The 1,084,651-nt window shown below is 46.9% G+C and overlaps 3 protein-coding genes and 1 long non-coding RNA gene across 8 annotated transcripts; 3 read left to right on the top strand and 1 right to left on the bottom strand.

Annotated features, from left to right (window-relative positions):
* Positions 1-259,764: 259,764 nt before the first annotated feature.
* On the bottom strand, positions 259,765-392,747 carry COA5 (cytochrome c oxidase assembly factor 5). Its single transcript, XM_069636657.1, has 3 exons — positions 392,325-392,747; positions 266,319-266,402; positions 259,765-262,304 (listed from the first exon to the last, which is right to left on the bottom strand). The coding sequence occupies exons 1-3, from the start codon at positions 392,424-392,426 to the stop codon at positions 262,263-262,265; spliced, it is 228 nt and encodes a 75-aa protein (XP_069492758.1). The 5' UTR covers positions 392,427-392,747; the 3' UTR covers positions 259,765-262,262.
* A 44-nt stretch (positions 392,748-392,791) lies between these two features.
* UNC50 (unc-50 inner nuclear membrane RNA binding protein) lies at positions 392,792-922,253 on the top strand. 5 transcript variants are annotated; one of them, XM_069636654.1, is made up of 7 exons: positions 392,833-392,934; positions 498,695-498,815; positions 545,516-545,795; positions 606,481-606,601; positions 770,603-770,742; positions 770,837-770,938; positions 921,454-922,253. In XM_069636654.1, exons 3-7 carry the CDS (start codon positions 545,516-545,518, stop codon positions 921,588-921,590), a joined length of 780 nt encoding a protein of 259 aa, XP_069492755.1. In that variant the 5' UTR covers positions 392,833-392,934; positions 498,695-498,815; the 3' UTR covers positions 921,591-922,253. The 5 variants fall into 5 exon arrangements, with proteins under 5 accessions (XP_069492756.1, XP_069492755.1, XP_069492753.1 ...); XM_069636656.1 differs by lacking the exons at positions 392,833-392,934; positions 498,695-498,815 and adding exons at positions 396,582-396,756; positions 401,890-401,932; XM_069636653.1 differs by lacking the exon at positions 392,833-392,934 and adding an exon at positions 396,628-396,756.
* On the top strand, positions 393,061-396,110 carry CIP2A (cellular inhibitor of PP2A). The gene has a single exon (XM_069636651.1). The coding sequence runs from the start codon at positions 393,147-393,149 to the stop codon at positions 395,829-395,831; it is 2,685 nt and encodes an 894-aa protein (XP_069492752.1). The 5' UTR covers positions 393,061-393,146; the 3' UTR covers positions 395,832-396,110.
* A 47,747-nt stretch (positions 922,254-970,000) lies between the features above and the next one.
* Positions 970,001-983,226, top strand: LOC138525543 (uncharacterized). The gene is made up of 3 exons (XR_011283345.1): positions 970,001-970,164; positions 970,616-970,647; positions 982,490-983,226. It is a non-coding gene; the product is annotated as an uncharacterized lncRNA (long non-coding RNA).
* The last annotated feature ends 101,425 nt before the right edge of the window (positions 983,227-1,084,651 follow it).

Here is a 1,084,651-nt window from a genome sequence, read left to right as displayed (position 1 = left end):
CCCTTAACATTAAGACTTGGCTGGTGGCAGTGGTATCTACCCCAACTTTTCTACCGTGATTATCTTATATAACGTGGTAATGTTTTAGGTTATTATATTAACCTCGGACATAAACCCGCTTGACCAAATACATTTTATTTTGGCTCCGGCTGGGTTTAGTCGCCATTTCTTTTTGTTAAAGTCTTTCTCGTGTTTTACTCTGTGTGCTAAACCGAGGATGACTCCTTTGTTCGCTGTCTTTTCGCGGGCTTCTGCACAGAAGCCCTCCTTAAGGTGCCTGATAGTCTAGGTAGGCAGGATGTGAGGGAGGGATCTTTGGACCCCTGCCATGGGTTGCCTTAGTAACCCAAGTCACACTCTTGTCTGATTGGCTAAGGGGACTGGCCTTGCCAGGCCAGCCACCCTGCTGTGTGATTGACAGCCAGGCTGTATGAATGGGGGAAAACTGCATAAAAAGCAGGTCTCTGGGACTGGAAAGACAGAGTCGCCACTGGAACGAAAGAACCAACGAGGAACTGGAAGAAGAGGACCCCTACAACGACTGAACCACTCGGTGAAGCCCTGCTGCAGGTCCGAATCTCCAAATCCGACTGCAGAGAAGATCCTCCAGGAAACTTCTTCCCTTGAGCTGGTGGGACCAACCAGTTTGCCCAAACTACAAGTGAGGACCCCTCCTCTGGTCGAATTCGCTGTACAGAGCTACAGTGGGCCGGATAGCCAGGAAGGCCGGTCCCTGCTTGGGTTTTAAGGAGCGCACCTTTTATTCGTTGTTTGGCGCTGCTGCTGGTTTCTTCCCTGGGTAGTGCAGGACCCTCCAGTCATCCTACTTCTGATCAGTCCGACAGTCGCTTCAGGAACCGTGAGCCTGCAGGAACTACCAGGGACGTCTGCCTCAGCTACAGCTGCCTCTCCGTTTCAAGGTACTGTGCAAATCCGGTTGTGCGTTTCGCTCAGCCGCGGTGCAAGTGTTTGAAATCTTTCTCCAATCCGAGGGCTTGTCCTTCTCTTCTCTTTGAACTATCTTTTCTACCAACCAACCACGCCCGGAATCTATGCTACAAACTTTACCGCAAACTACATTGAACCTATTATCTTGAGCAAAAGACTTGACTTTGGCCCTAAGCCTTTTCTATCTGATTTTAGCCTTGTAGCCTCTCTTGTTCACTTGCTCTGATTACTTACCTGTTGGTGTTGCCTAATTTCTAATAACTTTGTCTTTCCCTCCCTTTTAAATTGCTGGAGTGCCAGCAATTTAAAAGGGATTTGCTCCCACTTCATTTTGTGAGCCTAACTTGTCTAGAATTTAAGGAAAGTGGTGTGGTGTATTTATGATTGTGATTTTTAATTTGTTTAGAAAGGTGAACTGTCATACAATTGATAAGTAAATAAATATATATTATTTTACTTAGAAACCTTGAGTCATTGTTTGCCTGAATCATAGTAATTGCTGTCCTTTGTGTAACTATTTGTACTGCTCACTTACTCTTGAGATAAGTCTGGCTGTTCCGCTACTGCTACCACTAGAACTGTGTAGTACAGGCTTGTACCAAAGGTGACATTGTACTGTCACTTGTAGTCTTAATTGTGTGTAGTGTTCCCATGGGTACTGCATATAATTCTGCCTAACACTGGGGAACCTGTAAAGCTGCACATAGATGTGCAGCCAATCGCCCTGAAACACCAAAGGATACCATTTCACACATTGTTACGCTCACCTGGTATCCAAAGGGACGCCACCCAGCCGGTTTACTCGCTGGTATGCTTCTCAGCTTTGCCCTGATGTGGTCTGTGGCGAAGGTTCTGCCTGAAAATACAGGAGGACTGTGTTCAAGACTGACCGACTGGGGTAAGTATCCTCCCTCCAACCCCGTATGATTTCAGTCCCTCTGGCACCATCTCCTCACCTTGTGGTAGAATTAGGCATGCTCTCCATCCTGCCTTCTTTGCAGGGGCGCGTTGTCTTTCATGGGCGAGTGCGGTCCAGTTCCTTCACTGACACTGGCCCGTTTGATATTATTCAGGCAGGTCTTATTGCTGTTCTTTAGTTTTGTTGCTATCCTTCATGCCTTTCTTTGTTTAAAATGTCTCTTTTTTCTCCCTTAGGTATGCAAAGCTTCAGCGCGCCAAACTGGCTTGGTTGAGCCCCGCTGGTAAAAGAGGGTGCATTAAGAGCGCTGTGATGCGGTAAGCGCTATGCAAAGTCTTGCCTTTGCTAACCTGTGTTTTCCTTCCTTGTAGGTCGCAGTGTTCTTCAGCGTGAGTGGAATGTCCGGAGTGGTGCCAGCCGAGAGGCAACCAGCCAGGTAAGCCTTTTGAGCAGTTTGTAATTTGTAAATGTCTCTACTGCTTTCTTTAATGTTGCCTCTATCTTCCTCTTTCAGGTCGTTCTGTCCAGGAGGCGTGCAGATTCGAGGAAGCTGTTCTAAGTAGCTGCGAGTGTTTAAAGCTGAAGACTGCAGGTAAGATGCTGCTACTAATGATGTTCCTTTTGTCTCCTTGAAGGTTCTGCTTCTCTGATTTTGGAGGGAATAGCTGGATGCGGTGAGCGTCACGTTGCAAGCTGCAAAGTAACGCGAAGCATTTTGTCTTGCTCGGGTGTGGTTTAAATAGTCCCAACAAAATAGTCCAGGTAAAGTAGTCCCTAGGCTACCACCCCAAAACACTAGACGCATAGCTTGGTTCTTAGGAATCAAGCTATGTGGATGCCTCCATGTTGGCTGACAATACAATAAAGTAGTTCCCAAGCACATTGTTTTTCATGGTGTATAAGGCTGGTGCCATAGGCGCCAGGACTGGCCCCATGATGGCTTTTGAAGAGGATGCCAGGCTCTAGAGGCCCGAGTCCTGACTCTACCTGGCCAATGGGTTTGCCAGAGGGGGTTTTGGGCGAGGGTCGTGACACATACACAAGCTGGTGGACCGGGAGTTGGACAACTTAGTCAAGTTGGACATTATCAAAAAGGTGGTGGCCCGAATCCTTGAGTCTCCCTGATTGTTGTCGCTAGGAAGCCGAAACAACCAGACTTTGTCAGGATATGCGTAGACATGCGCTTACCCAATAACGCTATCAAGAGGGAGCGACACCTGACACCCAACATCGATGATAGTATCACGGAACTGCAAGTTGCCCGCTTCTTTTCGAAACTTGATCTGCGAGCTGGATATCATCAGGTGGTGCTGCACCAGGAGTCAAGGTACATTACCACCTTTACCACTCATCCGGGTCTGTATCGATATAAGAGGCTGAACTTCGCAGTGTCATCTGCAGCGGAGGCATTTCAGAATATGATCCAAGGTGCACTCGCCGATCTGGAGGGTGTGCTGAACATACGTGACGATATCCTGGTGTTCGCCAAGTCTGAGGCAGAACATCTGACCAAACTGGCAAAGACATTTGAGTGCCTCCAGTCCCTGGGTCTCACATTGCACCGCGACAAGTGCGAGTTCCTGAAGACTACCATTGAGTTCTTTGGATTCGTGTTCAGGGAATGAGGTGTGTCGCTGGACCCGCGCAAGGTGAAGGATATCATGGAGACTCGGCCCCTTGAGAATGTCTCGGAGGTGCAGAGCTTTCTGGGGATGGTCACATATTGTGGCTGATTCATAAAGAACCTTGCCTCCTGGTCTGAGCCCCTACGCGCCCTCACGAAGAAAGATGTGACCTGGCAGTGGGGACCGTTGGAACAGACTGCATTTGATGATATCAAGGGAGCTCTCACGGCAGAGGACACCATGGCCATCTTTGATCTCGCCCTCCAGTCGGAAACAGTGGTAGATGCCAGCCCGTTCGGTCTCGGAGCGGTGCTTAGCCAAGTGGACGCTAACCAGGAAGTCTGCCCTGTCGCTTACGCAAGCAAGGCCTTCACGGACACGGAACAACGGTACTTGCAGATAGAACGTGAGGCACTGGCAGTCTTGTGGGGCTGCTGCCACTTCAGACTATATTTCCTGGGGAGACTAGTTACAGACCATAAACCTTTGCTACCTATATTGGCGGGGTCTTCCTCCAAACCACCCGCAAGGATTGAACGCTGGATACTGACTCTGCTGGAATATGGTGTGTCACTGGTGTACAGGCCGGGCAGTAACAATGCAGCGGTTTATCCCCAGACACCCCCACAATTATGTTGCAGATCTACAGTCCAGGTGCGCTGATGAAGCTGACGAGTATGTCCGGCTCGTGGTGGAATCGGCCACTCTGAACTCTGTGCCCTTGGGAAACTCGAACAGGCCTTGGCAACCAACAAGTGCTTCCTGATCCTCAAAACTGCCATCCAATAGGGCTTGTGGAGGGCGGTGATGGACACCCTGGCCCTGAGAATGCAGGAGGCCAAGTCAGCCCTAAAACAACTATGGAGGGTGCGTGATGAGCTGACCTTCTTAGAAACAGGCCTACTTCTTAGGGGGGACCAGATAGTAATTCCTCAGAGCAGGACGCAGCAGATCATTGAGTTGGCCCATCAAGGACATCAAGGTGCAGCCAATACCAAAGTACGCTTGTGCCAGAAAGTCTGGTTCCCGGACCTAGAAAGGCGGGTGGAAGAATTTGTAGAGTCATGTGTTTGGTGCCAGGCAGCGTCACCCGCACTAAAAGAACCCACCATAGACACCATGCCACGAGGAACAAGGCCATGGGAGGTGGTCCATGCAGACTTTGGTTCCACAACACGTGGCACACACTTCCTGGTTGTGGTGGATGAATGGTCTCGCTATCCAGGGATGGAGGCGGTGGCATTTGACATGGTGGTGGTGGCATTGGAGAACATTTTCACCACTCATGGACTGCCCAGGGTGTTGTGCTCTGACAACGGTGCACCCTTTCAAGGCAAAGGTTTTGTGGGATTGATGGAGGAGTATGATGTGCACCATCGGAAGGTCACCCCGCTGTGGCCGAGGGCGAATGGTGAGGCAGAAAGGATGATGAGGACATTAAACAAAGTGTTCTGCATCGCTCAGGGACAGGGTCAGTGTCTACAAAGGGCCCTGTACACGTTCATGTGTGAATATCGTGCCACTCCACATGCATCCACGGGGGTGGCCCCGGCAGAAGCCATGTTTCAGAGATGCCCAAGGGGTCTGTTGCCGGAGACAGGGGAGCAGGAGCCCGCTGTCATAGACAATGACCAGGTGGAGAGGTAGCGAAGAGAGCAGACAGAGCAGGAGAGCATCCAGAGAGGACTGAAGCCCCAGCGACTGGCTCCAGGTGATGAGGTGTTAGTGAGAAACTGGCACCCTCAAGGAAAGCTGTCCTTGACATATGAGCCGGAGCCTATGGGGGTAGTTGCGGTAAAGGGGTCAATGGTGACTGCATCGGATGAAACTGTGTCTGTGACTAGGAACGCTAGCTTCTTCAAAAGGCTGGGTGAATCAAGGACTGAAGAAGTGCCGAACCAGGACATGCTGGAAGTACTGGATGAAGTGCAGTGGCCCAGTGCCTTTGCCGGGGTCACCGGCCCAGGATCTGGCAGGTGAAAGGAGTCCGATCCGGGAGACTGGCAGGAGGTACCCCCAGAGGACTGGGCGAGGGAAACCTGCCTGTCTCACTGACTATGTGCTTGAGCAGTGGACTTGTGTTTGATTTAGAGACATCCGGGGACTCCCTGTGGTTAATGGGAACCAGGATGGCTGTTATTAAAGGGGTCTGCGGGGGTATGTGTGTGCCATGTACTTAGTGTGGTAGCTAGTAATCCTTTATTCATGTGTGTGTCGTTATGAAAAAGGAGGCGTGTGAGGCTGCCCTTTTAAGGGCGCACACACGCAGCACAGTGACGTTGCACACCGCCGTGGGCCGTCTAAATAAACAGGGTGTTTCCCAGCCGTGCAAAGCGACCAGGGAGCCTGAACTAAGAGTCTGTGTTGAAGGGGGGTCACGGACACCCGCAGGGCTGCGTGTCAGCTGTAACACTGCCTGCGCTGGCTTCATGCATGGCGCGTTTCCTGCTTTTCTTTCTGCTTTTCAGCAGAGCAGGGCCACTGTAGGTGTGTGCGCAGCTAGCTTGGCAGTGCACGGGATGAGGCACCCACCACTCGTCTTCAGTGTGAGGTGTGGCCTGGATGGGCCCAAGGGCTACCTGGCCCTGAACAGAAGGAGACACACACACAGCGTTAGTGTCAGAGACGTACTGTCCCGTTTGGCAGGCTTTTGCCCACTTTTATTCCCTCTGTATACAATCATGGCATGACGCTACTCATCATGCTGTCAGGGCAAATCACATGACTATATCAACCTATTGAAAGGGGACTCATGATCTAGTGATTTTGCAGAGGTAACACTGTCCACTCCCACCTCCCCTGCCCTGTAGCAGCACCTGCTTTGGGTTTATGGGTACCGCCTTGTAATTGTATTTAATAAATGTATTTTTGCTGTGGTAGTCTTTTAATAAAATTCTTTCAATCTTTCGTAGGTTATCTTCTTGTTTATTCTTCCCCCAGCAGAGGACGTGACTGATCAGGTCGCTTTATTTTGTACGTACTATTCACGTCCACGTTTCCTTTCTTTCTCTCCCATCCTCTGCATGAAGGAAGTGCCCTGGCTCTCTGTCAGACAAACATGCACAGCTTCAACTTTTGACCCTCAACTTCTTGACCTCTCAAGCTATAACGCAGCACTAACAAGCCCCCTGAAGGTGGCACGCACCTCGGGCGACTTCCAGAACAGATAGCCTCACTTACCAGCCCCTCCGTGTCATCTCACAAGCTGAGATTGTAAGGATTTATTTATTTGTTTAAATAGCATTTTCCAGTTTCTCCTTTGTAGACTGTTTCCCCTTTTATCTTTGACCCTTCCCGGAGAACCAGACCATCTTTTAAGGCCTCGGCAGGAATCTACTCATTTGTTGAATATTTGTAAGTTGTCTTTACCTAAAGGTATGTTACAAAGGTGAGTTGCTGGTGCAGGAATTGGGGTTCTGTGTTGTTGGATCCTGCTGGGGGGGAGTGGGAAGCAGCAGGGAGCTGAAGCCTTGCTCGGTGGACGAGAGGGGGTGTCCTACAGCCAAAGCTGTTCCTAAGCCTGTGAACTGCAATGCTCTTGTGGGTGCTGACTCTCCTCACACCAGCAGCAGCATCGTTGCATGCTCCTGGCCAAATAGGAATTCAGCACATGCCGTTTTGAGTGCACAGTGCAGACCCCTCAGCTTCAAGGCGCAGAGCAGTTGTGGGCACCGGATGAAATAATGAAGGCATGCCACACCATTGTAGAAATCTGGCCTTGGAAAAAATCAATGCTGCATAGTTGCAGGCACAAAACTCCTCATATTCAAGGTGCTGCACCATTGCGGACAACGGAGCAAATAGGAAAGCGTGCAGCACTGTTAGCTGGTACAAGGGCTCCAGGCCAGTGCTGCTGTGGACACCTATTCACATGATACACAACACTGCACCATTTTAGGCATTGCTGCTGACAATATATGCAAATGTGAGTAAATACAACCCCCACAACGCTTCACTGAGCAGTAGGGTTGAGTCACTAGTGTGCCATCTTTTGAGGCTTTTCTCTGTCTGAAGAAAGAAGTCAATTTTCATCTGTGCGGATACAATGACAGAAGAATCAGCAGATTTGGTAGCCACATGTGCAGGGGAAGAAGTTGAAATGTCACATTCATCCTGCTGCCCGGCAGAGTGGGGGCGGCTCAGCACTGACCCCAGCCGCTGCGCGCAGCATAGCTTCCAGGCACCACCATTCGCAGAGCCACCAGCACCCCCGGCTAAAGGGGGGGGGGTGAAACGAGAGATCCGAGGAGAGTTGCAGAAGCGTCCCAATCCTGCCTGCCTGTGGCACTCCTGCAGCTCTTGCCTTGTGTTATAGTGTTTAGCTTGGGCTGGAATGCCATGATGTAAGAGGGAATGTTATCTTCATGGCATTCTGCCTATGAGCATGCTTTTTTGTTTGCTGTGGGTTCTGAGATGGGACAGTTGGTGATCAGCAAGACAGACTGTGTCCCATTTGGCTGGGGGTCTTTGTTGTTAGCTACTTCAAATAAAGTTCGTAAGAAAAGCTACTGTGTCCCAGAGTCTGCATCGCAACATTGGCGATGAGCATTTTGAACCATTGAACCAGAGACGAGTTTGTGAAGAACAAAGGGGAGCCATTGTATTCGGACCCCGTAGTGGTAGTGGCAGTCCTTTGGGGTGCAGTGCATGTTGTTGGTGGGCAGGTGTGGAACAATAACAGGGTAGCAGTTGTGAGGAGAAGTGTGAGGTGAATTTGATCAAGATAAACGGAGGGAGATGTGTAATAGTCTTTAGCTTGGGCTGGAATGCCATGATGTAAGAGGGAATGTTATCTTGGTGGCATTCTGCCTATGAGCGTATGTTTATATTTGCTGGGGTTTCTGAGATGCGACAGTTGGTGATCAGCAAGACAGGCTGAAGCTGTGTCCCATTTGGCTGGGGGTCTTTGTTGTTAGCTACTTAAAATAAAGCTTGTAAGAAAAGCTACTGTGTCCCAGAGACTGTGTCCTAGATTCTGCATCGCAACACCTTCTTCGCTACAACACCGGCTCAGTGTTCATGAAAACTCATTGCGGCCAAGCCACAGCCATGCTGCCACTCCCAGGACCTTCCTCCAGCAACCAGTGGTTCAGCGCCAGTGCAGGTGTCAAGCCAAGTTCCAGAAAATGAATAAATACGTACAGGCAACAGGGGCACTGAGAGCGGAAGCTGTTCTCATTCTTGACAGAGAGGGGGCTGCGAGATGACAGCATTCTCTGCTCTCCGGCAGCAATAAGCAAAAACTCCCAGTATGGGGCTTTTGCTTGATTACTGCCACGAGAGCAGAGTTAACAGAAATTCAGGAAGCTTGTTCATTTCACAAAATGGATGCCTCCCAGCCTTTAAAAATCAGGACTTTGAAGCTGATTTGCACAATATTTTACATAGGAACTTTTTGTAAAAGAATTTTAATACATCTTTTTTATTATAGGCAATATGTGTATAGCTTAACATTTTTTTAGCAAACTATCCCTTTTAAAAAAGCTATTTTCTTTTGCCTCGTTCAACTCCAAGTGGAATAGAATACACAGTTCTTTGTCTCCAATATATCCTTCACTTGGCAAAGTGACCTCCCAGTTCAAAAAGGTTTTTCTTTCTTAATACAATTGTTAAAGCTTCTACTTGGCTGTTCAAAAGGTCTTTCTCTTCATACATCCATTAAAAAAGTAATGACAAAGGGATTCCTTTCTCAGGAGACCAATCACTTTTCATCACATTATATGTTTCATCACAAATAACACTTTGATCAGCACGGATCATTCAGAAGTTCTACTTCAGTCAGGATGGTTAAACAACAGTTCATCAAACAGAAGTGGAATTGCCAATTCTTTTCCTCCACAATCACTTACAACCTTCTACCACATTTAAAGTACTTCAACTTTTCTTCCTGGTCCACTCGCCTGCCAGGACTTACAACTATTGTCCCTTTCCTGGTATACTTGCCCGCCAGGACAAAACTCCTACTACTACTACTCGTACTCAGTGGTACTATTTGTTCCCAAATTTCCACACTTCACTCCTCAATGTGCCAAGTTAAACCAAAAACAGCTTCTGGGATAAGTCTTTGGACTTGTAACACAATTGGCTTATAACTTCTTTCATGCACATGCTGCACAGAAGGACAATGATTCTTAAATGCATGTTTTGCCATTGGCAATGCAGGTTACAATTCTCTCCCCCTTGATCCCTCTCACAAGGAGGGCCTTTCTCCTGCTGTCTCTTATCTCTTTCCACACAACCTATTGGCTATTGACTAAGTGATTCACAACTTCTGTGACTGCAACATTCAATCTGCCATGATATATCTTGGCTTTCGCAATGCCGGTAATAATGTCCCTTATTTGAATAACCTTCTTTGGGAAAACTGTATCCTCTTCATTTTATATTTGCACATATTTGACTGGTTACAATGTTCTCTTATTGGGTCACTCCTTTTATGCAAGTCGCATTCACTTTGTTTAACAATTGCCACCTTTTGGCTTGGTAAATGTGGGTTACAATATCCTCTGTTCGCCCTCTCCCTTTTGGTTAATTACATTAAATCTGCTTTCTATTAAATGTTCGATATTCAAAATGTGCTTTCTTTCAAAGCGGTCTATGATTGAGCACCCCGGGGTCACCTACTTCAGGACAACTCACTGGTTTCTCTTGGCTTCTCCTCTGGACCTGCTAATTAGTCTTTTCTGTTCATCAGGTATTCCCTCGTGGTGGACAGTCACTGTTGTAAAGACTGGAGGGAGGTATCTGTACTCCTGCGCTCTATATGGCAGAGTAAAAGCACAGAGCACCCCAGCCAAAGTTCTCTATTTGATAACGTGGACGAACAACCAAGGCGTAAGCTCTCAGGAGGTGATGCAGACTGGTTCTTAAGTACAGTGTAGTCCCCAAGCACCCACAAAGGAAATTCCACACCCTATGCTAGTGATAACACAGTCTTTATATAAATAGGGGTCAAGTTATATACACAATCACAATAACACACTTTGTGCTCCAGTTAATCTACAATGGTAAAGATATACAGTTTTCTATGTGGTACCACAATTATACTTTGATTCCTTTAAAGTGCATCAACTGTACTCAGTTTAAAATGTGACACAAATCAGTAAATAAAGTGAACCAACAATACACATATGAGGGAAGCAGGTTGGTTAAAACAATAGGCAGACATACTGGCCCCTACCACTAGGCACACTTCTGTATGAGGATCCCCCCACTTGGGTAACCTGTAAGTAAAGATATAAAAGAAGCCCAGTCCATATATTGTTCAATATAAGTCGTATTTCCTTCTAAATAGTTCTACCACCCCAATGTACCTGGAATAGCAGAGTTCTTCGAGGAGGCGTTGATGAATCCTTCTTGAGTGACCCCCTTTAAGGCAGGAGCCACGGATCGTCAATAGTCTCAGAAGAAGGTAAACTTGGCGTCGAGGGTCCTCGATGAAAAGTTCGGTTGCGTCGAGGCAGCAGTTTTGGTCATGGCAGTGCTTGTCCACAATCAGTCGTGGACGTCATGCAAAGACGAGGTGTGCGGTGCACCTCGATGACAATGGTTTGTTGCCGCAAAGAGTCTATCAAGAACTTTGGCCCAGAAAGGGGGTTGAGTGGTCCGGTCGCTCTGCTGTCTTCGGGTGGTGGGAAACCCACCGGCGGATGCTGCTCAGGGCGTGTAAGCGGCCTTGACTTTCTCCTGTGGGACAAAGTGGTCGACGGTGCAGGCGAGAGCGTCCTTGGATTCACAGTCTCTTAATCAATGGAGCGTTGCAGCTCCGATCGTCGGCGGCACGGCGCCAAACGGTCCCCGCTTTTGGAAAACACAGCTTCGATAGGCCTCCAGCAGTTATAGCAAACCTGCGAGCCCTGGTCGACAACGGTGGACGGAATGTCCGGTTCTTCTCTTCGTTCTCCTCGGCAGTACCCATCTCCAGTCGACAGCCTATCGAAGGTCTGACTTCCAGGGAGGTTTGGCGAAGGTTAGCGGTAATTGATGGTCCCTCGTAGCTCTGGAAGAGGTCTCCTAACCAGGTCCTCTCTCGGTTCAGTCCTTGATAAACTTGACAGCTTACAGATCGGTTTGAAGCAAATGAAGCAGCAAGTGTTCTTCCAGCTGGGCTTCAAGGATAAGCATCAAGTATAAACTTCAGCTTCTGTACGAATTCTAGCAGTGAGAGGCCCCATATATACTGTTCTGTCGGTCATTCATTCTGCGGGGTCACACTCAGGCAACCAATCACTCAGAAGGCCATTCATGCAGCCAGGCAGCCAATCAGGCTCACAGTGCATTTAGGCCTTTCTCCTCCCTCCAGACACTCACAACAAGGAATGTGTATTGGGACAAGTACCCAGCCATTCAGCATCCATACTAGTTTCGGGCAGGGCAGTCTCATTCATTGTATTACATACCAGAAACCGGACACCCATAACAAGAAGTGCACACTCCATTCACCCAGGTCTCACCCACAGGGTGTACCCACAACATACAGTCACTGGGAAGGCTCCAGCCAGTCTGGCCTGGACTTCCCCACAATACCATATATGGAACTTCCACCCAACAGCTAGTCAACGGGGAAGGGACAGAGTCAGGGCTTCCCAGGACTTTGGGAAAAACAAGGTAACAGGCAATAGAAAGCAAGAGGCCACAGGGGCCATCTTGTCTTCTATCAGGAATCAAATGATTCCAATGGTAGGGCCTGGGTATCCCAAAATGGAGGTTACTCAGAGCACCTGTAAAATTCAGCATGGAGCTGCCACCAGCCCATATACCCTGCTCTGTGGGCCACACACAGGTGACTAAAAACATACACTAGTTGCACAGGGTTGTACCCCCACCCATGGGTGCCCTAGGGGTATCCAAATGGTATTTTACACTGTAAGTGACTTCAATCCAGCACTGCAACCAAGTCAATGCTTAGTATGGGATGCCCAATGGAAGCCCTTATTTATATATTTTTATGTCAAAGTTATTTAAATCAGGATGATGAACCCTTATTTAACGCCCCTCCCCGACCTCACTGAGCCAAGAAGTAGGTTTGTTTTGTAAATTAAAATGTTTATTTGAAGAATGGAACAATATATATATATCACACTTTTATGAATAGAATAGTATCTGAATAGCACACAAATGAATATGTACGGTGATCAGCAATGGGTAATATTACAATATCAACAATCTCTTTAATCAGTTAGGAGTAGGAATAGAAAGGATAAGGTAGCAGAGAATACTTTGTATGATTCAAGGAAATGCAATGATGGGAAAGAATGCAACACAGAAATAAACTTGATATGATTTCCACAAAAGACTATATGATCACCCTTTCCCCTGTGACTACTCGCTCCCCCCACTAGGCAATATGAAGAGATGGAAATGAGCTTAGAGAAAACAGGTATGATTTTGAAACAGACAAAAATAATTTTGAATGTGATTGCAATGTAAGGGAAAATATGCTAAAATTATTTTAATTCACTAAAGGAGATTCAGGATAAGTGATAGTTACTTTGGATTGGTTCAGGTCAACACTAGCAATGATTATGAATGATTATCAGATTGAAAACGAATTTCAGCAGTTGAAAACAAGAAATAGCTATTTTGACATGTGGTGAAATTTAACCAAAATTCAATTTGCGGCAACATTTCCGTGTGTGGGAAACGCGATTGCAGAAAAACTATAAGGAATCGGAATGTGGTTCAAAAGTTACTGAGGTTTTTGTGAAGGTAGATTTTTCAGAAATAAAGTCAAGATTTCAAAATGGCAGATTGCGCTTTACAGATTAGGAATCAATATGGACTTATACTAAGGGCTATGAAACTACAAGATACCTAACGGGACAACCACCAGAAACAGGGTGCCTTCTGCTCTGATTGTTGTGCGTCAAGACACTTGAAAAAATATCAGCGCATAGATGATTATCGCTACAATTTATCAAGAATTATGTGGAGGAGAGGAGAATTTAGGATAGACAAAAGAGGTTCTATAATGCAGTTCTGGGCAGTTTGAAATGGATGGAATGGGATTACTTTAAAAGATTAGTTATGTACAGTTCTAGACTGGATACTCACTCCTATGGTTTTGGAATGGAGTGGGCCCCGTCAAAGATCTGGTCAAGGGTTTGGCTGGGATTCTCTCTCTCCACCGGACAGGTCTCAGGCCTCTGGTCTGCGCGGCCTCTTGGACTGGATCTGATGGGTTCTGGATACAGCTCTGCTTTCTGGGTCTGGATCTGGGTTCTAACACAGGGGTCTTAGCTAGAATAGCAAAACAGCTCAGCCAGACTGTTGAATGGTTTGGTTAGGCCCCGTGGAAGTTTAGGGGTTAGAATCAGGTTGCAAAAGATTCTGAAGGCCTGCTGAGAAGGTTCAGCTTGTGGGTTAGACCTCTCTGCTTCATAGTTCTAGAGTTGGTTCTAGATCTATGTCTGGAGCTCTGCCTGGATCTTCTTGCAGGGTGCTTCGCCAAGAAATCAGTTGAGAAGTGGAAAGTGTGTGTGCTATCTGTCCTCAGCAGTCCTATTTATGTATTTCCAAAGTGGGTAGGGAGGCTGATTCTACAATGCCCAACCCTCTAAGGATCTGATAGGTTAGAGGATTCCCTGTCCCCTGATTGGAGAAAGGATCAGTGTGTCATTCTGTGTCATCTTTATGGCTTAGGGGAAAACACTCCCCTTTGTCTCTGTATAGTATATCTTATTTTTCATAAAACACATATTTACAATATACACAACTTGTTAATGCGACATACATTACATGACAGATTACCCAAGGTACATTTCTGTTCAACTCTCATCTTTCTAAGAGCTTTGGTTCAGAAATGACCACTTTTTTGCACTTTTGGTGGGTTTCTCAATACTAGTTCTGCACCAATTTTTAGACATGCATTCACACCCCATCACACCCCATCTGGGCACATTTCTGTAATTTGTCAGGTTCCTGGCATAAACACAGTAGCCACAATATGAATAATTCCGGGGTTTGGTCTCAGAATATCGCACGGAGTCCAGCTTAGTCTTAAACTGTGAGCGCATTTTTCATTTTAACAATCTCAAAGTTACACATTTTAGTCAGTTTGTTACAATATTTTAGAAGCATTTTCCTTAAACATATATTTGTTGTGCTTTCTGAATCCACACAATGGATTGTCTCCACCTCCAAGGTCTGAGCTGACTCAGAGGTCACATGTCTTTCCTTCCTGCCAGCAGTTTGTTGTTGGTCACACCCGAATTAGCATTTTCTATTCAGCCCAGGGATTCCTTTGTCTGTACTGAGAGCAACAGGCCAGGATGCCACTCCCAGTTCCTTTTGACACCAGCCTGTCAATCTCTTAGCCAAGGGCAGGGGCAAGTCTCCTTTGTCCAGGGAGAAGGTGTGGAATTCGTTTGAACCCAGTGTGGGAAACTTTTAACTCTGAAACCCAATGTCCAAAAACTGTCTTATCTTATAATATAACTCACATTTTTAACACATACATTAAACAATCTCTTGCTTCAAGACTTTTCAGAATATAGATTTAAATTGTATCCACCTCTTAGGCTTCTGATAGTAAGTCTTTCTTTGGCATAGTTTGGGCTCAATGTACAACTTTACACAAAATGGTTTTTAAACGCCGGCTTCTGGTAGAGGTGAGTAACGGTATTACACCCATTTTTAACAGGTTTCTTCCAGCAAGCAATCCTCAAAAGTGGACTTTGTTCAGATATAGATACACTTCGGTGGACCTTATATTTATGTAGATTCTTGCGGGGGAATGATGTTGACCACCCAACAAGGAGGTTGGATCTTTTTGGGTGGTTTGTGAACCATGATTTCTACAAATTTGACACCAAATAAAAACAGATTTTTGAAAACCGCTTTGTTTCTTTTGCAATGATTTTGCTCTGTGAGCAGCCAAATGATGGGTTTTGGCAGTGGCCTCCTGTGTTACCACTGACATAGGCAAAAGTAGAAGGTGGCCTCATTTTTCAGGTTTTCACTGCGCACTTTCTGGTGCTTTCTGGCGAGCAGCATGCTTTACGGCGGCCATTATGATGTTTCTGCTGCCAGCAATGCACAGTGATGCTGCAGGGCTTGGATTAGTGGGTTAAGACATCCCACAAGCCCCCCTCTTGCGATGGCAGTTGATATTCCATCAATGGAAATTCGGAAGACTGGGATGTCAGCCTCGTCTCTCCGGATTCGACAAATGGCAAAGTTTAGCATCTTTTCCTCCATCAGGGGTGGATCGCTTGGTTCTCCTTGCCAGTCCTGATGGAAGTATTGAGCAATACTCTGGGCCCCTCAGATCTTTGCTCCTGGTCCCCGGGTCGTCCTCCTTGGTCAGTTTCCATGGTTTATCTATCTCTCTCTCTCCTAGGATGACAAAGCAAAAACATATTTGTAGACATTTCCCCACCACTATTAATGTAGTGGGGCGGACATATACATTTGATAAATCAGGAGACATTTGCATTATTGTATTTTATAGACTATATGTGGAATATTTTAGGGTTGGAATTTCATGGATCTGGAGTGGCCCCCTCTGGGGTTCCAGAAGACTCCTCCAGTTGCTGCAGAGTGTGCCTAGGATGGCAACACTTTAGCTGATTAATATGGACCCACTTGTCTTCCCCTTCTGCCAAACTGCCTTTGGGGATGCAGATCTTGTAGGCGACTGGTGAGATCTTGTCTACAATTTCAAAAGGTCCCTTCCAGGTAGGCAGAAATGTCCGCTGTTTGGCCTGGTTCCTTTGGAAACTGTATAGATAAACCCGGTCTCCCACCTTGTATTCTTTTCTGGTAGTCTTTAAGTCATAGTGGGTCTCCATGCTATCGGCTGATCTTTCTAGATTTCGCTGAGCATAGGCAAAAGCATGTTGAAGGTGTTTTCTTAAATTTTCAACATACTCATGAGTTGTGGAGACATTGATCAATGTCTGCTCTTGGGTCCTGTAAAGCAGATGCTGGGGAAGCACCATCCTGCGTTCAGTCATCAGCTCAAACTGTGACATTTTAGTTGCAGATGAAGGGGTAGATCTAATGGCCATTAGGACAAGCGGTAATCGAATATCCCAACTTGGCCCAGAATCTGCCACACATTTTTTTAATATGCTCACAATGGTTTTGTTGTATTGTTCTACTACACCACTAGAGGCTAGCCGGTAAGCAATATTTGCTTCCTTTTAACCCCAAGTATCTCCCACATCTTTGTAATTACTTCGCTGGTGAAATGGCTACCTCTATCTGACTCGATCCCTTGGGTAGTTCAAAACGCGAAAAGATGTGGTTGATCATCAGGGCAGCTGTTGTTTCTGCCTTGCAGTTTGGGGCCGGGAGACATTCCACCCACTTAGTAAACAAGCATGTCACGGTCAACATGTACTTGTTCCCCCTAGAGGAGCGAATCACAAACCGTCTTGGATTCGGAACATTTTTGGACATTTCATCAACACTCTGAGGTCCTGTTTCCCTATGTAATCGGTATCCGTCAGGGGAAAGTTCTCAGGATCCTCAATGTGTTGATAAAACTTACCAATTATCAGATCCCCCTTCTGAGCCATAATCAAATCAGCATCAGGGGTCTCCTTACTCCATTGTGCAGTTGAAAGATTATTGTGAGCATTTGTCTGGGACCTAGTGATAGCAGTGACCTGGATTTCCCCCAACAGGGACTTGATCTCTATTAGATCCCCTTGGATGGCCCCGGATTTGGCCAGCTGATCAGCTAAGTCATTTCCAGTTTTGTCTGGTCCCTCTACTTTAGAATGACCCTTGATCTTTTTCCAGTAGATGGTCATCCCATTCAAGGTGACCAGATCAGCAATATTTTAGATTAATTTCCCATGTTTCAAGGGTTTGTTATTAGCACATAACATGTTTCTGGTTTTCCAGTTAACCAGGTGCTCCACGAACCTGTTCCATACATAATCCGAATCTGTGATTATGACCAGTTCGTGGAGTTGATGTTGGACAGCAGTGAGGATGGCTTGATGCACAGCCATCAACTCTGCCACTTGACTACTTCGGGGACCAATCTTGTACCCAGCGGAGGGTTCTGGGGACTTATTCACCCATGCATTCCCTACGCCGGCCACAAGTTATTTTTCCCCGTTGTTGTCAGCATGGTAAGAGCATCCATCGACATAGACAGTGGGCATTCCCTCACACTTGTCTTCTTCAAAGACTTTGTGGGGGGAATTGAGGTATGCTTCCATGTTGTCCTTGATTTTTAGACTTTCGTCCTCGAGACAGTTTTCTCTGGCACAATCATGCAAGTCAGCCAGACCTTGCGCGAGGGGACTCTTCTTGTTTTGGCCATATCTGACCTCCACAGGAAAGCTTTGCATTGACAGAATCCAGGAACTAATTTGGGAATTAATCACATTTCCGGCCGGGATTCTATCACTTTGGAGATATTGCAGAGGCTGGTGTGAAGTCTCCACTATGATGTGTTCCCCCTGGATAAACGGGCGGTAATTCTTCAATGCCCACACCGTTGCCAGGAGGGCCTTCTCACAATCGTTGAATTTTTCCTCCACAGAGGATAAAGTTTTACTCGCATAGGAGATTACTCTATTGACCTTGTCATGCTTTTGGTATAATACTGCTGTCAAGCATGTGTTAGAGAACCCTGTCTCCAAGAAGAACTCCTTGTTTCTGACAGGGTAAGCTAAGTAAGGCGCTTGTAAGAGGCTTCTTTTGAGTTGTCTTACTGTCTCAGATTGTTCTGGACCCCATTCTAACTTGACCCCCCCTTCAAAAGATGAATCAGGGGTCTGGTGATCTCTGCGTAGCCCTCAATGAACTTCCCACTGTAATTAGTCAGTCCAAGGAGGCTCCTTAGTTCCCGCAGAGTTGTGGGGTCTTTTAGTTTCTGGAGGGCTTCCACTTTCTTTTCCTGGGGACAGAGGCCCTGAGGAGTAATCTCATGCCCCAAGAAATTAACACGGGTTCTACACCACTGTGCCTTTTGGAAGGAAAGTTTTGCTCCGGCGGCCCTCAACTGTGTCAGAACATAGCAGATCTCCGCTATGTGTTCCTCCACCGTTGAGCTTTTGATGAGAACATCAATTACCCCTTTCACCCAGGTCGGGCATGGCCTTATGTAGAAAAATGTTGAACTCATCGCTGGAGTTGAGGTATCCAAAGGGAGTCCGGGTCCATGTGTACTGCTGGCCCCAAAGGTAAAGGCCAGCTTGTATTGGTCCTCCCTCCTGACAGGTACAGTCCAGTATCCATTGGTCAGGTCTATTGCAGTGAATACCTGTGACCCCTGGATCTGGGCCAGCCCTTGGTCAATGTAGGGAAGAGGCCATCGGGAAGTATGGACCCGTTTGTTGAGCTCCCTAAGATCGGCGCAGAGTCTCCACTGGCTGTTTGGCTTCACTATCCCCAGCACCGGATTATTGAGGGTGATGTGGACTGGACAGATTATTCCACGGGACTCAAGGTTCTTAATGATTTCAGTAAGGGACTCCATTGATGTAAGAGGCAAGCGATATTGCTTCACAAACACTGGAGTCATACCAAGGTCCGTGGGAATTGTTGTTGTGTGGATGTCGGTGCGACCCCAGTCATATGAGTCCACTGCAAAGAGATCTTGAAAATCCAAGAAAACTTGTTTCAACTTTTGCTTCTGCTCCAGAGTCTCACAGGCATCAGCTAGGTTGACTCTCTCTTCAACCATCTGCCTGAAGCCTGGAAAGACTTCTGGTTTTGCTATCTCAGCGGCCTCTTCCAGCTGGGTGAAGTCCCTGGTCAGAGTGCTGATTTGGACTGGTGGCTTCAGGTGGGAAAGGCAGCCCTCATGGACCTGGAAAGCCTCATCCCTTCTGAAGTCACAAGTCACATCTTCCTTACCATAAGGGCAGGAAGTGTACACCAGGAAGTTCCTCCCATGCCGGGTAAACATCCTGTCTGGTGTTGTGTTGTCATCACTGTCACTGTCAAAACAGTCCTTGGGGATTGGTCCTAACAGTTAATTTCCTAAATCAATGGAAAAATGTCAGTCATCAACCGCCATTCCAATAATGGTGCCTGCGGCTAGAGTGATACTCTTTAAGTCGCTGTTATCCACCACTATTGGAATGGTGTCATGTTTTATACTGACTAATGGTGTTGGGTTTACTCCCAACCCTTGCTGTTGGAGAGACGCATTCAGATGAATATGGGCATCAGGGTTTTTCAATTTCTTTCCTCTTTTAACTTTCACTTCCAGGGAGAATTGTCGGGTCCTTTCTGGGATGGTGACTTCCTCTCCAATCTGAATTTCAACTGCATAAGGCAGCAATTGAGCTGACCTAAATGCTTTCTCTGGATCATCAAAGCCCATGGGATTATCCGCTAATCGGGACCAAGCTTTGAAGTTTATTTGAAGTTTTATTTGACGTCTCGCACAACCCAACAATTATGGACTATGCTCTTGTTGCCAATGGAGATTTTGAGCATACACCTGCTTGGAAGGAGATGTTTGGAATTGGGTGTTTCCAGATCCATTTCCCATTTGTCTATCAGTTTGAATGTGGGAATGGCTTGATCTTTTGGGATTTGGCGGAAAATGGCTTCGCTGATGAAGCTCTTACCATTGCTCACACATACTCGGGCGAGAACAGAGTCCTTCCCTTCATTTAACTGAATTGGGATGAACAACTGCTCTCCAATTTGCTGAACATCAGCCAGGCTCTGAGCTGATTTCATATCTTTCTAGACTATAAGAGTGGGAATGTCTGATTGTGGATTGGTAAAGAATTTCAGAGTGTTTCCTTCCAGTGTGGAATATCACCTCAGACTGGAAGGAAGGTTGATTTTCAGAAATAGAGAGGACCCCCCCCCAATCACCAGTCTGTTGTCCTACTGCTATTACTGTCACGTCTGGAATTCGGCTGTTCTGGAAGTGAAATTCTACTTGGTCAGATTTTTGTTCAACCATGTGGCATGTGCCGTTTAAACTAACATGGTTGACACTCTGTTTCAATTTTATCGGTCGGCTAGTCTGCGTCCAGAGGACCTTGTTTACGCAATCTATTAGGGGTGACAACCTTCTCAGGAGGTCATTCCCTAGTAAACAAGGGGTGCCCTCTGGAGTCACTACTATGACCGGGTGTTTCACCTTGTGTCGCCCAATTTTAATGTCCAAATCCACAGTCCCCTCGACGGGAATTTCCTTCCCGTCAAAGTTCTGAAGTTGTCCAGGAAGAGAGGTGAGAGGAATTTGGTATTTCTCCCCCCTTCCTGAATTTAGTTAATCAAAGGCCTTTTTGGACAGAAGGGTAGCTTGGGATCCAGTGTCCACCAGTGCCAAAATTGTACCCTGCCCCTGTACTTGAACCGGGGCATAGTATCTTCCCTCCTTCTCCGCAAGGGGGCACAGATAATGCACATTTCTTGACAACTGGTGGGCTAGTGTTTTAGTTTTGGACATACAAAGAGAAGAGATTTGGGCAGAATTCTGTGGGAGTCTTGGGAATCTGGAAGACAAAGTTGGCAACTGGATATAGGAGAAGTTTTGAGTTACCATGGTTCCGGTTCAGGGCCGCCTCCCCCTTTTTGGAGGCAGTCACCAGGATGGGTTTGAACCAGGGGATTTTGATGTTGTTGGTTCTGGGATGGGATGATGGGTGGCGCTAGCTCAGTCCCCACATCTACCCATTCTGGATGTGAATCCCTTGGGACCCATTTTTCTTTGGGAGGAGTTCCCCTATCTCTGAAGGAGAAGATCCTTTTCCCAGGATCCTCTGAGGATCCCTCTCCTTCAAATTGGAAGATCTGTACCTCCTCCTCAAAGTGGGTCTGTTTGGGTCCTTTGTTTCTCCTACCCCCCTCTGCTCCTTGGGTGGCAGACTTTCAGGGGCAGGAGATTTTGTTTCCGGTTCCTGGGTTTCCAGGGGCTGTTTAAGTGGGGAAGGAAGCTTCCTCCAAGGCTTTACACCCCCATTCCCCTTGTGCCTCCTCCCTGGGAACCGGTGAGTTATCGGGGTGCTGCCGCTGTCATTGTTCTGGAGCACCAGGTCTAGAGTTTGAGGCAATCTGTGCCGGCATGCTCATCTGAGGGTTCTTCTGAGCCCTCAGCATGTGACCCAGATCCTGTGCCATGTTTTGGACCTGGCGCTCTAACTGTGAAACCCGCTCAGGCTGATACAGGATTCTGTTTTCTCGCCTGGGTTGATCCCGGGAAGGGTAACTATCCCTTCTCTGGTAGTACCCCGGGTTGGGAAGATTTGGGTACCCCTCCACCCTTGGCCTCCCCTCTCTCGGATTAGGTTGTCTGGGCTCAGGAAAGTGGGGAAAGAAGGATGGATTATTTTGGGGTTAGAAGTTCTGTGGGTACCTGGGGAAAAAGTTCTGCCCAGGATTTGGGGAATTTCTGCCCTCCTAGGGGAAGTTAGGAGGGAAGTTCCCTGGGTTAGGTGCTTGGTTGGATCCCCCCCCCCTTGGGCTGGAGGAGTCCAAACATAACCCAGGATGGGTCGGTTTCCCTTGTAGCGGCGACTTACATAGTCAGGGGAGTGAGGGATCCCATTGGTGGGATTACCTCCTTGACTCCCTGTCTGTGACTGACCCGAGGGCCTTCTGGGCTTGGAATTATTCTGTGCAGGCAAGTTTTTAGGCCCCCCTCATCTCCAAATCTAAAAGGGGGGCAACCTTTACCTCTGCCACCTTAGCAGCGGCAGGGGTGCTGGTCGGTTTGGGGCTTTTCTGAGCATTATATTTATTTTCTATGGGCTTCTGCACCTCATAGATTTGGATGGCCTGTTCAATGACCCAGTCTAGTGACCTTTTCTCATGAAAATCTCTCACTAGCTGGGTCATGATGTATTTTGGCAGCGCTTGGAAAAACGTATTAACAAATTCTTTACTGTCCGTGCGCACCCTTTTGGTAGTCTGCATAAAGGCACGCTTCCACTCCTGCACAAATTCTTGTGGCGCCTGATTCTCCCCACATTGTAAATTGTAGGCTGCCTTGCGAGCCTCTTGGGGATTTCTATGAACAGAAAAGTTCTTTAAGATGGCCGCCCTGTATGTGGACCATCTTGAATGATTTTGGTCCTCCTGCCTCGCAAAGAAACTGGAGTATTCTGGGGTGAATGTCCATTTAACGTACTGAATGCAGCTGCTGCTGTCTTTGAAATGGAAAGTCTCCATCATTTGCTCAAAGAGCTCTAAGTGTTCCCACATAGAATAATTGGCGTTCTTGTGATAAGGCGTGATGACACTCCTGATTGCCTTAATCTGTTTTAAGGGGTCCTTAAGCAAGGCCCTTTTTTGCCTTATTGGCATTCTTGGTTCGGGTAACCCTGGTCCATTCATCCTCTGACTCGGAGGCACTGCTCCCAGAGGTGCCCGTCTGATCTTCCAGATTTTCCCGGATTCTGCAAGCCTGGGAATGGCTGGCAGAATGTGGGGACCTAGTCTCCTGTGTCCTGGGATGCTCAGAGGAGTCTTCTGATTCCTCCTTGCTCCCGGGATTTGATGGGTACCCTCCCACTGACCTAACTGGGCAGAGGTTTTCAAGATGCCCTTAGTGGGCCTACTCTCCTGGGGTTCCCCACTAAATTGCACTGTACTTGGGTGCCCATACCCGGATGCCCGCCCATCCATTCCTGGGAGGTAGTTGCCTATGAGCCCCATACTTCTGACTGGATAGTAATCTGCCATCCCTGTGGCCCTGGGCTCATGTGCGCCAGGGGACAAGGGGGTGGCAGAGTCCAGGGACTGGGAGAGATGAAGGCCTCTGCTACTAGGGCTTCTGAGGTTATGCTCAGGCGTTTCCCTTTCCCAGCAAACCTCATCTCTATCAGCCCCTGCTCCCTGTTGCCATGCAAGAGCCTGAGCTTTCAGTTCCTCAATCAAGGCTTTACTAGACTCTATCAGTCTCTCTTGCATGGCTACCTGTCGCTGGAGCTTATCATTGTGCTGACAGAGAGCCTCATTCTCTCTGTGTGCTTCCTGGTTTGTCTTGGAGTACTGGGCCAGTCTTTGCTGCAGGAGGGTTACCTCCTGAGTCCCGTCCCTTCTGGCCTGTTCCTTCCTTGCCAGAGTATCTTCTACCCTCCTGGTGTGCTCTAATAAGTTTTGATGCTCTTTTTGGATGTCACCCAGTCCCTGGAGAGCCAGGTGATTTTCTTCCAGCTTCCCTTTTAAGTGGCAGACTTCCTGGCCTAAGGTATCCCTTTCTTGAGCAAGAGCCTGCCTGTGTGCCACCAGGTAATCTCTCTGCCTTTGAAGGGCACCAGCTTTCCAGCGCTCTTCCTCAAATTCTGCCTGGGTGTCCAGGTCTTTCAGAAATAATTTGTTGCTCTCTGCCTTCTCCCTATCCAGGTGGCTTTGCAGGGTGACTACCTGATCTGCGCATACCCTATTGAAATCCAGTTGTTGCTCCAGCTTTTTCTGGCTCTGCAGTAGGGAGTCCAAACCTTCTTGATACTCCTTCTGCAAGGCCAGAATTCTGGTATCCTGGTCTGCCCTTTCCTGTTACAGGATACCCATATCCTCTTTGATTTTAACTAGATACTGCCTACTTTCGTTTTCTGACTCCTGGCTCCTCTGCAGCCTCTGCTCAGAAGATTCCAGATCAGATTGGGCCTTCTCTAATGCCATCAGTTGCCTACTTGCCAGATCTTGGCCTTCAGCACATTTGTCCTGTATGGCTCCCATATACAAATATAAATATGCCGCTATCCTGGCAATCTTGTTGTGCTCATCCTTGGCCTTAGGGGCCATATATAGTTCACTCAGGGCTACAGGTAAGGGACCCTGATCTCTCCAGATATCTAACCCAGTTGCAGTGACCTGTTGTGTGATCGCCTGCAACCACGCATTTTGGTCCTGCTCAGTCCATTCACCTCTCACAAATAGCTTATGTAAAAGGTGCTCTCTAGCTATCTTGATGTCTACCAATGTCGCCATTCTGGAAATTGATTTCCTTCCTGACTTACAGAAGTTTTTTATTTTATTTTGCAAAACAGACTGTTTCCTGAGAGCGTTCCTTTTTGAGGGGTGCTTTTACAGCGTAACACATCGTGGTAGCCCAACAGGATTTATGTATCCTATTAGGTAGCACACTGTATTAAGCTGCACAAGTGGTAGATCTAATCCAGAAGTCCCGCTACGAGCCCCAAATCTGTAAGTGACTTCAATCAAGCACTCCAACTAAGTCAATGCCTAGTATGGGATGCCAAATGGAAGCCCTTATTCATATATTTTTATGTCAAAGTTCTTTAAATCTGGATGATGAACCCTTATATAACGCCCCTCTCTTTGAATCTCCCCGACCTCACTGAGCCAAGAAGTAGGTTTATTTTGCGAATTAAAAGGTTTATTTGAAGAATGGAACAATATATATCACACTTTTATGAATAGAATAATATCTGAATAGCACACTTATGAATATGTACAGTGATCAGCAATGGGTAATATTACAATATCAACAATCTCTTTAATCAGGTAGGAGTAGGAATAGAAAGGATAAGGTAGCAGAGAATACTTTGTATGATTCAAGGAAATGCAATGATGGGAAAGAATGCAACACAGAAATAAACTTGATATGATTTCCACAAAAGACAATATGATCACTCTTTCCCCTGTGACTACTCACTCCCCCCACTAGGCAATATGAAGAGATGGAAATGAGGCCACACAGGTTTCAGGAATACAATAAATAATGCAGTTCAATCCCAGTTCCCCCAGGAAGCTTAGAGAAAACAGGTATGATTTTAAAACAGACAAAATACTTTTGAATGTGATTACAGTGTAAGGGAAAAGATGCAAAAATGATTTTAATTCAATAAAGGAGATTCAGGATAAGTGATAGTTGCTTTGGATTGGTTCAGGTATACACTAGCAATGATTATGAATGATTATCAGATTGAAAACGTATTTCAGCAGTTGAAAACAAGAAATAGCTATTTTGACATGTGGTGAAATTTAACCAAGATTCAATTCATGGCAACTTTTCTGCGTGCGGGAAAAGCGATTGCGAAAAAACTATAAGGAATTGGAATGTCGTCTGTCAAGATTTCAAAATGACAGATTGCGCTTTACAGATTAGGAATCAATATGGATTTATACTAAGGGCTATGAAACTACAAGATACCCAACGGGACAACCACCAGAAACAGGGCACCTTCCGCTCTGATTGTTGTGCGTCAAGACACTTGAAAAAATATCAGCGCATAGATGATTATCGCTACAATTTATCAAGAATTATGTGGAGGAGAGGAGAATTTAGGATAGGCAAAAGAGGTTCTATAATGCAGTTCTGGGCAGATTGAAATGGATGGAATGGGATTACTTAAACTAAGAGATTGGTTATGTACAGTTCTAGACTGGATACTCACTCCTATGGCTTTGGAATGGAGTGGGCCCCGTCAAAGATCTGGTCAAGGTTTTGGCTGGGATTCTCTCTTGCCACCGGACAGGTCTCAGGCCTCTGGTCTGCGTGGCCTCTTGGACTGGATCTGACGGGTTCTGGATACAGCTCTGCTTTCTGGGTCTGGATCTGGGTTCTAGCACAGGGTTCTTAGCTAGAATAGCAAAACAGCTCAGCCAGGCTGTTCAATGGTTTGGTTAGGCCTGTGGACATTTGGGGGTTAGAATCAGGTTGCAAAAGATTCTGAAGGCCTACTGAGAACGTTCAGCTTGTGGGTTAGGCCTCTCTGCTTCAAAGTTCTAGAGTTGGTTCTAGATCTATGTTTGGAGCTCCGTCTGGATCTTCTTGCAGGGTGCTTCACCAAGAAATCAGTTGAGAAGTGGAAAGTTTGTGTGCTATCTGTCCTCAGCAGTCCCTATTTATGTATTTCCAAAGTGGGTGGGGAGGCTGATTCTACAATGCCCAACCCTCCAAGGATCTGATAGGTTAGAGGATTCCCTGTCCCCTGATTGGAGAAAGGATCAGCGTGTCATTCTGTGTCATCTTTATGGCTTAGGGGAAAACACTCCCCTTTGTCTCTGTATAGTATATCTTATTTTTCATAAAACACATATTTACAATATACACAACTTGTTAATACAACATACATTACATGACAGATTACCTACGGTACATTTCTGTTAAACTCTCATCTTCTTAAGAGCTTTGGTTCAGAAATGACCACTTTTTCGCACTTTTGGTGGGTTTCTCAATATTAGCTCTGCACCAATTTTTAGACATGCATTCAAACCCCATCTGGGCACATTTCTGTAATTTGTCAGGTTCCTGGCATAAACACAGTAGCCACAATATGAATAATTCCGGGGTTTGGTCTCAGAACATCGCACGGACTCCAGCTTAGTCTCAAACTGTGAGCGAATTTTTCATTTTAACAATCTCAAAGTTTCACATTTTAGTCCGTTTGTTACAATATTTTAGAAGCATTTTCCTTAAACACATATTTGCTGTGCTTTCTGAATCCACACAATGGTTTGTCTCTGCCTCCAAAGTCTGGCCTGACTCAGAGGTCCCATGTCTCTCCTTCCTGCCAGCAGTTTGTTGTCCTTCACACCTGAATTAGCATTTTCTATTCAGCTCAAGGATTCCTTTGTCTGCACTGAGAGCAACAGGCCAGGATGCCACTCCCAGTTGTGGGAAACTTTTAACTCTGAAACCCAATGTCCAAAAACTGTCTTATATTCTAATATAATTCACATTTTTAACACATACATTAAACAATTTCTTGCTTCAAGCTTATTCAGAATATAGTTTTAAATTGTATCCACCTCTTAGGCTTCTGATAGTAAGTCTTTCTTTGGCATAGTTTGGGCTCAATGTACAACTTTACACAAAATGGTTTTAAAACGCCGGCTTCTGGTAGAGGTGAGTAACGGTATTACACCCGGGAGAATGATGTTGACCACCCAACAAGGAGGTTGGATCATTTTGGGTGGTTTGTGAGCCATGATTTCTACAAATTTGATACCAAATAAAAACAGATTCTTGAAAACCGCTTTGTTTCTTTTGCAATGATTTTGTTCTGTGAGCAGCCAAATGATGGGTTTTGGCAGTGGTCTCCTGTGTTACCACTGACATAGGCAAAAGTAGATGGTGGCCTCATTTTTCAGGTTTTCACTGTGCACTTTCTGGTGCTTTCTGGCGAGCAGCATGCTTTCCGGCGGCCATTATGATGTTTCTGCTGCCAGCAATGCACAGTGATGTTGCAGGGCTTGGATTAGTGGGTTAAGACATCCCACAACACCAAACCAAAAAGAGGAAGAGCTGCACTGCTAGGAGTCCCACCTGGACTCCTGGGCAGAAAATAATACAGAACACACATGAAAAAGGACTACAGAACAAGGACAGGGAGGCCCTGTCCCTCCAATGCATTTCCAGCATCACAACTGTTAACCTCTTGCTGCATGTGCTGTCTCTCGGCGGAGCTTGACGGCTCCATTGTGCTCCAATGAAGTTCTCACACCAGAGAGCCTAGTTGGATACAGAGAGAGAGTCTCTCTTTCAGGACAGCTCATCTTACCACCACTCCCCGCTGGGCATCTTCTGCATCTCCAGGGTACTATGACATCCGACAAACTCTCCGCATTGCGACCCACTTTTGGCAAAGGGACAGCGCCAGCCTCTACTTTCTCCTACTTTTTTCTGAGACTCCTACTGCTCCTGCTGCCACGGCCTTTTACTGACCTGCACGTGCCAGGATTTTAATTATTCAAAGGGCCCGCTCAGGTATGGGTCATTAAAACAACTAGACCACTTACTGTGGTCTAGTGACTCTGTATCCCTCTTCCTCGTCTCAGTTCTAAGAGCATTATGGAACTTGAAGTACAGAATGTTCTTAGTTGTATTAACAGGAACACCTCCAATTTGACAAAAAGCCATTAATACAGTGGAATCATTAGGGGAATTATTCCTAGGATACTCCCATTCTTCCTGACCTGAGTGCCTTCCCATGTGATCCTCACGCAGAACAGTACCCCCAGGGTCAGGATCAGATAGCGTCTGCCTTTCCCTAGCCACATGAGCAAGGTTCCAGGCCAGATTCCTTGGGATAATCACCTCTGATTCATCACAGCGGGGAATAAGAAGAAGAGGTTTTACAAGCATTCTTTTGGAGCCTCTCAAAGTTAGGGAAGTCTGTTCCAATAATGGTCTCTTTGGGAAGGCCTGGAATGATACCAGCAACTATTCTTGGGGCCTCCCCCTGAATTCCAATAACCTGGGTTTGATAATAGATCTCTTCATCCCCATGTACACATGTTACCTTATTTTGGCTGCCTCTTCTCTGACCTTTAAGAGATATTAAATTAGATATTATAGCAGTCTGTTTACTTCCAAAATCAATCAAGGCTTTAACTGGTACCCCATTGACTATTGCAGAATCATGTTTTTAAAAGGACTTACTACTAAGGAACAAATTATTAGCACCCTCCACTTCAACTCCCTCTAAATCATCTTCTCCCCAATCTTGCCCCATCATATATCTAATCTCCATTGGTTCTTCTCTTTTGTTTGAGGGACAATGTCGGTCTAAATATCCAGACTGTCCACAAGAAAAGCATATTACTTCTATAGACTGTTGATCCTTCTTTGGATTTTAGGTCGCTCCTTTCCTTAAGTAAACTGGATTTTCTCTAGTCGCTATACGCTTCCCTCATTAGCAATTTAGTTGGATTCCCATGATTTCGAATTTTAGTTCCTGAATTAGGGAGATGAGGAAATCCTTTTAGATCTCTTTTTGACTCTTGCCGCCTTTGGAGATTTCACACATAGTGATTGGCTTCCATGAACATTTTGGGCTGTCTCAGTGACCAGCGATAAATTAGGTTTATCTAATTGCAATATTGCTTTTTGTAAGTAAGAGGATACTGAGTTTATAAACTGTTCTATGTTCCAAAAATTCCAAAACCTCTGGTAATCTTCCCTATCCCCAGTGACAAAGTGTTTTGTATCATAGCAGATACTTCTACCAGAGTTTCATCTGGATTTAATATGATGTTTCTAAGTTTCTGTTTATAAAAATGTTCAGTTTGGCCCACCTTTTTCAATAGTCCTTCCTTAATTTCATCAAATGGGGCTATCCCTTCAGGATTCAATAAATGATAAGAGCTCTGAATTTCTCCCTTCAATAAGGTGGCTAAATAACAAGTCTTCAGTTCTGCTCACAAATGTAACTGATGAACCAGATGCTCAAAATTAAGAAAAACATTTCCTATGTCTTCCCCCTCCATATAAGGCTGTAACATCCCTTGGGGTAATATGGGTTTCTGTGTAGTAGCAGGAAGTTGATTCAATCCCTCCTGGAATCTTTCCTCTTCCCTAATCTGATGGGCATCCAACTGGGCTAGGAGAGTCTCTAGAGTGGCCATTTCCTTATTTTCTGAGTAAGCTTCTTCTACCTCAATAAAGGATATGTCTTGTTCAAATTGGCCTTTATCTACATCTTCAGCTTGCTGCTGGTTTAAGCGAAGTATCTCCTCTTCTACTTTAAGGGATGGATCTACCTATATTGGTTTGGGTAACTCTGCCAGATTGGCGTCTGCATCAGCTGGAGTTCCTTCTGCTTCTGCAGCAATGTCAGCCCTCTGGACTGCCTCTGCCTCAGCTACACCTTTCGTGTCTCTCTCCAGCAGCACCTTATTCCTGACTTTAAATGTCCCATTCAGGTGTTTTGTTTTATAAAAACTAGACTGTACATTCTGGTCAATAGAACTTTCAATCCTTACTCTGAGGCCTTTTTCATCGTGCCAGTACCAGAGGGATTATGGATCTTGGAGTTACATTGGTTTGCTCTATTTTACATTTAGTTAGTTTTGATTGTTTTGTGAAATGAGAGTTGTCTGTTTTGTGAAGGCATCATTAAGTAGACACAGACAACTGAATAGCATTTTATATTCTAAAAGGTGAGGGTTGGAAAACGGTCTAACTTGCCGTATTTCTAAGGTGGGATTTGCCTACCTAACAAACTAATTATTGTCTGTGTCAGGAAGTCCAATGTAAATGTCTATCTGTGTCCAAAACCTATACTTGCCCTCACATATGATTGTATACAATGTGTAGGGATATCAGCATCAAATAAACAGTGCTCAAATGAAAGTTCAGAGCTTCTTCCAGCTCTCAGATAGCAAAGGGTTTTCCATTCCCCAAAGTTCAAATAGTTCAATTCTCTTCCCCTAGCTTCCAAGTTTATCACAGTTCCAAAATAACACAATTACTCAGGATGCTCAATGTTCTAAAATAACAGAACTCCTTGGGACCCTTCACAGCTGTCTAGTTTGGTTCTCTTTCACCAGTTTATGAGTTCAATTCCTCAGTTTCACTTACACAGGCTTTTCCTTTATTCAATTAAACAGTGGCTTGTTTGTCCTTGGGAGGGTGTATTCAGTCTAGGTGCAGTTGTTGGACCACACGGTCAACCCATCACAGGTCACGCAACCGACACACCTTTTTCACTTCTGTTTCATAAGTATTTTGCCATAATTCCAGCTTCACAATAAGGCTTGATGTATTCTTTTCACTTGCCCTTGAAGCGTTATTGATTCTTCTTTCGTCACCATTCACTGGTTTATCCGCTTTAACTTGCAATGATCCACACAAGCTTCTCAGTACACTCCTGCTAGGAAACATAGTTTAAAGTCTTTTTTGCACAAGCCACCATAAGCTTCCCAGTACACGCTCCTGCTAGGAAACATATATACTGCTTCAGGGTTGCCAGACATTTGGTCGAAAAAAATTGGTCGACCAGACAAATGGTCGAACAAATTTGATCGAAAACCAAATGGTCGAATTTTTATTTTTTTATTTTAACCCTTTTTTTCATTTTTTTGGGGGGGCCCCCCCCCCCCCAACCCTATTTTTTTCTCTAAAAACCCCTTTTTTTACTAAACGAAAACCTGAAAAATAAATATATAAAAAAAAAAAAATTCGACCATTTGGTTTTCGACCAAATTGCGTCGACCAAATTGCAGTCGACCAGTTTTTTTTCGACCAGTTGACTGGACACCCTGCTTCAGCTCTTCTGTTCAAAAACTGTGACACCTTTGATGCCAGGTTTTTCTTATATTCAGCTTTACTGTTCTCAATCAGTCACTTCTTTCAAAAATTAGCAATAATATTTGCTTGACTCTTGACAATGCTCACTTGACTCTTTGCCAGGATTATTCTGGATTTTTTATGGTTCATTACTTGCTTGTTGTACTTATTCAGTATTTTTCACAAATTCGCTTATATTAGGGATTTCACATAATTACAGTCTCCCTCCTTTAGCCGCTTGCCATATATTGTAAATATATCCATGAAGCCTGTGTCTGTATGCCCCGGTACTCCCAGCGATTCTGGGCAGACTCACCGGTGTTGCTTGGCATGTCCAATGAATAGTATGGGGCTGCAGCTGTCATAAGGCAAGCTACAAACCCTGAGCTGCGCAAGGTGGTGGCTGGAGTGGTGGGGGCATGTCATCTCTGCCCTTATTGCAGGTGCATTAGGTGTGGCAGGATGACATCTGCAGGTTGAAAACACAAGGGACTCACAGGGAGCAAACCACGCACCTCAGCAAGCCTTGACCTAGAGACAATACAGCCCTAGCAGCCCGGGAAATGCCTGGAGGAATTGGCAGGCACATAGGGCCTGCAAACTCGTGGGACAACGTCCAGGGCAATGCCCACATCAGCGCGTGTGCGCAACAACACCAACGCACATGCGCGAGCCTTCAATCTTCATTTGCGCTCGTCTTCCTTCCCGAGCGGACGCAGAGAAGAAGAGCTCTGGCAAACAAACTCCTTGCGGGGCCTATCCTCGCCTGAAGTTACTCCTTCGGCCCAGCAAAAGCAAAAGATAAGTGCACGCATTATAGGGTAGCGCAGCAAAACCCCTGAAACGCATGATACCAGGGGATAGACAACACATGGGGAATTAACAGCCACTAAGACAGTACGAACTGGGATACTAACTGCATGTGGACTGGCATCCGGTCCCGTAACGAACTAAAGCAGCATTCTGAAAACGAACTGTGAAGGGGCTAGCAAGCAGTGAAGCGCACTCTAATTGCTTTCCCTTTTTGTTAGGCATAACGTTATTCCGACGCCCGCAACCACAGGGGCTTTGAACTACGGAGCCGTGCCGCTCAAGCACACACAGGAAATCAGAGCTAAGTGCTTCTATTTTGTATTTCATTTAAGTTTTGTACACGCTGATGTAAGCATGTGGTAATGTGCAGAAGGAAGGTTCCTTCCAATATGTTTTAGTCACCAATGTGCAGGTTGTAGAAAGTGCCTCTGGTGCCACGTGTTATTTTATAAGCAATAAGAGCTGGGGGGAGAACCAGCCTTCAATCCAGGCGCTGTTACTTTTGGGGTATAAGTCAGTGCAGAAGCATACTGAGTGCTTCGCCTCAGCAATAGCATTGGCGCAATCTTGTGTGTAGTGTGAGTGTGGTATTGTGGAAAGTGTGAGGCGGTGTGGAAATCTAAGCATCACTAAAAAGCACAACAGCCAAGCAGTGAGGCTCTCAGATGAGACAAGCGCTGAGGAGCATACCTTCCCTTGTTTTCATTCCCTGCCCAATTACCCTAGCCTAACCCTCCACCTGGTTTTCCTAACTCCCCCTACCTATCCAACCCGTGGACCCTATCCCTCTTTCCCCGTGGTGGTCGCGGTGGCCTGTGCTGTACACATACACAATCCGGGCACCAAGACCATCAAGGGGCGGCAGGAGTTTGTGCTGCTTCTGCGCTGGACGATTGGCTGTGACAGCAGCACCTGTCGTGTCTCTTGGAAGCGTTCTCTGTTCTCTTGGTTCTCTCGTGGCTCCACAGACAGCTTTCTGTTCGCCCGCCGGTCTCGCCAAAGCACTTCACTGCCTCTGTGAATGCTGCAGTTTGCTCGGCTGTGCTCCTCCGACTCTTCCCTGGTCTTTACAGCTGCTTCCTTAGTTCAGAGCTCTCACGTGCCGATCTGCTTTTCACCTGGCTTCCCTCTGTGTTTGCTCTGCACCCCTCTCCCGCTTCTCTGGATCTCTTACGGCATTTCCACACACGGCTGCTCTCGCATACAAGTCCCTCTCCTTCACGTCCCTCTCACAGTTCCTACACTGGCTTTTAAATATCCCACCAGCTGGAATTGGTCGTTGACAACTAGACTGCGCAATGAGAGTTCTGCAGTCTATTGTCAGTCTTTATTGCATCTTCCTCGTCCCAGTACCAAAATGGTGTTTGTGTATGTAATGTATAGCTCTAGGGTGTCTCTTCCTCGTCCCAGTACCAAAGAGGGATTTGGGTGTTTAATATATATTTCTGGTTTGTCTTGCCCTCGTCTCAGTACCAAAGTGGGGTTTGGATATGTAATGAATGATTCTGGTGTGTCACTCCCTCGTTCCAGTACTAACGTGGTGTTGACTGGCAGACAAGTCATGAAAAAGATAGAGAAGGGACTGGGAACAAGCTTTAAAGGCCTGGGGGATGTTGGATTCATCAGAAAAGGGAAATGGGGAATATCATGTCTCACCCAAGGGTGCCTCAGCCCCACTCCCCAAGTCTCCACCACCCAGGTGATCCTCCCTCGCCTAGCTACCCCCAGGGTCAGGATCCAATAAGGAAACGTTTCCCTGGCACCTTGGGAGGAGGATATATTGGGGAAAGAAGTGAGAATGCCCTCAGATTCTTTACAGAGTTAGGGAATGTTGTGTAAATGGTTTGTGATTTAACATTGGGGTTCGTACCTCTATCTAAGACAGAATCATGACAATCACAGGATATTATATTCAGTTTCTGAACTCCTAAGGTACAAACCGTATTCTGATTAGATGATTTTTCATATGAGGTTCTTTGGGTAGTTTCATGGGAGGGGCTTGTGCAGTGACAGCATGCCATTCGGTATTTGGGAATCATAGGACTCTCATCCTCACAAGAAGATGAACACTGCTTTTCTCCCAAGGGAGTCACCACTTCTCATTGATAGCCATCTCCTCCCATGTGATCCTCCCTCATGTTACCACTCCCAGGGTTATGATCAGGTAGCCGCTGCCTTCCTCTGGCCACTTGGGAGGAGATCCTAGGCTGGGGTTCAGTGATGACGCAGCAGGATTCATCACAAGAGTCAACATGAATCTGAGAGGGGACAGTATTAGCTATCATCAGTTACTGTTATCGAAAGAGTTCCAGAAGGCTGTATTGGAAATTGCCCACTCCTATATGATAGATGGACATCAGGATCGATTCTAGTTGGTCCTCGGCATGGCTGGCTGGTACAGATGCCTTGTTATCTGGCATGTGTAGTGTAGCAGCCAGCCATGCCGAGGAACAACTAAAATACAATCTTGATTGCATCGAAGACCCAAGTAGGTAAAAACAACCGAAAAAATTTACTCAGAAAGGGTTTCACATCTAAAATGAAAAAATAATGATGGCGTTTTTGTGTGTTTCTTTGCCCTCAATTCACAGGGAGACGACCTAATAAGGGGCTCCGTAGCATCTCGCCTCACATAGTGCTCTAGAAGTTGAAACTAGGAGAAAGAAAAATTATCCCAAGTGACACACAGGTTAGTGTTTTTCCTGACAAAAGATGAGTAACTAATTTAGCAACCCTCAACAGTGTTATGAAAATACTGTCCGGCTTAAAATTTCATGTCGTAGGCAGTATTGAACACCTTGAATTTGTTATCCAAGAAATGAACATACTGTGATTTAGGTGGCTGTGAAAGCTGTGTCTCCCCTTTCTCTTTTCTTCCCTCCACACTCTCCTCACCTGAGTCCTCAGAGTCACCTGTGTTCTGTAGATTTCGCCGGCTCAGGTAATCCCGTTCTTTTTTAGGTAGCACTTGCCTGTCTCGGTGAGAAGCCACAGTGACCGCTGACTGGACAGCCGTCCTGGGACCCCTTGACCGGGAACAGGCCGGACAAAAAGGGAAAAACCCACAAGTGGGAAAAAACCCTTAGGAAGTTCTGGTAAAGAGGAGTGGGATGATCGAACTGGAAGCTGATGCGTGATCCACCGGGTAGAAACTCAGGAGGGATATCCAATGCTCCACAGAATGGTGGAAGGAACCAGGCCAAGGATAAGTTGGGAGCGGTGAGAGAAAGAGAAAAGACAGAAGAGAAAACTGATGGGCAGAGAAAAAAGGAAAACTGGAGAGCCGCGAGAGAAAAGAGCGGCAAAGCGAAAGGATAAAAATAACACGCCCGCCGCCGGAGCGGCGAGTCTAGAAAGAGAAAAAACGAAGAAAAGCCGAAGGATCGGCAAGTACAAAAAGCTGCAAAAAAGCAAAAGACTGCCGCTGTAATCAAACAGCACAATAGGTAAGAAGAAAAGAACTCCTATACCAAAAATGAGGAGTGAGCAAGCAAAGGAGACCCGCTGCAAGTCGGGGCTAGCAGAGGGCAACGCTGGAGAGCGCAAAAACCAGAGCCGCTGGAGTGAGAGCCAGCAACGGTTGAAACGCAGCGACTGTCGGGCTTGGATGACAGATAAACTGCCGGCAGTGCTGTGATTGGTGGTGGTAGGTACTAGATACAAAGAAAGGACTAAAATAGCTCTACCTGCCGGAGAGCCTCCAACGTGGAAGGAGCCGCCACCCGCGGTAGCGGTTGCGGATGACAGTATGACCCCCTCCCCACCTAACCGCCCCAGGCTTCCCCGGATAGCGGCGGTGAAAAGTAGCCAATAACCTTGGTGCATGAATCTGAGAAGCCGGTTCCCATGAGTCCTCCGACTCCGGGTATCCCTTCCAGGACAGAAGGTACTCAAGACGTCCACGATAATACCTGGAATCTCGGATCTTAGATACCTCATATTCCTCAGGCTCCGAGGACTGTGCTAGTATAGATCTGGGGATGGTTCTCTGGTGAAGATCGGGATGGTAAGGTTTGAGAAGAGAGGAATGAAAGACCGGGTGAATGCGGTGAAGAGAGGAAGGAAGCCGAAGGCGGAAAGCTACAGGATTCACTTTAGAGAGAATAGTGAAAGGTCCCAGAAAACGAGGAGACAGTTTAGAAGGCCTTGTCCATCTAGGTAGAAACTTGGTGGATAACCACACCTGATCCCCTGGCTTCCAAACCGGACATTCTTTCCGATGTTGATCGGCACTGGATTTCGTCCGTCTTCTGCTAATCTCTAAACTCCGCATAGCAGAGGTTTGGGCCTCCTTGATATTTCCTAATACCTCTTCCACCGTAGGGGAGTTAGTATAACTGGGAACTTCCGGAAATACGGCACGAGGGTGAACCCCGTAAGTGCAGTAGAAAGGAGAGAGTTCTGTCGAGGAATGTCTAGTATTGTTGTATGAGAATTCCGCTGTGGGAAGCAGCGATACCCAGTTGTCCTGATGTTGAGAAATATAACACCTTAAGTATTGTTCCAGCGTTGCATTAAGGCGTTCCGTCTGACCATTGGTCTCTGGGTGAAAACCTGAAGACAGAGCTCTTTCAATGCCCAAACGGTGGCAGAAGGCGGTCCAAAATTTTGAGATATACTGACTTCCCCGATCCGAGATTATCTTATCGGGAAGACCATGTAGCTTGAAAATACCTCGAGAGAAAACCTCCGCCATCTTAGCAGCAGTGGGCAAACCCGGAAGGGGAGAAAAATGAGCCAACTTTGAAAAAGCGTCTACTGTGACCATGATGCAGGTACAGGATTCCGAAACCGGCAAATCAACTATGAAATCGGTCGATATAAGACCCCAAGGGCGCGTTGGAAGTTCGACCTGAGTGAGCAGACCCAATGGTTTTCCTAGGCGGTACTTGGCTCTGGCACAAATTGGACAAGTGTTGACATACTCGTATGTCTCCTTTCTAGCATTTGGCCAAAGAAATGTTCTAGAGAGGAGTTCCAAAGTACTCTCAGGTCCTCTATGGCCGGCCGAGCGAGAGTCGTGACTCCACTTTAGAATTCTTGAACGAAGAGGACCCGTGGGGATGTACAATTTCTGTTTGTAGAATAACCAGTCACCTCTTTGTTGAAAAGGAGAGGTGTTAGGTAGGGGTAGTGGAAGTTTTTCCTGAGTGAGGGCAGTCTTCACTTCTTTAAGGAAAGAACCAACAAAGGCCAGAACTTGGTTGCGTTTGAACATGGATTCCCTCTTTACTTCCAGGTGTTCCTTGGTAGAGTCTTTGCGGGATAAGGCATCCGCCAGACTGTTCTGGGATCCCGGGATATACGAGACTTGGAATTCAAACTGTGCGAAGTGATGTGCCCACCTGGCCTGTCTGGAATTTGCACATTCCAATTCTTGTAATACCTTGAGGTTCTTATGATCGGTCCTAATCAGAAAAGGATGTCTGGCTCCTAGCAGGAGATGGCGCCACTCTTCGCAGGCTAGTTTCATGGCCAGAAGTTCTTTCTCCAGTACCGAATAGTTAAGCTGGCTGGGAGAAAGGGTCTTTGACATGTAGGCTACGGGGTGTTCCGCTCCTTGGATAAGCTGGAGAAGCACCGCTCCTACAGCTACCGCAGACGCGTCCGTTTCCAGAACAAAAGGTTTTGATTGATCCGGATGCTGGAGAATGGGAGCAGTACAGAACAATCTTTTGAGATAATTGAAGCTTTTCTCTGCTTCCTCAGACCAAAAAAAAGGAATAGCCTCCTTCTTGAGTAAGCGCGTAATCGGGTATACTACCTCTGAAAAGTCTGAAATGAATCTGCGGTAGTAGTTGGCTAATCCTAGGAATCTCTGCACTTCTCGGACTGAAGTAGGAGCTGGCCAATCCAGAATCGCATCCACCTTGGTTTGGTCCATGGCCACCCCTTCCTCTGAAAGAATGAATCCGAGATAGTGAACTGAGGATACTGCAAATTTACACTTCCCGCTCTTGACTAGCAACTGATTTTTCTGAAGGCGAGACAGTACTTGTGTGACATGTTGAACGTGTTCCTCCTGGGTAGGGGAGAAAACCAGAATGTCATCGAGGTAGATGATGACTGAGACTGACAGCAGATCAGAGAATAGCCTGTCCATGAACCTTTGGAATATAGCCGGTGCATTCACTAGGCCGAACGCATTACTCTGTACTCAAACAAACCGAATGGAGTTCGAAAAGCCGTCTTCCATTCGTCCCCCTCGGTGATGCGAAGCAAATGATAAGCATTTCGGAGATCCAATTTTGTAAAAATGCGAGCCCCTTGTACTGCCTCAATAATGTCGGTTATGAGTGGCATGGGATACCGGTCACGGATTGTAACCTTATTGAGGCCCCGGTAATCGATACAGGGTCGAAGATCAGTCGAGTCTTTTTTCTTAATGAAGAACAGGGAGGCGCCAGCAGGCGACTTCGAAGGTCTAATAAGACCGTTCTCCAAGTTGGTATCTAGATAGACTCTTAATGCCTTCTTCTCGTCCTGAGAGAGAGAGAACATGCGCCCAAATGGTACCAGTGCATTAGGTTCGAGATCGATTGCACAGTCTTCTGGTCTATGGGGAGGTAGCTGAGTGTGAAGATTCTCTTGGAATACCCCGAAATATTTTGCACAGAAACTAGGAAGCGCGTGAATACCTATATGATCCTTGGAGAGAACTCTGATAGACTGTTGATCCGCCCTGGTATCTGGAGGAAAACAGTGTACCGAACAGTACGTAGAGCAAAAGCTTAGTCGATTTTCCGTCCAGTCGATATACGGATTATGCCTGCGCAGCCAGGGAATGCCTAAGATTATGGGGAAATGTGCGGCTCTAATGATGTCGAACTGCAGGTTTTCTGTGTGTTGGTTGATGACCATGGAGAGTTGTTCAGTGGTATGAGTGATTAATCCGGACGACAAAGGTGTACCGTCCACTCCTTCTACCTTCTGACCCACCTTCCGTACTATCCGTGTGAGCCCCATCTTGTCTGCCCACAGAGTGTCCACGAAGTTTCCGGCCGCTCCACAATCCAATAAGGCTAATGTTTCTACCAGTCTTCCATTCAAATTCAAGGTAACAGATAGTACCATCAGTCTGGAATCCTCTTGGGATTCTGACGCCGATACCGAAAGTGTGACATAGGGACGCTGAAAAAGATCTGAATACCCCCGGCTGCCCGTCCCTATTGGCGCCGAGGGTAATCGTTTCCCACCTTCTTCTCCGGTACTTCAGAGCAATCCTTCAGTACATGTTGATCGGAACCACAATAGGCGCACAACCCATTTTCTCTTCTTCGCCTTCTCTCCGCTGACGATAGAGGTGCTCTGGTAGCTCCGATCTGCATCGGTTCTTCGCTTTGAGTAGAGGTGAATCGTCCAGAAGGAGAGTGTGAAGGAGGGTTCATGAGATTTCCTGGTCCTCTTTGTTTCCTGCGTTCTGTCCTTCTCTCTTGGAGACGGTATTCAATGTGGAGCGCGGCAGCAAGTAAGTCTGGAAATGTGGGAGAGCGTGGAGATCTGGCTAACTCATCTTTGATCTCCTCTCTCAACCCTCTTCGGAATACAGCGTATTGTGCTTGTTCGGACCATCCTGCTCCTGCCGCCAGTGTCTTAAAAGAGGTAATATATGACAGCACATCCAGTGCACCCTGTCGTGCATCCAGCAGGTCCTCACCTGCAGTAAAAGATAGTTCAGGTCGCTCGAAAGTCTGTTTCAGTAGGTTCTGGAAACCTGAGCAATCCTGTAGAATGGCATTGCTGCTCGTAACTAGCGGAGTAGCCCAGGCTAAAGCATTCCCTGTCATATTGGAGATCATGAAACCTACTCTGGCTTGATCTGTAGAGAAGGTGTGTGGTCTGAAAGTAAAATATACATTGCAGGCTTCCAGGAATTCCTTCACCCCTTTAGGTGAGCCATCAAATCTTCCTGACGAAAGGGTCATAGGAGGCAACTCCGGAGGATGTGAGGGTTCCCGGACCGCTACCATTTGCTTTAGAAGGGCATTCTCCGACTTTACCCCCTGTAATTCCAGTGACATGGCCTGAAAAGCCTTCCATAATTCTTGGACTTGTTCTTCGGCAGACATCTTGGTCCTTAGTGGCGTTTCAATCTGTGATTTAGGTGGCTGTGAAAGCTGTGTCCCCCCTTTCTCTTTTCTTCCCTCCACACTCTCCTCACCTGAGTCCTCAGAGTCACCTGTGTTCTGTAGATTTCGCCGGCTCAGGTAATCCCGTTCTTTTTTAGGTAGCACTTGCCTGTCTCGGTGAGAAGCCACAGTGACCGCTGACTGGACAGCCGTCCTGGGACCCCTTGACCGGGAACAGGCCGGACAAAAAGGGAAAAACCCACAAGTGGGAAAAAACCCTTAGGAAGTTCTGGTAAAGAGGAGTGGGACGATCGAACTGGAAGCTGATGCGTGATCCACCGGGTAGAAACTCAGGAGGGATATCCAATGCTCCACAGAATGGTGGAAGGAACCAGGCCAAGGATAAGTTGGGAGCGGTGAGAGAAAGAGAAAAGACAGAAGAGAAAACTGATGGGCAGAGAAAAAAGGAAAACTGGAGAGCCGCGAGAGAAAAGAGCGGCAAAGCGAAAGGATAAAAATAACACGCCCGCCGCCGGAGCGGCGAGTCTAGAAAGAGAAAAAACGAAGAAAAGCCGAAGGATCGGCAAGTACAAAAAGCTGCAAAAAAGCAAAAGACTGCCGCTGTAATCAAACAGCACAATAGGTAAGAAGAAAAGAACTCCTATACCAAAAATGAGGAGTGAGCAAGCAAAGGAGACCCGCTGCAAGTCGGGGCTAGCAGAGGGCAACGCTGGAGAGCGCAAAAACCAGAGCCGCTGGAGTGAGAGCCAGCAACGGTTGAAACGCAGCGACTGTCGGGCTTGGATGACAGATAAACTGCCGGCAGTGCTGTGATTGGTGGTGGTAGGTACTAGATACAAAGAAAGGACTAAAATAGCTCTACCTGCCGGAGAGCCTCCAACGTGGAAGGAGCCGCCACCCGCGGTAGCGGTTGCGGATGACACATACCTTGAATCCTACAAGGATATCCTTTCCGATTCAACCTGTTTTAAAACAGAAAGGTTAGTGCCCTTGTTTGTCTTTGCATTTAAATGGCTGTTTACCAATAAAAAAAATGTAAATAGGATAGTTCGGGTTTTCTTATGAAACCCATTAATTTCCTTCTCTCTTTTTACAGTGGGCTTGAACAACTACTATTCATGAAAGAAAGGGTAGTGTTATCTGCTGTAACACCACAAACTACCATCATTGTCCTGAAGAGGGCTAAACCAGCATAGAAAGACACTAGAGATAGTGCCTTATAAAAAGCAGTATGCTGAAAGTTATGTCGAGTATCTGATAGGCTAATGATACTGTAGCTTATATGGCAAAGACTGTAAAACATCAAACCTTTGTCTCTACCCTACCTACGACGAAGTACCATCAATATGTTTAGCTTTGAAGTGTAAATAACTTCAGAGTATAGCTGTTGCTTTTGGAGAATTCTCCATTCACGTACTAACCCCACTATTTGTTTTGTCATTGGTTTTTAACCACACAACATCTGTACAATTCAGTCTTTTCAGGATGTTTTTTAGAAATTTGTTGAGAATAATTTGTAATAAAATGTGTATTTTTTCCTACTTTTATGCATTGGCACAGTCATTCTGAATCACCGGTCAAAACTGGGATTCAGTGTTTTGTAAGCTCTTGTTGGTGCACTAACCTTTATACAGTTGTCTGTGAGAATGGGGTAACTGCCTTTTATGTTCTCTTTATCTCTGAACATGAAGACATTCAGGACATCTGTTTACCAAACCAAGGGACTAGTGGAGTGTTTTAACCAGACACTGGAAAATATCCTCAGGAAGCTGGTTTCCGAAGAAGGGTGGAATCGGGATGACCATGTGCTCTTATTGCAGTCCGGAAAAAACCACCGTCGTTTATTGGGTTTTCACCCTGAGACATCCTAAACATTTTAAGAGAGGATTGGGAAGGACTGGACAATCAACAAACCAGTGACCATCCAATGATAAGAAATACATAGAATATATGGAGAGGGTCTGGTAGCTGATACAAAAATACCTGCAAAAGGCTCAGTCGACAAGGAAGCCCAATTACAGATGTTTTAAGTTGGAGACCAAGTAATGGTCCTGCTACAAACCATGCAGAATTAAATATTGCCATGGCGGCATGGACCCTATGTCATTACTGAAGTTGTTTATCCCATAACCTGTCAAGTGCAGTAAGCAGATCAAAGGAATCCCTCCATGCTTTATCATATCAACAATCTAAAAAACTGGATAGAAAACCTCAAACCACAACTGATTCTGTTACAGGTCAACAATACAAGGGAGACACCTTTACCCATCAAAGTAAAGGGATGTGACAATTCATGGGTTCACGTCACCTTTCCTGAAGGGGGAGCCCCAATCTGTGGGGCTAGGGAGGTGAGGCTGCTACTCGATAGTCCCCCTAGGGGTGGTAAAAAGCAGGAGTACCTCACAGGGAGAGACTCCCCGTACGGGGACAAGGACTCCCGTTCCATGATGGAAATCCCTAACCATACAGCCCAAAAACTATGAAACCCTTAAGATCTGTCGAGGTTCAGGCTGACAGTACTACTTTGTTCTAATGTGATACTCCTTCTCTTCTTCCTGTAAGATTAGACACCATCAATATGAACATTCAGTCTAAACAGGATTTGTACTATGATGGTACAGAGAAGAAGAACATTCATGGAGACATGCAGAACACTCATGTGAAACACACTGGGATGGGATAGCCCACAGAAGGCAAGATGAGTACACGATTTAGCCTGGCAATGGACTTATGCACTCTGCTGGGTAGGTCCCAGCTCAACAAGATAGAAGCAAATAAGGACTCAGTAAAGTGCGAAGTTTGGTCAGTCTGGGAAATTCGAACTGGGAGAGAAGACGGGTCATTGAAGGAGCCACTCAGACACTGGGAGGACGCTGGCCGCAGACCAGAAGAGTCCTTCTATGGCCGAGCGAGAGCAAGCTGAACTGGAAGCTGGAATCCGGGAGACTGTGGTGTGACCTCAAAAAGGTGGACCGAGTGGTCCCACAACTAAGCTGATACCGCCTGCCCAAATGCCCGCAGAGACACAGCAGGACAGCGTAGAGAGTCGAGCGAAGCCATAAAGCGTTCACTGGGAATGCAAAAGCCCCACACTCCAGTAAGAACCAGTGACATGCTCCGACCAAAGTAAAGTTAACAGGGGCTACTGGTAACCTGGTTGGGGAGTAGGGGCATGTGAAGCAAGCCTCAGGAATGATATGCCTCATGTCAGTAATTGCGTTGAGAATAAGAACTGTGAAGCAAGCCTCAGGAGTGATTTCACTTGTCCCAGTAATTGCACTAAGGATAAGAACAGTTGGGAAGAACGCCTGGGAAGTACTGTTCCAACAGTAACCAAAGTGAACAGAGCCTCAGGAGTACTATCCCTTGTTTCAGTAAGGGGGACAAGATTTTTAACATCAGCGATAAAGAGTGTGATACATTCAAGAGAGCCCTCAGAGAAGCCTGAAGGGAACTAGAAGGGCTTATAAGAACTATTATGAAAAACAGATAGACGAGCACTTTGAGTCACGGATCCAGAAGAAGGGAGTCAATCTCCTGGGTTGCATTTGTTGAACCAGAAGGTAAAGTTAAAGGTTGCAAAAGACTGGCAAGAGAAGGTTGGACTTGTGGAGCCAAGAGAAGGGAGTCATTCTCCTGGCATTTTCTCTTCAAGAAGAAGAACTGAACTGAAACAAAGACTCTTGGACATTGCTCCTAGAGCCACTAGTGTACCTTTGCTGAAAATGTTGGGGATGGGTGGGGGGCACATGATATCTAAAGGAAAGGGGCCCTTGCCAAATGAGGGGGACAAAATGGTGTGCCATGAAAGTTGGGGGTGACAAACACCCTTGTCCCCCCCTAAAATAATGCCCATGCCTAGGGCTGATCCTTGCAGAACCAGGAGAGGGGGTCATTGTCCAGGTACTATCTAGGTTTCTTTCTGTTGTTTAGGGGTATAGCTAGAGTGAGGAAACTTTTCTTTTTTACAGAGGACAGATATTCATTTGGACTTTCACCCTGCCGACGAACAATCCCAGCTATTCCTTGGTTATGTAGGGACTACCCATAGAACTAGGAAAGGTAGCTGTTTTCAACTTTCTTTAAATAAAAATAACACTGAAATGCCACCTCTGTCTCTGACTCCTCACTCCAGCATACCATATGGGGTAACCATACCAGTGGGACTATCCACCAAACAGCATCAAGAGTTAGCCCACTGGATTGAATGTTATGCTGACGTGTTTTCTCTGAAGCCCGGGCATGTACATGGGATAGTCCACTAAACACTTAAACCCCCCACCCGACAGAAGAGAAATCCAACAGAAGCCCTTCAGGTTTACCAAAGCCAGGAAGCTTATAAAACATGAAGAAATTGAAAAAGTGCTGGACCTAAAAGTCATAAAAAGATTGTACAGCAAATGGTCCTCTATTGTCATCCTTGTGCCAAAACCAGACAACTGCTAGCGACTCTTGATTTATTTTCCACATCTCAATGAGGTATCTAAATTAGATTTGTATCCAATGCCAAGGATAGTAGTGGAGAGAATAGGTTTCTACCCTCGATTTAAATAAAGGTTACTGGCAGGTGCCTTTTGATGAAGAAGCCAAACCCAAGGCTGCTTTCTTGAACCCCAACAGGCTATACAGTTCACAGTCTTAGTCTTTGGACTCTGTGTAGCACCCGCAATGTTCCAAAGGTTGATTGACTGAGCCCTCACCCCCTGATATGTGTTTGCTGAAGCCTACCTAGATGATATTGCCATCTATAGTTCTCTGTGGGAGGAATCCCTGCAACTCCTTATGGCTGTATGTGAACACTTAAAAAAGGCCCACTTAACCGCCAACCCAAGCAAATGTAATCTGGCCCAGGTAGTGTCAAATATCTAGGATTCCATGCAGGAAACTGACAAGTGCCCCCACAAAAGGAAAAGATGTAAGTGTTAAAAAGAGCTCCCTGATTTGTCACAGCAAAGGATATTCATGCTTTCCTGTGCCTGATCGGTTACTACCTTTGATTTATAGCACACATCTTGGAAAAAACAACTCCTTTAATTGACAGATTGGGGAAAATCCATCCCAATGCCATGAAATGGGATAATACTGCCCAAGCCGCCTTCGATCGGTTGAAAAGAGAATTATGTCACAGTTCAATACTCATCATGCCAGACTTCTTGAAGGAGTTCGTCTTGCAGACCGACACTTCCACTATCAGCCTTGGAGCGGGTTTTATTGCAAGAAGAAGGGGAAGAATACAATATTGTGTATATCAGCCGACCACAGTTTCAAACCCTTGCTATCATGTGGTCTGTATATAGCTTGCAGTAATATTTTACCAGCCTGTCATTCAAACTTGTGACAGACCATGCCCCAATAGTCTGGATGGCCCGACATAAAGATATGAATTCTCGCATTCTTAGATGGTTCTTGGTTCTACAACCATTTTGCTTTAAAGTTGAACATCGAGCTGGTAATGAATAAGCAATGTACATTTCCTTTGCCATAACCTACAGAAAGTCAGCAGACAGGGAGACAGAGAAGAGTCAGGGTAAAGGGTGGAGTGTGTGACAAGGCCAGTATCTTGTAACTCTCTTGTTCAACAGGGACCTTTAAGATGCAGGGTGTCTGGGGAATGTCTGTGGCCGGCGGCAATGACGATGGTGGCACAGCGATGGAGCTTCACTGGACCATCACTCCCCTGGAGTCACAGACCATGAGAAGAAAGTGGATCTGCTGACAGAGTGGGAGTGGCACACATGAGCACCTGCAAACACAACTTGAAGAGTGAGGGTGCAGAGGAGGGCACAGGTCTGGCTATCTTGTCTCCATCTGTGATCATGCTCTCAGCACCGGGAGTGGACCCAGACACTGGTGCTGGTTCCGCATTGCTACAAGAGAGAACTGAAATTTGGCTATCAACCCGTGGGGATGCTCTGGTCCAGCCGTTTGGCTTACGGGAGCTGTACACAAACTAAGAAGTGGCCATGTGCAGGCGCTTCATGTCCATACAGTGGTGGGAGCATGTCCCTGCTCTGGCACTACAAATAGCTGGGTGGCACGTGGCTGCCCTAGCAAAGAGGACACATGAGGATAGGAACTAAATGCTCTCCCTACTCACACGATCTGAGCAAAGAGCAGTGCAATCAACTGAAGAAGAGTCACCAGAGGCAGTAAACCGGAAGTGATGACAAAAAAGTTAGAGTTGGAACAAAAAGGCCACAGAAGACCACCCTGATCACAAAAGGATACCTCCTCACATGTCTAGCCACTCTTAAAGAGGATATCAGAAATAAAATCACTAAGTAAGTACAGACAGCAAGCAAATCCATACATAATAGCATCACAAAGATTAAATGAGAGGTTGAGGATATCGATACCAGAGTCAACGATAATATAAAAGGAGTCAACGATAATATAAAAGCAATTCAAGACCTTATTGATAAAGTAGTTAAGAGATGAAGAGAAAATCAAGAGGCTGTGAAATGGCCATAAGACTAAGAAGGGTGAATCTGCAAGTAAAGGGCTTGGATGAGTGGGCAGAAGGATCAGTCTTGGAAGAATAGGTTAAGTCACTCCTTAGATATATCAACCCCAGTGTGGAAAAATAAATAACTGTACTGGACCTAATTCACAGAACTGCCCAGGCAAAGGCAGAGGGAAAATGCATTGTAGAGACATAGTAATGACATTCTATTCTTATCAAATCAAGGAGCGGATTCTTAGAAGGGCGAGAGAAATGAGCAAAATTAAGTTTCAGGGACACTCCATGACTGTTTTCCAGGGTTTATTGGCTAACGCCTTGCAGAGGTGAGTGGTATTTCACCACCCAGGGATAAAATGAGGAATTAAAGAGCTCAATATAGATGGACTTTCCCTTTGCATTAGCATTCCCATGGACAAATAAGGAGTATGGACTCACAACAGTGGAAGAAGCAGAGGAAGCTCTAGGCCTCCCTCGTCAAGATGAGGATGAGTTTGTACGCGTTTCTAAAGAAGGTAAGGAGGGGCACACGATTAGTACGAAGGACCAATTCACTGCTAAAAACTGAAATGCGAACAAATGACCAGTGTTGCATTGAATATACCTTATCAGTGTGCACTTACCAAGTTTAGAAATAATGAAGCGTTGGGCAGAGGGGAGAATATTATTATTGAGCAAAATGAAGTTTGAGCTTGACAACGTTTGGAAGAAAAGAAGAGGAAAGCAGAACTACGTACACCCTTATTTGGATGATGACCTAGCGCTTGTGGTTCCGGGGGATGAGGGTACTGAGATTCCCCTCTGACTTTACACCCTTTTCGGGAGGCAGATGTCCATGGGAGTTAGATAGTGGTAAATGTGTTACCTAACTGTAGAGAGTTGTGATGTTCTATTTGTTATGTTTTGTACAAGACATTGGGGTCATTACAACTTTGCCGGTAAACGGTAAAAGTGCTGTTCACTGGCACTTTTACCGGTCCGGCAAAGTATGAGGTCTCCCAAACACAGTTCACAGAATTACCAGCGCGATACAACTTCATGCGGAAATACAGGCAATGGAAATACCTGCAACAGAAGAAACTTGTGCCGGTAATACCAGTACATCACAAGCATGGATTTGCCGGCCACACTGGCAAAACCAAGGCAGAGATAATATCACCTCAGAGCAGCCAGTAAATGGACAGAGGTGAGGGAAATAAGGGCACAGGGGCACCCAATCCACCCAGGTACACCCAGTGCACACATCAACAGTACTTAAGGGCAGGAACATACGAAAATAGAGAATGCAAAAATGTAGAAGCCAAAAATCCTGAATTTCAAACCTCCTTTTACCTAATATATATGTGGGGGGTTGGGTTAAGTAAATGTAAAAGGTGGAGGGGTATTGGGGAGGTCTGGGGGGTCTCCCACCCTGTAAGGAACTCATGGTGGTAACAGTAAAGACAGACACAAGCGATCACGGTTCAAGGGTGTTTATTGAACTTTATAATGGGTGAGATAAACGCCTAATCTAAACCTAATTATAAGATGGCATCAAGCTTCGACCATCAAATAATAATAAGGGAGTCCTAGTGGCGTCTTGTCAAAATAAAAAGGACCCATACTAAAAAACCTATTGCCAATCTTACCACTAAGTTACAAGAATAATGTTCACCGAAAAAGAAAGAAGTGTTAACAAAATGATAAGTCAGGATGGTATGGCTGGGTCTCCCTTCCCCACGTTTTTAGCACGGGACAAGGCGGGACTTCTGAGCCCAGCACACTCCTGGGCCTCTCCAGCACGAGGTTCACAATTCCAGTTCAACGATACCAGAACCTTCAGGATCCAAGTCTCTATTCTATAAAGTCTCTTGCCTTAGAAGGCCTGATGGATAAAAAAAACAAAAGTTCCTTCGGTAATCTTGCACCTTGGGCGATTGCTCTTTGCATCTTGGATCTCCCTCTGCCGGGCTTGATCCTCCTTGCCACTTGGGCCTCCCTCCGCCGGGTTCCCTACAGCCTTTCAAATGCAGCTTCCAATATTCAAAATTCTTAATGTCTTTTTAAACAACTTCCCACTGCGGACAATCCTCGGCCGGGTTCACTCTTGTCGCACAATGTTCACGGGTGTTTTACTCTTCACCCCAACTCACAGGCATCCCTCTGTCGGGTTCACATCTGCCGATCTCACGGTTTACTTTGCTTCCTCACGATACAGGATTTACTTGTCTTTGGTTTTCCCTTGGCAATGAGTCAGAGACTTTCAAGTGTACAAGGGATTTGATGTGGCCCTTGTGGGACCACTCCGACACCTCACGCCGCCCTTTCATAGGGCCTTCTTGTAGTTGCAGTTTCAATACACGAGGGCCAGTGAGAGTCCTTCGTCTGAGCACTCCTACAGTCCCTGACCACTATGCAGATGGCCCCTCTCTGGGCTTTCAAAAAAGTTCAAACACACATGTTCTTTTTTCTCAAGTTCTTGCATTCATCTAATGTTGCCACTTGCAACCTTGGGCTCTAACACAGTTCAGTTTCCTATCAGTTTCTGCCGACTCACCAACTATCTTGAGTCTGCTTGGCTTGGTTTGCTGCTGGAGTTAAGAACAGTACCACGGTAGCCAGCATGCCTCGCAGCCTGTGTTATCAATGAGGGAGGTCCCCGTGCACCGTTGACACCTTTCACATCACACGCCAGCTGTACTCTCCGGTCTTGTAATTCCTTGATCAAAGGCTTCACAGTCTTGAGTTGAAAAGAGCAAGTGCAACTCCCTCCTTGTCCTTTCTGGTCTCGCAGCTTTTTCTCCTTCTCTTGACCTGCTGGTTTGGATTAGCTGTCCTTCGGACTTGCTCATTGTGTGCTCTTGTGCTCTGCCTTTTATCCGTGTGCGGAAGGTAAAGGGCCGTCAGGTGGGTGTGGTTCTGGTCAATTGCCTGATTCAGCCTGACCCTTGTGTTGGGACATGTAAGGTAAACGGCTATGGTGTTAGTCCATTGTCTTTCTCTGTGTAAGAAAGTGTTCATATCGGAAAAAGGGTGGTGGTAGAGCTTCTAAGTATTCTACAGGGTAGGATGGGGAAAAGGTGTCACAAGGAAGGGGGTACCACGTCTCAACCTTCCGTGTCCAACTTCCACTCTCTGAAGACCCCTCATCCAGGTGATCCTCCCCCACTGGTCCACCCCCAGGAATTGGATCTAATAGCGATGGCCATGTCCTGGCCACCTGGACGAGAGATCTCCGGGGACTATCGGGTGTGACAACCTCAGGTTTATTATACCCCTGAATATATATGTGGTAAAGAAATAATATTTTGGGCTTCAACGTTATGTTTTCACAGTATTCACATAGATCCCTTAAGGGCCACACCTTCCCCAAGAACACATCACAACACAACCATGCTGCCACTCATTGCCGCTACCATGGACCTGGAGGTGCTCCACACTGATGTCCAGCTGCTGGAACAGTAGCAGTGGGGACAGTAGGCCAGCGATAGGAGGAGGAGGATGGGGATACAGGTGATGCAGGTGGCAAGGCAGCAGTTTGCCATGATCCGTCACACAATGGCCACACCCTGGGCTCTCACAGACAGCCAGATACTTACCCTGTACCGCCTAAACATGGAGACCATTCATGACCTCTTGACCCACATCCAGGGGGACATTGGGAGCAGGATCCGCATCAGGACAGCCATACCATCGCTGCTGTAGCTGGTGTCGGTCCTGTACTTGCTGGCCAGTGTCACACGTTCCAGCACTCCATGGCTCAGCTGCATGTCATTTCACAGCCTGCCTTCTCCAGAGTGCTGGTGCAGGTACTAGATGCCCTACTGCACCAAGTGGGACAGCACATTGCCCTCCCCACCACCCAGGCACAGTTAAACACCACCAAGGCCTGATTCTAAGCGATTGCGGGAGTACCCAATGTGTTGGCAGCATTGGCCTGCACGCAGGTAGAGCTGGTGTCCCCCCTCACCTTAGAGAAGGGTGTACAGGAAGTGGAAGCAGTTCCATTCCCTCAATGTCCAGGTGACCATTGACGCTGACCTGACCATCACACACCACCGTGCCCCGTTTCTTGGATCAACCCACGACTCCATGGTCCTGCGGAACAGCACCCTCCCTGGATACATGGCACGTCACAGAGGACAAAGGACCTGGATGTTGGGTGAGTACATGAACATTTACACCTACATTGCAGCATGGGTGACAAGCGAAGGGGGGGCAATGTCACAAATGCATGTCCGGCAAGCACCCTGCACATGTAGGACCAACCAGCGCATGCCTCAATTGACAGGCCACAACACACAGGTGTAGCACATGACTGGAGATGTAGCAGTCACTGACCAGGCCAGTTCAAAACCAAAAGGACATCCACATGTATTGCACTACAGGTACCAGAATGCAACCCCCCCCACACCCTCCCAAATGGCATATAACAGGGCTCATGTGAGGGCCAGTGTGACCATCAAGCGGACCTTCTGGTTCTTGAAGGAACGTTTCAGATGCCTACACTGGTCTGGGGTGCGCTCATGTACAGGCCAGAGAAGGTAGGGCAAATAGTCCTGGCCTGTGCAATGTTGCATAATATCTGCGTCGGATGCGAAATACCCCTGCCCCCAGATCAGGACATTCCTCCACCAGAGGATGATACTGATGATGCAGCGCCAGCCGGGCCCATGCACATGCGTATGGAGGCCAGGAACTTAAAGATAGCTATATCTGAGTACCCCTTTCACTCTGCACTTCCCTTGCTCCTTACTGCATTTGATGCACACACACAATAAATACTTGTACCAAAATAAGGAATGTCCACTCTGCGCTTCAAGTGCAAACTATGTATTTAAAAAAATGGCAAAGGGTGTATTTTTGGCCCTACGCTATTCAATCTATTGGTATCTGATGCAGGAAAATTCTTAGACCTTGCATCATTCATTTCACCAAATATTGAAGGGGGGAAACTCAACTGGTGCGCTTATGCTGACGACTTTTTATTGATAGATAACACCCCAATTGGTTTGCAGCATCTAATAAATGCTTTTAAAAAATGTATTGACTCTAATGGTCTCAGTATTAATGAGAAAAAGTCTATGATTCTAACTTCAGGCAATCAGAAAAAATTACCTTTGTTTAGTTGGTATATAAACAAATATAAATTGGTGTGTAAGAACTAATTTAATTATTTGGGTTACCCAGTTTTTACAAATTTAAAAAAATGTGCCTATCTGAATATCCTAGAAGAACGTAAGGGCCATTTGATAGCACAAATGAGAAGGATAGATACAAAGTACTGTAGATATTCTATGCAGCCATTGATCCGGTTTTACAGTCTAAAGACGATACCTAAATTAAGTTATGGTCTTGAATTCTTTCCTGTGTGTATGCAACATGAGTTTTCTAGGATGGAATCAAACATTTGGAGGAGTTATATTGTCTGCCCATATGCATCCCACTATTGGCTCTTAGGCATGAGCTGGGACTCCAATCTCTCCAAAGTATAGTTGTCTGGAAGAAAATTGCACTATTAAGGAAGTTGATTCTGGCAGCTGGTAATAATTTATACACAACTTTGGGTCTAAAAATTAGGACTGGGAATTCGAAATCGGAGTTGTTGCTTTCTCTGCTTGAATGTTGTATAACCTCTTTAGACAAAATTAGCATAGATATTGAACTCCTGGTCTCAAACCCAAAGAAGCTGAAATGCTTGTTGCAATATTCTGACTGGGGGGAAACAATGCTGAAAAGTAACAAATACACCCCTGTATAGGCATTTGATATCAAACGGGAAGTCTCTTGGAACTTTGGAACCATACTTAAATATATTCCCTGATAGAGAGTGGAGGCATTTGGTTATGCGATTTTGCTTTAACGTGTTGCAAAAAGGGGAAATTGTTGAGATTAGAGATCATTCTGGTGGGGGCATGTCCCATGTCGTTTTTGTAAGAGCAAAATTGTAAAGGAAACTATTAGACACCTGCTCCTGGATTGTGAGTCTCTTTCTGAAAAACGACTTGAATATTTTGGTAAATGCGTGTCTAACAGTGAGTTTGTGTTTCCAGAAGTAATTTGGTGGAATATGCTTCACGATAAATCGGTATCTTTAAAATGGGCAGTAGTACGATTTCTGTCGACAGTTAGTGGTCTGATGGATACAGTAGGATCTTAAAGAAATAAAAATAGTGTTTTGTAATGATATGGAAGATTATTTTTATATTATAATCCTTCACATGTCAAAAGATGTATTTGATTTGATTTGTAATTTGTTTTGACTTGACTTGAAATTTGATCTGTAAAATGTAACTTTGTAAATATGTTGTAAATGTCTTTTTGAGAAAAGCAAAAACAAATAAAAAAAAATATGTTTTTTTTAAATACAAAATACAACATCATGAGCCACCTTCTCCACACCCCTTACCCCACACAACCGCTCCACCTCCACACAACTCCCCTCCCCACACGCTGCCTCTTCGTCACAGGGCTCTTGGCTGGTCCAAGTATCGACGAAAGCTGCTGGGAGCGGCGCCTTGGGCTGAACTACTGCAAGCTCCTGTGGTAGTGGCGGATTATGTGGGTTCAGACCCCTGGGCCTGCAAGTGCGCAAGAGTAACTTGCAGGGAGTGTGTGAGTGACTCAGACATGGCCCACATGCCCTCATTTCCCTTCCAGATCCTTTGCGCTACGATGAGTAGGGCAGAGCTGGTATGGCCTTGTTCCCATGCACTCCTGCGGCTGCTGGCCTAGATGCACTCACGCAGCAGCCTCAACTCAGTTAGCTGCTGCTGGGTGAATGTGGTCATCGCCCCATGCCGGTCCTCCATTGCACATAGTCGCGCATCCATGTCATGGATGCTGGACACGGGTAAACGAGGGGCGCTGTGCAGTGTTGCTGGGCTGAAAGACGGGGTCGGGTAGGGGGTGTGGTCATCGTCGTCCTCCTCCGTGCTGTAACAGCCATGATGGCCTGGTGTGCCTATGGTGGTGTGAAGGGCACAGGAAGGACAGTGAGGCCAGTGACAACAGGTGGTGGCAGCGCTGGTGGTGGTGACAGAGTTGGCGATGGTGCTGGCGCAGGAGGTGGTGGTGCTGGCACAGGAGGTGTTGGGGTGCTGGCACAGCAGGAGGTGTTGGTGCGGCTTTCCCAGGTCTGCCTGCATGTGCTTGGCCTGATGTTGACGTACCAGATGTCAGAGGATGTGCCTGTTGGGGTGAAATGAGCATGCTGTTAGTCTTCTGAGAGTCGCATCTGCGAGCCTGCATTACACTCATGCTACATTGTGTGTGTGTGTGTTCTGCTCTTGTCATGCTGTTCTTTGATCTGTTTGCTCCGATGCGTGCTTCTACATGTGGGTTCTGGGAGTGCACATTGACTGTTGGTCTGCCAAAGTGGCTTGTTGTGTGTGCGGTGGGCCTATGATTCCGTCCTGTTCTCCCTTGGCACATATGGGTGCTCATCATGTGTCCATGTGTGGGGCTGCGCATTTTGGCTAGGGTGCTTGTGCATGGCTACATCTACTCGCATCCCCTAATTGGCTCTAGACTGGACTATTTTAACGTCCTCATTACTGGCACCATGGCTAAAAACCTTGACAAACCATCCAAAATAACACCTTACGCGCCACCATAGGCATCCCTAAAAGAGAACACATTTCCTCAGCCAAACGACAAGCCCACTGGCTGTCCGTCCGCGAACGTGTCTTCTTCAAAACACTTGCCCTTACCCACAAATGCATCCATCGTATATCCCTGCCCTACCTTTCTCATAGAGTTATCATACCACCCACCTCCAGACCCACAAGAACCCACAAGAACACCCTATGCCAACTTGCTACTGGTACCCATAGTTAAGCGTGCCAGAGGAGGAGGAGGGGGTGCAAGCTTCCCTTTCATCGCTGCAAGGCAATGGAACTCCCTCCCACTCGCCCTCAGATCTGAACCCTCACACCTCACATTTCGCAAAGCCATCGAAACTAGACTATTTACCTAAACCTCCCACGCTACCCACTATCGCCCCAGGCCGAGCCAATTGTGCACATAGACTATAAACTGCTGTATGTAATGTGCTATGTAACGATATGCTACACACTATGTAACCCTGTGCAGCCTTATTGCTCGCCATGTAACACATCCTGCATAATTAAGTACATCCATGTGCAAATGTAACTAAACCGATTCCATGTAACAGCGCCACAATGCCTCTGGGCTGTTTGTGCGCTTTAGAAATGTAAATACATTTTTAAAAAATAACATTGAAGACACAGAGACTATTTTGTATAAGAGTTGGAAAGACTTTGGGGAAAGGAAATTAACCCAATGAGTCTTGTGGAACTTTTGTTTGCTTTCTACACCTATTTGAAACTTTTGTTTTGAAGTACTAAGCTGGGCTGTAGGCGGACAGCGAAGAGACATTTAATGTTAATGTTAAAGGTATTTGTACTGCGCACCATCACAACCGGAGTGGTCCCCAGGCGCTCTGGCGGATCTGAGAAGGAGGGTGTGAAAAAAGGGGGCAGTGGGGGCTGTTAGTAGGGTGTAGTGGGAATAGGAAAGTGAGAGTTGCGATGTCCTGTTGGCAACTTCAGTTTGGTTTGCACTGTTCGCTGAGCTTAAGTGCGGTTTTCGGGTCGGTGCAAATTCCCATGTGCTGTTGTGCCACGTTATGTGTTGTCAGTCTGTTGTAGCAATGTGGTGAGGTATGTGCGGATTGCTGTGCAGAGAAGTGGTTGTGTAAGTTTCTGTATGAGAAGTGTATGCAGACAGATGGGGTTTTAAAATGTAGGTTAGCAGGTTTTCCTTACCTCTTTGTCTTTGCGTTTCTGCGCCCAACATCTATGATTATCCTGTGTGATTGGAATTGTTGTTTGGCCGCCTGATTGGTAGGCATTTTGAGGAGTGGCAGTTTTCCTCTGTATTACTCTAGTGGTATGTGTACCTGGCTGATGCGGGCGTGTTCCCCCGCCCTGGAGTTGGCGATGTTTCGGTTAGAGGATTCTTGTCCCTCCCTGCCCATCCTGTGTGGGGTCCTTACCTACTTAAGTTTGCTCTGTGTGCTAGCGGTATGTGAACATGGGTGGTCGGGGAAGATTAAGTTAGGGGTCATGGGTTCCTCCCTATGATTCTTGTTTCCTGCTGGGTTGATGCTTCCTAGTCATTTCATTCTGGTTCTCAAAATGGTAGACAATGATAGAAACCCACCTAGATTTGAGATTCATAGATAGTGGGAGAAAAGGCCTGGGTTTCACAAAATGGTAGAAAATGTTAATGTTTAAGAGTATTTATACTGCACACTAGCACCACCGGGGTCGTCCCCTGGTGCTCTGACAGATCTGAAAGGGAAGAGGGTAGGAAGGTTAGTAGGACTGAGCGGGATAAAGGCAAGAGAGCTGTGATGTGCTGCTGGCAGCCCCAGTTCGGTTTACACTACTCGCTGAGCTTAGATGTGCAATTTGGTTGGGAGCCATCATGTGCTGTAGTGCGAGGCTATGTGTGGTATGTTTTGATTGTTGCAGTGCAGTGAAGTGTGTGAGGTTTGTTGTGAATTAGAGATATCGTTGTGTTTAGAGTTTGAGATGTGTATGCAGAGGTTGAGATTTTTTTGTAAGGTTGTTTGATGGCATTACTATCTAGATGTGGTACATGCTAAACTTCACAATTCTATCTAGATGTGATGCATGTTAAACTTCACAATTCTATCTAGATGTGGTACATGTTAATGTTAAAGGACATTTGTACCGCACACTATCACCACCAGAGTGGTCCCTTGGTGCTCTGACGGATCTGACACAGAGGGGGTAGTTAGTAGGAACGAGCAGGAAAAGTGCAAGAGAGCAGTGATGTGCTGTTGGCAGCTTCAGTTTGGTTAACATTGTTCGCTGAGCTTGGGTGTGCTTTTCGGGTAGTAGCTGTTGTGTTCTGTTGTGTGAGGCTATGTGTGATTTGTTTTGTTGTTGTGTAGTGAAGTATGTGCGGTTTGCTGCACTTTAGAGGCGTGGTTGTGTTTGGTTAGGGTTCGAGAGTTGTATGCAGAGGGGTGAGATTTGTAGTGGGTTGGTTAGTGGCATTGCTATCTAGATGTGATGCATGCTAATTTCCAAATTCTTTCTATATGTGGCACATCAATAACTCCACATTTCTGTCTGGGTTTAGCGCAAGCTAATATTCACAATCCTGTCTACATAGTATGCAAGCTGATATTCACAATTCTATCTGAATGTGGCACTGGCTAATGCTCATAATTCTTTCGGGCGCGGCCAGCACAGTTAGGGTACAGTTCATCTATATTTGAGAGATGGCTAGACAATACAGTTTACAGCTTAGTGGATATATATGTGGTTAACAGTTGCCAAAAGGGATAGTTACATCATGCAAGCTTCAGGCTAATGGGTGGTGGGAAAGATAGGTAGGAGAGAGGGGGCCAGTTTAGTGGGATGCAGTGATTGCTGTGCCCCTTGTCTCCACCACACCTACTTTTTATGTCGCTGCCGGTTGATGGCTGCCTGCTTCTTGCTTCCCCTGCGGACATCAGCAGATACCATCTGGAGCTGTTCCTGCAAGAGATGTCCTTTGCCTCGGAGTGCTTCACCAAGGGGTTGCCGGGCAGGAGGGCTGCCCTGGTCCGGAAGTTGAAATAGGGCTGTAGTCCCAATCAGCGGTCTCAGGGTAAGGTAAGGAGGCGTTCATTGGGAGGATGGTGAGGGGTGGGTGCTGCAAGGGGTGAGCACGCGCAACAGCACCGAGGCTCTAAACCCCACTAAATATTTTTAAAACACGTTGTGAAGCAAAGAGAGGGTAGAGGGAGGCCCTGAACTTACCTCTGCCTCGGACCCAGAGCTTTTCACAGTTTGTTGAGTTCAGCTTGTGAAGGATCAGAAAGGATTTGGACATAGCATGGCAAACTTTACTTTGGATATTGTAAGGAAGACATGGTGTCAAAGTAAGACAGACACAAGTGATCACAGTTCAAGGGTGTTTATCAAACTGTAAAAATGGGTGAGATAAACACCTAATCTAAACCTAAATCTAATAAGGGAGCAAGCTACAACCATCAAATAATAATAATACCATCCAAGTAGAGTCTAGTCAAATAAAAAAGGCCTATACTAAAAATAACTATTGCCAATCCTTACCACTATGCTACAAAATAGTGTGGGATAATGTTCACAAGAAAAGAAAGAAGTGCTCACAAAATAATAAGACAGGATTTTATGGCCGGGGTCTCCCTTCCCCATGTTTTAGCATGGGACAAGGTGGGACTCTTGAGCGCAGCACAGTTCTCCGGCACGAGTTTACAGTTCCTTTTCTTAATATCAGGACCTTCTGTGTCCAAGTCTCTTTTATGCAAAGTATCTTGCTTCAGAGGGCCTGATATCCCATTAACATCAAAACCAACGTTCCTTCTGCTAATCTTCACGTCGGGGAACTACTCTTCACCCTTGGATCCCCCTCAACCGGGCTCCAATCCTTCTCTCAACATCAGCCTCCCCCAGTCGGGCTCAGACCAACCACTCTCAACGATAGCCTCCCTCAGTCGGGCTCAGACCAACCACTCACTGTGGACATCCCTCAGTCGGGTTCACACTTGCCATCACAATGTTCATGGGTGTATTACTGCTCACCCTAATTCGCAGGCATCCCTCAGTCGGGTTCACATTTGCCGAAATACAAAGTTTACTTAGTTTTCTCAAAATGCAGGATTCACTTCCCTTGGCTTTCTCCTGGCATGCCTCCGTCGGGTTCACATTGCCACTTTAACACAGTTCAAATGAAAGTCATTCTAGACCCCTTAGGTTCTTCTTTTACCCAGGTCTGGGTCTCAGCCCCCAGTCAGGCTTTCCCTTAAGCCCCCAGTCAGGCTTCACACAGTTTTATCCACACAATGCTCTCGGATGGGTTACTGTTTACCCTAATTTTCAGGCGTCTCTCAGTCAGGTTCACGATTTCCTCCACAATGTGCCAAAGACGTTCGACTGTACAAGGTGTTTGGCTTGACCCTCGTATGACCACTTTGACACCTCACACCGGCCTCGCCTAGGGCCTCTTGCTACTTGTAGTTTCTACAACAACCGAAGACTTTCGACTGTGCACAGGATTCAATATAATCTGCTGCAGGACCACTTCGATTTCCCAGTTCAATATATTGTCCTTGTTCAAGAGCGGGGTACGAGTCCTTTGAATGAGTGCCCACGTGGCACCGAACCACTCTAACTCTGATACCAATTTGGCTTACAAAGGACCTCTGTCCATTAGTCTTCTTTCTTCATATAATGTTGCTCTTTGCAACCTTGACCCAACACAGTGTGGTTTATTATCAGTTCTCTTCAGACTTACCAGCTGTGCCGAACTCTGTTGGAGTCTCCTGCCTCTGGAATCAAGGACGGTACCACAATAGCAACCGCTTCTCCCTGCCCTGACTATCAGGGTGGGAGGGTCCCATGTACCGCTGACATCCTTCACATCATTTGCCAGCTGCAATTCCCAGTCGTACGTTTCCCTTCTCTGAGGGTCTGCGGGTCTGGTTTGAAAAGGGCAAGGGTAATTCCCTCCTCGCCGTCTTTGCAGGTGTCACCGTCTTTCTCCTCCATTTGAACGGCCATCCTGGAATAGCTGCTTCCTCATGCGTTTGGCCTTGCTCAAATTGTGCTTTCATACTCCGCCTTTTATCCCTACTGGGAAACGGATAGGAAGTCAGGTGTGTGTAATTATCGGCAATTGCCTGACTCTGCCTGACCCTTGTGTTAGGACATGTCGGGTATACGGCTCTGGTGTTAGTCCGTTGTCTTTCATGGTAATTGGTCTGTGAGAAAGTGTTAGCGTCAAGAAAGGGTGGGGGGTTGATTTTCTAGATATCCTACAGAGTAGGATGAGGAAAAGGTGTCATAAGGAAGGAGGTACCGCATCTCACCCTGCGGTGTCCCACTTCCACTGCCTGAAGACCCCTCACCCAGGTGATCCTGTGCCCTGGTCCAACCCCAGGAACTGGATCCAATAGCGGTGGCCATGTCCTTGCTACCTGAATGACAGATCCCTGGGGACTAGCGAGTGAGACACCTTCAGATTTCTCACAATATTCTGACACAGACAGTTTTTTAAAATAGTTTTGTTGAGGAAGGGAGGGAAACACCTATTAGAGGTAGGGTTAGTTAGGATTTCCTCCAACTTCCCCCCAATTTTTGTAATTAATAAAAGTCGTTTCCAATTAACATGCCATCCTTGTGTCCGACTTGTGTTCCTATACCCTTACAGCCCTATGGATGTTCGTCTCTCCCTAATCTTATAAAGAGCTACCAATCTAACTCAGCTGTCTTTGACCCCAGGTTTGTAAATAGTGATTATTGCCCCCTATTGTCTACATTCTAACTTATCCTGATGCTGAAGACCCAAAGGGAGAACACCTTCTCTTTCTAACCTCCCTCAGGGACTTCCTAAAACTGTCCTACTATAACCAGAGGTTAATGGTCAATGGAGTAGGGAATTGGCCCTTAAAGAAACTCAGCCTGGCTCAGTCTTCTTACTATCATGCTCACATTCTCCCTTCCCTCTTGCTATCTCTCATTGCTCTCCTCCTTCAACTCCACGTGCCTTTACTTTCTTCTGCTCTGGTGTCCCTCTGATTTTTCTCACACCTCCTATGTCTTGCCTCCACCCTTTGATATTATTCGCTCCTCCACACTACTACTCCATCCTCTACTAGACCCCATCTTCTACTGACACCGTCACTCACACACACACACTTCACAGTCACACCCTACACTTTCCCCTGACCACACTCACTACTCTAGCACATCACATATACTGCAATGCTACTAGCACTTACTAGTCAATACCTTATTGATGTATAAATCACCTCTAACATCCTTCCCAGTGCCTTTCCTCTTGCTGGTCTCTTGGTCTTCAACCTCCACCTCCTCTTACCTCTCCCGAACAATGTCCTTCTTCCTGTTACCCTTTTTATACACCCGCTTCTGGTACCATTGGGTGTCTTGCACTGTCCAATCTGATTTTGCTTTCCCCTCCCTGGTGGTGTTACAAAAAGGAATGGTGATAAATCATGGGTTAAGCCCTGCCCATTTTTTTCACGAGCGTGCATCGTAACTCAGCCATGGCAGCCCATTGTTTGCTAAGTGCCAGTTCGTGTTGGGGAACCGCTGCCATGCATCCCCCCATGTCGGTAAATCTCTGTTTGGGGTCTCAACTGCTTTTCCATTTCTGTGTTGGTTTAGGATCATTTCTGGCGCACTGAACAAACCACTGCTGGTGCAGTCAGGAAGGTGGAGGAGGGCTGTTATCTTCATACTTGAAGAGAATGGTGTGACAGTATTTCTTCCTTAGTAACAACTAGTCTGTTGCCCTCCGGTAGGCTAGAAGGCTACTCTGTATTGGTACCTGTATCCCCCTTATGAGGAGCCAAAGGTTTCGGTCTGATGGTGATAGTCAGCTTATTCCTATTCTGAGCTTCCTTAACCAATTCCCCCATCTTGGAACCAAGCTGGAATTGCCCCAAAAACCATAGTCAAAAAGGAATATCCCTCTTAGAAGCTCCATCCTTCTAAGTTCTCAACCAGAAACAGCGTCTTGCTGTGACCTCAGACACATTCTGGAGGGTGATGTCTCTTATGAAGTCATGAGCGAGACAAAGCAGAACACAATCTCCTTCTCCGGGATCTCCAAAATGTTGGCATAGCCCCCCTGCTCCTGGAGGGAGACCAAGAGCTGGAAGTCCGTCATTAGGAACTGTGGTGTACCCCATGTACTTGGTGGCCCTGAGAGCAAAATATCCAGCACCATATGCTCTCCTGAGGGCTCCTTTAACCCATCCACAGGGTTGGCAGGAGCAGATGTTTGTGTAGTCATAGAGGAGTGTCCAGCAAAACGGAAAGGAGAGTCTATTTTGAGAGTGTCTAGGAATTCCGCTCCAAAATCCTGGATGGGATAGAGTTTAGTCTGTCTTGGGCTGGTGTCTGTGTTGTCTCCTCAAGCCCGCCAGTGGACCATGGGAAGATGAAACAGAGCTACCTCTAATGCAAGTTCCTTCAGGTGTAGGAGGGGAAATTATGCCACACGCAAGAAATTACCACTAAAGCCCAGAGCATGTTAATGTTAATGTTAAAGGACATTTGTACCGCGCACCATCACCACCGGAGTGGTCCCCTGGCGCACTGGCAGCTCTGAAAGAGGAAGGGAGGGTGGGTTAGTGGGAGGAAGCAGGAAAAGTGCAAGAGAGCAATGATGTGCTGTTGACGGCCACAGCCCGGTGGGACCGTTGGCTGGGCCTGGGGTGTTTGCGGCCGGTAGTCGTTGTGTACTGTTGTGGAAGTCTATGTGTGTTTTTGTTTTGTTGTTGCAATCTAGTGAAGTTTGTGCTGTTTGGTGTGCTGTAGGTTTGTGGTTGTGTTTGGTTTGGCGTTTCAGAGGTGTGTGCAGAGGTGGAGATTGTTAGTTGAATTGGTTAGTTGGCATCTCTATCCTGCATTGAGGCGCTGGGCTTGCGAAATCTCTCCTGACGCTCCTCTGTCCTGATCTGGGCCCATCTTGCACTAAGGTCCCTTTCACATCTGGCCCCCACCTCAACTAGCCTCAATCACAACCCCACCTGTCCTCCTTTCCTGCTCTTGTGGCCAGTGCACCTGCCAATGTCCACCACTCAGCTCGTGTGGTGATTGCCAGTGTCTCTGCAATTCAATTGATATTTTGGTACCTGGTAGCAACTAAGGTGGGGTGGAGATGGGATCGGCTGGGATAGTTGACTCAGTCTCAACGGGTGTCCCCTGAGTTTCAGTCTATCCGGTATCGCCGGTCTGCATTGCAGGAGTTTCCCTGTCGGTTCTGGGGCTGTCAGTGTCCTTTCCAGTTCCGTCATCCTTTTTCTCTGTTGCATTGGTTTCAGTTTTAGTCTGTGGTCTTGAAGAGCCAGGTTTTTTTAGTAATTTCCTGAATTTGTAGTGATCTTTGGTGTTTCTGATCTCTTTTGGGATGTTGTTCCAGGCTTTTGCGGCTAAGTGGTAGAAAGCAGTGCCTCCAAGTTTTTTCTTAAGGAATGGTTTTAGTTCCAGGCGGATTTCGTGGCTGGATCGGAGGGGCCTCTTTGGTTCGTAGATTTTTATTTTCTTTTGTAGGAATTTTGCTCCTTGTCCACTGATTGCCCTGTGCGTTATTCATAGGGTTTTGAAGGTGATGCAATGTTTTACTGGGAGCCAGTGTAGTGTTTTTAGGGCAGGAGTGATGTGGTTTCTTCTGGATAGTTTGAGGAGTAGTCTGGCTGCTGCATTTTGGATCCATTGTAGTTTCTTCAGGAGATATTCTGGTGTTCCGAGGTAGAGGCTGTTTGCATAGTCGATTCTTGACATGATGGAGGCGATGATAGTGAGGGTTTTGTGCGTGAAGGAGAGGAAAGGTAGGATTCTTTTTGCCGTGTGGAGGAGGAAAAAGCATTTCTTCACTGTTGCATTTATTTGTGGTTCTGAGGTTAGGGTATTGTCCATCAGGACTCCCAGATTTTTTAGTACCTTAGATGGTGTTGGTGCAGTTCCCATTTCTGTTGGCCACAGGATGGCGGTTTCGTTCTCTTGGTCTTTGGATATGATCATGATTTCTGTCTTTCCTGGGTTGATTTTCAGGTTGTTGGCATTCATCCAGTTAAAGATTTCTTTCAGACAGTCGACTACAGCTGAATGATCCGCTTCGGAGTCTTTGATTTGGTAGATGATTTGAGTGTCATCTGCATAGTTGCAGCAAGTAATGTTGTATTTTTTTAAGATTTTGATGACCGGAGTCTGGTAGATGTTGAAATATAGTGGGGATAGTGAAGATCCTTGTGCACTCCACAGTTGTTAACTCGTGGAGTGGATTTGAAGGGTTTAATCCAAACGGTTTCATCAAAGATTACTTAAGTTCTTTAATCAACCAAAAGGAAAGCAAAAATAACATAATCAATATATGCAACAATAGGGAAAAGGAAGCGAGAAATGAGATTGATAAAATGCATATAGAGTATCAAGCGTCTCACGTTACTTTTGTTTGCACACTCTGCCGGCTCTGAGCACCTCGTCTTCACACCCCTCAGTGTACCGGGGTAAAGCCTTGTGATACTGAGACGGTGCGCTCCTCTGTAAATCACTCTCCAGTTGTCGGTACAGGTGCGGCTGCAGAGGACGGGAGGGTGCTGTGTCCGGTGATCTGCAAGATAACTCCCAGACTTCGCTGTTTCCATCTAATTTTAGACAGTCAATTTATTTTAATCTGTTCTTCGTCGACAGTCAAGTATGGTTCACTATTAATATACCCAGAACTACATGTAAAAAATAACTTGGTACAAAGCTACAAATTTCTACTTCGCTGAGCCGTGCAGAGCTTAGTGGCTCAGCGGGTTTCCTAAGCATCGCCTACGTCTGAGAATCCATACACACAGATATATTTCACTTGTCTTTTAAGTGATTATAATATGCAGTTCTATTCCCACGTGATGGCTGTATCAGGCACACTACAATTCACCACTGGACGACGAGGGAAATAGGCCGGGGTGTCTGTCTGTCAACAAGTTCATAAAAGTGACTATTTGGTCCTGCAAACACTTCATTCTGATAAGCAGACATGCAAGGCATGCAAAAACATAATATAAAACAAAGGTTATGATTAATGCTCGCACGCCTACAACACTAGCACTGACTGATCTCAAATCTCTGGAAACACATCATTTAGGGAAGTGGTGAACATTGTCTTTCCATGAGGATCTTCTCCACCTAGTGCTTAGCCTTCTTTCTCGAATTCCCTGCGTGTGTATGATTACCATGTGTCCCTATCTTGAGCTAGTGCTCATAATACATGCATTTAGATATGTCACAAGAGCAATGCTGACTGTTGCTACAATTCTCACAATTGTTTTTACAATATAAACATCTACTTTTGAACCCCTGGTCGGTGCCATTTACTACAATGTTAGTTCCTAAAATTTCGTACCTGCCTGTGACATGGGTTAGTGTCAACACGTAGCCAGTTATACGCCACTTCATCACTAATGCCTTAGTGCGCCAGGTTTGATCTGAAATAAGAGCTGTTTTAACACAGGAAACCATATTGTTTTGACCACCTGTGATTGTGCTGTCAGGAGCGTGGCTCCTGACAGCACAAACAGGGATGCTAAGGGTTTTGGAAGTACAGGAAAGACAGTGTGGGCACACCAGCCAGGGAAAAAGGCAGAACCTGGAGAGATTAAAAGTCATGGGGTAGGAAGTACTTATGTTGTGTTATTACATGGTAATAACATTCCTGTTTATGGTCCCGCCTGCAGGCTTACTGCTCGATCATGATGAGAAATTGACTTGTTCTCATGTGTCCCTTCCTGTGTCAAGTTCAGAACTTTATTGTACATAATGGAGTGCCCTTTAGAGTCACTTGGAACCGCTGGATGAACTGTACTAATGATAAAACAATGCTATTAGATGCTCAAACCAATACGGTTCCTTGTCCCAGCTGTTATTTCAGATCAACCTTGGTGCACTAAGGCATTAGTAATGAAGTCACTAGTGCTTCTTCCCAGATCGATTGTGCAATAAGGTCATACAATTCAATAGGCAGATCAGCTGACAAAAAATACTTTAATCTGTCCACGACAATCTGGATCAATCACTCCTCCAAGCACTACCAGTCCTTTGGCAGCCAGGCTTGATCTTGCATTTGTTCCGTTTGACATCTTTATGCCGATTCCTGTCTGGATGATAGCAGTGTTTCCATTCTGCACAACGTGTGCTTCTGCCAAACAAATCCAACCCAATGCTTCCTTCAGTTGCTTGCTAGTGTAATTTGGAATTGTCCATCATTTTCCAGACTATTGGAGTGGAAGATTCTTCAATCACTTGCCCTGTCGTTCTGAGGAACTGTGTCTGTTGCCTGATAGGGTGATTGTTCACGTTAAACAAAGCTTGTGAAGGAGGCATAGCCCACCCTCTTTGTTTTTGTGCAGGTATGTGCACTCGTATCTGTTCTTTAATCAGTCCATTGACCCTTTCTACCAACCCTGAGGGATGGCAACCTATGTGCAATGTCCATTGTATGACTTGTTCTTGGGCCCAGTCTTGCACAACATTGCATGCGAAGTGAGTACCTACACAACATTGCCTGTGAAGTGAGTACCCTGTCATTTTGTATCTCTTCAGGAACACCATAATGCTAGTTGAGGTAATCCATTCCTTGCAGAGTGGCTTTCTGGTCAGCTGTGTTCGGCAGAAACCCCAGACAAGGCCAAAGTAGTTGTCAACCATGACCAGAACATACTGCTTTCCTCCATTAGGTAGAGCGGTTGAATGTCGTTACTTGTCAGACTGCAGCTGCTCTGGTTCCCCTCTTCAAGCGCCCATGTTATTTGCTTTCTAGAGGGAACTTCTTCACCTCTGCACAGACTCGGCAGGTACTCACAGCTTGCTTTGCTTGATCATTTATGATAGGTAGCTGTCTCATGAAGGTTCACTGAAATGTTGCATGCTCTCCCATATGCCCTGCTGTCACATGTGCCCAATCAGTCATTGCTTGTGAGACAGTTGGGTCTTCTTTTGTTGTCTGCAAAGGGTGCACTCGGGTCATGTGGTCCACTTCATTGTTGAACAATGCAGCTAGGGATGCTTCAACAGGCATATATGTATCTACATGTCCAATCATCGTGTGACTTTTCTAACCCGTTTCCTACATGGCTTCCCAAATGTCCGGTTCTCCCCATATGGGAGAATTCTTTACTTTCCATTGATCTTTTCACCAAGGTGGAGCCCACTTGGTTAACCTCTGGTATACAGCCCAGCAGTCAGAGCAGATGTATACTGCATCACCTTTTGCAACTTCTTGAATGACAGCAGCTACTGCTTGCAGCTCTGCATACTGGCTGGAACCACAGGTGTCTTCTCTTTTTCCATAAGTGGACCTAATTTTCAGTCTCTTAGCTTCAGGAAAAAGGGAATAGGGTGGTGCAGGTTTAAATGGAGATTCTTCCACAGTGGGTTAGGGTGTTTCTTCCTGAACAGTGTCATACATCACTACTCCCAGCATGTGTTCTTGCAGACGAGACACCCCATTTGGACCTGGCTTTCCTCTCTGTTGCAGGTACCACTTCCATTTCGTGATTGTGGCTTCTTGCGCCCACCCGACTCTGGCCCCAGCATCCCCCTCTCGAACCAAACTAATGAGGGGTATCTGAGTCCTGAGTATGACAGATTGCTCTGCAGTGATTTTTTTCTGTCTCCACCAAAGCCCAGTATGCCGCAGCGAGTTGTTTCTCGAGTAGAGTGCATCTGGTCATTGATTCAGTTAGTGTGCAAGCCCAGAGACCATGCAGCACTCTTTTTCTTCCCTGACCCTGCCACAAACTCCACACTTGCACGCCATCATGCACCATTACTTCTAGCTCAAATGGTTCAGCAGGGGTTGAGTGACCAAGTTCAAAATAGTTCTCCAAAGCCTCTTTTGCTTGCAGGAATGCTTTTTGCTCTTCAAGTTCCCACTGAAATTCACATTTTTTTCTGGTCACCTTGTAAATAGGCTTTAAAATGAGAATCAAACGAGGAATGTGATTGCGCCAGAACCCCATAATCGCTATAAACATCTGGGCTTCTGGTTTGTTACTAGGTGGAGCCTGCTGGTGTACCACATTGATCACAGGAATTCTCCTTACAGGCCCTGACTTTATAGCCTACAGAAATTTCACTTCTTTGGACGGGTCCTGTATTTTTCTTTGGGTTAATAGCCCACCCCCGGGCCTGCATGCGTTTAATCAGTTTCTCTAGAGCTTGCTCCATAATCTATTTTGTCTCTCCTGTAATTATTACAATGCCCTCGCAAGACAACACTGCAGTGTTGAGCGACGCAGGGGCGCAGGAGACTCTGCCTGACAAAACGTAGCACATTTGCTACGTCCATGCTACTGAGCCTATAAAATCCGAGGTTCAGACCTTCTGCAGCAAACCCCTTGCAGGACAAGACCACGGTGTTGAGCAACACAGGTGCGCAGGGGACGCTGCCCGACAAAACATAGCACGTTTGCTATGTCCTTGCTACTCTACAGCAAAGCCCTCGCAGGACAAGACCGCAGTGTTGTGCGGCACAGGTGCGCAGGAGACGCTACCTGACGAAACATGGCACATTTACTACATCCACGCTATTGAGCCTATAAAATCGGAAGTTCGGACCCTCTGTGGCAAAGCCCTCACAGGACAAGACCATGGTGTTGAGCGACGGAGGTGGGCAGGAGATGCTGCCCGACGAAACGTAGCACATTTGCTACATCCACACTACTGAGCCTATCAAATCTGAGGTTCAGACCCTCTGCGGCAAAGCCCTCTCAGGACAAGACCGCACTGTTCAGCAACATAGGTGTTTGGCCCTGTCTGGTCTTCCCCTGACTGTGTGCCACCTCCCCTTGTGGTCTGCCACTCTGCCCTTGCTGCTTGGCTGGGTGTGCCCCCTTCCCACTGATTCCTACCTACATGGTTCCTTCACAGCCCTGCTGAGCTCCCCCTCTTCGCCCCTTTCTTCCTGTCTTGTCCTCTGCGTTCTCTGCCCGCGTGGTTCCCTTGTAATCCCTGATCGCGCACACTCTGCGCCCCTCCCATCCTTGGCTCAGCTCGTGCCTGTGTTTCCTCTGCCTACGTGATTTCCTTGCAGTCCTCAACTGCGTGTGCTCCTCCCCCTTTCTTCCCTGCCTCCCTCGTGCCTGCGTGGCCCTTGCAATTCTCTGATTGCAGGTGCCCCGTGCAGCTTCCATCCTTGGTCTGTGTGCACCTGCGCACCCTTTGTCTGCGTAGTCCTTCGCAATCCCTGACCGTGTGTGCCCCGTGCAGCTTCCATCCTTGGCCTGTGTGCGCCCTATGTCCACGTGGTCCCTCGCAATCATTGATTGCATGTGCCCCGCGTGCCCCTTCCATCCATGGTTATGCTCATAGCTGTGTGTTATTAGCCCGCATGGTCCCTGGAAATCCTTGATCACGTCTGCCCCGTGCCCCTTCCATCCTTGGCTACGCTCACGCCTGCGCGTCCTCAGCCAGCGTGGTCCCTTGCAATCCTCTTATCGCATGTGCTCCGCACCCCTTCCTTCCTTGGCTAAGCTCGCGCCTGCGCGCCCTCATCCCACTTGGTCCCTCGCAATCCTTGATTGCGTGTGCTCTACGCCTTTCCATCCGTTGATACGCTTGCGCCCTGCCTGCATGGTTACCTCACAATCCTTGATCGTGTGTGCTCCGTGCCCTTTCCATTGGAGGCTACACTCGCACCTTCGCGTCCTTCGCACCTATGCGTACCTGTGCGTCACCTGCACCCCTGCAGGCCCCTTCCCCCTGCCCTCTGAGACCCTGTTCTATGCTGTGCTGCTTTGTGTTCTTCTTTTAGGCCCCCCCTTGCTTGACCACACTGTTCCTATACACACTGTTCCTGTATCCGCTGCTGCTGTTATTGTACTGCCTATCTCCTTTGTTTTTTCACTCTCTCTGTAGGTTCCCTTTGATCATTGTTCATTTACTTAGCCCTTGCTCTGCCTGGTTGTTCCCTGTTGTGTCCTTTTTCTTTCTTTAAGGTTCCATCGCTCTTGCTGTATGCTTGTAACTGCCTACTTCTGTGTGTTCTTCACTCTTCTCCTTAGGTTCCTGTGATCTTTGTTCAGTTACTTGCCCCCGCTCTGCCTGGTTGTTCCCTGCTGTGTCCCTTTTCTTTCAAGCTCCCTCGCTCTACTCTGTTAACTGGTTTTTGTTTTTTCACATCTATTTGACTGCTCTTCTTTGTCTCTTGTCTCTTCAAGCTCATTGTGTTTTAAACTAAATTGTTTGTGTCTCGTTCGTGTCTCATCTGCTTGCACCCATCCTCTTGTGCCTTCCCCTAGTGTCTCCTCCCCCTACCATGCTCCACCACCCCTCAACCACCCTCTGCCTCTTTTCCTTTTTCCCTCTGCATCATCTATGGTGCTCTCTGTCTCTCCTATCTTCTCTAACTGCTTCTCTATTGACTATCCTATCCTCATTAAGTCTGGTAAGAAGATGTTCAAAAAGAACATCCTGGTCTCCAACCCAGGCCTCCCTATCGCTGATACCTATGCCAGTGCTTCCACCAGACAGATCTTTACTGACATCCTCTTTGTCGTTCCTTCGCCAGACCTATGGACTCAGCATGGGGTCTTTGTGCTCTCTCCTTTTTCCTCCTCTCCCAGTAATGGTGGCACCCGTTGGGAGGCACTCTTGGCCCCCTTCCACTCCTCTAAGATCATCATTAATGTTTACCTAAATGGCACTGTCTTGGTCCAAGGCACTCAGGCCAACCTCCTCCTCTTTGATAGACGCTTCAAGCACCTCATCAACTTCCTTTCGTCTCCTGCTGTCCCTTCTTTCCCTTCTCCGGCTTCCTGCCTTCTTCCTCTGCCACCTCTCTGGCGCCTTCCTCCTCCTCCTCCTTGGCTACCTTGCCCTTTCCTCCTCCCTCCTCTGCACACCCTTGGGGTCCTTCTACACTTCCGCAGGGAGTACCTCCGACCTGTACCCCTCCCCGGAAGTCTTTCAAGGGTGGCGACCTACTCCACATTGCCGTCTCCTGGAAGAACTCAACCTTGATGTCCTCAGTCTTACTGAGACATGGTTCACGGCCAGATCTGTCACGAGATTTGACACTTTCCTTCCTGATGGCTATAAGATCCTCTCTGCGCCCAGATCCACCCATCCTGGTGGTGGTGTAGCCTTGATCTTTCCGGGATGGATTCCTGCCTCTATCATTCCTATGCAAGCCTACTCCTCCTTTGAATGCCTGGACTGTGGGTGCTCTCACTCTCTCCCGGCCACCCTCTCACTGTGTCTACTATCAACCGCCACCTTGTCAGATAACCTCCTTCCTCTCAGAGTGGGCGGACCTCTCCACCTCCCTTCTAGCCTTGTCCACTCAACTTCTCCTCCTTCTCCTCCTCCTCCTCCTCGGAGACCTAAACATCCACCTGGATGTTTCCTGTCCCTCCTCTGGACACTTTCACAACCTCTGCAACTCTTTCTCTCTCTATTCTTCCCTCTAGCGCGACTCACTCTGCAGGGCACACTCTGGATGTTCTGATCTCCTCAGACCTCCCCCTTTCTTACCCTCTCACCACTCCTCTCTCCTGGAGTGACCACTTTCTCCTCTCCTCTCATCTCTTTCTCTCTCTACCCCTCAGGCCGTGCCAACCCCCACACTGCCACCCACCTTTTCGATCATCCATGAAGCTTGTGTCAGTTGAGGCTTTCGCTGCCACATTCACTCCCCCTCCTGCACCTCTGGCTGCCTCACATTCTGAGACAGCCCTCTCTAACCTCCACTCATCTATCTCTGACACTCTTGATATACTTGCCCCTGTTATGAGGATCCGCTTGAAGGCCAGAGCCAAGTGCAACTCTTGGTACGACTCAGACTTCGTCACCCTTAAACGCAACTGTAGGGTGGCTGAGAGGAAATGGCTGGCAGCTTGTGCAGCTCTGGCAAACTGGCCTGCTCCAGAGGCAGTACCGACTCTCTGTCCACACTAAGAAGAGAGCTCACATCCAAGCCTGCATCTCTGCGGCATCTAACAACTCAGCCAAACTCTTTAAAATCTGCAAGGAGCTGGCAAATCCTGCTGCAGTCTCTACCTCTCCTGTCCCCTCCCAGGCATTCTGCACGGCCTTGGCTTCACATTTCATCTAAAAAACCCAGGACATCCTGTCCACCCTCTTTCCATCTCCTCGTTCCTCCTCTACTTTCTCCTCTACCACTGGCCTTCCTGCGGCCACCTCTCCTCCTCACTTCTCTTCCTTTCCTTTTTTCACCCCTGATGAGGTTTCTAGGCAAGTCCTATCTATAAAAGTCTCGTCAAAACAGGTTCTTGCCTGTTCATCCAAAACCATCAAGGACCACATTGACACCCTTGCTCCAGCCTTGGTGGACTTCTGCAACCACTCTTTCGCCACTGGAACTTTCCCTTCCCCCCTGAAGCACTCTCTTGTGTACCCTCTTCTCATGAAACCCTCAGCCAACCCCTCCTGTCCGGCTTACTATTGCCTGATCTCCATTAGTCCTTTCCTGGGCAAACTCTTGAAAAAGCTGACCATCTTCCAGCTTAATCTTCACACCTAATCTGTTGGTTGTCTCCATGACCATCAATCTGGCTTCAGAGCGGCCAGAAGCACAGAAACCGCTCTCCTGAACATCCATGAAGACCTTCTCTCACCCCTCTGTCCTCATCCTACTTGATCTCTCTTCTGCCTTTGATGCAGTCAACCATGCCATCCTGCTCAACCGACTCCATGATAACCTCGGTATCAATGATCAGGCCATGACCTGCCTGACCTCTTTGCTCTCTGACTGACCCTGCCAGGTCCAACTTGGGTCCTTACTCTCCTCTATCTCCATCTCTACATGTGGTGTACCCCAGGGGTCTAATCTTTCTCCCTGGCTTTTCAACCAATACCTGGCACCTCTCGCCCACTGCATAGCTGCACTCTGCTCCAACTTTCAGTGCTATGCGGATGACACTCAGCTCACTTTCAGGCTCCCCTCAGCCCCCTCCTCACCCTCTCTCATCCTGGATTGTCTGTCTGCAATCCAGGAGTGGTGTGCCCCCAATGATCTCTGCCTTAATGTCAGTAAAACAGAGATCCTCCTCATTGGCTCACTGGCACCTTCCTTTCCTGTCACTCTCTGGCCACCCACCCTGGGCCCTCTTCCTGCTCCCACCTGTGAGACTAAGAACCTCAAGGTCATCTTTGACTTCACACTTTCCTTCTCTCCTCACATCTCCGACATCTCTAAGAAGCCAAACTATCAGCTGCAACTCCTCAGAGGTATTCTCCTTTTCCTCACCTTCCCCCAGAAGCTCACTGTCTCCAGAGCTCTGGTTCTCATGAGGCTGCACTACTGCAACTTCTACTCTCTGTCCTCTACAACTCATTCAGAACAGGACTGCAGGACTTGTCCTTGGCCTCAAGCCCAGGGATTGTATCTCTTCAGCCCTGGAATCTCTCCACTGACTCCCAGTGGCAGCATGGATCAAGTTCAAGACCCTCTGCATTGTCCACAAAGTCTTCTGGGGCCTGGGACCGCAATACCTTCCAACTCTCTCTTCAGAAATATCTTCCTACTCAAGCTCTTCTCTGCTCCACCTCCAACTCCTTGAGGGCCAGTTGCTTCTCCCAGCAACGAGTTAGGGGCAGATCTCTTTCTGCGGCTGGCGCCTCCCTCTGGAACAGCCTCCCTGCCTCTCTGAAACTTGAGCAGAACCATCTCTGGTTCCGGCAGCATCTCAAGACCTTCCTCTTTGCTTCTGCCTTCTCTCTTCCTCTACCCTGCTGATACCCTGTCTGATACTCCGCTGGTCACCTGGCTATCATCTGAACTTGGGCCCAGGTCCCAGCCCGTCCAGTTGCACACCTGCACTGCCGCCTGGCATCCCCTGAACTGCGGCCTGTAACTGTAACCCTAGAGTCCCTTTGCTGCACTTAATGATACCTGTTGTCTGTACTTTTAACACTCGCACTGCCACCTGTTGGCTGCACTACATGTATTGATTCCATGACTGACACTTGTACATCCTTCCTTTCCCCAGCACTTCTCTCCTCCCCGCTCCCCTGCTCTTGTCACTAGGCCTGGTAAGAGCGTTGTTTTTTTGTACTCCCTCTGTTCCCCCTCCCTTGCCTCTTCGCGCCTTAAAACACTTGTGTATAGGCACGTTATAAATGCCATATCATAGCATATATCATCAATGTAGGGTGACATTCACACATTGTCCAATTTCAACATGACTAAATCACAAGCAACACTTCCATGGCAGAGTGTGGGACTGTCACATACCCCTGGGGCAATTTTCTGAATGTCCACTGACTGTCACCCCATGAAAATGCAAACTGATCTGGATTTGCATCATCAAATCAGTGGAGAAGAAAGTATTTGCAAGGTCTACTACTGCATGCCACTCCCCTACTTCTCGACTTAATGTTTCCACAAGTGTCACAATGTCAGGCCCTGCTGCTGCAAGAGGCAGCACATTATTCAACCCTCTAAAGTCTACAACTACTCCTCAGGATCCATCGGGTTTGCGCACAGGCCACAAGGGCAAATTAAAGGGGCTAGTTGATGGTCTGATAATCTCTGCTTGCAAGAGGGACTCAATTGTTTCTCCTTTCTCTTTCTGCCCTCCTGGTATTCTGTACTGCTTGATGTACACTAGCTCAGGAGGTGGGGGCAAAGGTAAAGAAGTCCATTTTGCATCCCACACCAACATGGAAGAAACCTTTGTCACATGAACACTCAGAATTCCAAACACAAACTTTCCCCAAACGTTTTGATCTGTTCGCCCCAAAAGCAAATCAATACCGATAATGTATTCTGGTACTTGGGCAATCAACACTGCTGCAGTAATTGGAGGACTTTTCCCAATTGACATTTTGATTTTGGAGCATCTAGCTATAGTCTCTGCACCTCGGTACCCATTAATGATAACTTGAGGTCCTGGTAGTCTGTTAGGGTTACCACTTATCAAAGTTACTTCTGCCCCTGTGTCCAGCAGTGATAAAACATGACGTGTGCCTTTTGTGAGGGGTACGAAATGAGAGGCGGGCACACATTTGTAATTTTCTCATCATTTGTCATTTTTATTAACATAAAAAGATGATGGGATATAGACCTATCTATCCCTATTCTAACAAGAATGTTACTGCTTATCAAACTAAAGCTAAAGAAAATTGACCTTGTGTTCAAATCAGTCTGACGCTCACGCTAATATATACAACGAACTGTGTAAGGTAAATGTATCTTTCTCCAGTTCAACAGAAATGTGCACAAGTTCAAAAGTATAACACCAACAAAGTTTTGTTGTGTCCAGGGATTGACTCACTTCCCCCGAACGAATCCAGGAATACTTTTGAAAGGGTTTTGTTCCAACAATATACTATTAAATTCAGTGAAAAAAAATTCTTTCACCCAGCATGTTCCTCAAATTGGCAAGGTAAATGTCTCTTCCAAGGAACACTTGTTCAAGAGCAAAGGAATTGTTTCTTTCCTAAATGGCTTTTCTCAAGATGTCGAAGCAAGTGTTCGTCACGACCCTCGCCCAAAACCCCCTCTGGCAAACACATTGGCCAGGTGGAGTCAGGACTCGGGCCTCTACAGCCTGGCATCCTCTTCCAAACCCTCTCGGGGCCACTCCTGGCCCCTATGGCACCAGGCTCATACATCATGAAAAAAAATGTGCTTGGGAACTACTTAATGTATTGTCAGCCAACATGGAGGCATCCACATAGCTTGGTCGTAAGGAACCGAGCTATGCGGTCTAGTGTTTTGGGTGTGGTAGCCTAGGGACTACTTTACCTGGACTATTTTGTTGGGGCTATTTAAACCACACCCGAGCAAGAGAACACGCTTCGCGTTACTTTTCAGCTTGCAACGTGACGCTCACTGTGTCCAGCTATTCCCTCGAAACTCGGAGAAGCAGAACCTGCAAGGAGACAAAAGGAACATCATTAGCAGCAGCATCTTACCTTCAGTCTTCATCTTTAGTCACTCGCAGCTATTGAGAACAGCTTCCTCGAATATGCATGCCTCCCGGACAGAACGACCTGAAAGAGGAAGATAGAGGCAACATTAAAGTAAGCAGTAGAGACATTTGCAAATTACGAACTGCTCAAAAGGCTTACCTGGCTGGTCGCCTCTCGGCTGGCACCACTCCGGACATTCCACTCGCGCTGAAGAACACTGCGACCTACAAGGAAGGAAAACACAGGTTAGAAAACAAAGGCAAGACTTTGCAGCGCTGCGCATAGCGCTTACTACTGCATCATAGCGCTCTTTATGCGCCATCATTTACCAGCAGGGCTCAACCAAGCCAGTTCTCCGCGCTGAAGCTCTGCATACCTAAAGGAGAAAAAAAGAGACATTTTAAACAAAGAAAGGCATGCAGGATAGCGACAAAACTAAAGAACAGCAATAAGACCAACCTGGCCGCGTCAGTGAAGTAACTGGACCGCACACACCCATGAAAGACAACGCGTCCCTGCAAAGAAGGCAGGACGGAGAGCACGCCTAACTCTACCACAAGGTGAGGAGAGGGTGCCAGAGGGGCTGAAATCATATGGGCGTGGAGGGAGGATACTTACCCCGGTCGGTCAGTCTTGAACACAGTCCTCCTGTATTTTCAGGCAGAACCTTCCCCGCAGACCACATCTGGGCAAAGCTGAGAAGCATACCAGCGAGTAACCCGGCTGGGTGGCGTCCCTGTGGATACCAGGTGAGCGTAACAGTGTTTCTCTCATAGAATACCTTTGTCAGAATGGCAAAACAAATGTCTCTTTTTGTGCAATAATTTGTCAGGATGATAAAAGCAAACGTTTTCTTTCCACAACTCTGTTTGTAATTACAATGTTTTCTCCTTTACACAACTGTTTCCTTCCTGGTTTACTTTCCTCTCCTGCCAGGAATCGTTTTTACTTCACACAAGTGTTCCTTTCCTGGTTTACTCTGCTGACAGGAATTGTTTCTACTCCATACAATTGTTCCTTTCCTGTTTTACTCTCCTGCCAGGAAATGTTTCTACTTTACATAACTGTTCACTTTCCTTCAAAGCACAACCCAGTTGTACTTCTTTACAATTTACACTTAGTTGACTTCAGGTATTACTTGTTGCAAATCCCCTTTATTGAAGTTGCACATATGGAGGTTTGTTCAAAGACTATCTGTCAAATTCCTTCTTAGTGCCCTATTGGTTTTGGCAATGCTTGTTCGAGTTTTACCCAAACTGACTATTCGTATAAAGGGAACTGTACAATGTTTGCCCTTTTATGTATTCTTCAATGTTTCTATGCTTGTGGCAATGTTTTATCCAGGTTTCTCCACACCGACATCTCATATGAGGAATATTTGTCCCTTGCCTCCCCAAATGTTCTTTGACTTTATAACACATCCCGTAGCCCCCAACTCCTTTTGGCTGACTCACCGGTTTAACTTGCATCTGCAATGAACTGTTGCTGGGTCGGTTGCACAGTCTTTCTTGGTTCCCGTGTCGGTCTCTCACTCCTGCGGCAATGGAACCTTCGCTGTTCTGCTAGACCTCGTCTCATGCAGTCCTGCTGCAGCTGACTTTCACCTGAGTCTTTCTCCTCCAGTATGCAATGCCTCCAGGTGGGTGCCTCTGAGCGTCCTCCTCGTTTGTCTCAGAGTTCGCAGCTTAAGGTTGTTCCTGTTCCACATTGACTCCTCTCTCCTCTTCCTCGTCCCAGCACAATAGCTATTATGGCAATTGAAGTCCATATTGTTCTTGAACTTTTGAAGGCTATATTGTTTCATTTGTTTGTTGAACTTGAGTTTGTCAGAAAAAGAAGATGTTATGTGAATATTATGTGCAGTGATATCGTTTTCAGGGCTTTTACCCTGGGCAGAACCATTATAATCAAGGGTTGTCAACTGTGTCCCATGTATTTCTAAAGTGTAAAGTTTAATCTGTTTATGTGGTTTTTCATATAATGTTCTTTGGGTTTCAACATTGGAGGGACATGCGAAGTGACAGCATGCCATCAGGCATTTGGGGATTATAGGATCTTCATCTTTACAAAAAGAATGCTGCTTCTCAACTAAGGCAGTCACAATTTCTCCCGGATAGCTATCTACTCCTGTGTGATCCTTCCCCACTATGCCACTCCAAGGGTCAGGCTCAGGTAGCTGCTGCCTTCCCCGAGGGAGCCTGCTGTTGTATTCATAATTGCTGGTACTTTCGCTTTATGTTTCCCAGGCTCCCTCAGCTCAGGGGAGCCCGGGAAAACTGAAAAAATAACAGCATAAAGAAGCACTCACCAGCAGCACGAGGGAGTAAAGAGCCTTCCAGCATTCTCTGCTCTCCGACTGTAATAAGCAAAAGCTACCAGTAGGTGGTTTTTGCCTCATTATTGCCGCAAGAGCAGAGCTTAACACAAGCACAGGAGGCTCATTCATTTCACAAAATGGATGCCTCCTAGTGCTTGAAATGTTTTACGTTGAGCCTGATTTGCTCAACATTTTACATAGGAACTTTCTTTAAAAATATTTTTTGTATATATTTTTTATTATGAACCATCTTTTGAGACAATAACATTTTTGAGTGAACTTCTCCTTTAAACCCCCCCACCCCAGTGTCCCTATAATCTTAGTAACAATTAAAACAAGGGTTCTCCAGCTTTCTGTCTAAACATACAAGCTATGTCCAAAAGTTCATTCTGTGTATAGTCTCACACCACACAAGCATTTTGTACATTTCTTCCCTGAAAATACCCTTTTGACTTGTTAGTAATCAAAGGTCCCACTTGCACCGCATTTTTGTCGAACAACCCTGTATCAATTTCTTAATTTCCTTCCAACTCTGCAACACGTACTTCAACATGCTCATTCGATTCAAATTCTTCTTCATCGCTATCTACTATTGTGCCATCACAAGAGGGCGGTCCTACTCACTGTTACTAACCAAAGCACGCACTCTCACCACCAACGTGGCACGAGAGCACTGTTTCCTTATCTGAGTGGCAACATGTACTGCTAAAACTGCACACTTCATTTCCATATTAACACCACGTTTAACTGCACTTTCGAAAGTCTCTCTCATAACCAAATTCTGCTCCTTTAATTTACTGACCATCTGTCAACATGCTAATTTCTTTTCCTTTCATGCACAGTTCAGATTGCTGTGAGAAATACATATCCAACATCCGCACATACTCCCGCCCTACTTTCAAAGCATCAATATGTAACAACACCTCCAGGGCTGGTCTTAAAACTGCTGGTAAAACCAAATCATCAAGTTCTGCCCACGAGAACTTCCCCCACCACTCCGCCACTGGGTACCAAATATCAGATCAGTTCTTGTGAGCTTTATTCGACATTAGACTTCAGGTTAAAAAAAATACATCAATCCATATAAAATGCATCCTTCACAAAATGGTTAGAAACTTTCAAATTTTTACACAGCTGTTAGACAAAACAATAAAAGCAAGACATTTAAGACTGGGAGGTGTTAACCCATGGTACAAAAGGGGAGGTACTAATACAACTCCCCGTTGTCTCTGCTACCAGCACAGCTGTATCACCAAGTTACAGTAGCAAATTTATGAAGGCAAACCAGTTTCCAAACAATTTTATAGCCTGGGGCCTACCTAACCATGCATGCTGTATGTGTTTAGCTTCGCAGTGGACCACATCTTTATCATCAGTACTACCAAATATCACTGTCGGGATACCAAGGGATCTGTTTACTTGTAACTGCCACATTCTCTTTCTTGCGGGACAGTGGCATGGTTGCCCGCCTACACCCCACTTCTGGTACCAGCTGTTTGGGCTGGTCTCTGTGCCATCTCCTCAAGCCCGCCAGCGGACCAAGGGAAGAGGAAAGAAACAGAGGCGCCTCTAATGCACATTCTTTCAGGTGTAGTAGGGGAAATGATGCCACACGCAAAAAGAAAGTACCACTTAAGGCCCAGACTGTAAAAAATGACTTTTGTTCTTTAATCATCCAACAGAAAAGCAAACATATCATAATCAATATATGCAAAGCAGCAATGATAGGCGAATGCTGAGTGAGAAATGCGATAGAGAAAATGCACATAGAGTGTCAAGCGTCTTGCGTTCCTTTTGTTTGCACACTCTGCCAGCTCTGAGCACTTCGTCTTCACACCCCTTAGTGTACCAGGGAAAAGTCTTGCGATAGTGCGACTGTGCTCCCCTCTGTAAATCACTCTCCAGTTGTTGTACAGGTGCGGCTGCAGAGGAGGGGGGTGGGGGAGGGCTGTGTCCCGTGATCTGCAAGATAACTCCCAGGCTTGGCTGTTTCCATCTAATTGTAGACTGTCAGTTTCTTTTATACTGTTCTTCATCTTTCATCTGAAGTTGCATAATGTCTACAGGCTCAACAGAAGACCCAGTATCATATCTGTGAAAGTCAAGGATGTTTCACGAGTAATATTCCCAGAACTACATGTAAATAATAGCCTGGTAGCTCACTGGGTTTCCAAAGCAGCACCTACGGCTAAGAATCTCAAACACTCAGATATATTTCACTCGTCTGTTTAAATGATTATAATATGCAACCCTATTCCCACGTTATGGCTGTTTCAGGTCCACTACAACGCCTTCTCAGGTTTCTTGCATTGTCTGTCTATGATGATGTTTCTGATGCTCTGTAGGAAGAGCAACCAAGAAAGAGTAATGGTGAAATACCAGCTGTAGGCATCCTGTATCACTTCCCTCACTAGAGTGGTGGCACATCGTTGAGGTCCAAATTTACAAAGAAGGTTTGCTGTACCATCTAACCAGGAACATATGGTTGGGATTAGAGTCTCTGAGCTATGCCTCGTCAAATTGGGGAGTAGATATTTGGCATTGAAAAATAAATAAACGAAAAGCTTTATATAATTCTTCCACGAAAAATTGGAAGAGTTGTTTCTTTATTAGTTGCATGACATGGTGGTCAGCCAACACATGTGTCGACCCTTGGGTCGTCCTCAAGGCCACATATTCACAGTATGGTAAGTGGTTGACCATGCACGTTTCTATGCGTCGTGATGCATCAGGTATGTCTCGATGTGTCCTTGTATCAGTAGAAGCTGGCTCATTAAGGTGTGTTCAAAATAGTACTATGCCTGTTGGCTGTGTCCTAGTGAGTATATGCTATGATATGATAGGTTATTTATAACGCGCTTAATAGCCAGAGGTTTCTAAGCGCAGACCCGGGGATCAAACCTGTGTGGCTTTGTGTCATCTTGCTTCCAAGGCGAGCATGTTGCCACTGAGCCATCCTCCCGAGCTCATGTTCACAGTTTGAGTTTGGACATTGAGCAGCCCAGTTCAATTTTTACATTCAAGGTCCATGACCATTGTCAGCAATCCGTAATGGTTCCAGTGGTATTTCGACTAATAAAGAAACAACTCTTCTAATTTGTCTTGGAAGAATGATCTAAAGCTCTTTGTTTATTTATTTATTTTTCAATGCTAAATAGCTACTCCCCAATTTCATGAGGCATAGCGCAGAGACTCTAGTCCCAACCATATTTTCCTCTTTACCATATTGAAGGTCCTTATGGGTGGGCCTTGGGATATGAGTATGCAGCTTGGCTTTGTACTTACTTTTCATAGGTCATAGCGTATTTCAATAACCCATACATACTTTTATCTGGTACCATCTGACCACCCTGCTTGCCTCCTGAGAGGAGCGCCTGGGCTGCTCTGCCACCCTATGCCTTGGCAAGCCTGGTATAACACAAAAGGAAATCCTGTAATCTGAGTGAGGCTATGTACCTCAGCCCTACAAACAGTGTATAGGGGAAATGCTCCTAACACCCATCCCATCCCTAGCATTAACAATTATGCCTTACGGAGAAGTAGAAGGACAGTGGTAAACACACACAGCTGGCACAAAAGACAAGCAGCATGCAGACTCGTCTTAGGCCTCTACATGCAACATACAATCGTTAGGATGCCTGCTTATTAGGAAAGGCAAAAGTCTGCAAGCGTTGCTTGAGGAAAGGACCAGGCCCCCTGTAACTGTGCCCGCTTGCGGGGTTCAGTGACAATCATAATGAGGTTTGTAGTGAATTACACATATTCAGAGTAGAAGCGTCGGCAGCTCACACAGAGTTGCAGGATCCTTAGCCTTTGGCCGAATGATTCCAAGATGGCAAATACATGTTTTTTTTTAACTTCGAAGACCGCAGCTGCAAGGAGGTCTGCTATCCAACATACTCCAGCATAGCTAGACAGTGATGTGGCAACGGCTCACATACCCCTAGGAGGGGAGTACAACAAGGGAAGGGCTCGAGAGTTAGGAGTCGTAGTACAGGTTACAGCGTGGTGGGGCAGCAAGGGGAAAAGTGGTGAGGAGGAGGGAGAAGCGAAGGAGTAGCTGAGAGAGCGCAAGTGGATAGGAGGAGCAAATTAGAGTAAGCAGAGAGGTGGAAAGCTAGAGGAGGTGACAGCAGAGATAGGAGGAGTGGAGGTGAAAGGAGGAACAAATGGGACCCCCTTAAGAGCAAGGGTGTCAAAGAGATTCTTCACTTGGCGGAGAAGGCGATCCTGCTCCAGCACAGGGTAGGTTGGCAGGCAGGCCCTAAGAGCAACCATGCGGGAATGGACAGTATCCCGGGCTTTATGATTATGGTTTTAAGAGCCCGACCCCTGACCCTTGTAAAGATGACCCAGTGCATCGCGGGTGATGGTGCCAGGTAAACTACAAGCCCTGGTGGACCAATGACGCATCTGCCAAGTCAAGAGATGAACCAGAAAGACCCAGCAAAGGCAGAGAAAGATGTGCAGGACAAATCCCCCAGACTGTGATTTACTCTTTATCCACCAGAGAGGTGGGCCATATTAAAAAGGGGAGAAGGAGGGAGGAATTGAACATCACAGTCGTAAGGTGGTTTGGGAGGACACAGACCTGGAGTTACTCAAGCCCTGACTGCCTGTGAACTAAATAAACCTCACAGCAAACATTTACATGGTTTTGAGTCTTCTGGTGATCCCTCGTCTGCAACATCTAAAACACAAACACAACCACAGCACATACAGCTTATCACTATTCTACACACAGACCTGCACCCACTCACCATCACTTCCAGACCACTTTCTTTCTCCCACTTACCTCCCAAGGTCATCCAAGACCATTAAAGTCTGTGATGCCCCAGCTGGATTCTTGGGCTCCTCCTGCTCAAGGCTCTCTTGCCTGGATGTATATCCAGGGCTTTCTAGCCTTGAGTGTTCCCTATCTCAAAGTGCTCCTGGTTTAGTCACACCTTCTTGATCCGGCCTTGTACCAAGGGCAGAATATCAAGCGAAACACATTGTGTTAAGGTGTATTATAAATACTAAATAAATAAAATAACTTGGACAGATCAGATGGGTGGAGCCCTGCCTGTGCCACACATCAACATCTGATCTGGGTAGAGCCAAGCACCCAACGTGCTATCTGGCAGTGACTCCACTACACGCTCAGTCTGTGTGGTGTTTGTCCCTTGTTGGGCCAGCTTGTGGATCCAGTCCCAGCCGTACATCCATCTGTTCAGGTTGGGGTAAGTGGGAGCAGTGTGGACCTGGCATCATGTTTAGGAAAGTTGAAGTGTAGCCTATTGGATATTAGGACCTGGGCTTGGAAAAAACACCTCACCTGGCTCAGAGGTGGACTTAGCCTGTTGTGTTGAGAGCAGTTTGGCAGCTATGAGGCAGTAAAGGGAAGCAAGACTGGCGAAGAACCTCAAGTTAAGTTCATACTTGCTGCATTCTTTTGTATTGCTGCTGCCTATATATTTCTAATTCATGTATGTTTAATGCTACACTTTGTGAAGCTGTGTGAAACGATGGCAGAGTACGCAAAGCAACGCTGTGTTCTGTTATCCCATGTTATGCTACAAAGTGATGCTGTAACCATGTCACAAATCCCATTCCTCTCCATGAACCCTGCCTCTAAACCTCTGTACCAGCAAACTCCACATCCTAGTCCATGCCTAACTGCTCCTTATACCTCTTTGTGCAACCTCACTCTCATCAACATTTTCACACACTATCCCCTCCAATTCCCCAACCACCCCCTATCTTCCCACTCCACTTCTTCCCACTGGCCCTTATCTGTTGGGGGGCTGGGAGCTCTGTGACCATTCCCTCAACCCGTGAGGCCTGTAATATCAAGTATTGACTAATGTTGCATTGGTCCATCCTACGATGATGTGGTATCTCTTTAAAACATGTTCTAATTTTATCCGTGATGCCCATTTTCTGTTTCTAATAATATATGTTTCAATGGCTCACTTTACCTAATCCCTTCAGTCTTAGTATGTTGTTTGCTACTAAACCAAACAATGTAAATGTATCTCAATGTTACTGTGGCACTCTTGTTTCTTTCATGATGTCGGCTATTCTGCTAAATGAAGTAACTCTACATGTTCGTGTAAGTACAAAGTTCACATTTCGTGGTTAATTGGACGTGGACTCCCTACTGAGTGCTCAGTGAAACCTTCCAGATATGCCTATCCAAAGCACAAGTTAAAGTCTATCACTGGGTCATGCCACTATTGTGCAGGACATGCATCCATCAATAGCAAAGGACATAGCCAACCACACACTACAATGTAACCATGCAGACCACAACCCACAGTGTTTCAATGCAGTGAATCATCCATATGGGATAGGATCGCTATGCTGTTGCTATATTGTGCACTTTTTAGGCAATGTCATACATTTCAACAGATGTATATTTTGAGAACCTAAACAATCTACAATGTAAGTATACATTGCCATTTGTTGTATGTCCCCTGAAACTCAGCACCCCATGTCACAAGGGTGACATGGATCCGAAACCAGACCAAGACTAAATCCCTGAGAACTGAACTTTTAATATGGCCGCATACCAGAAGATAGACACAAATAATAAAATGTTGAAAGATTTGCTATAGCAACATAAGTCTCTCGGACTTTCTCCTGCCCTGAGGGCCCCTCAATTCCGGTTTGAGTATTATTTGTCTTTTCTGTTCACACTGGAAAGATTTCTTGGTAGAATTGAACTGGCTTTAGTGCTTCCTGGACCCTCCTTTCTCCCAGCCTCTGGGCCTTCAGGGCCTTCTTGTACCCGCTCTTCTCTCTAGTAGTGTCTCACACAAGGGTGTTCCCACTCTATATCCTTGCTATACCAGCCTGAGGCTTACAGTATTCCCACACCCTCTCCTCTTTCAGCCAGTCCTGTGCTTCTGTTCTCCATTCACTCTTTGCTGTGCATGTATTCTTATAGGTGACACAGTCCTGCCTTCAAACTGTGTGGAATTTGGAGGAGCTTCACCAGGAGTGGCAAGTAGAGCAGAGGAGCCACACACCCCAGTGACACCTGAAGGATTTTATGACTTTCTAGAGTTTGAGTTACCCCACCTAGACGGCTCTGTTCGGTCCTAGCCCTGTTTGATGTTGTGTCTCTTTCTCGTGCCTCCTCCCAACGTGGGTCCAACCCCTTCCGGTTGTGGCTGTTACCCTACCTACTACCTTGGTTCAAGCTGGCCTTTTTAAAACTTTTCTGCAATGCCTATCTCCTTGCTTTCCTTGTTCTTTTCCAACCTTTTTTGTCTCATCTACCATCTCCTCCTCCTTATGTTTGCCAACTTTCTTCTGCTTTTCTCTTTTACCCTACTGCCGATCTTCACTCGCCTCCTCCTTACCTTGCTCTAGCTTGCTCTAGCACCTCGTTATGATGTTCCGCAACCTCATCTGCAATTCTTATTTCCACCTGAATTTCTTCTTCAACCTCTTCCTTAATCCCTCCCTCCACATTCTCCTGATCTCCACCAACATCCTTCCAACTGTTATACTGCGCCTCATTTTGGTATTGCCCCACCTTGTCCTCTAGTCTTTCTCCAATCTCCTACCTGAGTGACAGCCCTGGATTACACAGCCCTGTAAGCCCGCCCCTTGGGCTGGACTCAATATGAGTGTCTAGACCAGAGGTCTTCAAACTGTGGGCAGGGGCTATTAGATTGAATATATGGGCAGGGGCGACTTACATTGTCGGACTGGGACATAAAACTGTCTCAGGCACCAATGAAAAAGTGGCCCACAGTTGCAAATTGATATTCATTCCTTTAGGCAAAGACTGTTTGAATAGTATCCAAAGGGGTGCTTTTTGTTAAAATGTAAGCAAATTGTGATATTTAAAGACCGTTTACTCAGCAACAATGGTCAAAACTACTAGCTGCATAGTGAAGTAACTCATCCAACCGACCCACATTGGCTAAAAAAGGTGCCCCATTTTGACTGGCTTACAGTAGTATTTTTCATTTATGGTACGGGCATTGCCCTATAGGCCAGTCTGAGCCTGGCAGCTCATCCATAATGGGCGAGGGGGCCTCCACCCAGTAACCCCCTCCACCATTATGGAGGAACTGAGGAGCCAGCCCAGTGAAACACTGAGCACTCCCTCGGCTGCTTTTTCCAGTTGAGGGAGCGCTCCTGGGCTGGCTGAACTGTCAAGGGGAAACAGTGTTTCCCTTTGACAGTTCAGTTCCCCAGCCGCACATGCTCACTGAGCCATGCAAGGCTGGGGGCGTTTTGCTTTGCCACCCTTGCATAGCTCATTGGAAATGCTGGCTGGGGCACTGCATGTCTGTTTGTGCGAGGGGGAGCTTCTGCGCCTCTTTGCACAGACGGACAGAACAACCTGGAGTGGGGCATTTCAGGTCCCTGCAGAAGGTATGTTTATGTTCATTTATTTTTTATTTAAACATGTGTATGGATGCGTGTATGCTTGTGTTATGAGTGAGTGTATGGGGATGGGTGCTTGTATGAATGATAGAGTGATTGCTGTGTGAAGATGTGTGTGTGTTTGTTTTGTCTATTGAGCTGATTTTGGCAAGTGGAGACTAGAGGGGGGAAGGAGGGTTGTACAACAAAGGCATTTTAAAAATGCCTTTATTGCCCAATCCCCCTACCCACCTGCCAAAATCAGCTCTCCTTCTGAGGTGCTGTGAAGTCCAGGGGACAGGGATGGTATTTTTTTTTTATCTATCGTAGATGTCCAGTCACAAATACCATGCTTTCCCCCTTGGCCCCCGAGCGCCAATTGCAAACTGTTTGGCTTTTTACCCATTTTGTTAAAGTATGCTCTAAAATGCAACGTTTTAACCTATTATTTTAAAAAATTCAAGGGGGGAAACCCCCCAAAACCCCATTGATTGGTTCGGGCTCCCTCACTGCGCTCGGTCGCTATGGCATTTTTGTGGGAAATATTTATGCTCCTCCACTTAGAAAATTCACCATCTCTCACTGCCCCTCGGACTGTGTTGGGAACTGGGTGGGGGGAGCCCAGACCTGTGATAGGAGCAGTATGGGCGGGAGCGCTGGATAGTAGTGGGAGAAGGGCGGGGAGAGACCAGGGTCTGTGATGGGGTTGGGAGAGCCCAGGAACTGGGTAGGAGTGGGATGAGGGAGCCCGGTGACTATACTGGTGGGGGAGCCCAGGGACTATACTGGGAGTAAGGTGTGGTGATGGTGCTCAATCGTTCATAGCCTATTGTACATACTGTCCATTTGGTATTTTTGGGGGGCCTGGCCTGCCCAGATTTAGCTCAGGGGGGCCTAGGCCAAAAAAGTTTGAAGACCACTGGTCTAGACTGTGTTGCCCATTTGGCGAGGGACTGGAACTGGCTATAATGCCAAGGTACACATGTTACCCTTAGTTGACTGGTGTGACAAGGCCTTGTCAAGAGGCAATGGGAACCAATCTCAGTCAGGGGTGGGAGGCTCATTAGGGAGAACCCCATAGCTAATCCTTCCCCGAAGACGGTGGCAATAGAGAGGGTCCCAATTTGTATCCCACCCTCTTGCGCCAGTGTGATGTTATGTAGTACCCATTTGTCTCACACCATGCCTCATGTCCAAAATGCTCGCCAGACTCTGTTTCTTATAGTCATCGTACACGGTCTGTGCCAAAGCAACTATTATCAAAGAGAGGGAAGCGCTCCAGGGCCACACGTAGTCCGCAGCCTGCCATCACATTGACCCAAAAATGTATAAGCAACCCTCCAGCATCCAGCACTGCTAACACTCTGCTGCTGAAAGAAGAGATCCAGGGGCGAGAGAGGGAATCGGCAGACCAGCAACTATACAGTGGCGAGCGAAACTGGAAAACTCTCTCCAGCGCCAACACACCACAGCCGGCAGTTTGTTCTCTAGACCACCAGGGACTTAACAACGATCCCTTGACCCTAAACAGACTAATTCTACCAGAGGGGCAGCTAGAACTAAGACCCCCCGCATTGGACAAGAAGCACCTCAGGCTGCTATCATTATTTCACGACATGCCCTTACAGAAAAAAGGGGCTGCGCTTAGCCCACTATTTAATATTGTTGATTGGGTCACACCCTGCACTTGAAAGACAGGGCTAGATTGGACTGGGGAAGAAAACCCATGCTAGGAGAAGGGGGAGCATACAGATAGGAACAGGACGCATTAAGTTGTGGGTTGTTCTGGAAAGGGCAGAGAAGGTGCAGAGGGTAGACCAAGAGACCAGCAGGATGAACAAAGGAGCAGCAGAGTGTCGAAACGATTTCTGGAGAAGGTGAGACAGGCATTGCTTAGGGAGTACAAGTGGTAATGTGGCGTGACTGTACATGACAGTTTGGTGAGTGTGTTTAGGTGAGATAGTGTAAGGAGTGAATGTGAAGTTTATGTGTCTCAGTGAAAGGAGGGTGTCTGAGGAAGAGGTGAGTGGAGTTATAGCACAGTGGAGGAGTGAGTAGTGGGGAGGGGAGTGTAGCAATGTGCAGGAGGAAGCACAGGTGTGGAGGCGGTAGTAGTAGTTGAAAGGAAGGATGAGTAACATCAAAGGGTGGAGGCAAGGTCTAGAAGGAACAAGAGACATTGGAAGGATATAGGACCAGGAGAGGGAGAAGGGGAAATTAGCATGGTAGAACCAAGTCTAGCTCAAGCAGGGTGTCTGCAAATCACAATTCCCTAGCCCAGTAGAATACTAACCAATGGGTAGAGTATGGACAGTTCTAGGAAGTCACTGAGGGAGTTTAGTTCGGGAAGGCATTCTGCCTTTAGGTCTTCATAAACAGAGCAAAAAAGATATTAGACAGTAGGGGGTCAATTTTCACTATCTACTAACTTGGAGTAAGGGAGAGAGGAGGGGAGGGGAAGAGGGAAAGAGGGAGAGAGACATAGGGCCAGTTACACAAATCATTAAAAACCCTTGAACCGGCTCTGAGGCTTGGACAAATTATTTTGCAATCTTTGGCACTGGGAGACGTTCCATGTCTGTAAAAGGCTTGTCCAACATCTTAAATGTCATGGCTATGTTCTTTAGGGAGCTGCTGGAGCTTTGGTGTTTTACTTTACAGAGGAAAAGGTGGAAGAGCTATGTGTACAATGGGACCGAATTTATTATGGGACCCAACGGTATTCTATGCGGCGTAGCGCCGAAAGGAGAGAAAGCTAGAGAAAATGTGTTAGCTGTATCAGGGGCTATGTCTGGAATTTGTTCACTGGATGGTGAGCTGGGGAATGTTGAAGCCATGCCCAAGAAAACACAGGCAGCAAAGCCTTTCTACGTACTTCCAAAGGCCGTGTGAGAAACCTGAAGGTGTCTCACTTACTAGTCCCCGGGGATCTGTCATCTAGGTGGCCAGGACATGGCCATCGCTATTGGATCCAGTTTCTGAGTTCCTGGGGGTGGACCAGTGGGGGAGGATCACCTGGAAGACGGGTCTTCTGGGAGTGGAAGTGGGACACTGACGGGTGAGATGTGGTACCACCTTCCTTGTAACACCTTTTCCCCATCCTACCCTTTTAGGATATTTGGAAGCTCTACCTCCCCCACCCTTTTCTGACACTAACACTTTCTTACACCGTAACAGACAATGGACTAACACCACAGCCATTTACCTGACAGGTCCCAACATATGGGTCAGGCAGAGTCAGGCAATTGACAATAACCACGCACACCTGACGGCCTTTTACCTTCCCCACATGGATAAAAGGCAGAGCACAAGAGCACACTACGAGCAAGGCAGAACGCATGAGGAAAAAGCTATACCGGATCGGCAGTTCAAACATAGGAGAAAGGTGGCGAGACCTGGAGGGGTGACGAAGGGGGAACTGCCCTTGCCCGTTTCAACTCAGACCCGCAAAGCCTCAGAAAAGGGAAATCATAAAACCGAGAGTTAAAGCTGGCGTGTGGAGGAACAGATGTCAATGGTGCACAGGGACGTCCCGCATTAATAGCACAGGTGGGGAGGCACGCTGGCTACCATGGTACTGGCCTTGACTCCAGAAGCAAGACAAGCCAACGGGTTCAACACAGCCGCTGAGTCGGAGGAAGCTGATAGCAAACTGAACTGTGTTGAGCCCAAGGTTGCAAGTGGCAACATTATATGAACGCAAGGAACTAAGAACTTGTGTGTGTGTGTTTGAACTTTTGGGAAAGCCCAGACAAGGGCCAGCTGCAGAGTGGCCAGGCCCTGCAGGAGTGCTCATTCAAAGGACTCTCACTGGCTGCTTTTGTTTTGTGTTGAATCTGCAGCTACCAGAAGGCCCTAGGAAAGGGTGGCGTGAGATGTCAGTGGTGCTACGGGGTCACGTCAAATCCCTTGTACAATTGAAAGTCTCTTACCCGTTGCTGAGAGAAAGCTAGGGGAAGGGAACCCCGCTTTCGGATAAGATTGTGATCTATGGAATAAGGCAAGTTTGAACCCGACAGAGGGATGCCGAAAAGAAAGCTAGGAGAAGGGAACCCCCACTTTATAATGAAAATGAGCAAATCATGAACTATGTTAGAAATTCATGAACTGTGTTAAAGATGGCTATGTGAACCTGACGGAGGGATGCCAAGGGGAAAGCTACTGAGAGGGAATCCTGCATTGAGATAAAGCCGAGTCAACTGTATATTTGGCAAACGTGCACCCGGCTGAGGGATGCCTGTGAGTTGGGGTGAAGAGTAATACATTTATGAACATTATGTCGACAAGAGTGAACCCGGCTGAGGGTTGTCCAGAGTAATGGTTTTTTAAAAAGACATTAAGCTCTTTAATGTTTAAAGCTGTATTTGAAAGGCTGTAATGAACCTGATGGAGGGAGGCCCATTTTGCAAGGAGGATCCAAGCCCGGCTTAGGGAGATCTTAGGGGAGAAGAGTAATCTCCCAAGGTGCAAGACCACTGAAGGAACATTTGTTTGTTTGTTGTTTTGATCCAGCAGGCCTTCTAAGGCAAGATACTTTGAGGAAATAGACTTGGCCCTTGAAGGTTCTGGTATTGTTGAATAGACTTGTGAACCTCGTGCTGGTGAGGCCCAGGAGTGTGCTGTGCTCAGGAATTCCACCTTGTCCCGTGCTAAAAACGTGGGGAAGGGAGACCCCGCCATATCATCCTGACTTATCATTTTGTGAACACTTCTTTCTTTTCTGGTGAACATTATCCCACACTCTTTTTGTAACTTACTGGTAAGGATTGGCAATAGTGTTTTGTATTATGGGCCCTTTTTTATTTGACAAGACACTACTAGGACTGCCTTATTATTATTTGATGGTCACAGCTTGCTCCCATCTTAGCTTTAGGTTTAGATAGGTGTTTTCTCACCCATGCATACAGTTTAATAAACACCATTGAACGGTGATCACTTGTGTCTGTCTTTCCTGTTGTCACCATGAGTCCCTTACAGCCGACAACAAGCTTTGACAGTGGCTTTGTGACAGATATCCGAATCTGCCAAGATGTGCAACAACTCCCTGAAAAGCAGGCAGAAAACCTCACTTTTTTGGTTTCCATGTGTATGTCATGGTTACCAAAACCCTATTCTTGTGCACAGAGTGCTTAAGAACAGCAAGCCTGTCTATGGCTTAGCTGTGGTCAGACGTCTGAGCCCTCCACAGTGTCATAGTGAGCCAAAGCATGTAGAAAACTATGCCCAAGAAAACAGTGTGCAAAGCCCCTCTATTCGTTGTCCTGGACCCCAAAACGGCCATGAATGGCCAGGTTCTATAGATGGGAAAGATGGAAGGATATATGGCCATATTTAACTGAGGGTGGGATTTCAGCCACAGCTTTCTTGGGATCAGAAGCCCCAGTCCGGCCTTCCTGGAGGTTCCTGAGTCCTGCTAGGCCCTTTAATGTATTGTAATATTGATGTGCCAGACAGGAATTCTCTTAAACTGAGGCTGGGCACTTATGGGATTAATTTAGATAATGCCTGTGGAGGTTCTGTAGAGCAGCCAAGCAAAATGGCCACTAATCCTTGAAGCTCTGTGCAGTGGCGCCTTATTGTGTGGAGAAAGGTTTTTTTTTGCGACTTGGAATACAATGAAGGGCAGCAGTGTCCAGCACAGCTACTCCGGCTCTTGTGCGAATTCAGAGAGCAGAGATCAGTGGCGGTGGTCTGCATGGCCATTGTGGGCCCCGGCAGTGCATGCCATTCGAGCTCCAGTGTACCAGAGAAGGATAATCATCCGTGCCGGATTTGGCTGGAGGGTGCTGAGACTAGCGACACAGAGAAGCAGGTGTTGCTATGAAGGAGGGTCACACAGCGAGTGGTGGCAGTACAGCTCCGAGCACAGACTGAAAGCGCGGTCCGCTGCGGGTAGAGTTATCGGGTCATGGTGAGGCCAGTGCTGTGCCGTTGTTAGGCGCGGCAGGCACTTAGAAGCAGTGAGCCCGAGCGCTGTGCAAATTTGACCTGAAATATGGAGCATGAGAGGCAAATAGATATGTTTGAAATGGTGTGGTAAAGTAGAGCAACATAAGGGTCGCTTGGAAGATCCATCAATTAAAAGGAGTTGGAGGGGTGCGGGTATAGATGTGATAGGTTGCATGTACACTTGAGGGAAATTTATAAACTGGGACGACATTAAAGAAGCTGTTTGGGATTCCCCGCTACAGGTTTTGTATTACTGAGAATGAGATCAGCTTTTAAATCAAAATGGTCTTGCTTTCCAGATGAGCCTTGGGTGACTCTAGTCGAGTTGTATTTACATGAGGTAATAACTGTTGGGAGAATTTAAAGCATTTTGGTACTACACAAACACTTATTAGGGGAGCTTAGATTCAAACAATAAGGCAAAATGAGAAAGGGATTTCTGTACAGAGAGTCCCGAGAAATGTTGGCTGGGTAATTGCAGCCTAACAAAAAGGTCTTGTACAACTGAAAGTTTTGCTTCATCCAATTCATGGACATAGGCTTCATTACTCTCCTGCTAAGATTCGGTTAATTAACAAAGACTGCGGGCAAAGGCCCCAGATTTGCTTGTGATGGGGCGAACCGATTGCACGTGTTTTACAAATGCCAGAGGTTAATGTCATAGTGGGAAGGAGTGGGGAATGAACTATGTATGGTGATTGGTCTCTCCTCAAGGATGTGTGCTAATCTACACTGGAAAATCTGCAAAGACAAATGCAGATTTATAAATCTAGGGATACAGCTAGCCAGAAGAAGAATATTACTGGGTTGGACTCTGCGTCGACCACCAACGGTGGATGAATGGCTTTGCTATGTCACATGGGCCAATGACTCAGAGGAGCTTTATGGGACTCTAGCTCACCCGAGAGATATATGGTTAATGTACATCAATACCTTAGGGGTGGTAGCAGGAGTAACAATGAGGCAGATGTGAGTGAACCGGCCATAGTGGAAACTTCTAGCATGTAAATTGGCTATATAAATGTGTTATATTGTTTGATGCATGACTTTGGCATACTGTTGATCCTGTTGTGTGACCAAGTGAATTTAAATAAATGTATTAAACCATGTTTTATATAATCCTGCCTTTGACTAGGCTGTTCACCCTGGGCTGCAGTTACTGCATCCTGTTAACAGAGAGCATCATGCAAAATGTAGGTCAAAAGAGGGGTGTATGATCTAGTTAACAGATTACATTTCCTAGTCTACCCTTCTGTTTTAATCTCCCTTACCTCTTGTCACTCCGATCACAGAGCAAAAGCTTCTGGCACTGTTTGAGCAGTGTCAGAAGCAGTCAGCGATTTTTGAAATGGCTCCATGGGTTGTCGCAGAGATTTTCACTAACACAGGGTGCATACACAAGACTACAAGCCAGATAGTGCAAAAATCTGCAATGGACTAGTATTATCAGAGTGGGTCCTGGCACAGAAGAACAAGTTACTTACCCCTGGTAATGTTCTTTCGACTGGATGTTCCTCCCAGGTATGCCTCATCTTTGATATTCAATATCTAGCTTCAGCTGCTTCGAAAAAAGTTTTTTTGGCAGAGGGCGCAGTAAGCTGATGCAGTCGACTCGATGTCCCTCGAGGGCCTTGTCTCAAGGGTGATGTCATCAGAGATATATGTAGCATGCGCTACGCCCGTTGGCTTCAGTTCTGTTTTTTCTTTTTGTATAACTATCCGCATAATTACGGGTTTGACCATACGAAGCTTTGAAGGAGCGAAAGCTGTAATAGAATGGGAAATTGTACTGTGGTGTAGGCTGGGAGGGCGAGGAGGAATACGTGGGAGGAACATCCAGTCAAAAGAACGTTACGAGGGGTAATTTACTTGTTCTTCGAATGGATTGTTTCCTCCCACGTATTCCTCATCTTTCATAGACTCCCAAAGCAGTGTTTGGTTTGGTGGAGGGACTAAGAATGTTCTCAATGGTTTCCATGAACCGAATGGAGGACAGCTTTTCCAAAGCTTACATCCTGACTGAGGGAAGAATCAAGACAGTAATGCTTCATTAACGTGTGTATAGTAGACCACATAGCCGCATCACAAATACAGGTTTTTGATCAGGACTCCTCTTTGCAGAGTCGAAGAGGTAGCCATGCCCTTGGTAGAATGGGCCCTTAAGCCTTCTGGAAAATCTTTGCCCGCCAGCCTGAAGCATTCTGAAATTGGTAGAATGATCCATCTGGATAAGGTCTGCTTTGTCACAGCCTGACCCCAGTTTGTAACCTGTATATCCTATAAAAGGCTGATCATCTGCACTAAGTTTGGATAATCTAGAGATGTAGAAGCTTAGAGCTCTACATGAATCCAATCTGTGTAACCTCTCCCCCTCCTTGCCAGGATGAGGTGGAGGGTAGAAAGTGGTCAATACAATTTTATGTCCTATATTTATTTATTTATTAATGTGATATAGTTTAGTACATACGTACAAACTTTACACATATTCCACATAAAAAAGCGTAAAACAGTAAAAGAAATAAATAGGCGATAATTAGGTATTCATCCTCGTAGAATCCTATAATCATATGATATTTCAAAATGTACAAGATTTACAGCTATATAGCCTCCCATAAATACCTAAATAAAATACATAAAAATCTTTGTTTAACTATGTTTCTTACACAGGTGTAGATAAGAGAAGGGATAGACAAGCATGCATGTGCATTTCCCATTACATAATTAATACTCCATGGCTCCCTCTGTGGGTTTGTAGTGCACAAGCAAAAGCGTCCCGCCATACCTGGTATAGTGCCATATGTAGTTTTGGGTTAAGGGTATTGATACATTGTATCCAGAATTCTGCCTCCTCTATGAATTCAGGGTTATGCACAAATCTACCAAGGTGTTTGATATAGCTAGCTCTCATCCCAGTACACGAAGTTAGAACATGTCGAGCAGTTTCAAGTTCATTGGGCAGATCACAGATTCTACAATACCTCTCCGTTTTTGCTAGACCCATCTCCTGACCCCTGGCCGCCAATATTGGGAGATGGTTAATACGAAGGAGTAGAAGAAAGCGCCTCAATTGATCCGACGGACAGAGGTTTAAATAAGGCTGCGCCTTCATAAAAATGTAGAGAACGTGTGAGACAAAGCTGTAACTTTTCAGTCCTTCAAGGTGAATATAATTACACTGCCAGTCCCATAGCTTGAGACGGTACGCAAAATTTTTGAACAAGCAATTGTTTTCTCGACCCCACTCCGGCTGCCAGCAGGTTTCCTCACTTAGTTTTTCCATCTGGGTTTCAAAGTTTTTCAATTTGCCTGCCTCCATTTCCCTGCTGATACTAATTAGGAGGCCATTTCCAGGGTCGTTCTTAAGACGGATATATAATTCCATTCGTTTTTTCAAAACCATGGCTCTGAGGGAACCAATTCCTAGTTCCAATCTAATCAGGGCCATGGGTATACATTGGGGGAGGCCGAGGATTTTCCTCCAGAAATTACCCTCAACCAGCTGTAGCCATCCCAAGTTCATATTGTAGAGGGGATCAAGCCCATAGGTGACCATCGGGGCCAGACATTGGATATACAGCTGTCGTGCCGCCCATATAGAGAAACCACTCTGTTCTCGCGTGAATTTGTATATGAGTGCTGTAAGTTGAGTTGCTTTTGTTCTGCGTAATTGAATACAAGTAAGATAATTTCCCTTGTGATCAAATTCAACACCTAGATATTTATAGCTGGGGGTATAGTTAATTTCAGTCACTCCTATCATCATGCGGGGTCTGGCTACATTTCCAGCTGAGAACAATAATAGATTTGTTTTGCTGATGTTGATCTCAAGTTCGTTGGCCTCCGCATAATCCCATAGCTGTTTAGCAGATCTTAGGATCCCATTAAAGGTATGGTCGAGGATCACTAAATCATCTGCATATGCAAGCATGGGACAATGACTAGGGCCAATCTTTGGTGGGCAGTTGTTGATTCCCTGTAAGCATTCTGGCGCATCAGATACGAATAAGTTGTACAGAGTGGGGGCTGTGACACAACCCTGCTTCACTCCTCTGGTCTGGGGGACGGGTTTAGTCACTGCCCCAGCATTATCTAATCGAACCTGTACCGTATTATTTGTGCGTAGGAGTTCTAAATAATAAAGTAAGGTTTCAGGGCATCCCAATCTACTGAGTTTCTTCCATAGGAGAGAACGATTCACCGAATCAAAAGCAGCCCTAAAATCTATAAAGAGTGCATACAATGGTGGATTAGAATGTGTTAAGGCCTTAATTCTCAATGTATTCATTATGAATAGATTGTGTGTGGTCGAGTATCCAGCCCTAAAGCCACATTGAAATTTATCCAAAATGCCCGCGCTCTCAACCCATTTTAGGAGTTCACTAAGTATAAGAGCAGCAAATATCTTGCCAGTGCAATCCAACATGGACAATAGCCTATAGTTTTCAGGTTCGGTTCTATTGCCTTTTTTAAATACAGGTATGAGGATTGCTGTCTGCCAAGATGGTGGTATTTGGCCCTCACGTAGAATCTTCCCAAAAAGTATTTTAAGTAGGCAGGCCCAGAAAAGGGGATTTCGCTTCAGCACCGCATTGGAGAGTCCATTAGGCCCCGGGGCACGGGACGAATTTAACTCCTCAATTCGGCTTTGAAGCTCTTTAATAGTTATCACAAAAGGGTGAGCTTTAGGTTTCATATGCACCGGGTTGTTAGTAATATTACTAATCCCACCATTACGCTTTTCCAGATAAGCGATCCATTCACTGTTACCTATAGGGTTGACCATATAAGTGGATTTCTGTCCTCTGACTTCACCTAGCATAGACCAGATCTTCCGAGTGTTTCTACTACACAGTGTGCTGACCATGTGCTGCCAATTTGACAATTTTCTTGACCTTTTGTGTGTTTTTAGCCACCACCGATAATCATTTTTCACTTTCCTCAGCTTAATGGCAGTTTCCATTCTAGTTAGAGGGCCATTTCTAATCCGTCGGATATCACTTCTAAGCTTTCGCTTTCTATCTCTAATGTCCCTATCATAAACAACCTCTTTCACGGAATTTCCCACCATCTTTCTCACTTTACAGGAGCCGTGTTTACCCGAGAAATCACTAATCCATTTCTCAATTTGCACTGGTGACATATGATAGAATTGCTTGATCAAATCAGGGCCCCATTCTTCCATAGCCATAGTGGCCTTTAATATATTTTTATCCGACCAGGAAATACGATTATGAGAGTGGTTGCTCAACAAGTGCCCCAGAATGACTTCCTCTCTTTTGTGGGCCGAAACTCCCATAGTTAGAATCAGGGGGTCATGGTCACTCCATTCACATTCTTTTACCACCATATCACAAACTATCAGGGCCACCTCCCAGCTAGTGAAGATGTAGTCTAGAGTACTTCCCGATCTACTGTTTCTCCAAGTATTCCTGCCCGGCCTGTCACTTTGTGTGCGCCCATTAATTATTTCGAGTTCCCAACAGCCAAAAAAACCAAGCCAACCCTCCCCCTCCTTATCCGTAGACGGGAGGTCCCATAAGCTATTCTTGGATAACAGAGGGTTATTACCAGTGCCTCCACCATTGTTGATATGACAATTTAAGTCCCCAGCAACAATAACAAGGAACTTCTCATTGTTTGATCTCCATTCAGCAAAAAGTTCATGCATGGTTTCTTGGATAAGTTCTCTTAGTCTTGCACCTGGGGGATTGTAAATATTGACTAATAGTATTCTTTCACTTAGTCCTTTTATATTGAGAGTCACTTCAACGGCACATATATAATCACAATTAACCGCTGGTATCTTTTTACTCAGGATCTTGTTAGTCACTCCAATAGATAGACCCCCGTAGGGGCGCCCCCGCTCTCCTTTTTTCGCTAGCGTGTGATATGTCATATACCCGTCGATATCCATGGGAGATGTCCACCAAGTTTCTTGCAATAATATAATAGGGTAGTTGTTGATGAATGCCAGAGAGCCCTTATCCGAGAGCAGATGCTGATGTCCATGGGTGTTCCAGCTCAATAGTAAGCAATCTCATGGTTGCCGAAGCACCATCGGTAACGAATCTGCTATCCATTTCAGAGTACTCTGAATATCAGTTAATTGGACCTTCTCCTTAGGTGGTTGCGGGGGTCTGCCCATCTTATTCTCAGATGTCCCATAATCCTTGCTGGGCAAGCATGGATCTTCCTTATCTTTATTCGCATCAACTTCCACACCAATCTGCATTAGAGATTTCTTATGTGTTCGAATCAGCTGTGCCGATGCTAGCACACTACAATGAAGAGCAGAAACATTTGGATTGCGCACCTCCAGTAGTTCGACAAACAGGAAGTCTTCCGAGCGTATAACACGCAACTGTGGTATCATGTGTAGTTAAGCTAGTACTTCTGTCCTTGTCAGCCATACGTCTCTTTTTTTCTGGTGCAGATTTTTGATTATGCAGATTTTATTTGCATCGGTGTCTTCCACTTCCTCCGATTCCTCTCCCCCCTCGGATGCACGGACCTCTTCACCATCCGTTTTTTCAATTCGACCTGGTGTCGAGCATTTAGTCGATTCACCGATGATACTGGTCGATAATTCAGAGTCCACAACTTCATGGGCCATGCTTTTAGCTTCATGCAATGGGTCTGGAATTATCCAGCCTGATAGAGATCCCATCCCCTTTCTTGCACGTTTCTTTGCCTTCCGACCCCTTCTCTTACTTTTTTTTGATCGAGCAGCCGTGGGAATGGTAGCCGGTAGGGGGGAGGCGATTTCTACCACTGCGTTCTTTGCAGCATCTCGTTTCTGTTGTCTGCGTTGCTTTTTAGTTAAAGGTACTGCCGTATTAACCTCCTCGGTCTCCGCCGGGTTTGTTATGTCCGGCTGATCCGTAAATATTGGAGCTTCATCCATTGCAGGGGGTATTAATGATGTTGGATCCATGCTCCCAGTCAGATTCGTTGTCCTCAATTGCATGATGGTGTTAGTGTGAATCCTCCCACACAACTGTAATAAAATTTTCAGCGCAAATTGGAGAGATGCCATGGAAGCCTGCAACTCTGCTATGGCTAAGCCGTTGGAGTCTTTCGGCATCCCATTGCACAGCTCGCCCGTGTGGTCCAATTCTTCAGGATCCATGAAGAGACTGGGGGATGCAGACAGTCGTCCCATCGTTGGTTGTATTGATGGGATGGGTGTGGGCTGAATGGAAAGTATACCTGATAGATCAGAGATTGAGTTGCCTGTGCAGTTATCCGTGCATTTAGGACTGGGGATCTCTATGTCCTTTTGTTGCTCCTTATGCGCCGGATTCAGGATCTGCGCTTCCACCACAATTGTGGGTCTTTCAACTGAGGTTACTGGTCTGCCTGAATTTGCCATTGATTTTTGGATAGATAAGCAAAGCTCCAGTAATGAATTATTGTCGATGTCTTGATAATTGGTAGAGTCTAAAACGTCACTGCCATTATGAGTGGGCGAAAGAGTCTCCTTTTCTGGTGCGGCAATATCCGCCCCCGTATTAACTTTGGGCTTACCCTTCCCAAACATGGCAGGAATAGTACCTTTTTCAGGTATAACACTGTCCCTATTTACTGTTGCCTTATTTGCGATCTTAGGGGGTAGTTTCTCCACTTTTTCATTATTGCCTTTCCGTAGGTTGTACCTAGTGTTTCCTGCTTTTGTTTTAGTCATTCTCTTTACGGAGCATACCACCGCACGTCTAACTGGGGGGTATGCCGTAAATTGCGATAGAACTGAGATCGTGCTATGCAGGTTATATATCGGTCACCGATATGTGTCGTAGCCCACTGTGACAGATTGAGCGATGATAGGGATCAAAGAGGTAGAATCGCCCTCCGCAGTTTCCAGGCCCAACTGCCGTCTGTGTGGGTGTATCAGGTTCCTTACCGCTCTTCCGGTACCCCTTATGTAGATCCTGGAGGGGTTTAAGGTTCTTGTCCCCCGCCGTCCACCGCTGTCCACAAGTGACCACAAAGGACCACTTGTCCTCCCACTCCTCCGCGCGCGCTCCGCGCTGGAAATGATGTTAAGTAGAGTTGGTAGCTGCTCACTGTTGCAAAGCTCCGCCTCCAAGTAGTGTTCAGGGAAAAAATACTCAGCGCACCACAAAGGACCACTTGTCCTCCCACTTCTCCGCCTTGTCCTATATGAAAATCTGAAATGATTGTAGGTAAAAATGAAGGCTTAACCCTCAGGACGACCTTATCCTTGTGGACAAGTGTAAAGGGTGGTTTAGATGATAGTGCCTGCAATTCAATCACTCTATGGACTGAAGTTAGCGCTACCAATAAAATCGTTTTAAACGTTAGCAACCTTAATGCGCATGAATGTAGAGGTTCAAATGGTGCACAAATAAGAAATGTTAACACCAGGTTAAGGTCCCAAACTGGAACCTGGAAAGGAGATGGGGGGGGGGAGGAACACATTTGTGAGTTCCTTCAGAAATTGTGTTACCAGTGGGATCTTTAAATATGAAGATTCTTCAGACGAGCACTTAAAGATAGATAGCACTGCCAAATAGCCTTTAATTGTTCCAAACTGGAGCCTCAAATTGGCTAGCTATAGTAGAAAAGATAACACCTCTGGTGTTTTGCATGGTAAAGGGTCTACATTCTTGTTCCTACACCAGCTGCAAAATTTATTCCAACGGCAACGGTACAAGGACTTTGTTGCTGGCCTTTTGGCTGAAAGCAAAATCTCCATTACATCATCCGGGAGGTCCCAAACCTTGTACTTCTGCCTCTCCGAAACCAAGCATGAAGGCTGAGAGTTTTGACCTGTGGATGGAGAACCTAACCCTCATCTCGTGAGAGAAGGTCCTCTCTTTGTGGAAGATGAACTGGAGGGCAGATGGACATGTCCAGAAGGTCCAGGTACCATGTCCTCCTCGCCCAATCTGGGAAATTAGGATCATGTGTTGCCTGAACTTTCTCAACCTCCTGATCACGTGAGGAATAACGGGGACTGGAGGAAATGCATACAGGAGTGGAAACTCCCAGTCCACTACGAATGCGTCCCCTTTAGCTCCTCTTGGGGAAAATTCCCTGGAGCAGTACAGTTCGCATTTCCGGTTGACTCTGGTTGCAAACAGATCCACTTTAGAGGTTTCCCAAATGGTGAAGATCTTTTGAAGGACTTCCTGTTCTAGTTCCTAGTTGTGAGAGACTGTGCTCTGCCGGCTCAGAGCGTCCGCCACCGTGTTCTCCTCCCCGACTGGGTGAACTGCCAATAGGGAGACTCTTTCTTGAATTGCCCAGTACCAGAGCTGCATTGCCTCTTTGCACAGTGGAAGTGACCCTACGCCTCCTCTCTTGTTGAGGTAGTACATGGCCACTGTGTTGTCTGTCATTATCAGGACATTCTTTCCCTGTACAGAGGACAGAAAGGCCTTCAGCGCTCACGTCTGATTGCCCTCAGCTCCAAAAGATTGATATGTAGTTTGGACTGCGATGGAGACCAACGACCGCTGATTGTCAGATCGTTGGCGTGGGCTCCCCACCCTCTGAGTGAGGCATCCGTCACTACTGTTTTTTCCAGGCCATAGTTGCCAAAAAGGTTCTTCCTTCAGACTGTTGTCCTTGCAGTCCCACCACAGGAGATCCTGTGAGACCCTGCTTGGAACCTAAAGTAGATCTGACGTGTTGCCCAGGAATTGAGAACATTGAGTTCTGAGAGCCCATTGAAGGGATCTCATCCTCAGGCAAGCCTCTGGCACCAGAAAACTGCAGGATGCCACGTGGCTGAGCAACCCCACAAAGTCAAAGGCCTGTCACGCTCACCTGATTCCCACGGAGGCGCAGGTCTGGCTTCGAGTGCTGATGCTTCTTCTATGGTGAAGCGCAGGACTCTGAAGATGGACTCACTGGCTCGCAGGAATATTCCCCTGTGCGTGAAAAGGGAGTATTACCTACTGACGGAATAATGCTCAAGCCTCCCACTCCCTTCCAGCCCTCCACGATACCCTTCCTCGATTCCCCGTGAAGTCTCACCTTAGGGTCTGGAAGGATGAGTTCTCCATCCTGCTTCTGATGCAGGGGCGCGTTGAAACCCAGTTACTTCACTGGATTGAGGTTTGATGGGAGTTCAAATAAGCTTGACTATTCAGGTAAGGCGCTGTAAGAGTTCTGTAGCAAGTTCAAAAGTTCAAAGTTTATAATAATGTTCATTGTCTTATTGCAGCAAGCGCTAATCGCTTATGTCTTTTTTTCCCCTTAGGGGCCAGGGTTCGGAATGCCGGAGATATGGCGCCGACCCGAAGTGAAACGTGCAGTTCCAGTAAATGACAGGTAAGTTCTGGATGAGCATTCGGGTAATGTCTTTGCATTCGCTCATTCAATGTCTTTGTCTTTTTTCCCCATAGGGGCCGGGGTCCGGAATGCCAGGAAGCAGCAGGACCCGAAATGAAATGGGAATGACCCAACAGGTAAGTCTTAGAAGGAAACAGAGCTTTTCCTATTCCCTTCCTTTTCTCACCTTGTGTTCTTGTCTTTTTCTCTCTAGGCTCTGGGAAGTGGCTACGGATCCGGATGATCGCTGCTGAAGATCGAGGTGCCCAGGAAAGGTGAGTGAAATGCAGCGCTGCAGCGATCAAAGCGAAATGCTTTTAAAATGATGTCTTCCCTTTCAGGATCGTCGGTGTGAAGTCGCTGTGATGCAGCTTTAGCAGGTAAGGTCTTCTTTCTCTCCAATTCTCTCTTAGCAGGTGACCCAGGATGCTGACAGGCGTGGCTGAAGTCCAGATGCAGGAGCTGACACGGTGAGCGTCCAGCTGCGAGGAGCAGAACAACGCGAAGCGTGAGTTGCTGATCGGGCATGGTTTAAATAGCTTTGGAGAGAAGTTCCAGGTATGTATCCTTCCACCGATCAGGTATGTATCCTTCCCCGACCACACCCAGGGGAAAGTAGGTCCACAGGTAAAGTAGTTCCATTCAGGCCTCAAGAGGGCCTGGATGTAGCAGCATGGTCTGCATCAGGTAAGTGCACCTTAAAACACTTGAACACATCTCTAGCTTTATGAGCCTGGCGCCTAAGGCGCCAGGACAGGGGTCCAACATGAGCCTGGCGCCTAAGGCGCCAGGACTGTGTCCAAAGGGCCCCAGCTTGGGCCCGCTGGCACTTCCCTGGGGGAAATGATGCCTGCCTCTGGGGTTGCTGGGTCGGACCTGGCTCCTTGGAGGTAGGCATCATGACAGTACACCCCCTCAAGGCCCCTCCCAAGGTTGTTCCCTCCGGGGGTTTTGGCTTGTTCGGAAATCTCCGGTGGAACCTTTGTATTAATCGAGGTGCGTGAACATGGTTACTAGGCTCCCACGATCTCTCCTGAGGTCCATATCCCTTCCAGTCAACAAGATAGAAGAGTTTGGACTTTAACACCTTGGAGTCTAAAATGTCTTTAACTTCGAATTCTAATTCCCCTTCAATTTGAACTGGGTGTGGAGGCTTGGACAGTCGGGTCCCTGGTTGTACTGGCTTCAAAAGTGATGCATGAAAAACTGGATGAATACGCATGTTAGACGGTAAATCCAGTTTAAAGGCCACGGGATTGATTATAGCCTTGATGGGATAAGGTCCTATGAATCTGGGATTGAAAGTTCGCGGGCCCTTGAGGGGTAAATGTGTCGTTGCTAGCCATACCTGATCTCCTACTTGGTAAGGAGGAGCTTTACTTCGGTGCAAATCAGCGTTTTCTTTATACTTTTTCTTGGCTTGCTGTAAATGAGTTGCAGCTTCTTTGAAGGCTTGGGTTATTGTGGAATGCAGAAGATTTACTGCGGGCATTTCCAGGGTCAGAGGTGGATCTAGATCAGAGGTCCGAGGATGGTGACCATACAAAGTATAAAAAGGAGTTTGTCCGGTTCCAGAATGCACTGAATTGTTGTATGCATATTCTGCGATCCAAAGGATGTCTTTCCAATTTAACTCGGATTGGGGTAACATGCACCGAAGATATTGCTAGAGAGTCTGATTGGTTCTCTCGGTTTGTCCGTCAGTCTGGGGGTGGTGGCTGGTGGATAGCCACACATCTATTTGTGCTAGTTGGCAACACTTCTTCCAAAAATGGGAGATAAATTGACTTCCACGATCCGAGACTAATATGGAAGGGAAACCATGTATGCGAACTATATTCTCCAGAAATTCCTTGGCCAAGGTGAAAGATGAAGGCAAACCTTTTAAAGGGATAAAGTGGGCCATTTTGGAGAATAGATCCACAATTACAAGGATAGTGTTGTAACCAGCACAAGGAGGCAGGTCAGTTATAAAGTCCATTGACAAGGTGTGCCATGGTGCCGGTGGAATATCCAAGGGTTGAAGTAGGCCGGCTGGCCTTTTCTTTTGACCCTTGTTTTGGGCGCAAATTCCGCAAGACAAAACAAAAGACTTTATGTCTTTTCTCCAAGAAGGCCACCAGAAGTGCCGTTTGATTTTTTCCTCTGTTTTAGCGATACCAGGGTGTCCTTCCATTAATGATTCATGATGATGGGCAATAACAAGTTTTTGCAATTCTTTACTCGGCAGAAACAACCGCTCCTGGAAGTAGGGTAAGTCATCCTTAACGGTGTAAAGAGGACCCTTTTGACTCCATTCCAGTAAGGCTGAAGAGTCTAGAAGTTGTTTAACTTGCGTTTGGATGTCCTCAATAGTTTGCAATGAAGTTAGGCCTAAGATTCTTTGTTCTGGTATCATTGGCACAGGTTCTAAACTCGAATTGGGTTCTTCCATGCCAATCCGGGATAAGGCGTCCGCTTTACCATTCTTGCAGCCAGGGCGATAGGTAATTACAAAATCAAATTCCGCAATGAATAGAGCCCATCGGAGTTGTCGTGAAGATTGAGCCTTGGCCGTCTTTAAATACTGTAAATTTCTGTGGTCGTAATTACGGTGATGGTGTGTCTTGCCCCGAGAAGGTAGTGACGCCAAGCCTTGAAAGCAGATTTAATAGCCAGTAACTCCTTGTCGGTAATTGCGTAGTTGATTTTAGGAGGAGAAAATTTCCTGGACCAAAAGGCCACAGGGTGTAGTTGGTTAGTTTCTGGGTCTCTTTGCGACAGGACAGCTCCCATGGCCGAACTGGATGCGTTGGTTTCCACAATGTAAGGGAGATCTGGGTGCGGGTGCTTCAATATAGGTGCAGAGGTGAATTTGGTTTTCAGGTCCTGAAAGGCTTGTTCGGCCTCAAGAGTCCATTCAAAGCGTTTGTTTTTCTTTAGGAGAGCTGTGATGGATTGGACTGTTCGGGAAAATTCCGGGATGAATCTTCGATAGAAATTGGCGAAGCCGAGCATGCTCTGAACTCCCTTCACCGAGCTAGGAGATGGCCATTTGAGGATGGCGTCCACCTTTCGCGAGTCCATTCGGACTCCTTGAGGTGTCAGGATAAATCCGAGAAACTCTACTTCTGTGGTATGAAAAACGCATTTTTCGAGCTTTGCAAATAGTCTGTGCTGGCGTAATTTCTCAAGAACTGCCCTAACATGTTTTCTGTGATCGGATTCTGAAGAGGAGTACACCAGGATGTCGTCAATATAAACAATGACACAGACGTCGATAAGTTCCCGAAGAACATCATTCATAAAGTACTGAAAGGCGGCATGTGCATTGCACAAACCGAAGGGCATCACCTGATATTCGAAGCGCCCAAATTTGGTGCGGAATGCAGTCTTCCACTCGTCGCCTTCTTTTATACGCACCAGGTGATAAGCTCCTCGGATATCTAACTTGGTGTACACAGAAGCGTCTTTCACCTGGTCGATAAGCTCAGGGATCAGGGGCAGAGGATAACGATTCTTAATCGTTATTTGATTTAGGGCGCGATAGTCTATACATGTTCTAAGGTCGCCCTCTTTTTTTCGGCACGAAGAACAGAGCTGAGGAGACAGGAGACTTGGACGGGCGAATAAAACCATTGGCTAGGTACTGATCTAAATACTGACGCAAATGTAGGTTCTCAGGTTCCGTAAGAGCATAAATCCTACTACAAGGTAGTTGAGCATTGGGTACCAGATCGATTTGGCAATCGTAAGACCGATGGGGAGGTAACGTGTTAGCCTGTTCCTTCTGAAAAACGTCTTGGAATTCTTGGTATTCAGACGGTAGCTGTACAAGGGTGGAAGTTGCTGAGGCTAGACCCATAACTGGATTTCTTGGGTAACAAGTTGGTTCACAATCAGGAAAACTTATCTTCTTTGCTCGCCAGTCGATTCTGGGATTATGTGTTTCTAACAAAGGAATTCCAAGAATTACTTGAAATTGTGGGGCATTGATCACATCAAACACGATTGCTTCCCGATGTCCATCCTGACCCACCAGTGTCATTTCAACAGTGGAATGCGTTACAGGCCCTGAGGCAATTTCGGTTCCATCTACTGTAGTAATGACATCTTGGGTTACTTTCGGGCGGAGAGGGAGCTTAATCCTGGAAGCCAATTCACGGTCAATGTAATTTCCAATAGCTCCACTGTCGATGTATGCTTTTATAGCATGCAACAGCTGAGGCTGTTTTGGGTCCACTAGCACCATTGGCATGACAAAATGCGAGGTCAAAGAGTTTGTTTTCAAGCTCGGCAAGTGGACCCCTACGCTTGTCGGGCTAGGTCGTTTCCCGAATCAGGTGTCAATAAATCGTTATCAGTGGCTCCATCCACCTTCTTCGGTGGTTTAACCGGACAATTTCGAAGAAAGTGACCGGAAGTCCCGCAATACAGGAAAAGTTGCATTTGCCGCCTTCTCTCTCGTTCCTTCTGTGTTAAAGGTCCTTTAACACCGCCGATTTGCATAGGTTCGGATACGTCGGTACTCTTGGAGTTAGCGTGGGTTTTGATCGGTACTCGGGTTTCGTACTTGAACCAATCTGCTTTTCTATTTTGAAGTCTGTGATCAAGTTGAACCACCAAGTCTATGTAGTCTGCGCAGACCTGGGGTGGATCTACTATCTGAGCTAGAACATCCTTAAACTCTCCGTGCAGGCCTCGATGAAACAATGTGATCCTTTTGTTTTCTGGCCATCCAGTTTCCACAACCAGCCTATTAAAGGTGGCAACGTAGGACAGAAGATCCTGGTTACCTTGTCGCAAGGATAGCAGTTCGTTATCAAGGGCCTGTCCTTGAGAGTGTCGAGCAAACAATCTTTCCATGCTGGCCTGGAAACCCTGAAAATTCTGGAGAACGGGATCATCCTGATTTACCAATGGAATAGACCAATCGGCAGCACTGCCACTGAGGTAAGATAGTATAAAGGCTACCTTGGTCTGGTCGTTAGGGAAGGCCCTGGGTCTGCATAGAAAGTGTAAACGACATTGGTTCATAAAGACGGCATATTTCTTGGGGTCCCCCGCAAAACGTTCAGGCGGGGCCAAAGGCATGTGTCCAGGTAGATTGATTTGTACCGGGTTATTCAAACCCATTTATGTGGAAGTATCTCCGGAATTAGGTAAAGGAGTGTGCCCTGCCTGGGCCTGCAATAACCTTTTGGCCAGGTCATCTGTTCTTTCCTTAGATAGGATCAGTTCTCTTTTGAGAGCGTTAGTCTCCTGGCGGGCTGAGTGCACTTCTGCCCGTAATTCCCCCAAAAGCTGGGCCAGCTGATCTGTCTCGGAACTCTCCATAGCGCCCGGGTGGGAAATTATGGGTAGGCTTCGCGTTCTGTCACGCTCACCTGATTCCCACGGAGGCGCAGGTCTGGCTTCGAGTGCTGATGCTTCTTCTATGGTGAAGCGCAGGACTCTGAAGATGGACTCACTGGCTCGCAGGAATATTCCCCTGTGCGTGAAAAGGGAGTATTACCTACTGACGGAATAATGCTCAAGCCTCCCACTCCCTTCCAGCCCTCCACGATACCCTTCCTCGATTCCCTGTGAAGTCTCACCTTAGGGTCTGGAAGGATGAGTTCTCCATCCTGCTTCTGATGCAGGGGCGCGTTGAAACCCAGTTACTTCACTGGATTGAGGTTTGATGGGAGATCAAATAAGCTTGACTATTCAGGTAAGGCGCTGTAAGAGTTCTGTAGCAAGTTCAAAAGTTGAAGCCTTATAATAATGTTCATTGTCTTATTGCAGCAAGCGCTAATCGCTTATGTCTTTTTTTCCCCTTAGGGGCCGGGGTTCGGAATGCCGGAGATATGGCGCCGACCGGAAGTGAAACGTGCAGTTCCAGTAAATGACAGGTAAGTTCTGGATGAGCGTTCGGGTAATGTCTTTGCATTCGCTCATTCAATGTCTTTGTCTTTTTTCCCCATAGGGGCCGGGGTCCGGAATGCCAGGAAGCGGCAGGACCCGAAATGAAATGGGAATGACCCAACAGGTAAGTCTTAGAAGGAAACTGAGCTTTTCCTATTCCCTTCCTTCTCTCACCTTGTGTTCTTGTCTTTTTCTCTCTAGGCTCTGGGAAGTGGCTGCGGATCCGGATGATCGGTGCTGAAGATGGAGGTGCCCAGGAAAGGTGAGTGAAATGCAGCGCTGCAGCGATCGAAGCGAAATGCTTTTAAAATGATGTCTTCCCTTTCAGGATCGTCGGTGTGAAGTCTCCGTGATGCAGCTTTAGCAGGTAAGGTCTTCTTTCTCTCCAATTCTCTCTTAGCAGGTGACCCAGGATGCTGACAGGCGTGGCTGTGAAGTCCAGATGCAGGAGCTGACACGGTGAGCGTCCAGCTGCGAGGAGCAGAACAACGCGAAGCGTGAGTTGCTGATCGGGCGTGGTTTAAATAGCTTTGGAAGAAGTTCCAGGTATGTATCCTTCCACCGATCAGGTATGTATCCTTCCCCGACCACACCCAGGGGAAAGTAGGTCCGCAGGTAAAGTAGTTCCATTCAGGCCTCAAGAGGGCCTGGATGTAGCAGCATGGTCTGCATCAGGTAAGTGCACCTTAAAACACTTGAACACATGTCTAGCTTTATGAGCCTGGCACCTAAGGCGCCAGGACAGGGGTCCAACATGAGCCTGGCGCCTAAGGCGCCAGGACTGTGTCCAAAGGGCCCCAGCTTGGGCCCACTGGCACTTCCTTGGGGGAAATGATGCCTGCCTCTGGGGTTGCTGGGTCGGACCTGGCTCCTTGGAGGTAGGCATCATGATAGGCCAGAAGATGCTGGGCACTCTGAAATTTAGAGACCATCTGCAGAATGTCTTGAGCCCTTATCTCAGGTGGCAAGCTCTTTCCCAAGGATGTATCCAGCACAGTCCTGATAAATTGGAGCTTTTGGGATGGTGTTGTATGGGACCTCTTGTAATTGAGGGAGAATCCCAGTCTGTGAAGATAGTGGCAGGTGACGTTGAGAGGATCCAGTGCTTATTCGGGAGGACACGCCCTGATTAGCCAATTGTCCTGGTAGGGGTAGACATGAATCCCCCCTCTCCTGAGACTTGCTGCCACCACCACCATCAGCTTGTTGAAAACTCTCGGGCGGAGGTCAACCCGAAAGGCAGAACTCAAAACTGATAATGAGAACCGCCAACAGCAAACCTCAGGCACTTTGTGTTCTTGACATGGATTGGCACATGAAAATAAACATCCTGAAGGTCCAATGACACCATCCAATCCTGGAGTTGGAGGGCCTGAAGGATCTAAGAAAGTGTGACCATCTTGACCTTGTCCTTCCTGAGGAACTTGTTCAAGTATCTCAAGTCCAAGATGGGTCTCAGTCCTCTGTCCTTCTTGGGTATTATGAAATATGGAGAGTACCATTGCTTGTTCCTCTCCGCTGCAGATAATGGTTCTATTGCGCCTTTCTCTGGCAGGTTCACAATTTCCTGCGCAAGAAGCGGATCTAGAACCCTCAAAGAGTGGCTTCCTGGTGGATGGTTCCGAGGTCTCTGAATGAAGCGAAGGCAGTAACCTTGGGCTAAGGCTTCCAATGTCCAAACATCCGAAGTAATGACTAGCCATTCTTTCAGATGCTGAGACAGCCTGCCTCCAAGTGGGGTTTTGCGACTCAAGACCTCAGAGAGGTTTTGAGGTGGCTGAAGCAGTGGATGTTGGTAAGGATGCCCCTGCTTGAGCGGGTGTTTCACCTCTCCGTCGTCCACCTTGAGGGAATCTTCTCTGGCCTCTTTGACCAGCCATTCCTCTAGCTCTTCCAACTGAGGAGTAGTAGCGAAAAGATCTACCCCTCCAAGGCTGTCCAAAGGGGCTAAAGGGCTGAGGCTGCCTAATAGCAGGACCTGAAGATTTGGCTGCCGCCTTCGAGGTCTGCAACTTCTCATGGCTTTTGTCAGCCCTGCTGCCAAAAAGGTGAAACCCGTCAAAAGGCATGTTAATGATTCTGGATTGCACATCCAATGCAAATCCAGACTTCCTCAACCATGCAAATCTGGGTATTACGGTGCTTGTTGCCATGGCTCTGCTGATGCTGTCAGCAGAATCCAGACCCGACTGAAGACTCGCACAAGGGTTTTTTGCCGTCTCTAACAGTAGCCAAGTACCAGTCTCTTTCCTCCCACTCGGGAATATGCTCAGCCACCATGGAAATACAGTCCCATAGAGTGAATGAAATCTTTGCTATGGCACATGTGAAGTTGGCCGATTTAAGAGCCATGCTCCCTGCAGAAAATACTTTCCTTGCCCATGCATCTACTCTCTTGTCATCCCTATCTAGAGGGATAGTTCGGTAAGCTGACTGTTTTGAAGTTGCCGTAGCTGCCTGCACCACCAGACTTTCTGGGGCAGGGTGTTTTGACAAATAGTTGGGGTCACTAATAGATGGGCAGTATTTTCTAGTCAAGGTTATGTTTACTGCCGGACTTGACTATGGTGTTTCCCAATTGACCGTCACCCTTTTTTGAAGAGCAAGGTGGAATGGTAAAATGGGATCCATTTGCGGATCCTTATCAAGGATGTTTGTTAGATCATCCTGGTCGAAGGGGAGGGTAGGTCAACTCCATCCCAAGTAATCTACAACCTTAGCCATTAACTGTCTATATGATGCATCTGCATGTTCACCAGCTTCAGGTTTACCAAATTCTAGCTCTGGTGAAGTGTCCACTCCACTGGCTGTTTGCAAGTTGCCATAAATATCTTTTAACCTTGACTCCTCTGATATAAAACTCTCATGCACATTTGGTGTACCATATTGTAGCCCAAATGGTGCATCATTATCCGATGACTCATTTTCCTCATAAATTGAGGGTAGTGAATTGAAATAATCCTTTCTTGGGAAAGGAGTGTAAGTCTCATCTGGGATGGGCATCGAAGGCTTCAGAAATGTTGAACTTGACGCTTGAGGAGTCATGGATATTTTTACTGAAGTCATTTTCAGCTTCAACAGCATTGAGGGCTTCGATGGTGTACAAGGTGCCATTGGTATGGCTGGTGTCGATGGCGCAGCCTGAGTCGAGGGCACATCTGGCGTCGAAGGCGCAGCTGGCATCGATGGTGTCCACGACCTCGATCTCAACTTATGCTTCGACTTTTGGTTCAAAGGATCCTTCGATGATTTCTCATCGCGTCAAGGCCTCGACGGCTCTCGATGAGGATCTGGCTTTCATCCCGGGTTTGAGGGTGCGCAGGATTTGGCTCAAGCCCTTTCCTTAGCAGCTTTAGAAGGCGCAGTAGGAGCATGGCTTGTCGAGGGTATTTGTTTCTCAAATATTTTTAGCATTTCTAACCTAAATGCTTCCCCTTCAGCAGGAGTGGAGGCCGTTGTGGGACAGGATATAGCTCTCTCAGGAGAGGAGTCTGACGACAAAGTCTAAGAGGGTGACCTGTGGTTCCTCGATGACGATGAGGAGTGTTGGGAGCCACTCCTCGACCTGGACCTTCTTCCTTCAAGGAGAGTCACCTCTCGCATCGTCAAAAGAAGGTTTTTTTGATGGGGATTTCTTGGGGTTTCTACCTACCGCCAATTTCCACTTTCGCTCCTTCAGAGCTTTTCCGGTCATTGACTGGCATTTCGAGCAGGCCAAGGTCTTGTGCTCCACACCGAGACACCACAAGCATACTCGATGTGGGTCGGTTATTCACATCTTGGAACCGCATTCCTGACACATCTTGAACCCGGTCTTCGGGATAGTATGTGTCGAAGATTAAGACATTTTTCGCGAATGAACAATAGATGCGCACCGTAGTCCTCGAAGCGTAAGCTTACTCGGAAAAACGGAACTGAAGCCAACGGGCACTGCGCATGCTATATATACTTTCGATGACATCACCCTCGAGGCACACCGAGTCGACGGCATCAACGCACAGCGCCCTCTGCCGAAATCTTTTTTCCAAAGCAGCTGAAGCTGAATATCGAATATAAAAAGATGAGGAATATGTGGGAGGACACAATCCATTCGAAGTGTTTCTTCGCACAGTGCCCTTTACAATTCTCTAGGCCTGCTCAGAACTGCAATTCTTTAAAGAAACAATGTTGCTGTGGTGGTGCCTTAAAAAGGGGGACGGAGCACTTGGTGCAAAAGTTACTAGTCTTGCCAATGTGTCTTGAGTCATAATGCCTACTGGATGGGTTTTAAAAGGGCACTGTCCTTATCAGTAGTCCTCTGAGTGTCCCCTGTGTGAGGCAGGAACGGTATCACGAGTAAGGACACAGACACAAAAGGTACATGTTTCAACACCTTTATTAGCTGGCCCGGATTCTATAATGGGAGTAGTCTCAACCTTTAAAATAAAATGGTCAGTCAGTCAAATAAAGGAAAGGTCTGTGTGAGAAACCTATACTTGCCCTCACTTTTCACAATAACTAAGTGTGGGAAAATGTATGAAAATAAAGAGTGTATCAAAAGAATGTCAGAATGGCAATGAAAGTGCTCACCATTCCCTGCCCAAAGTTCAGTTCACTGGGGTACTTACAAAGTTCCTTCAAGGTGGGTAGTACGCACAGTTCAAAAATGTCCCATAAATCTGTTAGGCTTCCCTCGCCTATTTCAATGTCAGTTCAATATGCATCACTGTTCTCTTCAATGGATTCCTTCGGACTTCCCTTACCCAGCTTCACAATTCTCAAAAATAGATATTCACAAAGTTCCTTCTTTGTTACTTTCCTTCAAACACTTAAACATGGCTGAAACACTTTCCAGCCAAACAGCTCTGCTTCACAGTGCTCGGGGAGAACTCACTTCCCCAACCTTTGTACGTCTCTTTCACAATGTTCACCTGTCAGAGACCTTTGCAACTGCCTAGTATTATCACCCCCATGTGTGACCACTCCTACAGCAGGGCCCTTATCATTAATGCATTGTTCTCAACCCTATGCGTGACCACTCTGACAATGGGGTTGGTTTCTCAATGTCCATGTCTCTTGCACTTGGTTTCGCAGAACGGGCCCTCGGCCACACTATTCCTTATTTCACATCAATATCAGTTCCGGAAAGGCTGATGTGAAAGTAATCTCTACATGCTCTCTTTACCTTGTGCTCATTCTTTCAATGGCTTTCAACACATTTTGCTTTCATTATTCACTGTTCTATTATCTTTCAAAAAACATTTAACAATGTGCCTTCTCACACGGCACCGCTCTGTTACTTTGTTTCTCATGAACTTCCTTGCTGACTAAATACATTCAAGCTTTCAGTTCAATGTCTTTATTCTTAAACACGTAGCCTTGCCTTTAAGACTTTAGCTTTCCACAATCGTGTGTATCAAAAACCGGACTCTCCCTTTCTTTGAACTCATCGGCTGTGATTTCTTTTGTGCGTCCTTCTGTTGCCAGCTCGTCGAGATCAGGGTCTTGTCCACCTGCCCCTCAGACACTCCCGGGCGGCCTTGCGGCCCAGAGGAGGAAACAAGCGGTTTGCTGGCGCGTGGAGGAAAGGTATTATCCAGCCCCTCGGCTCCCTTCTCTGAACTCTCCCGGCTTCTTGGAGACACAGCTCCCTTGCCACACTTTCTCCTGCCTCAACTCGCAGCCTGTCAGCGAGTCTCTGCATCCCGTTCTCCCTGGCCTGGTTCTCAGCAGCTGTCTCTTAGCTGCTCCTCCTTCCCGCCATCCAGCTTGCCTTTCTTCTTGGTCCCCGTCTCGCTCTCTGTGTCTTTCTGTGCTACACCTTTCATAGTTTGTAAAACAGTCCATGGGTTTCAGGTGTGTGTGATTGTGATTGAGTGCCTGATCCCGTCTGGCCTTATTAGTGGGATAAGGCCAGAACATGTTACTAGTGGTAATCTTTCTAGTCTCAGTCTTCCTCTTCCTCTTCTCGGTAGTTGGGCTGAAAAGGAAAGGAAGGGAGTTATGGGTGTTGTAGTATTCCATAAAGGTAGAGAGAAGAAGGGGTAAATAACTGTGAGGAAACGGGGGATACCATGTCTCACCTTCCGGTGTCTCCTGCCCACTCCCCGAGGACCCCCTACCCAGGGGATCCTCCCTCGCTTATCCACCCCCCCGGGTCAGGATCCAACAGGACATTGCACCTGAATAAGGGATCCCTGGGGACTGAGTCGTGAAACACCTTCAGGTTTTTCATACCGGCCTTATGGAGAGGAATAGGTGGGAGTGACCAAGAGATCCTTCCCATATCACCCCGGCCCACCCCCATCTAAGTTGGGGAAGTACCACGACCTCATGGTTACGCAGGTGACATTATCACACCTGCAACAATGTACAGCAGAACAATGCACTGCCTTACAAAACCATATCAATGAGAGATGACCACTTAAAAAATGTTTTTAATGTTTTGATTGGTTTGTTACAAACCTTTAAAAAAGAGAAGAAGAAGGATTTTGCACCACAACAAGTTCCATTTCAGTAAAGGAAAATAGAATAACAGATGCCAAGGTGAAAAAAAGAGAAAACGAGCAAAATAAGGCAAAACCAACATAACAGTCCTTGACCGTCGGTCGCTAATTTCCTTATTTGCTCCATGTCTGGTGTCAAGAGTCTTAGGACTTACATTTTAAGCTCAGCTTCTGCTTTTGACAATTTTTCCACCATTGTTTCTAAAAAGAATGTTAGTTGAATGGTTAATTTTCGATCTGTGTCTTGAAAGGACTCGCTCCACCAGTCATCAACAGTCAATGATGGTTTTGCTAGGATAAACCTTCCCAGATGATTGGTGCGTTCATGTATCAATTTTGGACATGATAAGGTTAAGTGTTTCAAAGTTTCGTTGTTTTCTCTACACAGACGACATATTAATGGTGCAGATCCATCTTTTATCCGGATACTCAAGTTTTCTCTTGTGTGGAATTGATTTAAACAGAACTTCATAAAGAGGGTCCTGCGCTCATTTCCGGGAAACTTTTCTAAATAGGGCTGGATCTTATTCTGTTTTCTGGCTTCAGGGGGGGCCGTCTTCATGATTCTGTGTTTGGCACGAGTCTCACCAGTGTCTATCCAGTCTTGTGACCACAACATTGACATTGACTTTATTTGAATTGTTTTGCAGAAGGATTCTGCTAGCGCCTATGTCAATCAAGGTTTTTTCGCAGCGATGAGCCCACTGTGTTAACACACTGTCACACTTGCCACTGGATAGATCTTTGAGAATTGCGTATTGCGGCTCTACCTTCTCTGCAGTCATTTTCAATACTCATTTAGTGTATTCCACATTATCCTTACATTAATGGATAAGAGACTAGCTCATATCTTATGCACGCAGAAGGAACGCCCGACGGGAGCCGCAAGACTTTTGATCAAAATGAGTGTTCAAGTGAAGCCCAAAAATCTGCTGGACATCAAAAAGCACAGTCTGCGCCATGTATTAATGCTGGAACGACCTTCAATTTATAAAAGATCAGGACGGGCTTCAGTGAGTATTTGCCGTATTTCCTGATCATGATGCAAGCTCGAGCTGTCAGTTGTTTGCATTTGTCCTTTGTTTTTTGTACCCAAGGGGCATCATTGAGTCTGGAACTGATGCACATGCGTAAGTACATTGTTTGTTTTACCAGTTCAATTGTTTAATTGCCCATTTTCCAAACAAACTTTTTTTTCCCAATGGTTTCCTTGTTTTTTTGTAGGTTTTGTAGAATCAGGATCACAGATTTTCTTGCGTTGACACATAGGCCGTTTTGTTGAATGTATTGATCTAGGATATTTAACGTGCGCTGGAGACCTATAGGTGTCAGGTCCAAAAGGATCAGATCATCCGCATACAGCAGCCAGTTTACTTCTTTTCCGTTGATCTTTGGAGGGAATACATTTGCCTCTGCATATGCTTCACCCAAATCCGAGATAAAGAGGTTAAAAATTATCGAGGCCAGAGAGCAGCCCTGTTTAACTCCCCAACAAGTTTTTATTGGCTCGGATAGGGAGCCCTTTTGGGCCAACCTTACCCTTATCTCACTGTCAGTATGCAATGCTTTGATAACCATTAGAAGGCTGTTTGGGTAATTCCATGCAGACATTTTCTTCCATAGTAGCTCTCTGTCGATGCTGTGGAATGCTTGTGATAGGTCCACAAATGCGAGATAAATCTTTTTATCCATTCTAATTGCATCCATTTTAAGCATGTTGAGGATCATACAGTTTAGTCCACACCCCACACTTTTACGAAGCCAGTTTGCCAGCAGTCCAAGTGAATATTTGTTTTAATCCACTTCAACAGTTGTTTTTGTAGTTGGGATGCAAACATTTTACCAAGGACATCTAATAAAGCGATAGGTCTGTAATTCTTGGGCTTTGCTCGATTGCCCTTTTTAAAGATTGGAATTGTTATCACTGTTTTCCAACTTTTCGGAATTGCACCTTCATTTGCTATCATTGCAAAGAACTTCATTAAGAAATCGGCCCAGTCATTTGGATTTTGTTTGATGATAAAGATTGTTAGACCATCAGGTCCAGGGGCCTGTGATAAGGAACTCAGTTGAATGCTCTGTAGGATGTCCTCTCTCTCAAATTGCAATTCCCATTTCGCCATTTGAGGTAGCTTTGGGTCAGGAGTAGTACCTTTCTTCTCGTACACTGATTCAAAGTGTGTGACCCACTGGCTTTCACTCACCATGTTCGCTTGGATCGCTTGTTGCTGGCAATCGATGTTGTTTATTAATTTCCAAAACTCAGATGAGTTCTTATTGTGGAGGCTAAATAATATTGCTTTGGCATCATGTTGTTGTAGCATGGACCTATGGGAAATTAACCAGTTTTTATATTTTTGTTTACTTGCTTTTTTTGTCCAGATGTTGCTAGCCCTTTTTAAAATTGTCATGTTGTCGCAATTCTTTTCATAATTGTTGTTTTCTTTTGACAATTTCTTCGTCATGTTGATGTTTTGGTTTGAATGAGCATCTTTTAGCTCCGTTATCTATGATCTGAAACTGGTGCAACAGGTAGGTATATTCAATTTTCTTGTCTATTACGTCTTCTAGGTACTTACAGTATGAATTTGTGAATGCCTTAACTTCATGGGACTTTATTTTTAGTTGTGTTCTATTTGGTTTCATTGCGACATGGTGATCCCAGTTCAGGGACTTTTTGATCTCAAGTGACTACACAGTTAACTTCAATTGGCTATGTTCACTACTTGGAACATTGGTAATTTGCAAAGACACCACCCGACGGCTTAGAATATCCGATATGAAGAAGTGGTCTATGGTGGATGTCTGATTCCTACATCTCAAAGTTTTTTGGGCCGCAATGTCGCCTGTAGTGTTGCCATTTACCATCGTTATGTTTCTCTCTTCAAGGGCGGAGCACCATTTCAAGGCCATGTTTTTGGAGGGTGTTTTGCGCTCTAGGATCATCTTTAGTCACTTTTATACTGCTTAAGTTAAGATCGCCGCAGCGTATTATCTTAGCTGTTTGCTGGACACTTTTAGTGTCATCAATTAGGTCAAGCACGATCTTCATGAATTTGTTCGTGCCTGCCATTTTGTGATGCCAGTATAGATTAAAGATATCAGGTTAAATTGTGGATTCGTTTTCCATGCTTTTTGCTTCCACCACAGTGTGCTTTATATACAGTGTTTAATTTGTTGAACTCATGAGTTTCCATCTCAAGTTTTTCCTAACCATAGTCAGTATGCCGGCAGATGGCCGTCCCTTTTTTCTTGTTACTGCTGGGTTTATTGCTAACTGGTAGTCGTCAGATATGGGACAGGAGGCCAGCCATGTTTCCTGTAAACATATAAAAGTAAGGTCCTGCTTCCAGTTACTGGTTTCCTGAAACAAATGTGTGAAAAACCTCTTGTATTCCAAGATAAGATATTAAGGTTAGGGCTATCTAGCCCATGATGGCATTAGCTAGAATATCCTCCCAATACTCCTGCTAGGCAGTTCCAATCTGTAAGACGGACTTTGTCGGGTCCATTACAACTTTTCTCTACCCATGGAGTTTGCATTTACTTGAATCGTAATTTTGATTTTTTTACTCCTGGTGTAACTTTATCTTGAATATCGGTATTTTCGCCCATATCTTTTTGTTGTCTACTGGGCTCATTTGTTGACACCTCTCTATCCTTTTGATCAGCATTGCCTGAGGTATTAAAGGTAACTTTGACATTGTTTGACCTGGCTCCTTCAAACTCACTTGACCTTTCCTTAGGCACACTGTTTGCTACTGGAGCCAGGGATTCCTTGTGAATATCGAACCCCAATGATAATAGAAAGGTTACCGCATTTATGAGGAGGTCGCAGATTAATCTAGAGTCTATGTGGGGCCGTACTTTGTCGTTTTGTTGTTCATTAAAGAAATCCACAATTTGTATATCGTTAGACTCTACAGATCTGAGACCCAGGACATGATGTAATAGACGTAAGACATTGGGCCTCATTACACGTTGTGCGGTAATGGAATACCGGTACCGGTAAAGATTTACCGGTACCGTTAATTCCCTAAGCCAATCACGACCCGAACCCACCGCTATCTGCGCACCCGTTAATTACGGTGCCACTAATAGCGGCAAGGCCGCGGGCGCGCGACCCCCAGGCCGGAATTAGCGCCATGGCGCTAATACCAGGCCATCACAAGCCATGCGGACATGGTATTAGCGGCATGTAAAACACCCAAAAACCCTTTACCGGCATGGCGCTAATAACGGCATCGAAAAGCACCCGTTAAGAGACCTGAGCAGTGTACCCATCAACTACAGGTGGACACAATCAGCACAGGTGCATGCAATGGAGACAGGCAGCACAAAAGAGCACACCACACCCCTACCCACACCCCTTCCCACACCAAGATGGTGCCAATAGCAGCAGCATGACATGACAGCCTTGACTACATGATAACAGTGCAGCACCAACAACAACAGCCCACACCAGAGGTGACCCGTAACAGGTACCCATTCCTCACACCATACAGGCAATGCCAGCGATCCACTGAGGAGGTGGCTCCCAACACCTGTACGGAACCCACAGAACCAGCAGGAAGAGGACAACAATATAGCACATCCCTCCAATGACAGTGCTCCGCTGCCTAAGCGGCCTGGGTGTACGGCCGTGTCAAAGTGGCAAAGACAACCATGGCATGTGTAGAGCATCACAAAATGTGCATATGATGGAACGTGCCTATGCCACCTGAAATTGACATGCAACCACCAGAAGAGTATGATGTGGCTGAGGATGAGTGCGGGTGGAATGCCCCGGCAGGACATGAAACAGGCAGTGCCAAGGAGGCACACGATGTACATCAGCATCTGATTCTGTAATCTCATCATGCACCAAGGTGAAATAGCATGGACGTAGATGGGAATTGTTGCCCTGGTGCATGTTTCGAGGCCCACAAAGGACCCTGTCCACAATGAATGACACATACACAATAATGGAGACCACGCTTGGGTTTCAAACTCTGAACAGTGTATATTGAACATATTGTGGTACGAAAGTGCATTACCCAAACTCCCAAAATACACCCTTACCCCCCTCAACACACCCAAACAGACCCTTACCCCCTCTCCCCCCTCAACACACCCAAACAGACCCTTACCCCCCTCCCCCCTCAACACACCCAAACAGACCCTTACCCCCCTCCCCCCTCAACACACCCAAACAGACCCTTACCCCCCTCCCCCCTCAACACTCCCATGTGAGTCTCATGACGTGATTGTGTCCATCGCCACATGTGGCACACGAATCCTGGTGGCCCTATTTGCCAGTGCCTGCATCGTCATCTGGTGGTTGTGAAGCCGTGCGCCGCAGGTTCCGCATAGACCGGCGCAGGGGACTAGTCTGGCGTGAACTCCCAGACGAGGAGGGGCCTGGTTCTTCCTGGGCCGTGAGTGGGCACCGACGCTCAATAGCGTCTGCTATGCGGTTCATGGCCTGCCGCAGTTGGGCCATTTCACTGCAGATTCGGCTGGTGCATGCCTCCATGCCCTCCCTTGTCTGCTGTGCCAATGTAGCAATGTCCTCCCTCAGGCGGACTGTCTCTGCCACATGTTGACCTACTAGGCCACTCATCTCGTTCTGCCTCTGGTAGATGCTCGAGAGGTCATGTCGCATGGTGGGTGCTGGTGGGATGGCTGATGCACCTGGTCCCATTGCACTTGCATCAGGAGAGGATATCTGGGGCTCCATATCCCTTCAGGGGTGGGTGAATCTCCATGACTACCCGGACCTGAGGAGTACTTCGGGCTTGCCAGTAAGGGGCTTGTTGGTCTGGGGCTCTGGCTATCAGCATCAATGGCAGGTGTGTCCTCCTCATCTGAAGGTGGGGCCGTGGCTGCTGCTTCACCCGTTGAGCTGGTGGCAGCAGAGTGCATTCCCTCAATGCTGCCCTCACCTGCTGGGAGACACACTTCCGTGGGTGCCACGACGGGAGCAGCCATGGCCTGTGGATGCGTGCAACTGGTGTTCCGGCTGCTTTTGTCCCTGTGGTCATGGACACTCGTCCTGGCTGCCCTTGTGAATGTGGTGGTGTCCCCTGTGACATCCCTCCTTGCTTTTTTGCTGGATGTGGGAGCAGGTGTGGAAGTGCGTGCCTCCTCAGTGTCAGTGTGTGATCCTGCAAGGGTGAGAAATGTTGACAACCATCAGTAATGGGTCGACCTGCCTTGAGCAAAATGAATACGTCATGCCGTTCTATGCATTCCGGGCTCTTCAGTGTGGATGCAGGTAATGGGGATGTTGGGTGGGTCATGCATGAATGGGTCTGTGTTGTTTGGGCATGTGGTGATGCATGCATGTCTGTTTGTGGCTGGAGCCACGGCATTGATATGGACACATGATTGGGGGGAACATCACACTTCACTGTGCATTGTTTGATGCATACACTCACCTCCATCGGACGACACGGCCACGCCATGCTCCATTTGTCCAACTCCCTCAATGCATTCCACCCCGATGGTTGATGCGCATGTCTCCTCCCACTCGGTGAGCTTGATTGGCGATTCACTGCCTCCTCCTGTGCCCGTAGCCAGGTTGCGGTTCACGGATAGAATGTTCCGCACACGGAGCCGGAGGTCATCCCACCTCTTTCAGTAGTCTTTGACTGTGCGGGTTGTGGTGCCTACCGCGCTGACCTTGTGGGCTACCTCTTCCCAGATGGCCTTCTTCTTCACAATGGTCTCCCGACGCATGTCGTTGTTGAAGACGACATGAGCATTGTCTGCTAGTGTCTGCGTTAGCATCAGGAGCTCCTCCTTGCAAAACTTCTCCTTGCGTTGCCGCTCAGATGATTTTTTAATGGCCTTGGGCATCTTCACAGTGTCCTTGGTGTATTTCCCAACGTGGTTCCTGGTAAGGTGTCCTGGATAAGGGGGATGGCAATGGATTGTGTTTTTAAAGATGGCCGCCGTGCTCTTTCCCGTTCCGGTGCGATGACGCTATTTCTGTTTCCGCAATATAGCGGTGACCGCTAATGGCGGTCACCGCTATTTGCGGAAACCGCTATTTGCATGTGGCGGCAGGGCGGAAGTGCTAACAGCGCTTTCGAGGATGCCGTTAAGGGACTTTTTGGGGACTTTTGCGGCATGGCGGTAGGCTCATTACCGGCATGGCGGTAGGCTCGTGCCCGCGATCTCGTAATGGCATGCAATTTGCGGCCTCTTGCGAGGGCGGACACGCTATTTACGCCATGCCGGTAATTGCCGGTTTTTACCGCATACCGTGTAATGAGGCCCATTATTTCTGTTTAATGTCAGACCGTCTTTTGTGTCTAGGATTCGTTCAAGGGTCAGGTGATATTTTGCTGATTTTATGTCGCTCTCTAATAATGGGCTGTTTTTTTGGCTAGAATTCCCTCGATTTCTGTCTTCACTGATGAATGTTTTTTTCTGTGTATGTTCACTCTTATTAGGTTGCCTATTTGTTTGACAACTTGTAAGAGTTGTTTCGCCTTTTGGCGACGCGGACTCCGAGATCCCTTCATTTGAAACGCTCCTTGTAGGGTTTCTGTCATTTAAGGTTTTAGGGAGGCAGCGTGAGACGACCAGTCATCTTCTTTTTTCATCCATAGTCACAAATTTGAGTTCCTGCTCTCCTGGTTTTGTTGGTTTGGAATCACCAGGGGGTAGGACCAGTTGACAGACTCTCCCAAGCCTTATCCGATCTCCAATTATTGCTGGGGCATGAATCTCTTCACACGGGACTCGGTTGTGTTTGTCTATGTTACCGGCCTCAATGTCTTCATCAGTGTCTTCAGAACAAATCTCATCTTCATATATTGATAGATTCATGAGCTCACTCGGAGCGATTTCCACACTTTCATCCAAGATGATGGGTCCTTTGATGTTAAGATTATTGGTTTGTTTCGCTATTTCTCTGCATTTACAAAGACGTTTACTGATTTTAGGTTTCTCAGAAATGTCCTTAAACCTATGTTATTGCGTTTTCTTTAGCATTTTTTATTTTTTTTATTTTTTTGGGGGTAGGATTGGGACTATATTTTGAGATTTTTGAAATATCGAATATGTTTTGTCCTTAGTAGCAATGTTTGCCGTTTCTCTCACCTCAGATATGCCAATGACGCCTTCCCTATTGGCCGATGGTTGAGGGAAGAGACTTGGTCAATTGAGACTCAGAGCCATTGCTTAAGATATTATCATTATCAATTGAATCAAGGTGACTTATTTGGGACTGCGGACACTGAGTTACGCTTGAGTCATCTGATTTTTTCAGATCGGTAGCTTCGTCTCTTTCAGGCAGACCTTGAGTATCGTTGTCACAAGCCTGCCGGGCAGGAGACGCAAGTGGATCCACGACCATCGGCGTGACCGTTTCAGGCTGTATGCAACTTACTAGTTGTGTGTTATGACTCCCAACATCCATCATTATACAGCTCTTTCATGGAATCCAACCTTTTGTTGCAATCCGAGTGAGGCGAATAATGTATAGTGTGCCCTTGATCATCTCTCCTTGACATTTGATTGTATTTGAGCAGTCCCAATGCTTCTCTGGTGACTTCTGCCAGTAATCTCTTATCTTCACTGTTATTTCATTTTTGGTCTGCTAGGTCCTTTAAGGAGTGGTCAATTCTTTGTATGTTTTCCCATATTTTGGGGTTTAAGGGCTCGATTTGAGGTTCTGCAATTCATAGTTTGGAGTTCATGAGTGCGGACAAGGTTGTCAAGTCTTTTATGTTTTCATTTATTTGCTCATACATCTTGAGCATTGAAGCCATGGCTATAGTTAAGGATGACATAACAAATGGTCTAAGGTCATTCAAGGCTTCCTTAATCAATTTCTGCACGTGGGCATCCTTCATGCTTTGATTTATGCTAGCTTTGTGGTGCATGCGTCTTATTTTTGGGTGATCTCTTTGCATAAATGAGGAATCCTGTGAGGTCTCATCTATTGATGATGAGTCGTTCACGTCTTCAACACTCGAGACTTTTAGAGTCTTTTTATTTGGAGATCTTATCACAGATTGTTGGCCAATTGTATTTGGAATCAAGGTTTTTATGCACAAGATATTTCTATTCTGGGAACAGTAGATCGAAGGAGATTGTCACGACCCTCGCCCAAAACCCCCTCTGGCAAACCCATTGGCCAGGTGAAGTCAGGACTCGGCCTCTAGAGCCTGGCATCCTCTTCAAAAGCCCTCATGGGGCCAGTCCTGGCGCCTATGGCGCCAGGCTCATACACCATGAACAACAATGTGCTTGGGAACTACTTTATTGTATTGTCAGCCAAGATGGAGGCATCCACATAGCTTGGTTCCTAAGAACCAAGCTATGCGGTCTAGTGTTTTGGGTGTGGCAGGCCTGGAACTACTTTCTCTGGTACTACTTTACCTGGGCTATATAAACCACACCCTGACTGCAGAACATGCTTTGTGGTACTTTGCAGCGTGCAACGTGACGCTCACTGTGTCCAGCTATTCCCTCAAACCTCGGAGGAGCAGAACCTGCAAGGAGACAAAAGGAACATCATTAGCAGCAGCATCTTACCTGCAGTCTTCATCTTTAAACACTCGCAGTTACTGAGAACAGCTTCCTCGAATCTGCGCACCTCTCGGACAGAACGACCTGAAAGAGGAAGATCGAGGCAACATTAAAGAAAGCTATAGAGACATTTACAAATTACGAACTGCTCAAAAGGCTTACCTGGCTGGTCGCCTCTTGGCTGGCACCACTCCGGACATTCCACTCGCGCTGAAGAACACTGTGACCTACAAGGAAGGAAAACACAGGTTAGCAAAAGCAAGACTTCGCAGCGCTGTGCATAGCGCTTACTTACCGCATCATAGAGCTCTTAATCCGCAATCATTTACCAGCGGGGCTCAACCAAGCCAGTTCGCCGCGCTGAAGCTCTGCATACCTAATGGAAAAAAAAGAGACATTTTAAACAAAGAAAGGTGTGCAGGATAGCAACAAAACTCAAGAACAGCAATAAGACCTACCTGAACAATATCTAATGGGCCGGCATCAGTGAAGTAACTGGACTGCACTTGCCCATGAACGACAACGCGCCCCTGCAAAGAAGGCAGGTCGGAGAGCACGCCTAATTCTACCACAAGGTGAGGAGAGGGCACCAGAGGGACTGAAAGCATACGGGGTGGAGGGAGGATACTTACCCCAGTCGGTCAGTCTTGAACACAGTCCTCCTGTATTTTCAGGCAGAACCTTCCCCGCAGACCACATCAGGGCAAAGCTGAGAAGCATACCAGCGAGTAACCCAGCTGGGTGGCGTCCCTGTGGATACCAGGTGAGTGTAACAGAGATATGCTGGATGCCACCCGTCTTCTTTTCCTGGCACCTATTGGCCATTGGTTCAGAGAAGTGGTCTCATTTTCGGGAGACGAACACATCTCACTATTTGGCTGAGGCTCTTTAAAGATTTCCTCTTTGTCAGATCGGAGATCAGTGGCGGGTGATTTAGAATTTAAAGAGCCATTCAGTTCCATCAGGTCTTGCAGCAATTTATTCACTATTGCCAAAGTATTTCGCCTTTTGGATGGAGATGGAATTATTTCCTTCTGGTCGTTGTTCTTGAGGGGCATTGGTTGTTCTTTGTTTACATGTACAATGGAGCCAACATCCACGTCTTCTTCCACAGGCAAACTATTTGAAAGAATTTCACCTCACAATCACTATTAAAGATTGCATTTGTAGGCACAAGGTGCGAGGCATTCTGACTGGATGCAAAATCCCTCTTTGTTTCAAAATTCAACACAGGAGTCATTTTTGTTCCCCCTGACATTTGCCTCTATTGGGCACTCAACAGTGCTCTAAACAGACATGCCGTGAATTCTAGCCATGCACTGGTGCTTTCCGACGTAAGACGTTGAGTTCTACTGTCGGGGTCACCAGGCTGTGACTTTGATGCCTGCCTGGATTGTTGCGTTGCATCCGAAGCCAGGACACACAAGGGAGGAACGACCCGTTCACCTCAGCGGCCTCCTCTTTGTACACGCAGGAACAGCCTATACCTCCCATCAAGCCCCCGCTTAACTCAGCTGCAATTGCAGGACGCACTTCAGTGAGGGATGGACTAGCGTCACCATTCTCGCAAGCCAGCACAACACGAACAGACAGAGGTACCCCAGAGGTATTTTTTAATTGTCTCTCAATGCACCTCCTATTTGGGTCAAGTTTTGAGTGTAGTTTTGTATGTATGGGCCACAATCGGACGCATTGTGATTGTCGCTTGCTCTCCTTTTATGCATATGTTCACGCTGCAGTGTTATTGTACGAGAAACCAGGGATGAAGTGTAACTGATTTTCTTACTTGTAGTCTTCTGATCGCTGCTTCTGGCCGGCTTACGATGTCAGTTGTGCTGCAGGCTCCTCCTTCTCCAACACGCAGTTGCAGACGTGTCAGCGGATGATGAGGTTTCCACGTTGTGAGCCTGTCATGATCCATGAGGGATGAAGGGTGTGCTAGGTGAGCCTCGAGAACCTCCAGAGATTCACGAGACTCAGCACTGACTCCGCGCCGTGGGCTGCTAGGGGTTTTTAAGCTCCACTCCCCTCTGTGTGTGAATGAGCATAGAAAGAGGTCTAACTGCCACCAAAGTCCAAAAAGCTCAAGGAACAATAGAACAGGGTGCCTGAGACTCACGAGACTCAGCACCGACTCCGAATATGATTTGTGAGGAACCAGGAATGTTGTTACACACACAGACACAGCGGACTAATAGTTTTGGCTATAAAATGTTATTCAAAATCAAAAGGGTTGGGGAAAGGCCTTACTATCTCTATCCTAGGAGGCATTTCCCTACCTGAACCAAAAACAAAGGGGTCTGTCCATTGACAAGATGTCCAAAGTAAAAAGATGTCCTGAGTCCGAAATCCTATTCTGGCCCCCACACTCTAAAAATGTACTCTAAGGTGCAATGGATATTCTCTATAGATCCCAGGGTGCACAAATGTTCCAAGTCAACGAAAAGACATAACTCCAACCAAAAGGGACCAAGTGAACAATGGTCACAGTTCCATGCTCCCTTCCCCAGGTTCCTGTTACCAATATGCAAGTTTCTTGTAGCCCAAGAGGATGGTTTCTCCCTCTCGGTGCACACAGTTCTCTGGGAAACAGTTCCCTTCTCCATGTTCCTTTCAGCAGGTAAGTTCAAAACAAAGAATCATGTTTCCAATAGTTCAAAATCCTAGGACATGTGACTTCCTAAGGATCTTGTAATTTAACACACACTTGATTTGGCCTGGTATACTCCCCTGCCAGGACTTCCTTACAGTCTTTTACACATTTTAACTTCACCTGCTATTTTCTCCTACCAGGACTTCCATACAATAATTCTCTTCACCTTGTGTACTCTCCTTCCCGGACTTTCATATCATATCTGAATTACAATTCTCTTTTACCCATGAAACAATACCAGCCCAATGTTGTCGTATCATTTTTGTAATGATTCTCTCTTTCATATATTGGGCTTTTGTCCCTTTCTTAAATTTGTTCGCCTTTGCTCCGTTTTCTCTCTGTGCCCCTTTAAGATGTGGGTTCAATGACCCATTTATGAAATAACTTATGGATCTTTTAGCTTTGTTACATACTTCACTTTTCTTAGGGATAGCTACTTCGAAGCAGCTCCCACTTTGAGGCAACCCGGTAACCCACTCTATTTCCCTGGGTTTACCGGATGCTCCAAGTGTCTCTCGCACCTCTCTGCTTCTGCTCTCTTCGGATTGTGGGTTCGCGTGCGACTTGCCATCCACTGTGCCTCTACTGTGCCGGTCTTCGGTTTCTGCTGCATTTCTCTCTCAGGCAGTGCGTCCTCTGCCCTCCGGTTCCTTCTCCTGCTGGGCAGATTAGCTTTGGTATTGTTTCCTGCAGCGTATTCTCCCCCAACGTTCCAGCCGGTTCTTGTGCAGGTGACCACACAGCTCAGCATTTGCAGCTCTCTTTCATTGCTGTCAGCTGCATGGGTTTTAAACTTCCCGGTCTGATTCAAGAGTTTCCAAATACTAGACCACAGCATAGGTTTCCCTGCCTTGGTGATCTTTATTGTTCTTTGTCTCTTCCTCATCTCAGTAATTAATGTATTACTCTGGTTATCATGTCAGGGAATATTAATACTGGATTCAGTACATGGTACTCTAGATGTAGAGTCCTTCTACACCAGTATTTCACAATTACAATGCATTCAAGTCATTTTTTCGTATCTCGAAACCAGAGAAGACCTTTCAGTCCCGTCTGAGTTCATTTGCGAATGCATTCGAATAGCGCTGGTCAATAACTTCTTTATGGTGGAAGATAAATTTTACCAACAACTACACGGAACAAGCATGGGTGCTACCTTTGCTCCTGATTTAGCGAACTTATTTATGGACAACTTAGAATTAAATTCTGTGTATCATGAAAACAACCCTTTCCAGTTAAACATCAAAGCTTGGCATCGGTATATAGATGATGTGTTTCTTTTATGGCATGGAAGTGAAACAACTTTGACAGAATTTCTTGAGTGGATAAACGCACAAAGCCCATGCATACATTTCACTATGAGTTTCAATCATCAGAAAATAGCCTTTCTAGATTTAAAAATTTATAAAACATCTCAAGGCTTATTAAAAACCACTCTATACAAAAAGCCAACAGATAAAAACACACTGTTGTCATACAAAAGTTTTCATCCGCAATCACTGCGGGAAAATCTTCCCTTTGGTCAATTCTTACGCATCAGGCGTAATTGCTCCACTAAGGAAGACTTTGACCTGCATAGTAGTCACCTGTCGCAAAAACTAAAAGAACGAGGATATCCATCTCACGTGATCCGCCGATCACTTAAAAGAGCAAGGAACACAAACAGAGACCAATGCCTGGAGAAACGCCATAGAGTACAAGAAGACAAAATAACATGTGTCTCCACGTTTTCCCCAATTAGCAACGACCTTCGTCGCTGCATCCTAAAAAATTGGTCTTTAATTCAAACTGAAGACTTCTCTATAAACAAACCCCGATTTGCGTTCAAGCGCATGCCCAATTTACGAGACAAATTGGTCCATACATATCAAGTGCCAAAAACTACGTCAGTACAACAACAAGCTACACTGTGGCATCTGCCACCAGTGAGCGGTCACTTTAAATGTGGTAACTGTTCGGTGTGTCGTTTGACAAAAAACGTGAAAACTGTCAACTTAAAGGGTCTAACATGGCACTTAAAAGCCTTCACCAATTGCAACACAGCATGGGCAATCTATGCTATCATCTGCCCGTGCAAATTAATTTACATCGGGAAGACAAAAAGACCTGTAAAGCAGAGAATCTGCGAGCACAGGTCATGTGTTAAAAATTCAGTTCCGGAGAAACCTTTAGTTGCTCATTTTGTAAAAAGCAAAACACACCTGTGAGGATATTGAGTGGTATATTATTCAAACAGTTCCATCACACCCTCGTGGGGGAGACCGCGACCGAAAGCTGAGGCAGCTTGAACAGAAGTGGATTTACAATCTAAACACTGTTCAGGCTGGCCTTAACATCGGAATTGAATGGAGTTTGTTTTTACATAAGTAACTCCTTTGCACAAATGACATTCATGAAGCACAGGCAAAACATTCATTAGTGCATGCTGAGCCATCACATATGCATGTTTACAACACAGCTTTTTAATGCCCTCAGTACACATTATTGGGTGGAAATGTCACAATATGTATTGACCACTTTTTTTTCACATTTCCTTTGAAATATCAAATAGAATATTACCAAAGTACAATTTTATTTAATGTTTGCAATTAGGATGCCCCATTCTTGTGCAGCATACTTTTTTTCAGCCCTTTAGTAATCTGGCCGCGTCCGCCATTGTTCCTTCCAAGATGGCGGTCGCGATTAGATGAATTTATAAATACAGCAAGTCTAGCCTTTTCCTAACGTAAGTGAAAGCGAACCCGGCAGTAACTATCCGCGTTCGTTTCGAGTGGAAGCAACAATGCTTGTGATCAAGTAAGTTCCTTGAAAAGCAGCAATTGTAAGCACTCATATTGCGCTTTTGTGATATGCAAACAGCACTATTCTGTTAGCTATATACGGACTGTTACATCTCCGTATTTCCTTTAACAAATTAGGTAAACTTCAATTTACAATACGAAAAACATCACATACGGGACATGTGTGTCCGCAAATGAAGCTATATCGTAGAATATCTTTGTTTGGATCAAGAGGTATGTTCCTCCCTTTTCAAAAAGACATATAGTATTTTATTAAAAAATGCTCAAAACAATAGTGCAACATAATTGATTTGAAGGCAGTTTGTATCACTTTAGGTACGAACTTAACTTGGCTCATTTAGTAGGCTTCGCTGCTATTTCACTTCCATTTTCGTTTTGAACTCCCGCTTTCTAACGAATGTAATACAAATGACAAACACTCAAAGGCAGTCTGTACCGCTTTAAATATGAACTCGATTTGGCTCATTTAGGTGGCTCTGTTGTCAGTCATTTTTGAACTTTTGCCTTCTAATGAATGTAGCGCAAAAGAAAAAACAAACTTTTCATAAAAATCATTTTCGTTTGTTGCAGTTTCAAAATCTTTGAAAAGAAATCACAGTTGGGACCAGTGAATCCTGTCCGCATTTGTTCTAAAATCAAGGCCACACACGCCAAATAAACCACGAAAAGGTTAGTTGAATTAGTTGCATGTGCACACACATAGAGACACTACACTTTGTTTTTATCTTGTTACCAACACGGTTTTTTCGTTTGGTTTTTAGGAAATTTACCAATGAACTATTTCTGAAATCCCAATTTGGGAGATCTATATAAATTAAGTCCTGAAGACGGGTCCGATGCATGCCTGATAGCATCAAATAACTAGCTACTGAGCCTGTTTAACCATCTTTTGCCAGGACCCAGAAACACACTCTTTGGTGTCGACAAAGTCAAGGACAGAAAAATTAACAAAGTCAAGGATAATGAATTGCATCAAGGTTTCATTTAATAATAGGATGTCACCTTATTTGTTTACTAACCTCACTACATCACCAGTATCTGACGAATGTGTTCAGTTAAAACCAACTGGTCAAGACAATTGTTTTTCAGTATAGGTTCTCTTATGGAATGTTATGTGCATTTTTGTCTCTCCTGTTTTTAATTTTTCTAAGTGTTTTGTATCCATGAATTAAAATATGCATTTCTCTATGTTTTCTGTCGCAAATAATTGATCGACATGAAAGGTAGCACGTTGTGCAACTAGACACACCTGGCACGTGTGTAGGCGGGTAGCTGTTTTTGTGGTATTCTTGTTGCATTATAGATTCATATTAGTCCTTTGCCACACAGCCCCCTACAAAAAAGGACTCCACAGCTCTAACTGCTTTATTTCACTATATTGGACAACCCCTTTGGTTGGTTGAGCTTAAAATAATTAACAATGGAGAATGTAAATATCCTATCATTTTCCGATGATTAATATAAAAAATTCTTTGACCTTCCGTCAATGCTAGATACACCCACCCCGAATGCAGCTGCTGCTCCACCCCCAACCACCAATGACTTAGACCTTTTGACACAAAAGAAAAAGAAACTCATTAGAACTGAGTCCCATGGCCAACTTATGGTCGAGTACCTAAAAGCAGGAGTCATCCCAGAGGGGCTCCAGGTAAAAAACATCCCCACTGGGTCTTTTTAGATAACTCGAAGTTTATGGTTGGGTTTAGTGGGGTGGGCAACAAATGCTCAAGGGACTGGGTCATTCTAGTTATTTCGACGGTAGAAGAGGAGGCAAAACAACAGAAAAAAGATCTAGCCATCCTAGAAAAAAAGATCCTAGATGAATCTGTGATCCCAGAAACTAAAACACTGCTTGACAAATTACATGATGAAATGGTGAAATTTAAAACATTCACCCTAGACAAAAAAATTTGGAAATTGAAAAAAGATATACAAAATTATAGGGAAGAGATTACTTACCCATATTTGGTTCCAGGTTTTTAGCAATCAATGAACGCGAATCAAGGCCTCCCAAGGGGCCCGATATGGCCTAGACAACACAAAAAATGTGTTTCCTTCTCAAATTCTAGCAATAGTAGTGGTTCAGATTCTGGGAATAATGCTCCCAACAGGGGAGGCGGCCCTCCACGAGGCCAGTTTTTTCAAGGACGGGGCAGACGAGGGAGAATGCGCCAGCCAGGCAATCATGAAATGCGTACTCGCCAATGGCAACCGCCACCTCAAACTTGGTAATTCCAAAATTGGGAATTCCAATTTTCAATTTGAGTAAACACACGCTCACACCTATTGAAAGCAGCCTTCTTAGTAAAGGCTTATCATTTGTGCCTACTAATAATGCTGATCGGTTTAAAACAGAAACAGAGATGCGCAACTTCTTTCGCATTGTAAGACTGAAATACTTTTTCCGTGACAAAGAATCTACATCGGACAAGAGATCAAGTGCCACTGGCCTCAAGCCTCCGTCCTCCTTTATCCCACCAATCTCAATGATTTCGCCTGAAATCATCAGTTTCGAGAACAAAGTCCTTCGAGAGATGAGAACTCTAGTTAAAACTAAAAACAGATGCACCAACAATTTATCAAAAGAAGAAAAGCTAGCTCTTGCTAATTTAGAAAATAATGACCTATTCGTCATTAAGCCGGCGGATAAAGGAGGAGGTGTGGTACTGTGGGACACTCAACAATATAAAAATGAAGTTCATAAACAATTGACAAACAAACAATTCTATAAACAGCTGCCAGGCAACCCCACTAACATCATACGGGATGAAATCAGCAGCCTGCTGTCTCATGCACTACACGAGGGATGGATAGATGAGGAAGAAAAAGCTTTTCTCACTAGAAGTCAACCCACCACTCCAGCTCTATATTGTTTGCCTAAAATTCATAAAGATGCCAGTCAACCACCAGGGCGCCCCATAGTAGCCGCCATTGGTTCATTACTTGAACCATTATCAATTTACACAGATTCATTTCTTAGACCCTTTGTACTAAAAATGAGGTCGTATGTTCAGGACACCACGAACATGATTAAGATCATTGATGAACTTGCCACGGACACTAACGATATTCTGGTCACTCTAGATGTAGAGTCCCTCTACACCAGTATTCCACAATTACAATGCATTCAAGTAATTTTTTCGTATCTCGAAACCAGAGAAGACCTTTCAGTCCCGTCTGAGTTCATTTGCGAATGCATTCGAATAGCGCTGGTCAATAACTTCTTTATGGTGGAAGATAAATTTTACCAACAACTACACGGAACAAGCATGGGTGCTACCTTTGCTCCTGATTTAGCGAACTTATATATGGACAACTTAGAATTAAATTCTGTGTATCATGAAAACAACCCTTTCCAGTTAAACATCAAAGCTTGGCATCGGTATATAGATGATGTGTTCCTTTTATGGCATGGAAGTGAAACAACTTTGACAGAATTTCTTGAGTGGATAAACGCACAAAGCCCATGCATAAATTTCACTATGAGTTTCAATCATCAGAAAATAGCCTTTCTAGATTTAGAAATTTATAAAACATCTCAAGGCTTATTAAAAAACACTCTATACAAAAAGCCAACAGATAAAAACACACTGTTGTCATACAAAAGTTTTCATCCGCAATCACTGCGGGAAAATCTTCCCTTTGGTCAATTCTTACGCATCAGGCGTAATTGCTCCACTAAGGAAGACTTTGACCTGCATAGTAGTCACCTGTCGCAAAAACTAAAAGAACGAGGATATCCATCTCACGTGATCCGCCGATCACTTAAAAGAGCAAGGAACACAAACAGAGACCAATGCCTGGAGAAACGCCATAGAGTACAAGAAGACAAAATAACATGTGTCTCCACGTTTTCCCCAATTAGCAACGACCTTCGTCGCTGCATCCTAAAAAACTGGTCTTTAATTCAAACTGAAGACTTCTCTATAAACAAACCCTGATTTGCGTTCAAGCGCATGCGCAATTTACGAGACAAATTGGGTCATACATATCAAGTGCCAAAAACTACATCAGTACAACAACAAGCTACACTGTGGCATCTGCCACCAGTGAGCGGTCACTTTAAATGTGGTAACTGTTCGGTGTGTCGTTTGACAAAAAACGTGAAAACTGTCAACTTAAAGGGTCTAACATGGCACTTAAAAGCCTTCACCAATTGCAACACAGCATGGGCAATCTATGCTATCATCTGCTCGTGCAAATTAATTTACATCGGGAAGACAAAAAGACCTGTAAAGCAGAGAATCGACAAGCACAGGTCATGTGTTAAAAATTCAGTTCCGGAGAAACCTTTAGTTGCTCATTTTGTAAAAGCAAAACACACCTGTGAGGATATCGAGTGGTATATTATTCAAACAGTTCCATCACACCCTCGTGGGGGAGACCGCGACCGAAAGCTGATGCAGCTTGAACAGAAGTGGATTTACAATCTAAACACTGTTCAGGCTGGCCTTAACATCGGAATTGAATGGAGTTTGTTTTTACATAAGTAACTCCTTTGCACAAATGACATTCATGAAGCACACGCAAAACATTCATTAGTGCATGCTGAGCCATCACATATGCATGTTTACAACACAGCTTTTTAATGCCCTAAGTGCACATTATTGGGTGGAAATGTCACAATATGTATTGACCACTTTTTTTCACATTTCCTTTGAAATATCAAATAGAATATTACCAAAGTACAATTTTATTTAATGTTTGCAATTAGGATGCCCCATTCTTGTGCAGCATACTTTTTTTCAGCCCTTTAGTAATCTGGCCGCGTCCGCCATTGTTCCTTCCAAGATGGCGGTCGCGATTAGATGAATTTATAAATACAGAAAGTCTAGTCTTTTCCTAACGTAAGTGAAAGCGAACCCGGCAGTAACTATCCGTGTTTGTTTCGAGTGGAAGCAACAATGCTTGTGATCAAGTAAGTTCCTTGAAAAGCAGCAATTGTAAGCACTCATATCGCGCTTTTGTGATATGCAAACAGCACTATTCTGTTAGCTATGTACGGACTGTTACATCTCCGTATTTCCTTTAACAAATTAGGTAAACTTCAATTTACAATACGAAAAACATCACATACGGGACATGTGTGTCTGCAAATGAAGCTATATCGTAGAATATCTTTGCTTGGATCAAGAGGTATGTTCCTCCCTTTTCAAAAAGACATATAGTATTTTATTAAAAAATGCTCAAAACAATAGTGCAACATAATTGATTTGAAGGCAGTTTGTATCACTTTAGGTACGAACTTAACTTGGCTCATTTAGTAGGCTTCGCTGCTATTTCACTTCCATTTTCGTTTTGAACTCCCGCTTTCTAACGAATGTAATACAAATGACAAACACTCAAAGGCAGTTTGTACAGCTTTAAATATGAACTCGATTTGGCTCATTTAGGTGGCTCTGTTGTCAGTCATTTTTGAACTTTTGCGCAAAAGAAAAAACAAACTTTTCATAAAAATCATTTTCGTTTGTTGCAGTTTCAAAATCTTTGAAAAGAAATCACAGTTGGGACCAGTGAATCCTGTCCGCATTTGTTCTAAAATCAAGGCCACACACGCCAAATAAACTACGAAAAGGTTAGTTGAATTAGTTGCATGTGCACACACATAGAGACACTACACTTTGTTTTTATCTTGTTAGCAACACGGTTTTTTCATTTGGTTTTTAGAAAATTTACCAATGAACTATTTCTGAAATCCCAATTTGGGAGATCTATATAAATCAAGTCCTGAAGACGGGTCCGACGCATGCCTGATAGCATCAAATAACTAGCTACTGAGCCTGTTAACCATCTTTTGCCAGGACCCAGAAACACACTCTTTGGTGTCGACAAAGTCAAGGACAGAAAAATTAACAAAGTCAAGGATAGTGAATTGCATCAAGGTTTCATTTAATAATAGGATGTCACCTTATTTGTTTACTAACCTCACTACATCACCAGTATCTGATGAATGTGTTCAGTTAAAACCAACTGGTCAAGACAATTGTTTTTCAGTATAGGTTCTCTTATGGAATGTTATGTGCATTTTTGTCTCTCCTGTTTTTAATTTTTCTAAGTGTTTTGTATCCATGAATTAAAATATGTATTTCTCTATGTTTTCTGTCGCAAATAATTGATCGACATGAAAGGTAGCACGTTGTGCAACTAGACATACCTGGCACGTGTGTAGGCGGGTAGCTGTTTTTGTGGTATTCTTGTTGCATTATAGATTCATATTAGTCCTTTGCCACACAGCCCCCTAAAAAAAAGGACTCCGCAGCTCTAACTGCTTTATTTCACTGAGGAAGAGTGGTGCAATATGCCATTAAGGCTTGAGGAATGATGGAGGGAACATCCCCAAGAGGGAATGGGGAACATGTGACTTTTCCCAATGTTTTCATCTTTTCTCCGTGAGGGTTGCCTCCTCATCAGGTGGTCCTGCCTCACAAAGCCACCTACAGGGTCAGGATCAGGTACTGGCTGCCGTACCCTGGCCACATAGAGAGAGGCTACCTCAAGGAAAGGAGTGAGGACATCATTAGATTCATCACAGACCCCTAATGGTAACATTACCAAATTCAAGCAGACACCCCCTAAAAATTGAGGCTTAGACTTCATATCTAATGTATCAGACTCAATTAGAGTAAGTGATATACAATCTCTAAGATAAATGAAAACTGCTTCATTGACTTTTGGGATGAGTATAATGGCATTTGAGTATTTATTTCTCATTCACTGTACTGCCGTTTGTTAGCCAAAAATCAGTTTTAAAAATAAATGTTTATTAAGACTCATGGTTTATTACAAACCTTTGTCAAGACATAAAACAAAAAAGCACAGCTAAGAAAACAAACCAACTGCTTTTATCACATCTATACACAAGGCCCATTGTGTGTCCTCGTTTTCAATGAACGTATTATCTAGATCCCATCAAAGACCTCCTTAAGATATTGTATAAGGCCAAAAATTATCGTAAAGTCTTCGCCTTGCAATAGGCGCAGCCAAATGGCCTTGGCATCCATATGGCATCCATATGGCGGAAGGCCATCATCCATTTGCCCATGAACTTAGTTCTTGGATCTGTTAAGCCTGTGCAGAATAGACTAATGTGTTTCAGAGTTTCCGAAATCCCCAGCTTTTTACAGAACTGACAATCTGCTCAGTTGGTTAGTAGGGAATAAGTTAAATTCGAAACGCAGAAATTGAGACCTAAAACGGTTATCTTGGAAGCGTGCCCCGCTGTTTATTTTCGGACATCATTGCCGTGGGAAACTGAAAAGCATTCTTGTTGTCCTGAGTGTTTATCCAGCCGTGTTCCCAGTTTCAGACATCTGCTGCTCCATTGGACCAATAAATCATTAGAACCCATCCTCATCTCTGCTGCTGGCATTAGAAATGGTGCTGGAGGGCAGGGCAGGGCAGTGTACAGTTTAGGTAAAGGGCTAAGATTTCCATGTAACTCTTGCTAATAGTGAAATTAGGCCCAGTTCATATCGAATAACTGAAACGGGAATCGAGTTAGGCAGACCAAGGACTTTCCTCCAAAAGCACCCTTCAAGTGATGCCCAAAGTGTTCACGGGTTGAATGGGAATCCCTCAGCACTATAGCTAAGGGCAGGCGTCACCTTAGATTTGTAGAAAGTCGGCACAGGGAGAAGAGAAAACTTTCCAAATGTACTGTGAATCAATCGGGCCTGGGCAGTTAGAATTCTGAGTCTTGCTCTCAAGGTCCTCGGACGTGGTCGATCCACCTTTCTATTGTTGACAAGGGTACCTAAGTAGAGCATCTCCTTTGCTTGATTCAAAGGATTAAATTTAGAGCCTTGCCAGGTATGTATAAAGGCCGCCAAATTCCTCTGGAGACTGATGGGCGTAGAGTCAATCAAAACCAACTTATTTGCCTACAAAAGTCTCAGTAAATGTTCACCACCCATTTTGGGGGGGGGGCAGGGGTTGCTTGGCCCGTGTTCAGATGGATAATAACATCTGATACAAATAAATTGTATAGGATTGGGGCCAAAGGACATGCCTGCTTTAGACCTCGAAACATAAAAATCAGTTGTAATTTGATGAGTGAACTATTAACTAACAGTTATCATTCATAGGAAAAACATCCATATTAAGCCAACCTGTTTATGGGTAATGCGATACAAGATGGAGTATACAAATGTAAAGGGCAAAGTGCCCCTCACATTCTGCTCCTGCTAAAGTGCACTTTGGGTACACTGGCAATTATGAACAGTGAAAAAGGATTCCATACGTGTTCTTAATGCTTTAATGGAGGCTCTAAAGTACATGATTTCTTACTGCTTTAATGATTGCATACCGTAAGGGTGCAGAAGGAGGAGATTGACACACAGGTGGCATGTTTGATCAAGAAGAGCTTTATTCAGCTTCAAAAACAAAGGAAAAGCTATCCATCCCTAGCTCTAAGAGTGGTTTCCCTGCCTCAACGTAAATACTAAGGTCCTTTAAGAATGTCCGAAATCTAATAAAATCCAATGACTTGTGTTCAAAAGCATCACTCTGTCCCTTACACCTAATTCTACTTCTAATAAACAAAAAAGGGGGAGAATTTGGTCCAGAAGGTTCACTCCCTTCTTCTGAACAGCAGGCTCCAGCCCTAAGTGCTCCTTGGATATGATGGTCTGAGAGAACGACTCACTTCTCCCATATGGCACGCCTCTCTTCAGGATGCATAATCTTCAACAGAAAGTTCCTTTTGAAAGTGAAATAAGACTCCCAGAGTGTCCCTAATTAGAATGTTCGTTCCGTTTTTTTTACAACCACAAAAGGGTGGAGTACCTCCCTTTGCTCTTGGTTCTTCTTGTGATCTTCACACTTGAATAATAATCAAAAATGCCCAACGCCAGTGGGAATGGCTCCCTTCCCTCTGGTCTTTCTTGGCAGGTTTAGCAAAGGGATGGGAATGCCTCCCTTCCCCAGTTCCCTCTATGGCCTTATTTGACAGGTCAATAATGGCAGGTGGAATCCCTCCTTGCTCAGGCTTTATTATGTAGCCCACTGTCTCCTTGGTATACTGCTCTTCCTCTCTTGGATAAGCTAGGAGCTTGCCTCCTCCTTATATGGATTTCTTTACTTTCGTTACTTCAACCAGGGAGAGTAATTACCTTTCCCTGTGCTTCTCAAGATGACCTCAAGATGCACTAAATAAAGTTCTCTTGGGGACCCTCTCTTAAGTGCTTTTTGAATGCACTTCATTTTATGCTTCGATTTTTATAAGGGTGCAGGTCCAAGACTTGCATGACAGCTTGGTTTACTCCCCTGCCAAGCATATGTTTCCAGCGTGTCTGTCTCTCTTGCTCTTGGGGTCCCAAACCCTTTTATTCTGCAACTCTCACATGTGTGCGACCCCCAGACTCGCAATGTTTTATCCCAACAGCTTGGTTTACTCTCCTGCCAACATACGGTTCTTCCCAAAATGTCTCTTCGGTTTTCTGGGACCCAGACCCTTCTATTCTTCTGCTCTCCTATAGGTGCGGGTCCCAGAGTCGCAATGCGTGAATACAGCGGCTTGGTTTACTTTCTTGCCAAGCATCTATTTCTCCCTTGGTTGTCCCTTTGACTCCCAGGGTCCCAGACCCCCTCTCTCTCTACTGTATTTTGAGTCCAAGACTCTGCATTGGTAGCTTCCTTCATCCCCAGTTCCTTCCCACCTCCCCGCTGGGTTCCCAGCGTCTGTTCAGAACCCACATACCTTATACCATGGTGCATAGGGGCTCCGCCCTCTCCGAGGCGACTGTATCCCTTCTATAGGCTTCCAAGGTTGCTGTGGGCTTTTGTGGGTCTGCAGCGGTTTCGCAGATTCCCTTGCTCTCTGGATCACAGAGCCCTCTTTCCGCGCTTTGCTGGCTACGCTGGCCACATGTGCGCCTGGATATAGTAGGATATTGGTTCTTCTGGGCACCGGCTATGGATCCTTCTGCTCCCCGGTAGGTGCCATAGTTCTTCTCCGTGCTCTGCAGTGTCTGCACCATGCTCTCACAGTTCCTTCAAGGCGGATGAGGTCTGACCACCTTTTTCTGCAGTGAGCCTCCAGCTCTCGGTTCCCCTAAGGAGGATCTGCTTACTGTTTCTCCAGGGAGGGTTAGGCTCTCGTTCAGGTCCTTTGGAAAGGGATTCCCCTGGGCTCCCCCCAGTCCTTAGCACTTTGCCAGCCTGCAAAGGTTTCCCCGCCTTCTGACAGAGCCTCTGGTCCACAGCCTCTTCTCCTACAGCATGAGTTCCCTGCTCCTTGCTCCTCCAGGGATGACTTTTATTTATTATATTTCTTTATTGGGTATTTGTAATGGGCCAATAGACAGTGTGTTTTCGAGGCGAAAAAAGAAATTGGGTGGCGGAATAGGGAGGACAACACAAAAAAACGATCCTACTAGGCCTTGTGACATTCGGTACGTGCCAGTGCAGTAAGAGAAGTGCAGGGGAGAGGGGAGGTGCAGGCCCAGCCAGGCAAGTACGGGGGAAGGGGCCCGGAATGTCATGTGCAGGTTGGGAGGGTAGGATGGAGTGAGGGGAGACTGTCTAGGTTGAGGTCTTCAAGTGGGTGGCAGATGTCAGAGGAGTGTTTGACGGCAGAGCAAGAGTTGACGGTAGCTAAATTGAGCAGGTTGACACTTTTGAAGGTTTTCTGAGGAGGGGTACAGGAGTGTGGTACACCAGTCGGAGGTGGCAGATGGGCCAGAGGGGTGGCAGAAGGAGGAGTGGCAGGAGCAGGGAGGAAGTTGATGAGAGACGGAAGACGCCTATCAAGGAGGAGACGGCTAGGCTGAGATCCCTGGGCCATGACAGTGCTATTTAGACATTAAGGAAGACCCTAGAGGACAAGAAGGATGCCAAGAGTACCTCCCAACATAATGGGAGAGGAAGAGAAAGGGTAGAGCACAGAAACCATAAGGGGGGTCCATAGGTATGGTGAAGGAATGACAAAGAGGATGTCGGCGAAAGTCTACCTGGAAGAAGCGTTGACATAGGTGTCAGCGATGGGTAGGCCTGGATTGGAGACCAGGCGATGCTTCTTTTACTATTTCCTTCCAGACTTCATCAGAGCATCATTGAGGGAGAGCGCGGAGATGATGAAGAAGGGGCGAGAGGGAGTAACTGCAGAGCACCACACCAACTACAACCAACAGCAAAGACACAACTAGAGTCAAGTGTCCATGAAGTGAAAAAGGCCTAGGTTACATCATATAGTAGAACTTGACCCCAGGTACTCATCCTTTGATATCGATGGTAATGCCATTAAAGTATCCAAAGAAATAAAAACATTGGGGGTCTAACTAGACTCTACACTGTCACTTAAAAAACAAGTCAGCAGCCTAGTGACTTCCACAGCATACACTAATAAACTGATTTACAGCTGTAAATCATACTTATCGACTAGCAGCTGCCAAACACTAGCCAGAGCTCTGCATTGTCCAAAATAGACATCTGCGCAAAACGGAGAACTATATGACTTTTAGAAAGCAGCTCAAAACCGCCCTCTTTCATCTTAATGAATAATTAGTCTTGGCTTCTTCATCGGGTTCTCTCCCATCTGCTTTGCGCCTGGATGTCTTTGGGCTTTGGCGCGGTACAAATGCAATAACATAACATAACATTGTAACACACTATTCCTAGGCTCCTCTGAACGCAACTTAAACAGACTCCAGGTCCTCTAGAACAATTCTCTGAGAGCTGCACTCAGTCTACCTAGATCCAGCCGAATCTCCACTCTTAGACACACGGCTAACTGGTTGCCCATTCATGAGAGAATCACATTACGCACCTTGGCTATCACACACAAGTGCCTCACGAACACAGCCCCTAAATACCTGTCTGATAAAATATGCATACACCAATCCTCACGCAACACCGGATTGACTCATTTGCTCAGCCTGGTGGTACCAAGGTATAACCTTAAGACAGCTGGAGGAGCCAGCTTCCCAGTCCAAGCTGCCAACTATGGAATTCCACTCCCATCCAGCTCAGACAAGAACCTACCTTCCTCACTTTCAAAGCTAAAACAAAAAACTGGCTCAGCAACAAGACCCCTCACTAATATGTTTCCACCACTCAGCTCTTCTACCTCACCACCTGATGCATTGCTGTTTCATTTGTCCATGTATTATGACACTGTTCTATTGCTTTTGTTGCCTAACCCATCTGTAACCAGGGACCTTGTTTTATGACACCTTACAATTACCTCATGTTGTCGGACCAGCCTGTAACCACAGTCAGTTATTTATTTTTCTCCGTAGATTTACTTATATGTATGTAACCTCTAGGATCTCAAGCACACAGTTACCCCAGGGTTCGGTACGCAATTTAAATAATAAACAAATGCAAAATACAACGCCTAGAAGTGAGTTATCAGGACAGAGGGAAGACCCTAGAAAGAGGGAAAGAGGGAAAAAGCCCAATTTCCAAACACCGTACAAAATGCAAGAACACACAGACTCAACCGCCTTAGAAAAAGAGGAAAAGCCTAACTTTCAAACACAGCAGCAGCCGCAAGAACACACAGACTCAACCTCCTTAGAAAAAGAGGAAAAGCCTAACTTTCAAACACAGCAGCAACCGCAAGAACACACAGACTCGACTTTCCTAGAAAAGAGGGAAAAGCCTAATTTTTAAACACAGCAGCAGTTGCAAGAACACACAGATTTGACTTTCCTAGAAAAAGAAGGAAAAGCCCCACAGGCTACTTATTACAATTCACCAATGCCAGATAAGGATAACATACAACTGCCAAGTGCAGCAGACTGCAGAATTCGATAACATAAGTAATAAGAGAGGAGGGACAGTTAAATAGAGAGCACCTATGGCTGTTCCCCCTGCTCGCACCTTTCTTACCTTGATAAAACGCTGCTGGTTGACGGCTGTGCTGCATGCTCCCACGGCAAACACCGGCAAACACCCTCTGAAGCTGCGTCTGTGGGAGCTGCTCTATGCCTCTGGGCCCTTAGACGTAGGGGGCTGCAATGGGCAGTGGGGATGTAAATGGCTGTGAGGCTGTCACTAGGAAAGGCAACTAAGAGAATTGGGCCATGTGGCAGGAAGCAGCGAACCAATGGAATTAAGTGAATAATTCAGTGCAGGAAATATAAGTATAGCACAGATGTTATCAGACAGTAGGTATTAAAGGCACAAGATGTAGAGGCGCAGAGTGCACTAACTGCATGCCACTTCCAAACAGAAAAGAAAACTTGACAACACTTCCTGGTTTAAAACCTATTGGGTTATTCCCTAACCCACGCTAAGCTCCACTGTGAAGTGATGGACAGAAAATGTAGTTAACTCCCAGTAAGGTTTGTTAATGAGCAATGTCGAAATGTATTGACAATATTGTTATGCTATAGACATATGATATTACATCGAACATAAATCACACTTTGTGCGTTGGCACTTTAATCTTTGCTGACCCAGTTCTTGGTGATAAAGACTCACATTTGAGGAAAGAATGACAGTGTATACGAATTCCACAAGATGAACCTTCGGTAATAAAGACTCACATTTGAGAAAGAAATGAAAATGTATGCCAATTCCACAAGTTGAACTTGTCCGAATAAATGAATGAGACAAGGCAAAACAAATACGGACACAAAAAAGAACCTGAATGCCTATTTTCAAGATGTGCCATGTGCCATATGCCGACACATGTTCCAACCCAAAAGGGGTCTTCCTCAGGGCATGCACTGTTCAATTACATTCTTAATTGTACAATTTGTACATCTGCAAACATATAATTCATTTGACTGACAGCCCAGAAAAATTGGTGGTGTCGTGAGTACACTGTGTTATTGTTGCTCCGACCAATTACTAAGTCCAAAAGCACAATATATTGGCAAAAAGTTCATGAAGCCAACTGGCTTGTCTTAATCCACGTAGCACTCTAATAGGGGATAAGGGATAGAGGGGAGAGGAAAAGGCAAAAGGAGCGATTTAGTTTATTGTCAACAAATCTGCATGCACTACATATCATATTGGCAATACGCAATTATAGAGGGAATGGTATGCTAAATAACATGAGGTTTACGGTCTGTCTTGAGCTGAATACAAATTTGGCTGTTAATAATATTTATAATATTATTTTTAACATGCCACATTCAAATTTGAAAAACAATTGTTGGTTAGTGGTTCCGCAAAGTTAAATGGAATCATTTAATTGGAAAATGCAGAGAGTAAAGGGTAAAACTCCCCAGAGGGGCCGCTCACCCAAATCATATTGTTTACATGTTCCTGGTTGAAGGAGTTAATTATAGCCATTTAGAATGAATATTAGAATTGCTGTTAGTCCATTCGAGAGATCAATTGCTGATGGCGAAGCAGATAATAGCTGCAGACAAAAGTGTAAGTAATTGCGGTCAGCCCTGTGATTTATTTGAATGAACAAGTATTCATCTGGTAATACACTTCCTGATTTCCCTGCTCTATTTCTACTCTAGATTGACAAAAATCAGAAACCAGTAACCACTAGACTGTTCCTTGTGGTTCCCAAAGGTGATCCTCATACTTCTGCACTTCTCCCTCATCACAGTACTGATCTTCCGGCTCCCTTGTGAGTCAATGGAGTGCCTCCTTGATACATTACTCGGAAAGGGATCTTCACTTGGGTAAAAGAGTAAGAGGCATGAGGGAGGAAGGGCAACAGAGGGAAGACTTATGGTCTATGAAGCCGCAAAGCGACAAACCAAATGGAATTAAGTGAAATAATTCAGTGCAGGAAATACAAGTATAGCACAGATGTTATGAAGCAGCAGATATTAAAGGCACAAGATGTAGAGGCACATAGTGCACTCACCACATGCCAATTCCAAACAGAAAAATAAATCTTAATAACACTTCAGGGACATCATTTGGGGGTCGCCAGAGGTCGCAAGTGCGACCTCTGAGGTCTCCCTTGCGACCTCTATAAAAAAAAAATCAAAACGTTTTTTTTTTTTGCAGTGCAATGCAAGCTCCTGGGCTGTGACCAGCACCATGTGGATCTTTAATTCTGGAGTGGCTAGCTTTCTTGTTCAGGCCCCTTAAAAAAAGAAGAACAATAAGAACAGGAGTGCCACAAGTATAACACTTTCAGCTTTCAGCACTGACCCTAAATAAGAAAGAAAAGGAATGCCAAAAAATGTGTCTTTCTAGAATTCCATAGAATAATTGCTAGACTCATTAAAGGTTTATTTCAGGCACACTTCAGGGGGTGAGTCACTGATTTAATCTGTTCTAAACACCTCAACTCAGCGTTTCATCCTTCAGAGGTTGATAAATGGGTACCTGTCACGACCCTCGCCCAAAACCCCCTCTGGCAAACCCATTGTCCAGGTGGAGTCAGGACTCGGGTCTCTAGAGCCTGGCATCCTCTTCAAAAGCCCTCATGGGGCCAGTCCTAATGTGCTTGGGAACTACTTTATGGTATTGTCAGCCAACATGGAGGCATCCACATAGCTTGGTTCCTGAGAACCAAACTATGCGGTCTAGTGTTTTGGGTGTGGTAGCCTAGGGACTACTTTAACTGGACTATTTTGTTGGGGCTATTTGAACCACACCCGAGCAAGACAACATGCTTCATGTTACTTTGCAGCTTGCAACGTGACGCTCACCGTGTCCAGCTATTCCCTCGAACCTCGGAGAAGCAGAACCTGCAAGGAGACAAAAGGAACATCATTAGCAGCAGCATCTTACCTGCAGTCTTCATCTTTAAACACTCGCAGCTACTGAGAACAGCTTCCTCGAATCTGCACGCCTCCCGGACAGAACGACCTGAAAGAGGAAGATAGAGGCAACATTAAAGAAAGCAGTAGAGACATTTACAAATTACGAACTGCTCAAAAGGCTTACCTGGCTGGTCGCCTCTCGGCTGGCACCACTCCGGACATTCCACTTGCGCTGAAGAACACTGCGACCTACAAGGAAGGAAAACACACGTTAGCAAAGGCAAGACTTTGCAGCGCTGCGCATAGCGCTTACTTACCGCATCATAGCGCTCTTAATGTGCCATCATTTACCAGCGGGGCTCAACCAAGCCAGTTCGCCACGCTGAAGCCCCGCATACCTAAGGGAGAAAAAAGAGACATTTTAAACAAAGAAAGGCATGCAGGATAGCAACAAAACTAAAGAACAGCAATAAGACCTACCTGAGCAATATCAAACGGGCCGGCGTCAGTGAAGTAACTGGACCGCACTCGCCCATGAAAGACAAGGCGCCCCTGCAAAGAAGGCAGGACGTAGAGCACGCCTAATTCTACCACAAGGTGACGAGATGGCGCCAAAGGGACTGAAATCATACGGGGGTGGAGGAAGGATACTTACCCCAGTCGGTCAGTCTTGAACACAGTCCTCCTGTATTTTCAGGAAGAACTTTCCCCGCAGACCACATCCGGGCAAAGCTGAGAAGCATACCAGCGAGTAACCAGGCTGGGTGGCGTCCCTGTGGATACCAGGTGAGCGTAACAGTACCAACACAGGTTGGGTGATATTGGGTGTTTATTTCTTCTATGTAAAGTGCTTACGCGTAGGGGCTATATAATAATACATCATTATCATTTGGTCATGGATGTCTGCTGGCATTCACAGTAATTTGGTAATATGGGCCTATACACACTGATCTTAATGATACATATGGCGATCCATTCTTGTATGAAATGTACATCCATAGTGATATCATAACCATATTTTTCATAGTGTACAACGCTATGTGATGCCACGTCCTGTTTTGTCAACGGGTGAAGGGTCGTGTTCCATCGCTTCCCGCGATATCACTTCGGGGTGGGGTCAAATGACATCACTTCCTGTGATGTCATCAGGGGGTCAAGGGTAGTGGGATGTCACTTCCGGTAACCCTGGCATTTTGGTGAAATAAAATCCCTGCAACACTTCCTAGTTTCCCTGTTCTATTTCTACTCTAGATTGAACAATCAGAAATCAGTAACCACTAGACTATTGCTTGTGGTTCCCAAAGGTGATCCTCATGCTTTCCGCGCTTCTCCCTCGTCACAGTTCTGATCCTCTGGCTCCTTTGTGAGTCAATGGAGTGCCTCCTCGTCACAGTACTAGGAAAGGGATCTTCACTTGGATATCTCCTATTCTTCCTCGTCCCAGTATTTATAGAGGAATGCAAGGGTGGCATTAACTCATGACCCTAGAGAGGAGGCTGTTAAGGTTGTAAAAAAAAGGGTTCTAGAGTCAGGTGATTGGTGGGCATACCGCATTCTCCCAACAAGGTTATCACTGGTCCCACAGGGGGTTTCCCCTCCCATGAGATCCACCCATTGAGTACCATCCCCAGGGGGACTATCGGATAGCGGCCTCCCCACCCTGGTCTCATGGGAAGGGGCTCCCCCTATGGAAGCAGTGACAATACCCTGGGATTTGCCACAATATACACATAGAAACACAAAGCTAATGGTTGCTTTAAAGAAAAAAAGTGATTGGCTTATGATGGTTGAATGGGCATTACTGCTTTAAATACGATGGCGTAACAATTGCTGTTGCTGTAAATATACATTCAGTCTCGGACTGGCCTATAGGGCTATAGGGCAATGCCGAAGTGCCAGCTCATGAATCTATTATGGGCCAGTTTTTTTGCCAGAATGGGCCACTTTTTGGGCCAGAGTAGGCCAGTATCATATGTTACATTAGTTTTAGCCGATGTTACTAAGAAAATATGCTTTCAAATGCATTATTTGCAACATAGTTGACTGAAAACACCCCCTTTGGTAGTATTCAAATAGTGTTCTGAAAAGTAAAGAATTGCAATGTGTGATTGTGGGCCACTGTTTCCTTGGTTCCCGGACAGATTTTATGTCCCAGCCCGATCCCGTATGTACAATACATACAATGCATAAAATGTGCTTGGGGCTAATGAACTGCCTCCTCGTGGATGACGAAGCCAAAAGGCTACTTACTCATTTTGCTACCCAGTGTAACATGAAGCTTGGGCTGCACCTTTGTGATAGCAACATAGTGGGCCTCATTATGATACTGGCGGTAGCCGTGCCGGTAAAACTGGCACGGCTGCCGCCGGTATCACTTTTTTCCAGCACCCGCAAATGGGCAATTACATGGTCATTACGGCCTTGCCGGATCCAGTAATTGCCCATTCTCGGGCGCTGGAAAATATTCTTCCCCATTCCCATTTGGACCCCATAGGTGCCAAAGCATCCGACATGCTCTGCTCGCGGGTGCCGGTAGTAACAACGATGGTAGCTTACCGGTGCTGTTACTACTGGACCGGCAAACTTATAATGAGGCCCAATATGTATTTACTGCCTTCAAGTTATAGTATACTGTCCACCTTTGCAACTTACAAATGAAGATCGCAAGTAAGATAATGCATTAAGCAATAATACAAACAATAGAGAACTGAACATAGCTGCTTGATTCACAAGCCAAATGGCATTTTCAGTGACTGAGGTATGCTTTCGTTTTAGAAAATACAACCACCTTAAGTACAAAGTCGGTACTGGACTACTAGATAGGTCTTAAGCATTGTGATGCAGCAATTTAAGAATTCATACTTTGAACATTCATTTCCGGTTTTATCGGTGTCTGTTTTTTAAGAAAATTTGAAACATTGATGTGCATTTACCTTTATTGAAAGATATATAACATGCTCCCTACATGGGATCAACCACATATCAGAATGGATGGGTAAACGGACATACTTTGCTCCTCAGGGGAGCTTCTAGCAGGACGGGGTGATGGTGAAAACCATATCATGATGGGGGCGTGGCTAGCCGAGGACTGAGGAACATGATCTCTTGGTGAGCTCCGGCACCCAAGCCCTTTACTTCCATCACAGGTGCCTAAAAGACATTCTAAGCGAAAAAACGGAAATCCAAAAGTAAGAGGAACATCCCCCTGCAATGAAAATATTTAAACTTGGCTGTTGGAAGGAGCGACGAGAGAAAATAATGTAGGATTTGCGGAGATCCAAGATGGCGTTCGGAACGTTTAGAAGGCTGTGTGACCGCATACCACATGATTGAACTGCCGGAAGAACAAACACAGCTGCGACGGACCTTGCAATCCCAGTAAGCCAGCTACAGTGCGAACAATGTAACAGGGGTGCGCAAAGAGAAGCCGGGGGAGATGAGCACTTGTTACACCATCACAGACAGCAAGCAAAGGCAGCCACATGCCTGTGATGTTACGAGCGGGGGCGGCGTGGTGTGCAAGCAGGCCCTCACCTCTCGTAACGTTCGGGCCTCTCCGGGCCCCCTGTCGCTGCACGCAACGCTGCAGAGTCGCGGGCATACAAAAGACGCGACCACCGTGATCAGGTTCCAACTCCGGACTGGCGCTGTGACGCCAGTTCCGGTTAAAACTTTATTTCTCCTTCCGTGTCACGTGACCTCCGTCTCGCGGGGCACGTGACACCACATTCCTCCCCAAATTGGAGGTATTTGCACGGCTGTCAAAACATACATCTTAAACTGGTATCTAACATTATGATCAAACTTGCGGTTGCAAACATACATCTTAGCCGCTACCTTAACATTGTGGTCAAACTTGCAGTTGTATTCAGGGTTCGCCTCGGTGTGATTTTGGTTGGCCTATTCTGTCCACTGTGTGCTAGGAGGAGAGATCTTTCTTCTAGTGACTCAGGCAGTATGATCCTGTGTCCCTTGAGTAGGACACCTTCAGGGGCTACCGAGAGTTCATGTCGAATCCCAAACAGGCCTCTGAGTTTGGCTTGGGCTGGCGCGGTGCGCTGGGTCATTGACGTGAGAAAGGTCTTCCAGTTTCCGGATCGGACGGTATTAGCGGTATGTTGTAGGATGGTGTCTGCTTCCGTTTCGGTGGCTACTTCGTGCAGGGTCAGGGCCCTTGGCCTTGCGCAGGTGACTATGTGGCAGACGTGTTCGTCGGTTTCTTTTGCTTGACGCCGCTCTCTGCCGGTAGCAGGCCGCAGGTGGCGGGATAAGTAGTCTGCTGGGTTGTCTGTTCCTGGGCGGTATTCAACCTCGATGTTATAGGGTTGCAACTGCAGCATCCATTTCTCTATGCGCGCTGGTGGGTGAGGAGCAGACCCCCGGAATATTGGGATCAGCGGTTTGTGGTCTGTGAGGACTTTTGCTCGTTTGCCTAGCAGGTACACTTTGAAGTGTCGGCATCCCCATAGAATGGCTAGGGCTTCCTTTGGGCATAGTTTTGTTCAGGTTTTGTAAGAGCTCTGCTGGAAATGCAACGGGGAACACGTTTCCTTCGTTGTCGGTCTGTGTTAAGACTGCTCCGAGGCCGACAGGGCTGGCGTCGACCAGAAGTTTGGTTTGCCGGTCGGTGTTGAAGGACACCATGGTGGTGGACACGGAGAGGGTGTCTTTAATCTGTTGGAACGCCTGCTGGTGAGTTTCGGTCCATACCCACTTTTGGTCTTTCTTCGTTAGTTCTCTGAGTGGGCTTGCTGTGCTGGCGAGGTCGGGATGAAACGTGCACAATACGTCGCCATTCCCATGAAGCTTCGAACTTCGGAGGCTGATTGGGGTGCTTTGGTGTCTTTTATGTCCTGTACCTTGGATGGGTCGGGGACACGCCCTTGGCGCTGAAAATATGTCCGAAGAAGCATATCTCTTCTTTGTTGAACTCGCATTTTTCTGCGTTAAGCGTCAGGCCCGCTTCTTCCAACCTTGTTAGGACCGCTTCCAGTCGTTTGCAGTGATCTCTTTTGTTCGATGCGTATACAAGGATGTCGTCACTGATATTGGTAGTGCCTTCTAGCCCTGTGATGACTTTGCGGATTTCATGCTGAACACTTCTGCAGCAGATGATATTCCAAAGTTGAGTCGTTTGTACCTCATCAGGCCGAGGTGAGAGGAGAATGTGGTGATATATCTCGACTCTCTGGACAGTCTCAGTTGGTGGTAGCCTGATCTAAGGTCGAGTTTGCTGAAGATAGTAGCTCCTGTGAGATCTACGATGAGCTCGTCTATCGTGGGTGTTACATGACGTTCTCTCCCAATGGCTGCGTTGGGAAGCCTCATGTCGATACAAATTCTTACCGCGTCCGGTTGTTTGGGCTTCTGGGCCACTACCATGGGCGAGACCCACAGGGTGGGTCCTGACGTTCTTTCAATGATCCCTTCTTCCTCTAGCTTTGTTAGTTCTTTCTCTACGGCTCCCCTCAAGTGGAATGGGATTCGACGATGCCTTACTGCCTTGGGTTCAATGGTGGGGTCTATGTGGAGCTTGATGGTTCGCCCTTTCAGACACCCGATGCCTTGGAACAACTTCTTATGTTTTTCTAACAGGTTGTCAAGATTGTCCTGTTGGAGCCCGAAGGCGAAGAGGATCAGCTCTAGCTTTTCTGCTGTCCTGCAGCTCATCAGCGTTTCGCAGCCGGCGCCTACTATGTAGATGCGTGCTCTGTAGTTAGTGTTTTTGTGAGTAAAGTCTGACTTGAACGATCCTTGTACGGGCAATGGTTTCTTGCTTCCGTAGGAATATAGATGAACTTTTTTTCTATGGAACGTGGGCTTCGGGCAGAGTTTGTTCAATGCTGTCACTGGCATGACGTTCACAGTTGCGCCGGTGTCTATGACTACCTTCAGGGGTGTTCCGTTGGAAAGAACTGTGCACGATGGTCTTTTCCTTTTTCGTGCTCGATGTGGTTCGATTGCTGAGATCAGGTGTACTCTTTGAATCCGTCTACTCCCTTTCTTCTGTCTAGGTTTGTCTCTCCTCTCTGGGGACGAGTCGTCATCGCTGTCGTCGCTGCTGCACATGTCTGGGGATCTTTGGAGGTCGTCAACGGCTCTAGCTTGACCTTTCCGTTCTTGTTGGCGGGAGAATTCTCTAGGCGCAAACTTTTTCCTGCGATCTTGTGAGAGTTGTTGCGTTGTGTCATTTTTGTTTGGTGGATTCAAACAAACTGCAGCATAGTGGTTAAGGCGATTGCATTTTCTACACGTGGAACCCCATGCCGGGCACGAATCACCTTTGTGCCATGGGCCTCCACACCATTTGCAGTTCCTGTCTCGCCCTTGTGTCGTGGTGGGCCTTTGGCTCTGTTTCATGCGATTGCTCTGATGCTTGGAAATGGCTGCAACGTCTTCCGTAGGTTTGGGGTTGTCTAGCGGCAGTCTTTGGATGGCAGCTTCCATGATCGCTACTTGATCATCTGTTTGCTCACGGAGGCGTGCCATTTCTAGGATGCGAGAGAGACGGATGTTTTTCTCGGACAGGATGGCCCGTCTCAGTTTTTCTGAGGATATCCCGTTGATGATCTGGAGACGGATGGCGAACTCCTCATCCGGGAACTCGCAAACTACTGCCATTTCTTGTAGGCGAGCGTGGAATTTGTCTACGGTCTCTTTCTCGCGCTGCCTCGCCATGCAGAAATGAAAGCGTTCGTAGTCTGGGTTGAGGTCAGGTTTGAACATATTCGTAAGTGCGGCTTTGGCTGTGTCATAGTTGTTGTCGTTGCCACGGTTCGGGGTAGCGTTGAATAGGCGTAGGGTGGCTGCTCCAATGTTGAGTAGAAGGAAAATGCGCCTCTTTTTCGCTATGGTAATGTCTCTTGCATCTAGATGCATCTCAAATTGTTGTAGCCAGATCTCCCACCTAATGGCTGCACCAGTGGTGAAGGGGTCGAAAGGTGGCATAAAAGTTGTTTGTGTTGGGTTTGGAGGGTCCAGGGTGAGGCTCCTCCTGGATGACGAGCCTATGCTGGCTCTCGTGGGGCTGGTGTTTGGGCTGGACATGTTTTAGAACGCACCTTGCCGTATTGTATTTTCACTTCTCCCTTGCCAATGTACTCCTTACTTGGTTTTAGGGCGTGGTAACTCTTGTGGTGAGGTGGGTCTTGTGCTCTTGGTTCTCTGCATGTGGGGTGCCTGGAGGTGTTGGAGGAAGAAATGCTTGCTGCGCATTAGCTTGTTGAGTGTCCTCCACTGCTTCCCATGGAGATAGAGGATTCCTCTGGAGCGGTTGTGTAGACTTGTGGCATGCACCTGCACTTCGTGGGGCTGTCGCATGGTCTCCCTGGAATGGATTGAGAGGAGAAAGAACATCTATTCCTCTGCGTCGCGGGCGGGTTAATGTTATGCGGCACCGCGTGTGTTTCGGGATGCGGGCCGACCCCGCTTCGTCGCCAGTGTGATGTTACGAGCGGGGGCGGCGTGGTGTGGAAGCAGGCCCTCATCGCTCGTAACGTTTGGGCCTCTCCGGGCCCCTTGTCGCTGCGCGCAATGCTGCAGAGTCGCGGGCATACAAAAGACGCGACCACCGTGATCAGGTTCCAACTCCGGACTGGCGCTGTGACGCCAGTTCCGGTTAAAACTTTATTTCTCCTTCCGTGTCACGTGACCTCCGTCTTGCGGGGCACGTGACACCACAATGCCAATCGTAAGCGAGGAAGAAGAGCGTGTATGTTTAACACTGTGCAAAACCCCGAAGCCCTGGGTATAGCACACAACCTGGAAAAGAAAGCAGAATGTGGAAAACAACGTGGTATTCGGAGCGAACAGTCAGGCACAAGCGTCCACGTGAGGGAGAAAGAACATGCAAAGGCAGCGCAGCACTGAACATGCAATCTCCCACTGATTAGCTCTGACAGAACGTAAGCAGGGCCCAACGGAACAGGCAATAAACACAAGCAGAAAACGGACCTCTCGATATGATAAACGGAGCGTGCATCACACACAAAGACGCCATAAAGGAACAGATAGTAGGCAACAAAGGAAACCATGAAATTCAGCAACAAACTTAGTAATTGGGAGAAGCCCATTGACAGAGAAGGAAGGGACCTGATCTACCACTCAGCCAAACAGAGGCACCCATAAGAAACAGGGCAGGTGCAACCCTCCCACACAGGTAAACATACCTAGGGCCCACCACACACACTGTGGGTGTGAACTAAATTCCCCCTGCAAATAACGCAAAGCTAACAACACAGGCATATCCCAGATAGGCAGAGGAGGCCATGCCCACACTTTGTTTGGGGGTAAAGTAGGCACTGGGAAGCCTGGAGCAGCAGTGGAGCGGCAAGCAGGGAGGAAGGAAGGAAGGCAATAAAGAAATAGGTATCGAAAGAGGACAAGAGCAGAGACAAGAGCTCCTTGGACAAAATGGCAAAGAATGCAGGAAAAATGAAAGGCCCTCTCTCGGGACATTAAAGCTATGATGCAGAGCCAAGATCCTGCAAAGAAACAAATACAGACTCCAGCACAAATTCATTCACCCGAGAGCTCAGGCTGGACAGCAGAAACCGAGGACCCGCCCACAAGAAGATCGGACCTGCAGGACATGCAAGCAGAGATAAAGAAAGGAATAGAAGACTGTGCCATTGGCCTCACCAAGTCCATTACAGAGTTGAGCAAACAAGTATTTACAATTGAACATAGAGTAGAAGAAACAGAAACAACGCTATGTGAACAAGGATATGAACAAGGAGAGCTAGCTAAATTAATGGACGCAGTGGAACAACAAATGGACTAGGTAGTGGCCAGACAAGAGTATGCCAAAAATAGATTGTGAAGGAATAACATCAGATAACATCAGATTTAGGGGCATACCAATGGCGATCTTGGAATCTGAGCTACAGGAGCATGTCCAAGCACTATTTCAACAGGTTTCAGGCAACCCGGAAGGTGAACCGATCATTCTGGACAGAACACATAGGATATACAATGCTTATCAACAAAAGAACAACCTGACCCCAGATGTGATCACAAGAGTGCACTTTTTCAGAGTGAAAGAGCATAAAAGCGGTCAGAGGAACAGAATCGATCAAATACAAAGACTCACGCATCACATTCTATCAGGACATGGCACAAGCTATATTGGTGAGACGGAAGAGACTCCGGGTGGTGACAAGCTGGCTATGAAAGAAAGGAGTCCGATATAGGTGGACCTTCCCCTGCGGGATATGATTCGAATACCAAGACAAGGCATGTCATATCACAAAAGAAGAGGAAATGACGGACCTGTTGAGTACGGACGGTGCTACAGGCTCAACGGACTCCCTACCAGAGTAAGACTTGGACCACTTTTGGGATGTATTGACCCATATTAAGCGGCATCACTCTGCTATTTATGGTGCAAGAAACAGCAAAAATGGCGGCAAAACTCTTGTGCGCGCCAAAACCTCCAAAACCACGTTTTTCAACACACAAAAAGATGGATGCACAACCTGCCACCCATGGTGCATGTGTGGTGGACTAGAGCACACACTGCAGAAAATGTGCCAGTGGGCTCCATGACAAGTAAACATAGTGTGCAGAGGGAGCAGCAGCACTTTGCAAGTCAAACTCCAAAATTTGCCTGTAAATGACATTTATTTTGCTGCTAAAACTCCAAAAGGCCTGTACATAATACTGTTTCAACACTCAAAATCTTGCTTGGCGCTAAAATTCATTTAATTTAATGAAGCACTGTGAATGTACAAAGTCCTGAAATGTGAAGAGCAAAAAATGTTATCAGAAAAACTGGATTGCCTGTGAATGACAGCCCATGTCAAAATCTGTGTGCAGCACACTGGGCTACCTGTGAATGACAGCCCCTGTCAGATGGGCTCTCCGGATGAAACTTCAAAGTTATCTAAACTAAAAGTCTGCCAGATTAGCAAACATACAAGGATTGTTGCTGAAAAGAATACAGAGCTCAGTTGTTTTTGATCCCACAGGTTTAAATCTAAGAAAGTAATTTATCTATGTCATTTGATGATGCAACAAGTTTGGTTTCTGCTGGATTTTAAGTCAATTTAAGAATAAATTAGCCTGGTTGGGCCTACAAGAAGTGGAAAAACAGGTTTCCCCAGGGGGAGGGAAATCCTCTAAGCAGAAACTCACTGACATATGATAATAGTGGGTTAGGCCAGACTTTTGTCTACAACCAAGGAATGAACAATGGCGGATCCCCAGACCAGGACATTGATTTGTGTGAAGATGCCGTTAACTGCTCCTTGAAGGAATTCCCCAAAGGAGAGACAAAAGGCAGACCATTTGCTGCTAAGAATAAATAATGAACAATTTTTAGAGACTCATAACTTGTTATCCAAAGAGGTGAAAAATATAAAAAGGACAGATTTGTTAGTCTTATTTTTGGCTTTACGTTTCAAGAGGCGGTGGAACGGTGTAACATTCTGGACAGGAATGGCAATATATGTGGTTTTATGTGAACTGTATTAATGCTACAATTGTTAAACTTTACACACACATCCCCATGGTAAACATACATATTTGTGGAAATTTGCAGAAGGTTTGGAAAATGTGTTCATGGCGAAATGGACACAATTCTGCAGAAAGGTGAAACAAGGTCTCACAGCTGCAGGATTTTGATGAACAGATACTACATAATGTATAAATATGTATTTAGGACAAAATTCGATTTTGATACTAGTGGCTAGGGGAGGTTTCTAAGGACTGTAAAAGCCAAACCATAAATGTGACATCATCCGTCCTTGATCCAATCACTCAGATGCACAGCGGAGATGAGGTCCTGATCCAATCCCAGTCCACAGGGGGAGTTTAGTTAAGCCGGCCCATACACCCATTTTTGTGATGTCATTTGAAAGGATAAATAGAGACAGCCGACAACACAAAGGACTCACTCTCCCTTCTGATTCCAGCAAAGCACTTTGTTCCAGCATTCAACATTCAGTCTTTAACATCCTTCCAGATCCAGATGCCAAGAATCTTGCCAAGCAGTAGCTGAACCATTTTCAGCAAGGCCTCAATCCTCAAACTTATTCTCACAACCCAGTGGAGTGCAGTGGTGTGGGAAAGCATCCTGAAACTAGCGTCCTGAAACTATCTGGCTTGCTACCATAAGGCTTGCCTGATGAACTCGCTATCCCGCTGATTTGCAATACCCAGAAACAAGAAGGGCAGATCCTGTGCAGTCCGGTGACAGGCCTAGCTGATCTGTCTTTCCTTGGTAGACCCAATCCATTGACCAGAACCGTGACTGTCCAAAAATCTTAAATCCCATTGGATTAATAGGACGCCAGAGAACTATTGTATACCTTGCTTATCTTGTTGAACTCTAATCGCTGAACTATCCCTACTTTCATAACCTGTAACAGTGTCAAAATCTTTAGTGCTATCTTCTTCTGTCTAGTTGCTAAAGTGCCATTTTCATAATCTTCTTTATTGTATAACTCTGATCCATAAATCCCACTTTGAGTCTTTGGACTGGTGCCGCCGGGGAAGGTGATGGGGATCTGTTACGAAAGTCATGAATCAGTCTCAGAGCTTACTTTGTCCCGACTTGGTTGCCTAGCCTAAACTCCTTAGCCTTGAGTAAAAGTATAAACTGTATTTTCTGATTCTAAACTGAAGTTCTTGTGCAAATCTTGTGTCCTTATTTTCGAAAGACACCTCTCACTAAAACCTCTATAACCCCCTCAGTTTTTAAGACAGAAGCGCAATTTCAACTCCCACTTGTACCTAACATCCTTAGCTATGTCTACAAACCACAGTGGGATTGACCCGTTATATCAAAAATCGTATAAGGAAATGTTTGCCGCAAATTGACATTTTGAAAGGTTTTACACATGTGAATTACCTTTAAATTATTTCCCATTTTGACTTTGAGATTCCAATAGTTTTCTTTTGATTAAATCATTGCTTTTGTTTGCTTGCATCTGTCCAAAGCGGCTCCCGTAGTAATTTATAATAATGTAAGGATTTTTGACCACCTTTGTTGTTTTTGCTCAGCCAATTTCAAAGCCAATCTGACAGTTGAAAAGTCAATTCCGTTTTTCTCTTGTGTTTAAAGGGGGAAGGTGGGAGTGACATTCTGTTTCATCTGTGTTATTCCTGAATAGCTGCTCTCTCCTCACATATATTTAAATTGCCTATTGGTGGGTTGAGGGGTGCTGCAGGGGGAACCCCTAATCATAGTGCTATCTGTTCCAAACCAACCCAAAAGTATCCTTTTCTGTGCTGCATTTGTTTTTGTGATCATTACTCGATTCCCAGTGCATTAAAGACACTAAAGATATGATTCAGTGTTCTGTCATCCCATTGGTTATTGTTGTTACCTATTAAAATATATTGTGATTTAAATTCTAAAATACATAAATAAATATTTACCTTTTCAAACCAGCCTGATTGCTGGTTCAGTGTGACCGGGGGAGGAGGGGGGAGGGGTACTCAGAAGCAGGGTGTGATATGAGTGGTATATCATTCAGAATATTGAACATATAGATAAAAATAAATAAGGGTTTCATTTGCGCACTACATGCAGGGTGAGGCTTGGGTATGTGCCAGATTGAAATCACTTACACGCCGTACAGGTCGTACAAACAAGAAAGAAGGGTGGCAAAAGGGGCACCCTTACCCAAGGGGGAGGGGAAGGGGCATGAAACACAGAAAGGACACCCGAAGGAACACCTCAAGTGGGACAGTGAACGCACAAGTAAGATCGACAATTCCGGTATGGGCGGGAGTAGCAGAATTATGTTGAATTTGTCTGAAGGCCACAGGAAAAGACATGCAAGATGCATTGGGGGGGAAAGGTGGAGGATGGGGAAGGCACGGGTCGGATAGGAGTCCCGTTGGTCTATGTACATGGACTGAATATTTGAAAGTTTGAAAGTGCACATGAACCACAAGTTGGGGATGTGACGGGGGATTAAGTTAAGTTATTCAAAGGAAACATGGGGTAAAGACATGACCCATCACAGAACAAAGGAAATAATACTGGGCAGACACATATAAGAGACGGACACACAACTAATCATGGCTGATATGAACATTGTAACCTTAAAGACCCAGGGACTAAATTCACTGATGAAACGCTGCTCCATATTAAAATGACTGAGGAATCTGCAAACATCAGTGAAATTCTTACGAGACCCATCTACTAGCCATATACGACAAAAGAATGACACACCAAGCATTCCCCATGCAATACTTTGCAACAAGTGGGACCAACACTAGGGGGTGGCAATCTTACTGGGAGCCTCACTGTTATTCAAGAAACAATTTTGTTACAAAGACCCAGAGGGGAGTTATTTAGTCCTCAAAGGCACACTGGGAACACAGATGTATACCCTGGCAGTACTGTATGGCCCTAATGACAAGCAGGAAATCTTCCTGGATACAGTGCTGCAGAAAATAGGCAGTTGGTGTGAGGGCCAGGTAATAGTTGGAGGGGACTTCAACTGCGTATGGATCCTGACTTGGACAAGGCGCTTCCCATCCTCTAACAATGACCATAGTAATCGACAAGCCCTAGGGAAATTCTTCTGCAATCTTGTCCTAATAGAAACCTGGAGATTCTTCCATAACAACGATAGGGAATATACGCACTACTCAGCGGTGCATAAGGGCTACTCATGTATAGACATGATCCTAGTTTCAGCTAGCCTAATACCTCAATTAATAGACATAAACATTGGAACAAAATATCTCTCGGACCATGCCCGGTGATAGTACAAATCGAAGCACGATTAGATAGTAAAGTGGGTAAAAAGCAATGGAGGCTCAATGAGTTCATCCTAAAGGACATTGCAATTAGAACCCATTTGGAAAAACTAATTACTTTACCGAGAACGAGACTGGAGAGGTGGACTGGCGGGTGGTATGAGACACTGCAAAGGCAGTGATGAGGGTGGAATTTATCTCAATAGCAGCCTCTTATGCCAAAGGTAGAGAGGTAACCCATATCAAATTGGAAAAGGAGATACAAAGGGCTGAAATGCAACATAAGAACAAAAAATCGCAGACTTCATTACGAGCCATGCGAAAAGTGAGGGCTCAAATGGAGGCACACATGGCAGAACGCTCAGCACAGACCCTGCTGAACACCAAACAAATATACTATACCCAGGGAGGCAAGGCTAACCGACTACTTGCAGCGAAACTACGGAATAACAAAACCTGTTATAGATCACACACTTATAAGATGAGGGGTGTAACCTACAGGTGGGGGAGGAGGACAAAATGAGGATCATGGAAAGGTTTCACGCAACTCTGTTAAAATTAGAAATGTTAGATCCAATATTCCAAACAAGCTATATTAGAAATGTAAACCTGCCACAACTCACAGAAGAGGAAAGGGAAGCCCTCGAGAGGCCTATCACAGCGGAGGAGGTCAACGAAGCCATAGCTACGTTACCTGCCAATAAAACACCAGGGCCAGACGGGTTTCGTAATGGCTACTATAACACCTTTAGAATGCAACTACTACAGCCAATGAAGCGCCTATTTAATAGAATCAGAGAGGAAGGGACGGTAACAGGGGACATGGGTAGATCCATCACTGTGCTATTCCCCAAGCCAGGGAAAGATAAAAATAATGGGCCACCTATCACCCGATTTCCTTGTTAAACAGCTAAGCTAAAATGTACGCAAAAATACTGGCAAGGAGGCTGGGGTTGGTACTGCCAAGGATCATACACAAGGATCAGGTGAGATTTATCCTGGAGAGACACACACTAGACTATCAGAAGGGCTATAGAGCTGATAGATTTAGGCACAAGAACAGAGCAGAAATTCTCTTTAGCAGCACTAAAGAGAACTCCCTACCTCTCTCTATCCGCTCAATCCCCACCTTTTCCTCCTTTCATTCTACCTTGAAATCTTTCCTTCTCCATTCCCTACCCTGATACCCTTTACCCCTCCTCATCCCTCTCTCTCTTCCCTCACGCCTTCCCCTATTTACCTCTCCCTACCTGCTCCTTTCCCCCCCTCAACCTTACCTCTCCCTCCTTACTTCTTCATCCTAACGCCCTCTCTGTTTCCCTCCTCCTTCCCTTCCTCACCTCCCTCCTGCCCTTAACTACCCTCAAGGTCAATTGCTCTAATTACTTTTTTAATGGTTTGATTCATGTCTTGAAAATTGCTTATACTGTTATAATTTCTGTGTATCTTGTTGTTATAATGTAAAGCGCTTTGGATTAAAGCGCTATATAAACACAATAAATACAAATACTAAACGCAAGACAATAGCTTGATAACCTGGATTGGGGGTTACTAGAATGGGTACTGGGAAAATTTGGATGTGGATCGTCATTTAGAAAAATGGTATTAGCTAACGTCCAACTGCCATCCACAAGATTCATGGTGAATGGGAAGCTCACAGAACAGATTAAAATCCAGAGTGGGATTCATCAGGGCTGCCCGCTGTCACCCCTGATTTTTGCCATGGCGATGGAACCATTTGCAGCTACAATTCGACAGGATCCCCAATATTCTATGGATAGAATCTAAAGGTGGGATGCATAAACTAGCCCTTTATGCAGACGATATTCTGCTCTTCTTGAAAGACACAAAACAGACCATGCCTAGAGTAATGTTTAGACTACAGGAATTTGCTGAGAGTTCAAGATTAACTAACAAATCCAAAGCCCTCAATATAACGGCTACCCGGAGTGAAATCTGTGCACTAAGCATGGGTCATCCACTGTCCTGGGAAGACAAAAAAACTAGAGTACTTGGGGATAAAGCTAACAAGAAGCTATCCTGAGCTATATGGGGCAGATATCCTGCCTCTCTGGAAAGCGCTAATAGAGGACTTGCATAGATGGGAATCACAAGAACTCTCATGGTTCGCCAGGATAGCCGCGGTTAAAATAATAGTCATACCTCGATTATTATATGACACTAGCTCCCTCCCCGTAAACATAGTAGCCAAGATGATAAAAAAACCTATAAGAAACCCTGGATTCAAAGATCAGTTCTCCTCTGACCATTGTGGACTGGAGGATTGGGAGCCCTGGATGTGAAAAGGTACATCTTAGCAGCCCATATCGCACCCATGTTACGAAGGTCAAACCCAGACTTGCATAGAGGTTGGAGTAGAATAGAACAAGAGGTGACCACTATTCCTCTAAGTGTGTTACAATCATTACACACCCGGAACAGAGCAGCAGGGGGGCAATTACTGAAGCTCGCTTCAAAAATGGGACTTAGCATTGAAATGGGGGAAAATTACCCTGGGATTGGGACCACACAACCTGATGTGCCATAATGCAGACTTCTCCCCCGGAATAAAAGTAGCCTACTGGGAAAGATGGGAGGGATGCGACATCCTGAAATTAGAAGTCTTCTACCAAGAAGGCAACCCGCTCCTCTTCGAGGAATGCAAGCGCAAATTCCACATAGGGGAGGGAGAGAGGTACAAATATATCCAGATCAGACACTGGATTTCTCAGAGGGAGGTGAAGAGAGCGGGCACACTTACACCGATAAAACTGGAACTAAATGGGCACGAAGGGGTAACTACAAAAGGGATCTCGAGGATATATACGCTATTCGATAAAACACAATACACAGACAACCTCCCATACATGACCAAGCGGGGTAAAGACTTGGGGGTTGATGTCACTGAAGAGGAATGGGAACAGATTTGGAGGAGGGCTCATAAATCATCGAAATGCACAGCTATAAAAGAATCAGTCTATAAAATTGGTCACAGATTGTATCTATCACCCCAGAGGTTGAACGCGATGAATAAAGACCACTCGCCTCTATGCTGGAGACATTGTGGGGAAATAGGAACTTTGGGACACATGTGGTGGACATGCCCTAAAGCCAAAATATATTGGAAGGAAAACCTAGCTCATATCAAAAAGATTACAGAGGCTTAATTACCTGAATTGCCAGTAGTAATACTCTTCAGGCAGAAATGGAAGGGGTATACGCAGCAACAGGAGGAACAGCAGCACCTATCACACACCTACTAACGACAGCCAACTTGACCCTGGTACAGAATTGGAAAATACCAGAAGGCCCTATAGTTGCATGTTGGTGGGTCAAGACCTGGGGCGTACTACAATGGAGAAAGTGTGTGCTCTTAAAGCTGAGACATACCCAACATTTTTAAAGACCTGGCTTCCCTTCCATGAATATGTCAGGGACAAAGAACACTACTTTTACAAACCACAAATGCTTAGAAACATAAATGTAATCTGAATTTATGGAGAAGTGTCCTATACAACATAGACAAGGGAACATGTGACCGTCGGACAGGAAAAGTGATTTGAGTAGTGCTTACTAGTTTGTCATGTTACTGGGTGGAGGAACAGCGGCTATTTCCTTCTGTTGTTAATAGTTGGTGAGTCATGCATTGGACTCAAGGTTTGTTAGTACTAAAAAGACAAAATAATTCAACGCATCAATGGAGGACACTATTGAAGAAGCTCTTGAAGCCTAATTTGTTTTTGACTCGATGGTACAGCAACTGGTGAATGAGCAAACATATGTAATGGTATTTTGAATGTTGATTCATTGAACTATATAAATACAGACTTTATTATTTTTTTTTAATCACTGCATTTCCCTGCAAGCACGTCTCCGGCTGAACTAAGGTATTTTACATGCAGGAGGAGGTGCTGGCAGCTGCAGTGCAGGTGCAAGTGGCCCACAAGTACCCCCTCATGCATATGTGCCAATGTGTGTCTGACCCTCATATTTACATTTGGTTCCCATGCTCTCATGGGTGGAGTGCTGATCTAAGCATGTGCACACACTTGGGTGCAGGATGGACACCGACTGCAGGGCCCTGTAAACTAACTGGGTGAAAAGTCACTGTTTTGTGAAAAACGTTAAAAAAATAAGAAAGCAAGGCTTTTAACAGTTTTAATTGTCCCAAATGAACACGAGAGTGTTCTCCTTAGAAAATTGTCTGTGGTCTCGCGCGCAGAGACATTTAGTGTTATGAATATTAAATGTTAATATTAACAGCTCTTTATGAGACGACCTTGATGCCCTTCTTTCATCACTTCTCCCATCTTCTAGTCCCCTAATAGTTTTGGGCGACTTTAACCTTCATCTCTCTTCTATTTATTCTTCTCTTAATCTGCTTTCCATCCTTGACTCCTGCCATCTCTCCCGTATTCCTGCTCCTCCTTCTCACATCTCTGGCTCCCACCTCGATTTGATCTTGTCTTCCACCATATCCACTACCTCCGTCTCAGTGTCTCCCGTCTACACGCCAGACCATTATCTTCTTTCTCTATTATTCCTCCTCCCTGCCATCTTTCGGCTCCCTCCCTCTCTTCTTCTCTGACATACTATCATCCGGACCTCCATTCCTTTAATACTTCTTTTTTCATCTCTTCTCGTTTCTCTCTTCTTCCTTCTCATACTGCTTTTGCCTCTGTCAACTGATAAAGCTGCTTCCTCACTTACCCTTGTCTTTTTTTCTACTCTTGTCTCCCTCTACACTACCTCCACCTTTTCTCCTGCTCACAAACCTCCCCAGCCATGGCTTACACCCCAGTTTTTGCTCTCTGCGATGTACTCTCCGACGCCCTCAGTGTTGCTATCATAAATCCCATTCGGTCTCGGACTACTCCACTCTCTCTGTTCCTCACTCTTAATTCAATACTGCTCTTCTTTCCACAAAAATGTTTATTATTCTGACCACCTTAACTCTTATTCTTCCTACCCTCATCATCTCTTCCAGACCTTATATTTTATTATATACCCCCATGACATTACACTTGGCTCATCTCGCTCAGTCACAGACTTGTCTTCTAACTTTTTTAAATTATTTTTTTAAATTAATTTTCAACAAACAAAACATAACATAACCATCACACCCGACTTTTGGTTACAAGCTTCTTAGTATGCATTTGCATCCTATATTTGCTGTTTCCGCCCTTTCCCCCTTTTAACCTCGAGCTTACACTTCAGTTTTCTGAGTTTCACTTTGCTTGGGGTTCGTCCCCTTCACCATTCTCGGATGTGTCATATTCACTGGAATTGACATGGGAGAGTCTCGACAAGGTGGCTATCATTTGTCTCCATGCTATCAGAGGTCCCACTTCGCTGCCCCCCCTCTACTGGCTGCTTCATACCATGCTACTGTCTCAGCATCTGCCCATTTCAGGAGATCGTTAAACCATGCCTCCAATCTGGGTCTGTGGGCTGCTTTCCAACCCATGGCTATTCGCTGTTGGGCCAGTATGTAGGCCAAGTCCTTAAGTTTGCTCACATGTTTCAGGTTACGTGGCCTGGTGAATCCCCCCATCATACATGCCCATACAGAGTACACCCATAGCTTGATTCTGTTTTCAGATAGTCGTTGCTTAATTTCCTCCCAGAATTTTCCCACCTACGGGCACGCCCAGAACATATGGATCATCCCAGCATCCGCCTCCTCGTGCTTGGAACATTTTTGTACTACTGTGCTTCCAAATCTGGCGATCTTTTGGGGTGTCATATACGCCCTGCGGGTGACGTATAACTGGATCTGCTGCAGCCTGGTGTTTCTTGACACTTTTTTATGATATCTCTGAGCTCTATCCAACTGTCCATCTTGCATATGTTCTCCTGCTTCCTCCTCCCAGTCCCGTTTCAATTGGAGCAGCTTCTTGCTCACTCTAGACCTCACCAGCTCATAGATCCGAGATATTTCATGCCCTCCCTCCGAGATGTTGTACATCGTTTCTATGGCCGTGTCTGGTTGTTCCGCCAGTGCTATTTCAGACCGCGTTTCCTTCACCAGTTTAACTATTCTGGTATATGTGATGTATTGCCCCATATGCACCCCAGTTTCATTCACTATCGTTTGGAAGTCCAGTGCTTTCTCCTCTTTCCATATATCCCTCAAAGTCGCCAGACCCACCGGTTCCCAGTGTTTACAGATCCCTTTTCTCAACTGCTCGTCCACCCCGCAGAGCACCACAAGTGGCACCTGCAGGGAGCATGGAGCCGGGTTACCCATGACTCAACACGCTTTGTGCCATGTTTTCCAGCCCAGTTCCAGCAATCTCGGTCGCCCCTACAATCTTGGTTTGGGTAGCCATATCAATTCCTTTAGGAAGTAGGGGTCACATTCGCCCCTTAGTAGTCTGGATCCTGCTGTCTCCTCTTCCGACGGCCACCTTGCAACGTATTGTAACTGTCCTGCCAAGTGGTATATTTCAAAGTTCGGCAGGTTTATAGCCTCTCTGTCATACGTGTTTTGTAATTTCCATAGGGCCACCCTGTTTCTGCAGTTATGCCACAAAAAGCTCTGCATAAGCTATGGAGCCTAGTGAAAAAGCGTTTGGGTAACATGTGTGGGATATTTGCAAAGAAGTGCAGGAGCCTAGGCAGGACCACCATCTTGAGCAAGACCGCCCTTCCCATCATGGCTAGGGGGAGCTTCGCCCAGAACCTCATGCTGATCTTGATGCCTTCTACTGCCCTTTCTGTGTTATATTTGTGCTCATCTTCTATCGTGTGGTATATGTTTATCCCCAAGTATCTAACTGTATTGATCTTCCAGGCTATCTGCAGGATGGGCAAGCTCTCCTGTGGGACTCCTCTATATCTCCCCAGATGGAAAATGCTTGATTTCTTGGGGTTCACCGATATGCCCGATAGAGTTGCGTAGCGCCCCATCACTTCCAAAATATATTGCAGATTTTCTTCTGGATACTGCAGGTATAGCAGCATATCATCCCCATACAATGATATCAGGTGCGGTCCCCCCTTACTACAGACCCCTATTTCTTCATACTGCTGTCTCAGGTAGATCGCCATTGGTTCCAGTGCAAGGATTACAACATCGGGGACCATGGGCAGCCATGTCTGGTGCCTCTGCTAAATTGCCATTTGGCTGAGATTATCGCTCCCATTTTAACTCTGGCTGTTGGGGAGCTGTACACCATTTTCACCCACCGCAGGTATCCTGGTCCCATCCCGTATTCTTTCAAGGCCGCCATCAACCAAGGCCACCTTACGGAGTCAAAGGCTTTTGCTACGTCTAGCGAGACTATTGCTATTTCACCTGGGTCGCCCTCTGTCTGTTCTATGATATGGTGGAACCTCCTGTGATTATCGGATATGCTTCTACCTGGGACATATCCGGTTTGATCGGGGTGTATGAGTTTATTTATTACCCGCTTGAGTCTATTTCCCAGCACAGACGTGAGAATTTTGCTGTCCTGATTTAGCATGGATAGTGGTCTGTACGACCCACAGTCTGTGCTAGGCTTGTCAGGTTTGAGGAGTGGAATAATTACCGCCTCCCTCACACATTTCGGCAGTCTCCCTTTCTCAAAGCATTGCCAATAGCTGGGGGAGCACTTCTTGTCCGTACGTTTTATAGAATTCACTAGGGAGCCAGTCTGTCCCAGGGGCCTTACACGTGGGCAGGTGTATTACCATTGTCTCCAATTCCTCTATTGTAATTGGGGCATCCAGGTTCTCCCTGTCTTCCTCACTCAATTTAGGTAATCCTATGTCTTCTAGTGTCTCCTGGGTCTCCTGCACCACCGTTTCCCCTTCATCCTCAAAGAGGTGTTTGTAGAATCTATGGAATCCCTTGTTCATGCTCTCCTGTGTGTTCCAAACTTGGCCCGCTTTTCCCTTTATCTCTCTAACCGCTGATCTTGGTGCCTCGTTCTTATATAGCCATGCGAGTAGGCTCCCTGGTTTTTCTCCCCCTGCGTGCTGGCTTTCAATATATTTTTTATAATTCAGGTTGCATAACCTCTCCTAGGGCCCCCCGCATGCTTGTTGTTACTGACTCGCTTGTTCGGCATCTTCCTGTGAGGTACCACCTCTTTTCATGATTACTTCTAGTTTCTTTTCTGTCTCTTCTAAGTCTGGCACTATACCCCCATGGAGCCCTCTAGATTTGGATATGGCCACCCCCTCACTATCACCTTAAAGGCTTCCCATAGTGTACCTTCCGACTCCACGCTACCAGTGTTGTTTTCGAAAAAAATACCAATTATCTCCTCCCTTAGGTCCTCCCGGAATGCGGTGTCCTTCAGTGCCTTGGCTCTAAGCCTCCATGTTGGAATCCTGGCTCTAGGGGGTTGATGGCGCCACGTCAGAGCCAGGGGATAATGATCCAATAGTATTCTCGCCTTATATTCTGAGCCTGTCATTTCCCCCACCAGTTCCGGGGTGGAAAATATATAATCCAGTCTCGTGTACAGGTTGTGAGGGGCGGTGTAGTGTGACTATTGACTGTCCTTCGGGTGTTGCTGCCTCCATAAATCTTCCAGCCGGAAGTCCCTCAGCAGGGCTTGTAATGTTTTTGCTGCAGGGGTGGGCCTATTTAGCTTTGTGTCCGATCTATCCATTCTAGGGTCCAGCGTGCAATTGAAGTCCCCTCCCCAAATTAGTGCGCCACCTATGTGGGGGCTTATCTTACTACATAGTGTCTTGAAATAAGCCACTGTATCTTGGTTAGGGGCGTATGTATTTATAATGCACAGTCCTCTGTTCTCTAACAACCCTCGAATCACCACCATCCTCCCGTCCAGCTCCGCCGTGGCCTGCAGCACCTAGAAGGGCGCATGTTGGGCCATCCAAATGATTACCCCTCTGGCGTATGCCGAGTACATTGCTCCCATGGTGGTCCCTCTCCACTTTTTTTCACCACTTCTTGTTTCTCTTGGGTGAGGTGGGTTTCTTGCAATAAGGCTATGTCCACTTTTTGCCTTCTCATATAAAACATTACCTTATTCCTCTTCAGCTAGCTATTGAGTACCCTGACATTCCAGGTTACTATAAACTCCCCAACTTTTCCCCCTCCCCCTGCCCAGCCCATCCCCAACTTTCCCTCCCCCTTTCCCATCCCCCAATCCCCAACTGATGCCCAGCTCCAACCCTGGATCTTGCTCCGTTCTTGGCTGCTGCCGATATTTGGTGCATAGCGAGGGGTTAACGCCCTACTGGCGATCCTACTATAACTAATTGGGGCAGGTCTTGCTCCGACTGCGATACTCCCGATATGCAATAGCTATACGCGCATCATGCCTTTTTAGTTGAAAACGTAAGCCACTATATTCCAGTCCATATATGTCCTTATGTTACGATTTTAAATCGTTAGTTCTACATATTGTTAGCAACCCCATATGGCTACATTACATTTCATGCTGCTGTTTCCCTTGAGGCTAGAGTTATTAGTATAACGTTGATTCATTTATCCTGTCCGTCTCGCTCTGGCCCCTTTTCATCGTCCAGGCAGCCGTGGGTATTTAGGCAATTCGTCGCCTCCTCTGGGTCCTCGAAAAAGCAAGCTTTGCCCTTATGTAAGATCTTCAGCTTCGCGGTGTCAGAATCCGAGTCCTCGGATTCGTGACTCACCTGTTTGCTTCTTGTGGAATTCTTCTTTGAGTTCGAGAGATTCTTCCTCCTGGATGAGCGTGCCTTATAAAGGTAAGTCTTCTGAATCCAGTCTGCTGGGCTTCGAAGAGCTCGGAAGTCGGCGACTCCCGGTCGCGGTTGTGCCGTGGATCGGGTACGTTCAATTGTTCCAGGAAGAGTCCATGATGGAACCAGGATAAGGAGACAGGGTAACTAGGTTCCGAATTGGGAACTAGAACAGAATTGGAAAAAAGGGGGAACCAGGAAGGATGGAAGATGGATACCAGGATTACGAAGGAAAGGGGAGCTAGACACTAGAACACAACTTGCCGGACGAGACGCAGGCAAGCAGAGCATTGATACGCGCGGGGGCGTGTGTTTTCAAGGGAGCATGAGGTCCGTATAGACAACTAGACCACACTGAAACATAGCGTTGGCCATGTTGAAGGTGAACAGAGTAATGTCTATTGACTGAGGGACTAAGCAGACCAGAAGGGTTGATATCGCCGATTCATGACAGCATGCCTCCTCCTAAACTCCAGTCCACCCGGCTTGCCTGGATGAGCCCGATGAAAACGTAGCAATAGGCGTGGTGCATTCATATTGGAGACTGGTTCCAAGCTCGTTCACTAGGCGGCTAGCCTTTCCATTCCACCAAATATTGGAGACGACCTCTTCTGTATCTGGAATCACAGATCCGGGACACTTCGAACTCGGTTTGATTGTCAACAAGGAGTGGAGGAAGTCGAGGATTTGGCTTGGTTGACTGGTGGAAGGGTTTCAGCAGTGATGTATGAAAAACAGGGTGGATCTTCTTCCAAGTGGTTGGTAATTGGAGTCGAAAGGCGACTGGGTTGATGATCTCTATCACCGTGAAAGGTCTGTAGAAGCGAGGAGCTAACTTGGTGGGTTTTAGGTGTCCGGGCAGATAACACGATGAGAGCCAAACTTTATCTACGACAGTGTATAAAGGCCAGGGACGCCTTTTGGTATCAGCAAACCTCTTTATGTCTTTCCTGGCCTTTTCTAAATGTTCTTTAACGTGCTTGTGAATGGAGTTTAGTTGAGCAATCCAAGCGTCTACTGAAGGAGTCAATGTGGGTGGTGGCAGGAGTGTGGGTAACACAGAAGGGAGAAACCCTTTGTTACAGAAAAACAGACTGATCCTTGTCGAGGAATGATCTGAATTATTGTAGGCCAATTCAGCTACAGGAATGAGGAGCGACCATTCATCTTGTACCTTTTTTGCAAAACAACGTAGATACTGTTCCAGGGTTTGATTTACTCTCTCAGTAATCCCATTTGTTTGTGGGTACTAACCAGATGACAATGCCCGTTGAATACCTAATTGCCTACAAAGATGCTTCCAGAACCTGGAAACATATTGTGGTCCACGATCAGAGATGATTTTGGAGGGTAGCCCATGCAACCAGAATATGTGAGTGACAAAGATCCTTGCCATCTCGGGCGCTGAAGGGAGTTTGGTTAAAGGGGTAAAATGGGCCATGTGGGAGAAAAGGTCTATGGTGACCATTATGGTGGTAAATCCTCTGAAGGGAGGAAGATCCACGATAAAGTCCGTGGCAATGATTTCCCAGGGTCGAGATGGTAATTCTGGTTGTTGAAGCAAACCTACAGGTTTCCTGTTGTCGATCTTATTCTGATTACAGATTGAACATGCTTGTATATAGGCATGTACGTCGGAGTGCATCAGAGGCCACCAGAAGTTTCTTCTGACTGTCTGATAAGTGGCTGTTATACCACGATGCCCGGAATGAAACATGTCATGGCAGAGACTCATAATCTTGGATTGAATATTCGGGGTAGGAACAACTAAGCATTTGTCCTTAAAGAGGTATCCATCCGTGACTGAGAGAGTCCAGGGATTGTCTGTAAAATACTCCTTCCAAAGGTCCGATGTTGCAGTCTCTTCATGTATCATTTCTAAGAGTGAGTTAGCCTTTGCTATGAACACTTTGTCGGGAAACATCTTGGGAAGGAGTAGTACATCCTCTTTTATGTAATCCGATCTTCGGGATAGAGTATCTGCTAATACATTGGAAGAACCAGGAATGGGTTGAATGCTGAATTGATGTTGGGCAAAAAAGTAGGCTGATCGTGCCTGGCGACTGTTTCGGCATTCCATGGCCTGCAAAACCTGGAGATTCCGGTGGTCGGTCCTTACCACAACCGGATATATTGCGCCCAAAAGGAGGTGACGCCAATCTGTGAAGGCTTGTCTGATGGCGAGTAGTTCCTTCTCCAGGACTGAGTAGTGAGTTTCGCTAGGCTGTAACGTTTGCGATAAATAGGCAATTGGGTGTTCCAATCCATCCTCAGCAGCTTGTTTAAGGACTGCTCCGACAGCATGTTCGGAAGCATCAGTTTCTACCAGGATGGGTTTGGTAATGTCCGGTTGAGCCAGGATGGGTTTGCTTTTAAACAGATGTTTGAGTTTCTGAAAAGCCATTTCTTGGCTGGCAGTCCATTGGAAGTGTGTATCTTTCCTTAGCAGACGAACGATGGGTTGAACAATAGCTGAAAACGAAGGAATGAATTTCAGGTAGAAATTAGCAAGTCCTAGGAACGACTGCACCACTTTCACTGTGGTTGGGGCAGGCCAAGAAAGGATTGCTTCCACTTTAGATGTTTCCACAGCTACTCCTTGGGACTCAAAACAAACCCTAACTATTTGACTGTGGACACATGGAAAATGCACTTCTCAGGTTTAGCCAACAGATGGTGTTGACGCAATCTTTGTAGGACCATAGAGACGTGTTTCTGATGTAAGGCCAAGTCTTGGGAATAAATCAAGATATCATCTAGGTAGACAATGACGAAAAGAAACAACATGTCAGAAAAGACCCGGTCCATGAAGCGCTGGAACACGGCAGTAGCATTTGCTAGGCCAAATGGCATCACCAGATAGTCATAGTGACCGAAGCGGGTCCGAAAGGCCGTCTTCCATTCGTCGCCCTCTTTTATGCGAATCAGATGGTAAGCCCCTCTTAAATCCATCTTAGCGAAGATCACGGCTCCTCGTAGGGCCTCCAGGATGTCCGAAATTAGAGCCAAGGGGTATCTGTCTTTCAAGGTACATTTATTCAAGCCCCGGTAGTCCAGGCATGGATGGAGTTCCTTGGTATCCTTCTTAGGTACACAAAATAGAGATGCGCTGGCTGGGGACTTGGATGGGCGAATAGTTCCATTAGAAAGGTTGGTGTCTAGATACTCTCGTAAGGCAACTTTCTCGGGTTCTGATAAAATAAACATCCTTCCAAATGGGATAAATGCATTCTCTTCTGTGTCAATTGCACAATCTTCAGGATGATGAGGAGGGAGTGATTGAACTATGGCAGAAGAAAATACATCTGAAAACTGACGGTACACCTCGGGTATCTGGGTAATGGCAGAGAACGTGAGATGTTTGGTTGAGGAGGCTTCACTCCGCCAGACTGTTTAGTTTCCCCAGATAGACAATGAGTGAGACAGAATTCGGAACCCAGAAACAAGGATCCAGCTTCCCAGTTGATATACGGATTATGTTTCCGCAACCATGGCATGCCAAGCACTATAGGATAGTGAGCTGCTCTGATTATGTCAAAACACAATATTTCTTGGTGATTGTGAACAGAGAGCATGAGCTCAGACGTTTGTTGAGTTATGGGACCGGAGGATAAGGGCATTCCGTCGATCCCTTCTACTGCCTGGAAGACCTACTTGGCCTCTCGAGGAATAAGACGTCTCTGTGCCCATTAGTTATCCAAAAAAAGACCCATGGCACCGCAATCCACCAGGGCTAGTATAGAATGTATTTCTTTGTTGTGTGTTGAAAGGCTCACATGGAGTAGCACCAAGGTATTATTTAAAGGACAGTCTTGTGAAGGTAAAAAGTCAGAGCAGGATTCCTTTTCCCGAAACTGGGCTCCATTCAGGATCGGGAGCTGGCGTTTCCCAAACGACAGGGAGGGGCAATCGGGCAATTACGCACTAAGTGTTTATCTGATGCACAGTACATGCAGAGACCGCTATTGATCCTTTGTGATCTTTCCTGGGTAGAGATGGGGCCTCTCAAGGACCCGAGCTGCATGGGTTCAGGTTCAGATTGATCTTGGAGTGAGGTTTCCTGTTCCCCGGGACTATTGTATTCAGACAGAGGTTTGGGTGGCAGGTTCCGTGTCTTCTTCTCTGCTTTTCTCTCTTGTATCCTGAAATCTGTCTGTAAGGACAGATCTAAGAGGGCCTGATAGGAGGCCGGGCGGGCTATTCTGGTTAATTCACCCTTGACTTCTTCACTTAATCCGCACCTGAACAGGGTAAAACAGGCTTCTGGGGTCAAGTTAGCGTCCTTAGCCAATTGTTTGAAACGGGTAACATGTCAACACATCCTGATTTCCTTGACGGAATTCTAACAGTCGTTCCTGGGCGGAATACACCTGTTCAGGGCGGTCGAACATGGTCTTGAGAGCAGAAACAAATTCATCATCATTATCAAGTACCGAATCCGCAGCGGAGACCAAAGGAGTAGCACAGGCCAGTGCCTTGCCAGATAGATGAGAGATCATGAACCCCACCTTAGCTCTGGGGGTTGATAAGTAGTATGGTTTAAAGGTGAAATGAACCAAACAAGAGTCCAGGAAGGAACGTAAGGTTTTTGGATACCCATCATACTTGTCCATAATGCCTCCTACCGAAGCACTTTCCTGATATGCTGAGTCCCTCGATAAGGCAAACTGTTTTAAGGCAGAATTTTCAGCCTTAAGATTCTGCACTTCAGTAATGAGTTCCTGCATGCCTCTCATTATGTCTTGAACAGCTGCCTCCATGACGGAATAAGTTGTAGTCTGTTGGGATCTTAAACTTTCAGAATCCGAGTCCTCGGATTCGTGACTCACCTGTTTGCTTCTTGTGGATTTCTTCTTTGAGTTTGCGGGTTTCTTTCTCCTGAATGAGTGTGCCTCATAAAGGTAAGCTCTAGAGTCTTCTGAATCCAGTCTGCTGGGCTTCGGAGAGTGCGCAAGTCGGCGACACCCGGTCGCGGTTGCGCCGCAGCTCGGGTGTGTTCAATTGTTCCAGGAAGAGTCCAGGATGGAACCAGGATAAGGAGACAGGGTAACTAGGTTCCGAATTGGGAACTAGAAGGGAATTGGAAAAACAGGGGAAACCAGGAAGGATGGAAGATGGATACCAGGATTACGAAGGAAAGGGGAGCTAGACACTAGAACACAACTTGCCGGACGAGACGCAGGCAAGCAGAGCACTAAGACATGCGGAGGCGCGGGGCGTGTCTGTTTTCAAGGGAGCATGAGGTCCATACAGACGACTAGACCGCACTGAAACATAGCGTCGGCCATGTTGAAGGGGAACAGAGTAATGTCTATTGACTGAGGGACCAGGCAGACCAGAATGGTCGATATCGCTGATTTATGACACGCGGGGTATAATAGCATGTATTTAAATCCCGCCGCCCTCAGTCGCCACTTCACTGCCACATAGCTGAAGCACTGTTTCTGCACCAACATGGTGTAGTCAGGATACACTGTGAAAGTCGCTGTTGCTCGGATTATTGTTCCGCCTTTCCAGAAAAATTCCAGGATCTTTTCCCTGTCACTATAGTTTAAGATCATAGCTATGATCGCCCGTGGGGGGGGGGCTCCCGGTTGCGGTCTCCTTGTCAGGGCTCTATGCGCGCTTTCTACCGCAAACCCTTGGGAGAGCTTGCCTGCCCCAATTTCTTGGATCAGCATATATTCGACGTAGGCAGTGGGGTCTGGTCCTTCTTCTCCTTCTGGCAGTCCCACCACACTGATGTTGCTGCGTCTCGCAGGCCCTTCTGCCTCTTCCGCTCGGTCCTCCAAATTGCGTACTTGTTGTTTCAGTATGTGGACCTCCTCTGCGTTGGTAGTGCTGACTTCTGTGTCATTCTTTACCGAGCTCTCGAGGGTGCTTGTACGCTCCGACAACTTCCTGACGTCTTGTCTCAAGAGATTTAGGTCCACACCCAGTGCATCGATTTTGAATTACAGTGTCACTTTGAGATCCGCTATCGAGGCTTTCATGTCCGTGATGGCCTGCAGGATCAACTGATCGTCCCGTGGCGGGGCCGGCATGTCCTGCGGGTCAATTTTCGCTTGTCCTGTGGTGGCTGGGGATTGTGATGATTTCGTGAAAATATCCAGAGTTGGTTGCTTAACCTTGGTCTTGCTGCCCTTTTGCGCCATGATCTCTGCTGTCTGCCTTTTAGCTTTTCCTTAATGCACTGCTGTTCCTCCGGTGGCCTGTAGACCCTTTATGCTGGTGTCTGAGGCTTCTGGTGGGTCAGTTCCTGGCTACTTGCCCTCTTCCTCACCCGGAGGGAGGGGGTTCCTCTGTAGGTGGTGGTCTGTTGCCTTATTTCCTCTGGCTTGGAGGCGCTCTACCACTTTTCAGTTGGTTCCGTATGGTATACAGCGGTGCTCCCCGGGCGTCTTACCAGTGCACTTTCAAGGTGGGGCAGTTCGTTGTTTGCTCGCACTTGCCCAGGGTTGCATTGCCTGTGCTCTCGCTTTTTCCCTCCCCCTTCTTTATTTCTGGGGGGGCCTCCACCATGGTGCTTTCTCCCTTTCTTCCACCTTTTCTTTGGGTCCCCCAGAGTTGTCCCTCTGTACTCTGTGTTATTTCTATATGCGGCGATGGGGGGGCTCTGCTGTGACTTCTGGTGCTGTCTTTTTGCTCCTGTGTTCTCAGCCTAGCTGTGGGCTGTTAACTGCGGCCCTTCAGGTCCCGGTTGAGCTTTCTGCTAATGTAGTCTGGGGCTACGGGCTTGGCCACTATGGCACTGTTCTGGACCTGTGGGGGAGAGGCCCTCCTCTGTGGCCTCCTCTAGTGCCCGGGGCCAATGATCATGTCCTATCTCTGTACCGGCTTCCAGGCCCTGTTATTGCCTGCCAGCCTTAGGTTGTGCCAGGCAGTTCTTGTTCCGGGTTGTATGCGCCTCTTTTTAGTGGTGCTTGCGGGCATGCAGGCCTCCCCCTCCGACAGGGTCCTCTAGGACAGCTTCCTATTGTTATGCGCTTTCCTGGGGGTTGTGCTCCCCAAGTTTGCCTCTTACTCCGGGCCCCCTCGCATCCGTGCGCACCCCTGTTGTGGCTGTGTTGGTTGCCCTGAAACGCTCCCATGTGCGTTTTGTTTACGGGCTGTGCCGGGGGGGGCCTTTCTCACGCTGCGGGCATTGTCATTGTGTTCTGTTTATCTTGGAGCCGCAGCAGCTCTCAGGGCTCTGTGTGATTCTCTTTCCATGCGGCTGTGCTGGCACGCTCCTCTGCAGTCCCCCGCCTCCTCGCCGCAGCTCACTGCCTGTCCTCGTTGTCAGCACCTCACTTTGTTCGATGGGGAGCCTCGTTCTCCACGTGCTACTGAATGTTCCTTTGGTGTACAATGTATCACTGCTCGAGGCTCCGGAATTCTATTTTGTCAGCTTCTGACATTCCCGATGAATCGTGTGCACCACACTCCTTGCCCAGTTTGGTGCTCCAGTGTGGTTCTTTGTCCACTATCTTCGGACGTCTGCCATTTTGCTGTGGACTGTCCGAGGTCGTATGCTGACCTTTATTCCTCCATATCTTCAGGATTAGCCCACCGTTTTAAACCGCAGGACTTGCGGTGCATGCCCCATATGTTCCAAAAGCTGTGGGTTTATTCTTTTATGCATTTGTTAGTCTGTCCTCAACGTACGCTTCAGGATCGGGTCCGGATGTGTGGGAGATCACGGGAAGAGCAGCCCTACTCCATGACTGCCAAGCCACACCCCCCACTTGTCTTCTAACTTATTGTCAAAACCTGGACAGTTCTAACACACAATCCCCTCTTAGCCTGGAGCTAAATTGCAACCAGACTTTCCTCACAATAGCGCAGTCTGCAGGAGTGTAATATACCTGACAGACCAGGGGCTTGAGGGGAAAAGGCAGGAGCAGCAGCAACAGAGCATGAGGAAACAACAACAACAGTACTTCAGTACGATGATCAAGGATACCAACCTTGCCAGCCACCCCCAATGTCCCCACTCTTACCTGCTCCGTGAAGGAAAAGTCCAGAAACCTACTTGGCCTCACAGGATACAGCAAGATAAAAACGAGGTAGAACAATCTCAGAAGAAGTCCGGAAATCCCAAAAGAATATTTCCACGGCAGTCCTTTAGCTTTCTGCACAGAGTCCCAATGTTTAATGTAGGAGTGACCAAGGAGAAAAATCAGGAGAGCGTCCACAGTAGTCACCCCAATGTCCAGAAAAAGGATCCTTGGAAATCAGCAAAGCGTCCCAAATAATGCAGGTAAGTGAGTCCTTGTATGGGGGTATGAAAAGAAAGAAAAGGTAAAGATGGAAGTAAAGAGAAGGAATCTGAAGAAGGGGAAACACCGCTAGACCACAACAATCCAATCGAAAATCGGGAAGTATTAGACCAGGTGTCAGAAGTTATTACACCGAGGTACAGGAATCCGAGTATCGACGTAACCAAACAAGAAGCAAGAAGGTAATCCAGGTAAGCAATGCGGCGTCGGGGAAACCGGGGAATCAATCCGAAGGGGCCAGGCGCCGGAAACCAAGGGCAATCCAATAGAACAGTCCGTATCACAGGCCAAGAAGTCGAAAGCGGGAAACAAGATGTAAATGTCAGGATATGAAGCACTACAAAACTGGCAACAAAATACACAGTTAAGAAGCACCTGAGCCATGTTCGAGGTCACAATAAATAGACTACTCGCGTACAGACGCGAGAAGACGGTCCTTGCTCCTCACGTGACCATAGTGCTTGATCCCACTACTAACACGGAAGGCTGGTAGTTGTAGTCCGAACCGGACTGCCATACTTTCGGCGGTGTCCAAGACACCAAGGGATTTTCCAGGTGGTATAAGGGGTGTCCAAACCCTTTCATTGCCGCATATGGGGTCGGGGCATGACACCTATCCTCAAAGGTCACCCTCTTGCGCTCTGTGATCACCCCTGCCATCTTCTACTTCATTCAATGCTCCTTCTGTATCTATGTCCCCATTCCATACCATCTCTGCCCTTTCTCTCTCTATAGCTCATCCTACCTCGGCACCCTCTGATTCTATTCCTTCCTCTCTTATTGCTAAAATCGATCCTTTTCTACTGTCTTATCTTACTTAAGTGTTTAATATCTCTCTGCAAACGTCATCCTTCCCGTCATCATTTAAACATGCCACCATTCTTCCTATCCTCAAAAAATCAAGTACTCCTGACTCTTCTCTCCTTCTAATTTCCATCTGATATCACTTCTTCCTTATCTTTCTAAACTCCTGGAATGTCACGTTTACTTCCAACTCTCTTTTTTTTATTACTTTTAACTCTGTTCTTCCGTACACAGCGGGCCAAATCTGACCCGCATGCCCCCCACATGACACTCAACACAAAGGCAGAGAAATGACAGATGTGCCGCACTCTTAGGCCCGGCACCACAGTCTTCAATGTATCGCAGATGTGATAAGCACTATTCTCTCAGACAGCCATTCAGACCATACCAAACGATGATTTGGACGATATGGAAATGACTTTGATCGAGCAAATCGACTGAATGCAAAGCCAGAAATCAATGATGTTATTTCTGACATCACGAAGCAGCCGCATGTTTTGCTTCTCATTAGTGCACAGTCATCTTTTTCACAGCCCTAGCACACAATGACAAGAAAAACATTACACGCTGAAAGGCAATAATTCACATTACACACTTAGCTAAAATGTAAAATGGCTCTTTATTGTAGTTTATTCACAAATCAGCATACATAACAAAATAAATACAATAAAGAAAATAAATGAATGATTAGTAAATGGTTTAAAAATACTTCACTGTTGAAGTCACTGCAGGGCACCTCCCCATTTTAGCCTGCATCACTGATAAACTCCGAAAACAGGCAGGCACAACAGATTCTCCCTTCAACGGGCATGGAAAGCCAAGCGCACACACTTTCCAAAACACTTTTTCTGTCTGTTTTGGTATTCATCGTTTTAAACATCACACAAATGTGTAATGCCATTTTCTAGAGCTTTCAGTCCACCTGTTGCTAGTTCCCATGGATCCTCTGCCAAATGATCCATGGCAATCTCAAGAGGTAAACACTTCCCTTTCTCATGGGAGCACGAAAGACAGCCTAACTTTCCTTCAGCTCCTGCAACGGTATCAGGCACCAGCCGGCACCTTTCTTCAAAACAATCCTTGAAGCATTGCAGAATAATATAATTTATTTATTAATAATGTGTTACAGTTTATATTTAAACTTTACACATGTTGATTAAATCATATAAAATCGTCCTATTGCTTATTGCATATTACATATTAGTTCTAATCAGCTAAAACAACTAATCAATTGTTACCATTAGGCATAACATAATTTAAACTTATTACCCTTACAATTCTTCAAATCATTCAAGCTTAATACTGATTGCACACACTGAGAATACTAAAACACATGTGGCAGAGATCATAAACCACTACCATAATCAATGTCCTGCTGTTTAAGTAATTCATATTGAGATCTTCAACGTTCTTTCAATTACCAACCATATTCTGAAGGTGGCGATCTGCAGCTGCATACTCTGAGTATTCATGAGACGTTGCCAGAAGGCAGGTTCTCTAATGAACTCCATATCATGGACAAAGTTGCCAAAATTTACTGAATAAGTATCCATCATATTTACACATCTGGATAATACATGACAAGCTGTTTCTTTGCAACCTTTATTCTTACAAAGTCTACAAAATCTCTCTAAAGGGGTTAAACCGTTGTATTTGCTTTTGTTAGTCAGTAGCGGTAGATTATCGATCCTCAGTAGGAGTAGAAATCGTCTAAGTCTGCTAGAGGGACTGAGGGACAGGTATGGCTGCATTTGTTTGAATGTAAAGAGCATGTAATGAATAAATTTATATTTTGAAAGCTTGTCAAGATGTGCATAATTTTCTAGCCAGTCCCAAAGGTCGATTTATTTTGATAGTGCTTTTTTTTGAGGATCAGTAAGTTTCTCTCCACTCATGGTCCAACATATTGTCCTCAAGAGGGCTTCAATCTCCTTTTTCAGATGGCATCTGGTGGTTACCTTTGTGCTTTCCATGCTAAATTCTTTTAATAGCTGAGACTCTGGTTGATTAGACATCCTTAGGTACAGTTCAGCTCTCCTTTTTAGGACAATAGACCCCAGAGAGGAAACCCCAACTTCCAATCTTAACAATGCCATTGGGATACATTGAGGGAGACCTAGGATTTTTCTCCAGAATTTCCCCTCTATCACTTGCAGCCAACTTAAATTCATCTGTAGTAGCGCTTCTAGTCCATAGACCACCATTGGGGTTAGTACCTGGGTGTAGATTTGACGAATTCCATATAGAGACATTCCACAGTTCTGCCTTGCGAATTGGCTAATCATCGATGTTACTTGTGCTGCCCGGTGTTTTCTTATTTGTATGCAGGTGTTGTAGCCCAGTTTGGCCTCTATTTCGACCCCTAGATATTTATATTGTTGGGTGTATTTAATTTCTATTCCATGCAGAATTAGTCTGGGTCGTGCTATCTTCTTATTTGAGAAAGCCATCACCTGAGTTTTCTCCTGGTTGATGATTAGATCGTTGTTTATAGCATATTCCCACAACTTTAGTGCGGATCTCCGTAGACCACTAAATGTGTGGTCCATAATAATCAGATCATCGGCATATGCTAGTACCGCACAGTGGATGGTACCGACAACAGGAGGACAATTATGTTCACTTAAAATAACACCTGGTAAATCATATGTGAATAGATTGTACAAGAATGGGGCCGTCACACAGCCCTGTTTGACGCCTCGGTTCTGCGGGATCTTCTCTGTTAAGTCCCCCTGATTACTAAGCCTGCAAGCAACTGTGTTATCCTCATGCAGTAATTTTAGATAATACAGAAGGGACTCAGGGCAACCCAATAGTTCAAGTTTAGCCCACAGTTTTTCACGACGAACTGAGTCAAAGGCTGCTTTAAAGTCTACAAACAAAGCATATAGAGGTGGGTTTCCTTTCCTCATAGCTTTTGTGCGCAAGGTGTCCAGGATAATGATATTGTGGGTTGTTGAATATCCTCTCCGAAAGCCACTTTGAAATGTATTAAATATTTTAGTTTTGGTCGCCCATTCTTCTAATTTCTCCAGTAGAAGTGCTGCAAAGAGTTTCCCTGTGGAGTCTAACATTGAAAGTAGTCTGTAGTTACAGGGATCTTTCTTGGCTCCTTTCTTAAAGATTGGAATTAAGTAGGCATGTTGCCATGATTTGGGAATCCTCCCGACCGCTAGTACTTTGCCAAATAATATGCTTACAAATTTAGCCCAGAATTCCGGCTGGCTCCTCAGTACAGCATTAGAGAGACCATTGGGCCCGGGGCCCCTAGATGACTTAAGCTTTTTAATTTTACAAATTAGATGTTCATTTGTTATGATGAATGGGACAGACCTTGGTGTCACCTTTTCTACCGGCTTACCCACCTCTTCATTGGGGATATTTCGGCACATAAGGAAGTCTGACCAATCATTTGCACTTATTGGGTTGATCAGATCCTTACAACCACCACCCCTTGCTTGGCCCAGTAAAGACCATATGCTTCTCGGATTTTTGGAGCATAAGATTTGAACCATTGACTGCCATCGCTTAAGTTTTTGCTCACTTCTTTCAGCTTTAATCCACCCTCTGTATTTGTTTTTTAGGGTTCTGCATACTCCATGGTAGTCACTAAAGCATTTACTGGTACATTTAGCCTGTCGAATTTCAGCTCTCAACCTGCGTTTGGCGTCTCTTATGCTTTTGTCGTATGTTATTAAAATTTTATCATCTGTCGCTATTTGGTTTACTGCCGATGTCGCATGTAAAGAGGAGAAGGTGGAGGCCCATTGTTCCATCTCATTTAAGGACATGTTTTGGAGCTGGGACAGTATGTTATCGTCCATAGTTTGTACCGAGTTTCCGGCCGCCTTAATGTTTTTATCCGACCAGCATATTCGAGTGCCCGAATGATTAGATGACATGTCCCCCAGGGGTTTGGTATGTGTGGCTGGCGCGCCGATATTACACATTAGTAAAAGAGTAGAGTGATCGCTCCAATCGTTTGGGGTGATCTTAAGATCTCTTACATTCAAGGCCATCTGAGGGCTCACAAATATATAGTCCAAGGCACTTTTTGCTTTCCCACTATGCCAAGTATAATTTCCAGGATTATCGCTTGGGGTTCTGCCATTTATCATCTCCATTTCCCATTCATTGAAGAAGGTCTGCCAAGAGGTACCAATTGGGTCTTTGGTTTTATGCTTCATATTATTTGTTGGATTCAATACAGGATTATTCGTAGAGCCAGCTACACCTGACATATGGCAATTAAAGTCCCCAGCAATGATTACCGATTTGTTGGTCGGATCTATCACCCATGCTGCTAATAATTCATGAATCGCTTCTTGAAGAGATTCGACTCCATTTCCATAGGGTGGGCTATATAAATTAATGATGAGTATGTTTACTTTATTCCCATCACTTATGCTCTCCATTTCCACTGCAATCACTTTATCGTTTGATAGTGTCTCCAGCTGTCTAGATTTAACAGTGTTTCTAATACCTATGATTAGACCTCCATAAGGTCTCCCTCTCATTCCTTTCATCGCGAAAGATTGGTAAATTGAGTAGCCATTAAGCATTATAGAAGTCCTCAACCAGGTCTCTTGCAGACATATACACATGTTTTCAGTTAGGAGCTGAAGAGAACCTGCCGAGGCAAATAAATGCTTAAAACCTCTGCAGTTCCATGATACAAGTGAGGAGGTTCAATTTGAATTCACCACCTTCGGTAGTGCTGATACTAGCCAAGTTAACACATTTTGGACATCAGCTATCGCTACCTGATCGCTTTTCAGTTTAGGCAGTCTTTCAGTAGGTTCTTTTACCACTGATGGAATTTTATGTGGCCAATTTGGATCCTCCTGGTCAGGATCGGTATCTACTTCAATGTCGACATCTCGAAGGCTTTCTTTATAATTGCGTATCAGTTGAGCAGAAGAGATAAACTTACAGTGAATGACGGAAACATTAGCATTGAGCACTTGCAGTGGCTCAACGAATTCGAAGTCATCTGATCTTAATACTCGTAGTTGTGGAACTGCGTGGAATCTAGTCATTAACTCAGTTCTAGTAAGCCAGCTATTTTCACTTTGCTGGTACAGATTTTTAATGAGGCATATCCTGTTCTCTTTAGGATGAACCTTCTTGTTCTTAGGGTTGACCAGAGGTTCTATATCGCTTTGACCAATGACAGCTGGTATGTTACCTTCACCATCTGTTACATAAATCTCCTCTGGCTTTTCTGTGTCAGCTATATTAACAGATATGGGGGTAGTATCACCTTCCATATCGTGATCCCCTTCATCATCTGACAGTGCCCAGCTTGTTAGATAGCCAGCTTGCTTCTTCTTACGTTTACCCCCACCTGTGATTGGTTTCCTTGGTTTTTTCTTATTCTTCTCAGGTGTCTCAATCTCCATTATCGGGGGTATCACCTCACCAGCCTTCTTTCTCATTGCAGCTCTTTTAGCGAGTCTCCGCTGTTTACGGGAGAGAAATACTTCAAATGTGTTAACTATATTAGGAGACCTTTCTGGGTTTTCCACTGTCTCGGTTGCTGCTGGAGTTGGAACCGGACTCACCTCTGAGGGTCTGACAGTAGTTGTTTCCGCAGCAGGATTCTGTGTATGCAGACTTAATGTGGTTTCCAATATGCGTCCGCACATTTTTAGCAGGATCTTGAGTGCAAATTGTACAGATGCAACCGACGATTGTAATTCAGCCAGGTCTATAGGGCTGGGTGATGTGGTGCTGCTTGCGTCCTCCTCTCTAAGTTCTAGCTCGGAGTCATTGTGGATTTCTAAATTAGGTGTTGTTGATAATCTCACATGGCCGGCTTTCAGTGATTGAGTAGTTTCCTCGATCTGGTCTCTCGGAGCAGGTTGTAATGCTTTAATAACCACAGGCGTCATCGATCTTTGCATAGAGAGGCATAGTTCCAATAGAGAATTGTTATCGATATCTCCATAGCTCACTTGATCCTGCAGGTCCGTATTACTCGCCTCCCCCTTTTCCATAATGGTAGAGTTGTTTTCAGGGTGCAAGTTCACTGGGAAAAAATCTGTTATTGCACCTTTGGTAACCGGTGCTAGCTTTGTTGGCACTGCGTTGTCCATCGCTCTCTCACCTTTCGTTGGACTATTCCCTAATTTCCGCTGTCGCAGATTGTAGGGTGCTTGGAGCTTCTTTCGTGGAGGCATAGGGTTAATCTATTTTAAATTATTATTAATGTATAATGTATAATGCTGTGCAGTCTGGAGATTAATCCCCGGTAGTTGTTATGTGCTCAGCAACACAATAGTAGCTTCAGGGTCACAGTGAATGCTCTTGCCTTTCAGTGCACGCTATCTCCAAAATTCAGACCCTAATGCTCTTATCTTAAGAGTAAGAGGAGTATAGTTTATTATGTGCTGCTGTGGATCCAACAGTTAGGAAAATGGGGTCCACAGTAGTGCTTTTTCAGCCTGACTTAGTCACTTAAATGACCCCAGACCAGCTCACCAAGATCCTTATAGATATCACAGATTATGTTATGGTATCAGCAGTCACCTTAATCTAAGTGCTGCAATGCAATGAACATAGGATCAACCCTAGGGCTGGCCATCTGGCAAACGGCTTAGCGTGGGTAAAAATCACGATACCTGTATGTTAGACGTGACCGGGTCGTACGCCTGCCCTGAGGCCAAGTTCCTGTGGCAGTGCCTCTTTTGCTCGCCTCCAGCAAGCTCCCAGCAAGCCCAGAGCACTCCAGGGGCCGCACACGTTCAAGCCCCGGTTACAGCTGACAAGCGTTGCTGGGGGTGAAGCGTGTCAGATCAGCCCGCTGGTCATGCCTTCGGTGGGCCCGTTAAATTCCAAGTGCCGCGGTTGCAATCGTTATGGGTTGCGAGTGCGTTCCATGATGAGCCAGCCCTCCAGCAGGCTTCCAACAGGCCCAGAACACTCCGGGCACCACAGGGAGCCCGTAGGGGTGTATCGAACCAGCCTGCCGTGAACAGCAGCTCACACACGGATGACGGCTCGCAGCTCGCGGCTCACTCACTCGCAATTCCGTCGCGGCTCCCTCGGTCGCAGTTCCGTTGCAGCTCCGCAGCTCTGGCTCTACGAAACGCGTCGAACGTCAAACGCCGAGAAAACGCAGAGAAACTGTCAAGCCGCACCTCTCCAGCGTACCAGCGATAGCGTAAGGGTCAATATAAGCAGTGAGCCTAACTGAAAAACATGTTTGCCACTGAGGAAGAAAATGTCCATTGTTGCTCTGGGCACACCCAGAATGCATTTCACTGTGTTTATACATAAAGTACATATTCATCCATTCATGAAGTTCCACGAACATGCAGTAGTTTAATGGACATGCTTATGACACATGTAGGTAGAAGACGGATACATATGCATATCCCTATGTTTAGATCGTTCGCCAAAGCTTAAATCAAAAGATGCAAAATATTCATACATTTTTTTTTTATTATTATTTATTTGTTTATGGCTTTCCTAAGAAAACCTTTACAAAGTCAACTAAAAAAAGAACATTAGAAACTTTTAAAAACATAAGCCTTGGAGGTTGGTCGAGAAATTCATATTCATACATTTAGTTTGCACAAGCTTTTCTGCTACTAACATGAAGAAGCCATAAGGAATGATATGGAAGCTATAGGTCTCTGAAATGGATGGCACAGGAGAGACAAGCTTCGAGTAAATGGAGAAGCTGACATGATCGCCACAGCCAGAGGTGTGCAGAAGCATGGCACCTAGCCAAGGACAAGTGGAGACAGAAAGTTCCAGTTACCAACACCATAAGCCACCTGCAGAAAGCCAGACTAACATCCTCACAATTACCGACAAGAGGGCTTCATTTCATGGTCTTGGCACACGTGAGCCAGCTGAACAGAACAATGCTCATTCAAGCAAAGTAGATGGAAAGGACCATTCCCATCCAACCATGGGAGAAGAAGTGGCAAGTTTTGCAGACAAACAGCTAACTGAAGGCACTCTCACAGGCTTAGGTGATCAGAGATGGCAACGTTAGGGAAAACTTTGTACCTTTTCAAGGCAATGAGAAACAACATGGAGGTGCAATCAGTCTGAGAACCGCGTAGCATCCCAGGGATGAGAGGATAAATTCTGCCCAATCGAGATCCACCTTTCACGTGGGGATATAATTTGTTGCAAGGGCCAATGGTCTCTCTGCAACCCTGCAACATTGTAGATTGGCACTAGTAGAGGTGGTCGTAGGAGAAGCCACTAGATATGGCTAGGTAGCGGACGATGTATGTAAAAGAGCAGGGTGCCCAGGAGTGATGTCACCCAACATGGCACATGATGGCGCACCATTTAACAACTGCAGGACCGCCGTAAGGCAAGCTCTAATGGTGCAATACACAGACACTTCGGACATTATGGCATGCAAAATGCGTGAGGATGAAGACCCACTCCAATATATACAACAGATTAAAAAAAGATGGCATCTTGAGACAAGAGAACTGTGGGACAAAACAGTGGGGTTATTTTGCCAAATATTATGTGTCAGGAATCAGGGTTGGCAAAGGCGTGGAGTGTGTAAATACTCCTATTGAGACATTAGGGCTGGAAAGGACGTGGAAACTACACTTCCCAGCATCCTTTGTGGTTTTGGGTAGTTCGCCCCGTGCGCGCCTTGCAAGCTGTATTGCATCAAGAATCAAGCACAGCTCAAAGGCAGGCAACGGCTGCAGGCAGGTGTGGCTTATTGTTAATTGTGCAGCAGGAGGCAGACGGTCGCGTACGACTACAGGAGCCGGGAGATAGCGTGCGACGAGAAACCATGAAGGGGAGAAGCTATTAATCTTACGCGGTCACAGTGCTGCAGGAGCAGGAGGGGCGCTGAGTCACCAGCAGAGACAACGCTTTCAGTTCTTCGTCTGAGAAATCCTTCGGGGCTTCCCAGACTTAAGATAAGTACTCGTGGGGGCAATATTATTCGCAACTGCTTGAAAGTGATTTACAGCGATTCCATGTTTGTCTGGGAGGTCCCGAGGGGCTGCCCAGACCTGAGATACATAACGCTCTCATTTTCTTGAATTCAATCTCAGGGGAGAAAACAAAGTGTGCTTGTTACGAATGTGTTACACGAACTTTGAAAGCCTTGTGTTGAGTTAATACAGGAAGTACTGCATATGGACAAGGACATTTCACTAGTGAATGAAGCTAAGGGGAAATGCATTCATGTTGTATGTTGCTAACGCCGCCCTACGGACCATGTGTACTGTCTAATCATTCTGGGAAACTTTCCCTTATGTGTGTTCATTTTGCTTGCTTATGTGTTGTTCAAGTCAGAGCATGATATGTCCGAGTATGGTACAGTACACGTATTAAGGTGTGCTATTATACAATTAAGTACATGTTAGGAGTGCAGGTGATATTACCGTTTGTTAAAGGTTAAACAGACTAGGGTTTTCTCCTGGTGCTGCCCCGGTCCCATCCACATTAGGAGTTCCTACCCTCTTTCCGGTGTTCCTAATTTCCCCTCCCTATCCACAACCTCTCCCTAACCCCTCTTCCCCCCATTGGCTGCCATGTGGCGACCTGTTATCTAAATCAGGCGCCTGTGTCAACCACGGTGGGATGGTCGAGTTCATTCGGCTTATGTGGTTCGGGGGAGAGTGTCGATCTCTCTACCCTCCAGTTAGTGTGATTGTGACATTATGTCAGGGGTTACCAGACCAAGTGCAAAAGTAGCTTAAGAAGATAGTGAGGATGGAGGCTAAGCCATCGTCAGAAATCTAGCTAACCATAGTGCACTATTGCAGGCTAATGCAAAAGGATGCGAGAAAAAAGCGTGAGGAGAGGAAACAGGAAGAAGTGAACTTAGTGCAGAAGAATTTATCTAAGTATACAATATAAGGGGTGATGTTATCCAGCAGAGAAGGAGTAGTTGCTCAGCATGCACAGAACCGACCACAGATGACAGGGGGAGGTTTTACAGGATGAGGATGCATGAATCAGTGGCCAAGTGGGCAAACAGGGATGCCTCAGGGAAGAAGGTTTGGACACTCAATGCAGCAGAACGCTGGAGCATTTCATGGAGGACATCAAACTCTGATGGTGGGGTCCCACACAATGGTGGGTGTGCAAAGAAATTGGCCACATATCACAAGTGTGCAGATACAGGGCCAGGATGTCTTAGAACGGGGGAATGCAGCAACAGCCAATTTACCAGACTGACTATTATGCACAAGATCACACACAAGTTCAGATGTACGTGCCACAACAGGCCCATACTCAGAACATGCAAACGCAGCAGTACCAGCCCATGACACATGCATTACAGATGCAGGGACCCAGGCAACCATCACAACCAGCACAGCAGGTAGTGGTTCAACAGAACATCATAACCATGACACATGCAGGCTCCACAATTTGGCTACCGTGCAAAAGCTGGGAGGGGTGACTTTTGTAGGAGGCAATCTTTTCACAGGGACAGGAATATCATTATATCCACAACAGGATAGCCCACAAACAGACCTGATGTGTTCAATCCTATCCGTTACACCCAAACCAGCCGAGGAACCACACTATTGGGTGGATACAGTGGCGACTACGTCCTGTATTAGGGAGGAGAGATATTTAATGTTAGGCATTGCCATGAATGCACAGGGATTTTCTGGGGTGACAGATTTGGTTCCTCTTACTGACGAACTGCCACTTCCTCACCATGCCACTATTATATTCCAGACAGACACCAGTGAACATAACGGGTAGAGATATAATCCGACTGAACATGACAATTTCATTTACAGACGAAGGGATAGTGTGCTCAACTCAGGGAATTCACTACATGAATGTGAGGGAATGTATCCAAGCTTATTGTGGCCAGAGGGTACAGGAGGTGGTGCCAGTGGACATTGGAATGTTTTCAAATGGGGTGTAAGTATTAATTGCATGGCTCCCAGGGATACAGGGTAGGCTGCTAGGCATACCCAACAAAGTCCTATTTAGACTGGAGATTCCCTTAGATGATGAAAAAGGAAAAGTGATTCCGGCAGAACTCAAGGCATTTATAGTGAAGGACAAGAGAATAGTGTTGCATGGGACTGATGATACAGGACGGTCATGGATGACTGTAATTGCAGTGGGGGAAGGGTACAGATTGGACAGATGGAGAGTTATTTCAAGATGACCAATCAGATAACAAGGTGGTATTTGACATAAGCGTTATACACTGGATAGAAATGCATTACAGGGAAGTGCCACAGAGAATGGCTGTGTTGTGAAAATCACCACTACCATTTCTCAAGGAAGACTTAGGGCGGGTACCCAGTGTTTTATGGACCAATAGTCTGTATGATGTGGGTCTGTCAAAAGGGATAGGAACGGTCAAGACAAAGCTTAAACCAGGGGCTATTTTACCAAGGGTGAGACAGTATCCCATATCGAGGGAAGTAGACAAGGGTATTTATGAGACTATTGCCGCATTAGTGAAGCAAGGCATTCAGGTGCAGCGTATCCAGTGAAAAAGGCAGCAGGGGGATCATGGCATTTTATTCAGGATTTGCGTCAATCAAACTTTACACAACCCAACGGCTGAGGGACATTTCTCGCAGCTTTGACCCTGTAGGAGATCCTCAGGGGGGTTTGGGCATTAGCATTGTTGACTGGGTACATACTCTTCAACCTATGGGGGGTGTGATGTAGTCTGTGTAATATTTTATATTATATGAGCCTAAACCTGGCATTCATCGATACCGTCTCGGTTAGAGAGCACATTCTTTGCCATTTTTCGTCTGAGATGACAGTTTGTAAATCCTCTCTCCATTGTATCTTAGCCGAGGGTGTTCGCCTACTTGCCTTGTCCGAGATCATCGTGTATAGTGTAGATCATATTCTACGACAACCCTTGGACCTAGATATATGAGCCAAAAGCTCATCCTCAAGGGGTTCAATAGGGAAACATTCCCATAGCTTGCATATTGCACCCGGAGTCTATACAATTGAAGGATCTCGTTGTGGTACCCGCATGTCCCTGTTTCCATGTGTGCACGTTCAGAAGGTGCCTCCCAGGGAACAAGCCCTCTAGTCTCATGTAACCAATTTTGTTCCCAGGTGGCACGTATTGCACCATCCCAAGTAGGTTGGGGAATCACTACAGTGGGAGGGACCTGCAGTAGGGGTGTGTCACGCCAGACAGGCAAAATATTCTCTTTCAGGCCGCAACAGTGGTTTGGACCGGGTCAAATGGGCATTTGCGGAGTATGTAGTGGTGAGAAGGAGGGTTCTAGCATCCAATTTGCCCCCTGCTAGTACGATGCAAATTGTGCTTTGGCAGTAAGCCAATCATTCTTTAAGTGAGCTGCTGTGAATCCCCCCAGGTTGCGCTAGTACTTCCCACTTTTTTTGGACCATGCCCGCGTGCCACAAAAATTGCGACAGAGAACGGTGGCGTTAGGTGAAGTATTCCTTGCCCAGTCACATAGGAGCTTGGGCAACAGGATCATTTTTACTAATGCCAGTCTACATGCTAGGGACAGTGGTATGTTCTTCCATCGCCTTACTCTATCCTAGACGCACTCTTCCTGGGCTGTATAATTTCGGGAGAGGAGAGAGGCGGGCTCTCTGGCTATCCAGACCCTCAGCTATTGAATGCCATCAGGCGCCCATTGCAGAGGGTATTCGCCCATGGGATTAGTCGTTTTGTCCATCAAGGAAAGAACCTCCAACTTGGAGTAGTTGACGACAAACCCAGAGTGACCGCCAAATAACGTAATGTCCCTCATTATCGGATTAAGGTTAGTGTGTGGGTCCTGGACATATAACATGACATTGTCGGTGAAGGATAGTCATACACGATTTCCAGTGGGTTAAAATAAGGTTTAATCCAAGTCATGTAGCACAGACCCTCAGTACAAACTCACACTGGGCTTGAGCACACAAACTGTTATAGAATCGATATTTTAAACAAATATTCTCTGGAGATAAGCAAGCTATAAGATTCTGCACAGAACTATATTACATAAGAGGTATGAAACATTTTGTATTCTGTATACAGCATGCCTGGTAAGAACTATTTCCACACAATCAGATAACATCATAACAGATCTCACTCTCTTATTCCACATAGGACCTTCTCACAACAGCTATTCTATTTTTATTCCAAACTTGCCCCCTGCTCACTCTTACAGCACCCTTCAAAACTGCAACCACACCGTCAGGATCAGAATATAAGGCATCTCCCCTTCTCTTAATCACTGCCTTCCTAATTCTTACATCATTTCAACACTCCACTTTGAGTTCCTTATTACCCCTCCTCACATTTTCCCTCGTAACATACTGTTCCTTTTTTGTGAGCGTCTTCCTCAATTTAAGAACTTCACAATCCGACTCACCTCCTCTCTCTCCATCCATGGAGGAAACACTGCTGAATACCCCTTGCGTCCTCTCATTAATTCGAAAGGTGACACCCCAGTAGCAGAATGGGGTACCATCCTCAGTGCACACATCCTCTCTTTAACCGCCATCCTCCTACTCACACCGCAAGCACTCGCCAACCGAACTCCCTCCAATATACATCAATTTATTCTTTCTACCAAACCATTCCCTTCCGGATGGTACAACGCAGTTCTTCTATGTGTAATACCACAACTTCTCACATACTCCTTAAAACATCCTCCAGTAAATTGGAGTGCATTATCTGTCAAAATATACTTCTGAAATCCTTCTCTTCTGAAAACCTCACGTAAAAATTGCATAATTCTTCCACCATTTATGTCTCTCACTAATTTGTACTCGCACCATCTAGAAAATGCATCCACCATCACCAAGATAAACCTACCTTGTCCATAACCCATCTCTACAGCACCCAAGATGTCCAAAGCCACCTCTTCCCACTCTCGCCCCGGTACTTCTTTGCACATCATGGGCTGTCTTTTTGCTGTTAACCCTTTGCCACTTTCAGTACAACCTGTACAATCTTTCATTCTCTTCTCTACCTCTTTATCAAATCCGGGCCACCAGTAGACACAAAACCGCCTTGGTTTTTACTAACTCCTGTATGACCTTTATGAGCTATATCTATCATCCTTGTTCTGATCTCCTCAGGAACTACTGCTCTTTCCCACCAAAATAGGATACCATCTTCAACACTCAGGTCCTCCCGAACATCCCAAAACAGCCTCTCCTTCTGGGATAACTCACACTTTCTGGGACAACAACTTTCCAAGTACATCTTTACCTTAGTCAAGACGTCATAATTCCCTACTGACCTCACCTACTCCCCTTTAATCACTACATTGTCGCTGGTGGAAAAAAACAATTCCATCGCCTCATCCTGTGGTGTTTTTTTCTTCTCTCCTTGCTAGCCTTGACAGACAATCAGCTAACACATTATCTTTACCTGCTATCACACACATTTCAAAACTATGGCACTGTAATCTAGTGACCCATCCTGCTACTCTCCTAGAAACTTTATCTGGACCTTTGTGTTCACAAATCACCTTCAAGGGCCTATGATCAGTCTTAATAACAAAATGTGTCCCACAAACAAAAGTCTTAAACTTTTCCACAGCCCACAAATATCCTAGAGCTTCCTTCTCCAGAACAGAATACCTCAATTCAGCACCTCTCAAGGCTCTTGAAGCATGTGCTACGATTTCTTCTCCCCCTCCAGAATTAACTTGTGATAATATGGCCCCTAAACAAACATTACTGGCATCACCAGTGAGTATGTTCATCCTCCTCATGTCAAATTTCTTCAAAGGAGCTGCTAAATCTATCTCCTCCTTAATCATTTCGAATTCCCTTTGACACGGCTTACTCCACACAAATTCTTCTCCCTTCCTCAATAACTTCCTCATTTCAGTAATCCTCTCAGCATAATTCTTTATACATTTTTGATAAAATTCAAGCATGCCAAGGAAGGAACGTATCTCTCCTTTACTCTTTAGTTCCATAACTTCTTTGATTTCACTCACCATAGAACTTTTAGGTTTTATGCCCTGGGCCGAAATTTCATGACCCAGGTATTCTACTTTGTTGACAAGAAATACACATTTTTCTTTCCTTAACGTTATTCCTCTCTCACCCAATATTTTGAAGACTGCACCAGCCTTTCATCATGGATCGGCACATTCTCACCAGAAACTAGGGTGTCATCTTGAAAACAGAATACACCACAGATTTGACCAAATAATGTATCCATAATCTTATGAAAAACAGAAGACGCAGATACCAGGCCAAATGACATCCTCCTAAATTGGAATACAACCTCATGCGTAATAAAGGATGTTTATTTTCTTCATTGCTCCTCAAGTTCCACCTGATGATCTGCAGATGCCATATCTAGTTTTGAAAATAAAATCCTTTTCCCACCATAGATAGCATTTCACTCATATTAGGTAGAGGATGCCTGTCCACGATAATCACTCAGTTCACTTCCCTTAGATCCACACACAGTCTTAAATCACCCGATGGCTTCTTCACAATCAATTATGGAGAAATCCATTTCACACCACCACCTCTTTCAATCACACCCATCTTCAACAGTTTTTCCAATTCCTTTTTTACATCCTCCCTTAAAGAAGATGGAACGGCTCTCGGTTTCGCTCTCACAGGTACACATTCCTTTTTCAATATAATTTGATGTTGCATCCCCTTCACTTTGCCAATACCTTTCCTGAACACTCCCTCATGTTTATCTTCAACACATACAGAGGTATTTACTTGCAACACCTGATCATCTTGATTTGGATCGAACCTTACCATTGATCTCTTTTGGTCTCTCCAACCAACCAAAGTCATCCCCTTTTTAGTAATATAAACTTTTCCTTTGGCATATCTTCCCTTCAATTCAAAATCCACCATGAAATATACTAACAGTTGTATCTGGTCTCGGTTATGCCCCCCCCCGGATTTATCTCTGGTTTGATTAGATTTCTAACATCACCATCCATCTGCTCCTCAAACACCTTTCTAGACATGAAGGAAATCTTTGACCCTGAATTGGCTATCATCCTCACGCTCCTACCACTCATTTTCACAACGACATAAGTATGCTCACACTCAATCTCATCATCAGCATGTATCACATTTACAGTGATATTTTCTTCATTGGCTCTCTCTTCTTCTTCCGAATACCCAATGCCATTTTCATAGTTCACTACCATCACTCTTCTTTGGTTAATTTGGTAATTTCTGCAACAGTTGTCAAAATGCCCCCTTCTTTTACATTTGGCACATATTGCTCTCCTTCCAGGACATGCCAATGCCACTGCGGAATGTGTGTTACTGGCACACCTGAAGCATAGGCGCTCCTTCTCATCTCTTCTTGACTTCAACCTTTTCCTTGCTACATGGTTTTTCCTTTCCCTTCCTCCTCCGATTTGACTCAACCACATTAAGAACTTCTACTTTTACTTCATTATCTTTTTCTGATATTTGTGCTACACAGGCCATAGAATGTTGCACTCTTTTCGCTATACTCAACACCTCCTCTAACGATGGTTCATCCCTCAACCATAACTCTTCACAAATCTTGTTGCTACTGCAATTCATCATAAATTGGTCCCTGATGCGTTTGTCCAACGAGTCTTTAAACTTACACGATAGTGCTAAATGTCTTAAAGCTGTCACAAATCAGCGGCAACCAGTCTACCCCGGCAGCTTCAGCTATGCAGTGCCTGTCCATTTGCCCCATACCTTCAAAACATTTTGGGGGCAGCCCCTCTGGCAGTGAAAATGCATTTTCCAGGGACTCATATCTGTCCATCTCATTGTTCCATCTACTCAGGGCCGGGCCTTCAGGCCCCCCCGACATGGTGGCCACAAGTCTTTTGGATAAGCCTATTGCAACTGCCAGAAATGTTTTTTCAGCTCTCGTATAGTCCCCCTACCCCAGATCCATAGTAGAGCGGTTTTAGGAAACAGTTGTACCGGAGTGTCCAGGACCTTGTTGAATTCTTGTATGCATTTGCACCGGAATTCAAGTTATATCTTTCGAGTATTGTACTCGTTTTGGGATCAAAATGAATATCCAGTTTTCTCAGGGCAATATTCAACTCCATGCCATCCCTGTCTCCTGCTTCAGATACATCTGGGAGGGTATCATATATTCTCTGTCCTTCATATCCTAAAAAGTGCATGAGCAAAGCTAGTTTTCTGTCCATGGAATTTGAATTAGTGCATACCACCCTAATATAGTGCTGAAACCCTTTTTTTCCAATGAGGCCACTTCACTTTTGGGTTTCCTGGAAATGCCATAAACAGAGGAGGTCCGGGTAAAACTGTCATTGCCATCGTTCTGTGAGGATGTAGGTGCTTCGTTCTGTGTAAGTAACTGTTTTATTTGCACCTTGTGTGCCAATAATTATTCAGTTTTCCCCCTTATTTCCTGTAGTTATTTGCCTGCTGCCGTCTAATAATCCTACTTGCTCAGGATGCTCCCTAGTCTTGTTGCTGTCTCCTTTATCTCTCTGTGTGTTCCTCTTGTTACTGGAGTGAGGAGTGATGTGTGCAAGGTTTACTCTTTTCCAGCACATTGTGTGCACGTTGTCCTTTATGCTTAATTTCTTTATTAATAAACGCTGATACTAATGTTTGATATCGACATGCACAGCTCAGTTATTTTTGTAGTCTGCCGGTGCACAAACTTCTTGTTATTACAGTTTGCATTGTTGAGATTAGCGTATGCGTATCTTCCTCCTCGCTCATGCGTACATCTCTCCTGTCTCCCTGAAGGTCAGGCTTTTGCTGCACGCATGTGTATTACTTTGGAATTACGTGGCATGGCTGGTGTGCATGTGCGTCTTCCTTCTCGCTCATGCACACATCTCCTTTGTCCTGGCAACGGTCAGGCAACTTTCTGCACGCACGGCACTACTTTCGGAAAATGCAGGGGTAGCCTTGTTACTTGTGTGCTGCCCACAAGGTGAAAGCTATCACTTACTTTGTAATGTGCTTGGTGCGAACTTCGCTTCCCTTGTTCTTGGAAAATAGAACTCCTTTTTCTCTTATCCAGAAGTTGGCCGCTGCAGACGCCTCCGGTATTTGAGGCGGAGCGGCTTGTTGTACAGTTAGCTTGGGATGCGAGTCGTTCAGGGAAAGTCGTTCCTTGCTCCCTCATGGGCCACTGCAGACGCCAGTTGGCAGAGCGGCAATGTGATTGTTGCTGCAGGGGAATGGGTTGCTAAACCATAGATATGTAGTGCCGGGGGTCTGACTGTAGATCCTCGTCGCCAATGAAGGATAGGCATACACGATTGCCAGTGGGTTAAAATAAGGTTTAATCCAAGTCATGTAGCAAAGACCCCCAGCACAACCTCACTCTGGGTTGGGGCACACAAACTGTTATAGAATCAATATTAAACACAAACATTCTCTGGAGCTAAGCAAGATATAAGATTCTGCAAAGAACTATATTACATCAGAGGCATGAAACATTCTGTATTCTCTATACAGCATGCCTGGCAAGAACTATTTACACACAATCAGATAACATCATAACAGTCGGCGTATAGGGAAATAATTTCTGGTGGTACTCTCAGTCAGGTTCCCCAGCCTCTATGGTGTACCCTAATCATATCTGCCATGGGTTCAATGACCATTGCAAACAGTAGGGGAGAGAGAGGGCAGTCCTGTCACATTTCCCTCCCCAAGGGGAAAGGTCCAGAAAGTTGGGAGTTCACCAGGACCATAGCCGTAGGCTTCGTGTATAGGAGTTTGATGTTAGCAATGAGGTTTGTCCCTAGTCCATAGTGCTCCAGTACAGAAAATAAGTGCTCCCAGGATACCATGTCGAAGGCCTTCTGTGCGTCTAGTATAACTGCCACCGCAAGGGGACTCTGGCAAAAAGCATGACATAGTATTAAACAACCAGCATACATTCAACACTGTGGATCTCCTCGGGATTTACCCTGCCTGGTCGGCATGAATTAAGTGTGGCATGAGAGGAAGGAGCCTATTTGCAATTATCTTAGCAATTATTTTCATATAGACGTTCATTATCGATAGCGGTCTATTAGATCTGCCCTCTTCAGCCGGCTTACCCGGCTTGAGAAGGTCCGTGATAATGGCTTCCCAAAGTGTCTCTGGTAGGACATAGGCAGGAAGGGCTTCTTCCCACACTTGCAATAAGTGGGGGGACTAGTATGGGGTTATAGGCAGGGTAAAATTCAGACATCAGACAGTCTTGGCCTGGTGCTTTACCTCTGGGGAGGTCTCTGATAACTTCCATTGCTTATGCAGTAGTGAGTGCTCCATTGATCCCTTCCCTGGCAGCAGACGACAGTCTGGAGAGGGGCAGGTCCTTCAACAGAGATTGAATAGCTAACAACCCCCTATGCGGGTTTGTTCGGTATAGGGTTTCATAAAATTGCGCAAACCCCCCCACTATCTTGTGGTCCGCGTGTTTGGTCGCGCCCTATTTGTCCAGTATAGAGTTGATGTGTTGTGGCCGCGTTCCGCATGGACCAGTCTAGCAAGTGTCTCACCAGGGCGCTGCTGCCCCTCGCAAATATCGCTGAGCCGCCACTGGTTTTGAGAAACACTTCATTTCCTGTTCAGCATGTGAGCAAAATTGTTTGAGTGTGGCGTGCATCTCAGCCATGGAGGCCTGGTCAGATGTGGAAGCATGGTCATCTTGCAACTGCATTAATTTGGACACACAGCACTCGAGGTCGCATCTAATCATTTTCAGCACCCCTTGTTCTCTGAAAATGGCCATGCCCCTAATGAATGCCTTGAACGCTTGCCACACCATGCCCTGGGATGTCTCCCCAGCTGCACTATGGGCAAAGTAGGCACGTATATCTGTTACGCTCACCTGACTCCCACGGAGGCGCTGGCCAGGATCGTGCTGCTGTGACCTCTTCTAAGGTGTTGCGCGGGGCTCAGAAGATGGACTGGACCGGACTCCCAACTCCTGCTTGTCCGGCTTGCAAAAGTATCCTTCTTAGGGTCTTGAAGCGCAAGCTCTCCTTCCTGCTTCTGATGCAGGGGCGCGTTGGTATCCAGTTACTTCACTGGATTCTTGGTTTTATGAGAACCAAACTTGCTTGGCTTCCAGGTAAGTTCCTTGAAAGGTTCCCCTTTTGTCCTTGCATCAATATGCTAATGTCAATGTCTTTTTCCCCATAGGGGCCGGGGTACGGAATGCCGGGGAAAAGGCACGGACCCGAGATGCGAGGTGCAATCCCTGTAGAAATCAGGTAAGTCTTGATGAGCGTTTTTGGGTAATGTCTTTTCATTCGCTCATTGACGCTAATGTCTTTTTCCCCATAGGGGCCGGGGTCCGGAAACGCCTGGATGCGGCGCGGACCCGAAATGAAGAGGGAATGACCCAACAGGTAAGTCTTAACATGGAAGTTTAGGTTTCCTCATTCCCTTCTCGCTCTCACCTTTGCTCTTGTCTTTTTCTCCCTAGGCGTGGAAGTGTGGCTGCGAATCTGGGTGATCGTTGCTGAACATGGAGGCGCCCTGTGAAGGTGAGTGGAATGCGGCGCTGCGGCGGTCGATGCGATGTGCTTTTAAATTAAGTGTCTTCCTTTGCAGGATCGTCGGCGAGCTGACTCCGGAATGCAGATCTTGCAGGTAAAGTCTTTTTCTTCTCCTATTCTCTCTTTCTCTTCCTTTGTAGGTGATCAGGATGCTGGCAGGCGTGGCAGAAGTCCGAATGCAGGAGCAAACACGGTGAGCGTCCAGCTGCTAGATGCAGAACAACGCGAAGCATGTGCTGCTCTTCTGGTGTGGTTTAAATAGCCTGTAAAGTAGTTCCAGGTATGTATCCTTCCACTCAGGTATGTATTCTTCCTCAGACCACACCCGAGTGATAAAGTAGTCCAAAAGATAAAGTAGTCCCATTCAGTCCTCCAGAGGGCCTGGATGTAGCAGCACGGTCTGCTTCAGGTAAGTGCACATTAAAACACTTACACACATGTCTTGCTTTATGAGCCTGGCGCCTAAGGCGCCAGGACTGGGGTCCAGAATGAGCCTGGCGCTGAAGGTGCCAGGACTGCGTCCAAAAGGCCCCAACTTGGGCCCGCTGAGACGTCCTTGGGGAAAATGATGTCTGCCTCTGTGGTTGCTGGGCTGGGCCTGGCTCCTTGGAGGTAGGCATCATGACAGTACCCCCCCCCACAAGGCCCCTCCCAAGGTTGTTTCCTCCAGGGGTTTTGGCTTGTTCGGGAATTTACAGTGGAACCTTCGTATTAATCGAGGTGCGTGAATATGGTTACTAGGCTCCCACGATCTCTCATGAGGTCCATAACCCTTCCAGTCAACAAGATAGAAGAGTTTTGACTTTAACATTTTGGAGTCTAAAATGTCTTTCACTTCGAATTCTAATTCCCCATCAATTTGAATAGGATCTGGAGGCTTGGACAGTCGGGTTCCTGGTTGTACCGGTTTCAAAAGTGATGCATGAAAAACGGGATGAATACGCATGTTGGAAGGCAAATCCAGTTTAAAGGCCACTGGGTTGATTATGGCTTTGATGGGGTAAGGCCCAATGAATCTGGGATTGAAAGTTCGTGGGCCCTTGAGAGATAAATGTCTAGTTGCTAGCCAAACCTGGTCTCCTACTTGGTAAGGAGGTGTTTTACTTCGGTGCAAATCAGCGTTTTCTTTGTACTTTTTCTTGGCTTGCTGTAAATGAGTTGTAGCTTCTTTGAAGGCTCGGGTTATTGTGGAATGCAGATGATTTACTGCGGGCATTTCCAGGGTGAGAGGTGGATCTAGGTCAGAGGTTCGAGGATGGTGACCATACAAAGTATAAAAAGGAGTTTGACCGGTTCCGGAATGCATAGAATTGTTGTATGCATATTCTGCGATCCAAAGAATGTCTTTCAAATTGTACTCGGATTGGTGCAACATGCACCGAAGATATTGCTCGAGAGTCTGATTTGTCCTCTCGGTTTGTCCGTCGGTCTGGGGGTGGTGGCTGGTGGATAATCGCACATCTATTTGTGCTAGGTGGCAACACTTCCTCCAAAAATGGGAAATGAATTGACTTCCACGATCTGAGACTAGTACGGAAGGGAAACCATGTATTCGAACTATATTCTCCAGGAATTCCTTGGCCAGGATGGAAGCTGAAGGCAATCCTTTTAGAGGGATAAAGTGGGCCATTTTGGAGAACAGATCCACAATTACTAGGATAGTGTTGTAACCACCACACGGAGGCAGGTCCGTAATGAAGTCCATAGACAAGGTGTGCCAAGGTGCCGGTGGAATCTCCAAGGGTTGAAGTAGGCCGGCTGGCCTGTTCCTTTGACCTTTATTTTGGGCACAAACTCCGCAAGACATCACAAAAGACTTTATTTCTTTTCTCCAAGAAGGCCACCAGAATTGGCGTTTGATCTTTTCTTCCGTTTTAGCGATACCAGGGTGTCCTTCCATTAACGATTCATGATAATGAGCAATAACTAGTTCTTGCAATTCCTTACTTGGCAGAAATAACCGCTCTTGGAAGTACGGTAAGTTATCCTTAACGGTGAAGTGGGGACCCTTTTGAGTCCATTCCAGTAAGGCTGAAGGGTCAAAAAGTAGTTTGACTCGAGTTTCAACGTCCTTGATGGTTTGCAATGAAGTCAAACCTAAGATTCTTTGTTCAGGTATTATCGGCACAGGTTCTAAACACGAATTGGGTTCTTCCATGCCAATCCCGGATAAGGCGTCCGCTTTGCCATTCTTGCAGCCAGGGCGATAGGTAATTACAAAATCAAATTCTGCAAAGAATAAAGCCCATCGGAGTTGTCGTGAAGATTGGGCTTTGGCCGTCTTTAAATACTGCAAATTTCTGTGATCCGTAATTACAGTGATGGTGTGTCTTGCACCGAGGAGGTAATGACGCCAAGCCTTAAAAGCAGATTTAATGGCCAGTAACTCTTTGTTGGTAATTGCGTAATTAATTTCAGGAGCTGAGAATTTCCTAGACCAAAAGGCTACAGGGTGTAGCTGGTTAGTTTGTTCTTTCTGAAAAACGTCCTGGTATTCAAGGTATTCTGCCGGTAGTTGAACAGTGGCGGGGGTTACTGTGGCTAAACCAACAGCTGGATTTCTAGGGTAACAAGTGGGACCATAATCTGGAAAAGTTATTCTCTTTGCTCGCCAGTCTATTCGAGGATTGCGTGTTTCTAACCAAGGAATTCCGAGGATTACTTGAAATTGTGGAGCCTTGATTATATCAAACACTATTGCTTCCCGATGTCCATCCTGACTCTCAAGTGTCACTTCTGTGGTGGAATGTGTTACTGGCCCAGAGGCTATTTCGGTACCATCAACCGTAGTAATGACATCCTGGTTTATTTTTGGATGCAGAGGAAGGTTCATCCTGGAGGCCAATTCGCGGTCCACGTAGTTTCCGATAGCTCCGCTGTCTACGTATGCTTTGATGGCATGCAACCGTTGGGGCTTTTTTGGATCCACGAGCACCATTGGCAAGACAAAATGCGAGGTCAGAGAGTTCGTTTTCAAGCTCGGCAAGCGGACCTCTACGCTTGTCGAGCCAGGTCGTTTCCCGAAACAGGTTCCATTAAGTTGTTGTCAGAGGCACCAACCACCTTCCTAGGAGGTTTTACCGGACAATCACGAAGAAAGTGACCGGAAGCCCCGCAATAGAGGCATAGTTGCTTTTGTCGCCTTCTCTCACGTTCCTTCTGAGTTAACGGCCCCTTAACTCCCCCTATTTGCATAGGTTCCGAAGCTTCGGTATTCCTGGGGTTTACGAGGGTTCTGATCGGTACTCGGGTTTCAAACTTGGACCGATCTGCTTTCCTATTCTGAAGTCTGTGATCCAGTTATACCACAAAGTCAATATATTCTGCGCAGCCTTTGGGTGGATTCACTACTTGGGCCAGAATGTCTTTTAGCTCTCCGCGCAGACCCCGGTGAAATAAAGTGATCCTTTTATTTTCAGGCCACCCGGTTTCCACCACCACTCTGTTAAAGGAGGCTATATAAGACAAAAGATCTTGACTACCTTGTCGTAGAGATAGCAGTTCGTTGTCAAGGGCCTGTCCCTGCGAGTGTCGAGCGAACAACCTTTCCATGCTGGCCTGAAAGCCCTGAAAATCCTGGAGAATTGGATCGTTCTGGTTCACCAAGGGAACAGACCAATCGGCAGCACAGCCACTTAGGTACGATAACACGAAGGCCACTTTGGTCCTATCATCAGGGAAGGCTCCTGGTCTGCATATAAAATGTAAGCGACATTGGTTCATAAAAATGGCATATTTCTTTGGGTCCCCCGCAAAAGGTTCAGGCGGTGCTAAAGGCATGGATCCCGGCAGATTGATCTGAACAGGGTTACTCGAACCCAACGAAGTGGAAATTGCCCCGGGACTAATTAAAGGAATTTGTCCATCCTGACTCTGTAGCAATCGTTTGGCCAGGTCATCAGTTTGTTCCTTGGAGAGAATGAGTTCTCTTTTGAGGGCATTAGTCTCTTGGCGAGCTGAGTGTACCTCTGCCCTTAATTCCCCCAACAGCTGGGCCAGCTGGTCTGTCTCAAAAGTCTCCATAGCGCCCGGGTGGGAAATTGTGGGTAGGCTTCGCGTTCTGTTACGCTCACCTGACTCCCACGGAGGCGCTGGCCAGGATCGTGCTGCTGTGACCTCTTCTAAGGTGTTTCGCGGGGCTCAGAAGATGGACTGGACCGGACTCCCAACTCCTGCTTGTCCGGCTTGCAAAAGTATCCTTCTTAGGGTCCTGAAGGGCGAGCTCTCCTTCCTGCTTCTGATGCAGGGGCGCGTTGGTATCCAGTTACTTCACTGGATTCTTGGTTTTATGAGAACCAAACTTGCTTGGCTTCCAGGTAAGTTCCTTGAAAGGTTCCCCTTTTGTCCTTGCATCAATATGCTAATGTCAATGTCTTTTTCCCCATAGGGGCCGGGGTACGGAATGCCGGGGAAAAGGCACCGACCCGAGATGCGAGGTGCAATCCCTGTAGAAATCAGGTAAGTCTTGATGAGCGTTTTTGGGTAATGTCTTTTCATTCGCTCATTGACGCTAATGTCTTTTTCCCCATAGGGGCCGGGGTCCGGAAACGCCTGGATGCGGCGCGGACCCGAAATGAAGAGGGAATGACCCAACAGGTAAGTCTTAACATGGAGGTTTAGGTTTCCTCATTCCCTTCTCTCTCTCACCTTTGCTCTTGTCTTTTTCTCCCTACGCGTGGAAGCGTGGCTGCGAATCCGGGTGATCGCTGCTGAACATGGAGGCGCCCTGTGAAGGTGAGTGGAATGCGGCGCTGCGGCGGTCGATGCGATGTGCTTTTAAATTAAGTGTCTTCCTTTGCAGGATCGTCGGCGAGCTGACTCCGGAATGCGGATCTTGCAGGTAAAGTCTTTTTCTTCTCCTATTCTCTCTTTCTCTTCCTTTGTAGGTGATCAGGATGCTGGCAGGCGTGGCAGAAGTCCGAATGCAGGAGCAAACACGGTGAGCGTCCAGCTGCTAGATGCAGAACAACGCAAAGCATGTGCTGCTCTTCGGGTGTGGTTTAAATAGCCTGTAAAGTAGTTCCAGGTATGTATCCTTCCACTCAGGTATGTATTCTTCCTCAGACCACACCCGAGTGATAAAGTAGTCCAAAAGATAAAGTAGTCCCATTCAGTCCTCCAGAGGGCCTGGATGTAGCAGCACGGTCTGCTTCAGGTAAGTGCACATTAAAACACTTACACACATGTCTTGCTTTATGTGCCTGGCGCCTAAGGCGCCAGGACTGGGGTCCAGAATGAGCCTGGCGCCGAAGGTGCCAGGACTGCGTCCAAAAGGCCCCAACTTGGGCCCGCTGAGACGTCCTTGGGGAAAATGATGTCTGCCTCTTTGGTTGCTGGGCTGGGCCTGGCTCCTTGGAGGTAGGCATCATGACAATATCTGCTTCAATATGTGCCTTAAAGACAATATCACGTAAGGCCTCAGATTTAAATCTCCAAGAGGAAAACCATGGGGCTCTCCCAAACTCCCTCATATGGAGCATAACTAGGAAATAGTCAGGATGAATGTTTATGAGATGGACCTTGCCAGCCAGTCATAGGGAGACAGATATATAGTCTATGCGCGAGGCAATACCATGTACTGCAGAGTAAAATGTATATTGTCGGTCAAGTGGAAGTGCGAGTGTCCAACATCACACAGTTCGAGCCTTTCCATCTGTGTTTGTAAGCTGCGAGCAGCCTTCTATATTGGCTTGGGGGCTGACGTATTTTAGTCCATCACCTGATCAAGTATGCAGTTCATGTCGCCCCTCCAGATGATTGGGACAGATGAGTAGGAGTCGATAATGTTAGCAATATTTTTATAGAATTTGTGAGTCTCCATTGGGACCATATGTATTAACATGGAGAACCTTAACTCCTTCAATCACCCCATAAACAATAACATGCCGAGCCTCTGTATCAATATGAGCTCTTTCAGTGTAAACTTGAATGTTTTGCTTATCAGGGTTAAAACCCCTGTGAATTGTGACAAGTAGCATGTGTAAAAATGATTATCCCCGAGGACCCTGCCAGGTTTTTATTAGTCGACCCCAAGGCATGTATTTCCTGGAGGAATAAAATATTGGTTTTGTGTCTAGTTGCATAAGCAATGATTTGCCTGGATTTCGCATAATTACCTAAACCTCAGACATTCCAACTCAAGATATTAAGTGCCATCTACATTGTTGAGCATGATGGGTACGCAACTTATAAACGCTCGCCCGTGGATCTGTCCCCACGCCTGCCTAGTGAGTCCTTCGTGCACTTGCCTGTATGCCTGCATGCCAAGACCAACTTTATACATTTTCATCCCAACTGTCCTCCCCTCCCCATACACCCTCACCCCCCTCCCAATACGGGTGATGTTAACACCCACCCCACCACATCTCCCAACCTTACAAGCAACCCCCCCCCAGGAACTTTCCCAAATACACCAGGAATCACACTGCACCATCCCCGGGGCTGGATTCAGGACTCTGTCACACCCCAACTTAAACACAATTCCATCAAAGGATATGGCTGTTTGTTACATCAACATAAGGATTTAACCTGCCAACCAGAGCATAATAGCAGTTATTGCTATAGATTTCCTGACTTGTGTACAAGCAAAAGGGAGTAAGAACTTTCACTGGCTATGGGTTTGTTCACTGTAGAGCACAAGGAGGTCACTGCCCCCTCACCAAGTCAGCGTTTAGGGAATGAATCAAGAAAGGTCATCACTTCAGCAGGGTCTGAGAAAAAGTGTGTTTTATCGTCAAAGACCACTCGTAGCCTTGATGGGTATATCATTGCGTACTGCAGCTAACGGTCCCGTAGTTGTTTTTTCGCAGCCACAAAAGGAGATCCTGGCCTTCTGTACTGCAGGGGAGAAGTCAGGGTATATTGATATCTTGGAGGATTGGTATTGGAGATCTCTGATTTCCCTGGCCTTCCTGAGAATCCTGACCGGGTTTAGGGATCTGGGCCGATACTCGGAATTGCTGAGACAGGGGTCTTTCAGCATATTGTTACGCTCACCTGGACCTCACAGGGGTGTCAATCGGACCCGGACTGCTGCGGTCTCCGTCAACGTGATGCGTAGTGCAGAGATGACTGTCTGGACTGGCCCGCCTAGTCTTGTCTGCTGGACCCGAAGAAGTATTTTCCTGCAAGTGGAGACAGGGATTAGCCACCTGTGGGCTTTAGTGATGGCCTCCCAACTGTTCTCGCTCTCCCCCACTAATCACCTCTGACATCCCCTTAGTAACCTCACCTTATGTTTGTAAAAGATGAGCTCTCCATCCTGCGTGTCTTGCAGGGGCGCGTAGATACCAGTTATTTCACTGGTTTGAAGGCGTTGGGAGAGTTCCGGTAAGCATTGACTCTGAAGTCCCAGGCGGGATTGGTAAGTATCAAGTTCAAAGAGTTCAATGTAACCGATGTTCGCTCTTGTCCCCTTCCTTCCTTAAGTTGCAACTGAGTTCGTGAGAAGAAGGTCTCGTAGCTGCTGCTGGCGTTCAGGTAAGAGTCTGTGTTACCCAACGCTGTCCGGTAACTATTGCATGCGTTAACTTGTTGTTTTTCTCCCTCTTTACAGATGCGGCATATGAAGATATGGCGAATAATACCGCCGGTGGTAAATCAGGTAAGTCTATGGTGGTAAGAGGTATTTGTTGATTCCCTTGGCTCACCTTGTTATTGTTGTGCCCCTAGGTGCCGGAGTACGGCAAAAAAATGATGGAGACAGTGCCGGATCGAAAGATGCTGTGAGAACTGGTGATTATGGCGCCGTGCTGGAGCTGGCGAAGCGACGCGTGCAGGACTGATGTACTTTCCAGGTCGGGAGATGAAATGGATCCGGAATCAGTTGAGGAATTTGAAATAAGTTCGTTTTCTAACCTTGTCCTTTTCTTCCTCTTTATTCTAGGAGCTCCGGATTTGAGGCGGGCGTGGCAGAAGACTGGATGCTGGCTGTAGGCACGCGGGCGTGGCAGAAGACTGGATGCTGGCTGCAGGCACGGTGAGAGTCACGCTGCTGGATGCAGAATAACACGAAGCATGTGCTGCTGTTCGGGCGTGGTTTAAATAGACTCCAAAGTAGTCCCAGGAAAGAAGTTCCCCAAGACCACATCCAAGTAAAAAACAGTCCCTGTAGTAAAATAGTCCCATTCAGGCCTCACGTTGGCTTGGATTTATTTGCAGCATAGTCTGCATGAGGTAAGCAATGTCTACGAGCCTGGCGCCTATGGCGTCAGGACTGATTTTTATTATGAGCCTGGTGCCTACGGCGCCAGGACCAAACCCAGACAGCCCCTAGCTGGGGCTGCTGGGGTTTTTGTAAATGTCTGGATGCCTGCTCCTGGGGCTGATGGGCTTGATCCGGATGCCCGGGGGTAGGCATCATGACACATATCTTTTAACAGAGTTTCCTCAAATACTTCCATGGCCTGGGTTTTCACTGATTCTGGGATACCCACTATAAAAATATTATTACGGCGAGACCTCGCCGCAGGGTCCTCATTCTTGGCCTTCACCCCAGTCACCTCATGTTGAGGGACCTGAGAGTGGTGCAGATCTCTACGCTGGTGTCCTCCATTATTCTACCACTCTCTGTCGATTCTCTGCTGCATGCAATCAACTTTATATACTAGGCTGTCAAGTTTACCATTCACCGAGTCAAAACCTGATTGAATTTTCTCCAGGATAGTTGCCATGTCGACATGCGCTGGTTGTGATTGGCCTTCCTCTCCCAATGCCCCCTCTGTTTCAGGGACATTGGGTTTGCCCATCTGTATTCCCAAGTGTGCCTTTGCCCTTCACCACCATGAACGGGAATATAAGTTTTGATTGGTGTTTCTGTCCCTTCACCATCTGTTGGGGAACCTATGGAGAACAGTGGCAGCCCATTTTGCACTCAAGATCTGGGCGGGGATTCCCAGGTGGCCTATGATGTCAGAGCAGGGGCCAAACACAAGAGCCCAGGTCCACCTCAGGGTAGCAGGCTTCAGAGCACACAAGGGGGGGTGGAGGCCAGTGTCACGTGGGGGTGCACGTACCTCTTCAGCCATTGCTGTCCCTCCAGGGAGCATAGCAGGTCGAGCCTGTATGGTGTACAATATGGTGGTAATCCCACTCCCAGGATGGGAGCAGCGTGTCCAGCTCACCCTCTCGGTGGAGCACAGGATTGTTGTTTGCAGCAGCTTGCACTACAGAAAGCAGTGCAACTGGCTTGCTCTCCAAACAAAGCACTCAAAATGGCTGGCACAGCGTTCTTTCGCTGACGAGATTATGTGGTTGATTTCTCAATCCGGACTGTCAGTGCACCCCTGGCAGCCCTTCTAACATCCAATAGTAGTGCTGGTGGGGCGAGGGAAGGTGGTGCTGGTGCAGCTATTATATGACGTGTCCCTCTCGGGCGCGGTTTACCACAAGCTCTGCGCTCACCACCCGGTGCCTGTCCAGGCGTTGGTGCGACTCCCGCAGCCGTGCATCTGCTACAGGGCCTCAGGGCCAGCTGTGCCACTGCTCCCCCGCCTTGCGTCAGATCTCTGTCAGACTTGATCCTTAAATGTGCCAGGCGTCGCCGGACCAACTGTATCACTCTGGTCGTGTTTTATACAAGTTAGAGGGGAGGTGCTGAACCATTCTTTCCCAGCCCTCTGGTAGCTCTAAGGACAAGCGTCCATCTTCGGTGCAGCAACGCCTGATGTCCCAAATTCAGTGACAATTCTGCACAGCATCCCAACAGAAGCTACACATTTCATGGTAATAGATTTGAACACCGCCTTTTCCATACCACTTCATGAAGAGTCACACATATAGAAACCGGAAGTGGAAACACACAAGATTACCACAAGGGTGCTATGAGTGACCTTCCATCTTCAATGGAGTCCTACAGATGGATCTAAGCAACATACAGATAGCGAGTACAGTTATACAATATGTGGACAACATTCTAATGTGTAGCAGTTCAGAGGAACAGTGCCGAAATGACTCAGTATATTTGCTGATAGTCTTAGCAGAAAAGGGTTTCAAGGTGGACAAAGTAAAATTACAATATTGCCAAGGGTAAGTGCTATATATAGGGCAGTTGATATCACAAGAAGGGCAAAAAGTGACTTCAGAAGGGGCTGAGGCGATCCGTAGAACACTGATGCCAAAGACAGTGAGATAAATGCAGCCGTTTTTGGTCCTTTGCAATTATTGCAGAGCCTGGGTCTTTGACTAAAGCACATACACAAGACTCTTATTGAGCGGGCTCGGGGAAGCACAGAGAGGAAATGGCAAATTGCTATGGACACGTGAAATACCAGACGTATTTGAAGAGTTGAAGAAAGCTATATGCACAGTGCCAGTGTTAGGGATCCCAGACTATCACAACAAATTGTATTTGTTCTCACACTCCAAGTGATGACTGCGATACTCACACAGATGAGTACCTTAGGGCATAAGCCATTAGCTTATTATAGTGAACATTTGGACCCAGTAATGAGTGGACATTATCCTTGTGAGCAAGCTATGGCTGCTGTCGCATTCGCGGTAGAAACGTCAGCGAGTATTATTATGGGGTGTAGTCCCACACTTTACGCCCTCTTTGCAATTCATGAAAGACCCAAAAGTATGTTGACCACGTATAGAGCTTCTGGATACGAGGTAATTATCTTGAATCAAGCAATCAAGGTAGTGAGGTGCAGGACTGTCAATTCTGATAAATTTTTTGCTGAACCAGTAGAAGGGAGAGGCTATGTGCACAACTGTACCACATATATGGAACAGTAGGATGCCCTCCTCAAGGTAGAGGAAAAGCCACTTAAGGGGGAGAAGTGCTCTACATTGACGGGCAATCGACAATAGACCAGACAACAGGGGAAAGACATTCAGGAACAGCAGTGATGAGGTTAAAGCAGGATGGTACAGCAGAAATAATAGCAAGCGCGAGATTGCCTTCACATTTTTCAGTGGAAGCGGCGGAATCAGTGGCTCCCATAATGGCATTAGAAGCGCGCAGGGACCAGGTAGTGACATTGTATTCAGATTCGGCCTACGTGATATCTACAGTACCCTCTGGGCTGTCACAATGGCAGAAGAGGGGCTTCTGACATGCTGACGGCATACCAGTGCCTATTGGGCAGGCTCATATACACCCTTCAACTCCCAGCAGCCATAGCGGTCGTAAAGTGCCAGGCAACACGAAGAGGGAAGGCTATAATACACTACTAGCTACACAGATAATGGAGTTTCAGGTAAAGGGCTCTGGCAGAGGAAAATTACTTATGGGTGAGAAGGGGATGTTCAATATCCCCTACGGATGCTTTGTGCAGACAGGAAAGCTAGTACTCCCAACAGCATTATTGGAGATTGCACTTGTGCAACTGCATTATCCTACTCATATGGGTATGCATACTTCAGCATTATCTGTTGTGGCCATTGCCTCACAATTTGCTTCATGTGCATCGCCTAGTACAGCGACTTCACGTATGTGTGGCTTAAACAGGGTCACTGTCAAGGCAATCTGCTGCTGTATGTCCATGCCCAGATCTTGTTTCTGTTCCCTTTATGCCTTTTCCTACACCCCTGTTTCAGCTGCTGACCATTTCTTTAAGTCATCCCACCATCTGGACACACTGGGTCCCTTTGCATCTTTCCACCTTATGGCTATACATCGTTTGGCTAATATATACATTACATCTTTAAGTTTGTTCAATGGTTTGTTCTTTGACCTCCTCCTGCATCTACCAAGCATGCATGCCTCAGGAGCTTGTATATCCAAATGTATGCCGCCTTGCGCCGCTTTAAGAGCCACCCCATTCCAAAACCCCTTTATCGCCAGGCATCCCTAGAACATATGTGTCATCCCAGCTTCCTCTTCCCTGCTGTTAGGCCATTCTTGTTTACCTGCGCCCTTGAATTTTGCAATTGCAGCTGCCGCGAGGTATGCTCTGTGTGTGATATAGAGTTGTATAAGTTGCAGTCTGGCATTTCTGGAGACCTTTTTATGGTATAATATTATGGCACCCCATTCATTATCCTTGAATTTTTTACCCAATTCAGTTTCCCAACTCCCCTTACACTTTAGCTCGACCCTTGAGTTTCTCCCAATCAGTACTGGGTAGATTCTTGAAATTTCGTGTCCACCCTCTCTTACACTGAGCAAGTTCTCTATTTCCTCACTTCCTATCACCTCGTCATTGATGCATGGCCACCTCCCCTTTACTACTCTCAGCACCGCACTGTGCAGTAAAAATAGCCCTCTGTGTATGCCTGTGATCTACTGTACTGTAGTTCGGCAAACGTCAACAACCCTGGTTCATTACGTAGGTCTCCAATCGTGGCACTACCGCAGGGCTCCCAATTGGTCCGCACCCTGGCACCACTCCCTGGAATGTCTGCCATAGTCGGCGTTATAGGGATCTCTGGTGAAATCGGATCTACCAATCCCATAATTTTATATGTCATCTTCCAAATTTGAATTCCCAGTCTCACTAGATATGGGTGGCCCTTTTGCTCTCCTCTGGGGGTCCAAATCAGATCCCTAAGGTACGTGTTTTTTATGGCCGGCTGAAGGAGAGTCGTTTCTGTCGTGATCTCATCTGCCATGCATTGTACCACATTTTGCAACTGGCACGCCAAGTAGTACAACTCCAAGTTCAGTATTTTCCATCTCCCTTGCTCATAGGGCCTCTGTAATACGTCTAGCGCCACGCTGTGCCTCCCTCCTTGCCATAGGAATCATCTGCAAAGCTTCTCTAGGTCTCGAAAGAATTGCCTCAGGATATTATACAGGATGTTGCTAAAGCAATGCACAAGTCTTGGCAGTGCCACCATTTTCAATAGTGCAGCCCTCCCCGCCACGGACAGAGGCAGCCTACCTTAAAACTCCATTGATTTCTCCAACCCTTGTTTGGCTAGTGCTGTGTTTAAGGCATGTTCTGATTTGGAGTCATGGTTTATATTTACCCCTAGGTATTTGAAAGAGTCGGTGCACCAAGGCAGGGGCAGGGCTGGTAAGTCCTTCTCATCTTCCATCACCATCCTGGCCAATGGAAAGAGGCATGACTTGTTTTTATTTATTTGGATGCCTGTCAGTGCACTGAACCCATTAAGCACCTGTGACATGTATGGCAAGTAGGCCTCTGGGTTATGCAGATACAATAACATGTCATCAGTGTACATGGACACTATATGTTGTACTCCATTTATTTCAATTCCTGTGTCACTGTATTCCTGTCTCAAGTATGCGGATATAGGTTCGACAGCAATAATGTATAGCATTGGAGACAAGGAGCAGCCCTGTCTCGGACTCCACTGCAGCTGCCACCTATCTGAATACGTATTCCCAGTCTGGCCCTTGTCATCAATACCGTGTATATTAGCCTTACCCACTTCATGTAGTTCAGCCATATTCCCAATTTGACAATGGTGGCATACAGCCAGTTCCAGTGTACAGAGTCGAATGCCTTAATAGCGTCAAGTGATGCCACTGCGCCTCCCTGTCCTTTGTGCTATAGATGACATGGTGCAGTCTGTGCAGGTTTTCTGCGTTGTTCCTCCCCAGCACATATCCCATTTGATCCCGGTGTATAAATAGGGGGATCACCTTCCAGAGTGTTTGCTAGCAGTGCGGTTAGGATCTTGCTATCTTGGTTTAACATGGACAGTGGTCTGTACGATCCGCAGTCCGTGCTCTCTTTATTTGGTTTCAATAATGGGATTATCACTGCTTCCCTCATGGTGTCCAGGAGAATCCAAGCTTTGTAAGCCTTCTTAAACATCCTGGCGAGGAGTGGCGCCAAGTTGTCTGCATACGCCTTGTAAAACTCCCCAGTTAGTCTGTCTGAGCCTGGGGCTTTTCCCAAGGGCAACATTCTGATTGTAACCAGGACCTCCTCTGGGGTAATGGGCTCATCTAGTATATCTGACTGTTGTGCTTCCAACCGTGGTAGCTCTATCATGTCTAAGACATCCAGTATGTCGCTCTCGGCCGCTGCCTGGGGGTCAGCGTATAGTGTCTCATAATACTCGCAGAAGACATCATTTATACCCGCTTGCGTATTTACCTCGGTTTGGTCTGAGGTGTAGATTGAGCATATTGGGGACCTGGTGGCTTCACGTTTATACAGCCAAGCAAGCATTCTGCTGGGTTTGTCACCCTGCGCATGGCTCCTTTCCAAGTATCTTGCATGGTTGAACTTCGCTAGCTTGTCCCATTGCACGAGGCATGCCTGCCTCAGAGCGATCTCCTCCTTTATACGTTCCATGTCTGCCTTTGCCTCTTTCTCCAATGCTCATAATTTATCCTCGATACCCTTAAGGGTGTTTACTATGGACTTTTGGGTTGCTCCGCAGGCTGCCATCATTTCTCCCCTGATAACTACTTTATATGCCTCCCAAACTGTGCCCACATTTTATATGCTCCCCTCATTAGTCATCATAAAATCTGTAGTACTTTTCCTTATCTGTTCTCGAAACGCAACATCTAGCAACGCTTCGCAGTCTCCATGTGGGAATAGGTGGTCTCAGGGCAAACACTGTCCAAATCACACAGAGTGGGGAATGGTCCGACAGGACCCTTGCCAAATATCTCACTTCCGAGAATGCCAGCCCATGTTCCTCCCCCACGAACATGTAATCTATTCTTGTATGAACTCTATGTGGGGCCAGGCAATGAGAGTATTCTCTACCCTCTTCATGTTGCTCTCTCCACAAGTCCTTTAGTTGGAAATGCTGCAGCAGTGAGGCTAACACTTTGGCTGGGGTGAGGAGGGGGTGGTCTTTTATGCTTGGTATTAGATCGATCCTTAGTAGGGTCTATAGTGCAATTAAAGTCCCCACCCTATATAATTAGCCCATCCCTAGAAGGGCCTAGCCTTGCATATAGTGACCGAAAGAAGACTGTGGCGTTGTTGTGTTCATGATGCGAATTTCTTGGTTCTCAAGCATACCATGTATTAGGGCCATCCTATCCTCACCAGTTTTAGTGGTAAGGACTTTGAATGGGATGGCTGGGTCTATCCAAATCAAGACCCCTCGTGCATAAATTGAGTATGTGGAGCCCACAAGTACACCTCCCCATGCCCTTGCCAGGTTCTGTTGTTTTTGTGCGTCTAGATACATCTCTTGCAATAGTGCAATCCCAACTCTATTCCTCTTAATGTACATACTTATTCTCCAGCGTTTAAAATAATTATGTAATCTTCTGACATTCCATGATATAATTTTAACAGTTTCAGCCATTATGTCTCGAGAACCAAGGTATCATGTGATCAATGAATCTAGTGTGGTCCTTAGAAATCCTTGTGCATAGAATATTCCAGAGTGTGTCAGGGCTCCCCCCCCTTATCCCTCCCGCCTCCCCCAACAACCAACCCCCCCTTCCCCACTCCAAACCAAACACACAAAACTTGTCCAGCTGAGCTACCCCTGTTAGGACTTCCCCGTTTCCGCTCCACTTGACCCGGTCCCTAGACCAGTCTCCTGGTGCCCTACGGGCGGGCTCTATATAGTGGCCCAAAAACTACTTCTCGAGGGGTTAGTCGGTCTGTCTTGGCGTTCCTTCTACTAGGTATCCATGACTCTTCCGTGCTGCTCCTGCTATTCCTCTATCAGATCATATTGCTAACATACAATTAAAAAAGAATTCCCATTGTGTAGCCTAAGCATATCCCCTACCCCGCATTATCATCATAACAGCACCTGGTCTGCTGTTTCAGTCCTCACAGTGACTTCCGCATTCATCGGGCCTTCTGACTCTGCTCCTCTGCTTCTGGTATCTGTGCATTGTCCATCCATTCTTGCACCTCTGCAGCCATCCTCGAAGAATAGGTGCGTTGCTATTATGCATCACCTTTATATTTCCCTGGATATATTAGCATGTACTTTAAACTGACTTTCCTTAGCCTGGCCTTCGTGGAGATAAATTATGCCCTCCTCTTTTGGACCTAGAAGGTATAGTCTGGGTACACTGTGATCTTCGCCGATTCCCTTTGTTTCTTTCCTCCAGATCTCAAGAAGGCCAGGATTTTTTCTCGGTCTTTATAATTCAACACCTTGGCCATCATTGGTCTGGGTGGAGTACTCGGCGGTGGCCTTCTAACAAGGGAACAATGAGCTCTTTGCGTAAACCCTTGCGTGAATGCTTGCGCTCCTATTTCCTGAATCAATAAGTTTTCCACATATTCAGTGTGGTCCGATCCTTCAATTCCCCCTGGCAAGCCCACAATTCATATGTTGTTTCTGCTTGCACGGCCTTCTACTTCCTCTACTGTATCTTCCAGTAACTTCACTTTCTGCATGAGGATGTCCATATCCTTTGTTGTCTGCCCTCTGACCTTGGTGTTTTCCTTAACTTGTTCTTCTAGTTTGTCTGTGCGTTCTTCTATGGCTCGGACGTCTTGACGGAGCAATGCCACATCAATAGCAACAGTGTCCATCTTGTTCTCCAATGCTGCTTGGAGCGCTGCAATTGCCTCTAGGATCTGTCTGTTTCCAGGATCTGCCATGTTCACAGTAGGCGATGTCTGATCTTTCACTTTATCCCCGTTGTCTTTCTCCTGTCGATGTGCAGGACCCGATTTGTAGGATCCCAACGTGGTTTGCTTATTCTTGGCTTTGCCGCCCTTGGTCATCATCTTGTTTGCTGAGCCAGTGGGGCTTCCGGGTCCCACTTGTTTCAGGGGGTGGTTTCCTGCATCAGGGGGTTCCATGTGATATCATCGCGGCAAAAATTGCTGTGATAACAAAATATTGCGGCAAAAATGCTGCTGTTTTTGCACCGCAGTCAATGTAAAACATGCGGGGGACACCCCCGCAACCGCATGACCCATTATACCATTTAAGGGGAGCGGGGGACACCCCCGCAACCCCTGCTCCCCTTCAATTGTATAATGGGGCACACTTTTACCGGGTCAAACAGTGGCATTTTTGCTGTGATATTTTTTTACTGCGACATTTTTGCCACGATTATATTACCTGATACCCATCAGGGGTCCTCAGTAAATGGTCTTCCAGCGCACTGCCGGGTAAGAACCAATGTTTTTGTGTGGTCCTTGTCTTCTGCCAGCCCCAGAATGCTGTATCCTAGTTGGTGGGGTTCACACACAACATGTGCTCTTCAGAGGGCAGTCCCCATGTGCGTAAAGGTATGCAATGCCTTAGGATCCTGGACCTCCTCTGGTGGTCTTCTGCCCCCTGGTACATCGGACGGGTGCTGCAAACCGCAAATGCGTAGGATGGCTGTGCCGTGTTTGAGCAAGCGTTTGTGGGCACAGCCCAGTGTTCATCACCTTAAATTGAGTGTTAGTCCAGTGTAAAGTCCAGTATGGGGGTCCTGGGTCTGGCGACCGGGTAGCCTGCTACCCCGCTGCTCACAATGGCTCCTACCAGACCTTCAGGTTTCAGGAATACTCCCACGGCCACAAATGCGGCCTCTCCCTGGCCAGCTCTATGTGTTACAGAACCCCCGAGATCGCTGTAGGGATGGTGTTAATGTGGCCTCCCCTGGTCATCTTGCGACCACAGTGTTGCGTTATCTTTGAGGTATCCCAAAGTGCAAGCGTGGCTATGATGTGGTCAACTTGTCATGTGCTTCACATTCGTTATGATGATGTATCAGTCCCTAGTTGCCAAAGCTATGTCCCTCATTTCTAAGTATGGCATCCCCCAAGGTCTTCCGTTACTCCACCTGTTCTTAGACCACTTCGTGGCACTCCTCTTCCCAGGCTGCACTCACTGAGTGTGGGCGATTTGTCCATCTCCCACAAGGCAAACACTAATTAAGAAGGTAGAGGGTTCACAGCGTTGGCTAGTGCTGTCCCCTCCTGGACTGCGCTTAGTTTGCCGGCGTAGTGCCAAGGTGTTGCCCGATGCCCTCTCCGCTTGTGTAAAGTGCTGTGGTCTGTTATCGCCCTTGTGCCCCCCCAGGAGGTGGTTTTGTTGGGTCCGATTCATTTCAAAGAGGGGAGGGCAGTTTAGCTTCAGGCGCCTTTATTACCACGCTGCTTTATGGCCAGCACGGCCGTACACCAGGGTGCTGAGAGTGGCAGGGGGCCACTTCCTAGCCTGATGATCAGCACAGTCCATTAAGGGCTCCCCCACCCCAACGACTCCTTACCGCTAATATGGTGCCCAGCCAGGTTCTCCTCTTTCCCCTGCTCGTCCGGCACGCCACCGGCTTCTCTCATAGCTGTTCCAAGGTGGGGGGTCCTTAAATGCAGCTTTGCTGCAGCCTGCCCTGTGCCGGTAGCGAATTACCTCAAGGCTCGCGCTCCCGCACATCAGTCGCTTGGCGCTGTGCACGGCCCCTTGGTTGCATTGTTTCGGTGATTCGGGTGCTTCTCTGCAATGACCGCCGGGCTCCCTTTGTTCTCTTTCCAGGCCTTTCCGCCCCAGGAAACGAGGTTCCTTCACCTCCTCAGCTTCAATTTGTATCTCCCGGCGGTCTCAAAAAGGCAGGGGGCTGAGGCGTCCTCTAAACAGGCGTAGCTGCAGTCCCCTCTCACGAGCGTTCTGCAACTTCATCCGTGTATCGGCTGTCCTACAGGTCTCGGCCGCCATCTTTCCGACCTTCACCGTGGGCCTTCTTCCTACTCGGCAGTACTTCCTGTATTCAGCGTTTGTGATCAATGCCACGCAGTGCAGAGCTTCACTGGCGCTTCCAGCTGCCATTCCTCTATTTTCGGGATATTTTTACCTCAATAAGCATTTGTTTGCTGCATATCAGTAGTCAGATCTTCAGGAGCTCACGGAGAGCACGTCCTCCTTACATGGCCTCTAGCCACGCCCCCCTGCAGGACATACTTTACGTGCAGTGAGAGGAGCCACAGCTCACCCAATTGGGCCCTTCCAACATCTTCACATCAACTATGTCGATATGATCCAGGTGTGCCAGGGCTACCGCTACACAATATTAGTTGTGTGCCAGTTTTGCCGATGGATCAAAGCTGGTCCCTGTTCACACCCAGATTCCCCCAGGGCAGTAAAATTCCTTGTTAGAGAGTTATTCCCATGATGGGAATGTGTGAGGTCCTGCGGTCGGACAATGGGCCGCATTTCTTGAACAAGACTTTTGAGCACTTCACAAACCTACTGGCGATACAGCAGAAATTCTCCTGTGCATATCGGCCGCAAGCACACAGGGTTTGTGAGCCCCTCAATGGCCTGCTCAAAGAAAAGATAGAAAAGATGAAAGCAACTTTAAAGAAAGGATGGCTTCACTGTTCACCCTTTGCACTATTCGACTTGCCTAATCATCCCGGGTCCCACCACCACTTAACGCCCCATGAGGTGGTAATAGGACGGCACATACGACTCCCTCTAGGGCATTGACAGATGAAATTGGAACCTCTGATGTCCTTGGAAATGAAATGTACGAATATGTGGCTTCCTTGATGGCTAGTGCATCTATTTCATTTCTCGTCAACTGCAGGCGCAGGGGGAGAGGTCAAAGAACAGAGAGGATTATTGTGATGCTGGAAATGCATTGGAGGGACAGGGCCTCCCTGTCCTTGTCCTGTAGTCCTTTTTCATAGTGTTCGGTATTGTTTTCTGCCCAAGAGTCCATGTGGGACTCCTGGCAGTGCAGCTCTTCCTGTTTTTGGTTGGTGTACAGACCCATGGGATACCCTTATGGCACCCATGGGTGGGGGTACAACCCTGTGCCCCTAGTGTATGTTTTTGGGCACCTGTGGGTGTCCCACAGAGCAGGGTATGGGCTGGTGGCAGCTCCATGCTGAATTTGAGAGGTGCTCTGAGTATCCTCCATTTTGGGATACCTAGGCCCTGCCATTGGAATCAGTTGATTCCTGATGGAAAACAAGATGGCCCCTGTGGCCTCTTGCTTTCTATTGCCTGTTACCTTGTTTTCCCAAAGTCCTGGGAAGCCCCGACTCTTTCCCTTCCCCCTGACTGGCTGTTGGGTGGAAGTTCCATATATGGTGTTGTTGTGAAGTCCAGTCCAGACTGGCTGGATCCTTCCGAGTGACTGTATGTTATGGGTACACCCTGTGGGTTGGACCTGGGTGAATGGACTGTGTGACCAATATGCACTTCTTGTTGTGGCTGTCTGGTTTCTGGTATGAGAGACAAAGACTGAGACATCCCTGCCCGAAACTGGCCTGAATGCAGTGTGTATTGTTGAATGGCTGGGTACTTGTCCCAATCCACATTCCTTGTTGTGAGTGTCTGAGAGGGAGGAGGATGGCCTGAATGCACTGTGTGCCTGATTGGCCGACTGACTGCATGAATGCCCTTCTGTATGATTGGCTGCTGAGTGTGACCCAGCAGTGTGGATGAGAGACAGGATAGTATATCTGGGGACCTCTTACCACTGGAAACTGTTCAGAAGTTGTGTCTACACTTGAAGAGTAACTGGAACTGCTGATCCTTGACGCCCAGCTGGAAGAGGAAGACTTGCTGTTGCATTTGCTTCAACCTGATCTGAAAGCTGCCGAATTCGTCGAAGACTGATCCAAGAGAGGACCTGGTAAGGCGCCCTCTTCCCGTGCTCCGAGGGACCATCGAGCACCGCTGACCTTCGCCAAAGCTCCCTGGAAGTCAGACCCTTGAAAGGCTGCCGACCGTAGACGGGGACCGCTGAGGGGAACGAAGTGAAGCACCCGGACTTCGCCGCCGTCGAAGTCCATTGCCATCGACTAATGTTCGCAGGTTTGTGTAACCGCTGGAGGCCCGTCGAAGTTGTGTTGCCCCAGAAGAGGGGACCGCTTGACGCCGACGACCGGAGCCGCACGCTCCTTTGCCTAAGAACATTTGAATCGAAGGACTCCCTTGTCCGCACCGACGACCGCTTTATCCTGTCGGAGAGAGTCAAGGCTGCCGACGTGCCGAGGAGAATCCGCCGGTGGGTTTCCCGCCACCTGAAGGTCACAAAGACTTCGACGACTTGACGCCCTTGCTGGGCCACAGTTCTTCTGAAAATCTTTGCGGTCCAGAACTATCAAACGCCGAGGTGCCCCGCACACCTCATCCTCGCAGGACGTCGCCGACGAGCACCGCCTGGATCGACGCCGTGGTCTCGGCACCCTCGAACTTCTCATTGACGCCGTCCGCGGCAAGTTCACTTTCTTCGACACCTCTCGACGATCCCTGACTCCTGCTTGAAAGGGGGTCACTCAAGAAGGATCCATCGACGCTTCTCCGCTCCACCAGGTACATTGGGGGGGTAGAAACATTATAGGAGGAAATAAGACTATTGAGCAATATATGGACTGGGCTTGTGCTATATCTTTATTTTACAGGTTGCCCAGGTGGGGGGGATCTCCACACAGAACTGTGTCTAGGGGTAGGGGCCAGTATTTTGCCAATTGTGTCAACCATCTTCCTTTCCTTCCTATCTCTATTGCTGGTTTCCTTGTTATTGATCTGTGTGACATTCTGACAGGATAGTTGATGCACTTTAATGAGATCTGATAATATTGGTGGTACCAATTTAGAATTGTATATATTTGCCATTGTTCATTTCTGAGTACAAAGTGAGTTATTGTGATAGTGTACATACCTTTGAATATTAATTATATAAAGACTGTGTTTTCAGTAATACAGTGTGTGGACATTCCTTTGTGGGGGCTTGGGGACTACACTGTACTTGAGAACCAGCCTGCATCACCTCCTGAGAAGCTAGGCCTTGATTGCTCGTCCATTGCTACCACAATAGAGAATCTTGCCTGGGGTCCTCTGTGCCTCTCCTCTACCATATAGAGAGCAGAAGTACAGACACCCCCTCCGGTCTTTACAACGATAGCATCCCAGGTACAACTGAAAGACTCCTCAAAAGACCACTACTTTATCCTGGGGACATGGTCCTGCTGAGGAGCTGCGTGAGGCTACCTGGTTTAAACCTAGATTCAATGGTCCTTATATCATAGAGCATGTCACGGACCATGTGGTAAAACCGAATGGGAAGAGAGCCTGGAATTACATTGGATATTTTAAGCCCTAATGAGGTGAGACCTCTTCCTGTCTGAAAAAAGACGATTTGAAGCACGAATAAGACAAAGACAACGAAGGAGAATACTTCCCGCGGATAACACGGTCCAGAGCAAGAGAGGACCATACATATGCCTAGAATAGGCACACATTATTTTCCATACAATAGGTATTTATCGAGAAAGTAAGGACTGTCCGAGCTACATGATTTTCAATAAACATAATCCATTTCAGGAATGCTTTATCCACGTTATAGTACGGAGAGAAAATGAACGAATGATTCCTCCAAGGCTATTCTTTCATGCATTTCTGTTATATGTAGCCCAGACCTACCTACAACTGACAAGTGAGAAGCCATCTAACATTGCGCTGCTTAGTGATTCGAAAATCCTTATAGTGTGGGATCGACTGTTCTTCGCAGCACTCACCCAATACTATAGGCGTAGAGCTTAATCTAACATACACCAACACGATAATAACACATTTCTCAGGCTTTCCAGGTGGGTGCAAACCCGTTGGACCAACATAAAAAACATCCAAGGATAACAACATAGGAAACGTAATTCGTAGTATTGTGATAATGTTTGTGCCTTCTGCTGTCTCTACCTCTTTACACTCTTCACACTTCCCCTCCACCTACAGGACACACCGCATGGGATCGAGCAGGAGCTCTCCCCACCACCACACATGCTGCCGGAGCACTACAGAGGACCCATTGTCCAAGATAAGCCCCAGGGCTTAATTGGAAGCATAGAACTCAGACGTTCCTCCGCATGAATTTCTGCACAATCTAAGCACGATTTTAGCCGAGACCCAGACCGCAACACCTAAAATCGAAAATCCAGCGGCCACCCATTTTCACCCACATCGTGCATTCCAACTGCACATTCTCCACTGATCACTGCTCATTGTCTGGAGCACTGCGAGTCCTTCCAAGACGGTGGCCTGTGAATGAACAAAGCAAGCGGCTGCTGTTTGAATCCCAGCTGCTGCTGATTGGTCACTGCCCGCGATATACAGCCTACCAGAGGACCGGTAGGCGGAAGCCGGCACCTTTGCAGAAGGCACCGTGATTAAGGCGCCTGTCCTGAGCCTGTCCAGAGTATACAGAGGCCAGGCCCAGGAACTCTGCACCTTCCCACCCACGCCCATTCATCTCTATGCTCAATTCTGCACATCTCTGAGCTGACCTTGGTAAGCACAATCATGCGCTTATCTTGTTAGGTCTGCATCAGCCCGATCCTATTGCTGAGCGATACGCAACTAACATTCAGCAATCAGTACATACTTTTGAACAAGTGTCTCCCCTCCATCACGATTCGTTTTATGGTATCCCCTGCCTACCCTGCCCACGTCGGCTGACCTACCCACCACCGCTGTGTCTGTTTTATATTCCACTGACTGTTCAATGTGTATGCTACCAACACTGCTTTACTCTAGGTTAATGCTGCCTCATGACTATCCACCTAGCCTGCTACATTAGCCTGTCTATTTGAATTGCTGTGCCCTGTATTCGAATCCCACTCGCAGCCAGGCCTTAGCTTAGTGATCTGCTGCACAGGAGTGTACCCCTTTACCTCTCAACTAGCCACACGCTTTGAGTCCATGGCACTGAAGACTCCCTGCTCATCAGAATGCCGCATTGCTTACTGTAGTCCTGGCCATATCTTAGCTGCGCCAACACTTTTGCCTTGCTATGTATTGAATATTAGCATACTGTATTCTGCACCCGCCAGTGCTCTAGGCCCTTTGCACTAAAATCTAATCTGGATGTCAGTACATCTAGGTCCTGCATGCTTGATCTTTCGCTCTGCACTGTTACAATACAAATGTAATGAATATTAGCATACTGTATCCTCCAGCCACCAGTGTCTTAGGCCTTCTGCACTAAAACCAAATTTAGATGTCAGCATACCTAGATCCAATTTGCCAGAATTCTCTCATTGCACAGCTACAATACGAACGTAATGAATGTTAGCAAATTGTATTCTCTTAACTACTAATGTCTCATTCTATTGCGCCAAAACTGCTTCTAGATGCTAGCACAGCATGGTAGAATCTACTCTCTGCACTCCTACAATACAAATGTACCGAACATTAGCACACTGTATTCTGCAGTCGCCAGTATTTTAGGCCTAGGTGTCTCAAGCCCCTGCGTTAAAATTTAACCTAGATTTTAGTTTAAAGCACCCCCCTAACATAATACAGAAACGTATCTGCTTTCCACACGGAAAATACCTAGACGCCAGCACATAGCATGATCCTGGCATAGACAGAAATGTCCTCTCCCTGCCTCATTAAAGTCACTCAGACCCTAATACCTACCACCGTCATACTTAGCATGATGGCTTTCACTATCAAAACTAGCCCTCCCAAGGACAGAAACCTGAGACTCAGGTCCAGGTTGCCTAGCATCTACGAACCTGTAAGAAACCACCCTAATAATGCCAACAGACGCACTAATATCCAGCCAAAAAACCTTTCTCGAATAGTCAAGCAATCCACCCACACCTGCGCTCAAATTTCTACTAAAACCCACATAACTAAAGATACCTTATCATCTAAAACTCTTCAAACAGCCAAACATAACAGTTCCCTAACACTAACAGGATCCCTTATCAACGCTAGATCAGTGGTAGCCCACGCGTCAGAAATTGCAGACATCCTAAATAATGACAACCTGGACCTATTGGCCATAACTGAGACTTGGCTTCACGAGGCTGCGGGGCCAACTCTAATGCTAGCAGTGCCCGATAGCTACCAAATCATCAGAGCCGGCAAGCCTAATGCCAGAGGCGGTGGACTAGCCATCATTTTCAAATCGACCTATCCCATTAGACTTGCCACGCCAGTTTCCTATTCGTCCTGTGAAATACTTACAGCTAAAATGTCCCTTTCCAATAACCGCATGCTTGCAATCCACTTGATATATAGACCCCCTGGGCCATTAGGCACCTTTGAAGAGGATCTAACTAGCCTTATAGCTAACAACACCAAAGATCACTTGCAAACCCTATTGATGGGAGACTTCAATCTCGGCTTCAATGATACTGACAATAAACATGCAGAGTCAGTTGCAGCCTTACTAAAGGACCACAGCCTTGATCAAAAAGTCCTCACCCCTACCCACATCAAAGGAAGGACCCTTGACTGGGTATCTGAACTCAACTGCAACATCAACATTACTGATATTGCGCCTCAAACATGGACCGATCACTACTTAATAACCTTCTCCGCCACACTAGACCTCCTCAGCCCTAAGACTAACAATATGGTAACCCCTCTCCCGACCAGAAGTAAGAAGGATATAACTGCTGAAAATCTCATCCCTCTTCTCCTTCCAGCTATTTCTGAATTGGAAAGTAACAATCCCGACTTACTAGTAAACACTTTTAACATTGCTATGATTAAAGCACCAGTCGCAATTGCTCCAACCAAACTGCGTAAAGCTAAACAGGAAGCCCATTTAAATGCCTGGTTTACGCCCAATCTCCAATCCCTAAGACTACAAAAAAGAAAGCTCCAATCCACTTGGTGCCTCTCACCCTCTGAAAACAACAAAAACAACCTAACTGAATTTGCCAAATCCTACAAAAAAGAATTAATAAAAACTAACAAGAATACCTTCAATGACAGGATTGCAAAAGCGAACTCTAATACCAAAGAGCTATTCGCCATCCTCCGTGAACTGGAATCCCCAATTCAACCGATAGACAATGCCCCTAAAAACAAAGTATGGTGCACCAACATACAAAATGCCCTTTCAAACAAAATCTCTCTTCAATGCAAAATTGCAGAAAAAAAGGCCACACTGACACCCTCGGACCAACAAACATCTCAACTTCAGGAGTTTAGGACAACTACACCTTTCAGATTCAAGACCATCTCCATAATCGACACTGAAATAATAATACATGAACTATGCAGATGACACCCAGATCCTCATACCCCTTTCGGGCGACTTCGAGGCAGACTCAGCCTTGGTGAACAAGATATACACCCTCATTCAGGCATGGATGGCATCTCATGGCCTCTGCCTGAATGACGATAAAACGGAAATACTAATATTAGGCTCTGAAGCTAATATCCAAAAATGAAGCCCTAACTATACATCTTTCAGCATTGATAATAACCTTATCAAGGTGATGTTTGTGGTTAAAACCCTTGGATTCTATCTGGACTCCTCCCTCACCCTCAAGAAACAAGTCAACTCCCTTGCCTCTTCTACCAGTTACACCTGCAAACTCATCCGCGCTTCCAGATCGTACCTCTCCAGTGCTATCTGTATCACCTTAGCTAATGCTCTCATTATGTCTAGGTTAGATTATTTCAATGCCATGTACTCAGGAGCCAATAAATACATCACAGACAAAATTCAAAGACTACAGAACAATGCCTTGAGAGCAGCATTAGACATCCCTCACAGAGAGCATATCACCAAATTCAGGAAAGGGGTCAACTGGCTGAAGATAACGGACAGAATCCTCCTCAAAACAGCTTCCCTCACATCTAAATGTCTGAACAACCTAGCTCCAACGTATCTAATGGAAAACATTTCTAGGAAAACATCCACTCGCCCCACAAGATCTGTTAACACCTTTAAATTAGAGACTCCAAGGTTCAAACGTTCAACTGCGGGAGGAACTAGTTTTCCTGTCAAAGCTGCTCTATGTTGGAACAAGTTACCACTCGACCTAAGAACTGAACAACCTTACCCTAAATTCAGACACAAGATACTTAAATGGCTGCGCGCCAATGACACATAACCCCACCTACACCTAGCCTACTAAAACTAACCCACACTGAACCTTCTACCTCCAAGAACTAGTCTGTATTTGGGATAACTGAGCATGTAACATCACCCACTAAACCATACATGATACTCAGATTTTTGAGATTGACTCATAAACCTGACTAGTTATCGGTCCACTCAGATTAATGTGCTAGAGTGCTTGGACATCCCAAGATATGCCCTGTACATATGATGTGTATATTATTGTATATATTCTAGCATATATTGTGTTGCTGCCTTTGTGTTTTATATACCTATGCCAAATACTGTAAACGAAGCTTAAGTTCTCTTGTGCACTCTTTTGCGCCCGGCTACCTAAGGGTTTGGCGCGCACTACCAAATAAATAAACAAACAAACTCCTCGTTCTCCAAAGATTATTGTTTGCATATGCACCGACGTTGCCCCTCACCAACGTAACCCTGATCCATGCTGCTACGGAAGCCATATCTGGGCAGCCCATAAGCACTGCTAAAGAAGTAACTGGAGTTTTAACCAGGTAAATTCGTACATAACGTATTCAGCCCGTATACCAAACAACATGTCGTATAGCCACATGGCGAAAGTGGGGAAACAAACGACAAAAGAGGCGTTAAGTCTGCTCTCTCAACCCCTATGCCATGAGGGCATCCAGGATGTTTGTGGCAACTGAAATTTCAGCGGTAAGAACACAATGCCTCATGCATTTTTTGTCCTGCACCACAAGAGGATGGTTTCAAGGGAAGCGAGCAACGCTAAGTTGGATGTTCAAGAAAATGTTCCTGTAAGAAGATAACTACTTAAAGACACAGGAAATGTTGGACGATTACTGGTACACAGATAAAAGTATAGAATATATCACAGAGGGGCAGTGTGAGGGGGAAATACAGACAGCGACACAGAAGGAGTTCCAGTGTTCCAGGACACGACCAATAGTAATAGGAGGAACGCCAGGATGCTGGGAAAGACCGCAGACGCTGGTGCATGGACAAGTATACACAACATACGGATGGGAAGAAGGACTGGTTGGGAGCAAAGCACATGTTCTTTTACAAAAAAGGTAGCAGGCGCCCCTCTCTTGAAAGAACACGGCATGAAAACCTGTTCTGTGGTTATTAACCACTTTGAGGGTTCGCAGCCATCTGCTTTTTGCTCACTGTACTTTTCACAGATGGGAACTATCCATTTGCATATCAGTCTTTTTCCCCGCCCACATGGGCAGTCCAGCACCGAAATGCAATGGCACTTCCTTTCTGAACAAGAGTACCAACAGCAACCACATACACGTGTTTCAGCCTTTTTTTTAAAAAAACAATTTTATTGGTTTATTCAAACAAACAAACAATACAAAATAAACATGCAGTGCATATATCAACAGCTCAGTTATACATCGCTTAATTCCGGTCACTGCTCCCCTTATCCCACCCCCCATTACGAGCCTATTTCTTCCCACACTCTGTTTCTGCCTCTCATGGTAGGGTCTCCCTTTCCGTGGGTTCTGTCTGATCTTATATTGACCCAAACAATTCTGCTATTAATAATTTCCAGGCCATCAGGGTCCCCGCCTCCTCCTCTCCCCCTACATTGCTCGCTTCTTGCCATACCATGGTTTCCACATTTGCCCATTTCTGCAACTTTTTCCACCACACCTCCACCCATGGTATGTGACATGTCTTCCACCCCATGGCAATTCTCCTTTTTGCGAGCACATATGCTAGATCTTTCAATTTACTCACATGCTGTTAGGAAAACCTCTAGAAGCCTATGGAGACAGTGGAAGTTACATCAGCCACGACATACTCAGTGGAATCCAAGATGGCGTCTTCTCGACAACGTCACTATCAACTAGCAGTGCAGGTCTAGTCTTTCGTTCAATATGGACCTTCCTCACTTTCTACCTATTCGTTCATACTTAACCACCGCAAACAAACAGGTAACTGCGTTGCTACTCTGTTCTAACTTAGCATTCCACTCGTATCTTTTTGAAGATTCCCTTGCACGTTGTCGCTTTCCAACTACGTTCTTAGCCTGATTTCCTTCACTCTACTCTGTCCATTTTTTCTACTACTGTCACCTGCTGCCGGTTCTTCGGCTTACTTCCTGTTCCCTTCCTTTCCTTTTCGGTTCTTCTGAGAATCGCCTTTTCAACACTCCAATCTCTCGGAGCCAGCCCATCTTCGCCGCTCTCGGCTTCCCTTTACCTTTTGCTCTTTGCATTTCTGCCGTTCACAGCTTGCCTTACCTTCTGCTCTCTGCCTTTCACGGCTTTCCTTTACCTCCAGCTTTCTGCTTTTCGCCGCTCGCGGCTTCCTTTCCTTTCAGAGGTCTACCTTTTTTACCGTTCTTGGCTCCCGACACCTACGTCGCTGCCTCCTTCTTATCGCCTTCACCTCCTTCTGTCACTTTACCTGCTAGCCAAGTTCTTCCTCCTTGGTAGCTCTCTACCACGGATCCTTCCGCTTTGAAGTATCTTCCGCTTAGCTTCAACTCCACCGGATTGTTTCCTACAACGTTCCTTTTTCATCGGATCCGGTTCCTGCAGAACTCGACTAAACCTCGTTCTTCACTTGACAGTTGGGACATCGTTGTACGGATCCTCCTCAACGTCTCCAGAATCTGGGTTTTATTCCCCACGAGAGTTTCCCAGGGGGTGGCCCCCTGGGGAGCACAGAGCACAGTTTTTCTGGCCTCTCGACCCCTAGGGGGACACCTCATACCTCCTTAAACCTGACCGTGGAGTCCAAAGAGCCGTGAGTACCGCAAACAAAAGAGTACAAGAGATTGTAAGAGGTTGAAAGAGATAGCAACGCCAAGAGAAGATGGATCAACAAATCCAGCAACTGATGGCTGCGGTCCAAACCCTAAATACTGAAGTGCAGAGCTAACGGAATGAAAACGCACTGCTTCGCCAAATGGTAAACTCAAGGACTGAATTGCCTCCAGGCCTTTACCTATGGGAAAATATGAAGGCAACCCTAAGAGACTTAAGGAATTCATTGACTCTTGTACGGTACAATTTACACTAAAACCAGTCTTCTTCCCTACAGACCGGTCCAAGGTTAGTTTATTATATCTAACCTCTCTGGTAGTGCACTGGCTTGGGCTACTCCATTAGTGACCACAAACAACCAACTCTTAGACTCTCTAGTCGGCTTTCTTAATAGTCTGCAAGCCATTTTTGGACGCAGAGAATTAGTGGTTACTCCCCAAGAGAATCTGGTTGATTTGAAGCAAGGAACAATGGAACTACTGACTTTCATTACACAATTCAAGCAGTTGGCTAATGAGATGGCCTGGTCCGACGACGCCCTCCTAACCATATTCAGAAGAAATGTGAATGACGATTTAAAGGATGAGTTATTTCATGTTCCTCGCCCGGACAACCTTGCGGAGATGATTACTCTTGTTCTCCAAATGGATTACCGTATCCAAGAATGAAATTTGAAAAAAAGAAAAGGAAGGGCGAAAGGAGTACTAACTTCAATAAGAAGCGAATCAGTCAAGACATCCCACACCACTGAAGACGAACCTATGCAAATAGGCGCTACTCGAGGCCCTCTTACATCAGAAGAGAGGAATAGGAGTTGTACTCTGGGGTTGTGCATGTACTGTGGATCCGACAAACATGTACTTAAAGACTGTAACCTGGTTCCTCCCCGGCGCTCGGGAATCGCCTCCACCCATTCATAAAGGGAACCTTGAATGGGTCCATCTTGCAAAGTTCCCTAAAATGTGTAAAGAAAACACCACAAATGGTAGTATTGCATTTAACAATCCAATTCCAGGACGTTACTATTGAAAAGGTACCAGCTCTGGTAGATTGCGGTGCGGCTGGTCTTTTTATGGATGCTGATTGGGCTTATAAAAACAAGATACCTCATTTATCAAAGACTACAACCGTACCTGTTGAAGGAGTAGACGGGAAACCGTTATCTTCAGGACCTATCAAAGAAAACACCTCTGTCCTTATGATGAAGATAAATACTCATAAGGAAGAGGTAATCTTTGACCTTATCAAAGCCGCACACTGCCCTATCATCCTAGGGATCCCGTGGTTGACTAAACATAATCCCTATATTAATTGGAAGGCTGGTACAATGTTTTTGGGATCCAAATACTGCATTTTGTCATGTTTACAGCACTGTGCCACAGGAGTACATACCTCCAATTTACAGGAAACACACCGGAAACCTCCCTCTATAGTTTTGAACTTGAATTTGCTACCTGAATGCTATCATAAGTATCACAGGGTATTTTCTAACGAGGAATTCAAGGAGTTGCCTCCCTACAGAAGAGATGATTGCGCCATTGATCTACTACCAGACGCCCAGATCCCTTTTGGGAGAATGTGTACTCTATCTAACCCAGAAAAGGAAGCATTAAGAGAATACTTACAAACCAATTTGCGCAATGGCCTGATAACCAAATCTAAAAGTCCAGCAGGGGCTTCCTTGTTCTTTATACCTAAAAAAGATTGCAAGGAACTCCGACCCTGTATAGATTATAGAGGGTTAAATAAGGTTACTTACAAAGACAGATATCCGTTACCCCTTATCCAACACATCCTTGAAGCCGTAAGGGGTGGTTCCATTTTTATGAAACTGGACTCAAGAGGATCTTACCATTTAATCCGAATTAAAAATGGAGATGAATGGAAAACTGCATTCCACACACCCTTTGGCCACTACGAGTATCGTGTGATGCCCTTTGTCTTAGCGAACGCTCCTATTTTCCAGAGGTTCGTTGACCACTTATTTTCTGACTTATTACTCCATTCATTAATCGTCTATTTAGATGACATATTAATTTTTTCCAAGAATCTACAAGAAAATGTAAGCCATGTATCCAAGGTACTACACCGTCTACAAAACAACCACCTGTTTGCAAAATTGGAAACGTGTTCCTTTCATCAAGATAGTATCCCCTATTTGGTATTTATCCTCTCTGCTGAAGGGGCTTCCATGGACCCAAGAAAGGTACACGCCATTTTGGAGTGGAAAGCTCCACAAGGGATAAAGGTGATCCAAAGATTTGTGGGATTTTCAAACGTTTACAGAAAATATATCCCTAACTTCTCTAAAATGATCAAGCCCTTGACCACTCTGCTACAAAAAGGCAAAAGATATATCTGGACTACCAAGACACAACAAGCTTTCGACAAACTCAAGAGAGCGTTTTCTACAGCCCCTATCTTGAGATTACCAGATCAAACCAAACCATTCATTCTTGAAACTGGTGCCTCACATTCGGCTATTGGGGATGTGTTAAAACAGACTTCATTGACTGGCATTGAACACCCCATTGCCTACATGTCGAAGACTCTAGACCCTTCAGAACAAAATTACACGGTTCTTGAGAAAGAATTACTCGCTATCAAGAAAGCATGCCAAGAGTAGAGAAATCTCTTGATTGGTTAAATTATCCGACCACCATCCGAACCGATCATAGAAATCTGAAGGTACTCCAAAATTCTGAATGTCAAAACAGTCGTCAAGCCCGCTGGGCTTATTATTTTCTTCCTTTGACTTCATTATCACTCACATCCAAGGAACCAACAATCAATTGGCGGATGCCTTGTCTCGGAGTCTCCAACCAGCAGAAGGTCTTGTTCAGGAGAAGATATTACCTCAAGCTACTTTCATTTTTTTGGTATCTACTTTTCTTCAAGACATCTGCAGACAAGTACAAGGGATCAATGACATGGATGCTCAAAAGTACCAACTCCAGAAAGAACAAGGATTGTACTACCATAACACTGAGCTATACGTACCAACTGAGACTCTCAGGAAACAGGTTTTAAACATGTGCCATGACCACAAGACTGCAGGTCATCGAGGAATTGCCTCTGGAACTGATCAGTCACCATTTTTGGTGGTCATCGTTATCTACTGATGTAAGAGACTACGTATCATCATGTACTGTATGTCTTGTGGAAAAGACACAGAGAAAGTTTCCCATAGGAAAGTTGGTTCAACCTCCCATACCCAATCAACCCTGGGAAAGGATTTCGACCAATTTTATTGTGGATTTGCCTCCCTCCAATCATAACACCACCATAATGGTAACCATTGATTCATTAATAAAGATGGCCCATTTCATACCCATGCTAAAACTTCCAACTGCCGCCCAGATGGCATCCTGCTTTCTACAGACTATTTTTCATTTGCATGGTTTACCGAAGAGTATTATCTCCGACAGGGGTCCACAATACATTTCAGCATTCTGGAAAAACTTATGTCAAGCTTTAGGCATACCACGGAACCTTACCTCAGGCTATCATCCACAAGCTAATGGTCAGACTGAAAGGTTAAACCAATCATTAGAACAATATCTCAGATGCTTTATATCCGCCACTCAGGATAACTGTAATGAATTATTACCATATGCAGAAATTGCCTACAACAATTCTCAACACTCCTCAATCAAAATGTCTCCCTTCTATTGTAATGATGGGTTTCATCCAATTATTATACCTATCACATCACCACAGGTAACAAATTCTCCTACAGTAGAGGAATGGGTGGCACACATCCAATCTGGACATAACATTGCTCGGCCATTCTGAAAGACGCTCAACAAAGAACCAAGATCCAAGCGGACAAAAGGAGATCCCAAGAACCTATTTATAATCAGGGGGATGGTCGTCATCTTGTATGGTTGTCATCTCGCCATCTACCAAAAAGATTGATACCCTCCAAACTGTCACCAAAATTCTTTGGTCCTTTTCAGGTGCTCAAGGCCATCGGGAAGGTAGCATACTAGATACAATTACCTCCATCATGGTCACAGATACATAATGTATTCCATGTTTCCCAGCTAAAAACTCATGTATCCGACAGATTCTGCAGACAAGGAGTGGTCTCGCCTCCTCCTATTGACACCCCCGAAGGACCTGAATATGAAGTCTCAGCCATAGCTGATTCCAGGTATCATAGGGGAACCTTACAATACCTTGTCGGTTGGAAAGGTTATGGACCATCCGATCGAACCTGGGAACCAGCATCCGCAGTTCATGCACCTACATTGGTGCGAAGATTTCATAGGTTTCATCCTTGGAAGCCCGGTCCTTCCACCCCACGGGGGGGCATACTGTTAGAAAAACCCCTAGAAGCCTATGGAGACAGTGGAAGTTACATCAGCCACGGCAAACTCAGTGGAATCCAAGATGGCGTCTCCTCAACAACGTCACTACCAACTAGCAGTGCAGGTCTAGTCTTTCGTTCAATATGGACCTTCCCCACTTTCTACCTATTCGTTCGTACTTAACCACCGCGATCAAACAGGTAACTGCGTTGCTACTCTGTTCTAACTTAGCATTGCTCCCTTCTTGTTGCATTCCACTCGTATCTTTTTGAAGATTCCCTTGCACGTTGTCGCTTTCCGACTACGTTCTTATCCTGCTTTCCTTCACTCTACCTTGTCCGTTTTTTCTACTACTGTCGCCTGCTGCCTGGTCTTCGGCTTACTTCCTGTTCCCTTCCTTTCCTTATTGGTACTTCCGAGAATCGCCTTTTCAGCACTCCATTCTCTCGGAGCCTGCCCGTCTTCGCCGCTCTCGGCTTTTCTTTACCTTTTGCTCTCTGCATTTCTGCCGTTCACGGCTTGCCTTACCTTCTGCTCTCTGCTTTTCTGCCGTTCACGGCTTTCCTTTGCCTCCAGTTTTCTGCTTTTCGCCGCTTGCGGCTTCCTTTCCTTTCAGAGGTCTACCTTTTTCACCGTTCTCGGCTCCCGACGCCTATGTCGCCTCCTCCTTCTTATCGCCTTCACCTCCTTCTGTCACTTTACCTGCTAGCCAAGTTCTTCCTCCTTGGTAGCTCTCTGCCACGGATCCTTCCGCTTTGAAGTATCTTCCGCTTAGCTTCAACTCCACTGGATTGTTTCCTACAACGTTCCTTTTTCATCGGATCTGGTTCCTGCAGAACCCGACTAAACCTCGTTCTTCACTTGACAGTTGGGACATTGTTGTACGGATCCTCCTCAACTTCTGCAGAATCTGGGTTTTGTTCCCCACGAGGGTTTCCCAGAGGGTGGCCCCCTGGGGAGCACAGTTTTTCAGGCCTCTGGACCCATAGGGGACGCCTCTTACCTCCTCAAACCTGACCATGGAGTCCGAAGAGCCGTGAGTACCCCAAACAAAAGAGTACAAGAGATTGTAAGAGGTTGTAAGACATGCTTCAGTTTCTGCGATCTGGGGAACCTCCCAGCAAACAGGCCCCCACTGTATCTACCACAATCTTGACCCGCTTCTCCGCTAGTTTCTGTGCTACTTCACCCCAGAAACGCTCAATAACCGGGCATGACCAAAACATGTGTACCATGCCAGCCTTTTCTTCATCAAATTTGGGACATGCTTGTCGTCCTGCATTTTCAAACCTAGATATCCTCTGGGGTGTCATATATGCCCTATGCATAATATACAGTTGTATCTGTTTCAATCTCGCATCCCTCGACACCTTCTTATGGTACCTCTGGGCATGTTCCCACGTTCCGTCCTCCATCTGGGCTCCTACTTCCGCTTCCCAGTCTATCTCAATTGTGTTAATTCCTTCCCAACCTTAGACATCATCATCTCGTATAGTCTAGAGATCTCGTGCCCCCCCCTCCGTTATATCACATATTATATCTGTGGTAACATCTGGTTCTTCTTCCAGTACCGTTTCGGGCCATGTTCTCCTAATTCTCTGCACCATTCTGTGATACGTAATATACTGGCCCGTGTGTAACCCCATTTCCTCCCCTAGCACTTCAAAATATATGATGGACCCCTCTCGCCAGATATCGCCCATTGTTACTAGCCCAACCGGGTCCCAGTGGTTCCTGATTATCATCCTTAGCTGCTTTTCTCCCCCTGCCAGTGAAACTAGTGGTACTTGCAGGGAACATGGGAATGGGTTCTCCATCATCTGGCATGCCCGGCGCCACATCTTCCACCCAAGCATCATCATCTTGGGGCACCTTTCCTTTTCCGTCTTGGGCAACCAGATCATCTCTCTTAAGTAAAATGGGGCACAGTCTTGTCCAAACAACCTGAATTCGGGGGTCATTTCATCTGAGAGCCATTTGACGAAATACTGCAGTTGGCTTGTTACATAATAGACCTCATAATTAGGCCGTTTTATCCCCCCTTTTTCATAAAAGTTCTGTAGCTTCCATAGTGCCACTCTATTTCGCTTTCCATGCCACAAGAAGTCCCTGCACATACTGTTCAGTTTAATGAAGAACATCTTGGGTATCAGGTATGTTATATTCCCAAAATAGTGCAGGAACCTAGGTAGGACCACCATCTTTAGCATTGCCCCATGTCCCATCATTGCTAAGGGCAGCTTCAACCAGAATCTCATGCAATTCTCGATTTTGTTAATGGCTTGTGTGTTGTGCCTATGCTCCTCTTCCACTGTGTGGTACACGTCTATCCCAAGATAATGAAAAGTACTAACCGCCCATGGAATCTGTAACACCGGTAACCGTTCCACTGGAATCCCCCTATAACCGCCTAATGGGAAAATGCAAGATTTCTGAGGATTCACCGCTATACCAGACAACCCCGCATATCTCTCCATCACTTCCAAAATGTATTGGAGATTTTCCTCCGGGTGCCGCAAGTGCAGCAACACATCTTCTGCATATAAGGAGATCAAATGTCGTTCCCCTCCCACAGCGATGCCTATGTTATCATATTGTTGTCACAGGTATATTGCTAGGGGTTCCAGGGCCAATATATAGAGCATTGGAGACCATGGACATCCCTGTCTGGTGCCTCTATGGAGTTGCCATCTTTCTGATATCACTGTTCCCGTTCTAACTCTGGCCAGTGGTTCACTATATAGCATCTTCGACCACTGTATATATCCAGGCCCCAACCCATAGCCCGCCAGGGCCGCCAGCAGCCATGGCCACTTGACTGGGACGAAGGCTTTTACTGCGTCCAAGGACACAATTGCCACTTCGCCCTCGTTCCCGCTCCCAAACTCAATAAGTCGTCTATGATTATTAGTTATATTCCTATGCGGGACATAGCCCGTCTGATCGGGGTGTATTAGTTTACCTATAACTCTCCTCAGTCTATTTGCCAAAACAGCCGTCAATATCTTGCTGTCTTGGTTCAACATCGACAAAGGTCTGTAGGAACCACAGCTATGCCCAGGCTTGTTGGGTTTGGGAAGTGGTATTATGATCGCTTCTCTGAGTGACTGGCAGTCTTCCCACATCAAATGCTTCATTTAACATTTCTAACATTGGGGGGAGCACTTCTTCTTTATATACTTTATAAAATTCACTTGGGAAACAATAACCCCCATGAGTCTTACTAGTGGGCAGCTGCCTCACCACCTCTTCTAACTCCTCCAAAGTAATCGGTGCATCCAGCTCCTCTCTTTCCTCAGCACTCATCTTGGGCAGTCCTATATCCTCCAGTGTTTCTGTTATCGTCACGTGACCACTTCCCCCCTCATCCCCATATAGTAACCTATAATAATCTGCAAACTCCTGATTGACTCCCTCTTGGGTGTCAGCTATACTACCGTCTTCCCTCATTGTTCAAATCGTGGGTCTGGGGGTTTTGCTCTTGTATAACAATGCCAAGAGCCTCCCTGTTTTATCCCCTCCCGCATGCTGTCTCTCTATATATTTTTTGTAGTTGATGTTATACAGTCTTTCCCAGTGCCCCTCGCATTTATGCTGCAGTTTAAGTATCAGCTCCATGTCTTTCTTCGTGTTACTTCCTCCTTTCAATGCCCTTTCCAGTTCCCTTTCTGTTTCTTGTAGGTCAGCCAAGATCCCACCCTGCAGACCTTTAGATTTTGCAATGGCTACCCCTCTCATCACAACCTTGAAGGCTTCCCATAATGTGCCTGCCGAATCTACGCTATCAAAATTCAATTCAAAATAGTTTATAATCTCCTCCCTCATCTCCTCCCTAAAAAAGGAATCCCCGAGTGCCTCCGCTCGGAGGTGCCATGTCGGAATTCTTGCTCTCGGGGGCAGTATTGCCATCCGAGGACCAGAGGCGAGTGGTCCGAAAGGACCCTCGCTTTATATTCCGCTTGCGTAATCTCTGTTATTACCTCTGATGTAGCAAAGACATAGTCCACCCTCGTATGTAACTGCTGCGGGGCTGAATAATGCGAGTATTGCCTTTCTTGGGGGTGTCTCGTCCTCCACACATCTCCCAGACCAAAGTCATCCAGTAATGTCTGCAACGCTTTGGCAGCTGGGGTGGGTCTATCAATCTTCCCATCTGATCCATCTACCCTAGGGTTTAACACACAATTAAAGTGCCCTCCCCAGTTCACCGCACTCCCCATACACATGCTAAGGTTAGTACACAGTGTTCTGAAATATGCAGCTGTATTTTGATTTGGGCGTACGTATTCACAATGCTTATCTCCCTATTCTACACCAGTCCTCTCATTATGACCATCCTCCCATCCGTCTCCTCTACTTCCTGCAACAGTTGAAACGGGACATGCAGCGCCACCCAGATAAGCACTCCCCTTGCATGAGCAGAATATGACGAGCCCGTCACAACTCCTTTCCATTTCTTAGCCACCATCTCCATCTTTTCCGTGTCAGATGAGTTTCCTGCAACAGTGCGATGTCTATCTTTTGTCTACGTAGATATAACATGACCCTGTTCCTCTTTAAATAGCTGTTAAGCCCTCTGACATTCAACGTGATTATTTTAAGGTCCCCCATGGCCTATTAGAGTTCCCCCCGCCCCCCCACCAGTGCAGTCCAGATCTAACCTCCATCTCAGTCTATATAGGCTTGTTTCCCCAATTTTAATTTCTCTTAACTACAAACACCCCTTTCCTCCCACCTCCTTTCCCTTCCCCAACATTACCCCCCCCCCCCAACTGTTGCCCAGCTCCATCCCTGAATCTCAGGCACCCCCGCATTTAGCTCAGCAGGGTGAGGTCACCCTAATGGCTATCCTGCTACTACTACTACTCGGGGGGGTTAAGGTGCCTGTGTCCTGCCGCTACTGTTTGCTTCAATTCAACCACACATTGCTATTCAATTTACTCGTGTTCAATGCTCTATATTCCAGTCCGTCACGTTTCAACAAAATCAAGGGTATCATAGCTTAGTTTCAACACTACCCATCCGTACCCGTCTATCAGTGTATTTACCAAGTCTCTACTGGGATACCCCGCTATGTGACAACCCAGTATACATGTAGCATCCCAATCACTTATCGTGCTCTTCTTGGGCCCGTTCCGCATCTCGTTCCGGGCAGCCCTTTAGGTCCAGCCATATCGCTGCTTCCTCTTGTGTGTCAAAAAAGAACATTCTACTTTTGTGCAGTACTTTCAATCTTGCAGGGTACAGAAGCATATATTTGATGCCGGCCGTGCGCAGCCTCCTTTTTACCACCACGTAGCTATACCGCTGCCTCTGGACCAGCATTGTATAATCAGGATACGCTGTTATAGTAGCCGAGGCTCTTTCAATCGTTCCCCCTTTTCAAAAGTACTCCAAAATCTTCTCGCAATCTTTATAGTTCAGTATCTTGGCAATTATTACGCGGGGAGGGGCTCCAGGCTTCGGTTTTCTCATGAGGGCTCTATGCGCTGCGCCCCCACTGTGATGCCTTGCAAGTGTTTGTCGGCCCCCATTTCCTGCAGGATCAGGTTCTCAACATAATCCATAGGGTCCTGGCCTTCTTCTCCCCCTGGCAGGCCAACCACACGGATGTTATTCCGTCTCGCCCTTCCTTCGGCTTCCTCCTCACGGTTCTCCAGGTTAGCCACTTGCTGCTTTAGTATGTGGCCCTCCTTTGCATTATTAATGCTGGTGTCCGTGTTAGTTTTGACCACACTCTCCAGACTGCTCGTCCTGTCTGCCAGCGCCCTGATGTCTTGTCGCAGCAGGTTGACTTCTATCCCCACTGCGTCTATTTTAGCCTCCAAGGTGGTTCGCAGGTCCGCCATTGCTATCCCCCACGAGTCTCTTAGCTCCGTTATAGCCGTTAGTATCTAGTGGTTTTCAGTCCCCGGGGAACTTTCGTGGGTACATTTGCGCCACTGTGCTTCGACGCCGATGGAGACTGCTGTGTCTTAGCAAACGCTTCCATCGTGGGTTGTTTGCTTTTGCCCTTGATTACTCTCCCGGTCTTCTTGCGATCCTGTTCAAGTATCGGAGGTTACTTTGTCCGTGGTGCGGCAATTCTGTTTCACTATCACGCCGTGATGCTTGTGAGTCACTATAGACCTGGGCCGTTATCCTTGAAGTACCCGTATGGATTTGTATGCGCTGATCTATGTCTTCGGGTGGGTTATGTCCTCCCACGTGTCCAATTGTCCTTACTGCTTCTTGTAGATTTCTACTGGTCCCAGTTGGACATCTGTCTCTTGGGCTCCTTATACTCTGCGCACTACTGTCTGTGTCCAGTGAGGTCGCTCCCGTGCCATCCGCCACCTAGCTCAGCCCTGTACCTCGTGCTCTCCAGTATTAGCGCTCAGTGTACAGCCCTTGCACTCTTCAGGGCCATTTGCTCTTTCCCGATGCCCCAGGGTACATGTGGCAGAGAAACCACTCAGGCATACATCCCAGGCAAAGCGGGGAGGCCTCGTCTCCCCCCTTGGCATCTAGCACTTTTTTCCTGTAAGCACGATGGTATGATCAGTTTGTATGGGGTGCTCACCTGGCAACCCCAATGGTTGGAAGCCACCACAGTTAGTGTCTTGTCACAGGTCCCATACGTACTTATGGGCGAAAATGTATCTAGTGGGTCGCGCTTGCTCTTCTCCCTCAGCGCGGCTCCTGTGCTGCCTTTAGCCTGCAGAATCACTGTGTTTCTCACCTCCGCTCTGCTTAGGCATACCCCTCGGATCGGCCGGATTTCTATTTAGTCTGGCCACAACTTCATTGACTCAGCCTCCGCGTCCGTGCACAGGTCGCTCCACTAATCACTTTCACTGGCCGAGAGCTGTGTCCATCCGTACCTTGCTTATTGGCAGGCTTCGCGCTGACTCCACATGCAGCGCGGCTCCTCTGAAATTATTCAAATGACACGGCACTGTGTCAATCTATTTCAATGTGCAGCCACCCAGAGCTTCTCATGTCTGGAGGCTCACTATCCGCTGTGCTACAAGGTTTCTAAACATGGCTACTGTGTCTGCCACACTGTTCGGTCCCTCGCGCCCAGGGATATATTGCCACAATGTAACTTCGCAGCAGGCTCCCCGAGCACACATTGCTGTAATCAATAAAACTTAGCAGGCACCAGGGAGCGGCTTAGCGCGAGTGACAGAGGCCAGTCTTCCCTTTCGATCTCCTCAATGCAGCTCGATCGCTGCTATGACCTCGGCTTCAGTCCTTTGTTTTCTGCCATTTTTCGAACCCCCGCTCCCGCAGCACCGAAGGTCCACAAGTAGTAATTCTCCCGTCTGCCTCGTCCTAAAATCTTGCCTCCTTCAGTAGTCGTGCAGCACCTCTTCCAACATCTATACACCCATTTGCAGAGTTCATGGCTCGCTTTTCAGCTCGGATTAACGGATCAACGACTGATCATCAGGAGCAGCTCCTCGCAGGCACGTCCTACGCCATGGCTCGCTAGCCACGCCCCCCTTCAGCCTTGAAAGGCCTCATCAGTGAGGTGAAGCTGTGCCTCTCTGAGCACAGTGAGCAGGGAGTCCACGTCTGGTTGCCCCAGGTAACTTAGGGTGACCAACCCCAAGTTCCTTGCAAAAATACAAAAAAGTTAGCAGGCACCCCTCTCTCGAAATAACACGGCATGATAACCTGTTCAGTGGTTATTAACCACTTTGAGAGTTCGCAGCCATCTGCTTTTTGCTCACTGTACTTTTCACAGATGGGAAATATCCATTTGCATATCAGTCTTTGTCCCGCTCTCCTAACAGTTCCAGTGGAAGTAGTACAGCAAGAAAATGACAAGTGCCTCAAGGAATGGCAAGCAAGTGCAAAACTCCTCACATGGATAGAAAACAAAGCAGGGCCCATGCCCATTGTACCACTTAAGGAAGCAGCTTCATGTTTCCAGAATAATGGCGAAGTACAGGTTGGGAATTTGTAGGGTTTAAGAACATTTCGAAGATACCAAGCATGAAGGTCAGAACAGCAGTGCTCATGGACCACTATTGGGCCTGCGGGTCGAAGGCCTACTTGCAGCTGCCAGACAACTTGGGAGGAATATATTCACTTGTTAAACTCAACATCCCAGCATTAGTAGTGCCTCGGAAGGACATACAAGTCGAAGGGTTCCCTAAAAGTATATCAGCAAAAGGAAGAAGAGATCTATAGGGTTGACCAGGGGACAAGAGGGAACTATGCCTCATCAGACATTGGATGCAATACCACAAGAGCACAGACTGTTAAGCAGAACTGAGATGTCCTTTGCATCGATCGTTCAAGCAATAGAGGCAAACACAAAAGACAAATTGCTCCACATTACGTGGTGGGAGCTAATGCAGACAAACTCAACCGCCAAGGGGTTCAATGCCATCAAGGAAGAGCTGATAGGAGTTAGGCTAATGACGCTCCAGAATAGATATTTTCTAGATCTCCTTACAGTCATGGAGGGAGGAGTTTGCACCAAGATCGGGTCTTCTTGCTATACATCCTTTCCTGCCAATGACAAAGGAATGCTGACAGAGGCCATCACCCGGCTCTCTGAACTACACACGAAGATGGAGGCAGAAACCAAAAATATAGGAAAAGACAAAGGTTGGCTGTCATATGTATACTCCCATGGATACCAACATGGATGAATTCTAAATAAAGGGGTGTACCTGCACTCGATCCCTGGTCCTTCAGGTAAAGTATATAAAGTTCAAACAGAAAGGTGGACCAGTAGATGGGGATGACACAGGTATTTCAAAATATTACAAATTTTAATCAATAAACATACATCATTGTATGTATGCTTTAAAATCATAAATTCAGTTCATTGCCATATATTTCATATATCCAGCTTCCATACTCAATCCCATACTCACTCATTCATACATTCATCTTTTAAAACCAATTTGGCAATTTATACATAATGTATTGGTCTACTAATACAAGTGTTTCCAAATCATTATCACAATTGTTTATGGCCCAGTCCTTATTTTCAGGTGTCGTATTTTATCTGGTTTGTTAGTTAGCCAGATTGTTCACATTATCGTTGACACGCATTTCGGTCCACATATAACAGAGCTGACTGTCTTTGGTTTTTCGAGACCTTCTTCAGTACGTAGGGGAAAAACCGATAGGTCTGCCCTTGTATTTGGAATGGTATAAGCCAATTTCAGATTTAAAAAAACATAAATAAAAACCATCAGTATCCAGTGTCATCCATATTCCTTTTTTGTTAGTGACTAATATTGTCACATGTGTATTACATAAATAGACACATCAACCTACTCACCACCATGTATCAATTCAAGGGACGGCGAGTAGATAGTTGGAGTGAATCCTCCACGGTATCTCTGACTTTGTTGAGACCCTGTGAATCAACAGAGACGATGCTAAATTCTCTGTATTTACTTGTTTAAAATTCCTATTCATACTCTCATGCATGGCAATATGAACTTACAATTTACACCTGTTTTTGGCCACACGATATTGTTTTCCAATGTTCCTACATGTTGCCGAATTGCCTCTGGCTCCAGACACCTAAAAGAACCAAATATTCTAGTGGGTCTTTTTGTGTATATTATTTGTACTTTCTTTCAACCATAATTGGTACAACTGCGATATGCGTATTCACTCACCCAGACTCTTAATCGCACTCTGTGAATCGGGTTATTGTTGGTACATGTCCTCTCAGACTAATCACATGAATCCATCATCAATGGTTAAAAAGGGGGGCAATTCCTGTGGGGATGCAAAAAAGTTAATCACTATCACGTGATATACGCAGTGATTTATTCATTTTTTAGTAATGCACCCTTATGGAATTCTGTAATTTTTGTTATATATTTGTGCCTTTTCACATTCCCGATCCGGCATATTATTTTTTCAATTGGCCCAAAATGTGGGTGTTTTCAGCGGCATATTACTACCGCTGCATAAGTTCCCACATGTTCTGTATTTTTCAAGAAGTAGCCCAAAAATTTTTTTTACCATCACTAAATAGATGGATGGATTGACTATTTTGGGATAGCTCTTGAAATATACAGAACATGTGGGGACGTGTTTCTGCAACGGTATTAATATGCCGCCGAAAACACCCACATTTTGGGGCAATTGAAAAAATAATATGCCGGATCGGGAATGTGAAACAGCACAAATATATAACAAAAATTACAGAATTCCATAAGGGTGTATTACTAAAAAAATGAATAAATCACTGCGTATATCACGTGATAGTGATGAACTTTTTTGCATCCCCACAGGAATTGCCCCCCTTTTTTAACCATTGATGATGTATTCATGTGATTAGGCTGTGAGGACATGTACCAACAATAACCCGATTCACAGAGTGCGATTAGGAGTCTGGGTGAGTGAATACGCATATTGCAGTTGTACCAGTTATGGTTGACAGAAAGTATAAATAATATAGACAAAAAGACACTAGAATATTTGGTTCTTTTAGGTGTCTGGAGCCAGAGGCAATTCGGCAACATCTAGGAACATTGGAAAACAATATCGTGTGGCCAAAAACAAGTGGAGATTGTAAGTTCATATTGCACTGCATGAGAGTAAGAATAGGAATTTTAAACAAGTAAATACAGAGAATTTAGTATGGTCTTTGTTGATTCACAGGGTCTCAACAAAGTCAGAGATCCCGTGGAGAATTCACTCCAACTATCTACTCACCATCCCTTGAATTGATACATGGGGGGTGAGTAGGTTGATGTGTCTATTTATGAAATACACATGTAACAATATTAGTCACTAACAAAAAGGAATATGGATGACACTAGATACTGATGGTTTTTATGTATTTTTTTTAGATCTGAAATTGGTTTATAGCATTCTAAATACAAGGGCAGACCTATCAGTTTTTGCCCTACGTCCTGAAGAAGGTCTTGAAAAATCAAAGACAGTCAGCTCTGTTATATGTGGACCTAAACACATGTCAACGTTTATGTGAACAATCTGGCTAACTAACAAACCAAATAAAATACGACACCTGATAATAAGGACTGGGCTGTAAACAATTGTGAAAATAGTTATTTGGAAACACCTGTATTAGTAGACCAATACATTATGTATAAATTGCAAAATTGGTTTTAAAAGATGAATGTATGAATGAGTGAGTATGGGATCGAGCATGGAAGCTGGATATATGAAATATATGGCGATGAACTGAATTTATCATTTTAAAGCATACATACAATGATGTATATTATATGTTTATTGATTAAAATTTGTAATATTTTGAAATACCGGTGTCATCCCCATCTACTAGTCCACCCTACTGTTTGAACTTTATATACCAACATGGATGGCCAATGGACAAAGTTCTGGCAGCAGCTTTGATATTAGTGCAGTAGACGCGGCGGAGGAGCAGCGCTAATACGGGATTTAACCCGGTTACTACTACCTCAACAGACCACACAACATAAACAAGTTTGTCACAGAATACAGCCCTGGTTTGAGAAAGGTATTTCTTATTTGCCGAAACATGTGTTACCATATAGGCAATTTGTTAGGACAATACCATAACTGTATATGTGTTAATAAACTACATTTCTGGAATCACCGAACTTGAAGTGTGGGCCATTTACACGCAATAGGGTATTCTAAGTTGTTTGATATTAGTGTTGCTGACATTTTGTGTCATCAGAATAATCACACAGTGTAGGACGATGACTAAAAAGACTTTAGGGATGAAAGTGCTTATAGACATACAGAGTGAAGACGACGAGGATACAAAAACATGAAATGCACTGAAAACATAATTGACGCAGTGTCCTCTGTTCCAGAATCCATACAACACCTGTGACTATTAAGGTAAATGGGTTTGGTGCAACACTGATGGGGACTGCAGTTATGTGACATGTACACTGGATGACCATGCATAATACTATGGACATCTTGTAGAGATTACAAAGGTCTGTCTCGCGAAAATGCATAGGTAGTGTGGTCTAAGAGAGGTGGGATTGTAGACAGGGCAAAATCTGACCCTCATGCCCCCCACACGACTCTCAACACAAAAGGCAGAGAAACAACAGATGGGGCCAAGTCCATCACCACAGTCTTCGATGTATCACAGATGTGAGAAGCGCTATTCCCTCAGACAGCCGTTCTGACCATACCCAATTGATGATTTGGAAGGTATGGAAATGACATCGATCGAGCAAGTCAACTAACTGTAAAGACAGAAATCAATGACGTTATCACTGACATCAAGACGTAGCTGTGTTTAAACATCAAGTACATATTCATCCATTCATGAAGTTCCACAAACTTGCTTATGACTCATGTAGATAGAGGACGGACACACATACATATCCCTATGTTTATATCTTTCGCCAAAGCTGAAACCGCAAGATGCAAAGTATTCATACATGTAGCTTGCACATGCTTGACTGCTACTAACATGAAGAAGCCATAAGGAATGATGTGGAAGCTATAGGTCTCTGAAATGGGTGGCAAAGGAGAGACCGGCTTTGAGTAAATGGATAAGCTGACATGATCACCACAGCCAGAGGTGTGCAGAAACAAGGCACCCAGCCAAGTAACAGTGGAGAGGGAAAGTTCCAGTGCCAAGACAATAAGCCACCTGCAGAAAGCCAGACTACAATCCTCACAATTACAGGCAAGAGGGCTTAATTTAGTGGTCGTGGCCCAGGTGACTTGGTAGAGCAGGACAATGCCCATTCAAATAAAAAGGTAGACAGAGGCCAGTTTCCATCGAACCAGGTGAGAAGAAGCTACAAGTGTTGCACACAAACGACTAACTGAAGGCCCTCTGACAGCTTTAGGTGATCAGAGATGGGAAAATTAGGGAGCACTTCGCACCTCCATGTTCTTTCTCATTGCTTTAAAAAGGTATTCTCAGTCTGAGAACTGTCTAGGGTCCGGGGATGGGAGGACAAATTCTGCCCAATCCAGATTCACCTTTCACATGGGGATATAATTTGTTGCAAGGGCCAACGGTCTCTCTGCGACCCTGTAACATTGTAGATTGGCACTAGTAGAGGTGGTCCTAGGAGGAGCCACTAGATATGGCTATCCAGTTGAAGAACTAACCTGTATATTCTCTATATGTAGCTCACCCAAACTGACCAATGTAAACGGCTGATAGGTTTTTGGGTTGGAACCTGAATTTCTGACGTCATACTAAGATAAAACTGGGTGACACATGCTTAGAAGACGAGAGCTCCGGAGTATACTCTTATATCTGGTGTGATCCTTTTCATTTTTGATTTGCTAATAAAAGACAGTAATTTTGTCCCATGGCTGAGTCTTCCGCTCTTGTGGCGGGGAGTCTTTGACGGGTCCAGGTGTTCTCTGCTAATAATTGGAGTGACTGCTAGAGCGTCACGGCCACAGCTATACACTTCCTTGCTTTAAATCTGGTTTCCGCCCCGATCACTCCACTGTGACTGCTCTTCTTTCTGTCTGTGACTCACTCCTCTCTGCACGCCGTGCAAAACATTCTTTCCTCTTGATTCGTCAGCCCCTTTGATACTGTGGTCACTTTCTTCTCTCTCCTCTCTTGGATTCTCTGGGACTGTTCTTTGTTGTCTACAGTCCTACCTCGCGTTCCTGCAGATTTCATCTGTTTAATATTCATAAAGCCTGACCTTTTCTTACCGGACATGCCTTTACATTTTTAATTTAATCTCATTTCTCATCTTTTTCCATCGTTTCTACTGCTCCTGCCTTCTCTTCAGACTTCCCACCTCTCACTGGAGCCCTCTCAGATCAATTTATAACTTCTCTATTGGTTTTATTTTCTCAGTGGCTCCTTCTCATCAGCCCTTTCTTTCCATTCCTGCCTCAAATTCAACTTCCTTTTTTCTGCCTTTAAATCTCTTCATAATCTTGCCTCTCTTTACCACTCTTCCCTCCTCTAATGGTATTCTCCCTTTCGATTTCTTCATTCCCAGTCTCAATTCCTTCGATCACATTTTCGCTCTCTTCTGGTTCCTTTTCCCTGGAACTCCCTTCCTCTCCCTCCACTCCCTTTCCTCCGATGCGCTCTTTCATTCTTGCCAAGACCCATTTGCTTTCGCTGTAATTGTTTGGTTTTCTGGTTGTTTTATCATTACTATTTTTGGCACTTTTGTGATTTTGTTGTAAGTGCTTTGGGGCAAAGGGCTCTATAAATCAAAATAAATAATGAGGATTTGACAATGCAGAATGTTAGACACAGTAAAGCATTAACAGTGATTATATCAGAGGCTGGAATATGCAGAGAAGGGGCTGTGCCAACCCTAGTCTGAAATGAGATCACTCTGTGACTGTTCTACGACACTGGAGATCAAAGAGCAAGGGAAACCACAGTTCACAAAACAGGGATGCACTCTGTTATGGTACAGTTGCTCTATTTGAATGAGCCCAGGGCACATTTTGCTGGCTTGAATAATCTGCCAGCATCTGTGGGAAATTACCCGAATGGAGGAAGAAAGAAGGAATTAAAATAATAAAACCTTACTTACACCGTGAAATGTTTGCTACAATGTCACTGCGCAATGATCAGACTTGCTATCATTTTGAACATCAAAAGGGCCACTGAACCAATAGATCCTTTAGTGCGCCTCCATGTGATGGGGTGAACACTGGGAGGATGATTAAGAAGAGGGCCAGATTTAAGATTCCAAAAGCAATATAGAGTACAATAAAGTAGGAGAATAATAAAAAGGAGAAAACATACAGTCCAAAGTCATCAAAGACTGGGAAGCAGCCCCAGAAGGCCACAGCAACTGCGACCCCTAGCAGCTTGCACAAGTGAGATTAGGTGTCGGACATGCTGCCTGCAGGGAAACAAAAATGACAGCAATGCCCCCAGAACCCTCACCAGCCCCTGTGAGATCTTTGAAGGAAGGCTTCAGACAAAGCTAAGAGGCTGACCTAGTATCTAAACAACTTGCTTGAGAAAGCAATGAGCCCAGTAAAGTCTCAAAGGAAACACTTGCGTATTAAAGTCAAGAGAATGGGGAGGTCTCTGTAGGAATGCTTGCCTGACAAAGCCACAGGGCTGATGTAGTTTCTGAAGGTACATGTGCCTGACAAAGCCAAATGACGGTGAACAAATTGTTTGCCTGACAAAGGAACACGGTTGATGCAGTCTTTGAAGGAACACTAGCTTGAATAATTCACTAGGACTAGAAGGAACATTTGCCTGGCAAAGCCAAGAGATGGTGAAGTATCTGGAAAAACATTTGCTGGACAAAGTCATGTGGCTGGTAAAGCCTCCAAGGGAACAGTGGCCTGAGAAAGCTGCAACCCCGAGGAAGTCTGAGAAACCTTCACCTGATCCAACCAAGAGTTTGCTGAAAACTTGAAAACAATAGTTGTGTGCAAGAAACCGAAGGAGGTTGCAGAGAGCCAACTGACTGACAAACTCAAAAGCCTAGCAGGAGAGTTTGATGGAACACTATTTTCAGTGAGACTCAGAGGGTCAAGTAAAGCCTCTGAGAAGATAGCTCAAGACAAGACACTGAAGAAGAGAAGTCTCCACACAAATGTTTTGCTTTCTAAAGAGTTAACAATTAGCCTGAAAATGTTTTCATACAGAACACAAACATTACTTTTTCCTGAAATATTAGAGTCTCTGGTGGCAAATTGTCACGGTGGGCTAATTCTTTTTGGTCAATCCTCTGGCCCACAGAAGAGCAAGTTACTTACCCTTGGTAATGTTCTTTTGACTGGATGTTCCTCCAATGTATTCCTCATCTTTGACATGTAATCTCCAGCTTCAGCTGCTTCGGAAAACGTTTTCTGCAGAGGGCGATGTGCGTCAATGGCATTGAGGCGATGTCCCTCAAGAGCCTCTGTCAAGGGTGATGTCATTGAAGGACATATATAGCACGTGCAGTGCCCGTTGGCCAAGGTTCGGTATTTCCCCTCCTCTTGCAGCAGAGATGCCCATAAATACGGGCATGACAGTACTCAGCCTTGGAGGAACAGAAGCTGTAATAGCATGGGAAATTCTACAGAGCGGTAGGTTGGAAGGGTGATGAGGAATACGTTGGAGGAACATCCAGTCGAAAGAACGTTACCAGGGGTAAGTAACTTGTTTCTCAAATGGATTGTGTCCTCCAAAGTATTCCTCATCTCTGACAGCCTCCCAAGGCAGTATTAAGTTTGGAGGAGGTTGTAGAATTACATATACATTTTCATGGGCAGAGCAGAGAACTGCCTTGCCAAAAACCCCATCCTGACCATGGGAAGAATCCAGGCAATAAAGTTTTGTAAATGTGTGGATGGAAGACCATGTTGCTGCTTCACAGATGTTTCTAATAGGACCCCCCCCCCTCCTTTGAAGGGCTGTAGTTGTAGCCATGCCCCTGGTGGAATGAGCACACAAACCTTCAGAAGGGCCTTTCCCTGCCAGCCTGTAGAACGTAAATTGCCAAAATTATCCATCTAGATAAGGTCTGGTTGGTAACAGCCTGACCTAGTTTGTGTCCTGTATACCCTATGAATAACTGATCATCAAACCGTATTTTGGATGTTCTCGAAATGTAAAAGCTTAGCGCTCTTCTAGGATCTAACCTATGAAGTCTTTCGTCTTCCATACCAGGGTGAGGCGGAGGATAGAAGGAAGGCAGAACACATTTTCTGTCTCAAATGAAAATCCAAAATGATTTTCGGCAAAAACAAAGGTTTGACCTTCAAGTGAACTTTGTCCTTGCCGAAGACTGTGAAGGGTGGCTTTACTGACAGTGCCTGCAACTCGCTCACTCTGCGGGCTGATGTGATAGCAACCAATAAAATGGTTTTAAAAGTTAATAACCTTCAACGACATGTGTGCAGGGGTTCGAACTTTAAAACCAGATTTAGGTCCAAAACCGGAACCTGGAAAGGAGAGGGAGGGTAGGGTACACATTAGTGAGCTTTTTCGGAAATTGAGTCATCAGTGGGATTTTGAAATAAGAACACTCCTCTAATGAACGCAGTTCCAACGGCAACAATAAAAAGATTTTGTTGCTGGTCTTCTAGCCAAAAGCAACATCTTCATAACGTCATCCGGGAGGTCCCAATTCTTCTCAGCCTTTCAGAAACCAAGCGTGAAGGTTGAGAGTGTTGATCCCTGGATGGAGAACCCGATCCTCCTCTCGTGAGAGAAGGTCCTCTCTTTGTGGAAGGCGTATTGGAGGACAGACGGACATATCCAGAAGGTCTGGGTACCACCTTCCAGTGGCCCAATGTGGGGCAATTAGGATCATGTGCTTCCTGAACTTTCTCAACCTCCTGATTACATGAGGAATGACAGGGACGGGAGTGGAAACTCCCAGTCCACCACGGACGCGTCTCCTAGAGCTCCTCTTGGAAGAAATTCCCTGGAGCAGTACATTTTGCACTTCCGGTTGACCTCGGTCAAAAACAGATCCACTTGCGGGGTTCCCCAAAGGGTGAAGATCTCTTGAAGGACTTCCTGCGCTAGTTCCCACTTGAGGGAGACTCTGCTCTGCCTGCTCAGAGCGTCTGCTGCCCTGTTCTCCTCTCCGGCTAGGTGAACTGCTGATAGGGAGATTCCTTCTTGAATTGCTCACTAACAGAGCTGTATTGCGTCTCTGCACAGTGGTAGTGACCCTACTCCTCCTCTCTCTTGTTGAAGTAGTACATGGCCACTGTGTTGTCCATCATTATCAGGACATTCTTTCCCCGTACAAAGGGTAGAAAGGCCGTCAGTGCTAGTCTGATTGCCCTCTGCTCCAAAAGATTGATGTATAGTTTGGACTCCGACCGCTGACTGTCAGATGGTTGGCATGGGCTCCCCACCCCGTGAGTGAGGCGTCCATCACTACTGTAATCTCCGGCCATGGTTGCCAAAAGGGTTCTCCCTTCAGAATATTTTCTGTGCAGGCCCACCACAAAAGATCCTGTGAGACCTTGTTTGGAATCTGAAGTCGGTCCGACATCTTTCCTGAGAATTGGGACCATTGTGTTCTTAGAGCCCATTCTCATTCTCAGGTGGGCCTCTGGCACCAGAAACTTGCATAATGCCATGAGGCAGAGCAACCTCAAAACAAAAACAAAAAACTTTAAAACAAAATAAAAAAAATAATCAAAGGCCGGAAGATTCTGGGCACTCTGAAATTTGGTAACCATCTGAAGAATGTCTTGAGCCCTCACCTTGAGTGGCGAGCTGTCATGCAAACTCCCAGGATCCGTCAACTTAACCCCTGAATCCTGGTCACCCCACTCCCCTTCCTCCTCACCTGTGGTTTCTTGCTCTGGATCGATTCCGAATCTCTTCTTCCAAAGAGCCTTTTTTTTTTTTAATGAAGATCAAGTCTTCCTCGGAAGGAAGCCACCCTGACCCTGGGACCCGAGGTCAAGGGGGGGCCCGTACCGAAGGACACCAGATTAGGGGAAAAAGCTGTTAGGCATAAAAAAAAACCTTCCTAGGCTTGTCTGGGTGCTCTGGCAACAGCAACCACAATTGGAGAGCCGAATCTGATGCAGTGAAAATGCCCCAGAGGCATGCAGAGTCGGAGTAGAACCGGAACACCAACCTTCAACGGAGTTGATGAGAACTACCAAGGTAGAAAAGAAAATCCCCAAGGGAAGTCAAAGGATGGTCAGGTAAGGGAATTAGGCGAGACCACTGGAGAAAAGCTGCAGCAACAAAAAACAGATAAAGGCAGCAGCGTAACAGAGCACGGGGAAGCACCAGCGCACAGGCAAGGAAATAACAGAGGGGCTGGGCAGGACAGGAGAGGGAGATGAACGTACGGCAACAGGCCGAGGAGAGAGAGAAAACGTAGCGTACCTTTCCCGGAAGCCTAACGCGAATAGGTAGCAATGTGCGGGCTTCCGGGTTGGGGCCCACGCAAAAGGACTTCCGACGAGCGGAGAGCTCGGAAGACTAGACCGCGGGCGTGGAAAGCGAGGAAGCGTGACGGGCCGGCCTAATGGCTAGACTCCAACGGCTCCACACACGCCAGCTGTCTCTGCGTGTGACAGTATACCCCCTCTAGCACTGTCCCCTCCGGGTTTACCCGGAGGAGTCCGATGAAACCGCTGGACCAATCTAGGTGCGTGCATGTGAGATTTGGGTTCCCAAGAGTCCTCAGAACGGGGATAGCCCTTCCAAGCCATCAAGTATTCTAACCTGCCCCTCCGATATCTGGAATCCCAAATGGTGGACACCTCATACTCTTCAGGTACGGACTTGTGGCCGCTTAGCAAGCCCCTGTCTATTCTAATTGGAGTATCAGGATCCACTGGGCGGAGGAGAGAGGAGTGAAAAACTGGGTGTACCCGGTTCATGGACTTGGGGAGTTGTAACTTAAAGGCCACTGGGTTTATTTTCTTGATAATCTTGAAAGGCCCTACATACCTGGGAGTCAGCTTGGTCGAGTGAACCCATCTACGTAAGAACTTAGTGGATAACCAGACATGATCACCCTCTTTCCAATCATGACAGGGTAAACGGGACAGGTCAGATTGTTCGTTATACCTTCCTCTAGCGGAAGCTACACTCTGTAGGGCCGTGGTATGGGCAGTGGCTATTTCGTCCAAGGTGGATTCAATAGTGGGTATATTGGTAGGAGAGTTAAATAACGGAAGAATACCACGAGGGTGTATTCCATAGGAACAGAAAAAACGGCTAAAGCCTGTGGCAGAGTATACTGCATTATTATATGCGAATTCCGCGGTGGGCAGTAGGCCCACCCAATTGTCTTGAAATTTGTTAACATAACACCTGAGGTATTGCTCAAGAGAGGCATTAAGTTGTTCGGTCTGGCCGTTGGTCTGGGGATGGAAACCTGAGGACAATGCCCTCTCTATGCCCAACCGTTGACATAGGGCACCCCAAATTCTAGAAGTATACTGACTTCCCCGATCGGATATGATCTTGTCCGGTAGCCCATGCAGTCTGAAGATGTCTCTGAGAAAAACTTCGGCCATTTCAGAAGCTGATGGCACTCCTGGTAACGGGGAGAAATGGGCCAGTTTGGTAAATGAATCCACCGTGACCATCAGGCAGGTGGACCCCTGAGATTTGGGTAGGTCAACAATAAAGTCTGTAGATATCAGGGTCCATGGTCGGGCCGGCAGGTCTGGTTGTTTCAGCAAACCATAGGGTTTATGGGTCGTATTCTTATTTCTGGCGCAGACTGAGCACGTCTTGCAATATTTCGTTACATCTTGTGACAGGGAAGGCCAAAAGAAGGAACGAGAGATCAGCTCAAGCGTGCCCCGTACCACTCTATGACCGGCAGTTACATGGCCATGTCCTCATTCAAGGATCTTAAGTTGTAAGTATTTAGAAGGAACATTCAGCCTCTGACCTACTAACAATAAGCCTTCCGACCAACGGATCTGATGACGTTGGTCCCCGGGTACCGTTGCTGCCAGGTCAGGTGTGGTAACGGTCCTAACCTCTTGGAGGAACGAGGATACCATGCCCACAATTCTGTTCCGAGGAAACAAGTATACACTGGTAGGAGCGGAATGAAACTCAGAAGTGTCACGCCTGGACCGAGCGTTTGCCAGACTATTTTGGGTACCTGGTATGTAAGTTATCTTAAAGTCATACTGGTTGAAGAAATGGGCCCAATGGGCCTGCCTCGAATTTACACATTCCATGTTTCTGAGGATCTTCAGGTTCTTGTGATTAGTACGTAGTGTGAATGGATGGGAACTTCCTTGAAGCAAACGTCTCCACTCTTCACATACAACTTTAAGAGCCAATAGTTCCTTTTCTATAACCGAGTAATTCCGTTGGCTTGTAGTCAGGGTCTTTGAGAGGTATGCTACCGGATGCTCCTTGCCGTTATTAAGTTGAAGAAGTACAACCCCTAATGCACTGGCAGAGGCATCGGCTTCTACAATGAAAGGTTGGTCTTGATCGGGTTGGGACAGAACAGGAGCGGTGCAGAATCTCTTCTTAAGCTCCACAAAGGCTTCATTGGCCGGTTCCGTCCACCGGAAAGGTCTGGCTTCTTTCTTAAGGAGAGCAGTGATGGGCAACACAATCTGAGAAAATTGTCCAATAAATTTCCTATAAAAGTTGTCAAGACCCAGGAATCGTTGTACATCCTTCAAGGATGCAGGTGTTGGCCAGTCCAGGATGGCAGATACTTTCCTCGGGTCCATGGTGATACCCTCCTGTGAGAGGATATATCCCAGATAAGGAAGTGAGGAAGCATTGGAGAGGCACTTCTCAGGTTTCACCAATAGGTGTTGTGACTGGAGACAATGGAGAACTGTCAGATGTTGAGTATGTTCAGATGGAGACTTAGAAAAAACTAAGATGTCATCCAGGTATACAATAGTACAGATGAACAATAAGTCTGAGAAAAAGCGGTCCATAAAGCGCTGGAATATGGCCGGAGCGTTGACCAAGCCAAACGGCATAACCCGATACTCAGAGACCAAACGGGGTCCGGAAGGCTGTCTTCCACTCATCTCCGTCTCGAATACGGAGGAGGTGGTAAGCACTCCGTAGATCTAACTTGGAGAAAATGGTTGCCCCCTGAACCGCTTCCAGTATGTCTGCAATCAGGGGCATCGGGTAGCGATCCCGAATCGTGACCTTGTTTAAGCCTCTGTAATCTATACAGGGTCTTAACTCGGAGGATTCACGTTTGGGTATAAAGAATAGAGATGCCCCGGTAGGTGATCTTGAAGGTCGGATGAGGCCGTTCGTCAGATGAGTCCAAATAGGCCCGAAGGGCTTCCTTTTCCAACAGAGACAAGGGAAACATGCGACTAAATGGTACTAATGCTTCCAACACCAGCTCAATGGCGCAGTCTTCCAGCTGATGCGGAGGTAGATCCAGGACGGGGTTGTCTCTGAAGACCTCCTGGTATTCTGCTAATTCTGAAGGAACACAACAAACCTCATGGACTCCCTCTTGTTCAGGAGTAAGGACTTGCACTAGATCCTCTAAAGGCTGGCTCAGACAGTTCTGCTTGCAAAAGGGTGAGGCAAAAGCCAAGGTATTCTGGGCCCAATCGATGAGCGGATTGTGTCTTCTCAGCCAGGGAATACCTAGGATGATCGGGAAATGAGCTGCTCGAATTAGATCAAATTGCAATTGTTCTGAGTGCTGAAGAATTTGAACCTTTATGGGCTTGGTGGAATGGGCGATAGGACCAGAAGAAAGGGGGGAGCCATCTACCCCCTCCACCTTCTGGACGTCTTCTCTTTTCAACAGGGGGAGACCCTGTTTGTGAGCCCAAATCGTGTCGATGAACACCCCTGCTGCACCACAATCCAGAAGAGCCATGGTAGTAAGTACTTTTGTCGGTGTTTCCAACTGAATCGAAACCGCCATAAGGCGTGAGTCCATAGTTGTGGGGTGTGAGGCTACAGTCACTGTGACATAGAGACTGGGGTTTAGACCTCGGATACTCGTCCCCATTAGGTCCGAGGTCGATCGTTTCCCGCTCGCCTAGGTGGATCCTCTGGGCAATTACGGAGGAGATGGGAGTCTGAACCACAATACATACAGAGCCCTGCGTCATCTTCTTTCTTCAGGCGTCAACGGTGCTCTCGCGGAACCGACTTGCATAGGTTCTTCCTTGTTGCTTAGAGGAGTCAGAGGAGGCACTGAGGGGGTTCCAGGTAGATGGACGACAGGGGTCTTGTGTTTCCGTCTTTCCGCTCTGCGTTCCCTGACACGGTGGTTAATCTGTGTTAGTATGGAGAATAAATCAGACAGGGTAGTAGGGCGGGCTATCCTTGCTAGTTCGTCTGTTATCTCCTCCTTTAGATTTCGAGAAATATCATATATTGTGCCTGTTCTGGCCACCCAGCTTCCGTAGCCAACCGTTTGAAGGTGGAGATGTATGTCAGTAAGTCACAGGATCCCTGCTGTACATCCAATAGCTCCTCAGCGGCTACATGTGTTATTTCTGGTTGTTCAAAGGTCTGACGCAGTAAGGCCAAAAAGGCCCCATGATCTCGGATGACCGGATTGTTATTCGTTACCAGTGGGGTGGCCCAAGCTAGGGCATTTCCAATAATGTTCGACACCATGAACCCCACCTTTGTGTGATCATTAGAAAACATTTGAGGTTGAAAAGCAAAATATATAGAGCAGGCTTCTAGGAACTCTTTGAGACGCTTCGGGGTACCATCAAACTTGCCTGAGGATAAAGCCATGGGAGGCAAGTCAGTATCCCTGGTTTCGCGAGTAGTCACCATCTGTCTCAAGACGGCATTATCCACTTTCACATTCTGTAATTCCACATTCATAGCTTGAACTGCTGTTACCAGTTCTTGTATCTGTTCGGGGGTGGCCATTATCACCTCTTGGCGTTGCAAACTGTCATGCAAACTCCCAGGATCTGTCAACTTAACCCCTGAATCCTGGTCACCCCACTCCCCTTCCTCCTCACCTGTGGTTTCTTGCTCTGGATCGATTCCGAATCTCTTCTTCCAAAGAGCCTTTTTTTAATGAAGATAAGGTCTTCCTCAGAAGGAAGCCACCCTGACCCTCGGACCCGAGATCAAGGGGGGGCCCCCCGTACCGAAGCATACCTTACTAGGGGAAATAGCCGTTGGGCATAAAAAAACCCTTCCTGGGCTGTGTCTGGGCGGTCTGGCAACAGCAACCACAATTGGAGAGCCGAATCTGATGCAGTGAAAATGCCCCAGAGGCATGCAGAGTCGTAGTAGAACTGGAACACCAACTTTCAACGGAGTTGACGGGAACTATCAAGGTAGAAAAGAAAACTGCCAAGGGAAGTCAAAGGATGGTCAGGTAAGGGAATTAGGCGAGATCACTGGAGAAAAAGCAACAAAACAGATAAAGGCAGCAGCGTAACAGAGCACAGGGAATCAACAGAGTACAGGCAAGGGAAAAACAGAGGGGCTGGTCAGGAAAGGAGAGGGAGATGAACATACGGCAACAGGCGAGGAGAGAGAAAACGTAGCGTACCAACCCGGAAGCCTAACGTGAATAGGTTACAATGCGCGGGCTTCCGGGTTGGAGCCATGTAAAAGGACTTCCGATGAGCAGAGAGCTCGGAAGACATGACCACAGGCGTGGAAAGCGAGGAAGTGTGACGGGCCGGCCTAATGGCCGTCCAGACTCCAACGGCTCCACACATGCCAGCTGTCCCTGCGTGTGACACAAGCTCTTTTCCAAGGATGCGTCTAGTACAGCCCTGATGTATTGGAGCTGTCAAGAAGGTGTCATGTGAGACTTCTTGTAATTGAGGGAGAAGCCCAGACTGTGGAGAGAGTGGCAGGTGACTTAGATGATCCTAGACTTGTTCGGGAGAACGCACCCTTATCAGCCGATCGTCCAGAAAGGGATAGACCTGAATCCCCCCTCTCCTGAGACTCGCTGCCACTACCGCCATCATTTTGGTGAAAACCCTCAGGCGGAGGTCAGCTCGAAAGGCAGAACTCAAAACTGATAGTGAGAACCGCAAACTGTGAACCGCAGGTATTTTCTGTGCCCGAGATGGATTGACATGAAAATAAGCACCCTAGAGGTCCAATGACACCAACCAATCCTGGAGTTGGAGGGCCTGAAGGATCTGAGAAAGTGTGACCATCTTGAACTTGTCCTTCCTGAGGAACTTGTTCAAGTATCTCATGCCCAAAATGGGTCTCAGTCCTCCATCCTTTTTGGGATAAAAAATATGATGAGTACCATCCCTTGTTCCTCTCCGCTACAGGTACTGGTTCTATAACACGTTCTCTAGCAGGGTTAAAACTTCCTGCACAAGAAGCAGATCCATTACCATCAAAGTGCGGTTCCCCAGTGGATTGTTCTGAGGTCTTCTTATAAAAGGAAGGCAGCAACGAAGGGCTACAGTTTCCAGAGCCCAAGCATCCAAAGTAATGTCTCGCTATTCTAGATGCAAGACAGTATGCCCCCATTGGTGAATTGTGACTCAAGACCTCAGAGTGGTTTTGTGGCAGCTGCTGCAGAGGCAGATGGTAAGGAGGCTGCTGCTTGAGTTGGCTTAGCACCTCTACCTCTTCCACCACGAGGCAATCTTCTTTGGCCACTCTGACCAGCTATTCCTCTCACCCTTCCAACTGAGGAGTAGTATCGAAAAGATCTACTCCTCCAAAGTTGTCCACTAGGACGAAAAGGCTGAGGTTACCCAACAGTAGCGCTTAAAGATTTGGCTGCCGCCTTCGAAGTCTGCAACTTCTCAAGCCTCTCATCAGCCTTGCTGCCAAAAAGATGAGCCCCGTCAAAAGGTATGTTGAGAAACCTAGACTGCACATCTGGTACAAAACCGAACTTCCTCAACCACGCAAATCTGCACATGACAGTGCTGGAGGCCATGGACCTGCTGATGCTATCTGCAGTATCCAATCCTGACTGAAGGGATTCACAATTAGCTTCCTTCCCGTCCTTAAGAATAGCTATGAAGCCATCCCTTTCTTCCCCCTCAGGAATGTGCTTTGCTGCTAAAGAAATGCAATCCCACAGAGTATACCACAATGTTGCCAGGGCACAAGTGGAATTGGCAGATTTAAGTGCCATGCTCCCTGCAGAAGATACCCTTCACGCCCATCCATCTACATGCTTGTTGTCCCTATTGGGAGGGATGGTAGGGTACGCTGCCTGTTTTGAAGTAGCTGCCTGCACCACCAGACTCTCCGGAGTGGGGTGTTTCGACAGATAGTTAGGTTCACTACTGGAGGGGTGGTATTTTTTTGTCAGAGTCTCATTAACTGCTGGATTGGCCTCTGGAGTTTCACAGTTTCTAGCCACCCTTTTTTGTAATGTCATATCAAAGGGCAAAACAGGGTCAGTCTGAGGACCCTTATCCACAATATCGGTGAGATCATCTTGTTCATAAGGAAGTGGTGGTCTACTAAATCCCATGTACTCTACAACTTTGGACATGAGTTGCCTGTATGAAACGTCAGCATGTTCGCCAGGCTCTGGTCTTCCAAACGCCAGTTCGGGTGAAGTATCTACTCCACTTGCAGACTGTAAATTGTATGTATGTATGTATGTATTTGTATAAAGCACCAGTAGCCCGAGGACATCAGGGCGCTTGAACATTACAACATAGAAGAGAAGAAAGCAGGCATTAAGAGACGCGAAACAGTTGGCATTATCATAAAAGTCCTTAATTCTGGACTTCTCTGCCATGAAACACTCTGGTACATTGGGTGTCCCATATAGTATCCCAAAAGGAGCATCTTCGTCATCAGAGCGTTCCTCTTCTTCAAATATTGAAGTGAGTGACTTGAAAAACTCCTTCTTGGGAAGAGCAGCATACATTTTTCAGATTTGGAAGTCACAGACTTCGCTGATGTCGAAGGCTTTTTGGTGCCGACAGAGGGGCGCTCGACTTCGATGGAACAGCCAGTGTATGTGGCAAAGCTGGCGTAGAAGGTTTTGGCATCGATGTCGACGGCCTGGCAGGCGTCAAAGACACCGCCGGCCTCAAAGGTCTCGATGGCGTTGAGGACCTTGACTTTTCTTTCTTGTGCTCATCATCGGATGAAGGCCTCGAGGGCTCCCAATGCTTGTCAGGCCGTTTTCCCGGGCTTGAGGGTGTGCGGGATTTTGGGCGAGACCTATTCTTACAGGCTTCCTTCAAAGGCTCAGTAGGAGCATGACCTTGCTTTTCAAAAATGTGTAACATTTCCAATCGGAAAGCCTCCCATTCAGCTGAGGTCGATTTTCTTTGTGGGGCAAGCTACCCTTTCGGTTGAGGCGTCGGATGAAGAAGTTGACGAAGGCGACCTGCAGTGCCTTCTCTTCGACTTTTTTCGAAGGTGACAAAGAGTGGTGGGAGCCACTCATGGACCTAGAGAACTTGGCCTTCTTCCCCTGCCCCCTCCCCCCCCGAGGAGAGTCCCCTCTCGACTCGTCGGTTGAAGGCATAGCGGGTTGGGGCTTAGGGGATTTGGGTATTTTCCCTATCCTGAGTTTCCCCTTCCGTACCATCAAGGCTTTTCCTGTCATGGAGTGACACTTGTTACAATTGGACACATCGTGGTTGTCCCTAAGGCACCACAAGCAGATACGGTGCGGGTCAGTAAGACACATCTTGGACCCGCAGTCCTGGCATTTTATGAAGCCAGACTTCACTGCCGAAGGAGTCAAAGATGACATATCAAAGAATCTTGTAAGAAACCGTCACAAATGAGGTGTGCGGAAATTTCATTATCGAAGCAAATGCTGTCGCAGAAAAACAGAACTGAGGCCAACGGGTGCTGCATCTGCTATATATGCCCTTCGATGACATCACCCTCGACGGAGGCCCTCAAGAGACATCGACTCGATGCCATCAACGCAAAGCGCCCTCTAGCGAAAATGTTTTCTGAAGCAGCTGAAGCTGGACATTATGATGAGGAATACGTTGGAGGACACAATCCCATTCGAATTAAGTATTTTTAAATCACTGACATATGCACAAGTGACAAGCACATTTAGTGAAACAACCCCTTTGTGTCTTGCATTACCCAGGCTTGTCTGTTTTGGAGGAATCAATGCACATGTATCACATTGCCACATGTGTTGTTCATGTGCATTCAGAAGAGCCACATTAGGTTTTAAAGTAATGTGTATTGCCAAAATAATAATCAATTAAGGTCATTGGTATCATTTGTATTTGCAAAGAATTCAAGTTGATTTAATTGGGTGCATAACATTTTTCTCGATGTTGTGCAACCTGCAGTTTTATAGAAGCAGCGTGCATTGTAAATATTGTGTTAAGTAAAAACTGCAAAACCCATTCGTTTAAATTTCATTTTAAATACAGAAACGAAGTTATTTATTAATTTAACCGTAGATGCTTCGACTGTCTCAAATACTGTGACAAACCATATTCAACCTGGCATAGAATATTCATTATCGTAAAGTTAGGGAACTTGTTTATCAATTAATGAGTAGCCCAAGAATGGTGTTCTAACGTGTCCCTCCACTTAGCAGCAATTATCTATCCACTCAAGTGACAGTGCTACATAAGGACTTAGCAAAAATATGTGGGAGCGGTCACAGTGTGGCAAGGATCAACTGAAGACTTGAGACAAAAAACGTCAGTTTTGCCCGTTTTATTCTCGTAAATCAGGGGTGGTAGCGGTCATAAAGGGAATATTGGGAGTAAACTAAAACGTAACTAGGACGTATCAACAAACAACAGTGCAAGGGTAGTTAAGGGATACAATGAAACAGTGAAAGGGTATTCTGATTTTAACAGGACCTACTGCCCCGAGTTCAGGTTTCTATAATCTACCACAGTCCAAAGACAGGGCTTTATCACCCTTGAGATTTGTTTGCATAACGATTTGTATTTGTAGAGCGCATGTTCAGTGCCTTAGAGCCCAGATAACAGATCAGATTTGTGTTACCTAACTCAATGGCATTTGTATAGACACAGAGGTTCTGTTAAGCAATCCCAGAACACTTCTTCAAAACTCCTGGTGCTGTAGGGTTCACCTGGACGTATGCATGGACATCTCAGAGTACAATGACACGCTTCCTCCTCCCCCCCCCCCGGCCCATCCCCCATCCTTGGTAGATGTTAAGGCTGTAGCCATTCTTCTTTCCACCAGCCAAGGACGATGCAGTATCAAACATGCCCCTGAATCAGGCTCACAATCTCCAGGTGTTCATGTGATGGGATTCTGACCCAAAACAGGCTTGCCTCCTCCAACATGCTCTGGTTTAAACCATGATTTGGGCGTTGGCCCCCAACAGATTATTGGGCAAGGTTATTCATCTGCAGAACCTAAGACTGAACTACCTCCTTCCGTAGGAACAGCTCCCCCTCACTTATCTTCCCCCTCTCTTCCCAAATCATCTTGCTACCTCCTCTCCTGATGTTTCCCTCACTCCTTCTCAACCTGTGCGTTGGTCTCCTCTCCGATCCTCCAGATTTCCATTGTGTACCCAACCTCCTCTGTCCTCTGACCATCTACCAATCTTTGCCTATTGCTTCCCTTTTGCTACTTGCCTTCTTGGAATGCTGTCCTGCTTCCCTTACTGCCTGCTTGGCTCTGGCACTTTTTAGACAGCAGTACCGAAGTCATTTGAATTTCTGTCTGGGGATTGGTTGGAGCAGGCTTCTTCCACCTCTACCTCAGGTCTCTTGCCTAATGCTCTCAGAAATCTTAGGTGCGTCTTGTATGTTGTCTGCCAATCTACCCTTTTTTTCCCCTGGGTTGGAGGTTCAGAAGACCAAAAGCTTAAAATGAATTGGTTTCTTGGGATCTGGTTGCCTCAGCCAGCAGGTGCTTCCCTGCGGCTTCTCACCTGCAGGCCTCTCCATGTGAATACAGGGTACAGTTCGTCCATGAGCCTCCCGCTGATAACTCCTTGCGAGTAAGCATGTGAGTGAGTCAGTGGGTTGTCTCACTGACTGCGGGATCCAGTGATCCTTTCTCCCAAAGATTCCTTTGTAGTCAGTGGTTCCCATGCTAGGAACGTTCGAGTGAGACCTCATTTTCCCTTTGTGATTCTCCTTATATATATGTATTGGGGTGACCCTGCTAAATAACCTGTGAGAGGAGAGATGCTCTGGGGAAATGTCAATCATGCTGCCTTCACGGTCTGCATCGTGAAGCAAGCAGTGTTCCCTTCAATCAATTGTTCTCTATGGTGAGAGCACCTGCATAATATACATACCTGCTCCTTTGGACACAGTGGCTTTCAATATGTTGAATAATGTGTGCCAACATGCTGTTTTGTGGTTGTTTGAGAGCGCTCTGACACGATGAAAACATGAAGAAATGGCAAAAGAAAATTGCTTTTAAGCCAGCTGCAGTAAATTGTGTATGACAGGGAATACAATGGGTGTCGATTGGAATGCATGCATCCTGGGATACTCTACCTCAATGATCCCAACCTTCCCATCCTCTCCTGGGACTGAAAACATCTTGCAAAAAGGGTGTCTGTAAGCGAGCTGCAGAGCACACTGACCTGGACTTTGTTGCTAAAAACAAAAGAGGTGATGGCTGGAAGGTTTTGAATTATTCTGGACCTCTGGCACTGCTCTGGGCAACCCTCTAGACCATTGTTCTTTACCTGCCAAGACATTAGAGAAAGAGGAGAGTAAGCAAATTAGGCATGGTCCCACCCAAAAAGTGGCAGTCCAGCCTAAAGTGCTTGGCCACACCCCTTCTGGACGAGACCCCAAGTATCCCCAGACATGTTTCAGCCAGCACTCTCCAGCATTAATAATAACAACATCTTTGGAATAAACTATTGATTAAAAAAGGCTATTATTAAATCCATTGCTCTCCACCTTCCAGGCTACGAAGAGATTCATTTGTATCCTCTGTACAGCATTTCTTAGAAATATATTGTAATAGATCATATTTCCTACTCAATACTCCAAATCGTGGACAAAACTTGGGTTGACAATAATTTGCATATAACTTCTGTAAGCATAACAGGTTTCTTTTACTACATGAGCATAGTTGTTTGACAGCTTGGGAAAGTATAATTTCTCTAGGTTGAAGTGCATGCTTCAATTATTTGCAAGTTTATTGATGTGTTGGTCACAATGTAGGGAGAGTCATTCTCTGCAATTCAATCAGTATCCTTTCCGTCCTCGAAATCTTGCTCGGTTATCCAACTGCAAAGTAAGACAAAATTAGGTTAGTTGTGTTTTGGGCAGCTTATCACTGTATATAACAAATGCATACATAAAACAGGTTCGGCGGTTGTTAAGTATTAAGGGTCAGTACATCTACACTTTCAATTAATGATTTTTTGCAAATAAGTGCCACGATGCCCATGTGTAAGGATTGGAAGAACATGTCATCTGTAGGTTGGATTATGGTAGAGCTTTCACTACATTGTGAGAAACCTAAAGGTGTCTCCCTGTCTGGTCCCCGGGGATCTGTCATCCAGGTGGCCAGGACACAGCCATTGCTTTTGGATCCAGTTCCTGGGGGTGGACCAGTGTGGGAGGATTATCTGGATGGGGGTCCTTGGGGAGTGGGAGACCGATGGGTGGGACGCGGTATTCCCCCCCTTCTCCAAACACCTTTTCCCCATTCTACCATGTAGGATATTCCAAACACTGCCCCCTCCCCTTTTCCTACATGAACATTTTCGCACAAAACAGACTAACAGCACAGCTGTTTACTTGATACACACCGGACGGCCCTTTCCCTTCCCCACAGGGATAAAAAGTGGAGCACGAGATCACCATACGAGCAAGGCAGACCGCACGATGTGAGAGCTAACTCAGCACGGCAGTCCAAGAGAAGGAGAAAGACTGCACGAGTCGAGAGGTTACCAAGGGGAGAAATGACCTTGTCCTTATCGACTGAGACCTGTGAAGCCTCCAGAGACAGAATTGTAAGGGCGCAGACAATAGCCAGCATGTGTTGCAGCATATGTCCACAGTACCCGGGCTGACAGCCAAGCTGGGGAGAGACGCATGGCCCAATGGTATCAGTCTTGACTCTACCAATAAGAAAGCAAAGCGGTTCATCACAGCCGGTGAGTCAAGGGCAGAGCCGATAAAGAATCCAACTCTGTTGAACAAAATTAGCAAACTGCTAATCGAACTGTGAATGAACAAAGAACAGTTAATATAAAGAAAGGGGAAAGCCAGCATAACGGAATCAAACACTGCTTGCTTGTTCATTTGAGAAATGCTAGCCGTTTACCTTACTATTTGAACTACAGTAAAAGGCGAAAGGGGGTCAAAGTCGTCATACGGGGCTCTTGTCAAATCCTCCATATAGTTGAAAGGCTTTGACCGGCACTAAGGTGAAGAATCCCGCATGGTATGAAAAGTACACAAACTGTTTAAGGTTGGCAAGAACGAACCCGCAGGAGGGAAACTGGTCATTGAAAAGGGGTCCAAACCCAAAGGAGGGAGCTACAGGGGTGGAAAGTCATCACCCAAAGTTTGTTGAGAAAGAACTGTTTGATTAGTCGAGTACGACTGTGAAGGGTGTGTAACCGGAAGAGGGGGACCCAGGGGTGGAGCCGTCGCCCCACAACCATACGTGGTACAGAACTTTTGTGTTTGTTTGTTGAGACTTTCGGGCCTCAAAGCCACATGCATTTTTATTGGAAAGAGACTTTAACTATCGTAGAACCTGTTAGCTGGTGCAGAACTGTCGGCTCGTGCTGGGAGGAAGCTCGAGTATGTTCTGTGCTCAGGAGACTCACCTAGTTCTGTGCTGAAAAAGTGGGTAAGGGAGACCCCTGGCAATCACATCCCGATGTATTATTTGTGAGAGCAACATTTTTTTGCATTGAAAACCCTATCCCACACTCTTTCTGTAATTAGTTGTAAGGATTTGGCAATATATATATATTTTTTTAGTATAGGCCATTTTACTTTTTCGAGGCGCCATGAGGACAGCCTTATTTTTCATTTGATGGTCGGCGCTTGCTTCCATCTTAGACTTAGATTTAAGTTAGGCGTTTTCCACCCTACCTTTACAAGTTTAATAAACACCCTTGAACTGTGATCACGTGTGTCTGTCTTTACTGTTGCCACCATGAGTTCCTTACAACATGAAAAATCAATGCCCTTCAAGGCAATGATGGAACTAAATGGAACAAAGCACATTCATGGTGTCATCTTATGAAATGTCAGATAAAATGTATCAACAAATATTATAAAAAACAACGTGTTGCAACACCAACTGGCGTCTTCACCCAAGCAAAAGCCAATTACCGGATCTGCCAAGTACAGTTTATATTTGCACAGCAGAGGTTCTGAATATTAAAAACGAGGCTGGACATCTTAAGTTCACCCTGGTTGAACAAGAGTTGTTTCATTACATTTTGGGAGCTAGTCTTTTTTTTAAAATAAATTGGTGGACAGGGTCAAGAGGTACCTTTATGGCATTTTGGTACAGGTTACCTCGCAACCACCATTTCTTTTGGGAAATATCCAAGTTTGTATTTATGCATTTAAATGGGTCAACTTTGTCCAGTGCTAGTGGCAGTTGCTGATCTTGTCTTGGAAACTACACAGCCAGATAAGGTTTCGTCAGATCTTTAATTACCAAGATTGGGAGTTGTAGGCTGAAGAGGAGTTATGCGAGTTGCAGCAAGGAAACATTTGAGTTCTTTCATAATCACAAGGTTCAGGAATTTGTCTGCTATGCAGAATTAACCCAATACACCTTGTTTTTAAGAGGACTTCATGAAAAGATTCAGGTTAAATTGTCAAGAGCAGTGGGTCGCCGACCTTCCAATGACTATTTGGGCTGGTTCTACAAATAGTTTTTCTGATGCAAGAGGAAGAAATAAGAAAGCTAGAAAATTAAAACTTTGGGAAGATCATTGCCTTGCAAGGGTTTGTTCTATGAAAATCAGACCGAATCCGAGCATTGCCATAATTATTGGATTCAGACTAGCCTATGCAGATCACTTCTGTCACAGGTCTATTTAAAAAGGTAAAGAGAAGCCATCAGAAGGGACTTTCATTGTGTCTTTGTTGTGGGAAATAGGCACAGCTTGTACAAGGCTCAAGTGACTATAGACCGCGCTGCAGATTAAATTATATTGGCATCCATGCAAAGTGAATACTCAAGAGTTCAGCTAACATCGAAAAATTAGCATTGCCTTCTGATTTCTTTTTAAATATGATGTTTATGGGAGTCAGTGGTTAAAGGTGTAACCATTTTATAAAATGGACTGCACGGTTAGTTATCATAGTGTCCTCTTTTTATTAGGTCAGCTGCTCAGCCGATGCTGGCTATTGGGATCCACAGGTTGGACAAGAAGAGGCAAAAGCTTCCAAGAATTCTTTTGTGGCGGATAGTAATTACTGATGCCTCAGTAGTTCCATCCTTATTGGATGTTTTCCAGAAACCTCTCAACCATGTTCTTCTGCCTCACAAGGGGTATGATTGTGCTGCTGATCTATGAGCAGGCTCTTGGGTTGCATGTGGGTAAATGTATACATATGAAAATGAGAAAGAGACATAAAAGGAATATTCTCAAGATATTTATGGAATTATCTTTTTGTTCCTTCCATTTCCTCAACTTCCACTTTAATATCTTTAATATTTTTTGTATCCAAAAGGCAACACAACTGCACCAAGATTTTGGTATTGGGTTTTACACAGGGCCCTACATTTGGTTACAAAAACAAAAATCAAACTTGACGAATTAGATTTTTATATGGAGTAACACATATTATCCACCCATTTTGATGGTGCAACTGTGAGCCATTTGGGGTAGGCTATTGGACTGCATTTCTATCTAAGTAAGAGACAAAACAACCCTGTTTGAGGAAATAAGGAGCTGGGCCATTAAAGGGTTTGAGTCAGAACATAGGAGCATGTGATACCTGTAGCAGACGTTCAGCCTGCCAATTTTGTTTCTAACAACCAATATAATATCAAATTTCGCATTTTATGCAATGATCTCGACTATGCAGATCACAACTGTGCAGCAGAAAAGCAGTGCGAGAAATTTTGCTCAAAGCACAGGAGCAAAAGGTCATCAAAACAGAGATCCAGGCACACAGGAAAGACTACAAATAAGTGCAGGGTTAAAGGCCATTGCACAAATAATGTTAGGTAATCTGAAAATACTTTCCAAGTTACAGTTAATAGGCTTCTTCTAAACAAGGGGCTGCAGTAAAAGATAATATTTAACTACTTACAATTGATCGTTTGCATTCGAAAAAGGTCACTTGCAAAGCTCTACAGTGTCCTTCCTTTAGACATTCTTTGGGGCTTTTTCCTTCCTGTTGTAAGAGAGATGGCATAGTATAACTCTGTCAGGTTTTACTACATGCATGTAAACATCAAGGAAAATCATGCAGGAAAAACGTGTTTATTGAGGAAGTTTGGGGAGTTGAGGTTTTTGTCTAACGGTGCTTTTCCAGTTAGGGCGACGTAAGGCGTCCATTTGAAATGTTCTTTGTTTGATCACATTGCATGATTTGTGCATTACAGTTAATTAGCCTAAACTGAATAACACAGTGTTCTCTATTTTGCGAGAGGAACACAAGAGGATCTGGGCCTCTAAGCAGTCCATTTATAAATAGTGGTCAACCTGCTTGGTTTGACAGGCGTCTAATCAGCTTGCAACGTTTAATTAAGCATAAAATAGCAATATTATAAATTCCAGTAAAATAAGCAAAACATCAATTAAGTACAATTCCTTTTCCTGCCTTCCGGTCCAGCAATAAAGCAACTGGAAAATACAAAAACAAACCACACATGTTTTAAACCTACACATCATCTTCAAACATACCAGTTGAACTAGCTAATAAACATGTAACGTATATGTTCCACTAGCAGCCAGAGGTTTTGATGTGGTACAGTCATGGTGGGTGGATATCGGAATCTCTGTGTGGATCCTCTAAAATTATGTCCTCAATGCAGTATGCTTGGTAGTCACCATATTCTTTAGTGGCATGGGTCCTGTTCAGCCCACATCCTCTTTCTCAAATCAGCATACAATCTAATAGTCTCCAACTCATTTGTGGATTTCCATTCCATCGCTATTTGTCTTTTTGCCAAGACCAAGCCAAGATAGATGCACTTAATTTCCCATGTTTTCAAATAGGGATTAAGCCTAGTAAGCATAGCTTTATAAATGAGGATAATGGCCATTCAGAGAATCTTGCCAGGCTTTGCACAACCGCTTCCCAAAATGTACGTACATAAGTGCAGTCTCAAAGCATATAAAAAAGAAAAGTTAGAGAGCCGCAGCCACATTCACAACATGCACCGGATTAATTAGGTTTGAATTTATGTAATTTGGTGGGGGTCATATATTGTTTGCAAGCAGATGTAAGAGGTGGTTTAAGTCCTCCTTGTATATTTCTTCGATATTTGCACACATTCCAATTCCCAGGTAAGGGAAAGGGGGAGACTTAATTGGAATGGGAGATTGCTTGGAGCAATCATGGAGCTCACTGTAATAGGATATAGTTCAAATGTAGACCAATTTATACTTAACCCTGAACCAAGGCCAACTTGCTCATCTGTTCAAGAATAGCATGGTAGGATGTTACAGGTTTCCTTACATATTATAAAATGGCATCCGTGTATAGAGATATAACATGCAAGTTGAATCCTATCTAAAACCCCATTTCTTGGAATTTCTTGCTAATCAGGTTTGCCAGGGGTTATGTCACGAGAGAGAGTAAATATAAGAGGTGATAAAGGGTATCCATGTCAAGTTCCACGAATTATATTCCAGCTAAGCGAATTGTCCTATCAAAATATAACCAGTTAATGCAATCAAACGCTTTGTGTGCATCCAGGCTAATTAATAATTCCCTATTTGCCCCTGTGTGCATCATACCCTCCATTATCAAAAATAAATTACGAATATTGGTCAACATAGTCTGGTTGAGAATAAATCCGGGTTGATCTTCATTAATTACTTTCCCATTTGCATCCTGGAGTGGGGGTGGCAGAGGGCCTCCTAGCCAGTCAGTGAGCATAGAATGCAGCCTCTAACTCCTGCCATTTGGCACGCTCCGAGTCCCAAGAGCAGTGGGAGGCTACCATATTCCCTGCTGGTGTAAGCCTGCATGCCCTTCCCCCAGTCCCCTCCCTAAATTCAATCTCCAAAACCCCCACCCCAACCCCTGCCTCACTTACCTGCAGCTGCCTTGTCCCTTGCTGGCATCCGAACACTTTGTGTTCCGGCACTTCCCTGCCGCGGCAATGGCCAACATGGAAAGGAAGAAGGGACTTCTTGTAGTTCCCTTCTCCTTTGACCATGTGTGATGAATTCTATGGATCCCTCACAAAATCCCTGCCTAACGTCTCCTCTCAGGTGGCCTGGGAAAGGCAGATGCTTCCTGATCCTGACCTCGGGGGAGGATCATCAGGGAGGGGAAAAGGCTCAGGGAGGTAAAAGGAAGAAGTGGTACAAATGCCAAAATACATAATCGCCTGCTGCCACGATAATCTGACTGTACCGCTGATTGAACATCTAAATGTGGGGAAAATCAGCCAAAGCTCCTGTGGTATAAAGGTGTATAAAAACCGAATCGCAAACCCATATAGCTAAGTATTCCTCCAACTCGAAAGAATGAAACAGAGGGAAGTCTGTAAATAATAAACAGCAAAAGTTTAGAACACCTTTTTCCTCGTTTTAAACCAAATTGGTAAATGATACTATTTCTGAAGTGAATGTTGTAGGAAACAGAAGACAAATTAACAAAACACAAAGGTGAGGAAATTGGTTAACATCAAAAGGTGGAGTTCGGAAGGCGGCGTACAAGATCAGAGGGACAGAATCATGATGCGATGGAGACTGCAGGAGGAAGCCAGAGTAGTAGGGTAGGGTGTGCCTGTGGGTGTGTGAAGAGCGATTCCAATGGGGTGTATCAAGAACACCTGTAGCATCTTGACAATATAAGATAGAACGAGAAAGGAAGGATTAGAATGAAAAGTGCAGGAAAGTCAGTTGGAAGGAATGCAGAAAGGAAGTGGAAGGATGCAGGCATAAGGAGCTGGTGGGGCATATCTCTGGTAACTCACCTTTAATAAAGAAGTAGAATCTACCTACATGCCTCTGAAAATTACTATGGACGTGGCTGCGAAAAAAAAAGCCGCACCAGCATGCAAACCGGAGAATCTGATAGCGTAATAGCTAGCCATCGCCTCGAGGAAATCGGTGATACCAAGAATGGTGGTGATCCCACAGGGCCTGACCTATAGGAAGGTACAAAAACATGTGGCATGAGGCCCTGTCCCAAAGGGGGTAGTTACTCACACAACCACAGCAAGAGGTGACTGTTGGGAAGGGTTAGAGGAGTGGACCAAGCATTGTACTACAATGATATTAATGTATGCAACAGTGACTGGTTCCACGGCTGCCAAGCGTTGGTGTTGACTAGCAACAGGACACACTAAAGATGACGGATGCAGAGTGCAGATGGAAGCATTAGAGGAGTGAACCTAGCAGCAGGGGTGTTGCTAGGTCTGGAAAAGATCAGGGGCTGAGCTAAGCTCTGGACAGGCGGGACTCGGGGCTAGCTAGCCTTTTGGTTGTAGCCCCTGAGCGGCCACGTTTCCACATTGGAACTACAAATCCCATTGTTCCATGGGATTGTGTGTGCATGTAGCACGAGCGAGCAGCCAGGCCTCTTAAGGAGACCGTCCTGCCCATGTCAGGTGCTGGTAATTGCTTTCCTGATGTAGGGGAGGAATGGTCCAAAAGACCCTCCTTGCCTACATCCCATCCCCAGGTGAGGGCCATGGCTCATTGGGCGTCCCCTCAGACCACCCGGGCCCAGGTGGTTGGAGGGTTCATCCGCTGAAGACATTGCCCACACGTACTGAATTTAGCTAGGCCCAGAAACCATTTTGTCTATCAAAGATGGTGTGAGCCCAGCGCACTGTAGCGCGGCCCCCACCCTCGGAGAGTTTCAATTATCCCTGTCGCCGCAGCACCCTGGCAGATCCGCTGTGAGCCCGTTCCCACGAACAAGACGGACATGAGCTAGCATAAGATACTAACACTGGAACATTTCACAGTCCATAGTGTATCACTGCTCCCAGAGTGACCCGGTCAGCGAGGCCTGGGTGATGGGAAGATCTGTAGAATGGTCATCCGATGAAAGCAGAAAAATACCCAAATACGAATGTCAAAAACCACTTAATACGTGTATCCTTTCCATAAAACTACTTCTACTAAAGAAACCTGTAAAATTGTGTAATTATTGTAAGAAACGCATGTTTACATGACACCAGCAATGAAGGACCCACACCCCTGCAGGGGTGTGCAAATGATAAGGAACAAGTTACTTACCTGTAACTGTTGTTCTCCAGCATGGGTCTGGCATGGATTCACATGCTCATGAATATTCCCCGTCGTCAGGCTGGGAATCCTCGGTAAAGAAAAAACCAGTATCAGTTTCGTTTCTGATCTGTCTTTCGTAGTAATAACCAATCACTGGTCTCTGCGTCATACTGACCACAGCCAATGACTGCCCTCTACCTAAGCACCACCTCTGGCAGCCATCTTCAGATTTGGAAGCACGTGAAGTGGCAGTGTGACCAAGTGAAGAGCCGCAGAGGGGTAGGCGGGAGGGTTCGCATGTGAATCCATGCCAGACCCATGCTGGAGAACAACAGTTACAGGTAAGTAACTTGTTCCTTCTCCAGCATGGGGTCTGGCATGGATTCACATGCTCATGAATAAAGAATACATAGCAGTACACACATGCACAACCACGGGAGGTGGCAAAGGCTCAACATTAAGCATCACATAAACTCAACATTTAGCATCTTACCTCCTCACCAGGCTCACCTCAGGCGAACAGGTTGCGCAGCACTGCTTGGCCGACCCTGGACTCCTCCCTGGAATCCCGGTCGACGCAGTAGAATTTCGTGAAGGTGTGCGTCGACCTCCACGTAGCAGCCCTGCATATGTCCAGCAGGGGCACACCAGATAGGAACGCCGTGGTAGCTGCGATCGCTCTGGTGGAATGGGCTCTCGGACGGCCAGGCAGCGGTCGGTTTGCCAACCGATGACAGTACATGATACAGCCGGAGAGCCATCTGGAAATGGAAGCCTTCGAGAGAGCCTTCCCCTGATTGACAGGTCCAAAGTTCACAAAGAGTTGTGACGTCTTCCGAAAACACTTCGTGCGGTCTACGTAGAACTTCAGCGCTCTAGCCACATCCAGCGAGTGCAAAGTCCTCTCAGCCGGCGACGAAGGCGACGGGAAGAACACAGGCAACACCAAGGGTTCGTTGAGATGGAAGTCCGACGGCACCTTGGGCATGAAGGAGGGGTGCGTCCTGAGCACTACCCTTGTGTCGTGGAAAGTCAAGTACGGGGCCTTGCAGGAAAGGGCCTGGATCTCTCCCACTCGTCGTGCGGAGGTGATGGCCACAAGAAAAGCTGTTTTCCACGATAGAAACTTCAACGGGGCCGAGTGCAGAGGCTCGAACGGAGGTCCCATGAGCTTGGTCAGCACCACGTTGAGCTCCCACGCCGGGGCCGGAGCCTTCACCGGCGGGAACGATCTGAACAGTCCCTTCATGAACTCTTTCACCAGACGATGAGACCACAAGGACGTCCGCCCCGTGGTTCTGGTGTATCGGGAGATCGCAGCAAGATGAATCTTGATGGACGCGTGTGCCAGACCAGCTTTGGCCAGCGTCAGCAGGTACGGCAGTACTTGGGGAGCCGTAATCCGTAGAGGGTTAATCTTCTGTGCGTGGCACCAGACAGAGAACCTCTTCCATTTGTGTCCGTAGCATTTAAGAGTCGAGGACGCCCTGGCCTTTGCAAGAACCTCTCTGCAATCGGCCGGTATGTCGTATCCTCCAAACTCTAGCGCTGCAGGAGCCAGGCCTGCAAGTTCAGCGACTTCGGGTCGTGGTGGAGGATGGCGCCTCCTTCCCTGGAGAGTAGATCCGCGTCCGCCGGCAGCTTGATCGGCGGGGACGCTGACAAGTCCAGAAGGTCCGGGAACCATATCTGCCTCGGCCACGCAGGTGCGACGAGGATCATCCTGCACCGTGACCTCTTGAGCTGGTTGACGAGCCGGATTAGCAGAGGCAAGGGAGGGAACGCGTAGAGGAACAGGCCCTCCCAGGGGAACGAGAAAGCATCGCCCATGCTCCTCGTCTGGGGAAACCTGCTGGCGAACCTCCGGCACTTGGTGTTCGTCGCCGTCGCGAACAGGTCGATCTGGGGTGTGCCCCACCGTCCGAAGAGGCGATCCACCAGATCCTGCCGTAGTTCCCACTCGTGGCACGAGCGCAGCTCCCTGCTGAGTGAGTCGGCGATGGTGTTTTTTATCCCTGCCAGATGAAACGGCACCAGAAAAATCCCTTGGGCGACGGCCCAATGCCACAGGTCCTGCGCCTCCTTGGACAGCGCTGGGGACCTGGTTCCGCCCCGTTTCCTGATGTAAAACATGGTGGTGGTGTTGTCGGTGAAGATCCTCACCACCTTGCCCTTGAGGGACGGAAGGAAGGACCTGAGGGCCCAAAACACTGCACGGAGCTCCAGGACGTTGATATGCAGGGACTTCTCCGTCGGGAGCCAGAGTCCCCTTGCGTGCAGATTTTCGGTGTGCGCTCCCCACCCTTCCAGGGAGGCATCCGTGGTCACAGTCTCCTGGTGGGCTGGGGTCTGGAAGTCCATGCCCGCCGTCAGATGCGCGCGGGTGCCCCACCACCGTATCGCTCGTCGGAAACTCTCGTCGAGCTTGATCCTTTCCTCGAAGCTGCCCGTCGTCTGGATCCAGCGCGCATCCAGGAATTCTTGCAACGGGCGCATCCGGAGCCTGCACATGGGAATGAGGTAGATGCAGGAAGACATCATCCCGAGGAGGGACTTGATGGACCTCACCTTGGCCGCGTCGGCCACCAACATCCGTTGCACCTTGCCCAAGATGGTCCTGGTCCTCTCCTCCGACGGGGAGGCCAGAAGGGACACTGTGTCGAGCCTCGCTCCCAGAAACAGTGCGACTTGCGCGGGCACCAGGTGGGATTTGGCGTAGTTCACGGAGAATCCCAGGTCCGTGAGGAGTTGGACGGTCCTTGCCGTGTGGACCACGGCGAGCTCCCTCGTCTTGGCGCGGATGAGCCAGTCGTCCAGGTAGGGGTAGACGTGAATCCCCTCGCGGCGCAGCTGCGCCGCCACCGGTGCGAGGCACTTGGTGAATACCCTGGGTGCCGACCATAGTCCGAAGGGAAGGGCTTTGAACTGGTAATGACGCCCTTGGACCACGAATCTGAGGAATTTTCGGTGCCCCTTTAGGATGGGAATGTGGAAGTAGGCATCCTCCAAATCCAACGACGATAGGAAGTCTCCTTCCTCCAGCTGACCCAGGACGTGCTGGAGGGTGACCATCCGGAACTTCTGCGCCTTGATGAACTTGTTCAGACGTCGCAGGTCTAGGATGGGGCGCCATCCTCCCGTCTTCTTCTTCACGAGGAAGTATCGCGAGTAGACTCCGGAGCCCCGAAGCCTCTTTGGGACGAGTTCGATGGCGCCCTTTCTGAGCATCGCCTTTACCTCCAGGAGAAGTTGAGGGACGTGAAGTTCTTTCCTGGCCACGGGGGGGACGCGCGGGCACCTTCTTTGAAACTCGAGCGCGTGGCCCCGGGCCAGGGCGTCCAGCACCCAACGGTCGGTGGAGATGGACTCCCACACGCTGACGAAGCCCGCTAGCCGGCCTCCCACCGGGGTGCTTCGGTGGGGGCCCGACCCCACGGCCGGTTCAATCCTGCTTGGACGCGGCCTTGCCGCCTTGACCTCCTTGGCGACGACGGCGGGGTCCGCTAGACTTGCCTCGTCCTCTGTAGGCCTCTTGCGACGACGAGCGGGCCGCTTGACGGTAGGAAGCGAAACCGCCGCCGGAACCTTTGGAGGCGCCCTTGCCTCCGCCGCTCCGAAAGGGCGTTCGTCGTTGCTGCAGGACTCCAAGGGCCCTGGCCGTCTCAGTATCCGCCTTGATGGCCTGAAGGGAATCGTCCACTGTCTTCCCAAACAGGTTGTTCCCGTCGAAGGGCATGTCCAGGACTCTGGTCTGGACGTCCTGCCGAAAGTCTGTAGCTTTGAGCCATCCACGACGTCGAAGGCAAACGCCGTTGCCCAGCTGGCGGAACCCAGTGTTGGCGATGTCCGTCGCCACGGTGATGGCGTGGTCCGACGCCACCTCACCTTCCTGCAGGATCTCAAGGGCCTCCGCCCTCTTGTCGTCCGGCAGAAAATCCAGCAGGGGAGCTATCTTGTACCAGAGCTCCCTGTCGTAGCGGGCCACGATAGCCAAGGCGTTGGCCGCTTTAATCGTCGTCGCTGCCGACGAGATGACTCTACGTCCCATAGCATCCAATTTCTTTCCCTCGCCGTCCGGCGGGGAAGTTGATGTGGAGGCCGCACCCCCCCCCCGCTTTCTTCCTGGCTGCCGCGGAGACGACGGAGTCCGGGGTAGGCTGCGCCCGGAGGCATAGGGGGGCCGTGTCCGGGACCCGGTACTTTTTCTCGTACCGGTCTCTTCTAGCTGGCGTCGTGGAAGGGTTCTTGAGGAGGGAAAGGCCCTCATCCCAAATGTCGTCCAACAGAGGCACTGCGAGGACAGTCTTCCTCTTGGCCTCGCGCCGCTGATAAAGGAAGCCTTCCTTTTTCTTCTCCTCAGGGCAGAGTTGGAAAAGCTCGGAAGCCCTGGAGATCATGGAGTGGAAAGATCCGATCTCGTCGGGCGGAGAAGCCCTGGTGGGAGGCGACGACGGAAAATCCTCGTCGTATGCCTCGTCGTCCGTACCCGTCGCTGCCGTGTCAGTCCCCGTATCATCCCCTCGGGTGGATGGGGAGGAGGGCTGGACGGGGCGCGACGGTTGAAAAGGAGGTGGTGGATGGATCCTTCTTTTCTTGGTAGGGGGAACACCAGAAGGTCCCGGTTCTGGATCCCCCGACGGGAGAGGTTCCTCCGTCGGTAACGGTAGCCTCGTCCTTATCTCGGAGCATAAGGACTGTATGGCCAACAAAATGGCCGCCGAGTTGTCTTGCGGCGCTGGCAGAGGGGAATCCGACGGGCGAGCAGGGGCCCCGTCGGTATCCTCGACGATGTCGTCGTCGTCACCTGCGTCGGGGTCCATTCCGACGGGCTGGCCTTCTTCCACGCCTAGGCCGTGGCTTAAGACCTCGATCAGCTCCTCTTCTGAGGTTGAGGCCGAATCTACGACGACGCCCTGCCCCCCCTTCTTCCCCACGGAGGGTTTCACGGGGGTCCTATCGATGGGCACAAAGGAAGACTCCCTCCGCGGAGGCAGGGAGATTCTGGGCCCTGAGGTCGCCACCACTGGTGTAGCCACCACAGGCTGAGCCAGGGCCGCCGCGACCGTTTCGATAGAGGGCTTGGTCGGATGGATCAAGGCCTTCACCACCTTAGGTGCGCTCACCGCCTTATCCTTGAGGGAGGGGGCACTGCCACGCTCCTCCTCTGCCTTAGAGCTCGACCGGGGCCTCTCCAGGAGCTTCGCCGGGTGCTCGGCCTTCCTCTTACCCGACCCAGAGCGTTGGCTCGTGGTTGATGGTGCCGGGGAGGGTGCGCCCTGCCTGGCGCCCGTAGAGCCCGACCGTTCGGCGCTCCCGGTGCCAGCGGACTCGCGGTGCTTGGCCTTATGTTGGGCCCCCGTCGCCGGGGCGCCCTCAAAGGTCTTAGAAGACTGCTCGGATTTCTTCTTCTTCTCGCCAGACGGGCTCTTACCCTCCAGCCAGTTGGCGAGACGTTGATGGCGGTCCTTCATGGTCCGTTCCGACATGTTGCCGCAAAACGCACAGTCCTTCTCCACGTGCGTCTTGTCCTCATGAAGGCAGTAAAGGCAGAAAGAGTGTTCGTCCTCCTTGAAGACGTTCTGCAGCTGGCATCCAGGGCAGACCCTGAACAGCTTTCCGGGCGTCGAGCTTCCCTTCTCCTGGGCCATCTCCGAGACCGGGCCTGAGAAGCTTCTGGAGTCCTCCGAAGCGTAGCTCGACGAAATCTTCACCCTTGAGGGGCACAGATGAATCCGACACGGGTCCCCGTTGATCGGATGTAGGATCGGTGGAGCTTGAGGCTCTTTTGACCGAAAGAATCGAGGTTTTTTTGTGAAAAAGCGCGAAAAAAGCACTAACGCTCGAGAGCAATAGCACGAGGATCCCAACACATGAACGTGCGGTAAAAATCTGAAGATGGCTGCCAGAGGCGGTGCTTAGGTAGAGGGCAGTCATTGGCTGTGGTCAGTATGACGCAGAGACCAGTGATTGGTTATTACTACGAAAGACAGATCAGAAACGAAACTGATACTGGTTTTTTCTTTACCGAGGATTCCCAGCCTGACGACGGGGAATATTCATGAACATGTGAATCCATGCCAGACCCCATGCTGGAGAAAAGCATTCCGGGGGATTATTCTCTATATGTATCATTGAAAACCCTACACCCCGCGGTCTCGTGCCATGACTGAACTAATGCTGCTAGAGTACACAAGAAGACGAATGTAACCATGCAGAGGGCTCATGTGAAGGATGTGCGAGAATGCACTTGTCATGCGTGTATGTCTAAGCCCCTTATGTGCCGCCACCGTCACATACGGTGGCGGGTCATTTTCTATGTACTCCACCAACCTCAATACTACCTCACTTACTGCAAATGTATATGCATATAACTAAATACTGTAATTGTTAAAACATAGTGTACGAATAAGGTGCTCAGACTGGATATAATTGAGACACATCCAGCAAAGTGAAATGTATGTTTTCAAGTGATTCAAACAAATATTATAAAGTGTTCAAATGATTGTGATGTTTTCACCTCTAAAAGCCGGCAACACACGAGGAAGATACCTTTGTGAATATGTGCAAGGCCATTTCCCCTCCCACTCTGCGGAGACTGCCAAACATGAGAGCAGAGGCCCGCGCCGTGCTGCTCCACCTCCCCCAACCAGACTGGAGCCGCTTCAAAGATGTGTAGCCCCCTCCGCAGCACCCAAGGCCACAGCCCGCCACCTGCATAATTTACAGCACAGCAGTAAACCTCTGCCTGAGCATACACTTCCAAAGGCGCCCCCTCGTAAACCCCACAACCCACCGGATCATCTTAGACTTATGGCCCTGTGCAATCAGGACACCCAACACTGTGGCAACACACAGCGGCACATTTATAACCACATCTAACAAGACAGGGAGGCATGTACCGTCCGTCCCATGCCCTGAAGCTTAGCCCCTCAACCTATGGCTCCGGTCAACGGGACACTGGTAACCATGCCCTGACGAATGACCATCAGACCCCTCACAAGGTGCATTCCTCCTGTGTTGCATTAACCTGTAGAATAACCTATTGGAAGATTTACTAAAGAAGATAATATTGTAATGACTGAATGACTGCGGTGTGCATGGCCTAGGGCAAATAAGTCAGGAAAAGACATTCATCTCTGACACTGGCCGCGATGGCACAACAACACCGCCCGGATGAACTCAGCCAACCTGCCAGGCCCAGCCCAACCCACGAGGCTGACCAGTGACGTCCTCCAGCCGAAGCCAACCGCATCGCAGCAGCACCTATAGTTAGTCATCGCCACCCAATCCCATCGAACTTGTGCCCCCTATAGTATGTAGGTTCTTATGACGTTTTTTGTAAATATATACGCCTGTCTTTGCTATTGTCAGACAGAGCGCTCTCGGAGTTTGCAGAGTTCTTTGCATGCCCTATTCTGATTGATAAACTCCCATTTAAGCTCACCCGCACTCTGTCTTGGCTTTATTCCCGACTTGGGAGAGTCCGTCATTGTCTCTCATTGCGGGGAGGATCGTGCTGGCTGGGGACGCTTGCCTTCACTGATTAGGAATGAGCATTGCGGCATGTGCAGATGAGGTGTAGTGTTTGCTCTCCGGGCAGCGGTGGTGAAGTCGGCAGCTTTGAGCTACACATACGGTCAGGGTTAACTTCTAGAGATGGCTTTTCAGTTCCCCCAACTCACCAGAATCCAGACGGCAACCTTGGCGCAGGTTGAGCTACTCTGAATTTAATACAACAGTGTTTCCTAAACCCCTCTAGAACACAAAGCAGGGATCGGAGAATGAGAGCCAGAAGAGCCCTTGGTAGTCAGATAGCCAATGCCTTAGGGGTAAACATTGCAGCACTAGCATACGCTAAAGACAGTACGGGTTACGAGCACTAGAACAAATTAGCATTACAGATGCTTGGTCTAGGGTGGCGGTAGCTCAAAGGAGATGAGCAACAAGGGATGTCCCTAGCGCCAAATGCCCCCACCCCTAAAATCCCATTTGACCCCGAGTTGTGGTGGTTCCCCATAGCTACTATTACTGTACAAATCAAAATAAACAACTGTTGCAAAGTAAGACTTCAGGAGGCAGCGGGTACATTCACACTGGTTCCTTTATTTTAGATGGCACAAGTAGATGTCGCAGTTAAGGGGTAGAACCTCAGAGGGGACCCACTGGTACCCACCACCCAGGATAACTCTAACCAACTGCCTGCCCTATAACCACTATTCACAAACATTCCAGGCACTCAGGAACAGTCTTACAATTACATCATTCACTCAAGCAACCCAGATCACAAGGCATAACATTTCCCTTCTTCAATAAACAAGTACATATCTGAAACAAACACACTCTCAGCAAATGAACCAAAACATTGCAAGCATGCCAGAGTAAGATTCCAACATTCGTAGACACTCCAAAAGAACCATACACCTCCTGTCCAGAGCTACCACCCGTGGACCTTGATCCTGCCACGACCAAGCACAAACCTGCCACATCCAATTGGTTACAGACTTACTTAAACACAACCCTCTGCACAAAATCAAAACTCCTCCTATCTGGGTCCACTACCCCCAGGTCTCGAGATTACTACTCTCAAGAACAAAGCATACGTCAGATGTGTACACAACACACACCCTACCATACAAGAGAAAGTACAAATGAGAGCGAGTGCAGCCTGGTGCAAAAGATGGACACATACATGGCCAAAATAACACTGCAAGCTCCATAACTCCTTCAATAAGAGTGAAACTCACCAAGAGAAAAGTCATCATAGCCACACACCATTCACTTAACACCCTAATCTCCCCCTAATATTAAAATGGTGCATGATAGCAGAGAGAAATAATGAGCACCGAAATGTACATGTGGGGTGGTGAATCACAGCACTACTAGCCAAAACTCCAAGCTACAATGTATCCTGAGCCACTGGCCAGGCAGCACCTCCCACATTGAACCGTCCCAAAAGAAACCATAACTGCAAACCATATTTCTGGATGTGCCTACTGTGTACTACTGCTCATCCTTTGACCAAGTAACCACAGCATGAAACTCTCTGGATGTTCTCTTGACTGAAGAAAAACCTACTCTAACCTGCCAAAGGCTACTCATAGCCCACACTCAACATTAGCAACGTAACCATCATCGCTGTGATACCAAAAAGACAAAGAAGAGCAACCAAAAGATAGAAAGTAAAACAGACAGAGTCTCAACCAAACACCAAACCATTAGCTGGGACAAGCTAAACATAGGTAGGAAAAACCAAAATTGGTTTACCAAGGACGACAGTAAACACTGCCACAACTAAGAGGTGAACACCAACCTAGGCAAGAATACACATACCTGTACACCTTATCTGCAAAGGCGCAGTCTAAACTCTAAACAACTAGATGCGAAATCAACATGCACTCCTGTTTTTGTCTTAGTGATTTGTGAAGTTTTAATATTGGTAAGTAAACAAGAATACTTGTAAGTTTAAGCTTCATGAATCTTTCCAACCAAATTGGCCACTTTAGGTAAGCTTTGTTTCTTACCTTAACATCCTAATCTTATTTCAGTATTTCAGATATAATACCTTCCACTATTTACATAGGTGGGTTCAGGGAAGTTTGAGGATCTTGACAGTTCATTCCTCTATCCACATCCTTAGAAGCTTTACCTGAACATAACAACTTTCACCTAAATCAATTACCACGATTGTTGGTAAGCCTTCAAGACCTTTTTACATTATTCTGACAGTTTTTCATTAGGATGCTAGTCCTCTGTCTAGAAATGTACTCGGATATTGCAAAAATTGCACTTAGAGGAGTGTTAACATACATATGACTTATGGTATAACAAATCGAGTCAAGATTAGGAATCACCATGAGTTCTTGTTGAAAAAATTAAAATGAATACAATAATGTTGACATGTCTACATATCATTAGGTTGACTCAAAACGATAAATGTGATGTCATATTATGCTGTGAATAAGCATGTCTAATGCTCTTTTTGCCTGATTGTTGTATCATTCTTGAACATAGCATAAATTAATACCTATTATTTAATAGTCTTTCCAGATATTGTGTGAAATCTATTCATTTGCCCCTGAAGAAGAGAATGATCTCGAAACGCATTGGGCCACAAAATAAATTACTTATGTTTCATAAAGATATTGTCAGTTTTTCTGATATGCATTTAAATCTATGTAATATTGCTCCTTGATATGAATGTGACAATGGAAAATATACTGAAACAAACACACAAAATATCAGTAAACTTCTTGTACTCAAAAAAACGTTGAACCATTTGACAGTGTGCAGGGGACAGGAGTTCCCACATCGGGAACGTATTTGTCCTTAAACTCTAGTTAAATGCAGGTGTCACCCATTTAAGCAACATTAGAGATTGCGCTGACAACCTGCAAGGGTCAATAAAGTATTATTGACACATTCGCTAGATAATTGTAGCAGCTATAGACAACTTAACCACTAGAAGTGTGGGAGGCGTCCCAATCCATACTAAACTACCACTCACTATATGGATCCAAACAAGCACGACAGACACGCACATGAAAGTTGAAACAACCTTAACATTCATTCCTCACTAAAACACTAGACCTTCTGCTCCAGGCTGCAAATAGGAATTCCCACATGCATGCAAGTTCAATTAGTCACCGAATAAAGAGGTCATAATATACTTTCTAACATGAATGTGTCACTACCATTCGTTCCAGAATTACATTTAGACACATCTTGCCAAAATGGACATAGCATTTAAAGGTCCTTGTAGTTTTACTACCATAATCCTGAAAAGCCTCCAAATGTTAGTTATTACACATTACATTCAGCGTCCAGGCCAACTAGCAGGACACTCACAGACATCACATTTTCATAAAATGTGCCCACAATGTTTAGCGCCAACTGCAACCACATTTGTTTTCTTTTTAATGAATAGGATTCGCAGAGCCGTGTTTGCAGTACTAAAAGTGAAATGTCTTCCAAAATAACTTAACAATTTGGAGGCAACAAATCAACTCACATATCAGCACATTTTAGAAAGCGCGCTATGATGCACGTTCACATTGAAAACAAACTGTAAGGTAATAACAGATTCTAAACGTCCCTGTTGCAAACATTTCTTGACTGCTCTTGCACAAGTCTTAATCAGAAAAGGCAGTGCAGCAGGAAATCAGCAAACAGAAGAAGGCGGAAGTCAGGGAAACAAAATTGTACTCCCATGCAACGTGACATTAGTTTTGCCAACCACAGTACCTCGTAGATGCCGATGCGTGCTGGGGACATCCATGACAGCACCCAGGAAATGACATGCAATGAGGATCGTGAAATCCCCAGTTAGCCGCCGCTTCGCACAAGAATCATGCTTCAGGGATGTTAGGGCATCACATCACGATAGCAGACATAACGAGGGTCCTTCTGCCACAGTTACACCCCGTTTTGTCGCTGCTTGGTTCGGCGTGACGGCTTCGCCGCAATGCCCATTTCAGCGCAGAAGCCTTTCTGGCGCCGCCGATTTGGCGCGAGGGACGTTTGGACGTGGCTGAAACGCCCTCATGTCAAATACAAAAGGATTACTTTTCGCAAATGAGCATGTTGACAGGTACTGTGCCTGTTAATGTGTTTCATTTGCGAGAAGTAATCCAGTTTAAACATTAAGGAGACTGTTACAGCCTGGAAATGTCCTGCTCTGCTAGAAAGAACTCAGAACCACCCGCCCCCCTTGTGCACCGTCACCACTGCTGTGGTCCCCAGGCGCTCTGGCGGATCTGAAAAAGAGGGTGTCAAGAGGGAGGGAGAGGGGAGGGGAGGGATTAGTAGGGTGTAGCTGGAATAGGAAGTGAGAGTTGTGATGTCCTGTTGGCCGCTTCAATTCGGTTTGCACCGTTCACTGAGCTTAAGTGCGGTTTTTGTTCGGTGCCAAAATTCCCATGTGCTGTTGTGGCGGTTTATGTGTTGTTACCAAAGATGGAAAAATATGGTAATAGGCGTTGTAAAATCTGCGGAGTGTTGTTCCGCATAGGGAATGCCTCGGGGTATCTGGTCGCGTAATTGGCAATCACAAGGACATATTTGTTACTCATTCTAGAGGTTTCCAAAGGTCCATTGATATCCATCCCAATCCTTGAGAAAGGGACTTCTATTATTGGTAAAGGATTCAGTGGGGCAGGCAAGGGAATGTGAGTAATGGTTTTCTGACATATTTTACATGTCTGAATAAAGTTTTTTTATCAGCATGGATACCTGGACGGTAAAACTGCCCACTTATATGTACCTTGGTTTACAAATTAATGTAACCCAGACAAAGAAGAGCCTAAGAAACCTGCAGAGTAATAACAGGTTGTCTGACCATGCCAATGAGAAGAGTTTTCCCAAAGGAGGCATAAAGGTGACAGAAACAGCAGTAAAGGACTGACTTTATGCTGGGAGGTTCCAGCTACAGAAAAATAAAGAATGACACGAATGGAGAGAGCAGCCGGCGTGAAGCCAGCTCAGCCTGGGAAGTTCGAAGCGGATAGCACTAACCTGCAGGTATGCTGATCCCCGGTGGTGGAGACCTCCAGGAACAGTTGACGGAGCTCTGCGGTCAAGACCAAGACCCTGACCAGTGGAAGAAAGGACAAGAAGCCAGCGGTGGAGTAATCTCGGGCAGGTGCTGTCATGATGCCTACCCCCGGAGCACCAGGCCAGGTCCAGCACCCCCGGGGGCAGGCATCACGCCCCCGGGTAAAAGCCCAGCGGCCCTTTATAGGGGCTCTTTGGACTCTGTCCTGGTGCCGTTGGCACCAGGCTCATAAGGGGAAGTGTTTGGTGCACTTACTTGAAGCAGACCATGCTGCACACTCCCCTGATGCAGACCATGCTGCATGAAGAACCAAGCCAAATGAGGCTTAGGAGGAACTATTTTTCTGATGGAACTATTTTGTTACTTGGGTGGGGCTGTGGAAGAATACTCACCTGGAACTTCTTCCAAAGCTATTTAAGCCACGCCCGGACAGCCACACGTGCTTCGCATTGTTCTGCATCCCAGCAGCTGAACGCTCACCGTGTCTGCTCCTGCACCTGGACTCCAGCCACGCCACGCCCGCCTCGAACCTGGAACACCTGTAAGGGAATAAGAGAAGAGAAAGGTGAAAACCAAGAACTTATTCAACCTTCTTACCAGCATCCGGAATCTTCACGCCAGCATTCCTGAAGGAAGACTTCCATTTAAAAGCACCGCGTTGCTCGCTGCAGCGCCGCGCTTCACTCACCTGTTCCCGAGACGCCGCCCGGCTCCAACGCGGCTCTCAGCACCGGTCGCCACATCTCTGCACCTAGGGGAGAGAAGAAGAGACAAAAGGTGAGCAAGGGAACACAAGAGGAAAGCCGAATTTTCAGCCATTTTACTTACCAGCTTTTCTTGGTGAACCCATTCCACATCTCGGGTCGGCACCGCATCTTTGGCAGGTACCGCACCCCGGCCCCTATGGGGAAAGGACAAAAGACATTACTGGGGAATTATAAAGACATTTAGAGGGGTCGCCCTCATCACTAACTCACCTGATTTTACCGGCGGCAATTTAACCCCTCAACGCATCGCCTTTGTTCTGCACCTGAAATAAAGGACAGAAAAAACAACATAAAAGGAGGCTCACACTTGAACTTTTGCATCTTCATACTTACGGCGTATTGCTCAGAAAAGTCAAGTGGATGTGCCAGCGCCATTCAGAAAACCAGTGAAGTAACTGGACGAACGCACGCTCCTGCACCAGAAGCAGGATGGAGAGTTCATCCTTCCAAACCATAAGGTGAGCTTAAACCGGGGGTTTTGGAGGAATCAGAGAGGAACGAAGGGGGGAAGGGGGAAGCAAGCACACTATTCGGCAGACAGTTAATCCCCTTTCTCATCTGCAGAAGGATAATCCTACGGGCCCGACAAGCAAGATTTGGGGGTCCTGTTCAATCGGTGATCCGAATTCTGCGCATCACGCTTGAAGAGGCCACAGCAACCCAGACCAGGCCAGCGCCTCCGTGGGAGCCAGGTGAGCGTTACAGGTGGACTGCGTGGTCCTGCAACTACACCGAAGCCGCGTGGTGCAAGGATCCACGGAGCAGCAAGGATGGAGCAGGTAGCGGAGAGAAGAAGGCATGAAGCAATGCAGGGCAGCCCAGCTCCCTAGTAAGAACCGGAGACGCAGTCCTGACACACAACAGGTAACAGGAGTAGCGGGAGACCTGGTAGGGGCTTCAGCCATCTCCAGTCAAGTGAGCCTCAGGAGTGATCTCCGTCATCACAGTAGGAACATTCAGAGAACCAAGAGTCAAGAAAGCCTCTGAAGTAATCTCCCTCGTCGCAGTATTGATACCACGAGAACCAACAGTCAAGAAAGCCTCAGGAGTAATCTTCCTCGCCACAGTAGTGATATACAGAGAATCAAAAGTCAAGAGTGCATTGAGAGGAATCTCCCTCGTCACAGTGGTAATCTAGTTAATATTAAAGAGGATACTAGCCCGGACATAATATTCTTAATGTCAGAGAACAGGGAAGAATTGCTGCAATTGTAAAGCAAGGTTTTAGAAACCCTTGGGAAGAAGTAAATATACTTTTGAGGATTATTACTGAAGAATATCCCAGGCCAGCCCTCAGGGCTGTGGGAGGTGGGTCAGTAGAAGGGAGTCATTCGCCTGACCACACTTTCTTTGTTGAATCAGAAGCTATTGCAAACGATTGTTGGAAAAGAGATGGACTGGGCTAGTTCACCAGGAGAAGGGAGCTGTTCTCCTGGTATTTGTTTCATTTGGATGCCGAGACCTTTCGTAAACTAGTTGTAAGCTTCGAATAGGTTTTTGGACAGAGGATGGATACTTTTCATTTAGACAAACATCCTGACGACGAGCATCCGAGTTGATATTTGTTTAGGTAGGGATAACTCGAGATAGAGAGGGTAGGACCTTTTTCTTTATTTTTACAAATAAAACGTATTGAAATATGCCATCCCTTTGTCCGACTCCTTACTTCACCTCAACACATTTGGTGTCAGAGTGGGATCCTGACCAACTGGGGTTCCCTTAAATTCAGCAAGATAACTCCCAAAGCCTCCAATCTAATTGTTGCTACTGCCAAGTCTAACGTTTTGATCTTCAAAGTAGCAGTGACGTTGTCATTGCTGTTAGTGAATGTCATTTAGTTTCCACTGGCCTTATTCTATCCCCCCCAAAAGGCACTTATAAGATTTGTTTCTAAATCTGGATTGGCTTGGAAGTATGGCCAGGATGCCATGGCTGGTATGATAGACCCTGACTATCGAGGTGATATAAAAATACTAATCTACAATAATGGAAAACAGGCCTATCATGTAAAGGTTGGTGAGAAAATAGCACAAGGAATCTTGGAAAATGTGGCGTTTCTCATTGAAGTCCAGGAGCAAGGACCTTACTGAGAGAGGTAAAAAGGGTTTTGGGGAGGCTGACGTAGATCCACCTGAGACATTTAGACCCTTAGTTGAAGAGGCAGAGGTTATTCCTGATTTTGCCCTTGCACAACACAATAATCCGGTTTTAGCAAAAGCCTTTTCAAAGGTCATTGCATAGGCTGAGAGTTGAAGTTTGAACCTGGTAACACAAAGCTGCAGATATACGCTGATTTCCGGTGGTGCGGACACCCAGGAATGGTTGGCGGAGCTCTGCAGTCGAGGCCAAGCTCTTGACCAGTGGAAGAGAGGAAGAGAAGGCAGCGGTGGCATGACCACAGTGAGGTGGACCCTTGTGGTCCTGCAACTATGCCAGAGTCGTGTGGCGCAAGTCTTTGCAAAGCCACAAGGATGGAGTGGAGTGAAGAAAGCACAAAGCAGTGAAGCAATGCCATGCAGCCTAGCACCCCAGGAAGGACCAGTGATGCAGTCTCAACACAAAACAGGTAAGTGGATTAGCGGGAGACCCGGTAGAGTATTGGGGCAGCTCCAGAGTCAAGTTAGCCTCAGGGAATGATCTTCCTCATCACAGTAGTGACATTCAGAGAACCAAGAGTCAGGAAAGCCTCTGGAGTAATCTCCCTCATCAGAGTAGAGAAAGCACGAGAACCAAGAGTCAAGAAATCTTCAGGAGTTATCACCCTAATCACAGTAGTGATACACAGAGAATCAAGAGTGCATTGAGAGGAACCTCACTCATCACAGTGGTAATCTAGTTGAGATTAAAGAAGACACTAGACAACAAGAGCTGCCTGGACATAATCTTCATAACGACAGACGACAGGGAAGAATTGCTGGAATTATAAAGCAAGCTTTCAGAATCCCGTAGGAAGAAGTAAATCAACCTTTGAGGACTATTGCTGTAGAATATATCAAGACAGCCCTCAAGGCTGTGTGAGGTGGATCAGGAGAAGAGAGTCGTTCTCCTGACCACACTCTTTGTTGAATCAGAAGCTGGTGAAAAAGATTGTTGGAAAAGAGATAAAGGCTGGGCTAGTTCACCAGGAGAAGGGAGTAATTCTCCTGGTATTCATTTCATTTGGATGCTGAACACTTTTGTAAACTAAGGTTAGGGTTAGAGTAGTTCTTTGGCAGAAGACGGATACTTTTCATTTAAACAAACATCCTGATGACGAGCAGCATGGATGACCCTCTAGAGGTAGGGAGAGGTAGGACCTTTTCTTTATTTTTACAAACAAAATATGTTGCAACATGTGTGAGAAACCTGAAGGTGTCTCGCCCGCTAGTCCTCTGGGATAGGTCATCCAGGGGGCCAGGACACGGCCATCGCTTTTGGATCCAGTTTCTGGGGGTGGACCAGTGCAGGAGGATCACCTGCATGAGTGGTCTTTGGTGAGTGGAAGTAGGACACTGGATGGCGAGACACAGTATCCCCTTCCCTGTAACACCTTTCCCCTGTCCTACCAGGTAGGATTCTTATGAAGTCAACCCCTCCTGCTTTACCAACACAAACATTTTCTCACGGACAGGGTTTAAAGAGTTCCTTCGCATGACGGGAGTCCTTATCCCCATTAGGGGAGTCTCTCTACATGAGGTCCCACTTCTCATGGGGGACTACTGGGTAGCTGCCTTACCTCTTGAGCCTCCCAGGGAAGGGCTGCCTCTGAGAAGAAGTGATTAGAGCTCTTGAATCGTCACAATTCCCACAAAACTTAAAAGATTATGAATTCTAGCGTGATAGCAGTAGCGCTCAGGCACATGGAGAAGATCACACACAGATTTATGATTGTGGCCTCTGCCCCTATTCTGGCAGGCACGCCTCTCTTATTACCCTATGTACATGCCCTTCATGGCCTGGGCACCATGACGTGTTCCATGGGTGCCCTCTCAGTTATCTTGCCCCCCCCCCCCCCGAAAGTTCCTTGGCGTACAGCCCAATGTGGTCCGTCCATCACATCCCTCCCACACCTGGATTAAATGTTCTCAGTGTCTTTACTTTGAGCTCAACAGTATATTCCTTGCAGAACATATTCTTGCAGCTTGGTGGACAGCAGCGTGGAGGGGGTGTTCTTGCAGCAAGTACCGGGGCCGATTCTTCCAGCTTGGGACCCGGTCGTCTCGCAGGACACAGGCAGCTTGTGGGGTGATGGCCTCTTCGCCAGGTAGAGTTTGCGGATCGTTTTGCTCAGGGGAGGTTGGCCCCTCTTTGGTTTCTCGGGATGGATTTGGGGTGTCTTAGCTGGTGGCTCACATCTGTACCCCTTGTCTGGTGTTGGTGCTCCAGGGTTGATAATTTGTTGCATTTTCTCTCCGTAAGGTGGATGGAACTTTCCGAAAGCATGATAAATTGCGGGTCACTTACTAATTTTCTCTTTGTGCTGCAATCATTCAGTAATTTGCATCTATCACAGTCTATGGTTGGAACTCTAGGTCAACGTCATCTTTTTGTGAAGTGTCCTCGTCTTCACTAGCACTGAGTCCCCAACGGTCTGATTGTGAGGTCGAGCTCTCCTGGTCTGGATTTCCTAGGCATTGTGTATCTGTCTTCATCGTTCAATCTCTTCATCATCTACTGCTGGGGTCTCCCAGCTCTTATGAATAGGTAGTCCTACTTCAATGGGTACCCCAAACATTAGGGCTGCTGGGCTTATCTGCATGGAGGAGTGCAGGGTTTGCTGGTATGCTCGGAGGAATCGGTATACTTCGGGAAGTCACAAGTTGTTCTGGTCCTTGGCTGTCCTCAACGCCCTGTTAATGAACAACATTAATCTTTTGGTGCCCTCTTTTTTGCGGCCAAGCAAGGGGTTATCCGGTGGTGCTGAACGTTCAAGTTGTTGAGGAACCTTTGGAAAACCTTCCTTTTATATGGTGGCCCGTTGTCACTCATTCTCTTGGGTAGATTTTCTAACGCAAACATTTTTTCTAGGGCTGTGATGACTGACAGGGCTTCCGTCGGATCGACTTGCTCTACTTCCGGGTACCTGCTGCATTCGTCCCCAGCAACTAGTAAGTATGCTGCATTTAACATGGTGCAAAAGCCAATGCTGATGGATTCTCATCTCTTTGTGCTGCGAAGTGGATTCGCAATGGGTTCAGGGGAGCCCTGCCATTGTGTGGACTGGCAGGCCATGCATGATGCTATCAGCTCTATTACTTTATTTTGTATGTTGGCGGCCCATGTGCGTGACTTGAGAAAAGCTTGGGTTTTCACAATTCCTTGGTACCCCTTGTGTGCGAGGTGGAGTGCTTGTCGTTCCAGCGCTGATGGTAGGACTATCCGGTGGCCCTTCAGGATGATACATTCAGGGGAAACAGAGTTCATGCCGGATGCTGAACAACCATTGGAGCATCTCCTGAACCTCTGGAATCCTGCGAGAAACCACTGTGAGAAAATGTTTCCATTCCACAGATAATATGAGGTCTTTCACCAGTTGTAGACAGGTGTCCTCGACAGTTGCTTTCACCACGTCCTGCAGCCTTTGGCTTGGCACACGCTATGACATGGCAGACGTGCTTGTCTGTTTCCTGGGCGGCAGGTCTGGGATGACAAGAGAAGTAGTCTGCCGGGTTGTAAGCACCTGCACTGTAGACTATTTTGATGCCAACCCACCTGGTCAACTGGGGTAGCCGAATAGACTATTGACTACATCTTTATGGGAAGATGGCTGTTAGAAATGTATCTTGCTAAACATTGAGAACAGTGGTTTTTGTAATCATGCTTGGGGCTTGTTTTGATGAATGTTTGTGGTGTGCTGATGGGGGTATCCCGGGGGGGGGGGGGGGGGTCATCTGGTCCCACAGATATGGCAACTAATACAGCGGACAACAGGATAAAATGGAACCCAGGCTCAGCCACCCGAGTAAATGATGCCTTTATGAATGTGCTCGCTTCCTTCAATAATTGAAAATACAATACTTTCACAGTGGAGTATTTAAGGGTTTGTGAGCGGGTTACTCCATCCAACTTTGACTAAGAAACCTCTGCATGTGTGTAACAAGGAGGTCACCCTTAAAAAAAAGGGAAATGAGAAGGGTGAGAAAACAGATAGGGTGTAGGACGGATCTAACTTCTACAGTTAAGTGTGCCTGGATCAGTGGAATTGGCTCTGCTGTAGTCGGGCTCAAAGGTGTCAAGACGACATTGAGGCCATGTTATCCCCAGGTTTTATGGTGGCTAATCAATGAGGTAGATATCTCTCAGCCTAACAAAGAGATAAACTTGGTGTCCGAGAATGACTGGGTGCTTAATTTTCAAACTTTGTATTGTTAAGGCATCATGAAGCAAGACACAGATTCAAAGTTCAAAATAAAAATGGTTTATTAACTCAAATGTCAGGAGAGTTGAAGGCCTAACTTACCCTATGCTAAGGTGGGATTTCCCTACCAGAACGAAACTAAGGACAGTCGAAGTCAGAAAGTTTCACTTAAAATGTTGTTGGTGTCCAAAACCGATCCTTGCCCTTACAACTGCAGCTAAAACAATGTGCAGGGATGTCAATAATAAAAAAAATGGTGATCAACACAAAGTTCTGAGCTTCTTCCAGTTCTTAGCTTCCTTTTCAGCTCCCCTTCCCAATTTCAAGGAAGTTCCACAAATGTCTTGCAATTAACTTTCCCCAAGTTCAACAAATCCTTGAGTTTCCCCTTCTCCAAGTTCAAGGCAATACAGTTCCACACAGTCCTTGTGGTTTCCTACCCCAAGTTTAAGGAAAGACAGTTCAAAAGAAAAGAGGTTTGAGGTTCCATCCACAAGACAGCATTGCAGTTCAGCAAGCCCCAGGTTTCCCTTCCTCAAAACGTTAACATAGCAACTTATACTTGTTTCAGTCTTTCAATGCTCAACACAACTCCAAGTCAACCTGACACTCCTTCTGGATTGCATTAACAGTTAACTCATGGTGCTCCTTCTTGGTTTATTTCGCAATGTCTTTGGCTTTCATAATGGCGGGGTTCCCCGGTGTAGGTGCAGTTGTCAGACCACACATCACAGGCCGCACAACCAGAAATGCTAGGCTCTTCAGCCCACCCAAGTTCTTCTGTCTTCTCCCCTGTTTACAGATTCACCTTCACTTAGCTTCTTGTTGACCTCTTGGCTTTATGTGCAGTTTCACACTCTTCTGGCTTCTCCGGGTTAGGATCTTGGCTTTGACACAATGTGTCACATATCCTATGCCAGTCAATAGCCTCGCCGCACTGCATTCACAAAGTTCACACATCAGTGGTCTTGTTTATTCCCCACCTTTCTGTCGTGCTTTTTTCACACTTGTGCTTATCAGCTCGTAGCTTTCATTCAGTTCGGTATTCAATATTCAGGCTTGAACGCCGCTTAATTCTCATTCAGCCCGTTGCTTAGGGTTTATTTGAATCTGAACATGTTATTTCTATTGGCATTCTATTTGGTTCATACAGCCCTTATACGTAGCCCGTAGGAGCGGCCCGGCTTCCAGTGACATTCCCCAGCACTCACCGGTCCTCAGCGTTCCTCTCCGGCGCCTACACTACTTCACTTCTGCTGCGCCGGCTGGCTTGCAGGTCACTGCGAACCCCGCTTGCACTCCGGGTGTGTGTCTGCACTCGCCGGCAGCTCAGCTTCCCTTTTGCAGACGCTGGTGACATCCTCTCTTCTTTCTCTTTGGTCTGCAGCGCCAGCTGCCCTTTCCCGATCACAGTGGCTCCCGCACCTGTAGGACTCCAGCAACCCAACTCGTGCTGAGATCCACAAGTCTCCTGGGCCGTCTGCCGGCTTCCTGGCTTCCTTTCAGAACCCACCACGGCTGCCTCCTCACAGAAAGGACTCCCTGCTTGCCTCTCCCACACAGGCCTTCCTGTTGGTCTCTCCCACACAAGCTTTCCTGTTGGTCAACTTGTTGCTCTTTTACTCTCCTCTTGTACACCTGCAATCTCTTGACAGGTTGCGGGTGTGAGCTCTCAATTGGACTTCCCTGTCTGGAGTTAAAAGGACATGCCTGACCTTCACTATACTCTCCAGGCATCTTACTCGTCCCAGTACTAGAGTGGTGAAATTAGTTATTAATGTTCATTACTATTAGTCGCCTCTTCCTCGTCCCAGTGCGGTCATAGGAAAAGTGTGGGAGATGTTTTACAATAGCACATAAAGGCTGGGGCAAGGTTATGTTGTTTCTCAGAGGGAAAATGGGATACCATGTCTCACCTACCACACCCTTAACCCCCTCTCTTCTTCACCCTCTTTCTGATGCTTCTAGATTGGTAATATCTCCTGTCATTTCACTTGGTCAGTGGAACATGGATAGCAATACACCATAACTGCCTCTGGGATAGAGAGTTCTTCCTGAAATGGAAATGCGGAATACCGCCTCTCACCCAAGGACATCCCATTCCCAATCCCCAAGTACCATCCTCCCTGGCGATTCTCCCTTACTTCGTTACCCCCAGGGTCAGGATCCAAAAGCGATGGCCTTTCCCTGGCCACATGAGAGAAGGGGACCCAAGGGGAGTAGATGTGATGACACCCTCAGATTTCTCACAGTTTGCTCAACCTGAGGGAAGGCGTTCAGCCACAGTAGTGATCACTCACAAGCAGTATTTTAAATTTCAGCTATGAGAACGTACTTGATGTAATCTATAAGGTCAGTACCTCTTGTGCCACAGGCCCGAATAGATTGTCAAATTTTCTAGGTAAGTGTGAACCGCAAGCCTGGGCAACAACTGGGACTGATCTATTTGAAAATGTGGTCCAGAATGAATCTTTCCCCGAATCATGGTCATCACAAATGGTGTCCATTTATAAAAGGGGAGCAAGATCTGACCTCACCAACTATAGACCAATCGCCATTTTGGATGACAAAAGCAAGGTGTTTGCTTCCATTTTGTTGCAACACCTTAAGCAGTGGGAAAACAAGACAGGAAGAATTGAAAAATGGCAGATTGGGTTTAGGAGACAAATGGGCACATCCCTGAAAAGTCTGATGCTAAAATGCATACAACATCTGGCATGGGAGGTACGATTCTGTTCATATTACATCCATAGACCTTATGGCCATCTTTGATGCCATCGACTGCAATTTCCTATGATCTAAATTAAGCATGTGGGGCATCCTGAACAGTCTTTTAAGGAAGCTAATTGGCCTGCACGCAACATCCAGGTTTGACTGAATAGTGAAGGAAAACTGTCTCGCCAAATTCCAACATTTTGTGGGGTCAGGTAGGGTTGCGTGCTAGCACCCTGCCTGTTTACCCTATATAGGGCTGACATAGGCGATTACTTAAAATCTGCCCCTGGTAACCCCAAAATTGAATAAAATGAGACCGTTCTGGATGGCTTACGCCTATTACCTCAATCTTTGATTGCACCCCCGTAGGACTGCAGCGCCTAATTGAAGGTCTTTCGCCTTTAGTTGATAGACATTCCCTACAGATTAATCCAGCAACAACTAAAATACTGCAATGCTCTAGACGCAATAAGCACTCTTCCTTTTGTTGGCGTATTGACCCCAAGCCCGTGGTGATTGTTGATGGCCTCCTCTATTTGGGGTTCTTTATTACTGCTAAACTAGTTAAGAAAAGAATTACAGTACTGGTTAAAAAGGCACGCCTCCGCCCTTGCAAACCAACTATCTAGGGTGGCTGCAAGCTATGAAAAATTCTCATTGCTACCGGCCGTTCGATATTATGAAGGGAAAGTTATTCCCAAGATCCTAGATGGAATGGAAGTGTATGCTTCATCCATTTTAGATTATCTGCCCCTTCTTGAGGCCCTGAATTGGAGGAGGGTACTTCGTATCCATCACTGAAAAAAATTGCTCACAGCAGTCGTGGTAGCAAGAGAAAAACAAAGATACAGCGACTCCTTGTGTATAGTGGGCCACCAACAGTAAGTCTGGCGTTTGAACCATCGATTGTATCAGATCATTTTCACGCCTTACTTGTAAATCTGACTGTACACAATGAACACGCACGCTCACCACCCGCAAACCACAGTAAACCACTTTTCGTCCACTTTGTCGTCCAGGTTCATACTTGTCGTTACAATGTTGTTCACTTAGCTTCTTCACAACTTTTCTCTTGCAGTCCCTCAGTCGGGTTCACTACCGCCTTTCAATCACAATCTCCTTATTTGTAATAGTCAAAAGTCTCAATGGGCCTCATTATAACCCTGGCGGCAGCCGTGCCTGTAAAACAGGCAAGGCTGCCGCCAGAGTTGCATTTTTTCCAACACCCGTCATTGAGGAATTACCAAAGTAATTCCGACATTGCCGGACCCGGTAATTCCTGCATTGACGGGTGCCGGTGCCTGTCAGACCCCATTCCTATATGAGCCCCATAGGGCTCAATGGGAATGGGGACGTCGGATGCACCGTCAACGATGGTGCCGGTGCATCCGACATGCTGCGCTCATGGGTGCCGCTCCGCCTGCCAGGCAAGACCTGGCGGGCTGACAGGCACTGGCGAGCACAGCTCAAAGTATGGCATTCCTGGAACTACGGTACCAGCATGCTTACCGGTACCGTAGTTCCCGGACCGTCATGCTTATAACGAGGCACAATGTCTTTTTAAAACAACCATCTAGGTTTAGGTAGGTCCTCCTCATCTGGGCTCAGACCTTCAAAAGCACTTGCCAATTTTAAACAAAGACTTCCGAAGCGTGATCACGCCTCGCTGGGTCACTGTTAGCCTATGTCAAGTGCGTGTTTCACAAAATCACAGTTCGCACGGGATTCCCCCCTCAGCCAGGCACAAACGCCCGTTTCACAATTCCCTCAGTCGGGTTCACAATTTCACAATCGTCAAAATGTCTGCAACGTGTCAAGGACTTTGGATTGTACAAGGGGTTTGGCTTGACCCTTGTATGACCACCTTAACACCTCACACCAGCTTTCCCTAGCGCCTCTTGGTACTTGTAGTTTCAATACTCTTAGTTCAACACAGTCTCTTTGTTCAGGAGAGGGGTACCAGCCAGAGACCTCCCAATGAGCGGCCACATGGCGCCAGACCACTCCATCTCTGGTACCAAGTTTGTTCACAAAAGACTTCTGTATATTAATCTTCTTAATGTTTCCACTGCGACCTTGAGCCTAACACAGTCCGGCCCACAATCAGGTTCGTCTGACTTACCGGCTGTGCTGACCTCGTTGGCGGTTCTTTTGCCGCTGGAGTAAAGGACGGTACCACAATGGCAACTGCGTCTCCCTGCTCCGGCTATCAGTGCGGGAGGGTTCCATGTACTGCTGACATCAGTCACACCATTCGGCAGCAGCGATTCCTGGTTTTATGTTTTCTTTGTCAGAGGCTTCGCAGGTCTGGTTTGAAAAGGGCAAGGGCAACTCCCTCCTTGATATCCCTTCAGGTCTTGCTGCCTTTCTCCTCCACTTGAACTGCCGTCTTGGAATAGCTGCTTCCTTGTGCGTTCAGCCTTGCTCAGAATGTGCTCTTGTGCTCCGCATTTTATCCCTATAGGAAATGGGAAGGGCAATCAGGTGTGTGTAGTTGTCAACAATTGCCTGACGCTGCCTGACCCTTGTGTTGGAACATGTCAGGTAAACGGCTCTGGTATTAGTCTGTTGTCACTCACAGTGTAAAAGTGTTTGTGTTGAAAAAGGGGGATGCGGGTAGAGTTTCTAAATATCCTACTGGGCAGGATAGGGAAAAGGTGTCATAAGGAAGGGGATACCACGTCGCACCCTTCGATGTCCCACTCCCACTCCCCGAAGACCCCTCATCCAGGTAATAACCCCGCACTGGTCTGCCCCCAGGAACTACATCCAAGAGCAAAGGCTTTGTCCTGGCTACCTCGATGACAGATCCGATGGGACAAGCGAGTGAGACACCTTCAGGTTTCTTACATGCCTCACTTATGTGCGCCTTCCACTGTGCAGATGGGTGCGTTGTCCTCAGAATGTCATTCAGCTTAATGTTATGTATATTTGCTTGTGGCCCCCCACACACGCCGCTACGATGTACCTCTGCGGCCGTGTATCTCTCACTGCAGCCTTCAATGCCCGATCCCGGGCACTCCTAGGGATCACACTGCGCAGATCTGCAGGCAGTCACCACCACTCCTCAGCGGTTCCATCGGCCAGCGACTGCCAAGTAGCTGCCCTCATCATTGTTAGTCACCCCAGGGGTGGGGGCAAAGCGGCCGGTGGGCACCCAGCCCTCAGGCGGCAACAATGGCAAAAACGGCAGCCGTAGCTCTGTGGCCTCCCACAGCTGCCGCTGAGGCCGCTCTTCTTCTCACTTCCTGGCCATAAACAGCACTAGGAATGCACTGGGTTGACACCGGCACCTTCCGAAGTCAGAACATTTATTTTTACAGCTTCCAAGCAATCTGGACCAGGCTATTCTTACAGGATGTCAACGGCCTCACAGGAGCGTGGGAGTCCTGCATCTACATAAGCTGCTGCTCAGCAGCGCCCCCGCAATATCCTTTTTGGTGAAAACTGGATTTGTTGCTGGCTCCGCCATTATATCCAATTCTGTTCCAGGCCCCAAAGAAGGTGTGTGAGAGCTGCCAAACTGAACTCTCTGTAAGGAGGATTTCCAGTACAAGTGGGGGAGGCTGGGAGCCTGCTGCACACCTACTGCCAACCCAAGCAATACCTCAGCACAGGGAGACTTTACGGCTCATGAAAGCACCACTGTCCGTCCGGGCCAGGAGAGCACAAGGCAACCAGATCTCCAAGGCAGGCCCCTGACCCAAAGGCTCAGACCGCCTCCAGAAGTATTATGCGCCGATGAGAGTACAGACCACCAATGTGCCTCCCAGGCTAAGAGTGTGGCTCCCCCACTGACACGGAGGATTGGGTTCAGCCAGGGACTATCCATATACACTGGAGTCAGTCACAGAGCAGCCAAATACCCCCAAAATGTGAGGCGACTCTGCTATCATAGCCCTGCCACAGCAGTGGCCCGCTCCCACTGTAAAGCACCAGGCGTGATCCGCACTCACACAACACCAGCAGCTGCAGCGGCTCAAACCAGCCTCCTCCCCTCTGCAAGTGCTGACAATAAGGAGCCAAAAGGAGTTAGCAAGCTCCCATCCAGTCACCCCCACCGGACCACATCTCCGCAGTGATCAGGGGGAAGTCAGGCTGCTGTGGCCACTGCCTACCCAGCGCCATGACTGACTTCCTCACACCTGAAGCAATAGATGTAGGGCCACCAGGTAACAGACCGGCACCAGGAAGCTATACAGGAGCCAGGACCTATTCACATTCAGGCCCAGCCTGCACCCAGGCTGTAACTGCCCATCCACCATTCCGGGGCCTCCTAAGAGGGCCTGCACCGCATTGGGCTGCTTCCTCTGTCCCACGATGGTGTCCGAGCCCGCTCCCCACGCCTCCCCTGCCCGGGAGGCACTGCACTGACTTGGGGGGGTCCGTGGTATGGTGCGGCCTATGACCAACGGCTGCGTCCCTCGTCGATGGGCGTGACGACCCAACACTCTCCTTGCACCCCAGCAGGTCCTAGCTTCATGCTGGCCGACCCGCCCTCAGTGGCACTCCTTCACCCAGTCAGCCTCAGCGATAACACAGGGGCTCAATACCACCGTTCCCCGCAGACTTCTACCGCAAGCTGCCAGAGCTCAGAGTTCTCCGGGCAGGGCCACTCGGGCCGCCTTCTGGATCAGGGTGCCACAAAACACCCGGGGAACAGGTCACACCTGTGCAACAGTAGCCCAGACTGACTGTAGTAGTCGGTGGGTCCACAACACCTCTCGTGGCCTGTGGAGCCTCACACTGCGGCACCCTTCTCCTGCCTCCTTCAAAGTTGCCCAATACACTTGGAATCTGGAATTTTACTCAGTTGCGCAGCAGATCCTTAGCCCTCAGATGTTTCCTGAACTACCTTTCCAGGGGGTGGGTCATAAGCGGGGCTCTCACTGTATTAAGAACCAGTGATATAATATTTTATTTATATCGCGCTCGTACACAGGTTTTTCAGAGCGCTACCAGGCAAAAGGAGGGGAGCAGGGGAGAAGCAAAAAAAAAACAACAATCTTACTAGGCCCAGTGACATTGAGAACGCACAAGTGCATGGGGAAGGCAAAAGGGGGAAGTGCATGGGGAAGGAGCAAAAAAGAAAAACGTGGAAACGGAACTGGTCATTCAGGCTGCTGCCATAAACGTGCCCCCCCCTGGTGGCATCTTCATGATGTATAGTTTTAGTGATATTTACCCCAGAGACCTTATACCCCATTCGCCAAACTAAAGGGGGAGTGTTGGGCTAAATTGTTGGTCTGTTCAGTGGTAAGAGACAAATCTAAAATCTCTGATTTTTCCATATTAATCCTAAAGCCCCGCCACGTGTTCAATGTGTCAAAGCTCTGTCATCAGGGCTCTTATTGAACTTCCCGGTTCCGTTAGGGTTATTAACATGTCATCCGCGACCGCAACAATCTTATGCTCCTCCCCCACAAAATGGAACACCTTTTTTACTCAGGTTCTGCCCAATTCTGGCGGGTACAGGCTCCAAACATAGAGCATAAAGTAGCAGGGACAAGGGACATCCCTGCCTCGTTCCATGCGGGACAGGGATGCATCTGGATAATTGGGTATTGATTGACCATATTGTGGGATTCCTATAGTTTGCTTTTATCATCTGTAGGATTTTAGCACCAAAGCCCATATGATTTAGGGTGTCGAAAAGGAATGGCCATTCGACTCGGTCAAATGCCTTTTCGACATCAAATGGTATCAAAATAAATGGAGGGGTCAGAAATGAGAGACGGACACAAAGTTGTAATTTTCTTAACATTAGACATTTTATTAAAATGAAAGGGTGTGGCAAAAGGCCTTTCTATCCATATCCAATGAGTTTCCCTATCTATGAAATCAAAACTAGGAAACAGTCTGTGTCTCATCAAACTTAAGCAAACTGTCCTTGTATCCAAACCATATCTGACCCTCACACTAAAAACAACAAAATGTGCTAGGTAAATGTCTCTATTTTAAACTTGGAAAAATAAGTGCACAAGCCAAGTATATAAATCCAACAGAACAATCCTTGCTCTGAATTGGTTCAGGAATAAAGTGTTCAGTTCAAACAACAGTTTATGAGTGGTAGAAATGTCTCTTCCAAACAAATGATGATTTTCAAGGATGGCACAAGTGTCTCTTATATTGAAGCACAAGGGCAATGCGCTGGTCTTGGAAGCGAGACCATGCAGAGCAACAGAGGTCCAAATCCCAGATCCGTGCTCGAAACCAAACTCAGTTATGGTATTAGGTACACTCTAAAAAAAACAATTAAATAAATAAAGAAGTTCTCCTGGTATACTCCTCAGCTAGGAACCCTTTTTACAATGTCTTTCTGTTCATAAACTTTAGCTGGTTTACTTGGTGTAATCCCCTGCAAGGTATCTCCTCAAAAAGGATCCTCTGGGCTCAGAAGATCCCCTGGTGGACTCTCCTGCCAGTTCTTACTTCTTCACTGTTTTATACCCCACTGGCCTCAGTTACTACTTGTTTCAACTTTCCCCATTCTGGCATCCCATATATGGAGGCTTGATTTAAGTTTTGCTTTTCAATTTCATTAACACTGTTCAATGGCTTGTAGCAATGCTTGTTTCAGTCTTCCCCATACTGACCTCTCATATATGAAGAGTTGTACAAATCTTGTCTTTCAATTACTTCACTAGTAATGTTCATTTGTTTTTCAGGATGTTTACTCCAACTTTCATCTTTCATTGCTGCTTGACGAACTTTCAAAACATCTCGGTAATGGCTGTTAAGCCTGTTGGTACCCCTGGGCCTCAACGCACTCCAAGGCAGATTCACCAGTGTTTCTTGGCTTCCCCAACCGTTTGCATACTACGCCACAATGCTCGAATGCTGGGGAAGCGTCCCCCACCCTGCAGACACCTCTTCGGTCTTCCCACTGGATTCTCTCTTACTTGCCAGTGGAATGACAGTGCTGCAGTGTGACGGCACTCTCACCAGCTTTCTCCACGTTGCTCCTTTGCAGTCCCCGCTCTGCTTCTGCTACGCTGCTCCCGGTCTCATTTCACTCCAGTAGGCAGCACCTGCCTCCTTCACTGCAGCCTGCCTGAGCATGTCCATCTCCGGTTCTGCATCTCTCCTCACCTTCCATTCCTCTTGGCTTCAATAATACACCAATTTTAAATGCCCAGTACAGCCGATTGGTATGTCAACTAGTCTGCACATTCAGCTTATTGTGCTTCTCGCTCCACATAAACTCCTTTCTCCTCTTCCTCGTCCCAGCACTATAGGTTTTCTGGAACTTGGGGGCTCATTGGAGATTGAGACTTGGTAAAAGGTACAATGCTTTGGATTTACATTCAGGTTGAGATGGTTAAACCTAGAAGATGTTATGTGAACACCACTTGTACAAAAAGGGTGAATGTCATCCTGCCTAGAGTGTCTAGCACAAAGAAATCTTTAAGAAGGAGGACTTTGAGTTTTATTATGAGAAGGATTGGTATGCTGGCAATGGGCCATAAAGAAATCAGGCATTATAAGATAATCTTCACATGGAAGAGGGCCATACCGCATCCCTCCCGATAGGGTCACCCCTTCTCCCCGACAGCCACCTCCTCCCATGTGATCCTCCCTCATAATATCATAATACCACCCCCAGGGTCAGGATCAGGTAGCAGCCGCCGCCCTCTGACCACATGGGAGGAGATTTTAGGCTGGGGATCAGTGGTGACTCCACAGGATTCATCACACAGTCTTATCAATGCTTTCTCAATTAAATGGCATATCTGCCTAGTGTTATCAAAAGTTATACATTTTTGCATCAATATTCATTAGCGCAATGGGTCTGTAAGATCCACAGCTAGTCTGGTCTTTGCTGGGCTTCTGGAATACCACAACCTTAGCTTCGGACAATGAGTGCGTAATCGTTCCCCGAGATGCTATGGATTTAAAAAAACATTTGTGAGCCATGGAACCAACTTTGCATTGAAATTCTTATAAAACAGAGTTGAAAAGACATCTGGGCCTAGAGTCTTATTCACCAGCAGGGATTTAATTAGTGCCTCAACTACCTCTTCCCGTGTGCCCACTTCTAGTTTCTCACTTTCCATTGGCGTCAATTTCAGTACGGGATCAAATCAAAGCAGGCTGTTACTGCACTATGTTCACGACTGGAAGAGGAGTAAAGGGTTTCATATAAATTTGCATTGCATAATGGATGCATTATTAGTTGCCATCGACCCGTCTTTAGTGATAATTTTAAGAATGGTTTGAGCGGCATGAGATGCTTGCAACTGTCTCGCTAATAAACCGTCAGCCTTATTGGCTCTAATATAACACATCTGTTTTGCATGTAATGGGGACGTTTAAGCTTTACGCGTATGCAGTAGAGCCAGTTGACTTTCGATATGCTTTAATCTCTTTTGAAGAACCCTCGTCCGCTTGTCAGCTAAGGCCAGCATAACCTCACCTAACTGAGTCTGCAGCTCCTTCTCCATTTTTCCCCATTGCTTCTCCCACTGAGCCCTTAAAGCAATCAACTCGCCCTCCAGTACTGCTTTAAGAGCGTCCCACTCCCCTTGCAAGCTAATTTCCTGAGTATCATTGGTGTCAAAATACTGATCTATTTATCGCCTATTGCCTCAGTTATTGCACTATCCTTCAGCAATTCTGCTGGGAACCTCCAGCCCCATAGTCACCTACATTTCCTAGGAGGTGCGAGAATTGATCAATATAGGGGCATGACCAGAGAGTGAAATCGATCCCACCACCACCTCCCCCAAATCTCCCATCAGCCTGGCCGATACCCACACATAGTCGAACCTGTACAGTGATTGGTGAACATGGCAAAAGCATGTATACCCTTTCTCCTACCCCTCTTGATCTACCATACATACTGCTCCAGCATAGCTGCTACATTAAGTAGGAAGCCTTCTGTTCTGTATTAGGCGCGTGCACCATTGCAAAAGTTAAACACTGTTGTTCGATCACTGCCTGAAGAAATAACTACTGTCCATCTGGGTAAGCCTGGGTGAGTGTGATGTGCACATTTAGAGAATCCTTGAAATCTATAAATACCCCTGATGTCTTCCCCTGAGCGTTAGTTTGATATACCTGGGAGTACCACCCAAGTCTTAGATTGGTTTTAGCTTTCTTCCGTTCATGCGTTTTCTGAAACAATATTATGTCTGCCTTTTCCCACTTAATATGAGCCTCAAGTGTCCTACGTTTAATAGGTTTTCATTCCCCTAATATTATGAGTTAAGACATTGAATGATCGTAGCCACCACACTATCCCCGTCATACCCATTACCATACTGCTTTCCTTCGCCATTGTGCATCTTTTGCTGCGGTCGCTTCCCTCGCTCCTCCCCGCCCCTCTTTTCTCCCCTCCCTCTCACCCACCATTACCCACCCCCACCTCTATTCCCCCTAAACATAACCTCCCACGCTCAGACCAGAGATCCTATGATACCCTCAGGGACTAACCCCGTGGCTCTGGTCCAAGTAACTACCTGAGACAATAACTGCAGGAGGATTCTGTAATGAATCCAAGGGAGTCCACTTCTCTTCCGGAGGTAGCCTCTTCCCATGTGGCCAGGGGACGGCAGTCGCTACCTGATGCTGACCCTGGGGGTAGCTATAGGAGGGAGGATCACATGGCGGGAGGCAGACCTTGGCAGGGTGGCATTACTTCATCGGATTATACATGGTAGCCCCTGGACTCTTGAGAATAGCCCAGCCTTTCGCCAGACATTGATGGCTTGTCATACCTGCTCTCCCCCACCTAGGAAAGACATTGAGAACATTGTCTTTGACTCTGTGCATTCACGAAACATGGATGGCTCTTTTACCACCATTAGAAACACTATCGGAATTTGAATTCTAATTGTCAAAACCAAACTACCAGTACCATAAATCCAAGAATAGGGGGGGATGAGAAAATGTGCTGAGTAATGAGGATTATTTAGAGCCCAAAGCACACGCTGAGATCTAATGTTTGGGAAAGTCAACCCGAAGCAGGGAGATTTAAACCGGTGACAGCTGAGAAGGAGTCAACTTTACAGGCTGGAGAACACAACCTCTCTCGATGCGGAGCGAGAGACCGGACGGCAGAATAGCATCCGTGCAGCGAAGAGGCTTTCCAGAAAGGGGAAGGAAGGCAGACTGCAGACGAATGTACATGGCCAAGATGCCAGAAACAGATGGTGAGCTTCTGGGCTTACCCCGCTACTGCAAAGCAGCCTCCACTAAACCGAAGCCTGGAGAAACATGAAATCGAAAGGCAGGAGTCACAAGAAGATGTCTAACAGTGCAGAGGTGGCAAGAGACGGCGTAGCACCACACCACCTCCACAGGCTGGCAACAGGAGAACCGACACATGCCAACCAAAGCCGGTGAGTCCACGCAAGTGACACAGGGACCCCAGGGCATGTCGGAAAGCCTGTCAAAAATCAACCAACATAATTAACGCAAATGAAAAAGGGCGAGCAAGGGAAGTACTTGTGAGAAAGCATAATGAAATAAGCAAAAGATGCTACCAAGTTTGTGAATGTATGTATTACGTTTGTGTGAGAAGCCCTGGCAGGATAGTGCACCAACTGAAACCGGTATAAAAGACTGACAAGTTTGCAGGTGACCGCAGAGCACACATGGGAAACGTTCTGGCAGGAGAGTATACCAGAAAAATTGAGATACACAGAAGTACACATGAGAAAAACCCTGGCAGGAAAGCATGGAAGGCAGTGTTAAGTTAAACAGTGTATATTATACAAGCAACCAAGGAGGTGCCGAGAAGGATATATATTAGGATTAGCAAAAGACTGCAACTATATTGAGAGGAGAGTACACCAGGTATCCTTACAAGACAAAAGAACAGCAGACAAAACATTGTTTGTATCAGTTGTGTTGTTGGACAAGAGAAACCCAAGGAACTGATATCCGTGAACATAAAGCAGAGTGCAGAGAAATTCAGTGGAAGGGTGCCACCTTCTGAAACAAGAAACTGACTTTATGAACTTTTTGCTTTTGAGTGACATATTTGCTTTTGAACACTTATACATATCACAATGTCAAAGACATTACCCCTTTTCACCTTAGAGTTAATTTATTAGAATGTGAGGGTCAGAATAGAACTTGGACAAAGGACAGTTTTGCTATGGAAATGTTCACATCGACAGAGCCTTCGTTTTGGTTTTAGGCAGGGAAACACCTCTAGAGCTGGGACACAGAGGCATTTCCCCACCCCCCTTTAATTTTAATAAAAGTCTTTGACCAAAACCATGACTCACTTGTGTCCGAGTTGCATACCTGACTTCTCACATTTCCTAATACCTTGTACCGGATTCCAAAACAAACCCAGAGTATTCTGCGCCCGTCCCAGGTCTTTTCAAAACCCTTTCTGCTTAAACAGCCTTTTCTCTATTTTCTCTGTCATTTCCAACTGACTATCAATGTTGATTACATTCCCCTACATACTAAGCTATGTATATTCCTACTTTGTGTCACCATGCCCTGACCTGATCAAATTATTCTTATTACGACATCACCTGCCTGCATCATCGTAATGTGTCATTGGCAGTAGTCGTTGGCCTTTTCGGGTGAGGTCCTCTGCTGCCTGGCCTGCTGGTTATCCTAGACCACTCGCACCGTCAGCTTCCTTGCGGGGGCGTCTGAATGCTCTTACCCTGCTACACTTCAAAGAGGAGGATAACATGGCATGTCCTTCTTCATATTGTTAGCCGATGTTGCTTTCCATCCATTGTGAAGAGCAAGCTGAAGGGAAAAATCAAGTTTAGATTTGATCGGCTTTGAATTTAATGCCCCCTTACCACCGGCTCCATGGCTCTGCGTTTTTGCAGGGCTGACAGCACCAAGTCTTAGAACAGCTGAATTGTTCAATCCATTTATGGTGATTTTGTCCTGTGTCTCCGCCACTCTCAACACACTCTTTTTGTCCATACGAGGTCTAAGTGATCAAGACATCTTTAGGTCTTACAACTAGTTCTATCCTCTTAGGACGCACCCTATGGATTAGGTCAATCCCCCCCGGCCGTCAGAGCGGCTTCCAGTATTAGATCACCAAATCACTGTTGGATCGTATCCGGAAGGTCTTTATCTTGGATAGTCTCACTAAATCCTTTAATGCGGATATTAGACAGCCTCAATCTATTTTCCAAGCCCACTACCTGGAGTTACAAATTCTGCGTCATTCTTACCACGTGTTCCAGCAGTTCACTATTTTGTTTAATCTCTTCTGCATTTTCAGTTAGAGCCTGCTCATTGGTTTCCGCTGTGTCTCCTAGGCTCCTCCGGTCCTACTTAATCTCTTTCAGGGAGTTCGTTAGTTCTTCCTTTAAGGACGCAAACTGGTCTCGCAAGGTAGCAGTGATCCTTTGCTCAAGGTCCTCAAGGCACTCCTTTAGGTCCTCCTTACTGAGTACCATCTTTTCCTCACTATGCCCTGCGCTTCTTCCCTTTGCTTTTGACCTTCGTGGGGGATTAAGTTATCGGCTGTCTTCTGCTTCTAGCAGAGCTCCAAACTGCCCTACAGGAGGCAGCGGATGTGGTTTTATGCGAGCCGGTGTGTCCTTCCCCTTTTCTTTGGGCAACCGAGAGTCGCAAGTCATCACACCCTATGTGTCTTATAAAGATAATCCTCTGCAGCCTGCTCCCAATGATTTTAGCTCCTCTATGCATTACTACTTTACCCTTCCCTCACTGTACCTGCCAGTCTTGGCGAGCCAGGGAGTTAGGTTGGCCGGATCTGTAATTTATGACCCCCAAACTTCTTTCTTTACATCCCACAGAGGGCTGAGACAGCTCCAAGTCACCGCTTTCCTCCACTAGCGGCCTACACAGCTGCTCAGTGCCCCTTGCTGTAGGTAGAGAAGTTGCCAGGCACGTTCTCCTCAGTGTGTGCTCCACCTCTCACCTGCCAGATTTGGGCCCTGCTCTGTTCCACTTGGAGCATGGTGTGTCCATGCCTGCCGTGGCCTAAGGTTCTCGTTAGGTTCTTCTCCTCACAGCCTCAGCAGCTTGGGACCCGGGCACTCACCTCGCAGACCCTGCCACGGGCCGCTGCAAGCACTGCAACTGATGCCGTACCAATTGGATTGACTCTGCACCTCACAGCTACACACGCTCTGCATTCTCTATGCTGCATGCGGGGGTTGGGGGAGGTGGATGCAGCCGGACCAGTGTCGGCGATGCTGCTGTGTGGCGGCGGCCCCCGACTCTCCATCCACTCTCACGTTTGGCGGCTTTGTTCAACAGTTTTGTTGTTTCTATGAGGGGGAAGATGCTCCCTCAGTCTTTCCCACTCCATTTTTCCAGAAGCCTGTTTGTAGTTTGACAAATCTAGCGATCTTGCCAGGGAGTCTCTGGAGGAAAGTTTCTCTTATATGGCCAGGAAAAGGCAGAAGCCACTTGACTCTGACCCTAGGAGGACCACATAGGGGAGGACCAACTCCAGACAGGTAGGAAACCATAGAGCGAAATTATCTGGCAACCTTAATTACACAGGACACCCATATACCTGTACAACATACTTGTATAGCTTATTGTGACACAGAGGAAGAAATCCCTGTTTTTTCCAACCAAATACCATGTTTCTCCCCACAACAATTTAAGTACTGTGACGAGGAAGAGAGATAGATCAATGAAGATGCCTAGAAGCGGTTCGCAGCGTATGCATTGTAGTCTTTTCGAAACTTTGGATTGATGTCGAGAAGTTTAAAACTACCACAGCTGATAGCAATGAAAGGGTGAAGCAGCTGAGAGAAAGACGGTTGAGAGTGTGGCAGAGTCTGAGGCAGTCGGCAACCAGTGTGAACGCGGACAAAGATGCCAGAAACCAGAGATTGTGCCGATTGTGCCGATGCTCAAACGGCCGGTGCGAGGAGAACATTAAAATAAACAAGAGCAGCCTGCCGCCTGGTTACCGGGAGCAGCCTGGATTGAGGAAACCAGAGCAAAGACAGACCGGTTGACAGGACGTGCGCCTAGTCAGGGCACCGAACGAGAAGCTAAAGAGGAGATGCGAGGACCGGCAGAGATGCCCGGTAAGCGCAGGGAGACAGAATGGGTTATGGGGCGCCTAACAGAAAATGATGTGTTCTGATAAGCACGCGAGAGAAAGCCATTGAAAATAGTAAAGGAACGGATATAAATGAGAACATTGTTTAAGACGGGTCGGTGGCCCAGTATTCCAAAGGAGGGAATTATGTGTAAGTGAACATTGCTGAAAGTGAGTTGGAAGCCCACAACTGTAAAAGAGGAACTGTTATACAAACAGACAGAGTTGAAAAGGGGTCAGAGACCCAACCCTTGAAAGGGAAGCGAAAGTAAATACAAACTCTATTGGAAAGTGGTCAGTGACCCAACTGTGGAAAGCTATTGTAATTGGATACAAGAGTGAATAAAGAAAGTCAAAGCGCTGGCAGGCTAGTGTACCATGGAAACAGGGAGTATGAAACTCATACCCAGTAGGGGGAGAAAAGAAGCAAAGCGATATCCTGGCAGGAGATTAAACCAGGAGTGACAAGCGAAGTGATATCCTGAGAAGGAAATAAACCAGGAATAAGAAGTGAGACTCATACCCCAGGAAGGATAAGAAGTAAAGTGATACCCTGGCAAGGAAGTAAACCAGGAGTGAGAAGTAAAGTGATATCCTGGCAGGAGAGTAAACCAGGAGTGGGAGGTGAAGCGATATCCTGGCAAGGGAGTAAACTAGGAGTAAGAAGTGAAACAATATCGTAGCAAACCAGGAGTGAGAGGAGAGTAAAGTGATATCCTGGCTGGGGATTAAACCAGGTGTGTGAAGGCAAATAAACTAAGTTGTGGAACCAAAAGGGAAGACTTATACCCCTTTTTAAGGATTGAAGAGAAAATCATAAATACCCTAGCAGGAGAGTACACCAGGGGTAGAAAGTGGACACAGTGTAACATTGTAAAGAAACTGCATGCTTGAAGTAAATTAAAAGAAGGCTCATGCCCTTGTGAATACTGCCAAAATGTGGGAAACAGACACTTTGAACTGCCAGGACTCTAAGGGAAGGGAGACCCCTTTTCCTGGTGGAACCCTGTATTTGTTTTAATGCTCTGCACCATAAACATTTATGTTGAGAACCTTTGAAGCAAGCAACGGGTATATAGCTTAACAGAGCCTCCCTGTATACATTATATTGAGTTTCATAATAATCTTTACTGTGATTAGTTCAAATTGAACTTTACACAAATAAAAACAGTTTGACAAGACAGAACACTATGAATAAAGGAAAATGGTATGCAGTGATTTAAACTAATTAAAAATAAAAAAATGCAATTTTTAACCGACCTAAAACAATGAAATAAATATCGATTTTGAAAAACAAAAAACATATGTGTGGGTGGGGTAAGTGGTTAAAATGACTAGGGAGGTGTTGGGATGGAGTTTTAAACATAGGGAAACTGGGTGCTGGAGGGTACTCTGCCAAATAAGAGCCCCTCAAATTAAAAAGAAATTTGATATTTTTTCGTTGTTTTAGGTTCGTTAAAAATGCATTCTTTATTTATTCATTTGTTAAAATCACATGTAACCAAGAAAATAGCAATAAAATAACAATAAAATGACATTATAACTATGAAATATATTGAGTTTAGAGTGTAAGGGTCAGATTAGGACTTTTGGACACAGGACGGAGGACGCTCTTTTATTTAATATCCTGACACAAAGTCCTTAGTTTTGTTAAGGCAGGGAAACCCCTTTTCATATAAGGGATAGATAGGATTTTCCCCAACCCTTCTTATTTTCTGGCAATTAAAGTCCATAGCAAACAACAAACATGTCACTGTGTCCGAATCTTACTCTTGACCCCTTGTAGCATATACAGGGCACACTGTATGCGGCAGGCCCAGGACTGAGACCAGCTCGGTATGTCCTCCTCAGTAGGCAGCCATCTTGGAATACGCAAGGGGGCTTTTGAGCAACATACGAACAGTAGAGCAGCCATTTTTTGTTAGGCCCATGCTAGGAAAGCATTTGCTTCATTCCCCTTTGAGAAGTCATGTTGGTGTGGTCATGAAAGGTTTCAAGGAGAGAGAAGTTCACGTTGCGTGCGCCACATTGGTGACAGGGGGAGCAGCAAAGTTATCACAATGTTGAAATTTTACATGTATCTAGCGTAGTTAATGAGAATGGGATACGTGTTACATTTAGTGTTACTTTGCGTTTTAAGTCGATACATTTAGATTTGCACATGCGCAGCAAGATAAATGTCAAAACCGCTGATATATATGCAATATGGGTATGGTGTGTCATGAAGCGCCTAGAAACTGGGCAACAAGGAGCTTCATAATGCACATACGAGAAAGGAGCTCGGTCATGAAGGAACCACTGTGAAGAGGCCGAAGTAGTTTTAAAACATGCATGCACCAACCCACATACATGGGGGTCTCAGGGAACATATGTTTAAGGGCAGTTTGGGGTACATGGTGAAAATGTACAGATCGGTATGCAGTGTGCTTTTTCATAGTTTGGCCAGGCTCTGCAACCAGGGTTTGCAGGGTGAACTCTATGTGACTGAGAAAACTATTTTTTGCAAGGTTCGGGGCCAAGGGAAGGCAAAGAGTAGCCGCAACATTATCAGATGATCAGTTACAACCATGTTGGGTTTTTAGGACTTGGCATTCTTGCGGGAAGGAAATACAATCTTATGAAGTACATGAGAGCCTGTTATTCATTGTTCAGATAGGCCCGGCCATCTGTTAGTCGCCGAGCAATAAACCTAGGGTGAAGAGACACGCAAGGGCAGTGTTGACAATACGTTATGGGTTTCCATTATTTTCTCAGGTTGTGTCTGGAAGTCATGCATATTGACTTGGTAGTCATCTAGATTATAATGAAACAAGAACAGCAGCAAGTCTGGGTGGGTGAGATAGTTCCCACCAGTTCAAAGGAAACTTATTTATTCTTCTCCTCCCCATATTATTTGAAGTGTCCTTGCAAACCATGTGCAATCACGTCTGGGGTTAATCAATTATGTTTGTGTTTAAATGGGCAGCTATATGATGATGCCATGACCTGCCACAGAAGACTCCAGGAAAGGAGTGTGCTACGAATATGAGCTGATGATGGTAGTTGTAGAGAGGGTCCCTAGAATGCCGTTCTTAACCCCCATAAACAACGAAGCTCGAAGAGTCAGAGATGCAAGAAGCCAGTTCATGTTTGACAGCCTCCAGGGGGACAATGACAAATACATATACTAACAGATATTCTCTCAGACAACTATTCAAACCCTATACTGCTAACGTCATCATGGATACAGGTGCCCCAACAGTGATTGTGGATCCAACCGCCCCGATGGACGTGATCGACTCATGACAAATATTCGGCGGTGCTGACGTCATTAGAGACACCACGAGATAGTAATGTTAGCCATGAAGCACACTCGCATCCATGTACGAAGTTACACAGACACACACATGCACACAGGAAGAACATGCTTACACAGTTCTGTAGATAGAGGACAGATACATATACATACTGTCGAAAGCTTTTATTACTTTACTCTTTAGCCAAATGCAGAAACGCGGAATGCAAGGCAAGGAAGAGATGCAGAGCAAGCTTGCAGCAGTTTATTGCAACTAGCCATATGGAACTACAGGATTCTATAAGGATCCTGGAAGGACCACAATACTACTAACTTATAAGAGGAATAGCACAATATAGACATATAGCAATCTTAGCATAGCCATAGTAGAGTTACACGAGGCCACAGGCCTCAGAACGAAAAGCGAAGCAAAGCAGAATCAGGCCGCACGAAGGTCCAAGCCAGGGCTCACCGCCAAGGTCAAAGGCAAGCAACACATTCCTAAGCTCAGTGACAAGGAGCCATCTGCAGAAATAAATAGAATACATACTTACTAATTACAGAGCAGAAAGTCCATTTTGCGGTATTCACCCACGTGGTTCAGCCAAGCCGAACAATGGCCATTTACTCATAGTGAGAAGAGGAGCAATTCCCAGTGAATTACACACACAAGGATACATATAGTGTTTTACAATGTTGCAAACTTGAAGGCACTCTCAAAGGCAAAGTGGCAATACTGACTGCAACACTAGGAACACATATTTCTCATCACCTTGAGAAGGTACACTGAGCGCTGATAACAGAGATGGGTCCCAGGCCTGGGGAGATCAGCTCCAGCCAATCAGGGAACACAAATCCAGGAGTGGATGTCAGAGGGCAAGGGCTAATGGTAAGGTAATCCTGCAACCCTGCAACTATGTAATAGATCGTTTTTGGGGAAGGGTCAGGCAAGCCACCTGACATGCAAGGAACAGGGGAATAACTTCTATATGTGCCAGCAATAGGTGATACCGCCACAATCATCCAATCAGCAGGGCTCTTAGGTCTTTGGGGAAGTGCCCGGATTTGTGATATCGGAATGGCACAAATACTCCTGACAAAGGCTCAGGAGCGGTGATTATCTGAGAATTGTTTCCTGTATGATCCCTGTCTCTTATGGAAAATAAAGGACATGTCTAACTTGCCCTACTTTTGTACGCCAGGGAGGGTTCGTTGGGCCCTGGGTCACTTGAACGGTGAACCTCAGTCCTCTCTGGCATACCTATACAAAGTGCTAGCAGAGAGATGGTTTGCTACTCCCGTTCGGCATAGCCACCTCTTCTGTCGCAGTGCCTGGAGGACTGTGAGGCGTCTTGAGGTGCACCCTGTGCAGAGGCCACCAAGAGCTGTCTTGGAAATATCCTGCCTGTGGTCCACGAGGGGCCCAGCAGACAAGAGGGGTGGTGTGTCAGCCTTGGGAAGAGCCGGTAGCCCAGCAGCATCAGTGGATCATGGAGTCCAAGTACTGACTCAGCCACACAGCAATTGAGGGGGGTGGTAAAGAAATGTTGGGTGTGGGGTGGTGAGGAGTATTGTTGAGTATCAGTGTAGTATTGTTGAATAGCGTGAAGTATAGTAGGGAAAGGAGCGGAGGTAGATGCCAGTTTTGTGCTTAGGGAACATTCAGTCTTGAGGTAAAAGCTTTGGGCGAATAGCCTAGACTATTCACTTAAGGCTAAGGATGACAGAAGTTATGCAAATATTCCATTTCCTGTGGATTGGGTATTTTAGCTTCGGTCATGGATGAGGGTATCCCCGTATATAGGGCTTAGCAAAGGAGGTAGCTTACATTGGGTAAAGTGTTCTTCTGGTTAAGTCTTGCAGAGGCGAATCTACAAGGCGACGCTGTAGGTACAGATTGAGCATGTGAAATATTGGTATTCCCTGTTAGGAGTCAGGATGACGTTCATGGGTATTGTGAGAAACCTGAAGGTGTCTCACTTACTAGTCCCCGGGGATATGTCATCCAGGTGGCCAAACACAGCTATCGCTATTGGATCCAGTTCTTGGGGGTGGACCAGTGTGGGAGGATCACCTGGATGGGAGGGGTCTTCGGGAGTAGAAGTGGGACACTGAAGGGTGAGATGCAGCATCCCCTTCCTTATGACACCTTTTCCCCCATCGTGTCCAGACTAATATCAGAGCCGTTTATCTGACATGTACCAACACCAGGGTCAAACAGAATCAGGCAATTGCCGACAACTACACACATCTGACTGCCCTTTATTTATTTATTCAGATTTGTAGAGCGCACGTCAGCCCAGGGCATCGTGGCGCTTGTTACAGACAATATCTTAGTTACATAGGATACAATATTTACATACAAATACAATATTTACAGTAGACATGTACAAATTAGCAATGCAGTATATTTACATGGGTTCACAAGAGTTTCCTATTAATTTGCAAGGAATGAGGTTTTCAGTTTCCTGCGGAAAATCGGGAGTGAGTTTTCCTCTCTAATGTCTGCAGGAAGAGCGTTCCAAGTCTTGGCTGCAATGTACGGGAAACTTAGAACCCTGGCTTTGGCTTTTTTGATGCGCAGGATGTAGAGTAGGTTGGAGTATTGCGTCCTGGTGGGACGGGAGGAGGATGGTTTGAGGATGGTTTCTGATAGATAGGACGAGCGGAGAGAGAGGCATTTGTGTGTGAGGGTGAGGATTTTGAGAGTGATCCGCTCTTTGACCGGGAGCCATTGGGCTGAGTGTCTGGCATGGGTGATATGCTCTCTTCTTGGGATACTAAGCGCAGCCCGGAGAGCATTGTTCTGCGTAACTTGTAGTCTGTTTAGGCTTTTAGCTGACGTGCCTGCCAGGAGTGCATTGCAGTAGTCCAGTTTGGCGCCAATGGTTGCTCTAGCTATAGAGAGGCAGTTGGGTTTAGAGAGGTAGGGCTTGATGGCGTTTATGAGTTTGGTGGTGTGCGCAGATGAGGAAGTGATTGTGCCGACTTGTCTAGTCATAGATAGTGAAGAGTCAAGGTATACTCCCAGTGTCTTTACAGCTGTGGATACGGGGATGATGGAGTTGTCAATGGAGAAGTTAGCATACAGTTTGTCAAGTTTGTCTAGGGTGTTCTGTTGACCTAATATCATGATTTCAGTCTTGTCTCCATTGAGGCAAAGGCCATTAACTGCCATCCAAGCCTTGATGATGGAGTAGATTGTGTGGAGTGCCTTGGCGTCTTCGTTGTATGATCCTGAAAGGGGTAGAGTACTTGTGTGTCATCCGCGTAGTTTGTGTATGTGATGCCATATGAGTCGAGTTTGTCAAAGAGGGGCTTGGTGAACAAGTTGTAAAGTGTGGGTGCAGTGCATGATCCTTGAGGGACCCCGCAGTGGATTGTCATGGGAGTGGCGTTGGCGATGTTCGAGAAGACTTTCATGGCTCTTCCCTCTAGGAAGGAGGTGATCCAGAGAGCTGATTCTTTAGAGAAGTTGGCCGAGTGTGTGAGGTGTGAAGTGAGAGTCTTGTGATCAACCAGATCAAAAGTGGCTGAGAGATCTAGAAGGAGCAGAAGAGCAGGCTTGCCTTTGTCCATGATTTGGGTGATCTGACTCTTCAGATCCACCAGGGCTGTTTCTGTGCCATGTCCTTTCCGGAAGCCTGATTGTCTAGTCCCGAGGATGGAGTGGGTTTCCAGAAAGTGTTGGATTTGGCAATGTGCGGCTTTGTCCAGCAATTTCAGGAGGAATGGCACTGTGGTTATTGGTCTGTAGTTGTTGGGTTGTAAGGGGTCGAGAGTAGGTTTTTTTAGGAGAGGCCGGACCCAAGCCTCTTTGAGGTTAGCTGGGATGATGCCCGTTTTAAAGGATGCATTGATGAATGCCGTGAAGAGCGGCGGAAAGCAGTATGCACAGTCTTTGACGAGTTTTGGGGGGCAAATATCGCCTTTACAGGGGGAAGGTTTAAGATTTTTTAGTAGGTTGATAACGTCTGATTCAGTGACGTCCCTGAAGGAGAAGTCAGGTATGGTGGGCTTGGACGAGGTGGGTGTGGCGTTGGTAGGCTTAGTTCCTGTCTGTTGAGGAAGTGCTTTGCAGTGGTCTTTGATTTTCTTTTGGAGAAGGTCAATTTTGTGTAGCATGGCAGCTTGAATGCTGGTACACCAAGCTTCATCTTTGATTATTTCATCCGGTGTATTGGGGGAGAGATGAGCTCGTTAAAAATGGCAAAGATCTCTTTAGAGTGTGATTTGGCATTAGAGATTCATGTGTTCAAAGCGTTGGCTTTGGCATTGGTGATAGTGGTCTTGTATTGGTGGGAGATTAAATAGAATTTGTTTTTGGTGCTGGTGCAGGGGTCAGATTGCCAGATGTCCAGTGCTGCTCTTTTGTGGGATCGCATTGAGTGCAGTTCTTCAGTAAACCATGAGTTGGTGTGTAGAGATTTCTTCTCTTTTTTTCCATTCGAGTGGTGCTATTTCATTGATAGCTTTGGTGACGACATCTTTGTAGATGTCTGCTAGGATATTGGCGTCATTAGCGAATGGGGGTGCTAACTCGGGGCTATTGAGGTATGGGCGCAGGTTAACCTCTGAGTTTTTTTGAGCTTCTGACTTGTGCAGCACTAGCAGGGGTCAGAGTTTCGTGGTTTTTGGTGATAGGAATAGATAGAGAACTCGATGCCGTTGTGGTCAGTCCAAGGCAGTGGGGAGTTAGCGGTGATAGTGGATAGGCAATTATAGTCTGCAATCCAGTCAAGAATGCGGCCTTTGGCGTGAGTAGGACTTTCTACTTTTTGGGTGAAGCCCAGGTCATTGAGTTCCTTGGTGAGAGTGACTGCAAATTTGTCCTTAGTATCGTTGAAACCGAGATTGAATAGTAGTTTTGGTGGAGCTTTTGATATTATTGCTGAGGATGTGAATGATGTTTTCCTGGGAGTCTGGGGTGTTGCCTGGGGGGCGGTATAGTAGGTGAATGTTAATGGTGCTGTTGGGTGACAGTGTGAGTTTGGCTGATAAGCGGTCAGAGTTGTTGGTCGAGGGGTGACTGATAGGTCGGAGTCGGAGCTGGAGGTTCTCCTTGTAGATGAGTGCTACTCCGCCTCCTATTCGATCTGGCCTGTCTTGTCCGAGTATGGTGAAGCCAGGTGGTAGTGCAAGTGCAACAGCGGGGCCTGATGCTTCATGTAACCATGTTTCTGTGATGGCTAATAGGTCAATGTTATTGTTGGTTATGAGGTCATGAATATCAGATGCATGAGATGGGAGTGATCGGACATTGAGGAGGGCACATTTGATGTGAGGTGTGCGTGGTTTGTTTGTGGAGGTGCGAGTGGTGGTTGTATCTGATGTGTTATGTGAGGTGGTATTGTAGGGTGTGGTGTGGTTAGTGGGTGGTAGACTGTGGGAGAGTGGGTGTCCCATGCAGCGTTTGGATATGGTGCGGGAACTCAGTCTATAGTTTCTGTATTCTGTGGGAAGGGGTAGTGTGCTAACTTCTGTGGTCTGTGTGCGAGCTCCAAGTCTTTCTAGTCTATGCATAATTACGACAAAGGGTGTGCGAGGTGGCAGGGTTTGTGTGGTATCCGGGGTAGCGAGATGCTTGGGGTAGGGTAGTGGGCTTAGTGGTGTGGGTATGAGGGGATGGAAAGGAGTATAGAGTTGGAGAGCAGAGAGTGTTGCGAGGAGCCTGAGCAGCGTGGTGGTGGCAGCGGTGAGCTTGCAGGACGCTATGGGCATGACTGTATGCTGGGCGGGGCTGTGTGTGGAGGAGGACACAGTCAGGTTGGGTACCTAGCCTGAGTGGATAGGTTCAGGGTGGGCCAAATAGCCTCCTGGTACTAGGAGGTAGTGTGGCTTATGCGCAGCAGGAGGCACCGGCAGGATCGCAGATGAGGCACAACACAGTTCAAGTGTGGTCTGGGAGCGACCATAGGGCACAACACAGTTCAAGTGTGGTCTGTGAGCGACCATAGGGCACAACACAATTCAAATATGTTCCGAGGGCGACCATAGGGCACAACACAATTCAAATGTGGTCTGAGGGCGACCATGGGGCAAAACACAATTCAAATGTGGTCTGAGGGCGACCATAGGGCACAACACAATTCAAATGTGGTCTGGGAGCGACCATAGGGCACAACACAATTCAAATGTGGTCTGGGAGCGACCATAGGCACAACACAATTCAAGTGTGGTCTGGGAGCGACCATAAGGCACAACACAATTCAAATGTGGTCTGAGAGTGACCATAGGGCACAACACAATTCAATGTGGTCGAAGGGCGACCATGGGGCACAACACAATTCAAATGTGGTCTGGGAGCGACCATAAGGCACAATACAATTCAAGTGTGGTCTGGGAGCGACCATAAGGCACAACACAATTCAAGTGTGGTCTGAGTGTGACCATAGGGCACAACACAATTCAAATGTGGTCTGGGAGCGACCATAAGGCACAACACAATTCAAGTGTGGTCTGGGAACGACCATAAGGCACAACAGTCCACAGTCTCTATGGCAGTGTCATGTCTGATGGATGCGTAAAGTGCTTTTACATCCCAAGTGGCTAATAGATCGTCTTCTTGCCAATCTATTGTGGCTAGTTGGTTAATTGCTGAAGTTGTAGCTCTTAAATATGATTTGGTTTTGATTGCAAGGGGTCTTAAAATGTCATCAATATAATGGGACCTAAAAGTTAAGGTAAGCGTGCAAGAGGGGCTCCGTAAAAGGGGATTGTAACACACAATTTAAACATGCGGAAAGGGGGACTGCTACACACTATTTATACACGCGTTAGCGCGTGAAGCTATGTATACTGTGCCTACGCACCACCAGTCAAAGTAAACGGCGTTTATGGGCACGAAATGAAGGCGGGATCGCCATGACAGTTGAGTTTCATTTTGAAGTCGCAGATTAAGTAAGTATGAGACTTTTGTCTGCTTTACTTCTGCCACAGAACCACAAATGGGAAGCTATATTCAGCACAGCATGTGATCAGCAACACCATGAACTCTATTAATGCCAGCACTTTAAGTTAAGATATTGGTTTGCACCTTATTCTGAATCAGTTTTCCTTGGCCTTTTCCAGATGTCCTGGGATTTAACCCTTGAACCTATTCCAAAAACAGAAATTATACTTTCTCAAACCCGCACTATTGGGTAAGCTAACTCCTTTTTACGAACCTAAAACCATACAAACCTTTCTTTTCTGATGGGATTATGCTAACTTGTACATAGGAAATGAGGAGTAAAGACAATTATCAATGTATGTTGAGTCAAATTAACTAACCTTGTGCAACTTTTGTGTTTTATTTTCTCCCCCTATATCTGTTTCTCTACTACCCGTAACACTCCTACCCTTCACCCCCCCCCCCAAGAAAATGGCCAATTTCTTTTTATTATGTTTAATATAAATGCATGTATACAATGGATATGTGTTATTTGTGTGAAAGGGAATGGGAAACAACATTTGATTAGCCCCGATTTGAAAAAGACGAGCAAGTCGTCGAAACACGTGTAATCAGAGGGCACCACAATTATACTAATAAAAACACCAAAGTTTAGTTTGAACACCAAGAAGGGAGTCATTTGTCTTCATTGCTTGGTAAAGTGTGGGCGCATGGGAATATGTCTATGTAACCTCCAAAAACTTTTTGTTTAACAAAACCGAGTTGAGGATTCAAGCACTCTGTTGTTACGTTCCCGTGCGACCGTGATAAGACAATCAAAAGTGCACCAACAGGGCGCTGAGGTCCATTGAAAGGTCAATCCCGCCATAACAGGTTCCTCACTAATAATCCAAACAATTCAAATGTGGTCTGAGGGTGACCATAGGGCACAACACAATTCAAATGTGGTCTGAGGGTGACCATAGGGCACAACACAATTCAAATGTGGTCTAAGGGCGACCATGGGGCACAACACAATTCAAATGTGGTCTAAGGGTGACCATAGGGCACAACACAATTCAAATGTGGTCTAAGGGAGACCATGGGGCACAACACAATTCAGATGTGGTCTGGGAGCGACCATAAGGCACAACACAATTCAAATGTGGTCTAAGGGCGACCATGGGGCACAACACAATTCAAATGTGGTCTGAGGGCGACCATGGGGCACAACAATGAGTAGTTTAGGCACTGTGCTGCGGGTGTAAGGTGGACAATACAGATGTTATAGTTATGTTGTGAGCTAACAGCAGCCTAGACATGTGCAAGTTTAGGCCGTGGTCATTAGACTAACTAAGCGGGTACTGTTATACAGCAGACAACAATGGCATGGTCAAATGCAAGTTAAGCAAATACATAACAGTTGACTCAAATGCAGTAGGGTAACACCTAGATTCAATATAAAGGCAGTTAGGATGAGGCAATTGACTGTCGTGCAATGGGCATTTTCTAGACAGGGAGCAAAATGGCAGTATAGCAGTGAAGGTGGTATAGGCAGTTCACAATGGCGGCTGAGAATGCAGTGTAAGGGGCCAGCCATGTGGATTAACTTCGTTTTTAGTTCCAAATGCAGACACAGTGAGGGAGGGCTCTTAGGTGTGGAGAGACCATGATGACTGATACTGTTAGTGCATGGAACCGGCTGGTGTCTGCAGCAGTGGGCGGCATTCTATGGTGGTAGTGGCAAAGTGCGAGGCAATGGGCAATGCATGAAGGGGCATGCGTCAAAGGTATATAGAGCATGGTTATAGTGCTTACCAAGTCTCGAAACCAGGTTTCAGCAGGGGGACTTGCCTTAGCCTCTGGACATTCTCTGGACAGGCTCAGGACAGGTGTAGGAAGCCTTTGTGCCAGTGCCTTTGTGCACTGTGACGGCGTGCGCCTGAACGGCGTATGATTGGTGCCTAAATGATCACTGGCAGCCAATCCGTGCTTCTGGTGCTGTCGGGTGGTGATCTCAGGCAGGGACACGCATCCTGAAGAAAGAGGCAGCCATCTTTGGAGGTGGTTTGCCTTGTTGGACCTTATGGAAGCGTAGGTCTGGCCAGTGGCAACGGTGGAGGTACGGCGTTTCTCTGGGGCAGATCAGGCTGTATACACAAGTATACAAAATAAAGATGCTTCCATCCACTTTACTCCGTGCTGTGGATGGTCAGCGCGACTGCAGGGAGGGATAGCCTCAGGGCTTACCTTCCGTTGGGTGTACGAACAGCTGAGGAGGCACTGCTCCGGCAGTGCCGTGAGGGTGCTCCTGCAAGCACGGGCGACTCCTTTCCCTTCCCCACTGGGATAAAAGGTGGAGCGAGCACGAGAGCACACTTTGAGCAAGGCCGAATGCACGAGGAGACCACTATTCCAGGACAGCAGTTCAAAACGGAGGAGAAAGGTGGTGAGACCTGAATGGACATCAAGGAGTGAGTTGCCCTTGGGTTTTCAACCCAGACCCGCAAAGCCTTGGATGAGAGAAACATAAGACCAGGAATCGCAGCTGGCTAGTGGTGTGACGGATGTCAGCGGTAGATAGGACCTTTCCGCACTGATAGCCAGGGTGGGAAGACGCGGTTGCCATTGTGGTACCGTCCTTGACGCCAACGACAAAAGAACCACCAACTTGTTTAGCACAGCCGGTGAGTCAGATGAACCAGATAGTGGGCCGGTCTGTGTTAGACTCAAAGTTGCAGTCGTAACATTAAGCAGATTAAGAGACAGAGGTCTTTTGTGAATGAACTTGATACCCCTCTCCTGAACGAAGAAACTGTGTTGACAACAAGGGCTAGAGAAACTACAAATACCAACAAGCCTTACGGAAGGCCGACGTGAGGTGCCAAGTTGGTCATACACGGGTCAAGCAAAACCCATTGTACTATCAAAAGTCCTTGACACATAGAGGTTTGTGAAGATAATCGAATTGTGAAACAGAGGTTTGCACCCGACTAAGGGAATTACAAGTCAGGCATTTTCACCCAGCGGAGGGGTGGGGGGCGCTGTGCGAACTGGATATTGTGAATAAATACGCCCTTGCCATAGGGTAACAAAGTGATCCAGAGAGACGTGATCGCCCTTCGCAAGTCTTTGTTTAAAGTTGGCAAGTGCTGTAGAAGGTCTGAACCTGGATGAGGGGGACCTAACAAAAAGGTGGTTGTTTAAAAAGACATGGAGACCCTTGAATATTACAAATAAGGAAATTGTGATTAGAATGCGACGGTGAACCCGACTGAGGGACGTCAGGAGAAAAGTTGTGAAGAGGCTAAGTGAACAACATTGGAACGAAAGGTATGAACCCGACTGAGTGACGGCCACAGTGAATGTTTGGTCTGAGCCTGATTAAGGGAGACTAATCATTGACAGGAGGATCGGAGCCCAGCTGAGGGGGATCCAAGGGTGAAGAGTTATAACCCGACGAGAAAGTTATCTGAAGGAACTTTTGTTTTATTGTTTTGGCAGATCAGGCCTCTGAAGCACAAGACTTTGCATGAGAAGAGACTTGGTCACAGAAGGGCCCGATATAAAGAAAAAGAACTTTAAGCTTGTGCCGAAGAAGCCCAGAAGGGTGCTGTGCTTAAGAGTCCCGCCTTGTCCTGTGCTGAAAACGTGGGGAAGGGAGACCCCGGCCAGAACATCCTGACTTATCATTTTGTGAACACATCTTTCTTTTCTTGTGAACATTATCCAACACTATTTTGTAACATAGCAGTAAGGATTGGCAATAGGTGTTCTTAGTATAGGCCCTTTTTATTTGACTAGAATCCACTAGGACTGTATTCTTACTATTTGATGGTCACAGCTTGCGCCCATTTTAGATTTAGGTTTAGATTAGGTGTTTATCTCCCTCACTTTACAGTTTATTAAACACCCTTGAACTGTGATCACTTGTGTCCGTCTTGCTTGGATACCATGCCTTTCTTATAGCATGTGCGGGTTTGCAAATATCTGTGTATTGAGAAAGTATCATTGTGAGCTCCGATAGCGATTTCTACCAGTTCCTTATTCAGTACAAAGTTGAAGTCTGTGTATAGGACTAGGAGAGCACGGGGTGGTGCAGAATTTAGTTGTGACAATGAAAAACTGACAGAGGAAGCTGATCGGTGGCAGTGCGCGAGATTGGCGGGTGTGCCTAAGGAGGCAGAGAGTTGCAGAAAGACGCTACGCGGAGCACACCTGGAAAATTGGCTGAGAGCCAGAGAGGCTTGTGACAGGACAAAAACAATTGTTATTTCGGGGGTGCCGTTCACCAGCCTAGGAAATGGCTGCTCTGCTCTGAGCTCTGCATCACCCAAGTTGAGAGGTGGCACAATAGACCAGAATAACGGGACAAAAACAGACGCAGTGCATTCTGGAGGGTGACTGAGAAGCCAGAGTGCAAACTGCCCAATTTGGGGACGGTGAGCCCCAACACAGTGGCGACACTGACGGCCGGACCTGGAGCAGCCTTTGTGCTCCTCCTCGGACAGGAAGGAAAGTGCAAAGTGTGACGGCGGGGAGACCAGTCCCGGGCACGCCGATCACACAGCAGGACACAGGCTCCGGTCCGCATTCAGGGAGTGAACGGAGACGTCAACTGCTGGCCGTGCCTCCACCGCCCAGCATGCCCTCCCGCCTAGCTGCTGGAGAACTGCTCATCCCGGCCCCAAGACTGGCAACTGGGGTTAACAATCGCCACGCTGAACCATCCTCGCAGCTCTCAACTGGCGGCTGTTGCTGCTCGACACGGAGGAGGAGATGCTCCGAATGCCAACAACAGGAACAGCGGCGCTCAAACACGTAGTAAACTCATGAAGGGGATACATTTAATTAGATGGAATGTCAGGGGGCTGGGCAACCACACTAAGGCCCGCCAAGTGATGGCCTATTCCAAGAGACACAGGGTTTAGGCCCTTTTCCTCCAAGAAACGCACTCTTCTGCGGCTACAAACCGCCAAATTGCACCCACATGGGGCCCCAACAGATTCTTCACGGTGTACTTATTCCAGTCCCGCTGGGTTATCATACTGATGCATAAAACACTGTACGCTTAGAGGGACCCACATTGACCAGGAGGGCAGATATGTGATGTGCATGGGGTGCTAGAAGGCGTGGAGTTGTTGATGGTTAATACACATGGACCTAATGTGGACACACATGAATTTTACATAGTTATTGTGGTCACTAGCCATACTTACCCACTGATTCCGGTGCTCTGGGCGGGGGATATGAACTGCATAATAGACCAAGCGCTAAACCCCGCGGGGACAGCCCCTAAACCACTGTCTAGAAGTAACCGCAGCCTCGTGGAGCAAATGGGGGAAACTTGATTTGAAGGACATGTGGAAGGTAATGAACCCACACGCCCACCAGTACACATTCTACTCATCTGTCCATGACATGGCCTCCCGTATAGACCTAATACCAATTCCCTAACACTGGGTTGGTAGAGTGTCCATCTGTACCATCATGCCTCATACGTTCTCAGACCGCTCCCCGGTTATTGTGTCACTCTTGCTGGGAATTGGGGCTAACATTATATCACAATGGCGATTTAAGTCTGAGGCCCTTTAAAACGTAGCGTTTAAAGCAGAAATCGAGGAGGACATACACACCTATTTCCACCATAACACGCATGGGGAGACATCACACAGTACGATATGGCAAGCATTTTTAGGCCTATATTAGGGGAATGGCAATATCTAAAGAATTCAGGGTCTTAAAAACAATCAATCAGACAGGAATTGACCGACTGTGAGCTCAGACTTAAAATACTTCAAAACACCTACACATCCAACCCAGGCCCTGCAACTATGGCCAGCATACACTCGACACTAGAACAATTTAAGTCCCTTGCTCTCAGACAGGTTAAATACTTTACTAGACAAACAGCGGCCAGACGGTACAGGGATGGGGAAAGGCTCGGCAAGATGCTAGCGGGACTGGTACGGGCAGAGTGGGACATCCCTTACATTGAAGAAATTCTAACTGAACAGGGGATTAGGAGGCGCTCAGACCAAGAGATCCTAAAAGTGTTTGAGCAATTCTATGGGAAACTGTACACGGCGGCCCTGAAACAGGGGACGCAGGTCATAGAAACGATACTTGAAGGAATACTGCTTTCTAGACTATCCACGAGGGCCAGGGAAGAAATTAAAGGAATGGTTCGGTCAGTACAGGGGATTTTCTCTCGCTGTGCTGCAACCTGACCTGTAGAATGTGTAATGTCTTGTATTTTTGTGTCATCAAAATGAGATACAAAATAAAACCCATATATTTTAACAACGGTTGTTTCGATTTTTTAAATGAATCAAGTGTGTCTCCATTCAAGGATGGACGTCAGACATTTGTGCTCCGAACTGGTGAAGGTCAGGTCGCTGTGAAGCAGGGTGGTCACTATCTAAGCTAACATAATATATTCTCAATAATGCATGCACTAAATAACACTTGTTCAAAGTCTTTCAGTCGGTTATGTCTCTATAAAAGTCACACATATCTATACTATCAATTAACATTGGATTATACAGGCCTTAGGTTAAGGGTCTTGACCACTATAATACACTGTTTGAAGTGTGGGTCTGTGCGCACAAGAATCTCCGGTATGTGGCATGTGTTATTGATAGGCAACGATATACTGCAGTAGGGGTCTAATGTTAGTTGGGGATCTGCAAGGTGGGCATCATGGCGTGGTCAGTAGTCTGGCACATGAAGAGAATATCTTGCAGGGACACAGGGTCAGAATGGCAGTAAGTTTCCACTGGCGAGGGTGCGTGGGCAAGGACACGTTTGTGGAGATGAACGAGCTATGTGCTTAGTTCAGGCTGGTTCACATGCAGGACAGTGATCTCAGAGGAAGAGTGATGTGTTACAATTATTAGCTGTTGCAGAGTTTTCCAGTCAGAGTGGGAACGAGGGTGGGGGGGGGCATGTGCTCTGCGCAGTGAGGCCTGGTCACCAAGATGGAGTGGAAAGGGGGTACAAAAATGGATGCCCCGTGTCCTGCTCAGTGGTCCCATCTACGCGAATGTCAACCAAAGTTAACATCACATAAGGGCAAGGGGCGAACCCACTACTGGAGGCACTTGGTCCGAGTTTCTACTGAGAAGTAAAGGATGAGAGGGGCCTGATGGCCCCTCGCTCCCACACACTTGCCTGCACACCCACCGGCCCATCGGCCCATCGATCCCACCTCCCTCTATCAAAGGCGGTTCGCACCCGGGGATGAGCGCTGGCATGGGGGGCTGTCACGGGCGCAAACGGCCAAGGTGCCAAACAGCATGTACACTTCAAAAGGTATCCCACGCCCAGAGGCCATCGCTCACATGGCCTCCTCAGACCTCGTGTCTCCAGGCAGGCCTCCCATGAGGCAGGCCGCCCCCCCTGCAAGCCACATAATACCACGACATACACATGTCATTCATTCACAAACACACCCCTGTTTCTAATACTTTATAAACCACTTGATATGTCTCATGAGAACATCTTTGTGCTTTGCAAGTCAACTCCTGAACCTTCTACCTAAGAAGCACTAAGATCTATGCTAATCTGCTCGTCGTCGTGCTATCTGTGACTGCTTCAAGGAAACTCGTCAGTGTGCTACCTGTCGCCATCTACCTGTTCTCCTGCAACATACTGCTCGGCCTGCTGAATCCAACTGTTTGTTGGTCAAGGTAAGGCCATGTATCCTAGTCATATTTCGGTAATTTTTACATTCCTATCTATTTGCGATTACAGTACCCAATAGTGCTATGGTCATTGGGCTCATTGCGATTGACTTGAGTTTCAATTTTTATGCTATCAATAGATCTATTTATTTTCATCTGTGTCAATTGTCATCGAATTGCATCCTTCGGGGGTCCAGTCTATAATGTAAGCATGTTTCCTTCTCGTGCAAGACAGAACATCCAAGGGACGAGTCACATGTTCAGAGTTTAGTCACATCATTTAAAACATTTCTGTAACTTATGCAAATACTAAGTCGCACATGATGAACTGGTATAGTTCCGGCGACCAAAACAAACCTTGCATTGAACATGGTATGGTTCATTTACTTTATGACTTTTTTATTCATCAAGGTTTTATAATAATCTTGATATTTACTTTTCAGAATTTTCAACAACGCCTGCCTGTTCGATTAGCGGTTGCCCTTCGAAGACCCATGATAAATCTGAAGGCACTACAATGCATGTATTCCCTAAAACTGTTGATCGAATAAGAGAATGGGTCAGACATTGCGGATATCCACCGGAAGAGCTTGAAAGTAGAGTCCAGCAAGTCTTTGAGGACAAGAGGGGTCATTGATGCTGCATCTGCAGCCGGCACTTTTCCTCGAACATGTGCGCCACATCTTGGGTAACAAAGAAGAATAAACGGCGAACGAGACGAAAATTGCTCGCAAACGCTATTCCAACTCTATTCGTCCACATTCCGCCACTGGTGAGTCAAGTGTCCGGATTTAGCTTTAGGCCTTGCAGTAATGTGTAGGTAGCCGAATGGATTAATTGATATTTTAGGTGTTGTGTCCCTTGTAATTGATATTGATATGAGTGTATAGCTTTTTGAATAATGACATTTATCAATAAATTATTTTTCGATTTTATAACCCCCAACGGAAATCTATTTATGGGCACAGGGAACTGTGCTATATTGCGCATTTTCAATAGCATTATTCTCAAGTATTCTGTCGGTTTACATGGCAATTTTTTAATATTTGCATTTCATTATCAAACAATAATTTACCTTTACAACTGCTTGACTATCCACTGAATCTGAAGCAAGAACATTTTACATCCGTGACGTGCCCACAGTTATCAACCACTTCTAGCGCGTATCAGGTAATCATACATGGCTATTCCGCTACAGACTTGTTTTATGCGTGTAAAGTAATAGTTTTTATGTATCATGTGATTATTTTACCAATTGTTTGGTTAGTGCTTTCCAATTGATATACAACTTAGTTGTCGTCCCCTGGTGTTTGTTTTCAGTTATAATTAGTGTTATTCATACTAATGCAAGTACCATGTTTCAGGCAGTTGTTGAAGCGTCAACCCACACACTTGATGCGGAGCCCGACATTCAAGTAATTCCAGGGGAAGTGGAAACGGGACCATGCGGATACGAATTGGCGCAACAGCTTTCGGAAGTGCGCACCACATTTACAACATCCATAGATATTCTTCAGCAGCACAAGGTATGGATACTGACAGCTCCATCGAGCGTGATCATATAACGCGATTCCATTTGCTATACTTTCTTCCCTATTAACGCAAGTACTGTGTTTCAGGGAGACGATGGAGCTTCCACTACAATCACAAGATCCCATTTAGATGATGCAGATGTAAATAAATCGGAGAAATAAGTCGATTAAATCTGATCATATTTAAATATTCCTTGATTCTTTTAGACAATGCATCATTTGTGGTTTTCTCTTTATATGTACCTGTGCCATCAACCCCAAGGGTGTGTTATGTTTACAATATTGAGAAGCATACTAACGCAAGTACTGTGTTTCAGGGAGTTGCTGATGCCTCCTCTCCAATACAATCATTCATGGCAGTCCATGCAGAGCCAGAGGTATGGATACTGACAGTTCCATGGAACTAGGTCACCAGAGCTCGAATACTTGTCGTTTGATTGTTCTACACAATGTTTAATTCGTGTTGAGCTATTGAGATGTACCTGTGTGTTCGTCCTCGCGTGTGTTTTATGTTATCAATATTGTGATACATAGTAATGAAAGTACTATGTTTCAGCGAGTCGATGAAGCCTCATTCCGTGCTGTCTATGTGGATACAGAAAATATAGTCGTTGCAGCGCAAGAGGAAGGGAAGAGATGCGGAAATGAATCGGAGCTACAGCATGCAGATGTTGAAGGTCGAGTCAAGAAAGTTGCAAAGAAAAGAAACAAAAATAAGGTTAGTTACAAACAGTTCATAACTTTAGAATTTCTTTGTGCTGGGGACTATTTTATGTTTTCTCCAGTCAATTGTACCATACTTTATCTTGTGTTTAAACTGAACATCCCTTTTCCAATCTGTCCTGTAGTTACCCGTGGGTCTACGAACTATACATACACAGACAGTGAAGCGAATGAGAGAAGTTGCTTGCCAGACCATTTACACTATGGAGGAACTATTAATTCAGACACCGCGTGTTGAGACTAGAGATGCTCAAATCCAATGGCCAAAACATGAAATGAATGTGTCCGGAGAATCCAGTAAAGTTGTAATGGACCATTGCTACAGTGTGACTGCACCACCACAAGAAGATGATACTGAATGTATTGAGGATAGCTCGGAAGTAGTCGCAGATCAATTCACACAATCTACAACCGCCGAAAAATTGCCACCAAAAAAGCTGTCGACAATGTTGTGTTCTCCCATCAATGTTGAAGTAACAGATGTTGAAATGACAGAGAATGAACCAGCAGCAGCATTCACCGACGCATCAGAACCCGATATCTGCGATATTTCTTTCAGTTGTGGTGAAATGTCCTCAACGATGTAGTCCGAAACAAGTGTGACACCGGATGACAGTCTAATGAAAGAGGGCAAATATATAGTATTCGACAGTTGTTTGATGGATATTATAAGTATCCTGAAATGTGGGCATTCCGTCAGAGGGAAAGTATGTCGGAGGCCATTGATTCATGTGACTCGTCAAAAACAAGGCAGTAACGTCAAAATACATGCCGCCTGTAGATTAAATCATGGGTTCTCATGGTCTGCACAACCGATGCTGGGGAAGCTGCCAGCAGGCAATCTACTGTGTGCAGCTGCATCACTTTTTAGTGGGTCCAGTTTTAGAAAGTTAGAGTCTTTCTTTCAGTTTGTGGGACTTCATTTCATTTCTAAAACGCAGTACTACAAATACCAACATGATTATCTGTTTCCGGCCATTAGTGATGCTTGGAAAATTGAACAATTGTCTCTAGAAAGTACATTCAAAGGCAAACGATTCAGGCTAGCCGGCGATGGACAGTGCGACAGCCCTGGATTTTCAGCCAAGTACTGCACCTACCACTTTCAGGACATGGGTAGTAAGAAAATTGTGAGTTCGGTGGCCGTGCAGGTAACACAATGTACATCCTCAGTGGCCATGGAGAAACTAGGATTTATAAAATCAGTGAAATATCTACAATCGAGGGGAATGCACATCGACCTCATAGCCACGGACAGACACGTTTCAATTGCCAAGACAATGAGAGAGCAGTTCCCACATATTAAACATCAATTTGATTTATGGCATCTTGCTAAAATCAATCAATAAGCAAATCTCGGCTGCAGGGGAAAAAAAAGGTTTGGAAAGTATTTCACAGTGGTCCCAGTCTATCAGCAACCATCTTGGTGGAGCTCCAAAACTTGTGAAGGGTCAGTGCAAATACTACTTGAAAAATGGCGGTCAATGATGCACCACTGTACCAACGTTCACCGCTGGTCAGAAAACCTACATTTCCACCAATGTGAACATGGCCCTTTGTCCCCAGAGGAGGCAAGGAAGAAGAAGTGGTTGATTCCATCTTCACCGACACACAAAGCCATTCAGAAGATTGTTTTCAATAAAACTCTATCAAGAGATTTGAGGCGACTGACAGAATTCTGTCACACAGGAGGTTTGGAGGTGTTCCACAATATGTGCCTAAAGTACAGGCCAAAGCGCTTGCATTTCAGCATACAGGGCATGAAACATAGGACTCTACTTGCGGTCTTGGCCCATAACGAGAATCTCTGCCGTGAACGAACAATCTAGGACTATGGGTAATGTAAGGATGCCTCGCTACACTAAGGTGTTTTCTAAAAGAAGTAAGCAATGGGTCATCAAACCAGTCTATGAGGAAATGGAGTTCGACTTTGTAAAAAGCCTTATTGTTGCTGTACTCGAGAAGCACAGATATGGAATTTTGAACGTTTCTGTACAGAGCACTGATGCATTGCCACCAAACATTGCCACTGTGCCATGTCCACCCAAAGCAGAGCTGGTTGTGAAGTCCAAATCCCGGTTTAAATAATTGTAATATGATTGTCTTTTTGTAAATAAAGTTATTGTACAGTGTACATAGAAAGTATGCTAACCCTAACCCCTCCCTTCACCATCCTGGGTGGCGAACAACCTGGTTGTCATGTTCGACTTCTCTCACTATTCACCTCATATCGCTGACCTTGTCAATATGTGTATGTATATATTTTTGTTGCTGTAACTAAAGTTTTGCAAGGCTTGCGTATTGAAAATAATAAAACAAACAATAAATCTCACTTTCAACTCAACTCCTCGGGTACGTTATACTTTCCCTGACCTTCCCCCAAAAAGTCAATGTCTCCATAGGTATGGTTCTCTAGGGCTGCAAAGCTCGTGGACAACGAGGACAAAATTGGGGGCCTCAGAACGCGCCAAGTGAGCCGTTGCAGATGGGAGAGAAGCCAGTTCACATTTGCACATTGAGGGCGAGTACATAGATGGATTTGAAAATTCAAGTTCTCACAGATGGCTTTACTAAGGGATGTTGCAAAGTAAGAAAGTATGCTTGTTTAGAGTGAAGGTCAGCGGCTTTGATTTTCAGCTGGTGGCCTGAAGAGGCCCACAACTCACACTGGCAGTATAAGGTTCTATTGTTTTTTGACCTTGAGAGACAGGGACCATGCCGAAAGGACTTCATTTGAAGGCGGGGTGCAAGAACGTAAAAGACGATAAGGCAGAAAATTCTGAAACTAGACCGAGTTTCATGTTAATTCATTATACGAAAAATCGTTGTCAAGAGCACAGTGGGATTTACGGACTGCATACGCAGAGACACAATGGAAATTGCAAATATAATGTAAGTAACTATTTAGACACTTTTATACCGGAAAGAAGAATTAATGAATGGATGAATGAATGAAGAGCAAGTAAAACGTTTGTGGGATCGTCTTTGTACCGGGCACATGGGCATGCAGGTCCACATTCCACACGCATGTAGACAAACAGTCGTTTCTCATTGTGTGTTAACCTCGATTTATTTCGTTAGTTTTCGCATTGATTTTAGAGCCGAACATACTCCATTGCACTATCCTTGAAAGCAAATAGTTTCAGATCGGCCGTAATAAATAAAATTAATAATATTAATAAAGATCGGCTGGCGAGACTAATTATAATTTTTAGGTTTTCAAAACAGGTATATCCTACCCTACTGCTACTGCCACCAGTTTCAGACCCCGGAAGATAGTTTCTTCAACCGCCAGCTGCAGCTTATCGTAAACAACTGCACCACTTTGATGATCTTATGGGACGATTGCCAAGGGCCCATATGCCCTTACGCATTACTAGCGGCTAGATGCAACATATCAACCTGTACGCTGGCCTAGTTGTTACGCTCACCTGGCTCCCACAGAGGCGTCGATCTGGACTGGACAGCTGCGGTCTCCGCCAATGTGACGCGTAGGGCCGAGATGACGAACTGGACTGGCCCACCTAGCTTCGTTTGCTTGGGCCGTAGGAATATTCTTCTGCAAATGGAGAAAGGGAATTAACCACCCGTGGAGTTGAGCGTAAAACCCCCCTACCCCACTGTTCTCCCCACTGATCACCTTTGATGTCCCCTCTTATAGTCTCATCTGATGGTTTGAAAAGATGAGCTCTCCATCCTGCATTGAGTGCAGGGGCGCGTAGATAACCAGTTGCTTCACTGGCTCGAAGGAATTGGTGAGTTCCAGAACAATATTGACTCCGATATTCCCGGCAAGACGCCGTAAGAATGTAGTTCGTAAGAGTTCAAATGCCTGACTTTCACTCTTGTCCGATTCCTTGCAGGTTGCAGTTTGACCCTAATGAAGAGTTCCTCGTGGCAACCGGTAATATTCTGGTAAGGATTTGTATTATCCAACACAGTTCGATAAAATAATGTCCATATGTAACCTGTTGCTTTCTCCCTTATTCAGGCACTGAAAGAAATTATGAAGTCTCGGGGAATAATGCCTCTGGTGGTAAAATCAGGTAAGTCTATTGTGGTGAGGAGGGTTCCCCTAGTTAGTCCCTTTGTTTCACCTTGCTGTCCTTTTGTTTCCCCTTAGGGGCCGGGGTTCGGCTAGGATGCAGTGGAAGCTGCGCCGACCCGTGAAGAGGAATAGTACCCCCGGTGGTAAAATCAGGTAAGTCTATGGGGGGTATTCCTCTGTGTATTCCCTTGGCTCACCTTGCTGTTCTTGTCTTCTCCTTAGGTGCCGGAGTGCAGCAGGAACATGCAGGAGGATGCGGTGGAATGTGAAGATGCTGCGAAGGCCAGTGAGTTCAGCATGGCGCTGCAGCAGGCGAGGCGACGCGCATAAAATAACTTCATTCTTCCAGCTCGAAGGCGCGATGGATCGGGAATTCAGGTAAGGATCTAAGGTATTGCTCTTGTTCTAACCTTTTCTCCTTCTTTCTCCCTTTTTCTAGGAGCTCCAAACTCGAGGCATGCGTGGCAGAAGACTGGATGCAGACTTGCAGGCACGGTGAGCGTTACGCTGCTGGATGCAGAATAACGGGAAGCGTGTGCTGCTCTTCGGGCGTGGTTTAAATAGCCTCCAAAGTAGTCGCAGGTAAGTATTCCTCCCCAGCCCCACCCGAGTAAAAAAATTGTCCCTAGGTAAAATAGTCCCTTCCAAGCCTCTTTTGGCTTGGAGCTCTTGCAGCATGGTCTGCATCAGGTAAGTTTGCAGCATGGTTTACATCAGGTAAGTTTTAATCTATGAGCCTGTCGCCTATGGCGCCAGGACTGACTCTCCATATGAGCCTGGCACCATAGGCGCCAGGACTGCACCCACACAGCCCCTAGCAGGGGTTGTTGGGTCTGCCTGGGGTAACTTGATGCCTGCTTCCGGTGTTGCTGGACTTGGTCTGGGTCCCCGGGGGTAGGCATCATGACACTAGTGCCTAGTTGATGGAACAGCCTTGCGGTTCACCGTGCGACCAAAGTGCTTCTTTTAACGAAAAACACCATGTACCATAAAGTAACAGCGCGTGACGCACGATAAAACGGAACAGGATTTGCGGATAGAGAGAAGAAAAAAAATGACATTCCGATTTAATATGCCAATTGCTGAATATTCTATAAACATTTAATGTTAAATAAATGTACTTTACCAAATGTACCGTGTTGCTGTTTGATTTGAAAGTACAGTTTCATATTCTGAATTGTGGCGCGCTGTGTTGTGAGTTGATCTGTGTTGGTTTCCGGGTTCTGTGTGAAGTCGCGTAGAAGACGACTGGGCGCGTTTGCCTACGCAGCACAGTAACGTCACGGAGAGAGGCGGGGAATATGAATGTTTTGATAATGTCAGGCTAAGGGGCGGGGGATATGATTTAGTGCCGCAAAAGCAGGTCAGCCAGGGTGATGCGGCAAGTGATTATCACAAAATGGCAGCGCCCCGATGCCTGTTTTCGCGTGCGTTTAATGGACGAAAACTCGGGTAAGGGCCATAGGAAATTTTTCTAAAATCGAGCGATTTAGGCTTAAAAACACATGGCCGACCCGTAGGGACAATAAACATTTTTGACCGAAACATTCCTTTAACACCCCATTCACGACAGAGGAAATAATCAAGGTAATAGGGGAACTCCAAAGGGGCAAGGCCCCAGGCCCGGATGGCCTGACGGCGGAATCTACATGGCTGACAGCCTAATACTAGCTCCCGACTTGTGTGGAACTACCTGATACACTAAGAGAAGCAACCATAAAAATTCTTCTAAAGCCTGGCAAATCACCTAACAAATGTGGTTCATGCAGACCCCTGTCGCTAATTAATGTAGACACGAAAATCAAACTCTTATACACAAATCCAACATCCAGAGTGGAAGTGAACGCACAGCTCTCAGGGGTACTGCTGTTAGAAAGGGGTACTCGCCAGGGCTGCCCCCTGTCGCCCCTCATCTTCGCTCCAATTATTGAGCCAATGGCAGACATGAACCGTGAACGGCACAGGCACAGGGGTATCAGACTACTAAGCCCTCCAGACATCATGTTGAACTACACTGATGACGTCTTACTGTACATAAGAGAGCCCAGCGTAAACCTAGACCTGATAATATGGGATATAGTGTCCGGGATCTCCTCCGGCTTCACGATTAACTACACTTAATCCAAAATATTTTCCTTCACAGAACAAACGGGCAGGCTCATTGTGACATAGCCACTAAAGCGGTTGTCAGTTGCGATACGGTGCCTGGAGATCCTTGCAACCAGCAATAAAAAAGCTTTACTAAACCAAAACTACATAGCGTACGAGACCTATGTGGCGAGCAGGGTCTCTTGGTGGCTGGCGGCCCCGCTCTTAGTTGGTGGCAAACTAACTCCTTCCCAAACTATTATACCTGTTTGCTAATTTACCCATATAGCCGGGCAAGGAGTACTTCACCAGACTTCATGGCGTACTTGCGCAGTTTCTATGGCATGCAGGGGCAGTCTATAAGAAATGGGTGAACATGGCCCTCCCGTACAAAAAGGGGGGATTTACTGCACCCAATCTGGAAGCATACTGGCTAGCGGCCCAAGCTCAATACTCAACATACTAATATAGAACTGAGGGTGTGCCCCCACATGTCAAGCTAGAACGTAGGGCAGCTGGGGGGGGGGGCTGATATTGGAACCCTACTGCTAGATGGGAAGAGCACGGATGACTGCCCCTTTGACCGAGTACTAACCATACTGCATGCATGGCGGGGGATATTCAGACGCACAGAGGACACTCGCCTGTACTACAAGTGGCTGCCTCTGGCGAAATGTCCAGGTTTGAGGCCCACCTGGGACAACACACTCATGGGAAGATGGGAGGGGGTGGAGTACCGGGCGGTGGGTGACCTATTCCTCGAGGGACGGTTTATCACAACACAGACGTGTAAACAGGGAAACACAAGCACTACAATTGACACCCTGCAGCTTTATGGGGCATTTAATCAGATGTGCCGGCGGACAATGAATTCCTGGCATACATATGCAGGAGGGTTGCCGTAGAGTGCTAGCAACACTGTACAGGATGATCATGGACAGGCGGGGGCAGAAGGGGCCCCCTGCTAAGAGTACAATGGGCAGAGGAGATGAATGTCAAAATTACAATGCAATGGCAAAGAATGTGCTCACTCACCAAAACCGTGTCTCTCAACTCCTGGTTCAGGCTCATCCAATATAAAACCCTGAACCAACTCCACTACACTCCTGACAAACTCCGGAGAATATACCTGGACTAAACAAACGGATGCCCTTGATGAAAAAATGATGAGGCTGGTCATCTACAAATGACGTGGAGCTGCACCAAACTCCATTAACTTTTGGAAACAGGTACTTGATATGCTGTCAGAAATGGTGCACGCCCACTGCCATACTCCCCAATGGAGGCACTATTTGCACTATGGGGGACCATGCAGGAAAAGCGTACCCGAGCATGGCTAAACATGGGGTGTGTGATAGCTAAACGTTGTATACTGCAAAACTGGAGAAAGAAAACAGCCCACCCATGCAACGTGAATGACTCTCCAACATGATCTGGGCAGATGAGTGTGAGGAACTATATGTTCCTACCATGCCTGGCATGTCCAGGCCCAAAGACATATGGTGCGAATTTCGTTCCTGCCTGGGCAACCTGCAGAAGGGCCAACTGGTCCAGGACAATGCCATATCTCCAGGTTGATAGAGGGTTACGGGGGAGGCTGGAAAGGATCTGGCTACACTGAATACATAAATATCTACTGTCTGCTGCGCCAATGTACCCAATGTCTGCATTCTATTGCTGGTATAACTTGAATGAGGGCGCTGTGACGGTTCCATGTAATAATGTCGCCACAAAAATCTCGCCATGCAAAAATATTGCCGAAAAATGGCCGTTTTTTGTGGCGACATTATTGCATGGAACATGCGGGGGACACCCCTGCAACCCCAAACTTTTTTTTTTGGGTAAATATTTATTTATTTATTTATTGCCACTGTCCCTATATATATGGTCACCCAAATAATATCGCCACAACATTTTCCCGGCGATATTATTTACGGCAACCATATATATGGGGATATTATTACCCGATACCGCTGTGACGCACTACATTCCCATGTACCTGCAATGCTATACCGTGATATGCATACATATGTTTGCTTTTGTTCTGCCAAACGCAAATAAAAGTTTTAAAAAAGAAAATTGTTATTTCAAAATGTTGACATTGTGCATGACAAGGGATATCCTGTAAAATAACTGCAGAGTTGTCGAAAACATCGCCTCGCGGTCAAGTAAGTATTAAAAGCAATGTATTATGGTAAAGGTGTGGGGACACGCCCCAACAGCACCTATGTAGGGCCCATCTGCGATATAAGGACAAGATTTGTAAATATATAGCGCAGAATGGACGTAAAGTATGGAAGGTAAATTGACTAAGCCAAGGCCAAAGGGCAGGAGCTACTCCAAATATGTCCAGCAACCGTTACCCTTATAAACCTCTCGCAAATGTGTGTGTGTAAGAAATTGAGCAATCGTATGGCAATATTCGAGCTCTGGAAAATGTTTCAGGAGGAGATGTGGCGAGACGTCAATGGATGCTGAGCCAACAGGAGACCCTGATCGAGACGCCCTTGGCCTCCACACCCCACCTCCCCCTGATCATAAGAGAGAAGGACTACAGCAGGTGCACAGGGGTTATACCCTACACAGGAGCTAAAGGCAGCAGAGGGGTATTCAAGCACAATATTCAGACAAATAGCAGGTTGAAAGGGATGTGCAGCGAGACATAGACTAGCACAAGGGAAGGACTAGAGAATATAGCATCGAATGAGTGGAGAGGACAAGTACTCCTTAAATTAGATGGGAAGTCAGCGGGAGAACCAGGAGGGGCGAGTAAGGAAGTAGCAGGTCGTAAAGAACGCAGGGAAGAACGAGAGTGGGCAGAGATAATAGAAGAGGTGGAGAGAAAAAAAAAAGAGGAACATGAAGAATGCAGAGGAACATGAAGAATGCAGTAAAGCACAAAGGGAGAAGCTAAAAAGGTAGAAGAGAAGGAGCGGGAGCAGCGAGAGAGGAGGAGGAGAGAGCTCAATAACAGACCAGAGAAGGGAGGAAGATGATATGGATAGGCAGGTTTTAGTAAAGAGGGAATGAAGGAAGTGGCAAATAGAGCGGCTCACAAGAGCGCAAATGCAAGGAAGAGTGCGCAGTGAGAGACATAAGATTAAGGGTGGGATCAAGCACCTTTGACAACAATGAAGAAAGGGAAAGGCACGTGGAGCAAGAGCACAGCAAGAAATTTGACAAGGCAGTTTTGCTGCCAGACAAAACTAACATAGGGTCCTCCGTGAGAGGGAGGATTGCGGGAACTTGATTGACCTAGAAGGGGAACCAAAGGGAGCAATGGTACTGAGGAGATTGCGCTTCCATGATGATTTCGGCAGAGCCTTGGGAGACATCGAGTCAGACGATGACCTGGTAGGGAGTGAGTGAGGACGAAGGAGTAGGGCAACTTGATCGCTGATCGGCAGGGAAAAGCACTGATCGGAGCTCCACATGGGGAGCAGACCAAGATATAGAGGAGTGCGCAGTGACAGACGAGAGACTACTACAGTCCCGGGCTATATTGCACAACCTGGATGACTTAACCCCAAATGTGCAAAGACTTAGAGACCTTCCAGCATGAAGGAGGGAGGAAGCGGCAAGGGCACTCATCACCCAAGATGCCGGGAGAATGGAGGGGCAGGACTGTCACGGTTCCCCTTAGTGGAAAAGGGAGGGGGCAACCTCAGTACATAGCCTGGAAGCATATCGACAAGGGGAATTTGAGGAGTAGGTTACCCTCGTTGACCATGGGTGCAGGGAAATGGATATATGAAATGGAAAGGATGAGAGCAGGACACAAAATTAGCAGTAGGGGACGTACCAGGTTTACTAGTGGCGTTCCTTGTATAGGCTGCCGATGATGTATGGAAAAGGGCAGAGTACCCAGGAGCAACAACACAGAAAACAGCGCAGGATGGTTCACCGTTTGCTAACTGCCGAGCGGCCGTATGGCAAGCGCTAGGGGCGCAGTACCCAGCCACATCAGATATCAGTGCAATCATAGCACAAAGAATGGGGGAAGACGAAAACCCCATACAATATATTCAGGCTATTCAAGAGTTTTGGCGCCTTGAAATGCGAGAACCGTGGGCTAAAACAGTGGCATTATTCTATCATATACTATCCCAAGAGTTAACAGAACAGGTAGAAAGGCAACTAACGAAGTTGGTGGGGATGGAAGCAAAGCCATGGTCAGAAATACAACTTATAAACATACAATAATAGTACATTATTGCAGGCTAATGCAAGAGAATGCGAAAACAGGAGGCAAGGTTAGTGCAGAAGAAACTGTCTAAATACTCCATGGAAGGGGCGGTATAAACAAGTACAGGAGGACAAGTGGCACCACAGACGGTATGCACAGCCGCCAGCGGGAGGAGGGTTCATGGGGTGGCGGGATGCGCAGCATGGGTCTCGAGGAAGAGGATGGCCACCAAAGGAACGCGGGTATGGCCATCAGATGCAACAGGGCCAAGGGGGACTTCAGGGAGGGTATCGAGGATATGGGCAACAAATGCAGCAGGGTCCAGAAGGGTTCTCTTGAGGGTATCAGAGGCAAATAAGAGAACCACCCTAGTGCTGGGTGCGTGAACGGATAGAACATATCTCTAGGGTATTTAGAAGAAGAGGGTGAATGCCACAGAATGGGGGGATGCAATACCAGCCAGCATACCCACGGGCACAGAATGAGTTTTATGCCCCAGACAAAACAGCTCGGACAGATACCCAACGCATACCCGCAGATGCAACAGCCCAGGACACAGAAACCACAGATGCAGGCATTTGTGCAGCATTATTTGCAGACACCACCGATGCAGGCGTCTGTGCAGCAATCATACAAGGCACAGCAGATACCGCAGATGCAGAACAGCATTCAGCCAAACAGGACAGTGGCACGCATTGACTCCATGACAATGACTCCCATTAGGAAGCTAGGGGGAGCAACAGTAGTGGGGGGGCAACCCATTCTTGTGAAACGGAATGTCATTATACCCTCTACAGAACAGCCCACAGACAGACTTGATGTGTTCCACCCTATCGATTACACCCAAACCTGCAGAGCAACCATGCATAGGGGTGACAATAGGTGACAAAACTTTTTCCTTTCGTCTATACACATGGGCAACTAGATCCTGCATCCGGGAGGGGAATTATAGTTCGTCAGGCGATGCCATGAATGCTCAAGGGTTCTCTGGGCGACAGAATTGGTTCCTTTTACAGATAATATTGCACTTTCTATAGGGGGATCAGGACTTAGCGTTACCGCTACTGTACCATGAGTAAACTTAACATGACTCCTTCATTCACTGACAAGGGGATAATGTGTTCCACACCAGGAATACACCTTCTAAACATGAGGGAGATTATTCAAACTTATTGTGGACGCACGGTACAGAGTGGGTGCCAGTGGATGAGGAGCCGTTTCAATATGGGATTGAAATAATAATAGCATGGCTCCCAAGGATTCAGGGAAAACGTGGCGCCTTCCAAATGAGTAAATGAGTACTTGTTCAGGCCAGAATTACCATTAGATGAGAAGGAAGGAACAGTGGTGCCACTATTATTAGAGGCAGTATTAGTGGGGGGCGACTGGATAGCAGTACATGGGACAGACAACTCAGGGCGACCATGGTGAGCAGTGATCGATGTGGTAGAAGGATACAGGTTGACTACGATTACAAACGAGCTGTACAAGGACAATAGGTCAGACCACGAGATGGTGTTCGAAATGAGCATCACATATTGGGTGAGAATACATTACAGAGAGGTGCCACAGAGAATGGTGATGATGCTAAAAGCACCGCCGACATTTATCAAGGAAGACTTGGCCAAAGTCCCCAGCATCCTATGGACCACAGGTCCCTATGATGTGGGGCTTCTGAAAGGAATAGAGGCAGTAAAAATTGAATTGAAGCCCGGAACCATCTTACCAAGATCTTAGCAATATCCCATCGAGGGAGGCAGACAAGGGAATATATGAGACCACTGTAGCACTAGTAAAGCAGGGCATCCTAGTGCCATCAGAAACACCATGCAACACAGCTGTGTACCCTGTCAAAAAGGCGACGGGGGTCAAGGCATTTTATACACGACCTGCAGCCTCTGAACCATACTGCAGACGCAGAGTTTCCTTTAGTTCCAAATCTAGCAACAATTTTGTGTAGCATTCCCATGGAAGATGCCTACTTCACGGTCATAGATTTTAAGAATGTGTTCTTCTTTTCTATACCATTATACCTAGCCTCACAGAACATTACTTCATTCCTATATAGAACTAAGAAGTGGAAACATACAGGACTTCCTCAAGGGTACTGTGAATCACCTTCCATATTCAACAGAGTACTCCAAATAGATTTGCAACAAGACAGAGGACTGTAGATACGACTCAGTACACCAGTTGATATTACTAGCAGAAAAAAGGTACCAGGTAGACAAAGCAAAACTACAATATTGCCAGAAAGAGGTGTTGTATATATTGGACAGCTGATATCACAAGACGGTTGAAGGGGGACACCAGAAAGAGCAGAGGCAATACGCAAGACAGCAAAACCCATAACAATAAAACAGATGCAGCAGTTTCTAGGATTATGTAATTACTGAAGAGCATGGGTATTCAACTACAGCACATACATTAGGCCCTTACTGAGTGCACTGAAGGAAGCACAAAAAGGGGGAGGGAGCATTACAATGGACAACAGAAATGACAGGCATTTGACGAGCTGAAAGAAGCAATATGCACAGCTCCAGTATTAGGGATCCCAGACTATCAAAGTGAATTTGTCTTGTTCTCGCACTCAGATGGAGTGGTTATGACTGCAGTACGGACACAAAAGACAAGCATAGTGCACAAACCTTTAACATATTACAGTGTAAAATTAGACCCAGGAATGAGAGAACACTATCCGCGCGTATAGGCATTGGCTGCCGCTGCATTCGCAGTACACAAATCAGCGAGTATTACCATGAAATGCAGCCCCACTCTTTATGTGGAGCATGCTCTCTTTGAAATACTGGAAAGACCGAAAAGTAAATTGACAACACAGAGAGCATCAGGGTACGAGTTGTAACTGTCAAACTCAGCTCTCAAGACAGTGAAATGCAGACTTGTCAACCCGGCGCCTTTCAACGCCGACCCCTTAAGGGAGGACGACTATACACACGACTGCACAGCCAACATAGAACAATTCAGTGACACTAGAAAAGTACAAAAGAACGCAATTGAGGGGGGGGGGTGTGCTTTATATTGACGAATCATCAACAATTGACCAAACGACTGGGGAAAGACATAATGGGACCGCAGTAGTGAGATTGAGAGAGGAGGGGACGAGCAAGGTGGTTACAAGCGCACGTCTACCATCACATTTTTCAGCGCCCACAACAGAATTAGTAGCTTTAATATTGGCACTAAAGCACAGCAGAGAAAATAATTGACAGTGTACTCTGATTCAGCATACGTGACATCAACAGTGCATTCTGGGCTGTCACGTTGGCTGAAGAGGGGCTTCAGACGTGCTGATGGGTCACTGGTCAAGCACGCAATCCTATTGGGCAGACTAAGAGAGGCGATAGACCTCCCACTGCGCATGGCAGTGACAATGTGCCGGGCACACATGAGAGGGGGGGGGGTCATGTGTCTAGGGGCAACGAGGCAGCAGACGCAGAAGCAAAATCCACCGCTTATCTTGGGGACATTTTAGAAATTGATGATTCGTCCACCGCGTGCAATTATGCGGGAACAATGGTACTAGAGGAAGGATATAATACATTACCAGTGACACAGATTGTGGAGCTGCAGTGAGCTGCACCCAGGGAACAAAAGGAGTTATGGATAAAGAGAGAATGTACAGTGTCTCTGACAGGCGCCTTATGGCGGCAAAATAACACCGGAAAAGTGGTAATGCCATTGACATTATTGCACACTGCACTGACACTATTACACCATACTACCCATACATGGAACAGGATGCTTGCTGCTCATATAGGAGAGGACTGGTTCTGTCCCAACTCAGCTGAACACGTGGTTGAATTCATGACAAATTGTCTAGTGTGTTAACAATTTACAGCAGGTCATACATTATGAGTAGTGAGACGAGCCATACCTCGCCCAATGGGTCCATTCCAGCTAACGACTATGTTGCCATGATCCAAGTATGCCAAGGGTACCGCTACATGATAGTGGTTGAATGCCCATTTTCCCGTTGGATCGAAGCCAGTCCTTGATCCCATCCTGCTGCCCTTAGAGAGTTGAAAATTCCTGGTTCGGGAGATATTCCCACGATGGGGAGTGTGTGAGGTCCTGCAATCTAACAACTTCAGTCTAACAACGGCCCACACTCCGCCAACAAGATGTTCCAACACACCACAGGCTTGTTAGGAATAGAACACACATTCTCTTGTGCCTATCAGCCGCAAGCAAAAGGAGTGTGTGAGCACCTCAACAGCTTGGGCAAGGAAAGCATTGCAAAAAGTATGCGCAATAAACCAGGGCCCGACCACCATTTAACCCTACATGAGCTGGTGACAGGATGGCGCATGCAACCTCCCCTGGCTCCTTCCACTAGGGCAATCAAAGATGCCGATAAAATATCCAATTTATCGGTATTGGAAATGTACTAATGCACTGCTTCCTTGATGGCTACTGCCTCTTTTATTTCTCGTCAACTGCAGGGACAATGGGAGAGGCCTGGAACAGTAGAAGAGAACAACACTGAAGCAGCTGAAGCACTCCAAGCAGCCACTGGTGTATCCAGGGGACACCATCTTGTTACGAAATTTCAACCTTAAGTGGGACAAACCGCATTTTACTGGACCACACATTGTGGAGTTAGCGACTGAGCGAGCTGTAAAACTTGCAGGAAAAATAACTTGCAATCACATTGGGGACATCAAGCGCTACAAAGCGGTGGCCTCTCCTAGCATCAATAATGGAAGGGCCAACGATCCACAAACAGAAGAGCAAACCAATATCTTGGAATCATCATAGCTCAGCAGAGGACATCCAATGGTTACCCGCTCACGCGCAGGAGAGATACGGCAAGGAGTTCCTGCACATCCAGAGTGAGGCAACACTGTTCTTTTTATTTTCGCACACTAACAAGATTCATCGTGAAAGTGTGACTGATATTATTGCATAGTAAGTATTGCATTGTTTCACGATTCCCTGTGATCCCCATCCAGAAATCTTCCAATGCCAATTTGTTAGGAGGTCCAATAGCAAAAGACGCCACCCTAAAGTGTACTTCTGCGTCTTCATAGCCCATTTGTCCCAAGTATACCCACAATCGGAAAGGGGAAATCCATCTGTACTTGCAGTACTACGTGACCGCAGAATAAAAGCTATGTGGGAACAGCTATTACTTCTTGCTATGGCAGATTATTTTGTTCACTGTGCTTGAACTATTAAAATACTAATAAAATAATGCTGGCTTTTGCACATTTTAGGTGGCCAACAGATATCTTCAACCTACACAAGGATCCAAGAGGTGTAAGTGATGTAGGTAATTATTAAAAGACCGATTATTGAGTCGTTTCTCTTATTCTCATGTAGTATTTTCACCCTCATCTTTTGGGGAGTCTTCTATGTTGCTGTATCCTCTACTAACACAACCCCAACTCGAGCAAGGTGGAACGACTATGTCAGATGGACAGGTAAGCACTGCAATTACACTAAAGAGAGGTAGACGCAGTGCAGATGCAGACGTGTGGGGGTGGAACTCTATTTTACTGATACTGCTTGAGTATCTAACAACATGTGGAACAAGCACATGACTAAAGTAGGTAAACAAACCACTCGGGAGAGCTGCAATGTCTGCTCCCTAATCCCCTACGGCACAAGTGCCTCCAGAACGCAGCAAGAGCACAATGCCTTATGTACCTGTCCATGGTTACAGCCCAAAGAAGATTCCAAGGGAAAACAGCAACGTTGAGATGGATGTCCATGACAACATTTCCCTATGAAGATAGTTTTGTAAAAAGACACTTGACATGAACAAATACTGGCAACAAGACCAGGCAATACAATACATAACTGACGGCCCACAGAAAGGAGAGACAAAAATAAAAACACTGAAAGGATTACCATGCTCTAAGAAGGGACCCAAGGAAATAGGAGGAGAACCAGGATGTTGGGAAAGACCACAGATGCATGTGTATGGCCAAGTATACACAGTTGAAGAATGGAAGGAGGGAGTAGCAGGTAGCAAAGCACATACACTGCTACAGGCTCCAGTGAACACAGTACATGGAGATAATTGACAAGTGTCTGAAAGAATGGGATGCAAGCACAAAGTTACTGACCTGGGTGGACAATGAAGCTGAACCAATGGCTACAATAATAATAATGTATTTAATGTGATACAGTTTACTTAATACACTTTACACATATACATATAAACTACACTTAAACATGGAGTAATACCTAAAATCAAATGACATAATAACATAATACTACATACAGTAGACCCCAAGTAAAAAAACAAAGCAAATGCAAAGATAAAAGAAGGAGCAGCAGAAGAAGGGCAATCACACCAAATTAATCTTCCACCTCAATTGTAAAGATGAACACAATTTAAAACATTCAAAGCATCAGTACACTCAGGATCTCAAATCTCAATAGACTACCAGTTCCCAAGGCATAAGCAGGGTCTATAGTTTGATGTTACAAACACTATATACGACTTACAATTCAAAACTTAATGTCGAATATTTCTTCAATTCTTAGCCAGATATTATAAAAGGCAGTCAACACCCACAAGCTCTCGGAATGAATACAATGGTGCCAAAAGGATGGGTCATTGATTGTTGCCAGGTCATAGGTGTGCTTCCCAATATAGTGGTGGACTACATCAATCATGCTACCACATTGTGTCAATAAATGTCTGGCTGACTCCAATACGTTGCTTGCTTTACATACCCGACAAATGCGTTGTTCCATTGGGATATGCGCTCTTCTATCCGTGACCATCAAGGTCGGGAGCTGGTCCATCCCGAGTAAAAGTATAAAGTGTTGCAACCTTTTAGAGGGGGACAGATTAAGAGAAGACTGTGGTTTCAGCGTGCTGAGGTGGGCAAAGTTCTCCAACCAATCCCACATTTCAACACGCTTGTCCAGTACATTCTGTGCCAACTTAGAGTATCCCCCACCTCACCAAAACCAGCCTATATCAGCTAGATATTTTGTCATCTTCACAGTTCGTGAGTAGGGCTTTTGTTTCCTACAAAGTTCCTGATAGACTATAGTTAGTAGAGGGTTGTTCATTCCACTACACATCATCAGAAAAAAGCCTAACCTCTTTTTCATAACAATGGCATTCAGCGAGGGTACTCCCAGTTCAGATGGTATAATGGCCATAGGAACTCCCGGTGTTAAGCCGCCAAAATTTCCCTTCTATGACCTGAAGCCAGCTGAGATCTATATCAAATAGTGCTTCTAGGCCATAAGTGATCATAGGGATAAATACTTGCAAATAAATTTGGCGCGTACCCCATAGTGTGAAGCCTCCCTGCTCATTTGTAAAACTGGCAATTAAAGCCATTACTTGAGCTGCGCGTGTAATACAGGAATGTTTACACACCACATATTCACCACTGGGCTCAAAGTAAATACCCAAATAGTGATATTGTGGCGCGTCGGAGATCTTGACATTGCCCACCATGAGATTGACACGAGAAACTCTTTTATTGGTGAATCTCAAGACCTTGGTTTTGTCAAGGTTAATGGTGAAGGTTAATGGTGAGACCATTACAAGAGGTATATTCCCAAAGTGCCATGGCAGATCTACGCAGGCCGCTGATGGTATGATCAAAAATGACCAGATCCTCTGCATATGCCAGAACAGAACAAACAGCCTCCCTGATTTTTGGAGGGCAATTGCAGGCAGCAGTTATGGCCACCGGTATGTCATGGACATAGAGCTTGTACACCAGTGGCAGTGACACAACCCTGTTTCACCCCCCTATTCTGATTCACTTTTCCAGTCAGATGCCCCGCTTGATCTAATTTCAACTTAACTGAGGTATTATAGTGTAGCAATCTAAGGTCGTATAATATGCCAGCAGGGCAACCCAGGATGGCTAGCTTTAGCCATAATCATTCTCTAGGGACCGAATCGAAGGCTTTTGGCAAGTAGAGTAACCTCTTCTGAATCCTCATTGGAATTTAGACAAGATGTCAGTCTCGTCTACCATACCTGGAGCTCTTTAAGCAGCAGGGATACAAACAGTTTGCCTGTTGTATCCAGCATGGAAAGTAATCTGTAATTATTCAGATCTAGCCGGTTGCCTTTTTTAAATACAGGTATCAGCACAACGGTCTGCCAAGAACTGGGAATCTTCCCCTGAGCCAATATCTTCTCAAATTATATAGCCAACAAACCAGCCCAAAACTCGGGCTTGCTTTTGAGGACTATATTAGCTAGACCATTAGGTCCCGGGGCTCTAGATAATTTTAGAGTCTTTATCTTACTAATTATGGCCGTGTAAAATATATCAAAAGGTATGATTGGTATTATAGCTTTCGGAGGGGAGATCTCATCTAACTGCAAAATTGCATTACGATTCTGTAATTCAGCTTTAATTGGGTTAGCCAGTTGCCCCTTTACATCCACCCTTGCTTCACCTAGCAATGACCAAATACTGCGAGAATGTTTAGAGCAGATGGTCTGTACTAATTTCTGATGTGCCAAAATTCTTTCAGCATATCGTATGTTTTTAATAGTGGCTCTGTATTTGTTTTTAATTTTCCTTGCAATAACCCATAATTCTTCTGTAGGGCCAAACTTTTTCTTACTGATACGCATGTCCCTTCTAAAGTCTCCGTTAGCATCTCTAATCTTCTTATTGAACAGGAGTATCCCACCTTCTGGTCTAATCATCCGCCGAGTAGGGGCTGATGCACGAGTGCTAGAGAAAACAATGATCAAATTTTCTGCAGAGTCAATGGACATGTCATTGAAATCTGGTAAATACGGCCATCTCTCAGTCGCAAGAGCTTCTGTCACCCGATTTATATTCTTCGCAGACCACCTTATGCTTGATCTGCTTTGTTTACGTATGCTGAACCCATATTGCTCTTCTCAGGTTCTCCTTGTAGGATATTTAATACACATCGGAGTGCAGAATGGTCACTCCATTTGTTCGAAGTGACTATCATATCATCTACACCCAGCAGAATTTTTGGGCACATGAATATATAATCAAGTGTGCTACAAGAAGACCCATTGGACCAAGTATACTTCCCGGGATGGTCACAAAGTATAACCATTCAGCATTTTTAAGGCCCATTCTTCAAACAATTGGAGCCATCGCGGCCCCTCAATATCAATTTTAGTGCGAGTCAATAGGCGTTTATCCCTTAATTTAGGATTTTGTGGGTGTATCCCTCCATCGCCAGGCATACGGCAGTTGAAATCGCCCACTACAATTACCACGTTTCCAGATATGGCTGACCAGGAGGCTAATAACTCGTGCAGGGCTTCTTGCAATAGCTCACTTATCAAGGCTTGCAGAGGATTATATAAGTTTATGAACAAGAATGTTTCGGCTTTTCCCACGGGTCCATAATCCACCTCCTCTGCCATCAAATTGTTCTCTTGATTGTAGATAATCCACCTCGATGTTAAAGAGCTAGCCGCCCTCTCAGCAGACCTCCAAATGGTCTCCCTTTGTCACCCCTCTTAGCAAAGGATTGATAGATTACATAGCCATCCAATATCAAGGTGTCCATCGCCCAGGTCTCTTGAAGACATGAGACCGTTTTACAACAAAGTTTAATGAGCCCTCCGAGGACAATAGATGTGCAAATTCTCCACAGTTCCAAGATAATAGTGATACATTTCAGTGTTTAGTTAACACCTCAGGTAGGGATTCCGCCAGCCATTTTAGAACAAGTTGGACATCCGCAACTTCCACATTCTTTTCGTTGGTTACGATAGGACAAACCACCGATTTTACCAGACCACCTACTTCCTCATATTCGAAACTGGGGGCAATTTCATCCAGATCTGCATCGATCTCAACATCTACTGCCAACAACCCGTCGCAATATTTCCTGATCATCTGTGCAGTAGATATAAGCTTACAATGCAGAGCGGAGACAAGGGATTTGGGCTTTTCAATGGCTCCACAAACTGAAAGTCGTCAGACTTCAAGACATGTAGTTCAGGGACTGAGTATAGACAGTTCAGAAACTCAGATCGGGGCAGCCATCTGCGTTCGCCATTTTTATATAGGTTCTTAATCAAACAGATCCCATTTGCTGAGATAATCAGTCCCAACCTTTGCCGACTTTATTGGAGGATTAATGGCTTTAGCAGTGACTTGTGGGAGTTGGGAAGATTTATCCAGGCTCGGAGGTCGTCTTTCCTCCTCCAATTGATCTTCAGTCTCAAGTCGTTCCCACTATTCTGTCTGCTCTTCCAATTCATCAGCGGTCGGTATCCATCCTTCCTCTATCATCAGTTCATCCCTCGCAGGTCGTTCCACCCCTACAGGCCCATCTTTGCTCTTATCTTGGTCAGTTATCAACCAGCTGGACAAAGAGCCATCTGCAGTGCTAATCTTTTTCTTTGCTCTGGCTGCCCTTTTTTTGGCTTTCTTTGAGCGACCACCAATACTCGCCGATTCTCCCTCTGCAGGGCCAGGTATGATGGATTTCCTGTTCTTTAGCGCCTTCTTCGCCAATTTACGCTGCTTACGGGAGAAGAAGACACCTTACTCGGATCCATGATTACAGAGGATTATTTCTCTTGTATATTATTTATCTCATCCACCATGACAATGGCTTCAGATAGATTTACTTCTGCCTCCACTTCCTCATTGCTGTCATATGCCCGGCAGTAGTCAGCGAGTTGGTGTTTGCTAGAATTCGCCCTGTCATTTGGAGCAATATCTTTAGGGCAAACTGTAGAGAGGCTAATTCATTTGCCCCAGGGAACGGAGAGGAAAGGTCTTCTTCCTCTGTATCCGGCGTATACTCCATTGAGACCATCACCATATTTGGGGAGGCAAACAATCTGCTCATTGGAACCGAATGGCCCAGACCACTAGCTGGTGAGGCCGAAGGATTGATACCCTGTATCATACCGTTATCTCCAGGCAGCCTGGGGATCTGTGGAGTCAGAACTCTGTCTGAGCATACAGCACGGTATAACAACAAATTGTTGTCAAGGTCGTCAAAGTTTGTAGAACTCATAGGATCTCCCCCTCCGGCTCACGAAGTACAGATTCCTCAATAATCGTGGAATTAATTTCTGGTATGGGGCTGGGGGGGGAAAGAAGCCAGTGATTACCCCTTGGCCAGGAAGGTTGGGCTTTTTAGGATTCTTCTTACTGTTTGCCTTTATGCTTCCCATCTCTTCACTCGGCAGGGCATCTACCTCAGATTGTTTACTCGTCTTGCGTTGATTATATTTGCTTTGTGCAGGCTTCCTCCCCGAAGGCATTATGGGTCACTCACTTCGCCCGTGTGAAGATAGTGGCTCATTTGTACTTACTTTATTAGGATAAAAATGCCCTCTCTCTTACTCTCCTAGGCACTCGTGAAAGCAAGTTGTAAATAGTTCCAGCACACCCCAGCCTGGGCCTTAATAGTGTCCTTTCACACGGTGCCGTCACTGTTACCAAAGTGATAATCCTAATACAATCTCCCAGTTTAGCAAATGGGCCCCACACATAGCAGGTCAATGCACAGTAGAAGCCTTTAGTTGGTCCACTGTGCAGGACAGCAAAGGAGCCCACAGCCACCAAAGTCAAACATTAGGAGACTACAAAACAGGCCAATAGAGAGCAAAGAGCAAGTGCTGCAAGTGGTGATCCGGGCAAGCCCCTATCTTTATCAGACGCACCACTCGCCGCAGCACAGTATCAGAAGACACCTTCACTACAGGGGAGCTGGACCGCAATCATACCAGCATCAAGCCAGCGTCCGCAATTGCTGGAATTCCCGTCAACAGAACGTCTGTATGTCACTATCTGTACCTGTTCTGCCGCTCTCCACCTCGCTCAACCTTCAACAATCTGCAGTGCCAGCTGCCTTCGCACACAGCCACACGGGACTGCAGACCCGCACAACAAAGGCAGAAACGTGGTCAACGCGATCCCGCAGTCCCAAATGCCTCCTTGCCAGCACAAACTCCAAAGCTCCAAGCCTCATCACGTTAGGGTAACTGTTAAGGTGTGCGTCCCTCAGGTGTGCGTACCTGAGTTTTCAGTTGCTGTTCCGGAGAAGCCAGAATGACAGGTCCAGGAGCAGGGTGAAGAGAAAATGGCGCAAGGAGGCAACCTCGACCCAACCCTAATGATACAGGGATGGATGGGGATCAACTCCTGACGCCACGGACACACTTTCCTGCGCATTAACTGGACGTCGGGACAGTGCAAGCACTGACAGGGAAGGTGGCGAGTTCTCCAAACAGTTGATAAATCCAAGGTGTGTGGCAGTCTCTGTACTCTTGGACGGCAGGAGATTTTTTTCGGAAGAATTCCACAAGCTGTGCAGAATAGACTGGAGGAAGTCCATGGAACTGGTACCCTGGCCAGGCAGGCAAGGGCTGGCACCCAACTGAGCACAAGAAGAGAGCGTGTCCTGGAGGTGGAACAGGGTACCCGGATAAGGAGACAAATGGAACCCAGGCAGAACTCAAAACACTCAAGCAGGCAAGAGAATAGGGAAGGGAACCCCAAGGACCCCAGGGCAGGCAGCCAAGGAACCTAGGGGGCGAGAACCTTGGAAGGCAAGGAAACTGACTAAACAAGGTGGGAACCAAGGGAAGAGCCAGGAGACTTCAGGGAAGAACCAGGAAATACAAAGGCCCCCAGTACAGATCAGGGAACCCAGACCCAAGGATGGAACCCAGGAGCCCAGGCAAGGGGAAGCACAAAGCCAGGGAACAGGCCAGTGGTTCAGGCTGGAACAAGGAGCAAAGCGGGTAAAGCACCAAGCGCTGCGGTCAATCAGGAACAAACCGCGTTAAGACGCGACTTGTTCCTGAAGCCGGACGCTATTTACAGCGTTCGGCGTGGGAACAAGGCTTGGAGCGCAGGCTGGATAACGCATGCGCCGTGGCCGAGCGGGAACCAGAACGAGGCTTGGAACACAAGCTTGTCCCATAGTTCATGGTTACCCGCGAGGCCCGCACATGCGAATGGTTGCGCCGGCAGGCGACTCGCCATGAAATGCCGTCCCTCCCGAGTCGGAACCGTGGATATAACCGTCATATCCGAGGATGTGCACTGGGCGAAGACCAGGTAGGTGCCCTAACACCATAACCCCCCCTCTCCCTCAGAGGCCAGGAGCACCCGGTTTCCAGTGGTGACGGGAATAAAACTCCTTCACCAAGCGAGGGACATGAACATTTTCCATTGGTTCCCAAGTACGATCACAGGCAGGATAACCCTTACAATCAACCAGGTATTGCAATTTTCCCCGAAAATAACGGGAATCACATATTTCTTGAACTTCAAATTCAGATGAGCCCTCGATATCAATGGCAGCAGGTCAGGGACAGGACCGACCGTAAGGGTCCGGGAGGTAAGCCTTTAACAAGGAAACATGGAAAACGGAATGAACTCTCCAAGAGTCAGGTAACGCAAGCTTAAAGGCTACCAGAGACACCTTCTTGGTAATTCGGAAAGGACCCAAGTATTTGGGAGCCAATTTCAAAGGCACATTTCGAGCAGGCAGATATTTAGAAGATAACCATACTAAATCCTGCACCCGAAATGAAGGCTCAAGGTTCCGATGCTTATTGGCCTGCACCTTCATATTCTCATGTGCCTTGACCAGGGTACCAGCCGCTCGATGTTGCAGATCTTGAATCTCGGCGACCAGTCGATCAGCTGAAGGAACCTCACTGGGTTGGATCGGTGCGAGAGGCAGCAACCTGGGGTGAAGACCAAAGGACCAGAAAAAGGGACTCAGTCCAGCTGCAGAATGAACAGAATTGTTGTACGCAACTTCAGCCAAATCAAGATGCGACATCCAATTAGATTGAGAAGCATTGGCAAAACAGCGAAGATACTGCTCCAACGTCCGATTAGTCTGTTCGGTCTGTCCGCTGGCCTGTGGATGGTGACCAGAACCGAGTGCCCGGTGGATACCTAAATGTTGGCACAGTTGATTCCAAAAGGATGAAACAAATTGAGAGCTTCGATCAGATATAATCTTGGCAGGTAATCCATGCAAGCGGAAGATGTTATGCAGAAAGGCCTGTGCTACCTGAGCAGCCGTAGGAATCCTTGTAAAGGGAATGAAGTGAGCCAACTTGGTAAAACAGACGACAACAACCATGATGCATGTATGATCTTCAGAAGGCGGAAGGTCGACAATGAAATCAGTAACGATTGTGTGCCAAGGATAAGGCAGAGTTTCTGTGGGATGTAACAGGCCTACAGGTTTCTTGCGCGGGATCTTGACCTGGGCACAGATGGGGCAGCATTCAACATAACGCTTGACTTGAGTAGCCCATCCAGGCCACCAAAATTGTCGAGCAATGAGTTCTTGTGTAGACCGGATGCCACGGTGGCCCCCCTATCTTGGAATCGTGAAAGCCCTGTAATATCGTCTTGCAAAGCTCCTCCGTTGGTAAATACAATCTGTTCCGAAAAAGGAGCAATCCGTCCTTCTCTCTCTCATCTGAGAGCGTCTTACCAAAGTGACTCGTGTGGGATCCGCCAGGGTTGCCCGAGCTACTCGCTGTAGAAATGATGGAAGAGCCTGGAGAACATTTTTTGGGGCAATCTCAGACTGGTTCCGGCCCTCGTGTTGGATGTCATCAGCCAAGGAGCGGGATAGAGCATCTGCCTTCACGTTCTTGCTATTTGGTGCATAGGTGATATGGAAATCACAGTGTGAGAAGAAGGTGGCCCATCGAGCCTGACGGGAGGTCCTACACTGAAGAGAACGCAAGAATTGGAAGTTACGGTGGTCTGTGCGTACTTCCACCAGAAAACAGCCCCCCAAAAGATGATGACGCCATTCTTCAAAAGCAGTCTTGATGGCCAGGAGTTTTTTCAATAACGGGATAATTCCGTTCACTAGCTGTAAGCTTTCTGGAATAGTACGCCACAGGGAATTCCATCCCATATCTTGGGTCGTTCTGGAGTAGTACCGCTCCCACTGCAAAATCCGAGGCATCGGCTTCCACAATGAATGGCCTGTTGTCCTGAGGATGGTGCAATATTGGAGACGTGCTGAAGGCCTTCTTGAGTTGTCCAAATGAAGCAGCAGCTCCATGCCCCCAGACAAAGGGTTTCTTGGTACTGGTCAGACTGGATAGAGGGACGGATAAGTGAGAGGATGGAATGAATCGTCGATAGAAATTGATGAATCCAAGAAAACGCTGAAGAGAACACCTATCACTGGGAGGTTTCCATTCCAGAATAGCACGAACCTTAGCAGGGTCCATATGTATGCCTGAAGCACGGACTACATAACCAAGGAATTCAATGTGATCTTGGTGAAAAAGACACTTCTCAACCTTGGCATAAAGATTGTTCTTATGTAGCCGTCTGAGGATCTCCTTCACGTGAAGTATGTGTTCCCTTAGCTCCTTGGAAAACACCAGAATGTCATCCAAATATACCCAGACCGATATTCCAATCAAATCAGAGATTATATGGTCCATGAGTCGCTGAAAGACAGCAGGGGCATTGCACAACCCGAAGGGCATGACTCTGTATTCTTAGTGCCCAGATGGTGTCTTGAATGCCGTCTTTCATTCATCTCCTGATTATATCCGTATCAAATGATAGGCCCCACGGAGATCAAGCTTGGAGAATACTTGTGCATCATGTAAGGATTCCAAAATAGACCGAATCAAGGGGAGCGTGTATCGATCCTTCCTGGTGATGTCATTCAGCTGTCTGTAATCGACACATGAACGCAAGGTACCTTCCTTCTTTTTTACAAAGAATAAAGGGAATCCTGATGGTGAATTGGAGGGCATGATATTCCCTTTCTGAAGACAGTTTTCGAGATGCTCCCGTAACACCTCTTTCTCCTGAGTAGTCAGGGTATATACCTTACCATGTGGAATCACAGCGTCGGGCACAGTCAAAGGTTCAGTGAGGTGGTAAGGGAATATCCTTTGGTTCAGAAAAGACCTTGTGAAACTCAGAATACTCAGAGGATATAGATGAAACAGAGTAGGCGGGACACGCCATCACCCTCCGTTTGGCTGGCGATTGACAGTTGCATCGAAGAAGGCCCAATTCCACAACATTCCTGAACACAACGATCAGAACAAAAAACTAAAGTCTGAGTCTCCCAATTGATATTTGGATTGTGATGTAACAACCAAGGTAACCCCAACATGATAGGATATGAGGGCGTCTTGAAAACATCTAGGGATATCTGTTGAGATTGTTCCTCAATCCGCAAGCTCAAAGTCTCAGTGTGTTGATGGACTGGACCAGAAGACAAAGGAGTGCCATCGATGACTCATACCACTGAAGCACAGTTCTTCTCTAGCAAAGTTATACCATTTCTAGTGGCAAAATCGACATCCATATAGTTACCAGAGGTTCCACAATCCAACACCCCCTGTACCTCGATAGGCTACTTTCCTGGACAGGAAACCTTGATACACAAGGCCATGAGTACCACGGGTTGCATAGGCTGTCGGCCTTGTATGGATTCAGGAAGGACTGTAGAGGAAGAAAGGCCCATCACTGCCTTCCCCATATACGATAGGCCATTCTGTTTTCCGACCTCCGAAGTGGTCTTAAGGGACAGGTGTTGAGATAATGACCAGAGGCCCCACAATACAGGCACAACCAAAGGTCTCTTCTTCGTCTCTCCTCAGTGTCAGATAGGGGCCCGCTGACCGCTCCCGATTGCATGGGTTCAGAAAGTGATTCAGCGGAACCGGATGTCTGGACTGGTACTGGCACATATCTCGGAACAGTTCTTTCCAAACGGCGCCTCTCACCACTTCTCTCAGACAATCTGTGATCAATCCACATTACCTGTTCCTGAAGGGCCTGCAAAGTTTCTGGTTCAGGGATGTGAAGTAACTCATGCTTGTATTCCTCCCTCAATCATCTATGGAAAAGGTTCTTCTGGGTAACTTCAAGCCATTGGGAATCAGTGTCCAGTTGACGAAAGTGACTGATGTAGGTAATGTCACTGGATCCTTGTCTCAAATCCATGAGCCGATTCTGAGCAGTAGCAGCAAGGTTGGGGGACTGAAACACCTCTAGGAAAGCCTTTTTAAAGGCCACAAAATCCTCCAAAATAGGACTCTTGGCTACCACCAAGGGCGTAGCCCAGGCCAGTGCATTCCCGGTTAGGTTCCCCAGGATATACCCGATCTTGGCCTTATCCTGATTGAAATGCGTGGGGCGACACAAGAAATTAATCCTGCAATGGTTGCAGAATCGGCCCCCGTGTAGGATCACCATAAAATTTTACTGGACTGGTTTGAGCCATTACTGACTGAGGCGATGTACTGGAAGTGGCTCCTTGAGCAACCATCTGACGCAAAGCTAGATTTTCTTGACGTAATGCCATCATCTCGGTGCGTAGGGCCCGGAATTCATTCCTCAATTCCTCAGAGTCGTCCATTTCCGAGTCAAAGCTGGCAGTGAGGCGTCTTAATCTGTTAAGGTGTGCGTCCCTTGAACGCTGCGTACCTGAGTTTTCAGTTGCTGTTCGTACCGGAGAAGCCAGAATGACAGGTCCAGGAGCGGGGTGAAGAGAAAATGGCGCAAGGAGGCAACCTCGACCCAACCCTAATGATACAGGGATGGATGGGGATCAACTCTCGACGCCACGGATACACTTCCCTGCGGATTAATGTGACGTTGGGACAGTGCAAGCACTTCCCAAACAGTTGATAAGTCCAAGGTGTGTACCAGTCTCTCTATTCTGGGACAGCAGGAGATTTTCTTCTGAAGAATTCCACAAGCTGTGCAGAATAGATTGGTGGAAGTCCCTGGAACTGGTACCCCGGCCAGGCAGGCAAGGGCTGGCACCCAACTGAGCACAAGAAGAGAGAGAGTGTCCTGGAGGTGGAACAGGGTACCCGGATAAGGAGAGAAATGGGACCCCGGGCAGAACTCAAAACACTCAAGCAGGCAAGAGAATAGGGAAGGGAACCCCAAGGACCCCAGGGCAGGCAGCCAAGAAACCTAGGGGGCGAGAACCTCAGGAAGGCAAGGGAACTGACTAAACAAGGTGGGAACCAAGGGAAGAGCCAGGAGACTTCAGGGAAGAACCAGGAAATACAAAGGCCCCCAGTACAGATCAGGGAGCCCAGACCCAAGGATGGAACCCAGGAGCCCAGGCAAGGGGAAGCACAAAGCCAAGGAACAGGCCAGTGGTTCAGGCTGGAACAAGGAGCAAAGCAGGTAAAGCACCAAGCGCTGCGGTCAATCAGGAACAAACTGCATTAAGACGCGACTTGTTCCTGAAGCCGGATGCTATTTACAGCGTTCGGCATGGGAACGAGGCTTGGAGCGCAGGCTGGATAACGCATGTACCTTGGCCGAGCGGGAACCAGAACGAGGCTTGGAACACAAGCTTGTCCCATAGTTCATGGTTACCCGCGCGGCCCGCGCATGCGAACGATTACGCAGGCAGGCGACTCGCCGTGAAATGCCGTCCCTCCAAAGTCGGAACCGCGGATATAACCGCCATATCTGAGGATGTGCACTGGGCGAAGACCAGGTAGGTGCCCTAACAGTAACGCACCTCACAGCCAACGAGGCAAACCAGAGAGTCAAGCCGCACTGCAGCAGAATGTCAGACAAACCTGCTGACCTGTTAGCAGCCGCTTCCGACTCACCCGTGACTACAATACCACAGAAGAAACCAGCATTATGTTTTCAGAACGATGAGGCAGTAAAGGTCGGAGAAAATCAGGATTGCAAGTACACAGAGAAGCATCCAGCAATGAAGATTAGGATGGCAGTATTAATGGATCATTACTGGGCATTCAAATCTACGGCATACGAGAAGCTGCCACCCAAATGGGCAGGGGGATGTTCATTGGTACACATCAATACACTGGTGCTAATAGTAACACTGAAGGACATCAAGACAGAAGAATTCCCGAAGATGGACGAAACAGAGAAAGAAGAGGTCAGTAGAAGCAGGCCTCCAGATAAGGTGCGTACCAGGCCATTTTAAGCATGAAAATCTTGTAAATTCGACAGCTTTATTATTTTCCTGTGTACATTTACACACATGCTTAAAGCAGAGGGCCGTGCAAAGGTCAGGTTACTTGACACAAACAAGAACGCTCGTTTTGATTTTTATCTAGATGGATGCAAGCCATGGATAAAAGCCTCTGAAACAGAATAGATTTCTCTGAAGCCTTTCAAAAAAAGAAACTGCACACTGTGATTAAAGGAATGGTTTATTTCCATTAAGCTTCTGCTGTGTTAATGCTCATGGAGCAAACAGAAGCACTGTGCATATTTATTTTCCTAGAATTTTAGGATTGTATAATTAATGAGCTAGAAAACGAAGTTGCAATTGAGAATTAAGCTTTTGTAACAAATTATACTCCCCCCCCTCCCTCAGTGAAAGCAAAGCAGTTTTGCACAATTTTATTTTTCAATGTTCCTGTGCTGTGTGTTTAATCATGCGGAGGCAGGTCATTTTTACACTTAATTTACCCTCCAATTATAAAAACAGCATGTAAAATTATGCGTATGCACGGTCTAGTTTACATCCAGTCAAACTTGCAGTCAATTGGCTACATTACTAAATGGTCACTGGCAGCAGAGTCTTTGCTCAAGGGTGATTTGTCATTACACCAATCACAGGTGTTCTAGCCTCTCAAATCTTCAAGACTACAATTAAAAACATCCAAAACCTGACTCTCCAGGAAGTGCAAGCGCTGTTCAAAACCAAACAAATGAAAGCTACATTTGTAATTGAAATTGAAACGCTGCAAAGCCTGTCCCTGTGATAATCCAGACAGGTATTTAACTTTATGGTCCAACATCTAGGCACTGTGATCATTATACCTCAGTCGATAATCAGTTAACCAACCTCTGAAGGATGTTAGCTAATAAGATAACTCAGCCGGTTGAGCACTCGTCGCTGCAATCTGTGCGTGATCTGTAGGTTAAAGGTTTGAATCCTGGCAAGGCCAACTCAGCCTTTATTCCTTTGAGGTCTATAAAGGAGTACCAACTTAGGTTTGGTGATAATTGTGACAAATATGTTCCATGTACACCGCTTTGCCAAAAGTGCTATATAAATAACCATTTGACCATGAGATTAGATCTAGAATTTAGCATCGAGTCCTTGCGCCCCTGCACTGTTGCATCATAACATTGACATACCATTCAGTAGTAATAGCACCAGGAAATTAGGACTTTCATTAAACATCAAAAGTCAATTCTGCTATAGAACCTCAAAACACTATGCAATTCATGATTGCTTTACTACGTAATTGCCTAGGTTTTTGTGTTTTCAACATTTAAATATATACACAAGAGATTAAATGGCCAGACCTTGGAGAAATAATGAAAGGTGTATTCTGTCACAATGCAGAAAGCTGCCGCACTGTAATTATTTCCATACATTTTTTGCACATGTTGGCTGGATGTCGCATACATTTTACTCTCTTGCAAAGGAGAAAAGTAATTTTTACTCTCTTAAAATCACATTTACTCTCAAAGTTTTAAAATAGGGAGTAAAACACTTCCACCTCAAAATCTTATCTGGAGCACTGAGTAGAAGTGTGAAAACAGTTAAGTACTGCTCATCAGCAGCATCACTTGTCGACGTGCCACCTGAATGTAGATTGTTCAGTCGGACGTAGATGTTCTTTGGGTTAGTAGTTCCAGCTGTACACAAACACAAAATGGCTCCAGATTACGAGATGGGAGCTAATGCAGACAAACAACTCAACAGTAAATGGTTTCAACGCAATAAAAGAAGAGCTCTGAGCAGTAAGGTTGATGGCACTCCAGAACAGATATGTTCCAGACCTTCTCACAGCAATGGAAGGAGGAGTTTGCGCCAAGATCGGGAGTTCTTGTTGCACGTTCGCGCCGACAAACGATTAATCAAATGGCACACTGACAGAAGCAGTGACAAGATTGTTGAAAATGCACGCCAAGTTGGAGGAAGAAGCCAAAGGACAGGAAAAGACCAGAGCTGGCTGTCGTATATATTCTCATGGATGCCAACATGAATGGCAGACGGACTAAAAGTATTATTAGGAGCACTAATATTAGTATTAGTAGGATTATGGATGGCAGGCGGACTAAAATTATTACTAGGAGCACTAATATTAGTATTAGTAGGATTATGTGTGATAAAGATCTGCATCACACAATGCTGCAAGACGACAGAAAAACGATTGGGATGAAAGTGATAGTAGACAGAACTACGAATGGTGAAGAATGCAAGATACTAGAAGAAAGATATAACCTGAGAACAAAGATAATCTATGCCTGTTGTTCCCGACTGAGATGATACCATTCGATGACCCTTCTGACAACACCAAATACTGGGTGAAATGGGTATGGTGCAACCCAGGAGGAGACTGCAGTTATGTGACATGGAGTGTTGATACACATGCAAATTTCAATGGACATCTCGGAGGAATAACAAAGATATGGCTACCCAAGGCGACGGTGACTAGGTTTGGTGGTATGGCTGACAAGTTGACCAAACGGGGGACTGAAGAGAGGGTCCCTGGAATGTCCCTTTTGACTCCCATAAGCATGACAGCCCAAAGAGTCAAAGATGCAAGAAGCCAGTCCCCGTTTGGACAGCTCCCAGGGGGGCCAGTGACAAATACATATGCGAACAGATATACTCTCAGACAACCATTCAAACCGTAGCCTGCTAACATCATCATGGATACAGATGCCCCAACACTGATCGTGGATCCAACCGCCCCGATGAACGTGATCAACTAATGACAAATATTCTGTGATGCTGACGTCATTAGAGACACCACGACATAGTAATGTTAGCCATAAAGCACATTCACATTCACACATGAAGAACATGCTTAGACAGTTCTCTAGATAGAAGACAGATCCATATACATACTGTTGAAAGCTTTTATTATTTCCTCATTAGCCAAATGCAAAAACGTGCAATGCAAGGCAAGGAAGGGATGCAGAGCAAGCTTGTATCAGCTTATTGCAACTAACCATATGAACTACAGGATCGTATAAGGAACCTGAAACAACCACAATACTACTAACCTATAAGAATAGCACAATATGGACATATAGCAATCATAGCATAACCTAGTAGAGTAACATGAAGCCACAGGCCTCAGAATGAAAAGCGAATCAAAGGAGTATCAGGCCGCACAAAGCACTAATCCAGGGCTCACAGCCAAGGTCAGAAGCGAGCAGCACATTCCTAAGATCAGAGACAAGGAGCCATCTGCTGAAAAACAGAATAAATCCTCACTTTTTACAGAGCAGAAAGCTCCATGTTGCGGTCTTCCTCCATGTGGTATAGCCAAGACAAACAATGGCTATTTACCCATGTGGAGAAGAAGAGCAGTTCCCAGTGAAGCAGACACAAAATGATATTTACAGTGTTTTACAATGTTGTAACCCTGAAGGCCCCCTCAAAGGCAAAGGGGTAACACTGACTGCAATTCTGGGAACACGGTCTTTCCCATCACCTTGCGATGGTGCTAGAGAACAGAGCTGGGTCCCAGGCGTGGGGAGATCAGCTCCAGCCAATCAGGGAACCCAAATCCGGGGGTGGATGGCAGAGGGCAAGGGCCAATGGTAATCCTGTGACCCTGCAACAATGTAATAGATTGTTTTCGGGGAACAGTCAGGCAAGCCAGCTGACATGCAAGGGCCAGTGGAACAACTTCTATATGTGCCAGCCGTAGGTTTTGCCACCCCAATCACCCAATCAGAAGGGCTCCAAGGTTTTTGGGGAAGAGCCCCGATTTGTGATCTCAGAATGGCACAAAAACTACTGGCACAGGCTCAGGAGCGGTGGTTATCTGAGAATTATTTCTTGTATGATCCCTGTCTGTTATGTAAAATAAAGGACAGTTTTAAGTTGCCCTTTTCCGAGTCCTCCTTTTGTATGCCGGGGAGGGTTTGTTGGGCCCTGGGTGCCTTGAACGGTGAGCGTGTAGTGTGAACCTCGGTCCTCTCTGGCATACCTATGCATAGTTAATAGTTACCAATGAGAATGTAGGAATTAGAGAAGATTGGATTTCTTTTGAATAGATTTGACCAATCATGTGTTTTGGGGGGGTGGGGGTGACCAGTAATAAAATATATGGGAGGGTTTTAAATGTTGCAAAATGTAAATAATGTGAAGTGTTTGTGTGGTTGAGGGAGACTCGGATTAGTTTGACTCTACAGCGTCATCTAGCTCCTCCCGGGTGATTGATAAACATGCTTTACGTACAACCATGCACTTGCTTCTTAAGTGGTTGGCCTGCTTTGATTTTAAGTGATTAGCGGCCCATTCACACAATCACTAGCCCACAATGGTCTTATCACTTGATTTTGAGGCTTGTTGAACAGGTGGTTGTAATTTTGTTTTTTTTGCAAGGAACTAAATACATTGTGTTCTTTTCCCACTGTGCTCAAGGAAATGTGCAGGTAGCAGGTGTAACTGTATGCAGCATTGCCTCTCCATCATCTTCCCAGGTGGTGTGTTGCAGAGAGTTGTGAATCTTAGGGATTCCAAATGTGGGCCACTCTTTTATTTGTCGGACACTTGTTGCCCAGGCCGATTTGTTGTCCCAGTCCGACACTAAGCATGTGCATGTCAGGAGAGCAATTGGGAGGGAAGGTGACAGAAGACCACTCCTTTTCACAGCAATCTTGAGGTGTACATATTCATGTATGAAGGCGAAGAGTTATGGCAGCTGAAGATCCAATGTGTTTTACGTATGTGCATCTCTCTCTATTGGGTCAAAGCAAAAACCTTCCTGTTTTCATAACGTAATTCCTTTGCCCACTTTAGAACCACACTAGCTGGGGTAACTGGTGTGGCCCTTGTCCTGATCGAGTGGTGTCTTATGTGCCCACGAGGATGCTTCAGTTTGCTCTGCCATCTCATTTGCACTGGAGAAAGTTGCTCTTGTCCTCTGGTGAGAAAGTTGTGCTGCTGTTTGTGGTTGCGTTTTAGAAGCTCTGGATATTGATTGTTGCTTTGCATCAGATCAAGCTTTTTCGAGTGATGTTCATTTTTTTGTGCTGCATGTTTTAGATACTTAATGGCTTCATCACATTTGAGAAAATGTCCAAGAAAGATTGACTGTGCTCTCTTTTCGTGAATGACCTTAAACTGTAATCTTGCCATTTCCCATATTTGGAGTGGCGTGATAAAAAGATTGTTTCATATCGTACAATTTGCTTCAGGCACTTTTCCAAATGTTGCCTCCTTCTACAACCTACTGTAGTGAATCAGGGTGAGCATCAGTAAATGAGGGTGTCTACGGAATACATTTTTTAAATCCAAACTTAGACTACAATCTTGTCCCAGACAAATGAGTAATCCATGCAAAATTTGGTAGCAGTGGGTTCAACGGTGTGGATTTGTATAGCCAGACAAACATACATACATACATACATTCAGCTTTATATATAAAGTTATGCCCCATTCTTAGGGGCACTGTCACACCACTTTTACACACTGCCGTTCCTACTGCTTTTGGTCTGGATTTTTGGGCTTTTGTTGTCTTTGCATGGCAGTTTTGTGTTCTCCTTTATGAAGCGTCTTTTTATCCACATTCCTGATCAGCCTTCATTAAGTTGGATCGGTGTGGGACAGGATAGGCCTTTTGGAAATTAAGGGAATCAACAGGTGTAGTAGGCAAGGGGAAATGGTGGCTCTTACACCCCCCCCCCTGGCAGGTAAAGGTGCGGTGGCAGGGTTCACTGGCTGCTGGCATCAGAAGTTGGCTAGGTGTAGTCCGTACTCACCAGCTGCCCAGGGGAGCTCATTAATTTGTGGTGTGTGAGATTAAGAAGGGTGTCAGTGGCTCTTGTATCGAATCAGGCAGTACTTTCAGTGGGCCGGGGTCTGCCATCTCCAAAATGTGAGGCTGAGCAGGGTCCCTACCGGGGCCCCCTGTCCCACAACTTGACGGCGGGTCATTGTCCCGCCACGGCCGCAGCCGCGATACGAGATGAGACTGCTGTCATCAAGTCAGGCAGCTTTCACTGACAGAAGTGCAGGGCAGTCATAGCTTTGCTCAAACTAGTTTGTGCAAAGCTGCGACTTGCTGGCACTTGTGTTAGTCACAGCTCAGGAAACGCACCCCACCATTAACACCCTTTTGTCTCCACTCCCTGTTGTGCCTTTTAGAATTCTGTTTCACCAGTGCACTGTAACAGGCACAACAGGAGTGGAGACAAAAGGGTGTTAATGTTTGACCCATTAACCCCATGACGGAGACATTAGCTGAAAGCCTATGTCATTACAAAGCAGACGCTAGGAGGATGGAGAAAAACTACGAGACTAAAAAAAGATGGCGTCCACCGACTACAGCACCTACAGTCAAGCTGCAGTCCAACAAAGGTGAGTTGTGATGCAAATACTTATTGGAGGTTACTTTACATGCAACGTTTAAGAGAAATTAGGTTAGTGTTTGTCTAACTAGTTTGTTTTTCTGCACGTCCATTGTTTGTCCATGTGTTGTTTTTTCCTCTATAACCTGATTTACCTCCTTTTAAAATGACGAGATCCTATTTGCTTTTTATGTAAGTTTACCTCAAAATCAATCATATGCTGGTCCCAACCTGCACGAAAGTACCCCACTGCAAGGATCGCTCCAGGGATGTATATGAAATTACACTCTCCCAAAGCTCGTAGTTGTACCTTGAATGCTGTATAGTGCACATTAGCTTGTGTCCTGCACCAAAAATTGACTCTAGCCATCGATGAATGGTCTCTTATTGCTTGTGTGTGTGCACGTGCGACATCAGTGTGTGGTTACTTTAACCTGAGAGTTGGCATATTGTAGAAAGGAAGGTATTACCCAAATTGTTCATTTACAATTGTTCGAATGAACAATTGACCGAATTTAAAGGGTCACAAATGATCGAATATATATATATATATATATATATATATACATACATGGGTTTTGGGGGGTTTGGCGTTGGGTGGGAGGTTGTGGGAGGTTTCCCCCACATATATGGTACAATTGACCTTCACAATTCGGTCATTTGTGAAAAGGTCAATTGTCATTCGAGCAGTTGTAAAACGAACAATTCGTATACAACCGAAAGGAAGACACACACTGGGTGGATTATGAAGCAGCTTTATTGTAGCCAACCTGAGCCCAGCAGGACTCTGCCATAACCTCTCCAAGCGCTCCCTATGGAACTCAGAACCCCTGCGTAAGCAAACACCAGTGTACAGCAGGGGTGGAATCCTACTATGGTAGGATTCCACCCAACTAAATGACATACATTGCAACACTTCTCCCCCCCATAACATTACAAAAACACCATAACATTCATGCAACACTCATCACTCGGCATCCCCATTCGATCAAAACCCTAGGGAAGGGAGGAAAGAGCAAAAGAGGTAGATACAAAGGGAACAACCTACTGTACAATAGCACCCAAAACATAATCATTAAATTTGGAAGGTAATTTCCTCTCTTGGATGGGATGACTGTTGATTCTGACAGGTGCAGTACGAATTGATGTGGCAGAGGACTCCGTACCCACACCAGCACCACCACAAACAAATGTACCCTCAACAGGAACACAATAGAACCAACATCACGACAGCTTGACAGGACGCCAACATCCGCACAAGGAAAACCAGGATGAGGATTCATAGTTGCCTCGGAATTAGAATCCTCGAAAGAAAAGTCGGGAACAACCCCAGAGCGACCCGCACTTCTACAGACTTACTCTGCACTTGGGACCTTTCTACAACCACCACCCGCCTCATGCTCCACCTGGACCCATCATCAAGCTTAACATATCCTCGCCCCGTCTTCATCACCACCCAAGGTTGCATATACTTGCTTCAACCCCTGGGCACCTGCCTCGGGTTTCTGATCTGGACACGGTCCCCTACCTTCACCAACAGGGGCTTCCTACACGCCAGCTGTTTCTGCATGAATGACTCTTGCTTACAACACACCTGATTCAAAACTTCTTGCATGGCAACCTGCGAATGAGTACCACCACCCAATGCCGACACCCTCAGTTTTGTACCAGGTTTCCTTCCCCGCATCAGCTCAAACGGGCAATGACCAGTAAGTGCTGAAGGAGCATATCTTTATGCCTTCAGAGCCTCAGAAACCACATTCTTCCACGGGAGACCATTTGCCAGAGCTAGCTGTATGGCCCCCTTTACAAACCGATCCATTCGCTCCAGGAGACCATTTGCCTCTGGATTGTACAGTGAAACCTTGTGGTGGCCAATGCCCAGGCTCCTCAAAAACTCCTGAATATAATTGGACACAAATTGTACCCAGTTATCGGTAACAATACCAGCTGGTACCCCCCTCCCTGTCAAAAACCATATCTAGAAATTCCACTACCTTCTCAGCCGTCACAGTGGACAATGCAGGGGCCTCCACCCATCTGGATGTGTAATCAACCATGACCACTATAATCCTGAGACCGCCACCCAAGGTATATATTGGGCCCAACATGTCAATGCCCACTTTTGACCACACCTCCTTTGGGACCTCAACAGGGTACACAGGCTGGGGAGACGGAGCCTTACTCTTGTCACTCGCGGAACACGCCACACACTCCTCTACCACATCTTCTAAGTCACCATTCATCCTAGACCACCAATACAACTCTCTCAACCTCCTCTTTGCCATTGACCTCCCCAAATGACACTGGTGAGCCAACACCATAAACTTGCCCTTGAGTGACTCTGGTGGAACCAACCTCTGGCCCCTAGCAATTCCCCAGGGACCCTCTGACAACTCATGCCATACGTGACCGTAGAGCTTGGACAAACTATCACTCAAAATTCCACTTTTGAGAGCAGACCTGGCCTTGATCAACATGGGATCACGGGAATACTCCTCGCTCCACACCTGCTCACCAACAGCAGGAACAATATTTGCTACCAAGGTACACTCATCCCCATCCACCTTGTGCACCTCATCAATGCTTCAAGCACGGGGAAACCGCGACAAACAATCCACTACGGCATTCTTCACTCCGGGAACATATTCAATCCTGAAATGGAACTCGCTCATGTCTGCCATTCACCTCATAATTCTAGATGAGGCAGGCAATAAACCCCTTTGTGGTCAGAACATGCACCAAAGACTTATGATCCGTGTGAAGGGTGTATTCCACTCCCCATAAAAAGGTTCTAAAGTGTCTCGAAGCCCATACAACGGCCAGAGCCTCCCTTTCTAGGACCGCGTACCTTTGTTCTGCATCTCTCAATACTCTGGAGGCAAAAGCAATAGGGCGAAACTCGCCATCATCCCTTTTTTTCCATAACAGCACCGATTCCATATTCACTGGCATCGACCGTCAGAACAGTTTTCCTGCAGAGGGAAAATGAACCTAGTGTTACGCTCACCTGGTTTCCACGGGGGTGCCACCCAGCAATCGGGTCCAGGTATCCCTCCCTGCGATGCCCAGTAGTGACCAGCGGAAGAATCCTGCCAGAAATACAGGTAAACAATGTTTAGGACCGGGCAATTGGGATTAACAGCCTCCCACCATCCGGTATGTCTGCGGCCCCTCTGGGCTTCCTCTCACCTTGTTCTTGATGTTGGCGGGTTCTCCGTCCTGCTGTCTCTGCAGTGGCACGTAGTGTGTTGCGGGCAATGGCGGTCGAGTTACTTCACTGATGCTGGCCCGATGTGAGTCTTTCAGGTAGGTCTTATTGCTATGATGTTTTGCTGTCCTAGCATGCCTTCTGGAATTAACAATGTCTTTTTCTCTTCCTTAGATAGTGGAAGTCTAATTTGTGGCGAAGATTGGATTCGAGGTTAGCTGGTAAGCATTTGCGTTTTTTGGAGCACCTTGACGCGGCGAGTAGGCGCTTTACGCAGAGCTAAGGTGCCTTGCCTTTGCTAACCTGTTATCTTTTATCTTCACAGGTCGCGGTGTTCCAGAGGAGTTGCTGAATGAAGTGCGAGTGGCAAGGTAAGCCCTTGGCAGAGTTCGTTAATTGTGCAAAATGTCTAATGCTTTGCCTATCCCTTTCTGCAGGTCCGTCGATCCGAAGGAGCGCTGGTTCCAGGATACCGGTCGGAAGAGCTGAGGACCGCTAATGATGAAATTCAGGTAAACTGCAACCTTTTCTAACAATGTCTTCTTTCTTTTTCTGCAGATGCTGTTCCTCCGAGGTTCGTGGCTGAAGTTGAACACGGCGAGCGTCTCATTGCTGAATTGCAAACTAACGCGAAGCGTGTCAGTCTAGTCGGGTGTGGTTTAAATAGTTTCAAGAAAGAAGACCTGGTAAAAGAGTTGCAAGGTACCACACCCAAACCATCCTTCTGCAAGCCAGGTTCCAAGAAGCCTGATTCTGTGGATGCTTCCACATTGAATGACAGTAAAAAAAGTAGTTCCCAAGCACAAATTCATTATTAAGTATGAGCCAGGCGCCAAAGGCGCCAGGACTGGGCCAGAGAAGGCCTAGCTTTGGATTTAGTGGGGACTGGGGTCAAGGCTCCCCCTGACCCATAGGTAGGCCAGGGGGGCTTCGGGGTGAGGGTCGTGACAGCACTCCTCCCCCCTCCCCCCCCCCCCAGGCCCCTCTCAAGGTGTTCCTTCGTTCCGGTCCAGGTTTAGTCGGGAAGTTTCAATGCTAGCTTTTGATTAGACGTGGTGCGTGAACATTTTCGCTGGGTTCCCAGGATCTATCTTGGGTTCCAAAATCCTCCCAATCTATTAGATAGTATAGCTTGCCCCTAGAGTACTTAGAATCCAGTATACCTTTCATTTCAAATTCTGGTTCCCCGTCGACAGGAATGGGTTCCAATTCGTGTGCCTGGTTGCATCGGTTTTACCAGGGATACATGGAATACTGGGTGGATACGTAGATTGGATGGCAAATCTAATTTGAGGGCCGCTGGATTGATAATTGCCTTGAAGGTATAGGGACCCACATACTTGGGTTGAAAGGTCTGGGTTCCTTTGATGGGCATTAATCTGGTGGCTAACTAGATCTTGTCTCCTACTTGATAAGTGGGGGCCGTAGTCCTGTGTTGGTCGGCGAATTGTTTTTGGCGTGTATCAGATATTCTTTGGCCTTTTTAAAAGCTTGGGTGATGTTGGTGTGAAGGGTTACTACCACTGGCATTTCTAATTTGGTTGGGAGGTCCAATTCCGAAGTACGCGGGTGTCTGCCATAACGAGTATAAAAGGGCGTTTGTCCTGTGTTGGAATGTAAGGAGTTGTTATAAGCATACTCGGCTATACATAGCAGGTCTTTCCAGTCTCTTAGCTCGTGATGTAACATACACCGCAGGTACTGCTGAAGGGTTTGGTTGGTCCTTTCGGTCTGGCCGTCTGTTTGAGGGTGATGGCTAGTGGATAGCCGAACGTCAATTTGTGCCATAGCACAGCACTTCCTCCAAAAGTTAGAAACGAACCGACTACCTCGATCGGAGATCAGGACTGATGGAAAGCCATGTAATTTAACAATATTGTCCAGAAATACCTTGGCTAACATGGATGCATCTGGAAGGCCCTCGAGTGGAATAAAGTGGGCCATTTTTGAGAATAGGTCAACAACACAAGAATGGTTTTAAACCCTTGACTGGTAGGTAGCTCAGTGATGAAGTCAAGGGAAAGTGTGTGCCACGGCGCTGGAGGAATGTCCAAAGGTTTCAGAAGGCCAGATGGTTTGTGCTTTTGTGCTTTATTCTGTGCGCAGACTCCACAAGACTGAATGTATTGGATGATATCTCTTCACCAGGTAGGCCACCAGAGGTTCTGTTTAACCTTGGCTATGGTCTTAGTAATTCCGGGGTGTCCTTCTATTAGGGAGTCATGGTAACTTGAAATAACCTGTTGTTGTAAGTTCCTGGTGGGTATGTATAGGCGGTCCTTGAAGAACGGTAAGTAGTCTTGGACGGAATACTGTTCTCCTTGCGCTTGCCACGCAAGGTAGGCATCCGGATTCATGCTCTGTTGAATTTCTTTTTTCAGTTCCGTGTGGGTTAAGGCAGTAGTAAGGCCTAAGAGCTTGTCTATTGGTATGATATGGACTGTACCTGGAGCCGTATAAACCAAGTCATTAGCGTCAGTACGAGAAAGTGCGTCAGCCTTTCCATTCTTGACGCTGGGTCGAAACGTTATGACAAAATCATATTCTGCAAAGTAGAGAGCCCATCGCAGCTAGCGTGAAGATTGGGCTTTGGCTGTCTTAAGATATTGCAGGTTTCGGTGGTCAGTGATTACTGTAATGGTGTGTCTGGCTCCCAGAAGGTAGCGTCGCCAGACTTTAAAGGCAGACTTGATTGCCAAGAGTTCTTTGTCTGTTATGGCATAATTTATTTCTGGCGGTGAGAACTTCTTTGACCAGAAGGCCAGTTTCGGGATCCTTTTGAGATAGGACAGCTCCCATTGCTATACTGGAAGCATCCGTTTCCACGATGTACGGGAGGTCTGGACGTGGATGTCGCAGGATTGGTGCTGAGATGAATCTCTTTTAGTTCCTGAAAAGCCTTTTCTGCGTCTTCAGTCCAGGCAAATTTTTTGTTATTATTTCGCAATAATGCGGTGATTGGGTGTATGATTTGGGAGAAGTCTGGTATAAACCGGAGATAAAAGTTTGCAAAGCCTAACATGCTTTGCACTCCTTTTACAGATGTTGGTGATGGCCATTTCAGAATGGCGTCGATTTTGTGATGGTCCATCCTGATGCCTCCAGGAGTAAGAGCGAAGCCTAGAAATTCCACTTCGGTTACGTGAAAAAGGCACTTTTCCATCTTGGCAAATAAACGATGTTCACGGAGCTTGGCGAGGACTGAACGGACATGTCTGACATGGTCTTGTTTGGAAGTGGAGTACACCAGGATGTCATCTATGTACACTAAGGCGCAGACATCAATTAACTCTCTCAGGACGTCATTCATGAAGTATTGGAATGCTGCCGACGCGTTGCATAACCCAAAGGGCATAACTAGATATTCGAACAAACCATATTTAGTACGGAAAGCAGTTTTCCATTCGTCACAGCTTCTGACCCGAACCAGGTTATATGCTCTTCGAAGATCCAATTTGGTGTAAATTTGAGCTTCTTTGACCTGGTCCAGCATTTCCGGAATAAGTGGCAAAGGGTAATGGTTCTTTACAGTGATCTGGTTCAATGCACGGTAGTCAATACAGGTCTTTAAGTCCCCTTCGTTTTTCGGTACGAAGAACAAAAGGACTGGCTGCAGGGGACTTCGACGGACGGATGAATCCGTTTGCGAGGTATTGGTCTAAATAGGACTTCAGGTGACGGTTTTCGGGTTCAGTTAGAGCATAGATTCTCCAACAGGGGACTTGGGCACCAGGGACAAGGTCGATTTGACAGTCATAGGGCCTATGGGGTGGCAGGGTATTTGCCTGGTCCTTCTGGATTACATCCTGGAAATCGCGGTATTCCTCAGGCAGATTACTGATTGCACCCAAGACAGGTGTTGTTGTTCCGGGAGTTGTTAAACTACTGCAAGCTGTCTTCTGATCTTGGTAATAACAGGTCAAAGTACAGTCACTGGGGAAGGTTAATTTCCTGTCTCGCCAGTTAATCAAAGGATTATGAGCGACTAACCATGGCATCCCTAGTATAAGCCGAAATTGAGGCGCTTTGATGATGTCAAACGAAATGAGTTCTCTATGCCCATCCTGACGCAGCAATGTTATTTCGGCTGTACGTTGGGTAACGGGTCCGGAAGCAATTTCGGTTCCATCAACTGTAGTCACCCTATCAGTAGTCGGCTTGGAACATAAGGGGAGTCCCATCTCTGCAACCAGATCCTAATCAATATAATTTCCAACTGCCCCACTGTTGATGTAAGCCTCAATGGCATGCATTCTTGAGAACCGTTGGTTGTTGATCAGGATCACTGGTATTGCAAAGTGTGAGGTCGGTGGCCCCTTTCTCTCACTCGACAAACTGACCTCTACGTTTGTCGAGCTGGGTAGTTTTCCGACTTAGGTTCTTTTTCCTCATCTTTCTCAGTGGCACCGACGACCTTCCTAGGGGGGTTTACTGGGCAGTCCTTCAGAAGGTGTTGTGATTTTCCACAGTACAGGCATAGTTGTTGTTGCTGCCTTCTTTTGTCTCGCTCTTGTTTGGTTAACAGGGGTCGCACTCCCCCAGATTGCATGGGCTCCACAGGGTTTTCTTGTGCACGAGTTACATTATCTCTTGACCGAACATACACTGCCCGTGGATCCATTTTGGAGCGATCTGCTTTTCGGTCTTGCAGCCGGTGATCTAATTGCACGACTAAGTTTATGAACTCCGAACAGTCTTGAGGAGGGTCCACTACTTGAGCTAGAACGTCTTTTACTCTCCCCATAACCCCCGATGAAACAACGTGGTTCTTTTGTTTTCAGGCCACCTAGTTCAGCGACCAATCTGTTGAAAGTTGCGATGTATGTTAACAAATCCTGATTTCCCTGTCGGAGGGAAAGGAGTTCATTGTCCACTGCTTGTTCGAGTGTGACGGGCAAACAGTTTCTCCATCTCTCTCTGAAATCCACCAAAGTCGTGTAATATAGGATCATCATGGGTCACCAATGGTACTGACCAATCTGCTGTGCTACCGCTCAAATACGATAGAACAAAGGCCACCCGAGCTTGGTCATTTGGAAATGCTCCTGGCCTGCAAAGAAAGTGAAGGCGGCATCGAGTCATGAAAGAGGCATATTTCCTTGGATCGCCTGTAAATCGCTCCGGTGGGGCTAAAGGAACTGTCCTGGTAGAGTTATTTGCACCGGAGTTGAAGTGGAAGGCAGAGTAGGGTTCTGCATCGTTGGGTTGCCTCCCGGCAGAGGTGTCTGGCCTGCTTGTGATTGCAAGTATTGTCTACTAAGGTCTTCTGTGCGCTCCTTAGTCATAATTAAGTCTCGACGGAGAGCATTAGTCTCCTGACGGGCAGAATGAACCTCGGCGCGTAATTCTCCTATCAGTTGGGCCAATTGGTCTAGTTCTGAGGTTTCCATGGCGCCCAGGTGGATTTTAGTTTGGAGGCTTTGCGTTCTGTTATGCTCACCTGGTTCCACGGGGGCGCCACCCAGCAATTGGGGTCCAGGTATCCCTCCCTGCGATGCCCAGTAGTGACCAGCGGAAGAATCCTGCCAGAAATACAGGTAAACAACGTTTAGGACCGGGCAATTGGGATTAACAGCCTCCCACCACCCGGTATGTCTGCGGCCCCTCTGGGCTTCCTCTCACCTTGTTCTTGATGTTGGCGGGTTCTCAGTCTTGCTGTCTCGGCAGGGGCGCGTAGTGTTTTGTGGGCAATGGTGGTCGAGTTACTTCACTGATGCCGGCCCGACGGGAGTCTTTCAGGTAGGTCTTATTGCTATGATGTTTTGCTGTCCTAGCATGCCTTCTGGAATTAACCATTTATTTTCTCTTCCTTTGGTACGTGGAAGTCTAATTCGTGGCGAAGATTGAATTCGGGGTTCGCTGGTAAGTATTAGCGTTTTTGGAGCACCTTGACGCGGCGAGTAGGCGCTTTATGAAGCGATAAGGTGCCTTGCCTTTGCTAACCTGTTATCTTTTATCTTCACAGGTCGCTTTGCTCCGCCAGAGTGTAGAATTCCAGAAGAGTTGCTGAATGAAGTGCGAGTGGCAAGGTAAGCCTTTTGGCGGAGTTCGTTAATTGTGCAAAATGAATGCTTTGTCTCTCCCTTTCTGCAGGTCTGTCGATCCGAAGGAGTGCTGGTTCCAGGATACCGGTCTGAAGAGCTGAGGACCCCTAATGATGAAATTCAGGTAAGCTGCAATCTTTTCTAACTATGTCTTCTTTCTTTTTCTGCAGATGCTGTTCCTCCGAGATTTGTGGCTGAAGTTTGCTGAATTGCAAACTAACGCGAAGCATGTCAGTCCAGTCGGGTGTGGTTTAAATAGTTTCAAGAAAGAAGTCCTGGTAAAAGAGTTCCAAGGTACCACACCCAAACCATCCTTCTGCAAGCCAGGTTCCAAGAAGCCTGATTATGTGGATGCTTCCACATTTAACGACAGTAACAAAAAGTAGTTCCCAAGCACAAATTCATTATTAAGTATGAGCCTGGCGCCAAAGGCGCCAGGACTGGCCCCAAGAAGGCCTAGGTTTGGATTTTGTGGGGACTGGGGTCAAGGCTCCCCCTGGCCCATAGGTAGGCCAGGGGGGATTCGGGGGGAGGGTTGTGACACCTAGAGAAAGAGCTTGATCAACTTCCTTCTTTGAATTGTCAAATTCCATCTGACACTCGCTGGACCACTCAAAGTGAACGCCCTTCTTAAGCAAGGCTCTCATGGTGACAGTTTTGTCAGCATAGGAAGACACAAAATGGCTATAATATTCGGCGAGACCGATGAACAACCTGAGCTGCTCCTTGTTCACGGGAGTTGGGGCATCCTTCAACACCTTCACTAAGTCCTCCTTGGTATGGATCCCCCTCACAACCAAAGTATGCCCGAGTATGCCGTTACGCTGGGTACACCTACCTTACACTTGCTTAACTTGACCGTGAGGCCACTACTTCTCAGCACCTCCATCACCTGCAACACTCTCCTATCATGTTCGGCGTGACACTTGCCCCAGACTAGAACGTCATCCTGAAAGCACTCCACTCCCTGGATGTCCACAAACAGTATCTGCATTCTACAGAACCGGAAAGCACCAAACAAGGTCACGAATGACATTAATGGGCGAGAATCAACATGAAGATCTATCTGGTGGTAAGCGGATGAAAGATCAAATGTGGAGAAACAAGAAGCCCCTCCCACCAAATTGAGCATCTCATTTATATTAGGTAGGGGGTGCCTGCCTACCCAGATGCAAGAGTTGAAGTCCCTAAGATCCACGAACATCCTCATATTACCATCTGCTTTCCGTGCCAACACCACCGGCGCCAACCATTCAGAACTCTCCACCTCTTCTATAACACCAGCTTCCTGGAGCTTGACCAACTCACACTTAAGCCCCTCCCGAGGCAATATGGGAACCCTCCTGACTTTATAAACACTAGGTATGGCCCCTCTTTTCAGTATTATCTTGAGAGAAAACGTTTAATGGGCCCCCAACCTTGAAGTAAAAAAAAAAAAAAAAAATCTTTTCAAGGTCTTCCGTAGTCAACCCCATGGACATCATGGTACTCTCCTTGTCCTCACTCACACTCAATACCGGGATAGCCTTACCAGGACATATCTCGATCTCTAATGCTGCCTGTTCGTCCCACCTGACAACGGGATCCCCTTTGTGAGCACAATAAAGCTTCCCTTGGGTCTTTCGCCCTTCAAATTCAATGGTGGCCCACTCAGACCCCAGAACCTTTATGGGAACTCGGCCATAAGCACATGGATTAATGACTGAAGGAGACAACTGTAATTAGGTTAAGTGCAGACTCAAGGTAAGTTCTTCTCAATTCTTTAATGTCTCTGATTACAAGATGACATACAGGAGAGCAGACACCGGCTTCCCACCCGGCGGGCACTCACCAACTGACTCCAATAGAACTAATGCACGTCACCCAAATCATACAATGCACTTCTGTAGGCGCGTGCATCCACTCCATATACATTCCATTGTAATGACTCACTACAAAGACAGATTACAACACTTCTCCCCCCTTTCATCAACAAAGAATACATACAGGAGAGCAGACACTGGCTTCCCACCCGGTGGGCACTCACCAACTGACTCCAATAGAACTAACGCACATCACCCAAATCATACAATGCACTTCTGTAGGCGCGTGCATCCACTCCATACATACAAAGACAGACTACAACACTTTTCCCCCCTTTCATCAACAAAGAATTGAAAAAGGACAAACCAGCCAACTATAGAATGCACTGTGTGGCCACCACGATAAGCACTCCATATAACCCTGAGAACTCCAAAACCCTGCAAAACAGTTGCTGCCCAGGAATACACACCATACGAGAAAAGATGGAAAAGGAAGCCATGTCAAAACACAAGAAGCTCAACCAGATGGTAACCCTCCGGCAACTACCATACAAACTTGCCGTCTCAAGAACAACCCAACTCAATTTATGTAATATGCAACATATTAATGTGCAACACATACCTTACACATCCGCAAAACCAAAACCCATCTAAAACACCAACACAGCACACCCATGATACTACGCCTACACCCATGGACACCTACGAGGAGACCAACCGCTACACGAACCCACCCCAAGATGCCCCTTGGAGAACAGGCATGCCACACCTGACACTCAACACCAAACTAACGCTCCTAGCCATCCGTGCACTAATCACCTACTGCCCCAGGCTGCCACCCCAGGACCTCCAGCCTGCCACGCCAGAGCACAACCCACAGGAACATGGACTCTCCAGGCCATCCATAATCCCCAAACAGTCACTACACACACGTCCCTTTTCACCAGGAAACAAACCTAACCCAACAGGTAAGAAACCACCACATCACCATCCCTCACTAAGATGGGGAATAAATGCACATGGCGCAAAACAAAACCCAGGCCCATTACCTCCAACACAAGCTAACGCCCTCACTCCACAGTTACAAAACCACCCAGACGAAACATGTACACCTAAATAGACACAAATGTACTGAATCTCAATTCCACCAAACAACATCCAGGGCCCGGCCGGTACCCCAGACACCATGGAGGACACGACATCACCAACACCCAAATAGACCCACCCATCCATCTATGTGGTAACAAGATAAAGTGAAATAGCTAAACAGCCAGACAGACCCAACAGGTCATCCATTGCTAAACACGACTAAGTAACTTACACAGAAACCAAATAGACCCACTCGGCCATCTATATGTAAAACATAAGGTGAAACTGCTCATCAAACAACATAAAACACCATGCACAAGAAAAAACTGATAACCAGTCTCCCCCCAAAGATCCACCCTGCCATCTATGACGCAAAACAACCTGAGGCAATTGCTAATCCAACAATTGAAACAGAAAACACTGCAGACAACATGGCACTGCACAAAAGAAAGACGCAACCTGCTATGACCCAATCTTGATGCTATTAAAACTCTACACCAAGAACCATGGAGCTGCCCGGCACTGATGAGGAAAGGAGTACTCGCCCAGAGACACTCACCCCGCACAGGACTCAAAAAGAAACACGTGTTCCGCAGACTCAGGAACACGTACACTCAGCATACCACGCTGACAATGTTCGTAAACACACGAATACATAAGCAACAAAACTGTTAAATTCTTGGAGCATTCCATGACTCAATTGATTTTCATAACAGTTCAGGCCTCAGTCCTCGACCTGAAGAAACCGTTCATAAACTGAAAACGGTAGCATCTTCAAAATCACAAAACCCTCGAGTCTGACCCATAACGAAAGGACCCCATGTTACCCTCAAGTCTGACCCATGAAAAGGACCCCATGTCAGCCCCGAGTCCGACCCTTCCCAGCGACTTAAACAAAATGCAATAACAGCGCACCTGTAAAAGTAAAATAACGTTACATGTTAAACAATGTTAATGTCACATATTTGGGCCAGAACAGATATATACATGCGAGGTTGCATTGCCTTTAAAGTAATAAAATGCACACAACACAGGGCCACTACATGTACCACACACACCTAGTACAGTATGCACACCTAACGGCCCATACAACGACACAACAGAGGCCACAAACACTACCACTCGCACACATTCTCACACTGGCCTCAACATTACGAATAAATCAATCTTCCCCCAAAGAGAGATCCTTCAACCTGACGTAAAAGTCAATCAAATCCGGATCGAAACCCTCCAGGATGCCAAGAAAGGAAACACACCTCTGGCAGAATTCTCCATTGTCACACTCTTCAAAACCACATAAGACACATCCATGTTCACAACACCTTTTAGGATGCATAAAGAACCTGTCGCCGCCGTCCAGTTCTGCACGCCTCTTCCGGGAGGCGTGATGAAAATCCAGAGCCTCCTCCATGGCAATATCCGAACGAGGTACAGTCTGTTCACTGTTATCACCTGAATATTCCCCCTCAACATCACGCCTTGGCTCCATCTGTTTACTTGTACAGCCTGAACACTGCGATTTTCCCTGGAGCCATTGCCAAACATCCTCGGGGATGTGCGCTCCTCGTCAACCATGGTGACCGCAGGAAAATCCGATGTATCCATGACGCTGTGCTGCTCAGACGAATACGGACCCTTCTGGAGGTGCACAGCCATGGAAACTCGCAGAGAGGCCGATCACTAACCAAAAAAAAATGAAGGCACTCCAAATACCATGGAACAAGCACCAGGAATGCTCACGACCCCCGGTGCCGACCATCATCTCTATGGGTGCTTCATTGACCATCAGGGTGACCCATGCACCCTTCCTCCCATGACCCACACTCAACAATAATCCTTCTCGCACACTTTCACTCAAGGGGTCAGAGCTGCCCACTTACCCTACCACTGTCACATTCTCTGCATCCACCATCCTCACAATTTCTCTGTTTTGTATAATACTCCTACACATGCGAGCATAGTGTCCCCTCCCTTGGCGCTTCCTACAGTCAACAGGGGAGGCGGGACACTACTTTGGTCCTGTTGGATGCCCTCGCCATCCGCACTTCTTGCACACATCCCTCGGCACGGACGTCCCTTTAGTGTCCTTGGATCTGCCTCTGAAATCATCGCCCCTCCGGGGCATCACCGCGTGTACATTGTCTCCCAATTCCCTGACGCTCTTTTTGGACTCCTCAATAGCTCTAGATATTTCTATGACCTTTTCCAGCAGTAGATCCCCCTCTATCCATAGTCTCTCCCTGACTCTGGAGTCACTGGTTCGCATCATGACTTCATCACGAATATACTCATCAATTGAACCTGTGAACTTGCACGTGGCTATCAAGATACGCAGAGATGTAATATATGAGTCAATGCTTTCGCCAGTTCCTTGCGCTCTGGAGAAAAAAAAAATTGTATCTTTCCAGTACCACGTTGGCTCTTTTTCCAAAACGCGCCGCCAGCTTCCCGAAGGCTGTCTCGTATACAAGTATCACATCTTGGCCTGCATCTCCCCCTCTGCCATCCATATGGGGGGCACACACATTCGGACCAGGAAGATGTCTGAAGACCCTGAGCTCCTCAGTGCCCAGATAATTTAACAGGGCGGCCTCTTATCATCTGTGAGCCTGACACCGCCTGCAGCCCTGAGATGCACTCTGAAAGTGTCAACTCATAGGTCCCACGCTATGGCAGGTTTGCCTGGATTGGGAAGGAAAGCAGGTGGCGGGCGCGCATTGCTGTGTTGCATGGTTCAGTATGGGCAACTGTAACACGCGGTGAACCAATGGACCTTCAAGACCTCACAACCTCAGCCTGCACCTTAACTCCTTAACTTGTGATGTGTGGAAAAGAAATGAAAACTGTGATGTGTGGAAAAGAAATGAAAACTTGGGTTGCCACTTCTATTTCTGTGACCGTCTTAAATGGCTGCGCTGTCTCAGAGATTCTGCAGATTACTGCCTCTTAAGCGATTGCGACCTGAAAGGGTTAACCTGGGAGGATCCGTTCAACAGAAGGAGGGGGAGCGCCCCTCCCCTTCGTTCTTTCCTGCTTCATACAGGCCGGAACCACAGCACAAGGAGAAGGAGGGGCTCCAAGTTCCAAACTCCTCCCCCTTCCCTTCTCCGCCGCTTGCGGCGATTAAGCTGCTTCAAGTCCTCGCTGGTGGGGGTAGGGGCGAGCTGCCAAGGCTGGCAGACTGACCGGGGGGGCCTCCCCCGCGTGCAGCCCCTCACCTGATGCGCACACGGGATGTTAGACCCGGACCGGGAAGCACAAGCTTCAGCGTCGTGAAGAGAGGTAGCTCGCCGCCCACAGGATGCCCTCGGCAGCGGCGGCGCTGGCAGGGGTTCATCCTGCGTGGAAAGGCGGATCTCTAGCAGTTCACTGAGGCTTCAGGGCAGTTCGCTCGCAGCCCAGTTCGCTTGCTGCCCACAGGACCTACTTCACTTCCTCCTCCTGCAGCTCAACAGCTGATGCGGTGAAGTTCGCTCAGCGACGGTGAAAGGCAGGCGGTTGCAGTCTCTTGCCTGCTGGGCCTCCTGGCATAGAAAAGGCATGTGGGTCAGGCAGGTTGGCTACACTAATCGCCAGTGTAGAAAGAAAGACACACGCTGGGTGGATTATGAAGCAGATTCATTGTAGCCAACCTGAGCCCAGCAGGACTCCGCCATAACCTCTCCAACCGCTCCATGTGGAACTCAGAACCCTGCGTAAGTAAAACAGTGTACAGCAGGGGTGGAATCCTACCACAGTAGGATTCCACCCAACTAAATGACATATTACAACACATATCTTGCTGAACTCCCTCACTGCTAGTGGGTCCTCGGAGTGTTTGGCGAGTGTTTGGACCTGGGACCTGCCACAACTCCTTTCCTGCTGCCTGAGTGGCTCAACTACCTCTATTACGGCGGGAGGCGGACCCTCCACTATAATACCACTGCTCCTAGCGGAGCGTTTGCGGAGTGTTTGGCGAGTGTTTGGACCTGGGACCTGCCACAACTCCTTTCCTGCTGCCTGAGTGGCTCTACTACCTCCATTACGGCGGGAGGCGGACCCTCCACTATAATACCACTGCTCCTAGCGGAGCGTTTGCGGAGTGTTTGGCGAGTGTTTGGACCTGGGACCTGCCACAACTCCTTTCCTGCTGCCTGAGTGGCTCTACTACCTCTATTACGGCTGGAGGCGGACCCTCCACTATAATACCACTGCTCTTAGCGGAGCGTTTGCGGAGCGTTTGGCGAGTGTTTGGCGAGTGTTTGGCGAGTGTTTGGCGAGTGTTTGGCGAGTGTTTGGACCTGGGACCTGCCACAACTCCTTTCCTGCTGCCTGAGTGGCTCTACTACCTCTATTACGGCTGGAGGCGGACCCTCCACTATAATACCACTGCTCCTAGCGGAGCGTTTGGCGAGTGTTTGGCGAGTGTTTGGCGTGGTGTGAGGAAGAAGAACAAACATGGACCACACACCCGCCCTGATCCCTGGCGACGCAGTGATTTCTCAGGTACCCCGTACCCGTAGCCGTATGAAATTGCCTGCTGTTGTTGGGGGTAACGCAGGGGACAAAGGCGGTGAGTACCATCACGAACGATGCTGGATTAGCTGGGGTGTCTTCCGTACGGCCTAATAACCACACGGAGCCCCTAAATGACAGTTGCCATCTATTTGACCCTCCCGCGCTATGCTCCCCTCTTCCCCCCTTGACCCATACACACCTTGCCCCCCTTGTCACACACCTATTGAAACATCTTTACCCGCGATGGATGGGTCCAATGGTCCGCCATTGCCCGGGTCTGCGCTCAGCGGGGGCTTGCCGTGGGCCGTGTGTTGTGATGGAGACGGCTGCGACGCGCACGGGTGCAGTGGCGCTGCGCGTGCGCACAGGGCCGGAGTCCTGAAGAGCGGTCCAGGTGGAACCACGGAGTTGTCGTGTGCGTTGGGGGGCATACCGCTGGTAGGCGACTCGCTTCCTTGGAGGGAAGCGGTGCCCGCTGCGAGTGCGGCAAATAAAGAAGTCTTCTGTTTGCCGCAGGAAGAAGCTTCTTTCTTAACAAAAAAAAAAAACACAACAATCAACAAACAAAAAAATAAAGCCCCAAAAACATTTATACCAAGTATACTCTATGAGAGTAGTGAAGTGGCAGCCATTTTAAAAAGGCATGGAAAGTTTACAAGCACCACATACAAAGTCTTCCCCAACAAAACAAAATGCACAGAAAGCCAGTGATAGTAAACCAAATACCTTGTCTTCCATTAACAAAGAGCCAATGTGTGACATTGAAAAGGGCCATTTGCAAGCTAACACACAAAAATCTTTGACTCAAGGAAAAACAAAAACAACAAACAATCTATTAAATGGGGCTGGCGATCTCTTGAAACCATCTGCTACTCAGAAATTCAGACCGCGTTATCTTTCAGGGATAAGAACTATCAGATGGCACTTTAAAAAGAAAAATGTAACTACTTTACAGAAAGACATGAGCCTGGCAACTGGGATCATGGACGCCAATCAACAACTAGACGAAATGGAAATGTCAGACCATGACCTTCTGTTAGCGTCCGGCCGATGTGAGCAATTAAGCTCTGACAATGCACAACCAGAACCAGACAAAAGTGGTAACTGCAATCTACCTAAAGACGCCATGATCACAGAAAGTATAGGAATGATAAATGCTCCTGCAAAAATCGAAATCGCACCAAAACAAAAACATTCAGAAAAACCGGAAGAATCTAAAAAGCTGTCTTTCAAGGAACCAAAAAACACGTCCACTCCTCAGATACCGCGAGTAAAAAAATTCTTTGAAGAAATGGACGCAAACAAATCGAGTGCACACATGAGTTCGGAAAAAATGGAGAAAAAAAAACGAAAATGGAAGAACAGAAGACATATGTATCGAAGAGGTCCCAAATGACAAATCAACATCAGAACATCAAGGTGACCTAACTTTGAATTCTCAAAAAGCAAAGTAAGATGTCCCTCAGGATCTAAACAGCACCCTACCTGCGGACTTGCAGTTGGAAGACGAAGAACAAACTGAGCCGGGTCTAAATTCGGCCGAAAATACATTTCAAAAAACATTTTGAAAGTGCAACAGCACCTTCAGATAATCCTTGGCCAATTACTGATATCTGTGCAAACATGCAAGCTGCAGTAGGATCAATGATGACTATAGCACTTGCACCGTATTTGAAGTTATACGAGGCACTGCACGAAAATTGTAGGGATAAATCGAATTTATTGGCTCAAATCCAGTCCAAATTAACAAGTGTAGAAAAACATTTTGGAGGATGAACAAAAAAGAAAGATCCATGAGAAAGCATCAGAAAACGTTATACTAAAGACACTAATCGAGCTAATTGAGGAAGCTCGGGAAGACAAGAGTGCGTTTTTGCATTGTTTCAGGGACACTATTAACTTACTTAAAACAGAGTTACAAAAACAACATTCAATATGAGGTCAAAAGTACCTCAACAGAAACAATGGACAGAGAGTTAAGGCCAAGTGAGGAACAAAGAAAGGTAAATGTGATAGTTGAGTTGAACAAATAAATTGCAACCGAAAACACAAGAAAGACTGGATTTACGGTCAATCGAACACTGGCACCAGGCTCCCAAAGAACAGAGGGAAAACAGGGAGAGTCCCTGATAAATAGGCAACTGACACAGGTCATTGACAATAACAACTGCGAAAACCAGCCTAATGGTACTTATCCATTATTCAGCATTGAAAACCCTAAAGAATCGAACAGAATAGATAAGATGGAAAAATTAAATGAAACCTCGGAAAAATCAATCAAAAGACTAAAAGATGTCATGGAAAAATCGAACAAAAAAACTAAAAATTTGCCCAATCAAAAATGCATGACTAATGAAGGAACACGGCAGTTCATTAGAAATTTAAAGCCCATAGGTAAAAAGATAACGAAGTCTATCAAACAAGCACCGCCAATAATAAAAAAAAATAAAGGACGATGCAGAGCAAGTAAAGAACCAAGCAAGAGAATCCATTAAAGATGTGGAATTAGAGAGTACATTAGAAAGCTCCATAAATGAGTCCTATGTTGAAGAGTCTTTGTTGCTCTTATCGGTTTATGAGGATGATAGCTCGCAAGAGTCAGCTGAGGAATGTGAAGAGCATGAGCACCAGGAAAGTAATGCTCCGGAATGTTTTGAAGTACCAGCTTTGACCTTTCGAACTTTGCAAGAAAAAAGAACGCAGATTGGACTAAAAAAGGACTTGGAAAAAAAGCAAGGCCAGGTGCTAAAAGATATGATCAAACAATCAGAACAAGAACGAGAAAGCTGGAGCACCCAAAACCCCAAGAGCTCGAGAATGAAAAATAGGAACAAAAATGTAGAGAAGAAGGACCAAAGAAGCGACAAGAATAATCTTGAACCCTATGGCAATCATAATAACACCCTAAAACTATGAATGGAGAGAGTTCTAAGAGCACAGGATGGTTTGATCCTAAATAGATCAAACCTAATGAAACTCTTGCACAACGTGCCTCAATTGAGAGTGATTGAACCAAAAGATATACGAATTGTGGAATTTCCAAACGAAGAAGACTTGGACAGAATTCACATACACTTCAATTCAAAGGCAGTTATGAACGCAATATGGTTAGCGGCGGATGACCTGCGGGTTTTGGGCTTTGATGTTAAAACAGAATGTCCGCAACAGAGAGAAAAGGATATAAACAGGGACACAATTAAGAAAACAAGCTTTGAAGAACAACAATAAAATGCCCGCAAAAACCAAAATGAAGAGGAAGTGGACTACAGACCTATACGTTTCTCACCAACAGTATTACGGGGCCCAAATGCTTTACGTATGAAAATTAAAGGAAATGTGAAAGGGAATCTCGTCCAGCAAACAAATAATGACTGCCCTATTGTAACTAAAATAGATGCTGAAAAATCCTGGGGCTGGCTAGCGGAAACTTTGAATACGAAAACAAATGAAAAAAATCATTAGACCGAAGGACTAGGACCCCTAGGATCAACAAGTTTTGCTTCCTGAAATACAAGAGGCTTCTTTCATTTGATTGAAAAGTTAAATAAAGAAATTCTAAATGCAGATATCAGCTGTATTCAAGAGTGCTGGCTGCAAGAACAGCCATACATACATGGAGCAACTTGTTATTTAAATAAAGCTCTCAAAGGAAAAAAAAGGTAGACCCTCCGCAGGTCTATTAACTATCATAAAAAACACATATGGCGGAAATGTAATTCGTACGAATCACCCCTCACCATTGATACAAATAATAATTATGCAACAGGATTCAAAAGGAAGTGATACACAAAAAGAAAAAAAAACACTAATCATTTGTAATCTATATTGGAACACAAAAGCAAAAGATGGACAAGTATTCCTGGAATTACTAACTAATCACATAGACCAATTGAGGTCAGAATATGATAATCCGTCATTAATAATATGTGGTGATCTAAACATCTCCTGTGGTAAAACCAAAAATCTGCAGGCAAATTTGTTAAGTTACAATCGACAAAAACAATCAAGAGCAAGAGATTGGGAGATGGAAATGGAGAACCGTGATCTCTTGCAAGTAAATGGAAATGTCCAAGGAGATCTGGAAGACAATCGACTTGGCCATCACATAATTCAAGCGCAACATTAGACTACTTCTTTGTTGACCAGAAAACTTTTGACAGAATACTCACCTTAAAAATCTTACCAACAAAAAGTAGTGACCACAAAATATTAATCCTCACATGCGCAGATCCAGCAATAGAGCATAAAAGGGATGTGGTACCTAAGAATACTTGGCCTACAGGAGTCAGTGTAAATGAGGGGCGAAACAGACTGAGGATAACAACACAAATGATTCCCATGTTAACAAATTCAATAAATAAATGGGCTACTATAACAGGAAAAGACGTGAAGTACGAATTGTGTCTTAAAATCTTTAAAGTGACCACAGAAACAAATAAAAGAACCACAAAAAGCAGGATGCATTGTTTCAATGAGGATATAGCGGAAAAAAACGACAGCTGGCGAGAGACCTAAGAGCCTTAAAAAAACAGAATATTGCCTATGATGACATGCAAACAAAAAAGAAAGAATTGAGAAAAGGTTATCGAAACTGGGCCAAGTCCCATAGAGCACTATTATTTCAAAAAGACTCTGAATACATGTTAATGGCGATGAGAAACAAAAGTGCAAAATATCTATGGACACTGCTAAATCAGAAAGGAAACCAACAAAGTGAGGAACAACTCAATCCAATAAATGAAACAGCGTGGGAACAATATTTTCAAGAAAAATATAATCGAGAGCCCATAACAGACAAAATTCTACAAGATGACAAAGGTAAAAAAGGTTGGGATATCGAATTCACTTCAAGTGAAATCTTGGCACTGATAAAAAAAGCAAGCAGATCGCGAGCACCAGGGCCGGATGGCCTCACGAATGAAATCTTAAAGCAAGCTCCAGAGGTATGGGCACACATGTGCTTTGTTCTCTTTACACGAATAGTAAAAATGGGTCAGATACCAGAATCTTGGACAACTTCAATTACTATTCCAATCCATAAAAAAGGAGACAGAGCTTGTCCGGAGAATTATCGTCCCATATCCCTGCTGGATGTCTTAGGTAAACTCTTTGCGGGCATTCTCTTGAAAAGATTAAAGGAATGGATACTAAGATCTGGTAATTTCGATCACAGACAAGCGGGTTTTGTGGAAAATGTAGACTGCAGTTTAAACCTCTTAATCCTCAACCTGCTAAAAGCAAAGACCATTCATGAAAATCAAAAATTGTTTATCGCCTCAATAGATATGGCGGCAGCCTTTGACAGAGTAGACCATCAAATTCTCTGGTCCAAATTGAAGGAAAAAGGCTGTCCATTAGACCTAATAGAAGCCATTAAATCTCTCCATACAAATACATTGATGCAAGTGAGTTTGGACCAAAAGGGAAACTTAACGCAGGCAATAACAACAACCTGTGGGCTAAAACAGGGTTGCCCCCTAGCGTCTATACTCTATAACTTCTATATTTTAGAAGTAAAGGACTGCTTGGAACCACCAAGAGCATGCTCGCCTAAAATAGGAGAAATGAAAATTGGTCATCTCTTATATGCTGACGATCTTATAGTGATGGACAAAACAGAAATGGGTCTACAAAAAAAACTAGAAGCTCTGAATATACATCTAAAAGAAAGTGAACAAAAAAAATCAATCCTGAAAAAACAGTGGTAATGATAATTAAAAAAGCAGGTCCTGCAAGTAAAAAACCTTTTAGATGGCACATAGAGAATGACCTGATAACAGTTAAAAACACAAAATACCTGGGAGCAATTGTAAGTGCCAATTGGAGTGACCAACCGTGGATTGAACATTTGCAGAAGAAAATGGACCAATTAACATCACAGGCTTTAATATTGAAAAGAAAGTTCTGTAAATTCTCCATGCGCCCGATTGTGGAATTCTACAATGCAAAGGTCATCCCCACTGTGACATATGCTGGCGAAACGGCCCCGAGAATCCCTTGGGAAACATGGGATAAACTTGAAGCCAGATTTTGGCGAAAATTGTTGAACATTCCGATATGTGTTCCGATAGGTATCATACGACATGAGTTAGGATTGCATTCAATGCAAGCCCGAATCATCTGGAAAACACTGGCCACATACAGAAAAATATCTTTAGAAAGCTGTCCACCTCAATACCAAATACTGAACAAGGAAGCAGGAAAAATGCCCTTTTGGCCACTGGATGAATGGAAAGCGAAATGTAACGATCTGCTGCAAAATCTAAAAGTCACGACGGAAGCCCTTCTGAAACATTCAATCGATTGGGCAGAAACAGAGCGTGCGAGAGTAGCATCGAACCATCACACCTTATCAAACAAGATGACTAGATGTCCACTGACATTGCCTGGATACCTAGAAAAAAGCGCAAATCGGAATCATAGAGATCTAATAATGCGCTTTCGTCTGAACATTTTAAGAACAAAGATCAATCTGTTCAGATACGGACTGGTAAAGGAAAAATTATGCAGATTATGCAAAAAAGAAGAAGAATCGTCTCAACACCTAATGTTGTTCTGCCCTGAACTCGGATCCGAAAGGGGTTGTTTACTATTACCAACATTGCCTCCATCATGTGATCTGGACGCCAACTTATGGTGGTCAGCTTTATATGACGATCCAAGTAAAAAAAACTGTTAAAGGTCTGGGTATTTTCCTAGAATCAATGCTAAAGAGATTGGAAGAGAATTAAGATTATTATCAACAAGGAGAACTAAAAAAAAAAAAACAAATAGCCAAACCTCAACTTAAGAACAAAGAGAGAAGGCTTGGGAGAGGTCTGGCTTGTGCATGGGGAGGAGGGAAAAATTTGTACATAAGCAAAAGCTTGTAATTTTGTATGCTGAAAGCTTTAATAAAAAAAAAAATGTTTCGTTGGATATACATACATATCTATATGCTGCAGATAAGACACCGGGCAATTAAACGATTTGCCTAGGACCATACGTTTTGGTTGTACCAGCAGTGTTGCAGTATGTGCTTAGTTATGTAGACGAGACCACCCCTGTTTATTTTAACATGCTCTTTTTTAGGCCATGCCCATCAGGCAAGTCACGCCTCCAAATGAGCCCCCCCCCCCAATTTCTACCGCCACTTAAAGCACTGTGTAGTGATGTTCTTGAGTGTGGTGGCATCATAGCCGTTAGTGGAATGTATTCTATGTCAAGACTCGGAGGCTCAGATTATGCTTTGTACTTCTCTTTACTAACTCGAGCAGCAACCATAAAAACAATACAACATGGAAAACAATAAAACTACAAAGTCCAACGAAACCCAGTAATTTTTGTAGTTCGTTTTCCATAGGGTAAGCAAAACCACGTGATCCACTCTTCCAATCAGTGTCACTTCACCCTTATAATAACCCATAACTCCGAAGTCCTTCCTCTTTCTTTGCTGCTCGAGCAGCTGAGCTAAGTACTTTTTTATTGTTCTTGTGATAACGTGTGACTATGTGCTTAAAGATGTTTACTATAATGTAGGCAGCGCGGTTAGCGGTCGAGCGCGCAGGCGTTGGCGGAGCATATCCGCAGAGGAGATGCGACGGGACTTCGTTCCGGCGTCGTTCCTTTCCTCGTTAGGAGGCACTACAGGCACGGAAGTTCGCACGGCGCGACGGGACCTCGGAGTTCCGGCGCCGTTGCGAACTCGCGTGTCAGGATACAGTAGAGTGCCTCTTCATCATCTGGCCCTCAAATCTAACGATCCCTCTACATTCTGGCCCTCATAAGCTCCGTCGATTGGAGCGTACGGCCGTGTAGTGAAGACACCGGCTCGTGGGCTCTGTGAGGAACGCCACCTAGTGGCTAAACCTGGTATCGCGGGCAGGGAACCTGCTCAGAGAAGGTACGCTGCAAAGCCAGCACAGGCATATTGATCCCCATTCCGACACTGGGGAGGAGGTGCAAGAGGCTTCTGCCTCTGCTTGACGGGCTCAGTCCCAGGTAAGACTGATATTAAAAAAGGACTCGCCTAGTTTGCAATACCTACATTGACGGGGGCAGCCCAAGCAAACTGCACAAGGCACCTTGGTAATTACAGAGTCAGTAAAGATATGAGCGATTATACCGACGATTCTGACGGCCCGCATGTTAGTGGCCGCCGTATGAGCGAAGCAGTGCAGATGCTGCAGAGTGCCGAAAGGCCCCGGGAAGAGAGGAGTATTTTGCGAAGCTTATCGGCTTTGTCCCAGGGCAAAGCTCTCAAAAAGAGAAGGGGAAGTAAACACAAAACCCGCAGGGGCCGTAGCGCCCAGACCCCCCCGGGTTCACCCCACAGATCGGGGAAGAGGAAGGCGAGATCCCGCGACAGACGGAGCACTAGCTCGAGCGAGTCGGACGACGACTACTGCAAGAGCAGCTCTAGATCTGAGTTTTACACCTCCTCAGAAGACCAGTCCTCCCCGGAAGAGGAGGAAGGCCAACCCAAGAAGAAAGGCAGGAGGGAACAGGAAGACCTTCTCAGAGAGGAGTTCGACCCAGACGAGCTTATTCACCCTAGGTCCAATGAATGGGACCCCCGGAGAAGATCGCTGAATACCTTAGACGGCGCCTGCGGACACCTTTAAGTAGACAGGCCAGATCTATATTGAAGGCCGAGTGTCCAAGGCCGAGAGTCCCGGACGGGGTAGCAGAGACCCCGGAAATCGATGAAAGAATTCTGACGTTCCTGGGCCGGTACGGCAGGGACGTAAAGAGGGGCATCGACAGATCCTGGCGGTCCTGCCAGGACAAGGTGCTGGACATGCTAGGGCCGGTCACCAAGATCTGGCAACTGGCCGAGGAGGCGAAGACCAAGAAGGAGCCGATGGATCCAGGCATTATAGCTGGCTGGGCTCAAAGAATTATCTGCCTGCTCGGCAACGCAAATACAGCGTTGGCGACCGAAAGGAGAAGGTCGATCCTAATGAAACTGGACTCCAGACTAGGGGAGATGGCGACCTCCGAGCAGGCCACAGCGGCGAAGGGCAAGCTCTTCGGAGACTTGTTTATCAAGGACATGGCGAAATTCGCCAGTACCTACGTTTCGATGGACAGGGCCCAATCTTCCCTGAAGATGATTTTCGGTCGAAGAGTTTTCGACAGGGCTGGAGGAGGTAGGGGCCGCTCGTCCAGCCGTGGCCAGTACAGAGGCTCCTACAGGGACAGAAATTGGAGACAAGAAGACCGAAGGTCCAACCCCTTCTTCCCTTCTAGGGGAAGAGGCAGGGGCAGGGGTTGGAGGAACAACGGAAGACAACAACACCAGAGTTCCCCAGGTGAGAGATGTGAAAGTGACAGAAAGGTCAAATGCAAGTATTCCTCCAGTAGGGGGGAAGAGTGAAACTGTATGTAGAAATATGGGAAGAGTTGTCTTCAGACGCCTGGATAAGACAGACAGTAAGAGGGTTTCAGTTAGAATTCTGGCAGGAACCCTATCAGGTAGTGCGGCCAAGAAGGATAAATTTCAGCAGAGAAGACGAGGTCCTACTAGACAAGGAGGTGGAGATGCTAAAGGCAAAGAATGCAATCGGTCCAGCCCCAGAGGGACCGGGGGGGTTTTATAAGCAATCTGTTTTTGGTCAAGAAGAGAAACAAGGTCAGACCAGTGATAAACCTGAGGGGTTTAAATTTCTTTCTAGTGTACAGGCATTTCAAGATGGAGGGCATCCATCTCCTGAGGATGTTCTCCAACAAGGAGACTGGCTGACAAGGATAGATCTCAGGGACGCCTATTTAACGATTCCTATCCGACCAGAACAGACAAAACTTCTTCAGTTCCTTTGGAAGGGACGGAAGTGGGAATTCAAATGTCTCCCCTTCGGGCTAGCGTCGGCGCCATGGTGTTTCACCAAACTCTTGAAGCCGGTAGTGACACACCTGAGAGAACAGGGGATCAGGCTGATTATTTACCTGGACGACATATGTCTAATGTGCCAGGACAAAGAAGTTCTAGTTCGGCAGGTCTTGTTAACCACGGGGTTATTACAACAACTGGGATTCCTGATAAATTGGGAGAAATCACAGTTAGAACCGGTTCAAGACCTGGAATTCCTGGGTTTCAACTTGGAGACAACACATGGCATTCTCAAATTACCCCTAGCCAAAGTCAATTCAGTCAAAAGGGAGATCAAGACCATGATAGCGAAGCAAGAAGTTTCTCTGAGGGAAATAGCGAGGCTTATAGGACGTCTGTCATCATCGATACAGGCGATATTTCCAAGCCCTCTGCATTACAGGGCGCTACAGAGATTGAAGATCAGCCATCTCAGGAAAGGGTTTTCTTACGAACAGAAAGTGAAGCTATCACAGGAAGCGAGACTGGAACTAGAATGGTGGTTCTGCCACATGGAAGCCTGGAATGGCCGGGCGATATTTGGCTCATCCCCGGACCTAGTGATAGAGTCCGACGCCAGCCGTTGGAGATGGGGAGCCGGATGCGGAGACCAGTCTACAGGAGGGAGATGGTCGAGACAGGAACTGGGTCTCCTAATCAATTGTCTGGAGCTGCTAGCGGGCTCCTTCGCGATTCAGTGCTGGACGCAGAAAGCTGCGAAATCGTCCATTCTTTTGAAAATGGACAACGTTTCGGCAGTCAGATATATAAATCGACTGGGCGGAACAAGGTCACAGAAGCTGACGGAGATGGCCAAGGAGTTTTGGCAGGTCTGTCTCCAGAAAGGGATAAGCGTGAGAGCAGAACACTTACCGGGGGAGCTCAATCTGGTAGCAGATTGGAACTCAAGATATCTGAGGGACGCCAGCGACTGGCAACTGGACGACTCAGTATTCCAGGAATTAATGCGCCGCAGGGGTCCCTGTCAGACGGATCTCTTTGCTTCCAGGTTGAACAGGAAGCTCTCCAGATTTTACAGTTGGAGACCGGATCCGGAAGCGACAGCAACGGACGCTTTTCTCCAGGTCTGGGGACCAGCAAGGGAATACGGGTTCCCCCTTTCTCCTTCATAGCACGCACAGTTGCGCAGGTCAGACGCCAACTAGCAACAGTGATTCTGATAACACCAGACTGGAGAGGCCAAGCCTGGTTTCCAGACCTTCTGGAACTGTCGTTCGAAGCCCCTATTCGGCTGCCAGCCAGGGAGGATATACTGCTGAACCCGGCAGGAGAGATTCACCCATTAGTCAGGTCAGGGAGCCTGAGTCTTCTGGCTTGGGCGATTTCAGGGAGAGCTGGTCTAAGCCAGGACTTTCAGGCACAGCTCAGGAGTTCATCAGGGAGTCTTGGGCTCCAGCGACAGGCAAGGCGTCTAGAGTGGCATGGCATAGATGGAGTAATTGGTGTCTGGAGAGACAGGTTGATCCCGTATATACAGATGTAATACACATAGTGAATTTTCTGGCACAGCAGGCAGCGCAGGCGAAGGCCTACAGGACCATTAATAATTATAGGTCGGCGATTTCATCAGGCCATGCGTACATAGACAGCAAGCCGGTAGGGGAACATCCCTTGGTGTGTAGGCTTTTGAAAGGCATTAAGTGTATGAGACCCCCAGCTCCCGAGTACACTCGTTTGTGGGATGTGAGTGTAGTTTTAAGAATGTTTCAAAGTTGGCCGGACAATGAATTCTTGTCTCGGAAAGCACTGTGGGCTAAGTTGACTACCCTTCTGTGTCTTATTTCTTGTAAAAGGGTCTCGGATGTGAGAGCTTTAGAAACTAACAGAAAGTCCTTTTCCCCTTCAGGGGTAATATTTTTCATCACAAAGAGAACTAAGACGAATATTAAGTCTGTAGAATACATGGCCTTCCCAGACAAGCCTAAGTTGTGTCCAGTTAGGTGTTTGAAAGTGTACGAGCGAAAAGCAAATGAAGTGAGGCCCGCGGGTGTAAACCAACTACTGATAGCAATTAGGAAACCTTTTAGAGCAGTAGCGTCAGCCACCTTAGCTAGATGGGTCAAGTGGTGCATGGCCGAGGCAGGCATAGACGTACAACAGTTTGGGGCACACTCTACACGGGGTGCTATGGCATCGTCTGCCTTTTTGGCAGGGGCTCGTCTGGAGGATGTCCTAAAGGCGGCAGACTGGTCTAATGAGGAGACCTTTAAGAATGTCTATTTTAGACCAGTGGAGCGAGTAGCATCGTTGGTGGTAGGTAAGCTTTAAACGAGCATAATCTGAGCCTCCGAGTCTTGACATAGAATACAGATTTTCCACACATTCGTTACAGAAAGTCATGATTCTATTAAAGACTCAGAGGCGAAAGATTACTCCACCCAATTTCAATCGCTAAGATGCAAGTAATGCTATCATGCTATGATACTGCTATTTTGTTGGAAATATGCAATTTTGTCTTGACTTATAATGGTATTGCTATGCGATTGCCCACCCGTCTATGAGGGGTTTCTAACGACTTATGTTTGTTTCAGGAGCGGAACAGAAAACTACAACTTGAAAATTTTGGCTGGAACAAGTCGCTTACCGGTTGGGGCGCTAGTTTGTCGGTGCAGCGAAAGAAAGAGGAAGGACTTCGGAGTTATGGGTTATTATAAGGGAGAAGTGACACTGATTGGAAGAGTGGATCACGTGGTTTTGCTTACCCTATGGAAAACGAACTACAAAAATTACTGGGTTTCGTTGGACTTTGTAGTTTTATTGTTTTCCATGTTATATTGTTTTTATGGTTGCTGCTCGAGTTAGTAAAGAGAAGTACAAAGCATAATCTTTTGCCTCCGAGTCTTTAATAGAATCATGACTTTCTGTAACGAATGTGTGGAAAATCTGTATTGTTATGAATACGTTCATGGTATTCCGAGAGGGACCGTTAGGTATCGGGAGTTAAGAGTGCTGGATGAGTGCGGGGGAATCCCGGTGTTTTCCTTTCTATGTTTCGTGTTCCGTACCATCCCCTATGTTCGTGAGTTGTGCAGGACTGGACATTAAAGAACGTTCACTTACATTATCTGGTGTACCACTCACTATACTTCACACGTATGTTTACGTTAGGGGGGGTGTCATATGTGTGACCACCCTTGCACATTTTAAAGTTTGTGAGGACGTGAAGGATGGGGAAACTTGAGGACGCTGGGTTTATTTTATCACGCCCAAGTAGGCAACTGAAACACAGCGCATTTGTATTTGGACTGGAGGGAGTAGGGATATTTCAGACACCCTACACGCGTGCATTTCCAAGAATGGCAATGTGTACCTGCAGCACGCACTCCGATTCAAGCAGGCATGTCTTCAGATCTTCCCGCACACCAGAGCAAGGCTGGGAGTCCTCGTCTTTATCTTCGTAGTATTTAGGCATAGTTTCCGATGGCCGAATAAGTCAACAGGGAACAATAAAAGGACAGCAGAACCTACTATAGCACGCCCCGATTAGCAGCCATGTCAAGGTCAGGCAAACGTTTAGTTCATAAAACGTGTGTCAAGGGACTGTCAATGTGAAAGCACCTGACCGATACTGAACCAGGACCCAGCTTCTCTAACTGGCACCAACACCCAAGACCCGACCCAGCCCAGCCCAGAAACCACGCAGCACTGTACTGGGAGCGTAATGACATTAGGTTAAAAAAATATATATATATTACTAAATCTTTCTGTTTACTTCCGGGTAAAGTGGTCGCAGTGAGAATGAAGGAGGAGTCTTGGGTTGTGAAAAAAGTACCTTCTTTCTATCATTGCCGACACTGAAGATGGACTAAACAGACATGCGCGAGGCGCCCATTTCAAAAGTGCGTCAATAGGTTTAATTCCAGAGTGGAAGACAAAGTAGTCTGAACAAATGCTGTAGCAAAGTAAAGTTTCGGCCAAATGTACGTATTAGTTTGTTTAATCGTGAAATTGTCTAACAAACGCGAGCAGGTTTCTGTTTTAAGTTGTTGTAAGGGGGGATGGGCCTCGCCAGTCCCTAGCTGTAGAGGAGCCAGGGGGGAGGAGCGGGCGCGCGCAGGCGCCTGTGGTGTGGAAGCGAGCCCTGTCAGCCGTTTGATTCTGCCACCAGGTTTGCAGTGCTAGAGATTTGGCCATGGACGCCACCTCTTGCCTAAAGTCGCTGCTACTGGCCGCGGGCAACTACAAGGCGGTCAAGTCCGAACAGAACGCACTCCAACTACAGAGGCAGCTGGATATCATAGCTGGCCTGAAACTGACGCGGCTGTTTGCTTCGGGCCAGGTCCTGCCAAGTGAGTGCCTTAGTTGTCTGGTGGAGCTGATCGAGGACCCCCACTGTGGCCCCCCGGTGGCCTTGCGCACCTTGGCTCTACTCTCGGCACTGGTCGCGGACGGAGAGGCACGCGAGGCGCTAAGCTCTGCACACGGTCTCGTCGGCGCACTAGCGGGTACCGTGCATCGTTACGGTGGTGTGGGCAACCCAGCGGGGGAACCTTTATTGCTGCCCAGCGTGCAGCTGCTGCAGCGACTGACCTATGGCTGCACCGGTGGTGCGCGCGGGGCTGGTGCACACATCGATGAGTTGCTTACTTTCCTGGCGGGCCGTGTCCAGGTGCCAGAAGACGAGTTGACCATGCCCTGTCTGGGGCTGCTAGCCAATTTGTGCCGTGGAAGCCCTGCGGTGCAAGCGTGTGTCAAGGCGCTGCCACGCGCCCGCGGACTCTACCGTGCCCTCATCGCCTTCCTGGCGCACAGCAGCCTTACGGTGGTGGTATTCGCCCTCTCTGTGTTGGCCAGTTTGACCCTAGACGAAGCAGTGGGTGAGAAGCTCTTCCACGCCCGCAACATCCATCAGACGTTCCAGCTTATCTTCAACATCCTAGTGAACGGCGGCGGTACGCTCACCCGTCAGTACTCTGTGGACTTATTGGTAGATCTGCTACGGAGCCCTCGCATAGCGGAGTACCTCACACGCTACGAACACTTCCAGTCGTGTCTGGGCCAAGTGTTGGGGCTGCTACACGGCAAGGAGCCAGAGTCCGCAGCCAAAGTGTTGGAGCTACTATTGGCCTTTAGCGAAGTACCCCCGCTACGCCGCCTGCTGCGACAAGCCCTACTGGAGCAGCCCGGGGTGTCGGGGGCACGGATAGGCGCCCGCGGCAAGGCTCCGGAGGTGGCACTTCTGCACTGGGCAGGGCAGCCCCTTGATACAAACTGTCCGGTGTTTGCGCTGGAGCTGTTGCAGGCTGTGTTGGAGGATGCCGTGGAGAGTGGGAGCGGAGCTTCAGCAGAGCGCTTCGTACAGCTTCTGCTGCCAGTCATAGTGGAGCACCTTCAGCCGCCCGAGGATGAAGAGGGCCCGCAGCGGAGACGGCAATGTGAGCGGGCGCTGGGAGCCATCGGTGTACTGTTGTTGCTTTGCGGCGATGAGGCGCTGCGACCCCTTGTTGCCAAGAAGCTGGCGGCCAAGCGGTGCTCGCTGCTGGTGGAGCGCCTCTTTGGCTGCGGTGGCTTGGACTCCAAGGTGGCAGAGGCGGAACTGTGCAAGGCTGCCGCTGCAGTCATCCTGAAGACCTTGGACTTGATGAGTCGGTTGAAGCAGGCAGCGGCCGGTATGGAGGCCAGTTTCTATAAGATTCTCCAAGATCCACGTCTTGTTGCGCCGCTCTCTTTCGCCTTAACCTCCGACCACCGGGAACAAGTGCAGGTTGGTCTCCGGATTCTCTTTGAGGCGGCGCCACTGCCCGACTTCCCCGCTCTAGTACTGGGGGAAAGCATTGCTGCTAACAACGCATACAGGCAGCAAGAAGCCGAGCACACGCCCAAAAGGATCTGCCTACAAAGTGTCCCCGCAGCACAGCCCGCAGCCGAAGACCCCCAAACGCCCACCATCCAGGCACTCATCCACAAGCTACAGGATGGCATGGAACTTAAAGAGCAGGGAGACGGCCTCAGAATATCCGATCTCATCGATGTTTATGAACAGAAACTATCATCCCTGGCCTGCAAGGAGAATAGGCTGCAGGATCTGCTGGAAGCCAAAGCTCTGGCTCTCGGCCAAGCCGACAAGCTCATTGCCCAGTACCGCTGCCAGAGATCCCAGGCCGAAGCAGAAGCCAGAAAGCTAGCCTCCATGCTGAAGGATGTAGAGAAGAAAAATGAGGAACTTGGATTGCTCCTAAAGGCACAACGGGTTGAGTCTGAGCGGGCAAAGAGTGACATTGATCAGCTATTCAAGCACAGCAAGAAGCTAGAGGTGGTGGCAGAACAACACGAGTTTTTGAAAGTCTCATTTTCAGAGCAAATTGCCAAACACGAGTTGTCAGAGAAGCAACTAAAGGATTTGCAGGTTTCGTACACAACACTGACCAAACAGTCTGAGATCATGCAAAAGCTGAATGACACTCTCAAGCTCCAGAATGAGAAAAGTGCTGCTCAATTGGACGAGCTAGAAGAACAACGGAAAGAATTAAACAAACAGCTCCAGGAGAGGGACAGCAAAATAACTAATATGCAGCAAAAACTAAAGGTTATGGAGGACAAGCTGAAATCAAAGCAGAAAGAAAAAGAGGACATGGAAGAGACTATTGACATTCTTAGAAAGGAACTTAGCAAAACCGAGCAGGCAAGGAAAGAATTGAGCATTAAAGCATCATCATTGGAAGTACAAAAGACTCAACTAGAGGCCCGTTTGGAGAAGGAGGAGGCCATGGTGAAAGCGCAGCAAGACGAACTGAATAAGCACTCTCACATGATTGCTATGATTCACAGTTTAAGTGGTGGGAAATTTAATACAGACACGGTTAATCTTAGCCTATAGAGCCGTGTCATGAACTTATATCAATTGTTAGCAGGCTGGGGATTTGATTGGGCATTTACATCGAAACCATGTTATCCTATTTAACCATGACAACCCATCAAATACTGACAAGCACCGTGTAATTGGTCATTTTTTACTGTTGATAAATGTTGCACAAGGACGTTTTTTAACTATTTTTTTACAACCCAATTCGTTAGTACATATGTTATCAAACATGATACAGAGTATTGATTTTCGGGAGTAGGATAAATAAAACATCACAGTAAGTTTACTAAACAAGTTGCACTTGTTACACGCATTTCAAAATAACGGTCTAGCTGTAAACTTTTACATTTCCATGTAAGCATATTTTCGGAGCTTTGCAGTTGTCGCGTGGCAAGCAGTTGGGCGTTTTTGAACGATTGTTACTGTCATCCGGTGTTGGGGATGCAGAATATCCTAAGTGAAACCCTCCGACAAGCGGTGACAATTGTAGTAACTGCTCGAACGCATGGGTAAGACGAGGCCCTTCATCTGTGAATGCAAGCCCCTTTGCAGCCCCAAACGCTACTTAACAGGATGACCCAATGCATACTAAACGAACGTGAGCGGACGATTTAAATCTACCGCTTTGTTTACGTCCGTCTAGCCGATGCGTTATAATCTGGTCCTTTCTTTGTATTTAGTGGACACGCTGCGCGTAGTCCTCTCTCTATTTCAATCTGTAAAATCTAGGTCCTTACGTTTGAACTACAAACCCCGAACTCCTTTGTACGTTAAGCTTTTCCTGCTGCGCTGTTTTGGTGACGTCTTCTTTGGGCTACGTGTTCGGCTTGTTGAGGGAATTGGTAACGACAAAAGACTTGTCAGGATTTGGCTGCAGCTTTTCGCTTGTCACCGACCTCCTCTTGAAGGAGCTGTCTGGCTTCGGAGTGCAGCGCTTAAGGTGAGGGCTCAGCGGGCACTGGATATGCACTGCTTCGTCAGTGACTGGTGGTAACGGGCTATCTGAATGCTGAAGGGGAATCCAGTTTATCGTCGGTACATCATCATGTATACCCCTTAGATGCGCCTCTTTGCCCCCTTTGCCAATAGCGATAGGCTTTTAGTTCAGCCCGTTAACTAGCGGCCGCTGCCACGATTTAACTTGTACGTTTAGTCGGGTGGATGGGGATTACAAAAGGTGGACACACCCACCTACATTTATAGTGACACTTTTTGCACGAGTAATGCAATGAGCCCCTTACTAGAAGTGGAATGTACCGAGCGAGTCTCCCAGACAGTCGCAAACGTTTAATTGTTTTAGACTGCATACTTTGCATTTAATTTTTAAACTGAATTCATGGGGTTGGTTTGGTCGATCCAGTCGCCGACCGTCAAGACTCGTGCAGTGCTGCCCCCGGAACACAATCAAATGCATACCTTTCTCACAACCACCACAATACAGAGCTAACACTTGGTGCCCTTTTTCCTTCCACAACGCCAAACCAAAGCCTAGCGTTCTGCTTCACGCGGTCAGGGTATGGACATGCTCCTTAAACATTAAAATAGTAACTTTTGCAGGATCCCATTAGGAACTGAAAATGAAGACTAGGAGACGAAACAAGAAACGATGTACATTTAGTATACAATGAACATGCAAAATTGTGTGGTGAAGGAAGTATGGGCAGGGTTATTACAGCATTTATTGTGATGTTGCGTTGTTATGAAAATGTATTTAACTGTTTTTTTTTTTTTTTAATGGCAAAAACCTTTTGAATGTCTCACCTCCCCCAAGCCTTGTATTTGGTGGTACAATCATTCAGGTAGATGTATAAAATAACGAACGGGAGCTTTACCTGCAGGTTAAAAGCTCGAGCTGGTCACTGTGTAGGACACAGGTGTTGGGTTTCAACAGCTTGCCTTCTTGTACACATGTTTTAAAAATGCACGTACAGCTATAATTTGACCAATGCAATGGTTTATTACTTTTATTTTGAAAAATGCAATTACAGAAAACACAAATACAAACTCCGTGATCTCTACCTACCGGACGGTTCCAAAACTCACTAGTTTGTAACATAATGTTTTATTTGTATTTTTTTATTGATTTAAAATATTTACACATTATTTTACAATCTTTTGATTTTCTGTCCAGATTTCCAGTCTACCTCCTCATGATCCGATGGGTTTAAAGAAGTGATATGAACATAATTATACAATGTACACACTTTTTTAAGACTCTCAAACGCTCAAGATAGAATTTGATGCACAACTGTTTTGAGTAGACTTTTTAACACCTTAATCTACCCTCTGTACCCATTGACCCCCCCCCATAAAAACCCTCTTTTGACCATCTATTCCCCTCTTATTTAAAAGGTCCTTGAACACAACATTATGTTGTCCTATCTTAACTGTCTTTTACATTTTTTTTATTGTGAATTAGTTTAATACAATAAAACTTTATACACATTTCCTTGATTCAATATCTTTAGTTAATTTTCGCTGCTATCCCTATTCATGCCTTCATCCGCACTTGAAAATGAGATATTGTTTTGTGTCCATTATTTTTTCGAGCAAGTTTATTCCTACACAGATCACTCTTAGGTTCTTCCCATTTAAAAATTCACTCCACCAATCTTCCTTTGTGGTCATGGTGTATTGTCTTAAATATTTACTGAAGATTTTATCTGTCTTTGTTTATTGCATTACACTCCAGTAGTATGTGTTTCATTGTTGTCTTTATTGTTGCAGAATCTACAGATTCCTTTGACTCCTCGACGTCCTCTGTTGTATAGAATTCCATTTGTTGGATATGTGGCCATTCTTATTTTTAGAAGCTTTTCTCTGTGGAATTTGCTCTGGGATCTCAATAGATATTCTGGCATTGTCTTTTTCTACGAATGTTTTCAACATTTTTTAATGATCGGAATTTATATTTAATTTCTACAGTTTTTATCCAGTCAGGTGTTTAATTTCCATTTTTTACTTTTTCGGGATTCATTATCGATTCCGCTAGATTCAAGACTATAATGTTCCGCTTTCCCGTTTATTACAAGAAGTTTATATCCTGTTACTGGTTTTTCTTCATTTATTTTTCTTAGTAAGGCAACTGATTTCCAACATATGACCAAGTATAATGATTGCAGTCCTAATTCAGTTCTGATAGCTGATATCGGAAGACATTTTGTTAGATTTAATACTGGCTCCCAGAATTTACTTTCTAGTTTATTCCAAAGTCTCCATGATAAATTGAGGCCTGCTTCTCCGTAGGTCAAAATAGGTTGAACTTTCTGGGCATAGAACGCTCTCAACGGTGTCAGAGAATTTACCATATTGACCATTTATGCATTTTCCTTGTGAGCATAACATCTTGACTCTGGTCATTGTATATTTTTCCCACTTTTCTTCTGCTATTAACTTATTAAAAAGTATACCCAGGTACCTGATTTCTTTCATTGACTCAAGTTTCTCACCTCCGATTTTCCATTTGAAATCTTTTGCACTTGATCTTCTATTTCCTCCAGTAATGATATTTGATTTATTGATATTTATTACAAGATAATTTTTCTCCATATATGTTTGCAGTTTCTCTAGCAGGTGCTGTAATCCTATTTCTGTTTGGTTTACCACCACTAGGGAGTCTGCATAACATGTTATCTCCTCTTTATTTTTTTTTATTTTTTTAAGGATATGTTCAGGACAGTTCCTTTAAAAATGTAAATTTTTTTTATTTAATTTTTTTTTTTCTAAAGCTTTTCGCGGTTGACGCCATCATTTTAAGTCTACGAATGCAAGATGTAGTTTTTCCTTTGCTTTTATCGCGTTTAACTTCAGTAGGGATAGTATAAATAAAGTTTGGTACTAGTCATGTAAATCCTGATTGTCTTTGATCAAGTTAACAAGGGGGGGTCCTGGGAGTCCCTCTGCCAGACATTAGTCCTGGTTACGAGAGACTTACCCAGAGTCTTTAGCTCACTATCTTTCACAGAGAAGAAATATCCCAAACATATCAGTCTTTGTCCTGCCTTGGGGCAGTCCAGCACCAAAGTGCTAGGCAATTCTCCTCTGAACAAGAGTACCAACAGAAACCCCAGACACGTTACTCTAGGGCAGCAATAGCTGGGGACCTTGGTCAGTGTATGCTGGCAGACCCAATGAGGTCCAGGTAAAAGTATGCCGGCAAATCCTGAGTTATTCTGGTAAGTTGCTGGCAGAGCCAGGGAGAACCCAGGTATGGTAAGCTGGCAGGCCCAGGGAGAACCCAGGTATGGTAAGCTGGCAGGCCCAGTGAGAACCCAGGTAAGTTAAGTTGGCAGGCCCAGGGAGATCCCAGGTAAGGTAAGCTGGCAGCCCAGGGAGAACCCAGGTAAGGTAAGCTGGCAGGCCCAGGGAGAACCCAGGTAAGGTAGCAGGCAGCCCCAGGGAGGAATTCAGGTAAGGTAGACTGCAGACCCAGGGAGGAATTCAGGTAAGGTAGACTGCAGGCCCGGGGAGGAATTCAGGTAAGGTAGACTGCAGGCCCAGGGAGGAATTCAGGTAAGGTAGCAGGCAGCCCAGAGCGGGCTCAGGTGAGTGGCAGGCAGCCCAGGTAGGAAGCTCGCAGAACGAAGCAAACCGCGTTGAGACAAGGCTTGCCTCGAACTGCGGCTCCTTTTATGGGTCGGGTCGCCGGCGCCCGTGAGGCTTGGAACGCAAGCCGCTTCACCTCCGGGCGCCGGCGTATCCAAAGCGAGTCCTGGAAGGCAAGCCCTTCCTAGGGCTCGAGCCCAGTCCACGGCGCATGCGCAGAACCGAGACAGAGGTCAACCGAGACAGAGGTCTTCCGTGCATGCGCCGTAGCCCTCCGGCCCCGACACCCAACGCTCTCCCTCTGGCGAGCCCCCAAGCGCGGAAGCGCGGGTAGACTCGCCAGGAGGTGAAGGGACGAGCGGGCGCGGCGGACCCCGGTCTCCAATGTGGCGTGACAGCTACTAGGGGAATCCAGACGTGGACCCCTTGCTCACTATTCTTAGAGAGGCACAGCTCCTCCCTACTGATGAGGTCAAACCAGACCGAAACACGTGTCTTGGGATGCTGTTGGTACTCTTGTTCAGAGGAGAATTGCCTAGCATTTCGGTGCTGGACTGCCCCAGGGCAGGACAAAGACTGATATGTTTGGGATATTTCTTCTCTGTGAAAGATAGTGAGCTAAAGACTCTGGGTAAGTCTCTCGTAACCAGGACTAATGTCTGGCAGAGAGACTCCCAGGACCCCCCTTGTCAATTTGTCTTTGATCAAGGACATTTGTTGTTTTTGCCCAGTCAGTCTTTCCTGTAAAAATGACACGTATATCTTGCCGATCACGTCGAGGTGTTATTGGACGGTAGTTCGAGTGTTCTCGTTGTCCTTTTTTAAAGATTGCAACAATGATAGTAGTTGTCCATAATGTTGGAATCGTCTATGCCCATCCTTTGGTATCCTTTTTTAGTTCCAAATTTGTTTGCCTGTCTGGGCCGGCAGCTGACATTTTTTTTTAGGCCTTTTATTGCATTTTCTATGTCTTCCAGTTCAATTTCTAGACACCATTGCACTTAGCATATTTTTTTAGTTTTGTTTGCATCTGGATCATTGCTACCAAATACTTAAGAGTAGTGGGTTATCCAGTCTGATTCAGTTGCCTCGTTATTTAGTCGACTTTGTTGGTTTCTGGTCCGATTGTTTAGTAGGGTCCATAGTTCTCTTGTTGGTTGTTGTCCTATGGCTTTTAGCATAAGTTCTTCCATTTGTTTTCTGAATCCGATCAACCGGTTTTCATAGTGTTGTCTTTTCATTTTAATTTGCTTCTCGTTTAGTGTGGGCTTTTCATAGTTTTTCTTTATTTCTGCTATCTTTTAGCTTCTTTCTTCTTGTGACAACCATTTCACTGTACGGATGTATCTGTTCCAAAGTGGTAGTTTCATTCCAGTTTTTATTTCTGGATTTGTTTATCATTAGCTGTTCGTAAGATGTCTGTTTGTATTTACTTGTCATTGCCGTTATTGCTTGTTTGTTAAACCTAATTAGATTTCCTCCATGATCTAGTTCTTTTTTTCTGTTTCCCGTTTGTTCTTTTCTACAGATCCACATTAATTTTACGATATTATGGTCGCTGTCTTGTTGAGGTAAGATATCAAGGCGTTTTACTTGATCCAAGTGGTTCTTTGTTATCCAGATATAGTCAATTATTGAGTTTTGTTTTGCCATGTTTCTTTTCCGGGAATAACTCCAGTTATTTGTCCATTGAACATGAATACATTGTGTGCCTCAGCCATTTGTATCTTGAGTTATTTTGATCCCGTCTTCAGTTGTTCCAGACAGAATACCCTGCTTGTTGACACATTTGATGTTCAGGTCTCCACAAATATTGATTCTTCTTTTTTATTTTTTTGCTGTTGTGCATTTCTTATTGGTTCCATTATTGTGTTTGGGTTGTAATTTTATTTTAGCAGGATTCCAATAGGTGTTTATCACCATGTTTATCAGTTGGTTAGTAACGCCCATTGCACAGTGGATTAGAGTTCCCTATTACTTTATGTACGTTTTTTGCCTGTTTTTATTAAGATAAGCTGGCCTGAGTGGTGTCTTCCTTTGTCTCCTTTTATTGCCGGGTTTGATATGACTTTGACTCTCTCTTATCGGAGGGTCTTGTAGCCATGTTTCCTTTAAGCATGTTATTGTTGCATTCTTGGAGTTGATTTCTTATTTAATAGGTGAGTGTATCCCCTGGTATTCCATGATATTAGTAGATCCTCTCCTTCCTCTTCTGTTATTTGTTATTCATTGTCTGCCTTTTGTTAGCGAAAGCTCTAACCATTGCCGATCATTCTTCTTTTCTGCTTTTGTCAGTTTCCTTCAGTTGTAATTTTTTTCATTATTCAATTATTTTCAAAAGTCACTTTTATTGTTACTTCTCATGTATTGCTTTTTTCTACTTGCCCTCATCAGTTTTTGTGTTGTCTTCAGTATTACTTGTTTCCCTCGGGTTCTTTTATTTGTATTGCATACTCACCCTGCATCCAAATCTTTCTAGTTCTTGATTTTTCTTCAATAGTTGCGTTTTTACTTGCTGCGAGTTGATATTGCAATGTCGTTTGATGAAATAGTGTTGATGGTTGAAGTTTTTTTTTCAATAGGTGCACTACGTTATTCCTGTTTTTAAATTTATAGATCTCTTTTCTTTGAGTATATATTCTAATATCACTTTATGGTTGGTATCTTTCGTAGCTTTTATTTCTGTTTGAGTGTGAATGTTTCTTTGGATCTTCTGGCTGGGCCACTTGGGTTCCAATTTGAATAAGACTTGCAAGGTTTATCTTCCCTCGTTTGTGAAACAGGGCTTTTTCGATGCAATGCGTTTTTGCACTAGAGTGCAAAATTGAGCTTCCTCATTTGAGGTGTCAAGTTCTTGATTGTCAATTTCAGATATCTCTTCTGAGTTTTGCTCAGTATGTCCTTTTTTGTTACTTTGGGAATCAATTTCGTCATTTTCCTCATGTTCCGTCCAGGACTCAATTATTTCTATATAGAATGAAGCTTTATCGATTAGATCGTCTGATCATCATATTCATCTTCCTCCTCTGTCACTTTTTCTATTTACTCTTTGATTTTGTTCTTTCCAATCTGATTTCTCACTTCTTCCTGATCCTTTGTGTTTGCGGTTTAATCCGTATTTTGTCGAGTTGGTATTAGAATATTTCGTAGGAATGTTCGTGATTCATTCTTTTTAGCTGTTTTTTAAAATATTTTTTATTTTCTTTGGTGTCGTCTATATTTTTTAAGGTTCTTCCTTGTTCTAAACTGTTTTTATCCGTGTTTTTCTTTTGGTGTTATTCTGCTGGCATGGAACACAGAATACGTTTCATTAATTGACTGTGCACCTTCTTCCACGTCTCATTTCCATTCTTTCTTTTGACTGATCTTCGTCTAACATTACTTTTTATATTTTTTCTTGAGATTGTGTTGCATTTGTGACTCCTTCAATTTATGTTTTACTCTAATCATTGTTTCGCTCCTTTTCTGAGAGCTTTCCACTATTCTTCTGATCCACATTTGTTCTTGTATCCATTTTCTCAGTTGTCTTCTGGGATTTTTGTCTTGTTTATGATTTCACTTTTTTGCTTAGTGTTTTCATCCAATTCTGTTACTGGTGTTTTCGGTTGGCACCTTTCCATTTCAACTTCGTGTTCAGCTTCCTCATTTTGCTGCTTTTTTTTTGTTTTTTCCCTCTGCTGTATTATACATTTCCCAGCTGCAGTTGACAAGTTGTCGATGTTTGTTTGCGTTATGTTCACTTCTCTCTGCTGTTTTTCTCATCAATTTTATCGTTTCCATCATGTACGCCATAATTTGATTTCTTTACCATTGTTTGTTACTTGCCAAATCCCAAAGTATTTGCTGCCACAATACCGAGTCTTCTGCTACTTTATTCAGCCTTTCAGCGATTTTCGTCGTAAAGACCTCAGTTTGTGTCAATTTGTTCTGTGTTGTGACTAATATATTTATGTTGTCCTTTATGCTTTAGTTGATGGCTTCAAAGAGTTTTGTGTGGCACTAGCAAGATGGTCATCGCTGCCATTATGAATTTGTATTCCTGCTGCTGTAGATAGTTGGGATTTTCCTGTAGTTGTTTTGGCGTCTTTTTGGTTCACCTATGTTTATACTCCCTAATTGTGGGTTTATATCAGTTATTTGATCATCACTGTCTTCGATGTGAGCTTGCTGCTGTTGTTCTTTACCTATTGAACTTTTATTGTTTTGTTCCTCCAATATGTCTTCCACTTATTTGTTTACTATTCCTTTATCTCTTGGTCTTAGCTGGTAATTGTTCTATCCACGTCTAATATAGTATTACTAGGTGTGGCACATAGGTGATCCTCAGCTCGCTGTATTCTTGAAGTATATTCAAGGGGATGCTTTTTTGGTATCCAGGCATCCACAACCTTAATTTTCTCAACAAAGCACGATTGACGCTCTAATTCTCTTATTTCATCTGCTAGGGATGTTTTGTGGTAATTGTTTTTTTTTTTCTCATCCCCGTCATCAGAGTAGACATATTTTCTGCATGTGAGAGCTCTTTCCATTTTTTTCCTATTGGTCTTCGTGATCTTGGTTGCTTTTTACGGTCTCCTTTTTGGTTCCATGACATTATGTTCAAAGACTTAGTCGTTATCTTCAAACCTTATGTAATCTCCTTTTTCACAGGGGATTTCATTTTGTGTGTTTGTATTACTACCCTCTGCTTCATGTGTGTCGTGTATATCGCATTCACTAGACGATTCTCCTCTTTAAGTTTCGGGGTGTGTTCGAAGTCTTCATGTTGCAAATCTGATTTTATAGTTGATTTCTTGCGATTTTATTCACTTCGCCTTGTTGTTTCCCAACTGTAATTGAGTTCTAGTATGCTCATTCATTGCTTACATTATTTTTTCCTTGTGTTTCCTCTCTTGTTGTTTTCCAGTCTGGCTGTTTTTTTTGCTGGCCCTTTTTATCACATAAATTTAATCGGCTTGGTCGTTGCATTGTCTAAATGCTTTTCTAGCGGCTCTGTTCCACTGATTTGTTTGCTGTCGCTGTGTCGTTTTCATTAATTGGACGGTTCCTATTGTGTAAGCCGCAAAGATCTTCATGCCCTTTTTTTTCGTCTGAATTAGGCTGTACCCATTAACACTGCTGTTTGTTGCATTCTCTCATGCTTTCCGTCACTGTTTGTTTGTCTCTGCATGTCGGCTTGCTCATTAAGGGACTCTGTCTCTAGCAGTTCTGCATCAGTAATATCTGTATCGTATTTTGAGATGAGATCGTGGGTCGTGTCCGAGTGGGGCTCGATGAGGGGCTAAATGTACAATTTGTATATTCGCTCTGTGATGTTGTTCTTATGGTATCAGTTGTTCCACCACTATCGTGTTTTGTGCTCTCGCAATCGCCCTCATTCACAGTCCCAGTCGTAACAGCATTTTTACTTGCGTGGTCATTTGCTTTCTACCTTATTTTCACACGCCACTTCTTGATTTCTCAGACTTCTTCGTCCATGTTGCCTGCACGAGGGTTTGCCCTTGTACATGGGCGCCTGGCGTTTACTGTTTCTGTGATGTCCGATACTTCAGTCATGCCGTTGCAATACCGGGGACAGACTGGGACTCCTGCGTGACGCTATGCGCCTGCGCTGGCTTTTTAAAGGAAGCCCTTTGCTTGCAGATGAGTTTAAAGACAGTGGTTTTCAAAACACCACCACTGAAATACGCTGATCCTCGGTTTACACGTCCACACTCGTAGAGCACTGGAGACAGACTGGGACTTAACTGTCGCTATCATACTTTTGCATCATACTTTTGCATCAATTTGCTTTTCATCAGTCTCGTTCTATTGAAACCGTCATGTTCTATGTTTCCAATGATCTGCTCGTCATGCAAACCATGTTCTGCTTGATCTGTCCACTGTTTAACAAAGTCAATCACTCCATTTAGTATTTTTTTTTTGTTTTTTTTGGCTACCCCTTTCTTCCCTGAGTCTTTCTAGTTTTACAAACGTTTTGCTCCATCTCACTCTCATATCGTCATGGTTGGCTTATCATAGATGCCCAGTAGAAAATGTAATGTTGCTATAAGAAGGGACTAGACTGGCTTCCCCAAAAGGCAAGTCTTGCCACATAATAGTTAATCCTTTCTTTTTCAATTAGCTTGATAGCTTTTTGTATTGTGTATTGTTCACAAGGCCTTCTGGGGGCTGCGGTCTCAACACCTTCAACTCTCTCTTTGTAAATATCTTCCTTCTCGAGCCCTTCACTCCTCCGCCTCCAACTACCTCCGGGTCAGTCGCTTCTCCAAACGACGAGTTGGTGGTAGATCTTTCCTCAGTTGGGCCCTCCTTCTGGAACAGCCTCCCTGCCTCTCTGAAACTTGAGGAGAACAATCTCCGGTTCCGGAACCTTCCTCTTTGCTTCTGCTTTCTCTCTTCCTCTCCCCTGCTGAACTCCTGCTTGAAATTGAGACTGCACTGGTCACCTGGGTACCCTCTGATCCTGGTCCCCCTCCCTGCCAGTTGCACTCCTGCTGCTCTGGTTGCCCCCCCCCCAGCAGCCCTTGCACTCAGGGTCTGTTTCTGTAGCCCTCCAGTCCCCTACCAGCACTTGCTGCACTTATCTTTGCACGTGCCATCAGCTGGTTTCCCTTTTTATTTATTGTATTTATTTTACTGTGTGAATCCCGTGTACTGCACTGGCCCCTCCCTTTTCCCCTCCACTTGCATGATCTCAATGTCACCTGGCCTAGTAAGATGGTTGTTAATCTTCCCTTTTGTCCCCCCCTTGCCTTTGCTTGAAACACTTGTGCATTGGCATGTTATAAATGTCCAATCATCTTATCATTGGGCACCTATGATAGCTGGCCAGTAAAAAGTGTTGCGCCCCCGCACACATTAACACAATGCATTCCCTTGCACATATAATAAATACAAGTAAAATCTTTTTGCACTGAGCTCTGCCTCTAGAAAGCCCCCTTGTTCCAACGCAACCTAAGCGAAGATCACTTCCTGCACATGCGTGCAGGAGCTGGAGAGCTTCTGATGCATCACCCAGATCTGATATGTTTGGGGAGGCAAAGGAGTGCCCCATTGCACGTTTAAACATGCACTAACCCAGCCTGGGCCCTGCACGTCTGGGGAAGCAAAGCTACCTTGGCCTTGCATGGCCCATTGCACGTGCACTGCTGAACTATGAACTGTCAGACTGCATTTCCTCAGCCCAGGAGCATTCCCTTGGCTGCAACAAGCAACTGAGAGTGCCCCTGGGCTGGCATGGCTCCTCCATGATTGGCAAGGGTACTGATGGGCCAGCACCCCCATGCCCATTGTAGATTGATTCTTGCTATTCTGCTTCCTATATGGAAGCATCCTTATTTTAATCTAATAAAACCTCCTCCTTCTCTTGGGTTACTTCAACATATGATATGGCATTTGTAACACGCCTATACACAAGTGTTTCAAGGCGTGACGAGGCAGGGGGGGGAACAAGGGGAGAACAGACAACGATTCTACTAGGCCAGGTATCATTCAGATCGCGCAAGTGCAAGGGTAGGGGGACTGGGAAAAGTGCAAGTGGAAGGGGAGAGGGGAAGTGCAGTACATGGTTAGTAGAATACAAGATAAATAATAGGGCCAGCTGGTGGCAAGTGCAAAGTAAGTGCCGGCAGAAGGGGCTGTAGGATACAGAGGCAGTCCCGTAGTGCAGGTAGGCAGTGCAGGGAAGAGTGGCAGGGCCAAGGACCGAGATCGGTGAGTGGCCAGTTGCAGGTTCAGTGATTTTAGCAGGGGAGAGAGGGAGAGAAAGCGTAGGCAAAGAGTAAGGTTTTGAGGTGCTTCCGGAACCGGAGATGGTTCTCCTCAAGTTTCAGGGAGGCAGGAAGGCTGTTCCAGAGGGAGGCCCCTGCTGCGGAGAGAGATCTACCCCCAGCTCGTTGCAGCGGTTGACCCTGAGGTAGTTGGAGGTGGATGAGCAAAGAGCTCGAGAAGGAAGATATTTAGGAAGAGAGAATTGAAGGTATTTTGGCCCAAGGCCCCAGAAGGCCTTGTGGACAATGCAGATGGTTTTGAACTTAATCCTCGCGGCCACTGGGAGCCAGTGTAGCGATTACAAACATACAATTGGACCCCTCTGTCTCAGCATCCACTCTGTTCATTGACCTGCGTCGGGCCAACCCACTCGACTGGAGACACTATGGGTGCCATCATCCACTCTGACCTTTCGCGCTCTCCCCCTCTGGTCACTCCTCTCTCCTGGTCAGACCATGCTCCCCTCCCACCTAGGTCCCTTGGGCCCTCCTACCGCACCCACGAAGCCCTGACAATCTTGAACATTCGCCTGATAAAACAAGTGTCAGCTGCTGCCTTTTCCTCTACCCACCAACTCAGACTCTACCACAGACTCTGCTCTCGGCAATCTTCAATTGGCAATCACCAATACCCTTGACACTCTTGCCCCAGTCATAAGTATCTACCTGAAACCTGCCTCTAAGTGTAACACCTGGTATGACTCTGAACTTGCAGCCCTGAAACGATGCAGAGCAGCGGAAGTGGCAAACCTCGGGTTCACCCTCTGGCAAACTGGCCTGCTCCAAAAGCAATAGACTCTTAATCCGGGAGGATAGCTCAGCAGCAGTGTGCTTGCCTTGGAATCGAGATGACACGGAGCAACACAGGTTCGATCCCTGGGTCCGCTCTTAGAAACCTTTGTGTATTAAGCGCACACATTATAAATAACTATCGTATGAAGAAAAGGGCCCACATTCAGGCATGGGTATCGGGTGCATCCAATAACATGGCTGAACTTTTCAAAATCTACAGGGAGGTAGACGACCCTTCTGCAGTCTCTGCTTCCCCTCTTCCTTCCCAGGCCCTATGCAATGTACTGGCCACACACTTTGCCACCTTGTTACTCACCCACCTAACTCTTACCTTTGCCTCCTTCTGCCTTCACACCTGAAGAAGTTTCCAGAGTTGTCTGCTCTATGAAGGCTTTTTCCAAACAGGTCTCCCCCCCCCCCCCCCCTCCCCTGCCTGTCCAGAACTTTCAAGGACAACATTGGATCTTTTGCCCCAGCACTCTTTGATTTTTGCAACCACTCTTTCGCCACTGGCTCTTTCCCCATCTCCCTTAAGCAGTTCCTTGTGCACAGACTATTGAAAAAGCTTTCAGCTGACCCTACCTGTCCAGCCAACTACCACCCTATTTCAATCACCCCCTTGCTGGAGAAGCTGGCCTTTCCCCAACTCAACCTGCACACTGAACTTGTCACCTGTCTGGATTCCGAGCATATAGAGGCACAGAAACTGCTCTTCTGAACAGCAGGGAAGCTTGCGCCTCTGGACTCCATTCCCCAGCCGTCCTCAATCTACTTGATCTCTCTTCTTCCTTTGACAAAGTCAACCATTCCATCCTCCTACAATGGCTCCACGATGCCCATGGTATCTCGGAACAGGCACTGGAAGAGCTAAAACTGACCGCTTTTCCCATGTCATCCTAGGCACCTTCTCTCATATTTTCTTCTCCACCTGTGGTGTCCCACAGGTATCCATCCTAACATCCCCCCGTTAAACTTAGTGTTATGCAGACGACACAACTTTTTTTTTAAGACTTCTTGCTGACTCACTCGCACCGTCCGTCATCCCTGATTGCCATCCAGGCTTGGTGCTCTTCCAGTGATCTCTCCCTCAATGCCGGTAAAACTGAGATCCTCCCGAATTGGGGCCCCTGCTCCCTCTTTATTCCCTTTTCTCTGGCCTCCCACCTTGTCCTTTCCCCCTGCTCCTCCTTCTGAAGCCAGAAACCATGGAGTCATCTTTGACTCCTCTTTATTCGCCCTTCCCTCACACGCAGGACATTGCCAAGAAGTCCCACTTCCAACTCTTCCTTCTGAAAGTAATTCTCCCATTTCTTACTTTCCCCCAGAAGCTCAATGTTCTAAGAGCCCTGGTTCTCTCTAGGCTTGACTATTACAACGGCCTTCTCCTCAGTCTACCTTCTTCCACTCTGTGACCCCCGCCCCTTCAGCTAATCCAGAATAGAGCAGCAAGACTTATCCTTAAGCCCAGGGACTGTGTCTCTCCTGCCCTAAAAAGCCTCCACGGGCTCCTGGTTGCTGCACGGATCAAATTCAAATCCCTCTGCATCATCCACAAGGCTGTCTGGGGCTGGGACCACATTATCTGCAACTCTCTTACCAAATACTCTTTCTAGACCTCTACACTCCTCTGGCACCAACTCTGTGTGTAAGTAAAGTGTTTCAGTAAACAGAGAGCAGGAGGCCGCTTGCTTTCCTTGGATGGATCCCTCCTCTGGAACCGCCTCAGCGTCTTGAGAAGGACCATCCGAAGTTGCGAAAAACACCTCCAGACTCTTCTTTTCCTTCTTCCTTCCTCTGCTAATCCCACAGTTGCTTTGATTGTGTCTTGGACCCCTTTGCATCATATGGGCCTCTGACCATTCACACCCAATCTCCCCAGCAGCTGTCTTCCTCAGCACTTGCCTTGGCACGCCCTTGGCACTGGAGATTCACACTTTCCTCCCAATGCCGCTCCTGACTGCATAGCACTTACCATACCTTGCACTTTAGCATCTACCCCACTGCCCTCCTGCACTGGCACGTTCTGAATACTCACTCGGAGTCCGGCCCTCCCTTCCTCCCCTCTGTATTTTTTGTATTTAATTGTACTATCATCGTATGGTCCCTCCCTGCTGCCCTGTAGGCGCATTGATAAAGACTGGATTTGCTGTATAAGTGCCTAACAAGCAAATGATAAATAAGCCTATAGTAGCTAACCTGCAGGGTAATGTAATCTTAAAAATGCCTCGAATCTGAAAAAAACTGCTGTTAGTCATGGTCAAAAAGGATGCTAGCTGCTCCTAGTCAGTCACTGCTGATTTCAGAAGATATCTAACTTTTCCTGTACTTTTGTGTGCTGAAGTTCAAAACCAGAATTGGCAAAGCCAAACGTTTTTGCATTTGTCTGCAATTGGAATAGGCATTTGCCAGGAATTGCCTTAAAGGTCCTACCTTCCCATAAACTGGCAACAGCATGAAAATGGTATGCGTATCTGGACATAGGTCAGTGCCTGGCATAGGCCTACCTACTATGCATACACCAGACAATGTTGTTAGCTTTGCCAGCACTTGTTCCTAACAGGACTTCAGTGCAAGGAACAGATGCGAAGACATGCATGTGGCAGAAGGCACACTTCAAGACCTTTTTATTGCACTAGAATGTCATTTGCTGTGGCAAGTAACCCATTATATTTGTACAGTAGGCCCCAAAAACAATCCGAAAAATCAATCCAAGGAAGCAGTAATGGGAGTGTGCAATTTGCAAGAAATATGGTTTCAATATTATGCCGGGGAGGGTCAGTCTGGTAACTAAAAATGCACTTAACCCGCCCACATTGAGTTACAGTATTTACAGACAAACTTTTGAATACATTGCCAAGTATGTTAATCCCATGTTTCCTATTCACTCCCACCTATATAGAAATCTAAACGCATTATACATTAGCACACACTATTGGTTACTGCATTATCTGTGACCACCCCAAGTACAGCTCTCTACATATGACCTAATTGTGTAGTCAGCAGAACATTCTTCATCCTGATTGGCAAATGTTATTTACTAAAACGGCATTCCCTCATTCGTCAAAGTTCATGTAACTTCTGATGCGCAGTCCCACCAAAACGACCTAATCATGTATTGAGTGTTAACAGCAAAGTCAGCAAATTAGACACAATAATATCCTCTCACATGAGCTAGCCCAATTTGGCAATCCAGATAGTTTCCATCCCTTTTAGCAGTTTACTCTGCAACACTTTTGCAACTCCCATTTTGAAACATGTTGCTATGCCTGGCATACATTCTTTCTTCGGGGCTATCTCTTGAGAACTTTGTGGCTTAAAAAGGTAAATGAGGCTCCACTCTTTGGCTTGGTAGTACGAATAAATATGAGAAATTAATTTCCATTCTATTGCAGACCCAGTTGTCCCAACACTCCCTGGGGGGGGGGGGTAGCTATAACTATCTAGTTCTATGCTTTGGCAGTGTCTCCACTCAGGCTTTGTTCACACCAAAATATGTCCTTCATAAATGTTGTACTTCTCCATCGTCTAACACAAACCGTTATTCTACATTTCACTCAAAGCTCCTGCGAAAACCGCTAGGCCTTGACACAAGAACATATGTGTACTACCCCTTGCCCTTTCTCCAAGGACAATGGCTTGCTGAACACTTTAGGGGAAGCAGGAATAAAATGTAATTAAATGGAAGGACAAAGGCTCAGAACGGTGGCGTAGTGCCCTAAATAACAAATATCTACACACTCTGATGGGGCCTAGCTCAAAATGGCAGGACTCTGGCCAATGTGGCAAGAGGCCGTTATGCTAATGGAAACCAATAACAAATCTTTTTCTTTCCATCCCATACTTAGTAGCCTAGTGCTCTCTATACTGGCAAAACTAAATCCTATTTTAAAATGGCCTGAAATTCTGTGACAAAATGACCAACAACAAAAATTCATGCTAATAGTTTCTGCAGCTTGTACTTCCCTTCACGTTTATGGTGTTGCAACTGCATGAAAATACCTTTCAGAAAATTGCTTAGGCATGACACTGGCAGGCCCTATACACAAACTAGTTTTGAGTTTTCCCAGCTTGATGGCTGGGCAGATTTAACACCATGTGAATGTATAAAAGATTCACATTCTAGAGAAGTAATTCTTTTTTCACTTTTAATTTGCAAACCTTTGGTTATCTCAGTAGGTGCCGCATGAGAGAAATTAGATTTTGAAAGTTCCCAAATTAGTGACTCCTTTGTTAAATCGCACACCCTGTAGCATTTGTTTTGCTATAATTTTCCCAGAACGCGACACACACAGTGAACGTCCCTCAAAGTGAAAAGTAGCTGGAAAAGTAAATCAAAATTCACCTTGTTTTGATCAGATGGTGATGGAAGTAGTGATGTTTATATAAAAAGCAAAAGAGAGATAATGTAAGAAGTTTAAGAAGGGGTTAAATGGGTGCTCTTGACGGCAACGAGTAATTGGAAGACGTTTTGGAAAGTACCATGCTCATGGAGTAGCTTGTTCTAGCTCATCTTCACAAACCTCCAAGAACGTGGTTCATATATATTTTCTTATTTTGCACGTGTTACTTTTAACGTCAACACACGTTGTGAGTTGCATGCACAGGAGTGGGCAGTTTTTGAGTTGCATGCACAGGAGTGGGCAGTTTTTATGCTGTTCGGCATTATGGTAAAACACTAGCAAACGAGTGCGTGTCACCAAAGCAACCCTTTCACGTGGCTCTTCTTAAACACATCTACCAAGCAGAAATATCTGCACAATAGGGCCACTTTGGCCTGGTGAGTCTTGCAGAATGTCGTTTGTTGCAATGCATGCATTCTGAATTTACTGGATCCGACTGTCCACTAGTTTTAAAAAAAAAAAAAGAAAATGGTTATCGTAATGTCAGGAGTGTTGCTGCTTAAATGCAGTAACTGTGAGAAGTAGTTGGGCATCTTTAAAGTAATTCTGTTTCTTGCGAGTATATCTTGTTACACTTTGTCATATTTGAAAGGACTAATCCTAGAATGTCCCTAAAGTAATGGGAATTAACGTCCGGGAATGATGGGATGGACACAGAAGTGGCACGATTTATACTCCAGACTTTACTTCTATGACGATGCTGGTCATATATTATCTGTCTATTGCTCGCTGCAGCAACTTGTCTTACAAGGTTAATTGTGACTTGTCAGTGCACAGTAAAATAAGCGAGCACAGCGGCGGGCATCCATTTCACAAAACAGATGCCCCCATGTGCTATCTTTGAGCTTGAATTGGGCAAAATTTTACATAGGGACTTCGAAAAAAAAGCAATTTTTTTTTTTTATGTTGCCTATCTATTTTTGAAATAACATTTTTTGGGCGAACCATTCCTTTACTCCTTTTTTTCCAGTAAAATTTGGCGACCTGACAGTCTGTACTTAATTCAAAAAGGGAGAATACAGTTTCACTGTGGGTCCAAAGGACCATCCCGCTAACAGCCCGGTTATGTAGCTAATTTAAATAAACATTGCCTATCATCTTTTTTATATAGCATATATTACTAGTTCAGTAGAATTTGAATCTGGAATCCAACCCTTTTGAATGAGTTTGCACCCTGTTCTTGGTTCAGATGCAAGGCAGAGCCCAGATGCTCATTACCGATTCGTGAAGAAACAGGGAAGTTAGGAATTGGGTGCATTTATTTCCAACTTCTTCTGGATGCCAGGGACATTCCTACCTCTGCGGGTTGGATATTTCTCCTAGGCTTTTCTGAAATTGAATGAAATTGGTGGCCATTTGGGAGAGCGGTGCATAATTTTACCTTGCGGTAGGCTGGGTAAGAGTGGAGACCATGAACAATTTAATGCAAGGGAGCTGGCACACAGATGCAGAGACAGGAAGGGCTTTGCAGCTGGCTAAGGAAGGATCTCTGCACAGCTAAACTAGATGACAACACGTGGTTTTCAAGAAGGCATATGATGAAGACTTACTGTTAAACACCAACACACATTTTGTGAAGAAGCAAGTTCATCCCTGAGCATTGCCAGTAACCATGCCAACCAGATATCCTGCTTCTAAAAGGCGCCGCTTCTCTCTTTGTGTTAGCAAACTTTAGCATATGGGTGATGCTAGCACTACCAAATATGCCAAAACTAATCGGGCAAGCCAGAGGAGGGCTCTTTGAGTTTGGAATATTTCCGTTGCGGAGTGCAACTGATCGTTGCAATGTATTGTGTTTTCTCGACCAGGGAAATAGGCTATTTGTTTTCACGGAGGGATCCCGGGAGGCTTATTTTAATCTAGATTCCGAACCCGGACATGCCTGGTCATGTTCCTGCACTTAAAATGGTTTCAGCTACTCTTCCCTCCTCCCCGTCACCATATATTTGAAAATCTGTCATTGTCAATATTTAGCTATAAATTGGTATTGGACCACAATTGAGTGGTCCGCCTGGAACTGAAAAGAGCACCACTGAATGCACTAAAAATAATGGCCACACAGTTACTAACTACAGTTTTTCTAGCTTACCCTTAAACGCTAATAATAAATGTGTTCTCCATTTGGTGCCTTTCTTGCAAGTGCATATACTGCCTGTATGCATTTATCACCAGAGCTTCTGTTTCATGTTTTGTTTTCTCGGGACGTGCTTTCAGTTCAAAGGCTCCAAATTGGGTGTATGTATTCATATCTGTCTTGTTCGTTTGGGAGGTTTGTTGTAATGATTGTCTTTGCATCGTTCTAGTCACCTACTCCACTTTAGAGCCTGGTATTGGCTCAGCAGGTACCTTTTAGACCAAAAAGGAATTCCCATGTGTTGAATTTGGGATTTATTCTCTAGGATCCCAAAGCATTAGCCTCCCGAACATGGCAACCATGCTGGGACTGCTCATTTTTGGAGTCTTCTCTCGCTCAGCAGTCACCCACGGCAGTGATTATAAGGGTCTTTAGCTGCGATATCTGTTCTGTGTTTGTAGCCATGTGACATGGTATATTTCAAATGGGTACATGGGTCTAACCCAAGTAGTTCTCATGGTTACCTGTGCTTTTTGTTTGGGGTTTTAGGTGGTGCTTGCCCAGGGTATACTGTGATCTTCTCTGATAATAGTCCCTGGTCTGATTGGGGGGGTGAGCGACCAAAAAATAAAATAAACTTGCAATGAATAGAGCCTTCTTAATGTTAGACACTTCCACATACTCACTTCTCCCACCATGCCTCATAGATAGCAATTCTGTAGTAGCAGAGGGACCTTCTAATTAGAAGTTTATATTTCTTTCATTATTAATCCTGGGGCCATTATTTCCGTAAGGGGGAAGCACGGAGAGCCTCTTTTAATTCTTGGAAAAGTGCTTCCAGGCCTTTATGCAAAGTTAGTTCATCCACGATTAGGCCCACCACATCTATTAATGTTGTGACTGGGTGGCATGCCACAAATAACCACTATCTGACTACACAAATAACCACTATCTGACTAATATCGCAAGTCTGAAGGTCTTTATTAACACTGTGTGTGTGTCTCTTCCTTGTCCTACTTGTGGTTTCCCTAAAATGTTGGCTAACTGCCTCCCTAGTGTCCTTCTCTCTTTCTTTGACCTAGCTTGCCTAGTGTTCTAAGGAGTTGTTAGGGATGGTGCCTTCTTCCACATAGTTCCACCTGTTCTCTTTGCACGCAAGATCTTACCTGACCCTTCACTACACTGGCCTTTAGATTTTCCCTTCTTGCCCATCCCTTCCAATCTCTCACTTCACCTTTCCACCACCACCACCACCACCCTTTTATCTGACTTCTTATTTCTCAACTCTTTCAGTGCTTAATGTTGCTACTTCCTGTTGCCTCCATTAACCTTTCTTTCCTCCCAATCTACTTCCTTGCCTCCCGGTAGTACTGTTATAATCTCTGTTCCTACCACTACTCCTATTCTCCCACCCCATTGCTCCTACACTCGCTCTACTGATATTCCTACTCTTGTCAACACTATCCCTTTACCTTCTCCTACTGTTAGTCTACTGATGTTTCTACCCAGTAGCATTCACTGTTACCCTCCACTGATGTTTCTACCCAGTAGCATTCACTGTTACCCTCCACTGCTTTTTCCTTTCCCTTCAACCAGGCTGTCCACTAACAACTCCAGACGTGGCTGAGTGCGTATTTTGTTGCTCCGAACTCACGCGACAACTGTGGGGATAATCTTACACTTTGAGCCATGCTATCTCTATTCCCAACTACTACTACTACTACCTCCACCACTGACACTCCTACTATGGGATATGCCTCACACATGGGCCCACAGAAGAACGCACCAAGGGGACATAGATTTGTCAGTTGAACAAGGGGAAACTGATCTGAAGGAGATGGATATCTGGTGTTATGACGGAGTGTTGCTTGCAGACTAGCAGACCATCACAGCATAGAACTGTGGGAATCTGATCACTGTGACGCCGAACATGTCGGCTATAAAATTGCTGATGACATTCACTGCAACGCAGTGGTAACATAGATTCCGTATGTGTTCAAGCCAGTTTTTCAAAAAATCATTCTTAAATCAGTAGAACTGTTAAATTTAAATATAATCATTAATCGTTTAACATTCTACTAGAAATAAGTAGGAAAGGTACCGTCTGCAGCAGATGCGGAAGTTGAAATCGAATATCTGTGTAAGACGTATCAAAGGGAATTATTTTTGAATTTTTTGTTTGTCTGCACTTGCTGAAATAGTAAAATAATATTTATGTGCATATACAAACATTGAAATGATGGGTTATGTGAGTTTCATAACCAAAAGAATAATAGAAAGTGATTAGTTTAGAATAGCGACGAATCATCAGGAGTTGAGGTGATTTGGAGAAAGGTGACCACGGATCATACAAACAAAAGAAGTGATTTGAGTGAAAGTAGATGAAATGGGTGAGTTATTTAGTAAATATGACCGTTTCCAAATAACCAGATAGCATTTATTTGTTTTTAATTATATTTTCTGTTACACTTTGGTCAATGTGGAAAGATGGAGAAAACAACATAAATAACAGCCGTCTCTTCAAATACTTTATGACCGACCACATTATACATAAAATCATGAGCGGAAACATTTTGCCCGACCGCATTGTACATAAGGATAACATCCAGCCATCTCTGCGAAAACTTTAGTTTATGTGCTCGCATTGTACAGAAACATGAGATCTGGATGCCGAGATGGGCCAGGGGAGGCATGATCTCTAATCACTGCGTAATAAGTGGGATTGCAGAAAAGCCACAGAGAGCAGGTGCCAGGGGTTTCTTTAAATAAGTTGTAATTTGTGATCCTCTACAGGGACATGCAAGGGTCGCAGTAAGTCAGCATTTTGAAATTGCTCGAATGCACAGAGAAGTAATTGCCGAATTTCTGTGGGTGACATTTTAGTACATTTCTGAACTGTGGGAGACCAGACACAAATAATTCCACAAGGAACAGAGACAGTTTATTACACTACAAAGCAATACAAAAACGGACAGCATATCTCTGAAACCTACAGCAGCAACATAGCCTCCTGCCCCCAAATCACATGCTTTTATAGAAAAATTAATGTAACTTCATCAAACATGAGCTCCTCTGCTCAACCACTAGTCTTTTTTTTTTTTTTTCTTCTCGTTAGGCTGTCTTCACTTCCCTTTGCACCTGTCGTGTCTGATTATGGGACAAGAACCTTCTCGAAATATCCAGGCTTAGCGGGGACCTGCCAACCTTATTTTTGGATTAACGTACCTTTTAAAATCAAATGATATTTTACACATCATGTTTGTAAGGGACCTTACCCGGACAGCACAAGGGCACAAGGCTAAGGTAATTCCTAAGTACTCGGGTCAAAAAGCAATCTTGGGGAAAATCCACAAGTTCCAGTTGAATAACAAATCCAATAGATGATATTCCGCGAGCCAATCCCAGAAAATAATGGAAGCAAAAGGTTAAAAAAAAAACCCCACCAATTTCAATATGGGAAGATCCAAAAGACTGCTCCCAAAATAAAGCACGCCATAGGGTTACAGTTACAGCACGATCCACAAGAAAAGACAGAGGAAGACTATACTCGCTGGCAAGAATGAACCGCTTAATGCTGAGAAGCAGCGGTCTTTTGTTTTTTTTTTGTTGCTGCAGCTTATTTATAGAAACCCAGTGTTTGTTCATGGGTGTTCTGGGTTGCGTTACGGTGTGTGCAAAAGTCGATGTGCTGCGTGATGGCGTAATACCCCAAGAGGTCATTGTGTGTGGTGACCCTGGTACCGCAACACTCGTCCAGGATCTCAGGGAGGCACCACTCTGCCTGTTGCAACCATCTGCCCCCACTGTGGGGGTGACGCCTGACCAGTGAGAACCCATGGCACAACATATTCTGTTTCTGCTTTTACTATCTGTTCTGTCATAGATTTTCTAGTGCACTGCAGCAGCAGTGGTGGTTCAAGGATCCACAAATACTGATGTTTTCAGAGGCCTAAACAAACATTAGGTTTTATGTATAGGGCAGTGAGCACAAACCTGGTGGACTGTTTGGGAATCTCGATTTCAATTTTCTCACATGGCTGGGGGAAACGCACAACTGCTGACACCAGAATTAAGTTGCAAGGGTTCTAATCTGCATCTACGGATATAGTGCCCTCCTCACTAAACTGCACTCCTAGGTATTTAGTGCCCTGCTCACTCTTCACTGCAACCTCTTCTGTACTCATGGCTCTCCACTTCTGCTACACATCCCCTCTCCTATTGCCTAAGTCACTCTGTCTTTCTACGTTTCAGCCCTCCATTCCGTTGGGCCAAGGGTTTTTATTTCTCCTGGTCTGAAGTGGTTCTTTGTATACTTCACTGGATCCCACCCCCTTCTGTGGCCCCTGGGGCTCACCTCTTCCTCACTGGAGCATGCCCACTTCTGGTGCCCCTCCTCCCTTCACTGGAGGACACCCCTCTTCTCAGATTCAGGGGGGGGGGGCTCTACTCTCCCTCACTGGTGCAGACCCCACGTTTGGGATTCATGGGTGCTCTTACCCACTCATTGGAGGACACACCTCTTCTGGGGTTCAGATGGTATGTTTCCTCTTACTAGAGCAGGCCCCACTATTGGGGTTTATGAGGGCTATTCTCCCCTCACTGGAGCACAAACCCTCTTCTGTGGGTGCATAGTATTTCTTGGTCTCACTGGAGCAAAGTTCACTTGTGGAGTTCAGGGTGCTTTTCTCTCCCTCACTGGGTACACCCCTCTCTTTGTCTCTCCCTGCTGGCTGTCAGAACACATTGCAAGCAGCTGTGAGTTGGGAGCGTGTGCAATGTGGCTTGACGTGGACTTGCTATGGCCTTTCCTCTAACCCTGAAGGCGGAAGTGGAAGCTCGCTGTAGCTGTTTGCTTGCCACTCCTGGAGGTGGGAGGTTGAGACTCCTCGCGGTTAGTAAGCAGTGTAGCAAGAGCGGCAAGAGGCACAGCGCTACTTGGGAGGGGGTTTGGCGATTTTGCTACTCCCCTTATTAATATCAGCCCCAATACCTAATAATACCGGATGGGTCTGCTTTTGACGCGTCTGCTAATGGCACCCCACTGAAGAAGGAACAGTGGGAGTGGGAAGTTCGGGAAGGGAGATTGTACCTCTATTCCATTACGGTTGCTTGGAGCGGCATGGAGAAGCATTTATACAATTCTGGTCTATTTTGATCAAACTGTTTGTTGTGGTGATTATAGACCGGACAGGGTGCAGTGTGGCATGATCGCTGTGGAGCCTTTCTGGAGGAGACACTACTGGCACCCTTTGCGGTGCTGTGCATGGTCAGCTTGGAGAGCTCGGAGAGCCGGGGTGCTGGCTCAGGGTATCAGTGTAGCATTGAGTACACTGAAGTTTGCTGCCTGCGTCACCACCTCTGTGCTTACCCTTGTCTTTGATACTGTGAAAGTGGTTCCCGAGAGCTGAATCTCCCTGTGAGTGGGAGTTTTGGAGAAGGTTGTTGTTGGCTGACAAATATCCCAAATGGTAATTTGCGGCAGTTCCTTTGGGGATAACTCAGAGACTGCAGCACACGGCTGCTAGCAAACCATGTAAAAGCACTGCTAGCGGTATGGGGTCTGCATGTGACACCCAGTTCAGACAGACTAATAATGGGTCGCAATCCATAATGAACTGGGTCTTGCAGAGTCAAGCCTTTACTGAGACGGGCAGAAACTGAAGCTGAACCTGAAGTTGCACCCTTGCTGGTGCTGGATTGGCAGGGGAAAGGAGACTTGGCAGAGGTGGAGCCTATTGGGGTCCCCATGCTTATTCTTGAGTGCTTGTCAAGGAGGTCCCCCCTTCTCACCTGGGTACGGTGTTTGCCGGTGTCTTCGATCGCTGCCTTCTTGCGAACGCTCCTGGTCTTGAACAGCGCTGCTCGAGTCTCGTCTGGTTCCAGGTTGCGTTTAGTTCCGGGAGCGCGGAGTCCAGGAATCCAGGAGTCTGGGAAAAGCTAGTAATGCTCGGAATCAGGAAGGGGGAAAGGGTCAGGAGCGGGTAATAGCACTAGGACAAAGGAAACAATCCCGCAAGCTACGAACACACGTTTTAGGCTACTCTGCAATAGCATTGAGACGCGCAGAGCCGCTGTCTATAAATAGATCACACCGCGTTCAGCGCATGAAGCGAGCAAGGGCTTCAGCGCTGGACGGCCATGTTGGAAGTAGTATGGAATGTAAGCCCCGTTGAGACAAGGACCAGGAGGTCCAAAAGGGGCGTGATCTGAAGTTCATGACAGTGCTGGCCCAAATCACATCGGAAGTTTTTGGCGTTCGACTGCTACCAATAGCCCCACCAAGGTTGAACAAAACAAGGGGGTGGATACTCCTAGCTATAGAGCGAATTGCCTAAGACCGTTCCCTCCTGGAGGGGGTCGAATGGCTGGAGCGTTATGTAGATGGTTTGTACCTGTGGAAGTGCCTCCTGGCCTACTTGTGGAGGCTCCCCAGCTGTCTATTCATCAGTGCCGACCTAGATTGTTTCGGGGATCACTTGCCCACAAAATGTTCAGCTTTAGGGTGTGAACCCATCCCCAGTAACTAATAAATCCTCCAGTTTCTATCCTAAATTTGGAATAGGAATATGCGGAGCATTCACTGCATGAGAAGGGTGTTGCAGGAGCGGCAACCTATGCCTCAATCCCTCTGATTAGTAGGGTTATCAGGGACTCTGCTGAGCTAACTGAAGGAACTGATCTATAATGTCGGAGGTGCAGTCTGCCCATGAGAGAGACTCTGTTGTATCTAGCCAACTAGTGAGCGAGGCACAACCTGTGGGTGTGGTTGACCGGCTACGGAACATCCTAGAGGTAGAAATGGTAGAAGACAATCACTCCCACTCTGTTTACTAGCTGGAGGAAGAGAGCAGAGCATACATTATTAACCTAAATATGGCACAGCTGAGGCTAGCGCAGTTGAATGCTATGTTTTCTGACCGGAGTAGCGAGTTTCGGCTAATACAAGAGCAACATGCAGGAGATGCTGTACGGCTAGACAAATGTCTGGCTATCGTTACCAAACTGGTTGATACTGAAACAGCTGAGGAAGGGAATGAACGAAAGAGAAAGACTGGTGTGTCCACGAGGGACGTGGCCTCACAGACATTGCCTAACATACACAGAGAGGAGTGGATTTAATACCCCCAAAATGAGTGGTCTATTCTGCCAGCTAATGGAAATTTTACAACGACCTTGTTCAGGAATTAAAGAACCCGAAGCCAGGATGAGTACAAAATCTGGACCAAGTGAAGGCGAATTGAGTACTGAGATTGTTAACAAATCAGCAATCACTGTGTTTGATACCACTGGAGCCAGCATGACAACTGTACAGCAAACCAGAGAACTGGAGCAGCTTAGGAAAGCAAATCTTCCACTGCCGTTGGCTATAGAGGAACATAAGGAGAAAGTGCAAGACACAAATTATATTCTGGAAGGCTGGAAGAGCCAGAGTATAAAATGCTGCTTTAATGGCTTCACGCATGGAAACGATAACTCCTACAAAAGAGCAGTAATTAAGGCCCTAGCAGAAATCCTGGGAGTCCAAGGTCTATCCTTTTTAATATTTTTACTATCACACAGATTTGATCAGACTGTATGTTCTGTGGAAGGTGTAATGTCTGGTTTGAGATGGTCAACCCACTTTTTAGGGCCTGCATAATAAACTGTAGTGAAGCACAGTTGCACAAGGGTATTGAATTGTATAAAGATACAAAGCATTACTTATGTAATTTGCATGATACATGGTCAGATTCCACGCAGATACTTCATTTTGAAGAGTGAGACAATCTAGTACAACATCAAGGTAATATTCTCTCTTCCTCTGTGAGGGATAATGATTTATTATAGACAAATCCAAAGCCGAAATAGAACACAATCTGAGACGAATTTCCTCCCATACCTGCAAGTCAATTCCAAGAAAAAGTTCATGTCAGGCATGTTAGTCAGTGTATGGCTGTATCAAACATGTACCCCCAGACTTGCCCTAATAATTGGCTATTTGCGGGAGTAGGCCCCCAGAGCGAAATAACTGTCTAAAGTTAATTAGTTGGAACCTGGCAGGAGTCATCAACAAACACGCTGATCCAAATTGGGTAGAATGGCTGAAAGAGCACAATGTAATTTGCATGCAGGAAACTTGGCTTGCTGTTTAGTGGAGTTTATTGAAATATTTTGATGAGTTTCAAGCTGCGGCAAGACCATTTGGGCAAGGTCGCCAGAGTGTGAATCTTGCTACTTTGATTCGCGAGAGTCTCTGCTATAAAGTGATAATAATGAATGTATTATACATTTTCTAAATACCAAACGAAGACTAGGTGAAATACTCTGTATTATTATTTATATTCACCCAAAGAAGACCTATTTCTGTTAGAATAGTTAAAACTGTTTAGAATCCCCTGTACCTTTTGTACTTTGCTTGTGCCATCCTCCCTGAATGCAAGATGGTACTTGCTTTTAAAGGAGCTTGCTTTCCTGTTTGCTTTGGGCTGGCTTTCAGCTTGGGAACTACATCTCCCAGCTGCCCCAGCACAGCATAAATCAGGCTACCTGGTGCACCTGGAACAAGCTGGTCTTGGCCAGCTATATACAGCCACTCCTCTGCTCTTCACTTAGAGTGATTGCTTTGCAAGTGTGAACGAGTGTTTCTTTGTGTGCTAACATTTCTGTTAGAAAACTGTTTAGAATCCTATGTAACTTTCTGTACTTTGCTTGTGCCATCCTCGCTGCATGCAAGTTAGTACTTGCTTTTAAAGTAGCTCGCTTTCCTGTTTGCTTTGGGCTAGCTTTCAGCTTGGGAACTACATTTCCCAGCTGCCACAGCACAGCATCAATCTAGCTACCGGACACACCAGGAACAAGCTGGTCATCGACGTGCTCGGCGTCTTGGCGCTGGGAACCCTACAAGTAAGTTCTCCGAACGGTCCCCCTCTTATCACATTTGTACTCCTACTACCGCTATCTGTGCTAGCCAAGATGGGACACCCATGAGGGAATCTAAATGGCAGCGCTAAGAGCCAACAGGTTAGCCCTCGTAAACAAACTTACATTGACAAAACTGGATGCTCTCCCTGAACACTCAAGGGAGACAACCAACCATGTACCACAGGATCCCCTCCTGTTTTAACACCCCAATACCGATAATAGAAGAACCTACAATGCCACTTAACCGCCAAGACACCCATACCTCAAGTCCCCACATGGTGTCCCTCTGGCACGTGGTCACTGAGCCACAAACCCGTATCTTTACTTAACAGAGCAAATAAGAACCTTGGCGCTAATGACAATGATGGGGCTTTAGATACTACCACTCATAGCCCTTTGACCTCATGTACAACGATCAAGGAACCCCTGTCAAAATGGCCCTAACCAATCATAATTGTATTAACATTGTTCTCATCTATAGGCCACCCACTTTAATTCCTGACTTCAATGATGAAATCATAAAAATATTATACAGCCTCTCCAGCCCTAATTATATTACCCTTTTCCTAAGGGACCTGAACCACTGGAGAGGAAACAAAAAGGACAAAGAAGCGATTTGAATTAAAAACCGCCCTGAATATTGAGGTCCAGAATAGCGATCCAACCACAGACAAAAACAACATATTGCACTGGATAGTGACAAAGCTTATAGTCAATATTAACCAGACTATGGTCAAACCATTATGTTATTGAATTTATTATCCAAACTGTAGATCCCCCTCCCAAACAAACTAACCAGACCAAAACTGTTCTTAGTCGGAATTTCAATAAAGTACTCTGCCAAGACATCCAACTTTGTCCAGATAACATCATGACCAATACCTGTACCTACGACTAAGCGATTGCATGGTGACCTCTTTTTACAATACTTTCACTGAAATGCTGGATTCAAGGGCACCCTTAAATCCAAACTGGTTAGAGACCACACAGGACACCAAACATGATTAACTGCAGAACTCTGAGCTCTCAAAAGACAAAATGCACCCTAGAATCACGATGGCCAAAACATAATTCTGATGCAACCAGAATAGCCTGGAAGGAGGTAGACAAACTATATAAATCTCAAATACTGGAAACCAAAAATAATTTTTTCAACAAGCAGTTCGAACAATCTTCCAACTGTATGGGAAAGCTATTCAAGTTCCTGAAACTGCTTGCAAAACCAAAGGTATCCCAAACTTCCTTTAAATCCACAAGCCTAGACTGCTCTACGGTCCAGGCTGCCTTTTGAAGCTAAAATTGTCAATGCAAGAAACAAAATGATAAACGCCCAGTGCAGTGCTTTCATACAGAAGGACCAGATTATCACTAAACCCAAGGGTCTCAAACACCCTACCTTTACACTCAGACAAATCTCTGTTCAGATATTCTCAGAATGTTATCCTCCATGTGCCCCACTTCCTGCCCATTTAATATTCTTCCTTCTAAACTGCTTTCAGAGCACAAAGACTTATTTGCCCCATTCCTGACCATATTTGTACATGCCTCGTTCAGTGATGGCGAAGTACCCAACTCAATCAGGAAAGTCAGTTACCCTTCTGAAAAAACCCAACATCGACCCAAAAGAATCAAGTAATTTGAGACTAATTACAAATTGTCAATTCCTTCACACAATCTTAGATAAATGTACTACCACACAGCTCCTAGCCTTTGTGGAGCATAATAACATCCTCCATGGCCGACAATCGGACATCCGTCCATCCTTCAGTATTGAGACAGCTGTCGTGGATCTTCAATCCCACATGTTAAAAATAATGGTTGAAGGGAAAGCGGGGATGTTGATCTTGTTAGATCTTTCCACTGCTTTTGATTTGATAGATCATGAATGTCTCCTGCTTTCAGTGATCTGCTCTAAGGAAGCTGTTGCCTGGTTCCACTCCTTCCTCTCAAACTGAGAGTCTAGAATTCAGTGGGGTCCAGTTTTTTTCCTCCCTATGCACCTATTAAATGCGGAGTGACTCAAGGCACATCTATCTCACCCGTGCTCTTCAATCTGTGTATCCGATCGCTCTGCACTCTCTTTGACAGTTTGGGTGCCTTTTTTACAAGTTATGCGGATGACTGCCAAGTGGTCATGGAAATTTGTGGTGACCATGCCAAAGACTTCATCCATCACTTTATCCAACATTTACAGCCAAATTGAAAGATGGATGTCAGAGAACTGGCTATGTCTGAACGCAGCAAAACGGAACTGTTGATCTTTGGTTCTCAACAGGCCAGGGGCAAACTTAGTCCATACTGCAAAGTATTCCGAATAATAGACCATGAAATCCAAGTTCAACATGAAGTAAAACCCTGGGAATTCAATTGGAGGCCTCGTTAAATGCAGATGCCCGTGTAAATTACTTAAACCAAACCTGCAACTATTATCTACGCCTACTCAGGAATATTCACCCCTACATCAAAAGTGCACCACCATCGCTCGAGCAACCGTCATGACCAGACTTGATTATTGTAATTCGCTACTAAATGGATCCTCACTTTCTAATCTTAAAACGTGCCAGATCAGTCTAAATGATGCTGTGCATATTGTTAAACACATCCCCAGAAGAAATCTCCACTGGTTACCAATACAGGAACGCATACGTTTCAAAATGGGCACCATAGTTAATTGCTGCCTCTTCGGTACGGCCCCTGAATACCTTAAACCATTGGGTCCACCGTATCTCCCCACCAGAACCCTTCTATCGTCCAATCAAGGACAAATACTGGGCCCAGGGCCAAACGCACAAACGGTTTAGGAAGATAGTTCCCCACCAAAGCAGCCTCTTTTTGAAACACACTGCCACTTGGATTAGAACCTGCCATAAAATCCTTCAGAAAATCTTTGAAAACCTTTCTTTTTAAATGAACTAAGCTCCTAACATAGCCTCCACCGCAGGGTAAATTGTCTTGTCTCTTTGTGTTCTGTCGCATTGTATTTTTGTTTGTGTCCTGATGCTTGCGGGCTGCCGGCACAGTATGAATAGATAAATAAAATAAATAGGGGCAAAGGAAGAACTCGAGGAGGACCAGGCCACTTTAGTTAAAGTCTGTTGCATTCCTGGTCTTAGTCTATTTCTCCCAAAACAGGATGCCAGAGGACTCCCGATCAACAAGTTCATTAAGGATAAATAAGGCTATTAGGCTGGAATATGTATGCATGATGAATTGCGGATCCTCGTTACTGTCCATGTCGCTTTATGCTCCCTCCAGCTGGAGCATCACTGAGAGGCATTGTAAGCGCCTTGATCTCCGGAGCACAGAAAAACAATATTGCTGGTCTACCTAAATATCTTGCCACTACTAGCAAGAATGACCTGGCTGAGGGGCCTGCGCGAAACCAGAAAGTATCTCACCCACTAGTCCCTGGCAGGGAGGGGGTGGGGAGGTCTCTATCTCAGGTGGCCAGGGCACAGCCATCACCATTGGATCCAGACCCTGGGGGTGGACCAGTGTGAGAGGATCACCTGGGTGCAGGGCGAGACGGGCTATCCCGCTCTTCCTCTTCCCTGTACCACCTTCACCCTATCCTACCCACGTATGAAAACTCCACACCACCCCCCCCCCTTCTACATGAACACCTCTCCCGCTCTGGGAGAAAACAGACATACACCCAAGCCGTATACCTGACCTGTCCCACTACTATGGTCAGGCAAGGTCAGGCTATTGGTGGTAACCATTGTTAGGCAGAATCATATGCAGTACCCTTTGAGAACACTATACACAATTAAGAGTACAAGTGTCAGTACAATTTCACCTTTGGTACAAGCCTGTACTACACAGAAATATGGTAGCAGTGGCTGAGCAGCCAGACTTATCTTGTGAGTAAAGTGAGCAGTACAATAGGTTACACAAAGGACTGGCAATCACAGTGATTCAAACAAACACTTACTCAAGGTTTATTGGTAAAAGAATAAACATTTATTTACACAGTCATTTGGAAAACATTCCACTAGCAAGAGCAGCTAGATATCACAATATAATATACTACAATACGCAACCATCAGTTTCACAGGGTGTGGTGCCTTAAAGACCACAAACTTGCATCCTTCTCACTGGCTATCCGGGTTTCAACAGCACTCTGAAGAAAATTCGACCAGTATGGGGATGGTGTCCAGGTGGCTTACGATTTGGTTGTTCCCACCAAACTCGAGGGTAGAAGTTAACCTTGAAGGGCTTCTCTGTCAATTGAGTTTCAGGCATTTCGGACCTGCAGCAGGGCTTCACCGGTGGACAAGGAGTTGCAGCAGTCGTCTTCCTTTAGCTCGTCTTTGGTTCTTTCGTTCCAGCGGTCGACTCTGCTTTCCAAGTCCCAGAGAACTGCTTTTAAACAGTTTTCCCCCAGTAATTCCAACCTGGCTGTCACTCACCCAGCATGGTGGCTGTCCTTGCCGGACAGCCAGTCAGCCAATCACACCAGAGTGCATTCAGGTGTCCTAGGAGACTAAGCACAGGGAGTTTCGGGCACCTCCCTCACATCCTGTCCACCCCAGACTCTCGGGCACCAGAGGAGGGCTTCTGCACTGAAGCCCGCCAAAGGCCAACTAACCAAGGGACCAAACCTGGTTTGGCGCACAGAGACAAACACAAGAAGGACCTTTCCAAAAAGAAATGGCGAAAAAAGTTGACCGGAGTCTGATTTTACAGATGGGTCTTGGGCGCTATATTGGAAAACATGGCTGACCCAATTTTTAGCTACCGGTGTTCGCGGTCGGGAAAAATCATGGTAGTTTGTTTAAAACCACTACCACCAGCCATTTCAAGTGGGAAAGGTTAACATTTGACTGTTACATGAGTGTTTAGGCTCAGGAAAAGCTAGGCAACCCCTCCAGCACTCTAAGGAAGTTGCTGTGGTCTGGGTCTGTAAATTTAAAAAGACTAGTAAAGTCAATTTAACTTTACATGCTCTGGGAGACAGTAGTTGGTCCCAAAGAAGGTATTTAAACCTTGGGGAGTCTTAAAGACACCCCTGTGCCACTGCACTGAGGGTGCTGTGACACGTAGAAAAAGATGATGCCTATGGGGTTGTTTAAAAACTCCATATCCAAAAAACACGAGTAAAACGCACATCAAAATACATGAGAGTGGGGGGAAAAGGCTCATACTCTTTCCAGGTAAAATCCTAGACATCCAGCAAAGTTACTGGGCGTCTCAAACGGTAAGGGAAATTAGCACATTCTTGAGAATTCTCCCTAACAACCATTCACACCTCACTTCCATTAAACTTCCCCACACAGATAAAAGGCGCAGCACGAGAGCACACTCTGAGCGAGACAAAGCACACAAGGGAATCAAAGTTACGAGACGGCAGCTGAATGAGGGAAGAAAGACAGCAAACCACGAAGTGTGCACAAGGAGGGAATGCACCCATGACATTTCCAGTGGAAAGCTGCTACTTTCTAGACGCCTTCATATTGCAGAGCATGTGGCCAAGTAACAAGGCAGAAGAATCCTGTATTGTGTGTCAGAGATACTCTGGCCCTCCTGCACGGCTGAACGAGTTGGAGGGAAGCAGCAGCCGCTGTGGTACGGTCCTTGGCTCCAGGATCAAAGACTGATCAATGCAGCCAGTGATTTGGGGAAACGGATGCAAGACCGGTCTGTGTTGAAGACAAGGTTGCAAGCGGCAACCTTGTATACAAAGAGTAAAGATTTCTAAACGCATCTGATGAAAGAGGCGAGGACAGCCTTAACGGCTGATTTAATGTTTGAACTGTAGCAAAGAAGATGTAATATTCGTGACAGTGTTCTGGCACCGCGAGTGCTCAATCGAAGGTCTCTGTAAAATATTAAACTACAAATTGGCAGAAACAAAAGTTAAAGAATAAGATGTCACAATACAGTGAAAAGCCAGATACAAGAAGTACTCATCAGGTGTGGTGTATAATACCTCAACCTATTCTTGTTGTGTAGAATAATCTTTCCAATGATACACCTCAACCAGCTAACAGAAATGAGAAAGCTAGGGGAGCAAATCACTTTAAAGAGTGAGATATCCAGACAGCGAAAAGGCGCATCAGTAGGGCCTTGGGGAATAGAATACGATAACCCCCGTATCGAGAACACACTAACCTGGGTGTAGATGGAACTAGGTCTTCTGTGGGTGCTTCTGTGTAACCTCTTTCTTGGGTCTTCCCTAGGGAACACAAAAAGTAATTGCTAAGTATGCAAGTGTCCACAGCATAATCCTACCACCCCTAGCTCGGTGTGCATGGCTAAAGAGGAACTCTTACCGTACAGGGCTGCTCGGGATGTCCAATAATGATGTCCAGGGAGAGATGGCTGGAAGGAGAGGAAGGGACAACGAGGAAGGGAAGTTTAGTAAGGACTAGAACCTGAGCAGCACGATTGACACACTATTTTTTGGTTGGTGTACAGTAGCAAGGATCAGCCGAGCGTCCATCCTGTGCATAGGGAGCAATAGGAGTAGGAGCAGCAGCACAGGGAAAGACAGGGTTCAAGTGGCAATGGATCTCAGAGTACAATGGTAGATGTTCCAGGGACTGTACTTTTCCCAATCTTCAGCATCATTATGCCTTGAAATGAACCTTGGAATCAGGGCACGCATGTGATTTTATAAGCGGAAGAGATGTGTACCTGAATTCTTACAGCGCATGAGGACACGCTGGAACGAATGCTGGAGGAATGGAACGCTAGTGGCAATTGAGCTGGAAGGTGTTCCGGTAGAGCGGGATGATGGGAGAGGTTTTCAAGTGTCGAATCAGGAAACAATTGCGATGCTGAGCTCGGGCCTTGCGGTCGTAATATCAGAGCCAAATCTGAAAGCAACAGGATATCCAGGGACAGGCCGAAGTTGAAGGTGTTCAAGCAGTAACAATGACAATAGGAGGAGACGGCAGGAGATCCGAGGGACTGGCATTAGTAGTCAACGGGTAATCAAACAGGAGTCAGCCAAAGGCATAACGAGGAACAGATCAGCAAGGAATAACGACGCTTCGATCAAGGATTCACAATCGGAAGCACCAGGCAAAGTGACGTAGCTTGATTTAAGCGTATCCAGGGGCCTACGCAGCATTCTGTGTCACATGACCACGTGCGGTCTTGGAACGCATCGTTGTTGCGCCGCTCCCTTGGGTGCATAGCATTGCCATGACAACCTCCAGCGTTCAAAAAAGGGCAGTGCAGCTGACATAGAAGCGGGCGAGACCCGCATTCGCAGCAAAGCAGGTGGAACCTGGGGTCCAGTGAGGACAGGAGGGCCTGGAGTCATGACAGTACCATCCCCCAAGGGCACTGTCACACCCCTGGTGTCATGGAAGCACTGAAGCAGTCGCGTGACGTGAATGTTACTAAGGGGTTCCCAGGTTCGATCTTCACGACCATAGCCCTTCGAGTCCATTAAGTAATAAGGAACCCCTGCACGCATCTGCATATCCAGTGTACCGGACACCTCGTACTCCTCCGAACAACGGACAGAGTCAGAAACCGGGCAATCAGGCAGGCGAGTGGCAGGCAGACTCAAACGCACCACTACAGGGTTGATCAGATCAGAGACCAAATAAGGACCAATATAGCGTGGGATTTTTAGGTATTTGGAGGACAACCAAACCTGCATGCCCACCTGGTAAATGGGAGCTGGCGATCTATGGGCATCAGCGAATTGCTTGGCTCGTTCCTGCGCCTGTGGGAGCGTATTTCTTTGTGCATATTGATTAAACCGGGGATACGGACGGATCCAAAGGAAGGGATCTGGGCTGTTGGCCGTATAAGGCGAAGAAGGCTGAGGTACCAGTGGAGGAATGCAATTAATTGCTGTATGCAAATTCTGTGGAATGTAAAACAGATAACCATGTATTCTGGTATTGCAGGCACAAACAGAGAGATTGTTCTAGAGTGTAGTTAGTACGTTCAGTTTGGCCGTCGGTCTGTGGATGATAGGCGCTTGAGGAACCGGTCCTCTATGTGGAAATATGAACTGAGCGCCCTCCAGAAATGCGACGTAAACTGGGAGCCTCTGTCTGTGATAATGATGGAGGGCAGACCAAAGAAATGGAAAATCTGCCGGAATAAAAGATCAGCTAGAGCAGGAGCCGAAGGCAGAACAGAACAAGGGACAAACGGCGCCAATTTTATGAAATAATCAACCACCACCCGGATGGCATTGAAGCCGTCAACCAAAGGTAGTCCTACGATAGAATCCACAGACTAGGATAAAATCCATAGACCCCATGTGCCAAGGTGTGTGGCACAGGAAGGGGTTGTAACAGGATGGGCTTCCCGGGGCTGGTCTTACCTGAACGCATATTGCACAAGACAATACATAGTCCACCACATCTCGGTATATGAAAGGCCACCAGCACCATCTGCGTAGGAGTTCCACATTTTTTTTTTTTCTCTCCTACCAGGGTGTGCTGCGACCAACAAGTCATGGCCGCACTGCAAGGCCTTGAGATGGGTATATTCTTTAGGTAAGTACAGTTCCCCTGAATGTAGGGCAAGTTGTTGATTACGTCAAGTTTGAGTTTCCGAAGTTCAGCCGGATAACTGGCTACCCATTCCTGTAGGAGCCTCCGGAGCATGGGTTGGGCAGTACAACTACAGACCACATGATCAGAAAGAACAGAGAGTTGGTCTGAATGAACAGGAGCGGTACCAGCATCCAGACGGTAAAGACCATTAGCCTTGGCAATCAGTCGAGCAGGGCTGTACGTAATATGGAACTCAAACTCTGTGAAGAAGGCATCGAACTTGTCTCACCGTCAAACATTTCATGGTCTTAAACGCCTGAAGGTTCAGGTGTTCCGAGAACACAGTAACTGGGTGCTTAGCCCCCAAGAGATGATGTTGCCTCTCTGCGAAGGCATCCCTGATGGCCAACAGTTCCCTCTCAGTGACAGTATAATTCTGCTCATAGGGCGTCGATTTACATGAGAAAAAGGCTACCGAATGGACCTTCCCTGGTGTTGGCACATTCTTGAGAGAGGATGGCCCCAACCGTGATGCAGGAAGCATCGGCTTCAACCAGGGATTGCACATCGGGATTGGGGTGTTGGAGGATACGTGCTGTAGTGAAGGCTGTTTTAAGAGTGCAAAAGGCAGATTGTGCAGCCGTATTCCGAAGGGCACTTTCGAGCTTGTCAAGGACGTAAGAGGCAAAACCACAGAAGAGAAGGAGCGAATGAACCGGTGATAGAAGTTAGCGATAGAAACGACTGGAGGGCTTTGGAGGATGTGTAGGTTGGCCAGTTTGGAAAAGCTTTTAGCTTGGAATGGTTCATCCTAGCCCCATGGTTGGTTAGGTCATAACACAGGAACTCAACTTCTGTGGTGTTAGACTCACTTCTCGGCCGTCGTATACAGATGGTGCTCTCCCAGTCGCTGGATAACCGAAGAAACGTGTACTACGTGTTCCTAGTAAAACGGCGAATATATCAGAATGTCGTCCAAGTATATGATCAATTATTGGTTGGGGATGTCACTAAAGATATTGTTCATGAAAAACTGTAAGGTAGCAGGCGCGTTGCAAAGGGCATCACTAGGTATTCATAGAGCCCAAACCACATCTTGAATGCTGTCTTCCATTTGTCTCCATCTCTCATGCGAACTAGGTTGTAGGCCCTGTGCAAATTGAGTTTGGTGAAGATCGCTGGGGACTCCAATTTGTCCAGGAGCACAGAGATGGGGGGCAACGGATACTGTTTTTTTTTTTCTCGTAATAGCATTGAGAGCCCTGTAGTCTATACAGGATCTCGGGTCCCCCTCCTTCTTGGGGGGGAAGAATAAAGGCTAGGCCGCAGGAGAGCGCGGCGGGAGTATAAACCCCAGTTTCAAAGCCTTATCGATATACTCCTTGAGGACTAAGTCCTCCTAACGGGTTAGGGAATAGACCCAACCGGTCGGAATCTTGGAACCGGGAAGGAGTTAGATAGCGCAGTTATACGACCTGTGAGGTGGCAGCTGTTCTGCTTGGCCTTTGTTGAAAACATCAGCATAAGGCTGATACTCAGGAGGTACAGAATGATGTTCGGCAGATACCGAATTGATCAGGATCACGTCAAGAAGAACCAAGCAAGGAGTGATACGTGTGACCCTGTGGGACTGAAAACAAAGGACATTGCAGTACGTAGAAGGGAACTGCATTTGCCGGGATACCCAATCGATGGCTGGATTATGCAAAGGCAGCCAAGACAAACCTAGGATCGCCTTGAACTTAGGTGTGAATATGAGATTGAAGGTGACATCCTCCGAGTGTCCTTCCTCTGTCATCCGCAGGGGTAGTTCTATGACCATACCTGAGGCCAGGGCGGTGCCATCACCTGCCTTAACGGTGTCAGGCAATGCCTTGGCTATGACAGGGATGCCTGTCTCCCGAGCGTTCCGTAGATCCATATAGTTGCATGTTGCCCTGGAATCAATGACAACCCGGGATTGAACAGTAACGCCATTAGCAAGTAACAATGAGACCGGCATTACGACAGGCAAGGTGGTTGAGGAAGCACAGGAGTCCGAACGTGAACCCGGCAAAGGGACCCCATCAATTGCCAGTCCCTGGAGATTCCCAACCTTCACAGGAGTTTCTTTGGACAGTTCCTCAGGAAATTTTCTGATGACCCACAATACATGCATACATTGGTTTTCCTCCGGTTTTCTCTCTCTGAGTTTCACAAGAGACGCCAAACTGCCCCAACCTTCATGGGTTTGGTGTCTGATAGAGGGGGAGGCAGCGGAATCGGGTCGCAAAGACATTTTTGGCAAGAGTCTTCTTTTAGCCTCGTCTCTCAGTCCTTCTAGCATCTATCTGCAAGACCAGGTCTAATAGTTCTGCAAACCCTGTGGGTACAACCGGAACAGTGGCTAGGGTATCTCTTTAATACTTCAGAAAGCCCTTTATAGAACACAGCAGCTTTTTTGTCCTCAGGCCAGTCTGTTTCCGCAGCTAGTTGGTTAAATTTAGCCAGATAAATTGGGAGAGGCAGGGTCCCCTGGCGCAGATTAAGGAACTCAAGATGTGTTGCCTGTGTCTCGTAACATGTATCATACACCTTGTTCATCGCTGTGATGAGCACATCACAGTTGTAAAGGACATACTGTTTGATCCTAACAAAGGATTGGCCCAAGCGGCTGCCCTGCCACCAAGGTATGACAGAACAAAGGCCCCCTTGGTGGTTGAATCTGGGAAAGATGCGGGACGACGAAGGAAATGGAGCTTACATTGATTTATAAACGTGCAATACGCCCTAGGATCACCATTGAACCTCTTGGGAGGGGGGAGGGAGCGAGGGGGAGGGAGAGAGAGGGGCAATTTAGTGGACATTACCCCAGGAGGCACCGGATCCTGTCTTGGAATTGGGTACCCAGAACCGGAAGCGGTTGCCCCTGCCTGGCCTTCACCCTGAGACGGTGAACGTACTAAATCCTGTAAGACGTCAATGCGATGGCGCATAGCGTCATGAGCCATGGTCATGCCATTCCTAAGGTCAGTGACTAGCTGCATCAGCACAGCCAAGGTGTCCGTTGTCTCCATGTTTGCTTCTGATTCTGTCACAATACATTGAAAAGCCAGATACAAGAAGTACAAACCTGGTGTGGTGTACGATACATCAACTTATTCTTGTTGTGTAGAATAACCTGGACCTAAAAGGTTGAGGTCTCCTCACTAAAGGGAGACCTTTCGAATGATACACTGCACTAGCTAATAGAAATGAGAAAGCTAGGGGAGAAAACCACTTGAAAGAGCGAGAGGCCCAAACACACCACAGGGAAACACCAGGCTGGAACAATACGAGAAAATGCAGATCAGTAGGGCCTTGGGGAATAGGATACGATAACCCCCGTAACGAGTACACACTAACCTGGGTGTAGATGTAACTAGGTCTTGGGTCTTCCCTAGGAAACACAAAAAGCAATTGCTAAGGACGTGAGTGTCCACAGCATAATCCTACCACCCCTAGCTTTGTGTGTATGGCTAAAGAGGAACTCTTACTGTACAGGGCTGCTCGCGATGTCCAATAATGATGTCCAGGGAGAGATAGCTGGAAGGAGAGGAAGGGACAACGAGGAAGGGAAGGTTAGTGAGGGACTAGAACTCGGGCGGCACGAGGGACGCACTCGTTTTGGGTTGGTGCACAGTAGAAAGTATCAGCACAGCATCCAAAGTCCTGTGCATAGGGAGCAAGAGGAGGAGTAGCCGGAGCAGCGGTGCAAGGAAAGACCGGGTTCAAGTGGGAAGTGGCAGTGGATCTCAGAGTACAATGTAGATGTTCCAGGAACTGTACTTTTCCCAATCTTCAGCGTCGTTATGCCTTGAAATGAATGTTGGAATCAGTGCATGCTGGTGACTTATATGTGGAAGAGATGTCTACCTGAATTCTTCCATCAGGTCCTCATGCGCTGTAACAAATGCTGGAGGAACGGAACACTAGTAGCAATTGAGCCGGAAGGTGTTCCTCTAATGGGATAGATTTTCAAGTGCCGAATCAGGAGACCATTGCGATGTCAAGGGGCAGGCTGAGGTCCGGGCCGTACAGTCGCAATATCGGAGCCAAATCAGAAAGCAACAGGATATCCAGGGCCAAGTCGAAGGACTTCAAGCAGTAACAATGACATAAGGAGGAGATACCGGGAGATCCGAGGGACTGGCAATAGTAGCCAGGGGATAATCAAACGGGAGTCAGCCAAAGGCGTAACGAGGAACAGATCAGCAAGGAATAGCGAAGCTTCGATCAAGGATTCACAATCAGAAGCATCAGACAGTGACGTAGCTTGATTTTAAGCTTATCAAGGGACACATCGTCTACGCGGCTATGCAGTGTTCCGTTTCATATGACCGCGTGTGGTCTTGGAATGCAGCATTGTTGCGCCACATCCCGTAAGTGCATAATGTTGCCATGGCAACCTCCAGGACAATTTCCAGCATGCAAAAACGGGCCGTGCAGCTGACCTAGAAGCGGGCGAGACCCCCATTCGCAGTAAAGCAGGTGGAACCAGGGGTCCGGTAAGGACAGGTGGGCCTGGAGTCATGACCTATGAATCGGTGTGAATTAAAGTGGTCCTGCAACGGTTTAAGCAAAACCCATCGCACATGCAAAAGTCTTAGTTTTTGTTACAAAGGAAACGAGGGGGATCCGTGGTCCGAGCCCGAACGAGGGAGACAAATTATGAATCTGTGAATGTGGAAATCCTGAAGAAATGGAACTTTGGTGTTTGTTGTCAGGCCCCCTGTAATAAGAGACTGTCATTGGGAGAGAGACTTTGGCACAAGGTGCTGATACTTGTCCTTTGAACCGTTTCCTTGTGGCCAAGAATCCAGCGTGTGTTCGAAGCTCCAACGTGCCGCCTTCTCCCATGATGAAAACGTGGGCAAGGGAAGCCAACTACACAACTTTCCTGACATATTTCTTGAACACTTCTCTTTTGCCTACATTGTTGTCCCACAAATGTTGTATTTAGAAGTAAGAATTGGCAATAGGTTTATTAGTGTAGGCGGTTTTATTTTGAGAAACTACACTAGGACTGCATTATTATTATTTGATGGTTGAAGCTTGCTACCATCCTTAGATTTAGGATTAGATAGGAGTTCAACAAACCCATTGAAGTTCAATAAATACCCTTGAACTGTGATCACTTGTGTCTGTCTTCAATGTTGGATACCGTGCCTTACTGGCCATAAAGAATGCTCCTCTGGGCTAGGATGCAAAGAGAATATTTTACACTTCTGCTGAAATGTCTCATCCTGAATACTTTTGGAAGACTGTTATAAAAATGATTTTGTTAAGTTCGTTCTTGGGGATATTACGAATGCTATGTGTTTTTATTAATGAATTTTAACAATTTGAACTTTATATCAGATGTCTGTGAATTTCTGTAAAGGAGGCACTCAAAAGGTACTATGACCCTTTTTGATAACAATTTTAGGGTTTTGTTGGTTTTATATTTTGCTACATGTTTTATGCATTGCTATGTAATCACTGTTAATGGCTGACGCCGAATAACATTTTTCTCTCTGCCCGCTGGGTCCAAGTTGCTTCTTTTCTCTGATTCATTCCCAGACCAAAAGTTACTTTCTATGTTTCCTTGCCCCAGTTATAAAGTCCTCACAGTTTTCCCATCGGCTGAGGGTAACATTTTTTGAATTCATTGGTTAATTACCTTCCTATTCCAAGCCATGGGGAACAATGTCTTTACAAGTCTTTCCGCCATCTCAGATTTCTTTCATTTTGCTTCCAAGTCCAGGAGCTGGTATTTGTCTGCTGCTCTGCTCTTGCCTTGCCTCCTGTCCCCATGTGCAAAAGTTTTTGTTGGTTTCTGTTGTTAACAAGGCCATCGCAATGGACAGGCAAACCTCTATTAATTTCCCACATGTGCAAAAATGTTTTCCCCTTTGTGGAGGGGAAGGAAGGATTTCTCTTTAAATGCTGCAGGGAAGGGAAAAAGGTGGTCTCCTTCACAAGCCCTGCTGCTGGGGATTGGCATCATTTTAGGCTTTTCCCTTAGAGGATCTGCACCTGTTGACGAAACGGGCTTGCTGGATGTGCTAGGGTTTCCCCGTAGCATATCTTTCCCGGCATCCCTGAAACTCTGAATCCACTCTGTGTTTTCTAAACATGATGATTCCTGGAAGATGCAGTCCCTGGGACCTGTCACTTGCTTATTCGATATTCTCTCAAAGGGGCTGGAAATAGTTCATGGCTTGTCCTGTCAGTTCTACTCTCAGGCGAATTGGGGACTGGGTGTAATTTTTGTACTGTGGCTTTGTCACTGTATATGCAAAGAAAATGTATCCTTGGGATGAAGTGTGATAAATTTGATGGACGGGACTCATCACTGTTTTCCAGACGGTGACCTCCTTCATGTGGCCAGGGGACTGCATCCGCTACTTGATCCTGACCCGGGGGGCGGCTGTCTGAGGGAGGATCGAATGGTGGGGGATACCATCTACAGGGAGATATCTTGGGTGTCTCTCCCTTTCCCATGAGGAATACCCCCTGATACCGCAGACCCTCATGGTATACTGTCAGATGCGTGTTCCCACTGGTAGGAGAAGTGAACCCTCTTCATATTTTTATGGCCAAATACACTACCAGAACACCAACTCGCACTGCTGAAACATAACACCTTTTTCTTCTAAAGTTCCTTTTTAAAAAAACCAATAACGAGACCTATTCAAATTCCATGTGTTTAACAACCTCTATGAACTTTAATTTGCAGAATTCCCAAAGTACTAAGACCAGTACGATGCAGGTGTTTGAACCATGTACCAAGAAGTTGAACTACAATGTACAGTCTAGTTGTTTTTCCAAAGCACCTGTGTGCAGGACATTTTAAACCTGATGAGCGACTTTTCAGAGAGGCCGTGAAGGAGAAGGCTTTTGCTCCTATTCAAGATCTCACAAACGTGAAGATAGCATACGGGTGTGGCAGAACAGAAGAGGCTGTCACGGGAGAGACACAGAGCCGGAGACTGAAAGTAGCCTACTGGTGTGGCAGAACAGAAGATGCTGTCGCGGGAGAGACACAGAGCCGGAGACTGAAAGGCTGTGGAGACACTGGGAGCCGTATGGAAGATCCTGGGTGCTCAGTGAGTCCAGAAGCTGGCGTTCTCCATTTCGGATTCGCAAGGGAAGCAGACATGCAATCGCGGAGCCGCGAGAGAGGCCGGATGAACTTCTACAGCCTCCATATTGGGAAGCAGGTGAAAGCAGCACGCCGCAGAAGCGTTAACCTGACTGGAGATGCTGAAGAAAGCTGGCAAGTCTACACAAAGCCAGTCGGGACCGTGGGCGTTCAGCGAACGCGGCAACAGCAATTTGAGCATTGTGCCCTTGTGAATACGATGAAAGACTTGTTTGAATATCGAAAGGAAAAAAGACAAATCCCAATGAACTGCAAATATCTGAAATGTAAATGTGGGGACAAAGTTTACTAAGAGTATATACATCAACCTGAGGGCCATACCTACAATATTGATGATATAATGATGTATATGAGAAGTACCAAAAAAAACAGGCACGTGAAGCATAGGAGAAATCATGACAGGTAGGACAGCAAGCAATTGATATATAAAAAGTCCTGGCAGGCGAGTACACCAGGCAATTGGCGTTGAAGAAATTCCTGGTAGGAGAGTAAACCAGGCAATTTGCAAGCCCCAAGAAATGTTAAAGGAAAGATTGGAATTTTTTAATTGAACCCTGGAAAGTTGGTTGTTAAAGACATTGCTATCCAGAGCAGGGAGACCATTGTATTAAAGAAAGACTGTAAAAGACTTGGTTACCTAAACAGGAATCGCGTGAGTCCCAATAAGACACCAAGGAACTGTTTACAAAAGTGACTATTGTTCTTATAATAAAGAATCCAGGGGAAGCGACCTACCCACTGGAACCAAGGGCTTCCACCTTGAACATTTTTGTTGGAATTTTACTTGTTTCAGTTGTGAAGTGTCCAGTTGAAGATATTTTCCTTACACATTTTTCATTTGTTTATAGTGTGAGGGTCAGGATAGGACTTTCGGACAAAAGGATGTTTTTTTCAGTTATTGACATCGTGACACAGACAGATACTTTGTTTTTGGTTCATAAGCAGGGAAACTCCTCTTTAGGATAGGGCAAGAGTGGCCTTTTCCCAACCCTCTTTCCTCTTTTTTTTTAAATTTTATTTTCAATTTTAACAATACAACAATACATTAAAAACATCAAGGTGATACAAAAATAAACTATATACAAGATTACAAATCACTGAACACAAATTCCACCCCACCCCCCAATCGTAGAATTCACATCCAAACATATTCAATTGTCATTTTCAGTATATTGAAAGAAATCTCCCACATATCTTATTAAATAGCATTTTCTTGTCTTGTCTTTTGTGTAAAAACTTTTCCACATCAGCCAGACTATGCATTTCATGAAACCAAACCTCTTTGTGTAAGTTAGTAGCAGTTTTCCAATTCCTTAAAATGATTTTTTTTCCAATCATGGCACCTCTATATAACCATTTCTTCTGGCATTGTGTTAGATCTAGCAAGTTATCATCACAATCCAAGATCAGTGTTTGAAAATCAAGCTCAATCCTCTCATTCAAAACCTTCTCGAAGATCTCCCCTAATTCCGTCCAAAATTCTCGCACCTTCCTGCAGTCCCACAACATATGTTCCAATGTACCACTCTCATGAACACAATTCCAACAACCTGGATCATCTTTCAGACCTCTCTTCCATAACCTTTCGGGGGTCCAATAAACCCGATTAAGGATCTTAATTTGTCTCGACCTCTCAGTCAATCCCAAGGAACATAGTTTAACATTTTCACTCATTCTCGTCCAAGATTCCGCAGTAATTTCAGATCCAATTCTGCGACTCCATTCATCTCTCAACAAGTAATTTCCCTTATATTCGTTCACAATTACTTTGTACACTCGGCTTGCTAGACCTCCTTCCCCATCCTTTTGCTCTCTTGTGATTATAGTCAGATTAAATCTAGCCTTCACCTCAATCTCTCCAATAGCATTTTTTAATTTCGTGTATTCTGAGGCTCTGAAATTTTCAATACTATATTGTTGTTGTATTTCTCTTATATTCAACCACTTTCCCTCCTTAAAGAGATCTTCAATCCAATTAACTCCCCCCAAAAACCATTCCGGCCAAAATAAAGTTTTGTTCTCCAATTTAATGGAAGGATTCATCCATATCGATGCCCCAGGATCTTTAAATGCATTCACATTCAGTAATCTATTCAATTTGTCCCATGAGTTTCTCAGACAAACAGTCAATGGATCTTTCACACATTTCGTTCTAGACTCTGTAGTCAACATCGCCCTTGGTGTTAGAGGACCATTATAGCTCCATTATAGCTCGTCTCCGCCACAACCCACTCATCAGGTGTCGGCGTTAGGAATTTAACCAAATAGTCACACATGTAGGCAAGATGATGCGCCTTTAAAATTCGGCACCCCCATTCCACCTTTATCCAAAGGTAATTGCAACTTCCACAACTTCAATCTAGGGGGTTTCCCATCCCACAAGAAGCCTTGGATAAGCCTATCCAACTCATTCCAAAATTTGTTATCGATATTTAGCGGAGTCATGCTGAGGACATAGTTGATCTTAGGGGTCGACACCATTTTTAAAGCGTTAACCTTACCCCATAATGAAAGATTTAAAAGGCCCCAGCGTTCCAGATCATTTTTAAAGTTTGAAAAGACCTCATCCATGTTTATCTTCACCAGATCATTGACTTTTTGAGTAATCCAGATCCCCAGATACTTCATTTTATCAGGGCACCATCTAAATCCCAGATCGGTTATAAACGGTTTACTACAGCACGGTAACAGGGGCTACACTTCCGATTTTGTCTAATTTATTTTGTATCCGGAGGACTTGTGAAACAATGCCAAAATTTCCATTAGAGTAGGCAAAGACTGATCTAATTCCCTGAGTACTAGTAGCAAGTCATCTGCAAATAGCCAAAATTTTTGTTGCAACCCCCAGCATGATAATCCTTTTATATTCGGGTGATCTCTAAGTACAGCAGCCAGGGGTTCGATCGCAATAACAAATAGCAGAGGGGATAGAGGACAACCTTGCCTCGTCCCTCTTTTTAGCTTGAACGGTTCTGAGCGTAAGCCGTTTGTATTGACGTCTGCTGTTGGTTCTGTGTAAAGTAATCTAATCCAAGACCTAAATGTCTCACCAAAACCCATTTTTTGAAGGACCGAAAAGTGGAAATCCCAGTCTACTCGATCGAATGCTTTTTCTGCATCTAACGAAACAACTGCAGCATTATCCAATGGATCTGTTGCCTTTGAAATCGTAAAAGCTTCCTAATGTTACTAGATGTTTTCCTTCCTTTCACGAAACCCGATTGATTTTCGTGGATCAATGTAGGGAGGATACCTTCCAGTCTAATTGCCAAGACCTTTGCCAGGATTTTATTGTCTGTATTAATGAGACTAATCGGCCTATAGCTCGCAGCAAGCGTATCATCTTTCCCTTTTTTTGGGAATACCGAAATCATAGCATGTCTCATGTTGATTTCCTCTTAATAAATATCTCTGGTAAAAATATGACAACCTTGTGCCCGGCTGTCATTGCTGACCCATCACAGAAGCCAAAAATATATTATTTAGTTTGTTTCCCTTTTTTCCATATCATTGTCCACCCAACCTGTTATTTAGTCCTCACATTTCATCCTTTTGCCATACTCCTTCTTTCATCCATTTTGTTAACTTTCTTTTTTCTCTCATGTGTTTGTACAATCCTTTCCCTAGGCAACACCTGTTATATTTATGCATCACCCACCTTCTATGCTTACACTGAAAGTGCGCCATCCCATTGCAATCCTTTACGCTGCTCAATATTGCCCTTTTTTGCCTCATGCCCTTGGGGGACTCTGCCCATTTTAACATGTGGTCTAGCATTTTCCCTGTCTTTTCCCCATGAAATGGAATTGGCTGCATTTTTGCAGAAAACATCCTGCGCCGCTCTGCTCTCTCCCTCTCCTTGTTTTATGATGGCTGCATTCCGATGCTCGTACCAGCAACAGAAGACAGGGGCCTACGCTCTTATCTGATCGCCACCACTCATGGCAGGAGATGACATCTGTACCATTCCACAAGCGGTTTAGACTTGGTTTTAAAAAAAAAACAAAATGTATTCACTGCAGCTCCACACAAAGGTAACCTATTTTCTGCTCACTGTCCTCCATCTCCCAGTTCCTTTTCAATCGATGTATGCAGTGTGTGAACACATGCGAATGGGCTGGACTGTGGAGATGGGTAGAGCCTCTATTTTGGTCTTACAGAGATCTTCATCTAAATGAAGTACAAATTCTGCCCTAGATTTTGTTATTTAATCCAATAATTCTATAGTATCCAGTAATAATGATTGAAATCTCCACGCAAGAAAAATATTAAATATATAGGATAAAAAACCCAAAATATAGTCCATAGGCGCCCCTCTGCGAGAACAGAAGAGGGGCACCTACGGACTATTTTTTGATTATTTAAGGGACTTCGGTTTAGTCACCCTAAGTTTCCTAGGGTCATCCAGACGTGTACCCCTTGCTCACTGTTCTCAGAGAGGTACAGCTCCACCTCACTGATGAGGCCCAACAAGGCTAAAACGCCTGTATGGGGTTGCTGTTGGTACTCTTGTTCAGAAAGGATTTGCCATAGCATTTCGGTGTTGGACTGCCCATATGGGCGGGACAAAGACTGATATTTCCCATCTGTGAAAGGTACACTGAGCTAAAGTGCGGCTGCAGACTCTCGAGTCGGTACCTTCCCAAAGAACAGGTCAATGGGCCGTGTTCGTTCTCACAGAGGGGCGCCTATGGACAATTTATTTTGATAAAAAATATTATAAATGCACAAACTGAGGAACTAATCATGCAAAAGATGAAGGTTAGACCTAATTCTAAAAAAAGACAATGGGCATCATTACGGTGGTATGCCGGTGTTAAATCCGCAGAAATACTGCCAAAAGGAATTTGTTACCGCCACTTGGTCCGGCAGATTTACCGTGGGATTACAAGTGATGGTAGGTGTGTGTGTCCATATGACTCAATGGAGATTTTGGAGGAATTGCCACCAGCGGCGATTCTGACCAATGTGCCTTTTTAAAACAATTGGCAGGAACTTGGCGGATTTACCTGCAGCATTTTGTTGGAGATTTATTCTCCACCTCATCACCAAACCTATAGTGCGGTAAGGCAGGAGTAACGGAATTACCTCTGCGTTACTGCACCGCTGAGACACACTTTAATAAATCTTAATGCAAAACTTTACAAAAGTAAAACAAATACAAAACCATGAACCATAATTTAGAATCAAACAGTTTACAGAGACAAGAGACAAACAAATGATTGTAACAAATATATATAATTTAAATGTTCTTTATGTAAGGACTTTGCAACATATAATGCCTATCCGCCTATGTAAGGCAAATCATTGCCTCACAGCCAAAGCACCGATAAACAAGCCAACCGGTTTCGATGCAAAAACTTTCTAATTGGCGGCTGTGTCCTCTTTGGGGCAGATTACCAAATACCATTCCGTAGTACATAAAGATATTTCATTGAGAGTGAAGCGTCAAATTAAATAGTGAAATATAGAGCAAGGAACTAATTACCAAGTCAAGTCAAGTCAAACAAGTTTATTCGGATTATGAAAAATCCATTAAACGACAAAAAAAACACGATTAATCACAAATAAAGTTACATTTCATAAAACCCTTCCTAATAATAAAATCATAGGCATTCGTAACCTAGATAACCTGCCATAAACATTGGTCAAATAACTACATGAAAGATTAAAACCCATGAAAACACTAGCGGTATCAGTTAAAAATGAAAGGTGAACTTTAAATCCCTATTAAAATTTTTTTCAGAGTGCTAACTAGCATCTCCCTGCATTAATAATAGACCCTTTCTAAAGAACATCGCTCTCTTCAAAAACATAAGCAGTGCCCACGCTGTATAGGGCGTGTCGGCACTCAATAGAAACACGAGAGCTGCCCTGTGCGAACGTATCGCTGTCTTCTTAAGGGCAGGGATCAAGGTCGCTCTACGAATGCCAGCATATCCAGTACAGAAAAACAACAAATGGGCTAAATCCTCGAGATAACCACAGATTGGGCAGCCTGCAGAATCAGGGAAGCCTTTCCATTTGTAGGTATTCCCTTGTAACCTTAGGGAATCAAACCGTGCCCTCGTGATCAGCCACCTATCCTTTTTGTGAGGGCTCCAAGTCAGATAGGGTTGTATTCCTGTGAGCCTGCGAATACTGGTGTGGAATTGACCAGATCTGTGGCCATACTCCTCCAGAATTCTTTTCCTCACATTAATCTCCCCCAATGCTATTTTATATTGCACCCCCTCATTCTTTGTAATTAATATGGCGGGTGGGAAGAGGGATCTTAGATTAGCTGCCCCCAAAGTTTTCCAGACATATACAAGCCATGGGATTTTTTTCCATCCATCTCTGTCCAGCACAGCATGAATAATGGAATGGCAGAGAGAGGCATGTTCATTGGCCCATAACCGGACCCAAAAAAGAAGTGGAGCCATTGCCCACTGATCCTCCCAGAACTCCACGCCCAGTTCTCTGTGTACAGCTATTCCAGAGACACTGGGCGGGAGTCCCAGCAGGTTTTTGAAAAATTTTGTCTCCTTCCTTTGTATCTCAGCTGCATTCTGGAGACCCCAAATGGACGCACCATACATAGTGGTGGCTACGGTTTGTACTCCGTAGATCTTGGTAATCACATCCAGTGGTTGTCCCTTACACTTGGTCATAAATCTAAAGATGCCCCCTAGTTGTTGGCTCATCTTGGCTGATTGTTTAGCCACATGGGCTACACCGGTTAGTGCTTCTGAGAAACTAATTCCCAGATAATCAAAAGCCTAGGTATGATTTCCCCAACACAAAGCATTGGCTTCATGGGGGCAGAACGTTTTCTGCCCACACAAGCCATGACTGCTGATTTCTTTGTGTTTATTTTTAAACCCAGGTTATTCATAAATGTTGCATAAGCATTGATCAGGGCCTGTAGAGCCCTAGGTGTTCTTGCTAAAAGGACTGTATCGTCAGCATAGGCCAGTACCGGGTAGCCCCTACCCCCCAGAACCAGGAAGTCTGCCAGAATATCAATAAGGTCCTGGGAGAGGCCATTAATATAAAGACAAAAACAAATGGGGGCCAACACACAGCCTTGTCTTACTCCACACCCCACCTGAAAGCAGGCTGTGCAATGTCCCCCTGGACCACTACGAACACATGACTGGTTGTCTGTATGCAGATCAACCGGCGCCTTCAAAATATCCCCAGGGCAACCCAAGGACCCAAGCACAGCCCAGAGTTTAACTCTGTCCACTTTATCAAAGGCTGTGCTCAGGTCCATAAAGGCCAGGTAAACTGCCTCACCCCGGCTAAATACTGAGTTGGCCACCAAGAGGTATAAGTTGAGACTTTGTTCCATTGTGCCCACACCAGGGCGAAACCCAAATTGGCTGTCAGAAAGGATAGACTGTTCACATATCCAGGTTTCAATTCGGGCCAACAGAATTCTTCCAAAGATTTTAAAGGAGGAATCCAACAATGATATTGGCAACTAATTACCTTCCACGCCAATTTATACATTAATTCCAGTTGACATAGGCCACTTCTTCTCTCCTGTTATATGATATGATATGGCATTTGTAACGCGCCTATACACAAGTGTTTCAAGGCACGAAGTAAAGTTCTGTGAAGAACATGAGACAGAAAAAAGTATTACTCAGTCATGTTACAATGGGATTGTCCTTCACTGCAAAGCTGAAGACCTCACCTCAAACATATACCCTAAAAAGGTTTGATTTTTCCCACTCACCTCACAGTTTAGGATATGTGTCCGTGTGTCCGTTGTATTGAGATACGAAAAACCTCTATCTCCGATATTTGTACTGACCGGTGCTTTCACACTCGTTAAGAGGTACATTGTTTGGAATAGTTGTGTCATTTGGTTGAGTACTTTTGCAGTCTTTTATGTAATATGTAGAACAAGTTGCTTTTGTGTTTTTAGGAGCCTTTCAAAATGGATTACAGAATTCTCTTTTTCTTATTTTGAAGCGGGATCCTAGCCAACTCCATTTCATGGTGAGGCAGGTATACCAGTCTATGGAATGTCACTATTTTTGTTATTTTTTTTATTAAAGTGCATTTGATTGTATAAACAACCTTTTACACAGAATCTAAAAAAACATACAATACATATCAAAACGCTTATAAAACATTACAATAAGAATCATAATTCATCTGTTATGGCAACATTGGAACAGCATGAGCGTTCTATGCTACAAAATTTAAAAAGTTATACATTTATATATTTTTTTCGATCTAATACACACTTATGTGCTTAGTATAAAAGCAAGGATAACAAAAAAATTGCACATTAGTTGATGACAACACAAACCCTAGCTAATTAGAGCCTATATTGTACAGAGTTCCAACTTTCTTTTCCATATATGATAAGCCATGGATGCCACAACAAGTGACTCAGCTGCGTATAACATGCTCCAAAATTGGTCTGTCTCATATGATGTAAATTTAGCGTATCCTTTAACATAGAACGAAATTAAGGCTGTGCAGTACAGCAGTATATGATGTGCTGTCTCCACTTTATGCTTACATAAGCGATGAAATCCGCTCTTCATAAGGAACGCCCTTCCACACACCAGTATTTGCATACACAGGAAGAATGTCAAATCGGAGATACAGAATAAACCAAATCAAAACGGGGATACACATCTTAACTAAGTACTGCCAGGAACTTTGACTGAACATCCCGTGTTACGCATAAGCATAGTATTTACGCATTTTGACCAGCCGGGCCAGAGATGACACACAATCGTAGTCCTGAGTCTTTGAGCCCAATTTGCTTAAGAACCCAGGTACCTTTTTGTTCTGAAGTGCAAGTTAGACAGATGTCCCAACAATGTGAAAGTGCCAAGTTCTCCAAATCCATGTACTAAGTACTGTGGGTTTATCGTTGAGCATGAGCCACTGTACAGTACAGAAGTGAGTCACACTTATTCCCCCCAAACTTAATGTCTGCCCATAGCTTGCAAATTGACATAATCCACAGTGACTGCAGGCCTAATTCTAAAGGTATAGCCTCCACTGTTACTGAGCTTGGTAAACCTAATGGGGAGTGTAACATTTTTGCCTCCTATTTAGGTAACCAAGCAGTAGCCTTCTTGTGCAATACTTGGAGAGCATACATAACTCCCACTATGATGATGGAGCTTATAGGCCTTTATCTTGCCTCAATGGAGTGGCCGCCACATTTAGCAGTGGTTTTCCTAATGGCCAGCCACTTTTTCCAGGCTTTAGGAGGGATAAAATTCCACAAATACGTCAAAGATGACAAAGTCTTAACATGAAGGTGCTTATATGTATCAATTTGGATCAATCAGGTAGTACTCAAGTACCAATTAAACGCTGAACCCTTCTTGCCAATAGGCATAATTTTAGTCTGATCAATGTTAATTTTTAAACCATTATTTTCTGAATAGTATGTAAGGCATTGAGGGAACGCTGGGGACCGATAGCAGTTCTATCCAGTATGACAGTGTCCTCTGCATGAGTGAGACAATTGATATCCACAAGGCCAAAATGAGGAGGATGTTTATGTGCTGTCTTTATTGTCATATCAAGATCAGCCATGGATAAGTTGAATAACGAGAGTGTTAACACGCACCCTTGCTTAAGGCAATTTCACTATAAAGAATGGTTTAAATATTTTGTCTAAACATCAGTTTACACACAGGACTGGCACATTTTCTGTGTGTGTATATGTATATATCTTCTGTTTACTACTGAATGTTGTTTGATAATCCGCCCTGAAGAAAACCAAGATGCGGCTGCTGATTGGGAGAGCTTTGCATAAAAACAAGTTGGCTAGTTTGTTGTGCTTTACCTGTGTGTGTGTCCATGCTTTTCCAGATATTGGTGTGTAGTGCACATATACATTGTGAAGTTGTTACATAATTTTATTTATGTATAATTGTTTGGTTTCTGTAAAGTGTCTCAATGTAAATTGTGGTTCATTGTTTTACTTTTTGTCAATTTTATTTTTAACCAAGGCATTGACTAACCAGCCAACAGGGTTGTCTATTTTTGTATAATGGTCTAATCTTTTTTGTGTGATTCATTTTCTTTGTTTATGTATTTTTTCTGTGTGTAAAGTCCTTCTTCTCTGTCTGACTTACGTCAGACTGAGACGAAGTACTTAAACACTTCGTCTGGGAAATCCCATGGCAGTAGCATGAATATGAGAGGCAGAGACTTGGAAAATGAGAGAGCTCTGGAGTTTCAAACCAACTGCAAGTTGGATGCTGAAGGAAACTTGATTGCGCTGCACCCGAAAGGGGAAAGACACCTGTGCATAACCTCTGACATGTGAAGATGGAGATGGGAGAAGGTGCAAGAAGCAAAGCTCGATGCAAAGCATTCTGAACCGAAGCAATAGGAGGGTGGTGGTATAACCCTAAGGAAGTCATGGTGAACCTGGAGGTCCATGAATAATGCTGAAAACGACTTTTGGAAAATTAGCGTGGAACAAGCTGATCAAACGAAGACCAGAAGAAAGAAAAGCTTGTCTGACAATAGAAGAAGGTCCCGACCTGTTGGAAACCTCGGTGACGCTATACTCGAAGATTACAGGTAACTGGGAAAGCGGGAGAAGCAGGAAGGGGACCGCAGATTACTGAAACGTTTATACTCGCCCTAGTCAAGATCGAGAATTAAGATTGTCTGAAGAGAGGGCAACAAGGGGCGCAGGTAAGATGGCCTGTGGACGAGTTCCGTCCCCTTTCCTCATATCCCATGTTGATATAACGGTGTCTGCGACGCTGAGGAGCCAGCGTTCCTGGGTATCCTGTACGGGTAGGAAGCAGAGGAGGCCTGTAGCGCAAGGTCCAACCCGAGGACCCAGAGCGGGTCCCTGGGAACCCAACTCGAGGGGACCATGGTGCAGTGGAGCTAGCCACTCTACCCTAGGGAACGTGGAAGATCGAGCTCAGGCAGAGAGCCTGCTTTTCCGGGGAGTGTCCCGGACGGCGGAGACGTCCCGGGCGGGGCTGACGGTGCTCCCATGGCATGAGGTTATAGAGTGGCACCCCGAGCATAAAAGTAACTGAACGGGCCCCCTCGTGGTGCGTGAAGCAAGCACGCTGCATCGGATGACGTATAGGCCTGAGATGTGCATTGAGAGGCAACTGAGGTCGTGACTCATTCCGAGTTTCACCGAGGCCTGTGTTCCGCTATGGGCATTTGACTCGTGCTGCGAGGGCTAGAGTAGATCCCCTGTGGAAGATCAACAGACGAGGTTGTGAGGACTCCCCTTGAGCTGCGTGCTTGGAGAACCAATGCAGTGGTGGACCCTCTGGCCTAGCTGGCTTGAGGCTCATCTTACAGGGAAATGAGGCCTGAGAGGTGGGTGGTAGCCTGGTGGTTGTGGAAGAAGAGACTCGGAGAGCTAGTGGTGGTGGCAGAGGTGGAAATGTGATGGGATATTACATCCGACCCAATAGCTCGGCCACCTCCCCCTGGCCTGAGAGATCACTCTCCTCAAATGGAATAGCTACACCTCTAGCAGTGAGAAGGTGTGATGACCGAATCTGTAAGTTCATTTAGGGGTTCTCCCGTACCTCCACCGTGTGCGCCCAGGAGGTGTAGGAGAAAGTTGGAGGACAACGGGACACGGCTAGGTGAGTTCAAGGAGGTAGATGAGTTGGTAAGAGACACTTAGTGATTATAAATACCTTGCAAAGATGGAAATGGAGTGGTCTGAGGAAGGTCTGGCGGTTGAGGGCCCCATACAGCGAGGTTGAGGGCTACAAAAAGTGACAGCAAGAAATCTTGGAGGAAATCAATAGGGATGAGGGCTGACCCCGTGTTGAAAGTGGCGGAACTGTCCAGCAAGGTGGAGGACATTGAGAAAGGTTGGTGGGTCTGGAAACAAATCAGTCCTTTGTTGATGTTCTGGGGACGCAACTGGATATGAGACTTTCTGAGATTGTAAGGCAGGAGGATGAGTTGTGCCTTAAGGATCAACGACATTGACAACTGAGAGAGATGCAACAACCTGAGATTCTTTGGCATTCTTGAAAGGGAACTTGTCATGAGCTTTGAAATGACGATCCAGGATACCGTCACACTGATCCTCTTGGACCAGGACAGCCCCAACATCGTTATTGATAGGGCTCACAGGGCGGGTGAAGGTCGAATAGGTCCACGCTTGGTGCTGGTCAGGTTTCATTTTTACACTGTGTGAGGTTGTATAAGTAAGGCTCGGACGCAATGGTGTAGAGTTTTTGGGCGGAAACATGCGTTATATATGAAAAAGGGATGGAAATGTGCCTCTCTGCCCCTAAGACTAATGGGGGTTTCCTTGTCTCTCAGAAAATGAAGGAAATTGTCAGAATGTCCAAAACTATAAAGTCTGTCACTGTTGCGTCTCAAAAAGCCTACCCATGTCCCCAACACTAATAATTTAAACCTACTGTGCAAGGAAGATCTCTTCACAAAGTAAAGTGTTCTTTGTATATCCAACCAACAGAAAAGTTCCCAGTCTCTCTGTAAAAGTGGCAAAAACAAATGTTTAAAGTCATAGCCATAGTCCTTTCCCACAGATTCCTTCTTCCAATATTTCTCACCTTTTTGGGGGCCTGTACTTGCGTAAACAAAGGTCAACAGGCAGTTCACAAGAGTATACTCCGTATGCTTCTCCTATTCATCTCATCAACTTGGCACACCCCTTTAGCCAAGAGTAGGATTTGTTGCACAATGTATTCTTCACTTATTTTGGGTGCTAGTCCCAGACTCGCAGTATTCAGAAATGGCTTGGTTGCCTTTTTGCCAAGCAATTATCCTCTCAATGCAGACTGGTTTGGTTGCAGGTCCCAGACTTGCAATTTTCAGATTTGTTTTTGTTTCTGTTTTTCACATGGGTGCATGTCCTTTTCATCCTGTTTTTCATCATGGGCTGTCCCTTTTTTGGGTGCGAGTCCCAGACTCCTAACGTTCACAGTTGCTTTGTTTACTCTCCTGCCAAGCAACAGTCCCAATGTGGACTATCTCTTTTTGGTTGCGGGCCCCAGACTCGCAATTTCCAGATTTGTTTTTGTTTCTGTTTTTCACACGGGTGCATGTCCAGACTTGCATTTCGTTCCCAGGGTCCCAGACATTCTTGATCTGGCTTTCGCATGCACCTCTTTGTTCTCTGAGCCCCCAGGACCACTCGGGTAACCCACGTGCTTGTTTGCTTCCCTCGGGTAGGTAATATCGTTTCCCGAGCAGTTGCAGCATCTCTTGAGGCTTTGGTAGAGTTCAGGGCTTCGTCTCGGTCTGCAGCAGTTCTCCTGACATCTGCTTCTCCCAGCGGTGTATCCTCTCTCATGGACGTTTCTCCGGTGCTCTGGATGCCCGGTGGTTTCACACGTCAGCATCCCGAGCAGTCCTTGCTTCTTGGACCTTGGTTAGCTTCTCGTCGTCTGCTCTCAGCTTCCCCCCTGCTGGCTCGGGTCCCTTTCGCTGCTGCACAGCTCAATGGATTCCTCCTTGGAGGATAGCTCCCTCTGGTGCTCTCAGCTGTGGTGTGTTTATACTCCCGCGTTGGAAAAGGGAATTGCTCTGGCCAATCACATTTGTTGAGAAGCTAGAGCACTCTGTTCTTCCAGACTGATCGTGGGACTCCTGATCTTCTTCTCAGTACATGCCTTAGTCATTTGTAACATATGCATTCTCTAATTCTTCAGTCCCATGAATTAGATTAAGTTTCCCATTACTTGCAGTGGAGCCATATGTAGTATATTTTACATTCTCTGATGTTGGAATCTTGACAAGTACGTTAGGTTTCTCAATACATGAAATACAACCATATGCAGTATACATTGCCTTCTGATGTGTTAACGTTATCAAGTATATTAGGTTGACTAATTTCGCAATAACGGTAATTGGCCCTATCAACGGAAGGGGAAGGGTTTAGGTGTACTAACGCAGGGGAGTACTGCGCTCTTTGCGTATGGCCATCCCCAAACACATGATCCTGTCTTGGTGCACGCACCCCAGAGGGACTATTCTGTGGATTCACCGCCCTGATCCAATGGAAAGGTCTCCATCTATGGGAAAAGTGACGACATCCACAGATTTGTCACAGCTGACAAGGCACATATTCTAGACGGCAAGTAGAATGGGGGTCCTTTTGAGTATAAAGAATCTAAGGTGGCAATTTATCAGGATCTCTAAGCATATACTTTGATGCGCCGGAAGAATTGTGCACCTCCTCCCTTTGATGTGCCGGAAGAAGTGTGCTCCTCTTCGTGGTTGGTTGAGGGGCAAGGTACAGATGGGCTACCCCTTTGCTCTGTTCTTTGACTGGGACGGCATGAGATGCCAGTTGGTCACTGAAGACTACATTCAGAGAGTCGTGGAGGAACTGCTCGGAGTTGTTGAGGAGTACAACTACCCCCACGGAAAGCAGGCGAAGAGACACAAGTTGGAGAGATTGGGAAGGGTGCCCACCGTAAAATTCAGGGCTCATGCAAGTTTAAAAGGCTCAATATGCCCTCATCCAAGAAGAGTAACACTTGAAAGGGGGGCATGTTGCCTAGTCTTTTCCCTCTACATTGAAAGGGGCAGGGGGTGTAGTGTCTAAAGTGTGGTCGACTGAGGGGGGAAGCGGTCCCAGGGAGGCGGAGGAGAGCCCTTTGGGGAGCACAGCCAAGCGTGACCTATATCGTTCGCTTGAGAGAGTTCTCCGGATTGCTATCTGGATATGGAAGTGTGGGAGAGTTGGGGGTAGGGGCAGTGGAGGCAGTTGTTGGTGGTTTAGGTTTAGTGTTGAAGCAATTGAATGTGACAAGGCAGAGAGTTTCCTTTTTTTGAAGGGCACGCCTCAGGGAACTAAACTCACAGTGGCATCTATTTACTGGCCCAATTCAGGGCAGGGCTATTCTTGGAGGAAGTGAGTCAGTGACTACAGAGGTTTGTATACTGTTTGATAATGGTCTGGGGAGACTTTAACCTGGTTCTGAACCCCCTCTGGGACAGGTTGAGAACCAAGGGTGGTGGTGATGTATTGGAAAAAAGCAGCGATTTGATTACCTTCAGGGAAACTAACAAGAGGTTGTGAGTGGTTGTTGTATGCGATGCGCAAGCCTACCGGGCGTTGTTCACGTATTATTCTGCAATTCATGCCTCATTCTGGGGTTCGATTTCTTGTTGGTGAATTTTAGCACTCTTCCATGGGTACGAAATATTTATTGAAGGATACATAGTAGGGGAGACCCTTCTCAAGACAGTATAGGAATATTTTCAATGGAGAGGTTGGACCAGACATTTTATGGGAAGGTTTCAAGGCAACCATGCAGGGGAAGTGGATCGGGGTGGGTCACGACTGAAACGAGATGGAGGAAACCCTGAGAAGCATGATTGAGGAGCTTAAACCCTAGGGTGGGGTGGTCGATGGTGTGCAGATGGGCCTCAAATCACCTTAACCCAGAGCAGACCCACCACTTAAGAAGTAAGTGCACTTTTGTACGTAAAGCAAGTTTATTATACAATCGGCCAGGAGGGACCACATTATTCTATATAGTCAAATTAATCCGTGTCTCCCTGAACCACACAAGTTGACACATTATATACATTTTTGCAACAGTTAAACACTCCCATATATTTTATTACAAACCATCCCCTCCACATGATTGGTCAAAACCTATACAAAAGAAATCCAATTTTTCTGCAAATCCCCCTTTCTCATTGGTCACAATTATCTTAACTACCATCTTCAGCTCATGTGTACATCACACTCCTGCAAATCCCCCTTTCTCATTGGTCACAATTATCTTAACTACCATCTTCAGCTCATGTGTACATCACACTCCTTGTTAGGATTTGTCCGTGGTAGATCATGACATCATCCCACAGTTAGACATTCACATACAAATCTAATTCATTACAAGACCTCCTATCCCCAGACATAGTTGCACATGGTTTGCAAGAGTACTTGAAACAAAATGCAGAGGGGGAAGAATAAACTGGTTCCCTTTTGAAATGGAGATAACCATCTCAGCCACCTCGACTTGCTGGTGTCCCCGGAACACTAATCTAAATGATTACCAATTCAGCACGCGTGGCCTCCGGTCACACCCTGAGAAAACAATCGAGAAGTATCGGTCAACTCTGGCCTCAGGCGTCCTTTCACTCTAGGTTTATTGCTGGTCAAAAGCAAATGGCTGGATTTCCCTGAACTGTAAATAAAAAGCTCCCAATGTACTTAAAAGATTGAATCTTCTTTCTGCAATACTACCACGCCATAAAAACCCTTCTCAAGACAGTATTCTGAGAATCCCAGGTGCGGGAGGGGGCTGGAGCCCATCGTTGCTGCTGGAGCAGTGTGCCCAAGCCTGACCATCTCCGCAGAGCCAGCGTTTACATGCATAATTTGGTGGACCTTGTCGCTCATCATCCCCATCACCCTCGGTGGGTGCCTGCAGCTTGTCCGCTGCATTTTGATGAAAATACGAAGCATTTTTCGCCTGAATCCAGTATTTCGCACCATGCGCGCACTGCAGCCTGATCTCAAAATGGCCGGCGCATTGCGGCATCTGAACGAGGCTGTTTCCCGTTGCTAGGTAACAGGAAGCCTCAAGAGCCAATCACCACTGCCGACAGGGGGTAGCCGGCCTGCGGGAGAAAGGCAGAGGAGTAATGGCTACTGTTCGCCGCAGAGAGCCAAAATCCTTGTCTCTGGGTAAGCCTCCCATATCATCACGATCAGTTATCCCACTAGGATCCACACTGACCTGCTCACACGCCCTTTTTATCTTTATCAGAGTATCTGCTCCTCCTTATAGCGTGCCACCCAGATGACCTACCAAACCCGAAATGAAAATTGAAAAGAAAATGGCCGGCGTCATGGTTGCCTAGCAACAAGGCCCGACGCTGAGAAAGCCACGATTGGCCGCCGCGGCTACTTGCTGGTGCGTAGAGCACCGGAAGGCGAGAACCAGCTGCACCTGTCATCGAAGGACCACAGAGGACTGGGTTAACCCCTTTGCATCCCAGTTTATTCCCCAAACACCCTCTGGCAGGCGGAAGAGCCGGCCATAACAAGCCCACTTTCCCTGTTCGCTGCGATATGACGCTGCTGCCCATGATCCTTACCACTCTGCAGCAACGAACTATCAATCTCCAAAAGTCTCACCCACGTCTACTCTGTCAAGCCCCCACGCAAGCATGGACCTATTGTAAGTAACTGCACCTGCTCGTCGCAGTCTGATGACCCTGTTTGCCATATTTGTGTAGGATACCTATGCACTCACGGTATGACCCCACTGCGCCTTCATCTACCCTGCCCAATATGCCTGACATTACAGCTCACTATGCCCATTCTGATTGTGCCTATTGCAGCCCACTGTGCCCATCTTTGTGCCCATTGCAGCCCACTGCCCATTTTGATTGTGCCTATTGCAACCCACTGTGCCCATTGCAGGCCACTGTGCCATTTTGAGTGTGCCTATTGCAACCCACTGTGCCTATTCTGATTGTGCCTATTGCAGCCTGATTGTGCCTATTGTAGCAAGTGCAGTCTAGCCCACTATACATGCTACCTAATGCTCAATACCACTGTTCCATGACCTTTATACCATTGTACTGTCAATACCCTGTTGTCTGGTCTGCTCTACTACTGCCACATTGCCTAATCTACCTGACACATTATGTACCACACATTGTCGTCACGAGCCTACTTCGGCATATTAATTAACACACTAGTTTTACTTATTATGGCTTGGTCCTCTAATACAGAAAACACTGCTGTGGTCAATATCACTGTGTCCTCTATACTGCCCTTAGACAATACAGATACACCCATGGAAGTGCCTATTAAAAAAACCCTTGCAACACAGCACAGAGAAACCTTAGACTCCGTGCACGATTGCCTAAAATATTTGAACCCTCATCAGTTATGGTATCACTCTAGACCATATTCGCTCTAAAATACACCACACAACAAAGACCACCCCACTACTTAACTCCAAGAATCTTACAAAAAGAAGTAAGACCACCACTAACTCGCATGCCTCCCTCAACTCACCCAAACTACCTCAATCAGGACCAGACCTGAAAAGTGCCCTAAGAAATGCTAAGTCCCTAGTCGCCCATACAACAGAAATAGCAGAGATCATCTTAGCAGATGACTATGACTTCATTGCCATCACTGAATCCTGGCTACACGAATTAGCAGGCCCCGCACTGACCCTAGCAGTACCCGACAACTACACCATCCTTAGAGCAGATAGACCAGATTCACACAGCAGAGGAATAGCGATCATCGCCAAAACCAACCTCTCCATAAGAAGAACATCCTCGCCCAATCTTAAATCCTGTGAATCATTTATCTATCAAACTACCTACCGCCAACTCCCAAACTCTAAACATGCATCTCTTATATAGACCACCTGGCCCTATCGGCACCTTTATGAACACATTTCCACCATCATCTCAGAGAATCTAAAAAATACCTCACAAACTTTATTGCTAGGAGACTTTAACCTAGGATTTGATGACATCAATGACCACCAGGCCACTTCTGTAGCTAATATCCTGACTGAACTTGGCTTCACACAGAGAGTTAACAGACCTACGCACATTAAAGGGAGAACTCTCGACTGGGTAGCCAACCACAATTGTAACGTCTCCATCTCCTCACAAATCTGGACCGACCACCACCTTATATCCTTCACTCTAGATACTAAAAGACCAACCATACAAACACCACCACCCGCCACCCCCACATTAACTAGAAATAAGAAAAACATCACAGCAGACAACATCCTACCCCATATCTTACCTATTCTTAATTCTCTACCAGACTACTCAGACCCTAGCCTACTAGTAGAAGAATATAACAACGCTACGACTACTGCTCTCAATAGTATCACCCCTCTAAAACCTAGGAATCGCATACCTAAAAATCGCCTCAACTCCTGGTTTACACCTCACCTAAAAAAACCTAAGACTAGAGAAAAGAAGATGTGAAACGGCGTGGAAACTACATCCCACAGCAGAAAATAAAACTAATATAATTAATATCTCTACTCAATACAAAAAGGATATCCTCTTGGCCAAAAAAGAAAGAAACCTATAACGACAGAATCACACAGGCCAACTCTAGCATGAAGGAGCTCTTCACCATTCTAAAAGAATTAGAAACTCCCATCATAGCACAGGATGACTCTATCAAAGATAAAACATGGTGCTCGGACATCCAGCATGCCTTAGTCAACAAAGTCACCAACCTCCAAATCAAAATGGCTCAAAAGAAAGCCTTACCAACTGCTCACATTACCCCCAATAAAATACCTCTGCCCAAGCCCAAAGACCACACTCAATGTAACTTCTCCAAAGTCTCAATTATTGAAGTTGAGAAAACGATTCTTGCTCTCGAACCATCCAACTGCAAAGGTGACCAATGCCCACCCCAACTGATCAAGGACGCTGCCAGAGATCTAGCTCCCTTTATCACCAAACTCATCAAGGCCTCATTCACCACTGGCATCATCCATTGCAATCTAAAAGAATCTTGGGTACTCCCACTGCTGAAAAAACAAACATTAGACCATAATATATCCACAAACTACAGGCACATCACCACTCCTATTAGAAATCTTAGACAAGGTAGCCTATAGCCAAATTCAAAACTTCCTAGAGCTTAACCTGCTTCTAGGCTCACACCAATCTGGTTTCCGGCCACAACATGACACAGAAACTGCACTCATCGATTTGAAGGCCGAAATAGACACACTTCGAGATAAGCGTAAACTGGCACTTCTCCTCTTACTTGACCTTTCGGCTGCATTTGACTTGGTGGACCACGAATTCCTATGCAGTCATCTGGACTCAGCAGCCCACTTCTCGAAAGAAGCTATAGCATGGATACAGTTGTTCCTCAGTGACAGGAATATGAGGGTCTTCTCTCCATCGGCAGCAGCAGACCCTATACGCATTACTTGCTGAGTGCCCCAGGGATCATTTGTCTCTCCAACGCTCTACAACATCTTCACCAAGCCACTCTTTGATGATCTTGACCATCTGGGTATCACCTACACTAATTATGCAGATGATACCCAGATCCTCCTACCACTCAGTAGGGATTATGAGAAGGCTCGGGCTTTGGTGTACAGAGTTTATAGCATCGTTCAGGCATGGATGGCCAATCGCGGCCTGTGCCTGAACGATGACAAAACAGAGCTCATCATCCTAGGCACTGCATCTCACATTACCAAACTCAGTCATGATTACTCGTCTTTCATTATCGATGGGAACATCATCAAGGTCGCCAGAGAAGTAAAAACCCTAGGCTTTTACCTAGACTCAACCCTATCATTCACCAAACAGGTAAATTCCCTGGCTTCATCCACAGCATACACATGCAAACTAATATGAGCTAGAAACAATTCCTATCAGTTGACAGTAGCCTGATCTTATCTAGAGCACTCATCTTATCAAAACCTGATTATTGTAATGCCCTATACATAGGGGCGAACAAACACGTTATCAATCAAATACAGGTACTCCAAAACAATGCGCTTAGAGCAGCTCTAAGTATTCCAATAAGAGAACACATATCCAAAATAAGAAGGAAACATAAATGGCTATCCACCCAAGAAAACATCAATCTTAAAACTGCCTCCCTCATCCACAAATGCTTAAACGGGAAAGCCCCTCGCTACCTAACAGAACGATTCATTAGAAAAACCACACTCAAGAACAGTCCCCTCTAACTGCCTTCAAGTGCCATGTTTCAAACTGTCCACCATTAGAGGTTCCAGCTTCCCAGTCAGGGCTGCACAACTGTTGAACGCCCTACCACATACACTAAGATCAGACCAAACTTATACCAAATTTGGGCAGAACCTAATCAAATGGTTCATAGAGAAAGACAAGTAATATCTCCTCCTACACCTCCTCCTCTTGCACAAATATTTTGTTTGTTCGCAGGTATCTTTGCATCCTCTAATGCATGCCATGATTTGCTATCTACAAGTGTATCTCCACCATGCCTGCTTTGCTCCTCAACCTTTTCTAACCTTGAGGATACTGTTTTAATTATGTTCTGCAACCCCTGTAACCAAGCTGATGCGTATTCTTAGCACTTGCGCCCTGATACCCTCGGGTCTGGCGCACATAATAAATAAACAAACAAAAAAACCCTGGGCCTGTGCGTGACTTTCTGATTACTATTACAGCTGTCCTTCTCTGTCCTTCAATCCTCGCAAAACCAGTTATTTCTGTCACTCGGAATTCACCTTGTAAACCCATACTGCAGAGTTTCACCAATTCATGAAAAGAGCACAATACAAATAGATTGTAAATTCCCCATGTTTTTTATTTTATTTGATTGTCTTGGTCTATTTAAACCTTTACAAAAACATTTCATCAAAAGAAGACATTTTTACAGACATTAATAAAACATTGAATATAAGCAAAACATGGTCATAACATAGCATTCAAATTTACTAAAAAGATCCAGAATAAGAATATGAGAATATATCAACAGATATTTGATTAGAGGAGCAAATTGAATTTAAAGTAAAATTAGGACATCAAAATCAAATCTCGACTTTACATATCTTTTCATTCGAAAATGTATGTCACTAATAAAACTTGCACCAAATTTAGAAGACATAGGTATAAGAAGTCAGTGTAATCGATTAATATGGTGTTCCCAAGGAATTCGTTAGCATAGATCACAAAAGTTTTTTAGAAAGGCAATAACACGTATCCTTAGTGCAATTGAGTTACCTTGTCTCATTTGATGCCACAATAACTCTCTATTAACACAGTATAAATGCTCAACAAACTGACCAAAGTATAAAATGCGTTGATTAACCAGGGCTGGGCAAATATGTAAAATGTGCTGCAGTTTCCTCCGTTCCCTCATTTTTTGCAGAATCAGCACCATCTCCATGTATCTGTCAGCAGATTCCAATTTTTAAGTATAAAATTTGTCCTCAACACATTTGTCCAGAATCTCATAAATACATTGCGTGAATTTCGACAGGGGTATTTATCCAAGTAGATCTCAATAACTGGAAATAATTTCCAAAATGAGCATGTCTGATGGAAAATTTTAGACTGTATTAATTTGAAAGGATTAGTCAATAACGCATCCAAAGAAACACCCAAATTAACAAGAGACTCTTCAATATTGACCTTCAATTGATTTCGAAAAACATTAGTGTTGTCCATTCCCGCTATTGCATATAAATCGTCTGCCGAATTTATTAAACATTTTCTCGATAGCAATATTTATTTCCACATGACGATTGAATTCAAGGATTGGAGGCCTAATTCATATCTAATGGCCTAATTCATATCTAATGACCTCTATCGGTACACATTTTGGTAGGAAATACAAAATTCCTTTCCCTATTAGACTTTCCAGTGATTTAAAAAAAGCTGTAGATTTCAGCCCATTTAACTCCATACCATACAATAACCTTGGAATTCCTTTCATAATATAGAAAGTTCTCAAGGGTACCAATGTGTATTTACAATATTTAGTCTCCAATTTACACATTTGTAGGAGGGCCATTTCTGCCTTTGTTCTCAAATGATTTTTTATTGTAGTCAGTGAGCCAGATCCTATGACGTAAAACCCCAAATATTTGAATGCAGTCTGACATTTGATGCGTTTGCCCTCACAATCCATTTTTTCTGTTTTTGTTTTTGTTTGGGATTTACCCAAGCATACAATAGTTGTTTTTGATGCATTGATTTTTAAGTGTAATTCAGTCACAAATTCAACAAAAGCATTTATCATTCTTTGCAGGCCGACTTTGGTGCAGTCCAGCAACAGGAAATCATCAGCGTATGCCAACCATTCAAATGAGTTGTTGCCAATTTTGGGCACCACCAATCCTTTGTTCGTTAATGCTTTATTGGCCCTATAAACATATAGATTGAACAAAGTAGGCGCTAGCATGCACCCTTGTCGGAGCCCATTTGGGATATCAAACTCAGATGTTAATAATCCTTCCGAGTTTAACCTGACTTTTATCTTAGTCTCAGTGTAAAGTTCAATGATTATCTCTAGTAGATGTTTAGGCATGTTCAAGTCTCTCAGTAAGCGCCATAGGGTTGGACGGTCAACCAAATCAAAAGCTTTACTTAAATCCATGGATGCTACAAATATAGGAGTCCTGTCTTTCATCAAAGCCTTTGATTGGAGACTTCTCAATATTAACCACCCACAGTTAGTACCCACATTTTTTTAAAAAACAAATTTGCTTAGGATCAAGTATATTGTTAGAAATTATCCATTCTTGCATTTCTTCTAACACAATAGATGCAAAGATCTTTGATTCATGATCTGATATAGCAATTGGTCTATAGCTTTCCGGAGAGAATCTAGAACTCTTTTTGAAGACTGGGAGTACAAGAGCCATTCTCCATGACTTAGGTATAGTTTTAGAGGCGACTGTATATCTATAAAGTATATGTAAGATTTCAGCCCAGAGTTCAATATTAGTTTTTAGGATCTTATTAGAAAGATTATTTGGCCCAGGAGCAGCAGAGTTTTTTAGATTTCCCAATAATACAAGATATATTTAGGGTGGAGATATTCAAAAACCATTTGCAGGCATTACTGTTATCACTCATAAAGTTCCCATTATTACAGCTATTCATCTTAGTAAAGTAATCATGCCACCTTCTTTCACTAATTTGCGTAAAAAGCAATTCTTTTTGTGAAAATTCGATATCATTAATAATTTGCCAAAAGTTTGAGATATTGTTGCCTCTTATAACATTCAACATTTTTTCTCCATCATATTTGTGCTCGAATTCCCCTGTGGCTTATAAGCCAATTTTTATAGTATTGTTTAATTTTAAATCTGAATAAATGTATGTGCATCAGGAAACCCTTTTTTCCAGACTGAGCGGATTTCCCTCCTCATTAACAATTTCTGATTTTGAACCTCTATGTCAAAACAGTGTTCATGCCTAACCCTTCTTTTCCCAATAAACTTATCACAAGCTACGGATTTGAGTATAATATCATTAACATGTGTGGTAAAAGTGTTTGTAGAGAGATTAAGAATGCGTCATTTCAGCAAAATCATGTACCGAGACTGATGTCAATCTCTTTGTTTTGTTAAGCAATCCCTCAAAGTAGCTGGACGTTTCTCCTGTTAGATGTATTAACTAAATCAACATGTAGCAAACTATGATCACTGGTAGGCATCTTAATCACAGCAAGATTTCAGGTGTATTTATCTAAACCTGCAAGCACAAAAATATAATCTAAAATAGAGCTGCAGCCTCTTGCATTCCACGTATGGCAATTATTTACAATCTTTACTAGCCCCATGATTTCTATAAAATTTAGCCATATCGCTCCTCGTAGTTGGGAATTACCTGCCCCAGAAGCTGCCTTAGTGTTCATTGTATAAACATCAGCCATAAGAGCGTCACCCTCAAATTGGTCAATATTGCAGTCAGCATTCAAATCAGCTGCTATAAGTATTAACCCATTCACATTCACTAACCGCCAAGCATCCATTTTCTGCCAGGTGTTCATTTCTTGTACTAGATGAAGATCTGTGTGTTTCAGTGGGTTCCAATAAACAATTATAATAAAAAGATGCATATATTTGTCACCCATTTTAAATTTGTATGTCACAGATAGAAACGAGTTCAGGCTTGACCATTCACTGGTTTTTAAAGCATTGAGGGTCTGTTTACACGCTATTAGTAGACCCCCCATAGGTCTGCCTTTATAACCTTTTGTAGCAGATAATTGTTATTTCGAAGCCTTCCCATAGTAGACCACAGGTGGCCCAAGTTTCCTGCAATAATAACAGGTCAAAATATTGTAAGACATCCGTCACTTCAACATTTTGAGTCGGGTGCAGGTGACCTCTCGAGTTCCAGCATGCCAATGAAATTTTACCCGCCTTGCTAGAGGGGCTTCCCCAATTCCCTTAGGGAGTTGATAGGGAAATTGCAAGCCATCTCATTCTTGCTTATCGATATTGTCGCTAGTTGTGTTGTTTGACTCGGTATTAACAAACCCCGAGCCCCTGCCTTCCCAGACATTCCTGGATAATCCACTCTCATTACTCGCTTGAGTTGGTGGATTATATTGAAAGAGGTCAAAGCCTCTACATTGTAGTGTCTCAGCCTCCTTTAGCAACAGACTTCCTACTAGCGGAGACGGAATCACTAAGCGCACAAAGTCGACCCTCTGCTTGTGAATAAAATCCACCAAAGTAATATCAGCAGATGAAATCGATGACAATTCAGGAATACCAGAAAATAGTTTGAGAGAATGAATGGTCGATTTTAAGATATATGATTACTATCCTCAAACAATGATGTCAATATTAGGCTAGGTTGATTGATCAGTGTTGGTTTTCTCAAATCACATTCCCTATTGACCTTTCCTGAATATTCCTGTATTTTTTGTTCAGTCATTTCAGTGCTTGTAACATCTTGCTTGCTCTTATGCAGGAGTTGCCACCCCTTATCTTTAAGGGATCATTTATCCTCTAGAATTTTCTTAACAGTAATGGCTATATCCTCTTCCTTAGTGGTAGTGTTTGTGATTGGCTTAGCTACAAAATCTTTGGGCGTAGGCAGCTCCTTATTTGTTGAAATTAAGGGATCTGTTGAAGCAACAGTTATAGTAAAACATCCGGCATAGGACAGGGCAGTATCAGGCATAACATTTTGTTATGCCATTCTCTATGACCCAAACCAATATTAACCAAACTCGTGGCAGATCTATTCGAAGCATTCAGATTAGAAACAGTTGGTGTTCGTTCGCTAATAGTCTTATCGTTTAGATTGATTGGCATAGCAGTAACTTCTGTTGAATCTTTAGTAGTAGTTACACAAACAGGCCTTAAATTGGGAGACCTTACAATTCCTAGTGAATTTGTCTTCAATATTTCAAAGATATCGTCAAGCCCAGTTTTTAGGGTTGATAGTTGAGAGGCAATATCACAAGATTCTCTTTTATTTTTCTTTGCATCTGAAATTGAATCTCCAGCCTCACAATATTCCTCTGCAGCAGCCTGAGTACACAGCATGGATTGCTTGGGGGGGCTCTCTGCTTCGCTCCCACCTCCATAAATGCAGGTTGCGAACCCAAGCACTCCATGTCGTCTCTGGCCTCCAAGATAGAATTTTGGAAGGTCGGATCTCTTAGAAATTTCCTAGAGAATTTGTCCATGACATTTCCTCCATTTAATTTCATTTGTCGTGTTCTTTTTTAAAAATGTTTTTTACTTGGTATATTTATCATTTTAATCCCTGTTTCCAATTCCCCTTCATTTCCACAGGTCTTAGGGTTTACTGAATTAGCCTTTATTGTGGCTTCATCAATATCATTGCCCTTCTTAGTAGGTTCTGAATCTGGTATTGTGATTATTTCCTCAATGGGAGGGGGTTGAGATACAGATTGTATTAATATTGGCTCGAGATTCGTTATTCCCATTTTGGCCTCCATGAGTGTTTTAAGGGTTGTGGTCGAATTTTCCAGTAATTTGTTAACTCTGAGGGGAATCCGTTTCACAGAAGTGTTGATCTTAACTAGCACTTGCGTCTGTTGCCTCAGTTTGTAAAGCATTAATCTATTAAAAATCCCCATCATAGTACAGATATCAGTATTTTTCACAGCATCCCCATCCCCATCCTCATTCAAGGGTATATCAGGGTTAATCGATAAGTCCATAAATTCAAAGTCTGCAGTGCGAAAAGCACTAGGGGTATCGCAAAATGAGTCATTTAAATTGTGAACAGTATTTGACTTTAAGACTGTTTCTCCCCACTGTTGGTTTAGTGCATCTTTCTCCATATAAATGGAGTGTTCATCCACAAACCGTGATTGTGAGGTATCTATAGGCTCCATGGGTTTTGCGTTTAAGTCGTCCTTTGTTTTAAGAACATTGGAGCAAGCCTGCGCACACTGCAGGAGCTCTTCCTCCTCAACGCATGGTGGTGGTAGTAGAGGAAGGGCAACTGCACAAGCCAAAATTGCCCTACGCATGGTGACCGCTGTAAATAAATCAGCACCCAGATCCTTCCTCATAATGGGTATCTTTGTGCCCTTACCCATAGTAAATAATCAGAAGCGTGGCTTATCAATTATAAACAAAGTGAATCACCTATAGTGAAATAAATCACATTAATCACCATAGGCTTTTACAAGATATACCAGTTACTTACAGAGAATGAGAAAAACAGATACTGCACAATAGTACGCTTCAAACACAGAAAGGGGATCGGACAGCTGGGGGTCTCCACCTTGCACCCGAACAGCCAAACAGCCAGCTACTTGGTCCACTTGGGTGCGCAGGCACCGGACCTGTTGTTGGCTGCTGAGTAGTGGGGGCGGGGCTAGAGGCAGACCCAGTTCACTGCAGAAGAACGAAAAAAGCGACAATGAGTAGTGTGCTAACAAGTAGATTCCACAGGCACCACTCCAGCACCAAACCAGCAAAAAGTACCAAAGATAAATGCACACGATTGAAATTAGGCAGTAGACAACATTTCCACTCGAAAAAGTACCCGTGGCTGCTTCTTGCCGACGGCTCCTTTGGTCAGAACAGAGGCTCCCGGCACCTCCAGCCAAACAGCCAGCCACTTGGTCCACTTGGGTGCGCGCGCGGGTGCGCAGGTACCGGACCTGTTGTAGGCTACTCGGTAGTGGGGGCGCCTACTTTGTTCAATCTATTTCCTCTTTACAGTGGTTTCTTCATGACAAATCTTCTTTCTCACATGCGCATTATGGAGCTCCTCGTTGCCCAGTTTCTATGCGCTCACGTGGCACATCATATCTATATTTTGTTTATATTTAATCGGCAGGTTTTGACATTTATCTTGCTCTACGCGCACAAATCTTAAATGTATCCTCTTAAACACAAAGTAACACTTTAACACCTATCCCATTCTGATTAACTACGCTGGATACATATAAAATTGCAACATTACGCCAGCTTCGTCGCTCCCTTAGTCACAAATATGGCATGCACAAAGTGAACCCCTCCTTCTCATTGGTAGCTTTCCGTCCACCCAAAATTGGTAGTATGAATTCTGGGAGACTCAAAGAACTTAGGACGTGCAAGGCGGAGCTCAAGGCACTCCTAAAACCTAAAACAGACTGGGCGTTAAAACACCTCAAGCACAGGTATTGTGAGAAAGTGGAGAAAGCAGACCAGCTTCTTGCATGGAGGCTTAGGTTGCTAACCAAATCTAGGACGGTTGATGTCAGTGCGCCAGATTTTGTGGTGGGAGTATTTTACTCCCTATTTTAAAACTTTCAGAGTAAATGTTGTTTCATTAGAGTCAAAATGAGTTTTCTCGTTTGCAAGAGAGTAAAAAGTATGTGACATCCAACTGACGTGTGCAAAAACTGTATGGAAATCATTACCATGCGATAGCTTTCTGCATCGTGGCAGAAAATCAGGGTTCTCTCACAAATAGCAGATAAAGCACATGGTGCAGTGGCACAAAGACCCTGTCACAAATGGAACAGATGAGCACTTTCCCTTGCATACAACGAAAGGGTACAACTGGTGTATAAGCTTCTCGATGCTTCGCTCTGTTGGGACAGTTTTTCTAAAGTGCTACCCGACTTTATAAAACCATACGTTAGGTAATACAGAATCTCCAACTCTTAGTATAATGCTGTACCACCTGAGATGTTGGTAACATGACAGAGCAGCCAGGCTTAACTTAGGATGGAGAGAGGGCTGTTGACGGGTACAACGAAACACTGATACACTTCTGGATTGTAAAAATAGTTGTTTATTTTAAATACATGTAGGCATAGCTAAACCTTTGGAAAGGTAAGTAATATATCATAACTCATAAACACAATTATAAAAAACACAATACGTATGGTATGCAAAACAAAGTAGAACCTTATTTAGAGCAGCAATTTGCAGTTCAAGGTGAGTAAAAAATGGCTGCGAGCACCGTTAATACGCAGGTTTGCGTGGTTGCGGAAGTCGGGTTTTGCCCGGATGTGCAAGCCCGTCTTTTGAACATGCCTTTTGATGGTGCACATTTGTTTGGCAACAAGGCTGACAAGAGCCTTGAGAGGTTGCAGACCTCGAAAGTTGCGGCAAAATCTTTAAGCGCAGCTGTGCATCAACCTCCCCATTCTTTCATCCTAGGGGACAGCTGTGGAAGGGAGGTTCCTTTCGTTACTACTCCTCCTTTGGGGGAACGAGAGGGGCCGCCAGTCAAAGGGGGTCATCGAAAAAGTACCTGTGGTGGTCGGGGTAATAGAGGTGCCAAAGCCGCTCAGGCAGCTGCCTCTGCCTTCAAGCACTGCCGCAGCCGCTACAAAACAGTCATGAGGCCATGTCCCATGGTTCGCCGGTTGCGGGCAGACTGTCTCAGCATCTCGAAGGGTGGCCAGCCATTACTTTGGATGCGTGGGTTCTGGATACTTTAGCCCACAGCTACTGCCTTCCCTTCCTAAAACGGCCTCACGACAATCCACCGGGGAATTTCTCTTTGAAGCTTCCGGATCTGCTCCTTGTGCAGGAAATCCTGACCCTGCTAGAGAAAGGTGCTATAGAACTGGTGCCTGCAGCGGACAGGAACAAGGGATGGTATTCCCCTTATTTTTTGATCCCAAAGAAAGATAGAGGATTGAGACCCATCCTGGACTTGCGTTGGATAAACAAACTTCTCAAGAAGGACAAGTTCAAGATGGTCACTCTTTCTCAAGTCCTCCAGGCCCTTCAACCTCAGGATTGGTTGGTGTCACTGGACCTACAGGATGTTTACTTTCATGTGCTGATTCATCCAAAGCACAGGAAGTACCGAAGGTTTTGCGGCTGGCGACTCGCACTTTCAGTTTCGGGTCTTGCCCGAGGGTCTTCACCAAGCTAATGGTGGTGGTGGCAGTGAATCTCGGGGGAGTGGGGATTTACGTCTACCCATAACTGGACGACTTGCTGATCCGTGCACATTCTCCAGAGCAAGCATTCGATCATATGGGTCTCACCTGCCGCTCCCTCCACAGGCTGGGCTTCTCCCTCAATTTCAAGAAGTCGCATCTGACACCTTCTCAACAGCTCCAGTACATCGGGGCTGTGTTGGACACGTCTTTGGGGAAGTGCTCGCCTCCCAAGGTAAGGGCTCATCACATTGTGCAGATGGTGGACAAGTTTCAACATGCCCAGATTCTCCCTGCTTTCGAATTCTTAAGGTTACTCGGCCTCATGGCATCCTGCATTTTTCTGGTGCCAGAGGCCAGGCTGTGGTGGTTGTTAGGCAGAAACCTGTGCAGTTCCTTTTGGGAACACTGCACAAGATTTAGGACTACAGGTGTTAGCAGTAAACCCACTTGGTAGCAGTCTGTACCACCCAGATTTACCTGGTAGCTGTGGCTGAGCAGTCTGACTTCCCTCAAGAAGAGTTAGGCAGTATGCAAAGTATACACAATAGGCACTCAGACACAATAGCACAAGCAAACACTGACTAGAGCTTTGGTATCAAAGTATATAATTATTTATTTAAAAACACACTGAAGCACTCCAGCACTCTTATTTGTAAAACACTCTAAACACAGTTACTATTATGATATATACAACCCTTATTCCTTATCAGAGAAGTATTAGTTAACACCACTTATTTCCAGACACAGGTGAGCGCTTAACTATAGATGGCACTCCAATGAGTTCATGAAAAAGGGAGGGAAAAAGGCAGAATATGCGAAGATACACCAAGATTTAGGAACACTTTTAGCAAGGCAGAAGAGCAAAAGTCGCTTGTGAGCCAAAGTCCATAGGCTGGGCCCGCTCAGAGAGAGCAGAGCACAAATGCGCCCAAGATCACACAGTTACACTAGGCTTTGAAAGTCTTGCAGGGAGTTCGAAAAGAGTTTAGAGAGGCTCAGAAAAGTTTAGCCAGGGTGTCCCAGGCTAACCCAGGTTCGAAAGCCAGGGGCTAAATCTACCCCGTACAGTCGGTGGCAAGGGAAGCCAGGCAGAACACGGTACCTTAAGTGGGAAGGATCCTCCAGCGGTTGCAGTTGTTCCTGGCAGCGGGTGCAAGTCTCGGCGTCGTCCAGGGGAAGAGAAGATCTCGACTTGGAGGAAAGATGAAGGTCATTGCACTGCCAGGGAAGAAACCAGCAGTGGAGTTTTCTGGTTAAAGGTATTACCCTTTATTTTGCGGTCATGGTAAAACGTAGTATTCCGGTTGCCGGGGTGCTTGGCACAGGCAAGACGGCCACGAGATGCGTCGGGAAGGCGAAAAGACGGTGAAACTGGTTATCCCCACTGGTCAAAGGAAGAAGACTCTCCGGCGGGAGATGCCCTATGTCGTTGGGAAAAGTGGTGAGACGGTCCAGCAGGGCTCCACCAGGGGTGTCGTCTTGGCAGGTCGGCTTAGCTTCTCCCTCGTCGGATTCTTAGGTCCTGTGGTGACTTCTGAAGTTCCAGTCCCCAAAGCCCTGCTTTTATGCAGAAAACCCCCATTCACTCAGCCTAGCTGTCACGCAAACAACCACTTGGGCCAATCAGGACGGAGTGCGACTTGAGTTGCCTAGGCAACTCAGTCCAGGGTGCTTAAATCCCCCTCCGCCCCTCCTAAGTACCCCAGACAGAGTGGCACCACTTTGGAGGGCTTCTGTGGAGAAGCCTGCCAAAAAAAGTGGAACAAAGTGCTCGACTTGGGTTGGAGTCACAGAAGAGAACACAAACGCCATTTTAGAACCGAGTTTTGGCAAAAAATACCAACCGGAGAATTAATAATAATTAAATAAACCAGCGGTATGTTCGAGGCTATCGTAATTAAATAAATAAAGATAGTAGCCTCGAACAATGGGAAAATCCCATAGAGAAATATTCACGGTTGAATATAAAAAGTAGTATCCACTGCCACCAGCCAAAACTCGATCAGGGGGGAAGGAGACGTGCCCCCTCGACTCACAGACCCCGGGGCAATCGAATTGCCCCGGCCAGTACGTCCACAATATGATGGTTTGTACTGGTTCTGTTCAGAATTCAAGACTAGTAAAGTCAATGGTGACTTTACATGCCCTGGGAGTCAGTAGTCAGTCCCAGGGTATGGAGTCTATACTGGGGGGTCACTATGACACCCCTGTGTTACTGTACTGAGGGTGCTGTGTAACACACATCACAAAAACACATGAAGCCCTATGGAGTAAAAGACCCCATAGCCCATTAAACACATCTAGAGTCAAAGGAACACACTCAAATCGTGTCCAAGAGTGAGGGTGAAAGAGTCTCACTCTTGGCAGGAGAAAAAAAATAAACCCCCAAAAATCCAGCAAAGCTGCTGGGGCACTCACTAGGTTAGGAAATTCAGCCTAAACTGAGAATTCTCCCTAACAGTGGTGACCCCTGCTACTTGTCTACGCACCCTACTCTGGAGAGTTTGGTGGTGCAGGCGGCTACGGCCCCAGCAAAGCAGGCTGCGTACCCTACAATCCCTCCTGATAGGGACGACAAACGCTTTGATGGTTGGGCGAAGAAGGTATTTTCTTCTGGGGGTATGGCTTTAGAGGCAGCCAACTCCGTTTGTGCCCTTGCAAGATTCACGCACACTCTGTGGAATTGTGTGTCATTGGTGGCTGAACATATTCCCGAAGGGGAGGAACGGGATAGTTTTTTGCCCTCGTTCAGGGTGGCAAGGATGCCATGTGTGAAACCGTTCAGTCGGGTCTGGACGTGGCAGACTGTGTCAGCCGGTCCATGGCGGCGAGCACCGTGATGCGCAGATTTGCGTGGTTGCGGAAGTCGGGGTTTGCTCCTGATGTATAGTCCTGGCTTCTCAACATGCCCTTTGATGGTGTCCAACTTTTTGACAGCAAGGCTGACTAGAGCCTGAGCGCTGCAGTGTGTCAACCTCTGCCTTTTTGGCCTAGGGGACAGCAATGGAGGGGAGGTTTCTTTCGATACTAGCTGCCAGTCAAAGCGGCCACCGTAGGAGTACGAGAGGTGGAAAGCAAGGTACTCGAGGTGCCAAAGCCACTCGGACAGTTGCCTTCTTGCCCTCCGGCACTGCCACAGCCGCTTCTGCTCAGTCTTGAGGCCATGTCCCATGGTTCGCCGGTTGGGGGAAGGCTGGCGCAGCATCTTGTAGAATGGCGTGCCATTACTTCAGATGTGTGGGTTCTGGAGATCATAGCCCATGGCTACTGTCTTCCTTTCCGGCAGAGGCCTCACAACAATCCACCGGGGAAGCTCTCTTTGAAGGGTTCGGATCCGCTCCTTGCGCAGGAAATCCTATCCCTGCTAGAGAAAGGTGCCATAGAACTGGTACCTGTAGCGGAGAGGAACAAGGGATGGTATTGCCCATATTTTTTGATCCCGAAAAAAGACACAGGAAGTACCTGAGGTTCGCGGCTGGCGACTCACATTTTCAGTTTCGGGTCTTGCCGTTCGGATTGACTGGCGCCCTGAGGGTCTTCACCAAGCTGATGGTGGTGGTGGCAGCGCATCTCAGGGGGATTCACGTCTACCCCTACATGGATGATTGGCAGATCAGGGCCCGCTCTCCCAAGCAAGTCCTGGACCATCTGTGCGTCACCTGCCACTCCCTTCACAAGCTGGGCTTCTCCCTCAACTTGAAGTCTCATGTAACACCTACCCAGCGGCTCCAGTACAACGGGGCAGTGCTAGACACATCCCCGGGGCAGTGTTTGCCTCCTCAGGCGAGGGCTCACAACATTCTGCAGATGGTGGACAAGTTTCAACATGCCCAGAGTCTCCCAGCATTCGAGTTCTTGAGATTGCTCGGCCTAATGGCATCCTGTATTTTACTGTGCCGGAGGCCAGGCTGCGGATGAGATCTCTGCAGTGGGCGCTCGCGATGCAGTCGTCGCAATTCTCTGGCAGGATGTCAGACCCCGTTCATATTCCGCCCTCGGTCGCCCAGGACCTTCTGTGGTGGGCCGTCGAAGGAAATCTGTTCAAAGGGGCACCGTTTTGGCAACCATGGCCGGAGGTGACAATCGTTATGGAGGCATCCCTCACGGGTTGGGGAGCTCATGCCAACGAGCTGACAGCCAGCAGTCGTTGGTCTCCGTCAGAGTCCAGACTCCACGTCAGTCCGTTAGAGCTGCGGGCTGTCAGGCTAGCCCTGAAGGCTTTTCTGCCGCCTGTGCGGGGGAAGAATGTCCTGATTATGACGGACAATACAGTGGCCTTGCACTACCTCAACAAAAAGGGGGGGCAGGGTCACTCCCACTGTGCAGAGAGGCGATGGCAGCTCTGGTTCTGGGCCATCCAGCAGGAAATTTCGATCTCAGCAGTTCATCTGGCCGGAAACGAAAACGCAGCGGCAGACGCTCTGAGCAGGCAGAGCACGGTCTCTCACGAGTGGGAGCTGGCTCAGGAAGTTCTTTTGGAGATCTTCGCCCTTTGGGGAACCCCACAAGTGGATCTCTTTGCCACCAGTGTCAACCGGAAGTGCAAGAGATTCTGCTTGCTGGAATTTCCTCCAAGGGGAGACTTGGGGGACGCGTTTGTAGTGGAGTGGTCCTTCCCACTGCTGTACGCGTTACCTCCAGTCCCCGTCATTCCGCAGGTGTTGCAGAGGTTTGGTTCCCAGATGATCCTCATTGCTCTGGAATGGGCCAGGAGAGCGTGGTACCCGGACCTTCTAGACATGTCCATCTTCCCTCCACGTCGTCTTCCCTACTGAGACGATCTGCTCTCACAGGAGGGGGTTGAGTTCTCCATCCAGAGGTCAAGTCTCTCGGCCTTCATGCTTGGTATCTGAAAGGCTGAGATATGGAGACCTCCCTGAAGATGTGATGAAGGTGTTGCTTTCGGCCAGAAGGCCCGCAACGAAATCCCTATACCGTTGCCATTGGAAGAAGTTCTGCGACTGGTGCAGAGTACAGAATATGGATCCTTTCCAATGTTCCATTCCTTTTGGTTTTGTCTTTTTTGCTTTCTTTAGCCCACAAGGGTCTGCATGTGGCTACCATTAAAGGTTACCTGGTGGCGCTGTCCATATTTAAGCGCTCGTCTGAGGGATGTTCTTATTTTAAAATCCCTTTGATTTCTCAGTTCCTAAAAGGGCTAACTCATGTGTTTCCACCGTCGCCTTTCCAGGTGCCGGGATGGGATTAGAATTTGGTTTTAAAGTTCCTAATGGGAGCTCTGTTTGAGCACTTGCATTCTTGCCCATGAGACTATTTTCCTTTAAAACTGTATGTTTAGTTGCGGTTACTTCCGCCCGCAGAGTGAGTGAGTTGCAGGCACTTTCCGCCAAACCACCCTTCACTGTGTTCCATAAGGACAGGGTTGTCCTTAGGGTACGGCCTTCCTTTTTTCCGAAGGTTGTGTCGGAATTCCATCTGAGCCAGAAGGTAATTCTTCTGGCATTCTATCCACCTCCACATCCTGGTAAGGAAGAGGAGAGGCTCCATAGATTGGACCCTAGGAGAGCTTTGAGTTTCTATCTCTCAGGGATGTCCTGGGTCAGAGTGGATGATCAGCTCTTTATTGGTTACGCTGGAAGGCGTTTAGGTCAGGCTGTTTCCAAGCAGACCTTGTCTAGATGGATCATTTTGCCGATCTCTGAGTGTTATCGTTTGGCGGGAAAGGTCTCTCCAGTAGGCTTACAGGCTCATTCTACTAGTGGTATGGCTGCCTCCACGGCACTACAGAGGGGTGTTTCGATTCGCAATATTTTCGAAGCAGCCACATGGGCCTCTGTCCATACTTTTGTGAAACATTGTTCCCTGGACTCTATCTATGGGCTAGAGTTGGCCTTTGGCAAGGCAGTCCTCTATTCTGCAATTTGATAGGGCATTCTAAAAAAATTTAAATTCTTTTCCTACCTTCTTACATCTGTACTGCTTTGGGAGTCTGTCAAAGATGTGGAATACATCAGAGGACACACTCCCCCTCGAAGAACAAGCTACTTTCTTACCTGGTAACGTTCTTTTGATGGGATGTTCCTCCGACGTATTCCACATCGTACCCTCCCTACCTACCCTGCTACAGAATTTTTTTATGCGATTGCAGCTTCCGTTTCCGCAAGGACTTCTGTAGTAATACTGGCAGAAGATTGGTGCCACACGTTCTGGGAGAAAAAACTACAACTGAGGCTACCGGCATTGTGCGTCCTACATATAACATCCGTTGACGTTGTCCGTCAGAGGAGGTCCTCGAAGGAGCGCATCGACGTCATTGACGCAAGATGCCTATGCCAGAAAAGTTTTCCGAAGCAGCACAGCTGTGGTAATCAATGTGAAAGATGTGGAATACGTCCGAGGAACATCCCATCGAAAGAACGTTACCAGGTAAGAAATTAACTTGGTCTTCTCCTGCAGGTACGGCCTGGCGACGCTTGCCGAGGAGCAGCTGTCCGAAGATCTGTCGCCAGTTGATGGATGACTGTAGCCGCGAGGATGCTGGCTGAGAAGAACTCCCGCATAAGCGTTTGAACTGTGGAACAGGTAAGGAGCGCTGCAGGCGGTATTATTGCTGGAGTCAGGTAGGTGTGCTCTAGGCGATGGTAGATAGTGTTGCTGAAAGCAGGTAAGATGCGCTTCAGGCGATGGTTTTGCTGGAAACAGGTAAGATGCGCTTCAGCAATGGTTTTGCTGGAAAACAGGTAAGACGCGCTTCATGTGGCGGTGAGCTTTACGCTGCATGAGCAGACTAACGTGAAGCACTGGCATGCGGGCAGAGCAGGCTTAAATAGTCTGGTCCCAGCCACGCCCCTTTGCTCTGCTTGATGGCTCCACCCTGCCACTCCCAGAAGATGTTGTATGTGTAGCCCAATGCATTTCTATGGCCATGCCCGGCCTGGGTGCACATGGGGTTCAGCAACAGATGAAATAGCACGTGCTTTAGGAACAAAGTGTGCAGAACACACTCTCATGAGCCTGGTGCCAAAGGGGCCAGGACTGGCTCCAACTGGACCCTTTAAGTAATGTCAGTTATGGTTCTTGCCCTGTGGCCATGACAGCACTCCCCCTCAAGGCACCTCTCACAGGCATCCTTCCTCCGAGCCTTGGTTTGGTGGAGTTATTATGATGAAATTGTCTGAATAGCTGTGGGGCATGGACGAATTCACCAGGCTACCATGTTTCGGTCTTGAGGTCCATAACCTTTTCAATCTATCGGGTAGTACAGTTTGGATCGTACTACCTTGGAATCCAAAATGTTTTTGACTTCATATTCCGGTTCCCCTTCTATGATGTCGGGCTCGGGTGGTGTTTCGACCCGAGTATCTGGCTTCATTGGTTTTAAGAGAGACATGGAATACCGGATGGATCTGCATGTTGGTTGGCAAATCCCATTTCATGGCAGCAGGGTTAATGATGGCCTTAATGGGATAGGGTCCTAGGTACCTAGGACGGAAGGCTCTGGGACCTTTCAATGGAATGTTCTTGGACGCCAACCAAACCTTATCCCCGACTTGATAATGCGGGGCCTCCCTTCGATGTCTGTCTGCAAATTATTTCTGTTGTTCTTTGGCCCTGGTCAGAGTCTCTGCTGCCTCTTTAAGAGTTCGAGAGATAGTCTTGTGCAATGTTGTGACTGCTGGCATTTCCATTTAGTCGAGTGAATCAAATGTGGACGTTCATGGATGCCGACCTTGCATTGTATGGAACAGGGTCTGTCCGGTGCTAGTGCGAAAGGAGTTATTGTAGGCAAATTCGGTCAACCAGAGGAGGTTTTTCCAGGGCTCCTCAGTTTGTTGCAGCATGCACCTTAGGTATTGCTCCAAGGTCTGGTTGGTCCTCTCAGTTTGACGATCGGTTTGGGGATGATGACTCGTGGATAACCGAGGGTAAATCTTGGCTATTTTGCAGCACCTCCTCCAGAGAGCAAAGATGAATTGTGTTCCGCGATCTGAAATTAATACTGATGGGAAACCATGTAACTTGACAACTTGCTCCAAAAACACAGTGGCTTGAGCGGAAGCAGTAGGAAGCCCCTTTCAATGGAATAAAATGGGCCATTTTGGAGAATAAGTCCACAATAACCAGGATTGTGTTAAATCCGTTGCAGGGGGGAAGATCAGTGATAGAGTCCATAGACAGCGTATGCCATGGCGCTGGTGATACAGTCAAAGGACGTAATAACCCTGCGGGATTTTCCTTCTGAGATTTGTTTTGTGCGCACACACCACAGGTGGCGGTGAATTGGGCAACGTCTCTTCTCCAGGTTGGCCACCAACAGCCCTTTTGGATCTTGGCCCGAGTCATGGCGATTCCAGGATGTCCTTCCACTAATGATTCGTAGTAATTTGCTATTATCTGATTTTGCTATTTTTTGTCCTGAATATATAGTCTTCCTTGAAAATAGGATACATTTTCCTTGATGCAGTATTGATTTCCCTTAGCTAACCACTCCTGTTGTGCAGTTTGATTCAACTGAGATCGAAGATCAGTTTTTAAATCTTCCAAACAGGTGGTTGCAGCGATTTGGTTCTGAATTTGTTCTTCGGGAATAATGGCTGTAGACTCAGATGTTGCGAAGGCTTCCTTGTCGTCTCCCATACATGATAGGGCATTGGCTTTCCCATTGCACTCTCCTGGTCTGTAAGTAATGACAAAATCATATTCTGCAAAGAAAAGAGGAGGATTGGGCCCTGGCTGTTTTTAAATACTGTAGATTACGGTGCTCTGTAATTACTGTGACCGTGTGTCTGGCTTCCAGAAGATAGTGTCTCTCTGTTTTGAAGGCTCCTTTGATTGCTAACAGTTCTTTTTCAGCAATTGCGTAGTTTAACTGCGGCGCTTAAAACTTAGGGAACACAATGCTATGGGATGTAGTTGTCCAGTATCCGGGTCTCTCTGCGACAAGACGGCTCCCATGGCTATGTAGGAGGCGTCTGTTTCAACCACCTATGACTGGTCGGGACAGGGGTGCCGAAGAACCGGTTCTGAGGTGAAGGCCAGTTACAGTTCCTGGAAAGCCTTTTCTGCCTTGGGGGGTGGGGGGCAAAGAAATTTCGTATTCTTTCTCAATAAGGAAGTGTTTGGATTACTATTTGCGAGAACCTGGGGTTAAACCGTCGACAAAAATTGGCAAATATGAGCACGCTTTGTACTCTTTTTGTGGATGTTGGTGACAGCCACTGAAGGATGGCATCCACCTTGCGGGTATCCATGTGAACTCCTTGTGGGGTAATTATGAAGCCCTAAAATTCCACTTCCGTGACACGGAAGAAGCATTTTTCAATTTGGCAAACAGACGGTGTTGACAAAGCTTTTACAGAACTGCTCTTACATGGCCGACTTGATCCTCCTTGGATGTAGAGTAAATAAGAATGTCATCAATGTACACGAGTACACAAACGTCCAACAATGCGTGAAGCAGATCGTTCATGAAGAATTGGAATGCCGCCGGGGCATTACATAATCAGAAGTGCATGACCTGATATTCGAAAAGTCATTATTTGGTTTGGAATGCTGTTTTCCATTCGTCTCCCTTTTTTGACCCTCACAAGATGGTAGGTCCCTTGTAGGTCCAGTTTAGTGTAGATTTGTGCATTCTTTACTTGATCTAGCAGCTCCGGGATGAGTGGTAGGGGGTATCTGTTATTCACTGTGATTTGGTTCATGCTCTATAATCTATACAAGTTCTTAAATCGCCTTCTTTCTTTGGTATGAAGAAAAGAGCTGAGGAGGCAGGGGACTTAGACAGGCGGATAAAACGATTGGCTAGGTACTGATCCAAGTAAGACTTCAGATGCTGGTTTTCTTGCTCTGTTAGAGCGTAAATTTGACTGCAAGGAATTTGTGCTCAGGACACCAGTTCGATCTGGCAGTCGTAAGGTCTGTGAGGAGGTAGGGTGTTTGCTTGCTCCTTCTGGAGCACATCCTGGTAATCCCGATATTCCGGGGGTAGGGAACCAGAGAGTCCCAAGATAGATTTTGTTTTGATTTCCTTGCTCTTCTCTTGTTTGTGGTAGCAGATGTTAGCGTACTCTGGAGGAAAGGTCGGCACTCGTGTTCGCCAGTCGATCCTTCGGTTGTGTGTTCCAGCCACAGCATTCCTAAGATCATCTGGAACTGGGGAGCCCCAATAAGATCGAAGGAGATGTCTTCTCGTTGACCATCCTGACATATCAGCATGACATGTCAGTATGTTGCGTCACTGGGCCAGATGACAACTGAGAACCATCCACCGCTGTTACGTTTTCCGACTTCAGCTTTTGCTGGAGAGGAAGGCCTATTCGTGTGCCCAGATCTTGATCAATATAATTTCCCACCGCCCGCAGTTAATATATGCCGCCAAAGCATGTACCTTTGTCGGTTGCTGATGGTTGACCAAAAGTACCGGGATGACCAGGTGTGAGGGCTGTACAGATTCCTTCTTTTCGCTCGACAAGTGGACCCCTACGCTTATCGGGCGCTGGAATTTTCCGGGTTCTGTTCTTTTTCTTCGTTACCATTGTCTGTTGCACCTACAGTCCATTTGGGGCTTTTGACTGGGTAGTCCCGGAGGAAATGTCCTGCTTTTGCGCAGTATAAACAAAGTTGTTGTCTCCTCTTTTCTCTCTCCACCTTGGAGATAGGAGCCTGTAATCCTCCAATCTGCATTGGTTCGGTTGGTTCCTGGGTTTTGATTGGATTGTCCCGGGGTCGCATATAGACCGACCTCCCTTCCATTCTTGAGCTATCCATTTTTCGATTCTGCAACCTGTGATCAAGTTGTACTGTCAGATTGATGTACTCAGCACAACCTTCAAGAGGATTGACCACCTGGGCTAGCACATCCTTTAGTTCACCACGCAATCCCCGATAAAAGAGCTTGGTCCTCTTTTTTTCCAGCCAATTTGTCTGTGCTACGAGACGATTAAAGGTGGCAATATAAGTTAGCAGATCTTGGTTCCCTTGTCTGAGGGACAATAGTTTGATATCCAGGGCTTGTCCTTGGGTGTGCCTAGCAAAAACTTTTCCATTTCCAGTTGAAATTCCCCAAAGTTCCGGAGCAGAGGGTCATCCTGGTTTACTAATGCTATCAACCAGTCCGCTGCACTACCTCCTAAATATGAAATAACAAAGGCATCTCTTGCGCTATCATTAGGAAAGGCTGCAGGGCGGCACAGAAAGTGAAGACGACATTGGTTCATAAATCTAGCATACTTGTTTGGGTTGCCGGTAAAATGTTTGGCGGGGCCAGTGGCACTGCCCCTGGAAGTACCACCTGGACTGGCGGCGATGGCTGCGCCATGGGAGGTTGTGCAATCCCTGGTAATAGAACCTGACCTGCATGTGTCTGAAGCATCTGCCTTGCAAGGCATTGGTTTCCTGTCTGGAAGCATGAACTTCGGCCCGCAATTCCCCCAATATTTCGGCCAACTGGTCAGTTTCCGAGGTCTCCATAACGCCCAGGCAGAGATTCGGAGGGGCTTTGCATTCTGTTACGCTCATCTGGTCTCTGCGGGGACGTTTGGGCACGGTTGCAGCCCTCCCAGGATCTGGCTCCCCTGGATCATGCTTCTTCCCCTGCTCCCATGTTGTGAAGTGGCTCTGTTAAACTATGATGATGAGCTCTCCATCCTGCTTCTCAAGTGCAGGGGCGCTTTAATTGGACCTAGTTCCTTCACTGGCCTTTGTGCGTGGCAGCCCAGACCGGCTGTGACTGATCTACTTCTAAGGTAAGTGTTCTTCAACAATGATTATTGTCCTTATTCGTTAGCAATGCCTTTTCCACATGATTAGTGTTCATATCCCTAGTAATGCCTTTCTTTCTCCCTAGTAGGTGATAAAGGCCCAGCAGAGTCGCGCTTCTGTAAGTGAGCCCGAATAGAGCCCTGAGGAGTTTACAATGTCCCAAATAGATGGTAAGTTTGAGCCCTAAGGTCAGCGCAAGCGTTATGTAGCGCGCGGCCTTAGCAAATTGTCTATGTGGTTTCTACCTTAGTTACCCTTTTCCCCTGCAGGTATGGCATGGCGATGCCTGCCGAGGTGCAGCTGTCCGAAGATCTGTCAGCGGGTGATGGATGACTGCAGCCGCGAGGATGCTGGCCGAGAAGAACTCCTGCGTAAGCGTTTCAACTGCGCAACAGGTAAGGAGCGCTGCAGGCGGTAGTATTGCTGGAGTCGGGTAGATGCGCTTTACGCAATGGTAGATGGTCTTGCTGAAAGCAGGTAAGATGCGCTTCAGCAATGGTTTTGCTGGAAACGGGTAAGATGCGCTTCAGCGATGGTTTTGCTGGAAATCATGGAAAACAGGTAAGAAGCGCTTCATGTGGCAGTGAGCGTTACGCTGCATGAGCAGACTAACGCAAAGTGCTGGCATGCGGGTGGGGCAGGCTTAAATAGTCTGATCCCAGCCACGCCCCTTTGCTCTGCTTGATGGCTCCACCTTGCCACTCCCAGAAGATGCTGCACGTGTAGCCCAATGCATTCCTATGGCCATGCCCGGTCTGGGTGCATGTGGGGGCTCAGCAAGAAATAGCACGTGCTTTAGGAAAAAAGTGTGCAGAGCACACTTTCTCATGAGCCTGGCATTAAAGGCGCCAGGACTGGGTCCAACTTGACCTTTTAAGTGATGTCAGTTGAGGTTCTTGCCCTGTGGCCATGACAATTGTCGGTAAACTGTAGAGAGTCAGATGTTGGACTTTGGACCGGATTATTTGAGAATCCTACTGTTTACTTTCCTGGTTAGCGGGTAATATGGGGCACTAGTTTGTGGGAAATCTATTTATTCGACGTACCTGTATCAAAGAGGAATGTGGCCCCTTTGAATCTACATGAATATTTATGCGCCCTTTTCCCTCTCCAGGGCAGCCCTATGCTGTGTAGTCGAGTGTACTGTAATCATCCTCCTAATAATCCTAGACTTGCTTAGGGTCAAAATAAACCTTGCCCACATGTAATGATGTTGTTGATACTGCATACCTCAATGGCACCACAATGCCTACATTGACCACCTTGCCCACGTGGAATGATGTTGTTGATACTGCATGCCCCAATGTCACTGCAATGCCTACTGAGCCCACCTTGCCCACATGCAATGATGTTGCTACTATTGCATCCCCTACTGCCAACATCCCCTTATCCTACCTTGCAACTACACAGGCCTCGCCTGCTTGTGCCACGAATATCGTGAGTAAAACCACCTCCCCACTCTGCATCACTGCCACTTTGCCCACACTTGACACCGCCTCACCTCACGCCACACTGGCACCCTCCCCTATACCGTTGAACACCAACGCCACATTCATAGCTCGCTACACCCCCTCTCCTCACCATGCCTCTGAGGTAGTCACCCACTCCGATACCACATCCCATCCCCCCACACACCACCCCTAAGGGTGGTTCTGCCCTCATCAAGGCACGTGCCCCCCCAGTTCACGCCTCAGACTTGCATTACCTGATCATTGCTCACAACCTCGACCTCCTTGCCATCACAGAAACCTGGCTCCACAAAGCATCTGGCCCAGCTTTAGCGCTTGCACTCCCCACTGGCTACACCATCTTCCGACAAGACCGTCTTCAATCCAAAGGAGGCGGGGTAGCCCTCATAGCCAAAGAATCTCCATCAGAAAGATTGAAAAATCAGTCACAAGTAACTGCGATTTCCTAGTCCTAAAGCTTAACACCTCCCACAATAACACCTCCCACAATAGCACTATCCCGCTATTGCACTGTCACACTACTGCACTGTCGCACTTCACATCGTTTAATGCCCCCTGGTCCCCTTGCTGACTTCTCTTCGACCCTCACACACCTTCAGACCGTTTCCATGGTTATCCTGGCAGGCAACCTCAACCTAGGACTCCATGACTCCAATGACGCCCCAGCGAAATCCCTCGCTAAGGCTCTGGAAACACTAGGCTTCAAACACTCAGTCTCCGAGCCTACTCACATCAGAGGTCGTACCCTAGACTGGCTAGCACACCACAACTGCCACCTGTTGTCACTGCTAACTCTCCCCTCCCGTGGACTGACCACGACCTGATCCAGTTCACCCTCTCCCTTCCCAAATACCAGAAACTGCCGCCATGCCTCTCCACCACTCCTTTGCTAGAAGCTCACGCCTCCTCACTAAAAAAAAAAGACTCACCCCTTACCTACGAGTCCCAGCCTTGAGGGCCCTGTTCTCCAACGATCCAATTATACTTGCCCACTCTTTCAACACTGTTCTTACAGAGGCAATAGAAGCCATCACCCCTCTAGCCGCCCGCAAAGCCAAACACACTAACACATGGTTCTCCCCGGAACTCCTTGATTTACGGTCCAAAAAACGTACAGCCCTATCTACGTGGCAAACCAATCATCTGGACTCTGCCAAACTTGAGTTCAATAAACTCTCTAATAAATACAAAAAAGCAATCATTTATGCCAAGGCCAACTCTTTGAATACAAGAATTGCAAATGCCATGTCCGACTCTAAGGAAATCTTCGCCATCTTCAGGGAACTGGAAACTCCTGCCCCTCCTTGCCCGCCAGGCCATATACCCTGGTGCTCTGACATACAATCAGCCATACTCCAACAAGCTAGACACGCTCCACAACAGAATACTAGCTACCAACTCCACCCCCACCTCCCTAAACCTGTCCACTCGCCCACCTCCAACCATGGGCCCTCTAACTCCCCACATTTCTCATTCAGGGACATCAACGAAACGGAAGTCATCTCCCTCATGAAGAACATTAAACCATCCCATGTGCAAAGGGGATATCTTCCCTGCCACCCTCATCAAAGAGTTTGCAGACACACTTGCACCCTTCTTCACTGCATTCATCAATGCCTCCTTTGCCTCAGAATCTGCCCCATCCAGCTTAAAGGAAGCATGGGTACGCCCCCTTCTAAAAAAAACTGCTTAAAAAAAACTCATTCGACCTGAAAAACCTTTACTACAGGCCCATAACCACAGTTGCCTTCCTACTAAAAACCTGAACAAAGCAGCCTACCTACAAGTCTAGCACTTCCTAGAATCTAACATCCTAGGATCCCGACAGTCTGGCTTCCGTCCTGGTCATGGCACCGAACTGCCCTGCTAGTCCTCAGAAAACAAATTGATGACATAAGAGACACAGGTAAACCCGCCCTACACCTCCTCCTAGACCCCTCAGCCACTTTTGACCTGACGGACCACAAGCTACTCTTGTCAACACCTCTCCTCCTCAGCTTGTTTTTTTCCCCCAATGCCATCACCTGGATCTCTTCCTTCCTCCAAGGCAGAGCCATGCAAGTCTTCTCTGACCACACATGTGCGAAACCAGCCACCATCCAATGCGCAGTACCACAGGGCTCCTGCTTATTCCCCATGCTATACAACATTGTTACCAGACCTCTCTTCAACACACTTGACTCACTCGGCATCATGTACACTAACTACGACGATGATACTCAAGTTCTCCTCCCCCCTGACTGGCGATTATGACACTGATGCCAAGACCCTCAACTCCACCTACGCCACCATTCACATCTGGATGGCTGAAAACTGGCTTTGTCTAAATGGCAAAAAGACAGAACTACTGCTGCTAGGATCCACTGACTCGCTGAACAAACTTGACAACCGATACTCATCTTTCAATCTTGACAACACCATCATCCCTGTTTCCCAGGCAGTCAAAACCCTTGGGGTCTACCTAGATGCTAACCTAACTATGTCCCGACAGTTGCCTCCTCTGCAGCCTACTACCCAAAATTTCTAAATTCAGCCAGGCCATTCCTCATCACCGCAAACTGTCTATTACTAGAGCCCTAATCAGTTCTAGACTGGACCACTGTAACGTCCTCTTTACACGCACCTCAGCAAAAATCCTTGACAAACTTCAAACCATCCAAAACAACGCCCTACGTGCTGCCATAGGCATCCCAAAATGGGAACACATCTCTGCAGCCAGATGACGAGCCCACTGACTGCCCGTCCGCGACCGTGTTCTCTTGAAAACACTTGCCCTTACCCATAAATGCATCAATCGCACAGCCCCGCCCTACCTTTCTCAGAGAGTTAACATACCCCTCTCATCCAGACCTACAAGAACACCTTACGTCAACCTGCTGCCTGTACCTATAATAAAGCGTGCCAGAGGAGGGGGTGTAAGCTTCCCATTCATTGCTGCCAGGCAATGGAACTCCCTCCCTCTCACCCTCAGATTAGAACCCCCACACCTCGTATTTCGCAAAGCTATCAAAACTAGGCTATTTGCCTAAACCACCTACGTAAGTCAGTAGCGTCCCCATGCCAAGCCATATGTGTTCTCAGACTATAACATCTATATGTAATGTGCTATGTAACGATAGGCTGCACACCATGCAACCTTGTGCAGCCCTATCACCCTCCATCATGTACAAATAAGTGCACCTACATGCATCTGTAACTACGCCGATTCCATGTAACGGCGCCACGGTGCCTACAGGCTTTTTTTGTGCGCTTTATAAATGCAAATAAATAAAACAATATTTCTCTTCTGATATCCCAGTATTTGTTATTAAGCTGTTTCCGGCCTCAGTCCTTATAAAAGTTCCTCTTGTTATTCCCAGTCCATGAAAGCGTCCACGCTCTCTCTGGCGCAACAGTCATTCCCTTATCTAGTGGTCTTCTGCCTTACAAAAACGACACCCAATGTCTATCATACCTGCTCCCATTACTTGGAGGGGAACTGCCACCTCTTACTCCTCTATAGACTACTCTTCCCCTTTGTATACGTATATTACCTCTGCCTCTTTCTGGAAAAGCCTGTTGCATTAATGCTCTGGTTTATAATTCATCTTTTTTCCCTTTTCCCCTTTTTCTTTTGAATGGCGTTTTGCATAATACCTAGCCATGGTTAATATTTGAGCAGCCATTTTTGTTGGCCAGGTGGACTCATATGTTTGAACATAATTTTTTAAGCGAGGTATCAACCCTTCAACAAAATGTGAACAGAAGGCGTTCTGTCCCTCTGGCATAGCCATGTCCATTCCACTGAACGAGGTAAAAGCTTCCTTTTGTGCAAAATTTCTTTCAACTGACTCCCCTTCTTCCTGCCTGCACAGCAGTCAATTTATCCCAATTCATTTGCTTGCGGGGAACCACTTGCTGGATACGCGTTACCTGTAACGCTGGAAGAGCTATTATTTCTTTGGACAATTCCCCTGTCTCCCCGCACCCTTTCACTCGCTGCCTTGGTCCGCTTGTCCCATTATATGACGGGATCTAAACTGTCTTACATTCTGCATTGACGCCATATATCTGCTGGCAAAATGCATCCAAACAACTGATCTATAGTGAGTAGACCTGTGTTTTCTTTAAGATCTCTGTCCATCTTGGTGTACCAGTGTTCTGGATTTTGTCTAATATTGGTATAATCTTTAGTAAAAGAAAGTAACTCCATCCTATTCCAGGGACATGGACCTGGTGTTTTTGATTATCCGTGTCAAATCCAGGCACTTCTTTCATGGGAAATGCTTGAGTTGCCAAAGACTTTGTTGGGGCATTTTTTATCAAAAATAAAAATGTTGAGACTATTGTAGGGCAGAAGGTTGAATCAAGCTTACACTCTTGGATTGCTTGCTCTATATCCTTATAATCGCTCAGGATGGGGTACACTTAGTCCTCATTCACCTTTTTATGTAACAGCCCCATTTGTTTGCATAGCTTTTGTACCATTGCAAATACGAGCGGGTCTTGCTGCTGGGGCACATACACTTTAGCTTGTTCTACTCCTTCGACCCTGTTTTTGATCCATGCTAACACTATCCTTTCCGTGATTTTCATGTTGTGGCTTGTAATCTTGTGGGCACGAGGTGGCGAGGAGAGTGCCTTATCACCAGGTACCCGACAGGGGCTGGGGGAGGCCTTTTAACCAACAAACATTCTAACAACAGGCTTAACTCATCTTCTAAGGCCACCTTTGATTCAGGTGTCGGGGCTTAGGGGCAAACCTTGGCTACATACATACCCTTAATTCTCATTATATCTTCATGGTCTCCCTCTTCCCAATCCTTTTTTATCTCTTTATGATCATATGCGCGCAGTTTGTTTTTCGGGTTGTGGTTTACGTTTTTTAATCTGCTTCTCATAGATTTTTGTCTAGCATAATCTTCCCATTGTTTATATGTTTCTCAGTGCAGGGGTCTAATCCCCTTATCGCCTTTAGCGGCTAATGCTTCTCTTATGTACCCTATTTTCTCTGGGTCAAAAGATCCATGCACGGTGAACTGTAAATCATGGATGTTCGCAGTGTATTTGTGCCCTTTGCGCAAAAACAACACCATCCACAAGCCTTTCTTGATCATCAACTCCCATCCTGGCATACCTTGGAGGGGAGTAGACCCATGTTTTTCTAATTCTGAATGACTCTTAAAACATTGCAACTCACAACATCCTTTAGTGCATGAATTTCCCATTTCTGTCACAGTAACTATTTCTTGTGATCATAAGGTTGCATTGATTATATCCCACTTAACACAGTGTAACCACAATCAATACAAACTACACACTCATTTCATGATTCATCCATCTGATGGTTTCACCTTGTGTACACAATGTGAATTCCTTTATGGCTTGTTAACAGTATGCTCCCATGGAAAGTACAACAATACATATTCATAACATCAGACTGCACAACATCATTCTGCATTAAATCATCACACTCTGTGCATGAAACAGTCTCGCCTTTTTTTCTGCAGTCTTCTGTGCCAGCGCTTCAATTGAAGCGCAAGTCTCCCTTCCACACACAGACTGGGGATCCTCGGTTGCAGAGATCAATGCGTCGAAGAGACCTACTGGTGGATGAAAGTTGTGGCTGCAGGAAACTTCTTGTCCAGCTTGCGCAGTGCGCCCCACAACCTCCTCCCAACCGACCTCTGTCTGCTCTCTGTCCATGGCAGAATAATCAAACTGGATCTTAACTGCAACGAGGTTCCATCTGGGGTAGCCAATACATTTCATAACACCTGCCTGTGCCCATAAGCAGCAGAATGATACACAAAGTTTCGTAGAAGCAGTTTATTCATAATACGCTTAAGCGGGGCCCTGGACGACAAGCAACTGCTTCATCCATGCCTCTTCTGAAGTTATTGTGCGAACAAACAGCTTTTCTAGCATTTGGTACACATTGCTTCCTGACACGCTATTAATTGCAGGCTAAATGCAAACACGGGCCAGGGTCTCAACTTAGTACATGTAGCTGTCGCCTGGCCATTTCTACTCCTGGAGCCTGCTCCAAGAATAAATGCGAACGTTCAAACCAAAAGTGTTTTCTTGCAAGGGAAGCACACTTTAACCGTGTACACAGACAAACTGATTAGAGAACTACTGTTCATTCATTTTTCAAAGTGCCTACAATTATTTGTTCATCTCTTTCCACAATACAAAGTGAAAAAACACGTTTGCTTTCTGGAAGTTGGTCTCTGTGCACACTGAGCAGCTGTCCCGCTCCGGCTTTGCCAAATATCTCAGAGGAAATTTGGTTCTCCCATTTCAGTACACTGCATCAGGACTCGGGTGTACAATTACTGGACAATATTGAACCCACAGGATGGAAGGCTTTGTTGACATATTATGTGTTGGACATCTCTCTAGAGGAGCTGGAAGAAGCAATTCTTTGCAGAAGAGGGGTAAAGCACCAGTGCCAGGCGCAGTACCTGGTAAGCTCTTTAGTACGGAAGTGGTAATTTGGGTCTGTATTCTTCAACATTTGTTTTTAAATATTACAAGTCCTTAGCTTGTCCCGAGTCTTGGCGAGGTACAATCATAGTTCCTGTTTTTAAAAAAGGGGATAAGGGTGACGCCCAAAATTATAGACAAATATCCTTAATTGGCGTAGTGTCTAAGATCTTTGGGGAAAATCCCATTAAAAAGGTTAGAAACCTGGATGTCCCAAAATAATGTACTTTCCGACTTGCAGGCAGGCTTCAGACCGAGCATAGGTCCTCTGAATCAAGTTTTTAGGCTATTGTTGCTCTGTGATTAATACGCAAGACTTGGAAATCAAAAGCTTTTTCTAGTATTTATCAATTTGTAAGCAGACTTTGATTCAATCCCCAGAACAAGGGTATGGCTGTATTTGTTTCAATTAGGGGTACCTGTTAACGTTTTAGCAGCCATACGTAGTTTGCGTGTATGGACTTATGCATGTGTGCATACTCTGGTAGGTGAAGGTCTGACCAAACCTTTCCCGGTCTCTTAAGGGCGTCAAGCAGGGCTGTGTAATCGCCCCTATGCCCTTCAATTTATATATAAATCAAATTGCTGAAGAGATTGAAAGATGTGAAATGGATGCCCCAATGCTGGGAGGGAAGAAAAGGGGAATTTTCCTGTATGCTGATGATACAGTTCTGATCAGCAAGACAAGAGTGGTATCCAGAAGGCGTTAACCTTGTTTGACTTAATATCGGAAAGGCTAGGCCTTGAAATTAATGTATCTAGAACCAAGGTAATGCTCTGGTCAAAGAGGCGTAGGAAGTCCTTCCGTCCAATTCACTTAGAGTTGAATTTTATGATTATTTGGGGATTTGTCTTGATGAGAGGTCTATGGGGGAAACATTTTGAAAAATCTCTACTTAATTATTCAAGGCAAGGTGCTGCAGTGCAAGGCTTTATGCATTATTATGGCGGGAATGCAGTCCCTCAAGGTTTTGAGGTCCTGTGCTAATTTGTCTGCTCTGTATGATGCAGAAATATGGGGTCACTCTGATCTGGGAAAGATGGAACAGAAGGAAATGGCTATGTTGAAAGAACTCCTCTCCCTACCAAGTAGTGCTCCATCTTAACCCCTAAAATTAGAACTAAAGGTGGATGGACTCACCTTTGATGCTAAGCTGCACTCCTTACTGTATTGCTATAAACTTTGTACTACCCCAGCACTTGTGTAAGGGAGGCATGGTATCAGAAGTATGAACAGACACAATGGGTACAATTTGTAAAATGTTTATTGAAATTGTTGGGGTTGGAGCAACTCCTATTTTGCCCTCTAACTTTGATGGGAGTAGTCGCGACCATCAAATAACAAATAACTCAGTCCTACTGGAGTCCGTCAAATCAAAATGGTATATGCTAACAAAACCTAATGCATGCCCTATCTTTTGAACAAAAAAGTGTAAAAAAGGAGAAATGTATGCAAAAGGAAAATTTGGTGTTCAAATGAATAAATGTGGTTGAACCAGCTCTCCTCCCCACGTTAGACCTCACAAGTAAGGCTGTCCCTGTAGGCAGGATGACGCACTCTGGCTCGGCAAAACGTGGATCGAGGCTTGTCTGCCCTTTCACATTTAAGTCTCTTTTCTTGACTTCAAAAATAATGTTTCAACCAAAAGTTCACAAAGGTCCCCCTCTTTCGGGCTCAGACCTTTCACCACACAGTTCTCGTAGGTCCCATCTTCCGGGCTTGGACAACTTACAATAAAGTTTAACACAAACTTGCAAGGAGGCTCCCTTCCTCAAGCTTATTTCACTTCAGGTATCTCTTTGTCGGGCTCGGACAACCTTCGGATGTCGAAGACCTTTGAATGTGCGTGGCTTTCTTTATAGACCACTGCAGGACCACTTTGACTCAAAGTTTACAGTTCAGCGTTCACGCTCCTCTTCTCTAGGCGTTAAACTTCATTTCACTTTTGCTGTTCATTTGCTTTACTGCTTCAAACAATTAACTTTTCACAGAGACTTTCGAGTGGACTACTTCCTTTCGCCAGACCACTCTGTTACTTAGCATCGCTGAGTTCGCAGCTGTCTTTTACTTCAAAGTTCATTCAAAGGTCTGCCTCCCCGTGCCTCATTCACTCGTGTGCAGCCTTCACTGGCGATATAATGTTGCTGCTTCAAACTTTAACACACACCAGTCTTTCAGGTCGCTTGCCAACTCACTGGCTGTGTGTGTCTCTTCTTGGTTTTGTGAATCCCAATTCATGAGTCAAGGTTAGTACCACACGCTTGGCCTTGCCTCCCCAACTCTTCGTTCACCCGGGAGGTCTGACGTCCTTAAAACACAATGCAGTCTTCACTTGTGGGATCTGGCCTTCTCCATATATCTTTTGTGACCTGTCGGAGGCAACGACCTCCAGTTTGGAACTCTTGGGGTTTTCGACCCTTGGTCAGTCGCACTGCTCCAGCAGGTTTGCCTTCATCCCGGAAGCCCTGCTCATACTCGTGTTCCGCCTGGCTCAGAGTGTGTTTGGGTTCTGCCTTTTATTCGTGTGAGGAGAGCTAATTGGTATCATTTAGAATCCAGTGCCTGACTTTGCCTGACCTGATTAGTGGGACATGTCCAGTACGATATGTGAAAGTTGATGATGTTCTGTCACCCTGTTCCTCTTCCCAGTGTTTGTGTAAAAAGGGGGCTGGGGGGAGTTGGGACCTCGGAGCATCCTAAAACATAGGATGGGTTGGCTAAATAAAATAGGGTGGGAATACCGCATCTCCCCATTGGCTGCCTCACCCCCACGGTGGGGTCTCACACTCCGTGGATCTTGTCAGGTCTTGTACCGTTCCAAACAATTCCGCTATTAATGATCTCCATGCCGTCAAGCTTCCCGCCTCCTCCTCTTCCCCTACATTGCTCGCCTCTTGCCATACCATGGTTTCTGCCTCCGCCCATTTCTGCAACTCCTTCTACCACACCTCCACCCGTGGCTTATGACGTGTCTTCCATCCCATGGCAATTCTTCTTTTTGCAAGCACATATGCCAAATCTTTCAATTTACTAACATGCTTAAGTTTCTGCGATATGGGGAACCCCCCCCCCCCCCCAGCAGGCAGGCCCAAGATGTATTTACAACCATCGTGACCCCTTTTCCTCTAGTTTCTGTGCTACTTCACCCCAAAAGCGCTCAATTAATGGGCATGCCCAGAACATGTGCACCATGCCAGCCTTTTCTTCATCGCATTTGGGACATGCTTGTCTTCCAGCATCCTTGAACCTGGGTATCCTTTCTGGTGTCATGTATGCTCTATGCGTAATATATAGCTGTATTTGTTTCAGTCTCGCATTCCTTGACACCTTCTTGTGGTATCCCAAAGCACGTTCCCACATCCCGTCCTCTAGCGGGGCACCCACTTCCGCTTCCCAGTCTAGTCTCAATTGTGTTAACTCCTTCCGGACCTTGGACATAATAATCTCATACAGTCTGGAGATCTCATGCCCCCCCCTCTGTCATATCATATATCATGTCTACAGTAGCGTCTGGTTCTCCTTCCAGTACCGTTTCAGGCCATGTTTTCCTGATTCTCTGGACCATCCTGTGATATGGAATATACTGGCCCGAGTGTAATCCCACCTCCTCCCCCAGCACTTCAAACTCTATGATGGTCCCCTCCTGCCAAATATCCCCCATTGTCACCACCCCAGCCGCCTCCCAGTGGTTCATAAGTATCATCCTCAGCTGCTTATCTCCCCCTGCCAGTGCGACTAGTGGTACCTGTGGCGAACATGGGAATGGGTTTTCCATCATCTGACACGCTCGGCGCCACATCTCCCACCCAAGCTTCATCATCTTGGGGCGCCCTTCCATTTCTGTCTTGGGCAGTCAGATCAATTATTTCAGATAAAATGGGGCACAATCATGTCCAAACAACCTGGATTCAGGGGTCAGTTCATCCGAGAGCCATTCAGCTATATATTGCAGTTGGCTCGCTACATAATAGACCTCATATTTAGGCCGTTTTATTCCCCCTTTTTCATAAAAGTTCTGCAGCTTCGATAATGCCAGTCTGTTCCGGTTACCATGCCAAAGGAAATCCCTACACATGCTATTCAGTTTGGTGAAAAATTTCTTGGGTATCAGATATGGAATATTTCCGAAATAGTGCAGGAGCCTGGGTAGGACCACCATCTTAAGCATTGCCCCTCGTCCCATCATTGCTAGCGGCAACTTCTCCCAGAATTTCATACACTTCTGAATTATCTCAATGGCCCTCTCAGTATTTTGTCTGTGCTCCTCTTCCACCGTGTGGTACACGTCTATCCCAAGATACCTAAATGTGTTAACCGCCCATGGTGTTTGTAGCACCGGTAACCTTCCCACAGGGATTGCCTTATAACTACCCAGCGGGAAGATACTAGATTTCTGAGGATTCACTGCTATGCCGGACAGCCCCGCATATTTATCCATCACTTCTAGTATGTACTGGAGAATGTCCTCCGGATACCTCAAGTACAGCAGCAAGTCATCGGCATACAAGGCGATCAGGTGTCTTTCTCCACCTACCTCAATACCTATAGTGTCATATTGTTGCCTAAGGTATATTGCTAAGGGCTCCAAGGCTAGTATATAGAGCATTGGGGACCATGGGCACCCTTGTCTGGTGCCTCTACTTAGTTGCCAACTTTCAGATATCACCATCCTGTTCTGACACTAGCGAACGGTTCACTATATAGCATCTTCGCCCACCTTATGTATCCAGGTCCCATTCCGTAGCTCACTAAGGCGGAAAGCAGCAATGGCCATTTGACTGAATCAAAGGCCTTAACCGCGTCTAAGGACCCAATTGCCATTTCGCCCTCGTTTTTGCTCCCCCACTCAACCACCCGATGGAGTCGTCTATGATTATAAGTTATATTTCTATTCGGGACATAGCCCGTCTGGTCGGGGTGTATTAGTTTGCCAATAACTCTGCGCAGTCTGTTCGCCAGGACAGCCGTCAATATCTTGCTGTCCTGGTTCAACATTGACAAAGGTCTATAAGAGCCACAACTATGCCCAGGCTTGTTGGGTTTGGGAAGCGGTATTATGATCGCCTCTCTGAGTGACTCCGGCAGCCATCCTACCTCGAACGCTTCATTTAACATTTCTAACATTGGGGGGAGGACTTCCTCCTTGTATACTTTATAAAATTCACTCGGAAACCCATCTGACTCTGGGGTCTTACTGGTAGGCAGCTGCCTCACCACTTCCTCCATCTCCTCCAAGTTAATCGGTGCATCCAGCTCCTCTCCTTTCTCTGCGCTTATCCTAGGCAGTCCTATGTCCTTCAATGTTTCTGTAATCTCCCCAAGACTACTACCCCCCTCATCTCATATAGTAACTTATAATATTCTGCAAACTCCTGATTAACTCCTTCTTGGGTGTCAGCTACACCACCATCTTCTCTCGCAATCGTTCTAATCATGGGTCTGGGAGTTTCGCTCTTCTATAGCCACGCTAGAAGTCTTCCTGTTTTATCTCCCCCCCCCCCCCCCCCGCATGCTGTCTCTATGTATTTTTTATAGTTGAGGTTACTTAATCTTTCCCATTGCTCCACACATTTCTGCTGTAGTTTCAGTATCAGTTCCATGTCTGCACCTCCCTTCTTCAATGCCTTTTCCAGTTCCCTTTCGGTTTCGTGTATATCAGCCAATATCCCACCTTGTAGGCCTCTCGATTTTGCTATGGCTACCCCTCTCATCACCACCTTAAAGGCTTCCCATAATGTACTAGCCGAGTCAACACTACCCGTATTTGTCTCAAAGTAATTTATAATCTCCTCTCTTATGTCTTCCCTGAAGACTGGATCCTTAAGTGCCTCTGTCCGAAGGCGCCATGTCGGTATCCTTGCCCTCGGGGGGGCAATATTGCCACCCAATGGCAAGGGGGGAGTGGTCCGAAAGGACCCTCGCTTTATATTCTGCTTCAGTACACTCCATCACCACGTCCGACTTAGCAAAGACATAGTCCAGCCTCGTATGCAATTGCTGCGGGGCAGAGTAGTGCGAGTATTGCCTATCATGGGGGTGTCTTGTTCTCCACACATCCGCTAGACCAAAGTCTAGCATAGGTGGAGTACGTCGAGCCCACCACAACCCCTTTCCATTTCTTCACCACCATCTCCATCTTTTCCCGTGTCAGGTGTGTCTCCTGCAACAATGCAATATCTATTTCTTGTCTGCGCAAGTACAACATGACCTTATTCCTTTTTAGATAACTATTAAGTCCCCTGACATTCCACGTGACTATTTTAAGGTCCCCCATTACCCATTAGCATCCCCCTCCCCCTCACACTGGTGCAGTCCAGATCCCACTTCCATCTTAATCTATGTAGGCTTGTTTCCCAATTCAAACTCCCTCTAACTACAAACACCCTCTCCTCACTCCCACCCTCCTCCCTTCCCTTCCCCAACTTCACCCTCCCCAACTGTTGCCCAGCTCCATCTCTAGTTCTCAGGCACCCCCGCATCTAGCCCTTTCTGTTATAACCCGTACTCGCGGCTCAGCATGGTGAGGCCGCCCTATTGGCCGCCTTTCTACTAGATCTCGGGGGTAGGTAAGTGCGGTCCTGCCGCTCCTATTTGCTTAGAGTTGCTACGCCTAATACTTCCGTTCTCATTTGAGTTTTAACACACTATATTCCAGTCCCATAAAGTCATAAAGTTCAAGGGCTTCACCATGTCTATCAAGTAATTCAAGGCGCTGTACCCGGATTCCCCACTCTCCCACCCTCGCAGGATACATGACAGTGTCTTCAATTATCGTGCTCCTGGGGATCTTGTTCCTCATTCCGCGCCATGCAGCCCTGTAGATCCAACCACGACGCTGCATCCTCTGGGGTGTCAAAGAACAGCGCTCTGCCTTTGTGCAGAACTTTCAACTTTTCTGGGTACAGCAACATATACCTGATGTCTGCCGCACGCAGTCTTCTCTTAACCGCAACATAACTATATTGTTGCCTTTGCACTAACATACTATAATCGGGGTATGCCGTAACTCTGGAGGAGGCTCTTTCTATCGTTCCGTCCTTACGAAAATACTCCAGGATCTTTTCCCTGTCTTTGTAATTCAAGATTTTCCCAATGATCGGCCGCGGCGGAGCTCCAGGCCGTGGTTTCCTCATGAGGGCCCGATGTGCCTGCTCTACCGTGAACCCCTGCAAGAGTTTGTCCGCTCCCACTTCTTGAAGGATCATATTCTCCACTTAATCTGTGGTGTCCTGGCCTTCCTCGCCTTCTGGCAGGCTGACCACTCGGATGTTGTTCCGTCTCGCCCGTCCTTCTGCTTCCTCCAACCTATTTTCGAGGTTGGCAACCTGCTGTTTGAGCACATGGACCTCCTTTGCATTGTTCGTGCTTACATCAGTGTTGGTCTTCACGGCGCTTTCCAGGCCGCTAGTTCTTTCTGCTAGCGCTCTAACGTCCTGCCGCAGCAGAGTAACTTCAATTCCCACGGCATCTATTTTATTTTCTAGGGCCGTCTGCAGCTCCGTCATCGCCGTGCCCCATTTAGTACTTAAGTCCGTTATGGCCGCTAGGACTTTATGGTTTTCTCCTCCAGGGGAGCCATTCCCCGATGCCTCCCACGTCTTTTGTACTGGGGACGAAGGGGTTCGCTGCGCTTTTGCAAAGGCGTCCATAGTAGGTTGCTTACTTCTGGACTTCAGTCCTTTCACCGACATCCTGCAATCTCGCTATGTCTTATATCAGCTTCCCTTTGCCGCTCTGGCTTCACCAGTATCAATCAGTCTTGGGGTGACAGGGCTGCGCATTGATATGCGCAATAGTCAGGATAATTTCAGGAACCAGAAATAAAACTCTTCTATCTTTTTTTTTCTTCTAATAATTTCTATTTTAACAGCTCTTCAGTCTTGGTAACCCAACGAGGTGCAGTAGGTCTGACACGGTGCACCTACCTAATACAGGGGTCCACGATGCCCGCCTCGACCTCTGGTCGAGAAAACAACTGATGCAAAGGGAGAGGGAGGTAGGAGCATGCACTTCGTCGTCAGATGAGGTGAGGAAGATTTCGCATTGAAATGCAAATATTCCCTAACGGGCTCACACAGAGCATCAGCTTCAGTACAAACTGTGCGGCTTCACCCACACAAACGGAAAAGGTGAATCCGGGCAACCCCAATGTAAGCTTTAATTATGTAGAATAGGTGGTGGTCCATGCAAGATGTAAAGTTAAGGTGGAAGATTCCCACATAGAGCACAATTCAGGAATGTAGAAGCCCCTTTCATCTAAAACAGGTTTAACATAGTCTTGGTAATGCACACTCCATACATAGAAAAGGTATTCCATGGATCTCAATAGATCATGCTTTCCTCGCATAGAACAGGAACATTGTGAATGCAAGATTACCACACTTGGAACAGATACATTGTGGGTTACAACAGTATAAGTTCCACCTGCATAGAGAAATAACTGAATGTGATGGACACTGAAGAGGTAAATTATGGGCCTCACCACAGCAGTGCAAGCTACACTCACATATAGCTGAAACATCATAGGCCTCAACAGTCCAAATTACTGTCAAAAAGAATATTTACAGCATATGCCGGAACTGATACAGCAGTCGGAGATCCACCCACATAGTACAGGAACAGTTAATATCCTTAGTAGTGCAAGATCTTCAAAGATACAGCGACGAGTCAAAATAGGCAGGCTAACTTGAATCAGAAAAGCTTTGCATAGTGTGTATTCAGTAAAACACAATTGGAAGGAATTCAGCCATAGAAAAACACATTATTTCTATACCAATTCCCATCCACTCTACTGCTGGTTCACTTCCTAAAACATGTTGCAGAAGGGTATGTTAATCTAATACAGGACGATAACTACCTAAATACGCCTTTCATTATTTCTCGAAGGTCTAGCCATTTGATCTCTTGTGCCGTAATTTTAATTTTTAAATGACAAAAACCTAGCCAAATACACAGTAAAGCAAACATGAAATCTATTTTGTATTTTGAGGTTCAATATAATTGTCTTTTGATGTTTAATGAAATTCCTCATTTCCTGGAACTACTACTACCTACTGCTATGCCAATGTTTTGATACAGCAGTGCAAAGAGGTAAAGACTGTATACTAAATTCTATAACTAATCTCATAGTCAAATATTGGCTGGACAGAGTTAATGATTTGTTATTTATTTAGCGCTTTTGGCAAAGCGATGTACATAGACCATATTTACATACAATTCTATTTACATACAATTCTCAACAAACTGAAGTTGGTTCTCGTTTATTGACCTAGGAAGGCGGAAAAACTGAGTTGGCTTTGCTGGGATTCGAACCTGTGACCTGCAGATCATGCACAGTTTACAGCAGTGAGCGGTGAACCGGCTGAGCTATCTTGCCGCTAACATCCTTTAGAGGTCGGTAAACTATCGACTGAGGTACACAAATCACAGTGCCTAGAAGTTGGACAAACCATGCATGAAACACTACATAAAAAATATCTATCTGGATTTCCACTACAGGGACAGGTTTTGCTAAGTTTCTCTTTCGATTTACAAATGTAACTTTCATTTTTGTTGGGTTTTGAACAACGCTTGCACTTCCTGGAGAGTCAAGTTTTAGATGTTTTAATTTTAGTCTTGAAGATTTGAAAGAGGCTGTAACACCTGTGATTGGTGTAATTACAATCAGTCACCCTTGAGCCAGGACTGTATTGTACCCCATTGTCTGCAAGTTAAGGTTGAATGGATGTAAACTAGACCTTGCATACTCATAATTTTACACACTGTTTTTAAAATTAGAGTGTAAATGAAATTAGAAGTGTAAACATGATTTGCCTCTGCAAGAGTGTAAAAAGTATGCAACAGGCAACCAAAACATGACTAAACTTGAAAATTATTAGGACCCATTAGAAACAAAATAGTTGTGCAGCAAAGAGGTCTGGTTTCAAACTATGTATTAAGGTATATATATGTGGGGGTGGGGTAAGGGGTTAAATCTGGTGGGGTTTTAAACAAAAGAAATCAGAGGTTTGCAGGGTATTTTTCTTTCGTTGTTTTGGGTTCTGTAAAAATTAATTCTGTATTCATTAACATTACATGTTAATTACATATGTGGAAAACTATCTCCTACATAATAATGTGTATGAACACACCATTTAGTTGCATCTTGATGATAAATGCACACAGGACAGGAACTCTGAAAAAGACCTTTGTGCAATACTGGTTTACTTTCACTGAAATAGCATCATTTGTTACAAAAGATAATTATCCATCTTATTAATGATTCATTCCTAAAATGCTAGGAAAATAAATATGCACAATGCTTCTGTTTGCTCCAGGGGCATCTATGTACAAAGCACAGCAGAAACTGGGCAGAAAGAAACCATTCCTTATATGACAGTGTGCAGTTTCTTTCTGAAAAGGCTTCAGAGAAAACCTTTCTCTTATCCATGTGTTCTGCTTTCCGTCAAGTAACCTGACCTTTGCACTGCCCTCTAAACCATTGTGTAAATGTACGCAGGAAAATAATAAAGTTGTCATATTTACAAGATTGTAATAAGGCCTGGTGCAACGCTTCTCTCGGCCTGGTTGATGTGCTGGAGGTCGACAATGGGGTACTATTGAAGAGTAAAGGAGATATCGCTGAGGTGTTCGGATACTACGCTATGCTCTATGCATCGGGAGTAGAGCATTTCTTCGGGGTGTGGATCATCCAGGGCTCGCTGTTGATGATTGGTAGGACAGTTTTTCAAAAGACCTTCCCAGACTAAATAAAAACGATATCTGAGGCAGTATATAAGCTCCACTCTTACTATATGGCTGTACTACCAGTGAATGTTTTGGTAGCATGGACAGAGCAACCAAGCTTCTCCTAGGAGGGAGAGAGGGCTGTAGCTTGGTACAAATACATTTTCAGCATACATATGGGCCAAAGAAACACAAACAATATGTTTTGTAAAAATAAAGGGTTTATTTAAATATACATAGGCCAAGATAAATGGGAAAAATAGTGCTATAACGTATCATATAAACACAATTATGGGATACACCCCCAAAGTATAACCTTATTGAGAATACCATCAGTAGGCAAGGTGAGTCAAACATTCAGAATGGCAGTCAGCTATTCTTGGGGAGTAAAACTAGGTTGTATATACTTTTAGAATACACCCTGTCAGTCATGCAGCGACACTCGGTTACAGAAATCACACAATAAACCAACACTGTTACAAGTATACACTTTGCAACATTACTTTTTACAACTCAGTTCAGAGCTAGTAAAACAACTCGTATACTTTATGGAGGTGCCTTAAGCTACTCTGTGTAGTATGAACACACAGCAACTTTTTTAGAATGCAGTGAGCAATTAAGGGAAAGCAAAACCCAATTACACTTTAAGAAAGACACAATGTATTTCAAGGTAAGTAATTGACCCTATGACTGTTTTAAAAATTTTCTATGCAGTTTTAAAGAAAGCACAGCCCAGTGTTACAAGTTTAGAAGGGTAGCAGCTATTCAAGCTTTACTCATTCAGTTAAGAAGAATAAAACGGTACCAATACTTTCACAGAGATACAGTTACCACATTAACTTCCTTTAGCAATTAAGTACTTTCATACTTGTTATACTTTAAAGACAGAATCCTAATCGTATAAAGTCCTTACCTAGTCTATGGCATGAGTTTTCTCAAAAGGCAGAAGAGGGACCCTAGTGGTCTAGGTGCCAGCTGCAGACAAGTCAGGATAGGTTTGAGCTGTAGGAAAGTCAAAGTTCCAGAGGATATCTTCTTTAACAAGTAATTATTAGCTTCAGAGTTAGTAAAGTGTTCAGGGACTTCAGATAAGGGTCCCTATATGTGTTCCAGCAATAGGCCTGGGAAAGTGGTATGGACAAACTCTCAACCACACAAATCAACCACTCAGCGTCCGGGAATTTACATCAGACATAAGGTAAGTATTACCCAAGCCAACACAGTACCTTAGGGGAAAAGAAGAGCTTCTGGGTGGATGCCTTCAGGATGCAGCAGCTCGGCATCTGGCCCCTGGATTCTTCGTCTGGTGACGAAAGAACTGGACACTGGATGGGAACTTGCAGCAGTCATCAGAGGAGGCTTTCAGCAAAGGTTTCTTCAGAGTCTCACGGCTCTGTGGATTTGTACCCTTTTTCCAGCAGCCAGCTGAAGAACCAAAATCTCTGGTCGGATTCTCTTCTCTCTCGGTCCTGCTCTCTGGTGAGGGGACTTGAGGGATTCGAATTGTATCTCTGGAGATCCAGATGGAGTCCACCAAGTTTCAGTAAGTTTCGGTCTTCGGAAGATTTTCCCATCTGCTGGCTGAAGCACACGGTGAGATGGATCGAATGTTCTGCTTGTGAGTGCCTTGGGGAATTTATGTTCTGCACATTCACTCAATCTGCATACAATTTGAAAAACTGCAAAATTCTACCTAAAGTGTAATTGTAAATTGTTTGTGCGTTTCCTTCCTTCCCCTCGGCTATCCCTCCTCCTCCCTCCCCTAATTGTGATTGGGCAGTGGCCCGTAGCACAGAGGTGCCTCGTTGTGTCCGTGGCTTCAGGCCAGCATTTCCCATTCGCTGGCTGAAGCACACTGTGAGATTGATCGAGCATTCTGCTCATGAGTGCCTTGGAAGATTTTTGTTCTGCATGTTGGCTCCATCTAGTTTGTTAGGGCCCGACCTTTCGTGTCCCTTTGCCCTCCCTGACCTGCTTCCGCTTGTCTGCAAAGGGCTCCCAGCCTGCCCACCACCCCTGATTGACCCTCTGCCAAACATAACTGACTTTCCCAGGGCAGCCCTCTGCCCGGGAGCCCCTGCGGCTAAGAGCCCCAAGGCAAATGGCAGATCCGTCAGAGGCGGCTCCTACTCGTGTCTGCAGGGGAAGCCAGCGCCCAACCGTCTTCCAGCAGCTACTAAGGAAGGTAGGAGTGGAATGGGTTAGGTATAGTAGTACCTCACTCTACCCTGCAAAAAGGTCCATATAGCAGACTCTCAAACCTAGGTGTGTTTGTCTCCTGTTTTTAAAAATTGCATTGCAACCGTCTCTGTGATAACCTGGGTATCACCAATCAGTCCCTGGCTTGGCTGACCTCCTTGCTCTCCGATCGACCCTCCCAGGTCCAACCTGGGTCCTTCATCTCCTCTATCTCTACCTGTGGTGTTCCCAAGCGGTCTAACCTCGCTCCCTGACTGTCCAACCAATACCTGGCAATTATCTAAAACAGGGAGTTACAGCGGACATTAATGGACGTCGCAAGGTACGATCTCAACGCATCTCATAAAAAACATTACTTTTATAGCAAATTTGTCATCATTGACGTCATACTACATGGCAAACTACAAAAACCTACTTGGGGGTGTGATTGGTTTACAGGGAACATCTAAGTATACGTTCCATACTAACGGAGGGGGTTGTGATTGGGTCTCTAACATCAGGTGGGCCCTACTCTAGTGCAAATCATCTTCGTCACAAAATACACAACGATTTATTTGTTATACAATTTATAGGGCTCCCTAATTCATGGCCGTCTACAATTGGTTGACATGCTTGTACCCTACTGGAATATTCCACACACTAGCATCACACAGGCTGGTACCCAAGGTGCTGGGAAGGTCGGCCTGGTCATGCCTCCCCACCCAATTGGGAAAACGAGAGCAATCCGATAAGGATAGCCGCGTCCCCTGCACACTGTCTAACAGGCCAAATGGCCTAGTGGAGATATTAATCCGAAGATTATTTTGCTTATTTATGAGTTTCTTTATATTTCAACTGCAGAAAATTTAGGACAAGCAAATATAATAGACAATTAGTGATTATAAGCAACATATTTTGCTATTTATTTGTATTTTCAAGGGCCCAACGCGTTTCAAGTTGTCAGAACTCTTCATCAGGGGCAGCAAATTCATCAAACAATTTCTACAAAAAGGAAAATTGTATACAATATATTAGCGTTTTGGATAGACTTAATAGTGAACAAAGTATAACAACAGAATCACATTTGTTATGTAAACAAAAATCAGTTAAACACTTTTGCTGAATTGGTGGGTAACACCTTCTATTGAAAAAAATGTGCCCAGCAGTACCTCAGTCTTTCCACATTCAGCAAGAGAGTGTGATTATGCGACATGTGTGTCTATATGAATGTTAGATAAATGACCATGTATTTTGCCCTTGGTGCAACAAATTTTTCGTAGTTTAATACTATGGAGTGGGAATTAGTACCACCTGTGGTGAAGTCCATAGTGCTAAGTTAAGGCGTAATAACATCTTACCTAGAGTGTATGCTTGTAACAAGCAAATACTCAGAAGGCAGTCAATTGTGCACTGTCTGGTGGGCACACGAGATCTGGTTCCTTTACATTGTTCCCCAAAGGAACAGATGGGAGATACGATTCTCTCAAGTCTAGAGAGAAGAAGAGATATTTTTTGAAAAAGGGGCTCTCAAAGATCGAAAACGGGCTTAGAGCCAAGAAAAAAGTGCAAGTGGCAAGTAGTTTAAGTCCGGCCAGGATACTCACTTTGATTCACGGCAGCAGTCTAGGAGGTGTCCAGGAGCCGCGGGAGACGGCAGTTGAATCAGCCTCTCTCACATACTCCGTGTTTTTATATTGTTAAGTGCTATGACTTCACTCGCGCATGCGCCGGCGGCATCATGCAACCGCATGACGTCACTCGCGCATGCGCGAGGTGATGTAAACAAACTCCCATGTTGTTTTGTGAAATTAAACCTAGTATTCCACCATGGGAAATGCATAAAAGGAAGAAGCAATGATATATATTTCTACTGTATGACATCACTTTGCTAATACTCGTGATGACCGTGGATGTACATTACATTATGTGAGTCATATTCTTCATCACTGATCTGAAATTCGCTATAGAGGTGATATGTGAGCCTCCATATGGGCAAAACAGGTCAGACGGGCCATATAATATGGCTATTGGACGAAGTGCAACTAAAAAATTAGTTTTTTAAGTGGGTCACTCTTTAAATTGTGATGTTGTGTAATTGAACTTTGTATACATGGCATCAGCAGTACTGTCAAGGGAGCTTTTTGTTTAAATATTTAGCATTTTGCAACCGTTATTAACATTTCTAAGCCTACAAGTGAAACATAAGGGAAACACACATTTTAAACAGTAACCAATGACTAACCCGTTTAAGTAGTACGGGTGTACAATCTAAATGTTAAAAGATATAATCACATAGACATAGCAAAATAAGAAAACCACAGATGAGGTTTTAGATGTAAAAACTAGACCGAAAATGACTTCTAAATTACATGTAGTTCATTCAAAAGGTTATGTGTAGTGTAGGGATGACCTATGTAAGTGAAACTGAGATGGCTACCTCCTTGTTGAGGGGGTTCATAGAAATGGCCCTAGGTAGTAGTACTCATTAATTCCAAGGGGTGTCATAGCGTCCAATTTGTTGATCCAGGAGAGTTCTCTTTGCGCAAGCATTTTACGAAGATTCCCACCTCTACTAAATGGTCGTAGGACCTCCAATCCCACAAATCTCATTTGTGAAACATTGTGTTTTTTCTCTTCAAAATGTCTATATACTGGGGATTTGCAATTTTTGGTCCTGATGCAGGATTTATGCTCCGTCCACCGGTCTTTAACTTTCCTATTTGTTTTCCCCACGTAGTAAATCCCGCATGGGCAACGTATGGCATAAATTACATTCTTAGTATCGCATGTTGCAAATTGTTTTAGCGAGATTTTCTTGCCGTTGTAAGGGTGTCTGATATGGTCTCCTTTTATTACGTTGTTGCAATGTTGGCAGTGTAGACATGCGAATGTGCCGGGTTTTTGTTTACAAATGAGATTTGTGGTATTGGAGGTCCTACAACCATTTAATAGAGGTGGGAATCTTCCTAAAATGCTTGCACAAAGAGAACTCTTCTGGATCTCTCCCTCTATCCCTCTCTCCACCTCTCTCTTGGACAGACCTCCTACTCCTGCGACTGACTCCCACCCTGACACAGCCCTCCCCAACTTGAGTCTCTCTATCTGCAACACCCTTGACACTCTTGCCCGTATTTGTATTTGTTTTATTTGTAGTGCGCACCTTGCCACGGGGCATCTGGGCGCATGTTTAAGAGGCAGTTACAAGTTACAGCAAATAGATACAATATGCATGTTACACATATTTACATAAAGTTCAGAGCATCGAATAGAGAGGAAAGGAACAAATCCTGTGTACAATGAGCAATCCGAAATGGGATTAACAGATGTAATGATTATAGAGAGGCGGCTAGGGCATCCCGTTCACGTAACCACAATTTGCTTTTAGCTTTGAAGGAATGGATGTAAGGAATGTTTCTGAGTGCATTAGGTAGGGTGTTCCAGAGCTTAGCCGCGAGGACTGGGAAGCTCGAGCCTCCGGCTGTCTGTAGCTTAAAACTAGGAATAGTCAGAGTGTGAGCCTGAGAAGATCTTAGTGGTCTAGTTGCTGCGTGTTGTATGAAGCGTGTGGATAGGTAAGCCGGAGCTGCGTTGTTCTGAGCCTTGTGTGTTCGAACAAGTGCTTTGAGGGATATGCAGTGAGTGATGGGTAGCCAGTGCAAGTTGCGTCTAGTGTTAGATATGTGGGAACGCCTGGGGACGTTGAGAGCTGCCCTTATGGCGATGTTCTGCGTGACCTGGAGTTTATCCATGTTTCTATGACTAATCCCTAGGTAGAGGGCGTTGCAGTAATCGATTTTGGACATGACGAGGGTTCTGGCGAGAATCGGACAGTTCTCCATTGTCAAAAAGGGGCGACATGCTGTAATCAATTTACAAGTATAGGATGACGCTGAGACAACTGCGTTGGTTTGTCGATTGAGGGACAGAGTAGAGTCTAGATATATTCCAAGTGTTTTTGTGACGCTGGAGACTTTGATAACGTTCCCGTCAATGATGAAGGAATTTGTGGGATGTATTTACCCATGCATCCGAGCCCTACCTCAAAACTGTGCACTACTGACATGAAAACATCATGATGGCCAGAGCTTCCCAGAAAATGCCCAGGGAAGTGCATGAAGAATAGGCTGCCTCCCATTTTGCCGATGTTATGGGCACAGAAGGACATTGCCTAAAACCACCATTGGACTACCCACACAGTAGTCTGAAACCATTGGGAATGGCAATGCTGATTGCCAAAAGCAAACCCATAACTGTTGGGAATTCATTTTCTTAAATCCCAAAAAGGGGTGCAGTACCAGTACTCACCACTATCCAAAAGCCGGCGTTTTAAAACCACCAGATTTTACTTTTTTTGTAGAAAACTGAATAAAGGAACCCAAAACATGCCAAAGAAAGACATTTTAAGAGGTGGATCCAATGTAAAGTTATATTCTGAAGTGACTTGAAGGTTTATAACAAGACTGGCTGAGCTGTGGATTTCAGCAGTTTAAGTAAATTTGGACTGAAAGACACTACAAATCTAAATGTTTAAAAGAAATGAGTGACCTACTTTTGTGTGTCACATAGGTTTCAATTGTTTAAATGTCATAGTTTTAAACTTAGAATCAGCATCATAGCTGCATATGTAAAAAAATGTCTTGACTTAAACTGGGTAACAAAAAGTGACATTTTATCTGAAAACTGGCTTAAAGAGATTCCAATTTGCCTGGCAACTACCCCCATCAGGAGTGAAACTTGAGTCACAGCTGTGTTCCCAGGCCTAGCTGCCCTTTTGCTGCTCACACCAAAAGGGATATGACACTTCCCTGATTGAATTACCTGGGCTCTGCAGGAAATTGAACAAAGCCCTGTCTTGACTCAGGCAAATGTTTTATGGCGGGAGTCGTAAATGGAGATTTCTCCTGGAAGCACAGGGGAGGGGCACTGCCTGTGAGAGCAAGCTGGCTTGGCAGAACTGGAAAAACCAGAAATTCAACCTTGTGCTGGAGGAAAACCACACCCCTTTGGGGCCAGAACATAACTCTAAAAAGATGAATAACTCATAGAGCGGACATGTGAAAATTTTATAAATGACACCATAATTCTTGTGATTTTTCTACCCACGTTTTAAGACGTGCTAGGACCCGGTGGTATGTTCAGGGGGGTTTTAGCAGAAAAGAGGATATTACTCAAAATGTGTGCATGTGAAAAATCTGACACTTCATCAACTAATGTCCATACTCCTTGCGCACATGTGTGTAAATTTGGGTTAATGTCCGAAATTGCGAAACCAGTTAAAAAGTGAAATATGTGCCATTTTTGAATGCAAGCCCCCAGGAAGAGCAGATTTGGACAGGGTATACCTCCTGTGATATGTGAAGGGTGCATGTAATTTTAAACAAATGTGTACCTGTGCAAATATGTTTTTTTGAGCAAATATAGATTGTGTGTAAAGTTGACAGGGGTGGGTTCTCTGTATCATAAACAGACCTCATCATGATGACACTTCATTTCATTCCCCCAATCAAGTGGAAGCGGATGAAGTGGCCAATGACAAGTGGAGAGGGGCTGGCTAGTGATGCTGCTCACACACACCCATTTTCAAAACACATAAAAGCAGAGAGACAGGACAGATGGGGACTCTTCAAATCCATTTGCAGCTGGAAGCTCTGCCGGGAAAATCCATACTTTACCTCCATCAACCTTCAGAGAGCCAACATAGAGACTTCAAATCCATCAGGCCAGACCAGAAGCAGAGTAGAGCTGACCTGTTAGCAGAACCAGAGAGAGCAGACCCAGATCACTGTGAAGTGCAGAGACCAGAGTCCCGACTAAAACCTGACCAGATCCGTGGCGTGGCCCATTTAACTCAAGAATATAGTGTGAGTACCTAGAAAACTGTGCAGAACCAATCTCCTAGTTAAAATAATATAATTCAATCTAGTTTAATCTAAGTAGAACTGTCTCCTAACTGTCACCTGTCATTTGTAAAGATGTCACCTGTCATTTTCTAGTTGCAAGCTGCACTTGTCTTTTGAACTTTAAAATTTCAAATCTGAAAAACGACCTTTATTTAATTGCTCATATCTCCGTGACCGTTTGTGCTAGAGACTTGCAGTAACTTTCATTTGGAAGCTGAGATCCTAGGCTTTCCTAGGACCCCAGTGACAGTCCTTGTAGTTCCTCTGTAATCGCGCTCGGCGCATTCGCAAATTTAGCCGCGATTTGATATTTTACCGCGATTTGCCAATTTCTCCACGTGTAAAAATTTGCTGCTGCTTGCCTTCCATTTGCCAAAAATTCGTTTAACCTACCAATTACTCCTAGATCCTTGCTAAAGTGATCCTGGACTAATAATAACTTGATTTCACTCACCCTGAACCTCCTAGAGGGAATTAAAAGCATTTTAGCATATTTTACACGTTATTGCCAGCACATATAAAAGCATTTTGCCTGTGTTTTCAACTTCTGTAGTCTAAGTTGCTGGGTGAACTGAATTACATTTGAATTGCATTTCTGAGAATTGTGTGCCTTCCTTCCACTTCCTTGAATTGCATAAAAGGGGGGGGTGAATTGTACAAGAAAGTGATTACATTGTTTTTGCTGAAATCCTATCAAGTTATTTTCTGTACTGCATTTCATTCCACATTGCATCCATTGGAAACCATAAAAGTATTGTTGCTATCTTATCCATTTCATGTCAACTCCTTAGTGATTATAAAGAAGTGTGCTAGTGCCAGATTCTCTGTTGTTAATCTTTATCATATCAGATTAAGTGTGCTATTCAATTATTAATTTATTCTAAAGTGTAATATATATATATTGTTTAAATTATCAATTAAACCTTTTAACTTGCAAAACAGAACTACTTCTTGGCTCAGTGGGGTCAGGGGGATTCTGAGAGAGGGGTGTTATATAGGGTTAGTCATCCAGAACGCATGAACTGGACATAAAGATATATCAATAAGGGTTTTCATTCAGTATTCTAGACTAGGCGTTGACTTGGCTGTAGTGCTGAATTGAATCCTCTTACAAATTGTATTTGGGGTCAAGTTTAGTGAGTTTGTATTGAGAGCCAAGAATGATTAATTCCGTCTTTTCATCATTAAGGCAAAGCCCATGATGAGCCATTCAGGCCTGGATGACAGTGTAGATTGCATTTAGTGCTTTAGCATCTGTTACATAATCGCCAGTGATAGGGATGAGTATCTGTGTGTCATCCGCATAATTAGTGTAGGAGAAACCCAGATAGTCAAGTATATCAAAGAGCGGTTTAGTAAACACGTTTTAAAGTGTGGGAGATAAACAAGATCCTTGTGGAACTCCGCACGGGATGTGGGCTTGATCAGCTGCGGCTAGGGGAGAGAAGACCCTCATGGTTCTGTTTGCCAGAAAAGAGCTGATCAAAGATGTGGCTGCGTCAGAGAAGTGGGCCGCTATTTTGAGGTGGTGGCAGAGGATTTGGTGATAGACCAAATCAAAGGCAGCTAAAAGATCAAGGAGGAGCAGGAGCGCCAGTTTGCCCTTGTCTTTCAGCTCCTCGATTTGGGTTTTCAAATCAATTAAGGCTGTCTCTGTACCGTGTCTGGGACGGAAGCCAGATTGTCTAAGCCCTAATAGATTGTTGGTTTTAAGATATTCCTGGATTAGGAGATAGGCTGCGCGATCCAGAATTTTGAGAAGGTAAGGCACCGTGGTGATGGGCCTGTAGTTAGAGGGATTACTGGGATCGAGATTAGGTTTTTTGATTAAAGGGATGGCCCAAGCATCCTTAAGGTTGTCAGGTACAATGCCCGATTTGAAGGAGGCATTAATGAATGAGGTAATGAAAGGGGCAAGATCACGTGCAGCTTCCTTTGTGACCGGTGCAGGGCAGGCGTCGCCTTGGCATTTGGAAGGCTTAAGCTTCGTTATATTTTCGACTTCCTTGATGGTGAGGGGTGAGAAGCTGAAAGGTTTGAAGGAATGTTTATAAGAAGGGGTCTTGTAAGACGGGGGTTACCCGTTGAGTCAGAGAGGTAGCTTTTTTTAGTATTAATTTTGGCTTGGAGCATGGCAATTTTGTCAAGCAGTGCCTTTTGGAAATTGGAGCACCATTCAGTTTCTGGGGTGCACGTGTCAAGCGGGGTGACGGGAGACTCCAGTTCCTTGAGGATCTTAAATAGTTCCTTGGTATTTGATTGCGCTTGAAATGATCCTTTTGTTATATACTTCCTTTTTTGCAGTTAGAATGGCTTCTTTGTAGGTAAGGGAGGCCGCGGTAAGGTTGTTTTTGTTGACTAGAGAAGGTGAGCTTTTCCAATGAGCCCCAGCTTTTCTTTTTTCTTTACGCAGATCGCATAAGTGCGGGGTAAACCAGGAATTGGGATAGAGCTGCGGCTTTTGTTTGCGCAATTTGAGGGGGGGCAATGGTGTTGAGGGCTTTTAGCATGGCACAGTTGTAGGTGTCTACTAGCACTGTGGGGTCCGAGCACGTGGTGGACGCTGAGTTCAAAAGAGGAAGGATAAGTGGCAGTAATTTCTCAACCGTAATATCTTTTTTGTTGCGTGTGGAAGTGGGAGGGGCAAGGTTGGGTTTATCTGTGGGTGGACTGGAATGAATGGAGAATGATATTTAGTGGTGCTCAGACCATGCGCATGGCCACACAGAGGTGACGTTCAGCAACACAGAGGTGACGTTCAGCGCACAGTTCATGTCAGAAACCCAGTCAAGAGTGCGACCCTTGATGTGGGTGAGCTCATTGACGTGTTGGGTGAGACCGAAGTCGGCCAGGACTCTTTCTAGGTCAATGGCTTTGGCATCATTCGTATCTTGGTAGCCTAGACTGAAGTCTCCCAATATAATGATTTGCGAGTTGCGCTTAGTGCTGGTAGCTAGGATAGATGAAATGTCCTCTGCGAATGAAGAGGTAGGGCCAGGTGGCCTGTAAATGAGATGTACGGTGGCCGTGTGATTAGGTGAGATCGGCAATTTAATAGACAGTAATTCCGCTGATGGCAGCCGCAGGCTGTTGGCAGCTCTGAGGTTAAGCAAGCTCTTAAATATGAAGGCTAGTCCACCCCCCTTAGTTTGATTGGTGTCCCTGTCACATCTGATAATGGAATAGTTGTGGGGGATGGCCAGGGTCAGAGAACGGCCGGATGCTGCATGCAGCCAAGTTTCCGTGATTGCGAGAAAGTCGAGGTTTTCTGTGACAATTAAATCTGCAATATCTAGGGTGTGCGCGGGGACGGAGCGTGCGTTGATGGGAGCGCCTTTGAGTCAAGGGGCAGTGATGGCATTGTGAACATGAGGAGGAGAGTCAATTTTAGGAGCCGGGTGGGCCGTGGTTTTGTTATCGCTAGAGTTTGAAATTTTGTCGAGCGTGGGATTGTTCAAGTGGTAGGACCAGTGATGACATCTGGAGGCTAATCTTTGGTTTCTAACTGATGAGGCACATGGTTGACTGGAATGGTTAGGTGAGGTCGATATGGCGTGGTGAGGCTATGGTGGACAGTTGGCAGCGGTGTGTGCCTCAGATAGAGAGGAACTCGCAACCGGATTCAATGTGCCTATGTCGGGCACCGTGTGGTGTCTGGCGGGTGTAACTATGTTGTTGACTGTTGTAGGTTGGTGGAGAGGTAGGTGGTGCAGGCGCAAGCCGAGCTTGGAATTTCTAATGATAGTGGGGCCTGGTTGATTAGGGGTAGGTTTGGTGGCGAAATGTAGTAGCCAGAGGGCCTGCGCGTTGAGATAAGTATTAGGACCTGTCATGATGAGAGCGAGAGGTAATACGGGAGATGTTGTTATACTAGTTGTGGGAGTAGGCGAGACGTAGAGCTGTGTGGTGAAGGTGATGAGTGGTGACCAGGTTAGAAACTGAAAGGTACAATAAGTACGTGACGAGATGTCGAGTGGACAGGGGTGCAAGCTTTGGTGCACTATCAAATGAGGATAAGTGGTGAGGGTGAGTATCAAAGGTGCAATGCATTTTAAGGGCTAAGTCAAAGGTAGAGTAAAGTAGGGGTGGAACCGAAGTTATCTACGTAGACAACGGGTCAGTACCAGTTGGGCAGGAGAGTGCAATAAGACGTAAGAAAGGCTGGCAAGCAGGTACAAATGCCGGCATAGAGAGGCGGCCTGTAGATGCGCAATAAGTGTGCTATGCAGTGTACGAGTCAAGTGACTCGTTGGTCACAGTAAATAGAGTTCAGTTTGGCTAGCAGGGCACAAATGCAGCAGGCCTAGAGTGGCAACCGATCAAGAGGCACAGTGACCAGGCTATGCAAGAAGCAATTGAGATTGACTGGCATGGAATATATGCAATAGGCAGGGATTGGCAATCGACCAATAGTGGCACAATAAGTACAGTTCAGTTTGGCTGGCAGGGCACAAGTGCAGCAGGCCTAGAGTGGAACCCGATCAAGAGGCACTGTGACCAGGCTAAACGAGAAGCAATTGAGATTGACTAGCATGGGAAATATGCAATAGGCGGGGATTGGCAAGCGACCAAAAGAGGCACGATGGGTACAGTTCAATTTGGCTGGCAGGGCACAAATGCAGCAGACCTAGAATGGCAGCTGACCAAAAATGGCACAGTGACCAGGCTAAGCAGTAGGCAATTCAAGTTAACTAGCATGGGCATAGGCAGGCAAGGAAAGTTGGCCAACACAGTCATAGCGTAGGCATGCTTTACACAAATACAAGATGAGCTGGTAAGCGGGGCACATAATCACAGATACTGCTTGCAGTTTGCATATGCTGGTAACATATGCAAGGCATTGCGTATAAAAGGTGACTAAAAGATGCAAATCGGCATGGAGAGGTAGACAAGCGTGCGTGACAGGCGTTACGAATGCTGTGACCAAGCAAATGTCAGGGCGCCGGGACCAGTGAAGCTGCGCATGGCGATAAAGTATAAAATGTCTGTGGCCAGGGTGGCAGATAGGTAAATGAATAGTACCTGTAGTGTGCTGCAAGGCGGTGCTAGCTGACTGGAGCAGGACAAAGGCAGTTGTATCAGCGTTCGTGTTTGTGGATGAAGGTGTCGGGTATAGTGGCGCCGCCTAGCCGCAGCGTCCCGGGGGGAACAGGGGAGGAACAGGGCCTTTTTCCTCAGGCCTTCTCCCGAAGCCGGCTTCCGCCTACCGGTGTAGGGGATTGGCTCAAGATCAAGCAGGTTGCTTAGCAACCAAAGGCAGCCTCGTTTTCTGCTACCATTGTAGGGTCAGGCAGCATTAGATAAGACAACATGGAGGATTGGCTCAAAGGTAGTGTGCACGTACGCCGGAGGGGCTCTGGTGTGTGTGTGTCATGAGGGTCCGACTGAAGCCTTACAAAAAGTGCAACTCTTGGTACGACTCTGATCTGGCTGCCCTCAAACGCAAGTGTAGGGCAGCTGAGTGGAAATGGGATGCATCTGGTGGACCCTGTGACAAACTGACCTGTCGCCTCCTTCAAAGGCAATATCGAGACTGCACCAAGAAAATAGTCTTTATTCAAGCCTGCATCTCCTTGCACCAAACAACACGGCCAAACTTTTCAAAGTCTGTAAGGAAATGGCTAATCCTGCAGCAGCCTCCCCTTACTTCACACCCACCCAGGACCTCTGCTCTCCCCTTGCCTCTCACTTCACCACAAAAACCCACAACATTCTTTCCTCTCTCACTCTCACACCACATCATATACCAATACGTCTGGAGCCTCCCTTGGCCTCTCTATCACTTTCCCCTCTCTTCTCTCTCTCTCCCATCACACCTGATGAGGTCGCCAGACAAGTCTGGTCTATGAAGGCCTCATTCAAACAGGTGGACCCCTGCCCCTCCAAAACCATTAAGGACAACATCTGTGCAATCTGTACTTCGCCACTGGAGTTTTTCCAACCTCTCTCAAGCACTCCCTTGTGCACCCTCTGCTTAAGAAACCCTCGGCCGACCTCTCCGTTCTAGCAAACTACCACCCCATCTCCATCACCCCTTTCCTGGGCAAAGTATTGTAGAAGCTGGCTATCTCTCAGCTAACCCTCCACAATTAATCTGTTGGTTGCCTCCACGACCACCAGTCTGGCTTTAGAGCATCCAGAGGCACGGAAACTGCTCTCCTGAACACCTGTGAAGACTTGCTCTCAAATCTTGACGCAAACACTCCCTTTGTCCTCATTCTTCTTGACCTCTCCTCTGCCTTTGACAAGGTAAACCACAACATCCTGATCGCAAGTCTCTGTGACACCCTGGTAATCGCAGTTTAGGCTCTGGCGTGGTTAGCCTCCTTCCTCTCCGACCGCCCATCCCAGGTAGAAGTTAGGTCCTTTCTCTCTACTATCTCTCCTTCAACATGCGCTGTACCCCAGGGTTCTAACCTATCCCCCTGGTTCTTCAATGTCTACATGGCTGCCCTGGCATGTGTGATTGCCAGCTTCACCTCTAACTTCCAGTGTTATGCGGATGACAAGCAACTCTCCTTCAAGCTACTCTCAGCCACCTCATCTACCTCGCTCTTATCTGACTGTCTGTCCTCAATTCAGTCATGGTGTACTGCAAACGACCTCTGCCTCAATGCCAGCAAATCTAATATTGTTTGCATTGGGACTCCTGCTCCCCTTTCCCATTCTCACTCTGGCAAGCCTCCCTCGGCCCTGCGCCCGCACCCACCTGTGAGGCAAAAAACCTTTGGGTCATCTTCGACTCCACTCTCTCATTCTCCACTTGCATCTTGGACATCTCTAAAAAGTCCAATTACCAGCTGCACCTCCTCAGTGGTACTCTTCCTTTTCTCACCTTCCCCCAGTGGCTCACTGTCACCAGGAGAGAAAGAAGATTCAGAATACGAATCCTCCCGTCCCCTGCACACTGTCAAATGCTGATAAGCAGAGCTATTATGTTAATGAATATTTCAGGGAGGCCGTTAAGCAAAATGATTTCATGACAAACAAGTTCTTTTTGTAAAAAATAATTTTCTGATATTCAAACACAACAATTAGTGTACAAAGTAAAGCAAAAATGTAAGTCCGTTCTCTGTGGCTGACGCATTTCAAGGACTTCAAAGGACTGTAAAGTAAACGTTGTACATAAAAAGAATATCAAAATCCAATACATACAACCGGAACAAGCGCGACTAGGATAACGTCGGGTCAAATTGTATGACCCCATTGTTAACCTCGTGGAATACAAGAGGATTCACACATTTGTTTCAACCCGGACCAGTGGCAGATTTAAGAAGCCCAATAATTTGCCTGCAAGAAACTTAGCTCTGTGATTCGCCTGTCTGTGATGGATATTCCGTGGCCCTAAATGCTGCGGGGAAAAATCAATTTGGCAGACCATTTTCAGGGCTACTCACGCTATTAAAAATCACATTCGAGTGGGCTGTGATCAACAGTTCAAACCCAAACTTGTTCGTGCAAGCCATAACCCTAGAATCAACATGTGAAGCCCACTTTATAAAGAAAAAACATCTTCTGATAATAAACACTGACTGGAACCCCGCAATGATATCAGAACTTGAGTACTTATCATCAATCATGGCGCAATTTGATGCCAGTTTTGTGCAGTTCGACCCTTTCGTCCTGATCTGCGGAGACCTTAACTATTCTTGGTTCAACCAAGACAAAACACACATCTCTCGGAATCAGTCCAAGAATCTTTCTGACCCTGCCGATCGCGGTCATAAATGGGAACATGAATTAAGTTTGCGACATTGCACAATGCTGAACGGCTGTACCACAGGCGATATTCCAGCAGCCGACACCTGGCATAGGGGTCAACTAAGAAAAACCTTAGATTACATCTGGGTGTCTGATAGTCTACACCAACATATTTCCATGCTGACCATAATAAAATCGGACAAGAGCGATCATGATGTCTTGAGGGTATTTTGGGAGCTGAAAAACAAAACTACCCAGCCAAGATACAAAACATCCCTAACTACAAATACTGCGCAAAACCGACTAAAGATAAACAGCCGTCAGATTGACATCCTGACCGCTGACTTTTGTCATGATAATAAGCAGGGCAACGCGAATAACTACGCGCCGTTGCTGTTGCAATTTTCTTCATGTTCAAATAGGCACAACATCAAAGTGACAAAAAATAAACATTCTTTCAGCGAAGAACTAGCTGAAGCCAAGAAGTCGCTAAAAAAGGACATTCGTCGGTTGAAGAAACTAGCAGATGGAAATGCACAAGAACAAATTGCGAAGAGACGATCACGTTATCGGAACTGGCTAAAATCATTTAACTGCATTCGTGACCAAGACCAAGCAGAACAAATGCTGCGTGTAATAACACAAAAAGATAACAAAAATACATGGGAACTAATTAACAACGGCCATTTAAGACAGACGTTTGCATTATCCAATGGTGTGTCTGCATCCTGTTGGGTAAAACACTACACGTCTGTATTTACATCTTTGGACGCTTTGGAAATTGGACCATTGTTGTCGGAAAGCCGCACTTGGCAAACAACTGAATCTGAAGAAGATATCGAAATCGCTATTAGAAAGGTCAAGAATTCAAGCGCGGCGGGCCCAGACAGCATATCAAACCTAATGCTAAAAGCTAATAGCAAACAATGGGCAACTTTCATTAAAACACTATTCGATCGAGTAGCAGCAACACAAACTCTTCCGGCCTCATGGACTTCAGCAGTAATTGTCCCAGTGTTCAAAAAAGGTAACCGCGAAGATCCAGCAAACTACCGTCCTATCGCGTTGCTTGACACTATGGGCAAAATATTTGCCACATTCTTACAAAAAAAACTCGCTAGATGGGCTGACGAAGCAAATCTGATCGATGAAAGGCAAACTGGCTTCACAAAAGGAGTGGGAGTGGAATTAAACCTACTGCTTCTCAATCTGGTCAAGTTGGATGCCCTGAACCGCAAGAAAAGGTTGTTTCTTGCATTTGTTGACCTCAAACAGGCCTTCGACACCATTAATCGAGAACTGTTATGGTCAAAACTCAAGGCCTGGGGCTGCCCACCACAACTATTGTCGCCCTTATTGGCACTTCATTCGAACACTACCATCCGTGTGCGCACAAATGCAGAGGGAGACTTAACAGACGAAATTGTAACAACAAATGGTGTGAAACAGGGCTGCCTGTTAGCCGTATTACTATTCAAATTGTTCATCTCAGATCTTCCAGCAGCTTTGTCAGAAACAAGGTTGTTTCCACCGAAGGCGAATGGCAAACAGCTTAGCTGGTTATTCTATGCCGACGACATAGTCTTACTTGATTCCACCGAAATTGGCCTACAAAGACTTTTGACATCCTTACAAGTCTATGTAAATCAAAATCATCTGGCAATAAATGTTATGAAATCAAAAATTATTGTCGTCGGCCAAAATATGCAGGCCAAGAAGCGAGTCTTCACCTGGAAAGTTAATAATGAAGCGCTAGAAAAAACCGCTGCAATTCGTTGCATACCTGTTCAACACCTCTATCAGCGAACAGAGTTGGACCCTTGATGTTCTATCCCGAATTAAGATTCTCGCTCAACAAGGATCAAAACTGCATGCTAAGTATGGAAAATTCACTCTGTAACCAGTAATAATCTTCTACATGCAAAAGGTATCTCCGGCAGTAACATTTGGAAGCGAGGCAGGATGGAACATAAAAGCGGAATTTTGGACTCAAATCGAGGGGTTCTTTTGTCGAAAAGTGTTGAAATTACCCCGATGTCTCTCAATGGTTGCAATCAGATATGAATTGGGCCTCGATTCGCTATATAATTCAGTGGTCTGGAAGTCGCTCTCAGCACTGCGGAAAATGCGTCTATCAGCACCAGAAAAAGCATATGAGATCCTATCTGAACAGTCAAACGATCCATCAGCAGCCCTACTTAACAAATGGGAAGCAAAACTGAAGTCAATCCTACTCGACGCTAACATCAACATAGAATTGTTGTTGTCGACTCCGCAGATAGCGAAAAAAAAATGTCATCAATGGAATTGGATAACAAACATGAATAAACGCAATGCTCTTACTTCATCACTAGATCTGGGAGTCTCATCAAAGAAGCTCGGAGATCTGCCAAGATATCTTGAGAAATTCCCCTCCAGATACCATAGAAATCAATTTCTAAGATTACGTTTAAATCTCTATAAAACTTGTGAGGTGCTGATGCAAAGGAAAGATCTGTCTACACCGAGTAATATCTGCCGGTTTTGTATGAAAGATGTGGAAACGAGCATACATTTGATAACGGGGTGCCCAGCAATCGCTGTTCAACGCTCCTTGCATTTGGAACGTTTTGCACCAAAAAACGGAAATATGCAGGATTGGTGGAGTTATTTAATTTCAGGGACAAACACCCAACTAACCTGTGCCACCTTCAACTTTATGGATTCAATTATTCCTAACCTTGACGTGTTATAAGCCATTAAGAGCTAAAATCAGTATTTTCTCGTGTGTCTGTCTGCTTACACCCCTCCGCTCGTTCCTGTCATCTTACTTTGAACCTTCATCTTACTTTGAATCTGTCACTTCATTTATAAGGCTTACATTATGTAAACATTGGAAAGCATGACAAAAAAGTTTGTTTTATTTTTACAAAACTAATGTCAATAAAAAAAAAAATATCAAAATACATACTGGCAAAATACATACAGAAAAGTAGTATCAAAATACTTACTGACAAATGCAGTCACTTCAACATCATAATCTCTGCGATTATTCCATTGTGCTCCTTAAACAAGGTTTCTGAATGTTGATAACCACTCATGAGGTTATGCTCCAGTGCTCCAGTTTTCGTAAGTGGGATCATTTTGCATTTAGGGACACCATTATTAATCTGCTGAATTGTCTAAAATGGCATCTAGTCAACGTGCATACTGTACTCCTTTGTGCATTGATGGCGATCACACATTGATGCAAACTACAGTCTTCCAATGTTTGTATACAAAGATATAAAATGAGTCTCGCTTGCTGGCTAGTCATGCAAAAACGAAGAGTCAAAAGATCGCACAATAGTGACCCCCCCACGTATTCACACAGAGCCAATCTGGTTCAATCCGGTCTAACAAAAGTAAAGGGAAGTCCCAAAAGAATGATTATCTTAAGCAAGTGTTAACTACATTCTATGTCGTCTGCACTCCTAGAGATGTGCGCATCAATGGAGCCGATTCACTGAATTCCAAGGTGGACGTGTAAGGTCAGACAGACCTGAAGGAAAAAATGTATTTGTCCAAGATTAAAGAAAGTAACATAGGTAATAATCTAAGTTGCATGGTACTCACATGGTACGCAATTAAGACACCCAATTCATTCAGAACATGCAGCGTCATTCTAGTGGCAATCGAAACACTAATATACATAACTGACAATCTCTGGATCAGTTTCTCCACAGCCTCTTAATGATGTAGATCAAGGGACCTGCTCACCTAAAGAGATAATTATGCATGTGTCACCGAACCCAAAAGAAATTGAAGTCCAGTGCTGGAAACGTAATCGTGGATAATCGTACCGTCCTATTGGAGAGATGAGGGAATAGTGAAAGCGTGAACCTAAAAGCAAAGGATACAATAAATATACTGTTCGAATGCTAGCCTGGATACGCCAGATCGCAGAGAGTTCACATTGTACTAAACGAGACATACCTGGACAGGCAATGTCACGGCTTGATTCAGAATGGGTCTGGAGAACGAAGCTTCCATTGTATGCAATTCGGAAACTGACAACTTTTAAAGGAAATACTGATGACTAGGTTAGTACACGGATGCCGTATAACTCTGAGGAAATAAAGACAGCAGAGTCTTAGTTTCAAATGTGAACAATTGGAAACAAGTGTCTGATCTTAAGGATAGAATCCCCAAATGTAAACAAATGGCTATGAACGACATACCTAAACTTGCGTCTCTGAGTGGTGCAAACACATCCATGGAAAGAGAGCCAGCGCGTCCGTCTCCACAGTAACGGAGGGAGCCGTTTTGGAACGGTCTTAAATGGTGTGAATGAGCCTAATAATGAAGGACTAAATCGCTATGTGTGGCTGGTCTGAAAAGGTTGGCCATCTTGTACTGAGGTGAAATACTCAATAAAACATAATGGCCTTGATCAAAAGGAACCTTCAAAACAAAGGATAGATTATGAAAAAGGAGTCCCTAACGGTACCCAGTTAATATTGAGTCAAACATGATGCTAGATAGGTCAAAAAAGTTTTTTAGATAATGATGGTAATAAAACGATCAGGTAAATCGTTACGTCAGAACTGAATGAAGTTTATGCAGAACACTTAGTAATAAGTGTATGGTGGCACATTTTCCCACTCCAGTGTGTAATAAAAATGAATTAAAAGAAACCAACCACTGTGTAAGGATCTGCCGAGGGTGGTACTCAACGGCTGAAGAGCTAGTGATAAACGGAAAGAGATGCAGATTGAACCAGGATGGCTCTCATTTGTGGAATAAATATAGGGATAAATCTTCCTGTCCGTGTGATACATAAATATGGGCGCCACAAGACACACATTGTGATCAATTCACTCGGACATATAAATATGTCTAGTAAAGTTGTGTACAATATGCTCAACCTTCAACTTATTCAAGAATGTGATACAGAAAATTAAGAGCAACGTGACCTGCATTCTATGAAATCAACTAGGTTATTGCAGAATGTTCCTATCTGATACCCACATCATTAGTACAATGGTTGCAAAGGTAACTATCAATGTCGGTTTTGTGTAAGGCCATGGGACATTAACATCCCATCATCTCTGACTTTGAAGGCATTCAAATATCATTGAGCACATTTTTACGTGCGATGTGGCTCTGGCGCTATTGGTGTACCATAGCCCATCGCACTTGTATCTGGTCAAATGCAAACAGACGAAGTTTGGAGCAACACGGAGATGATGAACTTTAAATGAGCCCATAGTGGTGAAACACGTGAACATAAACCGATAACAGATGCGACCGTTTCCAAAATTCAAGATTCAAAATTCGATCAACAGGCCCTATAGATACAAGCATTACAAAAAGTAGTTCTGTGAAGAATTTTCATTCAAACCTTTTGGTTGGACGGTATCTAATAGCTGGATCCAAAAAAGCTCTCTTTTGAGGAGGAGGGAATGATAGTCTCCTCCCCTGTTTGGACGTTTAACTACTTCAAGTATCTAAAACTTAATTCGGGCTATCATGTGATGTTGTTCCACAAAATGTCTAGCCACTGGTGATTGCTAATTGTTGCATTGTATACTTGATTTATGTTCCGTCCACCTTTCTTTTACTGGTCTCATTGTTGGGCCTATGTAAAGTTTGCTGCAAGGGCATTCTATCATATTTATATACGTCTGCGGTTAGGCAAGTAGAATAATCTCCAAGATTGAGCTTTTTGTCTGTGCGTGGGTGGGAGACAACGTTACCTTTGATGACATTGTTGCAGTGTGTGCAACTGAAGCATGGGAATGTGCCCTTCTTTGTTCTTATGAGTAGTTGTTTCTCCTTAGTAGGTTTCTCTGCCTTTACTAGTTTGTCTCTAAGATTTCTTCCTCTCTTAAAGCACATCATTGGGGCTTTCAGAAACAGTCTGAGAAGTAATGGGTCATTGTGAAAAATGTTCCAGTGTTTTTTAATAGTTTTACTAATCTGGAAACTTTGGCGGGAAAACTTGGAGATACACGGGAGAGGTGTCTCTTTCTCCTGAGTTTTAGGTTTCACCAATTGGTCCCTTGTCACTCCTGAAGATCTTGTCATAGCTTCACTCAAAATATCATCAGAGTAACCCCTTTTCTTGAATTTTTCAATGAGTGTGGAGCACTCGACATCAAGGCCCGCCGGATATGATATCATTCCTTTCAACCTCAACATCTCGCTATAAGGTAGACTTTTTAACATTGCCCTCGGAAGGAAACTAGAGTAATGGAGTAAATTGTTTGCGTCAGTGGGTTTGTGCTAAATTGTGGTAATTACGCTGCCATTTCTAATCTCAAGACTCGCATCCATGAAGTCTTCCAATCTCCATAGTACATTTTATTCTTAAATGGACTGTGTTAAGGTGAGTGAGAAATGCTGTTAAGTCTTCCTGTGTGCCACACCAGTCCCCAAAGATGTTGTCAATAAATCATTTCCAAATCAATATGTTGGAGGACCATATGGGGTGGTTAAGCACATGGTCTTTCTCAAACTTAAACATAAAAGCGTTGGCATTTGATGGGGCCATGGATGAACCCATGGATGTGCCTGATGCCTGTAGATAGTATATTCCTTGAAATATAAAAATAATAGTTATAAAGTATTAAATTCAGTAACCCTAGGACAAATTGGGCATTACCTCAGAGACCTGCTGTGTTAAGTAGAAGCCATTCAATGGCTTTCAATCCTTCATCATGAGGAGTAGCAGAAGCTACAAACATCTAGGCTAAACAGGATGCAATCAGAACGTAATGCTCTGATATCTTTCAGGCAGTTCCAAAAACCTGTGGTGTCTTTAAGGTATGTTGATGTACCCTAGATCAATGGTGGGAGAAGTTTACGTAGATTGCAAGAGGGTCAGAAATACTCTGTGCCAGCCACTATTGGTCTCAGCGGAGGATTCAGACGATCTTTGTGGCTTTTGGGTAGGCCGTAAAAGACGTTATGGGATGTTTGTTAAGTAAAAACACATACGTTTTGTTACTAATCCACTTGTTATCAAGAGCCATTTACACTGTCCTTGTTATTAAGATCCTAATCTCAGGTAGAGGGTCTCTATCGAGTTTGATGTAAGTGGTATCATCATTCAATAGTTCAAAACACTTTTTGATGTAAAATGAAGTGTCCGTTACAATGATTGCTCCCCCATTATCGGCCGGTTTAATGGTCAGATCTTCATCTTTAGCTACATTTTCTATGTGTTCAAGTTGACTAGTCTTGATGTTTAGGAGAATTCCTCTGATTATTGATCCTACTCAGGTTTGCAAGAACACTTTTTTCGAAAAGGTTTAAAACAGAGTCTTGGACTTGAGGATTGAACACGCTTTTGGGGCGCATGTCTAGCCTATCTTCCGCACGGGTCTGCGATTCCATGAGGGGTTGTGATTCAAAGAACATTTTAAGCGTCACTTTTCTGAGCAGCCTGTGTAAATAGATTGTCTCATCAAAGAGAGACGTGTTGCATGCAGGGACAAATAATAGTCCCCTTTGAGTGTATCAAGCTGTCCACTGGTGAGTGTCTTGCTGGAGATGTTGATGACCAAATTCTCACAACTCACTTGTTCGTTTTATTATTTTTTTTTCCCCTCTCCTGGCTTTTCTCTTAAGCCTAAAAGAGCCCCTGCACTTGCAGGTACACTGGTTGTCTGAAGTGCAGTGTCAACTATTGGTGTGGTGTCTGAAATTTCACTCAGATCGATTGACTGTTGTCGTCTAGTCTTCTGAATTGGTTCCCCTATACTGCTCTCACTACTGTTGCCTGAATTAGATGAACCCGGTTGTTGTGGTCTTCCTCTATTGAGGTTTCTCTGGTAGTAAAACTCCTGCCAATTGTGTCAAAAAAATGTCATCAAGATAACGTGTCACGTTTGAATTTTCTGAGCTTTCTCTGTTCAATATCAATTTCTATAGTCAGATGGTTAAGTATTGGTTTCCTCAATTAGTTCTGTAAGTTCCTGGGCTGATTTTTACTTGGATAGTTGGGTTTTGAGGGTTGTGGTGTCACTGTCAACGGTGGTGAGTGATTTCGAGAGTTCCTCTTTCGTGGTAGGATGAGATCCAAAGAACATTTGTTCAGGATCTGATCCCAGGTGGCCACAAACGCTTTTATTCTCACTACACTCTGGTGTTCAGGACCTCTTTTTCATCCTCCCCGCGTCTGCTCTGTGCCCTCTACAACTCATCCAGAACAGAACCGCAAGACTTATCCTTGGCCTCAAGCCCTGGGACTGCATCTCTCAGGTGCTGAAATCCCTCCACTGGCTCCCCGTGGTTGCAAGGATCAAGTGTAAGACCTTCTGATTTGTCCACAAGGCATTATGGGGCCTGGTACCCACCTATTTGCATCAATGCCTTCCCAAATACTTTCCCTCCCGAGCCCTCTGCTCATCTACCCCCAACCTTCTGCGAGTGGGCCGGTTCTCTAAGCAGAGATTTGGCGGGAGACCTTTATCCTCAGCAGGAGCCTCCCTCTGGAACAGCCTCCCTGCCGCCCTCCGTCTTGAGCCTGATCTCTTTAAGTTCAGGAAACTCCTTAAGACATTCCTCTTCTCCACTTCCTTCTCTCGCCCTCTGCCCTGCTAACCGCTCTCTCTGCACTCCCTCCCCTTCTTAGTCTCATCGGTCCTTGTCTCCCTCGCCAGTCCTCCAGCACTTGCCTCAGGGCCTGCACTTACCCCATTGCTACTGCACTTGGTCAATGACCCATGGGAATGACATCTCTCAGCACTTAACAGCTTTCTGACTAATTGGTTGCACTTATTCCCCCCGAACTCCCCTACAGTTACCATCCTCCCCCTCCCCTTTCCTGTTCCTGCTGTGCACTTACACAATTTGAACGTACCATGCCTGAAGATCTGTAATTTCTCCCGTCTCCCCTCCTGCATGGTTGCACCCTATGCTCTTGGAAAAATTGCAGAATAGTCGTTAGACCTATTTGCTTTTATCTACCCTTTTAAATGTATTTACGCGTTTTCTCTGCTTGGGAGGACTTGTATCGTTCAGCAATTTAAGGGCTCTGAATATCTTATTTTTAATTTTTCTCCCCTTGCTCCCCCCTCCTTGAGATCTTTAAAACACTCGTCTTGTGTATATGCACTATACAAATAAACATTACCATTACCCTTAATTGCCACATTAATGTTTTTCAAAACTGGGCAATTCCACCTTATGTGCCCCCAAGTCCCAACTACTGTGCAACCCCGCCAACACTCCCCGCACATATTGGGGTCAAATTTGCGTAATGTTTCGGATATTAGATGCCATTGCACCATTACCTTAACCCACATTTCTCAAATCTGAAGTGATCTCATATGTTTTGGAATCCCCCGCCACACCTCTTGCCATCACTTCTCCAAAATTGGGGTGTTCAAGACTTTTTCCCATTGATCCATACACCACCAATGCATCTGTGTTTGGGATTCTATACACAATTTATATAATGCTGCGACCATATGATGATCGCCCGAGTTAGTAATCAAATCCTTTTCAAATGGGCTAAGGTCCCATGTTGCTGCCTGTTTGTTTCCTAGCACCTGTAACCAATGTCTCAACTGGGAATATCTAAATTGTACCCTTTCGGATATATCAAACACCTGTTTACACTGTTGGAATGTTTTAATCTCCTAGCCCTCGACCATATCTCCCATCTTCTGAAAATCTGCCTCCTCCCAGTGCCTAAAAGCTCTGTACCTGGTACAAACTGGGGGTTACGAAATGGGGCGTGAACAGGGATGGGAATGTAGTTCTACCCACACTCCGCTACCCACCCTCCGCACCACTTCATCACATACGTCACCAATCAAAGCTGTGATTTCACTCCTGTACATCTTAGCGGGTCTGTTGACCTTCTGATACCATAATACTTCCTCTAGGGACCTACCAACTACCGCTCTATCCATCCGTAGCCATATGCTCCCATGATTCCCCCCATTAGCGTATTATCCGCAACTGGGCCGCTTGATAGTAAATTTTGAAACTTGGGACCCCCATCCCTCCACACGTTATGGGCACTGTAAACATCTTCCAAGCCACCCTTGGTTTTCTCCCTTGCCATATTAAAACCCCCAACATCCTATTTAAGTCCTTAGAGAATTTCCAAGGGACCACTACTGGGAGAGCTTGGAAATCATATAATAGCCTTGTGAGCACAATTATTATAACAACATCGATCCTACCTATCCATAATATTAAGAGGATTACGCTCTTCCAGCCACTTTTTAATTGATTCTAACAATGGAGGATAATTAGCCTGATACAATGATTCCAACAAGTTGGTTATCTTAAGTATTTTAGCCCTTTCTATGTCCTCAAATACTGACCTACATGTATGGACCGTTCCGTTTAAATGTTACCGCCTAGTAGGACCATTACATCCAATTTATGAGTATTAATATTTAATCCTGCTACTTTGCCAAATTTCTCCAGTTCTGTTGATAACTTCGGGAGAGAATTGGCCAACTCTGTTGCTGTGATAATCCAGTCATCAGCAAACGCCATGACTTTATATTCTACTCCTCCAAATTGAATGCCTTTTGACATTCTTCTCCTCCCAGATCTTAGATGAGAATGGCTGCAGATGTATAGCATATAACACTGGGGATAACGGACACCCCTGGTTTGTACCCAGAGATACTGTAATCACTTGCAAAACATGACCATTAATGGCCAGCCACAGGGACCATTGTCTGATATTTTGACTTTATCATGCTCCCAAATCTCGGGGCAAACCCCATCATTTCCATTGTACGGAACAGAAAGGACCACTCTACACAGTCAAACGCTTTTTCTGCGTCTAACGTTAATATCCCCACGGCCAGCCCTGATTTGTTAATGTTCTCATTCAGGTGACTCACCCTCCTTATGTTATCGAAGGTTTGCCTCCATTTAACAAAACCTGATTGATCCGGGTTGATTAGTTTGAGTATAAACTTTTTCCATTCTGACTGCTAGAATTTTAGTGAATATTTTTGCATCTTTGTTAATGAGAACTGTGGGTCTGTATGACCCACGTTCTGTTCCATCTTTGTTAGGCTTGGGGAATAGCACTACTTTTGCCTCTTCCATATCTGGGTGATGCTTCCCTGGCTGATAAAAGAATTGTACAATGAAGTCATTACCGGAGTTAATGTGTGTTCATATGTCTTGTAAAACAGTGCTGGATAATCATCCGGCCCTGGAGCCTTATTCATAGTAGTAATCTAATTGCTGCACATGCCTCCTCTGGAGTCATATCGCCTTCCAACCCCTCTCTTTCCCCAGGATCCAGTTTACTCAAGGAACACTGCTTCGGGTATTCCTCCTGTGCTTCTGCATCTGGGGAATCGATAGTATATAAAGCAGAGTAACACTCTGTGAATACCCGCACTATATCTTCAGACTTTGAACTAAAGGTTCCCGGTCCCATTTGAATGCAAAGGATAGCCCTTGCTTCCTCCTTTTTCCTCACTTGCCGCGCTAACATTCATTTCGGTTTGTTCGCCTTAATATAATACTGTTGTTTTAAAAATAGTATGGACTTCTCTGCTTGCCTAGTTTGTAATAGCAATAGTTGCCCCTTAATGTGCCTATATTCTCTGCTCAAGGTCACTCGTTCATCCATTTCACTCATTACCCCCTTCATTTGTGATTCTAACGGACTTTGTATTGCAGTAAATTGCTTTTCTCAGAGAACCTTCCTCGCAATTAACTCACCCGGCATAGTCTTTGAAAGTGTCCCATACCTATGGTTCCTCCATTCCCGGGGTCCTATTTGTTTAAAAAAACTCCCCAATTTTACCCTGTATCTGACCATTTATAACCGGGGCTGCTAATACGTAATTTGTGAATTTCCAATTCCAAAGCCCTGACAACCCCGCTCTTGCTGTATGTCTGTCGATAAGGGAGCATGATCGAACAAACTAATAGGCCCTAGGTGCATTTTATGTACTTGCCCCAATAATGTAGCTGACATCCATATATAAACGATCCAGGAGAATGACCAATGAACATGCAAATAAAATGTATAACCTCTAGTTCTCTTGTGTGCTTCCTTCAAGGAGTCTACCACTGCTAGTTGGGTCACACATGCTCAAAGTATTTGTGAGGGGCCCCTGTGATGAATGACATTTGCTGTTGTGCTTCTGTCCTACAACGAGTCCCATGCCACATTAAAATCCCCCGTTATTATAATGTTTCCTAATGCGAAGTTCTCAAGTTTGTTCCACACCTCCCACAAATATCCATCTTGGCCAGCATTAGGCACATGCAGAGTCACTATCGTATAACATGAACCCCCATCTGGATGCAAACAAAGCTATATCTACCATCCTTATCCACTTATCTTGCAGTTATTTGCAGTACCACTACTCACTTAAATGCTATAAGGACCCCTCTGGTTTTCCCCTTCTGTTAGATTGTAGTTCATGGGGGTACCCACTAATCCTTATTTTATGACCATCTCGTTTGCATATGTGGGGCTCTTTTAGTGGCACAGTAACTGGTTTTCCCCTCCCTAAGAATGTTTCCACCTTGCATCTCTTAACCAGGGAGTTTAGGCCCTTTACATTCAGCGACAGGAGTTGGAAGCTTTGTCTATCACCCATAATGAACCCTTTGACACAATACTTTCCTTAGCGGCTGCCCCCCCTCCTCTCCCCTTAAAACCCCGACCCTCCCACCCCCAACAAGCTGCGGTCAGACTGAATCCTCCTACCCCACTCTACCATGCAACAAATCATGGAGGCCAACTCTCATTACACACCCAGAGACATAATGTGCGGGTCTACTAGGACCCATACCCTCCCGAATTCCAAGTGCCGGGATCACCTCACACCTACCACGACATCGGGTATTTTCCTTTCTCCCAAATGTTCCACAATATGCCCCTCCCCTTGATGCCCCAATTATATTGTACCTTTTCGTCCACCCAAAGGGCTTGTGCCCGTTATTTACCCAGACCAGATGGAGCCTTCTTCTTTGATGGTAGCTTGCATACTTTCCTCCATTCCCATTGTTTAGTCTTTGTTGTCTCTTGACGGCCTCATATCCTGTTGTTCACCGCCATCTCTGTCAATTTTCATAATTTTAATTCTTTCTACACATTAGGTGATGCGATGTTGATGTCCTTCCCAGGAAAACAATAATCCAAATGGGAATGTCCATCTGTAGCATATTTGAGCCTGTGTCAGAGCTTTAACCATCGGCCTCATCAATCTCTGCTTCACCAAAGTAGACTGTGCTAAGTCCTGCTACAACTGTATTTCAACCCCATTCACATTGATGGGACTTGCCTTTCTTGCTGCTTGTTAAATCTCCTCCTTTTGTCTGTATCGCTTGAGTGCGGTTACTACATCGCAGAGTCTGGCACCTGGTTCTGCTCTTCTAGGATGCACACGCTTATTGCGGTCCGGCGGTACTTCCTCTCCTGTCTCGAGTTCAAATAGGTCAGCAAAAACTCTTTGCATTGTGTCTCTCAAATCTAGACCCTCTACTCCCCCTGAGAGTACTTTAACACTAATGTTGCTTCTCCCTGAACGATTTTCAAGGTCTTCCATCTGATTCTCTAAATTTTGTGTGGCCGCTGCAAGGTGGTCGGTTAAAACATCTATTTTTAAAACTGATCGTACAAGCGGAAATCCCTTCATTCTCATTCCAAGAAATGAAAGAACAGGACGTCCTAGCTCATCAAAGACTGCGCCCCCACACTGACACCCTTCTTCATCGCCTTCATCAACGCCTCCTTCAAATCCAACCTAGTGCCCTCCTGCCTCAAAGAAGCCTGGGTGCGGCCGCTGCTGAAGAAACCCACATTGGCTCCTAAAACACCAGGGAACTACAGGCCTATAACTACAGTACCCTTTCTACTGAAAATCCTGGCTAAAGCTGCATACCTTCAAGTCCAGAAATACCTTGAAATCCATCACTTACTGGGCCTCAGACAGTCAGGCTTCCGCACTAACCACGGAACGGAGACCGCCCTCGTGGACCTCAAAAACAAAATAAATGACCTCAGGGACGCAGGCAAACCTGCCCTCTTACTACTTCTTGACCTAGCCATGGCCTTCGACCTGGTCGACCACGACTACCTTTGCCATCATCTCTCAAACGCAGGCAACTTCTCACCCAACACCACAGCATGGATCTCCTTCTTCCTTAGCGGTAGAGCAATGAAGGTTTTCTCAGACCAGGCCTGCGCCCAACCACATCTAATCAAATGTGGAGTTCCTCAAGGGTCCTGCATTTCTCCCACATTGTACAACCTTTTCACAAGGTCCCTATGTAACTATCTAGACTCCATGGGCATCACGTACACCAGTTACAGTGATGACACGCAGATCCTCTTTCCTCTCTTGGGTGATTATGAAGCAGGCCAAACAACACTCAAAGCCATCTACGCCACCATCCAGTCCTGGATGGCAGAAAACTGGCTCTGTCTGAACATTGAAAAGACTGAACTCCTTATCGGGTCCCCGGGCACAATCAGAAAGTTGGGCTCACAATACAATGCCTTTCTCATCGACAGCACCTGCATTCCCACATCTCAGTCAGTCAAAACTCTGGGAATATACCTGGACTCGAACCTCACCATGACCAGACAGGTGAATGCAATATCTTCAGCAGCTGCTTACCACTCAAAACTTATCACAGCCGTCAGACCATTCCTAACGTAACAAAACTCCCTCACCATCACCAGAGCAATCATTGGATCTTGCCTCGACTATTGTAATGCGCTCCTTCTAGGCACGTCAGCAAAGAACATCAGGAACCTACAAACAGTGCAAAACAATGCCCTCAGAGCAGCAACAGGCGTCTCCAGACGAGAGCATATCTCATCCACATGAAATCAGTCCACTGGCTTCCCGTTAAGGAACGTATCCTCTTTAAATCTCTGGCACTGACCCATAAATGCCTCCATGATACGGCACCATGGTACCTCTCTCAGAGATTCTCTGCGCCCCCCTCAAACAGACCCACTTGTTACAGTTACTCCAATCGCCTCGCCATCCCCAAAAGCTTCAAAGCCCGGGCAGGCGGCTCAAGCTTCCTGGTGCTAGCAACCACCAACTGGAACCTACTCCCCCCCCCCCCACAATCAGAAGCATCAAATCCCACACTGCCTTCAGAAAAGCTTTCAAAACTAAACTGTGTGTATAACCTCACCCAGGATCTCACTGATCGGCATTTGCTACCTGTAACTCTGGCATTGCCTTTTACCGTTTGTACCTCACTGTAGGCACTTGCTACCTGTAACCCCGGCAGTGCCTTCGACTTCTTGTAACTAAGTCACTTTATTGAAACAGCGCCTCGATGCCTCTGGGCTGCTAGGTGCTTTACAAATACAAAAATAAAAGAAATAAAATAAATATTTTGCATGTATCATCTGCCAGTTCCTGAATGGCGTTTTTGTTAGTATCAAGTCGCACCCCCACTGCAGCTAGATCCCCTTTCACCTCCTGCAAGGATTGAGCCAGCTCTTCTCTGATCATACTTAGCTGCGATTGTAGTGTCTCTGTCATCCGATCACTAAAAGCCTTCAAACATTGTTGGAACACTTCTTTAGTTACCTCTTGTTTGGTTGACCATCTTGGTGATGATGATGGTATTTATAATGTGCTTAATACCCAGAGGATTCTAAGCACGGACCCGGGGATCAAACCTGTGTTACTACCTGTCGTCTTGTTTTCAAGGCGAGAACGTTGCCCCTGAGCTATCCTCCTGAGGCGATCTTGAGATCTCTTTTTCCTGAGGGATTTGGTCTTCTGCTGACCCCGCCTCTCCCTCCTTCCTCCAAAGCTTTGACAATGCCCCATCTTCTTGTTGTTTCGTTGCCCCTTTAGGAGTAGGGGCCCCTACCTTGTATTCTTCGAGTCTGTATCTCAACATTTTTAGAAGTGTGTGAGGGTGTCTTTCTTATCCCCACTGTGGTCAAATCACTTAGGGAAATCTCAGACCTTTTGCTGACCAATCTGAAGAATATCATACAATCCAGTCCAACTGCCCTTTCACACACTGTCTGGACTCACCAAAAGGCCTTCTCATGTATTCTGCCATGCCCAATCCAGCGTTTTCTAGTCCTTTTTCTGCTGCCAGGACCGGTTTCCTTTTTGCCCCCCTCCGTTATTCACATATTCCACCTCGGTCGATCCCCTTCCACTGTGCCCTTCAATCTGCTCCAGGTGCCTCAGTAGGCGACACGCCCATTTGCTTTGCCATCTATGCTACACCATGTAGTCCAAACCCCTCCTCTTCCAGCCGTGGAGGGGAGGGGGTCAAGCCGATCCTCTGTGGCCCCTCTTAAACCAATTTTTCAAAATAGTCAAAATGGCGCGATCGTGTGGGGCACTACCTGTTTCAGATGCTAACCATTGCCATTTCACCAGAATCCTCTGCAGTCTCAATTTCCTTGGGTTCCAAAGTGAATGTTGGGTCACTTCATGGCGTCATCTTCTTCCCAGCTGGGTTCCTAATGCTACATTTTCAGTGTTATTGGTGGCGCCAGGCATGAGCTCGTTCTTCGCGATGCATCCCGGCAGCGGCCATCTTGGAATCTTTTTTTTTTTTTACTCCAGTTTTTATACAATGATTCCCTAATTCATCCCACTGCCCAATACGGGGGCAACTTACCCTTCGTAACCAGCACACTACTCTACAACGACTCATGGAATTACCTCTTCTGAACGTCACCTCTCCAGCGACACACCCGCTTAAACACTGACCTCTCTTTTCATGCCATCTAATCTCACTTAACAGCCAGTGGCCCCTGCTAATCAATTGCACACCATATCGTTCAGAAAGACAACTTCATTTAGTTTGCTTGCATCAAACTACCAAATTTCGGTTGCCACACTTAAATACAACACCTGAACCTGCAAGGGTGACTCACATTAAAGATTTAATAAAATATTTAATCTCATTTTCATTTCCAACAGGACGGACATACCTGTAACTTTGAAAGATACTTGTTTAATTGACTGAAAATGGGAAGACTGGTTACCCTTTTTGTATCTTTTTATCTCAGCCAGATTATGTCTCTTCTCCTTCTTGTAGAATGATTCCCTCTTCACCTTCAGAGTCTGCATCAGTTTTGATTTCGTCCTGATACTCATTTAGTATACATTTTGTCATAGTTTTTGTCTTTGGTGGTCACTGGGTTCTTCATGGTTTAAATTTCCTTTTTAACCAAATCAATTTCTTTAGTAACACGTACATGCTCTCGTTCCTCATGAATAATAAGTAACTTGGTCATGCGCTCCAAACTAATAGTAATGTTCTCCTCCCATTCAGCAGCTAAATAATGGTCTTCTGCATTTGTGAAGTCTGGAAATCCAGAAATCAAAATGCAGAAATTCCGCAAATTTTACAGAGATCAAAGAGTCTATCAGAGTGATCGTGTATACACTTTCCAGTCCAAATATGATGGTGATAGCAATCTAGTTAAAACACCAACTGGCACTCCCCCCAACTTCTTATGCAGACTCTGAAGTTGAAGAGGAATTCATCCCACAAGAAGGAGAAGAGGCATCTGGCCTCAGCAGATCTAAGCACAATAGGAGAGGTTTTCTGGCTGAGATAAAAAGATATAAAAAGGGTAACCAGTCTTCGTTTCCAGACCCCTTTAGGGCCAAATATTCCAACTACCCCCACCTCATCAGAGGAGGAAGAGGAGCAACGCAGAGGAGCAAAACCAGACACAAACATCAGACAGACCAGTCGGCTTTTAGGCATTTAGAGATTTATGTAAATACCTTGGATTCTGGCTTTAGGCATCAAGAGTTTGATGTAATATCTTGTATCCCTGTGTGATGCAATACCGTTTACCCCTAGTCAGGTTTAATATTTGGAGTTTGCATTTCCTCACAAATCAAAAATGTGTTCTTTTATGTATTAAGAGCTTTATTGGTGTTTCTTTGTGATTGACGCATGTTTCTTTCTTTGTGATTCACATATGACCTAAACACGTCGCCTTTTTCGAACCATCTTGTGTATCTGTATTGAGATGGTGATAAAAAATCTTTTTCTGACCAATTATCTCAATTAAATTTGCACTAATCACTGGAAATTTGAGGTTTATTGATGTATTATTGATTCATCTGTATTAGTGAAGTGTTGAGCGCGGTTGAGGGGGAAAACCAGCATCTTTCATTTTTCTAGAGTGGGTAGGGGTTAACCAACTTTTCTATCTCTACCGCAGCTCAACAGACACTTTTCAATCGTACTTATCAAACTTTAATGATTGGACAACTCGCTCACTCCGCACCAGGTACCCCATCTTGAACTTACATGTAACTTTGGTTGCACGTTTAAACACAGGCCATTGACATCACTGCCACGCTTAAACACTAATCAGCAGTAAACGCAAATGCTGGGATATCTGGACCAAATTATTAGCATCTGCACTTTTTAAACGGGTGCACACAACCCGGCTTAACTGGTACTGCAGCATATCAATCCAGCTGCTACCTTATTAGGCACAATGACCAACCATTTAAAGACCACCCCCAACCCCCTGAACCACTCAACTCCCAGCGCCTCTCCAATGCTTAGGCCAACAATGTGCCTCAAGGGCTCACCTGCCCTAACAAGTAAACCTTAATTCTGGACAAGACCTATCTTAAAAGGGCTTCACAGCCATCAACGCATCACTCATGGAACCACGCAGCACACAAGATTGCGAACCATTGCCTCGCTTGCAATAAGGTACGGCATAGCATAATTTTCACTTCCGCACTAATTAAGGTAACCACTTTATCTCTCATAGTTAACATGAATGCCAAGACACAGCCCAGGCCACCCGCAACTAATGCCTGACCCTTATTTCCCTAGCCATGCCAACCAGCTAACTATGGACTAACACCATGCCCCAGCAATGACTGCATTATTACACTACACGGTAAGACCGTGAACTTGCCAACATTTCACAATTAATTTAAACCTAGGCAACCAATTCCATGCAACCAGCTAAACAAAAGCCATCTTTTTCTCCCCTCCCTTTTCTCTCTGGCGTATCAATCTTTCCTAACCAGCATGGTTCTTGTATGGAATTTGTAACATGTTGAACAAATGTGTTCTGATATTTGAATATCCATGTATGCATAACAATTATGTGATTAATCATAACCATTAAGATTACTCTCACCAAACATGATGCAACTCTCACCTGCTAAGCAATCTGGGAATCACTAACCTAGCTGTTGGATATATGCTTACACACACGGTACTATGCCACTGTGTGAATCACAGCCTTGAGAAAGATCCATGAGGGTCGAAAAGCATGTTGGCTGAAAAACTTGCAGTACAAGTAGCACTGACAAATTGGATTGATTCTATTATTTCATAAATATCTACAAATTGATTTAATCAGCAAACCAGCGCTCAGGTGAACAGGGCCCAAACGCTCTCTTTTGCAAGCATACCACGTAGAGAAAGAAGGGCACTTTCTCATGGGAAACCCATCACCAGTAGCAGGGTTCTTACACTAAACTAAAGGTCAAGCGCAGTGATATGCTATTTATAGTGCCCCTCTCCTACCTCACAGTTTACGGATGTATTTGTGGATCAACCAGGGAGAGAAACATTTATTTTTCTCTATCAGAACACCTCAGGGAGAAATTGAAAAGTTGAAATCCTACAGGATGGTAGAGCGAGCACAAAAGGGACGGGAGAGTCCACACACAATGGACGGGGGAGCGACCAAGAAAGGGACTGGAGAGCGAGAGAGCACAGAAGGGACTGGAGGAGGAGTATTGAGGGGGGTGGAGGGAGAGGTGTAGAGAGATGCACATGCGTGCAAGGGGGCTTGAGGGCACATGCGCAAGGGACGGGAGTGAATATGCACAACGGGGACAGGAGTGGGCGAGAGGGCACACGTGCATGGGTGAGGGGGCACGAGAGCGAGCACACATGCAACAGGGACATGAGCTGCGCACGCGCAACAGGGACGTGAGCGGCGCACACGCAACAGGGATGGGAGTGATGCGCAAGGGAGGGGCGGGCGTGAGCATGAAAGCAGAGTGAGTGAGGGTACGTGAAAAGGACGAGAAAGCAAGCGTGTGAAATGGACGAGAGGAAGAATAAAATGAACACAAGCAAGGGCCAGCTGGGAGGGAGAGCACACATGTGCGAAAAAGCGAGCCAGGAGGGAGAGCATGTGCGTAAGGGCCGGGAGGGAGAGTCTACGCGCAAGAGCCAGGACAGTACTTGTGCGCAAGGGCCGGGTGGGATAGAGCATGCACAAGGGCTGGGAAGAGAGAAGTGTTGCCTGAAAGTGGAAAACACCTTAATTTTAGAGAGTGGTACCCTTCCCCTGGATTCTTCACAAGCATCACACATGTCTCTAGGACTAACAGTTCTTTTTGCCTTCCTTGGCCCACAACAATCTTGGTAGATGAGCACAATTCAGTCTTTAAGTTGTCCTGCATTGAAAGTTCCTTCTTTCAACACAAATGCTGTTTCTGCTTGACACTCCTTGTAGGTTTGCAATTTGACTGGTATACTCTCCTGCCAGGACTCTTTATGCACTTCCAACTGCTTGGTGTAGTCTCCTGCCAGGACTTCTCTTGCACTTTTGAATTCCTGCTGTACTCTCCTGCCAGGACTTCTCTTTGCACTCTCAAATGCCTTACAGGTCCTCTTTATTAAAGTAGCTGTGACAAATCCTGCGGGAATCCTCACTGAATCCCTGCCTAAAAGTCTCCTCCCATGTGGCCAGGGGAAGGCTAGGGGAAGGCAGACGCTACCTGATCCTAACCCTGGGAGTGGTGTTAGCTGGGTGAATCACCTCATAGGAGAAGGCACTCAAGGAAATGCGAGGACTCAGTGAGGAGAGACTGGGTATTTATCCTCCTTTCAGGGTTCCCTAATGCCTGAATATCTGATGGCATGTTGTCATAAGAAACCGTCCTACCCCAGACCTCCTCGAGGTACAAAATACGAGATTCCTTTTTGTAAACCAGGAAAACAAGGTATATAGGGAACAGGGAGATAATGCAACTACTTTTGGCAGTTATGATTTTATAAGAGGTCTGGGTAAAGCGGTCTAGCTGGTGCAACAGCTCACACCTGAGCGGGACCTTTAAATATTTAAAGGCCCTTCAGGTGTATGCTGATTGGAAATTGCAGTGTAAGCAGAAGCAGGAGGAAGTAGAAACTGGGACCCACAGGTTGCCAGAAATGGGACGCCATACAGAGCAAGCAGCGAAGGCCGGAACCCCAGGCAGATGCAGAGGATGCGCATCGGAAAGTGGTGTGGAGGCCGACTGTGTCCTGAATCAGGCTTCAGTAATGAGCTTTCACTGACGCATATTCGGCGCAACGGGTGCTCCTTTGACAGCGTAAACGGAGGATGGCGACGCAGAGCTGCCAAGCATCAGTGAGGGCCGACGTGTGAAGAAGCGGAAGCGGCGTGTCTGCTGCAGCCGCCAAGACATACCAGTGAGTTGGCTGTTAGATGTAACCCTGGGGCGCTCCAAAGTAGATTGCTGGGCACAAATACTTTCTTTGAATACCGAGTATTTAAACTGAAGCGAGCAGAAAAAAATGATAACCTACATTGCCAAAGCCAAGCGGGAGCAATAACTGAGAAAAACAAATGTAACCTTTCAGGAGGGAGAGGTCAAATGAGAGAATACTATAACCTACATTACCAATGCTAAAAGGACACAATAAAAGAGAAAAAAGGATATCACTTGCCTAAAGAGAGATATCAGACCAAGATGAAGACTATAGCCGAAATGGCCAACAGTCAATAGCTTGGATAAAAGGAAATCAGAAGTTGCAGGAGAGAGGCCCTCCTTGTTGAAAGGATAAAGGGGGAGAGGAAGTACCTGCTTTGTCTAAGACAAACAGATCCCCATGAGAAACATTGTCCTTTTGTGCATAATGCGTGTGAAAGAAGTTGAGGATTTAAGTGTGGAAAGATTGGAACAAGGTATTCCAGGAAAGGGACAATTGGAGGTTAGTCCTGGCAGACGAGTGGACCAAGAAAAAGGTGATTTACTTACTGCAAAGTGGTAGAAGGTTGTGGTGTAAGGAAGTGACAATTCCGCTACTGTGTTTTGATCAACTGTTATGTAAACCATCCTGACAAAACGGTGCTCGAAAGGAAGAAATGTGAAATAGAAAGTAATTTGCCTTCAGGGTGGAGAAAGTAATTTGCCTTCAGGGTGGAGAATATTTACTTTGACTTTTGATGTGACAAATGAAGAGAAAATCCTTTCTTTTGTTGACAAAGCGAAGATTGTTGAAGGTATGATAACTTTCTTCAAAGTCTTTGTTGGAACTGAACTTGTAAACGTCGCCAAGAAAAGCACATTTTGGAATGGTGCATTCTACTTGGCAAGTAAATGGAACTTTTTCTGGAATTGAACTTTGGTTTGAGACAACCTCTATTGATCTTGGGAAGGGTATCCAACCAGGGTCGCAAGGATCTTTGTTTACAATTGTATTTCTGAATTTGTGTTATTGTGTGAAGCTCATATTACCAGATATTCCTTGTATGTATTGTTGTTTGTATATTAGTGTGAGGGACAGATATGTTTGGACATTAGGTCAGCTTCCTTTAGCCTTGGTTGGTTAGGTAGGGAAATCCTTATTGGGCTAGGGACAGACTTGCGTTCATCTTACCTTTTTATTATTTAATAAAATGACTTTTTGTTAGAAAACTCTACTTTTCTGGCTCACATTTATGATTCCTCACATAGCATATACCCTTCTTTTTGCCTTGGTTTATCTACTTGATAAACATACCTCACTTTTACTTTGCTTTCCGCAATCTCAGTGTTCAAAAATCTTTTGCTGTTTTTATTCATAAAAAATCTACTTGCCGCTTTCAGTTTTTTAACTTCCCAAAGTTCTAATTCTCTTCAACGTGGTCGTCGAAAATGCCCCAGGGTCCCCACTCTGCACTGCCAGACTCACTGGTTTATTGTAGCGTTTCCAGGCTTCCTTGCGCTTACTCCGAGTACCTTCGGCATCCGTTTTCCACTCTGCTTGGCTCTGACGTCTCTCCAGGCTCTCTCGCGCTGATTCTCTTGACTGCCAGTCGCCCAGGGACCCTCTCTGTTCCTGGAGTCTCCATGGCCCGCATCGCTCGCACCGTTTTTCTTTCCTTCTTCTCTGCAAGCGAGCCCTTTCACTTCGCCAAACCAGCTCAAGCCACTAGCTTCTGCACGCTGACTCGTGCCTCTAGCTTCTGTGCACTGGCTGGTGCCTCCAGCCTCCGTCCGCCTTCCCTTGAGAGATCACACCTTCTCTCAGCGCGATGACCATTTTTTTAAACCACTTTATTTAAGTATGATTGCACAGACAAAATTTTAAAAAAGCTGTATTCTTTGAATGCTAGACCGAAGTAAAACAAACCTTCACGCCTTGAGTCAGTGCCAACCCTCCCTCCCTGCATCATATACCACCCTCCTCCCTCCCCTTGTCTGGTCAGGCCAATCTCCATAGTCAATCATGGCTCTGCAAAAATTGCGCCAACTGGCGTTGCTTGTATACCTGTTCCGGAAAGTTTAGACCAGACACCAGTATGGGGGACCAAATCTCCATAAAACTATGTAGCACCTCTTCCTTAGCCACTGTAACTTTTTCCACTACCAATATGTCCCAAATCTTTGACCCACCACTGGGGATATGCAGGCCTTCAGGGGCTTTCCAAGCCCGGGCAATGGTGATCCATGCCGCCACGAGGAGGCGAGTAAGCAGCCTGGCTGTCGCTGCTGATCTTGGATATGTCTCCGGGACTTGCGCCCCCAACAGCAGTACCTCAGGTTCCAGGGGAAGCCGAACCTGGGTCATGGCCTCAATTGTTGTAGTCCCTTTTCCCCAAAAAGCCTGGACCCGTGGGCATTCCCAACACATGTGGAAGTATGTCCACCGTACCTCACAATTCGCTAGCACCCGGGGTCCAGGGAGTTTTTAATGTTATGTCGCCTCACCGGAGGGCGGGGGGTAGTACCACTGGTATGTCAGCTTAAAGGGGCCCTCCTTGTTTGTTACACATTTGGAGGAGTAGTTTCATGACCAGATGTCCACCCATGTCTGATCCTCGATGGGGTGGCCCAGTTCCTCTTCCCATTGGTCCACATATCGATGCCGGCGAGTCCACATGTCCCCCTGCAGGAGTTGGTATACCCTTGATATGTTTCCCCCTTGTGCGCCCTCTAATAGAGAAAGCTTGATGCCCCCCCCACCTCTCGCGTTGCTGCTTGATGCACCAGAGGATGGACTATCCAATGCCTGATTTGGTCGTAGCTGTATCTATCTGTTTCCATCATCGTAAACCTTTCCTTGCAGCCAACATAAGTAAATGGTGAACCATTCTCAAAGAGTTGGGAGAGGCCATCCAGCCATCTGCTAAACTCGCCAGGCCGAAGACCTGGGCCGAAGTCCAGGTTGTGGAAAATCTGGATATGTGAGCCTTGCACCCTCAGGATTTCCCCCTTTTTCATTCCCCAGTCCCATGCCTTGACCATAGTTCTCATGGATGAGAGAAGCCTGGGCCAGTATTTCTGCGCTGAAGTAGAGCTGTGCGGCTAGGGGCGAGGGGCAATGGTAGTCTGGACTGTTCTGTCTACCCATTATGGGGGTCAGCCATCACGTGCCAAGCAGGAATGTGCGCCAACTGTGCAGCAGCATAGCAATTGTGCAGACGAGGTACCCCCATCCCTTCCAACTTGGCATTACCCATCATTGCGGTTTTGGGAATTCTTGATTTCTTCCCGTGCCAAATGAATTGGAGGACTTTTGCGTTGCAGACGAAGCAAGGGTGTGCATGGGATCTCCACTGGGAGCGCTGCACACTGATAGAGGAACCTCAGAAGCAAATTAATTTTACAAGCCATGTTGCAGCACATTAAGGAGATCTCTAGGTTTTTCCACTGCTCCAAGGCTGCCTCCGGGTCCTTGAAGAGCTGTGGAAATTTAGCAGAATATGGAATATAGCTCCTTTTTGGTTTTGGAATATCGACCCCCAGATATCCTATACCTTTTTCTTCCATTCTATCAGACAATATAGGCGGAGGGCCCCGATGTCCCCCGATGTCAAGCCCACCCCCATGGGCCCAGATTTAGAAAGCTGTGGTGCGCATAAATGAGTCTAGTTCTGTGAGAGGGGGTTGCAGGGATGACTGGACATTCGTCATCGGCATAAAGGAAAAACGTATATTGTTTCCTCCCCGCCATTACTCCTTCGATGACGGGGTTATTGTGGACTCGTTGGGCAAAGGCTCCATTATGATTAGCAGACAGAGGGGGCACACCTGTTTGGTGCAACATGCCAATGGAATGGGACCTGTCTTGAGTCCGGTTTACCCTTGGGGATGTTCTGGGTGAGCGATAATTGGCCAAGACCAGGGTTTGGAAAAGCAGCCCGAAATGGAATGCCTCAAGAATCCCTTTCATGAAAGCCTTGTCAACTTTATTGAAGGCCTTAGTGGCGTCTAACGCCAAGTGCAACATTTTTCTTCGCTACAATGCTGCCACCTCCACCAAGTTCAAGGCCAGGCGTATATTATCCCCATTATTTCTAGCAAGGATGAACCCGGTCTGAGCCGCATCTATCATTCTAGGTAAAACCCTCGCCAGCTGGTTGGCCAAGACCTTTGAAGACATATTAGCATCAATGTTTAGCAATGAGATAGGACTGTAAGAGGCGCAATCCCTGGGGTCTTTTTATGGTTTTAGCAAGAGAATGGTGGAAGTAGTCCCCCCCCAGTCTGACGAAAAGAATAAAAAAGCTTAAAGGGGTCAGACGCTGCACCCAGAAAATCTTAGAGAAATGAGGCGTGAAGCCATCTGGGCCAGGGCTCTAGCTTTTAGGGACTTAATTACTGCATCTACCTCCTCTTCTTATAGGCAAATCTAGATTCTCCCGATCTGCCGCAGAAAGGCGCAGTAGGGCTGCCCCTTCTATGTATTGCCTCCGTTCCTCAAGAGACCGGGGAGAGGTAGACATTGTGTCTTTAACATGAGACTCATCATACTGCATTACTCCCTCAGGATCCGAAGTCCCACTATCGCATTCCGCTGCTTTGTTTTTGCCAGCTTCCTAATCAAAAATGTTAGCTTTGTGGCCCTTCCTATAATATCCCTGCTTTTGTTTTAATGAAAGCCTGGGCAGTGTCCACTGCAAGATGTGCCTCCAGTTTATTCTGAGCCACTTGCAGTGCCTGGTGTGCCTTTGGGGACCATCCCTTTTTATGCCTATTCTCTGCCTCTGCATTCTCCCTCCCTAGCTGGGTTCTCGTTTCCAAGTGGCGTTTGTGGTAGGCACCTCCATGGGCTAGGAGTCCCTCCCCCACCCCCTGATGACCGCCTTCATGGCTTTCCATACAGTTGCCATTGAGGTGGGCCCACTTCATTCTCCCGAAAATAGTTCCTGGTAACCTGTGCTACCCATCTCTGAGGGCCATATCGCTGAGGGTATACAGTCTTTTTATTGAAAAATGTTTCATTGAAAACTTTTCATCGAAATAATCTTTAATTGAAAACATATTTGGGAATGTTTGGGGTGTTTTGAAGGACAGAAAACGGGTTTGGTGGGACGCCCCCACCCCCCTGAATAGAAAAATTGAAAACAAATTTGGTATACACATTTTCGGCGAAGTGTCATTAATCTACATTAGGTGAAAAGGTTTAAGGTCTTCAATTAAACATTTTCCTTGAAACATCTTTTCGATTTAAAATGTTTTCAATGAAAAGACATGCAACCAATGCTGAGGATCAGGTCATATAATCTCCACAAGCCGTTAGGGCTGGGGGAGGGTTCATGAATCTGGGCCAAGAACAGGACTGGAGCGCGATCTGACAGGGTTCTCGTCCCTATAGCTATGTCTTCCACAAAAGACATCAGCAGGGGCTCGGGAGGAGCAAGTTTATGCGGGAAGAGATGCAGTGAACATGAGAAAAGAACAAATAGTCCCATGCCACAGCCTCCAAACATTGATCACCCCCAGGGCCCTGAAGAAGTGTAGCAGACCCAAAGCGATCGTATAGTCTCTCAGGGCTGGCATGTGGGTCCTATCCAGAAGTGGGTCCGATACCCCATTACAGTACCCCAACCCCCAATTATCACTTGACCCTCAACAAAGAGAACCAGCTCCGATTCCAGCTCCCGCAAGAATGCCTCCTGCCCCTCGTTCGGGGCGTAGGTGGCAATCGCGGTGTACAGTTGCCCAAACAAGATAACCTTTGACCCCAGGTAACTGCCCTACAACCCTTGCTGCTGCATCTCTAGTTCCATGAATGGGACTCCTCTTGCGCGAAGGATCGCCATGCCTCCTTTTTTGGAGCTGCCAGAAGCCATGAACTGCTTTAGGAAGTGCTTACTTCGCAATCTGGTGGGGGCCAGGTGAGTCTCCTGTAATAATGCTATAGAACTGTTCAGTTGACCAGGAACTGCAGAATGGCTTTCTACTTAGATGGTGAATTCAGGCCCTTTACGTTGAATGTAATAAAGCACAGTTCAGGGGGCGGGGGGTCGGAGAGTATCTGCTGCGAACCCACGCGATGCCCATTTTTAAAGGTCCCGCGCACAGATGTTTCCACCCAATGACTAGTGCGTTCACCACATTTTGTTGCTCAGATTCCTTCATCGTCCTCTTATGAGTGAGGGTTCATGAGAATTGAAGTTCACTGATCTTAACTGAGGATTTAGGTGGTTGTGGGAATACAAGTCAATTGATGGTTTCTGATGCATGATTCTTGAAAGGTCTTTCTTAATGAATTTACATGGAAGATCGGTTCTACCTGAAAGAAAATTATAACTGAAAGGGAGGTTTTTGGAGCCTATACGCTTTAGGTCAGGAATGGAAGTTTGGTACTGGAATCAAGGTTTCCTTATGTTTCCTATATGGGGAAACCGATGCATGGCAACAGGCCATCAGGGTCTTGGGAAACAGTGAGTTTCCCTCATGGTGAAATGGGGGGATACTGTGTCTTATCCAATGAAGCCATGACATCCCCCCCAGCGGCCATCTCCTCCTGTGTGCTCCTCCCTCATATAATCGCCACCAGGGTCAGAATTAAGTAGCGGCTGCCATCCTCTGGTCACATGGGAGGTCGTCACCGGTGGAAAAAGAGTTTTGAGTCCATCAAATTCATCATATAGTCCTGATGTCTTGCGTTTGTCCCCACAACTGCATCCACCCAGTCCCACCATATGCCAGTAATTAATGCTGCATTTGTTATTATGCTACTGAGTTCCTATCTGCTTTTTTGCCTGTGAAACAGAGTATTGTGGGATTATCTTTTAGTGAAAGACATTATTTAGGTCTGTGGACAAAGACGATGGTGCTATTACAAGATGTCTGCCACTATTTGGCAATAGTCCTCTTTCTGTGGCCATGAAATCGGAGCTTCTTGTTTTCAGAGATTTTAATCTTCATGCCATCCTTCAGCACAGACTGCACCACTTTGAAGTAGACTTGCTGGCGTTTCTCTGGCACAGAGCAGTACGGTGCCATCTGTCTCGATCATCCAGGCAGGGAGGGAGGTCCGCGTTAACTCCACTGGCTGCTACGGGCCGGCATGCGCATGCTCCTCATCTCTCCCATACAGAGCACACTCTCGTCGCTGTACCCTACAGTTTGCACTTGTCTCTCTCACCACTGGAACTCCTCCGTCAACCTCTCATGTTATTTTGGTGAATGTTTGTGCCCCTGAATCGTAAACAGAGGGACCTGTTCCGAGCTCCACTGGCAGAGCTCAGGGAAACGGGCCAATCTACCTGCTTATTAGTTTTTAAAAATGTTTACATCAGGAACAAGAAAACCAACTACAGGAATGATGGGATGAAGGAAAGAAAAATAGAAAGAAACAATGAGAAAGTGAGAGGCTAGAGTGTGAAAGACCAAAGGGAAAGAAGGACATGGTAAGATGGAATTGGAAGGAAAGAGGAGGATATATGGAAAGAAAAAAGAAAAACAACAATGAAAGAAGGAATGAAATAAAAAATAGAAAAAGTAATGAATAATAGAATGAAGGAAAGACTGGTGGAAACAGGGCCCAGATTTTACTGCATAATGCATGTACTGCTTATCATTGCACTTCAGAGTTGGACATAGCCAAGTCCATTCTTGACTAGTATCTACAACAAATGATACTGTCATAAACGTTCTGTAGTGATCATTTGGGTCTATTATTAATACTTGTAAGATAGTGGGAAAGGTTGTGGCTCCCAGGAGGCTCTTTTTTTGCTTTAATTTAACTTTAAAAGTTTGTTAGTACCCCTGGTTATTAATTCAATGTTTTCAAGTTTAATAACTTGACCGTTTGCTACTAATAAAGTTTCTGTACACAACTTCATTAGTTAAAAATATATTCAAATTTCTCAAGTATTTAATGATTTTGTATGTAATAAGTGTTACCCAAGCACTTGCGCATAATGGGTTACAACACCAGGCAGTGATAAATGAGGAAAACATCAATATAAGGAATGTTGTAAGAGTTATGTTTAAGAAGGGTCTTTCTTTTTTACAAAGAGGAACATTATTGGCGACAATCTTTAATTGGAAATGGGAATCCCACCCTTAATCATATTGAAATATCTGACAAAATGCAGAGTAAGAAAAGGCACTGCTCATGGTGTTTAGTTGCACTAAATTAATGGTCCTTTTTTCTTTCAAAAAGATGCTGCCAACCACATCTGTCAACTCCCCATCTCAGAGTAACGGGGCCCTGAATTCACGAGATGCAGCCCGGCACACAGCAGGGGCCAAACGCTACAAATACTTGCGCCGGCTCTTTCGTTTCCGACAGATGGACTTTGAATTTGCCATTTGGCAAATGCTGTATCTGTTTACTTCACCACAGCGTGTTTACAGAAATTTTCATTACCGGAAGCAAACAAAGGACCAGTGGGCACGGGATGATCCAGCTTTTCTTGTGCTGCTAAGCATCTGGTTATGTGGTAAGTTCCTGAAATAAAACAATATATTGTTCCATTAAATGCACACACCAGATGTTTCAATCTAACTTGACTGACCTTTTCTCCTGGTCTTCTGCAGCTGAAAAACGTACTTATTCTTTTGGAAAATGTCATGTTATTATATTTTTATTCTGCATATACTACCACCGTAGTGGTCTTAAAGCACAAGTATTGTCATTGTAGAGGTGAATTGTGTCTGCACCCAGGGTGGCAGCCCCACCGTGGTCTGTGGGGTGAAACTGAAACAAGGCAAAGTGAACAGGAAAGTGGAAGAGTGAGGAAGTCAGATTTACGTCGCTGAATGTAGGGAAATGAAAGGTTGAGTTATAGTGATCACAGAAAAGAATGTATAGTTTTTAATGTTTTGACTGAAGAAAATGTAATCCAAAGACTAGACAAGGGCATCCCATATTTGCTATTAGAACTTTCATGGCTGCGGTTACTAGCGTAACAATGATATTATGTTAAGTCATTATGTCAATGCGTGATGGCATTGAGATGTGCCTAGGAGTTACGGGGGCTTCTAACCAGGTAGCTGTATTGAATTCCTCATGCTGATAGCTGGTAGGGTTTAGGTAAAGCTAATTTTGCAGACAGAGGCGTCCGTGAGCAATTGGCTTTGTGCAAAATGAGTGCTGGGATGCACAAAAGGGTAGTTTGGCAGATTATCCCCCCCACCCAAAGTCATCCATTGCCATTCAGTGGAGATGAGAGAAGGAGTGTTGACCTTGTATGTTGGTAAATAAGTAGTATGAGAAAATTAAATTGGAGGTAAGACTGTAAAATAATAGACTAACTAGGTGAAAGGAGACATTCACATTAAGAACACCATGCTACAATGATAATTTCCTGTTCTAAAGCCTGTATGCACACTCTTGGAGGCCTCGTTAACTACCTAGATGAGTTCAAGCAATGCAAAAGTGAATGGGAGAGTAAACACTTTTCTACTTTTTCCCTTTGCCCGAGCATTCAGTTTCTTAAAATAGAAGTACTGGGAACTATGGGTATTCTTAAATGAAGGTGGTTTTGTTCTGTGCCTCCACTATGAGAAAATCTCTGGACTTGGCTGCCTGGAATTTCTTTAGGCCTGCTAGGAGCTTTATGATAATGTTAATGGTGGTGTGGGAGGTTGGATTCCTCTTGTGCTCAGGCTGGGCTCTTCTGGGAGATTTGTCTACCCTTCTCAACCTGGGCTAGTAACCTTGTCCTATTAGTAGAGGGCAGCAGGGAAATCGTAGGTTCAGGCAAGTTGTAGAGTCTGCTTACCAGCTTAAATGTGCAGCCTACCGTGGGCTTTGTGCCCCTTTCCCTGAGCGGAGTGCCGCTAGTGTGCATTATTTGATATTTTATGGGGTTCTACATGTCGCCTTCCAGCTGCTTCACAGCCCTTGTTAGCTTTGTAGAAAGTGGCTTGACATTGCTATTACGACATAACATAACCTGATATAATCTAGCATAACTCAACACAACATATTCTAATGTATTACTATAACAGAACCGTAATTATTGAGAGCTGGCTAATCATTTAGATAAAATGAGCAAAACTCCCTTATTAATGAAAACTGGCCTTCAGTATCATAATTGAAATTTTGAGGCAAGGAGTAAATAAAACACAAGGTTTGAAAGAAGTGTGTGTCTCCTTCCCTGTAAGTGGATGTCCCAGTTGTAGCAATGTGGTGGGGGAAACTTTGGAAAATGTTGGCCTGGGAAAACATTACGGCTCTTGCAGGGGGCAAATACACATCATATGTAGCGACCTGGCTTTTTTTCATTGATTATACGCGGCATACCTATTATGGGGCGTATAAACCACTGCAGTATAGATATTTCGAGGGGATTGGGTTGTAACGCTTACCTAATAAACTCTGCGGGAGCACTTCTCTGGAAAATCAGGTTGTACTATTCTTAGTGTGCGTTGTAAATCTATGTAGTCAGGTTATCTAAGAAAAAACATTCAGCAATCCTCAATATGCTTGTCAAATGCACAATTCAGTAATTACTTCTCTAACTCTCTAGGGTCTTTACCTTTTATTATTGGTTGGTGAGCTCTCCATCCTGCTTCTATGCAGGGGCGCTTGTTCTGAAGAATGGAGATGAGGTGTAATTTTCTAAAGGGAGTAAGGACCACTAGTGTGCGTGATATGAGAGAGAGAGCTGTTGGGGGAAGGTAAGGAGATAGAAACTATCCCTGACAAGAATAGCACAATTGGAGCCGTTCCGTTAACAATAGAACGTGCAAGACAAGGAACTCCTAACCTTCCTAAACCAAAAATGAGGAACGCCTATATGTGCGTGTGAACAAGTGATCAGAAAATGTCAACTGCTGAGAAAATGTATAGTGATTCCCCTCTTGACATTAACAACCAAGGTGAACTACACCTTTACACTCTCAACAATGTGCTTGCCTTTTTTACATAAACACTAGCCTCGTGCGGAATGTGTGGTATGCTAACTAGAGGGAGAAAACTTCCAACAGCTAACTAATATGGCCCTAGTTGGTTCCGCTGACTGGAAAAATTGTAGCACCCAATATATGATAACTCAAGCCTTTGTCACAGGGCTGCAGTTCCCTACAGTGTGTGTAGAAGGCTGACTGACAGGGGAACAACTTCTTACAGCTGACACGAAAACAAGGTAATTCAACTGACTGGAAAATGCACACTGCCAATCTAGTGATCGCTAAAACAAGTGCGCACAATAAACATTAACAGCCAATAGTTACGATAAATGTAGGTTGACAAGACAACGAACTTCAAACAGCTGACGGAGATTCAACAAAAATATTCCGCTGACAGGAATGAGCACGGCAACAGTGCTGCGGCAGACGTGAAGGCAACTGCCGATAATGCTGACTGAAAAAACGAACACTATGGAATACTGTGGTAATGACTGGGAAGTTACAAGGCTAACTTCAGAGGGAACAATGGAAACTACGGTGAAGGATATTTCAAGAATGGGATGAGGAAAACTGTGACTGGAACTGGCACCGCGGTAAGCGTACACTGCGAAGCAGACGACGCAAAGCGCGGAGTATGAGCGGGGAGGGTCTTATATGTGCAGCAAGTGTGAAGCACTAGACCATCACTATCACTTCCCATAGGACCACTAGGCCGCGATCTTAGGTAATGAGGAAGTGTCTTCTGCCCTATAGCCTAGACATGGTTTTTTCCTTGTTACAGACCAAGCATGATAAGCCGTGGTCCACGAATTCTTAGAGGCTAATCTAGGGGCATGACCCATGCTCATGACATGGGTCCTCCAACATATTCCATATCTATGACAGGTAATGTCCACAGCTGTGCTGCTTCGGGAAATCTTCGGCGTCTACGTCCTGCGTCGATGACGTCGATGTGCCGTCCCCGAGGACCTCCTCCGATGGCCGACGTCACCCGATGTGATAAGTAGGACGCACACCGCCCATAGCCTCAGTTCTGTTTTTTCCGCGAACGTGTTCGCTTCGTGAATCTCGGTACGCCTCGACTCTTTGGAGTTTGCCGTTTTCAATTCTCGGTTCGTTGAACCTGTTTGTTTTTTTGTGAAGACCTGTTCGTGGCGATGTCTACTTCGTCTTCAACCCCACATCCGGGCTTCAAGAAATGCGGCGACTGTGGGTCCAGGATGTCGGTCACGGACTCGCACGACGACTGCCTCTGGTGCCTCGGGGAGGCCCACGATACCGACGACTGTGTCGACTTCCAGTCGCTCACGGCAAAGGCCTTGCGGGAACGCAAGAAGAAGCTGTCGGTAGGTCGGGTGTCTGAGCCCCGGAAGTCGAGGTCTGCGGGGCTTTCGACGGATGAATCGAGGGGCGACTCTCTGCGTCATCGTCGGAAGTCCAGTGGGTCTCCTTCCAGGAGTCGGTCTCGCCACTGCTCCGCCTCTTCGAGGCATTCCCGGAAGCGCCAGCATCGGTCGCCTTCCCCGTCCTTTTCCGAGGACTCCGCCCGTCGGCGGGTCGCTTACCCCTCCATGCAAGCGACACCGGAGGAATGGGCTTCCTTCGGGAAGCAGATGCTAGCGATTCTTGAATTGTAGGACACCGGTCTGTCCGCGCCTCCGAGTGGGGTCGGTCGGCACCGGTCGAGAGACACCGCTCGTACGCCTTCGGGCTTGGGTGGTCGGCACGGCTCGCGGGAGAGGTCCCGCTCAGACAAGGGTAGCTGTTCTCGCCATGCCCATTCCAGGTCCCGGTCCTCGACGCGCTCGAGACCGCGTGATCCTGTGCCGTCTTCGAAGAAGACGTCGACGCCTGTGGCCCCAAGGTCGTCGACGATTTCTCTCGAGGCTCTGCCTCCGAGGGGGTCGTCGATGCCGTTGGCGCCTAGGTCGTCGAGAGACACGCTCGGAGCTCCGGCTTCGAGGCCTGTGTCGACGCAGTCGATGGTGGCGGCGCTTCAGCTGACGTCGATTCGCTCGACATCGACGCCTTTTCTGTCGACGCCAGCTCTGACTCGTTCGGCGCCCTCATCGCCTTTTGAGGCGTTGGTGTCGGAGGGGCCCCGTGGCACGGGGTTAGCCCCTAGAAAGGCTCTGGCTAAGGTCAGACACTGCTTTGGTCCCCAGAGGTCTTCCTCTCCCTGCCTGGAGTACATTTCAGCAGGGGATAAAGGCTCTGATGACAGCTTGGTTCCGGTTACGGTTCCAGATGAGCTTATCTCGGGCCATAGCCAGTTTGATGACCTGAGGCAGTCACTGCATGATGCCAGTGGACTGGACACCTCTCCGGAGGTGGAGTTTTGTAGGCCGGAGCCTGGCACTCATGCCGATTCTTCATATCGGCGCCTTATGTCTCGGGTCACCGAGTACTTGGGTTGGTCAGCTCCCCCAGGGGAGTTCGTTCAGGATGATCTCACGGACATTCTTGATCTTGGTCCCCCCACTGACCCGGTTTTGCCATTTCATATGGCTCTGCAGAGAAGGGTGGCGGCGGCTAGGACTGCTCCGGAGAGTCTCCCGGCAGTGGGCAAGTCTTTGTCGCGAAAATACCGTCCAGCCAGTAGCAACCCCTGCTACTTGTCGAGGCACCCCACTCCGGAGAGTTTGGTGGTGCCGGCGGCTACGGCCCCGGCAAAGCAGGCGTCGTATCCTACCATCCCTCCGGATAGGGACGACAAACGTTTTGACGGCTGGGCGAAGAAAGTGTTTTCTTCAGGGGGTATGGCGCTTCAGGCGGCCAACTCCACATGTGCCTTGTCTCGTTTCACACACACTATGTGGAACTGTGTTGCTTTAGCGGCTGAACGTATTCCCGAATGGGACGAACGGGATGGTTTCCTTGCTATGGTTCAGGATGGCAAGGATGCCATGTGTAAGGCCGTTCAGTCGGGTTTGGACATGGCAGATTGTGTCAGCCGGTCCATGGCGGCGAGCACCTTAATACGCAGGTTTGCGTGGTTGAGGAAGTCTTGGTCCGGCTCCTCAACATGCCCTTTGATGGTGTCCATCTTTTTGGCAGCAAGGCTGACGAGAGCCTTGAGAGGTTGCAGACCTCCAAAGCTGCAGCGAAGTCGTGGGCGCTGCAGTTCGCCAACCTCTGCCTTTTCATCCTAGGGGACAGCAATGGAGGGGAGGTTCCTTTCGCTATTACTCGTGCTTCAGTAAAGCGAGAGGAGCTAGCAGTCAAAGAGGCCACCGTAAGAGTGCCAGAGGTGGAAACAAGGGTACTCGAGGTGCCAAGGCCGCTCGGGCAGTTGCCTCTGTCCTCAGGCAACGCCGCAGCCGCTACCACTCAGTCATGACGCCAGGTTCCATGGTTCGCCGGTTGGGTTCTGGAGATCATAGCCCACGGCTACTGTCTTCGTTTTTGGCAGAGGCCTCACGACAATCCACTGGGGAACCTCTCTTTGAAGAGTCCGGATCCGCTCCTTGCGCAGGAAATTCAAGCCCTGCTGGAGAAAGGCGCCATAGAACTGGTGCCTGTAGCGGAGAGTAACAAGGGATGGTATTCCCCTTATTTTTTGATTTCGAAGAAAGACAGGGGATTGAGACCCATCATGGACTTGCGCTGTTTGAACAAACTCCTCAGGAAGGACAAGTTCAAGATGGTTACTCTCTCAAGTCCTCCAGGCTCTTCAACTTCAGGACTGGTTGGTGTCTCTCGACCTCAAGGATGCTTACTTCATGTGTCGATCCATCCCAAGCACAAGAAGTACCTGAGGTTCGCGGTTGGCGACTCGCACTTTCAGTTCCGGGTCCTGCCGTTCGGATGGACCTCCGCCCCGAGGGTTTTCACCAAGCTCATGGTGGTGGTGGCAGCGCATCTCAGGAAAGGGGGGATTCACGTCTACCCCTACCTGGACGATTGGTTGCTCAGGGGGAGCAAGTCCTGGATCATCTGTCCGTCACCAGCCACTCCCTTCACAAGCTGGGCTTCTCTCTCAATTTAAAGAAGTCCCATTTGACACCAACGCAGCGACTCCAGTACATCAGAGCAGTGCTCGACACATCCCTGGGGCAGTGTTTTCCTCCCCAGGTGAGGGCTCTTCACATTCAGCAGATGGTGCACAAGTTTCAACTTGCCCAGAATCTCCCAGCGTCCGAGTTCTTGACACTGCTCGGCCTCATGGCATCCTGCATTCTTCTGGTGCCAGAGGCTTGTCTGCGGATGAGATCTTTGCAGTGGGCACTCAAGCTCCAGTGGTCTCAGTCCTCCGGCAGGCTGTCAGACCCTGTTCAGGTGCCGCCCTCGGTCGCCCAGGACCTTCTGTGGTGGGCCGTCGAAGGCAATCTGATGAACGGGGCCCCATTTTGGCTGCCCTGGCCGGAGGTGACGATCGTGACAGACGCATCCCTCACAGGATGGGGAGCTCATGCCAACGAGTTGACCGTCAGCGGTCGTTGGTCTCCGTCGAAGTCCAGACACCATATCAATCTGTTGGAGCTGAGGGCCGTCAGGCTTGCCCTGAAGGCTTTTCTGCCGACTGTGCGAGGAAAGAGTGTCCTGATTCTAACGGACAACACGGTGGCCATGCACTACCTCAACAAAAAGGGGGGGTCACTTCCTCTGTGCAGGGAGGCGATGCAGCTCGAGTTCTGGGCCATCCAGCAGGAAGTTTCGATCTCGGCTGTGTATTTAGCCGGAGACAACAACGAGACGGCAGATGCTCTGAGCAGGCAGAGCACGGTCTCTCACGAGTGGGAGCTGGCTCAGGAGATTCTCCTGGAGATCTTTGCCTTTGGGGGACCCCTCGAGTAGATCTCTTCGCCTCCAGTGTCAACCGGAAGTGCGAAAGGTTTTGCTCGTAGGAATTTCCTCCAAAAGGAGCCCTAGGAGACGCGTTCGTGGTGGAGTGGTCATTCCCACTGCTGTATGCGTTTCCTCCAGTCCCCGTCATCCCGCAAGTACTGCGGAGGTTACGGGGGTTCGGTTCCCGGATGATCCTCATTGCTCCGGCGTGGGCCCGGAGGACGTGGTACCTGGACCTTCTCGACTTGTCCATCTGCCCTCCATGTCATCTTCCCTACCGAGACGATCTGCTCTCACGGGAGGGGTGTCAGGTTCTCCATCCAGAGGTCAGATCCCTCAACCTTCATGCTTGGCTTCTGAAAGGTTGAGGTATACGGATTGGGACCTCCCTGAAGACGTGATGAAGGTGTTGCTCTCGGCCAGGCGGCCAGCAACAAAGTCTCTGTACCGTTGCCGTTGGAGAAAGTTTTGCGACTGGTGCAGAGTTAAGAATGTGGATCCTTTTGAATATGACATTCCCATGGTTCTGTCTTTTTTGCTTTCTTTGGCCCAAAGGGGCTTGCAAGTGGGGACCATTAAAGGTTACCTGGCGGCGCTGTCCATATTTAAGCGCTCGTCTGAAGAGAGTTCCTATTTTAAGATTCCTTTAATTTCTCAGTTTTTGAAAGGGCTCACTAATGTGTTCCCTCCGTCACCTTTTCTGGTGCACGGTTGGGATTTGAACCTTGTTCTTAAGTTTCTTATGGGTGCTCCGTTTGAGCCTTTACATTCTTGCCCTTTGAGACTGCTAACTCTTAAAACTGTGTTTTTGGTTGCGGTTACTTCCGCTCGGAGAGCGAGTGAGTTACAGGCACTTTCAGTTAAGCCACCCTTCACTGTGTTTCATAAGGACAGGGTTGTCCTTAGATTTCGTCCTTCTTTTCTTCTGAAGGTGGTTTCGGAATTTTATTTGAGCTAGAAGGTTGTTCTTCCGGCGTTCTATCCACCTCCACATCCTGGTAAGGAAGAGGAGAGGCTCCATAGGCTTGATCCTAGGAGAGCGTTGAGCTTTTATATTTTGCGCATGTCCCGGGTCAGAGTGGACGGTCAACTTTTCATTGGTTACGCTGGAAAGCGTTTGGGACAAGCTGTGATGAAACTACTTTGTCTCGTTGGATTATTTTAGCTATCTCCGAGTGTTACCGCTTGGCGGGTAAGGACCCTCCGGCTGGCTTGCGGTCCCATTCTACCAGGGGAGTGACTGTGTCTACTGCCCTGCAGAGGGGTGTTCCTATTCGTCAAATCTGTGATGCAGCCACCTGGGCTTCAGTACATACCTTTGTACGTCACTACTCCCTCGATTCCATCAGACGGCAGGATCTGGCCTTTGGCAAGGCAGTCCTATATTCCGCAATTTGATTGGGCATGCTAAATGTGTGTTCTAAATTCTTTTCCCAACTCCTTGCTTGGTACTGCTTTGGGAGTCTGTCATAGATATGGAATACGTCGGAGGACCCAATCCCCTCGAAGAACAAGTTACTTTCTTACCTAGTAACGTTCTTTCGATGGGATGGCCCGACGAAGTATTCCATATCGCTCCCTCCCCCGCTGCAGAATTTCTTTTGCGATTGCAGCTTGCGTTCCGCAAGGCCTTGTGTGTCTGACTGGCAAAATACTGGTGGCACACGTTCTGGGAAAAAACTATAACTGAGGCTATGGGCGTCGTGCGTCCTACTTATCTCATCGGGTGACGTCGGCCGTCGGACGAGGTCCTCGGGGACGGCGCATCGACGTCATCGACGCAGGACGCAGACACCGAAGATTTTCCGAAGCAGCACAGCTGTGCACATTACCTGTCATAGATATGGAATACGTCGTCGGACCATCCCATCGAAAGAACGTTACCAGGTAAGAAAGTAACTTGTTCTTTGCTTTGTTGTAATGAGGCGGGCGGGCTCAGGGGCTATGTTAAGTTTCTGTTATCTGGAATGTACAGTCTTAAAATCATTTGTACTGTGTTGACATGTTCTAATATTCTATGCTAATCCATGTTACATGCTATGTCCTGCCTACTTTGCCACTGTGCTGTCTCCGGTCTGTCTCACATAATAAAGTCCAGCAGGTGTGTGTAGGTCTCTCGGAAATTGTCTTCTCCCACGCGCATTTCTCAATGCAGAAGGACGGTGCACGTTAAAAAGTAGAACTTTATGACATCCTATCAGGTCTAGATTTATTTGAGAATACAATACATAGTTTAGGAGCCCGACATTGTGTAATGAACACATAAAGGTGAAAAATGATTAAAACTCAATGAAAAATAGCCTCTGTGTCATAATTGATATTTGAAAGGAAGAGTTGAAATGAAATGCAAGGATGGAAACAAATCTAAGTCGAAACAGATGTGTACATGTGCGTACGTGTCTACGTACATGCACCACCATCAAGGCAGAAAGAAGGTGTACTTTAAGAGTATCATGTAAACATTTCCGGCCAAGATGCTTTGGAGCACAAAACATCAATCTTAACACAGCAATGTTGCATGACATGTCACAGTACATGACACAAACACATGTAACCGTAGCCCCTGCTCCAGACTAGCCTCTTCCAGGTTGCATTCGGGATGGCGAAAACTATCAGAAAAGCGATATATGTACTTAAGGAAGCTGTGGATCACCCTTCATCCTATCTTCAAGAATATGTGCACATCAGATTTTCCATATAATTCATATTGTGTGTTTGTTTTGACAATTTACTTGGGCTGGTTCCTTCGTTCCTAGTCTCAAGTTGGAAACCAAGCCCTATGCAAAATATAAAAGACTGTGTATGTCAAAAATAGATACTTAATGACATGATCATACTAGAAATGTTTTAGTGCATGAACATACTTTTTAATTATTGTGCATCAACCAAAATCGGGCATTTCGCATAATACAAATAAATATTTATCGTACTTCCATAAAATTCACATAATCCAAATAATTACTAATCGAGAATCCGTTAAGAATAAAATCAAAAATGGAGTGGTTAGATTGGACAAATACGAATGAAAAAGCAACATCAAACAAGCTGCTAACCCATCTACCACCCATCTTTAACAAACTTAAAGAGCCTATGGAATACTGTAAAAAATATCCCAGTAAGCTGTCAATGAAAACTCTACTGAAAGCTCGTCTTAATTTGTTTCCTACAAAAGAAATTCTAGCTATCCGAGCTGCTACTAATGAGAAATCATGTCGTCTCTGTAAAAATTCTGAAATTACAGAATCCATAAGACATCTCCTGATGGTTTGCCCTGCGATCGCACAGGAAAGGGACGTTTTTTTTGGTCCCTTGTTTACAAACTCTTATATCAACGATGAAGATATGTGGTGGAACCGCCTAATTACAGGAGCCCAAACTAGATGGCTAATCCCGACGACAAAACTACTGAACATCATTATGGAAAAGATTAGCCATCTCTGACATTTCTGACATCTAACGAGAAAAGCCAATTAATCTTGATAAATTTTGGATGGTGTAAACACTAACACTAACAATCTTCTAAAACTTCTATTAGTATGTAACTTTCAACACTTTAACATTTCCTATGTCAGGGATACGAGAACTCCTTTTGTAAAAATCTAATATAGATTATATACAAAAAAAAAAAAATAAAAAAATAAAAAAAATAATTACATTCATCAGTATTCCATAAAATTCCTATTCACACAATGTTTCATAAACAAATATAAACACAATTTCAACAATATAGTTTTAAAATCTCATTTACATCTAAAATATATTTGCTATATTAAGAAAAATGTAATAACCCTATTTCTTTGAGAATCCGCAACACATCTATTGTTAAGGAAAATCTCATTACGGTGCTCAGTCGATCCCAAGAATCCACAAAAATTGTTTTACCAGACCTGTCAAAAAAACGACCAAGATACTTTAAACAAAGTTCATTCAATCCCTGACCCTCAACCACAATATGCTTGAGGGTCTGTCTAATATGCTGTTTAACAAACATCTGGCCTTTATCATTCTGGATATCTGAGTTCTTCCATACATTGTGAAGAATCCCATGGATCCCTCTCTGAAACCCTGCCTAAAGTCTTCTCCCAGGTGACCAGGGGAAGGCAGATGCCTCCTCATCCCAACCCTGGGGGTGGTTTACTGCGGGACGATCACCCGGGAGGATACGGGGCCCATGGTGGTGAGATTCCGTAGGATGAGCTGCAGTATTTTTCCTCTTAACAGGAAGATTCTTCCCAATGTGCCAAAGCGGTCATGGCTTATTGTCATTTGTAATGGCTCTAAACCAGATACTAGATCTAGGGTTGTGAACCCTAAGGTTATAAAATCAGAGCAATTTATACTGAAAGACGATCCTTTTCGATATCCCAAACTAAACACTTTCCTCAGTCCCATTGGTACAATGTAAGGGAATCTGGAAATGTTGTCTTCACTAAACCATCTTTCGAATCCATTGTGTCTTCCCACTTATTCCTCATCTTTTATATACTTCGATATCCTGCTTGCAGCTTGGAAACTTTTTTTTTCCAGCAGAAGGCGCTGTGCGTTGTCGACGTTGACCTTGTGTCCTTCGAGGGCCTCCGTCCTCCTCGATTGTGACGTTGTACGCTGGTATAAAAGGCACACACTGCGCCCGTTGCCTCAGTTCTGCGCACAGCTTGAAATGGTTCTTCACCTGTACGTGTTAAAAAAGTTCATAGTTAGGAAAGGTTTCGACTCATACCCCGAAAACGGGCTCCAAGAGATGTGCTGAGTGTTCTGCGAAAATGTCCATAATGTGAGAGACGGGTCTCAACGACCGGTGGGGGGTGTCTGTACTTCCGCTCCCTATATGGTGGAGGAGAGGTACAGGAGACCCCAGCCAAGATTCTCTATTCGGTAGCAATGGTCGAGCAATCAAGGCCTAGCTTCTCAGGAGGTGATGCAGGCTGGTTCTTAAGTACAGTGTATCCCCCAAGCCCCCACAAAGGAATATCCACACTCTGTATTGGTTAGAACACAGTCTTTATATAATCAAAAGTTAAGGTTATGTACATTTATCATGATAACTCACTTTGTACTCTGGCAAAATCTACAATGACAAATATTTACAATCCTAAAGTGGTGCCACCCTAGATCTCATTGAAGTGCATGAACAATACTGTACAATATCACACAGACCAATAGAGTGAAACCAGCAATAGAGAGAGGAGAGAAAATAAGATGGTTGAGCAATAGGCAGAATACTGACCCCTACCACTAGGCACAGTTCTGTGTGGAGATCCCCCCCACCTGGGCAACCTGTAAGGAAGATATAGCACAAGTCCAGTCCATGTATTGCTCTGCAAGTCTTATTCTCTCCTAGAATGTTTTTACCCCCCCAATGTACCTGGTGGAGTCGAGTTCCTCGAAGAGGCGTCGACAAACGTCGAGGGACTCGCTGTTCGGCGACGGGGAATCGACGGCCCTTCTTGAATGCCTTCCCTTTCAAGCGGGAGGCACGGGGTGTCGGACGTCCGTCGACAAACGAGGTAGAACGATGTCAAAGAGGCGGCAGCTTCGTCCGAGCGGTGCTCGTCGGCGTCGGCGTCCTGCAAGGCAGAGGTGTGCGGGGCACCTCGATGACAATAGTTCTGGACCGCAAAGATTGTAGAGACGGAAGCCCAGCAAGGGCGTCGAGTCGTCCGAGTCTTTGAGGTCGTCGGGTGGCGGGAAACCCACCGGCAGGTTTCTCCTCGGCGCGTTGGTCGGCCTCGACTCTCTCCGGTAGGATAAGCGGTCGACGATGCGGTCGAGAGAGTCCTTCGATTGAATGTTCTTAGGCAAAGGAGCGGACGGCTCCGGTCGTCGGCGGCACGGCGTCAAGTGGTTCCCACGGCTGGGCAACACAACTTCGACGGGCCTCCAGCGGTTTCACAAACCTGCGAACCCTGGTCGACGGCAATGGACTTCGACGGCGTCGATGTTCGGGTGCTTCACTTCGATCTCCTCAGCGGTCCCGTCTCGGGTCGACAGCCTTTCGAGGGTCTGTCTTCCAGCGCGCTTCGGCGAAGATGGAGCGGTGCTCGATGGTCCCTCGGAGCACGGGAAGAGGGCGCCTTACCAGGTCCTCTCTCGGGTCAGCCCTCGACGATCTCGTCAGCCTTCGGATCGGTCGAAGCAAATGCCACAGCAAGTCTTCTTCTTCCAGCTGGACGTCGAGGATCAGCAGTTCCAGTTACTCTTAGAGTGGAGACTCAACTCCAGAACGCTTCTGAACGCTTTTGAACGTTCCTGAACAACTACCAGGGGTGAGAGGTCCCCAGATATACTATTCTGCCTCTCATCCACACTGCTGGCACACACTCAGCAGCCAATCATACAGAAGGGCATTCATGCAGTCAGTCAGCCAATCAGGCACACAGTGCATTCAGGCCACACTCCTCCCTTTCAGACACTCACAACAAGGAATGTGGATTGGGACAAGTACCCAGCCATTCAACACTACACACTGCATTCAGGCCAGTTTCGGGCAGGGCTGTCTCAGTCTTTGTCTCTCATGCCAGAAACCAGACAACCACAACAAGGAGTGTATATTGGTCACACACTCCATTCACCCAGGTCCCACCCACAGGAGGTACCCACAACATACAGTCACTGGGAAGGCTCCAGTCAGTCTAGCTGGGCCTTCACAACAACACCATATATGGAACTTCCACCCAACAGCCAGTCAGTGGGAAGGGACAGAGGCAGGGCTTCCCAGGACTTTGGGAAAACAAGATAACAGGCAATAGAAAGCAAGAGGCCACAGGGGCCATCTTGTTTTCTATCAGGAACCAACTGATCCCAATGGCAGGGCCTGGGTATCCCAAAATGGAGGACACCCAGAGCACCTGTCAAATTCAGCATGGAGCTGCCACCAGCCCATACCCTGCTCTGTGGGCCACCCACAGGTGCCCAAAAACATACACTAGGGGCACAGGGTTGTACCCCTACCCATGGGTGCCATAAGGGTATCCCATGGGTCTGTTCACCAAACCAAAAGAGAGAGCTGCACTGCCAGGAGTCCCACAGGGACTCCTGGGCAGAAAAACATGACAGAACACACGGTAAAAACAGAAAAAGGACAAGGATTCAGAGGCCCTGTCCCCCAGATGCATTTCCAGCATCACACATAACCGATCCGCATTGGGTATGTCTCTGGTGCCTGGGGTCGGGCCCCATCATCCAAGCTTGTGGCTTGTGCCAGTCTATGACTGGAAAAGCGATAAAGGAGAGCAAGGGAAAACTTGCTTTTGGCAAACCCTCCCTGAAATCATCTTTGGTGACCGCCACATAAAGATCAGCCAAATATAAAAGTTCGAGGGAGGGGTCTCGGCACCAGGTCAAGAAGCACGTTAAATGAGCTAAATGTTCAAGATCTAACCATTCCTGCTCTTCTTCATCGAGGAGATCTAAAAAGAGGCATTATCGCTCCTGGTCGTCCTTGTCGAATTCCTCATCTGATAGGAAACTGGTACGCTTTCCAAAAAAAGGGGTCTAGTGTGGCAGAATTGGAAAAGTTCTGTCTACAAATGTTAAAAAGGTTTGAGAAGGCAGTGGTATCAGCCATTTCTGTTAAATTGACAGACTCGCAATCCCATTGCGCTTTTGGCTGACAGGGAGTCAGAAAAGACTGTTAACTGGGCGCGCAAGAGCCCAGACAGCAGGTCGTTGAAGGCCTTGAAAAAGATTTGAGGGCTTCGAGCTATTCGAAGGATTACAAAGGCACATTGTGTGCCTCTCATGGCTTAAACGCCTCGAAGGGAGTAGTCTCCTCCAATCCAATTGACTTTGTCGAAAGAATCTAATTTGAGTTCTTAGACGCCGAAATCAACCCAGCCGAAGCTATTGACATCCTTTTTGGAAAAGTCGAAGGTTTACAAGCCTCTGGAAAGAAGACTTTTTAAAATCCACAACCTATATTTATGAGGAAGATGTGGTGGAGGAAAGTTCAAGTTATGGGTTTGGACTGCAGTATGGCACTCCTGGTGTTCCAGAGGAATTGATATCTCAAGAATCCAGAATGAAAGATTTGGTGGATACCTTAAAGGATGCCAGTGGTCTGGATACTTCTCTGGAAGTTGAATGTGGTACCCCAGACAGCTCATTGTCACAGGTTTCTCCCTTTCTCACCTGTTTTCTTCCTTATGGTTCGGGTCTTGTACAAACCCGCTCGGCCGTCTTTGGTTTCCAGCGTTCGTTCACTTCTTGTCCGGGATCGATATTGAACTCCAGAAAGTCCAGGAATAAGTAAGGAAGGAAGCACTCGGAGGCGGTGCACGGATTCCAGGAGAAGGGTAGGTAGAAGGAGAGAGGATAGAATGAAGCAGGGTTCCGGGAACTAGGAAGAATAGCAAAGTCCCGAAAGGGCGAACTTCGGAGCACACGTCTAGCCACAGCTAACAGAAGTGTTGAGACGCGCGGGAGTGTGGCTAAGTTATCGTCTGTGCGGCAATGAGCGTGAAGACTGGTAGGCAGCACTCAGTGTAGCGGCCATGTTGGTAGTACAACGGAGTGCAAGCCCCGACGTGACAAGGACCAGAAGGGGCGTGTCCGATGGATCATGACAGCATGCCTCCTCCGAAATCCTGTCCCGCCAGGTTTGCCCGGGTGTATGACGTGAAACCTTCGGAGTAACCTGGGTGTATTTAAATTGGAGATGGGTTCCCACGTGCGTTCACTGGGTGGATATCCCTTCCATTCCACCAGGTACTGTAGCTGACCACGTTTATATCTGGAGTCACATATCCGGGAGACTTCATATTCCAGTTGGTCATTGACTAGGACAGGACTAGGTCTAAGGTTAGTCTGAGAATTCTGGATGTATGGTTTTATTAGAGATGTATGGAATACTGGGTGGATCTTCTTCGAGGAATCTGTCAATTTAAGGCAGAAGGCCACTGGGTTGATGATTTCTTTTATAGTAAAGGGTCCATAATATCGGGGAGCCAGTTTATTTGGTTGTAAGTGTCGAGGCAGCAGTTTAGAGGATAACCACACCTTATCGCCTACTACGTAGGAGGGTCCTGGTCTTCTCTTTGAATCCGCATAGCGTTTGGTCTGATTCCGGGCTCTTTCTAGCTGTTCTTTGGCTTCCTTTTGTACATTGATGAGTGTTTCAATCCAGGAATCGACTATAGGAACCGGTGTAGAATGGGGGAGAACCGACGGTAGAACCGAAGGATGAAACCCCTGGCTACAGAAAAAGGGACTGGTTTTTACAGCCGTGTGATCCGAATTATTATAAGCGAATTCAGCCACAGTAATCAAAAGAGACCAATCATCCTGGACCTTGGTGGCAAAACACCGACGATATTGTTCCAAGGTTTGATTGACACGTTCGGTAGCTCCGTTGGTTTGGGGATGATAGCCTGAAGAGAGGGTGCGTTGAATTCCTAATATTCGACAAAGATGTTTCCAAAACTGTGTACTGAGGTCCTCTGTCCGATATTATCTTGGAAGGAAGACCGTGTAGCCGGAATATGTGTTCCAGGAAAATTCCAGCAAGTTCTGATGATGATGGCAGTTTATACAGAGGTGTGAAATGAGCCAAATGAGTGAACAAGTCAATGGTGACCATGATAGTCGTGTATCCCCTGGAAGGCGCTAATTCCACAATGAAGTCTGTAGCGATGAACTCCCATGGCCTTGTTGGTAGTGTAGGCCGCCGGTCTCTTGTTATCATGTTTGTTTTGTCTACAGACAGAACAGGCTTGGGCGTACAGTTTCAAGTCAGTCTTCATTTTAGGCCACCAGAATTGCCTTTGTATAAGACGGAGGGTATTGGTAATGCCACGATGTCCAGAGTGAAGAGTATCGTGGCAAAGGTTTATTATCCTTTGTTGTAGTTTCTGTTTGGGAATGACTAAGGCATTATCTTTGAACAGATATCCATCCTTGGTTTTCAGATCCCATTGATTCTTCCTTGAAATGTTCTTCCAGAGTCCAGAGGATTGAGTCTGCAAGCGAATCTCTTCCAGGAGACTGATTGCGTGAGCTACAAATATCTTGTGGGAAAACATCTTCGGGAATATCCGGTCTTCAGGGTTTTCGTAATCAGGACGTCGAGATTATTATAATTATGTTCCGCGTTCCAGGAACATGGTGAATCTGGAACTGTTATTGGGCAAAGTAAAAGGCCCAACGGGCTTGACGAATATTTCTGCACTCCAAGGCCGGTAATACTTGAAGATTTCGATGGTCCGTGCGAACCTGAACAGGATGTTTTGCTCCTAAGAGTAAATGACACCACTCAGTAAAGGCTTGGCGGATGGCTAGCAGTTCCTTCTCTAAGACAGAGTAGTGGGTCTCACTGGGAGTCAATGTCCGTGAAAGATAAGCAATTGGATGTTCCAGTCTGTCGTCAAATTCTTGTTTTAGAACCGCTCCAATGGCATAGTTGGAGGCGTCTGTTTCCACCAAGAAGGGTCTATTGGTATCAGGTTGAGCCAGGATGGGGGCTTGTGTGAACTCAGATTTCAAGCGTTGGAAGGCTTCCTCCTGAGCTGTTGTCCAAAGAAAGGGAGTATCTTTTTTCAATAAGGCAATGATCGGTTGGACTATCTCAGAAAAGGAGGGTATAAATTTCCTATAGAAATTGGCTAAGCCCAGGAAGGACTGGATCTGTTTCACGGAGGTCGGACTTGGCCAGGATAGTATAGCCTTTACCTTGGATTGATCCATTCCAATACCTTCTGGGCTAAGAACAAATCCTAAGTAGTGAACAGTAGGGACATGAAAGAGGCACTTCTCGGGTTTTTCCAGGAGGTTGTGTTCACGTAGCCTTTGTAACACTGCCTTAACATGTTCTTCATGCTCGATCGGGTCCTTCGAGAATATTAAGATATCGTCCAGGTATACAATGACAGAAATGAATAGCATATCTGAAAACACCCGATTCATGAAACGTTGGAAGACCGCCGGGGCATTAGCAAGGCCGAAGGGCATGACCAAGTTTTCATAATGACCAAAGGGTGTCCTGAAGGCTGTCTTCCATTCGTCTCCTTCTCTAATACGGATCAGATGGTAGGCACCTCTAAGATCCAGTTTAGTGAATATTACGGCTCCGCTTACTGCTTCCAGGATATCTGAGAACAAGGGCAACGGATAGCGATCCTTTAGGGTGCACCGATTTAGGCCTCGGTAATCAAGGCAAGGTCTGAGCTCATTGGTGTTTTTTTGGGAACAAAAAAACAGTGATGCTCCTGCTGGAGATTTAGATGGTCGTATGGTGCCATTTTCAAGGTTAGTATTTAGATATTCACGGAGGGCCTTTTTCTTGGGTTCTGATAAAATGAACATCCTCCCAAAGGGAATCACAGCTGAAGGTTCGGTTTCAATAGCACAGTCTTCTGGTCTATGAGGAGGTAAGGCTTGAACAATAGCAGAGGAAAACACTTCAGAGTATTCCTGATACACTTTAGGAACCTGGATGATGTTTGAGACCGAGAGTGGAGCTATGTGGTTTGTTGAAGGGTCTCCCTCTGGTGTCGGAGCGGGGTCCATGGATAGGCAGTGGGAGATACAATATTTGGAACCCAGGAACAAGGAACCTGCTGCCCAATTGATATATGGATTGTGTTTTTGTAGCCAAGGCATTCCCAAAACCAGTGGCTAATGGGCGGATTTTATAATGTCAAGTCTCATCTTCTCACGATGGTGGTTTATTGTTAGTTTGATTTCCTTTGTCTGAAGGGTTGTGGGTCCGGAAGAAAGGGGTCTTCCATCAATCGCTTCTACAGGTTGCATGACATTCCGGGATTCGTACGGAATATGGTGTTAAAGGACCCATTCTTGGTCTATGAATATTCCCATGGCCCCACAGTCCACTAATGCCAGAATGGGGTAGGTGTTCTTCTTGGATGGCGATAGAAAGGCCTGTAATATTACCAGATTGTTCTGTCCAGGAGAGTTCAAGGATGGTATAGATGTGCAGCCAACATCTCTCTCCCGAAACTGTGCTCCATCTAGGATCGGGAGCTGGCGTTTCCCGAACTCCGTGGAGGAGCTATAGGACATTCCCTCACTAAATGTTTGTCCGATGCGCAATACATGCATAAGCCAGTATTGGGGGGATATTGGTCCACGAAAGACCCCTAGTTGCATGGGTTCAGCCTTGTTAATAGGGGTAGAACCGCCTTCGGATCTTGTAGGGTTCTCCATGGGATTCTGCTGGAAAGGTGACTTGGTTTTCTTTTTATCTGCCTTTCTTTATTGTATGCGAAAGTCAATTTGTAGAGCAAGATCCATAAGGGCCTGGTATGAACTTGGGCATGCCACCCTGGCCAGTTCATCCTTGATGTCTTCATTCAAGCCTCTTCGAAAGAGAGTGAAGCAAGCTTCAGAAGACCAGTCTGCTTCTTTAGCCAATTGTTTAAATAGTGTTCCATATGTGAGCATATCCTGGGAACCGTGTTGGAAATCGAGAATGCGTTCCTGAGCACTATAGACCTGATCTGGGCGGTCAAACATGGTCTTGAGTGCTCGAATGAACCCATCATAGTCATCCAGGAAGGCATCTCCTGCATTAAATAATGGTGTGGCCCAAGTTAATGCATTTCCAGTAAGGTGTGAAATAATAAAGCCCACTTTAGCTCTGGGGGTGGAGAAGTAGTAGGGCTTAAAAGTAAAGTGGACCAGGACCAAACCGGAATCTGGGAATCCACGTAGGTCCTTTGCCGACCCGCCGTATTTGTCCACAATACCGCCTAGTAAGACGCTCTCTCTCGTAGCAGAATCACAGGGTAAAACCAATTGCTTTAGCGCGGCATTCTCTGCCTTAAGGTTTTGCACTTCAGTTGTTAGTTCCTGCATGCCGCGCATAAGATCCTGGACGGCCGCCTCCATGCCTGTACCGACTTCGGTCAGGTGGCGTCTCAATCTGTCACAGGTTTCCCCCTTTCTCACTGTTAGGGAGAATTATCTGTTTAGGCTGAATTTCCGAACCTAGTGAGTCCCCCAGCAGCTTTGCTGGATTTCTGGAGTTTGTTTTTTTCTTTCTCCTGCCAAGAGTGAGACTCTTTTTTTCTCCCACTCTTGGGCATGATTTATGGTGTTCCTTTGAATGTTAATGTGTTTCATGGGCTAATGGGGTCTTTTACTCCATAGGGTCTCATATGTTTTTTTTATGTGTGTTACACAGCACCCTCCGTGCAGTAACACCGGGGTGTCATAGTGACCCCCCACCATAGACTCCATACCCTGGGACTGACTACTGTCTCCCAGGGCATCTAAAGTCACCATTGGCTTTACTAGTCCCAAATTACTAACAGAACGTGTACAAACCATCCTATTGTGGACGTACTGGTAGGGGCAATTCGATTGCCCCTTGGTCTGTTATTCGAGGGGGCACTGTCCCGTCCCCCCTCGTCGAGTTTTGGCTGGTGGCAATGGATACTACTTTTTATATTCAACCGCAAGTATATCTCTATGGGATTTTCCCATTGTTCGAGGCTAATACTTTTTAACATAGCCTCTAACATACCACCGGTTTATTTATTTAATATTAGTTCACCGGTTGGTATTTTCTGCCAGAACTCGGTTTTAAAATGGCGTTTGCGTTCGCCTCTGTAACTCCAAACCAAAGGTCGAGCCCTTTGTTCCACTTTTTCACAGAAGCCTCCAAAAGTGGTGCCACTCTGTCTGGGTACCACAGCGGGTGTGGGAGGGGGTTTAGGCACCCTGGACTGAGTTAACTTGGTAACTCAAGTCGCACTCTTGTGTGATTGGCCCACCACTTAGCATGTTTGATTGACAGCTAGGCTGAGTGAATGGGGGTGTGCTGCATAAAAGCAGGGCTTTTGGGACTGGAACTTCAGAAGTTACCACAGGACCTGAAAATCTGACGAGGGAGAAGCTGAGCCGACCTGCTACGACGAACCCACCGTTGGAGCCCTGCTGAACCGACTCGCCACTTCCCAATGACAGAGGAGATCTCCCTGCTGGAGAGTCTTCTTCCCCTGACTGGTGGGCACAACCAGTTTACCTTTTTTTCTCGCATCCCAGGACGTCTTGCGGTCGAATTGCCCGTGCCAAGCACCCCGGCCGGCAACCGGATAGCCACTTACTACTGGACTGCGAATAAAAGGACCGCTCCTTTTAATTGAGAACTCCACGGCTGGTTTCTTCCCTGGCAGTGCAACGGACTCCTGCTTTCCTCCCCAACGAGATCCTCTTTTTTCCTCCGGACGAAGCACCAACTTTCACCCGCTGCCAGGAACAACTGCCCCCGCTGGAGCGTTCTCACCATTTTAAGGTACTGTGTCCGCCAGGCCTCCCTTTCTAAAGATTGCTACAAGGTAACAATAACCCCTTAACCTTCTGGACTAGTCTGGCCGCCTTGACCATCTAACTGGTCTCTTTCTGTTGATCCAACTTTGAACCGTGTGACCTTGGACACATTTCGACCGGAGCCTCTTAAAGTGGGTCCGGCCTTGGTAACTTTGACTTTACGGTTTTAACCTGCCTTCTTCTCCTACTGTGTTCTTCCGAAAGTGTTGGGATCTGTTTCTATCTTTGCTCTGCCTTTCTCTCCCTTTTAAACCGATTGATTAGAGTGCCATCTTCGTTAAGCGCTCACCGCTGTCTGAAAATAAGTGTTGCTTTACTTAATACTTGTCTAACTAATCGTTGAAGGGAGTGTATATCTTTTAGTGACCGTGTTTTTGAACTGCTTGATATTAGTGCCAGTGTGTTTAACTAGATGTGTTTTTAAATAAATAATTATATCTCTTTTACACCAAGCTCTGGTCAGTGTGTGTTTGTTCTACTGTGTTCTTTTGACCTATTGTGAATACTCTGTATACTGCCTAACTCTTCTTGAGAGAAGTCTGACTGCTCAGCCACAGCTACCAGGTAAATCTGGGTGGTACAGACTGCTACCAATTGGGTTTACTGCCAACCACCTGTAGTCTTAAATCTTTTGCAGTGGTCCCAGAGGGAACTGCACAGGTTTCTGCCCAACACTCACCTGTTTTCGCTACTTGGAGGATTCCGTCGCAGAAGTTTTCCTGCTTATGGTTCAGGTCTTGTACAAGCCTGCTCGGCCTTCTTCGGTTTCCAGCGTTCGTTCACTTCTTGTACTGGATCGATATTGAACTCCAGGAAGTCCAGGAATAAGTAAGGAAGGAAGCACTCAGAGGCGGTGCATGGATTCCAGGAGAAGGGTAGGTAGAAGGAGAGAGGATAGAATGAAGCAGGGTTCTGGGAACTAGGAAGAATAGCAAAGTCCCAAAAGGGGGAACTTCGTAGCACACGTCTAGCCACAGCTAACAGTAGCGTTAAGACGCGTGGAAGTGCGGGGGTGTGGCTCATTTATCGTGTGTGCGGCAATGAGCGTGAAGACTGGTAGGCAGCGCTCAGTGTAGAGGCCATGTTGGTAGTACAACGGAGTGTAAGCCCCAAAGTGACAAGGACCAGGAGGCCCAGAAGGGGCGTGTCCGATGGATCATGACACTCATGGCATGCTGATTCTTCATATAGATCAGTAATGGCAAAGGTGATGGATTATCTGGGCTGGGGTACTTCAATTGTTGAGTACGAAAAGGATGCTCTTAAAGATATTTTGGATAATGGGCCACCTAAGAACGCAATCCTCCTTTTTCATACTGCTGTTAAGAACAAAGTCTTGGAAAACTGGGTAAGACCAGACAGCACTCCTGCAGTCCACAAGAATTTTTCAAATAAATATAGAACTTCTTCATTGGATCCTGATTTTCGTTCTAAACATCCAAGTCCTCAGAGCCTTGTTGTACAGGCAGCTACAACTGTCTCTAAAGGAGCGGCCTTTCCCATGGTTCCTCCGGATAGGGAAGAGAAAAGGCTGGACGCTATTGTGAAGAAATCTTCTCTACTGTAAGTATGGGTCTGAAGTGAGCCAATACAACCTGTGCATTGGCAAAGATTACCTACACACTGTGGGAGATAATTGGTATGGCATCTGAACACATCCCAGAGGGTGAAGAAAGGGATGGTTTCAGGAGACTGGTTCAGGGCGGGAAAGACGCTATGTGTCAATCTTTGCAGTAAAGTTTAAACATCACAGGCTGCATTAGCCGATCTATGGCTGCAGGAACTGTACTCGGGCGATCCGCTTGGCGGAGAAAATCAGGATTTGCACCCGATGTACAAGCCAGGCTGTTCGATATGCCTTTTTGAACGATCATATTTGTTTGGATCTAAGGCAGAGGAAAGCCTTGAGAAGTTGCAAACATCTAAGGCTGCATCGAAATCTGGCAATTAGCCTCAGCAAGGTCGGACAGCTCAGTTTTCCAACCAGGGATGGAAAAATGTTCTTTTCACTACTTTTCCTCTGTAGGAAGAACAAGAGGAAAGTTTTCACAGCGTGGACAGAAAAGGCAACCGCAGTGCGGTCGAGGACGTGGCGGAAGAGGAGCTGCCACAGCAGTTGCTTCCTTGCCTGCCGCTGCAAGAGTTAAAGTATCTGACTACAGTAGGAGGCTGATTAACTCAGCATCTGACAGAATTGCGAAGTATACCGACAGATGCTTGGGCTCTCCAAACTATTGCTAAACTGTCCCCCGCAAAGCCAGTCCTTAAAAGTACTGGATCTGCTCCTTTTACAGGAAGTTCAGACACTGTCCGTGAAAGGTGCAATGGAACAGGTACCTGTAGCCGAAAGGAATCAAAGCTGGTACTCTCCTTATTTTCTGATCTCAAAAAAGGACTGAGGGGTGCGACCCATTTTGGACTTGAGATGTTCGAACAAGTTCATCAGGAAGGACAAGTTCAAGATGGTCACTCTTTCGCAGGTCCTCCAGTCTCTTCAGCTCCAGGATTGGATGGTGTCATTGGATCTTCAGGATGCTTATTTTCATGTGCCAATTCATCCCACACACTGCAAATACCCGAGATTCGCTGTTGTGATGTGATAGGATATGGCATTTATAATGCGCCTATACACAAGTGTTTCAAGGCGCAACGGGGGAAGGGAGAGGGAACAGAGGGAAGACAAAGACAACGATCTTACTAGGCCAGGTGACTTTGCGATCGTGCAAGTGCAGCGGAGGGAGGAAAGGGAAAAGTGCGGGGAGGGAGGGGCAGTGCAATACATCAGACAGATCGACAGTAAAAATATCAATAATAAATAAAACTATAGGTAAAAGTGAGGCCAGCATTTGGCAAGTGCAGGGGTGAGTGCAGACATCAAGTGTCAAGAGCTGGGAGGGGGACTGTAGGGATACATAAACAGTCCCCAAGTGCAGGGGTTGCCCGGGAGCCAGTGCATGAGTGCAACTGGTGGGGGAGGGAACCTGGGCAGTTGGCAGTTCTCATTATCAGTTTTCAGTACTGCCATTTGGGCTGACCTCCGCCCTGTGGGTCTTCACCAAGTTGATGGTGGTAGTGGTAGCAAATCTACAGAAGTGGAGGGGGATTCACATCTACCCCTATGTGGACGATTGGCTGATCAGAGCTTGTTCACCCGAACAGGCTTTGGAACATCTGGACAGCACCTGCCACGCTCTCCGCAGACTGGGCTTATCCCTCAACTTCAAGAAGTCCCTCATGTCACCTTCCCAAAAGCTGCAATTCATTGGAGCGATCCTGAACTCTTCTTTGGGGGAAAGCTTTGCCACCCGAAGTAAGGGCTATTCACATTTCGCAGATGGTAAGCAAATTTCAAAGTGCCCTAAGTCTTCCGGCCTTCGTTCTTGGCCTCATGGCATCCTGCATTTTTTTGGTGCCAGAGGCTCGACTGAGAATGAGGGCTCTTCAGTGGGCTCTCAGTGGTCACAGTTCTCTGATAGAAAGACGGATCTGGTACAGATACCCAACGGGGTTGCTCAGGATATCCTGTTGAGGGCTGTGTGAGAAACCTGACGGTGTCTCCCTTGCTAGTCCTGGGGATCTGTCATCCTGGTGGTCAGGACTCTGCCATCGCTATTGGATCCAGTTTCTGGGGCAGGATCAGTGAGGGAGGATCACCTGAATGGTGGGTCCTGTGGGAGTGGGACACTGACGGGTGAGACGCAGTATCCCTCTTCTTTGAACGCCTTTTCCCCATCCGACCACATAGGATATTCCAAAACACTGCCCTCACCCCTTTTCCGACCACAAACACTTTCGCACAACACGAAAGACAACGGACTAACACCAGAGCCGTTTACCTGACATGTCCCAATACAAAGCTCAGGCAATCAACCCAACTCGCACGCACCCTACGGCCCTTTCCCAAAAGGGATAAAAGGTAGAGCACTGGACGAGCAAGGCAGACCGCACAATGTGAGATCTAAGTCAGCACAGCAGTTCAAGAGGAGGTGAAAGATGGCACGGGTCGAAAGGATACCAATGGGAGAAGTGATCTTGCCCTTACAGACAGTGAACCGTGAAGCCTCAAGAGAAGGAATCTTAAGACCGTGAACAATAGCCATCGTCTTTTGCCCCAGATGTCAGCGGTACCTGGGCGCATGCTCCGCTGACAGCTAAACCGGGGAGTGATGCATGGCCCAATGGCATCGGCCTTGACTCTACAGACAAGAAAGCAAAGCAGTTCATCACAGCTGGTGATTCGAGGGGAGAGCAGATAAAGACCCGAACTGTGTTGACTGAAAATAGCAAGCGGTTAATTGAACTTTGAATAAAGGAAGAATTGTCGATACAAGAAACGGGGAAAGCCAGCCTAACAGAATCAAAGCACCACTTCACTCGAGAAACGCAAGGCGATTACCCTGCTGTTGAGCTCCGTGTCCCAGAAGGCCTTGGGAGGAAGGTTAGAAGAGGAGTCAAAGTGGTCATACAGGTGTCTTGTAAAATTCTCTGTACTGTTAAGTCTTTGACCGACAGTTGCTAAGGAAACGTAAGGGAATTGAATCCCGCTTGTTGAAATGAGCGCATGAAAAGTGAACTGTTTTGTAAAGGTTGGCAAGAGTGAACCCAGCAGAGGGAGGCTAACGAGAAGGGGCAAAACCAGAATTCCCTATGAACAATGTGTTGACATAAGTGAACCGCCCGAGGGATGTCCACAGTGAACTGTTTTGCAAAAGGTGGCCAGAGTGAACCCGGCAGAGGGAGGCCGACAAACAGGGGTGAATCCTGGGGAACTGAAAAGAACCATTAAGATCTATGAAAGCAAGAAGCATTGCAAGACAAGGGTAAGTGAAGTGCCCCCTATTGGGGTCCGAGCCTGGCCGACGTAGATCCAGGGGTGGAAATTCCCCACCCGAAGTTCACTGAGAAAGGAAAAATTTGGCTATTTTGTGAAATACGACTTGTGAGGGGTCTGCTCCGAGAATAGGGGCAACCAGGTGATGAAGCAATCGGCCAAAGTATTTGTGGAACACAACTTTGTGTTTTTCTTTTGAACTATCAGTCCCTGGAAGGCAAGAGAGTTTTGACTGAAAAGAGATTTTAACCATCAGAGAACCTGATAGCTTGAGTGGAACTGTTGGCTCGTGCTTGGGAAGCTCGAGTGTGTGCTGTGCTCAGGAGACCCACCTTGTTCTGTGCTGAAAATGTCAGGAAGGGAGAACCCTGGCAATCACATCCTGGCTTATTATTTGTGAACACTTCTGTCTTTATTGATAACCCTATCCCACACACGTGCTATATTTAGTTGTAAAGCTTTGTCAATCGTTTTTATTTTAGTAATAGATTTTTTTAGTATAAGCTTTTTGACTTTGACAAGATGCCACAAGGACAGCCTTATTTGTCATTTGATGGTCGACGCTTGCTCCCATCTTAGATTGAGATTTAGTTTAGGCATTCTTCCACCCTGCATTTCAAGTTTAATAAACACCCTTGAACTGGGATCACTTGTCTGTCTTTACTGTTGCCACCATGAATTCCTTACAGGTGTTAACAAGAATGTTTTGAAGGGGAACCCTTTTGGCAACCATGGGCAGAGATTACAGTGGTTACAGATGACTCCCTCACAGGTTGGAGAAGTCGCACAAACAGATTGACGATCAGTGGACATTGGTCTCTGGCCGAGTCCAAACTACATATCGACAATTTGGAGCTGAGGGCAATCAGACTTGCGCTGATGGCCTTTTTGCCCTCTCTATGGGGTTATCGTTTCCTGATAATGACGGACAACACAGTGGTCATGCATTACCTCAACAAGAGGGGAGGTGTAGGTCACTGCCCCTGTGTAGAGAGGCAATGCAGCTTTGGTTTTGGGCACTGCAGGAAGAAATCTCTCTATCAGCAGTTCATCTGGCTGGAGAGGAAAACACAGCAGCGGATGCTCTGAGCAGGCAGAGCACAGTCTCCCACAGTTGGGAACTAGCTCCGGAAGTCCTTCAAGAGATCTTCGCCCCCTTTGGGGAACCTCCCGAAGTGGATCTGTTTGCGTCCAGTGTCTACAGGAAGTGCTAGCAGTACTGCTGAAGGGAATTTCCTCAGAGAGGAGGTCTAGGGGACGCGTTCGTAGTGGACGGGGAGTTCCTGGTTCTGTACCCGTTTCCGCCAATCCCAGTCATTCCTCATGTTCTCAGGAGGCTGAGGAAGTTTCAGAAATCCATGATTCTAATTGCCCCGGATTGGGCCAGGAGGACATGGTACCCAGAACTTCTGGAAATGTCCATCTGTCCTCCAATTCGTCTTCCACAAATGGAGGATCTCCTCTCTCAAGAGGGAGGTCACGTTCTTCATCCAGAGATCAGGACCCTCAACCTTCACGCATGGTTTCTGAGAGGTTGAGGTACAAAGATTGGGACCTTCCCAAAGACGCCATTGAGGTGTTGCTTTCGGCCAGAAGGCCAGCAACTAAATCTCTATACCGCTGGGACAAATTCTGCAGCTTGTGTAGAGATAAAGGAATTGACCCATTTTCTTGTTGCACACCATCGGTTTTGTCTTTTCTTCTACAGCTAACCTGTTGGGGGATACAGGTTAATAAGGCCAAAGGTTATCTGGCGGCGCTGTCTATTTTCAAGCGCTCTCAAGGACAAGGTTCCTGTTTTATGTTTTAAGGTTCCACTTGTCATACAGCTCTTGAAAGGTTTGACCAATATTTTCCTGCTGATACCATTTATTGTTCGGGTCTGGGCTCTCAACCTGGTTTTAAGTTTTCTGATGGGTTCCCCATTCAAACCATTGCATTCTTGTCCACATGGGATTTTTTAATTAAAGACAGTATACTTAACAGTCATTACCTCTGCTCGCAGAGTGAGCGAGCTTCAGGCCTTATCATCCAAACCACCATTTACGGTCTTCCACAAAGACTAGATAGTTTTGAGGGTTCGCCCTTTCTTTTCTGCCTAAGATAGTTTCAGAATTTAATTTAACACAGAAAATTGTGTTTCCAGCTTTCTACACTCATCCATCAAAGGAGGAGGAGAGGTTACACAGACTTGACCCTAGGAGAGCCCTAAGTTTCTATATTAACAGGGTCTCTAAAATATGACTGGACAACCAACTTTTTTTTGGTTATGTGTGCCACAGAATGGGACAAATGGTTAGAAAACAAACACTGTCTCAGTGGATCATGCTATGTATTTCTGAATGTTAAAACATGGCTGGGAAGGAGGTTGCTGAGGGTGTAAAGGCTCCCTCAGCTAGGGGTGTAGCCACTTCTTCAGCCCTCCAGAGAGGGATAACACTGCACGACATCTGCAAGGCTGCCACTTGGTCTTCCGTGCACACATTTGCAAAGCACTACTGGTTAGATTCCCTTTCGGGCCGGGAATCCAGATTTGGAAAATAACACATTAGCCAGCATAACTCAAAATTAAACTCTTCTTTCCCATCTCCTACAAAGCACTGCTATCGGAAAATATCAAAGATGAGGAATAAATGGGAGGACACAATCCATTCGGTGAACAAATTACCCCTGGAAATGTTTGTTTGATTGGATGTTCCTCCCACATATTCCTCATCGCCCCTCACATTCATCCCTTCTGCCAAGAAGGAGTTTTCATGATGTACACTTTCCTCTCCATTAGCGCTCATATTCCTATCCTCTTCGAGACTGCTGTGCCGGAGAGAGGGAAAACATGAACTGAGGTAACGGGTGTAGTGCGTGCCTTTTTATACCAGCATACAACATTGTATTCAAGGAAGACGGGGCCATCGAAGGACACAAGGTCGATGACTCATGGCACCCTCTGCTGGGGAAAAAAGTTGCCGAGATGCAAGCAGGATATTGAAGTAAATCAAATATGAGGAATACATGGGAGGAACATCCAATCGAAAGAACATTACCAGGGGTAAGTCATTTATTCAAAACTTTAAGGGAAGAAAATCTAAAACATCTATTTGCTACTGTACCTTCTTACATCACGCCTCCTTTTCCAGATACTGCTAGCTGATTTATGCAGAGCATGTGATCTAAGCATATAGAAAAGCTTCAGAAGGCGTACATTATTCACCATAATTGAATTTATGATGCTTGTACCTGCTTAGATTCCCATGCACCCACCCTTCCTTCCCTTCTGGAGTCAGAGGCGAATAGATGTTTTCTCGTCTATCACTGTTTCTGCTTTATCACATCTGTACTCGTGCTACACTTCATGCAACCTCATGACAGAAACCAACAATCTTGAGGGATCTCGACGCGTGAAGGACGATGGGTACAGGACCTGTCGCACTATGCAAATCTTGTAATACTCCACAACTACAACTAGATGTCGGATTCTGCAGAGCATGTGAATCTAAGCAGATACAAGCATCAGAAATACAATTACAGTGAGTAATGTATACCATTTGTATGTATGTTTGTTGTATGTGAACAAGCAGTTGGAGAACTGCGAAACATGTTGTACCACATTTTATTTTATTCTTGTGAAATTGATTAATTAAAAACTTTTTTCAATTTCGTCGTTCCCTGTGGCTTAAATATGGCAGTTGTGCCGAGGACTAAGTGTAACACATCAATAATATCTGCCCTATCTGCCATGCACCAATTTCATCAAATATTAACCTCCCTCCTGATACATCAGGCCCACATAATGTTTATGGGTGAATCACTAGTTTTGTAGTCGACTTGTTCTTTATTATTCAACCATTAATCAAATTTTGTCCCAACAGGTCCAGATTCCTCTGACCTATTGGCTCTGCACCAATCTTCAATTCATCACTCAGCTTATGTCAGACGCGGGTAGAATGCTGCAAACTGTAGCCTGAAAGAGGCAGAGGTGCCAAAAGAATCCTTAAAGATGACGTGCTGGGATTTGACCCAATGGATTACTAGCCTGCAACATAAGCTGAGAGTGATGATTTGAAGATTGGTGCACAGCCAATAGGTCTCAGGAATCTGGACCTGTTGTTGGGATGAAAACGTGGAGCATTGAGGTTTTCTCATTCACATTGGCTATCTTTAGATTGAATTTAAGAGGTAAAATCACCTCGATGCCTGCAGGCTGTTGTGCTCTCTACAGATAAATACGTGTTTGAGGCTGCAAGAACCAATTGGAAGCCCTGACAAAGACCACTGGGTAATAGGTTGAGACACGTGTTGACGATGGTTGAATAATAAAGAACAAGTTGACTATAGAATAGTGATTCACCCATGAGTATTACCCTCTCTCCTCGTTCCACCCTTCTCACCGACCTGCTCAACCTTGGCTCTCGCCTCATCTTTCCTCCATGCGCCGCCTTCTCAGGTGCCTTGAACGACATTGGCTCAAACACCCCCCCCCCCTCTAACCAAGCTGCATACTTCTCCTATCATACCCTCTACGACTCCTGTCTCAACTCTGCTAAACGCACACCTACTTATCTGACCTTCTCCATTCTCAGTCCTTTCACCCTCGCCGTATCTTTCAAACCTTAACTCGACTTCTCTCTCCAGCTACCCCTGAACATTCCATTGCCTCTCCTCTCTCTGCTTCTGATCTTGCCACCTTCTTTTCTAACAAAGTCCTCAATCTTCGACAAACTAACCTCTCCTCCCCTTCTTACTCTCCTCCTCCACCTCCTTCCTTATCCTCATTTACTCCTATTACTCAATCTGAAGTTGCCCTCCTCCTATCTAAAACTCATCCTACTGCTTCTCCTTCTGACCCCATTCCTACCTCCCTCATTCCTAAAATCTGCCCCCTCCTCATACCCTATCTCACCTCCGTTTTCAACACCTGTCTATCGACATCCACCTTTCCTACTCCTTTTTAAGCATGCAACTGTCCTCCCCATTCTCAAAAACCTTCTGCTAATCCCCACATTGCATCCAATTATCTCCCCATTTCTCTCCTACCCTTCCTCTCTAAACTTCTTGAAAGTATGGTCTATTCTCAACTTTCTACCTTCATCTCCAACCATTCACTCCTCACCCCTACCCAATCCGGTTTCCGCCCTCAACACTCCACTGAAACGGCTCTCATCTCTGTTCTCAACTCTCTCCTTTCGGCACACTACTCTAAGCACTCCTCTATTCTTATCCTCCTTGACCTCTCTGCTGCCTTTGATACTGTTGACCACCCTCTTCTCCTTAATTCTCGCTCTTCGTTTGGCCTTAAAGACTCTGTCCTTAACTGGTTCTCCTCCTATCTTTCCAACCGGACCTTTGCAGTCTCCGGGGGTGGCTACACCTCCCCTACCTATCCTCTCAACCACGGCATCCCCCAAGGTTCTGTCCTTGGCCCCTTTCTCTTCTCACTTTACACTTCCTTCTTAGCTCCTATTATCTCCTCCTTTGGTGTCTTACACCATTTCTATGCTGATGATATCCAGCTCTTTCTCTCCTTCTCCTCTTTCTCTCCCGATATCCACCATAAGCTTTCTTCTTGCCTCTCTGCTATTAAATCCTGGATGTCCTTTCACTTCCTTACTCTTAATGCTGACAAAATCAAAGTCCTATTCTTCCCTGCCAACACTCTTCCTCCTCCTCCCTCCCCTCCTCCTTTCATTCTCTTTTCCCCCTCCCAACTCTCCTTTTCTCCTCATGCCCGTAACCTTGGTCTTCACATTGATCCCCTCCTCTCTCTATCTCACCACATTTCTCTTACTGCCAGATCCTGACTCTTTCACCTTTATAACATCAGTAAAATTAGACCCTTCCTAACCTTTCACGCGACTAAACTCACCTCCCTCATCTTCTCCAGACTTTTCTACTGCTCCACTCTTTTCTTTAGACTCCCCTCCACTCACCTCTCCCCCCTCAAATCTGTCTACCACTCTGCCATCCGTTCCCACTGCCTTCTCTCACTACACTAGCTCAAATTCAAGTTCCTCTGTCTAGTCTACAAATCCCTCTATGGTCTTGCCCCCCCACCTTTCCTCCCTTCTCACTTTCTATACTCCTTCTCTTCACTCCGTTCTGTTGACCTTTTCCTCCTCTCCTCCTCCACCCTGCGCCCCTTCCCATTTCCACGCTTTCCAATTACTCGCTCCTTTTCACTGGAACCGCTTCCCCCTCTCTTCCACTCTTCTCCCTCCTACCCTACTGTTACGCTCACCTGGCTCCCACAGGGGCATCGGTCGGACCCGGACAGCTGCGGTCTCCACCCACGTGATGCGTAGTGCAGCGATGACTGACTGGATATGCCCTCCTATTCTTGTCTGCTTAACCCGTAGAAATATTCTCCTGCAAGTGGAGAGATGGATTTAGCCACTTGTGGATTCAAGTGATGGCACCCCCACAGTCCTCCCCAACTAATCACTTCCGAAATGCCCTCACAGCAATCTCACCTTATATTCTTGAAAGATGAGCTCTCCATCCTGCGCTGATTTGCAGGGGCGCGTCGGTTCCAGTTACTTCACTGGTTTGAAGGCTCGGGAGAGTTCCGGAGAGTATTGACTCTGAGGTTTCTGGTGAGGACCAGTAAGTATTAAGTTCATAGAGTTCAATATGACCGATATTCACTCTTGTTCCCCCCTTCCTTTCTTGGCTTGCAGCTGGCTCGTGAAAAGATGCTCTGTGACAGCTGGTGGCGCTCAGGTAAGAGTCTGTATTACCCGCCGCTGTCCGGTAAATGTTGCACGAGGAAAACGTGTTGTTTTGTCTCTCTTTACAGATGCGGCATGTGAAAATATGGAGAGTCACAAAAGGATGCCTCCTGTGGTAAATCAGGTAAGTCTGTGGTGGTAAGAATTATATTTGATGGTTCCCTCGGCTCACCTTGTGGTTTTCTTTTGTCTCCTAGGTGCGGAAATTCGCCGAAGAAATGATGGAGGCAGCGCCGACCAGGAGGATGCTGTGAAGACTGGTGAGTATGGCGCTGTGCTGCAGCTAGAGATGCTGCGCATGCAGAAATGATGTTCTTTACAGGTCCGGAGACGAGATGGATCCAGAATCAGGTGTGGAATAGAAATACGTTCGTTTTCTAACCTTGTCCCTTTCTTTCCTCTTTGTTTTAGGAGCTCTGGATTCGAGGCGGGCGTGGCAGAAGACTGGATGCAGGCTGCAGGCACGGTGAGTGTTACGCTGCTGGATGCAGAATTAACACAAAGCGTGTGTTGCTGGTCGGGTGTGGTTTAAATAGCCTCAAAAGTAGTCCCAGGTAAGAAGTCCCTAGAACCACACCCGAGTAAAAAAATAGTCCCTGTAGAAAAATAGTCCCTTTCAGGCTTCATGTTGGATTGGAGTCATTTGCAGCATGGTCTGCCTGAGGTAAGTAATGACTTACCTCAGGCAGACCAGGTACTGGCCAGGACTGATTCCTACTATGAGCCTGGCGCCTAAGGCGCCAGGACTGAACTCAGATAGCCCCTAGCCGGAGTTGCTGAGGTTTTACTAAATGTCTAGATGCCTGCTCCCGGGGCTGATGGGCTTGGTCCGGATGCCTGGGGGTAGGCATCATGACACCTACTTTCGGCACTTCTCTAAAATCTTTTCGTCCATTCACCTCCCTAACACCTTTTTGCTTCCTCTCTTACTTCTGTTTCTACCACTACCCACACCTCCTACTCCCTCTCTCACTTTCGTCCCTCTCCACTCACGCTTAACCTCATCAATAATGTACATTTTTCCTTGTACTGTTTTCTGGTTTTTATTCAATTTTTATGTAATGCTTGTTGTATTTTGCTTGTTCCTCTTGTAAAGCGCTTTGGTGTAAAGTGCTATATAAAATCTAATAAACACTAAACATTATGTGGGCCTGATGTATCAGGAGTGAGGTTCATTGGTGCATGGCGCATAGGGCAGATATCATTGATGTGTTGTATTTAGCATAAAGACTGTATTTGGAGCTTAAAGTTGAAATAAACATATTTAAAGATTCACCAATTGCAGGTTGGTTAGCGCCGTGGAGTTAGCTCCGGTTGTTCGGTTTTGTAACCCCGGGTATAAGTTGTTACGCTTTCCTTTTTTGTCGTGTTATATATGTAATGAAAACACAAGCCGTGCACAGCACGTTCCAAATGCACTTCTCCACCGCACTATTGCACAGAATCATAGCAATCCGATCCTTTAGCAGCATACAGTCCTTTATTGTGGATCCCACAGCTTGTTGCGTGATCGCATACAATGAAAAACAATGTGGAACAAGTCTTTATGCATACCAATCTTTTCTATGGTCACACTGGATAGGACATGAGCCTTTCTCTGTTGTTTACACATGGGATTACCACTGGAGGCATGCAAAAACTGTCTTGCATGTAGATCTGTCCAAGAAAATATTATGGTTAAAAGACCCCACGCCCACCGGAACGCTGCAATAAAAACAGAGGCAACAGACCCTTGCGGCTTGAAACCCTGTGAGGAGAAAAGGGCTGGGACAATCGTTGTTTGCCACTGTGACTGCGTTTGGCATGTGTGCCTGCGTGTGCTTGCTGACCCCCTAACACAGTTGCCAGCATCGTTGCAACGCCTGGAAGTCCGCTGGATTTGTTTGAACCTGACGCCCAGCAGCACAATTTTGTGTCTGCTCCTTTAACTAGAAGGAGGATGTCAACAGCCATGCCCACGCAGACCGGAATGCTGCAATAGAAACTGATGCAACAAACCCTTGCGGTGAGAAGCCCTGTGAGGTTTAAAGGGCTGGGAGAATCGTCTGTTTGCTGCTGTTTACACTATACGTTGGGTGAGGAACTCTGCCTGAAAGAACAACGGTAAGAACAGTTTTCCCTTACAAATCCCCAGAAGCAGCAGCCAGGATTGGCCTGGGAAACGGTTTTAAGTCTGTAGCGGAATTACTCATTGCTCCACAACATGTAGTTGTGTGAGCAGGTAAGATTATTGGGATACTTGATCCTCGCTCTGAGGTACTTTAAGAAGTGAGTCCACCTTGAGTAATAAAAATTTGCTAAGATACTAAAGGCGCGCTGTGGGATATGCTTGAAATTAGCAACTGTCTGAAACCACTTAGTGGTGGTGACTTTTCTACGCCGGGGACTGCGGGCAATGAGCCTTTGACCCGGAGACAAAAGATCGACAGTGTGACGAGCTAAACCGCCTGGAGAGCTTTAGGAATGTGTAAAAGCTACAACTTGCTGAGCACAGTTCATGAGAGTGACGCAAGGATGTCACAGAAATTGGAGAATAATGCCCGAAGGAATGATGGGAAACTACTGGTAACTCAATTGTTTAAACAAGCTGCGGTTGGAAAGGGAAATTCTTTCCCATCGAAAAGTGTTTACCCCCTAGATCAACAACAACCGGCTTGCTCGGGCTTAGTAGATACAGAGGTTCCAATGAAGGAACAATTGGGGGACACAAGCAATGCAGGTAAAATGGAAATTGGTTTAAAACAGCGTACAAAGTTACACACTACATTTAAAAAGAAAGTGTGTCAGGCTGCTCACATCTCGAAGTCCAAATCAATGGCTAATGATGGAGCTTTGCACTAGTTAAATAGGAATGAGATCCCTGGACAAAAACTAAATATAAACCTGGATACAAAGTCTAAGGATCAAACAATTGAACAAAAAGTGCACGATTTTTGAGATCCGCATTTAAATTTGCAGGATTCAATTGTACAAGAAATGATAAAAAATGTCAATACATTTGGTGAAACAAAAGTACTACGACGTGAAGATATCTCCACAAAAGAGGATTTGGTGCAGGACACAGATGTGTTAAATACTCCCATTAAAGAGGAACTACCAATGAGAAATGATTCACTAGACCAGATACCAAGCACTAGTAACCACACCAAGTTAGGAGATTGTTAATTTGCAATTAACCCAATGACAAAAAGCCATTCAGGCAAAACAAAGATGGCAAAAGAGATTCCTAGAACACACACAGAATATCCATGTTGAACAAGAAAAAGGATCAAAAGATACTAATAAAAGAATTTGCAGGCTTTCATTGGATATCACAGAAATAGAATCCATCATGATGGAGCAAGAAAAAAGAAGAACCTATTTAATACCCTTACATTTAATGAAAGTGCGTCTAGTCAAAGGGAATTGACATCCACGCCAAGGTTTGATATGAAAAATGCAGAGGCAAATCTAGCAACTAGAATTGGGGAATGGAAAAAAAGAAAGGACCTCTGAAGGAAAAAAAATAGATAACTTCCCTATGGAAACAAAGATCGCATTTTCTCCGCCACTGGTGGTGGCCCAGCAATATGAGAACCAAAATAAACAGTCTTCCAATGAGAAGCCTGGGCATGAGAACATAGAAGATCAAAGATCGCAGTATCCGTCAATTCCAACAACGGTGTTCGATCTACAGAACACGCTGACAACATGAAAGACCATATCTAGCGGACAATATGAAAGACCAAACGACCATGTTAGCATTGATCCATACAAAACAGATATTCATAGAAACCTTTCTAGAAAAAGTTCAACAAAAACTTCATAAAGAAGCCGAAAGTGCAGCTCAATGGCATGGAAGATTATTGGAGATGGTCACAAATGATAGATTGGAGAAAGCAGCAATGGCAAAAGTGATGACAGAAATGATGGTTTTGACACACAAGGAAAATACTAATTTAAAAACAAAAAAAGCAAAACTTTAGTGTACATCCAGTAAAAAAATCAGAAGTACAAATAGTTCCAGAAGCGAGACAGACACCGGACCATGTAAAAATAATTCTAGTGGAAGAACCAAGTCTCATTAATAACAACTAAAATTACAAAAGAAAACAGAAGGTCAAGAAATACGTGAACAGATGGGAAATTAAGCAGGTATCGTGGAGGAGATTATTATGATCCCGGATAAAAAGGTGGAAAGCACTCAAAAGGGACAAAAATCAGATATTACGAAGATAAATCAAAAGGAACAAAAAGATAAACAGAAAGCAGAGACGAAAAATCCAATTGTTAACTTACTAGAAAGTTTCTCGATATTTGATGCTAAAACCGGTAAAAATCAGGGAAAGAAGGAAGAAAAAGAACATCCTCAGAAGAAGGCTTAGTTCAAAGGTTTGAACAGAGGTTCTCGATCATTCTTAAGGAATTTGACACTGCCGACACATACTCCAACACAGTTGAAAACAAAAGATCTGCAACCAAGGAATGATAAGAATGAAAAAGAAAACCGAACAAAAGAAGAGACATCAGAAGCAACAAAAGTAACAGATGAAGCAATGATAGAATTGTTAGGTAATCTGTCTACTTATGATCATGAAAGTCAACTGGGAGATATGAGTGATAATTCTATTAAGACAATATCAACTGAGCATAACGAAACTATGTTTGTTGTAGATGAATATGAAGCTAGTCGAACATCTAAAATGACATCGATTTATCGAGAGAAGAGTTCTCAGAGAACGGGCTAGAGTCCTCTAGTGCCTCATTTCACTCTAGTGTGTCGATAACGACAAAGTCTTCCTTAAGCAATACATCAGTAACAACAGAGAATGAAGATCGGGCGATCAGGATCACAGGAGAAGGGACCCTGTGCACAGGTACCAGATTCAACAACTGTTACGCGCCCCTGGTATCCACAGGGACGCCACCCAGCTGGGTTACTCGCTGGTATGCTTCTCAGCTTTGCCCTGATGTGGACTGCGGCGAAGGTTCTGCCTGAAAATACAGGAGGACTGTGTTCAAGACTGACCGACTGGGGTAATTAGCCTCCCTCCACCCCCGTATGCTTTCAGTCCCTCTGGCGCCCTCTCCTCACCTTGTGGTAGAATTAGGCGTGCTCTCCGTCCTGCCTTCTTTGGAGGGGCGCGTTGTCTTTCATGGGCGAGTGCGGTCCAGTTACTTCACTGACACCGGCCCGTTTGCTATTGTTCAGGTAGGTCTTATTGCTGTTCTTTAGTTTTGTTGCTATCCTGCATGCCTTTCTTTGTTTAAAATGTCTTTTTCCTCCCTCGGGTATGCAGAGCTTCAGCGCGGCGAACTGGCTTGGTTGAGCCCTGCTGGTAAATGATGCCGCATTAAGAGCACTATGATGCGGTAAGTAAGCGCTATGCGCAGCGCTGCGATGTCTTGCCTTTGCTAACCTGTGTTTTCCTTCCTTGTAGGTAACAGTGTTCTTCAGTGCGAGTGGAATGTCTGGAGTGGTGCCAGCCGAGAGGCGACCAGCCAGGTAAGCCTTTTGAGCAGTTCATAATTTGTAAATGTGTCTTGCCTCCATCTTCCTCTTTCAGGTTGTTCTGTCCGGGAGGCGTGCAGATTCGAGAAAGCTGTTCTCAGTAGCTGCGTGTGTTTAAAGATGAAGACAGCAGGCAAGATGATGCTGCTAATGATGTTCCTTTTTGTATCCTTGCAGGTTCTGCTTCTCCGAGGTTCGAGGGAATAGCTGGACACGGTGAGCGTCACGTTGCAAGATGCAAAGTAACACGAAGCATGTTCTGCAGTCAGGGTGTGGTTTATATAGCCCAAGTAAAGTAGTACCAGGGAAAGTAGTTCCAGGCCTGCCACACCCCAAGCACTAGACCGCATAGCTTGGTTCTAAGAAACCAAGCTATGTGGATGCCTCCATATTGGCTGACAATACAATAAAGTAGTTCCCAAGCACATTGTTGTTCATGGTGTATGAGCCTGGCGCCATAGGTGCCAGGACTGGCCCCATGAGGGCTTTTGAAGAGGATGCCAGGCTCTAGAGGCCCAAGTCCTGACTCCACCTGGCCAATGGGTTTGCCAGAGGGGGTTTTGTGCGAGGGTCGTGACAACAACCTACATTTATGAATCCCAGACAAAAAAGGGAATCATACAAATTGAGGATTGAACGATCAAAAAGAATGAAAGATGATCTAATTCTGAACAGAGCCAATATCTTAAGACTGTTCGAAGTCATCAGAAACCTACATAATATTTCCTCAAAAGATAATACACCTTGTAATTTTTCCTCTGCATGAACAGCTAGATGTAGTGGACATCGAATTAACCAGAGCTAAAATATATGACCAAATTTTAATGAATGGAGAACAAATTTGAGCGCTTGGATTTCGAGTCTTTAAAACTTATTCAGAAAACAAGTTGAATGAAATGCAGACTAAATCGCCAAATGAAAAGTAGAAACAAAATCAATCAGAAAGACCAGATGAATATGATGAAAATTGGATTGAAGCAGATAAAATGAAGACAGAAGAGGATAAGAAGTCCACAAATTATGATGTAGTCAGGAATAAAGAAATCGCATAAAAATCAGAGAGACAATTCTAAATGTGGAAGTAATAATAAGAATTTATGAAGATTAACAACCAGTTAAACAACAAAAAAAATGCATAACATTATGCTTGTGGAATGCAAGGGCTTCCAGCCATTTATTTAAAAACACTAACGTATAATTTAAAAAAGCTGATATTGTTTGTATCCAGGAAACTTGGATAAGTGACCAACCGATAAGTGATGGTTTTCACATAAATATGAACCCTGCTATTCAGAGATCCAAAGGTCGTCCCTCGGCAGGTTTAATAACGGCAATAAAAACTGATATATAAAGTTTAAAACGTTAGAAGTAATAAATGCAACTATCGATTTTGGAAATAATACTTCCGATGACTTGGCAGAGGAAAGACCTCCAACCTAGAGAAAAACGATTGGCAATATTCGATATATACTGGAGTTCAAAGGAAATCCCTTATAAAGTATTCATAGATTTGACTTGACAAAATTAGATGAAATCAAACTGAAATACGAGCCAATTGAAATAATATTATGTGGTGAATTCAATATGCATTTATTTAACCAAGGTGGTACAAGATTACCCTATGAGAAACAACAGCCAAAAGCCCAAATTTGGGAAAAAGAAATGGCAAAAAGAGATCTGGAAATGGTAAATACATTGTGGCAAGGGGAAGAAGGACCAAAAATGACAAGAACAGTAACATCCTCAGATTCTCTCTTAGACTATATTTATGTCTCGCATAGACTAACGACAAGAATTCAAACATTTGAAGTCATTGCATCTCCCTTTAGTGATCATAAAAAACTAATCATTAAATGGTCACAGGATCTTGAACAAATGGAAATCTGCACCTTGCCAGCGTTAATTAGTGATAATGCTTGGACAAAATTAAGGCTAACTGAACAACATATTTGTAATTTAAAAACAACCTTTGAAGATATAAATGTGCAAGTAGATGCCAAATTAAACTATGAAGGTTTGCTCATACCTTTCAAAATGAAGCAGAAGAAATTAAACACTCGGAAAACTAATTATAGTCATGAATATTGTGAATTAATTGTGCAAATGAAAAATAAAAGTAAGGAAGAATAGAAAAAAATGCCTCTTGTTCAAAGTAATAAGGAAATTTGTCACATCAAAACCCATTATAGTAACTGGACCCGTTCCCAACAAGCGGTAATTGCACAAATTGATGCAGAAAAAATCTTGAAAACTCTCAACCAATGAAACACAAGATAATTGTGGTAATTAATAAGGAAGAACTGATGACGAACCAAATACTAGGTGCATTACCCTTCAGTGGATAAACCATTTCTTAGAATTATATAAGCGACCTGAAACCGCAAATGTAAAGCCCTTTACTAATGGCCATGTCATGGGATTAACCTCACTAACTGGCTTAAAGTCTCAGACCAGCAATATGGCATATAACACCTCATGTTTGTATATAACAATGGGTCACCATAACTTTATATAGTATTTGATCTGTATCCCGACTTGATCCAACATCCCACTTTGAATTGAATACCTTTATTATGCTAATGGACATATGTTGATGTACTATCTGTAATAAGGCCACCTAATTGCACATAGTAATTTATCTGTATCCTTACTAGGTAACAACATCTTACCTGGATTGCATACCCTGTATTATGTAAATTTATATATGTAAATGTACTTTTTGTAACCAAGCAAGCTGTCTTATGCAATTTGCCCTAGTACCCTTGGGTCTGGTGCGCAATACAAGTAATAAAACCATCAAAATAACAAAGAAATGGAATATCATATGGGACCTGGAGGAAATAAAAATTCATATCCAACATCTGAATACGTCAAGAGTGCCGGGACCTGACGGTAAAAGCAATGCAACAATTAACAAATATCCGGAACTATGGGCGAGTATATGCTATCAACTCTTTATCATAGGAGAAGCTCAACGGACACCAAATACTTGGAAAACTGCAATGGTCATTCCGATTTCCAAACAGGGTCCTATGAATATCCCAACCAATTAGCGGCCTATAGCTTTGTTAGATCCGCTGGGGAAAATGTTTGCAACATTTCTACAGCAAAAACGATATGCGTGGGCAATAGCTAAAAACAGACTTGATACAAGACAAACTGGTTTTACCAGAAATGTTGGCACAAATCTGAATATCCTTTTGTTGAATTGTTTGAAACAAGAAGCCGCAAGGAACAACATTGCTACTTTTGCTATATTCGTGGACCTAAAACTGGCATTTGACTTGGTCAACGGACAGAAATTATGGGAGAAACTTACAAAATGGAATTGTCCAATAAACATCTTAGAGCCTATTAAGGCATTATACTCCTAAACAACTATTAAGATGAGATACATCTAGCCTTAGATGGTACGTTGTCAGAAGCAATACCAACAGAGAATGGTCTGAAGCAAGGGTGTCCTCTGGCAGCAGCACTTTTTGTTTTATATATCTCAGATCTTCAAATAACGGATGTAGCAAAAGTGAGTTTTCCACCAGCCCTGAATTCAACAAAAATTGCATATTCCATATTATTTGCAGGTGACGTAGTCTTATTCGATAAAACTCAGAATGGGCTACAACAAAGAATGACCGACTTCTTGGAATATACTGAAACTAATGATTTAAAAATCAATATTAACAAAACTGAAATGATGGCTTTGTCAACATGCATAAATCCTGAAAAAGATCACTGAAGATTTTCATAAAAGGAGAGAGTTTGCAATCGGTCAAAATAGTGAAATACTTAGGAATGTGGGTCAATCAATCATTAACAAACATCTAATGGTCAGAACATCTAAAACTAAAAGCTACTTTGTTAGCATGCCAGGGATTAGCAATCCATAGAAAATACGGGAAATTTTCATTATTACCGGTATGGATCTTTTACAAACAGAAAGTAACTGCAATCTTAACATACGGTAGCAAATCAATGATAAACATCCCAAAGGTACTGTGGACTAAGATTGAAGGCATATTCTGGAGGAAGGTTCTTGGCTTGCCCAAATCATACCCTATGCCAAGAATCGGGTTTGAGTTAGGATTGCAATCCTTAACTGCTATAGTAACCTGGAAAATGCTAGATCTATACAGGAAAACAGTGACACCTGAAAAATACCTGCTTTGATGATCCTTCAGGAGAAACAATTGGCAATAAATGCAACAGTGATAAATGTGTGTAAAACCTATTGTAAAAAAATACTTGCAAGCCATGAATACCACAGAAGAAATGCTCATAAATCGGCCGCAGAAATTGAAATGGAAAATTAAGAGACGATTGGATAATGACACACAAACTTAAATCGAACTACAAACTGAATATACATCCGGATATGGATATTGGAGCCCTAAATGATCTGCAGCAATATTTGAAAAAAAAGTCCTGATCGGCAGATAAGAGACCCCTTTCTAAAATTAAGACTCAATGTGTTGCCAACGCCGGAATATTTGGCACAGACTCACCAAATTGGAAATCAAAAGAACGTTCGTAGGTTCTGCTAGCTCGATAATCAAACTGAATCGCTCTTTCCTTTGATTATGGAATGTGCTGAAATTGGCCGCTAAACGACAGATATTTGACAATATGTTGCCAGAAGCAAAAAATAATTTGGACGTTAAGGATCAATGGGCATATATCATGTTGGGGCAAGATAAACTGTGGATTATGAGAGTGGTGCAATTTTGGGTTTCTTTAAATTTGAACATTACTGATTAAGATATCTTAATCATAAATAATAAATAACCTTGTTGATATAGACAAAGACTAACACTGAAATGTGATGAAGTAGTATCTAGGGATGGTTATTTATGTAATATACAAAGTATAACGAAATTGGAAATGACAAAATGGCAATTTTTATGTAGAAAAATAATGTAAAGTTTTTAATTTCAAACTAAATCATTAATAAAAAAATTAAAAAATGGCTCGGCTCATATCAGTCTAGTACATTATCATTAAAACATATATATAATTTGGGGTAAACCTTTTCAAGTTACAAACTACTAGCCAGACATAAAAAGTCACTTGCTGCCTCAATTATATACATGCATACAGTACACCATGGCCCTCATTATTACTTTGCTGGTCTGGAAAAATGCTGGTAATTTCGGCCCCACCATTTTTTCCAGACCAGCAAAACACAAGACCAGCAAACATTAATCAGGCCCCTACTGGCAATGAAATGCCTGAATCACCGGCACGGGTAATACCGGTGCCAGTGAGTCAGACAATCCTATGCCATGGAATCCTATGAGACTCCGTTAATGGGAATTTACCATCATCTCTGCCGCCCATAATATCCCGGTAATACCAGGATATCCAGTGGCGGGGACGGTAAGGCAGTTTCACTGGCATCCCGCCCGTAATACCGGCAGGATACCGGCGAAACTGTAATGAGGGCCTATGTATTACTCTCCATGGGTCAACTAGCCAATGGCTAGCAGTGCGTGCACATTTCGCGTCCTGTATATAGTGTACATTCTTTGTGCATTGGGGGCTGTCCATATGCACTGCCAGCCTTACCCTGAGCCCCAACATCCCTACACAGCCCATCTCACCAAGATTCTGCAAGCCTGGGGAGTCCAATGAAGTGATTGATGGCGCAGCCATTTCATCCCCTCATCCAAATCCTCTGTCTGTCCAAATTATTTCAACCACTTTAATCTTAAAGTGAGTGTTATGAAAAATTAAGAACACCAAGCCCGTTGTGCATTATGTATCTAGGGATTCAGGAATGAAAATCTTTTGTCACAGACATATTTGTCCAGTATAAAGATCTGTGTTAACTCTTATGTTTCCCTAATGCTCTTGGATGTTATGCAAAGCAGCCAGGAACCCTCATCTTTCTCAGAGGGTTATATCAAAAGACTGCTGTAGGTGTGCACCAGACTGCCCAAATTGGAATAAGTTTCTATCAGCACTTATTTTGTACACTTTTTCTATTTTCGTAGGGAGATTTGCTCACTTGAAGTGTTAACATTCTTTTTATGACTGAAATATATACTGAAAATGACCATTATAAATGAACATTGAAAAATAAGGTAAGACAGTTTACAATGTTAGGAAATTATCTCATACTTTTTTAAATAGCTTTTTTTGTCGATAATGCACACCATGTTGTCTATATAAATGTCCTTACCTTTCCCCCAAAGGGTTGCACTTAGTTTAAAACCAATTAACGGTTTCTTTCATGGGCAACAAGGCAACGTTTAATTTTGCATGCTGTCGAAAATTCGGCAGGACGCACATGAGGACAATGTATGTCTTCAGATACTAGGGTGAACCCCACACCTCTGTGGATGCTCGTTCTACTTCTCCATGGAGCATCCACCCCTCCAAGATATGTGGTTTTTCTCTGGTTGCGGTGTCCGTAAAAAGGCTGGGGTGGCTTTAGCAAATGCACACCTGACATAACAACTCTCACTCATTGGGATAGATAACAAGAGGGTGAGCTCGAGAGAGAGTGCTAGATTGAGCCAGGCACAGCTAGTTTGCTTGATTTTGTTTAGGCTGGGGTCGGGAAGGGTATGCAAAGCAATTTTCGGCTAGATTCTGTGTCCAATCATTTTACTCAGTATTTTTGTCAGTTTGGGGGGGGGAGGGGTTAAATGATTTTTTAGCGAGTAAAAAGTAATTTGCTTTTTTCCAGTGGGGCACCTTTTAGGCAAGAGAAAATATATTTGACTCTAGAACAGATATCTTTTTGTAATCCATACTAGTAATTCATGCCGGTTAAAATGATTTGCACCATTCAATAGTTTTCTTTGAGCGCATTTGGCTGTTTTTTGCGAGTGAAAAGTGCTGTATCTGGAGGGCTGGTTATGAGTTACCATTGTCACTGTTCTATTCTCGTGGCAATGTAGTGAGGTCTACGCTGTTTCACAGTTCTAATTTAAAAGTGGTAGGTTTAGTCGAATCTGTTTGATGGTTGTATATGCAACCTTTTTTTGTTCATGCGGTCCCCCCATGCACCCTTTACTCCACCCCTGCATACTGTTGTGTTCTTTGAAAGAGGCGGCGTTCGACAACGAGTTCCCAGTCTGCCCCAGTGCGACCCATGACGGACCCTACGAACAAGAAGTCAGGGCCCCAGACCCGCCATAAAACTCTACAGCAGCGCCATATGCTGAATCCATGGACCGCCATGAACAAGGATTCAACGCAGGACGGCAGGGTAAGCAAACAAATTGTTACCTTGCCGGCACTTGACTCCATAAGTGAGTCGCGAGTCATGGCGGACTCGATTAATGTGCCTAATGCGGCCGATGTGATCATTGATGGCCCAAACAACAATTCTCTTGTTGGCTTAAGCGAGGCTACAACCACCATTGCTTTGCCCCCCCTCACTGAATACAACGGCCCTGCAGACTGCGCTGTTCAAGCGGATGCTGTACCTAATAACAATGCTTCCTCACCTCGTACAAACTGTAGCAAAGAACTTACTGTTCCTGATGCGGTCCAGCTTGAGTTGCGAACTGTGACCGCACCTGTGACCGCACCTTCACAAATCGTCTTGTTAATACTAAATAATTTAGAACCCATTTCACAGTCGATATGTGAGTCATGTGAGAAAATCGCCAGCCTTGTATCTCCGGAGATGTTTTACTCTCTATTTGAGATTACAGATGCCGACCTGATGGCGGCTTCACATGTTGTATCTGTCTCCAACGACGGTGGAAAAGCAAATCTGGAAAACCCGACAAACCAAGAAAGTAAGGAACGCTTAAATAGCATTCAGCATATTGAGCATGAGCCTTCTGAGCCAGACCAACTCCCAGCTGGTGATCAAAATGTTTGTCATGTTGTCGCCCTAGAAAACGCGAATCATTTAGGCAGCCAGACTGTTAATAACAGCAACTTAGAGGCGAGTGAGGCGACAATTGGTCGGCCGGGAAGCTTACAAGACCTGTCCCGAGATTCTGCAAAAGCTATAATGACAAATCTGCATGGGTTCCAATTTCATGCAACCCATGCGGGGTTGGCACCTTCTGGAGGAAAGGTGATACGTTACCATCCGATGCCCAACGGAAAGCGTCTTGACAAGGCCGCAAATCAAATATCTATCTTATCTTTACTGCCCTCAAATAAAACAAATGAATTAATTACGTGCTGCAAGCCTGTCGACATCCCACAGGAAAAAAACTTCCAGGGTTGCATGCTGCCAGTTGTAAGCACTACAGCGCCACCTTTGGCTGACTTTACCTTGCGTGTGAATGGTAATTCTCAAGTCTGTGATCTTATTCATGGTCTGCCCACACCCTCGGTGCAGGACAATCATCGAAACTCCATGCTGCAAAACGCAGTGCCGATACCACAGGGTCCATTTACGTCACCATGCCTGGAAATAGGAAATGTCAAAAACATGAATACGGCAATAAGGAACCCCTCGAAGGGGGTCATGCCGGCCTCAATGCTTGAGCTTGCCAAGCCAACTTCGAGCACCCCGATGGCCCCAACAAGGAAAAGCAAAAGTACTAAAGGTCTTGATTCGGCACGAAAAGTCGATTTGACAACTGAAATCAATGTCCAAACCAAAGACTCATCGTGCCTTTCGACAAGTGATGTAGAGCACATCGGGCAAACACCAGCAAAAGCCAGTATATCGTCGGCCACGGCGATGCAAATGCATAACAACGTTTGTTAGGGAGAATTCTCTCTTTAGGCTGAATTTCCTAACCTAGTGAGTCCCCCAGCAGCTTTGCTGGATTTCTGGAGTTTGTTTTTTTCCTCCTGCCAAGAGTGAGACTCTTTGTCTCCCACTCTTGGACATATTTATGGTGTTCCTTTGACTGTTAATGTGTTTTATGGACTATGGGGTCCTTTACCCCAAAGGGTCTCATGTGTTTTTATTATATGTGTTACACAGCACCCTCCGTCCAGTAACACGGGGGTGTCATAGTGACCCCCCACCATAGACTCCATACCCTGGGACTGACTACTGTCTCCCAGGGCATGTAAAGTCACCATTGGCTTTACTAGTCCCAAATTATTAATAGAAAGCAGTACAAACCATCATATTGTGGACGTACTGGTCGGGGCAATTCGATTGCCCCGGGGTCTGTTAGTGGAGGGGGCACGTCTCCGTCCCCCCTGATCGAGTTTTGGCTGGTGGCAGTGGAAACTACTTTTTATATACGACCGCGAATATTTTCCTATGGGATTTTCCCATTGTTCGAGGCTACCAACTTTAATAATTTAATTCTCATAGCCTTGAACAAACCGCCGGTTTATTTATTTAATATTAATTCACCGGTTGGTATTTTTTGCCAGGACTCGATTCTAAAATGGCGTCTGTGTTCTCCACAGAAGCCTTCAAAAGTGGTGCCACTCTGTATGGGTACCACAGGGGATGTGGGAGGGGGTTTAGGCACCCTGGACTGAGTTACCTTGGTAACTCAAGTCGCACTTTTGTGTGATTGGCCCAAGTGGTGAGCCGGCCGGCTCACCACTTAGCATGTTTGATTGACAGCTAGGCTGAGTGAATGGGGGTATGCTGCATAAAAGCAGGGCTTTGGGGACTGGAACTTCAGAAGTCGCCACAGGACCTGAGAATCCGACGAGGGAGAAGCTGAGCCGACCTACCACGGCGACACCACCGGTGGAGCTCTGCGGAACCGACTCACCACTTCCCAACGACAGAGAAGATCTCCCGGCTGGAGAGGCTTCTTCCCCTGACTGGTGAAAAACAACAAAATCATCAAAGCATTCTAAACCAAAGGGTTCCTCCAAGACTAAAACGTTTATAAGGAACCTATCCACACCACCACGACTGAAACCTATTTAAACGTAACGATGCCCGCAACAAGACCAAGCCTGAATCTGCCCTAAATAAGGCTACCCGTACTCATCCGACTCAAGAGAATCACAAACCATCCATGAAACGAAGAATTATTTCTGATTCCGAGACAAGTTCCACTACAATTGCATCTATCTCAACAGACCTATGTGATCTGTCCAAATATTCGATTCAGGATGATCAAGACGCTGAAAGCAGTTTAACTTGTAAACTCGTGGCACCAAGTCAGACTCCTGCAGAGAATTCAAACATTTGGCCTGTAAAAGTAATGAAACCAGTAGTGCAGTGCCAGCAAACGAGCACCGCGGGCTCTGCAAAGTCCTCCCAGGCCCATGTAGTTGAGCCACAGCTAAATCCGAAATTTACATCAAATCAAAGAACTCAACACGTTCATTTTAAAAGTAGAGTTCATGAGAATAAACCCATCAAAGAATCACTTGGCTGCCGCAAACTACGCCTGCAAAACATCCAGTGATGATGCTGAAGTAAACCTTAATCGAGCAAATATCATGAAACTATTCAAATGTGTTCTCTCGCTACGCACAAATGTTTCTGATGACATACGAATTGTTGAGTATGGCACTGAAAAAACCTCAGATCAGGTGCTACTTCACATCAACTCAGCAAGCATACGCAGCACATTTTTGAAGGCTTGTGACAAGCTGCTGTTATTTGGCTTTGAAATCTTGCCTGAACCAGACCAAGATGAATTCATTCGGAAAGAAAGATCAAAAGAAGGAAACAAGCAACAAATGAAACCTGTTGACTCAGCTGCATTAAGGCAGTCTATGAGTGTCACCATGATCTCAAGCCTGGATCAATTGTTGCAAAAAAATGCTTCATTTAAAAAATCTAATCAAGATCAGTCTAGGAATCAGCACTAGCCATGACTAACCAAAAGCGGAAACCCAACAATACTTATTTCTTGGAATACACGCGGATACAAACACTTATTCAATGATTTTGAAATATCCTTGGAAAACGTTTTTATTATGTTTGCAAGAAACATGGCTCTGCACACCGCCCATCTGTGATGGATTCAGCATCTTACCAAATGCTGCAGTTAAAAATGCCAAAGGTCGTCCAAGCTCAGGCCTTATAACAATGGTGAGGATAACTCAATCTTGGTCAACTCCTGTATCAATAAATCCAAATCCATATGTGCAAGGTACCATCATGCACACATTAGAAAAAAATCTTACAGTGAAGAAGTATTTATTGATTATAAACATTTACTGGAACCCAATAAAGATCGGTACAGATGTGCTCATATCTGCAATCTCACAGCTAATTGACGACGTGGTGTTACTCTACAACAATTTGTCAGTTATCTGCTGTGGGAATATGAATTGTACGTGGTTCCAGTTTGACCAATCCTCGAAAAATTATCATTTGTTGCCGATTTAAGTTGTCGAGGAAAGAGGACAAAGATGGCAGACTGCCATGGATGTGCGTGATCTATCCATGCTGAATGGAACAACAAAAGGTGATATTCCTGCCATGCCAACTTGGAATCGAGATTCAACACATAGCATTCTCGACTACATATGGATCTCGAGTAACCTTGAGCCCAAGTTAGTCGATCTACAAATAAAGAAAATGAAATACAGCGATCATAGCCTTCTCCAACTCTGCTTCATGATGGACACGAATCTGCCAAAGAGTCCTATCAAGGTTACCTTAGAAACAAACTGTCGCGGCAATCGTCTATGACTAAGTGGAAATCAGATCCAGGGCCTTGGGTTGAAGCTAATGAATAATCTAGCTACTCAAGGGCCTGATTATATTCCACTGTTGACAGATTTTACCATCCCTCAAAGAACCGCGCAAAATCTTGGACGGACACACTGACACATATACTGCAAGGTGTTACATGATGCCAAAAAGGTCCTACAGAAAGATCTGAGAGAAATAAGGAAATGCATACCAAGATTCGATGTCCAAAAAGCAATAAAAGCAAGACGCACAATCTATCGAAACTGGGCAAGGTCGCACGCAATTATGATCAAGCAAGATCGTGCTGAGCATATGTTAAGTCTGATTATGACAAAGAACACACGCGACATCTGGAAGATCCTGAATACGGATCTTTCTAAATGTACTCCACTTAATAAACACCATTTCAGGCGACGTATTGGACACGCATTTATCCTTGGTCTTCAAAAAACCTGAACTTGAAGTCTTGTTATCAAGCAGCACTGCTGACAACCAGTGGGATGTGCAGATGGAGTATGATGAAATTGTTCGTGCAATCAACGCCCGAAAGATCTCACGTGCTGCCGGACGAGATCTGATTTCAAATATTGATCTAAAAAAACATCCATATGAGTTGGCTAATTTGTATCGGAAAGCTATTCACGAAAATCAGTCTGTCCAAAAAATTGCTTGAATCTTGGATGACTGCGATCGTGGTCCCAATTCACAAGCGGGGCAGTTGGGACGATCCGAACAACTATCGCCCAATTGCCCTGCTGGACACGATTGGAAAAATCTTTGGCTCGAACTTGCGCATTAAACTTGCAAAATGGGCTGAAATGTCACAGATCAACAATATATGGCAAACTGGATTCACGAAGGGTGTTGGAGTGGATGTAAATCTGCTTATCTTGACAATCTCAAAATTGGAAACCTTAAAGAAGAATGGAAAGATACATTTTGCATTCATCGACATGAAACGGGCATTCGATGGTGTGAATCGCAGTTTATTATGGGCAAAACCATTAAAATGGCGCTGTCCGGCATCTATTTTAGAGCCAATCATTGCTCTTCACGAACACACATCAATTAAAGTCCGGCTAAATAACAGCGGTGTGCTATCTAAAGCCATTTTGACGCATAAAGGTGTCAAACAAGGATGCCCTTTAGCTGCAGAGCTATTTAAATTATTTCTGGCTGATCTACCAATCTATCTCAATGAAGTTTCATGCTTTTCACCCAAGATAAATCAAACTCAGATCAAATGCATAGTCTACGCGGACGATTTGGTTCTGATGGATAGAACCCAAATTGGGCTCCAGTGTCTCTTATCGGGCTTGCAAACGTATATGGATCTAAACGAATTGTCAATAAACACCTCAAAAACAAAGATTATGTCTATTGGAAACATCAGAAGCAAAAAAGACAAAGCATTCAGGTGGAAAATCGCTGGAATTAACATAGCATCTGTTGATTCGATAAAATACTTGGGAACCCAATTCAACAATTCCATCTGTGAACAGCAATGGGTTGTAGAATTAACTTCTAAAATGGCGAAGCTAGCTCTACAAGGTGTAAAAATCAACAGGAATTTTGGAAAATTCTCATTGAAACCCGTCCTCAAATTTTACCAAAAAAAAGTGGTCCCAATAATAATCTTTGGGGCTGAGGCTGGTTGGAACATAAGCGAGCAAACTTGGCATGCCCTAGAAGGTCGCTTTTGGCGGAAAGTACTAAGGCTGCCACAAGCAACGCCGATAACTACATTGCGACATGAACTAGGTACTAACTCATTGCATATGAGAGTGGTTTGGAACTCAATTGCAACAATGCGCAAAATGGCCCTAATATCACCAGCTCCGGCATACAAAATCTTTGCCAATAACCAGATTCCAAACGATCAAGACCTTCTCAACACATGGTTTTGTAAACTATCGGCTATTCTATCGGCAGCAAACATAAGCAATTATGAGCTTCTAACTCGCCCACAGCATGCAAAAAATAAATTTGACAACTGGGCCTGGATTGTCAACAATGAATTAAGACTAAAGCTGAAATCAACAAAACTGATGGGTGGTGATCACAGGAAACTAAACGAAACAGCACGGTATTTACTGCACTGTCTGTCTCGTCATCATTGAGACCAATTTCTAAGGTTTCGAGCTAATACTCTAAAAACCAAAGAAATCCTTTGGCAAAGAAAGGACAAATCCACAAAAGATCATTTCTGCCGTTTCTGATTGTTACTCAGCGATCATTGCATCTCGGAAATCTTGCACCTCTAGATGATGATATGGAGGGGTGGTGGGCCAGGATTACTTCCGGATGCAATATAAAACTTGTATATGCAACTGTGAACTTCTTTGATTTGATTCTGAAAGCAGATGTTTAAATATCTGTATTGGCTGGGTTGTTGCTTTGGAGGGCTTGTGGAGAACGATTTGTTCTCTTCTTCTTTCTTTTTATTTTATTTTTTTATTTCTTGATTTCTTTTCTTCTTTTTGGCTGTTTCTTTGCTTTGATGACTTGTTTTTGCGTTTGAAACAAAAGTTTGTTTCTTGAATTGAAACTGTGCTTTTTTTTCAATAAAAAGAGTTCCAGAACCGAACAGAAGGGAGTTGAGAGAGGGAGGCCGGCACAGGTGCTTGCGGCTCTCTGGGCTCTCCGTGAATAAATACTTTACCACCCATCTCGTGTTTTGACGTGTCCCTCTTTACCTCAAAACATACTCCTATCACTTCATACATATAGATATATGTGTAGAAGCTCAATGATCAAATATACTCCACCAAACTGGCCACTTTTAAAGTTGTAACAGTCAACGGATTGCATGCTAATGTAACGCTGATAGTAAGCAGTGGCATTCAATTTCTAATCATATTACTATGTGGTGCAGCAATTCTGATGCAGTTATTCTCCTGACAGAAATCATGAGGCACGTTCACCTGTCCCTTGAATTACTTAATTCTAGTGGCACATGAAAATCTATGGGCATTTTTTCTAGCAGTCCCTTTGATTCCCATTGTTCTGTCTGCCGAATAACGTATCCTGTCTGATTTGTTTGCTAGCCACTTGAGTTATGGTAAGTGATGTGTTCTTTGTATTCTTCCAGTCACATAAAACATGTTTTGCATTACCTCTGAGCAGTATTTGCTACTTGACAACTAAATAACCGTAACTTAACTCATTGTTTACACTGAGCATAAAATGCTTTCTTTCTGTGCCTACATGCACTTTTCTGTGCACAGTAGTTATTTTCCTTGGTACTGTAGCAGATCTTCAACTAAGTGATTTGGAAATTAATTGCAGTGGTCCCTTCCACGCTGCCTTCAAAGATAACACCTTAACTAGGAATGGTAACAAGTTGGTTTATCCCGTTGGTCAGCTGTGCTTACGAAAGCAAACCATTTCCAAGCTTAAAAATAAAGATTAGAGGGAACATCGCTCCCAGCTGATGATCCAGGAGAGATCAAAAATCCTTTGGCAAGGTGTGGCATGTATCCAGTGGTGGGAAACGGAGCCAAGGTATAAATTGAGCAGCCCAGTTAAGGCTGCTAGCAGGAGAACTCAAATTGTGTATGGCGAGATGGTGCTTTATGCCCAAAAATGATGCTGTGTGGAGCCTGCACCGGGCTGTGCTATCCTGCTAGGCGGCTGCCCGGCGACGTGACTCCCTGGCCCCTTTGCGGCTGTTGGCCCGCCCCGCCCTCCTCCGCCCGAGACCTCCGTGGCTGCCAGGCTGACACCTCTCCGTGCCGGAGACCTGGGACGTGCCTTCACTGCGGGGCTTCGTGGGAGGCCTCCGCTTGGCGCCGGCTCCCCCGCGGCCGCACTGACATCGCAGGAGACGGACGCTTGGGGGCCACGATAGTGCTGGGCCCGGCGCTGCTGGAGGCGCCGCGGCCGCTCCGCCTGCGGGGTGGCCCATCCTACGGGCATCGGATCGGCGGGACCTTAAGGTGAGGAGCTGGGGGGCCGCCGCAATACATGCTGAATATCATCTGAGCACACAGCCCTCAGCTCATTCACCTGACTACTGGGGCTGCACCCAGATCCCATATCATCTTCATCACACGCCGTGAGCCCCCTCTGCTTGGTCTCCAGAAAAAGAAGAAAAAAAAAGGGAACAGAATATTATCAATAAAATAAATACAGCCCATGCGGCTGGGACCACCAGGCAGGAATTACTAATACCTCTAAAGGGGGACTCCCCCCCCCCCCCCCCCCCCCCCCTGGCGCTGCTGCGGACAGAGCGCGGGTGCCTGCTAGCACTCAGACTGCAACATCACCGGCGCGCAGGGGGCTCTGCCCCAGGCTCCACGCCCTGCCCCCGACACAAAGAATCATCACATCTGCCCTGCTGGGCTGGTGGGGCAGTCCCCCTGCGCCTCACCTCGCCTGCCTCCGACTGCCTCACCCTGGTACCTGAGGCTCACTCTGCCCTCCTTGTGAAATTGGTTTTGCTCGGGTGATCTACCTCTGCTGCGCTTTGGGGTGGGGGTCCCGTGGTCTTCTGCTGATCAGTGACGCCAGGTGCGACTCCCTACCTCTACCCTTGTGGCCTCCGTTTGGGCATCTGCGAAGGGCTCCAACTGCAGGTGGTCTGAAACTCTTGTTCACCGACACAGGATCCACCCCCACACCACCTTGCTCAGCTGCCCCCCGGGCCTGCCATACCTTCCTCCGAATTGCGCAAGCAGCGCCCTCCTACATCTACAACCAATACCATCTACCCTCGTGATGCCCAACAAGTCTCGCGGGGCAACCAAATGGGGACCATGGATAAATTCACCAGGCCAGCACCCAGGGCGGAGCAGGGTGCCACCTCTTCCAATGACACCGACATGGAGGCCCCACTGGACCCCCCACGGCCATACCTGACAGCAATAATGGAGTCCATGGCAAAGAACTTTGCATCATTCCACGAGAAGTTGGACGATATAAATGCAAATGCAGCCTCACTTAGGTCCAAACTAGACCAACATAGCACCAGGATTACCGAGACCGAAACCAAACTCGGGGCAAACGAGGATAATGTACTCACCCTACAAAACACGGTGTCAGTGTTAGTGCGTGACATGAAAAGCATCAAGGCCAAGTGTGACGATCTAGAATCGAGATCACGCAGAAACAACATCTGCATTGTGGGGGTTCCGGAGTTTGCACATAAGGGCCGCATGGAACTGGCAGTCGAGACACTTCTCAAAGATCTCCGTGGCGACCCTCCGCTTTCACCATTCTTCACATTCGATCGAGCGCATCGCTCACTCGCTCCCTGCCCCAAACCGGGTGACTTCCCCAGGCCGATAATAGCTAAAGTCCTCAGCCATAGAGACAGAGACCATATATTGCGCCTTGCGCAAGAGAAGGGCGAACTAAGAATGGACTCGCAAATCATTAGAATTTTCCCAGACTTTTCTGTGGGGGTTCAGGCGGAGTGCAAACAATTTAACTGGGTGAAGAAAATGCTGTGAGAACGGAAAATTGAATATGCAATGCTATTTCCGGCACGTCTGAAATTCACCTACCACAATAAGCTACACTTTTTCACGGTCCCGGACGAAGCAGTCAAATTTATCGAATCACAGATCCCACTGGAAGCGCCTCTAAATGACTTGATGGAAAATGATTGAGCTCTTCTGCATTTCCTATGCACCAATTGAGACCACATCTCTCTTCACCTGCTAGCATCTGTCATTATTACTCCAATGAAACATAGTACACTGTAACCCCAATGCTGCCCTAGAGGCGCTCATCGCGCCGCACTACTAACTTAAGTGGGTACACGGCAGTGGCGACCCCCCACTGCGATTGCAATACCAGTTTTTGTGCTCTGGTTTCAGGTTTGCCCCTGTTGGGCAAAAGTGTGGGAGAGGCCGAGTTGGATATGGCACTCTGACATTTCTGTTGTGGGTGGTGTGTACCGAGTGTCGCCAAGTTGGGGATGGCACGCAGTTGGTGACTTCATGGGTGGGTGTTATCACACTGCTAGTTCGTACTGGGCGGTGTAGTTGGGGAATGTTTTACAAAAATCGGCAGGAAGGAGATGACTGGTTTGAAAGAGGGGCATGTTTATGCCTATGGCGGTACTCAGTGATGGATCCTTCTATTGGGATGTTCCATAAATTGCCAGCATGTCTCCACATCACCACAGCACGAATGGTTGTAAACCGAGACAAATCCTGTACTTGGGATGTCCCATAGGGTGTCAGCATGGCTATTAAAATAATGACATGGAATGTTCGGGTATTGACAAATTTTACAAAGTCCCGTAGGATCACACCATACGCACAAAGACATGCGATCAATGTACTCCTATTGCAAGAGACACACGCTCTGAAACTCCTGTCATCTAACCTAGCACAGTCCTGGGGCCCAATAGGTTCTATACCCAATTTTCCACCCAATCTAGGGGAGTCCTAACTCTCATCCACAAATCGGTGAAATTCAAACTCCACACGTCCCACATTGACACAGAGGGCAGATACGTGATTCTCCACTGTCTTCTGTCTAACGACGAATGCCTGCGTGTGAACTCATATGGTCCCAACACTGACACCCCCGAATTTATAGACGCCGTAATTGCCATCCTCTCGAGATATGTGGAAATTCCCATTATATGGGGGGGAGACATGAATCTTCTACTTGATAATGTCCTGGACAGAACGACCACCACACGTAGGGTCACGTCTCGAGCCGACAGACGACTCCTTACACACATGAATTCCCTTAACTTACACGATGTGTGGAGAACGCTCCATCCCCAAGACCGAGATTTCACCTTCTACTCGACAGTGCACGATAGCTGTTCAAGAATAGACATGTTCCTACTGTCGGGGTGCCGGATGGGCAGGGTGACGGATGTTAAGATCCTCGCACGCACGCTCTCTGACCACTCTCCCGTGCTGCTGCAGATCCAATTGGGTAACACTCTGGCCGCCCGCCCCACCTGGCGCTTCAAATCTGAGGTCTGACATTGTCTTTAAGGCTGAGATCCTGTCGGACATAAACACGTTTTTCGAGAATAACAACACACAAGACACACCCGAGGGGACCCGCTCGGAGGCATTTAAAGTATACATCAGAGGGATGTGCATCTCAAGGGAGGCGGGGGTTCTGAAAGCCATAAGGCAGGCCCTTAATAGCTCCGAAACTAAGCTCAAGTCTCTAGAACAAGAACATGCTTCTGCGCCAGCCCCGGCAATCCTAGCCAAAGTAGAACAAAACTAGAACTGTTTGAATCTTACGCCCTGAGTGAAGTGCGGTAACATGCCCGCCCCGTGGCCGCCCGAAGGTACGGTGAGGGCGACAGACCTGGAAGAACTTTAGCTAAATGAGTGCGCGCGGAGGGAGGCAGGACCCGAATAGATAGCATTTTAGATGAACATGGCCTACGACACTGGTCTGACCAAGCCATTATTGACACTTTCGCTAGTTTCTATGTCAATCTATATGGCCCCCAGCCGGAACACACAGCCCATGACTTGGACGATCTGCTAGAAAGCATCCCTATGACCCTCATCTCCCAAAGCACCAAGGAACAACTCGATGCCCCGTTCACCTTGGATGAGATAGTCCAGATAATTTCAGACCTTCCAAAGAACAAGGCCCCGGGTCCCGATGGGCTCACATCTGAGTTCTACCAGGAACATGTTGCCATTCTAGCCCATTCTAGCTCCCGTACTGTATGGGGTCTGGACCGAATCACTTTGGTCAACCGCCCTCCCCCTCCCTAAGGGAAGCCCTAATCACCGTCCTCCCCAAACCAGGGGAACCTCCAGACGAATGTGGTTCCTATAGGCCCTTATCCCTTATCAACACAGACATGAAAATCTTTGCCAAAATATTAGCGAACAGATTCCTCCCATTTATGCCTCACCTGGTGCACGCAGACCAAAGTGGATTTGTCCCTGGCCGCTCTACCGCACTCGACATCCACCGTCTATTCAATGTAATGTCCAGAATTGACCCAAAGACACATGCAGTGGCGGTTACGCTAGACGCCCAGAAGGCATTCGACATGGTTTCATGACAATACCTATGGGCCGTGCTGGGGAAAATGGAGGTGGGACCAAACATGATCTCCTATATAAAACTGCTATATACAGGTCCAATGGCCAGAGTGCTAGTCAACTCCATTGTCTCCTCTCCCTTTGCGCTACACAGGGGTACCTGCCATGGATTGTCCATTCTCCCCCATCCTTTTTGCGCTCGCCATTGAACCCGTGGCAGACCACGTCAGGAATCGACACACCCGCAAGGGTATTCGCTTACAGGACACACGGAAATCATCTCATTATATGCCGATGATGTATTACTATATGTCAGAAACCCCTCAACATACCTAGACCCCATCATCCGCGACATAACTAAAATAGGCACATACTCAGGCTTTACCATGAACTACTCCAAATCTGAAATATTTCCTCTTACAGTGGCAACCCAACAACCGTCATGTAAATTTCCACTACGCTGGTCCCCTGGGGGCATCAGGTACCTCAGGGTGCAAGTGCTTCCTTACTGACATATAACTACGAGACAACAGCACAGCTCATTGAATCCAAGATGCTCTAATGGCGCAACCTCCCACTGTCCCTAGCGGGCAGACTGTCCCTAATTAAAATGATTGCGGTCCCCAAGCTCCTTTATATCTTCGCCAACGTACCAGTGTGGCCCGGGAAGCAATACTTCAAGAGGCTCCATTCCTCTGTCATTCTGGCGCTGTCCGCAAGAAGTGGCAACATATGACCCCACCCTACGAAAGAGGGGGCTTCGCAGGCCCAGATCTGACACTATACTGGATCGCGGCTCAAGCCCAACACACCACGCACTGGTACGCATACTCAAACCCCCCCTCACGTTAAATTAGAGAAACTGGCAGGTGATGGGACCAACATCATGACCCTCCTACTACACCGCACGTTCCAGACTAACGCCCCATCAGATCCTGTGGCCACCATGATCAGAGCATGGAATAGGATTTTAAATTCGAAACAAGAGCATCGCCCATACAATGGCTCCCCATATGGCAATTCCCAGGACTCTCCTCCACGCACGACCAGCACTTCCTGCGACACTGGGAGAAAGTAACTGATCTCTATCCCAGCGGTAAATTTATCACCCCTCAAACATGGCGGCCCGAACACTCCAACTCAGCGCTAGAACTACTACAATACTTCAGGCTAAAAGTGGCGTTCGTGCAATGTGGCCCTCCTGCCCTGACGAGCCCCCAGACTCACCTGAACTTCAATACATAGCAAACTCAGCGGGCGGTAGGGGCATAATATCCTCTCTGTATAAAATGCAGCTGGAAAAACTAGAGAATGTATCCCTCAAACCATGGGAGGCTTGGGCTAGGGAGCTGGAAATGGAAATCACTGAAGGAATGTGGAATAAAATGTGTGCACACACGCGCAAAGTCTCCCTTAGCGCTAGATTCCGCTGCATACAATACAAACTCCTTAACAGGCTTTATTATACACTGCACAGAGTAGCAAAATGTACACATACCCCGAATCACATATGCCGAAATGTAAATCTGAAGAGGCAGATCATATACATATGTTTTGGTCCTGCACTGCGCTAAGCGGGTTTTGGATGGAGGTAACGAAAGCGCTCTCAGAGGTGATTGGGTCCCCAGTGGACCTTGATCCACTGGCCCTTCTGTTCGGGATATGGCCCGGAGAAAATGCTAAAAAAATGTCAAAATTCCTAAATGTAAGTGCTATTGTCGCTAAAAGATGAATATTACAATGTTGGAAGCGCCGCTCCCCTCCACCCCCCACCATTGAGATATGGTTGAAAGCCCTCACCTGGGTGCAAATGTGTGAAGAGGAGTATATTGGATCCCTACCCATGTCATCCCGCCCCAAAAATGTGTGGACTGAATTCTGCAGTTACCTGAAAAATGAAGACGAGGTTGAGGGGAGCTCCATCCCCCGCCGGGTTCACCCGACTCACCATAAGTACTGAGCACCTCTCGTTCCCTCTTTTGTCAAATCTCCCCTCCCCATTCGGTGCAGCCTTGAAAAGTGCATGATGTAATGCCTAATTTGCGATGCTATGATTTCTGTTTATCTCTGTGTAATATGTGATACACCTGTCTCAACTTTCTGCCAATAAACAAAAGTTTAAAAAAAAAAAGAAATAGTAAAGGGTCTATGTCCCTTTTCTAGTTACTATGGTGGGGAGAAATAGTAAAGGGTGTATGTCCCTTTTCTAGTTACTATGGTGGGGGCCATCTTGTTTTTTTCTTTTTTATGGTAGATGGGCTCATGCAATACGCACGTAGCACTTCTCCCATGAGAAAAGAGAAGAAAATATGATCTGCCGCTACGGGGGTTACATGGCAATCACCCCACTTCGCTTGGGCCTGCATTGGCTCGGGCTGGCGGGTATTTCCTAGTCATGTACACCTCAGGCACAGGGGTGATTGCGACAGTATTCGAGTACTCCAGGCAGTGGTATTGGTTGCAAGTAGCATACGTCTTTCACACTTTATATGTGCATTTACTCAATCGCATTCTGCGCCATGTGAATTTAAAAAGCATTTTGTGATAGTTAATGCTTAGTTATCGGTTTTAATTTGCCAGAATAACCATTTTCTTTTGCTTATCCACAGTATCTACACTAGGATTTGGGTTTGTCCTAGACATGGGATTTTTCCAGATATTGAAGCTTCTTCTATGGGTTATTCTTATAGATTGTATTGGAGTTGGCCTCCTTATTGCAACATTAATGTGGTAAGTTTTGTTTGATTTTTTTGTTTGTGAAATATCTGATTGTAGCGCTTATGTTTACCTGTATGTTTCTGTGTTATTCCGTTCAGATCAAATGCGTCCAGAGGTTTAACATATTCTTGGTGGAAGTTCTCCAACAAGGAAATTAGATCTGAGCACAGCAGACCTCCTAAAGAAATGCAAATGATCCTTCAACATGTGATCTTTCTCCTTCTGAAGTTTAATATCAAGATTACTCACCATTATAGCAGACAAATGTAGAAAACGGCTGTTGATCAACAAAAAAACATTTTATATACTTGTATGGCTTTGTCTTTTTGTGGTCTCACATCCAAATGATGCAGTTAGCTTTTCTAGCATTACTTGCCATTTCAAAGAGAGCAAGCAAAACCAATTTAAATGAAAAACAATTGGCTCAAGATAACATACACAATTTACTTTTATTCTAATTAGAGCGCTCTCCCAGGAAAATACCAATAAAATAAGGTATAGAAAAATCATTAAAACATAAAAAAGCGCATACTTAAAATGGTGCCGATCTAAGCAAATCTGTGAATATCACTTGCGTTCAAAACTCACTGTACTGTCTTTAAGAATCAAAGATAACCGGGGACACCATTTTTTAAAAACCTGTTAGGATACTTAATATACAAAGTTAGTCTACTAACATTTGGAATGGCAACAATTAGTTAAGTGCTTAATGATAGTTTAAACCTTAAGTGCGTTGTTGGAATCTAACACACCCTCATATATAACAAAAAATATCATTTTCTCCAGCAAGGAGTCTGGCATGGATTCACATGCTCATGGATATTCCCCGTCGTCAGGCCGGGAATCCTTGGTAAAAGGAAAAAAATGTTTCACTTTCCCTTACAAACAGTATTTCTCCTCTAAACCAATCACTGAGTTCTGGGTCATACTGCCCCCAGCCAATGACTACCCTCTCCCTAGCCCCTCCTCTGGCAGCCATCTTCAGATTTTTACTGCACGTTCAAGTGTTGGGAGTCCTCGTGTTTTGCTCCGTGAGCTTTTCTAGGTTTTCATGCTTTTTTCGATAGAACCTTTTATGTTTGTCAAATGGAGACTTTGTGCTCTTTCGCTCCTTTGACTGGGAAACGGGGATCCGTTTGTCAGTGTTTTTCAACGCCCCCCAAGAGCAAGAATCGTCAAAGTTTCATTGAAGATTCCAGAAGGCCATCGGGCCTACACTGCACGTCAGACCATGTCGGAGGAGAAGGAGGGAAGCTCCCTCTTCAAGCTTTGCTTCAGCTGCGGATTGAGGAACGTGTTTGTAGAGGACAAACACCTCCAGTGCCTATACTGTCTCCATCCGGACCACAGGGAAGCGGATTGTGAAATCTGCTTTGCGTTTTCCTTGCGAACCATCAAGGATCGTCACAGTAGGCTGGCAGCGTGGCTCAACGCCAAGGCCTCTACCCCGTGCGGCAAGCGGGGGCATGCCTCACCCAGGACCAGCCGGTCCAAAGAGCGGGCTTCTAAGTCCTTTGAGGGTGCTCCATCCATGGGGGCCCAAGAAAAGGCCAAACACTGCAAGTCTGTTTCCGTCGGGTTCGCTGAGCACACGGGTCCTGCGATGGGTGCGGTGCGCTCATCTTCACCATCTGCCTCCATCTCCAGTCATCTCTCCAGCTCCTCCTTGAAGAGGAAATTGGCTAACCCAGGGAAGCTACGGGATAAGCGGGAGAAGACCTAGGCGCAAGGGAATGTGTCCGACCTTCCACTGAAGGCCCAGGCAAAGTCATCCTCGATGATCGAGCTGGTGGCGGCTGCCCTCTCGAAGGCAAGAGGGGCTGACCCAGTCCAGGGGGCCCTGGCGGCGGCCAGAGTATCCCTGCCCCGAGGCGGGAGGCTTGGCCACGCTGGTGTATAAAACGCCAGAGAAGAGTATGCCATCCCTGAGCCCGTGACAAACCCATCGGTATTTAAAAGGGGGGAGGAGAGGCCTCAACCGGGCTCCAAGGCACAGATATTTCTTCCTCAGAGGAGAAGGACCAGGTGTCTGTTCACACGGTCTCAGAGGACGTGGGGAACGATGACTGCGGAAACGCTGAGGGGGACGATGATGCCTGGTAAAAATGCAGGCGATGACCTGGGTGCTTGGCCCAGCAAGCCTACTCCCCCTCCCCCTGACACCTCTTAGGGACGTGTCACTGGACATCCTCTCGACCCTCCACACCCTGGTATCGGGAATCTAGAAGAGGATGCTGACAACGTCTCTGGCGCCGGCCCCTTTGCCGCTGGGCCAGCCTCTGGCGAAGAAAAGGAGATGGTACCCTACACCATCGCATTAACCTCTGCACATGCCCTCCCCTCACTAGGGATACGGGTTGGACACAGCGACTACAGACACTAACGACAACGATGGCAGCATTTCTCCGCCGCCGAGGGCTTCTCGTCGGACGAAGTGGGGTTGTTCCATGCCATGGTTGTCAGAGCTCTTCCACCTGACACCAGAAGAGACCAAGAAGGAAGGTTTCCTTTACCAACGACGTGAGGCCAAGAGGAAGACCATTCTGGCGGTTCCTCTCCTGGACAACGTTTGGGACGAAGGCCTGGGGTTGATGAAAAACCCGGCCTCAGCCCCGGCGAAGAGAGAGAGGCTGGAGAAAAACTACTGGGTGCCGGAATCCGCACCCAAGTGCCTACGTTCAAAGCCTTCTCCGGTCACAGTGGTCTTGGCAGCAGAAATAAATAAGTCATCTAACCCCTTGTCTTCAACCTCCGACCCTCTGGACAGCGAAAAGAAGTTAGAGGCCATGGGTAGGAAAGTAATCTACTTGGCGGCAACTACAGTCAAGGCAGCTAACGTGCTTGCGATCCTGCCCAGATACGACAGGGAGCTGTGGTATAAAATGGCCCTGCTGCTGGAGTTTCTGCCTGACGACAAGCGGGTCGAGGCTTGCAGGAGGGCGATGTGGCATTGGACCATGCCATCACTGTGGCCCTGGACGTCGTGGACACAGGGTTCTGACAGATGGGGAACAGTGTCTACCTCCGTCATCGTGGCTGGTTGAAAGCTGACAACATCCGTCAGGAGGTCCAGACCAGGGTGCAGGAAATGCCCTTCTACGGCGACAACTTCTTTGGGAAGGTCGTCGGCGAATCATTCCAGGCTGTTTAGACGGACAAGTTGATGGACCGTGCCCTGGGCACGCTTCAGCAAAATCGCCCTTCCTTTCTTGCCTCAGGCGGGCAATCCGGAAGATCTTCTAAGGGTTTAGGCGGGTGGTCCTCTTCGTACTGCCAACCCTCCCGGTCCACGACTCAGGAGGCCAATAGAGGCCATTCAAAGGGTTTGGTTGGAGGTGGCAGACGTTGCTTCCAAGGTGGCACACAGGCCTTAAGCAAGATTGAACCGGTCAGCGAGTGGGAAAAGATCTCCGCTGACCGATGGGTGCTGGATGCTCTCGCCCACGGAGACACACTAGAGTTCCAACAAAAGTGTCCACGTATATCAGCGGTGGCCCGGCAGGAGCAGCACATCCTTCAGTTCCTGACATCGCTGGATCTGGGGGACGCTTACTTCCATGTTCCCATTCACAAAAAACACAGGAAACTCCTGCGCTTCGTAGTGCCGGCTCAACATGGTCTCCTCCGTGGCGGCTCACTTGGAAGAAAGGATAGCGGCCAGGCTGGGCAAGGTGCAACAACTGTTATGATATGATATGGCATTTATAACACGCTTATACACCAGTGTTTCAAGGCGCGACGAGGCAAGGGAGGGGAACAAAGGGAGGACGGACAACCACAATATTAGGCCAGGTGTCACTCAGATCGCGCAAGGGCATGGGAAGGGGCAGGGACAGTGCAGTACATGAGAATATGATTAACAGTACTAAATACGGCCAACAAGTGGCAATAGTAAGTGCATACATCAGTTGTCAAGGGCTGGTAGGGGGACTGTCGGGATACAGAAACATTCCCCTAGTGCGGGGGTTGCCAGGTGGGCAGTGCATGTGTGTGACCAGGGCCCAAGATCAGAGGGTGTCCAGGTCGCCAGTGAGGTTCAGGTAACAGCCAGGAGGTCAGCAGATGAGAGGGGGAGAAAAGGCGCAAGCAAAGAGAAAGGTTTTGAGGTGCTTCCGGAACCGGAGATGGTTCTCCTCGAGTTTGAGGGAGGCAGGGAGGCTATTCCAGAGGGAGGCCCCAGCCGAAGAAGGAGATCTACCACCAACTCGTTGCTTGGAGAAGCGACTGACCCTGAGGGAGTTGGCGGTGGATGAGCGGAGAGCTTGAGAAGGAAGATATTTAGGAAGAGAGAGTTGAAGGTATTGAGGCCCCAGGCCCGAGAAGGCCTTGTGGACGATGCAGAGGGTTTTGAGCGTAATCCTCACAGTCACTGGGAGCCAGTGCAAAGGTTTCAGTCCTGGAGAGATACAATCCCTGGGCTTGAGGCCAAGGACAAGTCTTGCAGTCTTGTTCTGGATAAGTTGCAGAGGGCGGAGAGTAGAAGCAGGCAGATTTAGAAAGAGGCTTTTGCAATAGTCCAGCCTAGAGAGAATCAGAGCTCTGGAGACTGAGCTTCTGAGGGAAGGAGAGGAAAGGGAGAATACCTCTGAGGAGGTACAGTTGGTAGTGTGAGGAAAAGGAGAGTGTGGAGTCGAAGATGACCCCAAGGTTTTTGGCCTCAAAGGTGGGAGCATGCGGAGGGCCAAGAGAGGCCGGCCAGAGAGCTACAGGGAAGGAGGGAGCAGGTGTGCCGATGAGGAGAATCTCAGTCTTGCTGGCATTAAGGCAGAGGTCATTGGAGGCACACCACTCCTGGATAGCAGACAACAGTCGGAGATGAGGGACGGGGAGGAGGAGGCCGAGGGTAGCCTGAAAATGAGCTGGGTGTCATCTGAATAGTACTGGAAGTTGGGGCATGCGGTGGGCAAGGAGTGCCAGGTATTGGTTGAAAAGCCAGGGAGAGAGGTTAGACCTCAGGGGGACACCTGGGAGAGGAAGGACCCAAGTTGGACCTGGGAGGGTCGGTCAGAGAGGAAAGAGGTCAGCCACGCCAGAGCCTGGCCAGTGATACCCAGGTTATCACAGAAACGGTTGAGCAGGATGGCATGGTAGACCGTACCAAAGGCAGAAGAGAGATCAAGCAGAATGAGGACGCAAGGGGTGTTAGAATCAAGGTTGGAGAGCAGGTCTTCACGGATGTTCAGGAGAGCAGTTTCTGTGCTTCTGGCAGCTCTAAAGCCAGACTGATGGTCATGAAGACACCCAACAGATTCAGTGTGGAGACTCAGCTGGGAGATGGCCAGTTTCTCCAGGAGATTGCCGAGGAAGGGAGTGATAGAGATTGGGCGATAGTTAGCCGGGCATGTGGGGTCGGCAGACGGTTTCTTAAGAAGGGGGTGCACAAGGGAGTGCTTCAGGGGGGAGGGAAGACTCTAGTGGCGAAGGAGTGATTGCAGAAATTATCCAGCGCAGGAGCCAGGGAGTCGATGTGGTCCTTGATAGTTTTGGAGGAGCAGGGGTGAACCTGTTTCGACGAGACTTTCATAGATCGGACTTGTCTAGAAACCTTGTCTTTGGAGAAAAGGGTAAAGGAAGAAAAGGAGGGGGAGGGGTAGCTACAGAAGGGCCAGAGGAGGTGCAGGGAGTAGGGGAAGGGAGGTGATAGGAGGAGACTGAGGACAGGATGTCCTGAGTTTTTGAGATGAAATGAGAGGCCAGTGCCGCGCAGAGGACCTGGGAAGGGACAGGAGAGGTAGAGACTGCGGCAGGATTGGCCAGTCCCTTGCAGATTTTAAAGAGTTCAGCCAAGTTGTTAGATGCGGCAAGAGACGCGGGCTTGGATATGAGCTCTTTTCTTGTTTAAAACCGTATTGCCTTTGCGGAAGGCCAGTTTGTCAGAGGATGTACATGAAGCACGCCATTTCCTCTCGGCCACCCTGCACTTACGTTTTAGGGTGACGAGGTCTGAGTAGTACCAGGAGTTGCACTTGGCTTTGGGCTCCAGGTGGATTCTCATGACAGGGGCAAGGATATCAAGAGCATCAGAGATAGCAGAGTCGAGCTTGGATAGGGTTGTGTCAGGGTGAGAGTCAGCCGAAGGGGGAGGGGGGGTTGAGTAGGTGGTGGCGAAAGCCTCAGCTGACACGTGCTTCATGGGTCGGATGACCGAGAAGGTAGGTGGCAGTGATGGAGGTGGCTTGGTCTGAGGGGTAGGGAGGTTGAGGTGGGAAGAGGGAGGAGAGGAGATAGTGATCACTCCAGGAGAGAGGAGTGGAGAGAGGATCAGAGAGGGGAAGGTCTGAGGAGATCAGAACATCCAGAGTGAGTCGGGCCAGAGGGGAGAATGGTGAGTGAGAGAGAGTCGCAGAGGTCGCAAAAGAGTATGGAGGAAGGACGGGAGGCATCCAGGTGGATATTGAAATCTCTGAGAAGGAGGAGTTGAGTGGTCGAGGCCAGGAGTGAGGAGGGGAGGTCCGCCCACTCAGAGAGGAAGGAGGAGATCTGACCAGGTGGCCAATAGATAGTAGCCACAGTAAGGGAATGGCTAAGCGAGAGAGAGAGCCTGCAGACGAGGCATTCAAAAGAGGAGTAGGCCTGTGTGGGAGTGACAGAGGCAGGAATCCACTCTGGGAAGATCAGGGCAACACCCCCTCCAGAGCGGTTGGATCTGGGCACGGAGAGGATCTTGTAGCCATCAAGTAGGAGCGTGTCAAAGCTAGTGACAGAGCTGGCGGTGAGACCGAGGATGTTGAGGTCAAGTTCTTCCAGAAGGCGGCAGATATCAGAGGAGTATTTGACAGCAGAGCGGGAGTTTAGAGTGGCAATATGGAGAAGGTTGCCATCATTGAAGGACTTCCGGGGAGGGGTACAGATCAGAGGTATGCTCTTCGGAGGTGTAGAAGGAGCCCGAGAGGGGGCAGAGAGGGAAGGGGAAGGCAAGGTAGCCAAGGAAGAAGCAGAAGGTGGAGTCGAGGAAACCCTGGAAAGGGGGAGAGCGGGGACGGCATAAGAAGAGAGGAAGTTGATGAGGCGCGGGAAGCGTCGATCACAGAGGTGAAGGTTGGCCTGAGGGCCTTGGACCAAGGCGGCCCTACTCGAGTAAACATTAATGATGACCTTAAAGGAATGGAAGGAGGCCAGGAGGACGTCCCAGCGGGTGCCACCATTAATCGGAGAAGAGGACAAGGGAGAGAGCACAGAGATCATATGACGTGTCCATAGGTCTGGCAAAGGAACGACAAAGAGGATGTCGGTTAGAGTTTCCTTAGAGGAGGCACTGGTGTAGGTGTCGGCGATAGGGAGGCCAGGGTTGGAGACCAGGATGTACTTTTTAAAACTTCTTCCTACCAGATTTAGAGAGGAGAGCAATAGAGAAGCAGTTAGAGAAGATAGGAGAGACAGAGAGCACCACAGAGTAGGTGGGAGAGGAGAGAGGTGGAGGTACTGGAGGAGGACACTAGAGTAGGCAGACCGGGAGAGTAGGCAGACCAGGAGTGAGAGGCAGGACGTTGCGCAATGGGACAGGATGACAACACTCAGGCTTACGGAGCTAACATCATGCGCAGTTAAGACGCAACAAATTTGAGAATCCTGAATAGAGTAGGAAGGCCTAGGTTTTACCAAGCAATTTTAAATATGGTGACAGTGCATATTATAACAGGTGAAATCTTAATTAAATTTGAGAATCGTGAATAGAGGGAGAAAGGCCTAGGTTTCACAAAGCAATTTTAAATACAGTGAAGAGCATAATTGTAACAGGTGAGATCACAACTAAGTTAGTGGGTCTACTAGGTGGACACAGTGGGTAGGGAGCCCCAGACTGTTGAGTAGGGTGACAACTGGCAACAGGCGTCCCCTGCGGACACCTGCAGACACCACCAGGAGCTGCCAGTCAGGGAGCCACCCTTTGCCTTGGGGCCCTTAGCTGAAGGAGGCTGCCGGGCAGAGGGCTGCCATGGGATGGTCGGCTAAGAGCGCCAGGCAACCAATCAGGGTGGGGAAGGGGCTGGCTGGGAGGCGGGAGGGCGAGGGAACACACAAGTGGCTGAGGGGGTGGGGGAGAGAGGGCAACGCGCTCAGAGCGCGAAAAGAACAACAAAAAAGGCAGACAATAAAACACAATCACCTGCTTTGGGCAGTGGCAGGCAAGTCCTCCTCCTGCAAGGTGGACGGCAGGCAGGACAACAGTCAGCTGCTATCTCCGCTCCGCCGTCAATGAGGTGAGCGGGGAGAGCAGCTACCGTATAGAACAAGCAGCAGCTGCCAGGCAGCCAATCAGGGCGGGGAATGGGCTGGCTGGGAGGCGTGAGGGCGAGGGAACACATAAGTGGCTGAGGGGGTGGGGGAGAGAGGGCAACGCGCTCAGAGCGCGAAAGGAACAACAAAATAGGCAGAAAATAAAACAAAATCACCTGCTTTGGGCACTGGGCAGGCGAGTCCTCCTCCTGCAAGGTGGAAGGCAGGCAGGACAATGGTCTGCTGCTATCTCCGCTCCGCCGTCAAAGACTCTGAAGACTGCTACGGTGCAGACCATCAAGTTGCTGCTAGGCATGATGTCGTCGTACATTTACCTGATCCGGCTCTGCAGGTTGCGGATGCAACCCCCTTCAAGAATTCTTGGACGCTTGGTGGATCCAGATGACCCGAAGCTTCGCAGACAAGATTGCCCCTGTCGAGGAGTTCCGTCGGGCGATAAGGTGGTGGGACGTGCACTCCAACACAGATTTCCATAGCCCCCGTACCAGGAGACTGTCACGATGGACGCTTCCCTGGAGGGCTGGGGAGACACACTGGACATCTCCACGCCAGAGGCCTGCGGCTGCCAGAGGAGAGGTATCTCCACATCAATGTCCTGGAGCTGCGGGCAGTGTTCCTTCCGTCCCTCAAGGGCAAGGTGGTAAGGGTCTTCACAGACAATTGCACCACAATGTTCTACATCGGGAAGCATGAGGGAACCAGATCCCCAGCGCTCTCAAGAGAAGCGCAGGACTTGTGGCACTGGGCTGTCAACCAAGAGATGTTCCTCATCGCTTTTCGCCTGGCGGGAGTCAAAAACACCATTGCCGACTCCCTCAGCAGGGAACTGCGCTCTTGCAACGAGTGTGAACTTGGACAGGTTCAAGTGGGGCAGACCCCAGATCAAACTGTTTGCGACAAATGCCAGAGATTCGCCAGCAGGTTCCATCAACCGGGGAGATTGGGGGACGCGTTCTCCTTCCCTTGCGAAGGCCTGTTCCTGTATGCTTTTCCTCCATTGCCTCTCCTGCTGTGAGTCTTCAATCAACTCAAACGGTGCCGATGCAGGATGATCCTCGTCACCCTGGCATGGCCGCAGCAGATTTTGTCAGTCTAAAAAAATGGATACCTCTCATGATTGACGGCAAACGTATTTTGGTGGCCGAAGGCCAACTGTCTCATGCACGATACGATAGAAATACAGGTTTCTGAGTTTACCAATGAAAGGCCATTTTGATGTAACAAGGATCGCCATTTTGTTTTCTAACAATTGCTCATTGCTTTCTGTTCAAATTGCTTCACAGCACATTTTCTGCTTACACTGCTTGGCTGTTAATATTGTTGTCTGAACGTGAAAGGACAAGGCCGCAGGGCCGCGAGGCTAATAAGAGTTTGTTGAAACACAACGTAGGCAGCGCCGGGAAGGAATGCCCGCTCCCTCCCGAATGTAGCCTTGAAGCAGAGCCGCAGGGATTTTAATCATTTCACAGCTGCCAGCCAGTCTTGTTATATGGAAGAATATGTTAGAATAAAGCAGCTAAAGGCTTGAATTATGCTCTTCTTACGCCCCCCCCCCCTTTACCAAGCCCTGTAGAGCGTGTCGGCTCCCAGGACACGAATAACACCTCATAGATAGCAAGGTCTGGAATGTGACTCTTCCCCCGTATGTAGCTTGCTTCCAAGAACAGAAGCACTGTGTTTTGTTCAACAAGTAAAAGATGTCTCTGCACTTGCAAAGTTGCATATTGTTACTAGAATAGATATTTGAAGGTGTCATATTCGTCGAAAGTGTCCATCATCAAACCAAGTTCAAAGAAACCCAATAAAGGGGGGTGTTAAACATGTCACAGCTGATTGTATGATATGCATTTTGTATATATGTAACTGATGTATGTAATTCGCTCTCTTGCGTCCCTCGAGGTCTAGAGATGCACGTCGCAGGGCGTGAGACCGAGTTGGCCAACTGAGACTATTTGCTTTGCAATAAACCCTAGCTTTGGGAATACAACCTCGTGTCTGGCGTATCCATCGTGTGTGGTGACTTGCCTTGTTTCCATAGATGCGAGTGACCCCTAGGGGCCCCTTTGAAGATGACGCCCGAATAGGGACCCTCCCCCACTTGTTCCATCGTGTACGTTGTAATTGAGTAAAGGCGGAGAACGACGAGGATGGGACGATCGAGCCGGGATCAAGAGGTGTTCGGGCGCCCTGTAGAAGTGATGAGAGATTCCTTTGCAGATCTGCACACACCTGATCCCTGATCGACGTATATGGTTAGAGAACAAGGAGGCAAGGATTCCGAAACGAGGCGGAACCCAAGAAACGCAGACACGACGTCATTGGTTGCGTCAGTATACAGACGAATTGTGTCCTGGAGGACAAACTGATTTATCAGGTGAGTCATTCCCCGATTCAAAGTAATCCTGATATTGGTTGAGAGTTGACTTTGCAAAATCAAACGCCCTAGGTAAGGTTGATTAACCAGGGGGAAGGTTTAAACATGCCTGGGGTATTGTCCACCCTAGCAGGGTTTTTCCGCTGTGATAGACAATCTTTGGAAGATGGCCAAATTGCACCACCTGGGGGAACGCCGGCGTATGAGATGTATGTAAAGTATGGTGTGGGAGTGATAATTTTCTGTGAAACTTGGCATAGGCAAACCAGAAAGCAACTGGACCATCAGTGGCCGATAAATGGTAGTTTTGAGATAGCGAGAATAGATAATTTGGAAAGAGTGTTGATAAGAAAGAAAGCGCGTCCCGCAACATTTGATATTGTTAAGGACTGGAGAAGGGAAGCAATGCTCCGATTTAGAAGTAGAGCGAAGCATGCGCGCAGGCATAAATCAAAAGGTGAAGTAGCGGAAGAAAAGGAGGAGGAGGAGTGGACTGAGAGTCTAAGAAGGTCAGGTAGACGTAACCAGTTAAATATAGAAAAAATATACCCACAACGAGAATTGAACATAGCAGATGAAGTAATGGAAAACATATTGATCCATACGAAACAAGGCCCAAGATCCGAAGCGAGGCCAAACACTTCAGTAACTATTGCCCAAACCCCTCTCGAAGCTCAAACTCTCTCTCCCGCAGCTCAAGCCCTCCCACAACCACAGACCGCACATGTAACAATTCCTATTAGCCAACCAGGCCCGCAGCAGACTCTCCCCGGTCCCATTGTCCCATCCGCACCTCCCGCCTTAGATACAGACTCGGCACCGTCCGTCCCTCCAGGGGTTGAAGTTGAAACCGCGGGGTGAGAGGCGGGCCTGAACAAAGTGGATGCACGAGGGTAACTCACAGTGCGATCAGCAAAGAAAGGAAGGTGGAATTGCAGCAACAGGCAGAAATGTATATAGACGGGAATGATGGGACGGCAGCATTGGCTTCGATGTATGACTTCCGAAGAAGCAATGAAAGGCAGGTAGTGTTGGAATGTATGGGTGAATATTTGGTGGAGAGATGGAAACCGTTAATTGGGAAATTACCACCACAGCAATTGTTAGACTTAAATGCATTTGCACGCTGTAGACAAAGAGATGAAGAAGTGAGGGAACATGTGTATGGACTTTTTGAAATTAAAAATGAATTGGATAATGAATATGCTGAAATGTTTACTGCACCTGGGTATAGGGGTAAGGATATCGGGAGAGATAGGAAGGAAGTGCTACGGCCACATAATCGACGGCAACAGGTACCATCGCCGGGGCGAAAGGCTGGGGTGGACGAATTAATGTTATTAAAACAGGTGGGGGAAGACTTGAGAGAAAGCATTTTGAAAACTAGGGTGTTACTGCAGCAAGTAGCAGGACATAATAGAGGAAGAGGGAACGCACATGGTAGGAGTAATTTGAATATGCTTTGGGGGCCATTGGGACCAAATCAGTGTGCATACTGTAAGGAGGAAGGACACTGGCGAGAGCAATGTCCACATTTACAGAATAGAAATGGATCTGGTCAGAGAAGACAGCACAGAGGGCACCAAGGAGCGAATGGACCAAATGGGAATAGTATGCAGCAGCACCACAATAATGAAGGTAATCAAAACCAAGGCCAAAACCAAAGTACTCCTAACCAGAGTCAGGGTCAGCAAAACCAACAATATGGGAATCAAAGTGGGGGAAATAGAGGAAAGAATGGGAACATTTTCAATACGCAGCCAAATACATATTATAGTAATAGTAGTGACTACACATCGGACGATGTGTTATTTCCCCAATAGGACATCCCAGGGCAGGGGTCGGAACCAGTGTCCATTCCCGTGAATCGGAGAGGACCCTGTCTGAGAAATCGGAGTCGGGAATAAGCAGCACCGCTTCCTTATAGATACAGGAGCGCAAAAGTGTTCAATAGACCATCACTTGGTTCCGGATATACCACTGTCAGGGCAAAAGAATGTTTCCGTAGGGTTCGCAGGTACACCGGTCATAAACCCAGTGTCCCAACCAGTCCCAGTTAGTATAGGACCATTCACTGAACATTGTCCTTTCCTTTTAACAGACAATTGTGGGGAGAACTTGTTGGGATTGAATTTATTGAAAAAGCTAGGTGCGATTATACATTGTACGTCAGATGGGGTGTTTCTAACGATTTGGCCACAAAAGGCCCCTGTGTCAGAATTAATGTCTGAAACCTTGCCAGGAGAGTTAAGAGAAGTGCCAACCTGTATATGGGCGATGCATGACAACGATGTAGAATGCTTGAAGATGGAGCCAGTGAGGATCATTTTGAAAGAAGGAGTTACACTGCCAAGAATTCCCCAGTATAAAATTTCGGCTAACGGAGAAAAAGGATTGAAAAGTATTGTTTCAGATTTGGTGAAATTAGGGGTAATTGAAGAAATTACAGGTAGTACATGTAACAGCCCGATTCTTGCAGTGTTTAAGAAAGGAGGCAATGAAGTACCATATCGTTTCATAATTGATTTGCGCGCGCTAAACAAAGTAGTAGATCCACAATTTCCTTTGGTCCCAGATGTCACTACAATATTGACAATGATACCTGCCTCAGCAGAATACTTTAGCGTAATTGATTTAAAAAACGCGTTTTTTAGCATTCCGGTGGACAAGGACAGTAGATATTTGTTCGTGTTCACATTAGGGGGACGATCATTCACATTCACGTGCATTTCACAAGGTTATACGGAAAGTACAAGTATTTACAGTAGAGCGTTAAAAGAGCAGCTAGACATGCTAGAATTACCAGTGGGGTGTGTACTATTGCAATATATAGATGATCTGTTGATCGCTGCTGATACAAAAGAGATTTGTAAAAAGAGCACCGTATTACTACTGTCACACCTAGCGGCACATGGCCATAAAGCTAGTTTGAAGAAGTTTCAATATAATCGAAAGGAGGTAGCTTATTTGGGCTACCTACTTTCGAAAGAGGGGAGAAGGCTAACGCCAGAACGCATAGAAAGTATTTCTTGTATGCCTATTCCAAAGACACAGAAAGGAGTCAGAGCCATAATAGGCATGGCTTCTTATTGCCGGCAGTGGATCAGTAATTTTGCGTTAATTGTCAGGCCAATGGTGCTATTAACTAGGAAGGATGCAGTGATACCTTTGCAATGGAATGAAGAATGCCAGAGAGTGTTTGATCAATTGAAAAGTGCATTATGTTCTGCTCCAGTTTTGGGCACGCCAAATTATGTAAAAGTTTTTAGATTATTTGTATGCGAGAATGAAGCATGTGCATTAGCTGTTTTGACGCAGGAACAAGGTGGAAGAAATGGGCCTTGCGGATGTTTTTCTTCTGCGCTGGACCCTGTAGCGCGCACTACCACGATGTTTGCGATCTGTCGTGGCGGCTGCTGCATCGGTGAAACAAACGGAAGGGATGGTATTGGGGCATACTTTAATTCTGATGGTGCCACATGCCATAGATGTCCTATTAAATAGGACACAGACGCAACACCTCACCTCCGCCAGACTGACAAGATATGAGTTTATCTTGTTTGTGCCCAATATCCAAATTGTGAGGTGTAGCGCTTTGAATCCTGCAGAATTAATGACACTGCCCATAAAAGAAATTGATGACAACTAATCACCACCCCATGATTGCTTAATGGTCACTGAGGAAGAAACGAAGGGGAGAGTTGATTTAAGTGACACCCCACAAAAAGAGCCAGATGGAGAGTTATTTTGTGACGGCTCTTGTTCTAAACTACCTGATGGCACGACAACTGCCGCTTACGCTATCACTACCCTAGAGAACGTTGTAGAAAGCAAAAGAATTCCCTACAACTCAGCACAAGCCGCAGAAATAATAGCATTGAGCAGAGCCTGTGAGATTTCTGAAAATTTGAACGTGAATATCTATACTGATAGTCAGTATGCTTTTGGGGTGGTTCATAACTTTGGTCGACTCTGGGCTGAGAGAGGTTTCTTGACATCACATGGGGCCTGAATTCAACATGGCCCTTTGATTGTACGATTGCTGTCTGCACTCACGTTTCCAAAACGCCTAGCATTAGTGAAATGCGATGCACATAAAAAGGTAACATACAAAGTGGGAGAGGGAAACGCATTTGCAGACAGAATTGCGAAACAAACTGCCACTGATTTGAATAATAAAATTATGACAGTTCAGACTGAGGAAGTACCCTGTATGATAGAAGATGGAATTGCCACTGTCAAAGAAATGCAGGCCGAAGCCACGGCCGATGAGATACAAGAATATATGGCAAAAGTTATGCTTAAAGAATACTTTTCCCGTTTTGGCTTGCCCCGTGTCATATGGTCAGATAATGGTCCACATTTTGTGGGCGCAGTGGTGTTACAGATATGTGCGGGTCTTCAGATTGATAAGAGATTTCATAGTTCAAGGCATCCGAGCTCGGCCGGTCTTGTTGAGAGGCACAATGGAATCCTCAAGTCAAAAATTAGCAAGATATGTGCTGGGAGCAAGTTGAGTTGGGTGGATGCCTTATCAATAGCGTTATTGTGCATGCGTACGTCTGCACAGGCTAGAACTGGGCTCTCCCCGTATGAGATTGTGGTGGGAAGACCGGCGAATGTTTGGTGCGCACCTCAGCCAAGGCGACTTAGTGAAGTGGAACATCCTGTACTTGCCACTTATTGTGGCCTTTTAATGCAGAAATTGCGTTTGATTCATCAGCAGGTGCAAGAGGCTCTACCCGTAAAATAAACTGGTCCAGGGCACGCGCCGGAGCCAGGCAACTGGGTGCTGCTAAAAAACTTTGAGAGAAGATCGTCGTTAGCACCCAGGTGGCACGGTCCCTATCATGTGCTTCTGGCAACGCAGACGGCAATACGGGTGGATGGGAGGAAGTCGTGGATCCATGCCACCCATGCCAAAAAGATCCCATCTCCACTGAAAGATTTGCCCAATCCGGTCGACCAGAAAGAGACAGCGGTCCCAGAAACGAAAGAAACTGCTGCCAGTCCACCGTCGCTAAAACTGTCCGAGCGGAAAGTGAAAATCGAAACAAAGCCTGAAGAGATTGCCAAAAAGGGGGAAGAGCAATGAGTGCCCCCAACGTTGCCCAGCAGAACCTATATCACTGCTGGCCGACAAGAAAACTGATTAGCAAATAACGTCAGATACAAAACGTGTACCCCTTTGGCGCCCACCAGCACTTGCCATTGCGCCAGAGCGAAAGACCTAATCCGCATCACTGTCACGGCGGACACCAGCATCTGTCATTGCGCCGCAGGCTGACGCTGAGCCTGGATTTGGAAGTGTATCGGCACTGTTCACGGATCACACAATACCAGGAGTGAGGCGATATAATTTGCGGCCTCAAAAGACAGAGTGATTCACAGTTCTTTGGTGGGTATGCTATCCTCTGGTTCCCCTCATGGACGGAGAAGGAACTAGAGGTGTAGAGGAGAGAAGCGTGAGAATTGTGCAAATCCGACAATTCAAGACTCGCGGCTCCTTGGTGCGATCATAAAAAGTACATGTGTCCTGAACCAGAGCGGACAAGCTGGGCGCACATGGTACTAAGGCAATAGAGAACTGTTCAGAAGTCCTCTGAGCAGTATAAGAGAGAATAAGTGATCTTGCCTAGGACGAATAAGCAAACCAGGCTGCAAAAGGCTGGCAGACTAAACTGTTGACACTTCCTTTGAACTTATTGACATCCGGACAAGTGCGACGAAGAGAGATAGCCACGACGAACGTTGTCAGGAAGAAGGACGGTGAGAAAAATGTCGAGACCGGTTTCAGCCTCCTCCTGCACCACAGCTGAGAATGAGTTAGTTATAAAGACTGTAAACTTAGGGAAAACGCATGGTAAAAAAAAATTGTATGCTGGCTTTGACGAAAATAATGTGCTTCATGAGTGTGGTAGCACCAATAACGACAGCTTTGGTGTTATGGTATGTGGAATCTATACACCCATTGGGAATGCTTTTACCAAAAGTTAATATATCCACTACTGAAAGCCCAGTTCAGGTGATTACTTATACCTTGTGCCCAATGGAAGAAAGACACAGAGAAGGGTATGGGAACAAAACGCTGTTACTCATCATGAATATGACTCATGCAGTTCTGAAGAAATAGAATTGTTGGGTATGCGCCCATTTACCGCAGCATGCAGGGAAAGGAATAGGGTGGTATGTGCAACCATTGCCATTAAGTGCTGCATGCAGTGCATCTTTAAGTGCAATGTTCTATGGAAAGTGGAATAAGAGTAGTACGGGTCAATTAGACAGAACAAACATGAATGCGTTTGAGGAAATAATTGAGGCCTGTGGGTTGTTCCATATTCTATAAAGCACAAGTGATGACCCCAGAACCTACGAGAAAAAGTATGTGAAAAATAACACGACAAAATAGACAAGATAGATTGTTCCCACCAGTTAAAACATCTGTGATGACGTTTCGTGTAAGAACAGACGGGAAGAAAGATGCAGTTCCCCCTTCTTACACTGTGAATTATAACCCGAGAACTGTCCCTTTTTGTCTAAAAAAAGAAAGGCTCCTATTCAGTAGGAACATTTACTGGATGCATGAATACAGTGGTATTAAAATGGGAAATAGAACCAGGATATGTGGGAGATCCAGTCCATTTTATATGTGGAGAGAAAGCATATCCTCGGTTGCCCAGAAACTGGGGAGGTACATGTTACCTAGGTCTACTGTTCCCGGGAGTGTTCCTCTTAGAAACTGCAGACATGGCCAGACTATCCAGATCTAGAACCAAAAGGAGTAGCAAAGGTGTTTTGATAGCGACTGACGTAGCAAAATCATTCATTCCATTCTTGTCCCAGATAGTGAACTCCTATAACAAAAGGCAGCTGTCCAGAATACTAAAAGATACCATAAACACAACGACAGATATACTATTTAACATGACGTTGGAAGAAAAAGTAATCGGGTTAATGGCGCTGCAAAATAGAATGGCTCTCGATGTGATCCTGGTTGATAGTGGGGGATTTTGCAAGATTGTGGGATCAGCGTGCTGTGTATTTGTAGATGACTATTCCCCTATGATTTTTGAAGCAATAAAGAAAATGCATGTCCTAAGCTCCGAACTCCCTACTGGAGAAGGGGGCTGGGGAAAAGAGTCCTGGTTTTGGGGAATACTGCGTTCTTGGGGATGGAAGTTGATCTCGATATTAGTAGTGGTGTTTGGAATATTCATAACGTGCTTTTGTTGCATACACTGCCTACCGTTAGTTTGCACTGAGGTAACGGAGGGATGTACGAAGGGATGTATGCATATGATAACAAAAAGCAAACAAACTTATGGCTGGGATGACAGAGACACACATGAAATAAAAACAGTGAAAGAATTAATGGCTATATATATTAATGAAGATGATGATGCTTATAATAGCATGCAAGATTCCGACATAAGTGCTTTGGACTTATCGTCATCAGAGGAGGATACAATAGATGAATGAGACGTTTGGCATACGGCCAAAGGAGGGTTTGTCAGTCTAGAAAAATTGATACCTCTCATGATTGACGGCAAACGTATTTTGTTGGCCAAAGGACAACCGTCTCATGCACGATACGATAGAAATACAGGTTTCCGAGTTTACCAATGAAAGGCCATTTTGATGTAACAAGGATCGCCATTTTGTTTTCTAACAATTGCTCATTGCTTTCTGTTCAAATTGCTTCGCAGCACATTTTCTGCTTACACTGCTCGACTGTTAATATTGTTTTCTGAGCGTGAAAGGACAAGGCCGCAGGGCCGCGAGGCTAATAAGAGTTAGTTGAAACACAACGTAGGCAGCGCCGGGAAGGAATGCCCGGCTCCCTCCCGAATGTAGCCTTGAAGCAGAGCCGCAGGGCATTTAATCATTTCACTGCTGCCAGCCAATCTCGTTATATGGAAGAATATGTTAGAATAAAGCAGCTAAAGGCTTGAATTAGGCTCTTCTTACAGCCCCCCTTTACCGAGCCCTGTAGAGTGTGTCGGCTCCCAGGCCACGAATAGCACCTCATAGATAGCAAGGTCTGGAATGTGACTCTTCCCCCGTATGTAGCTTGCTTCCAAGAACAGAAGAACTGTGTTCTGTTCAACAAGTAAAAGATGTCTCTGCACTTGCAAAGTTGCATATTGTTACTAGAACAGATATTTCAAGGTGTCATATTCGTCGAAAGTGTCCATCATCAAACCGAGTTCAAAGAAACCCGATAAAGGGGGGTGTTAAACATGTCACAGCTGATTGTATGGTATGCATTTTGTATATATGTAACTGATGTACGTAATTCGCTCTCTTGCGTCCCTCGAGGTCTAGAGATACACGCCACGGGGCGTGAGACCGAGTTGGCCAACTGAGACTATTTGCTTTGCAATAAACCCTAGCTTTGGGAATACAACCTTGTGTCTGGCGTATCTATCGTGTGTGGTCACTTGCCTTGTTTCCATAGATGTGAGGGACGCCTAGGGGCCCCTTTCAATTTGGTACCCGGATCGTCTCAGCCTGTCAATGTTACCTCCGGTCTACCTCGCCAAAGAGGGTGGTGCAATCCTACATCACGACCCAGGATCCCTGAACCTGAGGCTTGGCTCCTTCAGCCTTAGAATTCGGAAGGTGCGAGCTGCCGGCGGCCTGCAGGAAGGTCCTTGTCAGGGACAGACCGTTCTCGACTCTGAAGTGCTGTGGGCACAATTGAAAACATTTTGCAAAGATCAATCACCTGAGGATCACGGCCCTGCAGATCCTTCCCTTCTTGTTGTGCTTGGCCAAGGCGGGGCTGGTGCACACCTCCATCAAAGTGCATCTGGCGGCTATCTACTGCTACACCAGGACTCCAGGACGGTCTTCCCTTTGGTCCCACCGTCTTGACAAGGAGTTCCTCGGAGGACTGTTTTGATCGTTCCCGCCGGTGAAGGCACCTGCCCCGGCGTGGGAAATCGACATGGTTCTGGCGAGGCTCATGGGGGATCCTTTTGAGCCTATTCATCAGGCCCCTCTCAAGTTCCTTTTGTGGAAAACGGCTTTCCTTGTAGCTATCTCCTCTGCCGGGGGTGGGGGGGTAGATGAGATCCAGTTCCTATCTTGCAAACAGCCTTTTCTGACTGTTCACGACACAAAGGTAGTGCTGCAGACGGACCCCTCGTTTATGCCAAAGGTTCAGTCATACTTTCACTGCAACAAACCTTTGTTGTTGCCTATCTCCTCTACAAAACCTTTGTCGCCGGCTGAAAGGGCCTTGCATTCGCTGGATGTAGCTCGAGCTCTGAAATTCTATGTGGCATGCACGAAGAGCTTTCAGAAAATGTCTAAACTATTTGTGAACTTTGGTCCTGTGATCCATGGTAAGGCCTTATCCAAGGCTTCCCTTTCCAGGTGGCTCTCTGGCTGTCTCACACACTGTCACCGGTTGGTAAACCGACTGCTGCCCGGCCGGCCGAGAGCCCATTTTACCAGAGCGATCGCTGCGACAACGGTGTTCCTGTCTGGTGTTCCCCTGCTGAACATATGCAGGGCTGCTACGTGGAGGTCCACGCACACCTTCACAAGATTTTACTGCGTTGACAGGGATTCCAGAGAGGAGTTCAGCGTCGGCCAAGCAGTGCTACGCGACCTGTTAGCTTGAAAGCGAGCCTGTTCTGGAAGTAAGAGTAATTGCTTCTGTTGAGCCTTGCCACCTCCTGTGGTTTTGTAATGTTGTACTGCTATGTATCCTTTATTCATGAGCATGTGAATCCATACCAGACCCCATGCTGGAGAAGTAACAAGTTATTTGCCTCTATGGTATGGATTCACATGCGAAACGTCCCTCCTGCCCGTCTGCAACTCTTCTTGATCATACTGCCACTTTACGTGCTTACCAAATCTGAAGATGGCTGCCAGAGGAGGGGTTTAGGGAGAGGCCAGTCTTTGTCTGGGGGCAGTAAGACCCAGAGCTCAGTGATTGGTTTAGAGGAGAAATACAGTTTGTAAGTTGAACTGTTTTTTTTCTTTTACCGAGGAATCCCGGCCTGACTACTGGGAATATTCATGAGCATGTGAATCCGTGCCAGACTCATGCTGGAGAACAATAGTTATAGGTAAATAACGTGTTCCTTAGCACATATTTTTACAGCAACAAGATACCAAATATAAAGCCTATAAAATACATTCGAAAAACACTTTACAATTTAAACAATAGTCATAATTTCTGGAGGTTGTGAACCTGCTTAGATTTCCATGCAGTGCAGAGCCTGCCATCAAGTGGTTGGCTCAGAGTATAATATCTTCTTTTTCTAATCGAAAAACCGGACGAAGATAGGGCCGTTGCTGTAACACTATCCCTATCCTATCCAGGGATCCAGAATCCTGCACAAGTCGATGTCCTCAGATTTGATTTTTTTTCCACCATCAGTTGGTAGCAACTTCGAGACTGAAAGACATTTTCGATGCCATTTTAGACATGGTTTCGGAAGATTCGAGACCAAATGACGCTGACAAAGAACGGCGGCTACAGCAATGACGTGTACAGTAGGGAGAGGGGGGAGACTTTATATCAATAACGCGTTACACACATTTCCCATTGGAGAATGCACATCACCCTGGTCTTTTCCGTCATTAAGACTGCATTGAAGCCTCACAGCCGAGCCTCCAGCTCCAACGGCTCGTCAAAACGAATTGTGGCGACGTCCCCCAGTGATCAAGAGGCTGCTAGATACAAGTCCAAACACAAACCTGATAGTAGTCAAGAAAAGAACACAGAGAGCTCCTCATCGACACAGAAAGGCAGCAACATTTCCCACACATCGAGCACCTGACACCAAAAAGAAAAAACACACACAAAAGGCCAAGGCTAAGGATACCCCCAAGACATCAACCCCCTCTACACAAAAACGGGTTTGCAAAGAAGGGTCTAGCTCAATTTCCAGCACAATGAAAAATAATGTGTTAGTAGGTATCACAGACTCTGAGAAGGAATGGGGAGGATGACGAAGGGGAGAGTCCAGGAATAGAAATGTTCAATCCTCAATGTCAGACACAGGTTATTCCGACTTACCCCTTGACATCAAAAAGTGGTCCATGAGGGAGATTACAGATACTATGATCTGATCTGACATGACAGGGTTCGAAATTGAGATTCGATGATCAGGAGCTAAAGCCAGCTCCTCTGCGTCAGGCATTACTGTGTAGGCAGGAGCTACTGCAGGGGAACCAGGAGCTGCTAGAGATGCTCCTATAACTTTTTGTCCATTTTGTATGAACCATTGTATTTACATGTGTTCTAATTCCTACTCACATTTCCAATGTATATGTTTGAAAGGCACCAGTTGGCCATAGTAGCCAAAAGTAGCTTCTGGTAGCTCTTGGTTCTAATTTATCTAGGCTCTCCTATGCTAGAAGCAGGAGCTAAATAGCTCCCAGCTCCCCTAATTTTCGAACCCTGTGTGATATGATTTGGTACTTGTAACGCGCCTTTACAAAAGTGTTTCTAGCTGCCACAAGACATGGGACAGAGGGAAGAGGGGACAAACAATCCTAATGGGCCTTGTGTCATTTTGTTCATGCAAGTGCAACAACAAAAGTGTGTGGTGAAAGGGAGAGGGGGGAAGTGCAGGAGAGAGGCAAACGTGGTTTCTTTAATGGAGAGCCATGAACGCCCCAAAAAGAAGACTTCATTTTCACAACAGGGGGAACCTCCTGAAGGTTCCAGGACCAAACGAGTTCCCAGGAGGACACTTAATCAACACACATGTTACTGGGCCTCACAGAGGACTCACACGCACCTAGATCCTCATAGTATGTGGACCCAGGTGATTATATAATGGCCTCCCCAGAAGATGAAGAGCCACCAGCGTCGTCATCCTCTAGGGAGGACACATTCCTATGTACACATCTGGTCACAAGAACAGCTCATCGATTTTGGATTGTGGCAGAAGAACCGACCAGAAAGGAAAATTTCATAGATGATGTACTAGAAAATAAACTAGCTTCGCACTGTATAAAGTTACTTGGCTCTATTAGGAAGAGGATGAACTCCTCCTTATTGAAACCTTCTTCCACTAAGGCAGTCAATACAAGGGTGTAAAAGAAAAACGAACCCTCACCTGCAAACCCCTTACAAATAAGCCAACCCACCCCAGACTCCTTAGTCGTAGTTACAGCAAACAAAGAGCAACCATGTCTATTGCAGTTACTGAGTATCCACCACATAAAGAGAGGAGACTCACCTCTGCTCTGGGCAAAAGAGTAGCCACGACGGCTGCTTACAGCTCAATAATTACTTACGCAACTGCGCTACCGACCAGATACAATAGATCCAAATTGGATGACATGGAGGGACTTGCCAAACAGATACCTGAGGAAATACAAAGATCTTTTAGAAGGATAATTGTAGAGGGTAAACACTCTACAAATTCTATTATTAAGAATGTGGTATTATTAAGTATTATTGGCAGTGTGAAGCTGCTGTTCCCGAGCTGACCGGAGGAGGCTGCCTCGCCTGCCTGAGCGCTAAGTCCCTGTAAGCCTCCGTTCTCTTTTTCTGTGACTTTAAATTGCACCTTGAGGGGTTGGGGGGTAGTCCCTCACACAAATGCCATTCTGCTAATCCTCCTGTAATGAGCAACTACGATCTTCGAACACGCTCAATTCCCGCCTGCGTTCGCTCCCCCTAGCGAGTCTGCCTAACGACGTGACCTAAAATTGGCTGACCAGTGTCAAACATTAGCATTTCCTTTCTGGCCTTTCCCTCTGCCTGGTTTCTTCGCATCAGAACTAAGCTTTAAGATCTCAACCGCTGTATCTACCACTGATAGCCTCTTTGAGAAAGACTCTTGCCTTAAGGAGCCAATCGGGGCCTTTCTAGCTAAACCACTAAAGTGCATTTTGACTGGGTCTTCATTCTCGATGCAGTCCCCATCATTGAAATTAGTTTGTTGTCATGCTTTTAGAAACTCCTCTACTCTCAGACTGCCTTTTGGAGCTTCTTTACCTGGCAAAACGAATCTGCAGAAGTCGGCGCCCCCTCCCCCCTAAATATCTTCAGACCCTGTAGTGACCCAGGTCTTTTATTTTGGCAGGTCTCAAGGCTGCTCCTTTTACCTCCACAATGGCAGTGGCTTGGGCCGGTGTGGTGTGAATATGGAGTACCTGGATCAAAGCCCTGAGCTGTCACGGAGACGTAGGTTATGTCCTGCCTGCGAGAACATTTTAACTGAAGGCCTGGACCAGGTGACCAGTGACCCCTCACCAGGGGTAACGATAAATTTCTGCTTTTTCTGAATGAGAACATGGAAATCCTAAGGGAAATTACCAACTTGGAACTGGGCTTCTGTGTCGAAGTGGGGAAAGCTTAGCCCTCCAGTGATTCGCCACATCTGGAACAAACTGAAATAAATCAGAGATCTGAGGTGGCTGTTGTGTCGCCAGATGGTCCCGGGAGGATAGCTCAGCGGTATTGTGCTTGCCTTGGAAGCAAGAGACACGGTGCAACACAGGTTCGATCGCCGGGTCCGTGCTTAGAAACCTCATGGTATTAACCGCGTTATAAATAACCTACCATATCATAGCAGATCAGCAAATTGAATGAATCTCTGCCCCAACTGAGAAGTCAACTGTAGTCATTGGCTCTGCCCCCAACGACAATGAGCCAACGTCTGCATACAGGCACTGGATTGCCCGTTCTCAGTCTCTGTGCTGTGTGAACCGTTCACAGCGGAGATCTTGCCACACAACAGTATATGTGGGGCGGAAGACCATGGCTCAATTGCTGAAAGCAGAACTGAGTGACTTCATGGAAATGAGCAAAGGGGCGTATGCCGGAAGTGTGTGGGCACTTCAAAAGAGCTGAAGGCCCTCCTATGACCAGTAGGAATTGGTGTCGGTTGTGACTAGGGACAATACCTACATGCTGGCACTTTTGATGGACAAAATTACTTTGGTCGAAGACCTTCTCAGGAACCTCTGCCGGGATGGCTCCCCGAGCCTGGTACCTTCAACACATGGGCCATCTAAAGTGCCCATGCACACACCTCATTCTCTATAACTGAGGCCGAGGAAGGCTTAAAGGAGCTTGTCCCTAAAATCAGACGTTGCTGCTTACAACCATTAAGTGAGGTGGCAATGAGCTTTTTTGAAAACTCTGAGGGAGTGATGATCGAGGCGACTTTCCCCCCTAGAATTGGAGGTGCTTCGTGCTGATGAAGAACTGCTGGCTGAAGGTAGGGGTGAAGTATCGAATAGTTCTTTACCGACTGAGGAAGGAAATGGCCCAGCCGGGGCTTTTCCAATTTTTAATTTACCAGGTACTAAGAAAACCAAAAATCTGTTAAAGGGAGCAAAACCAAAAGAAAAGCAGGTGACCCCAAATGCTCTGCCAGTACTTTTGAAAAAAACATCAAACAAAAAGTGCATAAGCAAGAACACAGGGAGAAGCACCCAACAATTCCTTTGAAAAATAATGAACTCCATGGCTGCGTATGACAGGCAAAAAATGGGTCTGCAAATCAAGATCTGTGAGGGAGAAGGGGAAGGAAACGACAGAACCAAGGCAGGCGAGTGATCTCCATGGGGGCAGTGCTCCTCCTCCCTCCCCTTGCCGCTCCTGGTAATGATGCGATTCGCCAATTGCAGGTCATGGGTGGCCTAGCCTGTGGCAACTTCTCTGATGGAAGAATTATGACCATACCATCCTGCATTTTGGGTCCCGTCTGGTATTGGACCAGGTCTTACAAGCTTCGGAGCAGCTTAAGATCTTTTTTTTTTTTTTTTTTGGTTCTTGCACTTTATTAATCTATAAATCTACCGAAGTGTAATGTTAATCCCCCCTCAAGTATGGTTAAAAATGCTCTCCCTTCACCAATTTTAACAGTAAAATGTCCAACTGTTGGGGACGTGGGTAGATCAGTCGCCAATCACTTAATTGTAGACGCACAGTCATCCAATGGTTCTGACAGAGTGGAGTTGGGTGGCTGGCTGTTAAAATGCACGTAAAAAGTAGCTAACTCCTGTGAGAAACAGGTACTCCTCTGGCAGACTAATGTGTGTGTCTTGGAACTTTAGGGGCTTTGCCCATTTGTTTGCCTCCCCAGGATCATTAATATTTGAGGCGGATAAGTTCTGTATTCAGGAATCATGGCTGAGAACTCCCCCCTCAGTTGACAGCAATTAATATTTGCTTAATCCCGCATGTGAAGGAGAGAATGGGAGACCGGCCTCTGGCCTGCTTTTTGGGATTCGTAATGACCTGAAAATCTCAACTTCCAATTTCGCAATGCCTAGTTATTTTGTTCAGGCTGTGCAATTGGAATGGGGTAGTCTGGCCTATCCGCTTCTGCCTAGTCCTTAATATATACAGGCATTCAAGAGCAATCCAACAGGAAGCTTTTTGTTGACTCCATTGAAGAGATTATATACTCTTGGAGGGTAAAAAAGGAACACTAACTCAATTTTAGTCTGTGGGGACCTTAACGCATCTTGTATAACTCGCCCTGAACTACCGGAAAGTAGCAACAAAAAGACTGCTGTGGAGGTGAGAGGCGCAGCATGGCGGCACTTATAGATACTTGTGTATGCTGAGAAGTAATGTCGCAGGAGATGTCCCGCCCATTTATACTTGGCATTGGGGAAAAGCCAGGAGTATAATAGACTACTTCTTTGCCTCAGATGGCATCTTCCAAAATGTATCTTCCCTGTCAATTGCTCACTCTGATTTGAGTGATCATAATCACCTGATTCTAAGCTGGAGTGTGGAAAGGCAGGTCATTCTTGCTGGTTCTTAAAGCCTGGTTCTGAATACTAATGATGGGACGAATGGAATAAATTGGAATGCTAAGAATATGCAGAGGTTTTACTACACGCTAGGGAATCTATTTGTTAAGGGAGAATTTGAGTCGCAGCTCCTTTCGACCCCCAATCGGGACATATTGGGTAGCATATTCGCGGAAATGTGTGCCCTAAGCGCAAGGTACAGCTGGTAAGGAACCATTCCTATGATCCAATTGTCCAACTCAAAAAAGGGATTTAAGGAGATTGCTTAGAAAATGGCAAAAAAACCTCACTCCCCTGGACTGCAAATCCCTGAAAGTTGCATATAGGTGCTGGCTGCACCTCCATAAGTATGAGATGGTGTTGAAGGATGCATCCAGGATGCTATACTTAATCGAGTCTAGGAACATCCGTGCATTCTGGCAGGCAATGAATGGTGTGGCCATCCCTGCCTCACATGACTTAAGTAATCCTATCGATGAACAAGACTGGGTGACTCCCTACTCGGAAGTCTATCGGGAGGCTCTTGGTGATATGAATCTGGGGGAGGCCCTCCCGGAAGTGCTGTGGCACTTGGATTTCAATGAGGAAGCTGTTGAGCACTTTATTGTGCTCCCGAGCCCCTGAACCTGATGGCCTCTCTAACGCGGTCCTTAAACGCCATCCAAAACTATGGGCTCGACTACTGAGTAGTCTCTTTGAGGGTATTCTAGCTACAGTGTCACTTTTGGCAAGTTGGAAGGAGCCGATTGTTGTAGCAATTCATGAAAAGGGTCCTAGATCGATTCCCAGCAACTATAGGCCAATAGCGCTGCTGGACATTCCGTTGAAAATGTTTGCTTCCTTGTTGTTTAGGGACTTAGTTGGCTAGGCAGCAAGTTCAGGCAGATTGTACCCGCTGCAGACTGACTTCTTTAAGGGGGTAGGAACGAATGGCAACACCTTTTTGCTGGGTTTCTTGAAAAGGGAAGCCATGGAAAAGTCAAGACCGGTATATGCTGCTTTCATTGACCTCTCCATGGCATTCAACAGTGTTGACAGGCACCATCTCTGGTGTAAACTCCGGAACTGGGGATGCCCGGAAGCCTTTTTGAATACGATTGTGGTCCTCCATTCCGATACGTCCATTAGGGTGCAGCTGAATGCCCAGGGCAAGTTGTCGGGTGCAATAGAAACTATCAGAGGTTTAAAGAAGGGAGGCACTCTTGCCCCGCTCTTGTTCACTCTCTTTACTTCAGACATCAGCACATTTTTTGAGAACATCCACAGCTTCTCTCCTCGTCTTTCAACACTGACACTTGACTATCTGTTTTATGCTGACCATTTGGTGTTATTTTACTATACACCTTTTGGGCTCCAGCGCAAGTTGGATGCGCTGGCAGCTTATGCTAGCCAAACTAAACTCTCCATAAATTTGAAGAAGTCAAAGATTGTGATCATTCGACCAGGTATGAAACAAAAATATAAAACCTTTCACTGTTGTCTAATTGGAGAGGCTTTGGAGAAAGTCCCAGCCTTTGCAATCCCTGCAATTTGGTTTCCAGGTAAACAGAGTAAATTACAGAACGATTTGACCTCTAAGGCGAGAATGTTGGCAGTGCATGCTTCTGCGATTAATAGAAGATTCAGCCTTTTCTCACCAACACCTGTGCTAGAATTTTATAAATTAAAGGTTGTACCCTCTATAGTTTATGGCGGAGAAATCGGGGGGCTTCCACTCTCAATGCACTATGAAGTGCGAGATGGCCTATTTTGGAGGAAAGTTCTGCAACTTCCAAATGGAGTTCCAATGGCGGTGATCTGTTACAAACTGGGTCTACCTTGTATTAAGTTCTATATCCTCTCTAAAAATCTTGCGCTATTAAGAGGCATCTGGCGTGCAGAGGGATCAATCTGGTGGGAACTGAAGCTACTACTAGATTCAAAAACGTGGCCCTGCTTGAACAAATGGGAGCAAGAATGTAACACTCTCCTAAAGGATATTTGCATCTCTAGGGATATATATCTGAACTCCCCCCTGAAAACCAAAAGAAATTTGAAAGAAAGGGACTGGGTCTATACGATAGAAAAAGTAAGATCGTATAGAAGGTTTAAAGAACTGTTGATTGATGTAAGGCCTGTGGGGGAGCTACCATCATATTTAAGCAGCTCACCTAGCCCTACATGGCGCAGATTAGCTATGAGGTTGAGGCTCAATTTACTGCCTACAAATGAAATTGAGGGTGTTAAAGCTGGGACCCTTAGGGATTCAATGCCATTGTTTGGAGCAGGACCAAGTTTAGACCGTACAACATCTTTTGCTATACTGTAGGGGTCTGAATGAAAGGCGCTACCATTACTTTGACTATTTGCTGGAAAATTGTACTTTTGGCGGAGCTGGAATAGTGTGGCAACGGGTTATGAGTTCTTATGGACAAAATCACTGGTTGACAATGTATGTGTTTATATGTTGAATTTGTTAAAGGTTCATTTGTTTTTAACTATATAACAACAACAAAAAAGTAATTAAAATAAATAATTATGAATAGTTTGGACGTAGCATGTGCAACAGTTGTCAAGAGAAATGCTTTGGTTTAAGCCAGAAACTAAAGCTACCTTTATAGATAAGACAATGGAGGATTTATTTGGGGCACAGGTAGATGAGGCTAGAGCCTCTAGAGATAGAGAGCTAATAAAAAAGATTGACACCCTTAAAAACCTTAGGTCAGATCTCTGGGAAACTTGTTCAGACCAGAGGGTTCCCTACAAATAAATGGTCCTTTCGGGCTGCAACATATACGCAGTCAAGTTCCCACCAAACAGAAGTGGGCACTAGTTGGTTCGCAGGATCTTGGGTTCAGCGGAATACGTACCCTGCACCCTCAAGAAATATGCAGAGAGGTATACATAAGAGTAGAGGGCAATTCACACGAGTCGTCCTCCACTCATAAACAATGGCTCAAACGTTTGGATGCTTTCCCATGCATCCCCAGGAGGAAGACGCATCAAGCTTTTCACACACACATGGTAGGGCACACCCTCCGACAAGTGGGTGTTATAAAGTGTCCCAGGGGTACTGCCTCAAGTTACTAAATCCTCCTCTCAGCCTACCACCGTTGAAAAGGAAAATGACAAGAGAACGCAAGGCGATATTAAAAGAGGAGGCCAAGGCCTTATACTACTAAAGAACGCCATCAAACGCGTACCTTAACATCAGATAAACAAGGGCATTTACTCACTTTACTTTTGTGACAAATCGCAGGTATTCACCCCTTGTCCCCAAGAGAGAGACCCCTCCTGTGAGACTAGGGTGGTGAGCTGAGCCACAAAACCCTCTCAAGGGTCGAGGCAAGTGGGACCTCATTGGGTGAGACTCCCTCTTTGAGTACAAGGACTCCCGTTCATGTGAGGAACTCCCTAGACCAACACATTTAGTTGCATACATGGGACTACCTGGCAAGCTGAAGAATGTGGCATCCTAATCATTGACTGAAGGCAATGCAAGACTAAACCCAGTTGCATAAGAAAAGAAATGGGTCTCTTTAATATGAGACGCATGTTGAGACGTATGTTTAACTGTGATGAGGAGGAAGCGAAGTGTGGTGCCTGATGCGCTGGGGAAGCTCCCTAATATCACGCCGGCTGGAGGCGACTTGCAGAGAGATAGAGAGAATGTTAGTACGAGACACTGGAGAACCAGCGTATGCAGACATGAGAAGAGTCTTGGGTCAACTGAGAAAGGAACAAGCTACACAATGGTGGCGTGACCAGAAGCTGGACGTGGTGAGCGGGATGCCCCAGGAACAATGCTGATGCCACCGCCCTAGAAATGTGGGTCGCTTCCAATCAGCACCACCAGTATGAAGCGGGAGTCCAACGCTGCCCAAAAACGTGAAGTAGAGAAATGGAGAAAAACGTCCAGAGTGAGAGCCCAACCATTGGCCCATACCAAGCGAGACTAACCTGAGGTACCGGGAGTAGCATGAGGCCCTCGGGATATCGTTATCAATTAGATAAAACTCATCGTCCCAGCCACAAGAAAGAGAAAGTGGGGCTAAAATGATGTGAAATAATGAGTAATTCAGAGAGGTAAGAGAGTTATGGTTAAAAGCTGCAACCTGCTCCCAGTACGCAGGAGTAGTTATTAAATAAGCAATTAAGTCAACCAAGAAGTGAAAAGCCTAGAAGCGAAGGGCTGAATCCACACAGCTGTTGTATAACCAGTAAGAGAAGAGATACTCAATTCAGAGGTGAAAAGCCTAGAAGAGAGGCAATGAACCAATACTACTGTGGTATTATCAGTAAGAAAAGAGACCCTATAAGGCTGAGAACTGAACTTTAGAAAGGGGCGAAGGAAATCCCTGATCAAGTGCCCCTGTAGGGAAGGCCTAGGAGGAAGCTATAAGTAACCATCTGAGTACCAAGAAATTGCACTATGGAAGACATTCTAAAAAATGGGGTTACAGGAAGTATGAGAGAAATGTGTTTTTGAGGAGCTATATGAATTGATCGCAGAGACTATATGTCCCACTGAGAGGTGTCATAATTCAAAGCACTACAGAAGGAACTGGAGAGGCCAGGCTAAGACAAATCATTCCCTTGGCCAATTCTAAGCTAGTTAAAATTAGTTGGACAGAGGACATATTTTCTTTTGGACGAGCAAGAACTTTTAGTTTCCCATTCACAGAAGATCCCTAAGATTCAAGGTTGAGGCACAACCGTTTCAGTTCAAAGTGCTACCTTTTTGGAACAGCATCAGCACCACGTGTGTTCACAAATGTTCTTGCGGTAGTGGCAACGCACCTATGCAGAGAGAACATACCAGTCTATCCCTATATAGACCATTGGCTCATAACTTGCAAAACACCACAGTACTGCCTAGAGAACACACACAAAGCGGTAAACCTATTTCACGCACTAGGTTTCACCATCAACGAGACAAAATCACACCTTGTACCATCTCAGAGGAAAGTTCCTAGGTGCAATAATAGACTCCGAACAAGCACTAGCTTATTCATCTGAGGAAAGTCTGCAGGGGATACTAGTACGGATCCCCACATACCAGATAGGGGAAAAGATATCTTTATGGAGAGTAATGAAATTGCTATGCATGATGACATTCTTATTTTTTAATTTATTGTTTGCTTGTTGGGCACTTATACAGCAAGTAAATTCTGTTTCAAAGCGCATGTACATTGTCCCATATGCACATCTAAACATGCGTATGCTACAGCAGTTGTTCTCAAGCCAGTGGTCTCAGATGGACGGCAATTGGGATGATCTAGTGGTTGTAACACAGGAGGTCATTGGTGCTCTGCAATGGTGGACAAGACAAAACTGATTAAAGGAAAGACAATTCAGACAACCACCTATCCAGATAACACTGTTTATGGGCGCATCACTGCTGTGGTGGGGAGCATATTGCCAAGAATGAACAGCCCAGGGGGCATGGTCACAAAGTAAAAGGAGTGCCATATTAACGTATTAGAACTCCTAGCCATCACAATGGCATTAATATATTTCCAGACCAGAAAACCTATAGTGTGTTGATCAATACTGACAGCACCAAGGCAGTGTCTGACCTAAACAAAAAGTGGGAACTGTGAGAAACCAGAAGGTGTCTCACCCGCTAGTCCCCTCAGATCTCTTTCTCAGATGGCCGGAGCATGGCCCTCGCCTATGGATCTAGACCCTGGGGATGGACCAGTGCGGGAGGATCACCTGGGTGAGGGGTCTTCGGGGAGTGGGACACCGGATGGCGAGACGCGGTATCCTTTCCCCTGCTACACCTTTACCCCATCCTACCAGGTAGGATACGTGGGAACCTTACCACCTCCCCCCTTTTCCCTCTTCCAGCGCTTTAACACGGGCAGCCTGCTCTCGGAGAAAACAGACTCGCATCCGAGCAGTGTATCTGACATGTCCTGCTATGGTGGTCCGGCAATTACTGGCAATGACTCGCACCTAACTTCCATTAAACTTGCCCACACTGATAAAAGGTGGAGCATGAAAGCACACTCCGAGGCAAAGCACACAAAGGTACAACAGGGGAGAAAGACGGCAAACCAAGAAGGGTTCGTAAGAAGGGAATTACCCTTGACCTTTTCGGCAATGCGCAGTTCCTTTCAAGAAACTTTTTGAGGCAAAAAGCTTAAGGCCAGGAAACCAGACTGAAGAATCCTGCATTGTGCGTAGGAGATAACAAAGGCCCCCCTGCGTAACGGACCAAGGCGGGGAGGAGCAACAGCAGCCGCTTTGCTATCGTCCTTGGCTCCAGGAACAAAGAAGCACCAGAAAGATCAACACAGTCGGTGAGTTGGGGAGACTGATGCACGACCGCTCTGTGTTGAAGTCAAGGTTGCAACCGACAACATTGTATAACGAGCGCTGGAACGAACGTTGTTAAATGCGTTTAATGAAAGACGTGAGTAAAGCTAAACTGCTGATGAATGTTTGAACTTGAGAAGGAAAAATGCAATACCGTTGACAGTGGTCCGGCACCGTGAATGTGCTCAATCGAAGGTCTCTGTGAGGTATCCCGCCAAGAGAAACTAAAGTAGAAGATTGATGAGAACAGTTGTGTGAAGTGAATTGGAAGTGGTCCTGCGACTGTTTAAGCAAAACCCATCACACATTCGAAAGTCTTTGGTTTAGATGTCAAGAGTGTAAGATCCGAGCCAGAACGAGGGAGATCCTTATCAAGGGTATCCAAGCCCAAACGAGGGAGATCCATATCAAAGGTATGCGAGCCCAAATGAGGGAGAACCATATCAAAGGTATCCGAGCCCGAATGAGGGAGATCCATATCAAGGGTATCTGAGCCGAATGAGGGAGATTCATGATCTGAGCCCAAACGAGGGATATCCATAGCAAGACAATCCAAGCCAGAAAAAGGGAGATCCATGGTCTGAGCCCAAATGAGGGAGGCCAAGTATGAAAATTGTGATAAAAAGGGGGTCCCGGTCTGAAGAGGGAGACCCATGATGAACATAAAGTGAGAACGTGTGCATGTGATCATTCTGATAGTCTTTTACTGCAGAGGGTCTGTCGTAACAAGTTCCATTCCTGTTATTGGAAAAGAGGCTTTGGCAGAAGGCCCTGATGTCTGTGCTTTGAACTGTATCCTCGTGGCCGAGAAGCCAGACTGTGTGCCAAGCTCGAATGTGCAGCCTTGCCCTGTGCTGAAAACGTGGGTAAGGGTAGCCAACTGCTCAGCCTTCCTGACACACTATTTCTTGAAGACTTTTGCATCCACTATTGTCCCACACCCTTTTGGATTTAAAAGTAAGGATTGGCAATAAGTTTATTAGTATATGCCCTTTTATTTGACAGAGACTTGACTAGGGCTGTATTTAAAATGTGATGGTTGTAGCTTGCTCCCATCCTTCACTTTAGGTTTAGATAGCCATTCAACCAACCTATTTGAAGTTTAATAAACACCATTGAACTGTGATCACTTGTCTGTCCTCGCTGTTTTATACATTGCCTTACTTACAGAACACACTCCGTAGTTCTATCCCCTCTGACACAATACAAATGGAGTTGTTGCATCAAAAGAGGTATTTATATCCAAGCACAACATGTTCCTTGGGGGGAACAACTGCCTAGCGGGCAGTCTAAGCAGAGTGTTACAACAAAATCATGAGTGGAATTGAACACAAACACCCTCAGATTTGCAAGAATTAGGGTTATCCCGCAGTGGATCTTTTCGCAGCCGCACAAAATGTGAAATGCGCCACCTTTACATCTAGGTACCCAGAGAAAGGGTCACTATGAAATCCACTATGGAGGAACTCGTCAGGGTCATTTGCTTATGCTCTCCCCCAACTCCAATCCTATGCAAGGTGGTGCAAAAACTGTTAAACAAACAACTCACCCTGATCCTAATAGCACCAATGTGGGCATGACAGACATGGTATCCACATAATCTAAAGATGGCCATGCAACTCTGAATAAGGTTACAGAGTGCTAACACAACAACACGGGCACCAAACAAATCACTGCCCGCAAACTATGAACTTGGCAACTTGGCTCCTGAAATCATATTTTGGCAAATGTGGCGGACCGGAAGTAGGAGTTTGACGCAATGAGGGCATTTGTAAGGCTTTTTATGAAATCATGATAAAAAAAAGAAAAGGCCTAACACTCCCTATCGCTGCAGGGATATTCCCTACCTACCAAAACTAGACTAACGGTGCCCGTCCATCATCGAAGTCCAAAGGAAATGTCCTCCATACAAAACCTACTTCTAACTGTCCCTACTACTATAATGTTGAGCTTCTCGTAACTTCCCTTTAACCAGATTTCCTGGGCTTCTTCTCATGGTTATTCCATGAAAGAAAAAAGTTATTAAAGTTCAGAAAACTTGGTTAAAAGTCAATAAAGAAGGTTTCTCAAGTTTCCATTATTGTCTCTTACAAGACTCTGTAGCTCTTGACATAGGTTTACGGATTTCTTCACTGTTCGGTTATGGAACATTCTTGCACCCCTTTTGGTGGTGCTCTTTTAATGTTATCCTCCCTTTAACCCTTCTAGACTCTTGTGGCCTCTCCAAAGGCGTATACTTTTGGTTTATCAGGCTCCCGTAACCAGTGTTCACACTGCATTCAATTGATTTCCCAATATCTATCATAGAGCACTGCGAGTGCTAGTCAACCGTTATTTTCAACAACTTTGTGTCTCTCAAGACCTATATTAAGTTCCCATAATCGGTATTCTAACTTTGTTCATACAGTTCATTCAGTACCACTTGCCTCCTCCTTTCCTAAACCACCCAGGTACCTTATCGTGGGTTGGGCTGGTTCACAGGGTTTGGCGTCTGGATATGGTGGCTTAGACTTCTCTCGTTCCCTGCTTCCTCGAGTCTATCACCGACTCTCTCTCTGCATCTGCTCGCTTCGGTAGGCTCTGCACATGTCGGCAGATGGGAGGTTTGTTCCTCCAGTTTCAACTGGTCTCAACATTATTTAACAGGTCCTGGGACCACCACGGCTTCCACATGGTCACGCCACCAATGGGATGGGGTCTGTGACTCTGTCCCTGCAGCAGTTATTCTACTGCTCGTTACACTGTTCTTCCGGTGTTCTCGCCGGACTGACGCTGGCTCTGTGGCTCCATGGCACTCCTCCCCTCGCGGATGTACCTATGTCGGACATCCTCCACTGCATAAGGTTCTCTCTGCTCAATTCAAAGTTTCTTTTGGGCTTTTGTACGTCATCCGAAACACAAAGTATATGTCTTTCCTCTTCGACTATGGAGTTGAGTCGAGTTGAGTCGAGATCCAGCATTACCTGAAATCAAAGGGATTGAAGAAATGTCCCTAGTTGATGGATTCAGGACAGAAATATTCAAAACTAAAGTAACAACTGTTTTTTCAATTCCCATGAAGGCAGATAATGTTCTCCTAACTGGGATATCATTATCAGAATGGGGAGTCCTTGTCTCTCCCAGTGCTTAGCGGGCTCACCTCCTTAGCCTCAAAAGGGGTGGCTCCCCCCTGGGGAGACATGACGAATACCCTATATTTGTCACACCACTTAAAACTTCTGTGCAGATGCATGGAAATTCTGTAGGAAGCAAGAAAACCAAACACAAGACAATGCTACTCCAACAAATGGAAGTGTTTTGTCATTTGGTGTACAACAAAGCAGATTGATCTGCATGCCAAAGGTATATTGTAATATATCTATTACATCTACTGGATTCAGGGGTGGTGTACAACTCTTATCAAGGTACATATCAAAGTACTAGCGGCCTATTCTAACTCCCATCACAAAACATCCTAGAGGCTAAAGCATTCATGGAAGAGGTTAAACGCATACACTCTCCTACCCCCACCCTGTGGCTCATCGTCTCTAGGGTGGGACCTTTTAATACAGTTCTTCATAGACTCATAGGATTGCCTTTCGTACCTATCCACAAGGCCTCCCTAATGGATATAACGTATAAATTGGCATTCCTAATAGCAATAGCATCCATTTAGTGTAAGCTAATGAAAAACACTTTTGGTCACAGAACCATTTGTTGGCAGTCAAAAACATAAGGTTGTTTTAAGAACACATACATGGTTCCTACCCAAATCTATATACAAATTCCATGGTAAGCAATCCATTGAAATGCCTTGTTTCTACCCCAAACCTTAGAGTGGGGGAGAAAAATAGGCATTACACACACTAGATGTGCACAGAGCAGTAATTTTCTACCTTAACAAATGAAATAAATAGGAAAGACAAGCCAGTTCTTTGTCTCCTTTGCAACAGGCCAAGAAAGGATCCTGTTGCCCCCATTGCCAAGACCACTATTTCAAGCTCGATTGTCAAATCTATCCAACTGTGCTACGCACTACCACATAAAACGCTACCATTTACACCAAGAACACGCATCACATGCAGCACCGGGGAAACCTTAGCCTTCATTGCTAATGTTCCTTTAGAGGAAATGTGTATGGCTGGAGCCTGAAGCTGGGTACATACTTGTGCACAAGACTATTTTGTAGTCCACAAGCAAGAGTAGATTCACAAGTGGGACAAGCAATTATGAAACAACTGTTTCTGTTTCAACTTTTTACCTTCCACCCGTTTCAGGTACTGCTTGTTAATCTATGCATAGCATGTGAATCTAAGCAGTTTCACAAGATCCAGAAGACAAATATTACCCAGTAGTAGTCTTTCTGTAGCTTTTATCTGCTTAGTGTCGAATGCTCCCATCCTGCCTCCCCGCAAGATAGAAGGGGAGCAGTTTAAAAAAATAATAATAATAATAATAATATTACTCTGTTACAGTACAAAGAATATACTCTGTGCAGGATAAATTAACCATCTGAGGACGTCCACTCAAAAAGGATTGCGGGTCCCTGTACATGTAAGATAGGCATAGTGTTACAGGAAAACCCCCGTTGATGTCCAGTTTTTCGAATTTGAAAAAAGGTGTAATACTCGGAGCTAAACACTAGATGCTGGACTATGCCTAGCATGTGACTCTAAGCAGATGCAAGCTACAGAAAGACAATTACTGGATAAGTAATATTTGTCATACAGATAAGATCACATAAAACACTCACTCTTAGACAAAGAACTATGTCAACAATATTATATTCTTGCTTCATCTTCATACGCCCTTTCAAACCAAATAACTAACCATTGCATGCAAAGTACAAACAAGCATACATACGGCACCAATACACAACATAACACTATTAAGACAGTAACAGCAATCCAAAACAAAAGGGTACATTAAAAGGTGTTATGTTGGTGTATGTCGTGTGATGTTTATAGCTTATACCCTGAAGTTGGCAATTCCAATGTCTGTAGAGTTTTTTAATAGGTGATGAGCTTAACTTTTTACTATTTTTTATTACTTTTCTTTCTTTGAACCAAGGTACATTTATTAAGTACATTCCCATGTTTTATCTTTAGCTACTCATTCCTTGTTCACAAAGTTTTACTTTGGAGAAAATTAGGAAACACTTAATGAATGTCTGATTTACACCAGCAGCAGTGTTACCATATTAAGAAAAACGTACACTTTGCCAAATCTTGACATGCCTGGAGTATCTCTGGGTCTGACCGACCTGTCGACATGATGTTTGATTTGATGACTCTACATCATTAGATCTTTCATATTTTCTGTGAAAATTCCCATTTGTGATGGGACTCCTTTGTACAAATTAAACCAAAGTTAGTTTTATTTTCCATCCAATGAGTTGGACTATACCCACACCTTACCCTTTGAAACCAGGATTAATCTTTTTTTTTCATTGAGTTTGTGCTTAAAGAGAAATTGGCTTTGAAAAATATACAGCTATCAGTCCCTGTTGAAAGATAACATCTTGGTTAGTAGGGGGGTGAAGGCTAAGATTCGATGGGTTTCTAAACGCTAAGCGATGACCCTGCTGGAGACCCCTACTGAGCCATGTGCAAATGCGCAGCAGGTGTTATTTCCTCACCTATACAACATGGCAGAAGCAGCCTAAAATAATTACCGTTTAGAAGATGCAGGACCTGGGATCTTAACAGGCCCTTGTAGTGTATAGCGACTGCATATCCCTTAAGACTGCAACATCTATCAAGGATTTAGGCTCAAAAACATAGACGTATGGGATTTAAACAGAGGTTCTTCCTTGCCTTCTGGGGAGGAATCTGCAAGTGGTTGGTCCCGTCTTATTAGGACATAGGTATGGCGAAAGTTAGGTTACATAGATGGAAGATAACCAAGTCTGAATAAAGGCCCAAAGATGGAGGGGATACATTGGCGAAAGCCAAAACATTGACCCAAGCCCCTCCAGGAGATTCAATTTAGCCCTCCCTGTCAGCTCTGCATGTGCCCACAGGACACTTGGTTTGACAGAATGCCATCTTTATAATGATATAATACTGGGAATTCTGTTTCTAAAAGTGAGATCTGCCAATTAAACCCCACTTTCATAATGCTCAGTGCCAAAAACATGATGCACGCTTGTGCCTTCATGTGACTGTCTGCTGAAATCCCCAGAAGCTGCCCTTTAGTGGCAGCAGGCCAGGTTCAAATAGCACATGTGCCTCCCTGAACACAAGTGCTGGCGCTCAAACTTCCAACAGTCAGAGGTGGCATGTTAATAGTCTGCACCACTGGCTCAAAACACCATAATGGTGTACCTGGTGACAGATTCATTACAATGGTCAACTGGCACCATAGGAGTGAATGCTAGAGACCTTTTTAAGTAGGCAGACAAGGAACCGGCAGAGTTAGTGTAGCCCAGAGAAGAGCTTCAGTCCATACAGGGGTCTCAACATCTTGGATTTTGATGTGTCTCCCAAACTTCCTACCCCCTCCCCACTTCCTGTGGTCAAGGAATTCTGGGTATGACCTCAGCAGGCAAAGAACAGTCTATAGCATCCTCGATTGGACCTTTAACATCAGGCTTGTTCTGGCTCAATCCACTGTAGCATTTTGCAGAGTTTGAAATTAGGATTTGATGAGTAAGAGCTAAAACCAGCTCCTGGGTGTAAGGCATCCTAGTAGGCAAGAGCTACCACTAGTGAACCAGGAGCAAATGCATAGCGCGCCGCAAATCAGACTTCCACGTGACATGCACTTTTTGGCCATTATGTATGATCCATTATACTTGAATGTGTCCTAGCTGTGTCCTAATTCTTCTTTATTCATTTATATTCACAAACACTCAAATGTATTGTCACATATACATATTTGTAAGACACCAGTTGGCCTGGGGAGCCAAAAGTAGTTCCTGGTAACTGCTGGTTTAAGGTAACCAGACTTTCCTAGGGTAGATGCAGGAGCTAAAGGCCTCACAGCAATTTCGAACCCTTAATTTGCCTTTATAATGGACTCTTCCCCCGAGTGGGTTCATTTTTGTAACACTTTTGATTTACTGGAACTTGATTAGGAATACGTTCTACTTCAAAGTCCTCTGCCAGAGATGTCCTCTTTAACCATTCCAAGAGCCTTCTTGGGATGACCAGCTGGCCTACTGCAACTGCGACACTGGTACCCAGGACCCTACTGCATGGAGTTGACAGAACCCTGTAAGGGGCTCTCTACCAACCTTCCTGTTTTGGAAGGGCAGAAGAAAGGATTCATATTGCTCCCAAAACCCTGGAATGGGGCTATCAACAACCACAGGACCAAGGAAGCGACCCCAGGCTCTCCTTGAATCTCCAACCTGCTCCAACGCTGTCCAAGCTGCTGCAAGAGAACCAACTAAGTCCTCTTCAACCTCAATGCTTGACTGCCTCTGCATCCCTTTTCTACACCGAATCTCTGCTCTCGCTGCATCTGAGACTCACTGAGTTTTCTAGTTGCCCCAACTTGACACTTCCTGCCTTGTTACAAGCCCCTTTGTGCCCTAAACTGTTGCTACTGCAGTAACACAGGGCTGTGTTGCGCCATTTCGAGCCCACTGGTTGCAAATTTCCACTTCTACGCGTACAAGGCCACCTAGTCTTCCAGCGCCACCAACCTGACATTGCATGCCATTTCCCACAACTATGACCTGCAAGCTGTTGCCACTGATGAACCACACAGCGTTGTTGGATCCTGTTAACGCTCCTCCTCACATGAACCTCTCCCCAGCGTCAAAAGCACCTAGACACCTGGATTAACGCTGAAAAACCTAAAAGCTCAGAGCCGAAAGGTATTTCAGTGGCCCTGGTCCCCCCTAATGAACCCTAGTGACGTTTAAGCCCCCTTCTCTACCTTTTGAAAGGCATATTCAGTAACTCTGGGTGTGTAGACGGGCATGCTCAGTAATCGTTTTTAGCAGCAAAATGTCAGAGTGCCCCTTTATTTTAAAGTCTTCTTTCTCTGCGTTTCCTTACAGGGATGGACCAGTAGTGTTTTATTTAGCTGTGTGCATTGTCTGCACTTATATGTGTATTTGAATTTTATGTGTATTTGGTATGATGTAATCAAAACGAACTAAAGATTTTGTATAATGTTTGTGTAGGGATGTTTCTGTTAAAAAACAAATCAACATAAATAACTGTGGAGGACCTTCTGTAATGGGAGTTGAATTAAATGTTAGCATAAAAACAAGGCATAATGCTTTTCCGTGTTGCCCATTGTGTGCATTCTCATACCAATGGAATGTTACCCAAAAATCAAGAGCTATTACTTGGACCACTGTACATGAGTATTGAGTCATTCTTTTTGTGATTTGTTAGGCTTTTTATACAGTAAAAATTATTTAGTGCTGTTAGTGAGATGTCTCTCCATCCATCTGTCTGTTCATTCTTTGCCCGAACTATTGAACTATTGGTATGGCTAATTTGCAGTGGGAGCTGTGAAAGAGCAGAGCAGCGCTATGTTTTCTCTCTCTCTCTCTCTCTCTCTCTCTCTCTCTCTCTCTCTCTCTCTCTCTCTCTCTCTCTCTCTCTCTCTCTCTCTCTCTCTCTCTCTCTCTCTCTCTCTCTCTCTCTCTCTCTCTCTCTCTCTCTCTCTCTCTCTCTCCTCCCACCCAACCCCCCCCTTCTAGGGGCAAATTTTTTCCCTCAGCTTATTCTCACCCCAATTGTGGGGATCATATTTCTATTTATAATCCCAACCATTTCCAACACCACCAACACAGTTGTGAAGAATTTCACTGATACCTGGCCTCAATCTATCGATCTTAATATAGCAGACCAAGGTTCTTGTTACATAGTGCCAACACAAAAGGAAGACACAGCTTTTTTTAATTTTCGTTTTATCAAACAGAGCACACACAAATGATCACTGCAGTCGTGACTTACATTGTTCCTCTTTCCCCATCCCATTTTGCTAATTAGTCCAAAAAACACTGTATGACGATGGAAGCGATCCCCCGCCCCCCAATGGTACTTTAACCTTTACCCCCATATCTAAGAATCCCATTTAACCATTCATGATTCAACAAATCTCGCCCCCCAGCTCTCCCCCTGCCCCCCAGCTTAATCTCTATTCCAACATTTCCATTAAACATTATGTCCAGGTCAAAACTAGGCCATCACTTTGGGTGAGACAGGCCCAAGCTAGAGCGAACTCAGGGGGTTGGTTCCCCCCAAAATATCCTTTCCCGTCTCCTTCTCTTACCCATCAGTCTCCACCTTTAAATTGTGGACTTTTCAATTATTAAAGTTTACGGCAACCATAACGTTGCATAGTCAGTCAAATGAAAGCATATTCACTGTTCTATGAAAACGCCATTCCAATATGGCGCCCATTATTTCAGGACCACAGCAACTTTAACAAGGGGTCCTTTTTAAGGTCCATTAGTCCCAACTCGGAGACCAGCAGAATACGACCATAGACCTATACTTGCCATTCAACAAATTCTGAACCATGATCCCATTTGTTTGCACATATGAACCCAGGTCCTCTTTACCAGCAATGGAATACATCCTTATCGTTATCGCAGGTTTGGGGTAATTGCCCATCAAATTGGAAAATAAGCACTTAAAATTAAATCTTCCAATAGAACACACCATAATTATGGCTCCACATAGTTATAACGGGGTTTAGTTCTTAGGAAACAATTTCTTGATTGAATGGCCACATATATATATTTAATGGTTCCTGGATTGAGATTACCCAAGAGTTTTGAAGGACCTCTTGTGAGTGGCTCACATACTCTTGTGCATACAATTCGTACATGTTCTTATATATTTTAGAACATTTTGCAATCAATTCCATGTTCAGTTCTCTATTCCTCCATGTAAACTTCAAAGAATTTTCAACGGAAAATCCTTGGTATAAGTATGTATTTCAAAGACACAGGCTGCTTTAAAAGGTCCAATGAAAATTTCGGTCCAGAAGACCATCTTGAGGGACCAAGTTCTACAGATAAATAAATTGAAAAATAAACTAGTAACCAAACCTGTCTTTTTCAATCTTTCAATTATATTTACTTAAAGTTGATTGAGTTTACCTGTCTGGTGTGACAGATTTTAACACATCATTTCTTGTGTATTCCAAGTTCTGCCTAGCTGTGTGCCTTATTGTCATGGGATATTCTTGCCACCCTAGGATCTGTCTTTCAGACCTATAGTGTAAACATATTCCTATAAATGTTTTGCATGTGTTCATTCAAATTGTCAAAACTCCAACCATCTACATTCCCAGGTTGTAGCGCAGATTCAAGGTTTATTCCCACTTTTTTAGCCATTGCATTTTTTTTGTTTAATTGACAATCCTCTTTTTATCGAAACTTGGTTGTACATTTTTATTTTGGTATCACTGTACTATTTTTGTTTGGATTGCTTCTGTAGCAGCTAACACCACTCCAAAAGAGTATAGCTTGCCTTCTGCCCATGTTACCAAAACAGGTGAAGGAGGTATACCCATCCAGCTGTGTCTGTTTAACCATTGATTGGGATTACTGCTGGTTTAATAGTAGTGTTACCGCTTTAGCCACTAATCATCCCTGTACTCCCTTTACGGAGCATCACACTTGGCTACATGGCACTATCCATGAAGACACCCTTGTTATCTGTGACAGAGTTTATTGCCTTCAGACAATTAGATGTTAAGGTGGATTTCTGAAATCAGTCCTGGGGGGAAGAATTTTAGGAGACCACCCTATTTATGGTAAACTGGGAAGACACTGAATGGTTAACCAAAACCCAATTGAGGTAATATGGAAGAGCATTCAATTCTTAGTCTCTGGAAAATAGTGAATGTGGCCTAGAACTACAATGAGTCCACACGGAATAACATCGATAATTCAAGTTAACCAGGGAGTATAAAAAAATATGATTACTTGCTAGGCCTTTCTAGTAGTCAACAGTTAAGTAATTAAATGCAAGAAAAACAATTACATTTAAATTTACTAATAACAGCCCGGTTCCATTGGCCTTATGATGTCCAGCCCTAAGATTTATGGGGAATTGTGCCCAAAAAGCAACAAGTTGCAGCATGGTTTCTCCAGGGAAGGTATTACAGAATTTATGATGTGTGCAATTGTGGTGATTGAAAACTTTTTAAAAGAGATGTAAGTATTTAATACAAATGAGGAAAGCACCTCACTCTATCCTGTCACAAAAGTAAGACTTAGGACAGGATCCTTGACCCATGTTCGACGACCAAATGCCAGGCCAGAAGGGACAAGGTTCTCCACCCAATGTTACCCCATGGGAGACTGGGAGAAGAGAAACAAGTATGTTCACTTAACCCCTGACTCCGATTCTTCCAGGTGACACTGCGATCTTCCAGCAGTGAACACATAGGCAGCCCCAGCTCTGCTTTCTTTGTCATGAGAAGGCTGAAATTGCGAGGACAAGCGACTTATGGTATAAGCTGGAGATCCCATCGGTCCCAAGGCTCGTTCGTAACGGCAACTGCTGCAGCATGGTAGCCCAAAAGGGAGCAGCTGGTTAGTCCACTGGGTTTTCCATGGAGCTTCCAAGACCTCGATCCATGAGCAGGGTCTGTGACTGGATGTTCCCACTGGTCCAAGGGTCGAAGCACCAACAAGGTTCTTCTGAAATCAGGCAGAGGAGCAGAGGTTCACCGGGCCAATCACTGGAGTTGATGCTGGACACCTGCAGGAGTAGTCCTTAGGTCGTCGGCGAGCTGCTTTTTTTTTAGATGTCTTGGCTCTAACGATCTGTCGAATAGCTGATCCCTGGAGCCCTCCTTTTATCCAGGATTCAGGCTGGCAGCCCCGTCTACCAATTGTAAGGATCTGCAACAAACAGCCCAGCGTTGTCCAATCCTGAACAACTACTGGTCATCACATCCATCCAGCAAAATACTTTAGGGTGCCAGATGATGTGGACTCGGACCAGATAGTCCCAGCAACCTCGTCTGGCTCAAACACAGAAATCCACTTGCTTGTGAAAACAGCAGCTTTCACCGGGAAAGGGGTTACCATATATGGCATTTGCTGACCTGTGACAGCAGGAAGAAGGCTAAAGGACAAGTGAAAATCCTGCGGCACCTCCATTATAGGGTGCTAGTCTCCTTTAGTATCTACATATGGTAAATGGAAAAATGCACGAGAAAGATATTGCAAAAAGATAAAAATCACACCGATGCCACCAGTTTATCTTGGGCAAATCATCAAAGTAACCAAAAAGCCCTCAGGTAAATAGTTAAAAAGGATACAAATTATCCTAACTGCACGTCATTGTAACGTGATGTGTAAAAATACAAGAATTCCAAAAGAGGGACAGTCTCTCAGAGATGACAGTCTTGGGGACTAGCCATTTCCCCAGATGGATGAGCAAAATAAGCAAGAGAAGTAAAGCAGAAGGCTATACTGACCTTCAAAAGTGGGGACAGGATTAAACAATAAGCAGAAAGACTGGGGGTCACACAGGAATCCATGGAGGTAAAGTTGCATGCAAAAAGAAAGACTTTCCTAACAAGAGACACAGGATATTTCTTCGCTGAATGTTCAGAAACATCTGTCATTAATATAGAATGTGGATGCAAATCTAGAGTACATTCTTGTCATGATTCCTGCCTCTCATGTCCCCAGCCCTCCAAGATGTCAGGCTGGAGCCAGGCCACGATCACCTACATGGCCCTCAAGGGCCTCTCCATCCCTCCAAAGACCCACTTGGAGTCAGACTTGGCGCTTGTGGCACCAGACTCACTCACTCCCATAGGATAACGTTGGGGATTGGACTTGTAGTGCATTGATGGGGACAAGATGGATGCCCCCACATATTTCGGTTCCCAGAACTGCATGTGCGGTCTAGTCTTTTGGGTGTGGTTCAGCCCAGAGGCACCTGGGATACCCAGAGACTATTTAAGCCACACCCAGGCTGAGAAACATGCTTTGCGTTTTCTGCACCTGCAGCGTGACACTCACCGTGTTCGGATCGGTCTCCAGTAGGCCTGCATCTTTCTTCTGCGCTCAGCTCCTGCAAGAACAAGAACACCGTTAGGAACAGCCTTACCTTGCGGCGCTTCTGCCCAATACTCATCGCTCCTTCTGTTCTGCAGGCATCTTCCGCGGTGTCATTCCCATCCCGGCATGCCGTTCCCTAAGGAAAAGGGAAAAGAACAGAAAAAAGGCATTAGTAAGCATTCTGCAAATCTTCGCTTATTTTTAAATACTGTACGAGCTTCAAACGCTTACCTGAATCCCAGCCGCTCTGGGGGAACTCTGTCTCCGGAACTTCTCATCCATCTGCAAGAAGGAAAAGACACTCCAGGTTAGCGTGGAAACATCTAGAGGCGCTGCATACCGCGCTTACCCACCGCATTTGTTCTTCATAACCGGCATCCACGCTGAAAACGTCGCGGCACCTAAAAGACACAGAAAAAGAACTCACTTCAATACAAATACGAAAGGGGTGCATCGCGCCTCACGCTCTCACTCACCTTCAGCACTACTCATCTCAGCAGCATGTCGCCATCCCCGGACGCCGGCCATCATCTAAGGAAGGAAAGGAACTAAGTTGGAGAACTGTTCAAAAGACTCATTATACTTACTTGTCGGACTCTTGCCAGTGAAGTAACTAGGCAGCAACAAGCCCGCATCAATCAACGCGCCCCTGCGCTGAAAGCAGGACGGAGAGCACACTATCCAAGAAAACAAGGTGAGCTGTGGATCAAAGGGAAGGGTTTGACCCCGGGGAAGAAGCGGTTCAAGCACACAGAGACAATAGGGAGTTAAACTCTACCAATCCTGTGTTTCAGGCCCAGTCTCCAGTAGAATAGCCTCCAGGGAAGGGTTCGAGGTCCTAAGAGGTCAGAACAGGCTGAGTGACATCCCCGTGGATACCAGGTGAGCGTTACAATTCTGAAACATTGTATCAGTGCTCTTTTGAATGCTTGCTGGGAGTTGGATTGCCTGCCATATGGAGAGGATTAGGGCTGGATGACCATGGAGACATTTGTATCTGCAAAGGTCATGAGGCCATTGTGGCACAGAAGATACCATAACAATCTCTGCATTTGTTGTCCATGCTTGTGCATCTAAAGTAGCTGGTCTAGGAGCTATGCAGCACTTCATTGGCTTTAGTGCCACCAACGAGTTGGGTACCCTGTGAAGTTTGGAAAGAGTCCGGACGCTTTGAAGAGGCATTATGAAGAGGAATTTGAGTAACTGCATTGTAAATTTTCACCACATGCTAATGAAGATGATCAGGATTATGTCGCCCCACAACAATGTACCAACTGATATGACTTCCAGAGTATCTTCCCAATTAGATTGGTTTATTTTTATTTATTTATTTATTTAAACTTTTGTAACATGCCGCATGCCCAAGGGCTTCCGGGTGCACATGCCTTCATTAGCAGGGCTTTACGTACTTCAACCTTAATGTCTCCACAGCGCAGAATTTGGATATGATCTACTTTCATAAATATCTTTCAAATGGATTGTGTCCTCTCACATATTCCTCATCTTTGAAATCCCCAATATCCAGCATCAGCTGCTTCTGAAAAAGAATTTGTCAGAGGGCGCTGTGCATCTATGCAGTCGACTCGATACCCCTCGAGGGCATCCGTATCAAGGATGATGTAATTGAAGCCATATATAGCACACGCAGCACCCATTGGCTTCAGTCCCGTTCCATTTTTCCGAGTAAGCCTACGCTTCCAGAACTACGGTGCGTTTCAGAATTTCATTGAGAAATATCCGAAATACCTTTGTCTTTCACACAGACTATCCCGAAGACCGGGGTTTAAAAATTGTCAAGACTGCGATGCCAAGATGTCAATGACCGATGCGCATCGTGTATGCTTGTGGTGTCTTGGTGTGGAGCACAAGACCTCGGCCTGTTTGACCAGAAAAGCTCTAAAGGAGCGCCAGGGGAAATTGGCGGTAGGTAGATTTCCTAAGAAATCACAATTGATTACCCCATCAAAGAAACCTTCTTCTGACAAAGCGAGAGGTGACTCTCCTAAAAGAAAGGAGGCAAAATGGTCCAGGTCTAGAAGTGACTCCCACCACTCGTCGAAGAAGAGGCACCATAAATTACCTACTTCATCGTCCTCGTCCGACTCCTCTCCTGAGAGAGCTATAACTTGTCCCACTAAGACTTCCTCTCCTGCCGAATGGGAAGCATTCAGGCAAGAAATGCTTAAGATATTCGAGAGCCAGAAACCCTCGAAGCAGGAAGGCCATGCTCCTATCGTGTCTTCTGAAGCCAGTAAGGAAAGCACTCTAGCCAAATCCTGCGTGCCCTTGAGCCGGGGCGAAGGCCAGATCCCCATCAAGAGCCGTTGAGGCCTCGACACCATGTGAAATCATCGAGGGATCCTTCGCATAAGTCAGAAGACAAGTTGAGGTCAACGCCATTGACTCCATTGAGATGAGCTGTGCCAGCTGGCCCATAGACGCCATCGAAGCATCCAGTGCCATCGAAGTCGAACATGACTTCCTCGAAGACATAGACGACTCCTTGGATATCAGGCTTGAAATTTTCAAAGCCTTCCACACCTTTACCTGAGAAAACCCTCACTCCTTTACCAAGAAAGGATTTCTTTAAATCTGTGCCCTCTATTTATGAGGACAATGAGCCATCTGATAATGATGCACCCTTTAGTTTGCAGTATGGCACACCAAATGTCCACGATCGTTTCACATTGTAGGAATATAGACTGAAAGACCTATATGAAAATTTGCAGACAGCCATTGGAGTGGACACTTCACCAGAATTAGTATTTGGAAAGCCTCAGTCAGATGACCATGCAGATGCCTCTTGCAGGCAGTTGATGAACAAGGTAGTGGATTACCTGGGATGGAACAGACCTGCCCTCCCTTTTGAACAGGATGACCTTACAGATATCCTCGGTAAAGGTCCTCAAAAGGATCCCATATTACCTTTTCACATTGTGCTTCAGAAGCGAGTAAGTGCCAATTGGGAAGCACCAGAGTCAGATCTGCCGCTAAATATGAACCTGACAATGAAATGCGGCCCATCAAGTAGTGACCTCAGCTACTTATCGAAACGCCATACCCCAGAAAGTCTGGTGGTGCACGCAGCAACCGCTACCTCAAAACAGGCAGCTTATCTGACCATAGAATGAGGAATAGGTGGGCACCACGAAGAATATTATATTTTCATGTAGTTCTCAAATTCGGTACTGTTCCAAAAATTATTTTGTGCTTAAATGGAGCTCACTGCGTTGAAAAAAGGTCCAATGACACTCGGGCCTTAATAACTGTAATGACTTGAAAAACAGAGTGGAAACCACCATGTAGCACCCAGCGCTCACTTTTTGCCTCGTATCATGAGGCTAAATTCAGTACTTGAAGCTCAATTTATTCTTTGTTAAATTAGTTAACTGGTTTTTGAAAAATCTGTGTAATTATTTGATTTAATTCTTTCAAAAATGCGATTTCAGCCACTTGGTTTATCAAAGCTTTTACTCAGGAGATTGTGGACAAATCACACAATGCATTAGGCGTTTTCCCAATCCCTCTACTCAAAATCACAGCTCTTGCCAATGCATTTCGGTGTCTAGCACCATCTTCAGGGCTAAATTTCAACATAAATTAACATAATGCATATATAACAAATGTAAGTAATAAATGTACATACCAGCAATGAGATTAGTTCCATCCCATAAAAAAGAAAAAAGTATCTTAGTGCCATTATGCGTGCCAAAATCATTGTCTTTATCTTTACTGAACGTATGCATACAGCCATATAGAACTTTCATTAACTGAGCTGTCTCGTATGTGCGTGAACGCCTCATGTATGTAGATATGTCAATGCAGTGTCTCTGTTAAGAGAAGAGAAAATATTCTAAGCTCGCTGTCTGGCTTAGTAACATTAACTACTAGCGTGGACTGCCATGACTCGGCAAAACTTCCTACCTTGACTCTGCTCTCAATCCAAATGTTCATAGAAATGGTTGCAGCTGCGCATGACTGTGCGCAGCTAAGTAGCCTCGTCACCAAGGAGATACAGGCGCCGCCTGTCGTCCATGATTGGACAAGACTGACGTGCCTCCGGCCCCACCTCCTCGCGTGGGGGCGGGAAGATGTGTCTCCTAGGTAACGTGTCGTCATCGCATCGCGGGGTTACTTTCAATCCGTAAAAAACATTAACAACCAGGTACAAAGGTCCACATATGTATTTTCATCATCAGATCTACATTGGGCAGTATGAAAGTTATACTGTCGTGTGGCTTTCATCTGTGCACATAACCAGGCCGTGCTTATCTGACCATGCCACCGGATCGGGATGATAAGTGTAGATGCCTGGTCAAGAAAAGTATTTGCCACTGGGAGAATGGCTCTTAAATCAGCCAACTCCACACGTACCCTAGCAAAGTTTCATGCACTCTTTGGGACTGCATTTCTATGATGGCTGAGCATATTCCCGAAGGGCAGGAAAAAGACAGTTTCTTGGCCAATTCATCTGGGCTGTACTGGATACATCCTGGGGAAAGAGCTTGACACCTGAGGTGAAGGCTCTAGACATTCTGCAGATGGTCACAAAGTTTGAGTGCCCAGCAACTCCCGGCCTTTGGTTTTTTCAGGTTGCTCGGCTTCATGGCATCTTGCATTTTTCTGGTGCCAGAGAATGAGATCTGTTCAATGGGCTCTCAGAACACAATGGTCCCAGTTCTCAGGAAACATGTCGGACCTCCTTCAGGTTCCAAGCAGGGTCCCACAGGATCTCTTGTGGTAGACCTGCAAGGACAACATTCTGAAGGGAGAACCTCTTTGGCAACCATGACCAGAGTTAATAGTAGTGACGGACGCCTCACTCACGGGGTGGGGAGCTCACACCAATGATCTAACAGTCAGCGGTCGCTGATCTCCATCGGGAAACGCCTGATCCTAATTGCCACGGATTGGGCCAGGAGGACGTGGTTCCCAGACCTTCTAGACATGTCCATCTGCCCTCCAATACGTCTTCCACAAAGAGAGGACCTTCTCTTGCGGGAGGAGGGTTGAGTTCTTCATCCAGAGGTCAAGACACTTGCACTTCACGCATGGTTTCTGAAAGGCTGAGATAAAAGGATTGGGACCTCTTGGATCAGATAATGGAGATTTTGCTTTCGGCCAAAAGGCCAGCAACCAAGCCCTTGTACCTTTGCCATTGTAACAAATTCTGCAACTGGTGCAAAGACAAGAATGTAGACCCTTTTCTGTGCAAAACACCAGAGGTGTTATCCTTTCTAATTTACTTCGCCAATCTGGGGCTCCAGGTTGGAACTATTAAGGGCTACTTGGCGGCGCTATCCATCTTTAACTGGGCGTCAGAAGAATGTTCATATTTCAAAATTCCACTGGTGACACAATTTCTAAAGGGGCTCACCAATGTGTTCCCCCATCTCCCTTCCAGGTCCCAGTTTGGGACCTTAATCTGGTACTAACATTTCTAATGTGTGCACCCTTTGAACCTTTATATTCATGTCCATTAAGGTTGTTAACTTTCAAAACAATTCTCTTGGCAGCATGAACTACAACCCTAGTGTGAGTGACTTGCAGGCACCTTCATCGAAGCCACCCATTACTATCTTCCATAGGCATAGGGTTGTTCTGAGGGTTAAACCTTCATTTTTTACCCAACATCATTTCTGATTTTCATGTGGGACAGAACATTGTTTTACCTACTTTCTATCCTCCCCCCTCATCCTGGCATAGAGGAGGAGAGATTACATAGGTTGGACCCACGCAGAGCTTTGAGCTTTTACATATCTAGGCTATCAAAACTTCATTGATGATCAGCTTTTCATAGGATATACAGGCCACACAAGTTGGGTCAGGCTGTTACTAAACAGACCTTATCCAGGTGGATCATTCAGGCAATTTCGGAATGCTACAGATGGCAGGCAGGGATCCTCCTGAAGGGCTAACGGCCCATTCCACCAGGGACATGGCTACCTCTACAGCGACATGGTCTACTATTCAAACGTTCACAAAACATTACTGCCTTGATTCTTCCCTCGGTCAGGATGGAAGCTTTGGGAAAGCTGTTCTGCACTTGGTTGATGAAAACCATTGAAAAAACGAAATTCTTACTCCCTCCACCAAATCTAATATGGCCTTGGGAGTCTATCAAAGATGATTAATACGTGAGAGGACACAATCCATTTGAAGAAAAGGTTACTTACCCCCGGTAACGTTGTTTCGACTGGATGTTCCTCCCACGTGTTCCTCATCGACCTCCCAGCCTACCCCACAGTAGAATTTCCCATGCTGTTACAGCTTTCGCTCCTTCAAAGTTGAGTACGGTCAAACCCGTACTCCTGATCAGTTTCGAGTTCTGCCATTCGGGCTGAACTCCACCCTGAGGGTTTTAACCAAACTGATGGCGGCAGTGGCACAGAGGCTTGGGAGAGTGGGGATTCATGTCTACCCCTACATGGACGATTGGCTGATCAGGATACTTTCTCCCAAACAAGTCTTGGATCATCTTAACGTCACCTGCCACTCACTTCACAGACTGGGCTTCTCCCTCAATTACAAGAAGTCCCATATGACACCATCTCAAAAGCTCCAGTTCATGAGGGCTGTACTGGATACATCCTTGGGCAAAAGCTCGCCACCCGAGGTGAGGGCCCAAGGCATTCTGCAGATATTCTCCAAGGTTCAGAGGGCCCAGGGTCTCCCCGTCTTTGACTTTTTGAGGTTGCTCGGCCTCATGACGTTCTGCATTTTTCTGAGGCCACAAGCTCGCCTCAGAATGAGATCCTTTCAATGGTCTCAATTCTTGGGCAACATGTCAGGCCTATTTCAGGTTGCAAGCGGGGTCGCACAGGATCTCTGTGGTGGGCCTGTGAGGATAACATTCTGAAGGGAGAATCTTTTTAGCAACCATGGCCGAAGATAACAGTAGTGAAGGACGCCTCACTATCGGGATGGTTAGCCCACCCCAACGATTTGAAAATCAGCGGTCGTTGGTCTCCATCAGAGTACAAACTACACATCAATCTTTTGGAGCTGAGAGCAGTCATGCATGCGCTGAAGGCTTTTATGCCCTCTTTACGCAGAAAGGATGTCCTGATAATGACAGACAACAGAGAGGCCATGTACTACCTCAACAAGAGAGGCAGTGTAGGGCCCCTACTACTGTGCAGAGAGGCAATTCAGCTCTGGTTCTGGGCAATACAAGAAGGAATCTCTCTTTCGGCAGTTCACATAGCCGGACAGAACACCACAGCGGCTGACACTCTGAGCAGGTAGAGCACAGTTTCCCATGAGTAGGAACTATCTCAGGAAGTCCTTCAAGAGATCTTCATCCTTTGGGGAACCCCTCAAGTGGATCTGTTCGTGACCAGTGTCAACCAGAAGAGCGAACTCTTCTGCTCCAAGGAATTTCCCCCAGGAGGAGCTCTAGGAGACGCGTTTGTGATGGACTGGGAGTTTCCACTCCTGTACATGTTTCCTCCATTTCCCATCATTCCTCACGTGATCAGGAGGTTGAGAAAGTTCGGGAGACACTTGATCCTAATTGCCCCACATTGGGCCAGAATGACCTGGTACCCGGATCTTCTGTATATGTCCATCTGCCCTCCAATATGAATTCCACATAGAGTGGACCTTCTCTTGCGAGAGGAGGGTTGCGTTCTCCATCCAGAGGTCAAGACACTCAGACTTCATGCATGGTTTCTAAGAGGCTGTGGTATAAGGATTTTGACCTCCAGAATGACAGAATGGAGATTTTGCTTTCAGCCAGAAGGCCAGCAACAAAGTTTTTGTACCGCTGCCATTGAAACAAATTCTGCAGCTGGTGCAGGGACAAGAATGTGGACGCTTTGCTATGCAAAACCCTGTAGGTGTTATCCTTTCTACTGTATTTGGCCAATCTGGGGCTCCAGATTGAGACCATTAAAGGTTATTTGGCGGTGCTATCCATCTTCAAGCGCTCGTCTGTGGAAACTTTGTATTTTAAAATACCTTTGATGATACAATTTCTGAAGGGACTCACTAATGTGTTCCCTCCATCTCCTTAATCTAGTGTTAAAATGTCTGCATTCATGTCCCCTAAGGTTACTAACGTTCAAGACCATCTTGTTGGTAGCACTAAATTCAGCCCATAGAGTGAGTGAGTTGCAGGCACTATCCTCTAAATCACCTTTCACAGTATTTCACAAGGACAAGGTCGTCCTGAGGGTTAAGCCTTCATTTCTACCTAATGTCATTTCAGATTTTCATTTAGGACAAAAGATTGTTTTACCCACTTTCTATTATCCACCTCATCCTTGCAAGGAGGAGGAGAGCTTGCACAGGCTCGATACATGTAGGGCTCTGAGCTTCTACATTTCAAGATTGTCAAAACTTCATCTGAATGATCAACTATTCATAGGTTATATGGGTGACCGACTGGGTCAAGCTGCAACAAAGCAGACATTATCCAGTTGGATTATTCTAGCTATTTCAGAATGCTACAGGCTACAGGCTGGCGGGCAAAGACCCTCCAGAAGGCTTGAGGGCCCATTCCACTAGTGGCATGGCTTCTTCTTCTGCTCTGCAAAGAGGTGTTCCTATTAAAAACATTTGTGAGGCAGCTACGTGGTCTACAATACATACTTTCACTAAGCATTACTGCCTTAATTCTACCCTAAATTAGGATGGAAGCTTTGGAAAAGCTGTCCTCCATTCTGTTCGTGGATGTTGACAAAACTCTTGCTCCCTCCCCCAAAACAAACACTGCTTTGGGAGTCTATGTGGGAGGACACAATCCATTCGAAGAACAAGTTCCTTACACCTGATAACATTCTTTTGACTGGATGTTCCTCCCACGTATTCCTCATCACCCTCCCAGCCTCCCAGCCTACCCCTCGGTAGAATTTCCCATGCTAGTACAGCTTTCGCTCCTTCAGAGCCTACTACGGTCAAACCCGTGTAGTTCTACTTATGAATGACATGAAAAAACAGAACTGAAGCCAACAGGCATTGCACGTTCTATATATGACAATATGGCATTTGTAATGCGCTTATAAACAAGTGTTTCAAGGCACGACGAGGCAAGAAAGGGGGAACAGAGGGAGGACGGAGACAACAATCTTACTAGGCCAAGTGACATTACTCGTGCAAGTGAGGGGGAGGGGGCAGTGCTGTACATGGGATCAAAACATTAACGAGAAGTGCGGCCAGCAGGTGGCAGGTGCAAGGGTAAGTGCAGACAGCAGGTGTCCAGAAGTGCAGGTAGGGGGACTGTAGGGTTATAGATACAGACCCAAGTGCAAGGGTTGCTGGGAGGCAGTGTGGATGTCCAACTGGGCGGGCAGGGACCCGAGACATCATCTTCGAGGCGGAGGCCCTCAAGGGACATCGAGTCGACTGTATCGATGCACAGCACCCTCTGCCGATAAGATTTTCTGAAGCAGCTGAAGCTGGATATTGGTGGCATCAAAGATCAGGAATACGTGATAGGACTATCCAGTCGAAAGACCGTTACCAGGGGTAAGGAACGTGTTCATCTCGCTGAACATGTACAATCAATTAGGTTGCAGTAATACTTCTTAAAAATGCACACATGATATATTTTATTTCTATTGCGCCTATACACAAGTGTTTCAAGGTGCAAAAAGGCAGGGCAGGGGAGGGGAACAAGGGGGGAACAAGACAACGATCTTACTAGGGGAGAAGTGCCAGGGGGAGGGGAGGAGGGGCAAGTGCAAGACATAGGAACAAACATTGAAAACAAGAAGTGCAGCGAGCAGGTGGCAGTGCAGGGATTAAGTGCAGTTAGGCGGGATTGTAAGGTTGCAGATACAGCTCTGAGTGCATGGTTACCAGGAGGCAGTGCAGGTGTGCAACTGGGAGGGCAGGGACCTGGGCCCGTGGTTAAGAGGGTAGCCAGGTAACCAACGCAGTATCTAACAGGCGATCAGCAAGGTAGCAGACGAGAGAAGGCAGAAGCAAAGAGGAAAGTCTTGAGCTGCTTCCAGAACCGGAGATGGTTCTGCTCAAGTTTCAGAGAGGCACACAGACTGTTCCAGAGGGAGGCGCCAGCCGAAGAGAGAGATCTGCCCCCAACTTGTTGCTTGGAAAAGCAACTGACCCCCAAAGAGTTGGAGGTGGAGGAGTGAAGAGCTTGAGTAAGAAGATACTTCAGAAGAGAAAGCTGGAGATATTTTGGTCCCATGCCGTAGAAGGCCTTGTGGAGAATGCAAAGGTTCTTGAACTTGATCCTTGCAGACACTGGGAGCCCATGGAGAGATTTCAGTGCTGGAGAGATACGATCCCTGGGCTTGAGGCCAAGGACAAAGTCTCTGTCCTGTTCTTGATGAGTTGCAGAGGGCGGCGAGTAGAGGCAGGCAGATTTAGAAAGAGGCTGTTACAGTAGTCCAGCCTAGTAAGCTTTTGGAAAATGAGAGGAAAGGAAGAATACCTCTGAGGAGGTGCAGTTGGTAATTTGACTTCTTAGAGACGTTGGAAATATGAGGAGAGAAGGAGGGTGAGGAGTCGAAGATAACCCAGAGGTTCTTAGCCTCACAGGTGGGAGCAGGAGGAGGGCCAAGGGAGGCCGGCCAGAGATTGGCGGGAAAGAGGGGTGCAGGTGTGCCGATGCGGAGAATCTCTGTCTTGTTGGTATTCAGGCAGAGATCATTGGTGGTGCGCCACTCCTGGATTGCAGACAGACAATCCGGGATGAGAGGGCGGCAGTGGGGAGCCTGAAAGTGAGCTGGGTGTCATCAGCTTAGCATTGGAAGTGGTGTCAGAGAACAGCAATGCGGTGGGCGAGAGGTGCCAGGTATTGTTTGAACAAGGGAGAAAGGTTAGATCCCTGGGGAACACTGCAGGTGGAGAGAGAGATAAAGGAGTGGAAGGACCCAAGTTGGACCTGGGAGGGTGGGTCAGAGATGAAAGAAGTCCGCCAGGCCAGAGTCTGATCAGTGATACCCAGGTTATCACAGAGCCGGTTGAGCAGGATGTCATGATTGACTGTATCAAAGGCAGAAGAGATGTCAAGTAGGATGAGGTTGCCATCCTTAAAAACCTTCCGGGGAGGGGTACAAATCAGAGGTACTCCCTGCAGAGGTATAGAAGGAGCCTGAGGCAGGGCAGAGGAGGTAAAATGAGAGGGCAAGGTAGCCGAGGAGGAGGAAGAGGGTGCCAGACTAGTAGCAGAGAGTGCAGGCAAGTCAGACAAAGAAAGGAGGGAGGGGATAGCAGGAGAGAAGAGGAAATTTGATAAGGCGTGGGAACAGTCTATCAAAGAGGAGCAGGTTGGCCTGAGGAAGAGAAAGGAGAGAGCACAGCGACCATATGAAGAGTCCATAGGTCTGGTGGAGGAAGGACAAAGAGGGTGTCGGTAAAGGTCTGTCTGGAGGAAGTGCTGGTGTATGTATCAGCGATAGGGAGGCCCGAGTTGGAGACCAGGATATCCTTTTTGAACTTCTTCCTACCAGACTTGGTGACACTGGACAGATGCCACTGGGAACAGGCAAATTTGAAATTAGCAAGGCAGATGAAAAAACAAATGCAGCCACTGGACACAGGAAAATTCAAAGTTAACCGGGCAGATGAAAAACAAAAGCAGTCACTGGGCACAGGCAAATTCGAAGTTAGAAAGGCAGATGAAAAACAAATGTAGCCACTGGTATACTGGCATGCGAACTGGATTTTCCTAATATCAAATTTACATACAGATTATATTAATTCTGACAACAAAGTATACATAACTACATCCCACTCTGGCCACTAAATAAACAAACTAGTGTTTACAGTAAGGAGCACAATTCCATAGTCTAATTATTACTGCACAAACAGGGAGCCGTGTGCTTAAAAATGAATTCCACTGGCCTTTTAAAAATAAATCTTCCTTTAGGAGTCTATCACAGGGACCTATACCCCTCGTTAGATGTAGGTGTCTGTCATGTAGATTCAATCAACCAGAGACACAAGTCTGTAAGAAAAATACCATGTGATTTTATTGAGGTAATTTACATGGGGAAGGGGGAATTGGTAACGAGCATAAGGTTCAACACAAAATCAACTGTGGGATAAAGTCTCCTCTGTGGGCTGATGCTCAAAGGTTTATAAGTCAGAAGGGAAATTGCCCCATCCCGACTCCCTGAAAAATTAGCAAAGTCTTGTAATTTCCTTTTCGATCTTTTTTGTTTTGTTTTTTACCCTAGGTGGGTTCCAACCATAACCTCCCCACCCCCATTTTCTTAACACCCTTTGCTTACCTCCCCCTTTGCCCCGAGGATCTGCAACCCATCTTGGGCCTGGAATGCTTGCAAAAGTTCCTTAGGAAAGACAAGTTCAAGATGATAACGCTCTCACAGACCCTCCAGGCCCTGGAAATTCAGGATTGGCTGGTGCCACTCATCCTACAAGAAGCTTACTTTCCTGTGCCGATTCACCCAAAGCTCAGAAGTACCTCAGGTCCATTATAGGCAATACTCATTACCAGTTTCTAGTTCTGCCTTTCAGGCTTGCCTCTGCCCCGAGGGATTTCACCAAGCTGTTGGCAGTAGTTGCAGCCTTTCTCAGGAATGCAGATTAATGTCTTTCCCTAACTGGTCAAGGTAAATCAGCCACGGTTTCCCGATCAAGCCCTGAATCACACCTGCCACCTTCTCCACAGGCTGGGTTTCTCCCTCAAATTAAGTAAGTCTCAACTAACAACTTTTCAAATGCTCCACTTCATAAGAGCGTTTCTGTATTCTCCCTCAGGAAAGGCTTTCCCTCCCGAAGACTGGGATCTACACATCCGATCGATGGTCACCAGATTTTAGAATGCCCAATATCTTCCAAGCCTGTACTCCCTATGGTTTCAAGGTCTTATGGCATCCTGCATTTTACTGGTGCCAGAGGCCCGGTTGAGAATGAGATGGGCCCTCAAATCTCAATGGTCGTAGTTCTCATGCAATATAACTGACTTGTTTTAAGTCCCGAACAGAGTCGCGCAGGATCTCCTGTGGCGATCTCCTAGGGAAAATGTCATAGTGGGAGAACCTTTTTGGCAACTGTGGCCCATAGTGACTGTGGTTATGGATGCGTCGCTAAAAGGGTGGGGTGTCCACCTGACAGAGCTAATGGTGAGTGGACTGTGGTCCCTGGCAGAGGCAAGATTGCACACAAACCTGAGAGCTAAGGGTGATGAGACTGGCGCTGATGGCTTTTCTGCCCTCTCTACAGGGGAAGGGCTGTCTTGATCATAACAGATAACACAGTGGCCATGCACTGCATCAACAAGTGAGGCACAGTAGGGTCACTCGCCCTGTGCAGAGAGGCGCTGCAACTCTGATTCTGGGCTTTACAGAACAAGATTTCCCAATTGGCAATTCACCTCACCTGGAAGGAGAAAACTAAGGCAGACACCCTGAGCAGGCAGGGCTTGGTCCCCCACGAGTGGGAGCTGTGCCAGAAAGTCCATCTGGAGATCATCGCCCACTGCGGGAACCACACATGTGGATCTGTTTGTGTCCAGTGTGAACAGGAAATGCAAACTTATTTGCTCCTGAGTATTTCCCCAAAGAAGAGCTCTGGGGGATGCATTCATGGTGGGAGTGCAACTTCACCTCCTGTATGCGTTCCAACTGACTCCGGTCATTCTTCAAGTGATCAGGAGGTTGAAGAGGTACAGAGCAACTATGATTCCGATTGCCCTGGACTGTGCCAGGAGGATGTGGTACCCAGACTTTCTGGAAATGGTCATCTTTTCTTCATGTCATCTTGCCCTGAAGCCAGACCTTCTTTCTCAAGATAGAGGTCTGGTTCTTCACCTGCTCAACCTACACGTTTGGTTTCTGAAAGGCTAAGGTACAGGGAACGGGACCTTCTGGAAAAATGTTGCATTCGGGCCAGCAACAATAGATTTGTACTGCTGCAGTTGTAAATGTTTCTGCAACGGTGCAGAGCACACGATGTAGATCCCTTTCTATGCGACCTTTCAAAAATATTGTCTTTTCTCCAGCATGGGGTCTGGCATGGATTCACATGCTCATGAATATTCCCGGTCGACAGGCCGGGAATCCTCGGTATAGAAAAAATCAGTATCAGTTTTGTTTCTGATCTGTCTTTCTCAGTAGTAACCAATCACTGGTCTCTGGGTCATACTGCCCCCAGCCAATGACTGCCCTCTCCCTAAGCCCCGCCCCTGGCAGCCATCTTCAGATTTTTACCGCACGTTCAAGTGTTGTGAGTCCTCGTGCTTAGCTCTCATGCTTTTGCTGCGTTTTCGCGCTTTTTCAGGAGATTTTCTCATTTTTTCGGTTAAATAGAGCCTCAAGCTCCACCGTGTCTACTTCCGATCAACAGGGATCCGTTTCGGAGTTTCTACGCCCCTCAAGGGTGAAGATTTTGTCAAGTTATGCTTTTGGAGGATTCCAGAAGTTCCGAGGCCTACCCCGGATATGGCCCAGGAGAAAGGGAGCTCGACGCCCGGGAAGCTATTCAGGACCTGCCCTGGATGCCAGCTTCAGAACGTTTTCAAGGAGGACGAGCATTCGTTATGCCTCTACTGTCTCCATGAGGACAAGACGCACAAGGAAAAGGACTGCGCGTTTTGTGGAAACATGTCGGAGCGGACCATGAAGGATCGCCACCTCCGTCTCGCCAACTGGCTGGAAGGTAAGAGCCCGCCAGGCGAGAATAAGAAGAAGAAGTCCGAGCGGTCTTCTAAGTCCTGTGTGGGTGCTCCGGCGACAAAAGGCTAAGCACCGTGGGCACCGGGAGCGCCGAACGTCGGGCTCCTTGGCTGCCAGGCAGGGCGCACCCTCCCCGGCGCCATCGACCACGAGCCAACGCTCTGGCTCGGGTAAGAGGAAGTCCGAGAACCCGGCGAAGCTTATGGAGAGGCCCCAGTCGATCTCGAAGATTCCGGCAGAGGGGGAGCGAGGCTCAGACCCTCCCCCCCAAGGTGAAGGCCCCAGGCGTACAGAAGGTGACGTTGGCCTTAATTCACCCTGCTAAGACCTTGATTGAGGATGTCACCGCGGCCCTGGCTCAGCGTGTGGAGGCTACGCCAGTGGAGGCGCCCTCGGGTACCAGAGTCTCCCTGCCACCGCGGAGGGAGTCTTTCAGGCCCATTGAGAAGACCCCCACGAAGTCCTCGTTGGAAAGGGGGGGCGAGGGGGTGGTGGCCGTGGTGGATACGGACACGACCTCTGAAGAGGAGCTCATCCAAGTCGTGGAGGAGACCCAGCCCATCGGGAGGGATCCCGATGAGGGCGACGGTGACGCAGATGAGGCTCCTCAAGAGCCCTCGCTCCCGTCGTTTCCGGCGCCGCAGGACACCTCGGCGGCTATTTTGTCAGCCATCCAGTCCTTATGCTCGGAGATAAGGACTAGGTTGCCCCTTCCCCCGACGGGAGTGCCTGAGCCAGACCCGACGGAGAAACCGGAGCCAGGACCTTCGGGGAGCCCACCGCTTAAGAGGAGGACGACGCATCCTAGGCCTCCTCTCCCGCCTCTGCGGCCTTCTCTGCCTTCCCCCCAGTCCACTACCCACGGGGATGGACACGACTACGCCGGGTACGGATGACGATGGAGGCGACGACGGGACGTGTCACCCGTCGCCCCCTGCCCGGGCGCCCCCGCCCGACGAGATTGGATCCTTCCATGCAATGATCTCCAGGGCATCCGAGCTCTTCCAGCTCTGCCCCGAGGAAAAGAAGGAGGGGTTCCTTTACCAGCGGCGCGAGGCTAAAAGGAAGACGGTCCTCGCCGTACCGCTTCTTGATGACATCTGGTATGAGGGGCTCACCCTCCTCAAGAACCCTGCCACGGCTTCTGCGAAGAGGGACCGGTACGAGAAGAAGTACCGGGTCCCCGACGCTGCCCCCTTGTGCCTTAGGGCGCAACCTACCCCGGACTTGGTCGTTTCGGCGGCGGCCAAGAAGAAAGTGGGGGGGGCATCGGCCTCAACTTCAACCTCCCCTCCAGACGGCGAGGGTAGGAAGCTGGATGCGATGGGACGACGGGTCATCTCATCTGCAGCGACGACCATCAAGGCGGCCAATGCCCTGGCCATCGTAGCCCGCTACGACAGGGAGTTGTGGTTCAAGATCACCCCTCTTCCGGATGCCAAGAGGGCCCAGGCCCTGGAAATCTTGCAGGAAGGTGAGATTGCCTCGGACCACGCCATCACGGTGGCTACGGACATCGCCGACACCGGTTTCCGTCAGTTGGGCAACAGCGTTTGCCTGAGACGACAAGGATGGCTCAAGGTGACGGATTTCCGCCAGGACATTCAGACCAAGGTTTTGGACATGCCCTTTGATGGGAACAACCTTTTTGGGAAGGCGGTTGATGAATCCCTTCAGGCGATCAAGACGGACACGGAGACGGCCCCTGCACTGGGTGTGCTCCAACAGCGACGGCCGTCCTTTCGGAGCTCCGGAGGCAGACAGGGTGCCTCCAAGGGAGCCGGCAGCAGCTCCTCTACTTACCGTCAAGCGGCAAGGTCTTTGTCGCAGGAGGCCTACAGGGGACGCAGAAAGTCAGGTGGATCCTGCCGTCGTCGCCAAGGTGGTCAAGGAGGCAAAGCGGCCTCCAAGCAAGATTGAACCGTCCGTCGGGTCGGGCCCCTGCCGAAGCACCCTGGTGGGAGGCCGGCTGACGAAGTTCATCGGCGTGTGGGAGTCCATCTCCACCGACCGTTGGGTGCTGGACGCCCTGGCCCTGGGGCACGCCCTCGAGTTCCAGAAGAGGTGCCCCCGCATTCCTCCCGTGGCCAGGAAGGAAAATCATGTCCCTCAACTGATGTTGGAAGTACGGGCGATGCTCAGGAAAAGTGCCATCAAACTCGTCCCGAAGAGTCTTCGGGGCTCCGGAGTTTACTCAAGATACTTCCTCGTGAGGAAGAAGACAGGAGGATGGCGTCCCATCCTGGACCTGCGACGACTAAACAAATACATCAAGGCACAGAAGTTCCGGATGGTCACTCTCCAGCACGTGCTGGGACAGCTGGAGGAGGGCGATTTCCTGTCGTCGTTGGACTTGGAGGATGCTTACTTCCACATCCCTATTCTAAAGAGGCACCGAAAGTTCGTCAGGTTCGTGGTCAAAGGGCGGCACTACCAGTTCAAGGCCCTCCCGTTCGGATTAAGATCGGCGCCCAGGGTGTTCACCAAGTGCCTAGCACCGGTGGCGGCGTGGCTGCGCCGGCAGGGGATCCACGTCTACCCCTACCTGGACGACTGGCTCATACGGGCAAGGACAAGGAAGCTCGCCGTGGAACACACTGCGAAGTCCGTCCAGCTGCTCACGGACCTGGGGTTCTCCATCAACTTTCCAAAATCCCACCTGGTCCCGTCGCAAGTCGCCCTGTTTCTGGGAGCACAGCTCGACACAGTGGCACGGCGGGCCTCACCGTCGGAGGAAAGGATAAGGACCATCCTCGGAAAGGTGCAACGTCTACTGGCCACGGACGTGGCCAGAGTGAGGTCTATCAAGTCACTCCTCGGAATGATGTCCTCCTGCATTTATCTGGTGCCCCACTGCAGACTTTGGATGCGGCCCTTGCAAGAATTCCTCGACGCCCACTGGATCCAGACGACGGGCAGCTTCGAGGACAGGATCCCGCTCGACGAAGCGTTCCGTCAGGAGATACGATGGTGGGGTGTCCACGCTCATCTGACAGCGGGAACAGGCTTCCTAGCCCCGGCCACCAGGTGACGGTGATGAAGGATGCCTCTCTGGAAGGTTGGGGAGCGCACACCGGGGGTCTCCACGCGAGAGGCCTTTGGTGCTCGGAGGAGAAGACTCTCCACATCAACATCTTGGAGCTCCGCGCAGTGTTCTGGGCCCTCAGGTCCTTCCTTCCGTCCCTCAAGGGAAAGGTGGTGAGGATCTTAACCGACAACACCACCACAATGTTTTACATTCGGATGCAGGGCGGAACCAGATCCCCCTGCCCTGTCCAAGGAAGCCCAGGATCTGTGGCATTGGGCCATCGGATGTTTCTGGTACCCTTTCATCTGGCAGGGATAAAAAACACCATCGCCGACTCACTCAGCAGGGAGCTGCGCTAGTGCCACGAGTGGGAACTGCGCCAGGATCAAGTGGACCGACTCTTCTGACGATGGGGCGAACCCCAGATCGATCTCTTCGCGACGGCAGCGAACTCCAAGTGCCGGAGGTTCGCCAGCAGGTTTCCCCAACCGAGGAGCATGGGCGATGCATTCTCGTTCCCCTGGGACGGCCTGTTCCTTAATGCATTCCCGCCGTTGCTACTCTGGCTCGTCAACCAGCTCAAGAGGTCCCGGTGCAGGATGATCCTCGTCGCACCGGCGTGGCCGAGGCAGATCTGGTTCCCGGACCTTCTAGACTTGTCAGCGTCCACACCAGTCAAGCTGCCGACGGACGCAGATCTTCTCTCCAGAGAAGGAGGCGCCATTCTTCATCATGAACCAGTGTCTCTGAACTTGCAGGCCTGGCTCCTGCAGCACTAGAGTTTGAAGGATACGACATCCCGGCCGACCGCAGAGAGGCTCTTGCAAAGGCCAGGGCATCCTCAACTCTCAAGTGCTACGGACACAAACGGAAGAGGTTCTCTGTCTGGTGCCGTGCACAGAAGATTAACTCTCTGCGGATTACGGCCCCTCAAGTATTGCCGTACCTACTGTCTTTGGCCAAGGCTGGCCTATCTCACGCTTCCATCAAGGTACATCTTGCTGCCGTCTCACGTTACACCAGAACTACAGGACGGGCGCCCTTGTGGTCTCATCGTCTGGTGAAGGAATTTATGAAAGGACTGTTCCGATCATTCCCGCCGGTGAAGGCCCCTGCCCCGGCGTGGGAGCTCAACTTGGTGCTAACTAGGCTCATGGGGCCCCCATTCGAGCCTATGCATTCAGTGCCGTTGAAGTTTCTGTCGTGGAAGACAGCATTCCTCGTGGCCATCACCTCTGCACGACGAGTGGGAGAGATCCAGGCCCTGTCTTGCAAGCCTCCATATTTGACTTTTCACGACACGAGGGTGGTGCTGAGGACGCACCCCTCTTTCATGCCCAAGGTGCCGTCGGACTTCCACCTCAACGAGCCCTTGGTGTTGCCAGTTTTCTTCCCGTCGCCTTCGTCGCCGGCTGAGAGGACTCTGCACTCGCTGGATGTGGCTAGAGCGCTGAAGTTCTACGTGGACCGCACAAAGAGTTTTCGGAAGACATCACAGCTGTTTGTGAACTTTGGACCTGTGAATCAAGGGAAGGCTCTCTCGAAGACTTCCATTTCCAGATGGCTCTCCGGCTGCATCATGCACTGTCACCGGTTGGCAAACCGACCGTTGCCAGGCTGTCCGAGGGCCCATTCGACCAGAGCGATCGCTGCTACTACGGCGTTCCTGTCTGGTGTGCCCCTGCTCGACATCTGCAGGGCTGCTACGTGGAGGTCGACGCACACCTTCACGAGATTCTACTGCGTCGACCGGGATTCCAGGGAGGAGTCCAGAGTCGGCCAGGCAGTGCTGCGCAACCTGTTCGCCTAAGGTGAGCCTGGTGAGGAGGTAAGAGTTGCTTAATGTTGAGTTGTTGTATTGCTTGATATTGAGCCTTGTGCCACCTCCCGTGGTTGTGCATGTGTATACTGCTATGTATTCTTATATTCATGAGCATGTGAATCCATGCCAGACCCCATGCTGGAGAAGGAACAAGTTACTTACCTGTAATTGTTGTTCTCCAGCATGGGTCTGGCATGGATTCACATGCGAACCCTCCCGCCTACCCCTCTGCGGCTCTTCACTTGGTCATACTGCCACTTCACGTGCTACCAAATCTGAGGATGGCTGCCAGGGACGGGGCTTAGGGAGAGGGCAGTCATTGGCTGGGGGCAGTATGACCCAGAGACCAGTGATTGGTTACTACTGAGAAAGACAGATCAGAAACAAAACTGATGCTGATTTTTTCTATACCGAGGATTCCCGGCCTGTCGACCGGGAATATTCATGAGCATGTGAATCCATGCCAGACCCCATGCTGGAGAACAACAGTTACAGGTAAGTAACTTGTTCCTTCTGTTTCATCTGGCAAGACAAAGTCTTCTGGTCGCCATTGTCAAGGGCTATTTAGCGGCGCTATGTATTTTCTAACGCAAACCTGAGCAGGGGTTGTATTTCATGATCCCCTTGATGATCCAATTTTTAAAAGTCCAAGCCAACACCTTCCCTCCAACTAACTTCGTTATGTCAGCATGGAACTTGACCCTTTTATGAACATTCCATATGGCTTCTCCATTTGAGCTGATGCATTATTGCCCTTTCCTGGAAGCCGGCCTGTTGGTCGCTTTATCTTCGGCTCGAAGAATTATTGTATTTCAGGCTTCGTCTTGTAAGCCACCTTTTACGATTTTTACCAATTAAAAGGTGACTTCCTTCGTTTCTTCCAAAGGTTGTATCCGAGATTCATTTATCTCAAACAATTTGTTTGCCAGCTTTCTGCCCACTTCCTCGCCCATCTAAAGAGAAAGAAAGACTGCATTTACTCAATCCCTTAAATGGCCTTGAGCTTCTATATTGCTAGGAAAAACTTAATTCAGACTTGACAACCAAGTCTTCATTGGGTATACCGGCTCTAAAATGGGCAAATGAGTGACAAAGCAGACAATTTCCAGATGGATTGTACTTTGTGTCTCTGACTATTACACTAGAGCAGGTAAGCAAATCCTTGAGGGCTTCAGGGCACTCTTGACAACCGGTGTGGCAGCTACCTCGGCTCTTCAATGGGAGGTAATTTGTCAGGCTGCGACCTGGACTTTCATCCATATGTTCACAAAACATTGTCTGGATACCCTATCTGCCAATATCTGGTTTAGGCAGAGCTGTCCTCCAATAGGTTGTGAGGTAAATGCCACAGAGTTGGCTCCTTCCCTCCTCTGTGATGTCTTACTGCTATGGGAATCTACCTAAAATGAGTAATCCGTGGGAGGACACAATCCATTACAAGAACAAATGACTTACTACTGATAATGTTCCTTCTAATGGATGTTACTCTCACAGATTCCTCATTGCCCTCCCAGCCTACCCCACGATTAAGGAGCTTCCTTCTTTGTCTCTCTCCTTTAACGCTTAAATTGTGTTTTCTTTCTGTCTTTAATCCCTAACTCGGCTGTGCAAGGGGAAAAAACAAACTGAGGTCCCGCGGTGCTGTGTGCGTTATTTATACTGATGTTGATATCCTGTCTGGACCCGAAGCCCAATGCTGGGTTTGCACAGCGCCCAATGCTGGCAGACAAATAGTTCTGCAAAGCAAATTATATCAAAGATGAGGAATTTCTGGGAGGAACATCCATCAAAAAGAACTTTACCACAATTAAGTAATTCTTCTCCACTCCACAATTTGTACACCATTCTACATACTGCACAATGATGCAATGTCCCAGCCTTGCCTTGAGCTCTTTAAGAGCTGGCCAACCACCAGAAGATTAAAAATATCAGAGGGTTAGGTTTTCCCCGGCTCTGAACCTAATGCCTCCCTGTTGCAGTGTCCTGACACACTATTCCCAATTCCCCTTTCCACCTGCTTCCTCGATAGTTCACAACATGCCTGTCCCAGAGGGGTAGTTCACAACGTTCCTGTGCCAAAAGAGCTTGGGAAACTAGCCTATCCTTGATCTAGCCCTCTATTCTCCTGTCACCTTCTTCTTCTCGACATTCCCCTAGTCTCCTACCTACAAATCCCACTGCAATTGTCTTTTCCATCCTGATGTCTCCTTTTGACCACTCCTCAACTGCTCCCCACCCCCTTCCCAGTTCCATGTGTTTTTACCACAGAAATGTCACTGAAGTGTTTTGTTGCCACCAAAATACAGGTAGAGACCCCCAATTCCTCCACCCATCCCCACCCTCTACCCTTCCCATAGTTCCTCACCCAAATCTCCCCCTGGATTTTGCAGCAAACTAATAAGTAAGAAAAAGCACTATAAAATAAATCCTCATTGAGAATTGTGAGGTAAAAAGACTGGCTGCTCTTCTTCCCCTCTCTTCCTACTTCACCTCTGCATCTTCTGTCAACTGCTCTATATCTCAAAAGGAAAAGGAAAAGAAAAAGTACCCACTTAGGGAACTCCCGTCCCCTGCACTCTATGATGGCTTAAACAAGCTAAAAGAATGTATATTTCCAATAGGAAAGTCAATGTAGATTTAGTCAATGGATTGCAATCTATGTAAGTACACAGCATTCATAAACATAGGTTTTGAGACAAAAAATGATTTAGGTACAACTTGAAAGTAGATTAGTTTTCCAACAAAGATTTATTTTTCATAAGCATATGCCCAACGCGTTTCGAGAAAATGTTCTCTTCATCAGGGGCTGTAGTGGTTCATACAATAATCAAAGAAGTTCTAAAGAAATATAAAACAATAATGTCAGAATACATAATAGTCCAACTTGTTGTGTCAAAGACAAATATTCACTTAGACAAACTGCATGGGGGATATTGTGCAAACAATAGCTCAATTTTGTTAGGGGGATACTAATCCCCATGAAAATATTATGGATCTGAAATATTTGGGCAAATACTGAAAGTTGTATTTCAGGCTTCTAATAATATTGAGCTATTGTTTGCACAATATCCCCCATGCAGTTTGTCTAAGTGAATATTTGTCTTTGACACAACAAGTTGGACTATTATGTATTCTGACATTATTGTTTTATATTTCTTTAGAACTTCTTTGATTATTGTATGAACCACTACAGCCCCTGATGAAGAGAACCTTTTCTCGAAACGCGTTGGGCATATGCTTATGAAAAATAAATCTTTGTTGGAAAACTAATCTACTTTCAAGTTGTACCTAAATCATTTTTTGTCTCAAAACCTATGTTTATGAATGCTGTGTACTTACATAGATTGCAATCCATTGACTAAATCTACATTGACTTTCCTATTGGAAATATACATTATTTTAGCTTGTTTAAGCCATCATTAGAGTGCAGGGGACGGGAGTGGGTACTTTTTTTTGTCCTTCTGTATATGTACAACCCATATGCCAGGGTTGTTATCTTTCTCTCCTGCACCTTGAACCAATCAAAGTACAACACTCTTTTCACAATAGAGAGCTACATATAGCTAATTCTCATTACAGATACTGAGTGCAAGGTGTTTTACCCTCCAGTTTGTTAACTGCTCTATATCTCCTCAACAGCTTCTCAAATCTCTCCTCTAGATCTTTTCCTTTCTTCCGACAGTGTCCAACCATCAACTCCATATTTCTGTCACTGCCTACCAACACCCACCTCTCTGCTGATGCCTGTGGCTTTAGCCCCACCCTCACTCCAACTTCCCTGTTCCTCCCCCTGACTCTCTCCCAGACCGGCCCCCTCCTTTGATTGGTGGGTCTTCCTACCTTCCGTGTACCGTAGCAAGGCACAGCTCCCTGCTCGCCAGTACCAGCCCAAGTGAAGCAGGTGAGGCCTCGCCCCAACTTCCACGTTTGCGTGCTTTATGCACACACCACGACGGGAGCCTTCCCCTCCCATGCCCTTGATCTGCCCCGCCCCTGATTGGGCAACACCTGCATTTAATAGTCCCTCCCAGGGCAGCCCTCTGCCCGTGCATCCCCTGCGGCTAAGGTCCACAAGGCAAAGGGCGGCTCCTACATTGGCAGCTCCAAGATGTGTCTGCAGGGGAAGCCAGTGGCCAGCCGTCAACCAGCAACTACCACCAAAGTAAGTGTGCCATGGGTGGGGAGTAAAGCAAATACTCTACTCCAGAAAACCCCTGCCACTCTACATTACCATACCTCGAAACAGTGAATATTAACATGTGCCACACTTAGAAATGTGAATATTAGCAAGTGTCACACTTAGATGGAATCTTGAACTTTAGCCTGGGTCACTTCTAGATGAATTTGTGAATATTAGCATGTACCACACTTAGAAATTTGGATATTAGCATGTGCCACACTTAGATAAAATCAAGAACTTTAGCCTGCATCGCATCTAGATGGATATATGAATATTAGCATGTACCACACTTAGAAATGTGAATATTAGCAAGTGTCACACTTAGACGGAATTGTGAATGTTAGCCTGCACAGCATCTAGACATATTTTGAATGTTAGCAAGCAGCACACTAAGATTGAATCATGAAAGTTAGCCTGAGTCGCACCTAGACAGATCTGTGATTATTAGCATGTGCCACTCTTAGACAGAACTGTGAATATTAGCCTACACCGCTTCCAGACAGATTTGTGAATATTAGCAAGTGCCAGACTTAGACAGAATTGTAAATGTTAGCCTGCTTCCCAACTGGATGGGATTGTGAAGTTTAGCAAGTGCCTCACTTGGACGGAATTACAAATGTTAGCCTACATCACGTCTGGATGAGCTTGCTGGCAAGTGCCACACTTGGTTAAAGTTGTGAAAGCTAACCCGCAATACACCTAAAACGGTGAACACTAGCATGTGCCACATTTAGACAAAATGTGAATGTTAACCTGCTCCACACCTGGATGGGATTGTGAAGGTTAGCAAGTGCCTCGCTCAGATAGAATTGTAAATGGTAGCCTGCCTCACATCTAGATGGGATTGCAGGTGTTGGCAAGGGCCACACCTGGTTAGACTTGTGAAAGCTAACAAGCGACACACTTGTAAATATTAGCATGTGCCACATTTAGATAGAGTTTTGAGTGTTGGCCTGCGTCGCATCTCGATTGGATTGTGGGTGTTGGCAAGTGCCACATTTAGAGTTGGGAATATTAGCATGGCCCAAATTGGATGGAGTTAGGAATGTTATCAAGGGCCATATTGGGATAGAATTGTGGATGTTGGCCTGCACCACACATTGACTGATTTATGAATATTAGCAAGTGCATTAAATGCATTGTGATGCCTGGCCCTCTCTCCCACTCGGCAGGACTCTCAAGTCTGGATGTGGCTTCACTCTCTCCGGCACATGTTGAGGTCCAACTATTGTGGGGCCTGGACCTTTCTCCCAATGTGCAGGATTCTCGTATTTGGGGACAGCCACCATTCTTGCATGCTGTATCGTGAGATGTAGTTTATTGTGAAGCCCGGACCTCTTCACGCCTTAGAGGGGCACTCAGATCTAAGTGTGGCATACACGTCTGTCCATTGTATGCTGATACGGAGCGTACTGTGGGCCCAATGCTTTTCCCCACCACGCAGGATTCTCCAAATCTAGGCATTTAGCTATAATGTGAAGATTAGCTTGAAATATATAACCGACTAACCAAAAAGCTCAAAGTTTCTGTATACTTAACTTCACACAACCATCTCTCGCACAGCAAGCCACATCCACTTTACCACACCGCAACAACACATAAGCCGCACCAACAGCACACGATGACTGACATCGATCCGATACTCGCACCAAAGCTCAGCGCACAGTGTATACCAAGATGAAGCTGCCAACACAACACAACTCCTCTCACTGTCCTACTCCCTCTTCCCCTCACTAACCCATCCCACCTTCTTCTTTGTAGATCCGCCTGGGGACCAACTCTGTTGGTGACGTTGCGCAGTACAAATACCTTTAACATTTAACTTAAAAAATAAATAAAGCTTTAGTTCATCCACGAACCATGGTCTGCAAGACTGCGGGTGGAGAACTGTCATGACCCTCGCCCAAAACCCCCTCTGGCAAACCCATTGGCCAGGTGGAGTCAGGACTCTGGCCTCTAGAGCCAAGCATCCTTTTCCAAAAACCCTTTTGGGGCCACTCATACACCATGAGAAACATGTGCTTGGGAACTACTTTTTGTGTTGCCAGCCAACATGGAGGCATCCACATAGCTTGGTTCCCAGGAACCAAGCTATGCGGTCTAGTGTTTTGGGTGTGGTAGCCTAGGGACTACTTTACATGGACTATTTTGTTGGGGCTATTTAAACCACACCCGAGCAAGACAACACGCTTCGCGTTACTTTGCAGCTTGCAGCGTGACGCTCACCGTGTCCAGCTATTCCCTCGAACCTCGGAGAAGCAGAACCTGCAAGGAGACAAAAGGAACATCATTAGCAGCAGCATCTTACCTGCAGTCTTCATCTTTAACCACTCGCAGCTTCTGAGAACAGCTTCCTTGAATCTGCACGCCTCCCGGACAGTACGACCTGAAAGAGGAAGATAGAGGCAACATTAAAGAAAGCAGTAGAGACATTTGTAAATTACGAACTGCTCAAAAGGCTTACATGGCTGGCACCACTCCGGACATTCCACTCGCGCTGAAGAACACTGCAACCTACAAGGAAGGAAAACACAAGTTAGCAAAGGCAAGACTTTGCAGCGCTGCGCATAGCGCTTACTTACCGCATCATAGCACTCTTTATGCACCATCATTTACCAGTGGGGCTCAACCAAGCCAGTTCGCCGCGCTGAAGCTCCGCATACCTAAGGGAGGAAAAAGAGACATTCAAAACAAAGAAAGGCATGCAGGATAGCAACAAAACTAAAGAACAGCAATAAGACCTACCTGAACAATATCAAACGGGCCGGCGTCAGTGAAGCAACTGGACCGCACACGCCCATGAAAGACAACGGGCCCCTGCAAAGAAAGCAGGACGGAGAGCATGCCTAATTCTACCACAAGGTGAGGAGAGGGCCCCAGAGGAGCTGAAATCATACGGGGGGTGGAGGGAGGATACTTACCTCGGTCGGTCAGTCTTGAACACAGTCCTCATGTATTTTCAGGCAGAACCTTCCCCGCAGACCACATCTGGGCAAAGCTGAGAAGCATACAAGCGAGTAACCCGGCTGGGTGGCGTCCCTGTGGATACCAACTGCTCCTGTGATTTGAATGTGCACAAGTTACATATTTCACCACCATCATTCAGTATTTTGATTTAAAAAATAAAATCCCTGGATTTACATATTACAATATACTGTTTGTGAAGGAGACGTTTGTTTTAGCTTTGAAGCCTTGTGGCTAATAGGTGGCAGCTCCAGGATGGTACTTTAAATTCCTGTGGCGTTACACTAATGCCTTGAGTTGTGGGGTCGCAGTGAGGCAGTTGTAGATCATGCGTGGAGAATGGTGTGTTGTACCATTTCTTCATTGATTTCTTACGTTTCTATATGGACCAGATCTGCATGATCAAGATCCATTGGTGTAGCTGGAGTAATCCATTTCCATTTGGTGTGAGGGCGTTTAGACGTGGCTGCATTGTCAGCCACGTCCAAACATCCCTCACGCCAAATGAGCGGTGCCAGAAAGGCTTCTGCGCCAAAAATGGGTGCGCCGAACTGGGTGCCACGCAAAAGCAGTCGCGCCAAACCGGCCCGTACCGAATCGGCGGCGCCAAAAAGGGGTGTACCGGTCTTGTGGATCTGCTTAGATCACATGCTTTGCATAGACCAACATCTAGTGGTTGGTGCAGAGTATTGTATGACTTGGTTTCGAAGATCAAAAAGGGACATCGACAGGGTGTCTCTGTGATGCTATCCTAGTGTGTTGTGCACTATACCCATGGTCCTTCATGCGTCGGGGTCTTCAGATCGTTTTTTTCTGCCATTGTGGTTGGTTGCTCTACGTGGAGTTCCTAGCTTTACAGCTATTTTGATATTGTTCATTAAATATATCGCCCCCTCTGCTTCTTGATGCTCATTTCAATGCTCGACTCGGCAAGCTGTACTCAGTGACAATGCTTCCAGAAGTTAAAGACCTTCTCAACTACTTTCTTCGACTCCTCACCGGCTTTGGCCTACACCAGTCCGTGGCCTTACAGTAGGGAGAGTGGGGAATCTAAATTTTACATTTCATTTAGAGAATGTCTCTACACACACTCCCATTTACTTATTTTTGTCTAGCTGCCCTTCTTTTCAATTATGGAAAGAACACATTTTATGTTTTGTCCTTCCTGTAATAGGAAATTCCTGTGGAAGGACACACATAACGTTTGCAATTACTGTCTTCCCCGAGACCTTTCCGAAAAGCGCTGTTCTGCGTGTAAGCTCTTTTGTCCGAAGACGTTAAAGGAAAGACTCACTAAGCAGTGGGTGACCTGCACCATGAAGGTTGAGGCCTTGTCTGATTCCCCCCACCGGCCTTGATGAATCGCATGAAGAACAGGGCAGGATCAGACTAGCGCATGCCTGTCCCCAGCTCTGTAGGGCAGGCCCTGCGCTCTGCTGTGGATACATCTATTGGCTACAAAGACACTCGCAAACGCAGGGTTGCAGACAAACACCATAAACGCACAATCCCCATCGGAAGTTGGCCACACGATAACAAAGTGCTTCCAGTGCTACGGGCTCGACACGGCCAAAGTTTGTTGCACCTACAACCTCTCATTCGGCGCATGACTCTAAAAGTAAATGGTTACTGAGCATACAAGTTACCCGGTCTTAAACTGCGACGATTACCATTTTGCATACGCTATGGCATGGTATCAACAGTAAGACAGACATAAGTGATCACAGTTCAAGGGTGTTTATTGAACTTCAGTAAGGGTGTGATAAACGCCTATCTAATCCTAAATGTACAGATGGGAGCAAGCTACTACCATCAAATAATAATAATGCAGTCCTAGTGGAGTCTCGTCAAAATAATCGGGCCTATACCAAAAAAACCTATTGCCAATCCTTACCGCTAAATACAAATATTGTGGAGTAGTGTTCATGGAAAAAAAGGAAGTGTTTGCAAAATATGTCGGGTGTTAAGGGTGTTGGCCTCCCTTCCCCACGTTTTCAGCACGGGACAAGGCATTTCACTAGAGAAAAGCACACTTTCTGGCTTCTTCGGCACAAGGATACAGTTCTGTTACCAGCATCAGGGCCTTCTCTGCCCAATTCTCTTTACTTATCAAAGTCTCTTGATTTAGAGGGCCTGATGTACCAAAACAAAACACAAAGTTACTTTTCTCTTATAAGTATTCAGGTCAGGTGATTCACCCTGGATCCCCCTCAGCCGGGCTTAGATCTTTCCACTTACACAATTAGTCTCCCTCAGCCGGGCTCAGACCAATTTCAGTTTGCATTAAGCTATCGAAGACTTTTGATGTGCACAGGGTTTAGCTTGACCCGTTGCAGGACCACTTTGATCTCAAAATTCCCTGTTCACGGTTGCCAACCAGTTGGCAACAGAGATAACAGACCTTCCAACGATCACCCACGTGGCATCAGACCACCCTGTCTACGATATCTTTCTTGGCCCCTAAAGTTCAGTCACTCCTCCTGGTTTTCAATTATATTTGCGTTGCTCGTCACATACATTTCACACACTGTTCTCTTTAGATTTCTTCATACATTGTTGCTGCTTGCAACCTTGGTTTTAACACAGGCTGGTCTGGTATCCGTGTCTCCGACTCACCTGCTGTACTGTCTTTACTGGCGCTGCTTTGTTGTAAGAACCAAGGACAGGTCCACAGCTACAAATGCTCCTCCCTGCCTTGGTTATCGACGTGGGAGAGCCCGGGTACCTCCAACAAACAATGCAGGTTTCTTCAGCTTTAGTCCCAGGTATTGGGTTTCTTATTTTCCAAGGTTAACGAAAGTAATCGTTTGAAAAGGTCGAGACCACTGCCCTCCTTTCTGGTCTCGCCGTCTTTCTCCTCGTATTAAACTGCCATCTTGGAACTGCTCCTTCCTCGTGTGCTTTGCCTTGCTCAGAGTGTGCTTTTGTGCTCCGCCTTCTATCCGTGAGGGGAAGTGTGATGGAAGTCAGGTGTGTGTGTAATGATCAGTAATTGCCTGACCATTGTATTGGGACATGTCAGGTATAAAGCTCTGATGTTAGTCCGTTTTCGATCATGGTGAGCTGTCCGTGAGAAAGTGTTTTTGTCGGGAAAGGAGGCGGGGGGTTGAGTTCCTAAGTATCCTACATGGTAGGATGGCGAAAAGGTGTTACAGGGAAAGGGATACCATGTCTCACCATCCAGTGTCCCACTCTCCGAAGACCCCACATCCAGGTGATCCTCCCGCACTGGTCCACCCCCAGGAACTGGATCCAAAAGCGATGGCCGTGTCCTGGCCACCTGGATGACAGATCCCCGGGGTCTAGCGGGTGAAGCACCTTCAGGTTTCTCACAATGCCCGCACCAAAATAGGTGCCCACAAATTGTTGAGTAGTTCAGGAATATCATCACAACCATCGAAACAGACATAAGGTGTCTCCCACGCCACAGAATAAACCTGGTCCACGTCACCTTTATTTGAAGCATTACATAAAGATTCACATACTGTTAATTTGAGGGCGTAGGGTTCCCTTTGCGTGAAACTCCAAGAACAGGTACTTGGACTAAACGCTTTGAGGACGACATGGACAAAGTATCTTCCTTTGTGGATTTTCTTGAACAACACTCCATTAAACAAAAATGTGATTACGTGGGGGACGGTGAACCCCCCAGCAAAAACTACAAGGATAGAGCGTGTATCTGAACATTTATATTACTGAGGATAGGGGTGATGATATTTTCACTAACGATCAGGGTATAATGTACAATGACTCAAATTATTACCCAGATGACGACCCGGATGATTATCTGCATTCACCTGATGCTCAAGATGAACCTGTGGCAAACTCTCCAACAGATGACCAAATCCTTTTCAACCATCTGCTCAAAAATCAGCAGACCATTTTAAAATTCAAACTCCTGAGTCTGTGGAAGACACAGACTTCATGTATGATATACCTAGCGAGAAATAGTCTGTGGGGCAATTTATACCATTATTGTAATCTGTAAACGGAACAGATTCTGCCATCTTTTAATAACTCCTTCTTGTACTAGAGCAGTTCACCCTAAATTTGAGAACATTGCAACAAGCACCTACAGACCCATGGTATATCATGGGGCACTTAAAACCAGATTTCATGTTGTTGGGACTGGTATCTCGTCAACAGCTGAAGCTCCCCCAGACAAGGAGAGAAAAAGCTGTATGCATTAGGGAAAAAATGTAGCAACCCCACCTGCATACCAAACTAGGATAGCCAACACCACCACGATTCTTGCAGGCTATAAAAGGGCCCAATTGGGTATTGTTCAAGAATAATTAGATTCCGTTTGTGTCCCCTTACAGTCTCAAATACTAGACAGTGTCAGATGGAAAGCAGGTGGCCAACATTATAATAAAAATTCATTAGATGCCGCTTATACAGTTAGCAGAATAATTGCAGAAGTCACACAATTAAAACACCATTCATGGCTGCGAAATTCCAGCTTCCATCCGGAAACCCAAATCACTTTAATTAACATGCCCATTGAAAATTTGCTTAGAGAGGCTCAGCTTCACCTCACTGATGATGCCCAACAAGGCTGAAACACGTGTATGGGGTTGCTGATGGTACTCTTGTTCAGAGAGGAATTGCCATAGCATTTCTGTGCTGGACTGCCCTTGTGGGCGGGACAAAGACTGATATGCAAATGGATATTTCCCATCTGTGAAGGTACAGTGAGCAAAAAGCAATGGCTGCGAACTCTCAATGTGGTTAATAACCACTGAACAGGTTATCATGCCTTGTTCTTTCGAGAGAGGGGCGCCTGCTACCTTTTTTGTACCATTGAAAATGCTGTTTTATTTGGCAAAGCTGTTGATGATGCCCTAGAGAATACCAAAAAAGAGCATGAAACTCTTAAAACATTGAGCCAAATCACCAAAAAGCCAAATGTACAACAGGGGCCATTTAATACCCCCTGCTGCATTCGATGCCAAGGGGGTATCCAAGAAGATCACAATAAAATTTCAGCCAAGGTACTACTTCATCTCTGTGGTACTCCCCTCAAATGCAAACCGCTCCCTTTCAGTCCTCCTTCAAAGGGGCGTCAGACGAGGAAAGGGTTGGGAGTAGAACTGCAGCCGCTAGAGGCTCCACAACCCCTTCCAATCAATGACACATCCGTTAAGGTTCCGTCCCATGTTTCGCTAGTTGGGGGGGTATAATTTCTCAATTCCCCCACGCACGGGAGGGGATCACAACAGACCAGTGGGTGCTGTCAACCGAGTCCAATGGCAATTCCATCGAATTTCTGGAAAGACTGCCACCATCCGCAAGATCCAGAAGAATGTCACAGGAGCCTCAGTCGATACTCCAAGCAGTCTGTTCTAGAAAAAGAAGTTATGGAGCTAGTTCCCCTACACAAGATATACAAGGGTACTTCTTCAGTATACTTCCTTGTACCAGAGAAGGACTTAACTATGTGCCTTGTGTTAGACCTGTGCCCTGCAAACGCATATGTCAAATCGCAAAAATTCCAAAATTCCCTACAACAAGTAATCCGTCTCCTAAAAAAGGGGGACTAAATGGCAACACTGGATTTGAACGATGCATACTTTCATATTTAAATGTTGTCAGCATAAGATAAGTACTTACGGTTCAAAGTAGGGTCCACTCACTACCAGTTCAAAGTGCTATGCTTCGGCATAGCCTCAGCGCCTCTGGTGTTCACCAAGTACTGTCAGTGCTGGCCACTCACTTATGCAGGCAATCCATCCCAGTGTACCCTTAGCTAAACGACTGGCTCCTAAAAGGAGGCACACCACAAATGTGTCAGCAGCACACTTAGGACACAATCAACCTTTCCTCCTTACTCCCCCTGCAGTTAAACCAGAATAGGGCTGCAAGACTTCTCTTTGGCCTCAAGCCCAGGGACCGTATCTCTCCAGCCATAACATCTCTCCACTGGCTCCTGGTACCTGCAAGGATCAAATTCAAGATCCTCTGCATCATCCACAAGGCCTTTTGAGGCCTGCGACCACGCTATCTCCAACTCTCCCTCCCTAAACACCCCCCTGCTAGAGCCCTATCCTCCGCTAACTCCAACACTTTGACTGTCAAACTCTTCTCCAAGGAAAGAGTGGGGGGCAGGTCTCTCTCTTCTGCAGCGCCTCCCTTTGGAACAGCCTCCTTCCCCCTCTCACACTTGAGACGAACCTCCTTAAGTTCTGGAAACTGCTCAAATCTCTAATGTTCTTTAACTCTTTCCCTCTTTCTCTTCCCTGTTAATACCTCACTGCCACTGCTCATGAATCTCATAGGCTTCCAGGCCCTTCTTCCCAGTCGACACCGCCCACGCCCTCACTGCACTGCCCTTGCGGGCCCCTGTTTGGCATCTCTGCATTCCACCCCTGAGAGTCACCTGCACTAGCACTTAGCCGAGGTTCTTCTCCTTGGCTCCCCTTAGCGCTTCCTTCCCGGGCCCTCCACCAGCACTTGTCCACTCTTCCGTCCCCCCTCCCTAACTGCTGTCCTGCACATTTCCTCACTGCACTTGCACGGCCAAATGCCACAAGACCTCTAGTACGACCATGACTCTATTTGACTGTTTTTCCATTTTTATTACTTCCCCTGTTCACTTCCCATTTAGCCTTGTGGCGCTTTGAAACAAAATTCTGTTGTAAAAGGCACCTAACAAATACTCGATAAAATGAAAAACATCCTTCTGTTTCAGTTGGGGGTTTCAATTAACAAGAAAAAGTCAAGTCTCATTCCCAGCCATGTAAAACAATTGCTGAGTGCAATAATTCAGACACAAGATCTTCTAGTCTTCCGCTCCAAAGAGAGGATTCAAAACATCCTACTTCAGGTTCCTCGTTGTGTAGCTGGCCGTCAGATAACCGTTCGAAAGGCAATGCGCCTTCTCAGAATGATGGCTTCTTGCATTGTTCTGGTGCCACACCCAAGGTCACGCATGCGTCCAATACAGAAGTGTCTGGCTAAATGGCAGTCTCAAGCAAACTGATACTGGGACGACCCAGTGGTAGTTTAGCCGGCTATGGTTCAAGCATTGCAGTGGTTGTCAGAACAAAACCTGTTCACGGACAAACCCTTTCTCGACCCTGCAGTGGGAGCCACTCTAACAACAGACGCATCACTTTCAGGGTGGGGAGCACATTACCTCTATCAAACAGTGCACAACATGTGGACGCAATCAATGTCAAAGAAGCATATCAACTTTCTAGAAATCTTACAATGATACTAATCACCCTAATGTGGGCATGTCAAAAATTGTTTTCACACCTACTCAGGTTGTTAGTTTGTCCTCCAGTCAAGCTGCTGAGCCCTTACAGCATGTCCCAACACAAGGGAACAACACTCCATCCACATACTCTAACTCTGAACTTTGCTCCTGAGGTCATAGAATTTGGACACCTAAACCTACCTTCAAGAATCAGTCATTAGCCCGATCCAACTCCACTAACAGCTCTGTAGTTTAGGGCACCCAGCCTATCGGAGCCACCTCTGAGGTTGCTGCGCAGGGCGATTCGACAGCCGGCCTCTGAGCCGAGAGCTCTGAGCCTAACAAGGCCATCCCTGAGGTCGACACTTCTGATTCAGGTTCCAGGGCCACGGAGTGCCCTTCCATGTCTGAGTTGGCATGCAACCTTCGCATCGTCCCGCTCAGGGCGTGGCGCAAGGCCCCACGATGGCGGACAAGCACATGGACGGACATCTTGGATTCAGATTTGGGTCTCCCTGGCCCTTCGCCCACAGAGTGGGCCATGCAAGAAGGTTCCAGTCCGCTTCCTTCGGGAAGCAGTGGCAGACTTTATGGTACAGGCGGGTGGTCTATGCAAGGGTACTTCTACCCCTCGCAGCCTTACGGCTACATGTCCCAGACGTCCAGACACTTTGATCAGGAAAGGAGGCACAGCGCTGCTGAAGGCCATGCCCCTCGCAATTGGGCGACTTGCAAGGATCGCTTCTTCGAGCACTTCCTCCTTCTCTTGCGTTCCCCGCAGATGACTGGGCTCCTCAAGGGTATAGTCAAGGAAGTTATCCAGGCCTCCGCCTCTGGACCCTCCTCCGGCGCTTCCAGTCCTGGTGCCTGGTCCTCCTCCAGACCTGGCCCTGCCGGTGCAACAGAGCCCTCCTCTTCCTCCTGTAACATCAACGTCCCCTCTGTCTCCGGTGTCTCAGGACCCGGATTCTCCTCTGTCTGGAAAAAGGGAGCGTGGGGGCAGGGGGGTAGGGAGTGGGTGGGCGGAGCAGTGTGGATGCCAGCAACAATGACAGCCAGGACGAAGAACGGCCGCAGTAAAGGTTTTTCACGGCTGTCTTCAGGGCCTTGCAGAGTTCTTGGCAGTCCCCCAGCCAGAGGAGGCCCCCTAGTCGGGAGTGCTAGCAGAGATTTTGCCAGGTGTGCCACAAGACACTTGGGCATTCCGCTCCAGGAGGATGTCCTACAGCTGGCGAGAAAGGTCTGGGAGAAGCCCAGGGCCAACGCCCAGATGAAAAAGAAGTTGGGCAGCCGGTTCAGGCTTTTGGAAGGGGAGCCAGTCCTCCTAGCTTTCCACCCCCAGCCACCTTATTCGCTAGTGGCTGCGGCCTCCTTGTATTCTAAACCATCGTCTTCGTCCTCCTCTACAGGTGCCGCCTCCAGTTGTCTTTCCAAATATGATTCTTGCAGCCACGCAGCGCAAGCCCTTTGAGGCAAAGGCCTTGGTGGATATCTGGCTGGTGACACTAATATGCTGTACTATTGGTGGCGCTCACTTCTGCACACAGGGTCAGCAAGCTGCAGGCTTTGTCATCATGCAAGCCCTTCACCACTTTTGATAATGACAAAGTCATCTTGCACACTCATCCTAATTTTTTCCTCAAGTTGGTCTTTCGATTCTATTTGAATCAGGAAATCTGCCTGCCGGTGTTCTTCCCAAACCCGCAGTCAGAGGCAGAAAGGACTTTAGATTCCTTGGACCTCAAGAGAGTCCTCAAGTTCGATTCTCTCTGACAAAATCCTTCAACAAGTCTGAGGCATTGTTCATTTTTGGGGCACGTCTCCTGTCAACCAGGCTTCCAAAGCTTCTGTCGCCCGTTTGATGGCCCAGGCCGTTTCTGAGGCATATATGGCCATGAACAAACCAGTTCCTGGGGGGGATTCATTCCCATACGGTCAGAGCGAAAGCCACATCCGTCGTGTTTCAGAGTCATGCTTCTTGGGATGTCATCAGCAAAGTGGCTACTTGGGCCACTCAGTCGGCCTTCTGTAAGAACTATTCGCTGGATACCAGCTCCAGGCACGATGCAGAGTTTGGTCAGGCGGTTCTGAAGAACCTTTTCGCTTCATCCTAGATATGAAGCAAGTTGTCACAGCTCCACCCTATGGTCTTGTTCGGTGGAATCACCCACAAGGATGGAGGAGAGGGGACGGGACATACAAGTAATTAAAGTTACTCACTGTAGTGACTAGAGTGCTCCTCGTCCATAGTCCCCTTTCCTCCATACGTCCCACCCACCTTTCCCTGCTTATATGCCAGGGGCTAATATATTCAGTGTAGCCAGATATTTAAGCATCCAATGTGTTCAAAGGGGACTGAGGCGAGGCGCCGGAGGGTGGGGCATCTGAGCCCACGCCTGAGCCATGCCTCTGTGCGCTGTACTACAATAAAAGGGGAAGCTCCATTTTTTGCTGCCAAAGGTTCCGGCGCGGTCCTCATGTTGGGGGACGCCCACAATAATGGAGGAAAGGAGAATATGGACTATGAGTACTCTAGTCATTGCGGTGAGTAACTTTAATTTTTAATCTAGGATTCTCAATCAACGAGAAGAAGTCAAGTCTCGTAATCGGTCAAGTCAAACAATTTCTGGATGTACTAATTTGGACAGAAGATGGCCTCATCTTCCACTCCAACGAGAGGGTTTAAAACATGTTGCTCCAGATCCTTCACTATGTAGCCAGTTGCTGAATAACCGTACGGAAAGCCATGCGACTATTGGGCATGATGGCATCTTGCATCTTCCTGGTTCCACACACCTGTCTGTGCATGTGCCCCCTGTAGGAGTGGCTCTCAAGCCAATGGTGTCAGGCAAGCGGTCAGTGGGACGATTAGTGGTTGTCTCAACCGCCCTCAGTCAATCTCTACATTGGTGGTCAAAGGAAAACCTTCAAATGGGAAAATCCTTCACCACCCCCGCAGTAGAAGCCACTCACCATGGACGCATCTCTGTCAGGGTGAGGAGCACAACACCTCATACAACAGACAGCGCATGGCATGTGTTCTCCATCAGTAGAATCCAAACATATCAATCTGTTGGAACTACTGGCGGTGTTCAAAGCATTAAAAGCATTCCAAACACATTTGCAGGGGACAACAGTACTGGTCCTCACAAACCACACTATAGTAATTCACTATCTGAACAAACGGGGGGCAATCACTCTCCAGGGCTGTCCAAACTGTCCCAGAACATTTGAAAGTGGGCACTCAAACACATGTTCGTTCTATCAGAACATGTTACAGGGAAGCACAATCTTCTGCCAGACGTGCTCAGCAGAGACTTGCAACTACCTGTAGAGCACAAGTGGCGCTTGAAAGAACATATTCTACTCAGTCTTTGCAGAATGGGGTTATCCAGACATCGATTTGTTTGCGACTCCGGAGAATGCCCAATGCCCAGATTACGCCTCCAGGTACTCTCAGAGATGGTCCAAAAGGAACGGTCTCTGGATAGCAGGGTTCGGGATATTTGCCTACGCTTTTCCCCTGATTTCTCTTCTCCGCAAGATAGTGCACAAGAGGCACCAGGAACAAGGAATGATGAGCCTGGTGGCATCTATGTGGGCCTGACAGCCATGGTTCTCATCTCATGAGAAGGTCATTGCCTCCAGGAAACTGCCATTCCCATACAACATGCTGTGACAAGACCTGGTGCATACTCTGGCCCTGTGCCCCCAAACGCTCAATTTAGCAGCTTGGCTCCTGCAGTCATAGAGTTTGGGCATCTCCAATTACCTCAAAGATGCATGGACATAATAAAGGAGGCACGTAAACCTTACACCAGACACTGTTACTCCAATAAGTGGAAATGTTTTGTCATTTGGTGCAATTCTAAAAAGGTCAACCCTATTGACTGTCCACCTAAAGATATAATCCTTTATCTAACACACCTATTAGACTCAGTATTTGTTTTCAACTAACTAAAAGTACACCTCGCTGCCCTCTTTGCGTATACAACATCTCAGAGCAAGGTTTCATGTTGGAAAATTCCTGTAATCAAAGCTTTCATGGAAGGGGTAAAAAGACTTCACTATTTCCAGCCCAACTCCCGGATGGGACTTGAATGTTCTCACAAGATTAATGGGACCTCCTTTTGAAACAATACATAAGGCTAGTCTTAAGGCTCTCACCTATGAGACTACCTTCCTTGTGGCCATTACCTCTAGAAGGAGAGTTGGTGAACTGCAGGCTCTCTAAATTCAGGACCCATTTGTGACTATTCACAAAGGTAACGTGGTATTGTGCACACTCCCACGTTTTGCCCCTAAATTAAAATGTCTAAGTTCCACGTGACTCAATCGAACTTCCAACTTTCTTTCAGAATCCATCTAATTCAGCTGAAAGAAGCCTCCATACACGAGACGTTGGGAGGGCGGTGGTATACTACCTTGAAAAGACCAAACCACTAAGAAAGACCAGCCAATTCTTTGTCTCTGTGGCAGCTGGTAGAGAAGGGGACCGTGTCTAAATCAGCTATTTATTTATGGATTGTTAAATGCATCACAATGTTACTCTCTTGCTAAGAGAGACTTTTTGCCTAGAAGCCACTCTTCCTCAGGCACAGGGGCTACTATAGCTTTTAATGCAAAATTTCCCCTTGATTCTATTTGCACGGCAGCTGCCTGGAGTTCTGTGCACACCCTCACTCAACATTACTGCTTAGTGTGAGAAACCTGATGTGTCTCACTCACTAGTTCCCAGGGATCTGTTATGCAGGTGGCCAGGACACAGCCATTGCTATTGGAAACAGTTCCTGGGGGTGGGCAGGTGTGAGAGGATCACCTGGATGTGGGGTCTTCGAGGGGTGGAAGTGGGACACCGAAGGGTGAGACGCGGTATCCCCTTTCCTGTAACACCTTTTCCCCATCCTAGCAGGTAGGATACCGGGAAGCTCAACCCCACGCCCCCTTGCCGACACAAACACTTTCTCATGGACAGTTGTTAGTGACCAACAACGGACTAACACCAGAGCCGTATAACTGGCATGTCCCAACATCTTAGTCGGGCAAGGTCAGACAATTACTAATCATTACACACACCCGACTCCCATCACACTTCCCCACACAGATAAAAGGCGGAGCTTGAAAGCACACTCTGAGCAAGGAAAAGCACACAAGGAAGCAGCAGGTCCAAGGTGACGATTTAACACAAGGAGAAAGCCAGAGAGACCAGAGAGGGTTGTAAGGAGGGAAGTACCCTTGACCTCTAGAAATCGCTATTTACACAAGCATTGGAAAGTGAAAAGTCTAAGGCAAGGAACTGACTCTTGCCACTGTAGTACTGTCTTCGGCTCCTGCAAGAAACCTGTGCAAATAAAAGCAGCACAGCCGGTGAGTCGGAGAAACCGATACACAATTACCCTATGTTTGAAACAAGGTTGCAAGCGACAACATTGTATGAAGAATTCTGCAAAGGACTGTGTTTTTAGGGCATCTGTTAAGAAGCGCAAACAATTGGAAGCTTAAGGAGTGAATGAACTGTTGAAAGCTAAATCAGATACCAAATAAAGAGTGGTCCGGCGCCCGAGGGGGTGCTCATTCAAAGGTCTCTGTTGGGTATCAAACTAAATGAGAAATAGGTCAGAGAGAAACTTTGAATCGAAGTGGTCCTGCGACGGGTCCAACAAAAACCTGTGCACAGTTGAAAGTCTTCAATAAATATAAAGTGGACCTTACAATTGGTCCGAGCGCAGCAGAGGGAGACTAGTTGAACGTGAAGAGAGATATGAACCCGGCTGAGGGGGATACTGGGTGAACCGTGATTTACCCGAGAAGGAAAAGTGAAATTACAATTGGTCTGAGCCCGGTTTAGGGAGATTAGTTGAACGTGAAGAGGGATCTGAGCCCCGGTGACGGGGATCCGGGGTGAACCATGAGTCAGACGAAAAGGAATCCTTTTGGAATTACAAGAAAAGGGGATCTGAGCCTGGCTGAGGGGGATCCAGGAAGAACCCTCCAAAATAGTTTAGTTACAAGAAGAAAGGAACTTTCTAAGTTTTTGTTTTGCACGTCCGGCCCTGTAAAACAAGAGACTTTGATGGAAAAGAGACTTGAGCACAGAAGGCCCTGATATTGGAACTGCCATTATATCCTCGTACCACAGACACCAGTGTGTGCACTTTGCTCACAGTGAACCACCTTGCCCCGTGTTGAAGGGAGGCCAACGGCCCAAGTATCCCGATTATCATTTTTTGAACGCTTATTTCTTTTTCATGAACTGTACCGCACACTATTTGTAGCTATTAGTAACGATTGGCAACAGTTTATTTTTTTAGTATAGGCCATTTTTTTGTTTGACACGACTCAACTAGGACTGCATTCTTTATTATTTGATGGTCGTAGCTTGCTCCCATTTTAGATTTAGGTTTAGATGGGCGTTTATCACACCTCTTTGAAGGTTCAGTAAGCACCCTTGCACTGTGGTCACTTGTGTCTGTCTTACTTTGATACCATGCCTTCTTCACATTAGACACACACTCGAAGTCTGATTCTTAGGTGGGATAAGCGGTGCTAAGACATCTCTTTTCTACCGTTCCTTCACACTTCCCACAACCATCTCCTGGTACTGCTCCCTAGTCTATGCACAGCATGTGATTCTAAGCAGATTCACAAGCATCAGAAGACCTACATTACTCACTTTAATCATATTTCTGATGATTGTATCTGCTTGGGTTCACATGTGCCCACCCTTCTTCCCCCTGTTGGAGTAGAAGGAACATAGACATATTGCAACCTCTCTGTACTCGCTCACGCATTCTGTAAGGCCCCCTCACAGCAGAAAAAAACAACCGGTGGGACCATGAAGAGTGAAGGATGTGACTACAGGTCACATTAGGGATAGCATTACAGTCACACCCATGCCACTGTCATTAGTGTCATTTCCTGTAACAGTTGTAGCGCAATCAACTACTATTGAAGCAGTCGCCTTTTAAAAGTATTGTTGCTATTTCCTATGTGTATTGGTTAATCTAAAATAGTATTTACTTACCTGCCTTGTGTATAAAATATAAATCTTTATTTTATTATAACTTTCAGTGTGTAAGAGTTTCTTTGGACTATTATATTGACTGGGTTCAGTGTACTTACCTACCGCTCACAACCTCCCCGTAAGATGAGCGTGGCTGTTCTGCCATTCTACCAGATTCTTTGGGTAGTACATACTTATATTAAGAGTTGAGGACCTGTATACTAAGGTATCGTTTTATAGAGTCTTACCTCCAAGTGGACTTTAGGAAAAATACCTGAACACTGGTGTTAAAGCTGGTGGGATTTTGTAGTGTTGGATTACATTGTTTTTTTTTTTATTTGGTTGGCTGAATCGTTCAACCTTTCACAATTTGATTAAATATAACTTACAATTCCATTATTTACATCAATACTTATATAACATTCTTATATAACATTAACAATTTGGAAAGAAAGAAAATTCATTTGATTTTTTCAATATCAAAGTAAACATGAGATCTTTCTTTAAAATATAAAAAACTGCGGAAAGAACACTTTTGCCAGTCAATTTTCAGAGTGTATATTATCGTATACCTTCTTACTCTTCTATAGGGTAATTTGATTCCAATTTACCTCTGAAGGTATAACAGTGCTAACGAACTGGACAAGTGCAATCTGTATGGCTGTTTTCTTAGAGCATAATAGAAATGTCCATATTTCATCTCTAGTATGTTTGTTTGTTTATAGGGCGCCCAAAAACCCTTGGGTAGCTGGGCGCACAGAATAACAAGAATGCTTAGAACTTGGTTACAGGTTGCATATTACAGATTGTTGGTAACATAAATTGTATACAGTAATTACATTATGTATATTCTTTACATGTAAGGGTGGAAAGGTAACAAATTATATACAGTAAATACAATATGTACATTTTACATGTAAGAGTGGAGGGGTATGTGTGTCATCAGGTCACAATGCTCAGGGTCACCGGTTTCAGAGGTCATTGCGTCGAAGCCAGGTGCGGATATGGTGCCTGAAGCTGTTGTAGGGCTGGTCCCTTCTTAGTTCAACTGGTAGGGCGTTCCAGTACTGGGCTGCTTGCACAGGGAAGCTATTACCTCCTGGTTTTTTTAGTCGGAATCTAGGTGTTTGGAGGCAGAAAGAGTTGGCTGTTCTGGTTGGTCGTGCAGTGGTTTTTCTTATTATTCTATCCCTAAGGTATGGGGGGGGCTGCATTGTTCAGACATTTGAATGTTAGTGTGACAATTTTGAAGGTGATCCTATCGCTAATTTTTAGCCAGTTGTATTTTCTCCGCAAATTAGAGATGTGCTCTCTAGCTGGGAGGTTCAGGGCCGTTCTGAGCGCGTTGTTTTGTAGGGTTTGATGTTTATTGATGATGTATTTATTTGTGCCTGCATAAAGTGCATTGCAGTAATCCAGTTTTGAGAGGATTAGTGCATTGGCTAGGATAATGCAGCTAGCTGGTGAGAGGAAGGGTCTGCATGCTTTAATAAGTTTACCGGTATAGGCTGTGGATGAGGCCAGGGAGTTCACTTGTTTCCTTAGGGACAAAGTGGAGTCCAAATAGAAACCAAGGGTTTTCACCTCTTTGGCAACGAGGATTATATTGCCATCGATATTGAAGGAGCTGTAGTTGGAATCAAGTTTTTTTTTAGGTTGTTGGGTGAGCCTAGAATGAGGATCTCTGTTTTTTCATCATTCAGGCAGAGGCCATGGGTTGCCATCCTTGCCTGAATGAGGGTGTACATTTTGTTTACTAAAGCTGTATCCGTAGTAAAATTGCCCGAAAGGGGGATGAGGATCTGGGTGTCGTCTGCATAATTTGTGTAGGTGACACCCAGTCTGTCCAATTTGTCGAATAGAGTTTTAGTAAAGATATTATACATCGTTGGCGAGACACAAGAGCCCTGTGGGACTCCACATGTTGTCTGGATAGGGTCTGCGGAGTCTAAGGTGGAGAAGACTTGCATGCTTCTGTTGTCGAGAAAGGATTGGATCCAGACTATGGCTTCACAAAAATGACATAAAAATGTACAACATTTGTTAAAATATTTGTGCTGAATGGTATTCAAGGCAGGACAGACAACCACCAAGCGAAAAAGGGTTTCAATTTGGTAATTGCAATGGCGACAGGCAGTTTGATCTTCAGGGATCATATTTCTTCTCACCAATATCTGCATAGTTAAACAAAGATTTAAACTAATACGAAGCATTTGAGACCTGACATACTTTGAAGGACATTTGATTAAATAAGTTTCCATGGAACAGAAGCTTTTATGAGAGAACATCATAGCATCACAATCTACATAGTTTTGACATTGTGTACGAGTAGTTAAAGTACATCTTTGCCTTTGTGGGATTCATAAGAAGTGTAACCGAAATACCTGCATCGAACAATACATCGAGAGCACAATTGGTCCACACCTTAGGGAATCTAGATGGCGATGTGAAGACGTTGTTAGCAAGTATACCCATAATGTAAGGGGTCGTTGCTCCTATTAAGCATTTCCTGTATAAGCTAATCAGTTTCCATAATACTTAACTATAGATAGAAATGGCACCTAGCTCATGGCGCAAGAGAGGCAAAGGTTTGGAACTTTGGAAGACCCAACACTGATTTCCAGGCAGTTTGATCTTCAGGGATCATATTTCTTCTCACCAATATCTGCTTAGTTAAACAAAGATTTAAACTAATACGAAGCATTTGAGACCTGACATACTTTGAAGGACATTTGATTAAATAAGTTTCCATGGAACAGAAGCTTTTATGAGAGAACATCATAGCATCACAATCTACATAGTTTTGACATTGTGTACGAGTAGTTAAAGTACATCTTTGCCTTTGTGGGATTCATAAGAAGTGTAACCGAAATACCTGCATCGAACAATACATCGAGAGCACAATTGGTCCACACCTTAGGGAATCTAGATGGCGATGTGAAGACGTTGTTAGCAAGTATACCCATAATGTAAGGGGTCGTTGCTCCTATTAAGCATTTCCTGTATAAGCTAATCAGTTTCCATAATACTTAACTATAGATAGAAATGGCACCTAGCTCATGGCGCAAGAGAGGCAAAGGTTTGGAACTTTGGAAGACCCAACACTGATTTCCAGAATTTTGCCTCATAGCGATCCCAAAAGTTTCTAAATTTAGGTAGCCCTGTTTCCGCTCCATACGATATTATCGGAACGACTTTTTGTTGAAAGAAGGTCATAAGATGGGATGACAGGAATTTGCCATATTTATGTAAGTGTATTTTAGCCCGAGAAATCAGCGTCCGAATTTTTGCATCCAAGATCGCTGTGTAGATGGTTTCACTAGCTGTATCAGTGAATGGCAATCCCAAATATTTATATTCTGAAACAACAGATAATACTTTGTTCTGCAAGGTCCATTTATAACTCAAATTCATATTAATTGGAGTCTTATGGCAAATGACTATTTGGGTTTTGTCAAGATTAATAGTCAGGTTATTTTCTGTGACATACTCGTGCAATTTATTCAAGAGATTCTGAAGACCACAGGGCGTTTGAGACAGTAAAACCAGGTCTTCGGCATAAAGTAGCCAGATGATTTTTTGATTTCCCAGTTTTGGAGCATCTGAAATAGTGTCTTCAAACTTTTGATTTCCCAGTTTTGGGACAGAGTAGAGGCTAGTATGCACCCCTGTTTTAGTCCTTGTTCTGTCGGAATGATGGCAGATAGTAGTGGTATTTGAGTGTAAAAATTTTATTATAATGAGAAGTGATGAGGGGCACCCATAGCGTTGTAGTTTAGCAAAAAGCAACTGCCAATCAACAGAGTCAAACGCAATACGAAAATGGCAAGTATAGCTTTTGATCTAAATGTTTGGCTTTAAGTAAGTTAAGTGTGAGCACAGTTAGGGCCGCACCCAACCCACTTACGAAGCCAGATTGACATGGGTCTCTTTTTTGCTCTCGCCTTGTCCAATCGTTTAAGCTCTTGGAGTATAATACGGCTATAGATTTTTCCTTGTGCGTCTAACAGGGCGATCAGTCTGTAGCTTTCGGGCTGATGACAGTCACCCTTTTAAAAAATAGGCACAATAATGGAATGTTTCCATGTAAGGGGGATGCATTGTGTATAATTAATATGTTGAAAAATTTGGAACAGAATATCAGTCCAGATTTCAGGATTCTGTTTAAAGACCTTGTTTGACAGCCCATCAGGCCCCGGGGCTTTGGATTGACTTATTACATTTATAAAGTGCAATATGCCCGTCCTTACTATGTCGAGATGAAAGTGAGCCTTTTCTTCAAATACCTTTCGCATCAAGGTTAACATATGTTAACCATCTCTTTGACAGAGAGTGGTGCGATAAGAGTGCATCCAATTTCTATATATCGTGTTAGCTCTTATTATGGCAGCTGATCTTTGATCTCCAAGGAGGGTTAGGGCTTTGCGTTTTTGGGCGCGATGTTCTGATTTTTTGATTTTGACTTGAATGTCAAAAACATGAAGTCTACGTTCAGTTTTCTTTGGTTTGTTTATTTGCAGTATATTTCTGCATAAGGTCATAATAGGATATATCAGACCAAGCGCCACTATGTCAAGAATGAACAAAGGCCGACGAGAGAGTATTAGCAAACTCTGTTAGGGTCTTCTCTGTCCATCTGACACGATTCAATTGAGCATTGGCTGTCACAACTCCTGAAAAATGCGTTTTGTTGGGGGCTGTCAGTTGATTTAATACAGACCATTGTGTTGTAAGCATTCGATGATCACTATCCACTACAAATAGTGTGTGAAAAAAAAACCTACTCTTAAAAGTAGCTTATAATCCACATACATATAATCAATGGTCGCATCAAACCGACCTTGTTTCCATGTAATGCTAGGGGGAATGTCCCCTGAGCAAGACCCATTGAGCATACATAGGGCACGAGAGGGCATCAGATGTTCTCATTGGATTATCTTTTTCTTTTCCTTACCAGGTGCAAAACAGTGCAAATTGAGGTCCCCTGCCAATATGATACGAGCAATTTTGGGAACCATAGCAACATAATCCAACATTTTAGAAACTTCATACTAAAACGTAGTCTTCAATACCCATGGGATTCCATTATGCGCTAATCAGATCCTACAGGTCTGAGTGGACAGAAACAATGGTAAGTTGTATTAAAGCATTCAGGGCATATGAGAACACAACGCTAAGACGAGAACTAATTTTAATGCAAGTAAGCAGGCCAGACATGGAACAACCCTTCTCACCTTGTAACGCTGGAGTAAGATGAATTACATGGTCATGCCAAATAGGTGAGCGGGTTAGCCATGTTTCTTGAAGCATGATTATGTCAAACTGTCCCAACTGAGACTCCTTTTTATTAAATAAATGTTGATGCCCACAAGTATTCCAAGATACCATTTATATGATTCTGTCCACCCCTGTTGCTCTAGTTAACTATTATCCTCACAGTTACAACCACATTTGGAAACAGATTGCTGATCACGATTTGAAGTTACAGCATTGGTTAATATTCGTATAGGGGAGCCCATTTGAGAAGGGCAAACCTGTTGCACTTTGTTGGTTTGAGAATGGCCTAATAATAATAAAAAGCCCATATCAAATAGCTGTTCTTTTGCAGTCCAAATGATGTTACGTACCAACCATGATCGCAACCTTAAACATGCCAGGCTTAAATTGGTTTCATTGACAAATTCAACCTGGTCAATGTCAGTCGTTCCTATATTCTCTAGTTTATTGACATCAGAGAAAAGTTCAAGCACACTGTGTATAAAATTGGTAAACTGATACAAGGACGCCCATTAGTACTACACAAATGCACCAGAGATGAAGCCCTGTCAATATGTAAAAGACGTAAGTGAGAGAGTGCTTTACTCTCAGAAGGCCATGCATCTTGTCCTAGAGACGCCTTGGCAGAGGATTGCCATGCAATGATGGTGTTAATTTGAGAACCCTGAACATTTATCTTGTCATTAAGAGTTTCAAATAGTCTCACAATCGTGTGCATGGTCGTGTTCATGGCCTCCAGTGCTAATCCCATTACTTTGCCCTTACCATCAGAGGTGGATTGAACTTCTTTGACAAGTGTTTGCCTAGGGGTGGGAGCAAGAAATGAGGAAACCATATGTGATCTTGCTGGACTGACTTCAGAAATCATGTTAGGAGAAAAAGAAGTTTTTCAGAAACAGTCTGAACAGTGTAGTCTGTTTGCATTGAGTCAAGATCGATGACGGCTATATCGCCAGAGGCATTTGGCCCATCGCCATCACTAGGCACCTGCTCAACCACCACCGATTCACCCATCAATGCAGCACTATCCGATGAGGATAGGTTGCAGACTACAGTTTGTATTGTGTGATTATTTGTTGTACAGACAGCATCTCCAACAGGAACTCCCGATGTCCGAAGTTGTACAGGCTTGATGGAAGTCAGAGATTTTATAAGCGGGACAGGGAAGAAACAACAAGTCGAAGTGTCCTTCGGTAGGCGCGAGTCTGGTTTTACAGTTGACTGCTGTGGTTTAGGGATAGAACATGATTTATGTTCAAAGAAACTTGTTGAACCACCCGTTTGCTTCTTTTTAACAGGTCCTCGCGCTACAGACAGCAGAGGCATACCTGTGCGTAATATATACAGAGACCATTTCATTTGCTGCTAGAAGAAGTCAGATTAACACACAACTTCAAGTTGTTAGACAATATCACACACCAACCTCACTGCTAATGACAGATGCAAGCTCCGGGAGCCAAAAGAGTATGTACCAAGCGAAAATGAAGCACCGACTAGACGCTACACGTCGCCACTGCGAAGTGGTAAAGCGGTGCTTCCGCTTGGTGCTTCCGCTTGAAGCGTGCGGGCGAGGTTGCTCTTTTACAGCGTCGGAGCAAAAGGGGCAGAGCTTCAGAGTATTTGCTCTGTAAAACAGACAAAAAAGGAGAATATAAATATATAGGCACTTCCAACAATAGTGTGTCATGAACCGCCTTCTGCGTCCCTTCTGGACTTCGTGGTCCCTGACACACAGGGGATTGAATTCAGTAATCCTTCCAACATGGCCGCTTGATGCGGAACGCTGCTTGCTAGTCTCTGCGCTACACGTTCTACAAAACAGACACACCCCCGCGGCTCTGCACGTTTCAACTCTACCGCTTGCTGTAGTTGGACGTGTGTTGCCGGAGTTCGCTCGGGGCTTTATTCTTATTCCTGGTTCCCAGTTCTGTGAATCCCCTTTCCTTCCTTCCCTTTCCTCCACCTTACCTCCGAACTTCCTGGATTTCACCCGCGTTCGAGTCACGGCTTCCCGTGCCTCCGAGTGCGGGCATCGTTCATTCCTGGTCTCCGCCCTGGATATCTGAACGTATCCTGGAGTCGGATTGTGAACCTCACGCTGGAATCCGAGGATCAGCACACGCGGTTATACAAATCCCGGACTGTGCGAAAGAAGACTCCACAGAAGATTGCAAGCAAACAACATAAACAGGTGAGAAGGGGAGAGACTTGTGACAGATTGAGACGCCAAAAAAAAATGATACAGATACAGAGATGGAGGCCGCGGTTCAAGACCTCATGAGAGGCATGCAGGAACTAACCACAGAAGTCCAGAACCTTAAGGCTGAGAATGCTGCATTAAAACAACTGGTCTTGTCACGTGACTCCGCAACTAAGGAAAGCGTGATATTGGGAGGAGTAGTGGACAAATATGATGGTTCTTCAAAGACCCTCCGTGCCTTCCTTGATTCATGTTTAGTGCACTTCACCTTTAAGCAATACTACTTTTCCACTCCTAGAGCAAAGGTGGGGTTTACGATCTCACACCTCACTGGAAATGCCTTGACCTGGGCAACCCCCCTAGACAATTTGGGTGACGCCCACTTGGATGATTGTAATGGGTTTGTGGAAGCTCTAAAGGCCATGTTTGATCGCCCATAGCAGGTTTACAGCGCTCAAGAACGTTTACTTGAGTTTCAACAAGGATCCCAGGATATGCTTACCTATGTGACCCGCTTTAAACAACTCGTGAAGGAAGCTGATTGGTCTCAAGAAGCCAGCTTCACCCTCTTCCAAAGAGGTCTGAATGAGGAAATCAAGGACGAGTTGGCCAGGGTAGCTCGCCCAAGCTCCTTCCAGGCTCTCATGGATCTTTCCTTGCAAATTGACTTTCGTCTCCAGGAAAGAAAAGCGTTGAAGAAGTAGTTGAAGTCAACCTTCCAAAAGGCCGCTACAAAAAAAACATCTAGACCAGAACCCACAGCTTCTCCAACCTCGGACCCAGAACCCAGGCAAGTCGGGGCCTTCCGTGGACCTATTACCCCACAAGAAAGGATGCAAAGGATTCACACTGGTCTGTGCATGTATTGCGCCTCCGACAAGCACCTCGTGAGAGAGTGTCCTAAAGCTCCTCCACGGCGTTCGGCAAACGCCAGCTCCCGATCCTAGATGGAGCAAGGTTTCGGGAGAGAGATGTCTGCTCCACATCAATTCCATCCTTGAACTCTCCTGGACCAAATAAGCTTGTGATTCTTCAGGCCTTTCTATCGCCTTCCAAGAAAGAATCTTACCCCATTCTGGCATTAGTGGATTGCTGAGCCCAGGGTATATTCATAGATCATGATTGGGTCACTACTCACAACATTCCAACTCGAGAGACAATGCAACCTGTAGAGGCAATTGATGGAAGACCCCTGTCTCCACGACCCATAACCCTTCAAACTAAAGAGATCCTACTCTCTATAAATCACCATCAAGAGAGGATCAAATTTGTCATCATAAGATCTGCCCACTAGCCAATGGTTCTAGGCATGCCCTGGTTGCAGAAGCATAACCCCTACATCAATTGGGCAGCAGGCTCCTTGTTTCTTGGTTCTGAACACTGTATGTCCCACAGCTTATTCCTATATTCCTTACCAAAGTCCTCTGAAGACTCACAGGAAATCCAGCAAAGTCCAGTCACTGTCTCCAACATCACCCGAATTCCCAGGGCCTATCAGGCTTACACAGATGTATTTTCGACTGCCAAAGTTCAAGCTCTTCCTCCTCACAGACCTGAGGATTGTGCCATCGATACTGAACCTTCAGCAGTGATCCCTTTCGGAAGAATGTTTATTTTATCAGAACCTGAAAAGAGGGCCCTCCAGGAATACCTGGATACAAACTTGGAAAATGGCACCATACGACCATCCAAGTCCCCGGCGGGCGCTTCCTTATTTTTAGTTCCCAAGAAAGATACCAAGGAGCTTGGACCATGTCTAGATTACTGTGGCCTTAACCAGTGTACTCTCAAGGACCGCTACCCATTGCCTCTCATCTCGGATATACTGGAAGCAGCAAGAGGTGCAGTAGTATTCACAAAATTAGATCGCAGGGGTGCCTACCACCTAATTTGTATAGAGGAAGGTGATGAATGGAAAACATCCTTTAGAACACCTTTTGGCCATTTTGAATACCTGGTTATGCCCTTCGGACTTGCTAATGCCCCAGCGGTCTTCCAATATTTTATGGGCCGGGTATTTTCTGACATGCTGTTCCTCTTCGTCATTGTATATCTGGATGACATACTGATATACTCCAAGGACCATCTGAAACATGAAGAGCATGTAAAGGCGGTCTTACAACATCTACGTGAACATAAGCTCCTGGCCAAACCCGAGAAGTGTCTTTTCCATGTATCAACTGTTCACTATCTCAGATTTGTTCTTAGGCCTAAGGGGATTGGAATGGAACCCTCAGAGGTAGATTCCATTATATCCTGGCCCGTTCCAACTACTGTAAAACAAATTCAATCCTTTCTGGGGCTTGCTAACTTCTATCGGAAATGTATACCAGCCTTTTCGGAGATTGTACATCCTATTGTCACATTGTTAAAGAAGGATACCCCCTTTCAGTGGACCTCAGCCCAAGATACGGCTTTCCAAAGGTTGAAGTCGGAGTTTACACAAGCTCCCATCCTAGCTCAACCCGACATTGATCACCCTTTTCTTGTGGAAACTGATGCCTCCAACTACGCCATCGGGGCAGTCCTAAAACAGGAACTTGATGATAAGTTAGAACACCCCATCGCTTATCTTTCTCGCACCTTGACTCCCAGTGCAACTCATTATTCCGTCCTGGAAAAGGAACTGCTAGCCATCCGCCAAGCCTTCACTGATTGGCGTCATCTTCTCCTGGGAGCCAAACACCCGGTACAGGTCCGCACGGCCATCGGAATCTTCAAGTCCTGCAATCCCTAGAATGTAGAAACAGTCGTCAAGCCCGTTGGGCCTTCTTTTTTGCTCAATATCAGTTTCAAATCCGTCATGTCCCTGGAACACACAACATAATAGCTGATGCCTTATCCAGAAATCCCGATTACGAAACCCTTGAAGATCGGACTTTTCCTAAGATGGTTCCCCACACAATATTTGTTGCCCAAGCAATCACTCTCCTGGAGGATATTCGAATTCAAACTCAGCCCTCTGTTTCTCTTAAAGTCCTTCCAGGTTTCAATCGATGGAAACTCAAGACAAGGGACGGATATCTGTTCAGGGAAAATTGCTTGGTCATCCCCACTCCTGGACTGCGACAAAAGATCACAGGCCTATGTCATGATACTTTTCATTCAGGACACTGTGGCATCACCAACACCCTCCGTTTAATACAAAGACAATTTTGGTGGCCGAAGATGAAAGAGGATATCAGGATCCATATCCAGACATTTGCAGTCTGCAATCAGAACAAACATGATAATAAGAAACCGGCAGGTATACTGCTTCAACCAGCAATACCAACAAGACCCTGGGAATTCATCGCAGCAGATTTTATTGTGGAACTACCATCTTCCAGGGGATACACAACTATCATGGTTACCATTGATTTGTTCACTCATATGGCTCATGTTACACCTTTATACAAACTTCCATCCTCATCTGAACTTGCCGGAATCTTCCTGGAACACATATTCCGGCTTCATGGGCTACCCTACAAGATCATTTCTGACCGAGGACCCCAATACATATCCCAGTTCTGGAAACAATTATGTCGTATACTGGGAATCCAATGTGCCTTGTCCTCAGGTTATCACCCACAGACCAATGGAGCCACTGAACGTGTAAACCAAACTCTGGAACAGTATCTTCGTTGCTTTGCCGCCAAGGTCCAGGATGATTGGTCACTCTTAATACCTGTGGCCGAATTTGCTTACAACAATTCGGATCCTTTGTGCAGCTGATTCCCATCGGTGAGTCTGCCCCCACTTGTGCACAGTTGTGCTCCATTTTTACTTGAATTAAGCCGCCCCTGCTGGAAAGCGCAACCCGACAGCCTCAGGCCCCGAAATCTGCCCTCGCCATCCCCCACTTCCTGGTTCCCACCAATCCCGCCTCCCGACCTGCCTCTGCGCCCTGATTGGTCCCGACAAGAAGATCAGGATTCATCTCCAGTCCTCCCTGGGCAGCCCTCTGCCTGGCAGCCCCTCCGGCTAAGGACCCGAGGCAAAGACTGCGCATACAATAGACAGCTCCTGACCGTATCTGCAGGTATCCGCAGGAGAAGCAAGAAGCCAACAACAAGTAAGTGGGGCAAGGGCGGGGCCAGAAGCAACTATTTCAGCCCATACTACCCTACCACTCATCAAACAAAGCATCACCACTGTAAATTCATTATATATGCATTCAGAAACTGTCCTTTACATGTGAAAGTTGCATTTAGAAGTGTACCCAATAGCCTCTCTGAGAAAAAGTTGCATTTAGAAGTTGTACCCAATAGCCTCTCTGAGAAAAAGTTGCATTTAGAAGTTGTACCCAATAGCATCTCTGAGAAAAGCTGCATTTAGACGTTGTGCCCAGTAGCCTCTGTGAGAAAAGTTGCATTTAGAAGTTGTGCCCAATAGCCTGTCTGAGAAAAGTTGAATTAGAAGTGTCCCAATAGCCTCTCTGCGAATTTAGAAGTGTACCCAATAGCCTATGTGTATATGTAGAAGTGTACCCAATAGCCTATGTGTGTATTTAGAAGTTGGACCTAATAGCCTCTCTGAGAAAAGCTGAATTTAGAAGTTGTACCCAATAGCCTCTGAGAAAAGCTGAATTTAGACATTGTACCCAATAGCCTCTGAGAAAAGCTGCATTTAGAAGTGTACCCAATAGCCTATGTGTGTCATTAGAAGTTGTGCCCAATACCCTCTGTGAGAAAAGCTCCATTTAGAAGTGTACCCAATAGCCTATGTGTGTAATTAGAAGTTGTACCCAATAACCTCTCTGAGAAAAAGTTGCATTTAGAAGTTGTGCGCAATAGCCTCTCTGAGAAAAGCTGCATTTAGAAGTGTACCCAATAGCCTATGTGTGTAATTAGAAGTTGTGCCCAATAGCCTCTCTGAGAAAAACTGCATTTAGAAGTGTACCTAATAGCCTATGTGTGTAATTAGAAGTTGTGCCCAATAGCCTTTCTGAGAAAAAGTTGCAGTTAGAAGTTGTAACCAATAACCTCTCTCAGAAAAAGTTGCATTTAGAAGTGTGCCCAATAGCCTATGTGTGTACTTAGAAGTTGTGCCCAATAGCCTCTCCGAGAAAAAGTTGCATTTAGAAGTGTACCCAATAGCCTATGTGTGTACTTGGAAGTTGTACCCAATAACTTCTCTGAGAAAAGTTGCATTTAGAGGTTGTGCCCAATAGCCTATCTGAGAAAAAGCTGCATTTAGAAGTTGTACCCAATAGCCTCTCTGAGAAAAGTTGCATTTAGAAGTTGTGCTCAATAGCCTCTCTGAGAAAAGTTGCATTTAGAAGTGTACCCAATAGCCTCCCTGAGAAAAGTTGAATTAGAAGTGTCCCAATAGCCTCTCCGCGAATTTAGAAGTGTACCCGATAGCCTATGTGTATATTTACCCGATAGCCTATGTGTATATTTACCCGATAGCCTATGTATATATTTAGAAGTGTACCCAATAGCCTATGTGTGTATTTAGAAGTTGGACCCAATAGCCTCTCTGAGAAAAGCTGAATTTAGAAGTGTGCCCAATAGCCTCCCCGAGGAAAGTTGCATTTAGAGGTTTGCCCAATAGCTGCTCATGAAAGTTGCATTAGAAGTGTGCCCAATAGCCTCTCTAGGAATTGAGGAGCGTGCCCACTAGCCTCTGTGAGAAAATGGCATTTAGCAGTGTGCAAAATAGCCTCTCTGAGAAAAGTTGAATTTAGAAGTTGTGCCCAATAGCCTCTCTGTGAAAGTTGAATTTAGAAGTGTACTCCATAGCCGCGCATGGAAAGTTGTAGTTAGAGGCATGCCCAATAGTCTCTCTGTGAATCCAGAAGTGTGCCTCTCAGCGGAAAGTTGCATTTAGAAGTGTGCCCAATAGTCTCCCTGAGAAAAGTTGTATTTAGAAATGTGCCCAATAGTCTCCCTGGGAAAAGTTGAACTAAGAAGTGTGCCCAATATCCTAATAGTCAATATCATCTGTATAGTGTATAATCTAGTACTGTGCCTAATAGTCTAAAAATCCCTTTTATACAAATCTTAATCTAGAGATAGACCAAATACCACCTCCTGTGTACAGTCAAATCTAGAAGTGTACCTCACAGTACCCAATATCCAGCTTATTAGAAGAATGCCAGCCTACTAGAAGAAAGTCTCCCAACAGCGTAACTGTGCTGTAGCTACAACTAAATAGACTGCCTAACTAGCATAGCCTAGTGTCTAGCTACACCTCCAAACGGCCTAATATCTATAAATTAGTACAACCCTGAAATCAAGACTACTCACAGCCAGTGATATAGCCAAACATATAAAGTCCAATAAACTTAAGTTTCAATTGAGACCACACCCAACAGCTCGTACCAAGCATGAGTGCACCCACTCCAACAGAGTCTGTTGGAAACGACCACCGTGGACCACCCTCACCTCCGGGTGTGCCTTCCGCCCCGTACCCTCCTTCCCAAATCACCCCACCCTCCTCTGCACTCCCTACCATTCCCCTCTGCAAACACCAAGCCAGAGGGGCACGATGGCGAGCCAACCACCCTAAGACCACTCCTCCCCCAAACCCCACCACCGGTCAGCCCACGTTAACCATGCCCGCTCCCCTCACTATCATAGCGGGCACCCGTTGCCCTGCAAGCATCCACCCCCTCCCTTGCCCACAAACCCTACCACCTTCCCACCCCGAACCCACCCTTTCCCGTCCCTAAAAACTGCACGCCTAGCCCTAGCAAGAACCGAAGCCGCATCCCTCTCCCCCTCTGACCCCCCTTCCCTCTCTCACACTCCAATCGCAACAAGGAAATTAAAGAGGAATCGCACCTGGCCCCCCCTCAATCTCTCAGCACTCCTCGCCCCCCCTGTCGCGACCCACCTCCACTTTGACCCAATCATCTCCGTCCCCTGTAGCTTTGCCTTTCCTGAAACCTCTCTCCCTCTACTTCTCATCAACTGTAATGGAAACTCCTAACCGCCCACACCCCACCTTCAAATCCCCTGATCCAAACCCGATCATTCGAACACACACAGCCACCCAATCCCACCCGAAGCCCGCCAATTCTTCTGCTCGCCCACTCTTCCCACCAATCGTCACCCATCTCCTCCCCCTCCAGCTTCCTCTCTCTCCACCACTACCCCCTTCCGCCCCAACCCCGAGACCAACCTCACCTGCCGATGTGAACTGCATCCTATTTAATGCCCGATCCGTAGCAAAAAACACATTCTCCATCTATGACCTCCTCACCTCTGACAATCCAGACCTGGTTTTCATCACCGAAACTTGGTTCTCTGACGACTTCGCTCCAATCACCAGTGAAGCCTTCCCCCCCGGACTACTCCCTCATCCCACTGAACCGTCCCTCTAGAGGAGGGGGAGTCGCATTCGTCTACAAGTCCCTCTTCCACTCCTCAATCATCAACAACCAACCTTCCATTCCTTCCTGCGAATCACTCCTCGTTAAACTATCCCTCTCCCCGTCGCTCTCGCACAGCTTCCTAATAATCTACAGGCCCCCAGGCTACGATAGACAATTCACAAACAACCTCTGCGACTCAATTGCCACCCTTCAACTAAAACATCCCAACCTCACCCTTCTTGGAGACTTCAACATATGGCTCGACATCCCCACCAACCCTATGACACACCCGCTGGTTGATGGTTTAGACGCAATTAACCTTCAACCCCACATAAATGGGCCGACTCACTATAAAGGACTATTGATGCTATCTTTAGCTCCAACACCCAGATTCATTGAAACTCCCACACCCCCATCATCTGGTCCGATCACTTCATTCTCTCTTTCGCCATTCACTCACCCGACCCCACTCCCGTACTCGAATCTGAACCACCAAATCTACGCAAATGCTGGAAAAAACTAATAATTGTCCCGGACCTAGCTGACGCACTCCTCCAATCTCCACCACCTACCTGCCAACTGACTAAACAACTAACCCCCGATGCCTTTGACTCATGGCTCAACGCATCTCTGATGCAGCTCACACCCCCTTGTAAACCATCATCCCGCCGTGGCCTTTTCCCCACAAGGTTCACTCCTGACTTGAAGACCACTAAACAACTATATAAATACCTAGAACGCAAATGGCAGAAAGACAAAACCAAGGAGAACAGGGCCATCTTGGCCCATCACTGTAACGCTTACCTCAAAAAACTCTGCGGGAGCACTTCTCTGGAAAATCAGGTTGTACTATTCTTAGTGTGCGTTGTAACTCTATGTAGTCAGGTTATCTAAGACAAAACATTCGACAATCCTCAATATGCTTGTCAAATGCACCAATTCAGTAATTACCTCTCTAACTCTCCAGGTTTTTTTTTTTTTTTTTACCTTTTGTTATTTGTTGGTGAGCTCTCCATCCTGCTTCTACGCAAGGGCGCTTGTTCTGAAGAATGGAGATGAAATGTATTTTCTGAAGGCAGTAGGACCACTAGTGTGCGTAATATGAGTGAGAGAGGAGAAGGTAGGAGATAGAAGCTATCATTGACTAGAATAGCACAAAGGGAGCTGTCCCATTAACAATTGAAAGTGCAAGAACAGGAACTCCTAACCTTCCTAAACCAAAAAATGAGGAACGCCGACATGGGCGTGTGAACAAGTGACTGGACAATGTCAACTCCTGAGAAAATGTATTGTGGTTCCCCTCTGGGCATTAACAACCAAGAAGAACTACGCCTTACACACTCAATTAATGTGCTTGCCTTTTTACATGAAACACTAGCTTTGTTTGTAATGTGCTGTATACTAACTAAAGAGAGGCAACTTCCAACAGCTAACTAATATGACCCTAGTTGGTTCTGCTGACTGGGAAAATTGTAGCACCCAATATGTGGTAACTCAAAACCTTGTCACAGGATTGCGGCACCCTACAGTGTGTGTAAAAGGCTGACTGACAGGGGAACAACTTCTTACAGCTGACACAAAAACTAAGTAATTCATCTGACTGGAAAATGCACGCTGTCAATCTAATGATTGCTAAAACAAGTGCGCACAATAACATTAACAGCCAATACTTGCGATAAATGTAGATTGACAAGACAACGAACTTCAAACAGCTGACGGAGATTCAACGAAAAATTCCGCTGACAGGAATGAGCGTGGCAACAGTGCTGCGGCAGACGTGAAGGCAACCGCTGATAATGCTGACTGAAAAAACAAACACTATGGAATACTGTGATAAGGACAGGGACGTTACAAGGCTACTACAGAGGGAACAATGAAAACTATGGTAAAGGATATTTCAAGAATGGGCTGATGAAAACTGTGACTGGAACTGGCACCGCGGTAAGCGTACACTGCAAAGCAGACGACGCGAAGCGCGGAGCAAGAGAAGGGAGGGGCTTATATATGCAGCGAGTGTGAAGCACTAGACCATCACAATCACTTCCCAGAGGACCACTAGGCCGCCATCTTAGGTAATGAGGAAGTGTCTTCTGCCATATAGCCTAGACATGGGTTTTCCCTCGTTACAGACCAAGCATGATAAGCCGTGGTCCACAAATTCTTAGAGGCTAATCTAGGGGCATGACCCATGCTCATGACAGTATTCCGCCCAAAACCCCTCCTAAACCCGAATCCCGCTTTGTAGGTTTGCACAGATTATTTCTATGAAAGGCTCTCAGCAATCTAGGTCCATGAATGTTCTCTTGGGGTTCCCAAGTTCTATCCTGAGGACCATACCCTTTCCAGTCCACCAAATAGAACAACTTCTTGCGCACCATCTTTGAGTCCAGAATAGCCTTGACTTCATACTCTGGCTGATCGGTCTCAACTTCCACAGGGGCTGGTGCTTCTTGAATTCTGGTATTTTGGCTGACTGGTTTCAACAAGGAAACATGAAACACTGGCTGGATTTTCAAGTTCTTGGGAAGAGTCAATTTTATGGCCACTGGGTTAATTACTTCTTCGATAGTAAATGGTCCCAGAAATCTTGGAAGAATTTTTCGTGACCCTTTTAATGTTAAGTTTTTGGTAGACAGCCACGCCAAATATCCCACCTTGTACTCCGGAGTGTTCTTTCTTTTTAGATCAGCAAATTTCTTCTGGGCCTCTTTGGCGACAAACAAATGCTCTCGTGCCTTGACCAGGGCGGTGGCATTTTTTTCGTGCAGAGTTTTCACAGCTGGCATTTCTAAGGATTCGGGAGGATCATAGACAGACGTCCGAGGATGCCGACCATGTAGGGTAAAAAATGGACTCAAACCTGTGGAGGCATGTACAGAGTTATTGTAAGCGTATTCAGCTACCCACAGGACATTAAACCAGGTGTCTTCAGACTGATGCAACATACACCGGAGGTACTGCTCCAAGGTTTGATTAGTTTGTGGATGACGACTGGTGGACAAGCGAAACCTCCACCTTGGCTAGTTCGCAGCATTTTTTCATAATTTGGAAACAAACTGGCTTCCTCGATCGGAAACTACTATGGAAGGAAAACCATGTAGCCTTACCACATTCTCCAAAAATGTTTCAGCCAGAACAGAGGCTGTAGGTAGACCCTTCAAAGCTACGAAAGGCGCCATCTTTGAAAAAAGATCCACCACCACCAATATGGTATCATACCCATCACACTTGGGTAGATCTGTGATGAAGTCCATAGAGAGAGTATGCCAGGGAGCAGGTGGCACGCTCAATGCTTGAAGAAGGCCAGCGGGTTTACTCTTTTGATTCTTGTTTTAAGCACAATTTCCGCAAGTTTTCAAGAATTGAATTACATCTCTCCGCCATGTGGGCCACCAATAAGATCTTTTCACCTTTTCCATGGTTTTGGTAATTCCAGGATGACCCTCCAGCAGGGCTCCATGATAGTTGGAAATTACTTGAACTTGCAGCCTAGGCGTGGGCAGGTACAGGCGATTTCGATAGAATGGTAAACCATCCAGAACACTGAAGTTTTCACCCTTTGCTTCCCATTTCTGCAGTTCATCGGAGGTCATGCTGATTTTGACTTCCTCTCTCAGTTTCTACCAAGACGAATCTGTTGAACCCAAAACTCCAAGCACCTTTTCCCCAGAAATAATCTACACAGGAATGGGAGGCACATAAGCTTCTTCACCTTTTCCAATACGAGATAGTGCATCTGCCTTACCATTTCGCACCCCGGCCTGAATGTGACGACAAAGTCATATTCGGCAAAAAAGAGTGCCCAACGTAGTTGACGGGAGGATTGTGCCTTTGCCGAGCGGAGATACTGCAGGTTGCGGTGATCTGTAAAAATGGTAACAGTATGTCTTGCCCCAAGTAGGTGATGTCTCCATTCCTTAAGTGCACACTTGATGGCCAACAACTCCTTGTCAGTAATTGTATAGTTGAGCTCTGCAGAGGAGAATTTCTTAGACCAAAAGGCCACTGGATGCAATTCGTGTGAGTCTGGATTGCGCTGTGATAACACTGCACCCATGGCCACGTTTGAAGCGTCCGTTTCCACCACAAATGGAAGATCCGGCCGAGGATGCTGGAGGACGGGGGCTACGGTAAATCTCTCCTTTAAATTTTTAAAGGCCTCATCTGCCTCTGTAGTCCAATCAAATTTTTTGTTCTTCTTGAGTAAGGACGTAATGGGATGAACTAATCGCGAGAAATCGGATACAAACCATCGATAAAAATGTGCAAACCCTAGAAAACTTTGAATTCCTTTAACAGACGTGGGTGCAGGCCAGGTGAGAATGGAATCAACTTTTCGAGTGTCCATCTTGACTCCTTGTGCCGACAAAATGAACCCCAAGAACTCAACTTCTGGAACGTAGAAGTGACATTTTTCCAGTTTAACATACAGAGAGTTTTTTTTGAGTCGTTGGAGAACAGCGGTCACATGCTTGACATGTTCCAAAGGGTTATCCGAAAAGATTAGAATGTCATCCACATAGACGACCACACAAATATCCAACATATCTCTGAAAATGTCATTCATAAAGGATTGAAAGGCAGCTGGAGCATTGCACAGCCCGAAAGGCATCACCCTGTATCCAAAGAGCCCGTATCTGGTTCGAAATGCAGTTTTCCACTCATCTCCCTCTTTTATGCGAATTAGATGATATGCACCTCTGAGGTCTAACTTAGTGAAAATTTGCACCTGTTTTACTTGGTCCAACACTGTAGAAATGAGTGGAAGAGGGTAGCGATTCTTTACAATGATTTGATTAAGCGCTTGGTAGTCTATACACGTTCTTAATTCTCCTTCTTTCTTGGGCACAAAAAAAGGGGTGAAGCTGCTGGGGATTTAGATGGTCTGATAAATCCATTAGCCAGATAGTGATCCAAATAAGTTTTCAAATGGACATTTTCCTTTTCTGTCAAAGCATAAATTCGACTGCACAGAAGCTGGGATCCAGGAATTAAATCAATTTGACAATCGTAAGGTCTGTGAGGGGGCAGTACTTCGGCTTGTTTTTCCTCTTGGAATACATCTTGGAATTTCCGTTATTCATGGGGCAAAGAGCCTATTGTAACGCTCACCTGATTCCCGCAGAGGCGCCGGTCTTGACTGGGTGAATGCCGTATCTTCAAAGGTGATGTGTAACACACGGTTGGCTCTTTGGGCTGGACCTCTGTGCACTGTATGTCTGACTCGAAGAGTAAGATGTCTGCAGATAGAAAATATGGGATTAATGAACTGGGGTTATTGGGTGCCTCTCTCCTCTTCCCTTTCTCTTCTCCTGTAGAACCCCAAAGGTTAACGCCCTCACCTTAGGTAAGTGAACGCCGAGCTCTCCATCTGCCTCGGGGCAGGGTGCCGTAACCAGTTTCTTCACTGGATAAGGGTGCAGGCCTCTTGACCTCAGAGGACTGCTGTCCGTCGTTAACTGCACGAACGGTAAGTTATGGGCACTTCAAATGTCTTAAAAGTCTTTTGTAATGCTATCTCTTGTTTTGCAGGGTTCCGGCGATGGCGGATGGCGGGCTGATGAGAGTTGAGGATCGAACCCGCGTGAGGAATAGAAGCGCCTGGAAGCACGTAAGTAAGCGCCTGTAGCCTGCTTCACGATGCGCACTAACTGTCCCTTTTATCTTGCAGGTACAAGTTCGGAGCTTTAGAGAAGCTGAAGGGTGTTGGAATACCCACTGGATTCGGCGTGGGTACGTGAGTAATAAAGTTGGCCAATGTCTTTAAACGCACCTTCTTTTGTCTTTCAGCTGCGGGATGCAGCGCCGAAGGCCTCTGGAGCGTGCGAAGAGCTGGTAAGCTTTTGTCTTTCAGATGCCGGAATGCAGTGTGAAGACCTCCGGAGCATGCGAAGAGTAGGTAAGCCTTTGTCTTTCAGATGCCGGAATGCAGCGCGAGGCGTTGGTGACAGCCGATGGACCAGGTAAGAGATGCGCTGCCACTGAAGACCGTAGTGCTAACCTGTTCTTTCTTTGTCTTTACAGGTGCTGCTGAAGACTGGATTCCAGGATGGTAAGCCTTTGTTCCCTTAGGCTCAGAAGCAGAAGACACGATGAGCGTTCTGCTGCAGAGAATGCAGAATAACGCAAAGCAAGATTCATCCATCGGGTGTGGTTTAAATAGCCTCCTGTAGTGCTTAGGTGTCTCCTGCCACAGCCACGCCTAGGTAAGAAAAGAGTTCCTGCTTTCCAGAAGAGTTCCAGTGTTCTGAACCTAGGGAGTGGCTCCTGCCCCACCCAACAGGAAAAGTAGTCCCAAACAGAAGAGGATCAGGGGTTCAACTGGCAGGTAAGTAAGCAGCATGGTCTGCTGCAGGTAAGTCAACCCAAGCATTATGAGCCCGGCGCTTCCAGCGCTGGGACTGGGCATCTTTATGAGCCTGGTGCCACTGGCGCCAGGACAGGGTCCAAAAGGTCCCAATTGGGACTGGCTGGCACTCGGAACCGGGGTTATGGGTCTGCTTCCAAGGGAGTCGGGCAAGTCCTGATCTTTTGGAAGCAGAGATCATGACAGCACCCCCCCTCAAGGCCTCTCCCAAACTGGGCTTCTCCGGGGGTTTGGGCTTGTTAGGAAATGTTCGATGAAATCTTTTGATTAGACGAGGCGCGTGGACATATTCTGCAGGTTCCCAGGATCTTTCTTGGGGACCGTAGCCTTTCCAGTCAATCAGGTAAAATAGTTTAGATTTGGAGATCTTGGAATCCAGGATGCTTTTGACTTCAAACTCGAGTTCTCCATCAACTAGAATAGGTTTTGGAGATGTAGTTAGTCGGGTTTGAGGTTGCACGGGTTTTAATAGAGAGACGTGGAAGACCGGATGTATCTTCATGTGAGGGGGCAAGTCCAACTTGACCGCTAATGGATTTACTATGGTAGTGATGGAATAGGGACCAAGGTATCTTGGGTTGAATGTGCGTGGTCCTTTTAGAGGTAGATATTTGGTGGATAACCAGACTTGATCTCCTACTTGATATTGGGGGGCTTCCTTCCGATGTTGGTCTGCTCCTTTCTTGTATTGTTCTTTAGCCCTTTGAAGGTGAGAAACGGCTTCCTTAAAGGCTTGGGTGATTGTAGAATGCAGGTGGTCTACTGCTGGTGTTCCAAGATCTTGGAGTGGTCCAACTCCGAGGTTCGAGGGTGACTACCGTATAAAAGAAAAAACGGGGTCTTCCCAGTTCCCGAGTGGACAGAGTTATTGTAGGCATATTCGGCTATCCAAAGGATATCTTTCCAAGTTTTTTCAGTTTGTTGTAGCATGCAGCGCAAATACTGTTCCAGAGTTTGATTGGTCCTCTCGGTTTGTCCGTCGGTTTGAGGGTGGTGGCTGGTCAAAAGTCTCACATCAATTTGAGCCGACCGACAGCAACTTCGCCAAAAATGAGAAATAAATTGACTACCTCGATCCGAAAATTAGAACTGAAGGAAAACCGTGCAGTCAGACGATGTTTTCGAGAAATTCTCGGGCCAGAGTTGCTGCTGTTGGTAATCCTTTGAGTGGAATGAAATGCGCCATCTTGGAGAATAGGTCCACGATTACTAGGATCGTATTGTATCCGGAGCATGGAGGTAGATCGGTGATGAAGTCCATAGAAAGCGTATGCCAAGGGCGAGGCGGGATGTCAATAGGGCGTAAGGGGCCGGCTGGTTTTTCCTTTTGACTCTTGTTTTGGGCGCATACTCCACAGGACATTATAAAGTCTCTGATATCTTTTTTCCAAGACGGCCACCAGAAGTAGCGCTTGATCTTTTCCGAGGTCTTGGTCATACCGGGATGTCCTTCCATTAAAGAATCGTGATAACAAGAGATTACCTTTTTCTGTAAATCTGTGCTGGGCAGGTATAACCGTTCTTGGAAATATAATAGGTTGTCCTTCACCGTAAAGTCCTTTCCCTGCAGATGCCAATTCTGTATGTCTTCTGGAGTTACCAGTAGCCTGGCTTTATCCTTAACTTCCTCTATGGATTGTGTGGCGATTACACCTAGAATTTTTTGTTCGGGAATGATAGGTACAGGTTTAGGATTGATCAAATGTTCTTCCACTCCCATCCGAGAAAGGGCATCAGCTTTACCGTTTTTTGTACCAGGTCGATAGGTAATTATGAAGTCAAACTCGGCAAAGAATAGTGCCCAACGGAGTTGCCTAGAGGATTGAGCTTTTGCGGTTTTCAAATATTGCAGGTTTCGGTGATCTGTAATCACAGTAACGGTGTGTCGGGCCCCCAGAAGATAATGCCTCCAAGCCTTAAAGGCGGACTTGATAGCTAGAAGTTCCTTATCAGTAATAGTGTAATTGATTTCAGGAGGCGAGAATTTGCGGGACCAAAATGCCACGGGATGCAACTGATTGGTTACTGGGTCCTTTTGTGATAGAACTGCCCCCATGGCAAGGCTGGAAGCATCAGTTTCAACGATGTAGGGGAGTTCTGGGCGAGGATGTTTTAAGATAGGTGCAGAGATAAATCTAGTCTTCAAATTCTGGAAAGCTTGTTCCGCCTCGGTAGACCATTCACAACGTTTGTTTTTCTTTAACAAGGCGGTGATGGGCTGGACTATTCGAGAGAATTCGGGGATAAACCTGCGGTAAAAGTTAGCGAAGCCTAACATGCTTTGAACACTTTTACAGAGGATGGCGATGGCCATTTGAGAATTGCATCGACCTTCTTTGAATCCATACGCACTCCGCTAGCTGATATGAATCCCAAGAATTCAACTTCAGTCACGTTGAAAACACATTTTTCCAACTTAGCGAAAAGTTTGTGTTGACGCAATCTCTCGAGGACCATTTTCACGTGTTTCCGATGTTCAATTTCCGATGAAGAATAAACGAGGATGTCGTCAATGTAAACAACAACACACACATCTATGAGCTCTCTGAGGACATCGTTCATAAAATATTGAAAGGCGGCCGGGGCATTGCAAAGTCCGAAGGGCATGACCTGATATTCAAATAGCCCATACTTGGTGCGGAAGGCCGTCTTCCATTCATCGCCCTCTTTTACTCCTACCAAGTGGTAGGCTCCTCTAAGATCCAGCTTTGTATATATGCATGCTTTTCTGACTTGGTCCAGGAGTTCAGGGATCAAAGGTAACGGATATCTATTCTTAACGGTGATCTGGTTCAGGGCGCGATAATCTATACAAGTTCTAAGGTCCCCTTCTTCTTTTGGAACGAAGAACAAAGCTGAGGAAGCAGGGGACTTGGAAGGACGAATAAACCCATTCGCTAGGTATTGATCCAGGTATTGTCGGAGGTGAAGATTCTCAGGCTCGGTGAGGGCATAAATTCTACTACAAGGAGGAGTAGATCCAGGTATCAGGTCTATCTGGCAGTCATAAGACCTATGAGGAGGTAGAGAGTTAGCCTGATCCTTCCGTAAAACATCTTGGAATTCTAGGTATTCAGGAGGTAACTGGGGAGCCTCCGAGGAAATTGCTGCCAGTGCAACACCAGGTCGAGGGTGACAAGTAGAGACACATTCTGGAAACTGAACCGTTCTTGCTCGCCAATCGATCTGAGGATTGTGCTTCTCTAACCAAGGAATTCCTAGAATAATCTGGAACTGCTGAGGGGCCTCGATCACATCGAACACGATCTTCTCATGGTGTCCATCTTGACTTACTAGCGTCACTTCTTGGGTGGTATGCGTTACTGGTCCGGAGGCTATCTCCGTACCATCCACCGTAGTATTGACGTCCATTACAGCCTTTGGACAAAGAGTCAGATTCATCCTCAAAACCATTTCATGATCCACATAATTGCCGATGGCACCGCTGTCGACGTAAGCTTCAATCGCATGTAATTGATCCGGATGTTCAGGGCTAATGAGGACCATAGGTATCACGAAATGCGAGGTCACGGAACTGGTTTTAACGCTCGGCAAGAGGACCTCTATTCTTGTCGGGCGAGGTCGTTTCCCTGCTCAGAGTTTGTGACCCTGGTAACTGCAGCTCCTACTGCCTTCTTGGCTGGTTTCACCGGACAATCTCGAAGAAAGTGCCCCGGGTTTCCGCAATAGAGGCATAATTGCAGCTGTTTTCTCCTTTCCCGCTCCTTTTGTGTTAGTGGTCCTTTCAGGCCCCCTATTTGCATGGGTTCCCCGGAGTCTACTCCTTTGGTAGGAGTTGGTGGTTTGGAAAATACTCGAGCATCAAACTTGGAACGATCGGCCTTCCTGTTCTGCAGTCTGTGGTCAATTTGAACGACTAAGTCAATATAGTCCGAACAGTCTTGCGGGGGATTCACTACTTGGGCTAACACATCTTTGAGCTCTCCACGTAGACCTCTATAAAACAGCGTAATCCTTTTGTCCTCAGGCCATCGAGTTTCCACCATCAGTCTGTTGAAAGACACAATATAAGCCAAAAGGTCTTGATTACCCTGTCGCAATGAAAGGAGCTCATTGTCCAAGGCCTGCCCCTGTGAATGTCTTGCAAACAGTTTTTCCATACTGAGCTGACAAGCTTGAAAATCATGGAGAACCGGATCATCTTGATTAACTAGAGGGATCGACCAGTCTGCCGCATTGCCACTAAGGTACGAAAGCACGAAAGCTACCTTAGCTTGATCAGTTGGAAAGGCTGCTGGCCGGCATAAGAAGTGCAACCGGCACTGATTAATAAATACTGCAAACCTCTTTGGGTCACCAGAAAATCGTTCGGGCGGAGCCAGAGGTACATTCCCAGGTAGGTTGATCTGCACTGGGTTCGTAGAGGATGTTGAAGGAAGATTTGCCCCTGATGCGGGTAATGGAGTTTGTCCGGCTTGTGACTGTAGCAATTGTCTAGCGAGATCGTCTGTTCGCTCCTTGGAAATAATCAGTTCCCTTCTTAGAGCATTCGTTTCCTGACTGGCTGCATGCACTTCTGCTCTTAGTTCCCCAAGTAACTGGGCTAGCTGGTCAGTATCCGAGGTTTCCATAGCGCCTGGGTGGGAGTTTTGCGGTTGGCTTTGCGTTCTGTAACGCTCACCTGATTCCCGCAGAGGCGCCGGTCTTGACTGGGTGAATGCCGTATCTTCAAAGGTGATGTGTAACACACGGTTGGCTCTTTGGGCTGGACCTCTGTGCACTGTATGTCTGACTCGAAGAGTAAGATGTCTGCAGATAGAAAATATGGGATTAATGAACTGGGGTTATTGGGTGCCTCTCTCCTCTTCCCTTTCTCTTCTCCTGTAGAACCCCAAAGGTTAACGCCCTCACCTTAGGTAAGTGAACGCCGAGCTCTCCATCTGCCTCGGGGCAGGGTGCCGTAACCAGTTTCTTCACTGGATAAGGGTGCAGGCCTCTTGACTTCAGAGGACTGCTGTCCGTCGTTAACTGCACGAACGGTAAGTTCTGGGCACTTCAAATGTCTTAAAAGTCTTTTGTAATGCTATCTCTTGTTTTGCAGGGTTCCGGCGATGGCGGATGGCGGGCTGATGAGAGTTGAGGATCGAACCCGCGTGAGGAATAGAAGCGCCTGGAAGCACGTAAGTAAGCGCTTGTAGCCTGCTTCACGATGCGTACTAACTGTCCCTTTTATCTTGCAGGTACAAGTTCGGAGCTTTAGAGAAGCTGAAGGGTGCTGGAATACCCACTGGATTCGGCGTGGGAAGGAGTAATGGCACGTGAGTAATAAAGTTGCCCAATGTCTTTAAACGCACCTTCTTTTGTCTTTCAGCTGCGGGATGCAGTGCCGAAGGCCTCCGGAGCGTGCGAAAAGCTGGTAAGCTTTTGTCTTTCAGATGCCGGAATGCAGCGCGAGGCGTTGGTGACAGCCGATGGACCAGGTAAGAGATGCGCTGCCACTGAAGACCGTAGTGCTAACCTGTTCTTTCTTTGTCTTTACAGGTGCTGCTGAAGACTGGATTCCAGGATGGTAAGCCTTTGTTCCCTTAGGCCCAGGATCAGAAGCAGAAGACACGATGAGCGTTCTGCTGCAGAGAATGCAGAATAACGCAAAGCAAGATTCATCCATCGGGTGTGGTTTAAATAGCCTCCTGTAGTGCTTAGGTGTCTCCTTCCACAGCCACGCCTAGGTAAGAAAAGAGTTCCTGCTTTCCAGAAGAGTTCCAGTTTTCTGAACCTAGGGAGTGGCTCCTGCCCCACCCAACAGGAAAAGTAGTCCCAAACAGAAGAGGATCAGTGGTTCAACTGGCAGGTAAGTAAGCAGCATGGTCTGCTGCAGGTAAGTCCACCCAAGCATTATGAGCCCGGCGCTTCCAGCGCTGGGACTGGGCATCTTTATGAGCCTGGTGCCACTGGCGCCAGGACAGGGTCCAAAAGGTCCCAATTGGGACTGGCTGGCACTCGGAACCGGGGTTATGGGTCAGCTTCCAAGGGAGTCGGGCAAGTCCTGATCTTTTGGAAGCAGAGATCATGACACCTATAAGACCTAAAGTGTTTACGGTAGACCCCTCCTGTTGCATTATCTCCACTGAACCTTCCGTAGAATTGCAGGAGTTCTGGCAGTCAGGAGCAAAGGTCAAAGTTCTGGTTCGCCAATTGATCAATGGATTATGCTTTTCCAACCACGGCATTCCCAAGATAATCTGGAACTGTGGAGCTCGAATCAGGTCAAAAGAGATCATCTCTCTGTGTCCATCCTGGCAGAGCATAAGAAGGTTGTTAATGCACTGTGTAACCGGACCTGACACTAATGGAGTGCCGTCGACCCCGGATACATTTTCTGCCTTTAACTTATCCGTTAAGGAAAATCACAATTTGCTAGCCAGGTGAAGATCCATATAATTGCCAATAGCCCCACAATCAATATAAGCAGTCAACTCATGCTTTATTGTGGGAATCTCATGACTAAATAGGATGATTGGAAACACAAAATGTGAGGTCACTGAAACCTTATCCATGCTCGACAAGCTGACCTCTAAACTTGCCGGGCACTGGAGTTTTCTGAATTCTGGTCCTTCTGGTCTTGACTCACTCCTCCCAAAGGTTTCCATGCCGGTTTCACTGGGCAGTCCTTTAAGAAGTGTCTCGCCTTACCAAAGTATAGACATAACTTTTGTTGACGTCTTTTCTCTCTCTCTGTTTGAGAAATCGGGCCTCGTATTCCCCCCAACTGCATGGGTTCCGAGTGAGGTTCTGGTCCTGATCTTGCAACTGGTTCTCTTGGGCGAACCACATACGCTCGATTGTCTTGGTGAGCATGATCAGTCCTACGATCTTGTAACCTGTGATCTAACTGAATAGTTAAATCAATGAAGTTGTTGATATTCTCTGGTGGGTTCACCACTTGTGCCAAAGCGTCCTTTAGTTCACTGCGCAGACCTCGATAAAATAAAGTCGTTCTTTTTTCCGTAGGCCAATTGGTTTCTGCCACCAACCTATTAAAGGTGGCCACATATGCCAGCAATTCTTGATTGCCTTGTTTCAATGACAGCAACTCGCCATCCAACGCCTGCCCATGAGTGTGTCGAGCAAAAAGCCTTTCCAATTCTTACTGAAATTCCTGAAAATTTTGCAACACAGGATCATCCCTATTTACAAGGGGTATGGACCAATCTGCCGCATAGCCGCCCAAATAAGATAACACGAAAGCCACCTTTGATTGATCTGTGGAGAACACTCCAGGTCTGCACAAAAAATGTAATCTGCATTGATTTAAAAACACAGCAAATTTCTTTGGATCTCCTGTAAAGCGCTCTGTAGGAGCCAACAGAATGTTTCCAGGAATGACCACTTGGACTGGAGCCTGGGGCGCCGAAGATGCAGAAGCCTGGGAATTACTTAATCGTAGCGGTACCTGACCCGCTTGAGCCTGTAACAGTTGATGAGCCAATTCTTCTGTTCGATCTTTGTTCACCACCAGCTCTCTTCTAAGGGCATTGGTCTCAGACCGAGCTGCATGGACTTCAGCTCGTAATTCCCCCACAAGTTGAGTTAACTGATCCATCTCTGTATTTTCCATGAATGCTCAGGCAGAGTATTATTCAGCACGGCTTCGCGTTCTGTAACGCTTACCTCAAAAAACTCTGCGGGAGCACTTCTCTGGAAAATCAGGTTGTACTATTCTTAGTGTGCGTTGTAACTCTTTGTAGTCAGGTTATCTAAGAAAAAACATTCGACAATCCTCAATATGCTTGTCAAATGCACCAATTCAGTAATTACCTCTCTAACTCTCCAGGTTTTTTTTTTTTTTTTGCCTTTTATTTGTTGGTGAGCTCTCCATCCTGCTTCTACGCAAGGGCGCTCGTTCTGAAGAATGGAGATGAAAAGTATTTCCTGAAGGGAGTAGGACCACTAGTGTGCGTAATATGAGAGAGAGAGCTATTGGGAGAAGGTAGGAGATAGAAGCTATCCTTGACTAGAATAGCACAAAGGGAGCTGTTCCATTAACAATTGAAAGTGCAAGAACAGGAACTCCTAACCTTCCTAAACCAAAACATGAGGAAAGCCTACATGGGCGTGTGAACAAGTGACCGGACAATGTCAACTCCTGAGAAAATGTATTGTGGTTCCCCTCTGGGCATTAACAACCAAGAAGAACTACGCCTTACACTCTCAATTAATGTGCTTGCCTTTTTACATGAAACACTAGCTTTGTTCGTAATGTGCTGTATACTAACTAAAGGGAGGCAACTTCCAACAGCTAACTAATATGACCCTAGTTGGTTCCGCTGACTGGGAAAATTGTAGCACCCAATATGTGGTAAGATTGCGGCACCCTACAGGGTGTGTAAAAGGCTGACTGACAGGGGAACAACTTCTTACAGCTGACACAAAAACTAAGTAATTCATCTGACTGGAAAATGCACGCTGTCAATCTAATGATCGCTAAAACGAGTGCGCACAATAACATTAACAGCCAATACTTGCGATAAATGTAGATTGATAAGACAACGAACTTCAAACAGCTGACAGAGATTCAACGAAAAATTCCGCTGACAGGAATGAGCGCGGCAACAGTGCTGCGGCAGACGTGAAGGCAACTGCTGATAATGCTGACTGAAAAAACGAACACTATGGAATACTGTGATAAGGACAGGGAAGTTACAAGGCTACTACAGTGGGAACAATGAAAACTACGGTAAAGGATATTTCAAGAATGGGCTGAGGAAAACTGTGACTGGAACTGGCACCGCGGTAAGCGTACACTGCAAAGCAGACGACGCGAAGCGCGGAGCAGGAGAAGGGAGGGGCTTATAATTGCAGCGAGTGTGAAGCACTAGACCATCACAATCACTTCCCAGAGGACCACTAGGCCGCCATCTTAGGTAATGAGGAAGTGTCTCCTGCCATATAGCCTAGACATGGGTTTTCCCTCGTTACAGACCAAGCATGATAAGCCGTGGTCCACGAATTCTTAGAGGCTAATCTAGGGGCATGACCGATGCTCATGACAATCACCTCAGTACAAGGCCGAAATCCGGAAAGCAAAAAAAGCCCACTACAACTCCCGAATCCTACACTGCAAAAACCCAAGCAAGGAGCTCCACAAAATCATCTCTGATTTCACTAAACCGGCTTGCACCGCGACTGTCCCGACCCCCTCACAATCACTGTGCAACTCACTCTCCCTCCACTTTTACACCACGGCTCTCGAAAGAACAAATACTCTAGCTACCAAGCTGGCTCTCTTACATCCACCAGGCAATACTCCCCCCTTAGCGGCCAGCCCACCAGCTGCGACCACTACGCAACCAACGTTTGAATCCTTTAGTCTAATATCACCAGAACAATTTCTCAAACTTCTATCTGCCCGCAAACCATCTGGCTCCCCACTGGACCCCTGCCCGGCCACAAACCTCAAAACGCAAGCTCCATCATAAATGCCTCCCTTTCCTCTGGTGTCTTTCCCGACACATTCAAAACGGTTCATGTCAAACCACTAATTAAAAAACCTTCCCTCGACCCTCTCCAGCCCAAAAACTACCGCCCAATCTCAAACACCAGATTCCTTGCAAAACTCATTGACCGAACCTCCTACTCCCAACTAAATGCCTTTGTCGAAGCCAACAATCAGGTTTCAGAGCCCGTCACGGAACCAAAACCACCCTAACCTCAATCTGGGATGACCTTAAAATTACGGCAGACTCCGCGGGATGCGCGGCACTAATCCTTCTTGACCTATCCGCCGCCTTTGACACAATCAATCACTCAATCCTCCTAGACCGCCTCCACTCCCTAGGAATTTGTGGAACCGCTCTTAAATGGATAGCTTCATTCCTCAAAGATAGGTACCAAATAACGATACTCTCCACCTATACCTCCCAAGCCCGACCAGTCGACACGGGAGTCCCACAAGGAGCATGCCTATCTGCCCTCCTGTTCAATCTCTACTTGATCACCCTCCCTCCAATAGCTCGTTCACACAACATCCTGTGTTACAACTACGCCGTCGACACTCAACTAATCCTAAAACGAATGCACTCAAACCCCAGCTCCCGACCTGACCTGGCCTCCTGCCTCCTCGACATAGAACTCTGGATGACCCAAAGCCACCTCTTGTTAAACCCCTCCAAAACGGAAATCATGGTATGTGGCAACTCCGAGCTTCTTCCGCAACCACTACCCTGGCCACCCGCCATGGGCAGCTCACCGACCCCCTGTAAATCAGTGAAAAATCTTGGATGCATCCTTGACTCTGACCTAACACTCTCGAGCCAAGTCAACAATGTCTCGAAATCCTGCCACTACCACCTTAAAACCCTTAGGCGCATCTTTCCATATCTCTCCTTTCCTAACACTCTCCGCTGTCCAATCAATCGTTATGTCAAGACTGGACTATGCAAAACCCCTATACCTCGGAATCCACGCGTACCAACTGAATAAACTCCAAAGGGCACAAAACGCGGCAGCCAAATTGCTAGTTGCACTCGGCCCAAGACACCACATCTCCCCAGCCCTTAAGACGCTGCACTGGCTTCCAGTAGCCCGAAGGGTGACTTTAAAAACCTTATGCATCTCCCATTGAGCACTGCATAAAACCGGACCTCAATATCATCAAAACAAACTAAAACCATATCACCCCCTCGCACCCTAAGATCAAGCTCAGCCAGCCTCCTAGTCATACCTAAGACAAACTCAGTCAGATTAGGCGGATCATCATTCTCAGCCTTGGCCCCCACCCTGTGGAACTCACTCCCACCCCATATCCGCCAAACTGAGGATTTAACATCTTTCCGCAAAGTGCTGAAAACCTGGCTCTTCCCCTAAAACCAACCGGTAACCAAAATAACCCAATCGGACAAACAGCATCTCAATGACACTAACCCAACAAACTACCTGAGGCGAGAATTGGACAGCTAATAACCCTGAATATGAACTAAAAAGACAAACAGAATTAAACAAGTAAAGTGGATCAAAACAGTAAAGTGGATAATAAGAATAAATCATAATGAAACAGTAAGGAGTTGTAAACTGCTGAAATGCACATAATGCATGTGGAGGGAACGAAGTGAATGGCGTCGATGAATTAGTTAGAATGGATGAAGCGTGTTGAACAGATGAATGCATTGAATGAAATGAATGCATGAGTGGAAGAACAGATGACTATATAGATTGAATAATTCTGTAAATCGAATGAGTACGTTCATCGGATAAGTGTATAAAATGGATGAACATGTTAAGCGGCTGAGTCTGTAGAGTGGTCGAGCGTAAACAGTTGAATGCACTGAGTCGAAGAATGCATGAGTGGAGGAACAGACGACTACATAGATCGAATGAGTGTGTAAATTGAATGAGTATGTTGAACGGATGAAGGTATAGAATGGACGAACATGTTAAGCGAATGAGCGTGTAGAGTGTTTGGGTATGTAGATCGGACAAGCGCGTATGGCGATGAGGGCATAAATACAGAGAAGCGAACGTAGAACTGTTTGTACAGAACGTATGAGCATGTAGAGTGGAGGAGCGTGTAGAGTGGAGGAGCGTGTAGAGTGGAGGAGGTTATAGAGTGGAGGAGGTTATAGAGTGGAGGAGATTATAGAGCGGATGAATTTATAGAACAGGATTACTGCATATTAGCGAATGACCCTAAGAGGCTGATGAGTGCATATTAATGATGAATGCGGGGAAAGCATGAGTCCATAGAGCGGGTGAGTGTGCGGAGTGGGTGAGTGTGCGGAGCTGATGAGTGCCGGGAGCGGATGAGTTGAATGCGTGGAAAGCACAAGTACATTGAGCGGGTGAGTACGGGGAGCGGATGAGTGCCGCGAGCGGACGAGTACCGCGAGTGGATGAGTAGGAGGAACTGTTGAGCGCAGGGAGCGGATGAGTGAAGCGAGCGAATGAGTGCGGGAGCGGACGAGTTGAATGCGTAGAAACCACGAGCACATAGAGCAGATGAGTACATAGAGCGGATGAGTGCATAGAGCGGGTGAGTCCGGGGAGCGAGTGAGTGCGGTGAGTTGGTGCGTTCGGGGAGTGGGTGAATGCGGGGAGCGGGTGACTGCGCACGGTGGGTGAATGCGAAATACAGGCGCAGACAGGGTGCATGCGTGGGGCAGTCAGGAGCGCACGGGGCGGACTGGAACGCATGAGTGCGTCGAGCAGACCTGAGTGTGTAGCGATGTCGGGGACGCATGGAATGAATAAAAGTCAGTAGAACGGACTGGAGTGCATAGAACTGCGCGACATACATAGTATGGTCTGGAATGCAGGGAACGTATGAAAGAGCATGTAACCCATCATATCACACCCCACGCTTACTCTCTTCTTTACACCACCACTCAACTAGAACACAGAGATACTATGACACCATTCGGTATATCTGTTCCCATACCAACACCTCCCGCTCATTCCCCATCACTCTAAGTAAACATTGCTGGTTACACACCCCCAGCCAGGCGTTCTCCTCAGGCCTAACGCAGCCACAGTCGGTCTGGATAAATCCTGCCAGAACGAACACATACCCCTGATCTCAACCACCACACCTACCGCTAAGAAGCAGCTATTTCACGTATACCGCACCAGCTGCACACATACCCGGTGCGCACACGCACCGTTGACTCTCCCTACTCTCTCTACTGACCTGAACTTCGGTTCCCAAGGGCGTTGAACCTACCAGCGCCTTCAGTCCATACCAATGGTATTTAAGGCGCTATATAAGTGCAAAATAACATAACATAACATTCAGCTATCAAAACCAGTCATTTCTTCTGTAGTCAAGGATTTCATCCTTCAGTTCTACCTTCCATTCTCCCACACCCTACCCCAGTTCCTACGGTTGATTCCTGGATTGAAACCCTTATTGATGTACACAAGGAAGCAAAGGAACACTTAGAAAAGGCCGAAAAGACGTTAAACATCATGCCGACTCTAAAAGAAGACCTGGGCCTTCTTACTAAGTAGGTGATAAAATCTGGTTATCCCCGAAACTCCTTCCTCGACATCTGCGACCAAATAAACTGGCTCCCAGGTATTACGGGCCCTTTTCTATAAAAGAAATAGTAAATCCAGTGGCCTTTCGACTTCGGCTACCAGAATCATGGAAAAGGATCCATCCAGTCTTCCACACTTCTCTGTTGAAACCATATGTTCAGCCCTCTCGAACTGCTCCAAGATCTACCCCAGTGATTATCAATGACCAACTCGAATATGAGGTTTCCAGAATCTGTGACTCTAGATACCGACGTGGTTAACTACAATATTTGGTCGAATGGAAAGGATACCCTCCCAGTGAGCGCACCTGGGAACCCGTGTCAAACATGAATGCTCCCAGGCTGATTCGAAGATGCCATCTTATACATCCGGCCAAACCCGGAGGAGCTGGGCTTCAGAGGAGGCATACTGTCATGAACCGCCGCCTGCGTGCCTTCTGGACTTCGTGGTCCCTGGCACATAGGGGATTGAATTCAGTAATCCTTCCAATATGGCCGCTTGATGCGGAACTCTGCTTGCCAGTCTCTGCGCTACACGCTCTACGTTCTACAAAACAGACACGCTCCCGCGGCTCTGCGCATCTCACCGCTTGCTGTAGTTGGACGTGTGTTGCCGGAGTTCGCTCTGGGCTTTATTCTAATTCCTGGTTCCCAGTTCCGTGAATCCCCTTTCCTTCATTCCCTTTCCTCCACCTTACCTTTGAACTTCCTGGATTTCACCCGCGTTCGAGTCACGGCTTCCCGTGCCTCCGAGTGCGGGTATCGTTCATTCCTGGTCTCCGCCCTGCACATCTGAACGTATTCTGGAGTCAGATTGTGAACCTCACGCTGGAATCCGAGGACCAGCACACAGGGTTATACAAATCCCGGACCGTGCGAAAGAAGGCTCCACAGAAGGTCGCAAGCAAACAACATAAACAGGTGAGAAGGGGAGAGACTTGTGACATAGTGTCCTTAAAGTTCTAATAGTTGTTGAGCTGTTCTAAAAGTCAAATACCAGCTAGAAGGCAATTCCAGTATCGAGGATGAAAGATCTGCAGACAAGGGTTCGGTGCAAATCGGTGCTTCACCAGTGCTTCTGCTTGGTGCAGGCGTGATGGTGCGCGCGAGGTTGCTCTTTTACAGCGTCAGACCAAAAGGGCGGAGATTCTGAGTATTTGCTCTGTAAAACGGACAAAAAAGGAGAATATAAATATATAGGCACTTCCAAAAATAGTGTCCTTAAAGTTCTAATAGTTGATGAGCTGTTATAAAAGTCAAATACCAGCTAGAAGGCAATTCCAGTATCGAGGATGAAAGCGCTGCAGACAAGGGTTCGGTGCAAAGCGGAGCTTTCACTTGGTGCGTGTGCGAGGTCGCTCTTTTACAGCATCAGAGCAAAAGGGGTGGAGCTTCAGAGTATTTGCTCAGCTAGAAGGCAATTCCAGTATCGAGGATGAAAGAGCTGTAGACAAGGGTTCGGTGCAAAGCGGTGCTTCCGCTTGGTGCGCTTGGATTACATTGACTCCTGGTGCTACCTGTGTCCAAAGAATCTATCCACAAGGCTGGCTACCTATACTGTGACTACTAAATCCGTGTACCATGGAAATTGAAAACTTTGAAGCTGAGGCTCTAAACTATTTTACAGTAGATAAACTAAAAGATGTGTAATTATAGAGGCCTCACTGGCAAAGGAAATAAAAGTGAACTGATCCAAAGTTTGTTGGATCACCAAATTGTTGTAAGTAGGCCTGTAACCCCTACTCCAGCAATTGACATGTGTGAAGATGATTTAGGGCAAAGTGTAACACTGAGTCCTCACCTTCCAACAAGTGAGGAAGAAAAAGATGTGGATACAGAAATGACTGTTGATCCACCTCCAATGCTTCTAACCTCACCCCTACTTGTACATAATATGACACCAGAACGCTATCCCTAACGTGGCATTTTATCCTTAGCAGCACTGGAGCTACGGCAGCTGCCTCCTGGCTCTCCCGTGAGGCTGCAGGAGCAGTGCTTGCATCCCACACCCGGGGTAAACCCAGATGGGCTTTATGAGCTGATTTGGCACATAATTTCTAATGGGAGAGACGAGCGCTCTACACTGTTAGCATTTGCCTGTTAATAGTGCCATTCCATTTGGCAGCGTTTATTTTTCTAATTTGGTACATCAGAATGCACTTCTCCTCAAAGCCCAGTGACTGCATTCACCTCATACAGCGGAGTGCCTGCACTCCCCTCCCAGTTGTTGCACTGATTGGCCAGTACCATTCCCTAAGGGCCGATGGAGCTGGCAGTCGAAGGAGCCGGCCCCCGCAAAGGCTCTCACCGAGGCCCCTGTCTGGACCAGTTTGGAGCTGGAGGGAGCCTCCCCTTCTTGTAGCCGCTCCTACATCCTTCAAGCCCATGCTGCACACTTTACTTGCCCTCTTCCCTGCATATTGGATCCTTGAACAATGTGCCACCATTCACTGGTAAGCGCACCGGACCACCTGCCCCTGGACCAAATCCCTCCATCTGATTGCCTGCTGACTCCTGTTTCCACTGTCGGACAACCTGACGGCGAACTGTCGCCTCCTCCTGGCCCACTTCACATGGCCATTCCCTGTACTTCTCACTTACAGCCTGCTTTCTGATGCCTACTTGTGCCTAACCTTTTCTTCCTCGCTAAGAGCGAATTAAACATCTTTGCCCTCCATACTGCTCTTTGGCAAACTCAAATCTAGGTGTGCTTTTGAAATAGCTGCAACCTCCATTTTGTGCTTTTTTAGTGCTCTTAAGCAAACTCAAATCTAGGTGTGCCTTTTAAATTGCTGCAACCTCCACTTTGTGTTTTTTTTTGTGCTCCTTGGAACAATCAAATCTAGGTGTGCCTTTTTAAACTATCCGCTACCTTCGGCTACTAGGCCGCCTGGCGAGTCGCTCGTGCCTGAGCACTATCTCCATCTATCCCTTTATTGCCCTCTCTACAACCTCCTTTGCTCTCTCCATCCCTCCTATCTTCTCTAACTGCTATTCTTTTACCTGTCCTCCCTCTCTCATGAAGTCTGGAAGAAAAAGTTTCAAGAAAGATCTTCTTTCCTATAATCCTGGCTTACCCATCGCAGGCACCCATGTCGGTACTACTTGGAGACAAATAGTCACTGATAACCACTTTTCTGTCCCCTCTCCAGACCTTTGAACTCCGCATCTGATTTCCACTCTCTCCCCTTCCGCTTCCTCACCCATTAATGGTGGCACAAGGTGGGAGGTTCTCTTGTCTGGCTTCTCGTCCCTGAGGTGCATCATTAATGTCAATCACAATGGCACTATCATGGCTCAGGGTCCTCGACTCAATCTCCTCCTCTTTGACCTGCGCCTGCTATCCTTCCTTCCTTCTCTCTCAGCACCTCCTTCACCACCCCCATGTACCTCACCTCGGAAAACCTTCAAGGATGGGACCCGCTTCACTTAGTCACACTTAATGCTCTTTCCGGTGTCAACTATTCTTCCGACATCTGCCTCCTCCTTGAAGACTTTGATCTTGACGTGCTCGCTCTCACTGAGACGTGGCCCAATGCCAGCTCAGCCACTGCTTTTGACTCCCTTCCCCCTGATGGCTACAAGATCACCTTGAAGCCTCGTCCCAACCGTGCTGGCGGTGGAGTAGCCTTTGATTTTTCCTTAGTGGGTCCCTTTTTCCCTCACATCCACCAAGCCCTACTCCTCCTTTTAAAAGCTTGGTCTGCAAGCTTGGCATCTCTCTACTCTTTGACCATTACCACCATATACAGGCCCCCGGACCCCAACTCCTCTTTCCTTTCAGAATGAGACGATTTCTCCTCTCTCCTGTCTTCCACCTCTAAACTCCTCTTTTGAATGGATTGTGTCCTCCCACGTATTCCTCATCTTAAGATAAATATCCTTCCAGTTTCAACTGCTTCAGAATTATTTTTGGACAGGGGGCGCTGTGTGGTGTCTCATCGAGTCGATGTTCCTCGAGTGCCTCTGTTCGTCTGTCGCCGCCATCATCAGTATAAATAGCGCACTTCCGTTTTTCCGAGCTGCCGCTTTGAAGAATTACGGCGCTCTTCAGTTCTTTACTGAACTTTTGCCACTAATTTTTGGTTATGAAAATGTCCTCACCGTCCGCTCCATCAACGTCTAAGACGGGCTTCAAGAAGTGTCAAGACTGCGGATCGACTATGTCGATCGCTAAACCCTCACGCATATACCTGTGGTGTCTCGGAACCGATCACTGTACCTCCGAGTGTAACTCCTGCCAAGCGATGACCGAAAAGGCTCTGAGGGAGCATAAAGATAAATTGGCGGTGGGCAGGTTACCTTCGAAGTCTCCTTCTAGGAGTTCCAAAAAAATCAGTCGTCGAGAGATTCTCCTCGACGGAAACAGTCGAAAAATCCCACCATTCTTCATCTTCTTCCAAGAAGGCCAAGAAATGGCGTCACAGGTCACCTTTGACCTCTAGTATTTCATCGGCTGAGGTAATCAAATGTCCAACTAAGTCACACTCCCACGCAAAATGGGAGTAAAGAAATGTTACAAATCTTTGCGAATGCGGCCCGCCCCCCTTTGACGAAGAGACAGAATGTCCATGCCCCTGCCAATCTGCAGTAAGACGGCAAAGGGACGTCGAAGACGAAACCTTTTAAATCTTTGAGTCTGAGGCATAAGCCGGAACTACATTGAGAGAAATCTCGATCCGATGAGAAATTGTCGAGGGCTTCGACAAGACAGGAATCCAGTCCATCGAGGGTTCCTTCGAAGAAACATAAAAAGTCAGCAACTCCGATGGCCTCACTAACGCCATCCGTATCGAAGCCGTCAACCCAGTGTTGAAGTCGAATCTGACAAAATCAACACCAACTTCAAAGTCGTTGCACAGGAAAAGGTTTTCAAACCCTTACCAAAAAAAGATTTTTTTTAATCATTAACTTGAATCTATGAAGACAATGAGCCTTCAGATGACAATACAACACCATTTGGCTTACAATTTGGTTCCCCTAAATGTCCCAGAGGAGTTCATTTAAAAGACTTGTATGAAAACCTGCAATCAGCCAGTGGTATGGATACCTCCCCAGGATTGTGATTTGGTAAACCAGATCCTTCTGACCATGCTGACTCCTCATACAGACAACTAATGGGCAATGTGGTTGAATTTTTAGGTTGGAGCAGGCGTGCACTTTTTTCGAGCAGGATGCTCCAATTTTGTCCTGAGACGGCAGCTGTAGTAAATAAGAATTTTGCAAAAAAAATACATGCCATCCAGCAGTGACCCAGAGTATAAGAAAGCACCCAACACCAGAGAGTTTGGTGGTTCAGGCTGCTACGTCTACTAAGCAATCGGCATATCCCTCTATCCGTCCCGACGAGAGAGTGGATGCCTGGGCTAGAAAAATATTTACTGCTGGAAATAAGGCTTTAAAGTCAACTAACACAACTTATGCCTCGTCAAAATGTAAGTTTACCCTGTGGGACTGCGTAGCTATGACGCTGACCACATCCCAGAAGGAGAAGAAAGAGACATCTTCCTGGCTATCTTCAAGGATGGTAAGGAGGCAATGTGTGAATGCCCCCAGTCAGGTCTGGATACTGCAGATAGCATTAGCAGGTCCATGGCAACTAGCACTGTGCTGTGCAGATTTCCGTGGTTGAGAAGTCCGGATTTGCACCGCATGTGCCGTCTAGACTCCTCAATATGCCCTTTGACGGCCTGAGGCTGTTTGGCAGCAGGGCTGATGAAAGTTTGGAAAAGCTGCAGACCTCGAAAGCGGTGGCTAAATCTCTTAGTGCAACTGTTAGACAGCCTCAACACTCCTACCTCCTACCCCGGTTCATTACCTTGGTGGTGTCATTGGACCTTCAGGATGCCTACATACATGTGCCTATCCATCACAAGCACAGAAGGTACCTAAGGTTAGCAGTTTGCAGTTCTCATTATCAGTCTCAAGTACTGCAATTCGGGCTGACATCCGCCCGAGGGTTTTGGCAGCGAGTCTAGGGAGTGGGTAGATTCACATCTACCCCTACCTGGAAGATTGGCTGATAGGGCACGTTCACCCGAACAGGCTCAGGAACATCTCAGCATAACCTGCCACTCTCTACAAAGATTGGACTTCTCCCTCAATTACAAGAAGTCCCACATGATACCATCTCAAAGAGTCCAGTTCATTGCCTCGGGAAAAGACTTGCCACGCAGTGTGAGGGCTCAACACATTCTGCAGATGGTCACCAAATGACCAGCGTCTTCCGGCCTTCGGATTTTCTCAGTTTGCTCAGCCTCATGGCATCCTACATTTTCCTGGTGCCAGAGACTGGCCTGAGATTGAGATCCCTCCAATGGGCTCTCAGGGCTCAATGGTCCCAATTCTCAGGCAGGAGGACGGTCCACCTTCCGATCCTGTACAGAGGATCTTCTGTGGTGGGCTTGAAAGGACAACATTCTGAAGGGAGAATCCTTTTGGCAGCCATGGCCAGAGATAACAGTAGTGACTGACTAAGCCAGTATTGACGGGGTGGGGAGCCTATGCCAACAATCTGACAATCAGTGGTCTTTGGTCCCCATCGAATCCCAAACTACACATCAACCTTTTGAAGCTGAAGGCCTTTCTGCCCTCTGTACGGTGAAAGCATGTCCTGATAATGGCGGGCAACACAGTGGCCATGTACTACCCCAACATGAGAGGAGGTGTAGAGTCCACTACCACTGTGCAGAGAGGCAATGCAGCTCTGGTTCTGGGCAATTCAAGAGGGAATCTCCCTATCAGCAGTGCACCTAGCCAGAGAGGACATGGCGGCGGACACTCTGAGCAGGCAGAGCACAGTCTCCCATGAGTGGGAACTAGCTCAGGAAGTCCTTCAAGAGATCTTTATCCTTTGGGGAAACCCTCAAGTGGATCTGTTCGTGACCAGTGTCAACAGGAAGTGTGAACTGTACTGCTCCAGGGAATTTCCTGCAAGAGGAGCTCCAGGGGACGCTTTTGTAGTGGGCTCAGAGTTTCCACTCTTATACGCGTACCCTCCAGGCCCTTTCATTCCTCACGTGATCGGGAGGCTGAGAAAGTTTGTGAAATCCATGATCCCTAATTGCTCCGGATTGGGCCAGGAGAACGTGGTACTTACACCTTCTGGACATGCCCATCTGCCCTCCAATGCGTCTTCCACAAAGAAAGGACCTTCTCTCGCTTGAGGAGGGTTGGTTTCTCTATTCAGAGGTCAAGACTCTCAACCTTCTTGCGTGGTTTCTGAGAGGTTGAGATATAAGGATTGGGACCTCCCAGGTGATGTAAGGGAGATCTTGCTTTCGGCCAGAAGGCCAGCAACAACATCTTTGTCCCGCTGCGGTTGGAATAAGCTCAGCAGTTGGGTTTAGGGATAAACATGTTGACCCTTTTCTTTCTGGTACACCTATGGTGCTTTCCTTTTTGTTACATTTGGAAAGTCTGGGGCTACAGATTGGAACAATTAAAGGTTATCTGGCGGCGCTGTCTATTTTCAAGCTCTGTTCAGAGGAGGATTCATATTTTAAAATTCCTCGGATTGTTCAATTTCTAAAGGGTTTTACTAACTTATATCCACCAGTTCCATTCCAGGTCCCTATATGGGATCTTAACCTGGTGTTAACATTTCTAACAAACATTTCTTTTGAGCCAATACACTCATGTCCATTAAGACTCTCAACTTTGAAAACTATAGTAATAACATCAGCCCGCAGGGTAAGGGAGTTGCAGGCACTTTCCTGTAAACCCCCACATACTGTTTCCAAAGACATGGTTGTTCTTGGGGTGAAACCTTCTTTTCTACCAAAGGTAGTCTCCGACTTCCACTTTCTACCCACCTCCTCACCCTGGAAAGGAGGAGGAAAGATTGCATAGGCTGGACACAAAAAGGGCTCTGTTTTTATTTATCAAGAATGGCTAATATTTCTCAAAATTCATTGGTTATACAAGCCTCAAATTGGTTTTCGCTGTGACAAAACAGACCCTATCCAGATGGATCATCCTGGCTATAGGGGAATGTTACAGGTTAGCGGGCAAAGACCTGCCGAAAGGCTTGAGAGCACATTCCACTAGGGGCATAGCAACCTCTGCAGCTCTTCAGAGAGGTGTTCCAGAAAAAGACATATGTGCGGCAACCACTTGGTTGTCTGTTCACACTTTTGTAAAACATTACTGTTTGGATTCATCTTCCATTTACTGCTTGGATTCATCTTCCAATCAAGAGAGACAATTTGGGAAAGCGGCCCTTTATTCAGTCCATGATAACAGTTAAGACAAATATGAAATTCAAACTCCCACCTCCAAATTATTACTGCTTTGGGAGTCCATCAAAAGATGAGGAATAAGTGGGAGGACACAATCCATTCGAAGAACAAGTTACTTACCCCTGGTAACGTTGTTTCGATTGAATGTTCCTCCCACGTATTCCTCATCGGCCCTCCCAGCCTACCCCACCATAGACTTTGTGTCTTTACACTTTATGCTTTCTTGGAACGTATGGTCTATGGTACGCTGGGTAATTTCTCTACAGAACGGAAAAAACAGGACTGAAGACGTCGAACGGAGGCCCTCGAGGGACATCGACTTGATGAGACAGCACACAGCGGCCCGTGTCCAAAAGGAATTCCTAAGCAGCTGTAGCTTGAAGGATATTTATCCTAAGATGAGAAATACGTTGGAGCAACATCCAATCGAAAGAACGAAACCAAGGGTAGGTAACTTGTTCTTCAGGGTGACTTCAACCTCCACCTTCATTCTTCAATCACAGCCTCACTCTCTTCTGTGACCTCTGCACCTCTCACTCCCTCTCTATTCTCCCCTCTTATCCTACCCACTCGCTGGATACACACTTCATCCATACTGATCTTTTGCTCTCTACTCCTCCTCCACCCCGCTCTCCTGTTCTGACCACTCCCATCTCTCCTCTGACCTGGGACCTCTCGGCCCTCTGATCGAACCGCCCCCAGCTCTCTCTGCCTCGTTTGCAGTCATCAGTGCGATGAAAAGTGTCAGTTGCTGCATTTGCTTCCACCTTCATCTATCCCCCTCCTCCCACTACCGACTCAACTATTGACTGTGCTCTCAACAGTCTCCATCTCTATATTCTTGGCCCTGTCATGAAGATCCGTCTGAAACCTGTCGCCAAGCATAACACTTGGTACGAGTCTGATCCAGCAGCCCTGAAACGCAAGTGCAGAGCTGCTGAACGGAAGTGGCAGACCTGGTTTGTCTCCTTCTCCAAAGGCAATATTGTCTCTCAATTGGCTCCAAGAAGAGGGCACACATCCAGGCCAGTGTCTCTGAAGCTTCCAACAACATGGCTCAACTCTTTAAAATCTGCAAGGAACCATCCAATCCATCTGCAGTCTCTACCTCGCCTCTTCCTTCCCAGGCCCTCTGTAATGCACTGGCCACCCACTTCACTGCTAGAACTCGGGACTTCCTGAGTTCTCTCTCTTCCTCCCCTGCCTACCATTCTCCTGCTTCCTGCAGAGGCCCACACCCCTTCCTCATCCACTTTTATCTCCTCTAGTATCACATCGGACAAGGTCACTACAGTTGTCTGCTCTATGAAGGTCTCTTCCTAACACTGTTCTTCGAGAGCTATTAAGGACACCGTCGGCTCCCTTGCCCCTGTTCTCGCCGATTTCTATAATTGCTCTCTTACCACTGGGTCTTTCCACTCTTTCTTCAAGCACTCCTTGTGCGCACCCTCCTGAAAAAGCCTTCTGCCGGACCCTCGCGTCTGGCTTACTGCCATCTCATCTCTATCAGTCCCTTCCTTGGGAAACATCTGGAGAAGTTGGCCTTCCCGAACTGACCTAGCATACTGAGCTTGTTGGTTGCCTGCACGACAATCATTCTGGATTCAAAGCAACACCTATGAAGAATTGCTTGCATCACTTCGACACCCACTGTTCTCATTCTACTTGATCTCTACTCTGCTTTTGACACTGTCAACCACTGCATCCTCACAAAGCAGCTCTGTGATATCCTTGGTCTCTCGGTGTGGGCACTGGACTGGCTGACGTCCTTCCTCACTGACCGTCCCTCCCAGGTTATCCTGAGTTCTTCCTCCTTACCCACCTCTATCTCCACTTGTGGCGTATCCCAGGGCTCTATCCTTTCGCCTTGGCTCTTTAACATCTATCTTGCCCCTCAAGCTCAACATATCGCCACTTTCTCCCCACACTTCAGTGTTATGCAGACGACCCCCAACTCTTCTTCAGACTACCCTTTGCATCTCTTATGACTTCCTCTGTCATTTCTGATTACCTGTCCGCCACCCAGTCTTGGTGCACTGCATCTCTGGCCACCCGCTATGGGCTCTCCTCCTTCTCCTTCCTCTGAAACCAGAAACTTGGAAGTTATCTTCGACCTCTCGCTCTCACTCTTTCTCTCGCTCTCTCTCTCATTCCTCACATCTTGGACCTTGCCAAGAAGCCCATTTCCAACTCTACCTCCTCTGGGGCATCCTCTGTTTTCTCACTTTTCCCCAGAAGCTTAATGTCTCCAGAGCTCTGGTGCTCTCCAGGCTGGACTATTGTAACAGCCTCTTCCTTCTTCTCTTAGCCCCCCCGCCCCCGAATAGAGCTGCAAGACTTATCCTTGGCCTCAAGCCCAGGGACTGTATCTCTCCAGCCCTAAAATCTCTCCACTGGCTCCCGGTTGCTGCAAGGATCAAATTTAAATCCCTCTGCATCATCCATAAGGCTGTCTGGGGCCGTGGACCACGCTATCTGCAACTTGCTCTCACCAAATACTCTCCTTCCTGATCCCCCCTGACCCTCCAGCTCCAACTCCCAGCTTGTCAAGCACTTCTCTAAACAGAGAGCGGGTGGCCGTCGTCCTTACTCAGCTGGCTCCCTGCTCTGGAAGAGCCTCCCCCTTTCCCTCCGTCTTTAGCCAGATCTCCTCAAGTTCCGAAAGCACCTCAAGACTTTCCTCTTCTCCTCCTTCCCTCTCTCACTCTAAACCCCACAGTAGCTGTGATTGGTGGCCTGGGCACTTGTCATTCAGGGTCTTGGCCTTCTCTCCAATTGCCCGCAGCATCCACCCTACCCCTGCACTTGCCTTTGAACACCATTGGCCTGTGATGTCTACCATTCCTGCACTTATTGGCTGGTGACCCCTCTTCCACCAAGTGGTCACTACCTGGCACCTGTTGCCTTTGCAACTTGCTCTCTGTCACTTGCCCACTCTGTGGAACCTCTAGCACTTACCCCTTTCCGATATACCTTCTCTCTCTCTGCACTTGCATGCTCCAAATGTTCACAAGGCATAATAGGACCACTTTTGTATTTTGCTCAGACTGATATTCTGGATTGGTTTAGTACTTTTAAATTTACATATAAACGAAATTAAAAAAAACACCGGCCTGCAACAACACGCCAATCCCATCAACGAAACTTTGCGAGGACCACGGAGACCACTTCAAAAACAAAATAACCTCCATCCAACACACCATACAAAACAGACCAAGCGTTCACAGCTCAAACCCCACCGACATAGATGAGGAACACGCAAACAAGCTATGAAACTTCCCAGAAATATCAGTTGAGGCTTTCGTCAAACTGGTGAACCAAAGCAACAAATCGGGCTTTCCTGAAGACCCTTGCCCCCCCCCCGGACATATACGAAACAATCCTCAAACAAGGAACCCCCATGGAATACCACAGGAACCTCCTCAACCTCTCAATCTCAACAGGTAAAGTACCGCAGGTCTTCAAATCGGCATACCTCAAGCCGCTACTCAAAGACACAACAGAAAACGTAGAGGATTTATCTAACTACAGACCCATCTCCAACATACCCTACGTAGCCAAACTGCTAGAAACGTACATCTACCAAATAACCCAAGAATTCATAGAAGAGCATTGCCTACTAGACCAGGCACAAGTTGGCTTCAGACCTATGAGAGGAACAGAATCGGCTCTCCTCTCAATATGGGACGACCTAAAAACAAACGCAGACTCCGACAACAGCACCGCCCTGATTCTCCTTGATCTGTCTGCAGCCTTCGACACTGTCAACCACGCCATCCTCATATAGAGATTAGAAGGACTAGGGATAACAGACACTGCCCTACTATGGATCAAATCCTTCCTAACAAACCGAACAGAAACAATATGGATGAAACCTTGTAAATCCAAACCCAGAGTCTCCACATGCGGAGTACCACAAGGATCATCCTTCTCACCGCTTCTATTCAACATCTACATGTACCTATTAATCAAACTCATCAAAAAACACGGCCTCACATGCTACGACTACGCCGACGATACTCAAATAATCTTCAACATACAAGACACCCGAGAAGAAAACACCACACTAGAGAATTGCCTTCGTGACATATTCAACTGGATGAACCTCAACCATCTCAAAATCAACCCAGGCAAAACAGAGATAATGATTGTTTCAAAAAATGGAGGAGACATCAACTACATCCCCTGGCCAAGAGAGCTCGGCACACACCAGAACCATCTTCAACTGTAAAAAACCTAGGGGTCCTGATGGATAACAACCTCACTCTGGAGCCACAAGTAAACTTGGTAATCAAGAAATGTTTCTTCCTCCTGCGAGCAGCAAAAAGGATCCTATCGTTCCCGTCATTCGCCAACAAAACACTTACCACCCTCGCTCTGATAATGTCCAGAGTAGACTATGCCAATAGCCTATACCTGGGCATGCCCGAACGACTTCTAAAAAAACTGCAACGCATAAAAAATGCAGCAGCCAGACTCCTCCTCAAGCTACCCAGAAGAGAACACATCACACCCGTGCTAAAATTACTACACTGGCTACCACTGAAACAAAGAATAAAGTTCAAGGCCATGTGCATCAAGCACAGAGCAATACACAAACAAGGCGCAGAATTCCTAAGCGACAAACTACGACTACACCAACCGACAAGAACACTAAGATCAAGCACCGACATACGCCTGGAACCAAAACCCTACAACAGAAAAAAAACTTGGAGGATCGTCTTTCTCTCAGCAGGCACCCAAAACCTGGAATGACCTACCTAAGAATATACGGAATACAACAAACCACCTAGCATTCAGGAAACTCCTCAAATCATGGCTCTTCAAAACGTAACCACAACAGAGACACACTAGAATGCCCAGACATTAAAACAATCACGAAAATAACCCCAACCTCGACCACTCTCAAATTGGACAAACACTCAAACCAAAGAACCAACCATTCGACAGAGCATAAGACATCATGGAAAATAGCCACAAAGGAAGGCTGCATAGACTGACCACATACCTAGACCCAGGCGAAAGCCCCAAGTGACACTCCCACTCATACGTACCGGACGAACATATCCAGACCGACAGACGCATCTAGATAGACATTGGCCTGCATCGCATCTGGATAGGATCGATTGAAGGAGAACATGCCTGCGCCTAGGAAAAACGTGAATGCTAACATGTGCCACACCTAGAGTTGTGAACACCAGCCTGCGTGGCGCTCAGATGGAGTTGTGAATGTTAGCATGCCCACACCTGAACGGGTCTCTAGGCACTAGCCTGCGCCGCATCTGGATGGGGGTGTGAGGGTTGGCATGACCACACCTGGATGGAGTCCTAAACATTGGCCTGCGCCGCGTCTAGATGGGAATGTGAGGGCCAACAGGTGCCACACTCCGACAGAACTATGAATGTTAGCATGGTAACATTCATAACTCCTTTTGGACCCATCGGCAGCCTTTGATCTTGTCAACCACGAAATTCTCTGCCACCACCTCAAATCTGCGGCTCACTTCTCGGACAAAGCTACAACCTGGATTAGGTCCTTCCTAGACAACAGATCTATGCGCGTGTTCTCTCCACTAGCAGCCGCCCTACCAACACCTGTCTCCTGTGGCGTGCCACAAGGATCATGTGTTTCACCCACGTTATATAACGTGTTCACCAACCCTTTTCGATATTCTGGACTATCTGGGTGTCGCTTACACCAACTACGCCGACGACACCCAGATACTAATCCCTATCGCAGGTGACCACACTGCTGACTCCCGCGCTATCAATGCCATCTACCTGGTCATCCAAGCGTGGATGGCTCAACACGGACTCTGTCTAAATGACGAAAAGACAGAGCTCCTCATCCTTGGCTCGCCTCAAAAACTCGCCAAGCTTGACACTGCGTTCAAGTCCTTTACCATCGATGGGAATACTATCCCTACTGCTAAGGACACAAAAACCCTTGGGATCTACTTTGACTCGACCTTATCCCTGTCTAGACAAACCAATTCAGTCTCGTCCGCAGCGGCCTATACCTGCAAGCTTATTACAGCTTGCCGCCCTTTTCTCTCTACAGCCAACTGCGTGACCCTGGCTAGGACCCTTGTACAATCTAAGGTTGATTACTGTAACGCCCTGTACCTAGGCACTAATCGTTGTAACTTAAACAAGCTACAAATTGTCCAAAACAATGCGATCAGAGCGGCCCTTAACATACCCAGGCGCCAACATATAGCTGACACTAGACGCAACCTCCACTGGCTTTCAATCCCACACCGAATTTCTATTAAATCCCTGACTCTTACCCATAAATGCCTCCACAACCAAGCCCCTTGCTACCTGGCCAACAGATTTGTCCTCAACAGTTCCACTAGACCCTGCAGAATGGCCCAAGCCAACTGCCTTGTCATCCCTCGTTTTAATCTCCAAAGATCAGGTGGAACCAGCTTCCCCATCATGGCAGCTAAACTATGAAACTCACTCCCCAATGAGCTCAGAGCAGAACCCTCCTTCCTGAGATTCAAACACCTTACCAAAACTTGGTTGTCCTCCCAAGACATTTAACACTGGACTCACTGCTTAACTTGTACTCAGACTTACCTTGTATATACCTGCTTGTCCTCTTATTATTATTTTTGCTTGCATATTTTGTAATATACCTGTCATTCTGTAAGTACTGCCTGTTTGTATTTATCTTGCTGTAACTAAGTGATGCGCCCGGTAGCCCCTGGGCCTGGTGCGTTATATAAATAAATAAAATACAAATACAAATGGTAAAGGTCAGGTAACCCACTAACCAATATAAGCTCAAACTCTGCATACTTATCTCACTCAAAAAACTCACACAACCATCTCTCGCACAACAAGCCGCACGCACTTCACAACACTGCAACAACACATAAACCGGAACAACAGCACACGCGGACTGACTCCGATCCGATACCCGCACCAAAGCTCAGCACCCGGTGTATACTGAGTTGAAGCTGCCAACAGAACACCACTCCTCTCACTATCCTACTCCCTTCACCTTACTAACCCATCCCACCTTTATCGTTTACAGATCCGCCTGAGCGCCTGGGGACCAATTCCGTTGGTGACGGTGCACGGTACAAATACCTTTAACATTTAACATATAAAGGGCAAGGTATATGTTAGAGTGAACTTGTTCCATGGGTGATCTCTAGGCACCTCCAGAATGTCTGAGATGGAATTGAATGCTGCTGATAGGGAAGATTACAAGTTGGTAAAGACTACTCTCATAGCCTTTGGTCCTCTAACTCCAACACTCTGCAGAGCAGATGTTTCTCCAAGCAGAGAGTGGGGGTAGATCGCTCTCTTTGGCAGGAGCCTCCATCTGCCACGGCCTCCCTGCCCCTCTCTTACTTGAGCCGGATCGCCTTAAGTTCCGGAAGCTCCTCAAGACCTTCCTTTTCGCATCCTCCTTCCATCTCCTCCCTCACGTACTAGTCTCCCCCTGCCGCTGAGACTGGTTGCCTGTGCCCCTTATGAGTCTTATTGGGGTCAGGCCCTCCTTCAACCAGTCTACACATGCACCCCTTCTTACCAGCACTTGGCTCTGGGCACTCTTGCCTGACTAGCCTACCAAGGCTGGTCCACCCCTGTCCTCACACTAGTAGTCCCATACCCTGGCTTCCTTCTGGCACTTAGCCTCCTGGGCTCCCCTTAGCACTTGCCCAGACCCTGGGCCCCCTGCACTTCTCCCTCCTCACCCTCTCCCTATCCCATCCTTCGCCCTGATCTGCATTTTTTGTTAATGCACTTGCACAATGCGAGTGTCACAAGGCCTAGTAGGACCATTATTGTTTTCTCCTCTGTCAATAAATAAAATGAGTTGTCTGGCAAGAGTGGATCCAAGAATGTGGCACCCTTAGTGCCCCTCCCAGTTGTGGGCGTTCCTTTTGAGAGGGTGAGGTTGGACATTGTTGGTCCCCTAGACCCTCCAACGTCCTCAGGTAACCGGTTTATCCTGGTTGTAGTGGACCATGACACTGAATACCCTGAGGCCATACCAATCAGAACTGTTACTGCTCAGGCAGTGGCTAATGCCCTAATTGGTATTTTACCAGAGTAAGATTTATTAAGGATTTTGTATCCGGCAGGGAGTCACATGCCCCACTACAAGCAGACCATGTGGAAAACCTGTGGGGTCACCTGCAAGTTCTCAACATCCTACCACTTTCAAACCAATGGGTTGGTAGAGAGGTTTACCAGGACTATGACGAGCATGGAGCTTTAGAGCAACCCTTTACAAAAAAGTGGGACCTTCTACTGCCATGCCTTCCTTTTGCCTACATAGAGGTGCCTCAATCTGGAGTGGGCTTTAGCCCCTTTGAGCTCCTCTACGTTCATCCAGTCAGAGGCCCTTTGGCCCTGATTAAGGAAGGTCTAGAGTGCTCCAACCTTAAAGCCTGTACGAATTACTGACTATGTGCTAGGCCTCAGACAGAGGATGGCAGCCACAATGAGAGGCTTCTGAGAACTTGAAGGCTGGTCAGGCACTGGTCAAACATTGGCATGACCAGAAGGCCAACATAGTGGAGTTTACTCGAGACCAGCAGGTTCTTATAATGGTTCCAGTAATGCAAAGATTATTACAGGATACGTGGACGGGACACTTCAAGATTGTAGCCAAGCTTGGACAGGTTAATTATTTGGTGGACTTGGGCAACTGCAAGGAGGCCTCTAGGGTCTTTCACACCATCCGACTGAAGGCTTATGTCTCCAGACCAGAGATAGGAGCTTTGCTTCTAGCCTCTGATCAAGAGAAAAGGACAGTGAACCTCTCCCAGATCCTCTAAAGGGACACCATTCAGATGGGTCTATAGAAGTAGACCAACTCTCTTGTAATCTGACACTGCAGCAAAAGGATGAGGGAAAATCTTAATTAAAAAAACTAATCTTTTTATGGACATTTAGCAAACAAGACAGATCAGCAAACTAAAAGGGAACATAACACAAACTTCAAAAGAACAAGACGGCAGCACCTACTGAATCCCCACTATACAATAAAATGATCCACAGTCAGAAAAAAAAGGAGAACATAACATTCACATTCATACGTTGGATTGGGTTCCAGGGCCTTTGGGGATGTCATTCCTAGTGGATAATAGATAGGCCACGTAGGGTTCCCAGATGCGCTTTGGCCTTGATACCGAGTGCGCAGCAATTCCATATTGTACCTCAATGTCATGACAATATAAAATGTCAGTTTTCCATTGCTCCTAGTCAGGGGGACATCCTCTTCCCCCATACAATGGCCACCCTCCTCTTTTCTAACAGCAGCAGACCCAACAGCCGCCTAGAATGTTTTGGCAGTTCATACATGTAACACAATAGAGCCACCATGGGAGATGGCACACATCTCTCTCCTGCGATCCTACGATCTGTTTTGAAAACCTGCAACCAGAAAAATTGTATGCGCAGACAGATCCACGCTAGGTTTAGAAAGGTGGCCGTGGAGTCCCCACATCTCATACATGTGTCTGGTGTTTCGGGAAAGAAAAAGATTTGAATTGTGTCAATTTAAAGTTAATGACAACCCTATGTGTTTGCGCACAGCAGTATCTATGGACCTTATCCGTAAAAGGGACCTTCATGGCGCCCTCCCATTTCCCCCCGGGATTCCATGCGCACCCTGCCGATTTATCTATAACGAAAGCATATAGCCTAGATAGAAGTCTAGCAATATCTCCAGAGCTGATTACTACATGCAAAATCGTGGTGACCACGGGGACTCCCTAGGGAAGATACTAAATAACTCTTTCATTGCAGTACGCAGCCTAAAGTACACAAATATATTGAGCATTAGAAACTGCCCTCCGGGGAACAAATCTCTCCAACACATGAGCCTCAGTAAATCCATACATTGCGGGAAAGCTTTCTCGCCAGTCAGCGGGAACCCAGGGACATACTTAATAGGAAGGATAGAAGAGTACAAAACCTCCTGTCGTGTCTTCCCTTCAATGCGCCTCCACGCCCCCTACAATTCATCTCAAGCATGTTGCGGGCCTTTGCCACACATCAGGGTGAGGAAAGAATCACTGACCTCAGCAGCGATGGGGCCACCATTGCCCGCTCAATCAGTACATACGCGCTGTCAGGGGCCGGATGAAACTACTACACTAAAAAGGAGGCCTGTGCTGCTATCCAGTAGGTTTCTAGATCAGCGATCGCAAGATCCCATTTATCCAACTGTGCCACCAATCTACTCCAGTGCACCTGTGCATGTTTTCCTTGCCACACAAACCTTGTTATGATGGCCTTTAGTGAGCTAAAGAACCCCACACCACTATGGGCACATTGAGAAAAATATACAAAAATCTAGGCAGGATGACCATTTTGATTAATGCAATCCTACCATATAAAGATAGTGGTAGGTTGGTCAACCCTACCAATGGCTGCCTCGGTTTGTTCTAATTTAACCCTGTATTTTTCGCGATAGAGCAAGTCTGGAGACTGTGCCAAAGTTACACCAAGATGTCTTGTAAATTCGATATGCCACTGGAAACTGAGCCCGTCCGGGAACTTAACTACCCCATCTCTTAGTGGAAACAGAACTGATTTATTATGGTTCATGTTAAGAACCGAGAACAACCAAAATCCAAGATGTCGGCCATAACCGGATAGTGATTCTTTTTGGGATCCCTCATGAACAGTACCAGTTCACCAGCATAAAGTGAAATCACCATTTTGTGTGTATACAATTGCACCCCTCTATGAATATGCTTGGAGCGCACCAGCTCCTCAAACAGGAGGGGGGGGAAGCGGGCACCCCTACCTTGTACCCCTACCCATCTAAATGGGTTCCAACACCCTACCGTTCAATCTTAACCTTGCCACCGGACCTTCATATGGCACGGATACCAGACGAACAAACCCATCACCCATTCCCATATGTTCCAAGACATAAAAGACAAAGGGCCACTCAATCAAACCAAATGCCTTCTTGGCATCGGGAAGAGCTGCAATTACTGGGAGTTGTTGCTCCAAAACTGAGAGCAGACCAAATACTCTCCAGAGTCTATATGACATGGATCTCCCCGGTACAAAACCTGCCTGATCCGCCAGAACGCACTTTGGCATTAACAGAGCAGGTCTGTTAGCAAGCGCCCTAGCTGAAATGTTGTCATCTAAATTTATCAGAGATATCGGTCTGTAGGACGAGCAGCTCTCTTCACTCAGGGTAACCACTGCTTCTCACATTGATTCCAGGTGGGACCCTGCCTGTAACGCCTGCTGATACATGATTTACATGTGGGGGGGCAAGAATTGCTGTGTACGCTTTATAAAAGTCAGCAGAGAGCCTGTCGCGGCCTGCTGCCTTCCTGGCAGGGACTGCCTTAATGGCTCAGTCAGCTGCCTATTCAGCCACTCTTTCTTCCTGCGCAAGCCAGCATAGCCCAACCTGGTCAAGGTATTCTTCCAGTGCAGACTTGCTCACATTAGTCTTGGAGGCATATAACACTTGATAATAATGGACTATTGCTTTCATGACCTCTTCATCAGTTTGCAGAAGCCCCCCAGTCAGAGATTCAATTGCCGTGATACATGACCCTGTAGTTACAGACCTTATCATCTGCGCCAGCAGACTCCCCGACCGCTGCCCCTCACCGTACCTACGCACTGTTGCACGCCGATTGAGGAATTTCACCTCCCTTTCAGCAGCTTCGTGAAACTTCCCCAAAATCCACACTAAAACGAGCCTTGCTCCTAGCAGCATCTATGAGAAATCCTGTATCCACCTCCAATTCCTTCAATCGAGCTTCACTGTCCGCTAACTCTGCTTTTATTCTTTTAAGAATCCCTGCCTCCTTATTAATACATAATCCCTGTATCACGCATTTAAAGGCTTCCCAGAGAACCAAGCCTGACTCATTGTAAAAAGCTGCCCCTGTATCCAGTATTGCAATACATGCCCCTCTTGAGTAGCTAGATTAGGAGAAGTCTCTATGGCATCCCCATGGTCTGGCGAACCCGACCTCCCTGTAGGGCGAAAAGTGTCCATCTGATGCCTCTGCAGATACAATAGGACTGTTCTGACTTTAGAGGGACTATTTAGGCCACGCACATTCCAGGTCATGCAGGTGACACCTGTGAGAAACCTGAAGGTGTCTCCCTGGCTAAACCCTGGGGATCTGTCGTCCAGGTGGCCAGGACATGGCCATTGCTATTGGATCCAGTTCTTGGGGGTGGACCAGTGAGGTAGGATCACCTGGATGGGGGTCCTCGGGGAATGGAAGTGGGACACCGATGGGTGAGACGCGGTATCCCCCTTCTTTTCACACCTTTTCCCCATCCTCTTCCGTAGGACATTCAAAACCCTCACACATCCCCTTCTGACACGAGCGCTTTCTCCCAACACGAAGGACAACAGACTAATATGCAACCTGTTTACCTGACATATCCCAACCCAAGGGTGAGGCAAAGTTAGGCAATTGACCAAAATCACATACACCTGACGGCCCTTTTCTTTCCCCACAGCGAGAAAAGGTGGAGCAAAAGAGCACAGTGCAAGAAAGGCAGACCACACGACGAGACAGCTATCCAGGCCCAGCAGTTCAAGAGGAGGAGAAAGGCAGCGAATATGGAGCGGCTAACAAGGAGAGACACAACCTTGCCCTTTTCGACGTAGATCTGTGTAACTTGTGCAGAAGGAATCAAAAGAGTGAGGACAATAGCCCAAGTGTGTTGCAGCAGATGCCGACAGTACACGGAACGCGCCTACGCTGATAAGCAGGAGCGAGGGAAACTCCTGCTACCGTGGTGCCGGCTTTGACTTTAAATACCGGGAAAGCCAAGCAGTTCATCACAGCCGTGAGTCGAGGGGAAAGCCGATAAGAACCGAACTGTGTTGAATGAAAGTCACAAAGTGGCCATTGGAAGGAAGATCAAAGAACTGTGAATTGTAAAAGGGAAAACCAGCTGCAGGGCGAACCGGCACCACTTGGGTGCTAACTCGAGAGACTCTGGTCAGTCCCATGTTGAGTAAAACTACTGATACTAGAAGGCCGTAGGAGAGCCGCCAAGACAGGTCAAAGTGGTCATACAGGGGATCTAGCAAAATACCTGTATAGTCGAAAGTCTTTGGGCTACAAACTGTTGAGAAAGTAAGGGAAATGAATTGCGCAATCATTGAAGGCAAAAGGAATTGTGAAACGGCAAGAGTGAACCCGATGGAGGGATACCAGTAGAGAGGGGCCAAGTCTAAAGTCCCAAGAAACCGGGTGTTGACAAACTTGAACCCAGTAGAGGGATGTCCACTATGAACTGTTTGAAAAGACATTAAGAAGCAAAGGGGAATCGCGCTAAAGTCAAGAGAAAGCCATAGTGAACCCAGCAGATGGAGGCTGATATTCAAGAGGGGTTTGCGCCCAGAAGAGGGGGAGCCAGGGGTGAAACCATCACCTCAAGTGCAATCCAAAAGGAACTTTTGTTTGTTGTTTTTTTTTTTAACCCCCCAGGTCCTCGAAATCAGGAGAAGGAACCATCGAAGGACCTGATATCGAGAAGAACTGTTTTGGGATCCAAGCCCAGAAGAGGGAGATCCAGGGGGTGAAAAACGATCACCCAACATCACGAGGAACAAAGGGTCAGCGCCCAGAAGAGGGGGACCCAGGGGTGAACCATAATCACCCTAGTGCAGTCATGGTGAACCCGACCGAGGGAGGCCGAGAATTGAGAAGGGTCAGTTCCTGGAAGAGGGTGACCCAGGGTTGAGCGACTATCACCCCAAATATCATATGAAAGGAACTTTTTGGTCTATTCTCTGACCCTCACAGGCAAGATACTTTTAAGTAAAAGAGACTTGGCCATTGAGGCTCTTGATAAACTAAGAAGGGAACTGTTATCTTGTGCTGGGAAAGTTTGAAGTGTGCTGTGCTCAGAGGTTCCACCTATCTCATGCTCAAAACGTGGGGAAGGAAAAACCCTGACTACTGCATCCTGACATATTATTTTGTAAACACTACTTTCTTTTCTTGAAAACTATCCCACGCTCTTTTGCATTATTTGTAAGGATTGGCCGTAAGTTTTTCTTAGTATGGGCCCTTTTATTTTGACACAACGGCACTAGAACTCCCTAATTTTTCATTTGATGGCCGATGCTTGCAGCCATCTTAGATTTAGATTTAGTTTAGGTGTTTTTCCACCCTGCATTAACCGTTTAATAAACATCCTCGAACTATAATCACTTGTGTCTGTCTTTACTCTTGCCACCATGAGTTCCTTACCCAGCCCCACTAGCCATACTATTTTAAGGTGAGCCATTCCTGTTCTGTTAGAAGCTGACAATCTTCCTTCCCCATAGACTAGATCCCGGGCCTCACCAGGTTACACAGTGCTACCCATACAGAATGTTGGGATGGAAATGACTCTATCCCACCCCACAAAGCGCTTCCAAATAAGGAGAACCCCATACAAGGAGATCTAAAATACGAGGGGGGACCAGCCTGTAGTTCCAGGTAACGCATAAAGGCCATTTAGCGCATAGAACTAGGCCTGCACCACAACTCCGTTTTGTATTAGGCCAACAACCGACAAACGGCTGGCCGGCGATGCCCGCATCCCGAGTTCATGCAGAGGTGCCATGCTCAATATCGGCACCCCAAGCCAGCTCCACACAAGCCTTGTTCCCACGGAAGTCCATTTCCCTCTTGTTCCTCCAGTGTTGCGAATATTTAGTATCGCCTTTAAGAATGTGCCCCGAGCAGAGCGTGAGGCAGTACCAGGCTCTGCGCTGCATTCATTCATCCACCCCACTAAACTGCCAGTGGGCCTTTGACCCTCTACCAGCCATGCCGGAGCCGGCCACACTTCACTGACCCGACCCCCTACCTTTCCCTCATAGTGATAAGTACCCGACCCCCAGGCCCTAACCTCCCTAAGGGCCCACCACAGATCAAAAGCCTGCACAAATGTATATCTCTCCAATAGCAACACACGCTTCCTGTAACATGAGGTACTGGGAAGGGTAAATCGCAATCAATCCCCAAGAGGGAGTCTTTGGGTGCTGGAACTGTGGTATTCCGAAGCCCTGAATGTTGAGGTCAGCATGACTGTATTTTATCCTCACCTCTCTTTGGCACCACTTTCCTGTGATGTCTGAGTGCCTGCCATAATGAGTGAATAGGCTGTTTCAGTTGTTTAGCTTAGATTAGATATATTGTATTTAATGCATGACCTGACCTTCACTGCAAGGATGAGCCCAGCTGACCCACGTGCACCAAGATCGACTGGGAAGGACCAGCCAATTAGCGCCTGGCATCCCCTATGGAGCAGGCCCATGCATAGGGTGTCTCCAATCAGGAACACCAGAATGTACCGTAAAAATGTGACTTTTTTGTGTTTATGAACTCATGTTTGATGATGTAAGGGCAGAGCGCTCTCGAGCAGCAGAGTTCTTTGCTGGTATTTGTATTCTGTACAAGTAAACCTAGTTATCCTTGCAAAGCTATATTTTAGCTAGTGTCCAACAGCTGCCCCCCCACCCCCACACGCCTACCTACATCCCTTGCGGTGCAGCACAGGACCTTAATTTCTGGACAAACCCCATCTCCTCCCCACCTCTCCCAACCCCTCGCTTCCCAGTAGCCATCACCCCAACAAAAGTTAGAGATGGGGGCACACACGCCATCAAGAGCAACATAGCATCAACGTGATGCATAACTTTGAACTGTCCCACCCCTACCACCCCCTCCCACACCAGCAACCCCAATCTGCCAGTTCATCCCACCCCCTCTGCCAAAAATACAACCAAATGGCATATGCATGGGAGCTTCTCGATGCTTGGCCACCCCAGCCCGCAACTAAAACAATCAGCATCCGTCGTAAGCCCCCCCTCAACTTGTGTCATTACCATCAGAATAAAGAGCACTGTGTCTTAACCCGGCCTTTTTTTTGCTGACCCAGCTCCATTGTTCAGTGTCTAAAAAGTCACTGGCCTCCTCGGGTGATTGAAAGAATAGGGTTTTGCTGTTATGCTCTACTCTGAGGCACGCCAGGGAACAGCATGGCATATTTGAATCCCTTTAGCTCAAGCCTCTTCTTCACGTCTATAAAGCTTTTCCTTGATGCCTGTACTTTGTTAGAAAAGTCTTGGAAGAGCCGGACCTGAATGCCGTTATGTGAAAGGGTGCTCAGCTCCCGAGACAACCACAGTGCAAAGTCCCTGTTGTGATAGTTAAGAAGCCTGGCAATGATGTGCCTGGGCTGCTCGCCCGGCACAGGGGGACACCCACCTGTGATGCGATTAGCTCATTTAATTCACAAATGCCATCGAAAAGCCTTTGTCACCCAGCACCTCCTACGACAGGGCCTCCACCATTTGCTCCATGGGACCTCTGTCTGCTGCTTCTGGGACCCCAACTATTCTAAAGTTTCTACGGCAGGAACATGATTCTAAATCCTCCTGCTTATCCTGGAGCTCCTTGACAGCTTTCTTTAGCTGGACTACCTCCCGTGATTTTGCTAAGGACTCGTCCTCCACTGAGCAAAGGCGCTGTTCCGCCTCGTCCAGACGATTGCCGTATTTATTTAACCGGACCTGCATATGGTCCACTTTGCAGGTAAGGGTGTCCATTTCACTGTCTAGTTAATGCCGGTCTGTAGTTGTGTTAGTATTCCTTTTATATCTCGCAGAGTTTAAGAGGAGGGCTCCACACATGACCCAGGCAGCATACGGGAGCTTGGTCTTGGACTTGTCATGCTTCCCCATCCTGCTACATGCTAAAGCCGGTATTTGGGAGGCAGTAGGGATGTGGTATTCTGCCCAGGATCACGCACTGACAGTTCAACTCTTCGGCGCGGTGGCAGACTTCTCTTGCAGCTCACAGAGGACACCGGATAGCGATGACCTATGCTCCCCACACTCCTGAGTGGGGTGTTCAGGCACAACTTGATTGACTCTGTAAAAAAGCAGCAGTCCCATCTCCTGGAGGGCAATGGATGTGACTGATTTCCGCCCCCCTCAGCCTCCATTAAGAGTAGGGACAGGCCCAGATTCAATGTTGGCTGTGCAGTCCCTTTATGTGCAGCACTATTCGCCAAGCTTGCGGTGATCCTGGCACACCAGACACTTCAAGGGGAAACCAGGTTGCCCCCTGCCGGGAACACTCCACCTTGGAGCCACTGCCCCTGCTCCGCCCTCCGCACTACCACATCAGCAAATCTCTCTGATGCCCCGCCAAATCTCTCTGCTGCCCCTCACCAGCCAATCTTTTTTTCCCGGGCTGCAGGCTCCATAGCCTATGGGGTGACCACAATGCAAGAGCACCAGCCCCCACTATGAGCCTTCTCAGTTTGTGTCCCTGTAGCACAGTTTATGATGTACCTTTCCTTCTTAGCTGCTGTTGTAGCTGCAGCCAGTGCAATATCCCGGCGGAACTCGGGTGCCTCACCGCCATGTAACCACACTGTGTTGCGCCCCCTGCCTGGGCTTAAAGTCCTCCCCAATGCCACTGCAGCAGGCTTCAAGGCAGCTGGCAGGGACCACCGCCACTCGCTCTCCGTTGCAAGCCAACTGGCCGCGGATATCTTGTCCCAGCAGCAAGGGGCCTCAGCTGGCTCTCCGCCGGTGCACGCCAATGGTCCCGCAACGCGCTGCGCCAATCCGGGTGATAACAACAGAGCAATCAGGCTGCTCACCTCTTGAAGATTTATAGTGGCGGGGCCCCTCTGATGTGCTTGGCACCGTGCTGCTCCTTCCTGCAGATGCTTCCCTGCCGCCACAATGACAGGCCCGCCTCAACCACATCCACCTCTGACGTCTACAACCAGCGTACAGGCCAGTAGAAACCCGGCTCACGGCTTACCGGGCACTGCTGACCGTCACGATCTGTAATGCAGGGTGACAGACACTAGATGCTGCAGGATATTTGCTGAATTGATGCAGGCTCACCAGGAGCTCAAATTAGAGCAGCCATCTTGGTGCGGCTCTTGAGCACCTCCCCCCCATCCCCAATGGCAAATCTTTATTAAATCAGTTTGCCCCTTTGTTTTCACTTACACCAGGCTTGACCCCTGGGGGGGGCAACATGACATTGACACTGGTAATAGTGTACCTGTGAAAAGCAGGTGCTACACCATGTCAGATCATGAGAGGAATCACATTAAAGAAGAGGCGAACAAGATGCTTGATCTTGTATTAATTCCATGGGCTGGCTCAGTTGTGTTGGTACCGAAAGCAGGTATCCAAGAACTTGGGTTCTGTGTGGACTATAGGGCCTTGAATTCAGTTACCAAAACCAATGCCTATCCTTTGCCAAGGACTGATGAACTGGTGGATAGGGTGGGGTCAACTACATTCCTCTGTACATTTGACTTGGCAAGTGGTTATTGGCCATGACTCATCATGCCAAGGAGAAAATGCATGTTCTATCCCAGAAGGCCTGTACAAGTTTAAGGTCATGCCTTTTGGATTGAAAAATGCACCTGCCAAGTTGGGCAGAGAAAAGTGGTCTACCTTGGGCATGAGGTAGGAAGAGGTGAGATCAAACCCTTAACCAGCAAAGTACAAGCAGTACACAACTAGGCCACCCCTACTACTCAAACACAAAAGCCTTTCTAGGACTCACAGGATATTGCGGGAACTTCATTGAGCTCTGTCAGGCCATAGCTTCTCTGAATACTGTGCCTTCTCCCAAATACTCCAAAAGGTTGAAGTGGAATGAAGAATGTGAAAAAGCATTTCAGGGGCTGAAAGATGCCCTCTGTGTAGGTTCCAGTGCCGAGAGCTCCAGATTACACTCTATGGAGTCTTGCTTTCCTGCGTAGTTCCTAAAGGCATCTGTGTTAATTATTTGAAGCCCACAGCACCCTATGTGCAGTGATGCTGTGGAACCCTTTGATATTCTTTTACTATCCTTAAAAACTATTGTATCCTTCCTAAAACTTTAACTTATGAGAGATTAGCCCACACCACCTTATTTTGAGTGCTGCAGAAATACGTTATCACCCCCTTCTCTCTGCCCCTGTCACTTTTTGGTCACAGTGACAACCCTATAGTTATGGCAGGTGGCAGTGGACATGTTCTTCCAACTTTTGTGCTATTTTCTACCGCAGACTGTATTCACAGCCTCGGTCATGCACAAAACTGTCACCTATGTTCTAACATGGTGGCTCCTTTCCGTTTTTGCCATTTCGTGTGTGGTTGTCATTTGTCAGCTCTTCTACCATTCTGGGGTGTTGTGGGTGGAGGGGGCATTGTGTTTGTGGGAGTTCTGCCGTTGGCGGGAACCCTTGGGTGTCCCCGCCTAGGCTCCAGCGTGTCTGTGAAGGAAGGAAGCAGGGCAGAGTTTCACACTCGCCTGTCCTTTGTCTGCCAGACTGCCTGAATGGAACCAGTTCCCACTGGGGTCCTTGGCTGTCCTGATTGGACAGCAGCCTACCCCATTCTGTAAACTGCTGAGAGAGTTTGCAGAGGAGTGAATGGGAAATCCGAATAAAAGGTGAGGTTACAGAGGCAAGTCGGCCACTGGAACAGAAGATCCGACGCTGAAGACGACCAGAGACGCCTGTTTCATATGCAACAGCGTGCACCTCATGCCCACGCTGCATTGCTACAATTGTTCACGTGCAAAAACTGGGTTTGTGGACTGATTTGGACTTTTATTCTTATAGTGGCAAATCTTGCTTTTTTGGACACACCAGTTGTCTGAGAGGAAGGTGCGCCTCATTGTGAGGATACCCATGATTCTGGAACCAATCCCATACATCCCTGTCAGAAGTACAGGGTAAGTATTTGTGGGGTTGTTTTTCAATTTGACTAGCAGCAAATGACGTAACTGTCGAGTATCTCTGATATGAGTATCGACTATTGAAACACGATTTATCTCTCTGCCCCCAAGGGTTACCAATTTCAGCTGCCCTGAGGAAGGCTAGACATGGATTCCGTGACCACAGGCACACCGAAAAGTGCACCAGTGCTCAAGTAATCAAAAAGGAGCATTGGAACCAAAAAAGTTCAGATATTTCATGTTCACGTAGGCAGATAGATAACATGATTATTAATTAATCGTGCCAACAAAACTCTCCAGGGTAGTATTTAGTATACCCTGCAGCAGTTCACAACAACCAGGGTATTATTTAGTTTTCTTTGCATTATGATTTGGATTTCAATTTTGAATTGTTTGGTTTTTCTGATTATTTGTGTCACTTTTGACTATATGATCTTTCCTAGAACATTGGTTTTAGGTTTTATGCTTTGAACAATATGCATCATTCACATCGTGCGAACTTCTCTCAGCTAAAATACCCATCTCAAACAACAGCACACTAACAATACTTCTTGTGTACAGACCACCAGGCCCACTAGGCAACTTTGAGGAAGACCTATCTAGCCTCCTCACTGACATCATTAAAGACTCCACTCAGCTCCTTCTACTAGGCGACTTTAACCTAGGCTTTAATGACGCTGAAGACAAACAAGCACAAGCAATCCAATCTATTCTAGCCAATCACGACATCACCCAAAATGTCCTAGCTCCTACACATACAAAAGGCTGCACGCTAGACTGGATAGCCAACCACAACTGCAACATCACCATCTCCAGTATCCTACCTCAAATATGGACTGACCATCATCTTATATGCTTCACAGCCAACATCGAACCTCCCAAACCCAATAAGAATAAAATAGCACCCCCCATGCCAACAAGAAGTAAAAAAGAAATCACAGCTGAAAAACTACTTCCACTTCTCCTACCAACTCTCGTAGCTAGTCCTAATGATTCCAACCCTAGTGAGTTAGTTGAATCATTTAACAACGCTATGACCAAAGCTCTAGACTTGATTGCCCCTACCAAACTTCATAAAAGTAAACGTGAAACTCACCTCAACTCTTGGTTCACCCCCCATCTCAAAGAAATGCGTATCCAAAAACGCAAACTCCAAGCTATTTGGAGGCATACTCCCTCTGCCGACAATAAAACCACACTTGCCAACTTTGCCAAAAAATACAAAAAGGAAATTATTCAAACGAAAAAAGACTCATTCAATCATAGAATCAGTAAAGCCAATTCTAATTCCAAAGAGCTCTTCACCATTCTTCGTGAATTGGAAAACCCTATTGCCCCCACAGACAATGTCCCCAAGAACAAATCCTGGTGCACTAGCATCCAAAATGCTCTAGCAAATAAAATCACAACCCTTCAATCTAAAATTGCTGAGAAAAAAGCCTCCTTGCGCCCTCATGGTACTCACACCACCCCACTGAAGGAGTTACCCAGCATACCCCCCCAAAACAACGGTAAACCCTTCAGGTTCACCAATATCTCTATATTGGAAACTGAAAAGGTCATTCTGTCCCTTAAACCTTCAAATTGCCAAGGCGACAGTTGCCCTGCGCAAATCATTAAGGATGCAGCTAGAGATCTAGCACCCTTCATCTCGAAACTTATCAATGCCTCCTTCAACACGAGCACTGTACCTACCAACCTTAAAGGATCCTGGGTTCTCCCCCTTCTCAAAAAACAGACACTTGACCTAGCTATCCCCACTAACTACAGGCCTATTACTACGGTCCCATTTCTCCTTAAAATCATTGATAGAGTAGCCTACCTCCAAATCCAAAACCATTTGGAGACGCACCAACTGTTAGGTACACGGCAATCTGGCTTCAGACCACTGCACGGTACCGAAACAGCCCTCATTGACCTCAAGACACAAATCGACGAGCTGAAGGATAAAGGTAACACAGCTATGCTCCTCCTCCTTGACCTGTCAGCGGCCTTTGACCTTGTGGATCACGCAGTATTATGCAACCATCTAGCGACTGCCGCTCACTTCTCAAGTGAAGCTATAGCATGGGTACAATCCTTCCTAGCCAACCGTTCGATGAGAGTGTTCTCCCCTGTAGCAGCAGCGGACCCAATCCAGATCACTTGTGGTGTCCCACAAGGCTCATGTGTCTCCCCGACTATGTACAATATCTTTACTAAGCCTCTCTTCGACAAACTTGACAAATTAGGGGTAACCTACACGAATTATGCGGACGATACACAGATTCTCATACCTCTATCAGGCAACTTTGTCGAAGATACGGCTCTAGTAAACAAAATCTACCTCCTCATTCAGGCATGGATGGCCTCCCACGGCCTCTGCCTAAATGACGACAAAACTGAGATATTAATACTGGGCTCCGACTCTAACCTAAAAAAACTGAGCCCCAACTATCGTAATTTCAACATAGATGGCAACACAATCAAGGTGGCCACCGAGGTAAAAACCCTGGGCTTTTACCTCGATTCCACTCTATCCCTCAAAAAACAAGTTAACACCCTGGCATCCTCTACAGCGTACACCTGCAAATTAATCAGGACCTGTAGACCTTACCTCTCTAAAACCAACTGCATCATGCTTGCCAATGCATTAGTCATGTCCAAACTGGACTATTGCAATGCCCTCTATGCAGGTGCCAACAAATCCATCATAAATAAAATGCAAATCCTTCAAAACAAAGCTCTTAGAGCAGCCCTTGACATACCCCGCAAAGCACATATCTCAAACGTTAGGAAAGACCACCACTGGCTCAAAATCAGCGACAGAGTCCTGCTCAAGACACTATCGCTTACCCATAAAGGGCTCAACAACACTGCTCCCCCCTACATCTCAGCCAGACTGACTAGAAAATCATCCAGGCACCATACTAGGGCTACTAACCACTACCTGCTCGAAACCCCTAGATTCAGACGTTCCAAAGCGGGCGGAGCAAGCTTCCCTGTCAAAGCTGCCCAGGCCTGGAACGCACTGCCCATTGCACTGAGAGCCAACTTACCCTACTCCAATTTTAGATGCAAGGTAAAAAACTGGCTCTGGACAAACGACAACTAACTCTCGTGGTTCCCAATGACCATGATACCGTTGTCCAAAACGATTCTGTTCTCATACCTATACCTGTACACTCCCTCAAAACTACAATATGCTAGTTTTTTTCCTTCCACACGTCGTGTATTGATATGTTCTTACTGTACTGTTATGTTGTTTCTCGCCTATACTCTGTATGCAACCCAAGCTTAAGTAACCTTGTACCTGCTGCGCCCGGCTACCCCTGGGTTTTGTGCGCATTATCAAATAAACAAACAAACAAACAAACAAACTTGTTTATACATTAAAATAATCTTTGTAATCTGAGATACTCTCTGTGACCTTTGTGAACATAAGATTTGTTAAGAATAAGCATAAATGTGTACAACACATTGTGTTGTATATAGCGTGGATTTTTCTTTTTTCTTTTTGTTTAATATTGTATAATGCCCCCATTCTATGCTTGCCCACAGGGGCAGACCTATCTTTTGTAATAATGTATGTGCTTATGGGCTTTGCAACGTTAGTTACGAGTTAAGATGATCATCACTTCCCACATCCGCTGAATTTCAAGTGTTTTGCTGCATAACTAAAGGTTTTTCAGTGAATTACAAGGATGTTGTTATACCATAGTTTATTCAAAGGCCACTGGCCATGGCCTTTGGCTGTGGCCAGTGCACATATTGCATCAACAGGTTTCTTTCGGGCCCACTAGCCATGGCCTCCGGCCACTGTACATATTCCATGAATAGGTTTGTTTGCGACTGCTAGCCATGGCCATTGGCCACATCCTTTGGCTGTGTCAACTGTACATATTGCAGCAATAGGTTTCTTTGGGGTCCACTAGCCATGCCATTTGGTCGTGGCCACTGTACATATTGCTAAACGTGTGTTTGATTGCCCTGAACTACTAGTTGTAGTTAGGGCAATATGAACTAGAAATAAACTAAGAGGCCTACCACTTGTGAGAAGAAATATATACTGGATCATTAGGTCATTTACATTCAAAGTTACGTAGACCATCATTGTGTCTCAGAACCACTCTATTACGCTGTACACGAAATGTATGGACATAAATGGTTTTCATTAAACGGTCATTGTAGCAATATGAGCCGTGTAAATAGGGTAAAACATTTATTCCAAAGAAAACCTGGTTTTGAGGAAAGTAGAAATTAAAACATTTAGCAAAAACATAGTGCTTTAGATTTGAACCAGATGTTAAGTTTCCTTTTTTAAACCTTTAACTTCCGTAAATCCTGTCAGTACAATGCGTTCACTTTTTTCTTTTTCCAGTACTAGTATTGTGTAAAGAAAAAAGAGAAAGATCCAAAAAGTGGGTTGGGGAAAGGGAGGACTAGATTGTGTTTGCGAGGTCATAGCGACAGAGAGAAGAGTTTAGGTGAAGGTAACAAATCAAAGAATAGATGCTATATATCATTGAGCTTCTAAAGGCAATTCATGAGTAATAACATTGGTAATAACATGTTCAAACACACAAATGAAAATGAGAATATTTTCGTCAACAAACATAAAGAATCAAATCCTTAATTCTGCATTAGCTTTTTAAGAGGCAATTGGTAATTATTTTTCCCCCAGAGCAGATAATCTCCAACTTCGCATGATGTCCACTCTCCTCCCCCCGCAACCCTGCCAACTCTAGTCTGATGCGATTTCATCCTTATTCATCCTCCAAATATGATGGTCCTATTGTCCTTGAAGACACGGACGGCCTTCGCCTGCAGCTGAGGTTGAAAAGACCTGAGAGCCCAGAACACTGGCCAACTCTGTATTAGTCCCTTCCCACCTCTGCCAAGCTCTGTATTAGTCCCTTCCTTCCTCTGCAATGTTCCGTATTAGTCTTTCTTCCTTCCTCTGTCAAGTTCAGTATTAGTCAGTTTCTTCCTTCCTCTGCCAAGTTCAGTATTAGTCCCTTCCTTCCTTCCTTCCTTCCTTCCTTCTTTCCTTCCTTCCCTCATTTGTTCCTTCCTTCCTTACTTCCTTCCTCTGCCAAGCTCTGTATTAGTCCCTTCCCTACTTCCTTCCTCTGCCAAGCTCTGTATTAGTCCCTTCCCTACTTCCTTCCTCTACCAAGGTCTGTATTAGTCTCTTCCCTACTTCCTTCCTCTACCAAGCTCTGTATTAGTCCCTTCCCTACTTCCTTCCTCTACCAAGCTCTGTATTAGTCCCTTCCCTACTTCCTTCCTCTACCAAGCTCTTCCTTCCTTCCTTCCTTCCTTCCTTTCTTTCTTCCTTCCTTCCTTCCTTCCTTTCTTTCTTCCTTCCGTCCTTCCGTCCTTCCTTCCTTCCTTCCTTTCTTCCTTCCCAGCTTTGTCTTCCTTCCTTCCTTCCTTCCTTCCTTCCTTCCTTCCTTCCTTCCTTCCTTCCTTCCTTCCCAGCTTTGTCTTCCTTCCTTCCCAGCTTTGTCTTCCTTCCTTCCTTCCCAGCTTTGTCTTCCTTCCTTCCTTCCCAGCTTTGTCTTCCTTCCTTCCTTCCTTCCTTCCCAGCTTTGTCTTCCTTCCTTCCTTCCTTCCCAGCTCTGTCTTCCTTCCTTCCTTCCTTCCTTCCTTCCTTCCTTCCTTCCTTCCTTCCTTCCTTCCTTCCTTCCTTCCTTCCTTCCTTCCTTCCCAGCTCTGTTTTCCTTCCTTCCTTCCCAGCTCTGTTTTCCTTCCTTCCTTCCCAGCTCTGTTTTCCTTCCTTCCTTCCCAGCTCTGTTTTCCTTCCTTCCTTCCTTCCTTCCCAGCTCTGTCTTCCTTCCTTCCTTCCTTCCCAGCTCTGTCTTCCTTCCCTTCCTTTGCTTCTTTCCTTCCCCCCCTTTCGCTTTTACCAACTGCCAGGTGTCCATGATATTGCCAAGTTCTCCATCGTGGGCTCTTTATTAAATTTACAAACACTATCTTCCCTTACCTGTGGGATACCAGAACATTTTCTGATGGAGAGAAACCCTTTCAATAATAAAGGGTGTTCTATTTGCCTGTCTCTCGTACAGCATGTCTTGTTGGGTACCTTCTACTAGAGGATCCCGTCCTGCTATTTGCTAATGGAATTGAATAATACAGGTTAATTTAGGAATTTCCTTTTGTACTCTTATTGAATGCAAACCTTGAATTCTGCCTCTTCTTTTTGTTGACTTGACATGAGTTAACTCTGGGCACATTTATTCACAATTAACCAATGTTATGAAAAAAATATTCTTATCCTTCCTGACAATATGGAAATATTCTACCAATCTCACCATGCTGTTCTGGATTACCTGAAGTTTAGACGGGTTGCTCGTGTTAATGCCGACCGGGAGGCTGCTACAATAATACATTTTTGAGCCGAAAATAGCCCTAGCCACAGTGATGACGTTTTTCTTGGACATAAATGTTCTAACCTGTGTCAGTAGTTTAATATTCTAAGCTAACATGGAGTCCATGCTCTTGACCTGGGAGTGCATGCTCATGGTTTGATCCAGGTGGAACCATAGAGTCTTAACCTTAGCTTGCGTCACAATCTTACAGCCTGCAATTATATTATGTTAACAGGCGTTATAAAGCGCTCCTAGGCATCTTGGCGCTATAGAGATCTGAAGGAGGAAGCCCAAACCAGTATTTAAAAAAAGAAGAGTTTTCAAATAATGTCTAAACATCTACGAGCAAGAGGAAGTGCATTGCAGTCTATCTGCTGCCACAGAGAAGACATGACCGTCAATTCTGCACAGGCGTAACCTAGGGACGAAAACTAGACATGCTCTCCCAGAACGTAGAGCTCAAGCAAGAAGGTGGGGGATGAGAGGGGATTTATCACAGAGATAGTCTGCACCTTGAAGATAGAAAGCCTGATGTGTTAGTGGCCACCCAGGCCGCCAGATTCTGCTACGACTGAAGCCGGTGAATAAGTCCTGCTGGCTGAGCCAAAAACAGAGAGTTGCAATAATCTATACAGCTGAAAACCAGTGAGGCCACCACCAAAGGTCTCAGATGACAGGGTAAAAAAGGCAGAACCCTGCGCAGAATACTTAAATGAAAATTCCGACCTTACAAACTGCCCCAACCTGAGGGGCCATAGACCGTGTCGAAGACAAAGTAACCCTAAGATTCCTAACAGCCGTCACTGGGAGAGGAAATTCACCAAGTGCAACAGGCCAAAAGGATGGGAATCCAAAGAGTAGGATTAGGAGGAGAGCCCACCACCAGATCCTCAGTCTTGTCACCATTCAAATTCAGCCAATTCCTGCCCACCCAGTCCCCCACGGCTCTCCGGCACTGACTCAAGCACGATTATGGATTATGAAGTGCTAATGCTCAGGAATCGGGTTGCATAACCTGGCTCTGGTACCAGCAATCAAGAGCTTGGTCTTATCGTCACTAAGAGTGAGCTTTGTTCTTCACCATCCACGCCTGGATCAGTAGGTAAACCCTGTTAATGCTCTCCAAGTCCCCTTGATAAACCCTAAACAAGGGTTCTCCAGCATGGGGTCTGGCATGGATTCACATGCTCATGAATATTCCCCGTCGTCAGGCTGGGAATCCTCGGTAAAGAAAAATCAGTATCAGTTTCGTTTCTGATTTGTCTTTCGTAGTAGTAACCAATCACTGATCTCTGCGTCATACTGACCACAGCCAATGACTGCCATCTCCCTAAGCCCCGCCTCTGGCAGCCATCTTCAGATTTTTACAGCACGTTCAAGTGTTGGGATCCTCGTGCTATTGCTCTCGAGCTTTAGTGCTTTTTTCGCGCTTTTTCCTAGGAAAATTTTCTTTTTCGGTCAAAAGAACCTCAAGCTCCTTCTTTATCCGATCAACGGGGACCCGTGTCGATTCTTCTACGCCCCTCAAGGGTGAAGATTTTGTCGAGCCACGCTTTTGGAGGACTCCAGAAGTTTCTCAGGCCCATCTCGATCATGGCCCAGGAGAAGGGAAGCTCGACGGCCGGAAAGCTGTTCAGGGTCTGCCCTGGATGCCAGCTTCAGAATGTCTTTTAGGAGGACGAACACTCCCTTTGCCTCTACTGCCTGCATGATTTCAAGACGCACGTGGAGAAGGACTGTGCGTTTTGCGGAATATGTCGGAGCGGACCATGAAGGATCGCCATCTGCGTCTCGCCAACTGGCTGAAGAAGTCAGAGCGGTCTTCTTTGAGGGCGCCCCGGCGACGGGGGTCCAACATAAGGCCAAGCACCGCGAGTCCGCTGGCACCGGGAGCGCCGAACGGTCGGGCTCTACGGGCGCCAGGCAGGGCGCATCCTCCCCAGCGCCATCAACCACGAGCCAACGCTTTGGCTCGGGTAAGAGGAAAGCCGAGCACCCAGCGAAGCTCCTGGAGAGACCCCGGTCGAGCTCGAAGGCCCCATCGGAGGGGGAGCGAGGCGGTGACCCTCCCCCCAAGGAGAAGGCAGTGAGCGCACCTAAGGTGGTGAAATCCTTGATCCACCCGGCCAAGGCCTCTATCGAGACAGTCGCGGTGGCCCTGGCTCAGCCTGTGGAGGCTACACCAGTGGTGGCGACCTCGGGGCCCAGAGTCTCCCTGCCACCGCGGAGGGAGTCCTCTTTCATGCCCATCGACAGAACCCCTGTGAAACCTCCGACGTAGAAGAAAAAGGGGGGGCAGGAGGTCGTCGTGGATTCGGCCTCAACCGCTGAGGAGGAGCTGATCGAAGTCTTAAGCCACGGCGTTGGCGTGGAAGAAGATAAGCCCGTCAGGAGGGACCCCGACGTAGGAGACGACGAGAACGTCGGGGGTGCCGATGGTCCCCTGACCGCCCATCGGAATCCCCTCAACCAGTGCCGCAAGACAACTCGGCGGCCATTTTGTTGGCTATACAGTCCTTATGCTCGGAGATAAGGACGAGATTGCCGTTACCACCAATGGAGGAACCGCTCCCGACGGGGGACCCGGAGCCAGGCCCTTCTGGGAGCCCTCCTCCTAAGAGAAGAAGGATTCATCCTCCACCTCCTTTTCAACCATCGCGCCCTGCTCAGCCCTTCTCCCCGTCCACAACCCGTGGGGATGATACGGGGACTGACACAGCCGCGACGGGTACAGACGACGAGGTTTACGACGAGGACCTGCCGTCGTCACCTCCTCCCCGGGCTTCCCCGTCAGACGAGATTGGATTGTTTCATGCCATGATCGCCAGGGCATCCAAGCTTTTCCAGCTCTGCCCGGAAGAGAAGAAGTAAGGTTTCCTTTATCAACGGCGCGAGACCAAGAGGAAGACGGTCCTACTGTACCTCTACTGGACGATATCTGGGATGAGGGTCTCGACCTCCTCAAGAACCCATCCACAACGCCTGCGAGAAGGGATCGGTACGAGAAGAAGTACCGGGTCCCGGACGCGGCCCCCTTGTGCCTTCGGGCACAGCCAACCCCAGACTCGGTCGTCTCCGCGGCAGCCAGGAAGAAAGCGGGGGGGGGCCTCGGCCTCTACGTCAACCTCCCTGCCGGACGCCGAGGGAAAGAAATTGGACACGATGGGACGCAGAGTCATCTCATCGGCAGCGACGACCATTAAGGCTGCCAACGCCTTGGCTATCGTAGCCTGCTATGACAGGGAGTTGTGGTACAAAATCGCCCCCCTGCTGGACTTCTTACCAGACGACAAGAGGGCGGAGGCCCTAGAGATCCTGCAGGAAGGAGAAGTGGCGTCGGACCACGCCATTACGATAGCGACGGACATCGCTGACACTGGATTTCGCCAATTGGGCAACGCCGTGTGCCTTAGACGGCGTGGATGGCTCAAGGCAACTGACTTCCGTCAGGACGTGCAGACCAGAGTCTTCGACATGCCGTTCGACGGGAGCAACCTGTTTGGGGAAAACAGTGGACGATTCCCTACAAGCCATCAAGACGGACACGGAGACGGCCCGGGCTCTTGGTGTTCTCCAGCAACGACGGCCGCACTTTCGGAGCGGCGGAGGCAAGCAGGGTGCCTCCAAAGGTTCCGGTGGTGGATTTTCCACCTATCGTCGAGCGGCCCGTTCGTCGTCACAGGAAGCCTACAGGGGACGAGGCAAGTCGGGCGGACCCCGCCGCCGTCGCCAAGGAGGACAAGGCGGCAAAGCCTCGTCGAAGCAGGACTGAACCGGCCGTGGGGTCGGGCCCCCACCGAAGCACCCCGGTGGGAAGCCGGCTGGCGAGCTTCGTCAGCGTGTGGGAGTCCATCTCCACCGACCGTTGGGTGCTGGACTCCCTGGCCCAGGGTCACGCGCTCGAGTTTCTAAAGAAGTGCCCGCGCGTCCCCCCCCCGTGGCCAGGAAGGAACATCACGTCCCTCAACTTCTCTTGGAGGTAAAGGTGATGCTCAAGAAAGGCGCCATCGAGCTCGTCCCAAAGAGGCTTCGGGGCTCCAGAGTTTACTCAAGATACTTCCTTGTGAAGAAGAAGACGGGAGGATGGCGTCCCATCCAGGACCTACGACGACTGAACAAATTCATCAAGGCACAGAAGTTCCGGATGGTCACCCTCCAGCACATCCTGGGTCAACTGGAGGGGGGCGATTTCCTGTCGTCGTTGGATTTGGAGGAGGCCTACTTCCATATCCCCATCCTAAAGGGACAACGAAAGTTTCTCAGATTCGTGGTCCAAGGGCGTCACTACCAGTTCAGAGCCCTTCCCTTTGGATTGAGGTCGGCACCCAGGGTGTTCACCAAGTGCCTCGCACCGGTGCCGGCGCGGCTGCGCCTGGAGGGGATCCACGTCTACCCCTACCTGGACGACTGGCTCATCCGAGCAAAGACAAAGGAGCTCGCCGCAGAGCACACGGCGAGGACCGTCCCACTACTCACGGACCTGGGATTCTCCAAAAACTACGCCAAGTCCCACCTGGTGCCCGCGCAAGACGCACTGTTTCTGGGAGCGAAGCTCAACACAGTGGCGCTTCTGGCCTCTCCGGCGGAGGAAAGGACGAGGGTCATCTTGGGCAAGGTGCAGCGGATGCTGGTTGCGGACGCGGCCAGGGTGAGGTCCATCAAGTCCCTCCTCGGAATGATGTCTTCTTGCATTTATCTCATCCGCCTGTGCAGGCTTCAGATGCGCCCGTTACAGGAGTTCCTGGACGCTCGCTGGATCCAGACGACGGCCAGCTTCGAGGACAGGATCACACTCGACGAGAGCTTTCGACGAGCGATCCGGTGGTGGGGCACCCGCACGCATCTGACGGCGGGCATGGACTTACAGACCCCGGGCCACCAGGAGACAGTGACCACGGATGCCTCCCTGGAAGGGTGGGGAGCGCACACCGAAAATCTGCCCGCGAGGGGCCTTTGGCTGCCGACGGAGAAGTCCCTCCATATCAACTTCCTCGAACTCCGTGCATTGTTTTGGGCCCTCAGGTCCTTTCTTCCGTCCCTCAAGGGCAAGGTGGTGAGGATCTTCACCGACAACACCACCACCATGTTCTACATCAGGTAGCAGGGCGGTACCAGATCCCCAGCCCTGTCCAAGGAGGCGCAGGATCTGTGGCATTGGGCCGTCACCCAAGGGATGTTTCTGGTGCCGTTTCATCTGGCAGGAATAAAAAACACCATCGCCGACTCGCTCAGCAGAGAGCTGGGCTCGTGCCACAAGTGGGAACTACGACAGGATCTGGTGGACCGCCTCTTCCGACGGTGGGGCACACCCCAGATCGATCTGTTCGTGACGGCGACAAACTCCAAGTGCCGGAGGTTCGCCAGCAGGTTTCCCCAGCCGAGGAGCATGGCCGATGCTTTCTCGTACCCCTGGGAGGTCCTGTTCCTATATGCGTTCCCTCCATTGCCACTGCTGATCCGGCTCATCAACCAGCTCAAGAGGTCACGTGCAGGATGATCCTCGTCGCACCTGCGTGGCCGAGGCAGATATGGTTCCCGGACCTTCTGGACTTGTCAGCGTCCCAGTCAATCAAGCTGCCAGTGGACGCGGATCTTCTCTCCAGGGAAGGAGGCGCCATCCTCCATCACGACCCGAAGTCACTGAACTTGCAGGCCTGGCTCCTGCAGCGCTAGAGTTTGGAGGTTACGACATACTGGCCGACTGCAGAGAGGTTCTTGCAAAGGCCAGGGCGTCCTCAACTCTTAAATGCTACGGACACAAATGGAAGAGGTTCTCTGTCTGGTGCCACGCACAGAAGATTAACCCTCTACGGATTACGGCTCCTCAAGTACTGCCATACCTGCTGACGCTGGCCAAGGCTGGACAGGCGCACGCTTCCATCAAGATTCATCTTGCTGCGATCTCCCGATACACCAGAACCACGGGACGGACGTCTTTGTGGTCTCATCGTCTGGTGAAAGAATTCATGAAGGGACTGTTCAGATTGTTCCCGCCGGTTTAGGCCCCGGCCCCGGCGTGGGAGCTCAACATGGTGCTGACCAAGCTCATGGGACCTCCGTTCGAGCCTCTGCACTCAGCTCCGTTGAAGTTCTTGTCGTGGAAAACAGCGTTTCTTGTGGCCATCACAGCCGCACGACGGGTGGGAGAGATCCAGGCCCTTTCCTGCAAGCACCCGTACTTGACTTTTCACGACACGAGGGTAGTGCTCAGGACGCACCCCTCCTTCATGCCCAAGGTGCCGTGGGACTTCCACCTCAACGAACCCTTGGTGTTGCCTGTTTTCTTCCCGTCGCCTTTGTCGCCGGCTGAAAGGACTTTGCACTCGCTGGATGTGGCTAGAGCGCTGAAGTTCTACGTGGACCGCACAAAGAGTTTTCGGAAGACGTCACAACTCTTTGTGAACTTTGGACCTGTCAATCAGGGGAAGGCTCTCTCGAAGGCTTCCATTTCCAGATGGCTCTCCAGCTGTATCATGTACTGTCATCGGTTGGCAAACCGACCGTTGCCTGGCTGTCCGAGAGCCCATTCCACCAGAGCGATCGCAGCTACCACGGCGTTCCTATCTGGTGTGCCCTTGCTGGACATCTGCAGGGCTGCTACGTGGAGGTCGACGCACACCTTCACGAAATTCTACTGCGTCGATCGGGATTCTAGGGAGGAGTCCAGGTTCGGCCAAGCAGTTCTGCGCAACCTGTTCGCCTAAGGTGAGCCTGGTGAGGAGGTAAGAATTGCTTAATGTTGAGTTTTGGATGTAATGCTTAATGTTGAGCCTTTGCCACCTCCCGTGGTTGTGCATGTGTGTACTGCTATGTATTCTTTTATTCATGAGCATGTGAATCCATGCCAGACCCCATGCTGGAGAAGGAACAAGTTACTTACCTGTAACTGTTGTTCTCCAGCATGGGTCTGGCATGGATTCACATGCGAACCCTCCCGCCTACCCCTCTGCGGCTCTTCACTTGGTCATACTGCCACTTAACGTGCTACCAAATCTGAAGATGGCTGCCAGAGGCGGGGCTTAGGGAGATGGCAGTCATTGGCTGTGGTCATTATGACGCAGAGATCAGTGATTGGTTACTACTACGAAAGACAGATCAGAAACGAAACTGATACTGATTTTTCTTTACCGAGGATTCCCAGCCTGACGACGGGGAATATTCATGAGCATGTGAATCCATGCCAGACCCATGCTGGAGAACAACAGTTACAGGTAAGTAACTTGTTCCATTTACGCACTGTGCATCATCTGCATAATTTGATTCACTTGTCCTCCAACAGATGACATAGTGGTAGATATGTTAAAGAGAGATGGAGAAAGAAAGGATGTGGAATCCCGTACAGAACCTTCACTAGGGCTGCCTCTGCAGACTGTTGCTGTCCAGTTTTCCAAGAAAGATTTAACCCAGGCCGCCGCTGAGTTGGAAAAGGCAGCCACCTTCTGCAGTCTCTCAGTCAGCAGGGCATGATCCACCACGTTGAACACTACTGTGAGTTCTAATAGCATAAGTGATACCAACTGACCCCTGTCAAAAGATTGCAGGATGTTCAACTTCAAATCCAACAGGGCTGTCTCGTCCCATGAACTCGCCCAAAGCCCAACTGCCACTTGCTCAAAACGTTCTTACTCTCCAGGTGAACCAAACCTTGCAAGTATGCCACCCTGTCAAGTATTTTTAACAAGAATGGTGTATTATTTGTGATTGCCCGCTAATTGTCCGTAAGTAGCGGATCAAAACCTGTTTTTTTTTAAGTAGTGGTGTGATTCCAGACACATTTTAGTATGGTGGTAATCACAGATAACATGCCTTAACTGTAATAGCTCGACATTCATCTCCACCGTAGCTAATAGGCTTCAATTTCTTAACAATGTCCACCATCTCCCCTTCTGTTTATGAAAGGAAGCTAACCCCTGTTTGGCTTGTCTCTCCAGGATTCTCTAAGTTTTTGATTGGAGCTCCCGCCATCCCATCCCCCGTGTTTAACAGGCTACTCTTGCACTTGATTCTATCTATAATCCTCTCTAGTTTACTGAGCATGACTTCTTGAATCGATGCGCACCAGCGCTGTCCTGGGACATGGGTTCTTCAACTCCTTTACTATTTTAAACAATTCCTGCATCTCAGGTTCACTATTGGAGATCCTGGTGTTAAGCATAGATTGTTTTTCTTCTATGATTGCCTTCTTGTATAAATTGGCTGCCTTTAAGTAGGCTTCGTTATCTCCCAGTGCTGTAGATTTGAACCAGATTTTACGTTTCCTTTTTTAAACTTTTAACCTCTGTAAATCCTGTGAGTACAATGCGTTCACTTTTTTTCTTTTTCCAGTACTAGTCTCGTCTTAGTCGAAGCAATAACATTGACTGGCTTAGATGGCACATCTTGATACATATAGTCTACATCGACTGAGTTTGCCTTAGTGTTCAAGTTAGAGGTGATATAAAGTCCTCAATGGCCTCAGGGGTATGCTTTTTAATGTTTCTGAATGTCATTGTGGTTCTAGTTATTTTAAGCCTCCAAATGGAGGCATTTTATAGTTCCAAATCAGAAAACTGATAATAGGAGAACTTCTGAAAATGTAACATAAGCAATTCTGTGAATGCACGTCGAAACAGAGTTTCTGCGTTTATCCATTCGGAGGTTGATCTTTGGGTGTGAAAGCCCAATTATTTTAAATGTTTCATCCCACAAGTAACTGTTGAACCTGAACACCTTAGACTGGTTTTAATACTTGCTTATATTTCATTTTTAATTGAATGTTAACCCTTTTAGCATGAGTGACCAGAATTTCATCCTGGTTTGGCTAGTATTTGGAGGCACACTGCCTCCACTAATCTTCTCCGATCCCCTATTTTGAAAATATATGTGTTCTATGGTTACTGAAATGGTTACAGCACCCATTGATTAAGGTGTGGAGAGGGTTCCCAAAAATGCCTCTTGATTTGAAAGATACTAGGGAATATGTCACTGTGTCCTGCCCCTTAGCATGATGTGTTCTATGCAAACAATATATATATAGATTCTGAAGCTGAAGAATTTTTGTTGTTACATGTGGATAATTTTGAAATGCTCTTTGTCATATTTTCAGGGTTATTTCCAACAAGTATTTAGTGAAGCGTCAAAGTAAAGATTATGATGTGGAGTGGGGCTATGCTTTTGATGTCCATCTCAACGCTTTCTATCCACTTCTCGTCATCTTGCACTTCATTCAGCTGTTCTTCATCAATCGTGAGTAGCCTTTTATTGGAACACTGACCTGCTGCTGCATTGCATTATTAATGGAGTATCACAGTTTCTTTTCTTTTTCTTTGTTTATTTACAGATGTTATTTTGCCGGAGTGGTTTATTGGATATTTTGTTGGCAATACGTTTTGGCTGCTTGCAATTGGTTATTACATCTATATAACATTTTTGGGTTACAGTGGTAAGTGCTTGAAAGAAAATAAAATGCATAGTTTTGGCTTACAAGGAGGAACAATGTTGCCACCATTCCTGTTGAAGCAGTTCTACCCACAGGCTGTCCTTTGGTTTACATGTTTCACCTCTGCTGCTTCTGTATCGCTTGATGCATAGTTTTATTTTCCCCTTGTTTTTATTCATTTTAACAACTTTATTTCCGGATACAGCAGGTTCATAACATTTACATGTCTAAGGCAAGTAATTCTGATACAATAGACAGTTTAGGGCAATCCCATTCCTACCCCAGATCCCTCTGCCAACCATCCAGTCTTTGGGCCTTCCACTGTTCGTCATGGTCCGAAGAAGCGTATCACCATCTGTGGCTGGAAGGTCAATGCTGGGAACTAGCTATGGTAGTCTAGGACCGGGACCCAACAGTCCGTTAAGTGGTGTAATATACCTTCCTTTGCCGCTTGACCTTTTCAGCCACCAGGATCTCCCATACTTTGGTCCACCATAGGGGTATCAGGGCGCCCTCCTGTGTCTTCCATTTCCGGGCCAGGGTTATCTTGGCTGCCAGAAGCAGCTGAGTGAGTAGTTTGGCGGAGCGACCAGTCTTTGGGTAGCTCTCCGGGTTTGACACTCCTAGCAGGATCGTTTCCGAGTCTATAGGCAGTTTGTGCTGGGTCGTGGTTTCAATGAGTTGTAGGACCTCCTCCCAGAAGGTCTGTGCTTTCGGGCATTCCCACCACATATGGAAAAAGGCTCCATGAGCTCCACATTGTCTCCAACAGTTCGGGTCTATGGATTTCTGGAAGTGGTGCAGGCGCTCCAGCGGGAAATACCAGCGGTGAAGGAGTTTCAGAGCACATTCCCTGTTAGTTATATATCTAGAAGCGAAATTGATCCTAGTCCAAATGTCTACCCATGTTTGGTCTGCTTCCAATCTGGCCATGTACGCTGGTTTGGTCGCCAACATGTCGACCTGCAGTAGTTCGTATAGTTTGGTAATCCGCCCTCTGTGCGCCCCTCCCTCTTTGCATGTTCAAGGGAGTGGAGGTCCTCGTGTCCCCCCACGGCAAACCTCTGGCTGTGAGATCCAGTGCCTGATCTGGGCATAGGTGAATCTCTCTGTTTCTGTCAGATGAAAGCGGCTCTTGCATTCTTCAAAAGAGAGAGGGTCTCTGTCCCCGAACAGCTGTGACGGGTTTAGAAGTCCCCCTTGGGACCATCTGCTGAAATGTGCTGTGTCCATTCCCGGGGAGAGATCTGGGTTCCGGAGGTTTGGGGAGGGAGGGCCGATGTGTCCAGGATGGTTCTGGTGGATGACAGGGCAGACTGCTGGCAGCTGCGTGCTGCGCCCAGTATGTGTAGAAGGAAGCTCAGCTGGAAGGGGCACTTAGGCGGTTCAATTTGGGTCCATTTTGGGGGGCTTGTCTGTTCCACTCAGGCTGTGGCATGTGCTAGCTGAGCCGCTGTATAGTTATTTCAGAGATTGGGTAGCCCCATGCCTCCTCATTTAGCTGCACCGGGCATAACTTTCAATGGGATTCTCGCCTTGCCCCCTTTCCAGACAAATCTCAATATCTGCTTCTATAGCTGCATCAAGGGTTGCTTTGGGAGGTGGACCGGTAGGGTCAAGCATATAGGTATAGGAATCTAGGCAACAGATTCACTTTACATGCTGTGATTCTGCCTAACAGAGATATTTCTTGTTCTCCCCATCTCTTCAGATCGGCTTCTAGTTCCTTGTTCAGGGGGAGGGGGAGATTGCTGCCTAAAGGTCTGCCACCAGGTGTATTCCAAGGTAAGCTGAAGCGGTAGTGCTCCATTTTAATGGGCACGTCACTTGGAGGTCCCTCATGGTGTCTTCACGCATATGCACTCCCAGAGCCTCCGATTTAGTGTGATTGACTGCAAACCCAGCTACCGGTTCAAAGGTTTCCAGCTCTGCTAGTGGCGGGGAGCGAGGCTTGGCAGCTAGTGAGGGAAATCATTACATTATCTGTGTATAATGCGATCTTGAATTGTTCTCTGTTTATGTCCAAACCTGCTATTTTGTCGTCCAAACTGATTCCCTGTACGAACGGCTCCATCACGAGGGCGAAGATCAGGGGGATGGGGGCAGCCTTGTCTCGTTCCACATGCGTGAGATCTTGGCCGAGAGCTTTTGGTTCATCCGCAGCAAGGTCTCCTGAGCTTGGTAGTTGGCCAGTAGCATCCTGCGAAATGTGGTGCCAAACTGAAAGGCTTACAGCATGCATGCATGAAGGTCCAGTCCATCCCATCAAAGCCTTTTGTGGCATCCAAGGTTAAGACTGCTATTGTGTGGCTATTTGGATGAGGTTGAGGGCTCGCCTGATGTGGTCTCCTGTGCTCCTTCCTCTGATAAAGCCTGTTTGTCTGGGTCTATAATGGAAGGCAAGACCAATGCCAGTCTATTCGCCAGTACCTTGGAGTAGACATTCGCATCTACATTAAGCAGAGATATGGGTCTGTATGACGTGCACTCGCTTAGGTCTTTCCCAGATTTCAAGAGCATGATTGTGACTGATTCTTGCATAGAGGGAGTTATAGTGCCTGTGTCGCGGAAAGAGTTGAAGAGTTCTATCATTGGGCCAAGAAGGAGAGGTTGGAAGAGCTTGATAAATTTCGGTGGATAGCCATCGGGGCCTCGGGCTCTGTGTTAGGGTTTTGAGTACTTCCTCAACCTCGTCGACTGTGATCGGTTGTTCCAGAGAGGATCTATCTGCTTCTGATATTTGTTGGCATGCGCTATGAACTGTTCCTGCTGCGATCGTGGCTAGGCTGTAAGTGTGCTGGTAAGGTGAGATGTTGCTCTTTTCAGTTTTGCCTCTTCCCCGTATAGGATTGTGCCCCCCGGGTCTGTCAGGGCTGTGATAAAGTTTTGCCGTCGAGATTTTGCTAATTTGTGGACCAGGAATCTGTTGGCTTTATTTCCGTAGGTATATTAGCTTTGTATTGTCTTGATCAGATTCTGGTGCGTTTCTTCCGCATAACGTGCCTGCAGTTTAGTTCGGGCTAGCCTCAGGAGCTTGGCTGACTTGGGCGACCATTTCTTCTTGTGGCGTGCTTCCGCTATTGCGACCTCCTTTTCTAGCCGTTCTCTCCCCTCGTTCCGCCTATATGCTGCGGCCTGGGCAATTAATTACCCCTTATCACTGCTTTCATGGCTTCCCATCTCGTCGCCATAGAGGTGAGGTCCGGTGGGTTCTCTTTGAAATAGTTGTGAATTGCTTTAGTTACGGCTTAACAGACTGCCATGTCGTGTAGCATTGGTTGATGGAGGGCCCATCAGGGTTTCATCGGGGGTGGGGGGGTCCAGGGTCGAAGATTCTGCAGTCAGCAGGATTTGGGCGCGGTCGAGAGGACCCTTGTACCTATTTCCACCTCATCCGTGAAAGAAAGCAGTCTGGCCTGCCCAGAATCATGTTGATCCATGAAGAAGAGCGGTGGACGTGCGAGAAGAATGAGAAGTCCAAGGTATCCGCATGGAGAACCCTCCAAGTGTCCACAACCCCAAAAGTCTTAACTAGATGGCAAAGGCTCACTGCGATTCTGATTTCTCTGGACGAAGGGGGATTGGATTTGTCTACCATGGGATTCAGGACTCCGTTAAAATCGCCTCCTATGACCACTTGACCCTCGATAAAAGGGAGTGATGTTGTTTCTAATTCTGCATAGGTTTCCTGACCATCGTTCAGGGCGTAGACAGTGATCGATGTGTGTAGCTGGTGAGATGTCTCCTTTTATTGCGATATATCTGCCCTCAGGGCTCCGTAGGACCTCATGTTCCCTGAATGGTGTCCCTTTCGCTAGCAGAATTGCCGTGCCCCCTCTCTTGCTATCCCCGGATGTCGGGTGTTGCTTCGGAAATGCCAGATCTCGCAGCCGTGGAAAGTCTGCAGAAAGCATGTGTTTTTCCTGGAGGAACACATCCGAGGTGTGGAGATCCTTTAAGCGCCGGAAGGTAGATTTGCGTTTCTCCGGGGAGTTTAGGCTCCTAACGTTCTGCAAGACACAACGCAGTTTCAAGTGTGGTGGGGCATCCTGTCGGCCTTCACTGGTCAGGTGGGTGGGGGGGGTGTTTGCAAAGGTTTGCCTTCTAGTGCTGAGCTTCAAGTCCTGGCCTGCTGCGTCTGGATTTTAACCTTGTCCAAACTGGGGCCAAATGTGCCCTGGAAATCAGGCTGATCAACCGTAGACCAGTCCAAAAAGAACCAAACCCAAACCAAACTGGGCCCAGTGGGCCTTGAACCGGAGTGTGTGTGTCCATTCACTCGGCTAGGGCATATCGTGGGACGCCCGAGCGCCCAAAGTGTGTACCGGCACAGAGATCAGGTTACTTACTGTTGGTTAGTCTCATTTTAGGTGGCAGGTAGCTTTCCTCCAGCGCTTTCGTTGTGAATTAGGGGTCGAGCTTTGCTTTATCAGGGGATGGATTTATCGAGTCTTCTTCTGGATACGCTGGGGCCCCTCCCATTATTCCTCCTGCCACTTCAAGGGAGTGAATTATGCATTTTTGGCAATCGAACGAAAACTGGATCGATGCCAGGAAGAGCCACCAGTATTTAATTTTTTGCTCCTGGAGAAAGCTTGCCGGCGGTCTAAGGGCTCTACGTCGTTGGACTCTGGAGGGCGCTATGTCCTGAAAGATTTGTATAGAGGCCCCTTGAAATGTTAGGTCCCCCTCTGTTCGACTTGCAGACATGATTTCTTGCTTAGTGGAAAAGAAATTGACCCTCGGGTGGATCCGTTGATGAAGAGCCTCTGCGGCCTCAGTCCAGCATGAGTAGTGACTTGTTACAGTCGGGAAGGAGGGTTTAGAAGAGGTCGCTAACGTAAGCCGGCAGGGCCCGATCTGCAATCGAGGCAGGAACCCCTCTGATGCGAATATTATTTCTGCTGACTGTATTTTCCAACTCCTCCTGCTTACGTTGCATGCTCTCGCTGTTATCTTCAAGGGTTTGTATTTTCCGCTGCAGGTCCGCAATTTGTGTCGAGTGCTGTAGGATCTGGTCCTCTGTTTCGTCAACCCCATGTTCCACTTCCTCCATACGATTGTCCAATCCTATTTTAGCCGATACCTCCGTCATGCAGTTACGGAATTCCGTCTTAATATCTGCTAAGAGGACTTGAATGTCATCCTTCGTGGCCCATTGGCCTTTGGATCACTGTGGTGACGTGGCAAGGGTTCCAGTGGGGTCTGTTTTCCTCGATTTCTCCTGTATGCGCAGCAAGCTAGCAATGTCTGCTGTATTCGTGGACTTATGTTTGGCTATCGTGTTAAGGGGGTGAGAGCCCAATGTGGCAGTGGTTTTGGGTGGCCCTGGGTCCCTGGTTTGTGTCTCTATGTTCTGTTAGGCTTTTGAGGCTACCTGGGTTGTTGGATGGCTTCATACGGCTCACAGTCCGTATGTCTCCGGAATGGGAGCGCTATCTTCTTCCCCAGTTTCAAGGCGTCTAGAGTGTGTCCAAGGAATTCAGTGCCATATGGTTTGTTATAATATGCTGCCCTGTGCTTCGGCCCAGCCACAATGCCTGGGAGGACTTCGGCTAACCTATGTTGTTCCCCCAGCTCTTGCCAACGTTGTCGAGTTGTCTTGTATTCCCTCTTGCCCCTTCAAATATTAGGTGCTGTGTGGCCTGCAATGCTTCGGGGCTCTTGGGGTTACTCAGGTTGTGTTTTCGTACCGTGTGTCTCACGGTTTGTATGCCCCTAGGACAGGGCCTTTATTCTCCTTCCCAGGTTCAGGGTGGCAGCCGCAGAGTGGGCGGAGGTTACACGCTGCAGGACAGCAGGGGAATCTTCTGCAAGCGGGCTGCCTGGAATTCACTGTACCTATGTGATAAGCCTGTTCGATCTGCTGCTAGGGCCACCTTTCAATATGTGCTGCTAGTGAGAGGTGTCCTTGCATGTAGGGTCTCCGTTGGCTCCTGCTGCAACTGGACCTCTGCTGCTTTGAGGTGGGTCATTTGAAGCTATCCGCTCCCTCCAGGTGTGTCACGGAGTTTGAGTGGGCACTGGGAGCCTCGCTGCATTCCCCCTTGTGCCAATGGTGCCACCCTTTCACTCCTCAGTCCTTCTTTTCCCCAGTCCTGGGTGTTGCGTTGTTTGCCCCTTGCAGGTAGATACTGGGAGGGTGGGGACCCCCACCAATGTAGCGCCCCTGGATGTTGCCTGCTGCTGGTGCCAAGTAGGCCCTCAGCTGTTCGTATAGGGGGGGTGTTCTGGGCAGCCGGGCTATCTCTCCATGTAGAGACCACTCGGCCCCCTGTGCCCCAGGGCTCTGGCTGCTGCGCTGTGCGTCCTTGCGCAATGAGTATCTTCAAACCTCTGCTGCGGTCCTACCTTGCCATACAACCTGGAGGGTGGTGGAGGCAGCGTCTGCCACTGTTGGCTGCAGGGCGCTGTCAGGGAGAAGGGGGCTCCTCTCTCCTCCCCGCGGCTAGATCGTTTGGGGGTGCGATGGTGTGGAGTGTGGGAGGCGAGCTCCCCCTCAGCGTGGATCTGATCTTCCTCCCTCAGGAGCTGTTGCCCGCACCCGCTCCAGGCTCTGTCATGCGCTGTGGGAGGGCGTCCGCATCATCAGTCGGGCACCCTTCTTGTTGCTGGTGCTGCCTTTGTTCTCCTCTGGGGCCTCGCAGCCGGCCGGAGCCCACCCTTTCTTCCCCCGTTGGGGTAACGGCAGTGGGGGCCTTGCTCTCCGGGGTCTCGTCTTCTGGCGCTGGTGCGACAGTCCGTGCAGACACGGCACAGCTCTACCGTATCCAGATGGCTGGGGTAGCCCGCAGCAGGGGCCTATCCGGCAGAGCAGGCAGCACCCTTCCCTCCACTCGGAGTGTGCTCTGGCAGGCGCCATCTTGTTTTGGCGGGGTACGCCTGTGCTTCTTTTGGCTTCAAATTACTGCGGCTCTTCTCCTCCGATTCACCCCGTAGTTTCGACCAGCTGGACCAGGAAAGGTTCATGAAGCTGCAGGCTGTCTCCATGCCGGATTGGGATAGCTAACACATGGGCATAGTGGCATATTCACGGGCATCTCACAGAGCTCTTAAAGAGGCGACCGCATTGCCGGCGCCTCAAGCACACACCCGTTTTTATTATTTTAAGTAATATGACCTATACCCCCCCCCCCCCCCACCTTGTAGGTGAGGTTTTCAAGATGAATGAGAATGAGTGTGCTCACCCCCCTTGTTTTAGATGTGTAGAACGAGGACTCCTATAGTTAAGTGTATATGCTGAAATAGCATAACTTGCAGTCGAAGGCTATATTGCCCGTTAATGTACGGCCTGGGTTTATAATAGAGTGGACATTAAAGATATGTAAAGCCCAGGGTGGAGGGGCTAGGATGCTATTAGAACATTCCACCCAATTAGAAGGTTTAGTTCAAAATGGGGAGAGACAAAGAAAGATTGGAAGATTGGAATTATTGGAAGATTGGAATGTTGGGAGAAAAGACTTAAACCAGCCATTATTGCCCTCTGTCACTCATTATCTACAATGGAACTGCCAAGCAATATTTTTAATATAGAGGAAATGGCATTGGGGCGGGCTGTACCATCTGCTAACCGCTCTCCATCCTTAGATAAAGTGAAGTGCAGGCATTACCAGGGTTGGCAGTCCGGGGGAGGGGAAAGCTGCATGACCAGGACAGTGGACGCGGGGGACAACTGCCATGGAGGGAGGCACAGGACATGTGGAGTGAGTGAGAGTACTGCGAGGTGGCGCAAACATATGAGGTGGGGAGGAAAAATTGTGCCTTGGAAGCAGCAGCAAACAAACTTTGGAAATGCAAGCCTGTCATGGAAGATAGATAATTCATGCGTTTCCCATGTGCCCTGCTTTCTGCCTGGTCGATGCAGTTTCACAGATATATAGGAAAATTTCAAGTAAAGTATTGTAAAAGAGGCGTTTCAGGAGTGATGCGCTAGTGGTTTGCGTTGATCAGGCAGCATGAATCTAAAACAGAACCCACCCTGTCAATCTTCTAAAGCTTTTTTTTATGTTTTATTCTTGCACTATTTCCAAACCAATCCAGTGGATTATGGCTTTGCATGCCCAGACTATTATAAAGTATACAGGACATTCCTCTATGTTGACATTCCTTTAATCAAAGTGATAACTGTTTTGTATTTGTATTCTGGTCCACGATTCCTTATAGCCTAGTCTTGATTTCTTGGCCCCTTAGACGTCTGGTGTACCAATAGATGGTATACTAGAAGGCTAAGGACCCATGTCTTGCCTGAAGCAGAAGCCTACTTTAACCCCCAAGGCTGGTGGCTAGAGGAAACACCTGCCACTGACTGAGTTAAATAGTTAAAACTATTTTCCTGGCAGAATAATCGAGGGGTTTTAGGAGATACAGGTGTGAACTTGAAATGGTCCGCCCAGCTAGGCACTAACTGAATTTCAGTGTTGTGTTGTAATCCCTAATTTTTCAGATGTGATGCAACCAAGAACTCCTCAGACACCTTAAGATGGTTCAAGGGTGTTTATTGTTGTCGATTTAACAGGGTTGGTGGAAACCATGGGACTTCTATTTAATAAAGGGGACTTGTTGATTTGGCACTAGGGCTATCCCTCTCCTCTTGTCTCCCTTTGGTTACCTACCCCCTGACCTAGCCTAGGTATCCGTAACCCCTGTTAGGTTAGTGCTAGTGCTCGTTAACTCTTACTGTCTTCCACTTTCGCTACCTCTGTAGGGGCCTTCTCACTGTGCCTCTCCTTATCCTGTTTAGTGATCTATTGGAAGTTAGGAAATAGTGCCATGCATTCACTCTGTTGAAATCGCACATTCTCACCCTGCCCTTCTACTATTCTGCCTTCTTCACGTCCAGTCTTCTGTCCCTCCGGTCTTTCTCTCTGTCTTACCTCCACCTTTAGATGAACACCTCCTTCCTCCTCTTACTCTTCCCTCTTTTCTTAACTCCTCCACCCACTCTATGGCTGTCTCCTTCTAGCCCACTACTACTCCACTCATTGCTACTACTTTTCTACAGTTTCTCCTCCACACTTTTACTAGCACTTCTCTTCTTTGTCAATGCACTACTGCGGCTTCCCCACTTCCATGTCTACCGCCTCAATACCTCTACTACTACTACTGCCTCACTTCACTATTACCTCCTACTACTGCTACCTCTACACTACTACCCCCTTTTCACTACTAACTTGTCCACCTCTCACCTACTACCACCCTTCCACTACTACTAATACCCCCTCACTACTACCTCTATTCTCACTACCACTACCCTTCACTACCACTTCTTCCTACTACAACTATTCCACTTCCTCCTCTTACTACCACTCATCGTGCATATCCACTCTGCAATACCCCTCTCCTTCAATAACCTCCACGCTCCTTCCTCTCCGTCCTCCTGTTGGTCTCTTGGTCTTCCCCCTTCCACCTCTGACCTCAACCTTCTAACTCACACTAGCCCTTTCCTGTCCTTTATTTATTTTTTTTATTTTTTTATTCAATGGTCATGTATCAAGCAGAGTTGTTCACACTCATAGACTCTGTGTATAACTTTTCCATAAGTGGGCAACAGCAGTTATATTTACGGGTGAGCATTGTCGGGAGCCCCAGTGCTTGTCGGGAGCCCCAGTGCTATCTATGTGAGACTTCGTTTTGCTAAAGTACTGTCTGAATGGGGCACAAATGTCTTTAGGGCAGCATATTGAGGATACAGACAAAACTATTTTTTCTTTGTGTTCATTGACATAGGTTAATTCATACAACCAGTCCTCAATGCTGGGTGCATTCTTAGACTGCCAACATTTTAATATGCATTTTTTCGCAACAGCACATGCAACATTAAACAATCTTGTAGTCTTAAGAGGTCTTTCCAATATCCCCAATGTATTTGAGTGGAGCAAGTGAAGACGAAATGTGCACTATGTCCTCTATAGCCTCAGAGACCTTACCCCAAAATTCCAAGATCAGGGGGCACGACCAGTACATATGAAAGACGTCTGCTTGCGGGCTCACGCACTTTAAGCATTCGCCCGTACAATCTGGCATGAACTTGCCCATTCTGGCGGGGGTGTAGTGTAAGTTGTTCAGGACCTTAAATTGGATGAGCCGCATCCCAGCATTCAGGGATACAGACTGTTAGTTGAGAGTATTTTCTCCATTTGTCATCCCCAATTGCAGCTCCCATGTGTTTTTCCCATACTACTTTAATGGAATTGTGAGTGGAAAGGTGTGATTGTATTAACCTGTATAATCTGGACACTCCGCTTTTTGTACCATCATTTGACACCATGGCACTTATACAGTCATGTGTCTCTGGCGCAATCGGCAATGTTGCCCATTTCTTGCAGAAAGCGGCTTGCATTTGGTGGTATTGCTGCAGTCTCAATTGGCCTCCCCCTAGACTATCAACAAATTCGTTTTGAGATACAAATTGCCACTCTGGGCACATGTCACCTATTTTCATTTACCCTGAGGGATCCCAAGACTTCTGTAGCATCTTATCAAACATGAGGGAAATACCCGGAAAGCACCAAAATGGGGTCTCACGGTTATAGGGTACCTCCAACCCAATCTTCCTGAAAATTCTAATCCAAGCATTATCGGTTGTACTTACAGGGTCGAAGGTGCAGGAGTTCTTGCATCTTTCACTGAATGTAACTGAACGAAGATTCATAGGGGACGCCCCGTGTTTCTCCAGGGGTATGGTTACAGCTGTGTCCTCAGTGCTGTACCAGTATCTTGCAAATTGGGCCTGCGTTGTCAGGTATTATTCAAACTCTGGTGCTTCAAGACCCCCACATGCATATGGTTCAGATAATTTTTGCCAACTGATTCTTGCCACCCCAGAACCCCAAACAAATGTGGAGGCTAATGACTTGAGACTAGTAAAAAATGCTCGCCCCGGCCACAGGGTGACATTACCAAAGAAATACAGTAACTTCGGAAGAACACCATCTTCAATGGTGCTACCCGCCCACAGCAGTAGCTTGGTGGATAATTGTTGCAAGTAGGTTTCATAGTTGTCGATTGTTGGTTGCCCGACACCATAATACCCAAGTACCCAAGAAATGAACTGGCGACCATTTGAACCCCCTATATTAGGTGGCTGAGTAGTGATCAGCGTAATGGGAAACAGTTCTGACTTGGCGTAATTTATTCTGTATCCCGAGTAATGGGAGACTGTTTGGATATCATTCATTATGGGCGCCAGGTTGTGTTCAGGGTCCCGCACATATAGGAGAGTATCATCCATGTATAATGAAATAATCTGGGCAGGGCTGTTTATTCTTATCCCTCTGTGTCCGTGTACCTTCCTAACCAGCGCAGCCATTGGTTCAATAGTGAGAACAAACAATGATGGAGAGAAGGGGCAGCCATGTTTGGTGCCCCTTCCAAGGGAGAATAGTGCCGACAGTGTTTGGTTTGTTAAGACTCTTGATCCTGGATTGGAATACAGCAGCCGAACGGAGCTCAAGAAGTATGGGCCTACTCCAAAACATTGCAGTACCGAAAATAAGTAGCTCCATGATACAGAATCAAATGCCTTTTTGGCGTCCAAAGCGGCAAGCTACCGCTCGTGCATCTGGGTTCACCTGTGCCATTACCCCGAACAGGCAACGCAAGTTCAGAGGCGTAGATCTCGTGGGAATGAAACCCGACTGATCTGCGTGCAGTAGTTCAGGCATAACTGGGAGAAGCCTCATAGCAAGAATTTTCGTGAATATCTTATCGTCTGTATTAATTTAAGGCAGTGGTCTATAAGAGGCCACATCATGGGGCGATCAGTGTGGTTTCAGCAACACTGTGATAATAGCCTCGCGCATTGATTGTGGGAGTGCACCTTTTTCCATGGATTGCTCCCGTACCTTCAATAGGATGGGAGCTAGTTCCTGATGGAACATCTATAAAGTTTGATCCCCAGTCCATCTGACCCTGGCACCTTCCCTGAAGCCAATGACCTTATGGCACCCACCATATCGTCTAGTGTTACAGATTGTTCCAGATTTAGCCTAGTCACGGTTGAAAGTGCAGGAGGCTCTATGGACATTAAATATCGGAAGAGCTCCTCCTCTGTAACCTCATCTCGATTAGAGAATTGGGTGGAGTAGAATCTTGGGAATGTTTCATTAATGTCTTTTTCACCTGTCTTAACAATGCTGTCCGGGCCCTGAACACCAGTGATAGATTTAAGATTCTCAGCTTTCACCAGGTTAGCCAATAATCTGCCGGCTTTGTCCCCTTCACCGTACCTCCATGCCCTACTTGGGGCAGCCATATATAGGACCTCCCTGTCTGCCAGTTTGTGGAATTCACCCAATAAATCCTGTATCTGTGTGTGTTCTACTGTATTTGTTTTCCTGCTCCCTGAGTTGGTTTTGCACCCGACCTAATTCCAATCTAATACTTTTAAGGGAACCAGAGGTTTTGGCCATTATAATGCCCCTTTACCCACACTTTGAATGTCTCCCAAAGCACTGAATGGGCACGGACCGATCCTTCATTAATACTGATTAATTCAGTAATTTCAATGTGCAGGGCATGGGTCAGACTGGGATCTTTTAGGAGAGAGAGGAAGGCATTCTCCAGCGCGGGGTCTGTACTGGATACTCAGATCTCCAGGGTCATGGAGACAGGAGAATGGTTCGACAAGGTTTGTGGGAGGATAATGCAGTTTTGAACCATATTGGCAATCTGGGGGGTCAATAACCAGATATCTATACGGAACTCTATCATGGACAGAGGAGTAATATGTGAATTCCTTGCTTTGTGGGTGAAGTGTTCGCCAGATAACCATGAGGGGGAGTTGCAGCAAGATTTGATGTAGTGTGTGTGCCGCTCTAGTAAGCACCCGTGGGGAATTTGAGGATCTGTCCAGTTTCGTATTCAAAATGGTATTAAAATCCCCCCTCCGCCATATTACCTAGGTCTCATCTAGGGATATCAACATTTCCGCAATTGTATGGTAGAACCCAATGTCATCTAAATTGGGTTCATATGTATTGACATACGATCGGATGGCCAGCCACTTCACCCCATATTAGTACATACCTACCCAGAGGGCCCACAATGCTCCTAGAGAACCGGAAGCCCAGCGAGGGATGAATAAAGGTGAGGACACCTCATGCTTGTGTGGAGTATTCCGTATAGTACTTCAGTGGGCCCCAGTTTTGTTCAAAGGATTTATTCACCTTCCCCAAAGCATGCGTCTCTTGCAATATCAGTCTCTTGGGCCCATGTTGCGAAACATATGAACTGACTTTCCTTGCTTTAGCCAGATTATTAAGGCCACAGACATTCCAGGTCAACATTTTAATTTGCAACCCTTTTCCCTTGGATCCCTTAGCTGCCATATTTGGTAAGCTATACCAAATGAATGTGATGGGTGGGGACCTATGATCATACAATTGCTTTCAGCATGACCATTATTTTCCCACCTTTTAACTTCTTCAGCCAACCCTTTCTCTTCCCCCATTGACCCCAACCACCCAACATTTTTATAACATTCCGGAGAATTCTAGCTTCATGACATCCAACCATCGCCCAACGTGACGTACTGACTTTTCCCCCAAACTTGAACTTGGACTCGTACATACTTGGACATTCCCCCTCCCACCACCCACACCATCTGCCCCAACTGGATGATGTACCCCCTTGTAACTCACGGAACATTCCCGAGGCACGTTAGCTGCAGCTACCCCTTGAAGGCTGTCGGCTGCATGCCACCGCTTGGGCTGCTTAGTAACTTATATATTGGTGCCTGTTGATTTCTTAATATTACAATGCAGAACATTAAGGATTCCATAGGTCCCATGACTCAGTCTGCGGGATTCCTTTTGTTTTTGGGTCTCGGGTTCCTGTTCTGATTTGCGTCACAGAGTTTAGGTGGGATTAGGATGGAAGATTCTACATAGTTTATGGCCTTGGTAGGGTTCTTGAAAAAGTGTGCCCTGCCTTCGTGCTGAATCCGCAGTTTTGCCGGGAATATCAATGCATATGGAATCCGTTGAAGTCTAAGTTGTCTCTTCGCCGGGTCATATGTTCTCCTCCGGGCCTGCACCGCTGCTGCGAAGTCAGGATAGATGTGAATATTGCTTGCCTCGTATCTTAGCGTTCCTTGTTCTCTTGACAGTTTCAGGATTAGGTCTCTATATCTGTAATTCGCTATAATAGTGTGGGGGGGCCCTGATTTAGTGACTGGGGCCAGGGTGCGATGTGCACGTTCTACTAGAACGTGTTCAGAGAATGAGGCAGTAGTAAACAGCTATCCGAGTAGCGACTCCATGAATATTTCCATTTGGCCTTTACAGGCCGATTCTGGGATTCCGCTGATGTGCACGTTATTTCCCCTAGATCTCGATTGATTACAAATCATCACATTTGCTTTTCATCTTGGATAATTCTCCATTCAGGTGTATTATATACTGGTCATGTGGATCCACCTTATCCTCTGTTATGCTAATTCTGTCTCTGGCCTCGGTTATCCATACACTCTCTTTCCCCAGCTTCGATTTGAGTGACCCAATTGTTGCAACTTTGTCATCTAGCTTGACATTTATCGACATGAAGCCGGCCTGTACCGTTGTCAGTAAGCGTCTTCTCTGGCATTGTCTGCTGGCGTTAGTGGTTCATCAGCTCCTGGGAGTATCGAGTTTGGGAGCTGGTGAAGGAATCCATCTGGCATTTCTTTTTCCCTCCTGCGCCTTTTGCCATATTCTCCGAGTCTTTGCTAGAGAGATGTTCTTCTCCAACCGACTAGGTATATTTAGTTAATTCCCAATGAACAAGATGGGAGTTATTTGGGAATATGTTTGTTCTGCTGGGACCCTTATGCAGTTGGTGTAAACACAAGGCTGATGCAGCCCTTTCTCATGTCGTTAACTATGCGTCGACCGCTGACCAGATGTTGCCCACTAACAGGTTTGCGATTTGGGAGTTTCCCGAGGGTTGGACTGCCACCCTGTCCACGTGACATGGTCCGCCAAATGCCAGGCAGGAAAAAAGAAGGGGATGCCCACTTTGAATAGTAGTACTTTCTTCTGAAATCCATGTTTGCGCTGCCACTGCGCTTTGGGGGCTCTCCTTATTCCCTGCCACATCCCTGTAGGGGCTTATATTGTAACGGGAGCTCCAGACCCATTGGTGTTCAGCGTACATCTTTCCTGCAGATATACCCACAATGTCGGGGCGATATGACAAAGCTCCTGTGTAGGTTCCCTGCCCAAGTCGGTGATATCCACATTCAGTAAATATTATGGCGTTCTTGTATAGCTAGCCCCAGGTGTGGTTCATATATTGCCTCTTCTTACTTATGCCAGCAATACTGAGTTTAGTGGCGGTGTACAATGGTTGGTGTTCTCCCACACATTTGATGGATGTCAGATTACCAGGAGCGCCTAACAAATCTGCCCGCCATATGAAGCCCTCCTTAGACTTGCCTGTGGCAGCCCTAGCTTCACTCTGCTGTATGAGGTTGGCTCATAGAGCTCAATCACTTCGGCCGGCAGTCCATGTAATATCTCTCAAAGAAACCTCAAACTTCTTGCCAGACTCCCCAAAATCTATGAACCGACGGCCCAATCTCTGTACCTCCATTCTAACAATCTGCCTAGAAACCTAAGAAGTGCCCATCCCAATACCAAAACCTCTTCACATAACCTTGCTATTACTCAGCTCCCACTCCTGCTCAACAGCCCACTCCTTTGAGGCTCTACCACCTGCCCTAAACCCCACAATACTGTGATACCTCCCACTGAGCCGACACTGCCAGGTATAAGAGGAGCATTAATAAATGCCTGTTCTCTTGTGGCACATGCCACAGAAATAGCCGACCTTATCACTGAATAAATTCACTTCCTCGCCATTACGGAATCTTGGCTGCACTCAGCAGCCGGCCCAGCAATTATGCTAGCTATTCCTGAGGATTACACCCTTTTAAGAATAGACTGCACTTCCTCTTGCGGCAGTGGCCTAGCCATAATCGCAAAAACCAGCCTAGCACTGAGACTTGCTCCTCCACTAAAGGTAGACTCTTGTGAACTCCTGACCGCCAAATTAACTACCTCCTCTTCTCAAACCTTATCTATCCACCTCATCTACAGACCTCCAGGCCCTTTAGGATCTTTGAAGAAGATCTCACTAACATGCTCTCGGATAACCTCAAAAATACTTCACCAAGTCTTCTTCTAGGAGATTTTAACCTTGGCTACAAAGACCCCTCAGATCCCATTACCACTCAGATCGAGTCCATCGAGGAATTAGGCTTCGCCCAAAAGGTAACAGGCGCCACTCACACTAAGGGCAGAACCCTTGATTGGATAGCGGAACACCATTGTGTAACTTCCATCAACGCCATAACCCCCTTGCCCTGGTCTGACCGCCACCTGATCTCTTTCACCCTTGAAGTCACAGCCCCCCACCATACCATCAGTATAGCTCCTACTATTCCTACAAGGAATAAAAAGAACATTACAGCGGACAAAATTATTCCTCTGATCATCCCAACCTTGAATTCTCTGCCTGACTCTATAGACCCGCTTACCTTGGTCGAAGAGTATAATAAGGTAATGTTATCTGCTTTGGATACCATAGCACCCTTGAAAACCAGAAAATGCAAACATAAAAAACATGTCAACTCATGGTTCTCTCCCCATTTAAAAGCCATTGGATTTGAGAAACGTAAATGTGAACAGATATGGAGATCAAACCCTTTCTGAAACTAACAAAAACAACCTCACTAAACTAGCTTCAAAAAAGAAATAATCCTTGCCAAACAATAATCCTACAACTTGCGTATTACCCAAGCTAACTCCAATACAAAAGAACTATTCACAATCATTAAAGAATTGGAAACACTTATCCAAGCCCCTGACACCTGCCCTAAGAACAAAACCTGGTGCACCAGTATTCAGAGTGCCCTAGCTAATAAAATAACGACCTTACAGGCCAAAATTAACAATAAAAAAGAATCCCTCCTCCTCGCCTCAAACTCCAACAATATCTTGGCCCTTGCACCCTCGAACACCTTACCTTACACCCTGTCAGAACCACCTAAACCCCTCTCCAACTTTAAGAAAGTATCCACTCTAGAAGTTGAGAAAGTCATCCTAACTCTCAAACCCTCCAACTGCCATGGTGACCCTTGCCCTGCACAAATTATAAAGGATGCCGTAAGGGACCTTTTCCCTTTCATAACTAAACTTATAAATGCCTCATTCTCTACCGGTACCGTTCCCAACAATTTGAAACAGTCATGGGTCCTCCCACTTCTAAAAAAAAAAAACAGCACTCGACCTGTCCATTCACAATAATTCTTGTCCCATCACGACAGTGCCCCTCCTGCTTAAGATTCTGGACAAAGTAGCGTAGCTATAAATTCAACAATACTTGGAATGCACCCACTTCCTAGGAGTACGTCAGTCAGGTTTTAGACCACAACACAGAACGGAAACCGCACTTATCGACCTCAAAGCAGAAATAGATACTCTGAGAGACAACGGTAGCACAGCACTAGTTCTGCTGCTCGACCTCTCAGCGGCGTTCGACCTGGTTGACCATAAGACTCTCTGCCACCACTTAAATTCGGCCACCACCTTCTCACAAGAAGCCATAGGCTTGATTCAATCCTTAGATTATAGAACCATGCGGGTCTTCGCACCTTCAGCAGCCGCAGACCCTATTCCTATCACGTGTGGGGTGCCTCAGGGCTCATGTGTTCGCCCACTCTGTAAAACATCTTCACGAAGCCCCTTTTTGACGATCTAGATGGCCTGGATATCACCTAAACTAACTATGCAGATGATACACAGATCCTCATCCCGTTGACGGGAGATTACGACAAGGATTTGGCCTTTGTGAACAGAGTATATCTCATCATCCAGGCATGGATGGCCTCTCATGGACTATGCCTGAATGATGAAAAAACGGAACTCCTCATTCTGGGCACTAGGGCGAACCTCAATAAATTAGGCCATCTCTACTCTAACTTCACCATAGACAATAATAACATCCCAGTAGCCAAGGAAGTGAAAACTCTTGGTTTCTACCTAGATTACACTCTCACATTTAAAAAACAAGGCAACTCCATGGCCTCGGCCACCACCTACACGTGCAAGCTAATTAGAGCAGCAAAGCCATGCCTTACACCCAACAACTGCATTACCCTAGCAAGAGCCTTGGTATTATCTAAACTGGATTATTGCAACTTCCTATACATAGGCTGCAACAAATACATCACCAACAAGATCCAGATCTTACAAAATAATGCCTTGAGAGCAGCCCTCAACATTCCCAAGAAAGTCCACATATCGGACTTCAGAAGAGCCAACAACTGGCCCTCCACCAATGATAAAATTCTCCTCAAATCAGCCTCCCTAACTCATAAATGCTTACATATGGCCGCCCCCCAGTACCTTGCTTCCAAATTCCGGAGACAATCTACTAACCGTCAAGTGCCTAGATTCAAATGCATGAAGACAGGTGGTAGTAGCTTCCCGGTCAAAGCCGCCCAGAACTGGAACTCACTCCCACCCTCCTTAAGAGAAGACATGCCCTACCCACGCTTCATATACAACCTTATCCAATGGATCAAGGAGCATGACATTTGACCCTTGACCCTCTGCCACACTGCCTTACCACTGCCCACTACTGCATATAATTGTATATATTGTATATAACTGTTGCCTGATGTTCTTTGCTATTACTTGTTCGCTTGTATGACATAGGCCAGTACTGTTTATCAACTTTGTGTACTGCAATGCACAGCAATGTAACCTAAGCTGAACAATCCTCTTTTCCTTCTTCTGCGCCCTAATACCCTTGGGTCTGGTGCGCTTTATAAATAAATAAACAAACATAAACAAGGTGTGTCTGGTTTGTTGCACTTTGCCAAGTCATGCTGCAATATCCCTCTTTCATTTGGGCTGATAGACGTGTTGGGCAATCCAGCGGTTGCAGATCTGCGCAGGGCTCACCACAGCTATTTGATTAGGGTGTGATGGTTCCCCTCTCACCCTGAATATCGAGCAAAGGCTTATTTCCTTGTTCGGCACCCCCACTGCTTGTGTATCTGCTCAGTCAACCGTTGGATTGCCGGCATCACGGGCCCACAGAATGGCGAAGAGGAGGTACGCGGCCCCATTGGAGACAGGAGAACAACCGTGGTCTGTGCAGGAGAGAGAGGATCAATGCCGCAGAAACAAACTGTCAGTGTTTCAGGACTACGGTTTCCCCCACTCGCCGCCTCAGAACTCCAACCCGCATGTGTTCCGCATATACAGTCGCAGCCGGGATGACTTTCCGGGGCTCCGCCAGACGCGGATTGGTTACGCTGTATGCATCGGATCGCTCACACTGCTTACAGGGTTTGCTCCGCCTATAGACTGATCACCGGCGGCTTCTTTGGAAGCTGAGGCAATCGGAGCGCATCAGGTTGGATGATGTCCAGTTCTGCCATTCAGGCTTTGTGGGTGGTGCTATTTCGGGCAGTATTCTCTGGGGTAGTCACAGGAGAGCGAGGCCTCGATCTCCCACAGAGACACACAGTTGGTGGCTCCTCCTCTCTGCAGGCCGCCGACAAAAATGTGCTTGCGTCCTAAAGCATTCCCGACACGGAAGTCTGATGCGGGCTTCTGCTTCGCCTCTCACCGGTATACTTATTTTAAAGATTCCCACAGCGTTATGGCATCCCGGGAGCTCTGGGTTGGCCAGTTGCCACACAATATTTTCCTCCACACAGCTAGGCAGCTATTTCCAGGGCTGCTCAACAGCGACCCAAATCCTGTTTCCTCCTTCTATTTCCCTCCCTGTGAGGGGATTGGCTTGCTCTCCCTAGCCATTCTACTTGGCTTATTTCTGCAGGTCCGTGTGGGAAGGGCAAAGGAAACTTAAAAAATCGAACTGGGCCTGCCCCTTTTCTCTGCGTGGACTCGCAGCATTCATGGCGAGAATCAAACTGTTCATGGGAAATTTCTTCCCCCGCTGCCGTGGCCGTCCTGCAGGTCCCTGTCAACATCACAAATCCCTGGTGAGTAAGTGTATTGCACCCCATGCACAGGCCCGGGCTGGTGTTTTCAACCAGAGCTGCACTTCACTTGCCTTCCCAAGGCCATGTCAGCCTGTGGTGCTCCGCCGTTGTCGCTCTCCTCGCTGGTATACCCTGCCCCCCTTCCCCTTCTCTAGGAGGTCCACCACCACTGCTCTGGCACCGCTGCTGCCCCTCACCTGGGGGCGGTATCTACCTGCATACACTGCTCACTGCTTCCTACTGGTGAGTTGACGGCCAGCAGGGTATTGCCTCCGTTCACACTGCCATGAAAGGGAGAGGTAGGATTCGTACACCCCTCTCCCATCTCTGGCCTTGTCACACAGACCATACTGTTTATTAGAACTATGGGGAAATGCGAAGCGGAGGCAGTCTATCACTTACATATGTATCAGGCCTGACTAGAAGCATCACACCCAACCCACTATACATTGAGATGTTTTTTTTTCCTCTTTACTTAATTGGATAGTACAATTTTTGCAAGATTTGTGTTCCTTTGTTGTGTGTAGCGTCTTAAAATGAGTGAAGTTGTGTGTTCAGTTCCTGTTATGAGGTCTTCGCTCCGCTTCCAGATTGTATTGTCCTTCAGTTGTGTGTGGTCTCAGTGGCCAAAGACTCATGTCCAAGGCTTTGCAAAAAGCCCACGACTGCAGTTCCTAGTTTTGTTGATTTACCACTCATTAAGTGATTCCACTAGTGTGTTTCGTCGAGGGTATAGACGTCGTTCAATAAATGGCTTTGTGGGTCTGTCTGGTTGAGGTTGTGCCTTTACATGACAGTAGTAGATGTTTTATTGTTTCCACTGTGTCTGCTCTCTTGCAGAAATGGCTCGAGTTTGTGGTGGAGATTCCTCTAATTGCTAGTATCTCATTAGTTTTTAGCAAATTTAATCTGGCTCTTAGGAAGGTTGCACGGGTGCTTTTGTTTGGAAATTTAGCCAGGTATTTGACTGTCATGTTGACCTTTTGTAATTCACTGGAAGGTGGAGAGTTAGTTTGTTTTTTCCGGCCTCCTCCAGGGTTTGTATCCAATCCCAAGTTTTTAGTTGAGCTTTCACTTTATCTGGGTTTTCTTCGAGTTCTTTTTCCGAGCTTCCGATCGTTTCCAGCAGGTCCCTGTTTTTTTTGCGTCCACCCATTCAGCATTTCGTTGGATTCTTTTTTTATTTCTTCGCGGGTTATCTTGAACAATTTGAGGTTGGAAGATTGAGTTTTGCGAAAAAGCATCAGTCCGTTTAACAGCACCGTTGATTTTAATGATACTAGGCTCAGTTCTCTCCTCACTGAGGCCATTGGTGTGGTTGAAGGTAGGTTCAGGACTTTTCTCCAGAAGGATCCCTCCAGCCTTGGCCATATAGTGTCTGGAATCGCCAGCATCGCCTCTGTACTGTAGGTGATGGCTGACGTGGCTTTTGCCTTGTAAAAATTAATGGCAGGTAGGAGGGAAAAGCGGACGTATTTTCTGTCGATTTATCTTTGTTTGCGAGGTCAGAGATTTTGTTTTTGCCCAGAGTGTCACCTGCATTGCTGTTTCTTTAGGGTTTCAGTTCACAGTTATTCCCAAGTACGTGAAAGATGTTACTTTTTCTACCCTCTTTCCCTTGATAAGCCATTGTCCTGTTTCGTTATGCTTCCGTGATTTCTCCATGATCCTAATTTTCATTTTAGTGACGTTGATCTTGAGGTTGTTTTCTCTTGTGTAGGTTTCTAAGGCGTCAAGTCTACGTTGGAGGCCAATGGCTGTCTGGTCAAGCAGGATGATGTCGTCTGCATAGAGTAAGCGGCTGATTTTGTCATTGCCAAGCTTGGGTGGGAATGCTCTGATTGTGGTTTCGTGGTCTCTGATGTGTCCCGTACAGGCGTTATATAGGGCGGGTGCCAGCGGGCAGCCCTTCTTGACGCCTTGCGAGGTTGTTATTTCCTTTGTTAGTTGGGCCGCGCCGTTGAGGTGCACTCACATAGTTGTGTCAGAGTAAAGACTCTTGATTGGATTTAGGATTGAGTCTGGGCAAGTCCATCTAGATAGCTTAGCCCATAGTTTGTCCCTATTCACTCTATCAAATGCTTTTCTTAGATCCACAAATGCTAAGTATGGTCTGGGTCCACCCTTCAAAATTCTTGACTTCATGATGCTTAGCACAAAGATGTTGACCTGAGTTCCTGCGTTTTTCACGAATCCCGACTGGAAAGGGTCCATACGTCCTGAAGATTTTGCCCATGAGAGGAATTCTGTCAAGAGGAGAGATCCAAACAGTTTTCCTAGCACATCTAGTAGTGCTATAGGACGGTAGTTATCAGGGTTGTCTTTTTCGTTCTTCTTGTAGATGGGTACTACATGTGCCGTTTTCCAGGAAGGTGGGGTAGACTGCGTTTTGACGCAGGTATCAAAAATGTCTGAGATCAATGGGGCCCATATTTCAGTTGTTTCTTTTTAGGTCTTGATTGGTTATTCTGTCTGGGCCAGGAGCTTCAGAGGGTTTTAGGTTCTTGATTTTTTCTTCTATTGTCGTTGTTTTGTAGTCCAGGTTCCATTTTGTATTGAGTAGAGGAATGTGAGGTGTGATTTTGCTTGGAGGTTTCTTGAATAGTTCTGAAAAGTATTCTATCCATCTCGGCTCTCCTACATTGTTTAGGATGGAATCTTGGGTAGCTTTTCCTGCTAGGTCGGTTGTTTTCTTTCCACATAGGGTTCTAAGCATGGTCTCGGTATCTTCCTGGTATAAAGCCTGTCCATTGTATCTCATCCAGGAGTTGTAAGATTTAGTCACCTCTTTTGCAGTAGCCTTGTTTTCTTCAGTCGGTCGTTTTTTTGCAATTATTTTTTTTTCTCTCATGATTTTGCGTCTTTCCACCAGTGTCTGGTTCCTGTTATGTATATACATGTTAGTTTTGTGATTTTCTTTCCGTCCTGTTCGTTGAAACGGTTGGAGTAGCGGGAAATAGTCTATTTTTGCTAAGGCTTGTTTGGTTATTGTGTCACTTTTTATTTTATGGTATTGGGCAGTTATTTTTGTTATTGCTGTGCTGGTAAGTTTTAGCCTTGTGCCCTGTGTCTCAAGTTCAATCTGGTGTTCCATGTGTTGGCTTGTTTTTTTTGTTGTTGGTACAGCCCAGTCCAGGGCAAAGATGTTGTGGTCGCTGTATGTAGTACGCCTGACCTCGAAATTGATGGTTGCTGCAAGGAGGTTCCTGGAGGCGCAGATGTGATAAATATTAGCTTTCATATCTTCCGGTTGCCATGTCGGTATGTTTATATTTTCTTTAGTTCTTGTGGTGTGAAGGCTGTGTAGGTCTCTTGAGCCCACCAGATGGTTCCAGAGTGTGCCTCTTCTGTCTGCCTTGGATGGATTTTTAGTGCTGTAAGAGCCAGTTGTTTCTTTGCACAGAGTATCCTGTCTCGTTCCATTTCTCAGGTTTTGGCAGATTGCGTTCAGGTCACCACAGATCAGAGTTTGAGATATGTTGTACTTTGCAGTGGCTTTGTCGATGGTTTGTTCTATTTCTTTCAAAAAGATCTTGTCTGGCTGTGCTTTGGGGTTCCAGTAGCTGTTGATTAGCAGCAGGAGGGCGTCTTCCTCCCTTCTTCCAGCGCTTTTTGTCTGGTTTCCTGAAATTGTCAGGGCTAAGATAAAAGTGTCTTTCCTCAGGACGGGTTCCAGCTGAAAACCACTTCCTGAGCGTATGGCCACGAGGAGGCCTGCAGACGTTCTGCCTTTGGGACCTTTTATTGCAGGCGAGGTAGTGACTTCAAAACCGTCTAAGGTAGGTGGATCTAAGAGCCATGTCTCTTGAAGGCATAGTAGGTCAAATGCTCCAAGGTTTACATCACCTTGTTGGGTCAGATGTACAAACCCTCTAGTGTTACAGGATCTCAGGGTGGCCGTACTAGGCGGAGAAGGATTTGTAGCATTTGTTGAGCCGATTTGGTCATTTCTTGATCTGATTTTTCGTGGCTAGGATCGTTCAGTGTTTGATAAAGCTTCTGGGATCCAAGCCCATGATTTTAGCTCGGGTTCTTTTGAACTGCTCAAGTTGGGATTTATGTGTAAATGAAAGGGGTCTATATTCTGTATAATCTTGCTTGCTTAAGACCTCCTAAACAGCCCACTTCAAACCCTGTAGTTAAAAGGGCTCACAGGTGCAAGTCTTATTTGACATTCTATTGCCTTACTATGTGACAGACTAAGGACACACCCTGTTATTGCAAGATCCATGTCCAATGAGCACAACCTTCGCGCAAAATGCTAATGAATGCATTATGCATATCTTGTATCTTTGGAGCATGTCTTTAGTATTCTATGCAAGTACCAAGGCCTGCTGAGCCATTCAGTGGGCAATGAGTTCAGAAACAACTCTGGAGGGTACACAGGTAAAAAAAGAAACATTGGACGTCCTAGTGATATTTTGGTGAATGGTGGTCCTGGTAAATGTGGCCGGAGTAAATTCCTCTCTGGAAATTCCTTGGTTGAGCTAACACTATTGAACAAAGCAAACATGATCTATAGCTTTATTATTAGCAATGAAAAGGATGAAGCCGGTAAAATAGCTCAGCGGGTTGAGTATTCTCTGCTGTGTTTTGAGTGTGATCTGCAGGTTGCAGGTTCGAATCCCGGAAAGGCCAACTCAGCCTTTCATCCTTTCATCCTTTCATCCTTCCAATGTGGATAAATGAGTACTAACTTTAGTTGGATGATAATTGTATGTAAATATGTTCTATGTACAGCGCTTTGGCAGACACGTTATATAAATAAATCCTTATCATGACGATTCAGGAGGGATTTGAAATGGAAAAGCAAGCGTTTCTGACAGGAGCCTTACTATGTTTTGAGGAAATAATGTACCATCTATTGATGGATGATGAGAGACGGCATTGTACTTTCTACAAATCTTTGTTTCAGACTTGTTAGATCTAGGATAAACTGGTGTAATCCTTTTGCAGAGGCAAAAGTTGATCTCGGCAGATGTCTTTCATTCTCTGTTAAACAAATATTCACGGTTTCCACTGATGACAATTAACATTCAAATTAATGTATGCATTGGAAAGTCTCAGCTGGAAAATGAAATCCAAATAATCGTTTCTTTTAGGCGTATTACTGAGTGATAGTTGCTATACTCTTCCTTTTTTTTTTTGGATACTCGTCTATACCATTTGACGTCTGAATGTTTAAATAGTAACAAGGTTTCTTTTGGCACCTTCTCTCTGGCTTTCCTTTGGTTACCTATATAGAGAGTTTTGTCTAATAGATATTTAACACGCTCACCCATGTAAGGGAAGCAGAGCAGACCTTTTCAGGCAGTAGTTAATCCAGTTTAACATGTAAACCAGCAGCCATCATACCTAGAGCCGTTTGTGTAGGTACACCATCATGTTGTAGGAGATTCTGGCTTACAGCACATTCCATCCTCTCTTCTTGACACATGCAGGCCAAATTACATCATGTAAGACATACCTCCTGTATTGGGTGGAGGTTATCTCTACTCACGCCTCTCATGTTTTGAATACTGTGGAGGGAGTAGAAAGGTAGCCATTGGGACAATGCTGACTTAATGATTCTTGAGCGGCCGGTAAGCCCCTTGCAGTAGGAGGAGTGATGAAAAATGCAGCTGTTGAAAACAAGGGAGGTTGTCCTCGTTATTGGGTTTGTAAGCGTTAGATATCTATCGACTAAAACCTCAGTATGTGTAGTTGCTGCACCCTTTTTCCAGGGATGTCCGGTGGGCTGCAGGGAGAGAGCTCTACAGTTTATAAAGAGGCCTGAAACCTTGAAAACGTTTGAGCTCATTTCCTACCTGCTATAATTAAATGACAGTTGCTTAAACCAAGCTGTAACTGCTTTGCCTCTCTGTGCTTAAATGCCAGCAGTTTGTTCGCTCTGTTCCTAACCTGCTCAACCCAGGTTGTAAGCAGGAACATCATCAGGGTCGTTTGCACAGCTGACGTTGCCCAGGAGACTGTTTTTATCAAGGAAGAATCACACTGTTGTTAATTTCAAGTGGAAAATGCCATTTTGGACTGTTTTAAAGTTGTGTGTTGTGCATTATCCCAAAATGATATTGTTAGAGAATTTTAGGTACACTTTGTAAAAGTCAAAAGAGAAGCAAAAACCCTCGATAGACCTTCCTGGGACAACGATTTGAAACCCACAATGTCCCATCCCTCATTTCAATCTTCATGTTTATGTAAATACCATTAAACGAACAATTCAACACAGATTGTTATCAGGGGATGAGGCACATGTCCAACGCGTGCATCAAGGCAGACTTGCGTGGCTGAATTGTCTAGTAACCAATTAGGAGGACTATTACTAATGCGTTGCTGGATGAAGATTGTGGGGTTCCATCCAGCAGTAGAAACTAATGTATTAAATATGCTTTTAGTTCTGGTGATTAAACCATGTTTGGCAAACTAAGCCATGAGATCCCTGTTGTAATAAGAGGCCGAGACAGATCTAGACCGCCATGATGGCTTTGCAGCAGCGACTCATAGTTTTTCAGTCATGCCTAGAGGGCATTAATACCATAGCGACGTTGCTTTCTAGGATCTGACTAGCAGTTTGTTGTAATCTGTATCTTGGGTGAGGTGATGACATCACTGTACATGGAATGTGTTGAGGTCAGCATGAGTGGAGTGTTGGGGTGTTATTCTCTGAAGTTGGGTACTTTGCTTGACAGTTAGAGATATGCTGACTTGAGGGGACATGCCAATGTTGTTTCTGGATAGTATCTTACAACAACCCTACATTATATCTTACCTGCTGGTCCGGGTGTTCTTCAGGTACCAAGATATTACACTGGCGACGAGGATGGGATCCTGTCTAGGAATGTACAGCCCAGAACCAGGAAACATTGCCCTCCAATGATCCATGTCCCTTAGAGAAGTTGTCAGCAGGCTTATGGTCCAGAGTTGTTTCGACTGGGCTGTGTATCCTTTTTCAGCAGGCCGGGTGGTGCTGAGTTGAGGAGCCCAGTTGGCACACAGGTCGGTGTGTAGTGCAGGTTGGCACAGCAACTCTAAGAGGGCCGTCAGACCCCAGCGTCCGGGTGGTGCTGGGGGTGGCTGTTCAGCACACAGGTCGGTGTGCGGTGCTGGAGGCGGCACTTGGCAATTTGGAGCGCACCTGGGTCTCCTGCCTGTTTGGTAGTAGAGCGCCTAGAAGCGGAGAGGCACACATTGTGTGTCTGGGGGTGAGAGGAGAGTAGAGGGTGCCTGCAGACCGGGTGGCGCTGTGCGCAGCTGTGGAGTGCTGCGGAGCAGTGTGGACACGGGTGCCTGCAAGGCTGACCGCAGCATCTTTGGCAGCGCTGCAGAGGCATCGGCGTATAAGGAGGTGGTCGTTGCCACGGTCGTGACCCAGGTATTGGCGGAGAAGCCCTGAGTCCATGGAGACCCCGACATCCATTGAGGCTACTGCTGCAACTGTAAGCCCAGTAGAGAACGCAGGGCATGTCTGCTGTGCGGCGCCGATGAGAGGGTCCCTCGGCGCCGGAAATCTGGTAACGTTGCTGTCACTAAGAGGCAGTGGAGACGTGGGCAGCCTGGGGTCTGCGGATGTGGGCAGCCTGGGACTCTTGTGTTTGCTGCTGTTGCCCGGGGTCCACCGTGGTGCGGCGTGTCTGTGGGGCATATCCTCGGCAACATGGACCCTGGGGGAGTGGAGGCCTTTGAGGAACGTCGGAGGTGTGCAATGCCCGGAGCTTCGGGTATGAATGATGACGTAGCGAGTCATCAGGAAGTGATGGTCAACGTGTTCCAACGCGAACGTCTGGAACATGTTGACCATTTGGAGCATGCGACACAGGAAACCTGGATGTCGGAAGAAATTGGGAGTGACACTGATTGGAACAACGTGGATTTGAGTGTTGTCAAGGATAGGGTGTGTGAGGACGCCCGTATGAACTCGGCGGGGAGTGGTGAACTCGTGTCGGGGAGAGGCATCGGTTTAGATTCATTGCGCTGCAGTTACATTGGACTAGGTGCGAGGGAGGATTTACTTGCAGCCTGTTACTTTTGTGGTGTTTCGCGGGCCTTAGAGCAGTTGAGTTCCGTATCACTGCGAGGAAGAGGACGTTCCTGAACATTTTTCACTAGTGAGATTACAACAAACTGCTAGTCAGATCCTAGAAAGCAACGTCGCTATGGTATTAATGCCCTCTAGGCATGACTGAAAAACTATGAGTCGCTGCTGCAAAGCCATCATGGCGGTCTAGATCTGTCTCGGCCTCTTATTACAACAGGGATCTCATGGCTTAGTTTGCCAAACATGGTTTAATCACCAGAACTAAAAGCATATTTAATACATTAGTTTCTACTGCTGGATGGAACCCCACAATCTGCATCCAGCAACACATTAGTAATAGTCCTCCTAATTGGTTACTAGACAATTCAGCCACGCAAGTCTGCCTTGATGCACGCGTTGGACATGTGCCTCATCCCCTGATAACAATCTGTGTTGAATTGTTCTTTTAATGGTATTTACATAAACATGAAGATTGAAATGAGGGATGGGACATTGTGGGTTTCAAATCGTTGTCCCAGGAAGGTCTATCGACGGTTTTTGCTTCTCTTTTGACTTTTACAAAGTGTACCTAAAATGCTCTAACAATATCATTTTGGGATAATGCACAACGCACAACTTTAAAACAGTCCAAAATGGCATTTTCCACTTGAAATTAACAACAGTGTGATTCTTCCTTGATAAAAACAGTCTCCTGGGCAACGTCAGCTGTGCAAACGACCCTGATGATGTTCCTGCTAGGTATTGTTGTGATCCATGGTTTTATGGTTGAGCACTTTCCCTAGTTTCATAGATCTGGAGTGTCCTTTGAGTGTTCAGGGTTATAGGTGCTCTCTGGGTGACGGTTTCTTGTCGCCAGTGGAGTTGGTAAATTGATGCATTACGTGCTGGCAACACGTGTATGTAGGGTTTTGTCTGGTGGTGGTTTTGTGTGGAATTTCACTTATGTCAACAAAGGAAAGGAGGTGAAGTGTTGTAATCTTTATCTTGGGTGAGGTGATGACATCACTGTACATGGAATATGGTGAGGTCAGCATGAGTGGAGTGTTGGGGTGTTATTCTCTGAAGCTGGGTTCTGTGCTTGACAGTTCGAGATATGCTGGCTTGAGGGGACATGCCAATGTTGTCCCTGGATACTATTTTACAATAAACCTACATTATATCTTACCTGCTGGTCCGGGTGTTCTTCAGGTACCAAGATAATACACAGTTTTGTTCGCAGTGCCAATGGACAACATTTCAACAGAGAGGTGGGTACAGAACATCCAAAACCTTGGTAGGCAGCGCACAGGACAAAGTAGTAGCCTAACGAAATAACTTGGAAAGCCAACTGCAAGATGGGCATTTTTTACATATTCATGTTTAACATACTTTTAGGGTAGATTTGTAGCTTGATAACGAACATGCAAAACACTTGACCGCCCCAAGATGTTGAAGGGATATATAAAACGTTCATAAATGCAACATTCTTAAAATGTGCTTCTTTGCCATTCAGCTTAGGTCTAGAATGGTTAGTGCAGGTGTCTGAGTACTTGGTGGAGTGCTCAAGATGAATGGCAGAAAGCGAATGCAAAAGATCCCCATTCTTTTTTTGTTTTTTGTTCATGCCGTTTGAACAAACTACCATTTGTATCTAGAACTACTGGACTTAACATTATAAGAAGATGTAAAGGATGCCTCCTTTTTATTTACGATCAATAAAATACCACTTTATCTCTGTGCCTCAATGTCCCTGGCAGTGGTTTCAGTCTTTAGTTGTGATTCTCTTAGCAAGACACCTCTTTTTGGGATTCCCCTTCCATGCTAGACTTCCATGATGTATATGAAGCAAGCGCTACACAGAGAACAGGTAACCTTACATGGAAGAGTCCGTTTTTTTATTTTTAAATATGACATTGGAAAAACCTCCTCCCTAAAAGCAAAAAAAAAAAACACACACACACACACACACACACACACACACACACACGCACACACGCACACACGCACACACACACACACCCCCCCCCCCCCTAATGGATCTGAGATATTCGCAGCAACGGTTGGTCGTGGTCTAATATCAATTCCTTTTTTGTCTGCACTTTTGGGCCTACAGAGCTCTGGTTGTGGGCAAAAAGCTGATTTTAAAGTGCTGGAAGAGTGACCTTAGGCCATTTGCAGAACACTAGCTACATGATGTACCAATTCTTTCATGTAGAGAAAGAGTGTCTTGCCAGATCAAGAAAGAAGATCTGACATTTGGGAGATTTCCAATGCGTTTTAAGCTTTGAGGTATACCCTCCCCCCTTGTTTTCTTCTCTTCTTTCTCTTTTTTTCCTTCTTCCCTTTCTTTCCTCTCTCACTTCACTTATTTGCTTATAGATAATGGTTACTGTTTTACACTGTGCTGTAATTGATGTACCTTTTGTTTACTTGCTTGTTCTTACTTTGTTGTGGATTGTATCAACTTGAAAACTTTAATAAATAAATGTTTTATTAACAAAAAAAGGATAATGACTATTTCCTTAAAAGGCATAATGTGCAGATGCAAGTGGAATGCAAGCTTGTTTCATTCCAGAAAGAGGGAGGGGGGACCTACAGTAATACAAATGGCTGACTGGCAGTTTTGTTGTGGGCGCCTGAAAGTAGATCAGGGATTGGTAGGATTGAAAAGTGGACACAGGTGGCCTGCCAAGGAATGGAGAAAAGTATGTATTTCTCTAATGCTGGACAATATCTGTTGAAGATAAACAGAGGAGTGTGATTTTGTTTAGAAATCCTCTGCAGAGGTTCAACACAGATTTTCTTTTCATGATTATCTGCTTTGAATAGATTATTTTTTTCTTTAACCTAGAACCTTGCAGTGGGTGATCCTTACATGTGGTATTACAGATAAGTGAGAAAACATTTAACATTTATTTTGCTATATGTAGGCAGTGTCTTCAAATAACATTTTCCCATTCATGCTATATATTTGGAATGCCATTGAAATATTTCACTCGCTGACCACATAAGGTGCAGTCCAGCACGATTTCCTCAATCAAGGGTTCACATGCAAATGATTGATGTCATATTGTGCTCTTATTTGATTTTGGATGGAGTAGCATGTAGAAGGCGAGAGGTGCATTTCTAATTTAAAGAGCAAGGAAGTGGAGTCAAGAGACAATGCCACAATTAATTAAATCTGACTGCATGCTCCCCCTTCCCAGTGACGCCAATACACCAAAATACCAGGGGTAATGAATGATGTCACCAGAAATGACATCACATGACCTTTTGGACCTGACATCACAGATAATTATTCCATATGGCCTCTTGCCCTAGTGGCATTGCAAAAGAAATGTAATCTAACTTGAGTGTAGCATTAACGCAATTTTTTTTATTATTTGTTTTGTATTTGGTTCATTAAAACCTTTCACAAATGTCCACAAAACTTTACAACAAACATACATGTATCGGATAAAACCATTTCGTCGTCATTTCCTACCCCATGTTAATCCAGCAATGACATTCCAACTCATCAGATCCGATGTTCAATATTTCTTCCATAAATTTCTCGAGCATGACAATAAGCGCCACCAATTCTGCAGCCTTTGCTGAAAAATTAGACAGTAGTCTCACACTTGCTACCACTCTGCAGGATGCGCCGCACTAATTCTCCTCGACCTGTCTGCGGCCTTCGACACAATTAACCATTCAATCCTCCTTGACCGCCTCCACTCCCTAGGAATCCGTGGAACCACTCTCAAATGGATCGCCTCCTTCCTCAATAACAGGAAACAAATAACCCTCCTCTCCCCTTTTTTATCGGCTGCTCGCCCAGTTAATACTAGAGTACCTTGTCTATCAGCTCTCCTATTCAACCTTTATACGTCCACCCTCCCTGGAATCATCCGCCTGCACAATGTCCTGTGTTATAACTACACCGATGATACCCAAATCATCCTTAAACTCCACAACTCAGACTCCAACCCTCAGCCCGACCTCGCAGCCTGCCTCCTAGATATCGACTGTTGGATGACTACAAACCACCTTCTCCTAAACCCAACTAAAACCGAAATCATGGTGTGCGACAATACTCTGCTTCTGTCATGATGCCTACCCCTGGGCATCCGGATCAAGTCCATCAGCCCCGGGAGCAGGCATCCAGATACTCATTAAAACCCCAACAGCCCCGGCTGGGGGCTGTTTGGATTCAGTCCTGGCGCCTTTGGTGCCAGGCTCATCATAGAAATCAGTCATGGCGCCATAGGCGCGAGGCTCATAGACTTTACTTACCTTATGCAGACCATGCTGCAAATGAGTCCAAGCCAACTTGAGGCCTGGATGGGACTATTTTATTACAGGCACTATTTTTCACTCGGGTGTGGTTCTGGGGAACTTCTTACCTGGGACTACTTTGCAGGCTATTTAAACCACACCCGAACAGCAGCCCATGCTTCGCATTATTCTGCATCCAGCAGCGTGACGCTCACCGTGTCTGCAAGTCAGCATCCAGTCTTCTGCCACGCCCGCCTCGAATCCGGAGCTCCTAGACAAAAGGAAAAGAAAGGAGAAGAGGTTATATCACAGACATTATTTGATTCCCAGCACATCTCCGAACCAGGAAAGGACATTATTTCAGAATGCGTCTCTTCGCCAGCAGCAGCGCCGCGTTATACTCACCAGTCCACCGCAACTTTCGACTCGGCGCTGCCTCCATCATTTTCTTCGTCGAAATCCAGCACCTGGGGGGAAAACAAAAGGATTAACAAGGTGAGCCGAGAAAACCGACAAAGACAATCTCTTTGCCACCATAGGCTTACCTGCTTTACCACCGGAGGTATTATTCTTTAATTCGCCGCATCTTCCTATGCCGCACCTATAAAGGGAGAGAAAACAGCAAGTTAAACTCGTGCAACTTTCACCGGACAGTGTTTGGTAATACAGACTCTTACCTGAACGCCATCAGCTGCCTCCAGGCAATATTCCTTTGGACCCAGCTGCAACCTAACGAGGGAATGGAACAAGAGTGAACATCGGACATATTGAACTCTTTGAACTTTATAGACACTGGAGTCAATACTGCCATCGTTATTTATACATTCCCAGAGGCACTTGGTTTTGGATTTACATACCTTTTTCAGCATGTGCTCAGCATTGTGCTGTGCTCTTATCCCCCTGGTTGCAATCCACCAGTTTCTGTACTTTTGCTTATTTTTTTTTTATCAGAGACTCCCAGCTACCACACCACCCACTATTACGTTTCCTTAAATCCGATTCGAGGAGTTTCCTGGCCTCCACCACCAGAAGGTTATAAACGTGCAGGGGTTTAGGTTCAGCCTTATCCTGGAAGATGGAGTGTTCCATAAAATCTTTTAGGATCCATGCATATTCAACCTCAGAGTTAATCCCCGCCAAGTGCCTGCCCAATTTAACTGTGAGGGCTAGCACTTCTCGGGACATAATCCTAAATAGGTTCTCCAGCATGGGGTCTGGCATGGATTCACATGCTCATGAATATTGCCCGTCGTCAGGCTGGTCTCTGGGTCATACTGCCCCCAGCCAATGACTGCCCTCTCCCTAAGCCCCTCCCCTGGCAGCCATCCTCAGATTTTTACCGCACGTTCAAGTGTTGGGAGTCCTCGTGCTTTAGCTCTCGAGCTTTTACTGCGTGTTGCATTTTTTCAAAGAGTTTAATCTCATTTTTTCACTCAATCGAGCCTCAAGCTCCACCGTTTCTACTTCTGATCAACGGGGACCCATTTCGGAATTTTCCTAAGCCCCTCAAGGGCGAAGTTTTAGATAAAGTTTCTCTTCTCGGAGGATCCAGAAGATCTGAGGCCTACCTCGTGGACATGGCCCAGGATGCGGATTACAGAACGTTTTCAAGGAGGATGAGCATTCAAGATGTCTCTACTGCCTTCATGAGGACAAAACGCACGTGGAAAAGTCTGTGCGCTTTGCACGAACCCGTCAGAACGGACCATGAGGGACCGCCGGTCCCGACTCGCAAGCTGGCTGGAGAAGGGCCCAGCAGGTGAGAAGAAGAAGTCCGAGCGGTCTTCTAAGTCCTGAGAGGGCGCCCCGGCGACGGGGGCCCAACAAAAGGCAAAGCACTGCGGGCAACGGGAGCGCCGAAGGGTCGAGCTCTTTGGCTGCCAGGCAGGGCGCACTTTCTTTGACGCCATCAACCACGAGCCAACGCTCTGGCTCGGGGAAGAGGAAATCCGAGAACCCGGGTAAGTTTCTGGAGAGGTCCCGGTCGATCTCGAAGGAACCAGCGGAGGGGGAGCGAGGCGGTGACCCTCCCCCCAAGGTGAAGGCCTCAACCGCACCAAAGGTGGTGAAGGCCTTGATTCACCCGGCTAAGGCCTCCATCGAGGGAGTCGTGGCGACCCTGGTGAAGCCTGTGGAGGCTACCCCAGTGGAGGCGACCTCGGGGCCCAGAGTTTCCCTGCCTCCGCGGAGGGATTCCTCTTTCCAACCCATCGACAAGACCCCCGTCAAGGCCCAGTTGGAAAAACAACGGGGGGGACTGATGGCCATTACGGACACGGATACAGCCTCTGAGGAAGAGCTGGTTGAAGTCGTGAAAGACCTCAACAAGAGGTTTGAGAAGGTTCGATCCCAAGGGAGAGATCCTCAGGAAGTGATCCAGGAGAGCAACAGCGGCGACAACGAGGCCCCAGTGGAGGAGCAGCCATCTCGTCCGTCTCGGCCTATGCCAAACCGCAGGACAGCTCAGCGGCCATTTTGATGGCAATCCAAACCTTATGCATAGAGATAAGGACCAGGTTGCCCCTAACTCCGACGGGCGAGCCGACGGAACCGGGCCTGTCGGGAAGCTCCACAGCTGTCCTCTCCCTCTCCGGAGCCCAGAGACGAGATGGCGACAGATTTGAACGACGGGGACGGATGACGACGACGGCGGTGACGACGGGATGGACCTTCCATCACCACCCCCTCGGGCCTCTCCGCCCGACGAAATTGGCTCCTTCCACGCCATGGTTGCCAGGGCATCCAAGCTCTTCCAGCTCTGCCCCGAGGAACAGAAGAAGGAGGGATTCCTCTACCAACGGCGGGAGGCCAAGAGAAAGACGGTCCTTGCGGTACCGTTGCTTGACGATATCTGGACGAGGGGCTTGCGGTAATGAAGAACCCATCCACGACGCCTGCCAAGAGGGATCGCTACGAGAAGTAGTACCGGGTCTCGGATTCTGCCCCCTATGCCTCAGGGCCCAGCCGACCCCGGATTCGGTCGTCTCTGCGGCGGCCAAGAAGAAAGCGGTGGGGGCGACGGCCTTGACTTCCACCTCACCACCGGTCGGCGAGGGAAAGAAGCTGGATGCCATGGGGCGACGAGTCATCTCGTCGGCGGCGACGACAATCAAGGTGGCCAACGCCCTAGCGATCGTGGCCTGCTACGACAGGGAGCTGTGGTACAAGATCGCTCCCCTGTTGGACTTTCTACCAGAAGACAAGACGGCTGAGGCCCTGGAGATTCTGCAGGAAGGCGAAGTGGCGTTGGATCATGCCATAACGGTGGCCACGGACATCGCCGGCACCGGTTTCCGCCAGTTGGGCAACAGTGTTTGCCTTCGACGACGGGGATGGCTCAAGGCAACGGATTTCCGCCAGGACGTGCAGACCAGAGTCTTGGACATGCCCTTCGACGGGAACAACTTGTTTGGCAAAACAGTGGATGAATCTCTTCAGGCCATTAAAGCCGACACGGAGATGGCACTGGCCTTGGGAGTCTTGCAGCAACGACGACTGCCTTTTCGGAACGCCGGAGGCAAGCAAGGTGCCTCCAAAGGATTCGACGTACCGCCAGGCAGCCCACTCTTTGTCACAAGAAGCCTATAGAGGGCGCGGCAAGTCGGGAGGATCCCGTCGCCGTCAACCAGGGAGGCAAAGGTGGCAAGGCCACCTCCAAACAGGACTGAACCAGCCGTAGTTTCGGGCCCCCACCGAAGCACCCCGGTAGGAGGCCGGCTGGCGAGCTTCGTCAGCATGTGGGAGTCCATCTTCACTGACCGTTTGGTGCTGGATATCCTGGCCCACGGGCACACTCTCGAATTTCTAAAGACGTGCCCCCACATTCCTCCCATGGCCAGGAAGGAAAATCACGTCCCTCAACTGCTACTAGAAGTAAGGGCGATGCTCAAGAAAGGTATACTCAAGATACTTCCTCGTCAGAAAGAAGACAGGCGGTTGGCGCCCCATCCTGGATCTGCGTCGGCTAAGCAGATACATCAAGGCCCAGAAGTTCTGGATTGTCCCCCTCCAGCACGTGCTGGGACAGCTAGAGGCAGGAGACTTCATATCGTCGCTGGACCTGGAGGATGCTTACTTCCACATCCCCATTCGAAAAGGACACCGAAAGCTCCTCATATTTGTAGTCCAAGGACGGCACTACCAATTCAAGGCCCTGCCCTTCGGATTTAAGTCGGCGCCCAGGGTTTTTACCAAGGGCCTAGCACCAGTGTCAGCGCGGCTGCGCCTGCAGGGGATCCATGTTTACCCTTACCTGGACGACTGGCTCATCCGGGCAAGAACAAGGGAGCTCGCCGTCGAGCACACGGCAAGGACTGTCCAACTGCTCCAGGATCTGGGATTCGAGGGGGATTGGGTCCTCCGACTTATTCCATATCTGACAGTAATCACCACAGCTGTGCTGCTTCGGAAAATCTTTCAGCGTCCTGTGTCGATGACGTCGATACGCCGCCCTCGAGTATCTCCTCTGACGGCCGACGTCACTGGATGTTATAAGTAAGACGCACGACGCCTGTAGCCTCAGTTCCGTTTTTTCCCGCTAACGTGTTCGCTTCAGAGCTCTCGGCGCGCCTCGTCTCTGTGGAGTTTCTGTTGTTTCGGTTCTTCGAACCTATTCGTTTGTGAAGATAAAGTTCTTTGTGATGTCTACCTCTTCTTCCAGCCCGCGTCCGGGCTTCAAGAAGTGTGGGGACTGCGGGTGCAAGATGTCAGTGATGGACTCGCACGACGCCTGCCTCTGGTGCCTCGGGGAGGCCCATGACACGGATGATTGTGTGACTGCCAGTCGCTTACGTCCAAAGCCTTATGGGAGCGCAAGAAGAAACTGTCAGTCGGTAAGGTGTCCAAGCCCCGGAAGTCGAGGTCCGCAGGGCTTTCGACGGATGATTCGAGGGGCGACTCTCCGCATCATCGTCGGAAGTCCAGTGGGTCTCGGTCCCGGAGTGGGACCCGCCACTCCTCTGCCTCTTCGAGGCACTCCCGGAAGCACCGTCATCGGTCACCGTCCTCGTCCGAGGACTCCGCCCGTCAGCGGGTCGCTTATCCGACCAAGCATGCGACTCCAGAGGAATGGGCTTCCTTCGGTAAGAAAATGCTAATGATTCTCGAATCGCAGGGCACTAGTCTGTCCGCGCCTCCGAGTGGGGTCGGTCGTGATCGGTTGAGAGACACCGCTCGTACGCCTTTGGGCTCGGGTGGTCGGCACGAATGGCGTCGCGGGAAAGGTCCCGCTCGGACAAGGGGAGTCGTTCTCGTCATGCCCGTTCCAGGTCCCGGTCCTCGACGCGCTCGAGACCGTGTGCACCTGTGATGTCTTCGAGGAAGACGTCGACGCCTGTGGCGCCGAGGTCGTCGAAGGACTCTTTGGAGGCTCTGCCTCCGAGGAAGTCGTCGACGCCATCGGCGCCCAGGCTGTCGAGGGACACGCTCGGGGCTCCGCCCTCGAGGCCTGTGTCGACGCCGTTGATGCTGTCGGCGCCGCGTTCGGCGTCAACGCCGATTCACTCAACGCCCTCAACTCCTTTTGAGGCTGTTTCGACGGGGGTACCCCGGGGTACAGTGGAACCCCCTAGAAAGGCTCTGGCCAAGGCCAAGCATGGCTTTGCTCCCCATTCTGTGCCCACTTTCCACCAGCTTGAGTACATTTTGGAGGTGGATGAGGGCTCCGATGATGGCATGGTTCCTGATACGGTGCCAGATGAGATTCTCTCGGGCCATAGCCAGATTGAGGACCTGCGTCAGTCCCTGCACAACGCTAGTGGTCTGGACACCTCTCCAGAGGTGGAGTTTTGTAGGCCTGAGCCTGGCACCCATGCCGAATCCTCGTACGGGTGCCTTATGTCTAGGGTCACTGAGTACTTGGGGTGGTCTGCTCCCCCAGGGGATTTTCTTCAGGATGACCTCACGGATATCCTCGACCAAGGTCCACCAACTGACCCGGTACTGCCGTTCCATGTGGCTCTACAGAGGAGGGTGGCGGCGGCTTGGACTGCTCCGGAGAGTCTCCCAGGAAGTGGGCAAGTCTTTGCCGCGAGAATACTGCCCAGCCAGTAGCGACCCCTGCTACTTGACCAAGCACCCCACTCCGGAGAGTTTGGTGGTGCAGGCAGCTACGGCCCCAGCAAAGCAGGCGTTGTACCCTACCATCCCTCCTGATAGGGACGACAATAGTTTTGATGGTTGGGCGAAGAAAGTGTTTTCTTCAGGGGGTATGGCTCTTCAGGCTGCCAACTCCTTATGTGCCTTGTCGAGTTTCACGCACTCTCTGTGGAACTGTGTTTCCTTAGCAGCTAAACATATTCCCGAAGGGGACGAACGGGATGGTTTTCTTGCTATGGTCCAGGATGGCAAGGATGCCATGTGTGAGGCCGTTCAGTCTGGTTTGGACATGGCAGATTGCGTCAGCCGGTCCATGGTGGCAAGCACCGTAATACACAGGTTTGCGTGGTTGCGGGAGTCGGGGTTTGCTCCTGATGTGCAGGCCCGGCTCCTCAACATGCCCTTTGATGGTATCCATCTTTTTGGCAGCAAGGCTGACGAGAGCCTTGAGAGGTTGCAGACCTCCAAAGCTGCAGCGAAGTCGTTGGGCGCTGCAGTTCGACAACCTCTGCCTTTTCGTCCTAGGGGACAGCAATGGAGGGGAGGTTCCTTTCGTTATTACTCATCCTTTGGTAAAGCGAGAGGAGCTGCCAGTCAAAGGGGCCACCGTAGGAGTGCCAGGGGTGGAAAACAAGGTACTCGAGGTGCCAAGGCCGCTCGGCAGTTGCCTCTTTGCCCTCAGGCAACACTGCAGCCGCTTCAGCTCAGTCATGAGGCCATGTCGCATGGTTCGCCGGTTGGGGGAAGGCTGGCGCAGCATCTTGTCGAATGGCGTGGCATTACTTCAGATGTATGGGTTCTAGAGATCATAGCCTACGGCTACTGTCTTCCCTTTTGGCAGAGGCCTCACGACAATCCACTGGGGAATCTCTCGTTGAAGTGTCCGGATCCGCTCCTTGTGCAGGAGGTTCTAGCCCTGCTGGAGAAAGGCGCCATAGAACTGGTGCATGTAGCGCAGAGGAACAAGGGATGGTATTCCCCATATTTTTTGATTCCCAAGAAAGACGGGAGATTGAGACCAATCATGGACTTGCGCGGTTTGAACAAACTCCTCAGGAAGGACAAGTTCAAGATGGTTACTCTTTCTCAAGTCCTCCAGGCCCTTCAACTTCAGGACTGGTTGGTGTCTCTCGACCTCAAGGACGCTTATTTTCATGTGCCGATCCATCCAAAGCACAAGAATTACCTGAGGTTCGTGGTTGGCGACTCGCACTTTCAGTTTCGGGTCCTGCCGTTCGGATTGACCTCCGCCCCGAGGGTTTTCACCAAACTCATGGTAGTGGTGGCAGCTCATCTCAGGAAAGGGGGGATTCACGTCTACACCTACCTGGACGATTGGTTTATCCAAGCGCGCTCTCCCGAGCAAGTCCTGGATCATCTGTCCGTCACCTGCCACTCCCGCCACAAGCTGGGCTTCTTCCTCAACTTAAAGAAGTCCCACTTGACGCCAACTCAAGAGTCTCCAGTACATCGGAGCAGTGCTTGACACGTCCCTGGGGCAGTGAGGGCTCATCACCTTCAGCAGATGGTGCTAAAGTTTCAACATGCCCAGAGTCTCCCTGCGTTCGAGTTCTTGAGATTGCTCGGCCTCATGGCATCCTGCATTCTTCTGGTGCCAGAGGCCAGGTTGCGAATGAGATCTTTGCAATGGACACTCAAGCTCCAGTGGTCTCAGTCCTCCGGCAGGATGTCGGACCCCGTTCAGGTGCCGCCTTCGGTCGCCCAGGACCTTCTGTGGTGGGCCGTCGAAGGCAATCTGATGAAGGGGGCTCCATTTTGGCTACCCTGGCCGGAGGTGATGATTGTGACGGACGCATCCCTCACGGGATGGGGAGCTCATGCCAACGAGTTGACAGTCAGCGGTCGTTGCTCTTCGTCGGAGTCCAGACTCCATATCAATCTGTTGGAGCTGAGGGCCGTCAGGCTTGCCCTGAAGGCTATTCTGCCGACTGTGCGAGGGAAGAATGTCCTGATCCTGACAGACAACACAGTGGCCATGCACTACCTCAACAAAAAGGGGGGGCAGGGTCACTTCCTCTGTGCAGGGAGGCGATGCCGCTCTGGTTCTGGGCAATCCAGCAGGAAGTTTCGATCTCGGCAGTTCATCTGGCCGGAGACGAAAACGAGACTGCGGACGCTCTGAGCAGGCAGAGCGTGATCTCTCAAGAGTGGGAGCTAGCTCAGGAGATTCTCCTGGAGATCTTCGCCCTTTGGGGTACCCCTCAAGTGGATCTCTTCGCCTCCAGTGTCAACCGGAAGTGCGAAAGGTTCTGCTTGTGGGAATTTCCTCCAAGAGGAGCCTTAGGAGACGCGTTTGTGGTGGAGTGGTCATTCCCACTGCTGTACGGGTTTCCTCCAGTCCTCGTCAGCCCGCAAGTGCTGCGGAGGTTACGGAGGTTCGGTTCCCGGCTGATCCTCATTGTTCCGGCATGGGCCCGGAGGACGTGGTACCCGGACCTTCTCAACTTGTCCATCTGCCCTCCACGTCGTCTTCCCTACCTAGACGATCTGCTCTCACGGGAGGGGGGGTCAGGTTCTCCATCCAGAGGTCAGATCCCTCAATCTTCACGCTTGGTTTCTGAAAGGTTGAGGTATAAGGATTGGGACCTCCCTGAAGACGTGATGGAGGTGTTGCTTTCGGCCAGAAGGCCCGCAACGAAGTCCCTGTACCGTTGCCGTTGGCGACAATTTTGCGACTGGTGAGGGTTCAGAATGTGGATCCATTTTCATGTGACATTCCTGTGGTTCTGTCTTTTTTGCTTTCTTTAGCCCACAGGGGCTTGCAAGTGGGTACCGTTAAAGGTTACCTGGCGGCGCTGTCCATATTTAAGCGCTCGCCTGAAGTGTATTTTTTTTTTTAATCCCTTTAATTTCTCAGTTTCTAAAAGGGCTCACTAATGTGTTCCCTCCGTCACTTTTCCAGGTGGCTGGTTGGGATTTGAACCTTGTCCTAAGTTTCTGATGGGTGCTCCGTTTGAGCCTTTGCATTCGTGCCCTTTGAGACTGTTAACTCTTAAAACTGTGTTTTTGGTTGCGGTCACTTCCGCTCGCAGAGTGAGTGAGTTACAGGCACTTTCAGTTAAGCCACCCTTCACTGTATTTCATAAGGACAGTGTTGTCCTTCGAGTTCGTCCTTCCTTTCTTCCGAAGGTGGTGTCAGAATTTCATTTAGGCCAGAAGGTTATTCTTCCGGAATTTGGGCTTCGGTCCATACTTTTGTACGTCACTACTCCCTCGATTCTATCCATGGGCAGGATCTGGCCTTTGGCAAGGCGGTCCTTTCCTCCGCAATTTGATTGGGCATTCAAAATTTCTGTATTCTAAATTCTTTTCCCACCTCCTTGCGTTGGTACTGCTTTGGGAGTCTGTAATAGATATGGAATACGTCGGAGGACCCAATCCCCTCGAAGAACAAGTTACTTTCTTACCTGGTAACGTTCTTTCGATGGGATGGTCCGACGACGTATTCCATATCGCTCCCTCCCTGCCTTCCCCGCTACAGAATTTCTTATGCGATTGCAGCTTACGTTTCCGCAAGGCTTTGTGTGGTCAGACTGGCAGAAGACTGGTGCCACACGTTCTAGGGAAAAAACTACAACTGAGGCTACGGGCGTCGTGCGTCCTACTTATAACATCCAGTGACGTCAGCCGTCGGAAGAGGTCCTCGAGGGTGGCGTATCGACATCATTGACGCAGGACGCAGACGCCAAAAGACTTTCCGAAGCAGCACAGCTGTGGTGATTACTGTCATAGATATGGAATACGTCGTCGGACCATCCCATCAAAAGAACGTTACCAGGTAAGAGAGCAACTTGTTCTTCTCCACGAACTTCCCAAAATCCCACTTAGTTCTGTCACAGGTCGCACAGTTTCTGGGACCCAAGCTCCACACGGTGGCGTGACTGGCATCTCCGTCGGAAGAAAGGACGAAAGCCATCCTGGGCAAGGTGCAGCGGCTATTGGCCACGGACGTGGCCAGAGTGAGATCCATCAAGTCCCTCCTCGGCATGATGTCCTCTTGCATCTTCCTGGTGCGCCTTTGGAGGCTACGGATGCGCCCTCTACAGGAGTTTCTCGATGCCCGTTGGATACAGTCAGCGGGCAGCTTCGAAGACAAGATCCCTCTCAACGAGATCTTCCGCCAAGCTATCCAGTGGTGGGGCGCTCGCGCGCACCTCGCGGCGGGCACAGACTTTCAGACCCCAGCTCATCAGGAAACTGTGCCGACGGATGCCTCCCTGGAAGGATAGGGAGCACACAACGGAAATCTACACGCGAGAGGCCTTTGGCTCCCTGAGGAGAGGTCACTCCACATCAGCATCCTGGCGCTCCGAGCAGTGTTCTGGGCTCTCAAGTCTTTTCTCCCTTCCCTCAAGAGCAAGGTGGTGAGGATATTCACAGACACCACCACCACGATGTTCTACGTACGGAAGCAGGGAGGAACCAGGTCCCCGGCCCTATCCAAGGAGGCCCAGGAGCTGTGGCATTGGGCAGTAGCCCTGGGGATGTTTCTGGTGCCTTTCCACCTGGCAGGGATAAAGAACACCATCGCCGACTCGCTGAGCAGGGAGCTGCGCTCATGCCACTAGTGGGAATTGTGTCAAGACCAAGTGGATCGGCTCTTCCGACAATAGGGCAAACCCTGGATCGACCTGTTTGCAACGGCGACGAACTCCAAGTGCCAGAGGTTCGCCAGCAGGTTTCCCCAGCGGAGGAGCATGGGCGATGCTTTCTTCTTCCCCTGGGACTGCCTGTTCCTGTATGCGTTCCCTCCGTTGCCGTGGCTACTGCGACTCGTCAACCAACTCAAGAGGTCCCGGTGCAAGATGATACTCTTTGCACCGGCGTGGCCGAGACAGATCTGGTTTCCGGACCTTCTGGACTTGTCAGCGACCCCCCCCCCCCACCAATCAAGCTACCGACGGACGCAGATCTTCTCTCCAGAGAAGGAGGCACCATCCTCCATCACGACCCGAAGTCGCTGAACTTACAGGCCTGGTTCCTGGAGCACTAGAGTTCGAAGGGTACGATATCCCGGCACATTGCAAAGAGGTACTTGCAAAGGCCAGGGCGTCCTCGAGTCTCAAGTGCTACGGACACAAGTGGAAGAGGTTCTTTGTCTGGTGCCGTGCACAGAAGATTAACCCTCTGCGGATTACGGCCCCTCAAGTGCTGCTGTACTTACTGTTGCTGGCCAAGGCGGGGCTGGCTCATGCCTCCATCAAAATACATCTGGCGGCGATCTCCCGCTACACCAGAACTACGGGGCGATCATCTCTGTGGTCTCATCGCTTGGTGAAGGAATTTATGAAGGGACTGTTCATTCCCGCCGGTGAAGGCTCCGGCCCCGGCCCCGGCATGGGAGCTCAACGTGGTGCGGTCCAGGCTCATGGGGGCGCCATTCGAGCCTCTGCACTCGGCACCGTTGAAGTTCCTGTCGTGGAAAACAGCATTTCTGGTGGCCATCACCTCCGCACGACGAGTGGGAGAGATCCAGGCCCTTTCCTGTAAATCTCCATACCTGCCTTTTCACTATACGAGGGTGGTGCTGAGGACACACCCCTCCTTCATGCCCAGGGTGCGTCGGACTTCCACCTCAAAGAGCCCTTGGTGTTACCTGTTTTCTTCCCGTTGCCTTCGTCGCCAGCCGAGAGGACTTTGCACTCGCTTGATGTGGCTAGAGTGCTGAAGTTCTACGTGGACCGTACAAAGAGTTTTCGGAAGACGTCACAGCTGTTTGTGAACTTTGGACCTGTGAACCAAGGGAAGGCTCTCTCAAAGGCTTCCATTTCCAGATGGCTCTCCGGCTGCATCATGCACCATCACCGGTTGGCAAACTGACCGTTGCCCGGCCGCCTGAGAACCCATTCGACCAGAGCGATCGCTGCTACCACGGCGTTCCTATCTGGGGTGCCCCTGCTGGACATCTGTAGGGCTGCTATGTGGAGGTCGACGCACACCTTCACGAGATTCTACTGCGTCGACCGGGATTCCAGGGAGGAGTCCAGAGTTGGCCAAGCAGTGCTGCGCAACCTGTTCGCCTGAAGGTGGGCCTGGTGAGGAGGTAAGAGTTGCTTAATGTTGAGTTTATATGATGCTTAATGTTGAGCCTTGCCACCTCCCGTGGTTGTGCATGTGTGTACTGCTATGTATTCTTATATTTATGAGCATGTGAATCCATGCCAGACCCCATGCTGGAGAAGGAACAAGTTCCTTACCTATAACTGTTGTTCTCCAGCATGGGTATGGCATGGATTCACATGCAAACGCTCCCTCCTACCCCTCTGAGGCTCTTCACTTGGTCATACTGGCACTTTACGTGCTACCAAATCTGAGGATGGCTGCCAGGGGAGGGGCTTAGGGAGAGGGCAGTCATTGGCTGGGGGCAGTATGACCCAGAGACCAGTGATTGGTTACTACTGAGAAAGGCAGATCAGAAACAAAACTGATACTGATTTTTTTCTATACCGAGGATTCCCAGCCTGACGACGGGGAATATTCATGAGCACATGAATCCATGCCAGACCCATGCTGGAGAATAACAGTTACAGTTAATTAACTTTTTCCTTACTAACCTGCATGAATACAGCTGCTTGTGAAAGCGTTTTAAGGGGAGTAGCAGCTCCTGCACATCTCAAATCCAACATGTCGTTGTCACTGGTTTCCATTGGCATCACAGTAAACAAAACCACATCGCACAAAATGTTAGATGATACAAAACAATAATCTTAGCAAGCCTGCTGGTTACCCATAGACCAGGTACATACAGCAGGTGAGTCTCCCTTTGTTTGCCCATTTAACATGTGGAGCCCCCTATTAGTGGTCTCTTCAGACCATCGAGTGGCCCTCTTTGACAAGGTATTCTCAGGGGCCAGTCTCCCCTAACTGTACAAGAGATTGATGTTTTGATGGCGACACAAAATGATGTGCAGATTATTATGGGCGATGTAATCAGCCCTGTTACAGTGTCAATGAAAGCGTCTTCGCGACACACAGCGGTTTTCCAATACAAATTAAAAATTACAAAGGTAATCAGCAGTTGCACAAAGAGATTAGGATTGTAATTCTCCCGAACCACAAGTCCCCTCCCAATTCTCATGAGGGTCAGTAGCCCTGAGTAAGTCCTACCCACCAAGCATTTCCTAGCTGGATTTAGATATCATTCAAAATCATCACAACAGGGATTTGCTCTTAACCAGGTTTCTTGAAAGCACAAAACATCAAACCGTCCCAGGTTAACATCTCCATTGTTAATAAATGGACAAAGCCTCTGGAATTCCAGGAGACTATTCGTAGTGCTGGGGTTTAGGGAACTTCCTGGTTCTAATGGTCTTTTGAAGAAGCCAGAGCACCTGCTAACCATGACCAATCTTGTAAGTCCATATTAGACGTAGTCTGGTCAAAATCTTCATTCACCTTGTAACCTTGGTTGGAGGTGGGCTTTGCCCCACCAATCCTCACTTTAAAAGGCAAATGCTTGCTTGACTCTCTTTGCCCTACCCACTTTACTTCAGTGATAGTATCAGGTTTAGCATTTGCACATTTATCTGCCTAGAAGGAGCATTGATTGTGGGTTGAAGAGGTGGCCTCTAAGCGGTTTCCAATAGCGTCAATATATTCAGTTGGTTCGAAGCCGAGAGGTAATAGTCACGTCATGCTTCCATTAAGATGGATTTTAATCAATGATGAGTTTAGGTGTAAAATAACCCAGTCTGTCCTTTTTTTCGTTAACAAACTACACCACTCTGATGTCCTCAGAGTTAATGTATCTTAGTTTTGGGATGTGGAGTAGCAGTTTTAGGACGTTTCTCCTATTAAGGATTAAATTGTCATTTGCACGCAGTATTTGTTCCAACATAATCAAGTTCTCACACCGTAAAGCTCCATTTTGAACTGCTGAGGTGTTGACAGAGCCACCTGGTTGACAAGACTTGTAGGGAGGGACGATCACTCGTTAAGGCCCTCAACTTTACACACAAAACCAATCTTTTTTGTTCTAGAGTCTGAAAAGTGTCTGCTTTTAGATCTTCGTTTTCAGTCAACCACGAATGAATGCCCGAGAACCCCACAAACCGTCCTTTAGGAGCTGGCAGACAAGTCTTTTACCAAAGGCCTAGAGACCACAGAACCCTGATCTTCCCACGCACTGTCCTCAACGTATGTTAATGCAATAACAAATAGTATGAAAGTAGACAAAAGGCTATTTTCGTTTTCAAGCATAACTGTTACTATCTCAATATCCAATAGGTGCAGTCATGACATGCCAGTGACACAACCAGCAGAACCATCATAGGCTAGGAGCACAGCGTAATTATGCCAGTATTGCCTCATATGGCAGTCATGCCAACTGCCAGAGTCCCACATGCCAGGCATAGTCATAATATGCTAAATATTGCCTCAAATGCTAGAAACTGCTATGAAAAGTCAGGTGTAAACTCATATATTTTATTGTGCCATCCTATACCAAGTCAAGCCTCATATGTCATGTACTGTCCTCATATGTCAACTTCTGCCTCATAAGTCAAAGTGCTGTGATCATTGCCAAGTGCAAACCCAATCACACAAGTCCTGTGATCTTATGCCAGTGAAAGCCAGAAATGCTAGATACCTAATACAGTTTAGTGCAAACTTCACTGGATCACTTTTGGTGAGCTTAAGTTGATAAGTTAGGGAAAATAAGGCTCTGTCATTTCAATGGATTTGCCCCAGATGACACATGTTGGTCGAGTGGAGAAGCTGAGACTTAATTTCAAAGTCTTCTATTTCCCCGATGGACAACATCTGATATCATCCCATCTTTAATGTTCTACTAACAAAAAGATTTTTGCATTGTGTTCTTTCACGAGCATAAACATCAAAATCTGTTCAGTGGAACAAGTATGTTTCATTGTTATGGGATGCAGGTGGAATACCATAAAAATAATTGTTTGCCTCCAGGAGACATGGCTATTATCTAAGCCAGAAATGGACGGATACTCAACATACGTGATACCAGCAACTGCCAACTGCCGGTCTACTCATAGCAAAACGTGCAGGCATCGGAATGGAGGTGATCGAACAGATTGACTCTCCGGATTCATTCCAAGTTCTCCTAATATCTTGGAAACATTTAGATTCATCAGACCTAAAAAAGAAAGAAAAGATATTACTGATTAACACGTATTGGAATCCTGAAACAATACTGGGCGAAAAATACTTGGAAAACATGAATTCCATCTTAGACGAAGCAACAGGAAATCTTTCCTGTAGCCACATAATAATTACAGGTGATTTCAACGCCATTTGTAAGGACATCGGAAACCAGAGAACGCATTTATCGGAATCTGCCCCAATTCTGAAAAGAGGTAGGAACCTCGAAAAACTATTGGGGGCAAGAGACCTACATAATCTACACTGGTTGAGAACAAAATTCAATTTGGAGACACCTCCATGGCAAAGAGCGGAACAGTCAGGAACAATCAACCACACATATGTGTCAAAAGAGCTACTGGGATTGATTGCTAGTTTTTCAATGGTAAAGACTCTAAACAGCGATCAAAACCTCCATAAGATGGACCAGCGTACAGAACCCAAAACAGCACTTCAATCATGAACTAGAAGTGAATGGAAAGGGGACCCAGTTAAAATTGACGGAGACTGCGATGAAGCGAATCGCTGAAAGATACTCCACTCTGCCAAGAACTCAGGACAAAAAAACAAAACAAACAGAGATGAGGGAGGATTATACTCTGTTGTTAAAAAAATATATTCAGATTACTAAAAAGTCTTACAAGACCGGGAAAAAGCATCTCCATACTTACAACCAGGAACTAGTAGCGAGAAGAAGAACCCTACGTAAACTGAAAAGAATATCTAACGTATCAGGAACGCAACTAACCCTAGAAAACTGGAGGCGTGCACAAAAGGAATACAAATCCTGGATAACACAAAAAAGGCACTCCCTATACTAAGCCGATTCTGAACATATGTTGAAAACATTAAGTGGAAGGAAAACTAAAGAGTTTTGGTTGTTAATAAAAGGTACCACGACGTCCAGTAACAATGCACTACAAAACAACGTGGGGGAAGCAGTCTGGATGTCTCATTTTGAAAATTTATACGCACCTCTCTCTGTAAGTGAGCGAGCCGAACCACACAAACTACAAGCTGGCACTAATTCCACATGGAGCATCACAACAAATGAAGAAGAGATTCTAAATAAAATCAAAAGACTTTACAACTTGAGGGTCCCGGGACCCGATGGGATCTCGAATAATGACTTGAGACAACACCAAGATCTATGGGTTCCACTCATCAGCAACATTTTTAAGAACTGTAACCAGGAACAAAACATACCATCTTCCTGGAGAAAATCTATAGTGGTTCCAATCTTTAAACATGGAAATAGAGAGGTCCTGTGCCATTACCGACCAATATCCCTGTTGGATGTCATCGGGAAAATCTTTGGTGGGCTCGCCTTGGAAGCATTTGAAGCATGGCTCAAAGCGGAATCTTGGGGCGACCCATCCCAGACGGGTTTTGTTAAGAACGCTGGAACATCGACTAACATCTTAATGCTGACTACAATCGAAGCCAAGGCCAGGCAAGATGGACAACCTATATACATGGCATTTGTTGACCTGGTCCAGGCTTTGGACCAGGTCAATAGAGATAGTGTATGGGACAAACTAGAAGCCATGAAATGTCCTGGCTCGATACTGGGCCCGATCCAGTCCCTATACCGGAAAACTTCAGTGCAAGTAAGGCTTGGACAAGAGGGGCAGCTGTCAAAGGAAATATCTACTGCCAGGGGAGTGAAGCAGGGCTGCCCCCTGGCACCCACATTATATAATGCTTACATCGCTGACTATGCGGATTACGACTCTGATGTAAGAATCTTTCCACCAACGATTGGGGGCACAAAGATATCGCGCCTCTTATATGCAGATGGCATTATCCTGCTTGACAGGACTCCAATTGGACTCCAAAGACAAATATAAAACTTGCTTAAATATTTGAAGTTGAACATTCACGGCTGAATGCCGAAAAAACCAAGGTGATGTCCTGGGAGGAACTGGGAAAGAAGAAGCACAGCAAATTGAATTGGTTCGCAGAAGGTTCAAAATAGGAAAAGGTAAATGCCTTTAAATAATCGGGAGTTATGATGTGTACTACCCCAGTGGAAACATCCATGCAAAATTTACTATGGACAAAAGTGAAAACACTAACTACACAAGCAAGGTTAGTTGATAAAAAGTATGGAAGATTCTTGCTACTGGCAGTCATCAGCTTTTACAGATCAAAGGTGGTGCCGTCGATTCTATATGGAGCTGACGCACAGTTCTTACTGCCGGAATCACTCTGGAACAAACTAGAGAGCTTCCTTTGGAAGAACGTTCTCAACCTGGCTCAATCCACACCAATGCCTCTTTTAAGGAAAGAACTATGCCTGTCATCATTGAAGGCTGTTATGGAGAGAAACATGTTAATGCTATACTGTAAAGTTTTATTGGACAATAAACCAATAGTTCTGGATTTGGTGAATAGAGAAATGATATCTGGTAACATCCAGGCACTGAAAACCTGGAAGTTGAGAAACACACGCCTCATTGAGGAACTAGATGTCACGGAAGAACTACTTAAATCAAATCCAGACAAAGCATCTAAGAAACTTTTTGAGGCAGACTGGATTCGAACTGAGGACTTGGCGAACACTTACAGTCTGACTAAACACTTTCCAACAGCTCCTAAAAAACTAAACAACACAAGAGGCTACTTGAAAAAGTTCCCAGATAAAAGCTTAGGTAGACTATTCCTGAGATTCCCCATGAACCAATTGAAAACAAACGAAATCCAGTTCATAAGGAAGAGTTCAACAACAAATAAATGCTGATATTGCAAATCCGTGGAGAAAGTGGAAACAAGTCGCCATCTCCTCTTGGAATGCAAAGGAACACTGCATGTAAGATCAGTCTTTCTGGGAAAAATAATGCAAAAATTCACTACGTTGACCGAGGACTACTGGTGGACAGCCTTCAACGAAGGAGAGGACACAAGAAGTGTGTTGCCGGTTGCCTCTTTTTTCCAAAACATTGATTTGGATAACAAAATCAACTGAGTATCGGGAAGAGCTATCTCTTATCGACTATAAACATACAGTAGAAGAGGCCTAACATAAACTCGTAAAGGCAAGAATTTCGACAGACTTAATGGATTCGCAAGACTGGTTTCTTAAAAATGCGCAAGGTCAACAATCTGCGCTGGGAACCTTGACTGTTTTATTTTGAAAAAATTGTAGATACAATTAAATCAATTTTTTTTAAAAATGGTTATTGCGTAATTCCCTGAGCAATCTCTACCCAAGTCTACATACTGCATAAAAAAATGTAACTTCCTAAATATACAAAAGTACACAGAAATAACTGCTTTGCACAGTTTATATCAGTGTCCAATATGACATAAAACACCACACAAACACAATTTTCATAGGAAACATAACTGCCCACCCATAATAATTCTGAAGATGCCATGGAAAGTGTTATTGTGAAATATGTTACCTTATGCAAATGTTCAAAAAGTGTACACTCCTTCAGGAATTGCTTCTGGCGGTAGCTTGCACCATGCAAACAATCCTAATTTGGAAAAGGTGAATGGGATAATTTCAGGCCAACAGTGTTTTTCACTGGGCAATACATCACTTTGACATCTAAGTGTAAGGGCCTAAAGGCCTGAGGTAGAGGCAGTGCCAGGGGTACCATGGAGATACTACCCCTGTCTTCTGGGTACATATACTGTTATGAAGTCACCTGCTTGCACTTTGTGGAAGTGATGTGGTAGCCACCCCGGCCGGTTACAACCGCTGTGGTCTAACATATGGTTTATGAGTGATATGCAAGCATCCCCTGAATCCCCACCATGCCCAGTCATTTTGGTAAGGCAATGTTACATCGACATTCTATCTGCCCCTGCCCCTTAAAGGTGCTCTCGATATGTGTACTGAGCATCCATTACCCAAACGGTGTGGCTGTTATGGGAGTTTTCCTAAGGTCTACCAGCAGGTGAGACACTTTAAAACTATCCCTTGATATACAGGCCCCATCTGTTAGTATATGTCTGTACTGCCCAAAGGTTTGGTAGAATGGCAGAGCAGCCAGACCTATCTTTTTTATTTTTATTTATTCACTCATGTTCACAGTTTTCAATCACATTACAGCCAGTATTATTCTGTTACTGTTGCTTCCACAATTTGTACCTTTAAGCCTTCTGGTTTCTCATCACCAGACTTTCGTGATCATGAGATTTGATATCTTATTATCAAAACATATAACATTAACACATTACCAACTCATAACCCCACCTCCCCCACCCTTCCCTAACCCCAACCTGTATGGGGTCCATATTACTGTTCCGAGATTGTAGGACTGTTCAGCCAGGCTTAGCTTAGGAGTACAAATAACTCAGTAAATACATACGCCCAAAGAAACTTGCACACTTGTAGTTATAGTAAAATATACATTTATTTTATATACACAAGGCAAAGTTATACTCGGGTATGCAATTACTATTTAGACTAACCAACACAAATGGAAAACATAAGCAACACTTTTTCAGGCGATTTAATGGTAGTGGCTTGCACCAGTCATAGAACACAGTTCAATGATAAATCAATTCACTTCTTTTTTTTTTTTTTTTAATCACTTTATTTAAAGATTTTAACAACAAACAAAGAAAAACAATCTCCAGTACATTGTATCGTGTTCAGATTGCAAAATCTAAAAGTAACTTAGAAATAGACAAAATGATACTGAATACATGGACATCAATAATATTTGCAAAAACAAATACAATTTGAACAGAAATTCCTGACACTCAACCATTAAGACAAAACAACAAGAAACCAAAACACACAACTAACACCCAACGGAACAGCTCCCCAACTCCAGAAGTATCAAAGCATCCCCAATCCAAGGCAGGGATTATCCCCCCAGATTTGGAACCCAACCTTCAGCCAAATAGGTCATTAAAGGGTCCCCAAAGTCAAGAGTAACGACCCTCTCTACCTTGTCCAATGAGCAGAACTTTATCAAAGTTCGACAAGACCTGCATATCTGATAACCACCCATCCACGCTCGGTCTCTTCCTTGACTTCCAGACCCGTAGGATTTGTTTCATTGCCAAAATCAACCCTTTATTGATCCATTCCGTACAGTCCCTAGCTCCGTCTCCTCTACCCCTGTTGGATAACAAAATGATTGAAAGGAAAGAGCGAGGAAGATTTTCTTCCAATACAAGGTCCAGTCTATCCAATACCCCAGTCCAGAAGTCGGAAACTCTCGGGCACGTCCACAACATATGTATCAAAGAGCCCACACCACATCCACAGCCCCAACATGAATCAGTGTCCGAGAGACCCAATCTGGCCATCTTGGACGGAGTCCAATATAGTCTAAAGAGGTCCTTTGCCTGATATAACGCAGCTGCAAGTCCATCTTTGCCTGTACTCCCACATGAAGTAAATACGTCCATTCCCGAACCGAGATGTCCACCCCAAGATCATCGGGATGTCTTGGATAAAAGAAGAGAATTTAATATGGCCAAAGATAAATCAATTCACTTCTTAAAGTCACTCAGACCGTGTTTTGATGTAAGGAAAAATGGTTATTCAGCAGTAGCAACAGCAATATACTACTCTGTAATACCTTTCAATGATTTTAATACTGTAGCAGTACATTCCCTAACTAGTGAAGAGTTCTTCAAAGACAGTTGAGGAGGGGTGAAAAGTCATGTGTAGCAGTAGAAAAGACAGAGCGTACTCTAATTTCCTTTTAAGTACAATACTTTATGATATATGATATGATATATTTTATTTGTATCACGCTCGTACACAAGTGTTTCAGAGCGCAAGGCGGAGGAACGGGAGAACAAAACACAACAACAACAACAATCTTACTAGGCCTAGCGACATTGAGAACGCGCAAGTACATGGGAATGGGAAAAGGGAAAGAGTGCGTGGAAGGGGGAGAGTGAAAATGTGTGGAGCAGAGGAGAGCAGATAAATAATAATAAATAAAAAATAAATAGAAAATGGGGGCAATAAACAGTGGTAGTGCAGCCAGCAAGTGCTGTGTTTAAGGCAGCAGACTGGGTAAGTCTAAGTGCAGAAAAAGAAGAAAAAAGGGCAGGCGGGCTGTACGGGTACAGATACAGTCCCCAGTGCAAGGAGTGGCCAGAAGGCAGTGCAGGAGGATGGCAGGATGAGCAGGTACCTGGGCCCAGGGGAGAGAGGGTGGCCAGGTGCACAGTGCCAAGAGAGAGCAGATCAGCAGGGGAGAGGGGGAGCGAAGGCAGAAGCAAAGAGGATGGTCTTGAGGTTCTTCCGGAACTGGAGATGGTTTTCCTCAAGTTTTAGATTGGCAGGGAGGCTGTTCCAGAGGGAGACCCCAGCCAAAGATGGAGATCTACCCCCAGCTCATTTCTTTGAAAAACGATTGACCCGGAGGGAGTTAAAGGTAGGGGAGCGAAGTGCTCGAGAGGGGAGGTATTTGCGAAGGGATAGCTGAAGGTATTTTGGACCCAGGCACCAGAAAGCCTTGTGGAAAATGCAGAGGGTTTTGAATTTAATCCTTGCATCCACTGGGAGCCAATGGTGAGATTTCAGGGCTGGAGAGATACAGTCCCAGGGCTTGAGGTAAGGACAAGTCTCGCAGTCCTGTTATGGATAAGTTGCAGAGGGCGGAGAGTAGAGGCAAGTAGATTTAGAAAGAGGCTGTTACAATAGTCCAACCTAGAGAGAACCAGGGAAGGAGAGGAAAGGCAGAGTACCTCTGGGGAGGTGCAGTAGGAAGTTTGACTTTTTAGAAACCTCAGAGATATGTTAATGTTGTTAATGTTAAAGGACATTTGTACCGCGCAGTATCAACACCGGAGTGGTCCGCTAGTGCTCTGGCGGCTCTGAAAGAGGAAGGGGGGGGAGTGAGTTAGTGGGAGGAAGCTGGAAAAGTGCAAGAGCTCAGTGATGTGCTGTTGGCAGCCTCAGCCCGGTGGGTCCGTTGGCTGGGCCTGGGGTGTTTGCGGCCAGTAGTCGTTGTGTGCTGTTGTGCAAGTCTATGTGTGTTTTTTGCTTTGTTGTTGCAATGTAGTGAAGTTTGTGCGGTTTGTTGTGCTGTAGATCTGTGGTTTTGTTTGGTTTGGAGTTTGAGGGGTGTATACAGAAGGGGGAAATTGTTTGTGGAATCGGTTAGTTGGCCTCTCTATCCTCAATTGAGGCGCTGGGCTTGTGTAGTCTCCCCAGATAATGTGTGGGGTCAACCCTGTGCCTCTGTCCTGATCTGGGCCCATTCAGCATTCAAGGTCCCTTTCACGTCTGGCCCCAACCTCCACCAGCCTCCCTCAAAACATCATCTGTCCTCCCTTCCCACTCATAAGGCCAGTGGACCTGCTCATGTCCACAACTCAGGTAGTGTGGTGAATGCCGATATCCCGACAATTCCACAACACTGTGGTACCTAGTAGCACCTAAGGGGTGAGTGAGGGTGTTGGGTGGGATTGACAGAGGTTGTTGACTCAGTTTCTATGGGTGCTGCCTGGGCGGAGAAGGGAAGTGTGGAGTCAAAGATGACCCCGAGGTTCTTGGCCTCGCAGGTAGGGGTAGGAGGAGGGCCAAGAGAGGCCAGACAGAGGGTGAGGGAGAAGGATGGAGATGGTGTGCCGATGAGGAGGATCTCCGTCTTGCTGGCATTCAGACAAAGATCATTGGCGGCACACCAATCTTGGATGGCAGTAAAGCAGTCTGATGAGAGAGGGAGAGGAGGTGGCTGAGGGCAGTTGAAAAATTAGTTGAGTGTCATCAGCGTAGCACTGGAAATTTGAGCAGAAAATGGCAATGCCGTGGGCGAGAGTTGCCAGGTATTGTTTGAAGAGCCAGGGTGAGAGGTTAGACTCCCAGGGAACCCGAAAGGTAGAGAGGAAGGACCCCAGTTGGACCTGGGAGGGTCGGTCAAAGAGGAAAGAGGTCAGCCAGGCCAGAGCCTGATCAGTGATGCCCAGGTTATCACAGAGACGGTTGAGCAGGATGTTGTGGTTGACCGTGTCGAAGGCAGAAGAAAGATCAAGAAGGATGAGGACAGAGGGAATGTTGGAGTCCAGGTTGAAGAGCAGATCTTCACGGATATTCAGGAGAGCAGTTTCCGTGCTTCTGGCTGCTCTGAAGCCAGACTGGTGGTCATGGAGACAGCCAACAGAATCTGAATGAAGGTTAAGCTGAGAGATGGCCAGCTTTTCCAGGAGTTTGCCCAAAAAGGGGGTAATGGAAATTGGGCGATAGGTAGCCGGACAGGAAGGATCAGCTGTGGGTTTCTTGAGACGAGGATGCACAAGGGACTGCTTCAGAGAGGAGGAGAAAGATCCTGAGGCAAAGGAGTGGTTACAGAAATCGGCAAGGGCTGGAACGAGGGTGTCACTGTGGTCCTTTATGGTTTTAGAGGAACAGGAATTAACCTGTTTTGACAAGGCTTTCATAGATCGGACTTGTCTAGCGGCCTAGTCACGGGAGAAAATAGGAAAAGAAGAGAAGGACGGTAGTGGGGGAGCTTAAAGAGGGGTCTGCAAGCACAGACTGAGAGGGAATGGGGGGCAGGGGAGGAGAGGGTGGACAGAATGTCCTGTGTTTTTGAAATAAAGTGCGAGGTAAGGGCATTGCAGAGAGCCTGGGAGGCAAGAGGAGGGGTGGAGATTGACGATGTTTGGCAAGCTCCTTGCAGATTTTAAAGAGTTCAATCGAGTTGTTAGATGCTGCAGAGACACAGGCTTGAATGTGGGCTCTCTTCTTAGTGCGGACAGAGTTGGCATTGCCTTTGGAGCAGGCGACAGGCCAGTTTGTCAGAGGATGAACAAGAAGCCCTTCATTTCCTCTCAGCCGCCCTACACCTCCGTTCGTAGCTAGGTCGGAGTCATACCAGGAATTGTACTTGGCTGGAATAAAAAGTTAATAGGAACCTTAGAAAGGACTCCCTATAGGTGCACAAGCTGTTAGGTCTGGGTAATGGGTATGGCTGAACACCCAAACTCTGGATACAGCACTTCAGGGACACAGGAGCGATGAACTGGCTTGAAGTAAGTACTACCTTGAGCCCCACAGTACCTTGGGAGTATTGAAGATGCAGCTGGACTCTCCTATGCAGCAACGAAAGGAGGGACTCTGGAAGGGATGCCGCTGGAGCAGTCGAGAGAAAAGACCCTCAGCAGGGAAATCTTCAGACTCACACTCCGGTCTGCAGTTTTGGCTCCTTTTTACAAACTCCAACAGTGAACTGTTACCACCACGCCAATCCGCCTTGATTCTGCAGTCCTGCACTCTGTAGGAGGGAGATCTTGCCTCTGGAGGCCCAACTGGAGCTCACCAAAGTTTTGTGAGGATTAGTTCACGGGAAGACAATACACTGTAATTGAGTCGGTGGTCCCCATGTATTGGCGGTTCGCAGCCCTGGAAGGTCACAGCACGTCAGGGGATGGTTCGTTCTGCAGGTCATCCTATGACTAGTTGGTCCCACCAGCCAAAGGGAAGGAATCGCCCTCTTTGGAGCTCCTCTGTTGATTTTTAAAATGGGGTCAGGACAACATGGCCCTATAGTGCTCTGTGACATGTCTATAGTAACCTGTGAGTCCTAGGAAGGTTCACACTTGTGTTTCAGTAGTATGGGTGGCACAGTCCTGTACTGTTTGTACTTTGCTAGGTAAGAGCTTGATCTCACCTCCTACCTCATGGCCAAGGTAGACCACTTTACTCTGCCCAACATGACATTTGCTTGCCTTGATGGTCAGATTGGCCTGTTGAATAGCCTGCAACACTTGTTCAAGATTTTCTTCCCAATTGGGGTTGAACACTGTCATCCAAGTATGCCTTGCAGACGTTCTCCAGCATGGGGTCTGGCATGGATTCACATGCTCATGAATATTCCCCGTCGTCAGGCTGGGAATCCTCGGTAAAGAAAAAACCAGTATCAGTTTCGTTTCTGATCTGTCTTTCGTAGTAATAACCAATCACTGGTCTCTGCGTCATACTGACCACAGCCAATGACTGCCCTCTACCTAAGCACCGCCTCTGGCAGCCATCTTCAGATTTTTACCGCACGTTCATGTGTTGGAATCCTCGTGCTATTGCTCTCGAGCGTTAGTGCTATTTTTTTCACGTTTTTTCTCAAAAACTTCGTTTTTTCGATCAAAAGAGCCTCAAGCTCCACCGACTCTCTATCCGATCAACGGGGACCCGTGTCGGATTCGTCTGCGCCCCTCAAGGGTGAAGATTCGTCGAGCTACGCTTTTGGAGGACTCCAGAAGTTTCTCAGGCCCGGTCATGGCCCAGGAGAAGGGAAGCTCGACGCCCGGAAAGCTGTTCAGGGTCTGCCCTGGATGCCAGCTGCAGAACGTCTTCAAGGAGGACGAACACTCCTTTTGTCTCTACTGCCTACATGAGGACAAGACGCACGTGGAGAAGGACTGTGCGTTTTGCGGCAACATGTCGGAGCGGACCATGAAGGACCGCCATCAACGTCTCGCCAACTGGCTAGAAGGGAAGAGCCCGTCCGGCGAGAAGAAGAAATCTGAGCGGTCTTCTAAGACCTTTGAGGACGCCCCGGCGACGGGGGTCCAACATAAGGCCAAGCACCGCGAGTCCGCTGGCACTGGGAGCGCCGAACGGTCGGGCTCTACGGGCGCCAGGCAGGGCGCACCCTCCCCGGCACCATCAACCACGAGCCAACGCTCTGGGTCGGGTAAGAGGAAGGCCGAGCACCTGGCGAAGCTCCTGGAGAGGCCCCGGTCGAGCTCGAAGGCCCCATCGGAGGGGGAACGAGGCGGTGTCCCCCCCCCCTCAAGGATAAGGCGGTGAGCGCACCTAAGGTGGTGAAGGCCTTAATCCATCCGGCCAAGCCCTCTATCGAAACTGTTGCGGCGTCCCTGGCTCAGCCTGTGCAGGCTACACCAGTGGTGGCGACCTCGGGGCTCAGAGTCTCCCTGCCACCTCGGAGGGAGTCATCTTTTGTGCCCATCGATAGGACCCCCGTGAAATCCCCCGTGGGGAAGAAAAAAGGGGGGCAGGGCGTCGTCGTAGATTCGGCCTCAACCTCGGAGGAGGAGCTGGTCGAAGTCTTAAGCCACGGCCTCGGCGTGGAAGAAGACCGACCCGTCGGGATGGATCCCGACGCAGGTGACGACGACATCGTCGAGGGTACCGACGGGGCCCCTGATCGCCCGTCGGATTCCCCTCTGCCAGCGCCGCGAGACACCTCGGCGGCCATTTTGTTGGCTATACAGTAATTATGCTCAGAGATAAGGACGAGACTACCGTTGCCGACGGAACCTCTCCCGTCGGGGGACCCAGAACCGGGACCTTCTGGTGTTCCCCCTACCAAGAAAAGAAGGATCCACCCTCCGCCTCCTTTTCAGCCGTCGCGCCCCTTCCAGCCCTCCTCCCCGTCCACCCGAGGGGATGATACGGGGACTGACACGGCAGCGACGGGTACGGACGACTAGGTATACGACGAGGATGTACCGTCGTCGCCTCCCACCAGGGCTTCTCCGCCCGCCGAGATTGGATCGTTCCACTCCATGATCTCCAGGGCATCCGAGCTTTTTCAACTATGCCCTGAGGAGAAGAAGAAGGAAGGTTTCCTTTATCAGCGACGCGAGGCCAAGAGGAAGACGGTTCTCTCAGTGCCTCTATTGGACAACATTTGGGATGAGGGCCTCACCCTCCTCAAGAACCCTTCCACGACGCCAGCTAGAAGAGACCGGTACGAGAAGAAGTACCGGGTCCCGGACACGGCCCCCCTGTGCCTCCGGGCGCAGCCTACCCCGGACTCCGTCGTCTCCGCGGCGGCCAGGAAGAAAGCGGGGGGGGGGTGCGGCCTCCACATCGACTTCCCCACCGGACGGTGAGGGAAAGAAATTGGACGCTATGGGACGCAGAGTCATCTCGTCGGCAGGACGACGATTAAAGCGGCCAACGCCTTGGCTATCGTGGCCCGCTACGACAGGGAGCTCTGGTACAAACTGGCTCCCCTGCTGGACTTCCTGCCGGACGACAAGAGGACAGAGGCCCTTGAGATCCTGCAGGAAGGTGAGGTGGCTTCGGACCACGCCATTACCGTTGCGACGGACATCGCCGACACTGGATTCCGCCAGTTGGGCAACGGCGTTTGCCTTAGGCGGCGTGGATGGCTCAAGGCTACGGACTTCCGTCAAGACGTTCAGACCAGAGTCCTGGACATGCCCTTCGATGGGAACAACCTGTTTGGCAAAACAGTGGACGATTCCCTTCAGGCCATTAAAGCAGACACTGAGACGGCCCGGGCCCTGGGAGTTCTGCAACAACGACGGACGCCCTTTCGGAGCAGCGGAGGCAAGGGCGCCTCCAAAGGTTCCGGCGGCGGTTTCTCCACCTACCGTCAAGCGGCCCGCTCGTCGTCTCAGGAGGCCTACAGAGGACGAGGCAAGTCTGGCGGACCCCGCCGTCGTCGCCAAGGAGGACAAGGCGGCAAAGCCTCGGCCAAGCAGGATTGAACCGGCCGTGGGGTCGGGCCCCCACCAAAGCACCCCGGTGGGAGGCCGGCTGGCGAGCTTCGTCAGCGTGTGGGAGTCCATCTCCACCGACCGTTGGGTGCTGGACGCCTTGGCCCGGGGCCACGCGCTCGAGTTTCAAAGAAGGTGTCCGCGCGTCCCCCCCGTGGCCAGGAAAGAACTTCATGTCCCTCAACTTCTCCTGGAGGTAAAGGCGATGCTCAGGAAGGGCGCCATCGAACTCGTCCCAAAGAAGCTTCGGGGCTCCGGAGTGTACTCGAGATACTTCCTCGTGAAGAAGAAGACGGGGGGGATGGCGCCCCATCCTGGACCTGCGACGTCTGAACAAGTTCATCAAGGCGCAAAAGTTCCGGATGGTCACCCTCCAGCACGTCCTGGCCAGCTGGAGGAAGGAGACTTCCTGTCGTCGTTGGATTTGGAGGATGCCTACTTCCATATTCCCATCCTAAAGGGGCACCGAAAATTCCTCAGGTTTGTGGTCCAAGGGCGTCATTACCAGTTCAAAGCCCTCCCCTTCGGTCTACGGTCGGCACCCAGGGTGTTCACCAAGTGCCTCGCACCGGTGGCGGCGCAGCTGCGCCGCGAGGGGATCCACGTCTACCCCTACCTGGACGACTGGCTCATCCGAGCCAAGACGAGGGAACTCGCCGTGGTTCACACGGCAAGGACCGTCCAACTTCTCACGGACCTGGGATTCTCCGTGAACTACGCCAAATCCCACCTGGTACCCGCGCAAGACGCTCTGTTTCTGGGAGCGAGGCTCAACACAGTGTCCCTTCTGGCCTCCCCGTCGGAGGAGAGGACCAGGACCATCCTGGGCAAGGTGCAGCGGATGTTGGTGGCCGACGCGGCCAAGGTGAGGTCCATCAAGTCCCTCCTCGGAATGATGTCTTCCTGCATCTACCTCATTCCCATGTGCAGGCTCCGGATGCGCCCGTTGCAGGAGTTCCTGGACGCGCGCTGGATCCAAACGACGGGCAGCTTCGAGGAAAGGATCACACTCGACGAGAGTTTCCGATGAGCGATCCGGTGGTGGGGCACCCGCGCGCATCTGACGGCGGGCATGGACTTCCAGACCCCAGCCCACCAGGAGACAGTGACCACGGATGCCTCCCTGGAAGGGTGGGGAGCGCACACCGAAAATCTGCACGCAAGGGGCCTTTGGCTCCCGACGGAGAAATCCTTACATATCAACGTCCTGGAGCTCCGTGCAGTGTTTTGGGCCCTCAGGTCCTTCCTTCCGTCCCTCAAGGGCAAGGTGGTGAGGATCTTCACCGACAACACCACCACCATGTTTTACATCAGAAAACAGGGCGGAACCAGGTCCCCAGCACTGTCCAAGGAAGCGCAGGACCTGTGGCATTGGGCAGTCGCCCAAGGGATGTTTCTGGTGCCGTTTCATCTGGCAGGGATAAAAAACACCATCGCCGACTCACTCAGCAGGGAGCTGCGCTCGTGCCACGAGTGGGAACTACGGCAGGATCTAGTGGATCGCCTCTTCCGACGGTGGGGCACACCCCAGATCGACCTGTTCGCGACGGCGACGAACTCCAAGTGCCGGAGGTTCGCCAGCAGGTTTCCCCAGGCGAGGAGCATGGGCGATGCTTTCTCGTTCCCCTGGGAGGGCCTGTTCCTCTACGCGTTCCCTCCTTTGCCACTGCTAATTCGGCTCGTCAACCAGCTCAAGAGGTCACGGTGCAGGATGATCCTCGTTGCACCTGCGTGGCCGAGGCAGATATGGTTCCCGGACCTTCTGGACTTGTCAGCGTCCCCGCCAATCAAGCTGCCGGTGGACGCGGATCTGCTCTCCAGGGAAGGAGGCGCCATCCTCCACCACGACCCGAAATCGCTGAACTTGCAGGCCTGGCTCCTGCAGCGCTAGAGTTTGGAGGATACGACATACCGGCCGACTGCAGAGAGGTTCTTGCAAAGGCCAGGGTGTCCTCGACTCTTAAATGCTACGGACACAAATGGAAGAGGTTCTCTGTCTGGTGCCACGCACAGAAGATTAACCCTCTACGGATTACGGCTCCCCAAGTTCTGCCGTACCTGCTGACGCTGGCCAAAGCTGGACTGGCACACGCGTCCATCAAGATTCATCTTGCTGCGATCTCCCGATACACCAGAACCACAGGACAGACGTCCTTGTGGTCTCATGGTCTGGTAAAAGAGTTCATGAAGGGACTGTTCAGATCGTTCCCGCCGGTGAAGGCTCCGGCCCCGGCGTGGGAGCTCAACGTGGTGCTGACCAAGCTCATGGGACCTCCGTTCGAGCCTCTGCACTCGGCCCCCTTTGAAGTTTCTGTCGTGGAAGACAGCGTTTCTTGTGGCCATCACCTCTGCACGATGGGTGGGAGAGATCCAGGCCCTTTCCTGCAAGGCCCCGTACTTGACTTTTCACGACACGAGGGTAGTGCTCAGGACGCACCCCTCCTTCATGCCCAAGGTACCGTCGGACTTCCATCTCAACGAACCCTTGGTGTTGCCTGTATTCTTCCCGTCGCCTTCGTCGCCGGCTGAGAGGACTTTGCACTCGCTGGATGTGGCTAGAGCGCTGAAGTTCTACGTGGACCGCACAAAGTGTTTTCGGAAGACGTCACAACTCTTTGTGAACTTTGGACCTGTCAATCAGGGGAAGGCTCTCTCGAAGGCTTCCATTTCCAGATGGCTCTCCGGCTGTATCATGTACTGTCATCGGTTGGCAAACCGACCGCTGCCCGGCCGTCCGAGAGCCCATTCCACCAGAGCGATCGCAGCTACCACGGCGTTCCTTTCTGGTGTGCCCCTGCTGGACATATGCAGGGCTGCTACGTGGAGGTCGACGCACACCTTCACGAAGTTCTACTGCGTCGATCGGGATTCCAGGGAGGAGTCCAGGGTCGGCCAAGCAGTGCTGCGCAACCTGTTCGCCTGAGGTGAGCCTGGTGAGGAGGTAAGATGCTTAATGTTGAGTTTGATGCAATGCTTAATGTTGAGCCTTTGCCACCTCCCGTGGTTGTGCATGTGTGTACTGCTATGTATTCTTTATTCATGAGCATGTGAATCCATGCCAGACCCCATGCTGGAGAAGGAACAAGTTACGTACCTGTAACTGTTGTTCTCCAGCATGGGTCTGGCATGGATTCACATGCGAACCCTCCCGCCTACCCCTCTGCGGCTCTTCACTTGGTCATACTGCCACTTCACGTGCTTCCAAATCTGAAGATGGCTGCCAGAGGCGGTGCTTAGGTAGAGGGCAGTCATTGGCTGTGGTCAGTATGACGCAGAGACCAGTGATTGGTTATTACTACGAAAGACAGATCAGAAACGAAACTGATACTGGTTTTTTCTTTACCGAGGATTCCCAGCCTGACGACGGGGAATATTCATGAGCATGTGAATCCATGCCAGACCCATGCTGGAGAACAACAGTTACAGGTAAGTAACTTGTTCCTTCTCTAACCCATTCAGAACATGATTTACAATTCTTTGAAAAGTGGCAGGTGCATTTCTCATTCCAAAAGACATGGCATTAAATTTATACAGGCCTTCTGGGGTATAAAAAGCTGTTTTCTTCTTGGCATGGTCAGTCAGGATAATTTGCTAATAACCACTCGTCAAGTCAAATGTACAGAGGAATTTAGCTGACCCCAGCTAATCCACAAGGTCATCGGTCCTTGCCAAAGGATGGGCATCAGTTTTTGTGACTGAATTCAGGGCCCTATAGTCCACGCCGAATCTTAGTAATTTGGTACCTGCATTTTGGTACTAGCACTGCTGGGCTAGCCCATGGACTAGTAGAGTGTTCAGTAACTCCAATGTCAAGCATTTAATTAAATCTTCCTTGATGTGATTCCTCACATGATCAGACATCCTGTAGCCCCTGCTTTTTACAGGGACACTATCATCAGTGTCGATGTCATGCGGACCCCAAGTCGGTCAAGCCTGGTGTTAGCGAAAACAGAGGGGCAAACTGACTTAACAGAGCCTTGCACTCCTCTTGTTGCTGCAGTGTCGGATTAGTAGAGAGTTTAACTCCTTCTATAGACCCATCAGAAGAGTGTCCTTTGAGAAGACTAGGAGAGGCTCACTCATCTCCTCTTCTTGATCAGAATCTCGAAGCAAAGCTCCTATTTCTGGTCTTCTGGCATAGGCCTTCAGTCGGTTGGTGTGAAAGACAGTAGGGGCCTCCTTGGGATTGCCCAAGTCCACCAAATAATTAACCTCTCCAAATTTGGCTCCACCATGTTATCTTTGTGGTCATGCCATTGCTTGACCAGTCTTCAGGTTTTCTGAAGCCTCTGTCATCATGTGTGCCATCCTCTTCCTTGGGCCTAGCACATAATCAGTAATTCGTACTGGCTTTAAGGGTGGAGCACTTTCCAGCCTTTTTTAATTGGGGCCAAAGGGCCTCTGACTGGATGAGCGTAGAGGAGCTCAAAGGGGCTTGAGCCCACTCCAGCTTGAGGCACCTCTCTTTAGGCAAAAAGAAGGCATGGCAATAGACGATCCCACTTTATTCTAATGGGTTCTTCTAATGCACCAATATCATGCTCTTCATGGTTCTGTTAAACATCTCCACCAACCCATTGGTTTAAGGATGGTAGGATGTTAAGAATGTGTAGGTGACACCACTGCTTTTCACATGGCTTGCATGTAGTGGGACATAAAATGTGATCCTCCGTCGGATACTACGTATACAGTGGACATTGCTCCTAGATACCCTGAGCTGCAACCGTTTGCATTGGTATGACCTCAGGGTATTGAAAGGAAGCGCCCCCAATTCAGCACGATCCTCCCCGCAATGAGAGACAATAAGGGACTCTCCCGTAGTGGGAATAAGACCAAGACAGAGTGCGGGTGAGCGTAAGTGGGAGTTTATCCAAGGATAAGGCATGCAAAGAACTCTGCAACCTACGAGAGCGCTCTGTCTGACAATAGCAAAGACAGGCGTATTTCTAATACAGAAAACGTCATCAACACCTAAACACTATAGGGGGCACAAGTTAATTGGGATTGGGTATCGTCGACTAACTATAGGTGTTGCTGCAGCATGGTTGGTCTTGGCAAGACGACGTCACTGGTCAGCCTCGTGGGTTGGGTTGGGCCTGGCAGGCCGGCTTGAGGTCATCCGTGCGGTGTTGGTGCGCTGGGGCAGCCTGTGACAATGATGAATACCTTTCCTGTCTTAGTTGCCCTAGGCCATGCACACTGCAGTTATTCAGAAAATGACATTTACGTTCACTAATAAATTGTTCCGTAGCTTATCTTATAAAATAAACGCAACACATGAGGAATGCACCTCGTGAGAGGTCTGGTGGTTGTTGGTTGGGGTGAGATTTACCTGAGTCTTATTGACCGGTATTTTAGGTCGCGGGACGGGGCTCTGGGACCTGGGCCGAGTGATACATGTCTGTCTGCTGCGTTAGAAGTTATTATATAGATGGGTCTCTGTGTCTTGTCCCAATGATGGGGGTCGTCCTTACACGGGGTCAGGATTCTTGGGGGGGTTCGTGGGGATTTATGAGAGGGTGCTGGTAGATCAGTGGGTTCATCCGTGGGTTTATTACCGTGCTGTAAATAACACAGGTGGCGGGCTGTGGCCTTGGTTGCGGCGCCGGGGCCTCTGACTCTCTGAAGTAACGCCAGCTTGGTTGGGGGAGGTGAGGGAGCGCAGCACAAGTCTTAGCTTTTTTATCTGGCAGGCTTGGTGGGGTGGGAGAGGGAATGACCTTGCATATACTCACAAAGGTATTTTCCTCGTGCGTTGCTGATCAGTGAATGCAGAAGTTTTTATACTGTTCTGCCTCATTTTAACGTTATTCAGACACACATATACATATATATATATTTCATTTTCGTTACACATTTCTTTAATACAGTCGGTTCCAGTACCTTTTCATTACCTAACATTATGTTCACTACATTGTGTGCGTATTGTATGTACATTAGACGTTATACGAGGGATATCTAGGTTATGGCCTACAGAGATTGATGCTCGCCGCTTTGGGTGATTCAGAAAACATATATGAGTTCAAGTTTCTACATACTATTGAAAAACACTTTTACAGATAGAGGTTACACGTTTGGTCAACATCTTTCTCCGTGGTTATAGCAGCATTAGTCCAGACCTGGAGGGATATCATATAACGTTACATTTTTATGGTTCGTTCACATTTTAAACAGAGGTAGTTCATTAACACCAATACTTGAACTATTTTCTACCTTCTTCAGATAGTGATGCTTCAGCTTTTTTCCCCGTTGCCCCGGCCTTGCGGTCTGGGTCATACGGGGTGCAATATCACATTGTTACTAATATAATGTTGCCGTGTTGGCATCTCGGGTTTAGCTCATCTCCGACTTTCTCATGGGAACGCGCTCGCAGCGGATCTGCCAGGGCTGCTGAGGCGGCAGAGATGCATGAAAGGCCCTCCAAAGGTGGGGGCCTCGTTACAGTGTGCTGAACTCACACCATGTTTGCTGTGCACGATGGCGTCTAGGCCTAACTTAAGTTTCGGTAAATGCAAAGACAGGGTGCGTGTGGGCAATGTCGTCGGCGGGTGAACCCCCCTCCACCTGGGCCCGGGTGGCATGAGGGTGCTCCCACCGAGCCATGGTCCTCACCTGGGGAGGGAGCTGTAGGTGAGGAGGGCCTCGTGGCCATTCCTCCCCTACATTTCCCCCCTTTCGTTACTTAAAGTAACGAATTTCTTTAGCTCTTCTAATCTTCTACATTCTTGTTCTTCTAACACTGCACCATCCCATGCAGGGGTTCCTTTTATAGGCATCCATGCTCTGCACACCCCCCTTAAGCTCTCACCTCTCCTAGCATACTCGTCTGGTGTACATGTCAAATATATACAGTCGCCGGTCTCTTCCAGATCTACCCAGACCTCCTCATACCATTCCAGTTCTACGTCTCGTGGTTCTTTAATCGTGGTGTGCCATAGCTTATCTACTATGTACTTGTCACGGCACATAGGCACTAACTGGTACCTGGGGGTGTTGTCTGTTCCTGTCTGCACGTGTACTTCTTGTGTTGCTTTAATTGTACCACCGGAGTTGCCCATTGTAACCATCATCATTGCACCGTTAGGGACTGCATTAGCACAACATCGGAGGCCCACCTGGCACAGGCAGAACATCACAAGGATGATCACCACTATTGGTATCAGGAACTTCATTGTCACTCCAAGCCATGAGGGAACCCAGGAGAAGATATTGTCGAACCACGAGCTATCCTCAGCTCCACCTTCCATTTTCATCTTCTCGCCCAGGTTATGTACTGCTTCAATAACGTGGGACAGGGACCCATTTTCTGCGTCTTCAGAAGGTACGAACGTGCAGCACGCACTTCCTATTTTTCGGCAAACACCTCCATCGATAGCTGTCAACAGGTCTAGAACATACCTGTTCTGCATGGTCATTAGTCGCAGAGCTCGTAGTTCCACCTTTATTATGTTGAACCCTTCTTCAGTGTCATTGGCCAACTGGATCAGTTCCCACCGTGTGATCTGGAGCCATTTTGCATTTGCTCTTGCTTGGACACTGGACACTAGTGAAGCAAAGAATGTTTCCACGGAGCTGAACAGGCGATACTTGTCTGGGATCTGTGCCAATAAATCAGATGATGCTTGTGATATGTAGTTCGAGGCTCGCTTGTTTCTTGAGAGCTTTTCTTCCTTCCCCCCGGAGGACAGGACATAAAGGTGCGCTTGTGTAGTTGGAGAAGCTGCATTCTGGTTCAAGCCTCCTTTCATCATGTTACTTCTGTCAATATGGCTTTCTGGAATCACCATTAGTGTCGAGTGCAAGGTGGCCATTGAGCAGCTACCACTCCATGATTGGGGAAGGTGCAGGTACGCCTGGTTTCCGCATACCCAGTAGGTGTCCATTAATGCTGCTGTCCCTTTTTTCATATCCGGGATGGTGAGAGTTTTGTTACAGTTCGTGTTCGTTCCCATTGCCATTTTTCCTTCTCCCTTGAAACATAGTTCGTTTTGTATTTCACTTTGTAGCTTGAAGGGTTTCTCCATCGCTGTTACCCATGTTAGTTTAGGGATGTGTTCTTTCCATATTGGCAAGCACGTTCTTTCCATCCACCGCAACTTGTCCGGTTGGACACCTTTCAGCGCTTCTGCCTTGCACAGCACTTCTTCGTCTTTCCATTTGTTTTCGGAAAACAGTGTCCCTTGTATTGCAAAGAAAGGTTCTTTAAGGCAGATCACTCCAGACGCTTGCGAATAGCACGTTTTGTTGTTCTGTACCATTCTGAAAGAGACATCGTGTGCTTGGAAAGTGTTCTTTATTCTACACAGCGTGAGATGAAGGAGACATTGGGCATCCACAATGGGCAATTCTCGTGGCAACAATACTTTAGGTGTGCCTGATGCATGGGGGATAAGTGAGCAGACATAACAGCTCTCATTGGTTGTTTGTTTAGCTGTTGTGCTCATATCTGCATACCATTTATTTGCTTGGTGAGGGTGTCGTGGGTCTTCCATTTTGTCTAACCCTAGCCCATAATACTCATCATACCCTTTTCCACCAGTCTCTCTTCTCCGCCTACTTTTCTCCCTTCTTCTGTACCTTCTCGTTATAGGAGGTGAAGAACCAGGCCCCCCTTCCTCCCTCCCACCCCCCTTTTCTAATTCTTCATATAGGGGCGTGTGTTCTGCCATCATAATCACTTTTCCATCCTCATTAATAAACAAGAGATCGTTGTTTGAAATTGGGGCGGGAGGGATCGTGTGGTTGTTGTATGTTCCAGGTTGGGACATTGTGTCATTATCTACATTTTTGGTTCTCCATTGTGAGAGGACAGCAGTGGGTGGTGTAGTATAGTATCCCCACACAAAGTGTGCTCCATCCCAGATCAAGAAATCACCTTCTTTGATACCTACAGTCGGAATTGTTTTCGTTCCAGGAGCAAGGGTGGTGTTGTTCCCCCCTCCCCCCTCGTTCATCTCGGTAGAGATGAACGCTATAATCCAGTGTAACACCAGACAAAACATTGAGATGAAGAACACGATAGCACACATTGATAAACCACATTCAAATGAATATGTTAATCTAGCCACTAACATTTCTCTAAATCTAACATATCTATTAGTTGCAGGCTGCCCATTCGATGCCATGATAAATCCTGTTTGAGACACAAAAGTTCATTAAATACAAACATGTAAGCATTTCCACATTGTAACGTTTCGGTGATAAAATATAGGGTTGGGTGAGGAAGGGGGTTTGTTGACAGACAAGGTAGCTTTCAGTCAATATTATTTGTAACTTACTATATATATATATAAATAATAAAAAAAAACATGACATTTCTAAAAACAACAATAATAAAAAACATCTTAAATAGTACAGGAAGGGGAAAAAAAAAAAGAACCCCACGCAAAACTTTCAAAAATTGTAAAAAGAAAATTTACATATACATGTGTACATGTTTTAGTCCAGGACATTTGTTGCGCGCTAATTGTGTTCACTGTTCATCTCATGAAGCACACGAAATTCAAATCATTCATTCCGCACAACTTCATCGTCCGCTGTTGCCTGTGCCTCATCCTGCACCTCACTCTCCGCAGCGCTGTAAGCTTTACGTACATCTGTCAAATGCACCCAATATCGCAGGCCCTTAACCTTTACTGCTGTAGGCGTGCAAAACACTACCTCATAGGGGCCATGGAAGCGTGGTGCGTTCCACCTCCGCACAAAACTTCTAACATATATAAGGTCCCCAGGCATTAGCTGTAGTGGTTTTTCAGGCAAACCGTTTTGTTCAGTCGCGTTCCCCTCCTCTCTTGTCGAGGGGGGGGCTAGTTGCTTTGAAATTACGCGCGCTGCCCTTGTCAATTTTCGCAGGTATTCTGTGAACTCCTCCCCCAATATGGCTGCGCTTCTGTGTGCATCAGAACGCTCACGGAGAGGCGAATGCGCTGTGTGCATTCTTCTTCCCGTGACGATCTCGTGCGGGGACAAATGGTGATCCTTACTTGGCTGGTTTCGTAGCTCAAACAAGGCCAAAGGCAGGCAGTACATCCAAGTCTTTTTAAGGGAAAAACAAAGTTTTGATAATCTGCTTTTTAACAGGCCGTTTATCTTTTCTACGACGCCATTACTTTGAGGATGATAAATCGAACATAATTTGTGCTTTATTCCCAATAATGTAGTCACTTCTTTAAAGAGTTCATTAACAAAATGCGTCCCGTTATCTGAGCGAATAACGTCGCAAATTCCCCAGCGCGGAAACACTTCCCGCACTAGGAACTTCGCGGCGCCCTTCGCGTCAGGGCGGGCACAAGGGCCTGCCTCCACCCACCTCGAAAATGGACATACAACCACAATCATGTATCGAGCCCCGTTACACCTTTCTCCCATGTCTACATAATCAATGTGGAGCTCTCTGAATGGGCCACTTGGTTTTGGTATCGTACCCCTTAGTGTACGCAATGTCATACCTGAGTTGTAAATTTGACATGTCGTGCATTCTAGAGCTAACCTTGTGACATGTTCCTGGAGGCAAGGTGTAAACCAATCTTCTTGTATCTCTGCCATTATGTGTTTCTTTGTGTTGTGTGCAGGAAAGTGTAGTTGTTGAAATGCTATTTCTAACAGCGTGATTGGCATTACCACTTTTCCTGAACTCTCTTGTCGCCACAATAAATCAGTCGGTGATTTGCTGCATCCTCTCTTAGTCCACAGCAATTTTTCCTCTGCACTAGCTCCCTCTTGCAGCTCTATTATCTCCTGTGTGGACATCATGTTGTATCCTGTGGGGACTTCTTGGCTTGCTGTGTGGTGCAACATGTACTCTCCTATTTCACCTTTTTGTAGATATGAAGCTGCTTTGGCAGCGGCGTCTGCTGCCGCGTTCCCCAAAGATACAAAATCTGTATTGGTGGTATGAGCTTGACATTTTACGATGGCCACTGCCGTGGGGTCTTGCAGGGCCTCAATCAGTTCTTTCAATAATTCTGCATGCTGGACTGGCGTTCCGTCTGCTCGTCGGAACCCTCTCCGCCCCCACCGGGCCAACCCACCGTGAACTGTTGTTGTCATGTATGCTGAGTCTGTATATATGGTCACTGCGCACCCCTTGGCGGCATGCAATGCTTCTATTAGCGCTATTAGTTCTGCTGCTTGCGCTGAATAGTGTGATGGGAGGCGGTGTTGTACTAGTATCTCATATTCATCTTCCTCTAATCGTACCACTGCCATACCCACATGCTTTTCTCCTGTCTCCATGTCTATTGATGCTGACCCGTCCACAAAATACACCTCACCCTCGGTCAGGGCATTTTCAAAAATCACTTGATCCTTACTTTCGTCACCTATGTACGTGGCGCAGTTGTGGTTTTGCATGTCCTCTATGGTGCATGCCTCTGTGATGAATGTGGCTGGGTTCACTGTTTTACATCTTACTATATGGATGTTAGCGCTGGACAGTATTATCTCATATGCTGTGGCGCGTTGTGTTGTCAATGTGCTCTTTGTTCGCTCTAATATTGCAAAAAGTGAGTGTTCCACGAACAGTGTCACCGGGCAGCCCATTACTATCGTGGCACTTTTTTCAATTGCGAACGCGGCTGCAGCTAGGGATTGCTCGCACGCGAAATGACCTTGCATTACTGCGTCTAGGGTGCCGCTATAGTAAGCGAGTGGTTTGTGCCCTAAAGATGTTTTCTGTGTCAGTACTGCTGTCATCAATGTTCCTTTGCAGTGTGAAAATAAGAAGAATTCGCGCCCATAATCTGGGTTTGCTAGTACTGGAGCGCTTGATATCAGCTCTTTTAGTGAGTTAAATGCTGTGTTCATCACCTCTGTCCATTCTATGTGTTTGTGTTCCTGTTGTGCTTCTTTCAGTGCCTGTAGCAAGGGCCTTGTGTACGCTGCATAGTCCAATATCCATGCTCGGCAATAGTTACACATACCCAGAAATTTCTGCATCTCTTTTACTGTTTTGGGCTCCCCAATTGTTCTAATCGCCTGTGCCCTGTCTGGTATAATTCGCTTGCCATCCTTTGATATCAACTGACCCAAGTATAGGACCTCCGTCAGACAGTATTGTAACTTCCCCTTGTCCACCTTGTACCCCTTATTTGCCAATAATGTCAATAGTGTTATCGAGTCCTGTCTGCATTCTTCCTCAGCCTGTGCACAAACCAATAAATCATCAACGTACTGAATCACTGTGCTTTCTACAGACAAATTCCCCAGATCTTCATGTAGTACCCTGTTAAATATGCTTGGGCTTTCGCAATATCCTTGTGGTAGTCTGCAGTGTTCGAACCTCCTTCCTCCCAATGTAAATGCTGTCAAGTACCTGCTCTCTTCTGCCAAGGGAATCGAAAAGAATGCATTTTTTAAGTCAATTACTGTGAAGTGTGATGCTATTTTTGGAATGTTGCACAGTATTGTCGCCGGGTTCGGGACTAAAGGGAACTCCTTCATTACCACATCGTTCAATGGGCGTAAATCTTGTATCATCCTCCATGAACCCCCCTTCGCTTTTTTGATTGGGTAAATGCATGTGTTGCATGGGGAGTTTGAGGGCACTATTATACCCTGTGCTAGCAGTGCTTCTATTGTCTCTCTGATCCCTTCTTCTGCTTCTCGCGACAGTGGATATTGTTTCACCCGGGGCAGTATTGCTCCTTGTTTTACTTTTATCACCACAGGCTGAACTTCATGTAGCAACCCTACATCGTGGGGGCCATTAGTCCATAAGTTAGCGGGTACTGAACTCATGTCTTCATCAAAAAATGTATGCGGTGCTCCTACTACCGCCATTAGTTCAACTTTAGTTTGTCTGGCTGTAACTACGATGTCGCAGGGCATTGCCAGTTCCATCACTACTTCACCATCTCCCTCAGTGTCAGAAAATAGCTCCTCGTCCGAGAGCTCCCTCAGGGGGATATTTGCATTTGTACACAATACTGTCCGCCACTCACACCCTTCCATGTCAATACCAATCACGCATATTCTGTTTGCTGATACATGTATTGCATGCAAATCCAATGATAGTACTTCCCCAAGAGCAGTGTCAGGGCTTGCTATGGGACGAAAAAGGAATTCTGCTGGTATTCTCCACTCCACCCTTTTTAGTTCTGGTACTATGAGAGCCAATGTTCTCATGCCTTCAACAAACATCTCCTCATTTCTTGGTACCCCTCTGATCTCTTTTATTGTTGTGTGGCCGTGTATTACTGCTAATATACGGAGGGGGCATATGCCTGGCGTTGAACATACGATGCCGCTCCCTGTGAATGATATGGTCATGTTTAGTTTGCTCAAGAGATCTCTCCCCAGTAAGTTGATGGGAGAGTTTTCATAGTACAGTAAGGGTGCTTTCACTGTTTTACCCCCCACTGTCACATCCAATACCTCTGTGTAAGGAACTTCAATTACAGCCCCAGAGAACCCCTGCGTCTCTAACGTTCTATTAGATAACGGGAACCGGCCCTCTCTAATGCATGATTTCTCCGCTCCCGAATCCACCATGAATATGAATTGCTTGTCTCCTATCTGCGCTCCTATCAATGGTTCCTCTGATGCATTGTGGGTCGTAGACAGTACTGGACACGCAAGTGCTCTCTGTGGGCTGTCCTATGCGGGGTGTCTCATTGCCCCCCCTTGATCGAAAATATTCCCCGAAACTACTGACACTCCACTGTAAGGTGCGGGGGCTGGTGCCCCATTAGCTCCTGTGGCGAAAGTATTACCAGGCGTGTAGTGCACATTGTCATTATTCTGTGGGCTGGTTTGTGTTCGGTATTGATGTCCGTGTAGTTGTGCGTTACTCCTTTGTACTACATTGTCTGGTTGCTGGTATTGTCCCATGGGGAGGCCGTAGGGGCTTCCTGGATGGGGGTGTCCGTACTGTTCTATCTCTTGGAAACCGTTGTTTTGTCTGCTCCTACATTCCCTTGAGTAATGCCCCCATCTCCCACAATTCCAACAGCTCCCCTGTGGACCTCTGGGACCCTGCCACCCATTTCCTCCCATTCCTCCATACCCTTGTCCTCCTCTTCGCCCCCTGTACCCACCTCTTCCTCCTCTTGGGGCCCACTCTTGCCACGTTGGACCTCCGTTCTGCTCCTGCTCTGTCCACTGTCGTTGCCCTTGTCCTGCCCAATTCGCTGCTATTCTTCCTTGTATTGCTATTTGCCCCTCCTCTCCTTCCTCTCCCTCCCGTATGAGTGGGAGTCCCGCTACCGCTGCTGCGACCTTCACCAATTTTGATTGCACCAACTTCGCCTCGTCCGCCAACCTTTTCTGTGCTATTTCCCTCTCTCTTTCTTTGATCCTTTTACAATGGTGTACTATTATGCTTTGGATCTCCGGCCAGCCTTTTGCCTCAACACCTGCTATTTTATCTAGTGCCTTTTGCACTTCCTTTGGGAGCCCTCTTTTAATGATGAAGTAAAATAGAGACGTGGATTGGTGCCAGGGCGTACCCGTTTCCGCTCTCCACATCTCCTGCACCCGGAGAATGTAATCCATAGCGTCCTCCCCATCATTCATGGTACATTGCATTACTGACTGCAGATCAGGGGTATCTGGGAAAGTTTCCCGCAGTGCGTCCCACACCCTTGCTCGCACGGTGTTAAAAGAAGCCCCATCATGGCGATCACACTCCAAAGTTACAGCTGGAAAACCCGCTTTAGCCCACACTCTGTCTGCCTGATCCCCTACTGAGGACACTAGTAGGCTTTTCACATCGCCTACTGCCAGCGGTATACCCGCGGTATGTTTTTCAAATGCATATATCCACTTGCTTGCCCCTCCTGACAGCTGTGGTAGTAATTTCATTAAGTTAGCCTTGTCCATCTGAGCCCACGGTATATAGTTCGGCCTCCCACCTCCCCTGTGGAGTAATGGTAGTTGTAATTTCCCTTTTGCCGTTGCAGCTTCCTTTTCCTTGGTCACTGCTGACTCTAATGACGCCATCTTCCCCACCCTATTTCTTAGTCGTCCTATCCATTCATCCTCTATAGTCCCCAGTGAACATGCCCCATCTAGCTCCTCGCCTTCTCCGCCTACTGCCATGCTCAATCTATCACTCTCATCCCCCCCTCCTCTGACATCACATAACAAATCCTCTCTGATCCCTCTCTCTCTCGAGACATCACCAATGCTTCCTTCTGCTGTCCCTACTTCTATTATCCTGGTCGGTTCTTCCTCAATTCTGAACAGTATTTCCCCCTTTTTCCATCCTTCCTCAATTTGTCTACTTTCGCTCGACGCTCTAGACGTGCGTCCAGATTGTGTGGGGGCGCACGCTGTGCGTTCACATATGTCTTTTATTCTTGAGAGCTCATCTCGTGCCACTGTAAGCCTCGACTCTAAGTCACTCGTTAACTTCTCTATGTCCACTCTCTGTGTGCCTCCCTGGGTGTGCTCTCTAGTGTTTTCGTATGGTGGGGGTGCAGTTGGTCTTTGTGGCGTGCTGGTTGAAGGGGGAGGCACATAAATCGGGTCGCTATATCCTGTTGCAGGGGCTGGTTTAGGTAATATTGGGTACAACATAACCACTTCCGCAGGCTGTTCTGTACTTAACTGTTCCTTTTCCTCTCGCGGGATCATTAGTGGATTGTCTGTGGTGGAGGGTAAATCAATATTTGGTGCTGGGGCTTTGGGTGGGGGTACTTCCTCAAACAATCTCCAGAGATCTAATATCTCCTTCCTAGTCTGCCATTTTTTCCCCTTATACTTGAGGCGAATACAGGTACATACCATATCGAGAACGCTTTTGTCAAAAGACCCTCCTTCTGGCCAAATCTGGGGCAACCCCTCCCCTTTCAATTCTGTTAACCATTGATCATGATATTTATTTATGCGTTCAGCATATCCCGGCAAGCTCTTACAAATGTGTGACAAGGGAGTTTCAGCCCCCATCCTCTAAATCGTCAGCGCTACCGCGTTCGCCTTCGTAACTTTTAAATAGGTGTAAATATGCGTACGTATACCTTTATGGCACAGACAAGAGCGGACCTCTCAAAATTGTCACCCACTGTAATTCAGTGCACAAATCTCTTCTCACTCACCATATCTCATCTCTTTCTCATTCTCAGGCACACTTATGTGATTTCACTGGCAATCGATCTAGTACTGGTTATGTCCACACTCTTTGGCACCACCTCACGGCCACCTGTTCGTCTCTAACACTCGTACGGTGCGCGCACCCTTCACAATGCTTTCCACTCACACTCTTTGTCTTTCTCCTCCCTTTCCTCCCTAGCCAGCTGTCCCTGTTTCCCTACTAAGGTTACTGTGTTCACGTCTGTACGTGCCACTACTGAGTCCCCACTTTTTAAGATGTTCTAACTACTTCATACCCTTCTCATTTTCACCCCCTACCCCGTGGAAATGGAAAAAAAAAGAAATAGAGAGAGAGAGAGCACAATCACTAAAAAATATTCCCGGTGTCTCCTTTTGCTAGACACCAATAACTTATTTCTCACTTCTTCATATATTCCCAGTACTAATTTAGATAGTACTATGCGGCGCCGCCTTCCACCCCCTCTCGGAGCTAGGTTTCCGTCACTTCTACCACGTCACTTATTTCTTACTCCTAATGGCCATATGCAAAAGAAAGAATAAAGAAAATTTCAAGACCCGTCTGTAGTAGACCCCCGATATTCTTCTCCTCTACCTGTCCCCGTTCTGTTATTCCCAATTCCCTTTCTTTTCCCCTTGACGATCACTCGCACTCGGTACTCACGTGCCCGTCTTGAACCGATACTCTCCGAAACTGGGTCCGTCCAGGCGGCGTCACCGGTAACTCAACGGTCAGCCCCTGGCTCCGGCGAGCGGCACTCAAAGGGGATTTTTTTCCAATCGGGATCCCGTACCCTTTCTCATTGAGTGCGCACTTCTTATTGTGCCGGTCGCCGTTGGCGGGCGGCCTCCCGGAGACGGCTCACCGTGCGTATCCCTTCTCGACCGGAGATTCTCGTGCCACAAGGGGGTCGTTTAAGAAGGAGTTAGGAAAAATAGTTTGGAGATATCACGCTATCGGGGTCACCACTGAAAGGAAGCGCCCCCAATTCAGCACGATCCTCCCCGCAATGAGAGACAATAAGGGACTCTCCCGTAGTGGGAATAAGACCAAGACAGAGTGCGGGTGAGCGTAAGTGGGAGTTTATCCAAGGATAAGGCATGCAAAGAACTCTGCAACCTACGAGAGCGCTCTGTCTGACAATAGCAAAGACAGGCGTATTTCTAATACAGAAAACGTCATCAACACCTAAACACTATAGGGGGCACAAGTTAATTGGGATTGGGTATCGTCGACTAACTATAGGTGTTGCTGCAGCATGGTTGGTCTTGGCAAGACGACGTCACTGGTCAGCCTCGTGGGTTGGGTTGGGCCTGGCAGGCCGGCTTGAGGTCATCCGTGCGGTGTTGGTGCGCTGGGGCAGCCTGTGACAATGATGAATACCTTTCCTGTCTTAGTTGCCCTAGGCCATGCACACTGCAGTTATTCAGAAAATGACATTTACGTTCACTAATAAATTGTTCCGTAGCTTATCTTATAAAATAAACGCAACACATGAGGAATGCACCTCGTGAGAGGTCTGGTGGTTGTTGGTTGGGGTGAGATTTACCTGAGTCTTATTGACCGGTATTTTAGGTCGCGGGACGGGGCTCTGGGACCTGGGCCGAGTGATACATGTCTGTCTGCTGCGTTAGAAGTTATTATATAGATGGGTCTCTGTGTCTTGTCCCAATGATGGGGGTCGTCCTTACACGGGGTCAGGATTCTTGGGGGGGTTCGTGGGGATTTATGAGAGGGTGCTGGTAGATCAGTGGGTTCATCCGTGGGTTTATTACCGTGCTGTAAATAACACAGGTGGCGGGCTGTGGCCTTGGTTGCGGCGCCGGGGCCTCTGACTCTCTGAAGTAACGCCAGCTTGGTTGGGGGAGGTGAGGGAGCGCAGCACAAGTCTTAGCTTTTTTATCTGGCAGGCTTGGTGGGGTGGGAGAGGGAATGACCTTGCATATACTCACAAAGGTATTTTCCTCGTGCGTTGCTGATCAGTGAATGCAGAAGTTTTTATACTGTTCTGCCTCATTTTAACGTTATTCAGACACACATATACATATATATATATTTCATTTTCGTTACACATTTCTTTAATACAGTCGGTTCCAGTACCTTTTCATTACCTAACATTATGTTCACTACATTGTGTGCGTATTGTATGTACATTAGACGTTATACGAGGGATATCTAGGTTATGGCCTACAGAGATTGATGCTCGCCGCTTTGGGTGATTCAGAAAACATATATGAGTTCAAGTTTCTACATACTATTGAAAAACACTTTTACAGATAGAGGTTACACGTTTGGTCAACATCTTTCTCCGTGGTTATAGCAGCATTAGTCCAGACCTGGAGGGATATCATATAACGTTACATTTTTATGGTTCGTTCACATTTTAAACAGAGGTAGTTCATTAACACCAATACTTGAACTATTTTCTACCTTCTTCAGATAGTGATGCTTCAGCTTTTTTCCCCGTTGCCCCGGCCTTGCGGTCTGGGTCATACGGGGTGCAATATCACATTGTTACTAATATAATGTTGCCGTGTTGGCATCTCGGGTTTAGCTCATCTCCGACTTTCTCATGGGAACGCGCTCGCAGCGGATCTGCCAGGGCTGCTGAGGCGGCAGAGATGCATGAAAGGCCCTCCAAAGGTGGGGGCCTCGTTACAGTGTGCTGAACTCACACCATGTTTGCTGTGCACGATGGCGTCTAGGCCTAACTTAAGTTTAGGTAAATGCAAAGACAGGGTGCGTGTGGGCAATGTCGTCGGCGGGTGAACCCCCCTCCACCTGGGCCCGGGTGGCATGAGGGTGCTCCCACCGAGCCATGGTCCTCACCTGGGGAGGGAGCTGTAGGTGAGGAGGGCCTCGTGGCCATTCCTCCCCTACAGTATCTAGTAGCATTGTCCACTGTAAGCAGGATAAAACGGTCACCTGAGTAAGTTGGAGGGTTTGGGGGCCAACTATGTCAATCCCCACACTCTCAAAAGGGACTCTAGCAACTGAGAGGGGCACAAAGAGTGCACATTCTTGGTTCCACTTTTGCCAGACAATTGGCAAGTGTGGCAGCTTATGCAATGTTTTCCTACTTCTTTTGTTCTTTTTGTACTTAAATGACCAGCTAGGTGGACCTCTTGGGCGAACTGCAGAAATGTGTCTCTTATCTCACGGGGTACCACCAGTCTCCTGACGTCCTCGGAGTAGATTTCACAGGCTCACTATAGTGGAGGCCGTCCTCCAAGTAGAGTCAATGCTTTCCAGGTTCTTGCCCTTCACTCTGGGATGCTGCCTGCAGGTGCAGACTTCCAAGCGAGTGATAACTCTCTTTGCCGCCCTACTAAAGTCTGTCCTAGAGGGTCCACCTTCTGGAAGCAAAGTCTGCAGCTCAGGATGGTCTCGAGGATCCAGATCCTCATGACACGATTGCATCTCCTCCACTTCTGTTTCGTCAGTATGTGGGTTTTCAGGGGATTCTTCTTCCACCAACTCAGCCTCGGCTGGTGTGGGGGAGGGGTCACAGGACTGACCCAGAGTTTTTCTTTACTAGGAACTCTTTTCTTGGAGGAACATTTGGGCTTGAGGCCCTTCTTTCCCTTTGAGACTATGGAATCCTGTGTCTCAGTGGGGAGGTCTCTTAAGGTTGCCTCCCTGGCTTTACTGGTAAGCTCCCTCCTCTTCTTAGAAGGAGGCTTTTGGTGTGCTGGAGACTACACCCAGGGCCTGCAAGTAATTTCCTAACAGTACCCTACCAAGCACTTCAGAGTGAACACTGATAATTATTATAGCAGTCATATTGCACTCCATGCTGGCTGGCATAATGGGACACATTTGGACTGGACCTCCTGCTAACTTGGAGATCCTTTTGGATGCCTTAGCCACATCCTCAGGTTGAAAGAAACGTTCTTCTACCACAGTTATGCTGGCCCCAGTGTCTGAAATGGCAGGGGTGTCCTGACCATTGGTGAGCACCCTATCTTTATAATACTCTTTAATATCAGGGATAGAGCTATAGACTTCTATATTATGTTGTTCCCACAGACACTGGGACACTAAAGAAACTCTGGCTTGAGCACCAATGGGTTCTGCAGCCTGAGTATGAAAGCTTGCACCTGTCATAGTAACTTTCCCTCTTGGGTGAAGACAAATGAGACAGATGGGATCCCTTAAGGTTTACCCTTACATCTGGGATCCCCTTTCACATGGACACCAGAACCACCAACCACACATTTCCCAAACAGTCTTTGTAATGGGGGTTTCTGAAAACCACCCTCTGGTTTGGGTCCCGACAGTTCACTGGCCCTTTGAGGTTTATGGGGGAATTAACTCTTGTGATTTGTGTGGGCCTCTTTTGGTGGGGGGTTTGTGGAATGATCTTTCCCATCCTTGTTATGCTCCCACCACCCCTTCCTTTTTCTTGTGAGGAGCCCCAGAATCCTTGTGAGTAGCCCTGTTGGCTACCCACAAGTCAGAAGCTAGTGCTAACCTCTTAGTGTCAAGTTCAGTCAGCAAGGTGCTGTCTCAGCTCTGAGGGACAGGCATCAAAAATGCTTTCTAGCATGACGAGACATCTCATGCCATCATAAGTGCTCCCTGTATGGCCCGTAACCCACCCATCTAAGTTGTTCAGACTCTCACACACCCAGTTTGCCCATAGCACCCCATCTTTCCTCTTATGGTCTCTAAACCATTTCAGGTATTGGGAAGTGGTCTTCCAAAACCTGGCTATTAGTGCAGTCTTAACTAACTGGTAATCTTCTCTATCAGCACCATTCAACTCCATGACAGCATCACAGCCACTCTGGAGGAGCCCTGCTATAACCCATGTAACAAGTTCACTCTCACCTGCACCTTGCCCTTTACATGTAATTTCAAAAGTTCCACACCAATCCAGAATATCATTTTTCACACATACACACTCACCAAATCCTTGGATACGTAGCTTCCCGAACCTGGAGAGATCAGGCAAAGAGGACTCTGAAACAGAAGATGAGTCCAGAGACAACTTTTTCATTTCATACTTGTGCAGCATCACCTTCTCTCTGAGTTGTAGGTCTTTCTTAAGTTCCTTTCCCCTCGTTTCGGATTGCATTTCCAGTTTTCTGAATTCTAGTTGCATTTTCATCTTTTCAATTTCCAGAACAAGTTCTAGTGTCATGTTATGAGAAGGTAGGGTGGAGGCTAGGAGAGACGGAGGTGGATCAACGGGCATTATTTTCTGGAAGATGAGGACTAAGAGTTATACTTGGGCTTAAATCATCCTCTCTTTAAATCATCCTCACACATGTCTATTCCCGGAGTAGGGGTTACAGGCCTATTTGCAACAATGTGGTGATCCAACAAGCTTTGTCTTTGTATCAGTTCACTTTCCTTTACAACTGAGGCCTGTGTCTCTACACATATCTTTTTATTCAGATCAGAGGTTGAACAGTAAATACACAACATTCGTCCCTCTCAAGGGGAGGCAACGACAAGATCAGAAACAATGTTTACATTTTATAATTTGTGATTTAAGATACCAAAGGAGAAAGGATAAACAAAAAGAAGAAAGTCAGAAAAGAAAGAAAACATAAGAAACCCTGCTCCCCCTTTTTCCCTTCCCCACCTACCCCTTTGCTCAAGGCCTTTTTCTGCTAACACGGATCTGTGAAGAACCGCGGGTTTCCAGACGATGTTGGGGTAGTGGGTCGCTGGTGAGTGTCTAATCTGTCATGCATCTAGATTTCTAGTCTATGCATCTAGATTTCTAGTCTGACTACCTGAGTCAGAGCGTCTGCTGGGCTCTACTGGTGGCCGATCAACTTATGGGGTCATTCAGCTCTTATGGTGATTGCTTGTTCATTACTTTGTGGTGGATTATTTGGAGGAGTGATTATGAGGTCGTGCTATTCACCTTCCAGTAGTCTAAGAAAGGGAGCCATTGCATGTCAACGTGTGCGCAGGTGTCGGGCTCTCCATCTCGTAGATCTCTTTAGCTTTGTGCAGCCATACTTTCTTGGTAGGCAGGTTGTCTCCCTTCCACTTTATGGTTATGCAAACCCGTGCTGATAGAAGCAAGTTTCTCGGCATGAGGGGGAGAACCAAATAGTGCTCTTCGGCTTTCTCTACCCCGAACAGTACCAGGAGAGGGGTAAGTTTCCTACTGATGCCTTCTATGTCATGGATCCAACCCAGGATTTCCTTCCAGTAGGTCTGTGCAAGTGGGAAGTCCCATCATTGATGCCAGTATGTGCTGACTTGCTTACACCCCCTTCAACAATAAGGGCTGGTTCCCAGGTACATTATTGCTAGGCGATGGGGGTGTTGGCTGGTGTGAGGTGCCATTGAGTGAGAATCCTTCAGTTGTGCATTTTATATTGGACGGCTATGGGCGATTTCCAGACTGCCTTGTAAATGGCCTGCCATCGTTCATGATTGTTTTCCCATCCCAGTGACCTATCCCACAGCACTTGGGTGTTGGGAGGTGACCTCTCTCTAATAGGGCTCGGTACATTCTTGCGATCAGGCCTCTGGTCCCGGGGTGTGTGTTTAGTATGCTCTGAGCGCTGCAGCTGCACGTTCCATCTTGGGTCTGAGAGGACCCCGTTCAGTTGCAAGAAGGGTAATAGTTTGATTTTGAGGCCTTGCTGTGCCTGTTCTAATTCTTCTCTGGATAGGAAAACTCCCTCCTTCCACATCTGGCCCGCCCTGACCAGCCCTTGCTTGTATTGTGTTTGAAAGCGAATGGGATCTATGAGGAGGTCCCTAATCCGGGGGGGCCCAGATGCAATTTAGGGGTGATGGCCATGTTGTACCCCAGTTAGGCGCGGGATCGACCCTGAAGGAGCCCAGAGCCATTCTCCCTGGGTAACTGGGGCAAAATATCAGTTTTCTAGGTGGACCCACTGTTTGTCTTTATTTTCTCTAACGTGGTCTACGAGTATTCGAAGCTGTGTTGCTCTATAGTATTCTTGGAAGTCTGGGTATGCTAAGCCACCCTTTTCTTTGGGGAGGATCAATGTGCTGTATGCAGTTTGGAGCCTTTTTTTATCCCACAAAAACGCAAGCAAGGTGCTTTTGATCTCTGTGAGAAAGGCGTCTGGCAGGACGATTGGAAGGGATTGAAATAGGAAGAGGAGTCGTGGCAAGATGTTCATTTTCACCGCTGTGAGCCGACCCGCACAGGAAAGCTTCACTTTCACCCAGTCCTTTGTGTCGTGTTTGATGTGCGTCCAGAGCGGTTTATAATTTGCGTGGTACAGGTCATTCAGATGTTTCGTTATGGTTGTGCCCAGGTATTAGATGTTGTTGCTAGCTGTCTTTAGGCCCAGTTCACGGGGTTTGCATCTGGGTGCACTTCCTCGTCTTTCAGTGGCAGGGCTACTGTTTTATTGCAATTGATGCGGAACCCAGTGTACTTGCCATATTCTTCAATCGTGGCTAGGAGTGCTGGGATAGACTGTGAAGGGTATCTCAGGTAAACCAGGACATCGTCCGCAAACAAAGCTAGCTTGTATTCTTTTTTGAATTTCTTAAAGCCAACTATTGTGCTCTCATTTTGGATAATTTTGGCGAGGGGCTCCATAACTAAAATGTAAACCAATGGCGAAAGGGGGCAGCCTTGCCTAGTTCCTCTAGTTAACTTGAACGGTGCGGATGCCACTCCATTAACCACCACTCTTGCCTTTGTGTTACAGAGTGCTTGTGCATCCTGGATCCATCCAGGTCCAAGACCCGCCTTCTCCAGAATACGGACCATGAATCGCCACTCCACACAGTCAATCGCTTTATCTGTGTCAACCAATATCAATTTGGGGTCTACATCCACTGCTTCAACAGAGGCCATTAGATCAAGAGTTTTGCCGACGTTGTCCGAAATCTGGCGTCCCCACACATACCCTACCTGGTCGCTATGAATTAAAAGTGGATGGGCATTGTTCAGCCTGCTGGCCAGGATACTGACATTAATGTTGGCATCCACGTTTAGGAGTGAGATGGGTCGATACGAGCCGCAGTCTAACTGATCTTTTCCTTCTTTTGGTATCACAATGATCCTGGCTTCAGTGAAGGAGGGTGGAGCCTGTCCTGTGGTCATCACGTCATTGAACAAGAGGGATAGGAACGGGGAGAGGGCATTCTTTGGTCATTTGTAGTATGTTGAGGTGAAGCCGTCTTGGCCTGTTGCCGAGCCTGCTTTAAGGTTTGAGATGGCGCAATGGATTTCCTCTGTTGTTATGGGGGGATTGAGCTTGGCGCAGTCTAGGGGTTGTATAGGAGGGAAGGTCATTTTAGAAACGAAGTCTGCCATGCATTTGGAAGAGGAGTTGCAACTAGAGGTATGCAGTTGTTCATGGTATTGCGCAAAACTGACTGTTATTTCAGTAGGGTTAGTTAGGGTAGCTCCGGAAGGGGATTTTATCTTGTTTACAGCTCTTTCTGCTCTTTGGCGGCTAGTAGTGTGTGCACCTTGTCCCCATTCTCATAGTATCTCTGCTCGACAAACCTAATGTGGGCTAGCGCTTTCCCTTGCCAGATGTCTGAGTTCCTGCCTAAGTTCCCTTGTTTCGGTCAAGAGATCCTCAGCCTTTCCTTTATCTTGTTCTAGGGCCGATTCTTTTTCGTGTATTAATTTCTTATGTCGGACCTCTGTTAGCTGCATCGTTCTCTTGACCGATGCCCCCTGGGTCATTATAAGGCCTCTTATGATGGCCTTTGCTGCCTCCCATATGGTGCTTCGGGGGATATCGCCCGTATTGTTTCTTTAAAAAAACTCCCTTATCTCTGGTCCAGGGATTCCCTAAAGAGCCCGTCTCTGAAGAGCGTGTCATTGCATGTCCAACGTTTGTCTACCAACTTCTTGGGGCCCAGATCTAGACCCACTGTCACCATGTTGTAGTCGGACTAACCTATTGGTTCTATATTGGTGTTCCTCAAATGGTGCTAAATCCCCCTCCAAGAAAATGTGATCTATTCGGGTGAAAGTGTTGTGCGGGGGAGAGCAAAACGTGTATGACATCTGTCAGGGGTGTTGGATTCTCCAGGCGTCTATCAACAAGTGTTCCTGTATTAAGTCCCGGAATGAGCCTGTGTCTCGAGGAGGGGCTGCTCCCTCTCTATAAGATTTCCAATCTAATGTTGGGTCCATAACTAAGTTAAAGTTCCTCCACAGATTAAAGAGCTTGACCTTTCATTGTCTAGCCGTGTGAGGAGGACTTTGTAAAAAGCTAGTTGCTGGGCATTGGGGGCCTAGCACAATGTGATGTCCTTCGCTTTAATGGTCCCATGTATAATTGGATATCTCCCGTTTGGGTCTCTGTGAGTGCAGGTAATGCCTAGCTCGAGGGAGTTGATGTACATGATGCCAACTTCACCTTTCTTTTCTGGTCCCGAGGCCCACAGTGCACCCCCACCCACTTACCACACAGTGGGAACGCCTCTTTGTTTTTAAATTGGGTTTCATTTTTTTTTAAACCTTTATTTATTTGACTTGACAACGCACAAACAACAAGAGACGCACACGACATGACAGCAAGATACAATCTTATACCATGAATACAATACTGGTACTTAGTGGGCATTTCATACAAATGAATGAGTCAGGGTCCAGGTGATAACACAAATGGAGGATTAAAAAGTCACTGCTCACGGGGTGGTGACAGGAGAGGGAAGGGTGGGGACGGAGGATACAGCGTCTGAGTCCGAGTTCATGGTGGACATATAGCTATGAAACCTCCGCCAGATATCCCTTGGTCTCGAGTGAGGATGTTGCAACATACCCCAGGCCTCTTCAGTATCTGATGCCCAGGTGACTGCCCTGAGCCACTGCGTGTATGAGGTTCATCAAGATACAGCACACAGCCAACAGCATTTAGAGGTCGGCCAGCTTCCTCGAATCGCACCCTAATTGGGGAAAATCGTGGAAAGGGCATCGTACTGGGGAAGGGTCTATAGTGTGGTCCAGCATAGTAGACAATGTGGAACATATTTCAGACCAAAATTGTGTCAGTCGCGGGCAGGACCAAATCATATGAATGTATGTAGCCTGATCGGAGCCACATCTACGGCAGCTGGAGGAAAGCTCGTTGAACATATGGTGGAGTCTGCTCGGGGTGTGATGATATCTGCAACACCTTGAATTGTATACATTTAAATTGAGAATTAAAGGATACATTATGGGTGCGTGCACACATACGGGACCAGCGCTCAAGTTATCTCCACCCCAAGATATTCCTCCTACCTGTGTCTCAGCGTAGTGAAGGAGGGTGCAGCTCTGGCTTGTAGCAGGGTGTAAAGCCTAGACACCTTCCCCTTCGAGGAGTCGAAAGGAGCACAGCTCTGCAATTATGGGTACATCAGGTGGTACTGTAGGGAAGTTGGGATATTTAGTTTTGAGACTCTTCCGGAGAGAGGAGTACTGCAGCCATGCTGACAATCTCCTCCTAAGGGCGAGTGGAAGATCTGACCATTCAAGAAAGTTACCCTGTACATAAACATCTCGGAGTGCGATGAAGCCCATGTCGGCCCATCGGCAGACGATGGATTGTGGGACGTGCAGGACCTCCGGGAGGAAGTTCCAGAGCGGAAGGTCCTAGTGGAAGGGATAGGGTATGCCTACTAGTTTCCAGATTTTAGAAAGGGCCAGGGATGTATTTGCAACCGGGTCCGCCGAACCAGTGTTAGCCAGAGCGGGTTTGAGAATGAGGGAACACATATTCCGATCACTGACTGTCAGTTTCTCCAACCGAACATGAGGGGGGGGGGGTCTGTGGTGTTAAACCAGTGGGAAGCAAATTGGGATTGTGCTACCAACCAGTACATGGGGAAGTCCGGGGCGCCAAATCCACCGTACTCCATAGGGGTGGTCCATGTTGTTAGTTTAAGTCAGAATGCACCGCAGTGCCACAAAAAGGTGTTGGTTGTGTGGAGTAGCGTCCGGAAGAAGTTGTCACCTGGCCATAGGGGAAGGTTAGTGAATCGATGGAGGAGTTTGGGCAGCACAACCATTTTAAGTTTTCCTGCTAAGGAGATCGGGAGTCTAGCCCAGCTCGCGGTTTTATTGGCCAGGTTTGTAAGGTAATTTAGATAGTTGTCCTCACGCAGCATCTCAGCGCAACGGGAAACCACCACCCTGATGTAAGTGAACCTGGACTGGGACCACATAAACCCCATTAGGTCAGAAGGGGGTAGCGTGCAGTCAGTGAGCAGGAACAGGACAGATTTAGAGCAGTTCACCTTCAGTCCGGATATGCGTCCAAACCGGACCACATCCTCCAGAATTGGGGGAAGGTTGGTGTCTGGGGAACGGATGTAGAGAAAGGCATCGTCGGCATATAGGGAGACGATGTCGGACTGGCCTGCAGTTTGCAAGCCTCTATGAGCATGTGACTGACGCATCATGTCGGCAAAGGGTTCCATGCCTATAGCAAATATGAGCGGGGAAAAGGGGCAGCCCTGTCGCGTTCCTCTGGCTATCTGGAAAGTTGAGGAGCACCTGTCCTCCGTGCGTACTCTAGCCAATGGACTTGCATAGAGCAGTTTAACCCAGGATCGAAAGTTGGGACCAAATTTGCATTTCTCCAGGACTTGCGTAGGTATTCCCACGATACCGAGTCTAATGCTTTGTGCATATCTAAGGTGGCCGCTACTGCCTGCACTTTCGGGTCGATCCTGCTGATCACATTGAATAAACGTCTCAGGTTCAGGGAGGTGATCGGCCTGGGACAAATCCCACTTGATCCGGATGAATGATGTGGGGCATGAATGAGGCTGGTCGTATGGCTAATAATTTGGCGTACATTTTGACATCACAGTTAATTAGTGAAAGGGGCCGGTACGAGCCGCATTGGGTGGGGGGTTTGCCAGGTTTAAGTAGGACCGTTATCATTGCCTCCCGGAGTGAGGGAGGGAGTATGCCCTCTTCACATGCCTCTTCCCATAAGGCCAATAGATGTGGGATCAGAAGGGATTTAAATTGTTTATAGAGTTCGATGGGGAGGCCATCCGGACCAAGGGCTTTGCCTGATGCTAGTGACTCAATGGCCTCTGACAGTTCTTCGGGAGTGAACAGCTTTTCAAGGGAGATGCTGGTGTCAGTGGAGAGGACAGAGAGAGGGAGGCTCTACAGGTAGGAGTCAATCTTTGATATCTGGATACTATCAGCTTTTGAGTATAGGGAACTATAGAATGTTAGGAACTCCAAGTTAATGTCTTGTGGTGATGTGGCCAGTGTTCCATCGGGCCTCTCTATCGCTGGTATGTTGGGGGCTCCAAATTCATGGCGTATTAGTCTGGCTAACATTCGGCCTGGTCATTCTCCCTCACCATATTTCCTAAATTTCCTAAAAATGTAACTTCCTGTTCGGCCAGATCACGGAATGTGCCCAGCTCTGAACCCAACAGTGCTAAGGTCTCAGGGGAGTGATCCAGAGCATATTGGTCCTCAAGGGTAGTTAGGGTCGACTTGCTTCTCCTGATATCCGAGCGGATCCCTTTCAGCATACCACTTCCCTTGGAGATGGCGATACCCCTGATGTATGCTTTAAAGGATTCCCAGAGGGTGGCTTGTGATAAGACAGAATTAGCATTAAACTCAAAGAATTCCTCGATGGAGGATTCAAGTTTGGAGCTAAAGACGGATCAAGTACGGAATGAGGCCTCATTTTCCACTGTTTAGGTCTATCATGGTCCTGACCCCAGTTCAGGGAGTAGGTACCTAATCTGTCCGATATGAGCCACTTGTCAATCCTAGAATGCAAATCGTGCACTGAGGAGTAGTAGGAGTATGTTCGCGAGTCAGGGTACATGAGACGCCAAGCGTCCACAACCGACAAGCGAGGGAGCAATGTCAAGATAGAATGGGCTACCCTGGAGAGCTGGCGGGGTCTGGAGTCTGATCTATCAAGGTTAATGTCCAGTATTGTATTAAAATCGCCTCCCCGTAGGATCGGAACCAGGGGGAAACTTTCCAACAAAGAGGCCAGGTGCAGGTAAAAGTCAGGGTCGCCAATATTTGGACCATAGATGTTTTAATATGGCCATCTCTTTATTTTGCAGGGTGCTTAGCGTCAGTACATATCTCCCCTGTGGGTCTACCTGTGAGTGACTGCACGTGAATTTAAGGCTTCTGTGTATCAGAGTCAGCACACCTCGACTCTGGGTGGAATAATTGGTGTACTACCTCTGGGGCCCCCACTGTTTAGCAAACTTCTCACATTGTTCAGAGCGGGCGTGGGTCTCCTGCAGACATAGGATTTTAACGTCATGCCGTTGAGCATGAAGTTGTATCTGCCGCATCTTTTTATGGTTACCCCGACCCCATACATTCCAGCACATGAACGTTAGGCCATTATCCGCCATTTTTATGGACATGCTGGTTAAACTCAGTTTCACGGCGGAGTGGCAACTAATACAGACCCAACTGAAGCAGATACATCACCCCACCAGCATGGCTGCAGCCTCATATTGCAACATGCGTGGCATCCCTTGCGGTCGTCAAGCCTATTTTAACATAACTCCCAATCCCCTTTCCCCCAACCCACATCCCTCCCCCAAACAGAGGAATGGTAACCCAGCACAACCCTGACAACAACCAGATCAACGGCATCAACGCCTGGGGGCCTGATAGCTGGCCTGGCGGCAATGCTTCGGACTGGGGGATGCATAAGGATATTTTTAGTTCTAGACAAAGTAAACCAGTGTGACTAGCGCTAATATATTCCTGTGAAACGCAACAACAACTTATGTGCACAGCCTTATATGGGCCCATTGCTAGGTAAAAGCTTAATTGGCAAAAACAGAGCAATGATCAATGCCACGGCAGCGGGGGGCGAATCAGCCAGGGAAATGCTCATCAATGAATTTTGAAGCCTCTTCCGAATCGTAAAGAAGAATGTCTGATTGGAGTGTTAGATTCTTAGCTTGGCAGGGAAAAGCATGGAGTATTTAACCCCTAAGTCTCGGAGTCTCTTGTTGACTGCCAAAAAGGTTTTGAGCTCCCAAGAAACAGCTCCCCCTTGACTCCAGCTGCCCTCAGGAGGGCATCGTGATCCCGAAAGTTTAAGATTCTGGCTATGATGGGACGTGGAGGCGCGCCAGGTGGGCTTTGCAGTTAGGGGTCGATGGGCTCTTTCCACTGCGAATTGTGGGGAAAGTTTCAGTGACTCCAGAAGTGTTAGAAGAATGCGCTCCACATAGTCTTCCATGGGCTCCTTGATAATGTCCTCTGGCACTCCGACTATGCGTAGGTTATTACGTCTTGAACGAGATTCGAGATCATCATTCTTTTTTTCTACTGCAAGTACCCAATTAGAGAGCGAGGAGACCGCAGCCCGCAGGGGGCCAAGATCATCCTCGGCGGCACCCACCCTCGTTTCAATCTCGGCCACCTGGCCATCAGTCTTCTCAATGTGTACTTTTATGGATGAGATGGTGCCGTTCATGTCATCGAGTTTGGTGTGCAAAGTGGTGAACCCTTCCCGAATATACTCTAGCATCTTCTGTGAATCGTCAGAGGCCGGTGGGGCTGACATGGTGGGTACATACTCCAGTGGCTCAGCCGTTGGCCTAGCCGGCATTTTTGTAAGCATAGTCAAAGAGCTCTGTTTTTTCCCCGTGCCAGCTCCTTTGGTCATGGTGTCGGCTAAGGCGTGTTCTGGAAATATGGGTAAGCGTGGGTGGTAAGGGGTGCTGGAGTTCTGTTGCGATGTAGAGTACAGCAGGGTATCTAAGAACGAGCTGCCCGGATCTCTTACAGAGCCGTACTGGATTCTCCCAGAAAAGTTGTGGCCTCTGCACTATTTGAAGCTGATGACTGTGTCTCAGCAGAGTTTGTGTCTACGCCCTATGTGTCAATGGGGTCGCTCAAGTTGTCAGTGTTACAGGTTCTGTGATCCACCCCTGCAGCAGTGGTGGCAGGGGACCACCTAGAGGGATCAGCACGACGAACCTGCCCACCAACGGCAGCACCTCCAGGGGCCAAGCGTGTGCAGGGCGGGCACCGGGCTAGTGCAGGACAGTGCCGACAGACGGGGCCCAACCCGTGGTCACCTCCCGTCAAGTGTCAGGGCAGGAGTGTGTAGTACACGGTGGGAGACTTAAGTTCAACCATTCAGGGCAGCCAGCCCCTAGTATCAGCAGAAATCAGGGGGGGGGGTAGTTCCACCCAGCTTCACTGAAAGGGTTGATCAGAACGCTGTGGGAGTTGCTCTCAGTAGAATGCGTGGAGTAACTAGTGTCTTTAGTATCTTTGGATATTTACGTTTCCTGCGCATTGCCAACCCTACAGTAGGTCATGAGATGAAGGTGCCGCCGCGATGAAGGCACACCTGCTCGGACCCCATCACCCCTTCTGGTTATCTACCGTGTCTTCGGCCCCGAGGGGGGCTGCAGCTGCAGGCAGGGAGCGGCATGGGACCGGGAGACCAGCGCACTGGCACGACAGCGGCACAGCAGTCATCCAGCGGTACACCAGCCTCCCATCGCGTCCGCCCTACCCCTCTGTGAGGGGTAGGGCCAAGTTCCAGGAAGGCGGTGGCCCGACAGTCGTCTGATCGTCCTCTACCGCCGCTGTCCAGGCCCCCAATCCAGTCCTATACGGGTGCCTCCAGACTGCACCCGGCCGTAAAATGGCCGCCAGGGGTGTGATCGGGGCAGAGACGCCCCTCTCCCCTGTGGCCCGCAGCGCCGCACCACACACCAGTCGGACAGACCCGCTGCGTGGGGTGAGTCACACGTGTCTCACGCTGGCTTTTCTCGTAGCCGTAACTCCGCAGTCTCAGGATCTTGGGTCCTGTAGGTCGGTAGGAATGAGTGGCGGAGGTTCGTTCACAGGAGGCAATAAGGTGGGAAGAATTTGCTGCATAGAGATGGTTATTTTTGCAAAAAGGATTATCCCCGTCCGAAGCTCGGCACTCAGGCTGCCATTTCCGTCAAGTGCAACAGCATCCCCCCCATTGGTTTCTTGAATGAACAGCAGGTCCAACTTAGATTGCTGGAATAGTCGCGTCAGCATGGACCTTTTCTGTGGCGAGTTGAGACCTTTGATGTTCAAGGATCCCACAAGTATGGTGTCAGCTGCCATCAAGGTGCTGTGGTGTGTGCATTACATGTCTCGTGCTTAGTCGGATGTGTGGAACTTCCTCTGAGCGTTCCCATGTTGTTGATACGCCTCTATTATCGAGCCACCTGTGTTTGGGTGTGCAAAGTCCGATCCCTGTGCCTGCCTGCGAACAGATCCCTGCCGATGTGTTACTTCCTCTAGCAGGTTTTTCCCCTCCCACATCATTATTTTTGCCTGAGTCTCGAATCCCTCCCTCCCCTAAGAAACAATAAAAGGTGTATTGCTCTCCTCAGAGTACACGGAAAATCATAAATTACCAATGCAATTATAGAGCCAATACTTTGAACGCAGAAAGACGCAATAACTCGCAACCACACACTCTTAGAAAATAATGAGCACTTATACGGCTATTTATTCAAAGTTTAAAAGCAACCAGTAATAACATAGGAATAACTCACAGAAGAAGCAAAGAATGCAAAAGGAAATACATCACCGTGAGCGTAACTGGATTCCTCATCTCGCCCAGAAGCGGCTGGAAGACCCCGGGAACAGTCAGGATGAGAGTACCACAGCTCACAGGAATGCCGGACGTAAGCGTCCTCCTCCGGCTGAAGTCTCACCTGACCACCCTACGGGGCCCCGCATATATGCACACTCCGAAAAGGGGTGGCGATTCTCAAACATTCTGGAAATGGCACTTGCGCATTGATGAGCAGCCGTTGGTTGCCAGCTGGGTCAATCGACAGCCACCCTCAAGGAGCAGAGGGCCTCCCTCCTCTAAAAACACACTCATAACAAACCATAACAAAGTTCGGTTTCCCAGCAGAAATGTCGTTCACCGCATACCAGGTTTGGAAAGCATGTTTTCCTCAGCACCGTGAATCTAACACTCAGCAAAATGTGTGTAGCTTTTCACTGTGGCATGAAGTAATTATCAATCATGGCTCCGAGCACTCCCATAATGCACTGCGCACCAGCGCCATTTTAGTTCAAGCATAACAGAAGGAAAGGAAGAAAAGATAGAATGTCTCGAGCTTCGGAGACGTCCTAGTGAAAGACATAGTCCACTCGACGGGTGTCTCCATTGAAACCTAAACTTCACAACTTTAAAACTTTTCAACTAATAAAAGGTTGGTCTGCTCCTTGACTCCTCCAAATGCTGCCCAGCCCGGCAGATGTGCGTACGAGAGCCCAGAGAGGAGTGTCCTTGAGCTGGGGCGGCTCTCAGTTGCTTTCCTGTGCAAGGTGATCAATGTCGACTAATCTTTTCCTCCTCAAGGACAGCGCTGCCCCTCCGGGATTCTGTGTTTCCAAGTGATTTCATCAAAAATGTTTGGTCCAGGGGCGTGGCTAACTGCCGAACGATGAGGACGTGATCCTCCATTGCTCTCCAGCCGCCAGCCGAATCCTGCACTACATCCTCCAAAAATAGTCACTGTCGACGCTTTAAACCTGCTCAGAAAATTGTCGGAACATAAGTCCCGGCGACCCCTGCATAAACGGAGCAGAACCGGCAAAGGATCCCAAAGATACAGCGACCCGTGGATACGGAGCCGGGTCCACGCACGACGCGTAAGATGGCCGCCGAGAGCTCGCTGTGAACGATGTGCGAGGGAACCACGGCACACTAACGAGGAGCCGGCAGTGACAGATGGGAGTGCGGGCTATGCCTGCATGGATGAAGATCGCCTTCGCTGCATGACCCCGACACTGTTGTTGTCCCGAATCTGAGGAGACGCGGAAGATACGCACCTCACCTCTGTCCCCTGGCGTGGTGCTGCATAACTGGTGTCCCCCTTGGCTGCCGTCCGCGTCGAGTTGGCCCAATCCCTGCGATCTTCGGAGCATACCCGGACCCTGCCGGCGTGTCCCCGCTGCCCTGGACCCGCTGAGTCGGCTCGCTGCGAGATCGCTGCAACATACGCTGCGAGCAATGATGTGGGCGCTCCGCTTTGCGTAGAGCGCCTGCGGACCTCTTCGCGCCCAGGGGCCCTGCACCGAGTGACGACGTGGCGGTAAGGAGAGGGGGGTGGCTGCGTGCTGGAGCTGGGGTGTGTGATTGCTGCCCCCGAGCCCCCCTCGTCACACCCAAAGGCCTGAACTCCCTGCACACCCTGAAACGGACCTGGTGGTGCTGGGCGTGGGGACAAACACAGCTCCCTGCACACCCTGAAACGGCCCGTGGTGGATGGTGCCCGCCGGCAGACTGGGAGGACACGAAAAGGAGAGGAGAGCGTGGGGGACCTGCATCCTTCCCCCCCAATCTAATTAAATGAAAAGCTGCAAACAAGGGGACGGGGTGCGGTGCGCACACGCTGGCCCTCCATGCAGTGAGGATATAGGGAGCACACAAATAGCTGATGCCAGGCAGGAGTGCTGAGGCCGACTCAAGAATATGAATATACCCGGACTTACTCCTACAGCGTCAGGCACGGAACGCAACAAATCGTCTTCAGAACAGCGGTAGATAGCATCTCCCGGCTGCTGCCCTGTACACACAGCTTTTACCTCAACACACGAACATATATCCGAACTGAGACAGGGCTGCACCCCGGGACAAAGCGAGCAGGTTTCCACCATTGGAAAAGACACGTCTACATCCCAGATCCACCAAAAGCGAACTTATAAGCTGACAGACACGAGACAAGAAGATCCGGAGGCAAGGGGCCCAGGTGCCTTGAATATAGCCGGCTCTTGGGGCTGCAGTTGCCTTCCCCGTCCGGACAGGACACACACCCCCGGCACCACCGGGCGGACTCGACAACGATGGGGAAAGATAAGCCGAGGAAAACCTCGACGCAAAGCCGTATTGAACAATACGCAACAACGCCTGTATCTAGCTCCCCTGTACGGCTGCCAATAACAGATACAGATTGCATGGATGAAGATATCTCCCTCCGCAATATAATGAGCGCCATTGCCAGCTCCAGAACCTCGATGGAGAAAAAGATGGACAGCATAGGCGCAGATGTGTTCCTGTTGAGGCACGACCTGCAAAAACTCACATCACGTACTGGAGAGGCGGAAGCGAGGATTTCGGAGAATGAAGACGCTATACATGGAGTGAATCGCCAGATGTCCGGCATGTTGGCACGGATGAAGATCCTAGAATCAAGGGTAGACGACAGCGAGGGCAGATCCCGGCGAAACAATATCCGCATACTCGGCCTGCCGGAGAAAATAGAAGGGGACTGCATGGAATTGTTTCTTGAAGAATGGCTGATAATCACATACGATGCACAGGCCTTCTCCAATTTTTTCTCCATAGAACGTGCCCACCGCGTGCCGACTGGGAAAGCTGTGCCCGGCGCGCCCCCGCGAACAATCATCGCAAGGTTCCTAAATTATAGAGATAGGGACACGCTGTTGCAACTGGCAAGATCAAAGGGGTCAATCACATATAACGGATCGAAGATCGCCTTTTTCCCTGACTTTACCAGGGAAGTGCAGAAGGCGCGCCAATCCTTTGACCCACTCAAAAAACGCCTGCAGTCGCTGGGAATCAAGTATGGATTGGTCTTCCCCGCCCAGTTAAAGATCTTTCATAAAGGCACATCTGTCCACTTTACTGACCCCAAGGAAGCATGGAACTGGGCGGAAAGGCACATAGAAGGAGATTGGGCCGCCGAGGGGGGAGGCGGAGAAGAGAACGCGGCAGACCGCATCCTGAACGTCCTCCTGAGATGGATCCCCAGCAAAACCCACACATAGTGATCCCACATCAGCTAAACGAGTAATAGGCAAAAATGCCGTTCCAAGAAAGGACATCGCCAACCAGAAGGAGCAGAGGACAGCTGTCGCGACAACACAAACTGAAATCACATGGCACACCAAGGCTGGCGGCTGACCAGCAACCACCCCCAAGACGACGAAGAGAACTCAAATACCCGTAAGAAGTGCTGCAAAATCAAGCTCCAGCTAGCATCCGGTTTGTGTGATCCAGCTGAGCCGTACATACAGGCTCGGGACGCTTCCAACCTGGAAAGCCCCCGCCGTCGCAAGGCGAACACATGCTAGCTGTGGCTTAACTGTTTTATAAGTTTTATAAATTTATGTTGGGCCGACAGATGCTTCAGTTGCGGGTGGAGTATGGGGAGGGGGAGTTGGATGTGTTATTTTTGTTCAACGTTTAGCATACATTGACAATATGAGTACACTATACGAGGCAATTGCTACAACAAAATCCACCTTAATGTCTCCGACGCAAATGCAACCTACAGATTGCACCCGGGAACCTTATAATCGAATAACCGATGGCACCTGCATCAACCCTGAATAACAAGCATTTAAAGCTCATGACCTGGAACGTGAATGGCCTGGGCTCCAGCATCAAAAGAAGACTTGTGCTGCAATACATAAACAGACACTCCCCAGACATAGCCCTCCTAACCGAAACACACCTGGCGGGAACCACATGTAAATTATTCCAGAGATCCAATTACGTCACAGCGATACATGCTGGTTTCTCCACGGGGGCGAGAGGAGTACTAATACTGATCCATAAGAGGCTACCGCTGGAGATCAAAAAAATAACACGTGACAATGATGGAAGATATGTACATCTGCAAGCGTCACTGTGGAACCAAACCCTGGCGATCACGGCAGTATACGCCCCACCAGCCCTCCTTAATACCTTGCTAGCTGACATTACCCCTATCCTAGCGACAGGAAACGCAGATACGTGCATGATAGGAGGAGACTTCAACGAAGTAATGAACCACGCCCTAGATCGAACGCACCTGCGGGCCAGGAACCCCACCGCTGTCACCAGACTCGCCGCCTTTGCATCCGCACTGGGGCTCAGAGACACGTGGCGAGATCTACATGGAGAAGAACGCGAATACTCCTTCCATTCAGGAGCGCATGCCTCGATGTCCAGAATAGACTACCTCTTTCTTCCATCCCAGAATATACATACAGCCTGTAACGCATCCTTCCTCCCACGAGGTATATCTGATCACTCCCCTCTATTAGTGGAACTGGAGACGGAGAGACCACGCCCGCCGCCCACCTGGCGTCTCAACTCCTATTATCTGGGGTTCCCAGACCTACAAGAAAAACTAGAAGCAACTACCTCTGACTACTTTGAGTTGAATACAGGCTCGACGGACGATCCCTCTATCCTATGGGAAGCATTCAAACCAGTCCTGCGAGGCGAGATTATATCATGGACCTCTGCTAAGAAACAAGCGCAACGGGAGACAATTACCGAAGCCGAAAAGGAAGTTGTGACCAAGGAAGCAGAACATCTCTCCGGCAACACCCCCCAGACACACAGAGCTTTAATATTGGCGCAGAAAAAGTTACATAATTTGTCGCTAGACTGTGCCCAAAAAGCACATAGTGCCATGAAAGCAAGACTGTACGAAACCGGGGAGAAAGCAGGCAAGATGCTCGCATGGTTAGAAAAACGTGATGAAGGTCAGCGTACAGTAAAGAAAATCAGGACATTAGATGCCAACACAGTCTGCACTGACGGCGAAATAGCAGGATGCTTTGCTGACTTCTACGAAAATCTCTATGCGCCTCCCACTGACACAGCGAACAGCTCCATCTTGAACAAGATCGATCTTCCATTCCTCACCATGGAACAAGCCGATGCGCTAGATAGCAAAATAACAGAAGAAGAGATCTCGACAGCTATAGCACAACTCCAAGCCGGCAAAACCCCAGGTCCCAACGGGTTCCCTATTGACATTTGGAAACGTTTAAGCCATCTAGACCTACCCACTCACCTTCTCAACCTGTTTGAAGACTCCTTACTGAAAGGCTTACTCCCGCCTGACCTCCGCAAAGCCACGATAATTGTGATCCCCAAAAAAAATAAACCCCCGGATGAATGCAGCTCCTACAGACCTATATCACTGATAAATAGCGAAGCCAAAATACTGGCCAAGGTGTTAGCGAACAGACTCCAAACGGTAATCACGGCACTGATCCACCCAGACCAATGCGGCTTCATGCCCCAAAGATCGACCAGAATGAATATCCGCAGGCTGCATCTGGCTATGGAAAGAGCACCCATTCTACAACACTCAGCGGCACTGTTGGCCATAGATTTCGAAAAGGCCTTTGATTCGGTGTACTGGGAGGCATTATGGATAATCATGAGAAAAATTAACTTCGGCGAGCCATTTATAAAATGGGTCCAGCTTCTGTATAATAACCCGCTGGCAGAGGTGAGAGTGAACGGATGGCTCTCGCGTGTCTTTCAATTAGGGAAGGGCACCAGGCAAGGATGCCCTCTTTCGGTGATGCTGTTTGCCCTAATAATTGAACCACTAGCAGTCATTCTGCGAACTACGGACACATGGTCCGGTTTTCATTGGAACACGGGATGGGAGGACAGGATATCCCTATACGCGGACGACCTCCTAATATACTTAGGTGACCCGGCAATATCAGGCCCCATAGTCACTGAAATCCTAATAAACTACGGAGCCTTTAGCGGCCTCTGGGTGAACTGGCCCAAATCCGTGCTTTTCCCAGTGAAGGGTGTAGACTGCATACCACCACAAGGTTCCCCCTATCAAACTGTACTCACACAATTCCGGTATTTGGGCATCATTATTACCAACACACTTGACACATACATACCCCAAAACTTATATCCTCTAGTCAAGAAATTTGAACAAGATGTGGTCCAATGGGAAGCACTACCATTGACACTATTAGGTAGAGCAGCGCTCTTCAAGATGTTGGCCCTACCCCGCTTCCTGTACATCCTGCAAAATGCCCCGCTCCACATCCCCACGGAAGAATTCCGTAAAATAGATAAAACGACACGCAAACTGTTGTGGGGAGGGAAGCACCCAAGGATAGCCCTTAAAACCCTCCAACGTTCAGTCTGGGAAGGTGGGATAGGCCTACCCAACATCCAGGTCTATTATTGGGCGACCCAAATGGCAACAGTCAACAATATTCTTCATGGCAATCCGAAACTCCCACACATACAGGCGGAAATAAATGCACGGCACGATATGTCCCCGCTCCAGAGTCTTTATGGGAAACAATGTCGCCCTCCCGAGCGTTCGATAGTGGCGCACACGACACGAATATGGAAAGAGTCACACAAATATATTGGCTGGGATAATAGAATTACTCCAGTCCAACCTATCTGGAACAACGCCCACCTCACAGACCTCAACAAACTCCCCAAATGGTCTGCCTGGTCCACAGCCGACATACACATACCCTACAACAAATATATGTGAACAATCACCTCATTCCGTTTGCCGAGATCTCTGTCCAATATGCCCTCCCAGCCACTGAACGCTACCACTACGAACAACTACAGCATGCGCTCCTACCGCAAAGGGATCAAATGGCAGACATGCCGGAATGCACACCCATAGAAAGAAATATAGTCGTAGATAGGGTAGAAAATAAAGTCACATCCACCATGTATAATGCCATCTCTGCATTTGCCACCCCGGAACTGTCAAGCCTGAAGCTGAAATGGGAGGAAAACGTTGGCCCAATACTCCCCGAGGACTGGATCTCAGCCCTAATGCACCCCAGAGATATTGCAATTTCGGCCAGAATCAGACTGATTCAACTAAAGGTCCTTCACAGGATATACTACCCACGGCTAACACTGTACAATTGGGGGAAAGCAACTGACCCCAAATGTCTACGCTGCAAGCAGGAAGAAGGCACCTTCTACCATATCCTGTGGCATTGCGCACAGATACAACACTTCTGGCGACAATGCACTGAAAGACTCTCGAGGGTCATGGGCCGCCCAATACCAACTGACCCTAAACTCCTCCTTCTGGGGATCGAAGAGGAAGGAGAACTGTCTCGCTTTGAAAAACTGCTGCTCTCGACGTCTGCGGGGATCGCCAAAAGAAACATTGCACAATTGTGGGGATCAGAAATAACCCCAAGCTATGACCAATGGACTACGGATATAGATGCAATTATCCTAATGGAACGCCGAGTATACCAAGCACGTGGCTGCCCAGGCAAAGCAGACAAAATATGGGGAAAATGGGAACAAATACCATAAGCATGAAACGATCGAACGATTGAACTATAACACGTGTCCTTGCCACCACGTCATGACTCAATGCAACAAACTGATAACTCCCGGCTGTGTAGTAAAGATTGTAATACTGAAGATCTCGCATGTGTGCAGCACTCCTTTGCGGATGTATATATGCGCCAAGACAGTAACTATACGTAATTATGCGCAAGTCCCTCACAATTGTATGCACAGTTATTTTTATTTTTATTCTGTTTGTTTGTTTGGATATTGAATGTTCTGAATGTATGAACAAAACTCAATAAAAAATCTGTTATGAAAAAAAAAAATGTTTGGTCCAGTCTAAGAGGGGTCTAGCCTTTTAAATGTCCTTGTGTCTTTTGCTCGGCCTCGTCTCGGGTAAGTTCCCTGTGGTATTTTCGCTGGCTCCGGCGAGGATGGCACTTCCTCTCCTTCCTCTGATGCGCTTCCCCTTGCTTTTCGTCCCTTCAGGACCTGTGCGGCTTCCTCCCCTGAGACCACTCTATATTCTTCATTTGCATAGCTGAATGTGAGTGCAAAGGGGTAGGCCCCTCTGTATCGTGTCCTGTTCGCGCAGCCATGCAGTCAGGGGACGACAGGCTCGTCTTTGGCCGTGAGTGGCAGTGGAGAGGTCCTGGTATATGTTGACCCTCGAGTTCTCAAATTCTATGACGTCTCGTTCTCTCGCTACCCTCACATTTTCCGCTTTCTGCCTATAATAGTGCCACTTTGCTAGTATCGATCTCGGGCCTCCTGGTGGGCCTCCTGGTGGGCCACCTGCCCGATGAACTCTGTCAAATTCGAGCGCAGGGGTCAGTGGCGTTGAGAAGAGGGAGTTCACTAATGCTTTCACCCTCCTTTCCAGACTCGCTGGGGTCTCGTTTGGGGCCTCGACCACACCTTATATGTGAATGTTCTTTCTCTGTTATCGAGATCATCGATCTTCGCCTCTCTAGATCTTGCAGTCGGCCATCTGTTTTCATTTCCATAATGTCTGTGGACTGCTGGTAGTTCTATTTTAATAACTCTTTCCTGGAGAGCGTTGACTTTGGTGGTCATACTGTTGCTGAGGAACGGATTTTTTCCAGGAGGAGGCGGACATCCGCTTTTGTGGAAGCTTTGTGGTCCCCTCCTGGGATCAGTGAGGCTTCGTGGGGTTGAGGGGTTGCCATGGCGCTGGTCTCCCTTTGGTACTTTTGTAGCTTCAAGGCTATGGCAGGATCGAGGCTCTCGCTGCATGTGTGTCCTGTTTCGCTTGTGTTCGCCTGGAGGGCTGGGTCACGTGCTTTGTGTTGGCTGCCTTTTTTTTCAGCGCCCTTCAAGGTACCCTTTACTTTCTCTTTCAGTTCCTTCTTGGTGCAATTCTACCTGGGATGGTGTGGTCAGAATCGCCGCCAAGGGGAGCGACAGGGTGCCCAGACCGCAAGCACTTCAATTGTTCACACGTGATTACGGGTGTTGCATTGGTATGGGGCCTGTGGGAAGCTGGCAGGGCTTCTTCGTGCTTCTTGTGGCGCCGGGGAACTGGGGGAGCCGTGGCTTTTTTGTCCTGAGCTATGACCTTTGTGATGATGGTGGGGGTGTTTTAGGCTCTTCCTGAAGGAATCGCTTCTGGGATATTCTCCGGTGTCTCTTGGGTCCCACCTCGGGGGATTGTTGCAATGGTGCCTCACTCTGGCACGTCTCTCTCCCCGTTGTGGCTGCACTGTGCTGTGCGCTCCTACAAACGTGGGGGTTCACTGTGTGGCTGGCGGGGCTGTGGAGCACTCTCTCACGTTGGGACCGTTCGGTCAGTTGGGCACAGTGGTGCTGTCTGGGTTTTTAGGGATGTTGGCACCTCAGGCTCTCAACTCTTTAATGTGGTCACTGCCCTTTTGCTGTTTGTGTTCGTAAATGGCGATACCGCGCCTATTGCCACCGTTATTTCTTGCCTGTTGGTGCCCCCAGTAGGGCCTTACTTAGCAATGCCTTCTGCCTCTTTAAGCCTTGCCTTTGGCTGCATTTGCGCAGGAAGTCTGTGCTAATGGGTGCCCTGGGCGCTCAAGCACGTGTGCGTATCACGCGTATCACCGCTCAGGATGGCCCATTGAATGAGCCTTGTTGAGGGCCTGAATGTGGCCGGCGTCTTGTCGGCGGACTCCGGCGAGATAAAAGAAACACTAAATAGTTGTCTGCGGGGGGGGGGAGAGCTGAGGGGAGAACCCATCCTTATGTCTTCCGGAGCCCCACTGGGCTTGCCCTGACAGCTTTCCTCTGCGGAGGTCCGCTCCTGGCGTGGGGGGGGGGGGGGGGCAGGGGAGAACACGGTAATCGTGGAAGCAATTTGAGACCGCCCCCCCCTTTCCTGACCCGCTCCTTCCCGGTACGCCTCACGAAGGTGGAGCAGTGCCTCTGCCGTGGTGGGGCACGCAGTCACTGGGGCCGCACAGCAGGGTCTTGCTGTGCGGCTTCACTGTCGCCTCAGGATGGTGATTTGGGAGCTTTGTTGTAGGCGGCTTCTCTCCGCTTTGGGGTGGGGTTCATCACGCCGCTCATAGCCTAGCCCACAGGGATGGGCCAATGGTGTGGGGGATGGGGGGAAGAGCAATGATATTCCGTCCTCGTCGTGTGGTCTGGCCTGGTCTTCAGGAGCGCAGGGACCGAAGCCTGAATCACTGGGAATTCTAGCCCAATTTTTCCCTGGATTGGGCTGGATGGTGGCTGGCTTCTTCCTACTGCTTTCCTGTGCGTCGGGTCTGCTTGCGGGCTGGGCAAGGCAGTGATGTACCGCCGTTACTCACAGGTTCCAACGGAGGCGAGCGTTCAGGCTTCCATCTTGCCTGCGCCCCCTGTTGGTCTCCCAAACCCTACAAATATCTTTAAGTTTCTCCACTGTAAGATTGATCAGAGCCTCTGCTTTAAAGTTTTCCATGTTAGTTATTTAATAGTCACAGTGTAGATGGAACAGCCTTGTGGATGGCTTCTTTGGACACAGGTACAACCAAGAGTCAATGTAATCCAACTGTGCTCAATTCCATTAGCTGTAACGCCAACGTTAAGGGAGTTTTCCTAAAGTTTCCCAGCAGACGATACTCCATAAAATTATCCATTAGTATACAGGCCTCAACTCTTAGTAAAAGTCTGTACTACCCAAAGTTTGGGTAGAATCGCAGAGGAGCCAGGGTTATCTTATGAGGAGAGTGTGAGCTATAGGTAAGTAGAATGAACTCAGTAAATATATAGGCCCAAGGAAACTCTCACACACTTGTAGGTAGTTATAGTACGATATACATTTATTTGATATACACAAGGCAACGTTATATTCAGGTATGTAATTACTGTGTAGGCTAACCAACACAAATAGAAAACATAAGCAACACTTTTTCAGGCGATTCAATGGTAGTGGCTTGCACCAGTCATAGAACACAGTTCAATGATAAATCAATTCACTTCTTAAAGTCACTCAAACAATGCTACGTTGTAAGCAAAAATTGTTATCCAGCACTAGCAACAGCAATATACTACTCTGTAATACTTTTCGATGATTCTAATACTTTATTCCCCAACTAGTTTTACTGAAAGTCAGTTGAGGAGTGGTGCAAAGTCATGTGCAGCAGTAGAAAAGGCAAAGTCATACTTGAATTGCTTTCAAGTAGAATGCTTTAGTGGAATAAAAAGTTAATAGGGACATTGGGGAGGCCTCGCCATAGGTGCACACGCTGTTAGGCCTGGGCAATGGGTGAACACCCAAACTTTGTATGCAACACTCCGGTGACACAGGAGTGATACGCTGGCTTGAGATAAGTACTACCTTGAGCCCAACAGTACCTTTAGGAGTATTGAAGAATATGCAGCTGCATTCTCTCCTATGCAGCAGCGATGGACCCAATCTCCTGTTCTGTGGTTGTGGTGATGAAAGGAGGGACTTTGGAAGGGATGTCGCCACAGCAGTCGCGAGAAAGGACCCTCAGCAAAGAATTCTTTGGACTCCCACACCGGGGCCTTTTTACAAGCTCCAACAGTGAACGGTTACTGCCCAGTTGATCCGCATCGATTCTGCAGTCCTGAACTCTGGTGAGGTAACTTTGAGGGCGGGATCTAGTCTCTGGATGTCCAACTGGAGCTCACCAGTTCTAGGAGGATTTGTTCACGTGGTGACAATGCACTGCAATTGGGGTTGGAGTTTCACTGGTGTATTGGTGGTTTGCAGCCCTGGAAGGTCACAGCAATCAGGGGATGGCTCGTTCTGCAGGTCGTCTTGTGGCTAGTTGGTCCCACCAGTAAAAGGGAAGGAGTACTCTTTGGAGCTCCTCTGTCGATTTTAGAACAGGGCTAGGACAGCAGTGGTCTCTTTGTGGTTACTGGAAGGGTCTGCCGGCATCTCTGGTCATCTTCTGCTTTGGATCTTCCGTTACAGTGGTCATTTTGCCTTCTGCCTCTGGAAACTCACCTTTTATCAGGATGTCCCATTCATTCCTCTGCAAACTCTCCCTGCATTTTACTGAACGGGACGAGTTGCTGTCCAATCAGGACAAAGCACAAGCGGGAAAGCTGTTATGCTACATTACATTGGATCTGCTACAGTGTCAGTAAAGACCATTAATTCATTAATAAATTACAAAAAAAAATATTTTTCAATTTGCATGATTAGTTAATAGAAAAGACAAATGTTGTGTTTTGCCTTTGGACCTCCACTTCTGTGCCCATGAATACTCACTGTGAAATCCCTCAAGTTTTTGTGGATTGTCCAATCAGGACAGCCAACTGTCCAATTGGAGCTGGTTTCATTCAGCCACATCAGCTGACAAAGGATAGCAGAGTTGTGGGATCCTTCCATGCTTCCTCTGGACAGGATCCTCGCAGACACAATGGAGCCTCGGCAGGCTACACAAAGGGTTTCCGCCGAAGACAACACTCACATTAAGACCTCTCCATCCCAGGATGGCAGAAGAAGGGCCAAGAAAGAACAACCACACAAGAAATGGCAAAACAAGAAAGAAGCCACCATGTTGGAACATAGGTGACCCTTTTGTGCATTGCCACAGCTGTGAATATAGCCTGCAGTGGAAAATTGCACACAAGACTGTAAAACACATCACTGCCACCAACCATAACTATAGGGTTGTTGCTGCAACCAAAATGTTACAGGAGCAGAGAGAAGGGGGATAGTAGGTATCCATTCAGCACTCCACATGTGGTGGGATGTTCTGACCTCTCAAAAGTAAATGTTAGGGAGGATAAAAAGAATCCCGCTTTCCTTAAGAACAGTACATTTTAAGGAAAATAAGAGTCTAAAAGGAGAACCCAAAGGGCCCTCAGCAACACTGCACATAGGGTGCTGTGTGCTGCAAAAGTGAAACACATATGCATTTAAAAGATATGGAGGGAAGCAAGACTCCATAACATAAGGCAAAACATGCAAAACAGAGTTTTTAGGATTAGAGCAGAAAAGAATGAATGAGAGGAAAAAGGCTCCACTCATTCAGGAGAACAATAAAAAAGTTCCAGAATTCCAGCAAAAAGTGCTGGGGTCTCACTTGGAGAGGGGGATTAAGCATAAAACTGATAAATATCCCTAACGGCGGCTCTCTCCTTACTTTATACATGTCCTCAAACATTTAAACACCCTTGCTGTGCAATCTGGCTCAAACTCAACTCTGTAATGCTGGCTTAATATTACCCTTTCTGCAAGACAGGCGTGGTGTTGGGACGACTGCAGTTGGAGAATCTGCTTTGAAGAGACTAGGATAGGTGCCCGCGTATGCATGCAAGCTATCTGCTCCTCGACACTCAACCCAGCCAATCCAAAAAACAAAACGATAGCCAAGCATCATTTTTTGTCAACCCTCACCCTTCTCCATCACCCTGGCAATTGTACTCCCTCGTGCATTTGGCAAAACTGGATGATTATATCAGCTTTGACTGCCTGAATTGAAGGATCAACCCCTGTGTGTCCCTCTCGAAGAGCCTGACCACTGTAAAAGGCCAGTTGTTTGTACACAGTAGCACAGTGTGGTTATAGCATTAGTGAGCAAGGCTTGAGACTAGGCATTTGAAAATTGTAACAGTGGCGTGGAAGACTGTTTGGGGAAAGGCAGTAGGAGGAACAAAAGGGCAGAATGGGAAATATAGCAGTGGAATGGGATAAACAAAAATAGAGAAGAGGATGTGGAGGGAGGGGTGGAGAAAGAATGGTTGAGGAGAGGAATATTTATAAGAAGGTCAGAGGCTACATCCGAGAGTGGAAGGTGGGAGAAAGATGGAGAAAAAGGTGGCAATGCATCAAGGAGGTTGAAAGGAAAATTCTGGGGAGCAGAGGTCGAGAAGGAACATCAATGGACGAGGTAGGAGGTGAACCAGAAGGGGGGGTTGGAAGGAGTATCTGAGGAAGAGAAGGGACAAGTAAGGATGAGGTTGGAAAGAATGCTAGATGAAAAGGGTAGGAGAGTAGTAAGGAGGAGGTTGTGTTGCATATTATATGTGCACACAGTGTGAACAGCATGCCACTATTGGTCTGAAGGTATGTAATTACTTATTACTGGATTTAACTTGTTGTAATCACACACACAGCAGCAAAGGGCTGCTCCCTGTTTGGTCCGGAAAGGGCCAAGAGCCAGAACCCCTGCTCAAGTCAAGACTTTGCAAGCTCACCCTTTCCCTGACTTCAGGTTCCATTCATAGGGATAATTCCACCCATTGATTGTCATTTTGCTGCTGAGCTTGTTACCTCACAGGACCAAGGAACATTTCTGTTTTCGTGCCGTTTACTGTCTTTTGGTTACCTTTGCCACCATTCTAACTCAACCCAGAACCTACAGCTGCTTCTCAGCCAACCATTCACCTCTTCCCTTTCCTCTCATCCATTTACCCACTCGCTCTAGCTGCACCCTTTGTTCATTGTCTTCACTTGCCTTTTTCTTCTAAACTTCATCATGCATCTTGACTTTGCTCCATTAACTCTTCTTCTCGCATAGCCTTCAGCCTCAACTTGGTGTAACATTTGCATCACTCTCCAGCCTCCCCATGTTCCTCCTTCCCTTCCTATACTCGTACCCCTAAAATATTACGCTCTCAGGATCTCTAACCTCATCTATCCTCTTGCCTACCACACCACACCTGCCCCTCTCCCACCTCCTTTCACTTTCACTTGGCCTGTGAAATGCACCATCCCTCTGCAACAAGTCTCCCTACATCACTGACAACTTCTACTCTTATCACCCTCAACTTTCACTTTTTGCTATAACAGAAACCTGCATCTCCCCTCGTGACTCTGCTACACTATCAGCTCTCCACACTGACTCTGCTACCTTCTCCTACTCCCCCTTGCCTGCTGGGAAGGGCAGTGGTGTGGGGTTCCTTATCAATAAAGCCCTCAACACTGCCCCTGTACTACCATATGACTTCAACTCTTCTTCCTTTTGATATGCCCCTTATCAACCCTTCCTGCTGCTCCTCCCACTGTTCTGGCTCTTCAGCGACCCCCTGGTCCCCTCGCCGCCTCCTTACCTGATCTGACCCTTCTTAAACCGCCATCCCCATTGTCATGCTTGGAGACTTTCATCTTCCCAAACCCACTTATGCTGCCTGCCTTGACGTTAACTCCCTCTTATCTGAGCCACTCCCTCTACTCCCTCCACAACCAGCCTAACCTCTTAAGTGGGAACTCTCTTGACCTTGTTTTCTCTCTAACTCTCTCTTCTCTGTCTACCTCTCCATTGACCCTTCTCTGATCACTCATTGTTCACTATTGCATCTCGGTCCCTCCACCTTCTATGCCTCATCTCCCCCTCTTGAGTGACTTAAGAGGAAAGTCAGGCAGGACTTTCTTTCCCTTTGCCCGGTTGATGTGAGGACTGGTCTCTTTTTATCTATTCATGCCTCTTCCATTCACTGTGCTCTCTCTGACTTTCACTAGGCACTTATGACGCCATTTGACCAACACTGTCCCTGCTTGTAAATTCATACCTTCCCGTCCCGAAATATGGATCACCTCTAAAATTCAGACCCTCAAAACAAACATGCACTGTGACCTACCATGCTGGCGCAAATTATAGACACCTACCCTACTCCTAGCCTACAAAAATTCTATTGCTGCCCTAACCTCTGCACTGCACTCTGCCAGGTTCTCCTACTTCCCAACCCTAATCTCCTCCCTTCGGAATCACCCCCACAAACTTTCATATACCCTAGAATATTTGCACACACCTCACAAGCCAGTAACCATTGCCTTCTCCCTTTCTGCTCATGGCTTTTCTCAATATTTTTCCTCTAAAATCTAACATTCTTGGGACTCTGACAGCCCTCCTCTCTCCCTTGCCAACCTCCTCCAGTCCACCACCTCTACCCCATATCCTCTACTTCTCCCGTACCCCTCCTATTAAATTGGCACCCATATTTCACAGTCCCAGCCCATTTTGCACTCCTACTGACCCTTTTGTTCCCCAAATGATCAAGGACTTAGTCTGTCACGTGTCCTTAACTTTCTGAGCACTTTATCTTCTCTCTCTCTCCACCCAACTCTTCCCTGCCTTGAAGAAACCCTATGCTGACCCAAAAGTCCCAGCAAACTATCATCCAGTTTCTCTCCTTCCCATTTATCCAAAAGTTCTTCAGCAGGTGGTCTTCAACAGGATCACTAATTCATTTGAGGATAATTGCATTGGAGATCCTCTTCAGTCTGGTTTCCATAGTAAACACTCCACTGAGACTGCACTTGTGCATGTCTCTAACTTTCCTTCTATTGATCACTGCTTCCATACTCATCCTTTTGGACCTTTCAACGCTTTCGACACTATCGACCATTCATCTCTCCTTCTCACACTCAAGGACATAGGGCTTCAGAAATCTGCTCATGCCAGGATAACTTCTTACCGGAAAGGTTGATCCTTTAAAATCTCTTGGAGCTCACAAACCTCTGCCTTCACCCCTCTTTCCGTCTCTGTCCCCCAAGGGGTCAGTACTTGGACCTCTGCTCTTCACCCTCTAAACCTCTGACCCATGAGGTTTTCACAATTAAAACTCTTCTTTTTTTAATCTCATTGTACACCTTTACTGATGATCTCTTGCTTCCTCTGTAGGGTGCTTAGATAACTTCGGGCCGTAGCACCCCCTGCACCTCACGTATGCCCAACTACCCCTTTGTGCACAGGAGCATTATGCATCATTACATACCCATCACCTTTTTGCTTATGATGCTCAAATTGGGTTTTTATTTTCCTCCTTCAACACAGCCACCTCGGAACATATAACACACTGTTTCACTGCAACTCGTGACTGGATGTCTCTCTGCTACCTCATGCTGAACTCTTCAAAAACCTTTTTTGAATGGATTGTGTCCTCCCACATATTCCTCATCTTATATTTGTATCCGTCAGCTTCGCCACTTCGGAAAAAATAATTCTAGGCAGAGGTCGTGGCATCGATGTCCTTCGACGGGCTCCATACCGTGTTGACGTCACCATCAGTATAAATAGCTTGTGCCGCGCCCGTTGGTTTCAGTTCCGTTTTTCCAATTGCTTCGCTCTCGAACGGCGCGCTTCAAAGTTTTCTTAAAGAAAATGTTGAAAATGTCGTCTGCTACTCCCAAGACGGGGTTAAAAAATGTATTGACTGTGGATTGAAAATGTCGATTACAGACCCTCACTGCGTTTGTCTTTGGTGCCTAGATTCAGACCATCGAACCCGGCGACTGCGGCTCTTGTCAGTCAATAACAGAGAAAACCCTTCGAGAGAGAAAAGGTAAACTGGCGGTGGGGCGAGAAGCATAGAAAGTCGAGCTTCGAAGGAATCGGAATGCCGTAAACATTCTAAGAGGTCTCGATCACTCAGTAGATCGAGACATTCTTCATCTTCTTCATCAAAGAAGATTAAAAGGAGACATAGATCTCCCTCTTCTTCCTCTGATACGTCTACCGAATTGGTAAAATGTCCGACCAAGTCGGATTCCCCAAGAAAATGGGATGATTTTAGAAGGAAGATGATGAAGGTCTTTGAGAATGCGGCCTTAACCCCTTCAAAGAAACCTCATAAGAGGCAGACCCCGGTCGCTCTGTTGGCCGACACAGGGAAGTTAGGAACTACTATGGAAAGATCCGGTAGTAAAGGTGAACCTTGAAAATCTCGAACGTCAAATCGTCGAAGATTCATCGAGAAGCAAGTGTTTCCCCGATACCAACTAAAAAACATAAGTCGTCGAAGCCTTCGACGACTTAGTCGACGCCATCACCGCCGATGGTTTCGATTATCGAAGCCACAAGTGTTTTCGACACCTTTGTCGAAGACGTCATCAGTGCCTTCGAAGATTACTTCGATACCATCGAAGATTCCTTTGATTCCTTCGACCCAAACTTTAAGCACAGGAAAGGAGGTTTACTCCTTTACCTAAGGCAGACTTCTTTAAGTCTGTCTTCTATATTTGAAGAAAGTGTCCCAGAAGAAGTATCTCCTTTTGGAGTGCAATATGGTACCAGAGAGGTTCCAGAAGAATGAATCGATCCAGAATCGAAAATGAGAGACATGTGTGACATCCTGCACTCTGCTAGTGGCATTGATACATCACCAGAGCTAGAGTTTGCAAAACCTGACCCTGCAGAACATGCAGATCCAGGGTACAGGAGTTTGATGAACAGGGTTGTTGAATACCTGGGCTGGGGTAGATCCCCACCCACGTTTGATCCGGGTGATATGACTGATATACTCGACCAGGGCCCCCAGAAGGACCCAGTTCTCCCCTTCCATAGGGCACTTCAGAGGACAGTGGAAAAAAAGTGGGAGGTTCCTGATACTGCTTCTGCAGTCAACAGTAATTTTTCAAAGTAGTACAGAACTTCTAGTTCTGACCCTGATTACATAAGGAGGCATCCCACTCAAATTCTGGTTATTCAGGCTGCAACTTCGTCAAGACAAATAGCCTATCCATCTATCCCCCCCCCGGATAGAGAGGATAAGAAGGTGGATGCTTCGGCCCGTAAGGTCTTTACCTTGGGTAGCATGGCTCCCAAGTCAACAAATGTCACCTGTAGCCTGGCCAGGTTCATCCATACCCTGTGGGACTGCATTTTGGCGGCGGTTGATCATATTCCAGAAGGCGAGGAAAGGGAAGACTTCCTGAATATTGTCAAAGACGGAAAGGAGGCAATGGGGGAATGTCTCCAGTCTGGACTGGATACTGCTGATAGTATCAGCAGATCCATAGCTGCAAGCACACTGCTATGCAGATTTGCGTGGTTGAGGAAGTCAGGGTTTGCACCAGACGTGCTGGCCAGGCTACTCAACATTCCTTTTGATGGCTTGAGGCTGTTTGGCAGTAAAGCTGATGAAAGCTTAAAAAAACTGCAGACCTCAAAAGCGGCAGCTAAATCTCTTAGTGCCTCTATGCGACAGCCTCAAAAACCTTATTCGGGCTCATCTTCCCGGAGAGGTCGTTCTTTTTAGTACTACTCCTCTTTTAGAAGAGGAAGAGGACAGGCCATACAAAGAGGTAAAAGAAATGCCGCTCTTGGTGGACAAGGAAAAGTGCAAAACCAGCCTCAGGAACGGCATCTTTGCCCTCTGCCGCTCCTGAAGCCGCCTCCAAGTCCCTCTGAGGCATATCACACACAACCCCGGTGGGAGGCAGAATCTCACAGCATCTGAAAGAATGGCAGTGCATTACTTCAGATGCTTGGGCACTGGAGACAGTAGCTCAAGGTTACTGCCTTCCTGTCCTAAAAAGGCCTCGGGAGCATCCACAGGGAACTCTGTCAAAATTCCAGATACGCTCCTTGTGCAAGAAATTTTAACCCTGCTAGAGAAAGACATTTACCTGTAGCAGAGAGGAACACGGGTTGGTATTCCCCTACTTTCTCATCACAAAGAAGCATGGAGGATTAAGAAACTTGAACAAGTTCCAAAGGAAGGACAAGTTCAAGATGGTAACCCTTTCTCAGATCCTTCAGGCTCTTCAACTCCAAGACTGGTTGGTATCATTGGACCTTCAGGATGCTTACTTTCATGTGCCAATCCATCCCAAGCACAGAAAGTACCCGAGGTTCGTGGTTGGCGGTTCTCACTATCAGTTCCGAGTGCTGCCATTCGGGCTGACCTCCGCCACAAGGGTTTTCACCAAACTGATGGCAGTTGTGGCAGCGAGTCTCAGGAGGGGGGGAATTCACGTCTACCCTTAGCTGGACGAATGGTTGATCAGAGCATGTTCTCCCGAACAAGCTCAGGAACATCTGTCGATCCCCTGTCACTTCCTTCACAAACTGGGCTTCTCCCTCAATTTCAAGAAGTCTCACATCATACCATCCCAAAAACTCCAGTTTATCGGAGCAGTCTTGGATACTTCCTCTGGCAAAGCCTCGCCTCCTGAGGTGAAAGCTCTCCACATTCTGCAGATGGTAACAAAGTTCCAGAATCTGCCGGCCATCGATTTTCTGAGGTTGCTCGGCCTCATGGCATCCTGCATTTTTCTGGTTCCACATGCTCGACTGAGGATGAGATCTCTTCAATGGGCCCTCAGAACTCAGTGGTCCCAATTCTTGGGGCGTAAGTCGGACCTTCTGCAAGTCCTGAGCGCAGTTGCTCAGGATCTACTATGGTGGGCTTGCAACGACAACATCCTCAAGGGAGAATCTTTTTGGCAACCATGGCCGGAGATAACAGTAGTGACGGACGCCTCACTCATTGAGTGGGGAGCCCACACCAACGATCTGACAATCAGCGGTCGTTGGTCTCCTTCGGAGTCCAAACTATACATCAACCTATTGGAGCTGGGGGCAATCAGACTAGCGCTGAAGGCCTTCCTGCCATCTGTACAGGGAAAGAATGCCCTGATAATGACAGACAACACGGTGGCCATGTATTACCTCAACAAGAGAGGAGGCGTAGGGTCACTACCACTGTGCAGAGAGGCAATGCAGCTCTGGTTCTGGGCAATACGAGAGGGAATCTCTCTTTCAGCAGTTCACCTAGCCGGTGAGCAGAACACGGCGGCAGACGCTCTGAGCAGGCTGAGCACAGTCTCCCACTCAGGAAGTCCTTCTGGAGAAATTCGCCCTTTGGGGAACCCCTCAAGTGGATCTGTTCGTGACCACAGTCAACCGGAAGTGCGAACTGTACTGCTCAAAGAAATTTCCTCCGAGAGGAGCTCTAGGAGACGCGTTTGTGTGGACTGGAAGTTTCCACTTCTGTACGCGTTTCCTCTAGTCCCCGTGATTCCTCAGGTAATCAGGAGGTTGAGAACGTTCGGAAAAAACCATGATACTAATTGCTCCGGATTGGGCCAGGAGGACATGGTACCTGGACCTTCTGGACAGGTCCATCTATCCTCCAATATGTTTTCCTGGACAGGTCCATCTATCCTCCGATACGTTTTCTGCATAGAGAGGATCTTCCCTCGCAAGAGGAAGGTCGGGTTCTCCATCCAGAGGTCAAAACACACAACCTTGATGCATGGTTTCTGAGAGGTTGCGATACAAGGATTGGGATCTTCCGGATGCGTAATGGAGATTTTGCTATCGGCCAGAAGGCCAGCAACTAAATCCCTGACCAATGTCATTGGAATAAATTCAGTATCTGGTGCAGGGATAAGAATGTGGACCCTTTTCAATGTGGCACCCCAATGGTGCTTTCTTTCCTATAGCATCTAGCAAATCTGGGGCTCCAGATAGGGACAATTAAAGGATATCTGGCTGTGCTGTCCATTTTCAAGCGCTCCTCGTAAGAGGATTCCTACTTCAAAATTCCATTAATCATTCAATTCTTGAAAGGGCTTACTAATGTGTACCCTCCAGTCCCTTTTTCTGTGCCAACTTGGGATTTAAATCGGGTACTTAAGTTTCTAACTTGTAAACCTTTTGAGCCGCTGCACTCCTGTTCCTTGAGGCTTCTAACATTAAAAACTGTCCTCCTTGTGGACTTAACATCAGCCCGCAGGGTTGGTGAGTTACAGGCTCTGTCATGCAAACCTCTGTATACTACTTATTACAAGGACAAAGTAGTTCTTAAGGTTAAACCCTCTTTCTTACCAAAAGAAGTTTCTGACTTTCACTTGTCACAAAAAATCATACTACCAAGTTTCTACCAACCTCCTCATTTGGGCAAAGAAGAGGAGATATTGCATAGACTAGACCCAAAAAGGGCTCTCAGTTTTTACATTTCAAGAATGTCAAAATTGCATCAGGATGACCAACGTTTTGTAGGTTATACCGGCCATGAATTGGGATTAGCAGATCATTTTGGCTATAATTGAGTGCTACAGATTGGCGGGAAAGGACCCACCGGATGGGCTTCGAGCCCATTCCACTAGAGGGATGGCTACTTCTACGGCTCTGAAGAGGGGAGTCCCTGCAGCAGATATTTGCTCAGCTGCAACATGGGCATCAATGCATACCTTCATCAAGCATTATTGCTTAGATGCTTCTTCTTTCAATTCAGGTTTATTTGCCAAAGCGGTACTCCATTTCGTCCATGACACAAATAATTAGTACTCCCACCTCCAAAATTACCACTTCAATGGAGTCTATCATAAGATGAGGAATACGTGGGAAGACACAATCCTTTAGAAGAACAAGTTACTTACCTACTGTAACCTTCTTTCGACTGGATGTTCCTCCCACATATTCCTCATCGACCCTCCCATCGTACCCTGCCGTACAGTTTGCGTTAGTTACACTTCTCTCTCTCTCTCTCGAAGGGACTTTCAGTCAAGAGGCACACCTGGGTGTTCCTCATATATTTCCTCGAAAAAACACAAATGAAGCCAACGGGCACGGCACGAGCTATTTATACTGATAATGACGTTGACACGGTACGGAGCCCGTCGAGGGACATCGACGCCACAACCTCGTGCACAGCACCCTACGGCGAAAACATTTTTTCGGAAGCAGCGAAGCTGCCGGATTCGAATATCATAAAATGTGGAATACGTGGGACGAACATCCAGTCGAAAGAACGTTACAATTGGTAAGTAACTTGCTCATCTCTAGGCTTTCAGTGTCCTCACTACCCTCACCCATCTCCTTCCTGCCTGACCTTCTTACTCTCTCAGCCAAGGCTTGCAATCTTGGGGTCCTCTTTGATCGCATCCTACAACTGCAACTTTTCATCACTACCACTGCTGCTCGTATGAAAACCCTCAACATTCAGAAAATTCATCCTTTACTTTCCTTACTAACCATTTTACAAAAACTCTCATCTTCCCTCTCCTCTGTCGTATATTTAAATAGCACCCCTCCTTAGTTTGAAGCACTGGCCCCCTTAGGTTAATGTTCCGTTTCGTAAGTCACCTGTTGTCTTATATATTTAGTTTTGTCCCTGGTATATGTCCCACCTTTGCACACCCTCATAAACTGGCTCACCACTTGTTCTCATCTACGTGCTATTGTACAGATACCCTTTGTGGGAATGCCTCCACCATCTGTAAATGGGTTATTGTAAGTCATGCCCGCTCCAAATGTGCCTCCCTGTTCTTCAGATAAATACACATCCAAACATCCGAAACACACATGTTTCGCAATTTAAAAGATCTATTGAATTCAAAATGCATTTCTTCACAAGCTTGAGCATGCAAAGTAGTATTTTATTTCTTTTAGCAAAATACATGCACAGGATCTGCCAAGCACACACTGATTTTAGAATATTATTTCGGCATTGCTCTGCAGTATTGTTAAACAAAGCACTCTTCTCAAAATAAAATATAGATAAAGCAATTTAACGAAATTAAAGCCAATCTGTGCTAATGTGCATGAATGTTTTTTACATGACCTGTTTGCACATGGAAGATATTCAGTATTTGTTAGATTGTTTATTCATTTGATATGATATGATAAAATATGATATTTTATTTGTATCTCGCTCGTACACAAGGTTTTCAGAGCACGACAAGGCTAGGGAGGGGAACAGTTTGGAACAAAACATCGATCTTACTAGGCCCAGTGACATTTAGAACGTGCAAGTGCATGGGAGAGGGAAAGAGGAAAAGTGCATGGAAGGGGGAGAGTGGAAAGTGTGGAGCAGTGGAGGAACAGATGAATAAAAATAAATAGATAATGAGGCAATAAACAGAGGTAGTGCAGCCAGCAAGTGGCAAGTGCTGTGTTTACGGCAGCATACTGGGTGAGTCTGATAAGTGCAGAAAAAGAAGGGAAAAAAGGGGGGGCTGTGTGGGTACAGATGCAGTCCCCAGTGCAGGGGGTGGCCGGGAGGCAGTGCAGGAGGGTGGAAGAGTAAGCAGGTACCTGGGCCCAGGGGACAGAGGGTGGCCAGGTGCACAGTGCCAAGAGAGAGCAGATCAACAGGGGAGAGGGGGAGCGAAGGCAGAAGCAAAGAGGAAGGTCTTGAGGTGCTTCCGGAACCGGAGATGGATCTCCTCGAGTTTTATAGTGGCAGGGAGGCTGTTCCAGAGGGGGGCCCCAGCCGAAGACCGAGATCTACCCCCAGCTTGTTTCTTTGAAAAACAACTGACTCTGAGGGAGTTAGAGGCAGAGGAGTGAAGAGCCCGAGAGGGGAGGTATTTGCAGAGGGGTAGCTGAAGGTATTTAGGACCCAGGCCCCAGAAGGCCTTGGGGACAATACGGAGGGTTTTGAATTTTATCCTTGCATCAACCAGGAGCCAATGGAGAGATTTCAGAGCTGGAGAGATACGATCCCAGGACTTGAGGCCAAGGACAAATCTTGCAGTCCTGTTCTGGATTAGTTGCAGAGGTCAGAGAGTAGAGGCAGGTAGATTTAGAAAGAGGCTGTTACAATAGTCCAACCTAGAGAGAACCAGCGCTTGGGAGACAGTGAGATCTGCGGGAAGGAGAGGAAAGGCAGAGTGCCTCTGAGGAGGTGCAGTAGGAAGTTTGACTTTTTTGAGACCTCAGAGATGGGGGCCGAGAAGGAAACTGTGGAGTCGTAGATGACCCTGAGGTTCTTAGCCTCGCAGGTTGGGGTAGGAGGAGGGCCAAAGGAGGCCGGCCAGAGAGTGGGAGGAAAGGATGGTGAGGGTGTGCTGATGAGGAGGATCTCCCTCTTGCTGGCATTCAGACAAAGATCATTGGCGGCACACCAATCTTGAATGGCAGTTAGGTGATCAGAGATGAGAGAGGGAGAGGAGGTGGCCCAGGGCAGCCTGAAAATGAGGTGTCGTCAGCGTAGCACTGGAAATTTGAGCAGAACACGGCAATGCAGTGGGCGAGAGTTGCCAGGTATTGGTTGAAAAGCCAGGGAGAGAGGTTAGGACACTGGGGAACACCACAGGTAGAGAGGAAGATAGATGATAGGAAGGACCCAAGTCGGACCTGGGAGGGTCGATCAGAGAGGCAAGAGGTCAGCCATGCCAGAGCCTGATCAGTGATACCTGGGTTATCACCAAGACGGTTGAGTAGGATGGTACGGTTGACCGTGTCGAAGGCCGAAGAGAGCTCGAGTAGGATGAGGACAGAGGGAATGTTAGAGTCAAGGTTGTAGAGCAGATCTTCACGGATGTTCAGGAGAGCAGTTTCCGTGCTTCTGGCCGCTCTGAAGCCAGACTAGTGATCATGGAGACAGCCAACAGACTCTGAATTAAGGTTAAGATGAGAGATGGCCAGCTTTTCCAGGAGTTTGCCCAGAAAGGAAGTAATGGAAATTGGGTGATAGTTTGCCGAACAGGAAGGATCAGCTGTGGGTTTCTTAAGAGGATGCACAAGGGAGTGTTTCAGAGGGGAGGGGAAAAATCCTGAGGCAACGGAGTGGTTGCAAAAATCGTCAAGGGCCAGAGTGAGGGTGTCAATGTGGTCCTTGAAGGTTTTAGAGGAACAGGGATGAACCTGTCTTAACAAGGCTTTCATAGATCAGACTTGTCTAGCGACCTCATCAGAGGAGAAAAGAGGAAAGGAAGAGAAGGAGAGTGGAGTGGTGGTTAAAGGGCGGTCAGCAAGCACTGACTGGGAGGGAATAAGGGGGGTAGGGGAGGAGAGGGTAGACCCAATGTCCTGGGTTTTTGAGATAAAGTGACGGGCAAGGTCACTGCAGAGAGCCTGGGAGGCAAGAGGAGGGGTAGAGACTGCAGCAGGGTTGGCAAGCTCCTTGCAGATTTTAAGAGTTTGGCCGATTTGTTAGATGCCGTAGAGACACGGGCTTGAATGTGGACTCTCTTCTTGGTGCGGACAGAGAGTCTGTATTGCCTTTGGAGAAGGTGACAGGCCAGATTGTCAGAGGATGAACAAGAAGCCCTACGTTTCCTCTCAGCCGCCCTACACTTACGTTTAACTGTACCTAGGTCGGAGTCATACCAGGATTTGCACTTGGCTTTGGACTTGAAGCGGATCCTCATGACAGGGGCAAGAGCATCAAAAGTATCCAAAATAGATGAGTAGAGAAGCGACAGGGTTGTGTCAGGGTGTGTGTCAGCCAGAGGAGGAGGAGGGGGGAGAAGGTGGCAGCGAAAGCCTCAACTGACACATGCTTCATAGGTCGGATGTCCGAGAAGGTAGGTGGCAGAGTTGGGGTGGGCTTGGCTTGGGGGGGAAGAGAGGAGAGAAGGCGGTGGTCACTCCAGGAGAGAGGAGTGGTCAGAGGGATAGAGAGGGGGGGGGGGGGCAGATGAGATCAAGACATCAAGTATGCATCCTGCTGAGTGCGTAGGGCTAGAGGGGAGGATGGAGAGGGAGAGGAAATCGCAGCTGTCGCGAAAGAGCAGAGATGAGGGACAGGGAGAATCAAGGTGGAGGTTAACGTCACCAGGGAGGAGTAGTTGAGTGGTTGAGGCCAGGAGGGAGTAAGAGGGGTCGGCCCACTCAGAGAGAAAAGGGGTGGTTTGCCCAGGGGGTCGGTCGAGAGTAGCAACAGTAAGGGAGTGTCTAGGAGCGGTAGACAGCCTGCAGACAAGGCATATGAAAGAGGAATAATTGAGTGGGAATGATGGTGGCAGGAATCCACTGAGGAAAGATCAGGGCTATGCCCCCTCCAGGCCGAGTGGGTCTGGGTGTGGAGAGGGTCTTGTAGCCATCAGAAGGAGAGTGTCAAAGCTTGTGACAGAGCTGGCTGTGAACCATGGGCCTCATTATACAGATGGCGGAGAACCATGGCGCTATTAGCGCCATGGTTCATGCCGGTAAAATACCGGCACCGCCTTGGCGGAAAGGGGAATTACCGCCCCATTCCAAGGTTGGCGGGGCGGTAATTCCCCCTTCCACCATTGCCCTTCCCCATTCCCATTTTTGGCCCATAGGGCTCAATGGGAATGGGGAAGGCGCTAATTACGGTACCGCAAATTGCGGTACCGTAATTAGCTCCCTGGGTCCCTTTGCGGGTTGGTTTTTAACGCCTGCAAAAAGCAGGCGTTAAATCCCCCAACTCGCAAAGGGACCTCATAGTAAGGCGGTACCGGTAAATCCTTACCGCCATCCGTGTAATGAGGCCCCATGTCTCTGTGAGACCAAGGACATCAAGGTCCAGTTCTTCAAGGGGTGGCAGATGTCAGAGGAGTGTTTTACAGCAATCTTCTGGGCAGGGGTACAAATAAGAGGTACACCCTGCGTAGTTTTGGAGGAAGCCTGAAGAGGGGCAGAGGAGGAGGGAAGAGTGGGCAAGGTAACCAAGGATTGAGAGAAGGGGACAGCTGGAGATGAAAGGAAGTTTGAGGCAGGGGAACCGCCGATCGAAAAGGAGAAGATTGGCCTGAGGACCTTGGACCATGACCGTGCCATTTAGGTAGACCTTTAGGATGACTCTGGAGGAGTCAAAAGAAGCCATGAGGACTTCCGAGCGAGTGTCACCATTTATGGGAGAGGAAACAACAGGACAGAGCACAGAGATCAAATGGAGGGTCCATAGATCCGGTGAAGGAACAACAAAGAGGATGTTGGTGAGGGTATGTTTGGAAGGGGCGCTGGTATAGGTATCAGCTACAGGGGGACCCGGGTTGGAGCCCAAGATATCCTTTTTAAACTTCTTTCCAAACTTAGTGAGAAGGGAAGGATGGTTGATAGAGAAGCAGTTTGAAAAGATAAGAGAAACAGAAAGCGTAATGGGTGTGAAGAGAGGAGGCAGAGGGGAGGAGTAAGCAAGTACACAGGTGTAGTACAGTTACTGGTCTAGCAGGTTACAATCAATTGCCAAAGTTAAATGCAAAATCCACCCACGTTAGACTTTCAGGTAAATGCAAAATACAAGTGAAAAATGAAGGCCCTGTAGTTAGGGAATCAGGTGGGAGTCAGAAAGGTAAAGGTGAGTACTGACACACCCTCAAATTAGTACATGACCAGGAGAGCTGAGAATACCAGCAGCGAAGGAAGTGCAATGGAAATCGGAAAGGAGGGACTAACCCGAGCAGAATGTGGCAAAAAAGTAATGGTAGTCCAATAGTCTAGGGGTTGCAGCCTCATGAGACTTTGGCTGAAGTCTCATGTAGCGTAGCGGCCTGTAAGCGGACAGGGAGCTGACAGCGCCTTGGAAGTGGGCCTTAGAACAAAAGCCTGGCTCCACGCCTCGGATCCCTCAAATTCCATTTAAAGATGCAGGCAGCCAATCATCAGGGCCAAAGGCAGCCAGCCCAGAATGCAATAAAAATCATGCATCCACGTTGGAATGGGTTAATGGAATGCTTTCCGGATAAAGAAAAATGGAGGTCAAAGGCTCTCAACGGAGCTATTCAGGGTCACGATGCAGCAAAATATGCTATGTGAAAAACGTGGTTCTGCACACGTGCTTCTCTTCGGGATGAGCTGCAGTCAGATGCGCAAACAGATGAACACTTTAATTCTTCCAGAATTTCGCTTTTCTTTTTTCTTGGTTTCTTTCATTTTTTTTCCATTAATAAAAACGAGAACAAAATGCAATTTTTTGACTCACAGTCACGGGGAGGGGGGGGGGAAGGGGGCAGTGGCAGAAGAAAGTGAGCCACAGGTTTACCGAAGTAAATATGCTCAGCTGCTGCTGGATGAGCGCTCGGTGGAAATCACGAACAGCTGTTTTCCTGAAGAAAGGTGCACGCGAAGGCCAGAGGCTTTAGTACACACACACAGCTGATCCAGATGGAGAGGTGCGCCGGAAAGCACACGGTCAGAGGCAAAAGCAGCTGATCCTCATTTGAAAAGAATGCACATAAGCGCGAGGGAAACCAGGCTGATGTTGGAGCAAAAACAGCTGATGTGAAGTTAAAGATGCGCGCACGAACGGGAGGACCACAGGCCATGGGACACAGCGAGTCCTGAAAAAGGATGCGCGCGTGTAGCGCTGGGTCAACAGGAACGTGCTCAGTTTAATTTGTTAGTGATGCATTAATCCACAGGGAACTACCTTCACAACGCAAATCAAATATAGCTGCATTCTAATCACCTTCAGATATCATTTGTTTATATCTCCATGAAGTATATGCCCATGAACAATGAATCAAACCTGTTTTACAAGTCAGCGATTATAGGGAATGCGTGTTCAGATATACATTTGATTTTCAGCCATTTTTTTTTAAAGTCAAGTGCATACAAATAGACATTGGACTGGCCACAATGTCTATTCTGACAAACTGGTTGGCTATGCTTGTTGTGCGAGCGGTCATCGGAGGAAACCTAGATTGGGCCCTGCCACCACCATGATTAACCATGTCAACTGTAATTTTTCTTTTTTAAATCAATGGCAAGTCAAAAAGAAAAGGACCAGTTGGCTGTGTCTGTTTTTGATTACGCATGGCCTCAGCAAATAGCAGAACTAAGACACTGATGCCCCCGGCTCAGGATTGGCTGTTAGAAAAGTAGGAGGGGCTTGAATAAGCTCCTAAGAAGAGAGGATGCACTGAGCTTCATGAGGTTTCCTGGTGAGCACTACAATGTGAGGCTGCCAGACAGGGCTGAACCACAAAGCAGGTGGAGTCCTGACTGACTTTAAAAAGCAGCTGTTGAAAATACATATGCCAGAGCAGAGTAAATCTGCTTTCTGGGCCTAGAAATTGGCGAGTTTTCCAAATGATTTTTCTTTGTTTTACTATATGTTGCGGGCTGAATTGAGCCTTTTTACCAATTTTTCTTTTCTTTGGTCTTGGATAGTGTGGTGAATCCTGTGGAGTCATCACCAAACCCCAGCGTAAGGTTTCCTCCCATGTGGCCAGAGGAAGGCAGCCGCTACCTGATCCTAACCCTGAGGGTGGTATCGGAGGGAAGGATCACAAGGAAGGAGACCACTATTCACGGGAGGTGGTGACTCCACTGGGAGAGACACAGTATTAATCCTCTGAAGATAAGGCGATATCATTCACAGATATTTAATGGCATACTTACTATCAGTGCTCCATTTCTTCTCACATCAAGGTTCCAGAAACGTGTTATAAAGATCCAGTTAAACAGAATTAAGTTGGTACATTAGATGCTCAGGAATTAAAGAGAAAACTGTTTGAATTTCGTGATTCGATCCTAAAGAGAACCTCTCCCTTTAATGTGAAATTACAGTCTCTTTATCTCAAGCCCCCTTTCACTGGTAACTCTGTCTATAGGACAATCTAATGTAATTCTGAATAAAAGAGAACAATTAATATCACTCATTCTCTTATGAAATTCCAATTCCCAGAATTCCAAAAGTACTGGGACGAAATAGTGGAACTCAAAGGCCATGGAGACTTAGAAGTGTGAGTATCCAAAGGTGCAGTCTAGTCATTGCCCATTTGAGCACCTGAGCAGGATATTTAAAGCCCTGGATAAGAGACATTCGGGAATCTAGGCCTTAGGAATGTATGGTGGTCTGTAAGGGGGCAGGAGAGCGGATACACATGTTTTTCTCACGTATACCAAACCCTTTCGTGAATTGATTATATTTGGGTGTTGTCATCTATTCTGGGGGAGGTAGAGGAGGTAAATGTAGGAGTGATTGCAATTTCCGATCATGCGCCAATGACAGTCTCCCTTAAGAGATGGGGACCACTGGGGAGTTTGGGGGCCTGGATGTTCTCTAATGAGTTCATGTCAGACGCATCAGTTGTAAACCTATTAGGGGAGAAAATAGAGGAATACCTTATATACAACAACAATCAAGAAGCATCACAGGAAAGTATATGGGAAGCATTCAAAGTGGTTATTCGAAGAGCGGTTATAACGGTCCAGGCACAAAAAACAGAAACGGAGAATGGCAGTAGAACTAGAGCTAGAAGGCCAGCTGAGCAAGGCAATGCAGGAGCGGACTAAGAAAAAATGTAAGACCACATACAAGAGGATAAAAGAAGTCAGGAGGCAGTTAGAGCTGGTGCGTATGCGGAGAGCTGAAACATCCTTATTATACACTAGACAACCCTACTATGTTAGTGCGAACAAGGCCATTAGGCACCTGACTAGCTAAGTACGGAAGACTGAAGCTTAACGCACTATAATGGAAATAAAACAGTCAGATGGCTCTCTAGCTACAGAATCGAGATAGATAATGAATTTCTTTGAGTAATTGTATGCAAAGTTATATAAATCGGATAACCCCACCATTTAGAAGTGACAGAATTCTTTAGTCATCTTACACTGAACACAATAGCGCCATCTGATAGGGATAGTCTGTAAAAAGATATCACCTGTGAGGAGGTGGAGGCAGCAATACAAAACCTACCACGTAACAAAACTCCAGGACCTGATGGGTACCTGGCACCCTTCTGTCAATTATTTCATATCAAACAGCTCCAGGATGGCGGGTCTCTTTAACACCTTTGGACAAAAGGGGGTGGTGACCCGATCGATGACGGAGGCGACGGTGGTACTTTTTGGAAAGCCCAACAAGGATTTAATATTGTGCAGATCCTATCGCCCTATTGCGCTTCTAAATCTAGACGCGAAGATTTACACAGGTGTTCCGGTGGCCAGACTGACCACCCTCCTCCCCGCACTGATGGGAACGGATCAATCTGGCTTTATAAAAGGTTGACAAAACTGGGACAATGCTAGGAAAGTGGCACATTTAAGTTAGAAAGTGGGTATCTGCCGGACCCCGGCGGTATTGATAGCTCTCGATGCCAAGAAGGCATTCGACCGGGTCGAGTGGCTTTTCCTGTTCAAGCAATGGAAGGTATGGTGCTGGGCCAGAGGTTCTATGATGATGGGAAACTATAGGGACCCATCGATGCGACTCTCAATGAGTTCTCAATTATCAAACACAGTGCGATTTACCCGGGGAACGAGACAGGGATGCCCCCCTTTTAACATCTACCTGGAATAACCCGTTAATACAGGGTATCCGGTTTGGTGATGAGGAGCATAGGTTGGCGGCTTTCGCGGATGACGTACTGATGACCTTGACTGCTGAGTACAACTTGCATTGACGGAACGACACAGGATGGAATATAATCAGCTTAAGCACTGGTTGAAACAATCAGAAGTCAAAAAGGAAGCACTCGGGGGTCTCACATGATTTGAGAACTGTATTACAACACATACAGGGGAGAAGCAACTAGTATCTCTATTGTACTCAATTGTACTCTATCCTAAGGGGAGGGAGCGGAGCATACTTGGCCGTACATGCAATGATGGGACAAATCCCTGGGAGAAGAGATACTGCAAGCGCTTTGGGATAATATTCCTAAGCTCACTAGATCTATACAACTTAGAGAGGCCTGGTACATGGTCATGGTGCAATAGCACTACACTCCCTAAAGAATGCATGCAATTTTTCCAGGAATGCTGGAGGGCCTGCTCAGGGAAAGGTGATTGGAGACGTGTGGTGGGACTGTCCCATGTTGAAACCGTTCTGTGGGGAGGTGAGTGGTCAGATACAACAAATGATTGCTGGACCCCCATCATACTCCCTGAGGGAATGGTTATGTGGCCTATTAGATCAGAAATTTCAACTCCCAACAAAAGCACTGCGTAAAGCTTTGATGATCCTGTTGATAGCGGCCTGGTTGGCACGCAAGGAAATCGTTGATGGTCGAAGCCCACGCAGTATCTGTGGAAAAAGCCTCTAGAACATTCCTGTCCTTTGGGCATTGCTTACGCCTTCGCCTCATGATAGGCCTCTGAAACTGCCCTCAAAAGTCGGTTGGGACACTGCGGATAAAAAAAGCCTTCCTTTTGCGCGCCGAAAAAAAAGGCAGCAAAAGGCGCATCAGCGTCGTCCAAACATATGCCAAAAATGCTGGGAGACCCGGGAGATCAATACAGTCAGGACCAGTACTACGATGACATGTATGTTATCCAGTCGTCTGACCACCAATCCAGCCTGTAGCAGATTCACCTGTAGATAATAAGCTTCAATACAAAAACTGCTGTTGAAGGCTGCACAACATTTCAGTATGGACCACCCAAGAGGCACAATGAGGCAAAGACTTTGTGGAGGACTTTCTTGGTGACAAGAAACCCACAACTCAGGTTATTCCACTGTTAAAGTCCATACAAAGATGTATACAGCCCTCCTCACTTACACCTAACCTCACAAGGGCGGTTAACCCTAGAATTGTAAAATTATTCAGGCCAGGGCCCGCAGAGCCCCTGTACATAAGGGGTCAGCTCAAACCTGACTCACTTGTCATCACTAGTAGGAAGAGGGCTGGCACTCCTGCAGCATCAGCTCAAGCTCTGCAAAACAGTAAAAGAATCTACATTTTCGGAAGGATGGTCGCATCCTCAGTGGCATATCAGGGTAGAATTGCAAATAATTCTACCCACCTAGCTAGTTATGGCTGTCATAAGTGGGATGAGTTGGAACATCAGGTTGAAGCGGTTCCAGAACACCTACAATCACAACTACTAAGCACCATCTCAGAAGGCAAGAAGTTATCTAATTGCATCCTTAAAAACAACGTCGATGCAGCAGACAATGCAAGCTGCATCATTGCTGAGGGCCCACTTATCAAGCGCCATGCATAGTTTAGTGAGTCTGGATTTAAATTGGAGACACAGGCCACCCTCCTTAACATGCTGGCAGAACCAAACATCCTCTTCGGCTAGGCCGTAGAAGATGCCCTTAAGACCGCAAAGGAAAAGTATGATACTCTTAAATCCCTCGGCCAACCAACCAACAAACCCTACATCCAACAGGGTTCCTCAACCTCCAGGAGGTTTCGGGGACAGGGCACGCAACGCTCTTCCGGATACAATCAGGGCAGACAGACTTCAATACGGGGCCCCTCACAAGGACAATCTTCCTCTTCCAATTTTCAAAGAGGACATAAAAGATTCAGAGGAAGAGGCAGAACCTCACCTGGGAGAGGCTCCACCACTCCCAAGCAATGACGCACTGCTACAGGTCCCCTCGCATGCCACTCCAGTAGGAGGTTGCTTCTCGCACTTCACCCACGCATGGGAGGGGATAATGTCAGAAAGTGGGTGTTGTCCACTGTAGCAGGCGGGTATTGCATTGAACTTTTGCAAAAACCACCTAACCGCCCGCCAAGACAAAGAAAGATGACACCAGAAGAGCAGCGCATACTATTGTACGAAGTAAAGACCCTGCTGGAAAAAGACACCATAGAGATCATCCCAGCAAATTAGGTAAACAAGGGTATTTATTCAACGTACTTCCGTGTGCCAAAGAAAGACCTGTCCATGCATCCAGTACTAGATCTGCGGCCTGTGAACAACTATGTCGAACCTCAAGTTTTGCATGACCACGATTCAAGAGGTAATCCCCCTCTTAAAATGGGGGGGGTTACATGGCAACATTGGTTAGGAAAGCAGCATACTTTCATTATTCCATGCTCCCAGCGCACAGAAAATTCCTGTGATTCAAAATAGCGGGAGTTCACTACCAGTTCAAAGTGCTCCCATTCGGCATCGCCTCAGCCGCAACAGTATTCACAAAGGTGCTTGCAGAAGTAGCAGCACACCTCCGCAGAGAGTCAATCCCTGTGTACCCTTATCTGGACGACTGGCTTATCACCGGGCAGTCTCCTCAAATTTGCAGACAAAACACCCAAAGAATGATGAACCTTATTTTCCATTTGGGTTTCTCCATCAACAAGTAAAAATCGAGTCTAGTTCCCAGCCAAATAAAACAATTTCTGGGAGCTATTTTAAAAACAAAATAGGAGCTGGCTTTCCTGTCAAACGAGAGAGTACAAAACATGTTGCAAGTACCTCAGAACAACGCCGGTCGCAAAGCAATGCGCTTGCTCTAGATCGTGGCCTCATGCATTCACTTGGTTCCACATGTGCCCAATGCAGCAGTTGTTAGCGAAACAATGGTCTCAGGCAAGCGGTCAGTGGGATGATCTAGTGGTTGTTTTGCTAATCCTGGTACAGGCTCTTTGCTGGTGGTCCAGCGACAACCTGCTAAAAGGAAAACCTCACTCACCAGATGGGGGGCTCACTTCCTCCAACACACAGCCCATGGCCAGTGGACTCTCACTACAGCCCAAAAACACATCCATTTTCTAGACCTTCTGGCAGTTCTCAAGTCTCTTCAAGCCTTTCAGCAACATCTTTCAAGTTAAACAGTGCAAGTCCTCGCAGACAACACCACTACCATGTTCTACATAAACAAGCAGAGAGGCACACACTCTGTCCAAGCTATCCAAAAAATATGGAAGTGGGCACTTAGGCGGGACATGTTCCTAACCTCTCAACATGTTCCAGTGGAACTCAGCGCTCCGGCAGACACTCTAAGCAGATACCCTCTACCAGGCAACTCAACAGAGATATTCTAGATGGACTCTTCTCCCAATTGGGTCATCCCCATATCCCCCATTAGACTGGTTTGCCACAAGCCTAAATGCACAATGCCCAGACTTTGCGTCTTGGTTTCCCCAACCAGGGCCCAAGGGGAACGCTCTGTGGATGAACTTGTCAGGGAAATTTGCTTACGCTTTTCCTCCTACACCATTACTAGGATAGTGCACAAGATGCACTAGGAACAAGCTGCTTGAATCCTGGTTGCTCCTATGTGGGTGAGACGACCTTGGTTTCTATATCTGCTGAAACTTACAATATACCACCCGATCAAGCTCCTTTGCTCTTATGACATGTTGCCACAACACAAGGGAGCTTCTTTCCACCCTCATCCTCAAACTATGAACTTGGCAGCATGGTTCCTGAAGTCATCAAGTTGGGCCACTTAAATCTTCCACAACGTTGTATGGATATCCTAAAGGAGGCACGGAAACCCAACACCAGACACTGCTATTTTAGCAAGTGGAAAAAATGTGTGATATGGTGCAGGTCACAATCCATAAACCCAATAGAATGTTCCCCAGATAACATTGTACATTAGATGCTTTATCTACTAGACTCCGGCCCAGTATTCAACTCCATCAGAGTAAACCTAGCGGCTCTGTCACCTTACACCACTTCACAGAACAAAGTGCCCCGGTGGAAAGTTCCTGTCATTAAAGCAGTCATGGAAGGGGTAAAGAGGCTATACACTCCCATCTCTAACCCACCACCGGGTTGGGATCTTAATATTGTGCTCTCCAAACTCATGGATCTGCCCTTTGAGCCTATGCACAAGGCCTTCTAAACCTTTTGACTTCTAAAACTGCATTCCTAGTAGCCATCACCTCTATAAAACGAGTCAGTGAGCTAGAGGCTTTGTCCGTACAAGACCCTTTCTTCATAATTCACAAGGGCAAAGTTGTCCTCAGAACCCACCCTAGGTCTTCACCTAAGTTCATTTAAAAATTCCATGTTAATCAATTCATAGATCTTCCTGCCATCTAACTTAGCTGAAAGAAGCCTCCGTGCACTTGATGTACGGAGGACAGTCTTGTACTATGTGTACAAAACTAAACCCCTAAGGAAAACCTACCAACTCTCTTTCCATAGCACCTGTGAGAGAAGGCGATCGTACATCAAAAAACTCCATCTCCAAATGGATAGTCGAGTGCATACAGCTCTGCTATTCCCTATCCAAAAGAGTTTTACCTTTCACTCCCAGGGCTCACTCTACCAGAGCTACCTTAGCCTTCATTGCAAACGTCCCTCTAGATGCCATTTGCAAAGCTGCTACATGGAGTTCCATTCATACTTCAACACCGCATTATTGCATTGACACTCACTCTAAAGCAAATTCACAGTTGGGACAAGCGGTTTTAAAACTGTTTACTGCTGTACCTTTTCACTTCCCACCTCCTTATCCAGATACGGCCCGCAAATCTATGCAGAGCATGTGATCCAAGCAGATCCACAAGCCTCAGAAGGGATACGTTACTAATCTTATTTCTGATTCTTGTATCTACTTGGATTCACATGCGCCCACCCTTCTTCCCCTTCTGGAGTCGAAGGCGCATAGATGTTTTCTGGTCTGTCACTGTTTCTGCTTTATCACATCTATACTCCCGTTACACTTCATGCAACCTCATGTCAGAAACAAGCAATGTGATGGACCTCGACGCTTGAAGGACCATGGGTACATTACACGTCACACTAGGAATAGTATTGCTAACACGCCGTGTCTACATCCGTTTTCAAGTTTTGAAGACAAATCTTGGAATACCCTGCGACTACCACTATATATCTGACTATGCAGAGCATGTGAATCTAAGCAGATACAAGCATCAGAAATAAGATTACGGTGAGTAATGTATCCATATACTTCTGCAAGGAACTATTACTTGGCTGTCTCAAAGTGTACTTGCACACCAGCACAATATCCCCTAAGTCTGCATTACTGCAAAGCCAATGCTATCTTCAGTGTGTTTGGTTAAACCAAGCCCTTGCTCATTATAAGATCAAAACAAAAGCTTATATTCCACCCATTTCCTGCTTCCAATGAATGACAAAAATTGCAGCCAGTGTTCTACTTAAAACGGGCAAACGGTTTTGTAAAACAATATACATTGAGAATGACAGTCTTAGAAGACATCTTGAAAGTGTTGAACCAAGGTGACTTCATAGCTGTATTGGACATTAAAGATGTATACCTTCATATTTCCATGTTCCCAATGCTTGTTGTGTATTAAACAATTCAATGTTATAACCTTTGGGTTAGCATCAATACCACATGTGTTCACAAAAGTGCTGTCACTAGTGGCAGTACATTTACACGGGTAAGAGATCCATGTTTACCTTGACCTAGATGTTGTAGCTAATAGCTGGCACCAGACACAAGACTCCACATGAGACCATTCCGGGAGTGACTCAGTGCCCGGTGCTCACAGACAGTGCAGGATTGGGTCGATCTAGTGGTGGCAATTCAAAAGATAGCCCACGCAATGAAATGGTGGAGAAAACAAAACCTGTCTTTGGAACAAACAATTCTCCATTAGAGTGTGGGGAACTCACTTAGAGTCTCGCAAAGCTCAAGGGAAGTGGTCACATCAGGAAGCTTTTACCACAGATACAAGGACAGAATGTTCTCATAAGAACAGGCAACACAAAAGCGATGTTCTATATAAACAGGGTTTCTCTATCCGAAAGAGCGCAATAAACATATCCTTGCAAGCACAGCATGTACCAGAGGTAGACAAGTGCCTGCTTGAAAGCTTAATTTGCCATGCACTGCAGTAACATGAATGGGAACTCAACACAAGCACGGTCAAGCACATATTTGTGAGGTCCTCTAGGTACTCAGAACATAGGTCTTCAGACATTTCCCCTGTGGATCTCATGGTCAGGACGTTTGCTTATGCTTTTCTCCCAACACCACAAATCCACAAGTCGGTGCAGAAATTACTACACAAGAGCATGACGTTCATCCTAATTGCACCAACATGGGTGAGGCAACTGTGGCTTCCACAACTACTGTGCATGGTGGTGTAACCTTTCCTAAGGCTACACCCTCTTTCAGATCTGCTAAGTTAACAATATCAACATATAATTGTGAAGAATTGCCATCTGCAAAGAGTGTAGAAGGCCTGGATTTTTTCATTTTTATTAATTAATTAAATGATGTGGGTAATTCATCTCCGGGAAATCTGATAATCCGATCCCCCCCTTTCATAAACTCCCCGCCAAAAGCATAGCGTACACCTGTGCCCTGCTGGATACAGAAGCCCATTTGACAGCTGCTCTGACAGCCAAGTCACTTCAGCACAGGGGCTGCATTTAAAGCCTTGACCTCTGTTCTAAAACCACATTGTCATGAGGAATTGCTATTCTGGTGGCAGTTTAATCTGTAAACATAAAGCCATGCCTGCGTTTAGGTTGTGGTGGATAGTAATTCACATACCTATAGGAAGCCACATCAGATTGATATCATACATGTTTCAGCACTGTGTGGACAGTTCAGCTGTGGAAGGACCATGTGTACTCTGGTCAGACGGCCCTGCCAATTTATAGGGCAGGAGAAATAATGGCTTTGCCTCTCCTCTGATCTTTGTGAGGCCTGGTAAAGCCTCTGTCCAGCAGGACAGCCTCCCAGCAGAACTCTTTTGAAGGCGGAATCAAAGGGCACACCCATCCAAAAGGACTAGCCTCACACCAAGGTGCTGGATACCTTGGTAGTCCCCCTTTCCAGTTTTCCATACTAGTAGGCACCTATTTCTCCATCATGGGGTCTGCAATGAATCCACATGCTCATGAATATATACCACGTTGTCAGGCTGGGAATCCTCGGTAAATGGAAAAACAGTTTCACTTTCACTTACAAACTGTCTTTCTCCTTTAAACCAATCGCTGTCCTATGGGTCATACTGCCCCCGCATGCTTCAGTGTTGAGTTCTCGAGTTTGCTCTGCAAGCTACTTCTATGTTTTATTTTCATGTTTTTGGCAGGAAAAGGTTCTATTTTTGTTCTGAAAGAGCCTGTGTGCTCTCTTCTCTATCTGCAGACAGCGGCGATCCGTTGTCTGGGAATTTCAGCGCCCCTGAAGGCCGAAGATCATCAAAGCCCTATCGGACCTACTTTGCTCCCTCCGACCATGACAGCGATGAAGGAAGGAAGATCCCTCTACAAGTTCTGCACCAAGTGCGGGCTTCGGAACGTGTTTGTTGAGGACAAGCACCTGCAATGCCTCTACTGCCTGCATCCAGACCACAAGGAAGGAGAATGTGAGATATGCCTCGGCTTCTCCAAGAAGACGACGAAATGATAGGCAGAGTAGACTGGTGGTGTGGCTGAACGCCAAAGCCTCTGCCCCATGCGCTGAGCAGGGTCATGCCTTACCCAGGACCTACCGGTCCGAGGAGCAGTCTTCTAAGTCCTTTGAGGGCACCTTATCCGTGGGGGCTCAAGACCAGGCCAAGAACTACAAATCCGGCTCCACTGGGTCGCCGTGGGAACGGGTCCCGCGGTTGACAGGGCAGATTCGAAATCACCCTCCCCCGCCATTGCCAGCCAGCAATCGAGCTCCTCTTCGAAAAGGAAATCGTCCAACCCGGCTAAACTGCGGGAGAAGCCTGTGAAGTCGCGGGTGGAGTAGAAGGCCAAACGGCCGAAAAAGGCCCAATCGGGGCAGGATAAGACTTTGTCAACGATAGAGCTAGTGGCGGCTGCTCTGGCAAAGGCTAAGGGGGCTGACCCTGGGAGGGTAGCTATAGCAGTGCAGAATGTATACCTGCCCCCGAGGCGCAAAACCACTGCAATGACTTTGGCAAAGTCTGATGGCACGCCAGAAAGGGGACAAGTAGGCCCCAGATCTGTCCCAGGCTGTGGGTCAAACCATGGAACTTTCATCCACGGAGGACGAGGACCTGGAGTCCTTACGCACTGTCCACGAGTTCATGGAAGAGGATGCAGCGCTGGGCCTAGTGTTCCAATCACACCAGCTCAGTCGAGGGATGTGTCTCTGGACATCCTGTGGACCCTCCACACCTCCGTGTCAGAGATCTGGAAGAGGAAGCCACAGGGTCTGGTTCCAATGGTCCCCCATGCCTCTGAGGAAATGCCAGCGAAGGAGGCAGCATCATCCGATGCCCCAATTTCAGCCTCCACATCCGCGTCGGGCCCCCTCTCCCACAGCGGACCCAGAGACGGACACAGCCATGAAAATGACAGACGATGAGGATATTGTTGCAGTGGGTGGTGGGTCTCCGCAGCCTAGGGCGCCCCTACTGGATGAGGTGGGGTTGTTCCATTCCATGATCGCCAGAGCCTCGAATCTATACCAGCTTGTGCCCGAAGAAGCCAGGAAGGGGGGTTTCTTGTACCAGATGCGCGAGGCCAAGAGGAAGACCATCATGGCTGTGCCCCTTCTGAACAACCTGTGGGAGGATGGCCTAGCTCTCTTGAAGAACCCTTGCATTCCTCTGGCCAAATGGGATGGGCTGGAGAAGTACTGGAATCCGTAAGCAAGTGGCTGAGGTCGCAACTGTCAGCAGATTCAGTGGTTTTGTTGGCCGCGAGGAAATGATAGGCTAACCCGTCCTTGTCGTCTTCAGTCCCACTGGACAGCGAGGGGAAGAAGATGGTCACCATGGGAAGGAAGGTGATTTACACCGCGGCGTCCACCATCAAGGTGGCAAATGCGCTGACAATCCTAGCCAGGTACGTCAGGGAGTTGTGGTACAAGCTGGGTCCTCCACTATGATGAGAAGATGGAGGCACTCGCTCTCTTCCAGGAAGGGGAGAGGTAGCGTTGTATCACGCCATCACAGTGCTCCTGAACGTTGTCGCCAGGGCTGGATGAAAGCCACACATTTCTGCCAGGAGGTCCAAGAGAAGTTACTGGACATGCCTTTCAGCCTTTTCGGGAAGGTCAACGAGTCCCTACAGGCCATCAAGGCGGATACAGAGACGGCCCGTTCCCCTGGCACTCTACCGCAGCACTCCTCCAGAGGAAAGTCGAGCAGGTCCTTCAAAGGTTTCTCCTCATTGTACCGTCAGCCTTCCAGATCCACGACGCAGGAAGCCTTCAGAGGCCGTTCCCAGGCCTACGGTGGTGGAGGACAGCATCATCTACGCCCGCAGGTCAGGACACCAGTGCTGAAGCAATTATTTCAAAAAAAGGTAGCAGGCGCTCCTCTCCAGAATGAACATGGCATGATAACCCGTTCTGAGATGAGAGTTTGCAGCACGCGCTTTTTGCTCACTGTACCTTTCACAGATGGGAAATATCCATTTGCATATCAGTCTCTGTCCCGCCCACATGGGCAATCCAGCACCGAAATGCTATGGCAATTCCTCTCCTGAACAAGAGTACCGACAGCAACCCCATACACGTGTTTCAGCCTTGTTGGGCCTCATCAGTGAGGTGAAGCTGTGCCTCTCTGAGCACAGTGAGCAGGGAGTCCACGTCTGGTTGCCCCCAGGTAACTCAGGGTGACCAACCCCAAGTTCCTTGCACATATTTCAAAAAAAAGTAGCAGGCGCTCCTCTCCAGAATGAACATGGCATGATAACCCGTTCTGAGATGAGAGTTTGCAGCACACGCTTTTTGCTCACTGTACCTTTCACAGATGGGAAATATCCATTTGCATATCAGTCTTTGTCCCGCCCACATGGGCAGTCCAGCACCGAAATGCTATGGCAATTCCTCTCTGAACAAGAGTACCGACAGCAACCCCATACACGTGTTTCAGCCTTGTTGGGCCTCATCAGTGAGGTGAAGCTGTGCCTCTCTGAGCACAGTGAGCAGGGAGTCCACGTCTGGTTGCCCCCAGGTGCTGGAGCAAGCCTGAACTGAACAGGACGTCGGGCCTCCAGCCGAACACCCTGCTGGGAGGCTGGCTGATGAGGTTTGTCAGCGAGTGGAAAAAGATCACCACCGGCAGATGGGTGCTGGACGCTCTCGCCTAAGGACATACCCTGGAGTTTCAGCACAGGTGTCCGCAGATCCCTCCGTTGGCCCGTCAGGAGCAGCACATCCCTCAGCGGTTGTAGGAGGTTTGGGCCATGCTGCAAAAAAAGGGGCGATAGAGCTGGTTCCCCAGCGACTATGGGGCCCCAGAGTCTATTCCAGATACTTTTTGGTCAGAAAGAAGACCAGGGGCTGGAGGCCCATTGTAGACCTACGACAACTGAACAAATACCTCAAGTCCCAAAAATTCAGGATGGTCACGTTGCGACAAATGCTTGGCCAACTGCACCGGTGGCGGCCCATCTGCGTCTATGGGGGATACTTGTATAGCCGTACCTCAAAAACTGGCTCACCCGGGCCCGCTCGCAAAAGTTGGCCATCGGACACACAGAAGGGACCGTCTAGCTGCTGACAGATCTAGGATTCTCCATCAACTATCCAAAGTCCTACTTGACGCCATCGCAGAACACGCTGTTCCTAGGAGCCAGACTCCATATGGTGTCCTGCCTGGCCTCACCCTTGGAGGAGAGCATAGAGGCCATTCAAGGGAAGGTGCAGCAGCTGTTTTCGATGAAAACCGCCACAGCGCCAACCATAAAGTCGTTGCTCGGCATGATGTCCTGCATCTACCTCATCCGGCTCTGCAGGTTACAGATGAGACCTCTTCAGGAGTTCCTGGACGCTCGCTGGATACAGGTGTCCGGAAGCTTCCCGGACACGATCTCGCTCGACGAGAGTTCCGTCGGGTGATAAGGTGGTGGGCATTCTGCTCCAACGTCGCCTGCGTCACAGGGTTTCAAAACTCTCCATACGAGGAGACTGTCACCACAGACGCTTCCCTGAAAAGCTAGGGAGCCCACGCCAGACGTCTACACGCCGGAGGCCTGTAGCTGCTGGGGGAGAAGGACCTCCATATCAACATCCTGGAGCTACGAGCAGTGTCTAGGCCCTCAAGTCGTTCCTTCTGTCTCTGAAGGGCAAGGTGGTGAGGTTCTTCACGGACAACACCACCACACTGTTCTACATCGGGAAACGGGGCACTCGATCCCCAGCGCTCTCCAAGGAAGCACAGGACTTGTGGCGCTGGGCCCTCAATCAAGAGATGTTCCTCGTTCAACTAGCGGAAGTCAAGAACACCATCGCAAAGTTTTGCTCCTGCCAGGAGTGGGAACTTCGGCAGGGCAAGGTGGACCGCATCTCCGTCGAGTGGGGCAGGCCCCAGATCAATCTGTTTGCGATGGCGGCGAACTCCAAATGCCAGCAGATTCCACCAACCAAGGAGCATGCTTTACATGTTCTCCTTCCCGTGGGAAAGCCTGTTTCTGTACACGTTTCCTCTGTTGCCTCTCCTGCTACGAGTCATCAACACACACAGACAGTACCAAGGCAGGATGATACTAATTGCCCTGGCATGGCCGAGACAGCTTTGGGATCCGGACCTTCTCAGTCTGTAGGCGTCAGGGTGCGGTAGTTCCGGACCTTCTCACCAGAGAAGGAGGCGCAATCCTGCATCACGACCCAGGGTCGCTGAACCTGAAGGCTCGGCTCCTGTAGGCCTAGTGTTTGCTGGATACGAGTTGCTTGTGGACTGCAGAGAGATCCTTGCAAAGGCCAGCGTGTCGTCTGCTTTGAAGTGCTACGGTCACAAGTGGAAACGCTTTGCTAAGTGGTGCCGGGCGCAGAAGATTACCCTGCTGAGGGTCACAGCCCTGCAAGTTCTTCCATACTTGCTCTTCTTGGCCAAGGCCAGCCTGGCGCATGCTTCTATCAAGATTCATCTGGCAGCTATCTCCCACTACAGCAGGTCTCCAGGAAGATTTTCACTTTGGTCTCATCCACTCCTCAAGGAGTTCCTCAAAGGATTTTTTCGATCTTTCCCGCCGGTGAATGCTTCTGCCGCGCCATGGAAACTCAAAGTGGTGCTGATGAGGCTCATGGGGGCCCCCTTTGAGCCTATGCATCAGGCCCCTCTCAAGTTCCTCTCATGGCAAAGGCTTTCCTTGTGGCCATCCCCTCTGCCAGGAGGGTAAGTGAGATCCAGGCCCTATCCTGCAAACAGCCATACCTCACTTTCCAAGAATCGAGGGTTCTGTGGACGCACCCCTCTTTTATGCAGAAGGTTCCGTCAGAATTCTACCTCAATGGGTCTTTGGTGTTACCTGTTTTTTTTTCCAGACGCCTTTGTCACCGGCTGAAAGGGCCTTGCACTCTCTGGACATTGCTCGTGCCCTGAAGTTCTACATCACACGCACATGTTTTCAGAAGACTTCTTCTCAACTGTTCATGAACTTTGGTCCTGTGAACCATGGGAAGGCCTTGTCCAAGGCTTCCATCTCAAGGTGGCTCTCCGGCTGCATCATGCACTGTATTCGGTTGGCGAACCGACTGCTGCCTGGCAGTCTGAGAGCCCATTCCACCAGAGTGATTGTTGTGACAACGGCATTCCTATCCGGCGTGCCCTTGCTGGATATCTGCAGGGCGGCCACGTGGAGTACCACACAACACCTTCATGAGATTCGACTGCGTCAACAGGGATTACAGGGAGGAGTCCAGATTCGGCCACGCAGTGCTACGCTACTTATTCGCTTCAGGTGAGTGTGTTCCAGAGGTAAGAGTTCATTGCTATTGTGGAGCCGTGCCACCTCCCCACCTCCCATCGTTGTGTAATGTTGTACTGCTATGTATTCATTATTCATGAGCATGTCAGACCCCATGCTGGAGAAGGAACAAGTAATTTACCTGTAACTATTGTTCTCCAGCATGGGTCTGGCAAGGATTCACATGCGAACACTACCTCCGTCCCCTCTACGGCTCTTCTTGGTCATACTGCCACTTTACATGCTTACCAAATCTGAAGATGGCTGCCCGGGGAGGGGCTTGAGGAGAGGACTGTCATTGGACACGGGGCAGTACGACCCAGAGGACAGTGATTGGTTTAAAGGAGAAATAACGTTTGTAAGTGAAAGTGAAACTGTTTTTTCTTTTACAGAGGATTCCCAGCCTGAGCATGTGAATCCATGCCAGACCCCTGCTGGAGAACAATAGTTACAGGTAAGTAACCTGTTCCTTCTCTGTCCTTGCACTCACTTTCTGGAACTGCTGCCTTTCTCACTCTGTCTCATAGAGGATCACCTGGCCATTAGGAAAGCCCTCAAAGTCTGTCTGTTTCCTTCCTCTTCCTGATCCTCATTTCACCCCCCTATTCCCCGCCACACTTGCCCCTCTCCATGACCGGCCTGTCAATCCTTCTTCATAGCTCTACCACCTCAGTCCCCACTCTGGGCACCGCCAACCCTTATGGAGGACTCAAGAAGGCATTCCAGTATCTGGCACACAATAAACGGTTCTGACAGTGGGCTGGATATTGCACTCATATGGGCTTGGAGGGTGGGCATTGCCTCACACTTAAATTGCACCTCCAGGAAACCCCTGGATCTTCCAGGAAGAGGACAATCAGGCATTTTGAATCCCTCCTCTTGCTAGGCACAGCATGGTACCCAGAAGCACATGAGGGTGGCCCATGCCGCCTTATGGAAGTATGAAAGGGGTGTCTTGTTTGCACTAGAAGGAACTATGGATTGCATTTTAACACTCCAAGATCCTCTCAGAGGGTGAGTATGATGTACTCTTTCAGCACTTATTTCGTCCATGATATATAGCACTGCTCCTGTACATAGACAGAACCCAGGATGTAAACATTGTTGTTTGTACAGCTAACCTTTCCTCCCCGCACATACCACAGCATCATAGCTTGTCAGAAGGCGCTGCTCATTCCACACACCCTGCATTCACATACAACACGAACACTATCACACAACACCTTTGCCATAAGAATGAAGCTACCTTTAACTACAGAAATTCAAACTGTAGCTTCCCACATAATCTTCTACCTCCTTAAAAGCAACGCACCCAGGCCAATCTTAGAGCACACCCATCCACACGCCATTCAGACATGGGTGACTAGCAGGGTTTTGGCCACCGTCACTTAACTTAAATAGCTGAAATGCACACACGCATAACCGCTCCTCCCATTTCTCTCAAACCTGCACTCTGGACCAACCAAGGGTGTTCAACCAGAAGCGTGTTAGGACCATAATTATGGTGAAAGGCTCTTTACAAATGTCAAAATGAATTAATGTATACCAAAAGGGCCTTTGATGCTTTTGACAAGGGAAGAGGGTAGTGATAGTGTAGACTGATATAGCTCAGCACAGTTGGAGGAAGATTCCACCATTTTGTTTCCCTCTTCCTTGTCCCCTCAGCTTCCTTTAACGCAAAGCACTTTAGGTATGATATCAGAAGGCAAAGACCACTTATTAAGAGGACAGAGATTGGATACTTGTAAGCATGCTTGCTTTAGTGAAATCACCTGTGGACTTGAATAAACACAGAGGAAGAATGTATTGGGCCTCTGTTGGGGGGGGAGTTGATTTTCCAAAGCCCTCCGCCAGAGGTGAAGACTGAGGGCCTCATCACGAGTTGGGCAGTAGCCCTTAAATGCGGTGGTAACAGTGTTACCGCCGCATTTAAGGGTGCACTCACTCTCAGACTGGCAGCATTTACCTCCAGCTCTAAGCTGGGGGTAAATGCGCTGCAAAATGCTGCATTTCAGTGCAATTACTGCGCGGTAATAGAGCCAGCAGTAATTGCGCCGAAAATTTCCAGTTGGGTTCATGGACCCAATGGGGAATTATAGTTACCGCTCAATCCGTGATCCAGCGGTAATACCCCCGGAGGGCGCAAGTACAGTTGGGCAGTATCCCACTCGGGATACCGCCCAACCCGTGATGAGGCTGTGAGTGTCCAATGCATATGCAAGCTCTGCTCCCTAACCATCCTGAGGGCGCATTGGGGGTGACTTGCTGCTGGAGCAAGACCTGTCTCCCTGCCAGCCACACTGGTACCCAGGGCCTCACTGAGCTGAAGGAACCCTGCAGGTGTACGCCATCCTAGACTGTGTTGGGACCCAACAACAAGGACTCATTTATCCTTGAGCCCTGGTGTTAGTTTCACAGCAACCTGAGAGTCAAGACAGCCAGGATCCATGTTTTTCTGCTGTCAAACTGCTGCAAGTCATAATTCAAGCCATTTCAACGCCAGGACCATCTGCAGCTGCCTTTGGGACTCAACCAATCTTCGAGCAGCTTTATTGTACTCTCTAAGCAGTTCGCCCCAGCATCACGCCTGCTGAGTGCGTCATTGCTTCTGCTCAAACTTGAATTCCTTGTTCCCACCGCGTTAACACAGATTTTCACACCACCAGCATCTTTGTTGCTGATCTTGATCTACAGTAGAACAAACCCTGGTGCCCTCTTCAAACAACGACCTTCGAACAATGGATCGAACTGGCCAAATCAAACTGTGCATCCCATCACAAGAATCTTTTCTACAGAAACCAACTGTTGAACCGACCTTGGTGGCCCTCACGATCCACATTTCTTTGAACCGCAACGACCTTCATCTCGACCCTCCACTCGACACCTGATTCTTGCCTGGAACAACGCGACCATTGCTTTCAATCCTGATGCAAACCACACAAACGGTACCGAGAAGCCTGGTTCGAAGCGGTCGAACTGCCAAGAACAGCACATGGAATTATTGACTGATAACGGCCCCCTTTGTTGAACCTTTGGGTGCTAGGGACTGAATAAGCCACCTTTTTAATCCCTTTTCACACATGAACATATGCTTTTAAGTACATTGTGATTTTTAATAGTCTTTCACCCCTGTTTCAGTACCCAGAGTGCTACGTCTTTCTCTCTTGGCATAGTCTGTGTTCTTTCCACACGGGTGGGTTTTGTGTAGTATTTTTCTGTTTAGTTATTGTTGCATATGGTGTGTTTAATTAAAGTATGTATATTTTTTATAGAACCTTGACTGGACCTTCGCTTTAATTTGAACTCATATACTTTGCTGTTTGGATTGCTACTGGATCACATTCACGCCCCTCTTGCAATTGTAGTCATATCATATGCAGCCGCTGTGGTCCACATGGCAGCCTTAGTGTTGTGTACCACCTCACAACACAAACTCCAGGGCTAGCTAAATCTACTAGCCCACTAGCATTGGCAAGTCGTTTTTATGCAGGGCGAGTACCATTTGCATGATACTCGACCTTGCCGGCAAGTATGGGTATGTTAGATACTTATTTTTCATTTACTGCAAACACACTTTGTTTGCAGTAAATGGCAAATACAGGTTTCACTGTGCATGCTTGACAGCATTGCAGCGTGTTTACGGCAACATTCACCATTTTACAAAAAGCACTTATGAATATGTTGTCACCACTCACCTTGGGGCAAGGGCACTTTCTTAGGTCGAGTATGTAAAATGAGGAACTCGCCCCACAGGTCTAGTGTGATTTTGAAGAATTTGCAAGGCCTGAACTCACATTGTGGAAGATCCAGTGGTTAAGCGACTCATGCAGGGATTTAAAAGAATACAACCACCATTCTCCATCGTAGTCCCATGTGGTGATATTAACATAGTATTACACAGACTGATGGTAGCACTTTCTCCATTCAAAAGTGCTCACAATATCTGTTATGAAGCATTGCTGTTGGCAACCAACTCCATTATAAGAGTAAATGAGTGGCAAGAACTATCTGCCCATGGACCTTTTGTAGCCGTACACAAAGGCAAGTTGGTTTTTCACATCTGCCAAGGAGTTTATCCTAAATGTATCTCTGAATTTCATGTGAGCCAGTCAATTGAATTGATTGCTTTTTCCCTAGAAACAACTCATAAATGCAGACAAATGAATATACTGTCAACATTTGAAGAGCAGCCATGTTTTACATGGCTAGAGGAACAAGTTACTTTCTTACCTGGTAACGTTCTTTCGATGGGATGGTCCGACGACGTATTCCATATCTATGACAAGTAATCACCACAGCTGTGCTGCTTTGGAAACTTTTTTCGGCGTCTGTGTCCTGCGTCGATGACGTCGATGCGCCGTCGTCGAGGGCCTCCTCCGACGTCATCCGATGTGATAAGTAGGACGCACGACGCCCGTAGCCTCAGTTGTAGTTTTTTCCCCCAGAACGTGTGACATTAGTCAACTGCCAGTCAGACACAAAGCCTTGCTGAACGTAAGCTGCAATCGCAAAAGAAATTCTGCAGCGGGGAAGGTAGGGAGGGAGCGATATGGAATACGTCGGACCATCCCATCGAAAGAACGTTACCAGGTAAGAAAGTAACTTGTTCTTCGAGGGGATTGGGTCCTCCGATGTATTCCATATCTATGACAGACTCCCAAAGCAGTACCAGAGCAAGGAGGAGGGCAAGAATTTAGAATCAAAATTTAGAATTGCCAATCAAATAGCAGAGCAAAGGACAGCCTTGCCAAAGGCCAGATCCTGTCCTCGGATGGAATCGAGGGAGTAGTGACGTACAAAAACCCAAGGTGGCTGCATCACAGATGTTGCGAATAGGAACACCCCTCTGCAGGGCAGTAGATGCAGCCATACCCCTGGTAGAATGGGCCCGCAAGTCAGCCGGCGGGTCCTTACCCGCCAAGTGGTAACACTCCGAGATGGCCAAAATAATCCAGCGAGACAAAGTCTGTTTTGTCACAGCCTGTCCCAAACGCTTTCCAGCGTAACCAATAAAGAGTTGATCGTCCACTCTGACCCGGGACATGCGTGAAACATAAAAGCTTAAAGCTCTCCTAGGATCAAGCCTATGGAGCCTCTCCTCTTCCTTACCAGGATGCAGAGGAGGATAGAATGCCGGAAGAACAACCTTCTGGGCCAAATGAAATTCCGAAACCACCTTTGGAAGAAAAGAAGAACGAACTCTAAGGACAACCCTGTCCTTGTGAAATACAGTGAAGGGTGGCTTAACTGAAAGTGCCTGTAACTCACTCTGCGAGCGGAAGTAACCGCAACCAAAAACACAGTTTTCAGAGTTAACAGCCTCAAAGGGCAAGAATGCAAAGGCTCTAACGGAGCACCCATAAGAAACTTAAGAACAAGGTTTAAATCCCAACCGGGCACCAGGAAAGGTGACGGAGGGAACACATTAGTGAGCCCTTTCAGAAACTGTGAAATTAAAGGGGTTTTAAAGTAGGAACATTCTTCAGACGAGCGCTTAAAGATGGACAGCGCCGCCAGGTAACCTTTAACGGTACCCACTTGCAAGCCCCTGTGGGCCAAAGAAAGTAAAAAGGACAGAACCACAGGGATGTCACATGCAAAAGGATCCACATTCTGAACTCTGCACCAGTCGCAGAACTTACGGCAATGGTACAGAGACTTAGTTGCTGGCGTCGGGCCGAGAGCAACACCTCCATCACGTCTTCAGGCAGGTCCCAATCCTTGTACCTCAACCTTTCAGAAGCCAAGCGTGAAGGTTGAGGGATCTGACCTCTGGATGGAGAACCTGACCCCCTCCCGTGAGAGCAGATCGTCTCGGTAGGGAAGACGACGTGGAGGGCAGATGGGCAAGTCGAGAAGGTCCGGGTACCACGTCCTCCGAGCCCACGCCGGAGCAATGAGGATCATCCGGGAACCGAACTTCCATAACCTCCGCAGCACTTGCGGGATGACGGGGACTGGAGGAAACGCGTACAGCAGCGGGAATGACCACTCCACCACAAACGTGTCTCCTAAGGCTCCTTTTGGAGGAAATTCCCGCGAGCAGAACCTCTCGCACTTCCGGTTGACACTGGAGGCGAAGAGATCCACTTGAGGGGTCCCCCAAAGGGCGAAGATCTCCAGGAGAATCTCCTGAGCCAACTCCTACTCGTGAGAGATCGTGCTCTGCCTGCTCAGAGCGTCCGCTGTCACGTTTTCTTCTCCGGCCAGATGAACTGCCGAGATCGAAACTTCCTGCTGGATGGCCCAGAACTCGAGCTGCATCGCCTCCCTGTACAGAGGAAGTGACCCTGCCCCCCCCTTTTTGTTGAGGTAGTGCATGGCCACTGTGTTGTCCGTCAGGATCAGGACATTCTTTCCTCGCACAGTCGGCAGAAAAGCCTTCAGGGCTAGCCTGACGGCTCTCAGCTCCAACAGATTGATATGGAGTCTGGACTCCGACGGAGACCAACGACCGCTGACTGTCAGCTCGTTGGCATGAGCTCCCCATCCCGTGAGGGATGCATCCGTCACGATCGTCACCTCCGGCCAGGGAAGCCAAAATGGAGCCCCTTCATCAAGTTGCCTTCGACAGCCCACCACAGAAGGTCCCGGGCGACTGAGGGCGGCACCTGAACCGGGTCTGACATCCTGCCGGAGGACTGCGACCATTGCACCTTGAGTGCCCACTGCAAAGATCTCATCCGTAGGCGAGCCTCTGGCACCAGAAGAATGCAGGATGCCATGAGGCCGAGCAACCTCAAGAACTCAAACGCTGGGAGCGTCTGGGCATGCTGAAACTTGTGCACCATCTGCTGAATGTGAAGAGCCCCCACCTGGGGAGGAAAACACTGCCCCAGGGAAGTGTCGAGCACTGCTCCGATGTACTGGAGCCGCTGTGTTGGTGTCAAATGGGACTTCTTTAAATTGAGGGAGAAGCCCAGCCTGTGAAGGGAGTGGCAGGTGACGGACAGATGATCCAGGACTTGCTCGGGAGAGCTCCCCCTGATCAACCAATCGTCCAGGTAGGGGTAGACGTGAATCCCCCTTGCCTGAGATGCGCTGCCACCACCACCATGAGCTTGGTGAAAACCCTCGGGGCGGAGGTCAATCCGAACGGCAGGACCCGAAGCTGTAAGTGCGAGTCGCCAACCGCGAACCTCAGGTACTTCTTGTGCTTGGGATGGATCGGCACAGGGAAGTAAGCATCCTTGAGGTCGAGAGACACCAACCAGTCCTGAAGCTGAAGGGCCTGGAGGACTTGAGAGAGAGTAACCATCTTGAACTTGTCCTTCCTGAGGAGTTTGTTCAAACCGCGCAAGTCCATGATGGGTCTCAATCCCCCGTCTTTCTCTGAAATCAAAAAATAAGGGGAATACCATCCCTTGTTCCTCTCCGCTACTTGCGCCAGTTCTATGGCGCCTTTCTCCAGCAGGGCTTGAATTTCCTGCGCAAGGAGCGGATCCGGACTCTTCAAAGAGAGGTTCCCCGGTGGATTGTCGCGAGGCCTGTGCCGAAAGGGAAGACAGTAGCCGTGGGTTATGATCTCCAGAACCCACACATCTGAAGTAATGGCACGCCACTCTACAAGATGCTGCGCCAGCCTTCCCCCAACCGGCGAACCATGGGACATGGCCTCATGACTGAGTGGTAGCGGCTGCGGCGTTACCTGAGGGCAAAGAGGCAACTGCCCGAGTGGCCTTGGCACCACGGGTACCCTGTCGTCCACCTCTGGTACCCCTGCGTTGGCCTCTTTGACTGCCAGCTCCTCTCGCTTTACTGAAGGACGAGTAATAGCGAAAGGAACCACCCCTCCATTGCTGTCCCCTAGGACGAAAAAGCGGAGGTTGGCGAACTGCAGCGCCCAACGACTTCGATGCAGCTTTGGAGGTCTGCAACCTCTCAAGGCGCTCGTCAGCCTTGCTGCCAAAAAGGTGTTCACCGTCAAAGGGCATGTTGAGGAGCCGGGACTGCACATCAGGAGCAAACCCCGACTTCCGTAACCACGCAAACCTGCGTATCACGGTGCTCGCCGCCATGGACCTGCTGACGACGCATTCAGCCATTTCCAAACCCGACTGAAGGGACTCACACATGGCATCCTTACCATCCTGCACCATAGCAAGGAAACCATCCCGTTCGCCCCCTTCGGGAATATGTTCAGCCGCTAACGCAACACAGTTCCACAGAGTGTGTGTGAAACGAGACAAGGCACAAATGGAGTTGGCCGCCTGAAGCGCCATACCACCAGAAGAAAACACTTTCTTCGCCCAGCCATCAAAACGTTTGTCGTCCCTATCAGGAGGGATTGTAGGGTACGACGCCTGCTTTGCCGGGGCCGTGGCCGCCTGCACCACCAACTCTCTGGAGTGGGGTGCCTGGTCAAGTAGCAGGGGTCGCTACTGGCTGGATGGTATTTTCGCGACAAGGACCTGCCCACCGCCGGGAGACTCTCCGGAGCAGTCCAAGCCGCCGCCACCCTTCTCTGTAGAGCCATATGAAACGGCAGTACCGGGTCAGTTGGGGGACCAACATCAAGGATGTCCGTGAGATCATCCTGCACAAACTCCCCTGGGGGAGCAGACCATCCCAAGTACTCGGAAACCCTAGCCATAAGGCGCCGGTACGAGGAATCGGCATGAGAGCCAGGCTCAGGCCTATAAAACTCCACCTCCGTAGAGGTGTCCAGTCCACTGGCATCATGCAGTGACTGCCTCAAATCGTCAAACTGACTATGGCCCGAGACCATTTCAACTGGAACCTGACTAGGAACCAGGCCATCAGAATCCTCATCCACCTCCGAAATATATTCCAGGTGGCGAAAAGAAGGCACCCGAGAGTGCTTGGGTTCCCCCGTGCCACGGGGTACCTCCGACACCCTGGCCTTGAAAGCCGTCGAGGGCGTCGAGCCAATCGGCGCTGGCGTTGAGAGAACAGTCATCGGCGCCAAGAGGATCGGCGTCGACGTCAGATGCAGCGCCGCCAGCATCGATGGCGTCGCCACAGTCCTCGGAGCTCCGAGCGTGTCCTTCGATGACCTGAGCTTCGACGACTTCCTCGGAGCCGGAGCCTCGAGAAAGCCTGTCGACCCCCTCGACGCCTCAGACGTCGATGTCTTCCTCGAAGACATCACAGGTGCACACGGTCTCGAACGCGTCGAGGACCGGGACCTTCGAATGGGTACATCGAGAATGAGTCCCCTTGTCCGAACGGGACCTCTCCCGTGACTCGTGCCGACCACTCTTGCGAGCGGTGTCTCTCGACCTCTCACGGCCGACCCCACTCGGGGGCGTGGACGTGTAGTACCCTGCGACTCGAGAATCGCCAGCATTTTCTTCCCGAAGGAAGCCCATTCCTCTGGCGTCGCACGGCTGGTGGGGTAAGCGACGTGCCGGGCAGAGTCCTCAGAAGAGGACCTGGAAGACGACCGCTGTCGGCGCTTCCGGGAATGCCTCGAAGAGGCCGAGGAGTGGCGAGACCGACTCCTAGAAGGAGACCCACGAGACTTGCGACGATGACGTGGAGAGTCACCTCTCGAATCAAACGTCGAAAGCGCCGCAGACTTCGACTTCCGGGGCTTAGACACCCGACCTACCGACAACTTCTTACGTTCTCGTAAGGCTTTGGACGTGAGTGACTGGCAGTCGATACAGTCATCCGTGTCGTGGGCCTCCCCGAGGCACCAGAGCCAGGCGTCGTGCGAGTCCGTCACCGACATCTTGGACCCACACTCCCCGCACTTCTTGAAGCCCGGACGCGGGGTCGAAGACGAAGTAGAAGACATCTTCACACAAAGGATTTTCTCATAAAAACGAACAGGTTCGAAGAACCGAGAAGAACAGAACTCCAAAGAGTCGAGGCATTAACCGAGATTCACGAAGCAGCACGTTCGCGGAAAAAACGGAACTGAGGCTACGGGCGTCGTGCATCCTACTTATCACATCAGATGACGTCAGAGGCGGTCCTCGACGACGGCGCATCAACGTCATCGAAGCAGGACGCCGAAAAAAGTTTCCGAAGCAGCACAGCTGTGGTGATTACCTGTCATAGATATGGAATACGTCGGAGGACTCAATCCCCTCGAACACAACATATTAAAAAAAGAACAGGCAATTTTTCGAAGGTTTTGCAGTATGACGTTATGTCATATACGCAATGCAAGGATTGCCACATGTATAATAGATTAGAATGCTGCACCCTTGCACAAAAGGAACTATCCACTACATCAGAAACACACTCGGCATGTGCCAGAGGGGCACCATTTGCCTTTTTCCCAGCAAACCTTTCCGTGGACACAATATGTAAAGCTGCAATGTGGAGCTCCATATACACTTTTACTAAATACTACTCTATGAATCCGTTGAGCAGAACATACTCGCAACTCAGCTGAGCAGTACTTGGGCATTTATTTGCAACTGTACAAACTACAACCAGAGACCAATATTGCTAATATATGCATAATATGCTAATCAGAACAGATTTACAAGCCACAAAAGACAAATGTTAGTTGCCAGTAGTAGTGTTTTTGGAGCTTTATCGGTTTAGAATCGCATCCCCAATCTACCTCCCCTCTCGGGTAAAGGAAGAAAAATCATATATAAAATATTATAAAGTGATTTGCAGTTAATACAGGCATGGAGTAATTGTATTATTCTTCACTACATAAACTAAATCGGAGGGTCCTCGCCTTTGTAGAGAGAGTATTGTCGGTACATGAAAGATAAAAAGCACATACCCCAGTGCAGGCACTCTGTTGCATTAAGTCAATGAAACGGGACGCCTGCACTGGGGTCTGTGCTTTTTCCCTCACACGATTATCTGAGTTGTGTGCTTTCATCCCTGCTGTTAGGCAGCGCCATACTATCTACTTACAAACAACGGAACTGGAGTGGTGCAGCTTTCATAGGTCTGACAACCTTTCACGTTTGTCAGCAAGATTCGATGAGAGGAATGCCCATGCCAACGCCTATCTTTTACTTTACAATAAACAGCCTGTAGTACTCTGTAACAACCGCTACATGGTGCACTGTGTGCAACGGCTCTGAACTCTAACTTTTCTGCTTAATTAAAAATATAATTGCTATGTTTTTTAAGGCATTTCGGTCCTGGTGTTTTCATTGTGGTTTCTAAAGTAAAATTGCATTTTTAGTGAGTAAAGGTGGGCAAACCAGAATATTTAATCCACAGTGGCACGAAAAACAGCACAAACTGAGGCTGCTTCACAGTTTGAAAATATAACAGAAGCATGTTATATGAGCAAATTCAAACAGACTCAAAGGTTGGCTGTGTGTGTACCACACAAGGTTAATGAAGGTAAGTTCTCTGCGTGAGAGAAAGACTTTCAATCTCATCAATTTCACAGCAGAATAAATGTAGTCACATCACCAAGAACATCTACTTACCATTTCCGGGTATATCCTGGTTAAAGGGATACCTTATATAATGTGCCCGAACCATAAATCAACTATGAATGGACAGTTGTGTACTCAGATTTTTTTTTAAACCACTTTTACTTTATAGGGCCCCATGCATTGTTAACCTTTGTCAACCCGTGTGTCTGTCTGTATTAAACTGAAAGGTCTAAAGGACCCTGATGCAATTTGGCATTATACAAAATCATTGAAAATTCAATAACACAAGACACACAAGGAGTCAATAAATCAATCAAGAATGCCAGAAGCCAGTATCTGGTTTTATCATCTCCTTTATGATGGACTGATCAGAACATGTTGTACAGTAAAATCCTTATGCCATATGGCCTAGCGGGTGACACAAAGGACCAGTATAGCAGCCTGGTGTCACAAGTTGGATTCACAACCAATCTTTCCACTCACCCCAAACTGTTCCCCATCAACTTACTATGTTGGATCAGTCAGGCTTGAGGGTTTCCTGCACGCTGCTTCTTCATATCCTTCAAGTCTCCCAGTAACGTTCTTAAGTGTTTTCACCCTTCTTCTCTGCCATTAGGCACCTCTCCCTGTGTTGGGCTGAAGTGTCTCCCACATCCTTCTTTTCTGTGAATATTGCCTCTGTTGGTCCCCTTTTGTAGATATTGTTTAGTTTCTCCTAGCAGCTGCTGTTATAGGATGAACTTACTTGGCAAAGCCATGGCAGCATTGCCCCTCCCCCCACTCTTGGCTCCTTGAGTAGGACCTAGTCATCTCATCTTTGTGGGTGCCAGACCATTTCCCCTTTTCAGCACCTCCGTTTGCTGCCCCCTTCAACATTTCACCATATGGTCATGTCCCCTCCCAATGACGGTCCAACCCCTTTCAGTTTGGGGTCTTTCCCGAACCCTCTGCTTTCAGGCCCAGACAACCACCACAAATCTTCTTACGCTGTATATCTGTTTGCTCCTGCCCTTCTCCAACCTCCTCTTATTTTTCTCTGCCACCTCCTGATGTTCACATTCTTCCTCCATCTTCTACCCTGCCTCCTGCTGTTCACAAACCTCCTTGTGATGTTCACCCACCTCCTCATCTTCTCCCTTCTCCTCCTTCTCCCTAGTTGCCAACCTCTTCTGCAAACTCCTGACAACACCTCCGTCCAATATCGCCCACTGCTCTCATAACACCCACACTGAGTGCCCGGGTAATATAAACTCTCCTGCGTGGCCAGACTGAGGCTCTGAAACATATATGGCCACTTGGCGAGGGACTGGGATTTGCTGTGGCTAATTAGTTCACATGGGCTCATTAATTGATAGGGGTGGCGGTCCACGTCTTGAAACCGATTTCATATGTGACATTGCTGTGGTCTGCAGGCACTCACTGGGTTTGTTGGGAGATGTACCACGCGCACTCCGTGAAGCATGTTTGATCTCTCCTGCTTGCCTCAAAGTGAATTGCTCCTTCTCAATTGTGCACGACAACAGGACACTAGAGCGATGGTCATCGGCTAATCAAAATGTCAGTTTGTCCTATTTACGACATTTGAAAAATTGCAGTTTTTTTGCAAATACAAAAGCCGCAGTAAACAAGAGGGTCCTTTGAAAAATAAATTATCTTGAATGGTAAATATCCTACTGTGTTGTTCGACATCTTCCGTTCTGGCATCGAAGTGATATCCTTCTGTTTAATTATGTAGAGCACAAGGCAAAGCTGAATTGCTTCTTGGAAATGGTAGTACCTTGGTTGACGCTTGCCGATAGTAATGATGAAAACGTTTATAATTCTAAGAAAATTAACGCGTTTGACTACGTGTTTTTCTGATTACTAAACAAATGAGATAAAAAGAAACAAGTAGAATGCTTTGACTATTTTTACCAAATCTAGCTTCTACATGAATACGACAACAACTTTGGTAAAATGATGGAACCGATGTAATGTTAAATTCTGATAGTTTTTGTTATGAAACCTGTGTCTAGTCTTCTCTAAATATTCTCAGCTGTGAAGTGACCCATATACGTGTGAAAAATTAAATCTGGTAATGTTGTTTTTATTTTCTTCAACAGCGTTGCCCTTTTTGAAGAACACGGTGGTCCTATTGTACCCATTTGCACTTCTATGTCTTCTGTATGTGCTGTCATTAGCGCTTGGATGGAACTTCACTGGCATGCTTACAACCTTCTACAAATATCGAGTAAAATAAAATAAGGGGTGTTTCTGCTTTTTTTTATCTGTATAATTTGGCACAGCTGCTTTTTTTATCTGTATTGCTACCATTCTTTTTGAAGCAGTGATGAATATATTGTACAAAGTGTAAATATGTAACTTTTCACTGTAAATAAGACGACTTTGTATGGGGTGTGTTTCTATAATGAAGTATCCTAAGTCAGGCATACTTAAGCTCCCTTCAAATCATTTTTATTAAGATGACTAATCATTTCTTTTTCTTTCTCAAAATCAACAAAAATATAAATCGCAAAGAAGGCCACAGCAAGTTGTGCACTGTGGACTGTAGTGATGTGGGAGGAGTTAAGTGCTTCTCCGGTCATGTTTGGCTCTTTTCTTTGTTATAGTTGCCCGTTCCTTTGCCATTGAACTATCTATCACATGTTGTTGTGTTTCAAAAGCAGGCCACATACCATGACATTTCCACTTGTGATAACATTGATCACGGCTCCTTTTCCAGGCCAAGTTCTGTCACTCTACAAAATGCGGGTTCCAACATGCCTACGACCTAACAAGCTGCTATAAAATCTCACATATTTTGATTGGGATAAACAAATACCTGTATAAATATATGCAAAGTACATTCCTAATGGAAAACCTAAAACATGTACATTTTGTGTAATAAATATTTTCAAACGGCTACAGTTGTAATTAGTTGTGTAATGAGAATGTGTCCAGGTTCTTCTACGGTGTTTACTGTGCATCATGTGCTTTGTGAAAAAGAAAAGTCATTTATTTTACAGCCTGTCCCTGAAGATGGTCATGGATGACTGAAATGCATTGGACACAATTTGCAACAGGCCTATTTCTTAACCATTTTTCTCTAAACCACTTGGTGAATCATCATTTATTCATACTTGCAATGATTGCTACAATATAAAGTGAAGACAAAATTAAGTGAATTCACACACAGGTCCTTCCAGCTGTCTGAGACACCCAACCCAGACAAACATTTGGCATCAAGTATTTCACATTTAATTCTTTGTTCCTAGGATGTTAACTCTATGTCCTAGAGATGCCCTTGGGAAAGGGGGCCATGATGTTCAGACCAGGGGCCCGCGGCGCGACTAAATACGTTCTACCATTGGGTAGTGCTTCTCCAAATGAATTTGTTCACAGCTTGCTGTGCATGCTACAGTAATGGAGAGATATCAGCAGCTGCCATTGGAAGGACGGCATATTTGAATCAATATTGCCTCACCTTTGGAGAACAAATCACAAGGAGGAGAGTTGCAAGCAGTTTAGATTACCTCACTGTCCTCAAGTATGTTGCAATTAAGATTATTGGTCTGCAGTCATGATAGAACCACACTCCTTGACCCAGGAAATAAGGAATCCCGATAACTGATGGGAGGATCAGGCCCCTGGAATAGGGTTCTCTCGCCAGTTCTACCCACCGACATGCACCCCTACATATGGTCTAGTTAAGCAATATAATACATTTCGTCCTAAGGGAAGCTCAAGTAAAGAGAGGATACCTTTCCTCATCCCGGCAATAAGGCCTTATACACTCCACTCGCATTAAAAGCCCCAACGAGATTGTTCAATTGGTATGGTTCATTAGGAGAGCTGTCAGTTTTTCCCATCCCATGGAGATCCTAGAGCAGGGTGGGGGATGCACATAGGGCTCCTTAACTGCGCCTCCCACCAACAGTGCCCGTCCCTATCTAGGTACGTAGTAAATTACAAAAACCCGGGGTATCCTTTCTTGCACCTGTGCACCCTCCAAAACTGAGGCAAGACCTTTCATTCTCAAGACTATCAAAAGGAGAGGGTACTTTTGCCACTATGCCCATCCACATCCACCCCTAAACGGCGACGAGAGTTACCCAGGATTGCCTCTTTTATAGATTCACATCCTTTTCATTTTGCTTGTTTTCAGGCTGGGCATATTTTATAATGTGTTTTAAAAGCAGTTAAAACAAAAAATGCAATTGCATAGCCTATGCGCCTTATATTAGGCCATTTGGCCTTCTACTAATGAAGTGAGCAGGCCCTAAGCTTAGTCTTTATACCAGCTTCAGATTCTAGCCTCATGTTGTGTTGAAGTGTGCATTCGAGTTATGTTCTACTTTCATTCAACTAACTGAAAACAAAGTCACCAGATAATGTTCCCTTCTTTTTTTTAATAACCTCTGGATCTTTTAATAGCACTTGTAGTTCTCTGGGAAGGGAATCCTGATTATATCACAGTGAGCTGCAATGTTTAATTGCATCTTGAATTAGATTAATCTTTTCAAGAAATTGATGCAGACAAGCAAAAGAGGTCTACTTGCAGAACCCTTCGGTCTTCTAGCCCGAAGAATTTATTTTCAGAAACCCAACATAAGTGTTTTGCCTTCATCCTCACCATATTGTAGAAGACTGACAATTCTGTTAGTCTAAAAAGTAAAATATGAAGACAAGGAAGATGCATGGCGTGTAGGCTAATTGAGAGTACTTGGCCTACATCAGAAGCAGACTCATCAAGTACAAAAGACATCTGCAAGAATAATGTAGAAAAGGTAAGGGCTAATGTTGGGGCTAATAGTGAAAAGTTCTGATCGGAACCAGGCTGTTCGAGAAACTGCTTCCAAGCCCTGCCCCTCGACTACAATCTATGTAAGTGCAGGTTCAGTGAAAGGAGCATCAGCCAACACAGTCCGCATTGACAGCAAAAGGGTTAGTGCAACCTCCACCAACACGTCCGTCGGTGTAAGCCTCATCAGTTCAACTTCAGGTCGTGAGACCACCTTCATGTGCGTCATTTTCACAGGTCTGTCCAATCCATCTTTCACTCCTTGTGAAACTGTCTCATCCAAATAAGCTACTATCATTGCAGATCCTGACCATACCAGCAAACATTGGTATCCAAACTTAACAACCACCTGCCGCTGCCTGCAGCTCGACAAGTAGCACCTTTGCTGGTAATACGGATGCAGCCACCTCCACGGACTATCCCACTGCGACCACTGCCTCAGTTTTGAAATTCTCCAGGTCCGATAGTCGATAAGGAAGAGGCAAGCGTTCAAGCAGCATGTTGTAAATATTTGTCAGCAGTTTAAAGCATAGTAATGTCCATAGTTAATTGTTTTTTTTGTGCAATATTCTAGCATAATCAAAATATTATTTTTTTGACAAATCCACATCTTTTGGTTTCAAGATTGAAAAGGCCCCAATATTCTTTGAATGCACAATTCACAGAAGTGAATCTGCATGTGCACATGATAGAGCCCGCAGATTCATTTGATTACAGTAGTGCAAATGCAGGATGTAGGGAACGGTTTGGCACACTTGCAAGTGCATGCCTGATGCTCAAACGCGTGCATTTGCGACTGCGGTCCACCCTCCGTGCGTTCTCTCATGCCTCCTTTTCCCAATGCACATCAGACTCGGGGAATTCCTATTGCTTCCTGGTCTGTTTTCAAATTTCAGCAAATAATCAGTGCCCAAAATAAAAAAACCCTCTTGCATGCAGTTAGTGATCTGATTCCTTTTCCATTGTCTTGAATTCATAAGTAATTTGTGAATCAGATATTTGTACTGTTGGATCTGCAGGCACAGAAATGACAAAGTGCTAGTTTATCTTTGCACCTAGACATTTTAGCATCCATTCAGGTACTCTGGAGCAATCCTCTAATTATTCATTTTACTATCAACATGCCAATGCATCCAACTGCTGACTCACAAAGGACAAATAACCACTGGCAAGAGAAGCTGGACACTGGCAAGACAAGCTGGAAACCCATAAACCTGGAGGAACCTGGATATCTTATGGAAGATGCCATCCCAGCGATCCAGAAGTCTTACTGTCTGGAGTAGTTTCAACGACACTAGAAAACTGGATTGCCAAAGCACTAGACATCCACTCGGTGTATCGCCATCTAAGGAAAAGAAAAGACTTCAGCAAGAAAGTTCACACCCACCTACTAGCTCTGAAAAAAATAAATGAAATACTTGGAGAAAAAACATGGAGGAAACACTAAACCCCACAAGACAATATCGCCTACCAAAGACAGATCCGCCACTACAAAGGAGAAATCCTTAAAGCAAACACTATTCTGCATGAATCAATAGTGCACCTCATCCATTGAAAGAACTTTACTAAATCACTAATGAGATGAGAAGCCCTGCTTCCTGCGCCAAAATACCTTCACCTACCCAAACATTGTGATATCACCAGCCATTTCAGAAGCAAAATATAAAGTGTATAGCAATCCATCAAAGCAGCAGTAAGGAACGTAATCGGAAGCAACACTCAAACCCCAGTCCAGGATTCAGCCTACGACCCCACTGATGAACAGCATTTGAACCTGTATCTGAACCTGGCTTAAAAGAATTGTTGCATTTTAGCAGCAAAGTCAGCTCTCCAATTGACTCCTGCCCAACAGACATCTACTAACAGATCCTTAACAAGGAAACACCAGCTTTCTACCTTCGCAAAAGAACTGCTTGCTTGAAACAGATATTGTACAAAAGTCTTTCAAGAATGCCCATGTCAAACCACTTCTAAAAAACACTGCTGGAGACCCAGAAGACCCTTCCAACTTTCATCCTATCTCAAACATGCCAAACCCAAGCAAACTTCTAGAGAGCTAGGTATACAGCCAAATCTTGGTAGATGTAATTAATCTTTTATAACATGCTTAATACTAGAGACATGTCTTTAAGCACGGGACCAGGATTCAAACCTGTGCTGCTCTGCATTGTCTTGCTTCCAAGACAAACATGTTGCCCCTGGGCTATCCTCCCGGCCCCCGTGTAGAGTCTAATAACGTACTAGATTACTCACAAGTTGGTTTTAGACCTATGAGAGGCACCAAATCAGAGCTGGTTTCCATTTGGGATGACCACAAAATCGCAGTGGACAACATTACCTCGTCACTCGTACTCCTTAATATCTCTGCAGCCTTCAACACTGTTAAACTCAGTATAATAATTAGAAGGCTTGAAGAAACGTGACTCCAGAACACAGCCCTACAATGCATGAGATTGTTCCTAATGGACAGAAATCAAGTGGCGAAGGGCTGTTAAGGCAGGGAAGATTGCCATGGCATGGGTGTTCTCAATGCCTTGAAATTGACTTTGTAATTCATAGCTACTCGCTGTTGGTCTCTCCTTAGAAAACTACTTTGAGTCAAAGGGGGTGCTGTTGCGTGCAATGGAAATTGGTGCCTCCGGCTCGAGAAAAATCCTTTCCACAATAAATCCTGCCAGAGCCAACGCTAACATACGGATGCTGTAAAATACAGCTACGGAATGTCCACGGAACAAGCCCTGAAAACACTGGACACGCTCAGCGCGGAATAACAAAGAAATCCTGCCTGGAATCTGCAGCGGCTGAGGGGCTGTGACGTGGCCACCTGAGGGCTCCACGTATTACCTACGCTAAGCCGAGGAGCCGGGCCCAGTGAGGGGAGGGGCATCACACCCGTAGCAAGGCGCTACAGAGCGAAGACAACACACTGTGTCGCTGCCCCCACTTGAACAAACACTAATAACAGCTGACCCCTCATAAGAGGACGGAGCCTGTGGGAGCCGCGGCGGACAGCTGCACACTCGAGATCCGTGAGGCAGTGTCGGAAACGGAGGCCCCGTGGCACGGGCTGGCGGTGGTGCTTCGTGCCTACTGGGGGCGCGATTGAAGGCGCGGTGGACGCCCTGGGGGCCTGGCCTCCCCAGCCCCAGACGGCCTCACTCGTGACTGTATCCGGAGACCTAGTGCACTCCAACGGCAGCTGTGCGGCAGAGGTGAGGCCTGAGAGGAGGCTCACGAGAGAAGCGGACATCACCCCCCCGCCAAGTAAGTGGAGCGTGGCGGGGGGAGCCCCTGTCAGAGCAAGTATATCCTGGGGCACTGCTCAACGTGGGACCACAGAGGGGTGCAGCAGGGAAGCTCCTGGGCTGCAGATGTAACCAAGGGCCAGTACCTGAGCCCCAGTGGAATCGGGGAAGGACTACATTTATACCGCTGGCATGGCCCAGCCATAGACTTATGAGCTGGATGCAGCTGTCTGCCAACGCTACGCATCCACTGCAGTGAGGAGCTGGGGGTCCCCATCCCATACAGTGGGTCAGCAGCAGGCCTTGCGGCCCCAACCAACGTGCCTCGGGGGGTTGCAGGAGTCCCCTTTGTAGCGTACCCCAAGTGGTGGCGGCTCGCCGGAGGTGTGGTGGGGCCAACCCTTGATTGACTTGCAATACATCCTGAGCCGGGTGGGGAGGTAAGGGCAGCAACACCACCCCGCCTGTACTTACCGAACTCTCTTACTGGATACCAGCACATTAGACATAAATATGTGGGAGAGCACAGTCCACCCTTAAAGCTATAGCTCTAACCCATGGGGCGCACCGAGAAAAAGGGCTCAGGAGGGAAAAAGACTGGCCAAATGGACTCCTTTGCCAGCTCCCAGCCGCATGCTGCGGCCGGGGGGATGCCACAAACATCTGATAGCCAGGACACAGATCCATTAGACCACTTGGCAGCAATAGTAAAGAACGGATTCCTGGCGGATAAGGTCAAGCTGGATGACATAGTGGCGACAATCGGATCCTTGAAAGCGTGGGTGGAAAAGGAGAGTATGCGCATTACGGAAGCAGAGAACAGAATAAGCACAAATGACACAATCTCGCAGCATGTCCATGATACAGCCCAACTCAAAGCAGAACTACGCAAAACTCAGAGCAAGTTCGAAGATCTTGAATCTAGATCGCGGAGAAATAACATTCGGATAGTCGGGGTCTCAGAAATGTTTGCTGAGAACTTTTCTGGGGGCGGAGTCCCTCTCGGACCACTTTCTTGTTGAGAGAGCTCACCCCAGCCTTGCATCCCCTCCGAAGCCGGGTGCTCCACCCCGCACCATAATAGCACGTCTCCTCAACTATAGGGACAGGGATACAATACTCCGACTGTCTAGGGAAAAAGGATCGCTGCAATACGAAGACAATAGAATATCCATATATCCAGACTTCTCAGCAAACATAAAAACACAGAGAAGGTCTTATGAGATAGTCAAGAAACAGCTACGGATGCGCTACGTGCCCTACGCCCTGATCTTCCCTGCAAAAATGAGAATCCAACATTGAGGGAGATCCCACTTCTTCGAAAACCCTGCGGAGGACATGGCGTATGTGGAGACCTCCATCCCGCTTCCTCCGGGAGACCGGAGGGGAGATCAAAATGCGAGACCAAGACCAGGTGAAGAGAGAAGGGACCCAGCAGACTGATGAAGGAACACCATTCATGCAGCATGATAACGTTTAAGAAACATTAATAAAGTTGGACTGGACCAAAGTTCATTGTTTATCGAGCCGTGAAGCCTCCAACAAGGGCAGCCAGATGGCTACAGCGGCTGTCCCTCAGGAAAGGTCCACTAGCTCAGAAGAATTCCCACTAGGCAAGTTATGAGTGTTATCGGGCAGCATCGTCAAGTTCGGGGAGATGATGTGGGTGGGGGCGTCAGGACACCAGAGAATGTTCAGCTATGTTGAGCCATATGGGGAGAGGGGGAGAAGTTTGCAAGTTGGGCCCGCGCATGGTGGAGTGGGAGAACTTGGGTGTTGGGGTTAAAAGTTATGCGGTCTCGCAGGTGTGGTTGCTGCTCCCGCCATGCGAATACGGGAACTACTGGACACAGTGGTTGGTCATAATACACGTATGTGCAGTATCACAGATGGGTTGAGAATACCACTGTTATCCTGGAATAGGCGAGGACTAAACAACCCGATGAAGGCCAGGAAGGTCGGGAACTATGTTACCAGACATAGCCCTCAGATTGTGATGTTACAAGACACTTATGCACTGGGAGCTGTAAATATGAATATACTGTCTAAATGGGGGAAGTTTCGATATTACACGGACTACTCGTCTCAGTCCAGGGGAGCTATCATTCTTATACACCCCTCACTGGGGTTCCAGACTAAAGGGCACAAGATAGACCCATTGGGAAGATATGTTCTGGTATGGGGGAAATAGCGGGTAAACAAATAACACTGGTTAACATGTATGGCCCCAACATTGATGACCTGGACTTTTACTTAAACATATATGAAACCCTCAATAAGCTTGATGTGTCGACCATAATATAGGGAGGTGATTTCAACATGGCTCTTGACCCCACGCTAGACCGATCCAACACGAAAATGAGGACACCCACCAGAATGGCGTTAACATTGGGTCAACTACTCACACAAATGGCATTGATAGATGCATGGCGTACATTATTCCCTGATGCCAGGCGATAAACCTATTACTCTTCTGTCCATGACAGTGAATCACGCATAGATTATTTTTTCGTGTCACAGGGCCTATCGGAGGTGCTGTAGAGCTGTGAAATCCTGCCCTGTACACTGTCAGATCATTCCCCTGTGCTGCTGGAGCTTAGGCTTAGAAACACTCCCAGACCGGCTAGAAGATGGAGAATGCCGGGTGGGATACTTGGTGACCCAAATGTGGTGGAGTCTCCTGCGTGTTGAAATAGTTCAGTTCTTCACTAACAATATTGGGACAGTGGAACGGGTCTCCACGGTCTGGGAGACCATCAAGGTTTGGGCTAGGGGAGCACTGATTTCGAGGTCCACTGGTCTCTTAAAGGGAGAAAGAAGGGAACTTGAGGGGGTAGAAAATACATTAAACAGCCTTGAGGAAACATATAGCCGCACGCATGATAAGGACACCCTCGTTGAGATTCACAAACACATAAGAGACTTCGATGACCTGGCCGCCAGAGAAATACGATTTCTGGCAGCCCCTGCCAGAGCACGCAGATACGGTGAGGGGAACAAGGCGGGTAGAACATTGGCCTATCTGATTAAACATGAGAGGCAACCACACCCGATTACCAGTATACAAACAGCACCAAATGAGGTGCTGACGAGCGAGGAGGGGATGAATGGGAAGTTCGTCAAATTTTACCAAACACTATTTGCAAACAGAGACAGGAAAACAACCGCTGAGATAAAGGCCTATTTGGCGGCACTGGAGCTCCCAAAGCCTCCGCTTGAAAATAAAATGGCTCTAGATCAGCCGATCACTGCAGAAGAAGTTAACAAGGCGATTAAGGACCTCTCGTCAGGTAAGGCACCGGGCTCCGATGGGCTGGGGGCCGAATTCTACAAGGAGTTCCGTGCGGAACTAGTTCCCATAATGTTGAAAACCCGGGAGGAGGCACTAGAGGGAAGGATACTGCCCCCAACAATGAGAGAAGCCATAATAACTCTGCTACCCAAGCCCTGACGGCCACCTTGTGATATGTCATCATATAGGCCCCTCTCACTTATTAATGTTGATGCTAAGATATTCGCAAAGGTGTTGGCGAATCAAATGTTACCCCTAGTCTCCACCTTTTCCATCAGGAGAACAGGTGAGCGCTGCCTCAAATTTTGCTGCTTTTTGTGCCTTCATTTTATCCAAAAGTGGAACTCCCAAGATGGCCGCCGGCAGTGGAAGTCGCGTCTGAACCGCGCTCCGGCCGGGCCGCCAATATTAAAGCACTTCATCATGAGAATCCCGAGATTATAGGAGCCGTTTACTCACCTGGCGCTTCCGTGTAGCTCCGGGCACAGGAGCGGAACAAAATTTCCCCAGCAGGACCCCCAGGGCAGACACGGCCGACGAGGATCACGGGTCGCCCTCCCCCATCGAGGGTGATCCAACAGGCATCCGGGAGTGCCCGCATGCGCTCCGAGCAGGACTGGATCACGCGGCGGGGCAGGGGAGAGAGCGCTCGCCCTTTGGACTCCCACCATTGGGAGAAGGGAAAGTTGGCTGGACGCCGGTGGGCTCGGAGCGCAGGCCCCGAAAAGTTAATTTAAGGAGCTGCGGGGCAGGGGAGAGAGCGCTCGTCCTTCAGACTCCCACCACCGGGAGAAGGGAAAGTTGGTTGGACGTCGGTGGGCTCGGAGTGTGGGCCCCGAGAGTATAGGAGCTGTTTACTCACCCGGCACTCCCGTGTAGCTCCGGGCACAGGAGCGGAAGAAAATTTCCCCAGCAGGACCCCCAGGGCAGACACGGGGGATGAGGACCACGGGTTCCCCTCCCCCATCGAGGGGGATCCAACAGGCATACGAGAGTGCCCGCTTGCGCTTAGAGCAGGACTGGATCGCGCGGCGGGGCAGGGGAGAGAGCGCTCGCCCTTCGGACGCCCACCATCTGGAGAAGGGAAAGTTGGTTGGACACCGGCGGGCTCGGAGCGTGGGCCCCGGAAAGCTAATTTATGGAGCTGTGCGGGTGGCACCCCCCCCAACCCCTCCTGCGCGAGAAAACAGACGTGGGTGAGGGGGTTGCGGCAGTGGGTCAAGAAGGGCCCGAGAGACTATCCCTCTGGGAACACCAGTGCTGGCAGCCGCAGGATCGATATTCTGGCACACAAGGCCCAGGTGCCGGGGGACAGGCTGGAGGAGGAGGCACCATCATCGGGCAGGAAGTAGGAAGGCACCGGCAGCCGCGGAGGAAAGAAGGATTAACAGCTGAAGGTTAGCACGCCGGCGGGGTGCCCCCATCCTGCCTCCACAACAGGAGGGCCCGGTAGGGAGCCCACATAGCAGGCACTGATTCTCGGACAGAGGTGCGGAGGCCCCCATCACCCCCCCTATTGCAATTAATACAGCCAAGTAATGAAAGGGGGCACAGGGTAATGGATGGGCGAATATGAACTGCACCATATTAACGTGCACTCTCCACTAATAGGAAGAAATCAGAAGAGACACTCCATACATTGCTGCAGACCAGGGGCCAAAGGCCTCGTCACAGGGATTAGGGGGAAGGGGTAACACAACCCCGTAATTGGTGGAGACGCCATAGCCGCCTTCACACATGTCCCCAGAAAACATCCAGGAGTGCCACTGGGTTTTCAAAATCAGGGGGAGATGTCAAGAGCAAAGGGGAAGGGGGGAGCGACTCAACCAGGGTTGCAACCCCCCAGACAGGACACAAATCTACTCCAAATGTGGTCTTCAGATACCACGGCATCTACAAAGGACAGGGCAATAGAAGATTCCTCAACAGAAATCACCCCCACAAACCAGGGTGCCCTTCCCCCACCAAAGGACAACATGCATGCCTGGTTTATGGAATTTACAAGACAAGTTCATGTCCACAGTCCAAGACCAATTCATATCAATGAAGAACGAATTAAAGCAGGCAGTCCAAGAAGTGAAAATAGATGTGGCCAAGCTGGAGGAAAGAACGGACCCTCTAGAGAAAATAGTGCAAAATGTAGAAGACGAGGCGAGACAGAAAAGTGAAACGCAAGAACACTTGATTCGACTAACCCATAAACTAGAAATTCAGTGCGAAGACTTGGAAAACCGTTCTCGTAGATCGAATATCCGCATCAAGGGTATGCCAGAGTCAGTGCTAGATAAAGATCTCAAGAGAGCGGTGCAAGAAGTATTCAGAGACATTATTGATGCGCAAGAAACTGAGAGCATTGGGATCGGCAGAGTGCACAGGGTAGGCCCGAAAAAAAAAAGAACAGGTGCCCCAGGGGAAAGACCAAGGGATGTATTGGTGGCCCTCGCATCATATCCGCAAAAGGAGCAGATCCTCAGAAGAGCGAGGCAACTAGACCATATAAGGATGAATGGGGTGGAAATATAGTTATATCAGGATTTGGCTTCAGCGACACTCTTAAAGAGGAGGCAAATGGCCCCACTGGTGAGGTGGCGAAAGAGATAAGATACAAATGGACATTCCCATTCGGGCTATTGTTCGAGTGGGAAGGAAAACAGCGAAGAGTGACCACCAGTGAGGAAGGACTACAAATAATGGACCATCAATTGGAGGAGGCAGATCCAAGGGGTGGCGGGACCAGGGGGGATCCACATAAAATGCTGAGAGGATGGGATGTAGTGCAGAAAAAAAAGAAGCAGAACGGGAGGGGGAACGCAGGACTACCTGAAGGGGAGTAGAAGGGAATCCCAGACTAGAATCGACAGGTCGACTTCAGATAGGAGTGGTCGGGGGATGTAATTAGATGGGAAAACTCGGTATAGCAGATATGCTCGGCCCAGCAGGGGAAAAGGAAGGGACACCATCATCCAGGTTGTAGGATGAAGTGGGGTTTAGGATTCCCCGCAAAGTTAATCTCGAGATACGTGAGGGCAAGGAGCGATAGGCATAACGCCCTAGCAACCATAGGTGCCTGGGCCCTTCTCGGGAACAAAGTTTTGTTTACGTTAATAGTTTGGGGGTTGTTGGGTTGGGGGGGTGAGATTGGGAGGGGGACACCCCGGAGGGGAGAAGGGACCACCACAAGCAAGACTGATAGCATTCGCAATAGACTAGATGCGATGGGGAAGCTCAGAATATTTTCACTGAACGTGAGGGGGTTGAACTCGAAGGTAAAGAGGAGGAAAGTGGAGGCTCTGTTCAAAAGGGAGAGGGCGGACATCCTGCTTCTTCAGGAGACGCATATAAAAGCCCAAGACAGAAAGAAGGTAATTCTCAGAGGGTATACAGTCTGGGCTCAAGCAAATGCGGGGGATTAAAGGGCGGGAGTGATGATTGCGGCTAAAGGGGGACTGGGGGCAACCCACATGGAGACGCAGGTAGATAGGGAAGGGAGATTTGCTTTCGCAAATGTTACAATAGAGGGCCTCCGACTTACCCTGGCGTCAATATATGCACCTAACTCAGGGCAAGACAGATTCCTCCGGAATGCGCTGGAGAGACTGGAGGGGTTTGCGAAGGGGGAGGTGATTCTTGGAGGAGATTTCAACATGGCCTGGCAGCCGGTGTTGGATAGGAGTGGGGGAGGGTCCCAAGACCAGTAGGCCCCGTCCAAATACCTTAAGCACAAGATGGAGCAGTTAGCACTACGTGATGCCTGGAGGGAGATGAGGGGTCAAGCAAGTGGCTTTACGTACTATTCGCATGTGTATAACACGATATCGAGAATCGACTACCTTTGGGTGTCGGTGGGACTGCTTGGGAAAATACAAGGAATAGAAGCGGGCTCCATAGCTTTATCAGATCATGCTCCTCTATGGCTAGACATTGAGACCCCCGGAAGGGGAAGAGGTCTATGGAGGTGGAGGTTGCCACCCGATATCCTTACGGACTAGGTGTTGGGCGAAACAATTGGGGACAAAATCAAAGAATACTTTGAATTAAATGATACGGGGGAGGTCCCTCTTGGGACAGTGTGGGAAGCCTTTAAGGCGGTGATAAGGGGGCATATGATCGCGCTGAAGGCCACCAGGGACAAGCAGAAACAAGACTGGGAGAGGACATTGGAAAAGAAAATAACAGACATTAAAGGTGAATTGGTGGCTCATCCCACAAGAAGCCTCAAGAAGGCTTTGAAGCATGTACAAGGACAATTGGACATCCTCCGCAACAAAAAGGCAGTGAAATCCCTCTTGCATCTAAAACAAAGATACTACATCAAAGCCAATAAGGCGGACAAATATTTAGCAAGACAGCTTCGAGAAAAAAAAAATAGTTGACAATTCTGAAAATCAAAGATGCACAGGACAGGTCACAAACACGCAATAAGGACATCGGGAAGACCTTCAGGCCTTCTACCAGGAGCTCTATGCGTCAGAACACCCGGATGAAGAAAAGCAAAACGGATACCTCCAGTCTCTCCCCATCCCAACAATTTCAGAGGTAGACAAAGCGAAGCTAGAATCAAGGATTACTGAAGAACAAGTCCAGACCTCCCAAACGCAAAGGCCCCAGGTCCTGACGGGTTTACGGCCCCCTTTTATAAAAAAATATGCTGATATTCTCACTCCAGTTCTTACAAGGCTGATGAACACCTTCAAAGACAGTGGAAATGTAACCCCTTCCATGAACAAGGCGAAAGTACTTGTTTTCCATAAACCAGGTAAGACCCCACCCTTCCCGGCTCATATCGCCCTACTGCCCTAATAAATTTGGACGCAAAGATTTACACGAGAGTGTTGGTCACCAGAGTATCACCCCTCCTCCCGACCCTAATAAACACAGACCAATCAGGCTTCATTCCGGGTAGGCAAACGCATGACAATTTAAGGAGAATAGTTCACCTTGTAGAAAAAATGGGCATTACCCAAACACCACCAATACTCCTCTCATTAGACGCCGAAAAGGCCTTTGACTGCTTTGAGTGATCCATCCTCTTCAAAACACTTAAACACATGGGGTTTGGAGAACAGTTCATAAACATGGTTAAGGCCAGCTACAATATTCCTTCCATTAGAATTGCAATAAATAGGGAAGTCACAGAGAGGGTACAGATATCATGAGGAACCAAACAGGGATGCCCTCTTTCCCCTCTCCTATACCCCATATTCCTGGAGCCCCTCCTAATTAAAATCAGGGAGTCGGTATGGGTAAAGGGGATAGAGATGGCAGATAGACAACATAAAGTCATAGCCTATGCGGATGATATGCTACTGGCCCTGGAGGACCCTGGGAACTCCCTGCCGCAATCATTAAAAGAATTGGAGGGTATTCAGGAAATATCTGGCCTAAAAGTAAACAGGATATTACGCTTACCTGGGTTCCACAGGGGTGCAGAACGAAGCTGGACAGCAACGGTCTCCACTAGTGTGACTCGCAATGTAGTGATGAGCGACTGCACTTGCCCACTCAGTTTCGTCTGTCTGGCACGTAGGAGGATTTTCCTTGAGTGGTAAAAATGAGAAGTTAGCCGACCGCTAGAAGGAGGTTTAACTTCTGCTTCCGTAACCACCTTATGTTCCCCTTATTCTGTCTCACCTTATTGTTAAGAAGGATGGGCTCTCCATCCTGCGCCGGAATGCAGGGGTGTGTTGAAACTTTGAGATCCAGTTAACTTCACTGATCCCGTAATCTTATGGCAGAGTTCCAGACAACAATGACTCGAAGGTAAGTCTTATGCCAGTCCGAGGTAGCATGCAATGCTTTAGAGTTCAAGTTGTCTTATAGTTCACTCTTGTGCCTTTTCATTGTTTCTTCCTCTTGCAGAATTGCCCAAGACAAGTGTCTCTTCTCCGAAAGAAACAAGGAAGCCCCAAGGTAAGATTCAGTATTTGCACCAAGTAAAAAGTCTTAGCAGGCGATATTGTTCACTCGTGTGGTTAATCAATTGTCCTCTCTTTATTCTGCAGGTGCGGCCCTTCCCTAGAGCGAGGGACGTATGATGGTAACTCGCGAGACCTCGAGCGAGTATTGCCTCGGTAAGTATCCTCCGGTGCGATGTCGAATGTCTTTTAGCGAGGCGCAGCTCACCTGTTAACTTTCTTGTCTTTTGCAGATGCGAATGCTACGAGCGGCGATCTCGTCAGAGTGCCTCGCTGGATCGCATGAATGAATGGAGCATCGGTGAGCACATTGCGGCGCTGACGCTGACTGTATAGCGCAGTAACTGGTGTTCTTTTTCTTGCAGGTGCGGCGACTCCTGGATGATTGCGATGACGAATGGTAAGGCTCTTGTTCTAATCTGCTTTTCCTTTTCTCCTTTGCAGGTTCGGAGAACAAGGCAGGCGTGTCTGAGGACTCGATACTGGAGCTGCAGGCATGGTGAGCGTTACGCTGCAGGAGTGCAGAATAACGCGAAGCATGTTCTGTTCTCCGGGCGTGGTTTAAATAGCCACTCAGAAGTAGTTCCCAGGTAAAGTAGTCCCAGTATCACACCCAAGAAAATAGTCCCTTGAATAAAGTAATCCCTTCAACAAAGGCCTCAAGGTGGCCTGTACATGGTTTCTCCACTAGATGACCTGATTTGCCTGCAAGAGGCAATATGAGCCTGGCGCCAACGGCACCAGGACTGAGTCCAGGAAGCCCTTAGGCAATCCTTTGGGGCCTTACAGGTCCCCATGGGTGCCAATACTCCTGGGAGACTGGTCTGCTCCTGATGTCTGGGGGCAGGCATCGTGACACAGGAACAAATCGGAGATCCTGTTCTTAGCCGGGGAAAAGGGGACACTGAAAAAGGAGGCAGGCTCGCTGGGTCTTAAAATAGCAGAGGAGGGTATCAAGTACCGAGGGGTGAGACTTGCACATAAAATAGACAAAATGTACAAGAGTAACTAGCCACAGCTTTTGGCCATAGTCAAGAAGGACTTAGATAGATGGTGCCCATTAAGGGTCTCATGGTGGGGCAGAATTTAAGCGGTCAAAATTAACATACTCCCTCGGGTGCTATACTTTTTCCATGCCCTTCCTATAACCGTCCCAAACTCCTTTTTTAAAGTACTGTCGAAGGCCATCTCACGCTATGTATGGAATAGGAAACCCCCAAGGGAAGCCGGAGCCGTCCTTACAGCTCCAACCAGGGTAGGGGGAATGTCACTCCCACACTTCAGGAAATGCCAGGACCCCCTTAGAGGATCTACTGTGAACGGGTAAACAACATAGACACCCGAATCTACGCATCAGTGAGGTTATGAAAACCACCTTAGATGCTTGGGATGAACAAACCAAGAGGGGGATTATGACCACCCCCCTGTCCCACTTCACGCCCATATGCCGAAATCCACAGTTTTCCCCCGGGACAAGAATCTGGGGCATTTGATAAATGGTAAGCCACAGGGTGCAGGAAGATAGGAGAAATGATCCAAGACAAGGAACTAAGAACATTTGTGTAAAAAAATGTGGGGCCTAACGGAGGCGGATAGGTACAGATATGAGCAAATCAAACACTGGCTCATGACACCAGAAGAGGAGATGGGAAGGCACGCTGGGGAAAGAGATACCCAGACAACAATGGGTGGACTTGTGGGCGGGCATTCCAAAACTTACCCGAGCAATCCAAATTAAGGAAATGTGGCTTAAAATCATCATACAATGGCACTACACTCCAGAGAGGCTTACATCTATGTATCCGGAAACATCAGATCGCTGTTGGAGGGGATGCCTGGAATCGGGCACTTGGAGGCATATTTGGTGGGACTGCCGAGGGGTCAAGGGCTTCTGGAAGGAAGTGCAAACGGAAGTAACAAAAATGTACCCCGAGGCTGGCTAATTGGGGGTGCGGGTGTGGCTATGCGGACTCAAGGACCCACAGTTCAAGAGCCTACACAAAATGCACTGGAGGAGCTTCATGGGCCTAGTTATCGCGGCCTGGGCAACGATCGCCCAAAGCTGGAAAAAATTAGACCCTCTACTCACCTGGTTGCAAAAGGTGTGGTCACTAGTGACTATGGAAAGGATTACACATCACCTCCAGGACCAGAAGAACTCCTTCACGAAAGAATGGGGGGCAGTTCTGGAATATCTGAAGTCGGACTATATGGAACAGTGGTGTCCGCATAACATTAAAATATCAGACATATTCAGCACTTGAGTGTATCTGAAGCAGAACCAAGTGGGGCCCAAATTTCCTCTGGGGTGAGGGTGGGTGGGTGGGAGGCGGGTGTTTTGCAGGGATTTTTGCGTTGATGTTATGTTATTGCAAGAAATACAATAAAAACATGTTTTAAAAAAAATGTGTCCAAAAGTGCTCGCAGGCCCGTGGGCCTTGACCCCCTGTGTTCCCCTCCTGCTTTCTCTCTCCCTCCGCCTCCCTCCTCGCCCACCACCTCCACTTGGCTATTCGACATCCACAGCCTGGGTCTAGCGACCCGTTAACAGCCACCTGCCCCCATTTCCATCTGGGGGATTTGTGAGTGGTGCTGCCTCCAATTTCGCTCCTTTTTGTGCCTTAATTTGTTCAAAAAGTGCTTGCAGGCCCGTGGGCCTCCAATCTTTGTTCCCCTCCTGCTTTCCCTCTCCCTCCCGCCCCCCATTGTCTACTCGATATCCACAGACTGGGTCTAGCGACCCGTTAGCAGCCACCTGCCCCCATTTCCATCTGGGGAACAGGTGAATGATGCTGCCTCCAATTTCTCTGCTTTTGTGCTGTAATTTTGCCCAAAAAGTGGTTGCAGGCCTTGACCCCTAATCCCGTGTTCCCCTCCTGCTTTCCCTCCCGTTCCCACCTCCTCCCATTGGCTACTCAACATCCACAGTCTGGGTCTAGCAACCCGTTAACAGCCACCTGCCCCCATTTCCATCTGGGGGACATGTGAGTGGTGCTGCCTCCAATTTCGCTCCTTTGTGTGCCTTAATTTTTCTCTCTCCCTCCGCCTCCCTCCCCGCGCACCACCTCCACTTGGCTACTCGACATCCACAGCCTGGGTCTAGCGACCCGTTATCAGCCACCTGCCCCTATTTCCATCCGGGGAACAGGTGAGTGCTGCCTCCAATTTCGCTGCTTTTGTGCTGTAATTTTGTCCAAAAAGTGCTTGCAGGGCTGGGGTCCTTGACCCCTGATCCCATGTTCCCCTCCCGCTTTCTCGCTCCCTCCAGCCTCACTCCCCGCCCACCGCCTCCCATTGCCTACTCGACATCCAGAGCCTGGGTCTAGCGACCGGTTAGCAGTCACCTGCCCCTATTTCCATCTGGGGAACTGGTGAGTGCTGCCTCAAATTTCACAGCTTTTGTGCCGTAATGTTGTAAAAAAAGTGCTTGCAGGCCCGTGGGTCTTGACCCCCGATTCCCTGTGTTCCCCTCCTGCTTTCCCTCTCCCTCCCGCCTCCCTTCCCCCCCACCGCCACCAATTGGCTACTCGACATCCACAGCCTGGGTCTAGCGACTCGTTAGCAACCACCTGCCCCTATTTCCATCCGGAGAACAGGTGAGTGCTGCCTCCAATTTCGCTGCTTTTGTGCCTTAATTTTGTCCAAAAAGTGCTTGCAGGCCCGTGGGCCATGACCCCCTGTGCTCCCCTCCTGCTTTCACTCTCCCTCCCTCCTCGCCCACCACCTCCACTTGGCTATTCGACATCCACAGCCTGGGTCTAGTGACCCGTTAGCAGCCACCTGCCCCCATTGCCATCTGGCTAACAGGTGAGTGGTGCTGCCACCAATTTCGCTGCTTTTGTGCCATATTTTTGCCCAAAAAGTGCTTGCAGGCCTGTGGGCCTTGACTCCTGATCCCATGTTCCCCTCCTGCTCCCCCCCCCACCGCCTCCCATTTGCTACTCGACATCCACAGCCTGGGTCTAGCGACCCGTTAGCAGCCACCTGCCCCCACTTCCATCAGCAGAACAGGTGAGTACAACCTCCAATTTCGCAGCTTTTGTGCCGTCAATTTGTCCAAAAAGTGCTTGCAGGCCCGTGGGCCTTGACCCCCGATCCCCTGTGTTCCCCTCCTGCTTTCCCTCTCTCTTCCGCCTCCCTCCCCCCCCCCACTGCCTCCGATTGGCTACTCGACATCCACAGCCTGGGTCTAGCGACCCATTAGCAGCCGCCTGCCCCCACTTCCATCAGGGGAACAGGTGAGTGCTGCCTTCAATTTTGCTACTTTTAGTGCCTTAATTTTGTCCAAAAGTGCTTGCAGGCCCGTGGGCATTGACCCCTGATCCCGTGTTCCCCTCCTGTTCCCTCCCCATCCCGCTTCCCATTGGCTACTCGACATCCACAGCCTGGGTCTAGCGACCCGTTAGCAGCCACCTGCCCCCACTTCCATCAGGGGAACAGGTGAGTGCTGCCTTCAATTTCGCTACTTTTTATGCCTTAATTTTCTCCAAAAGTACCTGCAGGCACGTGGGCCTTGACCCCTGATCCTGTGTTCCCCTCCTGCTTTCTCTCTCCCTCCGCCTCCCTCCATGCCCACCATCTCCGCTTGGCTATTCGACATCCACAGCCTGGGTCTAGCGACCCGTTGGCAGCCACCTTCCCCCACTTCCATCAGCAGAATAGGTGAATGCTGCCTCCAATTATGCTCCTTTTTGTGCCTTACTTTGTTCAAAAAGGGCTTGCAGGCATGTGGACCTTGACCCCCGATCCCTTGTGTTCCCCTCCTGCTTTCCCTCTTCCTCCCGCTTCCCTTCCCCCCACCGCCTCCCATTGACTACTCGACATCCACAGCCTGGGTCTAGCGACCCGTTAACAGCCACATGCCCCCATTTCCATCTGGGGAACGGGTGAGTGGTGCTGCCTCCAATTTCGCTCCTTTTTGTGAAATGGTAGAGCGGATGAAGTAGGTGGGTGGAACCGGTGAAGTGGGTGGAACCGGTGCAGTGGATGGAACGTGTGAAGGTGACGTATGTGGATAGTTGATGCATGGAGAAAGGATAACGTGAGTAGAAAGAATGAATATGAATGGAGCATTGCATAAATGGCTGGAGTGCATAAAATGGCTGGAGTGCATGGGATGGATTGGAGTGCATGGGATGGATTGGAGTGCATGGGATGCGGATTTGAAAGAGCATGGAAAAGAACGTTTTTGAGTGCTTGAAACAGTTGTAATGCATGGAACAGTCGGAGTACATGGAATGGATTGAGTACATGGAACTATTGGAGTGAGCCCGATCTCAAACACCTAAGGTAAACCACCATATCACATTTACACGCTTACTCTCCTCTTTACACCACCACTCAACTAGAACACAGCAGTACTATGACACCATTCGGTATAGCTGTTCTCATACCATCATCTGCCTCATACTCCCCATCACCCTAACTAAGCACTGCTGGTTACACACAGCCAGAATCGGTCTGGATAAATACCTGCCAGAACTAACACATACTCTTGATCTCCCAACCACCACACCTACTACTAAGAAGCAGCTATCACACGAATGCAGCACCAGCTGCACACATATCTGGTGAACACGCGCACCTTGACTCTCTCTACTCTCTCTACTGACTTGAACTTCGGTTCCCGAGGGCGTTCAACCTACCAGCGCCTTGAGACCATACCAATGGTACATAAGGCGCTATATAAATGCAAAGTAACATAACGTTGGTTCACCCTGACCACAATGGATTTATCCCCCAAAGGTCTACTGCTTTAAACATTCGTAGATTGTTTGGCGTAATCGTGCAGATAGATCCAGGCAGATGTGCAGTCGCAGTGGCCCTTGATGCCAAGAAACAGTTCGACTCCGTCTCCTCCTCACGGTGCTGGAAACATTTGGGGTGGGACCTGGCTTCATTAGATTTGTACGGCTACTGTACACCGCCCCCGAGGCCCGAGTGTGCACCAATAGAACCATTTCCGAGTTATTCCAAATGGGTAGGGGCACGTGGCAGAGATGTCCGTTCTCACCCATTTTTTTTGCCTTGACCATAGAACCCATGGCAGACTGAGGCATGAAGACAAGGGAATAAACATGAAAGGTTCCACCCAGCTGATCTCACTATATGCCGATGATACGCTCTTATATGTCCATGAACCCGAGAAACACATAGTGCCCATATTGGCTGACATACATGAGTTCGCGGAATACTCGGGTTACACCATAAATAAAGCCAAATCGGAAATATTCCCGCTCGCCCCAGCTACTAAACGCCCAGCCGTCACCTGCGGCCTTAAAGGCATAGTCCAGAATAAAAATGTATTGTCCCTACAGGTCGGCCATTTTTTTTTAAGCCTAAGTGGCTCGATTTTAGAAAACTTTCCTATGGACGTTACCCGAGTTTTCGTCCATTAAACGCACGCGAAAACAGGCACCAGTGAGCCGCCATTTTGTAATAATCCTATCACTTGCCGCATCGCAAGCACCTGCAGCACTAAATCAATTCCCCCGCCCCTGAGCCTGACATTATCAAAACATTCATATTCCCCGCCTCTCTCCGTGACGTTACTGTGCTGCGTAGGCAAACGCGCACAGTCGTCTTCTACGCGACTCCACACAGAACCCGGAAACCAACACAGACCATCTCACAACACAGCACGCCACAATTCGGAATATGAAACTGTACTTTAAAATCAAACAGCAATACGGTACATTTGGTAAAGTACATTTATTTGACATTAAATGTTTAGAGAATATTCAGCAATTGCCATATGAACTCCGAAAGCCATTTATTTTCTTTTATCTGTATCCACAATGTTACACAGGGTGTTGCTTTTCGTTACAAGAAGCACTTTGGAAGCACGGTGAACCGCAAGGCTGTTCCATCAACTAGGCACTAGTCCATCGTAAAGGTTGATAAGTTGCTTCTAGCCACTAGTACAGAGTAAGGGCATGTGGGCCCTTGGCGATCGTCCCATAAAATTGTCAGTGTGCTCCAGTTGTTCACATGAAGCTGCAGGTGTCTCACGAAAAAAACCGTCTGCCGGTGTCTCAAACCGATGACAGTAGCAGAAGGGGAGCAAATACCTGTTATGAAAACAAAAAAATTATAATTAGTCTCGCCAGCCGATCTTCATTAATATTACTCATTTTATTTATTACGGCCGATCAGAAACTATTTGCTTGCAAGGATAGTTCAATGGAGTATGTTCGGCTCTAAAATCAATGCGGAAAGTAACGAAATAAATCGAGGCCAACACACAATGATAAATGACAGTTAGTCTACATGCGTGTGGAATTATATGATATATGATATGGCATTTGTAACGCGCCTATGCACAAGAGTTTCAAGGCGCGACAAGGCAGGGGGGGAACAAGGGCAGACAGACAACGATCCTACTAGGCCAGGTGTCTTTCAGATCACGCATGGGGAAGGGGGGTAAAAGTGCTGTACATGGTTAGTCGAATACAAGATAAATAATAGGGCCAGCTAGTGGCAAGTGCAAGGTAAATGCCGGGAGAAGGGGCTGAAGGATACAGAGACAGTCCAGTAGTGCAGGTAGGCAAGTGGCTGGGCCAAGGACCGAGATCGCTGAGACCAGTGGACCTGCATGCCCATGTGCCCACTACGAACACGTTTTCCTTGCTTTTCCTAGCTCTTCATTCATTCATTTATTCATGCATCCATTCATTAATTCTTCATTCCGGTATAAAAGCATCTAAAGATTTACTCACATTATATTTGAAATTTTCATTGTGTCTCTTCGTAATGCAGTCTGTAAAACGAACCGTGCTCTCGACAATGATTTTTCGTATACTGAACTAAAATGAAACTCGGTCTAGTTTCTGAATTTTCTGCCTTATCGCCTATTACGTTATTGCGCACCCCCTTCAAATGTAGTTCTTTCGGCATGGTCCCTGTCTCAAGGTCAAAAAACAATAGACCCTTATACTTCCAATGCGACTTGTGGGCCTCTTCTGGGCGCGAGCTGAAAATCAAAGCCGCTGTCCTTCGCATTCTTTATTTGCAACATCACGTAGTAAAGGCATCTGTGAGAACTTGAAGTTTAGAATCCCTCTATGTAGTGCGCCTCAATGTGCAAATGCGAACTGGCTTCTCTCCCAAATGCCACGGCCCGCTGGGCGCGTTCTAAGGCCCCCAATTTTGTCCCCGTTGTCTACGAGCTTTGCAGCCCCAAAAAATCATAACTATGGAGACATTTAATTTTTGGCGGAAGGTCAGGGAAAGTATAAAGTACCACAGGAGTTGAGTTAAAAGTGAGATATATTGTTTGTTTGTTTTATTATTTGCAATATGCAAGCCTCCCCTCCGTTAACAGTGCGCAGCATTTACATGAGATGAGACATGAGAAAAATATATACATACACATATGAGGTGAATAGAGAGAATTCAAAGATGACACAGAGATTGTTCGCCACCCATGATGGTGAAGGTAGGGGTTATGGTTATAGGTACACTGTACAATAACATTTATTTACAAAAAGACAATCGTATTGCAATTATTTAAACAGGGATTTGTACTTCACAACCAGCTGTGCTTCGGGTGGACATGGCACAGTTGCAATGTTCGGTGGCAATGGATCACTGTGATGCACAGAAACGTCCAAAATTCCATATCTGTGCTTCTCTAACACAGCAACAATAAGGCCTTTCACAAAGTCGAACTGCATTTCATCATAGACTGGCTTGATCACCCATTGCTTAATTTGTTTTGAAAACAACTTAGTGTAGCAAGGCATCCTTACTTTACCCCTAGTCCTAGATTGTTCACGTCCGACATTGCTGTTATGGGGCAAGACCGCTAGTAGAGTGCGATGTTTCATGCCCCGAAAGCTAAAATGCAAGCGCTTTGGCCTGTACTTTAGGCACATATTGTGGAACACCTCCAAATCTCCTGTGTGACAGAATTCTGTCAGTCCTCTCAAATCTCTTGATAGAGTTTTGTCTGAAACAATGTTCTCAGTGGCTTTGTGTGTCGGTGAAGATAGAATCAACCACTTCTTCTTCCGTGCCTCCTCTGGGGACAAAGGGCCATGTTCACATTGGTGGAAATGTTGGTTTTCTGTCCAGCGGTGAACGTTGGTACAGTGGTGCATCAGTGACCACCATTTTTCAAGTAGTATTTCCACTGACCCTTCACAAGTTTTTGAGCTCCACCAAAGATGGTTGGTGATAGACTGGGACCACTGCAAAATACTTTCAAAACCTTTTTTTTTTCCTGCAGCCGAGATTTTCTTACTGATTGATTTAGCAAGATGCCATACGTCAAATTGATGATTAATATGTGGGAACTGCTCTCTCATTGTCTTGGCAATTGAAACGTGTCTGTCCGTGGCTATGAGGTCGATGTGCATTCCCCTTGATTGTAGATATTCCACTGATTTTATAAATCCTAGTTTCTCCATGGCCACTGAGGATGTACATTGTGTTACCTGCACGACCACCGAACTCACAATTTTCTTACTATCCATGTTCTGAAAGTGGTAGGTGCAGTACTTGGCAGAAAATCCAGGACTGTTGCGCTGTCCATCGCCGGCTAGCCTGAAACGTTTCCCTTCGAATGTACTTACTAGAGACAATTGTTCAATTTTACAAGCATCACTAATGGCCGGAAACAGATAATCACGTTTGTATATGTAGTACAGCGATTTAGAAATTAAATGGAGTCCACAAACTGAAAGAAAGCCTCTAACTTTCTAAAACTGGAGCCACTAAAAAGTGATGCAGCTGCACACAGTAGATTGCCTGCTGGCATTTTCCCCAGCATCGTTTGTGCAGACCATGAGAACCTATGATTTAGTCTACAGGCGGCATTTATTTTGACGTTACTGCCTTTTATTTGAAGAGTCACATTAATCAATGGCTTCCCACATACTTTCCCCTCTAACGGAATGCACACATTTCAGCATACTTATAATTTTCATCAAACAACTGTCGAATACAATGCATTTGCTCTCTTTCATTAGACTGTCATCCTGCGTCAACGTTGTTTCGGCCTGTAACGTTGCGGAGATTTCAACACATTGGAAAGTAATATCGCTGATATCAAGTTCTGATGCGTTTATGGATGCTACGGCTGGTTCATTCTCTGTCATTTCGACATCTATTACTTTAACATTGATGGGAGAACACAACAATGTCGACAGGTTTTTGGGTGGCAATTTTTTGGTGGGTGTAGATTGTGTGAATTGATCTGCAACTACTTCAGAGCTATCTTCAATACATTCAATATCATCTTCTTATGGTGGTGGGGTCGCACTGTAGCAATGGTCCAATGCAACTTTGCTGTATTCTCCAAACACAGTTAATTCATGTTTTGGCCATTGGATATGAGCATCTCGAGCCTGAAGAAGCCTCACCTCAATTAATAGTTCCTCCATAGTGTACATGGTCTGGCAAGCAACATCTCTCATTCACTTCACTATCTGTGTATGTATAGTTCTGACACCCACGGGTAACTGGAGGAGAGATTGGAAAAGGGATGTTCAGTTTAAACACAAGATAAAGTGTAGTCCAATTGACTGGAAAAAAACATAAAATAGTCCCCAGCACAAACATTTTTTTAAAGTTATGAACTGTTTGTAACTAACCTTTTTTGGGTTTTTTTCTTTGCAACTTTTTTGACTCGACTTTCAACATCTGCACGCTGTAGCTCCGATTCGTTTCTGCATGTCCTCCCTTCCTCTTGCGCTGCAACGACTATATTTTCTGTATCCGCATAGACAGCACAGAATGAGGCTCCATCGTCTCCCTGAAACATAGTACTTTCATTACTATGTATCAAAATATTGTTAGCATAAAACACAAGTGAGGACGAACACACAGGTACATCTCAATAGCCAAACACGATTTAAACATTGTGTGCAACAATCAAACGACAAGTATTCGACCAGTGATGATCTATTTCAATGGAGCTGTCAGTATCCATACCTCTGGCTCTGCATGGACTGCCATGAATGGTTGTATTGGAGAGGAGGCATCAGCATCTCCTTGAAACACAGTCCTTGCATTAGTATGGTTTTCAATATTGGAAACATAACACACACTTGGGGTCGACGGCACAGGTACAAATAAAGAGATAACCACAAATGATGCATTGTCTAAAAGAATCAAGGAAAATATAAATATGCAGATTTCATCGACTTATTTCTCTGATTCCTTTACATCTGCATCATCAAAATGGGATGTTGTGATTGTAGTGGAAGCTCCGTCGTCTCCCTGAAACACAGTACTTGCATTAGTATGGTTTTCAATATTGGAAACATAACACACACTTGGGGTCGAACGCACAGGTACATATAAAGAGATAACCACAAATGATGCATTGTCTAAAAGAATCAAGGAAAATCGAAATATGATCACATTTCATCGACTTATTTCTCCGGTTTATTTACATCTGCATCATCTAAATGGGATGTTGTGATTGTAGCGGAAGCTCCGTCGTCTCCCTGAAACACAGCACTTGCGTTAATAGGGAAGAAAGTATAGCAAATGGAATCACGTTATATGATCACGCATGATGGAGCTGTCAGTATCCATACCTCGTGCTGCTGAAGAATATCTATGGATGTTGCAAATGTAGTGCGCACTTCCGAAAGCTGTTGCGCCGATTCGTATACGCATGGTCCCGCTTCCACTTCCCCTGGAATTACTTGAATGTGAGGCTCTGCATCAAGTGCAGGGGTTGACGCTCCATCAACTGCCTGAAACATCGTACTTGCATTAGTGAGGATTACAATAGTGAAAACATAACACACACCTGGGGTCGACAACACAGGTACATATCAACGGCTAACCACGAATGAAACATTGTGTAGAATAATCAAACGACAAGAATTCCAGCTCTGATGATGACGCTCGATGGAGCTGTCAGTATCCATACCTCCTGCTGGTGAAGAACATCTAGAAATGTTGTAGATGTGGCGGACACTTCAGCATCTCCCTGAAAGACAGTACTTGCATTAGTATGGATAACACTAATTATAACTGAAAACAAACACCAGAGGACGATAACTAAGGTGTATATCAATTGGAAAGCACTAACCAAACATTTGGTAAAATAATTACACGATAGAATAAAACTATTACTTGACATGCATAAAACAAGTCTGTAGCGGAATAGCCTGGTAAGATTACCTTATACACGCCAAGGATGTAGAATGTTCTTGCTTCAGATTCAAGGGATAGTCAAGAAGTTGTAAAGGTAAATTAATGATTGATAATGAAATGCCAATATTAAAAATAGCCATGTAAGGCGACAGAATACTTGAAAAATGCTCAATACAGCACAGTTCCCTGTTCCCATATATATACATTGCGTTTGTGGGTTATGAAATCGAAAAAGAATATATTGATAAATTTCATTATTCAAAAAACGATACACTCATATCAATATCGAAATTATCACAAGGGATAGAACACCTACAATATCAATTAATCCATTCGGCTACCTACACACTACCGCAAGGCCTAAAGCTAAATCCGGACACTTGACTCACCGGTGGCGGAATGTGGACGAATAGAGTGGGAATAGCGTTTTCGAGCAATTTCCGTGTCGCTCGCCATTTATTCTTCTTTGTTACCCAAGATGTTGTGTACATGTCCAAGGAAAAGTGCCGGCTGCAGATGCGGTATCGATCACCCCTCTTGTCCTGTAAGACTTGTTGGACTCTACTTTCCAGCTCATCCAGTGGATATCCGCAATGTCTGACCCATTCTCTTATTCGATCAACAGTTTTCGGGAATACATGCATTGAAGTGCCTTCAGATTTCACATGGGTCTTCGAAGGGCAACTGCTAATCGAACAGGCAGGCATTGTTGATAAATCTGAAAAGTAAATATTAACATTATTATACAATCTTCAAGAATAAAGATTTGATACAAAAGTAAATGAATCATACAATGATCAATGCAAGGTTTATTTTGGTCGCAGGAACTATACCAGTTCATTATGTGCGGCTTAGTATTTGCATAAATTGCAGAAATGTATAAATGATGTGACTAAAATCTGAACATGTGACTCGTCCCTTGGATGTTCTGTCTTGCACGAGAAGGAAACATACTTACATTATATACTGGACCCCCGAAAGATGCAATTCGATGACAATAGACACAGATGAAAATAAATAGAACTATTGATAGCATAGCAATGGAAACTCAAGTCAATAGCAATGAGACCAATGAACATAGCACTATTGTGTACTCTACTCGCAAATAGATAGAAATTTAAAAATCTGCGAAATATGACTAGGATACATGGCCTTACCTTGACCAACAAACAGTTGGATTCAGCAAGCAGAGCAGTATGTTGCAGGAGAATAGGTGGGTGGCCACAGGTAGCACACTGATGGGTTTGCTCTAAGCGGTCACAGAAGTTCACGGATAGCAAGACAACGAGCAGATTAGCGTAGATCTCAGTGGTTGCCAGGTAGCACGTTCAGGAGTTGACTTGCAAAGCACAAAGATGTTCTCATGAGACATATCAAGTGGTTTATAAAGTATTAGAAACAGGGGTGTGTTTGTGAATGAATGACGTATGTATGTCGTGGTATTAGGGGGGCGGCCTGCTTCAAGGGGAGATTAACAAGGGGGGTCCTGGGAGTCCCTCTGCCAGGCATTAGTCCTGGTTACGAGAGACTTACCCAGAGTCTTTAGCTCACTATCTTTCACAGAGAAGAAATATCCCAAACATATCAGTCTGTGTCCTGCCCTGGGGCAGTCCAGCACTGAAATGCTAGGCAATTCTCCTCTGAACAAGAGTACCAACAGAAACCCCAGACACGAGTTTCGGTCTGGTTGGACCTCATCAGTAGGGTGGATCTGTGCCTCTCTAAGAATAGTGAGCAAGGGGTCCACGTCTGGATTCCCCTAGTAACTTAGGGTGAGACCCAAAGTTACTTAAATATGCAGATTAACAAGGGGGGTCCTGGGAGTCCCTCTGCCAGGCATTAGTCCTGGTTACGAGAGACTTACCCAGAGTCTTTAGCTCACTATCTTTCACAGAGAAGAAATATCCCAAACATATCAGTCTGTGTCCTGCCCTGGGGCAGTCCAGCACTGAAATGCTAGGCGATTCTCCTCTGAACAAGAGTACCAACAGAAACCCCAGACACGTGTTTCGGTCTGGTTGGACCTCATCAGTAGGGTGGATCTGTGCCTCTCTAAGAATAGTGAGCAAGGGGTCCACGTCTGGATTCCCCTAGTAACTTAGGGTGAGACCCAAAGTTACTTAAATATGCAGATTAACAAGGGGGGTCCTGGGAGTCCCTCTGCCAGGCATTAGTCCTGGTTACGAGAGACTTACCCAGAGTCTTTAGCTCACTATCTTTCACAGAGAAGAAAAAAAATATCCCAAACATATCAATCTGTGTCCTGCCCTGGGGCAGTCCAGCACTGAAATGCTAGGCAATTCTCCTCTGAACAAGAGTACCAACAGAAACCCCAGACTGCTTCAAGGGGAGGCCTGGTTGGAGACACGGGGTCTGAGGAGGACATGTGACCGATGGCCCCTTGGCGTGGGATACCTTTTGAAGTGTACATGTAGTTTGGCACCTTGGCCTTTCGCGCCCCTGACAGCGGGCATCCACTGGCGCGAACCGCCTTTGATAGAGGGTGGGTGGGATGGAGGGGCCCGGGGCGTGCAGATAAGGCACATGAAGACTGCTGAATGGAGACACACGTATGTGGATTGCAGGGGGGCGGCCTGCTTCAAGGGGAGGCCTGGCTGGAGACACGGGGTCTGAGGAGGCCATGTGACCAATGGCCCCTTGGCGTGGGATATCTTTTGAAGTGTACATGCTGTTTGGCACCTTGGCCGTTTGCGCCCGTGACAGCCCCCCATGCCAGCGCTCATCCCCGGGTGCGAACCGCCTTTGATAGAGGGGGTGGGATGGATGGGCCTGGGGCGTGCAGATAAGGCACAGGAAGACTGCTGAATGGAGACACACTTATGTGGATTGCAGAGGGGCGGCCTGTTTCAAGGGGAGGCCTGGCTGGAGACACGGGGTCTGAGGAGGACATGTGATCAATGGCCCCTTGGCGTGGGATACCTTTTGAAGTGTACATGTTGTTTGGCACCTTTGCCATTCGCGCCCCAGACAGCCCCACATGCCAGCGCTCATCCACGGGTGCAAACTGCCTTTGATAGTATATCGTTGCTTATCAATAACAAATGCAACATACCGGAGATTCTTGTGAGCACAGACCCACACTTCAACCGGTGTATTATAGTGATCAAGACCATTAACCTAAGGCCTGTATAATCCAATGGTAATTGTTAGTATAGATATATGTGTGACTTTTATAGAGACATAACCTACTGAAAGACTTTGAACAAGTGTTATTTAGTGCATGCATTATCGAGAATATGTTATGTTAGCTTAGATAGATAGTGACCACCCTGCTTCACAGCGACCAAACCTTCACCCATTCGGAGCACAGATGTCTGACGTCCATCCTTGAATGGAGACAGACTTGATTCATTTAAAAAATCGAAACAACCGTTGTTAAAATATATGTGGTTTTATTTTGTATCTTATTTTCATGACACAAAAATACAAGACTTTAAAGATTATACAGGTCAGGTTGCAGTACAGCGAGAGAAAATCCCCTGTACTGACCGCTGTCACTCAGGAACGTTTCTCTTATGGCACGAACGGCACAGGCGGGTATCACTCTTCGAACGCGGTGTCCAAGCCTCCCGTGGAGCCACCATGTAAAGGAACAATAGGCCACCAGCCTGTACCACCTGTGAAAAGGAATGAAACAAACTGTTTTTAAATGACCAAGATAAGTTTAATAAACGTTTGTTGTCAATGACAATTCTTGTAACTAATGGCATTCTGCACGGACAAATGCTATCTAGACAATGCACACTATTGACCGACTTACATGCGTTACAATGACATGTAGATGTAATTTTGGATATAGTAGAAGAACATGAAATAGGAGTGGCATGACAAGCAGAGTATACTTACTCGTTACTCGGATTACGAGGACGAACAGTTGCGTGAAGTTCGTGCATAAGCACCATCATTATTCTCAACACGGCCCGTGTGAGGCAGGCTGCCCTGAAGTCTGGCAGCTCGGTGATGCATTGCGGTCGTGGCTCGCCTTCCGAAATGTAGGCCAGGCATCCCGAGTTTTCTCGGCAGCAGCAGTTCTCCTCCTCGGTTGGCATTAGCTTGCACCGATTGCATGTGCACCAGGTGGAGACGCCGTCCATGCGACTAGGCCTAGGCTCTTCATCTGTTGATTCGTCCTGCCAACTGCCGTCCGAATCCCCATCGTTTTCACGTGCTTCCCTTTCCAGTAGTTCCTCCTCTGTATACTCGGGCTCGTACATGTAGGGTATTATTGTAGCCATTGTGTGGTAAACAAAGTAAAATAATTTACTGAGATGGTACAGGTGTTCACACGGGCTACAAGCGGCGAAGGTAGCTGACCAGAGCACAGAAACGAGTCACAAAATACTCTAAGTAACACAGAGAGAGGAATGGAATCGAAAATCTGCTGCTGTGTGTTGTGAAACGGTCTGTTTATACTTATTGAGGAAAGAGGCGTCCTGCCATTTCCATGGCGACACGTCATTATCTGAAGCGCAGCGAATGTTGACACAAGACGTGCTTTGGCGTTGGGAAATGGGCGGTACGAGTCTGCTGATGACAGGCTCAGGGGCGGGGGAATTGATTTAGTGCCGCAGAAGCAGGTCAGCCAGGGTGATGCGGCAAGTGATAGAATTATCACAAAATAGCGGCTCCCTGGTGCCTGTTTTTGCGTGCGTTTAATGGATGAAAACTCGGGTAAGGTCCATAGGAAAGTTTTCTAAAATCGAGCCACTTAGGCTTAAAAAAACATGGCCGACCCATAGGGACAATAACATTTTTTTTACTGGACTATGCCTTTAAATGGTCGGAACAACACATCAGATACCTTGGGGTTTTAGTATCTAGAACCACTCACACTCTGTACACTGACAATCATGAGCAGACACTGCAAACACTGAATACTAAGCTAAAGATTTGGAGACACCTCCCCATATCCCTACACGGCAGGATAGCACTCCTTAAAATGATAGCCCTTCCTAAGCTATTATATATTTTTGTAAATATACCTATATGGCCTGGCAGGGACTTCGTCGCCAAACTACGGTCAATGGTAGTGACCTTCCCCTAGAACGGGAAAACGGCCAGAATAGGGCCGGAAAAAATGACTGAGCCCGACTGCTCCGGAGGTATAGCTGCCCCGGACTTTGAGCTCTACTATCTGGTCGCCCAGGCGATTTGCAAAGTATTGGTACGAGGAGGCTGATGGAGCGCCACACACGTGGGTAGAAACACATACCACATCCCCGACAGCCATAAAGTCAGTTATATTCAACTCACAACACAAAGACACATGCAAATATGATCCAGTTGGCTGTACGGTCCAGGCCTTGGGCGCAATATTTAAAAGGTTGAAGCTGAAGACACCGTATAACCCAGAGGTCCCCTTGTGGAACTTTCCGGGTATCCCCCCCGACATTTGATACAAGTATACAGGAGGCCTGGGATCCCAATATGGAAATGAGGGTGGGTGATTTGTTTATAAATGGTAAATTTGCAACCCCGGAGGACTTCCCAAGAGCATTGGGCAGCAGGCCACTCAAGACACTACAATATTATAGGATGAGAGCTGCAATTCAGAAAAGATGGCCGCTTTTCCCCGACGAGCTCCCCCCCCCCCACATCCCTGTTCACAACTCATTACCACAAAGGGAGGGCTGGGTATCTCTAAATTATATATGTCAGTACAAGCCCACATCCCCACAATGAACCGGGTCAAAGACAAATGGGAAACAACAGACTTGCAGATGCCCATCCCGGAGGATAAATGTAATAGATTTTGTGCACTTAAGAAAAAAGTTTCATTAAATGCGGGGTTGCGCCTGATCCAATTCAAAATCGTAAACCGACTACACTACACACCGGCTAACATGGCCAAATTTGTAACGGATTGCACTGGTGAATGCCCCAAATGCGGGTCCCGACGGGTGGGCTCCTTTCATATGTACTGGGAGTGACCAGCACTGGTGGGATTCTGGGGAAAGGTGGCCGAGATGCTAACAGAAATTACGCAGATACCCCCACAGCTGACTCCTCAAAAATATTTATTCAGAGACATTGGTAAGTGCTCTGAGAAAACCAGAAGATTATTCAACATCTCATGTGTGGTGGCTAAGAAGTGTATTTTACAAGCCTGGAAAAGGTCTACACCACCAAGCATGACCACTTTCCTCCGTGAACTGACTTATGTTAATGAATGTGAGGAACAATACGTTTTGACCCAGCCTGGGGCAAGTTGAGCAAAGGACATATGGGGTCCATTCGGCATGTATATGTGTGAATGCTCTCCGATGACGAAACCTCAGTGTAACGTGTTTGTAAGAGAACTATCTGGTTGTTGACTTGAGTATATTTTGGGAATGAGGCTGCTGTAACTGTTGAGACCACTGTTATTCAAAAAAGAGTTTTAAAAAAAGAAAACTACTGGGAGTCCTTTCACAGCGGCGAGGAGGCAGCGTTTCAACTCTCCTTCAGATTCCCTCTTTTGGCGCGAAGCAACACAAAGGTCTGCGAGGGGCAGTTGAGGCTGTTGCAGAGTGACGCCCTTGCTCAGCTCAGTACCTTTAAGTGAACAGAAATCTATGGAGACTACGGAAGATGGTACACCGGGTGGGTGACCTCCGTTCAATTGACTTTTGCTTTGTGGGAGAAGTAAGTAACCCGGGGTAAGGTCCGGACGCTCACTTTGCATGCTAATGAATCCAGCGAATAAATCTAATCTTGCCCTGTGAAGAAGTAAGCGCAACAGGATATTGACTAAGAACACCACCTCTGGCCTGGGAATTGCTGAAGCAACAAAAACCCCAGACAATGTACCTGAGGGGATGATGGTGATACGTGCTTGTAAATAGAATCATAGATAACCAGGTTCTTTCCTAGAAACCCCACAAACAAGCAGCTTCAGGCATTAGAGGAGGGATTATTGACTGTGCACCTGCTATGAGCCATACATCAATCATCCATTTGCCTCTGCTCTCCTGCAATCGATATGAAAATTCCTTACTGAACCTGTGCCTCAACTTACAAAGATACTCTATTGGAGGCTCTCCTGTCAGAAAAGTGATCCAAGGTCCCTCACAGGAATTTGACAACATTATTGGGACTAATTTATCTGTCTCACCAGACTTGTCAAAATTAAGAGAATCAGATTTGACAGACTCCATGACAAGTGACACAGTCATTGATTCATTTATGTCAATGAATAGGGTAGAAGGAATAACTGCCACGCATATGAATTCGGTAGCTGCGACGGTGGACGCAGAATTTGCACTCTGCTCAAATATGGCAAAAGAACAGAGAGGACTCAAGATAGCGCACTTGCTAAATTGGTCGACATCATATTGGCCCAGAGTGAACCACCCGAGTTAAAAAATGCAAGTGATTCATCTTGGGATTGCTACTCTGTATCCTCATCCATTCCGTGCTCTCAACTTTTGAGATGGGGGAGCATGGAGCAGCTGCGAAAGAACGCTGACAGATCCATAAGACAAACACATGGGGAAAACATCACAACAAGTGAAACCTTGGAGATTTCTAATGTCACGCCTCGGATAGAGGAATCCATTACACTAACCAGCTATATAAATGTATTGGTGATACCAACTGTCACTGCGCCAACTCTACTCTTAAGTTGGCTACAATGTGTCTGTTTTGAACTATACTGTCAGCAACAGGAGGGGAGAAGACTGTAACACCTAAAACAGTTAGATAACCAAATATAATATGAAAAGTGTCTCCCTGCTTTTGAACGCGCAGTTTCTATTAACTGTTTAATTGAATACATACAGTTTTGTATATCTCACCAATAATGGTTTAATTACTTATGTGCTAAGTGAATGTTACTTCATATTCAGTTGATTATAAGGATGAGATTGGGTAAATCAAATCCTCAGTTACATCTACCAGTTTAAGCCAACAACAACCTTTTGGTGCACGTGCCTATTGTGCTGCCAGTTCTTTGGCTTCCTCTAGGCTAATTAACAGATTCCTTGTCATTACCGGAATATGAGATAAAGTATCCGTCCTTAGGTGCAATCTAGCTTGTAATGTCCATTTACCAAATTCCTGCTCTATAACAGATTTTGAAATATATTTGTAAACAGTTTTATGAACAGAAATACAGTATAATTTGAAGAATTCAGTCTGTAAATGAGAGTGAAAACAAACAAAAGTGGAACGTGCAAGTTAAATCATAGAGCCAATTATCAAGAATAGCATAGTACAAAATAATCCTACGCTACCCTGCTGCAGAGTGCAGTCGTACATCTTTGTTTGGTCATACTAATTAAGAGTGACATGTGCTTCTTATACAATACAATTTCTAAGTGATCGTGTAATTTTCCTTGCTCCAATAAATCGGAAACATGTTTATATACAGGTGTATAAATCTTTTTGTTAACGTATGTTTGTGTTAATGCTAAATTACTGTGTTAATCGTCCAGATTCCTTATATACGAACACCCCTGGTGGTTATCTTTGGACTTAAGTTTGTATCATGTGCTAAAATTCTGCAAAGCAGGTTTAAGAACCTGTGGGTCATTGGTATAAAAGCCAAACCTATGTCTTTTTTTCTTGTTCTATTGTAAACCTCATGTCTCTCTCTACATTCTATGTTCAATTGAAGATAATTGTCATAGGCGCCCCTCTGCGCAAACTAACACAGCCAAATGACCTGTTCTTTGAGAAGGTACCCACTCGAGAGTCTGCAGGCACACTAGCTCACTGTACCTTTCACAGAATGGAAAATATCAATTTGCAGATGTCTTTGTCCCGCCCAGCACTGAAATGCTATGGCAATTCTCTTCATCAGTGAGGTGGAGCTGTGCCTCTGAGCACAGTGAGCAAGGGGTCCACGTTGGGATGACCCTAGGAAACCTAGGGTGACCAAAACTAAGTCCCTTAAACAATCAAAAAATAGTCATAGGCGCCCCTCTGCAAGAACGAACACCGCTAAATGACCTTTTCTTTGGGAAGGTACCCGCTCGAGAGTCCGCAGCCAACCTTTAGCTCACTGTACCTTTTACTTGTCAATTGAAATTGACATGTTGCCTTGCTATGGTTGAGTTCTGCCCGTTAGCGTAATTTCCTTGCAGGTGAAACCATTTGCAGTTGTACCCCTTAAGAAAGGGGGGTTTCTCTATGGATACATCCCTGTGAAACAATCATTGAAAGATGAGGTCTATGAGTGGTCTTAGTCAATTTCATCTAAGTTATATTTTTTAAGAGTAGTATATTTACCTATGTTGGTCTGCTTGAAACAGAGGGACGAATTGTCCTTCTATGATTTTGTTATACGGCTCTTGTCAAATTTTGAACACTCCTTCTTGGCCTCCTAGTGCAGTTAGTGAAGGTTTCCCAGGATATAAAATACCAGTTATTATTTGTCTGGGTAGGGGAGGCGCATGGGGTGTAGCACTTGCTATCTGGCTGTGAAGCAGAAGGTCAATGGACCCTGTTGAAATTGGGCAAGTAAGGGATGGATTGGGGGTGTCTTACCTTGTTTGTTCTTTATTTAATCTGCAAAATCTTTCAGGAAGGTTACAGCATTCCGCTCGGTCAGCCGCCGCCATCTTAAGAGAGTCTATAATCTATTTGAATGGCATGCTCGTGGCATTGTCACGTTGCTGACGATTTCAGCTTACCTAGTGCATTTCCCTTCCTTGCCTTTCTTTATGAAACCTTTGCTATCATTTAGCCTAATGCAGGCTATAAGGATTAGTGCCAGACAGGTGAGGTGCATATCCTCTCCTGTAACGTTAAGCTTGTAACGTGCACTTTCCTTCATACAATTAAAGCATTCATTTGAATCTCCTGCAAACAAAGCAGACTGATTATGGTTGATTATTAAGAGGATAAACGGGTTAGGGGAATGGTTGCATTGGTCCATTGGTTACCTTACAACTATGTGCACATCCATTTATAATCCGTAAATCTGCTGGCTGATAACCGTGATTGGAAAATAAGTCCTGTTGGATAAGAAGTATGTATATGGGTCCATTTGCTTGCATTACATGACTGCTCTTGTCCACTATATCATTGTGTGGTGACCCGCTACTGTGGGTTATTCTTGGTTTTTATTGCTTTACTATTTATGTCTGTCCAGTATAATACGTGATTGGCAGCATGATCTACCATAGCTTGCTTTAGATTTTTGAGCATATTTTAAATTAGTTACACACTACTGTCCAAGCGTCCCTTAGGCTCCTCCTATGTTGTCATATATTTACAGTGTTCACCTCCCATAGATTGATTGGATTTCCTTTGCTACCTTGCGCCATTAACATTGTTGTTTGCATGTGCCAAAAGGCCTGGTGGGCATCTCTTGGTCAGGTGATCATTATTAGAGTACATGGTCTGCTCTGCCATAGTTGCCCAGTCCATATCCCTACCCCCATGTTGTTTCCTTTTTCATTTCCTACCATTAGGATAATATTGCCTCAATCTGCACAAGTCAACCCTCGGTTACTCATTTGTTCATTCTTAATCATGTATACATTCGAAGTCTGTTATACTTAAGTGAGTGATTTGTGCACATGGTTGGTGATCTATGACCAGTAATGAAAAGACCTGCATATCATTGTCCGTATTAAGACCTCTTGTTGTGCTTTACAGTTTACAAATGTTTTTTGCCTCTTCTTGTATCAGGATGAGTTCTCGATTTCCCAGTCTGACATCTTGCCTAATGTGTTTGATCCCTGCGGCCACAAATTTGATTCCATCCCTGTTGTCCATTTGTTTTTTGGTCGTAGAATGTCTTTGAAATGGTAGTTTCCTCTTGGTAGAGTTGGTCACATTCAAATTTGGAGGCTCCCTGATTCTTAGGTATAATTCTGATTATTGAAGCTGCATAAAGTTTATCACATACGCAGATGATGATGTACACCACAAACTTGGTTCAGCAGTTAATGAGATCTTCTATAACTAGTCTTTGTTTATCTTTGGTTTCAAATACTTTGACAGTATTCAGTGCATGTTTACATAAGGTGCACGTCATAAATTTGTAAACTCCCCTCTGCGTTGTGTCCTGTTATCAAATTAGTTTGCAGCTGTGTGTTAGCTTCTGTCACGAAACTTGGACTCAGTTTAGTCTTGAGTATCAGTGCTTTGGTAAATACAAAATCAGGGCGGCTGGATATATAATCATTCAGGTCATCATCTAATAGTAGCATGTGCCAGTGCTTCCTGAAGATTTTCTGTATATCATTGTTGTTTCTGCCAAACCATGTAATCATGTGTGTTTTGGTGTCAGTTTGCATCTTTCTTTCTTTGGGGCTTGAATAGTGTAGACGTGTTGAGCTGATCAACTTGTTTTCTTGCTTTCTTTATTTTTTTGGTGTACTGTAAGGAAGCCATGGTATCGAACAGTAGACACAGACTCAATGGATACAAGTTTCGAAAACCTTTAATATTTTACTTGGGTTGATAGAATTCCTAACTGGCCCCAACTCTAGAACGGGAGTAGTCTCGACCATTAAACAAATAACAAACACGTCCAAGTCAGTCTAGTCAAACGAAAAAGACCTATACTAAAAAAAACTAACTTTGCCCTCCTTCTCAAAGTGACAAATGTGTTATGGGAATACAAAAGGAAATAGTGTCTCAAAAGAAATGTCAGAATGGCTTCAGTAACCACTCCCTTACCCACGTTCAGCCCCACAGGGTCTAGAGAGTTTCTTAAAACGATAGGTGGATGGCACAGTTCTATCTGTCTTGCACACTTTGGCTTACAGGTACAATTTAGCAGTTCAGTCTTGAGCTTTAAACTTCTGGTAGTTCAATCACTTCCTTAGGCTTTGCCCGCCTTGTCATCAAAACTCTGTTCACATTCAATTTCTCACAGTTCTGCCCAGGCTTCCCTCTGACGGGCACGAGCCTGTCCCTTCTTCGCGGGCGTTCCCTTCCCCATGTTTTATCTTAGGTATCTTTTCATTGTCAAAGACTTTCGAAACTGCAAGGATTTTACATAGACCATTGTATGACCACTTCGACTTCTCTTTCAACAATTCTTCAATTCACAACCTTCCTCATTTTGAAATACCAATGCCTAGTTCTTATTCCCTTTAGTTTGCCCTCTTGGCCTTTTCCAAAGTTCATATACTTTGCCCTGTTGGAATATTCAGAGTTCACATACTTCGCTTTCCACTTATTTAACGTTCTTTCTTTATCACAGTTACTTTTTCCTTTGGTTCCCGCTGTATTATCTTTCAAATCTCATAACATTTCAGAGACTTTCGAATGTGCGACTTTGCATCGCAGGACCACTCTGTTACTCTGTTTCTTCTTATTTCTCGTTTCCATGATCATAGGTATTTCTTAACTGTTTTCTTGATTTGTCTTTTCAGTACCATAATGCCTTTCACTTTCTTCAAGCTTTCTCCTCTTTTCCTTGTTTTCCAATACAGTTAAGTCTTACTTATACTTGGCCTCTTGTCTGTCTTTCTTTCTGGCTTTTATTTTATTTATTTCAACATTTTGCTCCCACTTTGCTTGCTCCCCTCGGCAGCATATTTTTCCTATACTTTTAGCGATTTTGGGAGATTTTAACGTTGCGTTTCCTTTTCTCTCGCATCAAAACCCGGCTTTCACTTCACACGCATACCGTGTTTTAATTTGCATTCATGAAACTCACTGGTTGCCGTGTTAGCCTTGTTTGGATTCTGCTTCACACTGCCCCCTCTGGTACCTGGGCTCCATTAATATGTCTTGGGGGAACAAGCACAAGCACATGGCTGGACACGCCCAGCAGGCTGCATTCAGCCCTTCTCCATCTCTTGGGAGACACAGCTCCTAGCCACATTGCAGCCCCGCCTGGGCACCACACCAGCATTTTGCCACTCTGCTCTCTTCCGGACTCTCCATGCACCTTCCTCTGCATCTCCTTGGCTCTCCTGGTCCAGTCTGCATCCCCAGCTCGCTTAACTCTGTGTAAAACCACACCCTTTTATACCTTGCAGGGTAGTCCAATGAAGTCGGGTGTGCATGGTTGTGATTGATTGCCCGACCTTGCCTGGTTTTATTAGAGGGACAGCCTAGTGGTGGTAGCAGTCTTTCCTCTGTTTCTTAATGTGTTTCTCAGAGGCACTCCTCACTGCTCGGTCGCTTCTTCTTCTTCCCAGTGTTTGTTGGAAATGAGGAGTGCGGTTTTTGGGATTCGTAGTGTTCCCTAGGGATTGTGGGTAAATTGTTGCCAGGAAAGGGGGATAAACATGTTGCTGTAGAAAACGGGGTACTGTGTTTAATTCCCTTTTCCTTGTTCTCGGACTCCTCCTCTTTATCTCGGTATGTGTTGGGGAGTGGGTAATGGAATAAGACTCAGAGTAGCCCATGAAGGCAGGGGAAATGTTGGGCAGGGGGTGTTGGAAAAAAGGGGGATACCATGTCTGACCTTTGGGTTCCTACTTCACAATCCCTGAGGACCCTCTACCGAGGTGATCCTCCCTCGCTTGTCCACCCCCAGGTTCTGGATCAAACAACGATGGCTGTCCCCTGACCACCTGAACAGAGGATGCCCAGGAAGTAGGTAGGGAAAAACCTTCAGGTTTTTCGCATGTACCCTCTCTGTAAAACTTTGTTGTACATTCTGTGCTTCTCCCTGATAGTGTCTATGCTGCAATTTCTTCTTGCTCTTATTAGTTCCCTTTTGGGTATGTTGGTTAGTACTGATTTTTTTTTCTGTCTATACATAACATTGTTAAATTGAAAAATGTTATTTTGTAGAGTGAAAGCGGGGAATTCTTTCAGCATATCCATTTGTAGTGCAAACAAAGCTGACTTTTCCTTGAAATAGTCTATTGTGCTCAGTGCCAGACTGTGTTAAATGGAAGTGTACAGTGCTTTCACGTCCATAGTGCACAGTAAGAATTGTTTATTCAATATGGTTTTGCTAAGGATGTCTAGTACATGCATCGTGTCTCTAATGTAGGATGGTATTTTGTATACTTTCTGGTCTCAAAACGGTATTTATGTATATTGACATATTTTCAGTCAGCCAGCCTTTACTGCTGACTATGGGCCAAACCTCTGGTAGTGTCGTACTGTTTGTGCACTTTAGGCAGAAAATACATGGTCAGAAGTTTGGGATGCTCTGTGCTAAAAAAAATTCTTTCTCATCTGCGAGTAGTGTCGACCTATGCCATTTGGCAAGAATTTCTTTCAAGGCCTTGCTGATATGAGTAACACAGTTGAAGTTGATTTTGTTGTAACAACCTGGTATTGTTAGATGTTTATCTGCCATTGTGATGTAATCCGTCTTATTCAAAATCACTGTGTTGCCCCCTTTGTCTGCTTCCTTTATCATAATGCCTTCATAATTCCTTATTCTGTGTAACTAGTTCCTTGTATGTGTTCATCCGTCCCACTTGATGTCTGCTCTGGTTCTCATCCCTGTACTTATATCTTCTCCACCTGTTGGAGTTACTCCTGCCTCTCTTCTTTTTTGTTTCTTGGTGTTATCATATCTGTCTGTAGAGGATCTTGGAAGCATTCCTGTGTTGTGGCCGGTCGATTCCCTTTGCGGTACCTCTCTATTTGATCTAAAAAACCTTTTTTACTGTATGTGCATGCTCCTGTGATACTAGTTGTTTGTCTGCCTAGATTTCTCTTATTGTCGCTATCTGCATCGGAGCTTGCAGGCGAGGTACCAGGTGTACTCGCCCTAGATTGACTACTGTTTTTTTGTGCCATATTTAGGCTGGAAGGTGTAGACCCTATCCAGCCGATAATCATGCCAATCTGGCTCGATCAGAAGGATGACGATATTGCGAGAGTAAGATGAGATCTCTAACCAAAAACCAGGAAAAATAAAGAGGGGGAAAGGGAGGGGGCAAATAAAATCTAGCAAAGCCCTGAACCCTGTGAAATGGTCCTGTGACTTCTGGTGAGGACTGCTCAGGAGTTTTTTCTGAGGGCTGCCATTGTCCACCACCGGCTGATTACATTAGGTCCTCATACTGAGGGTTCTGTTAAGAAGCATTTGCACACCTGTTATCTGCAAAGATGCCAAACCCGGTGGTGTGATTGGGAAGTGGCATTCATCGAGTGCATTCATCATGTTTGTCTGTCTGTGGTCTGTCTTTCTTTTGTGGGCTTCTACGTGCTAGATGCTGGCTTCGATGTAGAGATAAAATTGAATAAGATTGCAGTAAACTTGTGTACAGTTTATGGCAGGCAAATAGAGAAACAGATAGTGTCCCATAGTGCCCCATATGCCCCTGCATTTGCCCAGGACTCAGGACTCCCTCTTTCCTGTATCAGTGCAGCACGAGCTGAAGGCGGAAAGCACTGGCACAGCTCAATATTAATGCCAAATGTTTAATGTTGAGTGTTTAATGTTTTCACAAGTGTTCTCGACAAACCTAAAACAATGATAAAGTCAAGCTCTGGACTCGAGAAAGCAGGAGAGGTGTTGTTTTTTTGTTTTTTTTTACAAAGGACCTTTCTGACGAACAACAAATTTATTGTGTAATGTAATTTCTGTCTATTTGTCATGTTCTGTGTTAGACTAAAGGAAGTGTTGTTTATACTGGTAAATTTGGTATTGCTTGTTGCACTGGCTGTTTGGATTATACATTGGTCATGTGTGGTTTAACTGTTTATGTTGCAGTTCATTTTGCTGCTCTCACTGTTTGAAGATGATGTTTAGATACTGATTGCATTTTCTTGTGATTTAGGAAAGGGGCTGTGTGCTGTCACAGTCGATTTCTGGTTTTGGAGCTAGTGAGAAATGATGCTGTCTCCTAGTTAAGTGGATTGAGAGTCACTGAGTGTGTCGTATATGTGTGTTGTCACATAAAAAAAGTTTGTGACTAGGTGTGGCGGGGTCCAGGTGTGTTTTCTCATGGCCCCCAGGTTGCGATACATTTGCCACTGGGTGACTATTAAGGGTACGTTCTCAGATTGTTGTGCATTCCTGTGGGCTGCCGTTTCCAGGATTGCAGCTGCCTGGATTTGTCTTGTTTCTTTTTCTTTCTCTCTCCACCGCCGTATTATTTTTTCCTTTCACAGTTTATTGCTGGTGTTTACAAAATCAGGGGACATGTCACTGCCCCCAGATTGAGTTGGTAATTCAATATCACCACAGGTACCACGATTTTGGTCCTTGGTTGGTGGTATCATTGGACAGGATTGTGCGCAGATTTCGAGGCACATGTCCTCTGCTGGTTATTATGATTTCTATGTCTGTGTTCTGTGTCAGCACACCGTTGCTGTTTTATTTTGGTGGTGCACAGTTGATTGATTGACAGTGTGATTATTCTCTGTTGCTGAGTTAGCTTTGACTTTCTCCATGCCGTGGCTTACATTTGCCACTCAATTGAAGGGTCGCTGTGGTTTGCCATTACCACACATATTATTGGCCTACACCAGATGTCTTTGAATTGCTGCCTCCAGGCCTACCTTGTTTAGGGAATTGCCATATTCCATTGGGGTTACTTGTAATTGTCATTTTTTTGTTGTTAATGAGTTGACTTTGGGTTTAATTTCTTGATTCATGGTGGGTTTTGTGAATGCACTCTGCATTCTACAACAAGCGTAGTACCACAGAAATACCTACATGCTTTTCTTCCAAAGAAAGGGGGGCCTTGATTGACAAGAAAATAGTTCCTGCTTAACTAAATTTGCGTGATTGGCCTCCCACTTTCATGGCTTTACTAATCACACACTCAGAGCCCTGCGGTCTATATCTATGTTCTTATTTCAACTAGAGAGACGAAGTGGAGTGCATTTTGGCGATTTGATAGTTAAGTGTCAAATGATATTGCTGAGATAATGCAGGCACGGTATCTCTGGTCCTTCTTGTATATGACTTTTATCTTTAAATTCAGCAACCTCGATCGGTACTTGCTTGCTCCTGTCTCCCTGTTTGTCTTTAAGCTGTCACCACCTGCAATTACAAATTGCCGGGAGGTTGTATGCAATTCCCCTCTTTATCTGCAGTACCTGCGGGCCTACCTTCCTTTGTGTCTCCCGCACTCTTTTGGATTTCTAAACTTAGCTATGAGAGACATGCCCACCGTCTCGGTTCTTCTTGCTAATGTATTTCTATCGGTTGCTCTCCACAGGAAACCCTTCGATCTTCCATCTAATGGCAGCCGATGCCTGATCGTCTGAAAATCTGGAGACAAACTGGTTTGGGTCTTTAAGCCATCCGTGAGCTTATGGACCTTTAGTAACATGCATGCAATGGATGGGTTCACAGAATAACTCTCCAAATAACCGAACCAACTCAGGAAGGTTCCATGTAATGTCCCTGCAAAAATGTCCCCTGACAAAAAAGGCGCTGTTTTTTGTGGAGACATTATTACATTGAAGATGCGGGGTTTTAGAGAAACCCATGGGAACATTGACATTCCAAAGAGCTTCAGTTTATGAGGTAATGATTTTTTTTTAAACTTCTTTTTTATTATTTTTTCAACATAGAAATACATTTCCCAATGCCCACAACAACCCGCCCCCCCTGAAAGCAGCTGCATTATGTCCTTGGTCCATTACTCCCATGGATCGCTTGCCCGGACATATAAAACAATTACACTCCCCAACTTCCCCTCCCAACCCTCCCCTGAGACGCAGTCTGACATAGTCCCTGGTTCATTACCTCCATGGACCGGTCACCAATGTTCATTGCAGGTCCAACAAACGCAAACGTTGCAGGCGCCACCCAATTCGGAAGTCGTCCCTAAGGAAGTCCAGGGTCTCCTCCCAGTCCATTGCGAAAGATTGGATATCGTTATTCATAGTGTGCGTTGCCCACTCAAGTGCCACAATTTCCCAAAGTTTCCGCAGCAGGTCCTGCAACAAGGGAACCTCCTTACTCTTCCACCTCTGCGCTATAACAGTCATAGCCGCAAGTATGAGAATCACTCTTGCCTTTTCCCGAGATCTAGGTTGCCCTACCAAGGTGTCCAGTCTAATTTCTAGAATAACCTCCTCGGGGGATCTGTTATTTCCCGTTCCATATGTCTGTTCCTGTACCTTCTCAACTTCCTGCCAAAAGGGCCCAATTTTTGAACAGGACCACCAGATGTGCTGCGCCGTACCCTCCATCCCGCATTCCCGCCAACAACTACCAGAGGTGGTAGGGGTATATCTCCCGGAGGCGGACAGGTGTGTAATGCCACCCGGACAGGATCTTATACCACATTTCCTGTAGTGCGGGCACTTTGACCAATCTAGGAATTCTCCTCAACAACCTCTCCCACTCTTCCCCCTCAATTGCCCTTCCCAGGACCTGTTCCCACCTCCGCATATACTGCCACTGTCCTCTGGTACATGCCTCGTCCAAGATTGTATATAGGTTAGATATTGGGCTCTTAGATCCGTCGTTAGCTGACAGGAATCTCTCAAACCGCATCATTTCCCTTATTGCTGCCTGCTTGTTTGCAGGGCTCAGGACCCAATGGCGAATCTGGCATATCGGAGTCTTTCCTCCACTTTAATCCCGTACTCCCTCTTACACTCCTAAAAAGAGAGAATTCTCTCCCCCCTAAACATGTCACCCAAATGCCTACAGCCCCCCTCTTGCCATTGTTTGAATGCCCCCATCTCCAACCCAGGGGTGAAATCTCCATTGCGAAACAGGGATGTGAAGGGGGAGGGGAAAGTCGTGATTGCTTTTGTTCTCGCCAACTTGTCCCAATTCTCCGCCATCAGTTTTGTAATGGTGCTCTCATACACGTGTTTAGGCCTAAGGTGCCGTGGAAGTCAAAGAACCTCCGCTAGGCTGCGATGTGCTACAGCCCTATCCATTGCTACCCATCTTTTGTCTTGCGTAGCTTCCCCCTCCCGGAGCCATTCCCTGATTACGCGCAATTAGGTGCCCTCATAATATTGTTGGAAATTCGGCAAAGCGAAACCCCCCTCTCCTCTGGAAGCCATCAACAGTTGGCTACTGACACACGCTTTTTTCCCTTCCCACAGAAATTCTCTAGTTAAATATCCCAGCTCCTTAACCCCTACAGTGCCAAGGACGAGGTATCTCGTCCTTGGAATTGCACACGCAGTGCCAAGGACGAGAAAGCTCGTCCTTTTTGGCAGCTTGTTTTGAGCGATCCCTGCAAGCAGGGATCGCTCAAAACTGTAATCTAACCCCCGTGCTATGTGAGGGGGAGGTCCCCCCTCAGTGCCAGGGGGCTGGATTACCTTCAGTTTCATGTCGGCGTGCGTAAAGCACGTCGGCGTGAAACAAAGTAAATCCACTGCAGCAGCCATTTTCGGCTGCTGCGGTGAAGAGAGAAGGTAAGAGCCCTTCTTGCTCCGCCTCGATCTCCAGCTGTATTTCAAGCCGGAGATCGAGGCGGTATCGTTGGAAAGGGGAGATTCTCCCCTTTCCAAAGATACCCATTGTGTGGCATTGCTGCCTGCGGATCGGGCGCAGGGCGCGCGGTCCGTGGGCAGCAATGCCACCGGATCAATACAGATCCGTTTCTGACGCGGGGGACTGCTTACTAGGTAAGCAGCCCCCTTCCTCCCGTAGCCCCAAAGCATGGGGCCACAGTGTCATAGACCCCTGGGGGCAGATGATCACTGCCCCCAGGGGTGAAAACGAATTTAGAAACAAAAAAAATGGAGGGGAGGTGGGAGGGGGTTTGGGGCCCTGGGGCCCACTAGGCCACCAGGGATAGAGGAAAAAGTGGTGTCTCTGGAAAGGGGAGGTTCTCCCCTTTCCAAGGACACTACATATATGAGGCATTGCTGTTCACGTGACCAGCAACTCACTAGACCACCATGGATCCGTTTGTGATTTGGGGGAGGGGGGCAGCTTCAAGTAAGCAGCCCTCTTCCCCCAGCCCCCAAAGCATGGGGGGCACATATGTGCACAATCCAGAGGGCAGATGGCTGATCATCTGCCCCCAGGCAAGGGGACAAAAAAAAATCAACAAAAATAAAACGTGATCGGAACAGGGGAGGGGGCTTGAGGGCCCTAGCCACCAGGGATTATTTTGGAAATGGTGTCCTTGGAAAGGGGAGATTCTCCCCTTTCCAAGGACACCCTGTGTGACAGAATTGCTGCCTGCGGATCGGGTGCAGGGCGGTCAATGCGCAGGCAGCAATGCAGACTAGACACAGGGATGTCTTTGAATGGGGGGGAGGTGGGGGCTGCTTACAGGAAGCAGCCCTCACCCCCCTGGCGCCCAAAGCATGGGGGCACATATGTGTACAACCCTGGGGGCAGATGGCTGATCATCTGCCCCCCAGGGAAGGGGGCAAAAAAATAATAATAAAAAATGAGAAAAAAACGTGATGGGAAGGGGGAAGGGGGTTTGTGGGCCCTAGCCACCAGGGATTTTTTCGGAAATGGTGTCCTTGGAAAGGGGAGATTCTCCCCTTTCCAAGGACACCCTGTGTGACAGCATTGCTGCCTGCGGACCAGGCGCTGGGCGCGCGATGCGTGGGCAGCAATACACACTAGACACAGGGATGTCTTTGAATGGGGGGGAGGTGGGGCTGCTTACAATAAGCAGCCCTCGTCCCCCCCTTCCCCCCAAAGCATGGGGGCACATATGTGTACAACCCTGGGGGCAGATGGCTGATCATCTGCCCCCAGGGAAGGGGGCAATAAAATAATAATAAAAAATGGAGAAAGAAAACGTGGGGGGGAGGGGGTTTGGGGGCCCTAGCACCAGGGATTTTTTCAGAAATGGTGTCCTTGGAGAGGGGAGATTCTCCCCTTTCCAAGGACACCCTGTGTGACAGCATTGCTGCCCACAGATCGGGCGCAGGGCGCTCGATGCGCGGGCAGAAATGCACACTAGACACCAGGGATGTCTTTGAATGCGGGGGGAGGTGGGAGCTGCTTACAGTAAGCAGCCCTCGTACCCCGCCCCCCAAAGCATGGGGGCACATATGTGTACAACCCTGGGGGCAGATGGCTGATCATCTGCCCACAGGGAAGGGGGCAAAAAAATAATAAGAAGAAATGGAAAAGAAAATGTGATGGGAAGGGGGGAGGTGGTTTGGGGGCCACTAGCCACCAGGGATATATTTTACAGTAAAGGGGGGTGGCCCTCTCCCCTTCACCCCAAGGGGAATTGGGGTACCCCTTGTAGACCTCCATGGGGGCAGATATCTGCTCCTAGGAAGGGGCACCAGGCCCCAGGGAGGGCTGCATGAGATAGCCCCCTCTTATCCTCCCCCAGGGAGGGCTGGATGAGATGCTCCTCCCTGCATTTGGGGTGGGGGGGTAGAGGGTCACCCCCCATTACATTAGAAAATTACCTGGTGGTTTATGGTGCCCCTCAGCCCGCCCTAAAGTGTAGTGTACCATTTTTCATTTTTTTCTTTGTTTACGAAACTTGCCTTGGCGCAGAGGGGCACATTGGTGTGCCAGTCTGGCGCCGGGGTGCCCCAAAACGTACTGACCAATGCAGCAGGGGGGGGACAGTATGGGTGGTTTGGCATTTGGGTGGGCTGACACAGATAATTTATGTTTTGTTTTTCCCTTTACAGGTCTTGAGCAGTTCAAGCTTCTCCCTTGTTATGTACGTATGAAATTTTGGTTATTTCAACATTATATAGTGGGTGGAGGGCACATTGCTATTGGGATGGGGGGAACTGGGCCTGTAGTGTTGGTGTTGTGAAGGGAAGTGGGTGCTCTGGGGAGGTATTGGGGTGGCCAGGAACACACTTGCCGGGGTAGCGCACAAAATGCCCCCCCAGTCCAGCTGAAGAGTGCTGTTTCCCTGGGAGGGAAGTTTGCCACTTAGCCATCTGTGCAATGTTTTCTTGTGTGCTGGGGGTTGCCATACACCCATTGGTCTTATTCCAGTTTGCTATCACTGAGCAGTCCAGCCTTCCGTGGTGGTAGATGACTGAGAAGTGTCATGTATGTGGTGGAAGGAGCTGAAAAATGTATAGACACCTGCCAGATTGTTTGGATGTGTTATTGGTAGGCAAAGCACTGAATGTAATTCTTTTATGTTTCCTTTGCAGTTGTGGCTACTGAAAATCGTTTGCTGATTTATGTAAGTACTACATATATTACTTGGTAATGTGCGGGTGGAGGGTTACTGTGGTGGGAGAAACTGTGGCTGCAGTGTCAGTGGTATGGGTGAGAAAGGGTAGTGGGGGGGTGCAGGGGGCAGTGATGGGAGTGCCTTGCAATGAGGAAAGTGGCTGCTTTGCAGAAGGAAAAATTGGCCGACATAAGTAGCAGCAACTTTTCAAAAATGTTGCCGGTAGTAATGCAGATGGTCATTTTTTTCTGAACCTGCTACGCACACTTGATACAAAGAACACTACTTTCACTGCAACGATCCCCATTTCTGTGGTCCTTTTCCAGCAGTGGTCCCAGTGAGCCCGGCAGGGTCCCCATCCTTATGCAGGGGGAAAAGCTGTAACGCAGGGTAGCTAGAGGGGCAGGAGGGGTGGGGGGTAATGTCATTGGCCTTGGGCGTCCATCTTCCAGATGGATATTTTGGCCCTCAAAATCGGCAGTGGGTGCAGGGTGCCCCAGCAGGGTCCCCATCCCGTCCTGGAGGGGAAAGCTGCAGTGCTGCCCAGGCAGAGATGTAGGGTGGTGGTGGTGGTAGATGTGTGTGACGTTGGCTGCCTCTCTGCCTTGGTAGTCGAGTGGCCCCAAGTTCACCAGTGGTTCAGGAGCTGTGCCCCAATTTTTCACAATCAAAGTGTCCAAAATTGCATCCATGTGTGATGAATGGCGCACATTCTGTCAGAGTACCTATATTCAGAGAGGGTACAAAGCACCCTTGCTGCACAGTTCATATCCTCTGTCAGACTAGTCACCCTGCCAAAGTTTAACGATGTAGCATGTGCAAGTCACCTTACCACTGTGCTGTGCAGGCGGTGGGCCACAGGAGCAGACAACCTTTACTGATTACAATTGCACCAGCACACCTGTGTTATTGGCACAAGGTGACATACTATCTTCTTCACCTCTTTCCCCTGAAAATAATGTGGCAATTATGTGTCGACCTACTGTTATCTCAAATGAGAGGTTCCGAATGGGTGAAGTGTGTGTCTGGGATTGTTACAAGAGTCATGTATTGATGCAATTGTGTAATTCGGTAAACTGTATGTGTAGCCATAATCATGGGGGTTTTCCTGTTTCCATTTCCTAGTGAGGATGAGGGTTGTGTGGATTTTCGGCCACTCTTATATCCAAAGGGCTGAACGACTTTTCCGAGGGCCACCTACATCTGAGTCTGGAAGGGATGGCCTTGCAGTGAATTGGTTTGGGGTCGGGGGGATGCGCCTTCACCAGCTCAGAGGAGCCATCATCGATGCCCAAGCAAAAGGAGGGCCCCCCCCCTGACCTTATAGTGGTGCACCTGGGAGGAAATGATTTTGTGTCTGTGGGACGGAAGGGGGTACGGGAGCAGCTCATGGCGGAACTTGAATGGATTGCACAGAGGTTTCCAAACACTGTGGTGGCCTGGTCCCAGATGATTCCCAGGATGGATTGGAGAACTCAAGGGAATACAAGGGCCATCAACCGCTCGGTGTGGAAACTGAATGGCGAGTTCACTAGACTGACAGAGGGCAAAAAAAGAATACGGACCATTCACCATGGCAATATCAAAGGTGCTGTGATGTTTCACAGAGATGGGGTGCATCTTTCCAAAACAGGCATGGAGCTGTTCATTGGAGACATAATGGATTTTGCCCTGATGCTATTTTTGGGGGGGGGGTTGCCCAGTAACTGATGGACGCACTGGAATATGTGAGACTCCTAATTCCTAGAAATTGTTTGCATTCATGGCATGTCAAAGCATTCAGTATGTCTGTGATGCTTATTTCTTAGCTACCCATCACCACTTGCATCAGTCTAAATCAATTTGCTTGGCCTTGCATTCATTTTGTCCTTGTGACCTTTCCCCTTACAACAGACACCCCTATGTGAATGAGCAGGTGTTTTTGTCAAAAGTGTGCCAGCAGTTGCCTGGAAGGGCCTGCCGTGTACTTTTGTTATCTTCCCTTTCTGCGTCTTCATTGCCTATGGGTTTTCAACTCACCCAATCACTAATATGTTGCATGGTTGCTTCTCACCTCCATTTCCCATCCACCAGCATCCCATGGAGGAGGGCATGGTTCAAAGCATGTTGGCTGTGTCTGAATAGGTAGTGTGGCTGCAATCCTCGTCCCCACGCTTGTATTTGTGTAAGGTTTAGCGGAAGAGGACATCGTCTTTAGCTTTTTTGTTGTCTTTCTTTTAGGTGCAGGTGTGTTGTAGCTGTCTACCCACTTGTAGTAAATGTCAGGAAGGTCTGTAATCTCCTCTTCCTCCTGAGATGCCCCAGACTCCCTTTCCTCCCCTTCCTCCTCACCTCGAAGTCTCCGGCGTTGAGTCAGCTTCGGGTTGTCCTTTGTTCGAGTCTTCGTCCCTTTTTTTTGAAGATAGGGACGACCGAGGTAGGACGCCACAGTGACACCCTTTGGGTGATATGTGGCAACCCTCCTCGGTCGCTGGACAATGGGGAAAAAGCCAGTGGCACAAAAAAACCCGGAAGAGTTGAATCTTCAAGCGCAGTGAGGTAGCTATCAACACACTTCGGAGGCAGCAGCAGAGGGAGAGGAACTGATTGACACAGTCCGGAAATTAGATCAAGCTCCAACGAGATTCGGGTATGAGATCAGGTAAGTAGAATATAGTTCCAGTACAGATAGTCAGAAGAGGGCTAGGCGAGGCAATCCACAAGGCAGGCAGCGGTCAGTACACAGAGATATCATGCAGGATAGGAACAGATGAGGGCTATCATAAGAGGACAAAGCGAGGCAAGCACAAGACTGGAAGGAAGGAAGACGGAAAGATCAAAAGAGTAAGTAAAGAGAAAAATACACAAGACGGGAGGGGGGAAGGATGAGAGACGGGAACGGAACAGGCAAGGGAGGAGGAGAAGAGATCGCGGGGGAACCCTGACTAAAGGTACGGAGACAAGGGAAGAAAAAGGGGCGAAAAAAGAATAGAAGGGCAACGGGTGGAAAAAGGAAAAACTACACGAAAAACAGTATCGCCGGCAAACAGGACGAAACACTGTACGTTGCAACGCACCCGACCCCGGAAGTGAAAGGAATAAATCCCGGTGTCGGGAACGTCGCAAAGACAGCTAGACCTACACAGCGCGTTTCCCAAACGTGATGGAACCAGCAATGGCGGATGCAGCCTCCACTTCTTCCAAAGCCGCCAGGTTCCCTGAGGTGTGACAGTAAAGCAGTCAGCTGGTCCTTAGCATTTCACGTGAGTGTTTGCAAAGTAGTACTCCGTTTATTGTAGCGTGCAGGGAGTACCTCACGTTTATTGTAGCGTGCAGGGAGTACCTCATATTGCAGAGGGCTGCTACAGTTTGTGAGCAAAGTCTGGACCTTTTTGTGTACTTGTGTGAGTAGGTATGTGGCACTGAATACCACTTAGTCTGCTACGTTCCATACTTTGAGAAGCACACATACTTATTGTTTCAGTCTTCATCTGGTCTTTGGGCAGTGAAGGGTTCCACAGTGAAGGTACTCATGGCTTCTCGGCGATCAATGTCTGATGCGGAGGCATTAGCTGCAGTGATGGAGTCTGGCTCAGAGCAAGGCACAGAGGTGGACATGCAATCTGAAACAGATAGTGCTTCTGAGGGCCAGGAGGGACGAAGAGCAAGGAAGAGTGCATCCACCTTTTCGCACACTTCCCACACGCAGGGGACCTGTAAGGGGGAGGGGACGTGGAAGACGGCCACTCAATGTGGCAGTTCCTGACATGGCTGAAGAGTCGCACTGGGTGCCTCCAGCAATGGCTCAGCCTGTTGTGCCCCCTTCCACTGGTATATCAGGGTGCACAGTGAATACAGATGGGTTTCAACATATTGATGTTTTCAACCTTTTTGTTGATGATGGTTCATTGCAGATGTGGTTCAGCAAACCAATTTATATGCTGCACAGTTCATGAGGTCAAGGGGTCCCATTCTGAAACCCCAGTCCAGAGCACAAGCATGGGTTCCCACAACCGATGTTGAAATGAGAAAGTTTTGGGGTCTCAATCTGCTCATGGGAATTGATCACAAGCCATCTGTCGCGATATACTGGTCTACTGTAGCACCAGTTTATTGCCCCTTTTTTTCAGCTACAATGAGCAGAAATCGCTTTCAAGCACTGCGCCGTATGTTGCACTTCAATGACAACTCGGCAGCATTACCCAGAACGGACCCATACTTTGATAGGCTTGTTCAATATGGGCACATTGGCATGCGGTACAATCCGCAGTAACCGCAAAGGCTTCCCCAGACAACTTGTGTGTAAGAAGTTGGCCAAGGGACAATGTATGGCATTGCGGCAGGGTGAATTGTTGGCAGTGAAATTCTGCGACAAAAGGGACGTGTACATGCTAAGTACTATTCATGATGAAAGTACTTCAGCAGTCCCTCTGTGTGGGCAGACTCAGCAAGTCTGGAAGCCCAACTGCATTCTGGACTACAACAAGTACATGGGTGGAGCAGACAAAAATGACCAAGTGCTTGAGTCATACCGTGCTGAACGCAAGTCAAATTTCTGGTACAAAAAGTTAGCTACACACATTGTGCATATGGCAATGTACAATGCTTATGTGGTGTACCGTGCAGCTACTCCACAAAAGAACCTCTCCTTTTTGGACTTTGAATTAGCCATTGTTCAATCTCTGGCTATGGTTCATGTACCAATTCCCTCCTTTCCAGAGGTAGAAGATGTGGCCAGATTGCAGGAGCGACACTTTGGTGATTATGTTCCTTACACTGCCACAAAGGCACAACCTTACAGAAAATGTAAGCTGTGTACTAAACAAGGAAAGAGGAAGGATACTCGGGTGTACTGTCCAGAATGCCCTTCCCAGCCTGCCCTCTGCTTTCAGCCCTGTTTCCTTTTGTATCATACAAAGGAAAAATATTGGGAGATTGATTGATTTCCGCAAATGCCCATCATTCCTTGAAAGGGACCCGTAGCTACTGAAATCGTGCATGTCTTATAAAGGAATGGCACTCTTGCACCCTGCCCTGGAGGTGTACCTTCAATGAAAATTCAACAGGATGTCAACTCACTTCACTTGATTTAGCGTGCCTTCACGAGCATTGCTAGTCCTGCTTCCTCCACTTGTGGCCTGCCTTGGAAAGGCAACCACAGCCATAGCTTTCCCTTGAGGCCTGCCTACGAAATATACATCAGTCTAGATCCCTCAGCTCAAAGCGTGACATGCAAAGGAACGCTAATCAGTCTCCTTCCATTGGAGGCGTGCCTGCACAATAGTAATCATTACGGATCCCTTTACTCGAGTCGTGCCATGCGGGTCATTCCCCTTTGGTGTGCTTTGGCAAGCAATGCTAGTCCTGCTCCCTCCACTTGAGGCCTGCCTGGGAAAGAGACTTCACCCCCGGTACCTTTCACTTCAGGTCTGCCTCATAAGGAAAAGGCAGTCTAGCTCCCTCTGCGCGTGGTGTGCCTTGCAAAGTAACGCAATGCATGTTCCTTCCAAAGCATGCGCATCTTGGAAAGGAATGCCACTCCAGCGCCCTCCACTTGAGGTGTGCCTTGGAGTAGATGGGGACAGCACTCTGGTTTACTCCCCTTTGGTGTGCTTTGGCACGCAATGCTAGTCCTGCTCCCTCCACTTGAGGCCCGCCTGGGAAAGAGACATCACCCCCGGTACCTTTCACTTCAGGTCTGCCTCATAAGGAAAAGGCAGTCTAGCTCCCTCTGCGCGTGGTGTGCCTTGCAAAGTAACGCAATTTAGGCTCCTTCCACTTCAGGAGCACCATGGAAAGGAATGCCACTCCACCGCCTCTAGTTGAGGCGGGCCATGGAGAAGAAGGGTAGAGCACTCTGGGTCACTCCCCTTTGGGGAGTCTTGGCAAGGCACGCTAGTGCAGCTTGCTCCCGTTCGGGATTGCTGTAGAAGAAAACGTCTGGAAAGCCCCATCCGCTTCCGGCGTACATTGGAATGGAACCCGAATCTGGCACCTTCCACCTAAAGTTTGGCATGCAAAGAAACGCCAGTCCCGCTCCCTTTACTCAAGGGGTGCGTTGTGGAAGACCAGAACACCATTCAGGTTCCCTCCACTCAAGGGGTGTCTTTTCAAAATAATACACGCCACTTTGGCTCCCTCCCTTGAGGTCTAAGTGTCATGAAAGTGGTACTTGGACACCAACTGTATGGCGGCGGTGTCTTGCGTACCTTGTAACATCCTGCCTTGTTTATTGTTTTACTGCGAGTAATGTTATGTGTGGTGTAAGTGACACGTCTTCTGTAGGAATGAATTGGATATGATTGGTGTATGCATAAGGTAAAGATACAAAGAACATGTCGATGTAATTTCTGTGAATGCTATCAGGGTCCACATACGATTGCAGGCACATAAAGTTTGAATGCAGACACAGTTGTTATACAATTGCTGCCAAATGATAGATAAGATATTGCTAGAGACACAGTTGCATTGTAAGCACATTTCCATGTGGTATAAGTGTGTAGATATGCTCATGTGCAGATACGCTTGCTCTGGTGCTAGTGATTTGGTAGAAGTGCAACTGCTGAAATGGATGCCAGCTGACTGCAGACACGAAAGGGATACGAATGGCCAGTGATCTGATGGGTGCCTTGTCGTGGCATCACTGCTCACAAGGACGATCCTTCTTGTGCTACACAAGGAGGTTTCTCTTTGTGCTAAATCCCACCTTGTGTGTCCAACTGCATTGTGACTGGTATGTTTGTGAAGTGTGAGGAAAGGTGCATGTGAAATGGCTAACTACCAGTACTTTACTGTTACCTGAACGCACTACAGAGAAGTTACTATACAAATGATGTACCCATTGTCACTCAGGTACGACACCTGCACACAAGAGGTCTTCCTCTCATTGGGAGACGTGTTGGGATGCGGGAAGGTAGGCCACGTGTTGTTGGCAGTGTGTTTCGGTGGGTGGCCAGAGCGAAATGTCTGAGAATTGTCTTAATTTCCAGCCAATTTCAGAGACATTTCCCTGTGTCCACTCACCGAAACACGTCGCCAACAACAGATGTCATACCTTCTCGCGTTCCCACAGGTGTCCCGATGAAAAAGGTACCTCACATGTGTGGGTGCACCTACCGGGGGCGCAAAAGGAAAAGGGTAACCCGCTGGTAACCCCAAGCCTTTTGCCACAGCACAATTTGTTCATATGGGCAACCTACAGATTTGGGCCTACGGTGTCGAAACCAGCAAGGAAAACAGGGAACCCCATGCATTTCCCAAAAGAGGACACCCGTGGGAATCCACAGAGGTATGACTTGTGCATATCGCCCCAGAATGGATTACCCAGACACCCCTGCAAAGTCTGAAATGTGAGAAAAGAATGCATTTTGTGCACATTTCGCTCAGCTCACCCATCGAAACACACCCCCAACAACACATGGCCTACCGTCCTGCATTCCCACAGGTGTCCCGATGAAAACGGTACCTCACATGTGTGGGTGCACCTACCTGGGCGCCAAGGGGAAAGCCTAAAACACAAGTAACCCCAAGTCTGTGTTTACACCTGAATTTCACACTCACTGCTGACCGGCACACCATACAGATATGGGCCCTGGGTGTCCAAGCCACCAAGGAAAACAGGGAACCGCATGCATTTCCAAAAGGAGACATCTGTGGGAATCCCCAGAGGTATGATTTGCACAAATCGGCCCAGAATTTATTACCCAGACACCCCTGCAACGTCCAAAATGTGGGGGTGAAAAAACGCATTTTCCGCACATTTCACTCAGCTCACCCATCGAAACACGCCGCCAACAACACATGGCCTACCGTCCCGCGTTCCCACAGGTGTCCCTGCGAAAACGGTACCTCACATGTGTGGGTGCACCTACCTGGGCGCCATGGGGAAAACCTAAAACACAGGTAACCCCAAGTCTGTTTTGACACCTGAATTTCACACTTTCTATGCACACCATACAGATATGGGCCTCGGGTGTCCAAGCCACCAAGGAAAACAGGGAACCCCATGCATTTCCGAAAAGAGGACACCCGTGGGAATCCGCAGAGGTATGATTTGCGCAAAAGCGGCCCAGGATTTATTACCCAGAACCCCAGACAAAGTGAACATTGTGTTTTTTCCCCACCAAATATCACACTTTGTCGGGGATTGTGGCTAATAAAAACTGGGGCAATTTGCGCAAGGCAGACCTCTGTGGATTCCCACGGGTGTCCTCTTTTGGGAAATGCATTGGGTTCCCTGTTTTCCTTGGTGGCTTGGACACCCGAGGCCCATATCTGTATGGTGTGCCGGTCAGCAGAGAGTCTGACATTCCGGTCTGAAAACAGACTTGGGGTTACTTGTGTTTTAGGCTTTCCCCTTGGCGCCCAGGTAGGTGCACCCACACATGTGAGGTACCGTTTTCATCGGGACACCTGTGGGAATGCGGGACGGTAGGCCATGTGTTGTTGGGGGCGTGTTTTGATGGGTGAGCCGAGCAAAATGTGCGGAAAATGCATTTTTTTCCCACATTTTGGACTTTGCAGGGGTGTCTGGGTAATAAATTCTGGGGCGAATTGCCCAAATCGTACCTCTGCGGATTCCCACGGGTGTCCTCTTTTCGGAAATGCATGGGGTTCCCTGTATTCCTTGGTGGCTTGGACACCCGAGGCCCATATCTGTATGGTGTGCCGGTCGGCAGAGAGTCTGAAATTCCGGTCTGAAAACAGACTTGGGGTTACTTGTGTTTTAGGCTTTCCCCTTGGCGCCCAGGTAGGTGCACCCACACATGTGAGGTACCGTTTTCATCGGGACACCTGTGGGAACTCGGGACGATAGGCCATGTGTAGTTGGGGGCGTGTTTCGATGGGTGAGCCGAGCGAAATGTGTGGAAAATGCGTTTTTTTCCCCACATTTCGGACTTTGCGGGGGTGCCTGGGTACTAAATTCTGGGGCGATTTGCCCAAATCGTACCTCTGCGGATTCCCACGGGTGTCCTCTTTTCGGAAATGCATGGGGTTCCCTGTTTTCCTTGGTGGCTTGGAAACCCGAGGCCAATATCTGTATGGTGTGCCGGACGGCAGAGAGTCTGAAATTCCAGTCTGAAAACAGACTTGGGGTTACTTGTGTTTTAGGCTTTCCCCTTGGCGCCCAGGTAGGTGCACCCACATATGTGAGATACCGTTTTCATCGGGACACCTGAGGGAACGCGGGAAGGTATAACATTTGTTGTGTTTGTGTGGTTTTCATAACGTTTTGACCCATTTGCTGATGCCCTTTGTCACACAACCCTTTCATTTCCCAAATGTGACCTACATTTATTCGCTGCTTTAGCCACCATACACTTTTGTAACCTGCACAAGTCACCTACCCTTGAAAAGGTCTGCCTGTGCTCTTTCAAAAAATGTATGCTTGCCGTTCCTCACCACATTGGTTTTCCCGATTTACACATGGTAAGTGCGTCTGTGCAGGGCGTGAGCGTAAAACTCCTGTGTACCATGGCTCAGTGTTTGGCTTGTGGTATTGCTTGTTTTGTAAAACACTACAAAAAATGTGTGCTCTCGTAACTGCAAGAGACGGGGGAATGTAGCGGAGCATTGCTTTTCTCAAAATTCATAGAAGCAATTGCCGTACCAAGCCAACCATGTCCAAAACATAACTTTTCATTCTGTCATTTTCCCGCTTTTCCCCCAATCTATGGCAGTTTCCCCTACATAGTGGTTGCCTGACCTACACAAATCACCCCTTCCTAAACTTGGAATTTTGTCTACTTTTCAGAAATATATGCCTTTCTGTCCTCCAATTCGGCTTTCCTACCCTTTTCTTCTATTCCGTCCATGCATGTCCAATTGGCAAAAATGGCCAAAATCGCCTACCTCTCACAAAACGGTTGATAACCACATCAAAATATTTTTTTTTGTTTCCACTCAACCTGTTCTTGAAAGCCAGGAAATTGGGCAATTCAGCACAGCAAACCATTTGTTCCTAGCTCTTACAAGGAAAAAACCACAGGCTTCGTTGTACATCATTTTATTGGCATTTTTTGAAAAAACACAACATTTTTGCCCTTTTTGCTTATTTTCTCTCACCCCCCCTACAGCAACCTAGGATTCCTGGGTGGCGTTACGACCGCCTACATGTGGGGAAAAAAAGGGGCCAAATTTGGCCGAGATAACTCATGTAACATAAAAGTTACAAGCCATTGAATGGCCACATAATGAAATCACCAAAAAAGGCCCTGGCACTGGGGGGAAATACCCATGGCAGTTAAAGGGTTAAAAAAGCCTGCAGGGACTGCCTGAGGTATTGCCTCACGAGGTAATGATTTTTAACCCAGCAATTAAAATTGTAAGATGTAAATAGTGAACCCTGCCACATTTATAGCTGAGCCAGTAGAAGAAGGCGATCATGTGCATGACTGTGGTAATTATGTTGAATTTTATTATGATATACACCGTGTGAAAGAGAATGCTTTCGCGGGAGGGGAGATTCTCTTTATTGATGGTTCTTTGAAAATTGATCAGACTAGTGGGGAAAAGCATTCAGGCGCTGCAGTAATAAGACACAGGTTAAATGGAAATTTTGAAGTAGTAGCGAGTGCAAGACCATCTCACTTTTCAGCGTAAGCAGCAAAATTAATAACGCTTATTGTCGCGCTTGAGAAACATGAAGGGCAGGAAGTGATGGTATACAGTGACTCCGCCTATCTGATGTCAGACGTACACGCTGGGTTAGCACGTTGGAAAAGGAGGGGTCATCTCCGACCAGGCGGCTCTCCTGTGCAGCATGCATCCTTATTGGATAGGCTCATTAAGGCACTACAACTCCCAGTGGCCATGGCGGTCGCTAAATGTGCAGCGCATACTAAGAAAACAGATTTTCTCTTTTGCGGGAATGAAGCTGCAGACGAAAAGCCAAAAGGGTTGCATATTTCCCAGAAATTTCGAGTTTTGACACTAAAAGTACTAAAGAACAAGTAGTTAAAACAATGCTAGTGCAAGAGGGGTTTAATACATTGTTGATAACCCAATTAATAGAGATTCAAGGAAGCACACCACAGAAAGAACAGGAATTATGGAAACAAAGGCAGTGTTCTTTATCCCCCATGGAAGCATTATGGTGACAGTACAGCACTGGAAAGCCAGTGATGCCAGTAATGTTATTAAAGATTGCGCTTGAACAGCTGCATTACCCTGTGCATCTAACTAGAGAGAGTCTTGCTGCTGCGATTGCAGATGACTGGTTCATTCCTAATTTGTTGCAACATGTTCCTCTATGGTGAACTGTATAGTGTGTCAAACGTGTACTGCTGGGCATACACTGAGAACACTTAGGGGCGTAATACCTCGACCAAATGATCTGTTTCAGCAGGTATGTAATGGATATAGGTATCTATTAGTGGTGATGTGTCCCTTTTCTAGGTGGATTGAAGTAGGTCAGTGTACACACCCTGATGCCACGTACGCAGCAAAGTTTTTAGTGCATGAAGTTTTCCTGAGGTGGGGTGTGTGTGAGGTTCTGCGATCCGATAATGGGCCTCATTTTGTTAATGAACTATTTGAACAGATAGGGCATCTATTAAGCATAAAGCATACGTTTTCTTCTGCTCATCAACCCCAATCAAACAGGATATGTCAGGGACTCAACGGCCTCCTCAAAGAATGGATTGCCAAGCATGGCTGTATTGCCTACCCCTAGCCTTATATGCCCTTCGGAATCAGCCAGGATCAGACCACCACCTCACCCTGCATGAGCTAGTTACAGGGCGTTGAGTGAGAACGCCCCTTACATCTCCGTCTAGGAGTACAAGTGATGCCCAGTGCGTTGCGAAAACTTTAGGTGATGAGATGCATGATTATTTGCCATGTATGATCTCTAGTATTTCTTTTGTTTCAGATCAAATTAAGTGCCAGGGGGATCGGTCTAAGAACACAGAAGAAGATCATTTGACAACCAGTCCAAGTGAACTTTTACCATCACCTAAGTTATATGTTGGGGACCTAGTCCAAATTAAAGAATTTATAAGAAAGTGGCATGAGCCACGTTTCCATGGCCCTTTCATCACTAAAGAAGTGTCCCGTTTCGCAATTAGAGTGCAGGGAAGAAGAGCTTGGCTACACAAGGGCGATGTGAAGATCTATAAAGGAAATACCTGCCATCCCACCGTTGCCGATCCAGAAGCAAGACAAGAAGAAGAATTTCAGCGTGTGCAGACCCGATCGATGACAAAGAAGGATGACAAAACAACGAGTGATTAATACAGATTTTATATCGGACTGGAATTCAATTAACACTCCTTATAGATATTTTAGCAGAGAGTGAAAAGACTTGCAGAGAGATCCAGGAATTTTGAAATGAACTTTGATAATTACATATTGAAGCATCAGATTTTTGCTTAAAAGTCAGTTCTTGATCAAATATTGGAAACGAGATCAGTACCCAGTTTCATTTCATGGAGACCATGTGTTTTAAGTAATTAAACATCTATATATATTTTTTTAATTTCTTTATTGGCATTTCTCAAAAACTGTAGTTAAACAACATTGCATATTCGATTGCAGGTTTACACTTGCAGTATGTCAGGCCAATAAGCTTGAACGGAAAGAACAGTGTAGGGGGGGCGGTAACCAAGATTAATGGTGAAAGAAAAGATAAAAAGTAAACCAACCAATTTCGCTAGTGTAGCACATATTCCTGCTGTTCTCAAACAGTGCTGCTGCTCATTGCATGTAAGGTAGTAATATACAATAGTTGCAGTCTGCATAGGCTGGGGGGGACCTTTAATGTGTTCTTACAGTTAAAGAGCTTTACATAGAGGGCTGGTATAATTCCCATATACCTCCGAGGCAGTTCATGGAGGTTTGTGATCAGTGGTATAGAGAGCAGTATTTACCAATGCTTTCCATGCCTCAAAAAGGAGCCCCACCTCCCCACTGCACATTTATAGCATGTCCTCATGCTGATGTCTTAGCTGCACTCCAGTGTTGCTTTTCTTTTAGCCATATGTCATACTGTGGGCCTCGGCTTGATTTCTAAGCCATGGCTATACACCTTTTGCCAAGTATACAGGCTAGGTCCATGAACCTGGAGACATGCTTGTATTTACTGGTTCTAGTGTACATTCCTAGTATGCATTCTTGCGGTGTCCATTTGTACCTGGTAATCCCTGTACTTTCTGAGGTATGTTTGATTCTGGTCCAAAATCTCTGTGCCGAATCTCATTCCCAAAACATGTGGATTATATGGGCGTCTGCTTGACCACATCTAGGACAGCTGGATGCTGCATCTTTATTAAATTTGGCAACCTTGGTTGGGGTCAAATATGTGCGGTGAAGGACGTTGACCTGGAGGAGTCAGAACCGTGCGTTGCGTGAGACATGTTTACCGTGGCTGAGTGCCAACTGCCACTGTTTATCCGTAAAATCTTCTCCCAGGTCTGCCTCCCACCTTACCCTGAGCTTCGCCTGGTCTGTAACCATGCTGTCGATTAGGGCCACGTACAATCGAGACACTGGTCTCCATCCATCTTCTAATGCATACATAAGTGTGAGGAGCACGTTTGATTGGTGTTCCTTCGGCCAATCCGGGCAGACGCACTTGGCGAATTTCGTTATCTGCATATATCTTTAAAACTGCACTCTCTGGAGACCCTCCCTACTAGTGAGGTCTGGGAATTCCCTGTAAGTGCCGTTCTCATACATGTCTCCCCAGGTTACCACGCCAACCTCCTCCCAGCACCTTGCTACTTTCAACTCTTGGTAGTCCCACTGCGTGCTAACCCGTATAGGTCTTTGTGGGGAACAAGAGTGTGTAAGCTTCAGAATTCTCATTGCCCGGAGCCAGACTTTCTGCCTAGTGTCAGTAGTAGAGGGTGAAGTGCCTGCTTGCTCGGAGGGTGCCAAAGAGCTGCTTGTAGTCGCACAGGATGGCTCAAGGCCTCCAGCAAAGTATGTTCTGTATTGGGTTTGTCTGCTAACCATTTGGCAGTAAAGCTAAGCTGGGCCCCAGATAGTATTCTAATTTTGGTAGCTGTATTCCGCCTTGTTCCAGGGGGAGTGTCAGTATTGCTGTGGCCAGTCTATGCCTCTTTGGGCCCCATAGAAAGGTTATCAGAGTGGCTTCTAATTCACGAAAAAAGGGAGGTGCAATATAATAGGTGACATTTGTGAATCCATATAATAAACGTGGTAATATGCTCATCTTTGTAATGGCCACCCTAACCATAAGCGAAAGGGTTAGACGGGACCAGAATACCATTAATTATTTTAACTCTCTCAACTGCTCTGAGTGTGTTTAATGCATATGTTTGTACGGGAGTATGTGCAACCCTGATACACAGATATCTAAAGGAATCATGTTCCCACTTCAATCCCCAGTCCAATGCTGAGGCTAACTTAGTGTCGTTGAACCCTGCGAGGGGGAAAAGACATGATTTATGTTTATTGAATGTGATCCCAGAAAATCTTGCAAAGTTGTCTAATATCTCCAGTGCCAGGGGGAGGTTGTGCTGCGGTTGGCACAGGTAGAGCAACACGTCGGGCATATGAAGAGAGTAGGTGAGTGGTATTTCCTATGCATATCCCAGCTTCAAGGTATTCCTGCCTAAGGTATGCAGCAATAGGTTCCAGTGTTAGTATGTAGAGCATAGGGGAGAGGGGACTTCCTTGGCGGGTCCCTCTCTGAATGTCCCATAGTTTGGATACGTATCATCCTGTCTTGACTCCAGCGGTGGGTGAAGTGTAAAATATCTTGACCATCTTCTAAAATATGCTCTAAATCCAAAGCTTTTTAACGCTGCCTCTATCCATTCCCAATAAATTGACTCAAAAGCTTCAAACGCATCTAATGATGCGACTACGTATTGTTCTGGGCACCCGTTTGTTCAATTACATGTTGTAGCCGGCGTAAGTTCAAGGTAGTGTTGCCATGTGGAACGTAACCGGTTTGGTCCTCATGTATTACTGTCGCTTTGCAGTGTCAGAGATGAGATGCCAGCATTGTCGTTAATAGTTTAACATTGCAATTTAGCATAGCCAGTGGTCTATACGAATCACACTCATCTGGTGGTTTGCCTGGTTTAAGAATGGGGATGATCCATGTTTCTCTCATTGTATCTGGAAGTTTCCCGGTTTGAAAGGTCTCCTCAAAGACCTTTAGGAGTGTCAGGGCTATCCTACTTTGGTACGTTTTGTAAAACTCTGCCGGGAGCCCATCGCTTCCTGGCGTCTTCGCTGAGGCGGATGCAGTAATCACGTCCTCTAGGTCCTGTAGGGTGAAGGGTTGATCCAAAAGATCACGATGGCTGGTAGTAAGTGTGGGGAGCGTAATTTCAGTGAAGGCTTCCTCCGTCGGCTGCCAAGTATGTATGCATTATGGCTGTATAATGTGGCGTAATAAGTGGCAAATATGTCATTGATGACTGATTGTGCCCTCCATGATTCCCCACATTCGTCCCTAAGGAGCGTGATCAGTGTTTTGGGATGCTCTCTGCCGCATAGCCAGGCAAGGAGCCTCCCTGACTTATCCCCTTCTGCATGTGTACGTGCAGTGCTAGCAGCATAGTCAAACTTTGATAATTATTCCCAAGTGGTTTGCTGGTCGACTCGGGCTTCCTGGATGGTCCGCTCAGTGACTCTTCCTGTAGGATGTATAGTTTCCAGAAGTCCCTATGGTTCTCCCTACTATGAAAACTGCTTTTAATTTACTCCTTGATTATTACACAACTTTTGGGAGACACAAAAGAGATGCAGAGGAGGATAGTGAAGGGATAAATACCTATCTAGAGAACACAACACATTTGGGGAATAACATGTGGTATGAGCAAATGAGAAAAGGGGAGAAAGCATATACGAAGGGCTGCTACGTCTGCTCTCTCATCCCCTATGCCATGAATACAGTACAAGATTTTATTGCGAGAGAGGTTCCAAAGCACGACACATGGGGCCTCAGTCATCTTGAAAAATGTACAACTCGAAGACAATTCCAAGGAAACTGGGCAACTTTGCGATGAAGATCGAAATGGTTGTTTCCATACCAGGAGAACTACATCAAGACCTTAGAAATGGAAAAGGAACCTGAATGAAAGAGCAAGATGCTTGTGTATCCTGCTACAGGACAGGTGATCATTGAAGAGATGAAGAGAATGAACTGCGCTGATGTGACAGAAATAGCTGGATCAGCTGGATGTTGGGAACAAACTACATTTTGTATCTATGGACGAGTGAAGTCCAAGAAGGGATGGGAAGAAGGAATGATGTCCTGTGTGGCTCATCTGCTGAAGACAGAATATGTACAAGAAGTTCAAAGATTGAATGATGGATGTTTGAAGTCATGGGCTAAACACGCCAAACTACTGGCATGGGTAGAAGATGAATCGGGCCCAGTAGTTATAATCCCGTAGGCTAATGCACCACTGTTCTTCCGAAGACACGAAAAGAATCATGTGGGATATAACAAAGAATGAAAAACTACAAAAGACGTTCCGAGGATGGGAGAGGGGTCAGCCGTCCTTATGGACCGATGTTGGGATTGTGGATCTAGAGCATATCTAAGGTTGCCCAAGGATTGTGGCAGAGTATGCTCTTTGGTGCTCATCCATGTTCCAGTATTAGTGATTATAGAAAGCGACCTGAACATTGGTGAATTTCCAAAAGTGGATGCCCATTTGAGAAAAAGATTGCTTGAACAACTTTTTCAGACAAAAAGAGAGAATTATTTCTCAGCCAAAACAATAACAGTGTATGACTCCATTCCTGATAAACACAGATTGTTCAGTAAGACTGCTACAATATTTACGACTATATTCATGCCTGGGATCCAAACAGTAGCAAATGCCAACTGGCTACAGATCACCAGATGGAAGCTTCTGCAGACAATCAATGCTACCATCAAGGGTTTCAACACTTTCAAGGAAGAGCTTAGAGCTACACGACTGATGACCCTCCAGAACAGATATGTCCTTGATATGACCACAGCGATGGAAGGAGGAGTTTGCACCAGAATCGGGCCCTCATGTTGCACATTTATACCTTCTTGTGAGGAAGAAAATGGGACCTTGACAGAGGCCATTATGTTGTTGACAGACCTGCATAACAAGATGGACGATGAGACAGATGACATTGAAGATGACAATTGGTTTGCTTCTGAGTTCTCATGGATTCCACAGTAGTTGGCAAATATATTCAAGATCCTTGGAGTAATATTAGTGCTGGTGATGTTCGGATTCTGTGTAATCAGGATAGCAATTGCTCAATGCAAGAAAACAGCAAAGAAGGTGGTAGGAATGAAGATCATGATCAATGTCTAATCTGGACCCACAGAGCTGACTAATTAAGCTGTCAGAAATATATAGAGGCCAGCATCGTAGCACCTGAAGGAACAAAGTGCCTGTATCCGAAGAGTCATAGGAAGTACGTGGGATGATGTGTCTATTGTAATCTGATTGGATGTAACTGCATTACCTGGAGTGGAGATGAACATGTCAAATCATCCAGCACCCTGAGGGGGGTGATGACGATATGGACGCCAAAGAAACACTTCTTCAATAGAAAAGTCAAAATATGAAAACGATTGAGGAGGTGGTCGAGGACTTGACCAGAGGGCAGAATGTAGAGGAGCAGTTATATGCCTCTGCAGGAAATCCCGCCGCCCTGCCTCCTCTATGTTGGAAGTCTGAGATCGTGCTGTGTTTGACACCAGCAGTTGTGCCAATACTGCGGCGTATATTCGAAAGAAGGTATCCATTGAGACAACCCTATCAAATGTATCGCCGAAGAGACGACAATCTGACGAACAACCTGAAGGAATCTGAAAAAGAGCAACGAGAGAAGCTGATGACGTCGCAAGAGACATGTGATGTCCCGAAATATTGGCTGAAAAGGATGCATGGATCCTATAGAAACTAATGATGAAGTAAAGAGACAAGTGAACTTTTAAATACGAAGATTACATGTGCACAAAGTGCTGCAGAGAATCAACCGTTCATTAATTGTACAGACACTGAAACGCAAAGTAAAATATCATAGAAGCTGGCTATATGTAGTGAATAGAATGCAGGCGAAGCCACCACTGTATAGAAGCTGGACATCGGTATCATGAATTTTAGTAAGCCGGGACCCATGAAGAAGAAAGGGAGAAATGTGTCACAGCAAGATTAAGCTGAAATCGTGGAGCTGCATGGCGAAGCTGTCTGGCCTGGTATCAAAACTGAAGCATCCAAGGTCGGTTATCTATTCTTGAAAGGGGTGAAAGTGTGAATGATGAATCATCTTTTGTCAAGTGCAAGGAAAGAACACCAAGAGAGCCAAGTTTTATTCATTTAAGACATTTAAAACACGAAAAATTCACCAAATCGTGGTCTCCTGTCACGTGAGCCAAGGATGAAAATAGAGTTGACCTTGTAGTCCTAGAACAATAGTGAGTGCTCGCACTCACATGTATTCCCAGAGACAAGGATACTTTTCAAGGCCAAGTTCAAAGACAATCTTCATGGTAGAAGGCTTGGGTGATGCAAGATGTTGGGCTAATTGGGTGGGCAGATAGTCAGGCCCTCCTCCTTGCACCTGGGTCTGGGCTTAAGTTCTGCTTAGTGAACTGAATGTTGCAGACATGGCACAAGCATGCCAACTAATTGTAGAAGTCCGTATAACGAAGGACCTTCTAGTTTAAAGACCAATTGAAAACCGTGTACTTAATGATTCAAGGATGACCTGTTTTAGAGGTAGGCATTTATTGTCCACCTGACAGTGGGCAGCCAATCGCAATCCTAGTTCCTATGTAATGTATATTTAGATGTTGACCATAAGCCTATCACAGTCCATAGTAGGTTTTTCATTATTTGCCACCTAGTAAGACGTCGCCTCTGATGTATGTTTAGAATAAAGTCTATGTTTTGTGAAAAGATTGCACCGAGAAATTGAGCGAACGTTGGTTGATGTCCATTGTAACTCCCTGTATTAGATAATTGATAATAAAACAGTACTTTGCAACCTTCCTGAGTTGGTTCGGTTATATGGACTCAAGAGTTATTCTGTGAACCCAAACATTGCATGCACGTTACTAAAGGGCCATAAACTCACTCCCTCACACTGTTTCTCTGGGTCTTGTTTCCTGTCTCTTTCTCTTACTTATGGCCTTTCCTCTAGCTCTCTTATTCCTGATTATCATGCCTTCTGTCTGCAGGTCGTATCCTCCTCCTGTTTTGTGTCTTCATTCTTCTGTACAACACCTGCTTCTTTTGCTTGTCTAGTTTTCTTATGTGTTGTACTGCTGTTCATTTCTTTCTTTGAGGATCTCCTCCTTTAGTTCACTGCTCATTTCCTACAGCTCTCCACCCCCTTTATTTTTTTTCTCCAAAGCACTGTGCCTCCAACACATCCTCTGGCTGCTGTCCTCCACATGGCTCTGTAGACCGGAGTGCTGCTGCTTTCCATGTGTGTTGTACTACGAGTTCCAGGATCCCACGCCAGATGTTTGACAAATGTTTCACTTGCATCTTGCCTCTGCCAGGGACGTCAACTCACCTACAGGTCCCTTCCAATGGGCTTTATTGATGCCCCATCTCTCTTCTCACAGATTCTGCAGGATGTCAAGTTCCCTGGGGGTTCCACTATGATCCAATACATGGATGACCTACTGTTAGCATCACCTTCCTTTCAGATCTCACTTGCCGACTGACTCACGGGGACTCCCGACGCTTCAACAGCCTTTGCCAAGAGCGAGAATGCACCTCTCCATTTCTCCCGCCCTCTTTGATGAGAAAGAGTGGTATGCCATAGACATACACAGAAGCACAGTGACCTTCAATGCCCTGTAGCCTATTTTAGCTCACAGTTAGACAATTTAGCCGCTGTCTTTCCCAAAGGTCTCAGAGCGGTAGCTGCTGCGGCCCTTCTTACAAAAGCTGACAACATTGCTCTAACACATGCTTGCACGATCGCCACACAGCGCACAGCCACTATATACACTGATTAACGGTATGCTTTTGATATATCACATGACTATGGGACCCTCTAGAAACAGAGAGGTTTCCTAACTACACAAGGTACTCCCATTTTCAATGCATCCTATTTTGAAACACAGCTTATTGCAATTTTGCCACATAACGAGCAGGCCATCAGGAAGTGCATGGCCCACACTCAACTTTCTGACAGCGCCCTCTATGGCCCTCAGGCTCCTGTTGATGAACTGATGTTTCTCCTCCGATTTGAGGTTGCCCTGGCATCTCTTTTCATCCTGCCCTTCCAGTTCCGTAAACTCTGACAGAGGTCTCTCCCCCCGCGAGATTCTAATACAGAGGCCCATGCGAATGCCAGTTACTTCACAACTTTCTCCTGAGCTCCGTGACTTAAAACTGAATGATGATCTTATTTTGTCATATTGAAAAAGACTAATGCTCGTTGTCAGTTCACTTCCAGCGAAAATAGTCCTCGCTGGAAAGTTCCTGACTACCCACGCTGTAGTCCATGCCGGCCAGTATGTCAAAGCAGCACCTCCATTCAACAACAATACACAGCAAGAGGTACAGGACAAAGACAACCTATCACCCGGCATCACCAAAGACACAGCAAAGCTGCAATCTGCAGGTGTACAGGAGAAAGAGACCCCTCTTCAGCATCCCACTGGGTTCCCGGCAGCTAAAACACCAGTGACTCCGCTTCCAGCACTCCTTGACGAATACGTTTCGCTACCTGTCACAAAATATAATTTGAGGAGTGTGGCCCCCAACTCATCTGACTTCAGCAGGTGACCCATCGCTCTCTAATGTATGCTACCCTTGTGCCCTGCGGGTGGCCCATCACTCTCAAATGTTTGCTACCCTTGTGTCCTGCGGGTGGAAAGGTTTTTGTCACCAACAGCCATAGTAATGCTGTGCTCCTGGAGTATAGGGGCATAACTATAGGGGCATAACTTCTCCAGCCAAATAGGATTTTGGAGGCCAACTAGGTGGGCCCAGCACCGCAGCTGATTTCTTCCAGCTCTATGCATCTGTCAACATCATCCTGGCAGGGATCCTGAACTTTTGCATCAGCGTGCCGCCTGTCTACCCATTCCTGGAACGACTGACACTCTTTGGAGCTTTTAGGCATTCACCATCTTACACCCATACACTAACACCTTTCTCAATTTGTCTCAGTCCTCTGCAGACCTGATAAATGCTTCTGAAGACTAGATATGCTCCCACACTCATATGTATGCCAGTGGGGTGGACTCTCTTCACCACCGTCCCATTCAATATGGCTGAATGGTGTTATGACCTCCTTATCAATGACTCTTCTTGTCCCAAGATGACCAATCACTTTTCCTGTGGATTCTTCTAGCACAGCTACACCAATATGTTATGCTCTGATCTCTTTCACCACTTTTGAAAACTTTTGAGTTCACAGGGCTCTTCAATTTCTGCTGCCTTCTGTCATGCTGTGCCAGACAGATGTGTTATTGGCCCACAAAGGCCAGACTGCTGCCACTTGAAATAGAAAATCTTAAAATTATGGACATTTCAATGTGCAACACTGATTGGGCTGAAGTTTTCAATTAGGAACTTTTTAGGTCAACAATCTCTGTCTCTAGGAACAACACCGAAGCAATCCCTGTGCTTCTTCAGATTGGTTCTGTTTCAAAGATGCAGTCTTTGATCAGTCATATTTGACCAAGTATTTTCTTTGATGCGGGCGGGAAGAGCGGTAATATATGCTGTAATATTCTCACCTTCCGCTAGTGTGTCAGGCCATTGCACTTTGTCCATAATTCATTTTTGTATAGAGTGTCTTTGAGCACAGCTGGAAAGAGTTCTTTTAAGGTCCCTAATGGCTGGTTCATAACAGGCAATCACTGTGTCCAAATGTTCCATGAAAGTGGTGGTGGTTGTCAGGCAACGTGGGGAATTGTTATAGGTCCGTGGAGCTCCAGGGAGTGTGCACCCTCATAGGTTCAGCATCAGTATTAGCCTGAGAGAAGGTGCGCACTAATTGTACATTTCTATCATGGAACACTAGGGGCTTTCGCGCATTTCTGTGCACCAAATTAGGTCCCAAAGAACTTTTGGATAGAGATACCATTGCACTGCAAGAAACATTCTCTACTAGTGATTTCATGATAGATGGTTTCAAAATGATTTATTGTCTAGCGATCGCTCTCAAAAGCGGTAGACCTGTTGGGGGCCTCTGCATTGGCGCAAACAACACTTCACTGTCTGTTTTTGATGCAGGGTTACCTAATGCTTTTGTGATGGGTATGATAGTGGGTGGTCTCCCCTCGCTGTTAAAGGAAATATTGGTAATGAATGTGTACAACTCTCCAGGGGGGCTACACACATCAAGCATCCAATGTAAAATGAACTATATAATAAATAAAGTGGCTACCACTGCGAATGGAAAGTGTGGTAATCCTAGGTGAGTAACAATCGCAATATAATTGAACAAACTAAGGAGGTAGAGATTGCTGAAAGAATTCACCAATCAGATAGTTATACCTGGGCTATATGGTAATGTCACCTGTAAAAGGTGTGGATAAACTCTACACGGTCTAATGGAACGGTGAACTCACACTTAGATTACATATTTGCCACACCATTAATTTGCAATATTGCTTGAGGTGATCCACAATGGCCTGAGTGATCATGAATGTAAGTTATGACATAGTGAAACTAACACGCAGGCTGGTTAGTAATGTAGAGGATAATACCACAGGGAATAGACTTCCACAAGCATAGATTTAACTGCGCGAGGATGTCCGTGAGCTAGCAGATCGGATGGGAACAGATGAAGAGAGAGTGCAGGAGACCACTTCCAACATAGCCAACACGCTGACCCATACAGCAGATTTACTGAAGAGAGTGCGGTCACTAGAATATTGAGTGGAAGATGCTAAGGCAAGAGCTAGAAGTTACAATATCAGAATACTGGGCCTCCTAGAAAAGAGAGGAGGGCAAGGATGCGATGGGTTACGTGGAATACCTCCTGCTGCAGGAGGTAGGGCCTGGCATGCTGATCCAAGGATTCACAGTCGAAAGGGCTCACAGATCCCTTGTGAGAAGACCACCGCCCGGAGCGTCCCCCGAGGCCGGTGATAGTGAAAACCATGAACTTTAAAGACCGGGAGAGAATCCTAGCCTTCTCAAGGGAAGGAGGCATGATCACGCGCAACTCCTCCAAACTGGCAATCTACCCAGACTATACGGCCCAGTTGCAAAAGCAGAGAGCGATGTTTGGAAGGACTAAAGAGAGACTAAGGCAGGCCAATCTGCGATACATGTTAATTTACCCAGCCAAGCTAAAAGTTTTACATTACGTCAGCTCGCTCTTCTTTGAGAACACGCAGGAAACACAATCCTGGATGGACGAAAAAGGACTCCCACAACTGCCCGGTAGGAACAATGATAGACCCTAAGGCGCAAGTCTCACAGTGCAGCGAAGGGGAATAAGGGGCTATCTGAGAGCACAAAGAACAGGCACAAATGATAACATTTGGTACACCAAAGGCAGGAGCCTAACCGCAACATCGTCGGGCTACAAGATCAGCAGCCAGACAACAGCCTCCACGGGCGCCATTAGGTCTCCCCCATTCAGTACCTAAATGCCAGTGGGTGGCATCGAGCTGCTGCACGCTACTCAAGGGAGGTGAGGGAGAGGCGGGAGAAGCAGCTGTGCCAGAGCACGCACCTTGCGGCTAGGCAAGTTATCCACAGTGCACAAAAGCTTACTGTTGGCAGTTGGTTTTTAGAGTTGGGAAGGGCGGGAGACCTGGACAAAAGGTTGACATATGGGGGTTGGGGAGGTTACTAGTGTTCTAAACTGTGACATGTGAAATGTTAAAAGAAGTGGAGGAAGTATGGGCAATAATGTGATACCAAATTGCAGCACTGGGAGAGCAGTGAAGAAGGGAGGGGGGAAGGACGCAGCCCTATGAGACCGCCCAAGATGTCATTTAACGGCTGGGTCTAGTCATCTGGAATGTCAGGGGACTGAACAACTACATAAAAATATTACAGGTACATGCATAATTGAAGAGGAAAGGGATACAAATAGTGATGCTACAGGAAACGCACCTCACAGTGGAAAAACAAACAGGCTGCGATTGCTAGGAAGTGGGGGGGGAAACTATTTGGCTCAACGTTTTCGGTATATGTTAGAGGGATCCTGGTGTGGGTGGCTCCCTCAGTCCCTTTCCAGCTGTTGGATTTCAAAAAGGACGTGGAGGGGAGGCTGGTGGCGGTACATGGCATGCTAGAAAATAGGGAAGTATGTCTAGTGAACAAGTATGCCCTGAACCATGATGCAACAGTGTTCTTTAAGTCTCTATATCCGAAACTGGACACAAATGGAGGATCGACGTGGGTGTGGGATGGAGACTTTAATTGCACACTGAACCCCAAACTAGGTAGATCGGACGAGAAGTACCCCTGGCCAGAACTTCGGGAACACTGCTGGAACATCTACAGCTAGTGGATGCCTGGAGAGAAAGGTATAGAGAGGAGCAGGGATACTCTCATTATTCGGTCCCACATGGCACGCACACTCAAATAGATTTTATCTTCACGTGAGCAGAGACACTGGTAGAGTTTGGGGATATCGGGTACAAGGCCAGGGTACTGTCGGATCACGCCCTGCTCATAGCAAATTGGCATTTGATGGCACTGAGAACGCCAATACCCACCTGGAGACTAAGGGCTGAAGCCCTGCTAGAAGATAGGAACCATCTAAAATTGAGTATTTTGAGACCAACACAGGAGGTGTAGAGGAACCAGGAACACTATGGGGAGCTTTTAAGTTTGTCATGAGAGGGGAGGCGATAGGAAAAATGGGCGGCCTGAGAGCGGACATACAGAGATCCCTGGAGAGCACAGAAATGGACATAGCACGGGAAGAAAGCAAGCTGGTGGGAAGGGAAGGTGGAAGGGGTAAAACTGGCAGAATTGTGACAGAAAAGCATAGCAGACTGGGAAAGACTTGGGGAACTTAATTACGCAAAGTACACCCAGAATGTACATGAGGAGGGAGACAACCCTGGGAGATTACTAGCCTGGTTATACAAGCGAGAGGAACCAGGGGATATGATCAACCGTATCAAGGATGATGATGTGAGGGTGGTGAGGACACAAAAGGAAATAAATGAAACATTCTCAAGATACTATGAGGCCCTGTATAAAGGAGTTGAGAAAGGCAATGACATGGATATAGAGGAAGCTGAGCCAAATAGAGTGCACAATAGGGCTCCTGGCTAAACCATGATCTACCCAGGCGGGTTAATAATCAAAAAAGGAAAAGGATCAGGGTGACTGAACATAATGCACACAATTTAACCAAGTTGTCACTTATAAGACAAAAGATCTTATTTTAGATTGGGAGAAAAAAAGATATTCATTTTTACCAACTGCTTTAATGCATAAAAATTGTCTGATTTTACAGTCAGAGGTACAGCGGCTCTGCTGTTCACTCGTGCGGGCCCCCAGAGGATTAGCTTTGCCTGTTTTTTTGATAAAATTGACCAAGTGGTTACACCAGTTCCAGCCCAGCAACACACACCAATAACTGCAGCGTGCTTTAAGTGGATTTCCAGCCATTTTCCCAATCTGATCCACATACAGAGAATTATTTGGAAAACAAGAAATACCAACATTTGTCAGCCATCTTCTAGACCCTGTCAGAAGTAATGACGTTAAGAATCAATTTGTGTAAATACAAAAACACGAGAGAAACAGGACCCCTTCCTTCCATCTTTCCTTTCATCCTGATGAAGGCCACCTTCTCCTTATGAATGGCTGAAAAACTGTTGTCGACTCCCCTCCCCCCCAGTCTTAAATGTCTTCACTGTAAATGTTGTAATTTGATGCACTTTTTCTGCATGTCATTTTTGTTCACTATGATCCCTGAATGTTGCAAGGTATTGTGCATGTTAATTCTTACCTCGGTCCAGGCAAACCTGGCTTGGAAAAACACCAATGTACCATTCACAGATACCATCTTTTCATTAATGTGTGTCATGTTGAAAACGTTTTTAAGACAATTTTTATGCATTAAATCATTTGGTAAAAATTAATATCTTTTTTCCCCCAATCTAAAATAAGGTCTTTTGTCTTATAAGTGACATCTTTGTTAAATTGTGTACATTATGTTCAGTCACCCTGATCAATTTCCCTTTTTGACTGAGCCAAATAGATATGCCACAGCTGGAGAGCCAACAGGTGGCGTCACTGGATGAACCGCTCACGCTCGAGGAAATTAGGGAAGTGATAGCTGGGCTCCCGACTGCTTAGACACCAGGGCCAGACGGCCTACCCAGAGAATTTTACAAGACATACGCAAAGACGCTGGTGCTCAAACTCCTCGAAGTCTTCACACAGGCATATGAAGCAGGAATATTGCCCTGCAGCCTAAGAGAATCCATAATAGTGCCCATACTTAATCCAGGGAAGTCACTGCAGGACTGTGGATCTTATAGGCCACTATCCATGATGAACCAGGACAGCAAAATCCTTGCGGCAATACTGGTAAATAGACTCAAGACAGTGATAGGGAACTTGATCCATGACGACCAAACTGGGTACGTCCCGGGCCGTTGCACCACATGGAACCTCAGGGGACTGCACCATGTGATAGCACAAATTACCTGGGCAGGGACTGCACACTAGCCTCCCTGGATGCGGTCAAGGCTTTCATCTCGGTCAGGTGGGGTTGGCTGCTAGGGACCCTGGAGAGATTTGGGTGGGCAATTCCTTTATGGGGTGGGTTGGGCTAATGTACACAGCACCCAGCGTGAGAGTGCGAACGGGGAAACAGATTTCTGGGGCATGGGAAGTAAGAAAAGGCACTAAGCCGGGCTGCCAGCTGTTGCCAATGCTATACGTTCTGTCCTTGTAGCCGCTGGCAGCCTTCCTAAGGACGCAATACGCAGAAGCCAGAATAGAGATAGATGGGATGGTGCACACTGTGTACCTCTACGCGGATGACACGCTACTATATATCAACCAACCTGAGGGCAACCTACCGCCCTTACTGGACATAGTAGACCAGTTTGCCAGGCTCTCGAGTATCCACATTAACATGGAGAAATCTAGCATGTTCCCGCTGGGGAGACTGAAAGGCTTAGCAAGAGACCAATTGCCAAACCTAGGGCTGAGATGGACAGAAAAAACCTTCCGATGCTTGGGGATAGGCGTGTGGCACGACCCAGCCTCCACACACATGAACAATTCGCAGAGAGCCCTTGAGGCAGTGGAAAGATCCATGAAGTTCTGGGAGAAATTACCCATTGGAGTGCTGGGCAGCATTGCTGAAAATGGTGGTTCTCCCGCGTCTTCTGTACCACTTCATCAATGTGCCATACTCCATACCCTTGGGATTCTTCAGGCGGTTAGATGGGCTGACGCAAACATTTCTTTGGGGACGGGGAGGAACAGAATAGTCCTAAGCACAACGCAAAGGGACCATAGTAATAGTGGAATGAGAGTGCCTAACTTCAAGCTATAGTACCTGGCTGGACAATTGCAGTTTGTAGGGAACTGGCCCAAGCATGAGGCAACCCTAGACACCCAGCTACTGCAACCAATGCTGAAACTCCCCTACCTAAAGGAAGTGCTATGGGTGAGGGATTTGGAGCTGGCTAGATGCTCTGGGTTACTGAGACTAGGTTAGGACCTATGGAAAAGAGCCTGGAGACTCCTGGGAACCCCGGAACTGTACTCTAGAAGCATTCCTATAGCAGGGATTATAGGGACACAACATGGTACAGGGGAACAAATTAGGAAACACTGGGAGACCAAGGAGATAGCAACAGTGGGCGACCTCATGGAAGATGGGAAGATGCTGGAATTCTCGACCGTGGAAAAAGAATATGCAATACACAGGGAACAGTTCCTGGCATCTTTGGGGATAGCAGGCATGATAGACAACAGATGGCCGGGCACAGGGAATGGAGCCAACACAATACTAGACACCCTATATTACTTATCGGAGGGGGGACACATGGTCTCCAGGATTTATGAATTACTACTGGAGGGGGATGGGTACTGGAGATATAGAGGTGCACAGGCATTGGGAATGAGACATGGAGAGGGCATTCACAGACATGGAATGGCAAAGGACACTACTGTACTCCAGAACGGCCTCCAGAAACACCAGATTTAAACTTACCCAGATGTATGTGACACACAGGGCGTACTTAACACCACACTGAATCTCAAGAATATTTAGGGACACTGACCAGGCCTGCTCTAGATGCACCGAGGTAAATGCGGACATGATGCATATGTTCTGGAAATATGTCACGTGCGGCCGCCCGTTGCGAATACGGGATAGGTGGATGGGCCGCCATTGATCCACCTGTTACGTTTTCACGTAATGCTTTGCAGCGGTCTAGTGTTTCTAAACATGACCGTCCGCCACGTCCCATAAAGGAAGACTGGTTCCTAGCATATGCGCGTTGCAACCCATTCCTTCGGTACGAGTTTCCGCGCTAGTGTTAGGACCACTTTGTTTCGGTAAGTGCTTTGCCTCTTTATTTCCCGTTTGGTCTCTGGAGCCCTCGTGCTCCGCTCCGCTTGATTGGTGGCCGCTCTCACTTGGGTTCCTCCTGCCTCCGGTCTGGTGCTGGGGTAGGTTCTCTATGGTTGGGCTCTCTCTATCACTCCTTCCCTCCTGTGCTCTCCCGTCCGGGGGGCTGTCATCCCGCCTAGTAGGCTATTCCTTCCATTTCCTGGCTGTCTCCCGCTGGACCGGATCCTTTCCTTGTTTTGGGCTCTTAGTACTGCAGCATTATACTTCTGTAAGAATTGGGAAGAACCACCTTTCTGTGGTATTGATTTTTGGTCAAGAGAGTTGTTTCACACATTGGGGTGTACCCCTGGTCTCACTAGACAAACACTTGGATCTTAACAGTCTACGAGTCCTTCCGATTGGGATCCATCTTTGCCAACCACTGCAAGGGGTTTTTCTGCCTTTTTGGCTTTTCCCCTTATTGGCTGCCTCGGAGAGGAGGCCCCTTGTCTGCCCGTTCTCGTCAGCAGACAGAGTGGCTTCCCGTCGAGGAAGGCCCTACCTCTTCCAGAAGAAGAATAAGCCATCTCACAAGAAGAAGAAAGGAAGACGGAAGGATTCCTCTTCGAGCCAGGACAAATCCGGTGAGGAACATGACTCTCAGTCTGATTGGGGAGAGGATCCTGACAACATGTCCGGTACTGGTTAAATTCTGGCAGAACGTAGCGGAAAGGGCAAAGAGAAGGTGGATCCTGATGAAAGCATGGCCCCCTGAGTTTTGCCTGCTAGGACGTTTCCCGAGGGGAGGGAGGCGGGCTGCTCATCTATCCAAAATGAAAGACCTGATCTGCATCTTGGCCAAGCGCAGGATAGCAGTAGCCAGGAAATCGACTGAGGGACCCAAGATAGAGGCCTGGTGGGCAGACCTGAAACGCTGGTCAATGGCAGAGACGATAGTGTGGCACAGAGTGTTGCAGAAGGGGATGCACGAGGGATGCGTAGGTGTGGAGGCATGGAACGAACTGACACAGAGAATGTTTAACGTAGTGAACACAGGAAGCCCTGAAGCAAAAACCGGAGAGGGTACCCAGTAAACGTAAATAGGCCGGTAATGAAACAGAGAAAGGTTGGTTGGGGCAGAGGCGCACGCATATGCTGCTTTAAGGGAAGGCTGCAACAGCGAGCAGAACACAGTGGGATGTAAAGCCCATACAAATTGCATTGTCACAGTGAAGTCACCTGGTGTTTGCACTAAATAGAAAATAAAATGTTTCAACAAAAAATAAAATAGATTTAACACAACTTAAGAGGAATACTACTCCCATTGAGAATCTGATGGAAAAGTATGAATAGAACCAAGCAATTTGGCAGGTGATATCATTGTCTCCTATTCAAATAAATGGGTGGGGGGACCTATTCGGAGAGAAATGGGGCTTGACCTATGATATTCAAATTGCAAAAAGAAAGAGGGAATTCCGTAGGGAAATTAAAGCGGTTCCATGTCATTTCATCGCGGGATGTATTTTCGCAGGGTGTTTTACCATGATTCTTTTATCAAAAAAACCTGTTGCATTTTTTTCAATTATTTTTGGGGGTTCCCTTTAAGGTATTCCCAAACACCCACACCCCATATATACATTTTCTACGCCCCCCTACAAAATGTGATGGTTTTTTTTGTTTAAATATTTGCGGAAAAAAACCCACAAAAAACACAAACGGATTCCAAGATGGCAGTGGGTGTAAGACTATGCTTCTGACCGTCTCTCCCCTCTGGGCCGCGCCACATAAGCTCATAAATAATGCAGATCGGGCTAGTCTGAGCCCAAATGTTGCGAAATCGATTGGTGTGCCAATAGCGGATGGAAGGACGAAGCGCTGTGCACCCCCGGAGCGCTAAAATCAACTGGGGAAGCCCGGGTGACTGGCAGCTCACGGCGGTGGGAAGCTGAGCACGGCCAGCCAGATCCTGCAAGGGAGAATCATCGGCCCGGTAGCCGCTGGTGTGTGCACCCGGATCGAGCAGTGTGAGTTGCCGCGTGGGTGCCCCTGCGGGTGTGTGGGCAGCGCGGTTCGTAACGGGAGCCGAGAATGCGGGCGCCTGGACTGTGCTGTGGGTGTTGCCCGTGTGGGGATCCCCGGCGTATGAGAGGGGCAGGGCGGACACTGCCGCTGGATCGCTGGACTGGGGCCCGCTCCTCGTTCCCTGGTCGGCTTCCCCCTTGGCCGTGGGCCCAGACCCAGTTCAGTGTGGGACCAGCTTGCTGGACCCACCCCTCGACCCCCCTGCACGGCCTACCCACCAGGAAGACAAGCGGACAGAACCAGAGTCTGCAGATTCAGAAGCCTGTGGCCCAGGACAACACTGGGGCCGCATACTCGAGCTGAACACCAAACGGCTCTGGGGAAGGGAAAGAGCTGTGAGGAGAAAAGCGGCACAACAGAACCGCAGAGTCTCCGCGGCTGCCGGCCCCCGGAATGAGCACACGCCTGTGAAGGTGTATCTGCAGTGATCCGACCCGCTCTCCATTCAGCAGGTGGGAACGGGCTCCATTCCACGTGAGTCAGCAATAAGGCCCCTCGGAGGGGGCTCACCTGGTCCATTGCAGGCAGTCGCTCAGCGGGGTTCCCCCCACACCACAAAGTCGGAGGGACCCTCCTGCACCTATGCCCACGGCCATAGTCAGCAAAGACCTTCAAATGCTGCCATATTCATAAGCAATGGCCTAGGAGGAAGAGCCACGCAGGGCAGACCGATCTACAGGAGGCACGGACGCATTTACCTCCAAGACCCACGGCGGGGACGGACACACAACCTTAGGGATACCCCCACAACGGCCCGCTGGATACCTCACACTGCAGGTGAGAAGACACACTTCGCATATTTTGGCAACAGAGCTTCTTGGAGGGGGGGGCCTCGTGTCTGCAGAACGTCGATTGGCAACCACATAGCAGGACATTCCCCATATCAGAGAGCCAGAGGATACCTTGCTAAGGCGCCACTTCTTAGAGCACATATACTGAATCCTAGAGAAAGACCATAATCTACACAGTGAGCTCTCTGAATAGACCCCCCCACGGTACGAGCGGCCCGCTGAACGATCTGCCTGAACTATAACCGGGAATCCTGTACAGAATCTTTGCTCAGCCCCTCTGCACCCTCCATAACCTACCCCCATCAGGATTTATATGGCGCATTAATGTCTAAATCGAGGGCAAAGTCTTCGGCGTAGTCCCCACCCGAAGAGAAAACAGGGCAGAAATTTAAGGCAGATCTGGGGTGCGCAAGAAGACGTTGCCTCCAAGTCAGAAGAGTTCCCCCCGCTCAGCCACAACTCATCCCAACACAGCATGGCGGGGGGCGGGATGAACCAAGAGGATATGCAGACCTGCTTCAAAGAGCTTCAATCACAATTAATCAGCTCTGTACAAAAGCAATTCAAAATCCTGAGGAGTGAAATGAAAGGGACTATTTGGGAAATTAAGCAGGATGTAGCTAAACTAGAGGAATGGACTGACACAGTGGAGAGAAAACTTCAGCCGGTAGAGTAGGACTCATTAAACTCGGAGGAAACTCTGGACAAGATATCCCAAACAACCATGTACCTGGAGCAGCAGTGCGAGGACCTAGAAAACAGGTTGAGGTGTTCTAACATTAGAATTAAAAATATGCCGGAGTCTATAGAAGATGCAGACCTGATGGTGACGGTGACGCTCACTGACGTCTTGGTGGATGATGAAGCACCAAACGTGGCAATAGATACTTACTTCACAGGGTGGGCCCTAAAAGAGTGGCCGAACCGGGAACGAGACCCCGGGATGTGCTAGTTGCGGTAACCTCCTACGTACAGAAGGAACAGATACTTCAGAAGGCCAGGCAAGCCCCTCCAATGAGAGTGAATGGTCAGGAGATGCAGTTGTATCAGGATCTAGCTCAGTCCACCCTTCTTAAGAGACGCAGGATGGGCCCAGAAGTCCGCCATTTGTCATCAACCCAGGTGAAATATAAGTGGACATTTCCATTCGGCCTCCTGTTCACTTGAGAGGGGGCACAACACAGGATCACTACTTGTGAAGAAGGCGAAAAGATTTTGGGAATATCGAGTGGAGTGGAGGCTAATCAACTGAAGACCCAGAAGAAGATCCGGGGCCCGACCCAGCAGGACGCTGGTCGACAGTGCACAAAAAAGGCAGAGAGAGGAGGACCAAATAGAACACGTGGTACACCAAACTCCCCCCGAGCCTAAAATGTATATGTGAACCACGCCTCAAACAGCAACCGGAGGGAGATGAAAAGAGAGACTCGCCCGATCGGTCTTCAGCAGGCCAGGGTGAGCAGTTAGAAGGACACAAATGGAATCTACAGTGGGGTTTAGGACTCCCCATGACGGGTTAACGAGGGGCAATACGGACCGGGAGAACTGGACATTTTGTAAAAGGGCAAGTAGTAACCCGGCTCCGACCTCATGGGTTTAAGGGTGGGAAAAGTTGGGAGGGCATACAGGAATGGAACTGCGGGACAGAATGCAAGCAGGACAACGAGTATGCCAAAAAGGAACAGGAAGGTCACAAGGTGCTCCATCACCAATCCAGCCGTGGGTAGAACGAACATGGCTCTAGTGACAGTGCTCTCGCAGAACGTCAGGGGTATGAATACCCCATGAAAAGGTCCAAATTGGAAAGACAAGCCTGGAAACAGAGGGCGGACATCTTACTGCATCAAGAGACGCATATAAAAAGAAGCGAGAGAACCCGGATCAGGATAAAAGGGGCAAAACATGTATTTCAGTCTAATGCAGAGGGAAAAAGGGGCTGGGGTCTTGGTGGCGGTGAAGGACACTCTGAAAGCCCAGATCCATGATCATAGAATCGACGAGGACGGGAGATATGTTTTCCTAAACATAACACTGGAAGGGAGGTGTGTCACTCTAGCATCCGTTTACGCCCCAAATGTGGGACAAGAATCCTTCCTACAAAACATATTAGGAGTGTTGGAGGAGTTTGCGACAGGAGACATTATACTAGGGGTTGACCTGAACCTGGCATGGAACCCCACACTTAATAGAAGCACCAAAACTAATAATGACTCAAAAGCACCCTCAAAGGCATTGAGGAAGGCGTTTGAATCCCTCTCCCTGCGTGACATATGGCGGGCAAAGAATGGGGAAAGACAAGGCTTCACACATTATTCCCACGTATATAATTTGCTATCGAGAATAGACTCTATATGTGCATCCACTGACCTGATAGGGAAAGTTAAGTAGGTGGAGGTAAGCCCTATCTCCCTCTCAGATCATGCCCCAATTATAGCATCCATAGCACTCAAGACCAGGAGAAATAGTGTGTGGTGCTGGCGATTCCCGGCCAAACTGTTGGAAGATACTACAATGGTTGAGGAAATCCAAGGGAAAATTGATATGTACTTCACCGAAAATGATACAGGGGAGACCCCGCAGGAGATCGTGGGGCATGCATTCAAGGCAGTCCTGAGAGGCAATTTAATTGCACTGAAAACTAGGAGAGACAAACAAATGGCACACTGGGAACAAGATCTAGAGATATAACTGCGAGATGTGCAGAAAGAGGCGGCGGCTAACCCCAGTAGGGCCAAGAAACGGGCTATGCAACATATTCAGGGTCAGCTGGAACTCCTACAAACTTGGAAAGTTGAAAAATCACTTATGAGGACGAAACAAATGTATTACGTGCTCGCCAACAAGGCGGACACACTACTCGCTCAGCAGCTCCGGGAGACGACGGACCCCAATGGTAATCGGAAAACTACTGATGATGAAATGGGTGAGATCATGAGAACATTCTTCCAAGACCTGTATACCGCACTGGCAACCCAAATGAGGGAGAACAGAAGAAATTTCTCCGGAATGTACCTCTGCCTCAACTATCGGAGGAAGCCTGAATGGCATTAGAACAAGATATCGAACCGGAGGAAGTGTTACAGGCCATCAAGCAACTCCCTAAGAACAAAGCACTGGGTCCGATGGGTACACTGAGGCCTTCTACAAAAAGTTCCAAACCTTGCTGGTCCCCAGAATCACGGCACTCTTCAACACCTCGGGGGAACACCACACCCTCTATGAATGAGGTAAAACTAGTACTATTTCCTAAACCTGATAAGGACCCCACCCTCCTAGGATCGTACAGACCTATTGCTTTGATAAATTTGGATGCAAAGCTCTTTACAAAAGTCATCGCCAATAGATTGACTGTGCACCTGGCCTCTCTGGTGGATGCGGACCAGGCAGGTTTCATCCCTGCAAGACAAAATGCAGACAATACAAGGAGGGTATGCAAGATTATAGAAAAGGCAGAGCGCACAAACACTAGGGCGATATGAGTAGCACTGGACGCAGAGAAAGCGTTTGACCGTGTTGAATGGTCGCAACTCTTCCACACGATGGAACACATGGGATTTGGGGAATCCTACATGAGGATGATAAAGTCTAATTAAAACAGTCCTACCTTAAGGATCTCAATTAACGGCTTCCTTTCCCAGGTTGTAGCCCAGACAAGAGGAACAAAGCAGGGGTGACCGCTTTCCTTCCTCCTATATGCCCTGTTCCTGGAGCCCCTTCTGGCGAGAATACGTCAACAGCATCAAATTAAAGGGATCCAGATGGGGGGCTTCAACACAAAACCATGGCCTTCGCTGATGATATGCTACTAGCCTTAACAGACCCGACCACATCCTTACCCGCACTTTTGCGTGAACTGGAGGCCTTCAGAGCCATCTCTGGCCTCAAGATAAATAAAAACAAGTCAGAGATACTAAATTTGACGGCCGACCCACCTGCAATTGCGAATCTGGCTCAGAAGCAAGGGATAAAATTGGCACAGAGCAGCATAACATACCTCGGAATTAGAATCACCCTCACAATAGCACGACTATACACGTCTAATTTCCCGAATCTACTTACTCAGTTGCAAAAACTCCTGTCAAGATGGTCGCCCCTCTCCACCTCATGGTGGGGGCAGATCTCGGCAGTCAAAATGACAATTCTCCCGAAGGTCCTCTACTACTTTCAGGCTCTCCCGATAGGGCTCCCCGCGTCCTTCTTTAGGTCCTTAAATAGGATGACATCTGCATATGTGTGGCAGCATAAGAAACCAAGGGTGGCAATGACCACGATGACAGCGCAAGTGAGCGAGGGGGGGATTGGCATTTCCTCCCTTTAAGAGATACCACCAAGCAGCACAACTGCGGGTGATCAAGGAATGGGTGACAGACGCCCCACAGTCCAAATGGACGAAACAGGATGTAGCAGTGGCTGGTGCCCCGCTCTCAAATCTTCTGTGGTCCCACAAGAAATATAGACACGTAAACACCAAAATAAGCAATATTATGACTGCACCCCTCAACGCTTGGGACTCCATGGTCAAAAGGGGGAACCTGACAACACACCCATCCCGCTTCACACCACTGTTTGGCAACCCTGATTTCCCACCGGGATGGACCCAAATGCACATAACACCTGGAAAGAGGCAGGTTGCACCAAAATCTGTGAAATGTATAAAGCCCAGTCACTTAGATCATTTGGAGAATGTGTCCAGGAACTTGGAATAGCAAGGACGGAGAGCTATCAACATGCCCAGCTAATCCACTGGCTGTCCACCCCAAACAATAGGGAGGCGGGAACAAGGGATCTTATGAAATTCGAAACATATATGACAACGGATCCAGGTACTCGCAAATTGATATAAAATCTATATGCACACTTGAACTCGCAAGGGGAGGAGGTAGGATGGAGATATAGGATGAGGTGGGAGGGGACCCTGGGGGACACAATACCGGGCCCCATTGGAAGGAGGTATGGAGAAATGTGTCCAAATTGACAAGATCAATCCACCTCAGGGAAATGTGGCAAAAAGTACTGCTGCAATGGCACCTGACGCCAGAGAGATTGAAAATAATGTATCCCAACACAGATGGACAATGCTGGCAAGGGTGTTATCAACAAGGCAAATATATGGCAAGCACATATGGAGGTCATGTCCAATCTTTGCAGGCTTTTGGAATGATGTCAAGGCCCACGCAGGGAAAATGGTTCCAGTGATCGAAAATCTAGGGGAAGGGGTATGGCTGGTGGGACTCTGGGACCCAAAACAAAGAACGTATACCAAGTGCCAGCAGAAAGTGATCATGGTCCTTGTGATAGCAGCATGGTTAACGATAGCTCAATGCTGGAAGCAACAGGCGCCCCCAACACAACTCCAATAGCTCAGGAATGTTTGGCACTTTGTTAAGATGGAGTGGATGACCTACAAAATACAGGGGCCCCCGAGAACTTTCAACTGGACTGGGGTCTGTCCTTCAATATTTTCAGTGACTATATGCTGCAGTGGTGTCCCCACAGAATTCGTATCCTAAATATGTTTTAAATTTTAGAAATGTTCTAAGCATCTATGACCATACACCCTGTTACTGCCATCTCGTGTTCCAAGAATATAAAGGGGGGAGGGGGCACAGAGGGAGGAAGGGCAAGTTTTGAGGTTGAAGTTTGTCAAATGTTAAAATTAATAAAAAGCTTTACAAAAAAAAAAAACACGAAAAAACATCCCGAGATGAAAGGACATCATACCATTAAAGCAACCCAAAAGAGTAAACTTTTATAACGCTTAGTGAAAAAAGTAGTTGCTGCACCAACTTAAGAACTCAGTATAAGAATTGGCTATGCCACCATTAAAGTAGCCTGACTAATAGTAACTGGCTCTTCCTGTTGAAACTGTTCAAAATAAATGACTGTAGGAAATTCTAGTATAATTATAGAGTGTTCCTTTCTGGTGAAACTCCCCTTGCACTAAACCCGATCCCTGGAGTGTCTTGGGTAAAGTATAGCACTAATCAAAAATGCCAACACCCTGCTCCTGATAACAGGGTGAATTATCATTACCAAGGTGGTCTGAATATAGATGTTTTCAAAGAGATGGATATCCTTAAAAGAATTAACAAACACAAGGGATCCCATGCCTCATGTCGCGATAGGTTAGAAAAAGTGGTCAATAAAAAGCAATCCTGAGTATTGGACCCATGTATTACAAAAGTCTTTGCGAGAATTCTAGATGCTGGCAACATACCAGATAGCTGGAAAGTCAATCATTATCCCAATATTCAAGAAGGGCAACAGGAGCGATCTGGCCGTTCCCAGGCCTACGGTAGTGGAGGACAGCATCACCCGAAGGGCAGGACGCTGGCTCCGAAACAGACCTGAACCGCTGGGACGTCAGCGAGTGGAAGAAGATCACCACCGACAGATGGGTGCTGTGTCTTTTAGTGCATGGCCAGCACTACCAGTTCAAGGTCCTACCTTTCAGATTGAAGTCGGCCCCAGAATGTTCACGAAGTGCCTGGCACCGGTGGTGGCCCGTCTATGTCTGCGGGGTATACACGTATACCTGTACCTCGATGACTGGCTCATCCACACCCAATCGCGAGAGTTTCCTGCCGGACACACAGAGACGACTGTCCAGCTACTGACGGATCTGGGATTCTCCATCAACTATCCAAAGTCCTGCTTGACACCATCGCAGAACGCGTTGTTCCTAGGAGCCAGACTCAATACAGTGTCCTGTCTGGCATCACCCTCCGAGAAGAGGGCAGCGGCCATTCAGGGGAAGGTGCAGCGACTGTTATTGATGAAGACCTCCACGGTGTGAACCATCAAGTTGTTGCTCAGCATGATGTCCTGCCTCTACCTCATCTGGCTCTATAGGTTACAGATGCAACCTCTTCAGGAGTTCCTGGACGCTCGTGGATACTGGTACCCGGAAGCTTCGTGGACAAGATCCCTCTCGATGAGAATTTGTGTCGAGCAAAAGTCTGGTGGGGTGTTCGCTCCAACATTGCCCGGAGCACAGGGTTTCAAAAACTTCCATACCAGGAGACTGTCACCACAGACTCTTCCCTGGAAGGCTGGGGAGCCTACACCGGGCGAATGCACGCCGGAGGCATGTGGCTACCGGAGGAGAAGGATCTACATATCAACATCCTGGAGTTATGGCCGGTGTTTTGAGCCCTCAAATCGTTCCTGCCGTCTCTGAAGGGCAAGGTGGTGAGGATCTTCACAGACAACACTAGCACAATGTTCTACATTAGGAAACAGGGGGCACTCGATCCCCAGCACTCTCCAAGGAATCACAGGACTTGTGGTGCTGGGCCATCGGACAAGAGATGTTCCTCGTTCTTCTTCACTTGGCAAGAGTCCAGAAGACCCTTGCAAACCCCCTCAGCAGGGAGTTGCACTCCTGCCACGAGTGGGAACTTAGGCAGGACCAGGTAGACTGCATCTTTGTCAGTTGTAGAGATGGTGCTCATGCCACACCTGAATGTTTGCATGGACTAGTAACTTTACAGTGTTTTTTGTTGCTGATGGGACTAACTTTTAGGAACACAAAGGGTATATTGAAACTTTAAAAAAAAAGAATTCTGAAGTGTTTTAGTATGCATATGTGGATTTTATGTATTGACACTTTTAAGGAAGATTCTTTTTTGTCTCACATAATGAAATGTTTTTTGCATAGTGTTAAAGGTTGGACATGTCCAACTAATATATCACTTAAATAAAAAATGTAATAAATTAATCAAGTGCCCCTTCCCTTTCAGTTCAAACCCATGATCCATTACTTGTGGAGTTTCCCAGGGATCAAGCCTCACGCCACTCCTCTTCAACTCCGATACGACCCCTTTGAAGATCATACAATCTTATAGGCTGACCTGTTACTGCTATGCGGATGACCTGAAAATCCTATGCAAAATTACAGATGGTGGAAACTACAGTGCCACCCTCTGATGCTGCCCCATGCGAATAAATGAATAAATGATGGCCAACTACCTAAATCTCAACCCATTCAAAACAGAAACAATGAGGTTCTCGCCTCATGCCACACCTGAAACACCTCTACCATGGCCTTTGAAAATGAATGACCTCTCTAAACCATCTAAAGTGATCAAGAACCTAGGCATAATGATGAACAACCAATTTATGCTGGAAACTCAAATCGGAGCATCAGTCAAGAAGTGCTTCTATGATCTCCACTCTAACCAACAGACCAACCAGAGGTATACCCTTCCTCTCCTTTGCACAGAGGGCTGACCATCATCCCCCTGATTCTATCCAGAACTGATTAGGCAAACAGCATTTATCTAGGTAGGAAGGACTACCTCACAAAAAAATCATGAGGGAACACATAGCATTGGTTCTCGGACTACTGCAATAGCTACCAATCAAAAACAGGATCCACTGTAAGGCCCACTGCATCACCCACAGAGCACCTGAACGTCAAGGAGGGGGAATTCCTCCAAAACAAAATCTCACTCTACAAACCAACCACCTAGAGACTTAAGATCGAGAAACTACATACTTTTAGAAATGAGAAGATTTTGCAGAGAAAATGGTGGCCAACACCACAACACTCTTTCAAAGGAAAAATTGAGGAAAAGTCTAAAAACATACCTCTTCAATGCTTAACAGAAAGGAAAGTTTAACTTACACCGATCAAGCAGCGAAAGCAACAATTCTCAATAGCCCCGACCTGCTGCCTAGAATCGCATAACACTCTGGGAAACTAAAACGACTGGAAGACTTCCATGAGGGCACTGCAATGACCCAAACAGAACGCCTTCCCTATCTCCCAAAATATCTACTCCTCAACAGAGGACAGCTTTACGCATCAACCATTAAAGCCAAACACTTCTCACCATAACACAACTGACAGCAAGACCAATAATTTGAAAGCCCTACTTAAACCCAAAGGACACTGGCCACATTTTGACCAATGCTCAATGTCTATCCACCTTACCACACACAAATAAAACCACCCACTTGCACTCTGTTTCCAAAAAAGATTCTCTCTCCAAATTTCAAACGTCAAAGCGTACACCTCTAGCTACAACTGACATACTCCAATCCTGGCCAGCACACAACATCACTACAGGCACGAGGCCTCTAGACAGAAATCCTTTGATACCTCCTACACATCACATCTAGAAAGCTTACAAGCATGCTGAGCATTGGGTACTTCCAATCAGCAACCTCCACACAAAGCACTACAAGTACGGTACAAATTATAATAACAGAACAGAGCATCTTTATGAATTGGGCCCATGCGCTTTTAAAACAAGTTGTGCTTTCTATGCCTTCTGGGCACTTGCTGATTTATACTTTATAGTCCATAAGCCTAGTCATTGACTAATATGCATGAACCATTATTTTACCAATTGCTTGACTATGCTGAAACCCATGGTACCTACTGTATCATCAGGTTGTTACATCTTGGAGCTGCCCCTTACCATGTTCATATCACAGTAACATCACAACACTATCTCATCACGAGTTGCGCGGTATCCCTTAAATGCAGCGGCAATTATATTAGCGCTGCATTTAAGAGCAGGCCCTATTATGAGTTTGTTGGAAAGTCTGGAGTTTTACCTCCACCTTTTTGCTGGAGGAAAAATCCAGCATTCTGCCCATTTTCTGCTCTCTTAATGCCGGCGTGAATTGCACAATGAAACCCCCATTGAGTCCAATGGACCCAATGGGTAATTGGAAATAACCGTTAGCCTGCTGCTTGTGATCCACGCTAATAGCGCCGGACCAAGTAGCGGTAATGCTATTTCCGCTGGCGGTATCCCAGGGTATTACTGCTGGGATACTGCCAGACTCGTGATGAGGCCATATCTATTTTCATGCCCAGGTGCAGGGCCCACAAACTATGTTTTTGCAGTATTTCTTTAACCCATACCAACAACAAAACCAGCAATCATAGATTTGTAGTTCGAGAGATGCATTTGCAGTTTGATCTCAATACCACTACATCAGCACATTACTTCACAAGACTGCAATTCAAAAAGTGGATTTAAGGTCAAGCAGGGTGATTGCAAGTTACACGCATCCATCCCTCATACATATTCTGGTGTTTCACCTTTTCAAAGCTGCAATGTATAAAATCTCTTGCAACGTGTATTTGGTAAATATGTTTGCAGTTAAAAGAACCATACCAGCGAATGCTTTTTTTTTAAAAAAAAAAAAAAGCTCTATTTCCTTTGGGTAAGTAGAAGTATGAGGATAATAAAATCGACACATATATAAAGCATGAGTATTTCTATTTTGGATACATCAATGTTGACACAATTGTTTCCACTGCCATAACATCATAGTGGTTTTAACTGCCTGACCTGCCACAGAAAAGACCAGATGTGAAGGGGGAATGGCAGAGGTTTTACAGGGATGAAGTGTATCTCTCTTTAAACAGAAATTTTGCCAGATACATGTTTCAGGTAATTCACAAAATTGTATCGACCGACACATAAGCCTATTACTTTTCTTAAAGAGGAAAAAACAAAATGTGTCCAAGCGGATAGGACCAAAGCTTAATTTCCCTTTAAAAGAATTTGGATTGTGTGTTAAGGCGCAGCAGTGTGGGCGTGGCCAGCCCTGCAGACCTCGCCCACTCCCGTCAGTTCTTTTCTCCACTTTGACAGGACTGGCTGCTTGGCGCAGAGCATGGTTCATTTTTACTTCACACTTTTTACCCTAATTTCTTACCTTTTCTCACATCGCAGCAACATTCGTTGATCCTTTTATGACTAATGTTTCTCCTGCTGCAGGCACTAAGCAGCAGCGGTCTGTCACAGACTTTGTATGGAGTGGTTGGGCTCCAAGTACCGGTGGCTAGACTGTGCCATGTTATACTTTTTCTCTGTGCGTGTCAAAGATTGATCCGGTGACGGCTTTTTCTCTGTGCGTGTCAAAGATTGATCCGGTGACGGGAAGTCTTTCATAGATCAGCACCAGAATACATCACATATTTCGTTCTTTCTAAGAAGAAAAAGCCTGCAGTAAGTTAACTGGCACCCCATGCAAGGGAGGTGCTGAAGGTAAACAAGTCCTTTGGTGGATAGCCACTGCACCACCGGGACTCGCCCAGAGGCTACAACTGCTTCCACCTGTGTTTGCACAAGGACCCTCTGGGGTCTGTTACCAGAGCTGTCTCTAAGGTCGCCCATACTATTATGTCTGCCCCTACTGAGGATCCCTCGAGGTCTAGTACCGGGTCTGTTGGGGGAGGGGACACATCGGCATCTGAGGCCTATAGGGCTCAATGAGCCGAGGGTCCCGATTTTTCTGATTTTTTTTTCAGAGGGCTTCACCAATCATACTGGTGTTCACCCACAGGGCCCATCGGGGTCTCAAGCTTTGAGCTCTGTGCCAAGTTAAACTCCCTGCGTCTCTCAGAAGGTTCCTCCAAAAACCTTTAAGGCCAGCACTGGTACCTCCAAAAACCTTTAATAATCAAGGGCGAACTTCAGCCCTCAAATTTCAAAAAGCCCACTCAGGTACTGCAGTTTCCGCAAAGGAGCAGAGTCACAGCCCCCACAAAATGGCAGCTAAGCAGCAAGAAAACCGAAATAGACTTTGGTCTCAGAATCTCGCACTGCTGAAGAGATTCTCGAAATATCCTCACCAAAGTCTGGATACTCTGATTCCTTTTCCTTTGACAGTCAGCATGAAGGCTTTTGTAAGTGTGGACTGATCACCAATGTCAACTTGGTCCGCTTCATATCCTGTACCTTTTTCATCACTGAGATGTGGTGCTCCGCCTCCTCCCAGACACCCTACCTTGTACCCAGCTCAGTCTTCATCTTGGACTCCCTTGTCGTCATCTTTCATGGACTCCAAATTCACTGTCTGCAGCAGAGGACAGATTTTTAAGAACAATTTCAGAGCAATATGCACTTTGAGCTGATGATGGGTTATTTCAAGAATCTCATTAAAGACATAATTCCTCAGGTGGGGCCAACTCTCCCCATGCTGCCGGTCCAGCCTGCAGTTCCTATGGTTCCTTCACCAGTTATGACTAATGCTCCTATTACTCAAAAGGAAATATCTCTGGCCATGAACATAGCAGAGCCTATGTCCCAGTACCACCTCTATCTGCTTATTTCTCCATTACAATACCTGATGTTGCCTCAGGTTCACCACTTCCAGACCCTACTACACTTCAAGGTTGAAACTCAACAGGTTATGGATGATGACGACAATGGGGGATGAGGAAGAATCCTATTTCTGTGCAAGGGCATTCCAAAGTCGTTTGTGGAGATTACAGAACTTTCGCGGCCTACCAGTTCCAGGAGAACCTTGTCAGATCCTTACAGGCGTACTATCCTTAAATAGAGAAGACAGATAAGGCATTGCTATGCAAAAATATGAATTGGCGGAAGGTACGAGATTATGGAAGACCTCACACACCACAGCTACGACCAGTAAAAAGATGGAGGCCATGTACTGAGAACTACAATTGGAAACTCTGGGACAGAGAACAAACCCTCAGCAACAGTCTTTCAGTCTTTAGTGGTTACCCCGGCAACCCTCTTTTCCAGACCTGCTGCATCTACATTCTTTGGGGACGTAGTCTGTGGCCGCTTTCCAAGGAGGATAAATTGATAGAAATGTATGGAAAGAAGATGAATTCCTACACGGCATCGCGTCTCCACCAGGCCAACGCTGATGCCCTTTTAGTCGCAGCTAATCTCTGTTTGTCGTTAGAAATATCGGACTTCCATCATTAACAACTAATAAGGTGGCAGCATTGAAATCTGGCTTGACAGAAGCTAAACTCATTGCCCAGGACCTCAGTGAGTACCCAGGACCATATAGACACTGCCTCCAGGTCTGTTTGTCTAGGGATTGATATGCGCTGTATAGCAAAAAGTGACGTTACACTGTACAGCCTGGACTAGAGCAACTTGCTTCAACAAAGATGTACAGGAAAATCTATCGATCTGCCTTTCGAAGGGAACATTCTTTTTCACTTGCCACATATGAGGAATTGAATAAAAAACCAAAAAGAAAAAGGATTCAACCTAGGAATCCTCCCGTCCCCTGCACACTTTCAATTGTTTGGATCACATCCAATACTATTATTTACATAAACTCACAAAGTGTAAGTGGACAATTCTTCATAATTCTCAAAAAGAAATGTCAATAGTCAAAGCTCTACAAAAAAGGTTTATATCACCAACAATGTGGTTCAATTAGATTAAAGTACAGTTTACAACATGAAGAAGCACATGTAACATCAATAGATCATGACACATCTAGAGAACGGAAAATATTTATTTTTTTTAAAAAGGAAGAATAAAGTCCAATTCACTTGGCGACGCGTTTCGAGGATGCTTTCCTCTTCTTCATATGGCCTAAATTGGGTTCTTAACATAAAGAGAAAACATTCATTCAGATGCTTATTCAGAAAAAATATATAGTCAAGATGTAGTTTAAACACAATTGATAATATCCATTCATATTCAATGTGTATATCTCTTTTTAAATTCTGACAATACAAAGTGCCCTAAAAAGAGAAGACACAAGTTCGCATAGCTAATTCATGTATGTTGATTAAACTGAGGTAGAAGGTGTATATATATATATATATATAAGTCCGTCAATCATCATTCTTTGCGCTTGACAACACTATCTTTCTATTATTACTGTTGCTACTTTCAAATGACTTTATACTTTTTTATGAAATTGAGGTGTGCACCTATACGCAACCATTTGCTGAATTGACTAAAAAGGTAACATCCACCTTGTCAGCCAAGTCTCTGACAGTACTTTCAAAGTGGCCCCAAAAATCCTTTCCTACTTTAAGACCTCCTTGGTTGGACCTCCAGTCTAAACGTTTTGGGGGACTTTGTGGCTACCACAGAAGAAATAGAATGACACCCAACATATCTCTTGGTGCTCAAAGAAGGAAACTGCAAAGATCAAATACGTTTTTTTTCTCCTCTTCCACCCATGGCCCAGCTAAGCCCAAAAAACAATGCTGTGCATGTCCAGATCTGTTCCTCACCGTTTGGAGGTAGGATTTCTTCATACCACCGGCTGGAGTACCATTTCTTTTTGTATTCAAATCTTTTTTATGTTTCAACTTGTATCACTGTGTATATATCCCTTTCAAACTCTGTCAAATACATCTGCATTTATGAGACAGTAAACAAATAACAGATAACCCCCACATGTTCCTCCCAATGTTGCCCCCTCCAAAACCTCTGCAATGGTCCCTGTCCCCTTTCTTATCCCTCTCGACTGTCAGCCTATTCCTGCTATCCCCCTCTTCCTTCTGGTCCTCTATCATGCCATTTCCAGGAGTCCCAGAACTCTCAGCCGGGAGGGACATGTATAATCCTTATTCATGCTCTTGACAAACTCTAGGTACGCTCCCCACTTTACATAAAATCATGGTAGTTTGCACCACAGCGAGGATGACACCTTTTCACAAATGAGAAGGCTCCACGTCCCATTCAACCAATCATCAATCCTGGGGATTCGAGTCGATCTCCATGCTGCTGCAGTAGTGTTCCTTTCCACTACTAATATCAATCTAAGGAGCTCCACCAAACTACAGCCCACTTACCCCCCCCTTTATCCACCAGACCCAGCAAACACACCTCTGGTATGGACAGCACCACTCTCCCCATCACCTGAGTGATCTGCTGTATCGCTTTCCAGTAATTTGGAGTCTGGGGCAGCTCCACCAGATATGTAGGTAAGTGCCTGCCCCTCTGCAACCCCTGCAACAACGTCCTGTGCCCCCCTACTCATGTGTGCTTCCTTATCTGGAGTGAGGTACCATTTTGCAAGCGATTTGTAATTCTGTTCTTGTTGAGTGCTTATTGTGGTCCTTTTCACCCCTCTCCAAATCTCACTCCATTGCTCCTCCTCCAATATCCCCACCCAAGTCTGCACAAGGAGACCCTCATTCGCTCTGCTGCTCATACACTTGCATAACTGGGAGATGAGCTGTGCCGCGTCCCCTTGAGCAATGATCACTTTCCTGAAGGTCATGGACTGCCTCATCGCTGCCTCTTTGTTCCCCTTCTGGAACGCCCAATGTCTAAGTTGCATACGTTTGTACCGGCCCCCCTCTCCTATCCTGAAGTCTGCTTTATAAGAGTTAAACAACCTAATTTTCCCCTTCTTGAACATATTTAAAGGAAATTCTCAACCATTGCCCCTCCTTTCTCGAAACGTGTCGTCTCTATAAGCGGGGGTGAACACTGCTGGGTTAAGATGAATGGGGGTAGTTGGGACCGAAAATGTAGCTTGCTTCATCCTAGTCGCAATGCCATCCCACACCCTCAGCATCGTTTTCGTGGAGGGTAGCTCATACATGCTCATGGTCCTCTGCACCTGCGCAATCCATGGCATATAACACAGAGGTCTGCCCGTCACCTGCTCCTCAATCCTGTGCCAACCCTTTGGCGAATCTGGATCTTCCAAGTCTTTCAATACTCTCACCTGGGTCATGTAAAGAAGGCATGGTAAGGAACTTGTAAGGAACTTTCCACCTTCCTCCTCACGGCCTCCCTCGCCATCTGCTCCCACGGCCTTCGTGGCTCCCTCACCTCCCCCTACTGTACGGCCTCCCTCACCACAGCTCCATTGCCACCTGCAACCCTCCTTGCCCCCTTGCCTGCACTCTTCTCATTGACATCCATGTCATCTTCCGGTCCTCTACCTCCTCCTACCTCTATCTCGCAGGCATTCTCACCACTTACGGAGGGGACTTCTGTTCCCTGTACCACCGGTAAGAATCCCAAGAATGGCAACCTGCTCCATGTTGCCACACTTAACTCTCGCTCTGCTGTCAAGCACTCCTCTGACATCTGCCACCTCGAACTCTTGGATCTTGATGTCCTTGCTCTCACTGAGACATGGTTTAAGGACAGCTCTGTCACAGCTTTTGACACACCGGAAGTCTACAAGATCATCTCTGAGCCCAAGCCCAACAGGCCAGCAGGTGGAGTAGCCCTCATCTTTCCTGAGTGGATCCCGGTTTCTGTTATTCCCACTCAGGGCTACTCCTCCTTTGAATGCCTCATCTGCAGGCTCTCTCTCCTGTCTCCACTCTTACTCTGGCCACCTTCTATTGGCCGCCGGGCCAGTCCACCCTCTTCCTTTCAGAATGGGCGGATCTGGCCTCTGTTCTCCTTTCCTACTTTTCCCAACTCCTCCTGCTGGTGGATCTTAACATACACCTTGACTCTCCCAACTCTGCAGGACCTTTCCGCAACCTATGTGATTCTCTTTCTCTCTCCATTCTACCTTCTGGCCCGACGCACACCACAGACCATACCTTGGATGCTCTCATCTCCACTGACATCCCTCTATCCCTCTCACTACCTCACTCTCCTGGACTGATCACTCTCTTCTTTTCTCACACTTAAAGCTCTCTTCTCCTTTAACACCGGCACAGCCTGCACCGCTGACCACCTTCAAGGTCTTTTGACCCATTAAAGTGTGCTAGTGGCTGCCTTTGCCTCCACCTACTCTCCTCCTTTGATTCCTGCAGCTCACTCCCACCCTGGCAGAGCCCTCTCTAACATTCACCTTTCCATCTCCAACACTCTCGACATTCTTGCCTATCATGAGGGTCTGACTGAAGCCTGCCAAAAAGTGCAACTCTTGGTATGACTCTGATCTAGCTGCCCTTAAATGCAAGTACAGAGCAGCAGAACAGAAATGGGTATCCTCAGGTGCACCCTCTGACAAGCTGGCCTGCCACATTCTTCAAAGGCAATAAGACTCATCATCAGGTCCAAAAAGAGAGTCCATATTCAGGCCTGCATCTCCACGGCATCTAACAACACAGCGAAACCTTTCAAAGTCTGCAAGGTACTGGCCAACCCTACTGCTGTGTTATCCTCTACTGCACCCACCCAGACCTTTTGCTTGGCCCTGGCTGCACACTTCATTGCCAAAATACCGGATATCCTGACCTCTCTCGCCTCTGCACCCACTCGTGCACCAACATCTCTTGGCCCCCCTCAGCTGCCCCTCCCCCTCTTCTCTCCTCCCTCACTCCTGAGGAGGTCTCTAGATAATTCCGGTCTATGAAAGCCTCTTCCAAACAGGTGGCCCCTTGCACTTCCAAAGCCATCAAGGACAACATTGACACTCTCTATTCGGCCTTGACAGACCTCTGTAACCTCTCCTTTGCCACTGGAGTTTTCACCACTTCTCTCAAGCACTCTTGTGCACCGTCTGCTGAAAAAACCTTTTGGTGACCCTTCAATTCCGGGAAAAAACTACTGCCTGATCTCTGTCACTCCCTTCCTGGGAAAACCCCTGGAGAAGCTGGCTATCTCTCAGCTTACCCTCCACACAGAATCTGTTGGTTGTCTCCATGACCATCGTTCTGGCTATACAGCACCCAGAGGCACGGAAACTGCTCTTCTGGAACACCTGTGAAGACCTACTCTCACATCTTGTCTCAAACTCTCCATCAATCCTCATTCTTCTTGAACTCTCTTCTGCTTTTGACACAGTAAACCATAACATCCTGATCTCCAGTCTCTGTGACACCCTGGGAATCATAGATCAGGCCCTGGTGTAGCTTGCCTCCTTTCTCTCTGACCGTCCTTCCCAGGTGGAACTTGGGTCTTTTCCTCTCTGCTATCAATCTTTCTACATGTGGTGTACCTCCAGGAACTAACGTATCCCTCCAACTTTGTGTTGTGCGGACGACACTCGGCTCTCTTTCAGGCTACCCTCGGACTCCTCCTCCTCTTTCATTCCTGACTGTCTGTCCACAATTCAGTCTTGGTGTGCTGCGAACGATCTCTGCCTCAATGCCAGCAAGACAGAGATCGTCCTCATTGGGAACCCTGATCCCTCTTTTCCACTTTCACTCTAGCCGGCCTCCCTTGGCCCTGCACCCTCACCCACTATTGAGGCAAAAAATCTAGGGGTCATCTTCGACTCCACTCTCTCCTTCTACTCTCACATCTCGGACATCTGTAAAAAGTCCCACTAGCAGCTGGACCTCTTCAGAGGTATTCTACCTTTTCACACTTTCCCCCAGAGGTTCACCGTCTCCAGAGTACTGGTTCTTTCTAGACTGGACTACTGCACTAGTCTCTTTCTCAATCTTCCTACTTCTATTGCCCGACCTCTACAACTCATCCACAACAGAACTGCGAGACTTATCCTTGACCTCAAGCCCAGGGACTGCATCTCTCCGGCACTGAAATCCCTCCACTGGCTCCCCATGGCTGCAAGGGTAGTCCACAAGGCTTTCTGGGGCCAGGGCCCACACTATCCACAACTCTCGCTCCCTAAATACTCTCATTCTAGAGTCTCTGCTTGTCCTCTTCCAACTCTCTGCGTGTGAGCCGATTTTCAAAACAGAGATCTGGGGGTAGATCTTTATTCTCTGCAGGTGCTTCCCTCTGGAAGAATCTCCCTGCCTCTTGTTAGGCAGAATCACATCCAGTACCCTTTGGGAAAACTACATACAATTAAGACTTCAAGTGTCAGTACAATGTCACCTTTGGTACAAGCCTGTACTACACAGTAATGTGGTAGCAGTGGCTGGGCAGCCAGACTTATCTCGAGAGTTGAGTGAGCAGTAGAACAAGTTACACAAAGGACCAACAAATACAGTGGTTCACACAAACACTTACTCAAGGTTTCTTGGTAAAAGAATATATATTTTTTTACACAGTCAGTTTGAAAACATTACACTAGCAAGAGCAGCTCAATATCATATAGTAATATACTACAAATATACAACCAATAAGAAACTGAACAAGTTCAGCTCCCCTGAAGTGGGAGCAAAATGGCACTTCAGTTACTTTTAAAAAGGGGTAAAAAGACAATGTTATAAGAATCAACAGCACACATACTTTCATAGGCAGGGCAAAGGGTTTCAGTTAACTACAACCAGCAATTCAGTTCATAGGCCTGGGCCAAAGTCAATGATTCAGAGTCTTTGTATAGGATAGCACAGTTTAGGTAGTAAACGGTTAAATCTTTGCCACAAATCTTAGAAGAATTTGGTCAGACAAAAAGTTAGACGAATGTTTAGGGACGGACAAGCCTTCGAAGTCAGGAAAGTTTCACAAACTTTCACCATGGCCGAAAAGATTTCCGGACCGCGTTTGCACAGTACCTTTTAAAGTGAAGAAGAGCTGTAGCTGAGGGAGTTGTTCCTGGAAGTTCGAGCAGATCTCGCTGTTCCTGAGCTTCAGTCGTGGGGACAAGGAGGACATCAGGAGGTTCCTGCCCTGCCCAGGGAAGAGGCCACAAGCTTGGCAAAATGTCGGTTTAAGGTATGAGTGCCTTAAAGTCCACAAGCTGGTTTCCTTCCCCCCAGCTATCCGGTTTTCAACAGCACTCTGAAGAAAATTCTACCAGGATGGGGATGGTGTCCATGTGGCTTGCAAGTTGGTTGTTCCCACCAAAGTAGAGGGAAGAAGTTAACTTTGAAGGGCTTCTCTGTCGATGGAGTTTCAGGCAATTCGGACCTGCAGCAGGGCTTCACCTGTCGGCCAGGAATTGCAGGAATCATCTTCCTTCAGCTCGTCTTCGGTTCTTTAGTTCCAGTGGTTGACCCTGCTACCAAGTCCCAGAGACCTGCTTTTAAACAGTTTTCCCCCATTAATTCCAGCCTGGCTTTCACTCACACAGCAGGGTGGCTGTCCTTGCCGGACAGCCAGCCGGCCAATCACGCCAGAGTGCATTCAGGTCTCCTCGGAGACTAAGCACAGGGAGTTTTGGGCACCTCCCTCACATCCTGTCTATCCCAGACACTCAGGCTCCAGTGGAGGTCTTCAGCACTGAAGCCCGCCAAAAGCCAACGAACAAAGGGAACGAAACTGGTTTTGGCACACAGAGACAAACACAAGAAGGACCTTTCCTAAAAGAAATGGTGAAAAAAGTTGACCGGAGTCTGTTTTTACAGATAGCTCTTGGGCCCCATATTGAAAAATATGGCTGACCCGATTTTCAGCTACCGTTGTTCGCGGTCAGGAAAAATCATGGTAGTTTGTTTAAAACCACTGCCACCAGCCATTTAAAGTAAGAAAGAGTAACATTTGACTGTTGCATGAGTGTTTTGACTCGGGATGCTAGGCAACCCCTCCAGCACTCTATAGGAAGATATTGTGTGATGGGTCTGTACATTTAAAGAGACTAGTAAAGTCAATGTGCCTTTACATGCTCTGGGAGACGGTAGTCAGTCCCAGAGAAGGTATTTAAACCTTGGGAAGTCTGAAAAAAAACCCTGTGCCACTGTACTGAAGGTGCTTTGTGACACACAGAAAATGATGATGCCTATGGGGTTGTTTTAAAACTCCATAACCAAAGAACACAAAAGTAAAACACATTGAAAATGAAACGTTCAAAGTCACAAAATATAGCAAAAGAGCTGGAGGGCTCTAAGGTAGAGCACTTGGGTGAGAATTCTCCCTAACACCTCTCTCCGTCTTGAGCCAGATCTCTTTGAGTTCCAGAAACGCCTCAAGAGCTTCCTCTTCTCTTCCTCTATCCCTCTCCCTCTCCCTCGTTAACCTCCTCTTTATTCATGCCTACTTCCTGCCTACCTCTCTCCCTAACCCTGCTCCGTTTGCTGACTGGTCGCCTGGTTCACCTCCAGAGCCACACTAGTCTCAGGCTCCTCCACCAGTCCTCGCACTTGCCCCCAGGCCTCTGCACTCTGCCCTCCACTACTGCACTTCTGGAATTCATCCCACGAGAAGGGTAACCTCTCTGCACTTAACCCAGGGCCCTGCTGGACTGGGCACACCTGTCCCCCCCCCCCACTTTCTGTCTGTGCACTTACACTTCCATAGAATGTATTAGGCCTAGTTCACCAGGCCTAGTTCAATAGTTTTTTTGTTTCTGTCTGTTCTTCTCCTTCCCTCCTTATCACCTGTATTTTCTCCCCCCCACCCCTCCTATCATCTCACCCTCTGTCATTCACTTGCACTATCTGAAATGTCGTTGGCCTAATACGGTGGTTTAATGATTGTTTTTCGCCTCTCCCTCTCCTCTCCCCTTTCTCACCTTCCTTCTTGTTATGCACTTGCACTAGCAGTAATGCCGTCAGGCTTAATTTTCTAGTCTTTCTTGCTAGATCATTCGGAAACTTCAAGGCCTAAGAATGACTCTATATTCCCTTGTTCCCTTCCTGCCTTGAAGTTCTTTGAAGCACTTCACTCGTGTATAAGCGCTTTACAAATAAACAATTGCAATGGTATCAAACAGTGAAGACCCGACCGACACAAGTGATCACAGTTCAAGGGTGTTTATTTTTTAAATCTGTTTATTATTTTCAATAAAACAACATAAGGAACCACATAAGGAACAACAAAGGTTGCAAAACTTGGTTACGGCGTATCAATAGTTATCAAACAATACATAAAATACATAGGTGTATCGGGTTAGCAGGGAGGGCACAGTGTCGGGCCACAGTTCTTTCAGTGCATGGTTGAACAGCATCTACCCACCAGGGCATTTCTTTGTTTAATGTTCATGCAGTTCCTACCCATTTCTCCCAGACTTTCTGGTACTTCCCAGGGCATCCCCTGGCATTCTAGATTCACCTCTCAAGGGACGCACACCTGTCCACCTCATTGGCCCAGCGGCTGAGGCTCAATCTGTTCCCAGAACCCCAGGTTGCAGCCATGAGTCTCTTCTCTAATCCCAGTGCCACAGAAAGGAATGTGTTCTCATGTTTAGTGAATTCCATGTCCCCCCAGATTCCCAGTAGTACTAATTTTGGGTCCTGTGGAACAGAGGACCCTAACACCCCAGAGATCTTATGGATGTACCTCCGCCAAAAGTCCTGAATGACACAGCTCCACACCATGTGTAAGAAGGTACCTTACGTTCTCCCGCATCTCAGGCAGTCCCTGTTGTCCACCACCCCCCACTGTGCCATCGCTGCGCGGGAGTAGTATGCCTGGTGTAGTATTTTGTACTGAATTAAGCAAAGCCTGGCATCTATTCCTATGTCCCATGGGAACATTAGTGCTTTTACCCATTCCTCTGATTCCAGCAGGCCCCCCTCCCGCTCCCATCTTTCCCTGAGTCGAGACAGCTCCTGTGGCCCGAACGCAGTGAGTACCTGGTACAGTGGGGAAGTAACCTTAGTTGGAATTCGAACTGGGAGAATATTGGCCTCCAGGGGGGAGCGTTTTGGGATCTCTTCGAACACAAGGAACTGAGCGCTGATAGCGTGCATTAGTTGGAAATGTCTGTAGTAGTCACTGATTGGCAACTTGAACTTCTCCCGCAGAGCCACAAATGCCAGAAAGCGCACTTCCTGTTCTGCATCCGCAAGGGTGCGAATCCCATGTCCCTCCCAACTCTGGACTTCTAGGATATGCCCATTGTTCCAGAGAGGTTGCTTCAGTGTTGATCTCCCAACGCAACCAATGTAAGGATGACCCTCCAACCATGTTTGACGGATGTGTTGCGTCATCCCTTCCATTTCCGCAGTCCACCTACCTTCTCTATGTAGTACTTGCAGGGGTGTATTTGATCCCATTCTTCTAGTCTCTGTCCCTATGTGTGGGAGCCCAGCGTCGCTGAGAAGCCATTCATTCACCTACCCAACTGTGTTGCCCAGTAGTAGGTGCGGAGAGAGGGCAGGCCAATTCTCCCCTCCCAGACTGAGCGCTGCAGGGTTTTGAGGGCTATGCAAGGTTGTTTTCCCACCCCCCATAGCAGCCCCCTAAGGATGCGATCAATAGATGTGAAGGTCATTTTGGGGATGGGAAGTGGGGCATTCAGGAGGACATATATAAATGTCGGGAGCGTCAACCTTTTAAAGAGGGCCGCTTTACCATCAATGTAAATGAGAGGGATTGCCAGTGGGCCACATCAGCCGAAAATCTATCCTAAACCGGTTGCAGGTTGAGATATAGGAAGTCGTCCAGGTCTGGGCCTATTTGAATGCCTAGGTATTTGAAGCCCGAAACCGAGACAGAGTATGGGTACTGCCTAGGGATCACGCCGTCTCCCCCCCTGAAGAGGAAAGAGGACTGTCTTCTGTTTATTCACCCTAAGTCCCCCAAACTTCTGGTATTCTGTGAGTATGCAAGTCAGCACCAGACAGGAGGTTACAGGGTTGCTTATATAGATAAGATCGGCTACAAAGCGTCAGACTCGGTCCTCCCTTCCCCATAGCCATGTGAATCTCGTCCATTCCCCTGCCGTTCTGAGTTTTATCGCTAGAGGCTCTATGCTTAGTCTAAATAGGGGAGAGAAGGGGCACCCCTGCCTGCTCCCCCGCCCCAGTGTGAATGCCCTGGAGGACACCCTGTACACCCGCACATCCGCTTCCGGAGAGTCGTACAGTAGTCTGACCCAGGACATGCAGCTATTCCCGAAATCCCATGCGGCCCATTATGTCCAATAAGGCGTCCCATCCCACCAAATCAAATGTTTTCTCAAAGTCCACGGCCAAGGGCGCTAATGGGTCTGATATGCTCAAGTTCATCCGGGTGGATCTGGAGGGCATAAACCTGTATTGGTCTGGGTGGACGAGGGAGTCTAGAACTCCTGGTAGTCTGTTGGCTAAAACCTGTGCCAGGACCTTGCTCTCCCCATTGAGTAGCGATGTTGGCCTGTAGGAGGCACAGAGTTCTGTGGTTTTTCCAGGTTTGGAGAGCAACACAATACATGCCTTCCTGTGATCTGGGGGGGGTTGCCCCTTCTTTTGTAAGAACATGCAGTGCTTGGGACATATCACCATTTCACTCAGTCATTTGCAGGTTTCCACGGGAAAACCGTTGGGTCCCGGGGTCTTGCCGGATTGAAGCTGGGACAGTGCAGCCGACGCCTCCTCCTTTGTGATCTCGGCCTTGGGTTCCTGCGTCTGGGGATCCTAATCGGGTCGAGGAAGTGTGAACCCTCTGTCTCAATTGCTATCGCCTGGGGGGAGTAAACGTCTATGTAAAAGGTAGCAAATGCCCCACGATTTCGGAGTTCTCTGTTTATAACTCTCTCCCGGCCTCCTTTATGGCCCGTACGTGCCCCCTGCTCCTGTCCCGCCAAGTCAGGGTTTTGCCGGCCTTGTCTCCTGTTTCATGTATTTGGCTACACACTGTCCCGTGGGCTACCCTTGCTACATTCCTGTGCTGAGACTAGAGCCTCTTGTGAAGCCCGGAACCCAGATTGGATGAACTGTTCCCCTTTCCTTGACACCTGTTTCTCTGCCCGTTCTATTTCCCGGGCATGTTGTCGGCAATGAGCCGACAACAGAGAGAGAGCATCCCCCTGAAGCACCGCCTTGTAGCCATCCCATAGCACGATCGGGCTGTCAACAGAGGACTCATCATTTAGGGTAAAATATTCTGCAGTCTTTTTGGATAGACCCTCCATTTCCTCAGGCATACCCAGATAGTATGCGTTGAGGCGCCCGGTTGTGTTAGGTTTTGTTTGCCTGTTTTTCAACACCATACATAGGGGTGTGGGGGTGATTCGAGATACCCCTTGCCAGAAATGTCGCAGACAGCAGCCTGTGTGCCATGCACTGTGAGACAAAGAAGTAATCTATCCTCAATAGAGACCTGTGTGCATTGGAGAAGAACGAGAACCCAGATGTTGCCCCATGTAGTGCCCTCCATGCGCCCACCAGCCCCAGTGCGGTCGCGAAGGAGTGCAGCTTGGTCGGGAGGTCAGGTTTCCTATTGCCCCTATGTGATGTGTCCCTACCCACCTTCATGACCTCATTAAAGTCCCCTTCCCAGCACCCACAAATCCGCTTGCTCAGTAAGTATTGCTGCTTGAAGGTCGTTCCTGAGCTCGAGCGTGAGCAGTGGGGGTGCATATACTGCCACAATGCCCCAGCTGCACCACACATTTCCCCAGTTACCACTATGAATCTCCCTCTGGGCTCCACTTGCACTTCCCTCTGTTGAAATGGTACCCTCTTGTGCATTAGAATCATCGTCCCCCTTGCCCTTCTCGAGAATCCCGTGTGATCTTTGTACTTCTCTTGTGTAGTCCGGGAAGGGGCCAATTCGGTTGCCATTCTAGGTGTTCAGGCTTGTCGCCCTTGCCATTCCTCCATCTTCCGTAACGCATCCTTGCTGTCCAATAAGTGCTGTTCCGTCTCCCCCACCCGCGAGGTCAGATTGTGCAAGTCCTGCCATAGGAAGGAGACTTCAGAGGCCAAGCCAATGATTTTGGTTTCAACTTATGACCTAGAGTCACCAATGGTGGCCATGATGTCCGTGAGTGATGTTATCTGACCTGCTCCTGCATCTTCCCCCTGTACCACCATCTTATCCTGTGCCGAGGAAGCTGTTGTCGTGTAGAAGTCTATTTTGGTCTGTGCTGTTCCTTTCCGGGTCATGTCTTTCACCATTGCTGTGTGGGTTACTGGATCCAAGAGTGTGCAGTCCTTCAGGCTTCCTCTGCTCTGGGTGGATTGTTAGCCCCAGCAACCATGTCAGGGGGAGACAGGGGTAGTGGGAGAGTGAGTATTGGTCTAGGGGCAAGGCATATCACTCTCCTTCTGTGACGTTATCTCCCATGCTGGGCATTGGGCCCCCGAGATCACCGTGTCCAGGGAGGCACGCTCTGGGGTTTTTGACGAAATGTTGGTCGGCGCTCCCCCTGGACCCTGTTGTCTCTAGTGACTCGCAGGCCCCCAACTCTGTGTTTGTCCTCCTTTCTCCCCCTCTCTGTCAGCCTCTTTTTCCCTGGGGACAGCTACTCTGTTCCTCTGTCGAGCGGGTCTCCCCGCACTCAGTACGATCTGAAGAGCCGGCTTCGCTTTACCTCTGTGGTGCGGTGGGGGTGGGGACTGCAGCCGCACCCCCCCGGTTGATCACTGTCACCCCTGCACCGTTGCTGAAATGTGCTGCACTTACCGCCGCAGGGCTGTGGTGTCCTGCACTGCTTCTCTAGTGTATGATCCCGGTTATAGGGGCTGACTAGTGCCCTTCCTCTGTTGTTGTCCACTGTAGCTGCCACCTTCTGCAGATCGGCCCTGGGGCCCGGGTTGGGCTCCGTTGTTTGTCATCTCTCTCTCCTTTCCTCAGTGGGTCTCCCCACCCTCTGTCCGGTCCGTGGAACTGGCGCTGCTGTTTCTCTGAAGGGGCAAGAATCACGGCCTCACCGTCCCTCTCAACGACTCCGAGACAATCCTCACGCACCACCGCGAGCTGGGTTCTTCCTGTAGGGGACCTTTTCCAATATCTGTGCCCAGGGGGGAGGTGTTGGGCGGTGATTCCCCTTCATTGTTCCTGGGTGTAGGACCACCCGTTGGGCTAGTTCCGTCTTTGTGGCTGGCCACTGCCCCTGCTGGTTCCTGGTTATGCAGCACTGTTCGTCTGCTTCCCGCTTTCCACCTGAGGCCCGAGATGGCAGGTGGCCTCTGCGTGTTACGCGGAGTCCGCCTGTTCTCAGGCTTTGTCGTGGCGATTTTCTCCGGGTTTCTTAGAGGATTGTGCAGAAACTTTCCACTTTCTTAACGTCGCAAAGTTGCTGGGAGAGCCCCGCTGCAACAAAGATCTTTCTTCAGGATTTCAGCTGCCTTGGTGGAGCAGCAGAGACTCAAGTCTGCATGGCCGGCTGCTCAACAGCACCCCTCTCAAGGGTGTTTATTGAACTTCATTGGGTTGGTTGAACTCCTATCTACAAATGCATTTTAAGGATTGGAGCAAGCTACAACCATCAAATAATAACGCAGTCGTAGTGGAGTCTGTCAAAATAAAATGGCCTATACTAATAAACCTATAGCCAATCCTTCTAAATACAAAATGTGTGGGACAACAATGTAGGCAAATGAAAAGTGTTCAAGAAATAATATGTCAGGACAGTTGAGTAGTTGGCTTCCCTACCCCACGTTTTCAGCACGGGACAAGGCGGCGCATTGGAGCTCCACACACACTCTGGCTTCTTGGCCACGAGGAAACTGTTCAAAGCATAGGGAACAGTGCCTTCTGCCAAAGTCTCTCTCCCATTAACAGTCTCTTATTGTCTCTTATTGCAGAGGGCCAGATGTAACAAACAAACACACACCAAAGTTCCTTTGGACCATGGATCCCCCTTGTTCGGGCTCAGATCCCTTTAGTACAATGTTCAGTGTTGGTCTCCCTTGTTCATGCTCAGAGCACGGATCCCCCTCATTCGGGCTCAGATCCATTTGTATCAAAACTCAAAGACTTTCGAATGTGAGATGGGTTTTGCTTAAACCGTCGCAGCACCACCTCGATTCACACTGATTCTTTTTCTTTATCTTTTACTTTTGTTTCTGCCACTTCGTAGTGGAATATTTTGCAGAGACCTTCGATTGAGCACACTCTCTGTCACGGCTTCAACTTCCAGGCTCGGGAGTGGCACGAACCAACCGACCCCTCCACTGTCTAGGTGCCTGCAAGTTAGAACTTACACAAGCCTCCGAGACCCTGGTGGGGAAAGAGGGTTAGGGTCTCGATGGTTGGATGGGTTCAGTAGCAAGGGTAACCGGTGAGAGGACTAGGAGAGGGGAGGTGGACAGGTAAGGGAACATAGGGTAACACAATGAAACATACAGTCAAATTCTAGCACGCACAATTCCCCCCACACCCACACAACAAGGCTCAAGAGCCAGAAAGAGACTTATCTCTGGGGTGAGTGCTGGCCTCCTGCCTGCACTCTCTCTGGTCCGGGGTCTGGAGCAGTATTATTGCTGTAAAGAGAGTAGGAGTTACTATCTGTGTGTTTCCTCACACACAAAGCATTAAGATGTATTTGTTCATGCAATAGGTTAGTTACACCCTTCTGAGTGCTCTATAGGCTTGTCATGCCCCTATGTGTTAAGCGTGTACATTTGTTCTGGGTTATCCCCAACACGTGCAGATTTCTAGCCGCGCGTGGCTCCGCCAAAAGACTGCTTGCTAGCGGTGGAGGTCTCTGTATAATGGGCCCCAACGTAGCAATGACCCGTGCTGTCAGTCGCACGTGACGGGTTGCGGTTATGCTAAAAACCACGCATGCACGTGCCCCACCCGGTGTTGGCTTGTTTAAGTAGTTCTTGGCACAGGTATATCTGGGTAGTGTAGTTTGCAGGCCATTTCTTCTGCAAAAAGGACAAAGGAGCCTTTTATAAGGCTGGATTCTTTTTTCACTTGCATGTTTATTTATTTTTCTGGTCATCATTAGTCTATGGCCCCCATTAGAACCTGGTACACAGTGTTTACTGCCTTGTCCCATGACATTACTCCCCCCGCGCAGAAGGACCTGGATTGGGGTTTATTTGGATAATTGCAATGGAATGCCTTAACCAATCTTGGTGCATGAACATTTTGACAGGCTCCCACGAACGGTCCTCAAGGCTGCATCCTACCCAGTCTACGAAATAGTAAAGCCCGTCTTTACGATGTTGGGAATTCAGAATAGCTTGCACCTCATACTCTGGGTGTCCTTGTACCAAAATGGGTGGTGGTTTCTCTGTACGGATAGAGGGTTGGGCTGGCTTTAAGTAAGGAAACATGAAAGGTAGGGTGGATTTTCATTTGACTGGGCAGACTAAGCCTCACTGCCACAGGATTGACTACAGCGGATATGTTAAATGGACCAAGGAATCGGGGTTGTAATATGCGGGGACCAGTCATCTTAATATTATGTGTTGAGAGCCAAACCCAATCTCCTTGTTTGTACTGAGGGTTTTCACACCATTTTTTATCAGCATAAGTCTTGTAGGTCTGCTTAGCGACCTTTAAATTCTGTTGTATGTGTGACCAGACCTGTTGCGCATGAGAATGCAGCCCTATTAATGTGGGTAAGCCTATCTGAGGAGAGTTAGCGGCTGTGGGCAGAACCCTTGGGGTATACTTTGTGGAGCTATGTACAGTGTTGTTGTAGGCAATTTCGGCTAACCAGACATATTCTACCCAGGATGTCTCGGAGTTGGTAGTGTAACAACGTAGGTATTGTTCTAACCCTTGGTTCACCTTCTCGGTTTGTCCGTTGGTTTCTGGGTGATATCTAGAGGATGAACTCACTTCCATGCCGATCAACCATCAGAAAGCCCGCCAAAAGCGCAGGTAAATTGTGGCCCACGGTCTGTGCTGAATCGCATGGGTAACCCATGCAGTCGCACAATGTTTTGTAAGAATATCTCTGCCAATTCATCGGCGGTGGGAACACCCTTACATGGGATGAAATTACCCATTTTGGTTAATGAATCAACCACAACCAGAATCGAAGTATACTTTCGAATGGCTGGTAAATCTACAATTAGATCCATAGTAACAGTATCCAAGGGGTTGGCGGGATGGGCAGTGGTTGTAGTAACCCTGCAGGCTTTTGTTGATTGGCCTTTTGTCTTCCACAATCGTCACACTTTGTTACATAGATCCGCACATCACGGTGTAAAGTAGGCCACCATTAATGGCGTGCCACATTCTGTTGAGTCTTGGCTATTCCTGGGTGACCGGCTGTAGGGGCATCATGGCACCATTGCATAACTTCTTCTCTGAGCGCCTTAGTGGGTAGATACAAGGCCATAGCATGATACGGGAGGCCACCTACTAAGGTGTGCTGCGAGCCCTTGGAGAACCAATTTTGTAATTCTTGAAGGGATATAGCTTGAAGTACATCTTCAAAGATGTAGGGTCGGCCTATTCCAATAATACGAGTAGTGAGTACTATCGGACATGCCTCTGTTGCTCCCTTGGTTTCTGGGTATCTTGACAAAATGTCAGCCTTTCTGTTATCCGAGCCGGGAGTCAAAGAAGAGTGCCCAATGTAACTGGCGAGGGCTGAGGGTTTTGGCAGTTTTTATAAACTGCAGATTCCGATGATCTGTTATTACTGTTATAGTGTGGTGAGCCCCCAAAAGGTAATGTCGCCATTCATCAAACACAGCTTTCACAGCCAACAGTTCCCGATGGGCTATGGCATAATTGGCCTCAGCTGGAAGTAACTTTCTGGAATAATATGCTACTGGATGTAATAGCCTGGTTTGTGGATCTCGCTAGGAAAGTACTGCTCCCAGAGCATAACTGGAGTCATCGGTTTCTATTAAGAATGGTAAGGCCAGATTTGGATGCCTTAAAACCAGTGCCGAAGTTAAGGCTTGTTTCAGTTGCTGGAACCCTCGTTCTGTAGCTGCATCCCAATGGGGTGCCCTTCCTTTATTAAGCAGTGTTGTAATAGGTGTCACCAATTCCGAAAAGGTTTTAATGAAGCGCCGGTAAATGTTTGCAAATTCCAGGACCGCTTGTACCTCCTTCACAGTGGTGGGGGCCGGCCAATCTAGAACCACCTGTACCTTCCGTTGGTCCATCTGCACTCCGGAAGGTGTCAGGAAGTAGCCTAAGAATTCCACTGTAGTACGATGAAACTCGCATATTTCAATTTTTGCAAACAATCAGTGTTCTCGCAGCTGTTGAAGCACAGCCTTGACATGCTTCACATGTTCCTGCATGCTCCCAGAATAGATCATTATATCGTCTATATAGACTATTGCGAAAACATCCAAATATCCACGCAACACCTCGTCAGGGAAGTGCTGAAAGGCAGCTGGGGCATTGCACAGGCCAAATGGCATCACCTGGTACTCGTACAGGCCGAATTTGGTTCTGAATGCTGTCTTCCATTCATCACGACCCGCACTCGCACCAGGTGATATGCTCCCCATAGGCCCAGCTTAGTATAGACCGTGGCACTGTGCACTTGATCTAATAGCACTGGTATTAGAGGCAAGGTATACCGATTTTTATGGTAACGCAGTTTACACCGCGGTAATCTATACAAGTTCTCAAGTCCCTGGTCTTCTTGGGTATAAAAAAGTGCGGGGACGAGACAGGCGAATTGGACGGCCTAATGAATCCACTTTGTAGATTGGTATCGATGTAATTTTTTAAGTGAACAGTTTCGGCTTCTGTAAGGGCGTAAATTCGACTGCACGGTAAAACCGCACCTGGTTCTAAATCAATCCGGCAGTCGAACGGTCTGTGAGGCGGCAGGGTTTCTGCAGCTTGTTTGCTAAACACATCTTGGTATTCATGGTACTCTGTGGGTAGGGTACTTAAATCCACCTCCTCAGTAGTTGCAGCACACAGACTAAGCACAGGGTCCTGATTTGACAATTGGTCCTGTGCTGGAGCTATACAGTGTACTAAGCAGTTTGGAGAGGTCAAGGATACCTGGCCCTTCGACTAGACCACTTGTGGGTTGTGTTGTAAAACCAAGGTAAACCCAGAATGATCCCAAACTGCGGTGCTGCTATCAGATCGAATTGAATATTCTCCACATGATGTTGTTGACAACGCAATGATAGCACTTGTGTACATTGCGTAATAAGTCCCGAACACAATGCCGAGCCATCAACTGCCTTTACTGACTCCAGAGTAGTTTGTTGACATAAAGGTACTCCCAATTTGTGGACATAAGCAATGTCAATAAAATTGCCCGTGGCTCCAGAATCCAAAAGAAGGGTAACATGAACCTCTTGGCCGTGGAAACTTAGGGTACCTGACAAGGTAACACGTGGAGCATAATTTGCAAACCTTACTGCTGTGGTAACTTCCACCACCTGGCTCGACTGCACTACCCCTACTACTGCCAAGCCGAGGCATTTCCCTGTGACCTGGGTTTTGCAGGACATTCTTTCACAAAATGTCCTGTGGTGCCACAATACAAACAGATCTTTTTCGTCCTTGGTGAGCGGACCTCTGATTGACCCTATTTGCATAGGCTCATCGCCCTATCTGCTGAACCAGTAGGGTGGGTAATACGAGACTGGTCAAGCCGAGCAATTGTCTGTGTGTCCCCACGACGTTCAGCTTGCCTGTGATCGAGACGTAAGGCCAGATCCAGCATGGTGGGGCAATCACATGGCTGGGGATCAACTTGGGCTATAAGATCCTTAAGCTCATCCTGTAAACCTTGGTAAAAGAGAGACATTTGTTTCTCGCGGGGCCATTCTGCCTCTGCTACTAGCTGGTTGAATTGAGTGACGTAGGTCAGCAATTCTTAATTCTCCTGGCTTAGACCTAGTAATTCCCGGTCTTTGCACATAGCCGCCGCCTTGAGGTTGAAAATCTTTCCAAACTCTGTCTGGAATTCTTCCCAATCGTACAACAACCCATCATCCCTCTGTACCAATGGGTTTGCCCAAGCCGCTGCATCCCCTGTTAGATATGATATAACAAAGGCCGTTCTAGCCTGGGTCATTCTGAATGTGGTTGGTTTGGTCAGAAAATGCAGTTTACACTGTGTTAAAAAGGTTTGGTATTTTTGGGGATCCCCACTATACCTCTCAGGTGGAGCCAGGGGGACCACATGCTCTGGGGCCACATGGACTTGAACTGGAGTGGGTGCTAAAGCCCCACCAGGAAGGGGGGAGGCTTGCGCTGATAAACTATGCACTTGGGTTGCCAACACCGCATAGTCTTGCCTGGTGGCAGCGAGCTCAGCCTGCAGGTCCTGCAGGACCTTCGTGAGCTCATCCATAGCTGTCCTGGTTGTGCCACTCGGGGGCCTGTGACACTTGGGCTTGCGCTTCTGTCACGGCTTCAGCTTCCAGGCTCAGAAGTGGCACGAACCAACCAACCCCTCCACGGTCTAGGTGCCTGCAAGCTAGAACTTACACAAGCCTCCGAGACCCTGGCAGGGAAAGAGGGTTAGGGTCTCGATGGTTGGATGGGTTCAGTAGCAAGTGTAACCAGTGAGACGACTAGGAGAGGGGAGGTGGACAGGTAAGGGAACATAGGGTAACACAATGAAACATATGGTCTAATTCTAGCATGTACAATTCCCCCCACACAACAAGGCTCAAGAGCCAGAAAGAGACTTATCTCTGGGGTGAGTGCTGGCCTCCTGCCTGCGCACTCTCTGGTCCGGGGTCTGGAGCAGTATTATTGCTGTAAAGAGAGTAGGAGTTACTATCTGTGTGTTTCCTCACACACCAAGCATTTACATGTTTCCGTTCATGCAATAGGTTAGTTGCACCCTTCTGAGTGCTCTATAGGCTTGTCATGCGCCTATGTGTTAAGTGCGTGCATTTGTTCTGGGTTATCCCAACACTTGCGGATTCCTAGCCGCGCGTGGCTCCGCCAAAGGACTGCTTGCTAGGGGTGGAGGTCTCTGTATAATGGGCCCCAACGTAGCAATGACCTGTGCTGTCAGTCGCACGTGACGGGTTGTGGTTATGCTTAAAACTGCGTGAAGTTAAATGCGATTGTTTCCTACAACTCGGCACATGGCTAATTAGTATGTTAAACACATGCACTGCTCTTGCGCTATCGATCACTAGGATCTGCGTGTGGTTCAAGGTTGCCTTCGAAGCGATTATGATGCTGGAAATGAGGGCTCAATAAACTTAGCTTTCTTGGGAGCAGGGGGACGTGAGAACCCTGGGCTGTGCCCCCTGCGTGTGCCCCTTGCTGCTGGAGGATTCGCTTGCTTCCTTTCGCTGCCTCGCAACATTACGCGCAATCCCCCAGTGTTGCCTGAGCTCCCTGAGGCGGGCGGTATTTATCTTTAACAGGCGAGGAGCCTGGGTGGAGGATCTCTGGGGCGTGGCCCCTCGTGTGCTTCCCCTTGCTCGGAGCTCCAGAGAACACGTCTTCTCTGGTCGAGCGTTCGAGCACAAGCCCCGTGCTCTGGATGTTCTTGCGCGCACGCGCCCCACCCGGCATTGGCTTGATTAAGTAGTTCTTGGCCCGGGTATACCTGGGTAATGTAGTATGTAGGCCATTTCTTCTGTAAAAAGGATATAGGAGCCTTTTATAAGGCTGGATTATTTTTCCACTTGCATGTTTCTTTATTTTCCTGGTCATCATTAGTCTATGGCCCCAATTAGAACCTGGTACATAGTGTTTACTGCCTTGTCCCATGACAAACGCGATGCCAGACCACTCGGTCATGAATATTGCATCTTCTTTGCTACAGTTTAAACATACATCAGCCTTCAGGCTGTCCTTGCATCTTTCATCAGACGGCTTTAGCAAACTTTAGCCTTTCTTTTTGTATACAATGTTGCCGCTTACAACCTTGACTTCAACACAGACCGGTCTTGCATTGGTTTCCCCAACTCGTCGGCTGTGTTGATCTTTGGAGCCAAAGAGGGTACCACAGCGGCTGCTGCTTCTCTGCGCCTTGATCAGCCGCGCAGGAGGCACCCGGGTATCTCAGGCACACAATACAGGATTCTTCCGACATTGTTTCTTGGCCTTATGCTCTGCAATCCGAAGGTGTCTAGAAAGTAGCAGCGTTCCGCAGGAAATGTCAAGGGTATCTCACTCCTTGTGCAACCTTCATGGTTTCTTTCTTCCCTCGTTCAGCTGCTGTCTCAAAACTGCTGTTGCTTCATGTGCTTTGCCTCGCTTAGAGTGTGCTCTCGTGCTCTGCCTTTCATCCGTGTGGCGAAGTTTAATGGAAGTCAGGTGTGAATGGTTATCACTAATAGCCTCACCTTGCCTGACCATAGTAGTGGGATATGTCGGGTACACGGCTCAGGTATGAGTCTGTTTTCTCTCAGAGCGGGCTGTCCATGTGAATGTGTTCGTGTAGGAAAAGGGGGGGGGGGCTAGAGTTTTCATATATCCTACTGGGTAGGATGGAGTAAAGGTGTTAGAGGGAAGAGATGGATACTGCGTCTCCAAAGGCGATGGCCGTGCCCTAGCCACCTGAGAGAGAGACCCCAGGGGACTAGCGACTGAGACACCTTCTGGTGTCACCTGTGCTGCCCTATCTTGCCATATTAAGGCAAATAACTCCTGCTGTAGCTTCTCTACCGTCTGCTTTGGGACTCCTACTAGTAGACCTGAAATAAATATAACAGCCTGGGTAGCATGTTCATTTTTATAGAGGCCACCCTACCCAACCAATTAAGGCACTATCTCCATTACCCACTTCCTGGGAAAACTCTTGGAGCAGTGGGTCATCCCCCAACTGATCCACTGCACTTAAACTGTTAGTTGTCTCCACGATCATCAGTCTAGCTACAGAGCAGCTAGAGGAATGGAAACTGCTCTCCTGAACACCTGTGAAGACTTGCTCTCAAATCTCGATTCTGACTCTCCCTCTTTTCACATCCTTCTCAATCATTCCTCTGCCTTTGACACTGTCACTCATGCCACCCTTATAAATTGGCTCTTTGATACCCTTGGCTTCATGGACCTGGCACTGGACTGCTTGACCTCCTTCCTATCTGACCGACCTTCCCAAGTTCAACTGTAGCCTTTCCTCTCTTCCACCATATTCTTCATCTGCTGCGTCCCTCAGCGCTCGATTCTCTCGCCATGGCTCTTCAACATCTACCTTACCCCTCTGACCCACCTAATCTCCACCTTCTCTCCTCACTTCCAGTGTTATGCGGATGACACTCGGCTCTCCTTTAATGCCTCCCTCTACTTCTTACTCTTCTTCCTCTCTCAATCCTGACTATTTGACTGCTATTGAAGCATGGTGCGCTGCTAATGATCTCTGCCTTAATGCCAGTAAGACTGAGATCCTTCTAATTGGGACCCCTGCTCCCCCTTCCCTCCTACTCTCTGGCCGCCCTCCATGGGTCCCCTCCCATCCCCCTCTTGTGGGGCTAAAAACCTTGGCTTCATCTTCAACTCCTCTCTCTCCTCACATTGTGGGCCTTGCCAAGAAGGCCCACTTTCAGCTGCATCTCCTCAGAGGCATTCCCCCTTTCCTCACCTTCCCCCAGAAACTCAATGGGCCACATTATGAGGACAGCGGTAACCCGCTGATGCAACCAGCGGGTTGCTACTGTCCTCGGAACACTGAATCCGCCACCTGACTTCTTGGTGCCACCGTGACATTACAAGTCCCGGCGGAGTGGGATGTCAGGTGGCGGATTTGCTAAGTCGCCATTCCCGTGGAGTCCCACAGTAATACTTATTGGAGCATGATCAGAGAAGGTAAATACCCCAAACTCCGCCTGCACCATGTTCTCTAGGACCCCACCGCTCACCATAATATAAAAATGCGGGAATACATCTTATGCACATAGGAATAAAGCAAAAATCTCTTCATTCCTGGATTTGCATGGTGCCAGGAGTTAAGTTATCCTTGCTTCTGCTAGCCCCCTCTGCAAATCATCTGAGGGCTGCATTGTCCTTGGATAACCACCTCTAGAGACATCCCAGTAGGGATCAACAGTCATATTAAAATCCAAGCGAAAATCATATGACCTGACGAAAATGCCACAAAATCTCGTAAAACCACTGCGCAGAATTCATCCTGTCCGCAGTTGGGGCTGTACACTGAGGCTAGAGATAGTAAGGACTCATTATGAAGCCCATCCACGAACATGAATCTGCCCTCCTTATCTGCCTTAACTTTAGCCTCCCTAAAGGTAACATTCCTACCAATCAAGATGCCCACCCCTTTATTTTTCTTTCCCGCTGAGGCAAATAATTGATGCAGGAAGTTCTTGGAACTCAGCCGCCCTATATCCTTCTTAAGTAGGTGTGTCTCCTGGAGACATGCAACATCCACCTGCTCCCTCCCCAGCTCCAAGAGAAGGTTCTGTCTCTTCTGAGGAGAATTAAGTCCTCTCATATTATATGACAGCGCCTTCAATTACCATCCCCAAAGTTACCTAGCTCCTCAGAGAACTGAACTGCCCCTCCCCAAAAAGGTGCCCCTCACCCCTAAACTGTATAACACTGATTGCCACTCCCCCGGCGGGACTCCAAAAGGGAACCACTGTGGACGAACAAACCCTAAACCATATAACCACTCCCCCACCCCGAATGCTTGCCCTCCTCGCACCCTTACAAGGAGGCATGTAGTAGAGGTCCAAACCAACACCCTCAGATCCAGCCCACTGCCAGATAATGATTGATCCATGCCCTCTCCATTGCCGCCCTGGGAAGCAACTGCCCCTTACCCACCACAGCTTGTGAGACCCCCCCAGTTAATGTCAGCTGCTGCTGTTATTGCTCCGAGCCCTTCTTGGGGCCCGTGGCTCCGTCGGACCCTGTCAAACACAATTCTTTGCTTTGCTACATCAGAAAATGCAGAGATGAACACTTTTGCAGGTCCGCTCCTGTCATGACCCTTGCCCCTGGCCCTCACTGGCAAGTCAGCCTTCCAGTTAGGGCCAGGTCAAAGGCCTTAAAACCTCATCCAAGATTCTCTTGGAATCAGTCCTGGCGCCTTTGGCGCCAGGCTCATAACCATCATGAAGACCAACATTACAATGGGACTATTTACTTGGGACTGTTTAACTTGAGGTGGGTGGGGGTTCAGCCAACATGGAGGCACACCCATAGCTCAGTTACAAGGAACTGAGCTATGCGGTCTAGTCTTTTGGGTGTGGCAGGCCTGGGACTACTTTACCTGGACTACTTTGGGTGGGGCAGGCCTGGGACTATTTTACCTGAGACTATTTAAACCGCACCCAAACAGCAGAACATGCTTTGCGTTATTCTGCTGTGGGCAGCGTAATGCTCACCGTGTCCAGTTTTTTGATGTCAGCTTACCTGAAACCAAGGACCTGCAGAGAGAGAAAGAACACTACGAAACTTACCTGGAACAGTATCCTGTCTTCAATCCATCGCTGACTTCAGTTCCACTCACCTGAAGGTACGAACTCCATCATCCTGCACCGCATGCATCCTGGAATACCATAACCTGAAGAGAGGAGAAAGAAATTAGTAAGTGTTTACTCACGTTTCCTCCCCAATGAAGAAAGCCACACAATTCTTACCTGGGTAGTCATCGCCTGGTCAGTATCATTGTTGGAACATTACGGCGCTCGGCGAGGAACATCGCAACCTGCAAGGAGAGAAAAGACACAGGTTAGCAACATAAAAGGCAAACAGCGCTGCGCATCGCGCATTACTCACCGGACAGCATCGCGCACACCGCGCTTTCGCCTACCAGCCCATGCTCATCTTCAAACTGCATGTCAACACCAAAATACCTTTCCATACCTAAAAGGAAAGAAGCAAGACATTATTATTCGAACTAAAAGGAACATAAGAACTGCATATAAAGACTGTAAAACAGCAAACCTACAGAGTCGCAGCAGGCCTAGATTCCCACAGGGGGGCTTGCACCAGTGAAGTAACTTGGTCGCTGCTCGCCCCCCACATCTACGCACCCCTGCCACGAGGAGCAGGACAGAGAATTTCCCTTTTACAATATTAAGACCCATCTTTAACCAGAGGCCTTACCACAGGACCGGGAGAGGGTTCGAGAGTGCAAATCATCCAACCAGGGCTGGGTGGCATCCCCGTGGATACCAGGTGAGCATAACAGCTCCCTACACCCTCCTTAGCCCCTCTTATTCTCAGGTTGTTGCAGCAACGCCTATTTTCCAAGTTTTCAATCGTTGATGCCAGCATGGAAATGTCCTGCTTCGCATTTGTCAGCTCTCCCTGCATGTGTAGCACATCTTCATGAAGAGACTGTACCCGAAGCCTGGGTATCCTCTAGCCTACTATTCAGCTGCTATGTGTCCTTAGTAAGTGCTTTAAATCTCCAAAACTCTTCTGTGGCCGATTGAATGTCTGTCTGCACTGATTGTGTGATCTCCTCCTTGTTTGCAGACACTCCCTCAGCTCTTCTTTGTTAACACCTTGGATGTCTCTGCAGGGCTCATTGACCCGCCTGTTGCCGCAGTGGCCCCATCCCCTCTTGTGGCCCCGCTCTTCATTGTTAACTGCTGTTGTCGTGAGCGTTCTGCTTCCTACCGCCAGTTTGCAACTCGCATCCACCCAAGGCACCCTCAAAGTCCACTCCTGGAATCTTCACCAGCCGGGTCCCTCTTCAAGGTGTGCAGGACTGTATTATATCTACTTCTGAGTCCCCTCTGCTGGCTTCCTTCAGCCACCAGTGCCAAGCGCCATGTCGGCTTCCGCCCCTGGATCTTCTGTCCCTGTGCTCCATTTAGTTGGGGTGCTTTGCTCACCCCCTGTTCAATGCTCATCCCCTTTCAAGTTCCCCACCCAGAGGGGGCGGGTCCAACTGCCTCACCCACTTCCGGGCCGTTTGTTGCCCCGGCAGTGCCAACGCCTTTCCAATATAGCCAGGTGTTGCAGTTTCACAACACTGCCCACAACCTTGTTCACCCGGAGCTGGCTGCTCCTTCACTCACTCTCTGCCATCTTCCAGCCCTCTGACTCCTGGTGTCACTCCTCGGGCCCCATCCATGGAGCCTCCACTGCACACAGCAGAGCCCTGCTCACCTGCAGCTGCTGCTGCACCTTTGGCGGCATGTCATCTGGTGACTTGTGCTCAGGTTCCCCACCAGGGGTAGCGGGGTCCTGCGGTTCTGATGCTTGCTGCTGCACAATTCCTCTTCCCCTGCACTCTCTTAATGCGGTCGTGTCTCAGAGGGATCTTCCTTCCCCTCACCTCCCTGCAGCTTTGCCTCCGTGCCTCAGACCAGTGAAAACTCAAGGCTGTGATGGCTCTGCCCATCTCCACTCCATGTAGGCCTCCCTCAGACGAGCTCCGGGCTGTGATCACGGTTCACTACCGGAACCGATCCCTCCACTCGTCATGTGCTCTGATGCTCATGCCTTCAAGGGCGTGCTCATATGGGCGCTTATAATGTTGTGCTCAAGCCGTTGCCCCCCTGTGCTTGTGGAGCGGCCAAGTCAAGCGGCCATGTTAAACGATGTTGGCCTGGAGTACCATTTTAAAGGATGCTTGAATCTTACAGGTGTGACCCTGGGTGTATCATCTTACGATTACTCCAGTGCCCTCTTCTCCTCCTCTTCCCCTCTAGAAGGAGGAAGCAGGTTTTACTCTCTCCTTTTTACTGTCCCAAAACAGTAACCAGATGGGTCTGCAGAGAGTTTAAGATCTTTCAATTCAAATCTCTCCCTTCCCATAGAAAATCCGCCAGCTCAAATCCGGAATACCCTCCACTGGGGAGATTGGTTGTGCGCTGTGGATCTGAAAGACTCTTATCTTCATGTCTCCATCCATACGGCACACAAGAAATTCCTCTGATTTTCTGTGGAAGGGAGGGTGTCATCATTTTCAGTACAGGATTTTTCCCTTTGGGGTTTACAAAATTGAGTCTGGTGGCAGCCCACCTGGGAACTCAATCAGTTCGCATTTTTCCATATCTGAACAACTGGCTCATCAGTCCAACAATAAGAGGGAAAAAAGGGTAAATTCAGTACACGTGAATGATCAATATGTGTACTTTAATGATTCCATGTAACCGAAAAATGCTGGCTTCGACACACACATGTTAAAAAAAGGATACTGTGCACATATCAAATAAATCACAAAAAGCACATGGGAAAAGGGAAAAGAATGTGCAAAAGAATGTGAAAATGTGTAAGGACAGCGAGCAAATAGATGCAAAATACACAAAGAAATTGTAACACAAATTTCCTACACTGTTCAATCGGGTTCTGTAACAGATACCCCTCTTGAATCACAATCTAGTGTGCAGTCGCAAAATCCTTGTCAACCATAAAGACCAAACGCATGTAATCACCAACCATGACTTCACATTGGAAAATCTTCTTGAACCGAAGAAGGAAAAGAATCAACATAAATACAATCATGCAGTCTACTAGAGGAGACAATATACAATTCCACTCATTGTCTTCCATCCACAATAATCTTGAGTGCTAAAATTCCTAGTTTCAGCTAAGGACCTGGATGGGTCTAGTTTTCTTCAGGACTCGTTTTCTGTTTCTACAATAAATTCAAATGGACATCAAAAGCCATCAGTTAAATAACAGTAGTGTCAAAAAGTTAAAATAACATTTACCGCTAGGTGTACTTGCTTCAAATAGATCAAGCATGTACACAGTGTTCTGTTGGTGTCAAGTGATCACCCGCAGAGCCCTAAAAAGAAGAATGCTAGAAAACACCTGTGAGGGTTATAAATCTGACATTAATGTATCAACTTCACCTAGTTTATGTTAAAAAAAAAGAAGGGGGGAAGGGATGTTAAGAATATTCACAAGACGTATGGGCTCATCAGCCATCAGGCGAAGATATTGATCAATTTATTGCTGGACCTATTGTTCAATCTTGGACTATCAGACAATTAGACAAAGTCTTGCCTATCCCCCACTCGGGGGAATCAGGTTTATAGGCTTCAGATGGCAATATCTATCGGCCACCTGGCCAAATCTCCTCCTTCCTCTCCGAGTGGGCTGACCTCTCCTCCTCACTCCTGTCCACTACCACTCAACTCCTCCTTCTTGGTGACTTCAACATCCACCTAGATGCCTCCTGTCCCCCCACTGGACTCTTTCGTGACCTCTGCAACTCTCTCTCACTCTCTATTCTCCCATCTGGGCCTACTCATTCTGCAGGGCACACTCTTGATGCTCTGATCTCTCCTGACCTTCCCCTCTCAGTCCCCTCTCCACTCCTTTCTCCTGGAGTGATCACTTTCTCCTATCCTCCCACCTCACCCTCCCTACCCCACAGGCCAAGCCACCCTCATCATTGCCACCCACCTTCTCGGTCATCCGACCCATGAAGCGCGTGTCAGTTGAGGCTTTCGCTGCCACCTTCTCCCCCCCCCCCCCCTTCGGCTGACTCCCACCCTGACACAGCCCTCTCCTTGCTCCACTCTGCTATTTCTGATACTCTTGATATCCTTGCCCCTGTCATGAGAATCCGCCTGAAGCCCAAAGCCAAATGTAACTCCTGGTATGATTCGGATCTCGTCACCCTAAAATGCAAGTGCAGGGTGGCAGAGAGGAAATGGCGTGCTTCTTGTTCATCCTGCCGCCTGCTCCAAAGGCAATACCGTCTCTCTGTTCTCACCAAGAAGAGAGCCCTTATCCAAGCCAGCATCTCTGCGGCATCTAACAATTCGGCCGAACTCTTTAAAATCTGCAAGGAGCTTGCCACCCCTGCTGCAGTCTCTACCTCTCCTGTCCCCTCCCAGGCTCTCTGTACTGCACTGGCCTCTCACTTCATCTCTAAAACTCAGGACATCCTGTCCTCACTCTCCTCCTATCACCTCCCTCCCTCGCTTCCCTGCTCTTCCTCCGGCCCTTCTGCAGCCACCCCTCCTCCCTCCTTCTCTGCCTTTCCCCTTTTCTCTGCTGTCGAAGTTTCCAGACAAGTCCGATCTATGAAAGTCTCGTCTAAATAGGTTCACCCCTGTTCCTCCAAAACTATCAAGGACCACATCGACTCCGTGACTCCTGCCCTGGCTGACTTTTGCAACCTCTCCTTCGCCTCTGGAGTCTTCCCATCCCCCCTCAAGCACTCCCTTGTGCACCCTCTTCTTAAGAAACCCTCTGCCGACCCCTCCTGCCTGGCTAACTATCGCCCAATCTCCATCACTCCCTTCCTGGGCAAGCTCCTGGAGAAACTGGCCATCTCCCAGCTTAACCTCCATGCTGAAGCTGTTGGTAGTCTTCATGACCACCAGTCCGGCTTCAGAGCGGCCAGAAGCACGGAAACTGCTCTCCTGAACATCCGTGATGACCTGCTCTTGAACCTCGACTCCAACACTCCGTGTGTTCTCATTCTGCTCGATCTCTCTTCTGCCTTTGACACTGTCAACCATGCCATCCTGCTCAACCATCTCCGCGATAACCTGGGTATCACTGGTTAGGCTCTGGCGTGGCTGACCTCTTTCCTTTCCAATCGACCCTCCCAGGTCCAACTTGGGTCCTTCCTCTCTGACATCTTTTTCTCCACCTGTGGTGTTCCCCAGGGATCTAATCTCTCTCCCTGGCTTTTCAACCAGTATCTGGCACTTCTTGCCCACCGCATTGCCGCCCTCTGCCCCAACTTTCAGTGCTATGCGGACGATACCCAGCTCATTTCCAGGCTATCCTCGGCCTCCTCTTCTCCTGCCCTCATCTCTGACTGTCTGTCTGCTATCCAGGAATGGTGTGCTGCCAACGACCTCCGCCTTAATGCTAGTAAGACTGAGATTCTACTCATCGGCACACCCACTCCCTCCTTCCCTGCAGCTCTCTGGCCAGCCTCTCTTGGGCCTCTTCCTGCCCCTACCTGCAAGGCAAAAAACCTCGGGGTCATCTTTGACTCCACACTCTCCTTCTCTCCTCATATATCTGACGTCTCTAAGAAGTCACACTACCAGCTGCACCTCCTTAGAGGTATTCTTCCCTTCCTCTCCTTCCCCCAGAAGCTCAATGTCTCCTGAGCCCTGGTTCTCTCGAAGCTGGACTACTGTAACAGTCTCTGGGCATCATTACGACCCAGGTGGTAGGTTACCGCCTGGGTCGTACCTTTACCACCATGGCGTAAACTACGTTTACGCCATGGTGGTTGGCGGACTTACCGCCCCATTCCGAGGTCGCCGGGGCGGTAAGTCCCCAATCCCCATTTACCCTTCCCCATTCCCATTTTTGCCCCATAGGGCATAATGGGAGTGGGGAAGGCGTTAATTACGCCACCGTAAATTACGGTGGCGTAATTAACAACATGGTCCCTTAGCGCCATGGATTTTAACACCTGCTAAAAGCAGGTGTTAAATCCGCCATGGCGCTAAGGGACCTCGGAATCAGGCGGTAAGGGTCGGCGCTGTTTACTCCACCGTAAACCCCTTACCGCCTGTGTCCTAATGAGGCCCTCTATCTTAATCTGCCTGCCTCCACTCTCCGCCCTCTGCAACCCATCCAGAACAGAACTGCGAGACTTGTCCTTGGCCTCAAGCCCAGGGACCGTATCTCTCCAGGACTGAAATCTCTACACTGGCTCCCAGTGGCTGCGAGGATTAAGTTCAAAACCCTATGCATTGTCCACAAGGCCTTCTGGGGCCTGGGGCCTAAATACCTGCAACTCTCTCTTCCTAAATATCTTCCTTCCCGAGCCCTTCGCTCATCCGTCTCCAACTCCCTCAGGGTCAGCCGCTTCTCGAAGCAACGAGCTGGGGGTAGATCTCTCTCCGCGGCAGGAGCCTCCCTCTGGAACAGCCTTCCTGCCTCCCTGAAACTTGAGGAGAACCATCTCCGGTTCCGGAAGCACCTCAAAACCTTCCTCTTTGCTTCTGCTTTCTCTCTCCCTCTACCCTGCTAAATTCTTCACTAAATTCTGCACTGAATCTGAAACTTGGCCACTCTCACCGACCTCGGTCCTGGGCCCAGCCGCTCTCCACTTGCACTGCCTCCCTGGCAACCCCTGCACTGCGGGACTGTCTCTGTATCCCTACAGCCCCCCTTCCCAGCACTTGTCTGCACTTACCTTGCACTTGCCACCAGCTGGCCCTATTTATTTATTTATCTATTTATTTCTATTCTACTTACCTTGTACTGCACTTTTCACTTCCCCCTACCCCTGCACTTGCGCGGTCTGAATGACACCTGGCCTAGTAGGATCGTTGTCTGTCCTCCCCCTGTTCCCCCATCCCTGCCTCGTTGCGCCTTGAAACACTTGTGTATAGGCGCGTTACAAATGCCATATCATATCATATCATATCAATATGACATGGGGAGAGTGTTTCCTCAAAAGAGAGGATCCAGGACTTCAAGTTGGCTGCTTTAATATTTTGTGAGTCGTCAAGAGACCTCTGTTTGGTGGTGCCAGAACTTAGTGGGGCTTATGGCGGTTCCCATTCTGTCTGTTCCTTTTGGCTGTCTGAGAATAAAACATCTGCAGCTTCACCTTGCAGCTTCATGGGATCAGGAGGTGATGGAGCAGTCCTGGATGATTCCAATTATTTCCAATGTGAGGTTAGACCTACATTGATGGAAGGACGAGGTAAATCTGCAGGCTGCAGTACCCTTCCAGGAGCTTCTGCCACTTCATACAATAACCTTGGATCCATCTATCATGGGTTGAGAAGACTTTAGGCCTGCTGCATATAAACATGCTGGAGTTATTGGCTATTCAAGGCGCTAAAATAATTTCTACCCACCATACAGAACTCCTTGTTCCTGATAAGGACCGACAGCTGTTGTACTCTGTTGTACAGACACATCTTGGAATTGGCCATTCATCACAAAATATCATTTCAAGGGTTTCATCCAAAAAGACTGAAAAGTAAAGACCTACCCAAGCAAAACTTGAAATTAGGTGCCACCAAATGTTCTACTTACCAAAAGTTTGACTTACCTTATTTTCTTCCCTTATTTATGGTAAAAGGGCTTTGGGGGTCCCCCACAGCCACCCCCCCAAAAAGGGCTGCAATGATGTCATCCGTAACCCCTGATCACTACACTGTGAGCAGGGGTTGCAGGGGTGTCCCCCTCAAATGTCTGGCAGTCCCGAAAAAAAAAGGAAAGGACCCTGCAGCGCCATTTCCCGATAACGGAAGTGAAAGGGAACAGGCATCGCATGGACCAGCAAGTTGGAGGCAAGGTAAGTATGGGGGTGGGGTGTGGGTGTGGGCAGGGGTTTGGCCACGTCAGAAATTTTCAGGGGAGAAAAGACCAAAGATTATTTCAAAAAAGTTATCTTCAGTCTTTTCTCCCTTGGACATTTTGATTCAGTCTTTCAACCCCAAACTGTGTCAAGCGGTTCATTTAGCAGGGGAACTTAACATTTTGTTCGCGCTTCTGATGCGGCAGCATCTAGCCTCTATAGGAGATGCATTCCAGATTTTGTGGAATCATGGGAGCTTTAATGCATTCCCTCTTCTACGCTCATTCTGAGCGTTCTGTCAAAGTTCCGTAGCCTGATTTGCTGTCCTCTGATTCTTATTGCTCTGGATTGGCTGTCCCGCATTTGGTACTGAGACCTTCTGATCCAGAGGATGTTGTGGTGGCCTTTTCTCCATTTGATATCAAATCCCTTCTGAACTATCAGGGGGCACTGTTATTGCACACCTCCCCTTCTTTGATGAGTTTAACAGCTTTGTACCTGAAAGATTAGCTTTTGGACTTCTAGGTTTATCTAAGCAGAATATTTCAGTAATTCGAGCAGCCAAAAAGCTTTTACTAGAAGTCAGTATAAAAGTAAGTGGACTCGCTTTTGCTACTGGAAGCTTGAATGTTTTTTTGATCCATCAACATCTGTCCTTGGACAATCTATTGTCATTTCTTTTCTACCATGCTCCGTCTGGGGTAAGGATTCAATCATGTAGGTCCTATTTATGTGCGATTGGAGCATATTTAGGCTCTCAACTTTCTATTTCAACCTCTGCCATTATTAAAAGACATCATAATGGCCTCATTCATCTTAATGACCTGGTGACTAGACCTCACTCTTTTGTGATCTTAGTGTTGTGCTTGCCGTTTGAACCAATCTCTATGGCGGACATCAAGTTGGTTTCTTGGAAAACAGCGGTTGCTGTCTGTTCCTTCAGAAGACTAAGCGAGGTATAGGCTATGTCTGCTTCAGAGCCTTACACAGTTTTTCATGAAGATGAGGTGGTTCTTGGAACTCGCCCTTCTTTTTTGCCGAGAATAGTCTTTCAAATAAATCAGGAGAATAATCTTCCTACCTTTTCTCCTTCTGCGCAGACCGAAGGTGAAAGAACTTTGCACTCTCTGGATGTGAGGTGATGGCTTAAATTCTACTTAGACCGCTCTAAAGATTTTAGGAAATCAGTCTGTTTGTAACAGTTGACAGTCAATAGCCAGTTTCCAAGCTTCCAAAGCAACCATCACTAGATGGATCCTCTCTTGCATTGTGGAGGTTTACGGTCTAAAAAAGAAAAGCAGTGGCCAAGTGCACACAATTGAAGCCATAACTACAGCAGTCATGTTCCAGAGAAATATCCCCTGGGATGCCATTAGTAAGGCTGCCTCCTGGTCCTTTCCATCAGCTTTTTGCAAGCATTCCTGCATGGACACTGCTGCCAGGTCAGATACTAGATTTGGTGAGCCAGTTCTACAAAATGTGTTTGGCTAGGGTTACTTTCCAGCCCCTGCTCCCCCACAGTTGATTAGTGCTTCTTAATCTCCCATAATTGTAGAAGAAAGGTGAAAGGGCATAAGAGTAAGAAAAGTTGATTCACCATAGTGACTTCTGTACTCCAAGCAGCTCCAAGGACGGAGTGTGATGCTGGTAAGTGGGGTTAGCGGGGCTCGCCATGCCAACGTTGCTGCACCATACTGCACAACACAAAGTGTTTTAAAGAGGAATTACCCTTTTTGTGCTATGCAAAAAGGGCTCTGTTCCTGTCCTCTTTGATGGACACCCAATAAGTTTGGAGGGAAGGGCACCGCGGACTAGGAGTACAGAAGTCACTACAGTGAGTAACCTTTTCTTACCTTTAGCATATACATTTAACTTTAAGAGCTATTAACCATAGCCTGTAGCAATATAGTGTATTTGGGTCATTCTCTTCAGCCAAGTGTTAGACAATGGGTCTGCAACGTACAGCTCTGCAGATGTTTGGATTAAATCTCCCCATGTTCCTTCACTATTCACTTTGTTGGCTGATGGGAGTAGTAGTCCAAATCATCTGGAGACCTAAAAGTTGCCGAAATCTGCGGTAGACAATAATAATGAGAAGTCCATCTGCAGTTAAATATGTGCAAGGATGGCCTCCACACGTTTCTCATTTGGTGTCAAAGTAGTTTATTCAACAGTTACATGACAATAAAAGACCCCCAACCTGTACCCAGCAAAACAGCAAACCAACTGACTATAACCAAAGCACAGCATTCCACACAGTATGCTGAGTAGCTGAGCACTCCATATACCACCCCAAGTTCTAAGCACATACATCACAACACCCCCCACCCCTTTACCCCACACACACGCACAACTATATACACAAGATGTAATATCCCAAAGCATTATCGAGGAAACCACAACAAGTGGAAAGAAAATGTAATGCAAGGCTGCCAGGGGTGACTAGGTGGCTTGGCTCTCTCCACCCCTCTGTCACTGTGGTATTCACTTCACCTTTGCCACATTCCACACTAGCCCACCACAAACCCTTACTGCACCTTTCAAAACCTGCGTAACTCACACAGGTTCACTATACAACATGTCACCTTTCCTTTTAATAACCTCCTTTTTGAGGCAGTTCCAATCTCCCACTTCAACATTCAGCTTCTTCCTTCCCAACCTCTTGTTCACCTTTCTCACCCACTCATTTTTCTTCCCAACCATCCTTATTCTTACCTCTTCGACCACACAATCTGATTCTCGTGCCCTACCCAACCACAGCAGTGAAACCCTTGTGTTGGGCTTTCTACCCTTCATCAACTCAAAAGGACTCCCTCCTGTATGCACATGAGGGGCTAATCGTAAAGCGTACAACCTATCTCTCACTGCTATTTTTCTGTCCTTTCCACATGCTCCCGCCATCCGTACTGCTTCCATCACACAACTATTGACTCTTTCTACCATCCCATTGCTCACTTTGATTACCCCGCCCACCCACAGATGGCTACAGCCACACAAACAGCTGCGGCGAGAACTCTTCAGGAATCTGCACATTTCCTAGTCAGCTGACCGGTCAGACACGGCCCGTTGCTATGGGCACGTGTGCTGACGCTCCTGATCTTTGACTAGCCGCGCGTCACGCATCAGCTGATGGCACATTGCTATGCGCGCCGTGCTCTTACGTTCCAGATCCTGGCCCGGCCGCGCATCACTCAACAGCTGATGGCCTGTTTCTGAGGATGCTCTGCAGCAGGCACGCGCATGCGAGCTCTAGCGCGCAATTCAAATGTAAATCCTTTTCGTGTGCCTTAATTAGTGCGAGGGACGCTTACCCACGCATAGCGGGGGCATCCCATCACCATGCCCCCCCCTCCTCCCATTCTCCCTGCGACCCGACCACGCAGGCCAGCACTTCTTCCCCCCCCCTCCGTCCTTCCACCTCCTCCCCCACCCCATGTTCCCGTGCCAGCCTGCCGCAGCAGTGATATGTAACCTGAAATAACAAGGCAGACAAATTGTAACATTGGGAAGAGTTAATGCCTCAGCAGCTTTATTTGCATAAAGTCTTGGAGTTATCTTACAGGCGATCCGTAATTCACCACAGCACAGGTTCTTCTACTCCGTGTGAAATTACCTAGGTACGCCCCCCCCCTCTCCCGTCAGCGTCGGGTGGACGCCTCCGGTGGAGCCCGGCCCTTGCTATCAAGCTATCAATTTCTCTCTACCCCCTGGCCATACGATGTTTCGTTTTTTCCATGGTTCATACTTCATACTTTGTCCCCCCATTTGCTCTAAGGACCGGTGGGCAGCCCCGCCCGACACACCTCAGTGTGTCCAATGTCCGCTTCTATCTATAACAGGCAGCCCCTTGGTGCCTCGCTAATAGCAGGTTCCTATACAGACACCACCGACAGTGTCCCAATGCAACTCATACCCCACATACATTACACACGGGCCGACACCGCCCTCCGGTGCCGACTCACCACCTTTCTCCCTGCCTATACAGTCATCGCTTGGCGATGTCCAGCTATCCTAGTGCACCATTCTACACTAACCAGCGCCCTCATCCCTTACTGTGCCACTTCTGCTGCAAGCCTCTCGCCCCACTGATCTGGCCCCAAGTGCCCCCTTTCGCCTTGCAGTCCCCCGGCCAGAGCTTTGCTGGGCCCCCTACTCCCCCTGCGCCCTCTCTCCCTAAGCCTCCCTACCGGATCTAGCCCATAGCCCCCACCCCCGTCCTCCTCCGTGATCCCTACCTCTAATCCTGACCATTCCTATCTCTGGCTTGCTCCTCCCCTCTCCTGGCCCCAGGATTCTATGCCTCGGTCCATCCCCCCCCGGCACAGCCTAGGCCCTCTCGTCCCCCTAAAGGCCGGCTTCCCCAGCCCCGGTCTGCCGTCCCCCCGTCCCTTACCCCCCCCAGCCTTGATCATTGCCTGCCCCCCCATTCCCTTCTAAACCTTGGGTCCCCCCCTTCAGCTCCCTCGGGTCTCCTTCCTGCCCTGTCTTAGGCCCCCGAACCTCGCCCTCGTGTCTCCCTCCTTCCGTAAAGACTTCCCCCTATAGTTTGTCTGTTAACGTTACCAGAGCCCCCTTAGTCTCCTCTTGCTTCCCCTCCGACCGACTTCCCTTGAAGACCTTTGTTGTAGGTTTGTGTTTCATTCCTTTTAACCCTCCCCCATGCCACGCACTTTTGGGTTTTGAAATGGTTTCCAAATCCCCTAACTCCCTCCCCTTTTTCCCAGGGCCTCCCCTGAGTCTAGGACTCTTGGGGCCCCGTAAGATCTAATCTGTTGGCTGGACATTCCCCTATGGGCCTGCCAGTGCTTTGCCAAAGGGATCGCCCTGTAACTCCTCCAAGACTCTCTGCGGGCTGCCGGCGGCAGAGAGTCCCCCCCCCCAGTCTGCGCAGGACGCTCTCCTCTCTCGTGCTTCTTCCTGTTCAACCACCATTCTTCACCCTCGGAGTGTGCCCCCCCCTGTTCCGAGAGGTGTGTTCTGTCTGGCTTGAAATAACCGGGTACCTTTAGAGTGATCAGTGGGTGTCTTACCCATGTCATGCCTCTGTTTTTCAAGAAACCCCCCATCCTGCAATTGGTCTTTCTTCTGGCCTCCTCTATTGCCCCATGGCATAACGCCCCCCTCCACTCCAGCCTTGGTATTATTTCCAACCACATGACCTCGGAAACCTGAAGAACCCTATCAATCCTGGTGAATAAGGATCTTAGCAGCTCCGTTAATCCCTTTCTGCCTTTAGCCACTAGGTCGTTGCCCCCAATGTGCACCAACAAAATGTCAGGTAAACCGTGTTGTTGCATTGCTTGTTCGAGCGAGGCCCATAGATGGTTGCTTTGGAGTCCTGCCTTGGCGATCCACCGGATCTGCGTATTACGAAGTCCCATTTACCATCCCTGTGTGCCTTTCGTGCTCTTGCCGCTGCGCTGGACACAAAGGAATGTCCCACGATCCATACCCGGGTGGTATCTGTGGAGACATTTGAGATCAATTACCTACAGTGACGAGGTGCCCCCTGCCCCACGCCGGACCAGCCCCCCCCTAACCCCCCTCCCATGAGGCACGCTGTGCCGTTTAGCGTACGTAAAGTTTGTATTTGTCCGAGTCCCATCTCCCGATCTTTTTGACCATGTCCTCTCCCAGGCCCTCTCTACTTGCAGTTGTCGCTGCGCCTATACGGAATGAGTGGGTGGAATATAGAGCCGGGTTTACTCCGGATCTTCCCAGGGTTGCACCCAGGACCCTTCGGAACTGGAACTGTGTGAGGGGGGCTCCGTCCTCATGCGTAAACAAGTACCCCATTGCACCCTTCCTAACCCTTAGGTATGCTTCCAAGTTCAGCACTGGGCAGAACTCCTCCTGCCCCAGCCTCGCCAAAGCCAATGCGCAGCCCTTTGCCCCCTGAACTGTTTTGAATATCCTGATCATGACGAATAGCGTCTCGCTCCTAAAAGCCACATCGCCCCTTAGTAGTGCCCTGTGCTCGTGGTCCGCTTTGGCTTTAGCCACCAGCTCGCTAATCCGTAGCGCTCCGAAGAAGGCCAGGGCAAAACATGCCTTGAACATCGTGCTCTCGTGCAGTGAGTAACAGACACCGGACGTCGCGGTCATGATCTTCCTCAGTAATTCAAAATAGATAGGTCTCCTCTCCCGAGTTGTTTGTGGTGGCCCCTTATCCCTGTCCCACCCTTTCAGGACTGCCCTTACCAGGAAACCTTTGGTTGGGTCATGACCACCTGCTAATTGGCTGTGAAATGCCACTGCGCTGAGATGGGCTGCCATCCATGACCGGGATTTTCCCCCCTCCTTGGCCCGAAGCACAAAGCAGTGCACCCTCCCCCCCTGCTTGCCGCCCCCAGATGTTTAGTGTGTTCTAAGAAGGTGGTAAAATTGGCCCTGTATCGGGCTCTGGTGCTCACAGCCAGGGCCCTTGAGACTAACTTCGCATTCCTTGACCCAGCTTACAAGATGCCACAGTTGATGGTTGAACGGTGTCATGGTGGGCAGTGCTTGCGGATGCGCTTTCCGGAATCGTGGCATCTGTGAACGAGAAAGTGCATCCGCTGCTGTGTTAACCACCCTGGGATATGACGTGCTTTTACCGCTGAGTTCATGTACAAGCATTTGCGTACCAGGTTGCGCAGCAAGGAGAGAGTGGCGGGGCATCGCGCTTAATTGCTGTTTACCGCCTGTACTACGGCCATGTTGTCTGACCAGACCACCAAACATTTGTTGGTTAGTTCGCGCGTCCAAATGTGCAGGGCAGCTACCACCGGGAATAATTCCAGCACCATGATGTTGTTGCATAAGCCCTTTCTACTCCATCCCTTTGGCCAGTCGCCCCTGCACCATTCCCTCCCCAGGATGGCCCCAAATCCCACCCGACCTGCAGCATCGGTGAACAACTGTAGCTGGGCACACGTTGTCCATGGTGACTGCCATAAACACACCCCATTTAATTTTGTCAAAAATGTGCGCCATACCCTAAGATCCTCCTTCATTCCTGCCCCCATGCGTTCCTTGTGCCAGCCCATATCGGAGCCGCCAGTCGCCACAGCCAGTCGTCTAGCGAACACCCTGCCGGCTGGAATGACCCTTGCGGCAAAGTTGAATTTACCCACGAGGGATTGAATGGATTTTACGGTGGCTCGGTCACCAGCCAATGCCGTATTTATGTCTGCAATGAATTCCTCTATCTTATCCCTTGGTAAATGGCATGCCCCTTCCTCCGTGTCTATTTCGATTCCCAAGTACGTTAATTTGGTGCATGGCCCTTGTGTCTTGTCGCCTGACAAGGGTACACCCAGATCCTCCGCTAAGGCAATGAATTTGTCCAGCAGTGAGGCACATGTGTTCGTGTCGCGGCTCCCCACAAACAGGAAGTCATCTAAGTAATGCGTCTTGCCGTCCCTCCCCTCTAGTTTATCTAGTGCCCATTCGAGGAACGAGCTAAATGCTTCAAAGTACACGCACGAGATGCTGCACCCCATTGGCATGCATTTATCCACAAACACCTGTCCCTCGAATTGGAAACCCAGTAGGAAAAAACTGTCCGGGTGCACAGGCAGTAATCTAAAAGCCGCCTCTATGTCTACCTTTGCCAACAGTGCCCCTCTACCCGCGAAACGCGCCAGGCTGACCGCTTGGTCAAAAGAAGCGTATGACACTGAACAATCAGCTTCGTCCAACCAGTCGTTGACTGACCCCCCCTTTTGGGTGTGATAAATTGTGAATGAGGCGGAATTTACCCTTTTCCTTTTTTTGGTACAATCCCTAGCGGGGAAATGATGAGGTTAGGCAATGGGGCCACTTGGTAAGGGCCCGCTACCCTGCCTAATGCAATTTCCTTGGTGATCTTGTCCCTTGCTACGTCCGGCCACTCCTTGATTGATTTTGCGTTAAATGCCGTTCTGGCTCCTAAGGGCACTTTGTAGGGGATACGGGACCCCATCATGAAACCTTCCGCCAGTAGATTCCTACCTTGGGTCAGAGGATATCGGGATAGCCAAGGGAGCAACCTATCGACCCTTATGGGGGAAAAACCTTTGCAGTCCAGTTTGTCGGCTGGCATGCCGCTCCACCCCTCTCTGCCCCTCCGCCACCCATTGTTACGATCGCAGCTTCGCGTATTTGTTCCCGTCGCTGTCCACGCCCCTGCCCACTTGTTCCTTGAAGTACCAGCTAAACAGTCACCTTGAAGAAATAAATGTTTATTGGGATACAGTATATCTGGACATTGGGATTTGAAGGAAACAATGGTGTGCATTGATTGGCCTGTTCCCCCCGCACCCAGCGGCAGTCTTATCATGCTTGGTTCGTCTGTTCGCCAGTTACAGGCCGGCCCCTGCAGCTACGTGCTGCGTGACCTTGTGGCCCGCATTGGGAGCAAGAGTGCCGAAACTTGCAGCTCGCGCCCCAGTTGTAGAGCCCCCCCCTCATTTAAAAATCTGCAGTAGAGGGGAGTCCTCCCATTCGGGTGGTTCGGTAGTACCCCCCCCCTGCCCTAGCCATTCCTGGTGTGGGAGCCATATGTACAGGGCCGGAGGCAGGCCGGCCTGACTGCGGTACAAAATTCCCATTACCCCATGCCGGCGACTCGACTTTGCCTTCCCTTGGTGCCCCTGCTTTGGGGCTTGCTGGCACCATGGGTAGACCAGTGGCTGCCAGCGACAAGCCTTTGTTTAGGTCTACCTTGTGATTGGCGCGCCCCCCGTAAAGATAATAGTTCCATCCGCCTGTTCGATGTTCCCCCTGGTTGATCCCAGCCAGTCCTCCACAGATTTATGCACCCATTTCAGGTCAGGGTCATGTTCCATCCTAAGGCGGAAGCGTTGATCCCTCAGGAACCATTCGTTGCCACCTAGTTGGTTGTGCTCGTGTATGACACAAGCCCTGTACCCCATCAGTGCTGGGCTTAGAGATGGGTCTTTCAAATGAATCGTTTGGGCCAATATTTTGAAAGCCGCCAGCCAATTGACCAGGGTTTTAGCCGGCCTCACTCTTTTCCTGGCTTTGACGGTCTCCCTCCCCCCTATTTCTTGCAATGTGTCTTGACCCTCCATTTCGTGTTCCAACAAGGATAATAGATCTATGAATTTCCCCGCCCAAATCTGATTTTTTTATCCATTCGGGTAGGAGCCAGGAAGAGTAATCGTCCCCTGTTGCTGCAGGCAATTTGGAGCTGTTCCTTGGGCCTGACCCCCCCTTTCTTTGGTTACCTGGTTGCCTGCCCCACCCTCCCCCGCCGTGCTGACAACCGGCATGCTTCTGCTTGCCCCTTGTTCCCTCCCCCGCCACACGTTACTTGCACACGTGGTGACTGGCCCAGCATTGTTGACCATTGTGGCAACAGGTGTGGCCTTTTCCGGTAGTGCCAGTACCACTCTGGTAATGTACATACTAATTCGGACTCACCATCTATGCTCTGGGGCACTATGTTCTGGGCCGGCCGCACTTCCCTGTCTGGGGCCGTCATCGGTTTGTTCGGGACTATGTTCGCTGGCGTATGCGGCTGTGGAATGGGTTGCGGGATGTTAGGGACGCTGACAGGGACCGTGTGTGGCGCCCCCAGACGTGCCTTCAATGCCGCTAGTTCCTCCTCCAAATACCTTTTTGTTTTCTTATGGTGCGGTCCCCCGCTCGTTTTCGCCGTTCTTTTGCGAGGGGTGGCCATCTCCTGACCACCACTCGGTAAAGGCTGTTCTACCCCATTCAAGCTTTCGTTGCCTGCAGTGTCTTTGCTCTCGATGTCCGCTTTGTTCCCCCCTGGGATGGACCCCGGGGCTGTGTTGGTGGTGGGCGGTGCCGGCCCACCCATCCTTGCTATAGCTGCCTGCCATCCTAAAACCTCCACGAGGGCCGCAAATTCGGCCCACGATTGGGCGTCCATGCCCCGCCCTGTTGACGATGGTCCCGCGACATCCTCCTCCGAATGCCCATCCTCCATTAACACAAGTTCGACAACGTCGAGGCCCGGGTTGCCTGCGTTGGCGTGGACTGACATGATGATCTATTAAAGAAACAAATTGAGTGTGTCACTAAAGTCATGCTCCTGTATGTATATGGCATCCGAAGTTGGCCACGGCATGTTAATAACCTTACCCCCCCACAGCCGCCCCCCTCCTAGTTCCCTACTTAAGGCAGCCTTGTGCTTAATGCCCTCATGGTTGCTACTTGGAACATTTAAATGCCCTTGTGCTCAGGGTGACCAATAGTAGTATGTGGGACATGGCGAGCACAGCCGACTACCAGCCCGCCGCGAAGGGCAGACAAGGGGACTCCCCCAAATTGACGCGTGCCGCAGAACGTGGGCATGAGACAGCCCATCCAGGCACCGGATAATTGCCCCCATGCCTACCCATGGTTCTGCAAGGCAAGTGCTAAAGAATGAGTGTATGCGGGATGCCAGAAGGATCTGGTCCTAGCGTGCACCTTGAGTAGCTTGCCATCCCCCTCAAACCAAGGAATGTGGCTCGCAATCGCGTGGCATTAGTGGCGCGGCGGCTTACGCTATTGGACATATGATTTAGAAGACATGAAAGGTGCCTTTGCAAAGCCTATGTAGCTACCCTAGCCTACGCGTGGCGCGGCGGCCCTCGTTGTTGGAACAGAAGACTCAAGAAACCTGCTAGGCGCATGATGGCTGTGATGCCTCATATGGAGAGCAACAACCGCACACCAGGCGCGTCCCTAATGCCCTCAGACCACATACATCAACCAAGCTTCCATAGACCCCACGTAGCGCATCGGCCTTTGTCTTCCCCACCCCTGCCTATTCAACCTCCCTAGACCCACATGGCACAGCGGCCATTGCCTATGGGACACATGCAATATCAAACAACAATAGCCCTACGTGGCGGGGCGGCCATTGTCTTTAGCACCCTTGCCTATCAAACCTCCCTAGACCCACGTGGCGTGGCGGCCATTGCCTATGGGACACATGCAATATCAACAACAATAGCCCTACATGGCGCGGCGGCCATTGTACTGACTCCCCTTGAGTGCCCCCTTGCATATCAAACCTCCCTAGCCAAATCCCCTAACCCCAAACCCCAATCGCCCCATGACTCAGCGAACATCGTTAGACCCACGTGGCACAGTGGCCCTTGTTTGTTGCCCCCATGCCTAACCAATCAAGCATATACCCACGTGGCGCGGCGGCATAGCACCCAGGCACTATCGTCATCAGGCAACCCAACTCGCCCTCCCCGGTTTTCTCAGTTGACAATAGCTTGCATATGCATCCTTCGGGCGCCCTTCCGCCCATCAACACCGGCAGACCTTTCCCAATACACGGCCAGACCAACCCCCCCTAACATCATCTTGGTGGCCCACAATACCAAGTTGAGCATGGCCAAATCATGCATACATTCCAATCGATAACAATCGACTGAGCCAGATAACCAAGGTCAAGCTTACCATTTTAGTAAGTGTTCAAAATTGTTGGATTGAAGATCTGACAAATTTTTGTCGAGCTTTGTCCATATGACCACATGACATACAAAGCTACAGCGACAACGAGGCAAAGTGCGCTGCAGCCAGCCACCCTGATGTGCATGTCTTGCAATTTACAACCCAATTTACAACCCATTCCCACGCCCCACTCCTATGTGATTACCAAGCCCACCATGGAATATACGGACTCCCTTCTCCCCCTCCACAGCAAACGTTTCCCAATTCCCATCATGACATCACTTATATGTCCACCCCCCCCGAGTATATCCAGAGCATTGTGCCCGCGGAGAGGCCTAGACATCTTGTGCGCGGCAGCCGGCCATAATGCATGCAGCATAACACATATCTTGGCCAAACCGTCACTTTGTCCCCCCAGTCACCGAGTGCTTTGTAATGACATCTGTGAGTACGTTCGTTGCTGCCCGCCATATTTCGAACATCGACCTTTGCCCCGTCTTTGTCGTCCTCCCCCTCACGCGCACCCCCCCCCTCCGTCGCCATTACCCATGTGGCTGCTGTAACCGGGGGTGTAGTTGCCGGCTCCGCCGTGCCTGCCCTGCAATACCTTCAGTGCACTCCCAAAACCATCCCACCCCCGGGTCGGACGTGATACAATAACCCCTTGCTATGTGCCACCGACACCCTGTGTTGGCTACACCGCCAGAGGCTCCCGCGCGCCGTTCGAATATGTAGCATTCCCGGCGCCCTCAAACCATAGCCCTGCGCCTTCCCTATCGTTCTGAACCCGCATCCTGTTCTTAAACCTCCACCCGCTCGCGGAGACATGGAGCCCCAGCCCCGCTTCTGATCAGTGAACCGCACCGCCCCTACCCCACACTCCTTCCTTCCCACCACTCCCCGACTCCCCCCACGCACTGCCCCCTACCTCTCACTGAATGCGCCACATCCCGGCGTCCCGAGAATTCCCATAATGCCGCAACGGCGAAGAAACGTGCGTCCTGCGTTACCTTATGCGCCCACCAAAATCGACGACGAAAAAACCTCTGCAATTCCTGGCGTGCGATTCAGGTGCCGACTTCGTGTCGCATGGACAGGCCCACCAGGAACAAACCCGTTGCCTCCTGTGAATCGCGTAACACGTCCCTGCAAGGCGAAGACGAAATCCAACGATGCACACGGTCTACGGATGCAAAACTAACACCACAGCGCTCTCAGGCGGGGGCGGGAACCGAAGGAAAGTGGCTGCCTCGGATGCAACATCGCCCCTTTATAGAGCTTCATCCTCCTTGGTTCCCTGCCCCGCCCCTCATCTTGTGAGGGCCCCCCCCGTCTTCCGGGGGCGGCCTCTGGCCGTTGGAGTGCCCCCCCACATAACAGGGAGGGGAAGGAGGTTGGCTGGGCAACCCCCACTAAGGGGCGGCGTCCGCCATGCCTCATGCTTCGGCGCGTTCGCCCGCCATACCGTAGGGTATTATAGTGGCACCAGCTCCTCTCCCGAACAGAGACCTGTTCCTCTGTGTCGCTGTCTCCCTCCTTGTGCGGTCAACGTGCCACGCTGATTTGTAGCAGCTTGCTCTGCTCCCCAGCAGTCGTAGTGCTACTGCCGCACCCAGCGAGTGCGGCAGTAGCACTGGAGTGCCAAAGCTGTACGGAGATTGCAGCTTCTGCTTCTCTGGTGCTGTAGATCTCCGGGGGATGCCGTTTGCGACCGCTCTCCTGCGCAAACTGGCCAAGCTTAGATGATGGGGGTCTGCCAGGGCCTTTAATCCTCATCACCAATGTAAGTATGGCCTCCACGCGTTTCTCAGTTGGTGTCAAAGTAGTTTATTCAACAGTTACATGACAATAAAAGACCCCCAACCTGTACCCAGCAAACCAGCAAGCCAACTGACCATAACCAAAGCATAACATGCCACACCAGAGGCTGATTATCTGAGCACTCCTTATTCTACTCCAGAGTTTATAGCACATACATCACAACAATATGTAATGCTAATATCATATGGAAGTATCCGTATTTATATTATCATGAGCTTACGTTTATTTAAATTGGAATTTCTTTAGGAGATCTTTACATATGAATAATCACATAGCTCATGAATGAACAGAAAATTGAACAATTCCAGTACAAACAGCAGCAATTCACTGACTATGACTTTCATATAAACTAATCAGCTTGTATTAAATACATCATGCTTCTTCAGTACCTATGTTCTTCCGTCTTCACAGGGACTTGAAGGATTATCAGCATAGCAACTGAATCATTCAATCAATCCGTAGTGGACATCCACAGTGTACATATTACTTGTAGCAAGGGCTCTTCAATGGGCTTGTAGTAAAAATCAGAAATGGTTGTAGCCTGAGTATTAAATGCCTTGCCTGCATGAGCCACCTTAAAGAAAACCTCAAAACCATTGCCTTCAGATAGGTGTGACTCAGTGTTGGACTGGGGCATAAAATTATCTCGGGCACCAATGAAAAAGTGGCACACAGTTACAATGCATTCCTTTTGTGAAAGACAGCTTGAATATGACCAGAGGGGGGTGGGGGGTTAACAAAATGTGATGCAAATTGTGCATTTGAAAGAATATTTATTCAGTAACACTGGTCAAAACTACTAGCCTGATGGAGAAGTAACTTATCAAACTGGTGTACATGTGCCACAACTATGTCCCACTTCGACCAAAAACACTTGCCCACACTAGCATTTTGTGTTTTTGGTTCGGACCTTGCCCTATATGCCAGTCCAAGCCTGGTGTGACCACAGATGGGATTACCAATGGATGGAAACATAGTAGATTTTTTTTTGCACCTTTCATTGGTTGTGGGGAAACAACAAGACCCTCCTAAAATGGCTGTTGTGTACACATGGGCACTTTTTTGCCACAAGGGGGCAGAGTTCCGTTCTGCAGCAGCTCCGTACGGCTCCTCTAGGCACCCCGCGCCGGACAAGACATTAGAGCCAGTATATATTGAGGCGCCATGCCCCATGACCTCAGGACTGCTGGTTGTGCCAGTCCATGCATCTGAAGGCAACGGGAACGGGCAGCAAAGATCTTCACCTACGTCCGCAAGGTCTGGGTTGAAGTAGGGTGAATGGTCTTTTTCGAAGTCGTGCAGCATGGATCAGCATTCCAAAGAGAAGTCGCCCCCATGCAGGGTGAAGGACAAAAAGAAAAAGCATCACAAGAGATCCTGCTCCACAAGCGGGTCTTCGCACCATCATTCTTTGCCCTCCCTTAAGACAAGCCACTGCTCCAGGGGCTCCCCCGAGAAGGTGGCTCAGGTGCCCTTTCTGACTCAATCATCTACCTTGGAAGAATGTGAATAATTTTGCCTGAAGATGCCAGACATCTTCACCAAGGCACCCACGGCTTCACAGCCGATGGCCACGGCCTTGGTGCCGATGGGTCCCACTAAGTCTTCTTGGACCAGCAGGGTAGCCGCTGGGGATCACTACTTCACGCCTACGGGCTTGGGACTGGACCCAAAGACGGATGAAGTTTCCCAGCTCTGTCAGGCCCTGCTTTCTAGCAGGGAGCTCTCAGGGCAGATTCCAAATTCGTCCTGGATGTTGTCGGCGCTGATCGCTGCCACAGGCATCAGGGCCCTCTGGATCTCTAGGATGCCAGTGGTCTGGACCCCTCCCCTGAACTGGACATTCTTCCTGCTCCCAATCCCAGTAAGCCTCATGCAACTTTTCAGAAACTGATGGCTAAGGTGGCCGATGCCATGGGCATATCTGCTCCGACCAGGCACAAAATTCAATTTGAGTTGACGGACATCCTGGACAAAGGTCCTAAAAGGGAGACTGTACTATTCAATGTAGCATTTGAATTTGAGGCTGCAGTGCTAGAGGTGTGGAAGAGGCCTGCCTCTACACCTGTGGTTGACAGGGAGTTGGCTAGGAAACATTTTCCTGCCTCCTCAGATCCAATCTTTTTGTCCACTAATGCCTTCACTGAGGGCTACAGGCTGTACTGCAAACTTGAAGTCATCCTCCATTCCTTCTCTCACACTGATACAGAGAGAAAAGGCTAGATACCTGGGGGAAGGAAGTGCTTTCTCTGGCAGCCTCGCCCTTCGCGCAAATAACGCCTCGTGCACCCTGGCAAAGTTCTCATTCAGTCTTTGGTTTGCTGTGGCCAATGCAGTAGAGCACGTCCCTGAGTGGGAGATGTGGGTGGGCTTCCAGTCTATGGTCAGTGATGGCAGGGAAGCCTCTTGTCAGATCTTACAATTGGGACGGGACACAGCTGGTTGTGTCAGAAGATCCATGGTCACAAGAACAGTGGTAAGGTGTCACTCTTGGATGAGGATGCCATGGTTCGCATACAATGTCTAGGCTAAACTCTTGGACATGCCCTTTTTATGGACATAACCTTTTTGGGGCCAAAGTGGATGACATCCTTCAGAAGATCCTATCATCGAAGGGGACGATGACGTCCTTGGGTCCGGCCGTGCAACAACCCTCTGTGAGGGGTCAGGGTTTTTGCTCCTCAGTCTCCTATGTCCCATGCAGTTGAGGCCATGCAGTCCCGGGTAGACTGTCTAGGGGTAGAGGCAGTGCTCCAGATAAGATTTTGAGGTCGGAGTATTTTACTCCCTATTTTTATACTTTGAGAGTAAATGTGATTTTAAGAGAGTAAAACTGACTTTTCTGCTTTGCAAGAGAGTAAAATGTATGTGACATCCAGCCGACGTGTGCAAAAACTGTATGGGAATCATTACTATGCGTCAGCTTTCTGCATTGTGACAAAATACACCTTTCATTATTTCTCTACGGTCCGTTCATTTGATCTCTCCTGGATATATTTGAATGTTGAAAACACAAAAACCTAGCTAATTACATAGTAAAGCAAGCATGAATTGTATTGTGTGTTTTGACGTTCGATAGCAGAATTGTCTTTTGATGTTTAATGAAAGTCCTCATTTCCTGGAGCTATTACTACCTAATGGTATGCCAATGTTATGATACAACACTGCAGAGAGGCAAGGACTCCATGCTAAATTCTATATCTAATCTCATGGTCAAATGGTAATTTATATAGCGCTTTTGGCAAAGCGATGTACATAGAACATATTTACCACAATTATCACCAAACCGAAGTCGGTACTCCTTTATCGACCTTGAAAGGATGAAAGGCTGAGTTGGCCCTGCCAGGATTCGAACCTGCAACCTACAGATCATGCACATATCATAGCAATAAGAGCTCAACCAGCTGAGCTATTTTATTGGCTAACATCCTTCAGAGGTCATTTAACTGAGTATCGACTGAGGTATAATAATCACAGTGGCTAGATGTTGGAAGGAACCATGTATGAAGCGGTACACAAAGTTAAATAGCTATCTGGATTATCACAGGGACAGGTTTTGCTGAGTTTCTATTTCAATTACAAATTTAACTTGCATTTGTTTGTTTTTGAACAGCGCTTGCACTTCCTGGAGAGTCAGGTTTTGGATGTTTTAATTGTAGTCTTGAAGATTTGAGAGGCCAGAACACCTGTGATTGGTGTAATGACAATCACTCACCCTTTAGCAAAGACTCTGCTGCCACTGACCATTTATAGTAATGTACCCCATTGACTGGAAGGTTGAATGGATGTAAACTAGATTGTGGATAGTCATCAGTTAACACACTGTTTTTATAATTAGACTGTAAATTAAATTACAGCACAGGAACTCTGAAAAATACAATTGTGCAATACTGGTTTGCTTTCACTGGAAATAAAAGCATAATTTGTTACAAAATATTAATTCTCAATTGCAACTTAGTTTTCCATCTTATTAATTTTACAATCCTAAAATGCTAGGAAAATAAATATGCGCAGTGCTTCTGTTTGCTCCATGAGCAGCAACACAGAAGCTGAATGGAAATAAACCATTCCTTTTATCACAGTGTGCAGTTTCTTTTTTTAAAGGCTTCAGAGGAATACATTCGGTTTCAGAGACTTTTATCCATGGCTTACAATTACATCCATGTAGATGAAAATCAAAAGAAGCCTTCTGGTTTATGTCAAGTAACCTGACATTTGCACTGCCCTCTGCTCTAAACTTGTGCGTAAATGTACACAGGAAAATAATAAAGATGTTGTATTTACAATATTTTTATGCGCAAAAAGGCCTAGTACACACCTTATCTGGAGGCCTGGGTAGAGGTGCCCCCAGAGGAGGTCCAATGGCTACCACTGTCCTTTCAGGGACACAAGGCGAGAATCCTATGTATGATTTTCTGCTACAAATCCCATGTGATGGGCAGGGGTGCAGAGGGGGCTCTCCCTGTTCAACTTGGAATGGTCCAGGATCACGTCTAACGGTTGGACCTTGCAGGTCATCTAACTGGGCTACTGTCTCCCTTTTATGCTACATCCACCAGACCATGACCCTCAATCCAACTCCTGGCCGCAGACCCCATCCTCTTGGAGTTGGTTAGTCAGCTTCTTTCAAAGAGCGCAATAGAGCTGGTACTGTGTACGAAACTGGGCAGGGGTTGGTATTGCACCTAATTTCTGGTGTCGAAGGAGGACGGGTGTTTGCTTCCAATACTGGATATGCATTTGGTGAATTTGTTCCTACGCAAGAACAAATTCAGGATGGTTACTCTAGCCCAGATCCTGCAAGCCCTTGATTTGCAGGGCCGGTTGGTACCAGTGGACCTTCAGGGGGCATACTTCCATGTGGCTATCCATCACAAGCAAAGGAAGTACCTAAAGTTTGTGGTAGACCAACATCACTACCAGTTTAAAGTCCTGCCTTTAAGTCTTTCTTCAGCTCTCAGGGTTTTTGCCAAGCTGCTAGCATTGGTGGCAGATTGCATCAGGAGGCAGGGCATTCATGTCATGATCTCTGCTTCCAAAAGGTCAGGGTTTTCCCAACTCCCTTGGAAGCAGATCCATAACCCAGGTTCCGAGTGCCAACCAGTCCCAATTGGGACCTTTTGGACCCAGTCCTGGCGCCAGTGGCACCAGGCTCATAAATATGCCCAGTCCCAGCGCTGGAAGCGCCGGGCTCATAATGCTTGGGTGGACTTACCTGCAGCAGACCATGCTGCTTACTTGCCTGCCAGTTGAGCCTCTGATCCTCTTCTGTTTGGAACTACTTTTCCTGTTGGGTGGGGCTGGAGCCACTCCCTAGATTCAGAACACTGGAACTCTTCTGGAAGGCAGGAACTCTTTTTTTACCAGGAACTCTTTCTTACTAATACTCACGTGCCATTACTCCTTTCCACATCTAACCCAGTGGGTATCCCGGCACCCTGCAGCCGCTCCGAACTTGTACCTGCAAAATAAAAAGACAGTTAGAGCGCTTCGTGAAGCTGGCAACAAGCGCTTACTTACGTGCTTCCAGTCGCTTCTATTCATCACACGGGCTCCATCTTCAACTCACTTCAGCCCGTCATCCGCCATCGCCGGAACCCTGCAAAACAAGAGACATCATTATTAAAGACTTTAAAGACATTTGAGTTACTCGAAACTTACCGTTCGTGCAGTAAACGACGGACAGCAGTCCTCTGAAGTCAAGAGGCCTGCGCTACCTATCCAGTGAAGAAACTGGTTACAGCACCCTGCCCCAAGGCAGATGGAGAGCTCGGCATTCACTTACCTAAGGTGAGAGCGTTAACCTGTGGGGGTCTACAGGAGAGGAGAAGAGGAAAGAGATAGGGACACCCCAATAACCCCAGTTCATTAACCCCGTATTTTCTATCTGCAGACATCTTACTCTGCACGTCAGGCATACAGGGCACAGAGGTCCAGCCCAAAGAGCCAACCGGGTGCTGCACATCACCTTTGAAGATACGGTAGTCGCCCAGTCAAGACCGGCGCCTCTGCGAGAATCAGGTGAGCGTTACAGAACGCAAAGCCTACCGCAAAACTCTCGCCCAGGCGCTATGGAAACCTCGGATACTGACCACCTAGCCCGGTTACTTGGGGAACTAAGGGCAGAAGTGCATGCAGCTCGTCAGGAAACGAACGCTCTAAGAAGGGAACTAATTATTTCCAAGGAGAGAACGGATGATCTTGCTAGACAATTGCTACAGTCACAAGCCGGACAGACCCCGCTACCCGCATCAGGGGCAAATCTTCCTTCAACATCCTCTATGAATCCAGTGCAGATCAACCTACCTGGGAATGTACCTCTGGCTCCGCCCGAACGATTTTCTGGTGACCCAAAGAGGTTTGCGGTATTTATCAATCAGTGCCGGTTGCACTTCTTATGCCGGCCAGCAGCCTTTCCAACTGATCAAGCTAAAGTAGCTTTTGTACTTTCGTACCTTAGTGGCAATGCGGCAGACTGGTCGATCCCTCTAGTTAATCAAGATGATACGGTTCTCCATGATTTTCAAGCCTTTCAGCTTAGTATGGAAAAACTGTTCGCAAGACATGCACAGGGGCAGGCCTTGGACAATGAGCTTCTTTCGTTGCGACAGGGTAATCAAGACCTTTTGGCTTATATTGCATCTTTCAATAGACTAATAGTGGAAACTCAATGGCCTGAGGACAAAAGGATTACGCTGTTTTATAGAGGTCTACGTGGAGAGCTCAAAGACGTTTTAGCCCAAGTAGTGAATCCCCCACAAGGCTGTTCGGATTATATAGACTTGGTCGTTCAAATAGATCACAGACTGCAGAACAGGAAGGCCGATCGTTCCAAGTTTGATGCTCGAGTATTTTCCAAACCGCCAACTCCTTCCAAAGGAGTAGACTCCGGGGAACCCATGCAAATAGGGGGTCTGAAAGGTCCTCTAACACAAAGGGAGCGGGAAAGGAGAAAACAGTTGCAATTATGCCTATATTGCGGAAACTCAGGGCACTTTCTTCGAGACTGTCCGGTGAAACCTGCCAAGAAGGCAGTAGGAGCAGCAGTTACCACAGTTACAAACTCTGAGCAGGGAAACAACCTTGCCCGACAAGAATAGAGGTCCTCTTGCCGAGCGTGAAAACCAGTTCCGTGACCTCGCATTTCGTGATACCTATGGTCCTCATTAGCCCTGATAATCCGAGTCGATTACATGCAATTGAAGCTTACGTCGACAGCGGTGCCATCGGCAATTATGTGGATCATGAAATGGTTTTGAGGATGAATCTAACTCTTTGTCCCAAGGCTGTAAAGGACGTCATTACTACGGTGGATGGTACGGAGATAGCCTCCGGGCCAGTAACGCATACCACTCAAGAGGTGACGCTAGTAAGTCAAGATGGACACCATGAGAAGATCGTGTTCGATGTGATCAAGGCCCCTCAGTTCCAGATTATTCTAGGAATACCTTGGTTAGAGAAACACAATCCTCTGATCGATTGGCGAGCAAGAACGGTCCAGTTTCCAGAATGTGTCTCTACGTGTCACCCTCCACCTGGTGTTGCACAGGCAGCAATTTCTTCAGAGACTCCCCAGTTACCTCCCGAATACCTAGAATACCAAGATGTTTTCCGGAAGGAGCAGGCTAACTCTCTACCTCCTCATAGGTCTTATGACTGCCAGATAGACCTGATACCTGGATCTACTCCTCCTTGTAGTAGAATTTATGCCCTCACCGAGCCTGAGAACCTTCACCTTCGACAATACCTGGATCAATACCTGGCAAATGGGTTTATTCGTCCCTCCAAGTCCCCTGCCTCTTCAGCTTTGTTCTTCGTTCCAAAAAAGGAAGGAGACCTTAGAACTTGTATCGATTATCGCTCCCTGAACCAGATCACCGTTAAGAATAGATATCCGTTACCTTTGATCTTTGATCCCTGAACTCCTGGACCAAGTCAGAAAAGCATGCATATATACAAAGCTGGATCTTAGAGGAGCTTACCACTTGGTACGAGTAAAAGAGGGCGATGAATGGAAGACGGCCTTCCGCACCAAGTATGGGCTATTTGAATATCAGGTCATGCCCTTCGGACTTTGCAATGCCCCGGCCGCCTTTCAATATTTTATGAACGATGTCCTCAGAGAGCTCATAGATGTGTGTGTTGTTGTTTACATCGACGACATTCTCGTTTATTCGTCATCGGAATCTGAACATCGGAAACACGTGAAAATGGTCCTCGAAAGATTGCGTCAACACAAACTTTTCGCTAAGTTGGAAAAATGTGTTTTCAACGTGACTGAAGTTGAATTCTTGGGATTCATATTATCACCTGGCGGAGTGCGTATGGATTCAAAGAAGGTCGATGCAGTTCTCAAATGGCCATCACCATCCTCCGTAAAAGGTGTGCAAAGCATGTTAGGCTTCGCTAACTTTTACCGCAGGTTTATCCCCGAGTTCTCTCGAATAGTCCAGCCCATCACTGCCTTGTTAAAGAAAAACAAACGTTTTGAATGGTCTAGCGAGGCGGAACAAGCTTTCCAGGATTTGAAGACTAAATTTATCTCTGCACCAATCTTAAAATACCCTCGCCCCGAACTCCCCTACATCGTGGAAACTGATGCTTCAAGCCTTGCCATGGGGGCAGTTCTATCACAAAAGGACCCGGTAACCAATCAGTTGCATCCCGTGGCATTTTGGTCCCGCAAATTCTCGCCTCCTGAAGTCAATTACACGATTACTGACAAGGAACTTCTGGCTATCAAGTCTGCCTTTAAGGCTTGGCGGCATTATCTGCTGGGGGCCCAACACACCGTTACTGTGATTACGGATCACCGAAACCTGCAATATTTCAAAACCGCAAAAGCCCAATCCTCTAGACAACTCCGTTGGGCATTATTCTTTGCCGAGTTTGACTTCATAATTACCTATCGACCTGGTACCAAGAACGGTAAAGCCGATGCCCTTTCTCGGATGGGAGTGGAAGAACACTTGATCAACCCTAAACCTGTACCAATCATTCCCGAACAAAGAATTCTGGGTGTAATCACCACAGAATCCATAGAGGAAGTTAAGGATAAAGCCAGGCAACTTGTAACTCCAGCAGACACACAGAATTGGCATCTGCAGGGAAAGGACTTTGCAGTAAAGGACAACTTATTGTATTTCCAAGAACGATTATACCTACCCAGCACAGATTTACAGAAAAAAGTAATCTCTTGTTATCACGACTCTTTAATGGAAGGTCATCCCGGTATAGCCAAGACCTCAGAAAAGATCAAGCGCTACTTCTGGTGGCCGTCTTGGAAAAAAGATATCAGAGACTTTATAATGTCCTGTGGAGTATGCGCCCAAAACAAGAGTCAAAAGGAAAGACCAGCAGGCCTCTTACGCCCTATTGACATCCCACCTCGCCCTTGGCATACGCTTTCTATGGACTTCATCACCGATCTACCTCCATGCTCCGGATACAATACGATTCTAGTAATCGTGGACTTATTCTCCAAGATGGCGCATTTCATTCCGCTCAAAGGCTTGCCAACAGCAGCAACTCTGGCCCGAGAATTTCTCAAAAACATCGTCCGACTGCACGGTTTTCCTTCGGTTCTAATTTCGGATCGAGGTAGTCAATTTATTTCTCATTTTTGGCGAAGTTGCTGTCGGTCGGCTCAAATTGATGTGAGACTATCGACCAGTCACCACCCTCAGACCGACGGACAAACCGAGAGGACCAATCAAACTCTGGAACAGTATTTACGCTGCATGCTGCAACAAACTGAAAAAACTTGGAAAGATATCCTTTGGATAGCCGAGTATGCCTACAATAACTCTGTCCATTCGGGAACTGGGAAAACCCCGTTTTTTCTTTTGTACGGCAGTCACCCTCGAACCTCGGAGTTGGATCCCCTCCAAGATCTTGAAACACCAGCAGTAGACTACCTGCATTCTACAATCACCCAAGCCTTTAAGGAAGCTGTTTCTCACCTTCAAAGGGCTAAAGAACAATACAAGAAAGGAGCAGATCAACATCGGAAGGAAGCCCCTCACTATCAAGTAGGGGATCAAGTCTGGTTATCCACCAAATATCTATCTCTAAAAGGGCCACGCACATTCAACCCAAGATACCTTGGTCCCTATTCCATCACTACCATAGTAAACCCAGTAGCGGTCAAGTTGGACTTGCCCCCGCACATGAAGATACATCCGGTCTTCCACGTCTCTCTATTAAAACCCGTGCAACCTCAAACCCGACTAACCAAATCTCCAAAACCTATCCTAGTTGATGGAGAACTCGAGTTTGAAGTCAAAAGCATTCTGGACTCCAAGATCTCCAAATCTAAACTATTCTACCTAATTGACTGGAAAGGCTACGGCCCCCAAGAGAGATCCTGGGAACCTGCTGAATATGTCCACGCTCCTCGCCTAATCAAAAGATTTCACCGAACATTTCCTGACAAGCCAAAACCCCCGGAGAAGCCCGGTTTGGGAGGGGCCTTGGGGGGGTACTGTCATGATCTCTGCTTCCAAAAGGTCAGGGTTTTCCCAACTCCCTTGGAAGCAGATCCATAACCCAGGTTCCGAGTGCCAACCAGTCCCAATTGGGACCTTTTGGACCCAGTGCTGGCGCCAGTGGCACCAGGCTCATAAATATGCCCAGTCCCAGCGCTGGAAGCGCCGGGCTCATAATGCTTGGGTGGACTTACCTGCAGCAGACCATGCTGCTTACTTGCCTGCCAGTTGAGCCTCTGATCCTCTTCTGTTTGGAACTACTTTTCCTGTTGGGTGGGGCTGGAGCCACTCCCTAGATTCAGAACACTGGATCTCTTCTGGAAGGCAGGAACTCTTTTTTTACCAGGAACTCTTTTCTTACTTAGGCGTGGCTGTGGAAGGAGACACCTAAGCACTACAGGAGGCTATTTAAACCACACCCGGTGGATGAATCTTGCTTTGTGTTATTATGCACCCTCTGCAGCAGAACGCTCATCGTGTCTTCTGCATCCGGTCCTGGGCCTAAGGAAAAAGGCTTACCATCCTGAATCCAGTCTTCAGCAACACCTATAAAGACAAGAAAGAACAGGTTAGCATTCCGGCATCTGAAAGGCAAAGGCTTACCTACTCTTCGTGCGCTCCGGAGGTCTTCACACTGCATTCCGGCATCTGAAAGACAAAAGCTTACCAACTCTTCGCACGCTCCGGAGGCCGTCGGCGCTGCATCCCGCATCTGAAAGACAAAACAAGGTGCGTTTAAAGACATTGGGGAACTTTAATACTCATGTGCCATTACTCCTTTCCACATCTAACCCAGTGGGTATCCCGGCACCCTGCAGCCGCTCCGAACTTGTACCTGCAAAATAAAAAGACAGTTAGAGCGCTTCGTGAAGCTGGCAACAAGCGCTTACTTACGTGCTTCCAGGCGCTTCTATTCATCACACGGGCTCCATCTTCAACTCACTTCAGCCCGTCATCCGCCATCGCCGGAACCCTGCAAAACAAGAGACATCATTATTAAAGACTTTAAAGACATTTGAGTTACTCGAAACTTACCGTTCGTGCAGTAAACGACAGACAGCAGTCCTCTGAAGTCAAGAGGCCTGCGCTACCTATCCAGTGAAGAAACTGGTTACAGCACCCTACCCCAAGGCAGATGGAGAGCTCGGCATTCACTTACCTAAGGTGAGAGCGTTAACCTGTGGGGGTCTACAGGAGAGGAGAAGAGGAAAGAGTTAGGGACACCCCAATAATCCCAGTTCATTAACCCCGTATTTTCTATCTGCAGACATCTTACTCTGCACGTCAGGCATACAGGGCACAGAGGTCCAGCCCAAAGAGCCAACCGGGTGCTGCACATCACCTTTGAAGATACGGTAGTCGCCCAGTCAAGACCGGCGCCTCTGCGAGAATCAGGTGAGCGTTACAATTCATGACTTCTGCTACCTGGATGATTGGCACATCTAAGCTTGCTCCCCAGATCTAGTGTTGGAGCACCTACTCCACACATGCAGTCTATTGCACGGCCTGGGTTTTTCACTGGACTTCAAAAATATGTATTGGAGTAGTCTTGGACGCTCGGCTGGGCAGGGCATTCCCACTTGTGGACCGAGTGCCCAACATCTTTTGTATAGTCCATGTCCTCCAGTCCCAGTACCAATTCTGAGCATGTCTGCACCTACTGTGACTCCTGTATCCTAGTGATTCCAGAGGCAAAGCTGCACATGAGGTTGCTTCAGTGGCTCCTCCGTTGCCAATGGTCGGAATTTCAGGACCACATTTCAGACCATTTGCAGATCTCCGACCAGGTGGCTTGGGATTTTGCTTGGTGGGCCATGAGAGTCAACTTGCTGATGGTGATCACAGAAGCATCTTTGACAGGTTGGGTTTCTCATCTGTCGGAACTGACAGTGAGCGGACTGTAGCGATCAGGCTGGCCCTGGTCTCCTTCCCCTGTGTGAGACGCAAGACTGTTCTCATCCTGACGGACAACACAATAGCCATGCATTACCTCAACAAACAAGGTGGTGTTGGGTCCTTGCCGCTATACAGAGAAGCAATGCGGCTGTGGTTCTGGGCTCTGGAGAACAGCACCTCTGACTGCTGCCCATATGGCCAAAAGAGAGAATGTCCCAGTGGATGTCTAGAGCAGACCAGTGCAGGCCTTGTCAAAGCAGCAGGTCCGTGCCCCAACACCCCAATAAAGTGTTGGAGTGAAGGCAAGCCCCCTCCCTTCCTTACTAAACCACCAGGGATTATTTGGGACAGAACCGGGCCTTCAGGAAGGCATTAAAACCACTGTCATTTGTGGGCCCCATCAGGGTCAAGGTTAGAAATGCAGCTGCAACATGGTGCAAGCACGTGGTAGGCGTTACAAGCCCTTTGAAGCGTCCCCAGTCACACCCCCTGGAGACAGGTAGATGATTCTCCAAGGTAAGTAACCAATGCAGGGATATGCTGGGGTATTTAAGTGAGTGTGTAAGAATAGTTTAGTGTGAGTTAGTTGGGTGAAGACAGGAGGTGGTGGTGGACTTCCGAGAGGGCAGAGGAGGCGAGAGGAACAGGAGTACAGAGGCTATTGAAGAGAGGGGGCTCAATGGAGTGTTTGTGCATGGGAGTACGGATTGTATGGAGTAGCGCAAGAGTAGGAGGCAGCAGGAGTAGAGCTAGTGGGAGTAGCTTGTGAGCGAGTAGTAGTAAGTAGTAGTTGTGGTAGTGAAGGATAAGTTGGAAGTGGAATAGACAGTAGAGAGGTCGTTGGTAGTAGAGGGCAATAGGGGGTGTTAGTGAGCAGAAGCATCAGTAGATTGACAGTAGTAGTAGAAGGAAGAGAAGGTAGTAAAGGGATAGTATTAACGCAGTCTGAATAGTAGTAGAGGGAGAGTAGTCAGAGCAACAGGAATTGGAGAATAGGGGTAGTGGTAGGAGCAGGGAGAGAGGTTTTATCAGATGAATAGCAGGAGGCAAAGAAATAGAATAGGAGGTAAGAGACGATAACAGTGGGGGTAGGCATAGAGAGGTAGTTGGAAGTCAGATTAATAGTAAGAGCAGGACTAAGAAGAGAAGTAAGATCAATGGGTGGAGGTAGAAAGGCTGAGTGTGAGATCTGAGGGATAGTAACGTGGTGGGAGGAGAACCTCTTAGGAACCCAGTGGTCAGGTAAGAACATGTGTGGAAGGTGATAGGGACACATAAGGCAACATCCTTAAGCAGGGTTGGTCAGGGGAACCTCAGAAAATCCCTAAGGGAGTTAGGCAGCCACCGTTTTAGGGAAAACAGGTGAGAAACTATCCCTGTTAGGGATGCCTGGGTTAGGGAGGGGGTAAACTGGCGGGAAGTAGAGTGAGGGATGGCTCTAGCACCACTTTCCCTAAAGAACCGGTAGGCCCTGAAATTCTCCCACCAGATCCACATCCAATCTGTTGTAAGGATTCCAAGAAACACCCTTGGAACATAACTGGCGCATCAGCGTAGTTATTTGTGGTGGGTGCCCCATCACAGAGCTCTGCCAGGAAGTTCTGGAGGAGATCTTCTCCTTTTGGGGAACTCTTCAAGTAGATCTTTTAGTTTTCAGTGTGAAGAGGAAGTTTGAGCTGTCCTGTCCCAGAGATTTTCCTCACCAGGGAGCTCTGGGGGACGCACTGACAGGCAAATATAGACATTCAACCTCTTTAATGTGTTCCTGCCGATCCCTGTCATTCCGCTTGTTCTCGGGAGATTGCGCCTGTATTTAATCATGTTGATCACTCAGGACTGGGTGTGGAAGACGTGTATATAGAGTTGCTGGACATGTCTATCTGCCCTCCTTGGCGCCTTCTGAGAAGAGTCGAATTGCCCTCCCAATCGGATGTGCGGGTCCGCTACCCGTACCTCAGAAGCCTGAGCCTTCATGCTTGACTACTGGGACCTGCAACTAAGTCAGTTTATGCCTGCAGATTGCGTAAATATTCAGCTTGGTGCTGGGAGAGGGAGCTGGACCCTTTATCCTCTCCATTATCCCCAAGTTTGGGATTTTTTGCTGTTGTTTGCCCAAGCCACCATGCACATTGGCACTGTTAAGGGGGTACCTCGCTGTTATTTTGTTTTTCAAGAGTTCACGGAACAATGCTTTTTGTTCACAATCCCCTCTATTATGCGGTTCTTGCTGGGTTTGTGCAACCAGTTTTCCCCATGCCAGTTTGTAGTTCTGGCTTAGGACTTAAATTTGGTTTTAACATTGCTTATGGGAGCTCCATTTGAACCCATTGTGTCAGAAGGAGGACACGTACTCTGTAAGGACATGATTCACACATTTTCTTACTAAATAAAGAAAAATGACTATCCTTTCCCTATCTCTATGGGTGGTCCCTGCCTATGCCTATATATCGAACTATGGTGCTTGTCCGTCGGAAATAGTCCGTAGTCCAAAACTATCCAAAAGGAACCTGCCACTAGGAAAACTAACCTAGTTCCAGAGAATGTCTTCTTTCTCCTTGAGGGTATTTTAATACCATGGGTGGTCCCTGCCTGTGCCTATATATCTAACTATGGTGCTTGTCCGTCCGGAAATAGTCCATAGTCCAAAACTATCCTAACGGACCTTGCCACTAGGAAAACTAACCTAGATCCAGAGAATGACTCCTTTCTCCTTGAGGGGATTTTAATACCCATCTGTAGACTTTTTTACTGATATGAAATTCTCAGATAGTCTCTTGTGAGTTTTTTTATTAGTCTCTGTAACTCTTCTGTTACGTTCAGTATTTATTTTACATTTATAGCCACGCACCAAGCCCTGAGGCATGTAGGCGCTAGTTACAGTTACAGGATGAATGTTCCACAGTTGAATGACGTGACAATTTACAGAATTACGAGATGGTTGCAGCAAGATACTTTTAAAAAAAATTCTTTATTTGTATTTTCAACATCAACAAACAATACAACATAGTGTCCGCTTCTCTCCTGTCCCTTAAACTCTCCATAACAATAAACATCTGTTACAAGCATTACATACTATACTCAGTTTTGGGTTCTGAGGGATTTAATTACATACTTTGGTTGTTTACCTTTCTGTTATCAGTATTTGGGCATCAGCAGATAGTGGATATAGGGGCCCCACACATTTGGGGGCGTGCGTGCAGGGACAGAGTCTTAATAAATGCTGTTTCCATGTCGTGACAATATGCTACGTCCTGGAGCCGTATCTGTGCGCTAGGTGGATGGCCCCTTCCCCATGTTATGGCTACCCTCCGGCATGCCAGGACCAGCAGTAGGCCTGCCAACCGTCTCGCGGTGGGCTGTAAGGTTCTGGTATATCCCAGTAGTGTTGCCAGTGGGTTTGGATCTATTTATTCCCCTGTGATCAGTCAGGTCTTGGCTACCACTTTTGACCAGAATTGTCTGACTCTCGGACATTCCCATGCGAGATGAAGGAAGTTCGCCTCTTCTGAAATGGATTGGCGGTGTTTGTGTAGCCTTGGCTGGGGTGTGGTACACCGGATGGAGGAAGTTGAAATGTATGAGCTTGTACTTAGAGTTAAGGGAGACCTTCTGCATTTGATTCACTATATAGTGTCAGTCTTCATCTGCAATGGGAGTGCCAAGGGACATGTCCAACCTTCTCCTCTGGATCGTCACCCCGTCTGTCTCGTCCACCAATAGATCTTTATAGATCTGTGAGATTAGTCGGCCATCTCCCTGTATCTAGATTACCCTGTGTAATAGTTGCCACAGTGATGACTGTGCTGGGAACGAAGCAAAGAGAGTCCTAAGGGTTTGATGGAGTCGGAAGCATGTAAATATATCAAGGGCTGATTCGCCCCCCCCCCCCCGCTACCTTTCTTGCTGTGCCGCGAAGAACACATCGTGCACAAACAGGTCTCCCAATTTTTCTATTTGAAGTTTGTCTACCCATTGCAGATATACACGCTCGCATGTTAAAGGTATACCAGGGATGTGTTTTTCCGGTAGGAGGGGTGAATATCGACTGGTGATGCCATGTTTCACTGCCATCCTTTTCCAAATTGCATAGGTGATCAGGATTACATTTAAAGTAAGCAGTGGAACTCTGAGCTCCCCTGCAATCTCTGCTTGCAGCAGGTTGGGTGACACCAGGGCGCGCTCAACCTGAACATGTGGGCGAACGAAATGGGTGGCATACCAGTGTCCCAGGAATTGTGCCTGTGCTGCCCAATAGTAACGTTCTAGGTCCGGCAGGGCAAGGCCGCCCTTTGCCGCTGGCTGTGTCAGTGTTGTGTGGGCCACTCTCACTGGTTTTTCGGCCCATAGTAGTTCCAGGACCAGACTCCTCAGGCGCCAAAAGAATCCTCCCGACAGGAGTAGGACAACGTTGACGAACAAATAGAGGAGTTTGGGCAATATAATCATTTTGACGATGGAGATCCGCCCCAGGAGTGTAAGTGGATGGTGTTGCCACTGTGCTATTTTCCCTCGGAGCGTTTCAATGACTTACCTGTAATTGTCCCGGTATAGTTCTTCAAGGTTTCTGGAAAGTGACACCCCCAGGTACCTGACTCCTGAGTTCTCCCATCGGAGGTCAAACTAGTCTCGGAATGCCCTGGCTCCCTCAGTGAGGGGGAACACCCCAGACTTGTTGTGGTTAATTTTAAGACCAGAGAATACCCCAAACCTAAGAACCTCCCGCCTCACTGGGTTTAGATTGGTTTCTGGATTGCTAATGAAAAGAGCTACTTCAGCATGTAGTGATATTATGAGCCTGAGTGGTCCAAGGCGGAGTCCTCTCTCAATTTGCCTTTCTCTTAGCCCTGCAGCTAGCGGTACCATCGCAATGGTGAATAATACTGCAGATAGAGGGCAGCCCTGTCTAGTTCCTCTCTCCATTACAAATTGCATTGACTGTGCTCTCCCTATTGTGATTCTAGCGGCAGGGTTCATGTAGAGCAATGAGACTAGTTTAATGTAATATGCCCGAGCCCCAATTTCCTCAGAACTGCAAAAGGTTATGGCCACTCGACTGAGTCAAAGGCCTTTTCCGTGTCTAGAAGAACCACCACTGCACGTGTTGAGTCTAGGGCTTCGATGACCCCGAAGAGACAGCAGATGCCAAACGACTTGTTTCAGCCGGTTATGAAGCCCGCCTGATCGGCTAGCACTAATCCTGGCATTAGTGGGAGCAGTCTTCTAGTTAGTATTTTGGCAAATATTTTGTTATCTACGTTTATTAAGGAGATCGACATGTAGGAGGCGCAGTCCTGGGGGGAAAGGGGGTTCCCTGTTTTATGCAGTAATATAACATTAGCTTTGCGCATCGTGGGGGGCAATGTTCCTTTGTCGAGAGCTTCCTCGTATACAAGGAGTGGTGCCAGGATGGGAGCCAGCACCTTATAGAATTCTCCCATGAGACCGTCAGGGCCAGGCGATTTGGAGCCACAAAGTTTCTTAATCGGCTCCAGTGTTTCGTCGAGGGTAAGTGGTTTATTGATGGATTCCTGCAGGTCCCATTCTACCCAATACAATCCTGTTTCCTCGAGGTAGTCATACAGTGCTTCGGGGTCTCTCTGGGCTTTGGAACTATACAGGTTTTGATAGAAGGCGCAAAATAATTCCGCTATATCCCTCTCATAGAACACTATGTCGCCTTGCAGATTCAGTATACTTTCCATGAGGGGCGGGCGTCTATCCGCTGCTATCAGCCGTGCCAGAAGGGCTCCCAGCTTCTGACCTTTACCATATTGTCAGACTTGGTGGCCACGTGCCAGGAATCGAATTTCACGATCTGCATTTGTTCTAAATTTATTGAGTTCTTCTCAAAGGCGGGCCAGTGTTTTTGGTTCCTATTTCTCTACGTATTCCCCCTCTAGTTTTTTAATTCGTGTTTCTCCTTCAGTTAGTTCTCTTCTAATGATCTGTAAAATACCATTTTCTTTGGACATAAAGACCCCTCTAACATAAAACTTGAGAGTTTCCCACAGGACCGTGTTGGAGGAGACCGATCCACAGTTATTCGTAAGAAAGGACTGGATTTCATCCTGTAGCTCTTGAGCAAATACCGGCTCCTGGAGTTCCCTTGATTTGAACCACCAGGATTGACCCCCTTTGCCGTCTGACCGGGGTGTGCATTCCAGTAACACTGGGGAGTAGTCAGAGAGTGTTCTGGGCAGGATGTGACTGCCCTCCCATTGGAGTCGCCCTTTCCGGGACAATAGTAGGTAATCTAGTCTGGAACTTGAGCCATGGTCCCCCGAGTGGTACGTGATGTCTTGGACTTTCGGGTGACAGAGTCGCCATACGTCCATTAAGTTGTATGCAGATCTCTTGGATCTGTAGGCCTGCCTTGGTAATTCCTCCCGTGGTCACTCTTGATCTGTCCTGCAGAGGATTTAAGACAGTGTTCAGATCCCCTCCCCATATGATCGTGGCCGTGCGATACTCGCCTAGTTGTGTCATAACCCAAATGAATGCATTAGTACTATCTACATTTGGGCCATACGAGTGTACCAGGATGACCGTCATCCCCTTCAGTACCCCATGCAACAATAATGCTGTGCCAGTGTCGCCTCTGGCCACCGATATGAGCAGGAACTTCACTCCCCTGCCAATCAAGATCTCTACTCCCCTACCATAGGATGAGTAAGAGGAACAGTATCTGTGACACCCCCAGCATACCGCCCACCTTCCATCACTGACTGGGGTTAGATGTGTTTCCTGTATGAGCGCCACGTCGATGTGGTGCCTTTTGAGGTATTGTGAAACTCCGCAGATCTTTGCAGGGTTGTCCCCCCTCTTATGTTCCAAGTTGCTACCTTAATCCCCAATGGACCCATTATGTCCATGTGGTGAGGTACATGGTTCCTTAGCCTTTGTTGTCGTGGTGTGAGTAGAGCTTGCTTGCAGCATCAGGTGCATCAGTGGAGTGGGCTTGAAAGAACCGGACTCCCAACAACCAGAACTTCCTTCAAACCCCTCTCCAAACGAACCCTTTATTCCCTCCACCCGCACAGGCAACCCCCAACCAGCCCGTTGGTGAATCCCTCCCCCATTACCCATTTCCCAGGAACATTGCAGAGCTCGGGGCGCTAGTGCCCAACCACGTTTGCAAGCTCCCTTTTAGCTAGTAGGAAACATCCCCACACCTACTGCAGACCTGCCACCACCAACCATCGCCGTCAATCTAGATAATACGGAACCAAAGATTCCAAACCCAGAAACGTTACAAGAGAGCAGTACAAAGCCAGTAACCAACATTACTATCTTGCCTCAATTAAAAATTGCGGTACTTAATATGAGATCATTAAACAAGTATGCTCAGGAAATACACTACTATATTGTGGATGACAATCTTGACATCCTCTGCCTCAGCGAGACATGGCTACAGGATCCAATGGGACCTACCATCGACATCGCAGTACCAGCAGACTACACTATCTTCTTTAAAAACAGAGAAACTGGAAAAGGAGGTGGAGTGGCGATAATCGTCAAACAAAACCTCAAGTTGATTCCCTCGCCTATACATTGCACAGGCTGTGAAATCCTACTCCTCAAACTGGCCCCCACCCACAACAATTGTATCAACATTATAGTCATTTATAGGCCACCCTCGTTGGTCTCTGACTTTAATAATGAGATAACATCAATTCTGAACAACCGCAAAACACCAAACAACAGAACGATATTGCTTAGTAACGTATACAGGTGGAGAGGAAACGCCAAAGACTTAGAAGCCCTCAACCTAGAGGAGGACCTACAAAACTGCTCCTACTCAATAATAAACAACGACCCCATCTCTATCTCAGGAAATCAGCGAGACTGGATAATCAGCAATAATGTTGATATGACAGTACTGACAATTTACCCATGCATCTTGTCATATAATTATAAAATCGAATCCAGACTAATGCCTAAACAAAAAATAGAAAACCCAAATAATGCTCCTAAAGTTGTTCAAGGCAGAAACTTTAAAAAAATCAAGACTTCAATACTATCTCACGTAATAAATCAAGTTATGAATACCACAACAGATGATGATACTTGTGACAAAATAATACTGACATACAATAACCACTTCAAGGAACTACTTGGCTTTCATTTCATGCTCCTATAAAAAGTAAACAAGTTAGGCCTAATGTAAAAAACCAAAAATGGTTTAATGCTGATTCCAATACACTCAAAAAAGAGAAAAGAAAGCTAGAAAGAAAATGGTTCAAAGACCCCACCAAGACCAACAAAATGAACTGGAAGAAAGCAGACACCATGTAAAGGACAAAACTCGCAGAACAAAAAAAAAAACACTACAACGAACAGATTGCCACTGCCACAAACTCCACAGGGAAACTCTTTCAAATATTAAAAGCCATAGACAAACCAAAAACCCTCTCCCCACCATTCCAACCCACAGAGAAAGACTGTGAAAAGGTTCAAACAGCTTTTCTAAACAAAATCATCAAAGCCAGAGAAACTATAACAAAATGTAAGACCATCAGCCCCTCCCCTTTCGGCTTCACCACAAGAGGAAACTCTCATACCTCAAAATCCTAAATTTCAGTTCACACCAATATCCATAGAAGACATGCGCAAAACTCACTCTAACATGAATTGCACCTCCTGCACAGAAAATGTAATACCACCTAAAATAATAATAGACAATGCAGAAGTATTCACTCCATTCCCTAGAAGAATGGTAAATGCTTCCTTCAGGGACAGCACTGTCCCTGCAGCTATTAAAACAGTCACTCTCATACCCCTGCCTAAAAAAACAGAACTAAATCAACAAGATCCCTCAAACCGTAGGCCTATTACAAACTGTAATTTTCTCTTACAAATACTAGACAAGATCGCCACAGATCAACTCCAAGATTATGTAGACAATAATACCCTTCTCCACACACAACAGTCAGGATTCAGAAAAGCCCACAGCACAGAGTCTGCATTACTTGATCTGCAGACAGAGATGCTGGGCATCCTAGATATGGGCAAGGCAGGATTACTGATCCTCCTGGACCTCTCGGCAGCTTTCAATTTCCTGGATCATCAGAAGCTCAGAGTGGCCCTAGATTCATCGGGAAACTGCTCCCAAGGGGTCCTTGATTGGGTGTCATCTTTCCTTCAAGACAGACGCTCCAAGATTATCTGGGGGAGCATGCCTCACCGACTAGACCAGTGGACTGTGGTGTTCCAGAGGGAGCCAGCTTCTCCCCACTTTTGCTCAACCTGTACTTGCGCTGCCTATGCACTTTGCTGACCTATCTCAGCGTATTGTTTACCAATTTCACAGATGATATGCAGCTGTTCTTTGAGCTCAGCAGAAATTACAATCAAGACAGCGACAAACTAACATCTATATACAACACCATTGAAACATGGATGAAGGCAAATTGGATGTGCCTCAATGGCACCAAAACGGAGCTAATGATTTTTGGCTCTTCTTGCGCCAGGAAAAAAACGTAACTCAGCATATTCCTCATTCAACATCAAAGAGACGCCCATTACAGTATCAGAAAAAGTAAAGTAACTAGGCATTTACCTACAGGCTTCATTGGGAGCTGAAGCCCAAGTAGTCTATCTTAAAAGAAACTGCCAATACCACCAAAAACTCCTGAGACAAATTAGACCCCTGCTAAACCAACAAAACAGCATAACAATTGCCAGGGCCACCATTCTCTCCCGACTAGACTACGGAAACTCTCTGTTACTGGGCGCAAGTAGTAAATGCTTAGAACAGTGCCAAGTGATCCAAAATAAAGCTATAAGAACCATAACTGGCAAAACAAAGAGAGAGCATATCTTAGGTGACACGAGAGACCTACATTGGCTTGCCATAGAGCACTGTATTACATTTAAATCACTGACGCAAGTTCACCGTTGTCTATTTGGAAATGCCCCTGCATACCTAAAGAAACAATTCAAGTGGTATGAGCCAAGCCGCAACCTCAGATCAACAAACAAAGGTCTCCTACACGCCATGCAGCTAAAAGGACAAAGGGACTAGGCAAAGCCTTCTCATCCAAGGCCATCATCAAATGGAATGAACTACCCATGACGTTAAGTTCAGAAATGAACTACCTATGTTTCAGGAAATAACTTAAGACTCTACTTTTCAAATAAAGTCACCATCTCTATCCACTCTTAGAACCTGATGTCTCTCCCCCTTTTCGTTGTCCTGTTACTAGAACTTGATGTCCCTCCCCTTTTTCGTTGTCCTGTTACTATGTCTTTGTCTATACGGAATGCGCTCTGATCTATAAATATATGAATACAAATAAAACAGAGGGCGCTAGAGCGCGACCAAGATGGCCGCTCTGGTGTGAGCTCCGTCGGCGCACCGTATTAATCCTGCTAAAGAAAGCAGATCCGGGGGCCATCCGACCCCCCCCAGCAGAGGGACAGACGTCCCAACACAAGAAGCAACAGCCGACACCCCCACCAGAAGACAGAGGAAACTCCTTCGGCTGCCTGCCGGCGTAGAGGAGAGGGGAGGCCCCGATCAGCTGCAGCCCGTGGCGGCATCTGAACGAAGTGCCGCGGGTGGAAAAGCCAGCATCGCACGCGGCTGGGGGACACAACTCGGGAGAGCAGCCACAAGACCTGCGGCCCCCCCAGAGCCACCCGTGGGAGCTCGACACCATGGAGCGGCAGCCTAGGGAGACCGCGCTCGAGGGAAGATTCGGCGGGCTCAGGTCCGCACAGTGACCTGCGGAGGCAGCCTGATCCGGCGGCCCCATCGGCAGAGGCAAAGCCGGCAGCAGCATCGCTGTCTTCGAGAGCCGAGACAGTACGGAGACCCGACTCCTCCCCCACGTGAGCGGAGCTGATTCAGGGACCATCCAGCCCCCCAGAGGTGAGAGACCGTCCCTGGGCGGGACGCGGAGGCGGCTGTGGACGGGCGACGCCCATGGCAACTTGGCGGGTTGGCGGCACAGAGAAAGGGAGGCTCGCTCCAACGGTGTTCCGCAATCTCCCCAAAGAGGGGAGAATCCAAACGAAACACAGCGCAGCAAGGCCAGCAGTCCTCTCGGGAGCCCCCCAGGGGGAGCCCCCAATGGACTCCTGAACCAGACCACGTGGGCCAGGTGGCTGCTATTAGCATTCGGGTCGGCCCCGAGAATCAGACCCGGGCCGAAGCTATATCACACTCAGCAAGCCCCAGGGCAGCTAGACAGCGGGCACACTCCAGCATCCACGCAGTGACAGGGGAGCCCCCACCTCGCCACAGAAGGGCAAGAACAGGCGACGGCGACATCCCAGCGGCCCAGGGGACGGGCAGCCCCACTACCACAGGCAGAGCAGGGAGCTTAATGACTGTGTTGAAGCCAGCCACCCGAGCTAGGCCCCCGCACGCCTCCCCCAGACAGCTCCAGACGAAGCATAAAACAGGAGAAAGCCCACCCGAGATACCTAACAACCCTAATAAGGATTGGGTGACAACGGCAGGCTAACCAAAGGATTGCCAAAGCCACCTCCACTCGAGCTACGGGCCACTTGGACCGCTAACACCTACTCGGGAGGATGACAAACAAGGAGGAAATATATGCGATCACCCCAACACATTCAGCCCAAACACAACGATACCAACGAGATGGGGAAATCAGATAAGTCTCAGCGGAAGCTAACATTTGAGGCTGGAACCATAGTGAAAACCCCAAAAGCACACGAACAACAAGAGAACCCGGAAGAGACCATGCCCAGGGACGGCGTGCCTGCGCACAACACAGACATTAAAGAAATCCTGCTCAAATTAAAAGTGGGGATTGGCAACATTGACAGCAAACTTGACTCCCTGTCCACCAAAGTCGACCAGCTACAACACCGTCTGGACAAAAATGGGGACAGGCTTGACACTGCTGAACAAGGTATTGTCCGACGTAGAGGATAATGTGGCCTCCATGTCCACCAAGGTAACAACATTGG

The sequence above is a fragment of the Ambystoma mexicanum genome, chromosome 7p (genome assembly GCF_040938575.1).
Source record: "Ambystoma mexicanum isolate Mex_15411 chromosome 7p, UKY_AmexF1_1, whole genome shotgun sequence".
NCBI classification, from domain to species: Eukaryota; Metazoa; Chordata; class Amphibia; order Caudata; family Ambystomatidae; genus Ambystoma; species Ambystoma mexicanum.
This window is presented reverse-complemented; position numbering and strand designations above follow the sequence as displayed.

Bases quoted from the DNA above. Each gene is read 5' to 3' on its own strand.
- COA5 (XM_069636657.1), bottom strand. From the start codon at position 392,426: ATGCCTAAATACTACGAAGATAAAGACGAGGACTCCCAGCCTTGCTCT. The intron at 266,403-392,324 runs GTACACATTGCC...CTCTTACAACAG, and splicing joins AATCGGAGTGCGTGCTGCAG to GAAGGAAAAAGCCCCAAAGA. The intron at 262,305-266,318 runs GTAAGTAGTTAA...CTTACTTTGCAG, and splicing joins TCGAATGCAAACGATCAATT to TTGGATAACCGAGCAAGATT.
- CIP2A (XM_069636651.1), top strand. From the start codon at position 393,147: ATGGACGCCACCTCTTGCCTAAAGTCGCTGCTACTGGCCGCGGGCAAC.
- UNC50 (XM_069636652.1), top strand. From the start codon at position 396,463: ATGCGTTATAATCTGGTCCTTTCTTTGTATTTAGTGGACACGCTGCGC. The intron at 606,602-770,602 runs GTAAGTTTTGTT...TCATATTTTCAG, and splicing joins CTTATTGCAACATTAATGTG to GGTTATTTCCAACAAGTATT. The intron at 770,743-770,836 runs GTGAGTAGCCTT...GTTTATTTACAG, and splicing joins TCAGCTGTTCTTCATCAATC to ATGTTATTTTGCCGGAGTGG.